General features: G+C 42.2%; 23 protein-coding genes, 2 long non-coding RNA genes and 1 pseudogene across 79 annotated transcripts; 15 read left to right on the top strand and 11 right to left on the bottom strand.

The window, feature by feature from the left end:
• Window positions 1-2,733: 2,733 nt before the first annotated feature.
• Window positions 2,734-60,466, bottom strand: NPAS2 (neuronal PAS domain protein 2). 3 transcript variants are annotated; one of them, XM_077927597.1, is made up of 20 exons: window positions 59,526-60,464; window positions 43,541-43,594; window positions 39,255-39,403; window positions 38,834-38,925; window positions 32,164-32,253; window positions 31,725-31,845; window positions 29,926-30,039; window positions 24,809-24,927; window positions 23,462-23,544; window positions 21,903-22,009; window positions 21,025-21,172; window positions 19,297-19,378; window positions 17,376-17,517; window positions 16,847-16,944; window positions 15,713-15,859; window positions 11,083-11,277; window positions 10,396-10,583; window positions 8,413-8,505; window positions 6,905-7,085; window positions 2,734-3,984 (listed from the first exon to the last, which is right to left on the bottom strand). In XM_077927597.1, the coding sequence occupies exons 1-20, from the start codon at window positions 59,837-59,839 to the stop codon at window positions 3,802-3,804; spliced, it is 2,700 nt and encodes an 899-aa protein (XP_077783723.1). In that variant the 5' UTR covers window positions 59,840-60,464; the 3' UTR covers window positions 2,734-3,801. The 3 variants fall into 3 exon arrangements, with proteins under 3 accessions (XP_077783723.1, XP_077783724.1, XP_077783725.1); XM_077927599.1 differs by having other exon boundaries at window positions 3,848-3,984; window positions 6,871-7,085; XM_077927598.1 differs by lacking the exon at window positions 8,413-8,505 and having other exon boundaries at window positions 59,526-60,466.
• A 45,004-nt stretch (window positions 60,467-105,470) lies between these two features.
• Window positions 105,471-114,674, bottom strand: PDCL3 (phosducin like 3). 2 transcript variants are annotated; one of them, XM_028727914.2, is made up of 7 exons: window positions 114,478-114,674; window positions 112,278-112,410; window positions 110,769-110,859; window positions 108,324-108,467; window positions 107,097-107,305; window positions 105,903-106,089; window positions 105,471-105,801 (listed from the first exon to the last, which is right to left on the bottom strand). In XM_028727914.2, exons 1-6 carry the CDS (start codon window positions 114,481-114,483, stop codon window positions 105,944-105,946), a joined length of 729 nt encoding a protein of 242 aa, XP_028583747.1. In that variant the 5' UTR covers window positions 114,484-114,674; the 3' UTR covers window positions 105,471-105,801; window positions 105,903-105,943. The 2 variants fall into 2 exon arrangements, with proteins under 2 accessions (XP_028583747.1, XP_028583746.1); XM_028727913.2 differs by having other exon boundaries at window positions 105,471-106,089.
• Window positions 114,675-116,170: 1,496 nt separating this feature from the next.
• Window positions 116,171-116,566, bottom strand: LOC114596389 (histone H2A.J-like). The gene has a single exon (XM_028727915.2). The coding sequence runs from the start codon at window positions 116,564-116,566 to the stop codon at window positions 116,171-116,173; it is 396 nt and encodes a 131-aa protein (XP_028583748.2).
• Window positions 116,567-122,347: 5,781 nt separating this feature from the next.
• LOC114596484 (histone H2A.J-like) lies at window positions 122,348-122,761 on the top strand. Its single transcript, XM_028728150.2, has one exon. It carries the CDS (start codon window positions 122,348-122,350, stop codon window positions 122,759-122,761), a length of 414 nt encoding a protein of 137 aa, XP_028583983.2.
• A 3,298-nt stretch (window positions 122,762-126,059) lies between these two features.
• Window positions 126,060-135,818, bottom strand: NMS (neuromedin S). 5 transcript variants are annotated; one of them, XM_077927592.1, is made up of 10 exons: window positions 135,390-135,818; window positions 134,181-134,236; window positions 133,134-133,193; window positions 133,005-133,031; window positions 132,865-132,918; window positions 131,591-131,665; window positions 130,635-130,670; window positions 129,221-129,262; window positions 128,375-128,425; window positions 126,060-126,215 (listed from the first exon to the last, which is right to left on the bottom strand). In XM_077927592.1, the coding sequence occupies exons 1-9, from the start codon at window positions 135,508-135,510 to the stop codon at window positions 128,387-128,389; spliced, it is 510 nt and encodes a 169-aa protein (XP_077783718.1). In that variant the 5' UTR covers window positions 135,511-135,818; the 3' UTR covers window positions 126,060-126,215; window positions 128,375-128,386. The 5 variants fall into 5 exon arrangements, with proteins under 5 accessions (XP_077783718.1, XP_077783719.1, XP_077783721.1 ...); XM_077927593.1 differs by lacking the exon at window positions 129,221-129,262; XM_077927595.1 differs by lacking the exon at window positions 131,591-131,665 and having other exon boundaries at window positions 135,390-135,815.
• A 9,709-nt stretch (window positions 135,819-145,527) lies between these two features.
• On the top strand, window positions 145,528-165,936 carry CHST10 (carbohydrate sulfotransferase 10). 4 transcript variants are annotated; one of them, XM_028727898.2, is made up of 6 exons: window positions 145,528-145,828; window positions 153,421-153,561; window positions 156,212-156,309; window positions 158,059-158,293; window positions 159,501-159,606; window positions 161,517-165,936. In XM_028727898.2, the coding sequence occupies exons 2-6, from the start codon at window positions 153,462-153,464 to the stop codon at window positions 162,052-162,054; spliced, it is 1,077 nt and encodes a 358-aa protein (XP_028583731.2). In that variant the 5' UTR covers window positions 145,528-145,828; window positions 153,421-153,461; the 3' UTR covers window positions 162,055-165,936. The 4 variants fall into 4 exon arrangements, with proteins under 4 accessions (XP_028583731.2, XP_028583735.2, XP_028583733.2 ...); XM_028727902.2 differs by lacking the exon at window positions 145,528-145,828 and adding an exon at window positions 146,497-146,712; XM_028727900.2 differs by lacking the exon at window positions 145,528-145,828 and adding an exon at window positions 146,754-147,586.
• An 8,727-nt stretch (window positions 165,937-174,663) lies between these two features.
• Window positions 174,664-213,806, top strand: LONRF2 (LON peptidase N-terminal domain and ring finger 2). Its single transcript, XM_028727896.2, has 12 exons — window positions 174,664-175,681; window positions 194,678-194,796; window positions 194,961-195,083; window positions 195,973-196,134; window positions 196,665-196,887; window positions 198,846-198,945; window positions 200,496-200,610; window positions 202,209-202,330; window positions 202,653-202,811; window positions 203,512-203,674; window positions 207,110-207,259; window positions 210,466-213,806. Exons 1-12 carry the CDS (start codon window positions 174,895-174,897, stop codon window positions 210,622-210,624), a joined length of 2,382 nt encoding a protein of 793 aa, XP_028583729.2. The 5' UTR covers window positions 174,664-174,894; the 3' UTR covers window positions 210,625-213,806.
• A 5,094-nt stretch (window positions 213,807-218,900) lies between these two features.
• On the top strand, window positions 218,901-504,160 carry AFF3 (ALF transcription elongation factor 3). 5 transcript variants are annotated; one of them, XM_028727893.2, is made up of 27 exons: window positions 218,901-219,219; window positions 229,069-229,153; window positions 237,092-237,220; window positions 243,774-243,932; window positions 254,887-255,022; window positions 256,906-256,992; window positions 259,672-259,884; window positions 306,638-306,758; window positions 310,361-311,149; window positions 372,160-372,204; window positions 395,413-395,499; window positions 408,754-408,793; window positions 413,908-413,959; window positions 436,429-436,480; window positions 446,128-446,168; window positions 472,305-472,470; window positions 474,072-475,097; window positions 476,865-476,989; window positions 480,701-480,902; window positions 481,776-481,903; window positions 484,899-484,962; window positions 486,896-487,032; window positions 488,360-488,431; window positions 494,397-494,490; window positions 494,895-494,944; window positions 495,603-495,817; window positions 497,066-504,160. In XM_028727893.2, the coding sequence occupies exons 8-27, from the start codon at window positions 306,660-306,662 to the stop codon at window positions 497,185-497,187; spliced, it is 3,606 nt and encodes a 1,201-aa protein (XP_028583726.2). In that variant the 5' UTR covers window positions 218,901-219,219; window positions 229,069-229,153; window positions 237,092-237,220; window positions 243,774-243,932; window positions 254,887-255,022; window positions 256,906-256,992; window positions 259,672-259,884; window positions 306,638-306,659; the 3' UTR covers window positions 497,188-504,160. The 5 variants fall into 5 exon arrangements, with proteins under 5 accessions (XP_028583726.2, XP_077783717.1, XP_028583725.2 ...); XM_077927591.1 differs by lacking the exons at window positions 218,901-219,219; window positions 229,069-229,153; window positions 237,092-237,220; window positions 243,774-243,932; window positions 254,887-255,022 and having other exon boundaries at window positions 255,710-256,992; XM_028727892.2 differs by lacking the exons at window positions 218,901-219,219; window positions 229,069-229,153; window positions 237,092-237,220; ... (2 more) ...; window positions 256,906-256,992; window positions 259,672-259,884 and adding an exon at window positions 268,891-269,608 and having other exon boundaries at window positions 446,131-446,168.
• Window positions 504,161-508,405: 4,245 nt separating this feature from the next.
• REV1 (REV1 DNA directed polymerase) lies at window positions 508,406-548,221 on the top strand. Of its 3 annotated transcripts, none has more exons than XM_028727880.2 (23): window positions 508,406-508,501; window positions 516,768-516,831; window positions 517,461-517,593; window positions 518,248-518,416; window positions 520,489-520,638; window positions 520,918-521,606; window positions 522,940-523,047; window positions 524,004-524,117; window positions 533,296-533,416; window positions 534,455-534,583; window positions 535,509-535,663; window positions 536,483-536,602; window positions 537,359-537,579; window positions 538,494-538,666; window positions 540,374-540,476; window positions 541,072-541,237; window positions 541,462-541,652; window positions 543,430-543,663; window positions 544,190-544,301; window positions 544,419-544,633; window positions 544,814-544,964; window positions 546,346-546,448; window positions 547,791-548,221. In XM_028727880.2, exons 2-23 carry the CDS (start codon window positions 516,775-516,777, stop codon window positions 547,900-547,902), a joined length of 3,726 nt encoding a protein of 1,241 aa, XP_028583713.2. In that variant the 5' UTR covers window positions 508,406-508,501; window positions 516,768-516,774; the 3' UTR covers window positions 547,903-548,221. The 3 variants fall into 3 exon arrangements, with proteins under 3 accessions (XP_028583713.2, XP_028583712.2, XP_028583714.2); XM_028727879.2 differs by having other exon boundaries at window positions 533,293-533,416; XM_028727881.2 differs by lacking the exons at window positions 508,406-508,501; window positions 516,768-516,831; window positions 517,461-517,593; ... (3 more) ...; window positions 522,940-523,047; window positions 524,004-524,117 and adding an exon at window positions 530,914-531,439 and having other exon boundaries at window positions 533,293-533,416.
• Window positions 548,222-549,438: 1,217 nt separating this feature from the next.
• On the bottom strand, window positions 549,439-579,663 carry EIF5B (eukaryotic translation initiation factor 5B). The gene is made up of 24 exons (XM_028727882.2): window positions 579,477-579,663; window positions 571,604-571,729; window positions 570,463-570,547; window positions 569,313-569,973; window positions 567,807-568,033; window positions 567,486-567,636; window positions 566,342-566,437; window positions 565,439-565,525; window positions 564,220-564,306; window positions 563,140-563,438; window positions 562,216-562,323; window positions 561,877-561,987; window positions 560,974-561,041; window positions 560,601-560,742; window positions 559,398-559,529; window positions 558,201-558,383; window positions 557,474-557,635; window positions 556,744-556,875; window positions 555,608-555,739; window positions 555,419-555,495; window positions 555,162-555,326; window positions 552,681-552,819; window positions 551,147-551,308; window positions 549,439-550,166 (listed from the first exon to the last, which is right to left on the bottom strand). Exons 1-24 carry the CDS (start codon window positions 579,509-579,511, stop codon window positions 550,059-550,061), a joined length of 3,675 nt encoding a protein of 1,224 aa, XP_028583715.2. The 5' UTR covers window positions 579,512-579,663; the 3' UTR covers window positions 549,439-550,058.
• A 1,391-nt stretch (window positions 579,664-581,054) lies between these two features.
• Window positions 581,055-587,241, top strand: TXNDC9 (thioredoxin domain containing 9). The gene is made up of 5 exons (XM_028727889.2): window positions 581,055-581,382; window positions 583,098-583,307; window positions 584,271-584,389; window positions 584,826-585,080; window positions 585,633-587,241. Exons 2-5 carry the CDS (start codon window positions 583,131-583,133, stop codon window positions 585,751-585,753), a joined length of 672 nt encoding a protein of 223 aa, XP_028583722.2. The 5' UTR covers window positions 581,055-581,382; window positions 583,098-583,130; the 3' UTR covers window positions 585,754-587,241.
• A 2,540-nt stretch (window positions 587,242-589,781) lies between these two features.
• MRPL30 (mitochondrial ribosomal protein L30) lies at window positions 589,782-595,415 on the bottom strand. The gene is made up of 5 exons (XM_028727890.2): window positions 595,261-595,415; window positions 594,328-594,402; window positions 591,854-592,000; window positions 590,059-590,132; window positions 589,782-589,961 (listed from the first exon to the last, which is right to left on the bottom strand). Exons 1-5 carry the CDS (start codon window positions 595,312-595,314, stop codon window positions 589,826-589,828), a joined length of 486 nt encoding a protein of 161 aa, XP_028583723.2. The 5' UTR covers window positions 595,315-595,415; the 3' UTR covers window positions 589,782-589,825.
• A 52-nt stretch (window positions 595,416-595,467) lies between these two features.
• Window positions 595,468-601,792, top strand: MITD1 (microtubule interacting and trafficking domain containing 1). 3 transcript variants are annotated; one of them, XM_028727885.2, is made up of 7 exons: window positions 595,471-595,819; window positions 597,481-597,582; window positions 597,705-597,841; window positions 597,922-598,008; window positions 599,624-599,739; window positions 600,610-600,670; window positions 600,756-601,792. In XM_028727885.2, the coding sequence occupies exons 1-7, from the start codon at window positions 595,699-595,701 to the stop codon at window positions 600,849-600,851; spliced, it is 720 nt and encodes a 239-aa protein (XP_028583718.1). In that variant the 5' UTR covers window positions 595,471-595,698; the 3' UTR covers window positions 600,852-601,792. The 3 variants fall into 3 exon arrangements, with proteins under 3 accessions (XP_028583719.1, XP_028583720.1, XP_028583718.1); XM_028727886.2 differs by lacking the exon at window positions 597,922-598,008 and having other exon boundaries at window positions 595,468-595,819; XM_028727887.2 differs by lacking the exon at window positions 600,610-600,670 and having other exon boundaries at window positions 595,469-595,819.
• Window positions 601,793-602,532: 740 nt separating this feature from the next.
• On the bottom strand, window positions 602,533-605,092 carry LIPT1 (lipoyltransferase 1). Of its 2 annotated transcripts, none has more exons than XM_028727884.2 (2): window positions 604,971-605,092; window positions 602,533-604,052 (listed from the first exon to the last, which is right to left on the bottom strand). In XM_028727884.2, the coding sequence occupies exon 2, from the start codon at window positions 603,812-603,814 to the stop codon at window positions 602,699-602,701; it is 1,116 nt and encodes a 371-aa protein (XP_028583717.2). In that variant the 5' UTR covers window positions 603,815-604,052; window positions 604,971-605,092; the 3' UTR covers window positions 602,533-602,698. The 2 variants fall into 2 exon arrangements, with proteins under 2 accessions (XP_028583717.2, XP_028583716.2); XM_028727883.2 differs by having other exon boundaries at window positions 604,774-605,086.
• A 5,348-nt stretch (window positions 605,093-610,440) lies between these two features.
• Window positions 610,441-651,683, top strand: TSGA10 (testis specific 10). Of its 10 annotated transcripts, none has more exons than XM_028727871.2 (20): window positions 610,658-611,146; window positions 616,933-617,049; window positions 619,337-619,552; window positions 621,105-621,170; window positions 622,613-622,753; window positions 623,162-623,317; window positions 625,125-625,298; window positions 625,439-625,516; window positions 627,325-627,476; window positions 627,901-628,016; window positions 629,903-630,057; window positions 631,034-631,089; window positions 631,737-631,905; window positions 633,508-633,618; window positions 637,984-638,169; window positions 639,398-639,607; window positions 644,294-644,496; window positions 645,224-645,328; window positions 646,788-646,922; window positions 647,655-647,996. In XM_028727871.2, the coding sequence occupies exons 1-20, from the start codon at window positions 611,087-611,089 to the stop codon at window positions 647,782-647,784; spliced, it is 2,736 nt and encodes a 911-aa protein (XP_028583704.2). In that variant the 5' UTR covers window positions 610,658-611,086; the 3' UTR covers window positions 647,785-647,996. The 10 variants fall into 10 exon arrangements, 9 of the variants coding, with proteins under 9 accessions (XP_077783715.1, XP_028583704.2, XP_028583703.2 ...); XM_028727870.2 differs by having other exon boundaries at window positions 610,659-611,146; window positions 622,586-622,753; XM_028727872.2 differs by lacking the exon at window positions 647,655-647,996 and adding an exon at window positions 649,140-651,683 and having other exon boundaries at window positions 610,660-611,146; window positions 622,586-622,753.
• A 3,179-nt stretch (window positions 651,684-654,862) lies between these two features.
• Window positions 654,863-709,064, top strand: CRACDL (CRACD like). 4 transcript variants are annotated; one of them, XM_077927587.1, is made up of 12 exons: window positions 654,863-654,977; window positions 668,525-668,702; window positions 676,963-677,039; window positions 678,023-678,191; window positions 683,371-683,506; window positions 684,231-684,392; window positions 685,086-685,154; window positions 688,693-688,920; window positions 691,214-692,858; window positions 702,425-702,624; window positions 705,344-705,491; window positions 707,461-709,064. In XM_077927587.1, the coding sequence occupies exons 3-12, from the start codon at window positions 676,991-676,993 to the stop codon at window positions 707,601-707,603; spliced, it is 2,949 nt and encodes a 982-aa protein (XP_077783713.1). In that variant the 5' UTR covers window positions 654,863-654,977; window positions 668,525-668,702; window positions 676,963-676,990; the 3' UTR covers window positions 707,604-709,064. The 4 variants fall into 4 exon arrangements, with proteins under 4 accessions (XP_077783713.1, XP_077783712.1, XP_028583695.2 ...); XM_077927586.1 differs by lacking the exon at window positions 654,863-654,977 and adding an exon at window positions 654,986-655,210; XM_028727862.2 differs by lacking the exons at window positions 654,863-654,977; window positions 668,525-668,702 and adding an exon at window positions 654,986-655,210.
• Window positions 709,065-719,953: 10,889 nt separating this feature from the next.
• On the top strand, window positions 719,954-773,311 carry MGAT4A (alpha-1,3-mannosyl-glycoprotein 4-beta-N-acetylglucosaminyltransferase A). Of its 5 annotated transcripts, none has more exons than XM_077927585.1 (16): window positions 719,954-720,249; window positions 722,894-723,218; window positions 744,651-744,818; window positions 746,390-746,530; window positions 749,141-749,217; window positions 753,820-753,866; window positions 754,722-754,835; window positions 755,412-755,487; window positions 757,739-757,853; window positions 759,264-759,394; window positions 761,011-761,118; window positions 761,882-762,075; window positions 766,228-766,306; window positions 768,744-768,810; window positions 769,877-769,989; window positions 771,303-773,311. In XM_077927585.1, exons 2-16 carry the CDS (start codon window positions 723,125-723,127, stop codon window positions 771,327-771,329), a joined length of 1,551 nt encoding a protein of 516 aa, XP_077783711.1. In that variant the 5' UTR covers window positions 719,954-720,249; window positions 722,894-723,124; the 3' UTR covers window positions 771,330-773,311. The 5 variants fall into 5 exon arrangements, with proteins under 5 accessions (XP_077783711.1, XP_077783707.1, XP_077783710.1 ...); XM_077927584.1 differs by having other exon boundaries at window positions 719,955-720,249; window positions 749,084-749,217; XM_077927581.1 differs by lacking the exon at window positions 771,303-773,311 and having other exon boundaries at window positions 749,084-749,217; window positions 769,877-770,034.
• A 2,258-nt stretch (window positions 773,312-775,569) lies between these two features.
• Window positions 775,570-783,467, bottom strand: UNC50 (unc-50 inner nuclear membrane RNA binding protein). The gene is made up of 6 exons (XM_028727866.2): window positions 783,242-783,467; window positions 780,605-780,888; window positions 779,539-779,659; window positions 778,631-778,770; window positions 777,598-777,699; window positions 775,570-775,945 (listed from the first exon to the last, which is right to left on the bottom strand). The coding sequence occupies exons 2-6, from the start codon at window positions 780,882-780,884 to the stop codon at window positions 775,809-775,811; spliced, it is 780 nt and encodes a 259-aa protein (XP_028583699.1). The 5' UTR covers window positions 780,885-780,888; window positions 783,242-783,467; the 3' UTR covers window positions 775,570-775,808.
• A 582-nt stretch (window positions 783,468-784,049) lies between these two features.
• On the top strand, window positions 784,050-788,852 carry COA5 (cytochrome c oxidase assembly factor 5). Its single transcript, XM_028727868.2, has 3 exons — window positions 784,050-784,299; window positions 785,177-785,260; window positions 787,817-788,852. Exons 1-3 carry the CDS (start codon window positions 784,198-784,200, stop codon window positions 787,856-787,858), a joined length of 228 nt encoding a protein of 75 aa, XP_028583701.2. The 5' UTR covers window positions 784,050-784,197; the 3' UTR covers window positions 787,859-788,852.
• Window positions 788,853-790,347: 1,495 nt separating this feature from the next.
• On the top strand, window positions 790,348-890,356 carry INPP4A (inositol polyphosphate-4-phosphatase type I A). Of its 13 annotated transcripts, none has more exons than XM_077927573.1 (28): window positions 790,348-790,644; window positions 832,292-832,451; window positions 836,905-836,974; window positions 838,707-838,917; window positions 840,062-840,106; window positions 840,374-840,492; window positions 840,605-840,721; window positions 841,942-842,021; window positions 843,336-843,447; window positions 844,103-844,193; window positions 846,975-847,122; window positions 851,043-851,173; window positions 852,588-852,692; window positions 854,235-854,343; window positions 857,365-857,382; window positions 859,629-859,812; window positions 860,027-860,245; window positions 861,396-861,645; window positions 865,665-865,697; window positions 868,196-868,368; window positions 869,597-869,720; window positions 871,230-871,356; window positions 874,206-874,346; window positions 875,392-875,489; window positions 876,394-876,480; window positions 877,722-877,834; window positions 878,843-878,997; window positions 881,176-881,823. In XM_077927573.1, exons 4-28 carry the CDS (start codon window positions 838,812-838,814, stop codon window positions 881,354-881,356), a joined length of 3,066 nt encoding a protein of 1,021 aa, XP_077783699.1. In that variant the 5' UTR covers window positions 790,348-790,644; window positions 832,292-832,451; window positions 836,905-836,974; window positions 838,707-838,811; the 3' UTR covers window positions 881,357-881,823. The 13 variants fall into 13 exon arrangements, with proteins under 13 accessions (XP_077783699.1, XP_077783701.1, XP_077783705.1 ...); XM_077927577.1 differs by having other exon boundaries at window positions 790,363-790,644; window positions 861,396-861,534; XM_077927576.1 differs by lacking the exon at window positions 881,176-881,823 and adding an exon at window positions 886,012-890,356 and having other exon boundaries at window positions 790,368-790,644.
• LOC144327538 (uncharacterized) lies at window positions 814,276-822,474 on the bottom strand. The gene is made up of 3 exons (XR_013392648.1): window positions 821,030-822,474; window positions 820,155-820,319; window positions 814,276-815,169 (listed from the first exon to the last, which is right to left on the bottom strand). It is a non-coding gene; the product is annotated as an uncharacterized LOC144327538 (long non-coding RNA).
• Window positions 827,247-827,399, top strand: LOC114596629 (U1 spliceosomal RNA; annotated as a pseudogene).
• LOC114596366 (uncharacterized) lies at window positions 867,326-898,240 on the bottom strand. Of its 6 annotated transcripts, none has more exons than XR_003706511.2 (4): window positions 898,219-898,240; window positions 896,426-896,513; window positions 869,767-869,830; window positions 867,326-868,366 (listed from the first exon to the last, which is right to left on the bottom strand). It is a non-coding gene; the product is annotated as an uncharacterized LOC114596366 (long non-coding RNA). The 6 variants fall into 6 exon arrangements; XR_003706506.2 differs by lacking the exon at window positions 898,219-898,240 and adding an exon at window positions 897,359-897,494; XR_013392649.1 differs by lacking the exon at window positions 898,219-898,240 and adding an exon at window positions 897,290-897,352.
• On the top strand, window positions 894,429-906,596 carry LOC114596365 (inosine-uridine preferring nucleoside hydrolase-like). Of its 2 annotated transcripts, none has more exons than XM_028727861.2 (6): window positions 894,429-894,500; window positions 899,389-899,579; window positions 901,761-901,940; window positions 903,473-903,584; window positions 904,430-904,566; window positions 905,058-906,596. In XM_028727861.2, the coding sequence occupies exons 2-6, from the start codon at window positions 899,400-899,402 to the stop codon at window positions 905,406-905,408; spliced, it is 960 nt and encodes a 319-aa protein (XP_028583694.2). In that variant the 5' UTR covers window positions 894,429-894,500; window positions 899,389-899,399; the 3' UTR covers window positions 905,409-906,596. The 2 variants fall into 2 exon arrangements, with proteins under 2 accessions (XP_028583694.2, XP_028583693.2); XM_028727860.2 differs by lacking the exon at window positions 894,429-894,500 and adding an exon at window positions 897,362-897,476.
• Window positions 906,597-911,471: 4,875 nt separating this feature from the next.
• Window positions 911,472-982,340, bottom strand: TMEM131 (transmembrane protein 131). Its single transcript, XM_028727850.2, has 41 exons — window positions 981,909-982,340; window positions 964,883-964,944; window positions 962,493-962,533; window positions 952,200-952,268; window positions 949,297-949,420; window positions 947,371-947,487; window positions 945,938-946,060; window positions 945,406-945,486; window positions 943,321-943,471; window positions 943,175-943,231; window positions 942,005-942,066; window positions 937,677-937,785; window positions 936,729-936,837; window positions 935,591-935,744; window positions 935,324-935,494; window positions 934,238-934,348; window positions 934,011-934,145; window positions 933,300-933,404; window positions 932,602-932,688; window positions 930,456-930,608; window positions 930,255-930,330; window positions 930,054-930,171; window positions 929,544-929,682; window positions 929,320-929,429; window positions 928,837-928,903; window positions 927,859-928,010; window positions 926,658-926,800; window positions 926,266-926,452; window positions 924,743-924,928; window positions 923,642-923,800; window positions 922,136-922,728; window positions 920,150-920,325; window positions 918,545-918,669; window positions 917,985-918,109; window positions 917,646-917,804; window positions 916,081-916,240; window positions 915,044-915,165; window positions 914,858-914,954; window positions 914,153-914,250; window positions 912,556-912,719; window positions 911,472-912,409 (listed from the first exon to the last, which is right to left on the bottom strand). Exons 1-41 carry the CDS (start codon window positions 982,075-982,077, stop codon window positions 912,113-912,115), a joined length of 5,643 nt encoding a protein of 1,880 aa, XP_028583683.2. The 5' UTR covers window positions 982,078-982,340; the 3' UTR covers window positions 911,472-912,112.
• A 23,396-nt stretch (window positions 982,341-1,005,736) lies between these two features.
• Window positions 1,005,737-1,079,613, top strand: VWA3B (von Willebrand factor A domain containing 3B). 2 transcript variants are annotated; one of them, XM_028727845.2, is made up of 28 exons: window positions 1,005,737-1,006,091; window positions 1,017,852-1,017,929; window positions 1,018,363-1,018,590; window positions 1,018,817-1,018,911; window positions 1,020,365-1,020,615; window positions 1,021,756-1,021,915; window positions 1,022,655-1,022,824; window positions 1,024,853-1,024,974; window positions 1,033,832-1,033,948; window positions 1,034,984-1,035,177; window positions 1,036,794-1,036,948; window positions 1,040,150-1,040,288; window positions 1,042,224-1,042,355; window positions 1,043,692-1,043,790; window positions 1,044,861-1,045,043; window positions 1,047,814-1,047,941; window positions 1,049,110-1,049,294; window positions 1,050,904-1,050,996; window positions 1,052,299-1,052,341; window positions 1,052,439-1,052,595; window positions 1,056,622-1,056,740; window positions 1,058,815-1,058,865; window positions 1,062,336-1,062,555; window positions 1,069,205-1,069,301; window positions 1,071,720-1,071,844; window positions 1,074,501-1,074,638; window positions 1,075,137-1,075,234; window positions 1,076,584-1,079,613. In XM_028727845.2, exons 1-28 carry the CDS (start codon window positions 1,006,064-1,006,066, stop codon window positions 1,076,894-1,076,896), a joined length of 3,918 nt encoding a protein of 1,305 aa, XP_028583678.2. In that variant the 5' UTR covers window positions 1,005,737-1,006,063; the 3' UTR covers window positions 1,076,897-1,079,613. The 2 variants fall into 2 exon arrangements, with proteins under 2 accessions (XP_028583678.2, XP_028583677.2); XM_028727844.2 differs by having other exon boundaries at window positions 1,069,190-1,069,301.
• Window positions 1,079,614-1,116,840: the final 37,227 nt, after the last annotated feature.

Genomic DNA, 1,116,840 nt, shown 5'->3' with positions numbered 1-1,116,840 from the left:
GTGGTTATGAACACCCCCAAATTGCAAACTAGGGATCACGCCAACTTTGCACTGTATGCAATTGCAGTCGGCTGCCGTTATTCTCACACTGCGGTCCAATATTTTGGTGTGTGTGCATTTTGGTGGTGCAGTCGGGTACCTATGGGAATCCCATGCCAAGATATGAGCGGAACAGGCCCCTACTCCTCTTTTTATAAAGCCCAATCACTGATATTCAGAGGCAGCTGCCCTAGTGGTTGTGCCGTGTGAAGAACCAAGTTTGGTCTGTCCTGAATCTCCCGTCTTTCTTAAAATCATAGACACACGGATTCTGGTATCATGACAGAGGATGGAAACACCTGCTTATCCCCTGTCTCCACACCAGTATCCCATCTCCCAGTCCACTTTCTTTTCCGACTCCTGTAACAGTGGTCAAGCAGCTTCCTTGCAATTGGATTGGCAGCCCAGTATATTGCCAATCTCTTTACTCAAGTCAGGACTGAAAAATGGGACCCTGATTTCAGAACAGTTATGCATCTGGGACTCCCCCACATGCTTGTCAGCTGTAGCCTGGGCTGAATTTGTTCCCTTCGAATTATGTCTGCGTCTATGCTTCTAAGTAAACTAGGGGTGGCTAAAGAGTAGTCCTCCAAATGTTGATGGACTCACAATTTGCATCTGCTCCAGTCAACATTGTCAATAGCCAGGAATTGTGGGAGTTGTAGTCCAGCAAGATTTGGAAGACCACAGGTAATTAGTCACCCCAGTAGACGGTAGTAGAACCCAAGATGCTTACTTTTTAAAGGTACACTTATGCCCCCTCTCTAACCTAACACACAACTTGGGAATCTTTACTCTTATTAAGCATGTTTACAGCTGCAGCCAGGCTCTCTGGAAGCAAGAACAACAATCTTACATCAGAAACTGGCTCTGACCTCAATACATTTGTTTGACTTTTAGATGTTTTGAGACTTTGTTATCAAGGTTCCAGTGTGTGATAACTGCTTTTCAGCCCTATAAAAAGCTTATTTGAGAGGGAGCCAAATTCTAGATTAAAGGTGTAGACATCAACTCTTCACCCTTTGCTAGTTATTCCTAGAGGATTGTTTAAAGCAGGAGTACCATTCTTCCCTCCCAGGTGTGTGCTTGCAGTCATATTTTTCTCAAGGGACTGATAGAAACAGAAATGCGCATCCAAATTGTGATGCTCCTCTAGACCCTATCAACCTCGGTGGTTTGAAATGGCATGCACAATCTCTACACTGGGATCAATTGTTGCACAAAACCTTTGTTGTGTGTTGAGTTGGGGCCGGTGAGTTTGTTACAACCTAGCTGGAAAGGCTGTGATCAGGCAATGCAATTCAAAATTACCTATAAAGGTAAAGGTAAAGGGACCCCTGACCATTAGGTCCAGTCGTGGCCGACTCTGGGGTTGCAGCACTCATCTCGCTTTATTGGCCGAGGGAGCCGGCGTACAGCTTCCAGGTCATGTGGCCAGCATGATTAAGCCGCTTCTGGCAAACCAGAGGAGCACACGGAAACGCCGTTTACCTTCCCGCCAGAGCGGTACCTATTTATCTACTTGCACTTTGACGTGCTTTCAAACTTCTAGGTTGGCAGGAGCAGGGACTGAGCAACGGGAGCTCATGCCGTCGCAGGGATTCAAACCACCAACCTTCTGATCGGCAAGTCCTAGGCTCTGTGGTTTAACCCACAGCGCCACCCGCATCCCTATACTATAGTATACCTATACTATACCTATACTTACCTATACTAAGCAGCAAAACTGATTGCTCCACCAGCCCCAACAAAGCATACACTAGTAAAAGTAACTAAATATATGGTAACTAAATTTTTACAAAATAGTGTTTTACTGCAGAATGCATTGCATACAACCTCATGTACCATTTGCAGTAGCCAGAGGTGTAGTAAAATTCTCACTGCATGGGAAGTGGGTATGGACAAAAGTGGTATGTAAATAAAAGTAAACGGGTAAAGGACCCCCGGATCCTTTGCCAGTCAAAGGCAACTATGGGGTGCAGCGCTCATCTCACTTCAGGCCAAGGGAGCTGGTGTTTGTCCACAGAAAACATTCCGGGTCATGTGGCCAGCATGATTCAAACCGCTTCTGGCACAATGGAACACCGTGACACCGAGCCAGAGTGCCCAGAAATGCCGTTTACCTTCCCGCCGCAGCGATACCTATTTACCTATTTGCACTGGTGTGCTTTCAAACTGCTAGGTTGACAAAAACTGAGTCAGAGCAACAGGAGCTCACCCCCATCAAGCGGATTTGAACAGCTGACCTTCCGATTGGCAGTGGTTTAGACCACAGCGCCAGCCACATCCCATAGCGGTATGTATGCTGCAGTAAGTTCCCCGTAATAACAAGACACTTCTATCCACCAAACACCATACTACATGCTCAATACTTCATAAATTGTTGCATTAATAAGCACTGCAACAGGCCCTACCCATCAAATATCAGCATGTCAACAGACTGTAAAACAATGAAAAATGAAAAGGAAGGGTTAGCAAAAAGCCCACATCAGGCTAGTCATTTGTTTCATATAAGCCTGGTGCAAAGGGTGCTGTATTAACAGCTCTCTGCAGGCACCCATATGTCCAAGCTAAAGGCCTGAATCTATATTTCTATATTTCAGTTTGTTTTTTACAAACTATTAACTCACAAAAAAGCATGGAGGGGGGAAAAGCTTTTCACTTGTGAAATGAGCTGGTCTTTCATAAACAAAATAATGTTCACATAATCCCATATAATTTTATTTTATATAGAAATAGGTCAAGGTTGGGGTTTTGTTTTGTTTACAACAACTTCTTTATACGCTACTTATTGAATAATTACATAAAATCTTTTTTTTTAGAAACATCAACATAAAGCATACAAAAGTGCAACGCTTTGGAGGAAAAGTCAAACCTAAACGTAGTAATGAAAGATATGTAATATAGTTGCAGCATTTTTCCACTTAATGGGCTGTAACACAGTGCATATTCTTCAGGTGTTTGTTCTATGAACAGTTGTGAGGGGGCTGTTCAGTTAGTAGAAAAGATTCTCTTCAAAGTGTTTAAAGAGCACGACTAGTACATTGGAATAATAGCTGCATGATTGTGCTTCGGTTCACTGTTTACAATTGTAGTTCACTAAGTAAATAGGAAAATGTCCAGTGTAATTTCTTTGAAACATTAGAAATAGCAAGAGGGAGAGGTAACAAGTTTAATACTTTCAGGTTATGAGTCCAAGGTCTATAAACTGCAGGGTGCTTTTTATTTAAATAAAGGACAACATGTTCTCTGTCTCACTGGAAGTGCTTATCTGGCCACCAGAACAAACTTTTATTCACTGAAAGTGCTAGGTTATGCCTTTTGTGCAGTTGTGCAAAATAATAATAATATTAATAAAAATAATCTCTCATTCTCTCAATAGATTTTCTCTGAACCAGTGCTTTTCATATTCAAAAGATCAAAATAGTGAAGGCCAAGTAACTCGTATCCACTTTTTTTTTTGGAATAGCCAGAATACTTTCTGGTCAAAATAGTCAGAATAATTGTCTACCAACACATACCAGTTTGCACATGATGGTATGTATTAGTATTAATATACATAATGTAGTCACAAAATAGTGCAAACATCTGCAAAATAATTCCCGTTCCTTTCCTATTGCACTATCCACCAAGGTCTGTGCTTGGTAATCTCTTTACATCACAAAACTCTGAAATGAACACATATGCAAATGCTGGCTTCCCTCCTGGCCAGCCACCCACCATTCAATAAAGCTAAATGTGTACTGATTGTTACAGCAGATTCTACTGCAGATGTTGTTGCATGTTTGAGGATTCAGGCAAACCGACAGTCCTCCTGGCAGCAGGTTCTGGCTGCTGTTGCTGTGACTGCATATGATGGTACTCTATGCTTTCTTCCTGTCGAGGGTAGGAAGGTAAGAGCAAAGAATCTGCCTGCTCACTGTGCAAAGGGCCTGCAGACTCTACCTATATGTGAAACAAAATTGGATGCCATCAAATAATGGTTTAGCAGATCAAAAACAGTAGTTCTGTTTAATAATAATAATAATAATACTTTATTTGTACCCCACCCATCTGCCACTCTGGGCAGCTTCCAGGATATATAAAAACACAGTAAAACATCATGCCTTAAAAATCTTCCCTATATAGGGCTGCCTTCAGATGTTTCCAAAATGTTTCATAATTACTTATCACCTTAACATCTGATGGGAGGGCGTTCCACAGGGTGGGCGCCACTACTGAGAAGTGCCATCTGCTTATATGGAAAAACTTTGCTACGGAACTGTTGCTGGTGGACTAGGATCAATAGTTTGCAGAACACTTAAAATGTGCTTAGCTAAGTCAATGAATGAAGCGTGGCACCATTTATGCCAAGGATTGCAAGGTTGGCAGCCCTTGTATATTTTTTGGATTTTATATTGTTAGAAAAAAACAATTCTTGGGAAATGGCAATGGTTAAGTGGTGTGTGTCTGTGTGTGTCTGTGTGAGAAAGAGTGAATGTGATGGCCCCTTTGTATATTTCCCCCCCTTGTACTGCAGAATGCTCCCTGTTGTCATGAGCAACAGCACTCTTATGTTTGTGGAACATCAGTATTGTGTGATCTCCGCAATCAGGACCAGGAGAACATAGGTGACTTCCTGTAGCAAATAAAAGGTAGTCTGTGGAGGGAGGATGGGAAACAGCAATGACTGTACTCTCTCTAGTTTTGCGCCATGCCATGCCTCCATGGCTGCCATATTGTGTTATACTGCACTCCCATAGCAGTCGTTGTGTGCCAGGGAGGCAGTGGAAGACAGGAGTGCCTGGCGTGCTCTGGTCCATGGGGTCACGAAGAGTCGGACACGACTAAACGACTAAACAACAACAACCACTGGTATGAAAAGGTTGGTGGCCCTTGATTTATGTGAATGAGAACTTTTTGATAAGCTCTAGTTGTCAGAAATTTAGTCAATCACAAAATGCAAGTGGATTTTTCCTACTCATTTCATCCAATAATTGGGCTTCCTTTTCTGTCCTCCATTGGCAACGCTCATTAATTCCACTTTCTCTTTCAATGGTTTCATCACAATCATGTTTGTCATGGGCACATATGAAAATACTTGCAGCACAATCCTAGGTATGTTTATTCAGAAATATGTCCCACTAAGTTCAATGGGGCTTAACTTAATTCATAGTAAAAAAAATTAGGACTGTAGTATTCAAATTTGTTATATAAACTGCCTTTGGCTGATGGCCTCTTACTGTCAAGAACCTTCTGTTGTGGGCATGTTTTGTATTCCTATAGTGGGTATATTTGGGCTTGTGCAATTATTTATTTATTCATTTATACCCCGCCTTTCCCCCCTATGGGACTCCATTTTATCTTATTGCCACACTTCATGCTTACCATTTTAGTGGGAGGAATGATGGCTGTTTGTTTCTTAAAAGGGAAGTTACTGGCTATAAAGCCAAAAGCAGTCAATGACAATACAATAATTATTCAGGGAGCTTTTGTGTTGCAAAAGGAAAAAACAAAAGGAACAAGGAAATTAGCAGGCTCCATAAAACAAAAGGAAATACACCAGACACTCACATTGTGCTGAAGTTAGATTTAGAACCTGGTGTCCCACTGCAAAGTTTCCAGCATAATCAAATGTGTCTGCTCCAGATCACATATTGACGTGCATAAAATGTGAGCAGATGTTTCCAATACACAGAAGCCACAATCTCCTGAAACCTCACTTCCTCAGTGATATTCCAAATTGGGATAGTCAATTGGGAATTGTATCCAGAGCAGAGGATATCATTGACTGGGAGTCTGAGTTCCTCCATCATATTTAAAAGGCACATAGAATTATATAAACTTTTTTATATACCGTATTTTTCGCCCCATAGGGCGCACCGGCCCATAAGGCGCACCTAGTTTTTTGGGGGGGAAATAAAGGGAAAAAAATTATTTCCCCCCCAAGGCACGAGAACAGGCTGCTCTCTGCAAGCTGGGGGAGCCCTCCTGCGGCTTGCGCAGAGCTACCCGAAGCCCTGGCACGACTGCTCAGCACGCCCGGGCTTCGGGATAAGAGGCAGCGCTGTGCAAGCCGGGGGAGCCCGGCGGGAACTCCCGCGGGCTCCCAAGGCTTGCGGATAGCTTCCTGAAGCCTGGAGAGCGAGAGGGGTCGGTGTGCACTAAGTCACTAAGAGTTTTGTTTAGTGATTATTGGTTACGAGACTCCATTTGTCAAGGTTCAGTGGTCTAGGTTCAGCACCTGCTCTGTGTGCAGATGATCCCTGCCATCTGAAATCTTGGAGAGTTGCAGAATATACTGAGCGAGATAGACCAATAGTCTAACCGAAGCCAGCTAGATTCCTGTGCTCCTATTCCTGCCTATGGTTACTTTATTTGGGAATATGAGACCTAACATTAGACTGCAACAGAGACAACTATGGACTAATTTACAGAGGGTATTTAAAGAAATAAAGAAAACAAAATGGTTGACACTGTGGAATCCGTTCATATGATATTAGAACTGCACTACACCCCCCAAAAATGTACATCTAGAAGTGCTAGCCGTCACTTGGGAACATTAATAAATCAGTTGGATATCTGATATAAATAACAACTGAAGAAATATTTTAGTTGTTTATGTACTTCCTGCATTTTCATTGTGAGTTCTCGTATTATTATTTTTTTAGCATTCCTAATAAAAAAGGGTTTATAAACAACCATGTCATATTTCTTCTGCCATTCTTAAAATAATGTGAGGGTCTTTATTACTTTATGAATAACTACACAATTTAATTAAAAATAAAATAAAAACAAAAAACCCTGTATGCCGCCCCTTCAGCTGAAAAAAATACTTTCAGGGCGGCTTACCCATTTAGGTACTGTCAGTTCTGTTGCAGCCCACCTGAAGGTAGCCTTGCTGCTGGTGCTGGTGCTGGTGCATAGGTTGCAAAGTTGAAGGCTGAGATGGCTGGGCTGCAGAGAACCCAGGGGGCAACACTGCTTGTCCCATCAGCACTATAGCTGTACTGCTTCCAGAGGTTTGCTCTTCCAAACTTTGGAACGCTTGTAGGCTTTGAAAGTATCTATTCAAAGAAACAGTCCTAAGTTTTTCAGCCAAGAATTTGCGACTAAAACACTGGTGTCATACTGCAATGTATTATGGACAACGGTTGGGAGAAATAGCAGGTGCTGCTGCTGACTCGGGGACTATGCAGATATGCCGATTGTTGGGAGATGCATTGAAAAAGCCAGGCACATTCATTACTACACATAACTCCTGGGCATATATATTGTGCATACCTAGTGGCATCTTGGAAGGGGAGAAGGCTGACCTGGAGTGGGGCAGTGTGGGAAAAGGAAGAAGCTGATCAGAGGGTGATGCAACTAAGCATTTTTGTTTTAGTTGCTGCTACTGGCGTAGCCATGGGACGCAGGTGGCGCTATGGGTTAAACCACAGAGCCTAGGACTCGCCGATCAGAAGGTCAGCGGTTCGAATCCCCGCGACGGGGTGAGCTCCCATTGCTCGGTCCCTGCTCCTGCCAACCTAGAAGTTCGAAAGCACATCAAAGTGCAAGTAGATAAATAGGTACCGCTCCAGCAGGAAGGTAAATGGCGTTTCCGTGCGCTGCTCTGGTTTGCCAGAAGCGGCTTAGTCATTCTGGCCATATGACCCGGAAGCTGTACACCGGCTCCCTCGGCCAATAAAGCGAGATGAGCGCCGCAACCCCAGAGTCAGTCACGACTGGACCTAATGGTCAGGGGTCCCTTTACCTTTTTACTGGGGTAGCCCAGAGGGTTGAGAATATGTGGACACATGGTGAGTTTATGGGTTAAAAGCAAAGAACCAGCCATAGGAGGTATATTAGAAATTTCTGATACAATATCAGCAAGATAATGTTCCAAGTGGCAGGCTCCAGATTTCCTTGATTGCAACACTTTCACCAAACCTGGTCCCTTTCATTCTCCAGTTGGCATGACAACCCCAGTACATGATGTCAGGGCATTTTTCCAGCCAGAACTCGTTGGAACTCTGTTCCGGCACCTCTCAGGTAGGCGCCATTGCCATTCTAAGAGAACAAGGGTGCTGTTCATGGTGAGTTCTGGCACCTCTTTTTCTAGAAAAATAGCATTGCATGATGCATGAGAGAAACAATGTACTGGGGCAACTGGGATCTGAAAAACCGTGCAATTGCGGGAGCTTGGCAGCGGGGCAGATAAGATATGGCAGGACAACATCTGGATTTTCAAAATATGCAGCCCCCCTTAATTCCATCTCTGACATAGACTGCTTAACCCAAGTACTACCTTCTGGATGAGTTCCCGTTCTACCACCTCCATCTAAGTGGCATTTCTCAGTATAGTTTCAAACTTTTCCTTCCTACCCCTGCCCCCAGTAACATGCTACATACTTAGCTTCGTGTCCAGTCACATCAACATCTGTTGTCTGCCTCGCATGGCAGGAACCAGGCATCATTGGCTGAATAGGCTGACTGAGTAACAGTCTAGGAAACAGGAAATTAAATAATGTCAGTGAAGAATGACACTAACCTGCAGATACTGAAAGAGTCGGAAGGATTTTTTCCATGTGAGGTAGTTGCATGCTCAGAAGTCAATAGAGTTAAATCTGCAGTAGGCTCAGGGATAGAGTGTAATTAAAGGTAAAGGTACCCCTGCCCATACGGGCCAGTTGTGTCCAACTCTAGGGTTGTGCGCCCATCTCACTTAAGAGGCCGGGGGCCAGCGCTGTCTGGCGACACTTCCGGGTCACGTGGCCAGCGTGACAAAGCTGCATCTGGCGAGCCAGCGCAGCACACGGAAACGCCGTTTACCTTCCCGCCAGTAAGCGGTCCCTATTTATCTACTTGCACCCGGGGGTGCTTTCGAACTGCTAAGTTGGCAGGTGCTGGGACCGAGCAATGGGAGCGCACCCCGCCGCGGGGATTCGAACCGCCAATGTTTCGATCGGCAAGTCCTAGGCACTGAGGCTTTAACCCACAGCGCCACCCGCGTCCCCACAGAGTGTAATTAGTCGTAGTAAAAAAAGGGTAGCTCAGGATTTATTATCAAATGTGGCCATTCTTATACAGTGGTACCTCTAGATGCGAACGTGATCCGTTCCGTAGCCCCGTTCACATCCTGAAACAAATGCAACCTGCGTCTGCGGGTTGCGATTCGCTGCTTCCGCACATGCGCATGATGGCATTTTGACTGCGCATGCGCGAGCGGCAAAACCCAGAAGTAACGCACTCCGTTACTTCCGGGTCGCCGTGGAGCGTAACCTGAAAACGCTCAACCTGAAGCACATTTAACCCGAGGTATGACTGTACAAGGAGTTTCATTCTTCTTAGGAGTGGATCTACATATTGTGGTTGGTAAACAAAGAAATTCCCTGTGGCAAATTATCTGCCACAGTGTTTGACTGTAACGTTTTCATGCTCTCAACCTGTGATGCAGTGGATGTTCCTGCCTCAAGTAACAGCCATCTTCTGTGACAGTCCTGCATTCTGATGAAATCTAGTGAGCATTGGGCTATCAGATGTTTCCAAAAGTTGGCTATTAGAGCTTCCATTCAGTTTGCCAGTCCAGAACATAAAGTAGGCTTTATATGCTTTCTTCTGCCCCAGGTAGTTTGAAATGGCAGCTAACTGCATGATGCAGTTAGTGTGGAGATGTAAGGTCCTCTCTCCCTCCCCCCCCCTTCACATTATGTTTCCTACAGGGACATGTTTTCTATTTCAAGCTACTTATTGTTCCTTGTATTTTCTTTCCAGTCATCAGTTTAAAAACTTTTTCAAAACAGAACAAAGAAGTAAACGGTATCTTTTCTTTCTCTTTTTAAGGCAAATACATAGTGCTAACATCATTTAGAAAAAAACAACAACCCACAAGTCTGTATCTGAAGAAGTGTGCATGCAGACGAAAGCACATACCGATAACTAACTTAGTTGGTCTCTAAGGTGTTACTGGAAGGAAATTTTTAATTTTTTAATTTTATTTTATTTATTTTGTTTTGTTTCGACTATGGCAGACCAACATGGCTACCTACCTGTAACCCACAAGTCTGTTTGTTCCATCCTCATTCTGATACTGTTTTTAAAATTCAATTTTTCATTTCTGTAACCCAACCCTGGAACCTTGTGGTATAGGATAGGTATGAAATTGAATAAACAATAATAGCACCACGTTCCTCTTTTTTTCTTTCAAATTTACTAATAATCTAGTGCTGTAACTTGATAAAATGGAGAATTTTCTTAATGTTCAAAGTACAGTATTTACCTGTTATATAGTAATAAACTAAACACTCAAATTTAAATAGTGCCATTGTAAAAAATAGTATTTAATTCTTCAACTTTTTTTTTTAAAAAAAAAGTAGGTTACTTCAATTATTTTACCTCAGTTGTCGATCATTACTGAAATCTGGAGTGCTCTGCTGGTGGCTGTTATCCTGTAGAATGGCATCAGGTGGAGCTCTGCTCAAAGACTGTGGGAGCACAGAGGCATTGCTAAACTGTGAGGTTAAGCTTCTGGAAGATTGACAGCTATCCTGCATTCCTTGTGAGGCTCTTGCTGATTTCTGATCCTAGAACAGTTAAAAACAACAGCACCCACAGAAACAATAAGCAAAAGCTTTGGGTATATTGTAAAAACACATAGAATTAAGTTGTGAATATTTTTTGCCAAATTACCAGATCCAAATTTAGTTCATTCCATCCTCTCATAAAGGTGTAATTATGTAAAGTGACCGATAAGTAGGAAAATAAATTCATATTCATTGAATGTAGGTCTGGTAATTTACCCTTTTTAAAGATTCCCCCCCCCCCCCAAGAATGCTGATTATGGATAGCTAGAACAAACACACAGATTCACACAAACCTTAGTGGAAAGAGCGAAAGGGCAGGCGATATTGCCGTAATACCTAAAGGCAAACAAGAACTACAGTACAGGAAATGCTGTAAGAACTAAATGAAGAATCAAAAGAGGTAGGATTGAAGATGAACCTAAGACTTAAAGTAATGTTTAAAGAAGAGAACATTTTTTCCACAAAAAGATTGCTGTAAGACCACTGCAGGTCTGCTTACCTGGTTTGATAACACATTTTCTTCTCCTAACATTTGATGGTCTGTTGCTTGAGGAGCCGCAATCTGCTCTTGGAGACAAGGCCTCGAAGGCCTCTGCACAACTTGCTGCTGAGACTCAACCGCTGGCTTCCCCTGAGGTTCTGGCTGCGGCATGCCACTGAAATTCAGAGATGCTGTTGGCTGCTGTAAAAACATCTGGAAGAGAAAGGTGGTTACTTTTTCAATTTCCTTGTTAGGCAAATCAATGGAAGAAATACATTCACAGTTCCAATTTCAAGTTGTCATAACTTAACGCTTATAAATGTGTATCGTTAGGGAGCTCAACTTGATCCAGGCCTCAGTTGCTGAAAATGCTTTTAATGCTAGAAGACTGTGTGAAGTTGCTTGTGAGTACACAGAAAGTCCATTTCCCACACAATTGCATAAGCACAGCCACCTGTCACACATCTGGGGCTGTCAGAGAAGTTTCTACAGGGAAAGTTGCATGTCACCTCTTTCCAAATCAAGCATTGGATAAGAATTGCTCGAATATTACATGTGCAATGCACCTTAAACCAGCTGTGGAAGGACTGACACTGTTTAGAAAACCAAATCCACTATTCAGGAACAGAATACATTTGTCATCCTATTCACTCAGAAACCTCTGACATACATAATTCTTGCAAATATTTGAAGGTCAAACTAGATGTTACAAGCAAACACATGTTACTAAATTGCAACTAACACTTGGTTTATGGAAAATGAGCTTTTGGAGGGAGAAAATAAGAGCAGAGAAGTGATGGCTGCTGGTGGTAAACTCTTCCCTGTCTCCAGTTTTTCTGCTTCAAATTGTTTTCTTCTACTTCCCTCTTCATGGGATTCCAGACAGGGAAATGTGTGTGCAACCCCACAGGGGAGAAAAGTAGTTATCAGGAAAGGGGGTTAAGCACACACGCTTTTCTGCTGACATTATCCCCATCTCACCCCAAGATAGAAAAAGCTTCCACTGGAATTTTAGCAAATGTGTTCCAGTCCAATAAGTAGCTTGGTTGTTTATGGAAGACAATTTTACTCGGCTACAAGTGATCACCAAAGAAGAAGAAGAAGACAGCCTCCAACAATCATATCCCTATACTTTTTTTCTGAAAAGACAACTTCCTTTTGCCGGCTATGAAAACAGGGTGGATTGTGCCTCCGTCCAGAAAAAACTTCAAGATAATAGAACAAGAAAAATATAAAGCATGAGGCTTCAACTTAAGGAATTCTAGCTATCTAGCAACACAAAAATGTTGAAAAACAAACGGAAATACAGTAGATGAGAAGCCATTGAAATGGAGCACAAGAGAGAGAGAACATGTGTGTGCAAAGATCCTAAAACTAAGTTTGAGAATGTTGCCTCAGTACATATACATGATCCCATGAGCTACGAACATAGTACGAACAAATACAGTGGAACCTTGGTTTTCGAGTGTCTCAGAAATCGAACGTTTCAGCTTTCAAATGCCGAAAACCCAGAAGTAACTGCTTTGGTTTTCGAACAATTTTCAGAAGCTGAACGTGCCACGCAGCTTCCGTTTTGAGTTTCCCTGTTGTATTGAGGCTGCCGCTTTCAGTATTCGGACGTTTCAGAAGCTGAACGGTGTTCCTGAACAGATTACATTCGAAAACCAAGGTTCCACTGTAATAGGAGTCATGCTGTTTAATTTCTGTACTGTGACAGATTGCCTCCAACCAATTATATGATAATGAGCTTTCATCGTGATTTGCTTGTGGGGTGTTTATAAACCTTCCCATTATTCTCATTCATTCACTCCACACTTTTCAATGCATTTCCCTGTCACTCTCCTAACAGCAAACAGTCCGTTGTTTTCTTTAAGTGCACTTGTTGCACTAACCCACTTCTATTGTGCAGGACTAAATGCACTTGGATATGGGACGCGGGTGGCGCTGTGGGTAGAACCTCAGTGCCTAGGACTTGCTTATCACATGGTTGGCGGTTCGAATCCCCGCGGCAGGGTGCGCTCCCATCGTTCGGTCCCAGCGCCTGCCAACCTAGCAGTTCGAAAGCACCCCCGGGTGCAAGTAGATAAATAGGGACCGCTTACCAGCGGGAAGGTAAACGGCGTTCCGTGTGCTGCGCTGGCTCGCTAGATGCAGCTTGTCATGCTGGCCACGTGACCTGGAAGTGTCTGCGGACAGCGCTGGCTCCCGGCCTCTTAAGTGAGATGAGCGCACAACCCTAGAAGGGGTACCTTTACCTTTACCTTTAAATGCACTTGAGGTGCCTGACTGTCAGTGCAAAATACTGACAGTCAGGCACCTCAAGAGTGTTAGTGTCAAAACCTTTCTCCTCAGAAAAGGACAACACCAAAGTGCCAACACAGAAAGTACCGGTATTTCATTCACAGTGGTTTTGCCCAAGATTCTTACCATCCTGTCATGACTGGACCACTAAAGAAGAACTGAAATGCCACTGAAAAGAAAGGATTCTTCCCCCCACCCCCTTCAACATCGTAAACAAGTCTAAGTAGATAACGCCACTGCAGAATCTCACAACTACTTTTTCAGGGTGTCAAGACATGAGAAGAGTATTACTAATCTCTTCTAATTGGCAGTCTCATTAGTATTCTCATGAAAGAAGCAAAAGACATGAAAGCACAACACCTCTTGCATCTAGAAACAGACAGCATCATATTAGGGAGACAACGGAAGAAAGCTGTTCTATGGAAACCAGACATTTTAACCATCTGCGTTGATCGAACCAGGAAGCTCTTATCAACAGCAATTATTTTTACAATGTATCGGAAGCAAGGATGCCACGCTAAATTTATAGCTATGAGACATTTATTTCAAAGATACCGTTTCTAACAAACTGCTGAAGGTGACATTTTCCCTGTAAGGCTTGGTTCTACCCATATTATTTCCTTTCAACAATATTGCCGGGCTGCTTTTCTGCTACATGCCAAATATAGCCCCTTAATTCTCTTTTTGTGGTCCCAGCAAGTCTCTTCAAATTGCATTAATAAATTGCATACATTCCATGTAGCCCCATGACCAACGGACTCATTGTTAAAACCGTGTTTATGGAAGACAATCTTACTCGGCTACGAGCGATCGCCGAAGAAGAAGATATCACTAACAGTGCTGTAAAAAGATAAAGGTAAAGGACCCCTGACAGTTAAGTCCAGTCGCGAACGACTCTGGGATTGCGGTGCTCATCTCGCTTTACTGGCTGAGGGATCCGACATTTGTCCACAGAAAGTTTTTCCAAGTCATGTGGCCAGCATGACTAAGCCACTTCTGGTGAAACCAGAGCAGCGTACGGAAATGCCGTTTACCTTCCTGCCAGAGTGTTACCTATTTATCTACTTGCACTTTGACGTGCTTTAGAACTGCTAGGTGGGCAGGAGCTGGAACTGAACAACGGGAGCTCACCCAGTCGCGGGGATTCGAATTCGAACCACCGACCTTCCGATTGGCAAGCCCTAGGCTCTGTGGTATAGACCACAGCGCCACCCGCGTCTGTAGCTACAGCTACAGTGCTGTAGCACGGGTTAAAATTGAGCTCTTGTGTTTCATTCTATATTTCTCTCTCTACAAGGTACTATTAAGGAATAATGACCATAAGTCTATCCCAGGGGTGGCCAACTTCCAAGAGACTGCGATCTACTCACAGAGTTAAAAACTGGCAGTTATCTACCCCCTTTGTGGGGTTCAGCCCAAAGTTGTTGAGCTTTTTTTAGGAAGGAAAGTCCTGTTTTTGGTGGTTCGGGTCATTTTAGGGGTGCAGGGCAAAGATGTTGAAGGTTTTTTTAGGGAAGGCCAAAGTTTTTTTAGCTTCTTTGCTGGGAGCCACTGATCTACCGGTGATCTACCACAGACTTCCAGTGATCTACCAGTAGATCACAATCTACCTGCTCTATCCAATCCTTTCATTTCTTTCACTCTTGAAGTCTCTGCTGAATTTTCTGTCCTCCTTCAGTATGGATCAGCATATTTTATTTGACACTTATTTTGTCCTCTCTGCCTTAAATATACTGAAATATTGTTGTTAGACTAACTGGAAGCATTAGGTCAGTCCATTCTCTGCTATGTATCAGAAACAAAAGTGTAACCAAAGGGGCTCCTGACCAAATGAATCTGGGAAGCTGCCTTATATGGACTCAGATCATAGGTTCATCTATCCCAGTATTTCCTGCTCTGACTGGCAACTGTTCTCTCAGGTCTCAGGCATAAGTCTTTGGCAGCTTTGCTATTTCCTAAGTGAAAATGCCACAGATTGAACCTCAGACCACGCACCTACACTTTTCTCTTAAGTCTTTCAATGTCAATCCTCTTATTCTGTCATTGGGAACAGAGGGCTTCCAACACTATGTATTCCTATGTAAACTAGGGAAGTGGGGAACTGCAGGAAGAATAGCTGGCAGAAGGTGTTGTTTTCCTGAGCCAGGTTCCGAAATCGGAAGTAAGCAAAATGCCCCTTGAAGAAGCAGCTGTGTAAGCTGGACTGCTGCATGCAGAAAACCCTCCTCTGTGTGGTGGCCTATGGTGCATTAAGATGATTTGAGCGTGGAAATAAAGTTCTGCTCAAGAATTCTGCTACTCACTGAATCAAGAGTAATTTGTCTGAAAAATACGTTCTCCTGCTAACCTGTATGTTGGAATCCTGCACGATACACAGCTGTTCCTGGATTTTCTGCAGCTCTTCCTGCTGCCACTGAATATTGGCTTGCAGTATTCGAGTCCTCTGCTCAAGCTGGTCTTTGATAGTTTGGAACATGTTAAACTGGGATGAGAGCTGAAACAATAAAACAAAGAGCAATGTTACTTTTCTAGTAAGTACAGTAACTTTTGTTCCATGAGACTGCTTTGCTGTCTTTCTAAGAATATTGTTACCTGCATTATACTACTGCTCTTGCATAAGGAACGGTGCATGTCTGAGACTTAGAAGCTGTAAGTAAAGCATTTTAAACTTACTTTGCAGTCTGTAGGGTTTCACTGAAAAAGTGGCAAAATGGGGGTCAGCTGCTTCACGCAACTGAATGGAGTTAAAGAAGGTTTAATAACCTATTCCTATGCTTCATTAATATGCATAATGACTGGGTTTAATACTCTGCTACTGGGGCTCTCTATGTGCTAGCCCCATGTTTTTAAGAACAGGCACCAGCCATTTTTCTTTTCCTTTTAACCCACACATGGGGGTACCTGGAGGATTAAATATAATTAATACCTTCTCTTAACAATTCCCATCATTCGCAAGATAAGCACATACTGATTACTGGTGTTACAGCACTAATATCTCTTTGACCACAAGTGCAGACCACCTGTGGTCAAAATAATACAAGAGTGTGAAAGGAGGCGGCTTCAGCAAATATTCCTTGATAGCTAGAAAAAAGAGCCAGGGCAGAAGAGTTAGAGCACCTATCTCTGATCATGATAACTCCAGTTTGTGTGTGTGTACCTTCCCCTCCATACAAGTGTCTTGCCAAATTTTTTTTATTGTCTCTAACTTCAGGGGAACCAGTGGCAGAGAGGACTTCCTAGACATAGAAAAGAAAAGCCCTTGATTCATCTAGACACTCCTGAGCATGCTCAAGAGGGTCATGTCATGCCAGTATGAATGGAAAAGTTTTAGTTTGCTATGCCTCCCAAATCGTTTTACTCTCACTAACTTAAAACCTATTCAAAGCTCCTGTCCTCCATCAGTTTGGTACACACCTGTGTATCTATTTCATGGATGTTCTTTTAATGTTTCTGTTCACTTGAACTTTTTTTTCCACCTTACCTGAGAAGCGGCAGGTTGGCTAGATCTCTGCAAGTCCTCCTGCATAGTGGGACTTCTTTGCAGGGAGGGAGACTCTGGGATGAGCTTTGCTCTTGTGGCTATAAAATAACATTTACCATTTAGAACAGAGTTGTTCAAAGTTTCTATTAATGTATACAAAAAGAGTGGGTCACTGGAATGGCAATAAAGGAAGTTGACTATAGAATAAATCCACCAGCTTTTGTCAACCTGCACCCTCTAGTTCTGGACTACAGCTCTGGCTGGAGCAGAAGGGAGTTGATGTTGTAACCCACTCTGAAATTGCACCCCAATAACTAGCAGGTAGTAAATGTTTCAAATAAGACAATGCCCTGTTGTGTTAGAATTATCCTTTCTGTTGGTCATGCTCCATGCGTGCAGGCCTGCGTTACTCTTTCCACACCATTCTGGCTTATACTGGCAGTATAAAATTATCAGTTTCAAAGTAGCATCTGCATAGAGACCACATCTGAAGGGCGGTATACAAATTTAATAAACAATAACAACTTACATGCTGTGTCAGGCAAGGATGTAGGCAAAGATTTGTGTGAGCCCTGAGAGGATACAGAAAGAGTCCGACTGGTCTCGAGGATTGACGTGTCTAATTCAAGAGCGTTAAAGTGCTGTTGAGGATCCAGTTCTGATCCACTGTCCTTAAAAAAACAAAGCAAACATCCTAAACGCTTTTGAAAGTTTCGAACTTACAAATGAATTTGGTTATAAATCATCTGGGTTTATTGAGGGAGAGGTCTTTTTTCAGTATCAGCACAACCCTATATACACACTTACTCAGAAGTAAGCGCCTTTGTGTTCGATGGGAACAGCTCCCTAGAAATTCCCAGTGAGCTCAACTGTTCATTGGGACAGAATACTGCAACCATGTTTCTCTGCTTCTCAAAGAAAAGCACTGGCTGCCAACTAGCTACCAGGCTAAATTGAAGGTGCTGTTACTGGTGTACAATGCCCTTATGCAGCTCGGAACAAGGATACATAAAAGATTGCCTCAACCTGTGCAGGACAGCATTGCATAGATGCAATTTCATCAGGTGGTCTGTTCCGCACAATGTCTGAATCATGCCTTTAATGTGGCAGCACCAGGCCTTTGGAACTCCCTGCTATTACATATTACCAACGTGTCTTGTCTATTGTCTTTTCAGAGCCTACTGAAGACCTTCCTTTCCCCACAAGCCTTTTGTGTGGAGCTGCTTATCCAAGTACTGGATTTGAAACTGTTTTTAGTGTATCTTTTAGGATTTTATGTCTTCATTGTTAATTGATTTGAGATTGTTTCACATGAAGTGATTCATAAATTGAATTAACAACAACAATAATAGCAATAACAATAATGTGTGTCTAGAATTGCAGTTTTAACTCCATGTATCACATGGTTAAAGTGCACCCATTTTTTACTGTCTTCAGTATGCAATACAGCGTTTAACGTCACATCTAGCCTGGCCTTTTGTATCCACGTTTCTGAGCAACAGAAGCTTCAAGTAGTTTTCTGTAAGATACTCATAAAAGACTCAGTTATTAACTTCATTAAGCAGTGAAAATCACAAGAACTCAGTCCTTAGATGCAGCTACTGTATAATCTGCTTTAATAGGCAGGAAGCTATGTACTCAGGAATGAGCCCAGGCCAATCCCCAGAGAACTTCAAAAGAAATGATTCTTAATTCTTGTCTTATAATGCATCTGCCTTTCATTGCCTGCTTCTTCCTATATGCTCTAGTTTCAAATTCGCATATTCTTTCAATTTTATACTCAACCATGAGATTATGTGGGCAGGGGGTTTGCTTGTCTGTCACCTCCCATGATTGGTCATTCAAAAATCAAAAGAGGTATGCATTTGTACAACTGCAGTGACCTTTGTATTGACACAGGGATTGAACAAAATTGCATAACACCACACGCAACCAATCAAGAACACCCTCAACACAAATCAGGTGGAAAGTAGGCTTATCTGAGATTACTCATTGCCTTATAAAATAAGGGACAGTGAACCTAGCAGGCAGTGACCATAGTGAGGAACAGGCAATGGAAGACATAAAGAAAACCCCAGGTCCATCTATATGGGACAATATTAGTGATCAAATCAATACACATTATTACCATCTGAACACAGTAGCTAAAGTCACCCTATGTGTCTTTACATTTAAAAAGTTATTCCCTTTCAGAGGCACATGATTGTCCCAAAGGTCATAATGGATATCTCTTATTTTGCAAGCTACCATTCCCTCATTTCTGCAATTGTATTCTGGAAAATAGAACGGGAATGTATTCCCAGCCATGTCTTACTCCATTACGTTAAGTTCACACCACCTACCTACACCACTTAAATAATGATACACAAGGTTGGTGATTACTGACATATGAGCTGAATAAAGTAGAAAACAGAAAAAAAAAACCTCTGAAAACAGCCATTTTAACATACCTTTAGTACTGAAGAGATGATCTCTGAAGGTGCATTTTCCAAAATCATATTCCGCCGCCTTTCCACTCGAACATCTGCATAACTGAACATTATTATTTTCTGTGGAGATCTACATTCCATTCCACTATTCTGAAAGCACTATTAAATGCAACTGGCAGTTTATTACATGATTAACTCCAGAAATTATTTGCAGTTAAAATCCACAAGTCATACAATCCAAATGTGTATAATAATGTAATGGATTACATTTTATGTTTAGCTTCTGCCCATTTTTACCTGGTTTTCAAACAAAAAGAAAACATTATCTGTAATCATATAATTACTTGAGGCTAGGTTCCATGGCTTTACACACGATGCTCTTCATACATACTTGGAAAAAGTTCACGTGTAAACACGTATGTGCAATCTTGTATACAATTTTGGTACATATACTCATGATTAGCCTTGTCCCTACCACACCCCAAGTACAGGTTAGCAACTGCAGAAAGGCTTATGTATAATGCATGAAATTGTTCTACCTCCCAAACTAGCAGGTATATGATTGTAATCCAAGTATTTCTCTAGAGTCCAATTAGCATGCCGATACAGAATTAATGTTTGTAACAAAATATTGGGCTGTTTCCAACAAAGTCATCTTGTCTATACAAAGTCTTCTGCTTGCACAACTGAACTTCCCCTCTGTCTCCACTTCCTGCATCCATCCTTGAAAAGATTTGGAGGGTGCACAGGGGGGAGAAAATCCAATTTTCAAGCAGAAGTCCTTGCATGAAAGGGACAATTTGGCTGGATAACAATTGATTGTATAGTAAAGCATATGCCTTATCTCCAGACAAGAGACTATCAATGAAGCAAGTACCTCAGCAAGATGGCCATAGTCTAACTACAGTGGCACCTTGGTTCTCAAATTTAAAACGTTCCGGAAGTCCATTCGACTCCCGAAATGGTTTGAAAACCAAGATGCAGCTTCTGATTGGCTGCAGGAGCTTCCTGTACTCAATCGGAAGCTGTGGAAGCCGCATTGGATGTTTGGCTTCCGAAAAACGTTCGCAAACTGCACACCCGATTTGTTTGGGAGCCAAGTCGTTCAACTACCAAGGTACCACTGTACTCCCTGTGACCCATGAGTGGTTTTATTCCATTGCACCCAGCATGCTCAAACTCTCTTAAGACTGCCCTTAAAAGTTGGATTAACTACCACAGAACCAAACTAGGGCCCTGTTGAATTACACATTTCCTCAAAGACTACATTAGCACGTGCAAGAAATGTTGTGGTGGCTGCTTGTAATGCAACCGTATGCAGATTTCTCTGTGGAGCAAGACATTTGTGCGACATTATCTCGCGAGGCGGCACTGGCAATGTTCATCTTTGCAGACTAAGAAAAAGACGAGGGTGGAATGCTAGAGAGTTGGCCAATCGACACACTGGTCAGCTTCACACCGCCTTTGCTGTCACAAGGTTGTGTTATATATACAGTCACCTCACAAATGTCTTCGTATGTGGCATTTACAACTAGTATGGTAGAAAGAATGAGTTTATTCTTGCCCTAAGCTCAGTAAGAAATTCCCCCTAGCTCATAACATATTGGACGTTCGTTTTCAATGTGACAGGAAAATAAGGAGCAGTGGTTGTCCTATGTGCGTCTCTTAACCAAGCTTTTATTTGCTCTTGCCCTGCAATGAGGACTCTACCGATCAGCACAACAGCAACGTCACTCAATTTCTCCATACCTTACTACCGTGTGGGTGCATACGATGAATTCTGGTTTGGAGTTCCACTGGTGATAGGTGATATAATAGTGTGTTTGCAGCCAGATCCACTGCTGTCCTTTGGTCAGAAACCGGTAGCAGCAAGACTTCCCTTTGCCAAACTGCATCACTATTTGTGGACACACACAAAAAATGCACACTGCATCAAAGATTTCAGGATATGAAAAACATCCTTTCAAAAAAAATGATTTTAGCTGATCTACATGCAGCTTTCTTAAGAGGGGCTTCGGAAACTTCAGTTTGGTACAGGACACAGCAGCAAGAATGCACGTGGGAGCACGTTTTCTATTTGTTAGAATTACACTAGCTGCTAAGAAAAAATGTACCATTTAGGGTGTGTGATTAAATCCTCCAAGATGCTGATCCGAGAACAGAATTTTGCCGCAAACTCTATAAAATGGATTCGTTCCTAAATTATTCATAGGTATATTAACTGAGAATACTGAAGGATATTTGAAGAAATAAAAAGAGAATAGAATTTGAAATCCTGTATAACTGATAATTTGCTTAAGAAAGAGTTAAAGGAATTAAGGCATTTTCTTACTTCTGCAGTGGAAATTCCATTCTTGTACAGTAACAATGAGAGAGAAACAAACAAACAAACAAACAAAATATTATTCACTAACAGGTTTACTTAGTATCACCAGCAGGGTGTGTGTGTGTGTGTGTGTGTGTGTGTGTGTGTGTGTGTGTGTGGAGAAGGAGGGGGAGCTCCATTGCTAAAACCAATGGTTTAGTTGAGTTGGATGCAACCCAATGTCTTCAGATTTTCATTTCTATCTTTGCTATCACACGGAAACAAACTGAATTCCCCTTACTGTAGGTAATGTCATACTCACAGTGTTCGTGGCAGCGTGCCAAGAGCTGAAGGTCATCTATATGATAGTAATCATATCCAGAAGTTCCCAGCACTTCAAAAGGCAAATATCCTATAATCGGTGGTGCTCTGTATCACGGTAAAATGCAAATGATTTTATTAAACCATTAAAAATATCATCAGCAGTGCTCAACCCTTATTCTCTCTTCCCACCCCAAAAACTCTAGAAGTTATACCACCTAGGCACTAAAACAATAAGCAGGCCAACAGACTATTTGGGACTGCTTCGTATTACTGGAACTCAGCAGGGAGGTAAAACCTCTTGTGCACAGCTCACCATTTTTTAAAATAAAGTGCTTAAAATAAATGAAGGAAAGCAGAAAGGTAGAACGAAAGGTAGAAATAAAGCAGGAAGGTTTACACAAGTTCACTCTGTAGAGCGACAGGACTGGTTAATTCACAACTGTGCACAGTATGTTGACAGGCCTCCAAATATGTCTCTCAGCGATGGGAACAAACATCGTCCAGGTTCTTGTTGTTTTTTAAGTCACTGGTTTAGATTGAGATGTCATGAAGCAATAAAAACTTCCAAGCGCTGCTATAGTGCTTTGGGAAAATGTTGCAATGAGTTTTTAAAGTGTTTCTACCTTAAAAAAGCAAAAGGTAAAGGACCCCTGGACGGTTAAGTCCAGTCAAAGGCGACTCTGGGGTTGCGGTGCTCATCTCACTTTACAGGCCAAGGGAGCTGGCGTTTGTCCGCAGACAGTTTTTCTGGGTCATGTGGCCAGCATGACTAAACCGCTTCTGGCGAACCAGAGCAGTGCACGAAAGCACTGTTTTCCTTCCCACCAGAGCAGTACCTATTTATCTACTTGCACTTTTTGGCGTGCTTTCAAACTGCTAGGTTGGCAGGAGCAGGGACCAAGCAACGGGAGCTCACCCCGTCGCAGGGATTCAAACCACCAACCTTTTGATCAGCAAGCCCAAGAGGCTCAGTGGTTTAGACCACAGCGCCACCCACGTCCCTTGTTTCTACCTTAAAACCCATTAAACCCAGATAACTCTTCATAATTGTAAGTAATAACAGGGGGGAAAGGGTACACGAAAAAATAGGTGAAACTAACCACGTTTACCTCAGATGTATGGACAGCAAGATGCATGGTACTGCACATTAAAAATGAAAACATGAAGACAGAAGATGACAGTATTTTTTTCCCTTTAGTATTATGGGGTTGTTGTTTTTTTGCCTGGTCTGGATTTTGTTGCTTGTCAAGTCTGTTAGTTTAACTATATTATTGGGAGAGATCCAACACAACTATATGGAACACATTTTGGGGGCACACAGAAGGCTGGATGGTGCAGAAGAGAAATCTGAAGCCACACAGTGCAATCAGGCAGATGTTGTCATAGGTCACCCATTGCATAAATATATTGTGTCTGAATCATTCTCACACTTTTGAACACTGCCCCGTAATCCTCTGATGAAGGACAATTAAGTAACTTCAAATAAATATGATAAATAAACAGTAGTAAATTGTCTAAGAAAACACAAAGTATAGTCGTCTTCTTTTTTTAACCAACCTGTGATCCAGAAACAAAAATTTCCATTCCAAACTGTGTCTTGAAGTGAATTCCTCTAAAGGTTCTTCAGCGATGCACATTTCCTGTATTAGAATAAAATTCTGAGTGACTGTAGTATTTTGCTTTTTTTTCTTAAATGTTAGTGAACAACATGTGAAAGGAATAGAAAAGAAAAATTAAATATCTCCGTCTAATAGCTAAATAGCAACTCCATCCAGTTTATTAGTTTTAACTGGGGCTGGGCTACTTATTCTGGATATAATGACAAAACAGATTAAATGTTTTCATTCCTAACATAGTTCAGCCTGGATAGCTCAGTTAGTAAGAACATGGTGCTGATAACACCAAGGTTGTAGGTTTGATCCCTGTATAGGACAGCTGCATATTCGTGTGTTGCAGGGAGTTGGACTAGTTGATTCTCAGGGTCCCTTCCAACTCTACATTTTTATTATTCTATTAATTGTTTTGGAAAATTTTACAGCTAGATGGATACTGATGAAAACGACCTCTTTCTGTTGAGTGGAGTCCACTCCAGCTAAAATAAAATAAAAACTTACTTAACACAGAGTCTGACATTGTTGAGAGTCCCTAGACCCAGCAATTTTTGGCATACATATTTGGAGACTGAACATGAGAATGACAAATCCTATGATAAGCACTCCTAAACGTTACTCCTGAGGCAGAGATCACTCCCCACAGGGAGGCTTGCTCCTGAAGCAATGTAACATGTGCACTGGCCCATTCTACTCCACGAAGAAAGCCCCTCAGATTGCTTTTGCAGATATGAGACAACTGCATTCCATCCCTAGTTCTGCATACACGGGCAGATGTTTTGGATAAGTATCAAATTGACCAGGCTCAAATTATCAGCTGACTTACCAGCAGCAGAGGGATGGGGTGGTGGCGGCAATCTCAGAGAGGTATTTCTAACAACTTATTTACTTAGAACATTTATATCCTCCCTTTCCGGGCTCCGGCCCAACAATACCTGATTTTAGCTTCAGCAAGATGCCTGCATGATTATCTGCAAGATGCCTGCTGGCAGTTGACTTGAAAAGTTGCATGCATTGCCTCGCGGAGCCTCAAGGTGCTCCCCTGCTGCTTTTTGTACCAGTTTACCTTCAGAAATATTGAACACCTTACCCGACGGCCATTCCGTTATGCCAAGGTACCATGTATGCCCCTGCTCTGCAAGCCATGGCTTTGGGAGGAGCCACCATATACGTAGAGAGGAGGCTCCGCCTATCCCTAACGCCTTGTACACACCCATGAGTGGGAAGATAAGGGACTGAAAGGGCTGATACGACTACAAAGACTTTTAACAGACTCTAAGACATACACACTTGCCTTTAGAAACTGAGGTGTTGCCAGTCGAACAGTAGCGACAAAGCAGACTTGTTTTCCTAGTGGTGTTCTGTAACCTCTTGGAACAGCACCATCAAAGCCATTACAAGGAGATATAGGCACTGGATAAGAAAAGTGCGAGACAAAGAGTTGTGCCTTTTAGTGTATTTAGCTCCCACTATTTTATACATATAGAAATGCGCTGATACTAGGTATCACTCAGAGAGGTATGTGTCTGAGCAGTGCTTTTAAGGTTATGTATGTGTATATGTATGTATTATTTTTTAAGGAATTAGCTGAATAAAAAAAAAAATTAAGTCACAACTTAAAGTCAAGCCAGAAAGTAAGCTGGAGGGTATTCAACACTAGGCTTTACTCAGTGTAGGCTTTCTGAAATTAATGGCCCGAACGTATAGTCTTCATTCATTCATTTCAATGGGTCTACTCTTGAGTGAACCTTAGTGGCTTAGTTGACTACCCCCTCCCTGCCAATCAAACCTTTATTGCATTAGCATACAGCCATAGCAGGATAAGACAAAAATGCTAGAGACAAGCAACCAAACAAAATTCAAAGCGATATTACTGGCGTTATGACATTTAAATTACCCTAAGACAATAATGTAAAGATTTAGTTGCCAGCGCCGGGAATCTAAAATGCGGATGTATATAAAGCATATAATGGCCCAAAATAGGCTAGGCACATTAGGTTAAAAAGGTAATAAAAAGAGTTAAAACAGGTCCAGGTCTAGGACACACTACCCAGTCAGAGTAGCCCTGAGTTTCAAAGCCTGCACTATAAAGATTGCCACCCCACGTGAAATTTGGGGATTTGCGTCCACAAGAAGCGATTTCAAACAGTCTTCCTTAGATGTGATGGTGGACGGGATCAAGAGGAGGAGCTTAGTTCTTATTAGCTCATAAATAGGGCAGTAGAAAAAGAAATGTATGAAGTCCTCTACTTCATTCATTGTGCATGGACATAGACGCTGGGTAATAGGGATCTTAGAGTAAATCCCCTGCAAGAAGGCCGTGGGTATAGAATGGAAACGGGCCATGGTAAACGCTCTTCTCAAATTGGGCTCCGTCAGGTCTATCAAGTAGTTGGCAAGTGATCTTACCACTTTCACTTTAGGGAGCCACATGAAGAGGCGAGCTGTGGTGGACTGTGCCCGGGCCATGGCCTCGTCTCTTGTAAGAATCCAGGCCCGGATTTTATGTTGGTCCCAAGATGACAGCGTGTCAAGATCTGGGAGGGAGTAGCGTGCAGTAATAGTCTCCATGGCCTTGGACCATTTGTTGCTATGAGAACAAGTTAAAAAGGCTTGCCTGGCTAGTAGGGAACCTGGGGCATTGATTAATTTACAATAAAAACTAATAATTCTAATGTGGGCTCTCGCAACAATGGAGGGGAGGCCCAGTTCTGTTCTTAACTGTGCAGCAACCGAGCCCTTGGGGAGACCCAGTAACTTTCGTGCAAAAGAGTTTTGTAGAATCTCGAGCCGTTGTAGTGTTTTTAAATTCCACCCCCAGATTTCAACCCCATACAGTTACATCGGGAGGACTTTGCTGATAAATGCTTTTCTGATTGGTGGAACCAACTGGCCGCCATTTGCATAGAAGAATTTCTCCAAGGCTTTGATGGTTCTACGGGCAGCCAGGATGGTCATATTTAGGTGAGCTGACCAGCTAAGCCCATGCTGAAAAGTGATACCCAAATACTTGAATGCTGAACAATATTCAATAGAGTGGCCCTCCCTGCCAATAAATTGTGTCTTTAAAAATTGGTCATTGCTGAACAGCAGTATAGCAGATGGGCTGGAAAACGATGTCAAGTGAGAAGCAATAGGTGGGAGGAGATGCTGAACCCCCTCAAGATAGATGGGAGGGGTTGGGATAGATAGAAGTAGCAAGAAGAGATGGAGATCACTATTCCCCTCAAACTCATCCCCCCCCCCCCAGGAAAATCTCTCCTAGCTTTACAGGTTTTCAGCACAGCACAGATTTGAAATGTGTGACCATGACGTCTCATTCCACTCTCGGAGAAGCTTCCACTTCCCTATTAGCGAAATGTGTCACTTTCAGTGCTGTGGAATATGATTCTGTTTTTCCTGGTCTATCCAATTCTGGCTGATATTTACCTCCTTTATTACAGGCTAGTTGTGTGCAGATATATTTTCTGCCCTGCCCATGAGTATTGAAATATGCAATCTGCTACCTACGCTCTGAGTTGTACACTTCTGGAAAAAGCACAGCATGAGATTCTGGCTGCTAGCCTGAAACCAAAAGGTTATATAAAAAAAACCCTAGAGGATATAGTTTTTAAAACACTTGTTTTCATGTCGAAATTATACTCCATTTGTTTCCGCGCTGAATTCAGCATCTATTTCATCAAATAACAGTACCTGTCTATTATTTCACATCTTAATTCATTTTGCCATATTCCTAAGACTGAAGAAAAAAGACTCAATTCACAGAGACATACAGCCAAATAAATATCACTTCTCATGCAGAAATGCGTCTGCATAAAAAATGCAGTTGTGTATTTGCTGTTGCATCACCACTGTGCCCATTTTCACTTGTGCATCACAAAGATGCTTTTAAACATTTATGTAATGGCTAAAAGGGGTTTCTGCATTGGTGTGCGTCTGATAAGATGGTCCTTTTATATTGGTAAATTCAGAGTCATATGAAAATAAGAAAAAAGAATGCTTCACCACAATTTTTTTTTAAAATGCTGCTAGTTATATGGTCTGGCACCAACCAGTTATGCAGCGTTTATACAGTCTTGCAGACTGTGGAATTGTGAGTTCTGACAAGCACAGTGTGAATACGATATGACCATTTGAGCTAATATCAACTTTTTAAACATTACTCCTAGAATATGTTCAGACAAACAACTGAAGCGAAATCCAAGAAATAGTTGGAAGTTGGAAGTAATTAAACAAATTATTACTTTTGTTATTATATTGCCACAAAGCAGCCTTTTAGTGCATACTAGAAATACAAAGCTGTTTTCCATTCAGTAAGAATATTCTACTGTATGAACACACAGTGTTGAGGAAGTGGGGCAGGGATATGGAATATGATATTTACGCCACTTACGCTCTAACCCTATAATAGTCCGTTTTAATAAACCACAGCTCCTCAGTATGCCAAGGATCACTGTGAATTGGTTATGGTTTACAAAACAGTTGCCTCTGGTTATTTGTAAATTGCTTGGCATGTGTTTTCTTTTTAATGCTCTCTGCATACCTACCTCAATATTTTATATTTTTCTGAAGCAACTGGGATGTCCCAGACCATATATGCATACCTGTAACTTTCCTTCCTTAATTTAAAAATATTATCTCAGTAATTGGTGGATGCAAACTGCTAAGCACTAGAAAGAAGACAGAATTATTTGGATCCAGACAGAGAGATGTCTCCCTCTCCTCTCTCTCTCTCTCTCTCTCTCTCTCTCTCTCTCTCTCTCTCTCTCTCTCTCTGTGTGTGTGTGTGTGTGTGTGTATGTGTATAAGGAGCTTTCCATAGGTGTTGCCAATGAGAGATGCTGGTGCCAATACACATCTCCATTGCGAAGCTCACCCAATACATACTGAACTGGCATGGGAATAAGGGTGCCTCTGGGTCACAAGGTGCTACCAGTTGCTACAGCTGGATTGTAAAGAATTGTACAGAGACAATAGGCAAGAAGAAGAAGAAAATGCATGAAAGTGAGCAACAGGGACAGCTCATCCTAATAGTACCATGCCCTGCTAGGCTGCAATCCCCTACCTTCATAGCACCAGCTTCTTATGGCTACGCAAACATTACGCTAAAGAGAGGGAAATCACCATAAACTATCCTAAAGCGCAGGTTAATAAGGAATTTTTGCAAAGTTAATCTAGCTTGCAGTAAAGAATACTTTGTTAGAATTGAATTTTTTACTTGCTACGTAAACTACAACTGACCAAGACAAGGGACCGAATCCTGCATAGTATAGAACTTCCAACACTGCAATTCTATGTTTCTATGATGCCCATCGACAGAGGAGCTGAAACCATTCCTAACTGAACGCAGCAACATTTTAAATTCTCCCAATGGGCCTTTCTAGAGAATGCTAAGCCTCACCTTAGACTTTGTGCTAACATTCATTTTCAGCGACATTAGAGAAATATCTCGTGCAATGGAGTGCGCATTCAAGTGTGGAAAGGAAAGACTGGCTGTGGGGAAGAAAGATATGCTATTGCTGGCTTTTAAAAATGTGGCTAGCTGCATGCTCCAGCTTAAGATAAGGGGAATGAATAATTTCCAGGCCATTAAAAAGAACCCCAAATAAAGCTAAATAAAATGGCTGAGCATTGCTGTGGTTCTGCAGTAACCAATATAGTGTCCTCCAGATGTGGAGTTCATCTCTCATCATCCCTGAGCACAGACCATGCTGGCTGGGGCTGATAGGACTTGGAGTTCCTCAACATCTGGAGGGCACCGTGTTGGCTATGTCTGCAGTGCATGATCAGCTTTGCTGCTGTTTGGTGCAAGAAAATAAATCATTGGATAAGTGCTCCTGCACAGCGGCTACATGTGAACATGCAGCACCAAGAGATTTTAAAATTAAACAACAACCACCAAAATGGCCCAGGCACAGGTTGGGGGAATTGTGTTGCTCACCATTAGTTATAACACAGGAAATAAGAAATCCCTCTGATATCTGCACAACCATATTACTACACACAACACACTAGCAATTAATGTGCTATGTGGAAGGACTACTTACAACTGTATTCCACGGAAATGTTATGTACTTGCAACAGAGGTGGACCTTTGAAGGATGGTGCATGGATGGACCTTCCACAAGTAAGCGTAAAACAGTCACATTCATTACACAAGAAAATGGATCAAGTGCTCTGGGTTTGCTTAGAACTGCAGCTTTGCAGTCTAGTCATAACCATATTTACTCATAAGTAAATCCCACCTAGTTCAATGCTTGGTATTGTGGTCTAAGCAACTGGTTGTTGTCATTCTGTCTGAAATTGCTCTGTTAATGTTGGAAATGCGCATGCACGCACAGAGAGAATGCTCAACCCCCTATATACATTTATTTAGTCACTGGTTATAGTTACAGAATAGCTGAGACTTACCATGACTGTAAGACAGAAAGTTCCCTACAAATTTTATATATTCGTATGTTGGATATTCCTTTGGGTTCAGACTTCCCCTCAGAAGATGACAGCAAAATTCCAAATCTTCATCAGCTGGAATTTAAAAAAAACACATGTCAAAAAAGTTAAAATAAATATTATTTGTAAACTAAACGCAATGAGATTCACATAATGAGGCAAATGGAAGAACCGCAATGAATTCAACAATGCTGTCTGTAGCCACAAAGGCCCACAGTCTGCTGGATGAATCTCTGCATAAACCTAGGCTGCTCAGAACTATAAATAGGTATTTCTCATGCATACTTAAAGCCAGGGATTGAGTTTGACTCTTAATCCCATTTTTCAGTACCATTCCATGAAATAAATCACGCAAGTTTAATATATATATATGTGATTGCAAGCAATCCAATGCAAAAAAATCAACTTCACACTGCAATTTTTATTGTCATCTCTTTTCCTTTTCCTGCATAACAAAATTATTCTTTATTTATTCTGGAAAAAAATCTTTTTTAATTAAAACAGTTTCTTTAGGGGACAGCTGCACTGGTACGCTGCAGCAAAAGGAAGAAGAGTATCTTGTGGCACCATGCATCTGATGATGTAGGTTGTAGACTATGGAAGCTTATACCATTATAATTTTGCTAGTCTTTAAAACAGGTTAACCATAGATAGAATTGATTAAAATGAATCTATCTTATTAACTAATAATCCCTGATCCTTCTCCCATGCCTGCCCTTTTAATAGTTCAAAGCACTGTGATTTTAAAACCAATATGCAAAAAATTCCACAAGTTCTCATGTATAATAATAAAAATAATAATTTATGAACAGATGACTACAACAGGATCTGATTAAAGTCTCCTTATATGTATATCCAACTAAAATAACACTTTTCCTTAAGATTCAACCATGTATTATTAACATAGCTGTGAACAGTCCCATTTTTGAGTACAATAAGCACGATTATTCTAGATTTTAAATTGCATAGAAGAATAATTCTCTATGGACTGGTTCCCTTAGCTTCAAAACGAAAAATATAATACATGAACTATCCTTTCCCAAAAACATATGTAATGTCATTGCATGCAAAGCATTCTTTAAAGTGTAAGAGATAAATAAATCTTAGAGCCGATGGGTGGGATCCAACAAATATGTCAGGGCAAGGATTTATGCTTGTGCAGCAGAACTTCCCCTCCTCTCCTCTCCTTGTGCACCCCCTAAATCTGTTCTAGGGATTCCTGCAACAATCCACAGCAGATCTGAGCAGAGTGAGGGGCACACACAGGGGAGGGAGGAGGTGGGGAAAGTTCTGTTGCACTAGCATAAATCCTTGCACTGACCAAACCTATTAGATGGATACTATTAAAGGTAAAGGGACCCCTGACTATTTGGTCCAGTCGTGGCCAGCTCTGGGGTTGCAGCGCTCATCTCGCTTTATTGGCCGAGGGAGCTGGCGTACAGCTTCCGGGTCATGTGACCAGCATGACTAAGTCGCTTCTGACAAACCAGAGCAGCACACGGAAACGCTGTTTACCTTCCCGCCAGAGCAGTATCTATTTATCTACTTGCACTTTGACGTGCTTTCGAACTGCTAGGTTGGCAGGAGCAGGGACCGAACGACGGGAGCTCACCCTGCCGCGGGGATTCGAACCGCCGACCTTGCGATCAGCAAGTCCTACGCACTGAGGTTTTACCCACAGCGCCACCCGCGTCCCTCTGGATACTAATACTGCCCTGTTAATTTTTTTGTCCCATGAACGCAGTAGAAGTAATACTCACATTTTAAGTACTCTGATGAGACAGTATCCATCAGTAGCATGTGAGATGATAATATTTTATAAATGTCCGAATGTTCTTGCTCTGGGAGGAAATTCAGCAGGTTCTGATCCATCACGTCAGACTGCAAGTAACAAAAGTGCCCATTACAGAAATGACCAAAATATGGTATTCCTATTGTTTGCCATCACACACAATTAAAAATAAATAAATAAAGGCAAAAACCATGCAGTGCATTTTGGCCTGACAATCCCATGGAACTCAGGAGAGCTCCTTTCTGAGTAGGTATGTATAATAAGACTGCATTCTTAATTCTCAAATGTTATGTTAGGCATGCAGTTCCAGGATTTTACATTAGCTGTACTCACAGCCAGACCCCTTTGTTGCGTGCGAGGAACCCTCATTCAGAGATCCTCAATATGGAACCACAAGAGCTACTCACGGGTAAATGTCCAAGAAGAGGTGTGATGCTGTCAGAAACATACACAATGCTTCCATCTGTTGTAACAGCTATTACAAAACCATCTAATGCCTGGGAGAAAGAAGAAGAAAGAAATAGTATGGGTGGGAGTATTGTTAGGTGAAAACTGGGGGTTCACACCTTTCAGCTGAATCCTTTTACACAGAATATTTCCTTATTTCAACTTTGTAGCTCCAAGGAAGCTCTTGGAGATCAGACAGGATTTGTTTTGTCTCCTAAGAGCCTGGGTTTAATTGCCCTTCAGCACTTGAAGCTGTTGCAAATGGAGCTGGTCTCTCTGGTCGCACAGCTACACACTTTACTCTCAAGAAAAGAAAAGAAATATGTTGAAGAAAAGTAAAGGGAAAGGGTGCTATTTATACTAAGAACCAATTGAAATTTTATCACTGGTAGGTTTATCGTTCTCCCCTCCTCTTTTTTCCTTACCTCTGTGTTCCCAATATTTTTTTGCATTTTTTAACTGCTTCTGCCACTACCACAACTATACCCTTAACTTTTAAAAAATATATAAAGAAAAAATTCCAGTCAGAATCTGTGGGGTGCACAAAAGTGGCCACATAAATCATGTAGCTCAAAAGACCAGTAGCAGGCTACAGAGAGACCAAACTTCTGACGAGATAGCTGGTCCACCCCGGGTGGCCCACCAAACTCTTTTGGAAAAGGGGTCCGCCCCTGTTCAAGGTCCTACTCCTAGTAGATCGAGTGGCCAAGCTCAACAGTCAGATGACCTTGTAAATCCCACTCAGCCTTTACGAGAGGTTTTTCATCAGAGGAAGATAACTGATTTCTTTATTGGCTCCCCTCTTCCCGTATTAAAGTTGAGCCAATTTTCTGAATGACAGTCAATTGGAGGTACGGGGGAACCCCAGCCTTCAATATTAAGTTGGAACATTGCTGGATGGAAAAGTAAAAAATTAGATCCAGAATTCCAAAAATATATTAATTCCTTTCTTATTATACTATTACAAGAAACTTGGGTGGAGGAGGAAATTGAGTTAAATGGCTTTGAGTTTATATGTCTGCCTGCTAGCCCGTCAATGAATGGTGGCCGCCCTAAAGGTGGCCTTACAATTGGTATCTCCCTTAAACTTCGGGCTAAACTTTCACTAGTGCATGCATTTCCGCCTTATGCTATTACCGGACTGATCTCTGGTGGTAACTTCTCTTTATTGGTTACAAATGTCTATTTCCCTCCGGGAGGGTTAGCAGCGGATCTTACTTCTAGATGGGAATCCCTAGAGGATTTTTTACTTTCTTGCTTTCTTAAATATCCCAATGTCCCCTCCATTACTGGAGGCGATTTTAACGCTCGGATAGCCTCAAATTGGGAGGCTCTTAAAAAGTCTAAGTGGTAGACTGACCCTGGCGCTCAAACTTACGATCTAGCATACACCCCCACTAGAATATCAAAGGATGTAAAAGTCAACAAGGCGGGAGTGATGCTTTATCAGATGACTCTACGCCTCAATTTAATAATATTAAACGGCAGGTGTCCTCCAGACATACCAGGAGAGTTCACCCACCTGGGGTTAAAATCCAACAGTGTTCTCGACTATGTTTTGGTTTCCCGGGATCTATTTTTGAATGTCACCTCCTTTAAAATTGATAATGCCCAATTTAGTGACCATCTTCCCCTGACAACCAAGTTATGTGTTGACTGGCAGTTGCTCGACCGCTTCCACCCAATCCCGGTGACTGTGGAGTCATCCACTAAAGTAAAGGGGACTAGATGGTCCCCTGCCCTCGCTCATAGATATATGGATTTTATCAGAGAAAAGTTTTCTGGTGATCAGCCGGACGTAGGAATAGTCCCACGTGATCCTATTACCTGTTTGAACTCTTTTTCTTGCCTGATAGAAGTTTTAACTCGCTTTTTTACTTCTCCTACCTATGGACTTAAAAAAGACTATTTTAAATTTGGCGCCCCTTGGTTCAACTCGGCTTGCAAACTAGCCAGACTCCATCTTCACACAATATACAATGACTATAAACTTTCCGGTGCTCCGGCTTTACCTCCATCTTATTCCCTGGCTAAAAAAGCATACAAACAGGCCCAGAAATCGGCCAAACGGGAATGGCATTCAAATCGTTGGCAGACTATAATTTCTGCCTCGAAATCTCATAACTCCCGGAAATTTTGGTCCTTAATAAAGGGAAGAAACACGAAATATCCCTTAACGGTGATCCCGGCCCCAACATGGGAGCAGTTCCTGAGAAAATATTTCTCAGTGGCAGAAGCTCCGGCCACTCATTGGAGACCTTCTAATCCCCTTCCCGTCTGGCCCAATACCGACCCTGCTGAAATCCTAGAATTGATAGCTGAGCTGAAAACTGGTAAGGCCCCTGGGCCAGATTTGGTCCCAGTTGAGGCCATAAAGCTTCATTCTGCATGGTGGGCAGGGATCTTAGCTAAAACGTTTGACGCAATAAATGCCACGGGCTTAATACCAGGAACGTGGAAGGAGGCCATTATAATTCCTATCTACAAAAAAGGCCCTCCCGGTGACCCAGGGAATTATCGGAATATCAGTCTGCTATCGTCCATTGGGAAAATATATGCCCGTTTCTTGCTGAAAAGGCTGATGAAGTGGTCAGTTGAGGCTGACCTGATTGGACATGAGCAAGCTGGATTTAGATCAAACCGATCCACAACAGACCAGGCAATTATTCTTTATCACTTAGCCCGGAAATACTCGACACCTCGACGGGGCCAACTTTGCGCAGCTTTCATAGATTTGAAAGCTGCATTTGATAGTATTCCGAGGAAATTGCTATGGGATAAACTTGCCTGCTGGGGAATAGATAGAAGGCTCCTGTGGCTTATCTCCCAACTTCATGCCGGGTCCGTGGCCAGGGTGAGATTATCCCCTGCTGGAGACCTGACTAACCCAGTGCCAGTAAATAAGGGTGTACGCCAGGGTTGTATTTTAGCGCCGCTTCTTTTTAACTTATTTATCAGTGATATGAGGAACCCATTAGCCGTCGCACAAAAATTTATCCACACCCCTCGCATAGCTGATTACCGTTGTCCTTTACTTCTCTACGCAGATGATGCGGTACTACTCTCTTACTCTAGAGTGGGTTTAAGGAGGGCATTAAAGATTTTTGCGACATATTGCCTTTCTAATCATCTGTCTATCAACCACACCAAGTCTAAAGTACTGATATTTTCAAGGAGTCGAAAACTTTATTCTTGGAAGCTGGAGGGCACGAAAATCGAACAAGTACATAAATTTAAATACTTAGGAATTTATTTTCAATATAATTTAGGGTGGAAAGCGCACACTGAATATCTTCAAAACAAGACAAAAGCCCTATCACACTCCCTCCTCCGTTTTTTCTACTCTGAGGGGGCCTTATTCATCCCTGCGGCCTTGAAAGTGTATAGCATCAAAGTGATGGCCACAATGGCCTATGCTGCACCTTTATGGGCTGCCTTTGCAAACCTCTCACCTTTAGAGACACTTCAAAGCCAATTCTTACGCCGACTTTTAAAATTACCAACATGCGTAAGTAATGCGGCCATTCGCTTAGAAATGAAGATCCCCTCAGTGGAGTTAGTCATATGGAGGAGAGTTTTGATCTATTGGATATCCCTATGGCATAAACTCCCGAACCACTATCTAATTCAATGCATGTGGCGGGATGACTTCACAAATTTGTGGTCAGGAAAAATCCATGCCAAATTGCTGTCCTATGAGATCTCGCCCACTGAATTGCTCAAACTGGATCTAAATGTGGCAAAAAGGTGTATAAATCAAAGGCTGGATGATGTGGAGCTATACCAAAATTTCGTAGCTGGTGGTGGAGCCTGCTCGCCGTTAAATTTCGGCATAACCCCTATCTACCGCGCTCCGTCCTACTTAACATCGCTTATGGCTGTGTCTCACCGTTATGCCTTCATTAGAGCTAGGTTCAATGTTTTTCCAACAAACGTGCTGAGACATAGATTCACTAAGGGCCAAGTCCCTTCAATGTGTGCTTGTGAAATGAAAACATCTGAATCTCTACATCATGTTATGTTTATCTGCCCTTTGTACAGTTCAGCCCGTGCTAGTATTCTAAACCCCATAATCCAGCCTATGGCTGACAAACCAGTAGACTTACAGCTTGCCTGGGTACTTCAAGATGTGGATCCTTATATTACCCTACAGGTTGCTAAATTCCTAACAGCCGTCCTCTCGCACAAGAGACGGAACGGAATGTTAGCTGATTATTGATAGTCACAAGAATTTTCTATAATGACATCAGATATTGTTTTTAGTGTAGTGCCAAATTTTTTAATCTTAATCTTAAACTTTTTTATGAATGGCTAATATCCGTCCTTGTGAGTGTGAACTGTGTTATACTACTTGTGGTTTGTATGAGTCCGCTGTTTTATTTGATTTGTTTTGTTGTGTTGTGCTTCATGATGGGCTTAATAGCCGAATAAACATTTGTTGTTGGCCCAAGAAATTAATTTGATGCAGCCTCTGAACACTTACTGCCTGTATTTGTAGAGCTTCTCATTACAGCTAAAGAGTGTCTCATTACATCATTTACTCATTCCCTAATTCACTATAACCAAAAAAATCTATGTAACAACTTAGGGCTCCTTCCTCAACCACCCAGCAGGACAGTCAACTCCTTTCTTCTTTTGTATCACTTTTTTCCAAGTTTTTCTTTGCAACCAGAACTGAAGGTAAGATGCCTTTGACAGCTACATTAATTAAGCTCATGGTCCACATTTGGCTTGAACACATTTTTCTACTCTTGAAATACTTAAATCTTGAGAAAAAAGAATCCTCCAGAGATAGCTGTCTTGAGCCCGTTACAGTGGAGATTTGTTTGAGTAAATGGTTTATTTATCTTTAATACATTATACATTTTGCAGATGGGTTCTCATTAGGATTTTATGGAAGAATCTGATCAATGTATCCAAACATGAGACTATTTTTACTTCTTTGTTTGCAAACAGTTCGTGCAACAGAAGGATGGCCCACTTTTCTGCAAAAACTCTGCTGAAACTGCCTCATTTGTACAAAAGCAAGCTGGTTACAGCTGTGAGCCAAGCTGTGAGCCAAGCAGAAATTCAGCAGGTGAAGCCTTTTTTTGCCAAACATACATAGTGATGGAGAAAATTCGCTTAAACACAGAAGAGCAATTCCAGAAAACATTAGCAGCTAATATCATCATCGTAAGAGAATTCAAGGCAACTGCTATCAGTTCACTGCTATCAATACACTCATACCCCAGGATGGAACATTCAGTTTTATAATTTCACTTGTATTTCATATGTAGACCACACAACAAAGACTGGCTCAGGACTGCAGTATCTCAAGAACTGCCTCTCTCCATATGAACTGACCCAGACCGTATGATCGTCAGCTGAGGCCCTTCTTCATGTGCTTCCTCCACAAGAGGTCTGGAGGACAGCAACACGAGAACGGGCCTCTTCTGCAGTAGCTCCCCGCTTGTGGAATGCCCAGGGAGGCTCATATCTTTGTTACATATCTTTAGGCACCAGGCAAAAACATTCCTCTTCAACCAGGTCTTTGGCTAATTGATCCATCTATGGCCTTTTATACTGGGTGGCGGGGATATTGCTTTTATTTGTTATTTTTGTGTTGTTATATTGTAAACTGCCCTGTGATTCTCGGATAAAGGGAGTATAGAAATTAAGCAAGCAAGCAAGCAAGCAAGCGAATAAACAGTATTGCAGGATTTTCCCTGAGGCATCTCAGGCTTGGAAAAGACATTCTCTGAACTTGTACTCTGTATCTAACAATAGGCTTTCAGACATTTTGATATTAAAACGCTACTGGGTTGTGTCCAGATAGCTATGCTTAGACTGGACCTGTTGAAAATGTGGGATCTATGTGAATCTGTAACAGAACCCACCACCTCAATTTATTAACGGGATGTTGATTATAAGAAGACTAGTCTAATGTGTAAGGCATTTTGGAACACAAAATTGCTGCGTGCGTGCTACATTGAAAATGCTCCTTCTCTTCCTCGTATGAAAATATAAAGTACACTGAATGCCAGTAAGCATGCGGTATAGCGTTCCAAGCTTTGAATTTTTATTTTCAACATTAAATTACATCAGATGAGGTAGTGAGGTCACTGCTGCTTACCGGGAAGGAAAGGGGCAAGACAGCAGGGAGGTCAGAGTAGTGCTTCCTTTGGTGCACTGACCTCTCTACATCCTTGTACCTCAACCTCTCCTTCTTATTAAGCAGCAGCGACACTGCAACACTTCACCAGGTGAGCTCCTTTTGAATTTTTCCCTACACTTACTTTCCAGTTAGTGGGGTTGCCTATTATTATCATTATCCATCCTTCACCAGAAGATCCCAGGTTGGTTCAGAGTTGTATGCACACAACATTAAAACTAAATTTTAACTATTAAAAAACAATAATTTTGCAACAGCCAGCTTGTGTTTGTTTGCCAGGAAGGCAATCAAGCAATGAGCATGGGCATAAGTAATCACAAGCAATAAGCTGTGGTTTTGATTCCCTCTCCTCTCTTGCTGAGCTCTATCGACCTATAGAACTGCAAGTGAAAATTATCTGGCTTGCAGGACTGTAGCCACAGTTTACATTGGAAGAACACACACGTTCACAACTTAGCAAAAATTGAGTTTTTCACCTCTAACATCAGCTGGGTGAATTCTTCGTTGCTGAGAAAGGAAGGCTTCCATTCCTGCTGACTGTTACACATCTCTGTTTGTGTCGAGAATTCTAAACAAATTAAAACATTTCTGTTATATATCTACCAATACGTTATCCAACGGGGGGGGGGGGGGGGACTGGAACTTTCTTAGGCAAAAGAAAGAAAGAAAGAAAGAAAGAAAGAAAGAAAGAAAGAAAGAAAGAACACAACTTCTGTTAATAGTTCTAGATGGTTGTAAGTCTGTGGAAAGACCCATTGGAGGAACTATATAATTTCAGAAACGGACAGTCATCTATCTTGGAAAACTTTGACCATGAAATTTTGACTGTTTGAAGAAGCCTCACCATTACCCAGGACAGTAACTGGATGAATAAGTGGTCATGGCTGTGTTACCTACCATTGTGTTTCTGAAGAAAGCCAATGACTTTTTCAAGTACTGTAGTTTTGTCCATTTTGCGGGTGTTTCCTGGAAGCATTGAGCTGAGCTCCTTGATAAGAATATTGAACTGGTCACGTCTCTTCTTCTCAGACTTGTTTCGTGAAGCCCTACAAACAGGAGAAAACTGTTAATAGACACACACACACACACAGAGCGTGGTTATTCAAAATTATTTCTCATTATGGTGCATCACTAAGAAAAGCAAAGAAAGCTGACATAAAACGAGAGGAGTTCTTCATGTAATTTTATATTCATTTTTACAACAAATAAGATTTTCTAAAGCTATGCTGTCTTTTTTCAGGGATCACAAAAGGAAGTGTACTTCAAGGAAAAGATAAACTTGGGGAGCAGCCCAAACCCAAGAACCACAAGGATGAGGGAGGTTTGGAATAAGTGGATCTCTGGCTGAGCCTACGTTCCTTACCCCATCTCAACCACAGGTACACTGGTCTAGGTTCTCCATCCTCAGCCAGCTCAACTTAAAGCAAGTTCTGAAAAAGAGGGGTGGCAGGAGGAGACCATTCCTGTTCCAAACTCTGTTCAGCTGTTACATGACATAGGAACCCACTGGCAAAAAGAGTGGCACAAGTCAAACTCTATTTTAAAGACCTGTTTTCTGTCTGCCAGGCTCAGGCTAGCTCCACTGTTGGTAGCCCCACTCCTGAACAGAGCTCGGAAAGAATAAATTACACTGGCATAATTTACCCCAGCATAAATTATACTGGCTTCCTATAGTTTGGATTGCTCTACAAATTTGGACGCTACACTAGATTGACACTGAATAATATTATTGCGAAAGTTGCTCGACCACCACATTCAGCGACTAACACAGGGGTCAGCAAACTTTTTCAGCAGGGGGCCGATCCACTGTCCCTCAGACCTTGTGGGGGGCCGGACTATATTGGGGGGGGGAATGAATTAATTCCTATGCCCCACAAATAACCCAGAGATGTATTTTAAATAAAAGGACACATTCTACTCATGTAAAAACACGCTGATTCCCAGACCGTCAGCAGGCTGGATTGAGAAGGTGATTGGGCTGCATCTGGCCCCCGGGCCTTAGGTTGCCTACCCATGGGCTAACATGACCAAACCTCATACCACTTTTTAAACGGGAGTGTTAGGTGAGGTCTGTACTTCACCCACCCGCCAACTGTCCCCCCAAAATAGTACTTCTGTCTTGTCAGGATTCGACAAGATAGGGTGTGCTGTCCTGCACAAGAAGTATTTCCAGTAAGAAAGAATGGTAAATGGGTGTTTCTTGTTTATTTGGTTACTACAAGAGAAAAGAAAAGGCTCATGTCCATGCGTTAATAATAAGCATGAATAAAGAAAGCTGAATTCAAGTTCCTGTATCTAGTTGTATCATTTATGCCCAATCTTGCTTGTCGACTCTAAGGTTAGTGCACATTATCTAGCACACTCTTTTTTCATATGGAATAGTGGGCTTCTGTGTCTTGAAAACACATAGATTAGAAAAAAAGACAGTTGATCTAAGCAGCAGAATAGCATGACCTATATTAGTAGAGGAAAGCTGCAGGGAACAAAGAAACTAAAAAAGAGATGATGCTAAATCAAATAGTGGCCAGACTAGAAATTCTTTCATTAAAGAGAAGCATCATGGTGAAAACTAAACCAGATGCAATCTAAGGCTCTGTATAAGCCAATTAATCTCCTGTTTTCACAAAAATGAGAAAGTATCCAGGAAGAGAGAGAAAACTACTAGCAAACAGCTGCTGTGAAACTCCAGATGCCAGTCAGATCTGACAGTTATTACAGCCTTTCATTTCAACAATCTTTTACACTTCCTCGGGCACCCCAAATGAGATGATAGCAATCTCCTTTGTGTGGATTTATCAGTGTTGTTGTTGTACCAGCAGGTAATACCGGATACTTGTGCCAGTTTCAGGCACAATATAAAATATGTAATGTCCCCCTGATACAGAGAGCATTTTCTGTGTCCCTGGATTTTAATTTCCCCCCTCTGGTCTGTCCCTGACCAGAACATAGTTATTTTACCTAGTATAGCATTCTAATGCATCTTCCTTCAGTACAGAAGAGCTCACCTAAGTTTTCTCCCCATAAGAGATGAATCACCTCTTAAACAATACTTGTTTATTACATTTGTCTAGGCTGTTGTATTGTTGCTGTAAGCAACTTTCTGAAAACCTTTATGCTAGAGCAGCCCCAGCCTTCTCCTCTCTCCCACCTAGGGCTTAGAACTCAATCCCCATTAAAATATTAGATGCCCTCCTATGAAGTTTTGTCTCTACCTATTGGAAAGAGTGGAGGAAAGACTAAGGGCACATCCAGACTTTCACTATTTTGCAGGTGGGATTCAGTCACATCTGCAATATAGGAGGCAATAATGCGGACTTACCTAACAGGAGGGTTGAAAGGACTGCACTTATATAATGCATGTGCAGTGCTATACAAATGTTAAGTATGACGATGCTGTATGGTGATGTTTGATTTTTTACTGCTCCTTTTTTTACAGAACAATCCTAAGACATCTTGCCCTATTTACTATATACACTGGACCCAGGAGGCGATTTCTCACCCTACTGCCCATACAGGAAAGATGTCTCACTGCACCAGATAAGGCCCTATGGTGTCAGACTGCTGCCAGCAACTTCTGGCCAGTTGCCCAGGAACGTACAAAGACAAGGAAATGTTTCTTACCGTCCGCTTTTTATTCAGTAGTTACAGAGAGAGGCTATAGAACCCAGCCCCTTGGGTAAGTAAATCTCTACACCCCCGCCCTGTCTCTCCCACTTCCTCATTCGTCAATCGCATCATCTCTCCTACAGGTGCTGATAAGTGCCCTCTGTCTTTGAGCTCTTTGCTCTCCTACTTTCAAGGCTCTCCGGGTTCTGAGAGAGTGGGGTCTGGAAAGCTTTCTAAAGGCACTGTCTGTCAGCTGTCGCCGCCCTGGTGCTTCCTCCTCCTCCTCCTCCCCCTCTCCCATTATTTCCCAACTTTTCCCCTCATCTGCCTCTGAGCTGTGACCTCCCTCAAACCCCTGTTGCAAATCTAAACTGTCTCCCTCTTCCTCCTCCCTGGAAGGGTCAAAATGGGGAGACTGTCTACACCACTCCTCCTCTGCCCAGTCCCTGACATTTGGCTTCTTAGAAATGTAAACGCTTCAGCAACTCACAAAGCCACCCTTTTTGCTCTGGTGGCCAAAAAGAACAGAAAGAAGACCCTGGACGACATAGCATTGAACTGTAAGGGAGACACAGAGATCTAAATAGAGACTATTATCTGTGGCGTGACATCCCTTTACGTGTGTTTATTTTTGATTCAGATTAGTCATGGCCACTGGAAGTTATTTGGATTGGTACTGCAGAACACTCCTAACCCTTTATATCTGTACTGTTGAAAGGGGTTAGGAAGAGGTGGAGGTGCCCCTTCCTTCGCCAGGCTCTGCCACCGGGAGTGTCTCCCCTGCCAAGAGTGCCACAGAGCAAAGGCTACTGCTGGTGGTGTTCCTGCCACAGTAACCACCACAAGGCCCTGAAATGGGGTATCACAGTGGCAGGCACAGAGCAGGGCCAGCAAAGGATCTGCTGGAGAGCATTCTGAGGAGTTGGGGCAGCAAAAAAAGTGGAAAATAAGGGCCACCCAGCCAGCTTCCATCCTGCCAGGCATAAGCAGTGGGGATTTAAGATACAATGGTGGGTCCACAGCTCTGTTCCTGTCCGCTGTTCACGGCCAGGATTGCTTTCTCGATTCTGCAGTGCCTGACGTAGTCTACTCCAGGGAAGATAGTTTAATCTGTTTTAAAATAAGCACCTGCATCCCATTTACCCTGTACTGTTTTTCAGGTAATTAAGACACAGATAACCTGCCTTTTAACATTTTCCTTTGCTGGTTCTTGTAGGTGCTTTTAAAGTACTAGAAAGATGTGTTTCATGTGAAGCAAGCACGAACACTGCCCGCGGGTGTCTCTGTTTCACTTCTGATTCTAGTCTCTCTTAAGGGAACCAAGTGCAGCATTTCACATGGGAAGAGCTTCCCATGGCCCTTTGCTTTTAGAGAATGGCAAGAAGAATCGCATGTTTTGAGATTCAGCTGTTTTTCATGTTGCGCCAGGATTTATTTTCTCCTTAGCTTGGTCAAACGAGAGAGAGAGAGAGAGAGAGTGTAAAATAGCTTTGTTATGCATTAAAATTAGGCTCTCATGAAGCAGACAATTCCCAGTATTGAAGGAAAAGGAGATGAAGAGGGGAGAGGGTACTCACCTCTTTGCCCTGTCTTTTTCATCCTCATCCATTAGATTGTCTAAGCAGCTTTTCCTGTTGAAAGAATTCAGGGTAGCTTTAGCACATGTTTCCACTAGATTTCTAGAAAGGTTAGGTTTCAAACAGAATCATTGTTGCTTCACTTAATTCATCACGACACCTAAATGTATTTTAAGCCAGTGGCTCTATGATTCATCATTCTCTCTGCTTGTTTTGGCCAACATTTGGACTGCAATCCTCTGCAAGCGAACAGGGTGCAGAGGGACTCCACATAGGCATCTTGAAGCATTCCCAACAGCTGGCTTGTTCTCAAGGGTCCCAAAACAAAAGCTGCTTGCAACACAGCAGCAAGTGCGGCCACCTGGGCACCAGGGAAGAACAAGCTCCTGGTTAACTTAAGGTGAGATGCTGGGGAGCCTTGGCTTCCCAAAACTGGCAGTGAAAGACTCTAGCGTACTTGAAACAAGCTTATCTAATTAAAGAAAAACTGTTCAAATCTCTCCCAAGTACAACTAATGACTTGTTGACACTTCCGCTTGTCCTGTGTCCAGAAACCACAAACGTGATTGAGCAGTTTTCTGATTTACCTGCACCATCTAGGCAATGCTCTAAGAAGTTTCCTCTTTGGTCCGCTCATTTCCCCGGGAAAAGCTGCTCTTTAGCGTTAAAGCAGAATAAATGACAATCTGGGGGGAAACCAGAATTGCCGTTTGCTCCGATTGAGCACTAAAAAGCAGAGTGGGGGAAGAAGTGGAAGTGTGGATAATCCCTAAAACAAGTCAGAAACAGTGTTTCATACCAGCCTGGAATAATTATTATTATTATTATTATTATTATTATTATTATTATTATTATTATTATTATTATTATTTTATTATTATTATTATCATCCCGCCCATCTGGCTGGGTTTCCCCGGCCTCCCTATAGAATATTTAAAACACGATAAATACATCCACCATAACTGCTATTGTTTTGAGCTATTAAATGACCACTGTACTCTCCCTAAATATTTTTCAGTAGCAAATCAAGCTGCTGCCTATCCCTTATCAGTGATGCAAAATTAAGCCCTGAGGAGGAGGTGGAGGAGGAGGAGGAGGAGAAGGAAGAGGAAGAGGAAAAGGAAGAAGAAGAAGAAGAAGAAGAAGAAGAAGAAGAAGAAGAAGAAGAAGAAGAAGAAGTCGTCGTCTGCGTATCTGCTTACTTACACCTTCCTGCCCAATAGTTTTGGGAACTCTCTCTCAAATAAAGTTATAGTGCTAAATCTATGAACTTCTGTTGCAAACAAGCCCTGTACAAATGGGTTGCTTCAGCCGTCTCAGATAACCCTCTGCGCTAAACTTTACATACGGTATAGGAAAAAGAGAGAGAACTAATTTAAACGAACATTCATTGGTGAAGACTGCCATCTGCACAACTCAAAAGAACTCTTTGGTGTGTGCCCGTTCCCTCCTCCCAGCAATGGTAAACAGGATTAGCCTTCTGAACGCAAAACAGGAAAAAGTAGGTCACTTCGGCAACACTGTTCCATGTGATAAATTGATGATGCGATTGTAATGGTCTGCTCACAGTCATCTCTCTCTTTCTCAGCTGACTGCAGTTAACTGAAGGACCATACAGAGATACGTCATAGAAGGTTTTATAAAGGTTGCATGCGCTCCATACATTCATGAGCTTGTAATTCAAGTGGCACCTGGTGTTCTGATTTAAAATAAACAAACAAATAAAAACAACCATGTGTTAAGCCTACATAATTGCTGAGAAAATTTTACAGGCAAAGTTTGGTAAAAGGATGAGAAATGGGAGGACTTTCCATGTTCAGAATGTGGGTCCTGCAGGTTCCTGGTTGTCTTCTGACGCTCCACTTGTTGGCAAAACAATGCATATCCTTTCATTCTGCCCTACCTTATGAAAGAAGCAAACCCAAATAAACTGAATCGTGGGCATGGGATCAACCACGTGTTAGGATTACAGCATTTTCTGGGCATGACGGAATAACCATGACCAAATTCAAGAGAACAACCCTGCTTAGCATTAGGTGCATACTTGGCTATTTTCCAAGGCTGTCTACACATTACCTGCTTAAAACACAGCTAGATTTTTATTTTTCTCTATTCAGTTTGAAACTGGTTGGGGGGGGGGGTTGCATCAAAACACAGTATTTCCTATCAAACTACAGCACAGAAACAGAATAGGTATGGGTTGTGACTAATGTTGTGTGTACACTGCTTCCCAAAGCCAAAGAGGAACACCCCCATGCTGGAAGCCACCATTATTTAGTTAAATAAAAACGGGGACTCAGATACCTGAACTAAACTATTCTGCAGCCCTAGGCAAGACCATCTGGATTAGTCAAGTAATTTACACTACTGAGCCCAAGTATAATAGATTCAAACCATCTCCAATACATTGACAAAACCTTTGTTTTGCCACCTATTCATGCGCAAACAGTCACAACATTTTGAGAGCAGTAGAGCCAATTTGGAAATGAACTCACTGTGTTCAGTTAAAAAATGAACTTTTCCTCAAATGAAGTAAATTTAAAATGGTTCTGCAAGTTTGCAGCAGGAGCTGGCTGTGGATGGAGCTAATTGGCTAGCAGCCATGATTTCACCAAAATAACTCATCATAAATCCCCAGAATAGTTTTGCATTTAAAAAAAAAAGGTTTCCCATTTCCCTAAAAAAAGTAATCTACAAATGAATAAATAAAAGTACTTGTGGCGCTTCAAAAAAATACAAAAAAGCAGTAACCCACTTGAAGCATGGGATAGCTATAACAGCGCTAGGTTCACTGATAGGTATGCCTCCCATTTTAATTGTGAAATGGAGCAGAAGGTGGTTACGCTGAAGAACCTGCTGTGAGCTCTCCCTCTCTCTCCTTAATATTACATCTGTCTTTGCCCTATCTTATCCCTGTTTGATTTTCATAATTGGGTGCTGCTGGGTTCTTGGTTTCTAGAACAAATGCCACACTGTAAATCGCCCAAAAGGGGTTTGGCTGAAAGTTTACACCCAACAGTAATGCATTTCATGCAGATCTGCAGTGAAAAGTCTCCTGCAAAATGGTGGCTGGCAATTTGGTAGCGAGCAGCAGAATAAAAACGGGAAGTGATTTTTAGAGTTCTCTTAAAAATATGAAAAGGCACAGTTAGGTGCTTTTGTTTCATTTAACTCTGGTGTATAACAATGCAAGAGACATTGCCAGTGGGTTGTGGATTGATATTAACTTCTGTTGCTAGGTTAATAAAATTATAATGTGGCACTTTGTACATACAAAGGGCACCCGTCTTAAAATAACTGCTTGAAGCTGAAAGCAGTTGACATGACATGAATAACTCCCACAACTGCCCTGTAGATTTCTGTACACTTTCTGAATCATCAGTACAGTAGTGATGATTTGTAGATATAATACAGACTGTGGGAGCTAGTTCTGTAGTTCGTATAGTTTATTGGAGATAATTGATGCAACGTAAGGTCTGACTATACTGCAAAAAGAAAAGGTAATATGAAGTTTGGATTATGAAAAGGAGAAGAGAAGAGAGATTTATTTATGTGCCACCCTATAACTGCTATAGTTGTTCTCAGGAAGGCTTAGAGGATGAAAACAGTAAAATGAATAATATAATACAATGTGATACATGCTTAAAATTAAGCTCCAGATCAAAGACTGGGGAAGCATACGAGCAAAAGCAGGTTTCGTAAGGGTTCAGGAAGAGTTGAAATGCCTGGGGAAATAAAAACGTGCTTGCCTGGCACCGAAAGAACATCTGAGCAGTCAGCAGGCAGTTTTCTTTGAAGGGCAACTGATAACTGGATGCCACTACCAAAAAGAACCTTTCACTAGTAAACAACTGCCATATCCCCATCAGGTGAAAATAGGTGAGAGTAGTAATAATACCTGGAGAAGTATCAGTGACGTGGAAGGGTTATTTGGATCAAGGGTAGCCAACACAGTATCTTCCAGATTTTGTTCAACTCCATCGGCCCTATTCAGCATAGTCAATGGTCAGGGATTATGAGATCTGTGGTCAAACAACACCTGGAGGGCTAACCCTGATTTAGTTGACCCCTGATCTACTACCCCAGATTTAGACTGGCCCTCCTCCTCCCCAAACCAACACTCGCCCTCTCTTTAGGCATCTGACCTCTGACCCTTCTTGATCTGAGACAAAAGCAAGCTCCACCCAGACCTCTACCAATCTGATCATCACTTCTAGAAGGAACCAGGAGAACTCCCAATATTGACTAGTTGATCCCATCAAATAAAACGGAGGGTGGGAAGCAATTGTGGAAAACTAAGAAAGTTTATTGATGATGCAGTTGTAATAAACTGAACTGATAACACAAACTACAAGTGAAGACAATGGAACTGCATACAAAATCACTATATTCCAGAAGGCAAAACCCTAGCATGCATCTCTCTCACATGATGAAGGTGCCTATGAGTTACTTCAAACTTTCTGCTGTATCGCTCCTTCTTCTCTCCTTTCAGGCTGATATAAGTGATCTCATTGTCTTGTCTCTGTATATTTCTAATGTCAAACAAGCCAGTTGAGTATAAAGTCTGCCTATTGATCCCATTTCCTGTTATATTCATGTTCCACCCTCATAAATTCCTTAAGTCACATGTGAGGACAGGTGGGCAAGTGGGCATGGTTTGCAAAAAACTCTCTTGTGGGCCAAACTGGGTCCTGTACAGCAGTGTTCCCCAACCTTGGGCCTCCAGCTGTTTTTGGACTACAATTCCCATCATCCTTGACCACTGGTCTTGCTAGCGAGGGATGATGGGAGTTGTAGTCCAAAAACAGCTGGAGGCCCAAGGTTGGGGAACACTGCTGTACAGGACTGACTTAGGCTACACTGCTTGTCTGCAAATTGCTCTTACAACAATTCACTTGTCCCAGTATGCAAGAAGGAGAAACACACACAGTGGAAATGGTATTCATTATAGACTAAGGCAGAGGTTTTTAAACCGTGGTTGCCAACCTTGGAGCCAAGAAATCTCAACGTGGTCACAACTGGACCCGCGCCAGTAGTAAAATGTGCCTGAGGAATTTCAAACACTGTTCATGGCGTCTCTTGTGGATTTATTTTTAACCGCATTTCAGTTGCTTATTTGATTATTTATATTGCATTACAATTTGAATTCTATGAAATGCAAACTGCAATACAATAACATACAAGCATTAAAGTAAGTATTAAAAACATGTAATTTCTGAAAGCGCATACCTGTAACTTTTGGTAGCAAAGCACTTCACACTTGCATGTTGTAAGCATGCCATCAAACTCCTGACACAGCTGGAGATACTGATTATCTCAAGGTAACGCAAGATATGTTGTGACATGCATTTCATTTGATAGATAACTGGGATAGTCATTATGAGTCTATAAACAAACACTGCAGAAAGGAAATGACCTGTCTTTGTAGACTACTGCCAGTAATGTCATGGAATGTGCATATCATTCCATGTTTTTTGCTATTGGAATGAGAAAGATTTCTCTTCTCCTAGCAAGAGTGTGTACAGGTGGTTTAGTAGCTGTTCCAGTTCTCCCATCATTCATTAAGTAATTTGTCTACTGAGCTCTGTCTACAGAAATATCATCCCTCTGCAACCAAGCATACCAAAGGCTTGTTTGGAATTGCAACATAGTGCTGATGGTGTTTATGTGACCAAATGAGAAATAAAAACTGAGGTGTGTAAGGCCAAAGAAGGTGAGTCATGTTATCATGTAGTCCCACAAAGGTTGAAAACAAAAGAGTAATCCTGAGGTTGCACATTTAAACACACACACACACACACACACACACACACACACACACCCTCAGTTTATGATGAAACAAATATTTGGCAACTATGTCTCACATTACACCCTTCTTAAACTTGTAAATATTTTTAATCACTGTACTGATTTCAAGTAGGAATGGGAAGAAAATTGTTTCAACGCTTGTAAGAATACAAAAACCAAAATGTAGCTGTCTCAAAAGTCATACTTCTACAAATGTTGCGATATGGTTTTCCAACCAGAATGCACATAGCACAGGAAAACCAATGCATGTATTAATGAAAATAATATACAAAAGTTCATGTTCGGGGGAAATGCATGCAAAAATGTGTATCTTAAGCAGAATTTCAAACAAAAACAGAAAAAAGAATATGAAACTGCTGACTAATTTTCATGAGGACTTTTTTTAAAGTGCAAACTGATGTAGGAACCGAACTCAAGATTAGACAAATGAGAAGTTCAAGAGAGAAACCGAAATTTGCAGATTCCTCTATCCCTAATTCTAATCTTAATTATTAGACATTAGAATTTTATCCAGCACTAACATTTACTAAATCCTGTACACAGATTAAAAGCAAGACAGTTCATGTCCACAGGCTTAAAGTGTAAAAGACACAAGACAAAAAGCATACTCAGGAATAGACCCATTGAAAGCAATGGGCATAACTGGCTGAAGTCCATTAATTTCAGTTGGTCTGCTCCGAGTCCGACTGAAATGGATATCACCCCAATTCTTCGCAAAACTCTTCTGCAAAAGGCAGATAACATGAATAACAGCAGTACTGGCTCATTTGGGGTGGTAGGTTCAACCTTGTCTACACCTAGAAAAATAACATGAAAGTTTTCAGTAGTCCTGCCCTAGATATTCTTTCACAAACTGCTGAAATGTGTGAACTAAGGCCATCAAGGCAACGCCTTACGGTTCCACGTAAGTGCCTTTAAAACAAACAAATAAAGCTGTGTACTAAGGAGGCATAATAAAAGTTGCCACAATGACATATATCATCTTCTAGATGCCATATTCAGCAATGCACTTTTTCATGCAACAGTAAGTTTGCATTGTCCCAAAGTAACTGCGAGTGAGAATGTGCAGTGACCTGCTTTAGTGGAACCACATTATCTGCCAGGATCAAATGGGATGATGAGACTCTTAAGTATAGTATATTTATTTCTTTATTCGTCTGTAAACAGCAGCAGAAAATGAATTTGTAAGAGCCGTTCTATCAGACCTGCAATGTTTCCCTATTCTCTCAAACTTACCTCACTTACTACTAATTATTATTATTATTTATTTGTACCATACCCATCTGACTGGGTTGCATACAGCAGCATAAGGAAGCATTTGTTTTCTCAGAGATGGGTTGGTGTCATCACTGTGCAGGAAAAGGTTATTGTGTCTACCACAAAATTGGCTTTATATAGCTATACAAATCTCTGGGTTTTGCTCTGTGTTCACTTGTGCAATATCTAATTAATTTTCAACTTCATAATTGGGCCAAACTCCCGATGAACAAAAATTGAGCCCCAACTATTGTTTTGTAGATTAATAAGATTTTGGATGTTTGGAAGGTTCTTTTATTATTATAAACCATCTTACAAAATCCAAAAACAGATTAAATTACTAGAAGGGATGGGGGATTGTTGACACTAATATATTTGGCCTGATATTTATGGAATCTGCTATTATTTTTATATATGCTGTAAGCCACTCAGAGTGGCTGGGGAAACCCAGCCAGACAGTCAGGATATACATAATAAATAATTATTATTATTATTATTATTATTATTATTATTATTATTATTATTATTATTATTATTATTTCATTCCATCCTTTATGGCACAGGATGGTAACTTTGTTGACTGCTAAAGGTGTCTCTGAAATCTTTGATGCAATGGCTGTGCAACAACAGGAAAAGAACAGTGACATAACCCATTATCACTACAGTCGTACCTCGGAAGTCAAACGGAATCCAAGGTGTGGCTTCCAATTGGCTACAGGAAGCTCCTGCAGCCAATGGGAACCCACGGTACGGTCTTGACAGACTCTAGGGTTGTGCGCCCATCTCACTCAAGAGCCCAAGGGCCAGCGCTGTCCGCAGACACTTCAGGATCACGTGGCCAGCGTGACAAAGCTGCATCTGGCGAGCCAGCGCAGCACACGGAAATGCCGTTTACCTTCCCGCCAGTAAGCGGTCCCTATTTATCTACTTGCACCCGGGGGTGCTTTCGAACTGCTAGGTTGGCAGGCGCTGGGACCGAGCAACAGGAGCGCACCCCGCCGCAGGGATTCGAACCACCGACCTTTCGATCGGCAAGCCCTAGGCGCTGAGGCTTTTACCCACAGCGCCACCCGCGTCCCCTGAACAATCATATCTTGTGTTAAAAGCATGTGCAGACTGGTCACCCACCCACTGGGATTCAGCATATTGGAGGCGTGTCAGAGGAAGGCTGTGGGTCTGCAGGATTCTAAGCCACCTTGTTGCCCAGACATGATCCTCTAATGACCCTGAATTATACCAGCCCTAGAGCTGGTGTCGTTGATTCCCAGCCAGGGGAAACCATGGAAGGGGAAAACGCTCCGGCAGAAAACAGGGATTAAGATTTGCTAACAGATCGACCATGGAACCACCACTTCAGGTTACGATTGCCTTGAAAAAGTAATAAAATTTATCCAGCAAAGAAAAATTGCCCAGGTTTTCTACCGATTTATTTATTATAATGCAGCAAAATCCACAGCTATCACCGAGCGGTTTAAATAAATGCTCTCTAAGGTGAACAGAAAAATAGGGTGTTTCTTTTCACAGTCTGCACTCTAATAAATATTATAAGGGCAAGCTAAATAATATCCTGTATAGGGACACACATTTGTCATTGTGCTTTAACTTTTACAGTACATGTCTACTCATAACTAAGTCCCACTGACCTCAATGGGGGCATACTCCCAGGTAAGTAGGTAAAAGATTGTAACTGGGAATGGCTTTTAGTTTTAAACTAGCACATAGTTGTTGTTTTTAAAAAAATAAAGTTTTTATTAGTTTCCAAAGTACGTGCATTGCCTCTTTTTTCAGATTGTGTTTGCTACAGAGCAATTACATTTGTTGTGAGACATACTATCTATAAGGTTGGGGAAGAAAAGAGGGCGGTAGGAGGTAGAGTGGTAAAACTTATGTTCTTTTAGTGTGGGGGGAGGGTTGTGTCAGCATCACTTGGGTGGGTTCTCTTTCTATTTGCTTGTTATAGTTCCTTGGTAGTGAGAGAGGTTGGGGGTCTAGGACATGGTTGGTTGTCTTTAGTTGGCTGCAGTGAGATGGGGGGGGGGTCAAGTTAGCCATATTGATTTGTATGCTGTGGGTGGATTCTTCTTGTTGTCTTGTTGGGCTGTGTATGTGATAAAAGGGGAGCCATACCAGAGTGAAGGTGTCCTCTTCTATTTTTCCCCATGTCAGCTTCAGTCTATTGGTTAGTTTTCTAGTGAGGTTGTTTCACACACAATTTGATACCAGTTGTCCATATTTACTCCTGACAGGTCTCACCAGTGTCTAGCTATGATGCTTCTTGCTGCTGAGAGGAACTGGGTTATGAGCTCTTTATTCTGCAAGTGGGAATTATTATCTTTATAGTTTTCAGATGAACATTACTGAGATATATCATTGCAGCTTATCCATGAACTCTACACTATGAATTTTCATAAGACTGGAATGAATTCGTTAAAGAAGTAATTATGAAAAAGGAAAGCATTAGACCTCTGTAACTTCAACACTTTCAAGAAAGGAATATTGTTAATGCTCATCTATAGAAACACACTCCTATTCGAGGAGCAACTACTATTAACCTCTAAGGATATAAAAGTCCCATTATGAAAATATATCTACTTTTTATTAATTTAAATTACTCATCATATAATTGTATATACATAAATGGGACTGTGATCTATAATATATTTATTTCTAAATGGAAATGGATATGGAAGAATTAAACCCATCAGATTACTCAAGCAGCAGTGTGCAGCAAGGTCAATTCCATTGCTAAGATCATAAACAAAAAGGTGAGCAGAGGGATGGCCTTTGTAAAATCTTGCGGTCTCCCACCAAAGCCCACCCCCCCTTCTTCTGAGCCAAAAAAGGTTTACTTTTTAGCTCAGCCCTATTAAAAAATCCCCACCCACCCCCAACGAAATATAGATCCTTCCAGGCAGGCTGTGCAGATGCTTTTTGTAATACATCACAAAAGAAACATGACTCAGCATTACACAGAGACTGGCCCTTAATTTGCATATTTATTTATATAATACTTAAAGCAGCTTAAAAATGAACAGCTCAAGTGTGTTTCTATGCAGACACAAAACCAACTAAGTACGTATCTGTTCTTCCGTTTTAGATCCAAGGTAAAACTTTTCCTTTTACAAAGAACAGGGATACAGGGAGATTCTTGCCCCCTTCAGTTTTTTTACCAATGTACAGTGGTACCTCGGGTTAAGTACTTAATTCGTTCTGGAGGTCCGCTCTTAACCTGAAACTGTTCTTAACCTGAAGCACCACTTTAGCTAATGGGGCCTCCTGCTGCCGCCGCACCGCCAGAGCACGATTTCTGTTCTCATCCTGAAGCAAAGTTCTTAACCCGAGGTACTATTTCTGGGTTAGCGGAGTCTGTAACCTGAAGCGTCTGTAACCTGAAGCGTCTGTAACCCGAGGTACCACTGTATTCAGCAGTGTAGCTAGCCGCTCGGGTGCCTGGGGCGGCGCATGCGTCCTGCTGCCAGGGGCGGGGCAAGCTGCCCATGGGGGCGGGGTGAGCCAAGGCAGGGCACGCTGAGGCAGTGGGCCGACGCAAGCCCCATGCTGCTCAAAAAAGCAGCGTGGAGCTTGCAGGCAGTCCGCCCACCGCCTCCCCCTCAGGAGAGACGCGTGGCTCAGGCACGCTGCGTGTGGTGCCCAGTGCCCTCCGCCTCACTCAGCTTCCTGTGGCGTAGGAAGGGGGGTGCTGGAGTTATTTTTTCAAAAAAGTGTCATGAGCCCAATTTTTTTATTAAAAAAGCCCAACACATATTTTTGCCATTTTGTCACACCCCCCCCCCCCAGTAATGACACCAGGGGCGGTCCGCAACCACCGCACCCCCCTTTCTATGCCACTAAATGTATTACCATGACAACAATGAACTGACATACGTTGCAGCTACTGCACTTACTTCACAAAATGTTAACTAGCCTTCTTGTTCAGGTTTCTGCTCACTAAACAAAACTCTATTGGCTGAGTAATTAAATAATTCCAAATATTCCCAGCTCTTTAGCAGGAAATTTCAACTAACTTCAACGTAGTTTTAAGTAAAATAATGTTTTTAGCAAATAGGGAAACGCCAGGAAATCTCACCGGCTTTGTTTACATGCCACATTAAGCCATACTTAAAAAGCAATCTGTGGTTTAAAGTGAACATGCATCATACTGGTGCATGCTACTTGGAAAGCTCTTATTCCATTCCTGCCCCACTCATTCCAGGAATTAAGCCGGAATCTGGCGTGTCATGTAATCCAAACGCAGGCGTGCAAACCAGGTCATTGTGTGATGCAGCAAGGAACCTCAAGGTCACTGGCTAGCTCGTTATTCTCAACTTGAAACTCTTAGCTCTTCCAAAACAGTAACATTAGACAAGCAATCATGTTCTTCTAAGGCACTCTCACCAAGTTTGTTTCTGCCCATAACTTCTGCTGAATTTAGACCCTGATGGTCAAATTGTGTACTGCAAGCAAAGAGCAAAAGCAAACAATATTTATTATTTATTTTAATAAAACATTATATAGTGGTACCTCGGGTTAAGTACTGAATTCGTTCCGGAGGTCTGTACCCAACCTGAAACTGTTCTTAACCTGAAGCACCACTTTAGCTAATGGGGCCTCCTGCTGCTGCCGTGCTGCCGGAGCACAATTTCTGTTCTCATCCTGAAGCAAAGTTCTTAACCTGAAGCACTATTTCTGGGTTAGCGGAGTCTGTAACCTGAAGCATATGTAACCCGAAGCGTATGTAACCCGAGGTACCACTGTACTTCTTCATATAATAATTAAAAAATCTCTAGGTAGCTTATACAGAAAAACAATAAAAATACAACAATGCTATTCAGATCGATTTCCTTTAAATAAATAAAAACTATGGGGGTAAAACGACATAGCAAACAATGCAAAACTATGTATCAAAATAAAACTGCACCAAGACCAGGAGTGTTGTACTTCATATCCCATCATCCTTGATCACTGGATGGGATCTATAGTCCAACACCTTCTGCAGGACCGCAGGTTTCCCAACCCTAACCAAGGTGCAACTAGATGTAAGGAAAGGAACAGATTGGCAGAGCATTTCAAACTACAGGAAGCCAGCACAAGTTACACTGGGGTTAAATTATGCCAGTATAATCTAGCCCTATCCATAAACTCTGTTCAGCAACATGGCTACTGCCAACTGAGCTGACCTGACCCTGGCAGGGGGGGAAACAAGCCTTTAAAATAGGGCCGCTAGATTATGTGACTGAGCTGAACACAAAGTAGTGGCAAGTGTCCCACTGTCCCATCCCACCAGAGCCCTGGAACCCTGGTCTTGGCTGAACTGGTTTCAGCTAAGCCAGCTAAGCCCAAGCCCAAGCTCTGTGTACACAGAGAGCACTTTCTCCAATCAGCTCCAACTGAGGTAGTTCTACAGATGTTGCAGCACTGTGCCACTCTCCTTCGCCATACTTAACTTGTTTATGAATGAAATAGTTAAAAATGGGAAGCAGTACAGTAGTAACTTTGTCACTTCTATATACCAATACATAAGTACATCAGTATATCACTCAGCACATAGGTTTCCAGACTCTTTTTTCTAAAGATGGTGAGAATTTTTATTATTATTTTGTGTGGGGGGGGGGGGAAGACCTGTGGGAACACTAATTGTTGAGAGAGGAATAGAGAATACCCTTTGCATAGATAGTAGTTGCCTCTTACTGCGTGAAGGTATAAACAACTGCAAACTGCTATTTACAAAAGCACACTATGTAAAGATGACCCCTGAACATTTCGAAGCCTACATGTGTATAGAGCCTAACAGTGTATAAAATACATTTTAAAGCATAATTATTCTATCTAGCGTGGCACAGAACTTCAAAGAACCACAGATCTCTCTGTAAACTCTGCCCTTAATAAACGTGAGAGTACAAACAAGTGTTATATTACACAGAATATGTGCTGAAGGCAGAATTTTTTCCCTACCTGTTCTATTTACAATGAGCTAGCACATAGAAGACATTTCTAACTATCTTTTTAAAAGTCATTTAAATTATTTCCCTCTTCATGCAGCAAAATACACATCTAGAGTCTAACTCCTCTTGTTACAAAATGTTTAAAAATAATAATTTCAGAGCCTGAATTGATTTAAGCATCACAGACAGAACTCTTCATGCTACGTTTTGTCTTCCACACACATTATATGAAGGAGGACATGATTTTCTTTAAAGCTCACAAAAAAGGATTTGAAGGCTGTTCACAGTGTAAATAATAAGCATCCTGCATATTTTCAGACCGAGCTATTACAGAGGACTTTTGCAATTGCTCTGTCTAACTGAACTTCTTTTAAAACCCAAATATGTGCACCTTTCAAAGGCACGTTACACATATGAGAACTGCAAAAAACTGATATATTTCCCCCCTTTTCGACAAAACATACAGAAAACTCCAGACCACTGAAATACTGTAATGCTTCTTTAACTTTGGCACAGTGATCCCAAACATAGACAGGATTTATTTTCAATTATTCATGGTCTGCAGCTATTTCCCACCTCCATATGGGAACCTTTAGAAACATTTGTTTGTTTTTCTTGGGCCACTAAGGATGTAGATACATATAGACAAGACAATCTAACACTGCAATAAAAACTAGTAATATCTGTGGACTTACCTACAATGTAACAATATAATAAATATCAGCATGAAATCATGAATTTTAAAGGAAAACTTATTAAGCATTATCTTATACAAATATCTTATAACATACTTTACAGTACTGTAAAGTATATTGTAAGACATTTTTACAGTCCTTGCCTCACACCCACCCAGCCTTGCCCTGCCTCAGTATTTAACCTCTCTGTGACTAACAGCCTCTGTCTCTGACCCTCAATTTCTGCTTGATGACAGCAATTTATATAAAAGCTTCTGAAGTGAGGAGAACGTAAGCACTTCACCTGTTGGCTATTCAAGCATAACCAAAGTAGCCCAGAAGCTATAGCAACCGTAAGCTGAAAATACATGAAGATGGTTTTGTTTTGTTTTTGCTTTAATGGCAGAGTAACTGATAAACTGAATCATTTTATTGACAGGTGTACTTATAAAAAAAAGCCTTCCCTGTTAGAGGCAAATGCAACAAAATGCAAAGTTGCATACTGTCATAGTATAAGCAAGTAACTAGAGATTGCATGTGCACTGTCCTTTCCGAAATGTTGTTTAGGAAATAAAGAATTCTAAGAATCTACAACACCCAAAATGCATTTCTAGAATATCAAATGCACTGTCATTAGTAAATGTATTGCAAAGTCAATACTACTCACATTTCAAGCCCCACCCCCAACAGCTGGATGTTTTGGGTGTCCTCTATAAGGTATGGTTGGAGATGGTTTTACCACACATATCTAAAAATGCCTGAGCTGATCATCATACAAAGATACACAATGGGGCAATAACATAATTCGGCCAAATCCATTGCTGCGATGCAGGATTGTCTCTTAGTAACAGAGATCCATTTGCTTTTGGAAAGGATTAATCCTTATTCCTTAAAATGAACCCCCTGAAACAATGTTAACATATATTCTTCCAGAAGAATTACACAGGCCTAGGCCAAAATGAAACGGACAGCCTTTATTTAGAACACACCATTTCCAGAGCCAGTCATAGATCCAAGCACTAAGGTAAAGGTAAAGGACCCCTGAACAGTTAAGTCCAGTCAAAGGCGACTATGGGTTTGGGCACTCATGTCGCTTTTAGGCCAAGGGAGCCGGTGTTTGTCCGTAGACAGCTTTCCGGGTCATGTGGCCAGCATGACTAAACCGCTGCTGGTGCAACAGAACACCATGACGGAAACCAGAGTGCACAGAAATGCCGTTTACCTTCCCAGCACAGCAGTATCTATTTATCTACTCGCACTGGTGTGCTTTTGAACTGCTAGGTTGGCAGGAGCTGGGACAGAGAAAGGGGAGCTCACCCCGATTTGAACCGCCAACCTTCTGATCAGCAAGCCCAAGAGGCTCAGTCGTCTAAACCAAGCACTATTTAGCTTCCAAGGAGTCAATGTACGATGAGAGCTAAGATTTAGGAACCAAGAAGTCTTTCCCTCAACTGTAATCTCTGCCACAGACTCACTAAGTGGCATCACTGAGTGGTCATGTCTCAGGCTTCCACCGACAACATGATACACCAATATTGGCCTACCTTCCAGCACTGTTGTTAGGACTGCTGAGCTAATATATGGGAAACACAAAAAGATATATAGATATGTGTATGTATTATGATGATCTTTCTTAAAAAATTACACCAAGGTGTTACTTTTAAAAGACCATCATGCACAAAATTAACCCTCATAGCATCAGGCCATTTTCACAACTGCATTTTAAAATCACCTCTCAGTCTCACTTCCTTGTTTGTGGAACATAGATCTGTAGAGTTAGGAGGGACCCTGAAGATGATCTAGCGCAGTGTACCCATTTGAATGCTATTCATACGATATTTTTTTTTTAAAAAAAGAGTTGTATTTAATACAAAGTGTGTTCTGGCCAATGTGGGAATTACATCTGAATTGCAGCTGCCAGGAAAAAACCACAACCGAATTCACAGCCACTGGTGAAAATTAGCCTGACTCAGCACCCCTCAAGAATTATCATCATCAATTTGCCTGTCCCATTGACTTGGCAAAGCATCTTTATCAGCTTTAAGGTGCCATTCTCTGTGTATGTGTCTGTCTCATGCACGACCCTCGATTTCGGCGCGCGGCGGAGGGGCCAAGTTGCCAGGCCAGCTTCTCCCATGCCCTTACACCTGACTTGAGCTGCCGCCACCTGTGTGTGCGCCCCCCCCCCGGAAATAAATCGAGGGCGCCCCCCAACGCTCGCCGCGCGAAGAGGCGGCCGGAGTGACCCGCTGCTCTTGCTGTTTATCTGTGTCACTGTGTCAGGCGCCACCTGCTTGGGCTTACCTGAAGTGCCTGTACTGGGAGAGGTGGGCGCGCGCCGCCAGCACGCGCCAGATGCTGCTGCTGCTGCTGCTGTCCGCGGTGGCGACCTGTGCGCCGCTGCAGAGCTTGCTACGGCGGCCACTTTCCCCGTGGCCGCCGCCGCCGCTGCTGCTCTTCCACTCGTGCCAGAGGTCTCCGGACCAAGTCTCCGTGGCGCACGCCAAAGCGGCGGGAGAAGGCGGCTGCGGCTCCGCTTCTCGACCGGGGCTGCTGCTGCTGCTGCTGCTAGCGGCGGTGTCTCTGCTGTTGTGGCACCTCCGCCGGCTGTATCTCATGGTGTGAGGGGAGACTCCGCATGCCGGGCTCCCGCTTCCCCCTCAGCGCCGGCCCAGCCTCGAGACTGGCGGGAAAAGCGGCTCGGCAAAGGCGCGAAAGCGGCCGGGAGCCTCCAGAGGAGGGAGAGGCAGACTGAGGGCGCCTGGGTAGCTGCTGCTGCTAGCGCGGGCTTCTCTCGGGGCATGAAGTTGCGAGCGCGCCGGCTCCAGCAAGGGCTCCCTGGGCGGGAAGTTGCTGCCCCGGGGGCAAGAGCGGGGCATCCTCCCCAGCAGCGCCTCATCCGCGCCCGCTCTCAGCCGAGAGGGGGGCGAGTCGCTGGGGCGCCGCTCGCCGGCTTCCGGCGCCCCTCAGACCATCGGGGGAGCCCTGCTCGCGCTCCCTCGCCGGCGTCTCCAGTGAGAGTAGGAAGCGTGCGCTTCCCGACTTAGTAGGGCGGGGAGCAGGGGAGGTCCCTGCTGCTGCTGTTGGAGAGAGAGAAATAAACCAGGCTCTTTAGCAAAAGGAGAGCGGGAGTCGCCGGTGAGCAGCAGCAGCAGCAGCTAGCCAAGCTGCGAAATGGGTCAGGGAGGTGGAATGAGACTCTCGGATCGCCGCCTCCCGTCCTCGCACCCAGCCTTTTGGAGGGGGGTAGGGAAAGAGAGAGAGAGAGAGAGAGAACGCTGGGGCGAAGGGGGGGGGGAGAGAGAAAGCGCTCCCTCCTCTTGTTTTTTGCACAAGTGCAGAAAATGTTCCACTGACCTACATATTTTAGCAAACATTATACGTGACCTGCCCCCACCCCCACCCAAGTCTGGGAGGAAGAGGAGGAGACATGGGAGGACCTAAAAGGAAAAAAGAATTTGGCCCTTAGTGTGAGATCGGAGGGAAGGTAGGTTGTCGTTTCTATAACAAACTAGAACTTGCGCGCGTGTGTAGCATATATTTCCGTCTCTCTATATAGTTAAATAGACTGACTGCACGACGCGCATATTGAGGATCAGATAAGTATACTGGCCATTGCATAAGGCATTCTTAATCCTGGCCGTGTGCTGCACAGTACGTGCTTTCTCACTTCTGCTGTTTGGGTGTTCTGCAACAAGCCATTGCCACCTGATGCCATAACATCTGTTTCAGGAGATTGCTTAAATGTGTTTAGATATCTGAAGTGAACACTTGCTGAAAGCTTTTTTTCAGGAAAGCCTATGAATGGCTAGTACAACCCTGGACACACCTGAACCTGCCAATGCAGGTTTAAATGAAACATACTTGGATTCATAAATGTCAGTATGCCCAAGTGGATGCTTCTGTTTTAGATTTTGAATGTTCATGCATTTTAAAAAAATAATAATCAAAGGATTCCCAAACTCATATTTCAAATTTGTGGTGTTTAAGTTTTGATTGATTTATATTTTAATAAGTCCCTGTGCATCAATTCTCTAACATAAGTGACAAAAACCTCAAGCTGCACTATATTTATCTGATTTTAGATGGCAAATATCCCCCCAAAGCACACAAGCAATATGTGTGCTTCTTTTTCCTTATGGGAAAAGATTTGTTCATTGTAGATTGCATCAAGTCTTAGTCATGCTCAGACCATCAATGGACTTAAGTCCAATGAGTCTAGTCTCAGCATGACCCATTGGATTCAGTGGTGGCATCACACCCATTCAGTATTGCAGGATTTGATCTTTGACTTGCAGGTCCTGAAGGTCCGTTGACCAAGTTTTGATAAGTGCTGGCGTCAGGCCTTCCAATATTGGACAGTAAGATATTTAGCTATTAAGGGAGCTTGAATGAGACATGATGTAACCTCCCTCACATAGATAGTTATATGGGTTGTCTTCAATGGACCTAAGCTAGTCATAGAGCCATTAGTTTCTATAGGGGTAGACTGAACACAACCCTATGAGGGAGATTCAACTCACAAGTCTTGTCAGTGGAAACCCTGCACAGGGAGTTCCATTTGTGCAATGGGGCTTTCCCCTTTCTCTCCCCTTGCACCCCACAAATTGGTTCAGAGCAGCGGTTGGGAGAAGCCCCAGAACAGCGTATAGACGGAGGCGAGGAAAGTTCCATCTGAGAAGCTTGCCTTGACGGAACAATCAACATAGCTTGACACTGAATTCCACCCTGTGTCTTCAAATTAAGTTAAGAGATGAAAATCTGAAGGCTAAATAAAAAATTAATATAATTCTGCCCTATATTTCACCACAATAGAACTATAATAGGACAAGTTCTAGTATATGAGATAAGAGTTCACCAGGTGTAGCATCTATCCTGCTGGAGGTGTTATCTGCAAGGCCAAGCCCATGGATTAGTGTGAACTATAATTAGTAGGCAGACTGATGTTTACCCATATCACCTGTAGCCACAAACCCAGTTCAGTTCTGATCTTATTTTTATTAGATGCTTGAGAAACATACAGGCAGACAATGAAATGTTACGGTCTGGTCTACAGGCAATCGAAGTCCCAGCTGAGGATGTCAGGACCAGGGGCAAGATGGCGGGGTGGGAGAGTCCAGAAGCCAGGGGTCCAAGGGTCAGGAAGCAGGGAGTCAAGAAGCCAAGGTCCCAGGATCAGGAAGCAAGAAGCCAAAGGCAGCAAGGCAGGAAACATGTTGCTGTGGCAAAGAGCCGAAGGGAAATGCTGACCTTATATCCCTTCCCGGCTCTTGCCACCAGGCAGCGGCCTCACCTGTGCAGCCGCGCCTTGCCTCTCCAGAACAAACTTAGGAAGGCCCCAGTCCTGCAAAGCCTTACTGGTCACAGGGCCTGGCTCCTGCACACACTCCTGACATGAAAGGAAATCTGGACATGCAAACAGGTGGCACTAATGTTGTGGTGTTCATTTTGCAATTACTTTGAACAGAAGGCTCTTGTTAACATATCTGCAGCTATAATACTATCGTCACCATATATATGGCTCCACGGGGAAGGGCATAGTGGCAAACTAGACCAGGTCCATGTCCTGCAGGGACTTATTCCAATGGGACTTTCTCCCAAGTAAGTGTGTATAGGATTACTGACACAATTCAAGAAGCCATTTGTTCAGAAATGGAGCCTCCTTTTCGAAACATGCCTCAACTGAAGTTAATGGATGGGGTGTTGCTGTTTATTCCAGTAGGAGCCATGACAAGGCAGAAACGACTTGGTGCTACTCAAAGCATAAGGTTATATGATGCCACACTCCCAGACCTATTTTGTGGGGCAAATAGGGCAGTTGATATATTTCTCACCTGCATTATTGTGTTCAACACTCCTTTTGGAAACTAATATATGATACAAATAAATTTAGTAGAAGCTGTATCATTTTAGGCTTACAACCTAAGTGGGCGGGTTGTTTTGTACCCATTATTTAGTTAATGATGTTTAATTATTTCTTTTACCAGTTCAAAAGTTGCTGTTCACCACTGTGAAGTGGGTTGTTGTTGTTTTTACCCTTGCTTTAGAATGCTGACTGTAATCAGAATCAGATTAAACCCACAAAACACAAACACAAATCTCCTTTCTTCATTTGGCTGTGGCTCAACTTTTTTTTTTCTTTGTTGGAAATTACAAACAATGATTAAATTATCCTTTGGCACACTAAAATAAATGCCTGAGGGTATAAAGCATGAGGTTAAACAGGAGTGGAATAAAACTTTTTGTGTGGTGCCTGATGAAATTTTCCAAGTGTTGCACAACAAATAAAATGTAATTTATTCCTATTGTGTCAAGTATGGCCCCAAAAGTGCATGGAGTACTATTCACAGGCAAAACTAGCCAGATCCAGAGGCAGAAATGGGCAGATCAACAGATAACAGAGTAATCCAAACCCACTGGAATAAGAGAGTTTGGATTTGTCTGATTTTTGGCTTTCCTGACTTAGCCAAGGCTACACCGGCATAAACCGTTCACCCCAACTGAACTGGAGATATGCTTGGGGCATAAGCCCCTCACCCCAGTTCTGCCGGGACTCAATTGGAAATTAAGCTGTATTCCTAAACCTGGGCCTGTGTATGAACACAGATGCACAGATGATATAGTGACTTGGGATCTGAGCTGGCACAGCTCATCACAACAGCAAACAGCTACACAACCAGGGTTTTCTCTACCAGGATAGCACTGTAGACAAAAGAACAATCTGACAGAACCTGAGATGTCTAGGTAATTTGCTGGGCTAGAGACAAACAAAAGCTCGAATGCCTTTTCAGCTATGCTAAGTCTGTTTTGCAAGCGCAAAAAGCACTAGTGAGGCTGTCAAAAACAAGGCACAGATTTGCCTCCAGGGAGATGAGTTATGTTGAGGCAGCCTACTTTATGAAGGCCAGTGGAGTTACCAGTTTAAAAAAATAAGAAGGTGTCTTTTTTGTTGTTTTTTTAATGTTAGAGGAGGAAGCATTTTCTCCCTTTAAGCTTGAGATGATGTGTTTTTAACACGATCAACTTACTCATTGTTTCCCAGTTAATTAATCAGAAAATAAATTACAAGCTAAAAAGGGGATTCTGTTATAATAATGGTATTATAACGCATCTTTTACCTTATGTTTAGCAACATGATATAAATACACAAAAGGTGCCATGTTATTATTAGCTTTTCTGAAATCAGAGATCAAGCACTGCATTATCAGTGGGAAGAACCTATATTAGAACCAATCTTTTTTTCTTTTCCAAAGTTGGCTGGTACAGTAGATGCTCTTCGTTGCATGCTCAACACAGCCTAGGGCACCCTGCCATTCAAATCAAGAACAAGTTAACCTACCTAACTGGTAATTCTAGTCTCATTTGGGGAGATCAAATACTCATAATGAAAGAGTCTCTGCATTGTTGTCCCTGGCTTCTAGAATAAGGCTCCACATACTTGACAATATAAAGCTACACTTGTGAAATGCCACACCTTTGTTTAACTTGGGCTGCCCCCAGACTGCTTGTGTTTTGTGGGAGGGATTCAGTCGCATACTGGAAATATAGGTTTACGCAATTCATGTGGATTAAAGAGCTTTGTTGCCAAAATAAAAAATAAAATAAAAATCCACTTTTTAAGGAAACAGCAATACAAAAGCTTCTTGAAGTTCAGAAAGTGATGGAGGGCACTAGGGGGCATTAATGCATGCTACAGTGGTGCCTCGCGAGACGAAAATAATCCGTTCAGCGAGTCTCTTCGTCTAGCGGTTTTTTCGTCTTGCGAAGCAACCCTATTAGCGGCTTAGTGGATTAGCGCTATTAGCGGTTTAGCGGCTATTAAAGGCTTAGCAGCTAAAAGGCTATTAGCGGCTTAGAAAAAGGGGGGGAGCGGGAAAAAATCGCAAGACTTGCAAGACGTTTTCGTCTTGCGAAGCAAGCCCATAGGAAAAATCGTCTTGCGAAGCAACTCAAAAACGGAAAACCCTTTCGTCTAGCGGGTTTTTCGTCTTGCGAGGCATTCGTCTTGCGGGGCACCACTGTAGGGACTTTCTTGCTGAAAGTTCAGTCTTTTAAGCCATTATGCTATTTTAGATATCATATACTAGGGTATATGATTTTCCTTTCTCCCCAATTCAGAGATATAAAATCTGAAAGAGCAGAACTTTGTCTTCCCTGTTCAACAGTTGGATGGTAGGGAGGAGGTGGCAGAATATGTGTTTTGACTGATTTATCCCCCCGATAGATAAAAGGAATGCTCTGTGTAGCAACTCACATATCGCTGAATCAGCACAATCCAGCCTGCTTAAAACAAGATAATCATTCCATCCCAGTAGCCAATTGTGCTTGCTGTGGGATGGCATGGCTGTAACATCTGTAATGCATTTAAGTTGCCATGGAACACTTACCATTGGGAGGCTCTTATCTAGATAAAGGTAAAGAACTCCTGGACGGTTAAGTTCAGTCAAACGTGACTGTGGGGTGTGGCACTCATCTCGCTTTTTAGGCTGAGGGAGCCGGCGTTTGTCCGCAGCTTTCTGGGTCATGTCGCCAGCATGACTAAACCGCTTCTGGTGCAACGGAACACCGTGACGGAAACCAGAGCGCACAGAAACACCATTTACCTTCTTGCCACACCTATTTATCGACTCACACTGGTATGCTTTCAAACTGCTAGGTGGTCAGAAACTGGGACAGAGCAACTGGAAGCTCACCCCACCATGCGGATTAAAACTGCCGACCTTACAATCGGCAAGCCCAAGAAGCTCAATGGGTTTAGATCACAGCGCCACCCATCATGGGTGACTAACTTGTAGCCCTTCATAACGTTGGATTTCAACTACCATAAGTCCCAGCCCAATGGCCAATGGTCACGGATAATTGGAGTTGCAGTCAGCAATGTCTGGAGGTACACAGATGATCCACCACTTTTCTAGAGCCTCCCCATAAGTAACACTAATATTTGTTTGTTTGTTTGTTTGTTTGTCACCACTTATATACCACCTGATTTCAATTTAAATCTAAATGTTACAATATGTACATTGAGTCCCTTCTTTAGTGGGCAAATCAATTAACATAACCTTCTGTGCTGCACTCAAAAAACCTTATAGAGAGAGAAGATTCAGCTGTGGGAGGAACGGCGACTACCCTGTTTTCTAGCTCTGAAAAGATCAGTGGAAGTGCTTTCCCCTTGAATTCAGCCTTGGCTCCTTTGTGAATTTGTAACTCTTAATTATGGCGTGTAGAACAAAGCATTTGTTAAGTAAATTAATATGAAACAGCCCTGCTCTTACAGGCATCAAGAGATTCACAGTATACATTTTGGTTTTTAGTTTTTAATAGGACAAGGGATCTATCTTCCCCGATATTGCCACTTGACATTCAAGGCTTGAATGGCCCAAACAATCATCCGGATCTATGTATAGCAAGTGTTCAATTGCTTTTTAAACAAAAGGACATCTCAAGCACTTGAACTGCAGGGTACAGTGTGTTTTCACTGTTGTGTGTTCTGATTGAATGATACACTACACGAGGAGGAAGAAGGCAGGTGCAGCTCACACTGCTGTGTTCCTGTTCATGCTCGAGTTCGTGCAAATGTTTAACCACAAACGTGACAGAAGTGTACAAAATATTCACTAGATTTTGAAATCTGGCAAATGTCCAGGGCTTGCTTGTTGAGAGAAAGCTTCACTGGAGGAGAGGGCCCAAACTGTCTATGATGCAAGGAGCATGCATGTTTCTGAGTACGTAAAAAGCAACTGTGCAAAAGCCTCAGAACCATGGGATGGGATTGAAAAATAAACGTTTCTGTTTTTTTCTCTCCCTGCCAGTGCTCCTGACCCCACTTTCTGAAGCTGCTATTACCATTTCAAAGGAAGCTCCATTGAAATCTACATTTGTCAGGTGCTGAGCATAATGTAGGCTCGCCATCTCTTTGTTCCTGGAAGAGATGCTGTGTCTTCAACAAGTAACAAAAGACAGAACTTCAAACAGGTGGTGCAGTGAGGATCTCTACCCATTGTGAATTCCCCTAAATCTTATACAGCTTTGATCAGACACTGCACCACACAGTAGCAGGTCTTCCTGCAGATTAGGTAAGGTCTCAGAATGAGGTTTTTTTCTTTAAGATGCAAAGAAGACTGTGAAGAAAAGGCATGCTGAGCTGAAGTTTTATTCCAATGAATGCATGCTTAGATTAGGGGTAGTGAACTTTTTTCAGCCAGAGGGCTGCATGCCAGAGACAAAAGTGGGCAGAACATTGCACTGGACATTGCACATTCTGCTGATGGGATGTGGGTTTCCATTGTAAAAACAGCTCTTTTTGCTGGGGGGTTGGACTAGTTTAACCTCGGGGTCCCGTGCAGCTCTACAATTCTATGATTATCGTGTCTAGATGTGTCATTAAATGTGTCTTGGCATTGAAGTTTTCATGTATGTGCAGACAGCATCAGCAAGAAGGATACAGTGGTACCTCGGGTTACATACGCTTCAGGTTACAGACTCCACTAACCCAGAAATATTACCTTGGGTTAAGAACTTTGCTTCAGGATGAGAACAGAAATCGCGCAGCAGCAGCGCGGCGGCAGCAGGAGGCCCCATTAGCTAAAGTGGTGATTCAGGTTAAGAACAGTTTCAGGTTAAGAACAGACCTCCAGAACGAATTAAGTTCTTAACCCAAGGTACCACTGTATTTATGAAGGACACAGAAGGCATGGAGAGGCAATTTAACTATTTCCTCCCATGCTGCAGCACTAAGGACTATTGCTCTTCTGAGGTCAATTCCTAATTTGCTTTGGAAAGAGCCTCCTCTGTTAACATTTGGATTTCCTATCAATGCAAATAGCAATTTCAAAGGGGTGGTTTTCATAAGGACCACAACAGGTGTGGAAAGGGTTGAACTCTCCATCTGCCGTGGCCCTGATTATTGTCAACTGCCCCAGTGGATGCTATTTGCATTTAAAACAACAACAGCACGCCAGCACACTGGATGCAAAGATACATTTAACACCACGTCTAGCTTGCCCTTAGAAATGCTTGTAAGGAAAAAGAAAACCTTTTGGAGCAGCACTATAATCTCCATCTGTTACTGCTATTCAGAGACTGTGCATAAGATGAGTTATTTCCACTATGCTAACACATATATCTGTCTGACCATCAGCTTAATTTTAGCACGTATTCTGTAAAAGTGTTCCATTTATTTATTCGATATAAAAATTCTGTCAATGTTCTACTTCTGCCTGTGTCTCCACCTGTTCATGAAGATCCACAAATACCATTTGGACACAATTTCAGATGCAATGTTCAGAACTGGGCTCTATCAGTACTTGACATCCTGATCTGATGTATATTGTTGCAGTCTGAATCACTAGTGGGAACAAGCAGGCACAACAGGTCAATCAGTAAAACAGACAGTTGGCCGACCTGTATCTTCTCAAAAACTAGCAACTACGTATTTAGTAAACTAGGAACAATTGAAATAGCATGTATGCACAACTGCAGCATCAACCTCAGAACATCTGTGGGTCCTTGTGCTTTGGTTCAGGCTGAGACTAATAATGGCAATTGAACTGATTTTCAGGGTCAGCTCAGCCTCTACAGCTCACTGTTCCATTAGCAAACTCTTGTCTGTTTCCCGCATTATACAGTAACAAGTGTACACTTGAAAGGGAAGTGTACACCCAAAAAAGCATACTAAGGGATTCTTACAGCTGTGGCAAACAGAGGAGTAGATCACAGTATACAGAACAGCAACACAACAAAACAGCCAAAACAGCAAAAACATAACAAAAAGGACTTGCTGTTGATAAGTGTTCACTTTAGAAAAAATTCCATTGTGTGGGAATCCTTAAAATCACGGAGTTTACAAAATGTGGTTGCCAATTCCACACACTTAACAAAGCATAAGTCTTTGGAGATCTCTGGGGCACAAGCTACGTGAATGAATCTTCCCTGAAGAGGAGTTCCAAGTTTGCAAGTAGTTGCTTCCCATTGCTTGCCTTCCTCCCATAGAGTGCAGATGGCATTGAACTTGGATTGTCAGAAGACACTAAGAAATGCCCTGCCTGATCACGACAAAGGTCCCACCTGGTCTAGCATCCTGTTCTCAGTGGCCCACCAGATGCCTAGGGGATATTTGCAAGCAGGTCCTGAAGGCAATAGTATTTTCTTCACTTGTGACTTCCAGCAACTGGCACACAGAGTCATACTGCTTCTGGCACTGGGGGTAGAACATAGCCATTGATAATCCTATCCTACATGAATTTGTATAATCCTCTGTCAGAGTTGTACTGTGCTGAAGCCTTCTGTATTGTGTCACAGCATTTAAAGATAAATTGCAGGGCAGGCAGATTTCAGTGAAATAGTTTTGGCTGCATTGCACATCTCTATTAGGTATTTGGCATTATTATTATTATTATTATTATTATTATTATTATTATTATTATTAGTTGTATACCAACCTATACCCGCAGGTCTCAGGGCAGTTCACAGGATAAAATCACAATATAAAAACACAAAATGCAGAATCAAAATAAAAACAAAAGCAACCCAATAACGCACACCCCCAAATACATTTTGAAGGGGCATTGGATGACATCAGCTGTTTCGGAATAATAATGGGGTAAACGGTGTTCTCTCTCCACCTCCCCATAGCTCCTTTCCTGTTTCTGTCAGCTGTTGATATTTCTAGAGCACATTGCCAGAATGTGGTACTAAGGCTATGAAGATTATCTTTGATGACAAGACAAGTGATAGAGCAACTATTCTAGTGTTTGTTGGCTATTCTGAAAGCTCAGTAAATAACTTTAGGCTTCAGCTACTTTGTCAACCTACTTTGTCAGATGTGTGAAGTGTTGTCCTCAATTGGCAGGGGGGTGTGTGGGTGTGTGGAACCTAATGTCACATTTCCTCCTGGGCAACCAGTCATGGACAGAGCCAGAGGCAAATGCGAACAGGACAACAAATGTAAATCTGACCCTTATATAATAAGCTAGTTTCTGCACAGTCAAACACCGCTCTCCAACCTCCATCCAGACAAGCAAGAGATATTATCAGAGCTTGAGGAGACATTTCTCCAAGGCAAATCTGCTCAAGGAGAATGTGAAGAAGGGTCAGTGAGGGATGTGGCCGAGGAGAGTTTGTGGCCACATAGACAGGAGCCTGCCTGGTATCAATGGGCAGTGTAAGTGTTGCCTCACCAAAGGATAAATTTCTTGAAAAGTTCAAACATGGCACTTCTAAAAATGCTGGTTCTACTACAGATTTAAGTAGTCCAGACGGCACATGTGATGTGAGGCAATCCTTCAAGTAAATTGACAAAGAGGTCAGAGGGCAATGAGATGCAGAAAACTACAGCCATGGTGTTTATGTAATTAACGGCTGTTGTTCACAACAAACATTTGTGCTGGTATTGCAGACATCCTAACATGATAAGCCGTTGAGTAAGTATAGTGTGGTAAATTCATGGAGTCCGTTCATTCCACAAGTGATAGCACTGAACTTCTTGGTATATTGCAATTCAGTGGTTTCATTGTGTTTTCGGCAATTGCCCTGCTCATTTGAGCAGCAGACTGGGGAAGTGTAAGGCTGGCGTGGGTGCCTCACTCCGTTTTCACAAAAGTTCTTCGATCGTGGTGATTTCTTGGCATTTTGGCACCTTCCCAGCCCTCTCCCCTCTGAAAACATCAGTAAATGTTTTTTGATGCCAAAGCGTGAGTCAGTGTCAAATTAATTTGTAATTGCACACTCTACAATGCAGAGAGAGAGGCAGAACGATTAGTCACCTCCTTTTCTGTCAAATACAACTGAATATGTAGTGAAAGAAGTCCATTAAAAAATGTGGGCATTGCAGCTAACAGAGTCTGATGCAGCTTGCCCTAACCCTACCCTCACGGTGCCCTTTTCACGTTTCATTTCTGCTACCACCGAAATTCCTTCCTTTGAAATGCTTGTTCCTAATCCCAAACAACTCCAGTGAGTCAGGTCATGAAGGAGACAGATCACTGTTATTAGGAACATGTTTATTTATAACAAGCAATGAGACAACAAGATGTGACAAGCTGCACTTTACCGAAGGTCTAATGTATTGCCTCAGGTGAGTTACGAGGCACAGGATGGAGCGCAGAGGCCTTTCATTTCCTTGCCGCCACCCCAAAAATGCAGGAAGCTTTTAGAAAAGGTGTTGCCATTAACATCTGCTGCTGTGATTGGCTGTAAACAATATTAGAACACGTTTGTTCCTCCTTGTGATGTCAGGAATGGCACAGTACTGGAATCTAAGGAAATGGAAGCACAGGCAAAAGGTAAAGGACGCCTGGACAGTTAAGTCCCGTTAAAGGCGACTATGGGGTTGCGGCGCTCATCTTGCTTCAGGTCGAGGAAGCTGCCGTTTGTCCACAGACAGTTTTGTGGGCCATGTGGCCAGCATGACTAAACTACTACTGGGGCATGGAGGACCGTGACGAGGGCCAGAGCACATGGAAATGCCGTTTACCTTCCCGCCGCGACAGTACCTATTTATCTACTTGCACTGGCATGCTTTCAAACTGCTAGGTGGGCAGGAGCTGGGATAGAGCAACGGGAGCTCACCCCGTCGCAGGGATTCGAACCGCCGATGTTCCGATCAGCAAGCCCAAGAGGCTCAGTGGTTTAGACCATAGCACCACCCACATCCCAAAATGGAAGCATAGGGACCTGTCTTACACTGAGTCACACCATTGATCCATATAACTCTGTAGGGTTTTTTGAAGTCCCACCCCATCAAGTTGTGTATAAATTTTATGCAATAATAAATTATTATTATTATTATTATTATTATTATTATTATTATTATTATTATTACACTGACTGGCAGCAGCTCTCCATATTTTCTGGCTGGAGACATGTCTGAGGCTTAATGCTGTCCAGCTGGCATAGATAAGACTCCGGGCTCCCAGCCAGTTCCAAACTATTTGATTTATTTGGCAAAGTTCAAACGTACATCTCCAGCGTTTCAATTAGCGTCCTTCCCCTTGTTGCGCAGTTGCCGCCTCTAAACTTTCTTCTTCCTTTTCCGCACCCAGCATGCAAGTCTGCGAAAACTCCTCCCCTGACTTCCTCTGTGTACAGAATGACTTGTTCCAGGCTCATGCTCCTCCCCCTCTACGTCAGACCCACTGTCAGACGACAAGCTGCTGATAATCTCTTTAGGCTCTCTAGAACTGCTGGTTTCTGTCCTTTCATCTTTTCCCGTTTGCCTCTCCCTGACAAGACATTCCCAACCCTACCCTGCTGGGGATTGAACCCAACCCTTCCCCTTGCAAAACAGATGCTCTGCCACTAAGGGCCATGTGACATTTTGGTGGATCCACCCTTCACATTTGAAAAAACAAATATTTTATGTACGTATGCTATTTACAATCAATCTGACGCCAATGCACACACACGTGCACACACACACACACACACACAGAGTAAAGACAAACACGAAGTTTCTGCTACATAGCTGGACAGGACACACAGATCTTAGTCTGACGGTCACATGCCACGTTTTTAGGTATATGGTAAACGTCACAGGTCTACACTGAAAACATTTCAGGTAACACGCAGCCAACATGGAACTGGAAACATGTATAATACAGGTGTACTTCTCAGAGAGGCCCAAAGGATATATATTCAATGGGCTCTCATCATTCGCCTTTTTATAGCCATGGGAGCACTATGGGATTGAAGTCACAGGCCAGGCTGCCCAGCCCCGCCCTCACCAGCTACACATTGAGCATTAAGAAGAAAAGGATGCTATGTGTGCAGGGCAATCGGGATTTGTTTTTTGCAATAAATTATGGTTTCATTTCCAGAAGTATGGAGGGCTGCACAGCGAACCTTTCTTTCTAATGTAGGGTGGTACCAGGGGCATGACCAGTGGCACATCAGAATCAGGGATATGGCCAGCGCGCATGACCATACTCTTCTCTCACGCACTCAGTGAATGCACAAGGAGCTGAACTGTGTATGAGCTCCTCTATCAAGTGCATCAGCTCCTTGTTGAGAATATACTGTTGAGTATATACTCAGTGGCAACACAGGTTTGCCTTATCATCATCATCATCATCATCATCATCACCACTGTGTAATGTGTGAAATGGCATTAAGCAGAACATATCCATTGTCGCCCACCAACAAGGAGCTTGTGAAAGTGTATTGGACTTAGTCAGCGTTCATAGGACCGTGAAAAGCAAAGGAATGCATTCTAACATTATGAGGGGCACATCACAGGAGTTTGTTCCAAGAGGATCTCAGAAAAGCCTTTGCTAATTTGCCTGCGTTGATTGTCATACAGGCATGCAGGGTTACATTTGTTTATTACCTATTTGCAGCCGCCCTTAGAACAACAGTGACAACCTGAAAAGGCCCTATTAAGTTCAACAACAATCTGGAAAACCAAACCACTTACTTTCTATTCCTCCTCATCGCAATGTCTTTGTTTCTATTCTGTACAATTCATTTTTCTGACTTTGTAAAAAAAAAAGACTGATGGGGTTTCTTCAGCAAGTAGGCACACTTTTTTTAGCTTATGATTTAGTTTTTTAACATTTATGTCTTGCATTGAGTTTTCATTGGGTTCTGGTTGCCCCAGATTCCTCCCAATTACTTCCCTCCTCAGATATCCCCACAACATTCATTCCTCTCCAGATCCTCTTCAATTAATTATCCCTACACACCCACACAAAAAAACAACATCCCAGTGTTCTTTTCCTTACTCACACCAGGATTGTATTTCTTCATACTTTAGCCCTACAGCCAAATATTTAGCTAGTTCTTTGAATACAATCGTGATTTCTTATCTCTGTAATTGTCTCTTGGCTCTTTCCTTAGCCCATTTTCTTTTTCTTCTTGGATTTGACTTCTGGCCATTTCCCTCCTTCCCCTCATTCCTCTGGACGGTTCCCTCTCCCAAACCCCAAGTCCAGTTTCCAAAAATTCCTCCCCTTCTTTGACTTGTAACTTCCCCAAGCCCCTGTTTTACTGGGCCTTTGCATCTCCTACTTTTCAAGTCCTGTGCTCTCTTGGATAAGAGGAATTTGGTCAATGGCAGCCAGAGGCCCTTAAGCCCAGAGCAATCCTAGTTTCTTCTGCTACTCCTTTCTTACACCAGCCAATCGTTAACAGAAACTTCAGTGCCACTGCCACAAATGTTATTACCTAAGGCTGTTATAATATATATTTGCATTACTTCCGGGTTTCAATCCAGAGATACCCAAGCAAGAAAGGACACCGTAACAAAGTCAACCACATGATTAGTGATAGAGGCACAATAGTAACTGCATCAGGATCCAGAGTTAAATAGCCATTTGCAACGGAGCCAAGGGATCAGTCTTATGAGTCACAATGTGTCTTGTTTGCTCTCCCAAGATGGCACCCTGCTCTGAGATGTTTCAGAAATTAGTAGCAAATGCTTGCAATAGTGTTTCTATATAATTAGTATGACGTACAAATTTACTGTTGTTGTTGGAATCTGGTTGGATTTAATCTATGATGAAAATGAAGACAGGATGTATGAAACTGTTCAAATTCTGACTCTAGGCCAACTCTGTCTTCTACCAGTCTTTTGTTCAGACCAGTTTTGATTTTGGAAATAAGATAAATGTGTACACATGATGCCTACATCCTGTGCTCTTTTAAAACAAAGTGTTGCCCTGGATCTATTTAGTGCTTTACTTGATATATTTATATAAACAACTAACTCCGGGCTCAGGGGAACAGCTGGAAAGGCTGAAATAGTCTTAATCTGTATAGTCTTTAAAAGGCCAGTACAGAACGAATTAAGTTTGTAAAATCCAGGAATGATTTGATTGCACCCAAAATTATTTGGGAGACAGTTTAACCCCTCGTCACTCTGACTAATGCCAGCTGCTGGACACTAGGAAAGCAGTTCTTAAGTACTTGAAATAAAGGATGCAGCAAACATGACATGATGCCAGTATTGCAGCCAAGCTGCAGCAGTGAGGAAATCAAATGCATCCAATCTGATGAGAGGAGTAAAAAAAGCTTATATCCACAACTAACATTAGCTATTAGTAGGTCGAATGTTTCAAATGTAAACCCCACCCCCATTGGTTTTAATTTATCTATGTTTTTGTTTGTTTATAAGCTGCTTTGGGTGGCTTTGGGGAAGATAATGTGAGTAACAAATTTAAATAATAATAATAAATAATAGCCTCAGTGGAATCAGGATTGCACTTTAATACATTGAGCATTTCTCTTCATTTGTTTGCAGGGATATTGGAGATCACCATTGGCTACTAAATGAGCATTCAGTCTGAACTGAATCAAAGAATACTTTCTCCCTCATTAGTACATTTCACCTTGAGACAACAAGGTCCAGAGTGTGGCCCAGGCATCCCCAACCTTCGGCCTTCCAGATGTTTTGGACTACAGTTCCCATCATCCCTGACCATTGGTCCTGTTAGCTAGGGGTCATGGGAGTTGTAGGCCAAAACATCTGGAGGGCCACAGATTGGGGGTGCCTGGTGTGGCCTGACACATGCTTTGGAGCAGTGACATGTTGGGAGAGCCCCACAGCTGTCATGGCAGCCATGAATTCCTGAGCCACCCCAGAGCCAGTTGCCTTGGCATGGATGTTGAACTCCCCCAAAACCAGCAGCCTGGAAGTCCTCAACACCACCTCTGAGACCAGATCTATTAGCTCAGGCAGGGAGACTGCTGGACAGCAAGGTGGTAAACGAGCAGAAAATCTAATATTTCCCAACTGCCCAATGCCAAACATACACTCGAGATACCCCCACAACTGGACAGAGAGCCTGGAGAGAGAGAGAGAGAGAGAGAGAGAGAGAGAGAGAGAGAGAGAGAGAGAGAGAGAATCTCCACAGACCACTGCAACTCCCCCTCCTCCACCCGCAAGTCTGCCAAGTACACAAGTGGGCACAGCTGGGTAAGACCAACTCCACCCTGCTCACCCACCCAGGTCTCAGTGATACAGACCAGATCGGCTGCCTCATTCAATGACTCAGTTCCCTGCCCAGAGTAGTATATAATTAGTAAATGACAGTATGTATTGGAAGCAAGGGAACACTTAGCTACTTTAAATCAATTCAAATCTCCAGGGCCTGATGAGCTGCACCCAAGGATACTAGAGGAGCTTGCGGATGTAACTGCAGAGCCTCTACCTTTGAGAATTTGTAGGCAACAGGTCAGGTCCCTGCAGACAGGAGGCAGGCAATTGTTGTCCCCATCTTCAAAAAGGGGAAAAAAGAAGACCCAGGTAACTACCAACTCAATACCAGGAAAGGTCCTAGAACAGGTAATTAAATGGTCGGTCCCTGAGCACTTAAAAAAGGATGCTGTGATTACATGGGTTTCTCAAAAACAAGCCATGTGAGAAGAATCTCATTTCTTCTTTTTTAAAAGAGTTACAAGTTTGGTGGATCAGGGGAATGCTGTAGACATAGGTTATCTTGATTTCAGTAAAGCTGAAAGTCCCCCAATATATTACTGTGAGGAAACTGGTAAAATATGGGCTGGACAAGGTAACTATTAGGTGAATTTGTTGCCTGATGGAACCCAAAGAGTGTTCATTATTGGTTCCTCGTCATCTTGAAAAAAAGTGAAGGCATGAGGTTCTGTCCTGGACCTGTTGTGGTTCAACGTTTTCATAAATGACTTGGATGAAGGATTTTTTGCAGATGGCATTAAACTGGGAGGGGAAACTAATGCCACAGAAGACACAATTGGGATTCAAAATGAAATTAACAGATTGGAGAACTGGGCCCAAACAAACAATATGAACTTCAATAGAGACAAATGTTCTGCACTTAGGCAGGAAGAACCAGATGCACAAATACAAAATGGGGGCCACCTGGCTTACTAGCAGTACATGTGGAAAGGATCTAGAGGTCACAGTGGACCACTAGCTTAACAGTGTGATGCAGCAGCAAAAAAGAAAGCTACTGCTATTTTAGACTGCATCTATTTTAGACTGCATCCCTATTTATCTACTTGCACCCGGGGGTGCTTTCGAACTGCTAGGTTGGCAGGCGCTGGGACCGAGCAACGGGAGCGCACCCCGCCATGGGGATTCGAACCGCCGACCTTTCGATCAGCAAGCCCTAGGCGCTGAGGCTTTTACCCACAGCGCCACCAGCGTCCCTAGCTTAACAGTGTGATGCAGCAGCAAAAAAGAAAGCTACTGCTATTTTAGACTGCATCAACAGAAGTCTAGTGTTCAGGTCAAGGGAAGCAATAGTACCACTCAATTCTGCCAGTCAGACCACACCTGGAGTACTGTGTCCAGTTCTGGGCACCACAATTTAAGAAGGATGCTGACAAGCTGGAATGTGTGCAGAGCAAGGCAACCAAGATGATCAAGGGTCTGGAAACAAAGCCTGGAACAGTTGAGGGAACTGAGTATGTTTAGCCTAGAAAAGAGGAGACTGAGAGGAGATATGATAGCCATCTTCAAATATCTAAAAGGCTGCCACATGGAAGATAGAGCAAGTTTGTTTTCTTCTCCTCTGGAGGATAGGGCTCAAACCAATGACTTCAGGTTACAAGAAAGGAGATTCTGACTTAAGATCAGGAAGTACTTCTGACAGTAATAGCTCCTTGACAGTGGAAAGGACTGCCAAGGGAGGTGGTAGACTCTCATTCCTTGGCGGTTTTAAGCAGAGGTTGGATGGTAATCTGTCATGGATGCTTTTATTTGAGATTTATGCATTGCAGGACTAGATTAAACCTGGGGTCCCTTCCAACTCAACTATTCTATGATTCTGTGATAGCAATTGCAGTCTTCAAGTGCTACATATGGTTCTTTCTAATTGAGCTGTTGCTCTGGGATGAGGAATAAATAGTCAAAGACTTGGAGAACATATAGCTAGAACTGCAAATAGACTTCATATTCCTGGAAGCAGGATGGTAAATTTTGTAACGGGTGGGAGCAAGGGGAATTAGAATCACGGAGTTGAAAAGGTACAGTCTTGACCCCTGCCCTCCCTTTTCAATACAGAAAATCCAATACCTGGAAATCAGGTGTTCTTATTGAAAAAATTATACAGTACTTCTTGCTTTTTAATTTGTACAGCAAAGTTTACTGAAATAATAGCAAAAAGTGACACTATTCAATGGAACATGCTAATGACCATTTGCCTTTGATTAAGTATTGTTTATTTTACTTGTGGAATAGTGCCCATTCCTCTTAAAATGGGGTCTGAAATTTTCAGAATTCTCTATCATTGACTTTTGGGATCTATTGGGGTAATTGCTTTTTTAAAGAGCTGAAGTGTAAAGGTAGATATGGTTCTGTTCAGAGGATGAGAAGCCATCAGAGCTATTAGTTTCAGTTGCTGCTGTTACCTCTACTTGCTCTTTGCTTTAGGCTTAAAAAAATGATCGGTGGGTGGGACAAGGTTGCAAAGGCTTCCATCAATATATGTGTGGGACTCCTTAAACTGTCAGGTTCCATCGCGTACGCTAGGGAGATCATCGTCAAACAATTGTAGATATAAATTTTTTGCCTGAAAGAGCACACCATGATGCCATTTAACTGGAACCCGAAGCTATTGATATCCCGCTGTGGTATCATGTACACCAAGGCCATGCTATTGTCCTCCTGAGGCAAATGTTACATGCGACTTGTTAACCTTAGCATGGTAGAAAACCAAATCCACTGCTGCTTGACCTACTTTATCATAATGCAGAACCCATTCAGTTGTTATAACATACTCCATCTATAGAAAAAACTTGCTGGCAAAGACACCATGATTACATGAATACCAAGCCACTAGACTCAGATTTTATTTATCCAATAAAGGGTCACATTGTTCAAAATAGGCCTAGTGTTTTGATGACATGTGCACTTGAATAGATCAAGAAAGCCCAGATCAAATTTATTTTTCTTAAAGCTAATAATCTTTTGGGAGAACATGTTGCATATAGCATTGTCAGACACACTGGCTGTTTATTGAGAGTTGCTTTGGTAATTTGACCAGAGTATTTATTGGGCAGGAGAAAAAATTGTACAGAAAGGCCTTTAATGAGAATAGTGCTTTGGGTATAGATGTGTTCTTCCAGTGTCTATATTATAGGGTCTATAATACTTTCTCCCCAGTATGACTTAGTTGTATGGTTTCTATGGAAACAACCACAACTTGCTTCATACGCAGGTGCAGCATATACGTTTGTATTACATATGCATCAACCTTAAAATAAGAATTGCAAATGTGCCCACTCTCTTGGTATCAACAAGCTGGCTGATCCAGGAATCATCAACAGCATTTCTAGTATGACAAGAATAGGCAGCTAGTATAATCAAAGCATGCAGTTATTTATTAGGGTAAGAGCTATAGCTCAGCAGAACAGCATCCAGGAGGTGAGAATAATAGTAATAGTTAGATCATCGCTTTCTGAATGACTGGTTTTTTAAAAAAAATAATCTGTTATTTATTTCTGCACACGTTAACTGCTGTTTTTCATGATGCTGTTTTATGTTTTATATCTTAGTAAGTTATGCTTATTGTTACTGATTTTTTTTTATTTGGTTGTATTTATTTAACAGGTTTTGTAAACTGCTTAATCAAAAACAACAACCCCTAAGCAGCTAATTTGGCTGTTTTATTGTTGTAAAATGCCTCAAAACGTTGTGAGATACATTTTATTTTATTTTATTTTATTTACTGCTGGTTTAATCACTGAAACCTCAAAGAGGTTATTTGAGCATTTTACTCTTGCAAGATTCCTTGAGATCTTTTTTAAAATAAATAAATAAATGTGGAGTGTATGTTTTAAAACTAATGTAAGGGGATTACATTACATTACGCGGGTGGCGCTGTGGTCTAAACCACTGAGCCTAGGGCTTGCCAATTGGAAGGCCGGTGGTTCGAATCCCCACGACGGGGTGAGCTCCCGTTGTTCAGTCCCAGCTCCTGCCCACCTAGCAGTTAGAAAGCACGTCAAAGTGCAAGTAGATAAATAGGTAAACGGTGTTTCTGTGCGCTGCTCTGGTTCGCCAGAAGCGGCTTAGTGAAGCTGGCCACATGACCCGGAAGCTGTACGCCAGCTCCCTCGTCCGTGACTGGACCTAATGGTCATGGGTCCCTTTACCTTTTAAAGTGCATTTTACACAGTACTTCTCATCTGATCTTTCCTATTATGAATTCCAGAAGGAAGGAAGTACCGCACTACAGCTTTTCCATCCATAGCAGAACTCCATGAAAATGAAGAGAGCATACTCTGACCTGCTGATTTAATTCCAAGAGACTGTATCAGCTTAGCTCACTTGGTACAACTGCTGTGATGTAGAACTGCAAAGAATAAGGTGGGGGGGGAGAGAGGCATTTCTTTTAAGGCATTCAGTAGTTCTTTGCTAGGGCACAGAGCATTTACTGTCTTTTATGACTGGATTAAGTCATTATTGCAGCTAGTTTTTAGCTTGAGTGTTACAGGCAGTGACTCATGCCTGCTGAGCATGTAATCTAGAGGATATTTCAGAGGCAAAGGGGAGTAGTAGCAACAACTAAACGACAGGACTCTGATCAGGTCTGATCGCCAGATTTTCTTTTTTTTCTTGCTTTTTGTGACACGGTTGCTCTATATAAAATTCACACAGTCTGGGAGGCATGGATCAGTGCAGAAAGATCAGATGCTTCAAGTTTTCCTAAGAAATAAGAGCCCTGCTGCACGAGTACAATGGCCAATCTAATTCAGCATCCTCTTCTCACAGTAGCCAACTGAACGCTTCTAGGAAGCCTTCAAACAGGACATAAGTGCACCTGTCCACTTGCAACTGGTACTGAGAGGCATGCTGCCTCTGGCAGTGAAGGTAGAACATAGCAATCCCTGCCTTGGTTCTGTGCCAGATCTCTCCATTAAGTCCGTAAGGCAGCTTCGGCCAAACCAAGCCACGCTCACCTGCCCCACACCTGATGTTGCGCATCAAGCGTGGGACTGACTGGTAGAGACGTAGCTGCGCTTTGCAACCGCTGACAATCAGCTCTAGAATCTGCACCGTAAAGCATCTGCAGAATTCGCTCTGCAACATAAAATATGGTCTGCAAGATTCTGCCCTACGGCAACACTAGTGGCAGGTTGACCCTAATGCATGTGATTTGATTGTGCACATTGAAGTGTTGTGTTGTGGTACTTTCACGTTTCTCTATGCCGGAAAGTTTATGTTGTTATAATCCTTCAGAAATATTTGCAAGAGCTACAAGAATTTCCGAGCGGAGATTTCTCGCGGCGAGTTTGAGTCATGTTTAATCCACATCATTCTGTGTTTCTGCGGTGAAGAACTAAGTTTAGCTCGTCACTATGCTTTCCCACAGAACGTTTCTGAACACAGTAATAGTAACATTAAACTTGATGCCTGAAGGACCAATTGTAGAGGAGGGTCACATTTGCCTTCATTTCAATTAACCCACTTGTCAGATGCAATGCTATACATACTCAACAGACTGCCCCAAAGTATTTCTTATGCTCTTTTAGTGGGGTGGACTAAAATCATACTATGCTATTTGCTCCACACATGTAATGTTGGAAGCAATCAGCCTTGGTTTAAATTAACTTGAGAACAAAAGCATTTGGGAGGACATTCCTGTGCACGTACATTAATGAGTTCAGTGCAGCTTTGCGTCCAGTTCAGCTTACCCCCTACAGGAAGTGTTTAGGAGCACAGTCTTAATTCATATAATTTGTTCATGTGCACTGTGGCTTCAGAAGGGATCTTCCTTGTTTAAGGGGGTTGCAAATTCACAGAATGTAACTGAGCAGAAGCCACAATCCCACAGCATTGATTATTTTAACCCATGAATACTTGTATTCGACTTTATTTATTGTAACACATGCCGACTTCTTTTCATATAAAAGTAAATTCGCATTAAAACAGTAAGAACCCACAGACTACTGTTTTCTGCAGTCTGCTTCCTTGCAAATTTTACGCAAAGCATGCCCACGGTATGCGCAGATTATAGAAATTAGCTTCTTGTGGTCCAGTAGTGCATGGAACTGAGCTAATTGTCTCCCTCTTTGTGAATTACAGTAAATAGGATATGCTGAATTAGGAGATGTCCATGAATATTATGAATATAATGTTACAGATCTGGGATAATTGAGTTTGGGGGTGCAAGGGCATGTATAACTGCTAGAGTTAGTGAATGTTAGAAATGAATAAACTGTAGAATTTAGATAATATTTGGAGTATTGAAGAAGGGAAGATGCCAGGACAGAAGTTGTAAATAATGGCAAAAGTTGCTGGAAGCAAGTCATTAACCTATCAATAAAAAACATCATCAGAGCAAGAGATTCTCTTCCAGTGGACCAAGCGGGGAGTTCCCATGGTTACCATTGGCGGTGGCAGGGGAGGCTTAGGATTTCAGCAGGAAATCCATAGGAAAACAGTGGAGGGGGCAGGCTGTTTTCCTGCCCTACAAGGCTTGGATTTTTCCAGTAAGGGTCTTTGGGAAGCAGAAGAGTAGAGCCAGAACTCCAGGCAGAACCCTCTTAGCAAGGCACAGAGCTGGGATACAGGATGCCATAGTCTCCAATGCTGTACTACTGAATCGGAGCAAATGTCAAAACTGCAGAAAACCCAATGGATCGTTTCAGCAGTAAAGAGCAGGTTTCCCTTGGAGAAAGTGGTGGGACCAGTGGAAACGTGGAGAAGCTTCTAAGTGGGAGATGTGTAGCCTCACACTTCCTTCTGAGGGTTACCTGTTGGGTAAGAATGGGATACCTTGCATGTTCTACCTGCCATGAGGATTGGGAACCCAGGAAAACGAGGACGGAGCCTATAATGTTTTAGATACCATTTTTATTTCACAAACCCAACCCAGACATGTAATTTTGTTATCCATGAGTGTTTCAAAAAGTTTTACTGAGTTTTACTGATAATCATTTTATGTATACAGGTTTTTTTTCAGTTCTGTTGATTTTATCTGTGTCATATTGATAGTTCTATTAGCCAGTCTTCCGATTCAGCAGCCCATAAAGCTTTCTAAACAAATACATACATGTTGTTTACAGCTCTGGGACGCAGGTGGCGCTGTGGGTTAAACCACAGAGTCTAGGGTTTGCCAATCAGAAGGTCAGCGTTTCGAATCCCCACGACGGGGTGAGCTCCCGTTGCTCGGTCCCTGCTCCTGCCAACCTAGCAGTTCGAAAGCACGAAGTGCAAGTAGATAAATAGGTACCGCTCTGGCGGGAAGGTAAACAGCGTTTCCGTGCACTGCTCTGGTTTGCCAGAAGCAGCTTAGTCATTCTAGCCACATGACCCAGAAGCTGTATGCCAGCTCCCTCGGCCAATAAAGCGAGATGAGCACCACAACCCTAGAGTCGTTCGCGAATGGACCTAATGGCCAGGGGTCCCTTTACCCTTTACCTTTACTGCTCTGATTGGCAGCAGCTCAGCAACACAAGATCCTGAACAAAATAATCAACTCCTGTTTGTTAACAGAAGTCAAAAGCCCTGCTCTTATTAATTCTGAAAGGGCTCCATTCTCTCTACAGCTCACCCCAAATGATGCCAATTGGAATCAAAGGGATTTTCACACTGAGATATATTAAATGAAAGGAAACTTTAGATGAGAAGCAATTTATTTTGCCAGCAGCTTAGAAGTATTCCCTGGGCTATTACAGAAGATATATTTGTCATAAAGAAGAAATATCACTAGCATTCTCCTCTGCTTGATCCTGAAAAGAAGATTAATCTTGTTTTTAATGCTTATATCCTCTGACGTGAATGTGCATGCTGCAGATTGCTTCCTTTGCTTTGGAAGAAGAGTGCCTTAATACATGGTACAGGTAGCACTAAATGGCAGGCCCAGACATTAGCAGGGGCATTGATTCCTGCTCTTTTTCCAGATGTCTAAATACTTAGAACTGGCTTTGCAGAGTCTCGTCTATGTGCTTGGAAATTTCTCTGTGGCTCTCAGTTTGAAAGGTGTCCCCAGTGTAAATGCATCTCTTTTAATACTGTACTCGGTTCAGGGAATTTATTTCCACCCTATTGTCTCCGTGCCTTCTGGAGACACAGCCTAGAGGCAAGTTCCCTTGCAGCGCTGCCTTACTTTGTTGTACTGTGTGATGCACGTAGTCATCTTTGACAATTTTAACTCTGCACAGATTAAAGCGTTTCCAAGCCAGCTGCAAGGAAAGCTAGTTCTATAGAAAGGGAACCGAGCTGAGAAAATTCTAGCCTGGGCTTTGCTGCAAAATTTGCAGGCTAATTAAAAATAGTTCTGTGCTGCCTTTCAAGCACAGCAACAAGACGGTGCACAACAACATAAGCACAACAACCTTATAATTCAGGATAAAACTGCAGCTGCTAGATCAACAGTTAAAATCAAGCCAACTGGTAAAAACAGCCAGCAGAGACCTCAGAAAATAAATGAATTTTCAGAAAGTACTGAGAATGCCTCAGTTTAGTCACAGTTCAGAGGGTATGGGTTTAAGATCACAACTTCCTGCCAAGCCAGTCACATAAATAAAGCAGATGAATTCTAATCTAAGAAACTTCTACATGGAATGCACATTGGCTTGCTTTAATATTCTTGTTCAGTTTTGGTTCTAATTTTATGTATTTGCATGCTGAGACCCTGGGGTGAAGGTTAGTCTATGAAGCTGGATCTAGACACATCAAAGAAGCGTTTCAGTTAAACGCATTATAAACGTTGCATGAGAAATCGGGTTGGCAAAAACGGAGCTCCACAGCGCCACCTAGTGCCACAGTGCTATACTGCATATACAAAGCGTATAAACTTCTTTTTCTTTGCCAATGTAGCTGGGTCCTACAGCTCCCATCATCCCTGATCATTGACTATGCTATCTAGGGCTTATGGGAGCTGGAGTCCAGCAATATCTGGAGGAGGGCACCACACTAGCTACTCCTCCTGCTCTAGCTCTATATGACTTTTAATGAGTCCTCTTTTTCAAATGATGAGGTACAGTTACAGTTGCCATAGAAAGGATGGTTTATTAATAATCATGATGTCTTTTGAACAACAGGCATGGGTGTTACTTTTATTCTTGGATATGTGAGTCAGAACTATTGTATGCACATGAAATACTAGGGTGGTTTTCTGTAATTAGGAGATTAGGCATCTATGAAAGGTGCAGGCATGCATTCTGGAGACTCGGGAAGGCTCCATTTCTATGCAGGATTCTGTCAGTTATTCCTGTGTTGCTCATTAATTCTCCCTCCCCCTTAAATAGCAACACATTTAAATGTAATGAGGAAACATGTTTTCTTGTAAGGATCTAGTGAGGACCTTCACATGCTTTAAAACAACAACCCTTGTGCATGAAATAATGGAAGCATGTTGTGTATACTTCAAATGTCTTCTGAGGTGATTATTTCTCCTTAGAAACGTTGGGGGGGATTAAAACTTACTGTTTCAAAGGATCAGTTACAGATGGGTAGCCGTGTTGGTCTGCCATAGTCAAAACAAAAAAAATTCCTTCCAGTAGCACCTTAAAGACCAACTAAGTTAGTTCTTGGTATGAGCTTTCGTGTGCATGCACACTTCTTCAGATACACGTATCTGAAGAAGTGTGCATGCACACGAAAGCTCATACCAAGAACTAACTTAGTTGGTCTTTAAGGTGCTACTGGAAGGAATTTTTTTTGTTTCAAAGGAATCAGGAAAATCACCATTCTCTCTTCCTAATACATTTGTTCCTCTTCTTTCCTTCTCTCTGGAATGGAAGGAAGAGATCAAAATGTAAGAAAGGAGAACTGGGTGAGGAGTATCCCTTATTCTTATCCATAATCACCGCATAGAAGATCTTCATGGGAAGAGGAGCTCAAGAGCAAAATGTAATAAGGTGGATGAACTGCAATAAAGGGTGAGAAGGGAAGGGTTAAAATGAGAGAGAGGGAGCTAAGCTGGTCAGTGCCCAGATGGGAGACTTCCTGGACCCCTATGTTACCCTGAAGTCTGTTAAAGAAAGGAAGGATATAAATGTATCAAATAAATAAAACAGTTCTTCATTTGAGAGCCAGTGTGAGGTAGTCATGGTTGGGGTGTTGGACTAGGGTTCAAATCTCCACTCGGCCATGAAGCTCACTGGGTGTCCCTCAGCCTAACCCACCTCGCAGGGTTGTTGTGGGAGTCAAATGTACATCACCATTGAGTTCCTTGGAGGAAAAGGTGGGACAGCAACACAATCAATCCAATCCAAAATTAATAAGAAACTGGCAATTTCCCTAGCATCTAACAAAAAATGGTAACAGCAGCCTCCATTAGCTATTGCAAACTGAAGTTTCGTTGTTAGCACTCCAGTGCTTTCGTAATAGTAAACCTTTTAAAAAAAGCCAACCAGATTCTTTTATTTGGCTCACTTAAAATATGCTGTTTGATGTTTTCATAGGCACCATCTTAAGGCATTACTTCAGCTTTTTCTCTAGAGCTGCCCTTTCTGAAGTCATTATTACTCATTAGGTATATTGTGCAGGAAGCAGAAGTAGGTCAAGGATGAAAAGCTCCATCTTAGCGAGACGCACACAAGTATTGTACGAAGCTATTTTCAACTTTTCATGGGATTAAAATGTTTTTTTAAAAGAATGTTTCTGTAGGATGAAAGCTGTCACTGCCGACTTAAAAATCAATGCCCCACATGGCAAAACCTTCATTTCAGATTTCTAGCCTTTCATATGTTAAACATATTGTTTTATAATTCTAATCCAAAAAAACGATTCCATGCCGTGCATTCCATCAGGCTCTATGTACACTAAACCAAGTGTCCCTAAATAGAAGTGAGGGATATTAACAGATCTGCCTGTATCCCTGTTTACACGTGCTCATAACCCTGCAGAAACATGGATTTGTGGGGCATTTTTAATCAGGAAATAATTGCACACAACAGCAGCTCTCGTACTGTACCTATACACAGCTACTTGAATTAGCATTAAATATAATATTTATTGTTTGCTTGTTTGTTCGCAGTGCCAAAATGGTTGTCAGCAAGTAAAATGGCTTTGCCACTTCAAGCACGAAATGAGATGTTATGCAATAACAAGAGAGCCAGCTAATGCAACCTTATACACAGGTAACTCATAGAACCATAAAGTTGGAAGGGACCCCAAGGGTCATCTAGTCCAACCCCCTGCGATGCAGGAAGCCTGCCCACAACCGTCCCTGGATGGGCTTGAATCCTTTGGAGGGCAGTCTCCCTTAATGTCCGATAGTGATGTGCCTATAAACATCCAACAGAAAGGCCATGATGAGGTGGCTGAAGAAATAGTACCTCAGCTTAAGAACTTTGCTTCAGGATGAGAACAGAAATTGTGCTCCGGGGGTGTGGCAGCAGCAGGAGGCCCCATTAGCTAAAGTGGTGCTTCAGGTTAAGAACCGTTTCAGGTTAAGAATGGACCTCCGGAACGAATTAAGTACTTAACCCGAGGTACCACTGTACACCTTTATAGGTTACCCTCAGGTCCTGCAATCATGTGCGGTGCAACAAGCAACAACCTGGATTCCTTAGAACTCTCCTCATATGGTTCAAAAACAGAAGAAAACCCTTCTCCTTAAGAGAACAGACACAACTCACGCTTCATGGTTATTCAGCGGGAAACAACAAACATGGCTAAGATGCAAAATAATAGGCGAGAAGAAGCAAGGAAGGCAAGCTAGCTATGTTTGGAGAGGTCCACTGCCATGGGCATCTATTGAGGTTTAGCAGACCTAAGAGAAGCATCAAGCAGCCTCCTTGAAAACAATTAGAATAGAGGCATATGCTTGTATTAATACTAGCAAATGGTAAGGTAAAGGTAAAGGGACCCCTGACCATTAGGTCCAGTCGTGACCGACTCTGGGGTTGCGGCACTCATCTCGCTTTATTGGCCGAGGGAGCCGGCGTACAGCTTCCGGGTCATGTGGCCAGCATGACTAAGCCGCTTCTGGCAAACCAGAGCAGCGCACGGAGACGCCAGAGCAGTACCTATTTATCTACTTGCACTTTGACGTGCTTTCGAACTGCTAGGTTGGTAGGAGCAGGGACCGAGCAACGGGAGCTCACCCCATCATGGGGATTCGAACCGCCAACCTTCTGATTGGCAAGTCCTAGGCTCTGTGGTTTAACCCACAGTGCCACTCGCGTCCTAGCAAATGATAAAGGCCCATAATTAGGCATTAACGTACACCCAGAACCTGTACTCCTCTGAATCCCATGGGGGGTTCTGAGTGTGAACCAGTGCTTACGTCCCCTGTTGTATTTGCAAGAACACCTGCTCATTCCAGACCGAGCAAAGCTAAAAGTGTTCGGTGGTTTGGGATCATGTTCTGAGTGTTAGCAAGTGAGCCTCTGCATTGAGTTCTGTATGGCTGGGCTTGGACACAATGCTAATGGTGGTGATGAGGGGAGAATTAATGTGTGAACCTAGAACTGTAGTTAGTTTAAGCTATAATTTACACGGTGGGAAACCTAGAATCAAGAAACAAAGTTAGAAGTTGGCTTGCTTACCCTAAATCGGTGAATGAATGATCTGTCTAGAGCTATTATATTAGTGTAATTATAAACAATTAAGTATTGTTGACATAGACTAGTGAATGCTGAAAGTCCCTTCTCTAGTTTTCATTAAGAATCACCAAGAAAATAACTATTAAATGATGATAATCTCCTATTTCTGTCATCCACTGTAATGTATAAATAGATTGTGTTGGCTTGTTGGCTTGTATTTGCTAGAATACTCCATGCCAAGCTAGAAATAATTAGATATGTTTATTAAGAAAAATGAACTATGTTAATAATAACCAAGGAAATCTTTATAACTGTATTATTTTAAAGAGAAGCACCAGAAGTAGAGGCTTAATTTCTCTACCGTCTCTTCATAGCAACACTACAATAAATGTTCTAGGTATGCCCACAACACATTGCTAGCTATGAACTTGAATTTGCCCTGGTTTTGCATGGTTTTGCATCAAGATAGGAGATATTGTAGAACCTTGAAAAATGGGCAAAGCACAATGACACTGATTTGGGCCTAATTATTGCACCGAGTCACAAGATCCACCCTTTTAAGAGTTTTAGGATGCAAGCAAAGTTGCAAAGTTGCAAAATCCAGTTCTTGAGTAAGAATATAATCAAGGTTTAATCTGAACCAACAAAAATTTACTTGCTACTTATCTGTTTTTTTCAGTGTTTCTCCGTTTTTGTATGTCACAAAAATTAAATAAAATGTTGGGGTAAGGAAAACCGGAACTAGCTACTAGCCTCTGACATTTGTTTTGTTTAACAGACGTGCTCAATCAGACACTTGAAAATAAGTATGCATAGGACTGCAGCCAATAACACATGAAGCAATGGTAAAGGAACTGTTTTCTGAGCAGATGAAAACTAGCTTTCCCTTAGCACTGAACAAGTAACCATAACTTATAGCAAATCTGGAATTATGGAAGAGACTACCATGGCATCTGCTGACCACTTGTGATTTAAGATATTAAACGCTTTGGATAGACTTGAATCAGCTAGATTAATCAGGTCAGTTTCAGTATAAACAACAGGCCACATGTATACTAAAACCAAATGTACACCAAGAACATAAAAATAGGTACATTGCAAATGTAAAACAACAAAACAAAACAAAAACAAAATCCTCCAAATTGTCCGGGAGAAAGGCATGATAGGTACCCATATACGGTATGTGTGAGTCCATGCTGTGAAAATGGGAACTGCATCCATTAAATAAGAAAAAAATGGAGGTAATTATACTCTTGATTGTACAGAAAGGCAAGAGGGCCCAGGAACTTCTGTAACATTTTGGCAGTGAAATCCCCCCCCCCTTTTTTTAATTAAATGCTTTCTGCTGCTATGGTAACCACAGTAGCATGAAATCAATTCGGAAGTAAGTTTTCCCTCATGACTGTTAAGTAAAGATATTTCAGCCCGTAAAATATTCTACTCAGGAATTGGGTTTTTTTATCTTTTATTACTTACACTTTGAGATAAAAATGCCACGGAATTTCAAAGCGCATACTGTATTTTAAGAGCGCTCTGAATATCCATCTTCCTTCCCACCCCCTGCCCAATACAGCAGGTCAGGAATGTTCTTTCACTTCAGGTTTATGTTAGTGACCTACTGACCTACTTTTCGGGAGCTGACCGCTACTAGTCAGTTTCCCTGAAAAATTGAGATTTCATTTCATCCATGGATTGGTTACATTTAGATTTAGTGACAGAAAGCATTAGGAGAATGGCATTTTGTTGGAGGGGGGAATCAACTGTAGTGGTTGGTGCTCTAAGTATATTCCTATTTAATTGCCAAAGTGATGTCCATCGCAACTCTCAGCTTTTATGTTACTGCAATCTGGGTAAGATTGCTTTCCATCAGCCTGAAGTGAGAAATATGATGGAGGTGGAAGCCTTGCTTCACTGTCAGACACATGCTGGGAGTAAGGGGAAAGCAGACATAATGGATCAGTGAGGGAGAGCAATCTTCCCCTTGTCTTAAATCATCCATGCTACAGAGCTGTTGAAACTGTTGGCTAGAGAAGGGGGCGGGCAGGAGTTTGAGAACGACCTACGGAACAAACAGTGTTTTCAAAGTGCTGTAAATGTCACAGCTGCAGAATATATTTATACATCCATAGCAATGGGAGCTGACTGAAGACTTAATTCTTCTCCCTCAAAGTTACGTTGCAGGAGATCTTTAGAAATCAGAGTTCACCTACATAAGAAGCAGAGCGAGCCAATCACATGAAAAACCAAGTATTTAAAGAGCCAGAATATGTACAAAAGAACAGCTGACGACATCTGCAAAAGTCATTCTTCCTTTCTGAATTTCTACATAAAGACTGACAATTGATTAAACGCCTTCTGAAAGCACTTTCTGGTAGCAAGTAAGTGGCTGTCTATAACTAAAATGTAGCATGTGTCTTGGGGTGTGTGGTTGTCCCAATCCTGACAACTGTTGCAGTGAAAGAACAAGATAGGAATGTGATTTGTTTTTGTTTTTTAACAAAACTTTGAGGTCATCTGTTGTTTATATTGAAAATATACAGAAAAGCAAAAATGAATTAAATCATATGTGTTTTATTTCTCCCATTGGTTTTAATTCTTTTTCAGTTGCTTTGCACTGGAGGCACAATTCTGCTTGTGATATATAATCTGAAATACAGTGTATAGACAGGTCACAAGGAAGGGGAAGAGAGGTTTGGCAGTGAAATGGACAGACTGGAAATATTTATTTAATTTAGATAGCTGTTGCGCTGTGTCTGTACAGCTTTTAAAGTTGCTTATATAACAGGGACTCCCAATCTCATCTTCCTCAATATTTAGCTAGTCCATGTTGAAAAATCTCATGCCAATTCAATGGAAAACACCAAAAAAAACCCAAAGGAATCAGTGTAGCTGCTGCTAACTCTTAAAAGGGTATAGCAAGAATCCTCCATGCTATATCACAAGTAGACTACAGATCTTCCCTGCACAACACAGAAAGATCAGGGAGTGGCTGTGTGGGGAGAGCATGCATGAAGGCACTGGGTGTGGAGCTTGTGCATGAACACCTAAAACTGCATGACATTTATATTACGCAGAGGTGCCTCTCAAATCCGAGACAATGGCAGTTACCTGAGTTGACAGATAAGGCAGAGGTAAAACAAAGGTCAAGCAATCATAGCAAGACACACTCTTGTCCCCCAGGAAGGTAGGCAGGCTGGGGTCTGGGTGAAACAAAGGTTAAGGAATGACAGGAATATACACTTTTGCCCCTTGGGGGTGGAAAGCAGCAAGTCAAGTTGAGGGTCTGGGTCAAACAAAGGTCAGAGATGAATAATTGGAAAGTTTCTAACTCCTATTGAACCTGTTTCCATCATGCCTCCTCAGAAGAAAGCCATATGTACATGGGCCATGCCAGGAGAAAGCGTTTGTCTTCTCCTTCAAGCATAGCACAGTCTGGCCCCCATCTTCCTTGAACCAAGTTGGAGGAAGGTCAATGCCTCTTCTGCCACCAACCCCCTTGTGTAGCCCAGTTTCCCCAGCACAGCTAGCCTTTCTCTCTGTGTTTGTTTATGCAGAAGAAAAATAGAGCAATATATTGCCCAGGCCCATCCAAATGAGGATCAAACTGGTCCCAGTGGCATATTTCTGCCCAAAGCAAATAGCAAATTCAGAGTCAGGACCTTCCTTAGGACCACAGGAAAGGAGAGGAAAGCGATATCCTCTCTCCACTTGCTACCATCCCTGTGGCCACTTGTTAAATATGAAGATGCATTTGTATGTAGTCGTGGCCTTGATGAGCACTTTGCCGGTAGCATCTTAAACGTGCTGTTATGAGATTGGGAGGGATTCAAGATTCCCCAAAATCTCAGGATTCAGTAAAGCATTAGAATTTAAGGTAAAGGTAAAGTTACCCCTGCCTGTACGGGCCAGTCGTGATCGACTCTGGGGTTGCACGCTCATCTCACTCAAGAGGCCAGGAACCGGCGCTGTCCGAAGACACTTCCAGGTCACGTGGCCAGCGTGACAAAGCTGCACTGGCGAGCCAGCACCAGTGCTGCACACGGAAAACCGTTTACCTTCCCGCTATAAAGCGGTACCTATTTATCTACTTGCACTTAGGGGTGCTTTCGAACTGCTAGGTGGGCAGGAGCTGGGACCGAACGACGGGAGCTCACCCCGCCGCGGGGATTCGAACCGACGATCAGCAAGTCCTAGGCACTGAGGTTTTACCCACAGCGCCACCTGCGTCCCTAGTATTAGAAGTTAAGGAAACCCCCAAATCCTTGGATTTAGCAAGAAATAACACAGGCCAGCTTCCTCATGAGGTAATCACTTGATAATGGCTGAGTTGTTGATCTAACAAAAGGTAGGTGGATGGGACACTGGGAGATGCAGTGCCAAACAGCCAAATGATGGGTGAAGTCCTACTCCAGACCCTGGTTTTCAGTTAGCAAGACAAAAGGCCAGTGTTAGTTTTTTAGGGGGACAGTTGGCAGTGATGTGCTAGCAAAACTGACAGGCTGGAAAAAGGAGAGAGAGAACATGGCTAGTTTTTGTTTTGGATCTAAGGCCATTGGGTCTATGGAGAAGCAAGAGACTCTCTTGGAGCATAATGCTGGGACCCTCTCCACTGTAGATTCAGGTTGTATATATGTGTAAATAAATCATATATCAAAAAGACACCACAGTCTCTGCTGTGCCTCGTTTCCATAAGGAAACACGAATCCTAGGTAAGCACCTGTAACCCCTGGAATTTTGCACTGCTGTGGAGATTGGGGTGGTGGCATGTAACAATACCCTCTCTTCCAAATCAATCATCAGACCAAAGTAAATGCAAACCACTCAATTCTGGGCATAAAACCAAGGGGGAAAGTTGAATTTAAGGCTCATTATAGTTCTCAGATATCTGTAGTGTACAAGATGCTTCCCAGCACAGAAAGAATGTTTTGTACTTTTGTTTCTTCTAACAAGGAAACATCTGTGACTGGCTTCTCAACGGCATTTGAAATAAATTAAGCTACATGTCAAGGAGAGAGAACTCCCACTGAAATAAACACGCACCTAGATAATGTGTTCATTCCTTAGTGCGCAAATTGCTTACCCTCAGAGCCCACTGAAAGAAAGATATAAAGCAATCCTGTTTCTACAGTGATGGCAAAGAGTGAGATTGCATTTTCAGTGCTCATGTTTCCTCTTCTTTCCCCAATTAGTTGTTTTTCTTACAATGTTATCCATGTCTTACAATCTGACTCGTAGGTCTGGAGGTTTATGATGTCCCTTGCTAGCAGTCTTCTGTGGCACCTTCAAAGCTAACCAATTCAGCTACAGTCCTGTACCAGCTTATCAGGGAACAATCCCCGTGGAGCTTAATTCTGAGTAATTTATGGTTATCGTCACATGAAACCCACACTAAAAATTGGCTGCCACCTTATCCCATGATCTAGTAGCCCTAGTGGGCACCAACTGGCCTCAAAAGCTGGGAGTGGCCTGGGTCTGCTCATGTAACTCTAAAAAATAATTGAGTTTTTGCTGAAGGGAAAAAAAACAAAGGTAAAATCAAACTGGTTTTATAATTACAGGAGATTAATTTCAAAAGTTTTTTATTTTTCAGCCACTTCTCTGGATGCTTTGCTATAAGTCTGGAACCTAATTGCAACAAATGGAGGGTTGGGAGAATCCCCAGAGCAGATTTGGTGGGGTGCACAGGGAAGGAGACAGAGCAGGCGCCCTGTTGCACTCATGCAATGACTTCATTGAATACAACCTGCTTCTGTGCACTGCCCTGAGAGTTCCAGCATAGCAGTATAGCTCAGTCAGGACAGCATGAGACTCTTAACCCCAGGGTCATGGGTTCAAACCCCTTTGAGGGGGGGAAATCCTGCACTGCAAGGTTTTGGACAAGATGGCCCTCGTGGCCCCTGCTATGATATAAAAACATAGTAAAGTCAGGATAAGAAGATTATAAAGGAACTTTCTAAAAGTTTATGAGGCATATGAAAACTGAGACACCATCTGCCTGTCTAGTGAAATATGTCAGTGCAGATAATATGAGGTGTAAATTAGTTTACTGTTCCTTGGATACTAAAAAAGAAGGAAATCAGAACATAGTCAATTATAGTTTAGTGCAACATTAGAACAAAGTGGCCATAAAAGAACATTTACAGAGCTATGCATGACTGCATGCACCTGAGAATTCAGACTGAAGCATCCGTGTTGAAATAACTCAGAAAATGGAAGGTAGAATCAAGACATTCCTTCTCTGTTTCTTTCATATGATCATGAGATCAGGTTATTTCATTACCTGAGCAATGATGTGGGTGGTGTTTTGGCACAGCTGTTTTCTAGTCCGCTCTGGTACCATATGTAATTGGAATACCATGGGGGGGGGAATGGACAAAAAAAGTATTGTGGCACCTTAAAGGCTAACAAATTTACTAGGGCCTAAGGCTTTGTGGTGGGACGCGGGTGGCGCTGTGGGTTAAACCACAGAGCCTAGGACTTGCCAATCAGAAGGTCGGCGGTTCGAATCCCCGCGACGGGGTGAGCTTCCATTGCTCGGTCCCTGCTTCTGCCAACCTAGCAGTTCGAAAGCACGTCAAAGAGCAAGTAGATAAATAGGTACCGCTCCAGCGGGAAGGTAAACAGTGTTTCTGTGTGCTGCTTTGGTTCGCCAGAAGCGGCTTAGTCATGTTGGCCACATGACCCAGAAGCTGTATGCCGGCTCCCTCAGCCAATAAAGCGAGATGAGTGCCGCAACCCCAGAGTCAGCCACGATTGGACCTAATGGTCAGGGGTCCCTTTACCTTTACTTTTAAGGCTTTGTGGGCAAAGTTCCACTTCATCAGATGCATGTTTTTGCTGTGGTGGTGGTCAAACATGGCTGCTACTCTGGGAAAAATTACATGTGAGAGGAGCTTATGAAGCAACTGCTTCCTATGCCAGCGATGCCCTTTCCCTGGGGTTGACAAGATGAGTATAGGAAGTAACCACTGGGTTTCCCCATTGCATAAAATACCAGAGTGATGTGGGCAGTTGCCATTTAATATAAGATGTAGCTGGCATGTACACAGTCTTGAGTTCCATGCAAAAAAGGCTGGGTATAAATTCAATAATCAATAAACAAAGTACATCCTCAATGGTAGTGCAGCATCAATCTTTTGACAACTTCTGTGCCCAACACTCACATAGCTTTCAGGCAGGTAAGAATGTCAGGTGAGCACAAGCCAATATGGTCATGCTACATGGTTTGCAGAAGAGCACCATGCAAAAGCTTCCAGGTTTACTGGAATTACATGCACCGCGCCTGCTAACTAGCCACGTAGCTAGACATCTCTTTCTTCAGACTTGTGCTCAAAACTGGACAGTTTGAGCAGCAATGCATCCATGCCTCCATCAGCACATTTAAGCCCCCTCTTCTGATGTAATGCACACAAGCAACCAGAGCTTCTCCTGTGTTGCATTTCCAGCTGCTCCTATCACTTTAAACCACTCATTGCTCTTGGAGGCACTGGGAGAAGGGACTGGGGCAATTCTAATGGCCCGGCTCTCTCTGGGAATGACTCATCCACCTCTGCACCTTCCTGCAACTCTTTCCCTAACATCCTCCTCTCAAGTCGCTGACTGCTAAAACTCTTCCTCTTCTCCTTCCTCAAACGTTGCATGGCACCCCACCTGCCCCACTGCCTCCTCTGCCTACCCTTCCGTCTCCTGCCGGTCCCTCACACTGTGGACCATGGACCATCAGTGGTCCATGAGCTTAATTTAAGTGCTCCATGGCACATCTTTAAAAATACAAAATCTATACAGCACCTAGCATCACACATTACAGGCAGAAGCATCCTTGTGGTCCGCCCAGACCAGGGGTCTGCAACCCGTGGCTCCGGAGCCGCATGTGGCTCTTTTACACCTTTGCCGCGGCTCCGGGACGGATACTAGCGAGGGGAGGAGGCGTATTGTGCGCCCCGACACTCCCCACTGTGGCGGACGCTGTACTGGCTGTGATGTTGCATGGGGGCGGTGCGTGCGTTAGTCACGCACCGTCCCGACGTCACCTTCCCGCCCGCTGTCAGATCGGAGGGCAGCGGCGCGCATGCTTTAAATGTCGCAATGGTTTTGCGGCTCCCAGGTGTTTTTTTCTTTGGAAACGGGTCCAAGTGGCTCTTTTTGTCTTAAAGGTTGCAGACCCCTGGCCCAGACCCTCACCAATTTTAGAGCGGTCTGTGAGGCAAAAAGTTTGGGAACCATTTGGTCCCCCCTGGTCCTCACTTTGACAGAGAGTAAAAGCATTAAGAGGGGACGCGGGTGGCGCTGTGGGTAAAAGCCTCAGCGCCTAGGGCTTGCCGATCGAAAGGTCGGTGGTTCGAATCCCTGTGGCGGGGTGCGCTCCCGTCGTTCAGTCCCAGCGCCTGCCAACCTAGTAGTTCGAAAGCACCTCCGGGTGCAAGTAGATAAATAGGGACCGCTTACTAGCGGGAAGGTAAACGGCGTTTCCGTGTGCGGCTCTGGCTTGCCAGAGCAGCGATGTCACGCTGGCCACGTGACCCGGAAGTGTGTCCGGACAGCGCTGGCCCCCGGCCTCTTGAGTGAGATGGGCGCCAAACCCTAGAGTCTGTCAAGACTGGCCCGTACGGGCAGGGGTACCTTTACCTTTAAGCAAATTGCAACATTTATCCGTTAGCATAACTGACAGGATTCATTTTGTGAACTGTTCTGTTCAGCTGCCTGCATTCCAGAGTTCACAGAGCATTTGACAGCTCCTTCATTTCATACAGGTACCATTCTTCAAGCAAAGTTTCTTCTTCTTCCTCTTCACTTTTTGTTCAGTGTGTGTGTGAATGTCTGCTAAATTACTTCTCTTGGAATGCACGATGTTCAAAGGAGAAATAAATTCTTAACAACATATTGAGTAAATCCTTCTGACATAGTTTCCACATTTCTGCCGAAGACAAGAACAGATTTCTACAAAGTAGGTCAGGAACTCCAGGGAGACATTGTCGCTGCCTTTGATTTTTCTACCTTGAAGTTCAAAGAGCATGAGTAAGTTCATTGAAAAAGGAAGCGCAGAATTATTTGAAGGCTAGGCTACCGTGTCACATACTGAAGATTTCAATGGCATTTTAGTAATGAAGCGTACAGTGTGGGGTTTGCTATATAATTTTGTTCCTGGAGCTATTAAAGCTCGGGCATCCTTTTTATCATTAGCACTTAATGTTTGCTATTGAGGTTAGTGCTTGCACACAACCTACACCTCATATACCAGTAAGCTATCAGCATCCTTATCTTGAAATGTCACACTGAAGACGTATTTTATGCAACTAGGTTATGGTGCTGTACACCTTGCAGGGAACGAGACAAGGGCCACCTCTCATGTAGGTTACATTTCACCACATTCCTGAAAGCCTATGTTCCTTAAACTGCTATACTCCAGGGGTTCTTAAGCTCCCACCAGCCTTTTATAGATGGTTTCTAATTCTTCTCAGAGGACTTGGAAGCAGCCCTCGCAGGCATAGCTGAGAAAGACACCCTGTCTCTTGTGCCTGATCAGCCTATGCATGTATCATACATGTTGTTTAGTTGTTTAGTCGTGTCCGATTCTTATGAAGATGGTTGAAACATATTTATTTATACTTTAAAAAAATAAAACTGTCCCTCCACCAAGGAATCGAAAGTGACATAAATGGCTGCCCCTCCTGTTGTCTTCACAACAACTTTACGAACCTTGCAAAGTAAGTTAGGCTGACAGAGAATTACTTATCAAAGTCATCTAGTAAACCTCGTTACTGTCCAAATAAGAATCTGTATCCACATTTCCACACTCTTAAGTCCAATGCTTAAGACACTTAACCACATTTGCCGTAGAATCAAAATAGCATTGCCAAAGGTTTTTGATTTTAAGTTTATCCATCAGTGTAAATGCTGAGTAAGAAAATACAAAGGGAAGCTCTGCAATACACTGTAAGGAGCACAATATAGTAAGTCCACATTGTCAAGACCTAAATGAACAATCCCCCTGAGAGTGCCTTTTCACCAAAGATGGAGCATTTAATTCCTAGGATCTATAATTTAAATGCAGCAAATGCACTTGATAAGAATATATATCATTTGGACCGTGCCCCACATCAACAAAAGCACACAGGGCAAAAATTATTATTATTATGGTTTATTATTTATTAAATTTTGGTGTCCCACCCTTCCTCCGAAAGTGGCCCATGGTGGCAAACATATCTATACTAAACATCATTCTGTATCTTTTAAATTACAGTTGTCATTTTAAAGTGATAATAAGATAGTTTTATCTTTTTTGAAGGCCACTTTAATGTTTTTCTACAATCACATGGCATATAAATTTCATTAAATGAAATGATAAATAAAATAATGAAACATTTTCAAGGATTCGAAAAACGGCACAAATTGCATAAGAAAGGCGGCTTAAGAGCACTTTTAAAATGTCATATCTGAAAACCATCTATGCTATTCAAGCCAGTTCCACTATCATGACTTCCCTCAAGTAACCCTTGAAACTGATCCTGCTTTCTGACCTATATTCCAAGCCAAACTAGATGTGATGTGTGAGATTTGTGATTAGGATTGCCTATGGCTTTTGTTTTGCTAATTAGGAGTCCACTGGGGTTGAGCTGGGTGTTCTGGAACAAGTGCTTAAGCCTGTCCTCCATTGCCCTTCCCAGATGTACCGGTAAATCCTGAAGCTGCTATTAGCTGGGTGCTGGTAGTACAGCTTCTATGACCGCGTCTCCTCCCTCCACCAAAGCTAGTAACAGCTTCAGGGCCTAGGAAAGGGTAACACTTGAACTGGGATCCTTTTGGCTCTTAGCTGTTGCTTAGCTACTATATTATGCCTATGATGCTGAAGCCCCGATCATTTAAAAGTACCGTACCTTGCTGCTGCAACTGTCTGAAATGTTGCAGCAACATTCCCCCCATTGATTTGCCATTCAAATACTGAGACGCAAGCTGTCTACCTTGCAAATCCGCTAACATATCTAGTTTGCTGACAAGGGTCAATGTCATGACAATTATCAGTGTTCTCTAAAGCCCCAACAACTACAACTGTGCACCATGAAGGAGACAAAATTGTTCCCACTCCACCATCATCTTCACTGAAGAAGCAACAACTGGAAAACCAGACACACAGCTTAAGATACCGGTAACTCATATTGCACAGATGTAAACATCCAGTAATAACAGTGGGCTCTGTGGACAACAGTGACATCTTCTGGGTATAACTAAACTCTGCTGTGTTTGTGTGTTGCATGAGACACTGAGCCACATACGTGCAATGTTCATAGCAATGCTCATGCAAGATAGGAGAAAATTTTAATGTGTCTTTTCACAAATACACACAATTTTAAGGAAAAGCTGCCTGGGCATTTTCCCATTATAAAATGGAAACTGGTTTTGAGGGTAAATTAAGTTGTTAAAATGTAAACAGCATTTAAATGAGACCAGCAAGTAACATCGCACTTGCTCATTAATAAGGAAATAGATAACATGATTTATATATTGCTGTTTTATTGTTTTATATTGGTTTATTGGGGAGGGCTGTATGTTTCTATTTTGTATACTGCTCTTTAATAAAAAGTTATAATGTGGTATATAAATGTTTTAAAATAAATAAATGGTTAGCAACTTGGGAGCTCCAGATACACCCCCAAAAGTTAAGATTAATTTCTTGGGCACCTGGCTGCTGAGATTTAATTTTTTTTAATAATAATAACAAAGTTATTAACAATGTTAACAAAGAAAGAGAAATCCAGTTTATCTGTTTTAAAATCCATATCCTTCCCCAGCCACACAACAAGGTGTAACTGCAATTTTTAGGCAGCACCATAAGGGGAGGCTAGATGAAGGCAGAAACTAGAATCTGAACGGAGCTGTCGGTGATGGGCAACCATTTGAGCTCTGCTTCAGACAGCAAAATGTCTTGAGCCTGCTCTGTCAATGACTGCTTTTTATCCTTGTGATTTTTTGAAATAATAAACCTGACACAATTAGCATTTCAATTATGCTTTTATAACAAATATAGGCACATGTCCTTTTAAATGTGTTTGTAGAAGTGGGAGGGTATTGGTTTGTTTTGTTCTTGTTTTTATTATGTACTTTGTGTTTTTGTATTTTTATGCTGTGAACTTCGGATGAAGGGCAGTATACAGATTTAAATAATAACAGTAATAATAATACAACCAGCATTCTTCAACGGACTGATTTATAAAATGTATAATATAAAAAAAAAACTTGATATAAAAAAAATCTCTAAGGGGAAACACAGGTGTATAAGGACTACATATATTTTAAAAACAAACCAACCAGAAGATGGCATACTTACACTGCAAGAGGCATTGTTCTGGCGTTGTTTTGTTTTGTTTTAAAGATATTCATTATTTCATAAAATTTATATACCTCTTGACTGGATAAAATCTCAAAGCAGTTTACAAAAATGGTATCTACAAAGCAACTCTAATTAAGTAGCTATGTTCACATAGATTGAAGGCACATGGTAACAAACTAAAATTCTAGAAAGCTCTCACAATTCACTTTGGGTATTGGAATTAAAACTTTAGCCTTCGTGTTGTTGTTGTGTGGAAAATACTAATAAAATTTATATTAAAAAAACACACACCACTTTAGCCTTCCCTTATGTGGGCCCCAAACACTTGCCCCAGGGCTGGCCTAATACATTTTACAGCCTGAGGCATTAAGCCTTGAGTTGAAGAAAGAAATGCCATTTTCTATTCCACCTCAGACTTTAAAATGTCCTCCTCCTCCTCCTCTGGCTTTGCATTTGGGAAGCCTGTGAACTCAGGTTTTGAAACATGCCATTTGCTGAGGTAACTTGTGGTTCCACCTTTACAAAATTGCCCTGCCTGAACAAATGAAGGAAAATAGAAACGGACAGGATCCTCTTCCATGAATATATTCATTCTTTTTTTATTCATCAGCAGTTAAAAGTAGCATATGCTTACAGCATATGCTGCTTTTTACCGTCACAATATCATATTGCAAGACACTTGCCTTTGTACAGTGGTATTTGCACCTAAACATACTGTGAGGGATTTCAAAATGGCTTCATTGTTTTAACCTGCCTTGATCTCCAAGGAGTTTTTAAATGAATATAAAAAAGAGATTATCGGTGTCGTTAATTACAGTTAACTCACCATTTGTCCTGAAGTATTTACTGATTTGTTTTTCATCTTGATTTTTGGCGGAGGGATGATGTCTTCACCCCCTTGTTTACATGATGTTCATAAGCAGTGAGCCTTTTAAGTAGAATCATAGCCCTGCCCCCCTCCCCAATCTGTACTGTACATTTAATGCAGTATCAGGATGCATCCCACAAAGTATCCTGGAATCTGCAGTTTGTTAAGGGTGGTGAGAGTTGCCAGGAGTGGTTTTAGTTCCCAGGGAACTCTGGAATTGTAGCTCTGTGAGGGAAATGGAGGTCTCCTAACAACTCTCAGCACCCTTAACAAACTACAGTTCCCACAATTCTTTGCAGGGAGCCATGACTGTTTAAAGTGGTATAATGCTGCTTTAGTTGCAGATGGGGCCATGGGAGCTGGTCATGACCGTAAAGGTCACACAGTTCAACCCACTGCAGTAAATAAAGTACATTGGCAGCACTGACAGATATCTAACCGGGAGTTGGTCAGGACAGTTCAACCCACTGCAGGAAATAAACTACATTGGCAGCCCTGACAGATAGCTAACCAACCTCTGGTTAAACGCCTCCAATGAAGGAGAGTTCACCAACTTCTGAGGCAGACTGTTCCACTGTTAAATAGCTCAGGCTTACAAAGGTGTTCAATCAAAATCCCCCCTTTTCATTTTGAACCCATTGACGCTGGCAATGTAACTTTGAAGAGGCCATTAATGACAGCAAATCAGTTAAGTTCCATCCACGGCTTTTTTTTTTAGCTCAGCTCCGACACCTCTCAGGTAGGTGCCATTGCCATTCTAAGAGAACAAGGGAGAAGTTCATGGTGAGCTCCAGTACCTCTTTTTCTAGAAAAATAGCACTGGTTCCATCCTTTTCAGTGGAAGATGGTATAAGCCTATTATTCACCTGTCTTCATTAATATCAGGACTCTCAAAAATCCTTAGTGTGGGTTTCGTGACCCAATTATCTCAGGCACCCGGCATTAAAAACAGCCCTGCTACTTCAGACATAAAGGTCCATCTAGTCAGCACCCTGCTTCATGCAAAGGCTAGTCAGCGGCTTCCGGAACATCAAAAAAAGGACATGAAAGGAGTAACCCTGCTGTGCCCTCAATCTGGTATTCAGGAGCTATAGTGAGGCTCTGAACATTTTGCTAATCATAACCAAGCCATTGAGGGGACTCTTCTTCATGGATTTGCCTCAATCCCTGCCATCACTGCAATTTTGTGACAGTGAATTACAAAAATTAACTAGGCATTGTGTGGAGAAGTATTTTCCTCAGAATGTCCCATAAAATACGGCTCTCACCGGCACCCGTATTGCACTGCATCACTGTAAAGGTAAGCTTGTGGTAGATTCACATTACAGGACAGTGAAGGGGAGCCTCAAGCCTGGGGGCAAAATGTGGCCCTCTAGCCTTCTCTACTGGCCCTCCAGACCCTCCCCAGGACACAGCTATTACAGGCTGTATTTTGCAGCCATCTTCTTGAGTCTTTTTGCCTGGCTGGAATGTGTCCTCAAACTCTGATGATACCTCCTGCTTGTCTGGACTGTTGTATGTACAGAAACTACGCTACAGCACAAAGCTAAAATTTACATTAGTTGCTCTGCTCAGTTCTAGCCCAGTCTGCCACTACCATGTGGCCCCTAGGAGGTTTCCCAGAAGGGAATGCAAAAGGTTACCCACTTTTGCTATAAGACATTTCCCCTGGCAACAAATGTAAACCATATTGATTTGCAAGGACTCATTAAAACACACACACAAACCCAACAAGCAAGTTTTTCCTCTGTGCGCTTCTAAAGATTCCACTGTGCCGTGACGTTAAAATGATCTCTCATTAGCCATGTCCTGCAGATATCTCATTTTTACTAAAAGCCTTTGATTAGCTTGAGAGAAATGGCGCACAAGACAGGAAATTGTTCTTGCACAGGTGTAGGAGTGAAGAAGCAGGGAGAAGAGAGATACTGCAGTCTTCTCTAACTGCCCATTTCTATGGCTTCTCACATAGGCTCCTTTCAGAATGCAACCTCTCCTAAGCTTCTTAAACCAAATATTTCATCTTTGTTCTCCACAGTCATGTTATCCTTATGGCTGATGATGATATTTTTATGTTTTTATTATAAGCCACCCGAAGAACATTGTTATTGGGCAGTGTTTAATACAGTACTGTTAAGAAATATTAAGCTCATCTGAGACAGGAAATGACAGAAAATCGATTTAAAAAATGCCTTCTCCAGTCTGTTAAATACTTGCACATGCAAAATAATTATGCAAAGGCCCAAATTTAAGATTATACACAATCGCATGGAATACAGTAGAAATGGTACCAAAGTGGGTTTTTTTTTAAATGCCACTTGTTGAAAATTGCATATGAATTTAAATGGTCACTGTAATGCGCCCCCAACACCCCTCCAACAGTCAGGTGTCAGGATCCAATGGGCTTAAATTACAGGAAGAAAAAATCTGGTTGAGCATAAGAATTTCTTGATAGGGAGAACAATGGAACCAATTACCTGGGGCGGGGGGCGAGTTTGCCCTTCCTGGGCCTCTTCAAGCATAGGCAGAAGAACCATCTGATAAGGTTGCTCAAAGTTTCCTGCAGCGAGTTGTGCAAGATGGTCTACAAGACTTCCTCCAACCAAATGGTTCTATGACATGAGGGCTCAATCCTTCTATACATATTTGCAGATAAAAACTAGCTAGCGTATTTCAATATGTACCTATGGCAGTGTGTATATATACAGTTTCAAAATGTTACATGAAAAGTCACTCTTAAAGAGTTGAGGAAGGCTCAAATAATTTGACATAACTTTTGGCAGAGCTCTTTATTAGAGTAGAGTAGTAGTATAGTATAGTATAGTATTATAGTACATCAGGCTATAGGTGAATACTCCGTCACATGAGAAAAGTTTTCCTGCACATGGAAAGCTAAGCATGTCAGGAAAGAGGGTGTTTTATCTTTCTATGAGCAGTTTCCTGTTTTATATGTGAAGCAATTTTGCAATATGAATCAAGTTGGACCAGATGATCTCCAGAGTTCTCTGTAATCTCTAAAACTGTATGATTCTATGCTGATTCCTCACTTCCAGTCTAAAATGGCACAGTCCAAATGGTCTTTCTGCATGTTTGGATTGGCAATTATATTTACTCAATAAAATATCCAGAAGCCTGAAGATTGACTGCATTCTACTGCATCTTTTTTTTTTTTTTTTTACAACTTTTATGGGCAACAAAAAATATTTATAATGGTCATAATTTACCTACTTTCAATACAAGACTAAATAGCACTTCTTCATGGGGGGGGCAAGGGGGCGGGAGAAAGATGCTCAGCCACTAAAGCTATAGTATATACTGTACACGTTTACTTAGGAGTAGCATGGAGGGGGGACTTGCCTCTGAGAAAACATATATGCAATTGCACTATTTTTACAAAAATCGAGAACATGGGGCGCGGGACAAATTTAACTGTTTAAAAATATCCTTCTGTTACATTTCAAGAACAGAATAAAACACACCGCATCTCCATGAGACAGTCAAAAAAAATTCAGAGTTTTCAAGATTTTAAGTAAATATATAAATACTGTATTCTCACTTTAATTCTGAGACCTTGGCAGCAATATTAGCCTTCTGCAGTTGGATCTGCCCAATAAAATATACACAATGTTCCACACAACCCTTTAAAAATTAATCATGTATTTTTATTTGAGAATCAAGAATTGCATTATAGCCTTTTCCCAACCATAATGGAGTTGTTGGCCTTTGTCAAAAGCATAGAAATGACCAAGCACTCTCTGTGCTTAAAATGACTCTGGTACAGAGGAGAGAGTTGTCACCCAACAGAGGAAAGAGAACAAGCAAAACACCCAGAGGGTGAATGTGCTGTTGGTAGTTATGTCCACTGTAGGGAATGTCCACAACAAGCGCCTGATTCATCAGGAAGCCTTTCCAATTTCCTCCAATTTACTGCTCTGCAAGCCTCCACATAACCATGACTTCTTTAGTAAAATCTAAAAGCAAAAGCAAAAACCCATCAGTGGTATTTATGGGGCTGCAATCACATGCACTCTTTACATGGAAGTCAAGCCCCACTGAATGCAGTCAGACTAACTTCAGAGTAATCAGGCATAGAACTGAGCTTCCCACGAGGCCTTAGTCATCTTCTGGGTCACTTTCCTCCCTCCTTGCTGGGACAGAGCACCTGATGGATGTCATCAGCTGGTCCTGGATCTGCTTCCTGGGGTTCTCCTCCAGGTCTGTCTTGATGGCGCCCGACTCAGAAATCTTCCACTCCAATTCTAAAACGCAAGAGAGAAGAATGACACAAGCTGGAACAAAGAAAAGCATCTCTGCGTTCCTGCTCTTCGGGACGTGCGCTTCCCATCTGCTGTTTTCAAATTTGCTTTTACTACAATGCTAAGTTCCACACGAGCTCTTTGAAGAAAATGGAAATACGGTTAATTGCCTCAAAACTCCAGCATGTTCTCAGACAGACAAAAGCAAGGTCATCTTTATAACTGTTGTCAGGAGAGGCAGAAGCAGCTGTTAATGCTTCATCTGCTGTTTTAAAGGGAGATTTGAGAAACAAAAAGCAAGAATGCGTACCCACTGCTCCCCATTACTTCCTGCTTCTTTCTTTACTGCCCCAACCCAGAAACACTTCCCACCTAGCAGCAGGTCTTTATTACATGGGCTCAAATTGGCTTCCACCCCAGAAGTTGGAAGAAAGTCAATACTTCAAGTTAATCAGATGTCTCACTGTTAACTGTGATGGCAATCTAACCAGCCAGCCTCAATTATGTTAGGCAGAAAGAACAAAAAGGAAGGGGGGTGGGGAGGAAATTAATGTGATTCTGTTACGCAAGTTGACTTGTTCCAGAGAGTCAGGGACAAAAATCCACAGAGAATGTGGCTTGCAGAGCTTGGTTGTGAGGTGGAGATAGAACCAAATTAAGTGGACAATGTTCAGCGGTGTTTCAATCAGGTATGTTTTTATTGTATTTCTTTATAGGATTTCTTACCCACTTGTACCATTAAGGCCCCTGGGCAGGTTACAATTATAGCTGGGTACATAGGATGACTCTTTATCTTATGAGTCGTCTTTGCTGCCTTTGCATTCTTAAGAGTTTCTACGTACTTTGCAAAGTGCTTTGAGTATCAGTTTAGTACCAAAAAGCAACCTATTAATGTTTTAAACACATAAAAGGGATCAGCCGCCAATCAATGCAAACAGAGCACAAGGAGACAGTGACATGGGTGTGTCCATTTGGGCCCTTTTGTCAAGGTCTAAGTGGCAGCTACTTACCATCACTTGTCAGGTTCATACCGCCAAACACCAGGGGTCCAATAAATTGGGCCTTGATGTCCCCTTCAAGGTAGACGAAGATTGTGGGGAGGTTTCTATCTGGATAGTTGGGTATGCAGGTTGTCGAAATGGCTTTGACAAACTTGACATCTGGGAACTTCCTTGCAAGTCCGTTTAAGTGTTGATTTATCAAGGCACAAAGGGGAATACTTTATTTTTAAAAAAGGAAAAGGGGAAGAAATCCATTAAAGAGCCATGTTCTTTTTCTTTTCTTTGTTTTCTTATTAATAAAAACAGCCATAAGAATAGGGAGAATGAAATTACAAGATAATAAAATAATAAAATGCCATGTTTCCCACGTGTCTCTGCAAAAGATATGCTCTGCAAAAAACAAAACAAAATGCCCATTTCTAGAATAGGTAACCTGATAGGAACATATTCAACCTTGCAAATGTGTTCTCTCACACAAAGGGGCGAATGCATCTTTTAAAACGGAGGCTGCTGTGACACATACATTATTATTGTATTTTTATGTCATTGTTTCTCCAAGGAAGTCAAGTTTGTACACACGCTTTTCACTCTCCGAGTTTATCACCACCACAACCCAGAGTGGTAGGTTATGTTGAGAGAGAGAGCTACTGGCCCAAGGTCACCTAGTGATCTTCTTGGCTGAGTGGGGATTTCAATTCAGGTCTCCTTGGTTCTCCAGTCACTACACCACACTGGTTCTCAGATCTATGCCTACCATTGAAAAGAAGAGAGATTTCCCACAACCTTTAAAATGTTTTCCCAATCCAATACAGGCACCCCCGATTTTCTTGGTGGTTGCGTTCCGGGTCATCACATGTGATAGCGGAAAATATTTAAGTTCATTATGGCCCTGCCCTGCAATGCTCCCTTTTCCAGCCACTTCTTGGTTTGCAGCAATGGGCACGTGCTTTGAACACTTGCAAAATGGTCGTTGCCTGTACACAACTACCCTCCTTCCTGGTTAAATGGCTAGAACAAGAAGCAAATCAATTCCTGATGATGTCACTGAACTTTGTGTTTCAAAAATTCCTTTCATTTGCACAACAGATACCAACGTCAGGGTTCTGAAAGCGCAAGGAAGGCTCATCTGCCGAAGCATGTTTAGTTGGCTCAAACACAAAATGCAAGATCACCAGTTTGGGGACAGTTTCACAAGACCAAACCTGCTACAGCAGTCATCTTGAAATGCTTGCTTACCCTTGCTTGTACAGGTGTAGTATCACCCATATATCCTTGCCAGCTTTGGTAACTTCTTGGATGTAATCCTGTCCCGAGATCTCAAAAACGTGTCCAAATTTATTCTTTGCTTGCAAGGCTTTCAATTCAGCTAGCCTTTGCTGCCTACACCATGGGGAAAGAATTAGAAAATGAAACATACAGATGGATTTGAGACCAGAGATATAACATTTGAGTATTTAAGGCACTTCACATTTGTTATCTTAGTAAACTATGGTTTACTTTTATCCTCCCCTATCCCACACAAGATAAAGGAATGCTGAAGGCTTCCTGCACAGCTCCTGCATTAGGGAAGACAGAACCAGGATCAGGTCCTAGTTTCACAACTCATGTCTCACCACAACCACTATGCTGTGTGAGGTTCCCACCCCCACTCCATCAAAATGGAAGGAGGCGAGACGTTGAGACAAAAAAGGGCTTGATGACTGGTTTTGAAATGAGCCAAAATTTAAGTTACAAGGACAGTTGCAATTGGTGAAAAAGGAACCTTCAAAAGGGTTGAGGTGGAAAAGCCAACCGGCAGTTTTGTGCTGGAGATGCAACAAAAATCTCCCAGTTCCCATGCAGCTGTCTCTCTTTCACACACTAACCTAGGATTACACTGTAACTACATCCATGCTGTCACCAATTCTGATCCCCAGCAACCCAGAGACCACAGCTGTTTGGAAAGCCATTGCTGTAAATGTAAGAGCACAGGAAGTGGCGCTGTACCATATTAACTGAGTACTGTCTACTCTAGAGAACTTCATATTCTTGGGCTACATATAGCCCTCCAGCCATCTGGCCCTCAAGACACTCCCCAGTCCTAAAAGACCTACATTGACTCCCAGTATGTTTCCAAGCACAATTCAAAGTGTTGGTGCTGACCTTTAAAGCCCTAAATGGCTTTGTCCCTATATACCTGAAGGAGCATCTCCATCCCCATCATTCAGCCTGGACATTGAGGTCGAGCTCCAAGGGCCTTCTGGCGGTTCCCTCACTGAGAGAAGTGAGGTTACAGGGAACCAGGCAGAGGGCTTTCTCAGTAGTGGCACCTGCCCTGTGGAAAGCCCTCCCATCAGATGTCAAAGAATTAAACAATTATATGACCTTCTAAAGACAGCCCTGTTTGAGGAAGATTTTAATGTTTGAGGTTTTGTTGTGTTCTTTTATATTCTGGGTGACATGAGTCCTTGAGCAGTGTTAATACCTCTTGTTCAACAGAACAGACTCCAAAGTTAAGTATACATAGCATTGCAGCCTTAGTTGCAGAGCCCAGGCTCGAATCTATGCTGGTGCAGCCAAAAGATTTAGGAATTCACCTGCCTGGCTGCTGTCTTAATAACACTGACTTGTAAAGCAAACCCCACTGAATGATACTTGCATCCAATGAAGCATAGGACTGCAGTGCCTCCCCCCCCCCCTATAAAGGATCACATCTCAGTTGCAAATTATGAAATCCAGTTTCCAAGCTCCTGATGAATACAGGAAGGATTAGTGGAATTAGTGGGATCATAGGTGAATGTCAATATCACACTGTTCTATTGATTCACAGATTGAAAAAGGTGAGAGAAGATAAACCACAACAGTATTGACAAACCTGCAGTAATGAGCGGTTGCTAAAAACTGGGCACTTATCATTTCTAAGCACAATATTCGTTTTGCAGATGTTGATTGCTAGAGGTGTACGTAACGATCTTTAGAACTGAACTGTAATTTGCAAGGTCAGACGTTTTAAAGAATTCATTTTAGAAGCTGCATTTAACACAGTAAACACTAATAACCTGAGTTCTAAGATAACCCTAAATGCAGAGAGATGAGAAGTTATTAAACAAATCCTACTGCCACTGCGAATATGCTGTCTAAATTTTTAACCTTTGATCCTCCAGGAAGAATTTGCGTCCTCTTTATTTTTTGTGATAGCCCTTTCAGCTACTGTTTTTTAGAGGGCTACCAAGAGGCAGCCTGATTTGGCTAAAACTGGAGGAAAATCAGGGGGTGGGTCTTGAAGATTTCATTAATTCAGGGGAATTGGCTAAAACTGGAGGAAAATCAGGGGTCAAAAATCCTAGCTGGCCTTCCTGGCCAGCTCAACCTGTTTTTGCCCATCTTCTCCAACTGGGGAGGAGGATGAGCCATTGCAGGGAGAGAGATGGAGGCTCCCTCCCATTCTGCTAAGCCATGGATCCTAAGAAAACAGCAAAATGTCACATGGCTTTTCAAGTGTCTTAGAAGTTCAATGCAGTGTCAAGGAGAGCTCTTGCCTTTCTCCTCTTCTTCTCAAGTCAACATGGCATCAGGGAGAGTCCTCCTACTGCTCCAGGCTTGGGGTTCTCCCTAACTACCTGCTCTCACTGGAACAAAAAATGTACACACCAGTGCTTAACTGGCAAGCACGTTTGTGGGTCTTGGACAGAGTGCTCTAACCTGTACATTTCCATAGCACGTTCATCTTCCTCACTGAATTCATCTTCATTCTCTTCAAGCTCTTCCAGGGTCATGTCTTCATATGTTTTCACTGTTTGTAAGAAATGCAAGGTCATCAGTATGGCACAGAATAAAAGCCAACCATTATTGGAGCTCTGAATGGGTACACAAGGTTGATAACAGTCTTAGAAATGTTTTTATATGTTTTAGTTGTTTAATTACTTTATCACTGTGTTTGCTGCCCTGGGCAATATAAATTTAATAAATAACAACAACAGAATCTCTTTCATCATGCAAATAATTAATTTCCAAATGAGAGATCTTGGTAATTGCCAATTACCAAGTGTTATACAATTAAAGCATTATACAGCAAAGAGTATCTACCTCATGTTTGCCGAAATAAACATTCTGATCAATAAAACCAAGATACAAATCTGATAGATGTTACAAAAGAGAAGTGAAGTGAGGGCTGCATGCCACGGGTGTGTAGGAGCCAGAGGCAAAAAGAGTGGGATCAGAGGCATATGGAAACCCAGCCAGATGGGCGGGGTATAAATAATAAAATCATCAAATCATCATCAACAAAAGTAGGTGAGCAGTAGAATACATCCCAGCCATGCAGTTTCTACATTCCCCCTCCATATATACATCTAGGCAGTTCAAGGACTCATAACAAAAGCACTAGAGGAGGGGGTGCATCAGATCCAATGAGGGTTGTGGCCTGGGAAGAGAGAGCATGGCCTGAGGAGATTCTGAAAGGCTGGGCAGAGAGATATGAAGGTTTACATTTGCCCCCTAGGCCTGAGGTTCTGTGCCCCTGATGTGAGGGGAAGCGTTGCAACACAGGTCCACGGTTTTAGATCACCCCATTAGAGTTGTCAAGAGAAATTTATCCATCTATATTTTAAAGTATCTGTTCAAGATTCTATCCCAGTATGCACAAGTTGCATCCTACAGTGAGCATTGGTGGGTCCTGCAGAAAAATATACTGCCGACTGTGCTGAAAAATAAAAAAGCTGTAATTTACAATAATTTAAACTGATTTACAATGATACAAAAGTGCAACAAAAAGCGCAAGAACAATTCACTTTATACCTCTGCTAGGTTCGTAGTCTATTCACTGAACAAGAACCCTGGATCCAGACTCTGTTTCATCAATTGTCCTTCCCTGTGGGATTAAAACCCTAATGTCCACCCAGGTTGTAAGGATTTCACCTGGGAGTCCCCCAAAAGAAGCCTTATGATTTCCCAGAAGCCCTAGAAGTTCTATATGTCTCTTTGAGTGTCCTCATAGCTCAATATGATGCTCTGTAAGGACTAATCTCAATATTTTTCAAGGTCACTGAAGGGGCATTGAAGTACCAAACTCCTTTCTCGAAGGCTATCCATACCTCCAAATGCAATGAATGCACAATAAGGCCTTGGTCTGCTCTGTATACGTTGATACATTCTGGCAACAAGGCAAGATAGATTACAGAAGCATCACATTCAATCAACTGAAGGGCTTACCAACAGATTTTTGCTGGATTATCTGCTGCTCCCTTTCCTCTTCAGCTTGTTCTTGCTCCTTCAGCTTTTCTTTTGGAGGAAGAATGCCTTTTTTACGTAAGATGTCATTCCACTCTGTGTCCGCATTAGGATCCTAAAGCACATAGAATTGTCAGAGCCCAAACTTACAACCAGTGTGGTTTTTTTGTTATGGTACCCACCAGTAGGGCTGAGCAATATATCAATATATTGCCCCAAACTGGTTGGAAGTCCATATTGTGTTATTGGTTTCATAGTTTTAGACCTGGCAATATAATTTGAATTGGTGTGCGTGCGCGAGCTATGAGAAAATCACAATATGGGAAAGCCAACGTGAAGCCAGCCTCTACACAGCCATCCTTATTTTAGACATTATTCTTATTTCAGATATTGTGATATATCAGTGTTATGTACTGAAGTTCTCACCCTGGGCCAGCAGGGGGATACTGTAGATAGTTTTCACTCAGGTCCACATATGCAAATAAGGGATTGAAAGTGACGTTCAGTGATTGGATAGTTACAGAAAGTGGTTACTGTTGTGTACTAGTGGAGCTCTATATAAGCAGGCTGGCTGAACCCTTTAGTTCAGTTCTGTTCTGGCCTGTGAATAAACAAGAGCTGTTTGAAGAATCGCTGTGTTGTCTGATATGTTCACCCACAACTTAACAATCAGTATATCACAATGTTTAGCTGGTAATCTATCGCGATGTTGAAAACCAGATATTGGCCAGGCCTACCTACCAACCAGTTTGGAGAATTGTCACATCCTTCTTTTGCTGCCCGTGGCAGCCATTTTGTGTTGGTATCCACAATTGTGATATGAGTGCCAGCCCCTCATTCTTTACCTCCCCCCAAAAGCACTGCTTACAACTGTCATTCATACCCCCAGCACCTTGACTATCGAAACCCAAGTTTGGCACTTAACAAACTTAACCCTGCAGTTGTTCTGGACTGCAACTCTCACCAGTCCTAGCCAGCATGGCCAATGGTTAGGGAGTTATAGTTCACAACATTTGGAGCCATGCTGGTCACTGTGGCTTTTTTTCTTTTAGGATTCCAACAAACACTATACAAAACGTATTCTACAAAAGTATGCAGGCTTCAATCCAATGCATATTTATGTGGGAAGAAGTATCACTGAAATCAGTGGACTTTTTTCCGAGTAAAAATTTATGATTCATCTCAATTCCACTTTCCAGTAGAAAAACAGGCCCGAGCTGCTTAAATAAAGCAAATACATACTGGAAAAAGCAAGTTAAGTTTTGGATTTCATACACGTACACAGTACTACATTAAACTAGTGTCCAGAGGGTAGCGGGATTAGTCTGTTGAAACAAAAACAGAAAAGAACATAGAGCAAGATGCCATTTAAAAAAAACCTATTATGGCATAAGCAGTTTGTGGACTAAAATCGACATCAGGCACATGAAGAAATATCCTGAGTTGCTTGTATAAATAGACATGGATTGGTGTGTGTTGTAAACAGTGAGGACAGAGGGAAATGAAATGTACTAACTGTGACCACTGTATTAACAGTGACCATTCACAAAGAATGCGTAAGTGATGTCACAGTTATCCTACCATTGGAAAGCAAGGCTGCTACACATCACTCAGGCTCAATTAGCAGTCACAGTAGCAGCCTGCCAACTTTACTCTCCCCTCTCCCATACAAAATGACAGTTCATTTCTTCAGTGCTAAGTGCAGGAAGTCATTTGCGGAGAATGACTTTTTTAAGAACTCAGAAACAATTCCAGCTTCCCCACCTCCTGTGTTTGAAAGAACACCCGCCCCCCCGCCCCCCTGATCGCCTCCGTTTCTTCTCCTGCAACCAGCAAATGCAACGCAGCCTGGAGCGCATGCTCGCGAAAAGAAGAAAGCCGACGGGTGGAAGGGAAAGACGGAGGCCTTTCCTTCCCTGACAGGAAGAACCACCGCGTGTCATCTTTGCAACCCAAGACACGGGAAGCAGAAAGCGAGCTGCTCTTCCGGGTTTCAGCTACCGTGGGCAGGGATCCTTCGTGGACCTGCCCAGACCGTGCTATGTCCCACTCGCCTCCCCAGCCCCGTTTCCCCTTCTCCAGATAAAGCGATCCCATTACGCAAAGGGGTCTCCCGGCAGGTGCGCGCCTGCGTGCGTTCCCTTCGCCTCCCGAAGGGAGGATCCAGCTCAGAGTAGCTCACCTGCATGTTTGGGGAGCGGGGTGTCCCAACTTTACTGCTGTTGCTGATTGAGGCAGATCCTCCTTAGGTGCTCCACGTGGATCCCGGGGGTCGCTGAGCCGGCCGTCTCCAAGAGCGCACAAGCTCGCGTTACACGCCCAGCTGACGCGCCTGCTCCCTTCCCGAGTTGCCCGTATTAGGACTGATCCGGGCACTTTCTCCTGCTGGTCGGAGGAGGGAGCAGCGAAAGGCTCTCGGAGGAGGTGGGGTGCCGAGAAGGGTGGGTGACGGGAAGGAAATGAGTAGCAAGGGACCGCCCACGTTTCCCTGGGCTCTGGAAACTCAGCACGTGTTGTTGTTTTTGTCACCACATTTGCTGGTTGCGCATGTAATAATAATAATAATAATAATAATAATAATAATAATAATAATGTGTGTGTGTGCGGTTTTAAAAAAGGAGATCTGTTATAATAGAATCACCATGGGCATTTGAATAGGGTTGTTATAGGAATTCTAAGGTCTTATATGTATACATATATAGCGAATAAATGTTCATAAATGTACAAGGCAAACACACATGCATAAGTACAGTGGTACCTCGGGTTAAGTAGTTAATTCGTTCCAGAGGTCCGTTCTTAACCTGAAACTGTTCTTAACCTGAAGCACCACTTTAGCTAATGGGGCCTTCTGCTGCTGCCATGCCGCTGGAGCCTGATTTCTGTTCTTAACCTGAAGCAAAGTTCTTAACCTGAAGCACAATTTCTGGGTTAGCGGAGTCTGTAACGTGAAGCGTATGTAACCCGAGGTACCACTGTATAGTGTCTGAAACAGTACAGGAGAGCAATCGTGAAGCCATTTTGACTCTCCCAAATTCAGCTCAAATATTTCTCTGTAGGGACGAGGGTGGCGCTGTGGGTTAAACCACAGAGCCTAGGACTTGCCAATCAGAAGGTCGGCAGTTCAAATCCCCGTGATGGGAGCTCCTGTTGCTCGGAGCAGTTCGAAAGCACGTCAAAGTGCAAGTAGATAAATAGGTACCGCTTTCAGTACAGGGGCACAAAGGTGCAGGATATTTCAGTGTGCCCTGCTGGGTCAGATCTAAGGTTCATCTAACCAGCATCCTGTTCTCGTAGTGCACTCTTGTCAGAATGCATGTTAAATTAACAGTGTGGGAAAGGGTGAACATGGGGGTGACCAAAATGGTGCCAGCAACAAGCACTGAATGCACATCATCGCACAGCATTTGGACACCTTAGGTATGTGGAAACAAATCACTTGCTGTTCAGAGGCAGTTGTCGCAAGCTTGTAGCTAATGTCCTCCCAGGAAAGTTCATTAAGATGACAATACACCATAACCTGAGTTTATTCCCAACATCATGTAGCCCGATTATGGTCATCTAATTCCACTAGCAGGCCTTGAATAATCGGTGAAGAGTACAGCTTCATTCCACATACCATACCATCGGGCCTGCAAAAGGCCTCTAGTTGCACAACAAGCTCCCATCCCAGTTTTTATTTTTAAAAAAGTTTTGAATCCGTTCTTTGCTCACAAAGAAACCATGCCCAAGCTTTATATTGCACAATTTATTATTACAAAAAATATTATTAAAACACACAAATATAGAGTTCTTCCTAGTGAAAGTGCTACATGAAAAGGACAAGGAGCTTTTTCAGACAGTAAGAGACAGAAATGTCACATGAGGTCAGGTCCCCTTCATTCCTCCTGGGGAACAGTGGACGGTGCTGTTTTCTTTGGAAGAAGCAAAGCATTGATGTGGGGGAGAACTCCACCTTCCGCAATGGTCACATGTGCAAACAGCTTGTTCAACTCATCATCGCTTCTGATCGCCAACTGGATGTGGCGTGGCCCAATTCGTTGCCTCTTGTTCTCATGAGCAGCATTTCCCGCCAGCTCCAGTAGCTCTGCAGTCAGATATTCCAACACGGCAGCCAAGTACACCGAGGCGCCAACACCCACTCTTTCTGCGTACCGACCCCGTCTCAAAAGACGTCCAATGCGGCCCACTGGGAACTGCAAGCCAGCTCTTGCACTCTTGTTTTTTTGTTCCTTGGTTGCAGGCTTTGCAGGCTTCTTGCCACGCCCAGACATCCTGGATCCTACAAGTAAGAGAGGAGAGCCCACCTTCATTACACAAGGCAAATGGTTTTGTCATATTGCTAACAATATGGAAGGAAGAGTAATCAGAGAACCAAGCGCCTAAGAATTTGCTGTAATAAGGACCTAGAATGTGGCCTTAAGATAAACAGACCAATTTTCTGCTAGTTCAGTCATGTTAGAATCAGGTCAGCCAAAGGAAAGCCCCACAGCAGTTGCTGGACTCCAATTCCCATCAGCCACAGCAACTATGACCCAGGCTGAAGGATGAAGTGGGCTGCAGGCCGAAAACATCCAAAGGGCACCAGTTGGGCTCAGTGGCGTAGCGTGGGGGGTGCAGGGGGGGCCGGCCACACCGGGCGCAACATCTGGGGGTTAGGGTTAGGGGGCACAAATCCACGGGTTAGGGGGCGCAAATCCACAGGTTGGGGGCGCAAATTACTTGCCTTGCCCCGGGTGCTGACAACCCACGCTACGCCACTGGTTGGGCTATCCCTGTTTTCAAAACAATCCCACTACTCCATGGTAAGTGATAGAAAGCTAGGGAAATCGAAGAGTTTTGCCCCTGATAACACACAGCTACATGGTGTTAAACCAATGCAGGAGCCATGCCACCCTATTAGGAATATTATCATGTGGCTTGTTCTCAAGGCATTAGAGACCCTAATGGCTCACCATTCGATGAAAAGCTTCATCTACTGCAGGAATCCCCAACCTTCGGCCCTCCAGATGTTTTGGACTACAATTCCCATCATCCCTGGCCACTGGTCTTGCTAGCTAGGGATCATGGGAGTTGTAAGCCAAAACATCTGGAGGGCCGCAGGTTGGGGATGTCTGATCTACTGGATTTCTAAAACTCATACTACTGATTAATCTACTGTTGGCAGGCCAATATGAGCATTTTTGGCTTTATACATCACATTTTTCTAAAAGGCTTATGCAAGTCAAGGGAGGGATGGAATTCCAGTAGCCCTCAGCAGCATACATAGCTAGCTCTTTAAACCTAATATTTATTATTAATCTTACCTTATAATTAAACCACTAGCATGTTTTTAAAAATAAAACCACTCACCTCCTTCAGTGAAACACTTGAGTTATGACTCGTCTCCAGTCAACGAAAGAATTTTCTCCTTTTTGAACATGGCTCTCATTTTAAACTCCTCTGTTGATGCTAATGTGGGAATTTGATCAGCTGTGTTTGAATGAAAGTTCCCTCAGCTGTATCCACTTTCCCAGTAGTTCTGACTGAATTGGTTTCAACTTGGCTATTTTGGTGGCAGAACTCAATTCTCTCACTTTAGAGAAGTTCCCTTGTGATCAGTAGGTTGTTCAATAGAATGATGATCACACTTTCAGAAAGCAAATTTCAATTCTGAAGGAGGGTATAGCATGATTAACACTAAATATATTTTCTAGCTACCAAGGAAACTTTGGTTTTTACTTAAAGATGGAAACAAACATGGCTAAGAGCCACCTTTTCATATCTTTAAATAAATGGAGGATAAACTATTCCTCCTGATTTACTTGTGTGTTTACATGTCTTGTTAATTACTCATTCCTCTCACACTTTTCAATTCATTTCCTGTCACTTTACAAAGTGCAAAAAGTCCATGAGGGGATATGTTGTGTTATGGCAGCAGGGTATTTTAATCCACTTAAATTGCACAAACCTAAATTTCTGTTATGCGCTTGAATGCCTCCTATAATTTGGAAGCACCTTGTGACTAAATGCAGACTCAGCCAGTTGGGCGTGTGGCTTGTTTGTTTTTTACTTTCCCTTGCCTTATTTACTACCAAGCCCCATTGATTTAAATGAGGCTTACTCTCAGGATTTAGGCTTTTAACAAATGTGGTCAGGACCATTCCAAAATCCACCATTGGGCACTACCTTTACTGGCACCAACCAAAATGTCACAGAAGAGTGGCAACTATTTTTCTCCAGAACTCTTCATCTGGGAAGATGTTCCACAAAGCAAGTGGATAGAAGGAAGAAGGTAAAAACAAAACAAAACAAAACAAAAGTACAGTACATAAATTAGGCTGATGTCTATAAGCTGATCTCATAGCTCTTCATTTATTTCTTTGTTCCAAACTTTACTGTATGTTTCCAAGGAGAGTTACAATAATATAAAAATACAAGATTAATATCATTTAATTATTTGCACTTTTTCTTCATACACAATGTTGCACAAAGCAGGGGATGAGGTAAATGGGGATTAAAAAAATAATAGGCTGATGTCAACAAGCTCATCTCACGGTTACAACTTTTTTTTGTACTCTCCCCCGAACCTGAAGAGATATAGAGAACTAAAATACCAGCTGCCACACTTCTACATCACTTTATTTGGTCCTGCTATTTAGCATACTGAATACATTACCATTTGCTGCCATTTTATTACACCCCCAAAATGAACTGCCTGAGGCCATAGCCTCACTCTACCCAATGGGAGGGCTGGTTTTACTTAGGGAAAGCTTCTGGGAGTTTTGTGGCACTTTAAAGCCTTCACCATTGACATTGTCTTCTTCTTTGGTGATCACTCATAGCTGAGTAAGATTGTCTTCCATGAATATGGTCTTAACCGTGTGTGTGTGTGTGTGTGTGTGTGTGACTGTGGAGGCCAATTCTGGATCCAGACGTCCTTCCACGGTAGGACATACCTCACCATTATGGCACAAGCTTACAAGTCAGCTGCTTCTGCTGCATTGTATCAGTGGCTAAACCAAACTTTGTGGCACTATTAAAAGACTAACAGATTTACTGAGGCCTTCCAAGTGCCACGAGATTTTTTGTCACTTTTGCTGTAATCTATTTTTAGAGAAGTTTTTAATGTTTGAAGTTTTATTCTGTTTTTAGTCCTCTGTCAGGAGCCGCCCAGAGTGGCTGGGGAAACCCAGCCAGACGGGCAGGGTATAAATAATGCAATTATTATTATTATTATTATTATTATTATTATTATTATTATTAGATACACAAGCTTCCACTCTGCGCTTTGTTGCTACCTACTGATGCATCATTTGAAAGCAAGCACCAGATACCGGTAACAACCCTGTTATAAGAAAAAACTGCCCCTTTTCCCTTATGGGGTATCAAAGAGCCCATATAGAGTCCTTATGTAGGTTTTCTATTGGTAGGAGAAAATAACAGAGGCCAGCCAGAGAATATTGAGAAGCAAAGCAGCTAGTAAGCATGATCTTTATTAAACTGTTGCAACAGGGTCCCCCACTCCCCCCACGCAGGGAGGGAGGAGAGGAACCCTGAACAATGGTGTGCAAGCTCTTATATAGACTTTTGGAATTGCCTTCCCTGTAGCTCAAGACCACCTCCTAAAACATCATACATACATCACAGGGGGACGGTCTACAGCAGAAAACCTGTCTGTCAGGCTACCCAGTAATGTTCAATCATTGCTCAACCTGGGCCATTCTTTTGTGATGGTAAATACTTTAGTTCCTGAATCTCTTACACATATGGGTCATGTGGCCAGCATGACTAAGCCGCTTCTGGCAAACCAGAGATAAATAGGTACCGCTCCGATGGGAAGGTAAACAGCGTTTCCGTGCGCTGCTCTGGTTCGCCAGAAGCGGCTTAGTCATGCTGGCCACATGACCTGGAAGCTGTACGCTGGCTCCCCTGGCCAATAAAGCGAGATGAGCGCCGCAACCCCAGAGTCGGCCACGACTGGACCTAATGATCAGGGGTCCCTTTACCTTTTAGGGAGGGAGATTGGCTCAAGTTACTGAGGTAACTTGAGCTGAAATGAAATTGCTAATCAGCTTGCTACAGTTGAGGAGAGACAAAAAGAGACCCCAAAAAGTCTGGGTGGGCGATACTTGAAAGAGAGAAAGTGTGTAGTGCTCTTAAGATAACTTCTAAAACCAAGGTCCATTTCTGTTTGCTCTGCTTTGATATGATATGGCTGTCATAACATTAAAACCAATCATAATAAATGCTCAATATAAGTATGGAGGAGCCCATAATCTTAAAACGGGCCATGAGAGGAGATAGCAGATGTTCAAATTACTGTAGGCTCCACCAGGTTCTGTGCAGGTTTCAGGTTGTCATTGGGACTGCAGGGGTAAAATAAACATACCATAGTTTATCCTCCATTGTTTAACATATAAAACTCAGCTGTTATCCATATCTCTATTTCCATCTCTCAGTGGAAAGTTTCCTTGGTAGGTGGAAAACATATTGAATGTGGTCTAACCAAGGCAGAATAGAACGGTTCTATTACTTCCCTTGAGAATTAAAATTAGCTTTCTGAAAGTGTCATAATTGTGGTAAAATACCCTCTCAAACCCTATTGATCAGAATGGGACTTCTTTAAATTAAAAGGATTGGTATCCATTAAAATCAGAAATACTGACAAATTGGATGCAGCTGTTCTGAACAAATTGGTTTAAAAAGAGGGTTATGTCAAAGGAGGAGAAAACTCTTGTCTTTGTAGTTGTCTGCTGTAATAAGAAGGTGAGTGGCTTTTTTGAAATGAAAAAAAATGCAAGTGGTTTAATTAGTTTCTAATATAAGAGTAATACATATAAGTATTACCTATGTTATGTTTAAAGATAATATGTTATGAATAATAAATACATTATGCTTAATAATATACCGTATATTAGCACACGTATATTATGTGTACTACTGATTGCTGTTAGATTTTCCTTTCCTTTTTTAATTTTTAAAAGCTTTTTAGGGGGGTGGGAAACCCTGTTTAGCCTTTAATGGTAGGCTAATCATGTTTTTTAAGAAATATAGCAGATGAAATTTTTATCTGTATGGTGAGACATAAGGCCTTCTAAGGTCTGAGGAGCAAGCCACCATTGGACGTGTACAATAGCATTCCTACTAAAGAGGCATAGCTCCTGCATTGACTTAACACCATGTAGCTGTATTTTAGAGAATAAAAATTATATAATTTTTAAAAGAATTACTAAGTGGGTATATGACACTGACATCTTTTTTTGATGAAGCAGAATTCTCCAGCAGCTTTTTGTCCTAGCACTTTTTGCTACTGACTGAACAAACTTTGTGCTATCAGTGGCAAAAATTCCTTCTTCCTAGCTTTCTACCTTACTATGGGGTGGTAGCATTGTTTTAAACAGGGTTAGCAAACATGGTGCCCTTTTGGATGCAGGCCTTCTATTTCTATTGTGTTTCTATTGTGTTCCAGGGACGTTCCCGATTTAGAAAAGCATCCCAGTTTCTTACTTAATCCTGGAATGTCCCATTTTTCCTTAGGATGTCCCTATTTTAATTGGAGAAATGTTGGAAGGTACTGAGCTATCCAACCCCCAAGCCATCTGAAGTTAATCCTGTATAGGGAAGGTTGTTTAAGGTTTTATTATATTTTTTATATCTATTAGAAGCATGGAGTATAAATAGTAAAATCATCATTATGGAATGAGACGTCCTTATGTTCATCGGAGAAATGTTGGATGGTATGCAGATGATGTTGGCCTACAATCCTTCAGCCTGGATCGTAGTTGCTATGGCTGATGGGAATTGGAGTCCAGCAACTGGTGTAGAGCTCCTCTTTGGCTGACCTGGTCCTAAAATGGCTGAACTTGATTTGGCAGAAAACCAGTCTGCTTAGAAGAATGTAAATCTTAAGGCCACATCCTAGGTCATTATTACAGAAAATTCTTAGGCGTTTGGTTCTCCAAATACTCTTCCTTCCAAATTGCAGGAAGGTCAACTAGGCTTTGGACACCTCACAAAGCCATTTGCATTGTGTAGTGGAGTTGGGCTCTCCTCTCTTGTTTGTAGGATCCAAGATGTCTGGGCGGGGCAAGAAGCCGGCAAAGCCTGCAATCAAGGTAAAAAAAAGCAAAAGTGCAAGAGCTGGCTTGCAGTTCCCAGTGGGCCGCATCGGACGTCTTTTGAGACGGGGTCGGTACGCAGAAAGAGTGGGTGTTGGCGCCTTGGTGTACATGGCTGCCGTGTTGGAATATCTGACTGCAGAGCTACTGGAGCTGGCGGGAAATGCTGCTCATGAGAACAAGAAGCAACGAATTGGGCCACGCCACATCCAGTTGGCGATCAGAAGCGATGATGAGTTGAACAAGCTGTTTGCACATGTGACCATTGCGGAAGGTGGAGTTCTCCCCAACATCCATACCCAGCTTATTCCCAAGAAGACTCTGCAGCGTAAGGAAGCCACAGGACACCCCGAATCCCAGGAATTATAAAACTTTCAGCATTTCAGTATCTTGCAAGAACAGACTCTGCCAGAAAGGTTATATTGTCAGAAGCTTAGCTTTTGTTCTTTGGGGCATTCATCATTAGTATGGTCTGTTGTAAAAAACAAAACAAAAACAAAAACTTTAGATGTTTAAATAAATGTTAAAATGTTAAAATAATGTTAAAATGTTTTAAATGTTAAAATAAAATAAAGGCAAATTCTATAATGTACAGAGAAATGTATGCTTTTAATTAGCCTTACCGGTTGTGTCTAATGACCTGTGAACTAGCTATAATACATTTCCTACTTGTATGACCTTCCATTACAGATCCACACAAGTTGTTTTGTGACGCAATTGAGCTGTTATTTTTAAGACCTCTGGGTTCCCAGCCACTGACCTATGAACTTGGCCAGCTTGATTGCTTGCTTCACCACCTTCTTGACCCTAGGTAAAGGTAAAGGTACCCCTGCCCGTACGGGCCAGTCTTGCCAGACTCTAGGGTTGTGCGCTCATCTCACTCTATAGGCCGGGAGCCAGCGCTGTCCGCAGACACTTCCGGGTCACGTGGCCAGCGTGACAAGCTGCATCTGGCGAGCCAGCGCAGCACACGGAACGCCGTTTACCTTCCCGCTGGTAAGCGGTCCCTATTTATCTACTTGCACCCGGAGGTGCTTTTGAACTGCTAGGTTGGTAGGCGCTGGGACCGAACGACGGGAGTGCACCCCGCCGCGGGGATTCGAACCGCCGACCATGCGATCGGCAAGTCCTAGGCACTGAGGTTTTACCCACAGCGCCACCCGCGTCCCTCAACATTCTTGACCCTGCAGTAGCGCAATTCTTGTAATGACCTTGGGCTGTGACTGATCTCATCCAGCAGGTATTGTGTGCTCTATTATCTAATAAGCCCCAGATATGCTTGATAATGGTGGAGTAGCTAGAGGTGGTGGCCCCTAGCATCAGACAAAGACAGCCACCTTGGGGTACAGAGCTGTTTGTGTTTTCCATGCAGCCTGCTCTGTGCCCCCTAAGCTAGCTGGCTGCCCGCAGGCAAGGTGGACAGTACTATCTCATCAGTACTGAGGTAAGATTAAAATGCCAGCCTGCTAGATTTTGGTATGTAGAATGGAGCAGGCCGGGCAGCATCTTGTCTTTCACTTCAGGTTTCAAAATTTGTTTTAGTTGACCAAAATTATCTGCTGCTTGATTGTAACAAGCTTTCCAATCATTTTACCAGAAATGTCTTGAGCTAGCTTTGGAAGCAGCCAAGTAATATCACAGTTAGGAGTGTGCGCCAATGTGAATCAGCTTCTTGCAGAATGCAATCCTAGCCAGATTTGCTTGCAAGTCGTTCTTGCTGACAGCAGTTGATTTGCTTTCAAATAAGCACACTTAGGACCACAACCTTAATGCGTACAGTTCGCACGGTAATGGCTGAGGCAGATGGAGGTGATATGTTTCGGTTTGCAGCTTCACCACCCGTACCTTCAACCCTCTAATTTGATGGGAGATGCTTTCATTAGAAGAAAGATATGTTGAAATTAACATACCGAAGTGTTTACGTCTCAGGTTTTCTGCATGTGAGTTTGAAATGTACAACTTCAAATATCTTTTAGATCCCTATGAGATAAAACCAAGATGGCGTTTTGGAACCTCCTGCAAGGTTTTAATATACATTACTAGTTCAGTTTCATGTGGCCCCGTGATGGAGATGAAATTGTGTTTTGCTCGCCAAGTTAACTGAAAAACCACAGGATGGCTTCCACCAGTCTTTGACAATTAAGGAACAGGGCTTGACCATTAGAGAGCTTTGTTTCTCCTTTTTTAAAAAAAGTGTTGTCATCCTCTGTTCTGTTCCCTTTAGCGACTGGGCTGTGATTCACTTCCCCAGGAATGAACAGGAGGATTTGCCCATAGTTGAAGTTGAACTGAAAGCTGTCGTTTTAATTAATACGTACCTCGTGTGTGCAAGAGGCTTCTGCCACTAAAGTCTACTGTGTGTTGAAAATACTGTTGTTAGTTTGGGTGGGCATAGGCTATATGCCGGAACCCTGTTCTAATTATTGGATCCAGTCAAACTCAATTTTTAAAAAAAGAAATGAGATTCATATACATGTATGTGTATAAATAAACCATATATCAGCTTCCTCTCTCCCTCATTCTGAGGAAACCCAACCCTGGAAGCAACTGGAATCCCTGGAATCTTGCACTGCTTGGAGATTGTGGTGAGGTGCAACAACATATTTATTATGTTCCTTCTGGAACCCAAGGGTCTGACACTTTCCAATCTCTAGAATTGTATAGTCACTTCTACCATTTCCTGTGGTGCAGGAAGTGCTTCCATGTTCTACAATGTGGGTAATTCTGAAACAATTATGTAGGAATAATGTGCCACACGTGTTTACTTTTAGGTGTCCAGATAGATGGATATCTTTCAAAGTTTGAATTTTCGAACAGTTTTAAAGACTTTTTGACCTATATCAAAATAGTTCACCCTACTCTACTCTTGGATTATTGTGTAATGGTGGGCCAAATCCAGAACTGGCCCACTCTCTCTGGGTCATTTCTGACAGGTTTGTGGGGCCATTAATCTGTCAATCACTTGATGGACAGAATCTATCCCAGAGGCAGACAGAATCCATATTAGTTCTTCTTGTTCTGATTTCGTTCACGTACGTCTTAAATCATGTCCCAGGGAGATTTTTAGGATGATTCCAGGAAAATCTTAAAAAATCTGGAGATAAAAACAGTAATTAAAAAAATAATAAGTGAGGAGTCCATATGAGTTGTACCAAGGGCAGTTCTGCATCTCCACTTCTGCTGCTTTAAGCAGTTTAAAGCTGAGGCCTGGAGCAGCTTGAAAGCACAGCACTTCTGCCATGCCTGATAAAGTGCTTTTTAAAATGGTGCAGGAACCATGCTACTTCATGTGTGCTTCTATGTGCTGAGGGCCATTGCATGCACAACAAAATGGCTGCCTCTATGTTGTACTGATGGGGACAGCTTCCCTCTTAAGCTGCTGAACTCACAGACGTAAGGAAGGAAGGATAATATCTAATAAATATATCCTCCCCGAGCAGCTATTCACATCCCAACAACTTGTCCCTTTATCGTGACTTATGCCACAAATAAAGCAGACACATCTGAGTAACTATTCACTGAATCGTAATTATTTCTTTTTAACAAAGAACACATTTGGGTTTCTGCTGAATGAGGACATGGCAAACCTAAATGAATATTCAGCTGGGTACATATGGGGATTGGGGGTATAAAGGGAGGGCATGAACACACAGAGAAACCATACAGGTATAATTTATGGCTGCAAATTTATTACATGTAACTTCACAGGCTTCAAGAGCATGTCTCTTAACAAAGGACTAGTAGTCCAAACGTTTCTTTTCAGAGTTTAAAGTGATAGAGCGAGGAAGCCAAGTGACCCTTGGGTTTTCTCTTTCCTTGAAGTCTGAAAGAAAAATACTGCAGTCAGTCTTTGAAGGAATCTAAGCACTTAAGGCACTCTCCAGTCAACTGTTGAAGCCTTCCCTCTCCGTCACCTAATGCAGATGATGTCCTCCATGCAAAGATGCTCTTGCAAGATGGCTGCACATAACTACTGCAGTATGCCTCTAGATACCAGTTGCTGGACAATGCAGGTTGCAAGAACACTGTTGCAGTCCGGCCTCCTTGCAGGCATGCCATGGACATCTGGTTGGCCACTGTGAATAGAGAATGCTGGACTAGTCAAGCCTTTGGTCTGATCCAGAAAGGCTTGGTATTGGGGGTAGCTCAGTTGGGAGAGCAGGACTCTTAATCTCAGGGTCGTGGGTTTTGGCCCCCCGTTGGGCAAAAGATTGCAGGGTCTTGGGACTAGATGGTCCCTTCCAACTCTACAATTCTATGATTCTACTGGATTGGACCCTTCATCTTTAGGGCAGTTGTGTCAATTCTGAAAGCTTTAAGCCTACCAGTACTACAAAATAATATGATCTGTATGTATCAGCTATGAGTTCCAGTACTGAACTGGCTGGTAGTTAAAATAAAAAAATATTCACTTGGATTCAAAAAGGCTAAAACATATAGTTAGCAATAAGCTTTTTTGTAGAGAAAAGATTGTAATTTCCTGCTGATGACCAAGAAACACAACAAACAGGAGATGCATCACATTGCTAGGCAGAGCACAGATGCGTAGAAGTTCCAGTCAGTGCACTCCTTATGAGGAAGTTGGCATACATAGCAGTATATGACATAATGAGTCTGCTTCTAAAAGCTAGAGCTCCTTTCTTCTTCCTACATGGAAACTGCTTGTTGGCAGTAACACCAAATTATGTTAAAACACAGCAGGGATCTTATTAGCAATCTCAGATATTGGAACCATTTAAAAAACATAAAGCTATTTGTCCAAACACCTTCATGGCAAAAACAGTCCTTTAATCCCAGCTCTTCCCAGCCATTTGGACACAAGAAGTTCTATTCTGTTTCTACAAAGGTGCCTTGATTCATGCAAAAGGTAATGGATTGTGAAATGGTGTCATGGACTGGCTGGATGCAGAGGAATAGTGGGAGGCACCAGCTGGAGACCCCCCAAGGGAAGAAGGTTCAGAGCTAGGGGACTGGTAGTGGTAAGATGAGCACACTGGGGAAAAGTGTTGGAAGCTGAGACAGTAACAGGGCTTCGTGAGCAGGGGGAGTCTGTGGTAGAGAACAGTCCAGAAGCAGAGACTGGAGATGAGAGGGGGCCAAGAGGAAGAGATGAGTAAGGTTAGTGAAGAAGCCAAGGTGTCTTCCCTTCCTGCTGTGACCAGTTCCCTTTCCTCCTGGTCTCCCAGAACCAAAAGAAGCGTGAAGAGAGTAGAGTAAAGACAGCTGTGGCGATATAGTCTCAGATGGCTTGGGAATGACCCAGGGGAGGAGAAGACTTAGGGAACTGTAGGACGGTGAGGACCTTCAGTCCCCACAACTGCCTCATAGAGGCAAGATCTACTGGGACGAGTTGCTGTGCTCACTAGGCCTGGTCTCCTGAGCCAACCATGTTCTCTTGAATAAAGAATAAACTTCGCTGATCTATTGCCAACCTGTTCCTGACTCCCTCTCCTGACAGATGTGCTCTGCAGGAGTGCTGTGAGCATAAATCTGTGTGCTGTAGCTGCACATGGTGTTCCAGATCACGTAGCACGAGACCCATGTGCAGCTCCAGTCAACTTTTGATGATGGTGATCACATGACTGAAGAACGGGATGAAACCCAGCATCACCTGCCTCTAGTGGCGCCGCTAATGCCAATGACACAGACCATGTATTGGGGAGCAATTGTTCCTGAGTGTGTGAAGTAGTACTATATATGTGAACTGTTTCACTGGTGTCAACATGCTTATAAAAATATTCTCCCCACCACCATGTCATTCCATGTCATTCCATGCTCATTATTATAGGATGTGTGTGTGTGTGTGTGTGTGTGTGTGTGTATATATATATATATATATATATATATATATATATATGTATAATATTATATATGCATATATTATACATGCACCCCATTGAGATATCATCATTACTGCCACAAACAAATATGAATGTTGTAAATAAATAAATAAATAAATAAATAAATAAATAAACACACAACCTTTTGACTGGCCTATTCACCTCCATTATCCACTGTCCTTCCATTCCTTGGCTGAAAATTTAACACGCAAAGAAAAATAAATTAAATGCACTGCAGTGTTACTCATGAAATAACACTGAGAAGCATAATCTCCAGCTTTGCCACAAAGTGAACAGCAGAAAATAAGAGGTGCAGATTTGACTTTGTCGGCACACCAGGAGCTTCTCCAGCTCAAGGTCATTCAAAGGTGAGAATTTGCAAAAGAGCATCACTTTGCTGACTAGAACAACTGCGCTGCATTCCGACTGGCTGTCAGAATGTTTTGTCAGCATGCAGGCATGTGGTCATCTTTCCATGCCTCCCATTCATATATGCTGGTCTGTGGGCAGGTGCCCTCTACTGCTTGCAGTCCTCCATATAAGCAACATATAGGTTGCACTGAAGCCACGGCAAGGGTGGGTGGGGGGCAATTCTTTGCCAAACAGTGAGACCACAGTGTAGGGTGAACTGTAGATTTTAACACATGCTAGTATCACATAATGCAGAGCGTTCCAAACTTTTCATGTTGGAGACACATCATTTCACGACACAGAATTCAGTTTTACTAGCAAACCGAAGGTTAAATCAACCCCTTTCCATCCCCCGGGTGGAAGGCAGACAGCGTTTGCACAACACACCTACACACTGTAGCCGACACACTAACGTGCTGCGACACACAGTTTGGAAAGCTCTGATATAATGGTGTGTGTTTCGGGCGGCAGGGCTTATAAATGCGTTTTTCATTTTCATTTTTTTATACCAAGAGGGGAAACTATGTATGGTTCAATCCCCCCCACCCCCCGATAATGAACAAATAAAATTAGATACCCTGAAGAGAAAAAAGGGTCGGCCCAAGGTATCCAAGCTGTCCTGTAAAAGGAAAGAAATAAAGCAGACTTGGCCAAATGTTTCTAAACCTATTGTGCACTTTGACATAGGTCAGGAGTTCTGAAATATTGCAGTGTAGTGAGGCCCAATGGAGGCAGGGAAATGCCCAAGAGATTCTGCAGCCAGCAGAGCCAGAACTTTCCTCCCAGGTGTGTTCAAGTGCAATCTTATGCATGTCTGCTCAAAACGGGGATCGCTTCCCAGTAAATATGCATAGGAAGGCAGCTGGTCAAAGCAATCCAACTCCCCCCATTTAAACTAGACTGGGGAGGGCAGTTGGAATGAATAGACTTATCCCTCCACCCAGCTCTCCTGACTAAACTGGCTCCTGCTACCCATTACCAATGGAAGTGACACAAGAATCATTCCCTTGGCTCTAACCTCCCGCTTCCACCTGCTGAATGTCTGGATGATGTCAGGAAAACACCACAACGAGGTGTTCTGGGGCAAGGAAGAGGCAGGATTGAGCTGGTCCACGATCCATTGGATCCTGAGCTCTGGTCTCACTGCTGTTGTGTGACAGGGTCAGGTCCAGTTGGTGCACTAGCCAGGAGCATGGACCTGGGCGCATCATCCTTTCCTCTGCTTTCCGCACATAGGAGCCAACTCCTAGGAGGCCGAGGTCCCGTCCCCCCATAAAACAGTTGAGGGGGCCAGGCTCCCCAAAGTTGATGGGCGTTGCCATTCAAATCTTGCCCTGCACCGCATCACGTGGTCGATTATGTGGGGCAGGGTTTACTTGCCCCCCCCCAATAATTTAATCAAGTTGGCACTCCTTCTTCCACCACAGACTTTCTGAACAGCAGGGCTTCAGATGCATTGGTGGCCCTGCCATTCCAAAAAAGCCCCACCAGCTGGGTGGTGGTGGATAAGTTAGGACTGCAGCCTTAGTATAGCAACCACCAACAGAGAAATAGGAACAAGGAGAAGAGGAAGACAGAGATGACACTGTGACCCTCATGAAGCATATTAAGAAGGTTAGAGATGGCTCCTGAACAACTTGGGATGGCATTCCGAGGGCTGCTAAGGAAGGGCAAAATTGCCCCAAATTGAGCAAATCTTTGCCTGGTTTGGGGTGAGTCCCCCCCCTTACCATTTTTCTTATGAACCATCATAGCTATGTCTGTTTTGAATGTATAAAGAGTCTACCCCGTGCTCACTCACAAGGTAGGAGAAGCAAAGGGCAGAGCATTTAAACATTTACTGTGTTGCTGGCATCACCCCTGCCATTCCTTGCCTTCTGTCTCTTTGATATGCTGACCCAGACAGCTCACAGGGTGGCAAAACAAATTAACTGAGCACTGGGAGCTGTTTGTAACACATATGCACGATAATGCCAGCATTTTAAGCCTACCTTCTTTCCGAATTCTTCGGCTGCAAGCTGAGATTCCTGCAAGGTGATAGTGCATGTTAATTTCATCATCTCATAGGTTGATGTCTTTCAGCAGAAGCTAGCAGACTGCTCCAGTACATGACATTAGGCTAAAGCATTCGAAACATAAAACCACAGGCAAAGTTGGAAACAGAAAGAGAATGCTAAACAGCTTGAATTCATCTGAGGTTTTTCTTTGGTCAAGCAACGTGTATAGCGCATGCTTCTGTTTCTTAAATGGAAATGGAGTGATCATGCTCTTGAGCACAACACCAAATCTCAAATGGAAAGTTAGATCTTAGTATTGATTTTTGAAAGTGCTATTATTTATTCTGTAAATTTGTTCCTAGTACCATTCCCTACATTTTCACTGAATGTTAAACTAGTCAAATGATGCAGCTGGTAGTTTACATTGCTACAGAGTTGTTGGGGGTTTTTTTGTATCTGCTACACCCAGTCTCCTACAGATGTCAGTCAACAAAATGTTGCAATTGACTGCAATGGGAATGAATTATTCTACCAGTTAAGGATATTACAGTGCAGTATGTTCCTGCATGCAAAAGCCCTTTGCAAAGTTGCTTCAGCATTCAGCACCAATACAGGAGTGATACTGGATATTTTGACCATCCTTTGGGTAGGGATAGTGTATGTGCCTAGCAGTTCACAAACACTAGAAGAATTAACTAACAGGAATAGTCATATCAACAGTGATGGTTGTGACTTACTTCGAATAAACTTTAAAAATGGGATACAATAAGGAAATTCATGGGGGGCGGAATGGTAGAATATTTTAAGAAAAAGAAAGGGAGATAAGGAGGAAAGGAGAGTAGACAAATGCACACAATTTACCACCAGTACAATGGCTTTTTAAAAGAAAAGGAAAAAGTCAAAATGAAGTGTTTGTGCCACAAAATACTATGGATGAAGCGAGTGCATACAGGATCAAGGAATCTTCTCATTCTCCTCTCCGAGAGCTTTGGAGCAAGGCTCATTAAAGGATGCACAGGGAAAGACTGTAACAAAGAGATATCATGAACACCAATTTTATGCAAAGATAAAAATTAGAAAAATAAATGTGTAAAGCCTAGATGACAGCTATATGGTTCACTGGCAGAGTGACATTCCTAATCTACCAGTAACATCATCTCAACATAGATGACTTTATAAGGAACTGGCTCATTCAAAATATGAAGTCCCAAAATAAGTTTATCAAGAAGTTTCAGATGCAGCCAGAAAACCATCTCTTGGGGGCTTTGCCAGGATTGTAGAACAGTGCAGAGGTGCTGGGTAATTTGGAGCAGATCCCTCATGCTGTAATCTGAAACGCACTTGCTAGGCATAAAGCTCCATAGAACTAAGTCTGTTCAGGGCAAACATGCATTGGCCCATTCTGTGATTCTGGACACTTCTTGCCATTGTTTTAATGACGTGAATAACCATTACTAATTATATATGTATACACACAGAGATATACTAAATAATAATAATAATAATAATAATAATAATAATAATAATAATAATATAATAATAATAATATAATATAATATTTCATAAAGTCGTTGCTAAGGCTTTTTGTGGCTAAAGTCATTCACTAACTGTTTGAAAGAGAGGGTTGTATTAGGCTAATGGATTTTCATCCCTCCCTCTTTGATAGATGGTTCCCATGTTACACTGAAGGGAGTGTGTGCCATTGGTGGCTGTCTAAAACCCCACCGGGCAGTTATGAATCTAGTTGCAAGATTTTTTCAGATCCTGGTAACTTCCTCACTGTACATTTAAAGCACTCTTATACCACTTTTACCATCATGACTTCCCTCAAAGATTACTGGGAACTGTAAGAGTCCTGAGAATTGTTAGGACACCTCTCAGACAGCTACAGTTCCCATGATTCTTTGGGGGAAGCCTGGACTGTTGAAGAGGTATGAGAGCGATTTAAATGTATGGTCCAGATGTGAGATAAATCTTATTTGACATTATTTGCCTGGCTTAAGGTTCAGCCTGCCCTTTGTGGACTTGAGTTGCAATCCTATGCACAAATCCTTTGTAATAAGCACCATTGGTTTCAATGGGTCTTAATTCCAAGCAGACATGCATAGACTTGCATTGCTAATAAATACACTCAAGGCACGTGAAAGATTTTATATACTGTTCTATACTATTTTGTATGTTGTGATCTATAAAATATAAAATATGCTTATGTTAAAATACTAACCCCGGTTTTAAGTGGATATGTTGGATCTTGAGCTCTGGAGTAGTGAAATAAAAACTGCATAGAAAGAGCTATTTTAGTATGTTGCATTATTTAACGAAAAACAGGTATTGTGCATATTATAAAGAAAGGTAAATACTTACTCTTTTATATATTTCCTGATTATTTTCCTAGTGAGGAGAAGCATATCAGATTACATGAGGATAGATGATTACTTAACTACATAAATACTGTGACAGAGTTTTCAGAGAAAAGAAAGAATCGGATCATACCTCATCTATCTGCATGCCATTAAACATGGAGTTACAAAGATCCATAACAGAACGGCAGATCTAGAAGACAAAAATAGCTTAAACTAATTATTGATGTGTTTGAAGCAAATAATAATAAAAAAGAGGTAATTATACAAACATCAATTTAAAAAATCATTCTAATATACATTATTTTCAAACATAGTTAGTCAAGCATTACATATTTTGCAGTTGTTTTGATATAAAATCACCATGTCTGATTGTGGCCATAAAATTAATTTTTATTTAATTTAGAATGCTGCCGCAAGAGTCAAACAAAACATTAAAAGTGCAACTTCTAACAGATCAAGGTGGTCTAGTGGGCCCATAAAGGATAAGGTGTTTTTTCCCCAAGTAAACTGGTTCCAAGCTAATGAAGCTTTTATAGACTAATAACACCTTGAATTTGGCCTGGTAACATATCAGTGGCCAGTGCAGATGTTTGAGCAGAGACATGATGTGCTGACAGGATCACACTCCAGAGTCTTTATTTAGTTTGAGTAATGGTGAACTATGAAACTCCCTGCCACCACAAAGAGTGATTACGTATCAGAATAAAAGTATGTCAGTCGTGTTTATGTCAAACTCTGCTTCCATCCACTGCTCACAACACCTCCATTTTGTGACTGGTGGGCCTCAAACCCTTTCATGTCTGCCCCGGGGATAGAAACTTTGAAAACCCCTAATCTACACCACTGAAAATTTATTACAACTTATTTTTGCATGGGGTTGTTCAGACATCTACTGACAGAAACACCATGCTAGTCTCTAAATCAGAAGTGGAGGGAGTGGGGTAGAGAAATCGGAAAGTTTATTATATTGGCAACATTTTTGAAGATTTTCTTTAGCTTATATATACACTAGATCAACAGATTTTGTTCCTACAGTGAACATGGGGACGCAGCAACCAATTGTTCTTGTTACATGCATCAGGCATATACCAGGCTGTCTTCCCTCTATAATAGCGGTAGAATTCAGGGATAGGTGTTCCAAGCACAGGCATGGAAATTTATTTAAAAGTTTGCATACCTTGCTTTTAGGAATGTCTGATTCGCCTAGATAGTCATCAAAGGGCTGTGGAAATCCTGTTAAAGTGAAACAGTAAGAGAGCATTAGATACACTACAGCATGGGTTTAATTAACGGGCCTTAATTGCATAAAGATCTAAAGAAAGACAGGGCAAGTCCAACAGAAGGCACTTAAGAGAATTGTAGTACTGTATTCGGTTGACTCTTTGAGTGTGTATGTGCACATTTTTAAAAACTTATTACACAGTACAGTGATAATTAGCCTCTTTTGATTAGTTTTTTTTAAAAATAGTCGGTAGATCAGAATGGCATAAATAGATGACGATGAAACTGGACATAGTTTTCTCACAGAGAAAACAGACACACACACACACACACACCAGCCTAACATCTATTTATTACCACCCTTCTCACAATTCACACACGCTTAAGTTTTATTTTAAATCTGTGTCCCGATACCTACGTTTCCTCAGGCTTTGTGCTAAATACAACACGTTTTATAAAGAGACGGGACGGTCATCCTCGTTTCAGCACCTTGGAGAGCACCGCAGGTGCTGGAGCTTCTGAACCGTCTCCGGATCCTTTTAACTGTACTATTAAAAACAAACCCCCTTGACCACGTGGAGCTTCATCTAGAGAGAAATTTTGCAGGCTCTAACTTCTGCTTCTCCTATTTAAGTGATTGGCCGCTCTTCCATTTACAACTTTCCTCCTCTTTCAGGAGAAAGACCCCGGTGGAAACCCTAATCCACTGTGGCAAAAGCTCGTAGCCTTCTTACTCTTAGATTACTACTAGATTAGGAAAACTTCCCAAATGCTCCCTCCCTCCACAGGCGAGGATTCTTCCACTTCACGCAAAAACCGCCGTTGAGTTGTGCGCGTGGGGAAGCTACTGCTCATTTCTTAAAGACTGAGCCAGATTAGTAAAAGTTAAAGGAAGCCCCCTTTTTTTTGTTTACTTGCTACAGCAGTAGATTCTGACTCGCTCATGCGCAAGATTGCTGGGCAAGTTTCCTCTTAGAAGTAAGCTTGGCTTACAACCAAGAAACCTCTCGTTAGACGGACAGGAAACCTGCGAAGCATTTCTTCCATTTTTCCCAGATCTGCTGTAAACTTTCCAGATCGTCCATCCATAGACATAATGAAGGACGCTGTATAAAAAGTCTTAAGTATCTAAAATAATACACATTGTGGGGAACGCGGCTCCTACCTGAGGTGAATCGTGCGGTGCAAACGCAGTAGATAACGAAGATCAAGGGGAAGGGAGGCGCGTGCCGTTTCATTTTCAGCGGCCGAGACAGGCTGGGCTTTCTCTGACACAGTTTCTGCATCTTCAGTCCAAGCCCACGAGGCAGCCGCGTTGCTGGTCGGCTTTTGTCTGACTTTCCCGAACTCGAGAAGCATCTTTATTTGTAACAAACTTCCCCTCGGAAGAAGAGCCAATCAGCACCTCGCAGGCTCCTCGTTGTCTCATTAAGCGCCACGCTGCGCTTTCATTCAGGAAGTAATTGCTCCCTGCTCGGCGCTTGGCGCACAACGATTTCAACTACGCATTAGCCAAGTCTCCGAGAAGAAGAATATACAGAATGAACGTTTCTGAAAGATCTTGGGGATGGACGACTAAAGGCGGAAGGAAAATGTCCCTAAAGAAAGCAAGGTAACAGTTGTATATATATTCACCATTCTATTGCAAAGTCCCATAAATTCTGCCATGCAGAATCTTTAAAACGTTCTTTATATTCGAAAGCATTGCAATATGCAACACGCCAGTGCTATAAATCAATATGCAGCCCTTTCAGACACATCTCTACTTTAGATAAAATGCGCTGGACATAAAAACCAGCCTCTGTGTAATATCAGTACTCAATTGAAATTCAATAAAGAATATTAACAGTAAAATGTGTGCCGGATAACAAAAATGCCATCAGTGATCATTCAAAGCTGGTACATAATTATTGATTGTTGAAGTCACTTTTTAAAACTTATTTTATTTTTTAAAATATAGAAAACGACAGGAAGCAAATCGTTTTAAATTATTCAAAAGAGGCGGTTCAGAGATGAATGGAAAGGTGTGTGATTTTTGTACAATTCAACCTCCCTTCTTCCACACCCTCTACACTGTACCCGATACGTTAAGCAATACTTCTGTTTTCTACACCAATACTGTAGAATTTACAGTATAATCTCAGATACAGTAAGAAACTTGAAAAATCTGTTCATCCATTTTATGCCGTAGGAGTGGGGACCCATTGGTTCTCCAGCTTTTGTTGAGCTACATTTTCCATAATCCATGGCCATTGGCCATGCTTGCTAGGGCAGATGGGAGTTGTAGATCATCAATATTTGACAGGTCAAAAATTTCTCAAACCTGGCTGTACAGCTTAGGATCCACTTCCCAGAAGGAATGCTTGATCCTACACCAACCTGCCCAGGAACAGAGGTTATTGTGGGTGGTGATCAATGAGAGAATGTTCTGTATGTGAAATTCCCTCCCTAGAGGGAATACCTGGCACCAACACTGTTTTAATTTCAGTACCAGGCAAATACTTTTGAGTCTCCCAAGCATTTTCATGTATTATTTTCACCTAGTTTTCTTTCTTAACTTGCCATTATATTTTACTTTGTATTTCATCTTGTTCTTATAAACCACTCAGAGTCCTGCTGAAAGGTGGACTAGACATCTTTTAAATTAATAATATACAAAATATACCTAAATCTTTCTTCAGTCAAGGTTGTACCAATAAACCATTCCTTCTTATGTAAATTGGGACACTGAGTGATCGAGCCCTCAGTAAGTGATGCCTCTATTGATACCATAACATTTTTTAATATGCTGGACATTACCTAAGCTGGTATATGTCAACTTGGTACAACTGAGTTATCTAAATGCAATAATTCCATATTGGTTGTAGATCAACCAAGCTATCAATGAATGGAAAGGCAATTTTACATAATGCTTTTTTGGTTTAAACCCAGGGATTACTAACTAGCAGGTCAGGATCTACCAGAAGATCAGAGTGAATCACAGGTCACTATTTAGATTGCCCAAGAACAGAATGTACAATGTACATACAAGGTGTGCTGCTGGCATCTTGCAAGATACCGATGAGGGAGAAACTGAATATATAATTGTAGCAGTTTATGACCTGTTAAAGTCCTATCTCCCCCCCCCTTTTTTTTTTTAGCTAGACACAAGATGTGTAAGAGAGTTACCGTGGTGGGTGCTTAGAGTGCTGGATTACAATCTGGGAGACCAGGGTTCAAATCTCCATTCAGCCATGAAGTCCACTTGGTAATGTTGGATCAGTGACATCAATTGTAATGTGATTACGTACCCTAGGGTCATGGAATTTAGAATAATTCTACAGTAGTAGTTCTCAAACTTATTTTATCTTCTGGTAGACCACCACATGAAAATTTATGGAGGTCTTGGCAGACCACCTGAACTTTTTATTTTTTTCAGCACCAGTATTATCATAAAAAAGTGTTGTATTATGAAAACCAAAAGCCCTAAGGGAAAGATGCTGAAAAGGGTCCTTAAACTGAAAAATTTGTAGTGGAGAAGAAATAGACCACACCAGCACCATATTATGTAAATCATAGGCCTTATGCCAGGGTCTTGTTAGCTTGCTTGGAAAATCCAGTGCTGATGACCTTGACCTCCATTATTTGAGTGGGGTGGTGGGAGTAAGTTAGTTTGGTCGTTCAAATGCAGATTAACCTTTCCATATAGACCACTTGAATGGAACTCGTAGAACACAGTTCTTTTCTACAGCAGCCTTTGGTACCTGAAGGTGCTATGTAAGCTGATCTGATTACATCTGGTCCCGGGCATCAAAATAACAGAGTGGGTCCTAAAATATCTATATCTTAAGTGTCTAAGGTCAGGGTAATGAGATGTGTCTTCAGTATGTGATGCAAACTACATAATGAAGGTCCTCTGTGGGTGCCTTGCCTTTTGCTATCTGCCTGTCTGGATTTTATTAACAACTGGATGTAGCAGCCCACTTTACTTCTGCTTTCATACTTAGTGGGACCTGATTCTAGAGGAAAATTGTGATCATTTTGAAGCCCCTGATAGGGTGCCTCATTTCAGACATAATTTAATGTGCATACACTCAAGAGGAATCATTCCTGGAGGCATTTTGTGGATGCAAAACACTGCTTTGAAACTGACGCTTTTGTTTTTGATCTTGCTGAACATCCATTAAAAATTAGCTTATGGTTCTTGGAATTTATAAAACCGCAATTTAACCAGATAAGACATTTAAACTGTCTCCTTTAATCAGAATAGGTTCTTTTCCTCACTTATTCCATTTCAAAGGTGTGTGCTGAGAGTTCAGTATCGTCAATGGCCTCACCAGCACCACATCAGTTTTAATGAGCTGCATTTGCTCTGCAAATGAAATAATGCCTTGGGGAGGTCTTGCACTTCCTGTACTTTCCCTGTGGAGAACATGATGCTGGAAATCAGGTTGGTAATTCTGTTGCCCTCAGCCACATGCAACTTGCAAAAGTGAAGAGATTAGATGGAATAGAAAAAGGGGCAACCATTATCACCCTTGGTAGATACTTCATATAAACTTTCCTCCCTGCTATCTCAACTCTGATTACAGTCTCTGATTAAACATAGGAACCATTTTGAAATGGAGGCAGAAGCAAAGGCCCATCCTCAAGACAATTCAGCAAAAAGGTTAGCATATGCATCACAGAGTTTTCCAGTCATGTGATTCGCAATGGTTTTGGGGCTAGAGAAAGGTGAGGCAGCAAATGAAGCTTATCCAGAAGTCAAGGTGCATAGTAGCATGTTGTTGTTGTTGTTTAGTCGTTTAGTCGTGTCCGACTCTTCGTGACCCCATGGACCAGAGCACGCCAGGCACCTCTGTCCTCCACTACCTCCCACAGTTTGGTCAAACTCATGCTGGTAACCTCGAAAACACTATCCAACCATCTCGTCCTCTGTCGCCCCCTTCTCCTTCTGCCCTTCATCTTTCCCAGCATCAGTGTCTTCTCCAGGGAGTCTTCTCTTCTCATGAGGTGGCCAAAGTACTGGGGCCTCAGCTTCACAATCTGTCCTTCCAGTGAGCACTCAGGGCTGATTTCCTTAAGAATGGATGCGTTTGATCTTCTTGCAGTCCATGGGACTCTCAAGAGTCTTCTCCAGCACCATAATTCAAAAGCATCAATTCTTTGGCGATCGGCCTTCTTTATGGTCCAGCTCTCACTTCCATACATCACTACTGGGAAAACCATGGCTTTAACTATACGGAACTTTGTTGGCAAGGTGACGTCTCTACTTCTCAAGATGCTGTCTAGGCCTGTCATTGCCCTTCTCCCTTCTTCTTATGCATAGTAGCATAGCTGTCAACTTTAAGATTTGAAAATAAGGGATCAGCAGCCTCACCTGTCCCGGAGACAGTCTACAGGATATCTAAGATTCCAGGATAGCAGCGGGAAGCAGCAGGAAACGGTGCTGGAATAGGGAATTTCCCGCAAAAAAGGGGGAAGGTTAACAGCTATGCATAGTAGGCATGTGCTTCTGCAGCCAATCTCTCTTTCCTATGAGAAGGGAGACAAATGATGCAAAAGCACTACTGACTCCAGCAGCCAAGGGAACATCGGGGAGCAATGCTGGCACCAGGCATACTTCCAAGCCTCAGACCTTCTCCTTCAGAGGGAGTACAACCTCATCCAGAACAGGCTGTGCTCCCAATCCTAGATGGTCCATTGACGATCAGAGTCTCTGATTGTCTGACTCAGGTCTCAACTTGTTGGCCCAAGTGGTGTGGTGGTTAAAGAACTGGAATTCTATTGAGAAGACTCAGGCTCAAGTCTTTGCTCATCAGGTTAACTTTTTTCATAGACCAGTTGTAAAGATCAAATTGCAGGGAGCTGAGCACCTTGGAAGAAGAGTGGACAAAAATGTAATGAAAGAAAATACTATGGGTCATATGATATATATTTTTAGATTTATACCTAACGGTGCATTCCTATCTCACCTGTAAGGCCTAGGAGCATAGTAGAAACTGTACATAGGGTCAGGTTGTTCAATTTTATCTGTGTACACTTAAGAAATGTAAAGTGGAAGTGAAGTGAGGTCAGCCCATGACACTAGAACCCTGGTCCATCTCACATGGTCAGGGCATGGTGTAAGCCATAATGTACACTGTGACATAGTGCCCTTTGCTGACCCCTCTCCGCCCCATTGCTCTGCCCCTCTTTTCCACTGACATGAACAGAGGCTCCTGCCACCTAGCAAGAGATTTCATTCCTCACTGGGATATGGATGTTCAACAGATATATGATGCAGCAGTCTCTACCAGCTGCTTGTCACAGAGCAAATAAACATTGGAAAACCTATGCATTATAAAGGTGGAATTACCTGAGACTGGTTGTGGTTCCCTGTTTTGAGTGAGCAAGCCTAGGTTTGTACTGTGTAAAATGCTTCCAAGAAAGGATATGCTGGAGTTACTATCAGTAATGTCATTTGCTTTGCCATACACACGGGACACGGGTGGTGCTGTGGTCTAAACCACAGAGCCTAGGGCTTGCCAATCAGAAGGTCGGCGGTTCGAATCCCTGCAACAGGGTGAGCTCTCGTTGCTCAGTCCCTGCTCCTGCCAACCTAGCAGTTCGAAAGCACGCAAAAGTGCAAGTAGATAAATAGATACCGCTCCGGCGGGAAGGTAAACGGCGTTTCCATGCGCTGCTCTGGTTCGCCAGAAGCAGCTGAGTCATGCTGGCCACATGACTCGGAAGCTCCCTCAGCCAGTAAAGTGAGATGAGCACCACAACCCCAGAGTCGTCCGCAACTGGACCTAACGGTCAGGGGTCCCTTTACCCTTTACCTTTGCATGAAGCAGCAACCATCATGTTGCTTCAGACATCTTGTAAAAAATTATCTTTCCCCCCAGGCTTTCACTGACTCAAAATATTTGACCTTGTTTGATATGTTGAATTTATTTGTTTTTATATGCGGTTGTATTTTTGTTTTAATGATACGTGTGTGTGTGTGTGTGTGTGTGTGTGTGTGTGTATTACACTACTTAGATACATTTAAAATATTAAGTGGTTTACAAATGCTTTTAAATAAGTGACTAAATTTCCTATCATTTCTATTATGTCAATTCATATACTCTAATTAAACCTTACTGCCTAGGCAAAAATATGCTGAGAAAATGTGCATTGGGTTGTATAAAAGCAGCAACCAGAAGAATTGCCTGAAAATAGCCTGCCTTGGTAATGAAGTTTTCAATTCCAGGCCAGCAGCAAGGCACTGAGCAGAAGCAGAGGCTAGTTATTACTTGGAACAGTGGGAAATAGATAGGCTGACAGATGAAGATGGCAAGAAATTGGCCACAGTGTCCTTGAACATATCCAATTTATTGCTGGAGATTTAATCCAGTGGAACATGATTCAGAACATAGGTTTTCCATGAGAGTTTGGCTTCATTTGTTATTATTATTTAATTTATATCCTGTCCTTCCTTCCAAAGGAGCCTGTGCGGCAAGCATTCAAATGATAAAACAATTAAAATATTTACAAGCTATTTGAGATGCAGACTTGGAATGCTTACTTTCAATATTGCACTTCAAAATGGAAAGTGTAGAAAAAGGAAATGTGGGTTGTCTGGGTTTTTGCTTGCTTGTTTTGACTTGTAACTGAGCTTTCGATGTGCCCTGGGCTAGTACTTCAGTGATTGCGTTCGATTTCTTTTGCAATGGGTTGCTAGATCTACACTTGTACTCAGCAGAATTTTCCTTGCACAAAAGAGAAGGAAGAAAGGTGATTTTTACTGATTTTTTCCCTCCTGTCTGGCTTCAGCACTCTGTGCCCCCTACAGATCTGCCAGGGAGAACTGGGGGACTCTCCAAAGCAGCCCAGTGGCAAGGGGCAATCAGCAAAAATCATCTCCCTTCCATCCATCCAGCAGGGAGTGTCTGTCAGATCTTGGTGCCTTCTGTCAACAGAAGATTATCTTCCATTCCTCTAAGTTAAGCAAGTCTGATCTGGGCTAAGGAAAGCAAATAGGTTTAAATCAATGTTTCTAGTGCAATTAATTTACCTTGGCCAGATCTTTCACTGGATACTTATCAGTTTGTTGTACTAGTTTGGAATTAACAGAACGTCAGAGCTGGGATTTCTGACATTAACCAAACAGAAAATATGCAACATACACACAAACAAGTTCAGAAAATATGCAACATACACATGATGCAAGTTCTGCGTAAGGTCCACCTATGGGTGAACCTGAGTATTGCCTAGTTACAAAAAATGACCCTATGCAGAAAGTCCACACAGTAACAAAAGGCAAATATGTCCTGATTTAGGATTCAAGAAATTTGCTTAATTAATTGCATTAACAAGTAAACACTAAAGTGTAAGACTAGATAATCTTTCAGGAACCACTAACAACCACAAAGCGATACTACCAAAGAGTGGTGGTGATAGTGAGAAAAACTGTCACAAATTGTTCTTTGTCTTCTGTCTTCCATCTAGGCCAGTAGCCAAACCTTCCAGCTAGGAAGATTTGAAGAGGCCGGGAACTTCCACTTGACTGCATATGGAGAGCTAAAATAATATGTGCATGCATGCAGAGAACCTAATGCAATTGCACAGATGTTGGCATATCTCAGATGTCGGCTTTAGTAAAAAAAAATGAAATTTTCTGTCTGTTAAACAATTACGTTTAGCCCAACTTAGAATGAAGCAAAATGAGAATAGGTGGAGGCTGTCAGGCTTTCAGACCACACACCAGACTCCCACAGGCCATGACTGACGGTTCAAGGGCTTAGCTTCTAGTACGGTATGTCTGCCCTTCTTGATCTCAATCATGCAAACGTGTACCTCAGAAAACCCCCAAAACAATAGCCCCAAATCAAGCAGGGTTGCATCCAATTTTGATTGCTTGGTATATCTGCCACTCAATAGAGCACTGGTGTGAATGTGGCCCTCCAGGTTTTGCTATCAGGCCCTCAGGCTCTCCCCAGGCCAAACCCTCACTGGCACTGCTGTGTACCCTCCTCATGTGCTTTTGCCTGGCTGGAGTGAAGCACTGGCAAAATGTCTCCATTACCTAAAGCAACAACAACAAGAAGAATAATGTGCACAAAGGGACAGAGACAGGCAGGGAGTAGTGACATCCATTTTAATCCATCATGGCTGCTCTACCGCGTACATAAAATATAAAACAATTGCTGAGTGCAATGGATGTGTAGGCCTAGCAGGGCCCAGATGAACACACACCTAGCCATATCCACAAAGGGACGCGGGTGGCACTGTGGGTTAAACCACAGAGCCTTAGGACTTGCTGATCAGAAGGTCGGCGGTTCAAATCCCCGCGACGGGGTGAGCTCCCGTTGCTCAGTGCCTGCTCCTGCCAACCTAGCAGTTTGAAAGCAACACAGTGCAAGTAGATAAATAGGTATCGCTTCAGCAGGAAGGTAAACGGCGTTTCCGTGTGCTGCTCTGGTTTGCCAGAAGCGGCTTAGTCATGCTGGCCACATGACCCGGAAGCTGTATGCCGGCTCCCTTGGCCAATAAAGCGAGATGAGCGCCGCAACCCCAGAGTCGGTCACAACTGGACCTAATGGTCAGGGGTCCAATTACCTTTAGCCATATCCACAGCTCTCCATGGACCCACTTGGATGAAAACAGGACTTAGAGGAGCATCTGAATTTGCTGTTTGGGGGTCTCCTCAGTGAGGCCAGCCCCAAATGTGAGGAACCCTACTCTTCTCCTGATGATTGACTGTTTTATCTGAGGCAGGGCTCTCTTAAGCATATCCAGTGCCATGGTACAAAGCTCCCTCCCACGCCACCCCCCCGTCTCCCAGAGTTTTTTAGGGAGGACGGCACTGCCGGTGGGGCTGGAGGAGGCGGGAAGTAGCTGGAGGGCGGCTCCTATGGCGGGGATGAGGCAGAGGTTGGACACGGCGCCTCCCGGCTCAGCTGGCTGCTTCGTGCCGCGGTGGCCATGGCAGACGGAGGCTCCAGGCGTGGCACTGCTTCGGTGTGGCATGGCAGAGGCGGGTGAGGGCAGCGAGCTGATGCCGGGAGGTGCCGTGTCCAGCGTCCACCTTTTCCCTGGTGCCCTCCAGAACTTGTCACCCCGGCGCCCCGCACCACTAGCCTCTATGGGTAAGATGCCCCTGATCTGAGGACAGCTTTGCAGGGAGAAGACAAAGAGTCAGCAAAGGCAGAGAAGTTAGAGGAGAGTCTCTGAGGCAGAGCTTAGATTTGGGGATGGACCACCTGGCAGGAGGACATGGCCCATTTGGAAAGGCTAAGGAGACCAAGGAAGGGATCTCTTTTTGATTGTGGGTGGCAGTGGCCTACCTCTTTGACTTGACCAGCCCCCTGATTCTAAGATGCTCTGTTCTCCCACAGAACCTGTCATGGAAAATTGGTAGGAGAGACAGCAGGCAAACAGCAGCTTCCACTTGCTGTTGGCCTATGCTAGGAGGGTCTCTGAGCTACCCATATGAACCTCAGTTTTATTTATTCATTTCTTTGGAATATTTACGTTGCACTTCATAGCCCCAAGGGGCTCCCAAAGTGCCCTCTCCCTTCCATCTCTGCCTAGTAGGCTGCAGGGCCCACTGAAGTCCTCTGGGGCAAGGGACTGGGGCCAAACAGATGGCAGTCACTCAGCCCATAATGGAGGCGAAGCCCACAAGCAGGACATGAGTGCAAAAGCACTTTCTAGCTGTTGTTTCCGATCACCTTGTATTCAGAGGTAGACTGCTCCTAGGCACTGATGCTCTGCTATCACAACAGATCTCCTTAAGAACCTGGTTGCTGGATTAGGCCAGTGTCTCACCTAGTCTTGCAACCTGACCAAAAGTATTTCGGCACCTTAAAATACTTCTCGGGGGATGTACTTTTGCATACTAGAGTTTGCTGTTAGGTGTGGCGCTTCACAGGAGAAACGCACAAATGCCCTTTATCTGTATTTGTTCTGCGGTAGGTCCTACATCCATTTACCTGGAAGTCTCATTGAACTCAATGGGACCTACTTTTGAGTAGCCATGCACAGGACTGCCCTGTACCTGTGCCTGTGCATAAGCATTCCTTACCCAAAGCTCACTTAATTACCCAGAAAATGCAATATATTTTCTGCTAAAAACATTCCTTTTCAACCACGCTGTCTCTGAAGCGTGACTAGCTTTGTTGTTACGGCCGTTTTGACTGCTGAAACCTGCATAGATTTTAATCATTCTGAAGTTTCATACGAGATTCCCTTCTACCATTCACCGCGTACAGAAGATTGCTCCTTGCGCGGCTCACCATACGTGCAAGACTCACATGCAATTGGCCTGTTCGCCGTGGCGGGCGAGGCTTCCTTTGCACCCTCCCTCGGCCGCCCCCTGGGGGGGGGGGGCTGAGTCAGCGTCGTGCCCAGGAGGTGCTCTTCCTTCACCCCGGGCCCTCACGCCTCTCCCCACCTCCTTTCCCCCTTTCCTCCCGCCTCCTCTGTTGCCCGCCAGCTTAGGGAAGGCAGCGCAGCTTGCGCGCCGCGACGGCGCCACCTCCGAGGCGGCGCGCAAACATGGAGGAAGAGGCTGCGGACGCTGCTGCTGCTGCAGCAGGACCGGGCAGCGGAAGCTGAGGAGAATACACGGTCCTACTGCTGTTTGCAGCTGCGGAGGCAATAATATATCTATATCTATATATCAGAGCCGGGGGGGGGGGGGAGAAGCAAGCAAAGAAGGCGATGCAGCTGCAGCCCGGGCTGCGCGTCTGCGTCGCCTGCTGAGGGGAGACGCTTTCCCCGGCTCGCGCTGCTGCTGCACCAGCAGGGCCTGGTGGCGGGTCTGTGGGAGGAGCGGAGCTGTAGGCGAGCAATGCAAGAGAGGAACGCGGCGGCGGGTCGCTGAGCGACTCAGGTCCCGCGGGGGGGGGGGGGAGCCGCCTTTCCCTTTGGGGAGGAGAAGAGGGCGGCGGTGGAGACGGCGCGCCCGGCCGGCCGCTTGCTTGCAGCAGTGGCCTCAGCTGGGATGCAAAAGGGTGAGCACCGGCTTTTGCAAGGAAGGACGCATCTTCCACCACAGGAGCCCCGGCCCTTGGCCCTCTTCCCCGGGAGGGAGCGAAGGACTCTGCCCCACCCCGAGAGGGGCTGGCTGTTTCGACGAGTAGCCCCGGGCCCTCTCCCCCCCCCCCCCCGGAGTAAGTACCTGGCTTTTCAAGCCGCGTTTGTTAACAGGGGGGCGGGTCTGTTTGTTTTCAACCAGGGTATGGGCAGCTGTCAGAGCGGTGGTCCATTGAGCTGTACAGTATAGGATTTCAGGAAGGGGACATTCCCAGCATCCCTGAGCCACAGCCCCCTAGGTGTAGTGAGACCCTAGTCAGTGTTTTCACAAAATCCCCCACAAGGAAGGTACTTTTGATTAGGTGTCTTTAATCCGTATATACGGTCTAAAATTGTGAGGTAGAAGATGGAGCACTGGTGTATTTTCCTGTATGTGCAGAAGGATTCCTCCCCCCTCCAACTTGGTTGACTGGGCAAGAGAACAGCGGGTGGATTCCTTGGAGGTGAGGGACGACAATTTCAGGAAAGAGATCTTGATGTCTTGGGGGAAGGTGCACTGCATTTGCCTCCCCAGTTTTCTGCAGTAGTGTGTATAAATAAATAAACAAATAAATAAAGATTCAGGCAATTGTTAGGAAGGGGTTTGGAAATAAAACTGTTAGCGTCGTATTGTCATTTTATCTAAATATGTTTAGCACAGCCACTGTGAGCAATTTTGTCAACCCGACTGAAAAGAGCAGTGAGTAGCTGAATCCTATAGAAAGGTCACATGGTTTTTCAGTGGGGCATTCTGCCTCCTAAGTATGTTTAGGACTGTCACTTGAAATGGTCAGCGGGTTAGAGGAGGGTTATCTTTCTTAAGGAGGCAAAACAAACGTGAAGGCGTGAGTGGCGTGTGCAGGATATCTAGGTGGACATTTTCCTCTTCTACAGTTCTGGAACTTGGCGCCTCATCCAATGAAATTGACCGGCAGACAGTTTAAAGCAGTTGAATGGAAGCATCTTGACATAATGCATGATAAGACACAGAAATTAATTGGATGCAGTGGTGAGCCATGTGCAGGTGCCAGACTGCTACCTTTCAGGAGCAGGTAACCCCTAGCATCAGTTGTACAAGTGATATCTGAACTGGCCTAAAGGCCCTTCACCTCCTGTTAAGAACTTTTGGCTAGGGAGTTTTTGAGCATGATTTCGTCTGATGAGATGGGGATTGTGGCCGTAAGGATCTAGGTTCTTTCAGCTGTGTGCCCAAGCGCTTGACATGAACTGGAGAAGGTAAAAGAACACACCTCTCAGTTGTTTTTCAGAAAGAAACCTAAAGGCCATTTGCTAATGCAGGCTTGGAGACGGTGCAAACCTATGCATGTTTACTCAGAAGTAAGTCCCATTTCCTGTTCAGTGGGGTTTACCCCCCAGATAAATGTGCACAAGACCACAGCTTTGGAAAACGTAAGACAACGCTGCAGTAAAATTTAATTATTTTATGACATTTGTTTACCCTTTGCTTGCATTTCACTTACAGGTAGGTAGAATATGACCATCTTGAACAAACAAATAACATTTATGAGAGCTCAGAAATGTGATCTGCCTAGTTTTATACAGGTTGTTATCTTTATAGGTTTGCTTTTTTATGTATAAAATGAAGAGATAGCAGCTGCTCTTAACCTTAGTTTATTCTCAGCCTGGGTCTCGATGGTGAGCAACGAGTACCTGCCAGGGAAGGTGACAGAATAGGTTTGAAGCTGAAATTCACTATGTATAGGGAAGGAATTTTGGAGCAGAGAGGCCAATTAAAAAATGAAGTTTATGAGCTGGTTATCAGGGGGTGCTAGGTCTGATGTTGATGAGAAGCAAACATCTGCCTGTGGTTTTTTGTTTGACTGCCACCTGCTTAAAAGGCAATCTGGAGTCCAGATGTAGCGATTACCATCTAAAATATTCGACAAAGTCATAGAAAAAAGATAAATTGGTGTCTGCTATCTATCAACAACCTTCCATGTTAAGGGACCTGTCAGTGCCAGGTGTTTGGGACAAATAAGAGCAGGAATGGGGAACCTATGAATATCCAGATGTTGGGCTACGGCTTCTATCATCCCTGACAATTGGTCATGCCTGGTGGGGCTGATGGAGGGCTTGGGAATGGTTTTTACCCTTGTGTGCTGCTTGTAATGGATACATCTCCCAATGAAATCAGTGGCAATTACTTCCGGGTAAGTGAGGTTAAGATTGCTGCCAAAGTGTGCAATCCTATAATGCTATAGGAGTAAGACCCAGTGCCCTGTAAACAAAGCAACCTCCTTGAATATATTAGGAAGATGTCAAACCACAGAGAGGTGAGCACTGAGGATTCAGTGGAATAGAGTGAAATAAAAAATGCTATTTGCAATAACTAGGATTTCTGAATGTTTTATTTACATGTTTGTGTATGTAGAAAGAACTTGCTGAATTCACACTATGATCTCTTCACCATAGACCCACAGCTTCAGTTCTCTACTTGGTCTAGAACACCAATTAATGGGAACACATTTAATGGAGATTCATGCTCCATATCAATGTGTGCAAATTGCATTAAATTGGTGTGTGTCTTATACCAATTGTAGAATTGAAAATATTGGACATATGGTGCAGATTTTATGCTGGGGGGTGGGAAGCCTTAAACATCTACTTTTGCAGAATGCAGTATTGCAGTTTTATAGCTACACTCTGTTTCCTTACTTACCGGTAACCTTGCCCATTTGTATGACTTGCTATTAGTTTTATGAGCATGATTATATTATAAAATGCAACTTGCAGTCTACAAGTGTAATGTTCATAGATGCCATATAACTTCCTTACAATTTGACAATTGTTACAGTGTGCAAATGGTGAAATCTCACATGTATATGACTTTTTAAATTCATGTTCTTGGCTGCTACTGCCATCTTCTGCCACTCCCCCCGCCCCATTGTTAAGAATTCAACTTCATTTTTGCCTTAGCTTATTCTCTGCTACAGAATCCCAAAACTAGGTTATCTGCTGCTGTTTTTGTGAGACGGCCTTTGTATCCTGTGTTTTGAGTGGGTTGGGGATTCCCATTTTCATATTTCACTTAGTAATTAGGGAAGCAGTGGACTAGACAAGTGTCAGATTTCAACTTTTCATCTGAGGTCGATGCATCTAAATCCTTTAGGATCCCTTCATCATTTAATGAGTCAGGAGCAATCCACACTTATCTGTAGCAGCTGCTTTCTCAAAGTGTGATGCTGGGCTGCTTTGGGATTGTGAGTACTGGCAGAAAGAAAGAGTTCTTCCTTGCACTAGCTTAGTTTGATGGGAAGGAACCATGAGCCATGCTTACTAAGGGTCAGACGGCTAAAAGGCCTTGTTGACATGTTAACACTGAGCTGGAGAGAACAGCCAAATGTGCAGAACCCTGGAATGAAAATCATGGCTTCTTCTTTCTTCCATCAGCCCTGCTGTTAAAGGTAAAGGTAAAGGTACCCCTGCCCGTACGGGCCAGTCTTGACAGACTCTAGGGTTGTGCGCCCATCTCACTCTAGAGGCTGGGGGCCAGCGCTGTCCGGAGACACTTCCAGGTCACGTGGCCAGCGTGACAAAGCCGCATCTGGCGAGCCAGCGCAGCACACGGAAACGCCGTTTACCTTCCCGCCAGTAAGCGGTCCCTATTTATCTACTTGCACCCGGAGGTGCTTTCGAACTGCTAGGTTGGCAGGCGCTGGGACCGAGCAACGGGAGCGCACCCCGCTGCAGGGATTCGAACCGCCGACCTTTCGATCGGCAAGCCCTAGGCGCTGAGGCTTTTACCCACAGCACCACCTGCGTCCCCATAGCCCTGCTGTTACTGTGCCATAGATCTAAGCCATGGTTTGTTTCAGCATTATGTGCAAACCCAGGCTCATGGTTTGTCTCATGCAAACCATGAGCAAGACTTTTCCACCTTGTACACTCACATCTGTTATTTATTAATTAAATTTATATACTGCCCTTCATCCAAGGATCACAGGGCAGTTTACAGTATAAAAAACACAAAAATGCCGAACAATACCCCCCCCTTCAAACTATGTGGCTCCCATAAATTTGGCTATGAGGGAATTTGCCTCCCTCATAGGCTGAAAATGTTATCCAACTCGGAGTTTGACCCAGAGTTTCTTCAGTGTGGTATAATGATTAGAGTTTTGAACTAGGACTTGGGGGACAGCAATTCATGTCCCCACTCAGTTATGAAGCTCACTGGGTGACTTTGGGCCAATCACTTTCCCTGTCTGGCCTACCTCACAGAGTTGTTGTGAAGATGAAATGGAGAGGAGAACCTAGGTGTATATGTGATATCATGGTGCCCAACCAAGTGTATTTTTATAATTGCAGATGCTGAAAAGTTTAAGTGGGTCAAATATTTCTCTCTTTATGATTCCACAATCCTATAAGAATGAGCTCAGGGGAAAGAAAGCAGTCTGTCTCGCTGGACCCTGTTACTTTAAATAAAATATTGCATGAAGGGAGATGTGTAATCTAGGTCATGGTTTAATGTATTTTTTGAGACCCAGCAAATAAAAGCAATATGTTTGTTTCTGGGTTCCTTACTCTTGTCTGCATTCAGATCATCCTACTGAGCGTAGCAGGAAGTAAGGGCAAACTTGGCCAGAAATTTAATGAAAGACATCAGGATTCCTGTCTTAAACTAGGAAGAGTTGAAGGCAGCTCCATACGTCACACAGCTGATGCACGTGTGTGCAGATTTTACACTGGTGTTTCTTCCAGCACACACGTGATAGGTGGAGGGATATGTCTGTGTACATCTGGCTCTGGCCCAGAGTCACCAGATGTGCGTACTTGGGGTTTAAATATATGTGCATGCATGCATATATGTATATTCTACAGTGCAGAATTGTGTACCTGCAGCATGCTTTCCCAAACGTGTTGAGTTGTGGCAGCATTGAGAACAATGTATTGCTTTGTAGGCTCAGTACAATTCCGAAGATTTTTATTTTTTTAAAAATTACATAAAATCCACTTTTTGTGGTCTAGATATATTTAGTAGAACTTCTGTGAATGGTTTGTTTTGTTAGAATTTTATGTATGCAGGGGACGCAATTGTTTGTTCTGTCTTAGACTGGCACCAATTTAAGACTGGCAAGAGCATTTTCAGAAGCTTGAAAGAGAACTCCGGTCCAGACTTCTGTGATGCTGTCTTGTTCATGGCTTCCGCAAATGTGCTCAAGCGTGATTCTTAAAAGCTTGTACAAAAAGTGCTGTGGCATCTTGGAGAATAACTGGCTTATTGTGGCATGGCTGAGCTTTCATAGGCTACTGCCCACTTCATCAGATGTTTAAGGCAGTTTTAACAGGCCTTTGCGTATAAGGGGGAAAGCCTTGCATAGCTGAATCAAATGTTACAAAAATGCACAGTTTTCCCAACAAACAGGTTAATCTCCATCTTCGTTCTATTTGTCCTCTTGGTACTGCAGATTAGCACGGTTCCTCTACTAACTTTTATTTTACACTGACAAAACTATCCATTCTGAACAAGGGTACATTCCTCTAAAAAGTCTGCAAGCTCATTTAAAAAAAACAACAACAACACACCAACAACCACAGAATATAGTCCATTTAATATTTACCTTATGTAATCTGTTGAAATGATTTTGAGACTCGTTGCTTAATTGCTCCAACATCCACAATTGTGCAGCCTTTATTAGGAGCAACCAAAATGTCAGAAATAGTGACAAGTCTTATTTTGGGACAGCAAAAGCTTTATATACCCGGATACCCGTGTTCTCTTTGATTTGTGTGCACAATACAATTGTGCCAATCCATATTTGTCATATTTCCTTTGGTCCCTTCATAACATGGGTTAACCTTCCCAGGTGGGCAATTTGCCACACCTGTCTGTACCTCCTGTTTAAAGAAATTCCTTCCATTGTTTCCCAGGCTGAGGCCATCTCTGCATGCGCAACCAGTGAAAGTGGCTGATCCATTCTTTGCACTTTATACTTGAGGCTGCATCAACTGAAGTCAGTAATGTTAATGGGGGTAACTTGGTAATAGCTTTCAAGTTGGCCTTAGTTTCTCGAAACATAGGGAACAAACCTTGTGGGTTTCTTGGCTTGTGGTTTGCTGCTTGTGGTGAGCTGTGGCATTGAGCAGTGGGGAATCCTGAGCAGTGCGCAGAAGCATGCTATTGGTTCATGGGAAACTATAGTTAAACATTTAACTATGGTTTAATGATGTGCAGACTGGGCTATTGTCTTTTACAGTTCCATCCGTTTCTGCATAGTTTTCTTGTTATTTTAATGCATGGGTGGCTAACATTTTCCAGCCCTACGGCCACATTGACAGCTACCCCTCTGAGGACCGTACGCCAACAACGGATGTGGACCATGCGTGTACGCGCACATGCATGCACGCTCACTACACATGTGCATTGCCCACATGCGGCGCACACAGAGTCACCGCACATACACTGTCGAACAACGTGCAAGCAAGCATTTAAATATAACACTCTTGCACACAGGCACACACACAATTACAGTCAGCATTCCCACTCCAGCAGTGGGGTGTCTCAAAATGCTGCCTTTTGCTTTGCACAGATAATTTGCTGATGGTACATAGAAAAAGACCCTTCTGGCTGCTCTTTAGAAATCCTCCGCTCAATGGCAGCTGGAGGAATCTCTTTATCTCCTGATTTGGTAGATAAAGTGCTCTCTCTGCTCTTTAGAGATCTCCATCTACAGAACAGACAAAGAGTTTTAGCATTAGATCAGAAGATAAAGCTGCCTGGGGCTGGCAGGCCACTTCCTATAGCTTGGAGGTGTGGATCTGCCAGCCACCTCTCTTAATGTCAACATTTCACCTTTAGTGTGTATGTATTTGTACCGGAATTAGCATGTGGGAGGCAATCTCTTTTTGAAGATAGCTGTGTAAAATGATGAATTCTAGTAATTCTATAGCTGAGGGTAGTTCAAGGGCTGTTATGTTAATCCGCTTACTGGAGTAGACTGCAATGGAAGGAGATGCTTCTTTAGTTATAGAAGAGGCTACTTCTTAGAAAATAAAAAAAGTACATGTGAAAATTGATACTTGCTTGTTTACGATGCATTTAAATGTTTTATTCTTGTTTTATAGCTGCTTTGGATCTGTTACAGATAGACAGGCAGCATAGAAACTCATAAGAACATTTTTATTTTTATTTTTGTTTCGTTTTGGAAGAGCAGCAGGAACCAACGGACGTTATATGGATCATATCTGAAACATCATGCACCGCCAGTGGCTGCTGTTAGCTGCATGCTTTTGGGTTGTATTCATGTTCATGGTTGCTAGCAAGTTCATCACATTGACCTTCAAAAATCCTGATGGTAAGTTCATATATCTTTTTCTTTTTACTGATGCACATTCTGGAACAAGAAAAACTGGCAGTGTTAACATCCAGAGAATTATTTTTATATGCTGCTGCTGCTTGTCTTTTCTACAAACATTACAGAATACTACAATGTGCAGTATAAATAATTAGTAAATGAAAATGCTTTTCCTTTAACAACGTGCTTTCCCACTTATAAATCACATGTTGGAAAAATTACCTGAATTATGCTTGTTGAAAATGCGTATTTTTCCATGACTTTCTTTCCTTAAGGTAAACGAATCAAATATGCTGTGCAGCAATTGAGGTTTGTGCAGCTTAGAAAAAGTTGAAAGAAATAATACAAATCTCCTGAATTTCCATTCCTTTCCCCCTGCCTGCTTTTTTTCATTGTGTTTGTTGATTTTAGAACAAGTAACAGCTTGTCTACATGAAAGATAGGTATAAAGCAGTATACATCTTCAATGCAACTGTATATCTGCAAAGAGAAAGAACTTGTCTAGCTGGCAACCAATATATACCTTTAGAAATTGCCATATCTAAAAAAGTTGTCATTTGGCAAGTTGCTACAGAATGAACACTTTGACTCTTCCTTGCTCCCATTTGCTAACACTGGGCCATGTGATCTTGGGTTGAAGGTTCCAGGTGGTGAGAAGTGGACCCCTTTTTTCTGAAATAATAAAAATAAAAATAATTTTATGCCGCCCATCTGACTGGGTTTCCCCAGCCACTCTGGGCATCTTCCAATAAATGAAAACACAGTAAGACATGAAACAATATGTGTGATAATGAGAGTTAGATGCAAAAGATTTGTGTGCAACATGAAAATTTATATGGAAAAGTACAAATAGTGTTGTTCTCTACTACATACAGCATTTACATGTTAATCCTGAGTAGTGATTTAAATGCTTGCTTTTCAGGGGCATATTTGTAAGGTATTTTTTTGTGCTTTATCCCAAATTGGCCCTGTATTGCTTCTTATTGATTTCTGTCCTCGGCTGCTTAGTTGGAAAATAACAGCTAGTCTTTTGCTTATCTTAAGTAGCCCAGATGGTATTAAACTGTTAATGAGTTTAAATCCATTTGATGGCACTGTCTTGTTGTTCGTTCTCCCTCTCCCTCTCTCTCTCTCTCTCTCTCTCTGATAAAGTCTTCCATTGGCAGGGGACATAGTGCTTTTTGTGTGTGGATATGTCATGGTGGCAATTTCTGCATTTTCCCATAATAGGCCATTTAGTGGTGATCAAATTGATAAAGGAAGTATTATGTACTGCAGTGGCTGAAAGAGGAAGATTAGTGCCAGCAAACTATGAGACTCCTTGCGTGACTTTGCTGCATACACTTCAGTCGTCTTCACTTAAGATAGAATTATTGTTGAGGGGAGCTACACATTTTCCATACCCTCAGCACACAGTGTTCACTTCCATCCAGTTTTTAAGGTAGTTAGTGAAAAGTGACATACAAATGCAAACTGAGACCTGCGGGCATACAAATTTAATAAATAATAATAACCTATGACGCATTTGTTTCAACAGGGTCTTACTCTGAAGTTCTGCTGTTTCCACAAACGTTCTTTTTCCTCCTGGTTTTAATGCATCTCTGTGGGGGTTTTTTTGTCTGTCTGTTTTGGCTGTAAGTCACGTTGGGTTGACTTGGGCAAGATAAAGTGACGAACAAATTTAAAAATTTAAAAAATTAAATCTACAGCAGAAGTTCCTAGTCATCTATCTACCGTATTTTTCGCCCTATAGGACGCACTTTTCCGCCTCCAAAAATGAAGGGGAAATCTGGGTGCGTCCTATGGGGCGAATGCAGGCTTTTGCTGAAGCCTGGAGAGTGAGAGGGGTCGGTGCGCACCGACCCCTCTCGCTCTCCAGGCTTCGCAGACCTCTCCGCAAGCAGCGGGAGCGCTCCCGCTGCTTGTGGAGAGTTGCCTGCATGCCTAAGTCTGTGCGCGCTGAGATCAGCATGTCCAGGCTTCGCGGACCTCTCCGCAAGCAGCGGGAGCCAGCGCTGGGCTCCCACGGCTTGCAGAGAGCTGCCTGGGGGCTGGGGTCGGGGGAAGCTCGGGCCTCCCCCGCCCCAGCCCTGCGCCTGGGGGGGAAATAATTTTTCCCCCTTTATTTCCCCCCCAAAAAAACTAGGTGTGCCTTATGGGACGGTGCGTCCTATAGGGCGAAAAATACGGTATCTATCTATCTATACACATACATATATATACATATACATACACATACACACAAGGAAACAAAGCTAAAATAATTTAATTCTATCAAATATAACTCAAGGCAAAATTGCATATTATACAGAAAAGGTGGAAGTAGCCATTTCCTTCTGAATATTCATGGTGATGAATACACAGACTCCTGCAGTGACTTCAGACATGATGGTTGTATGGCATGTAAAGTATTAACCCTTACCCTAAGTAGATTCATGAACAGGGTTCTCAGACCATAGCTGGGCTTGGTAGTCAGCTATTATTTCTTCTAGACATGGAATATGCCAAAAGTGTTTTAGAGCGCATGCAGAGTGCCTCTCTTATTGAGCAAGTGCAGCTGCCCACCCTCAAAGCATGTGATAAATGATACCAGAGATTGGCAATAATATATATATATGCCTTTCTATTATTCTGTTTTCTTCTTACCTAGTGTATGGTGTCAAGCAAGAGCCGTTAACATTGACAGCTGTAACTAAAGTAGAGAAAATTCAAGTGATGAAAGTGAAAAGGTTTCCTGGAGAGATTCAGGTATGTGCTGCTAACCCAGAGTAAAAGTTGTATCCTACCAAAATAAGCTTGGTTGGTGGGAAGGAAAAGATAGGCATTTGTAGAATTCCCCTCAGAGATGCTAGACTGGACCCATCCCTGAGGGATATGAGCTGAACAATACAATACACACAATCACAAACATCCTATATCTTTAATCTTTCTTAATATGGAATTGAAAGCCATCACCACAACTTGTTGTAGTGAATTCTGTACATCAGTTACACATTGTCTGAAAAAGAACTTTGTATTTTCTGTGCCAGGTATATGACTTACAGTGGTACCTCAGGTTACATACGCTTCAGGTTACATATGCTTCAGGTTACAGACTCCGCTAACCCAGAAATATTACCTCGGGTTAAGAACTTTGCTTCAGGATGAGAACAGAAATCGTGCTCCGGCGGCGCAGCAACAGGAGGCCCCATTAGCTAAAGTTGTGCTTCATGTTAAGAACAGTTTTAGGTTAAGAACGGACCTCCGGAACGAATTAAGTACTTAACCCGAGGTACCACTGTACTTTATTTTATTTTAATACAATCCCAATATCCTCCTTGTCTATATGGTACTGCAGAGAAGCTATAAGGTATACTGCTTTTCAGCACAACCTGTAGCAGCTTGTTTGCTGGGTTCTAAAACCCAAACAGCTTTATCTTACAAAGGATTAATCATTAGGCCTGTTCCAACCGTTCTCTTTATTCCGGTAGGAATATTTAGGGCAGAATATATGTCCTAAATATTCTTAATTTCCTCCCGCATCCACAGAATGGAAATTTAGGAGCCCAATGTAACCATATGCAAGTATACACTAACTATTATAATTCTGAAATCCATTGTGCAATTATATTTTGGAAATAATGTGCATAAATTCAAGGAAGACGAGAAGGTGGGATAATTTTTCTATAAAAAGTTGTGTTCCAGTGCTTAGTGCGTCATAATTTCAGCATGGGGGCAGGGGGTGGGAGAAGGCTTTTCCCACCACTGCAGTATGTATATAGCCTGGCAACCAACACATGGAAAGGTATTGATTTGTTCTTCTGATGAAGGCAAACTGGAAAGTGTGCTGCGTGCTTAGTGGAAATCCTGTACTTAGGGCCAATACTGAGTTTTCACAGAGGCTTGCATAATCACAGTCACTCAGAAAATGAGCAACTTCAGCTGTGCAAATTGTGTCACACACACACACACCCAGTAGAAAAGTAAAGGTAAAGGGACCCTTGACCATTAGGTTCAGTCGTGACCGACTCTGGGGTTGTGGCGCTCATCTCGCTTTATTGGCCGAGGGAGCCGGTATACAGCTTCTGGGTCATGTGGCCAGCATGACTAAGCCACTTCTGGTGAACTAGAGCAGCGCACGGAAACTCCGTTTACCTTCCCGCCAGAGCGGTACCTATTTATCTACTTGCACTTTGATGTGTTTTCGAACTGTTAGGTTGGCAGGAGCAGGGACTGAGCAACGGGAGCTCACCCCGTCACAGGGATTCGAACCGCCGACCTTCTGATCGGCAAGTCCTAGGCTCTGTGGTTTAGCCCACAGCACCACCCCTGTCCCATAGTAGAAGCAAAGGATGCCACAAATGGGTGTTCTGCATGAGAGCAGTCCAGAGTAATTGTGCTGTATATGCCTAATTTCATGTTCCTTTAAAATGTGAACTGGAAAATAAAATTCTTCCTTATGCTCTCCTTCCCCCCCTTCCGCTCCCCCTCCCTCCTCTTCTCCCATTTTATACCAAGACAATAGGTAGAGGTCTATCTGAAGACATTATACATCAACCTCTGGTCCATATGGAAAGGCTTGAGCTACTCAGGAATGTGTGCCAAGATGCATCGCTGAAAAACCTCACTCACACTACTGTTTCAAAATTTGTTTTGGATCGGATATTTGTATGTGACAAGCACAAGATCCTCTTCTGTCAAACTCCAAAAGTTGGCAATACTCAGTGGAAGAAAGTCTTGATTGTTTTAAATGGTATCTGTTTACTTCTTAAAGCTTCTGACGTCTGTGCTTGGTTGGTTAGAGAAAAAAATTAACTAGCATAGTATAAAAATAGGTTGTTTCTGTCCACTGATTTATTTATTTTTTATTCCAGCATTTCACTCCCTCTTCTTTTATATTCTGTTTTTTAAACACTTCATTCAAAAATAAAAATCCTGAAGTCTTCCAGTACTCACCTTTGCGCCACCTGCATAACCTGTGCCAAAACCATGGCAATATGGTTGGTGCACTGCTATGGTTATTGGGAGCTAATTGCAATCTGAGCTTTAAAATTAAATCTACTGCTGTGCCCAGTACAGCTTAAGCAAGAGAATCAAACTATTCCAAACATAAGATACCATTCCCCCAAAGTTTTAACTAAAGTTTACTGCAATGTCAAGTTAGCATTTCAGTTTGACTTCATTTCATTTCAAAAATCTATAGTCCATAGGCATTCCCAGCTTAGAATAAAGTTATAGTTATAGAGCTAATACCGTATTTTTCCGTGTATAAGACTAGTTTTTTTTACTCAAAAATAATAAAAAACAGGGCTCGTCTTATACACGAGCAGTGTATTGTGGGGCCGGGTGACTGGTTGCAGCTGCGAGCTGCAGCTTGTCAGCAGCGATTTGGTGGGTGATTGTTTGCTGTGGCAAGGGCTGCCGTGGATTGGCTGTTGCTGTGGCAATTGGGCTTTCGATGGTCGGCTGCTGTAGACAAGCAGGCAGACGCTTGTGTGGTGTAGTGGTTAAGAGTGGTGGACTCGTAATCTGGTGAACCGGGTTCGCATCTCTGCTCCTCCACCTGCAGCTGCTGGGTGACCTTGGGCTAGTCACACTTCTCTGAAGTCTCTCAGCCTCACTCACCTCACAGAGTGTTTGTTGTGTGGGAGGAAGGGAAAGGAGATTGTGAGCCGCTTTGAGACTCCTTATGGTGGTGATAATGCGGCATATCAAATCCAAACTCCTCCTCTTCTTTTGCGACGCATTCTTTTATGAGCGTATGCATTTGGATTAGTGAATTTCTGCATTCCTCCCCCCATAAAAGCTCTACAACTCTGGGCATTCCCCCCCCATTTTCTTAAATTTGAGTCCCCCAAAATAGGGGGCATATTATACAGGGGAAAGTACAATAATTTTCTTTCTTCTTTTAAAAGAAAGGTAGCTTTCTAAAAATATGTACTAACTTAACTTTTCCCCAGGAGCTTTTTCTTCCATTGAGGAGATCCCAGAGAACATTGTGCATGACCACGAGAAGAATGGTTTGCCACGCTTATCTTCCTTCAGTGACTCAGAAATTCAAGAGCGGTAGGTGATAAACTTTAGCTTAACTTGGTGTCTGAACCAAACAGCTGTCTTGTTTTGAAAAGCCACACTTAACCAAATTAAGTGGCGTGTATGAAAAGTAAGCATGCTGAAAGGAGAAGTAACCCATGTTGGCCTCTAAGGCAGAACCTTTTTTATGCTAACCAAAATGTCACATGATAGTGCACACGCTTTTGAGTGATCCAGAATGTTATTAGGCTGTAGGGCTGGGCAATATCTGGTTTTCAACATCGTGATATATCACCAGCTAGACATCGCGATATACCAGTATATCGCGATGTCTGAAATAAGGATGGAGCTATGTAGAGGCACGCGGGTGGCGCTGTGGGTTAAACCACGGAGCCTAGGACTTGCCGATCAGAAGGTCGGCGATTCGAATCCCTGCGATGGGATGAGCTCCCGTTGCTCGGTCCCAGCTCCTGCCAACCTAGCAATTCGAAAGCACGTCAAAGTGCAAGTAGATAAATAGGTAACACTCTGGCGGGAAGGTAAGCGGCGTTTCCGTGTGCTGCTCTGGTTTGCCAGAAGCGGCTTAGTCATGCTGGCCACATGACCTGGAAGCTGTCTGCGGACAAACGTTGGCTCCCTCGGCCAATAAAGCGAGATGAGCACCGCAACCCTAGAGTCGGTCACGACTGGACCTAATGGTCAGGGGTCCCTTTACCTTTACCTATGTAGAGGCATTGGCTGTGGCTTCACAGTTTTTCCTGTATCAGGATTTTTGCCGGCGTCTGCTCTTGTGATTCACTGCAGGAGGCTGGGGAGAGCTGAGCCAGCACAGTTTACAGGGGCTGCAGGTATTGAGAGAAGCATTGGCTGGCTTCATGGTTTTTTCCACATTGTGATTTTTGCAGTTTTGTGTGCTCGCCACCCCCCCCCCCCCAATGATTCACAACATACTGCCAGGTCAAAAATTCTGAAACCAGTATCACAAAATGGACTTCAAACCGGTTTTGGAAAGATCGATATATCGTCCAACCCAATTAGGCTAGATCAGTTTTCTCAAACTTCCAAGTTCATTGGCCCCCTTGATGAGTTTATAAAGTTATCGTCAACCATACCCTAGTGTTCTTAAAATGGCAGTTTTGTAGAGCAGCAAGGATTCATCCTGAAGAAGTGTGGGTGGGTGGTGGTGCTGGCTGATTCTCCATCTCTGGAAATACAAAAACAAAAAAGCTTTCTCTGTAGGCTAAACATTTCATTTAGGTAAGACATAAGAGCCAAATGTTGTTGGGAATTGTAGGGCTGGTTCATTCACACCTGTACATCAGTTGATTTCTCATTGCTTGGTAACTTGAAGAATGCATGGACAGACTTTCGGTGCGTATGGCCACTACCGCTATGCTGTCACATTCGGGACATGGGTGGCACTGAGCCTCTTGAGCTTGCCGATCGTAAGGTTTGCAGTTTTAATCCGTGCAATGGGGTGAGCTCCTGTTGCTTTGTCCCAGCTCCTGCCAACCTAGCGGTTCTAAAGAATACCAGTGCGAGTAGATAAATAGGTACCGCTGTGGCGGAAAGGTAAATGGTGTTTCTGTGTGACCTGGCTTCCGTCACCGTGTCCTGTTGCACCAGAAACAGTTTAGTCATGCTGGCTACATGATCCAGAAAGCTGTCTGCAGAAAAATACCAGCTCCCTCGGCCTGAAAGCAGAGATGAGCACCGCACCCCATAGTCGAATTCAACTGGACTTAACCGTCCAGGGGTCCTTTACCTTTATCTGCTGTTGCATTCACACATGCAAGTCACCATTTGCTGCTGCAGCCATCAAGTGAGGAACATGCATGTGTGGACCATTGCTTATTTTATTTAGCTTTGTGAATTTCCAGCAGATAACAAATTCTTAACATTGCCACGTACAACTTGTTTTTTCTTTTTCTTACCTATTTCAGGCTGAAATTATACTTCAAGTTCCTTATCGTAAGAGATCCGTTTGAGAGGCTTATTTCTGCATTCAAAGACAAGTTTGTCCGCAATCCTCGTTTTGAACCTTGGTATAGGCATGAAATTGCTCCCGGCATCATTCGAAAATATAGAAAGAATCGCACTGAGACCAGGGGGCTGCAGTTTGAGGACTTTGTGCGCTACTTGGGTGATCCAAATCATCGGTGGCTAGATATACAATTTGGAGACCGCATCATTCATTGGGTGACCTACGTGGAACTTTGTGCCCCCTGTGAAATAACATACAGTGTAATTGGACATCATGAAACCTTGGAAGAGGATGCACCATATATCTTGAAGGAAGCTGGAATAGACCATCTGGTATCTTATCCTACTATTCCGCCGGGGATAACACTGTATAACAAAACTAAGGTGGAACGCTATTTCTCGGGAGTTAGCAAGAGAGACATCCGCCGCCTTTATGCCCGTTTTGAAGGAGATTTTAATCTTTTTGGCTACCCAGAGCCAGATTTCCTACTCAACTGACACCTAGGAGCTGTGGATGAATGAGTATAGTTGATTAAAGTGTACAAAATAATATTCTGCGTAACTGAGATGGTACTGTATCTTTTGTAGGTTTCAGAAACTTGTTCCTTATATCTGTTGGAAGATTTGCTATGTAGGAGCAACTAGGGTTGCAAATCGCTAGCTACTGAAAATAGTTTTTTAATACATGGCACTGCAATATGTCAAAAGCAAAACTTGTTAAGATAGAAAATGTCAAACGTTCCTCTTTCCCTTAACCAACGGAGGATGGACCAGTAATCTATAAATGAACTTGAAAGTGATTGCATTTATAAAGAACATTTAGAGAGGGAGGCAGCTTTCTCTAGAGTTCATGGGCTAAGGACCTGAATATGAAACTTGGATGTCAACATGGGACCAAACATTGGAAAGCATTTTATAGACGAGGAAAAGACGAGGTCTTTTTTCTTGGGTTCCTTTGCCATAGCCTTATGATAGCAGTGACTAACCATTCAAGTCAAACAGTCGTGCATTTTTCACTGACAACCTTTGAGGTCATAGGAGATCAGAAATCTTCTGCAAGTGAAGCTACAGATCCCTCTTGTTAAAAATGTGGGGAAATTAAAAACGTGATGTTTCTTGTATACGCTTGAGTGACTTGGGTACCATCCCTGACCACATATTCCGTGTGAGCACACAAGCAAGCACCTCAGATGTGAAATTATTCAACAACTTGAGCCAAAGTCACAGTGTGCCGTGGAGACAGTGCCTTGTACTTTGGCCACAAAGGGGAAATAGCAGTATGTAGATGCACAGAGTCCCTCTTTGGATGAAAGCAGAGGTTGCATTTGGATAGAGAGAACAGCAAGATCAGGGAAAACAGCAGAGAAGCTCCAGTGTTGAAGCATTAATAATTACCTGTTACAAAGCCAGGGGAAAGAGTAATTTCCTGTGATTCACAGTGAGTAGAGAGTTTGGGGTTCTAGATGGATGCCAAGGTTGTTGGGATGATTGACACCCTGGCTCTGAGATAACATGCAAGCAAGCAGGAAAAAGACCATGATGGGGGACCAAAGACGAAAGGCCTTTGTAGGGTGTGTTGAGTCCCAAATGGTGCAGTACTCAAGCAAGCAATCTGGGTTCTTCTGGAACCCTCCCAAAATGGCTAAAGGGATATGACACCAGGCTTTAGGATCCTGAAGAAGATGACAAAAATTGAGGAGAGGCAAGGGAACAGGGTAGAGGAGGCAGGGAAGCCAGCAACCCGCTGGAATCTGAACCAATTGAACTATGTGTCCACTTGGGGACAAGAACTTAAAAGCTTCTGTTTCTTGTGGGTGCGGGGTTACCTGAATCAAATGGGAAGATTTGCAAATCTGGCTGAAAGACGGATATGTTTCCAAAACAAGGTGTATTTGCATGAAATGAGAAGAGGCAGGATGCTTTTAAGTGTGTTCCCTCCACTCCTCAGGGCAATTAGGGGTAAACGTAGAGGTGTGTGTAAGATTGAATGCCAAGTTTGAAAGTACTGGTTGCAAAAATGCTAAACCAAGGTGATGGACCCCTGTCTTAAGAAATGCAACATGGACAGTACTTCTTGGAATTGCACTTTAGTTCCCACCTTGGGCTAACAAACAGCCAAATTGAGCTGCATGCCTGCCTTGGCTGTGTCCAGCCAGAATGAGGCATTTGTAACTATTCTGGGCCCTTGTTTCCCATGGTAATGAGATGGAGCCTAAGTTGTGTTAGGGAGGGGAGCTAGTGTACACTTTGTATAATTATTTGTAGAGCAAAGCTGAAGGAGTCAAAAGTGAGGCTGAACACCTTGGTAAAAGATACCTAATGTGCATTTGCAAGGTTTGGTAAACGTGCATTTTGCCATTCTTAATTTTATTTATTTTTAAATGGTGCTGGCTAGCCTAATGATCGCACAAGCTGTGAAACTTATAGAGTGCTGCCAAAGTAAACTGGATCAATATTCCGTTCAAACCAGGTATCTCCTGGGACCAATTATTAATCTTGGAAATGCCCATGCATGCATTGGGGCAGTGGAACTCCCTTAAGATCTCCACTGCATGTGCAACGCTAACATATTATTGCAAGACTTAATGTCCAATATTCATGATCCTTATATTATTTTTAAAAAGGATGGTAGGACTCAGCAATGGATGTTGATGAATAAGTGCATATTTCGTCACACTTTCGTATATACACAGAGGGGCTGCCCAGGTGCACTGGTGGGGGGAGTGCACTGCCCCTGGCACCATCAAGGAGGGGGGTACCATCGCGGCTGCCCCCCCTGGAAATGCGCTGCGCACCCCCCCACCATGCGCTGCCACGCCTCTGCAGGCAGCGCTCCACACCCCTGCGGGCCACTTGCCACGCCCCTGGGGTGCGCACCAGCCATGCCCCCACCTGCTCTTCGCCCCCGGTTCCAGAGCATGCAGCTTTGCCACTGCCCAGGTGCAAGCATGATATTTCCAGAATGTGTAAATTGGCCCTTTCAGTAGGCCAATTAGAGGGGAGAACCCAAATTCCTAATCTTTCCACAAAAGAGCCCTGTGTTTTTTAATATACTTTAGGGTACCCCCCCACTTCCATATGAATAACTGGCAAAATTCACCCAGAATATAAAGAGATGGTCTGTCTGTGTAATATACATGTACTGAAGTTTAATAGCAAATTTTAAATGTCCAGAACAAGAATAATACTTCTGATTTGTGCTTGTGTTGTCATTGTTCACAAGAGGCAACTTTTTCATTTTATTTTTAGGTTCACCAGCAATAATAATAAGAAGAAAAAACTCCTGTTGATCAGCTTTGCTCCACTGTGATGCCAGGAGAAAGGAATAGTTGCATTTTAGTTTTCAGTAGGTCAGAAGCTGATTTTGGTCAACACAATTTGGACACTTGACATAAATGTTGAAATCCTGCTATAGTAGTGTCTTAACTTGATTGGCCAGGAGTAGTCAGAATGGTGAGAAAATTGAGAAAAACCTCCACGTCTTCTCGTAAGACGTGTTTTGTAAACTTGAAGGGGAAAAAATCAGTGCCAAAATTGCTGCTTCCCGTATATTCTGTTGCCAGTGGGAATCTTTTAAAGACTTGAGAGCCATTCTATATATTGCACAACGATTGAGATGACAGAGTTCTACACTATATACCACTTCAGACATTAGGTTGGGAATAGCTATATTTTTCTTTGCGCCCTTGTATAATAATAATAATACTCCCTGAAGGGAGCACGTTTGGAGCAGGGGATGGTTTAGTTTCACTTCTTCCTGGTGATAGTTTTCTATAGCCGATAGCTGGCTGGGTTTGATGGGAACTGGAGTCCACAACATCTGGGGGCTGCCATGTTAGTTCCCTCTGTTGTAATGTGTAGAATGGCTCCAGTTTATTGGAGGAGAATTAAGGGCTCTTTCTGACATGGAAATTTCTCCCACAGAGATCTCTCGCCTGTGTAGGAAAACCATATGCACGTTTGTGTGCGCAGTGGGGATGTACATCTATATTGCCATGTTTGTACGTACATGCAGCTTTCCTACGCAGAAGTAATATCCATGCCAGGAAATAATTGCATGTGAAGCTGCCCTTAGTTACCGTTGATAACAAGAGATATGTCCAAGATGGCAAAGCTTGAAGCGCTCTTGTCATTTTTTGGGGGGGTGGGAGTGGGGTGGGGCACATTTACAAGATCTTCGGTATACAATAGGTCTTAACTGATGTTTAAAAGATGTAACAGCTCAGTTATTTTTATACGTGTTAGAAAATAAATTGCAATTCAGGATTAATGAGCTGATCAAGTTACCTTTCTGCTGAATTAAAATGTAACAATGTGAGAAATGTATAGCAAAATAAGGCCTTAAAGCTAATTCTAATAAAAAAGCAAAGATGAAGTCTATTTTCCCTCGTTCTCTCTGTGATCTGATTGCCCAGAATATTATTGGTGTGTCCTTGTGCAATCTTCGTATAGAATCCGGGTGCATTGCAAATTCCATGGTAAATATTCCCCCCCCTGCTTTTGCTGGTGCTTCTTTCTCTAATAAACTCCATGTATGTTTTGATAGATTCCCATGTAGTGATAGGCTAAACTTGAATAGATTCTGGTTTCATAAAGTAATTCCGGTGTCTGTTTGATTGTGGTTATTTTCTTCTAGTTTGCAGTTGTGTTTGCTCTTATGAATTTCTTAGCTTTTTATATACTTAAATATCGATCTATCTATCTATCTATCTATCTATCTATCTATCTATCATCTATCTATCTCTATCTACCATCTATCCATCCATCCATCCATCCAATGTTTGGAGTTTTTGTTTTAGCTATTTATTTGGTGTCTGTTGTTAAAGTGCATAGTCCTTCAGAAGGAAAATGGCATACAACTGACAGTAATGACTGAGGTGCATAATACAAAAAGAACAGTGGTGCAGGTAGGTCATTGGGCCTTTGGGTCCACAAATGATATTGGACTACAACTCCCATCATCCACATGCAGCTTAGCTAATGGGAGTTGTAGTCCAATGATATCTTGGCACCCAAGATGGAAGAATGCTGCTTTAAGTAACATTAAACTCTGGACATAATGGTCTCACAAGGGGGTGGGGACAGTCTTAGGTTATCATGTATATTAAAGGTAAAGGTACCCCTGACCATTAGGGACGCGGGTGGCGCTGTGGGTAAAAGCCTCAGCGCCTAGGGCTTGCTGATCGAAAGGTCGGCAGTTCAAATCCCCGCTGCGGGGTGCGCTCCCGTCGTTCGGTCCCAGCGCCTGCCAACCTAGCAGTTCGAAAGCACTCCCGGGTGCAAGTAGATAAATAGGGACCGCTTACTAGCGGGAAGGTAAACAGCGTTTCCGTGTGCGGCTCTGGCTCGCCAGAGCAGCGATGTCACGCTGGCCACGTGACCCGGAAGTGTCTCCGGACAGCGCTGGCCCCCGGCCTCTTGAGTGAGATGGGCGCACAACCCTAGAGTCTGCCAAGACTGGCCCATACGGGCAGGGGTACCTTTACCTTACCCCTGACCATTAACCCTAACCCTGAGTAGGGAAGAGGAAAATAAGCAAATTTAGACATCACTCCTTTTTTGTGGTGTTACATTATGTATTAAAGTAGCAGGAGACAGAACTGGGAGAGGAGGAGCTAAATACGGTAACTCATCTAATGGATTTCAAAGGTCCTTCTGCAAGAGGTCTCCCAAGTTTTTCATGCCCCCATTAAATAGTGCAAGGGTTCACAATTTTCATTCTCTTAATGTTTTGCTGCGTAAACCTATCTCCAACTTTTTAGACTCCTACCCTGGTACTAGCTGAGCACTGCTTATGGCAGCAATTTCTGATTCTCGTACGGAAGGCCTAGCAGACTGCCTTCCTTGCCTTCTGATGCCTTGCATCAAAATATCAAAAGCATGAAAATATCAAAAGCATTTATTGTTGGCATGAAAGACGAGCAAAAAAACAGATTTTCAAAAAGGAAGATGATGGTGAATTCTGTTGCCCTATGCAATTGTGGTAAATTTCATGTCTTGTCCTATGCGAATGAAAAGTATAGCCCAGTACAACCCTGTCGACTGATTTTAGATCCAAGCTACACAATAGTTGTTCAGTGTTTTTTCCTGTTTCACAACTTTGCTTTTTGTAGAATGTCCAGGCTTACAGCATCCTCTGAATAAATTCAGGATTGCTGATCCCAAGTACAGTATATGACATCCATGCCCTCCATTGCACTGTTTTGGACAATCACAGGAGGGCCCTCCAGTGGCCAAAACATTAATAGAAGACCAATACTGTACTACTGAGCATCAAAATCCAGTTTGTTTGGTGACAACAAATGCCATTTTAATCCTGTTTTTTTATTTTATTGGATGGTGCCTTGCGTTAGTCCCATAAAGTAAGTTTTTCTCTCAGAGTGCTGCCAGGTTTATGGGGGCGCTGGGCAAGGTGGAATCTTTTAATTCACAGATGGTGTTGCCGGTTACCTCAGCTTCCATATTTTTTTATTTTATTTTAATTTTTACATTTATATCCAAGGAACCCTCCAAGGAACCCAAAGTGGCATACATATTTCTCCTCCCCATTTTATCCTCACAACAAACGCGTGAGGTAGGTTGGGCTAAGAGACAGTGACTGGCCTGAGGTCACCCAGTGAGCTTCATGGTCAAGTGGGGATTTGAACCCTGCTCTGTCAAATCTTAGTCCAGCAGTCTAACCACTACACCACCAATGTCATACGAACATCAGCCTACTTTACAGGGTTTCTGTAAGAATGCCTGTGGCAATGTATGTGAGGCGCTCTGAAAATTTAGCAACAGTGAAGACTTAATACAATGATTTTTCTACTAGTATCTTTTCAAGTAGAGGAGCATATTTTAAAATCTCTCAAGCAAAGTATCACGCTGGTCTGAATGATTCAGGGCACTGCTTAAATTTCAAAGATGTTTAACGTTACACTGTTTTTCAGTAAACTAAATGTGGATTTCTATCACCTCAGCAATAGCAAATATAACACAATATTGGGCAGTGCTCTCGGTGTTGGGAGGAATGACAAAATAATGACTAATTTACACTTTCCTTTTAGCAGCCAAAATAACTCTTTAGTTAACCTCCATTGTTGGCATCCATTTTTGTTTCTCATAGTGGCGTAAGGAGCTTAACAGCTCGAAAAAGCATTCCAACAAATCAGCAAGGCTGTGAAATCTCAAATCTGCCTAGTGCCCATAGCTCAGTGCCAGCTTGGCCACCTCATTGGGCAGTGGCTGAGTGTTGGGTGATTCACCCAAATTAGCTGCCATGTCTGTAGGATTTCTTGGACAAGTGAAATGGCTGCTTACGTTCCACCCCTGTGAGTCACATCCAAATTATTGCCTCCTAGATGGGAATGCTGTGTGTGTGAGTGAGAGATCACGTTTTGGGTTTGAAGGAAGTGAAAAGAAAATTCTAAATGACAGGGTCATGCTAAATAAGGCTGCTTCTTTTGCTCAGCTTCTTCATATGAGTCATGCTTCAAGAGGGTTCGAAGCAAATAGGCAGTGGAAGCCATGCAGATAAGGAAGGGGGGAAAAAAAGATAAAATTAGTTGGCACTCCCTGAACTGAATATTTGAAAGTGAATGCTTTTACAGATACAGGCATTCTTGTCTGGTTGTGTGTGGGCAGAGATGTTTGCATTCCTGGCTCCATGTCCTTGGCTTGCACCAGGCTCACTGCTCACTTGCACATTGAGCTGTGTGAAAAAACCTGCAAGGTATGAGACCGTTTGTGGGGCAGAGGGTGTTTTAGAAAAGGTTCTAAAACTGGCTCACAATCATAATGTTTTAAGTTGGTGGGTTTTAATCCTGGATGCTAACTTGCCTCTGTGTATTTTAGGCTCAACCCCCCATAATTTCTTTCGGATATTTATCTGATGATGATGATGAAAGAGAACTATAATAGAATTGTGGAGTTAAAAGGGACCCTGAGGGTCTTCTAGTCCAACCCCCCCTGCATTACAGGAATATGCAAGTGACCCTTATGGGGATTGAACCTGCAACCTTGCCGTTATCAGCACCATGCTTTAACCGACTGAGCTATCCAGACTGAGATGCAATACCCAATACATCACACAGCATTTGCTCCTGAACATGATTCCATCACGTTTCTGTAGTAATAATCAGGATGATTTTCTTGTTTATAAAATAACAATAATAATTAATAACTTTTTATTTTTATTTTATATCCTGCCCACCCGGCTGGGTTTCCCCAGCCACTCTGAGTGGCTTCCAACAAAATGTTAAAAATACAATAAAAACTTCCCTAAAACAGGGCTGCCTTCAGATGTTTGATTGTATCTGTAAGGACAGAATCAGGCATGCAATCTAAGTTAGTGATGGCGAATATAAAACCCAAGGGCTGGCAAGGAGTCAAAAAGGATAACATCTTGCTTACAGGTCCCAAAACTAAAATGCATTTGGCAGTGGCTTTGCTGCAGGTATAATTTTATGATGCCCTTTTTGCTTTCACTGCAAAGGATTGTAACATTTGGTACCTCTTTTCTGATCCTGCGGTCTAGGGCCTAGAGAACCGGACATGGATCTTGAAAGCTTGCCTTTAATTACCACCTTGACCATGGACTCACTGTGGAGCCTTGGAAATGTCAGGATTTAGCAAAAATCCTGTGTTAAGTTAATCAACCCAGAGAGTGATTATGGGTATTGGGCTGAGAGTTTGCAAGGCCCTGTGTTATGCTAATTGATCATTAGGATGGGTTATGTGTATTTGGGGCTTTGGTATTCAGACAATTGGGAGTAAAGTAGGGAGCCAAATCTTGGTGCATTGGCAGCTGGGGTTTATGGTTAAACTTCAGGATCTGGGAAGCTTTCCATGGAGAGAGATTTCATAGCACTCAAATCTCAAGAGGAGCTATGCTTCATTGGATTCCCAGACATTTCTGTGCTTATCTCCAACCTCCCTTCAGGTACTCGCCAAAAAATGTGCAGCTCTCCCCCTTCTTCCCCAACCTCTAAATTTCAAAAGGACACATTTTTCCTGTGTGACATCACACCTCCTGTAACATCCCTCTCCCAACTCTGCTATTTACCCAGAGCTCAGGCAGAAGGTCAGTGACTGGCCATTGTCTGTAATGACACCTTGATGGCCCTTGTCTCCAGGTGACTTCCTGGTTTAGTCTTCTTGTTAAATCTTAACGTCTGGCATCTTCCCTTCAATACTGCAAATATTATCTAAATTCTGCCATTTATTAATTTCTAACATTTCCTAATTCTAGCAGTTACAGGTGGCCTTGCACCCCCAGACTTTTGTTACCCCAGATCTGTAAGAATATGCTGAAAGAATAAATTATGTTAAAACATTTTTGGCTTCCTGGACTCGTCATCTTCAATTATCCATATCTGTGCTATTGTTGGGTACAAATTATGATTATGCCATCACTCTTGTTCTGTAACCAGCTAGAGTAACCTTTTTCAAGATTTACATTCTGAATTGACAAGTCTTTTTTCCAGGTCAACAAAGAAGTGAGAGCTATTTTTATCCACCACTAGATGTCCCCAGTAAACAACTCTTAAAACATCTCCAGACCTAGCCAATTCTTTTTACAGTCACATATTAATTTAGTGCTTATGAGGCAAAATACAGTACAGTGGTACCTCGGGCAAAGTACTTAATTCGTTCCGGAGGTCCGTTCTTAACCTGAAGCACCACTTTAGCTAATGGGGCCTCCTGCTGCCACCGTGCCGCGGGAGCACGATTTCTGTTCTCATCCTGAAGCAAAGTTCTTAACCCGAAGTACTATTTCTGGGTTAGCGGAGTCTGTAACCTGTACGTGATTTAATAGTATATCTTACTACAGGTAACATATGAGCAACTACTGTCATTGATAATGATTTGTCATGCACCTTAATAACTGTAACCACTGCAAGTATTTTATTTATAAAAGTACATACTGCAATATGAGGGTGCTTAATTAAAAACAGCAAGAAGCAATCATTAAAATGACTGGCCAGCCAAAAACGCTTCAAACAGAGGCATAGGCATAAGGGGGGGGAAAAAAAGGTTCTTGACAGTGGAAAAAAAAGCAAGGATGTCTGCCAAATCTCTGTTATAAAAGTCTTCCAGACAATATTGGTGCATCTTGGTGTATATAATTAATACTGACTGGTGGTGTAACAGCAGATGATAGGGAGGGAATTACAGGATCTCTGAAGTCGTCCCAACCCAATTAAAATCAGCCCAGTGGACCATTGTTTCAGTCACTGAGAGCATGACCCATGCATAGATATATAGTACAGTATTAGTCAAAAACTGTTATGGTGCTGGACTGTCAATGACTATGGTAACAACCACAAGCACATGAATATGTGCTAAGCTGAAGCCAATGAAGTTCAACAGTCAAGTTGTCGAGATTCCTGCATGGGGGGTGGGGGTGGACTTAGATGACCCTCAGGTCCCTTCCAACTCTACAATTCAATGATTCGAGTAAAAGTATATGAAAGCGAGCGAGGCATAAACTAGGCTTCTGCTGTTTCACACCATAGCAAAGGCTTAATGTCCGTATCACGTCCAGTTCAATAATGTGGCAAGAAAATTCCTGGGACTGTACCATTTCAGACAGTGGGTGGGGAGTTATCACATATATTTCTTGAAATCAAAATATTCCCATGTATGAAAAGTTAGCTTTTTGGCGACAAGACTCCTTGTCCAACTTCCTTGACACGTCAAGTTTTCCATGTGCAAAGGCATTGTTTAAAATGAGGACATGTAGTCCCCCACTCTTAACTCTGTTAATTCTTCATTTGTGTGCAAATGAATTGGACTTGAAAGGAATTTCCTGTACTCAGGTTTGTCAGAGCTTTATGCAATTGCACATTTACTCAGTTGTTGTCCCACGGCATTCAGTTTTGCACATTGTTGTTTTGGGTTTACACTTTCGTAAGGGTGTTTATTATTGTAGTCGATGAGTGATTCAGGCAGTGCTTAAGGGCAATTATATAGTTATGCTATGGAATTTTATGCCCTGCAGCGCACCAGGAAATGAGGTGGCCAGCACTCATCCATTACTTCCCCAATTCCAATGAAGGCTGGTCCATCCAGGCTCAGTTTGCCCTTAGCCAGCCTCCACCTGCTTATCTCCTTGCTTGCCATCTTCCTCCTACTCCTTAGTCTTGAGCATTTGCCCTTTTAGAACTCAACAGGGAGGAAGATGGGAGACAAAATCAGAATTCGTTGGTTCTGCCTGCCATGGGCTCTGACTTCCCTTATTGTTGGTCTCCCTGGTGTCCCCTGCACACCAGCTACCTCTGGAATCAAAGGTCCACTTTTGCTGCTTCAGGAATGGACTGCACTGTATTTATTATCCTATCCCACTTTTATAACTAGTAGCAAAGGCAAAGGGTATATTTCGCATGGTGAATCGAGGCTCAGATCTCTTTATTAGCAGCAAAGACAGTGGAGCTTGCTTCTGTTAAGGCTACATAAATACACTTGCCTGGGAGGGAGCAAGTCCTGCTGAATTCAGTGGGGCTTAAAACATCCACAGGAGTGTGCTACAAATCTAATTCATACTAAAGCACCGCCTAATCTCACATAAGATACTATTAAGATACTAAAACACAGGTTTCCTGTGTTGTTTTACAGCTCCGAGTGTGCAGATTTGCTGGAGATTTACACAAGAGTCCAAACTGTTCTCCTGTAGAACAATTTAATGCAAAATCTACCAGTGCAACTGCAAAGTTAATCCTTTTTCACATTTGACAGAAGCAGGCTATTTAAATGGGCGTGGTGTTGCCTGCAGCTCCTAGCTTCTGGTTTTTGTTTGCCCCCGTTCCACTACAGCTTCATTTGCAATATTTGCTCATCCTGCATTACTATGGATGGTGCACTCCAAAAAACAGCTTTGCCAGCCTGAAATCTTCCAGTTGTTTTGGACTATAACTTCCAGCAGCCCCAAGCCAGCCAACATGGCCCATGTTGGCTGGGGTTGATGGGAATTTCAACAGAACTTCAGTAACCCCAGGACCATCAGCGCTGCCTCTGGAAACAGAACTTGAAGGTTACCTGTTTTGACCAGGGCTTCACTTGGCCCAAGTGACTTAAACGTGAGGGAGCAGCTTCAGGTGATCATTTCCCATAAGTTATGGAGGGAGAGAAGCAGCAGCCCAGTAGAACAGGTGCCATTTTAGTGTGTCAGGCAAACATCAGATCCATTGCAGAGTTCTTGATTTCTAAATAACCGATTCAAACAGATGGCATTTAGCGTGGGTTTTAAAAAAGTGATTCTAGCCATACTGTGGATAACGAGGGAAGTTATCTGGGTGTGGAGATGAGCTAAGCCTGTCTCACCTGATATGGAAATAGGAACAAGGCTTCGGTTCAAGGTTCCAAGCCCCACTGGATTCCTCCTTCTGCTCTGACATGCATAGGATTGCACTGTGAGAGGTTCACAGTGGATGATGGATGATGAGACTTTGTCCAGTCATACCTAAAAGCCGTATGACTTACAACCAACCAGACAGTTGAGAGGAGTGGAGGATGGGTTATTATATAAATATACGCGCTTCCCCTCTCTTAACCCTCTTTAGATTTCTGCTGGCCTCTCCTTGCACGTGAAACTGCGCTGAAAAAACACAAAAACGGCCAAAATGACACACAGCGGTCTGTGAAACTTTACAAAAGGGAGCATCGCAAATGCGGAGCTGCCGGCTTAAAAATGAGGGTCACGGCCACACGGTTCGCCCTAGTTGTCCTTTGCGGAGAACTGAAAGCCGCCCCTCTCCACGCAGAACTGGGGCTGAAGCGAGGCGGAGAGGCAGCCAGTTTGGAGAGGAACAGAAAACCAGCCGCGCCGCCGCTTCCCGGAAGCCTGCGAGGCGCTGGCCGGCCTCTCCCCCGTCACACACACGTGCGCTGCGGGCGGAGCGGCTGTCGGAGGGCATGTGCGCTCGGCTCACCAGGCCGGGGACTGGGGCGGGCGCTCGGCGGGGCGGTGCTGCCCTCAGCCGGGGAGAAGGAGTTATACAACCGCTCGGCGTTGCATAAGCGCCTGAGCCCGGAATAGTCTCAGCTGCCTGCTGGCGCGCTCCGGGAGTGGGGCCAGCGCCGCCCTGCTCTCCTCCCCCTGACCCCGACGCGCTCGCTCTCCTCGGGGGACGCCCCAGACGGAGCTGGCGGCGCGCCTTCCCCCCAGCGCAGCCCTTTCATAACGGCGTCCGTCCCAGCCCTGGCGGCCACCAGGCTCCTTGAGCGAGGCGCGGCGGCTGCGAGAGGCCGCCTCCCCGCTTTCCTGCTCCTCGCGGAGGCGCTGAGCACGACGATGAAGCCATAGCAGGAGCGCTCGCCGCCACCACCACACCCACCCAGTCAGCCAACCCGGCGAAAATGGAGCTGGGGGCCGCGCTCGGGCAGCAGGCGCAGCAGCGCGCCCACCACCACCAGGCCCCGTCGGCAGCAGCAGCAGGAGGAGGAGGAGGCGGCGGCGGCGGTCCCTGCGCGGAGATGTTGCAAGTGGCCGAGGAGGCTTTCCGAGGCGGGCAGTTCGCCCTGGCGGCGGAGATCCTGAGCTCGCAGCTGGCCGAGCTGGCGCAGCCCGAGCGGGGCCTTTGCCTCCGCCAAGGGGACGCGCTGGCCCGCGCGGGGCGCATGGCCGAGGCTCTGGATGCTTACAGCGCCGCCGCCAGGCTGGCCCGCCTGAGGCCCGAGGAGCTGCGCGAACTGGCCGAGAGCTTCGCGCTCAGCCTCCGCGACAAAGAGCTGCGCCTGCCGCCGTGGCGGGGGCCTGGCGGCGGCGGCGCAGCTCCGGAAGGAGACGACCCGCTGGCGGACCCGCCTTGCTGCCGACCCCCGGAGCCGCTGGGTTGCCCGGTGTGCCGCCGCCTGCTCTCCGAGCCGGTGACTCTGCACTGCGGGCACACCCACTGCAAGCGCTGCGCCCAGAGCGGCGGAGGCGAGTGCGCCCGCTGCGCCGCCCGGCGCCCAGCCTCTGCCTCTGCCCCGGCCGCGCAGCCCCCCGCCGGTCTCCGCGTCAACGTGGTCCTGGGCAGCCTGCTGGAGAAGTGGTTCCCGGCCGAGAGCAAAGCGCGCCGGCTGGGCGCCGAAGGGGACGCGCTGAAGGAGAGGCAGGAGCTGGCGCCCGCCCTGGAGAAGTACAACCAGGCCCTGGACCTCGGTGAGTGCTCGCCGTGGTGCACACGCCCGACTCCTCCCCACAGAAGAAAGCTCCCCTGTCGCCTTCGGAAGCAGCAAGGGCAAACACCTTGTCAATATGCTCGGGGGCGCTGCGCCACAACCCCGACCTGTGTTGCTTTGGCTCACAAGGGGAGAAACAGGCCCAGTCGCGTTCCTGAGCTCCCTTCCTTATGTGGGAAGCGAATTAGGGATTTCCCGACGGGGAGAAAGCGCAGTGTAATGGGGGCCATTTCCAGGAGTGGGTGTTTCTGCCAACGCTGGGCAGCCTTGAGAAGGAATGAAAAGGAATTCGACAATAAGGGGCCCCTTCTCAACACCTGGATGGAAAATGCGTTGGGGCGCTTTCTGCACTGCCTGGTGTTTTTGCAAACTATATGTGAAGTGTAGAAAGTGGGAGGAAGTGTGTCACTTTCTAAAAAAAGAACCCCCCCCCCACTAAGCTTGTGCTTCCTGGCACTGTGCAATTGGGGATCCCAATATTCTGTTGGGAGGCGCCCCCCTCCCAACTGTTGCAGTTTGTGAAGGGGAACAGGAATCTGTTCAGTTCTTACAAACTGCTTTGTGATCGTGCTTGGGCTGTGTGACAGCCCAATGGTGAAATGATTTCTAGGGGTCAGAAGGGTCTGTGACATAGGCCCAGTTGTGTTTCGGTGTTTGGAAGGCATGTGTATTGGGGAAATAGGCTGTGGGGTGTTGGGTAAAGGGTTAATTTGACTTCTCAAGTTATGTGGGAAATGAATTCTGTTTAGGTGGGTTCCAGCTGCCTTGCCCATTCAGAGAAAAAAACCTGGGTTTTTGTTAACATTGACCAGAAGCAGCCATGGGGTTTATTAGAATGATTTAAGGTGTGCTCTTGAGGGCTGGCAGTTACACCCCCAGGATGCTTCCCAGCTGAAGCCAGGGCAGGGGTGAGAGCAAATACTGGGAATAGTCGAATTCGGGACACGTATTGTATCTTCTGTGCATTGCTTTGTGGAGAATGTTAAGGGCCTCTGCAACTGCAAGAAATCGAGATTTTCATCCAGGAGTTAGAAAAGTTCATACCCCACATGGTTTTCTCAATCCTGGTGCCTTGTGGCTCAGATTTCTGCTCAAGAGCTTCAAATTAGCTTTCCTTTTCTCTGGAACAACTTAAGCCACTTATTTTGTATTGGTTTCTGACTTCCATTTGACGGGCCAGGCACCAGTAAGAAAACAGCTTTGTGGGAAATAATTCTAGAGAGTTTAAAAATTGTATAATAGTGAAAGTTGAAATGTAATTGTAGCCTATGCGTGGCAATGCTTTGTGACATTGTCAACACAGAGGTTTGTGGGGCTTTGAGCATCTTGGAAACTCAGAAAGGGTGTAAGGTGTGCACCTGAAGATACGAGCTAATCCTTCCTCGTCACATACCTTTTCTAATGCAGCAATACATCTTTATCTACTGCCCTGCCAGTACCCAGTAGGTACATACTATTTTCCCTGCCAGCCTTTTGACTAGCCACAAAATAGCTGGGAATATGTAAGATAACACTTCCTGCTTGGCAGAATCTCTAAAACATGTGCAGTGTGGGTTAAGGTCATTGCCAATCGTCTTTACCCAAACCTTGGGAAATTAATAAATGACTTACTTCTCTTACCTCAGGGACTTCCTTACAATTCAAAGCAAAACTTGCAGCAGTTACTGTATCCACAGAACTTATGGATACGCAGTTGGGCACCTTGCAGATTATCTGTGTGTTGTTCATTTGTTCATGGTGGGAGATGGAGAACTTATTTTTTTAAAAAACAAAGAATTTACAACGTTCCATTTTCATCTACAAATTCATGACAATCCGAGAATTTGAGAATAGATTCTGTGTAACTTCTGGGAACAACATCAGAATTGCATAATATTGTTTCCCTGAATACTCATCATCACAACACAGTGTAAGAGAGTGTGACTTCTCTAAACACATTCGGAACCTTATACCTAAGATGTTGACATGCTTACTAGTAAGACCACCAGAACTGATTGCATAATATAGATGGATTTCAAAACCTTTTTGCTATCTATGTGACTAAGAAAAGGAAGCAATGTCTCCAGAAACATCAAATAGGTGCATTTGGACAGGCAGAGTAAAAGTTTCACTGTTGCTGGTTGTGGTTAAAATTTCAGAAATATGGGTGTGTGTGAATTAATGCATGAATCAGAGAGTCTGGAGCACTCTGGAATGCCATGGTTCCAGGTTTGGCTGCGTATGCTTGATGTAGTGTAAATTTTCACAGGTCATCCTGACCTTTTGAAATGCCAGTAGGGAGGAGTACTGTTGGTTCTCTTCTGATAGGTTGTTTCAAAGTTTTTGGAGCTGGGCCTTTCTTGGTGACTTCAATAGGCTGGGAACAGAGCTTGTATATAGGGAAATATGTTTTTCCTTCCTTTTTCAGTCGTTATTTTGCTATTACATGCAACTGTTTAGACATAACAAACGAAAACCTTCCCAAGTAGAGCAGGTGTTGGCAACCTTCGGCTCTGCAGATGTTGCTGACCTCTGCAGCTCCCATCATTCTTGACCATTGGCTGTGCTTACTGGGACCAATGGGTGTTGTAGTTCAGCAACATTTGGACAGCCAAAGGCTTCCCATACCTGCAATAATAGAGAGCTGAAATTGTCTTCCTTTTGTCATGTCAAGCAGCAAAACTACATTTGTTTCATGCCTCATTGTTTCATTGGAAAACACATTCTGATATGAGGAAAGTTTCTGTAATTGTACGTCTCTGCATCTTGAATTATCTCTATATTGTGATACCAAAGTGCCCACTTTTTAACCCAGTAAAACAAATCAGTGGAATTGATTTACCTAGCTGTGCCTCCTTTGTCATTGTCAACTTAACCATGGAGAAGTTCTTTCTCTCGCAAGCGTTAAAGCAATGCTGCATTTTTCAGTTTTGTAATGAGTTGCGGGGTTGTTTTTTTAAGAATAAAACTTTTGGGATAATTTTTTGAAAAGTACTTGGTTAAAACCTAACACAGATCATTATCCCCCAAATAGAATTTCCCCTGGGAAAGCTTGATTTCTGTGATCCTTCTTTGGCCCATCTCAAACTAGAAAGCATTTAGCTCAGGTTTAGGGAGATTTTTTAAAACTCATCTTCTCACTCTCCCAGTGCTTATATGGACAGTGAAACAGTACCTAAATACTAGCAGTCATAATGCCCAATGGGTTGTTAAAGGGTTTTAAAATATTAATACTTAATATTTAAAATATTAATATTTAAAATTTTAAAATATTGTTTTGCCAGAGGATTGATAACACACCTAAGGCTACTTGGATCTGTATTTTTAATATTGAGTGGAGTGTTCAGCACATAAATGCAGCTGAAAGTTTGATTCTGGAACTATGCATTTAGATTGAGGCTGTGCTAGAAGTATGGATCCATAACAGCTTTTTTGCTAGAAGTGTTTGTAAAAGTAAGGAAGATACCAGAGCTTGCCAGGGAACTGGCTCTGGCAGGGAAAATGCTCACACACACCTTATTTTCCTGTGTGTAGATCATGTATAGTCTGTAAAATGACTCAACTGTAAAATGACTCAACACATTCAAAGTTCGGAAGAGATCATAAAATTATATAAATTTCATCTAGTCCATCTGATTCTCTTCCTCAGCTTCCTGCCCCTCCCTCCCTCCCTCCCTCCCTCCAAAATTTCTCAAACCTGAGCAAACCCACAGGGGATCCTATCTTCTGCTTCACCGTGGAGAGCCACACAGCTTCTTCAGATTTTCCAACTCTCCCTTTCCCTTCTACGTTTCCAAGCACAATTCAAAGTGTTGGTGCTGACCTTTAAAGCCCTAAATGGCTTCCTGTATACCTGAAGGAGCGTCTCCACCCCCATCGTTCAGCCCAGACACTGAGACCCAGCGCCGAGGGCCTTCTGGCGGTTCCCTCATTGCGAGAAGTGAGGTTACAGGGAACCAGACAGAGGGCCTTCTCAGTAGTGGCACCCGCCCTGTGGAATGCCCTCCCTTCAGATGTGAAGGAAATAAGCAGCTATCTTCTCTTTAAAAGACATCTGAAGGCAGCCCTGTTTAGGGAAGTTTTTAATATTTAATGCTGTATTGTTTTTAACACTTGATTGGAAGCCGTCCAGAGTGGCTGGGGAAACTCAGCCAGAGGGGTGGGGTATAAATAATAAATTATTATTATTATTATTATTATTATTATTATTATTATTATTATTATTAAGCTTCATGGGTAAAGTGGAAGGAAGGCTGCCATCACTTTTTCATCTTCCTCTCTGGCTGAAGCCCAGACATGCTGGGAGCCTCAATGGCATCCCTCTGGCAGCTTCACCCAGAGGCTTAAACCCTGGCTAGACACCCCAAACCACCCCTAGTTACGGCTCTGTATAGACCATCCTCAGTAGGAACGACCACAAAATTGCAGTTGCCTTCCAATAGTCGAGTTCTCTTCTGCGAGTATGTTGAACAAGCTGTAAATAAGTATTTGCAAAGGGTAAAGAGGGTAAAACAGGAAGTTAGTCACTGGAACTCCAGTGGGGAAAGATGGATTTCAGGGAAGCTGGTGAGATTTTGACCTCTAACTGAAGTTACGCCTTTCCTAAACATACGTCAGTTAGACAAGGTGAATAAGCTCTCTCTGTGTGTGTGTTACACAGCATTGCCTATCATAAGATTAGAGCTATCTTGTGTACAGAAGGTCAGTGACATACATAAACAACTTCCTACTACACATACATAGCCTAGCTGCATCTCAGACAAGCCTATACTTTAAAATGGGCGAGACAGCAGCCTGGTAAATGGAACAAAAAGGAAAACAAAGCCTGGCTTAATCACACTGCATCAAGTTATCAACAGTGAAATGCTTTACTGCCTTGCAGTTTATGACTCATCCTGCAGCATTTCTAGAAAAGCCTTTTCCCTGGTCTGTGACGAAAAGAGCCTTATGTAAAATGTGTTGATGTTTCTACTCTGAGACAATAGGCAGTCAGAGGCACATTAGAACCATTCCTTCACATTTCTGCGTGGCAAAATGGTGGCTTGATCACTACAATAACTTGCAGTGGTTTAAATCAAAGCTGCCAACCTTTGCTGGCTTGTGGGCAACAAATTGCAATATGGAACAAGCCTCAGCCAGCTTGGATAAGCTAACAAGAATCATACATTGCTTTTTTTCTTCATTTTGAGGGGCAGAGGGAGCTTTATGTCAGACTGTATGCTGGTGGCTAGATCGGGGTTCCACACATTGTGCACAAGCGAAGTGGAGTGTGTCATCAAGTGTACACTCAACAGGGAGTTTCAGTTGGTCTCAGCTTGCTTGACACGTGTACCTGCACAACACCTCTGTGTTTGCAGAGATACATCTGTTATGTTCCCTGCCACCCACCCCATTACAAATTTAGGTGCACGCTTAAAACACATTAGGAATATATCTAGAAATGCAATGTAGCACCTGGAAAAGGACCCAAAATGAAACCTGTATCAGTGCGCAGAAGCGGTGTCATTCTTAATCCTTCTTTGCAAGCTCAGAACACAGGGAGGCCTCTTTAGTTGAAGAATAGTCCAGTTTCTGGCCTGCTTCAAAATTCACTTAAGGAGTTGGGTCAGCACTCCTTGCAAGCGATGTGGCGTTGCTTTTGTGGTAACACAATTAAGCATTTTGTGGGGAATTGGAAAAATGCAAGTCTGAGAAAACCAGTGGTGATAGCCCTTTACCAACCAACCAAGTGGTTGTTTATCGCGAGGTGTGTGGCAAGCTCTTGGTTTGCGTTTCTTTGTGAAGTGGGGAGCAGAAGCCTTCCACTTCTACCTTTGGATTTCAGAACAGGCACAGAAGTCTGGAATAAAAGTTTTCCCAGCACTTGGCAGGAAAATGCAAGCTTACTTTGGGGTTATATGCACCCTGCATAAGGCCATTTTTATTAGCATTGTACATGCCTGTACAAGCACCATAAGGTCTTTCTGTTGCAAAAAGATTTAAATACAGCTGGTGATAAGAAGATGTTTACCTCCAAGGATAGTTTCTCCTCCTTTGGGGGGGGGCGGGTTCTTCTAAGCCATACTCCTTGTAAGAGTTCTGTTCTGCTCAAATCTTCATCTTAATAGAAACCAATGAGGTTATGAAAGCCCGTTCCCAGGGTTTTACATTCAAAGAGAAAAACGTAAAGAGAGGTTAGGGGAAACCATGCAAGTGTAGTGCTGTTCTGTACTACAGTATTTTAGTTCTTAAGTTCTCGCATCCTATTTAGTGCTGTTTGGACCATCAAGGTGGAGAGATCCAGTCCTGGAAATAAGGACAGGGCTTCACTAAAGGATAGAATGAATATTGGGGTGATGATTTGGTTGCACTGATCCTAAACATGCTCTGTGGCAGCTGTGGGGTTTTGCAGGGAAGGGGGATTTGTAGGGGGAAGCATTAAAGGTAAAGGTACCCCTGCCCGTACGGGCCAGTCTTGTCCGACTCTAGGGTTGTGCGCTCATCTCACTTAAGAGGCCGGGAGCCAGCGCTGTCCGGAGACACTTCCGGGTCACGTGGCCAGCGTGACAAAGCTGCTCTGGCGAGCCAGCACCAGCGCAGCACACGGAAACGTCGTTTACGTTCCCGCTATAAAGCGGTACCTATTTATCTACTTGCACTTAGGGGTGCTTTCGAACTGCTAGGTGGGCAGGTGTTGGGGAAAGCATTAGCCTGATGGAATAACTGGAATTCAGTTCTGTGTATGACAGGAAACGCCAAGGTGAGAAAGGAGACAAGAGGGTTGGAGTGAGCAAATGAGAAAGTGGAGGTTGTAAAAGTAATCCAGGGAGGGATTGCTGGAAATTAAAGACCAGCATCTTGAAGATGATCTTGGTGCAATGGGGAACAGTGCAAAAACTATAGAAAGAGAAAAATCCTCATAGCAACAGAGATTATCTAAGTTGAGACATCCCTAAATGACTGGCAAGTAGAGAGAGCTTCAGCAACTAGTTGCATACTGGTTACCAATGTTTGAATGAGTTCTTAAGTGGGATTTAGTAGGGTGACTTAGTAATTCTAGATCAGGGGTCAGCAACCTTTTCAGCCGTGGGCTGGTCCACCGTCTCTCAGACCATGTGGTGGGCCGGACTATATTTTTTGGGGGGAAACATGAACAAATTCCTATGCGCCACAAATAACCCAGAGATGTATTTTAAATAAAAGCACACATTCTACTCATGTAAAAACACGCGGGCCGGATTGAGAATTGGACCGCATCCGGCCTCTGGGCCTTAAGTTGCCTACCCCTGTTCTAGATTGTTCCAGAAGCACCAGCAGTTCTTTCTTTTTCTGTCTTTCTGTTCTTTTCTGTCTTTCTATTTCTTTTCCTGTGTAATTTGTGACAAGCTACTATTGTACAGTGATTATTTTTTTTTTGTAGAACTCCTCCCAAATGGCATTTCCTTCCAGTATTAACCTATATGTAATTTTGAGTAATGTGGGGCAGTAAAAAAAAGAAAGAGCCATTTTTATTTTAGAAAAAGAGAACAGAAATGACACCTGATTGAAGGTAGTTCTTAGATGCTGGATTTTAAAATCCAAAATGAATCAAAGAGGGTGGGGGTGGGGAAATGGCGGAATGAGAGGGAAAAAAGGACTGAAGCGCAGTATAATGAGGCTTCTCTTCTCCTCCCCCAACAATGCTAGACAACAAAAGAACAGGCCCTGCTTTTAGAATTTGAAATAAGATAATGCCAGTTCTGCAGGGACACTCCTGGCATTGTAACTCACATGATTCACAGAAGTTGTTTGAATGGATAAATGTACTAGGATTGCCTGATAGTACAAGGGAAATTGCTGAGTTTTGTTTTGTTTTTTTTAAAAAGATTTTTTTTTTTTTTTGGCCCAACTTAAATTGCTATAAATAGGCCCCCTGCTATTATATTCCTAGATAGCTTTTTGTAGCTTGGACCTTCATTGTGTGTCTCAGCAGGCATTCCTGTGCCGCAGTAGCAAATAACTCTGTTTTCATAGATTCCACACACACACACACACACACACACACCCCGCAACCCAGTTTGGTTTAAGTGTCTCAGTGTGTGAACTACTTTAGGAGGTGACTTTTGACTGTAACTTCGCTTTTATATTGTTGACACCGTTATTTGAGGTAAGAAGAGCACCAAGAGTAGCTAAGGAACATGCAAAGCCAAATTTAATTAATACCACCCGGAAGCTCTGAAATATATTGGACTAAAGGTGCATGTGTAATATAGTTCAGAAGCGACATTTCCTTTCCTCTTTTCCTGTGTGTTTTTGGGGAAATGTGGGAGTAGATTATGCTCTGTTTGGAGCACTTCCCAAAAATAGTAGTGGAGGTAGACAGGAGAAAATTAGAGGTGCAAGCAAGTGGTTGGTTGGTTTCTTAATGTGAACAAAGAGACATTCAGCTCAATGTACTCTTCACTAGATTGCCTTGTCGATTTTGCTCAGATGTTAAAGATTGAGCTAAAATTGGCCGGATGTTGGGTGTTCAGTGCAGGGTGGTAGTTCTGCATAAAGGTAACTTTCCAATTTCAGCTGTCAGTTCATTTTCCTTCTGACAGTAATAAACAAACATTTCCCTGCATAGTCGAGCACGGTGGTACCCATATGGACGCTGCTATGTTTTTCCGATATAATGACCTTTTTTAAATAAATAAAAAAGGCCAACACAAGCATGTGGTACAGTGCAATCTCTGGAGCTCGAAAAACTCTGTTCAGTTTTTTAAAAGCAGGGCGGGGGGGGGGGGGAGGATTGCTGAAATGTTTTGGAAGGTTGAGCTATTGTAGCTTCATGGCTAAATTTGTGAATTGGAAAGTCCTTGCTTGAAATTTCACCTCTGCAATGAATTCACCAGGTGGCAATATTGCAGCTTTCACTCTCAGCCCCTTTCAGGATGGCTATAGCAAGCCTACCATGCAGGGCTGTTTTCTGCATGTGTAACAGTTGAAATAACACTATCTAAATTCTCTGCACTAATAGCAAGGAAGTTATAACCCTAGCTTATTCAGTATTGAACTCTTACAATTTTATGACTACATGCAGAAGTGGGAAGAAGCTATCTCTACCAGCTAATGCCATGCAATTTTCTCAACGTTGCATTGTGTTATGTGCCTAAGTTTAAGTCAACCACTATTGCACCTTTTATTCTCTCTTCCTCTTCTTTCTTTTGTGTTAACTTCTTGGTTCGCTTCCTACATGTTGCTTCTAAAGCTGGGAACAACACTAAAGCTGCAATCCTACACACACTTTCTTGGAGGTAGAAATATATGGGATAAAGGAATGTAATGTTGGTTTTCTTGAGAAGGTTTTGATCCTTTCAGCTCTTGTTAGCTCTCAGCAACTTCGTGACCTCTTTTAATATGCCCATTGCTGGTTTGCACTAAGCTGCCAGCTTCCTGCAGGTCACGTGCAGCTGAATAAATGGTTTATTGCAGCTGTTTGGTAATTAATACAGATACAAAAACAAAACCCCGTGTCAAGCCATTTGGAATAGAGTGTTTCAATTACCCTTGGAAAGAGACTTATTGTTAAATACATGATAGAGCTGGCATGTCCCAGAGATAATGTGCCCATCACTATTGCTGGTAGCAGGAAAAGTTCTGCTACATTTCCACATTGCCTAATTTTTGTCGTCTTCTTTGGTGATCACTTGTTGCCAAGTAAAGTTGTCTTCCATGAATATTGTCTTAACAGTGTGTCCGTAAGGTGACTATCTTTGTAATCCTATATGAACACGTGTTTTACCTAGGTTAGAGTGATGGAGAGATTTATGTGACCTTGTGTGGTTTTATCTCAATCATTTGTTAGTCATGGGAAGGTGGGATATAAATGTGTTAAAATAAATGCTTGGTAATTTTCAGTGATGGCAGGTATCAAAGCCATCAAAGCAAGTAAGATTCAAAGCAATTTGTTCTACCCAGTGCTTTTTTTCTAAAAAAAAAAAAAAAAGTTTAGAGGTACTCTCATTTTGACTCAGGAGTATCACCATTTTATAGTTCAAATCGGGGAAAATAAATACAGTAAATGGACAAAAGTACAAAGATTCACAAAATGTTTAGGGGTAGAAAACCCTCTGGAGCTACCGCATAATACAAATACTGCTTTTTCCAAGCAGGGATCCCTTAGGATTTCGTTCCTTAAGCCCATGAGTCAGTGTTGTTGTTGTTGTTGTTGTTGTTGTTGTTGTTGTTGTTTTATTTGCATTCTACCCATCTGACCAGGTTGTCCCAGCCACTCTGGGCAGCTTCCAACAGATACAAAAACATAATAAAACATTACACATTTAAAAAAAGTCCCTATACAGGGCTGCCTTCAGATGTCTTCTAAAAGTCAGATAGTTGATTATTTCCTTGACATCTGCTGGGAGGGCGTTCCACAGGGCGGGTGCCACTACCCAGAAGGCCCTCTGCCTGGTTCCCTGTAACCTCACAGTGAGGGAAACCACCAGAAGGCCCTCGGAGCTGGACCTCAGCACATGGAGATGCTTCTTCAGGTATATAGGGCCGAGGTACAAGAACTAACCCCCGGGAACCATTGGTGGAGGCAGCATAGTTCAGTGGGTAGAGCATGTGTATTGCATGCAGAATGTCCCAGGTTCAGCCCCTGCTGTCGCCAGTTAAAGGAATCAGGGAGCAGGGCATAGGAAAGACTCCTCTCCCTATGCCAGCGGAGAGCTGCTGGTAGTCCAAGTAGACAATGTCAGACCAACAGACAAATACTTTGACTGGTACTATGCAGCTTCCCATCTGAAGTTAATGGTGTGGAGTCTTCTTTTCCAGTAGACAGCCTGTGCCATATGTTCTCACATGTTGTTGGGCCAGACACTTCGTTGGCACGCTTCAAAACTGAGGGTTGAAAAAAGCAAATCACTGTGCCACTGCCCTATCGTTGTGAATGGTTTCTGCTGTTTCACGATTGGGGCATGGATGGAAAATTATATTACACTGGTACCTCAGGTTGCATACGCTTCAGGTTACAGACTCCACTAACCCAGAAATAGTGCTTCAGGTTAAGAACTTTGCTTCAGGATAAGAACAGAAATCGTGCTCTGGCGGCGCGGTGGCAGCAGGAGGCCCCATTAGCTAAAGTTGTGCTTCAGGTTAAGAACAGTTTCAGGTTAAGAACGGACCTCCGGAACGAAATAAGTACTTAACCCGAGGTACCACTGTATATTCACAGCGTTTTTATCTGGCCATCTCTCACTTTTCCTCCTTCCTCTTTCTTTTTCACAACAAAACAGAGCAAGGATAACCGAAAGAGCGTTTTGGGGTTGTTGTTGTTGTTTTGTTTTCCCTTAAAGAATTGGTTAAAATATAACTCAGAAACTGGAAGTGCTTATGTAAGATTGTTTTTCTTTCCCTAGCTTCCCTTGATAACGTGTATGCAAACATTGTTCACGTGGCAATGAAAAGATGTCCCACATGCCTTTTGGACTACAGGCATTCACTGAGCCAGCAAGCATGTTGTGTCTTTTCCTAGGTCTTAGTTCAGGCTTTCGTAATCTTTTCAGGGTCAGGCCTACAGATGCTGTCTTCAGCGCTGCTTGTCCAACTGGCTGGAGCAATCCACTTTGAACAAAATATTTAATTTCTGCTTTAATACAAGGTAGGTTTAGGTAGACAATTGGGGGTTTGCCTCTCGCTCATTCCTCCTCTGCCTCACAAAATAATAATAATAATAATAATAATAATAATAATAATAATAATAATAATAATGAGCCTGTCAGATTTCACATAAAAAAGAAGTGATAATCAGAGCTTAAAATGTTTTGTTATACTGCCTCAACATGACCGAGAAGCAGACAAATGTGTCTGGTGTTTTAAAACGGGGTTGATGCAACCTTTAGAAAAAGAACCGATCATCCCACTCCTTTTCAAAAGCATCACATTTGCCATCTCTGAAATCCGCTCTTCCACTGAGTACACGTGCACAGAAGAAATATCATGCAGTGGGAGTTGTGGTTACCTAGAGACTGTCAGTAGCTCTCATCTTTATGAAGCTGTATTGCATTTTTATGTTGGTTTAAAATAAAATAAAATTGTACGCGTATGGCTCAACCGTCATCTGTTAAAGGTAGCTAGGAATGTTACCACTCATTTAAATGGGAAATAGATTCCACACTCGATGAATCTACTACAATAATTAGGTAATGTTTCTTTTGAAAACTAAGAGTAGTATATCCCAAAGCCTTGACATGACTTCAATGCACCCCAGGTGAATTTCTTTTATCTTGCTCACATAGAAGGTTAGCCATTTCCTACTGTACTTCCCATCCTGACTTAAGTGATAGGCTGTTATTTCTGGACAGACATGTGCCTTTGTGGAAGCATTTGGCAGATATAGAACATGTTTGATGGCTGGCTTTCTAGTTTGCAGCTCCTGAGTTCTGTGCTTCTACTTTTACGTTTCCCTTTGTTTTGCGATTATAAGATTGTAGCCAGCATTTAGCAGAATTTTTAGCAGTTGATAAATACTGCTGAAAAAACATGTTTGCTTCTGGGACAGCAGAAGGTTAATGTAGGGCAGACAGGAATGGACTATACAGAATGAACTTAGAGAGCAGCTCTAGAATGACTGTTCTCCTGTTAACAGCAGAGGCTGGTTGTGCAACATATAATTAAAGGACTCCCAATGATGCTTTAACCACAAGTAAACACCACATGTGAAGGAAATGCAACTGGCTACCTGATTATATTTATGTATTACTGAACTATTTATTCTTTCTGGTTACAAAAGATATTCCATAAGAGGGGAAGCTTGGGGCAGAATAGGCCTTCCAGTCGGTGTGCTGATTGCCTCTTGGTCTCCCTGATGGAGTTTGACAGAACATTGCTGGATATGTCCCAGGTTGTGGATATGGGGAGACTTCTATCTCCATTTGAGACCTCCTTAACTGGTGAGTCTCAACAAACCCAGGAACCCCATGACATATATTTGTCCCAATATATGTCAGGCAGTTGTGTGTGAGGCAGTCACACTCTGGATGGGATTTTTCTGTATTGGGTGAGATGGGATTATCTAGAATTGGCAAGCCTTTAATTACTCCTTTACCTTAGGTGGATTACTACTACCTGCTTGAGTGGGGGTAGAGCTGTTTACTTTTGATCTCTGCTTTTGATATCAGTGGCAGTGATTGTCTTTCTGGAGGCGGCACTCGGTTGCAGTGTTTCTGTACCTACCTTGCAGGGCAGTTCCTGAAGGTGGTATTTCCATTTCTTGTGGGAGACAATCCTGTGCAGTTTCTCAAGGTTCTGCCTGAGCTTCTTAACACCCGAGTGAGACAGCTTCATGGAGTCTTCTAGGGATTTCCTTCTATATCCAGGCTGGCAGGGTCTTCCATGAATAAGATTCATAATGAACTGAATAAGGGTGAGAAAACTAAAGTTCAGTCAGATAAGATGGACCTGTTGATGCTGGGCGGTGGGCCTTTTCTTAAATGGGAGTCTCCTTTCAATTAAATAAAGAGCAAACAATAGCGGTGGAACGAGGCTTCAGAATCAGAGTCCTCAGATTCCTCGAATCTTGATTCCCTTTAGTCCTGTAACATGTCCGAATAAATTCAACTTGGTTATTCAAAAAAACAAAAATAAAGAACAAATGTTCACCTTGGGAACCTGTAGCTGTTTCATGATGCCCAAATGGCATCATGGTAATGTGTTCTTCCAGCTTTTGAGTAGCACACAGCTGTCTGCATCACATCGACCTAGATACTACACAACTAGATGTTTGGCATGTCCCTGGTAGCAACACCTCTGGGCTACTGTAATGCAGTGCTCTTCAACCTACCCTTGAACTAGTTTTCAAGCTTCAGCTGATTTGAAGTGTGGCAGCTCTACTTCCGTCAGAAGTTACTAAACTCATATAAAAGTTATTCTTGCTGGTTCTAATTCTCCCTTTAAAAAATTTAAAAAGAATGCCCTTGAAAGGTACTTATTGAACACCTGGTCCTTCAAAGGACTTGATTCCCTCTTTCCCAGCCTGCTAATAATGGCCTGCCCAGTGAAGGGATCCCTTAACTGAGAGAAGTCTGCAGTGTTTTTTTCTAGTATGAGGGAAAGACTATGGCAAGGCATGGATGTTGCTAATTTCTTTTTTATGCTGGGAATAGTGGGAAGTTGTAGTTCAACCCCTATGATTCCATGGAGGAAAAGGACACTAGCCTAAGATTTTGGACTTCTACCATAAAGTGAGCCCTCCATCACCTAGCATTCCCCTGGGTGAGCAGGGTGCAAACAGAATCATGTTGGGAAAGTTTCCTTACAGCAGGCTGTGCTCACCTTAATTCTGTTTATTGTGGTTAAACACCCCTGCTTTGAATTTTTGCCCTATTCCAAGTGTTACGATGATGTCACCTGTACTTTTAATTATTTCACTGTAAGCTGCAGTAATGTTTTTTTATTTGCATTCCTGCTATAACAAGACAACATTCATTTTTAGTTGCACTTAGATGTACCTTGCAGATGCATAAACTGGTATATTTTTTGCAACTTCCTTTTATAACTCTGAAAATTTGTAGTGGTGGTGAAGATTATTCAACGCTGGCAATATTTTAGGGATAAATGCAGTACTTTTTTTTAGGCTGAATGCAGTAAAAATGAAACGTTAAATTTACTTCACTCTATTCTGCATTAATAATTAGTAATACCATTCCCTGAATAAGCCTTGCACCAGTTTTATTGGTTCTTAAATCTAGTTTTCTTCTTGCGCTGTAGTAATGGGAATTAAATAGAGTTCTATTTAAAGATGCCCTTGAAATGTTGTCAAAACATTCCTTACTTATTCTAGAAAGTCACAGTGCAATCATGAATCCCAGTATATCCACTGTATCCTCTACATCAGTAATATCCTATACACTGGAGCTAATTCCAGTAAGAGAGAACAAAACTGTCAACCAATTTGTTGTTGTTGTTGTTTAGTCGTGTCCGACTCTTCGTGACCCCATGGACCAGAGCACACCAGGCACTCTGTCTTCCACTGCCTTACGCAGTTTGGTCAAACTCATGCTGGTAGCTTTGAGAACACTGTCCAACCATCTCGTCCTCTGTCGTCCCCTTCTCCTTCTGCCCTCCATCTTTCCCAACATCAGGTTCTTTTCCAGGGAGTTTTCTCTTCTCATGAGGTGGCCAAAGTATTGGAGTCTCAGCTTCAGGATCTGTCCTTCCAGTGAGCACTCAGGGCTGATTTGCTTAAGAATGGATACGTTTGATCTTCTTGCAGTCCATGGGACTCTCAAGAGTCTCCTCCAGCACCATAATTCAAAAGCATCAATTCTTTGGCAAGCAAAGACAAACTCACAATAATAGCTGCATCGTTCTATGAACATGCAGAGGTCTTCCAGCACCTGTTATGTGATCCCTTTTAACTGGAGATGCCAGGAATTGAACTTGGGACCTTCCACATGTAAAGCAGATGCTCTCCTACTCAGCTATGATCCCTCCTCAAATAAACTGAGATCTGTGTTCCATTTTTACTTGGACTACTCCTTTTGCAGAACTAGAGTTTTGTCATTGTTGGTTGGGGCAACCTTAGAACTGGCATGTAGAGATATGAGTTTTCTACTCGCACGCCACCCTGTCCCTTGCAAACAACAACAACAACAAACCAACAACTTTGCCCAGTTTCCCTCCTTGTGCTGTAAGGGCCCCAGCAGTCTCCTCTTGCTGCTTCCAGTGTGATTATTTTCTGCAAGCCTGGCATTGGGCTCTGCCAGCAAATGGGTTTAGGAGCAATCCTGACCCACCCAGGGCAGAATCTCTGCACAGCATTTTGTGAAATGGGCAGGATGTCAGTGTGATCTGTGCAGAATAAAGTGAGGATTCGCTTCAGACATACAGTGGTACCTCAGGTTACATATGCTTCAGGTTACAGACTCCGCTAACCCAGAAATAGTGCTTCAGGTTAAGAACTTTGCTTCAGGATGAGAACAGAAATCGTGCTCCAGCGGCGTGGCGGCAGCAGGCGGCCCCATTAACTAAAGTGGTGCTTCAGGTTGAGAACAGTTTCAGGTTAAGAACAGACCTCTGGAACGAATTAAGTACTTAACCTGAGGTACCACTGTACTTGAATAGTTTCATGAATCGTAATGGCATGAGTGTTCAAGCCCATGGAAGCTCTGGCATATTAGCGTTTACTTTATGTGTCTGGTTAATGAAAACCTCCCTCTTGGCCGCAAATAGTTTCCCCCTGTAACTTTGACAGCAGTTGCTGGTCTGCACTCATGATTATGGTTGAAATCACCAAAAAGGATGTTGTTCCAATATAACCCTCCCCACCCCCTCCACCCCCAAAAAAGTTCTTCAAAATCTACACGTAAGAAATAAGAGTACTGCCACTTACTGAACTCATTCTGCATCACAGTGTAGTTTCCTAGTACCATTTATGCCCAGATCTAATCTAGTATCAAACAACGTGGGCCACCTCCCAACCATTGCTGTTTTGTGGGTGGGATTCAGCTGCACACCTGCAAATTCAATGGATTCAGCAGTCTTGTACGACCAACACGCTTCCAAAAGCCAAAACCTTTCTTTAAGTAAGGAAAGTGATGTGAAGATACACTGGAAAATGTGGGATAACGGTTGAAATGACACAACCTCATACAACCTCCCTGCAAACAAATCAGGATGAATGCTCGGACCGAGTTGTCTGGAAACAACCTCTCATATGCCTCATACAGCTTGTATCCCATTATGGTGGCATAATGTGGAGATCAGATAACAAACTGTATATATAATTTAATTGAGGCCAAAATAACGCATGGCACGAAGTTGTGTGGATCTTTTGTCCAAAAGGAGCTTTGAGAGGCTCTGCTTAACCTTTCCCCTGCCAGCTGTTCTTTCTGGTCAAAATCTCCTCTCTGTAGTTCCACCCAGACAGGAAGAAATATATGAGCATGTGTCCCGTCCCCCCCCGTAGTGAGAAAAAATGCCTAGGTGAGGGGCATTGGGAGAAAGGGTTAAGCAGATTCTCCCCCATTTGTTCCCTCACTAAACCTAAGGCTTCTTTAAAGCTTGGGAGTGGGGGGGGGAAAGAAAATACATTTAGGGAAAGACTGATGTAACTGCATATTATACACAGTCTCAGTCTGTTTTAAAACGCTTCCGTTGTGCTTGCACAAACATGTTTTGAATTGTGCTTAAAAATACCTTAAGTGCCCATGTCTGTCACGTAGTTAGTCATGGTAAAACACATGTTCCTTGTAAGCTTTGGTAGACTGTGTGTGTGTTCCGTAGGTGATGTTAAAGTACTTGTTGAAAACATGCCACACCTTCCTTAAGAGCGATCCTTGTTGAACCAGAATGGTTAAGACTCCCCCAACAAGTTAGCCAAATATTTCTATTCTGATTCACCCTTCATTGCTATAGATTTCACAGAGGAAAAAAGAGCCCCCCCTTTTTTAAAGCATAAACCTTAAGAGATCCACTAGCATATGTAGAACATATGTAGAAACGCCTGCAAAACTGTGGTTCAGAGCATTGGGGACAATGCCAATACAGAATGTGGAAAGTTCAGCCTGAAATCTTACACCGACCAGGGTAGTTAATCCAGATGTGATCCTCCAGATGGCCCTAGCCACCATGGCCAGTGGGATAATGGGATTTGTAGTCCAACAGCATCTGTAGGGTCACTGGTTAGCTGCCCTTGCTGTACATATTTACCTGGCAGTAAGACATGTTGAACTCAGTGGGACTTAGATTTGAGTACAAATGCATAGGATCGAACCATCGGAGTATTTTACAGAGTGTCTACCTGACTTGTTTGTTATAAGGCATGAGTACCTGCTAGAAGCATAAAGGACTAGCAGGTGATTCAATAACTTGACCATCAATGGTATCATTCACTCTTCCATCTTCATCTGTTCGTACCTATTGTCTAGCTTTTCATTAGGAACTGTGATGGTTTAGTCACATGCCTACTTAATTAGTTCCCTTTCAAAACATCTTTGTTCACAAAACTTGAGTACAGTTTCTAAGGACAGACTAAGAGACCTGAGCCCGTGGGAGGCGAAGAGGAGCTGTAGGCTTGAAAGTTCTAAGAGAGATGTTAACCACATGAGTGGAGTCTTGCTGAAGTAGGTTTAGAGACTTAGCTCTGGTTTTCACCAGTGACCTTCTTTTGCTTAATTAAGAAGCCAATAAAGCCTTGAGTGCTTTTTCTCTATCTTTGAAGGGAAGCAGAGGGGTCTCTGCTTATATTGAGGTCACTTCCAGACAAGCTTTGGTACAAGGTTTGTGGGGAGGTTATATGATATTGGCTGCTTATTGAGCGTTCATCCTAATTTGTTTTCAAGGAAGGCTATATAACATCGAACCAAGCAGTTGCTGTTCCAAACTTTCCAGTTGATTTTGATGCTGATTTTTTAAATATATATAAAGAAAGCCTTTATCAAAAGAATCCTCCTTCTAAATATATATGCATTGGGAATTTAAATTATATAATTCAGAAATAATAATGTATGAAAAACAATAGTAGACGGATGGCCTCAATCTGGATGAAGGGCCAATAATCATTTTAATGATTTCAAAAAAATACTGTTGCTTCTAAGCCTTCTTGTTTCTGCAGAGGAAGAGTTTTGTCTTCAGGAATTGTGAACCATGAGCTAATATTACCAATTAGTAAGCATGCCAGCTACTAGAAACTTAAGCCCAAGGGTCATAGTGAAATGGCATGCCAAAGTGTTCTCATGTTTTATAATCCTTACAGAACCTGATGTCACACTGATCTCGAACTTGCCACATATACCCCTTTTGAAAGCTGCCTGGCGATTAGCTAGGTAGCTCTAAAAATACAATGCTTTGTATATGCAGCCTTTTAGCAGAGATGTGTGTCTCAACCATCATATTCTTAAAAAGGCATGAATGCTATTATAAACAAGAGAGAGAGAAGAACTGATTGCAGGAACTGATTATGTTTTGATTGTGCCTGTGTAAAACTAACAAGATTTAATAATGCTAGACAAAAGTTTCCCTTACATTTTCTTGTCTGCTGCTTATATTTCAGCTTCCTGTAAATGTTCGTTAATAGCACAGCGGGCAGAACTTTGTACAGCTATGAAGAATTATCAACAAGCTCTTTATGATGCAGAGGCACTCTGCCGAAATAAACCCCATTGGCCTAAGGTACAAGGTTCATAAGCTGCTATGGGGGAGGTGGCTAACGTTTTTGTTGGCCTATGGGTAGCAAATATGAAATAACGAAATGCATGTAAGAAACTGTACTGTTTCCCACAATTTTTTTGAAACTGAGATACATTGAGGTTTTTCTGTGTGTTATGTTCACACAGGGTCATTATGTGAAAGCACAAGCTCTTTCTGGATTAGGAAGGATTGAAGAAGCATTGAAGGAATTTCTTTATTGTGTTGCCTTAAATCCTGAATGGAGCTCAATGAAAATGGAAGCTCAGAAGGTAGGATAACTGTACCAACTTTGCATGTGGTCAGTGCAGGGAATAATATATGCACATGTGCGTTTCGTTTTGTGTTTTGCTAAAGGCTTCTGATGCACAGTTCTGCTGTTAACAGTGAGATTGTGTGTTAGTGATGGGTGTGGTTCTCACTGCCATGTTAATCAGCTCAAGATAATTAGCAGAGGGATTTATAGCTTGAGTAGCTTGATCATTCCAATGAAACAATAGCCACTGTTGCTTGTGGATTTGCCTGCTGGTTAAAATAATCACGAAGACCGTGGTTTGCAGCTAATAGCCTTTGAAACCGTATCTAACCTGTGGGTGTCCTCCAACTAGCTTACCAACCAGTGAAGGTCTCACATACGCCACTACAGCTGCAGCTTTGCAGCTGATCTCTATAGCCCCCCCCCAATAACTTATAGTTCCTTCATTTCTAGTGTATTATACTGTTCTGCCAAAGACCTCTCTCTAATCATTCACTTTACCAGATAAAACTATGTGCAGCGTGATTAGCACTGGCATTGGGCACAGCACCAGCACTGCTAACCAGAAGTTATTTGCAAGCTGGGTTTCTTACCCAGGAGATTCCAACTAAGCATCAGAAAAAACTTTCTGACAGTAAGAGCTGTTCGACAGTGGAAGGTTGTGCACTCTCCTTCCTTGGAGGTTTTTAAAGCAGAGTTTGGATGGCCATCTCTCAGGGATGCTTTAACTGAGATTCCTGCATTGCAGAGGATTGGGGTTCCTTCCAGCTCTACAAATTCTGTGATTCTATTAAAGTCCTGAGAATAGGGTGAGATTGTTTCAGCCCCAAGACCTCTCTAACCCGAGTCACTGCAACAGCATTTCAAAACTTGTTTCTTTCCCCCCTCTTTTTCACTTTGCTTAGATAATGTGTGAGATGTTTTTCCCAGCATTTGAAAACGTGCACGATAATCTAACAACACCTTTCTGTAATCGGACCTCGTATACAAGGTTGAAACCTGTGTTTCTAAGTAGCATAAACACACAGTCTTCTGGAGAAGATGGGTCAACTGCAGAGACCTCAAAGGTAAGGTTTACAACACGTATGCTTCAAAAATAAAAGTTGGGGGTCAGAATATCACCTCCCTATCTGATTCTTTATTTACTGAGGTTTAGAATAGGCCAGCAAAGTGATTACACCAGCGCTTTGGAGCACAGTGTACAGAAGTTTCTCAGCTTTGGTCCTAGATCAGTAAAAGTCAGTAACATGGCAGCTCACAAAGGAAGTGTTTTGCTAATGGGAAGAGAACGAAGTGAAAGAAATTGCCCACGAAAAGCTGAAACTGTAAAGTTTTGCAAATTTGAGGAGTCCCATTTAAAGCATACTGGGGAGACTTGCAGTCTTGAGATACAAGCCAGAGCTCGTCTGTTCCAGTAATTATGCAAATAGAGCCCTGCATGAGCCACTGTTCCACTGACTTGGATAATTATCCACTTAGTCCATTTTTATGTAACTGGGGTAGGAGATGATTTATAAGCAGCAGTTGTAAAGGTCATGCAACAGCGGTCTGTGAAACTGTTCCTGAATTGAAGATGCTATTGTTGTATCTGTTTCAGGAGGCCAGCTTGAAGCTAACTAAAAACCTGTCCCAAGAGACTGATGCATATCGAAGTACAGAGTCTTCTGTTTCTCATCATATACTGGACTTCTCTTTTGAAGACAACAAAAAAACTTTGGGAACGGTCCTCTCCAGTCTGCCTGGCGCAAGCTTAAAAAGAAAGTTTTCTAGTGATGGGGATTTACAGAGCTTAGGTGTCCCTATCAAAATTCCTCGAAAAGGTGTGTTTTGTTGAATGAGGATCTCTCCTTTTCCTTGCTTTGTAAGGAAATTCGCACTACTCTGCTTCTGTGGTTGGTAGGTTATTTTTCATTAAGAGCACCTGGACAATTTCTGCCATGAGTAGCGTAAGTTAAAAAGTTAAACGTTTGTAATATATACACTGTTTAATGTAATAAGAGAATGCTCTTGCTGTAGAAAAAGGGTCACTAACCATGTTTTGGGACCAGCGGGCAAGTTTTGAATTTTGAGAAAGTGCTGTGGGCACCATTCACAGCTGTGCCATGGAGATGTGGCACAATGGCACATAGCTGCTGTGGGGATGTGGCATAATTAAAGAGAGTACAAGAATTTGCTTCTCTGCCCCTTCCTGCCCCAGAAAATTTCTGGAAGTCATCCATGTCCTGCTGAGCCTGTTTCTGAAAATCACACGATATTGATTTTTCTCTCACGCGCACATGCAAGGATACTGTTGTTGTCAAATAAAAGGGAACATTCTCCAGAACCATAAGAAATGCGGCAGGCGGCCACAACACACACTCCTCTCTCATGCACATGTACACAATTGCCGCCCACATACAGGTCATGGACACATGCCTCTCTGTTTTACACACACACACACACACACACACACACACACCTACCTCACACACAACATGTGTTCATCTCTCCCTCTCTCACACTCAGGTGTCTACAGGAATTTTTCTCAACTTAGGGTGTGGCTCAAAGCGAAACACTGAATAGGGGAGAGCTGGTTAATTTTTCACAGAAAAATGAGAACAGTGGTGTTGCTACACCTCATCTCATATCTCAGGGTCTTAAGATGTTAGAAGGTGTTTGTTTTTTAAAAGAATTTGGGGAATTGGGGCATTATCCACAGGCACCCGGTTGGCAACGTCTGTGGGATGACATGATGTGTCACAGCAGGAATAGGCAAACTCTGCCATCCAGATGTTTTGAGACTACAATTCCTATCATCCCTGACCACTGGTCCTGCTAGATAGAGATCATGGGAGTTGTAGTCCCAAAACACCTGGGGGGGCTGAGTTTGCCTATGCCTGTGTCACAGCTTTTGAATTTAATTTGATACTTGGTGATAAATTTGTAGGATTCTTTTTTTTGAAAAACTTTATTAGTTGAAATAGTATTTTAATTCATTGTTCATTCACCCTAAGGGCCCCAAGGGCAGCTTATAACAATTACAGCACAATGTTGAAAACAATTTTAAGGCAAAGTCCAATCACATAAATAAAGTTGGTTGTAAAATTATGCATCTAGGAAGCCCGGGTAAAGAGTGTGTCATCGGCATTTGCTGAAATTTGTTTAAAGAAAATGCCAGATACAACTCTTTAGAGAGTTTCACTCCTAACCACCAAGGTCATATACAATAAACAATAAAGTGGGCAACATGTGAAATTTTACAGCCAGACCTGTGTTCCTTCTCTGGAGAGCAGATTTGGTGCAACTCCCAGTTTACAGTATTGTTCTTTTACAGCAAAAACGATAAAGTTGTGGCATATTAAAGATGAACACATTAGTTGTAACATAAGCTTTCGTGGACTGGAATTTACTTCATCTGATTCAACAAGTTACCCAACTTCATTGGTTTTGTTCTGCAGCAGCTTTCATTTGCTTTTGATGTTTTTCAGTAATTTCAGATATGAAAAATTAATTCATTGTCTGTTCCTCCGGAGCTGGAGATAGCAATTCCAAATGATGTAAACACATGATTTTTCTGATAGGAAAATGGGTGCCTTACGCTGTCTACTTTAGCCTGCCCTTCTCTATAATACTCTAAATTCAGTACTCCAGCAAACCCTCTGTGAATTGTTGGTTTAGTTAGTGAAAAAGCTCTCAATGTAGGATGACCTTGAACAATTAAAATTAATAATAGGGCCCTTCAGTAAACCTTGCTGATTTTCAATGTGTGTGTGTTCTCTCTCTCTCTCTCTCTTTTAAGATGGAGACGCTTCTTGCGAAAATCCCAACTCTCTTCCCTTAACAGCGATACCCGCAAGCCTTGTGGATGCATCTGATTTTGAGTGTTCCCTTTGCATGAGGTATTTGCAATAAATGGACTAAATGTTGTTTGGAAAATATTGTGTGGCATTTTAAAGGTGGAGGAAAGAGGGAAAGATCCTGTCTTATGCATACTAAGCTATTTAATTCTTATCTATCAATGTATCTACCCACGGAGGTGAGGAACTACTCATCAGCTGGAGGGCTGGATCTGAAAGTGGTCAACTTTCAGGCCACATTGACAGGATGGCCGACCTGCCAGTCACCCGATGCCATAAAAACCCAGAGCTCCTGAGTGCACCCTATACCCACTGAAAGCAGCATGACGGTGTAAGGTGCCAAGTTCAAGCAGTGCCAAAGATAAAGGATCCGTCTGGAGTGTGCGGCAGGTTCTCTTGTTGCGACAGGGGATTTACCTTTGGGTGCTGCTCGTATCTGGCACCTTGCCCTGCTGTGCTAATTTTGGCAGGGATCAGGTATGCTTGGAAGTGACCCGGAACTCCTGAGTGTATTCAGTCCCTGCCGAAAGCAGCACAACAAGGTGCGGTGCCAAAGGAACGTCCTATGAAATCGGGCGACAGGCAGGTGGGTGTAGCTTGGCTGAAAGGGCCTTGCAGGCACCTCTTTGGTGGGCACCTTTGCCATTATAAGTGAACAAGGGAGGTGTTCCTAGTGAGTTCTGGCACCTCTTTTTCTAGAAAAATAGCACTGGTCCTCCAGATGTTTCTTGACTCAGCGCCCCATCAGCCCATGCCAGCTGTGCCAGTGGTCATGGAAGTTAGGTGTTGCAGTACAAAAACTTCAGGAGGGCATCGCATTGATTTCCTGTGGAATATGTGCTCTATAGCTATGCTCAAACTCTTTTTTTAAAAAGAGCTCTCAGTCATATACCATATTTTTCGCTCTATAGGACGCACGTTTTCCCCTCTCAAAATTAAGGGGAAATGTGTGTGTGTCCTATAGAGCAAATGCAGGCTCCTTGGCTTCAGCGATAGCAACACGAAGCCTCCAAAGCGCAGAGGGAGCGCTCCCTCCACACTCCGGAGGTTTCGCGTTGCTTTCACTGAAGCCTGGAGAGCAAGAGGGCTTGGTGCGCACCGACCCCTCTCGCTTTCCAGGCTTCAGGGATAGCTGCCTGAAGCCTGTGGAGTGCAGCGCGAGTTCCTGCTGGTGCCAGGTGCCAGGATGGCGCCTGATGTCTCCATCATCTGGAGGTGCATGCCTGGAGATCCTTGGATCTTGACTGATTTCGCACACTACTAACACATCCCGTAGAATTTTATCCATTATATTTTATCTGCAAAATCAGAATGAATTTCAGGAACCCAAAAGTCGTATTGAAAAATATGACTTTTGAGCCGTCTGGCCCCAAAATAGCAACTAGAATTTCTGTTTTGGCACCTGCAACGCTGGTTTAAGGAGCAATTTGGCGTCTACCTTATATATCTGAGTATCTTAACACTGGGGAGCTGTTATTTGTACCTCATGAAATCACATATGCCTTTATTAACGCATGTGAAAAATCTGGAGTTGTGCTTTGAACAAAAGTGTGGAGTAACCAGTTGTTTTTTCAATGCTCACGATCGTTCAGGTTATTCTACGAACCTGTTGCTACTCCCTGTGGACATACCTTCTGCCTCAAATGCCTTGAACGTTGCCTGGACCATAATCCATACTGTCCGCTTTGTAAGGAAAAGCTGTCTGAAGTAAGTATTCCACTATCTCCCAGGGGCTGCTTAAATGGAAGCCTCTTGGTTGGGTAATACTTACTGTTAGCAAACCAGGCGTGGGGGGGACGGGACTGGCTTGCAAAATAAGGAATTGGTGATGCAGAAGTAGGTGTGTTCCAGTGATAAAGGCCCTCAGGGTATGCAGGAAAACTTTTGGGTGTGGGTGAAATACCCTCCACTCAAAATTGCAGCAGGACACAAGGCTAGGCATGCTCAAGAGTTGCACAGCTCAGCTTAGTTTTAATTATATTTATTTAATATATTTATATCCTTCTTTCCCTCCCAAGTTTGGGAATCAAGGTGGCTCGCAACGTTTTTAAAGCATCGTTATAAAATGCAAAGTAATGCAAATAATGTGGGACTCTTAATCTCCGGGTGGTGGGTTTGAGCTCCATGTTTTGCAAAACATTCCTGCATTGCAACGGGTTGGACTAGATGATCCTTGAGGTCCCTTCCAACTCTATAAAAGTTGTGTGGATCTAAACAGCTGTGAATAGAAGTTAGGCTGAAAGGAAGCAAGGTGTTTCTTATGTGCTACCCTTCAGCCTAAGCTCCCAGAGCGGATTTGGAGGCCAAAGGAGATCGAGCTGTAGGCTTTCCCCCCCAAAGTTATTGCAGGGTCCAGAAGGCTCTCCTCTTGGGGGAACAACGAGGTTTTTCATTTGGTATGAGGGCAAAAGGAAGGGAGGAAGCTCATGTACACACTCTTTAGCCCAGATACCGCTGAAGGGATTGAGCTATTGTGGACCTCCTGAGACTTGGATCCACACACCAAACTCAAGATAAGGTGTCAAATATTTCTGGAACTGGCCTCATGAACACTGAGCCTGCAGGGACCTGCCACAGTCCTGCTATGTCTGAGCTGGACTCTTCCTGGCTCCAGCTGTTGCCCACAGAGCCAGGAAACATGGGGGAGGGATTAGTAGAGGAGCAAAACAACAACAACCCTCTTTTGGCAGGCTCCCTACCTATTAATGTGAACCTCATTTTATAGCTGGGCATCTCAAAGAAGCTTCGCTAGCAAGATATGAATATACTGCATAGCAGTAGTTAAACATGAATTATTTCCTCCAAGGTCGTTTTTGACTACAAAAAAAGAGGAAAGTAATTGGAAATTTCTTTGCAGTACGGCTTTAGCACAATAATAGATTGGGTCCTATTCTTTCTTTCTTTTTACGGCATCTTCTGCGGATACAGTAATGAGTGCCCCCCCCCTACTATTTTGCTATCCCGTGTATCTGTCCTGGCTGTTGAAAACCAGGGTTAACCCTTCACAGCACTATACAGGATTGTGCCATCTTTGTGTATTTTGCACACACCTTTTCTTCTCTTCAGACTTGAAGGCAAGGATGGCAGAGCCTGGGGCCTACAGATGATGTTGGAAGTCCGACTCCTCTGTCAGCATATCTAATGATAAGGGATTGTAGGAGTTGCCATCCAACATCATCTGCAGGTCCCCCCCCCCCCCGTGCTTTTAAAGTATGGAAAGGTTTGGCTAACCACACTAACTTCATCACTAGATTCTGCCCCAAAGCCAGCTTTGTTACTGAGTTCTTGAATGCTTTCATTTTTAGTTTTTGGCCGGCCGAACTTACAAGAAGACCATCCTTACTGAAGAATTAATAGTTCGTTACTTGCCAGAAGAGTTGTCTGAAAGGAAGAAAGTTTACGAAGAAGAAATGAAGGAATTGTCAAAGTAAGCAGCCTTCCTACGAAAGAGAGGAGGGCAGGGGCGAAGGAAACAAGCCTGTTATGATGTGTGCCTTGCTCACGATTGTGCTGGGCTCATGATTTATTTCCTTCAAACGCACTACAGAACAAACATGGCGTGCAGGCCTGCTCCAGTTGATATTAAAACTGTGGATTAATGTTGCATGTGGGTGTGTCACTGATAGAAGGAAGGCCTCGGAAATAGGGAATAATAATGTCAACACAGCCAAGCTTATTTCATGGCAGGTTTCAGAAAATAGCTTTCAGCTGCATGTGCTGATTTAATACGACTCTTCGTTCTCTTACAGCCTGAATAAAGATGTCCCCATCTTTGTGTGCACCATGGCATTCCCTACCATTCCTTGCCCTCTTCACATCTTTGAACCCCGCTATCGGTTAATGATAAGAAGATGTATGGATACTGGCACCAAGCAGTTTGGCATGTGCTTAGCTGATGAACTGAAAGGGTAAGCAAAGGATTTGGAAGCAGACTTGCAAATACTAAATTACCGAAAGAGGTGCTGGTGTTACGGAGTGTGTGTGTCTGAACCCACCTGTGTGTCCAGCGCTCAGGTGTATTCATACACACACTGCCAAGAACTTTTAAGGATCTATGGCTAGAGTTTCGATGTGTGTTCGTTATGAATATGTGTTTATCCATAACCATGTGACAACAAGAAGTTCTCACCCAAAAGGAATAAAGAAAGGTTGTTTTATTACATGTGTTGAAAGTGACTTGTGTATATTACATGCTGACTCAGATGACAAAAAGACAATTCAAGCAGGCGGCAAATCCTGCAGCACATACACACCTTGATCTAAAGAGTTAAAGAACTCCTAACTGTTCCCCCTCAATAATCTCATGGGGAGTTGCAAAGTACTAAGAAAATCCAGCCATCTGAACGTAGTCCCTGCATTCTTCTAACACCAATGTTGCAGCCTTTCATCAGTCACAGAATAGGCACCCTAGTTCCACATGCGTTGCATCTCTCTGATCACGTATATGCACAATTTCTGCAAGAACCTTTTACAGCTTGATTCTATACATGCTTATGCATGGAACTGATGATTCCATATTGAATCAATGAGACACATTCCTTAAGTATGCTTAGAATTTTTAGGTATACTTAATACACAGGACTAATATGGCTCTCTTTGTCCCTTCAGGTTTGCTGATTACGGCTGCATGTTAGAGATCAGGGATGTGAAGTTTTTCCCTGACGGACGTTCAGTTGTTGACACAGTTGGTGTCCGGCGTTTCAGGGTCTTGAGCCATGGTCAGAGAGACGGGTATAATACTGCAAACATTGAATACATGGAAGATAAAAAGGTAACTTGTATAGTTTTGTGAGGCTTTTTTTCTACACTTGCCTTCCAAGTATGCATCCTTTTATTTAATTAACTGCAAAATAAATTATGTTGGTTTTGGGTCGTCCCCCCCATTAGACAACCCCATCCTAACCTCTTAATACTAACCTCTCTTCATCCCTTGCCATTTTCTCCTCCTCTACCAACCATAGAACCTTCTTTCCCCAGTAGCTTAAGCCGTTTCCTTCCTCTCTCCTGCTCTGCATATTGGTCCACTAACATTAGGAAATTTAATATTACTTTGAATCGAAACACTATGCTCAACAAGTTTTGAAGAGACAGCATCATACCAAGCTTCACAATGACTGGAAGCATATTCCTGGAGGTGTTTATAACTTTATTGTGTAGCATTCCTAGTTGTACATGCCCTGCACAGCCTGAAAAATATACCGAATGAGAAAACATGAGTTTATAGCAGCAGCAGTTTGGGGAAACAAGCAACATGAGAAATTGGAATTTCACTAAAATTGGTGGTTATAGGTACTGCTAGGAGTATTTAGTGGACAAATGCTAGAACTGGCATATATAATCTGCCTGTAATTTGTATCATGCCTCTTAAATAGTGGTGCTCTGCTTTAGATTGATGATAAGGCATTAGAAAGCTCTATATCGGATCACGCGTTCCTCAAGCATGCTTTGGTCACTGACGCTTAATCCTGTTAGTTTCTGCAACTGGTTTCTCCAGCAGTGCAGCGTAAAGTTGTTCTCATATGGAAGGAACAGATGAAGGCATAGAGAATAGGATATCATTCTGATCTTGAAGGTTAAAATAACTTGAGCCACTGTCTTGAGTTTTGGACAGAATAGGGGAAATAGATCTCTTATTACATGCAGAACAAGAGTTGGCAGCAGAAAAAAATCATTTGTTCAAATATACTCAAATTACAACTTGTCTCGTAAGGGTCTTTTACAAGTGTATTTGCCTAATATCCACTCTGCAAAGAGACTTAACTCACATCCTCCACATCAGTCATGGACATCGGGGAGAATACAGATGACTGTTTAGCAAGTGGCTTCTCAAACAGCGTGCATATATATAATCACTCGCTGTTGATTGCCATCTTTCCATCCTTCAAAAGGAGGATTGAAAGCTTACCAGACCAGAGGTTACAAATCTGCAACATGATTGTGTAAATAATTGAAAGCACATACACACATTATTCACTGTATCAGAAGGGCACTAATGCAGCACTAAACCATGAGAATACCAAGCTTTGGAAATGCTTGAGGTGACAGGGTGTTGATCCCTCCCAGAATCCGGTAGAATTCCACTTTTTAGTTTGCACATTCCGCTACCTCAGAATATGGCAGAACCTTCTTTTGTATCAAGGGCGCCATTTTGATTCCCATGCGAATGTCTGGACAAAAGCTTCGCCATAAAACAGTGGCTCGAGAAGTTTCCACGTGAAGCAAATGTGTGTAAAATTGTACGCTTGTGCTTCATGCACTTTGTTGAACTCTCTGCGCTTCACTTTCCATCCTTCCCCTAAGAAGGTTGTCCTTGTGGATGACTGTCCCTTTTAAATACAGTGAAATCCTCTTAATGCAGAAGCCACATTGAGTCAAGGAGGTTTGATCTGCCTTAAGAATAGCACCCAAATGCATGAAGGCTATGGAAGAGCTCGCTGCTGTCAGACCCATTGCGCTGTTGGAAGCAGTCACTGAGTTTAAGGATTTGTGAGGGGAGATAGCAAGTTAGGCCCTTCTGCTCAGTGGTAGAGATGGAAGTTTTGACTTTTTAGGTGTCTGCCACAAGTTTCCAGTACAAAGAAATTGCTTTCCCATGCCAGCAGGCCTTGGGGAATACAGTCATACCTTGTGTTGCATTAGGTTCATGTTGCGTCTTTTCGGCTTGCGAGTGCGGCAAACCCAGAAGTGTATACTTCCGGGTTTTGCTGCGTGTGTGTGCACAGAAGCGTTCTGTGCGCTTCGTGCATGCGCAGAAGCGGCGCTCTAGTTACAGACTTTTCGGGGTAAGAACGGCACCCCGGAATGGATCAGGTCCGCAACTAGAGGTACCACTGTAACGTTTTTCCTTGAATAATTGTGGAGGAGCCACTCATTTCAGTCAGAAAGCTTCTTCTGTATGACTGCTTCTATAAGGTGTGGGTGTCATGCTTCCATTACGATGGTTTTTGAATTGTATTTAGTTTATTGTATTGTGTTGAGTGGTTTGCTGTTAATCTATTTTTTTGGGGGGGGGGGTTGCAGATGCCTGTTTTATTGCATTGATTTTAATCATCTGATTTGGAATATTTTTTACTGTTATTGTTGAAGTGTGGTGGGGCTTTTTTTTTTTAACAGTTGTTTTTAATGTTTCATTCATTTTGGAAAAAATATATATACCCTTAATGAAATATCTACACACATCAATTAACATAAGGTGATCAATAATACACAGATAAAAACCAACATTTAAAAAACATTTGTACGTAATAATGATCTGTATCTGGATAGGTTTGCTGAATTAAAAGTTTTAGCTGGCTTCTCAAAAAGTGTAGAAAGAGTTCCTGTCTAACATTTAAAATATACATATATATTTGTAACCTATCTTTCAAATTGTTTTTAAAAACAATTTATATTGGTTTTTAAACAAATACAATTAGCATTAAACACTTACCCAGCAGTACATCTGATGTTGTTCGTTTTATCCATTGTCTCTAGACATACACTTACACATTCAACATTCAGACGAAAAGTTCTCTAAAACAGTTAGTATAAAAAAACCCAAACGAGATGAACGCCTTTACCACCCAAAGGATCTCTGTTTTGCTTTTGAAGGAGAAAGTTTGTGGCCCTTGTGATTGCAAAGCAAGTGTTGGTGGGGTTTTTTTACACAAACTTATTGCAGTTTCTACCACACGCTTAGGGGACAGAATGGGTCTGAGTAGAGCTTTCAGGGAGTACACCTTCTCTAGGCTACGCTGTCCTCTGCCCCAGTGCCCATTTTAGCACAAAAATCAAGTTACTGTGCCCCAAGTCATTTTGAAAGTGGCTTAACTGTTTAGGCAGCACTTTAAGGCCTTAACCACACTTACCCTTTGCTCCTTTTTTCCAGGCACAGGTCCACACTTTCCTGGTCTGTGTCCAAGTGCTCCCCCCCCCCCCCCCGATCTTTACCAGTTAAAACCCACTCTTTAAAGCTGAATCGGAGCAAATGGCTATTCAGATTTCCCCTGGATTGCCTTTTTCTCCAGTTCAGCTTTAAAGAGTGGTTTTTTGCAGGGGAAGTTCTGAAGCAAAGGGGGGGGGGCACTCGGACACAGAGCTTTAAAGCATGTACCGTGCCCCAGAAAAAAAAGTGTAGATAAACCCTAATTCATATTATCTGCCTTGTTTTTGTCACGCTGCAAATGAGAGAAACGTGACTTTGAATCCCATTTTGTGCATTCTGCAGGTTGAAGGGGCAGAGTATGAAGAACTTGTCCGCCTTCATGATTCAGTCTATGATCAAGCTGTCGCCTGGTTTACTTCGCTTAAAGACAACATGAAAGCGCAAATTCTGAACCACTTTGGGTCCATGCCAGGGAAGGAGCCTGAGCCACAGGTAAGTGCTATACATACCTCAAGTCTCCATTTGAAGAGATGTTTGTGGATCAGAACGTCTAAGAGCACGGAGTAGGGGATACTTTCCATTGACTTTTGCAGGGGGGTGGACCAGAAGTTCCCTTCACCCTTCCTCTGAAAGGGTGGGGAAATTCCTGGAGACCAATCCTGCAGACCAAAGCTTGCTGCTTGAAAGTGTGGGGCAGCGGGGCCCAGGAAATGTGCAGTATGGGGATAGGGTCCATGCAAACCACATCCCTAGGCCCCAACAAAGGAGTAATAATAATAATAATAATAATAAATTTTATTTATATCCTGCCCTCCCCAGCCGAAGCTGGGCTCAGGGCGGCTAACAACAATAAAAACAATCCAACATTCTAAAACATTCATTATAAAATTAATTAAATCAAATTAAATTAAAATCAAATTAATGGCAACCATCAAGCCAAATTCTGTGCATATTGCCGATTGCCAGAGGAGGGGGTCAGGCTGCGCCCTGACCAAAGGCCTGGTGGAACAGCTCTGTCTTACAGGCCCTGTGGAAGGATGTCAGGTCCTGCAGGGCCCTAGTCTCTTGTGACAGAGTGTTCCACCAGATTGGAGCCGCGACCGAGAAGGCCCTGGCTCTAGTTGAGGCCAGCCTAACCTCTTTGAGGCCTGGGATCTTTAGGATGTTTTTATTTGCAGACCGTAGATTTCTCTGTGGGACATACCAGAAGAGGCGGTCCCGTAGGTACGAGGGTCCTAGGCCGTATAGGGCTTTAAAGGTTAAAACCAGCACCTTAAACCTGATCCTGTACTCCACCGGGAGCCAGTGCAGCTGGTATAATACCGGATGGATATGATCTCGCAGCGAAGACCCCATAATGAGTCTCGCCGCGGCATTCTGCACCCGCTGGAGTTTCTGGGTCAGTCTCAAGGGCAGCCCCACGTAGAGCGAGTTACAATAATCCAGTCTGGAGGTGACCGTCGCGTGGATCACAGTGGCTAGGTCAGGGCGAGAGAGATAAGGGGCCAACTGCTTAGCTTGGCGGAGATGAAAAAATGCCGCCTTTGTTATAGCTGTAATCTGCGCCTCCATAGAGAGGGAGGTATCGAAGATTACACCCAAACTCTTAACGGATGATGTTGGCACTAATTGCACCCCCGCAAGAGATGGGAGTTGCCCCCTCAATCCCATGTCGCTCCGTCCCAGCCAAAGGACCTCTGTCTTCGAAGGATTTAACTTCAACCGGCTCCCACGTAACCATCCAGCCACAGCTTCCAGACATCTGGTCAGTGTATCTGGGGCCGAGTCAGGGTGGCCGTCCATCAACAGATAGAGTTGGGTGTCATCGGCATACTGATGGCAGCCCAGCCCAAAACTCCGGACAAGCTGGGCGAGGGGGCGCATAAAGATGTTAAAAAGCATCGGGGAGAGAATCGCACCCTGAGGCACTCCACACACCAAGGAGTGGCGCGATGACAATTCCCCCCCAAGCGCCACCCTCTGTCCCCGACCAGAGAGAAACGAGCGCAGCCATTGAAGGACTGTGCCCTGGATCCCCACGTCGGCAAGGCGGTGGTCCAGGAGTTCGTGATCGACCATGTCAAAGGCTGCTGACAGGTCTAGAAGAATCAGCAGCCCCGACCCGCCTCGATCCAGCTGCCTAGTATAGTATAAACCTAATAGACATCCAGTGATGATACTCCAGTGTGAGTAGAACAAAATATGCCATTTTACACCGACACATACACACCCCATCCCTAAAACAACAGCAGAATTCTCAGAGCTGAAATTTGTAAGAAGTTCAATTTACTAAATTGAGAAAGGGTCAAAGATAGGAGCGTGCAGAGTACGTTTTTCACCAGGGGCCAAGTATGCATTATATGCAAATGTGCATTAGAACCAACCCCCTTTCTTTAAAATAGAAAAAGAACTTTGAGAAGAAGAAATTTGGAATGGAGAGACAGCAGGGGGAGTGCTTAACCCCCACCGCCCACCCCTTGCCGCTGCCAAATTGCTCCCTGACTGCTTTTCGCTCTACGAGGTTCCAGCACACAGTTATGAGGCAGTTAGGATGAGAAAACCTGCTACTTCTCTCTGCTCCAAATACCTCCTCCCAAAACTGTTTTTCTGCCCCCCAAAAAAGGATAAATTAGAGGGGGAAGGGCTCTAATTCATGCTGTTGTTCAAGTTGGGGAAAGTGTTACAGGTAATCCACCGTTAGATTTTTCAAAAGAAAGAGAGAGAGAGAGAGAGAGAGAGAGAGAGAGCGAGAGAGAGAGAGAGACTGTCCTTCTGCCCTAAAAATACATATATTGGTAGCTAGTTGCTATACTAAACTGTGGTCTATGCTCACTTGCTTCTGGGAGTAAAACAACAACAACCACATTATTAACATGGGACTGTTCTATCAAAACAGTTACAGAGATCTTCCTTTGACGATTGCACTTGAGAGACCACATAGTGAGTGGTTGGTGTGTGTGTGTGTGTGTGTGTGTGTGTGTGGGGAAAACACTCTCTGGAAATTTTAGAAAGGAGCAAATCTGCATGAATGATCAGTGTTGTTCCTAGTTCAGCTTTTAGTGCTCAAAACTGCTTAAAGCCAGAATGGAAAAAGCAATTCTCATTAAAGGAAAAATCTCCACCCATGTTATTCTTCCTATTTCATCAAAGATTGTGGGATGGCCTCAAGATGTCCATTCCTATAATGCCAACTGTATGATTTCACATGGGCTTACAAACTAAACATAGTAGTGAATGACTTAGATGTATATTCAATCTCTTTAAACAAATGCACATTCTCTCTCTCTCTCTCTCTCTTTCTCCCTAACTAGCATGATAAACACCAGTATTACAACAGACCAAAGGTTATTGTCATACTATAGCTTTGTTTGTTCCTATTCTGTGCCAATTATTTTTAGCCAGGTATAATTTTGTTTTAGACAGAGATCAAGCTAGAAATAGAAATAGTTTCAGAAAAGAGAGTGCTCTTTTGGTTTTGGGCCGACTCCCTGTTATAGTACTGTTCTCTCCAAAAGATGGGTTGGTGAGAGGAATAGAGGGTCTGTTCTCACTCTCGGTTGCCTGAGGATTTTGCAGAATGCGGTATTTTGGATCACCCTATAAATAGTAAGACATTTTAGTGCAGAGGGTTGTTGTTTAGATTTTTCTATAAATATTAAGCACCTTAAAGATGTCTTGTTTCGTTGTTCCCTTTGCAGAGCAACCCAAGTGGTCCTGCTTGGTACTGGTGGCTGTTGGCAGTATTGCCACTGGAGAACAGGGCCCAATTGGCCATTCTTGCCATGACTTCACTTAAAGATCGTCTTATCGCCATACGGCGCGTATTAATATTTGTGACACGCAAAAGACCTAGATGACACCTCCTCATTTGTGAACAGACACTGAAAACAAATGGTTGTGAATACTCCTAAGTATTCTCAAGAGACCGACGCATTCTTCCCTTTCAATGAAACTGATTTGCTCATCTAAGCACTCACAATTTTTTATTTTTTGCACACACTCTGCCCAGTAGTTAACCAAGCATTCTGTGCCTCTTGTCCTGGAGAAATCTGAGCCTCTTAGAAGTTGCGCCACAGTCGCAGCATAGCCGATCGCTGCAGGCAACAACTTGGAATCTCTACTTGCAACCAACTGTCCATTTTATCACGGGGGGGACAACTGAGTCACAAGCCCTGAGATGCCCCTGAAGCCCCAAGCAGCCATTTTGAATTCTACACAGCAGAACTCGGAACAAACAGTGGATTAGAAACTGAAAAGAAACTTTGAAAAAACAATTCTTAGAGGTTGCCAGTTGAAGGGAAACCCCCCAAAATCTCCTCCAGAGGAAGAATGCACAAGACAAGTGTTAAATGAACAGGGGGCAGTCTTTTCGTCTGTAGCATATTGACAAAATGATTGATCTGTGAAGCAAAATGTGTTTTCCTGGACATTCGCCTTGCAAGACAGTGTTTGACCAAAAGAGTAGCTGGTGACAGCACTGCGGCTGATCAACCCTCCCTGTCTTTGTAACTTGCATGCTGTGTGTAATGGGAAATAGTGTTTCGATGTATGTATAGGATGGTCGGGTTCCCCTAAACCGCCCCCCCCACTTCCTACAAATAGAAAAAAAGAATAACCTCAGGTGACCCGCGTTACAATATGGAAAAAAGTTACTTATGGATAGCCTGTTGTCAGTGGTTGTGACTTAGATATCGGTACGCATGAGGATCCTGCAGCCTCCCGTGCCGGAAGGAATTCCCTGTGTGCGCGGGATGCTTTTTTTTGCTGCCATTGGAGCCACTTGAGCATGCTGAGATTCATTGCTGGATCATGGCCAGCATTTCTAGCATATGTACATATATACTTGGTTCAAGCAGTTCTGTGGTAATCTCTCAAAAGGCCGCTGAGATATAGAATTGCCATTTCAAATTACCCTTCCATGCTCATTCTGTAAGTATAACTCAGAACAGGTAAGATCCAGTTTCCACCTATATTTTCAACAGCCAGCCTAACCTGTTATACTGGAACAATGTTTGTTAGCACATTTTTTTTTTACCAAAACGTTAATATTATTACTCGTTATGTACCGACCACTGTCTGTGCTTGGAGTCTTGGTCCTCAGTGACAACTTTGAGAGGAGGCACATACTGAAATCTGTAAAGGCAAATTTCAATGCAAGCTTAAACCAGGTGTTAACCTTCAATTAGTTGTTGGTTCTGTAAATATAGCTGTATTTTGATGTCTCAGTACGTATTGTTAATAATTTTATTTTTTATTTTTATTTTTATTTTTTTAAAAAGAGGTCTGTCAGCCTGTTGGAAAGAAATTTTAGCAGTGAACGTGAAGCTGCAAAAGCACTGTTGCAAACTGCTGAACTCTCCAAATTGTAGAAAACAATTGTGTTAACAGCTTGGGAGAAATAACACCGGTTCAAATCTCAGAATGCCGTGTGAATTGAAGACACAGGTTCACGTGCAAATAAGACAGGAAGGTGAAAATAGTGGCAATACCAAAATATTTCAGAAGTGCCTCCTCCTTAAATTACAAAGTGTGTTCTCTTTTGACGAAGGTGTGAACACTTGCATGTGAATTCAGGAAGCAATATCATCTAAAAGGTGATTGACTGCATTATCCGTACCGTAATTGTAGTCCGAGTGGTGTTAGATGATTGGCAGAAGTATCTAGTCAGAAGTTGCCAGTAGCAGTTGCCTAGGAACTGATCAACACACACCCTGAATGTACTGTAGTTGCCTCTACCTTGAATTCGCCTTTTGTAGTAAAGTAACGACCTGTGACTACACTTTTAATTGTAAACTGCATAACTTTCAACCAATGATCTAATAATCTCTACCATAGCCTTCCTGCAAGTTCTGCTACCTTCTACCAGAGCTGTGCTTGTATTTCCTTCAAGAGAGCTAGCATTAAGCTAGAGAATGGACCGTCTTGGTGAATTTTCCCTTCGATCTGCTCCCTGGGTGCTATCATACATACTCTCCGAAACACATCTGTCTTCCTGTAAACCCCCTGAACATTAGAAGCTTCCAAGGTATTTAGTAAAAAAAAATCCCTTCAAAATGTGCCCTCGTTAATTTTTGGCAGGGAACTTCGACAAACTTCATGATTTTTCACAGTACCTTTGTGCTTGCTTAAAAGTTGTTTCATATATTTCCCCTCCTTGTCTTGTTTTCTGTTAATAGCTGAAGTTACACGGCAGTTGAGCATAAACAGGAAACTTATTTTGTTCTGCTGATTTACTTTTTCAGCACTTTCCATGTTTAAATTAGTACCGCTGATAGTCTTCTTTGGTGTTTTGTTTTGGTTGGAGGACTTTTCTGGCAGAATTCAACATGGTACACTTAGCCCTTGAAATTAAAGGTCGGGTTGTCTGCTCTTTTAATAATCAACGTCTGTCAAGTGAGCAGACGCATTAATTGAAAAACATGACGAAAGCCAACATTTTAAAAATGTTTTTTTTTTTTTTTTTAGTTTCTCTTAGGCTGATTGGTCTGGCAGCCTAAGAGAAGTGGGGCTTAGGGTATCTATGGTCTGAAAAGCTTTGCAGAAAAATGTTCCAGACATGTTTATTGATTATGATAAGGAGGAGAAGGCATTCCGTTCTCCCCTCTAAACAAACATGCAAAAACCTGTTTTCCATTATAAGCCTGCTGTGTAAGGCTTCCGTATAAAAAAAATAGATTTTGTAAGTGAAATTAAATCTTCTTTTTTAAAAAAAATTCACGGATCATGCCAGTTGTTTGCTTTTGTGGCCTTTTATCTACTGCTTTCGAAATCTTTCTTCTTTTCAGTCACTGAGATTGCTTTGTGACTCAAGTGAGCTGATAATCAGCAGATTTCTGCTCCTTTGGCTTGTTGCTGTAGTTAATTTCAAAGAGAATCAATGGCAGAGGGTGTTCAGAAAGCTGCATGCGTAAGTCATGCAGTGTCATACATAGCTGAAGGCCTGGTGTTTGGTAGCGCCTTAATTTTGCAGCTCTGGAATGATTGTATCAACAAAGCACCCACAAAAACCAGATCCTGGAGCTTGTGACCAGTTTTTTTGTGTTTTTTTTAAAGAAAACGTATTTTATGTAGATAAAACTTGAAACAAAATCCTTATCTGTTTTGAAGCTAGTTGAAGAAATGTGTGTATGTCTACGTGTGTGTGAGTGTGGGTGTATGTGTATATATGTACAAATATAAATTATTAATCGCATTTTTGTACTTGGTTAAAAAGAAGATGAAAGACAGGTATGTGTTACAACTATGTTTGGCACTTCTTGTTATATGAAACAAAAGCCAAACCCCTTTTTTAAAATAAAAATAAAAAAATTGCTGCAATGTTCATTTCATGTATATTTGGAATATTCATGGGGAAATGTATTTATGTGATATTTGGAATAAATAAATTCTGTTCAAAAGTGCCATCTGTCCTTTTGCTAATTTTTCATCAGGAGTCAACTGTTGTATTATATCCCTTATTGAGAGAACCAGTAGCTCAAGTTATGCATTTTAGGAAATGCTAATAGGTGGCTTAGTGCTACACATGAGCTGCAGGGAGCCCAAGCAAAGCCCTGGGTTCGAATGCACACACTCTCTCCACCACCTCTGTGGCTGGGAGACACTTAGTTTTCTCTTTTTAAAGAATCCTTTTGTTATGCGTGGCCCAGATTACAGTTTGAAACAAAATGATCAGTTTCTTTTAAAAAAGCCATCTTCAAACCATGGGTTATGAAGCTGACGTATTTAATTAACCAAAGTTTTGTTTCAGACCACTCTATATTTGGTTTGTGCATAACAAGAAGTCATTAAAGGCTGTTACGCATGTTCAATAACCTGCATGTTGTTTGAATTCTCCTGAAGCTTTTTGAGTATTTAGTGTTAATCCGCATTTGCAGATTAAAGTCTTCTCTAAGCGCTGACACATGTAGCTTATGTGTCACGTCACTGAAGTCCAGGAACTTCTCCACATGACAACTTAACTGAGGAGGCCTAATAGTTCTGTAACTGTTCCTTGTACAGTGGTTTTGTAGCTTTACGGTTTCAACTCTTAAGGGATGTTAATTACAGCTCTGCTCTTATAATCTTCTCTCCTTCCTTTTAAGCACCAAATACCAGTTTTCATCAAAAGCAACCCCCCCCCCCCCCATGTCTCAACTGATTTCTGTTCACACAAACTAGCAGTAAAATCCCTGGATAACATTTCAGCTACAACTGTTTTGCCTAGCCAGGTTGATGCTTACCTGTTGCAACATCAGAAGACATCAACTGCAGGCAGGCAGAAACAAAGGCTGGAAATATTTGCCTATTTAATGCTTAACTTCCTGAATTTTGTGCATATACAAAACCGGCACATACACAAGTGCTTATCTAGTATTCTCTGAGCGAACCATTTGCAGGAACACTGTGGGGTGGGGGGTGGATGTTTTATACATGCAGTTTTGAGAAAATGCTCCTTTTTGCAGCATAAGCTTGTCCATGCTCTGACTCTTGGGTCAGAATCAGTGGCGTAGCGTGGGGGGTGCAGGGGGGCCGGCCGCACCGGGCGCAACATCGGGGGGGGGGCGCATGCTCGCACTCGCAGCTCTCTGTCCCTACTAAAATCCACGGGTTAGGGGGCACAAATTACTTGCCTTGCCCCGGGTGCTGACAACCCACGCTACGCCACTGGTCAGAATTCCCATGGCTGCTGAATTCTTGGCATTTACAGCTGTGATTTAACAACAGGTTCCTTCTAATCTGCATCCTGTTTGTGTCTACTGAAAATGTGTGTATGTGCAGTGTAAGAGTGAAACCCATGGTTGGTTCAGAACTGAAATAATACGAGATGAGACCGAAACACAGAGGTTGTTCACATTGACCACTTGGAGTGCAATGAAGGTTTGGGGAGGGGAAGTTGTGTGCATTTTACAGTTCTTCTCCCCAACTCTTAGATGTTCACTTTAGCATGGCTTAGATTCATTTCTGTTTCTATACACACCAGGGGGTGTTGAAGGGCAAATATGTCTTTACCCTAGCAAACATGTTCACACCTTGACTAGAAGCTAATTAGAAAAGGCTTAAGGACTCCAGTCAGTGTGAAGCTGGTTTGAGAAACACCACATCAAAAAGCCATACTTTGCAACAGAGTACAGGATACACCTGCGGTTTGGATAAAGTCATGTGAGCAAGGATTAAAAACTTAGCACTGGAAACTCGGTGAGTGCAAAATAATTAGGAGTGCTGTTATTACTCTGTTCTGTGTAGTTTTTACTTCTGTTCCTTATCACCGTTTTTGTTATGTGCCAGCATTTTCTATTTCTTTTGTAAAGAAGAAGAAGAGTTTGGATTTGATATCCCGCTTTATCACTACCCAAAGGAGTCTCAAAGCGGCTAACAACCTCCCTTCCCTTCCTCCCCCACAACAAACACTCTGTGAGGTGAGTGAGGCTGAGAGACTTCAGAGAAATATGACTAGCCCAAGGTCACCCAGCAGCTGCATGTGGAGGAGTGGAGACGCGAACCCGGTTCACCAGATTACGAGACTACCGCTCTTAACCACTACACCACACTGGCGTAGTGTTCACACTCTGGGGACATTTTCTGCATCTTGAAAAAAGACAAAGCATACTCCCGGAGTTCTTTTTTAAAATGGCAACAAAGGACCAGCACAAAAGAATAGACCTCCCTTTGGAATCTGTTCCACATTGTTTCAGAATGACTTTGGATCTTCTATTTTGATAGTTTCAGATTAACTTTGGATCTCCTGCCACATGCATGCTTTGTTTTACTTTGCTATTCTGAGCTGGGATCTGATGAGTGATCATCTATTTAGAAAAATACAGATGATTCACACTATTGCAATGTCCCTGTGATGACAATTGCCACGGAAAAGTAGAAAAGATGGTGTATCCCCCTTGAATGGGACCTGAGGTCCCCCACCTCTCAAGTGTCTCTGCACAACTGATACTAATGACCGTGCAACAGGGGCTATTAGGTTCCATGCATACTGGGCTTCTAATTATCACGCACTCAGCGCTGTCAATAGGTCCTGGGACGCATTTGCTACTTCCTTGTGGTGCATCTAGAGCAGGGGTAGGCAACCTAAGGCCTGTGGGCCGGATGCAGCCCAATCGCCTTCTCAATCTGGCCCGCGGACGGTCCGGGAATCAGAATGAGTAGAATGTGTCCTTTTATTTAAAATGCATCTCTGGGTTATTTGTGGGGCATAGGAATTTGTTCATATATTTTTTTCAAAATATAGTCCAGCCCACCACCTGGTCTGAGGGACGGTGGACTGGCCCACGGCTGAAAAAGTTTGCTGACCCCTGGTCCACGGCATCTGAGCATCACGTGGTTGGGAGGCTGGGTGCGCATACATACAGATAAACTGCAATCACATAATCCTAATCTGAGAAAACTTGATTTATTTTGAAATGGTCAATGGATGTCTATGTAATTGGTCTAGTTCAGTGTTTCTGGATTAACTACTTTTGGGATTGAGATGACTGCAGTGGCAATCTGCCCATTCTTAACGGAAATGACTAATGTTCTAAGACAAAGGTTCAGGGCATGTGTAGCTACGTCAGAAGGCTCCACTTTTTTTCTCCTACTTGACACATTGTTGGCCTCTAATATGGCAAACTGAAGCAGAAAGAGTTGCTCCTCTTCAAATCAGAAATGTATTTAGAGCAGCAACAGCAGCATGCCCATATAGATGCTAGGTATTTTCAGAACAAATTGCTAAGGTTAGCATTTAAGGTAGCTGACCTATATTAACCAACCAGTGCAGCAAAGGTTTATGTGAGTGAGGATAGTGATACCTCCTGCAAACTAGAAATCATGCAGTTTAATCCAAGGTCTCTCCTCAGCTCCTATGTTTAGCCAGATATAACAAAAGTGAGAGGTTAAACGCAGTGCAACAGGCTTTTCTTTCTGCATACTCCCATGTCGAGGGATTACCACAAGGTAAAAAGTAGGTCTTGAAGTGTAACTGTGAGCCCAGGAGGGACCTGGGCTGGTCACTGCAGATTAAAGTCCATGAAAGCTTATGCCACAATAAACCTGTTTATTTAAAAAGATGTTCCCCTATGCTGCTGCATCACAACAAACCAACACAGTTTTATACTGCAGATTTGTGGTAAAAGTATTGGAGGTGAAAAAACTGGGGTACAGTGGTACCTCGGGTTACAGACGCTTCAGGTTACAGACTCCGCTGAGAAATAGTACCTCGGGTTAAAAACTTTGCTTCAGGATGAGAACAAAAATCATGCAGCGGCGGTGCAGCGGCAGCAGAAGGCCCCATTAGCTAAAGTGGTACTTCAGGTTAAGAACAGTTTCAGGTTAAGAACAGACCTCCAGAACAAATTAAGTTCTTAACCCGAGGTACCACTGTAGAGAAGGGAGTATTGATAAGATTAGGGCTTTTTTTTCAACCGGAACTCACCAGAACTCAGTTCTGGCACCTCAGGTGGGCACCATTGCCATTATAAGAAAACAAGGGAGGCGTTCAATTGTTCTGGCACCTCTTTTTCTAGAAAAATTGCACTGGATAAGAGGAAAGGTCATATGTACTGGTTGTGTGGCTGAGGCTTGTACATTTAAAGCACCCCCCCCCCCCCACACACACACAAGAAACCTGGGAACTGTACTTTTGTTTTTATGCGTGCTGGGAATTGTAGCATGATGAGGCCTAAGCTGCAGCTCTCAGAATTTATTTACTCATTTTAGGGGAGGGGATGTGCTTTAAATGTATAGCGTTTCTGTAACGGCTACCAGTCACCACCAGGAAAAAACAAAGTAAACATAATGGAGAGCAAAGAAGAAAAGTGTCAACTTTTCCCTTTTCTTGCGAGGAATCCTATTTGGAATAAGGGAATTTCCCTTAAAAAAGGGGAAGCGTTGACAGCTATGTATCTCACACAAAGCTGTAAGATTTATTAGAGCTGAGGCCTGGCTTGGGACTGTGTGATCGTGCCTCTTGCTTGCATGGCTAGAGAGAGGCGGCATGTGATGGGCGTGAGCTTGGGTCCAAAAGCCTCCTGGCCTTTGCGCGGCTGGAATGCATGCTACTGTGCAAAACTATGCTGTACAGTACTTGCTCAAGGCCACGACCGTCAAAGCGGAGGAACTTCCGACGTGCGCGAAGGCTGCAGCAGAAGAAACATCTCGCAGGGCTGGCGCTCTGGCGCAAACGCTTAAGAAACGCAGCTAGCCTGGAGAAGTTTTCTTCCCAGTTTAATTTGGGGGCGGAGTTTCCTTCTGCAGCCTCTGTTTGGAGCCCACGTCGGTCTGGAGAGGCGTTCATTTTACCCGGGGGCTGCCTGCCCGGTGTGAAGGGCTTAAGAGCCGCCTCGCTTTGCTTGTATGGCATGAGTCATTTGTCCCCGCCGGGGGAGCCGGCCTGCTTTCCCTCACGTAGGAAGGGTTGGAGAGGTTCCGGGAACACGAGCTGGCCGCGCACACGTCGGACGCGCAGCGAAGAAGGCAGGCAGAAAGTAAGAGAAGCAAAAAACAAAAACACCACCTGGGGGGTCCCGCCGAAGCAGGGAGACACACAAACACACACAGGATTTCTCGCTGGGGGTTTAGTTTAGGACGTCTTGTTCCCTTGCTTCGTTTGTTTGCCAGGAAGGATCTCACACACAAATCCGCCCGCCCCGTCTCTCAGTCGCGGTCCAATGTCTACAAAAGTGTCCATCACCTCACGCTGGAATTGGGGAAAACAACTGGTAGGCAGCAAAGCGCGCGCTTCGATTCCAGAAAGCTCCCCTCTTATGGGGAAACGTCTGAAGAAGGGCAGCCTCCGACTTTGCAGGTGCGAGGCTGTGGATTTTAGGTGTGCTAGTGGCCAGAGGTAGTATCTCCTGCAGTTGACGAGTCCACAAATCGAAAAGGAATAAGCCTCACTGAACTGGAGGAGACTTACCTCTGAGGGGACATGTGCATGCATCTATTCTATTCTATTCTTTTATACTGCCCTATACCCTGGGGTCTCAGGGCGGTCTACAGAATAAAATAAAGATATAAAACCACAAACCACATAATAAAAATAAAAACGACAACCCAATAGCCCCCCCAACAACAAAAAAACACATTTTAAAAGGGCATAGGCCTTTTTTTATTTTAAAGGAAAGCACATCAGTCATAAATTCAACAGGTAAGAGCTTTCCCCATAACAGATTCTGTGAGCTGGAAAAGATAGCACCTGTTTAATTTCTGCCTGTCATAAAGCTATAGAATATACAAGAGTACTGGGGGTGGGGCATGATGACTACATGCTACCCTCATTTTTTGTGACCAGGTGGCGAGATAGAATTCAGGCATTTGTTGACTCGTCTCATCCTGTCCTCTGCATTCTAACAACTGTCTCCATTACTGAATTTGGAAACCTAGTGCCAAATATGTGAAAACAAGGATGGATGAAAACAGTTGAGTGGCTGCCATCTATAGGGTGGGGATCCACCGCCCCCCCCCCCAGCTGTTGCTGGACTCCAGCTTCCATCAACCCCAGCCAGCATGGTCACTGGCCAGGGATGATGGACATAGTAATCCGGCTCAGGAGCAGCAGTGCTGTGGAGCTGCTCTTCTGACACCTGCTTGGCTGCCCCTTATCACTTTGTGGGGTGGCAGCAAGGTCAGGGCTGCACAGACATAACAGCAGAGTCAATATCTGGTGCTCCCACTCCTATGCCCACATAGCCTCAACCTTGTTGCTACCCTATTCCACCCATTCTCCTTTCTGTTAAATGGTGGATAACAAGTGCTTTATTATTCTGAACTTCACCTTGAGGAGGTGAAATAATAATGGTTCCAAAACGTTGCAGCTACTCAACGAAGCATGGTGTGTGTGTGTGTGTGTGTGTGTGTGTTTGTGGTGGGTGAACTCTTGCAACCAAAAAGGTGAAAGGGAATCAAAACTCAGGAGCCAGAGCTGAAATAATAATAATAATAATAATCATCATCATCATCATCATCATCATCATCATCCATCTGGCTGCATTTCCCCAGTCACTTTGGGCGGCTCCCAGCAGAATATTTAAAACACAATAAAACCTAAAACATTAAAAGCTTCCCTAAACAGGGTTGCCTTCAGATCTCTTATAAAAGTCAGATACAGTGGTACCTCAGGTTACAGACGCTTCAGGTTACAGACTCTGCTAACCCAGAAATAGTACCTCAGGTTAAGAACTTTGCTTCAGGATGAGAACAGAAATTGTGCTCCAGCGGCGTGGTGGCAGCGGGAGGCCCCATTAGCTAAAGTGGTACCTCAGGTTAAGAACAGTTTCAGGTTAAGAACGGGCCTCTGGAACGAATTAAGTTCTTAACCCAAGGTACCACTGTAGTTGTTTATTTCCTTGATATCTGATGGGACGGCGTTCCACAGGGCGGGGGCCACTACTGAGAAGGCCCTCTGCCTGGTTCCCTGTAACCTCACTTCTCACAGTGAGGGAACCATCAGAAGGCCCTCGGAGCTGGACCTCAGTGTCTGAACGATAGGGGTGGAGACGTTCTTTGAGGTATACTGGGTCGAGACCGTTTAGGGCTTTAAACGGTTGGGGATTTACTGTAATTCCGCCATTGTTGGTGCTGCTATAATTGAATCATTGATGAAGATTATTATTTCCTAAACCACATAATCATCACAGATGCATTGTACTTTTAAAGGAGGCATTTTCAAATACATCTTCCCTTAAAAAACAAAACAAAAGGAGAAGCTCACGTAATAACTACTAAATCAGAATTATATATGTGATTTACACAAGCTGTGCTGTAAGCCTTTAATGGCAGTTTCTCTTGTTTAGTTTTGTCAAGGTCTCTGGAATAGTTTGCAATGAATCATGTATTTGCTTTGACAAAAGCTTGCCTAATAAGGATCTAAATAATGACACATGTGCAACTTAGCTTCAGCATACTGGAAAGGTTTCTACAGGCCCTGGGGTGTTGGTTCTGACTCATGCATGCCCTATCACATTACTTGGGGGGGACTATATTTCCCTGCCTACCAACTCCATGCCCACTTGACCTTTGGCCTTCGTGGCTGATAACAGGACGGAGAGGGATTGACCAGCTTCTCTGGCAGGGAGTGGTAATGAACCTCTCCTTGTGAGAGAGGGCAGCCCCAGCTATCCCAGAAGGCATCAGCCAGGAAGCTAGACAATAACTTTATTGACCCTCTTAAACAAGAACAGAACAGATCAGATTGCAGAAACTCCTGATGCCATACAGTTTAAGGTCTCCATCCGCACTATAATTTAAAGCAGTGTTATATCGCTTCAGTCATGGCTTCTCCACAAAGAACCCTGGGAACTGTACTTTGTTGTGAGTGCTGAGAGTTGTCAGGAGACGCCTATTTCCCTCAGAGAGCTACAATTCTCAGAATTCTGCGGGAAGATTAACTGTTTTTGTCATTGGCATCCGTCTGCCTCAAGTGATAACGGGGAAGTCAAATCACGTTTGCAGCACCAAAGTGACTCCCCTGGGGCGCAAGCCTGACTGTGTATGGGAGTCCTCGGCTGCCCAGATGACAAGACCCCACTCTTGGCCTTTCTGCTGTGACCCAAACAAAAGTAGAGCAACACGTTTGGCACCAGCTTGGCTGCAGGCGGTGTGCAAAGTGCTATCCAGCCATATTAAGCACTCCACTCCAAATCCATGAATGGTTTACTCCCTAGTCTTTTCTCCTGGAGATATCCTGCAGGGCAGGATTAGCAACAGAGTTTTAACTTTCTTGCCTTCCCAAGTTAACAAACCCCACCTGCCCCTCACTTTCCTCTACAACTTGTCCAGAAACCACCTTCTTGACCATTGGACCCTCTATTGGTCTCGTCCTCTCAACCTGCCAGAGCCTGTCTTTGCTTGCAGGGGAAGTCCCTAACTCACTGAGGGTTTGAGACCCATCGGCTACCCTCACCTGGTTTAACCGGGCAGTCAAAGCTGTTTCCTTGGGGTTTGGCCCAGTCTCATGCTGACAGCTTCTGGGAGCCACTGGTGAGAGCTGAGTGCAAGGTGGGGACCAAAGATGGACAAGCTACCTCAGAAGAAGCATGACGTGCCCCACCCACCATGACGTGCCCCACCCACCAGAGGTGCTAACCCTCCCCTAATACCCCCATACACCCCAGTTAACTGTTAGTGGACTGGTAATTGTAGCTCTGTGAGGGGAATAGGGGTCTTCTAATTACTAGCATCACCCTTAGCAAATTGTTGCTCCCATGATTTGTTTGAGGGAAGCCATGGCTTGTAGGGACGCAGGTGGCGGTGTGGGTTAAACCATAGAGCCTAGGACTTGCTGATCAGAAGGTTGGCGGTTCGAATCCCCGCAACAGGGTGAGCACCTGTTGCTTGGTCCTTGCTCCTGCCCACCTAGCAGTTTGAAAGCACGTCAAGTGCAAGTAGATAAATAGGTACCGCTCCGGGGGGAAGGTAAACGGCGTTTCCGTGCGCTGCTCTGGTTCGCCAGAAGCGGCTTAGTCATGCTGGCCACATGACCCGGAAAAACTGCAGACAAATGCCGACTCCCTCGGCCAATACAGCAAGATGAGCGCTGCAACCCCAGAGTCGGTCACCTTTACCTTTATGGCTTGTTGAAAGTGGTACAATAAAAGCTTAAATGTACAGTGGTACCTCAGGTTACATACACTTCAGGTTACAGACTCCGCTAGCCCAGAAATAGTGCTTCAGGTTAAGAACTTTGCCTCAGGATAAGAACAGAAATTGTGCTTTGGCGGTGCGGTGGCAGCAGGAGGCCCCATTAGTTAAAGTGGTGCTTCAGGTTAAGAACAGTTTCAGGTTAAGTACGGACCTCCGGAACGAATTAAGTACTTAACCCGAGGTACCACTGTATAGGGCAAATGGGTGCCTAAGTCCAGTGCCATCTAGTGTCTAAGTAGTAGAATGACACTATCTGATACCATCTGCCTTGAAAGAGATGCTTGCCTAAGGCTGCTTCTAGGAACCCTCTGGACCCCAAGGATTCAAATAATTATTGGCAGGTTGCAAATATCCTCTTCTTAGGTAAGGGGCTTGAGTAAGTGGAAGTTGGGCCATTCCATGCTTTATTCCGCCTGAAGGTCTGGTTTCGGTACAGAAACTACACTTATGGATGACCTGTGTCAGGAGAAGACAGACACTCCTTTGAGCGCTTTTATTCTAGGTCTCATGGGTGGAACGCAAGGGTGAGGCAGGCAGAAAGAGAATTTCTCTGGCTCGTTGTGGGAGCCTCTCTTCCCTGCTTTCTGTGCTCCCAATGAAAATCTCCCCACTTCCTGTAAATAAAGAAAAACCACAGATGTCGCTAAAATAACACCAAGTTTTGCCCTCAGTGGGATTTACGTACTGTTAAAGTTGGGATTAGGGTGTTAGCGCTTGCAGCTGTAATTCTGTGGTTGCTCTTACTTCTTTAGCGATTACATGACAAGTAGAAATTGGTAAAGTTTTCCCTATCACTGTGTCTGCAAGCTAGGAAAATGCACCTGCTACATTTTCTCCTTTCCACAGAACTGTATAAGACGCTAGAAAACCCTGCCAGCAAAAATAAATACAGTAGTACCTCTGGTTATGAACTTAATTCATTCCGGAGGTCCGTTCTTAACCTGAAACCATTCTTAACCTGAGGTACCACTTTAGCTAATGGGGCCTCCTGCTGCTGCCGCTGCACCGCTGCTGTGCAATTTCTGTTCTCATCCTGGGGCAAAGTTCTTAACCCGAGGTACTACATCCGGGTTAGCGGAGTCTGTAACCTGAAGTGTTTGTAACCCAATATGTTTGTAACCTGAGTTACCACTGTAAGCCCTATTCTTCCACCACCATCATTTAAAACATTCCGTGGTCACATCTGCTATTCTCAGACACCACCCCATTGGAGCCAACTCCTAGGGGCCAAGGTCCCTTTGGTCCCCCAATAAAATATTTGAGGGGGCTGCCCCCACTCAAGTTGAGGGGCTTTGCCATTCAAATGGTGTGCATGCACTGTGTCATGTGATCAGTCATGTAGGGCGGGCCTTACCTGCCCCCCCCCCCAATATTTTATTCAAGTTGGCACCCCTGTACCATCCTAAGACCTGGGTCACATGAAGCCATGCTGAAATATGTCTACCAATTTCACCCTGTGGTTTAAATTATGAGAATTGCTTATACTAACCAGGTAGGAAACAAACTGCTGTTTGAAGCCTCTAGTTACAGAGGAAGGTTTTTAAAAAGTAGCAGAAGCCATGTGAAATCTCTTGAACCACCATTTGATGAACTTCTAAAAAAAGAAAAGGAAATGAAGTGTGGAGGGGGACTTGTTTTCCTTTCCACATGAAATGGTAATGTGATATATAGACCCTCCTGGTGGAGCATAAGAGTTTAAGTCCTTCATGCTCCAGATTTATAGCATTCAGCATAAGATACATGACATGGCTGATTGTCTGTCCTTTTCTATCTGGGGAGCAAGGGATTGCTTGCTATGAATATGTATTAATCCAGAATGCGGCAGCTAGACTGGTGACTGGGAGTGGCCGCCAAGACCATATAACACCGGTCCTGAAAGACCTATATTGGCTCCCAGTATGTTTCCGAGCACAATTCAAAGTGTTGGTGCTGACCTTGAAAGCCCTAAATTGTCTCGGCCCAGTATACCTGAAGGAGTGTCTCCACCCCCATCATTCAGCCTGGACACTGAGGTCCAGCTCCAAGGGCCTTCTGGTGATTCCCTCACTGTGAGATGTGAGGTTACAGGGAACCAGGCAGAGGGCTTTCTCGGTAGTGGCGCCTGCCCTGTGGAACGCCCTCCCTTCAGATATCAAGGAAATAAACAACTATCCGACTTTTAGAAGACATCTGAAGGCAGCCCTGTTTAGGGAAGTTTTTAATGTTTGAAGTTTTACTCTGTTTTTAATGTTCTCTTGAAAGCCGCCCAGAGTGGCTGAGGAAACCCAGCCAGATGGGCGGGGTAGAAATGTTGTTGTTGTTGTTGTTGTTATCCATGTGTTGTTTTGAGTGCAAAGTAGGTTATTCCAGTGGATAACCCTTTCTCTATCAGGAGTGCTGCACGAAGTACAGATACAACTTCAACCAGTTTTAGAAACCAGCAAATGATCTGTTTCTTTCAGCAAGCCTTTGAATGCAAAAGTTCCGATTTACAGATGGGTAATATTTAATTAATGACATCTAATTGTTTTATTGTACTTTAATTTTATTGGTGGTTTTATCATGTGTGTAATCCATGCTGAGGTCTTCTGCTGAAGGGCAGGATTTAAGTTTTAAAAATGACACAATAAAAGAAAAACTGATTGGAAATCCAAGTATATCACACTTGCTGATTCATGCCTCTTCAGATACTTGTTAAATGTTCTGGTCATTTTGATCTCATTCAGCCTACCTTAAATCACAATGGGGGGAAAGGATAAGAACTGAAAAGCAATTTGTACTTTGAAGAGTGCTATATAATGATCATCACAGTTTCAAAAGGTTTGCCATACCAAGTACAGGTCAACAAGTCTATCCTTTTTTTGCCACAGTAATTTGCTTCAGAACTTAGCTGAATAAAAAGGCTGAAGTCTACTCACATATTACAGATAATGGACAGTAAGTATATGAACAAAAAACGGGTCCTGTCTTTCAGGATTGCAGGATATAAAGGCAGCGTCAGTTAGGTACCAGCTTTCCAAATTACAATGTTTTTCCTTGTCATCTAACTAATATTTTTTCTAAAAATTTGTTAAGCATTCTGTTCTAACTGACATTATTAGAAGGCATTCTGTTATAGCTGAACCCATTTTCAGGTATGAAGTTTTTAAATGATGATGATGATGATTACTGTTTTGCTGTTTTATTTTAATTTAACTGCTTTGTTAGCCACCCCGGGCTCTTTTGGGATGGAGGATGGTCTAGAAACTACCTCTGGTCCACATAGCTGAGAATTATCTACACTTAAATATGTTGCTTAGGAAGCTATTGAGAACTGAAATGAAATAAATAAATACATAAATGAGTCCAGAAAATCAATGATTCCCACTGTGTGGACTGGGATATACTTGTTTGTTTGAAAAATAAAGCTGCCCTTCTGGGTGTGCCTCCATTTTTCTGTGCTTCTGAAAAGCAATGGGGCCTCTTTGGCACAGTTTTCTTTTCTTTCTATCAATATACGGGCATCAACATTATCCCAAGCCATTAGCATTACCCATAAAGCCCAATCCCATATGTGAGCCCTGACTGACAAGGCAAAGGAGATGTCAGAAAACAATATTGACTGAATTGTCCTTGAGCTCAAAGGAAGGTGTCTGCCCATCATTCTATGAGCAGATTGAGGGAGGGGGACAACATTTTAAGCGTGAATAAAACTTGCCTGAAGTTTAAATGCAGGAAGGGGTGGGGAGGGGAAAACCTGTTAACCAAATATTGGGAAATGCCAACTTAATTTTGAAGGCCCCCAAATGAAACAACAACACACAATATTCTAAAAGCGCCACAAGAGGTCACTACAATCACTAGGAATGGTTTGAGTGCAATTTAAACCTACTGCTGCAGAATCACGTTTTTTTCTTTGTAATAGAAGGGTGACAGAGAATCATTTTCCAAAATCAATTGCTTTAACAGGAGCTTGGGCCTCACCTATCCTGTGGCGATGAACTGCTAGATAAAGATTCTTACACTGTTAAATTTGCCACGAGAAGTCTTGTATGTGAAAACATGCTCAGGCAGGCCATTGTCTCCCCCAATACAATCACCTTTGCGAAGGAAGACATTTTAATTAAAAGGATTTACAAGGCCAGCCCTGTGGCCCAGCTGGTTACCGCTGAGAAAATGCATGTTTAAGAGGCCATAGCAAAACCAGACTGTGCTCTGTAACCCAAAGTAACGTCCAATATCAAAAGACAGTAATGTATAACATCAAGACTTGATTAATGTGTTTTGGGATCCTAGTATATTTCTCAAAATTGGTCCTCCCTTTCCCTCAGAAGGGACACATTCAATAAGGTACCACAAAATAAGACTTGTGGTATCTTAAACAAAACTGAGGGTTTCTTTTGATTGGAGGGGAGGGTTGATGCCTTTATAGCCGTTTTATTTGTTTTAGAGGGGGTAGGTGTGCCTGGGGTGTTTTTTTTTGGGGGGGGGTCATTTGAACACCCCCCTTTTTCTTCTATGCCATGGGTATTTGGTGAGGACCATGGCAGTTTTTTATATTTCCAATTGTGCCCCGGCCGTGAACAAGTTGGAGACGCTTAATATGGATTAATAGGTGTAAGAGGAGCCTGGATTTTCAACATTTTTAGCCTGGGCTATAATAAAACATATTATATCCCCCAAAGAATCATGGGAGCCGTAGTTTAAGCATGCTGAGGATTGTAGTTCTGTGATGGCTACATTTCACATCCCGCGATTCTTTGGGGGAAGCCATGCACTTTAAATATGCTTTAAGTGTACAGTGCGCTTGCAGCCAAAATCAGCTTTTAATGTGAATTCAGTTCTGCAAGCATTAAGATTGCTAAACACTGCAACAGTGCTGTTAGGTAAGTGACAAGGATTAGCAATGTAATATACAGTATTTCCCATCATGGTTTAAACAGGATTAACCATATGCACTTTCCAAAATGTAGCATTGCTCATTTACATGTACTAATTCAACTATATGCCAATTTCACATTTTTCTATCATTGTCCAAACACTTAAGTATTTGGATTGGAATGAGTAAACATGTGATTCAGGCTATGGGTGCTGCCACTAGGCCAGGGAGTGACTAACATTTTGCAGGCCAAGTGCGGAAGTGGGTGTGGCCAAGCAAAAAATTTATTAGCTTTCAATCTGTTTCTAATCCTATCAAGCATTTGAAATAATTCAGTATCCATTGTTAAATTAATTGCTTCATTAATTAATCAAGAAAGGACAGACGAGGTATAAGCACCCCCTTCCCCCAAGCACAGGATTCTGTGCAGTAATTGTCCATCAAATCATTTATAACCATCATCAGTAATTTATCTCCAAGGTTTGCAGTGCCAAACGTCCCAAGGATGCTGATCAACGGCCACCTCATTGTCAACTAGCATCTGTGATAGGCTTGTATGGTAACCACCTACTGGCCCAAAGGCAGTAGTGTTTTTCAGGGGGAATTTGGAAGTGAGGACTAGTGTTCTTGAGTGCCAGACTGAAAACTATATAACAGAAACCAAGAAATAAAACCAGCTTTTGTTTCATCTTAACTGGAGTAGCCTACATACACAAGAGTATCCTAGTCCTACTGAAAGGAACAAAAAAGATGCACAGTTATCTGTGGAGATATTTTAGCATCTTTATTTTGCTGCTGGCTTGCTAAGGTGAGAATTCTTATGCAGAAGATAACTAACTGGCCTTTTTTTTTTAAGGGGTTCTTCTACTTTTAACACTGGGAATGGCAGGAGTTGAAGGAGAGCGAGATCAGTGACTCTTCATTTTCCTCATGATTTCTGGGTAAGAGATGATGCAAACCAGAGAAGGGGTGTCCTCTGTGCTAGGCAGAGATGAGCGCGAGATTCCCCATGAGCCACTGAGGCAGGGAATCATTCTGTGTCAGCCCTTATCTGAGTAGCGGTGAGTGTGAAAAACTGTGAACAGATCAAGACCAAGTAACCTTCCTGATCACGTAAAGAAGCCTGCTGCCTGGTAGGTGTTTTACAGTGCTGTTGTACAATTAAAAGCACTGATAGACTATTTCTCCCTGTTCTCCTCCAAGAGCTACAATTACCAGAGTGGTTTAAAAATCAGTCTCTACAGGAAACTCTGGGAATTGTAGCTTTGTGAAGGGAATAGGGGCCTGTTTCACAACTTTCAGCATATTTAACAAACTATAGCTCCCTGATTTCTTGGGGGGGAGGGAGCCATGGCTGCTTGAAGTGTTATCATAGGACATTAAATAGATGGTGTGAATGTGGCTCAGGTCTGATTTAAAGATGGGGAACCATAAAAATGGAGAGCAGTAGCCTTGTAGTTGCCCAGAAACAGTTGGATTCAACCACTGTTTTCTTCCCCCACTGTAGTGTGATAGGGTGAGATATATTCTAGTTTTATTTAAATTCTAGTAATTACTTTTAAATTTGTGCCTATATGTGCAAATTGTGGTATGCAAACATTATGCAAATTGATTCCCTGTTTTGGCTTATCTTTTTGGTGAGGCAAATGCTCTTTCTTGGCAAAGCATAGCTGGCTGCCCTATACAAGACACAAGGAAAGATGCATATGAAACTAGTGGAAAGTTTAGAAGACGCTGCACAAGTTTAGAATGTTTTAATTGTTATACAATTTAATTGTTGCACAATTATCAAACTGCTTTGTGAATTCATTTTTTGCTGAAAGTGTGTAAGTTGTCTACACAAACCAACAACAAACCAACAAACCAGTACTAAAATAGCAAAGGCACTCAGCAAGTTTAGTAAGTAAGCAAAAATTTCAGTAAGGCTACTGTTTGTCAAAATATTATCTAAGAAGCAGCTTTTTCTCTTTTGCCTTGTATTGTTAAGGGGAACACAGAATTGTTTGTTGGTTTTTGCATTTATGTCTCACCTTTCCTTCATGGAATTGAAGGTGCTGTGCATTAATATCCTTCTCCCCATCTCATCCTCATAATGACCCTGTGAGGTATGTTAGGTTGAGAGACAGTGACTGGCCAAGAGGCCCCCAGTGAGCTTCGGAGCCGAGTGGAGATATGAAATTTGGCCCTAGTCCAAAACTCTAACCACTACACCATGACAATGACAGCAATGACTGCTCTTCTCCTTGGGATGGCATATTATGCCCTTCTGATGAGCAGGACCTGAGGAGCTGGTCTTTCTGGGGAGCCAGTGTGGTGTAGTGGTTAAGAGCGGTTAAGTGGGGAACCGGGTTCGCGTCTCCGCTCCTCCACATGCAGCTGCTGGGTGACCTTGGGCTACTCACATTTCTCTGAAGTCTCTCAGCCTCACTCACCTCACAGAGTGTTTGTTGTGGGGGAGGAAGGGAAAGGAGAATGTTAGCCGCTTTGAGACTCCTTAGGGTAGTGATAAAGCGGGATATCAAATCCAAACTCCTCCTCCTCCTCCTCCTCTTCTTCTTCTTCTTCTGTTTGCAATTCTATGGCCTAGTTTGCCCAGATGGGTGGGGTGTAAATAATAATAATAATTAAAATTGGTGCTGTCTGCTGCACTGAGCTGAGGTAGTAGGCTTAGTCAGTCACCTGAACTGGGGCTTTTCCTCACTAGCCATGAACTTTAACCAAGAATGTATCACACCAGCCCACAGGACAACTTTCAGACAGGCATGACACAGACTTTGTATCACAGCAAATTTCAAAGCAAAAAAAGGCAGAGAAATTATGTTTGAGCATATTTTAATTGACACATTAGATTATATAGCATGCAAATAATATCTTTCAAAATAAAGGATGGCAGTCTATGTTAGGAACATCTGGTCCCACTGTGTTGCACTCCACTAACCGATGTAAACAGCAGCATGTGCTATTCATAAACATCCTTCATCTTTCTTTATTTTCTGGATAAGTACATGCATAGCAAAGTGTGTCTTTGCATGTTCTGGAAGATGTTAAAAATGTTCACCTTACCAAAGTTTCTGAAAATAGTATACACTATGAACCTCAGAATTACAATGGCTAATTTCCCTTCCCAATTGACAAAGGATTGCATTTCATTGTAAATTAGTTTGCAACAAATGGAAGCCATCCACTAAATTAACCCAAGGACTCAACTGAGAAGTGGGATGTTTGGTGGATTTGTCTTTGCGGATACTTTTTTAGCACTCCCTTGTCCATTTTCAAATAGGAAGGAAAATTCAAGTACATTTTATCCTAACTTGCTAAATCTCTCCAGAATTTAGGGACATGTTATATGGTAAAGGGGTTGTAAAAATGACTGTAGAACAGCTGTGCCTTAAAAACAATTTCCAGAGGAATAGCCCTGTTAGTCTTGTGGCAACATAAAGACCAACAAATTAATTATGTTTAAACCCATCCTAGCTCAGCTATTGACTTCTAACCTAAAAGGAAATTTTATATGTAATCCCAGAAGTTATCCTAGAATCATAGAAACTCTATAAGAACAAGCTGGTTGACAGTGAGTACCTGAATGTGAAGCCCAAATTAAGTAGTTGCAGAAGGAGTCTGCATAGTTTATTTACACTGCAATATACTGGAGCCCTAGAGGAATGCGGGTGGCACTGTGGGTTAAACCACAGAGCCTAGGGCTTGCCGATCAAAAGGTTACTGTTCGAATCCCCACGAAGGGGTGAGCTCCCGTTGCTCGGTCCCTACTCCTGCCCACCTAGCAGTTCAAAAGCACGTCAAAGTGCAAGTAGATAAATAGGTAAACAGCGGGAAGGTAAACAGTGTTTCCGTATGCAGCTCTGGTTCGCCAGAAGTGGCTTAGTCATGCTGGCCACATGACTGTACGCCAGCTCCCTTGGCCAATAAAGCGAGATGAGCGCCGCAACCCCAGAGTCAGTCACGACTGGACCTAATGGTCAGGGGTCCATTTACCTTTAACTTATACTGGAGCCCTACTGAATTTACTAAAATAAAATGGTGTGATAGCTGCGAACTTTGGCTGTTTTGAAAGGAGATTCGGCAGATTATGGAGGAGAAGGTGGTCAGCAGCTACTAATCACTATGGCCATATTATCATACCAGAATCGGGGGAAGTAGAGCTCTGAATACCAACTGCTGGAAACTGTAAGCAAGAGAGTACTATCACACTCATGTTCCTGCTTGTGGGAGGTTGCTTCTCAGAGGCACCAGTTGCCCACAAGGTTGCTAGACTAGATTATGGTTAATATCTCTAGCTGGAAATCAGAGGGAATTTGAAGAGCACATTTTGCTTCTGTATCAGTGTTTCCCAAACTTGGGTCTCCAGCTGTTTTTGGACTACATTTCCCATGATTCCTAACCACTGGTCCTGCTTGCTAGGGATGATGGGAGTTCTAGTCCAAAAACAGATGGAAAACACTACTATGTATGATGTATGCGATCGGTATCTGTATTGTGTTAGAAATTGCGTTGACATATGCAATGGTTTAAACTTTTTATATAGGCAGTAGCTTTTTTAAAAAAATATGCAGTTGTTTTAATTATTCTTATATATGCAATTGTTATATATGTGTGTGTGTTTTTGTCACCTTGTGAAATTGCTCTGAGATGCTTCATAGGAAGCAATCTAAAAGAGAAATACAGTGGTACCTTGGGTTACATACGCTTCAGGTTACATATGCTTCAGGTTACAGACTCCCCTAACCCAGAAATAGTGCTTCAGGTTAAGAACTTTGCTTCAGGATGAGAACAGAAATAGTGCTCCAGTGGCGCAGTGGCAGCAGGAGGCCGCATTAGCTAAAGTGGTGCTTCAGGTTAAGAACAGTTTCAGGTTAAGAACGGACCTCCGGAACGAATTAAGTACTTAACCCGAGGTACCACTGTAATTACAGATAGATGCAGGAGCAGGTAAATTATTTTTTAAAAAAGCGTTTCATGCTTTTTATGCACATAGTTTGTGAAAGAGGCATTAGAACATGCTATGGCAACAAACTACAGATACTCTTACTTTGAGAGTTGGCCTTAGAACAGCCTTACCAAATACCCAACATACTACAGAGGCCAGAAGTGATTTGGCATTCTGCTTCCCATCCAGTCTCACAAACTGCATTAAAATTCACAAAGCTCTCTCGGCAGTTCCTTTCCTTTCCTTGTCTTCCACTGTTCTGCACTCAGCTTTGGTAGAGAAAGCATGGTTTAAATAAATAATAAACATTACCCATTTCTCCTTAATTACCAAGATCTGCTTCTTTTATCGACTCTTATAAACATGCTAGCAGCCTTTGTCCCCAGCATTGCTTAAGAAACAAAAAAAAAAAAAAAAAAAAAAAACACACACAAAAAACCCAGTGCATTTTTTAAAGTCCTTCTTAAAACAACTACCATTTTGATAGGTTTGGCACACCAGCTTGATTCAAAATGGCATCCAATTGTATCCAAACATAGATGAAAAGCTGCTCTTTGATCTTAGGAAATCTTCGTACAAGATTTGGTTGCAGTATTCTAAAAGGTGTCCAAATGCACAGCAAATGGACAAACAACTTTCCAAAATATATAGTAGGAAAGAAAAAAGAAGAGTGAGGTGAGTAACAAAAAATGAGCAGCATACATGCTTACATGTCAAATGAGGGTTGCTGGGCAGAGTTTTCAATGATAACTGTGCAGGAATTAAGCACCCCTGGGTGGTGGTTTCTTGACTTGGCACAGTTTGCACAGTGTAACAATGATGCTGCCATTATCTTTTCAAAAGTGAAGCCATAGGAGCATTGTTCAGTCCGCAGCAAGAGTCCTTTATATTTCTGCTAATGTTTGGTTCACAGGCAGGCAGTGAGTTGTTGGTGATCTGAATAAATCAGATGGGAATCTCTGCTGACACTTTCCAGGAACTATGGATTTTACTGTCTCCGGACAATGTCTGTAGCTGGAATTGTGAAGGAATGGGACTTTCGGCCATTTTGTGTTTGGTTATCGATTGTTGAACTTCAGTTGTAAATTGGTTGCTTTTTGTTCTAGAGGCTTTTTGTTCTAGAGGAAGGACAAGTTTTTGTGGGTGAAAGTTTTGCACAAGAGGGCAAAACAATCAGCCTAGGACACCTGGCATTTAAGGAGAAACAGAAATTCAGCTTAACCCAGGGGTCTACTGCTTCTACCTGAGACAGAAAATACAAACAATACCCCTATGGCACTAAAATAATAATACTGTTATGTACTGAAGTTCTCACCCTGGGCTAGCAGGGAATACTGTAGATAGTTTTCACTCAGGTCCACATATGCAAATAAGGAATTGAAAGTGACATTCAGTGATTGGATAGTTACAGAAAGTTGTTACTGTTGCGTTGTAGTGGAGCTCTATATAAGCAGGTTGGCTGAACCCTTCAGTTCAGTTCTCTTCTGGCCTGTGAATAAACAAGAGCTGTTTGAAGAATTGCTGTGTCATCTGATATTTTCACCCACAACTTAACAAATACTATATAATCTGTTTTTTACAATTTGATCCCCTTTTATTGATTGTTCCCCTTCTGTGTTTCTAGCTCCCTGATACAGGACTCTTGGACTAGATTGGATTTCCTCTGTTGCTGAACCCTCAACTGTTTCCTTCTAATGTTGCTCCTAGATCATGTTTTGGACTCAGATTAGTTTCTTGTGCCTGGTCCTGGTTTATCTTTGACTTGGCATGCTAATCTTCTCCTACCATCGTTTGCCAATTGTGTATGGGATTCTGTGGCTTATGGCCTACCTGCCAGAACAGAACACTAGTTGACTGCGTATGGGCTTTCAACTGTTTTCTTGTTTTACTATTGATTGACAGTTTGCATGTGTTTTATCTGTAGTGTAACCTGCTGTGGGATCATTTTATAATGAAAACCGGGTGGCAAATCTTATACATTATAAATAAATGTTGTTATTGCTAACTGCCAGACTTGAAAATCTGTATGTGGGGCATTAGCATAGCAAGGTTTCAGACTTTTTAGAAGAGCTTGATGAAGAACAGAAGAGTCTTTCTGTATTAGAACAAAGGCCTGGAATCATAGAACTGCAGAATTGGCAGGGACCCAGGGGTCATCTAGTCCAACCCCCTGCAATGAAGGAATCTAGTTCCACATATTATTTCCCACAGTGTCTATGGGAAGCCCACAAGCAGGACATGACGGCAATATTGAACGTGGTGTCTCATAACAAAGTGAAGTTGAGGAAATTTCCATTTGTTTGAAATGCATTCCTATTCTGTGTGAGAATACAGCAAGCAGGGCTCAGAATTGTGAAGACCAAACTATATATGTGCCTGCTGAATTGGTGTTCTCCTTCCTTGCTGTCTTTAAAATGTCTTTCTTTTCTGCCTGGGAATGGCTTCAGTAACTCAGGAAATAAATGATGCTATGCAGTGGCTAAGGTGAAAAAGGGAACCTGGACATCTTAGCTCAGTAAGCATGATAATGAGTCTACCAAGGAAGAGCGCAATTTAAATCCTCACACGACCTCTACAGTAATGGTCATTAGTACTGAGTTTCCAGACTATTGCATCTCTAGAGATAGAGATACTGAAGTAACTCTTTCCCTCAACCTTCTGCTCTCACACATAATAGGAAAAAATAGAGCGAAGAAATTTACGGACTTATATCCTCTACACACATAGGGATATGTAACCGATACCAGAATTATGTGGATATCAGAAAATATTTTAGGAGCCACATAAGCAGTTTATGGTGGGGCAGCTAAGCCTAAAATTGTATGAAACTAGTTGGCTCAGTTTTATATTGGACCTTGCTAAATATTCTTTGGTATACCAGCAAGCAACAAATTACATAAATAAAACATTTTAAAAAGCCTTTCCTCCCAGGAGATCAAAACAGTATTCATGGTCCTCCCCTCCAGTTTATCCTCACAATAACCTCAGAAGATAGGTTAGGTTTTCAAACGCCCATTGAGCGTGTTTGCTGAGCAGGGATTTGAACCTAGGTCCTCCAAGAGTTATTCTAGCACTCCAACCACTACATAATGCTGACAACAACAACAACAACAACAACAACAACAACAACAACAATAATAATTTGTACCCTGCCCTCCCCGGCCAAAACTGGACTCAGAGCAGCTAACATCAAATGTATACCACATTAACATAAAATCAGGCAATCAGTTAAAGTACATCCTAAAATCAGATCAGGATTAGAATAAAGTGCAATCAGATGGCAACCAGCAGATTAGGGTTGGGGACCTTAAATACAGTGGATGCTCGGGTTGTGAACGTGATCCCTGTGGGATGCATGTTCGCAACCCACAGCATTCGCAACCCGCAGCTGTGCATCTGCACATGCGCGGGTTGCGGTTCGGCGCTTCTGCGCATGCACGACCGCCGACACCCGGAAATAACCCATTGCAGTTCTTCCAGGTTTCGGCGGTCCGTAACCCGAAAAACCTCAACCTGAAGCGTTTGTAACCCGTGGTATGACTGTACTCACCAGGCCCAACTGTTTGTGTTGAACTTTTATTGGCCTGTGAGAAAAATTGGGAGGCCACTTTCATGCAAGTTCTTAAGAAAGGAGTGGGAATCAGACTGAATCCCGATCAAAGGCCTGTCGGAACAGCTCCGTCTTGCAGGCCTTGCAGAAAGATGTCAAATCACGCAGGGCCCTAGTCTCTTGTGACAGAGTGTTCCACCAGGCCGGGGCCACGGCCAGTCTAATCTCCTTGAGGCTCGGGACCTCCAAAATGTTATGATTTACAGACTGTAAGGTCCTCTGTGGGGCATACCAGGAGAGGTGGTCCCGTAGGTGCTGACTTTATGGGCAGAAGGGTGACAAGTGTGTACTTGTGCTTTAAATTTTGTTCTTATCCTGCCACAGGGCTATGGTAGCTGGAAGATGCCTGCTGCAGTGTGGAATGGGCACCCAAACGATCACGGTCAGGACAACAAACACTATTGCCTCTGTCATTACTGTGTCCTACTTCCAACACATTCCAGTGATCGAGATGTAGGTATATTTTGGTGTGGGCAAACACCACAGGTTAGCAAATGGCAGTTCCAAATGGCTTTGGAAATGAAAGGCGCATTAGCTGTTTCATCCATTAACCAAGCGTGGCATGACCTCTTTTGTTTCTGGGAAAGGCAAAGGATCAGCTTGTGACACCTGGAACACATGGTATTTCCAGATGTCATTTCCGACCAGTGATGGCTCCAGATTTTGGAGGGCCCTTGGGCCAGGAACCCCCCCCCCCATTCTGCCTCCTCGCTGCCATTAATCCACAGCTGCTGCTGCTTCCATTCCTCCTAATTGTTTCTACCTGCTTGCTTGCCAGGCAGAGAGCCAATGAGTCAGCAGGCAATGGCATTAGCTGCTCCTTCTCTCCATAGCTATTATCTGGGCCAGAGTGAGAGGTGGATCAGCAAGCAGCTTGCAATGCTGAAGAGGAGGAGATAGTCCCAAGTGCTGTTTATCTGTGCTGGGGTGTGGGCTTTCAGCAGATGCAGGCGTCCTAACCCTTGATGCTGGTCTTGTTTCTGACACTGGTAGAAGCTCCATCCCATGTCCTTAACTGTGGGAACGCACTATTCTGAGTATGAACTGTTATGTAGTGTAGTTTCACCCTGGGCCAACAGGGGGATACTGTAGATAGTTTTCACTCAGGTCTGTAGATAGTTTTCACTCAGGTCCGCGGCAGTTATTTTAGGCGGGAACTCTGGGCTGTTGTGGTTACAATGTGACAGCCGGCTGCCTATAAATACAGGCCGGCTGAGCTGTTCACTGTCAGTTCTATTCCAGCTTACCATAATAAAGAGCTACTTGAAGAGATCGCTGTGCCGGCTGCCATGTCAACCCACGACTTAACACTGGCGACGAGGATGGGATTGATGGACATCAGAGCACAGCCAGATGCGGCCAGCCTCTGAACTGAGCTGAATCACTGAGCTGAATCACTGAGCGAAATCACTGGGCAGAACCAGTTCAGAGCTGACTGTTCTGGCTAGAGCACTGTGTTCCATCCATCGCCCTTCACGCCGGCATCGGAATCATGGCTTCACTTGTGCCTCTACCGCCGTTTGCGCCAGCCTCTGAATCATGGGACTCCTACCTCGCTCGGTTCGACTGCTACCTCCAAGCCAACGAACTGACAGCAGTATCACAGGATCGGAAACGGGGCCTATTCCTCAGCCTCTGTGGGCCTGAGGTGTTTGAGACGGCCCGAGCGTTGGTTGCGCCTGAAGCAGTCCAGGCATCACCATGGGACACGATCCAAGAGAAGCTCCGCAACCACTACGCACCAAAGCCGTCCAAGATTGCTGCCCGCCATGCGTTCTACCACAGGAACCAGGCAGAGGGGGAGTCAATCAACAACTACACCACCGCCCTGCGACAGGCTGCAATGCACTGTGAGTTCCGAGACTTAGACGATGCCCTGATGGATCGAATCGTCTGCGGGGTCCGGGACATCCATCTGCAACGGCGTCTCCTAGCCAAGCCAGACCTCACGCTACAGAAAGCCATTGAGGAGGCTGTGGCCTCAGAAGCTGCTGAACGCTCCGCTCAGGAGATCCGCAAGTCCAGCAGCCTGCGTCTTGCTAGGGAGCCCGTTCCGGTGCATCATGAAGAGGCCAGCAGTGATGAGGCATCCTCCAGTGAAGACGATGATGTGCACCAGACAAAGCGGGAGCGCAGGAAGTTCCAACAGAAGTCCAAGGGCCAACCGGAATGTGCTGGCTGCGGAGGCAACCATTCCCGTGCCAAGTGTCGATTCAGAGACGCCATCTGTAGGAGGTGTTCCAGAAGGGGCCACATCGCTAAGGTCTGCCGATCGGCTCCGTCTGACACCCCCCCTTCATCGACTCGCAAGTCCAAGTCTTCACTCCAGTCTGCCAAGGAAAGTTGTTTCGCTCTCACCAACTGCCGCTGCCCGTCTGGAACCACGATTGGCCAAACCGACTCGCCTACGAGACGCAAGCTGAACGTCACGGTGCTCATTGAAGGAGCTCCATGTGACATGGAGATCGACACCGGGTCTGCCCTGTCCATCGTGTCATGGAGCACCATCAAAAGACTGGTACCCAGAGTGTCCAAAAGGCAACTCGACTCTCACCGCGTACACCTGAGAGACTACCAGGGAAACGACGTTCCCGTGGTAGGCGTTGGCCGGTTCCGGATCGCCTTCAAGGATTTTTCGGGCCTGCTCCGGTTGGTGGTGGTCGAAGGTCAGCGGCCAAGCCTCCTAGGGCTAGACTGGTTTGATGCCCTCGGCCTGGAAGTCACCGGCATCAACTGCATCTCTAACGCAGAGACTGAGGGTCTGGTCAAAGACTTTGCCGAGGTTTTTGACGGCACCTTGGGCCAATATACAGGTACGCCCATCTCCTTTAGCCTGGATCCACAAGTCGCCCCCATCAAGCTAAAGCCACGCCGGGTTCCCTTTGCTCTCAAGGCTAAGGTGGACGAACAACTGGACAAACTGATCGCCCAAGGAGTTTTGGAGCCGGTTGACCACGCAAAGTGGGAAACCCCCATCGTCACGCCTGTCAAGCCAGATGGGTCGGTGAGAATCTGCGCTGACTACAAGTGCACGATCAACAAGGCACTTCAGCAGCACGCTTATCCGGTTCCTGTTGTCCAACACCTGCTGCATTCCCTGGGTGAGGGTAAGGTCTTCGCTAAGCTGGACCTTGCCCAAGCCTATCAACAACTGCCAGTCGATGATGCCACTGCTGAAGCCCAGACGATCGTCACCCACCGGGGGGCATTCCGTTGCCGCCGGTTGCAGTTCGGGGTGAGTGTGGCTCCTGGCATCTTCCAAGGCCTTATGGAGCGTCTCCTGCAAGGGCTTCCGGGCGTGGTACCATATTTTGATGACGTCTTGGTGTCTGCAGACTCACACCAGCAGCTGTTCGAGCGCCTCCGTGCCGTGCTGACCAGGTTCCAGGAGGCCGGGCTCAAGGTAAAAAGGGAGAAGTGCCAGATCGCCGTTCCACAGGTAGAGTTCCTGGGCTATCTTATCGATGCCTCCGGTCTTCATCCAACCACATCCAAGATCCGCGCTATCCAGCAGGCCCCCACTCCAAAGAACAAAACGGAGTTGCAGGCGTTCCTGGGGCTGCTGAACTTTTATAACATGTTCCTGCCCCACAAAGCGACAGTGGCTGAGCCTCTTCACCGACTCCTTAGCACTAAGACGCCTTGGGCCTGGGGTCATCGGGAGACGGCGGCCTTCAACGCGGTCAAGGCTCTCCTTTCTTCGGACAGTGTGCTGGTACAGTACAGTGAATCCAGGCCGCTGGTCCTTGCCTGCGACGCCTCACCTTTTGGCATCGGGGCTGTCCTTAGTCACCGTTTTCCAGATGGAAGAGAAGCACCGCTCGCCTACTTTTCCAGGACACTATCTCCGACGGAACGGAATTACAGCCAGCTCGACAAGGAGGCATTGGCACTTGTGGCTGGAGTGAAGAGGTTTCATGAATACCTCTATGGCAGGACTTTTGACCTCATCACTGACCACAAGCCACTCCTGGGCCTCCTCGCCGGTGATCGTCCAACTCCACCGGTCCTCTCACCACGCATGCTGCGATGGACTGTTTTCCTGGCTGCCTACCACTACCGGCTCATCCACCGCCCGGGGAAATCGATGGGCCATGCCGACGCCCTCAGCCGTTGCCCTCTTCCAGCATTTGTGGAAGACCCGGCTCCAGCTTCATCGCTCCTTCTGATTGAGGATCTTCCGGCAGCGTCTGTGTCGGCTGCCACTGTGGCCTCCGCATCTGCCCAGGATCGCACCATCAGCCGGGTGCTCAACTGGGTGTGGAGGGGGTGGCCACAAGGGCCCTTTGCATCGGAGTTCCAGCCCTTCGCAACCAGACAACATGAACTCTCAGCTCATCGCGGCTGTCTGCTGTGGGGAGACCGCGTCGTGATTCCCCAGGGACTCCGTCAGCGCGTCCTGGAGGCTCTGCACGTTGGCCACCCGGGAATTGTCAAAATGAAGGCGTTGGCTCGGTGTTACGTCTGGTGGCCTAATATGGACGATGCCATCACTGCCTGGGTGTCCGCCTGTCAAGCGTGCCAGGAGTCGAGGCCTGCACCACCGGCAGCTAAGGGATACACGTGGGAGACGCCAAAGACACCCTGGTCGAGGGTGCACATCGATCTGGCTGGCCCCTTTCACGGCCGGACCTTTATGGTAGTGGTGGACGCCTATTCCAAATGGCTGGAGGTCGCCCTGATGCCCTCCACCACTACCGAAGCTGTCATCCGGGTGCTGCGAGGCCTGTTTGCAACGCATGGGTGTCCTGATGTCCTTGTCTCTGACAACGGACCGCAGTTCACATCAGGCACGTTTGAGCGGTATCTTTTGGGACTGGGCATCCGCCATGCCCTAACGGCACCCTTTCATCCATCCAGCAACGGGCAAGCGGAAAGAATGGTGCGCTCGACAAAAGAGGCACTGGCGCGCCTGGACCGGGGAGACTGGCAGGAGCGGGTCGCCGAATACTTGTTCGCGCAACACATCACCCCTCATGCGGCCACAGGGAGGAGTCCTGCGGAACTGCTTATGGGCCGCCGCCTCAGGTCACCGCTCGACCGGCTACACCCAGACTTTGCCGTGGCTGAACCCCCAGGCTGTGCCAACGCACCACGGTCATTTGTCCCAGGAAACCAGGTCTTTGCCCGGAACTATGTGGGGGACATCCCTTGGGTGCCAGCCACAGTAGTGGGAGTCACTGGACCTCGCTCGTACCAGGTGGCACTCGAAGACGGGCGCTTGTGGCGACGGCACATAGACCAACTTAGGCGCAGGGTTGGGGACTTGGACACTACCGAGGTGCCCCCAACTGCGCTTGCGGCTCCAGAAGAGACACGTACAGATGGCGAGGCCCCACCTACACCTCCCTCGCAAACTGCCAGCGTGGAGCCGAACCAAGCCGTCTCAGAACAGACTCAGACCACTCCACTTGCGGAGGCTCCACTCACAGCAGCGGATCCAGGGGAGTTGGTTCCAACGCCACCTAGGGTCGCACCACAGCCTCAGCGAGAACTGTGTGGCCCTCCGGACTTGGCTACCAGTCCCCGGCGTTCTGGCAGAGTTTCCAAGCGCCCAACTCATTTAAAGGACTATGTTGTTGGACAGGTATCACTGTTGGTCTAAGTATGGGAAATGTAACCGATATGCTTTTGTGCCTAACTGAACCATTACGCGTAGTGCTGTATATAAGGAAACCATTACGATTGTAACTAACGCCTTATCTCGGTGGGGAGGGGTGTTATGTAGTGTAGTTTCACCCTGGGCCAACAGGGGGATACTGTAGATAGTTTTCACTCAGGTCTGTAGATAGTTTTCACTCAGGTCCGCGGCAGTTATTTTAGGCGGGAACTCTGGGCTGTTGTGGTTACAATGTGACAGCCGGCTGCCTATAAATACAGGCCGGCTGAGCTGTTCACTGTCAGTTCTATTCCAGCTTACCATAATAAAGAGCTACTTGAAGAGATCGCTGTGCCGGCTGCCATGTCAACCCACGACTTAACACGAACCACATTAACAATCCCGTGATGCTGCTTGACAGGTTTGTAGTAGTTCTCTCATGAAAGAAACAGTGGATTTTGCAATGGATCTGACTTGGTATAAGTGAGTGAAGATCTACATCAGGAACAAAGGGGGGGTGGAATAAAGATCTACATTGGGACCTGCTGCCTCTGAGGATGCTACCACCTGAGGCAGTCACCTCAGCTTGTCTCATGGCTGGGCCGGCTCCTTCCTTGAGCTTTGATGGTCCCCTCTGTCAAGGCTATTGCATGAGATTGGGTGTTTGTGGTTTGTCTGCGAAGCAGGAGAGGAATGAATTTGCAACAAACACTTTGTCCAAGGTCCCAGAATTAGGTACAAGTAGCCCTGCTGCTCTTTATAATAAAAGCTTTGGCTTTCCATAGTTCGGGGTTTTGCTTTTCCCCACTTTAAAACCATAGCTGCCTTGCTGTATTATCATAATTGTTTGCCTAATTTATTTAGAGGCTGACAAGTCAGCAGAAGAAGAAAATAAAGGCATTTGATACTATTGCCTCTTAAGATACTCTAAATGCTTAGGCCAGTGTTGACCTACATACTTCTAAATACAGAGTGGAGGATGTTTATCCTGGAAAATATTTTGACCCACTTTTGAACTACAATAATACCAACATGATTTGTGAAGAACTCAGCTTGTTTTTGGTTTTGCAGACAATTTGTTGAGGTTTTTTTTTAAAGTAGTAGTAAAGTAACAATATGAACTGTTCAAAAATAGTGAACCCTTTTTTTTTCCTTTTAAAAATTGTTGAGTGCCAAATTACTGTTAAGACTTTTGATTCCCCTCCCCAAAGTTACTTACTATTAGAATGGAAAGCAGGGTAGTCAATTAACTACCCTCCACGTGTTGTTGGACTACAACTCCCATCAACCCTGCCCATTGGCCATGTTCGTTGGTGCTGATGGTAGTGGAAGTTGACCCTGATGCGGAGACTTTTTCCTTTGGTTATTGTTAAATTAAATTAAACTTTTTATTTTTTAATTTCACAGGGGTGATCATCCTGAAACATGCAAAAGAATAGCAGCCACATTACAAGAAGGAAATACATCTCTTTGTTACAAAAAACACTTCTGTATAATCCTGAAAAATTAGTTGAGGACCAGTTGTCTTGGTGAACATTTTACAGCACCGGGAACATCAAAGTCAAGGTAAGTAAGAACACTTACAACCAAAAGAAGAAGCAAAAGTTTCAGTAGTATAGCCTACAATACCCAGGTGAGTGATACAGTTTTAAAGGCAGGGTGGAAAATGAATGGTTTAGTCTGCTCCAAATTCTGGTCAAGCTTTACTCCTTACAAAATTTGTTGCATTAATGTAATATTTCTTCAAAGCAGAGAGACTGCTGGAGGAGACCTAAATACTGTTGTAAATGGCAGTTTGTGTTTATATTACTTTTTTTATTTTTATAAAAGGCAGAATTCATATACGGTAGCTCTTTGGCCTTCTTGATGTATAGAGGCACCAGTGTCCAAGTTAGTATGATTACACATAAAACTCAGTTTAAAAATAAGCAGTTATCTCAAATAGATTATCTACTGGTATCTAGCAGTCTAAAAAGCACATATAATGCATACATATGTTGACCTTGAAGTTTGGCCCAAGCAGGCGTGATGATCGTGCAAGCATCTGATCTGGAACAAATTGAAAAAGAGACATAATAAAGAAGAAATTAAATAGCTGGCTTCGAAGCGAGTTAATATGGGAGTTCTGATTAGTCAAGCAACACAAGATTTATTTATTTTTAAAGCTACTATCCTTGAAAGAGAAATCATTGTAAAGAAAATAGAGCAATTGGAGAAAGTGCAAAATAAAAAGCCCAGTGACTGAATTCAAATTCTACTTATTGCAGCAATGAGTCATTCAGTAGTCCGGAGAAACTCCTAGAGCTCAAAAGGCACTGATGTGCTTGAGGCATACTTCTTGGGGGAAATGTAATGTGAGAGAATGGTAATAGTCCGAACAACGGAACAATAAATAATGCTGAGGATAGGATCACTGCCAGGACCTCCAGTCAAGCAGGCAAGATGGAGGTAAGTTGTTAAGTTTCACTCACACAAAAAAACAACCCCACAAAAATCTAGCTCTGCAAAATATTGGACCTAAACCTGCCTCCAAGTTTATCTTGGCCTCTTTACTTGCCCTGATACATCTTGTGACTGCATCTGAAAGAGTCACAGCACCACTTAATATGGAGACAGGCCTGAGTGAGAGCACTTGAAACTTTGCAGCATACTTGCACTGCTGAAATAGGTCTTTGGAGACAGTAATGTTTTTGTGTCTGGTTGGCTGCAGTGGGAGAGAGGAAGTGGTTTCTGCCCAAGGGTGAGAGCCTGTTGGTGGGACCTGCTACTATCTCTTGGGTGAGAAACAGGAAGGAAGTCAGTGTACCCTACGTTATGGGTGTATGTGACCTGATTGGTGGTTTTTCTGGGCTGCAGGGCTAACTGACATTTTTAATATATTCATCGCCTAGCAGAAAACTTAATTGTAAATGTGAGTGCGCCTTTGCTTTTAAATTACAATACAAAAAGGCATCCTTGTAAGAGTTGATCCTAAACTGGTAGCACATGTTGAAAGAATTAAGATGAAGCATATTACAGATGAATTTAAAATGTGATTAATTTTTGTTCTTTCAGTTTTATATTACTTTACATCGTAACCGTAAGTTATTTTACAAGGGATGTGGGCGACGCTGTGGTCTAAACCACTGAGCCTCTTGGGCTTGCCAATCAGAAGGTTGGTGGTTCAAATCCCCGCAATGGGGTGAGCTCCGGTTGCTCTGTCCAGCTTCTGCCAACCTAGCAGTTCAAAGGCACACCAGCGTGGGTAGATAAATAGGTACCACTGAGGGGGGAAAGTATACAGCATTTCTGTGTCCTCTGGCACTCGTCACAGTGTTCTGTTGTGCCAGAAGCGGTTTAGTCATTCTGGCCACATGACCCAGAAAGCTGTCTGTGGACAAACACTGGCTCCCTTGGCCTGAAAGTGAGATGAGTGCTGCAACCCCATAGGCACCTTTGACTGGACTTAATTGTCCAGGGGTCCTTTACCTTTACCTATTTTACAAGTGGAAATTAACACATACACTTATAAAAATGTGTGCATGGAATTGCCCTTTGGCTTTGTTGTACTGTACATTTCCAGCAAGTTATGGCAGAGGGGAAATTAACTTGGAGTAGGGGTGGGAAATTAAATGATCCATGGTTAATTTCTAAAAGAAAATTGACACTGGGCATTAAGGATGATTTGAATCTTCAAACCATAGAATTGTAGAATTGGAAGGGAACACCAGTAGGGTTGCCGTATTTCAAATAGTGAAAAGCTGAACAGAAAAGTTGTTGAGCTTTTTTTGGGCAATCGTGGATCATTGTGTCCTTTATCTCCATAATTCAGGATGTATGAAGTTTAATGGAACTGGCTTCATTCTTCTTCTTCTTCTTCTTCTTCTTCTTTGGCGATCACTCGTAACCGAGTAAGATTGTCTTCCATAAACAAGGAGTCCGTAAGTGACTGTGGAGGCCAATTCTGGACCCACACGTCCTTCCACAGTGGGGACATTGGTTCCTGGGCGGGAGTTGATCACAGTGTGGATTTGCCAAGCATGCCTTCCTCTTAGCATGTTTCTCCCTTGTGTTCTGAGTTTAAGTGTCTTCAAAGTCCATGACACCTTTGGTAAAGGCTGTTCTCCAACTGGAGCGCTCACAGGCCAGTGTTTCCCAGTTGTCGGTGTTTATAAGGATGACTATGTGTAACATTTTCAAATGGCTTCATCTAATGCTGGTGAAGATGTTTGCAGATAGATAGATAGATAGATAGATAGATAGATAGATAGATAGATAGATATAGTAATGCTATATTTTGGCTGATCTTCTGCTATTGTGTGTAGTACGTGTGTAAGAATAAGGTTCTAGTAGACTCAAAGTTGCAACTCAGCTTCTGCTTCTTTTCCAAGACAGAGGATGGCATTGTAGCACTGCTACAACACTCTTAAACTCTGCAAAGGCACCCCCAGAGTGAGATCTTCATTTGATAGTTCTGGGCTCACATTAACAGCTTGAGGTTTTGCATTTTGCTTTTCATCTCTTCGGTGAAACAGATGAATGGTATAATGGAAGTGCTTCCTAAGAGGAAGACATGAAATCCTTACATTTATAACAAAAAGTGTCATAAACCTCATTGTAATTCAAGCTTGAACTGTTCACCCTGTGCATGTCCAGAAACTCATTCTCTAATACTAGATGCAATGATCTCTGGAGGAAGATTTTCCATCTGTTTCCTTATGATGCTAAGCTGTTAGCAGTGTTCATTATTTATTGCATTTACTGGTTTACGTTAAGCTATGATTTTCCTCTTTTCTAGCATTAAGTATTCATCTCAGTAAAAATGGGATGTGCATGTTAATAAAGATTGATATTAAAAAGGGAGGGGGGAAGAGAAAATACTGCCTGTATTTTGGGTAAGATTCTTTTGTTCCATCTGTGAGGTTGGCAGTGAAACTCATCGAGTCCTTGGCACTGGACAAACTGTTTAGGAGCAAGTGGCTTGATGATTTTGTCTAAACGTAACCACAATCATACTTTAATAAGACCGAAATTAATCATAAAGATGATTAGTATAGTGATAAATCAGCATGGGCTGAATTGGCAATGGTTGCACAGATGTTCTCAATCTCATAAGTAGCACCACTAACTTTAAATAATGTTACTCGTGTAATAAACTGATGATCTATGAGTACTGTGATTTCAGATGCAGGCAGCACAAGTCTGTGTTGCACGACTTCATATTTCTACACTCCCTGAATTCAGTGTTAACAACCGCTTAGGTGTCACAAGCTACTTGTGGAGGCTTCTTACATTACACAGCAAGGAAATAGGAAAGATTGTTAGAAAAGGAGTCATCTGTGCTGTGAATTTGCATGACCCATCTCATTCGAAAGTGTTTTGGAGGAGGTGAATCTGAATTTCAAGATGAATTAGCCACCCAAAGCTGTGTTTGTTGGTACCAGTTTACGGAACTGTCTGTACTGAGACTCTCACAGTTCATTACCCATGTCAGTGAATGCATATACTTAAAGCGTTCCTCTGCTTGACCATTATCACATGGTTCACTTGGCAGCATTAAAATCCGCTTTTCATCCTGTACCTGCAAATGAAAAACAAAACTTACAAATGTAGCCACTAGGATGGATAAATAGATAGATGAATGGATGGAGATATATATAGCAACATTTCACTGATATGATTGACTGTAGCATTAAAAAAGATATTTAATGGGAAAATGGCAATCTATATATTGTGGTGTCCTATGACCATGTTTTTCTCTCCACAAATATAGCAGCACTAACTATATCCAAGTAGACAGCTAATGGCTAACAGGTCACATTCACACCATTCATTTAAACAGTGCTGTTTTTCTAGAAAAAGAGGTGCCGGAAGTCACCATGACCACCTCCCTCATTCTCTTAAAATGGCAGCCACCTGAGAGGAGCCGGAACTCACCTGAGGGGTGTCAGAACAGAGTTCGTGTGAGTTCCTCCTTAAAAAGCCCTGCATTTAAATCACATTTAATACACATTTAAAGCACATGGCTTCGTCCCAAAGTATCCTATAAACTGTAGTTTGCTAAGGGTGCTGGAAATTGTAGCTCTGGGACAGTGTGATTTAGTTGTATTTTAGATGTGCTTTAACTACATAGTGTGGGTGTTAACTAACCTTAAAATGTGGATCAGTACCCCAGGCTCTGTAAGATAAGATTAAAAGTAAAGGTAAAGGACCCCTGACAGTTAAGTCCAGTCACGAACGACTCTGGGGTTGCGGCGCTCATCTCGCTTTACTGGCCGAGGGAGCTGACGTTTGTCCGCAGACAGTTTTTCCGGGCCATGTGGCCAGCATGACTAAGCTGCTTCTGGCAAAACAAGAGCAGCGCATGGAAACGCCGTTTACCTTCCTGCCGGACTGGGAAGGTATCTACTTGCACTTTGACATGCTTTCAAACTGCTAGATTGGCAGGAGCTAGGACCGAGCAATGGGACTGAGCAACGGGAGCTCACCCCGTTGCAGGGATTTGAACTGCCGATCTTGCAATCGGCAAGCCCTAGACTCTGTGGTTTAGACCACAGCACCACCCACGTCCCGTAATGTAATGTTGTGGTTCGAGGACCTGATCCGCGCTTCGTGGAATGAATACAAACGGACACAGTGTATAAGGTTAATGGGCAAGAAAAGGCCACAACTTTATTGATTACAGCAAGTGAGAAGGTATTGGCTTAGGCATTGCACCACGACAGATTGACTTCACCCACTCGGAGAGGGGTGAGCCTAAAGGGGGTTTATTCACCAGTAGGTGGAGCCTGTTGATGCTAATACAACTATAAGCTCTCCCCTGATGTCACCGGGGGTCGTGCCATGGCCCCCCGCCACACAGGCATTGGACAGGATCCACGACCGCTGGATTCCTTTAACAGAATACCCAAATTTGAAGGGGTAGGCGATGGCCACACCTAGCCCTTCCACACACCAACAACACATTCCAGTGCCTAACTGCCAAATACCAAGAAAGTTGTGACGATTGTTATGAGGTAAGTGAAAAAACCAAAAGGCCTAATGCCAGTTGGAAAAATTCCTACCAGGCCCCCTGGGCAACCTGGGCGACCAACCAAAGGTCCATAGCAAGGTCAAGCGAAAAGCTAAGCCCTAAGGGAGTGGTGGGTTGGTGACTCGCGACGAGAAGGTGAAAAGTGAGGCGGAATGGCTGGTGTGGTGGTATCTTAAACCGTACACCACGCCCCCTCCAAGCAGCCTGGTTGGGCGCTTACCTGTGGGCGTGGTGCGCCAGCCAGGTGAGTGGGGCAGGGGGCATAACGCCCCCTGCATGACGCAGAAATCGCGTCCCGCCCACAACACCTCCCCTCCGTGAGGAGGAGAGGCTTAATGTAATGTAAGATTAAGTTAGCACTTAAATGGCCCCTCTTTTGGTTGTCACCTGTCCTAAAAGGCTCTTATGCTGCCCCAGGATTCTCTTGGAGAAATATGCAAAAAAAATTATACAAAATGAGAGATTGTTATCTCATTGCACTGCAGCTAAAGGAGCAGCTTTCATGTATGCAACATTATGTAAATTAACCGTAGCAAGTGCTCTAAGTATTAGTGACTGGCTCAATATAAATATTTGTGTTTTGTTAACAATAGAACAGAATAGTTTATCATGTTCTTGCTTGCAGTAGCTTTCTGATGTCATGGAGGATTTCAGATAAACTTGTTATAATTTTGATCCTGTGGTTGTTGTAATAGAAAAGTTGTTAAGATTAAAATCTCTGTCAATATGTACTACTGTGAGAGCCACGAGGATCAAAGCTTGATGAAGAATGAATACTTTTTTTTTTAGCCAGACAAATGTAAAATTGATATCATTATACTCAGTGCTTTTTTTCTGGGGGGGATGCAGGGGTACGCATAACCCTAAACATTTTGTAAATCTAAGTTTGGCCTCATTGAGGGGCAGTATTTCAATATGAGTAGAATTTTTTTTTAACAAAAAAAGCACTGAGTATACTAAACAAAGAAAATATTTGCTATTAAAAGTTCGCCACATGGGAAAGTACTTGGAAATCATCTAGTTCAGTGTTTCCCAAACTTGGGTCTCTGAAAACAGGGAGATTACAACTCCCATCATCACTAGGTAGCAGGACCAGTGGTCAGGGATGATGGGAGTTGTAGTCCAAAAATAACTGCAGACCTAAGTTTGGGAAACACTGATCTAGACTTGATTTCCTGTGGCTCTCCAGATACTGTTGAACTCCAGTTCCCATCAGCCCTAGCCAACATGGCAAATGGCCAAGGATGTTGGTAGTTGTAGTCCATCAACATCTGGAGGGCACCACTTTGGTGATCTCTCTTTTACTACACTGAGGCTTGCCCATATCCATATCTATCTCCACAGGTCCATGTACAGGGTGAGTCCTTTAGAAGAGGCCCCGTGGATACAGAGTACACATGTTCCATGGGGCCTTTTTAAAAGACTCACCCTGTATATTAATGAGCAAAGAAAACTCTAGCGATAGTATGCCTAGAAACTCTGGGTTGATTCATGTGGGAAAAGGTGGTCCTTGAGGTATCAAGAGTCCTGAGGTCAACCCTCAAAGAGCTCTCGGGTACAGCAGACAACCTTTCCACTTTCCTAGGCTTATAGGAAAAAACAGCTGAGGATGCCATGGGGTTTTCTGAATGGTATTGGGGGAGAAATCTGATTTCATCATTTAAAGGTGAACTTACTTAGGCACTTTCCAAAATAATATGCAAACTGAAACAGCCATCCCTTGGAATTTGCATGTTTCCAACTGTTGCAGTAACGTTCTCTAACCAATTAATGTATACAAAACTACATATAATAGGGCAAAGTGTGTGTATAAATGCATGTAGTAGCAGAAATAAAATACAGAAATGCATTATATTAGGAAACATTGCTTTATGGCAGTGTGTTATATTAGGCAAAAATGAATTCAAATGTGTATATTAAGATGAATTTTAATGAGAACTTCAAATAAAATCTCGTGGAAATGTGGAGAACTGAAGACTAGAAAAATAAGAAACTTGGAGAGACCCAAACTGGCAGATTCGCTCATTTCCAGGTTTTCAAGAAACACAGGCCCACAGGAAGGCTGCAGAGTGCAGACCACAGAGAGATGGTGTGTAAAATGAATGGCGCACCCATTGGCCACCTTGAAAGGGAAGCATAACATAAAAAGCTGCAGCCAACCTATTTCACCAAATTTTTCTTTCACAATTTCACAATTTTTGGATGCTATTTCTTTTCTCATAAATGGATGGAGAACGGCCAAGGAAAGAAATATTCAGCGCAGTGCTACAAAATACAAATTCCTTAAAGGAAAGAAGAAAACACCCAGGTTCAGAAACTATTGTGGGGGCATATTTCTATGGAAATCAACACTAAGCAGGGAAGCGAACTAATAAGAACTGAAACAGCTTCTTAAACAGTAGCACAGTTCATGTACTTCTGAATGACGCAAGTCAATTTGCATCTGCTGTTTCTATTTTTCTGGATCCAAGTCACATGTGGCCTTATCCATAAAGATTTATTTACGCATTACTCTCACGGGAAGAAAAGTCTGCTACACTCCTGGTGCATCTTGGATTCCACAAATGTAATTTCCTTAGAAAAAGGCATATTTCACAGAAAGGAAGCCTTGAGGGGACAAAGAGCTTTATGTTATTACGAAGCCAGAAAAATACAGTAGAAGTATGAGCCAGGTAGTCACCACAACAAAGACAGTCTGTCATGAACTGTTTTTCCAGCTTCGTGAGGAAATGATCTGACTGACATATTAGATCAGGCTCCTTATAACTGAGTGGACTTGTGCTGGCTGTCTTATTTCAGACTCACACATTTTTAGCTTTCAGCAACGAGGCAGTCAAGTGAAGTGTCTTAACCACTTGATTGCAATAACAAGATGGAATCTAGTGGGGTTCATTATGAGTTAACAACTCATGCATCACAAATTAACCCAGAGCATCTTTCACTCTCCCCTTGTTGAACACCTGATAGCCTGGTGATCAAGTGACAACATTAACATGTTTTAGTGTGTCTTCCACTGACTGGTCATTAATGAGGTAAGAAAGTTAATTGCCATACAGTGAAATTGTCCAGTAGCTGTTAATAATGGGAAAGATATAGTTGTACACACGAGTTTTGAGAACTAGTTTCAGCAGCCTTCCATCTCCGCTGTCACCAGGAGTGCTCTCAGTGGTGGACTTTGGGGTCTTAAATTGCAGTGGCGCCTTGTGCAACATGTTACTGCAACATTTGGCACCCACCGCCTCTCACCTTCCAGTCTACTTCATAGTTGTGGCACCCCCAAGGCTCCAGGGCCAATGCAACTGAACCAGTCGTTCTCCCTAAATCTACCTTTGGTGCTCTGCTAAGCATTGCTCCCACATAAGCCCCACAGGAAGGAATCAGGGAGAAATACTTGCTGCAGGGCATATCTAAGCATCTAGCAAACATAAGGATTGCTTTTCAAATACTTCCTTATCCAGCTTTTCAGATAAGTGGTAAAGGTACAGCTATCTTGCATATTTCAGGCAGCAATCCTAGCCCCCACTCACCTGACATTAAGCTCCACTGAATTCAATTCTGAGTAAATATGGTTAGACTTCAGGTAAAAAGGTAAAGGACCCCTGGCAGTTAAGTCCAGTTGCAGACAACTCTGGGGTTACGGCGCTCATCTCGCTTTGCAGGCCATTTGTCCGCAGACAGTTTTTCCGGGTCATGTGGCCAGCATGACTAAGCCGCTTCTGGCGCAACAGAACACCGAAACCAGAGCAGTGCACAGAAACACCGTTTACCTTTCCACTGGAGCGGTACCTATTTATCTACTTGCACTTTTGGGGGTGCTTTCAAACTGCTAGGTTGGCAGGAGCTGGGACTGAGCAACAGGAGCTCACCCCGTTGCGGGGATTCGAACTGCCAACCTTCTGATCGGCAAGCCCAAGAGGCTCAGTGGTTTAAACCACAGTGCCACCCGCGTCTCTTTGGTTAGACTTCAGAGGTGAGCCAAAATTAATAAACTGGAATTCATCCCAATCTGATACAGATTTCTTTTCTAATACCTTTAACGGGTTAGATTGACCAAATCTATTTACCAAACATAAAATTCGGAAAGCTTAACTTCAAAATGTTAAATTTGTGTGTATGTGTGTGCATACTGAAAATAAATAGCTCGCCCATATGCTATACAAAGCTAGTTCTTAAATACAATAATTTCAAAACTCAGCATGACAAGGATAGCCACCTGTGGCATCAAAGCAAGAAAACAATGCAAATCTGGCATTCTATCATCCAAGTAGACATTGGGGTGAAAATTACATTATTGCGGGGGAATGCAATGCCATGCACACAGTTATAAGAACTCAAAGTCAGCCTGTTTGAAAACCTGTTTAAAAGGTCCTCCTGTATATACAAAGTAGATGCATTAGGACGCAAAGTATGGCATTTGAGCCCACAAACTTGGGGAGAGGAGGCATAAATATAAATTAGCTGTTTACTGCATAGATAATAGTCAAAGCTAAATTCCAAACTAATGTTGAGCTAAAGTGGGAGAGGCATAAAATATGTGCCGCCGCCTTTTTTTGGACAAATATTTTGCCCCACTTTGCAAAAGCATTCAGATGTGAAAGGCAAGAGGAGTGAACAGCCCTCCCTTGCCAGGGCAACTAGGTCCACACTCCTGGCCTCAGTTCTGTCATTCTTAGGCTGCAGCCCTACATACGCATACCTGGGAGTAAGTCGCCATGGGGCATACTTCTGAGCAGACACGGGTAGCATTACAGTGTTGGGGCAGGTTGGGGATGCTGGTGTAGACGCATACCCAGCTCCTCATCCCAAAGCAGTGCAGATGAACAATGTCCATATCCAGATGTGCCGCTGAATACAGATGACTTCTATCCCCACTTCGGAGGAATGTGTGTTTGGCTGCACATCAGAATGGATGCACATCCCCATTCACATTACAGTTGTACCTTGGTTTTAGAACAGCTTAGTTTATGAAAAACTTGGATTAAGAACGCTGCAAACCCAGGAGTAGGTGTTTTGGTTTGTGGACTTTGCCTTGGAATAAGAACATGTTTCGCTTCCTGTTGTGTGTGTTCCATTTGTAAATTGAGTCTCCTACTGCTATGGGAAAGCACGCCTTGGTTTAAGAGTGCTTTGGTTTAAGAATGGACTTTCTGAACTGATTAAGTTTGTAAACCAAGGTACCACTGTATGTCCGAACTAGTCATGCAGACCTATGCACAACTAAGGCTCGATGGGTGCAAAAGGTGGGTGGGCAATGAAACTGTTAATTAACTTCTCAGTTAATTATTTCCGGTACTGATACAAGCTCTCTTCCCTGTGGTTTTTAGTGGCTTCCTCCAATAAGAGATCCAGGATATACAAGCTATTACAAGGAGAACGTTTTCAATCAGTTCCCCCCACCCCCATTTTTTACAAGACAATATAGAATTGATTGGTGTTTCTTCTTTTTTTATTTATGTTGACATAATAACTATTTCCTTCTCATTTCCTGCTGTCTCTTGTTTCCACCAGTCGTGATGGATGCAGTGCGAACAACATTTGCACAGTAGATTGCTAGCACTCAGCTCTCTTCTACAAATATCTCTCCCAACTAGTAACTAGCTGATGATTGCAGGGGAAGCAAGTGTACCAGAACAATGAACACCAGGTTTGGAAATAAGAATTTGGCTGTTATAACAAAAATAGTCATTGTGAGTGTTAATCACCAAAATTGAATTTTACTGTGTACTGAACTGTTCACCAGTTTGACACCTTGAAATTGAACTAATCAATTTTTCGTGCAGGAACACCAGCTTCGAAATTGCAACCCTTAATATTCCCGGAATGGAAAGGAAAAAACACAAACCTCAGATTTTAAGACTGGATTATATTGTGTTTGATAGAGTTAGCACGGCCGTTCTACTGATGAATTTCTCCTCGACTTTCACACTGCATTAGAAGATGATGCACACTTGATTTCTACAGTGCCAGTGCAAAATGCGGGTGGTTTTTTTGTGTGTGTGGTCACAGTAGCTTAAAAAGTCTGTTAGGAGAAACATTATTTCCCTATCTAATCAGTATTTTAAAAATAATATTATAAGTGGCCAATCTTCCTTTGTTAGGGAGATTCCTTGTTTATTGCCTAGGATGGGTGGTAAATAGTTTCTTCAACAGGAACTAGTGGCTGGGACATACAAAGAAATCTCTCTTGAATTTCTGGAATGGAAAAGCTGTAAGAATTGGGGTGGTGGGGGAGTGACACATCTCACCTGTAAGGGAAGTGACTTGTGTATGTGGGAAGAAACAAGTGTTGAGGCAGATTTTCGAACAGAGAGAGAGAGGGAGGGAGGGAGAGAGGGAGGGAAATGATGACAAGCAAGCTAGAGATTACAGGGAATGCATTAATGCGTTTCACATCTCTGCTTTTAAAAAAATAAACAAATTGCAAGAGCAGGGCCATCCCACATAAGGAAGGTAATTAATCTTCCCCGATTGCGACAACAAATCACGCTGGTGCTGCTATTTGATATTGCACTGCCAGTTGATACTTCCCCTGAGGTAATTAGTGGCTGGGGCAGAAGGAGTGTTCGACTTTTTCATCAGGCATGCGCTGAGGAGGGAAGGTTAAACCGCCTCTCGTGGTGTGGTCCCATTACTGATCACCCACCTCTCCATCTCTATGCAGGCACCTTTACCCCAGGTTTGATCTGTAGCATCTTCAGTTAACACGGCTGAAGCAGAAGGGGATAGAAAAGATTCATCTGCTTGAGACTCCTTGAGAGCTGTTGCCAGCCAGAGTAGGCAATACTGGCTTCATACATACCACACATTTAAAGCACATCTCCACCCCCATCGTTTAGCCCGGACACTGAGATCCAGCGCCGAGGGCCTTCTGGCAGTTCCCTCATTGCGATAAGTGAGGTTACAGGGAACCAGACAGAGGGCCTTCTCGGTAGTGGCACCCACCCTGTGGAATGCCCTCCCATCAGATGTGAAGGAAATAAGCAGCTATCCTATCTTTAAAAGACATCTGAAGGCAGCCCTGTTCAGGGAGGTTTTTAATATTTAATGCTGTACTGTTTTTAACACTTGATTGGGAGCCGCCCAGAGTGGCTGGGGAAACTCAGCCAGATGGGCGGGGTATAAATAATAAATTATTATTATTATTATCTCTCTTGCCCTCCACCAAGAACCCTTGGAATTCTAGTTTGTTAAGGATCTGGGAATTGCAGCCTCTGTGAGGCATAAATTCTTTTTTTCAAGGGAGGGGTGTGTGATTTAAATGCATGGTGTGTACACAGCCAAGGTTTAAGATTCTTTGCTTTCCTACGATGTAGATATACTGCCTGGTAGAAGCATCTGCTGCTTGCTTCCCTTTATGTTCTCCTTGTATACTTGCAAAATAAAGCAAACATTACAAAAATGCCCAAAGTCCCCACAGCACTTTCTCTTCCAAAGGAACCACCCAGGCAGTGTTTCTTATCACTCAGGGAAGCAGGGAGCTCACAACAATATAAAACCTTACTTATCCATTATTAAACATTATTTTAGATAAATCATTGTCAACTTGAGCTAGTGATCTCTTCCAGATGCGAACGCTCCAGTGCATATCAATAGATGAAGCTACTCTGCGGAAAGGTACGTTTGCCAAAGAGCTTCTCTCTCCATGGTGGAGACCGTAGCAATCTGCATGAACTCTGTGTGTATCTGAAGTGAATAATGTGTATTATTTAACTATATTCAGGTGACTTTTCAGGTACTGTGCTGAGCAGCCTTATCCTAAATATTTATGCTGATACCTATCTGCTCTGATAGATTTGTTGCTAATCACCAATATATTTCCAAAACATTTGTTACCGTAATTGGTTTGTGCAGGCAATCTTAGGATGAGGCCCTTTTTTTGTTTGTTTTGAATCAGGATAATATGGAAGTGTCAACACATCTCCCAGACTCTTATATACATATATAAACTGGGCTCTGTCTGAAAAATCATGCCTGGAAACCTAGGTTGTATGAGTGAAGCCCAGAAAAATCTGGTGGAAATTGCTGATCAGCTTTTGATGGAGATTCTGAAGCAATGGGACTGAATCTAGTCTTCTGCTCTTTCTCCCAGAAAACTCATCATGAGTTTATAGCACTAGGCTGTACATGCACAACTTAGTTGTTGAATTAGGTTGGACAATTGTGGATACACAACATCTTTTTCCAAACATAACTCCGTTCAGCTAGGGGAAAATATCCACAACCAGCAAAACATGCTTCCATCAACATGATTGGTGATATTGTACATATATATATCTGGGAGGGAAAGAGAATAACGGCAAATATATTGAATAACAAAATGGAATTCAATTTTTATTTTCCAGACCACTCATAACATTTGACAGAGACTATGCAGGGTATTTGACTTGATTTTATAAAGCCCCCTCTGCATTATGAAACTGTCACAAAAATCCATTTAAGTCTCAGGTTTTAATATAGATTGGCTATATTTTCAGATAGCATTTGATATGGAATATTAGAAAGCAATGGAAACTGTCAAGAGAGTATTCTGATGGTCATAAATATATCATTACTATGATGACATACTGCTGAATAGTTTTAATTGTTTTTATGAACACATTATCAAAGCCCTAGCAAGCAAGTAACTACTCTATTTGCACTTATAAAAATAATTCTCATTATTCACTCCTTGTATCTTTAAAACTGAGTTTTAGTGGTCCTCACTTTCAGACAATTGAAACTGGTCTGATTAACTCCAGATTTTATAACTATTCCGAGTTCCAGTTTTTAAAAAAGTTGTTATTTTTCTAGCTAATCAATATTTTAAAATATCAATAGAGGCCATGGAAGAATATCTGCATATATGAATTGCCACGTTAAGAACTGTTGGCAAAATGTCAACATTCCTCTGGTTTTGGACAAATTATTGGTCATGTCTAATGTCTAAGCCTCATTTTAATGGGATATTCAAACACATGCTTAACATTTACTGAAATCAGCCTAAAATTGTATGCAAATCCACTTGTATGAGACTTTTTTAAAAACACCACAATGTAGCATCTTGCCCCACGTCCCATTACCACTGGGGAGTGTGCTGTTATGCTCAGGTCCTGCTTTTGGCTTTCACATACATCTGGTTGACTACTATGATAAGGTAAAGGTAAAAGGGACCCGGGTGGCGCTGTGGGTAAAAGCCTCAGCGCCTAGGGCTTGCCGATCGAAAGGTCGGCGGTTCGAATCCCCGCGGCGGGGTGTGCTCCCGCTGCTCGGTCCCAGCGTCTGCCAACCTAGCAGTTCGAAAGCACCCCCGGGTGCAAGTAGATAAATAGGGACCGCTTACTAGCGGGAAGGTAAATGGCGTTCCGTGTGCTGCGCTGGCTCGCCAGATGCAGCTTTGTCACGCTGGCCACATGACCCGGAAGTGTCTCCGGACAGCGCTGGCCCCCGGCCTCTTGAGTGAGATGGGCGCACAACCCCAGAGTCTGTCAAGACTGGCCCGTACGGGCAGGGGTACCTTTACCTTTATCTTTTTAAAGGTAAATGACCCCTGGACAGTTAAGTCCAGTCAAAGGCTTTTTTTATGCTAGTGCTGGACAGTTAAGTCCACAGGCTTTTTTTATGCTAGTGTACTATTCGTGTAATTCATGTATGCCTGTGCGATCTTTGGTATTGACATTAACTAGTTGCAACAAACCATACTTCGTATCATGAGCATAAATAGTGGTGCAGGAAACACAGAAAAGTCTTTCTTTTCTTAAACTAGCCAATGGTATGGCTCTGTTACTGTCATTCCAGGGTAACTGCAAGCTGTAATTTTAGTACAATATTCATGGGAAGCCTGTTTTTTGATTGCTCATCTTTCCCACAGTAATGCCCATTTTTTCAGCTTCTTCATATACATTCTGGCATTTCACATTTTGTGGACCATTTATCAGTTCTGCTGTGAGCGAGGCAGAAAAAAAAGGGGGAAATTCGATGAGAACTTCCCTAAGATAACTTCATTCATTTGCAAAATGGAGAAAAGAAGCAAGCGTAATAAAAAAACTTGGTCAGCCATTGTCTCCAAAATAAACACACAGAAGTGTTGCAAACCAGCTTTCATATTGCTGCATGAATTCTAGCCAGCTCATATGCAGCCATCTAATGCAGATTATTCCTGCCAGGAGCATAAATAATCTTAGCATGGTGTGTGTCTTGTAAGGGTCATTGCTGGGTTAGGGGGAGAACACACAAAAACATACCAAGTATGGTGGCAGATTTATAGAACCTCCTCTGGAACATCTCTTCACGATATGCACTTTGTCCCCGCTACAGGTTTTGGAAGCATCCAGGGGGTAAAGGCCTCAATTAAGATAGTCACAGCCTGCTGCATTTTTAACTTCTAACAATGCTCGGGAAAACCATCTGGAAATAGTCTGGATATATATAAAGAAACATTTGAAAACTGCAGGATATGTGGGAACCCGGCATCGCTGTAATTATATGGATGAAGAGGTGAACTAATCATCACCAAATTTTAAAGGAAAGGTGAGTATATTAATGGCTTTCTCTTCTCATATTTTAATGACCATAAAATACACTTAAACTGGTTCAGTGATGTGAATCCCGAGTTTAAATAAAGGAATTCAGATGTACATGATCCCCATAACAACTGAATCATCCACTAGTTTAAGTGCATTTAAACAAACAACTGTTTACTGAACACCACAGTTTGATAGGTTTACATTTAATTTCTTCACACATACTATGATGCAAAACTTCATGCATTTCCACCAAATTCCTCTTCCCCTTCCGTCCTTCTGTTCTGGAATGTTGCGGAACCTTCTAGAATAGTATGGAAAAGTGTCTGTTTTGCATACAGAAGCTCCTTGGTTCAATACCTGGATACATGCCTTCTGAAAACCTGGAGAACTGCTGCCAGTCTGTGTAGACAGTAATGAGTTAGATGGCCCAATGGACTGACTCAGTAAGAGAGAAAGAAAGGTAACAGATTGGTAGAGAGCGAGAGAGAGCAAGCGAGCCATTGGAGACTAAAGGAAATGAAGGCTGCTTGCAAATGGGGTGACAACCATGATTAGTCCAACATCTTAAAAGATAAGCTATACTTTGATGATGAAACCCCTAGCTCAATTAGTTTCTAAAGAGATGAACAGCATAATTAAACTCTGAAATCAAACAAGAAAGATGAACTAATTTTATATGGAGATTTGGTACAGTACTGAAAAACAGTGAACTGGAAATGTTACTGGAAATGTTGCATCATGTAGAACGTCCTGCTGTGAATTTTATCAGTTGTCTTTATCGCATCTGTAATCTTGCGATTGAATATTAAGTGGGTACTTCACGAAATGTTCAGCAACCTTTGTTTAGAAAATGCAGTGCAGCGACGTTAGCTCTCGTGAATTGAAAACGTATTCCTTTGCCACTCTGTCATCATCTCTGTCATTGTCTGCTGAAGAGCTTTTCACCGTGTAGTTATTTATGCCAGTTTCTCTGATGTTCTAAAACTGCTGTATAATATCCCAGTAAGTTGTTGCATTTCAGAATCTTATTAGGCCTTCACTTGCAGGCGTTTTCTTTAAAAACCATAAACTTCAAAGAGAGGAGCTGAAATGCAACAGAAACAGTAATTTTGCTCTTATAACCAATATATCTCTGATTGCAGATCACAGTACACATCTGGCGCCTGTCATTTCCATAACAATGCAACCATTTGCAAGATATTTGATAGGGGTCAAGAAAGCATGTTGGTGCTAGCCACAGATAGCAAATTAAAATGGGCTATTTGTAACGCCCTGAGACCTCTGGGTATAGGGCGGCATATAAATTCAGTGAATAATAATAGTAGTAGTAGTAGTAGTAGTAGTAGTAGTAGTAGTAATAATAATAATAATAATAATAATAATAATAATAATAATATGCTGTGTTGGTTACTATATAAGAGAATTATTTGCATTGGAATGCAGGACAAATACATATGCAGTGCTTCTGCAAAGCAGGTGTTACTAACCTGCTTCTGCAAAAAGCCCACATTCATTTTGGAACTGGGGTGCATTGCTTTGGAGGTGGGGACAAATGGCTCACCTACAGTACATCATACTAGGGCAATGGTACTTTCCAAGTTGCAATAAGGTAGGGTTGCCATACGTCTGGAATTTCCCAGATATATCCGGAATACTGTAGTTGGAAGCAGTGTCCGGGTGGAAATTGCCCAAAAAACTTTGCCCCCCAAAAGCTCAGCAACTCTCTACCAACCCTATAATCAGGTAGATCACAAGTGGCAACTTAGATCAAGCCCTTGATGAGAACCAGCGAAGGCTTGAAATGAAGTTTTGCTAGTGCCTTCCAGTTTTAGCCAAATGATATATTAAACCAATTTGAGGTCACACATCTCAACAAAAAGAATGAAACATGACTTATCCATAGGTGGAAGAAGGCATATAAAAGAATGGCATCCACTATTCCCCAGGCATATCTATTGCCTTCCCTAATTTGTACAGTCATGTTTAACACTTCAGTGGACCCAGCTCATTGAAGCAAATCTATATGCAGGCACACTGTTTTAATCTTAGATTTAAAATAATCCTAATTAATTTCTTACCTCTCCGCCTCCAACATATCCACCTCTTGCCTCTTTAAAAATTAAGGTAAATATCACAATTAAAAAAAGAATAATTGCATTGAAAGCAGAACAAAGACGGTAGGATATATTTTGAGTCACAAGCGAAAGCTAATAGATGGCTAGAATTTCCATCTTTTTACCATAATCCCTATAGATTGAATGTGATTCATCTTATTTTAAAGTCATGCAGTGCAATCCTGTACATATCTACACAGAAGTAAGCCCCATTGAAGCTGCAAGGTTAAACACACTATTGTAAACCATAGAGTTTGCTTCTGAGTAAACATCCATAGGATCCCACTGCATACATTCATATACTGATGGACAGCTATTGTTGATAACATAGATGATCAGAAACACATTGCCCTCCTATTGATGGTCAATTACTGTCAACAACAGCTGTTCATCAGTACAGGAATGAAGATACAAAAGAAAAATCCATTTTTTAAAAGTAAGGAAGATATAGAACTATTTCCTATATTCTTCTCTAAAGCAAGGGTATTCCTGTATTCTGAAAGCAAGCAGACTATTGATTTATGTCCTGCTGTATCAAGGTCCCTTAAAGCACTTGCAATAACAGCAGAATATATAAATGGACCCACAAAAGAGGCCAAGGAACTACATACCTAGATTCTTGATCTCAACAAAAACTCATAATTATCAGACAAATAGTTCTTCTGAATACTATCTTAGGGAGTCAACCCCCATTTATCTAGCAACAGGATTAGTTCAAAATGCTGTAATCCGTTGCCCCAGAGTCAGTGGTGGTAACATTGATCTACTCTTCTTTTAAAAAGAAAGCATGTCAACTAAGCAATCCTATGGAGGTCAGGGTGGGAGGGGAGTCTGTGGAGGAGGAACTGCCGCTTCCTGAGTCCTGCCAGGTTTCTCCCCCCACCCACCCCATACAAGCTTTATGTCCCCTCCCATCAGTTTCATTGAGAGGGAAAATAACTGCGCTCCAGAGTTTCTATAGTTCGTCTGCTTTGTTGGGGCCAATGATGAGGGAACCAGAGGGCTTTAGATCTAAAGCCTTTCCAATGTGATCTTTTTCCACCCATAAAACCCATGAGAGTACCAAGGTCAAAGGATTGGCAGTGGTCCCCTTAGGACAGCTTCAAGAAGAATGTGAATTGAGCTATGAAAGCACATTGGCTAAGCTCTGGTCTTCCAGTTCAGGTATAAAATGGAGAATGAAGTTCTAGTTTGGGTGAAGGTGTAGTGAGTTATACAGTTACAAAATCATGAGAAGATTATTAAATGTTGACATAAGAGATCACAAAACTGGCTCTGTTTGTAGAGTAATAAAGGGGTATCTAGAGGTTTATATATGTTCTGTATACTGTATATTTTTAAAGTGTTACATTCCCCAAGCATCAAACATGGTATCTGGCACAGAATTTGGCATGCTAAAATCTTTAGCTTTCAGGGTGGGGAATCAAGTTTCTAATCTTAAGGGTTGTAAGGGGGACCCGCAACCTCGCGTGGGTAATGTATTGCAGGTTCAGACACCAATCTTGAACTGGAAAGAACTTCTACAGGCTTGTGGGTGGAGTTTACATTTAATAACTCCTCCCACAATCATTTTCAGCCTACATGACTCATTTGGCCATCTTCCATACTCTTCTTTAATCCCTATTTGCCATATAACAATCAAAACTGAGCTAGCAGAGCTGAATTTTGAATGGTTTGAATATCTAAATTCTGAACCTTAATTTTGGAAGCAGAGCGAATCATGCAAAATAAGCAGATATATGTACATTAAATTAAATTGCATGCTTTTAATTCCAGGCAAAGCCCAGAATGCTAACAAACAGGGAAAAATAAGACAATGCATCTTTAATACACATTAAAATACTGAAAGTCTAGTCTTATTTTTGCTAGTAATTGTTCTAGGTTACAACTTAGGATGTAGTCCCATGTTGATACTCAGCTGCAGAAAAACAATGTGCCCAGATACAACCTCAGAAGCAGTTTATTTGACAATTGTAGGGCATGCTGGGATACTTATTTCCTTAGGAATGGAGAACTAGCAAAGCAATCTCAATGGAACATGCATCTCCGTGACCAAATCCCTTAATTACATCCAGTGAAATAGCACCTGTGGCAATTAACTTGTGTAACTCCAGCATAGTAATTTTAATTGGCGGAGGAGGAAATTAACTACACTGAATGTGTTGTTTTACATGGTCATCCAGAAGTGAAAAAATCCAGCAGCACTGTTAATTATATGGACAGAGCAGTGCAAATGTGCTACCTTAGGCTTAGACAGAAGTATCTATTGTCTCCCATGGACAAGTTATCATAAGAAAAATTGAGTTGGACTCATAATTTACATCCTACTTAAATGAATTTATCTGTCTTTCTGCTCTAGGTAAAGTTTATCTAATTCCATTTTGCCTTGGTGTATATTCATGAATTTCAAATACCTTTTACCTTATTCAGAAGAACCCTTTGCATATGCTTAAGGTGTGAATCACTTAACCTGACTGTACAAACATGGCACACACAAAGAGCAGCATAACACTTTACAAATGTTAAATGTAACTAATACCTTGGTGGCTTTCAAAGGGTCTCCACACTTCTCTGTGTAACAAACTGCACTTCTGGGGCTAGTTTGCTTTACCACACTAATGAATGCTTAATCCCTTGAGTTCTCTCTTTGGGTTTGAAAATCAACATTAACTATTATCCTGTTTAATCGCGAACACAGGTGTCTGAGTGCCCATCTGTATGGAAGCAAAATGGGGCCACCCAAAAATGTGCAGTGCTTTTTCCATACTGTAAATTAAAATAAAATGAATTTTTTAAAAAATATATATAGACCTGAAAAGAGCCTCTGAACTTCCAAGTGGTACATAAAGCTAGTTGTTGTTGAGCCTAGAGATTGAGAGTGAGAGAAAGGAGTGCTTCTAAACAGGGGGGCTATTATCACAAATGGGTCATTTAGACAACAACAACAACTTTATTATTTGTACCCTGCCCATCTGACTGGGTTGACCCAGCTACTCTGGATGGCTTCCAACATATATGAAAATGTAAAGGTAAAGGTACCCCTGCCCGTACGGGCCAGTCTTGCCAGACTCTGGGGTTGTGCGCCCATCTCACTTAAGAGGCCGGGGGCCAGCGCTGTCCGGAGACACTTCCGGGTCACATGGCCAGCGTGACATCGCTGCTCTGGCGAGCCAGAGCCGCACACGGAAACGCCGTTTACCTTCCCGCTAGAAAGCGGTCCCTATTTATCTACTTGCACCCGGGGGTGCTTTCGAACTGCTAGGTTGGCAGGCGCTGGGACCGAGCAACGGGAGCGCACCCCGCCGCGGGGATTCGAACCGCCGACCTTTCGATCGGCAAGCCCTAGGCGCTGAGGCTTTTACCCACAGCGCCACCCGCGTCCCACATATGAAAATATAATAAACCATTAAACATTTAAAAAACCTTCCCTTTACAGGGTTGCCTTTAGATGTCTTCTAAGGGTTGTATAGTTATTTATCTCCTTGACATCTGATGGGAGGGTGTTCCACAGCGTGGGCGCGACTACTGAGAATATCATAAATGGGTCATTAGCAATAGTTTCTTTCTTAAACACCACCAGCAGCAGCAGCAACAACAACTAGATTTTCCGTGGAATGGGTCAATCTACATTAAATTCCATCTCACTATAGTGTGGTTAAGAAACAGCCCAGGACAGTGTTCTGCAGACAGCGTATTGGTTCTCAGAGTTTCCTGATTATTTCTATGGAACAAAAGTAATGGTCTGCAATATGGGTCAAAGTTGGAAGGGGGCAAAACTTGCTTCTTACTACAGACAATGGTATCAGTAGAGTTGGGAAGAAGCTTAACACACATACACATACACACACATTCCCTGATAGGATGTGTTTCCTTTCTCACACTCCAGTTATGTCCTTGAGCATATGCCATAGAAGGAAATGGTAGTCACCTACCGGTATATTTATTGGAGAAAAGGAAAGAACTAGGGGTAGGGCCAATGTTGTGGTAAGGTCAAAACCTGTTGCAGTAGCTTCAGTGATGGATGAGAAGGTGAGAAATGGGTGAAAAGAGGGGTAGCAAAGTGAGGTTTGGGGACAGACAGAAATTCCCCATCTGTACCCTGATAGGTATTTAACCTGCCAAGAAATGGCTTCATCTGGAGCCTAAGGGTGTGTTCACATTGCCATTTTCTCTGCATTCAGTGCATTTTCACTGCTAGCTTTCGAAACGGTGTTCACCCAACGTCAGCCACAATCCATACTGATCCTGTGGCTTCGTGACAAATGCTGCTACCTGATGTGTTTTGTCTCAAACAAGCTTCAATCCAATTAGGAAACTAGATGTGCAGTAATTGGTAATGTAAACACATCCCAACAGCCATTGCACAGGTGCAAATGAGCATGTAATCACGGGGCGGCTGTGGAGGTTGCAGGGATGCCAAAAAGGCTGTGTGTGTTCCTTGAAGACATTCCTGCCCCACTCTCTGATGTGAGCAACACTGTGCAAATGGGGCAGTGAATGAGGAGGGCTGACCTTGCTGAGTTTCAACCCACTAATGGGAACATACCCTTATAGGCCTTTCCCCCCAGGTACTATACCCTCAGGTGTTTAAGATCTTATCCAGGATATCAGTTTGGTTAAATAATCTGAGTTTGGTTAGATAAACAAGCTTTGTGTCTTTCTTTGTCTTTTTGTTGTTGTTGCAGGAGTATCTTTCAAGGTCCTTACGTGAATTACCTGGGTCCACTGTTGTTTTATAAAAGTGCCTTTACACATTTATTGGGAGAGGGGGAACAGGGCTGGGTTGGCCACGCTGCTAATGCTCTCTCCCAAATTGTCTTCCCCCCTCTTGTGCTTTAGCCCATTGCACTGGTCAGGGTTAACGTTTGCATACATCAGTAGGGGCTGCTTGCCAGACTCTGATCATACATCACCATAAAATAGGGATGTGTGTTGACTTGTGTACCTTTGCCCTTTGGGTTGAACTCTGATGTTGGCTGATTCTCTCAGTGTAACCCCCTCTGGCCTCTAGAAGACCTTTATACTTCTGGAAGGAATGAGAGAGAGAGAGACTGTAGAAATTATTATTGTGTAGAATGCACAGGGGACTAATAAAATAAGGTTGTGCAGACCCTGTTGCCTAAACGGACCCTCAAGCATATGACAGGTTAAAGCTAATAGAGAAGGCATACGCACATTCATTTTACTCATTACCGGAAGATTCCATTGTGATATATAACATGACAGTCAGAGAGAGTATCTAGTTTAAAGTGTGCGCTGTGAAATGTGCTTGATAAATTAAGTTGCGTTTATGCTTGTTAGCGGCACTGAATAGTAACATGCAGGCTCACACTAAGGTAGATGGAAATGCTGCATATCAAATGTAAGTGTTAATCCTTCTGTTATGATCAGTCAAGATGACGACTTTAGAGATTCTTTCACAAGTGAAGCACCGCAAAGATGTTAATCCTTCGTGCTGCAATGGCACATCATATCACTGAACTCACTTGGGGCTGCTTTTGTAAATCTGCATAAAAGCAACATCGACACCTAAGCGAGATAATTAAGAGGTGGAGGTTTTGCATTTCCTTTTGCTGGAGGCAGGGGTGTACAACCTAGGGGGCACAGGCCAAAGGGGACGCAAAAAAATCATGCCCCTTCAGTCCAGCTAAGAGTTGCCTGGAGCCCACCCACTTCTCCACACATCAGACCTGATCCCGATGGCTGTGGAGGAAATCACTGGCAGTGCATGAAAGTTGACGAAAAGCAGACTTTTTGAGTTTCTGCTCCATGATCTCCTGGCTTCAGAGACACTGATACAGCTCTTTGCCAAAGGTGCAAGGGAGCCAAGGTATGAACTTGAATGAAGTCGAGCTGTGGCCCTTGGAGGTAACATAGCTTGTTAGCTTTGCAGTTTTATTTTGTAAGGGTTTCAAGGTGTATGCTACAACCAGGCCTATTTTTTTTTAAGCCAGAAGTCAGTTCTGGCCCCTCTCAGGTGGACACCATTGCCATTATAAGAGAACAAGGGAGGTGTTCATGGTGAGTTCTGGCACCTCTTTTTCTAGAAAAATAGCATTAGGTACAACTGGGGGGTTGGTTTAATATATCCATTATTTTCATGGCTCTTTCGTCAGCTGTGATAACCATCTGCATAGTGGGAAACGGTATGCTGTAAAGCATAGATTTGGAGTCCGGGTTGCGACCCCTCTGGACATTGTTGTGTTACAAATCCCATAATCTCTGGACCATTGCAACCAGGGCTGATGGGAATAGGAGACCAACAACACCTGGAGGGCCACAGGTTCTCCATCCCAAATTGCTTCACCTCAGGGCTATTTTAATTTGTACCGGCTGCGTACTTTCTGACTCAACTGGGTTTACACATGTGACCATTCCTAAAATGCTGATTTGAGGAATGTATTGCATTATTACATGATTGGTTGCTATGGGACTATGGCACTTGGGAAAGGTGGGTTCTGAAAGGCTGAGCTGAATATTAAATCCCTTTTTGTCTGTGTGTGATGCGTCAGGCGTCTATAGTCTCCTCAGCTTTTCAAAGCCTATTATTGCTCATTTATTTTAGAAAAGGGCAAATTGTTAGGCAGGAGATTCATTTTTATGGAAGTGGGATGTGCAGAAATCTGGAAATATTTGGACAGGGAGAGACGCCTGGAAGTAGACGCAATTACTCCTGACTGGTGCTTTCCCTCACCTCAGAAACAAAATTTAAAAAAACCACAACCCTTTCTCCTTGCTGAAGGAACCAAATGGCCCCTGTCTGAGACTTCTGCCTTATCCCCACGAGAAAGGAGTCGGTGCCTGTGGGGCGGCGGGGGGAGGGGATATGGGCATATTTACATTATTATTCTGACAGAAAAGTGAGAGAGCTTCAAATAAGCGGTGCTGATTTCTCCTGAGCATTTGTGGCATTGTTTTGCTATCACCTCTGGTTCTGAGCACACCGACGCGCAGCGGATTTCCGTTGCAGTTAAAGAAAAAGCGAGCGAGAAAAGAAAACCGCGAGGGTTGAAGCGCGGAAAGGAAACAAAGCGGGGACACAGAGGAGAGAGAGAGAAGCAGAAACCGGGCTTCTCTTGTGTGTGTTTTTTGTTTTGTCTGTGCGTTGTTGTTTTTTAAAACCACATGGCTCCTCCAGCAAGGAGCTAGCCGCTGAGGGCTGCTGCTGCTGCTGCAGCGTTCCCAACGAGGGCGCCAGCTTGAGCGAGTCACACGCTGCACACATCCCCGCGCGCTGGAGAGCGAGAGGGCGAGAAGAGCTCGCGCAGGGGAAGGAAGGAAGCGGCCAGAGAGAGGCGGCTGAGGGGAAAGGCGCTCCAGAGGAGCGAGCAGCCGCTTGCGCGGGCCAGCGGCGGCGCTTCCCTGAGAGCGAGGCGGGGAGACGGTTTACAGCCGCTGCGTCTCCTCCTCCCTCCTCTCTCAGGGAAGAGGGAGGGGCGCACGGAAGGGCCCCCCCCTCTCCTCCTCGCCCCTCGCCCACCCGCGGCGCTGCTAAGATGCACCTTGGGCGCTGCGCGGTTGCAGCTGAGCAGCGATGACATATCCTTCCTCCGACCTCACCATGGACAGCTTCGACCTGGCTCTCCTGCAGGAATGGGACCTGGACTCCCTCTGGTGAGGATGCCGTTTTAAACTTGGGTGTGCGCGCGTCTGTGTATGTGAGAAAATCGGTGTTGCTGAGGGGTGGCTGGGTGAGGGTAGGTCCTCCATCTCACTTCTGCCCCAGAGTTTTAGGGGAGAGCAGGAGGCAGGGACTCTCCTTTCATGACGAAGGGCCACACCTGGAGGCAAATATTGATCATCATAATAAAAGGGTTCAGGGTATCCCATTCTTACCCTCTCCAATAATTTCCGCTTGTCTTTCCTTTTTGCAGGGAACCCCCCCCCCCCGTGCGCGCCCTTTCCATCCTTCAGAACTCACTTGGGTCTGTGCCTCATGTCGTCTCTTGTCTCTACACCCTGCAGCTCCTATCTCTTATCCTCTCCTTTCATTTTTACATTTTGCATTTCAGTTCTGCTCTCCCCTGCCCTGCATCTTCTAAACCACAGCTCTACTTGCCTCCTCCTTCTCTCGCCTCCTTCAACGTGATTGTTTTGCTCACTGCTTTCCCGCTTCCACCTTCTTCCTCACCTCAGTTTGGCTCTGCCTTCCACCATCCCAACTGCTGCCTCTCAGTCCATTCAGTGCCCCCATTTTTCCCCCCTTTCTTCAGCCCTACCTGCCCTTTCACCCTGGACTGTTCCTTGTGCCCATTCCTGTAGAAATTACTGCATTTCCAAGAAGCATTTGGCAGCGGCCAGAAAGCATTTCTAGAAATATCGTTAATGACTCCAAGTGGAAAGCGCTTCTTCCTCTTCGCCACCTTCCAAAGCGCTTGCGTTCCAAAGTCCGGAATGGGTCCAGTAGTTGGCAGCTGATGCCATCTAGCATATGGATTATTGCTCCCTAATTTTTCAATCTGCATTTGTATTATTAGTACGAGGGTACTTGTGTCAGCCGTGAAGACGGTGTGTGTGGTACTACTTTGTGCCACTATCAAGTGCCACTTCAGACTGTGCTGGTTTTTCTGTTGTATACGGCCTTTACAGTTTAATCTTTTTTATATGTGCTTCAGAAGACAGTTAAGTACATGCACGAGTTGAAATGAATGGAAATGGTTGTACTATGTTGTATCTACTGTTCTGGGGTTTTGTTAAGGCACACAGGTTTGTGTGCACATTACAGCTAGTTGGTTCTTTTTTCTCAGTTCAGATCAAAGCTGGTTTTCGGGAAGACGCATCAAAACACAGGACAGATATGGATTGCAGCTAATGTCGTGGACACCACTTCTCAAACCAGTGGTGTGGAATGCACTGGATGTAGAGTAAAAGGGGAGCCACAATGTGTGTTAGTTTAAATTTTTGGTCATGTGTATCTTAAGTCACCCATTGCTTGCTACAGGAGAGTTCTATTCCTTCCCTGCTTGTCCTTCCTTTCAAAGGATGCTGTTCTGGTGCTACTATTACGCTTCGTGGAGTGTATGACGGTGGCTGGATGATGATGAGACTGACTTTCTGGAAGAAGGGAAGCCTTTGTAGTCTTATCTCTTGTTGTACTGGCATGTTTAAGAGTTGTCGAGTGGCCAGACTAGGACCTTGGAGGCCAGGGTTCAAATCCCCACTTGGCTATGAAGCTTACAGGGTGACCTTGGGCCAGTCAACCAACTTTTAGCCTAAACTTAATTCACAAGGTTGTTGTGAGGATAATATGGAGAGTGGGAAAACCACATGCCACCTTGAACTCCTTGGAGGAAAGATGGGATAGAAATGCAATAACAAAATAAATATGCAGTAATTCATTTCCTTAATGATACATGTGATCTACTTTCTGTTGATATAGAATGTATGTAGTATTTGGTGATGCGTTTCTTCCCATAGAACATACATCAAAATGATCTGGGCAAACAAGCCTGATAGTGAATTTTCCCTTTTAAAAAAATGATATTGTGATCATGTCATGCATGCTTGTTTAATGTTGGATCTTTTAAACCCAGACAATGGCTGTAATCCTGCACCAGTTATATAGAACTAAAGCATTTATTTCAGAAGAAAACCCCATTGAACTCCTTGGAATTTTAAAGAGCAAATGTAATACACAATATGTTACTAGCCTGCGAAAGTTAGTCATTATAGCTTTCCTGATGGAAATACTGTGGCTAACATTATGTGTGTTTTTCATTGAGAATACCCATTCTTGACTTACTGCTAAGCTATAATGATTACTCCTAGATTGATTTCTGTTTTAAAACTCTCAGATCCTTATAGACTGTAAAATTTAGAGGTTTTTTTACTCAACAAGAAGAGGAAGGGATGATAATATTCAGGCTGTGTTGCTTTCTGTGCTCAGAAAGGCGAGGGGAGAAGAAAAATTGAGGCTGTAATTCTATATCCACTTACCTGGGAATAAGTCCCATTGAACTCATTGGGACTTATTTTTAAGTAGACATGCATATAGGACTGTTCTGTTAATTTCCTTTACAGTGGAAATTGTGTTCTTTGCAGACTGTATTTAATATTGAAAGTAACATAACAAAACTAGTCAGGAGGCTAGTTGAACTCAGAGAGTATCTAAACATAATTTGCTAAGTAGTCTTGGGTATTATCTGTCAGTAATTTAAATTGTTTGATGGTTCTTATGGATTTAAAATGATGCTGGTTGCCTTATGTGAATATCACGTATCTGCCTAGACAGCAACCCAATGGTGACACTTAATAGGCTATTGCTCATGATTGGTCTGTAAGTGTATTCAAAATTAGAGTCTCTTTGTATTTCATCTAATGTCACTGATTTTTCATGCCTTGTGCCTATTGTACTTTTTCATATATCACAGAAAATCTGTTAGTTTCATGACCACTCATCAGGTTATAGGTCACGTCACTGAATCGCCCTATTTTGAACTGAGCACTTTATCTTAGCTTTTACCACAAAAACAGTCAACATAGATGCAATACAGTGGTGTATGGTGTGAGCTACTTGGTTTGTTGTGGCAAGGCCTAAAGATAATTTATATTCCACACTCAATTCTAAAATTGATTTACCCTTTTATTAGAATCATAGAGTTGGAAGGGACCTCAAGGATCATCTCTCTAATCCATAGGCAGCTATCCCATTTGGGGATCGAATCTGCAACCTTGGCAATATCAGCACCGCACAGTTGGGCTTAGCTTAATTGCTGATATTAAATAAACAGCATTTTATCACAAAACAGGTATCTTGATCAATGGTTTCAAGACTGCATATGTCAGAGTAGTGACACGATAGTAATAGTACTGTCAGTGGATATTGTCCAGTAGGGCTGGGCATCATATCGTCCAAAACTGGTTTGAAGTCCATATCGTGATATCAGTTTGATAATTTTTGACTAGGCAATATATTGCGAATCATGGTGTGTGTCTTTGTGCACGCTTTCTCTGCAGAAATCACGATGTAGGAAAAACCATGAAGCCAGCCAATGCCTCTACGTAGCTCCATCCTTATTTCAGTCATCGCGATACGTCCATCTATCGCGATGTTTAGCTGGTGATATATTACAATGTTGAAAACCAGATGTCGCCCAGTGGAATCTCGACTGTAAAGTCAATGGCCTTCCTATGAAAGGCCATTGACTTTACAGGAAAAGTAAATTTTGGGTCTGCAGTTCATCATGGAGTGCAATAGTAGAGCCCTTTTCTCTCTGCTATCCATGTCTCATTCTTCTCTTTCTCTCTCTGTACCACCCCATGCCTATACGCCACATGAAATTAGGCTGAGACGACATGTGCCCATAAGTCACAAGTTCCCCACTCCAGCTTGAAAGCACAGATATTGATAACTTTGCAGTTTTGCCACAGGGCAGTCTGCATGGAGAAGCACAGGCTTGTTTGTGATTGCAGGAAGTGCATACATGCAACACTGTCCTTCCCTCCCAATCCGTTATGGTGAGCAATCTCTTGCTATTGAAATTTACAGGATTCCTGCCTCCCAGGATGTGCTCCCTCACCAAGATAAACGACATGGATCTAATTTTAGGCTCAATGGCTTTGACAGACTTTTGTTGTTTTTTAAGCACAGTCGCTGTCCATCCCCAAATATAAGATGGGAAAATACACACTTAGGCGAAAGTCATTTTGTGGCAAAGGACAACGCTCTTAATGTCTTAATTTTCTGTGTGGCAAGAGCAAGCCTTATTGTGCTTCGGAATATATTTATGATGATTGGGTACTTAAGCTAATGATAGAAGAGCTTAGAGCATTAGACGACTGCTTCACTTAAAAAGGAAAGCTGTCCAAATAGCAACCTTTTATAGTGCTTTGTAGTCATGAGTTTATGGAATACGGTGCGATTCTATATACGTCTACTCGCGCACACAGCTTTATTGCGGTCCTTAGATCCATGTCTACTCAGAAGTAAACCCCATTGAGTTCAAACCCCCATTGAGTTCCAGGTGGGTGACTGTAGGATGGCCTTCTCAGTCATTAGAATTATTTCTGGCCTCGTTAACAGTAGGTAGTTAAAATGTGATGAGGGAAACTAATAGCAACTGGAGAATTTTCGGTGTTGGTACATGCCACACAGGGATCAACTACATGGATGTCTTTTTATGCAGCATACATCAGTATTATTGAACGTGTCCATAACATGCGCCGTATTGCTTGATGTTCAAAATGTTGCTGATCCCATAGCTAGATAACTCCCATAGATGGCATGTTATTTCCCTGATAGGTTGCCAGTTGCAGAGTATTACGTAAAAATGAATTGATGCTGAAGTGGCTGTGTTTTCCAGTTCTGCACAATGCATAAGATGAACGTTGTATTCCCAGCTGTATTATAATGATTTTAGATGCCTTTCCTTTGAGGAAAATCTATACTCGTAGTTCACTGTTGGGTAATGATGTAGTTAACGCTAAGTAATTGTTACAGCAATAAAATGTGCTCTATGCATTTCCTGTATGCATTTTTTAAAGTGTATAATGTACAGTTTGTTTACAGTCAATTCACCACATTCTCCATTGACACACAACTAATATCTTAGTTGAAAAAGCGCTTTTACTATTTGGTTGCATCTTAAGTACACTTTACTACAGTTGTGCAAGCGCTTTAGAGAGTTGTTGCAAATCATATTGAAATTCCAGACAAAATTGGTTTGAGGTTCTAGACAGAAATGTAATAGAAGCCTTGCTGTCTGAAGATTCCCTCTTGAATAAGGCTGCTGGTGCTTCCAGATGAGGGCTTAATACTGTAAATAGCTTCTTCAGATATTGAAAATGGGTCATTGGCAACATGTTTTGTTTTTTTAAAAACTTAGTGGATTTTCTTCTGAAAGAGTGAACTTAAAGATTAAATGGGGAAAGGTACAGGCTGGCATTTTTGAGGCCTACATTGTCATGTGGAAACTTGCCTGCGTGAGGAAAGGAGCAACCAGCATGGTAGGGTTCTTGCATATCACTGCCCTCCTGACAGCAGCCCTGCTGCCACTTATTGGAACAGTACAGAGGCACGGCAGGGTGGCAGCATGGTTGGGTCCGTATGGGTGCGCTAGCGCAGCCAATCTGGTACTTTTGCCCGTGCTCCTGCACAGCGCCAGCCTTTTGTAAGTACTACTGTCAGGAATGTGGCATTGCAGCAGCATCCCTCCATCTTGCCAACTCCTATATGAGGAGCCTCCTGTATGAGCGCCAAACCCCTGGAATGAACCAGAGGCGGTTTTAGGGCAGTGTGACTGGTTTCCCCGCACACTGGAAATTGTAATGTTCAACTAAGTACTAGAACAATCCTTACTAGTGAGCAAGCTCCACTGAACTTGGTAAAAGCTGTGTTTCGAGAAAATATGGGAAAGAATTGGGCAGCATGTATTTCTTTCTGAGTATGGCTTCTATCTAATGGATGTTATAAACCTCTTGAGATAATATTCTGCAGTAAGTAAAACTTCGGAGCGTATGAAAGCAAACATTAAAATTTTCTTAAATTGCTTCACTCTTTGCTGTAATCTCTCCTGCTTGTAATAACAGTTAGGATGTTATCTGCATGAGGCTTTTTTCCTGGAATGCACATCCAATTGGTGTTTACCATCTGCAGCTTAAGCAAACCTATGTTAGTCTTTTGCATGACAGAAGGATATCACAGTGGGGCCAACTGTCTGGGTTGCACATTACAGCAAGCCAAGGTTTATCCTAGGCTAAAGCTCATCATTAGTGAGGAGAGAGCTTAATTATAAGCCTAGATTTGGAAGATAGGCTAAGCCAAAAATTGGCTCAGCTCAGCATGGTGTGGCAGTAAAAAAGGAAGAACAATGTGACTGTGAGCAGGATTCTCTCCAGAAGCCCAAACATTTGTGCTGTTCTAGTAAGCCATGGCTTTGATTACTGTGGCATGTGAACCAGGCCACTTTATTAATAGGCTGCATTCATATGTACTAATGCTAAACCATAGTTTAGTGCCGTGTGCACAAGCAGAGGGGTGTGCTCACTTCCATGCAACTGAAAGGAGGACCCCAGCAAGGTTAATTTCATTTTCCATGATTCCTGTCTTGTTCTTTCAAACAAACTAGGGGCTGTGGTTTAAAACAAGCTATGTTGAGTCAAACAAGGCAGCTTCACAACCTGTGGTTTGAATTTTGCTTGCTTTGAAACTGACTAGAGTTTGGTTCAAACCACTGTCTCTGGTTTGTTCCTAAGGATAAACCAGGAATCATGGGAAATCAAACAAACTATGGCAAAGTACTCCTCCAAAGGAGAGGGTTGAGGAAGCATACAAGTCTGACCAGCACTTCATTCGGTCTTCTTTTTGCTTGTGTGTGTGTGTGTAGTACTAATTTGTGGTTTGGTATTGTATGCAAACATGGCCCTGTATCAGTAAAAAACGCTTTCAGAGATAAGGACCATATTGTTGTGTGGTTTGGAATAATGAATGCACCATGCTAAATATCTCTCTTTCAGGGTCTTGTTCTTTACGTTTTTGTTTTGATGTTCAAGCACTTAAATTGCAACATAGGAACCTCATGTTTAGATCTTCTCAGCACTCCCTTAAAGCTGCTTTAGATTTTATGCACAATGATGTGATATAATTCTGCAGCGTAAATCATACTTAAAATGTTCCTTCTATGCAAAAAAGTTCCCTGCTTAGAGGAAACTTGCACATCAGGGGAGCTTCATGGCCGAGCATGGATCTGAACCTGACTTTCAAGAAAGTGACTGTACCACCATATATGCATGTTTGAAACATAATGTTTATGATCTATATGTCAGACTCTTCCCAACATGTGCAACGTTAACCTTGGCTAAAATCAAGTGTAACAAAGTTGGGAGTGCTAATAACTAGTGAGCATTTGTGTGCATAGGTGGGAATATCATTAGTCCAAACGTAGAATATACCTTGCTCAATGTGCAAATCTGCTGTAAGAGAATTATAATGGCAGATGCAACACAAGTGATCAGTGGCCCCACCAATCTTAGCCAGCCTTCTTACAACCAGTCCCAAGAAGGGCAATGCCTGTTACCTTTCTCATTCTTATTCTCAGTGTTGCCTTTGAGTAAGTCGGTAGGGAAGAGGACAATACAAAATTAGTTGGCCCTGCCTGCCATTGGTTGTGGTTCTATCTATCATTAGATCCAGCTGCACCTACTATTGCCTTCCCTGCCTTTTGTGCCCCCAGTCCCAATGGGTACCACCCACCACTGCCAGTGATAGAAGGTTAAAATGAACACAGTTTGAGTGAGTTGGAAATATAACAAGAATTGCTCACTTTTATTAGACTTAACGTACATTTTTTTGTGGTAGAAAACCCTGTTGAATATACAGGTTCTTATTTTTGAGTAAATATGCATAGGCTGTTAAAGGTGAATCAATTTAATTATCGGCTTTGGAAGAGAACTTCACTGAAGGACAGGCTGAAGCTGCCATAGATTGCAAAAAACTAAAAATAAAAATGGCTTTGGAAGCTTTTACCAACTCCTGTTGCTCAGCTGTCCTGGCTACAGGAAGCTGCTTTTTCTGGCTGACGGTAATATTAAAATATTAAAAGCACTTTTTTCAATCAAACACAAGTGAAAAATTCTTTCATATTAGTAATGGACATCATATTTGCCAGTGAAATGAAAGATGTTGTTTTAATGCTGTTAATGACTATAAAGCAGGAAAAGCAATGTCTAGCATGCTTCCTTGAGGCTATTAATTATTTACTTCCATCCTAGATATTTCCACGAGACTTTGCATCTTACAGACGTCTTCCTTTCCCTACTTTGTTTCTGTAACGCACAAATATTTGTTATTTGTTATTGTTGAAAGGGCAGTGCCGACTCCCTACAGAAGTTTTTGCAATGAATTTAAACTTTATTTTTTACGTTTATTTTTGCTGTTCAAACAACTTCCCTAAGTGCTTAGTCACAATGGCAGAACGTATTCCATAGACAAGCATTTTTAAACATGCAGTATAAACTAAAAAAAATTAATTTATCCCAAGCCACAAAGAAATTAGTCAAATTTCAATTTATAGCTCAAATATATACACATTTCAAACTATTTTTTAAAAATCTATTTAAAGTACATAATTGATTTGGTAAGTCGCAGTTCAATCCTAACCATGTCTACTCAGAATTAAGTCCTATTGAGTTAATGGAGTTCACTCCAGGTAAGTGTGTTTAGGACTGCAGCTACAGTTAATCATTTTAACAGAGCGATAAAAACAAAAATAGCCACATACATGTATAGATTTGATTAACTTGCTCATTCTTAGCTTATTACCTAAGCAATAGCTGCTGCATATTTTCCACCTGCTGACACTGATATTTTTTTTAAAAAAACAACCCTTAGAATTTAATATGAGAATTCCCTTTATATAGAAAGCTGTATTATATCATCGATAAAAAGTGACAGGGAATTCCCCCAATTTTTATTTGTTGAGGGTTAACACATTAACTTCTGGTTTTGGTACAAGTTTGAAGTTTTGCAAATAAATAACCGTTTGGGTAATCTTCAGTGGTCTGACATAAGCACCCCCTATATTTTCAATGGAAGTGCGTGAATAAGAGCCATACACAGGATAACGGAGATTTAGAATTAAGGGCACATGGCAATTGTACATTTTGTTGCATGAAAACAAGTGCACCCTACCTAACACCTCCTAGCACAGTGAACCTAGAAATATATATTTTTCTCAGCCAGAAACAACCTGAAGTTCATTGTGAAGTCAAAGTCATTGTGCACAGTTCATTGTGAAGTCAAATCTGCTAGGATCCAAGACGCACTTGGCATACAAGTGCATTTGTATGCAGTTCAGGAGCATCCGTTGTAGTGGTGCTAGCCAAGGAAGTCTATGGGCTTTCCCATGGAGGAGAAGGAGAGGGCAGAGGGTGAAGAAAGAGCTGTGAGTGGAGGAGGGACCTTTTCACATCCTCTGGACCCCCTGGGAAACTCAACAAGCCTGCTGTACTGGGAACTGGCTGTAAAAGAGAGCAACTGAATGGGACATCGTTGTGGGCAGCCTGAGGAAGTACCAGCCACTTTGGGCCTGCCCATAAAAAACAAGTCTAGACTAGGGTGATGTCCACTGTTTCCAGGAACTCTTCTTGTTGTGAGACTTTTGTGAGTGAGCTGAGAGTTTGGACCCCGCTTGGTGAGAAACCCAGAGACTAAGAGTGAGGGTGTGACAGAAGGAAAATGAATTGATCAATATATGAATTGACTAATATATATTAGTAAAATTGTATTAATGTAACATTTTTATACACAACTGCGTATTTTTGTAATGTTTTGCTTATGTGTTGTTGCTTCAGGTTTTTTTGTACACTGCTCAGATCTATTTTTAATAAGCTGTATAGAAATTAAATAATAACATCAAATAATCAAAACAATTCCTTCAACTGTCTCTACATTTTCATTACCAAATATAATGTTCAGTGCATGTGAGTCAAGTATGGAAGCACAGAGTGAAAACAATATCCTGTATGCACAAATATTTCTGTAGGCAAGATATATTCCTAAGAAAACATTTTGATCTAAACCTTTCTTCTTAGCTGGCCATTGCATGTAGCCTAGAAGGAACTGCAGGTAATTTTCAGCACCGAGAGGCACAGAACATCTATATCTCCAGAATTTTGTATTACAGTAGTTGACTTTCTTTATATATTAGAGCTAATAGAAGGTGATTCAAGTTTAAAAGCTAATTCTGATTTAATCTTGAAGGATACAGAATGTAAACCTTTCATATTAAATAGTTGAATGCCTTAGAACAATCAGTTACATACCCAGAATTAACAGCAAAATCTTGAAAGAAAGAAGCACCTCTTATATATTTCCTGACTATCATGTAGTGTGTGAGAAAGAGAATGCAATTGCTTGCTTGCCTACAAATGCATTAGGTCAAGTCCTTAGTCTTGTGTTCACAGCAAACAGACACTAGGAAATCTATGTAATATAAATGTCTGGCTGTAGGAGATTCCCTACAAGCTGATTACTAAATGACAGACTCATGATTCACAATGCACCAAATTCCTTTAATTATTTCGTAGTCATATATTCCCTTGTTTTATGAAACAGTCAAATAAATGCTTCCGTCTTAATTGATAGTAAGGCAGAGCCTGCTGCCTAAGGATCTCCAAATTTCTTTTCAGAAATAAAACCATGGTGCAATTGAGGACATTCCTGATTTGGTTTTGTGAAGGTTTCCAATTTGTTGGACAGCTCTTAATTTAGCATTGGCAGACAGAGACTACTGCTGTCAGAATGTATTTTATTGACACTTTGTTAGCTGTGCTCTGTGCTGACCTTTGACGAAAAGCCACAGCTGCCATATCTCCTCCAGGCCCCAGTGAAAGAAAGGAAAGAAGGTATGCTTTTCTTTCTTGTTCTTAAAAGGGAAATGAACCAAAATAAGAAGCATGTGAGTAACCAGAATTGTTAGCGCACACAAGAAATTGAGGTTGTGTATACACAACATTTTATTCTAGAATCAGTGGAGACTGACTACTTGTTTTATTTATGTAATCCACACACAGTCTAGATGCACTGCATATTTTTTGCCCGTGAAACTGTTTTGTGAGCAACCATTTTCATTCTGAAAATAAAAAAAGCATTGCAGGTTTCTTGTGCATTAGCCCAACAGAGTGTCCATTTGCAAACATGAAAAGAGTTGCAGGCAGTCTTGGGAATGTGCAAGTGTGTGGATACCTGCCCAATGACATTGTGGCTATGTACATACCAAGACCACAATCACCGCTTCCTTCTTCATTCACCTGTGGCATGTGCAGGGAGGAAAAGGTGCGGATAACAGACCCTCCAAGTGTCCCTATTTTATAAGGACAGATGTGGATTTACAAAAGCCATCCCAGTTTCTGATTTGATCTCGGAATGTCCCACTTTTCCTTAGGACATCCCTGTGTTGGACCGTATGGTAGGGTGTCTCTAATTTCATCAGAGAAATGTTGGAGGGTATGGGATATCTTAATAAAGGGGAGAATTTTCAAATGCATATCAAGTAACCACACCCACCCTTGCGAACAGCAGAATCTAGAATCAATCTACTTTGACAGTAGCATGTTGAGGATGAGCACGAACGATTCTGGGTTGTAATCTGAAGAGGCAAATGAGTTTCCATGTGATTTTCAGCATGTTTGTATCTGCTCTCTTGGTCAAACTCAGAGTATTGTGACCTGACACCCATGTCTTCTCTATTCACACATGGGCGTAGTCAAGATTTTTTGGGGGGCAGCCAAATTTGTTGAGCTTTCCTTGGGAAAGCAAAGTCACAGGTAAAAATAGCCCACAAATAGGACATTGCGGGGGGCAGGCTTCTGCCGGGGGGGGGGGGTGTCAGGGCAGACAATTGAGTACTTCCAATGCTTTTCAATAATATTTGTGGATCTAATCTGCCCCCCTTGGTTATGCCCGTGTAAGGTAAAGGTAAAGGGACCCCTGACCATTAGGTCCAGTCGTGACCGACTTTGGGGTTGCGGCGCTCATCTCGCTTTATTGGCCAAGGGAGCCAGCGTACAGCTTCTGGGTCATGTGGCCAGCATGACTAAGCCACTTTTGGCGAACCAGAGAAGCACACGGAAACGCCGTTTACCTTCCCACTGGAGCGGTACCTATTTATCTACTTGCACTTTGAGGTGCTTTCGAACTGCTAGGTTGGCAGGAGCAGAGACCGAGGAACGGGAGCTCACCCTGTTGCAGGGATTCGAACCGCGACCTTCTGATCGGCAAGTCCTAGGCTCTGTGGTTTAACCCACAGCGCCACCTGCGTCCCATATGCCCGTGTAGTCACATATAAAGTGGTGTTGTGGGAATCAAAAGGGGCCCTCAGGAAAAGTGCCTGGGTGGCCGTGTACATGCTGGGAAAAGGGAGGCAGTAGCAGTACAGTTCAGCTCTCCTCTCCTGTGTTCATCTTTAGATGTAAAAAACAGACACCCCTCCCTTTTTCAACATGAATGACACAGACATGTTGCTGAGGCTGCAATCCTCTAGCTATCATGCAGCAAGCCCCACTGACCTCAAGGGGGGTTTACTTCTGAGTAGGCATGGCTAGGACCTTACTGAAAAGCATCAGCCTTTATTACATGTCTTAAAGGGGTACGTTGAATAGTCTGTCTTAGGAAACATGCCCTAACACATAGTTTAGAGGGGAAATGCCTGGGATAATAACATAGGCAATGGTCTTTAGATTATGAAGTCTTCAGGGCACTTACATTTTTAATTAAATTCTTTAGTCAGTTAATTGTTTTTCTTTCAAATCATGTTTATATGTTTAAGATAAACATTACTGATTTAGTGCATATTATATGGGAGCATATTTAATCAAGATAATTTCCCTCACCTAATTAACACAAACACAGTATTTATTGTATCGAAAATAATCTTAAATATGTTGCCTGATCGAAAGATGTGTGAATTGTTTACTTTAATGCCATCAGCAGTCAACACCCTTTTCACAGGTGTCAAGTCTGATTAAAATCCAATTAAAATCTAAATTTTCAATCAGCAATTAATGAATTGCTTGATTAATAGATTAATTTAAACCCACTATTGCTTTCTCTGCTGCTTTAAACCTAGCCTGAAACAAGACATTCAAGGACCTTTGACAGTGAGGGAGGAAATGGAGTCTGGTATTGTGAATAAAAACTTCACTGCTTTATGAGGCTAGAACAATGTCGTTTCCTTTGGGAAATTAGTTTTCTCCCACATGTTGAAGAAGGACAAACAGAAAATTAAGGATGAGCTGCAGTGGATCAGAAATCACTTTCTACAGAACTCTGCACAAAGGAGCAAGTTCAAGATGTAGCCAGTTTATGGCATCTTCAATAAACGCGTAATATTTAAATAGATAAGCAAGTGGTTTCTCAATAATCTTCCTTTAAAAACCCTCTAACCTCAACTGTTGCATTCTTCACTGTCTGAGTAACAGCTCCAACTTGCTTTACTATAGAGCAGGAGATTTTCAGTGCCCACCTCTTATTTTAATAGGTACATAACTAGTGAATGTCGGATCAGCTGATCATACATCTAAAACCACCTATGTAAGGGGTATCCAATGTACTACATTCCAGATGTTTTGCACTACAACTCCCATCAGCCCCCATCAGCATAGCCAATGGTCAGGGATGATGGGAGTTGTAGTCCCCATCTAGGGAGCACCAAGTTGGCTATTCCTCACCTGTATTCTCAGTCACAGCTAACACCACCAAGGGCTAAATCAAACATGATGTGATACAGGGCTCTAGTGCAACAATACTTCTTCTCTTCACTATGAGGGCTAGTTTATGTAAGACTACTCCTGCAGCAATACGTTCTCTCTGATGTGTGAGATTTCAATATGGGGTACTTTTCAAGCAAGAAACTCTCTCTTATCTGAAATATGAGATGGGATAATTGCGTGACAAAACATTACACTCCCCCCTCCCCCAAAGTGCAGTGGTACATCAGTTTAAGAACAGTCCAGTTTAAGAATGATTTGGTTTACAAACTCTGCAAAACCGGAAATAGTGTCTTGGTTTGAGAACTTTATCTTGGTCTAAGAACGGAATCCGAACGGTGGAAGGGCACTGGCAGCGGGAGGCCTCATTAGGGAAAGCATGCATCTGTTTAAGAACGGTTTTGGTTTAAGAATGGACTTCCGGAACGGATTAAGTTCGTAAACTGAGGTACCACTGTAACTTACTCCTTGAACCAGTTATGAGATGAAGACCACAAGGACCTATTTAGCACAGAATTTAGAGTGATGAATGGCTGCTTGTGCAGGCAATACTTTGAATAGATTAGATTAGATTTCTTCCCTGCTCTGTCCCAAGGCTTTTGGGCATGTTATATAGCATTCTTATTTATCAAGAACGTTTAAGTAAGCTAGACTGAGAGAGAGGAATTTGTCCAGGGAGCTGCAAAACTGTGCAAAGGATTTAGCTTCCTTCCCCGTACTCAGAACTGGCTTTCTGCCTCCTGTACCACAAAAGCTATAGTTGGTTACAGTGGCAGCATGAAGCAATGGCTTATTTGGGCTGATTCTCATATATGTGGCATAGTTCCCTCTCACATCATTCCAAGGGGAGACTCTCCACAACCTGCTTAATAGTTAGTTTTCTACTATTCTGTAACCAGGGAGGCTCTGTGTTCAAACCAAAACCTGCCCATAATTTTGACATGGTTTACATTTTTTGGTACAGAAAGTATTGGTTTAAAGTGTAGAGATGTTGTCTATTCTAAGTGATTCAAGAAGGTTCTGGAAGCTTCTCTGTGTGATACAAGCTGGTGCAAGCTGGAAGTTTCTACTCTGCCTAGAAAGGAGCAGAAGGTTCCTGATGTTTGGGTTATTCCTTCAGAAAAGCTAAGATGGTTTAATCTGGTTCTGTTTCACTCAAGGTCATGCTGACTATAATAATAGGCCAGAAGGAGCCTGGGTTTCATTTTCTGTCTCTCTTTCCTTCTGGTGTAGTGTTCTGTACATACCGGTAGTATGCTTAAGTGCTAAGGTTTTAGTCTTATTGTAAGTTTAAGTCTGCTGGATTTCTTATGGTCTGTGCTGATCCTGAAGATGTATGAATTTGTGACCTTAAAGTTCATTTACCTTCAGTAGTAAAAAAAAGCTCTGCTGGATGAAGTTGATTGTCTTGGGTTTAATATTTTGAACCCTGCAATGTTTTTAGTGTACAGTGGTACCTCGGGTTAAGTACTTAATTCATTCTGGAGGTCCGTTCTTAACCTGAAACTGTTCTTAACCTGAAGAACCACTTTAGCTAATGGGGCCTCCCGCTGCTGCCCCGCCGCCGGAGCACAATTTCTGTTCTCATCCTGAAGCAAAGTTCTTAATCTGAGGTACTATTTCTGGCCACGTGACCCGGAAGTGTCTCCGGACAGCGCTGGCCCCCGGCCTCTTGAGTGAGATGGGCGCACAACCCCAGAGTCTGGCAAGACTGGCCCGTACGGGCAGGGGTACCTTTACCTTTACTATTTCTGGGTTAGCAGAGTCTGTAACCTGACGTGTCTGTAACCTGAAGCGTCTGTAACCCGAGGTAGCACGGTATATTTTTACTCTGCTAACTGTATGTTGGGTTCTGCTCTAGATCAATATGGAGCAAATCAATGACAAATTTTAGTTAGGTATGTGACTTTTTCCGTATTCATATATAGTAAAGAAAATAGAATATGTGTGATAGACTGTATATCATGCAGCACGTTCTGTTGGGATTTGGCTGAAGAATTAGAGCAGTGATTGTATCAGCCTCGGAGCCCCTCGCTCTCTGAAACCTTGGTGTTTGCAAAAGAAAATTTTCATTCAGTTTACAGACTCAGTGTAATGGTCAACTCTTCTCCAGCACCTGACATGGTTCGGTTGCATATTGTCTCTCAGAAACCCAGGGCACAATGAATACAGCTGCACACACACACGAATAAATTTTATTTAGCAAGATCGGCCCATTTCCCTTTTGTGTGGGGGTGCTCTTTCAGCTCCCTGTTGCGAAGAGGATGCACTCTGAGGAGCACTGGTCTGCTGATCTGTTACCTCCTTGCAGGGACTTCCAGTGAATTTATTTACGTGATCAGTTGCCGTCTTTCAAAACAAGAAAAAAGTACTTGATTATTCATGGCCTTATTTTCATGGTTTTCACTCCTGTCAGCCTCTTCAGTCACCTGTTTGAAATGATAATAGATGAATAATAATAGTGTAATATAATTTAATAATAATACATGATGATTTAGCACAGATGAATAAATAATAATAATTCTGTTGGAAACACGGGGTTGAGGTTTTCTAAAATGGTGGTGTTCCAGCAGTCTTCTCAATTATCGGGAATGGTTTCTCACCCAATCCTCTTTTCTGAGCTAGGATCCTTCCCCTGGCTTTGATAGAAGCGTGATTCGCATGCTTGTTTATACAAGACCGAAAGAGAGCTGTATTTTATGTTACTAGCTAGTTGTTTTCAAATGCTTTCTGTGCCAAAATTGTTTTCATCCAATTTATAGCTAAACATGTGGATCAAGCTTCTATTTACAGCCAAGAGAAAACATGTTTATATATACTCTGGGATTTGTTACTCCCACTATGTTCATAGTAATGACGCCCATGCAATGGTTTTTAGGATTACAGCGTTGCAATTCTGTTTGTTTATTCATAAATAAGTCTTACAGTGCTCACTGGAGCTTGCTCAGTAACAAGCGAGCTTAGGTTTGTAACCTTAATTCTTTATACTATCTAATATTTTTCTCCAATCACAAAACCAATATTTCCATGAAGAGACAGCAGTTAATGATGACCAATGAATTATGGGCCACAAGAAGCATTATATGAAGTTTTAACATTTAACCTCTGCTAAGTACATAACTTAACAGAGGTTAGTGGGCTATTGACCTAGCTCTAAATTGTATTACATGCATTTCAAGATTATGTATCTTTGCCTGTATGGATCTATATGCACTATGATGTGTGAAACAGCTGAGAGTCTAATAGCAATACGAAGAAATAATTTGAAAAATGGACACTTTGCAGCTCAATGACTTTATGAAGATGTTCTGAGGAATTATAATTTAAAACTATATTATTATTAAGTTTGATTTTTTTTGCAGTTGCGGAGATTATGTAAAAACAGTTAAATATGAAGCTAATTGCAGGTATAACCTGACCAGCAGTTGATGTAGCAGAGGATCTCAACTGATATTAGATGGGAAATATAGATTACCATTTACCAAGTGGTCATTTACCATAGTGTGTATGTAACTACAAAGCACGAACAAATGGGTTGTCTCTACTATCCTGCCAAATGATGATAGTGGTAAAATTCTCACCACTTACCAGGGTGGCTTACTCAGTAGTGGCAAGTATATAGTAGTAAATAACCACTTTACCATGTTGGTTTATTATCTTGCACCAAAGCTTTATTCCCAAGATCCTAATGTTTAGACCTGTTTTCATCTAAGAAAGCTGGAGAAGCAACAGGGGAATTTAACACCTGGAGGTCGATATACTTTTATTCTCAGTAGTACTGCTTTCGCAGAATTACTTCTCTAATTAATACTTCACGGAATTATGTGCTATTAAAAGACGGCGTGTATTTTTAGATGCTTCTGCATCTTCTTGCTCACACATTCTTTTGAATCTGTGCTTTCCCACATCTCCCCTAAGTTTTTTTTAAAAAAACACAAAAGTGTAAAAAGCCATCTTTCAAAGAGTTCTGATAAGTGCTTATTCTCAAGGGTAGCTTAATGGATGCAGAATGGATAAATCCACATGACAATCCACTTTAGAATATGGCATAGCTGGCATTCTCTCTCTTCAGATTCATTGGGAATACAGAAGTGCAGCAGATGAACTACTATATAGCTCAGGTCAGTGCGCTGCACACAGCTTCACTGTGTCCTGAAAATGACCCTCTTACCGACAATCAAGATGCACTCCGCTGCACATTGCCTCCTTAGATGAAGGCATTGCCCTACAGGATCTTAGTAGAATTTGTGAGGTAGTTCTGCAAGTCCTCCTTCCCATGAAATATAGCCCATGTGCAATAAATGTGGGGGAAAGACTTGCTGTTGGAGGAGTCTTCAGTATGTCATATTTTTGTAAGTATGTTTTCTTCCATCTCTGTGAACAAATCCCTGTTGAAGTCCTTGATAATTGCTCATTTTGCCTCCCATATCACATTTACTCACTTAGGAGTATTTGCTACCCAGTCTAATAGCAGAGTTTAACTTTTACACTAATAAGGTGTTATATTTCTCTCCGGTCTCCACAAATGACAGTTTGCAGCCTATGTGAAGTAAAAAAATCATTTTTGCCTATTCTCTATACTCCTATGAAAAGTCAGTTCCAGTGTCCACATTTCATAAATTCCTGACGTGTTAGAAATTAATCTAATAATAATCTAAAACTTCCTGTTACAGCCAATAACCTTTGCACTGAAACCAGTTCAGCAGTTTTGATGTCTTGGAATATAATTTTTCATGAAAGACAGTGGTTTTTATCACAGACATGAACAAGCAAGTGACCTGGGGCATAAAATTGCTGCTCAGAAGAAGAGATATATTGCCACACAAAATGCCAAGATATCTACTTGCAACAATTACAACAATGATCATTTCACATCTTTTATGCAGACAGTTTTAATCTGCAAAAGGTTAAGCATGTGACAGTTACTTGTTCCTATGTACAGATTAGCTGAATAAGATTTAACCTTTAGAAGTTCTTAAGCAGCCACTGCTCAAAATTGGACAGTTTCATATAAGTGATCTAATGTTTAAATAGGAGACTCTAAAATCTTATGATTTTCTTTTAGTTTTGCATGGTGATTATAACTTAGATTGGCTCGGTGTCCTTTTTAATTTGAATGTTATATCCCACAAGGCAAGATGCAAATAATTGAACAGCCTCATTCTTTCCTTTCAATAAGGCTCAAAGTCCCTGTTAAATGGTGCTCTGAGCTTCTTTCTTCCAGTCTTTGGTTTTCACCCTTTAACCAAAAGCAGTTTGAGGTGGGTTGTCTTCAACTGGTAGATAGGTTGCTCCCTGACCTTAGGAAAGTCACAACAGCAGCACTGCCACCGTGCTAATATATAGTATACAAAATTGAAGAATTGAGGCCCCAAATGCCTGTTTGAGCTAAATTTTGATTCCAGGTATGAAGAGGCCAGAGACTACTGTTTAGCAGCAGAAAGTCTCATGGAGAAAGGCTGATTCATTATTTCAGTCTGATTTCTCCCCCCCCCCCCGGCCAAAATTTGCCCCCTTTCCCCAAACTGGATCTTAGACATGCAGTTTGGAGCATGGAGAAGGGGCAGTTGACTTCATGGACACTTCAGTCAAAGGAAGGTTTTTTTGTTTTGTTTTGCTGGTTTTCAGCTTCCAATAGCACCTTTCAAAGCTACTTTTCACTGAAACAAAAATTGAGGAAAAGTGCCGTTTGTGCCTCAGAAAAATAATAATGATGCTATCCTATTTCCCATTGTTTTAGATTGGCTTATAATTATTAAGACGAGAAACAAATCCTATGAGTAAATGAGTAATAAAAGGACTACAAATGTTCAAGCAAGTGTTCTTTCTAAAATGATCCAATTGGAATTTCTCTGAACTTTGAATGTGGAGAGGTCTCCCATGCTAGTCTATTGATGTAGCAGAAACATCATGCAGTGCAGCCTTAGACATGCCCATTCAGAAGTAAGTCCCATTGAATTCAAAATGACTTTTGCATACCACACTTAATTGGGAGTAAGCTCCACTGAACTCAATGGAACTTGCTTCTGAGTTAATATGGTTAGGATTGTACTTTAGGTATTATGGCACTTCAGAGCCTTAGCAGCACAATCATATACTTGTTTACACCAAATTCCTACTGGTTTCAATGGGGCTTACTCCCAGGAGAGTCAGTATAACATTGCTGCCTTACAAATTATTTTGGTATGAGATTTCATAGACCTCCTGGTTTGCCATATAAATGGAATTTTGTTATCCAGAAATTGCCTCAGTCTACCTCCCACCCTAAGATCAGCAGATGAAGGGTGGCTAATAAATAATAATAATAATAACCTTGACATTAAATAAACAGTAGGAACCTGTTGTATTAAAATTTAGAAGCAGCTAGGGTGCAACCATAACCACACTTACACAGGCTATTTGAGCACTCCTTCCACAGTACATATATTATTTTCACTAATAGATTTACAATCATTCCTTTCATACATTTTAAGGTTTCTTACACTTTTTTGCCTAAATGCACAGCAGTAAGAAGCATAATGCTCTGATTATCTCTTTTACTATGCATGCAGGAGGTACATTGCATTAGATTCCTGTAACTGCATAGAAATAATTAAGTCTCTCTATTAATTGCGATTATCATCTATGTAAATATTATATGTAAATGAATTAAAATAAATGTTTGTCCATTAAATGAAACAAATTTGTGTTGTAAAAAAAGAAGAAGATGAAGCGTTTTATTCTTAGTTGCCCTTGCTATGCTCCCCCCTGCAGATAACGATATTTCAATTCTTGTTTCATAAATATGCATGTCATGTTCAAGATCCCATTTAAATGCATGCATGAGTAAGAAGCACTGAATTTGATTAACTTTATTAGCAATAAATAATGAAGTGTATTATTTTATGTTAACCCCTATCTAAGGGCAAAATACTGCAGACTCTTACATGTGTGTGAGTTGTGATTAGTTCCACCGATGCTAATATCATTACCCTACAAGTAAAGCTGTTTTAAATTTGAGTTAGCAAGCAGCACCTGTATTACAGAGCAGCTCTCAGATATCTTGCTATCTGGATAGGCAGTCATTTATATCCTTTAGAAAATGTATTTATAGCTTTGACTAATTGCTTCTTGGGACATGGAGCCTTTTACGTTCACACCCTTTGTTAAAACGCATCCAGAGGCAGGCTGAGCAGAACAATTTTTCAACTTTTTAGTGTCATTTTTATAGACAAATAACACTTGTAAATGATGGATAATAGCCAGCAAAATGCTGCGTTGTACGAAATGTGCATGAATTATGTTTGCTGGGAGACAGAAGGTTAACTTGCCCATGAACTAATTGGGCTGCTTAAGGGGTAAATGCGTACTGGTGTATGTCCATTATAAACAAGACTCTGACCAGCTGAAAGAGGATTTCTCCTTATCCTGGGAATTACTCATTATCTCATCCTTTTTAAACTGCCTGGTTCAAAAGTGGGTGGGGAGGGAGGTCTAATCATAATGTATCTATAGGAATTACAACAAAGAACAGAGCAGCTGGAGCTTACTAATGTCACATATTAACACAACAAATTGGTGTCCCAGTTCTTCAGGCCCTGTGCCTTCAAAGCTCTTGCTTACTTCAGAAGAAAAAGAATATACTAATGATTTGAAGGACTACTTGTGCTAGAGGGATATGCCTGCTATGTACTGGCTGTGGAGTGGTTGATTTCTGGCCAACCACCACCCAACATTTTGCTAATTGCACTTTCTATATGCCCACCCATTTATTCACTCTGGATAGCCTAGAAAGGTAACACTTTGAAGGCTCTTCTCTGACACACATGTGATGACACATGTGTGCACACCCCCATTTGGTGGGATTCCCGCTTATTCAACCACCCAGGTTCACCATTAGAAGGAATATCAGTTTGGAAGCCAAGCAGGGCAACTCAAGACCAGGTAAAGACTTGTAAAGGTTTGGGTGACTCCCTACATTCACAGAAGTATTAAGGTTTGTAGGGAAAAAATGAAGATTTAAGTACCCCAAAATGGTCCAATGACCTGTGAACATATAGAATATAGGGGCACAAAAAGTAAAGATAGCCAAGTTGGCCCATAAGAAAAATGCCAAGATTCATATTAGGGACAATGCATTACTTTTTCAAATCCCCCACAGCTGCACCTTATGCAATTTTCTGATGGGTCTGCCTGGCCCTTGGGAGTGATTTTGCAGTAGGCAACAGAGGGAAGATGCAGTATCAAATCCATCCAGAACTAGATTTGGATGAGACCTTTCTTGGAGGGGGATCCCATTACAAGCAAATTCTGGAGACACCATGCGGATTTAAAGCACCCTGAGATAAACCACTAAGATTATAAGCCAGGCCAGATGTCCCACTCAGGAGACGTACACAACTGAGTGGACCTGTTGCATCCTGACTAGCCTCACCTCCAGAAGTTCCAGACCCCTCACAATCCCCCAGGAACCCCAGGCGAAGAGATGACAACGAAAACTAATCAAAGTCCAAAGCAGAGGGCATAGTGTGGGGAATCTCATTTCAGAGTCCTCCTCAGGAACTGGAATCCTTAGCCCAGGGGTCAGCAAGGTTTATCTTACCTGGGCCGGATCGGTCCCGCGGAGATCCCTCCGTAGGCCAGATCGTGCCCCCCCCTCACGATTTTCGGCGTCGCAGAAGTGAGTCCCTGCACCGTGCTGTGCCAGTTTAGCACAAGTGGGCAGCTCAGTTCAGGGGCGTCTCGTGGGCCAGTCAAACGACCTTTGCAAGCCACTTCTAGCCCATGGGCCTTAGGTTGTTGACCCCTGCCTTAGCCTAAGTATGAGTAGAATTGGGTCTCCATTATTTCACCAGGAAGAGTGAGGCAGCTTGGCTGTTTACAACAGTTGCTGTTTGAAGGTCATGATGTTTAAACCTCTTGAGTTACTGCCATTTGTCCTTCACCCTTGATCCCCAGTTAACCATTTTGGCACTGCTGGACAGCTCCTCTGGCCTTTAGCACTCTAGTCTCTAAACTAGCCTCTGATCCTAAATTATTATCGCTGACGTTGCTGGACAGCTCCCAAATCCTTCAACTTTTTGTTGTTGTGCCTTCTGATTTTCACAAAACGTGGCTTGCCCACTCCCCTACGTAGCCTGGAGTGGGGAGAGGTGTTTTGTGAGGAGAACCCTGCTCACAGTTTTCTAGATACAGCACAAACCATTCGGTGTTATAAGTAATGAAGAATTAGGAAACAGTTGCTACAGTTCAGCGGAATTTCATGCAAACCTCATGGTCTCTGCCATTTTCCAAAGGCACTGCAAGAGACACAAACAAGTTATATTTTCTCCCAGTTATTGAATCTGGCTTCTTCTTTTTCTGGCTATTTCCCCCCCTCCCCCAAGGTTAAGATTCTTTTCAGCAGTGCCATGTTCTCTAGTGTGTCTTTCCCCTTCCTTCCCTGGGCTTGGCATGCCTTTAATTTTTGAGAGTTATTGCATTATTAATCATTTTGGAACACACTGCTGTTTTAATATGCCATGATAGTTAGTGCTTCAAGATAAAATATAGGCTTTTAATGGTTTTACAAATAACATGCCAGTGCATTTGCATCTACTATATTGCTACTTTCAAATATGCAGTGATTTCCGCCCCCCTCCTCTGCCCCATATAATGGAAATCACATAAACTAGATAGAAGTGATTAGCTAGCATGTGAGAGTGGTAACCTGCTCTAGAAAGAAGAAGGCACATTTCATTGCCACAGAACCTGTGGTGCTCTTTCCATCATATGATAATTTCAAAACTGCTTCAGAACAATCCCGGGCAGGTTCACCGCCCTAACAAGGGGAATAGATTGTGGCTTTGGGCAAGGTATATCATGCCTATGGCTAAGTAAGAGCAGCTGTTCATCTCCTTGGGCCCACATAGAATAGATAACCTCCTTCCCACCAGTCCTTGCAGGTTGTGCAGACTGTAGAGAAAACTGCTACTGTCAATCATACACATATGTCACCATGGTGTTAAAAGCTATGCATTCTGCTAACTATTTTAATGTTGATGCATCGGAGAGTGTGCATGATACTAGACGCTTTGCTTCAGTGCTGACAGGGCCATCTGCTGTGTATATGTGCCTGCCTTATTTTGGTTACCTCCTGCAATTACTGGAATTAGTTTAACATGAAATCCACTTGAGTTGGGAAGGAAATAATAACTTTCCTGGAGCTAATACCATCCAGATTGAAAGTGAACAGCATATGTCTCAGCCAAGCAAGCAGGTAAAATAGTTGAGTGGCAGGGCTGGCAATTTATACTCCATGCTTTTTACTGATTGACTTGAAAAGGCTATGGCATTTTCTCTGTGATTTAAGCCTTTAGGACAGGCAGTAAGAAATGGATTGGAGAGAGACTCAGATAGCAATCCTGTATGCACTTACCTAGGAGTAAGTTCTCTTGAATTCAGCGGGGCTCACATTTAAGTAAACATGTGGAAGGCTACACTGTGAGTTGTGAATTCAAAGAAGTTGACAATATTGTGAATGATTGCCATATTTTCCTGTGTATAAGACTAGGTCCCCCCCCCCCTAAGAAATAATGTCAAAAATTAGGGGGCATCTTATACACAGATAGTGCCGAAGGTGGACTGGTGATTGATTGTTGTCACAAAAATAGTCTTATACATGGGGGTGTCTTATAGGCGAAAAAATACAGTAACTGTGTCTGTAGCATCTTTGTCCTTTCTCTCAATAGAGAGATTACATTACATTACAATAGAGAACATTACATAATGTTCCTCTATTGGGAGCTGATGGAATGACCTCAAAAGCCTCCATAATGGGGTTTTAAGAAATACACAGAATATATTATTTTGACTAGGTTTTCTATCACAACATTTAAGGAAACCTTTGTTTTCATTCAGCTAGCTGTTATATGCTGTTGAAATTACAATTTACATGGGTTGATGAGTTTTAGTATTATAAAGGAAACATGCATTTTTAATAAATATGAATATTTTGGGTGTGTGCTTAATCTCCAGTTGAAACAATTGGATTTTAAAGTGCTTAACAGGCTAGATCATAGACTTAGTTTACACTCTGTGCAACCTGTGTTACATTTGGTGCAAGCACCGTCCAAAGCCCTGAGAAGTCTGATCGATGAAGAGTATTGATCAAATTTAATATATAGTGGCCTATATTTAAAAAAAAATACTTCACTGAAGTTGCATTAATGTATCATACTTATTGACAACAACAACAACAACAACAACAGCAACAACAACAAGCCAACAACAACAACAACAACAAGCCACCCATCTGCCTCAGCCACTCTGGGTGGCTCCCAACAAAATAATGAAAACACAATAAAACATCAACCATTAAAAATTACCCTGAACAGGGCTGCCTTCAGATGTCTTCTAAAAGTCAAATAGTTGTTTATCTGTTTGACATCTGATGGGAGGGTTCCCTGTAGCTTCACATCTCATAGTGAGGGAACTGCCAGAAGGTCCTCAGAGCTGGACCTCAGTGTCTGGGCTCAATGATGGAGGTGGAGATGCTCCTTCAGGTATACAGACCTGAGGTAATTTAGGGCTTTAAAGGTCAACATCAACACTTTGAATTGTGCTTGGAAACATACTGGTAGCCAATGTAGGTCTTTCAGGACCAGTGTTATACGGTTTTGGCGGCTGCTCCCACTTACCGTACCAGTCTAGCTTCCGCATTCTGTATTTGTTGTAGTTTCCGAGTCACCTTCAAACGTAGCCCCACGTAGAACACATTGTAGTAGTCCAATAACAATATACACAAGTACAGTAACAGTGTTTCTTTACTAATGGATTGTCACTTATTCTTTAAAGGAAAAATACTTTTGTCAAGCATTTCTGACTAAACAAAAACCTTTCGAACAATAAGGTTGCATGCCAAATACAGTATGAAAAAATGTTCAGATTTTTATTTTTTAATGGTCAAAATCATGCTAGTCTACTTAAGAACTTTCACTGCTTCTTATAGTATTAAATAGTAAAAATCATCATTTTCCCCTGAAAGACATTGGACTTCCCTTTTTAGGACACAAACTGTTAGTGCTCATTGAAATATATAATGTTTTGCTATATTTCCAAAAATAATTGTGTGAGTTTGGGTAACATTTCATGTAACCAGCTGGAAAACAATGAGGATTTTGTTTAGTGGTAGCCTTTACATTTGACTTGGATCAGAACTTAAAATTAATATGGGCTTTTCTCCATTTCCCTGATGATTGAAATACGGCACATGGTATTATGTTTCACAACTTCCACTCACAATGTAAGTGGTTGGAACCCTTACCTTGTTAATGTTTAATGTTTCTTAAAGTGATATTTAAGCATACTTTTAATTAAATTTGACTTTTTAAAAAAATTAATTTCCTTCTTGGCAGGAACGTTGCTGTAAAATGCCATGCAGGTAATTTGAAGTGTGGCTTTCACTGCCTTGCAGTTGTACTTTTCCTTCCTCAAAATAACTGCATCAGATTCTGCTCCCATGATAACTGTTAAAAGGATCTTGAGCTGGAACTCTGTTGGAAAGTCAAATCATAATGGCACATGTATGTTCTCCTGCCTGTGATATGATATTGTTTGTGCTTAGTGTGTGAAGGTTCATTTCTTTTGATAGTGCATTTAAGGAAATAGCACAAAAGACAGAACTGGGCTAGGTAGACCAATGGTCTTGTTAAGATGCAAGTTAACAAAATAACCCCCATGATGCTGTTTTGTTCTGACAAGGCATCACTTTGTCTGTTTGATTCTATTAATTCGCATACTAATTTTAAAAGAATGACCTCAGATTTCATTGTGCAAATGCAAAGCCATACCCTCCAACATTTCTCTCATGAGAATTGTTGTTGTTGTTTAGTCGTTTAGTTGTGTCCGACTCTTCGTGACCCCATGGACCAGAGCATGCCAGCCACTCATGCCAGGCACTCATTAGAATAGGGATGTCCTATTCCATTGTTGTTGTTGTTGCTGTTGTTGTTGTTGTTGTTTTTATATCTCACCTATCTGACTGGCTTCCAACAAACATAATAACACATTAAGCATAAAAAAGCTTCCCTAAATAGGGCTGCCTTCAGATGTCTTCTCAAGGTTGTATAGTTACTTATCTCCTTGGCTCGGGGGGTCGCATAACGCATCTCTGATGAAAGTAGGGACATCCTAAGGAAAAGCAGGACATTCCTGAATCGAAACAGAAACCGGAACAGCTTCTGTAAATCTGGGACTGTCGCTGGAAAATAGGGACACTTGGAGGGTCTGCAATGTGACTCTGCCATGCATCTCTGGAGCCACTAAATGCCCAGAGGTAATTAGATAATAATAATAAAAAAGAAATAAACATGAGTTGTGAAGAAGTTAGTAGTGGCCACAAGCTTGGATGGCTTTACAAGAGGATTGGACAGATTCACAGAGGATAAAGGCAATCAGTGTCTACTAGCCATGATGGCTTTGCTTTGCCTTCATGGTCAGAGGCAGTCATGTTTCTGAATACCAGTTGCTGGAAACCACAGGAGAGGGGAGTACAGTGGTATCTCAGGTTACAGACGCTTCAGGTTACAGACTCCACTAACCCAGAAATAGTACCTTGGGTTAAGAACTTTGCTTCAGGATGAGAACAGAAATCGCTCAGCGGCAGCAGGAGGCCCCATAAGCTAAAGTGGTGCTTCAGGTTAAGAACAGTTTCAGGTTAAGAACGGACCTCCGGAACGAATTAAGTTCTTAACCCGAGGTACCACTGTAGTCTTGTGCTCTGATCCTGCTTGCAGATTTCACACAGGCATCTGGTTGGCCACTGTGAGAACAGGATGCTGGACTGGATGGGCTGCTGGCCAGATCCAGCAGCCTGGATGGGCTGCTGGCTCGCCAGTTGCAGCTTCGTCACGCTGGCCACGTGACCCGGAAGTGTCTTCGGACGGTGCCGGCTCCCGGCCTCTTGAGCGAGATGAGTGCGCAACCCTAGAGTCGGTCACGACTGCACGTACGGACAGGGTACTTTTACCTTACCTTTTACTGAAAGTCACAAAACAGTGCATATAGAGCTAAATTTGTCGCTTACATGTAAATGCCATATAGTATACCATTGATGTCTAAATGGGGTTTAGCGTGGAGTCTGATCTCTTCCTTGTTGGTGTAAAATGTTTTACACCAATATATTACAAACTATTGTTAAAAAGGTTAAAGTATCGTTTTGGGTGCAAGTAATTTAAGCAAGAAGTGTGGAGGAGGCAGTATGGATTGTATCCAGTCAGCATATGCATTTATTAACGCCATGTGAGGAATTTTATGTAGCGAAGTGGCTCTGAAGTAACCCAGTGCCTTTTTTCGAAAGCAATGCACGTTTGATATTACATAAGATAAATGGGTTTTGCTAATTGAATCAAAGGATACACTTCCATACAAAAACAGATTATAGAACAAGGCTGGAAAATAAATATAATTTAAGTAAAGATGTCTTCTAATTAGTAATTGTTTTTGCTGTTAAACAAATTTTCAGTGGCAGAAAGTATCTTTTTCATTATAAACCTAATAATGGAGATTGTAATAATAGGTGTAAATTAACGTGGTGGGAAAACATTTACAGTGTAACATTCTAAATTAAATATGACATTAGCAAGTCTAATGTTTAAATGCTGTATAATTAACATTTGTTCAACTCCTGACAAATTAGAGCAATATAGACTTTAGATGACTTTATTTATGGCTCAGGATATTTTTCATGCCTGTTTCCTTTGATAAACACAGAGGCAAGTTTTATTTCTTTGAAGGATGCCGTAGCAAGACATGTGCTACACTGACAAAGGGGAAATCAAAATGCAGGAGAACTTAAATATTAACCAGAGGCATTTATTTTGCAAGTAGTATGTCATGATTGTTAAAAGATTTAGTAGCGTCATCACTGTAGCTGTTCATTGCTGTATTAGAAATAAAATACTGAGAATGGTTTATGCATAGCAGGTACAGAGGTAATAATATCCACTGTGCAATAAAATATTTGAATCCCCCTGTGTGCCTCCTCAGTGCATACATTGCTCCACTAAGTGCTTTGCATTGATGTTTGCGTCTGCAAATAAATATTGCCAAAATGCTTTCTTTTTATAACAGCAGCTAATAGAAGATTGAAAGCCAGGCACAGAAGCAACGAAAAATTCCCAAACAAACAAAAAGCAGTTACAGATTTAATATGTGACAAAAGGAGATCAAATTTTGCACATTAGAGTCCCATAAGGATCCATGCTAGACAGAAGGCTTAACAGAGATGGAGTAAAATATGGTCATCTGTTTTATCTGGAGGCATTATTTTTAATCAGGATAATGCAGGTGTTAGCTTGTACCTCAGCTGACCTGATGGAGGGGTTCTTAGGGCAGTGTTTCCCAACCTTTTTTGGGCAAAGGCACACTTGTTTCATGAAAAAAATCTTGAGGCACACCACCATTACAGCCCCGTGACGTCAGCGCGCAGCGTCACGCCGGGAGGGACATGAATTGCTAGCAAATTACATAATCACCTCCTTGAGGGCTGGCTCATCTTCTCCAAAGGCAGAACCCCATTAATTAACAGCACAGACTCACACCATAGCCAAGACGAGGGGGGAAAACCTCAGTCATGCACAGTCATGCACATGTGGGGGCTAAATGAGGACGAAGACCAGGCAGAGAGCAGGGTTCAAATCACCCCACCTGGCCAGGACAATCCCTGGGTGCTCCCTTGGGCCACTCGCCTGACCCACCTCGCAGGGCTGTTGTTGCGAGGATAACACGGGGAGAACCACGCGCGCCCCTGGGAGCTCCTTGGAGGAGAAAGCGGGCGATGAATGCAATGCACGAAATATATGAGAGGCGACCAGGTTTTGCAGGTGAGGGGCCCCCGCCAGCCTCCGCTTCCAACACCCGGCGCAACGACGCCGAAGTTTTCCCCCGGGCTCGGCTCGGGGAGCAGCGCTGCTCCCCCCCGGCTCCCCTTCGCCCTCCCGGCTCTCTCTGCCACCCACTGGGGACCCCCCTCACCTGCCAAGTCCGGAGCGCCGGTGGAAGTTGCATGCATGCATGCAGGGCGCCGCGTTGCCATTGCATTGCACTGCACTCCATGCAACGCCTGCACACATGCATTGCCTTGCACGCCCGCCAAGGGGTCTCCCCGCGGTCCGATGCGTCCCCTCCGGCGCGGATGCAGCATTGCAAAAATAAAAAAACCCCGACGCAGTCCTACCTGGGGGGCAGCCTCCGCCTCCGCCGCTCCGCCTCCGCGGGGATCCCCGGGCTCCATCCTGCCGCCCGATCTCCGGGGGGCGCAGGCAGGCTGCGCGGGGTCTGCACGGAAGAGCCCCTGCCCGCCCGGCCGCCGCCGCTGCGCTCATTCCATGGCCGGGAGAAGAGCGCGTCAAACAAAACGCCCGGCCCGCCAGGCCACGCTGGGAAACGTAGTTCGCGCACCCCGCGCGGGCGCGGAGCCCAAGGGCGAGGGGACTACGGATCCCGGCAGCCCCCGCGCCAGGGACGGAGGGGGAGAGGCCGGGTGCAGGGATGGAGGGACGGGTGGGCGAGCGAGTGAGTGAGTGGCAGCCGCCAAGCCTTGGCTGAGAGCCAGGAAGGGCCTCCCCGGAGGAGGAGGAGGAGGAGGGAGGCGCAGAGCGGGAGGGAGGGAGGGAACCCCAGGGGTCATCTAGTGACGGCGCCCCAATCGAAAATTTGACTTAAAAAAAATATCTTTCAATTTTTTAATTTTTCCCGCGGCACACCAGGCAACATCTCGCGGCACACTAGTGTGCCGCGGAACAGTGGTTGGGAAACACTGTCTTAGGGCCTAGCTTTAGGCTCTGATTTTCTCTGAATGGGCCTCTCAGTCTGTCTTCCATCTCCAGTACGCATCAACAGATGTAATGGCAGCCCCAAATGACCTGCTGATTCTGAAGTGGGAATTTCAAGGGACTTAAGCATTGTGAACTACCTAGGACTGGGGATTGTACAGAGGCTTCAGAGTGGAAGGGAGAAGGAGTTGGTTTTTGTTAGTTCCCCCTCCCTCTCTGCTGCAGAGCCTAATGCCAACCCACCAAATATTCTCTAGAGCAGCGGTTCTCAACCTGTGGGTCCCCAGATGTTGTTGGACTACAACTCCCATCATCCCTGAGCTCTGGCCTTGTTAGCTAGGGGTGATGGAAGTTGTAGTTCAACAACATTTTGGGACCCACAGGTAGAGAAAGGCTGCTCTAGAGGGTTGGGGGACAATTAGGAACAACACAGGAGGTGGTACAGTGTGGGTTGCAAGCGTGAAAAAGAATTGGGAGAAATTGCTTGGGTTTAGCCAACCCAACACTCATCATTCCAGCTCAGCCAGTTCAGCCAAAGCTGGCTGAGCCAAGGTCAAGGTAAGCCCCCCAAAAGTGGCATTCTGGGAGAGTGGCAGGGGTGGGACTGGGCAGGGGGAGATTCACCTCATTTCAAACTTCATTCACCTTGCTCATGCCACCTAGCAACCCAGCAGAAGTTACACAGGCAAAAAGGCTCGTATAACTCCCATTTCCCCTCTGCCAGGCTCAGGCCAGCTCAGCTGACAGCAGCCATGCTGCTGAACAGAGTTTGAAAAAGGGGGAAATTACACTGGCATAATCTGCGCCAGCATAAATTATGCTGCGTTCCTATTGTTTGAATTGCTCTGTCTATTCAGATCCTAACAGGCTAAGTCTCAAACCTTCTAATTACCAAACCATACAATCATCAATCACAACAGCAGCAGCAGCAAAGTTATTACCCCTCAAGATTAATATTGAAAAAAGAAATTCAGAAATAGGTTTTTCAATCTATATTCAAACCAAGGACTTGAAAGAAAAGATGCAGTAGGGGAAGAAAAGAAGTAGAAAAAGCAAATGGTTATAATTGGTTAGGTCTATGACTCTGTCCATGGTTTGTGTACGAGAGAGAGAGGCAGAGATTCATTAAGTAATAATAAAACATTTTAAAAGGAATGAAAAAAAAAAATTTCGTCTTCAGGTCTTCATTTCTGTAGGCAAAGCCATCAATTAAAATATCAGTCTCTTAAGAACTCTGTGTACCTACACATTCACTAAGGATAGAACTCACGGTACAATTAAGTATCCCACTAAGGGCACATCAAACTTAAGAGCACTTAATTGTATACAGCATTGAGCCGTATGGGTATGTAACATTTCAAACCCACAATGTTTGCTTTGCTTTCAAAGCATTTGTATGCAGTCTATAATACAGTAAATCTGTCACACAGAGTCTGCCCCATACCAAGTGCTTTTAAAGTCAAGCAAAACACAACACAGCATAATATGGACATCATTTTCTTGATTAACTTTGATGAACCTCCAGTCATTATCCATTATAGTAACAGTAAATTGGAAATGCTGCTTTGTTAGTGTTACACGTATAGGCAGTTTTGATGAGTCATAGAATTTATGGCTACTGGCACTTGACATTGATAATGAAATGCCATATTTTGCCTTTCCTTGGAAATAAAATACGACATACAGCTGCAATTATGCATCCCTTGCTTTATGCAAGATAGATAGTTCTGTGTCGTCGTTGCCTTTATAATTTTTTTACTCCAGAAGTAAATGAACCAAGTCAAACCATACAGGGCAGGACAAGCAGCCTCTATGCAAAAAAAGGGGGAAAGAAGAAAGACGTATGTCTGACACCAGGAAAGGCAATATTCACAAGACAGTGGGGATTATTTCAACTTCCCAGGACACATTGCCAGCTTAAAACACAGAAGGTTGGGTGTTGTTTTTTTTATCAGCTCAGATTGAAACTGGTTTGGAGAGAAAACACACCAAAATTCAGTATTTCCCAAAAACAACAACACAGGATAGATACAGGATAGATTACGGCTTACGTTGAATGTACACCACTTGCCAAACCAACATTGGGAGTCCATTGGATGAAGAGTAAATGTACACAGCTCTAGTGTGGCCATTCTAGAGCAAACCTCAAAGGGAGTCTGTAACATGAAACCACTGAATTACATCAAGAGGTTCAGCCGCTATCACTTGTGGCCTGAACCAAGACTGGAGGATCATTAGCATGTGTTAATTGGCTTACTAGTGCCAGGGTGTCTGCATTACCAACTGTTTGTGAGTTGTCACTATTAATTAGGTACTTATCACCCTCTGTGCTTTTCTGCATTCCCTCTGACCTCAGTATTTTACAACCTTCTCCCTCCCCACCCAAAAAACCCTCATGTATTTGTATACCCATAACTCGGGATGACACTTCATGCATTTTGATTTTAATTAGTTTTAAAATACCTGTTTTAGCTGAATTTATTAGATAGATAGATAGATAGATAGATAGATAGATAGATGATACATACATACATACATACATACATACATACATACATACATACATATATACCTAAATACACACAAAATCGAGTGGTATATAAATTTTGTTGCACAAAGAAAGAAAATGCACCTGATAGGCTGAACTGTAGTGCATGAAAGCTTATGACAAAATGAAGTGGTTAGTCTTTAAGGTACTGCAAAGTGTTTATTGCTTTTGAGCCAAACTGATAACCCTTGAGTGTGCACATATCTGTGATTATAGAACCAGTGTTGCAACCAGAGATGTGAAAGCTAGGAGCTAAATGGCACCTTAAATCTAGGTTGTGGGCACTGCATTGGAGTGTCTGGGTGCACTTTTTAATAACAAGAATGCAAGCTGAAAATGAATGAACTGCAGCTAAAATCTTATGTTCGTTTTTCACACGGTGTAGTCCTCATCTGAAGACATATTTCTCCTGCCTGTCCCCCTAATATTCTTATGAGGATACCTTCTCCAGTCTTCAGAGAGTGGCTGGAAGTGGGGAAGCCGAAAAGGTTCTTCCTTTCATTCCAGCAGTGGCAGTTTTAATCTGAAATTTTAGGTGCAATACTGAACCCAGAGCTCAGAAACTGCTCGCATTAATGAAATTCCCTGTCGCGCCTAGAACAATGGGAGTTTCCAAAGCTGTATAGAACTACTACCCCCACCCCACCCCACCCCGGGCAAATTAAAATTGTATGAAGCGAACAAAATTACAGTTTTGTCTCTCTCCTCACCAAATGGGGTTGTTCAAGACAGCCTGTGAATAGCCAGTTTTCTTTAAAGGAGAGCACACTAGAGACTCGAAATGCACCAATATACCTCTTTCTGTGCATATTGACAGGTTGAAAGGGAGTGACAGGGAGCAGGAGCAGGCATAAGCAACACAGGTCCCATGGTGGGCTCAGCACAAAATATACCCATTAATGAATCCTAGGAGACATTCCAGGGTAGCAGAATCTTTGACCTTCATGACTCTCAAAGAAGCTGCCGCAAGTTCATTAAAGGAGGGGGGAGGAGGTGAAGCTGAGAGGGATTGGGAGACTCACTAGGGCTCTTAGAAAATTGCAAAATGGCCTTATGACATGAATTTGAATTTATTTATTTTTTGTTTTGCATAGTAGAACTCCAGTTAAAACCTCTGAGGATTTATCCTCTTGTGATCTGTTGAGACAATTTAACCTCCTTCTAATCGTGCCACTAAACAGGTTAGTTGTGTTGCTCAGAAACATTTCAAAAAGGTTGCATCTTGAAAGTGTAGCGTCTTCTTGAATTATAAAATATTGGGGAGGGGGGACAGATAAAGAAAATATATCTGCTTTCCCAAGATGAAGCTTGCAGGATTCATGCACCGAATATTCAGATAGTTGGAACGTGTTTATTACCATCCTAGAGTAATCGTGAACACAATTAAAACCTTTCGTCCTCAATCTGGCTTCTGTCCCTGTGTAAGTGGCTGTTACCAGAAGACTCTGTGTGATTGTATTGATGTTTATATGGCCAGTTTTCATGGTTAGTACAAATCATAAAAGCTATGGAGGATGAAGCGTAAATGAATCCAGCTTCAGAATTGCTGGGAGCTAAAGTTTTAAAACTCACGCTGCAAAGTGAAAAATGAAATTTAACCAGGCATTTTGGTGAAGGAGAAGCAATTTATTGGATGTAAGATGAAAAGCTGTGAGAGTAAACATCAATCTCATCTTAGACACATGTCAGTGATTGATGTTTGCTCTGCACTGCAGCCTGGAGGTAAACTCTTTGAAACAGCATAGTAGGTACTTTATCTGTCTGAGGGAAAGAACACAGTTTGTTAAGTTGCTGCTTTTTTTTTTTTTTTTTTGAGACCCTGCTACATCTTCATGTTCAATCAAAGGCAAAACAGTAAATCAGAGTAATTGCTTTGCCCTGTGGCATTTCTGTTTGTAAATGGAGGAAAAAATACTGCAGAACCCTCAAATTAACTTCTGTTTAAACTAGGTGAAAAGTCCAAAAAGTCACTGGCAGCCCAAGTATAGCATTTTATTAATCATGTCACCAGTCCATCAAAAGCTAGTGCTTTGTTTTTCTTGCACGGCAGCTGATGCTTTTGTTTCAAAATGCTTTTTAGCACTGAGGAATGTAAAGCTGTCACTTCTGGGAAATCATAACAAGCCATTAGCAACACAGACTTTATAAATAGTCATCATTTATTTATTTTTGTTTAGCTGAAAATGACAATGGTATGAATAAACTGGCCAGAAAAGGTGTTGGATATGACTGATATAATGAGAAGCAAGCCTAATCTACAACTTACTAAGTGCTTGTGCTATTCAATAATATAATTACTCAACATTATTGTATTGATTAAAATGATTATTCATATGAATATATGAAGCTACCAAATACTGAAGATTATTGATCCACCGAGCCCAGTACTGTATTGTCTACTACTTTGTGAGGCAGTAGATCAAAGAGAGAGGTCTTTCTCAGCCTTGTTACCCGGGGCTAAACTAAATTCTACCACTAAAATAAAATAATTACTTCCCAAGCTGTTTCATTTGGCCCATATTGTGAAAGTACATTTCCGTTTCTGAGCACAATTCGAAGTGTTGGTGCTGACCTTTAAAGCCCTAAACGGCTTTGCCCCTGCATACCTGAAGGAGCAGCTCCACCCCCATTGTTCAGCCTGGACACTGAGGTCCAGCTCTGAGGGCCTTTTGGCTGTTCCCTCGCTGCAAGATGTGAGGTTACAGAGACTCATTTTCTGCACTGTGCAAAGCACTTCATAGACCAGCTGTCAGAATAAGGCAGTTTCACACCTTCATCTTGGTCAATCCTTTTATGAAGGGGCTGAATTCAGTGTAGCAGAACAGCATTCATGCATTTGTATTCACAACTTGCAGCCATCACAGCACGTTCATGACTTACTGTACTATGAATGTAGCCACCGCCAGCTCTGTGATGTCTTAGTGCACAGCTACAAGTCATATCAGCCCATATGTGGGAGACTAACAACAAGAATGTCTTGGTTGGGATGGTTGTTTTCTTTCAATCCTCCAATTCTAGTTGGTTGGCAAAAAGGATAACAATTGTGGCTAGGCTAAAGTAGCTGATAGTTGCGTTTGTACTTTCATGACCACAGTTGATTAATGGAGATCAGAAGAAGGTGCATTACTGTGAAAATATCTGTGGTATATAGCATTAACAACCCTTTAAAGGTAAAGGTAAAGGTACCCCTGCCCATACGGGCCAGTCTTGACAGACTCTGGGGTGGTGCGCCCATCTCACTCAAGAGGCCGGGGGCCAGCGCTGTCCGGAGACACTTCCGGGTCACGTGGCCAGCATGACATCGCTGCTCTGGCGAGCCAGAGCCGCACACGGAAACACCGTTTACCTTCCCGCTAGTAAGCGGTCCCTATTTATCTACTTGCACTCGGGAGTGCTTTCGAACTGCTAGGTTGGCAGGCGCTGGGACCGAGCAACGGGAGCGCACCCCGCCGCGGGGATTCGAACCGCCGACCTTTCGATCGGCAAGCCCTAGGCACTGAGGCTTTTACCCACAGCGCCACCCGCGTCCCTAACAGCCCTTTAGGGGCTCATTAATGAAAAGAGAACTATAGAATCCAACTAGAGTGATTTCATTTTTAAGCAGTATTCTTGTCTAACACCCTAAGGCACTGAAGCTCTTTAGATTTTGCTGGACAACGGCTCCCATCATCCTTGACTATGCAGATTGAGACTGATCGGAGTTGGAGTCCAACAATAAAGGGGGAGGGAACACCCTGCTCTAAAGAGCTGTCATACAAGGAAATGTTTTCATCATTTCTATTTAACTATAGCTTTAATTATTGTGCACTTTGAAAAGGAAGCCCCCTTTGTTTCTTTGTCAAAGATGCTTTGACACTTACCCTGTTGCATTTCACCTGTTCGACATAGGTCCCCTAAATATCTCATCCCTCCAGAAACTGGGTGAGTGTGTGTGTTTGTGTGTATGTGGATTTGAATTTCCTTATTGGAATGGCATCCATCACATTCCTGTTCTTGTTTTCTTTGTCACCTGTTTGCTAATTCACCCTTCTGTATGTAGTTATGGCTACCCAGGGTTTGTTGCCTTAATTCTAGTTTTCTGCTTTTCTTTTGGTGCAGTGTCTATGACCCTGACAGAAATATGCTGCGCAGGAAAGAATGGGAAAGGAGAAATCAGGAGACCCAGCACGAAGATGGCATATTTAATAACAGCTACTCCCTCTTCAGTGAGCCATACAAGGTATATATATATTTCCCCAATTTTCCTCCCTGTTGTTTGATTGTTGCTCAAAGCAGGTAAGGCAGTTTAGGAGAACCCAATTCCCCAACTTAAAAGAGAATAATCTATATTTAAAGTGTCCCTTACAGATGCTTGTCTAACCTTTTTTTGAAAACCTCCAGAGAAAGCCAGATGACAGCTTATTCAATTGCTAACCCTGCCCTCAAAGTGGGATGCTTAGAATTTTTTAATTTTGTAGTCTCTTCCATCTTACCATCTATGGACTTGTAAAGGGGGTCACCTACTCCTTTATCCATGTCATTCATGACAATATTGAATGTCACCATATCCAACAACCAAAAACTGTTGTTTGTTCTTGGGCAGAGCTGCTGACTGTTAATGAACAAGCTAAGCCATGTTGTCTGGAAGTTGATGCCACTAGAACACAATGGCTGGTTGTGAGCCGAGTCAGAACCAGGGGATGTGGCTTGAGGTCCTTCATGCCGGAGTGAAAACAAGCCTGGGCCTGCTTGGACACCTCCCTTCACCTCACCTAACTGATGGGCCACCCGCCTGTGCTCCTCTCCCAGCTGAGCATGCAATACTGCCTTCTGGTCTAATAATGGACTGGGATAGCCAGTGTGGTGTGCCTTAATGCTGAGGCAGTGCTGGCTGAGGCTGATGGGAGTTGCATCTTGAGGGCACCATGTTGGCTACTCACGTACTAGACTCATTTCCTTTCTCCTCCCCGCACCAAATACATTAGCTGCTCTATAGCAGGTCATTCTAATCCAATAGTGCGGAATCTCTGGCTGTGGGCCTAATTAGGCCCATCAGCCGCACACATACCCCAGCTTGACCCATGAGACTGTTTTGGCCAAGCCATTTCCACCACCTGCTCTCTAAACCTGATGTCATATATGTCAGGTGCAGGGCAGGTAAATGCATGGCCGGACCAAAGGGCGGGTGGCAGATACCACCGGCCAACTGCACCTGCAAAGACCTGTGTGCAGAAATTTGCATGTGTCAGCAATCAGCTGATTGTCAAGGCAATCAGCACTATGTACAGCACTATGCAAAAATGGGTCACCTAATGTCATTGTGATGATGACAGGTGACTGACAAGAAACACCCGGCCCCCCAAATCTATCAAATCTATATCAATATCTTTCTTTTTAAGAAATCACATGAGGGATAGGTCATAAGTCTTGCTACAGTTCAAATTTATTAACAAGATTTTCCTTGCCCACTCAACAAGTTATTTTATCAAAAGAGAGTAGGTTCTTCTAGGGATTTATGTGTGTCCTAATAAAACTGTATTGTTTCCTAGTAACAACTGAGTTTTCTTCAAGTTGCTTGCCAATTAGTAATTTCAAATTACACAGCACTGTAATAATTTCGTTCAGTAAAAGCGACCACATAAATTATTTTGTATGTCCTACTTTAATTGGTCATTAGCTATAGGCTGCAGGATATACTTTTTTTGTAGTCTGCCATAATGAACTGGTCTCACAAAGCATGCATTAATATTGATGTCTCATTGAGTTTTAGATGTTTATTTTTCAAAGTACATGAACGGTGGATCAGCATTACATTCAAATGTGTTTCAAAAAAGCGTTTTAGACTTAGATCAGTACCTAGTTGTTGGCACCCGTCTGTATCAAGAGACAACAGAGTGTGCTTCCTGGGATGAAGTGAAACCACTGTGTTAGCAGCACCAAAGTAACATTACATGGTGCACAAGCCTGGGCAGTGTGTATGGAGATCCTGGGCTGCCCAAACGACAAGACCCCCCTCTCAGCCTCACTGCTGTGGTCCAAAGGAAACAGAGCAATACATTTAATCTTGGCCGTCAGAAGGAGGCATACAAGGCACCATCCCAACCATCTTAGGGACTTCACTCCAGATTTGCATAGGGTTTGCTCCTTAGCTTTTTCTTCTCCCAAAGATGTCCTGCAAGGCAGCAGAGGTTTAGGATCAGAGTTTTCATTCTCTTAGATGGGCTACCTTCCCAGGTTGACAAGCCTCATTTGCCCCTCACTTCCCTCTGCAGCACATGCAGAAACGGCCTTCTTGACCGTTGGACTCACTATTGACCTTGCCCGCTCAAATCTGCTGGAGCTTGTCATAACATGCAGTGAAAGTCCCTAGCTCACCAGGGTTTTGAGACCCATCAGCTACCCTCACCTACTTTAGCTGGCCAGTCAAAGGTGCTGCTGGGGTGTGGCCGCTGTCGCATGCTGACAGCTTCTAGGAGCTTACAATGGTCAAACAGAAATATCCTAGCTCTAGTTACATTTCATGGAAATCACTCAGTATAGTTAACAATTGTCCATATGACATCACAATATTCTCAGAATTGTTGGAGAGGCTGTGGAAAAAGGAGTCACCTTTTTCCAATATTGGTGGGACTTCTCACAGGTATTTAGATTCTGGACAATGGTGGGCCTAATATTTGACAATACTCAAATATCCCATTCCAAGTTCACTGCAGATTTGTTTACTAAATCTTTGGGATGATCAGCTGAAAGGGTTCAACTTTCAGGAACTCTTGACATCGATGTTGGTGGCTGCCAGAACTTCAGTTGTCCTAAAATGGAAAACCTTACAGGACTTGTGACTCACACTGTGGTATAAAAATATGTGGAGTTTAGTGCTAGCTGAAAAATAACTCGTAAATTACATTTTTTAAAAGGCTCATAGGATCCTGAAAAATATTATGCTGTTTGGTGGGATTTTGTCATATATATACCACAAATACAGACACACAGGACTCCATGGTTTAACAAGAAATGTGGCTTTCCTAATGGTATTAAGTACTCTACTTTTACCTGATTTATTTCTTCCAATTATACTTCACTGCTGTTTGTTTGTTTTTTATTTGTGCTTCTACTATTTTTATTATACAGTGGTGCCTCGCAAGACGAAATTAATTCGTTCCGCGAGTTTTGTCGTCTTGCGATTTTTTTCGTCTTGCGAAGCACGGTGTCGGAAAAGTTTTGGAAAAGCTTCAAAAATCACCAAAGTCTTCAAAAACCTCAAAAAAGGCTACCACACCACGTGCTATGAGTTGCTCCTCGAAGTCAAGTCGCAACTGTATTAACGGTGTTAAGAAAAAGGAAACAAACTTGCAAGACGTTTCCATCTTGCGAAGCAAGCCCATAGGGAAAATCGTCTTGCGAAGCAGCTAAAAAAACAAAAAACCCTTTCGTCTTGTGAGTTTTCCATCTTGCGAGGCATTCGTCTTGCGAGGTACCACTGTATTGCTTTGACTTCAATAAAAAAATAAAAACCTTTTTTTCTGCTTCCAATATGATATGCTTGGAAGAAATGTATTAAATACAAGTGATAACATTTGTAATATGCATAATATATACGCTGAAGCTCATGTAGCTTTCCATGTTCAGAGTAAATTGAAAACCTTTTTGCGTCCTCACAAAACAAAACATTTTATGTGATTCTTCATTTAATGTGCTTCTGAACTGTTGCATATTCATGACGATTTCCTTTGCTATTCTTTAAGGTGCCACAAGATTCTTTGTTATTCTTGATGCTACAGACCAACATGGTGGCTACTTTCTATTTTGTTACAGAATTTAAAATTATTCTTGCTTTCTTTACAGACTAACAAAGGGGACGAGCTCTCCAGCCGTATCCAGAATACCCTGGGCAACTACGATGAGATGAAAGAACTGCTGACTGATCGATCCAATCAAAGCCACCTTGTTGGTGTTCCAAAGCCGTGTATCTCACAAACGTCTGTGACCAAAGCTGAGGAACACTTCATTGCTGACACAAAGCCCCACACTCACGCTTCTCCATCTTCCCTACCAGCGGCACTTTCTGGGCAGTTGGGCAAGAACCCTGCAATGGGTTGGCAGAAGTCTGGGCACACTCTGGAGAACCAGCAAAGGGGAAGCAAACATAGACATGGATTGCCGGATGCACACAATAACGACTTTAAAACGGTTAGCCAAAAGAACAGTTTAGAAAAGATTACACATTACGCATCCAATCCCTCATCACCATCTCCGTCGAGTGTTGCCCAAGGTCCTTTATCGTCTTCACTTGGGGACAACAGCAGAACACAACAGCAGCTGTCAAAGCTGAGTTTTGGTGGAGAAGGTGGAGCTCAGGCTCAGGAGAGGCCAGCTATGCATAGCAATGGACACTGTGTGCAGAACTTTCCTCCTTCACTTGCTTCGAAGCTCAGCATAGTTCAGCAGAAACCAACAGCATATGTAAGGCCAATGGATGGTCAAGATCAGGCTCCTGAGGAGTCTCCAAGATTGAAGGTGCCAGCTGAAACTAGCCTGCTCTGCACCTCATATAGAGGAATGCCTTCTGCCAAAGCTGACTCAGCTAGGACAAAGTCAAAATTGACAAAATTTAATATTCCCAAACAAGAAGAGGTAAGTGCAACAGAGCTTTCCATGTGCTGTTGATGTACTAGTTAATCACTTTCAAAACACTGACATCCTACATTGACTTTTTTTCTCTTAGAAAGTATACTTTGCACTGCATTTTCAGGGTACAGTGGTGCCCCGCAAGACGAATGCTTCGCGAGACGGAAAACCCGCTAGACGAAGGGGTTTTCTGTTTGCGATGCGCTTCGCAAGACGAATTTCCCTATGGGCTTGCTTCGCAAGATGAAAACGTCTTGCGAGTCTCGCCATTTCCCCCCCGCTTCCCCCCCTTTTTTCAAAGCCGCTAAGCCGCTAATAGCCTTTTAGCAGCTTAGCCGCTAATCCTTTAATAGCCGCTAAATCGCTAATAGCGCTAATCCTCTTAGCCGCTAATGGGCTTGCTTCACAAGACGAAAAAACCGCTAGACGAAGAGAATCGCGGAACGGATTCTTTTCGTCTTGCGAGGCACCACTGTATTCATTTTTACTCGGTGCGTAAGTGGCAAACTTACACAAGGACTTAGAGTGGGGTGGGGAGGGATTCCAGGCCATTCTTCAAATTTGCCATTGTCTCAACCGCTTACTTGGCTAGTAAGATAGCTACAGTTTTGGTTCCCATTTGGCCCGCTCCCCTTTAGTGCTTAAATTTTATGATTTCCAGTGACTTGATTACTAATCCCAATTGAAAATGGATTTTAGTTGATTGACTATTTCTTCACACCTATGTAATGGTGGTCAATGAATAGCATTTAAAGTCTGAAATGGGACAGGGGTTGGCTGGTAAGAAGTCAGTGCCCTGGTTCAAAGGATATAGATGTCTTTCTTTCTAATAGCATCATTAGCATGTACAGATGAGAGCCAGAGATGAACAGGTTCTGTCAGCACTCAAACAGCAAATTGGCTCCAGCTACATGACTTAGAAATATTGGTACCCTCACAACAAATAGTGGGCTATTGTCTAAAGGTTGGAAGATTAATACTGTGATGTACAACGGGAGCTTCATTGGGTCTTGGAGAAAGAAAACAAAAATGTATATGTTGTGTGTGTGTGTGTGTGTGTGTGTGTGTACGTGTGTGTGTGTACAGGTTTGATTGGATGGATTTAGGTGATGGTGTATGTATCACAATGTCATGGTATGGTCCCTAAAGAAGCCATCCCTGGATCCATAGGTGTATGCCAGTCACCACCCAATCAACAATACACTTTATTTATTTCATAGACTCATAGAATTGTAGTGTTGGAAGGGACCATGAGGGGCTCAGACCCACAACTCTGAGATTAAGCGTCTCCTGCTCTCCCAACTGAGCTATCTCAGATTTTATTTTCTTCTTCTTCTTCTTCTTCTTCTTCTTCTTCATCATCATCATTTTAATTATTATTTTGTATACTGCTCTTCATCTGAAGATCACAGGACAGTTCACAATATAAAAATACAAAACAAGAACATAAAATGCATAATAAAAACAAGAACGGGAACAAACCAATAACCTTCATCCCAATAGGATTATTGGAAATATATGTTGTTGTTTCTATACAAAACAAGTTCCTCTTCCATTTTTCCTCTCGAGGTTTCCCTATCTACAGGCAATGAAATAGCACTTGAATGCAAATTATAGGCCATTATTTTTAAATATGCAGGAAAGGTTGATTTCCCATGCAGTTTAGTTCTTCATTTAATATTGTTAATCAGCTTTTGAAGGTTCTCAATATCAAGACATAAAGAGAATCTTAAAGTAATTTTTGCAGAAATTGTTTTAATGAGAATACCCTAGCTGTCCGTTATGTATAAAGGTATCAAGTGTTCGTTCAGGATTTAATTTTTAGGAGTCAGTTTCATCAGCATTAATCAGAATTCATATCCGACCTCCTGGACCTTTCAGAAATCATCCTACTTCTCAGTGTAAATGATAGCCTCTCATCTCAAGTGCTGCTGTTTCACATTTAGAATTTTATTGTAAGCGGCTTATGAATTATATTACTAGAATGATGAAGGTCTGAAGTGCTGAACAGAAACATCTTGCAGTATAAAATAGGCCATAGAGAGACACTTGTTTCCAGTATAGCTCTTCTAAAATTATTTGCCAAAGATGCATCCATTCTCTTTTATCTTGAACTTATGATTCATGTATTGTTCTTGGTAGATTGAAAAAGCCAAGATCCAGTGTCTGGACTCAAGACATGCACTAATTTCCCCCCTATGCCCTTGTATTTTTAGACATGTAAAGAATTGTACTGAACTTACCTACTAAGTAGCATTATGTTCAGTGGGTCATGTTCCCTCATAAGTCTGTTTAGGACTGGAAAATTGAGGGGAAATTTATAAATGCACGTGTTAATTAGGTTGTACTCTTTATTTCGTTAGGTCAACTTCCAGTGTGACAAATGAGGCTTTCCTTAGTCAGAAAATCTATGTAATTGTTCTTTTTCCCAGTGAACTTCAGTCATTTTGTGGCAGTTGCTGGCTTGGGAAACATTTTACAACCTATTTTTATTGATGAATTCCTTTTATAGTCCACATCAATTCATAATATAGACATCAACTGTCCAGTCCTATATATTAAAACTGGGGTCATATTTATTGGATCTTTTAATTCTGTGTTAATGTCTTTAGAATTTTGACATTAAAATTAGAATATTACACATAAATAACTTGGTGATTAAACTGCATTAGTTTTTTTAAGAACGATTTTTTTCATTGGAGTTATTTTTGTCATGGCTTTCCTATATGCAGTTTACACAAGGGTTTATGAACAGTGCCAGTTTTAGGAACAGCAGCTATCACTTAAATGTATCCTAGGCAACAAACTCAAAAGTTCGTATATCCAACGTTCCTATTTATTCTGTAGCCCTCTGTGCCCTCAGGTGACCATTCCTGAAGATTAGGGTATCCTTTGGAATGGCATGGGTAATGACACAGGAGCAAGACTGTAACTGGAAAGTGGAATTGAAGTAAATGGGGAACTTATCTTATGGGAGTAGAAGTTCCACCTGCTCATGCTTTCATCAAGTTTGATCCAAGCCCAGGAAAGCATATTCTGAGCCAGAATTAGATATATTAGTTGTCAGGCTTGTTTGCTTTCCACAGAGGAAGCATCCCAGAATATTCTATTACACTGGCGCAAGCCACATCTAGATACCTCATCTAGGTGAGTCTAAATAAATCAGTAAGCAGTCAATAATTAAATCAGGCATATCCAAAGTCCATTTTGGGGGCCTAATCCGGCCTGCCAGTCGATTTAATCCGGTCCCCGTGGCAGTATATATCCTGGGGTAAAATCCTTATAAAAGCTCAACAACTTTAGGGTAAAAATGTAAAGAAAGCTCAACAACTTGTGGTCGGCCCTCACGCATGTTCACTTCATCAAATCCGGCCCTCTTTGAAGAAAGTTTGGGCACCCCTAAATTAAATCCTTGCCTAGTATGGTTGCTGTATTTTACCACTAACCATCAACAGTACCCACAATAAGGGGATTTTCCCACAATATTTTTTTTAAGACAGAGCAAGGAACAAGACACAGAGACGAGCCAGTCAAAGGCACAGGCACCAGTTGGCAGAGGTGGCCCACCCCATTTAACTGCCTGAGGCAAATTGGAAAAGTGCCACCCCCCTCCCCTGAAGCCTTGCTTACCAGGGTTGCATGGCAACGGGTGGGCAGGGCACCAGCAGGAGCGCTGCCTTGTGGGATTCTGCCACCTGAGGTGGCTGCCTTAGTCCACTTCATGGGCGAGCTGGCCCTGCCAGTTGGTCGTATGAATACTTAATACCCACTGCCCTTTACAACCTTAGCAGGTCCTCCATTCCCTTGCTGACCTTTCGCTGTGAATGTGTACCTATTTTACGCTCCTGCCAGCCAGTGTTGACAATGCAATGGGCCAATGGTCTAACTTGGTATAATTTAGCTCCCTATGTTCCTATGTGCGCATGAACGTCATCAGTAGGAACAGCAGCAGCAGCAGAATCATGGGTCCATCCAGTGCTTTTTTTCTTTAGGGGTACTCTCATTTTCCTACTCATATTGAAATGCTGCCCCTCAATGAAGCCAAACTTAGATTCACAAAATGTTTAGGGGTATGCGTCTCCCCAGAAAAAAAAGCACTGGGTCCATCTGGTTGAAGCACTCTATGCTTTTCCCTTCACCATTATGGGATCATGTTCTTTTCCGTTGGAAATGGAAATGAATGGAAATATCCTGACAATTTCTGCTTAATGAATTTTTGGGGAGCATGCCTCAGATTTCTGGGGTGTAACATACGCCATTTACCAGTTGTAATGTTTCATCACTTGCCTGTGCCATCTCAAATCAGGTTCTAGGCTGCCAGAATATGTAAGCTGGATAATATGACATCCTAAATATTATTCCGAGTGGACATTTGTGACTACTGTGATAATATCAGTCCATAAACTATTTGTCCTCCTTGTGCAAAGTTATCATTTGTAGTTTAGAGTGCACTTTAGAAAATGAACCTTTGCATTTAACTTCCAAAAGGAAACACAGACCAATTTCTAATACAGTTTTTAATTTTTGATAATTCCTTTTTTCACAAATGGTTCTTTGGAAGATACACTGTACATTTGCTCCTCTCTCCATGGTTTGCCACTCTATATTTTGAAGAACATAATTTGCAGTAGCAAAAGTCGGAGAACATGCTGAGCCTAGACATTTATTTGAAATGCCATATTATGTGAACCTGTTAATGTCAAGACATATCTTAGGAGTATCACATAAAACTGCTGACCTTTCCTCAGCTCTTGATTACTTTTTGTCTTTCTCAATTAAGGAACTGTTCAGAACCCAGTTCACTGTGTGACCCTGAGTATATAAATCTACACTGATAATTTCATGGCACTTGTACATTAGAAATTATGGTGCATCTATGGACATAACTTACTGCTCTACCTCAGTACATTGGACAGACTGTAAAACAGATGGAGCAGGAATTTCTCAGATATACTGCAGGAAAAAACACCCAGCTATATAAAGGAGAGTATGGTGAAGCTGTGACTCTCTGAAATAAGGGGTAAGCTAGATGATATGACAGCACAACCCAGCTTGGATAACTCAGAATGGGAAATATTGATTTAAATATCAATTTATGCCAGTGGGAAGGGGTAGCTGCCAAAACTTCCCCTCAAAAGCTGGTCTTGGAGCCCAGTGAGAGCAATTCTGTCCCCCAATTCTGTGCTTTAAATGGTTCCTACCCTACGCGGGTGGCGCTGTGGGTTAAACCACAGAGCCTAGAGTTTGCCGATCAGAAGGTCAGCGGTTCGAAACCCTGCAACGGGGTGAGCTCCCGTTGCTCGGTCCCTGCTCCTGCCAACCTAGCAGTTCGAAAGCACCTCAGAGTGCAAGTAGATAAACAGGTACTGCTCCGGTGGGAAGGTAAACGGCGTTTCTGTGCGCTGCTCTGGTTCGCCAGAAGCGGCTTAGTCATGCTGGCCACATGACCCGGAAGCTGTACGCCGGCTCCCTCGGCCAATAAAGTGAGATGAGCGGCGCAACCCCAGAGTCGGCCACGACTGGACCTAATGGTCAGGGGTCCCTTTACCTTTACCTTTTACCCTCTTGGTGGTTATACAACATACTAATCTGCCACCATAATGTTTAGCATAGCTGTAGGCAGGGCCGGCCCAAGTCATTCTGCTTCCTGAGGAGGAGTAGCTGTTGGTGCCTTGCCCCCATGCTAAGGTCACATCCGCACCATACGGTTAGAACACGTTTATAGCGCTTTTATAATCCCCAAAGAATCCTGGGGCTTGTAGTTGCCCCATCATAGAGCTACAGTTCCTAGTACTCTTAGCAAACTATGGTTCTCAGGATTCTTTGGGGGGGGGTGGTTATGCTTTAAATGTATGGTGTGGCATGGTCACTGTGTATATTATCCAAGGCTACCCGAATTATTTTGGCAGTTGAGGTACAAAATCTCATAAGCACTTCTTTTCCTTCCTGGCAGTAAAAATACAACAATAGCAAATTAATTAAGCAATGTTTTGCTGCCCTTTCTTTACACCTAAAATGTGTTGCCTAAGGCAGCTGCCTCAATCTACCTAATGTTAAGGCCAGCACCAAGACTGCTAGCTACAGATTTTGGAAAATGAATGAAGGAGAAAGTTCATCTACTCTCTTTTGATTTACAGGGGTTCTTTCCCCCCCTCTGTGCAAACTGAGTACTGGTGCAGGGGGACTTGGACCAGCTAACTTAGTTCATATAAACTTTCCTACTGGTTTCAAGATTTCTCAAGCCTAGGCAGTCCCACTGCCTTTAAAAAAACAACAAAAAACTGTGTCCCTCTCTCCTTCCTATTATTTTTTTTAAAAAACAGATTTTTATTAAAGATTTCTTGGTTTACAAAAATATGTGTAATGTCTTTTTTTCCAAGTTACATTTTCTGCAGATCAGTTTCATCTGTTGATACAGGAAGAAAAGGGGGAAAGAGGTGGGGGGGGGCATGGTGAGTGGGGGTGGGGTCAGATGGCAAAGTTTCTATTCTATTTAATGTATGTGTGAGGTTTTGTGTCAGCATCGCTTGTGCTGGTTCTCTTTACTATTCGCTTGTGTTTCTTGCAACATCGGATATCGTGTCTGCGCATGTCCGCAGCGCTGGAAATCGCTTCTGCGCATGCCCAGATGCCAGAAACAATTTCCGGCATCTGGGCTTGCGCAGAAGCAATTTCTGGCATCTGGGCATGCGCAGAAGCAATTTCCAGAGCCGCGGAAGAGAGTCCCAGTGCCGTGCTGCACCGGTTTAGCGCAGTGCGCGGGGACTCGCCAAGCAGGTAGCTCGGTTTGGGGGCGGCTCATGGGCCGGTTCAGCGATCCTCATGGGCCACTTCCAGCCCATGGGCCTTAGGTTGCCGACCTCTGGCGTAGGGTGTGGTTGTTTGTTTGTGATTGGTTGTGGTGAACATTGTTTTCATGTGTGATTGGGGTGGGTGGGTGTTTTTGAATCAGGTTAGCTATACTGATTCGTATGCTGTTGGTGGATTCTTGTCGTTGTCTTGTTGGGCTGTGTATGTGATAAAGGGGAGCCATACCGGGGTGAAGGCATCTTCTTCTATTTGTCCCTGTGTCAGTTTCAGTTTGTTGGTTAGTTTTTCCAATAAGGCTGTTTCCCCAGTTTGTTGGTTAGTTTTTCCAATAAGGCTGTTTCCCATACTATTTGGTACCAGTGGTCCATGCTTACTCCTAACAGATCTCTCCAGTGTCTGGCTATGATGTTTCTGGCTGCTGAGAGTAGGTGGGTTATGAGCTCTTTATGATGTGAGTGGGCATTATTTTCTTGGAAGATGTTTAATAGGGCCAGTTCTGGGGTGACTTCTTGCTTAGTTATTTTGCATATCTCTTGTAATGATAATAATAAAATATTATGATTATGATTATAATTATTATATGATTGTTGTCCAGAATAGTTGGATTTTGGGGCATTCCCACCACATGTGGAGGTATGTGCCTGTGGAGGTGCATCCTCTCCAGCATTTTGGTGAGGTTCCTGGGCATATTAGTGCTAGTTTCCTTGATGTTAGGTACCATCTGTAAGTGAGCTCTCTCCTTCCTATTAGAGGCACTATCTAGGACCTGTGATAATCTGCCCAGAGCTGTGATTCCTAAACTTGGGTCTCCAGCTGTTGTTGGACTACAACTCCCATCATCCCTAGCAAGCAGGACCAGTGGTAAGGGATGATGGGAATTGTTGTCCCAAAATAGCAGGAGACCCAAGTTTGGGAAACCCTCAAGAGTAGTAGCCTGTTGCACTATTCACGATCACCTCTGTATAGTCTGTCCAGCTACTGTAGCACTATGGTCTTGATAAATCAGCCATCAGAAAATTCTCACTGAGGGCTTAAGAAATGTTTGGTGACCTGTTTATGTCATTTCCCATTTGTTTGCCTTCCAGATTACGAACCACATTTAGTATATCAATTGAGCTGCAGGTTTTTTCTCTTGTCCTTGATTTGGATCATTGTTAATCCTACATCAAATAAAAAAACATACGAATGCAGTTAGCGCAGCAGTTTTCTGCCACTTAATGCAAACAGTCTTATGATTGTTGCTTAAACAAGAGTGATAGTTATTGGGATGTAATGAGTGGAGAATCACTTTGACTCCGTGGGCCAGATACTTATCAGACCAAATTTGACAGGCAGGGACAGTTGCCAGCCTGACAAGCACCTGATGTTACAGGTGGTTTGGTGCTTGGAAATCCCAAAGTCAGTACTTCATATATGCACTTCCTGACTCGTGGTTTGTTGTGGATGTTGCTTAGTTTGTGCTACCTTATTGGAAGTAGTCCATCCACACTGCATCTCTTAAATGCACCTCCAAATACACATTCCATTCTAAGTAATGTGATGCATTATATTACTTTTAATAAATCACAAACTCGGGTGTGTTGACTCAGAGAACATGAAAATAAATGTGTTTGTCCTCCAGTTCTCCTGCCACTCCCTGCCGCAAGCCCTTTAATTGGGGAATTGGGGAAACATAGAATAGAATCATAGAATCATAGAGTTGGAAGAGACCACAAGGGCCATCGAGTCCAACCCCCTGCCAAGCAGGAAACAACATTTTCAGCATGAGGGACAGATCCATGTCAGTGCCCTCCCCCATAGACCATTGTTGCAAAATTAAGGTAAATATTTAAATTATTTTCTTAAAAAAATATATTTGCACTAAGGAGGCTAAGCAATGTGGCAATCAAATCCCACCTCTCTTTTGTTATTCTGGTAGCGAACTGTAAAAAGTCCACATTTAAATATTTTTAAAGGTCCATGATTTCTAAAGGCCCAGTTTCCCTTGCTATTGTAAGGTCATGATTGTGGTGGTGTTGTTTGTGCAACATGAACAAGTTAATTTGTAGTCAGAAACACAGCGCAATTAAATTTCTGGCAATAAATTTTAAAGCTCTTTCCAATGTCACTGTGCTTCTAGGTGACTCCTACTTTTAAATTTGAAGTCAACACGTAAGAACCTACTAAACCTTTCTCAATGAGTCAGTTGTGTACATAGCTGAATGGTTAATATGGAATTGGGGGGAAATGACCATGTAAGATACATCATCGTTGTTTGATAATTGTCCTGAAATTAATGGTAGCTACAGAGTATAAAAATTTGACTGAACCAAGTATAAATATAGTCAGCAATTTAGACTGTTCTGATTCAGTATGAAAATGTATTTTGATAATAAGTGGATTCCTATCTAAATTCATGAGTTCCTTTCATGACACTTTGGGTTAAGCCTGAAATAGATTAATCTTTTTTTCTGATAAACTTTTGTAAGCTGTGATTTCTCTGGTGACCACATTTAATTGGATATTAAATAAAGTGCTTATCTTTATACCAACACATTTTTACAGCTTTCGTTTTTCACCTGAGTCATATTTCTTCAGCTGAAGAACCAGAATATGTTTGATTCGAACCATTATCTGCTAAGACTAGAATTAAAATACGTTAAACATTGGTTTTAAGTATAGGTTTCAGGGTGTGTGGTGGTTTTTTTTTTAAAAAATGAAGACAAATAAATAAATTACTTACAATTTAGATAAGGTTTTTGAGCGTTCAGAGGGTTTCATTTACATGATATAAATGTAATAATAAAATAAAATATCAGGAAGGCTTAGAATAGCCATGTAAGGTAGAACAGCACTAACTAACCTCTTGTTGTGGGTGACTGTTCAGAAGAGAGGCTTGCCTAAGATCACGTGGTGAGTTTGTAGCTGAGATTATATTTTATGCTGTTTTATATGTGTTCAAATGGTACTTTATTGCATATTTGATATGTGGCTTATAATATGCTTTTGAGAGATTCCCCCCCCCCTTGAAAAGCAGAATACAAATTTATTTTAAAAAATAAAACCAAGGCTTTACAACTCTTTTAGCACAGTTTCTATGCAATTTTACACCTACCTACTCAGAAGTAAGTCCTACAGGATCACATAAGGTTTATTCTCAGGTTAGGTGGGTGTAGGGTTGCAGCCTTATAGCCATTATACTTTTACCTCATACTAGATCTAGCTTCTCCGTGTTGAACAGAAAATAAAATTCACATTCTACTTTTCTAAATCTGAGGGGTGTAAATTTGTTTCATGTGGAGTCTGAATAACGAGAGGAATTGGAATGATTCTGAGTTGCCCTCCCCTAGTCAAAGCATGGTGTCAGTAACCCCCTGCGTTGGATCATGGCCCCCACAAAGACTTACTCTGTTCTGTTGCTCTAAATTTATTTACTGTATAGCTCTATGTTTTCCTATATGTCTTCTTTTCTTTATGGGCTTTGCAAAAATAAGCTTTGCTCCCCAAAAATCCTTTGGATCACTGAGGAGCTCTGGATTTAATCATTTATTTGGTAATGCACAGCTGTGTGTGTGTGTGTGTGGAAATCCTACAGTGCTCTGATTTAATAAAAACAAAACAAAACAGTTCAGAATTCTGTCAGTAGTGTTCGAAAACCTCACATTCTAAGGCCTAATGGAGGACACACAAAAGGCACCAGATAAGCTTGTGTGAACCTGCAAAGTTGTTGGTTGTTTTTTTTTTAAGTATAAGCATTGGCTACCTTTCTTTATAGCCGTGTGAGGCACATGTGAAAGCTATAGCAATCCCAGCCATTGCTCAAGGCCAACTGAAAGCTGGGAAAGGGGAAAGGCGGAGAGTTTGGCATTGTATTCATGGGAGTGGTGATGGAGGTTCACTTTCATTCTCCTCTTACTAAAGAAAAGAAATGGTAAGATTGCTATGTAGTTGTAACCTTTAATCCCTTTCACCTTGTCTAACTGGATACATTGTTTTCTGAAGCTGACAAAATTAAAGGTACTAGCGGCCATGCTCTGGCTAGCAGTGACTATATAGTTTTGTGATGTAAGTTGGTAGGAAGTACATAAATAAAGGTTTGTTGTGGCATTATAAAAGCACCTGAAGACATCATTCTTAATTTGCTTGTCTAGCAGCAGGGTTTGTCATCTAAAGCTGTTCCAGTGTTTGCCTGGCCAGCAAGAGAACTTCTTAGAACATCTGATTTCTTCTGATTTGGGAACAAGGTGTAAAGGTTTTGTCCTATCAGTAGAGATGAATGGAATAGACTGCAGAGGCAATGTACAGTCTGAACTTAGGGTTTATGCGATAGATGTCTCTGAAAGGTCACAGTGCATCTAAAAAAGATGAAGATCAGCTCTACCAAAATAAGATGGAGCATCTTTCTATTAACAGCCTCTAAAACATACTTTCAACAACTTTCATTATGGATCTCCAAGTTTCCACACAAGCTTATCATCACTCATTTCTATTCCACTATTCAGTGATGTGCACTTATCCTCTATAATACGCAAAATGTCTTACAATCTCACAAACCCACATTGTAAATGCCTTTCTCGGGTAACTCCAGGGACAGATGTATCCAACAATAATTGTATGCACAGACAGCGCAATTCTTTGCAAACTAGTTCTCATTAAAGTCTTGACATTAACCGTTTGCAGGTAATTATGCTTTACCACATTATTTAGTCTACAGGATGGCACTAATGATGCAGTAGCACTAATTGCTTCCGTTGGTATTGTGCATGTACAGGGGTGAGATGGATAGCTATAGTGTCAGTTGGAGGCATGCGGATTTTCTCATGCAAACACCTGTCTGGGTTTTCTAATTGCCAGCACAGCTGCATAGATGATACAGTTTACACAAACACAGTAGTCTGTAGTGTGTATGTTGGACTTGATCATCTCTAAGTTTAGCCATCTCAGATCTACAGACAACAAGATTATTATTTGACTATCGGGATCATATCCCTCTTTAGAGAAATATGCTCTTTGATTATGTAATTGTATGTCATAATCTAGCATAGCTCGGGATTTCCCCAGGGGCGAAAGAAAAAGAAATATGGTTCTGCCGCATTGCATGACCACCTTGAGATGATAAATTTGAGTTGGGGATGAGGGCCCATGGGCAGCACTATACCAAGGTCTCCCTGAAAGTTGTGGGGGCCACATCTTGGCTTGGTGTTCTGAGCTGGGCAGGAAGTGGGCGTGGGGAATTTCTCTGTAAATCCCTTTCACGGTCGCATCCCTTCCTGGTTAGGCTTAGGCTTTCAACAGCTTATGTCTGGAACATTAAAGGTAAAGGGACCCCTGACCACTAGGTCCAGTTGTGACCGACTCTGGGGTTGCGGCGCTCATCTCACTTTATTGGCCAAGGGAGCTGGTGTATAGCTTCCAGGTCATGTGGCCAGCATGACTAAGCCGCTTCTGGCGAACCAGAGCAGCACACGGAAATGCCGTTTACCTTCCCACTGGAGCGGTACCTATTTATCTACTTGCACTTTGAGGTGCTTTCGAACTGCTAGGTTGGCAGGAGCAGGGACCGAGCAACGGGAGCTCACCCCGTCGCGGGGATTTGAACCGTCAACCTTCTGATCAGCAAGTCCTAGGCTCTTTGTTTTAACCCACAGCGCCACCCGCGTCCCGTCTGGAACATTAGTGGATATTTTCTTCTAGCCCACCCTTGAAGGTGAATAGCACCAGAGAGATTTCTGAGAACTCCAGGACAGTTTCCTTTGGGCATGAATAACGCTAGATGAATAGATACAACTTCTTGCAGAAACCCTTTCCTGCTTAGGACAACCTGATCCATTCCTTGGTTTACCCAGGGATTTCGGGTTGTATGAACTGAATACAAGCAATACAAATTGCCTAAGCCTTGGTATTGCTGTTGGCAGCTGGCAGGGGTTTGGTGTTCCTCTATGTTGTTGTATGTATGCAAGGAGGTAAAGAAGGTGTAGTAGGCTGTCATCTGGGAGGTATTTAAACCCCAGTTGCCAAGAGAAGAAGGTACCAGAAGGATAAGACAAATAAGAGAAGTGAGAGCAGTGGAAAAAACTGGACAGCAGAGGTTATCTGACGGGGGCGGGGAAGAGATGGTTAAGGATACGGGAAAAAGAACAAAAATTGAATGGGAGGGAACGGCAGTACAGTGGTACCTTGGGTTACATACGCTTCAGGTTACAGACTCCGCTAACCCAGAAATAGTACCTCGGGTTAAGAACTTTGCTTCAGGATGAGAACAGAAATCATGGAGCAGTGGCGCGGCGGCAGCGGGAGGCCCCATTAGCTAAAGTGGTGCTTCAGGTTAAGAACGGACCTCCAGAACAAATTAAGTTCTTAACCTGAGGTACCACTGTACAGAACATAAGAAGAATCTCTCTCATTATACTTTTAAAAATTTATTAAATTTCTATTAAATGTAAGTTGATGTGATGGTGAAGATATCTGAGCTAGATCACTGTACTGAATTTTCTATTGGTATTGTCAGATGTGCTTTGAAATATGTAAGATTCCACAAATGTGTGAATTCAGCTATGCTTGACGTACTTTAATATTTATTAAGCTGTTTAAGCACTTGTTTTTTTATTTTTTACAGTGTGATATTATATTTATGTTCTTGGTTTTAAAACAGTTATCCATCCTGAGCTTTTAGGAAAGGGCAAGAAATAAATAGGCTCTTCTTAACAACATCTGCATAATTAAAACAGCAATAAATTTTCCGAAGTTTGCAATTAAATTAAACGGCGATCAAATAAAATTGCATTCATGGGATGAAGAGTACATTCTGGTTAATGATTACCTTACGTAATTCAAGCTTCATTGCATATTATTGATTGTACTTTATATTTTATATTCTGATCTTAATGAGCAAAACTAGAGGAATCACAGGCAAAGTGTTAATGATGGTTTCACCCTTAAAGATCTTTAAGAGGAGAAAATGCAAATTTCTTTTGGTTACGTGGTTCAAGTTTTTCTGTATGCAAATATAACACATCTGTGTATTTACTTTACTGCAGACATAACTAGCAAGTGTTTAGTGATGAAATCTGTTCTTAATTATGATAGCAGATGTCAGAGTAGGAAGTTTCCCCCCTTTCTAATGCAAAGTCGCCTGATTTACTCATTTTCATATGCATTTGTTAGGGTTGCCAATGCAGAGAGAGAAGCCTTTATGAGAGACTTCAATTTGCTTTCTGTGTGAGAGCCTGTGCAAATGGACTAAATCTGCACAGCAGGGAAGTTTTATCTCCCTTCCTCATGCATTGCAAGCTGTTGTTTCTGCCCAGCCCAAGAAGAATATAAAGCTACTCAACAAATGAGTGAGCTGTTAAGTGCTCTAGTAAGTATTTTAGGCAGCGGTTCCTATAACTTTGCTGTGCCTTACTAAAGAAGTACAAGCATGACGTCACCATTCTGGGGTAAATGGCATTAGCAGGCTGGTCTTAAAAAGGTATTTGCAAATAGACATACTTTTTCTTGGATGCTTCATTTTTACTGGGTTTTTGCTAAAACTACCAACAGGGTGGAAATGATTAGAGCCTTTTTATTGCTGTGAAGTAGAAAAGTTGCCTGACTTTTTTTTGATTGGTTTGAATCATAAGGCTACTGAAGCTCTGCTTGTGTGTGCGCGCGCACGCTTTCCTGTGTTCGTTTACAGAATCCTACATCCACTAACTGGAAATAAGCCCCATTGAGTTTAATGGGACGCAGCCCAGTAACTTTCCTTTCCTTGAAGACACTCACACAACAGTTGCAAGATCTTCTTAGTTACAAGATCTTCATGGTCCATAAAGTAAAGGTAAAGGGACCCCTGACCATTAGGTCCAGTCGTGGCTGACTCTGGGGTTGCGGCGCTCATCTCGCTTTATTGGCCGAGGGAGCCGGCGTACAGCTTCCAGGTCATGTGGCCAGCATGACTAAGCCGCTTCTGGCAAACCAGAGCAGTGCACGGAAACACCGTTTACCTTCCCGCCAGAGCGGTACCTATTTATCTACTTGCACTGTGCTTTTGAACTGCTAGGTTGGCAGGAGCAGGGACCGAGCAACAGGAGCTCACCCCGTCCATACATAAATGCAAAAAAAGCATCGCAGCTTTGGAATCTTCAAGGCAGTATTTTCATTTAAAGTATGTTTATTTAATGGAGTTTACAGCAATATTTGCCTTTATTGTAAAAAGAACAGTATTTTGTTACTTCAGTCCCTTGTGTACACTCACAACCAAAGTGAAAGTTTTAGTTGCAGGCATAAACTGTACAAACATAGAATCTCATTTTTATTTATTTATCAGATGCTTAAATTCTCTGTGAGTGGAAGTACCCTGATCATGCATGCTGCCTTTTGTTTATTATTTTAGGCATTGTGACACCACTTAAATAATTACCATACATTTCAGCACATTTTTATATTTGTGAAATACACACTGTTCACATTGCTTTATATACAAAAGGTGTAGTAGCTGTTATCATCCTGTCCTCAGTGCCTAATGCCGTGCTTAATGTAATTAATCTGCAGAAGTGCTGCTCTGTTTTATTGTGTCACTAAATTTGCCGACAATATAAGGTGTAAATTGATTATGGTGAGTGATAGCTTGCTGCTTACAAAATGTGCTTCAACTATAGAGCATGGTGAACATACATATATACTTCAATAAAATGTATACAAAAAGCTCACCCTTCTCTGGTTGCTGTAATTTTGAGGCACATTGATTTATACATTGTTTGGAAGTTCAGCACCTAAAGAAAAAGTACACAAGGACCAGGACATATTCAACTGATAACTTCCAAAATAGGTTCCAAAACATCCACCAATCTAGTTATTAAAAAGAAAAGTGTAGTTTGTTATTTGGGGTTGGACATTAGGCAGAACTAATTTTTGGTAGGCTTTACTCCTAGCATAGAGCTCTTAATCGTTCAGTTATAAATTTAATTTAATATGTATTGGAAAGTGGTTTTCGTTTTGAAGTGCTTAATTAAAAAACTGTGCTGTGACTCCATGTGCATCTACATGCCTCCCCCCCCCCCGAACCTCAAGAAACTTAATGAATGTCCAAGTAAGCAAGAATATAGATGATCAGGCTGTTGAAGAATCAATCGTGTATCTAAGTTATTGTGTCTTTAAGTGTACAGTGAATGTCTTGTTCATATATCTGTGTTCACTTGCTTGTATTTGCAACCACACGTTGCCCGTATTTATTTTACTTAATGCTTTCTCTTTCCCCCATAGAATATTTTATTGGAAAAAAATTGATTAATTAATAGCGAGTGTTCAAGAGCCATTCATCTTGTGAGTCTTTGGAATAGCAGCATTATGCGAAGAACAAAATTTATTTTGTAAACTTGTTACTCAGCTGTCTGCTGTGACCTATCCTGGTACGTTGCCGGGAATCTCATTTGCATTTGATGGATCGAGTCATAACTGAGCACTTTCCTTTAGCATAAGCTTATAACGGTTCTGGAATAAAGCTGGCGCATGTCCCATAAGTAGGCTGGGTCTTAAGTCACAGAGGCGACAGGATTGTCTGTACTGGTTCCTTTCCATACATTTATATGTAGATGTAGCTTTGTGGAGTGATGAAGGAGCTGGGAGACCAGGTTCAGACACTCCATGAAATTCAGTGGGTGACCTTGAGCCAGTCACTATCTCTCTGCCTAAACTGGTTGTTGTGTGGATAATACAGAGCTCTTTGGAAGAAGGGTAGGATATAAACTCAATAACAATCATATTTGTTAGGGATACAATCCTGTTGTTGCATCCTGTTTTGCACATAATGCTAAACTACATGGATAAGCATCCATGAGCTCAAGCTGCTTGCTGTCTTTCAAACAATTACTCTGCTTCTGGGTTGTATTCAACTACATCCTACTCAGAGTAGACCAATTAAAATTTATGAACCTAAGTTAGTTGTGTCCATTAACATCAGTGGCTTTGTTGCAAGACATGCATTAAATACCATCTATGCAAAAGAGCATATATGCAATGTATTGTTTTTAAAATATTAATAGATTTTGGTTTTGTAAGGAAAATTTCACCAGTCCAAATGGCCAAACAGGCCATGCACTCTCTCTCTCTCTCTCTCTCTCTCTCTCTCTCTCTCTCTTTCTCTCCCTCCCTCCCTCCCTCCCTCTGTGTGTGTGTGTGTGTGTGCGCGCGTGCGCGCGTGCGTGCGCGTGCAGGCACACATGCACACGCGCGGGCGCACACACACACACACACACACAGCATCACATGCTGGAGTGTGAGTTCCCATAAAATCTTCATCTACCTCAGGGCTAGCCATCCAGAGGCTAGCTCAGTTAGTAGAGCATGAAATTCTTAATCTCAGGGTTGAGGGTTCGAGCCCCACTTTGGGCAGGGGGTTGGACTAAGATGACTCTTGTGGTCCCCTTCCAATGCAACAATTCTATGATTTCTATCTATTATCTATGTATTTTGGTATGTTGTAGGAATAACGAGGACGACGGGAGGTTGAGTGCAGGTGAGCTGTGCAGAAGCACGCTGGCAAGCATGCTCCAAACAAGCTGCTGACTATCTCTGCAGAGGCTCCTTTTATTAGCAGAAGTCAACAATTGGAAACAGTAGCGAAACCACCCTGAACATGACGTATTTTCATCTAAGCACATTTCCAGCGTTAGCAAATACACGAGTCAGCAGGTGTTTCCCTAAAAATTTTCCCCGATACTTGATTACGTCTGCGTCCCCGGTCATGCTCCAGCCAAGCATTATGTCTAGTAACCAAATCTGTGAGAGGACAAATGGTCAGGGGGAAAACCCTGTTTGTTAGCCAAGAAGGCAAAAGGTCAGGGAGCGTGGGCACACACAGCTCTCCTTGGCACACTGTTGCGTGCCTGGTGCAAGGTTTGCCTCAGCACAGGAGGAGCGTCACCTCCACAATACTTTTGAAAACAGCCTCTGTTATGAAGGGAGGAGAGGACAGACAAGCTATGTTTGCCATATGGGATATATATCAGCAAAGAAATTCTAGGTTTGACAGGACTGTCACTGGGCCTCCATGCCTGCATCCTTTTCCACTGTAGAGATTAACTTCCTTTGTCAAGAAAGGTTCATCTCACCTCCTTTTAATGTAGAAAACACACCAGCCAGGCTTCCCATATTTGAAGAGGATTTCCCCTGAAAATAATTTAGCATGTGGTTTTTATCTTCAACAAATCTTGGCAGAAAGACAGCATTTCCCATTGCTGCTATCATCTTGCTTTATTTGAAAGCTTCTGTAACCTAACATGATCCATTTGATCCTTTAAACCTTCAAAGCATCTCCGTAAGGAAAGGGTCTTGCTTTTGAACATTGCACTGTGAATGGCACTACAAATAATTTGTTCTCTGTATAAGCTCACCAACTTCCCTCCTAAAAACCATAGCGCGTTTTTCTAGCTACAGAACAGCATTCTGTTGTTCTTTATTTATAATTTATTTTCATATATATCTTTCATATACTGTATACCCAAGTCTTTCTTGTGGAGGCTATAATGCATTTATAGCAATGGAGCAAAGAAAAATTCATTTAATCCGAGATTCATACATCAATGAGCAATTTATTAAACATAAGTAGAGTATTTCAGCTATGTCTTGATTGGCTGATTTTGTAGAGTCATGCAGTATGTACAGATGACAGGTAATATGAGAATGTTTGTTTAACTTGATAATATTCTGACAATTTACTTATGGCTAGATTGGTTTATTTTTACAGTTCAAATGCATTGGTAATCGCTGGTCCTAGAAAATGGTGATTTTGGGGGGGAAAATACAATTTTTAATGTGAAGTCTGGTGGTTTTGGTTTTTCCTGTTATTCTTTGATCCAGCTATTTAAAAAAGTATGCCGCTACATTGAAATATTAGAAGATTAAGAGAGCAGAGCTCATGGGAGGAGAAATGATGTAATTTGCTATTTAATTTGTAAGCAAGCAAAATGATGACATCATTGGCAACATAAGAAGAATACAGATAGCATCAAGGAAGGAATCATAATCATAGAAAATAACTGCGGTGGTTAGTGGTGCAGATAGCCAGCCTTGCCAGATGTTAGAAGAATTTACATTTGTGTAGCATTGCCCACTATCTCAGAATGGTTGCCTGTACCATTCTGCCAAGTGGGAAATAGGATTTTTCTGCATTAAGAAACAGAAGTGCTTGATTTTATGTAGCCACCCTCTCTATGGGCAAATGAACTTACCATGTTTGCATCTATATATCTCTCTCATTGGCTCCTGACAACTAGGTACAACTTCCTCTATGCTGCTCTATTTAACTGATAAGATGGATTCCACACCATAGGATGGTTTCTTTGCACACTTGTTCACTTGTTTTTATTTTAAAGATGCCTGCCTTTCGACCAAAGTTCCCTAGACATAATGTAATAGAAATATATGTAATATAGCATAATGTCAGCTTAGCCAGTTGTCAGCTTCCATGTTTCAAGGTGCAATATTCTCACCTGCAGGGTAGCTTTAAAGTCCTGATGAGCAACCAGTTTTAGAAGGTGAGCCATTTCGAATGGGAGAGAAAAAGGAGCAGAAGTCCAAGCCTTTCCTCCTCTGGTAGCCTGGTAATAAGCCTAGCCACCAGTTTGTTTTGCGAAACGGCTCAAAAAAGTGTCACACACCCCCCATCCTCATCCCATTGGGCTAGTTTTGTACCTGTGTGGAGGTGGTTCACAAAGAAGTCCATCTTGGTTGGCCTACCACTCTCTTGGGATTCTATTACATGCAAACACTTAGCCAGGTCAGTCTCGCTCCTGTCTGATCAGAGAACAGCTTCAGTGAGTTACCAGAAGCCCAAAACAAAAATTTGCAGAACATTTGCAAACTATGGCCATTACACCAGTTTTACAAATAGATGACATTACTCTGTATGGCCATATTGTAGTGGAAAGGGGACGTTCTGTAGTTCAGAGGTACCTCGTGTGCTTTGCATGCACAAGGTCTCATATTCAGTTCCTGATAAGTCCAGGATAGCTGCTGCAAGGAAGTGTAGAGAAGACTAACTGGCCCAATGGACTGACTCTACAGAAAGGCAACTGCTTGTTAAAATTAGCAAAGTGCTTTGAAGTCAACGTGTTTGTGCAGCTTTGCAGGTGGAGATCTAAGCCTGAATCCATTTCCAACCCCCAGAAGATGTATATATAAACAGGATGGCGTGTTCTGATTTGATCTACAGTGCTTTTAAATGCTCACATTTCTCTGTTAAGTTCCTTTAATCTATCATTTGCAGTGTTTGTTTAGGGATATAATTGTGTATCCAATACTTCATGATCATATCTATTTCATTCATACCTTTTTTTTAATAAAAGAAATCACATAAGCATTTTCAAATATTGTCAGTCAGTGTAATTGCTTCATATGTCTGCTTTACAGAATACTATACTTTACTGCCCTTAAGTTCATTTTTAATTGGGGTGCAGAGCTTTGAACAAGTCAATTATTATTTTTTATAGTAAACGGTAATTAATGTTTCATTTTATTTTATTAGGCTCATTTCATTCATCCTCATTGGAACTAATCCAGGCTTTTCTAAATATTGTACCTGTATTTGTATACATGTGTGAGAGAGAGGGAGAGAGAATATGAATGAATGGAGGCTTTGACTTGAAGCCAGAGAATTGTGTGACTATCTATGCACACGTTCCATAGGTTTTTAGACTAAACCCAGCCAGGCTTATGTGTCTTTGCCTTTTTATGTTTTTACTTCTTGATTTTACATACACTGTATCACTGAGAAGAATTTCTAAAATTAACTCAACAGTATAAAGGTAAAGGGACCCCTGACCATTAGGTCCAGTTGTGGCCGACTCTGGGGTTGCGGCGCTCATCTTGCTTTATTGGCCGAGGAAGCCGGCGTACAGCTTCCAGGTCATGTGGCCAGCATGACTAAGCCACTTCCAGCTAACCAGAGCAGCACACGGAAATGCCATTTACCTTCCAATTGAGAGCCAGTGTGGTGTAGTGGTTAAGAGCAGTAGTCTCGTAATCTGGGGAACCGGGTTCGTGTCTCCGCTCCTCCACATGCAGCTGCTGGGTGACCTTGGGCCAGTCACACTTCTCTGAAGTCTCTCAGCCCCACTCACCTCACAGAGTGTTTGTTGTGGGGGAGGAAGGGAAAGGAGATTGTTAGCCGCTTTGAGACTCCTTAAAGCGAGTGAAAGGCGGGATATCAAATCCAAACTCTTCTTCTTCTTCTTCTTCCAATGTATTAATAATAATAATAATAATAATAATAATAATAATAATAATAATAATAATAAAGATGTAGAACCTCCTTGGTGATGATTTGAGAAACGCATGAAACCATATAAAACCTGCTGGTGATATAATGGAGCCTGTAGTATTCTGGCCCACATGATGCAAGGTTGTGTCCAGTTTCTCAACTGAACTAAACACATGAACCAACTTTGTCTTTCAGCAGTGCATGAAGTAAAGGACATGTTTAGCTGAAATACTAAGAAAATACGAAGGTGACTTGATAGATGGGGGGGGGGGAGAGTAGAAGGCACAGATTCTTGACTGCGAGAGAAATGAAAGAAGACAACGTAAGATAAGCTTAAGTGAAGCAGAGACAGCAGAAAGGAGAAATAGAAAAGGAAAGAGAAGAGATTTGGTTGTGAGCAGGAAAAGCAAAGTCCTTCAGTATAAAGACTAGGGCTTTCCTTTCCTTTCCTTTGCTGTTTTGTAGGAACATTTTATACAAAGATTACCATAATAAAAGACAAAAGTGGAAAGGACCTAACAGAAGCAGAAGACATCAAGAAGAGGTGGCAAGAATACACAAAGGAATTATACCAGAAAGATATGGATGTCTCGTACACCCCAGGTAGTGTGGTTGCTGACCTTGAGCCAGACATCCTGGAAAGTGAAGTCAAATGGGCCTTAGAAAGCACTGCTAATAACAAGGCCAGTGGAAGTGATGATATTCCAGCTGAGCTATTTAAAATTTTAAACGATGATGCTGTTAAGGTGCTACACTCAATATGCCAGCAAATTTGGAAAACTCAGCAGTGGCCAGAGGATTGGAGAAGATCAGTCTACATCCCAATCCCAAAGAAGGGCAATGCCAAAGAATGCTCCAACTACCGCACAATTGCACTCATTTCACACGCTAGCAAGGTTATGCTTAAAATTCTACAAGGCAGGCTTAAGCAGTAAGTGGACCGAGAACTCCCAGAAGTGCAAGCTGGATTTTGAAGGGGCAGAGGAACCAAAGACCAAATTGCAAACATGCACTGGATTATGGAGAAAGCTAGAGAGTTCCAGAAAGACATCTACTTCTGCTTCATTGACTATGCAAAAGCCTTTGACTGTGTCGACCACAGCAAACTATGCCAAGTTCTTAAAGAAATGGGAGTGCCTGATCACCTCATCTGTCTCCTGAGAAATCTCTATGTGGGACAAGAAGCTACAGTTAGAACTGGATATGGAACAACTGATTGGTTCAAAATTGGGAAAGGAGTACGGCAAGGCTGTATATTGTCTCCCGGCTTATTTAACTTATATGCAGAATTCATCATGCGAAAGGCTGGGCTGGATGAATCCCAAGCTGGAATTAAGATCGCCGAAAGAAATATCAACAACCTCAGATATGCAGATGACACAACCTTGATAGCGGAAAGTGAGGAGGAATTAAAGAACCTTTTAATGAGGGTGAAAGAGGAGAGTGCAAAATATGGTCTGAAGCTCAACATCAAAAAAACGAAGATCATGGCCACTGGTCCCATCACCTCCTGGCAAATAGAAGGGGAAGAATTGGAGGCAGTGAGAGATTTTACTTTCTTGGGCTCCATGATCAATGCAGATGGTGACAGCAGTCACGAAATTAAAAGACGCCTGCTCCTTGGGAGAAAGGCGTTGGCAAACCTAGACAGCATATTAAAAAGCAGAGACGTCACCTTGCCAACAAAGGTCCGTATAGTTAAAGCCATGGTTTTCCCAGTAGTAATGTATGGAAGTGAGAGCTGGACCATAAAGAAGGCTGATCGCCAAAGAATTGATGCTTTTGAATTATGGTGCTGGAGGAGACTCTTGAGAGTCCCATGGACTGCAAGAAGATCAAACACATCCATTCTTAAGGAAATTAGCCCTGGATGCTCACTGGAAGGACAGATCGTGAAGCTGAGGCTCCAATACTTTGGCCACCTCATGAGAAGAGAAGACTCCCTGGAAAAGACCCTGATGTTGGGAAAGATGGAGGGCACAAGGAGAAGGGGACGACAGAGGATGAGATGGTTGGACAGTGTTCTTGAAGCGACAAACATGAGTCTGACCAAACTACGGGAGGCAGTGGAAGACAGGGGTGCCTGGCGTGCTCTGGTCCATGGGGTCACGAAGAGTCAGACACGACTAAACGACTAAACAACAACAACAACAACAGGATGGGGTAGGAGAAGGATGTGCTTTTTTAAAAAAAATAATACTGCCCCATTTTCACGGGCATGTCTCTGATTATGTGCATCTACAGAGAATGACCGCTCCCCACATCAAATGGGGGGGGCGCCTTTTGTGTGGTTGCGTGCAGCCCCCCGGATCCCAGTGCGGCTCCTGGTAGTTCAGGTCATCTTCCCCAGGCTGGATACCTGGAGGTCTCTGCCTACCTCCGCCAATCGCCCAATCCTGCCTGGGGAGGCGTTGCCAGGGGATCGGCCAGGTAAGGGGAGGGACCATCCTGCCCACACAACAGAAGGTGAATCCTACCTGCGAAGTGTCAGTTGGCTCCAGAGCTTCTCCCACCCTGCCCTCCCTCAGTTAAGTCTTCTTTTGCAGGTTAACCTCTTCTCCACAGGTACGCAGGCGCTGCTACGTCAGGGCCAGAAAGGAATTTTCCTGCATCGGCAGGTTTTGCCTTTTCTGTAGCAAAACGTCACAACTTTGGTGGTTTCAGGCCTTGGGCGGGATCCTTTAGTCTATCTTCCTAAATGGGGACGGGGTGAAGGTGTGACACCCCCCCCCCTTGTGGCGGTGATCCCAGAGTTCCCCGTTAAAGGGGCATTGAGGGGAGGCATTGGCCATACGCCAAGAGGTTGTCATTGCTCTCCCCTCCGGTAGCGAAACAGGGGGTGGGCTCTCTGCTTGAACATATGTTCTCCAGAGCCAGCCCAATCCACACACACTCTGGATAACCCTGATGTCTCCCAGATCCCCGGCTGAGGACTGGGAAGGATAAACGCCCAATGCCTGAGCCAAGGTCTCCCTACATCTGAAATTTAATAAAATTGTGGCCAATTTTAATCCCATAGCATGTTGTCTTGAGTCATTATTCCACTCGGGTGTCGCCTGGGGTTGGGGGGGACTCTGCCTGTCCACGCAGCTAAATTTGGCAGTTGTATAGGAGGCACATTTCACTAAAAACACGAGGTCTGGCAAAACAACAACAACAAAAAAAAACTTTTGACTAAAAGCTGTTTATAATTATTTTAAGAGTCTTCAGGGTACCAGACAATTATTTTTTTTCTACTTTAAAATGTCTCAATTGCGTCCCATGATCGTTAAGACTTAATTTTTTGTATCTATAGCAAAAACTACTAATCATTCACTGATCTCCACTGAGCAGTAGTAGAAAAAGAAATGCTATTTTCGTATTCTGCACATCATGACTCTCATTAAAATCTCATAGAAATGATGCATTCTACTTGGGATACACCGATTATAAAATAAATATGTCTGAGTTTGTGTTTTTGGGCTTGTGCCCTGGCTCCCAGTGGTAAACTTAGTCTATTAATGTCTGATGCTTTAAAGAAACACAAAAGCCCTCAGGCTAGTTTTGTATTGCAATATCTCAGAATAGTGGCTGCATGTATTAATCAGAGCTTTCAAACGAAAGTAGTAAATTGTCCTTGATCTTCAGTAACTCGGGGCCAATGCATATAGCCACAAATGGGGCTTCTTATAAAAATCCATGCACACTTAAAAAAACAAATATGCCTGGATTAAATGTGCATGTAGAGGTAAAACCCGCTGTGTAAAGTGCGAGTATGGTATACTGTCTGTTTCACAATCATGTAATAACTAAGTGAAGTGCCATTATGGAATGCATCATTATAATGTTACAATGCTCATGCTATAGTTGTGAGAACATCACAGTGAAAGACCTAAAAGAAACAGAAATAGGACTGGTCTGCACAGCTTATTGTCTCACTGCCAGTGACAGACTGGGACTAAAAATCAGCCCCAGCGTATGAAGCCCAGTGTGGCCCACATGGAAGAGGGAACGTGCTTGGTTTATTCTGCTCTGCAGGGTAGGACTTGAACCAATGGCTTCAAGTTACAAGAAAGGAGATTCCGACTAAACAAACGGAAAAACTTTCTGACAGTAAGAGCTATTTGACAATGCGCTAGCTAGCATACCATCAGTTCTTTGAAAAGCTCATCTCTTCCCATCTTATCTAGTTCACCAGGGGGAATAAATATTTTACTGTTTGTAAAAAAATTTAGTCTGCTTTGCATCTTCTGTGTAAAATGATTTTTATATATACACTGGGCATTTAAAAACAACAACCACCTGTAAGCTTGGATAAATATCTCTGTTCTCTTTTGAAACTACTCATCTGTATCCTGATAAACATGTCATGTTGAAGCATGAACAGGATCTTGCTGGTACGATAGATCCTCGCCTGTCCCATCCCCATGGGCCATGTTAACAGGTGGGCGACTCTATGCACTTTGGTACTTTTCTTTCTTCTTTTGCAACCCAACTTGAAGGCAAGGCTTTAGGCAAGGGGTTGTCTGCACTATGGAGAACTCCTGTGGGAGGCCTTCCAGAGTTTAGGAACTCCCTAGTGAGGCTGAAGGGACGCGGGTGGCGCTGTGGGTAAAACCTCAGTGCCTAGGACTTGCCGATCGTAAGGTCGGCGGTTCAAATCCCCGCGGCGGGTTGAGCTCTCGTCTTTCGGTCCTAGCTCCTGCCCACCTAGCAGTTCAAAAGCACCCTTAAGTGCAAGTAGATAAATAGGTACCGCTTTATAGCGGGACGGTAAACGGCGTTTCCGTGTGCTGCGCTGGTGCTGGCTCGCCAGAGCAACTTCGTCACGCTGGCCACGTGACCCGGAAGTGTCTGCGGACAGCGCCGGCTCCCGGCCTCTTAAGTGAGATGGGCACACAACCCTAGAGTCGGACACGACTGGCCCATACGGGCAGGGGTACCTTTACCTTTACCTTTTAGTGAGGCTGATCCTAGTGTAGGGTTGCCACCTGTCCCTTATAATAAGGGATTGCCCCTTATTTCAAGGAAAAATGCTGCAACCTTTAAGGGACGCAGTTTGTCCCTTATTTCTGCCTTGTTTTCTTCTCCTTCCCTCCTCTGCTGAGGTGAGTGCTGAGCTCAGCTTCTCCTTCCCTTACATCTCTACCAGCACTATTGCCTCCTTCCTGCCTGTCCGCATTCTCTGTCTCTGTCTGTCTGTCTGTCTGTCTGTCTCTCCTTTCCCTACCTTACCCCCCCCCCCATTATACTAAATCCAGTGAGTGACACAGTTGCGGCCCAATGGATGGCCGCAGAGGACGGTGAGCGTTTGGGGATGGGATGTAGGGGTAGGGCTGAGAAAGAATGGAGTGACTTTGGAGGAGTCAGGGGGAGGGATTGCTTTGAAGTCATTTCTGCACGTAAGTGTCCAGCTGTATCAGACTAAAGTCCACTCTGGTCCAGTATGCTGAGTCCCACAGCAGCCAGCCACAGCCAAAATCTTCCAAGTACCCAGAAAATAGGATCTTGTTGCCAGGACACCATAGTCCCACCGTTTTAGATCTGCAGCTTGGCTCAAACTAGCCCTGCTCCAAATCCCACCCCCTAGTTTTCGTTTCCATGAAAGAGGTGTTGTTTCTCTCTCTTTAGTGGAGAGCAGAAGAACTTCGAAGAAATTTTGTGGATTGGGTTGTGTGTGTGGTTCTGCTGCTGAGGTGGCCAAGCTGTCTTTTTTAATGGATGAACTTGTTTTTGTTTTAAATACTCTAAGGAGTATATTTAAATGCTCTAAGGCAGGGGTCGGCAAGGTTTACCTCGCCTGGGCCGGTTCACTCCAGAGGAGATCCTTCCGTGGGCCAGATTGCGCACCCGCCCGCGACTTCCGGTGTCTGTGCAGACACGATTTTCAGCGCCGCGGAAGCAAGTCCCTGCACTGCGCTGGTTTAGCGCAGTGCGCGGGGACTCAAGCGGGTGGCTCGGTTTGGGGGCGGCTCGGAGGCCGGTTAAACAACCCCCATGGGCCCCTTGTGGCCCATGGGCTTTAGGTTGCCGACCCCTGCTCTAATGATTGTAAGCCTAAAAATACATGTCAATGCATAGAGTTGTGTGTGTGCCTCAGAATCTCTTACGTGCTGAGTTTGTAAATAATGCCATCATTTCCTTTAAAAACTAGACACTCTGAAAATAATGTCCTGGGTTTAAAAAAACCCAAAAGTCTTCTGAAAATATATATTTTTTTGTATGCAACAAATGTGAGTGGAAGGCACTGTATAAGAGTGTATTAGGGCAATCCACAACAAATGTTAAATATAAAGGGAGAGGAATATAGCACTTATGACCATTAATGTCAATACCAGTTTGCAGATTGCTTGAAAGGACATTATAGTGTTGCATATACTTATGCAGCACAGCTCTTTGAAACAAAGCCATTTTTCTGCTTTCTAATGAATGCTGTATTGTTGGTCTACCTGATCAACAGAAAACCACTGTAAATAGGATTCCTTAAAATTTTATCTGTTTTTACCCAGTGGAGGAAATCCTGTCTAATATAATTATATACCTGCAAGCATGTCAGAAATAATTGAAACGTTTACGCTGAAGATCAATACATTCAAAATTTTGGCAGGAGAGTCTGCCACCTATATGACCCGAATATATTTTATATTTAAGACATTCAATTATATTTAGAAAGGTGCTGGGGGTTTTTAATTGATTGTCATTTTTTAAAACAACAACACAACACATCAGCATGTGTATCACCCCACTGTATGTTTTAAAAGGCTCGTGCAAGACACATAGATGTCTGACGAATAGTATTTAAATGGTGGAAGGGAAAATACGATTGAAAGTGTATGTGTCTTATTGTCTATCCAGGTAAGGCTACTGACAGCATCTCAAATAGCTTTCCTGTCGCCATGTGGGAAGTGATGGTAGTAGAGGTGGTAATAATGATGATGATGTGAGAAAATGTGTGCGTAAACAGATTTAATGACAAGTGACAGGGCTGCTGCTTTCACTGAGACACAGATGTAAAAATGAACAGCACCTAACCATCAACACCCCCACCTTTCCACTGGTCAGAGATATCCTTTTGGGGAAAGATAGCCAGCGAGGTTAAAGTGATTTCATAGTGCCCTAAGTGTATTGAAAGCATCCATTATTTTGTCAATTGCAAAGTTAAAATTGGCCAGCTTAGTTACTTTACCTAACCTCACTCCAACATTGTAACCTCCTTTTTTTTTTTTTTCACCTCGGAGTTCAAAAATATTTCAAGATGAAATGAAATCATTAATTTGGATTCAAACGGAAAAGCTCAGGCAGAACTGGCTTCAACCAAGCAAAGAAAACAACAACATTGAGTTCCTTTCCCCATTTTTGTTGAGAAATATGTGATATTGGAAACAAGGGGTGGGATTTCTCAGTTCATCATTAGTGTTTAAGTAGAAAGAGGCATGTGATTTTTCCACATAGGGGACACAATAGAAACAAAACAAAATCCATACAATTAAATATAGTACACTGATCTTGATAGCCTAGCTTTCTCCAGAATACACCCATTGTTTATATGAGTCCTTCAGTATTTCCTAAATACATTGGGGGATTTTTCCATATGACTAATCAGATCTATTAATTCCAATAGGTTTACTATTTATTATTATTATTACTTGAGTACAACTTAGTTGAGCCAAACTTAGTACCTTGATTCTCAAACGCCTTGGTACTCAAACAACTTGGAACCCAAACACTGCAAACCTGGAAGTAAGTGTTCCGGTTTGCGAACTTTTTTTGGAAGCTGAATATTGTTATGTTTCCGATTTGAGTGCCACACTTCCGTTTTGAGTGTCACATTGAGGTCTGTCTATTTTGTGCTTTTGTTTTTGCGGCTCTCTTTTTTTGTTTTTGTGACTGCGTGGAACCCAGTTCAGCTACTGATTGATTGATTGTGTGACTGCAGCACATTGTTTATTGCTTTCGTTTTATGGATCAATGGTCTCATTAGATAGTAAAATTCATGTTAAATTGCTGTTTTAGGGGTTGTTTTTAAAAGTCTGGAACAAATTAATCCATTTTGCATTACTTTCTATGGGAAAGCGTGCCTTGGTTTTGGAACACTTTGGTTTTGGAATGGACTTCTGGAACGGATTAAGTTTGAGAACCAAGGTACCACTGTAAGTTCAGACAGTAGTGAGTTAAATGGACCAACTGTATGGCTGGAAGTAAGGCTATAACCTATATTTGACCCAGTCTTCTTCATGAGATGAGTGCTGATTCAAACCTGGATCTTCCCTGTCCTAGTCTGATACTCTAACCACCAAACCACGCTGGCTGTATTTTATTATTGTAAGCCACTCGTCATTGTGCTAGTGTTTCCTTCTGTTCCACTTCACTGACTGATGCTTGCAGGAGACGTGAAATGCTAACACCATGATGACATAAAAATTATTCCAACTACATGCTACTGGAAAGAGTTGGCAGTTGTGGGCAGTGGCATGGTCAGGGGTATGCATATATGTGTCTCCTATAACATGCTGTTTAGCCTCGTTTTTTCTGTGAAATGAAACATGATATCATGTCAGGCTCCTTCATCTTGTTCCTGATATCCTTGCAAGACCACACATAAAACAGGCTCAAAATGAATTATATGCATAGATCACAATAGCCAGCCAAGATTCGGTGGCTCACATCCAAATTAATTAGCATTCAGCTTGGGAAAAGCAAAACACACACACAAAAGATGGAATAATGTCCTCAAAATATTCTAACGAACAAACTTAGGCTGTGTACACATTGCCGTTTTAGTCTGGCTCCAGTGCGCTCCCAACCACTGGCTTTTGAATCTGTTCAGACGCAACGTTACCTATGATGCAGAGCTGACCTGTTGTTTCTTGAAAAATACTGCCGCTTATTGCATTTTCCAGCAAACCAGTTTCAGTCTGGAAGAAAATCTTAAAGTGCATTCCCTTCACAGTAAAGCAGGGGTTTGAACGTTTGAGACAGCCATTGCTCGTGCGCAGATGGCAGTGCATGCACAGATGACAGTACTATGAACTGGAGTTTGGGAGGGTTGAAAGGGCAGGTAAACCAGATAATGGTGCATAGGGTGTTGGAAAGGGGTAGTACCTCTGGTGGGGGATGCATTGTGCGCCTTCTGGAGTGGTTTGTCCGCCATTGGTCCCCAGCCTGCACTCAGCGTTACCACCAAGTACGAGGAAACAGAAACATGGCAAATTTCAAAATCACTGTAGTTTTCGTGCTTCCAAAATCCGTACTTCCATCTCCGGGCATTTGTTGTTTTTTTTGAAGTCAAGTACGAAAGGGGTGTCATTTTGACTTTTTCCAGGTGTGAAAATGTTAGGCCATCTCTTGTCTTCAAATCCTTTGATTGAACAGATGGATCAGTCTTGAGCATTCTTTGAAAGTGTCCTCTGCATTGCAAGGCCTGAGGCAAAATTGCCTCTTTGTAGAGATGAAGGATGCAGCTATGTGGTGACACTGTATATCAATATAAGATATTGTGGTGGATAACTTCTAGAAGAAGATGGTGCAAAGAAGTTCTGAGAAATAGCTGAGTAGCGTTCTTCCAAAGCATAGGGTTTTCCCAAAGCAAATATGCTTCCTTTTCTTCCTGCAAGAGGCAGTGTAGGATGTACAAGGGGGGAACAACAACAACAACAACAACTAGTGCTGTTTCTCCTTATTCCTCAGTGTCAGAGACATCCTCATATTAACATCTTCCCTTGTAAGTGGTTTGTAGCTAGATTCTTAGGAAGAGGATGGAATATTTCTGCAAGAGGCAATGATCAATAATCGACATTTATACTACTCAGAGCAAAACATAAGATGCACAAGGCACAAGCTAGAAGGTTAATACTGCCTAAAGCATAAAAAATATTAACTTTATGGAGCCAAACATTCAGTAAGGAATATAGGACCTAGCTAGATGAGACATGAGACATCTGTGATCAGATCTCCCAGTGTTTCTGGGGTTTGTCTTTCTTTCTTAAAAGCAGCGATGGGCTCTCTGACATGGAACAGGAGTGTGGTGCTAGGAGAAAGCCCCTTTAACACTTTTCTCCAATACGTGTTCCTGTTGTAAATGTTGATATGGCCCTGGGAACATAAGAGCTTCCGGGCTACTCTAAAACTTTGATGGAGCAAATGCTCACAGTTCTCCTAGGTGCTGCCCTCTGGACTTCTATATCTTGCCACAGACAAAAACGAACTTTCTACATGCACTCATTCATGAATTTTTGCATATCCCCAGTCATGTGTCTTCTACACAATTCATGCAACAGAATGAGCATGTCTATCCACGTTTTGTCTCTGTATACATACAAACTTCAAGGGGCCCAATTTAACTAATGAATCACACTAATGGAAGCCAATGCAAGGTCTTCCACTAATGCGTTGGGACCAGGGCCGTCTTTAGCATATGCGCCGCCAGGGTGCAAAGATCCGCCCAGCGCCCCAAAATTTAGTTTAGCCCCCAAATGAACTTTTATTATGCTTATGTCACTATTATCATTTGAGAAATAACGCTCACGCCTGCACGGCTCCAAAAGGAGTTTGTGTGTGTGTGTGTGTGTGTGTGTGTGTGTGTGTGTGTGTTTTGTTTAAAACCTGCTTTTCTGAAGAAGACAAAGAACACACTAGGAGTTGGTGTAAAGACTCCACACATGCGCTAGAGGAGCTGGGAGGGCCCTTGTGAGTGTGCATATACGAGTTCCTCTTGGGAAGGTTCCGGAGCCTGTGCGCGAGATCAGTTGTGTCAAAGGTGCTGCTGACCCCATTGCCACATAGCAGCTCAATACAATATGCTTAGGTGGCTTCAGCGGCGGGCGCCTGGCGCCCCCCAGAATTCGGCACCCAGGTGTCCCGCACCCCTTGCACCCCTGGGTAAGACGGCCCTGGATGGGACTTTTCATCCCCTCTCCTCCCCTTGTGGGCCCCTGCCCCCCAATTGGCTGTGTGGGGATTGGGGAACCCCCAAAACAGCATGGGCGAAGGAAAGAGGAGATCATTCTGTCTGACAAGCTGACATCCTTGCCCTGACAGAGCGATATCCTTAGCACTTCATCGAATTCCTCCCGCAATTCTCTGCACATTTTCTAAAAATGGGAATCTGTGGCAGATCCTGAACTATCAGGCCCAGTGATATCACTGAATTGTACTGAGTTCCAACACTTTGTTTTTTTTTTTTTTATAAAATTTTTTATTGCGTTTCTTTCCATAGTTTTGTACATTGCAAACACATACAATAGATACAAGAAACATTTTTTCTTTTTTAACAATACAAAAAGCACAGAAAAAAAAAAAGAAAAAGAAAAAATTAGATACATTTGGACTTCCCCACCCCTTCCGGATCTGCGTTCTTTAAATTAACCATGTCAGCAATTTGTTACCTTATTTCATACCTCACTGTAACTTTCAATTGTTATGTATCCAAAATCAATATATTATATCTCAGTTTTAATACCTTTAAAATAAACATAACATATTCAATTCAATTTGTCTCCTTTTCTCTTTTATCACTTATTTTACCATTTACTTAATCATAATTGCTAAAGCATAACATTTCCTGATCGTGCACTATCTTAAGATTCGTACAGTTTGTAATATTTTTGCAAATAGTCTTTAAATTTTTTCCAGTCCCCCTCAATTGTTTCTTGATCCAAATCTCGGATTCTGCCGGTCAGTTCAGCTATCTCCATGTAGTTCATCAACTGCGTCTGCCATTCCTCCAGCGTGGGCAAATCTTGTGTCTTCCAACTCTTTGCGATGAGTATTCTTGCTGCTGTGCTAGCGTACATAAACAAAGTTCTGTCCTTCTTTGACATTTTCTGGTCCACCATACCCAGCAGGAAGGCCTCTGGTTTCTTGGGAAAGGTATACCTAAATACCTTTTTCAATTCATTATAAATCATTTCCCAGAAGGTCTTCACTTTTGGGCAGGTCCACCAGAGATGAAAAAAAGTCCCCTCTGCCTCCTTACACTTCCAACATTTGTTGTCAGACAGGTGGTGAATCTTAGCTAACTTGACTGGGGTCATGTACCACCGGTATATCATTTTCATAATGTTTTCCTTCAGGGCACTACATGCCGTGAATTTCATTCCGGTGTTCCATAACTTTTCCCAGTCTTCAAACATAATGTTATGTCCAACATCCTGTGCCCATTTTATCATGGCAGATTTAACTGTCTCATCCTGTGTATTCCATTTAAGCAGCAAGTTATACATTTTCGAAAGTGTCTTAGTTTTTGATTCTAACAATTCCGTCTCTAATTTCGATTTTTCCACCTGGAAACCCACTTTTTTGTCCATTTTAAAAACCTCTTGAATTTGAGCATAATGTAACCAATCTCGCACCTTATTTTTTAGCTTATCCTGACTCTGCAACTTCCAGTTATCTCCAATTTTTTCAATTAATTCCCAATATTTCGGCCAGTAGGCCTCCATATTGGGTCTTTTTCGAGCCTTGGCCTCCACCGGTGATAACCACCTCGGTGTTTTACTCTCTAATAAGTCTTTGTATTTCAACCAGACTGCAAAAATTGCTTTTCTGACAATATGGTTTCTGAACAGTTTATGAACTTTAACCTTGTCATACCATAGGTATGCATGCCAACCAAAAGCATTGTCAAAACCTTCCAGATCTAGAACATCAGTGTTTTCCAACAAAAACCAATCTTTCAGCCAGCAGAAGGCTGCAGCTTCATAGTACAACCTCAAGTCCGGCAGGGCAAACCCTCCTCTTTCTTTCGAATCAGTTAATATTTTAAACTTTATTCGAGGCTTTTTGCCCTGCCAGACAAACTTAGATATATCCTTCTGCCATTTTCCAAAACATTCCACTCTGTCCACGATCTGTAGGGTTTGAAACAAAAACAACATTTTCGGCAATACATTCATTTTTATAGCTGCGATTCTTCCCAACAAGGAAAGTTTCAATCTTGACCAAATTTCTAAGTCCTTTTTAACTTCCAACCAACATTTCTCATAATTGTCTTTAAATAAATTCAAATTTTTGGAGGACAAATAAATCCCTAAGTATTTCACCTTTTTGACCACACTTAATTCTGTTTCTCTCTGAAACCCCTCTGTTTCTGTAGGTGTCAAATTCTTGGTCAGAACCTTAGTTTTTTGTTTGTTCAACTTAAATCCCGCCACCCGACCAAACTCAGATATAAGTTCCAGAACTCTTTTTGTACTGGGCTCTGGCTCCTGCAGTGTCAAAACTAGATCATCTGCAAAAGCTTTCAGTTTATATTGTTTCACTCCGACCTCTATCCCTTGTACCAACCGGTCCTCCCTTATCATGTTCAGTAGCACCTCCAGGACTGAAATAAATAAAAGAGGGGATAGAGGGCACCCTTGTCGTGTCCCTTTTTCAATTTTAAATTCCTCCGTCACCACATTGTTCACTATTAGTTTAGCTTTCTGTTCTGAATAAATTGCTTGTATTCCATTTTCAAACCCCCGTCCCACTCCCATCCCTTCCAAGTTTTTCTTCATAAACATCCAAGATATGTTGTCAAATGCTTTCTCCGCATCAATAAAAATTAACACCGCCCTTGTGTTCCTATTGGTTTGCAGAAGTTCCAAAATGTCAATGATGTTTCTGGTATTCTCATATAAATGTCTACCAGGGAGAAAGCCTGCTTGGTCTTTGTGAATTACTTCATTTAAAACCTTTTTAAGTCTACTTGCCAAAATGTCTGCAAATATTTTATAATCCACATTCAGGAGTGAGATGGGACGGTAGTTCTTAAGCTGAGTCTTTTCAGATTCTGTCTTAGGTATCAATGTGATGAAAGCTTCTTTCCACGTTTCTGGTGCCCTCTTCCCATCCATAATCTGGTTGCATACCTCCAACAGAGGTTGTATCAAATAATCCTTCAAAGTCTTGTAGTATTTGGAGGTAAGCCCATCCGGGCCTGGAGATTTGCCTAGTTGCATATTCTGAATGGCACCTTCGATTTCCTGTGAAGATATTGTAGAGTTCAAGATTGATCTTTTATCTTGAGTTATTTTTGATAGTCCATTTGTCTTTAAAAATTGATCTATCTCTGATTCTTTCTGAGGCCCCTGTGCATAAAGTTCTTTAAAATATCTGTGGAAGCACTTCCTAATTTCTTCTGGTTTCTGTACCATTCTTCCTTCAATCTCTAGATTTGTAACTGTGTTTAGCTTTTGTCTTTTTTTCAGCTGCCAAGCTAGCAGCTTTCCACATTTATTTGCTGATTCAAACGATCTTTGCTTCATCTGTTTAATTTTCCATTCGATCTCCTGATTTATCAACTTAGAATATTCTGCTTGATGGAATTTGATTTCTCTCAGCACCTCCTTTGACTTTGGTTTAGTTCTCAATTTTTTCTCTCCTTGATGTATTTTCTCCAATATTTTGTCCTTCTTTCCATTCCAGAGCTTTTTCTTAATTGTGTTCTGTTGTATCAGAAACCCTCTCATAACAGCTTTGCTTGCGTCCCAGATCGTTCTTTTTTCTACTGTAGTGTTCAAATTTATCTCAAAATAGTCCTTTAGCGTTTTTTGGGCCTTTTTCACAATCTCTTGATCTCTTAATAGTGTGTCATTCATTCTCCATCTGAAGGAACCGGATTGAGTTAGTCTGAATTCTAATTTCAGAGCGTTGTGGTCGGAGCATGTTTTTGGACAGATTTCCACCTTTCTGGTCTTAGGTGCCAGCCCTCTAGACGTCCAGATTTGGTCGATCCTTGTCCAGGACAGGTGGGCCTCAGAGAAGAAAGTTCCTTCTTTACCTAGGGGGTTCTTTGTCCTCCATATGTCAATCAAATCCAAATTGTCAGTCAGTTCGAAAAAAGTTTTAGGCAGTCTACCGTCTGATGTTAAATTTTGACTTTGAGACTTATCCATATGTGTAGACACCACTCCATTCATGTCTCCCATCATTATGATGTTGTTATAGTCCAAATAATCCAGCAAAATCTCATGCAGCTTCTTAAAAAATTCTGATTTCCCGTCGGGAAACCTGAGTTCCAACACTTTGAAGCAGTGTTCCACTCATTTGATGATGCGTTCTCCCAGTATGCCCACAAAATGTGCTCCAGATGGTCGCTCGGCCATTTGAAGCAGATTTTGAGGGAGCAGGGGAGGCTGCAGGGGAGAGGGGAAGAGGAGAAAAATTCCACAGTATAAAGCAGAAGTATTTTGTGTGACTGGGATGGCAATGTTTGATGCACTGTATCTTCTCCCCCGGGGATGCGGGTGGCGCTGTGGGTAAAAGCCTCAGCGCCTAGGACTTGCCGATCGCATGGTCGGCGGTTCGAATCCCCGCGGCAGGGTGCGCTCCCATCGTTCGGTCCCAGCGCCTGCCAACCTAGCAGTTCGAAAGCACCCCTGGGTGCAAGTAGATAAATAGGGACCGCTTACCAGCGGGAAGGTAAACGGCGTTCCGTGTGCTGCGCTGGCTCGCCAGATGCAGCTTGTCACGCTGGCCACGTGACCCGGAAGTGTCTGCGGACAGCACTGGCTCCCGGCCTCTTGAGTGAGATGAGCGCACAACCCTAGAGTCTGGCAAGACTGGCCCGAATGGGCAGGGGTACCTTTACCTTTATCTTCTCCCCCAGCTGTAATCAATTATACCTCCCCAACATTTCTTTGCAAGGCAGATTTTCCAAATGCAAGTTGGTTGTATTATGCAACAAGGTGGAGCAAGTCTGTAATGAAAAGCCAATGTAGAAACTGATCTGCAAATATTTAATTAGCAAGATATTTCATAAAATGAAGGCTGTATGTTGTTAGACCTCAAGGCCTGCCAGAGAAGACTGTGGGACATGAAGACTCACGCAATTGTCATTCCTCATGAAAGCCTTGAGTGAGTGAGTTTCAAGCTGGTACCAAATAAGATTTATGTCTGAAAAGTTGTAAAACACCACCTCACTTATGGCAAACAGGTCTCAGGGGGGCTGAAGAGCTTTAGTTTAGTCTCACTTAAGTATTATATGATTGGAGCTTAATAGTGTCTAGGATCCAAAGAAGGAATGCACAGGAAAAAACTAAATGCATGGCTGAAACTTCACTTAAATGTTTTCTCCACAGTAATTCCCCCTGACAAAGAGGCAAGTTACTGCAACAGTTTAAAAAGTGAGGGCTTGAGTATCTCTGAGAACCGTTGCAGAGAAAAATGGGGGGGAAATTGCATTCATGATTTCCCCCCAGATGCTCTTATCCTTCCTTTGGATTCTCATTATTACATTAGAGTAATGTGCAATTCCATTGTGTTTAATAGAGTAGTGTAAATTAATTCCAGCATTTCTGGAATTTTAATAAGGAGACCACTGTCAGGTTTTATGCTGCTTTAACATTCATTATTCAAAGTTTGAACCGTGGGTGGAATTTATCTGTTCTTTTGTTTTTAGTCTTCACTAGCTCAAAATGCTTTTTTTTTTGGTAAATATTTTCCTCCAAGCAAGCAAGCATTCTCGACTGCACACTCAGGGAGATTATTTATTATGCTTAATGGCAGCTTATAGTAAGTCGTAAATTAAAGGAACAACTTATATGGTGTTTTTAGGTGTGCCAAGGGTATGCCATTTTGCTAATAATTTGTACTAATGTAAATTGTGAAGTGACATTTATGAACTGCATTTGGCGTCATACATAAAACTCTGGCTAAATGTAGAAACATTGATCTGCTGTTTTATGAGCCAATACTTTTGTACAGGTCAGAGTAGTTTTTGCCCCAAGCCTTTACTAAGGCCAGAGTGTTAAGTTAATAAATGGAAGGTTTAAATTTTATAGACTAATCACTTGGAGTAATCAAAATTTGCTTTTCAGTAGCCGAGCGTGATGTTTACTATCTCCTCACTTTGTAGAAAACGTTGCGTTACGGCCTTGTAGCAATTGTGCATTTTCTAAAGCCTTTGTGAATTTTTATCCCTACTTCAGCAAACGAAACACACAAGAGCCTAGGATGACCCTACTAGATCAAGCCAATAGCCCATCTAGTCCAAAATCCTGTTCTCACAGTGCTTATGGAAAGCCTACCAGTTGAGCAGGACAGCAACAGCACGCATAAATTGGTGCTGTATCTCCCTGAAAAGTGAGAAAGTATGCATCATGCTATGCGTTTAATATGTTGGAGTTACATGAAAGGCATATAAACTGCAGACATGTAATATAACTTTTTTAAAATATATTTTTATTAATTTTTAGCATGCAAATTTTTTAAAGACATACCACACAAATTATTATACATATGTCCTTGTTTGGACTTCCTTCAGCATGTCTGATAGCATTCCGTCTTGATTATTTCTCCTGCAATTCTTAACTTAATATTGCCTTTATCTTTTCTAACAAATCATTTCTCCCTTTCCATTTTTACAATATTTCTTAAATTACTCCTCACAGAACTTCTTGTAGTCCTACAAACGTAATCTGATCATCACAAATACTTTTCAGATACTCAGTAAATTTAGTCCAGTCTTCGGGAAACCTCTGGTCCCGCCGGTCTCGGATCCTTCCTGTTAGCTTGTCTAATTCTGTGTAGTCCATCAATTTCATCCTCCATTCTTCTAATGTTGGTAGTTCTTCTTGCTTCCATTTTTGGGCCAATAATATTCTTGCTGCTGTTACAGCAGCAGACATGTAATATAACTATGGGCAAATGTGAAAAGTATATGATATTTCTAAAGTTTCTCCTGGTTATAGAGGTGAAGTTGGAGAACATAGGGATCCCAAAAAGTTTTGAAAGCAGTGCTTTTTTTCTGGGGGTACGCAGGGGTATGCATACCCCTAAATATTTTGTGACTCTAAGTTTGGCCTCAATGAGGGGCAGTATTTCAATATGAGTAGGAAAATGAGAGTACCCCTAAACATTTTTAAAGGGGAGGGGGAGCACTGTTTGAAAGTATAAATCAGTTTTCTACATTTTCTCTCATATGTGTGTGTGTGTGTGTGTGTGTGATCACCTGACCTCATTTCTATTTAATGTACCTTAAACTTAAATAGGGTTGCCATATTTTAAAAAGTAAAAACCAGGATACCCTCCTGGCAGATGTCAAAGAGTTAATAAAACGGGTTTTTTCAGCCGGAACTCTCTGGAACTCAGTTCCGGCACCTCTCAGGTGGGCGCCATTGAGAACGAGGGAGGTGTTCATGGTAAGTTCTGGCACCTCTTTTTCTAGAAAAAAAGAACTGTAAACAGCTATATAAATTTTTGTAGATATCTGAAGCCTGTCCTGTTTTGGGAAGCTTTTAATGTGTGGTGGGGTTTTTTCTTCTTTCCCTCTGTATTTTTGTTGGAAACTGCCCAAAGTAGCTGGGGCAACCCAGTCGGATGAGCAGGGTATAATAAATTTGTTGTTGTGGTCAGGGATTTTTTTTCCAGTTCCAGCACCTGTCAGGTGGGCACCATTGCCATTGTAAGAGAACAAGAGAGGCGTTTATGGTTAGTTTGGCACCTCCTTTTCTAGACAAATATCACTGAATTGATGATGATGATGCTGAAGAAGAAGAAGAAGAATACATGTGGAGTTTGGCATGGCATTCCACCTCCGCTGTTCCATCTAGGCAGCAGATTAGTTGATCCCTGAGCAAAGTAGGATTCCTCCCCACTCCACAATCCATGTTGTTTGGGTAAAAGGAGACTTTACTTACTCTACACTGCAGTTTCTGTAGGGTTAACATTTGTGATTGGTTGTCCTAACAAGACCAGCCCTACCGCAACAGTGGTGGTGGCGGCGGTGGGGGAGTCAGCACAGGCTAAATATCTGAAAAATAAATAAATATAAGGTCTTAACAATATATGGATGCATTGTAAGAGAAGGGGTTAATTGAGCCTCTTCAGGGAGGGAGGGAGTTTCAGAGTCTGGGTGCCACAACTAAAAAGGCCCAGTCTTTCTTGGTCCCTCCTTCGGTAGTGGTGGAACCCAGAGCAGCACTGATGGGAGGTTCATGTGAGAGCAAGAGGAGGCTCTTCATATATCCTGGTTCCAAACTGCTTAGGGCTTTGTGAAGAATACCCAGCCCTCATTAAATACAGATTGTACAAACATGGAATAGTATGCTTGGTAAAACAGGCTCCTGAAATTGCTCTGGCTACCATGTTTTGACTCAGCAAATCACGTTTTATATAAAGGTTTGTTAGCAGAGTCTACTCTTACCTGAAATGAAACATTTTCAAATTCCTGGTGTGTTTTTTTTTTTGGGGGGGGGGGTTGTAGCTTTACATCTTTGGTTTTATTCCGATGCCAATTTGAACAATCCTGCAGAAGCCAAATATGTACAAGTGTTTATAAACATGCTGTTATAAAATATTAGTGTCTTTTGTCTGTGTAAAGATAGGGAAACAAACTGAACATTTATTGAGGGACCGGTCTATAAATTATTCTTTGGCAATAGAAATATGTTTTGTGACAAACCTAAATCAACTTTAAAAAAAATCATAGAGGTAAAAATGGCAATGTATAGATGGAGCACATTCAGTATAAGGTGAAGCTTTTTTATGCTATGCATGAATGCCTTTGCTGAAAATGGGAAATCTAAACAGCTGCACTATTGTATTCAATTGCTGTCAAAAAATAATGATTTGCTGAGTCTAATAGATCACCATTTGGTCTTGGCAGCTGTTACTGGCAGGTTATACAGTACAGAATACATGCTGTGCATGCTATATTTCTGTCTTATTGGGGTTTCTTACTATAAAGATAGTAAGATATGCAGCCAAATCAAAAGTTAATAGCATCGGACCAGGAGTTCTTAACCTGTGGGCCAGGAATATGCATAAAGAGGGATCATACGGTCCTTGTTTTTCCTTCATTTCATAGCTTTTAATAAAACATAATATGTTTCAGCTCTCACGCTAGATCGCGAAAATGACCTTGAAAATTGTGAGCTGAATATATCTATGTGTGTGTATTGCAGCCGTGCTTCGTGAGATCGGCAGATAGCTTGAAAAAAGCTTTAAGCGACACATGCTGCTCCATTAGTTCCAATCAAAGCACTCTGGGCTTTTTTATTCTCTAGCCAAAGATTTTCACATTTCTCCGAATGAGTTTGCAGACTCTCATTGTGTGCCTCAAGAGGGGTGCAAACATGTGTCATGGGGCTTCTTCCAAATGGAAGAAAGGAGGCATTATTGAGGTTTTTTAATATTATTATTATTATTTATAATGTTTGAAAACATGATGCATTTTCAAGTATGGTAGGGGAGGGGACACCACACACAGTACAATATTTCTTTTGTTCCTTGACTGTAGTTTTCAAAAGACGCTTCAGGGAACTATGTGATTCCTCGGAAGCTTATCAGGGGTTCATTGGTGACAAGATCCAAAATGGAAGAAGCGCGTCCCTGAAAGACACTGCGTGATGGTGACAGGTGGTTCACTGGGCTAGATGGCACTGGGCTTAGTTGTATCTGGGTGAACTCAAGAGTTTCCTGTTGCTGTTCTGTTTATGTTGAAGAGGTGCAGTGGGGTGTTCCTAACCTGGCCTTCCTAGTATGCAGGTTACTGCTGGTAGCCAAGTCAAGAGAGAGAGGGGGAAGGGAGGCATAGCAGTAGGAACCTTGGATTGACTCAACTGCTGCACCTGCACCCACCTCCTTCCTTGCCACCTTGCCTCTCTCCCTCTGTTACTGGTAGCAACCTCCACACTGGGAAGCTTGGTGAGCACTTTGCAAGAGTATACAATAACTGACTTTCCCCAATACAGTGGTACCTCGGGTTACATATGCTTCGGGTTACATATGCTTCAGGTTACAGACTCCGCTAACCCAGAAATAGTACCTCGGGTTAAGAACTTTGCTTCAGGATAAGAACAGAAATCGTGCAGCAGTGGCAGCAGGAGGCCCCATTAGCTAAAGTGGTGCTTCAGGTTAAGAACAGTTTCAGATTAAGTACGGACCTCCGGAACGAATTAAGTACCTAACCAGAGGTACCACTGTAACTGACTTTCCCCAATAACCCTTTTAAAAAAACAAACAAAAAAATAATAATTGCAACATTCAGGGTTTGTGCCAGATATGAGAGATTCCCCAATGGCTCCCCATAGCGGGGGGGGGGGGGGACACATTTGAAGACCACTCGTTTAAGGCACAACAATTCATCAAATTATTATGAATTTTCCAAGTCGAAATGTACTCGTAAAAACCCCAGCCGAAGTTCCTTCTCAGTTTGCCTTACTCTCAAAGCAGTATTGGATATTGCTGGCATCCGCCTGTCTCAAAAGACAACAGAGAGCACCTCGGGGGGCGAAGTCAAACCGCTGGAGAATCACAGCGCCTGCTGTAGCCGCAGAGACTGGGAACTCGTAACTGCTGCCTCCTATGTTGTTTTTGCAAAACAACCAAAAGTGATCTCTCTGGGGGGCAAGCCTGGGCAGTGTGTATTGGGGATGCTGGACTTGGCCTCAGTGATGTGCCCCAAAGGAAAGCAGAGCAATACGTTGGGCACCTGCTTGGCTGCAGGAGTTGCTAGTAAGAGGCATACAAGGCGCTATGCAACCGTCTTAGGGATTTGTGTATGTATTTGGGTATTTGTGTATGTACATATGCTGTATGGAATCTTAAATGTTTATATTATTTTTCTTTTCTATTTTATATTGTACACCCACCCACCCGCACACCAATGGAAGTTGATTGGAGATTTGTTTGGTGACAAGCAACTAGCAAGTTTAATTAGGAATAATAATACTAAAGCTATGGGATGCAAATTGATCCAGTTATTTACTTACTTAGCCTAGATCCTTCAGCACATGTATTACTTTTTTAGGAGTTTGTAATTCTTTTTTTAAAAAGCACCCTCATCCTTTTGCATCATCGGTGAGGATATCCGCCCCACAATTGTTATTGTTAGTATTTTAATTTGGGAACTCATTGAAGAGTTGCTTATCTCCTGTCTCTCCAAACTTCAGAATTGCCCGTGTTCCTTTCATGGTAACATTCATCAAAAATTATGCTGCCTTCACCCCTTCTAAAATAACAGTGAAGATAAATGGATCGATTGACCCCAAGAGCAGTTTATTTATCCCTTTAGTCACACTTCAGTAGTAAAATCAATATTTCTCTGAAATATCTGATATTACAGTGGTTCCAGTAAATACTGACGCTCCTGAACTATGTGTGTGAGAGAACAGAAATTTATTATCAGGTTAGATATTTTAGTATCTATATTGATTTTTCTGCGAATGCTTGTGAAGTTTTTTATTTATCTGTATCTAAATGAGTGACATCTGCTGCTGTGTGGTGGTGGTGGGAGCCCCCCCCCCCCCCAGTAATCAAAGCCCTGTTGAAGGAAAAAGAAAACTCATATCTAACAATCTTAGTAAAAAGTACCTTGTCAGGATTGTATGCTTATTTTGAAATGATGCACTGTCTAGTGGACTGTGTTTTCTCATGGTGCCCCTTTGTTGGACAAATGCGCAGCATGGTAGGCCCCCCCCTTTTTTTAATACAGATGTTGACACCACTTGATGTATAACTACTAAATTGTTTTGGAGTGCTGGGTGGCTAATGGATTGCCGTATGGATGGAGCAAAGGGAACAGAACTGATAGAGAAGGTGCTGGAAAAGGGGTCATGTTTGCCTCTGTCTGTTTATGTATGTTTCTTAATTGAACATAATGACAACTGATAGAAAAACATTATCTCAAATCAAATCTTTCTACTGTAATCCACACATGCTTAAGCTTAAATGGAAATGGTGTGCATATATAGTGGGGGGAAATTGCAATGAAAGTTCTGCAACAGATTTGAGGTGGAATTGAGGCCCTTAGTGAACCACAGAGAAAAAAGATCTGGTGTAGTTGGTAGTGCTGGTGATGGTTCCTTCAGCTTGTTTACTTTCACTCCAGTGGTTGCCTCATGCATGTGGTTATGTGCAGTTGCCTTTGTAGCTTGAGACAACAATCCTCCAAACGTTTACATCAGAATAGCTCTATTGAAGTGTTGGATACCAGGTAGGCAGCCCGGACTGTGCCTTGCTAGGGTTGTAATCTGATAACAGTGTAGTTCATAGAACTACTCTCAAGGTTGTAGCTTAATGTTTGATTTTATCTAAAAGAATGGGAGCAGGTTACAAGTGATTTTAAAATACTCATACAGACAGACAGGCGAATAGATAGACCAGCTATTAAATATAGAATATATACAATGCTGGTGTGTCTCAAACCCTCGGTGAGTTAGGGACTTCCTCTGCATGCGAAGACAAGGCTCCGGCAGATTGAGCGTACGAGACCAATTTCAGCTCGGACTTTTCCGACATACCTAACTGAATCAAATGCACACCCACAGCTGGAGAGGTCTGAATTGCAGCCTAGATGTCTGTTATTGGCAGTCTGTTGGTGGCAGTAATGACAAATTAGAGATGGTTTTGGCTCTTCCCTATTCTGCTGGAACTTGGTATCGCTTCATAGTGGCACGAGTGTTTCAAAATATTTTATTTTGTGCCCTCTTGCCACAGTTCCTTCCCCCTACAATTGCGCCCCAAGTGACCTTATCCTTGGTCATCAAAATCAGCCAAAATGTTATTTTTTTAAAATATAGAGGAAGCAGGGACCTGTTTGTGAAGAGCAGCCAGGTGGAAAGAGTAATCCTAACCTGTGCAGAGAGAAGGTGCATCCTTCCTTGTTTTAGGATCTGCATAGGTGGCAGCAGTGCTATTGGAGCTGAGAGTTTCCTTTCAGCTGCAATGCTGTTAATTCCTTAGGAAGGAGAAAATCTGTGTAGAGAGGGCACTGCCGGCCGTTGCTGTTTCTTAAGAAACTCTTCCATCACCTATTCATACTGGTATCTCTTGTGTTCATTTCTTCCGCCGGAGATGGTGTATGGAAGCAGAGCATGACCAAACGATGGAGGTTAGGGAACTGACTTATTATACTACAAAATAACATACGCCGGGGGTGGCTAACCTTTGTCCCTCCAGATGTTGTTGGACTCCAACTTGGCAATAGAATTGAAATATTGCCCACATAATTGTGGAAATTGTTTGATCGTTTTTAAAGCCTGTAGCTTTTGTATTTTATCTCCAATCCAAATCTTCATTACTGTCATAGACCAGCATAAGGTAAAAGCACCTCCATACATAAATAAAACATGCTAGATAGGCAATAATGCAACTGCAGAAATAGAGGGTACACATAATCATTCTCTCAGTTACAGTAGACCAGCATAAGATAAAAACACATAAAACATGTAAATTAGACAGACAGTTTTAGACCCACTGTGTGGCACATACCCTCCTCCGACGTATGTCAATCATAGCAGCACAATATCTGGCAACTGAATATGTTATATCAGGATTTATATCTTGGAGCAGTAAAGTGATATAGAATTGCCCTGTGTGTCCTGGAAATTTGTGTATTCTTGGAAGGATAAACCTAGCACATATGTTTGTGAAATACTAGCAGTGGAGAGAAAAAATGTCCATTTTTTTCATTTTATCTTATTTTACATTGCTTGAATAGGTTTTGGCTCTTAAGTGGTTTATAGATTGGGTTTGTTTTTTTAAAAAAAAGAAATAGCAACACCACCACCAACAACTCCCATCAGTCCTAACCAGCTTGGCCAGTGGGTGATGGGAATTGTAGTCCAACAGCATCTGGAGGGCCACCCTTACTATAAGGCATGTGCTTCCTTTAGACAAAACAATCAGTACTATTAAACAGATGAGATATGCTTTAACAATACATGATCATATTTGGCTCTGTTTGCTGAAAACTTATAAGCAATGAAGTATGCTGCTACTTCCCTCATTTCTTCTTGAAAATTGTCGTTAACACAAGGAGTAATGTTTTTAAGAGGTCAAAAGACACAATGCAGTGCCATCATTTTTATGACCGTCAAATTAATTTATTTATCCATTGCCTGCACCTAATGGAGATTGACTCTCCTGGTTCCCTGCTGTAATGATGTTCACTGAGTTGAAAATGAAGATGTTGGAGGATAAAAGTAGTGCTCTGACTGCTATTGATTAACTGTCTTGTTTGCTTCATTGTTCAGGCTTCATTAGCCTCTTGGGCAGAGAGGCACCCTGGTATAGCATCCCTGACACCTTGCTGAAAAGACGCAGGCTTTTAAAATGACAGCTTTACTTAAAATACAGTTTGATGTACAATTGTTGATGGCATAGACAAAGACAACACCTAATAAGTTAGAACAGAAATACAAACAAACAAATAACAACTCACTGAACTATACTCATATCAGCCTCATATCAACAATAATCTGGAAAAAATGTTATTAGGTTATGAATATATTAACTGCAATAGTATTTTACAACCCCCCCCCCCCAAAAAAAAACGAGCAGAATAAATTGTAAAGGAAAATGTGGTATTTTAAGAGCTGGCCCAATACAGTGGTACCTCGGGTTACAGACACTTCAGGTTGCAGATGCTTCAGGTTACAGATTCCGCTAACCCAGAAATAGTACCTTGGGTTAAGAACTTTGCTTCAGGATGAGAACAGAAATCGCATGGCGGCAGCGGGAGATATATCTAAAGTGGTGCTTCAGGTTAAGAACAGTTTCAGGTTAAGAGCAGACCTCCGAAACAAATTCAGTACGTAACCAGAGGTACCACTGTACTTTTGCTGTGCCTTCCCACCATGAGGGCCATCAGCTGAAAAAATATTGTTGTGCCATGCAGATACCAGTTCCTGCTCTCATCTATCCCATACCCCCCCCAACATTTTGGGAGGGCAGTTCAGGGCACCCAACCATCACCCTGCTGACACCCTCCCTCGCCCCGTATCTGGCTCGCCCACTTGTCCCCTCCTTCCTCCTCCCCCACCCCACCTACCTTTCTCCAGTTGTTCGCCTCTGCAGCACCTGGCCTGCGCCATGTCGGGAGAAGCGGTGCATGCCGGGCCTACCTTCTGGCAGGCTATGCCCAGCTTGCGCAGCTTCCCATCTTTTGGTCCCTCACCCTGGTGTGACCAGCACGGGGCACCAACATCGGAACATTCGGGACTGGGGACAGAAGCCGGTCATAATTGTTCATGTTACAATGTTATGAAAGGTGGAATCATCTTTTTTCTTTAACCACCATGTCATCTGGCAGTTCCCCTCTATCACTGACAATTCACTGCAAACCTCATAGTTTTGTGCTACACGTATTTGTAATCATGAGGTTCTCATGGTCTTCTTTTCATCATGGGCACAATTCAGAGGAAAGTAGGTATGCTTAAGAGCCATTGAAATCAATATGAGGCCCAAGGAGTGTTCAGGGGTGTGTGTGTGTGTGTCCCATTGATTTTATTATGATGTGCCCAGTAGCCTTACCATCATCCAGATTATGTTTGAGAAAGGGCTTTGTACATGGAATGATACATGCACATAAAGATGGGGAGGGAGGTTCCTGCCCCAATCAGAGTTCACCCGAATGTGAAAAATCTCTATGCACGTAAATTGCTTGTAGATACTAAAGGTAAAGGGACCCCTGACCATTAGGTCCAGTCATGGCCAAATCGGGTTGCGGCGCTCCTCTCACTTTATTGGCCAAGGGAGCCGGCGTACAGCTTCCGGGTCATGTGGCCAGCATGACTAAGCCGCTTCTGGCGAACCAGAGCAGTGCACAGAAACGCTGTTTACCTTCCCGCCAGAGCGGTATCTATTTATCTACTTGCACTTTGACGTGCTTACGAACTGCTAGGTTGGCAGGAGCAGGGACTGAGCAACAGGAGCTCACCCCGTCGCGGGTATTCGAACCGCTGACCTTCTGAACGGAAAGTCCTAGGCTCTGTGGTTTAACCCACAGCGCCACCCGCATCCCCTTGTAGATACTATTCCACCATATTTGTTGGCAGATTCGGGGTGGGTAGCCTCCACAACCACCTTCACACATTCCTTGAATGCATGGGTGGGTTCACTTCATCTCCCCAATGAGAGGTAAGCAGGCAAATAAAGCGTTAAGTCCCATGGAATTGAATGGAACTGGAAAACACAAAAACCTCCTTTAGATGATCATTTTTCTGTATTTTTTTCTTAAACATTTTGGAACAGCCATTGCATCTTTCTAACACATCTGATCAGAGGTGTACCAAAGCTCCCTTGTTCCATTGGCAAAGAACTGTATTGGTGCCCCAGGAGATGGGAGGGCGGGCAAGCAAGCTCCTAGTCACACCTAGCAAAAACAGAGAGGAGTGATTTTTGCAGTCCCTGGAACTTGGTGGGGGCCAACCTGGACAACCCCTGGGGTTCGCCCCCGCATCAGATACATGATAAATGCATTTAATTCCCACCCACTCTTCCCAGTCTGCCTCCAGATAAGATATTGTACATGTGTTTGTGTATAAGTTCATGCATGCACATTAATTAAAGTTAAAATATGGAACTTACTTCTGTCCTTGTGATTAGAATGTGTAAATTTCATGGCAGCAGATAGTAAGAAAGCTTGAACTGGATTAATTTTTAATCCTCTCCCTCCCCCTTTAATAGTGGTGTTTGTTTTGTGGATAATCTATGTAGCTAGGTAAAATGGAGAAGCCCGAAACATCTGCTAATCCTTTCACAATCAGAATGGTTTTGTTTTTTTGTTTTTACCAAAGCAATGCCAGTTAAGTGCAAATATGTATTTCAGGTCAAATACAAATTTCTGCGTATTATTATTTTCATTTTATAATTGCACTAAAAGCAGCTGAGTAAGGCCTGGATTGTAAGCCTCCTTGGGAACAATATGTATGCTACCTTGAGTTCCATTATGAAAGAAAGGTGGGATATAAAAGTAAGCGCTATTGGCAAAATATTTGCATGGCCTGAACTGGGCCCATAAAATATACAAATAGTGAGGAGTTTGTTCAGCAGATGCAGAAATGGGGAAAAAATGCAGAAAAATGATTTAACACATACAAAGATGTTTTTGAATGAATCAGACTTTGCTATTTAATTTACATTTCGAGGGCTCATTAGGATGATGAATGACACTGGTGGAGAACAAAACATACTTCCGGAACAAAAGAAAATCTCTGTAGCCTAATAACATTTTATGCCAGCACTTACATTTGTCAGAAGTGGATGCTATTTATCCCTATGATTATTTAAAAATCATTTTTATTGTCCTTTGTTCTGTGTCCTCTTCTGGGAATTTTAATTCAGAGTTTTGACACCTGCTTATTAACTTGCCTGAAGTATGGAGTACAAAGGCTCGTGCTATATAAATAATTCTAACCAGCTATGTTTATATTACTGGCAGCTGTACACAAATTAGCTCAATTTGGATTTATTTCATCTCAAAATAAGAAAGCATTCCAGACAGTGTCACCTTTAACTCACTCATACACTACTGAGATGGCGAAGCGCTAATAAATTGCTTAATACCTGGGCCATGAGCATGTCACTTTCTGGGGAGAGACCTGCAAGAGTGTCCGATTGTCTGATTCTCCCTCTCCCTCTCCCTCCCTCCCTCACACCCACACACCCTGCATACCCTCCAACATTCATCAGATGAAAATAGAGACATTTCTCACCCCCCACAACTGACCCTCTGCAAACCCCCCCCCCATTTTTTGTGACTGCAGACCTTTCCCCATCAGAAGAAGGGCGAGAAATAGGACACAGCACACACACCCTCCATCATCCATTAGAAAACCCCTTAATCCTGATTTTATTTTATTCCTTGGCAGATCTGCAAAATAAAAGCACGCACCAAAAAAAATCTTTTTTTAGAAAGGGGCAAGTTTAGACGCAGTTGCACAAAAGCATTTTTTAAAATAAAAAAGACCCTTGCACTCTGCTTCACTCTGCTTGCAATATGGCAGCCCTAATTAAAACAAATACTGCTTCTCCCCATTGAGTGTGTTTGAGTGTGTAACATTCTATACCACATGATTGTAAGAAAACCTCTCAGTTGTTTACAAAAATATAAAGTAACATATTAGCATTATTGATTAATTTTAAAAAACAACAACCCTGATTTTTAAAAACGAAAAGCTAAAAAGGCTAAAAGCTAAAAAGACATTAAAACACTTCTACGTGCCTGGATAGGTTTGCCTAAACAAAAATGTCTTAAGCAGACAGCAAAAAGAATACAGCAAAAGGACCCTGCCTAAGGTCAATAGGCAGGGAGTTCCAAAGTTAGTGCTGCCACACTAAGAGATTGAATCCTTACACATGTGGTATGAGTTTTATGTGGCAGCTGTAGCAGGGCCAGATCCGCAGATTGAAGCGGCTGAGTGGGTATGCATGTGGTAAGGTGATCCTGCAAATAAACTGGACCCAAACTGTTAGGGTTGTGATTACATCCTAGAAAGTCAAAGACACTGCAGAGAGAGTTGATAACCCTCAACCTGCTTAGAATTTATCTTACCTAATGTGGAAACTCTTCCCCATCTTGGCTATGTTGGAGAGAGAAGCTGGTTGTGATGAATTACTGGGGAAGAGAAAGACAATCTATATGGTCTGCACATACTGGATAAGATTTGGAAACTTGAGTCCATTGTTGTGGATTTATTTTAGTAGTGTTATACCTTTTAAATTCCACATTCACCCAACGTTTTCATATTCTGTCCAAAGAGGGTGTCAGGTATTTTACCATTCATGACCCACCATGTCTCCCCAAAAGCTTTGTGCACACTTAAACAAATACATATACACTTGTGCATTTGTTTATAAACGCAAACAGCATTTCACAACGTCATGCGCATTCGAACTGCATCTGAAGATAAAATGTTAGTATGTTTGGGTGCATTACGCCTCATTATCTAATTGCTTCTTCAGTATTCTGCAAACGACCTGATGTTTCCATACAGTATAGCCACACAGTATAAATGTTGCATGTATACACATTTGTTTCCTGAGTTTCCTGCTGCCCAAAAATAGTTCTGTAGTTCCATCAGTGCATGAGTCAGAGCTCTGGAGGATGAAAGAAATCAGAAATTGCATTTGCATGTGGTAAGGAAACACTTCAGTGTAAGCTTTCCATAGAAGTGTGGAACAGTAAATGCCACACAGCTTTAGTTTATTCATTATGAAATGATGTGGAAGTGTTTGATCTTACACTTTTCCTTCCATAGTCAGTCCTGACTTTCTTTAACGAGTTTGGATGACAATACAAACAGCTACAGTGAAACAGCAAGACTGATTTTCCCCAAGAGCAATTGTACTGCTTATTCGTAATGCAAGTTTGTTTCAATCTCTTTCTGCAGTGGTTGCTCTAACAGAGAGATCACTGGTTTAATTTTCTTTTCCAAATACATGAACAACCTCACACATGTCAGTGTATATTCCTATTCAATGTGTAAGGTATCAATGAACAAATTCTGTGTTTTTCCACACACACACACACACACACACACACACACACACACACACACACACACTATATCCCCTTTTCAACATGGTGTAGCAATGTTTCTATGATTTATGCAGCTTGATGTGAAATATTTTCTATTAAGGTTAATCAATTAAGGGTCAAAGCCAATGCATAAATGAATAAATGTTGCAGTTCTTTTCCAAAAAGGGTTCTGCGTTGCACACTTGTATGCACGTGGAACCAGATATCATTGCATAGAATATTAGCCTTCATGTCTGTTTTTGTGAATTTCTAAAGGCATTTACATTTTATTTTATTTTAAAAAACAGCACTCCATATGAATATATTTGCTTTCATTTGTTGCTCATCTTCATCCCTTCTATTTTCCTTCTTTGCCCCCACGGCCATTTCATCTGGTTGTGGCGAACCATGTGGATTTTATTCAAAGACATCAGGAGGCCACATTTGACATGGTGGCAACATAAACGCTCGTAAAGAAAAGCATACACAGCACCTCAGCCAATCAGATTAAAGAATGTGAGGGCAAAAAGTAAGGCTAGGGAAATGAGAGTGAAGGAGGAGGACAATGGGGTTGAAATGAAGCTGCAGCTGAGGATGTTGAACACCATCAAAACGCATAAGATCATCAAGATTAGCTGAGGTTTCGTTCTTTGTTTTGCAGTAACTCTTGGGCTATGGAGACTGAGCCAATCTCAAAGTAGCTATTCAAATGTTTGGGGAAAGGGTCATAGCTCAGTGGTAGAAGATCTGCTTTGCAGGCAAAAGGTTCCAGGTTCGATCTTCCTGTTCTCCATGAAATCCTGGAGAGCTGCTGTCAGTCTTTGTAGATAGTACTGAGCTACATGGACCTATGGCAGGCATAGGCAAACTCCGGCCCTCCAGATGTTTGGGACTACAATTCCCATCATCCCTGACCACTGGTCCTGTTGGCTAGGGGTGATGGGAATTGTAGTCCCAAACATCTGGAGGGCTGGAGTTTGCCTATGCCTGACCTATAGTCTTACTCTGTATAAGGCAGCAGCATCCTATGTCCCTAGCGTGAGAAAATATTAAACAAATATTCACCCCTATAAGTTCTTCCAATTCTCTGAACATACAGTATTACTTTTTTATTTATGCTTCTGCTTTGCTGTTCCCCCACCGCACACAAAAGAAACTCAAAGCAGCTAACAACAATACAGTATGCGCAACAATTAAACCAAACAAAATGCATTAAATAGCCACACCAAGTTTTGATTCCATTCAACCTAGAATTTGTTTTTTTTCTTCATTCAGATCCAAGTAGGGTCAAGGCCATTAAGAGGATTTGTGGACTAGCAGACATCAAATTAACACTCCCCCTCGCCAGAATGTAGAGTGGACCAGATGGATGTATCTACTCCCATTTCCAAGTAATTGGGCACTCGCACTAAGCGTAATTAGTTTTCTTTCTTTAAGCCAAGGCGTTAAAAGTGAGTCACTACTTCCAGTGATGGCACATTAGTGGACACGCTATGGGCATTCTCTTGGCCTCCCAAAGTCACAAACTTCCCCATAAGCCCCCAATAAGACAGGTTCTGGCTAGGTGTCCAGATTCCTCTACTCAAAAGGGTGATTGACTACTTTAACCTGTTCCTGACCGGGCTCAGGAAAGACAACATTTGGTGCCCAGTGAAGGGGGCTTCTAATTGATCAAACAACGAAATCCCCTACAGAGTAATGCTATCTAGTATGGCCTTCTTCCTTTACCTTATGTCTATACCATTCAGGCTGAGCTGCAGGTCCCTGGATGCTTTGATGAAAAGCTTTGGTCTCACTATTCACCATCCAGTGCTCAGCATGAGAGGGAAAGGAACTTCTAATTCCATTGTGCAGGCCAGCAGTGACAACTACAGAAAGGCCTTATCTCCAACCTCCTTTGTGCGATCAACTCAAGCACAGATGGGGGGGGGGAGAGAGAGAGAGCATTGACTTTTTGTTCAGGTGTAAAAGTATTTAAGGTCAGCACCGCAAATAAATCTTATGTAATAGTTTCTTTATTATGAATTTGTGGCCATAGCCTAGGTCCATTCTTAAGATTTCCTGATGGCGTTGGAAAGATCTGTGGTCTTATCCGTGTTGCAGATTATGGACAATATTGATACGATTTCTCAAATGATTAGATTTTTCTTTATGTTCAGAGAACTCCATCTATTCAGTGATTTATGATTCATTTAATTAGAAAAGCTCTTAGCGCTCAGGCAGAGTACAGGATTCTCCCCTCCCCCACCGCCATCCAAGCCCAAAGGTGCATTCATCGTAAAATAATAAAATTTGTTCTGTTCACTAAAACCTTTATAATTATTCAGTAATGATAGAACAAGAGCTGATTAATAGGTTATTAATTGTTATAACCTTTTAAACATATGAAGCGAACACTCTTAGGGGCTTTTTTTATAGCCACGGAGAAATGGGCTGAGGTCTTTTCCCCATCGTAGTAACTGATAAATGACTATGCTAGAATTTCCAGATATCCTTAATAGTGCATGAGCCAGGATGAAAATTACTCTGAAACAGGATACTACCACCTGTGGCTTTTGGGGTTCTCCTTAATGGCAAGTATTCCATCATCAGATAAATGTTCAGTGTTTTTTTGGGGGAAAAGGGCAACGACTTGTCTCCCCTTCCTGGCTTTTTCCGGATGCTCTCCTTCCATTATTCTATGTTCTTTCCCTCTCCTCTCATCCCACGCCCATTCCTCAACCTTCATAGGGATGCCACCCCTGGCACCCCTCCCCCACCCAGGCAGGTATGATGGAAGCAGTTTCTGTGGCCCATGGGAATTTCCCCATATTCAGACTGCAGTGATACCCACAGATTCTTGAAGTAGGCGATTCTTCATTCCCCCATCCTCCTTGCCAACTGAAGAGGAGACCTGCAGAGCTTTCCGGCCTTAGCCTTAACTCCCTTTTTTTCCTGCTGCATTCGTTCGTATAATTTTCATCTCAGTAGGACTGAATACCAATGATCATTTATAAACAGTTTTTCTCATTATGTTCATAGTTATGGCATTATTTTTTATAGCTCGCTAATTACAAACACGCGAAACAGCAATGTTTGGTGTTAAATAATGTAAACAGCAATGTAATTCATTTTCACATTACATAGCTTTTATTGATTTATTGCTAATTTACTTTTTAAAAAGGGGGGATGGGTTCGTGGAATAAACTATCTATTTCAATAAGTTGGGCTGTGTAGTACTAGCTGGTGTTTAGATTCACATTACAGTGTTGCAGAAAGGTCAATTGTTCCATAATGTCCTCTTTTGTTGTAAGTGTCATTCTGTTACAGAAAAACAACAACTATGCAAATAGGTTCTTGGTCTTTTTCTGGAAGAAGAAAAAACAAGCTTGTTGAATATATGCAGTTGCTATCCTATTCAGGCTTACTTTGGAGTAAGTTCCATTAAACACTAAACATCAAACCCCACCCCACCCCACCCCCCAGTGCAGTTTTTGAGGGGGTGTGGGAGACTTCAGATGGGAAGAGTGCAATATGAAGTCCTGTTGTACAAGTGGAAATCTGTCCCACTTGTGCACAGACACCCCTGGAGACAACCCTTTGGGACTTACTTCTGACTAAGTATTCATAGGATCACTGTTTTAGTGGCTTAAGGCTGTTGGTTTACACCAGGGGTCAGCAACCTAAGGCCCATGGGCTGGAAGCATCCCGCGGAGGTCATTTGACCAGCCCACGAGCCTCCCTGAACCGAAGTGCCCGCTCGTGCGTTGCACTAAACCAGCACAGCGTGGTGCAGGGACTTGCTTCCACGGTGCTGGAAATTGCGGGCGCGCACACTCATGCACACACACAAATCTGGCCCTCAGAGAGATCTCTGTGGGACCAATCCGGCCCAGGCAAGATAAACCTTGCCAACCCCTGGTTTACACTCTGTCTTCCATTTGTATGGAATTTTTAGAAGGTTTTTATTGGTTGTATTTGTTGTGATTGGTTTTAGTGTTTATATTGTCTTTGTAAATAGCTTCGGGAAACTTTTTATGAGGATAGTCACTAATCTGCATTTGCCCCACATTTGTAATAACACCATTGTTTAGTGTTGCAACCCCTACACTTTGGAACTCCCTGCTTATTGAGATCAAGCAAGCCCTTTCACTCTTGTTGGCGCCTTCTAAAATCATTCTCGTTTAGACAAGCCTATGTAGCTGCTTAGGAAATTGAGATCATTTTAATCTGTTTCAGTATTTTAAATTTCGTATGGTTGCGATTTTTAAAATTGATGTTACTGTTTTATATTTTGAAAACAGCTTTGGCATTTTTTACTTTTTTACAAACAAGCAGTTAATAAATTTTATTAAATAAATAAGCAAGTCCCACTGAAATAACTAAGAATTGCACTGGAAATCTCATTGGCCCTTTACAATGAGATGTCTGCATCATACTCTGTTAGACATGTGCACAATATGCTTCTGTTCTGAACAGTTGCATCTTTGCAGGTTTTCTAGGAAAAAGTAAAACTTACTGGAAACTGACTTTTTCTTTTAAGGGAGCTGTTCTGGGTTAACAAGGTGCATATGGTTGTTCTTTTTTGACAGTTTGCATTTAGAGGCGAATCTATCAAATCCATGCTTTCCGAAACAACATGAGAACCAAAACACATCTATCATTCATAATGCACACTTACCTGAACTTTTAAGTGCAGTTTTTCAACCACTGTTTGCAAAAATGCATATATTTGGTAAAAGTGTGCATTAAAATGAATATATTTGAGAAAATACAAAAATGCACTGTATAACGAGAAATTGCCCGCAGAAATGTATACAAGTATGTGTTGAGAAATGCGCACTAAAGTGCTGAAGAATTTTCATGAGGATTTTTTAAATTTCTGAGTAACCACAAGCACTGTATATGCTTAATGCTGACTTTTAAAATAAAGCGTTAAAAACTGAAAGCTTCTGTTAAAAAGTGGGACATAAATATTTTAAATTAAATAGAAAAAAATAAAATTGGTTTGAAAACGCAAAGCACTAGTGGACCTTGGTTTTTATTAAGGCTGGGCACTAATATGCTGTGCAAATAGGTTTATCTGCTACAAGGAGAAAAAGATCCAATTTCCTCTATGGAAACTTTCCAGAAAAAATAGGTATCTATTTCAAACAATTATTCATGCATTAATGCACTAATAAACATGTTGCAGCAGATAATGTACTATGCAAAATACATTTTCAAAGAAGCCCAGCTGGCTCTTCTGGAAAGACAGTGTTTTTAGAGGCAAGGAACTAAGCCCTAGGTACTTTCGAGAATATCCTGCTTTTGCTGAGTGCTGATAGGAATCCAACAGCATCTAGCAGGATGAGCTCTGCAATCTGCAGTAGCAGTTTTAATTATGACCATTTTCCAGCAGCGTGGCAAGAGAATATGTTCAGCTCAACATCCATTTTAATAAATAAGAAAAGCATTAATATACTGTGACAAAGTATTGATTTTCTGCAATCAATCTTTCACAATAACAATAAAAGCCTTATATTTTATTAATAGAACTATACAGTTCCAGTCCATTACATCTCCTCTTATTGTTTCTGGACTGCAGTGTGTGTTTTTTATACGAGCAAAATGTTAAAGAGTTATGAGGATGCCTGGCTAGAATGTCTAAAAAACATTTCACTGGAGGTGCCCAGGCATCTTTTATAAAGTGAAATATTATCAGTGCAGCTGTTTATAATTGATTACTCCAATGTTGCTGGAAAACTAGAGAGGGTTGAAGAGGTTTCATTTCCCCCGCTCCTAACCTTAAGAGGCTTCAATCACAGTGTAAAAATCCCAGGCCTTAGTAACAAGAAACAGTCTGCACTCCAGAATCATCTCAGCGCTTGCATACGAACCTGTTTTCCTGTGGACATATTGAACACACGGACCATTGACAATTACTCTTCTACAATATTGTATTCAACTCTCTGAAGAGCTATTGTCTATATGTTAAATAAAACCTATGCACCTTTACCAGTGAGTAACAGTACAATCCTATGCAGTATAATGGGTGTTGGGACAAAAAATTCCCATACTTTCATATATTCACTAATGGGGACTGAACTGGCAGTGATTAACCAGGAATGAGACCTTGGGATCATAGTGGATAGCTCAGTGAAGATGTTCACACAATGCTCAGAAGCTGCAAAACAGGCAGATTTCATGTTAGGGATCATTAGAAAATGGACTGAGAATAACAACACTGCCATTATCATCATGCCATTATACGAAATGATGCTGAGAGCACACTTGCAATAAATATTGTATACAGTTCTGGTCGCTATTGTAGAGCTGGAAAGGTTTCACAAACGGGCAACCAAATGACCAACAGGTTGGAGTCACTCCGCCATGAATAAAGGTTACAACATTTAGGCTTTTTAGTTTAATGAAACAGGCAAGTAGAGGATGACAAGATAGAGGTGTGTAAGATTATGCATGCAGTAGAACTTGAAGCCATCCAATGAAACTGAATGTTGGAAGATTCAGGACAGACAACAGAAAGTACTACATCAAACAATTAAACTATAGAATTTATACTCTCAAGACATAGTGATGACCACCAACTTTGATGGCTTTAAAAGGGGATTGGACAAGTTCATGGAATATAAGCCTCTGTGTGGCTACCAGCCACAATGGCTATGTTCTACTGCTGGAGGCATTTTAGTTGCTGGTCACCAAACCATGGGTGAGGGCTATTGCATTCCATCTTGCTTGTGGGCACCCCATAAGTATCCAGTTGGCCATTGTGTAAACAGGAAGCTGGAAGATGGTTTTGGCTTCATTTAATAGGGCTCTTCTTATGTTTTTACATCTGCTCAGAAGTAAGTCCCTTTGGGTTTGGGTTGAAGCCATCATCCTATACACACGTACTTGTGATTTAGTCCAGTCCTATGCACACTTAATTGTAAGTCCCATCAAACTAAGTAGGACTTACTTCTGACTAGACAGATGTCAGACCCACTGTTTTCAAGATATCTTATTCTCCGGTAAATGCATAATTTCATTCTTAGTGGGATGTATCAGTGTGTAGTCACTGTGCATCTGTTATGTACTGAGTTAAATAGGATCTAAAATGCAGCAGTCTGATTGGTCCGTAGGAGCCACCCAATCCAACTCCGGGTGGAAGTGAATCCACAACCTGATTGGCCTACAGGAGAATCCCAGAATTAGCCAATCACGTGGGGCCCACTGTGTAAATAATGTATATAAAGCAGACATTTCAGGGGAACTTACATTCCTCACTACTCTGATCTGAATAAAGAGCATGAAATCCACACTTGACTCCGAGTATATTCCAGCATCCTTCAGCATTATATAACATTTTTAGTCATATTTGTGAACACACAAATATGAGGTGAATTTGTACCACCTGAAAGCACTTTCTTTCCACGCCAGCATGCTATAGCAGAAGCTTTTATTTTATTTTTCAAGAGGAAGAAATCACAGGAACGGAAAGAAAATGTGCTTGCTGGCATTTTCCATCCACAAAGCAGTAAAAGCCATTTTCCTCTGAGATTTCAGACAGTTTAGTATCTCTGAACATTCTGAACCTAGCTGAGAGAGCAGAACCTCTGCACTGATAAGCTTTTGAATGAATCTTATCTTGAGGTTCAGAGCAAAACTGCTGGGCAATAAATGGTCAGGGCTTGTGGGACTTGAGAGTAGCCTCCTCCCCTCCAATAAAACCAGGAGCACTCTCCTGCAAGCTCTGTAAAAGGCTAGCCAGGTAAAGGTCAATTAGAGGGGAAGACAGGAGCTCTCAGAAAACTGGGTCATTTTAGAAGCCAGACTGTTTTGTGATGCAGGACTTTTTGAAGCAAGAAGCCTTTCTTTAAAAAGCGAATGTCTTCCCCAAATGAGGAGGGGGTGGGGAGAAGGAACACTTACAGTACTGGTAGAACAAATGGAAGGCAAGTGAATTTTATTTTGAAGAAGATATTACTGGAACCATTAAGACAAACAATAACAATGTCTTTAAATACAGAAGAAGGAAGAAACCAGCCAAGAAGATGGTTGGACCATTAGCCAATAAATGTGTGAAAACATTACTGAAGACTGCAGAGTAACTGGATTTTTTTGCAGCAGTCTTTGTTATGAAAGTTATTTGACAAATATTCATGCCTGAACAAGTTGCTGCTGGGTCTTCATGACATCCACCCCGGGGTTGTTTAAGAACTCAGGTGTGAAGCTGCTGATCTAAAGTTATCAGCTGTTGTTGTTTCCTCACATCTTTACAGGAAAGTGTTCTGGGCACCCAAAGACTTTTGGCTTAGGGAATATCCCAATACAGCAGTTGGAAAGTCCATATGCTGCCCAGTACATCAGAAAAGTGACAATATACAGTTCAGCAGCAAAATTCAAATTTCCCTGGGGTCGTTGTCCTTCTGACTCGGGCAACTTCTGAAAAGCAGTGGCCCCAGCTCTAAAACACAATTCACCAAGATCCCACCAGAGATGGATGAGCATTATGTTACGTATAGTAATTTAAATCACTGAAATTGTAAATGCTTGTATGCACTACTATGTGTTTAAATTTGATTGGCTGGTAACTGAATTCTAGAGAGTTGTCTGGTAGTTCTCATGTGATTGGCTAACATTGGTCACATGGGAGCTATCTAGCGAAGGAGAGACTCCGTTTTGTGCAAAGCAAGATGACTATGTTTTAGAATCCACTGTGAACACTGCTAAGTTGAATAGAGTGTTGGAGTGCTTCTTCTCTGCTCATAAGAAAGAGAACAAAACTGTAGGAGAAGGTAAAAGTGGAGATCTCATAGGAGCTGCAAAGCATGCCCTAACTGAGACACAGAAGGCTGAATGCTGAGCTTTGGAAAGAGAGGAAAATAGTTGTTTGGAAGTTAGAAAAAGAAACTGTAAGCCCATGCTTGGATAAGCACTTGACTATAAATATTATGTTATAATTCATCTATAGCTATAAGTTTCTGCAAGTAAAGTTTTTGAATGTTAAAGTCTGGACATTGGTTTAATTTCCAAAGAAGAGTGTCAGTCCTATATCTGATCTGAGCTTCTTAGCTGTGATTATGCTATACTTACTTCAACAGAATACACCCTTAATACAGTGTCATTTCAAACTGTATCTTACTCAGCTGTGTTGTACAATGTGTTTCCTCTTGGTGCAAGGTGATGTTGATGAACATTTAGGAAAAGGAGTATAATAGGTAAAATTATGTTTACAATTTAACATTTTCTGTTTAGTAAAAGTTGTTCTGGCCTTTAATTCCACCTTCATTTTATTTTGTGATGAAAGGGACAATTTATTGAGAAATTCTGTGCAACTGGAGTAAAGCACAGCAACAGTCACTTCATTTCAACAGTGCTTATACAGAAAAGGCTTCTGATGGATTACGGCCTTAGAGCCAGTGTGGTGTAGTGGTTAAGAGCAGTGGACTCGTAATCTGGTGAACTGGGTTTGATTACCCGCTCTTCCACATGCAGCTGCTGGGTGACCTTGGGCCAGTCACATTTCTCTGAAGTCTCTCAGCCTCTCTCACCTCACAGAGTGGTTGTTGTGGGGGAGGAGGGGAAAGGAGATTGTTGGCCGCTTTGAGACTCCTTAGGGTAGTGATAAAGCGGGATATCAAATCCAAACTCTTAGAGTTAAACTGCAGTTTTGGTGTTTTTTAACTGCATCAAGTACATTAAGCAATGATTCTAACTTATTGAAATGGGGACAAAATGAACATTGTTTAAAAAATTACTTAATTTACATTTTTGCAGACCCATCATTTCTCACTGTATATCTGTGTTACTCCTTGTTTACAGGACAATGGGGAAGGAGATGACAGCTGCGTTGAAGAAATTTTACGGGTAGGACTCTAGTTTATCCTTCTATTATTTATTAATGCTTGATCTGACTTGGTGCTTCCCAGGCATTCTATAACAGATACCAACAGTTTGAAATATAAAGACCAGAGAAAAGAGAAATCTATATGTTGCATGGGCAATATGATTATTGTCATGATGTGGTTAGTCACTAGATGGCACTGGATTTAGTTGTATCTGCATGGTATCAGGAGTTTCCTGCTGCTGTTCTGTTGTCATTGGAGAGAGAATAATGTTCTCCTATAGCGTCCCGGAGAGTCTTCCTTAACAATGATGTCACTGTAGGCTAGACAAACGAAAACAAGGCCCTAACATTGGTGTTTCATTTTCCTTAAAAGGAATGTGGGGAATTTATGGTATGTTCATTAACCTGAGAATATGATTTATGTCTGTTGCTGCTCTAACTTCCTTCCACCAAATATCTTAAATCCAATTGTTACTGACAGGAATTGAAGACACACGAGGTTTCTATGAAAACCTTACACTTGTAAGAGTATTATGGAAAGCTCACATTTTAATTATTATTTTCTTGTATAAGTTGCAAGCAAGATGCTTTCATTTCTCTTCAGTGCATTATAATTGTTTGGCATTTATTGAATTCATATTGTTCTGGTATTCTCTTGCTTCCCCATCCCTCTTAAGTAATGAAGCAACATGTCAATAAATGGGAAAGTGAATACAGTGGTACCTTGGTTCCCAAACTTAATCCATTCTGGAAGTCTGTTCCAAAACCAAAGCGTTCTAAAACCAAGGCATGCTTTCCCATAGAAAGTAATGCAAAATGGATTAATCCATTCCAGACATTTAAAAACAACCCCTAAAACAGCAATTTAACATGAATTTTACTATCTAACGAGACCATTGGTCCATAAAATGAAAGCAATAATCAATGTACTGTACTATAAAATGAATGAGACAGTATTGTAGATCAGTGTTTCCCAACCTTTTTTGGGCAAAGGGACACTTGTTTCATGAAAAAAATCTCGAGGCACACCACCATTACAGCCCCGTGACGTCAGCACGCAGCGTCACGCCGGGAGGGACATGAATTGCTAGCAAATTACATAATCACCTCCTTGAGGGCTGGCTCATCTTCTCCGAAGGCAGAACCCCATTAATTAACAGCACAGACTCACACCATAGCCAAGACGAGGGGGGAAAACCTCAGTCATGCACAGTCATGCACATGTGGGGGCTAAATGAGGACGAAGACCGGGCAGAGAGCAGAGTTCAAATCACCCCACCTGGCCAGGACAATCCCTGGGTGCTCCCTTGGGCCACTCGCCTGACCCACCTCGCAGGGCTGTTGTTGCGAGGATAACACGGGGAGAACCACGCGCGCCCCCGGGAGCTCCTTGGAGGAGAAAGCGGGCGATGAATGCAATGCACGAAATATATGAGAGGCGACCAGGTTTTGCAGGTGAGGGCCCCCCGCCAGCCTCCGCTTCCAACACCCGGCGCAACAACACCGAAGTTTTCCCCCGGGCTCGGCTCGGGGAGCAACGCTGCTCCCCCCCGGCTCCCCTTCGCCCTCCCGGCTCTCTCTGCCGCCCACTGGGGACCCCCCTCACCTGCCAAGTCCGGAGCGCCAGTGGAAGTTGCATGCATGCATGCAGGGCGCCGCGTTGCCATTGCATTGCACTGCACTCCATGCAACACCTGCACGCATGCATTGCCTTGCACGCCCGCCAAGGGGTCTCCCCGCGGTCCGATGCGTTCCCTCCGGCGCGGATGCAGCATTGCAAAAATAAACAAACCCCGACGCAGCCCTACCTGGGGGGCAGCCTCCGCCGCTCCGCCTCCGCGGGGATCCCCGGGCTCCATCCTGCCGCCCGATCTCCGGGGGCGCAGGCAGGCTGCGCGGGGTCTGCGCGGAAGAGCCCTTGCCCGCCCGGCCGCCGCCGCTGCGCTCATTCCATGGCCGGGAGAAGAGCGCTTCAAACAAAACGCCCGGCCCGCCAGGCCACGCTGGGAAACGTAGTTCGCGCACCCCGCGTGGGCGCGGAGCCCAAGGGCGAGGGGACTACGGATCCCGGCAGCCCCCGCGCCGGGGCGGAGGGGGAGAGGCCGGGTGCAGGGATGGAGGGACGGGTGGGCGAGTGAGTGAGTGAGTGGCAGCCGCCAAGCCTTGGCCGAGAGCCAGGAAGGGCCTCCCCGGAGGAGGAGGAGGAGGGAGGCGCAGAGCGGGAGGGAGGGAGGGAACCCCAGGGGTCATCTAATGACGGCGCCCCAATCGAAAATTTGACTTTTTTAAAAAAAAAATTCTTTCAATTTTTTAATTTTTCCCGCGGCACACCAGGCAACATCTCGCGGCACACTAGTGTGCCGCGGAACAGTGGTTGGGAAACACTGTTGTAGATGATAAAAATTAAAATTATTTTTTTCCTTACGTGCACTGATGATAGTCATTGTTTGGAAGGAGGGCTTTTATCCATTTCTACAGTCATACAATCAATCAATCAATCAATCAATCAATCAGTAGCTGAACTGGGTTCCACACAGTCACAAAAACAAAGTCACAAGTCACAGTCACAAGTCAGTCCCATAAAACGAAGAACAAGTCACAGTCAAAAAAATGAAAAAGCCACAAAAACAAAAATGCAAAAAAAAATAGCAAAAACAAAAGCATGGGTGCTCGGGATTCAACAGCCGACAGCTCAACAGGAAGCCTCTGATTAGCAGTGGGGGACTCAATTTACAAACGGAACACACTCAACAAGAAGCGGAACATGTTCAGCTTCTAAAGCAAAGCTCACAAACTGGAACACCTACTCCCGGGTTTGCAGCGTTCTGTTTCCAAGTTGTTCATAAACTAAGCTGTTCTAAAACCAATGTACCACTGTGAGAAGTTTGGTAGGATAAGTAAGGGAAGAGCAAGTGAGTCCATGAAAATACAAGCATAAAGTAAAAATGCAAATAAGTAAGAAAATAAGCGAATTAGAATGAAAGACTTAATCAAGTACAAGGCACCATTATTTTGGGACCAAATACAAAGTTGTAGTGTAGGCCCCCTGCCACACGCATTTGACAATCTTATGCCAGACACACAATTTCATTAAATTTGGGAAAAAGTTAATCTTAGTTCTGAAATTACATTGTGACATACACTGGAGCTTTTCTGCTATGGCCCATCCCACCTCACCCATCTTGCTCTCTTTCTTGGAGAATAGTCCTGCAAATCTTCCATATTACTTTCTAAGTTTTTGGTTGGTAAAGGCATTGGGTGCAGGGTTGGCCTGTCCATGAGGCAGATTGAGGCAGCTGCCTTAGGCAGCAGAATCCAAGGGGCACTTCTTCTGCGGGGGGACACCACTGCTACCAATGGAGGAGAGGTGGTTTCTATGCTCTGGTGAGATCTCACTTGCTGGGGTCCTGGGAAGGTTGTGTGAGGCCTCCACACAATCCAGAGCCCTGAAGCTACAGCTGTGTGGCCCCATTAAGTCCGGCTTGGACAGGAGCAAAGCATGGGGAGCTACAAGGGCAGCTTATATTGGTGACCTTACGGTGCGGGGCAAACAGCGCCAGGGGCGCAGCAAAGCTGTGCCCGCCCCGTGCATAGTCCCCTGCCCTCTCCCCCAAGGCCGGGAAGACAGCGGACCCCCACCCCCAGTATGCAGCCATGAGCAGCAAGGAATGGAGTGGCTTATATTCAAGTATTTCCCCCTTATTTCTCCCCCCCCCCTTCCAATTTTAAAGGTGCGGCTTATATTCGGGTGCAGCTTATATTTGGGCCAATACGGTATATAGAAATAAAAAATAACAATAAGATAAAACCTCTTCTGAGCAGTATGGTGAAATATAATGCTGAAAGACATATGAATAAAGCCAGCAAATACAAATAAACAGAACTTTCAGCTTCTAAACAATAAGATTAAGCAACTTCTAGAAGCAACGTGTACTGAAAGACAGGAGAATCTGGTAAGTTGAGCAGTTTCTGACATCCAAATGACCTGTTTACAATATTAAGTCCCAATGTGGAAGCTCCTTTGGATACACATTCCATTTACACCTGTAATTCCTGGTCTAGCAAGTGATATACACAAAGAATCTGGTTTCCACATGTGGATCTCCTTAGTTACATTAGGTTGCGTGTCTGGGAAAGCCTTGCAGCCAAATACAACAATCCTACTTCATTATATTTTTGAATCAAAAATTAAAAGTGAGACAAGGTCAGACATCTGAGAGCAGATGTTGAGTTAGTCAAAATAATTTACAAATATATTTCCTGAAACAGGAAGCAAGAGTGCAGTGTGGGCTAAATAAGATAGACTTCTAAAAATAGTTCTGAAATAATATAGCTAGAAGTTGCAAGAAAACATGATCTTTTCCATTTTTCTTCCTCTTTACAATATGGAAGATCAGGTCAGGTCAGGATTCTTTCCATGTAGCTTGGTAAAAACTTGTTCTGCTTGAAAAGCACAAATATGTTATTCTGCCCCTCTCAGTTGTTCTTCTTTATTCACTTAAAATTCCATTAAAGAAGTCTATTAAAATCAAAAAAAATGTGCTCCTTGGAGACTTCATTTTTATTCTAGAAAATTGGAATCCTACTGAGGTATAAATAAAGCCTGTGAGTGAATTCTGAGCATATTTTAAACTACCCAAGAGAAGATTAAGATGGCTGAAGTTCATTGACTCAGATTGTCAACAGTATGCTGCTAGCTGAAATGATTAATCGCTTTGATAGAAAACAGAAGTAAATTTATCAAAAGGGAAGAAAAATAAGCAGGAGGGACAGTGCTGACTATAGGGGCAAGTTGATTGGATGTTTAATAATGCATAACAAAGTGTATGTCAGATTATAAGGAAATCACATGTAGCTGAAAGAAAATGAAATAGCATCATGGTAAGAAATATTTGTCTTATTTAAGCTAACCAGTGAAAGCTTTGAATCTGTTGAAATCAATGAAATTTCCTGACAAGTAAGGCCTTTTTAAAAAAAGTCACATGGGGCATAAAATGTCCCAAGAAGAAATCTGTCTATCTATCTGATCAGTAGGGGGCTTCTTTTCCTAGTATTGCAGTAAAATGCGGCCCCATGATAGTTGTTTTTAAATGAGACTTGCTTCCCTGGAGTTTTTAAGTGCTACACTTCTGACATCACACTCAGGGGTTTGTTCTGGGACAGTTAACTATCACAACATGCAGTGGAAATTGGCTAGGGTAGTAAAATGTCCTACCACCACCACCAATGTTGAGAACTGAAGTGCCAGGAAGTTGAATATTGAAAATGCTGTCCATCAGTGTTAATTACCTAGATCAACTTCCCTAAGCTGGTTTTGAACAGCATGTCCCTATATCCCAGGACAATCTTCTTTCAAAACTGAGTGATATGGTAGAGGGAACATTAGAGGGAATGTTTGTGATATGGTAGAGGGAAAAGGTCAAAAGACTCACAGGGCAGGGCTTTTTTCCAGCCCGAACTCAGTTCCGGCACCTCTCAGGTGGGCGCCATTGCCATTATAAGAGAACAAGGGATGCGTTGATGCTGAGTTCTGCCGCCTCTTTTTCCAGAAAAATAGCACTGCTCACTGGAAATACCAAAAGCAGGGTCTGAATCCCAACCAGGTATTTTGTTATGGAAGTTCCATAAGCAAAAATAGCAGTGGAATTCGGTAACTTTCTGCTGCAGTTCTAATGTTTTGTTGTTATGCCGTTAGGGCTGTTTTAAAATGTTAATTTCTTGCTTTCTTAGCTAGCCACTTCCTTAAAATCAAAAGCTGAGTGCAAATGTTTGAAATATATAAACACATTACAAAGTATAGTACACACATGCTCTGTGGAATTATCCACCTTGTTCTATATTACAAGCCTTAGGTAGTGGTGTTTATGTACTGCAGTTCTTTTTGACTTGAAAATGTGTATATTTTGGGAGGGGGGAACTCATAGAAATCAGCACTTACTGTGTGTCAATTGGTCCTTTAATATTTTCTTAAATGATGTTTGACTTGCACTGTAATTTCCTAAGAAGATGGTATGTCTTGATGGAGTATTGAGCACTTAAGAAAACCTAGACCTTTTGTATCTGCCACTTATTTCCTGATTATCTTTCTGGAGGTCAGGCCCTTCATTTTGACACTTAATGAATAAAATGTCTACGTTGCAGGAAATGGGATAATGAATTGTGAAAAGACATAATCAGCAATGACTAAATAATTAAGGGAATTGAAATGTAGAGTCATCAGGGAATGCATTAATAATAACATGATTTTTCCATATGCTAAAAATGCTGCCTTAAAAAAAAAAATCAGTCATCACACATGCTCTGTGGCAAGAAGAAAGAAATTTAATAGGAACTGTAATTAGATGTTCTGCTTTTAACTGACTGAATAAAAGATGAAATCATATAGAAAGTATATTTAGATACAAGCCAGAAAGTAAACTGATTATTATTCATAGTCCTGCTAATAGGAGCTCTAATTTATGCATCTAGTGGGAATCATGTTAAGCAATTAGGAAGCTGTGTCACACTTCACTTGCCTTTATGCATTTACATATTTATATATTTTTCAATAACATGGTAACATTTCCCATCGTTTAGTCTGCAATCCTATAACCACTTACCTGGCAGCAAGCCCCATTGAACTCAATGGAACTTACGTCTGAGAATGGCCTGTTAGTTGCCTTTATTGCAAGTACCTGCCTAGAATATTACTCTGACATTCTGTCTAATAAATATAGCTGCTGCAGTTCCAAAGCTGTCTGATGTTCATGGGAAATAGCATCAAACATGCTTCTGGTTTGTTCTGTTTTTTCAAAGCCAACCTACCGCATTCCACTACACTTATGGAATGGGCACTGCACTCAACGCATGCTCAGCCCAGAACTGGAGGAGGGAAACACAACCAGAAAAGACACAAAAGGTGGGCACACCCTCAGTGCCCCTGGCAACACTTGTCAAAACCCACCAATCAAGGACTGTGCTGGCAAACATGTCACCTTCATGTGGAGGGAGTCAATGATCTTACAATGGGCAGAATGACTCAACATACACCCCAGCATTATGCAGCATGCAAAACAATGCCACACTGATCCCTGCCTGCTAGCTCCAATAGCACAGCCAGCAATGATCCCACTACTGCCAGGCTGAAGCTATCCCTATGGGCAGGTCATACTCCTCACAGCCACCATTTTGAAGCACATAGAGCAAAGGGAAGAAAGGAGAGGCCATTCAACACATCACCCACATATCTCTCTGGGCAGAACACCTGAAGAAGCCGCACATTAGCCTTCCTGGGACAACTGTTAAGGACTCTTGACAAATAGCCAAAGGAAGGGACCAGAATGGGCAATGAGAGCAGTCATAGACACAGGCAGAGAGCAGCAACCTCCAGTGGCTCACCAAACAGGACATGAGGTTGGGGAGCAGCAGATAGGAGTTCAAGCCTCAGCAGAAGAAAAAAGGGGGCAGGATTTTTTATGCACAGTGTTCCCTCTTTGTTTAGCATGAATTTTCTGTTTCTGACCCTTTAAGCTTTAGATATGAACGATATGAGGCCAAAGTGTTACAGCCCCATGCAGGGCATTCTTTTAATTTGAGTTATGGTTTCCCAGTGTGGAGTTTATATACTGGTGTTTGTATGCTGAAAGTGGGTCCTGAATTCTATCATATGCTTATGCTTCGTCCTGTTGACGTGAGCAGAGTAGTCTGACCCATGAGCAGCTTATTTTTAATGTTTTCCCTTCCGCTGAAGACAATGGATGGGGAATTATTTGTTCCATGTCTGTGTTGTGCTAGCAACACAGACATGATCATGGATTGAAGGAGTGTAAGATATGGTTAAGGGCCAAGTCCAAGTATTGAAGATCTCTCGGTATGGCATGTGTGTAACCTGCTTCTATTCCTGCAAAACAGAATAATTCCAGAAAGTTAAAAAGTTTACTTTAGGTCTTTCTCCTGCCTCGCAAGCCACAGAAATCAGGTTCATGATTTCTTGGCCCCCTCACTATCTCTTGGCTCCAGGCTTGACGTTTTGGCTGCAGAGCATCTTTTATAATTAGGCTGGCAAAAATTTCTATTAGCTTTCTCTGCTCACTCCAAGGTCTAATTGACAGCTGTTCCAGTCCCGCTCCCAGATGGCCAAGCCAACACCTTGAAGTTGAGCTGCCTCTGATATAATTTACTTCCACCTGTCACGTTAGGGAGCTTTCAGGCTAAAACAGAATTTATTCCCAGGAGCAGCACTTCTGACTTCCTTATATTAGTTACTCTGTAGACCCACTTATTTTCCTCCCTCTCTCTATTCATTCAACTGTTGTCCTATAACATGTTGACCATTATGTTAAATTGTCTTTGCATATATATTTTTAACAACCGGATTTTGAGGGCAAATGTGAGAGAGAAATTCTTGTTTCGAACTTTTACTTATCAAGTCTGGAGACCTGATACTCATTACATAATTTATTTTAGAAATGCTGGCGCTTCATTTATGGCTGTCTCTGTTGTCTCTGCATAAGCCTTGTCTAATCATTAAATAAAATCGGTGTATTACTACATTAGCAAAACAACAACACAACCCGCATGATTGTTTAATAGGGTATGTTGCAGAAAATGGAGTGTTAAATGGTCTCACTAGATTTTTATTTTGTAAGAGTGCATAAGGAAGCTGCTTTGGTAGGGTACTGCTTTCATATGTGGAAGAAATCACTTGTACTGTACATCATTTTTATATCTTGTTGCTAAGCAACATATCATGGTGCGAGTATTGCAAAGGTGTCTGCTTTCTCATTAAAAATGTTCATGTTGCTCTTTAATCTTGCTAAATTAGTACTGTTATTTGTATTATGTTGCCTCCTTTTGTGTCTATTGATTGAGGTTTCCAGCCAATGGATTTTGAAGAAACCTATCAGGGTTTTATTAAGTTGCATTTGCATTTGTAACTTAGACCATATGTGTCCATGATACTCCCTTGTTTCTCAGTTCATCAGCACTTGTTTTCAGACAGGGAATTGAACATTTGTGCTCACAGTCATAAAGGTAATTGGAATCATGGTCTAGGCTGTCATCTGGATCTCATTACATGTCATGGCAAGACTCCTACTGGCTTGGATCCAAAACAACAACAACAATAGCCATGCAAAACCCCGAGCGGAAATAATATAGCCACTAGCTCTGCTCTGCAAAGCACTAACAGAGTTTAACCAATGTCACAGTGAGTCAAGAGTTACACAGCAGTGTGCAAAATATGGATGGCAAGCAAATATAGATGGGAAAAATGGAAACATAGACGTGTGGCTCAGCTGAAAAAAGAAAGGGCTTGAAAAAGATCCTTGGGTGATCCTCTGTGGAGTGGGGGGGAAAGGAAATGGGGTCTAGAGTTTATATGGTTTATAGGTTTATATGGACCTGTGCCCCCTTCATGGATCACTGCCTTGCCGTAGCGAAGGGGCTTGAAGAACTCAGAGAAGCTATGAACTACGCCGAGCAGGGCACACAAGATGAACAGGTCATAGTGGAGAGTTTCGACCAAACGTGATCCACCTGGAGGAGGAACCGGCAAGCCACTCCAGTATCCTTGCCAAGAAAACTCCATGGACAAAGACAACAGGCATATAAAAGTTATGACGCTGGAAGATGAGCCCCTCAGGTCGGAAGGCGTCCAACATGCTACTGGGGAAGAGCGGAGGGCAAGTAAAAGTAGATCCAGAGCTGATGAAGCGACTGGGCCAAAGCCGAAAGGACGCTCAGTTGCGGATATGCCTGGAAGCGAAAGGAAAGTCCAATGCTGTAAAGAAAAATATTGCATAGGAACCTGGAATGTAAGAACCATGAACCTGGGTAAGTTGGAGGTGGTCAAAAATGAGATGGCAAGAATAAATATTGACATCCTGGGCATCAGTGAACTAAAATGGACGGGAATTGGCGAATTCAGATCAGATGACCATCACATCTATTACTGTGGGCAAGAAACCCGTAAAAGAAATGGAGTGGCCCTCATAGTCAACAAAAGAGTGGCGAAAGCTGTACTGGGATGCAATCTCAAAAATGATAGAATGATCTCGATACGAATCCAAGGCAGACCTTTTAACATCACAGTAATCCAAGTTTATGCACCAACTACTGGCGCTGAAGAAACTGAAATTGACCAATTCTATGAAGACTTACAAGACCTTATAGAAGTGACACCAAAGAAGGATGTTCTTCTCATTATAGGGGATTGGAATGCTAAAGTAGGGAGGCAAGAGATAAAAGGAACAACTGGCAAGTTTGGCCTTGGAGATCAAAACGAAGCAGGGCAAAGGCTAATAGAGTTCTGTCAAGAGAACAAGCTGGTCATCACAAACACGCTTTTCCAACAACACAAGAGACGACTCTACACATGGACATCACCAGATGGGCAGCATCGAAATCAGATTGATTATATTCTCTGCAGCCAAAGATGGAGAAGCTCTATACAGTCAGCAAAAACAAGACCTGGAGCTGACTGTGGCTCAGATCATCAGCTTCTTATAGCAAAATTCAAGCTTAAACTGAAGAAAGTAGGAAAAACCACTGGGCCGGTAAGATACAATCTAAACCAAATCCCTTATGAATACACAGTGGAAGTGAGGAACAGGTTTAAGGATTTAGATTTGGTGGACAGAGTGCCTGAAGAACTATGGATGGAGGCTCGTAACATTGTACAGGAGGCAGCAACGAAAACCATCCCAATGAAAAGGAAATGCAAGAAAGCAAAGTGGCTGTCCAACGAGGCCTTACAAATAGCGGAGGAGAGAAGGCAAGCAAAATGCGAGGGAGATAGTGAAAGATACAGGAGATTGAATGCAGATTTCCAAAGAATAGCAAGGAGAGACAAGAAGGCCTTCTTAAACGAGCAATGCAAACAAATAGAGGAAAACAACAGAATGGGAAGAACCAGAGATCTGTTCAAGAAAATTGGAGATATGAAAGGAACATTTCGTACAAAGATTACCATAATAAAGGACAAAAGTGGTAAGGACCTAACAGAAGCAGAAGACATCAAGAAGAGGTGGCAAGAATACACAGAAGAATTATACCAGAAAGATATGGATGTCTCGTACACCCCAGGTAGTATGGTTGCTGACCTTGAGCCAGACATCCTGGAGAGTGAAGTCAAATGGGCCTTAGAAAGCACTGCAAATAACAAGGCCAGTGGAAGTGATGGTATTCCAGCTGAACTATTTAAAATTTTAAAAGATGATGCTGTTAAGGTGCTACACTCAATATGCCAGCAAATTTGGAAAACTCAGCAGTGGCCAGAAGATTGGAGAAGATCAGTCTACATCCCAGTCCCAAAGAAGGGTAGTGCCAAAGAATGCTCCAACTACCGCACAATTGCACTCATTTCACACACTAGCAAGGTTATGCTTAAAATTCTACAAGGAAGGCTTAAGCAGTATGTGGATCGAGAACTCCCAGAAGTGCAAGCTGGATTTAGAAGAGGCAGAGGAACCAGAGACCAAATTGCAAACATGCGCTGGATTATGGAGAAAGCTAGAGAGTTCCAGAAAGACATCTACTTCTGCTTCATTGACTATGCAAAAGCCTTTGACTGTGTCGACCACAGCAAACTATGGCAAGTTCTTAAAGAAATGGGAGTGCCTGATCACCTCATCTGTCTCCTGAGAAATCTCTATGTGGGACAAGAAGCTACAGTTAGAACTGGATATGGAACAACTGATTGGTTCAAAATTGGGAAAGGAGTACGACAAGGCTGTATTTTGTCTCCCTGCCTATTTAATTTATATGCAGAATACATGCAGAATGCGAAAGGCTGGGCTGGATGAATCCCAAACTGGAATTAAGATTGCCGGAAGAAATATCAACAACCTCAGATATGCAGATGACACAACCTTGATGGCAGAAAGTGAGGAGGAATTAAAGAACCTTTTAATGAGGGTGAAAGAGGAGAGCGCAAAATATGGTCTGAAGCTCAACATCAAAAAAACGAAGATCATGGCCACTGGTCCCATCACCTTCTGGCAAATAGAAGGGGAAGAAATGGAGGCAGTGAGAGATTTTACTTTCTTGGGCTCCATGATCACTGCAGATGGTGACAGCAGCCACGAAATTAAAAGACACCTCCTTCTTGGGAGAAGGGCAATGACAGGCCTAGACAGCATCTTGAGAAGTAGAGACGTCACCTTGCCAACAAAGGTCCGTATAGTTAAAGCCATGGTTTTCCCAGTAGTGATGTATGGAAGTGAGAGCTGGACCATAAAGAAGGCTGATCGCCGAAGAATTGATGCTTTTGAATTATGGTGCTGGAGAAGACTCTTGAGAGTCCCATGGACTGCAAGAAGATCAAACACATCCATTCTTAAGGAAATTAGCCCTGGATGCTCACTGGAAGGACAGATCGTGAAGCTGAGGCTCCAGTACTTTGGCCACCTCATGAGAAGAGAAGACTCCCTGGAGAAGACACTGATGCTGGGAAAGATGGAGGGCACAAGGAGAAGGGGGCGACAGAGGACGAGATGGTTGGCTAGTGTTTTCGAGGTTACCAGCATGAGTCTGACCAAACTGCGGGAAGTAGTGGAGGACAGAGGTGCCTGGCGTGCTCTGATGCTGGGAAAGATGGAGGGCACAAGGAGAAGGGGGCGACAGAGGACGAGATGGTTGGATAGTGTTTTCGAGGTTCCCAGCATGAGTCTGACCAAACTGCGGGAAGTAGTGGAGGACAGAGGTGCCTGGCGTGCTCTGGTCCATGGGGTCATGAAGAGTCAGACTAAACAACAACAACAAAATGGACCTGTGCAGAGACATTTAGGAACAGCCTGGTTGCATCATGAACATTCCAATAGGGATGCCACTTATATGTGTTTTTGTTAATGCTCCTGTTTCCCCAAGAGCTAACCAAGTCTTTGCGCAATATGGTTTTAGTATAAATCGGCACCTTGTGACATTTTGCGAGAGCTTGTGCATTAAACTGTGCAATGCCTTGCGGTAGTATGCTAACAGGAGCTTCTTGTGGTTGGCACCTGGCTGTCTTGAGAGACAATGGAGTGTGTCTCTGGGGGTGAAGTCAAACCACTGTGCTAGCAGCACCGACTGACCTCCCCAGGGTGCAAAAGCCTGGGCAGTGCGTATGGATGTCCTGGGCTGCCCAGACAACAAGATCCCACTCCTGGCCTCACTGATGTGGTCCAAAGGAAAGCAGAGCAATACATTTGGCACCAGCTTGGCTGCAGGAGTTGATGAAAGGAGGCGTACAAGGTGACATCCACCCATCTTAGCAGGAGCGCACAGCCAGATTTCAGCTCTTTTCCCATGCAAAGTTATTGTACAAATTTGCAGGCAAACTTTCCATTTGCAGAAGGGGCTTTTGATTGGTAGAGGGGCACAGTTGAATTCAACCCACAGGTTTTCCCTGAGACTTCTTTAGGAAGTAGCATTCTACTCTCTCCTAATTTGATATTGCTACAGTTCCTATTATTTTACAAAGCATCCTAATCTCTAGGACCAATTTTACTATGGATTATTCTAAGCACATATATATTATATGTCGTTTCTGCGAATTAAGCAGCTGAATTTATTTTATATTTATGGTCTTCCATATGCACACTGCAGCAGTATAACATCTTATATTGTGTGCAAATGATTAAAAGGATAAAATCTTTACAAGATGCGTAACTGCTTGAATTACTACTCTCTTTTATATATTTTCACATGAAAAAGTAAAGGCCAAAGGCATTTCCCCACATTTAGTACCATTAAATCCATCATTAAACCTCTTGCTAAACACAGAATAAATTTAATAGAGCACCTCAAGTACAGATGCTGATGCCATGGTGTTAATATTGTTGCAGATAAAAACGTAATAAATATTGCATTGCCAAGATAGCATTAGTCATACTATTGATTATATAGACAAAATGAACAATATTATTGAGATTAATGACCACCGTATATTTATGTTAATGTGTTGATCTAGTCACTAGGATTGATACAAGGATCCTAAAACATTGCAATATTTTCAAACAGCAGAATGTTTATTCATTCTTTAAATAAATACATCATAAGGTTTTCTTATTTATTTATCTGTAAAAAACAGCACAAGGACATCGCCTTTCACTGCTGGTTGTTCTGAAAAAGGTTACAGCATGTAGTATTGGGTATTGGTACAAGATTTTAAAAACGTACTGAAATAAAAATACAACTTGATTATGAAACGACCTGTTTTAGACCATATTTTTTAATTGCAATAATTAAATTCCTGTTTTCTTACCACCACACCTTAATTTAGCCACATTTGTTTACAGTGCAGCAACCATGAATACTGATTGGATGATAATTGTTCTTGTATGCTTTTTGATTTACAAACAGAATTTTGGTATGTTAGCCACTTAATTGCATTTTCATTGCATATGTGGGTCCATGCCATTTTACCTTACACATTATTTGAAAAATGCCAGCAAGAATTTTCTCATCCTCTGAAATGGTCATTGCGTTTGTAGATACACTCACTGCCTTTTCTTTCTGCCTGAGGAGTATCCAAGTGGCTCCGGTTGACAAGGAGATGTACTTCGATTAATGCTGTTGTCATCTGAATAGTTTCAATATCTATTTTATAGTCGCCCTAGTGGCACTTTACATAGATTAAATGTGAATTTCTTCTAGTGTCTGTCTAAGATAATCATGCACAGTAAGCATTATGAACCCTTCTTCAATCAGTAGAATGTTGCGGTTGCTATGCCAACAACTTGAGATCCAGCATGTACAACAGAGTGTAGAAAAAGTTGACGTCTGCCTAAGCCATAGCTTCCAGATCTTCTAATGTGGCCCTCCAGATGTTGCTTAACTCCCATACTCCCCAGCTGTTTGGGGTAATGGTAAGGGTTGAATGGAGCTATAGCCCAGCAACCGTGTGAAATGCCACAGGTTAGCCAACTCTAACGTTCTAATGTTCACCCTACCGGGGATGATGCCATCTGGGTCCACATTCTCCAGTGCTTCCTGAGATTGTCAGAGCCAGCACTCAGGAGATGGTTCAGAACACAAGAAGAGCCCTGATGAACCAGAACAAAGGCCCATCTAGTCCAGTATTCTGTTTCCACTGTGGCAAAACCAGAAGCCCCCCAAAAGCATGCAAGCATACCTATGATTCCTAGCAATGGGAATTCAGAAGCATACTGGTGGTATAACATAGCTATCAAGGCTAGTTGTCTCTTCCTCTCACCTGTCAGCACTTAAGAGGATTCCGCAGATCATTTAGGAGAGAGATTGTCAGCCTAGACCAGACAGTCCCTGTCAGAATGATGAGCTAGGCACCATGGTGGGGAGATAACTCTCGGCCAGTTAAATCATGCTGGCGAGGCTGTGATGGAGAGGAACGCAGTGATGGGGTGAGGGTGCAATTTCCCTGCCCATCACAGTACTGAGCTAGGCTGTAATGCAAAGGAAAATAGCTGGAGGAGAGCTCATAACAAGGCACCGCAAGGGGACTTAGCATGGGGAAGATCATAGGAAGGGGTGATTTCTGTGTGTGCGCACTGTATGTGTAGTGCTCTGAGATAGGGTACATTTGTATGCTCATGTGTGTGTTGGCCATGCTCACTTTTTGGCTGCACCCATTGTGCCATGCAAGCTCCAGATTAGGGTTTGCTGGCCCAATCTTTTTCTTAATACAAGAAAGGTTAAGAACCATTGAGTCACCAGCCAGCCATTCTCTATGTGGCCAATGCTGAGATCAAGAATGAAATTCCATTTGGGACTAAGCCCTGATGAACTCATTGGGACTCACTTTTCAATAACATGCAAATAAGTGTTTATGTAGGAATTGTCCAGATAGTCTCAGCAAAGTATAGGAAGCAGGGTTAAGAAAGAAATTAAGCTAAGGCTTTATAAAAGCCAAGCCATTTCCCCCCAAAATAAAATTCCCTGCTTTCTGGTATTTTATTATTACCAGCACATGTCTTGAAATACTACTTCTAAACATGCACTGCATGCATGGCAGAGGAGGACACTATGCATACAAAATGCATCTCTGGAGTCTGGCATGGTACCCAGATGTCAGTGAATCGTCTTCACACAAAGACCTGGGGTTAAGGAGGGACATGTGTCCACAGGGGTCAGGGGAAGGTGAAATAATCCAAACTGGGCTTCCTGAAGATAAAAAGAAATCCATAAGACCGGGGGGGGAGTTGAAAAGGGATGAAAAGCTCAACTTGATGGGATTTCAAAGTGAGGTTAATTATAGAAAATAAAACTGCTTGGAAAGAATCTGTACATTCATTTAGGGTCAGCTGAAGGTTATAGTGGGCAGTTCCAGAACCCTGAAGTGGATGTTCTCCAATCCATGGTCAATGTGCAGCGGAACCTCTGTTTTTGAACGTAATCTATTCCAGAAGTCTGTTTGACTTCCAAAATGTTCGACCGAAAATCAAAGGGCTGTCAACAAAGTGAATGGTGAAAATGGAAAAATGCACCACAGAAACCATTCGACTTCCAAGGTGTGTTCAAAAACGGAAGCATTCACTTCTGAGTTTTCGCGTTCGGCTTCCGAAATGTTTGGCAGCCGAGATTTTTGAAAACCGAGGTTCCACTGTATAAGGAGTCTGCAAGACAGCAAGCAAATGATTTTCTTGGTTTATTTGGCAAGGTGGTCTGGTTTATTTGTGCAGGTCCATATCCTACAACATTCCTCTGGTGAAAATAGGGATGTCCTATATATTATATTATATTATATTATATTATATTATATTATATTATATTATATTATATTATATTATATTATATTATATTATATTATATTAATATTATATTATATTACATTTACTGTTGTGGAGGTGGGGGGATGATTAACAAAATCAATCCTCCTGGCAAACTGGGAATATCCCCTCACTCACCCAAGTTTAGGATATTCCACCATTCTTCAGCAGGGTTTCTTTTTCTTTGAGAAAAATAAGCGGTTCACATAAATGTAAACTAAGTTTTAATAATAAAGAAAACTGTAAGAAAAGAACATAATGTCTGAGAGAAACTGAAACAACATCATGAGGCAAGTCTGAGGCAAGAAACAAGAAGAGGCAGTTGGTCCCTCTTAACTGAAGTTCTTAACTGAATAGACACGGAAGGGAGGGGCTGATTCCGGAGCAAGACACACAAGCCCCGCCCACCAGATACCATGCACTCTATTATTCAAATTAGGCGCCAGTGTTTTTCTTACATATACCCCGCCCATCTAACTGGGTCGCCCCAGCCACTCTAGGAGGCTTCCAACATATATAAAAGCATAATAAAACATTAAAAAGCTTCCCTATACAGGGTTGCCTTCAGGTGTCCTCTAAAAGTTGTATAGTTACATGTCTCCTTGGCTTGGGGGTCGCATAACTCCATATGCTCCGATGAAAATAAGGATGTCCTACCATACCCTTTCCCATTTCTCTGATGAAAATAGTGACGTTCTAAGGAAAAGTGGGACAATCTGGGATCAAATCAGGAACCGGGATGGCTTCTGTAAATCCAGGACTGTCTCTGGAACACAGGGATACTTGAAGGATCTGCAGGTCTGGACAAACATGGGACATGGGCATAGCCAGGGTTTTTGTTGGGGGGGGCAGGACTTTGTTAGGGGGCAGGACTTTTGTTAGTGGAGGGCAGAACCGATGTGATTGCTTAGTTAAGTATTTCTATTGCTCAGTTAAGTATTTCTATTCTATTGTTTTACTTGATTGGGAGAGGGCAGCTGCTCAATGCACCTAGTTGTATGTATGTTTTGAATAGTGTATATATGCAATTTGACTGAAGAATATTTCAAACTTTATTTCAAGTTAAACCACTTTGCCCAGGAGAGGTGGTATAGTGCTTAGAAACCTCAATAGTATGTTGAGGCTTTATTCATGATTGTAAAATGCTTTGAAATTGACAGATAAAAGACAACTCATGCTGTTAGTGCTAAGTATTATTGCTTTAAAGGATGAAACAAAAGAGAGAGGGGGGGGGGCAATTACACGTTTAATACTCTTGACTATGAACACAAGCACTGTAGCATAACAATTGCATAACATGTTAAAAATAAATATTTATCTTTATCTTCAAACATAAGCATAATTAAAAATAACTCTGTTTAAAAATGTTCAGTTTCCTGCAAACATATAGCAGCATAGAAAAGAAAAAGCCATGTGACGAAGCATAGGGAATGCTGTGTTGCTGTCACTCTGGAGAGCAAGTTGCTGATGTGTATCTATACTTGGAAACACATGGAGTTGCTCCATTTCTAGCTCAGAAAACAGTTTCATTCCAAAGGAAGTTGTTTGTTGTGAGAGTAAATGAAGAGCATGCATTTTGTGTCATTGTAATGTGCCATCTGCTCCCCTTCGAGTCCCAAGTGGAAGGACCCAGTTTAAGAAGTTAGCAGCAACTCTACTTTCACGTCTTATCCAAGTCAAGACTACCTAGCTGGCCTAAATGATCAGTCAAGTATTTAAAAGCCCCTAGTTTGCAAGGGTTACTAAACAATTACTAATTACAGATACATAAATTGAAGACTAGTTGATTGCACTAGTACCGCTTATTCTGTAGACAGAAAGACAACACAGGCTTAATTCACACTCTGTTACTGTGTGCAAAACCTTTATGTATCAGCGAAGAAGAATGTGTGAGAAGGAAAGTGTTTTTCCACACATTAATAGCCCAAGATGAGTTTACCATCTGGCACAGTGGATTTCAAGTCACCGAGAAGTCTTAAACACGAACACTCATAAAGATACTTTTATTTTCTGGTGTGTACTTTGTTCCATCAGTTTGATTCTGATCTTTTCCTTTTGTGCCCTTGCCATCTCTCTGTAACAACCCCCCCCCCCCCCACTTCTCACACTGGCCAAATTGATTGTTTTATTGTTACAGCAGGATGAAAATAATTTTAAGGAAGGAGTTTTCATACAGTGTTTTGAATTCTCTACAGATAACTAAACTGAAAAGGTCCTGGCGATACCTTAGTAGCAAATATAATCTGCTTTGTTCTATTATTTTAATGTAGGTATGTTAAATGCCTTAATAAAAAATTGTATGAAGCTTGTACGTAGCTGTACCAAATGTTACAGCCAAGCCTGTAACACATAGCATCAAGCTAAGAACAAATGGTGTAATAGAGAAGGAAAAACTATGTTTCACTTCTGTACATGACTATTGTGATGAACATGACCACTGTTTACTCCAAACTTCTGTTGTGGTGTTTTTTTTTTCATTTAACTAAGAAGTTGCTATTAAGACTGAAAAACTTGTAGCCCATGGTTACAATTTTGGCAGTTCCAACATTTTTGGGTAATGATACTATCACATAACAGAATAATGGAAGCTAAATTTTGTGTGGATATCCTATTTGTGATAATTAATATGCATTCTTCAAAAGTCTTCATCTAAACCACACGTAAAACCTCATTCCAAATTGTAAGAGGTGATGAAATGGGCACATTTAGATGTGACAGCAAACCATGGTTTCCTGTCTTGTGCACAAGCATCCATGAACCTTGGTTGTGTGCAGCCTTTCATTTCCTCTTCCTCCTCCACATGTAAAGGGAAGAGACAACCATCCATCTGTCACTGTGTTCAAATGCAGCAAACTGTGCTTTGCCCTTCAAACCAGAATCTGAACCATAGTTTGATCTTGATTCATAAATGGCATCTTGTGCTTTAGTTGATGTGGCAAATGCTAATAACCTATTCTTTCACCTTTTGTTGTTGTTAACCCAACTCCTTCATATTTCATCTGGTGGAGACTAAATGTTGCAATTTTATTTTAACGCTAATAACCATATATTGAACTCTGCTCTGTACTTCTTATTTCAGCACTAAATGCATGCATGTGACCCAGATCTAGAATGAAATTAATCCCAATATGACCTTGTTCAAATATTTTAGCACCAAAAATGTAAAGGCTACTGCAGATGCCTTATTTGCTGTTATACATGTAATGGTTCAACTTATTTAAAATTGTTTTTGCTTTATGGGCAACAGGTTGTGCTTTCATTTTATTGTACCTTTCAACCTAAAAAAACTATACCAAAAGACATCTCTGTTGCAGATATAAACTATGTCATATAAAATTTCTTCATTGTTACTAGATTTCCCCATTAATGTCTGTTTTTAACTGTCTGCCAACCTGGAAACATTTTCTTGGCAACTCTGGCTGATTTGGAAACACTGAACATTTTTTCCATTCCTCTTCTGTCCGCATATATTCTGCCATCTGTCATGTTCTGGAAAACAGACAGTCTCATATCATGTTCTTTATGGTTTTTCACATTCTCTTTTATATTTGTTACTTGAAATCGGTCCAAGGTAATCTTCAGTCTATAGCAACTGCTTAGTTAGCAAAGTTTAAAAATAGCATTCATGTTAGTATGCACTACATGTACTATTGTAGCTGCTGCCATTATTATTATTATTATTATTATTATTATTATTATTATTATTATATATACAGAGACCTGGACCTGAATGATCTTAGCTCTTTTCTGCATAGTCTCTTTCCTCATTCCCAAGAGTCGTCCATTTATCTTCATTAGCCACTTGTTCCAGTCTGCTGCTAGTTTTAACCAGGAAACAAGCTGTATTAGCTTTGCATAGCAATTCAGGAATTAGAATCCACAGTTCTTGGAGGAATAAGGCCAGTGCACCAATAAAGATTGTACCTTGATTAATCAAATAATCTCAGTTTGCCTGAGCTGGACCACTGTTCAGACAATTGTCTCATCACATAGCCCACTGCTTTTGTTTAAGCACTTAGTTTCTAAATAGATACTGAGATGCAACAGAGGAACACGATCAATTCTTTCCCTTCTAATCTGTTTTAGGGGCAGGAGGAGATGGATTTATTATAAAAGTACCCTGCATTCTAAACTGCCCTGTGATCTTCGGATGAAGAGTGGTATATAAATTAAATAAAATAAATATGTAATTATTCTAGAAGGTAGTTTAACCCAGTTACTGAGCTCTTGGAAAACAGCTGTTTACATCAGGTGTGGGAAGAAGACAGATTGGCATCTACTAGTAGACCTCTGGGTGATTTGCAACTAAAAGACTATTTTCTTCCTTGAAATTAGGCTAAATTCTAATTAAGAAAGCTTAGGGGAGGAAACCAGCAGGGGGGTTTCTTTTGTAAAAAACGAGCTGCAAACACATTCCTGGTACTTAAAGCAATTCCTGCACTGGTTAGGCTTGTGCTCAGAGGGACTATGGTCCTTAATTCACTTCAGTGTGACTTTGCCCCAAAGCAGCTGTATGGTACCTGCTGGCGTAAGTTGGTGGATATTGGGGTTCAAATAAAAAGCAAAGCAGATTTTGGATGTGCTGTTCTTCATGAAAGTACTGCATGACTGACCCAGGAAGGTTAAGTCCACTTGGAAATGAATGGGTCACATCCAGATTTTGTTGGATTACATCCCCCAGCCAGTAATCAAGAACTGATGGCACGTGGTCCAGCAACTTATGGAGGTTTGCAAGTTCCCCAGCCCTACTCTAGAAAGATTTCCAAGGGCCAGGGGGATGTTGAGCGTAGCATGTCCTGATTTACTTCTTATTACAATTAGAGGGACGTGGGTGGTGCTGTGGTCTAAACCACTGAGCCTTGGGCTTGCTGATCAAAAGGTTGGCGGTTCGAATCCCCGCAATGGGGGGATCTCCTGTTGCTCGGTTCCAGCTCCTGCCAACCCAGCAGTTCAAAAGCATGCCAAAAAGTGCAAGTAGATTAATAGGTTCCGTTCCGGCGGGAAGGTAAACGGCGTTTCCGTGCGCTGCTCTGGTGTCGGTGTTCCGTTGCGCCAGAATCGGCTTAGTCATGCTGCCCACATGACCCAGAAAAACTGTCTGCAGAGCAAACAAACGCCAGCCCCCTTGGTCTGTAAAGCGAGAGGAACGCCACAACCCCAGTGTTGTTCACGACTGGACTTAACTGTCTGTGGTCCCTTTACCTTTTTACAATTAGAGGATTACCGGTAAATTAATAAATCTTAGGTCGAATCTGATCTCTCCCTGGGGAAAATCCTGGGGGAAAACAGAATCTGAACAAGGCCTGTGTTGAAAGCCTTTTACTGTGTGATTTTAGAAATACCTGAAGATTACTTGCATCTTATTCTTTATCAGATGAGAGATATAAGAAGAATTAGAAGATGAAGAATTTTACTAGAGATAAGTGAATGAGAAAACAGTTTAGATTGCAAGCTAAATGATTTTCTGATTTAAAGCCACCCACAGAGGTGACATGTGGCTAATAAACTGTTTAACATTTATAGCCCCCAATAAAATAAAAGGCTGTGTCTTTTATTAGAAAATAAACTTTTTATCAAAGAGGGATTAAAGGTAACCATCATAACTCACAAACAATCTTTAAATAGTTTTTCCTGTTTATTATTTCAAGATTGTGTATCAGGCTAATCAACTGACAAAATGCTGTTACATATTTTACTGGAAATAATAATAATAATAATAATAATAATAATAATAATAATAATAATAATAATAAAAATTATATTCCCCCTATACCCACAGGTCTCAGGGCAGTTCACAGGATAAAATTACAATATAAAACCACAAAATACATAACTGAAATAAAACCAGAAACAGCCAAATAACACCCCCCCAAAAAAAACACATTTTAAAGAATCAAAAAGAATCATAGAGTTGGAAGAGACCACAAGGGCCATCGAGTCCAACCCCCTGCCAAGCAGGAAACACCATCAGAGCACTCCTGACATATGGTTGTCAAGCCTCTGCTTAAAGACCTCCAAAGAAGGAGACTCCACCACACTCCTTGGCAGCAAATTCCACTGTCGAACAGCTCTTACTGTCAGGAAGTTCTTCCTAATGTTTAGGTGGAATCTTCTTTCTTGTAGTTTGGATCCATTGCTCCGTGTCCGCTTCTCTGGAGCAGCAGAAAACAACCTTTCTCCCTCCTCTATATTTTAGAAGGGCATTGGATGGCAGTCACCCAAAGGCCTGGTTAAAGAGGAACATTTTTGCCTGGTGCCTAAAGATGTATAATGAAGACGCCAAGTGAACCTCCCTGGGGAGAGCATTCCACAAGTGGGGAGCCACTGCAAAAAAAGGCCTGTTCTCATGTTGCCACGCCTCTTCAAACTCCACAGGAGTGTGAGATTCCAGGGGTCAAGGCGTTTACCCAGGGTTTGTGTTTCCTTTGGAAATGAGGCACAGTGGAGACTGTGGAGTCTTTATTATATATGGTTTATTAAATTATATTAAATATAATTTTGAAATCTCTTCTTCTTTTTAAGGAAATGACCCATTCATGGCCTCCGCCACTTTCTGCTATTCACACACCTGGCAAAGTGGAACAAAACAAGTTTCCTTTCACCAACAAGGTAAATAGCTTTATCTTTAACCTTTACCACCCTCCATTCTAATGAGGAACCTGAACTACATGGGCCATATCCTGTTGGGGGAACCATGAGAACAGATTTGGGGGACATGTGAGAGGAGGAAAGAACGGAAGTCTTATTGTGCCATTGGTATTACACATGCAGAGCATTGGACACAACCCTGTGTCATAACTGTTTATATACCATCCGTGTTTCATCTCCTTTGGAGTTGAAGATTGAAAATATAACTAGAGAGTTGACCTGAATGTAGTATTTTGCATAGCTTTGCAACTTCAGATCTGCAGATAAAGCCTTTGGAACATTTCAAACCTAGTTGTCGTGTGCGCATTTTCCTCCCCTCCTAACTTTAACTTGCATAAGACAATCTGCTTTTTATCAACATTCATTTAAAAATTACCCTCATGGCTGGTTACCAAACCTACACCATCATCTGCTGCCTCTACTCCCCTCTTTATAAATCTTCTGTCAGACCTCTGCCCTTTTCCTTTACTTCTGCTTTCTGTGTTATTAACTACTGCTACAGGCCAATGATTGTATCAGCTCTTGTGATTTGTAAAATATCAGCACACTGTTGATTATAAATAAATGTTTGTTGTTGTTGTTTTTAAAAAAGTTGTGTTGTGAAGTTGTTGCCATTCCAAAGTCATGTATCTGAAGTACAGGAAGAGGCAATGCCAGAAAAAAACCCCAGCAGCCTCATACACTGGGATAGCCAACCACATTGGTTCATAAAGGGGAATAGCAAGGTAGAGAGAGAAGTAGGATAAGCAGTTGTAACAATTAATTAGAAAGGAGATAGGAGCATTAAAGTGTTTCCTATATTTGTATTGATGTGGTAAATTAACCACACATCTCGAGAAAGCGGTAGTTTTTGCTCATTTGTGTTTAAAAATATAATCTTGATTATGTTAGCCCTCAGGCATTTTGAACTACTTTTAACCTGTACTTCAGCTAATTGCTAGTCTGACAGCTTGAAATTTACACTGTATTAAATAGGCAATTAAAATTCCACAGGCTGTCATGGCTGCAGCCAAGCTTATTTGATATCAGTCTAGAAATCAAAGCTGAATAACTGTCTGTAAAAATTTCATTCTATTCCTATGGAATATGCTGTATAACAATAAAGGAAATTTAATGTCAAGTAGACTTATTGGCTTCAATTCAGCTGGGGACTCAGTGGTATGCCAGACATACCATTTGCACAGCTGCTTTTGTCTTCCAGTTCGTTCTTCAGCCACCCCTATGCTGAATTGCTTTTTTAAACTTAGGGGTTGGTGGCAAATATAGTCCAACCCAGTGATTCGGTAAAAGAGAATACAGAAATAGGAAGCAGCAGAAACAGCAGTCCACAAAGCCTTGAAGATCAAGGCAACTGAATACAGGAGTGTGTTCCTCTAATCCCAGTGGCAAACTGAACATTTCCAGTATTACTCAATTGGGGGCATAAAGTTTCAATTTGTGGTCATTGTTATAATACTGGAAAAGAGAGCTCTATTCCATGTTGCTTTGCTTTCTATGTTCAAAGCTATATCATGGTACCTCGCTTCTCAAACTTAATCCATTTCGGAAGTCTGTTTCAAAACCAAAGTGTTCCAAAACTAAGGCACTCTTTCCCATAGAAACTGATGCAAAACAGATTAACCCATTCCAGACTTTTAAAAACAACCCCTAAAACAGCAATTTAACATGAGTTTTACTATCTAATGAGACCATTGATCCATAAAATGAAAGCAATAATAAATGTACTGTACTATAAAATAAATAAGACAGTATTGTAGATGATAAAAAATAAAATTAATTTTTTTTCTTACGTGCACTGATACCTCCATACAGGATGTTTCCTTACACACAATTTTTTGTGTGTACAGTGGTACCTCGGGTTACAGACGCTTCAGGTTACAGACGCTTCAGGTTACAGACTCCACTAACCCAGAAATAGTACCTCGGGTTAAGAACTTTGCTTCAGGATGAGAACAGAAATCACAAGGTGGAGGTGCGGCAGCGGGGGGAGGCCTCATTAGGTAAAGTGGTGCTTCAGGTTAAGAACAGTTTCAGGTTAAGAACAGACCTCCAGGACGAATTAAGTTCTTAACCTGAGGTACCACTGTATATGTTTTATTTTTAATGGCTTTCTGTAGCTATATGGTATTATTTCATAAGAAACATAATGAGCACAACTTTGCACCGTAGTTACATTATTTCAGTTATTTATTCAGACTTAGGCTCCATCTTTCCTTTGCTTTGGAACCCAAGGCTGGATCTACACTGACCTTTTTAACATTATTAGAACGATATTAGCTATATTGTTCTAAAATGTCACAGGGCATACCACTAAAAAAAAAGTTTATTACCTTAACGTTGTTCCTCCATAACAGCAGTTTCCCTTACTGCCTGGTTCTTGGTTGCTCTGCAGCGCTCTCTGGTGCCACATTTTAATAATGCATTATTAATGTTCTTAGCAAAACGTAATGTGACCCTTACATTTTGAAAATCATTCTTTAACTCTTAATGTTATAAACCACAAGGGGCAACCCTGCCATGTCCCTCTACATGTTATCAGTCATTATTATATCCAATCCATTTGCCCAATAACTGCTGTAGATTGTGTAAATTTGTGTATTTCAGTTCACTAGCCTTTTGCCATGTTCTGACTACCTAACAGTTGTACCAGACATCTGCACGCCAATCTATCCAAGGCTTTAGAAACGTCTCATGAGAGTAAAGCTGCCAGTTTTGCTAATTTTCCTCCCACGGCTAATGATGTTTATTGCTGTCCACACTGACTTCCCTAGCTGGGGACATGGGGACATTACTGTAACTATCTTGACATTGACTTCTACATTTTAGTTGTCTACCTCTACGTTTCTGTTCTCCCTCTCTGATGTTTTCGTCTGAGTCTCCCTTTGACATCTGAATTTGTACATGGCAAAAGCTGCAAGCCCTTTGAGCTCCTGTCTAGTTAACTTGGAACCCAAATGTGTGTGGTTGGTATGAGTGATACTGTTCTCTGGAAAACCTGAAGAGAACTGAAGTCTAGAGTGGCAGCCATTTTTAGTTTTGTTGTAGTAAGAAGTTTATCTGTGTCATTGCTTTGCAAAGTTTGCAGCAAAGATTACATGGTGTTAGAAGAGAAATTGAAAGTTAAGCAGCAAATGATAAAAAAGAAAAAATACCCAGCTAAACACTCCTGCAAAATGTTTGAAGAAAAGGCAGCAGAGAACTGGATAAGGTGGAGACTAGAGTTTGAATTGCACTCTCTTGTAAGTGGAGCAGATAAGGAAGATAAGAGAGACTTCAGTGAGTGCTTGTTCTTTATGTGGCAGGTAAAGAAGCAACAGCAGTATTTGATCCCTTTCAGTTTGATGATGACAATGCAGATAAGAGAAGCATTCAGGTTTTGATTAATAAATGTGAAACATACTGCACGCAAAGAAGGAGGATTGCATATGAAAGGCACATATTTTTCACAAGACTGAAAGTGAATTATAAAGTGAAATCCACAAGTCCACTTAGACAGCGTTCAATTAGTCCAACTCAAACCAGATTTACTGCTTGTTAGCTACAGAGCCAGTGTGGTGTAGTGGTTAAGGGCAGTGGACTCGTAATCTGGTGAAATGGGTTCGCATCTCTGCTCCTCCACATGCAGCTGCTGGGTGACCTTGGGCTAGTCACACTTCTCTGAAGTCTCTCAGCCTCACTCACCTCACAGAGTGTTTGTTGTGTGGGAGGAAGGGAAAGGAGATTGTTAGCCGCTTTGAGACTCCTTAGGGTAGTGATAAAGCGGGATATCAAATCCAAATTCCTCCTACCGGAAATCAGGATATTTACATTGATATAGGAAAATATGGGTGGTTGGCTTTTGCTGCTCAACTCCCCAAGGGACTGAGTCCCCTAAGTCTTTGATCGGTCAGAGATGAATGGATGGAGACAGGATGCAGTGAAAGCAAGGCAGATCTTTATTTTTCTGTTGCAACAGAGATCCATCCACTTCTAGCAAGGAGGCAAGAGAGACCCAGAACCAAGAAGAAACATCTCTTTTAAGGGTTTGCATTTTGGCATGGAGAAGAAGGACATCGCCTCTACAGACAGTCAGAAATTACATCACACATAAGGTGGGGTTACTGTGGCTCAGGCAGGCCAAGGTGCGATATTCCTGAGGATTTAGCAAGTTTTACATAGTTCCAGACACAGTTTACACACAAAAATAGCATTTGTAAGACAATCAGGATGCCAGTCAGACATCCCTCAATGCAGAGCATCTGACCAAACAATGACAATTAATACAAAGGAGGTTCATAGATATAGGAGAGGAATCCCTTCAGGAACTTCCCCTGATTGCTATCTGCCTACATGTTCTCAGGCAAGGCGGATTAAGGAGGCAGAGGAAATAAGTCTTCAGGAGAGCCAAGAGGGTTTTTGGATTGCTCTCCTGTACTGTTTTAGACGTGGTTTATATACTTACGTATGTGAGTTTACCTTGTGCAATTATCAACATTTATTGTATATTTGAGACCTTAGAATTCCTATAACAATATACTCAGTCAATAAAAACAATAAAATAGATACATACAAAATATGTTATACTATACATTAATATAATTAAAATTATGCTACTGCAGAAACTCTTTGACATATACTAATAGATATTATCTAAAACTGTAAACAAGTTCCATAAAGGCAATTTAACAAATCTGGCAGCTTTTGTACATCACATAATATGAATAGCCAATATGAATCTTATTTTACTTAAAGAAGAGTTATTTCTAATCCCAACAATAAGGGGCTTAAAATAGTGGATGCTCAGATCTAAATACAAAGGGCATTCCAGTAAAAAAAAGTGTATCATGTCTTCTACCTTCGAACATCTGGCTGGGCAATGTCTGGCTACCCCATGCTGAACACCACAGCATCCCTCAACCTCTGTCAACTGTCAGGCATTCAGTCTGCATTGGGTCAAAAGCCATGCCAACTCACATGAGCAACTAAAAGGCAAATATGGAGGCAATTTCCCAGGAAGGACTGCAAATGTTTGATAAATGTAATTGAAATTATGAGGGCGCTCAATTGGAATTTCAGTTAGTAGGTTTTGATGTCAGGCCGTATTGAATCTAAGAGCCACGGTTAATTTAAATTTGCTACAAGGAGTTGATGTAATAGAAATAGGATCAGTGGGATGCTCATACATATTACAAAGTTGTGTCTCCGGGAGTTTCTTGCCTATAAAGAAAATATTCCATAAAAGGAAAACCCTACAGGTATCGCCCATGCTTCATTCTTCCATCTTGGAATGTCCCAGTGGCTTTTAGTGACAAAGTTCAAAAGCAACTGGATTGCATGGAAAAACGTAAGGTGATAGTCAAGATGAAAAGGAACCTTGTGTCAGCAAGCTGTATCCTTTGCCAGTTGCTGTGGTCCCAACGTCACACCAGGATCCACACGGACACCTGTGAATGTAATATCCAAACCCAAGGTCTTTGGAATGTCAACTGGGAAAAAGAGTCTCAACAGAGAGAATGGAGGGAGATGGAGAGGGAAAGGTCAATTGTAAAAATGTTTGGAGGAGAATTGTAGGAGGAACCGGGAGTGAAGAAGAGCAGCTGAGAAGAAAGACAAAGGAAAGCACTGGAGTGGAAAAACCAAGTGTAAAAAAAGGAAGAGGAAGGGACAGAAAGAACAGCCCTCAGCTGGTGAGGAATAGCAAAACGCAGCAGCCCAAGGAACTGTGAAAGTGACTTTCACCATCCTGACGGCACTGTGCTTGTAACTAGCCATGGGTTAGGGCTTATTTGTCTTTTTCCTGTATATTTGCTAGTTAGTTAATGCTATGACTCATTTAAAATGGTAAAGATTAGTATATGTACACCCACTCGCACCATTGACTCTAAAGCGATTGCCAATCTGCCCCTCCTCATTACAGAACTCTGAGGCATTATGCCATCCCTCATTGCTGCCCCATTGGGTTCTGGTGGTCAAAGAGTGAATAACCCACCCGCTCCAACTACCACTTTCACAGGACCATGTCCTGTGAAGGCGTGGGAGGGTATTAGAGACTTTTGGTAGACCATTCAGATTGTCATAAATTTCAGGTTGGGTTTGCTTACCACAAATTATTCCTTCCTTCAGAAAGCTTCACCACCTCTTCGAGTGGTGGTTGGGCTGCCCTCAGCAGCCCAGCAGTATTCCCTTCTAATTGGGGACAAAATTTCCAGTGGGAATGATGTTGCATCTTGGGGATAAAAGCTGGCTACCCAATCCCAATAATGCCCCAGGGAATGGAGCTACATCCTGGATATAGTGTTATTGTCATAGGATATGCTGTCTCAGGGGATGCGGGTGGCGCTGTGGGTTAAACCACAGAGCCTAGGACTTGCTGATCAGAAGGTCAGCGGTTCGAATCCCTGCGATGGGGTGAGCTCCCGTTGCTCAGTCCCTGCTCCTGCTGACCTAGCACTTCGAAAGCACGTCAAAGTGCAAGTAGTTAAATAGGTACCGCTCCGGCTGGAAGGTAAACAGCATTTCCGTGCTTCTCTGGTTCGCCAGAAGCAGCTTAGTCATGCTGGCCACATGACCCGGAAGCTGTACGCCGGCTCCCTCGGCCAATAAAGTGAGATGAGCGCTGCAATCCCAGAGTCAGTCACTACTGGACCTAATAGTCAGGGGTCCCTTTACCTTTACCTATGCTGTCTCAGATTAGAAGGGACTACTACTGAGCTCCTAAGGACAGCATGGCTGCAGCTTGAAGTGGCTGCCACTTTTTTTTCCCTTGTAAAAGAAGAAGAAATGGAAAACCCTAGGCCATCTCAGCATTAATAGTAAGTTCACCGCCAACGCCCATTCCCTGCTGCATGTTTGAAAATTCACCTGCCTCCCAATATTAACCTACTCTTCAGCAAATGTTTCCACTAATATAATTTCTGGAAATCGCTGGGCCAATACTTTGGACCAGCACTTAAAAGAAGCAGTTCTAAGAGAGCACGCCTACTATCAAATAAATCACCATAAAGTTGCCAGTTGCCAGAACTATTTCATCTATGCCAGTAGTGAATTTGGGAAAATCCTGCCAGATGACATGAATGCTAGGTGGTGTACATTCAACACACCTTTGACAGGTTCAGACTTTTAAAAAATCAGTATCGCTTCAGAGCTATACCACAAGGTGACTCGGGAGACATTTTAGGGAGGATATTTTCCCATGAGGAAAGGTCAGGCAATAACATAATGTTTGGCTAGAAACATCCCTAGAAGGAGTTCCTAGACAGAGGGAGGAACCTGAAAACGAATAGCGAAAAATGCACACCTGACATTTCAGAAATAAAATACCAGGATATTTCTTACCCAAAGAAGGTCAAAACCAAAATGACGAGGAGCGTTTTCTAGCTATTTCATCCACTTCAGAAATCAACTGTTTTGTTTCTGCTATTTTTCAGTAGTGAAATTCTGGTAAAATTATTTTGGGTGGAAGAGAATCAGAGGAGCCAATGTCGCCACCTCCCTTGGAAGCTATGGTCTAAGGTGCTTTTTGAATTTTGGGAAATTCAGAATAGTTGCCACTATAAAAGGGGGGAGGCTGTTTCATTTACTCTGAGGGCCACCCTTATAGGGGATAGCACCTGAATAGCTACAGAAAAAAAACACTTTTACAGGATAAATGGATTGTTCTTCCTGTAGCAAATTTTATTTAGTAGACAACTGTTAAATACCCTTCTGAGTTACTGAAGCCAGCTTGTTAAAAATACACTTTCACAATGTATATGCCAACCTTGTTAAACCTGAAATGGTAGGAAAATCTTGACGATATGGATGTCATAAAAAAGAATGGCTTATGAAAACTCAGAGAGGCTTTATTTGATAGCAGATCCAAAGGATTTAACAGGTACCACATGCCATATTTTTGAGAGAGAATCTCAGGGATTAACAGTGCAGTCTTCATCACATCTATTCAGAAGTAAGGCCCACTGAGTTCAGTGCTAATTATTGCCCAGTAAGGGCATTAAGGTCAATAAATGGAACTTTCTTCGTGTTGGTGGCACTGCTGTTGTGCAGTGCAGTTCCTGCTGAAATATGAAAGACTCCAACTGTATTGGCATTCTCCCAGCTTCTGAAAATGCACTTGTTTACACAAGTGTTCCCTTGATATCTCGACCTGAGTCTCCTGTTTTAATAACTGCGTTCTCTTAATGGGATTGTTTTATTTCATATTTTAATAATGGACTTTTATATTTTAATGTTTTAATCAGATTGCTTTACGGTTCAATCTGTTGATGCTGTATGTTTAATTATTCTGTATTTCAACAATATGCAAGCTGTTTGTATGATTTAGAAGCCATCTTGTCATTAAGCAGTATATAAGTTAATTACAGTGATACCTCTGCTTATGAACTTAATTCATTCCGGAGGTCCATTCTTAACCTGAAACAGTTCTTAACCTGAGGTACCACTTTAGCTAATGGGGCCTCCCACTGCTGCCGCGCCATCGGCGCGCGATTTCTGTTCTCATCCTGAGTAAAGTTCTTAACCCGAGGTACTACTTACGGGTTAGTGGAATCTGTAACCCAAAGTGTTTGTAACCCGAGGTGTTTGTAACCCGAGATACCACTGTATTATTATTTACTTCCAAGTAAGCATGCTAATGAATCATTGAAATAATTTGATGAAAAAAAGTTGTTTTGGTTCATGAAACCATTTTTCCTTGAATTACTAGGTCAATTCCATGTATGTTTGGCTGAAACACTGCAGCTTTAGATGCAACTAAAATAGAGAGCACAGCTCAAAGTCCTAGAAGAAAGATTTGATTTGTCTGATGGATTTTATTTATTATATTTTTATGCCGCTTTTCATTCAAATGAATCCCAAAGTGGCTTGCAAACAACAAATAATAATAACCTAATAGAACATAATAGAATATCACCAATACAGCAGAAAGCATATGGAATAATTAGCAATTCATCAGTGAAACAATTACAATATATAAAACACTGTTAACAAAGCAGCAACAATTCAGTGAATGCCAAATATATAGGATTAAATTGTTATAGAAAGGCTAGCTTGCTGTATGTACCACCAAACTACTGACAGCTGTCCAACAAAACTATATTCAAATAGCAAATAGATTTCAAATGCCATATATCTAGACTTACAATATGATATTGGGCAAATCACCATATCTCATGCTTAATTTCATATCTGTGAAATGTGAACCACAGTAAACAGAGATTTGCTTTTGCAAATTTAGTGACAGTGTTTGCCATAATTCTAACAAAAATATATTATATATATTCTGCTCTGAAGAGGAGGCAGAATTTAATATATCTTGCTTATTCTGTGACTCAGCCAACCAACAATGACAAGTTTACTTGAAATAGCTCATAATTTAGAATGCATGTCATTTAGAAAGCCGTTAATCCTTATTCTCTGTTAAAACCACACATATTTATGCTAATTAGCTTTATTGTTGCAGTTTATTTTGTTTGAAATATTCCAGAAGAACAGTAAAACTGCCTTTGAAAGTGGTACTTGCCATTGTTTATACTTAACTGAAATGCCATTTTCAGGTGCTGAAGGAGTACCCTGAAGATTAGGAGACCATAAATAATATACAGCAGTGCATTCTCAGAATCAGCAAGACACTTGCAAATATAAAACATTACACACTTTTATCACATATCTACTCTTTAAAAGTCTCATAATTGCTTTGAATTATTCAAAAGAAATTTGAGCTGACATACTTGGAAGACTTAGCACAATGTTTTGCCAAAATGATGAAGACGTTTCATAAAAACATCAAAACGGTTTCAAGTGTGGCGTAATTACACATCACTTTTGCTAAGTACATGTATTTGCTGGTCGGCTGGAGACTAATATGAAGTTCAACTGCAGCGTTTAAGGCTGTATTCGAACTTGCATAACTTTTGGTTGATGTTTTATGTTATCCTATCCTAGCTGCAGCAGCAGAAGAGGAGGGGCAACAGAACCTACTTTGTCCATTGGTTGGGACAAACTACCATTTGGCTTCTCCCCTTCCTGAACTGCCCCTGCCCTGTAACAATTGCATCTAAGAAATAACCATTTATGTAACTACAAAAAGAATTAGTTCCTGAATTTGCTTCTTTTTTCATTCCCCCATCCCCTCTTCCTTTTGTTTGTCTATTAGAATGTAAGCCTGCAGACAAAGATGGTTCTGTGTTCCAATCTTGGAACAGCACCTAGAGAACGTTAAGATGTTTGTAAATGATGACAATTATTATGGCTTTCCTAGGCAGTTGTGGGCAGTTCTATTCACTGTAGGTATGTTATTATTTGGTGTATTCTTATATGATCTTTCCCCCTCTTGCGAATAAAAACTAAATATGATATATCTGTCAGAGGAAAAACAGCAGATATAAATTTAGAATACATGCCCTACTTGATGGCATCTGCAAAGAGATGTTGGGAAGAGCTGAGTGCGACCATTGATTCACAACATTTTATTCCATTGACCATGACATCTGTCTACATCACCTAACAGGAATGGGTGTGTGTTGGGTGGTGGTGCTCATTTTTAGGTGGGTTCATTTGATTCTGGAGGGTAAATCCCAGGTAGCGCTGAGAAAACATTACACAAGTCCTTCGTCTTTGGCTTATGAGTCCCTGTAGGATTCTGTATTATCCTCAACATTTTCAACATAATAGATTGCTGGAGATGATGTCATCAGTATGCTGATGACACACAGTTCAGTCTCTAAACTTAGGGAGGGAGTGGAAACACCTGACCTATTGCTTGTCAGCTAAACAAGGTTGAATGAGTGAAAAAAACAACAACTTAAAGCTAATCCAGATAAGGATTGATGGCCTGTTCTGAAACTTTGCATACCCTGTGTGCAGGATTACACTTCCCCTGAAAGATCAGGCTCCTTGACCCAGCACTTATTTGGAGGATCAGGTAGCAGGGAAGACAAGGATTGCTGTTTACCAGGTTCTCCAGCTATGCTCTTTCCTCACTCGCTTAGACTTTTGTCGTTTTCATTCTAATTATCTCCAGACTTCATTATAGTAAAAAGGTAAAGGTAAAGGGACCCCTGACCATTAGGTCCAGTCGTGACCGACTCTGGGGTTGCGGTGCTCATCTCGCTTTATTGGCCAAGGGAGCCGGTGTACAGCTTCTGGGTCATGTGGCCAGCATGACTAAGCCGCTTCTGGCGAACCAGAGCAGCGCACGGAAACACTGTTTACCTTCCCGCCAGAGCGGTACCTATTTATCTACTTGCACTTTGATGTGCTTTCAAACTGCTAGGTTGGCAGGAGAAGGGACCAAGCAACAGGAGCTCACCCCGTTGCGGGGATTCGAACCACCAACCTTCAGATCGTCAAGTCCTAGGCTCTGTGGTTTAACCCACAGCGCCACCCGGGTCCCTTTTCATTATAGTAAAGTGCTCTAATTCAGGATGCCCTTGGTGTTTGGAAAGTTTAGCTGGTACAGAATAGTGCTACCCAAACTGATGACTCTAATGTTAATCAATCTATGTGTGCTTTGTTTCTGGATTAAATAGTTAGGGATCAGGAGATCCAAGTAACTGCTTTATCCCACTCTGCCTCTTGGCCACCCTCCACTTCAGCCTCGGAGTCTGAACTGCCCTCTGCCGCAGTCTCTTCCTGCTCAGTAAAGAGTTACCTCTTATGCCTCCGAGCCCATCTCCTCCAAGTCTGCTCCTTCTTCTCCCTCAGACCACTCATCGTCATCCCATCACCACTTCCCTGGCTCTGAGTCTTCTTCCCCTTGGGGGTTCCCCAGCTGGTGCCTCCCACCGCTCTTCTGCATCCAACCATGACAATGCCCCATGTTCAGAAAATACTATTCTTAATAGAGGTGCTGCTTTGTATGCAATAGGAACTGGTCTTTTAGTGTTGTGGTGCCAGTCCCCTGGAATCAGTTACCAACTGAAATTAAACAAGTGCTTAATGTTTTGATGAAATGATCAGCGTGGTGCTACACTGAATACAAGCTTGTGTCGATGTATTGCATTGTATAAGTGCTCTAACTAGGTGAACAGATATATTATTCAGCAAGAGATAATTCATTGTTTTTAGTGAGCATTGTGGATTAACTGAATAAATTTATTGGTTTTGATTATTGGTTTTTTTTCCTGAGGGGTTATGTTGGTGATTAAAGATATCATTAATTGGATGGCCACGGGTTATAAAAAGATTAATTGTTTACAATTAATTTATAGTGATTTCATATTTTAAATTGTTTAAGATTAGATTGGAGATTAATTGTGCTGAGGGAATTAATGAGGAAGTTAATGGAAGATTATAAATTAAGCTATTAAAATTATAAACTGTTGGTATATTATTTGAATTGTTTATAAAGATTCTCTGGCGGCCACTAAAGTGCTGTGAAGAACCTGCAGACACTGAGCAATGCCTGGGCAGTGACAATGGCCTTACCAGGCATGGTATAAGGCTTCCACAGTGGCACAGAGGTTTCTAGGCTATCACTGTGTGAAAATGTGCAGCAGCAACAGCCAGTGAAATCTGTTGACAGCATTGCCCATGCCAAGTACCACCGCCGAGTCAATGGTTGAATGTCTGCACAATATTGACTGGCTAAGCATCTCTACCATGTGATGCCCACCAGTAATGGCATTGAGCACTCCCTCACTTGCCACTCAGCTTACTCGCCATTGCACACATCTTACTGTCTCCACTGCTGCAAATATTGTCTGTATAAGCATGTGCTATGTTGTGTAACCTGGTTCTTCCTTTCACTGTCTGGAGAAGGGGAAAGGTAACAGGCAGCGATCTGTGGCTGCGTTTGAACTGTATTGGATCTTGGATGCTTCCATTTTTACGTCAGCTGCTCTCCTTTTGCTACACCCATCTCTTAGCAGCCTGACTGAATAGTTCTGAACAACGGGTCAGAGGGAGGAGATTTCCTCCTGGTTGCCTCCTAGCCCACTTGGAAGAGGGTGCGGGTGGTAAAGGGCTCCAGAAGTAGCCAGAGGTTTACAAAGATGTGCCTTTCCTTTCCCCATCTTCCTGCCAGAGTGGCTGAAGCAGTGTCACAAGTCATCCGAACAAGATAATTGCTTCTTTCCCAATACGTATACAGGAACCTGGGGGGCTTCCATAAGTTGAGCTAAGCATTGAGATTTACAACAAACTGTGTTTGCTATTGTTAATACAAAGCATGTTCATTGCACTGCTTTATGTTTTTAATTTATCGATTGATATAACCGATTCATCTCTTTGCTCTTTCAGGACTCCCAGCAGCATGTCTCTACAGGGCACAGCAATCAAAGTAAGAATAACTTTCACGTTGCAGCTGCATTTGATGGAAATTTTGCTCTTATAGGAACATAATAAAATAAATGAGGAGGAAGCAGTGAAAAAACCTATCCACTGCATATTTAGAATTGCCAAAATTGTGTATAGCCAAAATTACCATAAATCACCCCCTTCCCAGTCTGGCTGCAAGGTACTGCCACTTTTTCACAACTCCTCCCTCAGTTCCTGCACCTCCCTCAGTCCCTGCACCTTCCTTGAGTAGGATCTGGATTGGTGGATTAGGGAGCGGGGACCTTCCCAACTTCTGTGTGCTGGTTGCTGGCTGTGGGGAGGGGAGCTGTGGGGAGGCCTTTTCCGTGTCTCTGCCACCTTCCCCCACTTCTCCATATGTGTGCCAGCAACTAGCAACTGTGGAAGGAAGAGACGGAAGGAGGCAATAAGAAAGGAAGGCTGAGAGATACAGAAAAGCCAAAATGAGTCCTTTCAGTTGTGGATGGGATTGTGGTAGCCTATTCTGCAGGAGCTGCAGCCAAGCGCCTATAAGTGAAGTCGTGCAAATTAAATGTGCATATGACGTGATTCCGCTCACAAAGCACCAATTTAGAAAGCATCCTGTGATTAACATATAGGCTTGGATCCTAGGGTAAGCTAACTTCAATAAGTTTTGGAAGAGAAGTCTGCAGCCACCTTTGACCCCTCCAGATGTTCAGGAGGCCCTTTTGAACAAAGTCGGTGGGGGTCGCTAGAGGTCGGTGGCTAGTTGGAGGGGATGGAGAACTTCCCTTCTGTGAACTAAACTTACCTTAGGATCTAAGTCTGGTTTTCAAACCTAGATTCTTCCCTCCCCCGGCAGTCTCTTCGAAGCCCATCCCCATCCCACATTGGTTAGGAGGATACCCAACTCTCTAGAGAAGCTTTGATGAGATAGAAAAGGCAAACCAGAGGGATGAAAAGACAAACCAGAAGTGTTGTTGCAAAAGCAGGTTTGTATTGCTGAAGTAGGCTGCCAAAATTGGATCTCACTTGTCTTGAGTTTATGTATGCCTACATCCCAAGGAAGGACAACAAGCACATGGGGTTCTTTATTTCATTCCTGACAACCTAATTCTTAGGTAGAAATGTAGCCTAGAAGTAGTGATTTAGTTACATTTTAATGTTGTTTAAAAATGTGGCCTGTGTACTGTAAGGGAAGAGAAAACTGCTATGTGAGACACTCTGTTAGCTCTTTCCTCTGATACCCCTGATGGGTATTAAGGTTGCCCTGAATAGTGTTGCACACCACCCCAATCTCTGCATAAGATTCCAGGGGTTGCAGGCACTCACCCAGGGTTGTGTTTCCGTTGGGAAATCAAGGTACAGCGGAGGCTAGTGCATCTAAGAAATACAGTGTGTTGTACACATATTTACACCTGGGTTCAACTTTGGAGAGAGTATGCAGCATTCCATCTCAAGAGGCGCTTGTTCCCCACAACAGTGTAGCATTGAAGTCAAAGGCATTCTCCATGGCTCTGTCCCATCCTGCCAATCAATCAATCAATCAATCAATCAATCAATCAATCTTTATTGAGGTCAAAGACCAGCCAAGATGGTTATACCCTGTATGGCCTTTGCCTGGAGTTCTGGCTCCACTCTCCTGCTTCCCAAAGGCCCTGGCCAGAAAAACCTAAACCTCATGTGAAATGACACTCTCCCCCCACCTCCCGTGGGCACAGCCTGCCTCCCTGTTTACCTATGTCATGGAAGCTGAAATCCTAAACCTTTCTGCACCCTCCATAACATGGAAACTTCCCGCTCTGTCCACCAGCAGAGAAGCTCTTGCCCTAATGATGGCTTTGTTTCTTAATGGCTGCACTCAGCCAGCCTTGCCAGGCTGGTTTGACACCTTAGCATAGGCGAAGTCCAGGAATTTCTGTGTCGGCCATAGCTCAAACAAATCTTCATTAATTCCAACTTTTGCTAATTCTACCAAAATCTATAATGATATTAAAGATGCATGGCTCTATCCTGTTCCCAACCTGAAAGCATCCCGTTCATAAGCTATATTGTGTTAGCTTCATGATCTGTTATGCAGCAGATAGCACTATTACAGAAGCTGTGTTTGAAGATGAAAAATGCTCTGTGCCAACAGATGAGCTTTGAGAAGAAGGGTCACCTACTGAGCAAGGAGAAATCTATCCAGAGGTGAAGATGTTAGAAGGCTTTTGGTGTAATATAGGGCAGCACTTTTCTAAGGGAAAGGTCGAGGATTAAAAGCAGTGTGGCAAAATGTAGTAGAGTGTGGTGCTTGTTAATTACCAGCCAGTGTTTGACACTGTTGGGAAGAACTAGCACTGAGGAAATAATGAAATGGTAAGGAGAGTGTGTTTCAGTAGCCATATAAGCAGTGACAGCAGGAAGTACTAAAGAGAAAACTGGAGATTAAGATGAGCCAACTGCTCTGAATACAACTTAAGGAAAGCATAACTTGAATAATTTGCTATATGAATAACTTGTTTGAAATCAGAATGTTTGCATAGCGCTGACAACCATCTCCTGCATCAGATTGTGAAACATACTAATAATGGAAAGAGAAAATTGCCATGAAGAGGAGAGGGTTGTTTCTGCACATAGTAGTGTTCCCCCTGGCTGCTTACTGAATAACAGCACATTATTTTCTAACTCACGCACACATCCTGCCACAATATGTGGAGACTGAAAATGTTTGCTTCTGTTTTCAACTAACCACAGTTGTCTTTATGTCCAATCTGGAAACTGCAGTTAGTTTAACAATAATTTATCTGAACAAGCTAGGATTATGAACTATTTTCTGAAGTTGGCTTGGCCAAGCTAACCATCATTAATATGAACCAGCTTGTCCCAGTTCAGACGTAATGACAAATGGTGGTTAATTTGAAGCAGGAAGTAAATGTTCTTGACTTGCTCCTTGTGGCCACACTGGAAGAAGAGTGGGGAGCACGCAAACCCAAGAACCAGCCATGCCAGTCTTTTAGCACTAAACTATGGTTTAGCACTGCATCCAAATGAGGCCACTGCAAGCAACAGCTAGTGTTTGAAGATGATAAATTAGAAATTTGATGAAGTCAATATAGTTCCCTAAAGTCCCATTATTCCTAGCCAGTGATCAGGGATGATGGGAGTTGTAGCCCAAGAGCATATCATTCTGCCCCCATCGTTCTGCCTGGACGCTGAGGTCCAGCGCCGAGGGCCTTCTGGCGGTTCCCTCATTGTGAGAAGCAAAGCTACAGGGAACCAGGCAGAGGGCTTGGCCAAGCTAACCATCATTAATATGAACGGTAGTGGCGCCCGCCCTGTGGAACGCCCTCCCATCAGATGTCAAAGCGATAAACAACTACCTGACATTCAGAAGACATCTTAAGGCAGCCCTGTTCAGGGAAGTTTTTAATGTGTGATATTTTAGTGTATTTTTGGTTTCTATGGAAGCCGCCCAGAGTGGCTGGGGAATTATTATTATTATTATTATCATATGGAAGGCAACACATTAGCTACCCCTGATATTGAATATCAAAATTATTTTACAAATTTGGAGAGATTCCTTACTTGAGCATTCTAAGAAGACAATGGTGTCTATGTTATAGACATAGATACAGGGCTCTGATGAGTGCATCCCATTTAGATTATTCTTTTTTTCCAGCAGTTAACATATAATTGCCTCTCTCCTGAAATTACTTTTTTATCTGCAGTGCTTTCTGTACATTCTGCAATTATTAATGCAATAGGCCTCCTAGCAATAAGCATTCCTCCTTTAGGAAAAAGATAGATAGATAGTCTAACAACAGAAGTTATACACAAAGTTATACACAAAGAAAACAAAGGTGTTGCTTTGCTATTTTATGCTGTTGAAGTTCATCAGAATATTTGATTAAAAAAAATTACAAATGAAGCAGAGATATGTGCATCTTTTCCTTCTCCACTCCAAGAAGTAGTTCTCAGCCTGAATTTAAACATTTGATAATTCATCCAAAACAATACGCAGGCCAAAATACAGCCATCCTTTGAAATTACGCTTCTCCAAATTTCCATATATGAGGACAGCATCTTCCCTAGATTAGTGATTTCTGACATATACATACCTTTCTGCGAACTATCCATAGAGGTAGTCATATTTGTTTGCCGCAGCAGCAAAAGCAAAGCAGAGTCTTGTGTTACCAACAATTTTATTTTGTTGTAAGACTTTGTGATGGTTTCCAGTCTATGAAAGGTTAAGGTAAAGGTAAAGGGACCCCTGACCATTAGGTCCAGTCGTGACCGACTCTGGGGTTGCGGTGCTCATCTCGCTTTATTGGCCGAGGGAGCCGGCGTACAGCTTCCAGGTCATGTAGCCAGCATGACTAAGCTGCTTCTGGCGAACCAAAGCAGCGCACGGAAACACCGTTTACCTTCCGGCCACAGCGGTACCTATTTATCTACTTGCACTTCGACGTGCTTTCAAACTGCTAGGTTGGCAGGAGAAGGGACCAAGCAACAGGAGCTCACCCCGTTGTGGGGATTCGAACCGCCAACCTTCAGATCGGCAAGCCCTAGGCTCTGTGGTTTAGACCACAGCGCCACCCGCGTCCCTCTATGAAAGGTTGTGCTATAACAAATTGGTTAGACTTCAAGGGAACACAGTATCCTTCGTTGTCTTTATGGGAAAACTTTACCCCAAAAAAGGATTATTCCAAGGACAGAATCTCCCTTCTTGACCAATCAGAGCATTGTGGGTGACTCAGGCTTTGTATCACATGTTGATTTAAGAGCAGTCAATGGGGACATTAGATTTGAAGCTTTACTTCTAAGTGGTATGTTAATTCTTAAAGGCACATAGGGCAGGAAAAGAATATCTAGCTAGGTAGAGGTGCCTCCTAACTATTGCCACTTAATGTGGCATGGGACTTAGTCATGACCAACCCAAGTCCCATTAATTTCTGAGCATGGTCTGGATCAAACTCAAGAGATTCTAAAAGGCAAAGCTATCACTAATTGCATTAATAAATTTCAACTATGTTCCCTATAGCCACATGTAGCCTTAAAAAATGTGATTATATGCATTCTGAAAAGCTGTTAACATAATGTACTGACCTCTCCAATTATGGATGATTAATATTCATTTCTTTTTCTTTTTCCAAGGAAAAGGTGATGTTGAATCAAAGAATCCAGAAAACAGTACATCACATACATCGTAAGTCAGTTTTATATTTGTGGCCAGAAATAATGGGTATAGCTTCATTTTCCTTGACAAAAGAATTGTATCCATTTGAGATTCTCTCTACTTTTTAAGGACTGCTGTAAAATATGCTTTCAGCGATGAATTTTTCACTAATTGTCTAGTAAGCTTTAATATCCCTTGATTTCTAAAGAGCATACATAACAAAGAGAATGTATACTTTTTGAGTAAGGATGGTATATTTTCATAAAAAATTGAAAGGTTTCCTGAATGAAATCAGGAGCTTGGCTCACTAGTTAAAACATATATATCATGTTGCATTTCGCCTTAGATGCACTGATGCAATTTTTAAATGCTGCATTCTGCAGCTTCACCTTTGAATTAAAGAAATCCATTTATACTTTCTTATCTGTGGTCTCCCTTGATTAGTTGATGGTTTTGAATTAGCAAAAGTAGTGAAAAGAAAAGAAAATGTATTTGTAATACATCAATATTCACCATTCTAAGGTGAGAGCAGCTCCTTTTGTTTCAATATTAAAAAATACTCAACTGTTTCTACCACTGTAAAACACCAAATCAACTAATGGACAGACTGAGGTTTCAGGGTTGGGGGAAAATCAAAGAAATCCTGGCTACATAAGTAAACTCAATTTAGGTCAAATGGTCAGAGTTAACTCTCAACCTTTTTATTTGTTTGAATGGGCAATTTTTCATGTAACAGTACAGACCTGTGAGTTTTAGAGTGCATCATGTCAGTTATTGATACCCTTTGGTTCAGAGAGTGTTGTGTCATGTAAAGGCACAATGAGGGTGATTGGGTGCAGAATGCTCTTAATAACAGTAAAGCATGTAAGTACCTCCTCGAAACAAATCCAAAAAAACAATTTGACAGAGCCTGGTAGCAAAATCTTTGTTACAGAATACGAGGGGTGAGTAATTCTTCCCACACATTCTATGACTACTTCAAGGCAGAAGACCATGCAGGCTCAGAATCCCACAAGCTGAAATCTTGCCCAGATGTTTCTAATGAACTGCAGCTCTCTCTGATTCAGTTATATGGCAAGTTCTCACCTGAATCACTGGGCCTCCATTCATGGCAACATAGCCTATTCATGGCAACATAGCCTATTACAGCATCATCCCTATGCCCCTGGTTGATATGGAGCATAACAGCTCCTCCTGAATTGCAGAAGTTAAGAAAAAGGAGGAGGCCAAAAAAGGAAAGAGAGATGGAGGCAGCTGGGTGGGCACCTCTTACTCCATGGTGCACACTCACCTCCTTCTTTTTTTATTCATGGCCCTTTTAGGAAAGGAGCTGAGGTTAGTGATCTAAAACACACTTAGAAAAAATGGTTTGAAATTTCACTATTAAGTCAAATTTTCAAGTAGCTTGTTATCGGTTTACTAATGTCAAATAGGAGCCAGTGGCATTTCCCAAAGTGAGTGATCTGTTCACAGTTCCTTTGGTCCCAACAATAACAACAAAAATACGAAGGATTCTTATCTGCAAAAAAAGTCTATAAAGCATATGTATATAAAGTAATTGCTTAGTGACCTTATAAACTCAAAAGGAACAAGTTGATTTTGTTTCTGCAAATCTGAAACTCCATATACAAACTGAACATTCATAGGTACAATGGCAGTTAATTCATCCTTTCACTGGATTTATTGCTTCCATCGAACATTACTCTCACAGACAGGTTTATTACCCTCCTGAATCAGGCGGAGAGCCATTCATGAGTGGAACATTTACATTTAAGTCTTTCTGAAGGGAGGAAATCAACTCCCTCCTATCTGGATTACTCCATTACCAAAAACTAAAAAGAAAAAAGAAAAAAAGAAAACTAAATGTCATAGCTTCTGGTATCTATTTATCTCACAAAGTTCCAGGCAAGATAATAATAATAGAGTCTAGGAGTGCGTACTAGTCCTACAATGTACACTGAGACAATTGGCTCTTTTGGCCACAGTTTTTCCAGACTTCTGTGCTGAAAAAACACATCCAGAGGCACTTAGGGATGAAGCAGGAAAGGAAATCACTGCAGTTTGTGTGTTCATCTGTGATCAGGAAAGGAAATCAGTCAATAAATACCATTGTCTGCCTTGGCTCTCAGACTCAGTACTTGGACTCTAGGCTCAATAATTCATGAAGACTTTATTCCACAATTGAAACATAGTTCAAGATACAGGTAACAGAATCAATTGTTCAGAAGTAGGGCTCTGAGATACATGGTTAGGAACAAGCTAAGACAGTGTCTCAACACTTGACATGCCCCCTTTGCCCCCATTTTGAAGGGTGCGGCAGGCACAGCCTTTCTGCAGTTCTCAGCCCATACAATGAAACTTGCCAACAGGCACCACTGGAAGTAGGGTGGGTCTGCTTCTGTCAGTGCATGTACTAGTGCATCCTTGGAGGCAGGGCCTGAATTTGCTCTGCCAGCTCACTATGCAACCCAGGTTTCCCCCAGGTTGTTTCAGTCTTAAGGTAGGGTAATGACTGACTTGCTCAGCTCATCCTTCTCCACTGGGACGAATGGCAATATCTGGGTGGGGATGTCTCCTAACAGACTATCCGCAACCCCATTGCCAAGAGACTAAGTAATTTGCTTCCATTCTTCCTCTCCTTCTGACAAATCCTGCCAGGACTACCCCTCCTTGTCTGTCACTGTGGGGCTCATGACATTGTCATTATAATAATAATAATAAAAAGATCTGCAAACAGTACATAATTCATGACTTTTTGGCAATAGTTCAGTGTTTCCTTTATAATGAAATGAATGTAGGCTACATAAATAATGGCATATAACGGAAAATCTGGCAGAAACTGAACTGCAGCAGAACAGAAACATTGCAAATTTTGACAAAGTCAGAATGGGAACCACTGCCTTCTTACATCCCTAATAACACCAGTGGCAGACTTTGGGCTCTCAAATTTCAATGGCGCCCTGTGCAATGGCAGAATTCAGCAGCACCCCTCTGCCCACCTCTCACACTCTTTTCTACAGCATTGTTGTGGTGCCCCCTCCAGTGCAGCCAAATCGGCTGCGCTACCCTAAAACTGCCTCTGGTAGCACTGTAACTTTATGCCAGGTTTTGCTGCATTTCTTAAAGATGCTAAATAGATGTAACTTTTCAATCTACCTGGTGTATATAATGAAGTAGACTCTGTCCTATGAAAACTCATGCCTCAACAAGCCATTCCCTTGTTTTGAACTGCATCACCATCTTTTTTTAAAACTCAGGAGGGTGCCAGAAACAGTGTGGCACAGGCGTGTTGCGGTTTCAAGGAGAGAGAGACACCACACAATTTGAAAACTGAATATAAGGGAAACAGCTATTATTCTGAAGGTGCCACTATTGCACTAGATACAAGATGTTATGGCTGTCTTCAGGCATTGCAAACAGATGACAGCAACAGACACAGGAATTGCTCTTGTTCTGCTTCTTTCATATAATGACTGGAACAGGAATTAATGTATCTTCTGAGCCGTAACGTTTGAGAGTAACAGATGTAGGTGGATCAAATATATATCTCCGCAGGGTAGATGCATGGGTCCCTCCTTTGAGCATCACACAGGATGTGAAGGTCACTAGCGTGCCCTCTTATCAACTAAACACGTTTTTCTCTCTTCTTTACATATAAAATTAGCTCTGTGATTGTATAGTGAACCTGCAAATGGATGTGTTTGATTTCTGCCTTGTTCACCTTAATTGTTGTGAGGAGCAGAGCCTATTTTATATGTATAATTAAAGAAAAACCCCAATGGCATACAACAAAGGAAATATATTTGTATGATTTTTTCTTTTTAAAAAAATTATAACCTCTGGGGCTTCTTTTTCTTAGCATTTTTATACTGCATCAGTGATTCCTTGTAATATCTGCCTGTGGGAATTTCTCCCCACCCCCACCTAGACAGCCTACCAAAAATGTACCAGTTTTATAATGAATGAAGTTAGTGTTTCTTAGAGTGATGGAGGTCTTGAAAATTGTGCTGGAAAAAGTCTGATATTTATTCTTAAACCAAATATCTGGCACAAAATGTACTAGCTTCATTGTACTGTTTCCACCTGTTTACTTTGAGCATGACTTGAGGAAAGCTAACCAACTACTGTCAAATATTAGTGTGCTCACTTCAATGGCTAGAATTTTAAAGACAATGTCATGCATTTATTAATGCCCTTTTGGAAATCCACTCAAAGATATACACATGCACAGCACATTAAACTACTTTTTACTTGGAAAATAAACACATTTGGTAGCTTCTTCTACAGAGCATGCACACATCCTTAGACAAGTCTATTTTTTTAGATCTAAATAGTTAAATCTAACTATGTATAGCATATTGATGTTAGATATACTGTACATTCAAACGATAAAAAAATCACACAAAATAGGGCTGCCATACGTCCAGATTTTCATGAACATATATGGGATTTGCCTGTCGAAAATAGTGTCTGGGTGGAATTTCCTAAAATCACGAAATTGTCTGGGGAAACCCACGTTGGAAATTTCCTTTAAAATAGCTGGAAAACTTCATTTCTTTTGGAAACAACTTTGGCCAAAACCTCAACCCCCCCCCCCCCCCGAAAAAACCTCAGTAACTTTGCCCAAAAACCTCTCCAGTTTTTCACTTTTAGAAATATGGCAACCCTACACAAATACTACCTGAGATATTTATCAGGGTGAATCAAAATATACTGTTTCCCACATCCCTATCTAGTACAGAATAGGTCCTAGGTGTCTTTTCTCACAGACTTTTGCATGTTTGTGATATGACCAAAAAAAATAAAAATCAATCGATGCTAAAAGTAGAAACTTAAAAAAAAAAGTATTGGCGATTAACCCATTTGGAATATGTTTTGCTTAGGTCAGCTCTGCAGTATAGTAGTTTATTACAGTAAATGGTTTGTTGATTTGTACTTGGATGATACAGACACAGGAAGGCAATGTGAAATTCTATAAATTAAATATTTAGAATGAGACAGGAAGATAAGATGATGTAAGTGTTGTGCAGAATTTTTAGAAGGCTAGAGAAAGATAAGGCAGTATAGTTTACTGTCTTTGCTTCTTTCTTTTGATGACTGTTTCTTTTCCAGAGGATGCAATCTTAATCAAAACCTTACTTAAAATATGTAAAGAAACAATAACCTATCTCTGAGATGAAAAAAAAAGTCACAGGAAATAAATGGGTTTCTTTCTGAGGTTATAAATTGGTGCTGTGTATGTTGGAGTGCAAGGTGAAGGCAGAATCCATTTGGTTTTCTGGAACCAGCTCTTTTATCTTTGAACTGATGTTGGGAACAGAGAAAATGTAAATTCTGTACTGAAATTTCAACAAAAGGCAGTGGATGTTTCATAGGCAGAGGGTATTTGGGTTCTTTTAATTTCCACTCCTTTCCTGTACCTTATCAATCATTTGTAATACGCTTTGATGCCCTTCTCTGTCTACTGAATGATAATCATAATAATGTTTAGTATTTCCAGAATGTTTCTCCCCTCCACCCCATAGAACGCAAAAGTGTTCTGCATACCTTATATCAATGGTCCCTTTGAAGGATGTTGATACTCTTTGTTATCGCTGTTGCTACATCCAAGTTACACATGGAAAAAGCTAAGGCTGAGAGGTGGCAACTTGTCAGATAAGACAATCCTAGTAGTTCTGGCAAGCTGACAGCTAGTTCATGCCGGTGGAATGTTAGCGCAGTTTAGTCGGGATCCTATTTGCTCTTTGCAGCAAAGTCAAGAGGAAAACAGTAGCAGCTCCCACCGTCACCCCTCCAGCAACCATGGCAAAATAGTTGGCTTCCGCTGATCATGGAGTGGTATGGTGGCAATGCACATATGGAAGACACAAACCCACGCATAATAATGGGAACATACCTGCATGTCAAAACCAAGCCCTACACATAACACAACCTGGCAGATACAAGGCACCATGACGCCCTCGCCAGTATCAAGCACAGTGGCACTTGCTGCAAGTGCCTAGCAATCCATAGATTCCATAGATTCCTGGACGCAGGGTCTGGATCTCCCCTACTAGAAACCATCCTTTCGAGTGCAGAGTATGAAAGGAAAGACACTCCAGCAATTAGGCTCAGCTTCGTGTTTTGGGTGTGGACGTTCTGGCCTTGACTTCTGCTGACATTTGCTCCCTACCAGTTGCCAACTGGCAGACTGCCTGCCCATCCATGGTGGTGGCTCCAAGCAGAACTCTTGGAGAGCCTACACAATGAACTGTCCTCACGAGTGCTTAGTGTATACACTGGGAGCAACATCATTATTGGTGGGAATAGGCCTGCCAGGCTGCTCCTCAGTAGCATGCCACGAGAGACACGGAGACAGCAATGAACAGTTGTCAGCAACTGCAGCAAACTGCCTGAGCCTAGGTGTTCAGTAGGGATTGGTGATAACATGACTGAGAGCAGGGTGGCTTGTTCTCATGGCTTTGACTGCAAAGTAGGGGGTGGGAGTTAAACAGTAAAACGAGAGCACATAGGGAACAAAACTTGCCATAGCCTTAACCCACCCACCCACCTCTCTGTGATATGCTGTACTAAGTTGCTTTTCCCAGCCTGATTCTGATACTGATAGTGAACTGTGGAAGGCACAACATTCTTAAAGCTGATTTTGGTTTTAATATTCTAGGCACCAAGCATTTGAGGTGCAAATCAATGTAGAAGTACTCCCATTTTCGTACTACTGCGAATCTGTTTATGGGAAGTCATACTTTAGTCTTACCACAATATTTTTGGGCTATTTAACACATCATTCCAATAAAACAGAAAATTGCTGAAAAGTTGCAGGTGTGATTTGTAATCCAAATTTACAAATTAAAATTGCTCCTTCCTTCTCGAATCTCCAAATAGATTTAAAGTTACGTTAGTTTAAACAATTTGTCTGTAACTGTAAACCTTTCAAAATCCTTTTTGGTTTACCTCTCCATTCTCAGCTAATGTTGGTTAAGAAATTCTGTAATTTGAGTCAATAGAGAATTAATAGTTTTAAGAAGGATAGAAATGTGTTGGACAGAAGGCAAAATAACAAGAGAATGAATTCTGGCATTTGTCCAATTCAAATAACTAGCACTTTGCAGGGGCGGGCAAACTTAGGACTGAGGTCATAATATGGAAAAAGTCTGTTTCACAGACTTTTTACGTTGAATATGATCCAGGGTTTTTGGTTGTGTGTGTGTTTAATGAAGATCCTATTAACATTTGAACACTGAGGCTCGTCCAGGCATGAGAGATTTTATAACATTATCATTTGCTTTTTTTGCTTTTTAACTGCAAAGATTTTCAGTGACAGCTTCTCCAACTTTACTTTTAAATTGGTTTTTGAGAGTCAGTCCATTGGATCTAAATAAACTTTATTGTACAGAATGTGCATTTTATATGCTCATCAATTTTTATATTAGTCTATTTCTTTAAATTTACAAAAAGCAAGGAAATAGAAATTTTAACCACTATATAATCATGTTATTCCGTTATGATCAGCTAATAATTTTGAATTTTAAGTATTTTTCTCTTAAGTTAATACATTTTAACAGACTAATTTTTATATCGAACAAGGCAAACTACTACATTACATTGCATCAAGATCTGGTCTTGGATTTGACTTGGATTTGACTGGATTTGGCTATTTATTTTTAATTGTGGTAAATAAAACTACTTGCATCGGTTAGGATGTTGTTGCAAGCAAATATAGTAGCCTTTGATTTTATAAGCCATAACTGGAGTCTCCGTTCTTCAGGGTAAGAGTGTTTCCAAATTATCATTACAAATTGTAGATCCTGTATTAAACATGAGCCTTGGCTCTAAGTATTTATTTTGGTTTGGTATATTATGCATGCATGCAGTTCAGTTTATGATTTCTAAACTCTTGTTCAATTCTCCCATTGAAACTAGTGGGGCTTAATAGGAGTTAACTCTATCCAGACCATGCCCACATTTTGAATGTGTTTCTTTTTCTGCAGAGTTTTGAAACTCAATTAGTGTCTCAAAGTGAACAAATTAATCAGACTAGAAATTGATTGAAGATTTCTTTTCTGCATATGTTTTTTTAAAGGTGTGTTACAAACTAAACACAAACTGCATAATATATTCCAGAAGTAAGAGCAAATATTTTCATAAACGAATGGTGGATTCCCTTGGTATCCTTTTTAAAACGGTACTTAATAATTTTACTGTTTTAAAAAAGGATACCACTAGACTTTTCCAGATGTTATTATTGTTGTTCTTTTTTTATGCAGTTTCCAGACAGGAATTCTTTTCTTTATGATTCAGGTGCTATGAGTTATATTCAGTCGACGATAGCAAAGCAAGTGGGAAGCAAAATATTATAGGACTGAATCCAAGTGCTGAGCAATCTCTTGCCAAGTGATTGATGAAACTTTTGTCATTGATTCTTTTTGTCAAGATTCATTGCATCGTAAATTAAATTGTATATCCACTAAATATGGGTTCTGAGATAAATTAAGGGCTCAGAATAGCTTGGTGTTTTTTTACAGTTATGCAGGATCTGTATAATATGCAACTATGAACAAAATACCTTTGTTCTCTTTCTAGTCATATAAGCTTCATTGAAAAGAACGTCAGCTTTAGACACAGGAAACCTAGTTCTAAACATGGGCACACCTCAGTAAATAAATGTTGTTATTAATTAAATATTTCAACAAATAAAATTTAGGTTTAGTTTTAGTATTACTCCACCAGGTCATTTCTTAGGATAGAGAGGTGGTGCTCATCATAAGACACTACTACTACTACTACTACTACTACTACTTACTATTATTATTATTATGACTACTACTACCACTATTTTATTTATATGCTGTCCATCTGACTGGGTTGCGCCACTCTCAATAAACTATTAAAAACACAATAAAACATCTACCATTAAAAACTTCCCTGTACAGGGCTGCCTTCAGATGTCTTCTAAAAGTCAGATCGTTATTTATTTCCTTGACATCTGATGGGAGGGTGTTCCACAGGGAGGGCACCACTACCAAGAAGGCCCTCTGCCTGGTTCCCTGTAACTTCACTTCTTGCAGTGAGGGAACCGCCAGAAGGCCCTTGGACCTGGACCTCAGTGTCCAGTCTGGACAATGGAGGTGGAGATGCTCCTTCAGGTATACAGGGCCTAGGCCATTCAGGGCTTTAAAAGTTAGCACCAACACTTTAAACTGTGTTCATAATTGTACTGGGAGCCAATGCAGATCCTTTAGGACCGGTGTTATATGGTCCTGGCTGCTGCTCACAGTTACCAGTTTAGCTGCTGCATTCTGGATTAGTTGTATTTTCCAAGTCACCTTCAAAAGTAGCTTCACATAGAGTGCATTGCAATAGTTCAAGCAGGAGATAACCAGAGCATGTACCACTCTGGTGAAACAGAGCCCTACACTCCACTCCCATGCAGAATGGAGCTTTCAGCTATGCATTACCCACATATATTAAACCTAGAAGTGATACTTGAGGAAATATACAGATAAAAATCTTTGAGTATGCTCTAACTAGAGGAAGAGATGTTCATTCTTTCCCTCATTCTTCCAGCACATGCTGATTACCAGAATACCAAGGAGTTACCCCATTCACTGAAACGGCAGAAATACTTTCTCAAGCACATTGAATATTGCATATCCAATTGCAAAGCAAAGTACCACATTTATCTCTGCTATAAAGTAGCTGGAGAAATGGTTGCTGTGGGAAAATATAACAATGAGAATCCACCTGGAGTCACTTCAGGCCAGGGCTAAGCCATATGTTTTCACAGTACAATTAAAAGCAGCAGTTTTAGGATGCTGATTCCATCCAGTCTTTTAATCTTACCTGTTCTGGAGCTGTTTGCCAGTCTTTTACAGTCACAGTTTCCTTCCTTATCCATTTACTTCCCCTTCCTTCCTCACAGATCTCAGCCTATCAGGGATCATATATAGGATGCTCTAATGTTATGAAACTGGTCAGCTTTTGTGATGTCAGTAAAGGCAGGGAAACCCATTTTGAGTGAAGGACGTGCTTCCTATTTGGTCACATGGACAATTCTAGCCAATCAGGAATTGTTATACAAGCCTAAGTCTTTTGCAGCAAACCCATAAAATGCCCCAAAGGGGTTTCTTATGATGATGTTGATGGCTTTAACAAATCAGGGGCTCTCTTTCTACTTCAGACATTACATTTTCCAATTTGGATGCCAGTCAGGTATACCTTATATTTCATAAAGTGAGAACGGAGTAGTATAGTAATTAGAAGTATGAGTACCAATGGACCCAATGGAATTTGTTTGCATGTAAACATGCATAGGATTTGTGCTATTAAATTCCTCTAGGAAGAATTTTAAAAACTAAAGTTATTGATTCAAGATGTGGGAAAACCTATTTCTGGCCAAGGCATTGCTTTTAGTTTCAGAAATGGTGTTTGGCAGGATATGTTACTACATGTGAAGTCTGTTGTATAGGACATGATGTTTGGTAAGTTGTTTTTTCAACTATTCCAAGCTATTGGTGCATAACACCAAGGTTGCAGGTTCTGTCACCATATGGGACAGGGTTCCTTCCAACTCTACATTTCTATGATGAAGTTGTGGAATGCCTTCTTTTTAAAAAGGTGCTCCAATGAATAATAAGCTATGAGTCTAGTAGTATTTGATTTCCAACGTTTTGTTATTGCTCTGTATGGCATGTCAACTGCTAATTGCTTAAAGCCTCGCCTTCCATTCCATGTTTTATTATGACATTCCCTTTTAAACCATATTTTTTATTATATGCTGCTTCTACAGGAATGCCCAGTGGGCTTTCACCCAAGTTTTTCTATTTTTCTATTTCATTTAAACAATGTATTTTATTTAAACACTTTACACCGTGGTTTGTAAGTGGTGTACAATGAGGTTGCAAAAGAGATGTGAAATCAGATAAAATTAACCATAGAATTGGGGGGGGGGGGATGACTTAAAATGCCTGCTGAAATTTTGAAAAGGCTTCATCAAGTGCTGGAACTTTAACAGGGAGTAGCCTTGTCTACTCTCAGCCAGGAGAATTGGGTCCTCAATACTGAACGCATGGGATATGAGCTGAGCCATGAGGGACTCCCGACAGTGACGCTCAGAAAGACCTTAATGATCAGGCAGGCGTATAAGGAATCAGGAAGTCCTTGAGGTTTCCTGGACCAGATTTTGGACCAGGTCCAAGGATAGCACCACATAGAACACAATGCAATAATAAGTCTTGAGATTAGCAGTGCGTGAATCACTGTGGTTAGGTTAGCCCTTTCCAAGAATGGCCGTAGTTGATAATATACCAGCCAAAAGACACTCCAGCCACTAAGTCTACCTGAGCCTCCAGTGATAAAGATGAGTACAGGAGCACCCCTGAGCTATGAACTTGCTCTTTCAGAGAGAGTTCAATGCCACCCAGAACAGGCAGCTTGGCCAGTCTTCCAGACACAGGAACTTCCAGCCTCCTCCACCTTCCCATTGTTCAAACTCCACTTATACATCCTCATTTGACACACAGCTTTACATATTTTATTTTTGAAAGGGTGAGTTGCCTTCCAACCATCATTCAGTGTGTGGAACATGTGCTTACATTATTCTAGAAAAAAAGGAAAGAAAAAGAATGAGTCAATTATTCAATTGCCCCAATCTAGAAAATGAGCTTCCTGTGGATGCGTTGAGGGATAAGAGCTTACATTTGAACACATATCCACATTCTGATTTTGTTCTGTGAACTGCCCTGAGACTTCCAGGTGGTATATAAATTCAATCAATCAATCAATCAATCAATCAATCAATCAATCAATTAATTCAGGGCTGACAGACTGTGTGTAAATACTGCTGGGTCAAGATGTAAATAGAAGAAGTGTACAGCTTGCATAAATATCATTTCAAAAGAAGGGGGTGACAGACACTCAGAAGGCAAAGGTTTGACCAACAGACCACATACTCAATTCTCTGAAGTGCAAAGATATACGTACAAGATTTATTTTACAGCACTGTGGCCAAGTAGAACTATAGAGAAGTGAATGCCCTGGTAGGTGATCAGAACACATGACATCACTCAAAGCTGTGTCCCACATGAATGCAATGGAAACATTACAAGCAAGGAGAAAGAATTAATGTGCCAAATTGGAGCAGAATTCCAAGGAGGTGGATTCCTGAGGTAGAGAGCAGAATATCCACAATGCACATGGTAGGCATTACAAACATGTGGTATTTTTAACATCTAAGGTCAATACATTTTCACTGGAAAACTTTTAAGTTTGTGTGAGCTACTTAATTTTTTTGCTGTGTGTTGGGTGATGAAGTCTATAGGCTTCTTTCTTCGCACTTACCTGAATTTTGTGATGCAGTTTTCCAACCAGTGTTCACAAAAACATATGTATAAGGGGAAAGTGTGCATAAAAATAACTATAAAACAAGATAGAAGAATGCATTGCATTAGGGGAAATTGCTTGCAAAAAAAAATGTGTACACAAGTCAGTTGCATATAAATGTGTATAATTAGGAGAAAATCACACCAAAATGCTGAAGAATTGTAATAAGGATTATAAATAAGAAACAAAAGATTGCTGCAAAACTGTGGAAAACTGGCTTTAAGATTGGAAGCTGAGAGAACCACAACTGGCAGATTCTTCCACCCTTGTGGGTGACCAAGCCCAAAACACTTTCTCTGCTTCTTGAGTTTGTAGCCAAGTCCAGAGCCATGAGTAAAGACTCAGGTATGCGCTTGTGCAAACAGGTGGTCAGTTTCCAAAAGGTGGCAGTCCAGGACAGGCGAGGCAAAGCACAAGAGTCCCTTCACTTTAGTGATGAGTTGCTCAGGGGAAAGAACCAAGAGTTGCAGAAGGACAAGGCAAGCCTCTGTTGGCTCCCCTAGACAGCAGGTTTCTCTGATCTGAAGTTAAAGATCCTGACATCATTACACGTGATATTAACTATAAATCAGGTTCAAGACCATGGCACATAGGGAGGTAAGATGACCTTTTACTATGAACCTCAGTTCCAGGGAAAATCTCACTGAAAGGCTGCTATTTGATGTATGAAATCACATAGTAGGAAATTGGTTTTCTTGTAACAAAGTTTTCTCTGTTTAGTCAACTAATAATGTAGAATAAATGCATCATATGGATATTTTTCAGCTGTTAACTTTTACTGATTGCATAATGTATAATCACTTATGTTTTTCAAAGAACCACTTATTTACAGCAGAAAAAATAGCACATATAAAACTCAAAACTAGTGATTTTTTTACTTTCTTTTATAACTAATTAGGCTGAAGTACAGCACACAACCAATTAAACATAAGAATTTCACAGAATCAATATCTTGTTTTAAATGTCAGCTAATTAGCTTGTTTATTGCAGTCTCTTGATGCAGCAACTATAACATTACCTCTGAAATGTATCCTACAGAATTAATTGGTTGTTTAGAAAACTCTCTAAATGAATTTGCTTGAATCAAGAATCTTTAACAGGATGTTCACAATGACCTCAGTGCTTAAACCCTTTCATAGGGGAGGGGTTCAATTAAGATCTGATTAAAGAGCCACAGTTTTAAATCTGACGAATTAATGAATTGATCCTACAAATTAATCAGTCTTTTTGGCCCTAACACAAACCGAATAAAACTTGAGCTTTAGGTCTTAATCTGAAATACTATTTTTTATGTATATAATATCCATGGTGTTTTCCAGAGAAAAAGCAAATCCCTTTCTTAAAGGTACTACAGAACCTGCTCTTTTTCATCATTCCAAGAGCAAAGCCCCTGATTTATGCTCAGATCATCTCCTGCCCAGACTTCTACATCTCTCTCTCTCATCCCCCATCCTCTTTTGTCTGATCTCTCTTCAAACACAGCTGCTAAAACCATTATATTTTGATTGCATCATGCTTCTTTTAAGATTATTCCGCAGACTCTCCTCATCCCTTTCATTCAGCACAAACACCTTGTTCCTGGGCTCAAGAATCTCAACAGATATGCCTCACACTATTTTTCGGCTGTTATCTTTTTCAATTCATCTTTGCTTGGGACCTTTGCTCTTCTGATTTGTTTGACAAGATTTATATACTGCTTAATTGACAAAAAGCCTCTGAGCAGTTTCCCTACGTTATAATCTCTGAGGATGTCCCACATTATTCAGCCGGCCACATCTAATATCAAAAGCTGTCCCCCTAAGCTGTGCCAAATTTCTCAAAGGCCTACAAAATTTCTCTTGACTTCTCTTTTGCCCTGTTCATAAACTCTGCAGCTTATTCCAGCAAACATATTGTGCCTTTCCCCTCTCATTTCCTGTTTTAACTCCCTCCCCCAATAATTCTATACCAGCGTTCTCCAACCTGATGCCCTCCAGATGTTTTCTATTACAGCTACCAGCATCCACAACCATTTGCCATGCTGGCAGAGGCTAATGGGAGCTGCAGTGGAATAAAATATGAGCATCAGGTTGGGGAAAGTTGCCCTACGCTATAGATGTTTTGGAATAGGCATGGTTCTGTCTCTTATTTTGCTATGAGACGCACTGTGGGGTTGGATCCAGACTAAGTTGTGTTCAGTTCCCATTGAAATAAATCAGGTGTAAATCACCATGCTGACCTAACCTGTTGAATTCAGCGGGACCAAATTTCAACAGGAACTTAGTATGGATACAGCCCCATGGATATTCTACAAATGATATGTTGTACTCTATATAACTGTTCAGATCTCTTAATTTTGCTTTGCCATATCCAAGGTAAAAGTGTAAACCTGTGAAAATAGCTGAGGAAGCAAATTATTTTGAGGAAAGAAAGATAAAGGCTTTGCAATTAACTTGACAGGAAGGGAGATACAGTACTGCACTTTCAGCAAGCTGGTAGGCAGTTTGTAGAGTGTTAACACCACAGAAATAATATAATGTATCACCACATATTACACAAAACACGGTGTAGGTTATGGGCTCCCACTGCCCTTCATGTTTAAAAATTAAGTAATATTTTCAGAAGGCAGCAGCAGGCTGTTACCAGAAATTGAAGGAGTATAAACTCTCCAAAATAGCTGTTAATCACTAGCAACCAGAATGGACTCAATGGAATCGTAGGAAGCAAGATGTGACTAGGTAAACTGAGTAGCTCCCTTGGTCACTTTATTGCTTAAACCTGTTTCTTCCTGCTGTGGTAAGTGATTAGTCCTGAAACTTTGGCAGGCTCCTTGACTGATGGGAATGTTTAGGCCAGTGCAGAGAAATAATCTTCTGGTAAGTGACCATCGTTCTTTCATTTTCATACATGCTCTCATTTTTATGTGGCCTCTTTGATCCTAAAGTGGGATTATGTTGTAGATCTCTTTCAAGCTTTGGACAGTAAACCTGTCATATTTAAGAAATTATTTTGCACTATCTACCGCCAAGGATGTAGACAAGTGTTGTGGAGCTGTATTATAATTATTTTGTCCTTTTTAGCAACGTTTTGAGAAAGGTTGGGTTCTATTTTGTTTCTTTTTAGAAAGTTTCTGCACTGAGGCCTGACTTGGTTTTCGTTGAGAGCCAGTGTGATGTAGTGGTTAAGAGTGGTAGACTCGTAATCTGGTGAACCGGGTTCGTGACTCTGCTCCTCCACATGCAGCTGCTGGGTGACCTTGGGCTAGTCACACTTCTTTGAAGTCTCTCAGCCTCACTCACCTCATAGAGTGTTTGTTGTGGGGGAGAAAGGGAAAGGAGATTGTTAGCCGCTTTGAGACTCCTTCGGGTAGAGATAAAGTGGGATAGTTTGAGGGCACAAGAAGAAGGGGACAACAGAGGATGAGATGGTTGGACAGTGTTCTCGAAGCTACCAGCATGGGTTTGACCAAACTGCGGGAGGCAGTGGAAGACAGGAGTGCCTGGCGTGCTCTGGTCCATGGGATCACGAAGAGTCGGACATGACTAAACAACAACAACATCAAATCCAAACTCTTCTTCTTTAAGATCACATGCTGGGTGAGAGCGGTACACAATGAAAAGTATCCAGTGGAGATGCAAATTTTGTTGAAAGTTGTTGTTGTTTAATCATTCTCCTCCCACTCCGAACCCCAGCACAGAAATGGAAGTGTTACATTGCCAGGACTTCTGAACCCTTAGTAAAGATCCAGAGTCCCTGGCAAGCTACTATTTCAAGGAATCTTTATGCTGGGGATTTCCTGGTGGTAAGGCTTTGGGGCCTAAGGAGAACCCTGGACAACTGACCATCTTGTTGTTGATGCAACAAAAAGTGGTTGCAGAGCAAACCACGGGCCCCCTCTATATGTTGGGCAAGTGGGTGGGATCCATTTCCCAGGCAGATAACCTAGGAAACCATCCTCCAGGCTTCCCCATCAGATCTTGGCAGGCAAGGGGAACACAGTCCCACAATAAGGCCCACCAGAGAAGGTGAACAGACTTTTGGAGCATCTCAGAATGCATGGGTTTCCCCCTCAAAAACACACACACACACACACACACACAATTGGCAATGCCCAGAAAGCCAGCCCATTCACCGGCCATTTATCCTTCCCCTTCTCCCACCTCTTTACCTACCTCTTTACCTAAACTTACCAAGTTGTGAGGACAGAAGAAAGCAAAGACAGAGGAAAGGGCTGGTGAAAACCAAGTGCTGTTTCTAAGCTGCTCCTCATTTTTCAGTGAAGATCTCTGAATCAACTTAGAGCCTGTGTTACTACTGCTGAGAAGTCTGGGAAGTGTAGCTGGTAGGTGAGTTGGGATAAATTAAAAACTACACTTTCTAGAATCAGGAATGGGATCCTAAAAGTTGAGGAAGAGGAGAAATCCCTCCCCCCCCCCCCCGGTTTTGAAAACCCTGAGGCATTTTGAGACAAGCCAATATTCAGAGGGGAGGAAGTCTAGCTCAACCCATTTCTGAAATCCCATCTCCATCGCTAATTTCACATTCTGATAATGTGTCTGCTCTGTCAGAGCTTGACTACACATTCTACTCACCACATGAAAAGCAGTGCTATGCAGCCAACCTCTGCCTGTAAATAATTCTGAAGGCTCCTGGGGTTGGGGAGGGATAGGTAAATGCACATTAAGTGGAAACCACTGTTGGCCTCTTTTCCTGCTTCCTCCCCACACCTCTGCTTCCGCTTAATGGTGAGTCATATTCCCAGTTTCTTTCCAACTCCCAGGGGACAATTAGTTCCAACAGCTTCTTCCTGTGTGCTTGAGTGTGTGTGATTTCTGTCACCTCCAGCTTTCTCTGCCTGTTAGTGGAGTAGTCTCAGAATTCCCAACATGCACAAGCTCTCACACAGTAGGACTTTTCTGACATAGAGAGTGTAACATGTAGGTAGGCTCTTATTCAGCGTTGCATTTCAAAATGCAGTCAATACATTGGATATAATCAACATGACAGGAATGTAACAGTTCATTTACCAACCCTTAATGGCTTGGAAAGGAAAAGCAGAACTGTGAAGATGGATTCTACCCAGGTGGAAAATTGCAGCTATTTATTTCTCTTTACTGAGATTGCTAATTTTGTTACAGTGGATTGCAGCTTAGTTTTTCAACAATTTTGCTTTTATGTTTGGTAATTAAATCTTGCATTGCTATATTTACTTTACAGCAATGTCAATGTGGTGGGCTATACCACGTCTGTACTATTTTAATTAGCATTTGCAGTATTCATTTGTGGTTTTTAGTATTGGAATTTAGGAATACAAATATGTGTTTTAACTTACTATTCTGTACTATTTTATGTGCCATCATTTTATGTACTAATAAGAAACTCAGTTCTCCAGTCATTTCATAACCAAAGTGGAATCATCCAGAAACTCAAGTTGAGAGATATAAATAAGGGAGCAATCCTGAGGACAAGAAGCTGTTGTAAAGCTAGCCAGGGTAAATTAAACCATCATAAAGTTACACCAGATTCACATTCCATTCAGCAGCAGGGCTACTGCTGCTTCTCTGCAGAGGGAAAACAAGCCTTTAAAATAATGTTCTATGCCAGGTAACACGAGACAGTTAAACTGGTTTAGGATCCATTCCAGCCTAAGTCCCACTGCATCCTAAGATGCTCATCCTACTGGATCTTAGAATTGCCCCCTAAAGCTTCCAGGGGTAAACAAACAAACAAACAAACAAACTGGAGGTGTGGAATGGAGACACTAACTGGATTCCTGAACACACGTCCTCACACTGCAACACTTTTTTGCAGGTCAGCCATTAATGACAAACTCTTTCTTCGTGTGCCTTTCTTACGTATCCAAAACAGCAAGAGGAGAGACATCAGCATACTTGAGGGACCCTAGGTGAAAGAGCAAAACAAGCAACCACCTCAGCTGCAATCCACACTGAAACACTTTTCATTTGTGGCCCATCACTGTACTAGTATTATTTGCAAATGCTGTTGCCACTCATGAGGCATAATGTGGAATACAGAATTGTATCTCCCTTTTTTAATAATGCCATCCTATGGGAAACACTGGCCTGCGAGTGCTTCAACTGGAAAACAGCCTTTACTAAAGGTGCCGCGGACTGTGAAGAAGCACAAACTCAGGACGGAAAGGAGAAACGAGCTAAGAGGAAGGCATGTTTGGCAAACCACTCACCATGATCAACTCCTGCCCGAAAACTTATGTCCCCACTGTAGAAGGACGTGTGGATTCAGAATTGGCCTCCACAGTCACTTACGGACTCACTGTTAAGACCGTGTTCATGGAAGACAATCTTACTCGGCTACGAGTGATCTCCAAAGAAAGAAGAATATTGCTTATAATGCCATGCCGCTGCAAAGTGTTATAAAAAAAGTGGGAGGGTCTTAATTCACATGGGAAGTAGGGGGTTTTAAAAAAATACAGCGGTACCTCGGGTTAAGAACTTAATTCGTTCTGGAGGTCCATTCTTAACCAGAAACTGTTCTTAACCTGAGGTACCACTTTAGCTAATGGGGCCTCCTTCTGCCGCCGCCACACAATTTCTGTTCTCATCCTGAAGCAAAAATCTTAACCCAAGGTAATATTTCTGGGTTAGTGGAGTCTGTAACCTGAAGCGTCTGTAACCCGAAGCGTCTGTAACCCGTGGTACCACTGTATAACAAAAAGTCATGAGCACCTGTATACAGTCAGTGAACCCAGGATGGTGAGCTATTGATGTAGTTTGGTGGAATGGGATGGAGTATCCTGTAGGAAGGCAAGGCTGGAACAACTGAATAGGAATACTCCATGTCAGCAGTTGCTGCAAGCCCCACTTGTACTCTAATGCACAATAGAAGCTTTCTAGAGACATCCTAGTGGGCTCCACTGAAATATTTGCAAATTGCGTCCCCCCCCCTCAACTGTTCACCTTCTCTTACAGGGGCGGAGGAAGGGGGTGGGTGGGTGCGGTCTGCCCCGGGTGTCATCGCTGAGGGGGGTGACATTTGGTGCACCACCCGCCCATGACTCTCAAGCCTACCCCGAGCTGTCGGGGGAAAGGGCGGAGCTGCACCAACTTGCCAGCAGCCCCGTTCATTTTGACAGCTCAGAGGAGGCTTGGGTGGGCGGTGTGCTGTTGCCCCCGTTCCTGGGCTGCTTCCTGGGGGAGGGAGCCTCCTCCGAGCTGTCAAAAGGAAGAGGGAAGGGAGGAAGGCTGCTGGCAAGGCAGCACAGCTCCCTCCCCCCCTTGCCCGCCCAGGAAACAGCCCGCCATGGGTGGCTCGCTCCACCTCCCATGGGCCGCTCGCTTTGCCCCCTGGGATGCTCACTGTGGGTGGCGCCCCCCCCAGGGCACTTATCCTGCCCCCTGGGATGCTCGCCCCGCCCCCGGGTACACAGCATGGGTGCCAGAGCAGCTAGCTCCGCCTCTGTTCCTATGTTAGCAACAGTCTTCTGGTTTTTTTCTGTTTCCTTCTAAAGAAATAAGCGGTGTGGTTTTCAAAAACACAGCAGCAAAATTGTACATTAGATTTTTAGCATGTGATAGAGTTGCCACAACAGCTTGTTTAAAATGGCAGCTTCGTTGATACTGTGTTAGCAGATTGTCCTAAATGAAATTCATGCTTTGGATGTAGATATGCATTAGGCAAGGTTAACCATCTGTTATGTGATGGGAAGAGGATAAGAGCAGTAAATTTCACTTCATTAACACTGATTGAAACATGTGTCCACCCATTATTCATGAAGTATTTATGTTTTGATAGTTAGATATCTTTTATCTGTGTGTTTCAATAGATTAATCTTAGCACATATTTTTCAGAGGTATGCCTTTTCTTGGAGTTTGCAGTAGATGGTTCATTTTGCACAAATAAAAAAACCAGACTCTGCATGTTTTCCAGTCAATATTTATTGATGTTAGCTGATTTGACTGACAGACAGAATGCATGCAAATTCTCTCAAAGAATAATGACATCCCAACTAATGAGATATACCTTTGAACTGATTTGTTGTTGTTGTTGTTATTATTATTATTATTATTATTATTATTATTATTATTATTATTATTATTATTGAAACACATGACCCAGTTTGCCACCTGTTTGTGATTCTAGGAGAATTACAAAATTATCCCTTGCCCTCTGTTTTCTATTTTCAATTCATGACGAGCAGCTTCATAGGAATTCTGGTACTTGTCTGCTGCTTCAAGTTTAATAGATTTTATTTCACCTTTCAAATAAAAATATACCAGATCAGGGTCAAGCATTCTTAAGAAGCCTGGGATAACAAAAAGGTCTTTGTCTGGCACTGAGAATATGACAGTGCAGATGCCAGGTATGCTTTCCTGAGGAGAACATTCCAGAAACATGATTCTGTCACTCAGAAGGCTCTCTACCCAGTCATCAAGCCAATACCTCAAGCAGTTAACTTTGGTTAAGCACCAAGAGGAGATACACTTCAAAATACTTGGGAGCACAGGAAGCACATGACTAATGTGTAGTTAGACACTTTGAGGACCCCTGATGCTGTGTGAAGTGTTAATTGCCTCCAAGTTGGATTGTGACAGAGTCACACTTCTGGACTTAAGAGATAAATGATAGCAGTGACCAAAAAAATTGACTGCATGCAGAGTTGTCAAGCATTGTACTTTTTTCTTGTCTGTTATGTGAATTTCTACTAAGTAGAAATTATATTTCCTAGCCACTACTTTGCATACCATTTGGGGTAAATTTGCAGTGTTGAGGTCTGATTGCTATTCAAGTGTAACAGCATTTCCCTTCTCCTCAGTGGAAGCAAGTCTCATTGATTAATCTTTAGCATGCACCGAACTTTTTCTGGTTGCTTCTGGTGTCCACAGGATGGCACTCTGTCGTGATCCTAGAGGGGTTAGTGACACAGGCCTGGAAAGAAGGGAATAATATGTCCAGCACAGTGTTAGAAACTGAAAACTTAGGAGCTAAATGGCACCTTAAACCTAGGTTATGGGCACCACAACGGAATGTCTAGGCGCGCTTTTTTTATAACAAGAATACAAAGCTGAAAATGAATGAACTGCAGCTAAAATCTTACGTTTGTTTTAATCTGAAATCTTAAGTGCAGCACTGCTCCCAGAGCTCCAAAAAATTCTTGTATTAATGAAGTTACCTGTTGCAAAATGCGCCTAGAACAATGGGACTTTCAAACGCTGGTCCATCAGCCTCAGAAGTAGGATCGCAGCTCTCCCAAATGACAACATAGTTTGTTGCCTTTCAATGATGCTCTGGGGGGAAAGTTTCACTTTTCATCCAGACAGTACAGCTGCTGAAATGGGAATGGGAGGAACTTCACACACAACCCTTTACACACCTGCCTCCAGTCTCAAAACAGGGATTGTAGGAGGAGCCACTAGAGCAGCTTGTGTGGGTTGAGTGGGATCTCTGCATATTGTGGAGGAGCGCTTCAGGTTTCTGTTTTGTTTTTGTTTCTATACTGGCTTTTGATGATGTTTCAGTAAGTCGCTTTGAGTCACTTTCTGGGGGGAAAGAGAGACCTATAAGCATCACTACGGATGATGGTTTATACATTAGAAAAGGTGAAAAACCCTTCCCTCACAGATTCCTGAGCCAGTCAGGAGAAGCACTGCATAAACCGATAGCCTGGCTCCTGCATGAGACAACCAGCTATTTCCTCGGGCAACTCATGTGATCAGTTCCCCCACACCCCATGCTATTTTGCCTGATATGCTAGTCCTGCCAGGTAGCATCCTCACGGGCCTCATATTCCCGCCTCTTCCTCTGCTTCCCTCCATTATTGATCCTTCCCTCTAATATACTTGGCGGTGGAACCCAAGGCGTTTCTGTTCCCTGAAAGACCTGCCTCCCTTTGTACAGGAAAGCTGAATGAACAGACAGTTGTTTGTTTGTTTGTTTGTTTGTTATTGACCAGGCCTTGGCCTGATGAAACCAGGATCTGGGTGCCCTCCACCACCCACGTAGCGTCATCCTTGAAGCCAGATCCATGTGTGCATTTGGTCCGATTCACCAACGTTCTTCTTACATCATAGTGCCACATAATTAAGAGGCTTTTGTTATCTAAACTATATCTGAAATGTTTTATTGGACTTAAATGTAGGTCATTTGTTGTTTTCTCTTTCCAGGATGTTAGAAGATGACCTCAAGTTGAGCAGTGATGAAGAGGAGAACGACCAGGTAACAAAACTAAAGGTTTTTTTTAATATAAAAAGTGCATGATCTAATGATAGAGGTATGCTGACGATGTCATAACTCATTTAAATATTTCATAAGAAGCATTTCATACAAAGCTGAGGATCCAGTTAATAATGTGTATAGAGTTATAGCTCTTGGGTGGTATCCAATGGTGGCGCAACTAGAAGGCAGCTGACCTTTCCCTTCTCCCCGCTCATAAGACTTTCTCCTGGGAGTCAGGGCAGTCCTCTGAGCAGTGATGGCTGTGTCATATAGGGCTGCAGGAAATGGGGGAATTGTCCTCAATCTAGTGAAGAGGTTTTGCCCCAGCCATGGCTGTACTGGCTGCAGTGGATGGGAGTTGTCATCCAAAACAAGTGGAGGGCAACGAGGTGTTAAAGCGCTAAAGAGGAAATGATATTTCCTCATAGCCTCTGCCTCTCTTCCTTCCTAGAAATTAAAGCACTGTAGGATGTCCCCTGGGAACAAGCCTAGACAATAACATGGGATTTTCCAATGAAAGTGTATGGCTACAAGAGCAGAGAATGTGTGGTAGCATGAAAATGCTCTCAATGTGTTACGTTAAATAAATAAGCTTAAGAGTTAGAGAAGAAGCTATGAAGGAGGAGGAGGAGGAGAACAAAGTTGAGCTGATCATGTCTCAAGAAGCTTGCTGTAATTAATTAGCCACACACATTAGATAGATCCTTAATTTTAATTACCTAAATGTATTTTCCTCCTTTGCTCCTCATCATTTATCCAGTTAAAATCATAGTTAAAATTTTATAGGCAGTGATCAGAAGAGCTAATGTGGGGATAGAATTCTTTCCTGCTTGCGTATTTAATTCCACCGATTTTGGAGAAGAACTTACCTTTTTGATCCCCAATAAATATCTGAAGAGCTCACACAATTAGCAGACCGCTTGGTAGTTAACATAAATCTGCAAGTTAAAATGACCCAGTTCCCTTTGATTTATAATACATAGAGCAATAATGCTGCCATCATCCTTTCAGAAAATGTCTGAAGCTTTGTGTCATAGAGATGTTAAAATCATACTTAAGATTGTTCAGTTGTCATGATTATTGCCTCTTGGTTCCCCTGAAGTGTGGAATGACACATGACATATCCATATTTCGATTCTCTGTTCTTCAGTATAGTGGTCACTGGGCCGTTTAAATCAGTCTTGGGTGTATTATATTAAACAGTGATTGCTAACTATTATGCAAATATCCCTCCTTCCTTTCCTTCCTCCTTTCTTCTTTGCTTCCTATTATTTTAGGATAGAACATTTTATAGAAGAAAGTAGAACTCTATAGGGAAGAAGTAAGCCACTGGAGCCAGTTGTGGAATTCATGTCAATCAGTGTTAAAAGAATTTGACTGACTAGTTTACATATGTGGAAAAATAATCTAACTTATTTTTACAACCTCAGGCTTGTAGGCAGTTTCCCCACCCTTCTGCAGGATCAGGTTGGTTGCCACTGAGGTTTTGTGGCTGTGAAAATTTATTGCCCACAGAGCCAATCAATCTGCATTCAGCAGCTTAGTCTGAATAAATAGAGCCATTGTGCTTGTCTGGAATATGTAACCAAAGTTCATCCAGTCTGTTTGCCTCTCAACATCTCCCGAGGTTCATAAACGGCAACACCCTGGTATGTACTCTTGGCCTCTGCCAAAGAAATTGTGAAATTGTATAAATAGAAGCTACAGAAGCAACCAAAATCCATCTTTAGAGACATGGCTTCAAAATGGAACTCTGGCTGTGAGTGAAAGAAAAAGAACTTTGTTGTAGTACTTTTCAAGTAATAGCACTCTCTCTCTCTCTCTCTCTCTCTCTCACACACACACACACACTTAGTAAGTATGTGCTAAAATATTATGACGAATTCAGATTACTTGAACAATCATACCAGGTAGGACTATACCTAGCATTTTCGCTCCAAGACTAAATAGCAGCTTCAGTGGGGCAGTGTTTTGTGGGAGCTGGGACTACAGTTAACCCCTACTTCCCCATATGTCAGCCCCTCTTCCAATCCTGTTCATGCACACACATGACTGCTACTTAAAAGTTTTTAAACTTGTGTATCATCAAATGACATGTTTAACATAAGCAATACCATTAACTTGTTTTAATAAAATATAGTCGAAACCTTTCAGGGGACGTTAAAGTTACTCTGCCACCTAAACCTTAGCCTTCCCTAAGGGCATGCTGATATAACTCCCAAGCTAAAATATTTTAAATCTCAGCATTCCAAGCCCAGATTAGCTATGACAGTTTTCATTAATAGTGTCTTAGTAGTAATGCATCTAAAATTGGCTAACAAGATTTTAATAGAAGATGGTTTAATGATTACGTTTAATGATTTCAGCAGCCACTGCCCTTTACAGCAGATGCTCATTATTTTTAAAAAGCCGCCTTCTATGTATTGCTGTATGTCTGTGCCTGAAAGAAATGGTGCAGAGACCAGCTCTGTAGTACTGTGTGTACAACACAAAGAGACTTGATTTGAATGTGCTTAATAGAGATAAGGTCAAGTGTATATTCCACAGCGATGCGCTGAAAGTTCTATGCTTGTCATAAATTATGCAAAGTAAGCAGTTGGATGGCGTTAGAAGGGGAAGGGAATGTGGGCAGGAGCAGAGAGGGTTCACCAGGAAGGGCTGCTGTTGCACAAGCTCGTTCATCTCTGTGAACTCAGTGAATTTAGCATTGCTTTTGCAATTACACTGTTTGGTAGGTGACACCCAGAGGCAAGGTGGAAGCACAGAAATGGTTATGCAGAACATAAGGTGACCTGCTTCCCTGATGATTCTATAATCTGCACTGAACCACCTCCTTTCAGCATGTCCTCCTCTCCATTAGCAGGTACCACCTGAGGACACGGGTGGCGCTGTGGGTTAAACCACAGAGCCTAGGACTTGCCGATTAGAAGGTCGGCGGTTCGAATCCCCGTGACGGGGTGAGCTTCCGTTGCTCGGTCCCTGCTCCTGCCCACCTAGCAGTTTGAAAGCACATCAAAGTGCAAGTAGATAAATAGGTACCGCTCCGGCGGGAAGGTAAACGGCGTTTCTGTGCGCTGCTCTGGTTCGCCAGAAGCGGCTTAGTCATGCTGGCCACATGACCCGGAAGCTATCTGCGGACAAACGCCGGCTCCCGCGGCCAATAAAGCGAGATGAGCGCCGCAACCCCAGAGTCGGTCATGACTGGACCTAATGGTCTGGGGTCCCTTTACCTATGTCTGTCTGTCTGTCTGTCTGTCTGTCTGTTCGTCTATCATCTACCTATTTTTTCCCCTCTTGCTATCCACTGCCTTGCAAAACCCTATATAAATATGGTGTGCAGTCCCTAAGGTGGTTGGATGGCGTCTTGTACACCTCCTTCTGGCAACTCCTGCAGCCAAGCTGGTGCCAAATGTATTGTTTCACTTTCCTTTGGACCACATCAGTGAGGCTGAGCAGGGGGCCTTGTTGTCTTGGCAGCCCAGGACTTCCATACACTCTGCCCAGGCTTGTGCCCCGGGGAGGTCACTTTGGTGCTGCTAACACAGCAAAAACAATGCAGGAGGCAGCAGTTACAAATTACTGGTGTCTGCAGCCACAGCAGGCCCTGTGATAACCCAGTGGTTTGACTTCACATCCCCCCAAGGTGCACTCCATTGTCTCTCGAGACACACCACCACCACCACAACAACAAACATCATCATCATCAACAACAACAACATATATTATTGAAGAATAAAATATAAGCAATAATAAAAAGGAAAACCATCATTTTTATAATGAACTAAGTTGATCATTGGGACGCGGGTGGCGCTGTGGGTAAAACCTCAGTGCCTAGGACTTGCCAATCGCATGGTCGGCAGTTCGAATCCCCGCGGCGGGGTGCGCTCCCGTCGTTCGGTCCCAGCACCTGCCAACCTAGCAGTTCGAAAGCACCCCTAAGTGCAAGTAGATAAATAGGGACCGCTTACCAGTGGGAAGGTAAACGGCGTTCCGTGTGCTGTGCTGGCTCGCCAGATGCAGCTTGTCACACTGGCCATGTGACCCGGAAGTGTCTGCGGACAGCGCTGGCTCCCGGCCTATAGAGTGAGATGAGCGCACAACCCTAGAGTCTGTCAAGACTGGCCCGTATGGGCAGGGGTACCTTTACCTTTACCTAAGTTGATCATACATACACTTCAAACACCAATGACACCTTCTCCTCCCATTTGTCATTTTTCCATTCAGGGCCATCTTTTCTTAAACTTACTCCCCCCCCCCTTTTTTTTTTAATGCCTAGCTTTTGAAACACTTGTCTTCCACATTCACTGACTAAGCAGAGGCTGTTTCATTCTGTCCTTGCTTTTATTGTGTGTCAATCGTTTATATCATAAGCCAGATTCTGTACTATAGAACGTACTGGAGAGATGCTCATTGTGTCCATTACCATAGTTGTGGCCAGGTTACAGCAGTAGTGTAGCCTGTTTACTACCCAACAAGTACAAGAAATAGGTCGCATTGATTGTTCTTCCGAACTATGAATTATCCCAGCCTATAATTAGGGTCCAGTCCATTTTCTCCTCTACATCAATAACTGGTGGACACCTCTCCCATCACATAGTTCTTCTTTATTGTTAAAAAGGAGTTAGTAAAGTTGTTAAATTGTAACATAGGTTTAAATACCTGCAGATTCAAAGCTTAATGCAGCATATAGTATCTGGCCTCAGCATTAGCATTTTTCAAATTTCTCTGAGCATTGTAAGGCACAGGTCATCTCTTCCTCAGCTTCCTTTCATCTTGTTCCGTGCATTGCTGTACTCTACATTGAAGTTGCTCACTTTTCACTCCCAATTACAATGGAGGCATTCAGTTTCGCCTTTGATTTCCTTTCACCAACAGATTGCAACTCATGGCAGTTTGGGGGTAGTTTGTTTTACCGACGCTGAAACCTAAATATTTGCTGATTATTTCCCCAACCTCTGACTTGTTGCAATAAAAGCTGGAGATAGAAGATGCAATCTCAAGAGAACGAGAACCACGAAATTATTACTGCTGTTAGAATACTTGTGTTGTCTCATGGACTTGAAGTACAGCTGGAACTTTTCCAGAGTGATTAATAGGCTGAGGGGAAATCAATCGACCTAGTGCTGAATGAATCTATATCCACTAATGGAGGGCTGGGGGAAGAGATGGACAAAATCCTGTATCTTACAATTTATGGCAATTGAGGTATCGAAGCTGAGCAATTCACCTGAAATTCTTTGCTCTGTATTCCCGACCATCAATGGTCCCCCCTCCCCCTCTCTTGCTTCTATCACAGCAGTATTCTTAAAATCCACTTGAGCAGAATCTCAGCCCTTCTTTGTGTACGGTAGCAAGTTTCCTGAAATAACTGTATTGATTTCAAATAAAGATAAGGAGCTATAAACACAGCTTATGGGGAACAGTTTTAGGTCAAATACCTGGGCTCAACATTCCTTATTTGCAACACACACACATACACACGGTGTTCCCTGAATTTCTGGTTCTCATCTGTGAGCATTGTTGCTTATGTAGCTAAAAAAGCATCACCTGCCAACAACAGGGGAGACAGGAGAAGACCCCAAGGTTTGCAAGAGTGCAAAAAGCTCAGGGGCGGGTGGATAGGAACTAAGGCAGAATGATAAACCAATGGGGACTTAATGTGCTTAGTGGCCCTGGAATGCTGTGCTGACTGACTCTGCGGGAGGTGGAAACAGAAAACCAGGTGGAAGGGGTAATGGGATGGAATATAATGAAGGAGCAAATGGCAGACTAAATGAAACAGTCAAACAGGAGTACGCCATGTTGTTGCAGATCCCGCTTGCTAGAATATACAGTGGTACCTTGGGTTAAGTACTTAATTCGTTCCGGAGGTCTGTTCTTAACCTGAAACTGTTCTTAACCTGAAGCACTACTTTAGCTAATGGGGCCTCCTGCTGCTGCTGCCGCGCCACCGGAGCACGATTTCTGTTCTCATCCTGAAGCAAAGTTCTTAACCCGAGGTACTATTTCTGGGTTAGCGGAGTCTGTAACATGAAGTGTATGTAACCCGAGGTACCACTGTAATGTGTGCAAATATATTTCCCAGCTTGTTTTCACATACTTTTCCTGCAGATATTGGGGAACCTAAAGATTGTGGGTCAAATGCAGCCCACCTGGTACCTCTTTCTGTCCCTGAAGAACACTGAGCAGACCATGCTTTCTCTGCAAGCCACACTCCTCATTAACCCTTCTCTGGGGACTCCTCTAGTGGTTTTATCTGTCTGGAGTCTATCATTGAAGTGGATGGAGGATGGAGAGTGGTGTGTGTCTCATCACACCCACCAGAAGTATTCAGGTCCTGGAAGGATGTGCATGAGGGAATGTGGCTCTCAAGCTGAAAAATGTTTGCTGTAGGTCTTTGGTTTTTTAAAAAAAAAATAGTTGTCCACTGATAAATTGTCAAAACAGAAATAGTCAATATGAAATTTCTAGAAGCGGCATTAACACCGTTTAAATAAATAAAACATCAACACACAGCAAGAAGTTGACAAATAAACTAATATTGTCTGACAAGGGTGATTATGGTAAAACAGATGTTTATGTAACATTTAGAGGGGCCAAAATATTTTCAAAAGCTGCTAATTAACTGGCACAGAGGAGGGAAGTGCATCAGTTATACTTTAATAAGCAATCAGCTTGTAACTTAAAAATGAATCTACACTGAGCATAATTTTCAGGGATTAGGTGACTCACTTGTCACATCTGAGCCCCACAGCCGACAGAGCAGCTCAGGCAACGAAGGGGGAAGAGTTGTGCTGGTGGCAGAACCCTGTGCACCACAACGCACTTTCTGCAGGAATGTTTTCTTACACTTCTGTTTTTCGGCTTAAAATGTATTTTTAATGCATGCAGCAAGTACATATTACAAATGATAGTAACTCATAGTACACACACTACCAAAGTGAAAAACTCGAGTCAACTTGAGTTCTGGAGTGTATGTTTTTCAATGTTTCATCTTTGTACCAAAAACCTGTGCAAGTTAAAAAGAATTAGTATAGCAACATGGAAGAAAATGAGTTGGCAGGAGATTACTTTTCTACGCAGCCTAATTTTTATTTGATAATTGTCTTTGATAATTTTCTGTCAAATTAGTTGCGCTGCCATAGGCTGTGTGCATAGGGTCCTTAAAATAGTCTTACTCAGTGACACTGGGCTTTGTTGTATTTGGGCGGAGTCAGGAGTTATCTGTGTCTGTTCTGCTCTTGTTTTGGAGAGGTAATATATTATTGTCTACCTGCCTTCCTGAATGGTATGTCATCTGAGCTTTCCATGATCATGACATAGTCTGAAGCAATTTTTCCAAGTTCTTCAATTTTGGCATCTTGCCCATGTGAGAGATTCATCTGCTTTCTTCCTTGTGTGAGCTCTGGTTTTTTAAAAGGAGCACACAAGGCAGAGTTAAGGGCACGCTATTTTTACACCTTTCAACATATAGTTATATCACCTGTTGGTTATCATCATACATACGTATGTGATAATCTTCCAGTTAATTTCAAAGATTACTCCAGGGCAATGGAATTTGGACCGGAACAAAAGACTTGTACCTGACACAAGCTTTTAGAGATTCAAACAGACATTCTGAGAGTAAATAATTTCTTAATTTCACTATCAGATCGGGGGCGGGGGCATCTTTACTAGGGTCATAGAGTTAATTTTTACTTATGAGCAAATAAATATGAAGGAGAAGAGGAGATGTGGCAGATCTGCTTATCAAATTTGGGGAAACTGTTCTATTTGGACCCATTTCAGGTCTGTAGTTTAAAAAGGGGTTTCAGAGTTTTTAGGGGGGGGGGGTTTGAATGTTTTATGTAGTTTTATGTAGTTTTTATGTAGTTTTATGTAGTTTTTCAATTTCATTGTTCTGCATGGGACAATGACAATAAAGATATCGTATATCGTATATATTGTAGTTAAATGGTTCTGAAAAGACCTACCAATACCAGCTTGTTGTTGATGATGATGCTTATGAAAGAGGCGGATGCACCTCCCCAGGAAGGGCATTCCATAAACTGGGAACCACCACTGAGAAGACCCTGTTATGTCCCAACAGCCAGTGGTGGCACCAGTTTGAAAAATCCTGAAATAAAGTGTTAGAATTAATGAAATAATTGCAGGGTGGGTCATGCAGCATGTCACTCACGGCAAGCAGGAAAGATGAAGAAGTCCCACTAAAAAACAAAGAACCATTACTTTCAATTGTAACCAGGATATCTCTCTACAAAGATAAGGTTTTTGAATTGCTAAAATCCCCTCACATGGAGATAGTGGGACATGCAAGGTAGAATTATGCAGAACCATCGTTTCGTGCTGTGAATGAAATTGTACCTAAGTAGACCATCAACAAAGTCTTGCACCAGAGAGACCCATATTCAGACTTCTTCTCAGCCTTAAAACTCAGCTTGGTCAGGATAAAATGGGAGGGGGATAACCATATGTGCCACCTTGTGCTTCTTGAATGTAATAAAATATAGTCCAGTAAGCACACAAGTTATGTGGGGACTACATTCCATGGATCGCACCTAAAACAAAAAACGTGTATAGTCAAAACACTTTGGGTGCAATGGCAGGTGGGATTGCCAAAGTCTTTTTTTCCTGGGTGCCCGCCCCCTTGCCATTCCCCCCACCCATAAATAAAAAACTAAATTGCCAAGCATGTAAAACTGAATGCACACAAGCTTACTGTACATAAATATAGCAAGGGACTGCTCTATTTATAAAGATGTTACACAACTTTGGGTGTAAAGTAATAACCATTGATTTAATGGTACAGTTGTTTATACGAACTCTTTATTCCAAAGAGTGTTGGCAGAAATCCAGAATGTATGAGATTAAAGCCAAGGCCAAGATTGTAGCCAAGACGATCGTAATATTAGGTATATTCAGTTAGTCACTGAAAACGAAGCCATCCATGTCAGTACTTTCCAGGAGACTCATGTCAGCAAATGGTCAATAAAGAAATTGGAAGCTAGTTTGCTGATAAAAATGGAGCGTCCTGTTAAATTCGTAAGGCTGTGATTTTTTTTCCTCCACAATTTAACGTACTAGCAAGATCTGGATTCCACCACCACCACCACCTTCAGCAGGCAATGACTGAGAGGTAAATCATCAATGGAACATTCATCTGCTTTTGCAGCACAGTCAGAACTTGCCAACAGTGTATCACAACGATGTCTTAGAAAGCCTGCAGCAGTTCTTGCATAGTTTGCTAAACGTACAATTCTGTAACTAACAACAGATGATTCCAGAGACCCAAATATGTGCTGTCTGTTTTGCAGAAGAATGGAAGGGGACTAATGGTAAATGAGATGGTGGGAAGGGAAGGAATAATTTCCTGCAAGGTTTTTGGGTTTTTTAAAGTCATCTGAATAGAATTGTATGGATGGAAAGATCTGTGCTTTAACCATTTTGGGGGCTTTATAGTGTACTTAACAAAGTGTTATTACATCTTGTAGATCAGAAATATCCATATTACTGCTACTTGTTAATACTTTAAAATTTGGACACATGATAGGAATGTGTGTGACATGCGTGTGTTTTTTTAAAGTGTTGATTGAGCTCCTGTTTTAAAAGTCAGAGTATAAAATAAACATCTCTGCTCTTCCTTCCAGCAGGCAGCACAGAGATCTGCTCTCCGGGTTCTATCCGACAGGTACATTTTATCATTTTTATGAACTATAAATTGCTTTATGAAACGCTGAGCCCTATTTATTGTGGCATATAACTCATAATCGGATTTTGTCCCCAAAGTATCTCTGAACTGGGATGCTAAACATTTTTGCATGCTTGGATTTGTCATGCATGCATGGAGTTTATTGCTGCTGGGGGAAAAAATCATAGTCTTACTGTATTTCATATGGAGTATGCAGAATCCCTTGTTGTGGCATGAAATGAGAGATATGAAACTGCATGAATGATGCAGTAAATTGTGAGCTTTAACATTTTTTAAGACGTATCTAGGCTCATTTCTCAGCGATAAGTACACCATTTATTTCAAGATGTTCTCCTTTTCCCTTTTCCTTTTTTCCCCTTTCCCTTTTCCTGGGGAATTTTTTCTAGATTTGATGCCCTTATAAAACAATGTCTATTATTCACATTGGTCTGAGGTTTTTCTTCTCTCTCTCTCTCTTTAATTTATTGGCAGTTCTTCACACTTGCATAGACAATAACACTTACGTTAACTAATTACTCAGACTTTACTTGTGCAAAACATCTACTGAAATATGTGAAATGTTCTGTCATTTTCCTGAGAAAGGAAGGTATACAGGAATGAGGTTATAAGCCACGCAGTGTAGCTTTACCTTAAAGAACTTTTAATGAAAATAGATTGCTTAGAAGTGCAAAGGCTGCCTTTTAACACAGTCTTGATTTTATGTAAGTTTTAGGGAAGAAGGAATGTTGTTTTTGGAAGGTACATTTTACAGCACCTCTTTTTAAAAACAAAACAAAAACAGCCTACTAGATTTATATTTACCCACAAATGAGATACTGTGTCATGCAGGCTGACACAAAGCAAATTCTTCCATGCCTTCTTGGCAGGCATCTCAGCCCTTCTGGCCCAGACTCCCCCGCCTCCCTGAGAATAAGCAGTAATTGACTTTGTAAGGCAGCTCAGTCAACTGCTTCTCCAGAGCAGAACCTGCCACTTAGGATGAATTATACGTTGTGCATGGGTGAATAACATTTCTTTATGGTCTGAGGCTGAGACCATCAAAACTATCCCACCTCCACTGACAAGCCCTGTTCTGTTTAAAGTGTGTGTGTATGTGTGTGTGTGAGAGAGAGAGAGAGTGTGTGTGTGTTGAAACAGCAGGAAAAATAACTTGTCTTTGCAAACTTATCAAAAGATTGAATGCTTCAAGCTGTGTTAGCCAATCTTGCAAAGGGAAAAGGGTGCTGGGAGACAAAGGAACACAAACATTTGTGATAAATATATGTGATGTAGAACAGGAAGAAAAGACACCATCATACCTCAGACCTGAATGTATGGAAGGCAAGTTCCATTTGCTCTCCGGTTCTGTATATTCTCCAATAGAATCAGAAGCACAAAATTATCTAAAAGTTCTTCATTCACCACCATCTAGAAAAACCAAACATCTGCTGCTGGGTGGGGGCACCAGAAGGATCTGTAGTACGGTGCCACCAGTAAACACAATCCAGATAAGAGGTTTTTCATGGGAGTAGCCCAATTAATCTAGGAGGAAGTGGGCTGTCTGTTCTTAACACACTCTAAAGCAGAGTTGAGGGACCTCAGATCTGGAGGCTAAAGGCAGCCCTCTTGGTATCTCTGCCTGAGCCTTGAGACTTTCTCCAGGCCATGCCCTGTCCTTAGCCACATCCTCTCTTCCCAAGCCACACCCCTCAATCACCCTTATTTTGCATCTCTTTGAGTAGCTCCTCCTGGAATGCGTCCTTAGATTCAGATTATGCCGCTTGCTGGATGGATGGTTGTGTGAACATAGAAACCAGGAAACAATTACATTGGTTCCACCACCCATGTTTGCCTCTGGTCACACCCAACAGTGGGTCAGTGCCCAGAAGGAAACGAGGCCCCTGGGTTGAAAATTTTCCCCACTACTGCTCCATGAAGTTGCCAAGACTAAAGGTCCCTACCTCGTATGTCTATGTCTCCTCCTCTCCAGGGCTTTCCCCAAGCAATTGGAGACTGCGCCTGCATGCAGCCAATCTCTCCTCTGCCCTTTTCATGCCTTCCTGGTTCTGGGAGACAAGGGGGAGGGGATCTTGCAGCAACAGGTGAGGAAACACCTGTGATACTTCACCAGCCTCTTGACCTCCCTCCTCCCACTCTGCAGCTTCAGCTTCTCGATTTCTCTCTGCCACAGACTGTCCCAGCTCACTAAGCCCTTTGGCCCCTTCAGCTTCTGGCACCTCCTCATCCACACATTAGGCATAGCATGGACGTCTGCAAGTGGAAAGCCTGCATATCTAGATCCCCAGGGCCTGGAACCCTGTACAATCTGCATGTGTTGGCTTTCTCCCTAAATGGTTCCTTGTGTGGATGGTGGGGCTGGGGGAAGCTGTGTTTTGTCAGTGGTGGGGCTAGCAGCACAGCCCTGCTGCCCCTTTAATTGTGTGGACCCCCTTTTGCATGAAGAAGGCTTGCATTTCTAAAGATTCAACAGGAGCTCAGAGCACCAGTGCTTTGAATTGTTTACTACTGTGGGCTCTTACAAGTTTGCTGTCATATGAAGATTTAATTATTATGCACTCTCATCCTTTGCCTGTTTATTTCCCTTGGTTCAGGGAAACCCAGGTAGGCAGTCCAGAACTCATATATGTGAACCAGAGGAGGCTGTTGGCACCCAGGAATGACCTCTCAGTATTTTAGTGAGACGACAGACATAGCATCTCCTGGTGTGTAAAATATGCAAAGTACCATGGGGAGGAAGAGGATAGATGTGTGTGGAATATGAATTGCCTCAGCATATGATTAACCTCACTGGCTACGTAGTAAATAGAAGATAACTGTGATCAAAAATGAATTTGTGCAATTTATCAAGCTGAGCAACTGTGCATTTTGCAGTGAGGCAGGAAGTCAATTCCAAAATCTAGGGCAAATAGAGCAATAGGAAATTGCAGGGACTAAGAAGTTAATCATACCTTTTGACTGCTTTCATCGTTTTTGAAAGACAGAGTCAGTAGAGTCTTCACAGGAATGCTTTGCAGCAACTGATCAGAAAATAATTCTTTCAGCGAGTCCTTAAATACCATTTGTGATCACTCAGAACGCAATAGACTTTCTCACTTAATGTCCTTGGATGAGTTGATAAGTATGATTTTTTAAAAAATGTATATGACTTATAAATGAGTAGACCTCAAAAATATTTACAAGAAAAACATTTGGTGAGTAGAAGCTAGAAGCCCAAAATTATTATTTGATGAAATAAATTGTATATAGAACAATATTAGAAAGATCATCTTAGAAACCACTGTATGCCTTTGATCCTTTGGAATTTGTTGAAGTTATTCATACTCTATAAATAAAGACTCTCCTCCCTGAAAGAGAGGGGAGTGGTTGTGGACGGGAGCCCGAACACCGCTCCTAGCAGGGGGCGTTGCCCCCTGCCTCCAGCTCACCTGGCTGGCACTCACGCCCCCCCCGGTGGCCGTCCAACCAGGTGCCATGGGGGGGGGGCATGTCCAGCAGCCTTTATGCTGCAGTGCCAGCCTCTCCTTCGGCCTCATTTCTCTTTGTCGTCCTGTGCGAGTCACCCACCCTCCACTCCCTTTGAGTTAGGGCTTAGGTCATTGGCCTTGCTATGGACCTTAGGTTGATCGCCCCGGTTGCCCGGGGGGCCTGGTAGGAGTTTTTCCATTTGGCATTAGGCTTTTTGGTTTTTTCGCCTACCTCGTAGCAATCGTCACAACTTTTTGGTGGTATTGGTGGGTAGGTTAGGCATTGGAATAATGTGTTGTGGTGTGTCGAAGTGCTAGGTGTGGCCATCGCCTATGCCTTCAATTTCTAGGGGTATTCCGTTAAAGGAATCTGGCGGTCGTGTATTCCGTCCGAAGCCTGCTTGGCGGGAGGCCATGGCACGACCCTCGGTGACATCAGGGGTGAGCCTATAGTTGGATTAGCATCAACAGGTGATGAACCCCTGGTGAATAAACCCACTTGTTTCGTGATCCAATGCCTAAGCCAATACCTTTTCATTGCTGTATTCAATAAAGTTGTGGCCTTTTTCTAGCCCATTAACCTTATATCACGTGTCCCTGTGTCTTCATTTTACTTCGCGGGGGTCGGGTCCTCGAACCACAACAGAAGGATATAAAAATTAATACCCTGATACTATACATTTAAGCTAATGTGCATTCATGTTACGTCAGAGCAGTAACATGTTCTGTAGTGGTTGTGGTTGGTACCTTAAGTGTAAAGCTTTAACCTAGCGCAGCAAGTATTGGAAACAAGCTGTAAACGCATTGTCAAACAGTTGCTGTGAATGCCTGACTCATGTGCAGGGGAAACCATCTGGTTTGTTAATGAAGAAAAATATTTCTGTTTTATTGTTTGTTTTTGACACTTGAATATTGCATTGCCTTTGGGCGGTGAGAAAGCAATAAGACACAAATTATTTTCAACTTTTGTAATGGCTCCAAGTAGCTGTAACTCCATCTGTTGATGAGGGCAGCTCTTCCATTAGACTGGAGAAACTATCACCACAAGGAACAAAGAACAAAGATGGAAGAGGAGGGATGTATTACAAATTGTGCATCGCATGCTGTTGCCGTTCAGATCTGAACCAGCTTGTGTCCTGCAGAAAGTGGCGTCATATGCTGATGTCTCTGGTGTTGCCAATGTCATGTGAATTCTGACAGCCTTTGATAGAGTTCTTCATCAAGTGATTGCATTAGTTCCTCACACATTCATGTCTCCAGCATCATGTCAGCTGGATCTGAGTCCCTGGATAAGCTCCATTTCACTTCAGAACTGAGAAAATTTGAAACTATTCCAGTGTTAAAATCAACATGTGGAAAGTGGGTCCTACAGATTTGTAGCCCTGCATCTTTTTGGAATGGCACCACTAAAATTAGAACTTTGTGAATGAGGCATACAAATAATTGCTTGTGATGGGGTAACTAATATGATTTTTAAAATAAAATAAGGAATGCCTTTAAGGCTGCAAGGAGCAGATTCCTTTCAGTATAAAGGAACCAGGGTTTTTTTAAAGCCAGAACTCTTCAGGACTCAGGTGGGCGCCATTACCATTCTAAGACAACGAAGGAGGTGTTCATGGTGAATTCCGGCACCTCTTTTTCTAGAAAAATAGCACTGAGAGGGGCTGTACTTTGAGATGGATGTTTAACTATATTTTCAGTTGGTGTCTGTTTTGTGTATAATTATTTGAAAGTCTGTCCCATATTTTTTGTCATTAGTCTGCACGTTTTAAAAAAACATAAACACAAATCTTCATATTATTTTTTAAACTTGCATTTTACCCAAAAATACAAATGTCATGCACATTTTGATACTTCTTTTGAGCCAACAACTGTATTACAAAATCGTGTACATTTTGTCCCAAAGTACACAGGTTACATGAATTTTAATATTTGCACATCGTTTTTGAGCCAAGAAATTGTGAAACCTGGGGGATAACAATTCCCGTCTGTCTGGGAAGTGTGAATGAGGCTGGTTTGCTTCAAAATGTGGACTGACTGAATCCTTGAACATCCTTAACTACAATCGGATATTAAACTAGGTTTCAATTGGGGACAGAGCTAGTCCTGCCATTGCAGCAAGTCATCATTTATTTACTGCTCTTAGACCCCACCCTTCCTCCAACTGAATCCCAGAGCTGATAGCAACGGTCTTAAAACACGATACAAATATCATAAAGCAGTAATTGAGATTATCATCAAAACAGGAACAGCCTTTAAAACGCCAGTGCTGTGAACAAAAGCCTGGCAAAATAAGTTCCTTTTAAGTTTATGCCTGAGCATCAGCAGTGTGTGAGACAACCAGATTCAGAAAGGAGTTCCATGGCTGGAGAGCCACCACCATAAAGTCTCTGCCTTATGCTGCCACTCTATGGGTTCACCCATTGATGGCACCACAAGCAGGGCACCTCCTTGCAAATCTTAAATCATGGGCCAGATGATATCAGGGGAGGTGTTCCTTCAAGTACTCGTGTCCCAGGCCATATAGGACCTTGTACATCAGTTCCAACACCTTTGAATTAGGCAGTACTATACAATCCCAACTTGCTGCCCTGTGTAACCAGTCAGCAGTGCTCTGCACTAAGGCTGTCCCATGTAGAAAGGCAATCCATCTTAATGGGACTACACCCTTTCAGGAGAAGTTAGATTTAGCACATCCAAACTTCACAGGGAGTGATCCATCCATGTTAATGGGGTAATAATACCCACCACCACCAGTTCACAACCCATCCACTTTGTTCTAACTTCAGAAGAAAGCATTTGCTCATGTTTGTGTCGTAAAAGTATTATTTTGAAAATGTCCTGCAGCGGCATGCAATAAATGTTTATCTTATTGAATTGTGCCCAGAAAACAATAGGAAGTCAGGTGCTGGAGCATTGTTGCAACTGCCCCCCCCCCCAAATAACTTATTCTGCCTCTTCAACTCAGCTATACCAATTTCTATATTATTTTATATGAAGGAAAAATCTCTATAGGCTCTAGAGTCTTCAGATATTGGGATTTTTCTTGTTGAGACACATTTCCAATGTTCCATTGGGAAGTCCTTTTAGGGACTTCTGTATATGTTGGTTTAAGTACGGGTCTGTCAATAGTCTTTACTAGATCACAATTGTTTTCCTGAAAGTTACAGCTAACCCGTTTGTTTTAAACGTGGCAATGCAAAATTACTCACATCAGATAGGATGTTTTGTAGTTGTATTTCTGGTGTTATTTAAACATTACCCATGCATTATTCAGCATGGTTTTCATTTTTCATGCTTTTGTGGAAAGAAACAATTGAACTTTGAAGAGGTTGGGTTTTACTGCGCGAATTACTTTGTTTCCTACACCAGAATGCTTTTCATCTCTGTGGAAGTATTTAATTTTCCTATTCATGCAAACATATGTGCACCAACATGGGATTCATAAATTATACTTCCTCCTCGTTGACTGGTACAATAAGCCTTAATTTTTTTTAAATAAATGAACAGATAGTCTGTCAAAATATTTATTGTAAACAATCCTGGAGGATTGTTATCAGGAACGTCATCAAGAGATGCAAATTGAATCAGACACTTCCTGGTTGTCATTAACAAATATTTCCTTTTGCCAGGACAGGGGGTGATACGCAGTTGGGGGAGGAAGAATTAGTTCCCCCGCAAGAAGTGGGATGGCTCTTCTATATAGCTGCATAAAGGGTTATTTCTCGAATTGCCATGTAATCCTGCCCTTTATTTATTCTGCTTCCTACTCTTTTAAACGCACAATAGGGGGAGTAGGAGGAACTGTGATGTTTATTACAGCTGCCTTAATGGTGCTGCCTTTTACAATCCCCATGGTGAATCTTATTTCCAAGGCTTCCTTTTCCACTTTCCTTCATTTCCAAATGTTTTGCTCCTTTGGCTGTTTTTCAGATTTTCTTAAGGTAAGTGCTTTCCTCTTCTTCCACCACCTCCTCCTCCTCCTCCACTCCTACCCTGATTCTCTCTCCAACATAATGCACTCGTAATCTGTTCCGCAGAATGCCTCTCATGCAACCTTGAAACCCTACGAACTCTTAGGTCTTACAGACACACACAAAAAGTCCAGCTTTAAACAAATAAACTAGCCTATTTCATGGCGTTTAGCTCTCTGGAACAAGTCAGCCTTCTATTGAAAGGTTAATGTGCCCTGCATGGCTAGCACACTCTGACCTATTCTTCCCCACACATATCTTTATAAGTGGCTCTGTGAATACGGAGCACAATGTAGCCAAAGATGAGCACTATTTATTTTCATTTATTTCATTAAGCACATCAAGGGCAGACTTTGGTCATTCAAATTGCAGTGACACCCTGTGGGAAGCCAAAATTCGGCACCCCACCTCTCACCTTCTGTTCTGCTCAATTCACTACGTCATAGTTGCAATGCCCTGTTGCACCCCCTCGGCTCAGCGCCCAGTGTGGCAAAGCCAGTCACGCTGCCCTAAATCTGCCTCTGAGAACAGGTTTAATGGTGCAATCCTATGCATGTATAAAGTAAGTATCATTAGCACTGCAGACTAAATCAATGGAACTTAATACAGTCGCACCTTGATTTTCGAACAGCTTAGTTCCCAAACGTTTTGGCTCCCGAACTTCGCAAACCTGGAAGTGACTGTTCAGGTTTGTGAACTATTTTTGGAAGCCGGACATCCGATGGGGCTTCCGCAGCTTCTGATTGGCTGCAGGAGCTTCCTGCAGCCAATCAGAAGCCACAGTTTGGTTTTCAAATGTTTTGGAAGTCGAACAGACTTCTGGAACGGATTCCGTTCGACTTCCAAGGTACGACTGTAGTGCTCAGTTTTCCTTGAATCATGCCTTGGTATATATCTTACTACTTGCTTGAGCCAGCCATAGCATTATCTGGTTTTCCTCTACAGAGCTGAAAATTTATTCTGTTTCTTGATCTGCAAAATATTCTCCACTGGGTGGTTAGTGTATGTCCAGATTCTAAAATAGCTATACTGCTCAGTTTGCAGTGCAGTGTCTGTGTAGTCTAGATAAGAGTAGGCAATTAGCCTTGCGAATCATTTCAGATTACGGTATTATTACAGATTTTCAGGGGCAGCTTCATATTCAAAGTAAAAATGCAGCACCATCACCTATAGATTGAAAAGACCTTTACTTGTAATGAGGAATAGACAGATCAGTCTATTTCTGGTCAGTGTCAGTTTTGTATGTGTTCACTTCTATCTTGTGTCCACATTAATCTGTTTAAAAAACAAACAAACAAAAACTCCCTACAAAAAAAATTGTATTTAGGTGCATTTTAAATTATATTTATATGCACATTTTAGCTCAATATGCATATGTCTAATTGTATTTTGTCCTAAAATACGTATGTTGTCATGGATTCTGGTATGTTTTTTGAGCCAAGAACTATACCACAAATTCAAGGGATAATTACATTCTAATCCGTACTTTAGTTTGGAAGGCTTGGATCAAGTCAGTTCACATTGGAATTCACAGGAGCCAAATTTCTCAAGCATCCCTACTTGTAACCAGTCATCATGCATATACAGTGGTACCTCAGGTTAAGTACTTAATTTGTTCCGGAGGTCCGTTCTTAACCTGAAACCGTTCTTAACCTGAAGCACCACTTTAGCTAATGGGGCCTCCAGCTGCCGCCGCATCTCCAGAGCACGATTTCTGTTCTCATCCTGAAGCAAAGTTCTTAACTCGAGGTACTATTTCTGGGTTAGCGGAGTCTGTAACCTGAAGCGTCTGTAACCTGAAGCGTATGTAACCCGGGGTACCACCGTAATTCATACAGCTAATCAGAAAGACATCTAAGCCATAAATATTTGGTGCACGTTGAAAGCCATAGTATCCAGCCATGCTATCAACCCCAACTCCTTCTACTTCATTAAATAAGGGGTGGAAGTGTCTGCGAATTTCAATGCCCCGTTTCTCATTTTTCCAATCTTAGTTCCCCACGTTTGGCAGCAATTTGTGATTTAAAAAAAATAAAAAATAAAAACCCTCATGAAAATTTATTGGCATTTTAGATTGAATAATAAGCACTTTTTTTATATGCAGTGTTTACTAATGCACTCAAATAAAGTTTGTTCTGTTTAGATAAATTGGGCTGCAGGTCTGTTGAACTTGGCTTTCTGACTCACCTGCTTCAGCATCCAAGCAGCCCGACTGATTTGTGGGCCATCCAAGCGGGCACTCGCCTATTTCTATTTCTGACACCACCCCAATGGTTCCCAGTCGGCTGTCAGACACCACTGTGGCAAGCCCCATTTCCTCCTGGCTCATCTACCTGACAAAGATAACAAGTTGCAGCATATCCATAGCTGTCAAGCATCCCTTATTTGGCGGGACAGTCCCTTATCCCAGCACCATGTCCTGCTGCTGTCCCTTATTGATGATGTCCCTTAAATAAGCTACTGAAGGTAATGGGGCCCTTTCTATGTCCAGCTGTTGCTGCTTTTTGTGCTGAATATATGCTATATGGTAATTTATGGACCTAACAGGTATCTAAAGCCATTTGCACGCAACAAAATATGTATTTATCAAAGTAATTGCTGATCCCTTATTTTGGCTGCTGATCCCTTATTTTCGAGGCTGCTGGTCCCTTATTTTCAAATCTGTAAGCTGACAGCTATGAGCATATCATTCCTGAACATGGGAATGTGCAGGCCTTGCCCAAATACCAGATTCTCTCTCTCTCTCTCTCTCTCTCTCTCTCTTTCTTTCTTTCTTTCTTTCTTTCTTTCTTTCTTTCTTTCTAGAATTGGCAAGCCTAGCAACAAAATGCTATGACTCTTAGGAGGAAAAAGAAGTAAATCTCCTTAGGAAAACGTAGCGGTCCTATCCAGAACTTTCTGTGTTATGAACTGACACGTTGTGATTTATGCCCTTGGAGGTTTCATGCTAAGGAAACGATATATTTCAATAATGTGAAACCTTCTCTTACCTGCTAGTGATGAGAATTCCTGCTCTGCTTCCTGTGCCTCATTTGACAAGGCCAAAGAGAGCTTTAAAAAAGGGGGGGGGGGACTTTTATAGCTGCCAGTGATCAATGGCATGGCAACATCCAGCATTAACAAATGCCAGTTGAAATTCTGCTCATCTCTAAATCATGGATTTACCGGTTCAATAAATATGCCATTTAAAGTCCCCCTTTTATAGTAATGATATTTCATTGTATTAATAATTCACAACAATTAATAGGATGGGTTGTGTAGTGACTTTTATGATGCAATTGCAATTAGAGGAATGCCCACCATAGTTCAGAATTATTTTAATTATTATGGATAATTAGTCAGCTTTAATTTTTGCATTTGTGGGCCTCTTATGGCTTCTCAAATTGCTCCTTTGCTATCACCTCTTGGTAATTGTTCCTAACAGAGGGAGAATTAGACTAAGCAGGAGTAAGTAATGCATGTTCCTGTGTGAGAATGGCTCATCTTTAATTATCTGCAGTTGGAGGGCTTAGGTTCTAATTCATGAGCAGCATTGCTAAGAAAGGCTGCATGGGGTCATTAGTTTGTTATGAAATTTCATACCTGATTTCAGGGGGGTAAATTTTTGGTTCAATGTAGAAGTGAAGGTGGCGGATCTTGGGGTCTCAAAATTCAGCTGCACCCTCTGTGACGCCAAAATTTGGCCTCCACTCCATTCTAAATACAGTGGTACCTCGGTTTTCAAACGTACAGTGGTAGCTCAGGTTAAGTACTTAATTCGTTCCGAAGGTCCATACTTAACCTGACACTGTTCTTAACCTGAAGCACCACTTTAGCTAATGGGGCCTCCTGCTGCTGCCGCACCGCCGGAGCACGATTTCTGTTCTCATCCTGAAGCAAAGTTCTTAACCTGAGGTAATATTTCTGGGTTAGCGGAGTCTGTATCCTGAAGCGTATGTAACCTGAAGCGTATGTAACCTGAGGTACCACTGTAATCTGTTCCAGAAGACCATTCGACTTCCGAAACATTCAAAAACCGAAACTCAATAGCCGACAGCTAGGCTTCAGGGTCTTGCACTCAGCGGAAGCTGTGTTTCCTGTTCGACTTCCGAGACATTCGAAAACTGAGGTACCACTGTAATAGGTGTGGTTCCCCTGCAGTGCCCCTGAGACTCCATGCCCAGTGCAACCAAACTGGCTGTGTTCCCCTAAATCCACCTCTGTGGTAGTTGTATAAGTTACCAGTAGCTTACATCTGAAATATAGTTTCAAAAAGTACAGAACAGTCTCAATGGTGTCCTGCTAGGAACAAGATGGAAATCATATTTGTGTGTGTGTGTGTGTGTGTGTGTGTTTTCCTGGCCAGAGTGGGAGACATGGATCCAAAAGCATCGTTTATTTCAAATTCTCCAGTTTTATTTATTTATTTATTTATTTATCTATTTATCTATCTATTTATTTATTTTTGCTGAAACAGAAATTAAAAAGATGAAAATGACTTCAAAAAATTGTTACGCCACAGAACTAGAACAGTACTAAATATGGTCTAATCCCATTAACTACATCGGGATTTAAAGGTATCTAGAGCCAAGAACTGAACGTTAGATGGATACCCAGCCCCAATATCTAAAATGGGTCCTGCTTACTAAGTAACAATTATAGTATAATTTAGCTTGTGAAAGGCAAATGCCAAAGGTCCAAACTGCATGTTTCTGTTTTCCTCAGAAATAAAATACCTGGGAAGTTTCCCTCCTTCGCAGTGTGTGCCTGATGCACTCTGGTGTTCGGTGAACATTGGGAACATATGCACTGCCAGGGCAACATATAGCTCTTCTCCAAAATATTCAATCTATGAAGGAACAGAGGAATGCAAATGAAAAACTGGTTTACCAAAGATTACTCTTAGATAGTGTGTTGGCCAAAAGGTTTACTTGTAGAAAGCATGGTAAAGCTATCGGAACCCATAAAAATCTGCTTTCAGTTAGTTAAAAGTGCTTAAGACAGTTGAGCTATATCATTGTTTTATCGTCCTCTGGAAGTTAGCTCAAAAGTAATGAGCATGTTTCATGTCTGTGTTTGAAGCCACAGTTCTTTGGTCAGGTTCAGTCTGTGTGGCTTGACAGACACATTCAATGCACAGGCTTAGAGCCAAGCAGTGCAGCTGCATATAACATTAGTCTGACTGCTGTTTCCTTGCTGCAAAGCATCTTCAAGTGGGGTCAAATAATAATTCCCTCACCTGCTCCTTCACCTCTTGAAAGTTCCCCACTAAGGTAAAAGGAGCTTGTGAGATTTAAGGGGAAAGGGAGGTTAAGAATTAAGCAGTTCTGTTCCATTTCTCTACAACCTATCACCCACTCCTAAGAAGCAGGGCCCATAAAAAAAACAGTTGCCAGGTTAACATTATATACACCGGCACTATGTTTTACAATTTTGCCCTAAATCTGTATTATTATTATTATTATTATTATTATTATTATTATTATTATTATTATTATTATTATTTATTGCAGTTTAAATAGAATGATATGCTATGTCGAGATATCTCTACCCTAGCATACTGATAAACATTCATGTCTCCCTTTGAATAAAATCCTGGTTCTTTGAGTCTAGCACCTTGCAATCGGGGGCCTCTGCTTCTGCCTGTCCTAAGAACAAAACATGACACAAAAGATTGCTACCAGGTCTCTCTACCTTTTTAAAACAGACACACACAAAGCTCCAATTTTTATTGGAGCATCAGCACTGGGGAAAGATGTATATAACCTAGTTCTGTGCAAAAGTAGCCTCCCAAAAGTTTCAGAAGGCAAAATTGGGAAAGGGAAGAATTTTGCTATTGTACTATTTTAAAAAATGTTCCAGGACACTTCTTCATAGCAAGAGAGGATGTATTCCATCTTCTAATGAGAGGGCAGTTGGAGAGAGATTAAATCCAAATACCGGTACCTTGAGATCAAAATCTGGAGTAAGAAAGCTCTCAAATTACACGAACTGCAGTTTATTTCGCAGTCTCTTGTTGCTTTGATTATGATTATTATATGATGAACAAATGTGCCATTGTGTCTTTTTAAATGAAATAAGAGATCTATCTTAAAATCTTCAAACTACTGCTTCAGGATAAATCAGGAGATCATGGATTCTTACAGACAGGTTTCTATTGTGGGATGGTGCTCCTTAAGTGTGCAAGGGTGGTTTTTGTTTTTGTTTGCAGAATCCACACAATGCTGTTGGTATCAAAATACCAGGTTGTATTTTACCCTCTCTTAAGCTTAAAAAACCCCAAAACAGCTTCGTGGCCAATGAGCTGTTTGCAATATCGTCAACGACCCATTTGCTAAGGGTTGGCCCTGCTGTTAGGCAGAGCGAGGCAACTGCCTCAGGCTGCAGATGCTGAGGGACAACAATGGTAACTCACTGACTGTTTCTCTGGAGCCTCCGTCCATTCCCTTCTATTGGAGGAAAGAGCTGCTTGCGTAACACAGCCTGTTCTGCACCCACCAAAACTAGCTAGCTACCCAACCATGCACTGGAGGATGCTATGCAAAGTAGGATTCAACTGTCAGTCCTGTCAGCTTCTGCATGTGGAATGTGATTCACCTTGGGCAGAAAAATATATTGAGCCACCACTATATTTGCAATTTAGGCTCCTGTCTGAAAGCACCCCATGTCACTCAGAGATACAAAACTCAGAGTACAGTGGTACCTCGGGTTAAGAACTTAATTCGTTCTGGAGGTCCGTTCTTAACCTGAAACTGTTCTTAACCTGAGGTACCACTTTAGCTAATGGGGCCTCTCGCTGCCGCCACGCGATTTCTGTTCTCATCCTGAAGTAAAGTTCTTAACCTGAGGTACTATTTCTGGGTTAGTGGAGTCTGTAACCTGAAGCGTCTGTAACCTGAAACGTCTGTAACCCAAGGAGACCATTGTAAATGGTCTCCACTAGGGCCTAAGCAAACATGTCTAACAACTGGCACGTGGGTTCAATAGCATGCAAGTTTCTCCTCTGTCCATGTCCATAGGACCTGAGTGCCTCCTTCCCTTACGCCTTCTGGAGTGCAAAGCATGACGATAAGAAAAGGATGCACTCAAATGTCCATCTCTCCTTCTAGTCTGGCTCCTAGAAAATCTTCGTGGCTGCTATGCCTTGCAAACATTTTTGCACCTCTGGTGGCTGTGCTCTGATCATTGCATCTTTTACTTATTTACATTTATCCTGCTCTGTTCAAAGCTCCCCCCTTTTTTTTATTCCGCCATAATATTCATGGCTACCTTTGAACCACGGCAGATAACATTAGGTTGCATGCCTGGGGTGTTTGTTACCTGTTTATGTACATTACTTGATACAATCTGCTCTAATGATGAGCCACAGTATCCTTCACATTACCTACTTCAGTCGTCACCTCATTGATTGCTAGTTCTTTAACAAGGTTGTGCAAATCATTTAATGTAACAGAATCAGAATCAAGTTCATACACAAGATCACCCCTTCCCGTTTTCTCTCAGTTAATCCAGAGTAACTACAAACACCATCAATATATATACAGTGGTACCTTGGGTTAAGTACTTAATTCGTTCCAGAGGTCCGTTCTTAACCTGAAACTGTTCTTAACCTGAAGCACCACTTTAGCTAATGAGGCTTCCTGCTGCTGCCGTGCCGCCAGAGCACGATTTCTGTTCTCATCCTGAAGCAAAGTTCTTAACCCGAGGTACTATTTCTGGGTTAGCGGAGTTCGTAACCTGAAGCGTATGTAACCTGAAGCGTATGTAACCCGAGGTACCACTGTACACACACACACGCACACACACAGAGTGGTACCTCGGGTTAAGTGGTACCTGCGCCCCCCCCCGAAAAAAGCACTGTCTGTGTGTGTATGTGTGTACGTGTAAAACCATTCCCACATAAAAATACATTGAAGGATGGGGATAAAATCACACTTGAGAGTACAGAGGGAAGTTAAAATGTGTTGGTGGTTAGCCTAGCTCCATTAAATTATCCTGAGTGTGTGCCCTGAGTCTTTATGCAGTACGCATATAATGATCTTCCCAAAATAGCAATTGTAGCTCTCACATTACATCTGGAGATGCAGATATAATTTATGGGAATGCACCTGTGTCTTTAAAGCGGAAAGTGAGAAGTAGCCTTAGGCATGCTGTCTTCAGCGGCTTCTGAGTAATTAGAAGATAATTATTGGATATGACATCTTTTACTTTGTTATTTTTGTCCAGGTTTTCTTTTAAACGAAATTGGCACATTTATATATTAAGTAGCTTCGAACCAATGCCGTAACAACATCAAACCATATTAGAACATGTGAATTGTCAAAGCAATCTTTTCAGAACTTCATCAGCAAACACCATGGTTTATTAGCAAGCTTTCCCTGCATACCCCCCCCCCCCCGTATTACTAGCTATGCAAGATGCAAATGAAGTATCACACATGGCTTATTCTGAACATCACACTGTAATTAAGTTTGCAGATGGCCGAAAAATAAACAGTGCTTATTCATATAAGACCAATATTGGAAGAGACTTCAAGAGACTGCAAATAATTTCAAATGGATTGGAAGTTTATCCAGAGTTTCTCTAGTGCTAGTATTACTTAACATATGGGCCCTAGATTTCCCTCACAAGGAACCTCCCTAGAGTCCATGTTGCCAGGATTGATACGGGTAGTTATGTCAGGTTCTTACAAGTTAACCATCATACACAGCCCCTACCTAGGGCTTCATTTGTCCCCCATATCAAATGTGTCCTGGTTTTTGTGTGCCAGTTCATTAGTTACAAATGGGAAATGTGATGGATGCAGTGTTTATTTGTTTGTTTGTTTGTTTGCTTGCTTGCTTGCTTGCTTGCTTGCTTGCTTGCTTGCTTTTTAAAAGGTGCTGAGTGTCAAGCGTGTCTGAAAATCATATTGCCTGCTTTCAAAGGCTATACCGTAATAACAAGAGGTGTGTGGAGTAATGCAAAACAGGACTAAGAGCTCCTTTATCTTAAACATTTGTGAAGAAGAGAGAACTTCAACAAGTCGCGTTTCCCCCAGCCCTAGTATGGCAAACTTTGTCTGTCAAAATTCTCTTTTCTATACAACTCCTAAAGGTACATGAGCTATATTCTCATTTGCATCTGGCTAGGCTAGTGAGGAAGGGGCAGGTAGTGGCTGGTGACAGTAGTGTCTGGAGAGCAGAGTGGTGCTGCTTTACCTGCCTTTCCAATGCTAACATCACTGCTGATAACCCAAGACGGTGAGGGGCAATGTTATGTACTGAAGTTCTCACCCTGGGCCAGCAGGGGGGATACTGTAGATAGTTTTCACTCAGGTTCACATATGCAAATAAGGGATTGAAAGTGACATTCAGTGATTGGATAGTTACATAAAATGGTTACTGTTGCATTCTAGTGGAGCTCTATATAAGCAGGCTGGCTGAACCCTTCAGTTCAGTTCTGTTCTGGCCTGTGAATAAACAAGAGCTGTTTGAAGAATCGCTGTGTCGTCTGATATGTTCACCCACAACTTAGCAGGCAAGGCAGCAGAAAGGTCAGTGCGATGTGGCTGCAGTGGCAGGAGTGTCAGATTAACTCCACTGCTGCACATGCACCATAGCCACGTTCCCCACTACCTTGCTCTTCCCCCCTTTCAGTTACCAACAGCAAGCTCCACATTGGTAAGCCAAGTAAGTAATACCACCCCAGCCCATTCTGCCCTGCTGACCACTACTGGCTAGGAATCTATGATTATTTCAAATCTTCCTGAGGTGAGCATGATGCAGTTTTGCCCCAAGAAACTACTGATTGTGGTGTTTTTTAAAGAGCATTATTATATTGCTGTTTGCCAGTTGTCATACTGAACCTAGGATGAGAACAACAAATGTGTCAACATAATGTGTCAGCGTAAGTGCATTTAAAGCATGCTTTCCCCAAAAAAATCCTGAGAACTGTAGTTGACTCCCCACAGAGCTACGGTTGCTAGCATGCTCAGCAAACTACAGTTTCCAGGATTCATTGGGAGGGGAGTCATGCGGTTCAAATGTGCTTTATATGCATAGTGTGTACACAACCTTACAACACTGAACACAGTTTGACTTACTTGAGGAATATGCTGTGGGCTGGGCTGTTAAATTTGCAAGGCCTTCAATTTTACACACACACACACACACACACACACACACACACACACACACACACACCTTGGAAGAAATGTCCAGTTCACCCCTGTTTCTTTTCCTATTTGAATATCCATTTCCTGTGGAGGCTGGGAAAGAAATTTACTTTTCCAGGCCGATCCTGTAAAGAGTTAACTTGCACAGAGCGGGCAGTCTAGCTGCTCAAACTCAGCTGATGCAAGGTCAACGGCAAACACAACCAAGAAAGTCAGAGTTACTTTATTTTTCTTGTGAGCAGGTCAAATAAAACACTGCTGATGTTCCATTTATCTGGTGTGACAAGCAAACACTTGGCAGCCATTGCAAGCGCACACTGGAATCTGGCACCAGTCTCCTGGCCCAGCTGTCAGCCTGCTGACTAATCACTTCATTCTGAAGTTAATGCAGCTCTAGGTTTTTAACACTCTTTCATCTCACATACCCAGGCGCTCAGTCCTTGGAGAGAGCTATTTACTCTGGTAATGCAGTTATTAATTATAATTCCCCCCCCTCCGCTTTTGGCAGTAGGCTACTTGCATTAATTCTTTTCTTCAGCGTTTCTCTAATGTTTACAATCGTCGTTGCAGGTGGGGAGTTATTTTGACACTGCTTCTTCAACTTATCAGCAAGCTGTAATGGAAAGCTCCAAAAAAATATTAGATTGGATTTCCTTGGCTTTGTGTGTGTGTGTGTGTGTGTGTGTGTGTGTGTGTGTGTGAGAGAGAGAGAGAGAGAGAGAGAGAGAGAGAGAGAGAGAGAAAGAGAGAGCGCGAGAGAGAGAGAGAGCTTGTTAAGGTTTTATTTTTAGCATTCTGCTCAGGGATTTAATTAATTAATTAATTATTTTAGCTAGCATAATATTGTAGCAATTAGACTCTTAAGCACTGTGCAGCATGCACCTGGTTTTTGTTTGGAAGGCTAATTTGCCTTAGGTTTGCATTATCGGATGGTACTTGCCGTTCTGTCAGCATAAATAGCATCTCTCTCCCAAGGACAGAGTTTAAGATGTAGGTGTAGCCTGCAAACTCTTTCTTTTTTTTGGCAGCAGCCGCTTCAATTGTTGTGCTCGTAAAGGTGGCACTGTAAATATACTATTATTGGGGGGAATGTTATAGCAGAACGATGCCATGTAGCCCAGTCTTAAATATTTTCTGGTGTAAGACCCTTTTCCCACCCACCACCCACTTCTACTGAGATCAATTGAGTAGGAACTGGAGAATAAACCTTTTCTGTAGGGACATCCCAGTTGTGAAATGCCCTCTCTCTGCCTCTGTACAGTGGTACCTCAGGTACATACGCTTCAGGTTACATATGCTTCAGGTTACACACTCCGCTAACCCAGAAATAGTGCTTCAGGTTAAGAACTTTGCTTCAGGATAAGAATAGAAACCGGGCTCTGGCGGTGCGGCAGCAGCAGGAGGCCCCATTAGCTAAAGTGGTCTTCAGGTTAAGAACAGTTTCAGGTTAAGAACGGGCCTCCAGAACGAATTAAGTACTTAACCTGAGGTACCACTGTATACCCAGTGCCTACAATTCTTGTTTTTATTATTAATTCAATTTTTACCCTGTCCTTCCTCCCAAAGGAGCCCAGGGTGGTCATACTAGCTACAGAAGTACCACAGCATAATTTAAACATTTACAAAAAATTAAAGCAACTAAAAGTACATTGTTGGTATATATACAGCAGTTTCCAAGCTCATGGCTTTCTGGTGCCAAACATTCCAGTCTCTTGTATTTTTATCCACCCCATGCTTTTGGCGATGTATGGCTGCTGTTTATGGACACTTCTGTTAGTATTTTATCCAGATTCTTTGCTTTCCATGGCTCTGGTTTGAAATATGGTTTATTTGATTATGTATTTTACATTTTTATTTTAAAAGATTGTAAGACACCATGGACATTTTATGGAGAGGCAGGGTATAAATGAAATTTCCAGAGCTCTCACTCATCAGGGCTCCCATTTTTAGTATAATTTCCAATTCCAGTAAGGTTGAAAAATATTCTTGTTTCCTCAAGACTTCAGAAGGTGCCCAAGAAAATTGGCAGGAAACAAAAGTAATATTTAATTACCTGGTTCACTCTAGGGCATTCGTTTTCGGGATAGTACCTCTAAATTCCACAAGAACCAGGGCTCTTTCACCCCTTTAATAGGAATTTTGACACATGGTGCTTCTCACAGTGCTGTGTGAGAGAAAAGTTTGCATGCTGAAATCCTGTTTTCTTCTTTTGCTCACCCCTAACTATTAAAGTTCAAGTGCATTTGTTCAAAGGAGCCTGGCAGGCCATAGAATGCATAATGTTTCAAAATCTAAATGACACTTTTAGTCATCTGACTTTCAGTGAAAGCAATTGGGAAGTAAAGTAAGAGTTTTAAAATCTGATCATCACCACCACCATAAGATTCAGGTTTATCTGCCACACGGGCACAATCCTTTCTCGTCTTGGCACTAGGGATGGAGAAGAAATTTTTATTTTGTTCACGTTTTATTGAAAAAACTCCCTAATTCACACAGTTCAGTCCAATGTGCAAAATGAAACATGATCACCGTTCAAATTTTGCACTCGTCCAACTTTTGTGAAGCAGTTCTCCGACTGAACATTGTGAACCAAACCTGTATTATGTTAGGGAAAATTCCATGGAAAAATATTTTTATTAGTCAAAACTGCATACAAACATGTGCATATTAGGGAGAAATTCAAACTAAAAACGCTGGTGTGTTTTTGTTAAGGATTTATTTATTTATTTAAAACTCCCAAAATTGCTGCATAAATGTGGAGTGCTGGATTTAGGACTGGAACAATGAGAAACTGAGGGAAACCAAAATCATCCCTCCTTTGAACTTATGATCAAACAAGGGCCAGAAAATGGAGCTGCAAAGAATTGTGAGGATGGATGAAGAGAAATTAAAACCATGCTGTCGGGTCCTTTGGGACAGTTATTCCTCCCATCGTATACATTATGCCATAAGTAAACTATAAGATCAGAGAAGCACTCCTTTCTGATTTGGGTAATGACTTTTTTTTTGTCCAGTCTGCAGAGGGATGTCATTTAAGTTCTTAGTTCTGAGTGGGGTGACTTGTCATCTTCTGTGACAGGTATGGGAGATAATGTGGGAGTTATGGTTTGGTGAGCACCCTGAGGCCCCTTTGAAGGGGAAGGATGTAGTATCTAGAACAGGGGTCAGCAAACCTTTTCAGCAGGGGGCCAGTCCACTGTCCCTCAGACCTTGGGGGGGGGGGGCGGACTATATTTTGAAAAAGAAGAAGTATGAATTCCTATGCCCCACAAATAACCCAGAGATACATTTTATATAAAAGCACACATTCTACTCATGTAAAAACATCAGGCAGGCCCCACAAATAACCCAGAGATGCATTTTAAATAAAAGGACACATTCTACTCAAGTAAAAACACGTTGATTCCCGGACCGTCCACAGGCCGGATTTAGAAGGCGATTGGGCCGGATCTGGCCCCTGGGCCTTAGTTTGCCTACCCATGATCTAGAACATGCATTCCTTCAGGGCTGTAGGACTCAGTGGCACAGTTAAGGAGCACCTTTGGGGCCTACCTGTAACATCTGGCTGGAGTTGTTGAGCCCCAGAAAGGGATGGCGCATGAATGCCTCCCCAGTCACCTGAAAGGGTGGGGCATCATCATCATCATTTATTATTTATACCCCGCCTTCTGGCTGGGTTTCCCCAGCCACTCTGGGCGGCTCCCAACAGAATATTAATAAAAATAATAAAGCGATAAAACATCAAACATTAAAAACTTCCCTAAACAGGGCTGCCTTCAGGTGTCTACTAAAAGTCAGATAGTTGTTTATTTCCTTGACATCTGATGGGAGGGCGTTCCACAGGACAGGTGCCACTACTGAGAAGGCCCTCTGCCTGGTTCCCTGTAACCTCACTTCTTGCAGTGAGGGAACCAGCAGAAGACCCTCGGGCAGAACGGTAGCGGGTAGAGGATGGGCTACTCCTGGTCAATCGCAGCGTTAGCTCACCCACAGTTTTTGTTATTAATTAGATCTCACACCTTGTTCCCCTATACAGATTGGAATGTTTAAATAAATGTGGCCCAGTTCACCCAACCTTCTGCATCTTGCCTTATTTCTCTGTGTGGCAAGGGCACTGGTTTCTGGGGCCTAGGGCACTATGTTTCCCCCACCCACCCCACTCGGTCTTTTTTTGGGGGGAGGGGCCATTCCACCTCAGTGTTCAGAGCCCCCCTCCCCAGCAACATCAGGACATCATGCAGCTATGCGCCCGGCCCCTCAATGCTTTTGGAGAAAGTGGCGCCTCCGCTGTGTGGTCACAAGGTGCAAATGAACTAGAAAATAAGCAAAAAGAAAAAAGTAACACAGTTTGTGAGGGAAAATAAAGCTCCTATATCCACTGGGAAATTAGATGAAATGCATGAATAGTCTGTGTTAGTTTTCTTAAATTGGATGTAGGGATGCTAAAAGATGGATCTCATTGGGCAAGAGGAATTTGGCTGTCAAAAGGTCAGTGCCGTTTTGTGTAACTTACACTGAGGCAGAATATGACAGCATGGCTTAATAAGCCCTCTGTATCGGATTCCAGTGAGAACTCGGCTGCATTCAGTTTTGAGGGGTCCTCCTATCAGAAACATATAAGCCAATTGTATGTTTAGAAAAGGGCAATAAATATTAACCACAGCCAAAAGATATTGACTTTGGAGAAAAGACATGAAGATCTGGGCATGTATAGTTAGGCTTGAGCGATAACAAGAAAGGCAGCGATCGAAAGTACATTTTCTCCCAAGCTCTTTGAAATAAATGAGACAGGTAAATGTGTTTAGGATTGGTGTGTTAAGAGTCATAGCACTTTTCAGATTTGAATGGTTTCAGTGCTAGCCAGGCAAAGATTTAGGATTGTGGGATAACTGTGTATGGAAATAGACTAAAGATAATAAATTATATGAAGGTACTGGTGCTAAGCATGAGGGCATCTCCTGCCAATGATATGTTTTAAACTATTGAGCCTTTTCCCCTGGATAAGGTAGGGAGAATGTATTTTTGTCTGAGTAATTTGAAAGCAGTACAGATTATGTGCTAGACTGTGTAAAAGACTCTTCAACTGCACAGGAAATCAATTGAAAAACTTAAGTGGTCACTTCCTTTCAGACACTCAGGACGATAGCAGTGCATTGAAATATTAAGTCATTGATCATATACACTTTCAAAACATAAAGTTCAAGTAATTTGACTGAGGAAGAATTAATCATGAACTGTAATTAAATGTACAATATATCCAAGCACTTACAGAGCTATAATGTTGTCATTGGCAGATTATAACTAAATGCTTGTGACTAATGAAATCACATTGATTTAATGAATTTGAAAGGGAGGGAATCTAAATTCGCAATCCTAGATGCTTGGAAGGCGAGCGACTTTTCATTCTGTTTGTGAAAGAACTCTGCTATGCAGCTTGGGGCAATACCCTCAGTGCCACCCCCACTGTGCCCCCACCTTCTTCTCCTTGCTACCACCAGGTGCTTCCTGCCTCCTCCTGCTTTTCCCACCACTGTAACCTTGCATCCCTACACGGCCATGCTTCCCTGGTGCTGCGGCCCACCCACAGTCTCATTGCCATGCCAATACCACAGCCAACCTGCTGTTGCTCCACGTCTGAATCCTGAGAAGTTGGAGTTGCTGTGGGTTGGTGGTTCCTTGGTCCTGGAATTAGCTGAGCGACCTGTTCTGGAGAGGGTTGCACTTTCCTGAAGGAGCATAGCCTGGGTGTTCTCATTGATTCCACCTTATTGAAGGAATGAGTGGCTGCAGTGTGGCAGAATGCTGCAGCTGGCAAGCAAAGCCCAGGCAAATAAGACTTGTAATAGGGCTTTGGTGGTCGTGGGACCTCAGTTGTGGGATAGTTTCCCCCCTAAAGTTAGCCAGATGCTGGCAATGGCTAGTTTATAGTGACATATGGAAACATTCCTCTTCTGCCAGGCGTTCTGAATCTTCAGTACAGTGGTACCTTGGGTTACAGACGCTTCAGCTTACAGACACTTCAGGTTACAGACTCCGCTAACCCAGAAATAGTACCTCAGGTTAAGAACTTTGCTTCAGAATGAGAACACAAATAGCACCGCCGCAGAAGCGGGAGGCACCATTAGCTAAAGTGGTACCTCAGGTTAAGAACAGTTTCAAGTTAAGTAAAGACCTCCAGAACTAATTAAGTTTGTAGCCCAAGGTACCACTGTACTGGCTTATTTATTGAGAGGGACCAAAGGAGGGATGTTGTATACAGAATTGAACCATGAATTTCAGGTGCCTTGTTTTTGTGTAGTTTTGTATGTTGCAACCTGCCCTGTGATCATTTTGTATGAAGTTCAGAAACCTTAGCTGGTGCAGTGTTCAACAGCCAGGTAGCTTTGAGCATCTAACACCAATCTTGGTCCAACTGCCTTAGCTGCCAGTTAGTTTCTGGGCCCAATTCAAAGTGCTGGTTTTGACCTATAAAGCCTTAAATGGCTCAGGACTGCAATTCCTCAGAGACCACCTATCCTCATATGAACCAGCCCGGACCCGGTGATCTTCATCTGAGGCCCTTATTCATGTGCAACCTCCAGAGGGTGGCAACATGAGAAGTGGCCTTTTCTACAGTGGCTCCCTGTTTGTGCAGTGTTCTCCCCTGGGAAGTTCGCTTGGCCCCCTGTTGCATATCTTTCGGTTCTAGGCAAAAACATTCCTCTTCTCCTAGGTCTTTGACTAATTAAACAATCTATGGCCTTTTAAACACTTTGTGTGCACGGTGTGTGTGTTATTGTTTTGTTTGTTACTATGTCACATATTTTTGTCTCTTTATGCTGCAAACCGCCCTGTGATCCTTGGTTGTAGAGCCGTATATAAATTTAATAAATAGATGTCTGTGTTTGCTGGGCAGCTGCATAAGCATTTTCTAATTCATGGTAGAGCCTGTATTTTGCAGGTTCAATCCCTGGTATCTCGGGTTAGGGCTATGAAAGACTCCAGCCTCAAACCCTGGGAAACTGCAACCAATAGTTGTCAACAATACTAGATGGACCCTTTGACTTGACTCGCTTGTTGTGTCATGAATTGCAGTCTTACCTGGCAGATGGCAGGTAGCTGCCACCATTGAGCATAGTAGAAATGGGGCATTGTTGAGCTGGGGAGCTGGTTTTGGACTGGGAAGCCGTGAACATGCCCACCAGCAACAGACTGGGTTAAAATGCAACTCTTGGCAAGGAAGGACAACTCCTCATTAAGGTGGGAAATAGGTTAAAGTAATCAAGCATGCCCCAGCAGCAGCAACTGGACTCACCAGACTAGTCTGATGAACACCAGTAGCACAGGTGCAGAAACAGGTTGTTGTCTCATTATCAATACAAACAGAGCAAGTGATTTGAGGGCGATTGTGCCCAATAGAGCTGGGCAATATATAGATATATCACCCAAAACCGGTTTGAAGTCCTTATCATGATAGCAGTTTCATAATTTTTGACCTGACAATATATTGCGAATCATGGTGTGTGTGTGTGTGTGTGTGTGTGTGTGTGTGTACGTGCGCGATGCAAAAATGACAGTGTAGGAAAAACCATGAAGCCAGCCAATGCCTCTACATAGCTCCATCTTTATTTCAGACATTGTGATATATCAGTACATCACAATGTTTAGCTGGTGGTATATTGTGAAGTTAAAAACCAGATATCGCCCAGCCCTGTTCACCTCTACATAAAAAGGTAAAGGGACCCATTAGGTCCAGTCGTGACCGACTCTGGGGTTGCGGCGCTCATCTCGCTTTATTGGCCGAGGGAGCCGGCGTAGAGCTTCCGGGTCATGTGGCCAGCATGACTAAGCCGCTTCTGGCGAACCAGAGCAGCACATGGAAACGCTGTTTACCTTCCCGCCAGAGCAGTACCTATTTATCTACTTGCACTTTGACATGCTTTCGAACTGCTAGGTTGGCAGGAGCAGGGACCGAGCAACGGGAGCTCACCCTGTTGTGGGGATTCGAACCACTGACCTTCTGATCGGCAAGTCGTAGGCTCTGTGGTTTAACCCACAGCGCCACCCATGTCCCTCACCTCTACATAGTTCCATCCTTATTTCAGACGTCATGATATATCAGTATATTGCGATGTTTAGCTGGTGATATATCACGATGTTGAAAACCAGATATCGCCCTGCCCTTGTGCCCAACGTCGGAGTATTCAGAGCCTAGTTATTTGTGGAACTTGTTGGTATCGCTAATGAACACACACATTGTTTCCCTCCTTTCCCTCTTTTTGCAAGCTCTACGTTTTCCTCTGTCCTGCTGACATGATGTGGAAAGTTGCATGGTAGATGCTGCGCCTTAATTTAAATACGACCACCATTGCTAAACTTCCTTCTGGACAAATTCTTCCAACAGGCCTCTGTTTGCTAACATCTGCATTAGTGTGAATCCTGCAAAAACAGAAGTTCTTTTTATAGGGTATAATAGACATGTTCCTTGATTTACGTTCTCTCTCTCTCCCTCCCTCCCTCTCTCTCTCCCCATTCCCTCCCACCCTTTATTTGGGTCTGGCAGCACCACTGTGCAGCAATCCAGCTGCAGGATCGCGGGGATCACCAGCAAGTGCTCAAGCAGCAGCAGCTCCAGTGAATCTGAGAGCAGTTCAGAATCCGACTCAGAGAGTGAAAGCAGTTCTACCGAGAGCGACAGCAAGAAGCCCTCTCATTACTCCAGCCCAGAGGTAAGGAGTTCTGCATCTTTCACTCCCGTTGAGTGAAGTTAAGTTTCCGAATCAGTGGAACCTTTGTCCCAAGTAATGTGTTTAGTGAGGATCAAGGAGGTTTTATGCAGTGCTTTTTTTTAAAAAAAAAAGAAAAGGTGCCAGATCTCACCATGAAGTTGTTACCGTAAGTGCCACACCTTTAACATACTTTTTACATGGGGGGTGTGGGTGGGGAAGGTGCCACTACTGTAGAAAAAAAGCACTGGTTTTATGTGGCATCTTGGTGGGTGACTTTCCCATGCCTGCATTTTGTGCAGTTGAGGAATTGTGGGGAAAAAACACTATTAAAAAATCATTTTCAGCCCTGTTGGAAACACAAGGCAGCCTTGAGCCACTAAGCCTATGAGACTAAAATAAAAGAATGCATACGCTTTTATGCAAATTTCAGGGCATGGCTGAGCACTGTGCATGTTTAGCAGTGTGTCCTATATGAAGTATGAATGCAATATAGCCTATATTCCAAGCACCGCCCCCCAAGCTTACTACATTGGCAAACACCACTCCTATAGCGTTTCACTCCTGTGACAAAAGGACCACTCCCCTATGTTCCTGGTCCACTACACCACTGTTCGTAGTAAACTTGCAGCTTCTAAACCTCAGTTTTATTCATTCATCTAAAACATTTATCTACTGCCTTGTATGAATGACCTTAAGGCCATTTAGGAAAAAAATGAAAAGCAAGTAGCAATACCAGCAAAGCAAACAGCAGATAATAGCTGGGATAAAATAATATATTTACACTGTATTCCTATACACCAACAAAGTGCACTCCAGACACCACTGAACTACAGCTGCCAATATCCCTGTTTTAGTTTTTGTCCAGAAAATCTGGAAAACACACCTTGCTCCGAACACTTTCCTGGGAAGTAAGTCCCATTGAACTCAGTGGGGGCCATTTCTGAATAGGCATTGTGGGATTGTGCTGTTAAAAGAGATAAAAAATAGCTATTAAATATTCACAGTAAACACAGGAATACTTCCTTTGGATGGGGCTTTGTGTTCTTGTTTCTGAATAAGATTGAAGAGTAACATCTGTTCAACCTTGCAACTCCGCCTGAATTCAGTGGTTCATGCTTGTTTCTAAGGTCATTTGTTTCTGTTGGTAGTGGAGGAACACCATTAATCAATGCCTACGCTATACTAATAAAAGTCATTAACTGTACATGTTGTCTTTCATATGGTTTCCTTCCTTTTCTATTCTGAGAGGAGCCCCAGTCAGTTCTGGACAAACTTATGAAGGGTAGTTCTCTTTATGGAATCTCCATGTACAAAGGGGGTGCACTTGTGAATATTAGATGCTGGTATTCAAGCCAGGAGACCATCCCCATCATGTTTTGCTTGTGAGGGATTGAGAAATCTGGCTGCCACTGTGGGAAATGAAGTGATGGATAGTCTGTTATGATAATAGAATAGCCATACTTTTTAGTTAAATCATATTTTTATTTGTTAGCCATGAGAAGAATAACCAGTTCCTTAAGAGTATAAAAGCACTGTAAAGTCTCTACTGTATAAGCTGGAGTGTTATGAAATGTTTGGAGTTTCAAACTTTATTTTCCTAGCCTGAACAGCCATCGTCAAACAAGTGGCAGCTGGATAAATGGTTAAATAAGGTTACTTCACACAAGGCACCTATTCTGAACCAAAACGGACTGGAGCTCTTTCAGTGTTACAGCAAAGGGAAAGATGAAGGGCAAGACTGTGAACATTTACCTCCCATTTGCCAAACCGGTCTCAGAGATAAAGAGGTTAAGAATCCCAGCAAGGAGGACCTGAGGCCTAGGACAGCTAACAAAGCCCCGGGGCATAAAGGAGGGAAGCAGAAATCGCCTCCTTCGGCTGCTGCCATTTCTGGAGATAGTGGTCCTCTGAGGAGGACAGCCTGCAAAAAACAGCCAAGAAGGACAGAGAGGACCTCTGGTGGTGATATCTTAAATGGCCATGCAGCTGATGATCTTGACTTGAACCAAGTACATTTGGAAAATAATAGCACATGTGAACAACCTAAAACCAGGCCTTGCAACAACAAAGTAGAGCACAGGAAGGAAACACGTGCTGCCTGCGAAAAGAGGCGTACAAGGGGGTCAGGTAAAACAGCACCCAAATCCAAGGAATTTATTGAGACAGATTCTTCGTCTTCAACGTCCTCAGATACCGATTCTCAGTCGGAACAAGAGGATTACCCTTTACATAAGCCTCAGACTGTGACCTCAGCATCAGCTGGAAGTGACCAGAAGCTGAAGGACCCTGGGAGTAATAATACCAACAAAGCAAACAGCAGTTGCAGTGCCTTTGGTTCAGTTAACACCAGGACTAGTAACGATATAGCAAAGGAACTGGAAGAGCAGTTTTACACCCTGGTTCCATTCGGTCGGAACGAGCTCCTATCTCCCCTGAAAGACACAGATGAAGTGAAAGCACTTTGGGTCAAAATTGATTTGACTCTTTTGACCAGAATTCCACAGCACTTACCTGAGGAGCCACTGCAAATTAATGCTGGAGTTAAAGAAGCAATCAGTATGCAGCACAACATTGTTACTGATCTGCCGGCAGAAAAGGTCATCCCCAAATCTAGAAGGAAACGCAAGGTAGGCTCCTTAGGTTTGTTTTTAATTTTTAAAGGGCTAAAGGGAAGTGCTTGGTTGCATCTAAAGTGTATGCCTGTACAGTGGTACCTCAGGTTAAGTACTCAATTCATTCCGGAGGTCCGTACTTAACCTGAAACTGTTCTTAACCTGAAGCACTACTTTAGCTAATGGGGCCTCCTGCTGCCGCCGCGCCACCGGAGCACGATTTCTGTTCTCATCCTGAAGCAAAGTTCTTAACCTGAAGCACTATTTCTGGGTTAGTGGAGTCTGTAACCTGAAGCGTATGTAACCTGAAGCGTATGTAACCTGAGGTACCACTGTATAAGTTTCCTGGGTTGTATCCAGTGCTATGTGAGCAGAGTTCTACCTGCACAACAGGACATTCATTTCCTCTTCTTCCCCTCACCCCCTCATTCTCACGGTTGGCTCCAGAGGGTCCCCCAACCCTCTGGAGCTGATTTTGATGGTGTGAGGGGGATAGAGGGGACAAGAGAGGACATTCCATTGCATTCATGGAAGTCTGTTGTGCCAACACAGTTGTAGCATTGGGTCTACTGCCCTTATCCTTCAGTCATTATAGTGGCTCACAGCATATCCAGGGGTGGTAGAGGTGAAATTTAGTCAGTCCACATTTTGCAAACCTACCATATTTCAAAACCAAAATGTGAACTGAAGCACAGCTGTCCTTTGAAATTTGTCCTCCTCCAAATTCTGCAATGCAGTTCTTAAGCACAAAAAAAGTTTTTTTTTTTAAAAAAGTACATATCATGAGTAACTGTGCACAGAAAAGAACACATTAGTGAAAACATTGTACAAAAATTGCTTGCAAAAAAGTACACATTAGAAGGAAAATGCCTCAAAATGTGTACAAACTTTGTGGGACCTTTTTTTTTAAAAAAAGCAAACTGAAGCAGGCATGGGGTAAACTGAAGTTAAGGTTGGAAAAATGATAAATTAAGAGAAACCAAAATTGACAGATTCATCCATTCCTGTCTCTCTCTGCAAATGCAAATAAGATTCCATATATTTTAGGAGAAATCCCTAAATGATCCCCTAAGAACTTTGAAAGATATAAAGAAATCAGAATATTTTTTAAAAAGTAATGCAGATGAGGCCTACATTTCTGTTTAGCATACAGTTAATTTCTAACTTGACCCTAAAGCTAGAGTACCCATCTGATCAGGATCACCCAGCGTATTGGGGTAGCACCATGTACCCACCTTCTCTAGAACAGTGTTTCTCTCGCTTGCTAGGATGGAGAGGGGAGGCTGGCAGCAGTGTTGGGCCTTGTCAGGTCCCCCTGCCAACAGGACCCCAACATTTATCACATACACTTGATTTTCCCCAAAAGTCCTATATGCACTGGTGATTTGTTATGTGTTGGGGAGCAGTGATGCCACACTCATTGGGGCAGGGATGAGGCAGAGTGAAATGGCGCTAAGGTCAGAGGAGCTTCAGGTTGACAGGAGTCAATGTCAAGGACCACTATAGAAAGTAAACAATGTGCCCTTTAACTAATATACATAAACAAATGTTGACGCAGAAGGAGTTGTTATGTTCCTAATTGTGAATAACTGGCATGGCTTAATACTTAATATATGTACACATACATACATACATACACACACACATACATGAACATGCATGCATGCATCCTACCAAAATATAAAATTTGTAAGCACTACAGTGTTCAATAAATAGTAATATTCAACGTCTATACTATTACCTGCACAAATCGATATATGATGGACCCCTTTCTTCCCTTAGTATGAAAATGAGGAAGAAAACAGGGAGAGCAAGAAGATTCACACTGAGCAAGAGTGCTCTTCACATTTACTTGCTTCAGCCCAAGTTGCTTCTGCACCAAATAATTGCAATATGATTAAAAACAGGTATGTGTTTCTTGTGTTAGATGAGATTCGGCCTTTTAAAATTCAGTGTAAATGATTCTTGGTATCTAAAGGGAAACGATTTTGCATATTGGTGCAATTTACTGTCAAAATGTGTTAACTTCTACTTACAATTACTGGATTTCGTTCAAAATATTTATTTGTTGTTATGGCATATGAAAAAATCTTAGCATTGTAAATATGTGCAGCAGAAAAGGGGGCATGTTAAACTGATTATTTAAAACTGCCACTTGGCTTGAACCTTCAGGGTAGGACAGGATGCAATAATTTAAAACAATTTCTAGAGGTGTGGCATGCTGATACCTTCATCTTGATTGTCAGTGGCTGCGGTGATGCCAGCCTAAACCTCGCAACCAAGCAGAGCACGGCCACACTGAACCGCCTGCCTACCTGTTCAGGGGGAGCTCGACCAGCTGGCTCTTGGCAGGAGGAAAGGAGCACCAGGTTGGGCTCCGCTGAGGTCGCCTGTGTGGGGGTGCCTGGTTTGCAACCCCTCCAAAATTGTGTACCCAAGGCCACAACCCCCCTGGCACTTCCACACAAGTACTATGCCTCTGTCAGTGGCACTGGATTCCTGTAGATGTCAATTTAAATGATCTATTGTGAACCTTTTTTAGCATGGTTGAAGTTGCAGTTCACACTGGTGCTACAAGAGAACCAGAATTATTCAGTGGCAAATTTATGTGGGAAATGGCCGTTATGTGCATGCAGATAGTCCCAACTTCTCCAGCTAAAAATAGCAGGTGCTGGGAAACATTTCTGCCCGACACCTAGGACAGTCACTTTGAAACAGATAGTACTGGGCTGAGTGATCCAGTGGCCTGACTCTGTTTAAGGCAGATTCATATGTTGATATACTTCTATTAGGGATTGGGCTTTGTGGGGTTTATTTATGGGAATTCACTGCAGGGCTTGTTGGTTCCTCTGTGGCCTGTTCCTCCCTAAGGCAGACAGGCATTTGCACAGGCTGCTTGTGTTGATGTCATCAGCATATGCCAGTGTCTTGGTGCCTCTGTCCATATTGTGTGTAAATTAAGAGAAGGTGACAAAATGACGCTGGCGTGGCGCTAGAGAATTGTGTTTGCTGTCACAAGCGGTGTTATGGCCATTAGGGAACAGTTAACTCAGCTGCGATACTGCATGACTTGTACAATTAGGACTGCGCTTATCTCAAATGATGTGCAAGGAAGGGGGAAGATTTGCATTTCTCAATGAAAAATATTTCTTCTGTGATGGGGAAAGGGATTTTTTCCCATAACAGAGATAGTTCCTTGAGGGATTTGGGGGGAAAACACTACTTAATAGACATTTTGCTTGTACAGATGATGTAATTTGAAGTTCACTATCTCGAAAAGCGCCTAGGGCTTGCCGATCGAAAGGTCAGCGGTTCGAATCCCCGCGGCGGGGTGCGCTTCCGTTGCTCGGTCCCAGCGCCTGCCAACCTAGCAGTTCGAAAGCACCCCCGGGTGCAAGTAGATAAATAGGGACCGCTTACTGGCGGGAAGGTAAACGGCGTTTCCGTGTGCTGCGCTGGCTCACCAGATGCAGCTTTGTCACGCTGGCCACGTGACCCGGAAGTGTCTCCGGACAGCGCTGGCCCCCGGCCTCTTGAGTGAGATGGGCGCACAACCCTAGAGTCTGGCAAGACTGGCCCGTACGGGCAGGGGTACCTTTACCTTTACCTTATCTCGAAAATTAAAGCCTTTTTTTAAAAAAAAAATTTAATCCAGAATGTTACAGAAATGAAAAACCATATTATAAACTCAGAGCTAGCAGACTGTTCAGTCCACAGTCTTACCCTGCCGTGTTGTCTTCCAGCTAGACTATTATGTTTTATGGGTATTTCTTACCTCTTTATAGATGCAATAGAGCACAATATGTGCTTAATCTAGTCAGGAAAAAATATGGGGCAAAATGTACTTCGTTTTATAGCACTGTTTTAGTGTTCTAAGTTAATTTAGCAGGTCCTCTCTTTGTTCATTAATTTATCTTATTAGTCTTTAAAATCTGGAAGCACCATGCTTCATAATTTAGAAGCCTTTTTTATAGGTTATCACCCAGCATATAGCCTACTCCAACGTGGACATGTGTAAAAGGTAAAACCGTGCTTCCGAAACAGTGCTCTGCTGCTAGTTTAAAATGCAAACATTTTAATATACGTTTTCCATCCTCTTGTAAATGTGCACTTTTTGTGAGGAGCGCAAAGAGCTTCACAGCATGGTTGCCTCACCTGCAGCAGTGCTATCATCCCATTGTGTTACTGAAGGATGAGCCGTGGGAGCCCTTCCAAGTCTACAGTTCTAGGATTCTATGAAATGCTCCTTGCTCTCAACTTTTAAAAAAACAGTACTTAATTTATGCCCTTTTATGTCACACCTCCTTCGTGGAGCTCAGGGTGGTGCACCTAGTCCCTCCTGACCCTCATTTTATCCTCACGATTACCCTGTGGGATAGGTTAGGCTGAAAGAGAGCAACTGGCCTAAGGCCATGCAGATTGCATCACGACTTAGCAGGGATTCTATCCCAGTCGTAGTCTAACACTCTAATTCAGGCGTAGCTCACATGGTACCCTCCACTATTGTCAATGCAGGCTGGGACTGATAGGAGCTGTAGTTCAACAAGGTTTGTAGGACACGGCATCGCTACTCCTGCCTTAACCATTATACAGCAGTAGCTCTTACAGCGCAATGAATCTTCACTTCAAAGTAGGTCTCACCGAGTTCAGTGGGGGTTACTCCTAGGTAAATGGTTACAGGATTTCAGTCTTAACCATTTTCTTATAAATAAAATGATAGAATGCCCTCAGCTTTTAAAAATACATATTTAAATAAGCATTTATGTGTGAAACGTTGTGCCAATTTTTTATTTTTAATGGCACAGACAGGAAATAAACTGATTTCTCTATTCCTGACCCAATATTAATGTCGAACACTTGTGTTCTGGTCTTTTGGTTCTGCCACTAAATAATGTTACTCTGGGTCAGAATGTCTAGGCCACAATGTGGCTGTGAAACAGAAACAAATGATAAAAATTATTGTCTGTTGAACTTTGCTCTAGGAGCAATAAGTAGCAGCATACTGCAGAATGCCGGAATGGTTTGATTTTGTGGAGAAAGCTGCACTTAGAGCATTGTAGTGCATATTTATCAATTTCCTTCTTTGTGCTCTTTTGGCTTTTTGCTCTTTACCAGCTCCATGAGCCTATACTTCGCTCTCCTCAAACCCTGAATCAAATTAAGTTAACAGCACTATCAGAACCTGGTCAGCAAGTTCAGAGAAATTCCAGCCACTTAGAAGCACATTTCTCCGTTTCAGCCAACATGAGGTTTATCAGCCTGACTTATGAAGTGTCACCTGTGATTGCAAAATTGTGCTCCATAACCTAAACCTACTCTTAAAAGCTTCATCTTATTTTCCAACCATCTTTTAAAACAATATCTAGCAACTCCTCATTTCTGTTATAAGTACTTGGATAGATACTAACCACCGAATTGTAGTTTGCTTCTAGAATAAAAGAGAACAACGATCTAGAGCTTTGATCCTCATGCTGCAAAAGTTGTTTCCAGATGAAACATTGGTCAGCAGAGTTCATCCTTCCAGTAAACTGAAACGGATAGTGTTCATAATATATAAAATGTTTATTTCCTCCCAAGTGGCATTTGTGACCATCCATTACTGTAATTTCCATTTCCAGCTTGGCAACACCAATAAATAAAAATGAGAAAATGCTTCGATCGCCTGTTTCACCCATCTCTGATGCATCAAAGCACAAATTCTCTGGTGATGATCTAACTTCTTCTAGCAAGCCTCAGGGTGGCAACCTATTATCTTCCATATCCTCAATAAAAAAACACAAGAATGAGATTCGTTCCCACTTGCACCAAGGAGATTTCAATGTAAGTTTTGATAACAACGCATTTAACATAATAAGAGCATCTGTTGCTTTAGAAACCTGCCCATCTACTTTTGGTCCGTGAGTCTCATTTCTGTCTGAGGTATGGGTCATATTTGGGACGGTGTGAGAGAGCCTTCTCAGTGGCAGTGCAGAGTGTGCATGCAAAATGCAGCTGGCCTCCCTCCTAGTCTTCTGATGCCATGCAACCTAAAAACTTGTTGCAGCAGCAAGGCTTTGGTCTTATGAGTTGCTTAACTTAGTGCTTCCGTCACATTCATTTTTGTTAATTTCTATCCGCTAGTCATCTGTGTATTTTATTATTGTTTTTTAAAATGTGATTCTGCGTAATCCTTGTTGTTGTTTAGCCATTTGGGGTGTTTTGACTTGAAATGAAAAGCCAAGGTATAAATCTGTAAAATAAGCACACATTTGAATAGCAAGATTAGCAGCAATGTTGTGTGCATAATTATGTATGTGCAGCCCAAGCCTATGCACAAGAAGATGAAGGCATACAAGGTTGCTCTCCATTTTCCAGTTCAGCAGCTTCCCCTTGAATCATCCAAGCCACTTCTTAATCAAGGAGCAGTTAAAAATCGCTCTTCTTCATTCAGTGAAACAAACATTCCTATGTGTTTTCATATTAGACTGCAGTGTTTAGTTTATTAACCTATGGGGAAAAAACTTGCTATCTGTTAAAAAGTTGCCCCAACTTATCAGGCAGTAGATTTTGTTTAAGGTTTCATAAAAATAATTAACCTTTTTATTACAAAAAATCTGCTGCATGCTTAATTTATAGTTAAGAATACTTTAAAAGGGGTAAAAAATGAGCGAATTTATAACTGATTTCTGATTGCCTCCTTTACTATTTCTTCAGAAAGCAATGTACATCAATTCAGAAAATTCTGTACTCTGTAGCAAGGCACAGTGCCAAAAGGAGCCCTGGTCACCTGTATCTATTATGCACAAAGACTGTAGAAGAACAAAGCTTATCTTTAATGATGGGTGAGTAGAGGGGGTGGTTTCCTCTAGAGATTCATGTTTCATTCCCTCTATTTCTGATGTTCAGGCTGCGAGTGTTGCTGCTTTTGTGAAGGGAAGGTGGTAATTACATACTTTCTCTATAATAAGAAAACTCAGTTCTCCTCCAGTTGTTCGTCTACAGCAGTTCCACTGCCACCATTCTGAACCCTAAGCTCACCAGTAACCCAGTAACTGTGGGGTACTGGCGTGGTTCACAGCACAGCCATATACAGATACTCTGCTTAATATAAGTATCTACATTTATCTATTACAAGTTTGCTTTTGCCTGTCATTACTTGCTCTCTAATTTCGCATTTTTTTTGTTCATTTAATAAATGTATTGCCGATTTGATGGTTCGTAACAGAATATGTGAACTAGCGCCATTGAAAAGCATAGTTTTTGATTCAACATTGGATAATACAACAGTCCTGCCTATGCTGATGAGACACCATACTTTCTTTCGTCAGCAGGTGGTAAACACATCTGTGTGAACTCATCCTAAGACTTCCATACTCAGGGCATGACCTGAATCAGCTGAAAACCAGTTTTATTGTGTTTTAATATATGCACTATAGACTGCTGTGATGGGGGTTTGTTTTAATGAGTCTCTCTAAATAACGTCAGGATGTGCATTTCTCCATATTTATTGAAAATAAGTTTGTTTATGCTGTTTATTGAGATTTTATTAGTGTTTTTAATGAACCCTTGTAAAATTCTATTCTGCAGTGAAATATAAGATATGGCCCGTGTAAATTGACAAGAAAACACAACAGCTTTGTGAAATTAAATATGTCGGGAGAAAAGCGAGTATTTGAATGAAGCTAACAATTAAATTTTTATATTAGAATTTAAGCTGCAGTGCGCTCAGTAAATACATAGCATTGACTTCAGGATATATTTGTTTCTCTGCATACTTGTATTTTTATTTAAATAAATACTTTTGTATATCCCAAAAAAACCTCCCTGCTGCATGAATTTAATTCCCCTACACATCTATCTGCATAATTTATAACAAATTGCATTTGGTACACAAGACAGTCTAAAACCAGTTATTTTAGAATAATTCAAAGCGAATACTGCTGCCATACCAACTTATATGTGTCTGACTGTCTGTAGAAGATAGCAAGTAGTAGAAATGCTTTATTCCTTGCTGTCTTGGAGCAATGTTTTAGAGGAATTGGTAGCAATACAGCTAAAAGTACTTCTTTATGGATAGGCAGTAAATTGTTTGATAATTTCAGCCTCGATTAACCTCGGATATTGTGTGGAGATTGCCCTTGTTAAAGTGAGTACAAAGTTTTAGAGCTTTTTGTGGAGAGATCATTCAACATGTGTAGTCTGACCTGTCATTGTTCATAATACCAATTATAAATACTAATTAGAAACATTTTGAGCCAATACGTTTTTGTCCCCGGGAAGTTTTTAATTATACTACACAAGAATGAAGGGCCTCTTCTGTTTGTTTGATTTAAAACGTATTTTGCAAAGTTATGATTATTGCTGTGATTAGCTCTTTTAAGGGTTCACACTAGAAATTATTCTTAAAGCAAATAACCTATTAACAGTTATTCCTTAAAGAGGCAATGTCTGCAGTCGTTTCTGGGGACTCAAAACCTCATTCTGAGGCCTGCTGATCTGGTATAATAGTTCACAGAATTTGGCTTGATTTGCATATTAATAGCTACTATCTTCCTACTAAGGGATATTGCAAGAAATCAAATGGGGTGCTTGCTTCCTGTTCAGTTTCTTATGAGTAAGTCCAAATCAAACAGGACTCTACTCAGAGGGTTCTGTGAGCAGACCCTCCTTGAAATAAACCACAAAGCACCCTTCACCACCATCTCCCTCTTTCATTATTCCAGGGACCCAGTTACTTCCCTTGAAACCCTTGGGGCAGAAAAAGGAGACAGCTGGTGGTGAAGGCACTCTGCAGCTGGTAGCCAGGTCCCTGGTGGAGTATTTTCCACCAGAGATGGTATTGGGACTACAGATTCCAGCAGTCCTGGTGGAAAAGGATAACACTGCTGTCAATTTCTGCCAGCCAGAAGACCATCTGAGCCTTTTCTTAGACCAACGTCTTGGATTTCTGGCTCTGTAGATAGGACAAGCAGCCAACTTTTCTTCACTTGCATCCACCATAATTTCCAGCAGCCATTTCCAACACTCAAATGGACTATAAGATAGTGGCTGGGAGAGATGGGGAAGCCGTGCTTGCTTGAGCTCCTGGCAGGTGAGTCATTGGGAGAGCAGGAGGGGAAGGCGGCAGGGAGGTTGGCTCTGTGCAGACACACTGGTGGAGCTGTTACAATGTTCCTGCCAGTGCATTTGCACAGTGCTGACCTCCCTGCACCTTGCCCCTCCCACTCTCCCTCCCAGTAAGCAGAACTGACCCATCTGCGGGGAGGTCAGGTAAGCACCTCTGCCTCAACCCACCATCCTCTGCTGGTAAGATTGCTTGCCAGTTGGCAGTCTAGAGATCTGCACTGTTCCTTTCTCCTTACCATAAACAACATAACAGTGGCTTCCTCTCCTGGTTTTTCCTGTTGTCCCCCCCCCCTAACATTCATCTTCTTTGTGCCATATTTTGAAGCCCAGGTTGTTACAGCGGGGGAGGGGGGTACTCCCCTTGTACTGTATATTTAACTATGGATCTCTTAGTTACAATCTAGAAATTCTATGGTGTCAGGAAACCACAGGTACATTTTTTACATCTTACATTGAGGAATAAGAATTGATTACTTTAAAAAAACACACCTTAGATTTACTTACAGGTTGTTTTTAGGGCTTATTCCATAGTGTCGTGTTTGAAACTCCAATCGAAATTTGAGAATGCATGAAATGCATTTTTTATCAGCATGTATTTGTTTCTTTTGAAATAAACCATTAAGGACTTTTCTTTTAAACAGATATAGCTGAAAAAAAAGAATATTCAACGAATCTAGTAACTCAAATCACTTATGCTGTGTTGCATTCTAGGCCACACAATGTGGAACACTTTATGCAAGAAGCTAAAAGGAAGAAGCATAAAGCGGATGCGATGGTAAGAACAAGTCAGTTTTTGACACGTTATTTCAGAATATCTGTGTAATGCAACTTCTTCATCAAGGAAAGTTAAGTAGTGGTGATTTAAAGAAAAAGAAAAAGATGATAACTAGCTTTATTAGTAAGGAATGTTATGTGTGTAGTTCAGCATACCTTGAAGAAATCTGAGATTAATTAGTTGATACATTCTTGGATAAATTAAAATTTGAGTTTTCAATTTTCGTTTAGAAAGTGTTTTATTGGCGTATCCCTGCATTTTCAAAAAACTTTTTTAAATTATTTTTTATAATTTTTGCAAAGTAGGCAAGCCTGTCTAGACATGTAGAACGTTGGCATGTGTTTAATCTGGTTTTTAATGCATGGTTAGTTTTTTTAAGTTGTCGTTTTCAACCATTGTGATAACCTTATTGTTCTTTTCGTAAACCAGTTTGGGGCTCCATTACAATCAAGTGGTGTGTGTGTGTGTGTGTGTGTATTGTGCAAAATAAAATAATGAATAGTTACTTTTTAGTATTATATTTATAGGATTATAGGCATTACTGTCCTTCCATTCACAAAAAGCTCTTTGATCCAGTGGAGGCTTCTGTGAACAGACGGAAGAGGGCCTTGGTTGGTTGGTTTGCATCCAAATTTCATTTTCTCCACAGCCCACTGGGCCATCTCCAATCTGTTCTTGAAGACTGGGGAACCCTCTGCTGCTAGCATGGGGTGGGAGGGTCTGTGGTCGAAAGGGAGAATTTATGAAAATCACATCCCTTCCTATTCACAGAAGCCTCTGATGGATCAAATAACCTCCTGTGATTGGAAGGACAGCACTGGATACAACCCATTGAATATATGCACCTGTATTATGCTTCATCCTCATCTGTTGATCTCAGTGGACCTTGGTTCCAACAGTGGTCAGCGAGGGTAGGCAGGGCAGACTCGTGCGCCTGGCTTCATGACATCAAGTTTCACTGCTGCTTGCCAGGAGCGGAAGGGAGCTTGCTGATAATGGCTTCAGAACCAAAACACATAGTATTGCCTTTTGTTAGATGGTTTCCACAAAAATTATAGGTTTTAATTTAACTAGTCTGATGTTTTTATATAACGTTAAATGAAACCATTTTGTTCATAATTATCCATTAGAATAAACCAGAGGCTTCAAATTGGTTTTTTTATTTGTTTTTATTTGTGGGTTTTGTTTTGTTTTGCTATATACTGCCAATTTTACAAACACATAAATGCACACAAGTGAGATATATGTGTGTGTGTGCGCGCGCTTGTGCATATATTATCCCTGCTTAAATTCTGTGCATTAAATTTCCTTTTTCTTAGTCTTTTGCTTAGTTCTGTTTCTGTTTTAACTTTTATTTATTTACCTTGAAATTATGCTGCTATCTGTAACATTTTCATAGTGAAGTACATGCTTGAAAACAACAAAAGAAAACTAATTAACTAACAGCTAAACATATGGCAGTAAAAGAGCGGCAATATCTAAAAACGGCAAGAGTAGACAGCACCATGATTAGGAGCAAACAGTTCACAGAAGTTCTCTGAAAGAGGAAGGCCTTAAGCCACTCCAAGAAACACAACAAGGAGGGAGCCATGTGAAGTCCTTTTGGAAGAAAATTCCAGAGCATCAGGGTGGCAACTGAAAATGTCCTCCTCTTTGTGGAAGCTAATCTAGCTGGAATCTGGAATCTGGTGCAGGACCTTCTTAAAAGGTTTTAAGGCAGAGGGGAGAATCACTTCAGAGGAGACTTTCCTTGAGATAATCATGAGCCAACCCATTCAGGACAATTGCTCTCCCACACTTAATATTTTATTTTAAAAGCAGAACTAACCCTGGTTTTAATTTCATGTGCAGTTAAACCCTCAACTTGTATCAGCTCTAGGATGTGTATATAATGCTCTCCATTTGTTGTGATTGCTGGCATTCTTGTCTTCAGGTGGAGAAATTTGGCAAGGCGTTAAATTATGCTGAAGCTGCACTATCCTTTATTGAATGTGGGAATGCTATGGAACAAGGACCCATGGAATCCAAATCCCCCTACACAATGTATTCAGAAACAGTTGAACTTATTAGGTAAGATTGAGTAGGATATTCTGACCGTTGATTAGATCCTTTGTCATGGATATATCTGAATACTTCTAAATATGGACAGCAATTGTAAGTAGTGAAATAGCAATAAGGTGGCAATTCATTATAAGATCACTGAAGATTTCAATCCTGTGCACACTTACCTAGCAGTAAACCCCCTGAATTCAATGGGGCTTCCTCTAAGTAGATACGTATAGGATATCACTGTCAGAAAGCGTTTTAATTGCTAGGTCTAATCCTGCCTAAGTTACATTGTCACTGGAAAGTATCGCTGTACATAGCCGTTATGAAGTTTGTCCAGGCACCTTTTGATTTTTAGAGAGATTTCTTCACTCAGTGTGATTTTGTACCCTGCCAGAAAGAAGTTGCACCAAAGATTCATTAAACTGGTGCTGTAAATTTAGACTTTACTAATAGGAGACATGATGTCCTTACACTCGTGTTTTTCTGCCTGCTTGGTGAGGGAGACAATTCAGAGTGAATTTTGCAAAAAGGGGGGGGGAGTGCAAAGCCACCCTTAGCTTCTTCAGAAATTGCACCGGTGCCCAAATTTAACTGCAATATTGTGTGTGCACACCCCAGCTTGTGGAATTCATCATTTTGTTGAGATTCTTCCAATACAGGTGCAATGATCAGTTTAAAGGAAGGGCTGAAAATGTGCATTCCACACACTCAAAAGCTTGTGACTTGGTGCTAAGAGTTTTTAGAAGACCCATATATCTCTTACAGATCTAGACTTCTCAGAGTTTTCTGGGAAGAGGGATTAATCATTAAACTAGTCTGAGAATTCCAGCTCTGGGAGGGGAATAGTGGTCTTCTAACACCTCTCAGAACCCTTAACAAACTTCACTTCTCAGGATTCGTTGCAAGAAGTCATGGCTGTTTAAAGTGGTATGATACTGATTTAAATGCAGAGTGCAGATGAATAGCTATTTAAAGGCATTATTGTGCTGGACTAAAACTAGGCAGGCACACGGCCCAAGTGGCACTGAAAGGAATTGCTACTTAAAAGAGGAGGTTGGAACATATTGATGGTGGAAGAAGACGAAGAAGAAGAAGAAGAAAATGTGACATGCTAAGGCTGTAATCTGTTATAGAGGTAGCCAGCAGTAAGTCCCATTGAATTTAATGGGCCTTGCTTCTGAGAAGAATTCATAGAATTTCCTGCAATATGATACACAGAATTGTGCTGTAAATCATCAAGTGCCATAAATCAGCCCAGCTCCATTATTATTGGACACTTATTATAAACATGCTTTGCCATTAATGCATGTTGACCTTATTTACTGTCCTTGTTTTTGCTCTTTTGAAGGTACGCTGTGAGGCTAAAACCCCACTCAGGCCCTAATGCTATTCCAGAAGAAAAACAGTTAACGACGTTATGGTTAGTAAATTGCTATTTATTTGCAAGACTTGCTTTATTTTGTGACTCAGTTCCTGCTTCTTCCATTTATAATCTCATAAATTATATTCAATGGTCAAGGAATTAAAAAAACAAAACTTTTCCTCGCTTTGAAGGCTTGACTGTGACGTCTCTCAATTTTCTAAGTGGCAATGTTAAGTGTAGTGTCATACCATCCAACTTCAACACCCCATTTTCTGCACTCCCCATATTCATGTATTGAAATTCTCAGCTTGAACAAATTAGCTCCTGTGTATGTCTACCCAAAAGTAAGTCCCACTGAATTCAGTGAGACTTGCTCCCAGGTACATGTGTACAGAATTGCAGCCTAAATTTTCTTTTGACTGCAATATTATATTCTGTTAGTCCTAACACTTCTTAAACTAGCATGTGAACTGAAGGGAAAGCTAGACTAAAATAAGATACAGCCTACAGGGACACAGGTGGCACTGTGGTCTAAACCACTGAGTGTCTCGGGCTTGCCGATCAGAAGGTTGGCGGTTCAAATCCCCATGATGGGGTGACCTCCAGTTGCTCTGCCCCAGCTCCTGCCAACCTAGCAGTTCGAAAGCATGGTAGTGCAAGTAGATAATTAGGTACCACTGTGACAGGAAGGTAAACAGTGTTTCTGTGCACTCTGTTTTCTGTCACGGTGTTGCGTTGCACCAGAAGTGGTTTAGTCATGTTGACCACATGACCCAGAAAGCTGTCTGTGGACAAATGCTGGCTCCCTCAGCCTGAAAGCGAGATGAGTGCCACAACCCCATAGTTGCCTTTTACTGGACTTAACCATCAGGGGTCCTTTACCTTTTACCTTACCGCTAATACTATGCATAAAAATAAATAAAAACCAAGCCCAAACCAATGCATACCTAGTTGGTAGAGGGGGGGGGGGGGGAATCAAAACCTTAAGAATTTCTCATGAGCATACCCAAGTCCTGCTCCACATACCAGCCTCTCCCATGAAGAAGTTGTTTACTGGGAAGCAAGGTTCCCTTCCCCCCAAGCCTACCTAGGCCTCTAAGGAAAGGGGCAGATGGAGCCTGACACCCTCACCACATGTGGCCAGTTACCAGTGGGAAGGATGCATACAAGAGTTTCTCCAGAGGATGGAGAGAAGAGTCCCACTACATGGCAGTCCCAACGGAAGCCTCCCAATATGAAAACAGTCCCAACTGTATGTGATCTTTCAGATCCACTAAATAGAGAGGTGTGTCTGGTTGCACATTTGTTTCTGAATAGCAGTGCTTGTTGTTGTTTAGTCGTTTAGTCGTCTCCGACTCTTCGTGACCCCATAGACCAGAGCACAACAGGCACTTCTGTCTTCCACTGCCTCCCGCAGTTTGGTCAAACTCATGCTGGTAGCTTCGAGAACACTTTCCAACCATCTCGTCCTCTGTCGTCCCCTTCTCCTTGTGCCCTCCATTTTTCCCAACATCAGGGTCTTTTCCAGGGAGTCTTCTCTTCTCATGAGGTGGCCAAAGTATTGGAGCCTCAGCTTCAGGATCTGTCCTTCCAGTGAGCACTCAGGGCTGATTTCCTTAAGAATGGATAGGTTTGATCTTCTTGCAGTCCATGGAACTCTCAAGAGTCTCCTCAGCACCGTAATTCAAAAGCATCAATTCTTCGGTGATCAGCCTTCTTTATGGTCCAGCTCTCACTTCCATACATCACTACTGGGGAAACCATAGCTTATACAGTGCTTATACAACCCTTATTGCATTTTTTGGATGCTTCTGTTTATAAGAATGTGCAGCTCCGTCCAAGGCTGCTAGTTCTTACATGTGTAGGTACCAGAGCTGGATCAGGGCCTATCCAGCAACAGAGACCTGTATGTGTAAGCAGTTTTGCACACTTTGCCCAGTATGGAAGCGCCTTTCGATGCACATCTGCAGCATAATGTTCCATCTGAGCCCTGTTGAACTGGATAGGACTTCATTTTTCATCTTAATAGGAATACTCACCCACTGCTGATAGACATGACAGATTGCTCTGAACTGCAGCTGGTGCAGGGCGACTGTTCTTAAAGTTCTGGTGGCTTCTCAGCCTGTGATTTTACTATAATTTCAAAATGCATTTTAACATGGTTTTGTTCATAGTTGATGTAAATTCTATTTAACATTTATACTGAAAATCAAGATCCGGAGAGATATTCCGCCCTTCTGCTCTGCAGGAGTTTTTTTGTTTTGTTTTGTTTTGTTTTTTGCTTCCCTTAGTTTATTTTAAAATAAACTTCCAGATAAAATTACGTTGAGTAATGTAGCTTTAAAGATAATATAATTTTCCTTTGGTGGAGAAAATTAATTGGTAGGAATTTTGTTTTAGTGACCTTGTGAGGGGTGGGGAGAGACTGGAGGTTGTAAACAGTTCCATAGAGCTAGCAGCAGCACACCAGCAAGTGGGACTTAATCCAAATGCAAAAAAGGTACTGCATCTCATTAAAGAGAAAGGTCAAACAGAGGGAAAGTGGAGGGAGGGTTCTCTCTTAGCAGCACTGAATAACAACTCCTAACTCACGGCTTGCCACATAGTGGATGAGTTGCTTTCATTTGCATATTCACTGTACCTGGGAAGGTTACAGGGTGAGAGTAATGACTTCAGGACTATAATTCTATTGTGCTGCCTGGATTCATACAAAGCAAGCTGGGCAGGATGCCATGGAACTACAGTTATACACATAACCAGGGCCACCTATTTCATCTCCTAAGCAGAGGCTACCCTCTAGTGGAGATGAAAGTCACACAGCAGTTCTTACAAGAAAAATAAAATGTGAAATGCATCCAATTCAGGGTATCTCCGGTGTACAGCTTCCGGGTCATGTGGCCAGCATGACTAAGCCACTTCTGGCGAACCAGAGCAGCGCACAGAAACACCGTTTACCTTCCCGCCGGAGTGGTACCTATTTATCTACTTGCACTTTGACGTGCTTTCGAACTGCTATGTTGGCAGGAGCAGGGACCGAGCAACGGGAGCTCACCCCGTGACGGGGATTTGAACCGCTGACCTTCTGATCAGCGAGTCCTAGGCTCTGTGGTTTAACCCACAGCGCCACCCGCGTCCCACTAGTTCCAGCTTAATAACCCTAGGAGAAGCCACAGCTAGTGCGCCAGCATAAGCTGATGTTAGGTGTTCCATGGCACTGAAACCAGTTAGGCCTGTTGAAATAGATCTAATAAATATTCCAGTCTTTGAATCTGATCCTTGAGGAGGGGTGTGAACAGGCCAAAACAGTCCAATACCAGCAAATGGTAAAATTTGCTGGAGCCAATCAGAAGGATTGTCTAAATAGAGCAAGTACTGAGCAAATAACATAAATGAATCACGAGCTACTGTCTTTTAGAGGTAACGTGAGCAGAATTTACAGACCTAGACTTCTAGATCTAGACCTCTCCACCACAAGCAAAGGTTCCAAAGCTTCAGTGCAAGTTGTCTTTAAATGCATTACAAAAATGTTGTAAATATAAATCAATACACCGCTCTTCAGCAACTAGCAATGCAGTCCAGTTTTCTTGTCAGTATATTATTGACTGCATGGTTGTCACATTTTTAATGCAGATTTCTCTGTCCAAAAATGGTGGGGTGCAATGACTATGCGGTGAATTACGGGGCTGCCCATCTGCCTCCCTGCACAGTGGACGCGGGTCCTCGCACCTTGGCAGACACTTCGCTCCAAGCAGCGCCGGCCTTGCACAGCCAGGCGCTGCCTGAGTCGATTGTAGCAAGAAGTGAGAGTGGGTGCGAGAGTGAGCTAATGGAGATCAGGTGCCCAGCGACACCATGCCTGTGGCACCAGCAAGAGGGGCGGAGGGTGGAGTTGGGGGCAGTTGATGGCGAATAATAATAATAATAATAATAATAATAATTTATTATTACTGAGGGCCTTCTCGGTAGTGGCGCCCGCCCTGTGGAACGCCCTCCCATCAGATGTCAAAGCGATAAATAACTACCTGACATTCAGAAGGCATCTTAAGGCAGCCCTGTTCAGGGAAGTTTTTAATCTGTGATATTTTACTGTATCTTTGGTTTTTATGGAAGCCGCCCAGAGTGGCTGGGGAAACCCAGCCAGATGGGCGGGGTACAAATAATAAATTAATAATAATAATAATAATAATAATAATAATAATAATAATAATATATTATTATTATTATTATTTATACCCCGCCCATCTGGCTGAGTTTCCCCAGCCACTCTGGGCAGCTTCCAGTCGAGTGTTAAAAACAATACAGCATTAAATATTAAAAACTTCCCTAAACAGGGCTGCCTTCAGATGACTTTTAAAGAGAAGATAGCTGCTTATTTCCTTCACATCTGTTGGGAGAGCATTCCACAGGGCGGGTGCCACTACCGAGAAGGCCCTCTGTCTGGTTCCCTGTAACCTTACTTCTCGCAGTGAGGGAACTGCCAGAAGGCCCTCGGCGCTGGATCTCAGTGTCCGGGCTGAACGATGGGGGTGGAGACGCTCCTTCAGGTATACTGGACCGAGGCTGTTTAGGGCTTTAAAGGTCAGCACCAACACTTTGAATTGTGCTGGGAAACGAAGGCCCCACTGAGCGTTTAGCACCTTGGCTGCTTAGCAGGCAGGTTTCTTGGCCAGGTTTTGAACGAGGTGTTTACTGTATTTCTCCTGCGAGGATTATGCGGTGAAAGCTTTGGGACCGATTTTAGGGCGGGAAGAAAGGGATGCAGTGGCGATGATTATGCGGTGAATTACAGTAGCTCAGTCTCTGGGACCAGAGGGAGATTCAGATAGTCAAGTTTCTCCTTGCTGGCAGCTTCCAGAGAGAGCCCAAGACACCCAAGGATGAATCATCAACTACTAACATAAACACCAAAAGAAATACTCCACGCCCCCCTTTTTGCAGCTTTAGCTGCAAACGCACCTTTTTGCACTTATTGCATTTCTCTGCAAAACAGGCATTCTGCAAATACAAACCTCCGCATCACATTTTATACGCAATGTGCACAAACATAGCATTTTATGCACATTAAGCACATCTTTTACACTTATTCCAGCTCCCTCCTAGAGAGACAGACAGTGCTTGTTCAGGGTATTCTAAGATTAATAACCTGAGAGACATATGCTACCATCTCTTGATATCCTCATTCATGTCCAGTAGCTCCTTGGTTCCTCCAAGATGTGGCAGCTGACTGGCAGCAGGAGGGAGGGACAAGTGCCAAAATAACCTGGGACGTTAAGATCCCACAGATGGCAAGAGCCAGTGCCGCTAATAGGATTTACAAGCCTCAGGAACATATGTGAGTAAATCAGTTAGGACTCTGGTTTACACAGTCATGGTGTGGCACATAAGACCAGGAATGACCAAATTTACATAAACATACTTGCAGTATTGCCTTATCTGGCTATAAACACGAATCATGCACCCAGAAACATAAGGCATTTGAACAAAGGCAATTGAAAGAAGCTAAACCGTGGTCTCCTTTTTTTTGTAAAACAGGCAACGCCTTCCATGGTGGTAGAGGGAGTAATAGGAGCTTGTGCCAGGCTCAGAGAAGCTGTGCTTGAGCACAGCCCGGCCTGTAGTGTTTGTAGAGAATGGTTCTGAAGAGAGCTGAAGGAATTTAATGAATAGATGAAATGTGTTAGGAGGTGATAGTCTTAGCAGAGACCTGAAGATGATAGGATGGTGCAATCACTGCTTGTGAAGTGCACCCTTATTTATTTATTTTTCTGTCCAAACGTGTTTTGCAGACTTGTTTCCTATAGGGCTTCAACAACTTTCAGCTCCCGATTGCCCAGAGAAGAGAGCAGAACAAAAGAAATAAGCACACACAGCACAAGCATTGATGGCTCTGTTGTGTTATCTCCATCTCCTTTCCGAACTATTGTTTGTCAGCGTTAATAAGTAATCCTTATCCTAGAATGTTTTCTAGCTTGATGATTAAAACTGAAGTGATATCTGTTCTCTCTCTCTCCTTTCCTTATAGTTACCGCTGCCTGGCAATTCTATATTGGAGAATGTTTCGACTCAAAAGAGACCATGCCGTAAAATATTCAAAAGCACTTATTGAGTATTTCAAGGTACCTTCTTGTCTTCGGAAAACCTGAATATATTTGGGGGGAGGGTGGCATTATTGCTCCTGAATACTGGAAACAATACTGGCCACTTTTCTGAACACTTTGATTTGTGAATAAAATTTGAGGTGCATATCATAGGGAGATGTGTGGTTGCCATTGACATGGCAGCTGCCCCCCAATTAAGTAAAACAATAAAAATACTTAGCTGACTGAGGTTCTGCCCCTTCCCAACATGAAGTCTGCCCCCCCCCAATTCTATGATTCTATATGATTCTGTGATTGGACTTAGTTCTGAGTAACGTATAGGATTGTGCTGTAAAATGTTCTCGCTTTTCTTCTGCGCTGTGTCCTGTTGGCACTCATTACAAACCTTTTAGTTACTTGTAACATATTTTCCCTCTCTGCAGAATTCGTCTAAAGTTGCTCAAGTACCGTCTCCCTGGGGTGCCAGTGGAAAGTAAGTTCACTGCTCCACTATCCTATGCTAAGATTTCATTCAGCCATCCACGCACAGCTAAAAGTTTTGAATACTAGCAACTTAGGGGTGCTGTTTATAAAGAAACTAACAATTGCAGTGGGCTTTGATCAGATGAACAGGCTTTATTTAAAATAAAATAAAAAGTAACCTGAAAGGGCTTTGAGACTGCTTCGCTCATTGCATGGCAACAAGCCTGAATTTACTACAAAGGGTACGTACATTCCTATTTTGATTCTCCCAAAGGGTGTACCTGGGATGCATGCATTTTTGAAAACCTGTTTGTCATATTCGTGCTTTATATTTGTTTGCATGCAGTTTTAAGAATCTTTAACTGTTTAAGAATCTTTAACTGTGCACAGTAGTCCTACCACCAACAAAGCTTGTTTGTTTTAACTCCATCCTCTTGCCTGTTGAGTTCTGCAAGTACAACATGGAGACCAAGGAGGAGGAGGAGGATGGAGGAGGATGTCAGCCATTGCCACCCGCTTTTAAGTCAGAATAAGGCAGGCCGGTGGGGGCTGGCTGAGGGCACACTGAGACTGGTGGGGCCATACCATAATGGACCAGCTTCCACCGCTGGTATCTTGAGTATATGTACACAGTTTTTAATATCCTTCAATAAACTTTGGTTCTGCAGGTATACGGGAACACCCTCTCCAGTTTCACCCAGCCCATCTCCTGTGAGTTCTGTAGGGTCCCAGGGAAGCACTAGAGCCCCCTCCCCCTCCTCCATCATCAGCATTCCACAACGGATTCACCAGATGGCAGCCAATCACGTCAGCATCACCAACAGCATCTTGCACAGTTATGACTACTGGGAGATGGCTGACAACCTTGCCAAGGAAAACCAAGGTAGGTGTTTGAAAATCACTAAAATTGGCCAGGATTGTTGACAAGCCGTTTTGACCCATGCTTGAGTCTAGGTGTTTTGGGTCTTGGATCTAGACCCATGAACCTGCTGATGAAGCAGGATTGGGCACCAGCTCATTCTGCCACTTATCCTGATGCTCCTTCCCATCTCTCTGACTTGCCACTGGCATCACAGAATGAGGAAGAAAGCACCTGTTTTTCTTTCAACAAACAGTGACCAGAGTCCCAAACTCCAAGAACGACTTGGAGTTGACTGGTCACCACTCTCTCAATCACCTTTGTCTAGAAATGCTATGTTAACCACTGATCTACAGCGGATAACATTACAGTGGTACCTCTGGTTACGTACTTAATTCGTTCCGGAGGTCCGTTCTTAACCTGAAACTGTTCTTAACCTGAAGCACCACTTTACCTAATGGGGCCTCCCGCTGCTGCCATGCTGCCGCTGCGTGATTTCTGTTCTCATCCTGAAGCAAAGTTCTTAACCTGAGGTATTATTTCTGGGTTAGCGGAGTCTGTAACCTGAGGCGTATGTAACCGGAGGTACCACTGTATATGGGTCCAAGCTTGGTTTCTTCAGGAGCGGCTGAATTATAACTTCTTTTTCAAAAGCTGGAACTGCTCATTCAAGAGGCATTTACAACCTTATGGACCCAGAGAAGACATCACCTTCTTTCTAGAGCAAGGGTGGAGCAGTCAGGTGTCCAGACTCTACCAGTCATCTTGCCCACACCCTTTGGCTCCAATAACTGAAAATCATTCAGCAAAATTAGACCATTAGTGGACACCTGCACTAATGACACTATGCTAACTGGAGCCCACATGATGATGGATGTGGGTGAATTGTATCTCATAATGGTATGCTACAGCCTGTTACGAACTCCCGTTTCAGCACTTTTAATGGGGCTTAGTCACTCACAACAAACTTTAGCTGAATCAGGGCTGTTTTGTAAACCAGGAAACAAGTAACCATTCTTCTTTTGCACAAAAATCAATGAACCGTTAAGAAAGAAAAGGCTGGGGAACCAACCTTATTGTTTCTATATAAAATCGTTCAGTGGTGGAAAGCTTGCAGTAAAGGCATTAGAAGCCTCAAACAAACCCTTTAACCATGAATTAAATTGTGCCTACGTTACCAATATATTATGTGCATTAATTAGAAATTCTAAAAATGCCTATCATGCAACCAGGAGTAATCAGTATTGGTTTTTCTAATGTTTTATTCCCTAGATTTCTTTAATGATTTGGATGCACTGATGGGACCTGTCACCTTACACAGCAGTATGGAACACCTGGTACAATACACCCAACAAGGACTCCACTGGATAAAGAGCAGTACTCGGTTGTCATAATAACTGTGGCATTCATCTGGACACTAGACTCTCCCACAGACAATTCAGTTATTCTAGACACTGTGCTACAGAAATACGCAACCACAGCATTGCTTCAAACAAATGTGAACCTTTATTTAACATGGAACAATTTTTTTTCCAGAGTACAGAAATAGGTGTGTATGTATATTATGCAATGTTTGTCTCTTCCGATGCATTATACTTTAATAGTCTCCAAATATCACTTCTTTACAGAAGAAAACTAAACATAGGTGTGTTAGAACAAACCCTCTCACATATATACAAACACACACGTACACACACACACACACACACACACACACACACACACACACTCCTCCAATAGAAAACTATGGCTTGATTTATCCAGGTATAATAAACATTACATCTTATTCAGAAAAGTCTTTTCTATGTGATATTAAGTGTGTTCATAAATCTCTGCTTAGCTTTTCTGAAAAGATGTGGTTTCGTAAACTAGGCCAAGTGCAGTTTCATAGGCAGATTTGCTCTATCATAAACTGTGTTTATTCTGTGATTTACATTTCAACAGAGATGGCCAATTTCTGTTCCTTGTGAGCTCTTCTGTTTGCCAGACAATAGTCTAGATACCAGTTTGCATGGAAACGGACATTCACCCCTCCCCGCCAGGGCCAGCCCCTCATGAGGCAGGGTCCACCTGGCGCAGCAGATCCTGATGTTGATCTTTCTTCTCTTCCCCCACCTTTGTTCCTGATATAGATCTACCCTGACCCCCTTCTTCCCTTGTGTGGGGGGCACTGGGGACACCATTTGGGGATCTGCCTCAAGTGCCAATATGTCTTGGACCTGCCCTGCTCCCATGAGCCTTATGAATGGTTAGGTTCCATATTCGTTAGCATTTAGCAGTAAGGGTTTCCTAGTTACAGAACATCTGCACTCAGACACAACAGCATATACGGTAAACATACGTAATCACAATGATGCCATATTAAAGTGTGAAACATGTTTATTACTTAGCAATCTGAAAATGGCTTCCTTCTTTTTTGAATGAAACGGAGGATAAAGTTTTTATCATACCTTGCTTCGAATATTGTGGGGTCATTGTTGGCCAGATCAAGTCCACAAGCTTCTAATTGGCCAACCTTGTGATTTACATAGAACAATATTCAATTCATAAGGCCTGCTATGTTTTGTGGCTAAAAAAACAACAAAAAAACTAGATTACATGTAGAATGTAATATTTGATTTTTAAATTATATTTTTTCAGAAAGCCATTTATACATATGCATATACTATACTAGGGAACAGTCTTTAAAACTGGTTATAGGGAGGTGGAATAATGTCATAGAATGTAAAGGTATTGGGGAAAGTATTATTTCTTTACCAACGGCAACATTTCAAAACAAATTGTAGCTGATTCCACCAATAATGCTGCAGAACCAGTGCATAAACGTACACACACATTCTGATAAACATTCTAGCAATGTAGCATATTAGCAATTTTCTTTCTAGTTCAAATTTAATTACATTCAATTCTGTTTATGTGCAAAGCTTGGTTTGCTGCCTTCTGTACTAAAAATAATCCGTTATTTTCTTCTATACCTGGGCTTTTTATTGTTCCATATTTATAAATTCTCTTCAGTGCCTGCTGACCAAGAAAACAAATCTAGCAATAATCAGATTCAATTTCAGTCAGAGAAAGCCGCATCAACTGTCTTGTCCTTTTGATAGATTATTCTTTTTTTAAAATGAAAACAAGAAAGTGTCTTGTGGAGCCTTTAAATATTAACAAATGTCTTGTGGCACAAACTTTCATGGGCCAGAGTCCATTTTGTCAGATGCATGGAATACTCACCTGAATACAGTAGACAAAATATACACACATACAATATATACACATACACACAATGGGTACAGAAAAAGGAAGAATTCCCTCTCACCCACCCAATGATCAGGAAGTGATACAGTATAAGAATCTCACTATGATTCTGAGGACCAATGAATACAGAACCTTATTTAATAATTTCATTTTTGTTTTTGATCAGTCTTAATTGTTCAGCATTTATATCCTGGAATGTTCAATACTTATTTTGCATCCCATTCTGAATCACATAATACGTTTAGTCATTCCATTAACATTAGTTAGATTTCTCAGTACTGACTTCAGAAAAATGAATTTATAATTCAGTTGATACTGAATGTGATACTTGAGCAGGGCCTCAGTTTTTTAAAAAAATAACATACATACAACATACATACAAATGAAGCCAGAGCTTCATTTACTGATTTTGGCATTGCAGTTTTCAGTACTAAAGATGCAAGACAATTTTCAAACTAAACAACTCATCTCTTCAGAAGTGAACATTGCCAACAAATTAAGGGTGCAATCCTAAACACACTTTCTAGGGAGTAAGCACAATTGAACACTGTGTAGTTTGTTTCCAGGTAAACACGCACATGACTGCTCTGTAAGTTCCTGTAACATTCACGAGTATCGCCTGTGTGTACATACCATAGTTTTTCAGACTGATAAAATTACTGTTTTCAGAACCATTTAAAGGAGTGTTGACCCTGAAGATGCCGCAAATAAATATTTTGGCATTATACTATATATGAAGATAGGAAATACAACAGAGGTAAGGCTAACTGTTGAATACTGGGGCAGGCAGATGGGTGGTGGAAATAAAAGAAATGGAACGAATAGGTTACAAACACAGTTAATGTCCCTATAATCTGTGTGAGGCAGCTATTACAGAATAAGTTCCTGAGTTTCTACCTGTAGCCCCAAAACACTGATAAGAAGGGTTTAAAACGATGGGTGCTTACAGCAAGTCAATTATTGCATATTTATTTTTGTTTGCATGTTCTTTGCTTATGAAATACATGGGAGTGCTAGGAACATATACCCATGCATCAAAAATTCCTACTCAGGATGCCGGCATTCCCCCCGCCCCAAGCATCCTAGAGCCCATCTGGATAAGTACAATATGTTCCTAGAAATTCTACAGGATTTTTAGGGGCTTTTGTTTGCCCATTAGCATTCAGCTGTGTGCAACTACTGTAGGAACTTACTAAGCCACCACATCTTCCTTGCATGGGATCAAAGTAAGAACACAAATAGGTGTAGATAATTTATAAAAGTGATCAGTGTAAAGAAGAATTGCTTTACATACTAAGAGACCGGTATTCTAGGTTCATATAATTTCTGAGCAGAGTCTTTGATTACTTATACTGGCGCAATCCCAGTAATGCCCATGAACTTCTTCACTATATGGATTTATGAGCAATGAGATGACACCAATTTAAATTAGCAATGAATTTCTGGTGTGTAAAGCTTGAAATAGTCTGCCTTTGGAACTATACATTAGCATTCAGATGTAAACTTCCACAAGTTATACAGGATTTTTATATAGCCAGATTTTATTTTATTTTTAAATGAGGGCAAATATTCAGCCCTTAAAGGTAAAGGGAACCCTGACCATTAGGTCCAGTCGTGATGGACTCTAGGGTTGCGGCGCTCATCTTGCTTTATTGGCTGAGGTAGCCGGCATACAGCTTCCGGGTCATGTGGCCAGCATGACTAAGCAGCTTCTGGTGAACCAGAGCAGCGCACGGAAACACCGTTTACCTTCCTGCTGGAGCGGTACCTATTTATCTACTTGCACTTTGATGTGCTTTCAAACTGCTAGGTTGGCAGGAGCAGAGACCGAGGAACGGGAGCTCACCCCGTTGCGGGGATTCGAACTGCCGACCTTCTGATCAGCAAGCCCTAGGCTCTGGTTTAACCCCCACACCACCCGCCTTAGTTTGTACTTAATGCATCTATCCACAGGACTGCAATTGACCATTTCCCTCCACTTTTTGGCTACAATTTTTAAACAAAACCAGGGTTCACAAACCTACTTGGATTAAACATGTCTCTCTCTGCTAGTGGAAAGGAACTTTGGTGCTGATGGACACTTCTGGTCACTAGAACGCCAGTTCAGCCAGGAGAACTGAGCAACACCTCTGCTCAGTCCAACCTGTTCTGTGTGTTTAGGATTGTGGTCTAAATGATCAATAGTAGCAAACAATCACAACTGGATTTCACAAAATCATCTTCTCTTCTTTTTGCGCAACCAAAAATCATTTTAACAAAATCTTGTTAAATAATAATTCTGTTTCAACCCACAATTTTCTGAGAAGCCATTGCTCTAGTCCATATAATAATCTAAGACAAGGTGACTTTTATTTCTGCACATCTTTTTAACATAGAAGATAAAACTATTGGAAAAAATTATCTTTACAAGTGGAACACCCCCAGACTATTTTGTGTGGTGAGGTAACCATTTGCTCTATGGTCAATCTCGGTGTTGCCATATGAGATCATGGCCACCTGTTGCATCATGTGATGAGAAAAAATTTACTAAGTCCCTGCTAATAGTGGGAAATGAGGGCAAGATAGATGCCTAGCCATTTGGTTTCCCATAAGCCAAATCCTGTGTGGTGATAGGTTTCTATGAACAGTATATCTTGGGCAGCCTGCTGGTAGGTGTTGTTGTTTTTTTAATTGCCTTTTTTATTTCTGCATTCCCATATTTACTTATTTTGTGCCTTTGCAAATCACTTTTATATTAACTTGAACAAGTAACATTACTACATGCAAGCTTTCCAAGTTGTATTTCAAGTATCCATCACATGACTAGCAGTTGTATGAAGCGGCCACAAATATAGGTGCATGTCTGATGCAGGTTCACTCAAGATGCTCATGTAGGCCCACCAATCCTTTGGCAAGTGCTTGCCATGGGTAAATATCACTTGAACCTGGTGGTCACAGATATGGCTGGCCAGAATTCACATTTTTCCAGAGGCCACAATTGCAGGCATTGTGGCCAATGATGTATCGGACAGCCCACCTGGTAATATGTTAGCATTAGCCATCAGCTGCAAATGTGCCCCAGATTATACTCATTCGTTTTTGTGTATGTCAGTAATTCTGCTGTATGCCAGTGCAGGGGGGGGGGGGACAGTTCCACTATACAGTGGTACCTCGGGTTAAGTACTTAATTCGTTCCGAAGGTCTGTTCTTAACCTGAAACTGTTATTAACCTGAAGCACCACTTTAGCTAATGGGGCCTCCCGCTGCCACCGTGCCGCCGGAGCACAATTTCTGTTCTCATCCTGAAGCAAAGTTCTTAACCTGAAGCACTATTTCTGGGTTAGCGGAGTGTGTAACCTGAAGCGTATGTAACCTGAGGTACCACTGTACAGTATCAGCAACCTTTAGGAAATTCCTGCTAGGACTTAATGTTGTCATGTTATAATGATCTGTTTCCATTCCTCTCGCACTCCTTAACTTAGAACTCAATTAGTCCATAGTTACAGGGGTTTTTTCTCTTGGTGCCAGCATTGTTTTGAAAAAACAGGAAAGGCGATAGAGTGCTATCTATAAGTCTGGCAACTTTCTGCTAGCATTTACATGGTCTCAATACAGTTCTTCTGTGTATGTCATTACAATGGCATGTTTTTATTGTTTACACTCACTGAGCAACTTAAGAAAGGGAAGTATTCTGTACAGTAATTTATGCTCTAAAGTGTGTGTGTGTGTGTGTGTGTGTGTGTGTGTATGTATATATGTATGTATATGTATATATATATATATTGAAAGGTTTGAAGTTATTAATTTATTGAATCAGTTGGCATTTCCTCCCCAGTCTCCAAGGGTGCGCCAGAAAGGAACAGCAATATCAAGGAGTCCAGAGAACTGCCTTTTGGTCTGTCTGGCTCACTCTTATTTTCACAGGCCGCAGCTCTCCAAGGTTTTAGACAAAGGGGGTCTCTCCTAGTCCTACTTGGAAATATCAGGAACTGAAATTTGGACCTACTGCATCCTGAGTTATGACTCTCTTCCCAGCTCTATATCATGGGCAACTTTCTTCGACCTAACTTTCCAAAACACCCTTGCAGTTGCAGATAACTTTCTTCTTAGACAATACTAATCTGAGGCTATGGCTGCTGCATTTTGATCACTTTGCGGTGAATTATTTATGCCAAACCTATTATCCATTTAATTAGAAGTAGCAATGTCAGAGCAATACATAGTGAATTAGGAAGGGAAGGGAGTCATATTCTTTTTAACAGCATAACTACAAAACATACATGATACATGACAAGAACGAACTGCAAAGTGCTTTTCCGTTTTGCCTCTTTGAGACCAAAAACAGGAAGCCAATCAAAATACTAAGCCGATCTGCAGAAAGTCTGTCTCAATTCCTTCCTCATGCAGTATAGCTGGAGCTGAAATGATGCATCCATTGGTGTGTCCATTTGTTGATGATAATGAATACAGGTGTGTTCTTAATCTTGAGGGGTTAATTCACATGCTGTTTGTACCAGTGTATATTCACGTCATTAGAACTGCATCAATGTGAGTGGTTTGTCATTTCCTGAGAGTTTCATCTCAGCCAAGCATGTGACTGATGGAGTGAATAGCGTGCTTATGTACTATTTGAACTTGATGGTCTCCCAAATTTTGTAATAGGAATTGCAGGATGTTCAAGCAACATCTGTATTATTCTGCCTCCTAGAGTATCAAACTACTTGACGTAGCTCAGCAGATAACATTTATTCAATGCCATGTTTGCAAATAAAATATTAAATCCGTTGGCCCCACTTCATGATAAAGAAAATAATGTGAGAGGTTTGTTTGTTTATAGCTCTTTTACATAGCTCTTTTACATAGTTAAAGTTCATGTGTATAAAGTGATGAAATATTATTGACAAATTGTTTTGCTGTTTGGAGATTTTGCTGTTTCTACCATTCATACAAAACTCATGTAGCACAGTTCCTGGAATGGTAAAAAACCCTACTGTAATGTTACAGAATGAGCCTTAAGGATTTGTTTTTGTTTTGTTTTTTAAAAAAGCACTTTTATATTATAAATATTAATTCATCGATAAGATTACTTTTTTAATGTGAAAATAAACCATGAACTCGACACCTTTAACATCTCAATTTTGTCTCATCTGAGTCATTTTGGGAAACGTATAAAGCTGCCATTATTGTAGCAGTACATGTTTCTAAACATGTTTCTAAATGAGGGCCAATCCTCATTCCACATGAGGATGAAGGGATCTCAAATTATTTTGCATGAAAGAGAAACTATCCTGTTCTGGGAGAGCTCAGAGCTCACAGGAGAAGCCCTGCAATGTCTCATCAAGGAAGGAATTCCTGGCAAGAGTGAAGATCAAGGCAAGAGTTTACGGCAACCAGCATACCTGAAGGACCTTGACCAGCTCTGCAGAGGCAGATATGCAAGCTGTTGCCTCTGCATGCACTTAGATCAAGGAAAAGGAAAAGGAAATTGCATCTCTGTACTACCCAAGGGCTGGTGCAATATGAGAGAATGCAGAGACACGTCCATGTAGCTATACTTCAAAAACAAAATAAAATTGCTGCACCAGTGTGAAACTGTTCCTAAAAATAAGATTTAAAAACATACAGGAAGTGATCTGTTTCTGCCCTTGCATTTTAATAGCAGATATTTTCCCTTGTTGTCATGATTACATTCTGCCATATGGACAGGCAATCAATATTTTAACAGGGCAAATAATGCTATTTTAATAGTTGTGTGGAGCCACAATTTTAATCTGAATTCCAGCTGATTGTAGTACAGTTAATGCCACAGCAGAGTTAAATAGTTTTAGAATGCAGGCAGCTGTCTTATATTATTACACTTCAGTTTCATCCTTCTGAAGGGACAGTGGCAGCTGTAGGCACCAGCCATAACCAGGCAAGGAAGCTGTTTGTTGTAGGGATGTTGTGGTCAAGGGATGATGGCAATGTGGAGCTTTAAGGCTGTGCTCAAGTATAAGGGCCATCAAGAACTGAGCAAAGTGTCCCTCAGTGGGACGACTTCTGTGAGTGGACCCTGGCAAGCATCCTGCCTGTAGTGTCAATACTACGAGCTACATTTAAAGAGGTATTTATTCCATAAAGTTTATATACATCTTGATTGCAGAAAACCTCAAGGTGGTTTTACAAAGGGGATAAAACAATAAAATCAGTAAGAACAAACTTGGGGGTGGCGGAAAAATCTAAATTTGCCCTAGATTTTTTTTACAAAGTTTTTGCAAAACTCAGTGGCATCTGTAAATAACCTTGACACTTTCTCTAGTAAATCACTGTACTGGGGCACATGCTTGCCTGTTTTCATATTACACAATGAAAGAGATTGGGGATAACTTTATTTGATTATTTAATTTCTATAAAGTTTAATATATTAAAAACATCACTATAAGCCCCCTACAAAAAACTGAAGCAGCAACAGATAAAATATTACAAATATAGAAAGTTACATACAAATTAATACAAAGTTACATATCTCTCTCTCCATTCATTTCCCTTCTGACACACCCTCCCTTTCAACCTCTGGGTTCTCATGGTTTTGAAACCATTTCATACTTTAAAAATCAGAGTGTTGGTTTTGTTTTGTTTTTGCTTCCTGGTTTTCTATGTACCGGTACTTGCTCCCTGCAGCTCCTCCTTTTGCCCACTAGATGTCAGTCAAAGGCAGCTGCATTTCAGAGGAGGCCTCTTCATCCTTTATTTTCCACCCCTGACAGCAACAGCGTGTTAAACATAGATTATCCTTGCACTTTAATCCCCAAATGTATCCCCGTCTCGGCTAAGCCTCTGTAGCAGACAGCAGCTAGGAATGTCCTGTAATGAATGATACTGATAAAAGCAGGTAGAGTGCGGCAGTGCGGGAGACGTCTGGCGTTGCATGCAAACTCTGCGGGCTGTGCCTGCAATGCAGCACTGTCTTGTATGAGAGATGCGATCAGGCTGATTTCAACATTATACACACAGCCAGAGTTAATGTGATCTTGTCTATAACGTTCAGCTGCCTATGCAAAACCATTTGGTTACAAGGTAATCGATCTTCCACTTACATGCAGAGCAGTCTCCTCGGTGCAAGCTCTCTTGAGGCTATTGTTACAATGGGGGAGGCGGGGAGAGGAATCCAGATATTTACATAGACATAGTCGCTAAATGTACGTTGGCTTATTTTACTAAGATTTTGTTGTTCTGTCTCTGTGTGCGCTAGCATTTGTAGAAAGCAGTATTTTGTGTGTGCTGACACACAAGATCCGGAGCAGATGTCGTTTTCTGTGTACACACACAAATATGTAGAAACAGCTGTGCATTGCTTCACACACGTTTTCATCCATCTGTTGCAATCGCCCTGGAGCAATGAGTTATGTAGTTTTTTGTGGGCTTTGTGTGGTCCAATAATAAACCAAAGACATTAAAATGAAATTGGCAAAGCTGGAATTTGATTCTATGGAGGCACTCAAATAAAAGCAATTAAGTTACCCATGAGTCAAGGGCAGAAGAAAAACTCTTAAAGGGCTACACTGAATATCAGAAAAATAAATGCACATAGAAAATAAACCTTTTTAAAAGAATAATGTTATATTTCCCCCCCCCCCCATTTCCACAAGTGGTGCAAGATTTCAGCGGTTGCAGATGCTTTGTCCAGGGTGTGAGTTTCCTTTAGGACAATGAGACACATTGGAGACTGTGGTGTCTTTATGATACATGGTTTATTTACACATATATACACCCTGAATCCAACAGAGGAATGTCCAGCAATACAGTCCAATAGGTTCTGGCCTCTCCCATAGACACAACATTGGATTCAAAAGAAATAGCACCCTGCTTTTCTTGGCTCTCTCTCTCCAACCTACTGCTTAGTAACTGCTCCTTAACTCCAGGAACAGGGCAGTATATCAATTAAATAAACAACAACTCCACTTTAGGTTCCATGATGGAGGACAGCCAAGGTGGGATATAAATACAGTACAAATTACTGAACAAACAAAAGAAAAGATGCTAGTGTGGATGCAGACATTTACTTTGCTGGATGAGCAATCAACAAGTTGCCAGTTGCACAGTTTGCATTTATTTATTTGTGCAAGGGGTTTACGGATTGTTTTCTGGTGGACACCACTAATAATAATATAATAACAATAATGTATTATTTATACAAATAAATACTAAGTGTTTTTACCACAGATTATGACAAGTTTTTTTGGGGGGGGTTATTTGTTTTTAAAAAGTTAAGATAAAACAAGGGCAACAGTTTTCTTAGAAGAGATCTCCAGAAGCCCCTGTGGTGCAGGTCAGGGGGGCGCGGGTGGGGGGCGGCAGGTCTCTTTTATTTTCTGATCCCTTCGGGGAAAGGCGGTCCTTCAGAAGCTTAATGTCGGATATATAGCGATACATAAAAAAAAAGGAAAACCCGGTGTCTGTGTGCATCTGCATGTACGCTTGGAAAAAGCCATGCAAGTCAGCCCCGTGCGTGCCTGTCTTTGTGTGCAAAGTGGCTTCGCTGCACTTTAGGAGCGCTTATAGACGAGTTGCAAGACTTGCCGCCGAATACGTGCTTAAGCACGAAAAAACCTGCCTAATTTAAAACACGCCGCGCCAGGGACCTTTGCGCGCGCCTTTAAGAAGTGCCGGCACAACGCCTGGATCGGCGGCGACGCCACATGCCGAGCTTCCGTTCGCAGCAGCAGCAGCTCCAGGTCTGGCTGCGCGCGTGGATCTATATCTATCTTGTCTATATATAGCTTTACTCCGCGCGGCGTCAGGGCTGTCCTGTCAGCTCCTTCCCGCCGCCGCCTCCTTGTTTGTTGTGTATGAACGAGGAGCCGCGCTTCTCTCCTCTCGCCGCCTCTCCTGTAGGGGGCGCTAGAGCCTCGTCTGCTTCCCCTTCCCTCAGAGGACACTCAGGCAGCCCACAGCGCCAGGCGTAAGGTAAAAAGAGCGAGTAAGAAGCCGAGGGAAAGGGGGGGGGTGGCGCGCGCTCTCTCACTCTCTTCCCCAGACGTCACGTGATAATGGAAAGCTTTTTTTCCCCTCCCCTCCCTTTTCCATTTATTTATTTCTCTCTCTCTCTCCCCGTTGGCCACGCGACTGCTTAAGGCCACCAGGGGGCGCCGCCTCAGGGCAGGACTGTCTGATTGGTTGGCTGCGGCGAACGAGCGCTGTTGATCAAGCAAGGAGGGAGGGGGGCGAAAGAGAGAGAGAGAGAGAGAGAGAGAGAGAGAGAGAGGGAAAAGGCCCAACGGCTGCGGCGGCGGCGCGAGACTCTTGAGCGCGCCGTGCGTGACGCGGCGTTCCGAGAGGGAAGGTCGGAGGAGGAGGAGCGACGGCGAGGTGAAGGCGCAGGCGAGGCGAAGTGTGTGAGGAGCTGCTGCGGCGGCGGGCGGCGTGAGCCGGGGACGCGATGTGAGGTTTCCACACGGCCCGGCAGGGCAGGCGGCGACGCCCGGCGGGCGGGCAAAGGTGAGAGAAGCTGTGGACGAGGTTGGCCAGCCTATCCCGGTGCGGAAGCGGCGCTTGTTGTGTCTGAAGCGGCAGCGGGGGAGGCCCCCATGTGGCGCGTACACACGGCGCAGGCAGACACGAGGGTTGCCTGACCCTGCAAGTCTCACGGAGGAGGCGGGCGAGGGGCCAAAGCTTTGGCAGGCCCGGAGCCGCTGCGGGAGAACGGGCGGGCCTCCCTCCTGGCTGGCAAGCGGGGCTTGGGTTGCTCGCTTCTCCTGAGGCGAGAGGGCGGTCGGCTGTTTTAAGGCAGCGAAGCCTCGGCCTCCTCGAAGGCGCCAACCCGGTTGACGCCGCCGCAGCCGCCGCCGCTGCCCTTAGTTCCGGATCAGCGTCGTTGGCAAGCCGAGCACGTCCTGGGAACCATGGCGGTGCCTGGCAGCTTTTCCCCATCCCTGCAGCTGCCTTGCTGGCGGCTGCACAGCTCGCACTCGGCGTGAGGAAGTGGGGATGCCCGGGGTTTATCTACTGACACGGAAGGAGATGCTGTTTATTCCGTGCTCCTTCCTCTGCGTCTTCAGGCGCCCGTGCCCGTTGCAAAACTAAGACGCCGGCTACTCAGGCTCGGGGTTTAAAAGAAAAAAGGGGAAAGCGGGTAGAAAGGAAAGAGCGGTGCCGCATGAAGGCTGGCGCGAGTTAGATGCAACAGGATTTCACAGCTGGGTTGCGATAAGAAACATGTTTCCAGTTGCTTTGTGGAAGGGGGGACGAAGACAGTTCCTCAGATGGGATGATTTCTGATTTCTTTGCGGGTATATATTGTTCAAGCACCCGTCATTCATCGTTATGTGTGTATTCGACAGCTACCCAGTTTGCACGTTTCAGTCCCATAATTCTTGCAAGGGGGGATGGAATTGCTTGCCCTAATAATACTGCCCTAGAGGTTCAGAACAAAAGGTCAAATAGAAGTCTTGGTACATATCTTTATATGCTTAATCACTAGTGAACACCAGAGGCTGTAGTTAGATAAGATCCTTATAATAGCTTCGTTAAACTAAAGATAATTAAACACACCTAGTCTCTGAAGACCTTTCATTTGCTATCTTGTCTCTTGTGTGACATTAACTTTTTTTCCTGACATTGGCCTTTTATTCTGTCTCTGTAAGGCTAGTTTTACCCGCTGATTGATTGAACATTGCAGATCATTACTAGTGGGGGTAGCATTAGAAAGACCACATAATAAAAAGATCTTTTTACTTAAAAAACCAAAAAATTAAAACTCTTTTTTTCTTAATGGCTGTTCTGAAGCTTCTCGTTCACAGGGCAAAACCATTCTGCCTTTTGGTAGTATGTATGCTTTGGATTTAAAGGGACGCGGGTGGCGCTGTGGGTAAAACCTCAGTGCCTAGGACTTGCTGATTGTAAGGTCGGCGGTTCGAATCCCCGCGGCGGGGTGAGCTCCCGTCGTTCGGTCCCAGCTCCTGCCCACCTAGCAGTTCGAAAGCACCCTTAAGTGCAAGTAGATAAATAGGTACCGCTTTATAGCGGGAAGGTAAACAGCGTTTCCGTGTGCGGCGCTGGTGCTGGCTCGCCAGCTGCGGCTTCGTCACGCTGGCCACGTGACCTGGAAGTGTCTTCGGACAGCGCTGGCTCCCGGCCTCTTAAGCAAGATGAGCGCGCAACCCTAGAGTCGGACACGACTGGCCTGTAAGGGCAGGGGTACCTTTATGCTTTGGATTATGTGTTGAGTCAGAAGAAAGACACTAACTCCCACTGAATAAAGTGGGCCTGAGATCTGAGCCTTGGTCATAACTTGACCTTCCGCTAACCCAGTGAAACCTGGAAATTTAATAGGAAGAATTGCCCCAGCATTGGGTATTGGTATACCTAGCTGAAAATCTACCTGAAGTACATCTTTAGGCCTATATGTTATAATTAAATCATGTGGTTAGCTTTTTATGGAAAATTGAGGCAACTTGATGATCAAGTTTGGTTGGACCCATACCCTTAACATTCAAATTTCCTTCCAAGACACGTGTTATTTATTTATTTTTGTTTATGGTTTTTTTTACATGCATCTCAAGGTGATGCACAGACATACAGTAAAAACAGCTAAAATATTTTTAAAAACAGAGATTTCTGCAGGGTCACAATTGGGCCCATGCCAGTCCCAAAACCTATCCCCGCCCCTGTGAGTCCACTCTCACAGGCTGACTTGACTTGCAAGTATCTGTTTTATGCTTATTGAAATATCTGCTAGTCATGATGGCTGTGTGCCAGCTCAAAAATTGGAATACTAGTTTCCAGGAAGCACAAGTGGGGACAGTACTGTTGTATTCAAGTCTTGTTTGCAGGTTTTCCGTAGGCATCTTATTTGACCGCTGTGAAAACAGGATGCTGGACTAGGTCGGTCTTGGTCTGATTTAACAGGGTTCTTAGATTCTAATGCTCTGTATGTTCATTATTACTTTCTTTCTAGAAAGCTTGTTGGTGTCTCTTGTATCTTTCTCTTACATCAAGTATGTCAGCTTATATTATGGATGGATATTTTGTATTATTATTACAGTTGTATCTTGGTTCTCGAACAGAATGCATTCCGGGAGTCCGTTCGACTCCCGAAACCATTTGAAAAGAAAAGCACAGCTTCCGATTGGCTGCAGGAGTGCCCTACAGCCAATTGGAAGCTGCGCCGGATGTTCGGCTTCTGAAAATCGTTCAAAAACCGGAACACACCCTCCTGGTTTTCGATCGTTCGGGAGCCGAAATGTACAAGTTCCAAGGTGTTCAGCAACCAAGGTACAACTGTATTGTACTATTAGTACAATCTGTCATGCCCTTTGGCTAGAATAAGAAACTTAAGAACTGCACTGAACTTTATTTCTAACTAGGGAACTTTGATAGTCTGGATTGGGCTGATCATTGGAGGCAGGGGGTACAATTTTGTATGTACAGTATTGCTTAGTAACAGAGAACATCTAAGCATGTATTGTTCATAATTTACTGTGGGTGGGAGTATACCCCACTTCAATACAAGCCATCGTGACTTACTAGAACAAAATAAAATCATAAGCACATCAAAAAAATTGCACAATCAAGAACAGCACCATAAAAGTTTTTTTAAGTGAATAAAGCATTCTCAATGCAACTGCTATAGCAGACAAATTGGACAGCTTTGCCTTTGACCTTCAGGGCTTCACTGATGGAAGTGGATTGAAGGGTTGAACCGACTTGAAGCAATTCCACATTTTTGTAGTCACCAGCTACCACTGGATCTTCACCATGCATAAGATGAACTTAAAGTAAACAATCATAGTTGGTGCTAAGTCATAATTAAGCATTATGTCTACATAATGCTTCGTTGGTTTTAAAGCAAGCCAACTTCACACCATGAATTATGAAGCTAATTTGTTAAACTAATCAGAGTTCATTGTATTTTTTTTAAATAATTTTTATTAATTTTCCAAACATGTAATAAAAACAAACAATAAAACAGAACAAAACATACAAACAAATAAACATGTATAATTTCATAAACTTATTTTCCTTCACCTTACTTCCCGGACTTCCCCATACCTCCCTTTTTCTGCATCCTTATTTTTACCTTTTCACAGCAACCCTCCATTTAATTAACTCATCTTCATTATAATTTCCTTAAACTTATGATTTACAGCTGCAATTCTCTGTTTCTTAACACCATAACATCTCAGCACTCCTCAATGTTACAACAATTTTTAAGATATATTTTAAATTTCTTCCAATCTTCTTCCACTGTCTCACTCCCCTGGTCACGGATTCTGCCGGTCATCTCTGCCATTCCCATGTAGTCAATCACCTTCGCTTGCCATTCTTCCAGAGCGGGTAGCTGCTGCGTCTTCCAATACTTTGCTAGAAGGATTCTTGCTGCTGTGGTAGCATACATGAAAAAAATTCTGTCCTTCCTTGGCACCAATTGGCCCACCATGCCCAGGAGAAAAGCCTCTGGTTTTTTAGAAAATGTCCACTTAAGGACCAGAGTTCATTGTAAACCATGATCTCTGATCTTGAGACACAACAAGCTGAGCTTTAGGGAAAGCAAGACTTAACATAGTTGTTGCAGCTAAGAGAGGGATAGTGGAATGTGTGAGACTGAGGTTCAGTTGGATTCATTCCAGGTTGTACATACCAAACCATGTTTAAACCATGGTGTGAAATCAGTCACAGTATTTTAAAGATGTTAACTGAACTCTTTGTTAGCTTTCTGTCTAGAAGAACTCAACACAGATCTGAGTTCTCCTTGTTAATTAATAAGCTGTCAGTATACATAACTATTCACTAAAGTTGACACATCCATATACTGTAGTATAGAATGCTTGTAAAAGTTTCACTTGGAATCTCTGCAAGTTGACATAATTAGTCCTTTAATTTTTAGGGAAGGAAAATTGTTTATAATGGATACTTCCGTTAACAAATGCTCGTGTCTCTGGAAATCATGTTTTCACATTTTGCTTCCATATCCAAAAGCAAACTCTGACTCAGCAACTTTTCAAGCACAGAATCTGGGCTGTATCTTGGGTGTCATCCCAGCCCTTATGTGGATACCCTATGTGTGATTGCTATGCCTTGTTTTCATGGCCAGATCATCTGTGCTTTGCATGGTTACTTGTCTCAGGCTTTTCACACCGTGCATTTCTAGTGCAGTTTTGTATTTAACAACTTGTGGGTTGCCATGGGTGACAAGGAATTCTGTACAGGTGAATGAGTGGGCTGGAGGAGAAGTAATAGTTCACTCCATCCATTCTGGCTGTAGAGGAAAGGAAGCCCCTGCCTTTGTGGCCAACACCAAGGCATAGCAGGCTTGTGGAAGAAAGACCTGGGTTGGATTGCATTCTGTTAAATATATTTAGTCAGTGTTTGAAACTCCCCTTGTTCTAGGTGCATTTTGCGACAGGGAGACTGGAGAAGATACTTTCTTAAGAATATTAGGGGAGTTGGCAGGGGAAAGACTAGACCCTGTGAAAAATGAACATAATATTTTTGCTGCAGTTCATTCATTTTCAGCTTTGTATTCTTGTTATAAAAAAGCACGCTTAGACATTCTGTTGTTGTGCCCATAACCTAGGCCTAAGGTGCAATTTAGCTCTTAGCTTTCATATCTCAGTTTCTAACACTGCATTTAGTTCCCATAGAAATAAAGAGGACCTACATTGGTAAAGACTTACATTGATTTCATTGATTAGTACAGCTAAGTTAGCCCGGGTATAATCCAATATATGGTATGAAATTAAAGCACAGAATTTGAATTTGCTTTTTATAAATAGCCCCACACTACAGTTTAAATTTCTTTTTAAGAAACAGTGCAGAAGAGTTAATGGTGGCAGTTTCCACCTGTTCTTTTAAAGAGTGCAAACACTCAATGGATACTGTTTCTACTCCTCCTTTTAAAGAGCATTAACCTATGTGACTTCAAAGATTGAAATAACATTATACTGATACACATGGGGATTTTTTTTAACCCCTTGATTATCTTTGTGGTAGTCCCAAACACCATATGTCTTGTGTATCTGTTAGGTTAATCTTCACAGAATTGTGTGGGAGTGGCTACACAAGTGGAACTAATTGACATAAGATTCTCCCTAATAGGAGATCCTAGAGAAGGTGCTCTCCATTTCCACACAAAGCAGATGGTTGCAGAATGCATTGCAAAATGTAGGATAGCTTATAACCATTCTACTGAATGGCACTTTCAAAACACCAAAAGAATGCTATACCAATAATATGAAGATGAAAACACTAACCCAAAAATGCATCTGCAGAAGACTGTGACTATCACCTTATAGTTTGTGTGTACACACTCTGAATATGGGGTAGCAGTGCGAAAATAGATTTTGAAGATAAATGTGTGCCTTCCTACTTGAGAAAATGGGATAGGAATATGACCAATCAATGTAGAAAGTAAAATAAGTTCATATTTGTGCTGCTTGTACTTGGGTAGTAAAATATCAAAAATAAGGCAGCAGATTCAGAGGTGTTTCCCAATGTGTAATTGTTCAGAGCCCATCTGCTTCTGCAACTGCTTTCTAAAAATGAACTGTCTGTAAGAATAGAGCCACGAAAGCATGCCTGTTTGGCTGAAGAACTGTAGACACTTCCAAATCTCAACACTGAAGATGAGTATTCTGTGCTTTGTATTTTGTTTTAAGACTTTAGAAGCTCTTTTCCCCCAAGAGAGCTAGGAAGGGACAAAGGTAGTCAGGCTAGGATGAAGGAGATCTAGTTTCAAATCCCTTTGGTCTCACCTGCTCCTCAGGCAGGTTTATTCAAAGGAGTTGAATAAATAAGAATTGTGCATACTTTGAATTGTGCTTCAAATTATTGATGGCATCCAGCAGTAAAGAATTCAACCTAAGAATAACAAAACACTATACTTGTTATCTAGAATGCAGAATAGCAAAATGATGGTCCTGGGATGGAACAGGGGTCTCCAATGCATCCTGTATTGTGGTAGTAAAGTAACAAAGAATGCCATTGTGTTCTTAATTTATGTCTATGCTACTCAAATTACCTTTCAGGGTTGGGGGTGTAATATCAGGCAGGTTGTGGCAGGACTAATGCAATTACTTCCTTGTTTGGATCCCCTGGAGGAAATAATAATTGACCATTTTCCAACTTGTTATCAGAAGGCATGATGTTTGATTTACAGTGAAGTGTTAAGGAGATGAGGTAACTTTCACCCACTAGAGTACTGCTGGGTAATGTATCTGGAATCCTGAGGCAGGGTAATTACCAGACGTACTTACCCCCGCGCCCCCCCCCCAAAAGTTTAACTTGCCTTAGTGAGTATTCTACTGCCCTCTGGCAATGCAGTGGCCCCTGGACATGCTTCAATCTTGGAGCTTAAGGAGGGGAGCAGATATTGTCTCTACACCTGAGCTGAGCTTCAGACGTGCTCAATGCAACTCTAGGCACAATCCCCTTCCTAAACCCATGTTGGAAAGAAACGTGAGATCCATTTTGGTTCAGTCTTTCTGAAGTGGTTGGAGCACTTCAGAAGTGCAAAGCCAATGCAAACACAAGCCTCCCTGTCTGGCTTCAAGTTGGAGAGGGTGCCTGAGGATTGTTTCCACACAGTGCAGTTTGAAGAACAATGTGTCAACCCACCCCTCTCTTTCCAAGGTTAGTGTTGTGGGGAGGAGCAATGGGTTGTTTTTGAATTTCCAAGGTGCAGTGTGTGAGGTCAGGAGGGCGGGAGCAGCAGTGTCCTGGCAACCATACATTCTGAGTTGGCTGCCCAAAATGTATAGATTCCTACCTTTTGTTGTGCTTTCTGACTTTTGGGGTGTGTGCTAATGCTCTTCTCTCCAAAGTTCTCCATCACTGAGTTCCCACTTTTGTGCTCTGTGTTCTAAAGATATGGAACTAAAGCTGGCACGGCTAACTTCTTTTGGCCCAAGATCCACATTGACAGTCACCCTTCTGAGGGCAACATGCCAGTGGTGGTGTGGCCAATATACACACACAATGCAACAAGTGCATACACTCACTAGACATGCAGTCGTGCAGCACTCTCCCTCTCTTGTGTCACACACCACACACACATGCAGTCAAACACTATACATAAGATGTCACAGATGCCAAAGCAGACATACAAATAACACACATGCATGCCCCCAGACTTTCATTCAACATTTGCAGCTCTCTGGAAATGCTGCTTTTTTTCTTCAACACTCAGCATTCTGTGCAAAGTAAATGGCAGCGTTTTAACCTACTTCAGTGCTAGACTGAAGGAAAACCTGCCTTTTACTCTGAAACAGCAGACAGAGAGCTTATCTCTGATATCCGCACTGTGGTTCTTAGCACTACAATGAGGCTACATCATTTTAGCCCAGTAATAGGCCCTGATTCAGCAAGCCAAGCCACAGGAAGTTGTCTGCCAGCGTCCAAGCACCATCTCCTAATCTCAAAAGGGGAAAAATCCCTCTGACATTGCATCTAGTTTGTCCTAAATGTCACAATGTCAACTGCTATTTTGGTTTGTACAGCTAGGTGAGAGGTTATTTGAAAGATTGGGCCAGAATATAGGCAAATAACACCTAAGGGTTCAAGATAGACTTAAGTTGTGCAATATTAGGTTAAAGATTTCTAAAGTGTTTGCATACATGTGAATTTATATTTTGTGGTAAGAGAATGGATACATCAGGTGTGCTGTTTAAAGTCTTCCCACTGTAAATATTTGTAGCTCCTACAGCTCAATTTGAAATTATATAATAGTAATACTGACAATATTTGTATTTTTTTTCTCCTTAAATAGCTTCACTATGAAGGAAGGTGGATGGAGAAAAAGAGCCAGTGACAGAGATGGCTGGGGAGGATGGGTATGTTCAAATCTAAAATTATAAACATAACTATTTTATTTCTATAATAATAGCCATACCGTTTTCATCTCTGACTTATGCAAAGAGTAATGGACGTTTAGATAATACTATGCAGTTCGTATGGGACATTGGCTAGAAAAATTGCCTATGATATATTTTTTTTCTTGTGCTTATGCAGAACATTCAGGTTTTTGTAGGTGCTTAGTAGTGAGTTGGCTGTGATTTTAACCCTGCTAAGGATTAAATTAGCTGCATTATATTTGTATTATTATGTAATACACTATATTATAATACATAGTATATTATTATAGTATATTGTAATACATATATTGTAATACATATATTGTAACATATCCATTACATACATGTATTAAATAGTATATTATATTTAACACTCCCTTGAGATCCAATGTTGAAAAGTGGTATTAAAATATTCTAATGATAAAATAAATAAATAATGTTTATGTGGTTATTCCATTAAAAAGTTTTCCACAACTGTATATTCAAGCCAAAACCAAAGTGATATTAAATAGTTTTAAAGGCTAGCAAACCTTTTGACCCATTTCCATAGTTAGACACAAAAAAGTTGAATGTATCTCTATCTAAAGTCTGTTTTATTTATATTCCAGGGAGGATATATGCCTGCCAAAGTCCAGAAACTGGAGGATCAGTTCCGTTCAGAGGCAGCTATGCAACACCAGAAAGATGGAACTTCATCTGGTATCTTTAATGGCGTTGCCATCTATGTCAATGGCTTTACAGGTGATAGCTTTCATTCTTTCAAAATATTCATTCAAATGCCTTTTAAGAAAAATTAGGATGAGGCAAAGTTGATGAAGGAGCTATACTGTGTGGAAGTCACAAAGCAGTTTATGTATCATTCTCCTTCTGGCCATAACTTTCTGTAGTCTTGTTTTTGAGGGGAGCCGTCTAGACTGCTTTTGGCTGGTGAAGCTCCCCTAGCAAACTAAAAATGCTTCAAAATACACAAGGTAATACTTTATGGGGATTTCACAAGAAGCATTTCTAATGCAAGATTTAAATGAATAATTGAAGTGTATAATTTTTCTAAAATTAGTTTTACACAGCCACTTCCCCCCCCCACCCCCGGTATTCTGTATGTAGGCTGCTTTGTCCTCCACTAGGACTGGAAACCTTAGGCTGCAATCCTATTCTAACTTTCCTGGGAGTAAGAAGTGGAACTTACTTCTGAGTAGATGTGTGATTAGGATTGCTGTTGTTGTTGTCTGTACTGGTTTTAGATCTTAATTTTACGTTACCGTGTTAAGATGCTAAAGAACATTGTGATCCTCTCTGAGACTGTTTTTGCAATGAAGGGCAGAATATAAATTCTGAAATTATTTAATTTATTTAACATTAAGTACTTACCCATGTATTTTCATAAATCTGTTACAGATCCATCAGCTGATGAACTGAGGCGGCTAATGATGTTGCATGGAGGACAGTATCATGTATACTATTCTAGATCCAAAACAACACACATTATTGCAACAAATCTTCCAAATGCCAAAATAAAAGAACTCAAAAGGGAAAAAGTAGTCCGACCAGAATGGATAATAGATAGGTAAATATTATTGGAGAATTATATCCAGGCTTGATAACATTGTTTAGGTTAAGGATAGGAAACTAGGAGCCCTACAGGTGCCATTGGATTCCAGCTTAAATCAGCCCTGACCGTTGGCTTTGCTGGCTGAGGTTTATGAGAGTTGGAATCTACCAACATATGGAGGGCTACAGGTTTAAGTGTTCCAAATGTGAACAAATTTGAAAAGACAAAACAAAACTGCATTCTGAAATAGTATTTAATGTGTGTTAAATGTTTTTAAAAATATGTGATTATCCTATAAATCTCTGATGGATGGATCAAATTTTGTGGGAATTGAGTGCAAAATATTGAAGAGGCAGACTGTTGAGTGCTTAGCAAATAAATCTCTGACTAAAATAAGCCTACAGTAATGGTTTTGATTAATAAAATTACGATCAACAGGATTGTTGATTAAAATGAATGTTATAAATTTAAAGAAAAAATTCTTTCTGATAAGCACTCAATGTGCAACTAACTATTTTCTGATTTAAAGATGTATTGTTAATTCAGGGCTGGAGATAAAAAGCAAAATCAAACACTGTTTTATCTTACTGGGCATATGGTTATGTATTTCTTTATACAAAAGGTTTAAAAGAATGGAAATATAAATAATAGCTTTAATGAAAACTTAGAATCTCTCATAATACAGTCATACCTCGGGTTACAGAAGCTTCAGGTTGCGCGTTTTCGGGTTGCGCACCATGCCGAACCTGGAAGTACTGGAACGGGTTACTTCCAGGTTTTGGCGCATGCACAGAAGTGCTGAATTGCGACCCGCGCATGCGCAAACATGGCACTGCACGTTCACAACCCGAGCGTCCACTGTATTAGGATTTATAAATAATGAAGTAAATTATTCCTTATTTATACCTTGTTATACCTTACATGTGTTCAACTTGCATTATTTTGTATTCTTTAGATAGTAGCAATTATTTTACTGATATGTCATTTGAATTTTACTGAACATATTGGGAAAACAAATGATCTGCACTTGAGACTATCCCCATTGTAACAGCTAAGATTACGCTACTCCCTTAGAAACCTGGTCACATAAGTGCTAACAAGTTATGTTCTTTTAATTGGGTAATGTGATCTTACTGTAGTTTTCTTAATTGCAGCATATATTGGCTTTTGAACCAATGCCAAACTTCTTGTTAGTGTACAGATTGAAGCTGGGTGGGAAATACACCATCAAGAATTAAGTTTCAGTATTGCTATGATTTGGCAGTGCATTTCCCTAGACCATGCATGATTATATTCCTTTTCTGCATAACAGGGACTTGGCTGCATTTATCACATCATAAACCCTCAGAGAATACTCTAGCATTGCAGGTGGGAATTGTGGAAAAAGCTGCATTCAACTCCACAACCCCAAATATAAGTGTTGATCAAACAGTAATATTTCACTTAAATAATTATATACAATTATAAGAACTGAAGTAACTGACAGAGTAGCAGAGGTGCATGCCAATGGTGGCAGAGTGAGAGGGGGAAATCACATGGGACTAGATTGAAGTGCATGAAGCAACAGATGTGAGCTTTAACTTTGTACAATAGGCTATATTTCAATTGTGCAGTGGCTGCAGGCTTATGTCCTGCTTCCAAGCGATCAAAGAGGCGTTATAACAGCTCAGGGACCTATTCTAGCCAGGCAAAAAGTACTTGAGGGCACAAAGCAGAGCCAGTGAAGAACAAGACCTGAAAAAATCTTGCGGGCTGGATATGGAGACTAGAAGGCCACATTTGGCTCCCAGGCTTGAGGGTTCCCAACATTACCTTAAATTTGTAAAACCTTTCCAGTTTAATAAGTTTTGTTTTCTGTATAAAATAATGGGACAATGAAGTGTCTAGAAATAAGACAATCAAGCTAGTAAAGTAGAAATATACAAGTGCAATCAACAGCTTCTCTCCCCAACATTAAATACATTAATGAAAGTAAGTGCTGTTCAACTGGGGGTATACCCCCCTACTTTAAGAACAAGATAAAAACTACATAGAGTCAGAATTTGTTATGACTTCTCTGATTAATTAAACTCTCATCTTCTTTACAGCATAAAGGCTGGACGGCTCCTTTCATACATTCCATATCAGCTTTATACAAAACAGTCAAGTTTTCAAAAAGGCCTCTGTTTTAATACCATATGCAAACCTGAAGAACCTATTGCAGGTCCTAGCAATATCTCTGTGGAGTTCAACAGGGTGTAAGTAATTATCTTGAATTACAAATTCAGATTGTGTTAGATGATCATCTCAGATCATTCATGTTAATGCTGTTTATGCAGCTCTTAGAAGATCTCTAGGCATATTTCAAACTACTCTTTAAAACTTAGTGGACTAAGTTTATGAAACAATTCTGTCAACTTGTTATTAAAACCAGTGTGGGGGGGGCGTTCAAAGTACAATAGAGGGGGAGAGTTTAGTGGTAAATGTTTTTAATTGATATTTTTTCCTAATTTCTGTATTATACCATCTTTTTTTAGAAATTGTCTAGTAAAGAAGTATGACGTAGAGAATGAAATCAAAGCCAATGGAACGTGTAAATTGAACATGGAAGATGAGACTGAAGATGCCGGAGTCGTGGATTTGGATCAAGCCTTTTCTGCTAGCAAGCAGAACGGAATTCATCATAGAGACAGCATTTCCATTTTCAATGGACACACTCATAGTTCCAACAGTGCCTTAAAGACACAGGATAGCTTGGTGCACTCTGGCAACAATGTTGCAAGCAGACTGTCTCCAGCTCCTGTGCAGGAGGAGGAAAGGAGAGACTTTAGAGACTGCTCTATGCAGCATTTTCAACAAAGCAACAAAAATACTGAACTTTTACGAATTTCGCATAGGACTATGAGTAACTCACCTTGTTCATCTTTGCACAGTAATATTAAAAGAAACGGTGCTCATCACTCTACAGTTCAGGGGCCTTCAAGCACAAAAAGCACCACAGTACCTTCTCCTAGTAAGGTAGATTCACCTCTGTCCAAACCTCCTAACTGCAGTTTCATTTCCGACTTTTACTCTCGTTCAAGATTGCATCATATAGCTACTTGGAAGAGTGAATTTACAGATTTTGTCAATACACTGCAGAAACAGAACCATGCTATCTTCCCAGGAAGAGAAAAGTTAAAAAAACTGAAAGCAGGGCAATCTATAATTAACAAAACTGACTCGGGTAGGTACTTTTTAAGGTTATGCTAAAAAAAGCCACTCACTCTTGTTATAAACTTAAACGGGTTATATTTTGACATTGAAATTTCTATGTAAGCTAGTGATGGGCAGTATGGACCTCCAAGATAATTTGATGAGACTATAAAGTGCAGCATTCCAATCATGCTACAGTTAAGGTTGGTTGCTTATGAGCAGTCTCAGGATTGTGCGAACTGGAGTGCATGCCATGCCAAAAGGTATTAGCTTCTCTTTTTCCGACTTAGTCACTAATTATTTGAGCAAATTTTGTTGCCTGCATTTCACTGTCAATGCACAGTGTTATGTATCAAATTCACTTGTCGGGGGAAATGCCTAAGGGCTCATCTAGACTTCCTTTGTGTTGTGCTTTCAAGGCAGAGGTCCACACTTTAAAAGTCTTATGTCTGAGTAGTTTTGTTTGTTTTGATCCCATTGCTTTCACCTGGAAAGCCTGTGTTTTATATCTGAATCAGAGCAAGCGGCAATTCACGTCATTTCCTCTGATTCAGTGGTAAAATGCAGATTTTACTGGGGGAAATGCCAGGACAAAAAAACCAAAAACACTTGGATGTGGAGCTTTAAAGCCCGGAGCTGTGGCTAGAAACACAGGACAAAAGGAAATCTGGATGAGCCCTTAGTAGCTTCATTATAAATCTGTTGTTTGGAATGTTAGGCTTTGTAGGGAATACCATGTTATACTGTGGTGTTGGAGGACGAAATATATATCATTAGGTTTATACAGTGGTACCTCGGGTTAAGAACTTAATTTGTTCTGGAGGTCCGTTCTTAACCTGAAACTGTGCTTAACCTGAAGCACCACTTTAGCTAACGGGGCCTCCCACTGTCACCATGCTGCTGCTGCGCAATTTCTGTTCTCATCCTGAAGCAAAGTTCTTAACCCAAGGTAGCCCATGGTTGCGGGCTTGTGCTGTGGTGGCATATTCAATTACATTGAAAAAGAAGAGCCATAATGTTAATCACTTCTTCCAGATTTGGCCTGAAAATGTCAAGAACCAGGAAAAGCCGATAGTATAGAGCAGTAGTTACAAAGTTAGTGTGGCCAAGTATCTGAGTAGATGTGTACAACAAACTCTTGAAACTCTATTGATTGTAGTGAAGAACAATATATGCAACAATGAAATGGTACCTTTGGAAACTTTTTAAACTGGGGACTCCATATCATTCTACATGTTTTAAGGACAGTTTAAATGGTTGCAAACAAAGAGTGGGGTGGTAAATTCTAGATTAATAGGAGCATAATAGGAATAAAAAATTGTTCAGTATGGTTTAAACTTTCCATTTGCCTACCATTATAATAGATTATACAGCCACCTTGAGCTCAACCAAGCATCAAAGCTGTATAATGCATGTGGATATGGACTGCTTCTTTGTATCAGTGGGTATCCGAGATAGACCTGATCTAAAAGGTTAGTATTCATTCCTCTTTGCACTTTGCAGCTTTTTATATACCAGGTGGGAATGTACTGTTAAATGCACACCTGTTGACATGAGTAAACTTTTAAACAGAAAACCTACATATTGGTGGTACTGTACTTGCAAATATCTCTAGATTTGTCATTCATTTATCTGCATCCATGGGACACAGTGAAGAGTTCTCTTTTCCCTCCTGGCAGTTAAACAAGAGATCACATGTCTGTAGTGCTGGGGTTGCCAATGCAGTGCCTGTGGTAGCAGTGATTCCAGCAAAACCTTTAAGCCTCCCATCCCCTCTTCTCTCTCCATCATGAGGCAGTGTGTGTGTGTGTGTGTGTGTGTGTGTGTGTGCCTTTGTGTCCCTATAAAAGTACATAGAACTGGAGGAGGAAGTTGTAAGAGTGATGTTCTTTCCCACTTCATCTTTCAGCTATGTATGCTTTTCAGGATTGGTACCTGAGCAGTTGAATAAAAAGTGGAGTGACTGAAAAGATAAGGAGGAAAAGCTATCAGAGAGTTTGAGGGAAAGAAAAAGGAGCAGCTAGGAGGAGACAGGGAGGGAGAAAGTGATGTGCTGCTTTTGAGAGAGAATGGAAAGGAAATTAAGAAAGAGAAGGCACATACATTTAAGTGCATGCATTCACACACATGCAAAATTGGATCCAGTAAAAAGCATCCTCCTGAAATTGAATAATCATTTCACAGGTTTCCCTCCCCCAACTACTGTCAAATCAGATTACATCTGTCTTTATTGACTGAACCAAAAAGTTGTGGATTCAGCGCTGTTCAGCACTGCCATAGCAGAAAAATGTGTGTCCTAACTTTTATACTCTCAAAATCACTATCCTGTGTGTAGAACTTGTGTTACTAAGTAATTTGCAGTAGTGCTCATAGATCTTTTACAAAAAGTGCAGTGCAAGTTGACTTACAACTGTATTATGTTTCACAGGCAAACCGGTTGCTGTTACGAGTAACAGAGGATCAGGAAAATCATTGCTTCGTCCTGGTGCAAATCCCCAGCTGGAATGGCAATATTATCAGAATAAATTGAATGGCAAAGCAGGTACAAAACTGCAATTTGTTGAAATTGCAAAATAAATAAGTATCATAGGATCGTCACTTATAACAATCCAAAGTTAGTTCTGTAGTGCTGTGGTGGCATCTTGCTAGTTAAAATAACTTTATATAAATTTAGCTGAAAATACCTGGCATTGCCTGGAAATTCTGAGAAACAACAAACAGAGGTGTATAAATGGATAGTGTAATTCATTAATTTTAGGGCTCTGCACAGCCCCAACCTAACCCAGGGAACACCTGACCCTGATCTGGTCCTGATACTTAATTAGGGTTTTAATAAACCCTATACAATCAAGAGAGGGATGAGGGAAAGAGACTCTGTGTGTTCTTTCTCCTTATGACTGCGCTGCAGAGAGCAGGAGGGTTCAGGCCTACTGGGTACTGCTTCACCAATGCGTTCCCTGAGTGAAATGTGCTAATGAACCATACCCCTGCAGCCAGTAGGACTGCTTCTTTGGTATGCAATTCCTGCCGTGTGGCTGCATGTACCAGGCCTGTTTTGCCTCCCCATTCTGCCATTCCCCCACACATACATTATGGCCCGCTGTCAGTGTTGGCTTTGTGTGGTTTGGGTCCTAGCTCATCCCCCCTACTGCCGCCACCACCTACAATGTCACCGCCTCCTAGTGACCTGCCAGTGGTTGCTGCAGTGTGGGAAGCAGCTTCCTAAGCTTGACTCACCTTGCCCAGATTTATTCTTGCATCAGCCATTGCCATCTCCATTGGGGCTATAACCAGTGATGAGAGACTGGCTGACCCCCACCACTGGCCCAACATTCAGGGAGGTAGCCACTTATTCTGTCGTCCTGCTCCCAGTTCCTGGAGCTAAGTCTCTTCTTCCTGCCTTCCAAACCTTTGTAGCCTCAGCCACTCCCTTTTCAATCCTGTTGGGGTTTGCTTCCCCAGCATGCTCCCTGCACGTAACATGCTGGCAAAGCAGACCACTGTAGCTAGCAAGTTTGTACCCCCCATCATCTTGTTTCAAATAATGTCCAGCATCCAAACAAAGACCAAAAATAGCTCATCCACTTTGGGAACTGTCATGCCAAATTTGGGTGGCAATATTTCAAGAGGCATCTGAATGCATAGAGAACAGACAGGTAGACAAACCACTTTCCAAAATATATAACAGATGGGGCAAAAAAATTTGGAATACTATGTACAGTTTGGATTGCCCCATCTAAACAAAGAATGTATTACAACTGGCGAAGGAGCAGCAAAGATGAACAAAGGAATGTGACCAATGCAAATGGAACTTTTTAGTTTTAAGACTGCAGTAGGGAAATGGGAAGAAAAACTGTAATGGTGTGAAGGGATAGAAAGGTTTTTCTCCCTCGTTATATTAGGACTCAGGTCACTCAGTGAAGTAGACTGGCAGTAGATCTAGCACAGGCAAGTACTTAACTTTATAAATTTATTTATGGACATTTACAGATAGGTAGCCGTGTTGGTATCTGAAGAAGTGTTGGTATCTGAAGAAGTGTGCATGCACACGAAAGCTCATACCAAGAACTAACTTAGTTGGTCTTTAAGGTGCTACTGGAAGGAATTTTTTTATGGACATTGTTGGCCAAAGATAGTGTGGTAGTTAACAGAGGATTAGATGAATTCCTGCATGATGGGTCTGTCATTGGCTTTGAACTAGGACAGATAAATGTTTCTAGGCAGAATACCAGGTTTTAGGGGCAAATATTTGGGGATAGTTGTAGTCTTCCATGCCCTGCTTTGTGGGCTTGCTGGAATAATGGGGCTGACAATGTTGAAAACAGGATGCTGGGTTAGATGGAACCTTGATCTGATCTAGCATGGCTGCTATTATTTTTCCGAGCCACGTCCGAATACTGTTTTCCCTCCTCTTCTTTTGTTGGATCATACATCTGTGATCCCAAGGAAGCCACAATTTTCCTAAACGTTTAGAAAGGCTTGAGCAGTTTGTTTTTTTAACTTGGGGCCCCCTTGCCCCTCCTGACTGAATTGTTAAAAAGAGCTGTAGCAGGGCTGCGTAGGAAGCAAAATATGGACTTGCAGGTGCAGCTGCTGCTGCCTTGTCTCTTTCCCTCTTTTTTCAGATTGGTCTCCTTATGAACCTAGAGACATTGTGCATAGAGAAAGAAAGGAGGAGGGTGGGGTAGCTGTAGCCCTGGGGCTTTGCTTACCTCTGAAACTCATTAGAAAATATACCGTATTTTTCGCTCTATAGGACGCACTTTTTCCCCTTCAAAAATGAAGGGGAAATGTGTGTGCGTCCTATGGAGCGAAGACGCCATAGCCCTGCGACCCTCTCCCAGCTGGAGAGGTAACGCGGGGCTATGGCAGGAGCCTCTATAGCCGCGTGTCACCTCTCCAGCCGGGAGAGCGCGCGCAGGGCTAAAGCAGCCCCCCGCGACCCTCTCCCGGCTGGAGAGGTGACGCGCGCCTATGGCAGGAGCCTCCATAGGCGCGCGTCACCTCTCCAGCCGGGAGAGCGCGCGTGGGGCTAAAGAAGCCATAGCCCCGCGACCCTCTCCCAGCTGGAGAAGTGACGCGTGACTATGGCAGCAGCCTCTCTGCTGCGCCTTTCCGCTGCTCCCTGACGTCTTTGGGGCTGGTGGTGGGCTTCCCCCCGCCAGCCCCAAAGAGCAGGTCGAAAGGAACCTGAAGCCTGGAGAGCGAGAGGGGCCGGTGCGCACCGACCCCTCTCGCTCTCCAGGCTTCCAAGGTAGCCACCTGAACGCACCTTAAACGGCACCTTGTTTTAGAGCGGGAAAACAAGAGGGGGAAAATTCTCCCACTCTCTGCGCAGCGCCTCCTGCCGCTTCACTGAAGGGGCGCTGGGCAGAGAGCGGAAGAATTTTTTTCCCTTGTTCTCTCCCCTCTAAAACAAGGTGCGTCCTATTGTCCTGTGCGTCCTATGGTGCGAAAAATACGGTAAATAAGAAGGACTTGACTACTGCCTAGTAAGGTCAAGGAAAAAAAGTTACATTGAGTTTTGTTTTTAATGGGTGTTTGTGCATATGTGTTAGGCATTTTTGTTTGGAGAGTGTTTTGCCTGCTTTTTGGTGTCTGCTTCTTGTTTTAGTGTGTATATGTGATTACTATTCTTTTTCTTTGTTTGGAAGGGATATACGTAGCTGGGGTGTACGTTGTGCCTGTGGATATTTGTTTGTGTTATGCAGTGTTGCTCTGAACACCACTAGCTTTCCTGCTGTGAAGTTGATATTTTTCTTCTTTTTTATAAATAAATTTTATTGGTTTTACAATTTCAACTTCAACAATTATTTTCCATCAAGTAAAATTAAAGATACAAAATAACCAACATAAAAAATAAAAAGTGAAATAAAAGTAAAGAGAAGCAAAGAAAAGAGAAAGAAGAAAAGGAAAAGGAAAAGAGAAAAAAGAAAAGATCTTTTCAGAGGTTCTCTTTAACCTCCTGACTTCCCTCCATTTCCTTTCCTGGTTCATTGAATATATACCTTTTCTGCATAATTTACGTAAACCTCTTTTTCTTATCCTTATTGTTTTATCCTAAATGCATGCCATCAAATTTTGCTATTTCAATTCAAATTTCCTTCCATAAATTTTATCTCAGCTTAACTACTTGCAAATGTTTAGTCAGAGCCTGCTAGTGTTTCTACTTGTTTACAATATTTTTATACATATACAATAAATGCTTCCCATTCTTTTTTAAATTTCTCATTGTCATTGTCTCTGAGCTTTTCCGTAAGTTTTGCCATTTCTACATAGTCCATCATTTTCATTTGCCATTCTTCTATTGTTGGCATCTTGTCTTCCTTCCACCTTTGAGCTAGTAGGATCTGGGCTGCTGCTGTTGCATACATAAACAGTTTCTGAAGTTTATATTTTTTCTGGTGATCATGCCAGTTTCTCAGATTTTCAAATTTAGCCCCAGCAGAAAATGGTTGGGGGTGCCTGATTTAAGTGGACTGTAATCCTTTAGTCAAGAATAGATATTGTTAGATATGGTTTCCTGAATTTTGTTTTGCAATGTTGCTTTATTCCTAGATTGTCTTGTCCAGTGCAAGACATCTAAGATCTTCCAGTTCTTTAATACATTGAAAGGTACTTTTAAAAAGCCCTGATTCTAAAGTATCATGTAGCATAGCTGTTTTAATAGTGCATTGGTAGTGCATTCCACAGTGAAATGTTAGCACAGGATACTGGCAATAAAATGTACGTTCATTTATCCTATTTATTTCCTGCTTTACAGCTAAGATTGGTTTCTCACGTAGAATGATAAAAATCCATCCCAAACATAGTGCAAGTTATTCATGCTAAATTGATATGTACCGTATGTATTTCTTTCGGCCTCTGATAGCATGCCTCGGGTTTCAGACCTGGTTTTGCCCCCAAAGGGAGGAGGCAAAATGAGATTGAGGTGGCCCTGGAGCCTGGCTGATGTCACAGATGGGACAACTCACAAATGTAGCCCTTCTGTTCTTCTGCTGATGGGCTGCAGGAGTCTGATACAATGTGTCACTACATATGTCACATTTGTACCAGTATTGTGTCCTTTAGATACTCAAACAGACATTCCTAAGTATTTTTCAATGTAAATACTTTAATTACAACCAGCATCAGTAGCACTGTGTCAAGTCAGAATTACTTCTAGATTTAGCTTCTGCTATTGGAGATCAGATAGATAACCATATTGAGATTTGTCATAAATACTACAGATTGTGGAGTGGAAAGTAGAGTGGAAAGTAAGGTAATGGGAAGAACTACAGTTATAGAAGTTGTTCTGCTTTCATGTTTTTCACATATTTTCAGAATATTCAGAGATAATATTTTCCATTCATAGTACTGTGCCATAGTACTAGCTGCCTTAACAGTCCATTTAGGGCTGATAAATGGGATAAAACACCTCAATAAAAACAAGGGCATTCATATAGCTATAGTTTGTCAATGCATAGTATATTGACAACACAAGATGCAATCTTTTAACACTTGTTGTAAATAACACTAAAAGAGTGTGCTTATTTTAAACATTTCAGGCATATGTGGAAATGTAGTAGAATTTACACTCAAGTTTTTAAGTTTGTTCTTCTGTATTCTTAACATTCACAATAAATAGCATGAGAGAGGCTTCTAGTGTTTATATGAAAAATGATTATTAAAGTTTGATTTGTACCTCTGTGGGAACTTTAGAGACGTGTGGACCTTCAAGCTGCTCTTGCTCTCCAAGATTGGATAGTTTCTCCGCCCTCTGGTGGCATTATAGTACCTTTATAGAGTCTGTTGTTGTTGTTGTTGTTGTTGTCGTTGTCATAGTTTACTGTGATGTATGTAAGAGCAATTATTATACTCTGGTTTCTGGTACAACATGGTGTGGTTGCTACTGTGCCATAACAAATCCTAGTCTCCTATGCACCCCCATTTTTCCTTTCCTTTACCCATCTTGCTGACAAGAATGAGTTGAGTCACGTGAGCCACAGAACTTGCTTTGTCTTAATAATGCAGGAACACTGCAGCAGTGTACATCTTGCTATAGCAGTATTCACTGTGATGAGGATTGAAGGTGCCATTCTTGCCATTATGCCTATAACTTCTTGGACCTTGTGTAATACAATGTTGTCTTGCAATGCATGCTGATTTAAGTTTTACAAATTCATACAAGGCTTCACTTTCCAAGAATGTTGAAATAAAAACAGTGTAGAGTGCCTTTCCATTGCATGGTGGAGAATAGAACCAGGCTTCTCAAATCACTCCCATTATTCCTTACCTTGGCAAAAGTATGCTTCTTGACATAACCCACATGGTTTTTTAAACTTTGTTGGTAGGTAATTAGATTTTTATATTTGTGCATATTTTGAATTTTTGTATTTCTCAGTGATTTTTCTACTTTCATTTTTCAGCAGTATGTTGACCTGTGGGTTATTTGATAAACAAATGCAATGAGCAGCTTGACTATATAAATAATTTTAATCTGATGTTTTATTAAAAAGTGGCACATAGGTTTTTAAAAATATAGAAAAAATACATGTACTTTCCAGTATGAATGATCATGGAACTGTCTGCTATATATAAATTATCCCACATGATAGGTATTGAAACATAATAAAAGCTTTGGATTTGTGTGTATAAATTATTTTTTAACCTACTGGTAAATTCTGTTCTTGTAATCCATGTACAAACTCTAAATAACATCCATCTATGATTTGGAACAAATTCTAATCTCAGTTTATTACATATGACTAACCATGTCATTTGTTCATACCTCCCATTCTCCATGCTGTGTTCTGCTCTTGGCTTATCTATGATCCCTGAGACAGTTACTTTAAGCATCTGTGAACATTAGTTTGACAAGAAATAGGTGCTTTTTCAACATCAGCCCCATCTTTTACAAAGTTCCTGTTCGTTGATAGTTCCTGCTTTTATTGTCACTCTTACTGGACAAACGTTTCCAAAGAGTTGAATCTTGGGCCTCTTAAAAACCAGTCTTTAATTTTATCCATCCACAATTGTGTTGCTTTGATTTGCTATCATTCTTGTTCTGTATCTCCTTGAGAGCAGGTAATGATTGTTCTATTGATAGAACTTATCTGACCCAAAGAGATAGGGAAATCAGCACACAGAGCCAATGGGTTAGGTTTCTGTCCTCATCTACCAGCATTCTCAAGATATGAATATTTTTAGCCTTCCTTTCCCTCAATCCCAGTTTCTTCAATTTTCATTCTAAAGAGCAACAATTTTTTTATCATCACGTGAGATACAGATTTATTCTCAGCGATTTCTTTTTCACAGACTTGGGTCCTGGCCTCTGATTTCTCCATCCGTTGCTCCACATTCACCATGCGCCTGTCTAGTTTTCCACCTTTTGATGAGAGGTTCTCTACCTTGCATTCCAGTGAGGACAGTGTGTCTCGCATTGCCCTGAATTTACATGAAGTGACCATCAGCTTAAGGGGGGATCTACTGTGCTGCACTGTGGAGAAGCCCATCGAACTCATGAAGATAGACAAGATGATGACCTCTCATGCCAGGGCGGAAGAGCAAATGGACTAAAGACATTGTTCTTGTTTGGGGCATAATTTGCTCTAATTTGCAGTTGCAGATATGTTGGGTAACTTGAATGAGCCCATCAATACAACAATGCTAAACTGTCAAGATAGTAGCCTATTCATGTTCTGTCTCTCACATCTTTCATCCTCTACATTCTTTGCCCTGTAAAGATTACATCATAATTCATTTTAAACTCAGATTGTGGCACAATTCAGCAGTAATGAAGAATGCACCAGTTTGGAGAAATAACTCTTAATGTTCAATGCAGAAATGAAAGCCAAATCCAAGTTACTTACCTCTTCTTTCAAAGTAAGCATTAGCATATTAGGGTAGGTCTCTAGCTGTACTTTGTGATCTCTGTGTACAACTTAGCATGTTCTTGTACACTGTAACTCATTCCCGTATGTTTTGCTCATAGTTGGTACCTGGTTAGTTTGTTAGGGCAGTTCTTTAACATAAATCTGCCTGGCTCAGACTTAAAAGCTTGTCTCTTGTTAGGTAATCTCAGATGGCCATATATTATGGACAAATAATGAGCAAAAGAAATTCGAGACGTAGAGGGAGGTTGTTGACCATCAAATGAGAGAAGTTTGTAGGGGTTTTTTCTGTTTAAATAGTGTACTTGAATGAACTACATATTGCATATGTTATTCCCATTTTCTTTTTATTTGTACTGCTTTAATAACAGGTAACTATTTTCAGACAAGGAATAGTCATTGCATTGAATTTAAGTATCTCTGTAAATATGCTTAAAGGATTAGGCAAGATGGGCAGGAGGAAATCTTATTTTATAGCAAAGTTAAAAGGAGATTTCATAGATGAAGTGTAACTTCAGTCATAAAATGTTCCATATTTGCTATGTTTAAATCCAAACTTTAACAAGTTCACATAGCTGCTTTTCCCTTTGTAACTGTGGTAGCACTTTTCCAATTCCCCACAGAATAAATTTGTGGGAAATGAGTTCTTTGAAAAGTGCAGTAAGTGTACATGTGTGCATGGCTCTCTTTCTACCATGAAAAAAAGTTGCCACTCTGCAGGGTTGGTTGAGGAGCCAAGCATAAGTTTTATGCTTTCACAAGGCCCTTTCTACTTGGATTTCACCAAGATCAGCATGCAAAAGAGAAACATTTAGATAGAGCCCTCATAAGTAATAGCAGCAAGGCATTGCTAAGGGACATTTTTGCTTTAGAAAGTCTTCTCATAAGATTTTCACAATTGTAGCTCATGAAACCAATTTGTAGACTAAAACCAAAGACTTCCATTTTGGGCTCTACATTCCAGTCTTCTTTCTGTTTGGGTCGTTATCTTACACTTTTGTGTGGGATATTTGGGGGGGGGGGGAGGAAACGCTACTGTGAATTTATGAGAAGTGAAACTTGAATTGTTACTATTTTTAGTTATCACTCTGGAATGCAGACATAAAATCTTTAGATTGCTAAATAATAAAAATTGGAAATCTATTTTAATAAATTATCAAATCCATTTTAGGGCAATACTTATATTTGGCTGAGGAAAGTCTCACAAAATAGTGTGAAAGCTTTTGAGTACTTCAGAACTCTTTATCAGGCTGGATGATAAACTCAGCAATTTGGGGTTAGGGTTAGGGGAAGAAAGAGAAGAAAAACCAAATGAGTTGATGTTGAAGGCATGTTGCCTGCATATGATCAGTCTTAAAATGAAATTGGGAAGGCGACAGCAGACATTCAAATAAGACTGTTTATGTGCTATGCAGGTATCAGATTTCTCAAAGGCCTCCTGAGAATAAGAAAGATTAATAATGGCTAGTCCCCCATCTGGAACCACCACAACTGGCGGTTTCCCATGTTTGTTTCCATCCATAGGCTCCTTACCAGGTAGAAAACAGAAATGGAGAAAAACTATTCAGTTTGTATGTTGGCCACACACTTGCACCCTTCCCACCTTAGTGCTTAGTCTACCATATAGTCTGTTGAAGAGTTATGGAAAACTCAAAAGCTTACACACTATTTTGTGGTATTTTGGTAATAAAGGTAATTCCTTAATACGCATTGTGGTTATTAATTTTTGTAGGCCAACACTGCTACCCTTACTTTAATAAAATAACTTTAAATATTATATTAACTTCTTATGAAAGTAATTTATTTTTAACCATTAACTACAATATAGCTAAAATATTTCTCAAGCAGGTGCAAGTGAACTGGACTCGCCAGATGAAGATAATCCAGAGTCTACACAAGTGAATGGAATTGACTTGGAAATCTCTGTGCCATCAATGGCTGAAATTGCATCTTGCAGTTATGAAGCCAGGTAAGAGGAAACTATTTCCTGTTAGTTGTGAATTGCAGCTTTTCCTCTCATTTTCCTATGTAGATGTCCACCTCACACGTTCAGGACAAGAGAAGAAAGAGGATGAGAGAACAGCTCTCATGCTACAGCTCTTCAAAGAGAGCATATGTATCCTCATTCCCTTGCAGCTCTGTATCGCTAAAATGCCCTTCCACAAGGCAGACAATTATTTTCCTGGGTTTTCATTTTCAAGTTGCTCCCTAAAACATACTTGTTCACTGTGATTTATCTCTATAGAACTCACCCTGCTTTTCAGTAACTCTGAAGTTATACATATGGGATTAGGCTCCAGCTAGCGCACCAAGTTAGTTGAATAGCAGGGGTTTGTGCCTGTGCCTCACTTCTGTGTTGTCCCTGGATGATAGTTCATCAAATGGAATGCCATCGCCACCTAGCATCCAAAGGTGGGGAATGCACACAAAGTCTAGGAAGTAAGCATTCCCTTGAAGACCTCAACACCAATTTATTTCCTGTTCAGCCAAGGCAATTTTCCTCAGTCTTAGTTTCTGTTTTTGTCCCTGATCTCCAAAAATACATCTTAATTGCCTGGCTGGAGAATAGCGAGAGGAGTGTGTGTGTATGTGTAAAGAAGCCTACTGTAAAAGAGGCAAAATTTCCCTTTGTTGCACCACACTCTTCTGCTTCTAAATTGTATGGTGTATTGTGCTGACCAGACCACTGTCAGATTTGAATCCAGGCTAGTTGCCAGAAGCATTGTACATTCCTTATATAAAGTCAACGTGGAAAAAAGTCAAGTTCTAACTTGTGACAGTAAATGGTCTGATATATTGTTGTTAGGATTTCACCACCATTATCAGCAATTTCTTGGACATCTGGCCTCACATTTACATACATTGACTTTTGTAATGTATCAGTAATCTGCCTCTTTGAGGGCACTTTATTATCCCCAGGTGCAAGAACAATGAAAAAATCCAAATCCGTAGTTGTTTTAACTTTATAGACTGTTAATATTAAACCAATATTATTGGTCTTTTTTAGGCAAGTTGGTATAAAGAATGGAATGTTCTTTGGACAAGCAAGACGATTGTGTCCAAATCTTCACGCTGTGCCCTATGACTTTCAGGCATACAAAGAAGTTGCACAAAGCATGTATGAAACCCTGGCAAGGTAAAACAAGTATTGGGAAATTAATTATTTTTCTTTTTGATGTGGTTTCAGATGCTCCTGCAGACATTTCATTAATAATCTGTTTTAATTTAAGAGAAATCTGTGAGTTTGCCTTTAAACTGTTATCTGTAATGCTGCATGCTTTGGAAACAAAACCTTCAATGGGGGAGATGCTTTAGAGGTTGCACTCCAGAGTATTTTTAAAATAGGATTTTCAAGATCAGTTTGATTCAGCATTGGCTGACCAGGTAAAGAATTCCCAGTGGATTTGGAGAACCTGGTTCATATTTGAATGTTATATTAAAAAAATAGTGTTTACCTGGAATTCTAAGATCTAAACTTAGACCTGGCTTGATGCCTCATTTCTTATTCAGTTGTTTGGCCCATTCACCTTAAAAATGTAGTGTTTGGAGCTACTTCACACACTAAAAACTGAGTGTGGATGAGGTGAGGTGAACTTTCTCCCCTTCTCTTGAGGTGGAGAGAAGTTCATAACATGGCAGGGTACCAGGAAGTTAAGGGTGGATGGTTCAGTTCCCCACATTTGCTTTCACCTTTTGGGTAAAAAGAAGAGCTCCTTTTCCCACTTGTTTATCTGAGCAGAGGCATCGTGTTTCCATCTCATCTGGACTGGTCCTAATGCATCAGATTTTCTGTTGATGTACCCTTTAGATATTACTTTGAGTTAATGAAATGATTGTATCAAATGCTTGGAATAAGACTAGTAAAACTTCTCAAGCTCACACTTTACTAACATGAATTTAGTCCTAAGAAGGAAAGTAGTATTGCCTATGAATTTTCTAGTGCACAGTTATATATTTAGGTTCCATAGAATTAGAAGACAAGACAGTTGGGGAGATTTTATTTGTCCCGTGTTTGGTGAGCTGTTGCTGCTGTTTCACTTCCTTTTACTTTGTGTTGATAGCTATACTCATAACATTGAAGCAGTCAGTTGTGATGAAGCACTAGTTGACATCACTGAAATCATTGCAGAAACCAGATTGACAGCAGAAGAATTAGCAAGTGTTATCCGTTCTGAAATAAAAGCCAAGACCAAGTGTCCTGCTTCCATTGGAATAGGTTAGTTCATGATTTATACTAAAAAATAATAATCTAAACAATGTTAAGATGGGTTTAAATGTCAACTTAATACAAATGTGCACTTATTACAAATGTTTGCCTGGGCTTTACATGAGGGTTAATCCAGCTATATTAAGCTAATCTGCTGATTTGTAATGTATTTTGTACTTACTTTATGAATGTAATTTTATTGCTGGTTTTATCTTGTTCATTACCATAATATTTTTTCTTAATGTTGACATTATAGAAACTTCTGCAGGTAAAATAATGACATTATCATTAATGCACACCTTAATATACACACATCCTTATCAGTTTTCACATCCTACATTGAATGCATGGATGGATACAGCAGAATCATTTCCCTGCTTCAGGCCTTCCATGCTCTCAGCTTGACATGCTTGTGGATCCTGTACACTGGATTCAGAACACTGGAAAACCAGACGGACACTTGGATGTCACTAGTGAAGTTGGGGTACAGAATTCCATTCATCCCTCCCCATGTAACCACCTCCACATTTTAGTGCAGTATGCATAAATTCTTCGTATTCTCCCGTAGCTGCTACTGACATTCATAAGAACATAAGAATCATCTTGGATTAGACCAAATGCACTTGTAGTCCAGCATCCTGCTTTCACAGTGGCCAATCAGATGCTTATGTGAAGTCCGCATATGGGACCTGAGTGCCACAGCAATCTCCCTACATGTGAATCCCATCAACTGGTATTCATAGGCATGCTGATATACCAAAGTGTGAATTAATATTTTTAATAACAATTTGGATTTATTCAGCTACATTCTATTTGTCATTTTTTTAGGTTCAAACATTTTGCTGGCTAGAATGGCAACGCGCCGAGCAAAGCCAGATGGACAATATCACTTAAAGCCAGAAGAAGTGGATGATTTTATCAGAAGCCAGCTTACTAGCTATCTTCCAGGTAAATTTATGCTAGTATAATCACTCCCAGTTTTGTATAGAGAATCAGTCATTGTTCTCTCAGCTCCCCTCCCAAGACTCTGCCCTGTGGAACACAACTCTGAAAGTGATTATCCCTTACTAAATTTCTATAAGCATTTGATTTATGATCATGCTGGGTGAGAAATGCATACAACACTCTCCAAAGCTTGATAGTGGCTGTGGCTTAAAACGTTTTCATTTTGAGCTATTTATCTCTTATAAAATGTACAAGCAAGGCAAAAGAACACATTTGTACCCTTTGAATATGTCAACATTCAGGTATGAGTATGAATTTTATTATTACGGTCACAGACCAGTTCCGGCTCACTTACAATATCAGGAAAATCATAAAACACAACAGGAATACATTGAATTGCAATTGGGTATAACAGAGACAATTCAGATATAGCGGCAGTTAAAAATATATATTAAATCTTGATCACTAAAATATAACCTAAAATTGTCATTTAAAACCTTAATCGTTTTGGTACAACATTCATGTGTTTTACAGTCTCTAGGGGTCTTTTTACTTAGAGCTCAGAATTATTTTAGATCCTGTAATATGTGGTGTTTCTAGTTGCTTCCCGAAACATGAATGCCAGAATTTGGCATCACTGTTGCTTGTTGTACTAATAGTTTCTCGGCAGTCATAAATATTAATACACGTTTGTTTTCTTAAGTGAATTACATTTCCCAGTTGTAGACTTCAAAAGCAAAAATGTATTTATTTTTTCAGGAGTTGGTAGGACAATGGAATCCAAGTTGTCATCTTTGGGTATAAAAACTTGTGGAGATCTGCAGTGTGTCACAATGTCAAAGCTTCAGAAAGAATTTGGCCCCAAAACAGGACAAATGCTCTACAGATTCTGCCGTGGTTTGGATGATAGGCCGGTTCAAAGAGAGAAAGAGAGAAAATCTGTTTCAGCTGAGATAAACTATGGTATAAGATTTACCCAGGTAAAAATAATCATAACTTTTGTGCAGTAATAAGTCAGTGTCTTAAAATAACTTGTCTGTATTGCAGCTATTTAGCTGCATTTTTTCTATGTTTAATTCTTGTCCGTAGCTCAGTGGTAGAGCATCTCCTTTGCATGCAGAAGGTCCCAGGTTCAAACCCTGCTTCTCCAGCTATAGTTAGAGGAGGTCCCTTTCTGAAATCCTGCAGCCCCACTGCCAATCATTGTTGATAATACTGAACTAAATGGACCAGTGGTCTGATAACCTCCCTGTGTTCCTAATGCTGAAATGTATGACCTTTAGGCAGATAGCATATTCTTTCACCTGACCATAAGTAGTGTATACCAGTGGTTTTCAAATAATGTTTGGGATTTCTTGCATGACCATTAGAAGGTTCTTATCAACAATAGCTGAGTACACTCGCTGTAATGCATACTAAGGTGCCCTCTTTGCTTATGCAGGGCACTGGGCACATCTGCCAAATTTCACCCTCACCCTATGTAAGGGTGTGTGCTCTGTTTAAGTTAATGCAGAAGGTAGGAAGTTTAAAAGCGTGTACAGTTGACCAAGTGAGCCAACTAATGAATATGTTTTATAAAAAATAAATGCAAGGGGTGGAATTCAGAGTCAGTGCTCTTCCATTCTGTCTATGCAAGCATTTCAGCCCACCAGATGAAAATATCTCCCCTCTCCTGGGTACCTTTCTGGGAATTCTAGCAACACCTGCCCCAAGCCAGTTTTGGGGCATGGGCGGAAAGCCCCATTGCACAGTGGAAGTCTGTTGGCGCAGCTTGTTTTGTTTTGTGAATCCTGCCTATGGTTTATAAATATTGTGGATTAATTCTGTCAGTACAACTTTCAGTATTAGACTGTCCCCCCCTTACTTTTTTACAACCCATTTTATTTATTTCTAGCCAAAAGAAGCAGAAGCTTTCCTTTTGAGTCTTTCAGAAGAGATCCAACGTAGATTGGAAGCTGCTGGTATGAAAGGCAAACGATTAACTCTCAAAATTATGGCCAGAAAAGCGGGGGCCCCAATAGAACCTGCAAAATTTGGAGGCCATGGAATCTGTGATAGTATTGCCAGGTAAACAATTTTTCAAATAATTGTAGACCTAGTTCTGTAAAGTAATGTGAACTTGAACATAATCTTTCTTGGTGTTATGTCCTAGACTTCTTAAGCAGGTACTTTTTCTTTCTTTTTTATATAGTGCATACATTTTACTGATCTGTTTCTGATTTGCTTCAGTGAATGACATAACAGATGAACATTTTTGTGGGATATACAAGATGCCTTGTAAAAATTAAATTGCTAGTTAATTGTGGACAATAAACTGACTAAAACAACCTACTCTGCTGATCTTCTCTTTTGTCATGTTCTACAGCCTTTGCATGACAGGAGCCTATAAAACATTGTCATCATAGTATAAGCATTTAGGGGAAGACTGTAGTTCCCTATGCTGGTTACAAATCTAAGCTTTATGCAGTTTTCTTACTTCTAAAAATGGTTCAATGACTTACATACTGGTTTCCCTTCAGCCAGCAAGTATGGTACATAGGGTTTAGGCTCTTTGGACTAAGGAACACATTCTGAATTTTCAGAGAATGCTGAGAGCTCCAGTCAAAAAAGGCTGCCATGGAGGCATGACATGACAAAAATGTCTGCTGTGGAAGGGGGCATAACATAAAATTAGAGTACAATCATTGCTAATTTTCTGCCCATAATCTCGTGCTTAACATGAGGACTTAACTGTGTCCTGCTGCTCCCAATTGTGAAGATAGTTTTTTAAAGGCACAATAGCCCTCTTTTCCCCAATGCCAAGCCTAAACCAAAGCATAGGTTGCCATCCTTTACCTACTTCTTGGGAGCAAGCCCATTAAACATAAAGAGTCATGCATATTAGTACTACTGTATGCTGTAAGTTAACTATACAGTGAATTCTTAATAAATTCCTGGACATCAGCAGAAGGCATATCTAAGTCTCTTTGCAAACATTTAACAATATAAAAACGTAAAAGAAAACAATAACATCATAAAAAATTAAAAACAAGTTCAAAAAGAAATTAAAAACAAATGAAACACTGTTTGGAGAAGTATTTACTCTTGCCTATGTTGAATCTCCTGCCATTGGATGCTTTAGAGTTCTTTTTCTCTTCCCCTCATAATAGTAGAACTCTATACCATATTTTTTTACTCTATAGGACGCACTTTTTCCCCTCCAAAAATGAAGGGGAAATGTGCGTGCCTGGAGAGCCTGGAGAGCGAGAGGGGTCGGTGTGCACCGACCCCTCTCGCTCTCCAGGCTTCAGGAAGCTATCCGCAAGCCTTTGGAGCGCGGCGGGAGTGCCCGCCACGCTCCGAAGGCTTGCGGATAGCAGCCTGCTTCCCGAAGCCCGGGGAGCACTTCGCAGCGCACCCCGGGCTTCCGGCAGATATCCGCAGGCTTGCGGATAGGAGCCTGTTCTGGGGGCTGGGGTTGGGGGAAGCTCGGGCTTCCCCAGCCCCGCGTCTGGGGGGGGGGGATAATTTTTTTTCTTTATTCCCCCCCCAAAAAAAACTAGGTGTGCCCTATGGGCCGGTGCGCCCTATAGAGCAAAAAATACGGTAATTGCACAGTCCACACCATGCATAAGTTTATAAAACCTCTATCATATCCCCCTTACCTTTGTTTCCCATGGTTGATTGATCATTAGCAACTATTATTGGCAGGCATTCTGATGTAGTGTATAGCTATTGCAAGTAGTAGCCATTGATCAATAACTTAATGCATTTTAAAATGTGTGTTCTTTGTAGGACTGTGACTCTCGATCATGCAACAAATAGTGCCAAAGTGATTGGTAAAGAAATGTTGAACATGTTCCACACGATGAAGTTGAATATTTCTGATATGAGAGGGGTAAGTGTTAAATCACTGAAATTGCCAAGCACGCTCGCTCGTGCGCGCTCTCTCTCTCTCTCTCTCTCTCTCTCTCTCTCTCTCTCTCTCTCTCACACACACACACACACACACACACACACACACACACACAAACACACACTCTTCTGCAAAAGTATTTACTATTATTTAAGCTCAATTTTTCTATTAAGGTTACAGTATAAGCAGGGTGATAAAATTACAAATCAACGTCATTGAAAACAGATCAGGTTAGTACTTGGATTTGAATTAAAATGTGTCTTTAAGTGTTTGAGAGACTGGACAGTGACAGTCAAAATATTTTTATTTAAATGGGGATATCCACTCTTGAGTAAAATCACAGACTTCCAGAAAATAACCTGTTTTGAAAGGCCAATATCTCCATTTTTAGATTTCGTTGAGCTTATTATACTTATGTTTGGTTCTTCTTGGTCAGAAAGCTATCGAGTATACTGCTTACTTATTATATTATAAGAATTTAAATACTCTCCTATAAATAATGTTTAAAATATTAACTACATTATTTGTTGAAAATAGTTTCTGTTTATAAACAATGTGCCTTTTTGTTTCTTTTTAGGTTGGAATTCAAGTACATCAGTTAGTTCCAGCTAATAAAACAACTTCAGCTGTTTCCTCTCACTCATCAGTACATTCTGGATTTTTACCTGGTGGAGCTAATTCCATCATTGATCTTCTGCAAGTCCCAAAAGGAATAAAGAACTCAGAACAGCAGCACAAGGAAGGTCAGTAAATGGAAATTGTGCTTCCTTTTTCCTGGCTTCTTATTGACTGTGTTACACATTTTTGTTTGTAAACATTTTTTCTTATTGATAACTTCTTTGTATTTCATTAATGACTTTTAATTTTGCAATAATAGAAAGTAAAACAGAGTAGTCAGGCTCCTTTAATTGTATGTGCTAGGTATTTCTGAACAGTTAAACTTTTGTCTTTTTTTCTGCATTCATAGTATTTGTGGCTGCTGTGGATGTTGAAATATCTTCCACATCAAAAGCATGTACAATGCCAGCGTCTCTGACATCTAATGCCAATCGTGTTGCCAACAAATCTGAGCCTGTAGTCAGTCTGAATGGTTTGCACACGCCTATCAGTATAAAATCAAGACTTAATTTAAGTATTGAGGTACCATCACCTTCCCAGGTAAAATTTTCTTTCTGGTAAGAACATTGTAAAGAAAGGTCTGAAGTTTTTCTTGCTCTTTCTTAATACAAAGCTAATAATGGATAAGATCCATATTTTTATTCTCTTCCCACCCGGTGTGTGATACGTTCCATGAGTCTTTGGAATGCCTCAAGCAATAAATGTGAACACATTACTATTTAAAGTGCAGTCCCATACATGTCTACTTGGAAGTAAACATTTTAAAAGGTTAATGGGATTTACTGCCATGCAAAAGAATATAGAATTGTACCCATTAGCATTTCTGTTGGGCAGAATGGTTTTGAACTAGAGTTAATATTGCATTTTTAAGGGGGAATCTAGTGGCTGAGTTTTGCTTCATACTTGATGGTAATCTGATCAAAATATGGCTCTGTTTTGGGGAAAACTATGGGATCATAGGAGCTTTGAGTCATACTGAGTGGGACTGACAGAGCTCAACCTTTTGGAGAGAATGATCAGACATGACCTATATTGAGAGAACCTTAGAATTTTATTTTGGGCTGTTTTTCACAGATTATTAGAAAGAAAGGTTGTACAGTACCTCCTTCATACTGCAAAATGTGTATTGCTAAGGTATGGGAACAGTTAGTTTTCCCCAGTGTAGTTTCCCCAGTGTAGTTGAAATCTGTAGGGAAGCTTATGAGATATTAAACTTGTGGTGAAACTTTTTTTCCCTTCAAACAATACCGTAATAATTTCGTAATCATTATCCTTTGGATTAAATCTGGCCCAGTTTGGACAATCATAGCTTAATAAGCTGGAATATAAAAGATCCGCTTGTGCACACATGCAGTGCTTTTGTTTCTCCCTTTGCAGCTTTCCTGAATGCAGTTAGTCACTAATTAGCCACGGGTTCCTGTTTTGTCTGAACCAGGCTATCATGGCTATTGGCTTTGAAAAGGTCAGGATCCTAAAACATGGTTTAAGTTGGTTTAGGATCCTGATTTGGGAAACTATGGTCAAACACTTTCTGGCTTAATTGCAGCTTGTGCAAACGGAAGAATGAATGCGCTGTGTCTAAATTGGCTAATTTAACTTTTTGTTTTCATTTACATGGAAAATATATTGTAACAATGATAAAACATTAATTTAAAAGTATATAAAATCCTGCAAGAGAACATATGCAAAACACATGTTCTTGGATGGATAAGTTGTTTGCAGTTGTTAATGGCTTCTGTATGGGTTTTTGCTGTGCAGATAGCTTTTTGGCCACTAGCATATGAGAGACTTAACCTTTAAGCTGTCCCTGAGTCTTGGCTGTTATCAGCACAACAGTGCATAGAATGTGGTATAGCCACACCTAGGCATTGATTGTATGAACAATATGCTAGTGTAGAATGCTTCATGGGAAGTGATCCATAAATGAAATATGCATCCCATGCAAGCTCTTTCATTTATTTTGATTAGAACACAAATAACTAGTACAGGAGAAGAAACAGCTTCTTCAGTTATGCCTTTTGTACATAATAATACAAAATAATACAGTGGTACCTCTACTTGTGTTCACCTCTGGTTACGTATCCTTCGGGATACGTACATAGCAAACCTGGAAGTATTTTTCTGGGTTTCACCCCACACACATGCGCAGAAGCTTCCCCTCCAGTTGGGAATTCCTTGGGATGCGACTGGAACTCTGAAACGGATCCTGTTCGCAACCGGAGGTACCACTGTACATAATCTCCCTCTCCTCCTTGCAGATGTGTGTGGTTAAAAGTCATTTCTTCTGAAACTGAAAGATGAATGTTTTTGTTCATAGCTGGATCAGTCTGTTTTGGAAGCACTCCCACCTGATCTTCGAGATCAAATAGAGCAAATGTATTCTCTTCAGCAAGCAGAGATGTGCGATAGTAGCAAGAAGGAGCCTGTTAATGGATACAATACTAGTTTTCCTCCACAGCCTGTTGGGGCAGTTCTCTTACAAATACCAGATGTCAAAGAACCAAGCAATGATACCGGAATAAATGTAATAGCACTGCCAGCATTTTCACAGGTGAATGACAGCATGTGTTTGATAACACACTAGTAGACCTTTGCATTTAGTAATAAAGTATTTGCTCAGGGGAGGGGGGTTATAGATTTCTAGTTTCCCTGCTCTGAAGAAATCTGTACTGTCTAAAGTTACAAACAACATAGTCCTTTTTATAATTTAGACTGATGTTTTATTATAAACATTGAGTATTACAGTGGTACCTCGTGTTACGTAGCGTCCCCCTTACGAATGCTACGGGTTACATGCTCCACTAACCCGGAAGTAGATGCCCCTTGTTGCGACCTTTGCCCCAGGATGCAAGCAGAAGTCGCGCTCTGGTGGCGCTGCAGCAGCAGGAGGTGCCATTAGTGAAAGTGCGCCTCATGTTACGAGCGGTTTCCTGTTACGAACGGACCTCCAGAACGGATTAAGTACGTAACAAGAGGTCCCACGTTAATCCATTTCATAAATGAGACAAAAGTCAGAAATGTAAACATCAGTGTTATACACCATTGGTATAACCACAGATGGTTGTTTCCTTGCTTAGGTGGACCCTGAAGTTTTTGCTGCACTACCATCAGAGTTGCAGGAAGAGCTGAGACAGGCATATGATCAAAGACAGAAACCTATAGGGGCAGTTTTCCAGCAAAGTACCACTGGTAAGTCTGTAGTAGAACTTTGTCAAATAATGTTCACTGTAATGGAAATAACTGGGTGAGGATCATCTCTTTAGTCATTGTGTGCTCGATAACTCTCACTCCTTTTACTCCCATTAGCAAAGAATCCTTTGCCGAACTTGAAGCCTGTTACAAAAAACAAGAAAAGAAGTAGGAAAAAAAACCAGGTCAGCCCAGTAAAAAAGAACCACAGTCCTTTAAAAAACAAGCTATTTGGGAGCCCTGCAAAAAGTACGGCAATTTCTGTTGGGAGCCCACAAAAATTAATAGATGACTTCTTGAAACAGGAAGGAGGAACCACTGACAACTCTCAGGTAACTTTATTACAAATAAATACAGCATTCAAATATTTTTAAGCTAATGTTTTATTGTTTGCTTGTCTTGTCATGAGGTTTTTAGTGCTTGAGCTGCTTTTTTAAGGTTTGGAGTTGGGAAGATACAGAAGAAAAAAATTCACATGTGCAGTACTACTTGTGTATTTTGTTCATAAACAGGTGGAATTGGCACAAACCACAGCAAATACTTCCACCCCATCCGTTTCACAGCCACTATTGTATGGCACTACTAAGGCCCCTAATCTAGCTGGAGCTGTTGAATTCAATGATGTAAAAGCCTTACTCAAAGAATGGATTACAACCATAGCAGGTAAGCTTGTAGTTTTTTCATTGAATTGTGTTTGTATGGAAATACTTCCAATGAAAGAAATAGAATTATCATTTGAAAGTCTGAACTGGAAGGCTTTGTCTCTCTACTGGATACCACTAATTGCCATTTGACAGACATCACTCCATATTAGGGACCCCTATTTCTTTCCTTTCAAATACAGTGATTTTTGAATGTCTCCATTGACAAACATTTCAGTTTTTGAATGCTGTAAACCTGGAAGTAAATGCTTCAGTTTTCAAACATGCCTCGGAAGTCGAACATGCCACGCACTTCCTTATTGTTTTCCGTATTGAGTTTTTGAACATTTCAGAACTTAAATGGTCTTCTGGAACTGATTACGTTTGAAAATGGAGGTACCACTGTATAATTTTATTTCCATTGTCTTACTGGGGAAAAGTAATACTTTAGCAGTAATAAGCATGTGCAACCTTATTCTCTTTGTTGCTTGGGAAAGATGGGCTCTCGTGTAACTCTTCTGTAATGTCCCAAGGGCGTTCACATTTCTGAAAGCATCATTTGGGCCATGGTATCTCTTAAAATATTGGTTTCAAATTGCATAATGATCAGATATTACAGACCTGAGATGGTTACTATTTGTAGGAAGCAGTGGCTCTGCAAATGTCTGATAAATCCTACAGTCATCAACAGCTCAATATTAATAATAGGTAAAATTTTCCATATTGATCTGTGGATAAAGATAGTTTGTCAGGAGTACAGGTGCAGTCTTAATGTCATGTTCACGCCAAAAGCCAGACAGTTCATGGTCTAAAGATGAGTTTGTCTGAGGACTGAAAGAGGTTTCACTGAACAACCTTCTCCAAGAAGGGAAAGGCAGAGACAGAACTTTACTTAGCTAGGGAATCTTTATACAAGGAGGGCTTTAGTTGCCGCAGCAGCAGCCACCGCCAGATAATAGCAGATTATAAATGTGTGCGTCACACTACCCTTCCTGACCGAAGGCACATTTATTCCTGACATCTACTCAAGAGGTAAGTCCTGTTGAATTCATCGATGCTTACTCCTGGGTATATGGGGTTAGGATTGTATTTAATAGCCCTATGGGAACACACTAGACCCCATGCATTGACTAAAGGAACAGGAACCACCAATTGCTATTCAGATGAGCTCCAGCAAGGGAAGATCATCCTGGCCTGAACTGGATGGTATCCCTCAAATAGCTCACTTTGTCCTAGCTGGAAGATTGACCACCTTTTCTTACTTTTTCCCTCCACTTCCCTTACTTTGTGGGTCTTTTGTAGTATGTAAGGCTAGTGGCAGGACCTGTGTCTCTTTCTTATTATTGTGAGCCACAGTACCACAAGCAGGATAAAAATGCATTAAATTTTTGTCCATTTCATAGATCCCATGGAGGAAGACATCCTACAAGTTGTGAAGTACTGTACTGATTTGATAGAAGAAAAGGATTTAGAAAAGTTGGATCTGGTCATCAAATATATGAAAAGGTAGCTTAGTTTTGGGTCTTACCAATTCACATTTTGTTATATAACTTTCTTTATCCATCTGAAAAAGCAATTATGAAAGCTTGACAGAAAAAAGAAGTGTTAATTCTCATTCTCTTCATTTTGTTCCTTTTCCCAACTAAAGGTCTTTCCGTGTGCTTATTGGTTTTTTTGTTGCAAGGAATTTGGGCATTTGTTCTCATTGTAGCATTTGTTTGTGGCTACTGTATTGAGTTTTCCAGTGTCAAGCTGCCATGGTAAAATGTTCATCAGAACGTCAGCAATGCCATGTCCTTTGTGAACTTTTTGCATTAAGTTTGAGTTGTAAACAGACAAATACTTCTGACACTCACTAAAAATGCCATTGAAACTAGTTCTTCTCCCTTCCTCCCCAGCATTTTGAAAGCAGCCATGGACACCCAAGCACCTTCCTCTTCTGTAGCAAAGGGAGGTTCAGAGGGTTCCCAGTTGGCAGCAGCTGAGTTGGGGCACTGCTGCACTGCAGTGGCAAAGGAAGTGCACTCATATGTTCTTGTATAGCCTTGCCATTTAGTGCAGCAAGAGAGATTTCCATCTGCCAACCCATGGTGGCTGATTCCCATTGGGACTGGGAAGGTAGGGACCCCAACAGTAGGTGGATCTAGAATCATTGACAAGCAGAACTATAGCCAATGACAGGTGGAGCCAGGTAATGTTTGCCCCCATAGCTCTTGCCCTGCATGGGCAACACTGAGACTGAGCAGGAAGCCGATGGGCAGTGCTGCCCTATGGACTAGTAAGAAAGAAGGCGAGCAGGTGTGGGGTGGCTGAGGGCAGACTGAGGTTGGCTGGGCCATTCCCCAGTTGCCAACCATTTTGTAAAAAAACATAGGCAGTGAAAGAAGTTGAACCCCTCATGCAAAGCCCTATCAAATAAGAAGTGGGTGCCTTTGTGTTCCTTCTGTTTTTTAAAATTTATACTATTCCCCTCCCTTTAGGGATAATAGGACAGAAACTAACTCCAAGGCTAGTATAGTTCACTCTCTGGGAGGCTTTTCAGGGTGCCTGTGTTGGGACTGGGAAGACATTGGGTCCTTCGGATTCAAGCTTTCTCCTGGCAGACCCCTTTCCACAGTAGTGAGGCGGCAATCTGGCATTGGATCATCCTCTGAAGGCAGAGCGCTTTGTCTTGACTCTCTTGGAAGGGAGAGCAAATGCTTGCTTTGCCCATGAATCATCATCCAAGAGACCATAGGATCACTGGATTGTATTTATGGTTGTTTCTGTGGTATTCAGTTGCAAAGCTATGAAAATGTGTGGTGGTAAGGATCAGTTTCTAAGAGTAGACATGTTTTTCCCCCTACAGGCTAATGCAGCAGTCCGTGGAATCGGTTTGGAACATGGCGTTTGACTTCATTCTTGACAACGTTCAAGTGGTTTTGCAACAAACTTATGGAAGCACATTGAAAGTTATCTGAACTGATTTTATAGGAAGGATGTGGTGAGAGCCTGGAGCCCTCTGGTAGCTGTGCCATAAGTGCTTGTGAGGTATTTGCAAAGTGCATGATAGTAAAGCTAAGTTTTTATAAGTTGACTTTTTTTTAAAGAAGAAAGTGTTTTGTACATTTCCTTTCAAGAAAGTGCCAAAATTTGTCAGTATTGCATGTAAATAACTGTGTTCAAATTCTTTTATTGTAGTATAGAATCTATTTACAAAATGTTGGTTTATAAAAGTTTTATGGATTTTTACAGTGAAGTGTTTACAGTTGTTTAATAAAGAACTGTATGTAATTTGTACAGATTCTATTGTCTTAGTGCTCCAGTTCTATTAGAGGTAACTCTCTGAGAAAGTTATTCAAGCAACTGTTAACTCAATAATGCGATAAAATAGCATTAATGTTTAAACATTTATATATTCCACTTCTATCCATTCAAGCTTACAGACACCATACAGTGGCAAACATACCTGTTTAAAGTGGTGGTATGACAGAAATACAGTTCTTTTAAAAAGACTCTTTCATCCTCATAACCTTTTTCCAAAGTATGCTTGTTTGCATAGTGACTTTAGGAGCAGACAAGGAGTTTCTAGGTGTTGCTTCTACTGTGTTGACTAAAGGCAGTGTTCTCTTCCAGTTTCATGTAAGTATAGGATAAATTTCAACATCCTAATGATCACAGCTTATTTCCTTTTATTTAGTGATTCTGCTATTAAAAGCCCAGTGAAGTATTTGAAGGCTGCATGTGAAAGAGGCTAAAGATACGCAGTGAGATATGGCACAGTGTTCTTTAACATAGCTCAGTTGTATCCACTCTAGTGCCCTCCCATTATCCCAGACTTACTGGCTGTGTTGTTGTGGAAAGGATGCTGTTGGCTTATCTGTACCGACTTCATTGTCCTATCTGACTAATAGATATTGGGGGCCAGTGAGGAATTGAGAAGAAGGGAAGGCAAATTCTACCTTCCCTTCCACTCACCCATGAGTGGCTGCATCCCTGCAGTTACAAGGGTGAGGGGACACACATGGTTGAATAAGGGTTAGGGGTTTGTGGGTATGTTTAGCTTGAAAGTTTTCAGCATAGTGCAGGCTGGGATACTGTCATAGCTTAAGCTCCCAATTGTTCCTTAGTTGCATGTAGGATCCCGTCAAGATCTGCCTTCCATGTAGTATGTAACTTGAGCAGTGGCTGCTCACACTACATAGGATCCTCTCTAGCTTGTACCATCTAAGGTGATTTAGACTGTTGTCATATACACACTTACCCAATAATAAGTCCCCCTGAATTCAGTGGCTATAAATACTGGATTGAAGTGTTACTCTACTAGTCCCCTTGCCAGATACTGCAAACAGCTCTACAAAAACTGTTCAGTTAAGACAAGACTGCAGCAGTCATATATAGTACCAATTAAGTTGCAGCTGAACGAATTATTAGGATCAGCCACTGGTAACAATTTAACTTGACAGTTATACATGTTGCATGCTGTGCTGCCTTTATTAGAAGGTAATTTAACAGGATAATGTCCATTTTCCTTTATTTTGCAGGTCAACATTATTACAGTTTGACAAACTGTGCAAGCAAAGGCAGCCAACTATGCTTTACATCATTGTTTCACACAAAGCAAACACAGATACCCAATTACCTAATTTTTCTACCTTAAAAAATTCCTATAGGCACAAAGCAGAAAGAATGTTGAAAAATCAAGGGGCAAAAAGAGGTATGCATAAATAAACAATTCTTACATCAAAAGAAGTCCAAGAATCACAACCTCTGCAGGAATTTGGTCAATCAAATACTGCAGCACTGATCTTACCAAGTATAAAAGTGAAAGTTGAGTTCTGTCATAAAAAATTATTATTTTTTTATTTCAGATGAGAGATCTGGGAAGGGCAAACTTTAAAACAGTAGCCAGTATAAAGGGGAGGACAGTGGGGGCACAGGCACATTGGAGCCACAGGGACATGTAAATTGACCACTGTCAAACCAGTGAAAGTTACTTGGTTTCTCATGGAAAACATTTTATCCACCTATTTTCCCCCAGATGTTAATCAACAGCACACATTATAATCTGCTGTTGGTGATTTTTGTAATAGGAATTGTGGGGTTTATGCTAGCTTGCCCATTGCTTAAAAGAACTTCATATGATTTCAAATACTTTCTTTAGCTCCACAATAAGCTGCCAGTCAGACTTCTGCATTTCATCTCTGAACCAGTTTTTCAGGGCATCAATGGACTGACGACTAATCTGCAGGTAGAACACAAAATACACATTGTGATAACACAAATGAATAAGCAGCTTCAAGAAAGGTTTTCATGCATGTTTCTCCCTCTCAGACATGTCAAGTGCAAATTAACATTGCTAACTAGCAGATTTGCGCAAACCACTTTTAGTACTCAAAGACATGCCTGATCCTTCAGATGGATCATATGTGAGCTACTTAAGGTCAGGTAAGTCCTGGTAGCACATAAATGAGATGTTTTGTGCAAATACATCATTCTGAACAGAACATACAAGCAAGAATCAACTGTGCTGCATATCTACAGTAGAATATATGCTAAATACAATCAATGGTTTACAATCAATGAGACTGACAAGCAGCAAATTCAAAACACCAAAGACACTTTGATATGCAGTGCCACAAAAACAGCAGAGGAGACAGAATGAATCTGTCCCAGGACAGCTTTGCCACAGCCAAAGAAGATGGTATACTAAGATCACCATAACTCTTCTGATGGAAGGATGTAAAGGTTATGGAAACTCTAGCCCTCTAGATAATGCTGCACTGCAACTCTCGTTACGCACCACTAAACTTCTATAACAATTTCATCAGTGTAAAACTGCAGGTGGATTGAATGTTGGCTTGATTCTCTAATCTGTTTAGCCATACTGAGTATGCCATAAATAAGCACTTTGGGGTGCATGTCACTGGTACGAACCTGTGTGCTCATTCCGCATGTCCATGAAACTAAGCTTATGCAACTAAACACTCTTACAAAGACAACACTCTACTTCAAAAGAAAAAGTCGATTGTTAAGAGCACAATAAAAGAGTGCACTGAAGCATGATTTACCATGGCTAGCTCATTCCTTTTCAGGAAAGGGAGCAGCTGGCGCACCACCAGAAGCTGCTAAATGCACACACAGGGTTGCTCCTTGATGTCCACAACATGTGACTGAGTCTTTCGAAGAATGCGAGCCCATCCCACCCACAACATAAGCACCTACCTTGCTGACAAGTATATCTGTTGCTTCAAAGTGGCGCCCAAACATTTTAGGTGCTTCACCGGGAATAGGTTCTATTTTCACACAGACTTCTTGACCTTTTTTTGCGACATCCACTTGTTTGTGATTTATTTCAATACTTGTAACTATTCCAATATCAATGAACTGCAACAGAAACACAGGACATTTTAGAGCTCTTATGTTTTATTAGCAACCCAACTAATTCATAGAAACGCACAGTTTAGGATTAGAGTAGACACAGTAAATAAACTTGGCTGCTGCTAGAAATCTATATACAATCATAACAAATCAATATGCCAATATTCTATTGGCTCATCTACTAGAATGAGATGCTACAATACAAGATTACAGTATGGATTCTTACATTACCCTCCAGAACTAAGGGAGCCATGGCAATATTACCAAGACCTGTACAGAAGCTCCTACTCACACCAGTATTAATCACTTTCCTGAGGATTGTTGCTGGCAAGGGGGTCTCCTCCCAGGCTTAAGTCACTTTGTGGCCTGCTACACCTACCAGGCCTTGTTTCTAGGAGTACATGGGTGGAATTCAACGTGGCATATGATGAATGTTCTATATGTGCAAGCATTTTCGCTTGCCAGTTGGAACATACCTGTCTGCTTTGAGCCAATTTTAGAGGGTGCAGGGAGAGGAGAGGGGCAGAAAGCCCCTTTTACACAAGTAGAATTCCATGTTTGGGGCTTCTGCTGACTGGGCTTGTCAAGTGAAAACTACCCTATAATCTCTGTATTTATACCACAATGCAAGTTCAAGAACACAGCTCCTAAGTTGTTTAAGGGTACTACAGCTATGACTGTATTTAAGAGATACAATTCTAAACTGCTACATACAAGTTTTCTCTCTATTGTGCATTAAAAATGCTGTTTTATGATGTAATACCGATTATGATTTAAAACAGAATTGGGTAATCTGTGGACCTCAGACATAGCGAAACACCCACCACCACTGGCAAAGCAGTAGGGCTGAAAACATTTTAGTCAATAGGTGGTCAGTTTTAGATTAGGCAAGTTGTTAAGTCAGTATTTGAATTGGCTCCACCATTACTCATGCATTTAATTATTTCAGAAAATATTTAGGTCTTGTCAAATTTAAAATTCACAACTGCAAGGCTAAGTTAGATCTAGGGACATGCAAGCATGAAGAAAACATTTGTTACGCAGCCCAAACTTACGCTTTAGTCTAGCCTACATTCACTGCACTATTTGCTGTTCGTTTTCTCTACTGCTAATGCTGGAAGGTTACTATGCACAACACTTGCTCCTGGCAGAAATGGGAAATATGTTGATCATGCTGGCTGGGGCTGATGGGCATCGTTAGTGTAATAACATTTGGAGGGACACAGATCACCCATTCCTCCTTTATAGTTATACCATATGGTAAGTTAAGACTATACTAATATTAAGAGGCAGAGTAAAGAGAGCGAATATCCTGACTCTGGCCAGTACACAGCCTGCCATCTGTCAAGACTCACTTTAAGAAAATAGAAATACTCACATTTTTGCTAGGTACACACATGGGCGTTCCTTGTTTTACCTGACCCGCTTCCACAATGACTCCCATCACTATAGGATCTCGAGAATTAAAAATAAACTGAGGAAGTATTTTCATCTTACAAGGGAATACCGCTATATGCCTATAGGGGGGAAAACAATTGTTCAACACTTGACCTGATAATCACTTGTAAACATGCACATTGAAATACCCATATTATTTCAGCTGTGCCTAACTTGGAGTAACCTTCGCTAAGAGGAACACCCTCTCATAATGTCATGTCTAGTTCAGTTCCCAACCCACAGAAAGTCCCCAGAACTAACAGGTTTTGGTAAAGACAAGTAAAACATGGATACAGATAACTTTTTAAAATAGTAGCTATGATGTACATGTAAAAACATGGTAAGCTGCTCTTATTACCCCATGAAGCATCCATTCTACACATTATATCGGCACCTGGTATATGCAAGAATCCTCCTTAACACGTGGCAGGGTACTAAACAACCAGGCATCTTACGTTGTTCACCTGTATGGGTTACCTGTAATCTTTTGCAATGTGCTAAGGAGGAGAATTTTACCATCTTCTGTGTGCCAAATGATTGCATACAGCCACCCACTATGGTTAGCCATTCTACAAATCAGCCCTTGCTTCAAAGTTTATTTTGATTGTGATATGAAAAAGCTCCATACATAGATCACAGACTCATGGAGTTAGAAGAGTTCCTGAGGGTCATCTAGTCCAGCCCCCTGCAGTGCAGGAATATGTAGCTGTCCCATAAGGGGATATTCAGCACCATGCTCTGCCCAATTTGCTGGACTGGGAAGTGGATCCAATTGCACAACAAATGCACATCTCAGTAATGCGTACAGTAGTACCTCGGGTTACAAACACCTCAGGTTACAAACACTTTGGGTTACAGACTCCGCTAACCCGGAAGTAGTACCTCGGGTTAAGTACCTCAGGATGAGAACAGAAATCGCGCACCGGCGGCAGCGAGAGTCCCCATTAGCTAAAGTGGTGCCTCAGGTTAAGAATGGTTTCAGCTTAAGAACGGACCTCCAGAATGAACTAAGTTCGTAACCAGAGGAACCACTGTATCGGTACTCTATTGTTTTCAGTGGGATGTGCATCTTTGTCATAGTATAGCTAGTCATGAGCAGGTACAGTGGTGCCTCGCAAGACGAAAATAATCCGTTCCGCGAGTCTCTTCGTCTAGCGGTTTTTTCGTCTTGCGAAGCAACACTATTAGCGGCTTAGCGGCTATTAAAGGCTTAGCGGCTAAAAGGCTATTAGCGGCTTAGAAAAAAGGGGGGGGGAGCGAAAAAAATCGCAAGACTTGCAAGACGTTTTCGTCTTGCGAAGCAAGCCCATACGGAAATTTGTCTTGCGGGTTTTTCGTCTTGCAAGGCATTTGTCTTGCGGGGCACCACTGTATCTTTTTTAATGATCAACAAGACCATTGCAGCAGGTGAGTGAACAATAATAGTTTTAGGAGTATGTGGGCACCTGGTGCTGGAGTTAGTAGCCTAAGTTACAACACACAGCAACTAGCTGTAACAAGATCACTTGTCCCTCACACAGCTGAGTGAGCCAGCAAAAAAATTCTGACACAACTCCAGCGTATAAGATGCCACTATTTTTGGGGACTCAAATTTAAGAAAATAGGGGGAGATGGCCCACAGTTGTTGAGCTTTTCTCGGGGGGGGGGGGAATGCCGAAAACCACTAACCCAAATTACAAAAGCTGACAATCACTCGCGTTGCCGAACTCATGCCTCTGCACGATCACAAACAGCAGACGGGAAACGCACGCCCAATCACCAAAGCAGCAGCAAATCCAGAGCAACCCTTGCCGCAGCAACCAATCACCCACCAAATTTCCGCAGCACCAGCCAATCCAAAGCAGCACTTTACGCAACCACCAATCACCCACAAAAGCACAGCTGACAAGCTACTGATCGTGGCTGCTACCAATCACCCGTCCCCCCCACGCACTATCCGTGTATAAGACGCCCCCCCCCCCATTTTTGAACATTATTTTACAGTAAAAAAAAGCTTGTCTTATACACAGAAAAGTTCGGTATTTATTCAAATTGTATACCAAAACACCCAGGGTAAAATGCTATTTCTTTCTTATGGTTCAGAATTTTTATTTTTCTTGCATTAGAGATCTTAATAACTTAATGTATATGTTCAAGTACTTATATCATTGACAGACCTCCCTGGTGGTTTTCTGCACTTTTTTGCCAGCTGCAGTTCCTTACAACATGCCAAACTGCTCCTTTCTAAGCACTAGTAGGCATACAGAAACTCCATGCATAGTTCTTTGAATCCTGTCCTATATACAGTTGGTCCCTAGCTTTAAAAAAGTAGCTCAGAAAATGACTTTAAAAATTATTCAGTTTCAGATACTAACAAGCCCTTCTCATAATCTTCACGTACATCTTGCAACAGAGCAAAAAATAAACAAAGAATGCTACTTACTTGAATTCTTCCTGCTTCTGTTTTTTATAGTCTTGTCTATACTTTGTGAAAGCATCAAATAAGTGATAAATAATTTCTGCACTAAAGATTCTAACTCCTAAACTATCAGCCATTTCCTGAGCATCTCGTTCAATCCTCACATCAAATGCCAAGATTACTGCATACCTAGGAGACAAAATAGAAGGTTGATGAGGAAGAGGACAGGGATTTGATTATACAAATAGTAACAGTAATGTATATTTTAAAAAGCTACATACTGAGGATCATGTTCCAACATAACCGATGCCTTCATAACATCCTTTCTATGGACAGGGCCTATATTAATTCCAGCATACTGTCGGGAAATGGGAGGAAAAGTCCGATTAATCTCTGTTTTCAATTCCGTAATATGCTCCAATTCAAAGCACAGCAATTTAAGACCGTAAAGTAGAAAATTGGATACTTACTGGCACTTCTGAAGTTTTCAGAAATTCAAGTAAGGCTTCCAAAGAACCCAGAGTAGATGCCTGCACATAAACACCTTTCTCTTCTAACTTTATGGCATTCAGCGTTTGCTTCAATTCATGTATTAATTCATCCTTTTAATGTAAAAAAATAGCACATATTAAGAGATCTCACTTATCTTAGCTTGTCAAGTTTCACAGATCATCTGGACAGTACAAGTAGAATCCCGATATCTTCATCAGCCCTATGCAGCACAATGTACAGTATAACTGTGTATAGCTTATATCTCAAACATGATTTATAGCTTCAGATCTGTGGATCACAGCATTGGAAGTTAAAGCTTTCTTCATGCCTTGAAGTGGCAGTATATGAAGCAAACCCTTAACAGCTAAGCCTACCACATCACTGCAAAAAAGTTTTAGACAGAAATGCCACAAATCAAACTCCAAGTCAGCCCTCTACATCCCTGGAGCAGACAGTTCACTGCCCACACTTAGTAGTTATCACTGTGTCCCAGGAAAGAACAGATGGTCAGAAGCAAGTGGGGAAACTCCAGAAGTACAATAAATGAATTCAAGTAGCTTTGGTGAGTTTGAAAGCAGATAATTTTAAACACGCAGCATGTTCACGGCCTGCAAGAGCATGCCGCAATACCTAAAAGTTCAGCCCGGATTCCAGTTTAATTCTTGCACGATTCTAAAGGATGCAGAATCGCATCTGAGGTATACAAGTTTTTTAATTCTACATAGAACCTGAATAGTTAATAGCTTACCCAGAAGATGGAGCAGCGTGTACCTTACAGCAATCTACTTTTCAAAACACAGGTATTCCATCTATTAAGAACAATCATTACTTGTCATAAGGCATGATCCTGCCTGCATGTTCATAAACTAAAGCTGGCTCAACAACGTTTCTGTCTGTATTTTCCCTATTATTGGTTTATTTTACTTTTACTCTTTGAATCAAAGAGGTATGCTTTCTTCTACCTGGAAATAAAAGTCTGACTTCTCCCCATGAAAAAGTTGTTATTCTGATGATGAAGCTCCAAGCAGCATAGTCCTCATGCAGCCTAATGAGAGTCATTCATACTGAGATTTCCTAGCTATTTCCATTCTGAGAGAGATCATGTATGCCTTACCTTAAGAACCGGAATTTCATCTTCTTTGTAAGCTACAAGCAGGGGTAAACCAGCCAATGTTTTCTCCAAATCCTTTCCAAGAATCTTCACTCCTTGAGCAGCAGCAACTTCTTTGTGTTTTTCATACTGATTCTAAGGAGAGATAAAGATGTACAATGTAACTCTGTATAGCTTATATCTCAGATATTATTTCCAGCTTCAGATTTGTGGATCATACCTTCGAAAGCTCAAGGCCCGAAAAAAGTAAGTTGTGGCCTTGGCAGAAAAAATATTACAATGCTGCACTTAGATGTGACCATTAAAGCAAAAATATATGGAGTGTATTGCTATGAGAATGGTTTTGTATTAAATTACATATTTTATATCCATATAAATAGCATATCACAAGCTTAAAAGGCCTACAACATTACAACAGTTGTGTATATACTCTCAATTTGCATGCCTTATTCTGCCCTCAGAATTTAAGGGTGTTATTTTTGCTAACAGCAGTACACTGGCAAACCACATGACTAAGAATTAAAACAACAGGAGGCTATTGGACACAAAAGCTCCACCTCACTTCAATGGTCCTGATCCTGCAAAGGGCAATTTCTGTGAAGAAATAATAGTGTTATTTTGTATTGTTTTCCAGAAATGTGAGGGAGAGCATGAACTGCCAAGCATTTCTGCTGAATAGCGTTAGGCATCAGTGATTAATTTGAGGATGTGTTTCCACACGCTGCTTGCCTACCTTCACTCGAAGTTCTTTCATAGGTGGAGGTAACAGAAGGCCTCTTATCTGCGTTACGATGGGACCTTCTACTCCAGGAACTATAATGGTATCTCCTTCTCTCAAGCGGCCATTAATCAAAATGACATCTATTGTGGTACCCATACCAGGAAGTGCTTTGACCTAAGAGACAGAAGACAGTCAAATCATTTCTCTCCAAAGGCCACTAGCAGAAAGCCTTGCACAGAGACACACATCATGCTCCAAAAAAGTATCTTTCAAATTTTCCTCCTTTGTTGATTTTCTCAGTAATCTGCCTTTCATCTCCTTGCTTTAGATGACAGTGAGTCAAACAACTTTTCTCCTAGGGGGGAAAAAATCTCCGTCGACTCCCCACCCCGCTGCCCCAGATCTCAGACTCCCAATTTACATCAACTCTGTCTGCTTTGCTTCTCCAACCCCACAGAAGCGCTCTTCTCTCCCTGCTGTCTGTTTCCTTCCCTCTCCTGGCAGGAAAGGCTTTTGCAAGGTGTACACTCATACACTCATAAAGCTCTCTTCTTTGCCTGCTCAGGCAGGGAGGAGACCAAATGTAAATTTGGTGGCAGGGTTGCAACATGGGCACCTGTGCCAGATGCATGAAAGGGCTCTGGGGGTTTCATCTATTGCCCATGGGCTGCAGGTTATCCACATGCAACAAAAAGAATGTTTCCTTTCAATCCAGATCAAAAGATGCATATCAAATTACCTCCATAACTTGGGCTCTCAGCTCTTCACAGTGTGCCAGTCTCTTGTTTAACATGTTTTGAGTCAATTCAACAAGAAGAGCTATTAGACTTCCCATGCCATCCCCAGTGTGAGCAGAGGTAGGAACCAGAGAGACAAATGTGCGGGGATCTTTATTTTCGTAGTACAGAGCAGCATTCAGGCCCTAAAACCACAAGCATAGCATTAGGGGAAGGAGCAAGAGGCAAAGAAGTTAGTATAGAAAGGTGTGATAGGAATCTGGTACAAATAAATTAAAAGAGCAGAAAAACACTGAACAGTATTAGACCAAATATCAAACTTCTATTAGAAATTTTTAAATAAATACTATACTATATGAGAAAGAGTATAAACATCAGGTAGCATCTATATATAAATACCCTGAACCCGCTTCCAGAACACATATGACATGATGCTGCTATCTCTCTTTCTTCAAATGCCCTCTCAAAATTCATCTTCTCCCGGAAACCCTTCCTTACTGACCAATATTTTTCTCCAACCACATATAATCAGGGTGAAACAACCTCACTCCCCACCCACCAGATGCTGCCAATTTGAGAGAGGAAAGCCAGTCCTTGGCAAGTGAGAGGAATCCAATATTTCCTCCAAACTCAGGAGCGATATGGGATGTGTGATTTGCCCTGCTCCCTCCCTAGATCCAAAGTCTAAGATTTGTTTGGGCTCTGTGCTTGCCAGGCTTAAAGGGAGAGCCATAACAATCCTTTATCTCTGGGCAGGAGTGGGGAGATGGAAGCATATCAGCTTGCCTCTGCTCTGGACAGTTCCTCCAAGTGCCCCCTCAGGTGCAGAAGAAGAGAAGGCAAAAGACCACTTTCTCCTCCTGGAGACAGAGGGTAAGAAACATGGACTTTCCACTGCACCCAATAGGTACCCTCTAGCAGGTGCCAGTGTAAAAGCACATGCTTCAGTCTCTCATCTCCAGAAAGAAGCTGGGAGGAGAATCCTTCTCTCCAGCTCCAAGCATAGAGAGCTGGAAAAAAGAGAAGATATTCTGCTAACCTCATGCCACATTTGTGAGGCAAAACAGATAGTCTTGGAAGAGTCAATACATTTTTGGTTGGCTAATAAGGCAGCAAAAAATTGGGAGCCTTTGCATGTCTCCCCACTACCAAAATACATTTTAAATACTAACAGAAGCAATGATAGTAATTCAGCTGACCTGCTGTGCAAACTCCACTATGATAGCTTTTGCACGTTCCTCAAATTCGTCCTTTGTGTTTTTTTTCTGCTTCTTCAAAGTGGCAGCTACATCTGTGTCGGGACTCTTTTTCCAGTCATATAACCTATCGATCTTGAAAATCAGATCAGAATCAGAACCAGAGAGAATCAAAAACATCTCTGTGATTGATTGATTGATTGATTGATTGAATGAATGTTATGCTACTCAGGAGGAGCCATGCAAGTCAACAGCAACTGTAGGGAATCTACAAGCAAATGTCATTATTATTTATACCTCGCCTTTTTCCCTGCCAGTGACTCAAGGTGACTTTCAGATAAAAATAAGAGACAAAATAAACATTTATGAAGTATCTAGAGGAGTCATATCACCCCAGAGAGCCATCTGCCCCTAAATGCACAGCTTCCTTGCAAATACAGGGTTCCCCCCTTTTTTAAATGAAGAAAGCTGCTCTTTTCAAGCAAAGAAATGTCAATGTGAATCAGATCCATCCATTGGAAGTCATGGAAATGCTATTCAAGATGGGAAACTCTCATGCCTGGAAACAATTACATAATAATTTTATTATTTATATCCTGCCCATCTGACTGGGTTACCCCAGCCACTGAGTGACTTCTGACATACATAAAAACACAATAAAACATTACACAATAAGCTCTAGGTTCTTATGCATCCTAGCTGCAAGATTTGAAGGGTGGGAGACCTCTGCCCCTAAAAAACATTATTTTCAATACAGTATTTTCAAGTGGCAAGCTTCACAACAGGAGTGAAGTGAGGATGAAAGCTCTTCCCTTTCTAAAATTCAAGGATAAACTTGCAAAGCAAGCAGACTTAAAAGGATTTTCTCCTGAAGGAGAGTCCCTTGATAGAACAAACATTTAGCACTCAATTGGCATAAATATTTTTAAATAGTAAAAGATACGCACATTAAAAAAACACACCAAAAAGGCATTTGGAAATGGCCATTAGGCCCGATGCCTGAACATCAGCCTGAGCAACAGCTGCTGGGGAACAGCAGAAGGAGAGGTATATTGCAATCATGTCCTGCCTGGGGACTTCCCAGAGGCATCTAGATTGCCACTGTTGAAAGTAAGAGGTTGGACTAGCTAGGCCTTTGGACAGATCTAGCAGGGCTCTTCTTACGATCTTATGGCAGAATCAGTAAGACTGTAAAAGTCATCTTACCTTGTTGAGTGCGACAATAAATGGGCATTTTTTAGACTTCAGCAGGTTTATGGATTCAATGGTCTGGGGCTCCAAACCATGCATGATATCAACTACAAGAATTGCAATATCACATAGTGAGCTTCCTCGATTTCGGAGATTGCTGCAACATTGAGGAGGAAAGGTACACTCAATAAGTAAGGGCAAAAAATAGAGAGAATTGCCAGGAATAGGTAGCTGTTCTGAAGCAAATTCTATCCTGTAGAAGTGTTTGGCAAAACTATTAGAAATGAAAACGAAAGGCACACAGAACGTTATCTAACTAATTTCTACTTGTACAGCTGTATTCAAACATTATATGGTAAACTCCCAGATATAAATATTGCAAACTTACCTGAAAGACTCATGTCCTGGAGTATCAATGATCAGCATTCCTGGAATCTTGACCGTCTCTCTGTCAAACTAACATTACGAAATATTGGCTACCTTGAAACTTATGCAAACCAAAGCTTTGATAATGTATATATCCTCAGCAATAATTTTGAACTTTAGCCATGGTTTCTTACATAATCTATGTAAGAAATCCATCCACAATCTACATAATCATAGTACTTTTTTAAAAAAAAAATCAACTTGCATCACAAAGTTTTTATTAACTTGATGCAGCTCCTCTTCTAGAGCAGAGGCTAACAGCTTTCAGTGCAAGGTGCTGCAATGGAAATAGCATAGGACAGGCATGGCCAAACTTGGCCCTCCAGCTGTTTTGGGACTACAATTCCCATCATCCCTGACCACTGGTCCTGTTAGCTAGGGATGATGGAAGTTGTAGTCCCAAAACATCTGGAAGGCCAAGATTGACCATGCCTGGATAGGAGGACAAGGCCTTGCCCCCATTTGACTCCAGAGGAGCTTTCTAGCTAGACTTGTGGCGCAACAGTATGTGAGCACAGGAGGCAGGATAGTATCTGAAACCTACTGCCTTTCTAAACAGCTATGGATCTGAGAAGCCCCCACTAACATAGGAGGCAACTCCAGCTCACAAGAATGATGGGCAACCAAGTAGCCAACCATGAACCTCAACTTTAAGGCACTGATGTTGCAAATGTAGATGTTTTCAGCCAATAAAGGTATTTTTCAAAATAGGTCCATTCTAAATAAAGGACAGACAGACGCAAGCCCAAACTGCGCCAGCTTCCAACAAGAGATGTGGAGCAAAGGAGAGGTTGCTAGAAATAATATAATTCAATGGTTCCTTCTCAAAGAACATACATGGAGTTCTGAGAAAGATCTTACTTACAGTCTTCACCATCTTTGCTTGTTCATTAATGGCCTCAAGGGGGACATTAGTTGCACCAATCTGCTGAGTGATGCCACCCGCTTCGCTGTCTTGTACATGGGTATGGCGGAGCTGCATGAAACAAAAAAAAGAATAAGGGGGGAGGGGAGCAAGAATGACGACCTGGATGAGCCGATTAATATATGCTTTGAAAGGGCACGGGTGACAGTTTTGCATCAAGCAATTTTAAGTGGTCCCAAGTTACTACAAAATTTCAGGCTTAAGTAGAAGCAGGCAGTTAACTTGTTAGCTAACTAGCAAAGAAAGCTTGTGATTTCGTGAAACCCACCTGCGCCTTACCTTATCTAGAATTTTAGTCTTCCCTGTATCTACATGTCCAAGTACACAAATAACAGGTGCTCGTAGTATCTCAGTATTCACATTTTTACTGTTTTCAACACGACGTTTCTAGAATTAAGAACAAACAATGTCAACTAAAGTCAAAAGGAAAAAGAAATGAAGACAGTTAAACAGGAAAGCAACTCAATTTTGAGTGTTCAAAATTATGCCGAAGGGTCCTTACCCCTAACACAAATATATAATTGTAAACAGAGAAAAAAGCATTAAACACTGCTTCCAGCTAAATACTTGTTCCTGGTTAGCACATTAAGCAGACATTTACAGTTTACCTGATTACAGGATATCTACACCAAAAGGCAGTAGTCCTAGGCTGAAACTCAGAATCCTCATGATCACAGTGAAAAAAACCATGGAAATCTGCTTTTGCCAGTTCCCAATAGAAGCTCTTAACAGCAGCCTTGGTTTGCTGGGACACCTGGTTTTATTTCCATATACACAACTGGGTAATTTGACTCTGTCTAATGTTATAGAAGCAAAGTAGCTACATGTAGCCCGTCCCATAGTCTCTGGCCAATGTGGCCACAGACTTGAGGAAGATTACATCTTGGACAACTTAATGAAGCCTATTCCAAAAAAATACATGATAAACAAGTGAGTGCAATTGATCTGGGCAAAGGTGCACCCTGGAAACTCAACAGATGATACAAAGTTCCACAATTTTGACATTTGCTTTCAGCTGTAAATGCTGCCTTCTCCTTAACAATTTGTGCAAGGTTGTGTATCCTCACCAAAGAAGCAAAGGTGTGGAAAAGGTTTCAAAGGAACACTGAAGTAAGCAAGAGAGAGAGCGAGAGAGCAATAAAGGGAGCATCTTTTGTTCAGAACGAATCGTATTAACTACATGAGAAAGATTGTGACCAATACCTCAATTCGCCGTTTAGCTTTATCATAGGAACGTTCTTCTTTAGTGCGATCATCATCCGAATCATCTTCTGAATCAGAGCTTAGTTCTTTACTTAGCTTTTTCTCTGCAGATTGTTTTCCAGCAGCTTGAGGCTCAGATTCCCTTTCATCTGAAGTCTTCTCATCTTCTTCACCTTCACTTCCTTCACTTTCTCCATCTTCATACTCTTCACTCTCATCTTCTTCATCATCGCCGTCTCCATCTCCATCGTCATCCACATCATTTTGCTCCTTGACTTCAATGCGGACAGTTTTTCTCTCTGACAACAGGAGATGCGAATTTTAAAAGGCTACTTCTACCTGGGTTCTATTCTGATACAGCTACGTGTGTACAGAACTGCAGTTCCACATATTACAATACAAACACAGACAGACCTGCACCGAATTGCAGTCCTATTTCCTTTCACCGGCAAAATCAATAAGGGAGATATAGGTGTTTCAACAAGTGAAGCTGTGGCATACCCCATTATTGACTTTATATATTTATTTATACTGAATAATTTCTTGTTCGAAACAGAAACATGGTAAGCTTTTGACCCAACTTTTCCCCAAGTCCTCCTTGTCCACAGTCATACTGCTAAGTGAATTCATTTAAACCAGCCTTTCTCAACCTGTGGGTCCCCAGATGTTGTTGAACTACAACTCCCATCACCCCTAGCTAGCAAGGCCAGAGCTCAGGGATGATGGGAGTTGTAGTCCAACAACATCAGGGGATCCACAGATTGAGAACCGCTAATTAAACGAACAAGGAAGGTTTGTTTCAAACTTATTCTTATTGGCTGACTGATAGGAACATGCACTTCATGCTTTTAGCGCGTGGGGCACTACAGAGATAGTGGCTAAAACCCTGTAAACCCAATAACCAAGTGGATCACACAACAGTTTAAATGACTTAGTGGAGCTGAAGTATGGTTCTGAACATATTGTGCAATGTTTGTTCACTCATTTCAACTCTGTGAGAGAAGTGCTATGCTTTGAACAAAAAGAAGCAGAGGTCTCAGGCCTAGGTGGTGGTCCGTTGCTTTTCCAAAAGACACTTACCCTTCTCTCTCTCTTCGTCGCTGACCATGGCTTCCCAGTCATCTAATCCTGTATCTTCAGGCTCCTCTTCCTCCCTTTCCTCTGAAACTAAAAATCAACTGGTTTCATAATAGGTTTTATTATTACTTGAGGATAATGTACCAATATGTTTACAGAGGAGGTACGGGGCTGGACAGTAACTTGAATTAGCCAGGTGTTCTATCACTGGCTTAATATAAACACTGAGCACCCTCAACAGGCGTGCCAACTTGCCTCTCATGATTTAGGGGGCCAGCACACACGCCACACAACGTGCTGATGTGTCACACGCATGACATGCAACTTGCACGTGTGACGTGAGCATGTCACTGTGGAATATTGAGGGTGTGGCCCAGATGGTGCCCCTGACCCTCAAAGATGGCTCCCAAAGCTGGTTTAACTGGCCTCACATTAGGCTAAAGAAAAAGAAACTTTTTTTTTTTTTTTGAAGTCTGGTTCTATGCTTTAGGATCAAGGATTCTAAAACTGCGGTCTGGGTACCACCAAAGGCCAACAAGGTGCACGGCAACACAGCCTGTCCGTGGATTTGTGGTTGAAGAGAAGAGATGGCACATCTGCCACATTAAATATTTATATTGATATCTAATTGTATATTCATTGTTGGTTTTTTAAATTAAACAATGTTTTATTGTATTGTGATTTTAATTCTATGGGCCTACTGTCACCTAGTAGCATCATTTCATCATTTAGCCTCAGTGGGAGATGGGACACAGGGCTCGTTCCATTAGCCAAAACACCAGTTCCATCAGGCAACTCTCTGCCTCTGAACTGTTTCTATCGCAGCTGGTCATTGTAAGAGCTACTATTTAAGAACTGGCAAATGAGCTTGCTTTTTTCCTCTCCCCTACCTGTCCCACTTCTCTTGCCTGCTGTGCTTATTCGACTGTAAGCCTGAAGGCAGGGCCTCCTTTGTTTTAATTAGTAGTATGTAAGCCACCCAGAGAGCCGTTTTGGCTGAAATATGGGGTTCAAATGCTCTAAATAAATTAATTAAATATAAATGTAAATCATGTTGCCTCTAGCTCAGTGCTTTGCAATTTCTACAACATGGGGGCGGGGGGAATCATTAAGTGGTTTGCTACAACTCTCAGCAATTTTCAACTGGTCCATGAGCAAGGGGAAAGTTTGGGAATTACTGCTTTAGATAAATGCAACATGGAATACCTGATTTAATACTGACCTGGATTTGCTGGAAGAATGATCTCTTCTTTTACTGGTGTAACTGGTTCTACAGCTTCTTCAGTTGGGGAAGTCAACTCTATAATTTCTAAAATTACAAGAGAAAATGACTACAGCTTTGCTGTAGTAAGAAGGCCAACCACAAAGATGCATTTTATTTGCCCAGAACAAAGCTACTGCAACCGTAAGTACATTACTGGTCCTGCAAAATTGTTCTCTCTCCCAAAATAAATACACTGTAATTAAAGGCCTCTTGACTCTTACTAGCATACAATTCCTCCCAGTCTTCATTGTATACAATACTGAAGAAGAAGAAGAAGAAGAAGAAGAAGAAGAAGAAGAAGAGGAGGAGGAGGAGGAGTTTGGATTTGATATCCTGCCTTCCACTCCCCTTAAGGAGTCTCAAAGCAGCTAACATTCTCCTTTCCCTTCCTCCCCCACAACAAACACTCTGTGAGGTGAGTGGGGCTGAGAGACTTCAGAGAAGTGTGACTAGCCCAAGGTCACCCAGCAGCTGCATGTGGAGGAGCGGAGACGCGAACCCGGTTCCCCAGATTACGAGTCCACTGCTCCTAACCACTACACCACACTGGCTATTGAGAAAAGAACCAATCACTGCCAGTCTAACATGAAGTTTTGGGGAATTCAGTCTATAAAGTCTTGTTAACAAAGTCTGACTAGAGAAAATTCAGGGTTCTTGTTACAAATTCTTTTTTTTAAAGTCAGTCAAGAATTCCACTGGCTTTTAAATATGCAGCCCCAAAGGTACACAGGAATACCAGTTTTCTCTGTGATATCGTAAAGGGGAGGGTGCTTCGAAACACAGTAGACAGGAAGGGCTAACATTATGTTTGACTTTTTTAAATCTTTATTTTTAAAAGTACTGCAGAAACAAGATCCTTACCTTCTTTGTTTTCCTGCTGCTGTTGCTTCTTTTTCTTTTTGTCTTCATATATTGGCCTTTTCTTTGGCACAGAATCTTTGGATGGCACCTCAACACCTGCCAAGTAGCAACAAAAACATTCATTTTTATTATTACTAAAATTTAATGTAACACTGAAATGCAATCCATTTGGTGCCCTGCAGCTGGATTTGTGAATGAACAACACAGGATAATGCAGGAGAATCATAGAGTTGGAAGGGACCCCTAGGGTCATCTAGTCCAACCCCCTGCAATGCAGTAATGTCAAGTAGAGTAGTTAACATTGTGCCCTCCAGAGGTTGTTGAACTAGAACTTCCATCATCCCTGGCTGTTGACCAGGGAGATTGATTACACACTGGGTAAAAGTTTGAACATCTTGACCCAAACAAGCCTTGGCACTGATTGAGTTAAGGGAAGTAACTGAGGGCTCCAAAGCCTTCAAGCTGTTTGCAGGGGATAAGAAATTTGTCACAGGATAATGAGCAAGATGTTTCCAACACTATGTCCATGCCATAACAGAATAAAGAGCCTCAAAAAACATTTCTAAATAATTATGGTTTCAAACCCTAATTGGCTTTCATAGGTCAGCTCTTCTGCAAAGACACTCAAGACAAGTCAACTAACATCATCATTTTTTTAATGAACCATTTTTTTCTGCAGTTCACCTCCACTGTAGGGCTCTGGGGACTTTTTATGCAAATCACTTAATTTGCTAGTTTTAGTAATAATACTCAGGTGGGTGTTTTTAAAATATTTCCGTTGTATGTGACTTACAGATGTGCAGCTTAAGTCAAAGCATGTTTATTCAGAAGTCAGTCCTACTTAGTTCAATAAAAGTTAGCTCCAAGGGTGCATAGGATTGCACTGTCAGAAAGCTAGTATCTCATTAAAGAAGACAGGTTCATAGGACCACCTGCAATTGGGTGGTTTGGAGTTTGCATTTACTTCTAAATAAAGACTTCTGCTCATGTTTAACTCTCTTCTCCAGCTGCCGAAAGCAAAATTGCAGATAAGAGCCCATTGTTTAATTCCTCCTCAGCTTCCACAAACTGGCAAAGACTCTACAGCATTTTTGTCTACATACAGGAAAGTAGTTAGAAGTTTAGTGTGCATTGCAATCCTTACCCTGAGCTTGCAGTAGTTTAAGAGTAGCCTCTGCTCTGGCTCTAGCTTCTTTCTGAGATTTAGTTAAAAGCTTCCCCTCCTTCTTCAATCGCTCTTTCCTCTCCTTTTCTTTTTGTTTCTTCCTTTCCTTCCTTTCTTGCTCCAAGCGTTCCTATAAAGAAGCAAATATTCATACACAATGCTTTCCAGAACGCATAAAAATAGCTATTCCTTGGCAGCAGGCTCCCCTTTAACAGGGCTGCAATCTCCTTTCAAAGTCAAAAGCATACAGGTGTGGGCCTCCATTATCCTTTCCCATTCCGATATGAATACAAGCAGTACCTCTTCTTGACGCTTGGCTTCCAGCTCCTCCAGTCGTTTTATCCGTTCCTCTTCCTCCCTCTTTGCCCTTTCCTCTTCCTCTTTCAGCTTAGCCAAGGCTTCTTGCATTGCTTTAACTGTGGCCTTACTTGGACCTTTTTTCTTCTCTTTTTCTTTTTCTTCTTTCTCCCCTTTCTTTTTCTTTTTATCTTTCTCTTTCTTCTTTTTCTCTCCTTCATTGTCATCGCCTAAGCAAGAAAGTCAGTTATCCATTTGCAGAATTTAAAAAAGAAGGAAACTAAAGAGAACATCGACAAAATGTAGGGGTGCCACTGACCCTTTAGGGGAATGAAAAGCCCTCTGCATGCATTCTAGGCTCTCGGGGTCCCTCCAGACTGCCACAATTTTGTGAAGGGATTCAAGCACATACTGGAAATTTAGGTTTGTGTAAAGTGTATTAAAGTGCTCTGAAGTGCACAGTAAATCCACTTTAAAATAAGAAACAGACTTTTTGCCATTTGGAAAGTGATGGGAAGGACGAGATGTGTGGGACAAACTAATGATTAATGGGAAGACATGTTAGCACCCCACAAGCAGATCAAGATGAATGCTCATTTATAACCAACCCAGAACGAATGACCTCAATAAGCCCAAACACAGGCTAACCACCACATATGTTTTGTGCAAGCAAATCAAGATGAATGCAAAGAACAGACTGACTGGAGGAGCCGTCAATGTTTGGTCTCCCCCAAACAGACTGTCCTTGGCAGTTTCTGAAATAGAGTACTAGCGATGATATAGTTTTCAACACAGAGGATTTATGAAAAGGGCCCCCACTCAAAAGCGTGGCTCACCACATGCATTAAGTACTGCATAAATTATATTCAGCAAAATGCTTTAGAATCACATTAGTCAAGAAAATCAGGGCCGCAAATCAGCTAACATTTTCAGGGCATCAATACGACTTCTAGATGTCTCCAAATAAAATCAGGCAATGAATTTTCCTACTACAGTGGTGCCCCGCAAGACGAATGCCTCGCAAGACGGAAAACCCGCTAGACGAAAGGGTTTTCCGTCGCGGAGGCGCTTCGCAAGACGAAGTTCCCTATGGGCTTGCTTCGCAAGACGGAAACGTCTTGCAAGTCTCGCCATTTCCCCCCCCGCTTCCCCCCCCCCTTTTTCAAAGCGGCTAAGCTGTTAATAGCCTTTTAACAGCTTAGCCGCTAAGCCCGCTAAGCCGCTAATAGCGCTAAATCGCTAATAGCGCTAAATCGCTAATAGCGCTAATCCGCTTAGCCGGCAATGGGGTTGCTTCGCAAGACGAAAAAACCGCTAGAAGAAAAGAATCGCAGAACGGATTCTTTTCGTCTTGCGAGGCACCACTGTACAAAGCCAGCTTAAAGCGAAACAAAAAAGATCACCAATTAGTGAACAAGCAAACTGATTCAAATGTTCTGGCATTCATCTTGAAATTCCTATAAACTCCCACACAAACTTGTTCCTCACATTCTCACAAATATGACCTACCTTCTGCTACTACTGAAGCTTCTCCTTTTTCCACAGTGGCAGATTCTGATACCAGATCTGAAGTGGTTCCTTTTTCAGCCTTCTTTGAAGCCTCCTTCTGCTTTGCCTGTTCTTTATTGGCTTCCAGATCTTCTTTCTCCTTCTGTTTCCTCAATTTGGCCTTTTCCTCTTCACGCTTTTTTTTCTCGCGCTCTTTCTTCTCTGCCTTCTTCTGAGCCACTGTTTTTATTTTGAATGAAGAGTCCACCTCTTCATCACCACTTTCAGCCTCAGTGGCTGGTTTTGCCTTCTGGCTTTTCTTCTGCCCTTTTTTCGATTCCGAGCCCTCGTCCAATTCATCACCGCTCTCGCCAGATGACACAGCTTGTGTACGCTCTTTGCTTTTCCTGATAATGATAACTTCATCATCTTCGGAAAGCTCCTGTTTCCTATTTGATTTTTGAGGTTTTCCTTTCTTTTTCTTAAGCAATGCATCAAAGTCATCATTGTCATCATCACTGCCAGAGGGAGCTTCCTTGGGGGGCCTGGGGGCCTTCTTTGACTTTTTATCCTTATCCTCCATTTCTTCACTGTCATCATCATCTAAGTTGGAACTTTTGTTCTTTCCTTTCTTTTTTTTATCTTGTTTTGAATAGCTAAATTCTTCGCTGTCATTCTCTGTCTAGCAAATAAATAAATAAATAAATCATTTTAAAGTTAAAACATTACCAATGGAAAACGGAAGAATATTACAGTACTTGAGCATAATACATTTGCAGCAACCAGATTCTCTGGATGCAGATTAAACTACAAAAAACACTCATGACAAAAATCACCAGATTTTAGGGAACAAAAATATGTGTGTGTCAAGTGCCTTTTGGAAAGCCAGTTACATAACCTTGTGATTTATTTATTTTTAAATAGATAGATGACTCCTCAATGCAGCCCTCATAGAATCTGCTCTTTAGTGGAATGTTTGTATGAAGTTAATGTATTTTTTTGAAAGGAGACCTGCACAATGACAGGCAGTTTTCCAAATGCAAAAGTTCTTCTCTGGACTGTACCAAATGCTTCTTTCTCTTCACCCTCAAAAAAAAATTCACAATTTGCTTTGGCTGGGGCTTTCAGCTGTAGTGCAACACTTTGAATGCACCCCCCCCCAAGACATTACCTTTATTGCAACTGGTTCTTTTTCAGCTTTCCCTCCTTGCATCTCCAGAGACAGCTCTTCCAACTCCTTCGAAATATCATCTTCGCTACAATAAGAACAATTATACATGTTTCAAGTATTGCTTACTTACAAATAATCTAGGTTCAATAACTGGATGAGCCCAGTGACTACAGTACTGCTGCCTTGCTTTCTGGATTTCCACACCTTTCTGTCTTTTATATTCTAGTAGAGGCTCATGTGTATTTGAGCCGCGTGATATTTCTCTTGCATACTTCTTACTACTTACTCCAAGGCGTTTCACATAAAGCAAATGACAGGAGATGGGTGGGCCAACTTGCCAGAAGGTTGTTGGTGGGTAAGGCAGTTTTGTCCTCATGTTGCCAAACAGACAAATCTATGCTGTGGCTCAATTGTGTGATACATACATTTATCAATAGCCTGATACCATACATGTGTTTCCCTCAGTAGAGGCAGGGCATCAACACTGAAAGTGTCAATAATCAGCATGGTGATGGGAGGGGGAGAACAGTGTTTCTCCCCACCTACTCACTCAAACTATTACAACATGGGCTTGGCTCCTGGAGGGAACTTTTCAGAAATATATATCTGCAAAGCATATTTGTCTACATTAGTGGTTCCCAATTGGGGATCCGCTTAACCCACCCAAGGGGGTCTCGGCACATACCTGTCAACTGTATAAGACATCCTGTTTTGGGGGGGGGCGTGCTCTCAAGTGATAACATGGTGCCCCAAAATGCACAAGGTTGCAGCCAGAAACGCATCTCACGCAAGATTACAGCACCCCAAAACACACATTTTTGTGCACTGTGCCTTTGCACAGGTCACATGACTCGCACGGGATTGCAGCCCAAAGACGTGCATCCCGCTTTTGCGCCGGCACACGTTGGAAGGTATGGTGGCACTATTCACATAACAAAAACTACCACAGAGTTTTCAAAAGTAGGGAGTCCATGACTTGGCTTTTGAAAAACAGGGGTCTGCAGTACTTAGCCAATTGGGGGCCACTGGTCTAAACAGTTCTTCATTCAGATAAGGATAAGCATACAGTAAGAAGCCTCCTTTTGTACTTCTGCAATCTTTGTTGGATTAGAGCTACCAGTCAATGATTTTGCAAACTTACTCAAAATCTGGTTTCTTCTTTTCCTTTTTCTTCTTGGCCTTAGACTTCTGAGGCTCTTGTTCTTTGGCAGCACCTGCACCCTCTATTTCGGCTGCAAGTGCATCAAGGTCAATGTCATCCTTGGCACTAGAATTAAACAACAACAACTTTTACTAAAAAGCGAAACAAATTAATACTTAACATTAAGAGAACGTTAAGTATTTTAATATCAAAAACTTGCATTGTAAAAAAATATATTCAACTAGATTTAAGTAGTAATTTGTACTGTTTGATGATATTACAGCAGAGTGAGTAACTACTATCAAACAGCCATTAATACAGCATAAGCAACTTGCAGGAAAAGGGGTGTTTAAGGAAAAGACAATTTATCTGAAACTACCACACTCTGAAATGAAACTATTTGTTCAGTAAGAATTTCAACGCCTTCAAAACATAATACCGACCACATCTAAATAAGTTTACATTAATAGATTAGAAAATTAGCACCACACTGCATCATGAGAATTATTTCGAGCAAAGCAAGGAAATAGATACAACACCTTCCTCTATCCAGCCAGAATGTGAAGAGTTGCTAGCTCTCGTACTTATAAGGATACTATGCTGTTGCAAGCTATTGAGTCAGAAAATTGGGAATGCCCTTTCAGAGGAATTTAGCCTGAAGAAGTGTCTTCCACCAGCACAGCAGGCAGGGGACAGAACAAGTCAGAAAGCCTCAACTTTAGGCAAACTAGACATTGAATCATTGTTTTTACAAACAGAAGGATGTACAGCACACTAGAGCATACATCTAGTGGTAGTGGTAGTAGAAGTTCACAAGTTTATTGTTCTAGCCACCATGACAAACTTGTAGCAATAAAATATACAGTATCCATAATATAAACCAGTATCCATGATGCAAGAGGGAGAAATTGCCAAAGACAACAACTCAAATCCAGCTTGATTTCAGATTAAGCCTCAATGACCAAAGCATATATAGCGATTTTATCTAACTCCTTTTTCCCTTTTTTGTGGCCAGCACATAGAGGGCCACTCTGTGTGTTACAAAGCTATTATTGTCACTCAAAAGAAACTGAACCATTTCTGCTGGGTTGTTATCTGCTTGCTTGCGTGAATAAAGGCTTCAGAAAGCGATATCCTGGGTCTCTATTTAAGGGGTAGGCTAACAGATAATGAGTGATGTCTTCCATCAGACGTTGACCACTAATACACAGTCTGTCTGTATGCAGGACCTTGGAGCGACCATCCAAGACTGCAGTGAGCATCACTTGGAAATGCACCTCAATAAAGGCACATGTACCAGCAATGTGTAAGGATTTATTTAACCTATCTGAATGGCAAACAGTCTTCTGTAATGAGATAAAGGCCCTTATTTCCTTCCAGAAATCAAATAAAGCTCCAGGAGAAAATATGCTTCCACATGAGCCCTATAGTTATCAAATAAGGCCTGAGTCCTGTGACAATTTGCTGAAAGACATCAAGGTATGGAGATTTTCTCATAAAAAGTTGGTGCAAGCTTATCAGACGATTACTATATAGTGTCTTTTGAATATCGCTGTTCAGTCTGTGAAATCATTTCAGTCTTTTTACACCCTGCATTTCTCCACAAACTCTTGAAGATGCGGTTGTTTGTATGCATTCGAGAAATAAATAAATAAATTTCTTTATTATACCTCATCCATCTGGCTGGGAATAGGGTCACTGATACTGGAAAGTGGTCACTTTCTGTTCATTCTAACACTTCAGAAGTGAATAATGAAGGAGATACTATAATGTGGTTGATAGCACTTCCATCATGTTTGTTCAAATAAGTATATTGACCCTTATCTGCCTACAGGACTCCCATGAAGAATATAAAAATTATGTTGGAATAACAATTCCAACAATTTCAGACCCTGTGTGTTATATTTCTTGTCCATGGAACAATGTGAGGTTAGGAAAATATATTCCAAAGTAGAAAGAGTTGTTCCAAGTTGGGCATACAACTATTTTTACTGTTCTATCTTTTATAAGAGTCAGAGAAAGTGGGAAGAGTCATATTTATGGGTAAATTCCTGTTCTGATGCAACATCATGTAATAACTAACACTTTGTGTTGGTTTATTACACAGCAGTCAATGGCAGAGTTATACTTTAACTCAATTGTGTTCGGCAAATAAAAGACCCTGTTTAAATTGGATGCCGGGTATGTGTTGTTTTTAAAAGAAAAATCCAAACAGAATTCCACAAACATAGTATTACATTCCCAACATGGGAATAAGCAGGGATCAAACCCACGACCTAGGCGTTATCAGCACCATGCTCTTAACCAACTGAACTAGGACATTTCAGAGAAGGCCTATGCAATGGACAAGTTTTGTCTACCCCACCCCCTTTTCTAAGGTCCAGAATGGAAGAAAAAATAGGAAAACGTTGTGGTGCTGGAGTACTTTCAAAAGCTGCACAGTAACTCAAAGCTCCAAGAATCCATCAAGCCGACTGGGGCGGGGGTAAGCACAAAGGCCTTAGTAACTTGTTGCAACACAATCTCTAAGTCACTGCCTACTCAGCATCCTCCATTTTCTATATCACGTAAAAGAAAATAGTCCATGACTGGAAATACATGTAAGAAGATTGCTAACAGATAAAAGAATGAAAAGCCTTTCGATTTGTGCGTATCTTCAGTTTCCTAGAATCTACACAGACCTGACTGTTGCTCTTGATGGATGCCAGAAAACTGGCTATGTGAACAAATTATAAACCGTAGATTAGGACTTAAGTTATGTTAATAATTTAAAGAGGGGTATGTACTGTTTACATGACAGTACCATATACTGGTTCAGACTTACTGGTTTTGTCTGCAGTTACTACACCATTGATTTATTTGAAACGTGTGTATCGCCTATATCTATATCTATATAACTATATAAAACACAAAGCAGCTCAGGGCTCAACAAAACAACAAGAACAAAATTAAAAATAGTACAACAGCAAACACAAAATAAGGTGAAATCAAAACCAGTTATTGTTGTGTCAAAGGCTCTACTATCATGACCTGTCTCCTTAAACTTAAGAGAAACCAGGCAAGTCTCTCTAGGAAGCAAGTTCCTAGAGGAAGTGAAGGTTAGGCTCCACTGAGTCAAAGAAGGCTCTGTCTCTTGTAGTCACCCATCAGACCAATGCAGTTGTTGCACTACCAAAGTATTATGCAGCATATACTGAACGATTGTTGCCACAACACTCTGGCACATTCATATACTTAGCACTGCAGTAGACTTATCAGGAAGTCATTAGAGAAGAATTAGGCAACCTTTTTTCTCTCATGGGCTAGATTCCTTGGAGGATAATCTGCTGAGAGCTGCATATTGACAATGGGCAAAGCCAGAGCAGATGATGGGCACAGTCAGGAGAAAAAGAGTGATGGGTTAACTAATCTAGAACAAAAAACTACCATGCTTTAAATGGAGCACCTTGGCTGCACTAGAAACTGACTGGCAGATAGTTGGGTTTGTTTTTCTAGGAATGGCCACACTGGCATCTCCTTCGAAGCGGCATGGCCCACTCCATATCAAAATGAGACATTCAACACCTGCACAACTTCTATTGTGTCGGTTGTTTCTTCCCAGCATCGTTAATGTGACCCCCATCTTTATCCACATATTGCAAAAACTGAAAACTGTCTCAGCAAATGCAACAGAAAGAGATTGTGGGAACAACCAGAACACTATTTGCCACTAAATCAGCATGTTTTGTCGTGTTTTTAATATTCTGTTGGGAGCCACCCAGAGTGGCTGGGAAAACCCAGCCAGATGGGTGGGGTATAAAAAATAAATTATTATTATTATTATTATTATTATTATTATTATTATTATTATTATCTCCAAACAGTGGCTAACACATTATTATTTTTTATTATTCTTTGTATACTGCCTTTCATCCAAAGATCACAGGGCGGTTCACAACATAAAAATACAAAATGATAACACATAATACATAATAAAACAAAAACAAACCAATATCCTGCCAAAAATATTTAAAAGGCCATAAAATGTTAATCAACCAAAGGCCTGGTTATAGAGAATCACTTTTGCCTGGCACCTAATGATAGGTAATGAAGGTGCCAAGTGAGTCTCCTTGGAGAGAGGAGCATTCCACAAACAGTGAGCCACTGCAGAAAAGGCCCCAGATAACGACTGCAGGGTCTGTATTGGTTCGTATGGGGAAAGGCAGTCCTCAGGATGGATAAAAATCAATCTTTTTTACAGAAATTGGATATTTTTTTTATTTAGATCAGATTTTTTTTATTTAAATTGGATTTTTAAAAAATAAAATGCTTTTGGAGGAAATATCTTTCTAAAAATAGTTTTCTATTTAAGTTACATTATAGTCCAAAGGCTATTCATCAGTAAATAAGCATATTTTTTTTAATTATGTAGCACGAGGATTTATATGCAATGTTTAAATTTTTTGGTAAATGAATTCCATTAATCCATTCACAATGTCATGCTCTTCCAGAGGTTTCTGTAAGATTATTTGGGGCAGTTTTTCTAACAAGAAGATATTATCACAGATGCTTGTTTTTGCAGTTCTCAAAAGTGTGAATTTGTGTCTGCAGGTAACATGCCTTTTCTTCACAGGAAAATTTTTATAAAATAAACATACAGAGTTGAGGAAAAAACCTTAATTCCATTATTCCTTTGCTAATTTATATACACAGAATCAACCCCTTGCCTCTTAAATGCTAAATTTCAAGAGGTTAAATGAATAGATTGTTTGGAGTTGAATAGATCTGCACAAGTAGCTAAGTGTGAAGAAGTGAAAATGGAAGTGCAACCTTGTGAGCAGAATATTCCACAAGTCTTGGGATCTTTGTGTAATAATTGTGCATGTCATTTGCATGTCCGTGCAACTCAGACTTGAGGCAAGTGCTGAAGGCATTTCAGGGCTGGCAACCTCTTCCCAATCCCACTGCGTTCCAACAACTGCACTAAGACTTAACTGTACAGAATAGGCACCTGAATATAGAAGAAGAAGAAGAAGAAGAAGAAGAAGAAGAAGAAGAAGAAGAAGAAGAAGAAGAGGAGGAGGAGGAGTTTGGATTTGATATCCCGCTTTATCACTACCCTAAGGAGTCTCAAAGCGGCTAACATTCTCTTTTCCCTTCCTCCCCCACAACAAACACTCTATGAGGTGAGTGGGGCTGAGAGACTTCAGAGAAGTGTGACTAGCCCAAGGTCACCCAGCAGCTGCATGTGGAGAAGCGGAGACGCGAACCTGGTTCACCAGATTACGAGTTCACCGCTCTTAACCACTACACCACCCAAAGAGGTGGGGGTGGAAATAGTAACTGGAATGTGTAAGTCCTTTGCGAGACCTTGAAGTACTTGCCAGTCAACTAATAAGAGTTCACTGGTTCCAGGACCTTCTTCCCAGTTGTAAATATTAAATTATACCAGCAAGAATGAGTCTTTCTGTAAAAAAAAATGATTTAAATCAAGTCTTACTGACAAGTGATTTAAACTGATTTGATTTAAATCAAATCCACCCTGGCAGTCCTTGAGTTTTTGCGGTCCTGAACCATTTAAGGCTTTATAGGTCAAAAACAGCACTTTGAATTGGGCCTGGAAATGAATTGGCAGCCAGTGCAGTTGGGTCAAGATCCGTGTAATATGCTCAAACCATCTTGCCCTTGTTGGCAGCCTGGTCACCAATTCTGCTGCAGCTGGAGTTTCCAAACCATCTTCACAAGTAGCCCTATGTATAACACATTGCAGTAATCTAACCTAGAGGTTACCAGAGCATAGATGACAGAAGTTAGGTTATCCTTGTCCAGATAGGGGTACAACTGAAGCTGATGGAAGATACTCTGCACTACTGAAGCCACCTGAGCCTCAAGTGACAGCAATGGATCCAGATGTACCACAAAAACACTATACAAATTATATTTTTAAAAAATAACAATTAGCAAGTTTATCTACTTTTTATACTAATGGCTTCTGATGATCTGATCTGCATTGCAATATAGAAGGATGTTTCAATGTGAATTCTTATTGATAGTGTAGCATAAACAAAGATGTTCAGATCAAATGTGTTTTCTTATTTCTGATCCTCTTGTTTTATTTATTTATTTATATTTATTTATATTTATCATGGAGGGAGTATAAGAGCATATGGCCTTAAATAAAGAAAATTAACTGAGTGGTCGACTACACCCCTCGTTTGTCTTCCATACCCTTTTGGATCTTACAGGCTACAGCTCAAGGCATAAAACCATAGTGGATAAAAACAGAATGACTAATGGAGAAGGGAAGGTACCTCAAAGAAATTATTGCCTGATAAAATTCATTTCAGAAGCACTGGTGATTCCCTCCCACCCCCTGCTCTCCCCAGTTCCTCCACCTACGGAAAGTTCACAAGCAGCCCGTAAGCACACTAGCCATCTTCCACTCATGCTCCCCAACTGATGGTATTCAGATCATACTACCTCCAATATTGGAGGCAATGTAGCCATCATCCTGTATTCTCCATCAATTTGGTATATTTGTGGCTACTGTTTACATAAAAACTAGGCATTTGAACTTTTATTTCAAAAACATACTGAACAGCAAAGTTTCATATGCTAAATTATACATATAATTGTTTCATGTTCTTCAAGCACTGAGCAAAGGCTTAGGTACAACAAAAAAGCAAAAACTGCACACATTTCATTTTCTTCCTAATGTCATTTCCATCCAATTTCCTTCTATACTTCAGAATCTATAGTGTGATTGATTGATTGATTGATTGATTGTTAATTAATTGTATACACTCCTCAGGATGAAGCATCAAATTGGCTGAGCAGAAACCAGTTACCCCCTAAGTTATTTTTAAAAGCTGTTCCATTACAGTCTGTTTTTGCACATTAAGCACTTCACATCTTCCTACCTTCAAATTTTAGCTGCCCCGCCCATTCTCTCAACTTCTCCCATCACACTCCCATACACACCATGCAAACCTGTCCCAATTTTTTTCTTTCACAATGCAATATATTGACTGGACATTTGCCTTGGTCACCCGTCTGAAAAACCTAGCAGGTTCAAAACTAAAGCCACAAAATGGTAACCAAGGGAATAAAAGCTTTATCTGACCAACGGGCTTGCTCAATTAGGGTACTTTAAACTTGCAAGAAGATCCTGTCCCCTAACACTGGCGTATCGCAAAGCTCCTCCATTCGGGAATGGCGTTTTTGGACAAGAGCCTTCCTCAGCAAAACTATTAACACCTGGGTCACTGCAAAAAAAAACACCGTCGAGGTTCCTCTGCAGTTGGCCACGATTACCTCCGACACCAACACAACGCGGACACACCAGAAGAAATTGCGGGAGCTGCGAGCCCAACACGCTCACTGCGCCAGATTTTCCGGATGGCTGTGCAGCTGCGTCAAGCCTCCATTTGCAAACCTTGGGCCTCTCCGCCGGCTTTGCAGCAGAGGTGGGTCGAGTAGCGTTTAATTAAGCAACTTGCCCGAGAAAAGGGAATTTTTACGGCAGGGGGAAAACAGGAGACGGGAGCGCACCTCGAAATAACTGCGGGAAATAGCGACTGCCCATAAGCCTCGAGTTAGCGACTGACAGCGCAGGTAGGGGCTGGAGTCCCCAAAGGGCGCCCGCCGGAGAGGAGGTTCCCCCGCCCGAGAGCGCTGGGCGACACCGGCCCTCTCAAGCCACCACGGCCCTCCAGGGAAAGGGGCGAGTGGCCGAGGCCCTGGAAGAACCACGAGCTCCCCTGAACCCCGCCGAGGAATGAGGGGAAACGTCCCCTCAGGGAAGCGTGACTCCCTCAGCCGCCGGGAATAAGAGGAGGAACCCCACGACCTCCCCATGTCCCTCCTCCCTCGGCCATGAACCCCGCCGGCCTACCTCTCCTCGCTCTTGCTTTTCTGCTTCTTCCCCATGGCTGCGCTCGCAACTGCCTCTCAGGCGCCTTTTCCTTGCGCAGGGCCCAGCCAGCCACATCCACACGCGCCCGGGCACATATGGTGAGAGGGAGGCCAATACGACACCACGGAGCAGGCAGCCGCTGACGCGCGCAGGCGCCGTTCGTCCTCAGTCCCCGCGCGCCGCGGAAGCGTAAAAGAACGTGTGCCAGGAAGTGAGGGAGGGCCCCGCCCCGGTTGCAGGCGCCTCCTCTGGTCGGAGGGGGAACTGCAGCGGGAAGAGCGTCTTTTATTTAAGTGAAATAAATAATACGCATCTCAGTGCGTGGACGCAGCTATGCCGCTTTGGGTCATAGAGCTGTAGGAAGGAACCGGGAGGGTTATCTAGTCCCATCCCCTGCAATGAAGTAATCTTTTGCCCGACGTGGGGCTCGAACCCACGATGTAGTCTCGTGCTCTACTGAGCCCCGGGGTGCGTGGGTGAGAGACACCTTGGAACTCTGTAGACGCTGCCGGGACACCTTGGAACTCTGTAGACGCTCCCAGAAAGAAAGCGAGAGGCGAGCTACACGTAAAGAATACGAATTTTGAACAGCAGGCAATGTGAAATTGTGGAACTAACAGGAACGAGTTCGAATACATCGGTAGGAGTCAGACCATGGTTTCTTCCATCTGGGACCCTCTGATCCTTAAAACCAGCTGAGAACTGTGTCTTTCCGTACCGAAGAAGCAGGAATTGAAATCCGAATTTGTTTTTTCCGCAGACGTATAGAGGAAAGCCGCTTCCATTTGAATATAGCAAAGCTTAGCCCTCAGATGCATAGTCCATGAAGTGATGAGAGGAGGAAAGATGCGTGTAAAAGGGATGGGGGTGACATTCAACTCCTATCACTGGACACGTTCGAAATAGTATTTTAAAACGAATTAAGTTCCGCCGCCTTTGTGCCTTTCTATATTGTTTGCATGGTCTCATTTTTAATTCATTTCTCATGCTGCAGCTAACTTTAAAATAAAAAACCCGAACAGGAAACAGCAGACACTCACAGAAATCGCTATATATTTATTATATAATGTTATCATGTATGCAGGTTGTTTTTTATAATGACTGCCCGAGGCTATATTAACTCGGAAGCATGTGCCTCTGAGCTGAGTGAAACGGGGGTTTATAACCAGATAAACTGGGCTGCAGCTTATAACTTCTGATAGGTTTAAACAATGGACCAATAAAGCGACCGCAGCATAGCCTGCCTAAGCATCAGCAGCCCCTTCCAACTCAGTTAAGGCTTATTTTATTTACTAGATTTCTGAATAGACCTGCGCGGGGATTGCACTGGTAACAACCCACTCGCTACCGCGTTTACTCAGAAATAAGACCCACGGATGATTCATCGGCTTTCTTGCCTAGTAAGCAACCATTCCGCTCTGCACTTAAGAGAGCCACGCCTTTCCAGAGCCCAGCCGGAAGCACAAGGCATTCTGGGCCTTGTAGTTTGTGGCGCTCACGGCACTGCTGCGACTATACCGGCAGCAGTTTCCGCGGCGCCTTGAAATTCTGGCCCAAGTAGTTCCCCCGCAGTCCAGAAACCGTTGCCTCGTGGGGAAGTAACAGCCGGTGTGGCCTCCCCTCGACAAAAACAACCGTTTCTGAGCGTTACCATAGCGACTGATCCCAATTTTAAAAACAACCCGAAAAGCCACTGAGTGGTGACGTGCTGCGCATGCGTAACAACGGCCGCGGACTCTGACGATTAATGCTTGCGTCAACAATAGAGTTTCCGGGTGCCTCACACTCCCTTAAGACGCAGGCGTAGGCGGCCGGCCGGTAGCGGAGTCCGTGGAGAGGCCTGGGAGGGTGTTTTTCGGGCGCTAATTTGCCTCAGGCTTCCGCAGTGAGTATAAGAGCGGGACAATAAAGACCCGTTTGTGTTTACGCGCGCAGTACGTGTGGTTGCGGCGGTTGCGTTCCTTCCAAGTCCCGCACTGGGAGTGAGATCTGTGCAGCCCCCCTTGAGCAGGCCTTGCTATTCTGTGGGTGGGCGTATCTTTCTGAGTTGCTGGGGCCTCCCCACCCCTTCGAAGGATTTCTCATGACAAAAGGATTCAGCTGGCCCTGCCCGTCCCGTGGCTGCCTTTCTGTGTTAGGGAAAGCAGCAGGGGGTCATAGAATCTTGGAAGGGACCCCAAGGGCCATCTAGTCCAATCCCCTTGCAACGCAGGAATTTCAGTTAAAGGATCCATGACAGATGGCCATCCACCCACTGCCTAAAAAAACCTCCCAAGGAAGGCGAGTCTGCCGCCACCTCTCGTGGGAGTCTGTTCCACTGCTGAACAGCTCTTACTGTTAGAAAGTCCCCCCCCCCCCGATCTTTAGTCAGAATCTCCTTTCTTGGAACTTGAAGCCATTGGTTCAAGTCCTACCCTCCAGAGCAGGAGAAAACTACCATGCTGTCTCCTCCATGTGACAGCTCTTAAGATATTTGAAGATGGCTATCATATCTCCTCTCAGTCTCTTTTCCAGGCTAAACATACCCAGCTCCTTCAAGTGCTCCTCATAAGGCTTAGTTTCCAGACCTTTGATCGTTTTGGTTGCCCTCCTCTGCACATGTTCCAGCTTGTCAACATCCTTCTTGGCCTTTGCCCTGGCTGCAGTGCACTCTCTGTAAACTGGTTTTGAGCCAGGGGGTGCCAACTTGGATGAAATATTGGGGAGGGGAGAGAGTAAGCCCCACCCCACACAGTTGATCACATGGCATGGCACACACACCATTTGAATGGCAATGCCCATAAACTTGGGGGGTTGTCCCCACAAATATTGGGGGGGCTGAACGGGCCTCTGACCCTAGGAGTTGGCTCCTATGTATTAAGCAGACTTCATTGTTGATCTTATGTAAGTAGCTCCGGATCCCTGATTAGCTGAGAAGTGGGGTAAAAATGTTTCAAAGCAGTAAAATAAAACTAGCTGCTGCAAAATGGGCAGGTGCCTAGAGACAATGCATTTCTGTAATGGCTAATAAAGTCGAGGTTTCTACAGTGAAATGTAGCAAGTCTTATTAGTCAGCAGTATATTATGTCCATTTCAAAGCAAAGTAGCATCAAAGTTCAATTGGTTTGCTTTCAACTTTGCATATTACTAATATGGACATAGTTTTATGGAGCATATAAGGATACAAACATTTTGTGAGCCCATCTGTCACTTTCAACAGAAGAACTACAAATGGGGAAAACAACCCAGAAATGGGTTAAAAGGAGGAAAGCAGAATAGGCTGTACAATACTGTCCTGTATCTTCATCCCTCTTCTGCAGAGTGGGTGAAGACAAAACTGCCAAAGATGCTAGAAGAGACTGTATACAAGTGTTTAAATGCTAATTCCTGGAGTCTCCAAGCTGAGATAGGTGAACTGAAATACTTGGTCTCAAAGGATGGTGCTGATATTGTGGACATAACATAAACCTTGTGGAATGAAGAGAATCGGGGACGTGGTTATCTCTGGATATAAAAGGACAACCTGGAGGTGGTGTTGCTCTAGGGCATAAATGCATGAAAAGTGGAGCTTTGATATCATATTGCATCGGAGTCTGGTTTAAAATCTACTCTGTTTTACAGGTTTAATGCGTGTGCCATTTATTTAGGAGGGAAATGTCATCTGAAATGTTTTCAAAAGTTCTAGAAGCTCAATTGCTTCAGACAACAAAGATTGTAGAAGAACAACTTGATGCTGAGATTAAAAAACTAGACAATGTGGATGATGATGAATTAGAAATCCTAAAGCAAAGAAGGCTTGAAGGCTTGAAGAAAGCCCAGCAACAGAAACAGGTAAGTTTCTTGTAGTGGTGTTAACTGTTTAATATTAGTTGTTGTTTTAATATCTGTATCAAATTCACTATCTTGGCAACAGCCCTATAAGATACACCACTATTTCCCTGCTGCAGATGAGAATGAAGATGATAGAATACTAGCTTGCCTAAAGCTGCAAAGTGAGATTTGAAGTAGCTCACACTCATGCAGTCCAATCCCACTCATACTCCACTCCAGAAGAATTAAATGTTATAAATATTGTGTTCTTTATTTTTGTTTTTTATATGGGAAACTGTCCTGAGAGCCTCGGATAAAGGGTGGTATGGAAATTTAATTAATTAATTAATAATCCTGCTGAAATCAGTGGGATTCATTCTGCAGATGTTCATTGGATTGTAGCCTTACCACTCTTTGCATATTTAATCTATCTGAAGTCTTTAACGTGAGTTCAGTGGAATAAGTAAATATGAATAGGATTGCCTTAGTTGTAATCCTATGTATATACTTATTTGGGAAGAAGCTCCATTGAACTCCCTAGAAATTGCATCTAAGTAAATATTCACTGGATGGATATGTGTGTTTGTCACTATGTTACACAGCTTGTTGAAACTTGCATCACATCCATTGGTGTGACACTGGATATGCTGCTGGACAATTATAAATGTTAACGTCACCACCTGATATATTTAAAAATATATTATATAAGGTTAGGAATTGGCAAAGAAGCTGATGTTTAAAGTTTTCTAATATTTGCACCCATTTACCTTGCATGAGCAGGTACTATATGTCAGTAGGGCTAGAAACTGTCTTTGGCCATAAAACTGAATTTTTCAGATTTGTTGGCATTTGTAATTACAGAATAACTGGTGGAATTATGAATATTCCTGATGCTACATAACATTTCAGGGGATGCTTTACCTCTTATGACAACACAAAAATACTTAACTTCAAATGTCTAACATGTTATATTCTTATAAACAGGAATGGCTTTCAAATGGGCATGGGGAATATGTGGAAATCCCCAGTGAGAGAGATTTTTTTGAACAAGTGAAAAGGAGCAATAAAGTCGTCTGCCATTTTTACAAAGATACAAGTTTCAGGTATACTATACTCCTTAGTACACAAATACTTACCAAAATAGGTTGACTGTCCAACAAATAGCATAAGATTTGTTTACAAAACTCCATGGTTATTTGTTATATCGTGAGTATAGTTGGCTGTGCAGATTAATACTTGAAATATTGATTATAGCCTCGACATAACTGCTAAAGTCTTTAGAGACAGCATTGTCCTTCAGATCCACTGTGTTATATTTTTACTACGTCCACTCCCTAGTATCAAGGGCAAAGGGAATGGGAAACTTGGTAAATCTACCTTTTGAGTTAAATATTTAATAACTTATATGCTAACATTATGACCATTTTAATAACAAACTTACTGACAGGTCAAATGCGTATGTTGTCATAATAAATTACTCATTTGCGATTTCTACATTTCATCACTGTAAAGCACTTTGTTTTATTTTCTGTTCCTCAGATGCCTGATATTAGATAAGCATCTAACAGTACTGGCAAAAAAGCACATTGAGACCAGGTTTATCAAATTAAATGCTGAAAAAGCTCCGTTCCTGTGTGAGAGACTTCGCATCAAAGTAATTCCCACACTAGCACTTGTAAAAGATGGCAAAACACAGGATTACGTGGTTGGTTTTACTGATCTTGGTAATACGGATGACTTCACCACAGAGACCTTAGAATGGCGATTAGGTTGTGCAGATATAATCAACTACAGGTAAATAAAATTATCTCTTTTTTGTTTTTTAATATAGCTGGTGCAATATTAAAGGTACTTAAAGCATGGAAAATCAAGAAGGGAATCTTTCTTGCAAGGCATCAAAATAATTCTAAACCCTGAGTATTGATAGTTATATTGTTGGGGAAAGTTTCTTTCTCTGTACACTGATCATTTTTAAGGGGTTTTTTAAAATAATGAACTGGCGTTGCTGCCTTCCTTTAACTGTGAAGCAGCAAGAAATTGTGGAAGGTATTTCTGAACATGTAATACACTTGGTAGGTTACACCTTTAATTCACAAAGAATGAACTAAGTCCCGGCTCTTTTTTTGTAATGATGTACTAGTGAAGGATTCAGGAAGCAGAATATGTGTCCCCTCTGCTGTAACAGTGAGAGAACTACTCTGCTTCAAGCAGTTGTATCCCAAGATAACAGAATCTGGCATTGTGTTTTGCAAGACTTATACTATAAAATGCAGGTGTTGCCTTGGTGGTGTTTTTAAAAAATATCGATTCACATACAGTATTGAAATAACTTTTTCCCCCTTTTAGTGGCAGCTTGATGGAGCCCCCTTTCCAGAGCCAAAAGAAGTTTGGAACCACTTTCACAAAGTTGGATAAGAAAACAATCAGAGGAAAGAAATATGATTCAGATTCTGATGATGATGATTAGATATCATGATCCAGATGTTTATAAATCATCTTTTCTTTGAAGCTTGATACATTTCTAGGAATGTTTTATAGAGCTGTTTGTTTTCAGTACATTTGCATATAATGCTCATTTTCTAAAACTGTTTTATACAACTCATGAAAAGAAACTGAATATTTTTTTCCCTCGGGGTGACATTTCTAGGTGAAAAATCTGAGCTCTTTTGAACTGCGTCACATAAGACATGACTTTAAAGCATTTTGTTAATTATAAAAATAGTCCCTTTAAACTACATTTTTAGTACTTCATTTGCCATTGGAAATATTAATGAAGGACTTCTGTCAAGAATTGTTATAAAACTATTCCAGAAGTAGTGCATTAATAAAACTGTTGCTTGTCTGATAATGCCATGTGTATGGCATGGTATTGCGTAACTTAACATTGCACTGCATATTATGAAACCATCTTAGCCTCTTTAAAAGAATTAAGTCTACCAGTTGTCTACACTGCATGTTAAAGCTGAATCAGCAGGTAAATATCACATGGCAAAACTATATTGAACTGGAGTACAGGCTAGATTTTTTTATTTAAAAAAATCAGAGTGAAAATTGGTGTTTGCTTTTTCTCTTGATGTGAATGCAGTTTAATACAATTTCTTGCACTGTTGTTCTTCAGTAATAGGCATATTTTCCAAGAGAATCTCTTTCGTCTGGGAATACTAAAATTCCCTTGGGAATCTGTGACAGTCTAGCTCCTAGGTAGGTGAATGAGCTTTTCCTTTGTACTTGTAAATGCCCATAGTTGCCAAAAAGTTTTAGTATATCTACATTTTGGGGGTGTTGAGATAAAGCCCAGTTGGTTCAGGAAATAAGAGAACCTTGCCTGTGAATCTCTACTTGTGGCAAATGAAAGAAAATGGCTTTCTCTTCTGTCAGAGGGAAGCGAGCAATGTTGCAGCATGCTACTGAATCAGCATGAAGTCACCAGTGTTAAGTTGTTAGTTGTGTGCACAGGTCTTGGTTCAGTAGTGGCTTTCTCTGTTTTTCCTTTTGAGGGAGGTGAGGAAACTGCCTCAGTGAGGGGTGAGTGGGCATATTGAATATCCACCATTAACAGGCACACCTTATCTCAGTAGAATGCACAGCTGTGCTCCAACATTGCTTGCTTCTCTCTACTGATAGAAGTAATGGGCAAGCTATTTCTAGAAGTTATAAAAGAAGCATTTATTACGAAGATCCAAAAGGATGGGGTAATGAGAAGGATGTATCTAAGATGGATTGAAGGCAGGTAAAAGGGGGGGGGGAAGGGTTTCAGTGTAGTGTTTTGAGTCTACTGGATAGGCATAGTTGGTAGGCAGAGTCTCTGTGTCCCAGCAAATTCTGGATATTGGCTGCCACAGGAGGTGTAAAACCGATCTGGCTCTTTTGCACAGTAGTCAGCAATATTGTTCTCTTAACGAAGTTTTTTTTTTTAACATTTATGTAAATGAAAATAAAATTATTTGAATTCTAAGGGCTAAGTGCCTGTGTGTGTTTTTGCTAATCCTGCTTTATTCCTTGGAGTGTTGCTAAGCCTTTTCCACTGAGGCACACTAGTATGCCACAGAAAGCGGGGGGGGGGGGGGGGGAGTGTGTGTCTGAATTTTTCAAGCCACTATGCTCAATATGTTCACAGAAATAGGGCTGCAGCAATACTGAATGGGGTCTTCCTGATCCAAACAGCACAAGGAAAGCAGCCCTATTTCTGATATATGGATAGTGATGACACTCAGGACTGGGTAAGGACAGATGATTTCTTGATGAAGCCTGCGCTACAACTGACAGGTACGGGACACTGCCACATCCAAAATATCACAGTCCCATCTTCAAGCCCCAACTGGCCCCTTCAAAAGTTGCAAGAAGGATGTCGGACTCCTGCATGTTATCTGTGGAGGAAGCATTCGGAAATGATAACTGCGCACCAACAATGCTATCCAAAGTGGTTACAGGTTCTACTGCCTCGCGCGTGTGAAGTGTAGAATGGTTTTGGAGTGAATGCAGAAATGATGAGAAGAAATTACATTTTTAAGCTGCCTATCATTTCCTCAATGCAAGTTCCTCTGAACACTGTAGATGTTCTAAGGCAGAGGGGGGTAAAACTAATGACCCAAACTACTAGTAGTGACCAGCCTGGCTTAGCTTGTTAACACGATCTTAACCCAGGGGCTGTGTTTGGCAGTTTAATTCCCCCCACCTTGATGAATTCTAACACTTATTGGACCCAGGAATTTGGGGTGTCTTGCACTCCATGAACTCGTAACAGTATTGACTACTTGCTGAGGTCACATCTCACTTGAAGATTGCATAAGCAATCTTCACTTTTTCAGATGGGTTACCATATTGATAGATTACACGTGGAAACACTCTCAAGCATTTGGTTATCTTTGTGATGACCTGCTTGTGTCTCTACTCCCTGATGCTTTTATTTTTAGCCATCATGGCTAACTGCTAATGCAGTCATCTCCAACTGGTACCCTCCAGATGTTTCACACTACAACTCCCATCAGCCCCAGCAAACAGAAGTTGGGGAAGTTTGAGCTAACGTGTCCCTCTTTTTTATATATTTTAAATATCTTTGTCAGGAGCCAGCAAATGACAATGAACTCTTACAAGTTTTAGAAAGTGTTTCCTTTCGTCTACTCTGAAGTTATTGCTAATCACTTTACTGATCTCGAGGTGTAACACTGAAAAACTCATTAATTACAGACCTCCTAATTTCATCTCTTGCCTTATCTCCATACAGCCATTTGTGTACACCAAAAAGCACCAGCTGGTTTGAAGGCAGATGTGCCAACATCTGTTAATATTTAAGTTGCTCTTCTGCCTGGTGATATTTCCAGGGAAAGGGATAGTCTGTTGATTAATACCAAACTTGGCTTTTGATTACTCTAGCAGAGCACACTTCAGCAAGGTTCTATTCTACAATGGATGATGGAGTCATCATTGCTCCCAACCTGTTTCAGCCCATTTAGACTGTTTATGTGTATAAAACATTAGCGCAAAAGAATCTTTTCAGCCATAACATGTGCACGGTGTTGGTAAATATATTGCTCAAAAGTTTCCAGTCGTTCTCCTCACGCTCCTGCTGCTGCCACCATGAGGAAGGAAAGAAACCTAAGGCAGGCCTTTGTGGTGCATGCAAACCAACACTCATGATTTGTTTTCCCCAAACGACAATGGCCAAGCCAAGAACCAACCTTGGCTTCCATTCTTGGTTTATGAAACAGAAAGCCAGCCTCTGGTTTGTTTCCTTCCCAGCACAGCAACAGCAACAAGGACTTATATGAACCTTAGCATGCACTGAAGTCACTCATTTTATTTCTGCCTAAATCAGGAATAATGAATACATTCCATATTTCAAACAGTGTATTAGACAAACTGTTACAGGGAACCAAGTTTCTTCAGGAGTTTATAAAGAATTCCTCATTGAAAATAAAAATGAAGAGAGTTTGTCCATGCATTGAGTTTCTCCTACAGTATACTGCTGGATGGTACTGGGTTGGTTTAGTGTACATTTTCTATTAAACATAGAATAATGAGGTGGTCATGCTTTAGGCTACAATCCAAGTCCCCTTTATGTTCAGAGCTTGGTAGTGAGACAACCATCATGCTCTGCTGCTGCTTGTCTGGGGTTCAGTTTGGCTGGCGTCCCAGTGAGGTGCATCTAAAATGAGAATCCCAAAAAGAAATAAAGCAGAAGCACACAAAAAAAAAAGGGGGGGGGAGGCAAGAAAGGCTTTTATTAACCCTACAAATTTCAGGCTCCATTGGTGGTTCTTCAGGGAGTTCCTTAGCAGATAAGACATTGTGAAAAAGTGATCGCTGGCGGTAGAAACGTTTGAGACCTACTATGGTGCTTCCAATAGGCAAACAGAAAAAGGAATTATGTACACATACAGTCACGCTTGATGAAATGCTTGTATAATCAGCATTAGTACTAGCCACGTTTGATTAATCAGTCAAATAAAGCCTTGACACAGTACAAGGGATGGGTAGATGAGCTCCCCAATCAAATTTCAGTTTAAAATTACATTTATTGTACAGAATGCCACTACACATTACAAAGCATCAATCTTTTTCTGTTCCGGTTCTTTTAGACGACGGCGAATTATTAGTTCACCTGCACAGTTAATAAAGGTGTCAGACATTTCTTCTTCAGATGGAATTCCATAGGGTAGCTTTAATGGTTTTATACTATAGGAGCGGAGGAGGAAGCAGAAGAGACAAAATACATTAGTGCTGTTCTACAAAAGCCATTTTAAAATGCTTTTGTCAAGAAGAGTTAACTAACCTTATTAGATGTTTAATCACTTTCAGTTTTTCATTCACAGAAGGGATGTTTTTATGCACTCTTAGCTCATATCTCTGTAGATAAGCAGATTTTATAGAAAAGTTCACTTTCACAGAAAAGTTCAGTTCCAAACACATGATTGCATACACACACAGAGAGCTTGCAGTAGTAGTTGCAGTGAGTGTGCTATTCTTAAAATATAACTGACAATCCTGCATTACTTCAGGGGTAGCCAATGTAATACCCTGCAGATCATCTAGTTGAACTCCAGTTTCCATCAGCTCCAGCAAGACTAGCCAGAGGTCATGGATAACAGGTGTTATCCTTGATAACAACATCTGATTAGCATTACATTGGCTGTTATTGCATTACTTGGTGATTTATATTATTCACATATATTGTCCTTCATTCTGTGAGAGCCTAAAAAGGTGAATTCATCCATGAAAATTTAATAAAAATACAAAAGGTGGTATCCAGTGTTAGCAATACTCAGAGTAGGAGCACTGAAAAAGTCCATTGATTTCAAAGGGTCTACCCTGAGTCTAATACTGGATAGCACCCTATGCCAATGAAAGGTATAGTTTAAGAACCAAAGATTAATATAGGAGGAAATATCAGTATTATACTTCATCTCTTCTTGTCATCCTCTAATAAAAAAATTAATGGTTCAGGGGAAAATAAATACAGTATAATTCATTCCTTTTTAGCTCACACATATTTTAGTACAGGATCATTTCTGCTAAAGTTCATGGTACACTGTATATGTGCTACCATATTTAGAATGTCAAAATTGTGATAAATAGCAACCACTTAGATAAAGGGGTGAACTAAGATGAATTAACTGACTGCTAAAAATTCTGATTGGATCTCTACACCCCTCCTCAGCAAGAGAGAACCACACTCAAAACCAGGCTTTCATGTGTAGATTCCTTTACTTAATCAGGGACAAGCTTCCAACTGCGGCTGCTTATATGCACTGCGGCAAGACATCCAGATGCAAAGCATCTACTTGTCTTGCATGGCAGAATGTGAATGTATGTTCCCACATGCTCTCAGGCAACTGGTTGCACAACAAAATATACCTAGTATGGCTTTGAAACTGCTTTTTCATGGATATCTAACAAGTGATTTACAAGCTGAGAACAGGATAATGATGCATAATGATGCACAGACATGGAATGCCTCAGCTGGGTTTTTGGAAAGTTGCTAGGCAACCTCCACCCCACTCTCCCAGGTAGTTCCAACTGCCCACCCCCGACCCAAAGATAAACAGAAGCTGCTATGAGTGCACTTCTGGGCTCCCCTCTCCTCCCAATGTAGAAGATTGCACTGCTGTAGCATGTCAGAGCAGGCATTAGGGAGCCATTGGTGAGAGTTCCTACCTCATTCTGCTCTGATCAGGAAGGTTTGGCTGGCGCCTTTGTTAGATACTGAATATAAACTGAATATAAAGGCAACAGATATCAAACCCATTTTTAACGATTTACCGTTAACTAATGTGGATCTTCCACAAGAGACTGCAAAGGGACTCAGCAGATCATTTAATTTAATACCTTGCCCTTGCCCTGAGCTGAAGTTGTTCTACCCTTGATCTCTGAAAGACTCCAAACCTGTGTAAATTTACCAAGGAGCAAGTCTTATCTAATATAGTGGGACATATCTGAATAAACATGTGTAGGATTGGGCTGTATGTTTTAATGCCAGAGAGAGATAATTATTTACTGGGCTTTCCCCCTATAATATAATATATATAATATAACAGAGCGTCCCCGCAAAATGCTAATGTATTTTATACTTTTTCCAATCCAAGAGATTTGATGATCTCTTTTTCCCAATAAGGACGCCTTCTTCCACTTCTGACTCTGGTCACAAGGTGCAGTTTATGGGGCTGCTGTGGATCACCCCCATATTTTTCATGATCACCAGGCCGCGGCTGAAATACCTAAAATAAATTCAACAAAAGCAGGCTTCAGTGATACAGTTATCATTAGCTGAATAGTATACTATATCAGTAGTTGTAAAAAGGTAATTTGTAGCAAAGTAGTTGAAGACAGCAGAGGAATAAGTCTGTATCAATACTTTTTTTTAGCAAAATGATACTGTACTAAAATATGTGTGAGCTAAAAAGGAATGAATTATACTATTTGTATTTTTTCCTGATCCATTTATTTTTTATTAGAAGATGACAAAAAGAGATGAAGCACAATATTGGTATTTTCCCCTCTATTAATTTTTGGTTCTTAAACTATACCTTTCATTGGTATATGGTGCTATCCAATATTAGTGATACTCAGAGTAGACCCTTTGAAATCAATGGACTTGAGTATTTCTTTCAGTGCTCCTATTCTGAGTATCACTAACGTTGGACACTCCTTCATTGCAGGTTTCTAAAGAGAGGTTGGATGGCCATCTGCCAGCGATTCTTCAGCTCTGATTCCTGCACAGAGTTGGACTTGATGACCTTTGGGATCTCTTCCAACTCTACAATTCTGTGATTCTATGTGTAGCACATCTACATTTAAATTCTATGTACTGTACACTTACCTGGGGGTTAAGCCCCACTGAATACAATGAAACTTCTGAGTAACATGCATATAAATGAATTGTAAACAGTAGAACATGGACCTGAAGAAGTTTTTTTACAAGAGAATTTGATATGTAAATATACCGTATTTTTCGCACCATAGGACGCACTTTTTCCCTCCTAAAAAGCAAGGGAAAATGTGTGTGCGTCCTATGGAGCGAATGCAGGGGGGAGGCAGGCGGGGAAAGCCCCCAAGAGCCGCACACAAGCTTCGTGCGCTCTTGCGGACTTTTCCCCAGGAGGGAGAAGGGACTGACTGGCTGCATCAGTCCCTTCTCCCACCTCCCAGAAAACCCAGGAGAAGACGCGCAGCCCCTTTAAAGAGCTGGCGGCTTCTACCGGTTTTGCGGGAGGTGGGGGAATCGTGTAAGCAGCTCCTCTCCCACCTTCCTGCTTCAAAGCAACCACGGAGGAGGGAAAGAAGGGGACCATGGATACTCCGCTGCTCGTGGCTGCAGCGAATTCCCTCCTCCCGGGCTCCCTTTGAAGCAGCAAAGTGGGAGGGGAGCAGCTTACACTCGTGTAAGCAGCTCCTCTCCCACTTTCCTGCTTCAAAGCAATCACGGAAGAGGGAAGGAAGGGGACCATGGATCCTCTGCTTGCGGCTGCAGAGGATTCCCTCCTCCTGGGCTCCCTTTGAAGCAGCAAAGTGGGAGGGGAGCAGCTTACATTCGTGTAAGCAGCTCCTCTCCCACTTTCCTGCTTCAAAGTGGAGGGAATCCACTGCAGTTGTGAGCAGAGGATTCATGGCTCCGCTTCCTTCCCTCGAAGCAGGGTGTGGGGGTGCAGGGGGGAAAGAGGGCAGGAAATAGATGCCAGGCAGGAAGACACAACCACACTTTGACAACTGGAAAGTCCACCTCAGCCTCCCCAGATTTCCACTGAGACCGCCAGGCTAATCTCGATGGCCATAAGTCTGGCTCAGCATTATTAACTGGACTTAGATAAGCCATGGTTCCCCTTCCTACCCTCCTCTGAGGCTCGATTTAAAGCAGCAAAGCGAACAGGAGCCGCCCGCTTTGCTGCTTTAAATAGTTTAGTGCAACATTGATTCAGAATATTTTTGTGTGTGTTTTCCTCGTCTAAAAACTAGGTGTGCCCTATGGTCAGGTGCGCCCTATGGTGCGAAAAATACGGTATGTGGTAAGGCAGACATACTGGTCAATGATTCTTGGAATATCTCATATAATATTTGTATGACATTTTACAATTTAGCTTTGAGATGCTTCCTCCCAAAAGGTATGAGACGCTAACTATCTGTAGCTCCACTGTACAGTGGTACCTCGGTTTACCAACTTAATCCGTTCTGGAAGTCCGTTCTTAAACCAAAACCAGTCTTAAACCAAGGCGTGCTTTCCCTAATGAGGCCTCCCGCCGCTGGTGCCCTTCCACCATTTGGATTCCGATCTTAGACTGAGGTAAAGTTTGCAAACCAGGACACTACCTCCAGTTTTGCGGAGTTCGTAAACCAAATCGTTCGTAAACAGGACTATTCTTAAACCGAGGTACCACTGTATTGTTTACTTTTCTCTCTTATCCTTTCGCTTATTCTATTTGTCCTTTTTCGAGGTCTGTAATCGCTTTCTCTACTTAAGTGACAAAATGAAAAAAGGCATATTTTATGAAAATAAATAAATGAAAGAAAATGAAATATTAATTCCGCATCCCCACAACACAAAGCTTACCGATTCGGGAATTCTTGACCTTGTAAATTTCTGCCTGATCCAGGTGATTGATTCCACTCTGTATTTTGCAAGACTCTGGAGCAGGAAGGAAAGACAATATTTTATTGCATAGGCTAACTACAAGTTATAATCTACTAATTCCTTTATCATTTTTTTGGTTCTTCAAGTGCACTTCCAATACTAACCCTAATAGCAAGCAAATCCACAATTACTGACATTATTATTAGACACTAATATGACATTTTTTGTTTGTTTGCTTTTTTAAAAAAGTCAGGTTATCAAACATTTTTTTTTCTTACAATGCAATATGAGGAAGAAGCCCAGAAAAAAACAACAGTTAATGAAATGAGAGGTCACATGGGGTCAAAAGTCATGTCCCATATACATATATATTTGGATAGCGTTCTCCCTGGACAGAGCAGGAAGAGAAATGACACCTTGTAGATGTTCAGAAGCACATCCGTGCTAATTACTACCAACATTTTCCAAAATCAAAACCTGACATTGGCACCATCAAATTGGGGGGGGGGGGGGGGGGCTAAATGGCGGCCGCCAACACCAAGGAATACGGAAACTTGAAGCATTCATAGAATCATAGAACTGGAAGGGATCTCGGAGTTCCATCTAGCCCAGGGGTCAGCAACCTTTTTCAGCCATGGGCAGGTCCACTATCCCTCAGACCATGCGGTGAGCCGGACTATATTTTTTTTTTGGGGGGGGGGGATGAACGAAATCCTATACACCACAAATCACCCAGAGATGCATTTTAAATAAAAGGACACATTCTACTTTTAGGTTGCCTACCCATGTTCTAGCCCAACCGCCTGCAATGCAGGAATCTTCACTAAATAACACACCACGGGGCCAAAGTGCGGTTATCGACGCGCAGGACAGCACAATAGGTCCCCCCCCCCCTTTCCCCGCGTCCCTCACCTGCCAGGCAGCAAAAGGGTTCCCGCCCGCAACTCTGCCCAGCAACGCCGCCATGTTGAAACCACCGGCCTCACTCCCCCAGCGTTCTAAGCGAGGCAAGGACGTCGCTCGGCTCGACCAATCAACGTCAGCGCCGCGTCCTCCTCCTCCTCCTCCTCCTCCTCCTCTCTAGGAAGCGGATGCGTCCGAAGGAAAAGGAAAGTCTAGGAAGATCGCATCTCTATGGGCGCGCTCTTCCGCCCGCTGGGCGCGCTACCTTTCGGTTTCCAGTTCTCAGGAATCACGTGACAGGCGGCGGGCGTGGAATCCTGCTAGTTACAGGTTTGCTTGGGTCGCCTTGGGGACTGGTGTCTCCCGGAGGCTTGCCCCTCTCCCCCCATTACGGCGGCGAATCGCCCTGCTAAGCGAGGACCCCGACGCCGTGCTTTCCCAGCGGCCATGGAAGACCCGGCGGTGCTGGTGCTGAAGCGGGCGGTGGAGCTGGACTCGGCTTCTCGCTTCCAGGAGTCCCTTGTTTGCTATCAGGAAGGGATTGACCTCCTGATGCGGGTCCTCAAAGGTGAGACTTTTTCTTCCTCCCCGTCGCTCCCTGCAGGTGGATTTCCCTGTTAGATGCGGTCTGAAGGCAGAGTGCGGCAAAGTCCTGGGTGCGCTCGGAGCAAGTCCCTTGGGAACCTGTGTGACTTCCGAGGAAATGCGTATGGGATCGTGGAGCCCATTATCTGTTTAAATAAAGTCATCCTGCGCTGTTTGTAAATGAGTATCTGAAGAAGTGTGCATGCACACGAAAGCTCATACCAGTAACTAACTTAGTTGGTCTCATAAGGTGCTACTGGAAGGTATTTTTTTATTTTGTTTTGTTTAGGAACACCCTGCTTATGAAATAATATGTAGATTTTTAATTTTTAAAAATACTTATTATCAGGTTTATATACTGCCCTATACCCGCAGGTCTTATTTTTCATTCATACTTTTCAAATTTATACATTTCACTAATTTTACTATCATTTTGACATTTCAAACCTTGACTTCCTTCCCCTTCTTTCTGGGTTCCTTAATTTGTTTTTAATATCTTCTGCGTAGCCAAATTAACTTAATTTACTCATTCATCTTCTTTACATATATACTCTTATAAAACTGCAGGATGTTACAATAATCCTTCCAATGTTTTTATCTGTTTATTACTTATCTATAAATTTTCAAGAAACCATTTCCATTCTTTTATAAAAGATTTGTTATCTTGATTCCTTATTCTTCCGGTAAGTTTCGCCATTTCTGCATATTCCATAAGTTTTTGTATTCATTCTTCTATACCTGCAGGTCTTAGGGTGGTTACAGGGAAGCTTTTAATGTTTAATAGGTTATTGTATTTTAATATTCTGTTGGAAGCCACCCAGAGTGGCTGGGGAAACCCAGCCAGATGGGCGGGGTATAAATAATAAAAAATTATTATTATTATTATTATTATTATTATTATTATTATTATTAAAATCACAATATAAAAACACAAAATACATAATCAAAATAAAAACAACCCAATAACCTCCATCCTCCCCAACACATTTTAAAATGGCATTGGATGCCAATCAGCCAAAGGCCTGGTTAAAGAGGGACAAGGAGCCACTGCCAAAAAGGCCCATTCTCGTGTTGCCACCCTCCAGACCTCTTGTGGAGGAGGCACACAAAATAGGGCCTCAGATGATCTCAGGGTCTGGGTAGGTTCATCTGGAAAGAGGTGGTCCTTGACGTATTGCGGTCCTGAGCCATTTAAAGCTTTATAGGTCAAAACCGGGACTTTGAATTGGGCCCAGTACCTTAAAGGTAAAGGGACCCCTGACCATTAGGTTGAGTTGTGACCGACTCTGGCGTTGCGGCGCTCGTCTCGCTTTATCGGCTGAGGGAGCCGGCGTACAGCTTCCGGGTCATGTGGCCAGGTATTCATAACCCTTTAGTCTATGGTCCTTTAGAAGGGTGAACAAGATAATGAGGGGCCTGGAAACCAAGCCTGATGAAGAACGGTTGAGGGAAATGGGTATGTTTAATCTGGGAAAGAGAAGATAATGATAGCCATCTTCAAATATCTAAAGGGCTTGTCATGAGAGTTGGGTACCAGTCAGTTCCCCTGTTGTCTGCATGCAGGTCTTAAATTTAAAGTGAAAGGAAGGGAGTTGGTGAACTATTTTTTTCATTGTCTTTCTGCATCTTGTATTCTGTTTTCAGCAACAAAAGATCAGAAGAAAAAGGCTCATTACAGAGACAAAATAACAAGTTACATGGACAGGGCAGAAGAGATTAAGAAATATATTGAGAAAGAGAAAGAAGGTATGAAGCTGTAATGTAAGTTTCATTATTATGGCTGTGGAATTATATATTGTATTTTTTTTTTCATTGAAAGATTCCATACTGCATTTTTTTTTCAAAGTGAAAAGTTTTCTTCTTTTTAGATGGAAAATACCACAAACAAATTAAAATAGAAGAAAATTCAAAAGGTTTCAGCTATGAAAAACTGTTCCAAGAATATCTTAATGAAACTGTTACAGAGGTTTGGGTTGAGGACCCTTACATTAGGCAAGTCCATCAGGTAAGACATGTTTGATTTATATACTCAAAATGATTTCTTCTTTTCCATCTAAAAAATTAATCTTATTTACTTATTTACAGTTGTACAACTTCTTAAGATTCTGTGAAATGCTTGTTAAAGGACCATGCAAAGTGAAAACTATACATCTTCTTACTTCTCATGATGAAGTAAGTATTTTACCCTGACTGCAGTCCACTTACTTGGATTGTGTCCCAAGGAATTCAGTGATACTTGCTTTTGAGTAGATGATGATGATGATGATAATGATAATAACAGCAACAGCTAGACTACCAGCTCTCCAAACACTCTTAAATATGAAATGCATAGGGTTGCAGTGTTGTCCATATAAAGTTGTACTTACTGAAGTTAAGCAGTTACTGTAATTGCCATGGCAAAAGTAAAAAAAGGATTTGCTTTTGCCAATGCATTTTTCAGTTAACATTTTGCTAACAGTAATAATATACAGTGGTGCCCCGCAAGACGAATGCCTCGCAAGACGGAAAACCCGCTAGACGAAAGGGTTTTCCGTTTTGGAGTTGCTTCGCAAAACGAATTTCCTATGGGCTTGCTTTGCAAGACGAAAATGTCTTGCGAGTTCCTGCAGGGTTTTTTTCCTCCCCCCCCCTTTTCCCAAGCCGCTAGGCCGCTTATCAGCTGATCCACTAAGCCGCTTATCAGCTGATCCGCTAAGCCGCTAAACAGCTGATCGCTAAGCCGCTTAACAGCTAGCCCGCTAAGCCGCTAATAGCGCTAAGCCGCTAATGGGCTTGCTTCGCAAGACGAAAAAACCGCAAGACGAAGAGACTCGCGGAACGGATTCTTTTCATCTTGCGAGGCACCATTGTATTCTGGATTCAGAATGGGTCTGAAATTAATATGCTATCTTTTTTCTTTCTGAGGATACCGGTCTATTTCTGACAGATATCTTCAACAACTCAATAGTGAGGGAAACAAGATGGAAAAGATTGTTATATTTTGCACCTAAAAGTAGACACTTTTTGTACTGGGGAGATTGTTTTAGGGTAAGAGGAGGCTTGCGAATAGCCACTCATCAAATTACCTGTGTTTACTAACAATAGGGAAATAAGACGTTTTTATTAATTAGAAGAGAATGTTAATTAGAAGAAAATTATGTTGTGAACCGCCCTGAGATCTGTGGATGAAGAGCGGTATACAAATTTAAATAATAGTAATTAAATTTAGGTAATTATAATAAAGGAAACTGCTTTATACTGATTTAGACGATTGCTTGATACTGTCTATTGATTAGCCAGACTCTTGAATGTTTCAAGTCGTTTCTCAGCCTTCCTGGAGATGTGAAAAATTGAACCTGGGATGATATTCATGCAAAACATGTTTTTTACAACAGGGTGGTTCTTCTTTCAAGCCATCAGTGCTACAAATGACATAATTTAACTGTGTTTGGAGAGCTAGTAGTCTAGTTTTTAAAAAACGTGTGAATAATCTTTTATGGACTTCATCGCAAGTCTTAGTTTGAATCCATAGAAGTGTGTGTAGGTGGGGCTTGGTTTGGTGTGTGGTGTTTTCATCTTTTGTCCTATGACATCTAGCCTCTTAACTTTTACTATCTACCAAACATACACATTCCATTTTGTAAGATACTTTGCAGGAATTATGATTAACGTTAAATTTGAGTATCTGCATTAGTAAAAGTGAAAATATTGAAGAGGCTTATTCATTCTGAGAAATACGACCAATATGAATTTACAGTATGTCGGCCATTATCTTTATTTGATTTGTAAAGCAAACAAATCTTTACAGGGCAATGAAAAGAGTCAACAAATGACTATCCTGGAAGAGATACAACAATCCCTGAAAGATTTTGGCGTTACTCTGGATGTATCATACTCTCCGTCAATACACGATCGAGAAATTAGGTTGGTGACATGTGCATAAAATGTTCCACATTGTCTAAGATACAGGTGGTGATAATCAACTAAATCATAATGATAGCATATCCGTTGAAATCAATTGATAACATTTATTCCAGCAGCTCAACCCTGAGAATGACTAACGGTGGCTATCGCCCATATAATTGATTACTAAGACTGTTATCCTAATTCCACTTACCTGGAAGTAAGCCCCGCTGAATCCAGTGGGGTTTACATTTGAGTAAACATGGTTGGAATTGCAGCCTAGGTTTATCTTCAAACCTTAGAGTTGTCAGTTCAGGTTCTGGAAATTTGTTAACTTTTAAGAGTATTTAGCAGTGGTGTCTCCTGCCAACTGTTCAAATTACCACTTGTCCCCCTGCCTGCCTGCTGCTGAACAAAAATTACTACAGCAAGTCAAATGATGGGAAGAGCAGTCAAAATATTTATATGCACACCTGCGGTTAATATATATTTAGCAGGTAACTGTTCGTTTCAACTTTGCATGCCATGGAGAGGCAAAGATGGCCTACTTCATATATTCTCCACCCCCCTCCCCCTTAGGCTTCTATTGGAGTGTCTGCTTCATGTGAAATGGTATTTGTATGGGAAAGGGCTGACACTTGCATCACTCCTCCATGTTGCAAATTAAGACCATGCCCTGCTATGAACATCGTTGTTAACTCAATTGGAACAACTTGAAAGTTGCAAAGATTGAAATTGCCAACTATCATCTGTTCTTTGCTCATTGTGCTCCCTGAGCTTTTTACATATTAAGAGTGCTGTGAAATTATTTTCTTTCTCTTGTTAACCTTACATATGTCTAGTTTCTATATTTTTGAGGGAGCACTTCTCTTTTTTGCATTTAACACACAGATTCAACAATGGATGGATGATTAAAATTGGAAGAGGCCTTGATTATTTTAAGAAACCACAGGTGGGAACTGAATAGAAAAATATAAATTTTAAAATAAATTTGAATTGCTGAATGACTTAATTGTAGAATAATTTGTTTTCCACAGGGTCGTTTTTGCCTTGGATACTGTGATTTTGATTTGAGACCATGTCATGAAACTACAGTGGACATCTTTCACACTAAACATACAAAGAAAACATGACCCTAAGTACCCAAACCAACCAGTCTCACTGGTGTGTTTGTTTTTTGAGCAAGAGCTACTTTATTCCACTACATCCACTATGAATTTTTGTAAAGTAAACTGATTGTATTTTTTTTAATTTAAAAAATCTGCACATCAGCCTGATAGCTTATCTAAACAAAATGTCATGTTTACCCCCAGAGTAATGAACTGTCGGTGAAGATCACAATTCTGATTTACTTCCTTGTGCTGGGCTATCTGATTTGCTTCCCATACCATGTGGAAGGATACTCTAAAAAGCCTCTGAAGTAAAACATTTGACTACTGCATTTGTCTCTTAACAGCTACAATTCAGAAAAACCTGATTGGTGCACAGGAAAGAACTGTGCATATAGCTGGAAGATTTATAGAAGTTTTCACTACAGCCATTTGCACTGCATATAGATTTAAATTTTAAAGTGAGAAGTTGGCTGTTTCTTCACCATGTGGTAGAAGTGTCAAAGAAACCCTCTGTCAGCATTTTCCTCTTATTTTCACTGGGCTGGATTCAGACTAAATTAGTTGTGCTTTAGTCCCATACATAGCCATGGGACAAGTTAATCATGACTAACTTAAACTTGGCTAATTTCAGTTAAACTAAAGATGTAACTAGCTTAGTCTGGACACACCCCATATTAACCTCAGGGACCACCCACAAGTTAAACAGGGACGCTGATGGTTCCCAGGCTATATTTCAAGAATCACTGAACTAAGCAAGTAGCAAAAATCTTCCAAACTCAGATATTATACGCATCTTAAATGTGTGAAAAAGCAGCTAACTTCCTTGAGGATCAAAACTGGTAAGATGGTACAGCTATGTGTAATAAAGCTGTCCACTTAATATGCTCAAGGAATTTGGAACCGTACAGGGAGCTTTTGCCTTATATGCCAATTCTGAAGAAACAGAATTCTGGGGGGGGGGGGGGGGGGGAGTTATGCAGCTTCTGTCACAATAACAGGCAGGTGTCACCACGCAACAATGGAGTTTCCCACATTAGGGGAACCCCAGACCGGCATAATACAGACACGTACGTTTTTATCTTTCACTGTGGATTACTTTTGAGGAGAGGCAGAACTCTTATAAAGGAAAGCAACCCAGACAGACACAGGCTTCGACATTCTAGAATCAGCACAGCAAGATTGAGCACTATGCCAACCTGTCAACAATGGGAGAAGGCAAGAACATTCCTGTGAACCTCCATTAAATGGTGGCCTCTTGGTTAATCCCTATGTTCTAGGTCTCTCTTTTAAAGCCACCTCCTAATAAACGGCTAGGAAGTATTTGGTCACCAAAGTCTTAAATACATTTACATTGGCAATTGACTTAAGTAGAAGTTGCTTTCAAGTAAATGGGCTTAGGCTCTCGAGCTAACAATGCCTAGCATGATTCCTCTATTTCATGCATGCCATGTCTTACTAGAACTGGGAATTCGGAAGGCATAAATTGACTTTGTCTTGAATATCTAAGTTCATGTTTTTAATGCAATACTATGCTATGTTTCTTTCTACCAGTATTTTTATTTTGTTTTATACTATTTGCAAGCCGTTGTATGATCCATTTGGGCAAGTCTGTAGGATGCTAACTTTAAGAAATAAATATGTAAATTTTAAAAGAGAAGACTTCTAAGGACTGGTGATAACCATTTTTTAAAAAATGACTTGATTAACAAGTTTGTATTTTTTTATTTTCTTTATGTTTTAATAAAAAGTGAATTTGTTTACATTCAGCAGTCTATTACTTCACTATTAAATTTCACGTCCGGCCAAGTCCTTAAAACCCTCTGCTAGAATAAGACTGTATTGATAAAGGATTGATGATCAGGAATCAACTACATTAGAGATACTATATTCTCACACAAGAGATTCCACTTGCTGTGTATCTTGTAATCTGTGCATGTTCTCATCAAAGCAGCTGCTACTGCAGTGGTTTCATTTGGACAGAATTTGCTGCCAATAAGATGGTTTTTCAGTTCATCACACATGATTGGTGGCAACCAGAAGGGAGGCACATCAATGTTGCAAGTTTCAATCTTTCCATTTTTTACATCCACATTTATCTTCATTTCAAGGCAAGATTGTTCATCAACTATATTAAAGGATGTGCTAATACTGAACTTTGGTGTTTTGCCATATAGCCAATCCCAGGATTGCAGTTCTTTTGCTTTGTTATTAATTCCAGGGAATTCCGTTTCATCAGCTGGATTTATTTCAACAATATGGTTATCAGTTTGGTGGTATGCAGCATATTCTTCTGCAATGGCATCAATGAGCATCTCACAAGTTAAAGTAGGCTCTTCTTCAAAGAGATTTTTCACTAAGGCAGGTACACTTGGCGTGGCATTGCTTTTTATCCCATTGTAAGGACTTTTGAGCACGGTTGATAAAATAAATTTATCAGCACTGCAGAGCAGGGTGCAGTGGTGATAAGCAGAAGTCCTTCCTAATTTTGCAGCCGTTCCTGAGATTTTAAAAATCCCATTTAACAAGAGGTCGTATCTCTCTGTAGCCTCCACATCTAATTGGGGCCGCAGGGCTTTCAATGCTTCAACCACTAGTTTTAAATTTTCCATTCTTTTGTACTTCTTCCTATTTGTAAAGAAAGTGAGATTGATGTTGCCAGGATCATGGTAAACTGTTCCTCCCCCACTTTTTCTTCTAGCTAGTTTTATACCATTCTGTCTCATGAATCTGAGATTACATTCCTGCCAAGGATTCTGATGTCTACCAATCACTACAGTAGAAGAATTTCTCCAAAGGAAAAGAATGTGTCTGTTTTCAAAATTCATATTATCATGGATCCAATCTTCTAAAGCTAAATTCTGATAAACATCCTGGGAAACAGACTGCAGGATCAGTCCTCTTGTTGCGCATTTGAAGCCAGCAGCTGGAACTTTGAGGACATTGTGTAACTGGAAGCATTTCCTCAGAGATGACCGGATTATCATGTTTTAGTCTAACAAAGCAATCAAAACAGCATAGGGTGATACACGTTTTGCATAGTCCCTTTCAAAACCCTTTCAAAATATCATGTTTGTTTCATTGGAAAATCCTTTAAAACAATTCTGTTGAATCAGATTTTTTAAAAAGACTTATTTCTCCTTTCTGACAAGTAGATAATAGTGTTTTATATGACTGAATAACATGCAGAAATTGCCTATTCCAGTTGTGTGTTTTATTGACCACCTAAGGGAAAAAACACAGAATTCATTGTTTACCCTCAAATAGCTCGTATGAGAGGCTATAAAAGATTTGCTAGGGTAATTTGTGGCTTTACGTTAATCATTGTAATCCTTTGAAATACCAAAAAGGTATTATTAGTTATTAGGCCTTAAGCTACAAAGGAAACAATACATTTCCTCCCACTCTCATTAATTTCACAGCCCAGCCATATATGCCAAACTGGCGCAAACGGATTTTCAGCATTCAACTTTTGATATACCACAGGTTTCCACTCCCTGTATTGGGATAGCACCAAGAATAAAGCGTGCGTGGCAAACGTTTTCAGTTTTGCGCTGCACCACAATCACCCTGGGCAAATTGCAGCAGTTGCTTCTGTGGTCAGAGACTATATTTTTGCAGGTCCTGATGGAGACCAAGGCCAGGCTGTGCACCCGAATAAGCTTTGTTCCATGCTGGCAGGCCTGGCAATGGAGATAGAAAAGGCTCATTCTGCGACCCACCCGCTCGAATTAAACTGAATGCAACCTTGCTAGGACAAAAAAGCAAACCCCCATCGAGCTACATGGGGCTCTGCGGATGGGACTGCCGCCCAAAGGCACCCGACCCTCTCAAGGACACCTTGCCCAGCTTCCGCGGGGCGCCACCGCGAAGATGGGAAGAGCATGGCAACAGAAACCCCTTCCAGCTTCTCCCAGCGCGCCCCGATACCCGTCGCCCTACTTACTGGGGATCAGCTCCCTTTGCCCACGCGGGACGCGAATTAAGTAGCCAGGCGGTGGCCATAGATCTAGAAATCAGGAGCAACGCGCGCAGATCTACATAGATCCAATAAATAGTGAAGAGTCGCAAAGTCTGGATTGGGTTGCTCCCCTTCAAAAAGTGTGCGTCTGTTTCTAAAGGAACTTTCGCCACTGCTGGTACCTTTGGGCGGACACTCTGCTGCGCAACAGCTACTCCGAAATCCTTGATTTCGCCAATTGTTTTCCATTGAGCAACACACATCCTTGTCAGAAGGTCCCGGAAGTTGCCTATACAGTACAGGATTAGAGAGAGACTATGGTTTTTGTCCAAATGTAGTCGCACAAAATTCCTTCCGGGTGCGCACAATAGAACCCGCCTGTGAGTTCCTATCAGGAGTGCTCACTTCTTACCGGCAAAAAAAGTGGCATATTTCAAACAGTGAAAATCCAGACAGAAAAGTTGCTTTTGGCACAATTGTTGAGCTTTTTACTTTTTTGTCCAATATTGCAAATCGCAACAAAGCTGTTTTGGAGCTATTTTTATGGAGGCACTGCCGACACGGGCTGCCATACGTCCGTACTTTCCCGGATATTTAGATGCCTTCCTACCACTGTTGTTCGCTCCCCAGCAGTTTCCATGGCACTTAACGGCATTTTTCTTATTAGCGGGCAGAGGGGCGGGAGTAGATGCTGTGGAAGAGCATTGAAGCGCACGGATATTTGCAGAGAAAGGCTGTCATTTGCATCGGCACTGTAATGGTTTTGCCATTCTCTGTTGCCCTGAAGCAGACAAACCAGCCCGACAACATGAGAATCCGTATCCAAAGATTTGGCTCTTAAGCTCTGTTTTTGTTTTTCTTTCTTTCTGAATATAAAATAGCAAAGTCTTATACCATAAATATAAATTGGCAAAAGCATTTTAACAAATGTCATTGAACATCCGTTATTTCCAAACCATCATTCTCTTTAACAAACTTTTGAGAACCGACTACATTATTAGAACTAGCTTCTGAGGGAGTGCCTATATTATTTTGTATCCCTTCTGGTATATTTTTTCCTGTGTTTTGGAAAAAGCCAGTCATAGGTCCTAAACTGATTTCCTCAGTGTTTTGAAATAAATGGTCATTTGAGCTTGGAGTTCCAATATTTGTGTCATTCTGTATTATAGATACTGGTGTCTTCGTTTTACTACAACAGTTCCCCATGGTGTAGTTACCATGCAGATATCAGAAACAATGCAAAGTCAGTGATGGTGGTCTTCAGGGAGACTGCTGCATAAACCCTATGCAAAAAAAACCCAACAAAATACTATTAGAATAACTGAAGAAATTCCATTAACTAACGTGTGATTCTAGCAACTATGCATTTTGTTTCTGGAAGAAATATTAAGATGCAGGAAATTTAACATTCATTTTACTTAAATGAACAAACACAAAGAATATGGCCCCTAATACACACAAAAAAAAAACACTGAAAGTGCAGGACAAATGAACAATATAAGTAACAGTGGTTGTTATTAATGGAAATAGCAATACAATATGTATTAACAGCAGGGTTTTTATTCAACTGGAACTCACTGGAACTTAGTACTGTACCTCTCAGGTGGGTGCCATTGCCATTATAAGAGAACAAGGGAGACGTTCATGGTGTGTTCCAGCACCTCTTTTTCTATACAAATAACACTGGTTAACAGTACAGTGGTACCTCGGGTTAAGTACTTAATTCGTTCCGGAGGTCCGTTCTTAACCTGAAACTGTTCTTAACCTGAAGCACCACTTTAGCTAATGGGGCCTCCTGCTACTGCCGCGCCGCCGGAGCACGATTTCTGTTCTCATCCTGAAGCAAAGTTCTTAACCTGAAGCACTATTTCTGGGTTAGTGGAGTCTGTAACCTGAAGCGTATGTAACCTGAAGCGTATGTAACCCAAGGTACCACTGTACTGTAATTCAAAAAGTCCATTTGGGAACTTCTGTGCTTTGGTGTGGTTTAGGAGTTTGGGTGTGCAATCCAAGCTTGTGCAGAATTTTGGCAGTATTAACAAAGAGAACCAAACATTATTCATTAAACATATCAATAACACAGCCCGTTGTGTAAATTGATAAGCAAGGTTATAAACATACTATAGTTGACAATGGGTTGTAGACTCAGTTGCTTGTGAGAATAGAGTACATCTCACTAAATGTACTTCTTGTCTTCCATACAATTTTGGATGAGGCTCTAGTCTAGGGTATGAATGGAACCTCATTATATTTTACCTGAAGCATCACATATCCAAGGCAAAATTACCTTTGGTATCGCTCTGTAACTTCAGCTCTGGCTTCTCACATTGTATAGTATAGTAATCCTGGGATGCTGAACCACAATCCTGGAGGCAGAGGCGTCTTGCCCATAGAGGCAAGTGGAGCAGGGCGCCAGGGCGCCAAGTTCTGGAGGGCACCAGGGAAGAGGCAGAGGCCGGGCGTGGCGCCTCCCAGCATCAGCTCACTGCCCTTGCCCGCCTCACTGAAGCAGTACCGCGCCTGGATCCTCCGCCTCTTCCCCATCAGAGGAGCCGCCCTCCAGCTGCTGCCCACCTCCTCCAGCACCGCAAAGGTCAGCAACTCTTGGAAACGGGGTGGGGGTGGGGGGTGGTACGCCCTGCCTGAAGGGCAAATGTGGCCCTTAAACTCTCTGCACATCATCCTCTCCTCAGCCACACTTTCTCTCACCAGGGCACACCTCTCACTGCCCCTGCTTTGTATTCTTGTCTTAAATGTTTTTGCCTGGCTGGAATATGTCCTTGAACTCTGATATGCTTCTTGCTTACATGGATAGTGGTTGGGGAGGGGTGTGCATGTGTGTTTAGAAACTAGCCTATTGTACTAAGGTAAATTTCACATTAATTGCTCTATCCACTTTAGTCTGTGACCGTGAACACATTTGTCCCTAGTCCCACCCACCACCGGCACATGGCCCCTGGAAGATGGCCCAGAAGTGTATGCAGCCTTCAACTTTCACAATGTTTCCTACATTCAATCTAGACAATACGGCCTAATCTGTTATAAGTTTTAAGTATGCAGCATCTTATATTGGTTCAAGGAGTTTGGCTGTATTGCCTTTAAGGTATGGCAGCCATATAATTTCATAATTTTATACTATTCTGATCTCCTTGTATCATCTGAATACTACTATTCATATGTTATTCATACATACTACTATTCATATTTTGACCAAACTGCGGGAGGTAGTGGAGGACAGAGGTGCCTGGCGTGCTCTGGTCCATGGGGTCACGAAGAGTCGGACACGACTAAACGACTAAACAACAACAACACTATTCATATACTATAATACCCAGCAACTCAGTTAATTGTGTTAACTGAAAGAAGGCATCAGTTTATTGCTTTGTTTGTATCATTTTAATTATTTGCATAGATGACCACTTTGTTTCCACATTCTATAGCGCAACTATAGACCATCCTTATTTCTGTCATGAAAGGAGCCAGTTATCACATGTTCTTGTTACCCCCCCCCCATTATATCACTTCTTTAAGCGCTTCTTTAAGGAGGAAAATTATATTCTGCTGCATTTCCCCTCAATTCAGCTGATAACTTTTATCTACAAAGCATGTTGCTATTCTCCTATGTCTCCAGAACCTGTTAGCTGCTCTACAGACGAAAACCAACTTTTGATTATCTGAATCCATGTATAAAACATGTTGTTTAGTATATATTTGATATCAGTTCACCCATCAGCCTGTAAGATACTATGTCTATAAAATGTTACTTAATTTATAAAAATATTTAAAAGTACAAAACTATGTCTATACTATTGCTGTTTAATGTGCCTTGAAATTACACATTGCTGTGCAATGTGACATGAAATCCAGCCTCTATTTGTGAGGTAAATGCCACAGAGCACCTCATTTTTTTATTGTATCTGAGAGCAGTAAGAGCAAACTGTAATTGCTACTAACCTGTCAGAGATAAGCATCAAGAATGCAAGATAACTTGGGGGCGTTATGGAAAAAGAGTTAATCTATTTTCTCCATTATTTCATGAGCAGATTGCTGGTACTCGAAGCCAATCCCCAATGAGCATGTTCTCTCTAAACTGAGTTATATGTTTATATGAGATACTTTGTGTTGACTAGCAGCAAGGAGAGTCTCCTGGATACAAATTCCCTCTGCTAAAACCTACAGGATGTGGAAAGGTATGAAGCATATTTCTCATCTTCCTTCAGCCAACTGTTTTGCAGAACCCAAGAAGGAACTTTTATGATTTTAAAGTGCTTATTATTTACCAATAAGTGGGATCCACAACAAAATGTTGCAGGATGGAATTCTCCTCTACAGCTGTCCATCTAATTGGGCATGCCTTCTGCCGGAACTCTGCTGCCCCTTCCCCTCAGTTTTCTGTTTCCATCCACCTGCCAATATGCTGAGCATGATAGTATGTCCTCATTAGGCTCAAGGGAGGGGTTGCCACCCTTAAGCTTTTTCTTTTCTTAAAAGTTATTCTTTTCATGTGTACAGTATTTGCAAACCTGGTGGTTACCTAAAGTGTGCTAATACCTCCCTCTTGTTTGTGAGTGGTGCTGTTTTGGCTGCATCAAGAGAGCGGCACTTGGATAAATGAGTCTGCTGTTAAGAGAGTCACCTGAACGAAATGTTACAGTGCTGTAACACTGAAAAAACAAAAGTTATAATAATAAAGAAGACTCCCTATTTCATTCACGTGTATTTTTTTAAAAAAGTGCACCCAAGTTTGCAGTCCTGTTTAGGGAAGCTTTTAACGTTTAAGGTAAAGGTACCCCTGCCGGTACTGGCCAGTCTTGACAGACTCGGGGGTTGTGCGCCCATCTCACTCAAGAGGCCGGGGGCCAGCGCTGTCCGAAGACACTTCCGGGTCACGTGGCCAGCGTGACAAAGCTGCATCTGGCGAGCCAGCACAGCACACGGAACGCCATTTACCTTCCCGCTGGTAAGCGGTCCCTATTTATCTACTTGCACCCAGGGGTGCTTTCAAACTGCTAGGTTGGCAGGCGCTGGGACCGAGCAGCGGGAGCGCACCCCGCCGCGGGGATTCGAACCGCCGACCTTTCGATCGGCAAGCCCTAGGCGCTGAGGCTTTTACCCACAGCGCCACCCGCGTCCCACAATTTTAACGTTTAATAGGTTATTATATTTTAGTGTTTTGTTGGAAGCTGCCCAGAGTGGCTGGGGAAACCCAGCCAGATGGGTGGGGTATAAATAATAAATTATTATTATTATTATTATTATTATTATTATTATTATTATTATTATTATTATGCATAGGTGCTGCCATTTTGGTTACATTATGACAGGGACACAGGCAGCCCTAAAGTTCAGAGACAACACATAAACTGATGGTGGCATCCTTGGAAACCACCCTAAATCTTGAGCTGTTTCTGCGTGTCCTTAATTTCCCTGCAATATTAATAATAATAAAAGAAATACTAAGGGCTAAAGAAAAAATAATACAGTAGCAGACAGGGAACTAGGGCTCGTGCGACATCCCTGCAAGCCCTAGTGGCAGTGCCCAAGAACCTGTCCCCCCACCCCTCCTACGCCCCCGCGATAGAACTGCAGGCGCAGCACGCCCTTCCTTCCAACAAGGCGGCCCTCGCCCCCCCCCCCCCCCGGCGCCCGCGCGAACGCCGCGCGGCGTTTGGGGCGCGAGCAGCGGTTGACGCGGCCGGACGGAGTGCGCCGCGCGCGGGGGCGCCAGATGAAGGGGGCGGGGTCAACAAGAGGAGCGCGCCCCTTGCCCGGTTTTGTCTAACAGGTAGCGAGAGAGCCGGAGGGGAGGGGGGAGCGTCGCGGCGCCGTTGCTAAGGAGACGCCTCGAGGGGCCAGGGAGGGACGTCCATTGTGCCAAGCGGGTGGGGGAGTTAACAAGCGCTCAGGGCGTCCTGACCTGAGGAGAATAATCAGAGGGGGTCTTGAGAGAGACGCGGACATTAACTTCCTCCCACTCCCCCCCCCCACAATTATTATTGATTTTTTGCTGTGGGGGCGGGCATGACAGCTGCCTGGCTGTCACCCCCCCTTCCTCACTAGGTGAACCCGCCCGTCACGCGCCCCACGCCGCGCGGCCGTTGAGGTGAAGCAGGAGGCGGGGGATTGTTGCCTCCGAGGCGTCGTCGCTTACGCTGGCCGCTCATTGGTCCGCCGGGATTGAGAGGGAAAAGGAGGCGAAGGAGCGGGCGAGGCTGAGGAAGCTGAGTGGAGGAGCGACCGAGTGAGAGAGAGAGAGTGGGGGGAAAGGCAGGAATATTAGCTTAGTTTAGCTGCCGTCATGAGCTCTAGGAAATACCCCGGGCCCGGGCGCAGGAGGAGAAGAGAAATTCTTTCCAAGGTACAGAGAGCCCTTAACATGGGCGTAGCCGGGGGGGGGGGGAGAGAAAGGCAGCTGCTTGCCCCCCCCCACCCCCCAATTTTATTTTTTTAAAGTAGAAACTGTAGAAAGATTTTGATAGATTTTTCTCAGCGCTTTGGGGCGTGGGGTCAAAAGAAAGTAATTTAAAAACCCAGCTCCGTCGGTTAGAGAGCATGGCGCTGGATCATGCCAAAGTTTCATGGGTTCGATCCCTGTATGGGACTGGGCACTCGCCTATTCCTGCATTGCGGGTGGGTGGACCCTCAGAGGGACCCTTCCAACTCTGCAACTCCCATGATCACACCATACATTTCATTCCGGAATCTGCTAGGCAGAACCAGACGGATGATGAGGGCAGGTGGGTTGTCCTGCCCCAACCCAAACATAAATCCTGGCTACGCCCATGGCCACCAAGGAAATAAGGCTAGGAAGACACCCCACTTGCTTGCCAGGCAGACTGCAGAGATATGAGGATATATGTAGGTGCGCATACTGAGCGGTTGCACTTGCTTGAAGCAGGTGGTGGTGTCTTTTACTTGTAAGCATGGGTAGCTGCAATCCTGAACAACCCACACTGTGGAATAGATGGATTTTCAGCTGTCCACGGCACCCCACCAAAAAGGTTGCAGAGTAGAATGAAAGAAAATCCACAAGCCCAACATGTCCCTAGTAATATATATGGGAAATACACCAGCCATTTCCTCTCCTTCCCTTTGGGTTGTTTCTAAAGTTATATTTTTTATATATAAGATAAAAGTTTAAGAAGTTTCTGGCGTAGCAGCTACCCCTGAGAGTGCCTAGCTGTTAAGTCCTCAACCAAAACAAACTCTACTGTCATGGTGACCGATAGCCTTACATGGTGTCAAGTAGGCATGGATTGACCCCTCCGGGTGCCTTTTCCTTTTGCACAGAATTAATCCAGAGTCAGTTTCATTCAGAATAAGCACATAACTGTGGTCACAAGGGGGAGAATTCCAGTTTATTTTAGAAAGCAGATGCTTCCTTCTCTTAACACTAAATCACATAACCCAGTAAAATGTATAATCATATAATCATGGAAAGCATATCTAAGTGATAGATGTTTATCTGGTATTTTTAAAATATTCCTTTAAACACAAAATTTACTGAAATTCTAGCATTGCTTTTTCAAAGTCATTATCAGACTTTTTTGTTTTGCTAGAAAAATCAGTGTGAATAAGCTTTGAGTTCTGTGATTTTGTTTTAAAGGTGCGTGTTAATATAAAAAGGGGAGTGTATGAGATTGGGATTCAGCACTATTTGCTGAGGCTTTCCGGTGTGTGATTGCCTGCATTTGTGTGTCATAATATCCTCCATGTGACAGCCCTTTAGATTTGATAGTCATCTTCAAATATCTAAAGGGCTATCAGAGGATGGAGCAAGCTTGTTTTCTCCTGCTCTGGAGGCTAGGACCTGAACCAATGAATTCAAGTTACAAGAAAAGATTCCAACTAAACATCAGGAAGAACTTCCAGGCAGTAAAAGCTCTTCAACAGTAGAATGGACTCCCTTAGGAGGTTGTGAACTCTCCTTCACTGGAGGTTTTTAAGCAGAGGTTGAATGACTATCAGTCATGTATGATCTAGTTGAGATTCCAGCATTGCAGGGGGTTGGACTAGATTACTCCTGGGGACCCTTTCAACTCTACCTATGATTCTATAGAGGATTCTATATAAGTCTTCTCTCCTACTGAAAATGTTGGTGCTTGCTATTCTCGTGGTAGAAATAATTAAAAATAAAAGAACCTTGTGAACCCCCCCCCCCAATCAAGTAAATAAATAAAATTACTTACTGGTAACTAAAAATAAAATTATAGAAGGATTTTGACAGATTTTTCTGAGCACTTGTGGTCAAAAGAAAGTAATTTAAAACAACAGCTGTTGAGACGTTTTATTCCGAAGCTGTTAGACAGAGTCATATGGAGAATAATGACAGGTGGGTGTCCTGCCTCCATTAACATAAATCTGGGCTACACCCATGCTTGTGAACTGTTATAGAAGTAGGACTAAGCTCAACATTTAAGATGGCCCTAGTTATTAATTCCCAATGTACACATTGGGGAGATTAATTCAGTGGTACTTACTTCCCAGTAAACATAGGATTTGGTTGCCTAGGCATTACCCTGACAGGTAAGGGATGTGGGTGGTGCTGTGGTATAAACCACTGAGCCCTGGGGCTTGCTGATCAGAAGGTCGGCGGTTCGAATCCCCGCAGCGGGGTGAGCTCCCGTTGCTCCACTAGTGCAAGCAGAAGCAGTATAGTCATGCTGACCATGTGACCCGGAAAGCTGTCTGTGGACAAATGCCAGCTCCCTCGGCCTGAGAGTGAGATGAGCACCACAACCCCATTGTCGCCTTTGACTGGACTTAACCATCCAGGGGTCCTTTACAGTTACCTTTTACCTAACAAGTCTTTTTTAAAAATGTAATCTGCTATTAATAAATAATAAGTCACTTACCAGACAATTTACAATATTTTTACCCATGTTTATCCAAGTTTTTCAGAAAAAAAGCTATAGAATACTTTTTCTGTTGTATAGTGCAGTCATAAGCACATGTATTAGGGACCTATGCCCCATGAAGGAAGAGATCAGTAATCTCAGATCTTAATATGATATATTGTGGTAATTCATCTAATTAATGTTACTTATCCTTTATCATAAAAACATATCTTTATAGATTGAAGTACTTTGTGTATTATGAATAATGTCATCTTTAGGCACAGAGGAAATAAAAGCAGATATAATGGCAAAAATACTATGGACACTTACCTGGGAGTATCACAGATTCATAGGGCTGGAGGAGGTTTTATAGGCTATCTAGTCTATCCCCCTGCTTGATGCAGGAAATCCAGAGTTGCTTCATCCTGGAAATATGGTTGTCCAGCCTCTGCTTGAAGACCTCCAGCAAGAAACAGCCAACCACCCCTGTAGGTAATTGGTTGCATTGTTTAACTGCTATTACCATGTGGCGCTGTAGGTAAAACCTCAGCGCCTAGGACTTGCCGATCGCATGGTCGGCGGTTCGAATCCCCGCGGCGGGGTGCGCGCCCGTCGTTCGGTCCCAGCGCCTTCCAACCTAGCAGTTCGAAAGCACCCCTGGGTGCAAGTAGATAAATAGGGACCGCTTACCAGTGGGAAGGTAAACGGCGTTTCATGTGCTGCACTGGCTCGCCAGATGCAGCTTGTCACGCTGGCCACGTGACCTGGAAGTGTCTGCGGACAGCGCTGGCTCCCGGCCTATAGAGTGAGATGAGCGCACAACCCTAGAGTCTGTCAAGACTGGCCCATACGGGCAGGGGTACCTTTACCTTTACCATCACAAATTTTCTCATAGAAATCTTGTCTCAAGTCTCATATACGGTAAGCAACATGCATAAGCCTAATTAATGTATAAAGGGGTTAACACCATAGCACACACATCCGCAAACTCAGTCCTCCAGCTGTTTTGGGACTACAATTCCCATCATCCCTGACCACTGGTCCTGTTAGTTAGGGATGATGTATGGAAAATTCTGGCTGATGTATGGAAAAGCACATGAACCTAACCTTTGAAGAGTTTGTAAGTAAACCAGTTTTTAACATACCAAATGTGTGGTGTTTTCCTTTGCTGGGAGAAGAGGAAAGTATTGAAATGCACTTGGAAGGACATATTTTAAGGGTATGACAGCCTATAGTTCCATGCTTCACTTTGCTGCATATTTTGTGGCTTTAAATCTCCTTGCATTGTCTCACAAAGAGTAGTTGCTCCAGACTTGGATCTTGGCATCCAGGATTTGCACCAACAAATTTAACTTAAGCCTTTTAGATCTAGTCTTAATCTCTGGGACAAAAGAAAACAGGGTGCTCCAGACTTGGGTGATTTATTAGCACCCAATTATTGCTATACTGCTGTAGCTTGTAAATGGAATAGCAACTCTGTTTCCAGACTTCAGGAATCAAAATAACATTCTGTAGCCAGGTGGCCAGTCCCCTTTCCCCCAGTCCCAGATGTTAGAGGTGAGGATATTATATTGGACCATATGAGTGGAAAGGTTTAAATAATTCCTCTCCCTCGTTTTGCTCCTATTTATTATTGCCTTGCCCCAATTTGGGGTGAGGGGGGGGGGAAGGATAAGATATAGTAAATACAACACTATGTGGAAAGGAAGGGTTAAAGTAGACTCTCAGGGAGGACAGATGGACCATAGAGAAGGAAATGCCTAGAGCAATCTATCCAGGTTATAGCTGAGCCCGCAAACCATTGTACAACAGTCCATCTAAACCTGAGGAAATTATACAGCTGTTCCTTTGTGTTTTTTAAAAAAGTTGGACTTTCTGAGCTTTGAAGAAAATGAGAGCTGATCAGGGAGCAGAATGCTTTGTTCACAACATCATACAGATGCCCTGTAAAAAGTGAGTGAATGAAGTGTGGTTATTCCACAATAAATATCCAGAGTAGAAGCAGCCCTGGGCTTTTCCTTATTTTTTTCTATTGGTAACATAGTTTTTATTCATTTTCATCTTTAAACTTTAATATGGTTGCATTGAGATATATGTTTATTTACATTAGAGCATATTACATGCATCAATTACATAAAACACTCAGATAAAAGTTTCTGAATGTATTAACAAAGTTGTGTCGAAGTGTATATATCAAAATTATTACAAATATTACATATATGAACTGATGTAAAGTATAAGTAAAATGTATTTTGTATCAGTAACATTTAGAATTTGCAGGAATCTATCGGAAGGAGGGGAGGAAAATAAAATAAAATATGTGCTGATATGTCCCTATAGTGGGACTTCCTCTCCAACATATGGGAGAACCATTCGGTTTTATATAGGCTAGGCGTCAAAGTATTAAGTACCAGTTGTACACCATTTTAAGGGCTGTTTCTCTGGATGTTGCCAATATGCATTTTTATGGCACTTTTGTCCACAATCCGTCTTCTTCAATTTCTAAACCCAAATTTAGTTCCCACCACCTCAAATTTTGGGGACGCAGGTGGCGCTGCGGGTTAAAGCCTCAGCACCTAGGACTTGCCGATCGAAAGGTCGGCGGTTCGAATCCCTGCGGCGGGGTGCGCTCCTGTCGTTCGGTCCCAGCGCCTGCCAACCTAGCAGTTCGAAAGCACCTTCGGGTGCAAGTAGATAAATAGGGACCGCTTACTAGCGGGAAGGTAAACGGTGTTCCGTGTGCTGCGCTGGCCTGCCAGAGCAGCGATGTCACGCTGGCCACGTGACCCGGAAGTGTCTGCGGACAGCACTGGCTCCCGGCCTATAGAGTGAGATGAGCGCACAACCCTAGAGTCTGGCAAGACTGGCCCATACAGGCAGGGGTACCTTTACCTTTACCTTACCTCAAATTTTGCTGAGGAAAAAGTTGAACCTCTATAGATTTATACAAAGATATTAACCATTTTGTGAATATATTTTCTTTCACTGTTATTTTTCCATATTTCGTCACCTGTTTTGTGACTTCGTCTTTAACCTAGAAATTTGTTGATGAACCATAGATGAACACACTTTGACTGTGGTTTTCCAGCCAGCCCTGATCCCATCCAATATATTGCCATCTAAACCTGTTGAACATAGTGGACTTTACTTTCAGTTAAATATATACTGGTTTGGGCTTCAACTATATTTACAATATAATACCTTATGACAATAACAATCAAAACTTGCATTTTTTCAGCCTAATACAGAAATAGACTATCACAAAACAGGACTGTTCTTTAAACAGTTTTTGCTTCTTTCCCCCCAGAGGTTGACAACAAGAGAAGAGCTTGTGTTAGGTTGTCCATTTTCTGAAAGTGAGAGAGCTTCAAAATCAGAAGACAGCATTAGGAAAGACAAAATCATCCAACAACTGCAAACAGAGGTTCTGTCAAATTTTTCTGACGTTTTGGTTATATGTAACAACTAAACTAGACCATAAACATAACATTTTGCTGTGAAAAATGGATTTGTCCTCTCATTAGAAATGTTGAGACAAAATAATGGCATGGGATCAATGGTTACATTGTAATGACTATATAATAGTAGTTAATCAACCTGTTGTGGCATTTTATCATGACAATATCTGTGTGTACTAATGGGCCTTCCCAATGCAAAACCCTATAGGTTTAGCTCATTTGTTTACCGGAGGTATATGGAGAGTAATTACAGTACTTAGCTGCATCGGGACTACTTTGCTTTTATCAGTCTTGATTCAGACCTGACAAAACTAGGTTGATGGATTCTTTAGAAATGGATGAATATTGTGTTTGCCAGATTTGATATCATTTCATTGATCAGAAGAGCATACACTGATCACAAGACTGCTCATTAGCAGCAAAGGGCAAACACAATCCATATTCCTTTTATATAACATATGACAAATATTTATTGAATACATAAATTGTTCAGACTGTGGCTGGAATCCATCCAGCACTCATGGGAAAATGTGGCATGATCTCTTAGAGTTATCAAATGAAACTTTAACACATGGCATGATAAAAGTCTGTAATTTTATCAGGATAAGTTACTTGTAGTTTACTGTTGTAACAATTGTTTTCTCAAAATTTATCTTCTGTACTATGAAAATAAATAAAAACAGTATTTAAAAAAAGACTGCTCATTTGCTTAAAGGCTACAATATTAGCAGCGGCAGTAGGCAGAAGATTATTGAATTAAAGTGTATTTTATAGGGCTGGTTTGCATGACATGCTAAGCCAAACTTGATTTTAGTGAGACATGTGAGCATGCTGGTTTTGGGGCAGGAGCTTGCAGCTGCTTTGTTCCCCCCTGATCTTTTTTGCTGCCATGCTGCACTTAAGTAAGCCATAATTTGACTTACCATGTCCAAACCATGGCTTATAGTTAAGCTTTCTCTTCACTAGCCATGAACTGTAACCAAAGTTTATTCTTGTTTACAGTTTGTTGTTACCAAGGAGAGAGTTTAACCATGAGCCCTGGTTCAGACAAAAGCAAACCTTGGTTAAGCTTGATACAACAATGAAAAGATCAGGGAAGAGAAAAACAGCTGTGAGCTCCTCTCTAGGAGCTTGCATACTTGCACAGTCTCACGAGGATTAGTATGTCATGCAAGACAGTATTATAAGCTTGCTAGTATTACTGGACAGCTTTTATTCTAGTATGCACCCACCATGTGAAAGCCATAGATCCTGGATTTTATTTCAAGCTTCAGGCTCTATTGTATGTTTTACATGGAACTTTGTTATCATTCAAGATCCTTAGAAACAAAGTTGTTGCATAATTAGGCACGTTCCATGAGCTGCATTATATGTTCTAGCTTTCTAGAATTTAGACGCTGAATATGACATACATGCATCATAGGCAGATTTTAAAAGCTTCATTGTCATTCAGGTTCCAGGTGAAAAACAACAATTTCCATACAGCTGGAGGCCCTACTGGGCATGATGATGGCAGGTTGCAACATGAGTTCCCCTTGCCCCCATGAGCTTGCATGTAGTCTTGGAGCCCTTCTGGAAGATGAGGCAAAGTGATTTGGTGGGAAGAACATGGGAGCTGGGTTTGACTTTCACTTCTGGACTAATTATTTAAATAACACATAATTCCTCTGCTTTATATAAAATCAGTGGTGTGACCCAGCTTTTATAGGCTGGTCACTTTGGCCTTAAAAGTTCTCATTATCTAACCATTATCAGATTTTCTGAACAAGTCAGCATATCACTTTTGAAGCACACCTAAGGTGTTGGTTCTTGTATGGTTTTTCTGTCTCTCTTAGTCTACCTTACCACTGGGCTGCTTCACACATGACAGTTTTCTTTTACTGATGTAAAAAAATGCTTCTTTATATACTGCTCCTATTGAAATTTGGTTCATTGAGGCACCATCCAAAGGATTTTGACAGCTGATGGGTTTATAAGGAGTCACAGAGTTAGAGATAATCTAAGATGTTTGGGGCCTGAGCTCTCCAGGACGAAAGCTGGAGTTCCAGTTAGTATGTGTGAAATGTATTCCTTTAGTCATGCGTAAGCTCAGCCAGCTATTTCCATGTAGGAGCAAGCAGTTGCAATGTACCTTAACCATGGTCAGCTGCTCAGGAGCCTTTTAGACTTAGAATGTGATAGGAACTAATGTTTTGCTGCCAAGACTTAAGATGTAGGAGAAGTGAAACAATTTTGTTCTTTTTGACTTACAAGGTTGAAGAACTGCGAACAAAAAATATTGAGTTGGAGAAGTATGTTACAAAAATACTTGATAGTAAGAAAGAAGTAACAACTCAAGTGGGTGACTTGACAAGTAAGAATGAATATCTCTGTAAAGAACTCGCTCATGTAGACAAGTTAGCAGAACAGCTGGAAAAAGAAAAAGAATTTGTATTGGATAGTGCAGACCAGGAAATTGCAGAAGCCAAGGTACTTGAATTAATAATAAAATTTTTATACATGCAATGCTTTTATAGTTTGTTCTTTTTTAGAATTAGTTTCACAATTACAGGAAAAATTTCCATTTCTGGATGCTCATGTAGTTTTAAGAGTTTGCATATATGAAATACTGGAATTGTAACCAATTGGAAGAGCTGTAGCTCAGTGAATGAGCATCTGGTTTGGATGCAGAAATTCCCAGATTCAGTCCCCAGCATCAAGTAGAACTGGCAAAGACTTCTGTCTGAAATCATGTAGAGCTGCTATCAGTCAGTGTAACAATACTGAATTGGATGGATCCAAGGTCTATCTCACAATAAGACAGTTTCCTATGTTCCTCTTGGTGTTCCAATAATTTTACAACTCGCGCGCGCGCACACACACACAAACACAATGTTGACCAAGTAATGAGATACAGGTGTAGGTCAAAAATATTGTGGACATTTAGCCTTGTAATGGTGTAGAGCAGAGGAGGGTAAACTTGGAGGCACCACTGTTGAAACTGTGATATCCATCAGCTGGAGTCTGATATAAAGGGCATAGACTTAAAGAATTCTGAGCACATTAATTTGTTTTGAGTAATACTTTTATAGTATCAGAACTCAAATCACAGTCCTTCAACATAAAAATCCACTCCTGGTTATCCTAAGCTTTCTTCATTCCAACTGGATAATTTAAGGAGGGATTCATTGTGTTGCTGCTATTGTTAAACAATCAGGAGTCAAAAATCCTTACCAATCTATAGCGTGTTCGAAAAGTAACTTACACCTATTGGATAATGTAATGCAGTAGGTGTCTGGTTACTTTTTGAACATCCTGTGTTCAAATCACCCAGATTTATCAGTAGATCCTGATCTACCTTGTGCCCAACTCTGAGCTGCCCTCCCTGCCCCAAAGAGAGGTGCCTCCTCACACTGCCCCAAAGGAGCCTGGGAAGAGGATGCCCCCAGCCTTAGTGGCCCAATGGAGACTGGCCAAAGGTGAGCATGAGGCCAGCACCTTACCTTGGGAGGCAGCAGCAGCAGCAGGTGCTGCCGGGCCTGCATGGTGGAAAGGCTCCCCTTCAGCACTGGGCACTGAGCTCCCAGGCATGCCTTGCACACAGCAAGCACAAGAAAGGCCAGCACAGCGCCTGCCTGCCTGCCTGCCTGGCCTCCCTCACCCACTTACATCCTTACTCTGACAACCAGCACTCCCTGGCCAGCTCCAGAGGCACAAATTGCCTGCAGAGCTTGTAGCCAGGGCTGCTAGAACAAACAGCTAACTAAGCCTTTGGGAGGCAGAAACACAAGAGGGCATCAGAGGAGGGAGGGAAGGAAAGAGAGACAGAGGCCAGTGTTGCCTGCAGCACCCCTAAGCGCCACAGCACACTGGTTGAAAACCACTCTGCTAACTGACTGGCACCTCAGCTCTACTGGGTTTGTCATTTTCAGCTCATCTTAAATGAGTTATCCAAATGCATGATTAGTCAGTGAAAAATATTTGCCAAATGCTCTATTTTCAGTTGTCTAACTAATCATATTTTTCTTTCTTTTCATTTTAGTCTCAGATTAAATGCCAACAAAATACTATACGGAAATTGGAACATAAAATCAGCGCCCTTAGCTCTGTAAGTTACATATCTTTATTTTTGCTGATAAAACCTCATATCATTTTGTCAGGGAACTGCCATCAGTGCCGGAGGGAGAGAGCGAGCTCCAGAGGGATCCCAGAGAGCGTCCTGGGATTGGGAGAGGCAGCCCATCTTCTGGGGAAGGGAATCAGCTCAGCTCTAGTGGAGAAGGGGGGCAGATGGGGGAATCTAAGAGGGAGTCACATGACTCCTTGCCGGGGACCAGCGGGGGGAGGAAGGGTCCTCCGCTGCCTACGCCCTCCTTGCGCAGAAGGCAGGGAGAGTAGGAGGAGACTGGGTGTGAAAGAACTTCTATGTTGGAAGAAGTTTAAGAAAAACGCCCACTGACGGATTCTGCCAGCGATTGAGACAGCCACGGGTGAGTGGCTGTCCGGACAGGAAAGGTTCACTCAGGCAACTCAGCCAGGTGTTGGCTTACGCACGAGCAACCCCTAGAACCATTACACATATGTACATTGCAAAAAACATTTGCACAGATTAGTACAACTGATGTGTCTTTTATAAGATATTTAAATGCATAATTGTAGTGTTTAGAATACATAATATTCAAAATGCCCCTTATTCTGCATTTTATGTCTTTTCAGTGAGATTTCTCTTTCTTCAGTATTAACAGTGGTTTGATCTTCCTGCATGGCTGTAACACAGAAAGCAATGGGCACAATTCTTTCATATTCAGCTTGCATCTCTGTGTACCTGGGAAGACATTGGGGATGCAAGCTGAACATGGTCATTACTGCACCCTTTCCTAACAACCCTTAGGTGTGCAGAGTCGGTGGGCTGGCTTAATTATTACCTAAAGACGTACTCTCTTCAAGTACAGAAATTCAAGGCGTAATCTGTTTATAAGGAAACCTTTTTCCTAGAGTCTCTTTCCTTAGAAATCTCATCTACCTGTCAGAATGGTTTGGGTGTGCCGTTTCACACTTACCTTCTTTTCACTTACAGAGTGTACTATGTTCACCTGCACCCAAGCCAGGAAGCTCTGTGTTGTTGTTTTTCTGTCTAGCAGAAAGATTGGCAAAAGATCCCTATTTTTCATCCATACCCTGCTTTATAAAGGACAAAGAAGGAAAGAGGAGGCAGGTGGCGAAACCAGTCTTCTTCTCTCACTTAAGTTGTCAGCTATGACATTTGTTCAGTGGTGCACGTAGGCATTCATAGCCACATGCATGCTACGTTCCCCCACTCTTCCCAGCCTCTATTGTAAGATCTGCTTCATACAACCAACTCTGTTAGTCTAGACAGAAACAGCTTTAATGATTTTATAATATGGTAAATTCAGAAAATCTGAAACATAAAAAATATTTTTTTCTGTAGAAATGTGTAAATATGTGTCTTAGTTGGAAAAGTATGTTTATAGTAATAATTGTTTTCGCTTTGGCACTTAAAAGCCTTCCTCAAACATTGAAATATCACAGGAGAGGCGTCCCTCGAGGCTTGACAATACTATCAAGTCAGCAGAAGAAGACAGATATCAGTTGAAGAAAATGCTTCGAAATACGTCAAGTCCTAGGCGCAGCTCCTCTCATTCTGTTTCAAAGGAGCTTTCCCCCATCCGGGTATATTTTTAAACTTTCATAAAGTATAGATTTGTGCATTTTTTCAGCTGATTTTGATTAATATGCTAGCAAGGGACTGAAGTAAATTAATCAGGCTACCTAAATCCTGTTGAAGTCAGTAAGACTCTCAAAAAGCATTTCAGAATAGTTAATTGTGCACAGATTAATATGAACTGAACAGACAGAATGATATCCAATGGTTAGTCATACTCAAAGTAGATTAATTGAATTCAGTAGACTAAAATCTCTGATTAAGACTTAGTTGGATATCGCCCACTATCTCCTGAATAATTTAAAACTGAATAATCCAATCAAATTCTAAAGTTTGTGACTTATGGATGTTATTGATTGATTGATAAACCAAAAGCAGTAGAAAAGGAAATCAACTTCTCTTCATTAACTGTTTAGGGATGTAAATCTGATCCAGAATTTCAGCAAATGTTGAGAGACCGTGATGAATATAAGACAATGCTGGAAAGATATGAACGTCACATGGCAGAAGTTCAAGGCAACATCAAGGTTCTCACAGCAGAAAGAGACAAAGTTATTCAACTTTATGATCAGGTAATCTTTACAGGCATATGGAATATTCTGGTAGGAACAATTTCTGACAAAATATAAAATCTTAAAGTGTTTGGGTGCTGTTTATCTTAAGATTGTCTTAGGAGGCCTTGTTGAAGGTTTGTCGTCCTCAGGATTTATGATGTAAAGGTAAGGGGACCCCTGACCATTAGGTCCAGTCGTGGCTGACTCTGGGGTTGCGGCACTCATCTCGCTTTATTGGTTGACTAAGCTGCTTCTGACAAACCAGAGCAGCGCACGGAAATGCCGTTTACCTTCCCGCCAGAACGGTACCTGTTTATCTACTTGCACTTTGACGTGCTTTCGAACTGCTAGGTTGGCAGGAGCAGGGACCGAGCAACGGGAGCTTACCCTGTTGCGGGGATTCGAACCGCCAACCTTCTGATCGGCAAGTCCTAGGCTCAGTGGTTTAACCCATAGTGCCACCTGCATCCCGATTTATAATGTGCAAGTACTTAAAATGTGGGCTCCTACTTTTCGCACCTAGACTCTGGAATTTCTCTTTCTGGAGGGATATAGGGCTGCCTCATTGTAGACTTAAACAGTTTGTTAAAATATTTTCGTTTTTCTAGGCTTCCTGCACTTAGGTTTCAATTTATTTTCTGTTTTGTTTGTATAAGGTAAAGGTAAAGGTACCCCTGCCCGTACGGGCCAGTCTTGACAGACTCTAGGGTTGTGCGCCCATCTCACTCAAGAGGCCGGGGGCCAGCGCTGTCCGGAGACACTTCCGGGTCACGTGGCCAGCGTGACATCGCTGCTCTGGCGAGCCAGAGCCACACACGGAAACGCCGTTTACCTTCCCGCTAGTAAGCGGTCCCTATTTATCTACTTGCACCCGGGGGTGCTTTCGAACTGCTAGGTTGGCAGGCGCTGGGACCGAACAACAGGAGCGCACCCCGCCGCAGGGATTCGAACCGCCGACCTTTCGATCGGCAAGCCCTAGGCGCTGAGGCTTTTACCCACAGCGCCACCCACGTCCCTTTGTTTGTATAGCCTGCATTAAAAAAATACTGATTTTATATGCAGAGAGATATATTATTTGGATTTATAAAATATTTTCCTCTTTTCTTTTTTATACTTTTATAATTTATTATTGTATTCTGCTTGTACATTTACATTGGGGAGAAAAGTTTTGAAATTTTGAAGATAATGAATGAATGAATGAATGAATAGATGTTATCTCTTCTTTTGGGACCCATCATGGAAAGTAATGTGAGCAGCAGCTAGTGGGAAGGGGTGGTGCCACAGACCTGACGTAGTAGCACTGCTGCTGCCATGTAGCAGGATGAGGTGGAGTAGGGTGGTAGTGAGGACAGGGTGGTTCAAATATAGTGGCAGGTATGTTAAATTGGCTCTGCTGGTGTGCCTAAACCACCATAACTGAATTGCTACTTTGCCTTACCTCTTCACCATCCTGATACACAGCAGTAATCCTGCTGCTAGGACAGGTCCACAGTGACACTCTTTCCTGCTGGCTGCTCCTATACAAACTATTAAGAACACAGAAAGAACTTTGATGAATTAGATCAAGGATTGATTTATTCCAGGATCACGTTTCCACAGTGCCAGCTTGATGCCTCTGGATAGCTCCCAACCTAAGCAGGTTTTAATAACAACATGCCATCTCTGTTGCTTGGGCTATTTGTGGATGTGACATTATGGGTTGTATTCACTTTGTATATATCTGCTGAAGTAAGTTGGTTCCAGTTTTGTCTTTGGTAGGCTAGTTACAATTTAAGCTGTCTTGAATTGGACAAATCTGCATCTGAGTTTTAATTTTGAATAATAGGCCCAGGAAGAAATAAGTCAACTGCGAAAAGAAGCTATGAAAGTCCCAAAAGCATCCAAAACTGCGATGACTGCACAGGCTGTTTTGAGGCGTGTGGAAACAGAAAGGGATGCAGCTATTTCTGATTTCCGAAGGATGTCCACTGAACGAGATAGCTTGAGAGAGAGGTTAAAGGTTTGACTTTTTATCCAAATTCATTTGTGCAACATCTGTTCAACATAAGACAATTGCCAAAACTGTTGTGTGGTATCTAATCTAATAGATTAAATTTTATTATACTAAGTGTATTTGATTTATGTTTTTGTTTGATACAGATTGCTCAAGAGACTGCATTTAATGAAAAAGCTCACCTGGAACAGAGAGTTGAGGAACTGGAGTTAAATGTTCAGAGTGTAAGGGAAAATGTTTCCTTATTTTAAAGATATGGTAGATATAACGTTAAACAAGTGGTTAGAAGCTTGTAAGGACAGAGACATTGAAAAGATACATTGAATGATTTTTTGTATAAATATACAATTCTTACTACATTATTCAAGAAACATGCAATTATTTGTATGCATTAATTCTTATGTTTTTATTTAGTAATCTATACAGAGCTTTATTTGTTTGCTTATTTATTTATTTATTTATATCTCGCCTTTCTCCCAGTACAGGAGTCAGATCCAAGGTGGCTCACAACAAGCATTAAATACACATACAGCTAAAAAGCACACCAAACAGTTATAAGTATAAATAAATAAGGCCATATTAAAAACAACACTGAATTAAAACAACTTAACCATTTAAAAACCCAACAACAAGAGGAGGAGAAAATATGCAATTCATACCATTAAATGACCCTGCCACAATAGTGGCCAGTCTAAACAAAAAAAGCCTGCCTGCCTGCCAGCGAAAGGAGAGAGAGGGCCAACCTAACCTCCCATGGACTAGAGTTCCACAATATGAGAGCAGCCACCAAAAAGGCCCTCTCCCATGTCCCCACCAAATGTGCCTGTGAGGGTGGCAAACGGAGAGAAAGGTGTCCCCTGAAGATTTCTAAACCTGGTCAGGCTTATCTAGGGAGATAGCCTGGACCCAAGGTGTATAGGGCTTTATAGCTCATGACCAACATTTCAGTTGTGCCCAGAAACAGGCCAGTAGCCAGTGGGCTTATTGTAACAAAGAGTTTCAATTCTCACTGTAACCTGTAACCTTTATTAAAGGGAAATATATTCTTAAGGAATTAGTCCTAGAAACTGTAGTATATAAGATACAATCTTACTGGAAAAGAAAATAGGAGACTGATTTGCTCTCCATTCAGGGTTATCTCCAGGGTTTTGTGTGCTTTGGCAACAGAGCATCAATACTCCCAATTTGTCCATTAAAGAACTGCCTATTTTTCAGCTAATCAGGTCCTTGCTCTGCTATGCATCGTGTTACATTTGGCTGTCTTGGTTAAGATAATGCAATCAGCTGAGGTGGACAAGGTGCTGGTGGCAATGCATCTGACCACATGTGCCCTTGACCCCTGTCCCTCCTGGCTTATTAAATCTAGCAGAGGGAGACTGACTGGTTGGGTCCCTAGTGTGGTTAATGCTTCGCTGCATTGGAGAGGGGCTCTGCTGCATCATCCAAGTCTTTTGTCTGGCTTGGCAGTCTATATCAGATCCCCACAGTAAAGTCACTGTTGTTTCTTTCTCTTACAATCTTTACCCATATACTCTCAGTCTGCTTTCCATGCTCCAAGTCATGGATTTCTTCACAGGTATACACATCCTTTACATATAATGCTACTCTTCCTCCCTTCCTGCTTGGTCTATTCCTTTAAAACAGGTTATACCCCCTCAGTTTCTACATTCCAGTCATGGGTCTCATCCCACCAGGTTTCAATAATGCCTACCAGGTCATACTTGCATTCCTGAATTAAAAGCTCCAATTCATCTTGCTTGTCTCCCATACTCTGTGCATTTGTGTGGAGACAAATCTTTGGAGGCTTTTAAGCAGAGGTTGGATGGTCATCGGTCATGGATGCTTTAGCTGAGATCCCTCATTGCAGGGGGTTGGACTCGATGACCCTTGGGTTCCTTCCAACTCTACGATTCTATAATTCTATAAAAAGTCTGAAAAGGCAACACAAATAATTTCTAAGTAAAAGTGTATGTTAATTGGAGCAGTTGGATGTTATATAAAGTAATAATTCCTTGTCACTTTAATGTCTCAGCTTGACAATGAGCGATTAGATCAAACATCAAAGATGGCTTTAATGAAGGAGACAATCGAGTCTCTAGAAATGGAGATGAAAATATTGGCAAAAAGAGCAGTAGATTTTGAAAGTGAGCTAAGCAGGCAAAAAGCAACTAATGCTTCACTGAGGTAACTGAAATATGTGTTGAATCAAATATTTTATGTTTCTAAGTTTGTGTCTGTTGACTGGCTATAATTTTAACTTTTTGAGATACGAAGTAGGCTTATTAATGGGATATAAATAATAATGTAGTTTAAAAGGATGGTGATATACTGTATGTTCTACTTTGGCAATAGCTGCTCTTTAGTTAAGTTGTCTTATTTCATACACTAATTCTAAATTACCTGATACCTGATTTGCACTGACTTCTGTTTGAAGAGTTCAGTAGCTTATGCTTAGCTTTTATTAACTGTTAATTACGTGTTCACAAAATTCCCTTGCTCCATGGTCACTAGCTATTAATTAGTTGCCATTTATAATGAGATCCCTTTTAGTGTTAGTGCAAAGTTTGTGTGAAAAGATCAATGTAAATTGCCCTTTGTTAATTTTTAGCATTATGAATGAAAAAATGGAGCATAACATTGCAGAGGCCCAACGGCAACTCTCAAAGAAAAAATATGAATTACAGCTCATTCAAGATAAAATTACGTGTCTAGATGAAAAAAATGGTAAGTTTCAAATGCTAACCTTTGAGTAATTTTTAAAATATATTTTATACAGAATTATTTATTGGACCATTGCAATGTGATTTTATGTGGGGCTACCCTTGAGGCTGGTGCCGAATTATGCAGCCTGGTTATCAGGTGCTGGCTATTGACAAAATATAACACCTATATTGTGAGAGTTGCATTTGGCTATCAGTATGCTACCAAACTATCTTCAAGGTCTTACTATTAAGTATATTAAGCCTAAACACCAGCAGCTTAAAATCTTACCTTACGCCTTATACCCCTGCCTGACTTTTGCAACCTGCCTCTGAGAAATGTCTGATGGTGCCTGAAACTCTACCTAGTAAAATCAAGTTGTTTGTAATCAGCTGCAAGTGCCAAATTAAGACCTGCTTATTTCAGCAAGCCTTTTTATGCAAACAATTTCCTGTTTTTATAACCTTGTTGAATGACTCATATTTGTAATCCTGCATTTCTGTTTCTTGAATGTATTCTGCTTGATTTCATTTATGTCATTTTAGTTTTAATTGTGATTCTGCAGACCACATTTTTATGAGTTTTGGGCATAGAAATGAATTATTAATAACAACGACTGGGGCCAGAGACTGGCAAGTATACAAGTGTTACCCACTAATCCATATGGATGATCTTTTACATCTATTTTGTGCCAAGTTTCTGCCTAAGTTCTGTGATTTATTTAGTCAGGAATACTTGTTTCTATGACTTTAGTACCAGTGAATATGTACTTTTTTATATAGGAGGTAGCTGATCATAAATAATATTTAAATTTTAAATCCATGATTTAAATTTTCTGCTTTGCTCACCAAGGTCATGATTGAAATCTCCTTGATCCAAGCACTTTATATTACTATAAAAACAGTAACAAAAAGTGCATCCCACAAGCCTTAGGCACAGAGAGGTGTACTTTTCATAGAGCAGGGGTAGCCAATGAGGTGTCCTCCATATGATTTTGGACTACAATTTCCATAAGCCATGGTCATCATGGCAGTGGTCAGGAATGATGGAAATTGTAGTCTTACAAAAACTGGAACATACCTCATTGGCTACCCACAGCCTGTGTCATTACAAGAATGTGACGCAAAGTATAGAGCCCCAAAATGCTGCTACAGAAAAGTTCCATTTTCTTGGCTACTTGGGCCAAGTTTGACAATTAAGGACACATCCATGTGATGGTGTTTGTGCTGTATTTATATAAAGTTATTTAGAAGCATTTGAAAATTCTTGGAAAACATGGCAATAATAGTGCTACAGATGTATAGTGGATTTATATTCTGTGGCAAGTGGTCAGTAACTAGACCAGTTTCCCCCATTGTTCACTTCCTCCCCAGGCCTGGGCATGAGAGGTGAGGGAGGTTCAGTGCTATCATTGTAGATAGAATGAGCACGATGGATTTTTTAAAAATTGCACTATATGTGTTAAGTAACTTAGCAATGTCAGATTGTCTTGTGATTAACTCTTCTTTTTGTGAATGGTTACTGTTACTGAGGAAATTGTGACTGTCCATTGTATTTCATTTTCTTCTGACCTCATTGTTTCCAGTTTCTCCCTGCCTCCCCGCCCCCAATCATGTACATCCACCAACAATTCAGGATAAAATGAAGTGGACTGTACTCCACAAAATCTTATGCTGCAATAAATCGTTGGCCTTTAAGATGTCACAAGACTGTTCATTGTTTTTTTCTGCAAGACTATCTTAGCTAAGTTTGCAGTTTGGCCAGAATGTACGCTGAGGGGAACTTGTACATGGTTGCACATGCATAATAAATATTTGTATGCTCATCAGAGTTGTTGCTTGATCACAACCTATTTACCAAAGGTTATTTTAAATTGCTAAAATAATGAAATTCTATTATAATATTTCCAGAAAAGCTTTCAAAACAAAATCTTGTCCAACAAGAAGATATTTGTACACTCAATGACACAATAACTGAACTAGATACAGAAAAGGATTCTTTACATGAGCTTCTGGAAGAGAAAGCAGATAAAGTTGCCTCCCTTGAAGAAAGCTTGGCCCTTAAAGTAAGTTTTGATATATAACAGATATATAAATGTTTAGATATTTAAGATTCATCACATTTAGATTTTTTTTTGTGCTTATGCAAGAAGAAGACTTCATATTTGGCATGTAGCTTTTGAAAGTACACATTACAGGCATATTGGACAAAGTAAATGGTACAAGTATGAGTTGTGCTAGTGATGAGAAATTGACATTTCTGTGGATTATTTTTGAGTAATTCTGTTTTAATATGCAAATACGTGGATTAGTAGGGTTAAAACATTCTGCTTATTAAAATTGGTGCTTTTTAGATTTAGTTTAAACATACACCTTCCGATACTAATAATAATATGATTATGACTTTTAAGTACAGTTTTAAATATAGAATGAGGAACTTTACTACCATTTAGAAAACTTAAAATGCTATAAATTTTTTGCAAATAACTTTCTATCCCTGTACATGCTGTTTGTAGGTCTTGCAGCCACAGACTCTTTAACTACTATGTTGTATATGTTGAGATTCTAATAGCAACTTTAGGGGGCATTTTGATTGAGGAAACCATGTCACGTGAAAGGGTTAATCCCACCCCCTTCCAGCACCACAGTTCCGAGATTTCTGAGACTTTTGCTGCAAAGTTTGCCTGTGCCATGATATTAAATCTCTACCATATTTATTTTGCTGTTCTGGCAGCCTAACATTGCAATCAAATGCATGTCTACTTAGAACTAAGCCCCACTGAGCTCAATGAGGTTTATTCCCAACCAAGTATGTATAGTATTGTAGTAAAAATGTTAAAAACCTGTGGAGTGCAAGCTTACTCAGAAGTAAATCCTGCTCTGTTCATTGGAGTTTACTCTCATATAAGGATGATTAGAATTGCAACCTTAATCTTATAAAATATTACTGAACAAAAGAAACCAACATGAAAAAACAAACTATTTCCTGTTTTGTTCATATCTTTTTTACTGAGGAAAAATACATTTTTATTTATTTTCAAGGAAAAGACCATTTCAGATTTGAAGTGCCTACTTTCTGATATGGAGAAATCAACAAAGTAAGACGTAAACTCTGGATTTTGTTCTTTCTTTTAAAGTTAATTTTACTTAACTTGAACTATTCTGTTAGAATTAACATATATAAATTAATCTATTCTGTATTTATAACTTGTAATATTAGACTTAAGGGACGTGGGTGGCGCTGTGGGTTAAACCACAGAGCCTAGGACTTGCTGATCATAAGGTTGGCGGTTCAAATCCCCGCGACGGGGTGAGCTCCCGTTGCTCAGTCCCTGCTCCTGCCAACCTAGCAGTTCGAAAGCACGTCATAGTGCAAGTAGATAAATAGGTACTGCTCCGGCGGGAAGGTAAATGGCATTTCCGTGTGCTGCTCTGGTTCTCCAGAAGCTCCTTAGTCATGCTGGCCACATGACCCGGAAGCTGTACGCTGGCTCCCTCGGCCAATAAAGCGAGATGAGCGCCGCAACCCCAGAGTCGGTCACAACTGGACCTAATGGTCAGGGGTCCTTTTACCTTTACCTTAATATTAGACTTATTCAATATTTTAAAAATGTTTTAATAAATAAATATAATTATTGGTATACTTCTATCTAAAAATATTTGATGAAGGGATATTTTCATGCCCTTGTTTTGCAATAACATTTTTATGTAAAATGTATTTTGCATTTTATAATTTACTGCCCAGGCATTCTACTGAAGCACTCTGCAGGTGTGAACAGGATATTACCAAACTACATCAACTTTTGGATGAATCTAATAATGAACTTGCTCAGACTAGTGAAGAGAAAGAAGGATTAATTCGGGAGAATGATAATCTACAAAAACAGCTTTATGGCTTTAAGGAGGAGAATCAGGTATATGTTGGCAGATTTGAATACAACTCATATTTACCTTTCCACTATTAACCAGGAACTGTTTTGTAACTAACTGGGGAGGACAGGAGTGCCTGTCATGCTCTGGTCCATGGGGTCACAAAGCAACTAAACAACTAAACAACAACAGGAAGGATATTGTTCCAATCTCTGAGCAGTGCAAGATTACAGGGTGTTCCAGGGTTTGTGTTTCCTTTCGGAAAATTAGGCACAGGTGTCTTTATGATACATGGTTTGTTTACAGATATATACAACCTGAGCCTAAGATGGAGGGGTTCCCAGCATCACTCTGGGTCTTGCTTCCTCCATAGGCACAGCTCTGGATTCAAACAAGCATCAGCCATGATGCTCTCTGCCTCTGTCTCCATCTCACTGCTTTAGTACCACATTACATCACAGCCCTAACTCTAACCTCTAAGTTTTTAGCCCACACTTCTTCTTGCTTTAGCTGTTGAGCAGGGGTCACAACCATTTGTCATTCCACACAGAGACCCTTTGATCCTCTATAGCCTTCGAATCCCCACGACGGGGTGAGCTCCCATTGCTCGGTCCCAGCTCCTGCCAACCTAGCAGCTCGAAAGCACATCAAAGTGCAAGTCAATAAATAGGTACCACTCCAGTGGGAAGGTAAACGGCGTTTCTGTGCGCTGCTCTGGTTTGCCAGAAGTGGCTTAGTCATGCTGGCCACATGACCTGGAAAAACTGCCTGCGGACAAACGTCAGATCCCTTGGCCAGTAAAGTGAGATGAGTGCCGCAACCCCAGAGTTGTTCGTGACTGGACTTAATGGTCAGGGGTCCTTTACCTTTCTTTTAGTCTTCTTAATAGCCTATCACCCCAGGTGATTTCCTCACAAGGAAGTTAGCCTAGCTTAATTAGCCCTTAGCATTTCACTTAATTTAAGTATTAGCAGAAACTAGCAGGCAGTTTAATTTACAGGATCTGGCTTAATACACACAGGTCTTGCACTCAGTTTTAACACTCCAAAACATTGATTAAATTCTAACATCTAGACCCTGGAATTTAGGGTGTCTAGTATCCACAAACTCATAACACTATGTTCTCTGGAGGTGGTTAACACGTCATCATATGGGTTATGCTGCTCTCTTGCTGCTGAAGACAGGAAACACAGACTGGTCTTTATCTGTTGGTCACACCCCCATCATCTCAGTCAGTTTCTTGTCTTCTCCACGGGCAGGTGTGTGTGTGTGTGTGTGTGTGCCTGCCTCACAGAGCAGTAGATCCCAATGTAGAGTTTTATTCCCCCCTTGTTGCTGACATGGACCTTCACTCACCTCTTCTTCCCTGCCAGGGAGGAGGGCATCATTTTGTGGTTCCCCTCAGATGCCAAAATATCTTGGGCCAGCCCTGTGTGCACACGTGTGTTGCTTCAGGCTTGTTCTGCTAACTCTAAATTTTATTTAGAATTTTGTTCATCTTGAAGGTTTGCATTTCTCTTTTTATATATAGGAATGCATCTTTAATTGTAACACTTTACGACACCTAATCCGACTTATAAATTTTGTCAAACCTGAAAAGAGTATGAAATGCTTGCCTAAAACAATGTTTCACATTTCTTTGACAGATTCTGCATCACAAACTCAGTGAATGTCAGAATGAACTTGATAATCTGAAGGCGAAAACTGAAGATTGGCATACAGATATTTCCAGACTGAAGAGCATGCTGAAATCTAAAGTAAATGTATATTTTGAAAAGCTGCAAGTTTTCTAAACCATGCAATGTCTAATGGGGTGCTTCCTGTCAAGGAGCATATTCCTATACATTCTAATGATTTGAAAGGTTTTGCTGAGCCTTCAGAGAGTGCTGTGCAAAATGCTGCAGGAGAGCTGACAGCTTCATTGGGTCAATTCACAGTGACACTTGTAAAGCATTCTGCAAGATAGTACGGTAATTTGCAAGGGGATTATCAAGACCCTTGCAAAGCCCTATACAAAATACTATGTTGCTGAGCAATTTGCAAGGGTCTTGTGAAAGGCCCTGCAAAGCACTCCTCCTGAGGCAAAAAAGGGTTGTTTGATGTCATTGTGTCAACAGGGTATTGTTAGGTTGGCTACCCCAACCAGATGTCAAATTTTTCCCACAAGGGGTGGGAGAGATGACAGTCTTGCCCATTGAACCAGATCCCATTCACCACCCCTGCTCTAAGAAATGATTCCACTCAGCCAGTACTGGGAAACTGCATTACTTTTATAGTCTCTGTTCCATGGATTGCAAAAGCTTTGCAGCCAAACTAGCTTTTGATTAAGATCTCAAATAGGTCAAATGTTTGTAGAAGGAAGGAGAAGCTTTCCATCAGTATTAATCTGTACTGACACATGTGCAAAAGGCAAAAAGAATTTGATAATCCCAGTAGAAGAAGGCATGCAAGGTCAATGCAGATCTGAGCTGCCTTAGTGTTATTTAAGGCCTCAATTCAAAATGCACTGCATGCTGAAAAATGCTTGCATGCAGTCACAAAATTCATGAGACTATTTTTTGTATTTTTACTAAACACAAAAGTTTACTGAGGCATTTCCCCATCTGCTTTGATTTTCTTGCAGCAGATCTTACAGAGGAAGGAGCTGCAATGGTATACTTGGAACAACATCAGAGCCCTTCCCCTTCCCCACTATACAGCTGGTGCTTGCCCATCTGTCTTGTTCCCTTCCCCCCTGCAGCCCATGAAAACTTTACTACTGTGGTATGAGTGGCAAGAGTGGGAGGAGATATTCTCCCCAAATTGGTCATGGACATGTTGCACAAGTTGAGTGGTACCTGCATGGCAGGTCCATCTTTCTACAGTGAAGTTGAGATGTCCACTACAGTGGTGCCCCGCAAGACGAATGCCTCGCAAGACGGAAAACCCGCTAGATGAAAGGGTTTTCCGTTTTTGAGTTGCTTCGCAAGACGAATTTCCCTATGGGCTTGCTTCGCAAGACGAAAACGTAGAATCATAGAATCATAGAGTTGGAAGAGACCACAAGGGCCATCGAGTCCAACCCCCTGCAAAGCAGGAAACACCATCAGAGCACTCCTGACATATGGTTGTCAAGCCTCTGCTTAAAGACCTCCAAAGACGGAGACTCCACCACACTCCTTGGCAGCAAATTCCACTGTCGAACAGCTCTTACTGTCAGGAAGTTCTTCCTAATGTTTAGGTGGAATCTTCTTTCTTGTAGTTTGGATCCATTGCTCCGTGTCCGCTTCTCTGGAGCAGCAGAAAACAACCTTTCTCCCTCCTCTATATGACATCCTTTTATATATTTGAACATGGCTATCATATCACCCCTTAACCTCCTCTTCTCCAGGCTAAACATGCCCAGCTCCCTTAGCCGTTCCTCATAAGGCCTCGTTTCCAGGCCTTTGACCATTTTGGTTGCCCTCCTCTGGACACGTTCCAGTTTGTCAGTGTCCTTCTTGAACTGTGGTGCCCAGAACTGGACACAGTACTCCAGGTGAGGTCTGACCAGAGCAGAATACAGTGGCACTATTATTTCCCTTGATCTAGATGCTATACTCCTATTGATGCAGCCCAGAATTGCATTGGCTTTTTTAGCTGCCGCGTCACACTGTTGGCTCATGTCAAGTTTGTGGTCAACCAAGACTCCTAGATCCTTTTCACATGTACTGCTCTCAAGCCAAGTGTCCCCCATCTTGTATTTGTGCCTCTCATTTTTTTTGCCCAAGTGCAATACTTTACATTTCTCCCTGTTAAAATTCATCTTGTTTGTTTTGGCCCAGTTCTCTAATCTGTCAAGGTCGTTTTGAAGTGTGATCCTGTCCTCTGGGGTGTTAGCCACCCCTCCCAGTTTGGTGTCATCTGCAAATTTGATCAGGATGCCCTTGAGTCCATCATCCAAGTCGTTGATAAAGATGTTGAATAAGACTGGGCCCAAGACAGAACCCTGTGGCACCCCACTAGTCACTCTTCTCCAGGATGAAGAGGAACCATTGATGAGCACCCTTTGGGTTCGGTCAGTCAGCCAGTTACAAATCCACTGAGTGGTAGCATAGTCAAGACCGCATTTTACCAGCTTCTTTACAAGAATATCATGGGGCACCTTGTCAAATGCCTTGCTGAAATCAAGGTAGGCTACATCCACTGCGTTCCCTTCATCTACCAGGCTTGTAATTCTGTCAAAAAAACGAGATCAGGTTAGTCTGACATGACTTATTTTTCAGAAATCCATGCTGACTATTGGTGATCACAGCATTCCTTTCTAGGTGCTCACAGACTGCTTGCTTAATGATCTTCTCCAGAATCTTCCCTGGTATTGATGTCAGACTGACTGGGCGATAATTATTTGGGTCCTCTCTTTCCCCCTTTTTGAAAATAGGGACAACATTTGCCCTCCTCCAGTCTGCCGGGACTTCGCCTGTTCTCCAGGAATTCTCAAAGATGACTGCCAGAGGTTCTGAAATCACATCTGCCAGTTCTTTTAATACTCTTGGATGCAGTTCATCTGGCCCTGGAGACTTGAATACATCTAGACTAGCCAAGTATTCTTGTACTATCTCCTTAGTTATTCTGGGCTGTGTTTCCTCTGCTGAATCATTTGCTCCAAATTCTTCAGGTCGGGCATTGTCTTCTTTATCAGAGAAGACTGAGGCAAAGAAGGCATTGAGGAGTTCAGCCCTTTCTGTGTCCCCTGTTTGCATTTCACCATCTTCTCCTCTGAGTGACCCCACTGTTTCTTTGTTCTTCCTTTTGCTACGAACATACCCATAAAAGCCTTTTTTGTTGCTTTTAACCTCTCTAGCAAGCCTGATTTCATTCTGTGCTTTAGCTTTTCTGACTTTGTGTCTACACGTGCTGGCTATTTGTTTGAATTCCTCTTTGGTGGTTTCCCCCCTTTTCCATTTTTTGTACACATCCTTTTTTAATCTTAACTCAGTTAAAAGTTCTTTAGATAGCCACCCTGGCTTCTTTAGGCACCTTCCATGTTTCCGTCTCATTGGTATTGCCTGAAGTTGTGCTTTTACTATCTCCCTCTTAACAAACTCCCAGCCATCATGAACTCCCTTTCCTTTTAGTATTACTGTCCATGGGATCTCACCCAGCACTTCCCTAAGTTTTATGAAGTCGGCTTTCTTAAAGTCAAGAAATTGAGTCCTAGTATGCTTGGCTGCTCCTTTCCGCTGTATAGTAAACTTCAGAAGAGCATGATCACTCGCGCCTAATGATCCTTCCACTTCTACCCCACTAACCAGGTCCTCAACATTGGTTAGGACCAGATCTAAAATGGCTGTTCCTCTTGTTGCTTCTCCCAGTTTCTGGACAATGAAGTTGTCTGCAAGGCCAGTGAGGAATCTGTTTGACCTTATGCTCTTACGTCTTGCGAGCCTCGCCATTTCCCCCCCCCGCTCCCCCCCTTTTTCAAAGCCGCTAAGCCACTAATAGCCTTTTAGCAGCTTAGCCGCTAATCCTTTAATAGCCGCTAAGCCGCTAAATCGCTAATAGCGCTAATCCTCTTAGCCGCTAATGGGGTTGCTTCGCAAGACGAAAAAACCGCTAGACGAAGAGAATCGCGGAACGGATTCTTTTCATCTTGCGAGGCACCACTGTAGTCCTGCAAACCCACCATACAACTGGACTGAAGTGAATATAGTTTACTAAGGGCCAGTTCACTTTTTTCCCCATCCATTTATATTGTAAAGTGTAGCAGTAGAGAGCCATGTGCTCTCTTTCCAATTGTCTAACAATATGGGGTGTACGCAACCAGTTCCCATGACCTTTCACTCAAAAAAGTTGTGGAAGAATTGCAGCATTCAGGTGATTATATATACAAATGATAGAATATATGCACTGTAACACAGGTTGTGTTTTTCTATGCTCTAGGACAGGGGTAGCCAATGTGGTGCCCTCCAGATGTTTTTGACTAGAACTCCCATGATCACTGGGTGTTACCTATGCTGTTGGGAGTTGTAGTCCAAAACATCTGTTGGGCACCACCATGGCTCCTGCTCTGTGATTATGCAAGCTAATTTTCTGTCCCACTATGCATGGCATATGTAAACTGGCCTCAAATTTCAAAAATGAAACCAAATTTTGAATTTCAGGAAAAGGAGAATCAAGAGCTTTTGGATAACTACCACAGGGCCAATGAGCAAGCAGAAAAGTGGGAATCCAAGTTCCAACAAATGGAAGCAAACTGTAGCTCTGTCCAACTGGAGCTCCTCAGTGCAGAATCTGAGAGCCGCAGACTAAAAGAACGAACAGAGGCTCTTGAAACAGAGATTGGGCACGTAAGTTGGAAAAGCCTCAGCAATCCATTTTTACAATTTCATTTTCATTTAATAGCTGGGCAGTAGAGCTTTTTCATTTCCATTCAGCGCTTTCGCCCTTGTTCTTCATCTCCATTGGGAGTGTTAAGGGATAAAGTTTATTGTGAGACATATGTCTCAGTTATGTGGGCTACAACAGGTACTTTCAGAAAGCACATTTGTTGTAAAGGGAAGAGGTCTTCCACTCACCATCATTCACTGACCCTATTTGCACACCATGCTAAACCAAATCATGGCTTAGTGTGACCAAGCAAATGTGGGTTCCCAGAGAGATCACAGCCACTTTGCTTCTCCTCCAGTTCTGCTTCCACCATATTGCTTTAAGCTAAACCACAGATCACTAGCCCAGGACCCAGTTGATGGCAATAGCTACCATTGACCTGCCGCACATTCTGGCCTTTTTGAGACTGTTTGGGATAAGTATGTGGTGTGAGCCCTTGTTTTTCTGTAAATGTATGAATTCTAGACTTTTACCAAGCTGAGAGTTCAGTATTCTAGGTACCATTATGTATCCTAAGATGGTTCCTGTACACATTGTGGTTGGTAAGAAATAATATGTATGCTTTTGTTTTCTAAAGTTAATAATTCTATCTTCTCCCCATCCCCAGCTCTGAAATCTGATTTTGCAGCCAAAAATCAAAATTTTGAAGATTAGACACTTTTATTTTAATCCAGATGTCCTCTCAAGATACCCAGCAGTCTTTGTTTAGAACAAAAATTGTTATTTCAGTGCAGATCTTACTTACTAGTGCAGATTCTTCAGTGTTCACATCGTCTTCTGTCTTACAAAGGCTTCCTTGGACATGTACAAGGAAGAACAACTTTCTGCATTGAAAGTTCATATACCAATATTGTGCTTTCTGCAAACAACTGAATCTACATGGAACTCTGGATCAGTCTGCCTAAGCCATAGCCCTTAACAGTGTATATAAATAATTGATATAAATGAAATGTAGCTGCATCTAGTGTTTACTGGTTTGTTCACAAGATATTTATTTTACATTCTGCTTACAGTTAACATTTTTATTTTAAATTCACTGCAGAAACTCTTAGAAGTTATGTATTAGAAAAAGATAAGGTATAATTGTTTAACTAAAACTGTAATTGATCTTCCCTAAAGTTATTAGGCATTGTTCTGGTACATGTCTATCAAAATGTTAATTGTCTTCATCTACACATGCTTTCACAGCAATTAGCAGCAGAAAAAGCCCACAAGTCACAGATTTCTACATTAGGTAAGTCTCTTTTGAAAATGGAGGAGGACCTCCATGACGTGCAACTGGAGAAAGTTTCTGTACTGTCAGAGTTGGCATCTACTCGGGAACTCTGCATAAAATTGGACACTAGCAAAGAGTTATTAGCCCGGCAACTAAGCAACACAACACAGGAAATAGAACGGGTAAGTATAATCTAATCTGCACATTGTTTAGAGCAAACAGGAAAGGCAGAAAACCTAAGTTGGAATGCCTTTTAATATCATCTTGAATGAAATTCTCACAATACAGCAACCTTTATGTTATGTACTTTTGCTTAAATACAAACATAAGAAGAGCCCTGCTGGATTACACCAAAGGCCCTTCTGGCAGTGGCGTAGCGTGGGGGTGCAGGGGGGGCCTGCCGCACCGGGCGCAACATCTGGGGTTAGGGCAAATCCACAGGTTAGGGGGCGCAAATCCACGGGTTAGGGGGCACAAATCCACGGGTTAGGGGGCGCAAATTACTTGCCTTGCCCCGGGTGCTGACAACCCACGCTACGCCACTGCCTTCTGGTACTGCCTTCCAGGGGTTCCCGATTTTATATGTTTTCGTGTATACATGTACAGTGGTACCTCGGGTTAAGTACTTAATTCGTTTTGGAGGTCCGTTCTTAACCTGAAACTGTTCTTAACCTGAAGCACCATTTTAGCTAATGGGGCCTCCCGCTGCCGTGGCGCCGCAAGAGCACGATTTCTGTTCTCATCCTGAAGCAAAGTTCTTAACGCGAGATACTATTTCTGGGTTAGCGGAGTCTGTAACCTGAAGCATCTGTAACGTGAAGCGTATGTAACCCAAGGTACCACTGTACTGTAGACTGCTGTAACTGAACCTTAGCATAAGATGCAAGTTACCTGTATATCAACATCAACAGTGTTCTGCTTTGTCTATTTTTGGTACATATGATGGAACCTCTCTACATAATCTCACAAGACTTCAATAACTGAGTAAAAAAGGGGTTGGGATGAGTAGGTGGGCCAGGTGTAAAGAGGGTGGATTTGGTCAGGTGTAAAGGGAGAAGGCATTGGATAAGTTGGGGGGGGTGGCGCATGGAGCGAGCAGCCCCATCTATAATATCACCATCCATTTTTCCTAGGGATTCACGCAGGAGGCATCCAGAAAACAGTGGCTTTATTTCCCCCGCCAACTTCCCTAAGAAGGCAGAGTTACATGGTACCAAAATGACTGCATAAGCCAGCTCCTTAGATTACACCTCCAGTTCCTTCCCTCCCTAGTACTTCAAAGCTCCTGCTTCTTATTTTCTTAGATTTACCTTGGCTCCTTGTTCCTTTTTTACTTTCTCTTTATGAATTTGGTCAGTTTTCTTTCTCCTCTCTCTTATTCTCCCCCCAAGGTTTTTCCTATGGGGGGAAGGGGAAGTGAGCTCTTAGAAGAGACAACCCATGTCCTGGCTAACAAAAGAAAAAAGGCCAGCTATCACTCCCTCAGATCTACTTGCCACCAAGCCACCTGCAGTAGAAGAAACTAGTGCCTTTCTCTGGAGCACTTAGAGCCACAGTTCTGATTTCTAACCTGGCCTTTCCAGTGCTGTCTAGGCTAAGGTGCTTATTGATGAGGGAGAGTGCTGGGGTGCAATGGAGTTTGGTTGAGATTTTAGCCAGCCTGTTCAGTCTTTTGATGCTTTCCCTCTAGGCTGGGATAAGTTTCAGTGTTTATTCTATCAGCTAAAGCTTTGCCAGGGTAGCAGTTTTTGGCAGGAAAATGGCAGCCACTTAAAATTAGGTTTTATGCATGAAACCTCCACTCCACCATCTTGGATAGAGAATTTGATAGCCCTCCTTTCATCTGGCCACTAGAGGGCAGAATCTTTCCCCCTTCAACCTAGACCTTCTGGACTTGGTGTGCTTTTAGAAACTGGCCACTTGGCTCCCACTCTTTTGACAACCTCCCTCATCCAGGCAGTGGTGCTCCTTCATTCCCTCCTACAGGCCTGACTAGCTCTTCTCAGCTCAGCAGCTTCTTACTCAATAATGCGGCCCTTTACCATCACTACATAGGCCTGGCTTGCACGTCTAGGTTCAGCAGCCATCCACCCAATACAGCCTTTTTCCCCTTCTAGTCTGGCAGTTAGGATCAAAGGCTTATTAAGGGTCCATCTCCAGATATGCCGCACTCTCCCCTTGTACAACTGTTCAGAGATATTATTGAGGCTTACATCAATCAGCATTTTGCTCTAGCCCTACATCCATCTTGCTCTGGGAAAAGGGACAAATTTTAAGTCACCATACCTCAGATTTGTCTGCTTCTCCTTCCAAAGATTTAAGCCGTTCTGAAAAGACTTTAAAAGTCTAAAAAGACTTTTTTGCATGGCCACAATCGTAAGAAATCGAACAAATATCTGCATTGCATTTTTTCGTATTCCTCAGAGGAATCGTTGGAGGTCTTGTCTGTCCTGCAAACTCTTCAGGACAGCTGGTGGCTAAACATGCTAGGAGGGGTCCTGGGTCCTGTATTTCTCCTGGGTTAGTGCCATTTCTTCATCATAGGACCTCTCCCCAGGGCAACCAGCCCTTTGATCCCTCCCTGATTTGGCTTAGCTTAGGTAAGTAATAGGGACGCGGGTGGCGCTGTGGGTTAAACCACAGAGCCTAGGACTTGCCGATCAGGAGGTCAGCGGTTCAAATCCCCGCGACGGGGTGAGCTCCCGTTGCTCGGTCCCTGCTCCTGCCAACCTAGCAGTTTGAAAGCATGTCAAAGTGCAAGTAGATAAATAGGTACTGCTCCGGCAGGAAGGTAAACGGCGTTTCCGTGCACTGCTCTGGTTTGCCAGAAGCGGCTTAGTCATGCTGGCCACATGACCCGGAAGCTGTCTCCGGACAAACGCCGGCTCCCTCGGCCAGTAAAGCGAGATGAGCGCTGCAACCCCAGAGTCGGTCACGACTGGACCTAATGGTCAGGGGTCCCTTTACCTTTACCTTTTAGGTAAGTAATACTGTTTTCTGGATGCCTCCTGGATGCATCACTGGGAACAGAATGTTGGTCACTTTCCATTAATGTTCTTTCATGGGGTGTGCAGGAGGCATCCAGACGCACCCTTTGTATGGGCCTGGGCTCCAGCATCTGATTTGTGCCATGTCTATTTGGAGGGGTTACTTTTTACTTTTCTTTTCTAGGCTCTCTTTATTTTGCTCACAAGTGCTTCTCTGATGGCTCTTTCTCCAACTCGAATATGGTTGAAACGAGATGGAGTCTTAGGAGTTGAATGATGCAATCGTTTTGGTATCATGTGACCCCACCTGTCCTAGGGCAGCGGGTAGTATTAATCCACTGTTTACTGGATTCCCCCTGCATTCCCCCAGAAAGAATGTTCATGGTAAGTGACCAACATTCCATTCTATGCATCATGTAGATTACTTGGCATAGATGCATGCCAAGTTTCTACGGTGATATTTCACACCAGAACTTTCTGAAATGGCACTTTTAACCCTCTGTCAACAAGTGGAAATCAAATGTACCCTGATAAAACTGGGGGAAAATTTTTTTTGGTCAGTTTTCCACAATTCCATGTTCAAGTCAGTTCTCAACTATGTCAATGTGTGGATTGCCATGTGGTGTTTCAGGTCTCCTCTCCTTAATTTAATTAAAAATATTTTTTTACTCTCAGTGCCAAGTCTACTCCTGTTAGAATGACAGGGTTGTTTTTTTAATCACTTAAGATGCTTGGAGGTGACCGCAAAGTGGAAAAACAATATTATTTTTCCATAATCAACTAATCAGTCACTTCTGTTAACATCACCACAAAAAGCATCAGGGGTCAGAAGTGCTCCTCAGTTTTTGCAAAATTTATTTATTACCCTGATTTTTAAAAATATTTTTCCAGTTAGAACCTTGTCTGTGAATCTTGGTGCCCACCCCACATCATAGTTATCATTTTTGTGCAAAACTTACAGATCTGGCTTTGGGGGCTACTGCAACCCCAATGGCATCTGCAAATCTTTGTAAGAAACCAGCGCACTCACCTCAATTGGTGGTAAGACTTAATAGCAACTCTCAGTCAAAGACCTGGGCCCGGAATATGAATGAACTCTGAATATGCATATCCTGCCCCATCTGAATGCCCTATATGCAGAATAATATTTCTCACTGAAGACCATCTCATTATCTAGCATGTAAGAAAAGATTCAGGCAGACTCTGCTCTCATGGAGCTTTGTATGTAAATTGGGGCTCCACAGAGCTTCAGATTATGCCCTCTAAAGTTTAACTGGGGCATACAGTTATATAATTCTCTATTCAGGGGTGGGAAAGAGAAGAAAATCAATACAACCTAGCCAGAGAGCCAGTGTGGTGTAGTGGTTAAGAGCAGTAGTCACGTAATCTGGGTAACCGGGTTCGCGTCTCCGCTCCTCCACATGCAGCTGCTGGGTGACCTTGGGCCAGTCACACTTCTTTGAAGTCTCTCAGCCCCACTCACCTCACAGAGTGTTTGTTGTGGGGGAGGAAGGGAAAGGAGATTGTTAGCCGCTTTGAGACTCCTGAAGGGGAGTGAAAGGCGGGATATCAAATCCAAACTCTTTCTTTCTCTCTTTCTTTCTCTCAGAGTTAAACATATTTAAGCCACACTGATTTAAGTGTATGAAAATAAAATAAGAGCTAAAAGTACTTAAAAATGTGTTCATTTTTATACTATATTTTTGAATTGACAGGGAATTGCAGTTACTGACTATTAGGTGCATATTTTACATCTAGGAAGATGATATGGGGAAGAAGAGTGCTAATGGAATTTAGTTTACAATTTGAAATGTAATTCATCAGTTTCTCATATATTGTATATTAGGGAAAATGAAGAAATTTAACCTTTTTGGCTTTCAGCTGCAAAATGAATGGGAATCGTCTCACTCTGAAACCGAACTCCTCAAAAAACAACTCACTAATGAAAGAATTTCAATTAAAAACCTAGAAACATTGTTAGCATCCAACCGTGAAAAGGAATATCAATCTCAGATGATAAGCCAAGAAAAAGAGTCTGAAATTCAGCTTCTTAAAGAGCAGCTTTCGCTGGCTGAAAACAAGATGTAAGTTAGTAACTGGTAGAAACAACACAGTTCTTCTAGATTTGAAACCACTATATTAATTTTTGTTAGTACAGTATGCTCATCTTTCTACTAAGTGGGAAAGATTCTTTGGTGATAAAGAAAGAGAGCACTGATAGGGAGTAGTAGCCACCTGCACGAGGAATTCTTGGAAAAGAAGGCAGCCTGACAAATGGAAGAAAATTATTTTTGTGATTGGAGCAGGTTGCAAGTTATAAAATTTCCCCTCCCTCCCAAATCCTGGACTAATCATGATTCTACCCCCATTGCCCTGTGAAAGTAACTGGTGTTTGTGTGATTAGGTAATCGGCACAGAAAGTGTTACAGACATTTGTGCTTGCTTTTTGTTTATATGTCTAGGTGTGGATATATTTCTGTTCAGTGTCGTTTGAAATTTTAAGCACTGAATATATTCAATTCCTTTTGAGAGCCGAAATATCCCATAATTGTTTTTTTTTGTTTTTGCTTTTACCCTTCTCCAACTTGTTTTTTATACTGAATACACTGAACGCTATTCTTGAAAAGCTAATTGTATTGGGGTTTATGGTCAAACATGAGAGCAAATCCATTGAAATCAGTGAGACTTGGTTATGATTACTCTGTGGGTCTACTTTATACTTGTCTAAGTCTGAATTCAACCCTTTGTTTATTTTACAGTATTTGAATAGTTGCATCCATTCAGTTCAAATGATACTTTTGTCTGTTATAGTGCTACCCAGAGTCGAGATTTTTCACAGCTCAAAAATACAATAACTCAATTGGAGTCTGAGTTAGATATCACCAAAAGGCAGCTGGGTACAGAACGCTTTGAAAGGCAAGTGTATGATCACATATTTAGTCTTCTGTTATTTTTCCAAATAAGATCACATGCAATCATGCTAATTTAAAAAGAGCCATGTACATATTTTCTAAAAGCATCTTACCAGTAATCTTATATTCACTGGAACTAAGGCTGTAATTGAAAGCATATTTATTAGGGAGCCTAGGGTTTGCCAATCGGAAGGTTGGCGGTTCGAATCCCTGCGACAGGGTGAGCTCCCGTTGCTCGGTCCCAGCTCCTGCCAACCTAGCAGTTCGAAAGCACATCAAAGTGCAAGTAGATAAATAGGTACTGTTCTGGCGGGAAGGTAAACAGCATTCCCCTGCGTTGCTTTGGTTTCGCCAGAAGCAGCTTAGTCATGCTGGCCACATGACCCGGAAAAACTGTCTGCGGACAATCGTTGGCTCCCTCGGCCAGTAAAGCGAGATGAGTGCCGCAACCCCAGAGTCGTTCACTACTGGACTTAACTGTCAGGGGTCCTTTAACCTTACCTTTACCACTGCTGTGGTACCTACGGTCCCTTTAATGGCCTACTGCACTGTGTTCCAGAATAAGCTTGCAGAAACATATGTATCGTTTTGCATTTTAAAATGTGCACTGACTTAAATCACCTTGCATGCAGGAAATATGATAGATGCAAAGTGGACAAAAAAATCCTAAAGTTTGGCCAACTAATATTTCCTTCCTAATCCTGCAGCAGATGAAGCTCTCTACATCATCAGATTGAGGAGTGATAGGATGGCAGCTTGTCTGCATTGCCAGCCAGTGCTAAATCCTTCCCATTCACCTCTTGAGTGAACATGCCTAGACCTGCATGTAGGCCCACTTGAACAGAGCTTCAGTTTGCCAGTGTGGTGAATGGTTACCCAAATGGACAATTAGAGAAGATGAGGTGATATTTGAGGACAGACCACAACTCAGTGGTAGAGCATGTGTTTGAATGTAGAAGGTCCTTGGTTCAAGCTGTAGCATCTCCAATTTTTAAAAGAGCCAGCTAGCAGGTGATATGAAAGGCCTCTGCTTGAGAATGCAAAGAGCCACTGCCAGAGTAGACAGTACTAAGCTAGATGGACAAAATCTTACCTGATATAAAGTAGTTTTCTATTTTTCTACACAGGCAGCAACCATTTTAGGTGTGTCCAATTGATGTGCAATTGCCAGAGCACGGGTCCTTTTGGACCCAGAAGAGGGCATAACAGGGGCAGGGGCACTTATGTGCGCTCCGTTGATGCACACAGAGGCTGGGAACGGAACCCCGGTACAAAATGGTCGCCATCTGTACTTTTACACCCAAAGCCTGTGTTGGCCTTCCTCCTGGCTTTGTGGAACAATCTGTCTCCATTCCCCATCTTTCAGCGTTATAGTCTGTCTGAAGAACAATCTTGGTGAGAATCTTCACCTTTTAGCTTGTTGTATTTACCCCATCTTCAGATAAATTACCCTTTTGTTTTAGAGAGCGTGCTGTCCAAGAGCTTCGCCGCCAGAGTCTGGGAGCTCCATACCAATTAACTTCTACAATAAGGACATCATCACCTGAACGTTCTCGGCACCGGTCTTCTGACAAGTCTCTGGACAGATCTTCGGAATGGTGAGAACATTACCTTACTTAGTAGTGATATGAGATCTTAGCTCTGAAAGAATGCGCTTTTTATTCTGTTACATGTCCTGCACGGTTGTAGAGTTCAGGAACAAATTTGTTTGGGCATCAATATAAAGTCTTTTCTCCTCACTCATAAGATAATGGTTGTATTCACATGAACAAAGGCCACACACACCCCAGAAACCATGCTCTTGTTCATTATAGATGTTTCAAAGAAGTGTTTAGAAGTAAAATGGGAAGGAGTTATACTTCCTCACTCTTGACTTCCAGATTACCTGAGGGTGGAGATGCTAACTTTTCCTGTGGGGAGATAAGTATTCTGTTTTCCCCAAGTTCTGTACTGTCATCACTGATGTTTTCAGACAGTAACTGTTACTGATTTGTAGACCACCCTTGCTATGCCTACATTCATTCTTGAACCTTTGCTTCCAGGATTGAGCATGACTACCGTTGCCCCTTTCCTTAGTGCACGATGTATTGGTTGTTAAGCATGCAATAGGCCTGAGATGAGGAGTAGTGTAATGCTTGTTGATATCATAAAGGCACTGATGCCTTGTGACACCTGGGAAAGGTCATTTTCTTTCCCTGTGCAGTTCATAAGGGGTAAAAGCATTTGCAGTGTTCTCTACTATGTGAAACATTGGAGGTTCCCCCAAAAGTCTTCTCCCTTCCCCTCCTTCTCAGTTTTTTGACAGTATCTTTCCCATTCATATCAACTAGTCAGCTCAAGAGAGGAAGGCAGACGGATGAACTCGCAGATGTGTGTGACGTTAGTACGGAAGATACCCTAGAAGATAAAATCTGTTTGAAATGTCTTTCTTTGGGGATACAGCATTATACATATGAATAAAAGTGTTTATACAATCTAAAGTGCACATGGTTTCAATCCTTCATTTTTCACTAACAAGTCTCCCCACCGGTGTAATTTTGGTGCACATGAATCCAAGCCACCTCTACTTTAATCACATTGTCTTACACAGCTTATTTAATTTTACTCTCTAAAATTAATCACCTCTACTGTTCTTTTGGGGGTCATATGATGGCTACAAGGAAAAACGAGCCCATGTACCGGTAAATTGCACAGCCTGTGTAGAATTGACTATGTAAACTTCATGCTCAAGTTAGTAGGGATCAGTGTATAATAGCCAGTTGCCATGGTAGCCTTTAGAGCAGTTGAGATTGGCTGTCTGTGCCAAAGCTTCCTTATCATGTTTGTGCACAAAATTCCTGTTAATGTATTTTCACATTAGATGTGTATGTTTAAATAAAAGCAGCACTGTGCTCTTATAGAAGATTTAACAAGATGCCTCACTGTTCCTACTCTGTACCTAACCTTTAGCAGAAAAATTGTGCACATACTATAGGCCAGGGTATGGGGTTATCTTACCAGCTGAGTAGAGTTGGTTCTCTTTAACATGCCATACTAAAGTTAAAAGCACAGTGTTGCAACGTGCTTAGTATGGAAAAGAGGCAGGAGGAGTTACGAGGAACTGCAGGGGGGAAATGGCCATTTTAGAATTTGTATAAAACCAGAAATATATACAGTAGCATTAAGTTAACTCCATTCATATTATATATAAAGCAGAAGATGGGGGAGGGTCTTAATACACCAGTAAATTTCATGGGAGTGAGGCATTCAACATTCCCCCTTAGGGTTCCCCACACTTCATTAACTATCCCAGACACTTTTCTGTTGGTCCTGATACTGAAAGTGAGTCATTAACACAGAAAAGTGGCTGGAGGAACAGTTTACTTGAAGGATTATCTTATCCTATATGTGCCACTCGAATGTTTCATATTTTCTATTGAATATTTTGAATCATTTTATGTAAACAGTTTAAAGGTTGATAAATTAAACAGTATATAAATATTGTTAAATATACATTTGGGTTTGTGGGGATTGTTTTGTCAGAGCTTATTTTGATGATAAGTGAAGGAGCAGGCTGAGAACTACAATAGACTAAAAGTTCTTGTGAGATATTTTAAACAAATGAAGAAGTGAGCAATGAAAGAGGCTAGGTTTTGTAAGTGAATTGAGTTATGAATGCATGGTGATTTTTAGCATGATTGTTTTTTAAAAACAGTTTATTAAGGGCCTTATAATTGAAACCAAGGAAAATAACTTACTCATATTACTTGATTTGAGGGGCAACTGCCATTACGTACTGGATAATGTTAAACACCACAATTTTCCATCTTTTATAGGGATTCTATTTTGAAGAACTTCTAACTGAAGAAGATAATGAAAAAAAGTCTGATATCTATTATTAGAAATGCAAATACCAAATTGAACTCAGGTTTACTAAAATGATTGTTTTAATCCAGTTGATGGTGGATAAGGTTCAGAATACTTCTTAAAAGAAGGAGTGTGCACACACAAATATTTTATTTTAGCCACTGGAAAATAAGTTTTAATATGCTGTTTTATGCAACCAATATCCACTCTTAGTACATGAAACTGCAAAGAAATGTGAAGATGACTTCAGCTGCATGCTGTCAAAGAAACATTATTAAGGAACCTATCGCTGTAAAGATGAAAACAGAAAACAGTTTATCCTTTCTTTTATCTGTTGTAGCTTGATTGTATGCCTGCTAAGTTACGACACATTTTCACTTCAGGAGGAAAGACATTTTTAAGATGAATTATATTTAATATATGTGGTTTAATTTTGACTACAAATCTGATGTTAAATTAATTAGTGGCTTGGATCCTAACTTCCATTCTGTGGAGAGCATTCACATTCACTGAACAGAGCTCTACAACCTCCTTACAGAAAATCTGGTTCTGGAGATTGTGGGACCCTTAGGAAACGGGTCAGATATAGTATGGCAGGGCTGCAGATGGGGGGGGGGGGGAGTTTATGGCAATCACACACATCCCTTGGGTGAAGAGAAAAGTAACTTAGGATTCAGTCCAAACTATCAAAAAGCAATTTGTTTTTAAAGTTAAACAAACAACAATCTACTTATAGAAATAATAGTGTCAGCTCCTATTTCATATATATCCATTAACAGCGATGTGCTGGCTCTGTAGCTATATAACCCATTCTAAGCATTAAGTATTTTGGGGAGACAGCAGGTCTTCATCAGGCTGTAACTGGGTAACATGTTTAAATTCTGAATAATGTCACAGTGTCTAAAAAAGTGTATTTGTAATGGCCATTAAATATGTCATTTGTAAATAATAAAAACCCCGTTAACACTTGTTTTAATTTGCAGTTTACAAAAATACATACTGACAATAACACATACTCAGCTATGAAAATTACATTATTTAAAGTACAGCCATTGCAAATGGTATTTAACACTCTATAAAACATTAATTTAATAAGAATTTTTCAAATTTTTCCTTATTAGAAGCCACTTGTTTTATTAAAATGAAACACAATTCCTTATTCAGTGCAGCTGAAAAAGATAGTTTTCAGTAGTCCTTTCTTTTGTGTGCTAAGCCAATTTCTAATTATGTTTCATCTAAGTGCTTGTTTGTTTTTTTGAGATGATGGACATAAAACGATTAAGCCCTTTTCAGTATTGTTTCCATCTCCAAAAGCTTTACAGAACTTTAAATCCTAAAAATGTATTGAAACCTCCCTCACCCCATCATTTTAAAGCTACATATGCAAGTATGTGTAACAAGATGGATTTATAAACTTTATATAGAAATATATTAACTCTGAAAAACTTCCCCAGCAGCTTTATTATTCAACACATTTCATTCCTTCCTACCAGTTACGACTCAGGGGAAATTCAAATTTTAATTTTAATTGTAAAATGTTCCTTGCAAGCACATAACAAAGAAAAATTAAAGCTAGTGTTTATAGAATTGTAAGGGCATGCCCAAAGATTCCAGTTTGACCCCTCAATTCAAAAACCTATCTTTGTAGTACCACTTAAGCAACAAAATTGCTGTATCATAGTGCTTTTGAGATTCCTCCTGACTTTACTAAAATATTACCTTTCTAGACCCTATAGGTTTCCTGCTTCTCTGCAACTAATCTTACTTTGTAATATGTGAAACTGGAATCCTTGTTCTGAAATCGTCATCACTTTAAAGGGGGAAGGAAAAGGGAAGAGCCAAAAGATATCAAATAACTCCTTTCTAGAGAGGTAACAATTCTCACTCTTCTTGTAATCCTTTGGGTGAAGAACCAGTGAACTGAGAATTCATCATTCCTTGCTTCTTATTGATGATGTTTTCATTTATCAGATGTGTCGTATTCAAATCAGTGCTGAACCAATGGTTTCCTCCACTTCTGTTATTCTGAGCATTATATTACTTGCCTTTGCTTAATTCTCTGAATGTTATAAGAATGACATTTATTTATAAATTCATAAAATTTGGACACTGTTTGTAACAGACTTTATTGTATATACCTGTGCAAATGAATGCGTGAATCAAACCTAAGGTAAGATTCTCTGTTATCAAAACTTCACTCACCACTTTTTTATCAGCATAAAGGTGCCAGGTTTGAGACTAAATATGGGGGGGAAAACCTTTTTCCAAGAGTTAATATTTAGAAAGCAGAATATACAAAGGTCAATATGAGCAACTTGCAAGTATATGTATGATCAAGGTGTTAATTGCTATAATCCCCTCCCCGCAAACTAACTTCTCCCAATACTTCTTTGGCACAGAAAGAAGTGAATCAGATAGCATGTGTGTGCATACAAGAAAACTTGATTTGTGTATAGCTGTTTTTATTTAGTGTAATCATTACATTGGCATTTAAGTGCAACTAGTCCCCCCCCCCCCAAAAAAAAAAAACAGGTAGAAAAGTTTGCTGAACAGTATGGCATGATGACAACTACATTGTCTTCGGAGTCTTCCTGTGAAATAATAAATTCAATGTAATACTGGCCTGGTTCACACATAACAGGAAACCATGGTTTCTTACCATATGAACAAGCTGCAGTAAGCCTTGGACTTAAGTGCTACTCCTCTCTCAATATATTTTCAGATTCTGATTTGTTCTCACTGACAATTTTAAACAAACCACTTACCCAACTTTGGACAAAACGAGGCTGGAGAGGCTGCACAATTCTATGGGATAACTCATGGTTCATTCAGTATTACGTGTAAATCAGACCATGGGTCTTTTTCTGCAGGTTTACAATTCCCTGGTTTCTTTTAAAACAAATAAATAAATAGCACAACTCCCCAGTGTTGTTGTTTTAATTGGTGGGCGAAAGGTTTCTTGTTGAGTTCACAGAGTGCAATTTCTACAGTTGTATTATATGCAGTCTTACTGATGAACGTAATTATTGTACCAGTCTGAAACAATTAGTACACCCACTGAATCAACTGAGCCTTACAAATGCTACTATTAGACCACATCACTTGATAACTAAAAGCTTTTCAAAACTGATTACTTAGTTGGGAATATAAAGGTGAAACAAACAAAGGTAAACAAACTATTGTCTTCTTTATGTAATTGCGTGGGTGTGGTTAACATGGTATAGGAAAGCTTGTTCTTTCCCACATGGTGCAGCTAAGAAAACAGTGAGTGTATCAGTCACTGCACATTGTTCTCTAACCTTCCCCCCCTGCTCAAATTCAGAAACAAACCTGAGCTGTGCAGATTTGTATTAGAAATCTGGCCACCATTCTGCATCCTCCTCAGTGCCTTGGACCTAGTGTTCTTCGGGAGAATTGGGGGTCTGGAAAGGAATAGAGGCAACAAGCAACAACACAGTGCAGAATATTCAGAAGGGAAATCGCCAAAGCTGTCCTTTTCTTTTTCAAACTGCAAATAGGGGAATCATATTTTAAATTAGTCCACTCACTATAAAACAGTGGTTCCCAACCTTTTTTGGGCCATGCCCCACCTAAGCATCTTTAAAATCCTGATGCCACCCCCGTGACATTTAATTCTTATTCAAAAAGTGAACTCCATGTGGAGGAAGCCTAAAAGGCTATTCACTGTTAATAACTCATTCTCTAATTGACCCCCTTAAAAATCAAATTGCCCCCCCGTGGGGTGTGTTGCCCACATTGGGAATCACGGCTATAAAACAAACACAAACACATTTGTTTTATTTGAGATGTGTGTTTTCAGAATCCACACTATTCCTGTGACTGTCATTGGTTTTGTTTTTCATAATTTCTAAACGTTATATTGTTCATAACCTGCCCTGGGACCTGGTGAAGGGCAAGTGGTGTTGGTGTTGATGATGATTTTAACAACAAACACCACCACTACCACCTTAAGAGGAATATCTCTTCTCGGAGGTAAGATGTAGGGCACACAGATAATGAAAATCTCCCCTCCCAGTCTGAATGTGACCACCTCAGTATACACTTTATTCTGCAAGACTTGCTCAAATAAAATATTTTTTCCATTTTTTATTTTCGTAGATGATGTGTCTATGCAAATTAAGTGTTTAATTTCACAAACTGATTTGATGAACCTATAAAGCCCCACGTTTGTTGCCAAATGTGTTCACTAGACATAGCTATATTGTTAGAAGAATAATTCTCTATTGTCAGTAGAATTATATATGAGAGAAATATGATGGTATTTTAACAACTACAATTTAGGGTGATAACCAAATATGTTTTATAATTCACTATATATCCCAAACCTGACAGTAATAGTCCAAATTAAATATATCCAGTCACTCATATCCTAACATTAGGCAAACTCACTACAGTAGTTAAGATAAAATGTGAGGGCATCTATGTGCCATCTGCATACTCGGAGTAGACCTGCTGAAATTAGTAAAGAACTTAAATCCATTTATTAAAATTGATATACCCTGAGTATGACTAACACTGAATATCAAAGAATTTTCATTTGAGGATCTTTGGCAGTTAAACAGGACATCTCTTAACACTTTTCTAAGACTTTTGTTTGTGTGGAACTTTCAACTTGTTTTCCTTTGCCTGAAACAGAATTCCCACATCCGGCTGCTTTGATCAGCGTCGTCACCAGGTAAATAAAGCTCTTACTGCACACGGAAATGGAATTTTCCTTTTTTCAGAACTGTTCTACGATTCCACACTCAACTTTAATCTTCTTTGGACACTGCTCTCTCTGCCGCGCATTAAGTCCCAGCTCAAAATCCTGGTTGGCTGAATTAGAAATACTCGGGAGTAGCAGGACGGACCTCTGCCGTTTAATAAGTATTTTCTTCTTCTTCCAAAAGACAGAGTAACCGTCGCTTGCTCTTGCAGCGAAAAGCGTGACTGCAAAGTAGCAAGTTGATGGGGATGAACCATTTCTTATGCCAGGACAAACATGTTAGCTTCTGAGGTGGCAAGTCGTTGTCTTCCCATTTCTTTTCAAGTCGATTTTATTCATGTTTAGGTCAGCAGAACTATACCACCAAGAACATCGCAACGTATTGGTGGTCATCACAACATCCTACAAGAATAAAAGTTGTGCAACTCGGGTTAAGGGAAGATAAACCTCCCGTATTGCTTTTGACCTGAAAACTACCCACACGCAGCTCAGGTAAAGCACCTGTTCGCTGGCTGGGTTCATATTCCAAAAACCACTGTATTCGGTGGCGGCGGTGGGAATTCCTTTGAACCGAAACGTGGTCGAAGAACCTGACAAACGGAGGTTGCCACCCGAGGACATGGGAGCAAACTTAACGGGACTTGCTTCCGAGTAGACCGTGGAGCCAAGTGACCAACTAGACCCTCCCGCCAAACGAGAGGCGCGGCGGGCAGCTGGAGCCGAGTCCCAGCTTTCCCAGCGCTTTATCCGCTTTCTTGGGGCTTTTCCTGCCATGGGCGGCAACGCAGGGAGAAGGAGGAGGAGCGGCGAGGCCAGGTTGCGTTGCCTTGCAGGGTCGGTCCCAGGGCAGGCGGGGCTGCTTAAAGCGAGCCTCGGGCACGCTCGCTCCCTTCCCGGCTCTAGCCAGAGCCAATGAGCCGCTCCTCGAGCGCCTGGCTCGCCTCGCTGGCAGCGCCGCCCGGGGCAACACACTCCGCCTCCTCAAGGTGCCTGGGAGGCTCCCTTCCCGCCTCCAGTCGCAGCCGGTTCGCCCGCTGACTGGAGAGACCCCGCGTTGCTGGCGTGCGTGTGAAGCAGCAAGGTGGGTGGGTGTAGGCGACCCTGGAGGGCCGGGCAGCGTTGCAGTTCAGGGAGTTAGTTGCTAAGGGCGAGTTTCCGCGGAGTTGCAAGCCGCGCACCTGCCTGGCGCGCCGTTCACCTTTCAGCGCCGCCATAGGCGAGCAGGCCAGGAGTTTTTAAACCTCCTCGGCTTCCTCTTCCGCGCGGCCCAGTCCTCTCCGCGTTTAGTTCAGTCAGTAAGGACTTAACTTTCAGGTAAGTGCTGGGACCTGCTTTCCTGCAACCTGCGCTATTCTTAGCTGTGAATGGACTCTGGGATAACAGCCCTGTGAGAGCACCATAGGATGCTTCCTCATCCTCTTGCCAGAAATGGAAACGGGTTTTTCGTTTGTATGCTTGAGATCCCTTAGCCTGGGTTAGTTATCCTGGAACTACCTTCTTGTGTTCACTGTCTGAGTGGTTAAATAATAATAATAATAATAATAATAATAATTATATGTACCTTGCCCATCTGACTGGGTTGCCCCAACCACTCTTGGTAGCTTCCAACATATATAAAAACATAACAATATATTATACATTTAAAGGTTTCCCTATACAGTTGGAAGGGACAATCCTCCTTTTCATTTCCAGCAAAAGATATGCAGGTCATAGTTTCCTTTTTGCCCTTTTCATTGTGTAGATGGAACCAAACACCAGTCATGGAAGATCATATCTCTCTGGGCTGGTTAAATAGTTTTCATTTTCATATAATAATAACCAGGGATTATTAGAACTTTAGTAGAAGGCTGTGAAGAAACATGCATGGAAGGGTGTTTCAACACCATGTTTTACTACTTCTGATCCATGTTGATTGTCAGTTCATCAGTAGTAACTAATCTGCATAAAAGTTACAATCCTATTCCTGTCAGAGTAAGTCCCACTGAATTCAATAGGGATTACTTTGAGGTAAATGTGTATAGGATTTCAGCCTAAGTGATAGTAAATACACATTCTGACTGTAACTGTTACTACGGATTAATCCCAAATAGAAGAGGAGGTGCCACCCTCATCCTTATTGATGGAGCTGGTCCACTTTTGCATGTAGCACAAGAAAGATGAAAAACCTTTACACCTTGACCCTAAGCAAGTCCCACTATATGTATGCTATCATGAAAAGCTCCTCCATGTATTCATAAGAATGAAATCCTAGCCCTGCTTAATCTGGGAGTAGGCCTCACTGAACTCAGTAGGGCCTATTTCTGGAGACCATGCTGTTTATGTATTTTAAAGTTTGCAACTCTAATAGCAGTTCCATTTATGTAAATCTCTCACTGAGTATTTTGGAAGCTGCCTCCTTTTCCCTGTCGATGTGTAAGGTTTTGGTGTAGGTGGATGCTCACGTTCTTTAAACAAGTCAACATTCTGTTATCATTTCAGTTTACATTTTTCATCACAGTATTTCATTCCTTGAACTCTTGTTCCCTAAACTCTTGTACCAGAACAAAACATCAAAACATTTTAAGCTGATAGTATAGAGCACCCAAGATACCGACAAAGCTTAAGATTTCAATTGCTCTAGTTTCCATGCAGGTTAACCCATCTGTATGTGCAAAGAAATGCTTATGTAGATCTGATTCCTCCGCAGAATAAAATGGGGTCAATTCATTTGTGTATTGCACTGTGTTATTTACATAGCACATGTGTGGCTAAATGTGTGTGCCATGGGATACTCAGTGAATACAGTCAACTCCTGATTTGTGCAGGAGTTGAGTTTTGAGTCATCGTCCATCCCCTTTTCCGGCCATGTCTGGGTTGCCACGATGTGCGCGGTCACACGTCAGTTGGTCATTGTAAATCGGTCATTGCCCATGCATGCCAAATTCATATAAGAAGTGGACCTTAGAGTTCATTTGATACAATTAATATGTAACTGGACAGCTTTATTTGGTATGTTATGCATGGGCATAGCCAGGATTTTTTTAAAGAGGGAGCATGCTTTATATTAGGAGGGGCAGAACTGAGTTATCTGTGACACAATTGGTCAGTTAAGTATTTTCATTTACTTACTTGATTGGTGGTGGGCAGCTGCCCCCCTAGCTATGCCCATGATGTTATGGATTATCAAATTTGCACTGTATTCAAGCATTCATTAAATTAGGAGTGGGGAATCTGTGACCTCCAGCTGTTGTTGGACTCCAACTCCCATCAGTGCCAGCCAACATAGTCAGTAGGTGGGAAGGATGGGAGCTATAGTCCAGCAAGAACTCGAGGTTCACAGGTTCCCCATCCCCACATTATACTTAAGCAAGATGTGCATAAGACTAAGTTGTACAAAAGTGTTAAAATGTTTTGGATTTGATTTATTTTAACTTATTGAGGCCTGAATGTAATATACATTCGAAAGCTAAATCTCCATATACAGAATTATCCTCCTAAGGTTCAGCACTTCTTAGCAAGTGGTGTCTTTGCTTATGAGTTGCAGTGCAAAGTTATGTGTTATATGTTTTCTATTGCATAGATTGTGAACAAAGTAATCCACAGATGTTCTGAGGAAATATAATGATGCAATTCAATTGCCCTATCCAAATATTTATCTCACAACTCATTGGGTTGCAGATTGTTTCCACTTATAACCACCTGAAATCTCCAACTTGTTTTGCATTTATGCAAATTCTCGAGTAGAACTCTCAATCAGCAGTTTTCACAGGGCAAAGATTAGGAGAAAAAACAGGACATTCTTATATTTGTTTGCCTTCTAGCTGTGTAATCATTGAAGAAAAGACGGCATGGTAGGCTTATCATGGGAGGGGGGAAAGTACTTTTATCCTGATCTGGCACAGAAACAGGAATGTTGCTTCCTTGTTTTGCTGGCAGATTAGTTTTTTACAGTGTCTTGTTTTAAGCACAAACTATCAGCACAATTCAAAGTGCTGGTGCTGACCTTTAAAGCCCTAAATGGCCTTGGTCCAGTATCCCTGAAGGAGTGTCTCCACCCCCATCGTTCTGCCTGGACACTGAGGTTCAGTGCCGAGGGCCTTCTGGCGGTTCCCTCGCTGCAAGAAGCCAAGTTACAGGGAACCAGGCAGAGGGCCTTCTCAGTAGTGGCACCCGCCCTGTGGAACGCCCTCCCACCAGATGTCAAAGAGAAAAACAACTACAAGGCTTTTAGAAGAGATCTGAAGGCAGCCCTGTTTAGTGAAGCTTTTAATGTTTAATAGACTATTGTAATATTCTGTTAAAAGCCGCCCAGAGTGGCTGGGGAAACCCAGCCAGATGGGCGGGGTACAAATAATAAATTATTATTATTATTAGTTGATTTCTTTGTAAAGAGAAATATTTTTCAAATGAATTGATCTTTCTCAGAGGCTCTTCTGTAATTTCTATTTTTTCCCTTTTGGTTTATACTGATTGTTTACACCTGGGCTTCTTTGTATGTTTATATATATTTCTTAGTTTCTGGATAAAAATATTCAGTGAGCAAATATAATAGCTTAACAACATTTTTCAATACAAACACACACCGAGATAACACAATTGCAGCTCTGAACATATCCACTGACATAAAGGCGTAAGTAATTTCATAGGCTAAAACATACATCCAGCGGACAGAGATTAAAATCCTTTTAGTACTAAATTAATTGCAACATTAAAACAATATAATCCTAAAATATTGGGTGAATAGTAGAGGCTTTCCTTAGTTCTGGGGGTTGGACTAGATGACCCTTGGGGTCCCTTCCAACTATACAGTTCTATGATTCTATACTATCTGTTGGTGCTAGGCAGACTTCTTGGGGTAAAGAGGGGGGGGCATTCTGTACCTGAATTGTCTTGATGCTGCAAGATAATTCAGAGACGGATTCACTTAGCACTTTGGAGTACAGGACTGATCAAGAGAATAATGAACCTCCAATTATTAGATATTTCTTGAATAGCATAATTAGGGAATGCAACCTCATGCTGAGGTGGTTCTTTGAATCGGGGAGAGAATGACTGGGAATTGACCACTCTGTGTTTTCTTCTGGCATGTTTTGTGCTCATCTGAGAATGGCAATTTGAATAGTAGTTAAGTGACACTCCAAATACGAAACATTCCTTGATAACTTGCTGTAGTTTCAGCAGTTTTTATCTTTTTTTAAATCTAGATCTGCTCCCGTTCACAGATTAGCAACAATAAAATAAAACAGCTCAGATGTGCTCCAGTTCTCCTAAAATGTCACCTCACAGCAAACTTCTCTAAAGGGAAAGTGACTGTCCAGACAAGTTGAGACTTTGCCTAGCTGCCTCTTGCCATACTGGAGTTCAAAATTACGTAGTGTCAAAACCAAGGAGAGGCTGCTTCACGGTGGGGCAGGGGAACTTAGCGTGCTGTGTCATAGGGAACATTTGCTATTATTTGTTATACACATTAAAGCACCTAATGTTTTCTGTGTTCTGTACAGATACTAAAAGATAAGGCTATCTGTAACCTGCAATAGGAAAGGAATGGTGGAGGGGGCAGGTTCACCTTCAGTGGCTGATGGAAGGGGCCATGGCTGAGCTCCCATTTGCCATGATGCGCTTCCTGGTATGCAGTAATGAGTGCAGGCTCCCAGTGGCTCTTGGTCTCTCTGCAGGTGACAGAGGCCCCAGTGTTCCTCCCTTCAGCAAGGTAACTGGCAGTTGGAGCAGAGTGCATGTTGCCTACCTTTGACTAAGACAGGCTATATGGCCAACTTTTCATATAATTGTAGAGTTGGAAGGGACCCAAGGGTCATCTAGTCCAACCCCCTGCAATGCAGGAATCTCAGCTGAAACATCCATGACAGATGGCCATCCAGCTCTGCTTAAAAACTTCTAATGAAGGGGAGTCCACAACCTTTCTATAGAGATGACTGATCATACAAATCTGTAGCACTCTCATGATGTAGTTTTTGGCTTACGGGTTCAGTATAGAAGCAAGATTGATATCTCAGTTAGGTCTCAGAATTGCCCATTGAATACTGCAGAACTGGGTTCGCTCAAGGGACTCATTTACTTAAGGGGCAAAGTCATTCCATGCATGTCCTTTGTTTTAAGCTTATGTGTTACCTTTAACTGGAGACATTTCAGAACGACCTAAAAAAATTAAAAATCAAATAACCTTCTTTTCTCCTTGCGTGGAGGAACAAGACGTACATAAGTTAATAGCTTACTTACCACTAACTTGCCTTTGGATTGCAAACACTTCCAATGAGATTTCCTTCTGTTTCATTGTAAGTAGGAGATAAAAAGGTTCAAATAATCACCCTGATACAGTAGCTCTATGCTTTTTTGCCACTTCAAATAAACTAATATAACAATGTAAACCTGCATGATCAGCTTACTAAGCTTGAAGATTTGTGAAGCTGTTTTAACTGTTTATAAATGAATTGTCCTCCTTTTTTCAGGGGAGAGTAAGTTTGAATAAATAAATATTATTTATTTATTTAAAGTGTTTTAAGCTGTTTCTAATGCTGTGCCTTTACAAAGTGATATGCAGAGGAGTGAGAGACAAAGTACAATTAGTCACAGCAGAACAGATGTGCAGATTAATGTGAGAAATTGCTGTGATGACACAAACTATTTATGGCATGACAAGAGATGTTGCTTCTGTTGTGACCACAATCCAGATAAACTGGAATTCTTTCATAATAAATCAACTTAGATGCCTCAGCATCACGGGGAAATAGGTAACATACTTGTGTTCAGGGGTAGCCTATTGAGTTGACGTTGGAAAATCCAATGGAAAGCGTCCCAAGGACCAGGGCCATCTTTAGCAGATGCAGCGCCGGGGTGCAAATATCCACCCTTCACCCCCAAATTATCACGGATGGGGGGGCGCCAGCCATGGGGAGGGGCGCAATTCTCCCCCATGCCGCTGCGGGAGAGCAATCCCCGCAGAGGCTTGGGAGGGAAGCTGCGTGCCCGCCAGCCATATGGTTGACGGGGCGCAGCTGGCGGGTGTGCAGGGAAAGGGGAAGTCGGAAACAATTAAATATCTGGGGATATGGATATCAGCAAAGAACTTAAACATTTTGTGGGATAACTATGTTAAAATCTGGAAAGAAATAAAAAAAAGATGTTGGAAAATGGACTAGAATGAACCTTTCTTTGTTAGGAAGAAAACCTTTCTTTTGTTAGGCAGTCAAAATGAATGTTTTGCCCAATATGATCTTTTTATTTCAAACACTGCCAGTGATAAATAGCCCAAACAGTGGAAGAAAAACTTGACAAACTTGATTTGGCGGGGGGGGGGGGAGAACTCCAAATTAAGTTTAAAATCTGACAGATGTAAGGGCTTTGCGCTTCTGAAGACTTTCAGGCTCAGGAGTGAAAGAAGTGAGCTTATTCACAGGAATGCATACTGACCAGGTGAGCAGCTGCATCCCTCAATAAATTATATACGCCATCTACCCAGGACTAAGTGCCCCCCCCCTTAACCTTTCCCCTGAAGTGCCTTCAGAATTATCATAGAAGCACAAGGCTTCAGGTCATAAGCATAGCCCTTTAAGCCATGAATGCTATCTGCTGATTGGTGAAATGTGGGCCTGTTTTCACATGCAAAATTGTTTCTCTTGTATAGCTCATGATTGGAGAAAGTTTGTCTGCTACACTTGAGCATGCAAGGATCTAGTCTAATTGAGCCCTATATCTGAACAGAGATTTTGGGTGCAAATATATGAGACCTGAAGAAATCTGTCATGTAAAAAAACAGCCACACGGATGAGAATTAGACCAGGGCTCATTTGTTTTTATCTTTTTGTCTCAGTGCAAATGCATTACAGTATTATATAATTTTGCTTATGAACTATTGGTATGGAATTCAGAGGATAGTTTAGACATTTTTCAGGGCCATGTCATAGAAGAATGGGTGTAGTAGGGGAAAAACATTGGAAAAATAATTGTGTCGCTGCAGATTTATTTGCATCCATGAGACTGATTTGAACTCTGTACTAGGGTTTCTCCCAATACCATATTATTTTTGAACTCTGCTTTCATTATGGCTTTTTGTGTATGATTATTTTATATTGTGTCTTTTTTAAATTCTTGTAAGTCACTTTTGTACCTTTTAGATTAAAAACCTGGGATATAAATCATAACAAACTGTCCCAGGTGTGGCTTCTAAATTTATGTTTTTGTGGAAAGTATGTGAGAAAGGATGGGTATAATTATTTTCTCCATAACACTTAGTAATTGAGTTATCAAGAAACCCTATTTCTGTCTCACTATCTCCATGAATAATTCAATACGTTGCACTGTTTGCATTGGATAAATTACAGTTACTCTGTCTGTAAAAAAACACACATGATTATCTGCTTTTATGAGGAACCCTTTTCTCATTTTAGTGAGAAGAAGTGTATTCTATTAAATTTCAGTTTAAGATCTTCCCTATTATAGCACTAGAATGATGGAATCTTTTAATCAGGCAGCTTGTCTTTGGCAGCTTTTCAGTGCTATTCTTGTGGCAATTGAGAGGCTATTCTTTATTTCCAAGTCTGAATAACAATGGGCTAGAGCGAAAATGGTGGTGTTGCTTGGTTACATTTCATCGCTTGGGAATCAATGCTCCACATGGCTGGATCCAAACTCCAAGGAGATTTCTCAATAATTTATTAGTGATATGTGAGTGAGTAATGTCATATCTTAATTACTGTAGAAGTATCGTTCCAATTCACTGTGCCAATAAAAGGGTGAGTTTCCCTGTAAAAGTGTCTGTTTTGGTTCAATGTCGCTTTTTCACTTGCCTGACATAGTTTTACTTGTTCACACTTTGGAGCTCCAAGTTTTAATGATACTTTTCTTCGGTTGAGGATTCAGGGCTGACATGTGCTATGTAATATATTACTTTAGCACTTGTTGAAAGAATGTAATTCACATCGGACTCCAACACTAAGGTTTTCTGCTCAGCTATCTGAACTTCTGAGGCCGTAGAAAGAACTAGGATTACAGTGGTACCTCGGGTTAAGTACTTAATTCATTCCGGAGGTCCATTCTTAACCTGAAGTACCACTTTAGCTAATGGGGCCTCCTGCTGCCGCCGCGCCGCTGGAGCATGATTTCTGTTCTCATCCTGAAGCAAAGTTCTTAACCCGAGGTACTATTTCTGGGTTAGTGGAGTCTGTAACCTGAAGCCTATGTAACCTGAAGCGTATGTAGCCCGAGGTACCACTCTATAATGTTGTGTCAAGACATGTGCAAGCAGAAACATCAGAATTGATGAAAAGAAGAAGTCGTTTTAGCAGAGTGTGTGTGTGTGTGTGTGTGTGTGTGTGTGTGTGTAAGAGAGAGAGAGAGAAGCACCATGATGATGGACTGTATAGTCTCTGTATCATTTCAAGGAATTTCTTGTGTTCTTTCTTCATTTGAATTCCACAGATTCTAGGATATATACCGTATTTTTTGCTCTATAAGACTCACTTTTTCCCTCCTAAATAGTAAGGGGAAATGTGTGTGCGTCTTATGGAGCGAATGCAGGCTGCGCAGCTATCGCTGAAGCCAGAACAGCAAGAGGGATTGCTGCTTTCACTGTGCACCAATCCCTCTTGCTGTTCTGGCTTCTGAGATTCAGAATATTTTTTTTCTTGTTTTCCTTCTCCAAAAACTAGGTGCGTCTTGTGGTCTGGTGTGTCTTATAGAGCGAAAAATACGGTACTTGTTTCTAAGCAAGTGAGTTTGACGGTCTAGTTGCAATGCTCTTATTTTAAAATCTGTTCAATTAAAAGTTAATTGAGCAAGTTCAAAGTTAATAAGTGCACTCTGATACTACATCCAAACCAGGGATCGTGGTTTGTTTTGCTCCAAACACACCAAAATGATAACCCAAGGTTCTTGACTTTCTGATCATGATTTCTTTCCCTAAAAGTAGGTGGCTGGTGTGATTGGCAAATTTCAGACATTACAGTAAACTGTAGTTAATGGTTTGCTATACATGAGCCAATGTGTTTAGGATGGGGGTCAGCAGGTACAAATCCCTGTGTAAAATCTGCCCCCCGCCCTTGCCAATACAGAAGCAAAAGAAGGGCAGAGAGGGAGAGGCATTTCTGAAATTATTTGGGTACCAACAGGGGCAAAGGAAGGCATCGTGACACCTGGGGCGGGCGTCATGACGTAGGGCGCATGTGCGGCGTCGCTACATACGACGCATGCACCGTACATAGCAACATTGCACATGAGCTGTATAGCAGTTTGCTGCCAGCGCCACTCTAGCACCATACGGACGGTGCCGGGATCCCTCCGGCGCTGCTACAGCCACGGGCAGAGGATCCTGGTGCTGGCGGCAAACGGTGTATGGGCGTCATCGCTATGCACAGTGCATGCATGCGATGCCACACATGTGCTGTACTTAGTGGTTTGCTGCTAGCGCCAGGATCCTCTGCTCATGGCTACAGCCGCTAACGGAGGATCCTCCCAAGGCAGCTGTGGCGGCGCGATGGCTGCTCGTGCCGCCCCCCATGCCTCCCCGTTGCGACGTCACTGGGTACTAACAAGTAACTTTGGGTAGCCTTTTTCACAGATTAGCCTTCCATCAAAAGCAGTTGCTGATGACAGATTTAGGGGAAAGGCAAACAAAAACAATAAAACTGTTAAAAAAAATAAGTGCAAACATTTAATCCTAGTGGAATTTCCCCCTAATTTAGTTCTTTTTCAAATTGACAAAACAAATCCCTGCATGACACCCATTGTTTTTTCTTTGCACAAAGCCTGTTATTAAGTTTGTAATTTCGTTTTGAGGCTCCTACGTTATTTTTCAGGATATGTGCAAGGGTTTATATATCCTTTATTTCCAAGGAACTGGGAAGACTGTATAAGCTTCCTGGGCAACATCCTCTACTCTAAGAATTCAGGTCAGGAACTCCCTCCCTGTTTCTTAGCAACTCATAGTGGTGCTTTCTCCTTTGACTGTGAAATCATTCAGAGGCAGAAACCAGGATCATTTGCAGGGCCCAAGGCAATATTGTGCATACACTTGAGACAGCACAGTAGCATAGCATGACGTCTGACTTTCTGAAAAGGCTGTGCCTCTTAGCTGTGCCTCTTAACTTGAATGGACTCAACATTACGGTACTTTGGAACCCTTTCCTGTGAACTTGAAAGTACCAGCCTTTTGCTTTTATTCCTCCTCAGTTGATTGGCAAGGTGAGGGATTTGTCTCTAAATGCTTGTAGCCCTTCATGTTTTACTGAATCTTACTTATGCAGGTAAGCAGTTGGAGAGAAAGTGCTGCTATTGATTTAACTGTAGGATAACTTTGTAATGTGTTAATGGATTTCTTGTTTACGCAGGCAAATAACACTGAGTGGTGCAAACATTGTTCTGTTGTATTTAGTTTCATCAGGTGGTCCGTCACTTTTGCTTGTTGCATCCATAGTGCAGAAAGCAACCTTCATTCTGGTTATAGGATATGTTTAGTGAAAAATAGCTAGCGTTCAGTGCTAAGCAGTTTTCATTCCCTCCACAGGAAGTGTTACATTGGGAGTTACAACAGTATATTTGGTGTTTTGCAATTCTGTAATTATTTGCTCCAGTGATCGACATGAACTTCTGTTCTTTTAAGAATACTTTGAATTAACTGCTTTTCAGCTTCATCTAGCTCATTTACTTTATGATTAATGGAATACAGACTGTTCTTACGTTTGCTCTTTTTTTTAGTTTACAAGTATTTAATAATTGCCAAAAATGTATTAAATACAGCCTTAAAACTTTTGTTGTTGATATCCAAAATGAATGCTCATCTAGATGATTAGTCCTGTAACACCCTCAAACTACTTTAGCCTTTGCAGGATGGTTTCATAAGGGAAAGTAGTGTGGTAGATAGCCCACTGGTAGTAGAATGACATTTCTGCGAGTTTTTAGCTTTGCCAAGTTAGGAGAAGAGCGTTCCTCACTACGGGGAAAATTGCAAGCTTGTGCACTTATCTGCTAGAGAGAATGAGTATGTTGTGAGCACAGAATATGAGAAAGAAAAGGGAAAAGTTTTCTTTAAACTGCTGTATGATCATACGTATACTTTTTGGTCCTAAGGTGGAAAGGGGTCAACCTCTGAAGGGGTACACACCCACGCACCCCAGAGTGGATTCGGTTGGCTTTTGTACTGCATGTCAAGGTCAACGGTGCCCACAACACCTTCTCTCTGCTTGTGTGGATGGCTGTCATGGAGATGAACATCAGCCTGTTTGTTTAACCCCTCATTAATATGTATTGACCTAGTCCTTTCATCTATGCATATTTTTATTGTTAAATTGTTTAAAGAAATTTCATAAGAAGCGAGTCATAGTGAGAATGAAATAAATTAAATGATTCTAACTCTGCTCTTCAGCCAAAAAGACTTGCAGAACACTTATGGGGGGGGGGGGGCTCAAGTCCATGGTCCGAATTCGGCTTGCCAAGCCGTTTTGGACAAACCATGGCCACTTTCCCCCACGTGCTGTGACAAAAAGGAAGATTAACAGCGAGCACTCGCTGCACAGCAATGGGGAAAAGGTGCAGCATTTTAAAAGCACAACCTTTTGATGCAAATAATAATCGGAAACACAGATTCTTCCTTTGAGTTACCAGTTTGAATTCAAGCTGGAGATGCAAAAGATCTCACTCTGCAGGCGCTTGCTTGCAAGCACCGCTCAGTGGTTTTAGCAAGCCCTGCTGAGATACCTTGCACCATGGAGTTCCTTAGTGCCAGTGATCCTTGCTCAAACCAAAGCAAGACTTCTGCAAGCCAGGTGATTGATGGGCAGTATCATGCTGCTGCTGCTGTAGTAGTAGTTCTCTTTGGAAGAGGACCTGGAGTCCAGGCTCTCTGACTGGGGGGATCCCCTCCCCTCCCCTACCCCTACCCTCAGGAAGACAAGAACTGTGAGGCAGAGATGAGAGTACCTAAAGAGCGCCAGCTCATGAAGTTGTATGATGGGGCAATGACTAAACACAGCAGTAAGGGATGAGACGGAGCTGTGGTCTAAACCACTGAGCCTCTTGGGCTTGCCAATCACAAGGTCAGCAGTTCGAATCTGCACGACGGGGTGAGCTCCCATTGCTTTGTCCCAGCTCCTGCCAACCTAGCAGTTCGAAAGCATACCAGTGTGAGTATATAAATAGATACTGCTGTGGCAGGAAGGTAAATGGTGTTTCTGTGTGCTCTGGCTTCTGTCATGGTGTCCCATTGCTCCAGAAACAGTTTAGTCATGCTGGCCACATGACCCAGAAAGCTGTCTGTGGACAAACGCCAGCTCCCTCAGCCTGAAAGCGAGATGAGTGCCGCAACCCCATAGTCACCTTTGACTGGACTTAACTGTCCAGGGGTCCTTTACCTTTTTACCTTTAAATACCGCAGTGTCTGTCTGAGAGCCAGGCTCTCCTCAGTAGCAGGCTGCTTGTGAGGCGGGCTGCTTTTCATGAGTAGACCTGAGCCTTATTAGCCCAGATGACTGGCAGCTGTGCAGGCAGATGGTGGGGCTCAAAGAAGATCTTGTATAAAAGTTAACAGTCTCTGCTGAAGAGTTGCTGGATCGATGCCTGTTCATCAGCTTCGGCAGCCACCTTGATCTTCGTACTGAATTTCCCTGATCCTGAATTGTGTCTTGTCTTGTCTTGACCTGACTTACCTCTTACTGCTGTGGGCCCTGACCTTGGACCCGGGGTATCGCTTTCTGCTTTGAACCTTGGCTGTGGATTGTGACCTAACCTTTTGCACCTAGATACACCCTGTGGAAAACACCCGCAACCTGGTGCCACGGGGGGTTCTGGAAAGAGGGCAGGTGGGGTGGCCCCGCCCACTTGTTGAAGTGGTGCACAGGGACTGGGGAATTGCAAGAGCCACCCTGCTAAGCAGATCCTATTCCCTACCCCTGGTTTACAGCATTCAGTGAGGTTGTCCCTGTCTTCAGGATTAGCATCTTTGCCATCAGGGTTACAGCCTAACAGAAATGGCACAAAAGGAAAAAAGGATTAGGAGGGAGGATGAAAGAAAGAAAAAGCAAAGTCAGGGATTTCTTCTTAATTACAACGTTCTTATAAGTGTTCTTTTTAGAAGGGAGTGGCAAAGCAAGATCGCTGCAGCTTCTCCTCCTTTTGCTGATAGATGGGCCAGGTTGCTCTCTCCCTTGCCCTGATCTTCTTTCTCAGAGTCGTTATTTTATGTGCAGCAACTTTTGCTCAGGTACGTTGAGGAGAAGGAATGACTGTTCAACTAGCTTAAGACCATTATATAGCTATGCACCCTGTCTTTTGTGCAATCTCAGGATTTAGACCCCCCCCCCATTTATTATTGTTGGTTTGTGGACTTCCCCAAGTGTGCTGTTAGCATTATCCGATTACGTCAAAGGCTCCTGTGATTCCAAATTACTGCCACAGGATGAAATTGTGTTGCATCTCTGTATGATCTTCAGATCTGGCACTGCATCATTCCAATCGGCCTCTATGTCAAGTGCCACTGGTTTGGTCAATCACTTTGAGGAGAGATGCAGCAGGATAGCCTCTGTTCAGTGGAGACCACGTCCAGGGTTTCTGCATGAGCCACTGTTGTGGGTTTGCTGCTTTCCAAGAATCTAAGAAGCTTATACCATTGGTTGATCTAGCTCCGTTTATTTGCATTTACAGGCAGGAAGTCTCTAGGGTTTCAGATTGGTTTCTTTCTTAGCCCTAACTTGGAGGTACCTGGAACCTTCTGTATGCAAGCAGGCATCCCATCACTGAGCTTTACAGCTTTCTCCCACGAATCACCATGTACCCCCTGATCAGTGACTCATCTGGAAACTGCAGATTGGTTTCACTCAAGGTGGGTAATTCTGACTTCTACACCCTCTGAAATTACCCAGCTGTGTAAGAATGAAGCATACTTCCAATTTTTAATTCAGGAAAAAAATCATATATTCTGTCAAACATTTGTACAGTACTTCAGTAAAACAGGGAACATTGTGTTTAAATAGTGCGTGAGAATCTCTGGCAATGTGATCCGTTTTAGGTCTGATGCTCTACTTATGCCTCTGGCAGTCTACTACACACATAAGATGACTATTGTGTCAACTCCTGCTATATGCAGTGATATATGCTCACCATAAACACCTCCCTTGTTCTCTTTTAACGGCAATGGTGTCCACCTGAGAGAAGTCAGAACTGAGCTCCTGCTGAAAAAAAATCCCTGGCTATATATGTATATATTCTTCAGAAGTCGAAATGGCGATATAATGTTCAAAGAAGTTAAAAAATGCATAATGATGGACCATCGAAGAAGTTAAAAGTGGGTAGTAATGCATGCCGATAACAAAAAAGAGTTTAAAAAATACTGTGTCGGACCATGGAGTACTGCCATTTTAAAAACTGCCTTTAGATTTGGCTTGACTGCTAACGACTGATACTAATTCATCGTCAGGGAAGACCAGTTCAGAATGCAGGTCACACCTACCTGCCAGGGTGGAGGCTGAGACCCGTATTCTATCTGAGAGATTGAGAGCATCTTGTGTGTCAAGAGAAAGAAAAACCTTGTAGTTTTGAATTTCGGAAGAGGAGAAAGGAGCCTTTGAACTTGCTGGAAAAGGTTGATGAGACTTTCCGGCTGCCCCCATTTTGCTTATAGGAGGATAACTGGGATGCTAAACTGATCTTGAATGAATAGCAACAGCAGTTTTTCCACTCAGCACACCTTTCTCACAACGGTACAACCTGTACTCTTGGAAATAAAAAAAGGTTTGTTACAAAGGGCACCATAAATGCACCTAACTCTTTTCACAAGAGGACTGAACTTTAAAATGCATCCTTTGTTGTTACCTGCCATTCTGCTTCCTGCTGATCTCTCCTTCGGCTGCCTGTATATTTAGAATTTCACTGTACTGTTGGATTGTTTAGTTTTCCCCTTGCTGCTTGTTTCCTACACTGGTATGGTTAGCTAACTTGCATGAATATGAGAAAATGCTATTGGGTGTAGTCCTGTAAATCTTACGAGGTATGCCTAAATCCCATTCACATCCATGTGTGTTTTAAGTCCCGGTGGTTTCAATGGGACTTAGGTGTGTCTTAAGTTTTCTCTGAATTGCACTACTCTTTGTTCTCTTTAAATATAGGGTGAATAGGGAAAGAAAACGGCTTCAAACATAACATACAGGTGCAATGAAGGAAATACCGTACTTCCATGAAAAATGGGGTATGGTGCCCTTTTAAAAAGCGTTCATAAAAGGAACACCTGTTGGTTTTTAGGATAATTACATAGAACTCCTTCTAAACTGAAATATTTATACCAACAATAATTGAGCTAGATTTAAAAATATCAGAGAGCTTTTTGTCTCTAAAATACATTCTTTTTTCACGTTCAATTCCTGAGTTTAAAAAATATGTATACAGTAAGCCTGCAACTTACATGGGGGTTACATTCCAGGGATTGCGCCTAAAGCCAAAGTCACATATACTCAAAATACATTGGGTTCAATGGTGGATGGGATTGCCAATATCTTTTTTCCTGGATGCCCGTCCCCTTTCTGCCCCCCCTTTTTGTTTTCAATTATTTTGCCAAGCACGTAAATCTGAATGCACACAAGTTAAGGGTGCATAAGTTGCAGACTTACTGTATAGACTGAATTAGAGTGAATAAGGTAAAGGTAAAGGTACCCCTGCCCGTACGGGCCAGTCTTGACAGACTCTAGAGGTTGTGCGCTCATCTCACTCAAGAGGCCGGGAGCCAGCGCTGTCCGCAGACACTTCTGGGTCACGTGGCCAGCGTGACATCGCTGCTCTGGCGAGCCAGCGCAGCACACGGAAACGCCGTTTACCTTCCCGCTAGTAAGCAGTCCCTATTTATCTTTGCACTCGGGGGTGCTTTCGAACTGCTAGGTTGGCAGGCGCTGGGACCGAGCAGCGGGAGCGCACCCCGCCGCGGGGATTCGAACCGCCGACCTTTCGATCGGCAAGCCCTAGGCGCTGAGGCTTTTACCCACAGCGCCACCCGCATCCCAATTAGAGTGAATATGTTAGTTTAAAACAGTCGCTGATAATGTTATTATCACAGTCTCTGTACTTTATACATTTCATTTTTCTCTGGCCTCATTTCATAACACTTCATGCATCTGATGAAGTGGACTCTAGTCTGTAGAGGCGTATGTGGAAATAAATTTGTTGGTCTTTAAGGTGCCACAAGGCTAGTTTAATTTTCAAACTTGCTATCACTTGTTTACCTTGAATATAAGTGGTTTTGGTTTCTGTTGAAGGATGGGGAAAGGTTTAGGGTTTGTGTGTGTGTGTGTCCTAGAATATGGTCTACAAGCTGTATTCAGGGGCTAAAGCAGTCAAGAGTTGTTTCTGAGAGGGAATGAAGCAGGTGGAAGAAGTGATGCAACACAGAAACGTTTGATGCATCTTTTCGCATAGAGTTACAGGTTAATAAGCTCTGGGTTGTTCTGCTTTGCATTCGATCCTCGGGGAGTTGGTGAGATGAGGGAATGTGTTTACCACATAGTGGTTATTGTTAAAGTTAGTGGACTGTGCTGCCTGGGGAGATTTCAGTGGGCTCGGATCTTACTACCTGTGTTTCCACTTCCTAGATTGTGAGTGTCTGTCTGTCTATAGTATTGGGGTACAGACGCTTGTTAGGCTTTAGGAAAAAAACCCACACACGCTGGGGACAGTGTGCTCTCTAAGTTCCATTTCAGACTGTTGCTCTGTGCTGTTGCACACTTGATTTCTTACTCCTTTCCTGTTGCAACCTATTGCTAGGATGACTAAGGAGGAGGTTCACTACTAGAGCTGCATACATTTCTTCCTTCTGCCAGAGCATTCCATGTGACTGTGGGGTCAAACTTTCTGCAGAGGGGGGCAAGCAAAGTTGTGGCAATCAAGATGCTGAGGTGAGGTGAGAAATGGATTCATGGCAGAATATTGATGAACTGCAACGCTTCAGATATTCTGATATTCCATGCTACGCTAACGCATGTCTTTCCACCAAGCCCCAAATACCCTGCAAGTAGAACATAGTAATTTGCTACTTTTCCTGTAAAATCGTGGAAGTAGTTGTTCAGTGTTTGTGAGGCAGAAATCTCAGAGTAATAGTGTATTCTCTGTTCTTTCTTCCTTGATTATCTTATTTTAAGATCTAATTAATGTAACCATTAACACCTTTAAAATCTTTTTAAAAATGAAAAAATGTTCAAGGTCATGATATATAATACCTACATTGCCATGCAAGGGAGACTTCAGTGCCTTCTGGTGTAGAGTTATCCCTAGCTTGTAACTTTGTAGTGTACGGAAACATGGGAAAAGAAAATAATTTGAAATATTGACGTAAGTGCTCTCTAAATACAATGACTTAGATCCAGACCAGCTGTTATGCAAACAGAAAGGTTCGTTCCTTTCTCAGAAGCAATTTGGATGTAGTGAAGACTCCTGCAATAGGCAGTAGGCGGTGGGGAGGATAATTTCCACTGATTTTCCCTTCATTCTACAGCCTTCACTGGTGCCAACTCCGGGGGGCGTGCGTGGTTACTTCGGCACCCACAATAATATATTTGTGGGGGCCACCGCCCCAAGTCAATGGACAAAAGGGAATCTATTCCCCACTGTCCCCATTTCTTCATATGAGGGAGGAGGAGCCGCCATGTCTACCTCTGCCAGCTCCTCCTCTTCCTCCTCCTCCTGGTCCTTACATTGTGGGCACCCACATTCGTTGGCATGAGATGGCATCTATGACAGCCTCCGTTGCCACCTCCTGCAGTTTTCCAGAGTTCTCCCCTATCTCTGGAGTCAATTTCTAAGGTCTGCAAGGGAAGAATAGGTGAAAACACAAGTGTCCAGTTTGTGGAGTTCTGCTCCATGCAACTCTGTGTCCAACCCATTCTTTGTGGGAAATCCCTACTGAGGGGAGGTTTTGTAGAAGGTAGGGGACTTATTTTAGAGTAAACATTGTGTAGGATTGCATTATGAAAGTGTGGGGTAGAGGGGACCAAGAGATGGTTGGAGGAAACCAGATACCACAGCATTGCTGCGGCCAAACGGGATGGAATTTGTCAACAATCTGAGCTTTAAAGAACAACTTGGGCAAGTGAGCTGAGAAGGTCCTGGTTGGATCTTACCTCTACTCCTCCCCTGCTCCTTAGTAAAACCTGCCCTGCCTGTGCAAATTAGATCAATTTAGTCACTGTCAAGATGTTGAGCTAGGTGGAACATTATTCTGACTCTCATTGCAATTATTTGTTCCAAGAGATGTTTACCAAATCATAAGACGTCCATTCTGTATCTTTGGTTCTCCTTTGTTTCTGTTATTTATAACAGTGTCCTTTATAAGCCCCTGTGGAGCTGCTAGTAAGACAGACATAGGTTTCTGATATGCAGGAACTCCTGAGTCAGGCTTGACTGTGCCCCTCTAGGAAGCAAAGCTCTCTTGCAGGGCCAAACTGACTTAAGGTGCTCACATGTAGGCTTTGAAATGCACAGGGCTTGTTTCTTCACAGTGCACTTCTGTTTATAGCCAATAGCAGTTGTACACACCTTCACGCAATGACATCATCTAAAGCAGCAGCTGCTATCTGTGTTGTCTGTGTGGGAATGTTGAGCCAGGAGAACGGGAGATGGCAAAAGAGGACCAAAGAGGAAGATGGCTGCATGGCTAGCCCTTTTATAGGGTCTACTAGGGTCATACCCTACCTGGTCACACACGGGGAGGAGGCTCCAGAGCAGGTACAATAGGAAGTCCCCCCTGTCTGGAGCAACGTTCCCCTGTGTGTCCACTCTAGGCAACAGGAAATGTTTGTATTTGACTGCTTCAGTGATGATACATCCCACAGTCTGCACACACAGGTGGGCATGCTTTCAAACTAGTACGCAGCTGTGCTCTCTATTCGCCTCCCCTCAATTGGTGTTTCCACACTCTTTCAAAAGAGTGTAGTTGTAAACTTGTGTGTCAACATACTGTAAACAGAGGACCTATATTTCGGTATACAGAAGCAGCTAAGTTACCGCACCGCTTCCTCTTTTGCCTCTTTCATTCATAGGCAAGTTAAGCCTGGTTAGGGGAGTGGAACACCCTTTCAACATGAGTTGGTCTGCCCCAATAGGTGGCAGTGACCTGACAGTGTGTTGTTATCTGTGTACACATGTGCTTGAGAAGCACATTCCTGGCACACAACAGATTATAACCGTTCCAGCAGAATGCCCTTTCGACTGACAAATAGTGTGTGACAGCGATGGGAGTGGCATTGTGTGCACAGCAACCTGAAAATGTGCCTGCATCCAGCACTTGAATGCACATGATCACGCAGTGTGTACACACCCATAGATTGTAAGCCTGTGGGCAGGGACTGTTAAAAAAAACCCAACTACGTAAGCTGCTCTGGGATCCTTTTTTGACCATGGAAACAGAAACAAAGGTGGAAGACTAATTGGTGCTCTCCGCTTGCCCCTCAGAAAAGTTGGTGGGATCTTTCCAGGTATGTTTAGGAGATACTTCTGATATGGTAATGCACATCTTCTTGAGCATTTGTAAGAATTAATTTTGAGGACCAACCCAATGGTTAATGCTAACTAGGGTTTCCATCTTAACCCATCTTTCAAATAAGAATTTGAACTGGGTTTGCAAACCAAGGCTATGAGGAAACCTAACTACCAATTGCCTTGGTTAATAGTGATAGAGATGTAAACCTTCATTGGAATTTAGGGCTATGGATGAAGGGAGGAGTGGCAATTAATGCACAAGGGGGAAGGGGCTGGGGGAAGGTGAACTTGAAGATCCAGAGCCCACTCTTGATAAACTTAACCCTGGTTAAGAGAATGAGGAGTTAGTATTAACTCTGCACTGTTCTTTGTTACAGGCCTTGAAAGCCAGGTCAATTGCACAATTGCTGTTACTCACCTTGAGTCTTTTATAACAGAGAATAAATCTAAGCAAACAATTCATTTCTGCAGAAGTAATACAGAAGGGAGTATTCTGTTTGTGATCTTTACTCATCAAGGAGGGGTGGACATACCTAAATGCATAGGATCTAATTTGTTTTCATAACTTAGCAAGTGCTGACCTTTCACTGTATTTATTTATGTCAAGCCTGTTTGTGCTCTAGCCTGGGGAACATATTGACCATTTGCTGAATCAGAAAGCTAAATATGAAATGTACCTTTTTAAAAATGGGTTCAAGCAGAACCAAAATAAGTATTCTTCCAAAGTCTTGTTTTAAACATACCCTTTTAAGATTATCAAATGCATAATCCATTAAAACTTGAAAGGGGAATAGTATGAGAACCTTTCACGCAGAGAATAATTTTTTCCTATATTAAAGTGTGAACAGTCAATTTAATCATGCTTCCTAAAAGTTACCCTAAGTGAGCAGGTCTTGCAGTGTTTCAGGGTGACTTAAGTGGGGCAAATTGCAGTAGTTTAACCTCATATGAAAAGATGGTATTTTCTAATCTTTTCATATGTAAAGAGAGGAAGCCTTTTCACCAGGTGGAGCTTGTGGAAAGTGTCACTGACCATTGCATCTCAGCTTCCTGCTTCTACACCAGTTTGCACTATTAGGTTCCATGAACATCGCTACAGACTCGCAACCAAGGAGAAGAAACCATAGAAACAGCAGTAGAGTTATCTGCAGGCAGAAGGTCCCAGATTTAATCCCTTACCTGGAATAGACACATCCAGGTAAGGCTCGAAATGTACCCTGTCTAAAACCCTGAAGAGCCACTGTGGGTTGGAGTGAGAAATACTGAATTAGATGAGCTCAGGGTCTGAAAGGAGCTTTCTAAAGTGATAGTGCTTACTTGTGGAGCAACAGGAAGCTGAACCCTGTTCATGATTAAAGTTGTAGTCTTGGAAGGCGTTTATTTTAATCTTGTTAAAGTTCATCTCCGTTTGTTTGCTTGCTTGCTTGCTTCTAACATTTTACCATCAAACATACACAGTGATTGCAAGACCTTGTTTGTTCTGAAATCCTGTTGGGTTGGAAGGCAAACAGGATGGACCGTGAGGTGAAGCCAACTTGAAGGTCCCAGGAAGGTGATGAGCTGTCATGCTCCAGGTGGTGTCCTCAGGGACCAGGGTCTCAGTCCTAGAAGATAAAAAGCATTCTGGCAAAACATTTACCCAAGAGAACAGGGTTTAAGATGCAGTATAGTCTCAACAAGCCAAGGTCAAACACATGGAATCAGTCTCTGTCCAAAACATGACCCAGAGGCTAAGTCAGGTGATGGTCCAAATTCAGTAGCACAAGCAAAGTACAACACAACAAGGAGGAGGAGCAGAAACCTGTGTTGCCTCCGGCAACTGAAAGGCTGGCTTAAGTGGAGCCTCCTAGACAACACCCAAATTCCACCTGCAGGTAGCAGAGGAATTCCAGGGAGTGCTTACTCATGAGTGGACACCTTACTCACAAGCTGCAAAATGACTCTGGATCTGTAGATGCATGCTATGTTATTGTTCTTCAGCCTGGACCCATGCCTTTTGACACCTATGTTCTCAAGGACTGAAGGGTGGCTGCACTACATCATCTGATGGCTTGAAGGGGTCTTCAGGAGAGCTCCCGCCAAGGTGATCCTAAGCCTTGGTTCCATGAAAACCTGCTTGGTCCTCAAGGTCATTGATCAACAGAGCATCTGGTTCATACACCAAGGACTCAGCATCTGACACCTGGTCAGAGCTAGGCATGGCACAAACAGATGTCCGTCATTACCCAGCTTGTCAGGGACAAGCAGAACTACTCAAGCATGGTTCTGCAAACTGCTACAGGATCTTGTGCTCAATCACCGTTGATTTCACAGTCAACAGTATCAAAGGATTAATAATTAAATCTTAAGAAGGGCTTTTCATCAATCAGGTGAAGTTGCCTATGTGGGTCTAACTTCTAGGTTAAAATCTTCAAGGTGTGATGCTGTCAGTGCCACCCAAACTAATTATCATCTTCACAGTATGATTGTTTGTAATTGTTTCCCTGACCGTCAGGATAGGAATGATGGAATCTTCAACTCAACAACAACTGGAGAACCAAAACTTTCACACCCCACCTTAGATCCAATATCAAACAAGTCTAGATCGTATTCTGATGAGAATATATATTTTTCCCTTTTTCATTTAGTGACTGCTTTACCAGTACCACAAGGGTCATGGATATCAAATTCCCAGAGGCTGAAGGATCTGGCGAGGAAGGTTCAGGTAAAAGGCCTATTTTCATGTTATGTTTGAGAGAACCTCCTTTTTTATTACAGAAATGATTTAAGTTTTTCTCTTTGGCTTTTGTTCTCTAGAGCTGTCATCTAGTTTAATCAGCGAATATTTGTTGAAAGTTTGCATGATTAATCAATTCATTGGTCAAATCTGTATATTTGCATATTAATAAAACAAACATTCTAAATCAGGAGTGAGGAACCTCTGGCCTGCATGTGAAATTAGGTCTGGCAGGGGTCCTAAATGGAAATAGTAAAATAGCCCTCTTTGTGAGCTCCTGCAAAAGCTTTTAGAATTTGCTTCATATGGCGAAAGGCCCATTTGTATCCGAAGGCGGATGGCCTGAAAACATTTTCTTGATTAAGCTTCCTTTCTGCGGCATTTAGCTTAGCATTACACTTCAGTATTATTGCTTGATGCTTGTTTTAACGTGGAAAGTGCCACTTGGTAATATAATTACCATTCAGAATATCAGCATGCAGGTTTTCCACCTCAGCAAGCTATTTCTGTGTTTTTAAATTACTCACGTCATTTGGTAACAAGGCCGCCCTGCTCTTCAGTGATTAGTGAAGAGAGACATTGAGTTTCCGGACTGTAATTTAATTCTGTTCCCTGCATCTACCATTTAACACTGAGTTTATACTTCACAGTCTTATTACATTAAATGTTAATAGGATATTGGCAGCAACTAGAGAGTAGTCTTTCTTGCAAGTCTCTCCCCCCCCCCTTTAATGTACCTTATATCCTCACAATTCGTTTACACCAGTACAGTAATAGTATTACGTTGGGATCAGTGTGGATACAAATATCTGTTCATTCAATAAAACATTGGTGGAAAAAGACAACTGAAGCTGAGGCGGTGGGGGGCGGGCAGGAGGAGATTGCCTTCTTGATGACATGTGTGGATGAATAAATAATAACAGCACTGCCTAAAAATAATTACGACTCCCTTAATATTTATTCCCTCCCAGGAAAGAAGAAGTCTAAGTTTAAATCTATCAAAAAGTTCTTCGGGAAAAGAAAACGGAAAGAGACGTTATCACCTTCAGGAAGTGGTAGTCTGAAACAATGCCAGTCTGCAAGTGACGTCACAGCGTCACAGTCTATGCATATAGATTACGATTCTGAAGATGAGCTTGAGTAAGTCTCTATAAACTTGTCTTTAGCATGTTCACAAAACAACGAATTTCCTTTTGGAAAAACCAGGTAACTTTTCATAGATTAACCCCTGCAAGAGACCCTTTGTTGCATACTTCCTCTGAGAATACTGGGGATGCTGCAAATAAATTTCAGAAGGGGGGAAGGCTGCAATCGCATGCCACTGGAAGTCTTTTCTGCTTATTGCATGCTTAGCTCCTCCCTGCTTCAGGTAAACCAGGATGCTAAGCCAATGTTTGCTTTTGGCTTATGAATAATATTTTATTTCTAACCCCATCCTCCAGGTGAGTAGGGGAGAGCGAAGTGGGTATAATTGGCTCATACTTGATGATTTATGGCTTACTGTAAAATAAGAGTGTCACAGTGACATAGCTGAACTGGAGAGCTCTCTTAATGGCTATGGACAAATTACTATATCTCTGTCTAACATATCTTATGGTGCCATTGGAAAGAAAAAATGATGTATATTTTTGATGCCATTACTTAGAGATTGTATCAAAATCTTTACTAATAGCTATATTATTTAAATCAGTCTCTCTCCCCCCCCCCCTCGCCAAAGAAAGCTTTCGTTTTCTACCTGTAAAAATGTTAGGCTGGAACTTTTCTCCTTGGCATTTAGATTGCTCTGTGAAAGGAGTTTTTATTATGCATTCAGTCACATGGTCCTCTATGTGAGATGCCAAGTAGAGCCACCCAGACACAGGTTTTATCTCCTCTGTAAGTTCTAAACCTCAGAGTTCCAGTGTACAAGAGGAAGGAAGAGGGAGCTATCAGGAGAAGGTTATAAACTACTCTCTGACTAACCAGGGAAGGAATCTTGGGACTGTGCTATCTAGCAGTCTTAAAATGTGTTTAATGGTTCTTAAAACATATTGAAAACATTATTTTTAACAATCGTATTGCGCTACCACTTTGGTGTTTGGTGCCCTGGGCTGCTTTGATAGGAAGGGCAGGATTGAAAATCAGTCAAATAAATTGATAAAATTTCAATGAAGAGAGGGACTCAGTATTTGGCAGCTATGAAAAAAAAGTCAAATTTCTTGTTGGGGATCTTGTTATTATCATAAATCCCTGATATATAGCTGTAATGTGGTTGCGCCCAGAATACCGTGTACAATTCTGGTCACTGCATCTTAAAAAGGATATTGTGAAGCTGGAAAAGTTGCAGAAAGTGGTGACCAAAAGATTCAAGCGGCTAGAGCGTCTGTCCTACGAGAAAAGGTTATAGTGTCTGAGGGCAGGGCTTAGCTTAGAAAAGGGTGGGCTAAAGTTGGGAACGTGATATGAGGTATGTAAGATTATGCATTATTTGGAGAAAGTGCGTAGGGATAACCTCTTTAATAATAATACTAGGAGGTTGGGATGTAGGTTCAGGTGACAGATTCAGGACAGACAAAAAGAGGTACTGCTTTGCGCTGGCCATAGGTGAACTTCCATAAGATGTAGCAATGGCCACCAACCTGGGTGGTTTTAAAAGAGGAATTGATTATTGTTGGCTTCTAGTCACGATGATTGAATTATGTTTGCATCAAAGGTTGAATGCCTCCGAATACTAGTTGCTGGGGAATTATGAACAGGAAGAGTGCTTTTAATGACTGTATGCTGCTTGTGAGTTCCCTATAGGCATCTGGTTGGGCAGTTTGGGAACAGAAGGCCGGGCTAGATAGGCATTGGTCTTGATCCAGCAGGGCTTTCCTTATTTGCCTATGGGAGGGCTACAGAAATGTCTGTTTTCAAGTAAGATTGAAGGCCCAAATCATATGACCTAATAATAATAAAGAGAACAAGAGTGCAGATGAGCGGAATCTTTTGCCTGCTCCACTGAGCTGCCAGAGCACTTGCATATGAAATTAGGGATCATAGTATTAAGGTTGGAGGGTATGATTCCCATGCATGTTGAGCCCCTAGCACAGCTGTTTAGGAATTGTGCACTGTGAATAAAATACCTGCAGTGCTTTCCGGTGCTAATGAAGATTGCGTTACACAAGGCTCCCACTAGGGGTTGCCAAACCACAGCATCAAAAAGCCCTTGGTACTCTGAATGAATGGCTTTGTTTACTGTTGGCTTGTAGGAAACCTGTGAATATCCCAAAGCAGCAGCATTGAAAATGCTTTCTTGTTAAATGTATAGAAAAGGCCATAATTGTAATCATTCACAAAAATCAGTACTGCATCTCCAGTTTTTAAAACCTCCGAGCACTACAAAGAAGCTGTAATTAGAGTTATTAAAGTTAATTTGAAGTTCTGCCCTGGGGTAGAGGAATTTTCAGGGAAGCTGAGACTAGCAAAACGTCTTAGAGAGCCCCATCATTCCTAGGACATCGCGGCATTTTGTGAAAAGTGAAATTCAAAGCCAGCGTGGAAGTTTCATCTCAGGTGAGGCCAAAGGAGTTTTGCCAAGCCAAGCAAAACATTCCAGGGTGGTTCTGCATGTCCTGGAGAATTTTCTGTGCAAATTCTTTGCATTTCGGAGAAGGCATTCTTTCTTTGATTAAGCTGCTCTCCAATGATCTCAAATACACTGAACTTGCATGGGATTTTTTCCCCTTCCTTATATAGCAGATCTTCCTTTCCCACCTATTGTTTCACTGAAAAGCCGTCATTTAGCCGTCATTGAGAGAAAAGTGACTGTTCCCATACCCATTTATATTTTCTGTCCATCCATTTCAATAGCATCTTCATTTAATGTAGGAGCATTTAATCTAGTTCTTAATTTTGAGGAACCTTAACACAAACTAGTTTATGTCCTCAGCAAAAGCATAGAGATAAGTGCTTAGTTGTCTTGGGCGTTATCCTGGGCAGCATTGCTTAGCCAAATTGCTGCCCAGTTCTTTTATCTTTTACCTGTGTGGAACATAGGTAAAGGTAAAGGGACCCCTGACCATTAGGTCCAGTCCTGACCGACTCTGGGGTTGTGGCGCTCATCTCGCTTTATTGGCCTAGGGAGCCAGCGTATGGCTTCCGGGTCATGTGGCCAGCATGACTAAGCCGCTTCTGGCGAACCAGAGCAGCGCACGGAAACACCGTTTACCTTCCCGCCAGAGCAGTACCTATTTATCTACTTACACTTTGATGTGCTTTTGAACTGCTAGGTTGGCAGGAGCAGGGACTGAGCAACGGGAGCTCACCCTGTCGCGGGGAATCGAACTGCTGACCTTCTGATCAGCAAACCCTGGGCTCTGTAGTTTAACCCACAGCGCCACCCGCGTCCCATCTTCCCCATAGCTTACGTATAACAAAGAAGTGTCTTTTTCAAGTTCCAGAGTCATACTGGTACTCGGAAGCTTACTGCCTCCAAGCGGTATAAAAATTGTTGAAAGAAATAAAATTCCATTTTCTCTGAATATACAGTCTGTCTTGGTATTCAGTGCCATACTCATTAAAGAGCAAGACCTTGCTTCTGGTGTTCTGAGTGTCCTTGCATAAGATTTCTAAGGAAAGTTACATTTGTGCTATGCTTTTCTGATCGTTCCATTAGTGCAAGCATTTCAGCTTGCTGGTGGGACTGATCCTCACTCTCCTCCCCTGGCATGCTGTTCTCCTAACACCCCGCAAGCCTATTTCAGGAACATGCGGGGGGAGGAGTGGAGGGAAACCTCAACGCACAAGTGGAAGTCCTTGTGTAGGGCTTCCGCAGATAGGAGTCATTAGCTGAATCCCACCCCCAATTTCCCTTCAACAGATTGACCACAAACTTGACATGAGCCAACACTGTGACGCGGCAGCTAAAAAAGCCAATGCAATTCTGGGCTGCATCAATAGGAGTATAGCATCTAGATCAAGGGAAGTAATAGTGCCACTGTATTCTGCTCTGGTCAGACCTCACCTGGAGTACTGTGTCCAGTTCTGGGCACCACAGTTTAAGAAGGACACTGACAAACTGGAACATGTCCAGAGGAGGGCAACCAAAATGGTCAAAGGTCTGGAAACGATGCCTTATGAGGAACGGCTAAGGGAGCTGGGCATGTTTAGCCTGGAGAAGAGGAGGTTAAGGGGTGATATGATAGCCATGTTCAAATATATAAAAGGATGTCATATAGAGGAGGGAGAAAGGTTGTTTTCTGCTGCTCCAGAGAAGCGGACACGGAGCAATGGATCCAAACTACAAAAAAGAAGATTCCACCTAAACATTAGGAAGAACTTCCTGACAGTAAGAGCTGTTCGACAGTGGAATTTGCTGCCAAGGAGTGTGGTGGAGTCTCCTTCTTTGGAGGTCTTTAAGCAGAGGCTTGACAACCATATGTCAGGAGTGCTCTGATGGTGTTTCCTGCTTGGCAGGGGGTTGGACTCGATGGCCCTTGTGGTCTATTCCAACTCTATGATTCTATGTGATTGCTAAGTGGGAAGACATTTATGTCACGTAAAAAATGATCACTTGCAAAGCAGAGGCTATGAGGAATGAAAATCAGCAGCATAATCTCAGATGCTACAAAACTTCTGAATGGGCTTGGCTGTAGGAAGGAAGGAAATTATGGTGGAGAAGGGCCATAGCTCATTGCTAGAGAGCACCTGCTTTGAGTGCAAGAGGTCCCAGGTGGTGCTGGGAGAGACATCTGCCTGGAACGCTATAGAGAGCTGCTGCCGGTCAGTGTTGACAATACTGAACTAGATGGACCAGTGGCCCGACTTGGTATAAGGTGGTTTCCTGTGTACCTAACTACTAAGGAAGGATGGCAATGTGTGTCCTGTGTCTCAAGCACAAGAAGGCTTGACAATATGGTACCTATACAATGAACTCTAGTAGGGACATTTCTTCCTGAAACAGTTGCAGGCCATAATTGGAGATTTGCACTCAGAATCCCTTGCAGTGCCACAAGATAGACTGGATTTCAAGTCTGGGTTCTCTTGTTGTTTTACAGGCATTTGCAGTGAATTAATGCAGAGTTATTCTCCAGTACCTTTGCTGCTCAAGGTCCTAGGTCACACCTCTTGGGTTTGTCCCACTGCATTTGCATTCCTTTCCAGCTGGTTTTCGAAAGGAATTGGCTGTCCCTATCTGATTGTGGGATATACTGGCAGCTGGGCAGTTTTCCTTTGGCTGCCCCCTTAACACTGCTACTCAATTTAACATATGGAATATGCTTCATTTTTTTAAAGCTATTTTATGAAGGCCAAACATTGACACACATGCATTTTTCGTTTCTGTTCTGTATTCTCCTAGGATGCACGAAGGTATTATGGGAAGCAGAGCCTTGTCGCATGAGAGCATTTTCATTCCTGAGACTGCACAAGAACCAACTAGACCAATCCGAGTATTTTCTCAGGAAAATGTTTCCGATCGGATTAGGGCTTTGCAGGTAATGTGAAATGTATACAATAATGTTGACTCTCTTCTCTCTCTCTGCCTCCCCCCCTGCCTCCCGCCAGCAGTTGTAACTGTAACTCTGGATTTGCTTCCGTATGATAGTTACATACTGTACATTTAAATTAAATATTCTCAATATAAATCAAGGATGGGAAACCTTTTCCCCCTCAAGGACAACATTCCTTTGGGAGTGGTTGGGGGCACCCTCTTTTCTCTCTCCCCTGCCCCATATTTCTCCGTAATAATATCCTGCACAGAGTTCACATCATAAAATGGGAGTAGAACAACTTAACCTACATTCAAAAATCCGAATTACTGTAATACCATTATCAGACAAACCTAATTATTTGGTTGACTTAATAAAGGTATTTCCCTGCTGTAGATTTTTGAATATTTCTTATTCACAACTACCTTTTGCTGCTTCTTGCTTTTTATTCAAACAAACAAATAAAACATCAAGCTAAAAGTAATAATAAAAAAACAGTCACAAGAGTTTATGACCTTTTGCTTTTTTAAAAATAAATAAATCCCCCTATGGTAGTGATTTGCTATGTCTAGGGGAAAGAAAGGCACTGTGATTATGAGAACTTCTGGCTGGCTCATTTCTTCCATACAAGCAGATGCCTGTTCATGTGGACAAAAATAAGTATTGCATGATCCAGCCATTCAGTAATGGAGAAAATACATTGAAACATGCTTGAAATTTGTCCTTGTAGTTGAAACTCCAACAGAATTGGAAATTAAGGGCCTCGTCGCCATTTGGAACATCTTCAAAAAGAGTGGATGATACTGGGATGAGTTCAGAAGATGATGGATTACCTAGAAGTCCACCAGAAACGTCTTTACTACAGGAAATGTTAAATTCCAGTACAGCAAAGGTAGGATAAGTCAAGCATGCCATTTTCAGAATATTATTTTGAACGCGGTTATTTGTTTCATTTTGCCTTTCTGGTTGAAATTACCTTGCAATAACCTGCACACTGCCATCATCCTGATAGAAGAAGCATTTGTAACAAAGATAGATACCCAAGATAAGAAAGATAGATAACCAAATGTTTGGAAACCTTACACAGCACCTGGTATTGTCAAGGGCAAGTTATTTTGAAGAGGGGGGAAAAGTGCATGCGTAGACTTGAATGGAAGGACCAGAAGGTTTAAACAACATAATGAGTATTTGGGGGATATCTTTATTTATTGCAACATATTCTTCTAGAAACGTTTTGGTCTTTCTTTCTTTTTTTACTGCAACAGTGGCAGAGGAATTGCAAAAATTATCAAGAAAGAAAGATTTTGACTGATCTCAGCCTTTGTCTCTTCGCCTCCCCACCCTCGTAGAAGCATACTAATGCCATCACCTTTCCATAAAAATGAAAACACAAAACACCTCCCACCATCTTTATATTTTTCAGGATTCCTACTAATTCTTAGAACTGCATAGATTCTCTTCTTGCAACTTATATTTTCTCTAGTCCGTTTTGTGGTTTGTAAAGCATGTAACCTGTGTGTGTCTCTCAGTGTCTCATCTCCTTTTGTCATCTATCACTGAATCTTTTCCTCATTCCACCCCACAGTTCTCTGACTCGCACAAGCATCTTAGCTCTTTGAGTTTAGCTGGAACAGGCAGTGAAGAAGAAGAACAGGTAACAATAATGATTGGCGTTTAATTGTGCATGTGTGTTTTTGTGTATCCAAAGCAACTGTTGGATTCTTGAATCTCTGTAGCAAGGTTGCTATCCTTTAAGGGCTTCTGGGCACACTGAAATGTTCAGAAAGTGCCCAGGGCGCCCGTCACAAAATGGCTGCCTTGGTGACGTGGCATAATACAAAATGGCTACCACACCTATAAGAACAGGAAAACAGGTGGTTCTGCAGAATGATGTGAACATGCTCTCCCATCAGTGAGTGGAAAATGTACATACATCAGCCACTTCTGGACTCACTCACCAATAAAAGCTATTTGCTTGTCAGTTCAGAATGGAAAGAAGGGTGGTTGTCAAATCCTGGCATCTGGTGAAATGAGAGCTTGTTTAAGGAATTGTGTTCAGTCACACATTGTGGATTCTTTAGATACCTTTTGTGGGTGCCATTGAAAATACTGGCAGGCAAATGGAGTAGTGGGTTGAATCATTCTTCTCTAAGAGGTATTAATGAAGGATATTCATTTACCTTATGCATAGCAGTTTCAGCAACTGCATTATAGATACTGGAAAGTTAATTTACGTTTCATTGATTTTCATACTTCTGGTTTTCAAGCACCATTGAATTCAGCCTCCAGGAAGAGATGGAATTGGGCAGGCAGTTGATCATAAACTACTTTTCGGTACAAAAGCAAGTCAATGCGGGGGAGTCTTAGGCTCTCGGACTCCCTCCTGCTGACTTGTCTTCAAATTTTACATTTGAACAGATCTAAACAGCAGTTAAGCAGCATGCACAAGGTCATGTGTTTGGTTGTGCAGAACAAGAGTCCCCTTATTCCTTTCTTAACTGTTCAGGTGCTGTTCTTAGATCACATCCACGCATTTCAAGCACATTTAACACACAACTAAACACATGGCTTCTTCCCCCAAATAATCCTGGCAACTGTACTTTGTCAAGGGTGCTGGGAATGGTAGTTCTGTGAGGGGTGAACTACAGTTCCCATAATTCTTTGGGAAAACCCATGTGTTCTAAATGTATAGCGTGGTTGTAACCCTAGTTAGAGATCCAAGCTGATCCATTGCTGATTATGACTGTTGGTTTTTGTGCCTGGGAGACTTGAATTTTCATCAGTCCCTCATCCAGCCCAACATGAGCAGGGATAATTGGAGCCAATGTTCCCACCCAGAAACCTGCGATCTTTGAGTAGGAGTTGATAGGTGCCCTTCAATCAGCAACACACATAGCCAGCAGATTGAAGAGCATTTTAGCAGTCCCTTGAAGAGTTCCATTTACTCACTGAGCTGAGGAAGAGCCAGAGACATCAAGGCACATGAGAGCTGGAGGGGAGAGTGCAAAGTAGTGAGAGATGGGGTTTTTCCCCTGGAGAGAAAGAAAAAAGGAAATTAAAACGCATCAAGAAAAGGTCGTTTAGAAATTAAGTTATTCTAAAGTGGCTTCCGAGGATAACACTTGGTAGCATTCTCCCTCGCTGCTCCATATTCATCCTGAAGAGCATTGGTCCAGGATGCTACGTTTGCGAATCTGAACTTCAAACCTGCTTTGACCGTAGGGCAGTAAACAAGCCATTTGTGCAAGTTTCCAAATAGGGGCATTGCAAAAGAGAATGAGCTTCACAGAGATATAACTGTGGATATTTTCACCCATGCAGGTGAAGTGCGTATCGAACATACATCACTCTGCAGACCAAGTTTCTGTAACACCTCCAATGTAGCTATTTTCAGTAGGGGTTGTTTACCCAATAATCAGTGAGAATTTGCCATGATATGAAATACTGGGTGTTGCATATGCTTATATGAGTCAACCCACCGGCAGAAGATAAGACGAGAGCAGTTGAAATGATAAGTAGGTGCTGATTGGAAAGTGGCCCAGAAATGCATTAGTTCCTTCTTTTGAGGCCTGATGGCTCGTCTTGACTGTTTCCTTCTCCCTAATTTTCACAGTACTTCAGTGCTTTAGAATCTCTTGCAGAGCATGTTGTATGTGTATGAAATGTGTTTATATATAATAGAACATGCATCTCTCTTCGTCTGGGCATGATTATGCACAATAAGACAACCTTGAGATGTTTCTAAGGGTTCCAAAGGGAATATAAAATGTAAAAGATGGAAATGTTTGACAGCTTATAGGTGCTGAGTTGTAAGCTGAAAGTGTGCTCAAACGATTCCAGTTCTAGACTATTCTGTACTGCTGGAAGAGACCTGAAAGTCCTGAGTGGAAAAAAGAATAAAACTGACATGCAGCCGACATTGTATCCCTCTGTTATGCTGCAAGGAGAAAGGAGAGAATAAAGTTTACCAAGCCAGAGATGCGCATGAGTAAAGGAAGGCCATCCTGTATTTTATCTTTTGCAAACAAAAAATAATTTGAAATTAGTTCATAAGGGATGGAGGAATACTGTGCCTCTCATCTCTGATGCTGCTTTTCCTAAAAGGAGACATTGGTTTTAATAATAATAATAATTTATTATTTGTACCCCTCCCATCTGACTGGCTTGCCCCAGCCACTCTGGGCAGTTTCCAGCATATATAAAAACATAGAAAACATTAAACCTTAAGCTTGAGGGGGTCACATAACTACATCATGCAGTTTAAAACATTTCTCATCTTCAAAGAATCCTAGGAACTTTCATTTACATCTCATAGAGCTACAATTCCCAGCACCCTTTACAAATTACAGTTCCCAAGATTCTCGGAGGCAGAGGAGTGTGCTTTAAGGGGATGTTGTGTACAGAGCCCTAGCTTTATAGAGGCATTTTTTTTCTGTATAATAGACTTTAGTGTAGGACAAGTGGAACCAAATACAGAATACAGTGTGGAATGCTCCAATTCCGTTCCAACTCCAGTTTTCTTTCTTTTTTTCGTCGTCTTCACCTGAAAATCAGTTTGCATTTTGTGCCCACTGACCACAATCAGATCTTGTCCTCCTTGGGATTCCTCCCCTGAAGTGATTTTGCACTTGATAAATCTCCTCCTTGTTTGTGGATGGTGCCACTCAAGCTGCAACTTGGCTTTTTAGCATATAGGATCGCATGGTCTGAAGGGACTTGAGGACAACTTTGCTGAAGCTAAGCAAGTCTGGGTCTCTTTAGTCCCAAGATGGAAGACTCTGTAGGAGCCCTGTGTGTGCTTCCATGGAAGAAAGGCAGGATATTAATTCAATAGGCAGCAATTCAGAAGCACTGGGGATGGAACTTGGAGCAGAAGCTGGAGTCTCAGTATAAGTGCTCTTCATTTTTGTTGTTAAATGAAATGACAGTAGTATTGATACTGCCTCTATTAAATCTATACACTGCATTATGGTCCCAGCAGTGTTGGCAGCCTTATGTATTCATTGCTGTTTACATCATTTTCCTATGTGCTACAGTATGCTAGAGAGTGATTCCAACACTGATTAAATGTGTATTTAAAAATTCCTTAGAAACTTTCAAGTTTTATTGTATGTTTAAATTGTGCTCTTTTTAAAAAATAAAATCTGACTCTTCCCCTCCCTCTCTTCTGTCATTTTGGGCTTCTCCTTTAGGTCACACCAAGTCCTTTGAGATCCTCTTCTGTGGAAAGCCAGCTATTCCCCAGGCAGCCAAGTGCTAAAATTATATCTCTGCAGACATCTGACTGCAATCTCTCTCCTCCTGCTGATTTCGATACTCCAGCCGAGTTTTCTTCTTGCTTGGATAATTCAGCTGCTAAGCACAAGCTTTTAGTGAAACCACGGAACCAAAGATCCAGTAGAACAAGACGACCTGCTTCGGTAATAAACCAAAAAAAGAGATCCATTTAAAAACCATTTAAAAACATATGTTCTTTGTCCCCATTGCTATGCTTCCTTATCAGTTGTGCTTGGTGAGAACTGCATGTGTGCATATTTAATTCCCCAGAGAACAAGGGACAACAGGATAGTAGAACCAGTTTTAGCAACAATAACAAAGGAAATGGAGAGAATAATCAAAGGGACCCACTTTTAAAAGTTGCCTTTCCTCTTATCGCCTCTTTGTGAGTCCAGAATTATTTATTGTAGCTGGAAATTACACCTATTGGGTCACTTTTTTAAAAAGAGTGAATGCTGGCGTTCATTCTAAATGTGGAACACACACATTTCCTGCCTTGGCAGCAGTTACTTCAAGAATGTAGTGATTGCGTGGCGAGTTCCCGCCCCCCACCAAGATAAATAAACACATGAGACACCGTAATTAAGGTTAATTGGGCGAATTAGGCCACAACTTTATTGAATTCAGGAATGAGAGGCATTGGCTTAGGCATTGGTCCTATCGACTATCCGGCTCCAGCCCATTTGCTGGAGACACGGGGAAGGGTTAACACTAATCGGGGGAGTCTCCCGCCGAGGCACGTCGACTAGGAGCTCCCCCGGGTCACCGCTCTGGGGCGTGCCTTTGGCCCTCACCTCCATAGGCTTCGGACAGGGCCACGCCCCCCGGAGTCCTTTAACGGACCACCCTTCGTTCATTGGGGGGAGGTGATGGCGTTCCTCCCCCCCCCACATCCTCTTAACCCCTTCTTACCAACACTTACACCACACTTACGATGTAACCAAGGTTCTACATTGAAGGGCAAGAGCCCTACATATATAGAGCAGGCTTCCTGCTACAAACACGCTCCTGGTCCTGCTGTTACCTGCACACAGGTGTAAATTACATGAAGAGGAGCTCCTGAATAGGGCTAGATATAACAAATTGAAAATAGTTTAATCCCCCCCTTATTATTTTCTACTGTGACATCTCTGATATCTCTTTATATGTCAAGATGTCCACCTGTATTTTTGGGTCCTTTTCTTTCACTATAATTTCTGGCATGGGAGCCGCTGCAGTGCAGATTCTTCTGATCCTACTTGGGTCATGATTAGAAGTTTCAGGATTGTGTGTGGGAGGAGCTCACTTCATGCCCCTCCCCTTGCCAGCATTGGTCCAGTTTCTAGGAGGTAGTGGCCAGACACCATGATGTACCCCAGCAGGTAGGACTCTGTGGTTAAATGTGTTCCTTTTACAGCTCAGCCCTATACCTATCAACTTGGAAGTATGGTACAATGCAAGGCCGCCTCCTCTGTAATTCTCTCCCCCCCCCCCCGTCCCAGGGTGGAGTAAAGGTAAATTGTAAAAAATAAGTGTGATTCTCTTCTCCGTTAGGCTTTCAGTATAGTTGTTAGGTCTTTTAACATCAGATATTTTAGTTTGCTTGGGAGTCTTCTGCCATTTGCACTGAAATGCATCCATCTGCCCTCCTTTTTAAGTGTTATTTTGTATGTGTGTATTCCCACCCCCATTTTCCCTTAAGAGTTTTTGGTGATTGCTTTTCATGGCCAGTTTGGTTTGAGAAAAATAGTAGCAGCCAGTGGCCAAAAAGCTATTGTACCTCTAGAATGCAAAGTCTTGCTTTTAAACCATCCACATCCAAACTGTCAGTTAGCACAGTTGGCTGTGGTTAAACAGATGGATAAATACTAGAACTACAGGAAGATGCGTAATCTGTGTATTTTGTCAACATCATCCTGTGAAGATTTATATCAAAAACATCTCACATAAAAATAAATATCTTACGATCTTTCAGGAAGCTTTTTTCCTATTTTGAAAGAGAAAATAAAGATCAAGTGTAAAAGAGAGAGATTGTCACAGCTTATTAAAAAAGCCAGCTGAAATTGCAGATTCATTGATGTTTTCTTCCTATTTAATGGCAACACAAAACAAAACCATTTGAGGAAAATGAAAATAATTATTAAGAACTATGAAATGATGAAACTTAAGTTCATGTATACATGTTTTCATTACTTTTGTTTGCCCCATGTATTTAGTTGTTAGAGTATTTATAGCTCACTATATTCCCTTTTCCTCCTATCGCATAATGATTTTTAATGTATAGTAATAAAAGAAAATTGATGTATAGTACACTTACAAACACTGCAGGGAGTTGTCCTCTTTTTGGGTGAGCACTTGGGGGAACATTAATGATTCTGCCATCTTGACAGCAGGTAAATAAAATAAAGTTGTGATATGCTGAACATATGATAAAAATCTTCCATTTCTCACTTGTAGAGGAACCAGTCAGAATTTCAGAATGACTTGAGCTGCACACCTGAAGAAGACAAAAATGAAAGGATTGAGATGTTAGCTGAACTAACCTGTGAAGGTGATAGTTCCAACCATAAGAAGCCAACAGAGAGCGCAGATTTAGCAAATTCAGTGTACTCCCAGCAACTTGAAATGTCAAAAGATCTTCAGCATAATTTGAGCCACCAAAATGAAAAAGCTCGCACTCTGCACACCACTTCTGAATCACATATGCTTCTCTGTGAAAATAAACCAGAGGGCTACCAAAATGCACAAGAAATATCACACACCGTATTGTCATTGTTTCTTCAGAAGAAAGAAGATACAGCTGCCCTAAATCTTATTGCAAACCAAGAATCACAAAGGGAGAGAGAGCACTCTGAAACACTAAAGATTTCCTCTTGCAGTTTATTAAATAGCACATCACTTAATATTTTAAATCAGGAAAATAAACAGACTTATGGTGTGCAATCTAAATATGGCATGCTGTCTGATAAGAATGTCTCAACCAAAGATGATGTGATCCCAACGCTAGGAGGAAGAGAAAAAAATACATTCAAAGATGCCAAGGCGCTTTTGGAAGACATTTCTAACAAGGGAACTATAAATGCATCTCCTTCACTGCCTAGCACCATCAGTCTTATATCAAAAAATTCACCCCACGTCACAGATTTACCATATTCTGAGAGCAATAGTATTTCCCAAACTTCTTGCACGGTCCCATCACCACAAACAGACCAACCTCCTCCTTTGAACCTAGAAAAAGTAAAACCAATTCAGGTGCTATCTGTATCCGATAAAGAAAACAGTCACCCAGCAATACCTGCTATGTTGATTTTAGGAGGGAAAGAATCCAGTGATCAAAGCACTGCAAGAAAATTCTCTGTCTCGTCAGCTTGGGGAAGGTCAAGGACCAGCAGCTTGAACATGAAGGACACTTTAGTGTATGAAAATCTACCAGCCATGCAGATCTTGCAGGCTAAAATTAAAAACTCTTCAAGAAACGAGAAGGTAAAAGAGGATACAGAGGTTAACTCCTGCCAAGAGAGAAAAGGCTGCACTAGCAAGTGGGCCTCCCCATCAGAGTTGGAATCAGAAACCGCTGGGAGATCATCAGACAGAGTAGAAGCTAGTCCACAGCCCCAGGTCATGGCTTCAAAACCAGTGCTGAGTAACTTTCCCACTGCTCTTCCACAGCAATCAAGTACTGCCGAGTCAAGTTGTGAAGAAAAAAACCCCTTCCAAGTCAAGCTTAGATCCACATCTTTATCACTGAAATATAGAAACAGCTCTTTGCAGGAATCAAAGGAGGCTAAAAGATACAGTGCGGAGTTTAATGTGGAAAAAGAGGGACTACCTTTGACATCCCTAAAAAGTGAAAAAGCAGAGGCTAAAAAAACAAGTGATGTAAATACCACCAGCTTTTTAACTGAAAGCCTCAAAGCTAAATCAAAGGCCTCTGAACAGGGTAGCACAAAACCTCCATTGCCAAGGAAACCTATTTTGCAACACTACTTTATTGCTGGCACTAGCACAAACATAGAAAAGCAGGAAAAGGTAACCAAATATCCTGAGTTGAAAAATGAAGGCAAAGATTTGGAGACGAAACCAAGCCCACCCGAAGTGCCTGGTAAGAATACTTTTTCTTGAGATTTTTGTGTGCATAAAGCAGGGGTGGGGAACTGGATCACTGTGTTTGCCCCAAACAGTCTCAGGCCGATTTCAGAGGCCTTGCCAGGCCTGATTAGGACCACAGGTCAGAAGTTTCACACCTCTGCCCTGAATATATTTAAACTGCAAGATCTTTTTTAAAAATTACTGCGAAATCACTTTTACAGCGACAAAACAAACCGTAAAGTAACCATACAGAAAAGGATAAATCTCCTACAGTTCCCTCAGCAGTCTGCAAAGCTCAGTAGCTTGTGTTTTATACTGTTATCATTAATACATGTATTAGTATGTACACTGTGTTGTTTCTTATGTTTCTGTGTTGTAAACTGCCCTATGGGCTTTTCACAAAGGGAGGTACATAAATTTCTTATCTACCTGTTTTGGTGGGGAGAGACCTGACCAGCTGCAGCAAAGCCCCAATGCGCCTCCAGCTCACAAGGAGACTCCCCCCGGAGCCAAAAGGGGACATCCTCTACAGGCTCAGGAGAGGGTCTCCTCGTGCGTCGGATGTGCAGCAGGGCTTTGCTGAGACTCTTCAGCCTCCCAGCTATCAGCTGACTTGTTGGTAAAACTGTGCCTCAGCTGAGCAAGCCCCCTTAGCAGGCGCAGTTGGGCTCTGGGATGAGTCTTCTGAGGGAGGTGTATCCTGGCACCTTTTTCTCTAGGAAAAAAAAAGCACTGATTTCACTTGTGAGAAAAATGGAGCAGCCGATGTCTGATATAGGCATGCCAGTACAGTGGTACCTCGGGTTAAGTACTTAATTCGTTCTGGAGGTCTGTTCTTAACCTGAAACTGTTCTTAACCTGAAGCACCACTTTATCTAATGGGGCCTCCTGCTGTCGCTGCGCTGCCAGAGCACGATTTCTGTTCTCATCCTGAAGCAAAGTTCTTAACCTGAAGCACTATTTCTGGGTTAGCGCAGTCTGTAACCTGAAGCGTATGTAACCCAAGGTACCACTGTACTCCAGTTTTTCTGTTTATTATTATTTTTATAACCTTGAGACTAACTAGCAGGTTTCTTGTTTATATAGCTCCATTAATTTGTGTCATACTTTACAAGGTGGAGTTGGACAAATGGGAGAAGACAGATGGAGAACAGGCATATAGGAGGGAGACACTTGGGTAGCCAGGGATTAACGTGGATTAATGTTGCCCCAGCAAGGAATAAGCTGAAACAGAGCCCCTATATAGCAATAGTATAGGCAGTAAAAGGTAAACGTAAAGGACCCCTGGACAGCTAAGTCCAGTCAAAGGCGACTATGGGATTGTGGTGCTCATCTCACTTTCAGGCCAAGAGAGCTGGCGTTTGTCCGCAGACAGCTTTCCAGGTCATGTGGCCAGCATGACTAAACTGCTTCTGGTGCAATGGAACACTGTGACAGCAACCAGAGCACACAGAAACTCCATTTACTTCCCACCACAGTGGTACCTATTTATCTACTTGCACTGGTGTGCTTTCGAACTGCTAGGTTGGCAGGAGCTGGACAGAGCAACAGGAGCTTCCGTCGTTGCAGGGATTCGAACCGCCGACCTTCTTATCGGCAAGCCCAAGAAGCTCAGTGGTTAGACCACAGCCCCACCTGCATCCCAGTAGAAGCGGTAGCATCAGGTTAAGCCTAATTGTTATCACCACGTGGGCTGCGAGATGCTCCTTGCCTTAAATTGCCTAGTTGTCTTCAGAAATCTGCTGCGATGGAGGAGTGGAGGAGCCTCAGGTCTTTCAAAGTCTTCTTTCAAGGTGTCCACTGAGTTAGAGGAAAGCAGTGCCATATCTTCAGGTTGGGCAGGGGGCAGCGGAACTGGCCCAGGAGGTTCATCTGAGAGCACTTATGGGGCTGCCTTTGCTCGTCCTTCCCCTCCTGCTTCAGAGTGCCCACCCTCAATCTCTGAAGATGAGAAATCCAACTCCAGCATCATGACATTATCTTACCAACCATGGTAACTCTCACTGGCAGTATCCCTTTTTTAGATGTTCCTTAGCATGGACAGTAAATGTATTTATTTAAGCTTATTTCTGCAAAGCCTTTCTGAAAACAGTTCATGTGTCTTGCCTTTCAGAACATTGGTCTATTTAACAAGATCCCAAATTCAGTCTCTATGTTGGGGAATCTTTATTTTCCATTTCCCCAAACTTAAATTTTGTTCCCTGCGTGCCAGTGGTCAGGAATGGTAGAATTTGTAGTGCAACAACATTGGGATGGCTACAGGTTAGCCAACCCTGTTTGAGATTAATCATGGTGCTGTCTCACTGTCACAAAACCAGTTTTATAAGGAGGCAGTTTTGTACTGATGTCATTACACTTCATAACTGAGACTCTAGTAAGAGCTCATAGATGAGGTGGAAAATCCATTTGACTTTCCGAGCATTTGCAAATCTGGTGTGCCCCATATCTATCTGCCCATCTAACCGCAACAGTGGTGCTCTGTTTGTGCATTTGAAGATGTACCAAGTGCCAGCTGGCAACAGCCCTACAAACCAGAATTTCCTACATTTCAGTGGTCTGGAGGGATATGTAACTAATACTGTGAAAACTCTGTATGAGTAAAACTGTTCATACGCCGATTTCATAATGTTCCTTTAACTTCTCTTGATGAAATATGTTTTGATTTGCAATTGTAAGCTGTCTTGTAAATGAGTAAGTAATTATTATTTTTATTTTTTACCTCAAGGATTAACTCCACAGGGTCTTATAACTGCAGTGTGTGCTGCATTGTGACCATATATTTAGTAGTGTTTGGGCATTACCTGTAGGCTAAAGACTGATCCTCAAGATGAATAGTGTTGCAAGATGCTCATTTATGCTCAGTTAGTAGATCGTGAGGCATTTAATCTCAGGGTCGTGGGTTCGAGCCCCACGTTGGGCAAAAGATTCCTGCTTTGCAGTGGGTTGGATTAGATGACATTTGTGGTCCCTTCCAACTCTTCCAATTCTTTGATTCTATAACGTTTAGCATATATATGCTGCTTTAGTGGTGCAAATGGGTCATAAATACGTCTTTAACTCCGGTGCCTCTTTACTTGAGTGACAGTGCTGGAAATGGATAGACTTCACATGCAATAGAACGGATTAATCCGTTTTGCATTCCTTTCTATGGGAAAGTGTGCCTTGGTTTTGGAACGCTTTGGTTTTGGAATGGAATTTCCGGAACGGATTGAGAACCAAGGTACTGCTGTATTTATTCGTTTACTTGTTTGCTATCATTGCTCTCTCTCTCTCTTTCATTTCTGCTTCTAATTCTCACACACACACACACACACACACACACACACACACACACACACCGGCCTAATCTGCAACACTCCGTGTCCACCTCTCTCTTAAACCAAATCCAACTTCATGCATGAAAACTGTAGGATATATAGGCACGTTTTCCAAACCAGACTTTCCCCAACCTTTGGAGAGGATACATTTCTCCCTGTTGTGTTGGTGGAGAGAATGGTACCTACATTGCCTGAGACAGCCCCAGTAGAGCCTGGCTTGACAGTGGTGCCACTTGAATGGGAAGTTCTGGGGAATGGGGCAGGAGCAAACATCAATCAGGTGCAAATTGGAGTGGCGACTGCACCTTATTTTTGTTATTATTCTTAAAATTTATATACTGCCCTATACCCACAGGTCTCAGGGATAAAATCACAATATAAAAACACAAATTGCATCATCAAAATAAAAACAAGAACAACCCAATAACCCCACCCAAATAATCAGAGAGGGAAAATAGCATTTTAGATACACAATATTTGTAATAAAAAAGATAAAAATAAGCACCCATCAAGTATTGTCAAGGAGTAGATCAAGAGATCAATTTAACTGTCTTTCAAACCAAAACATTGGTGTCCACCCCCCCTCAATTGTAACCATTCATAGAAGCTCTTTGATCCAGTGGAGGCTTCCATGAAGGGGACCTGGCGATTAAATAGGGACCCGATCCAGGAGAAGGACCAGTTCAAGTTCCACCTTTCCCCACCCACACAATCTTTGTGTGCAGCTTCTCAACCATCTTGTGTGTTTTGCACTGTTTAAGGAACCTGGAATTTCCCCCAGACCTTTGACTTTCGTTTCAGATGATTTGGAATATTGGCTACCCCGCAGCAAAATGATTTTCTGGAATGAAGGTTTGCAGAGTAGCTCTGCCACAGCTGACCAGACACAGAGCCAAGAACACAATGTGACTGGCTGTTGATGGTCACATCCGGGTAACTAATGGCATTGTGAACAACGCCATTGGATTGGATTACTCAGCACAAGGCTAGTAGGTTGGCTAGCTTGGGCTACTGTCGGCAGTCAATACAGGCTAACAATAACATCACATTCTAGTGAGTGCCTGCATGGGAGAATACATAAACATCATTCTGATACTAGTCTCTTTATTTTTCACTCCTTTCTTCCTAATTTTTAACATTGTCCTCTGCTTGGATCGCAATGAGATTTCATTCGTCTAAGGAAAATTGTTCTTGCACAGTCTGCTCTGAATTTTCTACCTCTCAAGAAGAGGGGGAAACTGTGACTGAAAATAACCCTATCCAAATTTATTTAGCAACATGACATTTAGTAGCTCATCTGTATAAGTGAAATGCAGATGATGTAAACAATGGCATCATTTTTACAGCTTCTCCCTCTCAAAGCATTTGCATCCATTCCAATAATTGGGTGGTTTCCCCCCCTTTCTTTTTTTTTAAATGTCCTTGGAATACTGCCACACAGCTTGTTTTAAAACTGAAGATTCATAGATGTGTAGAACAGAATATTTTTCAAAATCCAGGTATAATATTTAAAAAGGAACCTAATGAAGGAAAAAGGAACCTAGCTGAAGAAATATATAGTAAGAATGATAGCAGCCTCTCCAAATGTGTTTCTTTCTGTCTGTCTCTCTCTTGGGGAGGAAATGCACCAATGATGTAAAGCAGAAAATCCCCACATGATAAAAAATAATAATACCAAGCTAGATCAATGCATTGCTGCTTGCTAATGATATCCCAAAATCTTCTGCTTGAGATGAGCTGCTCTATCCCACCTAATGGAAGGTGAATTCTGATTTATTGTGCTCAGATCTTTGTTAGTAATCCCAGAACAAAACAGACCATTTATTCAGTTTACTGCTTCTCTTTGTAGCAGTAATGGACAGAAGCAACAATCAGACTATGAAAAGAGTTGGCTTCAGGACTCTGGGTCCCACCCTGATTTATGACATCCTCAGTGTTTTGTGTTGCCAGAGTGAGTCATAAATGCTCGCTTGACTGCCACATGAATGGTTCTTATTTTTCAGTTACAGATGGGTAGCCGTGTTGGTCTGCCATAGTCAAAACAAAAAAAATTCCTTGCAGTAGCACCTTAAAGACCAACTAAGTTAGTTCTTGGTATGAGCTTTCGTGTGCATGCACACTTCTTCAGATACACTGAAACAGAAGTTGCCAGATCCTTCTATATAGTGAGAAGGTGGGGAGGGGTATTACTCAGAGGGGGGTGGGAATGGGTGATTGGCAGATAGCTGTGATGAGCCTGTTGACGACTATTAACGACTGCAGTAGGTCTTACAGGAAAAAGCAAGGGGTGAGAAGGTGAAAAATGGCTTTGTCATGTATAGTGAGATAAGAATCCAATGTCTTTATTCAGTCCAGGTGTCTCCATGGTTTTAAGTTTGGTAATGATTTGCAATTCAGCAGCTTCTCTTTCCAGTCTATTTCTGAAATTCCTTTGTAGTAAAACAGCTACTTTGAGATCTTGTATAGAATGTCCTGGGAGATTGAAGTGTTCTCCTACTGGTTTCTCTGTCTTGTGATTCTTGATGTCAGATTTATGTCCGTTTATTCTTTGGCGTAAGGTTTGGCCTGTTTGTCCAATATAGAGAGCTGAAGGACACTGTTGGCATTTGATGGCATACACAATGTTAGACGATGAGCAATTAAATAGTCCAGAGATGGTGTGTGTGATGTTGTTGGGGCCAGTAATGGTGTTGTCCGGGTGTATGTGGTGTATGCCATCAAATGCCAACAGTGTCCTTCAGCTCTCTATATTGGACAAACAGGCCAAACCTTACGCCAAAGAATAAACGGACATAAATCTGACATCAAGAATCACAAGACAGAGAAACCAGTAGGAGAACACTTCAATCTCCCAGGACATTCTATACAAGATCTCAAAGTAGCTGTTTTACTACAAAGGAATTTCAGAAATAGACTGGAAAGAGAAGCTGCTGAATTGCAAATCATTACCAAACTTAAAACCATGGAGACACCTGGACTGAATAAAGACATTGGATTCTTATCTCACTATACATGACAAAGCCATTTTTCACCTTCTCACCCCTTGCTTTTTCCTGTAAGACCTACTGCAGTCGTTAATAGTCGTCAACAGGCTCATCACAGCTATCTGCCAATCACCCATTCCCACCCCCCTCTGAGTAATACCCCTCCCCACCTTCTCACTATATAGAAGGATCTGGCAACTTCTGTTTCAGTGTATCTGAAGAAGTGTGCATGCACACGAAAGCTCATACCAAGAACTAACTTAGTTGGTCTTTAAGGTGCTACTGCAAGGAATCTTATTTTTCAGCCATTCAAGGTGATCTAGCATCAGGCCTACGAATAGATAACAAGCAGTTATTCTGAGTGCAGCCATTTCTGTCTGTGGTATGTGTGGCTCTCAGGCTTCTCAGAAGGCTGAACAATATTAGGTTCAAACTACCTGAGATGGCAACATGGTATGCCTATGTGTTTAAACCAGGAGCTGCCTACATTGCATACAAATGTTGATTTCATTCTTTTGGTTGTTGTTGTTTTGCATTGGACATTCTAACATTCTTCTTGTTGGTGATCTTGTTTCTGCCTTGAATTCCTTCAATGTTAGGCTCATCCACACTTGTGCTTGTCCCATGCTTAGAAGGCACACAGGTCTGAGCAATTTCCCACTTGCCCTGTGCTTTCTAGGCATGGATCCAAGCAGTTTTGCCTTCGTTGTGATTCTTTCCCCAGGAAAACCTGCTCTTTAACGCTAAATCACAAAAAACTGCAATTGGCCAAAAACTCCATTGCTGTATGATCCAACTGAGCGCTAAATATTGGGTTTCCCCTGGGGAACACAGCAGGCCAAACACAGGTGTGGACAAGCTCTTCGTCCCAAATGCTGCTATTCATTTGCTGTTTTCTGTTTGTCATTCCAATGATAAATACTCCTTTCTCCTAACTGACTTTCCCTCTCTTCCCAACCTTCACTTTAAGCTTCTTGTAAAGGTAAAGGTGCCCCTGACCATTAGGTCCAGTCGTGACCGACTCTGGGGTTGCGGCGCTCATCTCGCTTTATTGGCCGAGGGAGCCAGCGTACAGCTTCCGGGTCATGTGGCCAGCATGACTAAGCTGCTTCTGGCAAACCAGAACAGTGCACGGAAATGCCGTTTACCTTCCCGCCCAAGCGGTACCTATTTATCTACTTGCACTTTGACGTGCTTTCGAACTGCTAGGTTGGCAGGAGCTGGGACCAAGCAACAGGAGCTCACCCCGTCGCAGGGATTCGAACCGCCTACCTTCTGATCGGCAAGTCCTAGGCTCTGCAGTTTAACCCACAGCGCCACTTGCGTCCCCAGCTTCTTGTACTCACTTTCAAATGCCGCAGTGTTTTTGGTCCTTAATATTTGTTCTCTTTTCTTTCTTGGTATGTTCCTCCCTGGATCCTTCAGACTACAGGTGCCAATTCTAGCCTAAGATTAGCCCCTTTCTCAACCTCTCCCCTCCCCTCCCTTTCCCCACTCCTCTCCAACCCCATTTGCCTCTGTTTTTCCCTTTTTGCTCTCGGTCACTTGAGTACCACCTCCTTGATATTTGAGGCTGCAATGCTTTACAAACCCACCTAGGAGAAAGGCCCGTTAAACTCAGTGGGACTGACTTCTGAGTAGACATGTATAGGGTTGCACTGTGAACTCTCTGGCTCTATTTGTACATCCATGCCCCTGTTTAGATCGCATCAGTTTACCCCTTCTTCATTTTTTAACTTTCCTTCCCACTCTTCTCTAAAGTGCCTCATCTTTGCATATTTCACATATTATATAATCTGCCCTTCACCCAGAGTTCCACAGAGAGGGCCCAACAAACATTTTAAACCACGATATATAAAATCAAGTCGAAACAAATCGATATATAAAATCAAGTCGAAACAAAGCAGTGGAGAAATAAAAATACAGCCAACAGATAAAATCATTAGCGTTCGCCTTGTCCTTCCCCAGTGACCTGCACAGAGAGGTCCATCTTCACCTACCTTAGAAAAGACAGTTTATGTTGGAGACTGGTGTACCTCAGAGCTGGGGTCATTCCATAAACGTAGAGCCAGGGCAATTGTAAGCCTGCATGCAAGGACTGCGTTTTGTTTTGCTTTGTCTTTATATGCATAGTTTATTGGTTTTTAAGTTTGGACTGCACTCTATTTTTAATTATTGTACACAGTGCTATTTTTCTAGAAAAAGAGGTGCCGAAACTCACTGTGAACGCCTCCCTTGTTCCCTTATAATGGCAATGGTGCCCACCTGAGAGGGGTCAGAACTCAGTTCCCCCCCAAAAAAGGGGGGGAAGAAGCTGCTCTGATTGTACAGCACCCAGCATATCTAACCACTTTGTTACTAATAAGTAATAGCAGGTGTATGCACATCTACACTAAAGGTAACTTCAGAAGTCGCAGAAGAACAGTTGGTGGGCATAAACCAGGCTTCCTCAAACTCGGCCCTCCAGATGTTTTTGGCCTACAACTCCCATGATCCCTAGCTAGCAGGACCCAGTGGTCAGGGATGATGGGATTTGTAATCTCAAAACATCTGGAGGGCCAAGTTTGAGGAAGCCTGGCGTAAACAAATGAAGCAAATACCATGTAAAGAAGAGGTGGCTGTTGTAAGCATTATCGAAGGTACATCAGCTTCTTCCTATCTGAGCTGAGTTGCAGGAAGCATGGCAGAGTGAGACTGGGAAACTTATTGTGGATGTATTGCGGGCATCTTCCTGCATGCAGGACTAGCACGGAAGGCAGCATCCATGGCTCTTGTGTTGATCTAAAAAGCCCCACACAGCTTGGGTCTTGGATACCTTAAGGACTGCCTGAGGCTTTATAATCCCCATTCAGTCACTAAGATTGTCCAAAGGAATGCTTGTTGTTCATTACCAGCATGTCACTGAACCTCCCTAAAGTGATTTGTGGAGTAGTGTGCAGGATAACAGTTCTGCACTAGCTTGCACTCCTTCTGACTGTATATAACATGGGCTTCATGTAACCCAGGCAACTATAGTCACGCCATATCCATTCCTCTATCAGAGTCTGCAGGAGAGAAGCAGGACAAAGGTCAAGTTCAGAAATCCGAAGCTGACAATATTACAGTTTTAGAGCAGTTTTCTGGGGTGTGTATTTGTAGAGGTTTCTCCCTAGTGGCTGGCCATCTCTTCGGTTTACAAGGAAAGCTTTGCTTTCTTTAACACTAAGATTGACTTTGCTTCTGCAGTAACAACAGACTGAGTTTCCCTCTCCAATACCTTTCTTCCCAAATTATCTCAGCAGAGAAAAGTGTGCCTTCTCCTGTGATTGCTGCAGCAGACACTGCAAGAGGAACTGAAAGCCAGACAGTGCCAGCCTGGATTACCATAGCAAAACAAAAGCAGAGGGTCATGGAGCAAGAGCTTAGCAAAGAAGAGAAACTGGTGGCTGCGGATAAGGCAGACGCAGAAAAACAAATACAAGAGAAGGAGCGAATGGAGGTAATACAGGTCATCCCTGCTTGTGACCTGCGTTTGACATTGCACTGGGGCTCTTTGCTTTAACCTGCTTCTGCAAGGTATCTTGTAATCAATTAAGGTTGGCAGGTGTTCACCAACTCTGCTATTATTCAGATGTCTTTTAAGCCAAGAATTGCATGCAAACGTTCAGCAAGTGTAAAAGCGGGTAGATAACTTAAGTTCTGAGCTACACGGGGCTGTTTGTGTTGGAATTCACAAAGAATGAATTCCTCAAGCACCCTTAGACTTTGTTCTCCTTTCCTCACACCCCCACACTTTTTTTGTATTTTTAAGTGAGATATGTGTGTGGTGGAGTTTTAATTCTGTAAAGGGCAAGTGCTCACCTGATGCACCTTTTTTTCTTCTATAGCAAATATCCCAAAGACATTTGAGCCCTTTTTGTAATCAACCCTATTCTTCCTTTTGCAAAGGTGGAGCTCACCTTTTGCAACAGTGGAGCTCCTATCTCCAATGGGAGCTTTTTTTTTTTAAGGAGGAGGAAAACCTTTCCCATGTTGCAGCGTTTCCTTCAGCCTTCCGTTTCTTTATACAATTAAAACAACCAGGAAGAGCTCAGCATCATGGGAGAAGTTGCTGTAATGACTGCAGCAAATGTCTGTATGCAACTGCCCTAAAGATACCTTTTTAATCTGCAGTGCATCACTACAGAATATAACTGTTGCAATACCAACAGCAGAAGGCAGCAGTTTTCAAATGAAGCATTCATTCTGACCAATTCATCTCCCTTTGTTCAATTTGCAACTGTGGGAAACCAGAACACTGTTCTCCATTTCAGTTCTGAGCGTGTCTTGAAAGCTCAGCTGATGGAATACTTAGTTGCAGGAGTGTGTGCTTTTCCTTCTAAAAAAATTTATGGGTTTTAATCTGCCAGTAGGGAGAATGGAAGTCATGTATAGCGTACATGTTTGAGGATATACACCGAAAGTATATTTACAGGCTTAAAGACTCATGTAGAGATAAATGTTATGTCACCCTAAAAAACATGTTACATTTTCCCTGTAACCTATAAACCTTGGCAAGGACTTGAAGCAGAATGATAAATTTGGCCTCCAGTACTCAAAATCAATTATTTCTGGTATTGAGATTAACCAGTATATAGAAAAAACGAACTAAGACACAAAAGGCATCTCTGATGTCAATGTCAGCATTGGAACCAAAATCTAGAACTGCAGCAGTGATTCTGCTGTAGTTTTTCTTCTGTAGACGTTACTTGTCTCACTGTCTTCTGTGGTAAAATTATAGAACTAATATAGTTAATTGCATAAATCATTACATTATTCCAGCTCAGTCATTTCAGTGCAAAGAAATGCAATGCAAATGGATGGTGGTGGAACATAACCAATGGCAGTTTTTTGCAGACTGAAATGGCTGCAAATGCCAATTGTATTCGCTGGATTCTGTTTTGATCATGGGACAAATAAATGAGCTTTGGCAATTTCTGCCTACACGAAGCATGATTTTTAACATAGACATGCACCCTATTCACCCTATGTAATATTCCTTACATTTAGCTTCCTTGATAAAACTAATGTTTTTGTGTTGTGATCCTGAATTAAGCAGCATTTTTAGATTGCAGAAGGGGGAAAAACCCCATTACTGTTGTGAATTCTAAGGTTTTATTTCTTTGTGCTAAATGTTGGTTTTGGTTCAGATCCCAGGCCAGAGTAAACTTTGTTCAGATGAGTAATACTTGAAAGAAAGAAAGTCAGTTACGTTCCATTGTGTAGGACATTTCCAAAGGATAGTGTGCAGAAAAACTTCCATTTTTGGTTTGCAAAATTTCCTGTAGATTGTCCAATGTAGATTTGGTCTTACAGGAAGGTGAGTCAAAAAGCAATTGTTATTTCCACATTGTGTGCATACCTTTCTAACCACCCTAACAGTATGTCTCTGACGGAGAAATTAGTATGTATTATCAGCATACAGTAGTACCATCCTGCGAATAAAACTAGCTTAGAGCAGGGTTCCCCAAACTTGAGTCTCCAGCTGTTTTTGGACTACAACTCCCATCATCTCTAGCTAGCAGGACCAGTGGTCAGGGATGATGGGAATTGTAGATCTGGAGAACGAAGTATTGGAAACCCTGGAGCCATTGAGGAAGACAGAGGCTTGACCAGAAAATGACTGAAAGGGTTAAGCAACCCCCTTCTCTTTTCTTCAGTTTCCTTACATTCTGACCTGTACCACCCTGAGACTGCTTTTGGCTTAAAACAGCATTGGAGCAAAATATAAATTCACTGGTGTGTCACATTTTAAAAGAGCAGGGGCCATTGCTGCACAGCCATAGCTCCCTATTGTCAATGGGAAGCGGTTTGCTGCCAGTTTTGGCTTGTGCTTGCCCTCATTATCAAAAGAGGCCTTGAATAATTTGCTGTGGCTGCAACAGCTCATCTCCAAGTGCTTCTAATTGCATAATTCAAAATCCCCAAAACAGTTTTCCAGTCTGCAGCCTATGAAATGTTTATGGAGTGTTTACAGCTCAGATGGCATAAATAGGGCAAGTGTGTGTGACATAAGACCACATTATTCTATTGTTGAGCAGGGAGCCATGTCTGCTGCTGAGTTTCTTGTGTTCTGTCAAATCCCTACTGTGGTTCTCTTTCCCACTGAATTATTTAGAACAGCACTATCCTATGGTGTGTGTGGTTTTCTCTCTCTCACCCCCCCCTTTTTTATTTAGGAAGTTCTGAGGCAACAGACAGATTTCACGCGAAACACATCCTTGCCTTTCCCACCCGCAGCTTCTTCTGAAGAACAGAGAAAAGAAACTAAGTCAGATATGCAGGAATCTTTGCCAGGAGGCAGCTTGCTGTCACACCATAACCCTGGTATGAAAACAAGACGCTAAAATTCTGACATAGACCCAGGCTGTAAAGTATTTTCCATCACACAAACAACGTTCCCAGTTTTTATTAAGGGATCACAAGATTGGGCATTTCTGCAACTTCTTCCTGATGGCATGCTGCTGGTTTTATTTATTTAAAGAATTTATAAACTGTACACCTTTCACAAATACCATGGTAGTGCCCAAAAAAAGAAATTAAAAATGAAATACAAGGTTAAAACAACAAGATTGCATCAAATCTGTCTGTAAAACCAGCATAAACCATGTCTGACAATGCTACCTGAAAAAGCATGGCTGAATTAAAAAAAGTCTCAAGGAGGCATTCAAAGGAATACAGGGTTGGTGCCAGTCTATTTTCCAGGGGGAATGCATTCCAAAGTGTGGGTGCTACCATGCTAATAACTCTGCCCAAGTATTCATTAGGCAAACTTCCAAGGTGTGTTGCAGCCTCAAGGTGTCTTCACTAGATGATGTAAGGGTTTAAGTAGGAGGGGTGGGAAAAGTCAGTCTCTCGGGTAAACAGCTCCTAGGCGGTTTAGGACTTTATATACTGTAGTAAAACCTTAAAACTGTAGTTCTGATTTCACATGCTATTAGTGGGACTGAGGGCTCCCTCTCCACATCTTACATTTTTCAGCCACACATCTAAAAATAGGACATACAGATGTGATGAGCATTCCAGCAGGTGTATATCTGCTTACCCAAATTTGGGGTGGGCAGCAGTTGTGGCCCTGCCCATCTCCCCGGGCCGGAAAGAGTCTTTTCACCCTTGTGGTTGGCCATTGGGCTCTTCCTCGGCTGGCCACGGGAGGTTGGTGGGATTGCCCACCAAAATGTGAATCTATGTGGCCAACGAGGGCGTCAGTGGAGGGCGGGACCTGGGCAGCAGACCAGAGTGAACAAGTCTTCACTCTGATCTGTCTCTGGAGGATAAAAGCCAATTGCGGCAAGGAGTCAGCAGTTCAGTTAGTGGAAGAGCAACCCACCCTATATGCTGTTCTTTAGGCACCATGTTAAGAAGATCTTGCTGTGGATCAAAATGGTCACCGTATTCAGGGCTGGGAAGGAACTTGTCTGCAAAAAAAATGGGCCCGTTGGGTGCCTTCTTCATATCAGTCATCACAACTTTCAGTGGATAAGGCATTGGGTGGAATCCTAAGTCTGTTTCCTGGGTGTGGGGCATCACCTCGACTTAACCTGGTGTGATATTGCTGGGTACCCCGGTAAAGGGGTCTGAGTGGGAGTTTCTGTCCTGAAGCCAAACGAAGAGCAGGCAGGCCATAGAACTTCCAATAGCAGCCTGAGGAGTTGAGTTGTGTCTTGAAGTGGTTCCATAACCCAAGCATGATCCTGTCGAAGCTTCAGCCTGCAGCCAGGAGGCTGATACAATGTGCACACCCAATGCCTAAGCCAAAGCCTACTTAACATCTTTCATCAATGAAATTTTGGCCAATTTTTAATCCCAGAAAGCTGTTGTGTCAAGTTTGTTCCACCTGTCCTCACCTCATGCTTCTGTCCACACTGCTTGCAAGTCTGCAAAGGCTGCCTTGTCAGAGATTGACTCCGATTCCAACATATATACTTCAGCAAGGGCAGGAAAAGTTCCAGGTTTGCTTCTGTGCCCTACATCAAACATGCTGACTGAACGCTTTCTGTAGCATGAACAATAAAATGATCCCTAAAAATGATGCATATGATGAATTGGGCACTTTAAATTTAGTTCAGGTGTGTGCTACAGAATAACCTTTATCGCAGCAAATTTAAAAGTGTTATTAGTAGGTTATTCATCATGGGTTAGGATTCTTAAAAAGATTTTTCAGCATCGCCTAATGGCACTTCATACCATAATGGTTAATTAAGCTGATAGGGCAAAAAAAAAAAAATCCTACTTGTTATTCTAGAGCATCACACTGCTATTAAGTAAGTAAGCGATATTTTTGTTTTCCACACAGTTCAGTCTTCAGTGCTGATTGAAAGAGAAGATATAAAGCCACTTAAGAAGGTCAGTCATTCTTCCCCAGAACAACCTTCATGGATGGAACTTGCCAAAAAGAAATCTCAAGCTTGGAGCGACATGCCTCAGAGGATAAAATAAGAGTATGCATTTTTATGCATAATAGTTGTTCTAGATTTTTTTTTATTGGGCTATGTTAATTGAACAGATAGTTAATCATGAAATCTATTATGTTGGCCACACATTTGTATTCTTAGCCCACTGTGTAGCAATGAAGATTCTGCTAGAAAGCTAATGCTGGGCTCTTTGTTTTTTGCTTGGAAAAATAATATGATGATGATGTTGCTTATCTTACATCTTCTTTGTTTCTTTCCCCCCTGCAAAATGGTTTGTGATGTATAAGCTTTTGGAATATTTACTAACTATTGGTTTACCATTACTTTGTTACCTTGTAACTAATCTTCCTATCAAAGTTCTCCCCCCCCCTTTTTTTTTTGAGCTATGAAACTAATTTCCTCCCCAGAAACACACATGCAAAACAAATGATGTTAGGTTGATAGATTTACAGAAAATTAAAAACTGATAGCATTGTGGAGTAAACGTGGAAATAGGCTGGAATGCTGGTTTATTATCTGGACTGATTCAGTCACTACTACTCTCTCCCCACTCCCCAAACCTCTGCACACTGTTGGGTCAGGATCAGAACCAAGCATTAGAGATATGTGCTACTTGACAATACCTAAGAAAGTCATGACTCCACTGGAAGAACCCTCATTTATTTGAACTCCAAGTAGGTAGTATAGTTACAGGAAAAGGGAGAGTCTGTATTCAAAAGTTCAAGATATCTTGTTGCAGTTGTTGATGCAGTGAGGATTTGAAGAAAGAGCACACATGCTTGATTTTGCCACATCTGGTTGACTAGTGAGCATTCAGTAGCGTCTGAACAGCCCCATGATTTTGAATCCTAAACTGAGCTGACAAGGAATTTATATCCGGGATGAGGGATATGTTGCCCTCCCAGATGTTGCTGGCTGGGAACTCCCATCATCCCAGATCATGGGCCATACCTGCTGGAGTTGGCCAATGGGGAGTTGGACTCCCAACGACATGTAGAGGTCCACAGGTTCCCTTCTCCTGATCTACATCTATGTCAAAAATTAGACCAGGCACCCCCAAACTCGGCCCTGTTTTGGGACTACAATTCCCATCATCCCTGACCACTGGTCCTGTTAGGTAGGGATGATGGGAGTTGTAGTCCCAAAACAGCTGGAGGGCCAAGTTTGGGGATGCCTGAATTAGACACTGCTGTAACCTCCATTTCGTTACTGTATCATTTTCTAATCTAGAAGCTCAGTTGCTGCTCTTACACTTTGGAGAAACGACCTCATCCATGATATTGGATAGTCATAATGCCTGCTAGAGTTTTCACATTATAAAGTTATGCACAGCTGTAAAAAAGAAAAGCCAATTTCACACATATGTATAATATCACAACAGAAAATTCGAGACAAAACTGGCTGATGCTACTTACTTTCTTATCTGCACAGTTGGGGTAATCAGCCTGTGAATAAATGCATAGCCGTTGGATTCAGGGTCAGAGGGGGGAAAGACCAAACTTCAGTCCCTAGTAAGGGAGACAGTTGGCAAGCTTTGTTTATCTAACAAAGGAGAAAATATTACTTTGTCCTTCATTGTACACTGATAATCCAAAATTGCCTGGATGAGTGGCCTTCATTCTGCCCTCTTTTTGCATGCATTTTCAATATACATTTTCAATTATGTTACAGGTGATCGCTAGGATTTTGTTAGCATGTGATGTAATGCTGGATATATATTTTTTTCCTGCTGCTGTTACTTTAGGTGCCTTTTGATGTGTAATAAAATGGATACCATGTAAAACATCTTTCCACGGCAACAAAAATAACCATTGGATTTTATACATAAGGTACAGCCTTAGCACCTTCAGTATTCTTGAAGGTGTGGTATCAGTTAAACTGAATTTATTGAGTATCTTGCAGTATTGCAGAAAGGCACTAGATTGGTGGCAGAGTTCATGCTTTGTTTGTGCAAGGCTCAATATTCACTTGGGCAGCAATCTTGGTTCTCTCATGTGGCAAACAGAGGCTCAGGCCTTATCTATGTATGTACACTAAGCACCTTAGATAAGCCACCCACGTAATTCTGAAAACATGGTGTATGCCTGTGGGCTTTATTATCACCTTTCACCTAACCTGCTTTAACTTCCAAGGTAGTGTGCCATGCATGGGGTGTTTCCAAATGTTTTCAGTATGTCTCAAGTCCATGATTTTGGGGTTGAGCATCCTAAACAGGAAAGACCACTCAAGGTGCATGCTTCTTGTGATCATCAGCAATATTCTTATTACATGCCACCGAAAGAGGGACCAGGGATGCAAACGGTAAATTATCAGAAAGCAATAGGAGTACATAATTCCAAGAATGTGGCTGTGTGCATACTGCATTCCATAGAAAGCTTCCACTTTAAAATAACAAAACAAAAAAAACCTAACCCAAATTCCCTGTAATAATCTGAACCCTGGGGAACTGTGGCTTTGTGTAAACTACGGCTAGTGAGAACAGACCAGAAATCATGGTTTGATCCAGGCTTGTTCTCACTAGCTGTGCTTTAAACAAAGCCAGAGTTTCCTAAGTTCAGACATGCTTTTGGTCTCCTCCTCCTAGCATGTGAAAGAGGATGGAGTTTGTGAGCCTGAGGTTTGCCCAGGTTCATTTGTGTAGTGGGAAACCATGGTTTACTATTATGTCCGAACCGAGCCCTAGACTTTTCAACATTTTAAATGCATATTTAAAGATGCCTTTGCTTTTGGAAATTGTTCAGATATTGACCTATAGTTGAGCTTTATTCCAAAGTGCTAGGACAATGTTGATACTATGTTACTTTTTGCGTCTCCAATGTCAGCCAAATGGTTAAATTTGGCAAACAGGACACACAGTACTAATCTGTGTATTTGCAGTGAATAGAATGGCGTGCTTTCTATATCTACTACAAGGAAAAACCTTGCAAGGAATTTTAAACTGCATTTTAGTTTAGGAGCGCTGCAGTGGACTATCTACCATGTTCTGTTGTTTAATGCACATGCATTTTCTATCACATCTTCTAAAGAAATGCAAGGCAGAGGTCAGTCATAAGCTATGTCTACAAAGAAAGTAACTGCTACTTAAATCGCAATAAAAATAATGACAGTCAAATGCTAAAGGTTCCCCGCCCCCCCCAAGCAGAAATGATGTGCTCTGTATTAACTACAGCATATGGAGTAAAATGCAAGGCTAATTTTAAACGGAGAACACTTCTGGTTTTAAATAGTTTTGTAATATGTAAACTTAACTGTGAGTTGTGTTTTTTTAAAAAACATTGTAAATCTTGCTTCGATTTTTATGACTTGCACTATTTCTAATTTTTGCTTCTCCGTGTAATGTTAACTACCTTAACTTTACATCTCTGCTGTGTGCTGCACATGCTGAGCATGTTTACATGGTAGTAAATCCTAGTAAGTCGCATGGGACTTACTCACTAGTAATCCATGTTTAGGATTGCAGCCTTAGGTTTTTTTTTAATGTCGACTAAATTATTTTTATTGTTTTGTATAGAGAACTGCAATAAACTCTTGAGTCCAGAGTATCTTCTTGGACATTACTGACTGTGTAATGTGTTAACACATGCTGGACACTATCCATGGGGATGTTAGAAGCTGCCTTACACAGAGTAAATGTCTGTGGGACAAGTGTATATGTGGAGGAGCCCTGAAACTAAGGAGAAGACAGCTAGCAGGCAGTGAAACTCCCTTGATCTGCTTTGCTTCCCCTCTCCATGATGCAATCATAGCCAGGGACCGTTGCAAATAATGGATATAAAATGGCGCTGTGTTCTACCAGCTGCTGAACAAGCTCCAGTGGAGAAAATCCTGTGTCAGAAACATTGCAGAAGAGTATTTTGTACCTCCTCTTGCCTTGGCCTTGCAGAGTTTTGAAATCCATGGGGCTTTGTGTCTGGATAGCCATCCTGAGTATTGCTAAATTGGGATATTTGGTTTGCAAGGGTGACAGAGGACAAAAAATGGTTGGGATGTGCATTAACTTTAGGCTGTCAGGGTTATCAACCAAACAGCCCATAGAGCACTGTGAGATTTCCTTCTGAAATGCATAAGGTTTCACTTTAAATGGAGCGTTCCCCATCAAATTGAAGTGAATGTAGCCACTGGGCAGAATCTTAACATGGCATCTATGAAGAATTCTAGACTTGCCAAATAAGACAGCCTGTCAAGAGTCTAGGCATGTCTACTCAGAAGTAATTCCATTGCACGTGCTTGGATACTCCCAACTATGTGTGCATAGGATTGCAGCTTTAGCAGTACAAAAACATTTTGCTTGAATGCTTACACCCAGAGTTTCTTACAAATCGTTAGTGAGGGGCAAATTGTGAGATTCTACAACAGGGGTCTGCAACCTTTAAGACAAAAAGAGCCACTTGGACCCATTTCCGAAGGAAAAAAACCTGGGAGCCGCAAAACTCGTCATTATAAAAATAACTTTTTTGTCACTTTTTTATTATTTCTTTGTTTGACCCCTCAAAATTACGCCTCCTCATAGAAATAAATGTTAAATTAACAAGTTACCTTTTTTTATGTGTGTGTTCTTCACTCCCCAGCATACATGCCCCCTTTCAATGCAGTGACCAGTGTACATGCCCCTTACAATGTGGCGGGCGGGCGGGAAGGTGACGTTGGGACGGTGCGTGACTAACGCACACACCGCCCCCATGCGGCATCACAGCCAGTACAGCGCCCGCCACAGTGGGGAGTGTCGGGGCGCACAATGCGCCTCCTCCCCTCGCTAGTATCCGCCCTGGAGCCGCGGCAAAGGTGTAAAAGAGCCACATGTGGCTCCGGAGCCGCGGGTTGCAGACCCCTGTTCTACAACATGAACGTTTTTTGCTCTCTGATTTATAAATGTTCCTTGAATGTTTTGGGGTAAGCAAGGTTTCTATTATTCTCTACTATTTAAGTATATATCTTTTTAAAAGTGGTATGATTGCCAAGGTCCCTTACACAGCCACTTTTGTTATAGGATCTTTCAATGTCTACATTTTGCTTGGATTTTCCACTTCTCTGTGTATATTGGCTCAGTGCCCAGAACACCTATCTGTGAATTGCTCTCAAACAGCTTAAGTGGATGTCATCCAGGAAAATCTTACTGACTATTTCCTCTTTTCAGCAACAACGATCCAAAGAAGTAGTGTTTCAATAAGTTCTGTGGAAACTTTATTTGGGGCAATTCAAATGAGGAACCTAAATGTCTTCAATTCGCTTTGCAATATCTGTCTTCCTTGCCACATTCTGCTCTTATTACTAGAGGCAAGTGTAATTAACTTTCCTCTTTTTTTTTGTACATTCTTTTGTTTTGTTACAGATACTTTATCAATCTTATATTATGCACTGCACATTTAGCAACCTAAATGATTGATGTTCTCCGAGGCTCTTGAAACCATCCCTGTACTTATCAATTTAGAAACCAGATACATTCTAGAAATTCATCACTACTGCTATTATCTATGCCCATTTCAAAATGAGTGTCCTTTAAGAGATTATTTAATGAAGGCCAATGCAAGTGAGAGAAAACACATGAGCTATTAACTTGAGAAGAATCTCGGGCCACTTAGTGCAGTAAACAGTGGGCTACTTTTCTTGCGATTGTACAAAGTGCTGAAAAGAGAACTAAAATAGACACTGCTCAAACGCTTATTATCTATGTATCAACATAGCATGAAAAGGAGGAGTATGCAGTTCAAAAAAGCCATCCATTTATTCAGAAGCCATGTTTGGATTTGCAAGAACACAGTGCACTGAAATCACTAGCCTGTCCTTGGAACACCCATTATATTCCCATTGTTGGTGGCATAATTCTTACTCTAATGTCCATGTTTTTACAACAACAGCAACAACAACAGAGTTCTGTGGCATTTTACAGGCAAACAAATATACTAAAGCATAAATATGCATAGTAGAAAACCCTACTTCCTTGGATGTTTGATGTTGGCTCTGATGAAATAGGCTCATTTTCTTCATTTTTAACATTTTCATTTAGGTGATTTATATGCCACTTTGTTTCCTTGGTTTTTTAAATCCCTCATCCTGAAGTGGTTTAAAAGTTCCTAAAAATATAAGTCAAAAGACAACGATGCAATAAAACAAAAATATAGATTTTAGAGCGGTAGCAAGATAGCAATTAGGTAAAATATCCCATCAAATATGCAATCATGTATTTGTAGGTAATAGCTGTACCCTCACTTCTGCTGCAATTTCCCCTGTCCATATTCATACCAGAAGGTAGTAGAAAGTTGCACACTCATCCCTGGAGCTGTCACCAGGCCACACCTGCAGTCATTTCTACCCCAGATTCAAAAAATGGCATTAGGAAAAAGGTTAATCTCTCCTTTCTCCCAGTGCCACTGCTCTGATCACAACTGGACCATGTTGCTGTAAAAAAAAACAGGGGAGGCCAATAAGAAATGACAGTGAGTCCCCATGCAATGTGTGTGGTTTAGCCCTGCAGTAGCAGAATAAAAACATGTCTATGGAATCATTTCCATTCTACCATTTTTATTTTTGCCACGTATGGTCATGGGGGTGGGGGTGGGGAGCTGTCACAGGGAATCTTTTTTTCCATTAGCAGGATTTGTGAGTTAAGTGCATTTCTGTATGACATCTCCTTAGCTCTGGAAGCTTCTTTGCCTTGGGCATGTGTTTTTTATTTGTTTTGCCAGTATAAGGCTGTTTCAGGTGAAAACATGAGGGAGTTTCCTTAAATTCAGGTTCTGCAACTGATCACATTCTGCCGGGGAACAGAGATACGGGGCACTTGACGCTTGAGGCAGATGGCTACATGACCTTTTTGAAGTTGAGCGGTGCCTCGAGCTGATTCCAAAAGAGAGTCCTGGTTTAAAATGTTTTATTGTGATTCCACATTCCCCCACCACCACCTCTTTTTAGACACCTGAAGTAACTGGTAGAAGATAAGGTTAGGCATAGTTTTGACTTGCTTAGTCAAAGGACAAAGGGAATTTCTCTAACTTGTTTGTTCTGAGCACATCCTGCTCCTCCCAAGGGTATTAATTTGTGCGGCTTTCGGAATTGAGTTTGATACAGGCAGGCAGGGAGGGAGAGAAAGGAAGAAAACTAAATGAAAAAGAGCTGTTATTGAGCAAAAGAGTGATTTTCTGCCACTTTTCACAGTAGTAGCTCCCAATGGTAGTTGGATTTGGTATTTTTATCCATTCTCTAGGTAAGGGACTTCTTATTTAATCCCAAGACTGCAAATAGAGAGCCGCTGAAATCATCATCTACTCATATTTACTCAGAGAAGTCACCATCCAGGACAGAGACAAGACGGATAAGATCTTCTGTTTGCCTTACTTTCCTGGCTGAACAATGTATTATCGTTTTCCCCATATCTAGCCCAAATTAATCCTTTCATTAACTCTTGGTATGGGTCAGATGAATTCAAGAAACACTTAGACATTGAAAGGAATGCTACCAAACGCTAATAGCATGTTTGAGTGAACAAGGATGAACTCCCTCCGTGACCAATGAACTGGTTCCCAGTAGGTCACAAAACCTGCCAACCATCATTAGCTTATTTTCAGCCAGATATTTCTTTTCTTAAAGCAGCTCTTTGCATGGATATAACTGTACTGCAGACTACAGAGGAGGCAGAGGATTATATCGCTTCCATATGATGTCCTTTTCCAGATGTCATAAAGCTGTGGTGGGCTGGCAGCTACACACTAATTCAGAGCCCAGACCATTCACAACCACACATTCACAAAGAATGTTCTTGGTATGAGCTTTCGTGTGCATGCACACTTCTTCAGTATCTGAAGAAGTGTGCATGCACACGAAAGCTCATACCAAGAACTAACTTAGTTGGTCTTTAAGGTGCTACTGGAAGGAATTTTTTTGTTTTGACTATGGCAGACCAACACGGCTACCCATCTGTAAAAGAATGTTCTGTTTGCAGGCTTCACCACAGAGAACAGGTTGTTGGGCAAAATGGGCCATTGGTTTGATCTAGCAGGCTCTTCTTACCTTCTTATGCCATCTTGACAATAATATGATTGAAAGGTGGGGTGTTTTATTCCCAAAATGTATAATTAATTAATCACACACACCCCCATAAGAAGCATCCATTAAAAATAAATAAATACGGTATGTATGGGGCCTGTCTTGCTATTTTCACTCCTAGCAGCCATGTCAAGGAAGTGTTCTTAAATGTCACTAGTATATTGGTAACAGCGTACTTTAAACTACAGCACTTTCGTCAACCGTTCTGAATGCAACCGCGACTGCAATAGGCCTTTCATTCCAGGGAACAGCCCCAGGGAAACAGCACAGCAGCCATTGAACGGAAACTCCTCCCACTCAAATCTTAACAACACAACGTGCCTCTTTAAAAATGTGTAATTTACACATAAACTTCTGTCTGGCCGCAGAGTTTTTTAATGGTATGTTACCATATCTTCTCTACCCTGCCGGTATAAGAATACACCTTGAAGTGCTGAAAATAATGGAGCATGTCTGTGTCAAATTTTTTCTTATAATTTGCAGCTTTGTTCCTTTCAAGGCTATGAATCGCAGGAACAGAGGAATCATAATCATGACATAAATTATGCTGGCAGCGCAGCTTCGGTAGTTATCAAATTTGTCATCTCTGGCACTTCACCAACCTCAAGCCGTGGTTTATTAATTGCTTTGTAACTCTGCCTGCCAGTTACACTTAAATGTTTGATCTTGCCTGTCCCCAGCCCTACACATTTTAAATAGCTGCATTGTTGGCAGGTGGGATGAATGTAGAGGCACCAGGGCTGGCAACAGCATCTGGCATGGTTGGGAAACTGCCAGGGCCCACTGCTGATGCCCCCTCTTAACAACAACAGCAAAACCACCCTAGTCCTTTGCCCTGTGCAATGTTGAGTGCCTGGGTCTTGCTGCCGTATTTGTTTCCCAGAATGCCCCTGACGTAACGGCTTTGCAAGGCCTTAAAGACAGGAGTAGTCAAGCTGGTGCCCACATTTATCAGGGTGGAGGAGTTTGGATTTGATATCCCGTTTTATCACTACCCTAAGGAGTCTCAAAGCAGCTAACTTTCTCCTTTCCCTTCCTCCCCCACAACAAACACTCTGTGAGGTGAGTGGGGCTGAGAGACTTCAGAGAAGTGTGACTGGCCCAAGGTCACCTAGCAGCTGCATGTGGAGGAACGGGGAATCGAACCCGGTTCACCAGATTACAAGTCCACCGCTCTTAACCACTACACCACCAGTACTTCCTGTGGCACACATGAAAGATATCAGTATATATCATGCTCAACCCACAAAAAGGTGCTGGAATGCACTTCCTCCAGAAAACCCATCCCAGAGCCCAAAGAGGATCTCTTCAGGCTCTGGGGAAATGGGAGGCAGTCTCCTTGCCAGCCAGAGGCTTGTTGAGGCTGCTTGGCTGAGGCGAGGGGAGTTTTCCACACCTCAGCTGAGCAGCTTAACAAGCCCCCTCCCCTGCGCTGCTCTGGCTTGTGCTTGCTCACAGATGGGGACAATTCGCTATCCAGCTTTAATTTGCTTTTGTGATATTTTTTTTTGGAATCTGGGAACGCCTGTGATAATTCCTTCTAGGGTGATGTGTGCCAAACTGTCCAAATGTTGTGCAGCTACTTGCGACTACATTTACAACTTTTGGAAATGGAAACGCTGTACATTTATTGTGAAGGCAGGGGGGCGGGGTGGGGGGCTCAGTGCTAGAAAACAACACAAGTCCAGTTTGCTGGTCTGCTGGGGATCAAGGAGGACGGTGTGCACATTTCAGGCAGCGCTAACTGCAAAAAGCAGGTGAAGTGCAAATCAGCACCATTGTTTACAAAAGGCACGGCATAGTTGAAACCACTGAGATTTGTTCTTGTAATCAAAGCCCAGAGCAGAAATCAAAGGAAAGAACGTAGTTCATATCTATGCTTTTTAAAATTTTCTTTATTGTTATTAGAATGGATGCAATCAAAAGTACAGCTAACATTCCGTGGGAGTTTCATGAACAGGATATTGATTACAAAAATGCTAAGCATGTATGTCACAGGTGGGAGAAAATGGGATGGCGGCGGCGGCAGAAGCCAGAATGCGTCTTCTCAAATAAAGGATGTCCAGCTCAATTCTTATTGGCCGGATCTTGCTCCTTTTAATTAATTATTTGTTTCTTCTAGGATGGTTCTTCATTTCTCAAAAGTAGACTTCCATTCTTAGAAAAGTTCCCTTATTCTTTTCCTTCACTCTTAAATTACCTTCTACTTTGTAATTCTACTGTTTCTCTTACCCTTAGTACTTGTGAGTAAAGGAAGAAACAAGGCATTACTTTAGAAATAGTAAGAATAACAATATACATGAGTATATTCACAAAATCTTTAGATTCATTTTGCAAAATAATACGTAACTTGAACTAGTGTGAAACAGAGCTGCACCATTTTTATTGCCTCTTTCCTGTGTGTGAAGAGAGAGCTGGGAGGGAAGTTATATGTACGCCCATCACACACACACAACACACACTGTCTTACCTTGTTATTGCTGTATTTGCTCCTTGCCCACTGCTTTCTGATCATAGGTTCTTTAATGGCTTTGGTGTCATTGAAAATGCAGAGGTTTTGGCCTCAGCAGCTGGCATAGTGGGGTAAACGCTGGAGCCCACAAAGACTTGCTGCAGTTGACCCTGGCCTTCTTTTGAACATACATATTTCTATACATGCCTATATAATAAAAATGTAAGAATGTCGTCATGCAGTCCTCGTGGGAGGATTTGCAGTGGTGCATCACAATCCTTGATTTTCATGAAGTCAGGGTGGAGTAGGGGAGCAAAAGTGAAGCAGGGTTGTACAGCAGCAGTGGCTATGACATGAGAGAGAAGGGAGGGATACTGAGAGGGGGAAATTGTTGGTTTAAAACAACAGCAGACATTTGAGTAAAGCAGAGGTGGGTGAAAACAGAGGAAATCTGTAGTTTTTAACAAGGTTTGACTATTACTTTGAAATATCTGGGGGCACTGCATTCTTTCTCTCACATGAGACAGCTGAGGAACGGAAGAGGGAGAAGTTTGAGTACAGCAAGAAGGGAGCTACACTGAAAAGCAGAAAGCGGATGTTTTAAACTGGCAGAAGTTTAAGTAAAGCAGTGATGGAAGAACAAGTGGCAGCTTTAAACAATGGCAGATATTTGAGTAGAGCAAGCAGGGGATAGCACTGAGTGGGGGAGAGTGGTAGTTTAAAACAAGGGTTGAGTACTGCAAGAAGGAAGCTGGGAAAGGTTCTGTAGCATTAGCTTCTTTGTTGTATCCATCGCCGCTGCTTCTTCTTGTCAAAACCAGATTATTTTTAAAAACAACGTATCAGTATCCCTCGTCATTTTTTAAAAGTTAACACAGAGATCTAATCTTTAGCTGCATCAAGCATTCTGATAAAGGGACCTTCTGAAAGACCTCTCTATTAGTTGTTGGTTTTTAAAGTCCTGTTGTATGCACTGCAATTTCTCAAGGTGCTGAGCCCTTGAGAGATAGAAATCTCATTTCATTTGAGCTGGCAGGCCCAAGTTGTGCTCAGGTGAGGAACAAAGGGAAGTAAGTGTGGCTACAGAAATATGTCACCTCACACATGAAAAACTGCACTAATCTGCCACATCAGCAGTGACAATGGGCATATAACGGGTTCTATTTACTAAGCAGACTTTATATGGTAAAAATAAATTCAGATTCAATGTTTAAAATGTTAAATGTTTAAAAAAGTAGTAGTATGGGCTGGCTTCTTGACTTGGAAGGTGAAAACTTGCAGTGCTAATTCCACAAAACCTTCTTGTCTGGAGGAGGAAGCCAGGGAAACAATCCTGCTCAAATAAGACATTGCATTCAGAGCATTAGGGAACAGGAAAAATCAAAGGGGAGGCTAATGTTTGACAAGAGGGTGGATCTGAACCAAAGATGCTAAAGATCCCTATTGTGACCTCACAAACCCAAGATCAGTAGATTTCAGTTTGCTGCTTCTCTCAGCAGTATTGCCCAGCTGCTGGGACCTGGCAAGCCACTTCCAGCCGCAGAAAACAGCCACAGTCCTCTGAGCACTTAAGTCCCTATTGAACATAGTGGGACATTTGCAAGAACTGACCTTCTAATGAGTTTGCTCGAATTTTTCAAGGTGCAAGGATCTGGAAATTACACAGCACCAAACCCCCAGCTCTCCCGCACTTCAGCTATCAATAGGAGGTGAAAGAAAACTCGCGAGATTTCTATTAAAAAAAACAACCCTAGTCCGAGACTGACATCTGACTACACCATCCGCTGGAACGTGCCATCCAGTAAAGGACGACCATTGGCTTCTTGCGCGGGTTGGGTTGGCCAATGGAGGTTCGGGTGAGGTGAAAGGAGGCGGGCGCTCAGAAGCCTAGCCGGTGTGGGCTTCTGCTCCTTGGGAGTCCTCCTCAGTTGCAGCTTGGGAGAAGCGTTTCCTCTGCTGCGGTGAGAGAGGACCGCGGAGGTGAAGTCCTTTTTTCCTGTGTGGTGCAGCAGGCGAGGGCAAGGCAGCTGTAACTGCAAGGGGACTCTTGGAACGCCTCCTGCGCGGGGAGGCACGCGCGCAAAGAACACGCGCGCGCGCCTGCCTGAGAGAGTGTGTGGAACCCTCGGCTTCTCTTTCTCTCCGTGCAGGAGCAAAGGGCGGCTCCTGCAGGACCAAGGTGAGCGCACGCCAAAGCTCCGCGTCCACTCGGGGCTCCGCTCTGCCCATTCCCGGAGGGCGAACGGGGGCTTCCTGGGGTCTTCGGCGGCCCTGGTGGGATGAATTGACGCGAGTTTGGGGCTTTCGGCTTGCGGTGGGTTTGGTATTATTATTGCTGCTGGTGCGTCTGCCTGCAAGACGGCGGTGGCGGTGTCTGTGAGGTGGGCAGACCAAAAAAAAAATTAATTAAAATAATAAAAAGCCACCTTTTCTATGTGACGAGGGAGATGCAGGCCGGCCGGCCAGCCACTCTCTCTCTTTGGTGCAGCCGCCTCCCCAAGTTCGTCCTGCCAAAGTCGGTCGGCGGGCGGGGAGGGGACTGTTTTGGAGTAAGTGGACTGTGCAATGCGACAGCGAGCTCGCTCTCTGGTTGTACACGCAGGCGGAGGGACTGAGAGAGAGAAAGAAGGAACGCAAGAGAGGAGAAGGAGAAGGGCAAGGAGGCGGGTGGAGAGCGGGTCCGCTGGAGACTGCGTCTGTGCGTGCGTGTGAATGCGTGTACGCGGGCAAACTCGCTCTCCGCCTGCATCAGAAGGATGGGGGGGGGGAAGATGAGCATTGGCAGGCGAAGCATGCTTTGGACCTGACTTTGCTACGGGGGTACCGTTTTCCCTGTGGGGGGTGGGAAATACATTCATCTTGTAACACGCTATAATTTGACACACGTTTGTTGCTGGAACGAAGTGGAGGGGGGGATTCGGAGGGCTGGATAAATCACCTGACAGTGTATCTAATCCGCACGGAAGCATGTGTGTTAGAAAGAGGGAGGGTTGTATGAAGCACGGGAGGTAGGAATAGACCGAGGCTGGCGTGTTATGTATACAAGAGAGGAAGAAAGTAGGAGTACAAAGTTTAGGTGAGCAGAAGACAGATTTGCATGTGACACACAGGGAGAGACAGAGAGAAATGGGAGGCGGTGTAAGCATCCTGGGTGTGCAAGGCACTTTGGGAGTGAGAAGGTGGGAATACTGTGCACAAAGATGTATGTGCATATATATATATATATATATGTCCAGGGTCAATTAATTCCAGATAACTTCTACCCTAGTTTTTCCATCTAAAATACAACCAATATGTATTAATAATAATGTAATGTAATAAGTACAATATTCCTTGTACTTAAATGGTTTTAATTTAACTACAGTATATGTCTCTGCTGCTGTTACTGCACTGAGGTGCCACAGTTAGCTGTGCTGCATCTTTATATCTTGTTTCCCCATCTGTCTCCTTTCCATTGTAAGTGCTGGGTAGCTTCATGCTACATATGTGTGAGCTTGGGCATGTGCACAGCAATGGGTGTTTGATTTGCTAATCCATGCTGCCACCAACTTTAACTTTACCCATCACTTTTTTTTTGGAGGGGGGGGGGCTATGATTAATAATAATTTGGTGAAGTTATAAGAAGCAGCGTAGTTCTCCCGGTTACAGTGGGCCATAACTACCTTAGGCCTGTGACCAGATTCTTGTGTACTGCTGTAAACTATGAGTGCTGTGCCGTGCAGTTAAAGTTGACGGCACTGACCTACTGATTGGGGTAACGTGAACCTGTATGTCATTCTCTCGCTAGCTGTTTTCGTTTTAGACAAGCTGTTTTCGTTAAAACTCTATTGAAAAGCTGTTCAAGGGCATGAATGAAGATTGAATCCTGCCTAGATCTCCTAGGTACAAGCGCACGATGCAGAATGTAACCCTTCCTTGGTGCATTTGGGAACTGATCCTGCAGGCTTTCCTTGCTTGATCAAAACGAATGTCAGCTACTTGTAACCATGAATCTCAGAAGCATTTGTGAAACAGTAACAACTTCTGATGTTTCAAATGTTTTAACTTTCTCTCAGCTTTTCACGTGCTATAGTTACCACTTCAAGTGTACAATTTGTTTCGAACACCTTAGGCTGCAGACTTAAGCACACCTACTAGGACAAAAGCACCTGTTGATGGAATGAACGCAGTAGCGATTGACTACAGAAAAGTGACTTTGTTTAAGTGAGTGGCAGAATGAGATGGCTGAAAAGCAACCGTTGAAAGGAGAAGGGTGGCTGTGAGAGGAAGGGGGGGATGAGATGAGAGAAATGTGTTAACAAGCTGGCATATAAATGTGTCAGAAAGTTGGCTGGATCTTGTAGGAGTCTGAGCTGCCCAATGATATCTGGAGGATCACAAGTACTCCACCCTCCGTGTATAGGATTACACTACATGAATGTTCAAACAATTAATGTATGTTGCCAGTAATCCATAAAGACCGGGGGGGGGGGGGGAGGTGTTTCCCAGCCGGAACTTAGTGGAACTCAGTTCCAGCACCTCTCAGGTGGGTTCTGGCACCTTTCAGGTGGGCACCATTGACATTCTAAGAGAACTATAAAAAAGAGCACTGCAAAAAACAGTCTTGTAAATTGGAGATAATGTAAATCTACAAGAGAGTAAAGGGGTAGGTGAGAAGATGTGGCTTGCCCAAGGCCTCTTACTAAGATAATGGCAGATGGGAGGTTTGAGCCTCTGTCGTTTGCAGTTTCCCTCAGTCTCTTCTCTGTTGTGTGATGTGCTTCGGTTTTCTACAGACTTCTCTTCATTTTTAGGCTGAAACTGAGTTTCCCCTTTATGCTTAGGGAGTAGAAGAACAAAGAATGAAGGGCAAACTCTTCAAAAGCTTCTGAGAGTTCGTCATTCTCCAGCGATACGTCTGCTCTGCAGGTTGCACAATGATTTGGAAATGACAGTGCCACATACTCCTTTTGCTTCTGGCTATGCCGTGCTAGCGCTGGAATAAGTGGGCTTCAAGCCAACAGACGAAACTCAAATCCTGACTGTTGGCCAAATACAAACCATGTTGAAATGAGATGAGGCTCCGAAATGGGACTGTGGCCACTGCATTAATTTTCATCACATCTTTCCTCAGTTTGTCTTGGTACACAGCATGGCAGAATGGGAAAGGTAAGTGGAATTTTTTTTTCCCTGAAAAGAAATGCATAACTTTGTCTATGACTGGTGTTAATATAATTTAGGGTTGCATGTGTGTTTTTAAGATTGTGTGGACATGTTGTGGGGTGGGGAATCCAGTTTTTGTGATAATACAAACCCCATCATCCAATTAGCCATGAATGGGGCTAATGGGAGTTGGAGTCTAATAGCTGGAGGGCCATAGATTCTCCATCCTTATTTTAGACCAATTTCAGAAATAGTATGCTGACTGTTTCTGTCTGCAAATTTGGTGCTGCATTTGAAGGCTTGAAAAACCCCCCCACACAATGCAGAGCAGACCACATCCAGATTTCTGATAAATCTAACCATAGAAGGAGAGAATGAAGAGTACAGTATTAGTTTGCAGTTTTTTCTCTCTGTGTGGGTCAGTGCACACCTGACATTTGTAGGTCTCCAGCTTTTTTTACTTTCTTTTTAAATACAGTGGTACCTCGCAAGACGAATGCCTCGCAAGACAAAAAACTCGCTAGACGAAAGGGTTTTTTGTTTTTTAAGCTGCTTCGCAAGACGATTTTCCCTATGGGCTTGCTTCGCAAGACGGAAACGTCTTGCAAGTTTGTTTCCTTTTTCTTAACACTGTTAATACAGTTGCGACTTGACTTTGAGGAGCAACTCATAGAACGCGGTGTGGTAGCCTTTTTTTGAGGTTTTTAAAGACTTTGGTGATTTTTGAAGCTTTTCCAAAACTTTCCCGACACCGTGCTTTGCAAGACGAAAAAAATCGCAAGACGACAAAACTCGCGGAACGAATTAATTTTGTCTCGCGAGGCACCACTGTAGAGTGCAATCATAGGAGCCAACTCCTAGGGGCTGAGTTCCCTTTAGGCCCCCTAGAAAATATTTGAGGAGTCTGCCCTCCAAGTTGATGGGCATTGCCACTCATATGGTGTGCATGCACCATATCATTATATTTCATTCAAGTTGGACCCCCGGAGTGGAATGAATTGCTGCTTTTTATTTGATTTATGCTCAGATAGTTCTCTCAACCCTACAAGGAAATAATTTCAAGTTTGTTTAAGTTTGCAACGACCAAGGTATGGTCCTGCACTATTGATCTTGGTTCCACATGGTGGGGAAGGGGGAAGAATCCCAAAGTAACTACAATTCTGAGCTGCAGTAATTATTCAGAGAATTATGTCTGTTTAGTGGTAGGGTACACAAGGCCGATAGACCAATCCACAGTATTCTTTTATGAAAGATACTCACAGTATTCTAATTTTGGTGGTTAGTTGCTGGGAAACTGTTTTAAAATAAGGTTGGGATCCCCTCCACTTTTGTATTTTTTATTTTAAAAACATTTTAAGTAACATTTTAGAAGGGCCAAATAAATTACCGTAGTCCCACATAAAATAGTGCTGGTAAACAAACATTGTGTATGGGGTGTGTGTGTGTGTGTGTGTGTGTGAGAGAGAGAGAGAGAGAGAGAGAGAGAGAATTAGTGCTAATGAATTGATTGACACTCGTAACTGCTCAGTTTCCTCCCCCTTTGGTAGATGTTCCAGTGCTGTTCCCTATGACAGTGCCAGAGGTTGCAGTCATGTTGACCTATTCTACTGTTGCTGATTTGGCAGATTTCAAAGGAAATATAATAGGGTTTTGTTTTATTTGTGTGTGCATTGCAAGCCAGCCATTATTTGTGCTTGTAAAGTTCAGTATAGGGAAGTGGTAGGAAAGATCTCTCTCACACACCTGGGAGAAGCTGTGCCTGCCATAGATCACCATTCTGGGGCCAGTCGACCATTGGTAAAAGGTAGCTTCATGTACGTATGTATTAGAACTGCTGCCTTTGAAACTAAAGGCTGATTTATATATCAGGGGATGTCTTTGAAGATGTGCTTCCTGCTTCTTGCTCTGCCCATTTATCAGTGTTATATCTGTGTTAAGTATTCCTGGGGTCATGTCCCCTTGAGCAGAGCAAAGTTTGCATTGCAAGTAAATCTGTATAGAATTGGACTGAGAGCAGGAAAAACTGCTTTTTGAAGGGGACATGAAAGACTGTAACGTCAATCGGCCAGGTGGAAAATGGCCTGCAAGGCAGGAACAAGTCTTTCAGGACTTACAGACAAGATGGTCTCTTTATAAATAGAGACCATTTGGGAATACCTAAATGCTGCCTCTTGACTGATGTTTTTAGTATATTTGAAAATCTTAAATATTTTCTAGCTTCCACGGTCCATTTCATTCAGTGGTGTTAATTTATTCATGTAGCTTTTAAGCCTTTTATTTGAGTGGCATGTCAGTCTGCCGTCTGCACTTCAGGCCAGGTGATTCTGAATTTTTTTCTAGATGAAACTGAAAACATTTACTATAATCTGTGCAGGTTAAAATTTATTTCGCTTGGAGTTTATTTAGGCAAATCACAAAGTAAACATACCGTATTTTTCGCTCTATAACACGCACCTGACCATAACACGCACATCGTTTTTAGAGGAGGAAAACAAGGAAAAAAATTCTGAATGAAACAGTGGATGTATCATTTTTGTGCTTCATGCTGTGGCCACAGACATGTGATCTGATGGTGAATTTGGGGTAGCTCAATGCAAAGATCCTGAGGATCCATGTGGATCCATGCTTTTTAACCACGTTTTTGCACCATTGCAGCCGCAGGCAACAGTGGGTGTGTGATTTTTGGGGGGCAGGCTGCTATGTGATCTGATGGTGAATTTGGGGTGGCCCAATGCAAAGATCCTGAGGATCCATGTGGATCCATGCTTTTTAACCACATTTTTGCACCATTGCAGCCCCAGGCAATAGTGGGTGTGTGATTTTTGGGGGGCAGGCTGCTATGTGATCTGATGGTGAATTTGGGGTGGCCCAATGCAAAGATCCTGAGGATCCATGTGGATCCATGCTTTTTAACCACGTTTTTGCACCATTGCAGCCCCAGGCAACAGTGGGTGTGTGATTTTTGGGGGGCAGGCTGCTATGTGATCTGATGGTGAATTTGGGGTGGCCCAATGCAAAGATCCTGAGGATCCATGTGGATCCATGCTTTTTAACCACGTTTTTGCACCATTGCAGCCCCAGGCAACAGTGGGTGTGTGATTTTAGGGGGGCAGGCTGCTATGTGATCTGATGGTGAATTTGGGGTGGCCCAATGCAAAGATCCTGAGGATCCATGTGGATCCATGCTTTGTAACTACATTTTAAGTGGGGAGTGAAGGAAAAACACAGAAGGGACAAGAGAGCGGTGTGCAGAGAAGCAGCTGGCTAAGAAAGCAGGAGAGGGATTTTACGGGAGGGAAGAAAGAAAGGCAAAAGTTTCCACAAACCGAAGCCAGCTTTCTCTCTCCTCCTGCATGTTTTCTGGCTGCCTGCGAGGCGCACGGAGAGGAATTAGAAGGAAAGACCTCTGCTTTCCCCTCTGCTTGCCTGGAGGGGAGGGGATTTGCCTGCTCTTTGTTCCGTTTGAGCAAACACAGCAACGAAACAGAGGAGGGTGGGCAGTAAGACCCTGAGGCAGAATGCAGGAAAGCAACCACTTCCTCTTTTCAGGTTTCCCTCTCGGACACAACGCACGATTGATTTTTGCTGATTTTTGTTCCTGCGCTCCCCTAATCGGCTCCAGGGACCCCCCACATTCGCTCCATAACACGCACAGACATTTCCCCTTCCTTTTTAGGAGAAAAAATCTGCGTGTAATAGAGAGAAAAATACGGTAGTTAATAAGAGAGGGCATGCTTCACTGAAAACTCTTGCTCATTCTCTAGAGACTATTTAATAGCGCATTTACACACTTCTGTTTTAGCAGGATTTGCCTGCTTCTGACTTTCATCTCTTTAGTCAAAGAGCTATTTTCCTCTCCTTATTATAAACCTTGCAACATTTGTATCTCTTAGCATTGCTTCTTCCAAGAGGCAACTACTTATATGTATCTTGCATGCCTAAATGTGCAGTATGTATGAGTGTGATATTTGTATCCCATGCTGCATGCAAAACAGATGGCCTAAATAGCCTGTTACTTTAAGATCTGACAAAGTGCAGCAGGTTAATTCAGCTAATGAAAGTTGTGTTTCTTACACTTAACAATATCACCCACAGGGCATAAAATGACCATAGGTTCACAAGTGATTGATTATGACCATACGGTTATTTGCAACTCAGTTTTAAAGTTGGGTGCCTTGTTAGTCTTTTTCCATAACTTAGGCTCGTGTCAATGCTTAATTGTTTTTAGGCCGGTAATTTATTGCGGAATACTGTCAGGTGTGTGTGCAGGAGCCAGGCCCTGTGACCAATAGGACTTTGCAGGACTGGGGCCTTCCTAAGTTTGTTCTGAAGAGGCAAGGCGCAGCCTCACAGGTGAGGCCGATTGGTAACTCACAGCACCTGGTGACAAGAGCTGGGAAGGGATATAAGGTCAGCATTTCCCTTCGGCTCTTCGCCACAGCAACACACTTCCTGCCTTGCTGCGTTTGACTTCTTGCCTCCTGATCCTTGAACCTCGGCTTCTTGACTCCCTGCTTCTTGATCCTTGGACCCTTGACTTCATGACTCCTTGCTTCCTGACCCTCGGACCCTTGGCTTCTTGACTTCCGGCTCTCTGACCCTTTGACTCTTGGCTTCCTGACTCCTGGCTTCTGGACCCCCGTTCCTGCTCCCACCCCATTATCTTGCCCCCAGTCCTGACGTCCCCTGCCGGGACTTCGATCACCCGTGAATCAGAACGTGACAAATACAGTGGTACCTCTGGTTACAGACGCTTCGGGTTACGCATTTTCAGATTGCGGACTGCAGGAAACCCGGAAGTACCGGAAAGGGTTACTTCCGGGTTCCGCTGCTTGCGCATGTGCAGAAGCGCGTGTGTAGATGCGGCGCTGCAGGTTACAAATGCTGCAGGTTGCAGGCTTGTCTCCGTCACGGATTACGTCCACAATCTGAGGTTCCACTGTAATTCTGTCAACAAGCAGGAGTACAATAGATGCGAAATTGCATTTAAAATGAAAGCCATCCTTTCGGTGTAGTACACCAGGCTACCCCACTCTGAGCTTAGTTCTGGTTTCAGGTTTTAAAGGCCTTTTTTGGTGGTGTTTTTTTTTAACTATGTAGAAATTGTGTTTACGAAGTTGTTTCCATAGCTGCATCTATACACATAATTTAGATGCTGAAAGCCCTGTTCCTGTTGCTGCTCTTTCTAGGGCAATATACATATCTTTTAAAATCTTTGGCACTTATCCACTACAGCAGTTATATGTGTCAAGCAGCAACACACCAGTGCTTATGTGGACCTTTTAAAACTGGAAATGGAACAGACCCCTGTGTTGGCCAAATAACACCAGTGGTAATTGGTTCCTTACACCCAGTATTGTTAACTGCTATGCCTATGAGCACTCTATAGGGCCCATTATATATCCCAGCTTCTCTCTGTCTGCTTAAATTTTGGTCACCTGGGTTGTGCTCTTCCTGGAAATGGTAAATGATGTGAGCCCTCTTCAGTTGTTTGCTTCTCCCTATATGATTGCCATCACTTGAGGGGTAACCGCTTGTAGTCCCTGCCCTCCCCTCTACAACACCCTCGTCACCATCTTCATTGTCACCCAGTGCTGGGAAATGAACTATGGCAGTGGGGAGGATCTGCTATGCTACACCAGGGGTCAGCAAACTTTTTCAGTAGGGGGCTGATCCACTGTCCCTCAGACCTTGTGGGGGGCCAGACTATATTTTGAAAAAGGAAAAAAAAAAGAATTCCTGTGCCCCACAAATAACCCAGAGATGAATTTTAAATAAAAGCACACATTCAACTCATGTAAAAACATGCTGATTCCCAGACCGTCCGTGGGCCAGAATGAGAAGGCGATTGGGCCAGATCCAGCCCCTGGGCCTTAGTTTGCCTACCCATGTTCTATATCACACAGATAGCTTCCGTGAGTAGAGAAGACGTGTTGCAAAAGTTGCCTTTCCAACATTGGGGAAGATGATAAAGGCATGTGGCTAATGCGTGTGTCTCTTCAGAGGCTCTTGTGTTCTGTCATATCCTGCCTCAAAGTACAGTTGGCTGCTTCCTCCTTAGCCCATTGTGTTCACCATTTTAAAAGACGTTGCTGATGCAAGCAGTCATTGAGCAATGAATGCTGGAGGAAAGGATCTGGGGGACTCCTTTGGTGAAAAGCCACATCTGGTTTCCAGTGTGTCATTTGATGCACTATATACATACACACACACACACACCTTCTAAGATGATATACTGTGCATATCTGTTGACCATTCAGATGCTACTTGTATTTGTAAGCTGACTTTGTAGGCTCTACACTTTGGCCTTAATTATTCATGTTCCTCCTGAGACAGTGTCCCAAACCCCTCATTCTTCTGGCATATACAGAGGACTCAAGGGAGAGGAGGCGGCCATGTCTCACCTGTTTCCAGGCTTTGGGGATGTCAGAAGTAGTTGTCGACTACCTCCCAGAACTCAATATGGTGCAAGACTGACACCCCACTCTATGAACTATTTGTGTGTGCAGGATAACTCAGTGGGAGGGCTAGGGCCCTTTTCACTATGCATATGTGTCACTTCCTGAGCTTGAGGGCAAGAGGCTTCTGGAAGGAGTTTTGATTTGCTTCTGGCAGCCACATTTATGGACCCTTTTGATCTGACTAACAAACAACAAATCAGCTTATTGGGGACCATGGTCTAAGTACACACACACATACATACATGTGATGTGTATAGTCAGCTAAGAAATGGTTGAGTGTGCATATTCTACCTTTGGCTCATGGCTGTCAACCTTCCCTTTTTTTAATGGGAAATTCCCTTATTCCAGCGCCATTTCCCGCTGCTATCCCGGATTGTTAGATATCCCGTAGAGTGTCCTCGGGACAGGTGAGGCTGCTGATCCCTTATTTTCAAATCTGAAAGTTGACAGCTATGCTTTGGCTAAGATGCTTTGATACCTTGAAATGGTCACAGACATTATCTGAAGAGAATTTGTCACAATAAGAGATGAGGAAAAGGGTAGCTATGGTGACGGTAGTGGCAGCTCAGTTTGGCAGAAGGGGAGAAATTGCATCACAGTGGAGGGACAGGAGAGGCTAGGAGGCAGGAAGAGTGAAGCAGAAGAGAATAAGCAGATATATTGGGATGTGGAGGCAGCCTGAGTTTGGCAAGAGGTCCCATGGCTGGATGACTGTTTAGAGAAGCTTCTGCTGTTTGCTATGGTACCAGAGATGATATATTGGGGAAACAATTTAGAGAAGGAAGAGACAACGTGATGGAGAATCCTGCAGCATGGCAGCATGTGGTGTGCCGCCTTCTGTTCTTTCTCTTCCTGTGCCCAGGGTTTTCATAGGCATCAGGCTTCTTTCATCTGGAGCATGTGATCCTATCTTTAGTATTCTATAGGTTTCTGGAGCAAATAACCACAGCAGGGTTTCCCAAACTTGGGTCTCCCATCTGTTGTTGGACTACAGCACCCATCATCCCTAGCTAGCAGAACCAGTGGTCAGGGATGATGGGAATTGTAGTCCAAAAACAGTTGGAGACCCAAGTTTGGGAAACTGCTCCTAAGTATCGCAATTACTTTTTTTTAATTAACAATTTCAACATAACAAAATATCAAAACATCTCATATTCATTACTTCCCCCCTTCCCCCACCTCCCCATCAAACCCTCTCCCCCCCCCAGACTTCCCTCAGCTCCTCTTTCTAATTTCTCAACTTATATTGTTTTCTGTAGAATTGTATATATCCTTATACTATCTATCTACTATGTTAACGATCAGTAAATCTGTGTTTGTTTATTCAAAACCTGCCAAGGAGTCCGATTCATTTTGTGGTCTTTTCAAGTAATTTGTAAAAAGTTCCCATTCTTCTAAGTATCACAATTACTAATGCAATAATATGAATTCACCCACTGTCATCCAGGAACACTCACAGTTGCTCCGCCACTCCTGTCTTTCTGGAGAATCAGTTTTTACGCTGCAAATGTGCATTTGTTTCACATATCATCCTTCCGATGTATGCTTCTGTTGTGTTTTGTATCAAACCTTGGTTAGTGAGGAGAGAGCTTAACTGTGAATCCTGGTTCAGATGACACACCAAGCCAAAATTTTGCTAATGCAGTGCAGCAGTGAAAAGGAGCAAAGTGGTTGTGAGAGCTCCTTTCTATCTGTGAGAGCCCATCCATTTGCATTGTCTCACAAAGCCATAGTTTGGCTTACCACACCATGCAAACATTTTCATGTGTGTGTAATTGAAATACTTTTTAAGGAATATTAGCTGGTTAAGATTTTGAAGCCATTTGAAAATGCAATCCAAAGCTTGATAGCTTGATGTAAGTAAAACACATTCCATGTGCAAACCGATTGAGAGAATAGTGGTTACTAATTAGGTGAGAAATGTTACTGGTGACAGATGGCTCTGTGTAAATTAAATGAACTGTACTACCTGATTAGAGTTTCATCTGGAGGATAATTGCATTGTCGTCTTATCGTTCTCTTCTCCGCAGTTTTTTCAGGTCAAAACGTCTCTTCAGTGCAGTGATACATTATATGTAATGATGGTCCTGTAAGTCCCAAATTAGAGCTTGAGATATCCTGATGCAAAATTATTTACCACTAAAGCCTGTGGCCCAAATCCCATTTTAACACTATGCAATGGCTTTCAAATAAAATAGGATTGATGTGGCAAACCCCTGCATGTGCATTGCAAGAACCAAAACTGAAAAACCGAGTTAGCTTCTGCAAAGTACTTGCTTTAAAACATTAATCTTTGGAAAAGTTTATAACTAGTCAAAACTTTGTATTCAAGTCAGCTGTCTATCACAAACATTGTAAGAGCTGACATGGCTGTCTTTGCAATTTGATATTACATACCGTATTTTTTGCTCTATAAGACGCACCAGACCACAAGACGCACCTAGTTTTTGGAGGAGGAAAACAAGAAAAAAAATATTCTGAATCTCAGAAGCCAGAACAGCAAGAGGGATCACTGTGAAGCGAAAGCAGCAATCCCTCTTGCTGTTCTGGCTTCTGGGATAGCTGCGCAGCCTGCATTCGCTCCATAAGATGCACACACATTTCCCCTTACTTTTTAGGAGGGAAAAAGTGAGTCTTATAGAGCAAAAAATACGGTAAATTGTATAACTCAGGGGGCTCAGTTGTTGGTCATTTAGCGGGCAGGGGACATATACTCAAAGTTGCAGCCATTCTGTAATAGCCCAAGTGTTTGGGTAATGCTGATACAGGCAGGTCTAGTACTTCTGTAGAACGTGGTTATTAATGTCTTATTGTTTGATGACCACCTATATCTCAAGTCTCAATGGATTGTATACTGTACTCCAACGTGCCATAATTTTATTACTTGTATATTGTGTATACAAGTTTGTGATATATTTTTAAAAAATAGTAATATGAGATGCAGTAGAATATGTGGGTGTAAGAGCACCTATTTTTGACTACAGGATCCAGCTGCACCACTGCTGTGGAGGTGTGCAACTGTTCCAGGACCTTTCCTAGTATCAGCGTCAAGTAGACCAGTCAGTAGTTGCCTCTGTCCTTCCCCCATCTTTTGAAGATGGGGACCTCACTTGTTCTCTTAAGAATTCTTTAAGACTGTAGACAGAGGCTCTGAGATTACATCTGCAAATTCCTTTAGTTCTTTTGGATGCAGCTCACTGGGCCCTGGAGATTTGAATTGGTCTAAAGTAGCAAAGTGTTCCCATACCACCTCCTTTCCTATCTTGGGCTGGGGCTCCCTCTCTGCATAACTTATTAAAATATTGGTAGGTTTGGCACTGTTCTCCTTTTGGGGGGAAGACAGCTCAAGCTGTATAATCTGCATGGCTGCCTTCCTGTTTATTGCACAGTCACCTTCCTGGTGATAGAACAAGGTCCCATGTGTGGATGGGATGATCCTGGTTCCTTCCTTTGTTTCCCCCCAAATAAACTTCCCATGCTTAAAAGGCACATTGCAGCACAATTCCAGGAAGGTGACTCTACAATGACTGTAAGGCTACTGTCCAATAGAGCTACATTGTGTTCCAGCTTAATTTTTCTGTTAGATTAGTGGTGGGGAACCGGTACACTCCAAATATTGTTGGACTCCAACTCCCATCAGCTCCAGTGAGCCCAGCAGTGCTTTTTTTTAAAGGGAGGTACTCAAGGGTACGCAGAACCAGACCTCTTTCTCTAGGAAAAAAGCACTAGAGCCTAGCCAATGTTCAAGGTGGATGGACAACTCAAGGAGTCCAGCAACATTTGGAGGGCACAGAATCCTCAAACCTGATCTAAACTACCTTCATCACACCCACTTCCCTGCCCTTCTGAATGCTCATCCTTTTCAAATAGTGCTTTCACACTAGACCATAATCCCTTGCAGCTTTGTTTAGACTGAAGCCCTAGTGTGAAACTGACATGTTTAAATTTCTCACATTTTTTGAGGCATTCATGTAATATAATGATCCAGTAACTGTCTGGTATTGCTCCATCTTGTCAGAACTTAGAAGGTCCAACTTCTTGAGAAGAACAGTCTTACAGTATCCGTAGGAATAAATTCCCTTAGAAGTATTCTTCTTCTCCCTGGCCTAAGGGATATCAGGCAGATGAAAAGGGCACTAGACTCACCTTCATCATTACGTTTCTGGTGGGTGTTCTCTTATTACCCTATTTGTTTTAATTGCTTTTGTAGTTAATTGGCACTAAAACGCTTCTCTCTCTTAACCCCCCCCCCAAACCATTTGCACAATAGTTCTTAAATGAGAGAAAAATTGCACTAATGAAATAAATATTTGGGGTTCTTTTATTTTCTTTTTTTAAAATCCTGCTGCTTTTCTGGCCATTGCAATTTTAGCAACTCCTCCCCTAGTCAACATATCTTACCCAAACCAAAACATCAATTTTGCTTGATCACTGTTTAAAATAAATCTTGAAAACTTAAGCAAAAAAAGTTTTTTAAAAGTTTTTTAAAATGAACAGCACCTCCCTCTCGCCCATGTCATGCCCACAGATATAAATGGAACATAGGAGGGGAAAGTGACACCCCCCAAAAAAAATTTCAACCATGGAAAATCAAAGCAATTCTGCTGGAGGTTGCAATGCAATAGCAATTAGTAGATAGGAGCCTTCTGTCTAGAAGCATTAAAGATAAGGCTGGGTGTAGGTAGATCACTCCCTTTTTTTCTACTGCTGGAAAGAATGGGTTAATTACAACCGTAAGAATGACTGTTCTAGTTGAAAAGGTGATCTAAAATTTTATACAAGATATGGATGATGTATGCACTCAGATTGTATTTGTCTAGTTACCATGCTGAATAGAGCCTATTCATTTTATTGACTTCAGTCTCCAATATTTTCCACTGCAGAAGCAGCAGCATATCTGGAAATTCATTGTGATCCCTGCTGAATGCAGGAATGTTGTTGATGATGATTTTATCTTCTTGTTGGGACCACTGGCAAAATCTGTTTTCATGTACTATACATCCCCAGTGCCAAAATGCAAAACAAATAGCCAGGTTTTGATCAAAGAAGCAGTGCTGTAAATTAGCTTGCTGATCTCACCTGGAACTTTCAGTAAATATCTTTAGGCACCAGGCAAAAATGTTCCTCTATAACCAGGCCTTTTGGCTGGTTAAACATGCTGTGTTTGTAGGAGAGGGGGTCATTGGTTTGTTTTTGTTTTATTTATTATGTATTTTCTGTTCTCATTTTGGATTTTTATGTTGTGAACTGCCCTGTGATCTTTGGGTGAAGGGAACTATACAAATTTAATAAATAATAACAGCAGCAACATATAAGAAACAAATCCTCAAAACAAAACTGTAGTAAAGGACTTATCTTTCCATCCAGATCATGGACTTAATTATCCTTATTGTTAGAAACCAATGCACAGAGAACCATATGCTTGCCTCATTTGACCTTCATTTGGGGCTGATCCCCCCCCCCCCCCGTGCTAAAGTCTGAACCTCTAGCTCATAATTGACAAGAACAAGATTTTTAGTGTTCAAAACTCTATTCAGGTGCAGTTTGATGTAGGAAGTGGATGTTGCTAACACCACGTTTTTAATTGTTCCGATCTTTGCTTTTTCTGGCAACTTTCCTTTCCTTCCGCCAGCTTTTAAAATGAAGCAGTGGTTTATTTTGGTTATGGCCATGTGTTTGGGTTTCTGTGAATATCCAAGAACATCAATTGTGTCTAAAACAAGAATATCTTTGTGTTAGCAGAGTTCACCCAACTTTGAACTTGCCCCTGAAAATCTGCAGGCTTTCAAAGTACGTGTTTCTGGTTGAAATGCATGTCTAATTGTCTCTGTTCATTTGTTTGGATGCTTAACTCTTCCAAGCTGTTATACTCCTTTATTTTTATATTCATCTCACAGCCATGTTCATACAGGGACTGTTGCATCACATTGGAGCAACTTGTTTCTCGTTAACAGTCTTGGTGCGGCAGGTTGACTTATTCCCTTCGCCATCTCATTTATTCCTAGCTGCCTTTGTCTCTTCCAGTCACATCCTTGCAGGAAGATTATTCTGTAGCCAGATGTGTTAAATTAAAGCAACTGAATGCTGGCTTTTACTAGTCAGTAGAGATGTGACTTCGTCTGTTTTTCCACATTATATCCGACATTGATTCATAGGAATTATTCCCCAGGCTAACAGTTAATCAGAAGTCCTGTCTGTGCATTGGTCTCTGAGATAAAATGCCCTGTCTCAGAAAGTCCCTCTGGCATTCTGCTATGCCCCTTCTCTTAAAGACAAAAGCACATGGTTAAGCTCTTACACTGTGTTTTCATAGACGTTTTAATGTTGGTGTGACTCCCAATGCACCTGTGTCTTTCAAGTGTAATATGAGAAACAATCCCTATTATTATTCCTTGGTGAATGGGGGAATAGATTGACTTGATGGATTATTTAATAGTTTAGAAGAAATTACCTAAGTGTGTAAAGTTTAGAGAGCTTTATTTAACAAATCTGGTTGATTGGTTTGAGGGGTTTTGGGGGGGGGGTTAATCTCCCCCCCCCAAAAAACCCAACATTAAAGGGCTTTGGGGAACTGAATGCTTCTAACAGATAATGCGTTCACAGTTTAATAAACCTGCAAAACGAAATCTAATTAAATTTGACTTTTGGCCATGTTTTTCACACCAGCCAAAGCTCTCAACCCACTTGCAGAATGGACCTGCCCATGCAATGGGATTTCCTCTTTTCCCTACCCACCAGTTTACAGCATCCCAGACCCACTTTTGTGCATTGGGGGACCTCTTGGAGTACATTTTTGAGGCACAGACTAGAAGAAAGGGGAAGTCCTATTGTTTCCACTCATGAAGTGTTGGGTATTGCCCTAACATCTGTACAGAATTATCTAGATATATTCCTTTCTTTCTTTGCATTTTCAGTTTACAGTGCAGCCCCGTACTTCTTTATTCACAAGTATGTCCCATGAAATTTAGTGGGGCTTATTCTCATGTAAGTGGGCAGTGTTAGAAATTAGCCCATCACCAGGTGTGTTTTGTGACTGGCGCGGGTCCAATCGCAATCACATGGAGATCTCTGGATGCCCGGTTGATGACCAGGAAAAGCAAAATGTCACTTAGAGAAGGATCTGAAATATTTGTTTTATTCTGGGTTGTTCTGTTTGATGTTTTAATGTGTTGTAAACCACTTTGAGACTTGTTATAGCGGTATAGAAATGAAATCATCATCAACAGCAACAATAAATCCCATTGTGGGGGGATATGGGGTCTAGACATTCCATTGTGGCAACTGCAACCCAGGTTTATGGTCCCATTTGGCGATTAGCTTATATATCTGCTCATCTTACAATTAAAATGGGTATAGGATTCCAGCTGCACACTACTTTTCCAGTTTAAATAGCTTGTAGAACTTTTCTTTCCTCTCCCTGTTATCTCCCTGATTGATAGTATAGGAGTATTTGTTCTGTGTTTGGTTGTTGTTGTTTTTTTGCTTTGGTGGGACTGCTTACTCTACAGAAATTATTCACCCATGTCATGCACTCTGAATGTTGCAGGGGCAAGATAACATTAACTGTTGTGTTTTGACCTTCTCATGTGCTGCTATCGTTTGTGGCTTATATCTAAGGCCTTGCCTTCCTGCTATCCTTTTTCTTACAAAACCATTAGTGTAGAACCAGCATAGAAAATAGTTGCAGATGGTAAAGCGGCTCAGATTCAGAACTGATAAAAAAAAAAAAAAGATAATTGCTTAGTGTTAAACTGATACCAAAGTAAATGAACCTCTCTCGAGAGGGCAGTCTGCAGCTGGAGTGCTTCTGTCCTGTTGTCACTTTGCAGGAGTGTTTGGAGAAAACCCTTGAAGGGTCTTAAGGTCAGGTGGGTATGTATGCAGTGAGATGGACTTCCATGTACCCAAGTTTCTGAACTATCATCTTGAATTGGGCCCATAAATGGAGTGGGAGCCAACAAATGGCTAATTACTGTCCTGATGTGATTATGCCACCTGTTGGGCAGACGTTTAGCCATATTCTGGTAATTTCCAGACTAGTTTTAAAGTCAGTAGTTCATTTGGGAGACTACTAGGGTGTAGATCAATGAAGCAAGACTCTTGCTATCCAGGTAGAATTGCAGCCAGGTCTCAGTGTCCTGGGAGTCACGGGCTACTTTCCCCCTCTAGTTATAAAGATGGACCGGTATCGATCTTTGGGGTAGAGCAACCCCCATGCAAACAGGTTGAACACTAGTTATCTGGACATATGGACCACCTGTTGACTATATCTTATCTGAGTTGAGTGTCTGCTCACTGACTCTCAGTCAGCCAGTTATACTCAGCACAGAAACATAGGCCGGGATTCAACTAACCCAGCATGCTAGCAAACGTCAGCACAAGGGCTCCCATTAGTGCAATGGGGTTTGCACCCTCTATTCCTGCACCTGCCTCCAGTCATTTCTGGAATGTTAGGAGAACCCCCAGAACATGGAGTGGAGGAGGAGAGGGGGAATCATTCTGGCTAGCAAGCAGAAATGTTTACCCTGATGCATAGGAGCCAACTCCTAGGGGCTGAGGTCCCTTCAGAGTGCCCCATAAAATATTTGAGGGGGCTGAGCACCCCAAAGCTGATGGGCATTGCCATTCAAATGGTGTGCATGTGCCATGTCTTCTTATTGATTATGCAGAGCAGGGCGTACCTGCTCCCCTCCCCCAATATTTTATTCAAGTTGGCACCTGATGGAGCAGTCAGAAGAGCATGGTGTTGAATTCCTCCCATAGAAGTGACTTTGATACAGCATCTCACATGTGAGGACCATGGGAGCATATGTAACCACTGCTAGGGTCACGTAGAGGCGGTCTCTTAATGATGCCTGATCTCTGTACACACATCACTGTGATTCTCATGGTGGTGGGTACTGGCTGAAGAGTTCTATGTGGCCACCAGCACCATACCATGCGCTAGAGACGGTGTTAAATAAATAAGCTAGGCACCAAATGGCTCCTTAAACCAAGGTTATAGTTGCCAAAACGGAATGTCTAGTTGCCATTTTGGGGCCAGGTGGCTTGAAAGTCGTACAGTGGTACCTCAGGTTATGAACTTAATTCGTTCCGGAGGTCCATTCTTAACCCGAAAGCGTTCTTAACCCGAGGCGCGCTTTCGCTAATTGGGCCTCCTGCTGCCGCCCCGCTGCTGCCACCCAATTTCTGTTCTCATCCTGGGGCAAAGTTCTCAACCCGGAGCAACTACTTCCGGGTTAGCGGAGTTTGTAGCCCGAAGCGTTTGTAACTCGAGGTACCACTGTATTTTTCAATACGACTTTTTGGTTCCTAAGATTCATTCTGATTGTGAAGATAAAATACAATGGATAGAATACCACAGGATGTGTTGTTAGTGTGTGAAAATAGTCAAGATCCAATGATCCCCAGGCATGCACCTCCATGTGGTGGAGATGTCAGGCGCCATCCTGGTGCCCGGGCCTCTTCACTTGATCGCAAATGGCCAATAGCCAGGTGCAAAATGCTCCTGGCGCCTGGCTAATTTCGAATGCTATCCAGAAATAACTCTTCTGTATGCAGTAGTGGTTTTCTGAACTAGCCCATAGTATTGATGGTGGTAACTGGTCCAGCCCCTTTCAGAAACAGGAATCCTGCCAAGGACTATACATCTTCCTTTCTAGAGAGCGGCACTCTTGAATATTTGTTGGCATCAGGCAATAATAGTGCATTTGCTACTGTGGACTCTTTTAGCTTGATACAGAGACCCTCTTTTCTGATGATGTTGTGGAATTACCTAGGCCCAGCGAGGGTTCCCCCCTCCCAGTATCTTATGTGGGAAGAAGGCAAGAATGGTTGTGGCTGATGAAAATTTATGTGGGTGTATTTAAATCTGTCTTGGAGAAAAGCTTTGAGGATGGGGAAAGGTTGTGTAATGAAATCCAATGAAGGTGTAGGCAGAGTTACTTTTCCCAGAATGTGAAATGTCAAGCCTCTTCAAATATTTACATTTAATTTCTGAAGTGGATTACACAATAATAACAGAGTTTTATATGCTCTTATGCAATGTCTTGAGACAAAAAAACCTTCTGCGCTGGCAGTTCCTGAATGCTATATTATGTCTGTTTTTCATGCCCCTGAAAGCTCTTGTGAAAACATTTCACTACACTGTATAAAAATGCTTTTTATATTTGGCCAGTGGGGGTGGGGGGCAGAGAGCAGATCTAATAATAGAGTGAAAAACATTCTAGATTTTTAAAAACCAAAATCTTCTATGGTAACATTTGTTACCCAGGAGATAAGAGAAGATTATTAACACAGCACAAAATTAGTGTGGATTTTGCAGACATGTAAAGAAAGAAGATGAAACAAGGATTGAACGATTTAGCCCACTATGAAATTTCCATTACATGACTGTAAACAACGGTGTCTGAAACTTTTCTTTGTAGTGTATGTATTTCCTTGCCCTTTTGTTGTCTGGGGAGTGGTGTTTGGAATAGTATCATTAAAAATATTTTTAAAATATAAAATATTTAAGTGCAGACTGGATATACATCTATCAAGGATGCTGTAGTTGTATCCTGCATTGCAGATTTTGCATTGAGCAAGGAGTTAGACTAGATGACATCTGAGGTCCCTTCTGACACTGCAGTTCTAGGATCTGACTTACCACATGTTTAGACTGTCTCTGGGTTTGACTTGTGATAGTCTCTGACCACAGTCACACTTGTTTGGCTAGACTTGTACTGTATGCTGTACTGCACAGTGCAAATGTTAAATACCGTATTTTTTGCTCTTTAAGACTCACTTTTTCCCTCCTAAAAAGTAAGGGGAAATGTGTGTGCGTCTTATGGAGCGAATGCAGGCTGCACAGCTATCCCAGAAGCCAGAACAGCAAGAGGGATCACTGCTTTCGTTGCACAGCGATCCCTCTTGTTGTTCTGGCTTCTGAGATTCAGAATATTTTTTTTCTTGTTTTCCTCCTCCAAAAACTAGGTGCGTCTTATGGTCTGGTGCGCCTTATAGAGTGAAAAATTCGGTAAATGTCTGTTGTAAGCTGTAACTGAACAATGAGTTTTTCCTCTGAGGCCAAATCAGGCAGTACAACCGCCAGGGCATTCATATTTAAGGAAAGGAAGTTGTCAGTAGGAAGTATTAAACAAAATGGGGAAAAAGCTCTTTTAAAAATGCATTTTATCTCTGATAACCAGGCTTTAGGGATAAAAAAAAAGGTTAGTGTAATTCAAGAACTGAGGAAGTCATAGGATTTCTGGAATTCTCAACAGAAATAATCTCCTGTCCTCATCCTTGCCAAGGATAACACAATCTTATTTCTGAAGGCCAAAGGCTTATTTAGTCCTGTTGCAAAAGAATGAAAAAATGTGATTCTTTGGCTGCAACTCTCCAGTCTAGTGAAGGAGACATAATAAAGCAATTCTAAGGCCAGCAACTGGTACTGTAACGGTAAACCTCAATCAACTGACATTGAGATTGAGCTTTCTAGGTAGTAGCTAGGTTGCAAAAAACCCCCCACATCCCTCAAACTAATCTAAAATTGATCTGGTAGGGATTCGGCCCCTAGTTATATTATTTTGTTGTGATTAGTGAAGGAAGGAATAGGGGGGCTGTGTTTATTTATCCTATTTATCCCCTGCTTTTCAGCCAGCATTGACTTCCCAAGTAGCTAACAATTAAAATCCATAAGTAAAGGTAAAGGTACCCCTGCCCGTACGGGCCAGTCTTGACGGACCCTAGGGTTGTGCGCCCATCTCACTCAAGAGGCCGGGGGCCAGCGCTGTCCGCAGACACTTCCGGGTCACGTGGCCAGCGTGACATCGCTGCTCTGGCGAGCCAGAGCCGCACACGGAAACGCCGTTTACCTTCCCGCTTGTAAGCAGTCCCTATTTATCTACTTGCACCCGGGAGTGCTTTCGAACTGCTAGGTTGGCAGGCGCTGGGACCGAACAACGGGAGCGCACCCCGCCGCGGGGATTCGAACCGCCGACCTTTCGATCAGCAAGCCCTAGGTGCTGAGGCTTTTACCCACAGCGCCACCCGCGTCCCATTAAAATCCATACATAGATACAATTACATTATGGGCATAGCATGGGTATAGCAGGTTCCCTGGCCCCAGGCAGTTGATGGCGTAGTTCAAGCACTTCCTTCCAGAGCATGGAAGTGAGATTCTGCAGATAAAATTGGTGGTTGGCTGGTGGTAAAGATGCCAACCCGCAAAAGAAGCACTACCAGATAGAGGATTCTAGCATAACTAAAATTTCAGAGTCTGAAAGATAAATAGTTTTGCTTCTGGTTATGAAAGTTGTGTTGCATGTATTTTTTTTTAATTGAGTTTTTCATGGATGTTTGTTTCTTGATGGCATGCAGGTCTGTTTTTCTTTAAAAATTAGCAGTTTATTTCACTTGATGCTGAAGCTAGAGGAATCAGAGGCAAATGAGAAGCAAGAGGAATTGGAGTCCTTGCTATTCAGTGGCCTTGCCACCATATTGTAGGAGCAATATGAAAGTGTGTTTTCAGCTTCAAGAGTCTTGCCTGTTAGAAACTCAGATACATAAGCTAGGCACCAAATGGCTCCTTAAACCAAGGTTACAGTCACCAGAACGAAATGTCTAGTTGCCATTTTGGGGCAAGAAGGCTCTAAAGTCTTATTTTTCAAACAATGGACTGACTGTGATTGATTCTCAGTTAAACATCTGGCTAGTTTAGATTACAACCTTGAGCTAGGTTAAGAACTCTGAGAACTTAAAGAAGAAAAGTCACTTGATCCAGGGACAGTCCACATAAATATTGGGCTATACCTACCTCTTTTTCTTAATGGTGACTACTCCTGCTCACACTGCACAGAAAAAGTGTTTTGGTTCCTGCAATTTATTCCAATTGAGCAGATAAAATATAACAGATAGTATTCTACAGGTTGTGGTGTTAGTGTGTGAAAACAGTCAAGATCCAATGATCCCCAGGCATGCACCTCTAGATGATGGAGATGTTAGGCCCATCCTGGTGCCCAGGCATCTTCACTTGGTTGCAAGTGGTCTATAGCCAGGTGCAAAATGTGTCTGGTGGCTGGCTAATTTCAAGCACTGCCTGTATCATCATCATCATCATCATCATCATCATCATTTCATTTGTTTGCTGCCTTTCCATAGTTGAAACTATGCTCAAGGCGGCTTTCAACATGACAAGATTTACATAGTTACAAATATAGAAGTCATAAACAATAAATAAAACATATCAAAAAGTACACAACAAAATAGCTTTTTGTAGCTGGAGTCAGTCAGCACTCCATTCTCCCAGGCCAGATGGGAAAGGGCCAGGTCTTCCAGGGCTCACAGTCAAGATGGTCTCATTTAAAACAACACAGATAAAAAATTGACAACTGAGGTTCCACTGTACTTAATTTAGAAGTTGGTTAGGAATAATGGAAGTCATGAATGGTTCCATCAGGAGTTTATCCTACAATGTGCCCACCTGGCAACTGAGAAGCTAGAGTCATATTGGTAGTGTGTGTGTGGGGGGGGGGGCCTCACATGACTGCATGCTTCTCCATGGAGCTGAGGGAGAGAAAGCTAGGCAAGAACCTTTATTTTTGATACCTAGGTTTTCTGTGAGCAGGGGATTCCTTGTATGTGAATCCTTATGCACAATCTGGAGTGTTGCAATGCATATGGAGGTTTACCACCTGTAAGAACTTGGCTCAAGCACCACCTGAGTATACAGATTCTTAACCACAGGAATGCCCGTTCTTTCTCCTCTTTGTAAATACATCTAAGCCAAAAGAAGCAGAATATAGGAGGTTCATAAGGTGAAACTAGGATTCGTGGAACTAACGGGTACCTTGAACCCTGTTGCTGCCGGTGTCACGAATCAAAACTGGGCTTCGTTATTTGTCTTTTGTTTTCTTATACTGAGAGAACAGGTTGGATGTTTGCCCAGAACTTTTAGTGCTACAATGTTAGGTTGCTCCGACGCTCAACTACAGATTGCATATAGTACCCCTAGGCTATGATGCTAAGATCAGAACGATATGGGGGCGGGGAGTGGGAAAGCCACTAAGCATTTCTATACGTAATGGGTAGCAGTTGAAATTGTCACTCTGTGGGTGGAAGGAGTATATCTTTGAAGAGAAAGGGTCCTTCCGTTCAGAGACGCCACCCTTAACCTCTGGGTTTCATACAGTGACAAGAATGCAACCATGCTGAAGTGCCACATTGCATTGTGGGGCACTGCCTAGGTTTTTGCTCCAGACACCAAAGTGCTTACACTCTCAGCTCAGTCTTTTAACTACATGGCACAGTCTTAATTGTAGATGTTCTCTAGACTGCAAAGCAGACTTGGAAAATTGCAAGATCCTTGCATCATCTTTCGGGGCCCCTTCCAAATGCCGCTAGGTCTTGGGATTGCAAGATTTCTTCTTGCTACATGAACCAAAGGTCACGAGCTCTTTCCTTATCACTGTACTTTTAGGGTCTAGTCAAACGGGCACAGATGCTCTGGAATGTGCAGTTTCCCCAAGGAATGATGTTGGCCTTTAATCTTATGTTTTGCTTAAAATGAAGTCCTGTTTGTTGTCATCAGTCACTAGAATTTGCTTTTCCTGACCCTGGCAATGTTGCAGAGCCACCTTTCCAAAGACTCGCTCACTCTCCTCCCATTCATACAAGTTAAAACTGATGACATAAAAACAGTAATCTTAGTAATAATAACAGTATACATGAGCATATTCACAAAGACTCATTTAGCAAAATAATATTGTTACGGTGTAATTGTATTTCTTCTTGGTGCTCCTTCCTATAGTGCAGATAAGTCCTTCAGTCTATTTCCACCTACTAAATTGTATCTGAAGAAATGTTATATTACTAAATTGGAGTCTCTTTGTTATTTCCTTGAACTGAAAACAATTTTTTTTACAGGAGAAGCAGTGTTCACATATGTCATGACAGACTTAAAACAGCGAATAACCTGCATTATTTCCACTTCTAGAAAAGCTGATTGCTTATCAAAGGGAATTTCATGCTTTGAAAGAACGTCTTCGCGTAGCTGAGCACCGAACCCTGCAGCGTTCTTCCGAATTAAATGCCATCTTGGAGCAGTTCAGACGGGCAGTCGCAGAAACAAATGGAAGTAAGGATGCACTGAGCAGTGTTTCAGGTACAGGCTAATTTTCTTGTTTATTATTTTTTCTTTAAAAATACAAATTAAAGATTGACATGTTTGCCACTTCACTTTTCTCAATAATTTTCTCCTTGTGCATTTGTAAGTATTCATTTGTTGACGAGTTTGTAAATAAAAACTAGCAAATATTTCCTTCCTTGCTCTTTCCTTTAGGATTAACTTTGTTCCACCTTTAGAGTGCGTGTGAGAAGCAAGTGCTCAGATTCAGATTTGCACAGGATCCAATTTCTTGCCTTGTACTGAATGTTTGGATGTGAAGGAAATACACTATACCTTGCATCTAGAGATTATTACCTAGTTTCTGTTGCTTTGGTGAAGCAACCTGATATCCAGCTACGAATACCTAAATAAAATTTCATTTTCCCTGTACGGGAATAAATGTCATAGAATTGTAACATTGGAAGGGACCAATGGAAGGGGTAATCTAGTCCAACTTCCTGCAATGCAGGAGTCTCAGCTAAAGCATCCATGACAGATGTCAACTGCTTGTCTATATTTGCATTCTTTCTTATTTCCAGCGTCTTGAGATATGATTTGGTTCCATGGAAGATTCTGGATTTGATCTCTGTATAATGTGTGCAGAGAATTTATCCATTTGGGCCAATGGGGGGGGGGACACACGTTCTCTTTGAAAGCCCCCTGGTGCCGAACTTCTTGCTTTGGTGACTTCATTATAGATTAATCATTTGTGGGGTGGAAATACATAAAACCAGATTGGACTCCCTCAGGTGCAAAAACTCATCTAGGCTTTGTTTTTGTAATGACAACTGTTTATTAAACCCATGTAAGTTAATGTAGTAGAGCAATTGGTTAGACTGGAAAACAATTAGTATACTTAGCTTACACAGAACTGCAATTACCAGCATTCCCCAGGCAGAGGGATTGGTTGTAAAACCACTCTTGGAATTGTAGCTCAGTGAAGAGAACAGAAGTTTCCCTAGAACTTTCAGCACCCTTAACAAACTACAGGTCTCAGGATTCTTAGGGGCTGTTTAAAATGGTCATACAGTGCTCAGTGTGGTGTAGTGGTTAAGAGCGGTAGACTCGTAATCTGGTGAACCGGGTTCACGTCCCCGCTCCTCCACATGCAGCTGCTGGGTGACCTTGGGCTAGTCACACTTCTTTGAAGTCTCTCAGCCCCACTCACCTCACAGAGTGTTTGTTGTGGGGGAGGAAGGGAAAGACTCCTTCGGGTAGTGATAAAGCGGGATATCAAATCCAAACTCTTCTTTTTTCTTCTTCTAAATGTACAGGGCATTAGGTGAGGACCTAAGCTGCATTCGTTTGAAAAAGAGCAGCAAGCCCTCTTCATTTGTGTAGCCGACTTTCAAATGTTGCACAGAAAGCTGCTTCCATTCCCAGGCAAACCACTATTTTGTGACATTCCGTGACTATTGCTTTTATTTTGGAATCTTTTTTAAAAATATTCTGTTTCATATAAACCTGTGAAATGTGTACAGTTCCTTACACTTTGGGTTAGATTCTTGATCAGGGTCAATTTTGGCTGGATGGCTGCATAGCTATATAATGTATATATTTGTTTTCAGACGAAACGTTAAAACTGCTAAAGGAGTTAACAAGCAGGAAAGCTCTTCAAGTGCCAAATATATATTACCACTTGCCTCATTTATTGAAAAATGAAGGAAGCCTTCGACCTTCAGTGCAGGTTGGCCTTGGAAGAACCGGAGGTAAAACTGACAATATTTCTATGATTGATGCACTTAAAGATGTGTACAAACCCTTGCGGCTGTAGCAAAAAGGCTCAGTACACAACTCCTCGCAGACAAAAGATACAGGAATCTTACTTCTTTTGTTAGCTGTCTCTTAGAATTCAGGTTGAATCCAAGGTGGAAGAAGCTTGTCTTTAACCTTCTCTTTTATTGTCTCATGCAGATCCCACACTTTTGATGTTAAGGTATAATTAAAAAAAACCCCCACTAATTTGAAGCAGCATGCCTGTTCTTAAATTAAGTTTTTAAAAATAACAATGCATGGGTTTTTCCACATGCTCACAAATTAGTAGGCTGGGGTGGAATTCAGTGTTGTGCTATTACAAACGTTCCATCTGTGCAAGCAATTACAGCTTGCCAGATGGAATGACCCTCCTCCCATCCCCTCTCCCCGCATGCTCTTCTGGAGGCTCTCCTGACCCCCCAGAGCCAATTGGGGGGCATGGGGGAGGAGAGGTGGGGAAGCCCCTTTGCACAAGGGGAGATCCTTGCACAGGGTTCCACTGATGGGCACATTAAGTGACTCCTGCCCATTGTTTCCATGCTGTGTAGGGACTGTAGAATGTGGAGTATAGGGGTAGGTAACTGGGCCTCCTTTAGTTGCTCATTGCTTTTTTTTTTTTTTTTTTTGGCAAGTGTTTAAAGTACACAAAGTAGTTCCAATAAAATATAATCACCTTGGTCCAAGGAGACCAATGCAACTGCTGCTTATTAATTTTTTTGCATGCACATTGGGGACTATCATTAATTTTTCTCCTTGCCAACTCCTCTGCAGCCCCTCAAGAAATGGTCTCTGACACTCCCGAGTCAATAGGATGGTGTTGTACGTAGTAAGGAAAACTAACAGTGCACTTCAGACATTGGCCTGGTTCCCACATGACACTAAACCATGGTTTATAACTTGACCATCTGAACCTGGCCCAGTGTTATAACTATGGTTTGTTAATCACAAACAAACCACACTTGCGAGCCATGGTTCACTGATAGTTTATAAACCATGATTGCAAATGTGTGCTTCTTGTTCTGAAATTGCACCCAGCAAAATTTGGTGTGTGAAGTGACCTGTATAGTATTTCATAAGGCACAGAGGAGTTGTTGTTGAGAAAATGAAGGAAGACTCACTGCGTAAGTAGAACTTTGGCCCCAAGGTAAATGGGTTGTACATTCTCCTTCGGTTTTGATTCTTTCATGTTATGCTACTGAATGCCAGTCCTGCAAAACAGATTAGTAGGGCTTAGTCATGAAGACATCTCCTGAGAAATGTTCGCTATTGAATTATGGGTGTCTGTCTGCAAAACATTATTTTCACATCCGTTGCTCTGCATGGATTGTTAAGTCTGCATTATCTAGTAGCCCAAAGTTTTCATAATCCAACTTCTGTTGGTTGGCTTTTTAATAATAATAATAATAATAATAATAATAATAATAATAATAATAATAAATAGAGAGGCTTTGCATTTGTGGATTTTGTACTGTTTGGATTTAACGAGATGTGTGTGCATGTCAGGTATGAAAGGCACATGATCAAGCATTATGGTTTATACGTAGGTATATGTATGCATGAAAACTCTTTTTAATGGAAAGGGTTTCATCAGGCAAGTGACTTGTATGACTTGTATCATGCACTTGTTGGCAAAAATCCAACTTAAAATCTATAGAAAGAAAAGATGGCAGTTCTGGGACAGCTTCAGACAACCAGCGCAGCACCTTCCCTCCCTCCACCCCAAAAACTGTGATAGTTTTCCAGTTGTTCTGCAATGGTTTCCCACCACCCATTGACTGAGGAGGCTGCTTGTGTTAATAGAGCTGATGGGGGAAGGGGTTTCAATTACAGTGGTACCTCGGGTTAAGTACTTAATTCGTTCCGGATGTCCGTTCTCAACCTGAAACTGTTCTTAACCTGAAGCACCATTTTAGCTAATGGGGCCTCCCACTGCTGCCGCCCCGCCGCAGCACGATTTCTGTTCTTATCCTGAAGCAAAGTTCTTAACCCGAGGTACTATTTCTGGGTTAGCAGAGTCTGTAACCTGAAGCGTATGTAACCCAAGGTACTACTGTACAGGAACTGAGGAAGAAAAAGTAGGTGATGCTGATTTTGGATTAGTCATAAGGGATAAGAGCTATGTAGTTAGGAAAAACTCAGAGTAAAGGGAGCTTTTTGGGCGAAAAGTTGTATCTTGCACAATCCAACATTTGAACAAAATTCAGTTTTCCTGACCAAATAGAGATTGAAACGTTGGTCTGAGACTTTTATACAAACACACTATCCATAAGAGAAACTCCCCCTCCCCCTGCCCAAATGTATGCTTCCTGTTTTGATCATACCTGTAGTATTGAAATTGTTTTTGTTCCTTTACACCGAAATCCAAATCAAACAACAACAAAAAACCACCCCTTGGTTATGCCCTGTTTCACTCTGTTATGTTTTAAAGTATTTTTACACCTTGTGTGACAAACCACATTCTTTCCTGTTCAAACCACCCGAGTGAATTGCTCATTGTTGTTTTTCAGTTTCTATAGTAATGGGAATTCCGACCGTAAAGAGAAAAGTAAAATCTTACCTTACAGAAACTCTTCACTCACTGATTGACAAGCTGTCTCCAGAAGAGAAACTAGACTGTGTTATGGTTGTCTTCATAGGAGAGGTAAGCCCAAGGCAGGCTGTTACCATTGTAGCTCTGTTTCTGATTGCAAGAAGCACCAGTGTGTGGGATGTTACTGCTCCTTATGTTATTTGTAAGTTTTGTGTTTCATCTCTTCCTGCCGTATAGTCATATTGAAAATGTTTTGCCTTCTCTGAACATGAAGAGGCTCACTGCGTGTGGAATTATATCTTATTCCACTCTCCTACACTGAGTGGGCTTAAGTTCAGTAGGGAGAATTAAGCAAATCTTTAAAATAGTTCTCATTTAAATACTTTGCTTGCATTTGCATGTGCATTCGTATGGACAGTGAAATAAAACCTGCATTTCTGATGGAAAATGGTGATTTCTGGCTAGGAGCTTGAGCTACGTATGGGTGATATTTTTGTTATTCCTGTAATAAGATACAGTTGTGATGCTATCAGATGCTAAAGGCACTTAACAGAGGAAACAGACTTATGCCGCAACTACAGTGATGTTCTGCAAACAAACAAACAAACAAACAAACAAACAAACAAACAAGACAGAGCTTGCCTGTAATTGTGATATGAGAAGAAACGTCTTCCTCCACTTTCTATCTGGTGCAAGCATGCAATGGCAAGAAGGTAGTCTTCGAGGTGTTGTGGGCACTGCCACCCTGCCTCAGTTTTTTAAACCAGCACCAGATCAGCAGTGTGAATTCTTGCTACTCCACAGCCCAGGAGTATTGCTAGGACCTGGTCCTGGATATGAAAGTTAAGTGGCTGTGCTTTAATTAGTGATAAGTGCCCCGAGCCCAATTGTAACAATCCAGAACAATTGAGGATTAGACATTAAGATGAAGATTTTTATAATTATGCAATCCACTTGCATGATGCTTTTTTACTAAGACCGGCCAAATATATGCTTTTGACCTGAAGACCTTGCTGTCTAAATTTTGATAGAAGGGGAGAGAAAGGGAGAGAAAAATATATTAATAAGGAATGGACATGAGTATACAATTACATGTATAGTCTTGTTTATTAAATTTGTATACTGCCCTTCACCTGAAGGCACTGCTGATCTGGGTTCTGGTGTTACCCAGATTTCCTGATTTCATCTTAGGCAAAAAGCACCTGTGCTCATTGAACCTATAATGGGGCATTTTGCTTTCTCTTTCTTGTTTAACTGAAAGAGAATAAATACATTGTGTGCATTAATACATGACTGTTGAATTGCCTAATTAACTGGATAGGTACTAACACAAAATGAGTTTGCGCGGCTGTAGCAAATTTGAGATCGATTGAGAAGGGTCAGGAAACTGACTTATTTCTGGAGGCTAATCCGTTAGAATACAAAATATCATCCAAACAGTTCTTCAGTACTCTGTCCCCACATATGTTTCAAAGAAATTAAGTGACTCTCCAGAGTCCAGACATTTGATTTTACAATTATCAAATCACATTTAGTCAATGTTATTTTTCTAGAAAAAGAGGTGCTGGAATTCCCCATGTGTTCTTTTATAATGGCAATGGGGCCCATCTGAAAAGTGCTGGAACTGAGTTCCAGCAAGTTCCTGCTGAAGAAAAAGCCCTGCAATTAGTTCAAATAAATCCCTAAAGGTGTAACTCTACTCTCAATCTTTCAACATTAATTTATTTTTTAAGTTCTGCCTGAATATTAAGTAAAAAACTGGTCTTTCTAATTGGAAGGATTTTCAAACACATCTCTAGGTATTGTGCATTTACCCTCCAACCCCTTGTCATCGGGTAGTTAGCTTTCCAATGCATTTTACACTTGGATTGGAGGTTAAGCAATAAACAGTGAGATAGTCAGAACAAACGTGGCATATGGTAATTTAGAGAGAGTAAATAACTGCCCAAACCTAGGCTGTGATCTGCCACTTTTTGCAGTAATGTTTTTTTCAGTTGCCTATTGCAGGTTAAAGTGAAAAGCGGGGGGTGGGGGGGTGGGGGGGATGTGGTGGGAGAGCAGAGAGAAAAGAGCAAACTGAGCTGTGGAAATGCCATATAAAACCAGGACTGTGTTTGGTTATCAACCAACATAAGGACATAGGAAGCTTCCTAATACAGTGGTACCTCGGTTTACGAACTTTTCCGTTCTGGAAGTCCGTTCTTAAACCAAAACCATTCTTAAACTGAGGTGCATTTTCCCTAATGAGGCCTCCCACCGCTGGTGCCCTTCCACTGTTCGGCTTCCGTTCTTAAACCAAGGTAAGGTTCGCAAACTGGGACACTACTTCCGCTTTTGCTTAGTTCGTAAACTGAATAGTTTGTAAACAGGGCTGTTCTTAAACTGAGGTACCACTGTACTGATTCAGACCATTGGTCCATCCGGCATGCTTTGTTTAAATCAGTGTTCCCCAAACTTGGGTCTCCAGCTGTTTTTCAGACTACAATTCCCACCATCCCTGACCACTGGTCTTGCTGGTTAGGGATGATGGGAGTTGTAGTCCAAAACAGCTAGAAACACTGGTTTAAATTGACTACTAGGAGCTCTGCAGGGTTTCAGACAGGAGACCTTTCCAGCCCTACCTCAAGATCCCAGGGATAGAACCTGGAATCTTCCACATGTGCTTTACAACTGAAAATATACTCTTTATGCTGAAATACCTTTAACAGCAGCCAGAAGAGTTTTAGACAAACTGTAGAAGCCTGCCAGTTCTCTGTACATTTTTTTAATTATATAAATTTGTAACGGTGAGGCTTGAAAGAGATTGCTTAAGCTAACTTCATTAGAAATATGAATGTGCTCCTTTATAATACAGTTTGAGCTGTACAAAATGAGCATTGTGGAGTATCTCCTGTCCCCAGAAAATTTTTTGGGAACATATACTGTACCTTGTTTGCTAACCAAGGCAGCCAGCTCTGCAAATATATGGTTAAGACTGTTTACCATGACTCTACATATTGCTTATTTAACTGCAGAAGCTACTATTGGCATTGAGCCTGGAGCAGCAACAGAGTTAGTCTGGAAGTTATGTAAACCTGTATTTGATGTAGTACACTTCTGTGTTGCATGTTAAAGGAGGAATTATTGTACGAAGTTTTCTTTTTTTATAAAAAAGCAAAAACAGTCTTTATAAATGGTGCACCAATTTCTAAATTGGAGCATGTATTTTCCCCAAACTGTACTTCCATCATGGAGATATTGCAGGTTCTCAGTACTCAGACACCTACAGTTCTTTTACCCAAGGAAAATGCCATTTAGCCCCCTAGATACCTCTTCTTTGCTGTTACAACTGATGTAATACAATTGATTTCATAGATCTATGAACCAGGGCACCCAATGCAGGAACTGGGAAGACCACACAGCTTCCAAAGAGAGCTTGGTACACAAAACAGTGTGAAACCAGAGGGTAACTCATGGGCTCCGTGCATGGTAGAAAAACAAGTGTGAAATACAGGAGAGGCTTTGTGAGTCAGTTTCCCACTGCATTTCCTTTAGCACCACACTTCAGAGATGAGAGCACTTGCAAGGTAGATGTGTATTGTAGACAAGTGAGATATTTCTGATTATTCATTTTAGCACTTTGCTTGTGTCTGTAAAAATTCAGCTTTTAGTAGTTTATAGTTTTAGATATGATCAGTCAAGGGGAAAAACTCTTGGCTGGTATGTATTGAACCACATTTTGTTTTCCAATGCCTTGTTGGAACTTTCGTGCAGGATGGAAGGAAGTGTAGGTCAGTTTGTTGAAGTTAGCACAAGAAGAGCAGGGAACGTTCTGTATTTGTTGCTTTTCTTAGGCTGCCCTCAGAGGTAGATTATTCCAGGGTGGTGGTTTGTTGGCACTGAGACACTCAGAGTAAGCAAAAACGATGCCTTTTTATTTGAATGGTGTGTTAGACTGCAAGGTAAGGTAAAGGTCGCTTCACAGTGCAAATATGTTAATACATACTGCCTTTAAAGTTATAAAACAATCTAAATATACAACATGAAAAACCCTACAGATTGCATGTAGGGCAAATGTATCAAAAACAACCATGGTGGCTTAAGCAGTGTACGGTAGTTTAGCAACCATTTGAGCTACGTGCTTTTCTAATGGATTTGGAGAGATTTTTCTGTACCCTTGGGGTAAATTCAGATTTGAGATTTATATAGAGCAGGATAAAAGCCTCTTCATTCCCCAGATCCGTTCAGAAACTAATTTTTGTGTGTGTGCCAAGACGTGATGACACAAATGTACATATCCATTGTTTCTGTAAGTGGGAGAAGCAACCTGGGGAAGGTGGAAAAGGGAACAGGAATGAGACTTAGGTTCCAAGGAGTTTCTGTGAGCCATCGGTTCGAGTCCTACCTTCCAGAGCAGGAGAAAACAAGCTTGCTCCATCTTCCATGTGACAGCCCTTGAGATATTTGAAGCACTGATGTGCTGGCCAGTGTGCGCGATTGAAATCAACCCCTTGCTATTCTGTGTTTGAATGGACACATTTTGTGACCTCTGACATGCTAACTTTTTGATGAACATTAATCATTAATTTATGTATTTAAATAATTTCTAAGCCACTTCACTGCTACTTGAATTTTTGGGAAAAAATGCTGTAGAAATTATACAATCATTTAAAACTAATTTGTTATACTTGGTTCAAAAATGTTGCTTTAAAATGCCTCTCTTTCTCCCCCCAGACAGATCTTGATTATGTAAATGGCGTTGTAGCAAGCCTAGAAAAGGAGTAAGTTTATTTCATTGTTTATCCATTGTTTATTTCAGTTTTTTTAGTAATAGTTTTCTTCATATGCATGGGTTGCATACTGTGGTAAATTGCATGGAGCAATTAGATGGTCTCAACTTGCAAAACAGCAAATGGGATTAAAAGGTTCAGTCTGTCATAAACGGATTATGTTGGAATGAAATAAATGGATTGCAAAGCACCTATGCTAAAGCTGCTATGCTAGCGCTGAAGTATAGAAGCAGCTATGTGCATACTTAAGAAGTTAATGCATATTGTGGTTTTAAATAATAGATTATGAGAATTAAGGCCAGACCATAAAGCAATTTCTGCTTTTGTAGAAGACCCGGCTGCCAGTTCTTGCTAGTTGTAGCTGCTTGTGCGTTGTTGGATTCTATCCCAGTGGGATTTTCAAGGGACATAGGGAGGTTTTGTGGAAGGGAGAGATCACGCAGAAGTCACCTCACAGCCTTTGGACCCCAACCTGTACATATCACTTTATATATGAATCTACATTAGTGGTTAAGCCAGGCATAGGCAAACCCAGCCTTCCAGATGTTTTGGGACTACAACTCCCATCATCCCTAGCTAACAGGACCAGTGGTCAGGGATGATGGGAGTTGTAGTCCCAAAACTTCTGGAGGGCCAAGTTTGCCTATGCCTGGGTTAAGCTGATATTAACTTGGCCACAATATGATTAGGCTGATACTAATTCGCCCAGTGCTACTGGGTGAGCACTGTGACTGTACAGAAATTTGAACCAACCCAGCTCCAACATTTGATCACCACATTGGGTTTCTGGATTGTAGCGTTCCCTAGAATAGTATATAACGACAAATTTGAACTTTCTGAATACAGGTTTTCTAAAGAAATCAGTTCTGGCTTGGTGGAAGTAATAGCTCCACCTGCATCCTACTATCCTGACTTGACAAACCTAAAAGAGACGTTTGGAGACTCAAAAGAAAGAGTCAGGTAAGAATTTCTCAGGGTACTAGGGAATAATAATAACTTCATTCATCGTAGATTGTAGAGTGCATTGAAAATTCAGGACATGGAAATTTCATAAATGGAAACTGCCATGTTCCCCCACCCCCTAGTATTAATAGTAACTGGGGTGAAATACTCAGATTGCTACCATAGGGGAGAAACCTAATCTCTCTGCACCATGCTATTCTCCTGGTTTTGAAATTCCCTCTCCATGATGTTCACCCTACAGGGCAAAACATATAGGTACTTGAAATCTTGTTGCTTCTTTGTGGGACTGCTTGGTAAGATGGCTTGGAACAGGCCACAGCTGGACAGCAGTGGTAAGATGGCTTGGAACAGGCCACAGCTGGACAGCAGCTGGCTTGGTGGGAGAATCCTGCAATGAAACAACTGAAGGGCAGACTACATTGCTTCTGGCAGGTCAGCTCCCCAAATGGTGCCTCCAGAGAGGACTTCAGGGTTCACCACCATGATAGGAATGCTACCTCCTGAAACCTTGTATATGCCTTCATTGCTTACTGAGATGCTTAGTTTAGAAAACTAACTGTTATTTAATTTCAGATGGCGGACAAAGCAGAATCTGGATTATTGTTTCCTTATGATGTATGCACAGAAAAAGGGTGTTTACTACATTCAGGTAAATTGTTGCTGTTGTTTTACTTTGAATGGTGAAAACTAATATCCAAGACATGTCCTGTGCTCTTGTAATCAGCATAAGAACAGTTATTTAGTTGAATTGCAGTGTTGGCATAGTATATGGGAATTGTTTATAAGTGTTTTATAGATAGACCAAACAAACAAACAAAAATCCAAGCCAACTAAGGGTGATGGGTACGTAAATCATAACTTTTTAGGAAAATAGAGCTAAAACAAGTAAGGTGATTTGTAGTTGTGTTTTCCCTTTAAATGTTTTAATTTAAAATATAAAATGCCTTAGTTAAATATTGTTGGGGTTTTTTTTATTGTTAAAAAATGATGCTAAGATTCTTTCCAGATTTAGCTGCTTGAGCAAGCCTGCGTTTATTACTTTAGAAACAGCTGTAATTGCCAAGGTGATGCTTTGCAAATATGGTTTAGTTCGTCACATATGGCTGCAATAGGACCAAGATTGATATGCACATGCTTAGTTTCACACACTGTCTAAGTAGCTGACTCTAATTCAGTGAATCTAATTTGCTCCTGTAAAATTGAGCAGCTGCGTCATTTCTTGCCTGAATAGGATTTACAGTAAGAGCAAAAGCCTGTAATAACTACAGAGCTGCACAAATGTTTTTTTCCAGTTCTGCCTTCGATCCTACATCATCAAAGTAAACTTGGAAATAACACATTTTATCCTTTAAGTGATTCTCCTGCAGTTCCTTGCCCCCACATAAAGCCAGCCATTCCATATCCTATCTGCACAAAAAAGATGGGATTGCAAAGAGAAATGGATAGAGTTGCTGTCTGACATGATAATTCCTGCACTATTTGGGTTTTTTTTTCTGGTATTCCCTTCTCACATGCACAAGCTTTTTGGAAGTTTATTAGATCCCAGATAACATCCTTATATAACTGTGTCCCTGTACAATGAACAGCTTTTAAAAATCCTATTGTGCAGGGTTGTTTTTGTTTTAAAATATGCTGTCTCTCATAAAAAAACCCTCTCTGTTGATATTGTTCTACCAGTGTTATTCCATGTGATAAATCTAATTGTGTAGGTGGATTTTAAAGCTGTGTGGTCATGCAGTCTCTAGTTTGGCACCATGGAAAGAAATAATATTGGAGGTGTTGTGTTGTTTCCGATTGTGACCCTCTTGTTGACTGAATGCATTTTTAAGCTTTTGGAAGATTCCATTAGTGGAAACGTGGGAGGTGATTTTTGCTGTTTTCCCCTTCAGCTTCCTTTGCACCCCTTGAACTCTACTCCAGAAGTTTGGGGCACCCATGGAACAATATGTTCAGTGGCAGAGGGGGAGTCACAACTGGAGATCGGGGAAATTTGTGTCCATGGTTCTCATGGAAGCCCGCACTGAATCAAATGTTGGATTCAGACCCTTCTCAAATATTTCTGTTTAGATGATGACCAACTTAGGGTCTCTTCAACTCTAAAATTTTATCAGTAATGGGCTTCTCATAAGGCAAGAAGGTTAAACCTCAATGAGAAAAAATAAACTTGTTAGCAATGAGACATGTTCTTGTTGATGGGCAATGTAGTTTTGATCACCAAAAGCATGTTTTTGTTTTCCATTTAATTTCTGAGTTGACAGGACAATCCTGCTCAGAAGTAAGTTGCAATTAATTAGTGAGATTCAGGGTACTTCCAGATAGAGACTGGAATAGTGCAAACAAGTCATTCAGATGTCACAACAGTAGGGTGTGTTTCCCCCCATACTGGATTTTGCTTGGAAAGGGTAGATTCAGATTAAATTTGAAACAAAATATGCACTGGTATTTTGATGCCCATGATGTTCTGGGGATGCTGTCAATTTTTTTTAATTTAAAAAATGCATGCATTAAGGGCAGGCATCTTGCAATATACCCCTTACCGTGTATAGGATTGCATCCTCTCAAAAATGATTGCCCTTTTTATTTATAGTTTGCAGTCCCCTCCCAGTGATTGCAGTTGAGGCAAATAATGAAGTTGTATCTAACAAAGTCATTCTATTAACACCACGACTTCTGCTTCAACAATGTAACTTCTTCTCCTCTCTGTGTTCCCAAGAACATTTTTGGGGGGTGCGTGGGGGAATGTGAGGGAAGAAAAGTTATGTTAATGGAATACATTTGTTGGATGCAGCCCAAGAAGTTCAAATGTACGTTTGAGTTTGAAGTGTGGTTTGCCTAACACACTCTTTTTCACATTTCGTTTCTTCTTTTCTTTTGCTGGTCTTGCTCTTTGGCTCCCTTAGCTTGAGGATGACATTGTTGTCAAGCAGAATTACTTCAGCACAATAAAAAATTTTGCGCTTCAGTTGTCATCCGAAGATTGGATGATTCTTGAATTTTCTCAGCTGGGATTCATTGGTAAGAGAAATTCCTCTTTAGCAGCTTTGAAAGGGGTGGAGGAAGGGGTTTGCAGTAGGGGTGGGCCACCCCGGGTGTCCCCACTGAGGGGGGTGACAAAATGCCGGGCAGCACTCACTGCGAGGCCTGCAGCACGCCTGAGCCACGTGTCTCTCCTGGGGGTGACGCAGTGGCTTGGGCGCCAGCAGGCTCTGCGCTGCCAAAACGGTCTGCCTGTCGCCTCCCCCTCAGCTGTAGGGTGGCTGAGTGGGAGGAGACAGGCAGACTCCTCAGAGACACCGCGGAGTGTCCTGCCCCAGCTCGCCCTGCCCCGTGGGCAGCTGGCCCCGCCCCTGGGCGCAGGGCATGCGCGCCGCCCCAGGTGCCTGATCGGCTTGCTCCGCCGCTGGGCAAGTGCAGGGGAGGGTGGAGAGAAGAAGAGAAATCCAGCACTCTGGCAGAGAATCCACAAAAATGTCCCAACTTTTAAAATATGGAAATACAGTGAGCTTTTAATTTTGTGATTTTCCCAGTATAATTCCACACATTCAGTTGCATGCTGATTGTTGTGACAGAATCCAGCTGCTGAAAGTTAGAATAATTCTATAGCAGTGGCTGCCATCTCAGAACATGACAAATTTCTATATGGGCTCCAGTAATTTAAACTATTTCCCATGGAAGTTAGGCTCAATGAAGAGCTGCTCTCATTTTAGAGGTTTCTACAGCTTTCCTGCCTCTATCAAAGCCAGTGACTTCAAAATTTTCACTTAGAAACCTTTCCTTTTCAATATGGTATTCACTTGACTGAAGAGGGCAGATTCCTCTGCTCTCATTGCGATGCTCCTACCTTTGAAGTGAAGAGGGCAGTGCTTGTGGACAGAGAAGCTTAATCTGCTGTCTTATGGCTCCTGTACATGCATAATGTCTATTAATCAGATTGCATGAGGAACCTGAAACATTAGAGCTATAGATCTACCACAAAAGGGTGGGGTGTAATTTTCAGTGCAGATTATGCGAGACCAATTTTTCGGAATTGTAATTTTTTGAAAGAAGCATTGTTGAAGGCATGAAATGGGTGGGGAGAAACATAGCACATGTTCATTTTTTGTTAAATATCCTATAAACCAAGGAATATCTGGGTAACTTTCTCCCAAGATTCTCTGTCTCTGCAGACCTTCTGCCCCAGATTCTTTGAGTGCCATCTTTTCTTTTACTAGTTTGCGTTAAAATTCTTTAAAAAAAGCAACCCACCAAATCTTCAGAGGAAAGGGTTTTTTGAGCACCAGATATTTATATATAATTTATAGCCTGCTTCTGGAATTTCTATTACCTTTAGTCACACTAGCTAAAATGGCTCTTTGGGGGTGGCAGGCTGAATTTGCATTTACAAAGCCCTGGACAGCTGCTGATATAACTTCATTTTATTTACAGGTAAAATGTTTCAGTCTCCAGATATTACACTCATTGTAGAGTTCATATTTATGTTTTATAAAGAGAAACCTATTGACTGGCTCTTGGATCACATTCTTTGGGTGAAAGTTTGCAACCCCGAGAAAGATGCAGTAAGTTTTGAGTGTTAAGTATTTCATATAAATACTGTCTTATGTGAATGGCCTGGTTTGCATGTAATGCAAAGCCAAACCACGACTTAGTGTGAATGAGCAAATGGAGAGAAGATTGTGGCTGTTTTGGTTCCACCACTGCACTGCTGAACAAAGCCATGGCTTGGCTTAGTGCAAGGGTGAGGAACCTGTGGCCCTCCAGATGTTGCTGGACTACAACTCTAATCATCCCTGACCATTGACCATGCTGATGGGGGCTGATAGGTATGAAGAGTTCAGCAACATCTGGAAGGGCACAGGTTCTCCATCACTGGCTTAGGATGTCATCTGAACCTGGGCTGATGGTTTAGCTCTCTCCAGACAAACCACCAGTTCTAGACAATAGGAGAAACCTTGATTGCAACTCATGCTTCATCTGGAAGGAGCTAAGCCATGGCCATGGGTTTGGATGACATGCCAACCTAAACCATGACTTATTTCAGCACAGTGCAGCAGTGGATTGACCAGGGAGGAGCAGAACAGCCATGATTTCTTCTCCAGGAGCCTTCAAGTGTGCTTGTTCACACTAAGCCATGCTTTAGCTTAGCATTACATGTGAACAAGAACAATGTAAGAAGTCACTTTATTATGGATATCTTTGTGAAATAAGGGTGCTGCCATCTGGAAGCACCATAAGAGGAAGGGAAGTGGCGTCTCTTTTCTTCTTTCACACATTACAGTACTGCATAGGGAAACAGAAGCATTTACTATTCTGTGAAATCTGTGGGAAGCTCTGATTTGGCAACCATTATCATACGGGGGAAATGGTTGTCTTAATGAAAAAATGAAATATAAACATAATGGGCCGCTACAAAAGTAGTGGCCAACAACCATTTTCTAATTTCTTCAGACTGGTGAGGATGTAAAATGCTTATTTGAAAAGGTGCGAGCAGAAGTTAAAGCCTTTTGTTTGTAGGGGAGCTAAAATCTCTAAAAGGTGTATTTTATTATGGCCTCCCAAGAAACCTGAGCACTTGACTACGTTAAAAACAAAGTTCCACGTCTCAGACTGTGCCTGTGCAGATGGCATAACTGCTAAAATTAGCAGAAGAGTTGCACAGAATTACTCATCACCATGGTTCTTGTAATAGTCTGTAATTATGGTGGCCTGCCGTCTGGGTGTTGTGATTCCTTTGGCATTGACACTGATCTGTTATACTGAGCTACAGATGTGAATCATTCTGGGTGCAGCCTTCTTGGTTTCTTCCACACCGTAAAACCCACTTTGGTCTACTGAGTGCTATTGATAAATTCCTGCTTTCTGTTGAAGTTGGGTTGCTATGAGAGGGGGTTGATGGACTGCCTTCCTTGATAGTTAACATTTCATCCCTTGGCAACAGGGTCTTTGATCTTTATGGGGGCAGGTTGTGCTGTTCTTTTTGTGACAGTAAGGTTTTCTTTTCTCCTTGAATGAAAGGCAAGGCATCAAACAAAACTACGGGGCTATGGAAGGCCAGCATCAAGAATGCTGCACAATATTTTGGCTCACTTATTTTTAAGTCATCTTGCATAAGGATAGCGTTTAACTTGTTCTGCGTTACTAAAGTCTTCCCCCACACCCCAACTTTTCCTTTCAGAAACATTGCGATAGACAAAAATCAAATCTCAGAATACGCTTCAGGCCTTCACTTTTCCAGCATGTGGGGCTGCACTCCTCCCTAGCAGGAAAGATACAGAAACTTACAGTGAGTACTTTATGCTTCCTTTCCTTTACTTGGAAGACCAGGTTTTGCAACTTGCATACTAAGCAATCTTCTGGGTAATGTTGGAAATTACATCTGTCTCTGGCTACTGCAAGGCCCCACGGTTGACGATCAAATATGATAAAGCAAAAGTGCCACTGGTTGTGATGGGTCTACTCCTTTTTCTCCTATTCTTGTGACCCCCATCTTCACCAGAGGTTCCCCCCCACCCTCCAGAGTAGATTTTGGGATACATGAAGGCTAAAGAGGGATGGAGGAGCAATAGTTTCATTGTGTAATATTGTCAGTGAGGGAGAGGATATCACCCCTTGTTTGCTACAGGGTAGAGGGAAAATCTTGTTCTTCTCATCTCTAATAAAAGCTGTTATGTTCACTTTCTCTCTCTTTTTAAGTAAACTTTCTTAAAATTGTAAACTTGTTGATTAATGTTAATTGACTTTGAATTTTCATTTAACTGCAAAATAAGCCAGTAGCAGGGAGAAAATATATTATGGCTGATGGCCAGCTTGACAACAGAGTGAGGATCAATAATAACTGCAGAAAAATCAGAAAAGGAAAACAGGAGACTGAACAATAGACTCCCAACGTGTGCTGAGAAAAATTTCCTGCCAAGGGAAATGTTTAATGCCTCTTGATAAAAGCTGCTTCAGGCAGGTTTTTTTGCTACAGCTCACTGAAGCAGAGTCTGTTTTGTATCTGACCTCTTCTTCGGTTCCTAGCTTAATGAATCTTAACGTCTTTTTAGGATAAAGACTTCCTGAAACCATTATTGCATAAAATTCATGTCAATCCACCTGCAGAGGTTTCTACAACTTTGAAGGTCTATCAGGGTCATGCTCTTGAAAAAGCCTACATGGGTGAAGATTTCTTTTGGGCTGTTACACCAGTTGCTGGAGATTATATCCTCTTTAAATTTGACAAGCCTGTCAATGTGGAAAGGTAAGTGCTTCCATGACAAAACGAAGCTTCTGCTGAACGGTGTCTTGAAATGAGGTTGGAATTACAACAAATCGACTAGCTTTATAAACAATTGTTCATGGCATCCAATAGAATGATTAGTTTGCTTGTTGGACTTTTTTTGTCAAATGTTTGGTATTTTAGACAAAACAAAGCCACACCGGTTGTTTAGAATTAAAATAGCCCAGTTGTTATTTGTGCCATTTTGGAATGCAGATTGCAAATTTGGCTCCATGCAATGTCACTTTTCTTCTTGCAAAGAAAAACTTGTGCAGGAAACCATTTTGTACTATTGGGTTAGGATAGAAGTGTACTGTTAACAGATTTTAAGTTCTATTAAGTTCTAAGTGTATTTAGCACTCAGCTTTAATGTTTTCATGCACACATCCCTAGGGAATTCTTTCCAGTTTCCGTTGCTTAGACATGCTTATTAATCCTGTCATGAGGTTGGAAATGAATTTTGCAGAAGAGCTTCATGGTAATTTAAATTAAATGCTGGTGACTAAGCAGAAGGGTATATCTTGGAGGTTAAATGATCAGCTGGGTTATCAAAATTTCACATTGGAATAGGTCCTTAGGAATCTGACAGATGAAGAGTCATCCTTGTTTTAACATCACTGACCCTGAACTTGTTCTCAAAATATTACAGCTGTGGGTTAAGAAGCAACTACTTGCTGATTTCTGATTCATCCACTACAGATATTGCTGGCAGAGCTTACTTGAAAAAAGTTGAATTGTGGGTGCCCCACCAAGGGGAATTTTATAATTGCCAAATTTTGTGTTTTGTGTAAACATCACAAGATGTTTCTATGGACAATTTGTAACCCAATGACCTGTCGCAACTTGCACTCCACCTCCACCTCACTTTTTAAAACAGTAAAATTGATTTATCTTTTGAAAGGTACTAATTATATCATGCTTCTTCATGATCATTTTGCAATACCTTGGGCACAGATTTGGGGTGTCTCCCGCACCACTTCAATTCAAAAAACAACCCAGGGGCTGTAAGTGGTCTGCAAAATTAGTTTATAATGCTATAAACTAATTTGGGGTAGTTAAGTGCGCATGGGCTGCTGTTAATCTGGAAGGATGAGAAACAAGACAAAGTTAAGTTTTGCTGTCAGCATGGCAAAATAGATGTAAGTTGTAAGATCAACTAGCTTTACCAACACCCCCAAACTGAATGTTATCTTTTTGAAAATGTAAAGTTGTAATGTCACTCTGACATCCATATTAGATAATAGGCAAGGTTATTTTCAGTTGCAATTTACTGATAAGAAGATAAATTTTTATTTGTCTTTCTTTGATCTCTACTGCAGAGAGAACATAGCAAAATGGTGTTCAGAACACTAAATATTACATTTTTCAAATCCTACATCAAATTGCTTCAATAATTACTGATTTTAAAAATTAACAATGAGAGGCATAGCACAGATTCAATAATTTTCTCTCCTGGTTTCAACAAAAGGGAAACATTATTTCAAATAAAGGAAGATCAGTTTCATATTCTGTTTGAACAACTGGGTTAGAAACCACAGATTTCATTTTTACATAACCATTAAAAACTCAGTCATAGATGTCTGTCTCCGGCAGATTGTTACTGATTTGTTTCATGTTGACAAGGAAACTATTAGCTGAAATGCTGAAAAATAAGCTCATTTTTTAACAGCTGCCATCTTGAAATAGGAATATTTGTAACACAAGATGCTCCTTAAAATAGGAGATGTTATGTCCTATTGTATATTTTACAAAACTGTCTTGATAACGTTAATGTGTGCAGCAATCAGTTTTGCCGAGGCAAATTTTTATTAGGACCATGGAACCGTTTCATATGTAAATGTGTCTCATATGTTGTAAGGAATGTTACCTGAACTCTTAAAGGTTTTACTGACATTTCTGTGGAGGTTCAAATGGTTGAAAGCGGTGGCTAAGGACCTTCTTCGCCTTGATTTTCCTCATGCAACAGTAAAGTTTGTCATGGTGTCGTGGGCAAAAATAGCATTTCCATTCAAGTTAAGTCTTCTGTTTCATTCAACTCACAGGGGCTTTTTCTACACTGAAGAGATCTTGCCGCATGGATTCAAAGATATGTACAATATAATGATGTAGCTGCTTCCCTTAACTTAAAGTTCAAAACAGTTCTGAAGTAATATTTTGTGTGAAGATTGCTTACAGTATATTAAACAAGGCAGCAAGTGACAGATTTACAACAACATGTTGTTGTGTATCCTGATGCCAATTAATCTGTGCTTGTGTTCTCATCATCCGTGTGTAGGAATTGAGTCAGCTTTAATTCATCTCTTTTGGACTATTTATATATGTAATTGTATTCAGCCATTCAGGTTTCAGATGAATTTCTATCTACATCTATTTTTTGGCCATCTGCTTGGTAAATACTACTTTACAACTGCTTTGAATTTTAAGATACGGGAAGCAGTTGCATTTAAGTAGATGAAAAGTACTGTAATTTGAAGCTGTGGAACGGAGTATTTCTTTGAAATAGAAGCTGCTTATGTAAAATGAATAAAATTAGAAGAATTAACTTTGTATGGAGATGTTTCCTGATAAGACACAAACGGAATAATCCTATGACTATTTACCTGGAAGTTAACATGTATAAATTGACACTTTCTCTCAGATAAGTGTGCATAAGATTGCAGGAACTTCATTTCACTATTGGTCAAATGAATGGTTACCGGGGGGGGGGGGGCAAGGAACAGAATTGCTTACATACATTGGACTTTACTTTCTGCTATCATGCTGTAATGTGTAAGGATTTATAACTGTATAGGCAGTCTTCTTTTTTACAGCCTGCAAATAACAGAAATAAGTGAAAGTGATTTATATTTAGGGGTTCTTTTGGTCAGCTTTTCTCATGATTTACTTGAAATCTGCCCAAACAATTGTGCCCTTTGGATTGCCTGCCCAGAGTCCTCCTGTTGCTGTAGCTTGTTGGGCTCTTCCCAAAGCATCACCCCCCCCCATGTTCCTGCCTAGGACCTCACACTTCCCTCTAGATAGGATGTCTAGTTTGCTTTTAAGTCAAGTAGCTCGTCCTTTCCCCTTTGAGGAAATATTCACAATTTTCATGTCACTGTCTGTGCATGCCAAAATAGCACTCCTGACAAAAGATCTAGATTTGTTTAAAGCAGGGGTAGCTCACCTGTGGCTTACAGGTGTTGTTGGACCAACTCCTATCCGTATCTATGCTGGCTGGACTAATGGGAGTTGATAGTCTTAACAACAAATTCAGGGGGCAAGGTTACCCATTCATGGTTTGAAATTACTGAATTGATTTGGGGGTTGTAATATAAACATACTTCTTATTTAAACATCCAGTGGTATGTCGGGTTAAGAACTTAATTAGTTCTGGAGGTCCATTCTTAACCTGAAACTGTTCTTAACCTGAGGTACCACTTTAACTAATGGGGCCTCCCGCTGCGCGATTTCTGTTCTCATCCTGAAGCAAAGTTCTTAACCCAAGGTACTATTTCTGGGTTAGTGAAGTCTGTAACCTGAAGCGTCTGTAACCTGAAGCGCCTGTAATCCGAGGTACCACTGTAGTTGAATTCCTTCTAGGCATCCTTACACCGATAGCGGTTAAGAACATACAAATCTCATTTGACAATTTTAGTCCATTATGATTCCTTTGACAGCTGTGTACAAGCACCAGGGGTAGTATTCAACTATCATATATCATCAGTGCAAGGATTTCTGCCTTGGTAATGAGACTTCCCCCGTCCTTCTCCTGGATGCACTCCAGCTATCCCCAAATCTGCTTGAGAGTGTTGGAGGAACCCCTAGAACAGATTGAGGGAGCATGTAGGGGGAGGAGAGGTGGAAAACCTTCCATTGCACAAGCAGAAATACTTGCACCGATGGAGCATTTAGTTAGCGCCATGTTGGATACAACACAATGTTATAATCTTTCAACGTGCTTTCGTTAAATCTTTTGGGTGTCACTAGCAGCAGTCTTTTCCATACTTACCTCGGAGTAAACCCCTTTGAACACATTAACTTCTAAGTAAACAGGATTTTGCAGGGTTTCGGTCTTTTAGGTGGCCTTTATATGTTTCCATACTTCTCATTAGCCATGACTGATCATCTTGGGCTTCTTAATCTTCGCATTTATAGATTCCTGTTCCATAGCGGCAACCCAGAACATCCAGGAGATATATTCGTCAACACAACAGTGGAAGTGTTGCCTTTTAAGGTATGAAGACAGAGAAGTCTGTTCCCCCCCGCTCCTTTGTATTTATCTTAAGGGTAAAAATGAGTATCTTTCATATATGACACTTCTATTGATGTAAGAGAATGTGGGTTTTCTCCCTCCCCAATGTTAGAACTATTAATCCCACCAAATCTTACCTCAAAAAACTGGAATAATAATAATAATATTTTATTTATACCCCGCCCTTCCCGGTTCAGAAAACCGGGCTCAGGGAGGCTAACAACAAATTTAAAACACTTAATTGATGCAACAAAAAACAGCATAAAATACAGTAAAAACGTGAATAACAATAAATTCAGAATTCAAAATCAATTTAGGGGGAAATAAGGAATGTATATTTCCAGAAGGCTGAGATTCATGATCTAAGTATTTATTTATTTTTAATAAAAATTTTATTAAATTTTCACAATAAACAGACTTACATAAACAAAAAGGACAGAATCACAAACAATACTACAATACAAAAATACAAAACATAACAAAAAACAAAAATTCCCTCTTTCTTAGTTTATCATTTTCAAATAGCTTATTTTCCCGACTTCCTCATGTCCCCCGTCCTTGTATCCCTTTTAAAAAGTTAATTCAGCAAATTCAAAACCTGTTAATTTGTCTATTTGTTATTCCAATCTTACATTTTGCTTTGTTGCTAGAGCCCCAAAGGTTCATTTCAATGTTCATGATCTAAGTATAACCTAAAAAAATTGCTGGTAAACAAGAGTTGCCACTACCCACTGAATGCAGAATTGTGGGACTTGGTTTAGCATTTATAGAACTTAGCTTGTGAAATTGACTCAGGATGCTTGGGAGGTGATAACAAAGGCCATGCAACAGTTGTGGTACAATTAGGGCTAAGAAGAAAGGGCGACCGTTCTATTAGTAGTGTCCTCTCCTTATGTTCCCCCCTAAATCTGATTGAGGGGTTCTTCCAATTCTCTGGAGCTAGGGTTGCCATAGCTTGCAGAGCAAAAAAGGGGACAGCCCGAGCCGCTGCCAGCCTGAGCTGGGGAAAGAGGTGTGCACGCTTGGGCTGGCAGCAACCATGGCATGCAGAGCAGCCTGCGCCACCCCCCAAATAAAAACAACTCCCCGCAAACCCATACATTTGCTTTAAGATGTAAAAATCCCCCCGGATGGGCATGTTGGCCCCCAAAAGAGGACATGTCTGGGATTTCCTAGATGTATGGCAACCCTATTTGGAGCAGAGTTGGGGGCATGCAGTGAACAGAAAGAGAATGGAAGTTCCATTGTGCATCCAGACACTGACCAAAGGAAGGAACATAGTAAGTAGCATAGGTGCCTGGTTTAAAAATATGAAGAGACCTAAATTACCTTCTGACTTGCTATTATGATACCGTCATTGAGGGGACAGGGCAGGAGATAAGGACCTGCTATTTGGGCTCAGCATGTCTCCTTCTGGCATAACTGGGTCTAGGAGCCCCCTTGCCTGGGGTTGCCATTGACATTAAGTGCAAGGCAATATAAGGCAAGCAGGATTATGATGGGAGAGAACATTTGTGTGTAGCAACCTGCTCTACAGCTTTTGGGCTGTGCATTTCATAATGTGTTCTACAGTATGCTTAGCTATACCTCACAAAGTCAATTATAGTTCACTTGCAGAATGCTGCTCCCTTTGCATCTGCACAAAAAGTAAAATTTCCTTTCTTTCTCTTTTTTAATGACTCTGTTTGGGGGACTTCTAATCATGATTTGCGTACAGAACAAAGGGACCCATTTCCTGCTGTAATATAGAGTTATTGACTGATCAGCTTATTTCTGTGACATCTTTACATGTTCAGTCATATGTGCTTTTCTGCCCTTGTTCTCAATGAATTGTTTTTTTTAAAAAAAATCATGAAAAATTGGCACTTAAATTGTATACATTTTGAGGCATATTTCCCATAAATGTGTGTTGTGTACGTTTAAGTCCTAAAATATGCTTCTGTATGCTTTTCTATGCATTCTCCCCTAGAATATTCAGAGTAGAATTCAACATTGTGTTATGAGAAAACATTTCATCTGTGTAAGCATTGCAGCTTGCCAGACAGAATACCCTCCTCTCCTTCGCCTTCATGCTGTACTGAGGGTTCTCCTGACTCCCTGCCAAGCCAATTTCAGACTGTGGGGGAAACCCCATTGTGCAGGGCTGCTTCCACTGACCAGGCTTGTTAAGTGAATCCTGCCCTCATTTCCCCCATAAAATAAGCATTTTTACATGCAGTTTTTAATCTGAATGTCATTGCAAAATCCAGAGAAGTGTGTTTGAGCCTTAGATTGTTGTCCCATCGGTGAATGAGGCCAGAAACTGTGAAATTGGGTTGGTTCATTTTTTAAAATGCAGACCAAAATTCTTCTCTATCCCTTATGTATCACTACATTGGCATATAACTAATACTTCAATTGTTTTTATCTCGCTTTTCAGAGTGAAGAGTTGGTATTAAGCAAAGAAACCAAAGAGAAACGATTGGATGATGGGTATTTCAGAATAGGTAACACTGTGTAAAAGAAAGAAAAAAGAACTGTTTTACAAAAATAATCATCAACAAAACTGTTTTGTAACTGAGGTCCCATCTGCATTATACATTTAAAGCAGTTCCATACCACTTTCAACAGTCATGGCTTTCCCCAAAGAATTGTGGAAACTGTTAGTTGTTAGAAGACTTCTGTTCCCCTCACAGAACTACAGTTCTCAAGTGTTCCCTAGGAATAGAGATTGGTCATAACACCACTCCGGGAATTGTAGCTCAACACCTGTAACAAGCTACAATTCCCAAAATTCTTTGGGGGAAGCTATCACTGTTTAAAGTGGTATAGTACAGATGGGACCTAAGGCCTAAGGTCTTATGGCCTGGTCCTATCTACCAAAGCCCCACAGAAGTTTGGGTGATGGCAGCAGAAGCCAGACTCAGATCAGATAGTTGAGCAGTGGTTCACTTTTTGGTGTTACCAAGTGCAGGAGACGGTACCATGTAGCATCCAGCATCTGTAAGGCATGAAGGAAATTCTTGATTGTCCTCCTATATTGTTAAAATAAACTCTGGATCGCTAAAGTAACATATCATAGCACCAGTTCTATATTTTTACAGGCTGACTATGATGCTGCTTTTAGTTGAAACAGAGATAATTTATGATATGAACAGAATAATAAGATGATAGCAACCCTTTATCTAGAAGTTTCAGTTGAGAGCTGTGATTTTAAAAATATGTAAGCAGGGGTATTTATTTATTTTGCACGCAAATCTCAGTCCCAAATAAAGAATATATTTGGATGAATGTTGAAAGTGATATATAGGGTTTGGGGGTGTTGTTTTACAATGTGATTTATGAGCCATTGAAGCACTGTTCAAACTGAGGCACAAAAATCCTGTTTTTGTCAAAAAGTAGATCTCTGACTGCTTCCACAAACTCTACCTTTTCCTGTGTTGCCTTGGGGACTGCCGCAGTTGTGAACCCATTGCAAAACTAAATACAGTAGACTTACATGTAAGATGTTCTTTTGTGATGGCTTGTATTGGTTGAACATTTTCATTTAGAATGCCTTTTTGCTTTCTGAAGGCAAATTTGAAAATGGAATGGCAGAGGGAACAGTTGATCCCAGTCTAAATCCAATTGCAGCTGTCCGGCTTCTAGTAATACAGAACTCATCTGTCTGGGCAATTCTAAATGAGGTAAGATTTCAACAGAAATGCCTTGTATGACCAGAAAACCAACCTTCAAACCACTTCAGGTTTAAGTCTCTCTTTAAAATAAGTGTTTGTGACATTCCGAGTCTGTGACATTCCGAGTCTGTGGGATAATTTGTGACATTCCGAGTCTGTGGGACTATTGTGATAAACCTCTCAATGCTGGCATTTTGCAGACAGATTTTAGTCAATTGATGTGGCTTCCAGACACAAGTGATACACACTGCGGTTGTGTGAAATGCTGATGCCACAAGCTGACATCTCTCTCTCTCTCTCTCTCTCTCTCTCTCTCTCTCTCTCTGTGTGTGTGTGTGTGTGTGTGTGTTTGCATGCTGCTTTGATAACACATGGGCACTTGCCTTGCTGAAGCACCCTATGACGGGGTCAGCAAACTTTTTCAGCAGGGGGCTGGTCCACTGTCACTCAGACCTTGTGGGAGGCCGGACTATATTTTTTTGGGGTGGGGGAATGAATGAATTCCCATGCCCCACAAATAACCCAGAGATGCGTTTTAAATAAAAGCACACATTCTACTCATGTAAAAACACGCTGATTCCCGGACCGTCCGCTGGCCGGATTTAGAAGGTGATTTGGCCACATCCGGCCCCCGGGCCTTAGTTTGCCTACCCATGCCCTATGACATCCTAGTGCTATTAAGTATTTTTTGAATGTTGGGTTTGAACCAAAAGTGCTCTTCTCTTCATATCCAACCCAGAAGAGGTGTCTGCTAGCAGATGGCAGGGTTTGTGACCCCCCCCTCCCTGCACCACCTCCCATGCTGTTTCAGATAATTCCCAACTCTTAGGAAGTACTTTTGGAAGGGATTCAAAAAACAAACATTTTTCTGTTAGGTGCTGGAAGTTCTGCTCAGCTTCCCTATTATCACATTCAGTTTGAAAAGCGTTTTAGGAGTCTGCTTTGTCAGCTGTATCTCTCTGTGTGGAAAGCAACAGTTTAGATCAGCTGGGATGTTTCACGGTTGTGGGACAAGACTTTGTTATGACAAAGGGCAGTTTCACAATGAAAGATAGACCTCCAGGGTTTCCACAGCAAACCGACTGGTTTATATTTAACATTGAAAAGGCACTCTTGTGTCAAAACACATGCATGCAGTATATGCACACCCAGAAGTCATGTTTAGCCTCTGCTGTCAAATAGCTTGTAGACAATGTGGTTCAGTCACACCGGGGTGGGGTGGGGGTGGGATTACAAGGAACTGTCTTTTGCTGTAATGTGTGGTGGTCTTTTTCATAAACAGGTGTATATTTTACCAGCTGCTTTTCCACTCTGCATTGCAGATTCATATTAAAAAGCTTCCCAACTGATCAATCAAGAGGAACAGAAGAGATCTCCATCTTTTGAAGACTTTTCTACAAAATCCACCCCCCCCAATTGCAGAGTGAAGTCACTGAGCATGCACCTTATTTCCAACTCTGACTTCTCAGTGAAACTACCTCTTGTGAAATCTACTGTAGTTGAGAAGATAAGACTCAGCAAGAAAGATTTATTACAATCTAGAAACTGACCGGTATTATTTATCTGGATCCATGAGTTCCTTCATGACTCTGCTGCCTAAGGATCACAGTATCCTTGATCCAAGTGATAGGGATACGCTACATGGAAGTTGTACATATTTTTACATTCCTCGGAGATGAAAAAAATATAAATACATTTTATGAAGGGGGTACTTTTTGGAGGTCCATTTATTTTGCTAATTCAAGCCCTCTTTTATAGATTATCAGGGATATATATTCAAAAGCATTAGGGGGATTTAATTTATTAAAATGATTTGAAAAGTACATATTTTTATGCAGGTAATATAACTCGATGCAGTTGGTTTTTTTTTTTAAACCGATGATCTTACTTCTTGGGTTAACACTACATTTTGCTTTGGTGATGAAGTGACCATATTTTGTAATATACTGCCATGGTTAGGAGTGTTAAATGGGAGTTTAAAGATGAAGCACTTTTGTACCATACTAAGAACGCAACTTTAAAAAGTTATCCTGCACAAAAGTAAATGTGATTTTGCATAGGACAACTTCCCCTATGGCTTATGCCCAAAATCTAGGAGATGTTGTTCAAAGGCATACTGTAACATGCAAGGACTTTGAATAGCATTACTTTCTAATGCTCACAGTCCACAATATGTAATCGTAGAAAGCATGTTGAGGAGTTTTGTACTTCAGTATGGTGTGTGAATCTGAAGTTTGATTCATCCTCTCCCATTAAAGGGAAATTTTGATAATGGATTATTCCTTTTTAAACCTTTGTACAATCTTCCGAAACACAGCCAATTTATTCATTTGGATAGAAAAGCGCTCTGATGTTTCCGCATTTACCTTTTTGTTTTTGCTTCACATCCCGTTTTGTATGATCTCTGCGCATTCTTATGGAATGACTTAAACTTACCATTTTATTAGGGATAACAGTGGAAATAGGTAGATACACAGTAACCTCAGCTGAGCTTTTTTAAAAATGTGATTTGTCTGTCTTTACTTTCAAGTGTGAAAAGTGATTTTTTTCCCCCTTTAAGAGGGCCCAGCTCCTGCTAAAAGCATTGCACTCCAGCTGACTGAAGCAAGGGACTTCGTGTGATTCTAGATGCTTCTCTTTGGTACTTCAAGGAAAAGAAGAAGAGATCCTTGCTTGGTCAGTAGCCTTGAAGAGAGGCAATTCTAGCACTTTGTGCTCTGCAGCACAGTAAACACGCAATAGTATGTAATAATAGTTTTTAAAGAACTCCCTTAACCCTAGCCAAGATATGAGAAGCTAAGTTGTTGTTGTTTTTTTACCTCAACTGCACGCCTGTCACTCATGCAGGTAAACAGAAGTTTACTTAAGTGGTGGTAGTTTGTTTCATGAGCTGAATCTTAAGATAATTCTGCATCTTGGATGCCAGCTTTGCCAAAAAAGAACTGTCTGCCTTCTCTCAAGGGTGAAAATGATTTGTAAAATTTATGCGAATAGGTGTCTGCGAAAAGGTGTCTGCCCACCTTCCCCCTCATGAGATTTTTTTCTAAAAAGTGTCATAATAATATACATTTTAAAATCAACTTACAAATTGTTCAAGATGTTTCCACAATAGAAGTCCCCCTCCAAAAATATTTTTTTCTTGGTTGAATCTGTCCTATATTTATAGACTAGGTTTGATGAGACTCTTTCCTTCTCCATTTGGCTGGGAAGATAAGTATGCGCTTAAGATTTTATCTTGTTTTACTACTTTGTGTGTTGCCCAAAGAATGACTGTTATTGGGCATCTAATAAAAATAGTTAAAAAATAAAAAAAGAGAGCTTGTGTAGCATAGTGGCCGAGAGCCTATCTTCAAACATTACCTTCCATGAGATCACTGGCTGGCCTTAGGTAAGCCACAATTTCTGTCTTAGCTCCACATCTGAAATACAGGCATAATGAGACTGCAGGGTGGTTCTAAAGATTTATGAGGCAGTTCAAGGCACTTAAAAACCCAAAGTGCTACATAAATGCTAAGTATTTACAATTGTCATTGGGAAAGGTCGAATGCTGTCTGTGGTGCCAAACTTGCATTGAAACCAGGGTTCGCACAACAATTACAGGAGCAAGTATTTATGCATTTTGAACCAGTGCTTGATGATTTGGTAACACCACTGGCCTACTCGAAGGTAGGGGGCGTGTAGGAGAAATTCCAAGTCCGTGGGACAAATTTCAAAGCCAACTTTGTATGTGTTTTGCATGGGGGATAATATGCAGACCTGTATCTCCAATTTGATTTGCTCTGAACAAGCTTTGTAACAGCCCTGGTCTTCCACTTAGCATAGCAAAGCATGGGGGCTACAGCTCCTCGTTAAAGGTTGGCAGTATTGCTCCCAAGCTTGTACGCCTACAAGGTTTGTAAAAATGTGTCAAGAGTTGGGTATGAATTAAGCGGTTGTTTGATCTTTTGCTACAGAGTCCATCAATCAACACCCCCCTTCTAAGTTTATTCCGTTTGTGGCAACTACCCTTCTAATGCCCCTGATTTTTGTCCGCCAAATGATCCTATTATTGCCGAGAAACCAAAGTGTTGTTTTCCTCCTTTTACCTAGCAGTCCAACTGGGCTTACCCGCCCGCTCCCCAGCAAATGCAACCTAATCTTCCACAGTATATTGAACATGTTGATTCTGGGGTGGGTGGGTGGGAGAGAGAACACGAATCAGCCAAAAGCAGGGGGCGTAATACAGAGATCGTGTGGCAAAACCACCACCAAAAGTCTCCCCTTACTCATTGGAAATAAGAAAAGAAAAAAACCCTGCCCTGCAAATGTAAGTTAACTTAATCCAAAATTTCTTTATATCCCTGGCCATTCTACAAAGCCTTTCAAATTCAGTCACATTCCCGGAAGATCAGATTTGTGCGTCACTTGTATTACGGTGTAGCTATTTGCTAAGGTTTTAATATACTATTGTGAATGTTTATAAGCCTTAAAAATAGCTGATTAGGATGACAGCCAGCAGGTTTGATTTCTTGCTTTTATTAGACTTTGCTAGGAATGATTACAATTTTGGTAAGTGAATGATGTCAGTAGTAATTAGTTTACCAAAGGAGAAATGATGCCCCAACTCCTTATTCCCAGTCCGCTGTGTGGTTGCCAATTTCTGTTTCTGTGCTCGTGGAACCTGCAACTTTGGCCCTACAGCCAGCCATGTTTCCATTAACCATTGACAGTACTTGCAGTACAATTTATTTTTTTGAGCTAGGTTTTGGTTTTGTTAATCTTGCTGCTATATTTGAAAACCTAACTGGGTCATGTTAACCGTGCCTTTCATCAATGTTCTATGTGCCACAGCTGCCCATGTAATATTTGAAATAAATATTTTGAAAAAGCGTTATTGAATTCTTAACCTAGTGAAAATAAGGAACTCTGTACAGAACAGCTTTCGGATCGGAGCTTTTTTTGATATACCACTTTACCATTTGGGTTCTCTCTAAACCCTCTTTTTCCAAGACTACTTTAGAAAGGTGCATACCAGGGGTGGGTAACATGTGGCCTGAAGCCCAAATTCTGTCCAACTGCAGGTACAATGGTACCTTGGTACTCAAACAATTTGGCTCCTGAACAAATCGGCTCCCGAACACCACAAACCCGGAATTAAGTGTTCCAGTTTGTGAACATTTTTCGGAAGCCGAACGTCCGACGTGGCTTCCACTTGAGTGCAGCCAATCGGAAGCCACGCTTTGGTTTCTGAACGTTTTGGAAGTTAAATGGAATTCTGGAATGGATTCCGTTCAACTTCCAAGGTACGACTGTACTTTGAAAACTGTTTATTACTTTGCCGTCTACACAGAAGAAAGCCTACTGAATCCAATTGGGTTTACTCCCAGGTAAAGGGATAGAACAGTAGCCAAAGAAAGTACTTCCACTAGCACAAGGAACTACCTCCCTCACTTTCCATGACTGCTTATATATGTTTTCAGGAGAGAGGGGAAGTTCAATTGTGCAAGCAGGAAATTGTTCAGCTAGCAGAAGTACTGTAGGAAACTGTGCTTTGTAATACAAAGCTGTTTACAAATAGCAAAGTCAATGCCTTTTCAATGTTGCACACAGTTGTTCTTAAAAAATATTTATTACAGTAATGTACAACTTTTCCATTAGGAAGGGACTGCAAGAGAATACAGAATCACTATAAGTCTGCAGTTGTAAATACATTTTTTAAAAACCAAAACTTTGTACACACTGATCTACAGTGAAGAATAAGTTATTTACAGTAATTTACAGCAGCATCTCACCTTTGCTGACAGTAGTACAAGAGGCAAGAACAAGCAATCCATTATAAAGGCTGCAGTTTATTTCACTCTGTACGTATAGAAAACACAAAGCATTTTTGTGAAATTCCATCCCATCGCTAATGAAACCACATAGAGCAGGATGAGAAGTGCAAACGGGTAGAGAAGGATGACTGTGTTCTTCAGGAACGGCAAAGCTGAAAGTAGGAGAGAGTTTCAAAAGTGAGAAAGCATGCAATTTTCTGAAGGTGCCAATGGCAAGGAACATCACAATCATCTTAATATTGACAGTCCTCAACAAAAAATTCATGCCTAAAATAACTACTGTTTCTAGTAAACGCATGCCTCTCCCATCCTTTACAGAAAAGAAAAACTTGAATCAGGTGGCTAAGATGTGGCCTTCCCTGATGTCATTGAATTATTAACTCCCAGCATCCCCAGGCAGCATAGGCAGAGGATGAAAAGAGCTGTAGTCCTGCAAGATATAATAAGGCTACCAGATGTCCCCATTGCCCAGGGACAGTCCCTGGATTTGCGAATAAGTCCCCGGACACATTCCATCCCGGGAACGTCCCCAGATTTCCCTGGGAAACGTAGCAGCAGCAGTCTCAGGAGCCCGGAGCAGTTGGCTCTGGCTGGCTTCAGGAGCTGCTCGGAAGTCCCCATATGATGGTGGTGCAGGGGCTCTAAGATGCAGCTTCCGGGCTGCCTCCACCTTCCCTGACCCCTGCAACTAAGCTGTGAAGGGAGGCTTCATGCTGCCTATTGGAGCAGCCTCCCAACTACTACTTGCGTGCAAGCAGGAGAGGGGTGGGGATCTCTCAGCTGTGAAGGGAGGCTTCAAGCTGCCTATCAGCACTTGCGTGCAAGCAGGAATGGTATTGGGGCTGCTCCGATGGGAAAGGAGGCATTGCGCTGCCCGAGCCTCGTTACCACCCAGGCTCATGGAGAAAGGAGATAGAAGCCTCAGAGGAAGGGGAAACATGGTGGTTGAGGTCAAGGCGGTGGCCGCCCCTCTGCCACCACCATTGCTGCAGCATCAACGTCCCAAACGTGTAGTATTTATTTTATTTAAAGTGTCCCCGGATTCATGGAAAAAAATCTGGTAACCTTAAGATATAAGGCACAGCCACATGTCCTCCCGCCATTCTTAAACTTCATCTCTTTGGAATCTGGCTTGTTCATAAATATATAACCCAAAGGATTGCACAACTGGCCCTGTGGCATTTTGACCTTGTTTCTTGAGCAACAGCAACTACACCCCAACCATGCTGCATCACAAATCCATGTTTGAAATTGAATGAAAGTCCAGAATTTCACTGCCTGTTGCCCAACTGATACTGCCAACTCTATCCTAGGCAGCAATAGCAAACTCGCTCTCCCCGTATGGGTTCTGCACCATGCACATGAAAAACAGGGTAGAGAAAGGCAGGTTTGCAGAATGCAAAAAATACTAAAGAAATCCCCTAAGGGGGAAACCCTCCCCCCTCCAAAAAAACACACACACACACACAAAACAAACAAACACAGAAGGCACATTCTCACCCACAGGGACAAAAGCATGCATAGCTGCAAGCCAGTATAGCTTCTGTTAGCTCCACATTTGCAAGCGCAGTACTTTCACAAAGGGATGTAGAGTAATGTGGCAGGTCAGTTAAAGCCACTACATATTACACAGCATTTCAAGTAACGATGCTGTGCAAAGCTTGTAGAGTTGCTGTCAGAGTGAGCCCTCCCCTGATGCTTATCATAAAGTTTACTCATAGTGAAACAGGGATTTAGCAAAAAAGGACTGGGAAGAAGGCACTATTCTTGTTGCTAACTAGGTTGCAAAGGTTTTGATACTTACCACTGTACCCTAGAAATGTCACGTAGATGTAATAACCAATTGCAGTCAGCCAGAAAGTATTCCCAACGAAATAGCCAATAAATGAATTCAATAAAATTACGTCTGCAAGAGAGAAAATGGAAGTTTCTTAACCTAGTGAACTTCTGCTCACTGAAGGTCCCAAAAAGGGTGCTGTGTACCATTGGGGTGTTGCCTCCAGCAGGATACAGAAACAGGCTGGAGCTCACTGTGGAAATGCTGCTATGGCACACTTTAGAGAAGGTCCAGCTGCTGGCCAAGTCCTTTGACAGGCTAACCTTGCCTGAAGCCACCTCCAAACTCACATAAGCAGGGCCTAAGCATTTGCCTGCCCTCAAGAGGAGGCAACTGAACACACCAAGGGTCAGGTCAAAGAGCAACTGCTTCAGCAGAAACACCATGTGGCCGTCTCCCCACTCCTCCCAGACCAGCACTGAGCATGGCTGTGAGGGAACCCAATCCGGAAGACTCCTCAGGGGAAAAAAAAAGTCTGGTTGTGGTACTAAACCGTGACATGAAGTAATGCCAGGTTTGCAAACTCTCACTGTCAAAAAAGAAGGGGCAGAAAAACAACCAGCCACCACCAACTGCCACCAGGCTAGACTGAAGCAGCTCTGAGAGACGGCTTTCCCACTGAGTTGGTAGGGAGCAGCCTCTGAGTAGAGCCCCCCCCCAACTCAGCTTGTGAATACCACCCCCCACTAGGCCAGGAAACAGGGGAAGGAAAGGGAGGGAGAAAACAGAAATGGGGAAAAAAATACCTCTCTTAAAAAGAAACAAGAGGCAGCAACTGGTCAGGAACAGCCCAGCCCATGGACAACCTCTTGGTCTCGAAGGTAGGGAGTGCCTCCTCCAGAAGAAGAAAATTGCAAGATTTTGCCTCTCTGATCCTGCAGGATCCACCATTGCTATAGGGTGTGGTGCCCCCCAGGATCCTCCAGGTGAATTACAGTGTCAGCACAAAGCAAGAGAAGGCAAAAAATGCTTCAAGTCAGGAAAGGGAAGGTTTACTTACAATGGATGAAGAACAGCTGTATGAAATGTAAGATGACGAGAAGTGGATAAAAAGCATTCAGATGAACATCAAAGGCATATCCCCACTCTACATCACAGTCTCTGTTCGGGTGCTTTGTCAAGTACTTATTGGAGATAAACCTTGAGGGGGGGGGAGAGAGAATTTGGAACAGACATGTTAAAAAATAGTATGCAAACTTTGACAGTTTCAACTTTTTGGCAAAATTGCAGCCTAGAAAAATTAATCCTTGTTATTTTCCATTTGTCATATTCTGAAGAACACAAATGCATTTATGGACTTACAGGGCTCTGGTAAGGATTACTGAAAAAACTACAACATAGGAAATGTTTTTGATTCCCTAGAAGCCAGCTAAACAAATGTACATGTCAGTAAAATGACTGCGGAACCAGGGCAAGAGGGGAAAGGTTCTTCCCCTATCCTATAACCAATGCAATATGGCCTGGTATATACTAACTCTGAATGTACTGTCCTTGTAATTCTGTAGTCCTAGCCCCTTGCACATTTTCTCTCTCACTGCAATGCACAAATATTTTAAAGATGAAAATGTTGATTAACATGGCAGCCAATGTAACAGCTGCAGTGAGTAGTTTTTCATCTCCACGGCTACCTTCAGAGACATACCCTGATATTTAAGTACATAACAGCCCAGCATTACTTATACATTGAGTATTTTCTTTTTGCCAGATTTTGAACTGAAACCTTCTGCTGGAACAGCACTACACATCTAGCCCAGAGATGAGAAACGTGTCTACTTAAACCCTTCTTTCTTACAAGTAGACAAGCTTAGGACTGTGGCTGAAGGTTCCAGCAATCATATTCTATACAGCAAGATTTAAACATGTCAAAAAAACACATCCAACTCTACTTGGGTTGTTTTAAAGACTTACCACATGAAAGTTGCAATTAGAAGGCCAACTCCTACGCAGTCTATAAAGATGACCCAGAGCAGCAGCTTTATCATTTCAACAAAACCCAAGCCCAACACAAAGCCGAATCCTATAGTGGATACTGAAGGAGGAAGACGAACAGCAGAGACAGAGGATTAACTCTTGACATGCAAGTAGGTTGAAACAATACCCATTTGCTCTTAGATTTTCTTTCACTTAATTTTACTGGAACAGTACTTGTAGCATGTTTAGTGCTGTGCTGTTTTAAGGCTTACAGCGTAAAATTGTTGAATATATGGCTACAACTAGAATTTGCAAGAGTAAAATGTGTGGGCTGAGTTCACTACATTTACACAAATAAAGCAAGAAACGGGCAACTATGTGATCCATGGCACATGTTTGTGTAGGATGTGGGACATCAATACAAATAAAGTTAAACCTTTCTGTTCATAAAAAAGCCAATCACGCATTGTTGCACAGTGCAGAAATAAACAAATCCACAATGTAAGTTCTTAGATGGCAGAATTTCTGCCTGTCTCATAATTTTTATCACTTAGGGCAGGCATAGGCAAACTCGGCCCTCCAGATGTTTTGGAACTACAACTCCCATCATTCCTAGCTAACAGAACCAGTGGTCAGGGATGATGCGAGTTGTAGTCCCAAAACATCTGGAGGGCCGAGTCTGCCTATGCCTGACTTAGGGCTTGTCATTCTTTGTCACATGCCAGGGATCACAGAACTGAGAATTTTAATACCATGCAATGCACAGAACAGATTTGCTGTGGACTGGAGGATGAAGTAACTGAAGCCAAAATGTGAGGGAATCTTTATCAGTGTGGATGCGGCAGATATTGCAACAATAGTTTATTCACTGCTTATTGTTTTCATGGATGAGGCGCAAGAGGGAATGTGTAGGAACACATGTTCCCCACTGAATGAAATCATATAAGCATGGGTTTTACACAGAAAAAGCTACAGCAGTACAAATGATGTATTTTTCTGGAGCAAGCCCAGCTCTGGTCAACTATTCCTTGTACGGTATTCAATAAATTTCTCAGGCACTCACCGCAGAGCCAGATACTCAGCAATACAAGGAAAGCTGGGTCATCTCTTGCCCACTGGTCTTTCGTTTGTTTCCTGTAATGGAAGTTCCTGTACACTTTCTGTGGTGAAGTGAATAGATACAGCATCTGCCACAGAGCAAACTCAAAGTCCATATGCCGAAAGTGAAGGAGTCTCCTCAAGTATTTGTAGCGCTTGAACCCTGCTGTGTGCCTGGCTGCCTCCCTAGAGTTTAAAGAGCCGTTGTCATGGTCTAGGGAATTAAGAGACGTGGTAGGCAACATCTTGCTGAAAGGGAAAGAAAAGAGACCAATGGGTTTTAAGAAACAAACAAAATAAAGGTGCAAGTTATCACATTTAGGTTACAATCCTTAAACACACATATCACAGAGTGAACACTAAGGAACAAATTGGGGATTGCTGCCAAATAAACATAGGAGAATTTTGCCGTAAAGCATGTCACAGGCAAGGTGAGTGTAATAACAGCTGAGCAATAATAATAATAATTGGGAACGACTTCCAATGGAGGTCTTTTGAAGCTAAACTGCTGACATGCTCCCTTGGAATCTAGTGGATCTTACCGCCCTCTGAGCAGGCTTGGAATGACACACCCTTGTCACATGACCCCACTTTGTTACCCTACCTGAAAACAATGCATTGTGACTGTGATGCAATGTCTTAACAGTGGACACAGCTCATATCAAGTTCAAGATCTCTCAGTAACTGCACAAACTTGGGCACCTGCAATCTCCTTTGGTCTCTTAGAAGAGCAAGGACATGGATGCAATCATGACCATATTCCTTCCTTCCTTAGTCCCAGAGGGCTTCGTGAGCACATAATTCAACACTTGGCAACTGCAAGTGTTTTCTACCCACAATAGGCTAAAAGTCTGTTCAAAATAGAGGAGGCATCAATGTGGCTAGTTATCGTGGTATAGCAGTGGATGAAGAAAGTTGGCAGAAGCAAGCAGAAGGAAATGGAGCAGGTGAGCAGAACTGGGATGAGCAGCTGCCCTTCAATAATCTGTACAACTACTAAAGAGCTTGCTTTCAAGTAATGCTGCAATCACAGAACAACCATTGGCACCGACTGGACATCCAAGTAGAGATACTTAAGATCACAGACTGTTTCCTTAAATCCATTTTGTCCTGTTGCCACTGTTAACAGCTTGTTGCAACCCTGACTCTGTGGCTGTTACATACATGCAAGCAGCAGGGCTGTCAGGGCAGGACTTTAGGGCAGATGTTCAGGACTTCATCCAGCAGAGTGAGCCAGAGAGCCTCCAAATGTGTCAGGGCTGGCTTATCACAGTTTGAAATATATGATACAGTACACATCATCATTTAAAGATAACTTTCCTCCTTTGTGGAAGTCCTGACTATTCTCCTTTTAGGCTTTCACCTCCATTAAATGCTCTTCCATACAAATAAATTCCTTCCACACAAAAAAACTGGGGTGGAGTCTTTCTTCCCACCATCTAGGCCTAGTTCAGATGCAGCAAGAACCCCACAGCTCATGGTTGCAGCCACAAGCCTTAGTCTTGCATACTCCTCTGGTATCAAACACATTTTCCATTTCACTGAAAATGAGACCTAAGCAAGGACCAGATCCTGCACCATGACTTCATGAAGCACCCCTAAAGGCTTCACCACCAAGCTTCACAGTCTCCGCCATATGCATTTCTCAAATGCCAAGCAACTCTGGTGCGTTAGAATTTAAAATGAACAAGGATGAAAGTTCCAGCATCACACTGACAAGAAAAAAAGCAAACAAGCAACAAGCTAGCTACTATCCCCGCCCCCCATGACTTACAATACAACAGGCATATCCAACTCCCAAGAGACTGTGATCTACTCCCAGTATAAAAAAAAACTGGCAGTGATCTACCCATTGTCATTGGAGGGAGGAGGAGCGTGCATGCGTAGGGTGGATGGATTGCCCAGAGTTGTTGAGCTTTTTAAGGGGAGGATTGCAAAGAGTTTTTTTAGCTTCCTCACCATATCTTTTTGGGCATGATAAAGATCCCACAATCTACCAGGAGCAGCCGGGGATCTACTGGTAGATCGCGATCTACTGGTTGAACATCCCTGCAATACAAGATTCCCAAATGGCTAGTGAGGGCTGGGAATGGAGAAAGCTCAGTGGACATGGATGTGGAAGGAAAGCGAGCCAGTCAAGGAGACTGGACAGGTAATAAAAGGCAGAGAACGAACGTTTGCATAGATGGTGAAAGAGGAGGAGGAGGATTATTTATTATTTATACCCCGCCCATCTGGCTGGGTACAGAACAGAAATAGCTAAGAAAAGACGTAACAGCCCGTATTTTGAGAATATGCCACCCAGCCAGCTGACTGGGTGCGGTTTGTTTAGAGTGGATACAGTCAGGGAAAAGGCAGCTGGTCACTTTTAGCAAAAACCCAACGAGTTTCAAGCAGCCTGTCCCACCCCACCCCACCTGGTGTGTCGGTGGCTGGGTGGGTATGGATAATTTCACACGACCTCAAGTGCCCCCTCGTTAACCCTGGCTCGACACGGGTGTAGGGGGTGCGTGTGAATGGGGGGAGCAGGTGCTGCTGAGGGAGGGGCCAGAAGGAGGACGCGGAACCTGAGCGCTCCAGAACCCCGAGCGAGAAAACTCACGGAACGTTCGGCGGCCGCTTCCGCCCCGCGCAGCACTGCGGCTCCCGGACCCGACGTCCTGCGTCCCTCACGCGATGCGGGGGAGGGAGCGGAAGGGAGAGGGGCGCGCGCCTCTCCTCCCCACCCTCCAACAGGAGCTCGCCTTCTGCCGCCTATCAGCCGCCGCCGCTGCCAACTCACAGCAGCTGATCTGCGTGTTTTCCTCAGTAACTTCCGGCAAAAGGGACCCTCCCCAAGGCGCAGGCGCGCCGAGGTGTATGACGGGTAGGCCCCGCCCAAAACGGATGGTAGAGAGGATGACGGTTAGACGTCGGTTGTGCACACAGAACTTTAACAAAAAAAGTGTAGAGCATCCCCTCACTTTACATTCTGTGCTTGAGCAATTTCTTTCCCCTTCCCCTGCGTAGAAATGGACGGCAAACAGCAAGACTTTTAAACGAAGCCGTGGTTGGGCAGGATGGTCTCAAGGACAGATGGATCATGGATAGTTTCGTTGAGAATCCTGGGGATCCCTTCCAACCCTGACATTCTATAATTCTTCCTCCTTCCTTACAAATTGTTGCAGCAAAGACACGAGTCGCTGCCGTAAACATATCAACCTTCGACCCAAGAGGAGATGCGACCTTTGGTAGAAGAGAAACTTCTTCCTTTTGCTGCTGCTGCTTTGTTTGTGTGGGTGTGCCACTGGCAAGTCACCTCTAGTCTAAAAAAAAGGACAGCTCTATTAAATGTACTTGCTCTATGTTAGAAAAATGGCTCCTCGGAGGGGAAACAGGAAGTGACGTATGGTTCCCTGCGACCTTTCAGTAACTCCCTGCGCAGGTGAGAAGGGTCGGCCAAGATGGCGGCCGCCACCGCTGCTGGGGCTGCGGTGGGCAGCGGCTGGGGCTGCTGAAGGCGCCGCCAGTCGAGAGACAACACCGAGAAGCGGCGACAGGCGGAAACCGGCCGCCACGATGCCCAAGTACTACGAGGATAAAGAGAAGGATTTCCGCGCCTGCGCAGGGGTGCGCGAGGACCTGAGGACTTGCCTGCTGGAGAGCGACTGTGTCATCCAGGTACATACCCTCCAACATTTCTCCGATGAAAATAGGGACACCTTGGTCCATAAAATAAATAAATAAATAAATAAATAAATAAATAATTTTATTATTTATACCCCGCTTATCTAACTGGGTTGCCCCAGCCACTCTGTGCAGCTATATAAAAACATCACGACTTAAAATGTCTTCTGAAGGTTGTGCAATTACTTATCTCCTTGGCTCTTGGGTTGTATAACTGCAGGGCTTTTTTTTTCCAGAGCGAGAGCTCACCAGAATTGAGTTCTGGCACCTCTCAGATGGACACCGTTGACATTATAAGAGAACAAGGGAGGTGTTCATTGTGAGTTCCAGCATCCCTTTTAAAAAATAAAATAAATAAAATAAATAAAAAAGCACTGCATAGCTCCATACTCTCCAACATTTCTCTGATGGAAATAGGGGAGTCCTAAGGAAAAGTGGGACGTTCTGGGATCGAATCAAAAACCAGGAATGCATCTGTAAATCTAGGACTGTCCCTGGAAAATAGGGGCACTTGGAGGGTCTGCAGGTAGAGAATGGCTTCAGAGACTGGCCTACCGTTAGTTCAGATGAGATTGAGAAAATTGGTTGTAAAACTCTTGTCGTCAGGGGAAATACCCCGTTTCTTGCTGGCTTTCAATGTGCTGTGAAGACCTTTTTGATTCCACAAGGTTTCATTTGGGTCCTGCTGAGCCCTACCTAGTTGCTTTTAAAAACATTTTCCTGCTGTAGTCTCTTGTGTTCTTTTAAATTGTTTGTTTCTGTTGTTTTTAATCAGGTTGCAACCTGCCTTGGGAAGATTTTATATTTGATACAACTTGTGTGCCTGCTGAATAAATATGCTGGCTGCTCACTTTAGTATCTTTTATGACAGGAAGGGAAAGGGCCCAAACTGTGCTTGAAGGAAGGCCATTGCAAAGGATTACTAGTTTCATTTTTTGAATGCAAAAGATCATTGGTGAGTAAGTGAATTGTACTGCAAGTTGTGGTCACGTTTAAAAATATGTACCATAGGATGTTACATATAAGACACAATTGAAATATTTTTAATTGTTATGGGTTTTCTGGAGGCCAAATTCCCCTAAATTCCTGGGTGTCAGATCCTCCCCATAATTTCTGCATGCAGTAAAACTTAGAATTAATCAGAGTTTGATTAAACTTTGCCGAAAACAGAAACCCCGTGGATTTAGTTATGCTAACAATCCAAGCCAGCTCTGCAGAGCTAACTAAATCGGCCATGAGCAGGAGGCAAAGGCTAGTGATGGCCCATCAAGAAAACCATCAGAGGGCAAGACTGCCAGGCAAGGGTATTGGGACCCCTTCTCTGCTGGGTGCTAGTGGGCAGAGGCAAAAGCCAGGTTTAGGGTTTCAGTTTTGAATGACTAGGCTTTGGGGAGGTCCTTGGAGTTTTGCCCCTCCATCTCACTGCCAACTGCCTCCATGTGAGCTGGGGATACGCAGGCTGTAAGAGACACAGAGGATGGCTTTTGCTCACCTTTGAATCCAGTGCTGCCCTTAAGGGGGAAGCCAGACCCTCGTAGGATGTGAGTGCTCTGCAATCCCTTCATCTAGGTGCAAGTTGTATATATGTGCAAATAAAACCATACATTAAAAAAACAGCAGTCTCAGTTGTGCCTCATTGTCCCAAAAGGGAACGCAGACCCAGGTAAGCACACCTGCAGCCACTTGGGAATATTGCACCACTTGTGGAGATTGGGGTGGTGTTGTAACAATATCAATGATGTTGCAAATTTGTTATTGCTTGGAAGTGTTGCTTTGTTTTATTTACAGTAGCATTACTGTTCCACTGATCATGAAAGGTAACAGTTAAAATAAAAGCCATGGGATATTTAGTGTGACAGTTTAGGTAAATATTAGGTCTAAATATACGTACAGAAATTTATTGAGGAAAAGTTAACCATATTTTAAAATAAATAAAAGAAGCATGATGTCCTGGCCCTCGCTGCCAGAAGAAGAATACGAACTCCCAGTTCGGTTTCTGCCAAAGATTTTAACACATGCATCAAATTGGTACATAGGTAAGGCACAGGAAGGTGCAGCAGGTACATAAGAGGTATAGACACATGGTAATGCTCAAGACATTGATCTAACAACCAACATGCCTTCTGTATCTTCTTTTTGAAGAGCAGGGCAGGGACAGCTCAGCATAGCAGCCAGCCAGAGTCCAGGGATGGGCAAGCATCCAGGCACTCTTGAATGGGTTGGGTGTGCAATATTTGTTTGCATAGGTGCTGGCATCTCCATGTCCTTGGAGAAGGGTTGGCATTGGTGTCAGCTCAGCATCCAATTTACTCTCACTCATCTGCCTAGGAGGTGGCATCTCTACACTGACCGCTTAGTAACTTTTTATACTATAAGCCAAAACATTCTTGTAGAAGCTTGAACTTCTTGCCTGGCTGCTTGGGCTCATAATCCAATGATATAAATCATTTAATTGGACTGCATTTGGAATGTCTTAATTGGAGGCTAGTTCAACACCATAGGAATTGATCTGCACTGTCTGTCAAGTCTCTATGCTATAAAAAAATTATCCAGAGTTTTGAAGCTGGGTGTTGTCAGTAGGTTGAAGACACTCAGCTGTTTATTTATTTCAGCATCCATGAGTGGTAGTCTTGGCCCTAAATTCAGCCGTGTCTGGATACTATGGGATAGTGGGTGAGGTTAAACAAATGCAAGTTAAATCCAGACAAGGTGGGGGTGATGCTGGTGGGCAAATCCAGTGCTTTTGGGAGACTTGGTATTTATATCTTCTTTGAGTACACACTGCACTGAAGCCTCTTCAGAGCCTTAGAGTTCTGGAAAAACAGGTAGTGTCAGTGACAAGGTGTGCCTTTTATCAAGTGCATCTGTTGTGCAGCTGACCCATTTTAGAGCAGGGAAACCTCACCATGCTAATTTGTGCTTTCATAAGTTTGAGGATTGACTGCTGTGAATGTTTTAATATGGCACTTCACTTGATTTTCTGTTTTTCTAAGACTACCAGCATGAAACAACACACGTTATATATACCTCCTCTCTCTATACTCCCCCTTTCCAGTTAAGATCTTTTTATCAGCACCTGCTTTCTTCATCTTCATTATATGTGGTAAAATTATCAACAGCTAGGGATCCTCATAGTGTAGTTACCTCAATTGCAGTGACTTCCTGAGGCTGGTGAGACTAGTTCCTACCTTCCTTATGGCCTTAAAAGGGGATACAATATGTGCTTAATTGGGGGTGGCATGATGGCTGTCCAAAGGAAATCCCTATTTATTATTTTTCTTTTTTACTGCTGAGCTTATTGTTTTCATTGTGTTCATTTTATTTGGTGGGTTTTAAATTGCATTTTTATCTTAAATCTGGGAATGATGGCATAGAACAATTTAAAATAAACTAAGGGTCATAACTTTTTAATGGTTCTGTCTCTTGTATCTTTTTATAAGGCACCATTAAAACTGGTAGTTGTAGTATTAGTGTTAATGGTTGTAATATAAAACTTGTTTTTTCTTAAAAGCTGGATAACAGAGCAAGATTCAGAGGAAGAAAGGGATACTGAAGACTCTCCATTACAAAGCAGCAAGCAGGGGCAATCTTGGATGCACTGACACCTTGAGATTAAAGACTGGAATGAAGAAATTACCTTCTGCATTTCCCTAAACTCTGTTTCACTTCTATGGAAATTATTTGTGTTCTAAGTACTGAATGCCTGAAGCTGCTAAATGCTAGAACTACTACAGTGAAAATAAAATCTGGCCATTTGTGGTGATCACATTTTAAATGAAATGTATTGCATCTTCATAAGCACTTTAGAGTCCTTCACCTGAAATGCTTCATTTTGGGATTACTTCCTTTTGGGGTTCAATGGTTGGATAAGTTTTGTCTCCCAAGTTATAAAGTATTTTTGTACTAGCCTTTCTTTTTGGTATTCTGCAGTGATACAGAGGTTGTCAGCTAGCTTCACATAAGGGATAGGTATTCTGATCTAGGTGTGGAACCAGTGTCATAACCATGCTGCAATGCTGCCTCTGAAAACAGTTTGGAAACTTCAACTGGTGCAGAATTCAGCAGCCAGGTTGCTCACTGGGGCAACACGGTTTGAGCATATAATACGAATCCTGGCACAACAAATTTATTTCCGGGCCCAATCCAAAGTGCTGGTTTTGACCTATAAAACCTTAAACAACTCAGGACCCCCAATTATCTCAAGGACTGCCACTCCCTATATGAACATACCAGACCCTGCAGTCCTCATCTGAGGCCCTGCATGTCTCGCTTCCATGAGAGGTCTAAAGGGTAGCAGAACGAGAACAGGCCTTTTCTGCAGTGCCTCCCCATTTGTTGAATGCTTTCCCCAGGGTGGCGAAAATATTCCTCTTCACCAAGGCCTTTGACTGTTTAAACAGTCTATGGCCTTTTAAATGTGTTGGGGGTGGTTATTGGGGTTTTAATTTTTGTTACTATGTTTTGTGTTTTTATACTGTAAATGGCCCTGTGATCTTTGGATGAAGGGTGGTGTATAAATTTAATAAATAATGATTATGCTCAACCAAGCCAAGTCCTGTGGAACTAGCTGTATCTCTGCAGATGGGGATGTGTATATGCATGCAGACTCCTAGAAATAATACCACCAGAGAAACTGCCAAGATTTGGATGTTAACTGTTATGACAGTATGTAGTCCAATTTGATTTCTGCCTCACAGAGCATAGAAGTAATCGCAAGCCTGCACATTCCAGATATCAACTGGTATTATTCCATTGGCAATAGTTTCATAACTAGGACATTTTGATGTTGCTTTTTAAATTTTCCCTTTCCGGCAAGCGTGCTTCCATTATGTACAGTATTGGAATTGAAGATCACAATTCTTTTACTATCTGTCTTGAACACAGTTACTGTATTCAGTAAAGAACTCCAACATCATTCTTGGTACCTTGATAGCTAGCAAGTTTGTGGTGACATGAGCTTTATTTTTAAAATGTGTGTCCAAGGTGACATACGAAAACATTAAAATGATAAAAGGTTCATCATAAGGTGCATGAACATTGTGTTCAGCAAGCTTTCTAACAAAAATACTCTTTTGTAAAAATAAATAAAAATGCTGAGCAGAGCAATTCTAAATGGGATCAGGAACAACTTTCACTGACTTACATCTGCCGTATGAAACCTTAAGATGTGGAAATGAAATGAGTTCCCCACTTACCACACATTGGGAAGCAAGCCTGGTTTTTTAAAGGTAGGTGCAGGTGTGTGTATTTCATTTAATGCAATGGTCTCTTACATTAGAGAAAGGCAAAGGTGCATGCTCAGTTAATGTGCTTTTTTTGGAAGTACATTTGTTTATTAACACCCCCCCCCCATTTCACACATGCACACCCCAAAGTTTTAATTCTTCCTCTGCCCGGATGCTCAATATCTCTGAAGTGCATAGTGCTGTCTTGAATAAAGTACCTCATCTGTGAGGGGAGGTGCATCTGAGAACTCTTGCATGGATGCCGTCTAGACCTGGCAATTTGTCCGATGGTAATTCGTCTCTTAAACCTACATTTTTACCTGCCATCTCCACTTATCTGCCTTGTTAGAACCGTGACAGACGTGAGTCACTTTACACATTCTATTCCCTCCCAGATTCACTGAACCAATTTTCTTTTCCTCCTCTCCCTATTATGGTGTCAGAGGGAGAACAAGGTAGCTGTACTATAGCCACTTCTAGGGACAATTGAGTAATCAGCGCTTTTGACCACGGATGGTAATTCATTTTAACAAACAGCATTGTCCTGCTTCATGACCTGAGTTCGGTACACGTACATATGTAAAAATACACGTGTAAAAATAAATTGGGCCTGCTGGACCCGTCTGGATGCGGAATTTCAAAAACGAGGACTCCCATGTATGACTCCAGTTACCGAGATGACTCGTGTCGTGAAGAATCGAAGGCGTGGCCTCTTGCAACCCGGCTCCCTGGGTGGTTCCTCAAAAGTCAACGGTGCAAAGAAGAAGTGAGCAAAGGCAGAGCAACCGTAGAGGGTTGCACGGAGCGCGCGAGGCGCCGGATTCGGCCTGCGGCCTGCGCTGGCCACGTGTCTCCTGTAGGGGGCGGCGCAGCTGCTGAAGAGCCGCCGGAGGAGCCTGGCTGGTTTGTGGCGTCATAGCCGGCTGGGTGTACGCGCGTTTGGGTGGCGGGCTTGCTGCAGCGGCAGAGGCTGCCCTGGGGTGTGGGGAGCAGCAGCAGCCGCAGCAGGAAGGAGGGGCTGCAGCGTCTCCCCGGACGGGGCGGGGGCTTGGAATCCCGTCCAGCATGTGGCGCGAGCCTCGCTGAAGAAGAGCAGCGGCTCACCTGGAGCGAGGTAAGCGGCTTTCCTTTGGTGAAGGGGCGCTTCTCTCCCCCAGCCCCGCCTTTGTCTGTCTGTGTGTGTGTGTGTGTGTGTCGAATCCCTGCGGCAGACAAAACGTAGCCAAAACAAAACGGGCGGTGGCAGGAAAGGTGGCCGAGTCGTAGCGCATCCTATCGGGTTGCCTCTCCTGTTTTGCAAGGAGCAGCCTAGATGAGGAAGAGCGTGTGTGTGTGTGTGAGAGAGAGAGAGAGCGAGCGAGCGAGCGAGCGAGAGAGAGAGAGCTCGAAAAGATACGTGCCCTACCTCTTTGGGTAAGGATGCTTGCCATTTTTTCTTGTTTAAAAAAATGCTTTGTTTTGACGTTTTTTGAGGGCGGGGGGAAGCTGGACGTGCTGCGCTTTGAAGGCGGGTGCCGTCTTGGAGACATCTTTGAGGACAACTGCCGTGCGGGTCCCACTCGGATGGAGGCTGCTGTTTTTTGTTCAGTTTGTGGCGTTGTCTGGGCACTGGATTTGTGTCATGCAGGAGCTTGAGTTGGCAGGAAAAAGAAACATCCTTCGAGTTGGTAAAGGATATGGCACATCTGTAGGTGTCTTGCTGGGGCATATGGGATTTGTTTTAAGGGAAAACAGGCGCATAGGCCGCCTTGACCAGACAGCGGGCTTTTCTTTTCTTCTGAGATCTCTTGTAAACCTAGACATCGTTTGAATAAAGTGTGAGCGTCTGCTATATTTTAAAACAAAACAAAAAACCTCCCTAGATTATATATCCAGTACTTGTTCCTTGGTCCTGGAGATTTAGATAGCATGTTGTTTATGGGGAACATTCATTTTGAAAAGGCCTTGAATACTTCACAAAGGCACATGAGCATCTTATGACAGCAGAATATATCTTATATAAAAAAGCTCCTTGAAGGTGCTTTTTTGTTTCCTCAAATGCTGTAAATTATGCATCTCTTATTATTTTCACAATAGCTGTAGGCTGAGATCATCATGGCTAGCTGAGAATTTGATTCTCTCAACCTAATTCCAAGTATATTTACTTCGAAATAAATCCTGTCAAAACAGATTGTGTTTTCTGATGGCAGTCTTTGTCACCCAAGCCCAAACCTGATACCCTCACCCAACTCCCATGACATGAGCCCCATGGGTCAGGGTCGATGGGAGTTGTAGTTCAACAGCATCTGGGGGACCACAGGTTCCCCATACCTATTGTGGAGCTACTCAATGCATTATCTTAGAATGCATTATCCCATGCAAATCATGTGTACTTCCCCCATACGTGCACCAGAAAGCTTGGGATTCATGACTATTTGAGTGTCTGCATTATAAAAATAGAGAGCAATAGAACTCTTTCTTCTTAGGAATGCATAAAAGAAAAAGTATCTGGTCTCTTTCGTTTTGCTGCTAAAGTGTTCCACAAAACTGATGCAATGCTTTCAGTTTCCTCCATCCATTTGAGAATTAGAAAGTTTCAAATGTGGGATGCAAAGAAACTTTTCCCAACTCCACCCTAGTGTGTACATCTTACGTCTGAATGTTTAGAGCACGCATGTCCAACTCCCAAGAGACTGTGATCTACTCCCACTATAAAAAACTGGTAGTGATCTACCCATTGGATTGACCAAAGTTGTTGAGCTTTTTGTGGGGAGGAAGACCCAAAGTTGTTGATCAATCAGGGGCACCCACGGTCGGCTGGTAGAGCATGATTGACCCATTTGACAGCCCTGGTTTAGAGCATTTATCATATATGGGGAATAATTGAAAATAATGGTTTTCAGATATTCTAGTTTTCAGTTTGTTTGTTTTTTTAAAAAGACATTTTCATGTAAACTCTGGCATGTCTGCAATACAACAACTACGTCATTTTTCAGAGGATTCTGGAGAGTTTTCTAGGGTAACTCTCAGTTTTCACACAGCTCTGGCCAGGCCCCTACTTCTGCTCATGTGTGAAATGAGTCTGTGCCCTAGAGCAAAATAAACGCTCTGCTGAGGCAACGTATTGCAATGGAAGATCAGCAGCGATGAGCAAGCTGTCTTTCACAGAAGCTTGCCTGTCATACATTTTCAATTATGGAACCCCTGGTGAGCTTTTGAGGAACCTGGCATTTGCACCTGACATCCTTGAGTAGTGGTCAAGACCTTCCCTTCGGCCCAGCACTCGTGAGCAGCACCAGGTGGCTGAATCTAGCTACACTTTTAATTTCTTATAGTGCCACCAAGCTTGCTGTTCTAGGCATTGTGCAAAACTGCAAGGATAAAAAGACTTAGCTGGCAAGTGGTGCTTGGAACTCTACCATCACATTCAGAGCCCATTGACAGAGAAAAGAGGGCCCACCTTCAGATGTTTTGCCCAGGACTGCCCCCAAACCTGCCGCAGGGTTTCTTAAACCTTAAGTTGCCCTGGAACCTATTTTGCAAGCCGCTTGCAGAGATATGAGCTTGGTAATGCTTCATCATGGTATGATTCAATATTTCCATAATAAGCAGATACCCATTAACAGTGCCTCGTTTTCTAATGTCCAAGAACAAGCTGTCGTAGATTGCTCTAAGAGAAAGCCCATATGTGTGAATTTGCCATCACAGTGCTCCCGAGTAGTGCCAGAGAGGCTGACTTCTGTTTGCAGTATTGCCTAATCTCTTTAATCAGCGTTGACTGTAAAATGATGGCAGAGATCCTAGTTTAGCAGTGAAGTTTCAATGAATCACTAGCGCCGATAGCTTGCAACTGGTTGGTGACAGAGAGGGACAGAGAAGAGTATATAATCTCTTGCAGGCAATGAGGGGAGTCTGTTAAATGGCTTCCTGATTATTTGTGTGGGGGGGATAATTCTGGTTGAGAAATGGGACGGATGTGTTTTCTAAATGCTTCTGACTGCAAGGCAGTTAAATTTTAATTACTTTGGTGATGGCCACTGTGGGTGGACGGCTGAAAGCAAGACGGCACATATGCAGGATATGACTGCCATCATGTTTTTCTGCAGTTTGGAGGCAGTGCCAATATTTTTTTCTCCCCTCACTGGTATCACATCCATTAGCTAAGCCTCATTGCTTTTCCAGTAATCCCTGTGGCCGTTTGTAGACGCTTTATAAACAGTGGCCTGCAATTTTTGACTGGCATTGAAAGCTGAGTATAAAAAAAAGCGATTTCCATGTTCATCCCCATCACCACCTCCACCTGCCTTTCCAGCAGAGAGTTAAATGACTTGGACTTGGCAAGGCATGCTGGGTGCCCTATCTTTGCACCCCAAAGGCACTCTGCAGCCCCCACCAAGGAAGAAGGAGTGAATAAAGCTCTACATAGGGAACAAATGGAAGGAGCATAGACCTACATCAGGAAAGGGCTGCTGGTGGTCGAATCAACCTTAGCTGATGGTTGAAGTGGGAACCAAAGGCTGCCTTGGGGTGGAGCGGGGGAACGGGACCTGTTCTGAATCACAGCAGGCAGGTGCAGAGCTCAGGAGGCCGCAGAGGGCAGCCCCCACATATCCTCCCTAGGGGTGGGAGGAGGAGACCAGCAGCGCCTGCTATTTGCCAATAAGCCACTGTAGAGGCGGCACTGGGGGGCCTGCTGAGGAGGTGGCAGATCTAGATCTGCCCATGTGGATCCTGCTGCCCGAGGCGGTCACCTCACCTTGCCCCATGGGTGGGCCGGCCCCGCTTGCAAGTTTGGCCATTCCGAGGTAGAGTGGACTGGGCAACCTGTGACCAAGCAACCCCAAGCCCTGCTAACATCCTTGGAGCTGGGCAAGGGATGGGGATCATTAGTGCATAAATGTTTGGGATGAATCCACCCCAGCAACTGTAACATTGGGTGTAAGGGTTCTTTGCTTGTCGCGCTCACCTGAGAGTGGTGATATAGTTGTTATGGCAAGAGCGAAATGTTGACTCCTGTTTAGCATGATGATGGAAAAAGGTAGGCCTTGTAGCTTACTCAGTACAGTGGTACCTCAGGTTACAAACGCTTCAGGTTACAGACTCCACTAACCCAGAAATAGTACCTCAGGTTAAGAACTTTACCTCAGGATGAGAACAGCAATCACACGGCAGCGGGAGGCCCCATTAGCGAAAGTGGTACCTCAGGTTAATAACGGTTTCAGGTTAAGAATGGACCTCCGGAACGAATTAAGTTCTTAACCAGAGGTACCACTGTACAGTGTTCATCACTATTTGCATGGAAGCAGGCCCCCTGGGACTTCTGTTTCCTTGTCTGGCATAGGGATGGTTACTATCAGTCCAGTATTATCCATATTCTGATGCAGAGGAATAGAAGGCGAGCTATTATTTGTTTGAGGCACGTATGTGGCAACCTGCCAACGATTTATTAAAGTGTCATGCTGACACTGTGTTGCAAATTTACAGTCACTGAGAGTTTTTGTCTGTTCAACCAAGCCATCAGCTTCAGCACTAGTGATATTCTGTGCAGAAATGAACCCATGCCTTATATGCCTTTTGTTTTCAAAGTGTGAGTTCAAGTGCTTGTGATAACTGCCGCAGACGTAGTAAGTGACGTGATTTCAAATAATGTAGTCCTGTCTGTTTTTGGATAAACAGAAACTAAAATATGACCATTTTAAAATGGAAAGTGTGACATGAAGCGTGCTTTGAAAGAAAGTCATCCTTTGGTATTTTACTCAATCACTTTGGGATTTATGTTCAGAAATTATATATATATATATATATATATATATATATATATATGCGCAAAGAAGCTCCTCTGGTTCTCCCTATGCTAGAACAGATGAGAAAGAAGGAAGATACAGCCATGATCTTTGAGGTAGCTACTGTCTTGTGGATGTAGACTTTCTCTTGCCTTTCCTGATTTTCCTGGGTTCATTTTGCTTCCAAGTTTAACACCAGAAAGTAAAACAGAACAGTGAAGCAAAATAGGGAAAAGTGCCAGGAGAATAACATCTAGATGATTTTTGTTAAAAGAAAATAAAAATGGTCTTGTTGTTTAGTTGTGTCCGACTCTTCGTGACCCCATGGACCAGAGCACGCCAGGCATTCCTATCTTCCACTGCCTCCCGCAGTTTGGTCAAACTCATGCTGGTAGCTTCGAGGACACTGTACAACCATCTCGTCCTCTGTCGTCCCCTTCTCCTTGTGCCCTCCATCTTTCCCAACATCAGGGTCTTTTCCAGGGAGTTTTCTCTTCTCACGAGGTGGCCAAAGTATTGGAGCCTCAGCTTCACAATCTGTCCTTCCAGTGAGCACTCAGGGCTGATTTCCTTCAGAATGGAGAGGCTTGATCTTCTTGCAGTCCATGGGACTCTCAAGAGTCTCCTCCAGCACCATAATTCAAAAGCATCAATTCTTCGGCTTTAACTATACGGACCTTTGTTGGCAAAAAAAGTAGTCTAAACCTACATAATTGTCATAGTTATATTTTTTAATTCTCTCTCATGCCTGGGTTTGTTTTGATTTTTTAACAAAAGAAACAGTTTCTTTGCTGGATCCACCAAGTTCCTGCTAGTCCTGCATTCTGATTTTTAAAAGGCCACCGTTGCCTTTGGGAAGTTCAAAGCATAGTTGTGATGATGATTTCTTTTGCTTGGTATTTGAGCACCAGAATCTGGTACTTGAAGGCAAAAGTCCTCTTGGCCAACCTTCCCTGACCTGATACCCTCCAGAGGCTGCTTGACTACAGACTGTGTCTGATAGGAGTTGGAATTGTATCTCTAGGGCTGCTGTATCCTGTCGTTGGTTTATATTAATAACACAAGCACAACCACAACCATGATGCTGCAATTCAAGGCTTAAAAACAAAAGAGAGTCATCAGACCATATCTAGCTTCTGTTAAATATCCTGAGCTGTTGTAGCCCAAACATTTGATGGGCACCATGCTGGGGAAGGCTGCACTTGGCTATCTATATTGTATTATACTTATGCTTGTGAAGCCCCTGATAGCGATTGGCTGAGCTTGTGGGATGGTATGGTATGTTCCTGAACATTCTAGTTGCTCAGTAAGCAAAGCTGTCAGAATGTTTGCAGTCCATCTTCATGAGGAAATAATAATAAATTTTATTTATACCTCGCCCTCCCCAGCCAAGGCCAGGCTCAGGGCGGCTAACAACCAATAATAAAAACAAGTTGAATGAATACAACTTAAAAACAAGATTAAAATACAACATTAAAACATTAAAATGCAGCCTCATCACAGGAGGAGAAAGGAAAAAAGAAAGAGGGAGAGGGAATCAAATTGACTTCAAGCCAAAGGCCAGGCGGAACAACTCTGTCTTACAGGCCCTGTGGAAAGAAATCAGATCCTGCAGGGCCCTGGTCTCATGAGGCAGAGCGTTCCACCAGGCCGGAGCCATTGTTGAAAAAGCCCTGGCTCTGGTTGAGGCTAATCTAACTTTCTTAGGACCCGGGACCTCTAGGGTGTTGCTATTTATGGGCCCTCCTTAAGGAAAGGGAAAGTTGCCTGACTGGAATTAAAGCTTCAAATGGATCCTCGGAACAAGAGTAGCTTTATGAGGCAGCATGAGGATGCAGAACAATTTCCAGAAGACAGGAAAAGGAAGAGGAAGAAAGCCTGGAGATACGGCTGTTGAAAGAATGATCTTCTACAATACATACCAGTGTAAAATCAGTGGCTAATTCTTTGGCTGCAAGCTTCTAATCAAGATCAATGGCTGCTGATAAACCTGTGCTCCATGAATTTGTTAAATTCTTTTTGAAGTAATCTAAGCTAGTCCCTATCACTACATCTTATGGTAGTGAATACAAAAAAATCGACTGGAGAAGTACTTCCGTTAGTTGCTGATGATCCGTTTCATTGAATGCCTTGGAATCAACACGGCTTCTGCAAAGGGAAATCCTGTTTCACAAAGCTTTTAAGTTATGTGTGTCAACACTTCCAAAAAGCTTTTGACAAAGGCCTTCTCTGGTGAATAAATTTAGCAGCCATTGAATAAGAATTTAAGTAATCTTATGGATTAAAAAAATGAAACAACAGAAAGAGTAAATTGTCAGTTCTCCTAATAGAGAGAAGTGGGTCCTGTAAGGATCTGCCTTAAGACCAGTGCTATTTTTGTAATACATAAATAATATAGAATACAAGAGTTGCTGAAAGAAAAACAGACATTATTTATGTATGCTACAACAGCAGCAAGAATTTTAATAGCACAAAACTGGAAGACTGGAGAGGTACCATCAAAAGAAGAATGGCAAGAAAAGTTGATGAACTATGTAGAGTTAGCAATGTTAATGGACAAACTGCGTGAAAAGGACAATAGTGATTTTGAAAAAGATTGGGAACGCTTTACAATATATTTGCAGAAACAACAACAAAAATGGACGTTGGCAGTTTGTATCATATACAAACAGCAGAATGTATCATTTGATGTAATAAACCAGAAACGGAAGCTGAGGGAAGTCAACAGGGAGGGGGGAAATTGGAAAATGAATGTTTTGTAATGATATTGGATATTTGTTACTAGAAAAGAAAATCAATAAAAATTCTACAATAAAGGTTGAGCAGTAAGGTTTCGGGTTAGGTTAAGGGATGCGGGTGGCACTGTGGGTTAAACCACAGAGCCTAGGACTTGCCGATCAGAAGGTCAGCGGTTCGAATCCCTGCGACGGGGTGAGCTCCTGTTGCTCGGTCCCTGCTCCTGCCAACCTAGCAGTTCGAAAGCACGTCAAAGTGCAAGTAGATAAATAGGTACCGCTCCGGCGGGAAGGTAAATGACGTTTCCGTGTGTTGCTCTTGTTCGCCAGAAGCTGCTTAGTCATGCTGGCCACATGATCCGGAAGCTGTACGTCGGCTCCCTTGGCCAATAAAGCGAGATGAGCACTGCAACCCCAGAGCCGGTCACAACTGGACCTAATGGTCAGGGGTCCCCTTACCTTTACCTAGTAAGGTTTCACAATGCTTAAAATTAAACCCAAATGGACTGCAAGGAGCTCCAAAGTAACACATCCAAAATGTTTAATTGGGCGGCATTTAACATCATTGCAGCTTGTGTCTGGGAGCTCTTAAGTAAATATAAAATGACAAGATCCCCTACCAACCAATAAAAGCTTTTGGAGTTAAAACTGAGAGCGACTTATCAGGTATTGGATCTTCGGGTTGTGGTGGACAGCTCACTGAAAACTTTGGTGCAATGTGAGGAGGTGTGTGGAAAAGGTAAATTCTGTGCTAGGGATGTTTGGAATGCAAATAGCTGAAGGAGCGCATCTCCATAGAAGTCTGCCCACGTCTTGAAATATTTATAGGAGGTTTTCTCCATGCTACACAGGTAGGTAAAGCTCATTCTTTGATGACATGAGGTAGAGCCTTCTTTGTGGTAGCACCTCACTCTGTTTTCAGTTGCCTTTTATTTATTTTGGATGGCGCATTCTTTGGTTTATTGCTTGTTGCATGATGTAGCTGGTTTGTTTGATTTTTCTGTACCGTGCCCTAGTATCGGTTTAGAATGAAGGATGAGTCATTAATATTTTAAATTAATAAGTATTGGAAAAGAAAATGACCAGGATCACAACGCCTTTTTGTAAATTGGTGGTGTGATGACATTGGTAGCCATGTGTACGGTTTTGGTTTCTACACCTCAAAAAAAATATTGGCACCAATGAAACAAAAAATAAACTCAACTAAAAATGATAAATGGGAGCATATTTCTTTCCTATGTAGTGGACGTGTTACAGAATTCAGGTATTTTGGAAAATATTTGTCCAAGCATTGTTGTCCTATGCTAATTTTAATGTGTCCATTGATCCTCTTGTTTGTTAACTTAGCTGTAACTTAGCCTTAGCCCCCAGAAAGAAACACAAGGTAATATTAAATGTGCTTAGTGGTTGCTAGACTGCCTTATATTCTTATCACTGGAAACACAAGGAGATAACTACAAAACAGGTATGACTGGTGCAGTGGCGTAGCGTGGGTTGTCAGCACCCGGGGCAAGGCAAGTAATATGCGCCCCCTAACCCGTGGATTTGCACCCCCTAACCTGTGGATTTGCCCTAACCCCAGATGTTGCGCCCGGTGCGGCCGGCCCCCCCTGCACCCCCCACACTACGCCACTGGACTGGTGTAATTGTGGGAGACTTGTTAGTCAAACTGATGGCATTTGGAAAATCTTCAAATGCATTTGAATGTGATATTCTGCTTATTGTAAATGTTCTTTATATTACATAAAGCTTTTATAGGTAGCTTTAGCTTTTGTGTGTTTTGGTTCTACTAATCAAATGAAATGTAAAAACAACAATGAGTTAATTAAAAGAGAGCAAGGAGTTAGAACAGCCTCCCTACATGGAAAAGCTACAGCATTTTGGACTCCCCCTGCCCCAGCAAAAAATAAAAATAAATCATTAAGGGAGAACATGACATAAGATCATATAAACTGAGTGGTCGGAATAAGGAGAATCCACCCACTCACCAGACTAGGGTGATCCCACTGAATTTGATTGACGGGAGAGGCAAAAGGAAAGTATTTATTCACAACATAGAATCAGTCTATAGAATTGGCTGCCAGACGTTGTGGTGACAGGCACTGGCTTCGATGATTTTAAATGGGGGTTTAGACACATTCATGGAAAAGAATAGATCTTAGCCACAGGGTGGGGGGAGTGAAATGCTGCGTGGACGGCTTGTTGCCTTTATTTATTTTATCCAGAGCATTTACTCCCTGCTCCTCAACCAGAAAGGCTTTCAGAGCCACTTACAAACTAATGCAACAACACAGTCCCCACCTCAGGCTTGTGATCTTAAAAAGATGTGGCACAAAAGGAAAAGGGGATGGAGAGGAAAAATGAAAGCAAGCAAACTTAGGCACCAAATTTTAGGTATTGCTAAGTTCTTACTGTGCAAAACCTGGGTGGGTGTGCAGCTTGAGGTCTTTCTGCAAGCTTGCTTACCACAGCTGGAATTGTTGTTTATCATCCTGGCAACTTTCAGTTTGCAGGACAGAATAGCAGTTCAATAAATGGAATGCTGGACAGGATGAGCTGCTGTCCTTAACCCTGTGCAGAAGTGGAAGTAGGGAGAGAAATTGGTGTAGCTGTAAATAAATTGGTGTAAATAAACCAAAACAAGGAGCTGAGGGGGGAGGTTATGATAGGATGCCCCTCACTTATATCTTTTATGTTAACTTCAAAGCAGACGTCTTAGTTGGCCGTTCCATGGTATGAGCCTCACACATGCTAAATGCACCCACTTAGCTGTCAAATTTATACATCTTTGTGACTCTTCTTCCCCCCACCTCCCCCTTCTAGGAAAATGAACTAATATAAATACTTGAAGAATGTGACCAATTACTGACTCATCTAGTGAAATGGGACTAAAAGCAAAACTTGTCTTAATCATTCACTTCTTGGAACCGTTCACTTCCATACAATCAAAAGTGATGGCTTCTGCTGGGGGAAAAAATTCCAGAGGATGGTTTACCTTTGCTTTTTAAAGAGTGCTTACCGCCAGAGGCTTTTTGTATGTGAGTGACAGTGTACTACTTGATGATTCTCAGTTCACATGGACACTGTCAATCTCCTGTGCGATCCCTACTCATTTAAATAGACTAAAATAATCCATAGAAGAAGCACAGCATCTGGCATCAAAGCAGCTGCCGTAATGTCAAACCTGGTTCACTTTATATCTCCTGGATGAGGTGCTTTTCTTTTTCACTGCTTAAGTAGGACCAGCTCTACCATTTGGCAATGTGCGGCAGCTGCCTCAGGTGACAGGTGCTTGGGGCAGGAGCAGGAAAAGGGGCTGATGTGCTTGAGGACAGAGCTGTGAGTTTCCTGTGTCCTGTCTTGCATGCCTACACTGTGGTGCTGAAGTCTAAACCACTGAGCCTTTTGGGCTTGCCGATCAGAAAGTTGGCGGTTCGAATCCACTCGACGGTGGTGAGCTCCTGTTGCTCTGTCCCAGCTTCTGCCGACCTAGCAGTTTGAAAGCACACCAGTGCAAGTAGATAAATAGGTACCGCTGTGGTGGGAAGGTAAACAGCGTTTCCGTGCACTCTGGCACTCGTCCCAGTATCCTGTTGCACCAGAAGCAGTTTAGTCATGCTGGCCACATGACCCGGAAAGCTGTCTGGACAAACGCCTTCTCCCTCGGCCTGAAAGCGAGATGAGCGCCGCACCCCATAGTCACCTTTGATTGGACTTAACCATCCAGGGGTCCTATACTCTTTACTTTTTACCTTTACACTAGCCTGCTGCCACCGAGTCTGTCAGGTTGTGTTTTGTATTAATATGGGGACCTTTGAACCGAAAATCAGCATATAACTCAACCTTAGCTTATTGTTGTTGCTGTGCCTTGAGCTGGAGCAAAAGCCAAGATTATTCATATTTACCTGAACATATGACTGGAAGGTAGATTTCGCAGTGTGTGCATATACGTCACAGCCCCCACCCAGCCACTCATTTGCTTAGTTTCCTTCTGAGATTGTATTGTAGATTATTCCAGCCAAAGCTATTTGTAGCTTGTGGAAAATGTAAGCTGTTCTCATTAGTCTTCATGCACCTACTTCTGATGTGGTAAGTTGGAACTTGTTTTTGTCTGGATGCAGGTTATAAATAGAACAAAAAGCTCATTTTCAGAATCTTTACTGACATTAGGGCAGCCGAGAACTGCAAAATGCTTTGAAGATTGGCTGGCAGATTTCAGATCAAGAAATTTAGGAAGCATTTGGGATTGCAGGCCTTTTTGGGATTGAAGCTTTCTGACGGCAGGTTGTTTTTCTTTTTTTTAACGATCTCCTTTAAAGCCTCTGCTTTGCATGTCATAACTACTACAGGTTTCCAAGATACAGAATAACGATAATTTTTTAAATGTGGGCTGCAGTGTAAATAAGTGATGGGGGGAAATCTGTTCTGTTTCAGCTGTATTATATAATGAAATTGACCTAGGTCAGCAGCTCTGCCTCCACAGGAGCTCTGTGTCTTGACTTCCCCGGTGGCTGCCAACTGCATATGTCTCTATGACTGTTTTGCTGGAGGAAGGCCCCACCCCCAACCTTCTGCTTCCCCCCAAACAGCTACACTGGTTGCCAGAATCCTGTAAGTGACCCTCTGCCATTAGAATGTTTCTGAGAATTCTCTTGCTATAGGAACTCGGCTGAAGCTAAAGTGGGGCTCATATGCCCGGTTTAATGCAAGAGGTTGATTCATGTATGCAGTGGAGCTGGGGGGAATACACTGCATGCCATGGTTCAGGACAGTTTGCAATTTTAGGACCATAAAACCAAATGCAAATTAACAAGAAAACAGAAGCCAAGGGGGATGCAGAGCATAAAAGAAGGGGTTCACCTGCTTATTAAACCTGTCAAGTCAGAATCATCATCATCATCATGTGTAGGTGTTGGAAGGCCAAGGGAGAGGGATCCTAATGGGCTTCCTTAAGTGCAAGGAGCGCCGCAGTTTTAGCATTGCCACAGAGAAGACCCTCTGTGTCCCAGGTAGTTGCACTATTGCAGCTTGGAAAATAAGTTCCAAGCAGCAGATCTTGGGGAATAGGTAGGAACAGGTGGGCTGCTATAGGAACGCACACACAGAGAGAGAATCCCTTAGGTATAATAGACCCAAGCCATTTAAGACATTAAAAGTTGATCACCCGGATTTTGGAAATGAATCAGCAGCCACTGCTGCTTTTGTAGAATGGGTGTGCTATGCTCCCATAAAGGAGCACCTACTGCTACCAGTCTCCTTGCTGTGTTATGGACCAACTCACATTCCTAGAGACTCTTCAAAGTGAGTCCTATGTAAAGTGAATTGCGGTAATACAGGTGTGGGTGTGACTGAGGCGTGTAAGACACCAGGGACAGGACAGAGGCCCTACCTTCAGGTGTGTGTGTGTGTGTGCGTGTGTGTTTTGCAACCAAGCACCACCAGGAAGGGCAAAGCACAAAGAGAAAATTGAGCAAGAAGGTGGTGGTTGTGGTATAATGCTGCCCTGTTGGTATTGACTTATGACAGGGCCTTTACGCAGGCAGCTCCCTGTTTGTAATATGCCCTCCCTCGCGAATGGCTTTAAGGAGAATTCTGAAGACATTCCTGTTTGCTCAGGCATTTGGTAGCTGAGAGATACTGTGAGGGTATGTAATGTTTTTAAATGTTTTTAGATGTTCCCCCCCAAAAATTCTGCATTCTTAAAATGGGGGGAAATATGCCTATTTTGGTAGTGGTTAAATGAGCAAAATGTGTGTCAGACCAAATGGACATGGATGGGAGGAGGCAAAAAATGGCACAAGGAAACACCTGTTTGTCCAATGTTCTGCAAATGTGATGCCATCCTGTTTATGTTTTGGACCCTGGCTAAGCTTGGCAAGGTAAAATTGCCTATTGTTTTTGTGTTGCAAATATTGTGGAAATGAGATTTCTAGAGTGATGGCATTTGCATTGGTTCCATATGTTTTCAGTATATGTTGCTTTAGTCTACAATGAATAAAAATAGAAAACCATTGAGGTTGGTATTAAGAATAATTATCAGATTGCTTTTTTTCATTTTAGCACATCTTTTTTTCCTCTTTTTTCAGTCTCCTCTATTTCTGTGTATAATATTACACTGTTAATGGATAGTTGCCGTTAACACAGAGAGCAGAATGTGTAATTTGTCCTCCCTCTTACTGCAAGATTGTATTTCTCTGGCATAATAATAAATATGCATTTGCTGACTTTAGCATATTACAGTTCCTTATTTTATCCTTTTCGGTTTGCGAGATTCATCATTTGGTTTGTTACAGAATTGATTTCAGGTAGCAAATCGTCATTTTAATTTCTACACAGTTAATTTTCTGGAATATTGAATTTCTTGCCTCTACTTGTAGCAATTATTCTGTATTGTGCATTTTATGAATATATTTCCAGGTAGATAATTTTATTTACAGATGTTCAAGGGCAAGTGCTTCTTTTTTTTAAGCATCTGCAAGTGGCAAGAGTTGGCTGGGTATGGTTGTTTGAACCTATACAGCAGTATAAAAACACTGGTTGTGAAATTACTAATATGTTTTTCTCCCAGGTTCCATACAAGGATATAGTTTATGGCTCCGAGCTACCTTTGTTAGCCTCTTAACAACAGATTGTGGTCCTTGATGGATATAGGCATTGTTGTCATTCAAATATGTACACAGTGGTCACACTGGATGCTGGTAAACATCTGTATGTATGTATTAAGTACAAGCAGATGTGTGTGTTCATGCAAGCAGATATCTCTTGCTGGATCAGGGAGTTAATGTCTGAAAGTCTGACGATTTTGTCTTGCCATCAGTTCCCCCAGCAAAGCTTCCCTTCAGTTTTTAACATCTGTTCTAATCTTGAGATGAATTGGTCACATCTATGCCATATGTTTTAGGGGGACGCGGGTGGCGCTGTGGGTAAAAGCCTCAGTGCCTAGGGCGGTCCCTGCGGCGGGGTGCGCTCCCGCTGCTCAGTCCCAGCGCCTGCCAACCTAGCAGTTCGAAAGCACCCCCGGGTGCAAGTAGATAAATAGGGACCGCTTACTGGCGGGAAGGTAAACGGCGTTTCCGTGTGCTGCGCTGGTGCCGGTTCGCCAGAACAGCTTCGTCACGCTGGCCACGTGACCCGGAAGTGTCTGCGGACAGCGCTGGACCCCGGCCTCTTGAGTGAGATGGGCGCACAACCCTAGAGTCTGTCAAGACTGGCCCGTACGGGCAGGGGTACCTTTACCTTTACCTTTTATGCCATATGTTTTAAACACACTTGTACCACATTAAACAGTGGTGCTTCCCTCAAAGAATTCTGGGAACTGTAGTTTGTTAAGGGTGCTGGCTTTACAGAGAGCTACAGTTCCCAGCACCCTTAACAACCTACAGTTCCTAGGGTTCTCCATGGTTGTTTAAAAATGGTATAAGAGTGCTTTAAATGTGTGATGTGGACATGACCAGAGCCAGATTATATGAAAGCTGAACAAAAATGACTATTAAGATGGTTGCCTGTGTGTCTGAGGTCAACTTGGATTGCAGGGAGGAGGGCCGAGGCCTCTTCCCTGCAACCATTCCCATTTTCAATTGTCTGGAACAGACTTTGCTCCCAATCTGGTGAGACTATGAGAGCAGTGGCGTAGCGTGGGGGGTGCAGGGGGGGCCGGCCGCACCGGGCGCAACATCTGGGGTTAGGGCAAATCCATGGGTTAGGGGGCGCAAATCCACGGGTTAGGGGGCGCAAATTACTTGCCTTGCCCCGGGTGCTGACAACCCACGCTACGCCGCTGTATGAGAGTGAAACTTCAGTTTCTCCTGTATAAATGAGTGACTGCCATTCACTCCACTGGGAAACGGGAAACAAGAGAGGTGATGTCTGACACTGGAGGATCGAAAAAGCAAACACACTTTTTTAAAATAAGCATTTTTTGCTTGTCCTTGTCCCCTAATCTAGTCAGGCCTCAGGCCTCTACCTCCAGGCCGTTTTCCAATGAGGAATCCTCTGGCTGAGATATGACAAGCAACATCACTAACATTGTTTGCCTGTTGACATCCAAAAACTATATTGGGCAAACGGTTCATAACTAAGCATTTGTTGGTGTTCAGGTGGCTGCCTGGAGTTGGCTTTCTGCCTTGCTTCCACTTGGTAGGCCAGGTTAAGAGAAGCCAAGAATAAACTAAAAAAACTTTCCAGTGGTTACTTTCCCCAAAATAACTATGCGGAATAAGTTAGTGACCATGTGGGTGTCAAAGAAAAGAAGATAAACAAGTCAAAGAATACATCATTGACTCGTTCTGTCGCTAGCTAGTATTGCCACCTCTTTTTAATAGAAATTACATTTTCCAATGTCTTTTCTGCCATAATACAAAGTAAAGTTAAAATTGCTGCTAATATTGCATTAAAACTGACCTGAAGTGAAAATTAAGTTTCCAGCCAGCCAGGGGCATTGATGGAGTAACCTGACCCTTGATATTTAGCATCAGGTCCTGAATCTCCTATAGATTCCACCTTTTTTAAAAAGCGAAGGCTGTTCTGTCTTCTGTTTTACTTGGCTTTTGGGGCAGTTGCATGCACTGCTAGGGGACGCGGGTGGCGCTGTGGGTTAAAGCCTCAGCGCCTAGGACTTGCCGATCAAAAGGTCGGCGGTTCGAATCCCCACGGCGGGGTGCGCTCCCGTCGCTCGGTCCCAGTGCCTGCCAACCTAGCAGTTCGAAAGCACCCTCGGGTGCAAGTAGATAAATAGGGACCGCTTACTAGCGGGAAGGTAAACGGCGTTCTGTGTGCTGCGCTGGCTCGCCAGATGCAGCTTGTCACACTGGCCACGTGACCCAGAAGTGTCTGCGGACAGCGCTGGCCCCCGGCCTCTTGAGTGAGATGGGCGCACAACCCTAGAGTCTGTCAAGACTGGCCCGTACAGGCAGGGGTACCTTTACCTTATGCACTGCTAAGTGGAATGGTGGTCACTCCCCAACCACCTGTATCTCCACAGTTAGGACCAGCAGGACATAGCTGAGTTCCTATAGCTGAGTTTTCCAGTGCATGGTTGGAGAAGCAGCAACTCTAATTTTGTGCTTTGCCAACTCCTTGTAGCAGCCATGTTATGTTATGCCATGCCCCAGTGGCACACATGTTGTGACTTGCATCCCTTCACTCTCTCGGGTGGAATCTAGACCCATATAAAAATATATTGAATTTACCATAGCTCACCATTGCCATCTAGTGTCACATTTGTATGATGCACTGTACAACACACTTAAAACATTTTATTTGCAGATGTATAGCTAAGTCCTGAGACACTTAAAAATGTGCCCACTGGTCAAAAACAGCTGGCAACTCCTTCTATACATATGTTTGTTTGGAAGTGAGCATTTGGAGGGTTACAAACGTAGGCTTTTATCTTTCAGTTACCCATAACTTGTCAGATAGTGCAAATAAGTTACCATACTTTCCCATGTATGACTAGGTTTTTTTACTCTAATGTTAAAAACCGGGGGTCGTCTTATACATGGATAGTGTGTGTGGGGGGGCAACGTTCTTAAATTTGAGTCCCCCCAAATAGGGGATGTCTTATACTGTATATGAGGGTGTGTTATACACAGAAAAATACGGTACTTCTGGTGGAGTATCCTATCTGTATTTAGTAGGAAATAACTGTGTATCCCTTGCTACATGTAACTGATGGAAAATGTTGCATTGCCAAGAAGGGATAATGTACTTCCCAGTTTGAAAACAACACAGCTCTTCTGCTGCTTTGGTTTCAGTGGCCGGTAGAATACCTCTTGGCAAAACTACCCCATACATCCATACTTAGGTCTTCAGCAAGGGAAATTGCGCTGCTGGATAGGGAGAAGATTCTGCACAAGCGGCGTCCTAATTAATGCTGTCCACACATTAATTGTTCAAGGTGTTGTCTTGTTTGACACTTAAAAACGAAACGAAGCCAACCATGGGGATTATCATGATGGTCTGGTTTTGCTGCATGGCAAACTCCCTTAATCTGTCTACTTCTGAGCATTAGAGAGAGGTGCATCGTGCAGCCTTTGAATTAAGAAATATATATTTTTAAAGAGTCAATCAGTGACGGGGTATTTTTATGAGATAGGGGGGAAACTTGGTGGTCTTTGTCATAACGCTTTCACCGTGTGTGTGTGAGAGAGAGAGAGCAAGAGAGAGGGAGATTCTTGGATTGGAATGGCACAATGTGGGAGTACTCGGTCTTTAATGAAGAAATAAAATAATAATGGCTTATATCCGGAGAACTCTGTTTTACGTGTGCAACTGGAATTCCCCTCTCCCCACCGTTTCCACTACAGCTCCTCTTTCCTTCCCTCCAAAGCCACTCCTTACATGGTACCCTTCAGGACAGTGTGGGATGCTCCATGGCTGAAGTGATGTGCTAGGCTGGGAGTGGAAGTGACCTCTCCCTTGGGTACAGTGCCTTCTGCTCGTCCAAGGGACACGGGGTCCAAGACAATATCCCTACCGTTTTATACAGCGCTTAAAAAAAAAAAAAAAGCAAGAGCTTAGAACACAGGAAGCTGCCTTAATACTGGGTCACACCATCAGTTTATCATCAGACTCAGTATTATCTACCTTGACTCCAAAGTTCCAGGTAGGCGACATTCCCAGCCCTACATAGAGATGTTGGGGGTGGAAAACAGAAGCCCTCTGCATGCAAAGCAGATGCTCTGTAGGCTCACTGTTAAAAGAATAACTGAAGAAGAGTAGTATATTTCAAAGGGGTAGAGGATAAAGGGACCATGGAGGAAAAGGCCGTCGGGGGGGGGGGGGGGAGCAAGGTCTTCAGTTGCTAATTATTATTTTTTTAATTTTAATTTTTTATTATTAAAATAATTCAACATTAATACATACATGTTACGAATATACAAACATACATTTCATACAATCCTTAAAAATATTCATACATACCCACACTCAGTCCCACAAATACTTCATTTTCCCACCACCACCCCTCACCCCTCACCCCACCCTTGTGATGAGTTTCCAGTCTACTCAACTGCAATTTCTTTCCACTTCTATTACTTTCTTTCACACACTTTTAATCCAATTTTCTGCTTCTTTTTCTGTTACACAATGTGATGTGTAATGTGCTTCAGTTGCTAATTAAATCTATAAAGATGAGGATGCCCATATGCTGAGAGGCAGGCCAGGCCCTAGGAATGGAGTGGAAAGTGTGAAAGGATGGAGTCGGGAGGAGAGAGAAAATCTTCCTTTAATCACTTGCAGTCCATTTGCGTTTTGCCCATAAAACGCCCTTCCTGTGAGTGAGGAGTAATGCTTCAGTATCTTTGCCATGTGCATCAGTCCAAATGCATGCAACATTTCCAGGCTATGCGGCGCCGGCAATGCCAAATATATTACATTAATATATGAATCTCCTTTTGAAAGTGTAACCATTTTTTCTTGCTGTTCCCCACTCCCACCCCCATGCAGTCGGAGTTTCTTACCCTCTTTTGTGCATCACTGTGAGGCTGCCTTTTCTAATTTCCTTCCTCTTTATAACTGTTACTCACTATCTTTTCCGCTAAATCTCCACCTCTTCTGTCCCTTGGTGACGATTACTTGTCAGCTCTTATTCCCGTATCATGCAACGTGGTGCCCCAAAGTGATCTGCAGAGCCGACCCAAGTCATTTTGCTGCCTGAGGCTAAGGGTAGGATGGCAACCTGCTTTGCCCCTTTCCATATACAGATATTGACTGGTCTGATGGTTATATCTTTCTTCAACACTGATGATAAGATATCATTCACTGGTGCACCTGAGGGGCAGCAGGGTAGCTTAGGAGCCAAGCGCAAGGTAAGTTGTGTGGACCCACACAGCAATATCCATCAGTTGATGATAATGGCTGGTCCTCAAGAGGAACGGCCACAGGACTGACATAACTCCCCATTATCTACTGCTTGAGACAGTTGCCTCATTTTGCCCAATGGTTGCATTGTCCTTGGTAGTCTGTAGGGATTGTGAGGTAGTGTGGAAATGAAGTTTTGTAATAAAAAAGTATAAAATTAAAAAGGGACGCGGGTGGCATTGTGGGTTAAACCACAGAGCCTAGGACTTGCCGATCAGAAGGTTGGCGGTTCGAATCCCCGCGACGGGGTGAGCTCCTGTTGCTCGGTCCCTGCTCCTGCCAACCTAGCAGTTCGAAAGCACGAAGTGCAAGTAGATAAATGGGTACCGCTCTGGCGGGACCTATTTATCTACTTATCACAGCGTTTCCGTGCGCTGCTCTGATTTGCCAGAAGTGGCTTAGTCATGCTGGCCACATGACCCGGAAGCTGTACGTCGGCTCCCTCAGCCAATAAAGCGAGATGAGTGCTGCAACCCCAGAGTTGGTCACGATTGGACCTTTACCTTTAATAAAAAAGGGTGTGGTATTTAGGCCATTGCTTCTAGAAAGGTTGCTCCAGAATGCCCTAGAACCATGTGGTCATATCTACAAAGTTCAGGTGCGCCTTTATGAGCAGATGCCCTGGTGGTTTTAAGCTAGGTTAGTGAGCAAGTAGTTCTGAATTTCCTTTTGGTTTCAAGAATGCATTGGTTTCCTTTTTAATCTTAACCACAATTGCTTCTTGATATATTTTTTCCACCAGTGTGCCTTCTCCTTGGGGCACCTTCCTTCGAACTTCCTGAAAATCAAACTGGTTTCTAAAAACTGCCTTCTAAAATAATAACGTTTGTGTGGTTGGTAGTATAAACGTGGCATTTAGATACACGTCTCCTATATTTTCCCCTATGTGGTTTCCAAACGGAATTATGTATAGTCTGTTATGGGTGGAAACTAGCAGGTTAGTTTCCTGCTAGGCTGGGGGAACAAAAAATAGTGTTCTTGAGTCAGGTGGCTGGGGGAAAAAACCTTATATTGAAATACTTGACCTTTCTGAATTACCCATTGCACATGGGGTGTGATGTGGGTGTGTTGAGGAGTTTTATGTTGCAAGGGCTGTTGTAGGCATAAAGAGAACTTCAGCATGCTAACTGCACAGCCACTCAGTGGGTCTTTCTTTCCATGGGATCCCTGTCAGTGACGGCCACAAGAAAGAATGAAAAGAGCAGGTTTTGTCTCCCAAGTGCAGTGCTTTATTTTTCTCTGTCTTGGAGTGAATGACAGCCCTTCATTCACACAGGAGGAACCACAATGGCTGGCTAAGGAGTATCATTGAAACAGTTCCCTTTTTTTCAGAGTGATCCTTCTGTTGATAACTGGGTGAATGCCTTCCTCCCTAGCCTTATAATAATAATTTTTTTTTTTTTTTTTACACCCCATCCTTCCTGGCCAGAAGGGCAGCTAACACCAGTAAAATTACAGTAAAAACATAATAGGAGTATTATGAGTATGGCAACGGAGAAGAGAATATGTATAGATCACATGGAGCAAAACTTTCTGCCCCATGCAAAAAGTTTGTTTGTTGTTGTTTTTTGCCAACTGTCCCATATCTTACCACCTTCTTTATCTTACCATCCATCAGGGTGCTGGCTCTGCCTGTCATTGGCTCTTGGCTCCAGTGACTGCTGGTCTCCCTGCTTTCTGCCCCACCGGTTCCCATGGGTACCAGCCTCCACTGTGATTTTCTTTTGAAATTGTGTAAGGAGATGGGTGGATGGTATCACTCAGGGCTAGGTGTCCGGGGGTCAGCTTGATTAGGCACCTGCCAGGGTATGATGTCAAGAGCTCCCTTGATCTACTCCTGCTCCTCTGCAGTGACACCTGCTTGCTTACCTGCCCTTTTACAGCAGTAGCCCCCTTCTGTTTTCTGGCCAGTTCTCCTTCTGGTAGGTGGACAAATGGTAGCAGCAGTGAGGAGCAGCTTTAGTTGGCAACAGTGGCAATGAGGAGAAAGAGATCTCCCCTGGGGGACTAGACTTTATACTGTGTGTGTCTTGTTCAAGATTCTTCCCTCCCATAAAGCACCACAAAGCATTATGGAGCCAGTAGCGGTCGTGCTTTAGACTGCAGGTGGTTGTGTGTGTGTGTGTGTGTGTGTGTGTGTGTGTTTTTTACTCCTTTACTCTTCCCACATGAAGTTCCTGCAAGTAGACACTTCTAAAACTGGGGAGTGGTATTTTGCCCATAGCCTAATTCATCTGTGGTGCTACGTGCTACTTGCAGGTCTTTTGGTTTCTATATGGAAAGCATTCAAAATATGTGATCCCTGCCTGCAAACTGAAATGGGTGCAATCCATTCTGCCACTGGAGCACTTTCCAATCTCATTCTGTGGTGTGTCTAGATCCAACCTAATGCACCTGTCCAATGGTAATGGCAAGAAACTTGGGAGACGCTTGTTGACATACTGAAAGTGGATTTCTGTGGAAGCAGTCCTGCTCTAAGCGACAGTGCCTTTATTAAGGTTGGGTAGCCCAGTAATTGCCCAGCCAATGTAACCTAGTTTTAAAGCTATTCCTACACACAATTTGTTACAAGGCTTTTGAAGACACAAGTGAAATGGAGGGCCATCTAGAAATGATAAACGCTATACAAATATGTGGTTTGTGTGTTTCCTGAATGTTGTATGGAATCCTGCTCAGCCTTTAGAACCAGAGAAGGAAGAGTAAAGGACAGGTTATAATCAGGAGATTAGTGTAATTCATCTTCATTTTGAAGAAAGTGGTAAGATTTTAGGGAAGGAGAAGAGGAGTTTTTTTTAAAAAAAACAACAACATAGTGAATATAGTGAACTAAGGGAGGTATAACATACCTTTTGTTAAAGTGGTGCATTTTTTCCTTTTGAAACACTAGAATTTAGGGCACTTGGTGAAACTGGCTGGCCAAGGGTTAGGGTTATGACAAAAATAAAGCAACCATGAAATGAATTGTTAACTTACGGAATTAATTACAACATGGTGCACTAGTGCAGTGATGCTTGCTTAGGTGGCTTACATAAGATTTAGTGAAGTCATGAAGAACAGACCTGCCCATCAGCTGCTAGCTATGAAAGCTAGAGAAAACAACCTCCATGTTTAATGTCAACAGCATGTCCTGGATATTCTTGGAAACAGGAGCTATGGTGGTTTGTTTTGCCAAAACTTTCTATCCCTCTTTGCCACACTAAGCCAGTTGTCTCTGTCCTGCCCTGATTATGAGTTTCCCAAGGATATCTGAACTAGATGGAATTTGGGCATGGTCTCCTAAATGTAGTTTCTGTTACAGGAAGTTCCCACAGCTTTTTAAAAACTGGTTTTAAATAATTCAGCCAAAGGTTTTTTATATATTTCCAGCATGACTATTCCCGCATTGATTTTGTGTTGGAAACTTGTTCTATGGTTTAATCTCAACGCTGCACAGTTAAACCTGGTGGTATCTCCTCTGTGTCAAAAATCTGCATCCTTATGCATAGTTGCATTTACTGAAAGCTGAATGAAATCATAGGATTTAAACCCAGGGAACCAACCCATTTGGTATCTGATAATGCCACTGCGTGGAACTGGGTTTCGCTTGTCAGCTTTTCTTCTTTTGACCTGGCCTAGTTTGTGTGACAGTGTGGTTTTTGTGTGTGTATAATCTCCCAAATGATCTGAAGTCAATTTTGACTTTCAAACTTTATTAATATTCTTAATCATGGGGTTTTTTTTGCCTGACATCATTTTCCCTTTTAAGCAAGATATAAAGCACTCCTGGGTTCTTCAAAACGGGGACATGCACATAGTCCTGTTGAAGTAATTGGGACTGACATCCAGATAGATGTTTCTATGGCTGGAATTCTCAGCTGTAACTAGCTGTGTGTGTGTGTGTGTGTGTAGGGAAATTCTGACCCAAACATAATTACAGTGGTACCTCAGGTTAAGTACTTAATTCGTTCCGGAGGTCTGTTCTTAACCTGAAACTGTTCTTAACCTGAAGCACCACTTTAGCCTATGGGGCCTCCTGCTGCCGCCGTGCCGCTGGAGCATGATTTCTGTTCTCATCCTGAAGCAAAGTTCTTAACCTGAAGCACTATTTCTGGGTTAGCAGAGTCTGTAACCTGAAGTGTATGTAACCTGAAGCGTATGTAACCCCAGGTACCACCATACTTCATTATGATAATTTAAGTCATAAAGACTCTCCTCCCTGGAAGAGAGGGGAGTGGTTGTGGGCGGGAGCCCGAGCTCCGCCTCCTGGCTGGGGGCCTTAGCCCCCGCCCCTCCTTACCTGGCTGGCGCCCACGCCCACCGGAGGCAGCCAACCAGGTGTCTCCGGGGGCGTGTTTAGCAGCTTAATGCTGCGGGGCCAGCTTCGCCGCCTCCTCAGTCGTCGTCGTCCTGCATTATAATAATTTAAGTCATAACTTCCTGATTGTCTGCAAAAGAAAAACTAAAGGAAAAACTCTTTTATTTGCAAACATGCTTGTATTATTTTCACCAGTTATGCCTTGGTTGTTTACACTGGTTATTTAATTTCTGTACAATTTTATATAAAACATATCTCAAAGCAGTGTACAAAAAAACTGAAGCAGCAACAGACAACTTAAACAAAAATTACAGAAAAAACCACAGCTACATATAAAAATGTTACCGTAATACAAAGTTACACACACATACACACACACACATATACATAAGTTCATTTTCCTTCTGACACACCCTCACTCTCAGCCTCCAGGTTTCTCACCAGGCAGGGTCCAAACAAACTCTCAGCTCACTCAAAAAAGTCTCACAACAAGAAGAGTTCCTGGAAACAGCAGACATCCCACCTAGTCTCTAGACTTGCTTTTTATGGGCAGGCCCAAGGTGAGTGGTACTTCCTCAGGCTGCCCACAACGATGTCCCATTCGGCTGCTCTCTCCACACCCAGTTCCCAGTACAGCAGGCTTGTCGAGTTTCCCAAGAGGTCCAGAGGATGGGAAGAGGGGGCCCCCCTCCACTCACAGCTCTTTCTTCACTCCCTGTCCTCTCCTCCACCTCTAGGTGCTTTCCATATCGCATGATATTTTTTAAATTTTGTACTGCACAGATTTGTTCATGCTTTGTCATGCAGACATACCTTCCAGCTGCCCTAGGTCACCTGAGATTGTCCCAAATGTCTATTGATAATCAATCTGGCATGTTTTCCCATGCGACTCCACTCCTTTTCTCAGAGGCTCCTTTGCCTTTTCTGATCGTAGCAGGGGGATTGCATGGCGAGGAAAGACCTGTGCAGGATTAATAGCAAGGTGAAGACTGGGGAGAAATAAATAATAGGGATCAAAGGACTTCTAAACATGTACCGAGTGCCTGTCCTTGAAGGCAAACAGAAAACAAAACACCTGGGTACTGCTTATGGAATTGCGATAATAGATTAGGAAATTGCTTTCTGAGAAAACATGGTGTACAAATTTTGTTCCACAGTTGGGGCATAGGTGGTTGAGGTGAGGAAGATTAGGAAAGTGTTGGAGTTTTTTCTTTCAGTGTGGTAGAGGACTTGACTTGCTCAATTTAGCCATCTGGTCTGTCTTAGTGACTTACTTGGTTTAGCAATCTTTGCAGAAAGTATTTCATTCAGTCCCGTTTTCAGCTTGTGACATGTTTTCCTTTGGAATTGTGGGACCCATCCCTTACTTCTCCCCATGAATGTCACTGTTTTCATCTGTCAAATGTTGTAGGGCAAGTGAAAACACACAACGTAATGGACACATCCAGTTCTGGTGCCATTTTAAACAGTCGTGGTTTCTCCCAAAGAATCCAGGGAACTGGAATTTAGTTGAGGGTGCCGAGAGTTGTTAGGAGACTCCTCAGAGAACAATGGTCCTTATCATTCTTTGATTATTCTCTATAATATTACACAGTGTTGCCAAAAGTCTTGGTGTTGCCCTACAACTCGCATCGACCCCAGCAAGTATGGCCAGTGGTGGTCAGGGATGATGAGATGAGAACTGTAATCCCAACAATATTTGGAAGGCAACAGGTTCTCCACCCCTGGTGTAGACAAAGGCTGATAGACCCTAGTTCAAGCAGTAGGATGTAAGAAGAAGAACCTCAGTGGATCTGACCAGTTGCCCACCTGGTCTACCATCCTGTGCTCACAGTGACCAACCAAAGTAACCAAAGCAGGATATAAGAGCAACAGTACTTATCCCCACTTGTGGTCCTCAGGAACTGGAATACAGGGGTGTGCTACCTCCAACATCATGATTGGTATGATCTGCTACAACCCCCCCCCCCCAATTTGGGCATTTTGCTTAATGCAGGAGCAGGGATGTGCAGAGTAGATGCCCCCTGCCCAACCTTCATGAAAGGAGCATAGCAGTCTGTAATGAGAGAGACCCCGCTGAAGCCTCTGTTACTACAGATGGTTTTGCTCTGTGTGTGAAGGCATATCCCTACTCATGTGTTCGTCAACACAGTGCGTAAGAACGCCCAAATAAGGGCTAAAATGGACAGTTGGTACGTCTATCACAGCTTTGCAAGAACGTTTCATTTGATGAATGCAGGATAGCCTAGTTTAACAGAAAAGCATTTCAATATAGCATTGAATGGACAGAATTGAGGGCCTCAAACAGCTGCAGCATTGTTCAACAGTATATAGGATTGTAATTGTTTAAGGTACGACAATAGCATGTCATTGACTTTGAATTAATTGGCTCCTAAGCTCGTCTTTCACTTTTGTGTAGGCTTACAATGGCCCAGTTCAAACATCGCAGCAAAACCAATTTTGCAATTGCATAAAAAATAAAAATTAATGAGCGATTGTTCTGGCTGCAGAGAGGGAACTAGTAATTAGAGCCCCCACCCCACCCCATTGCTGCCATCGCCCTAGGGAACAGGGTCAGTTCAAGGATTTGTGGTGAGTGAACAGGAAGAATCTAATTAGCAACTTTAAAGGAGCAAAGAGGAAGCTGCTGTCTAAGAGAAGGAAGAAGCGGGACCTTTAGAACAGAAGTTAGAATTGGGTCTTGCCAATGTGAGGTGGACATTGTTGGATATTTATGAGAAAAATAAGGCTATATTAAATACTATGTGGAGCCACCAATTTAAATCTGTTTCTGGGTTATTGTGGAAAAGCAATGACTTAGCACAGCAGTTCCAAAAACTTTCTCCCTACCCAGGAGTTTTGAAAATGGCTGAGGGTCTTGGTAGACCATTTAAGCCGCCCCCCCCCCCCGGCATATTGTAGCAATTGTAGTGCACTGTGCTATACAGTCATACTTTATGTTACGACCGCTTCATGTTATGTTCTTTCAGGTTACATCCCGTGGCAACCCGGAAGTACCGGAAAGGTTTACTTCTGGGTTTCGCCGCTCACGCGTGCGCAGAAGCGCAAAATGACATCATGCGCATGCACAGAAGCGGTGAATCACAATCCCCGCGTGTGCAGACGCACTGTTGCGGATTGTGTTCTTTTCATGTTGGGAACGGGCCTCCGGAACGGATCCCATTCGCAACCAGAGGTACTGCTGTATACTGTATGGTTTCTAACTGCTTTTTTTTTGAGAGAGAGAGAGAGAGAGAGAGTGGGACTTGTCCTAAAAAAGTCGATGAACCACTCACAGATGGCTCTGTCTTCCAGATAAATAGTGACCTGGTCTGCCCGGTTCATGCACCCGTTTGCCTCTACATAGTTCCATCCTTATTTCATACATTGTGATGTATCAATATATTGTGATGTTGAAAACCAGATATGGCCTAACCCTAGCACCTGGAAGGCAGTACTGCAGCAAATTTGCTCAAGAGTAACTATGTATTACTTATATATGTTCTAAGGCAGGCTTCCTCAACCTCGGCCCTCCAGATGTTTTGAGGCTACAATTCCCATCATCCCTGACCACTGGTCCTGCTAGCTAGGGATCATGGGAGTTGTAGGCCAAAAACATCTGGAGGGCCGAGGTTGAGGAAGCCTGTTCTAAGGTGTCTAGTAGTTCATTAATGTGCCTTTCCTGAGTTGTTTGTAAACACACAGAAATTCATATATAGCAGCACTTTTTGTAGGGATTATTTTCAAGAGAACGAATCCTCCCTTTCCCCCCAAGGTAGCATTTCTTGCAAGGGAAATATGACTGGGATTTTGTAACACAGGAGTGGTAAAAATACTACATATATTTAGGTGTCAGCCTCACATTTAAAAGTGCCATCTGTGCCATGCTGGGAAAAAATATTTATGTGCCAGATACGAGGGGACCATGGCAACTAGGCCCCTGGGATATCTCCAGTTTACTGCAGTGCAAATATATGTATTGTTATATATTATTGCCTCTTGTTTAAGAAAGGGCAAGCAACCAGGGAAGAAGCATTCTGTCTTGAGAGTGAGCTTTGGTAATAGAAATTTAGAATATGGAAAGTGATAATTCTTTATCCAGTTTTAGCTTGAGCCATAAATCAGGTTCACACAACATGGTGAACCAGACTATGGCTTCCCAAGATTGCACAGACTCCCAGAAAGGAGCTCACAGCTGCTTTGATCCTCCCTGGTTCTTTTTACAGTTGTGCTGAGCCCAGCCAAGGTAGAGTTGACCTGAGCTTGGAATAAGGTAGTTTCACATGAGCAGTTTACACTCAAGGGAGGTATCTCTTTGAACAGAAGCAGCTGCTGTGACCTTCCATGAGCAACACTTCTGACATTATGCTGCTCACCTATGTAGGCCGTTGGTGTGAGAATTTAGTTGCACAGACAAAGCCTGTAAGAAAATGTTCTCACTGGCTCTGACTAGGGTGTTGTTCATTGTTCACAAGCTCTGCTTGTTCCAGTGCACCAGCATGTTTTTCAGTGTCAACCCTTGGGTATATGTCACTTCTGGGAAGCAGCATCCTTTGCCGTGGATGATGCAGATCAGAGGCTTCCTTCACGAAGCTGCATTGCCTTTTACTACTTTTCTAACCACAGGTTCATTTTTTTAAAAAAAGGAATTTCCTCTCAAATACAGGTGCCTATATATGGTGTATATGTTAGGGTGTATATGTTAGGGGCTGCCACCCTGGTTGCTTTGCTCACCCACCCTAACCCCCTTGTCCAAATCACCCCTCTTCCCTTTAGAGCCCACCCAAACCAAACTAAGGGTTGCATCTCCCTTTCTTTGTGTTTTTTAACAGCTGTGCAGCATGCAGAAATTCTAGAGGTGCAGCATTCGCTAGCATTGGAATGTGCTTATTGGGAAAGCTCACCTGTAGAATTTCTTAACACCAACCTGTTTTTTTTTAAAGGCAGAGCCACTGGATGAGGGAGAGAGAGAGAGAGAGAAAGAGAGAGAGAGAGAGAGGAGGAGGAGGAGGAGGAGGAGGAGGAGGAGGAGGAGGAGGAGGAGGAAGGGAGGAACTGGGTGTGAGGTGTACAAGTTTGAGAGGAAAGTGGCAACCTTCAAGTTAACGCCTTCTGACTGAAAACTCAGCATCATAGATACAGGCATGTGTCACCGGGACATGATTGCGATTGGTAGATGGTGAAGGAGAGAAAGAAAATACTGAATATACTGCTTAGTTCCAGATGTTCCACATCTAAGCTTTGCACACTAGAAGCAGATTCTGGAATTAAGTCCTGATTGTGCAATCTAAATTTATTGCTGTTCATTTAATATATTGTGAGCCTCTTTGGACACAGTCTTTCACAAAAGGGGAGCATACAAACAAACAGATAATGACAGCGATGCTCTTTCTGAGACTGGGATAGCTAGCTACTCATTGGTACATTTGCAAGTAAAAGCACTTATTATGGATTCAATGAATTTTGCATGTTAGGACACTTCCCTTGGAGTACAACACAAAATACATCCATTTTAAGTTTAAATAGCACAAGCACTGTGTGCTTTTTGCAGTTGATTTTCCTGACAGAAACTGGCAGGTTGTAACAAAGTAATCTAAAGGGATTATGTTACAGGTTTGAATATATATTGATTGGAGTTTAGGTACAAAACACGCATCAGTGGTTGCTGAATGCAGGTGTCATCTTTGGATTTTGATAGAAACCAAATGCTTACAAACACACAAAATCTTCATAGTTGGTATGAAATGCATGCCTACACATACTGTACAGCAGTACTGTACTTTCGGCTGGGTGTGCGAAGAGTCCCAGGTAAACTAGTTTGGATTACACTGTTGTGTTCATCCCATCATTTGTAAAGTTTTGTGTTTGCTTTAAAATCTGTGGGAGTTTTTCTGTTGACTTTAGAAGGAAGTATGTTTTGTTCAACATGTTTGTGGAAATAATGAACATAGCAACCATAAATATATGTACTTACGGCAGGAAACTGTAGGGTGAACAAGGTAACTGTAAAGGTGATTTTTTTTTTTTAAGCTGGTTGAATGACCGAACCTGAAGGTGCCACAGGGTTCTGTCCTGATCTTGTTGTACCTTTTATTTATAAATGACTTGGACAATGGAATTGAGAGGATGCTCATCAAATCTGCAGGTGACACCAAACTGGGATGGTTAGCTAATGCTGCAGAAGACAGAATTAGGACTAAATATGAATTAAACAGATTGGAGAACCGGGCCCAAGCTAGCAAAATGAATTTCAATAGGAACAAATTAAGATTCTACACATAGGCAGGAATAGCCAGCTGCACAAATATAAGATGGGGAACACCTGGCTTGCCAATGTGAAAAGGATCTGGGGTCTGAGTAGATCACAAGCTTAACATGAGTCAGCAGTGTGATGCAGCAGCTAAAAAAGTTAATGCTGTTCTAGGCTGCATCAACAGAAGTTTAGTGTCCTGATCAAGGGAAGTTGTAGTACCTAGCTCTGTTCTGCCTTAGTCAGACCACACTTGGAGTACTGTGTCTACTTCTGGTTGCCACAATTTAAGGATATTGCAGAGGAGGGCAATCAAGATGATCAAGGGTCTGGAGACCTTTTAGTTGAGAAGGTAACAGTTCGAACCACCCTTTACAAATATGCTGGATAGATTTGAGAACCAAGAGAGCTGTAGCAATATATTGGATTTGATATTCTTTCCCCCACTTGCCTCTTTATTATCATTTTCAGAAATTCTGTCGGTGAGGGAAATTCATCACATATCAAACAGCCCCGAGTCTAGGAGTAGTTTCTCATATTAGTTGGATTTCAGATGGAACGGCTCAGGCAGCAGCAGGAAAAACGCTAATACTAATTACCTGCTGCACCAAATAGGGCTAATAGGATGTTTTTCGAATGTGAGTAGAGGCTGGAGCTGCAGAGGTTCTGCTCAGCAGGATCATCATCTGACTGCAATTAGAAGTCTCAAGGTAAGAATGCCTGTTGGGTACAGATAAAAGAATAGGCTAGTAAAGAGCAGGATTTCATATTTCATTGCTTTTCATCAGACGATGTCAGTCTCTGTGCTGCTTGGTGTTTTTGCTGAGCAGCCTCATGGCTGCCCGGAATGGCTTACAGAGTATTGCACAGCTAACGGCTTGTGCGAAGGGGAGGGAAGCAAAACAGGCACGTCCATTCACTAGTTTCCTGTATTATATAATCCTCCGTAGCCATGTTAGAGATAAGAGAGTGGCCAGCTGCTTGCTATTAAGACTGTAAATATGTTATTGTGCCTGGTAGTAATTCAGCCCTTTGGGAGAGGCTCTGTATTTCTGAAGTCAAAGAGTCAAACCCATGAGAGTCTCTTTTCAGTTCTTGCAGTTCTTTGGTAACACGTTGATCCCCATGACGTACTGTATTTCGGATTGTTGGTTTGTCCTTAGCAAGTTGCCTGTACCTTATCTTATAAGAGATCAGTACATTGTTATTTCAGGAAAAGCTGGAGTACAGGGATTAATTTTTAAACACGTTGCTGTTGCCCTCCTCCCTCACACCAGAATACTTCTTCAGCGACAGATGTATTTATTCAATCAGAGCTAATGCTCAAACTCATAATAGACATAGGTAGATATATTTAATTTGACTTGAAGTTTCTGTGATTATAGAATTTGAAGTGGGGGGAGTCTTTTAAAATGAGCTCATTTAGAAGTGGAAAGGTTTACAGGGAAGTGACAGCAGGAAATAGATGTTGCCTCCATGCCCTATTCGCCTGCCAACCTAGCAGTTCGAAAGCACCCCCGGGTGCAAGTAGATAAATAGGGACCGCTTACTGGCGGGAAGGTAAACGGCGTTTCCGTGTGCTGCGCTGGCTCGCCAGATGCAGCTTGTCATGCTGGCCACGTGACCCGGAAGTGTTTCCGGACAGCGCTGGCCCCTGGCCTCTTGAGTGAGATGGGCGCACAACCCCAGAGTCTGTCAAGACTGGCCCGTACGGGCAGGGGTACCTTTACCTTTACCTTTACCATGCCCTATTTGAAGAGTGGTTGGCACTGGGAAAGCAGTGTGTGTGTGTGCCCACATGTGTGTGTCCACCTGTGTGTATTTGGGGGCTCTTAATTGTTTCGGCATCTTCTCCAGTCGTAATTGCGCTTCAGTGGGAAAATGGGCTCTTTGGGGATATCTGGTGTCCCTTTCCAGAAATCTGTTGATTGCTAAGTCACTGTAGTACTTTTATTAACTCCTCGTTCTCTGCACCAGAAGTTCTCTGCACCTTTCTCTTCCATTTTGGGTCATAATAAGTGAGATTTAGGCCCCATTTGCCCTATGCATTTAAAACAGTATCATACCAATTTAAACAGTCATGGCTCAGAATCCTGAGGACTGTACAGTGGTACCTTGGGTTACATACGCTTCAGGTTACAGACTCCGCTAACCCAGAAATATTACCTCGGGTTAAGAACTTTGCTTCAGGATGAGAACAGAAATCGTGCTCTGGCAGCACAGCGGCAGTGGGAGGCCCCATTAGCTAAAGTGGTCTTCAGGTTAAGAACAGTTTCAGGTTAAGAACGGACCTCCGGAATGAATTAAATACTTAACCCGAGGTACCACTGTAGTTAAGAGTGCTGAGAGTTGTTAGGAGACCCTTATTCTCCTCAAAAAGTTACAATTCCCAGAGTGGTTTAACAATCAATCTCTCTTTGCAGGGAACTGTGGGAATCTTAGCTCTCTCTGACTTCAGGATTACCTAGAATTACTAAAACCATTAAAACGTAGGCTAGCATGTCATTTGATTGTAAGCTGTTGTTAGTGCACACACAAAAAGCTTTCTAAACTTCCTCTGTCAAGGAGTGTCGCTTTTAAGAACTCCAATCGTTTAAGTGCTGGTTTCCGTTTTTTTCAGAGAAAATCCAGTAATGGAACAATAATGATTTAGAGCCATTCATCTTAAGGCTCAAAGAAGAAACGCATTTCTACTCATCTCTCCTAGTTTCACAACAGTTAAGAAAGTCCTTTTAGTTTCCTGATCTGGTGTAAATTTAGCTTGTATATTTATGCCTAGATGGGCAATGCCACATGATTTCTTTAAAGTAGAGAGCAAAACCAATTTTTCATATTCTAGAGAGCATAGCTACAAGAGTGGCCAGAGTGGATCGCAGTATAGACTGAGGCAAAATATCGATTGTCTTGGCATTTTGACAAGCCAGGTAGCACTGTCAGAATTTCCATCCCAGGATTGGGTGCACGGTGACTGCCAGGGTCTTGTTGGCGTGGTGTGCTATTGGTATTCAGGCCCCTCTCTCTGGCATGGGATTCCAGACCACATGACAGCCTCTCTGAGCTCTAGAGATGCTTCCAGAAGTTTACCTGTACTCCTGTGTCTGCAACCCTAGTCATGTGTGGCATGCTAGTTCATGTGTTATGCGTAAGGAGGTGTTAGAGAAGCCTCCTATTTTTGAAATCTTCCGCAAGCCACTCTTGTTTTGTATTTATCAAGCATCTGGAAACATTGGGGATAATTTTCCTAAGCTTGATTTGTTTAAACCAGCATTGGTGTCCCAAATGATTTTGCTGCTACTGGTGTAAGTTGATATTAATTTATTTCAAAGGGTTCTTTGTTTTTGTTCACTGTATTGTTTGGATTAGATGTATTGAGGAAGGCCTGTAGTTCAGTGGGAGAGCATTAGCCCTGCATGCCTAAACTCACAGGTTCAAACCCTGGTGTCTTCCGGTAGAGCTGGGAAATGCCTGCCTAAGACCCTGGAGAGCTTGCTTCAGTTTTCAAGAGCTGGATGGACATGGTCTGATGTGATGTAACACAGCTATTGCAGGGCTTTCTTTCAGCCCAAACATATCAGATCTCAGTTCCAGCACCTCTCAGGTGGGCACTATTGCCATTATAAGAGAACAAGGGAGGTGTTAATGGTGAGTTCCTCCACCTCTTTTTCTAGAAAAATAGCACTGGCTATTTGTAAGTCACCTTGACACAGTCCTTTTTTATATTTACTTTAAGGGCTATATATTAAATTTAGAAGTAAGCTATTATCTTCAATGACATATGCTTTATATACTTATATAGTGGGGTCTTTCCCCCGGCTAGATGGTTCCCTTGTCTAATAATAATAATAATTTATTATTTATACCACTCTGGGCGGCTTCCAACAAAATATTAAAATACAGTAATGCATCAAACATTAAAAGCTTCCCTAAACAGGGCTGCCTTCAGATGTCTTCTAAAAGTCTGGTAGTTGTTGTTCTCTTTGACATCTGGTGGGAGGGTGTTCCACAGGGCGGGAGCCACTACTGAGAAGGCCCTCTGCCTGGTTCCCTGTAACTTGGCTTCTCGCAGTGAGGGAACCGCCAGAAGGCCCTCGGTGCTGGACCTCAGTGTCTGGGCTGAAAGATGGAGGTGGAGACGCTCCTTAAGATATACTGGACCGAGGCTGTCTCTCTCCTCTAGAGGAATCTGGCAGCAGCAATGGGGAAGAACAAAGGTTAGACCTCTCCCTTAGCCTCCCAGGTGCTCTGGCTAATAATGCTGATCTTAATTTCTTTTGCAGCAGTTTGCCGTCCACATTTTATTTTAGCGCACAAAATAAACTCCCTTAAGATTATTTTCTTTTGCCGTTATTTCTCCCTAGTGGAGCACGCCCCACATTTTTGTTCAAGAATCAAGTGCTTCTACTGCCGCATGTAGTAATTGGTGAAAATTGCACATATTTAAAAGAAACCAAATCCTGATTCTTGAGATGTGCGGCGATCACCGTTGGTAGTACTGAAGCATAACATTTTAAGCAATATTTATTATAGTAATATGCCAATCCATTAATGAGACAGAAAACATGATTTGCTACTTTGCGTGCAGTCACTGCACAGAAGACGTAACTGTGTTGGTTTTGTTTCCTCAGCAATTCTTTGTCTCGCCTACTTCAGAGCACCTTTTAAAGCCAGGGGGATAATGCGAACAGTTGGCACTTGGGTTGGGGTTTGTCTAGTTTCCAGACATGATGAATGCTAATGGCCACTTTTGTTTGCATAGGCCAGGGGTGGGGAACCTGAGGCCTTCATTCCCTTGTGGGAACCTTTCAGGGGGAGCAGAGGCAAAAGTGGGCCAGATAATGGCAGCCACTTGCCTTTGTAAAGTAGGCTGCATTATGCAACAGTCGGAAGTACCTGTATGTGTGTACCCCACTCCTCTCCATTCCTGCAGCCAAGAGACATGATCAGGGTTCAAGGACCCGCTCCAGCCCGGCAAAAGCACTCAAGGAAGGTGTAGGCCCACATTGGTGAGAAGTGTGACCCATTGAAGGGATATAGGATAGGACAGGGATACCAGTTGCTATTGAACTGCAACCCCCATCAGCCAGCATGGCCAGTGGGCTGCTGTGATGGGAGTTGCAGTTGAATGACATCTGGACGGCATCAGGTTGGCTACCCCTGGATTAGGGAGCGTGTCCCAAGGGCACCCTGGAGGAATTGAGGCCCCAGGCATGTCCCTCCACATGCCTCTTAACAAAGGTGCGGTGCAGATTAATGTCTGTGTCCTAGTTCAAATCTCATCTCCAGTATAAACACACAAGGTGTTTATACAATATAAACTCACAATACATATAAATACACTGGCAGGCCACTATTTCTCATCTCTAGAAGGAAGGTATAAGAATAATGTGTGCAATTTGTGTTCGAACACTTGCAGTGCAAAATATAAAAACTCAGTGGTTTTCTTTTTAAAATAGAGTATAACCATAAGAATATTCAGTGGATTGTGTTAGGAATTTAACTGGAAAGCAAGCATCAGCGGGAATTCTGGAAGCTGGGAAAAGAATACAGAGCTTGGCCCTATGTCTTTCCCCTTAAACTTCCTACTTTTTCCAAGTCAGTGCCCACAAGCATTCTTGTGGCTTTAAGAACTTGCTCATGTAATGGTCACTGCGCTTCTCTCAGGTCATTGATGAGGCTGTGGCTCAGCCTTCAAAAAGAGTTGATTGGCTAGAATGAAGAGCCAGGAATGAGAGATAGTTACCTAGGCAACCAGTATATCAGTCAGGTATCCTTATTCCTGCAGGGACACTTCCTGCTACTTGTGGACTCTCCCTCAGCAGTCTGTGGCAGCACTGGGATCAGTGATGTGTGTTTTATGGGGGGAGGGGGAACAACCATGCAAATTAGGGTTATTTGCATTGGAAATTTTTCTGTTGCCCTGGAGAGTGATCTAGTCTAGCATGTTTATTTTGTATTTGGTAAACAAAGCAACAAAACACAACTTTGCAAAGCTTGCTTAACATTGTTTCTTCAATCAGCACCTATTCATTGTTGCTAATGAAGCGATGAAATGGCAAAAAACAAAACAAAACAAAACATGTTCAAGATAAAATAAGTCGCTAGAAAGTGCTCTGGCTCATATCATTGATTGGGGTCATGGCTGAGACTCATGATCTTCTAGAACTTTTATAGCTTTGATCTTAGCAGCTTATCCCTGTAAGAATTGCTGGTGCAGAAATTGATGCCTGGCCCTATGGAATAAGAAAGACAACTTTGTGATAGGGATGCAAGCAAGATTTAGCCCGGTGCTGTATTTGGGGACAGAAGTCTTTAACAAAGATCTCTTTGCAGTTGAGCTCTGATTATTGGAGGGACCTCAGAATAGATGTTGCACCATTCTTTAAAGCATGGGATTTTGTTGGTTGGGAAGAAGTTTCATTGCTGAACATTCACTCATCTTTCATTCTGATTACTCTGAGGTAATATAGAACATAAATGCAAGTTAGCTCTATTTTTCTTTCAGTTCCTACTTTCTCTATGCATGCAGGAGATCCACTCCAGTATTTGGTGTTAAAAGCCCTCAGAGACAGGAGCTATATTGGATAATGCAGGGCAAAGTCACTATCATGACCTCAGGGTCCCACTGTGGAACTGGAGGGAAGAATCAGAGAGAACTGTGCTGGAAACTCCAGCACAGAAGGCCATTCTGCCAAAACCTTCCAGGCCCAAGGAGGTCACATTGCCACCCCTGCGCCTTTGAGGACTCCAGTCTCAGAAGCTCCATCAAAGCTACCTTGCCCATGTCATATGATTCAAAACAGATAGGACAACTTTAACATACTCACCTGGCGGTGGAAAATACATTGTTCATGAAGGAAGTTTTCCCGGGGTGAGGCTCATCCATTGCACTTTGGTGTGCTGGCCCCTGCAGTTTCCTCAAATGTGGGGAAACTTTGTGGGAGTGGGGGATTGTGTTTGTGTTTTCCCCTGGGATTTTTTAAGGACCCCTTTAACCAGAGGAGCAGCTCCCACTGGTGGTGATAGAGCTAACTACCCAGCAGTCTCTATTAAAGGCTCAGTCTGGGATAACTTGTTTGCTGAAACAACAACCTAAATTTGCTTCAGCTTGAGCTGTGAATAGAGTTGTCTGTCTTGAACACATCATCTTGGACCTGCTGTCTACCAGAGCCCTTACCTGTAACGGAACAGTCATTTGTTACTAATAATGAGTGAATGCTTTGAGCAGTGGGGAGGGGGACCTGTGGCCCTCCAGATGTTGTTGGACTCCTGTCAGCTTCAGCCAGCATGGTCAATGGTCAGGGTTGGTGCCAACTGTATAATCCCGGAGGACCACAGGTTCCCAATTCTTGGTTTAGAGTTTGAATATCCAACGGTTCATTATATACTTTATGCAAAATGGCAGAAGCACTACAGAGCATCTACAACCTAGTTTAAATCAGAAAGTGCTTACTGTAGTATGGCCTAGGGCAGATGAAATGTTCCCAATCTTCTAACTGTACTTAAGGGAATAGGAGTGTGCTGTAGAGTTGCATGCTCTGTCCTCTCGCACAGAAATCCCCCTCCCTTCCATGGTTTGCTTTTGAACCATGATGTAGCCTTATGTCTTCTATAGCACTAATCAGAATATTCTATCAAGCATTGAGGAAATGGCAGGACTTGAACATTTTTATTAGGAAAAACTCCCCTGGTAAATGTCCTAGCATGTTTGTTCTGCATTAACCTTTCTACTCTAATAATCCCTAGCAAGAATGTGTTGGGAGGGAGGGATACACTGTTGCATTACTAATGAAAACCACACTTGTGATGTTGCTGAAATCCTGGCAGTAGGAGTGCTTTAATTTGGTCTTCTATTTTTATTCTAAGTCTTGTGGTCTGGGTTGTGCAATACATTAAATTCAGGCAGAAAAGGGATCAGGGCTGCAAGGTGCTGGCGACTTGGAATTTGATTTAAAAAGAGATGTTGTGGGAAATGTATCTAAGCCTTAGGCTTCAGAAGAATGTGCCGTTACTAGGGAGTAAGCCCAACTACACACCGTATGACGTGCTTTTGCATAAATAGGATTGGGAAACGCACTGCCTGTCTTGACTCTGGAAATTTACATATGCTGTTCTGTATTGGCACAGTGTCAGCGCCGGAAGCTGTCATGGAGACATGATGTGCATTTTTGCTGTCACATTGTTTTATGCTACCAAGTGCATTCATTGCCTTAAGTTGTGCTTTTTGTTTTGTGACTTGCAGCTTTCACTCCTAGTAGCAGTATAATATACCGAAGCAGCACCTTGGCTGTGATTTTTAGGCTAATAGCCACAGTTCTATAGATATAGTTGCCCTGGCAAGTACGGTACATCTTTTAAGATCTCTTATGCTTCCCCAGAATGTTGAGCGGGTGGGGATTTCTCCAGACTTTGCCCTGAATCTTGGAGCTATCAAGCTGTTTCCCAAATGTCTCCAAAGCTAGGGCAACAGGGGTGCCCCCCTCCCACTGCAACCCAGAGCTGGGAAGGAGGATAGATCATCCCATTGGTTGTGCTGACCTTGAAGGTTTTCAAGTACTTCCAAAGCCTAGTCCACACTACATTAGTCGTGCATAGGTCACATTACATCACCTGCAAACTCCACCAATCTCTATATGCTTCCACCCTGTAAATTCAGGTTTACTTGATCTGGAGATAATCCAACAAGTTGGGGAAAGTGGAACTCCAAACCTCTCAACTTGGGGTCAAAGACTATTTGTTTTGGTGTTTTGGGGTGACTGTATCAATTGTCACTTTCTGCTACTCCCCTTTCCGAACCCATTACTTCCTTAGTGCTTTCATTTAATTTCCAACCATGCTGTAACTATTTAATATGTACTTCTTCTGATCCCTCAGATTTGTCCCCAAACCAGAAAACTGCACAAGCAAACCACACTAAATATTTCTGCCACAGATATTGTGCAGCAATCTGAAAAGTGTGTGTTGAGAATGCACAACTGCATTCATTTCTTTTCCAGCCAACACACTCCTGAACCAGAGAGTGTAGCTTTATATGTATGGGTTTATATTATTTTGATCCCTCAAATTTGCACAGATCCAGAAAACTGCAAAAGTATGTGCTGAGAATTTTCAATTACCTTACTGTCTTCAGTTCAGCACTTCCTGACTGGGCATTTTTTTTTGGGGGGGGGGGTATTGGTGTTGGGGGGGGAGCAACGTGCAAGCGCAGCTATCTGTGTGCATACCCTGTCAGTACTATCCGTGCAGTGAAATCAGCAATTTAGAAAGTGGGGGCTAACACAAAAGGGAAGAAGCACTGGTATGAATTTGAATGGAAAAAGTAGATTAACAGGTAAATACTGTTCATATGTGTCTGGTGGGGGGGGGATGCTTATGCCCAAAAGAGAAGGAAATACATTTTAAAAACAGAATGCACACAACTTCCCCCAAAATGTGTGAAACCTTTTTCTCAGAGTTAGGTTATCTCCACTTTTCACAAGGTGCCGTATTTGGAATGTAAATAACCACAGCATTTACTTTTAAGGAAACCTGCACTGCAGCATTGCAGATATATTTGCAGCTTGTCTTTGGCAGGGTGAAGGCAGCATGTGGTATTTAATTTATTGATCAGGGCATTGATGTTTTACGAAGTGCATTTTGGCACTTTTCAACAGCATATTCAGGGAGAGCTGGAGATGATTTACCCTGTAAAACTTTAAGCTATCCAAAGAATACACATATAAAAATCTTTGCAAAAAGGCAAGGAATGGTACTCAATGAGAGTTAATTGTAACTGGAGCCAACTCCCTCCTGCAATATAGGGATAATAATGCTGCCCTACTTTTAGAGAGGGTGATCACACTGAGATAATGTGTGTGGAGCACTTAGAATGCTTGAAGTGTGGTTTTAAATGCTAAGTAAGCATCAAGTAGTCTGCACTGGTGCTTATTGCTTCTGTTCATTATATTAAAGCACAATGGAAACTCATTTGAATAAATGGTGTTTGAAATCATATTCACATTGCTCTCCTGAAAATGGCCATTTCCCTTTGATATAACAGCTTGCCAGGTTGACTGATCATGGAACATTGCCCTATGCTATATCAGGGAATTTTCCACACAGAATCATACCACATGGGGCACCTTATGTGGAATGCGCATATGAAGGTAGCCCAGCAGCCCACATCCTGTTGCAGAGTTCTTAATGTGATCAAGTAGTTTTGCAGGAGAGAAGTGTTGGGTGAAGGAGGTTTCTTAGCCCTTCGCAGGCCAGCTGCTTTCCCCTGAACACCCCAAATACTTGTACCTGAACACCCCCAAATACTTGTACCACAGGTTTACTTTGCAGACACGAGTCTGGAATCATGCAGTGCTAAAAGCAAATTGGGTGGGTGACCAATACGGCAAGAGTTAAGTAACCCCCTTTCCCACAGTTCTTTGTTGCAGAGCTGGCCTTTTTGGGCTTCTGTTACACATGACTGTTGCCTGCCTTGCTTGCAATTTTGCCCTAAGCCTGTTATGGGTTATAGGTTTAGGTTTGTTTCATTTATCATTGTGCAGTCAGGGTTTATGCAGTGTTTGTGGTGTAGTTTAGCTTAAAGGCCTCCTGCAATGTCAAGTCCCTTCAGAATGGATGGGGAATATATACAGGAGGAATGGACTTACTACAGAGTTGTTGGTGGATAACATTCACGCTGCTTTCTTCCAGCTAAATTTCAGGAGCAAGCGCCTGGATAATATATGCTCCAATACACAAGTTAGAGAACACTTAACTTATCAAGAGCAAGGAACTGAAATTGATTAGTTCATGGGCAAAGTGTGCAGAATCCCTTTGTTGGTTTCACTCCCAAACAAAAGTCTAGCCAGAGTCCCAAGGCAAATTGCAAAACCTGGGTTCTGGGATGAAACTGAGTAGTGACTTCTTCATGCTTTGGTTTTGAAAACAAGTCAAATTCTCCGTGAATCGATAACTTTTTGAAGACCAAGTACTCGGTTTAGGATTGAAACATGAGGCAGGGATGCCAGACACTTGTTCACTCCCTCAGCCATGTACCATAAGGCATTTAAATCACATGCTTATTTGCTTAATAAAAAATTGTATTTTCTTTAAGTTGGGTGTAGGAGTCCTAACATAATCACTGCATATGCTGGGTTTAAGGGGCAAGAGAGGAAGCAAATTCATGACAACAAATGAATTGCTTTCTGTAATGTGATGCTTGGCTGTTAAGTAATCTGGACAGTTCCTTGAACTTTGCAATTTCCACATGTATTATACATACATATGTACATACATATAAAATAAAGGTGCCCAGTTTCCTAAAGATCAGAAATATGTTTCGTAACTTTCACTGAAATGGGAGAGTAGACTTCGATATACTCATATTTTTTCCTTTCCCCTTTTTAAAATTGGTGCATGTCACGTGACCCTCATGTGCTCAAGAGATTTCACTTCCTTCTCAGAGCAACTCATCCGGAAATGTCTGTGGAAAGGATTTCCTACAATACTTTAGCTAGTGTTTAAGGCTGCTATGGGAAGCCTCTTGTTGTTTGCAGATACTGACTTCCAGAAGCAATACTTTAGGAGCTGGAAAGAGCTCTTGATTTAAAAGTAATCACATCATTGAATTCCTTGTCAAACTGAGGAATGGCTTGGCAGCTTCAAAAGTACTTTTTGTTTCTTCTTAAATTCATTAATTGGATCAAATGTTTATCAACCCGAGGGAGCACTTCCCAGTACCAACAAAGAAGTGTTGAAATTGCACCCTTTTGATCCTTTTGGCGTAGGCTAGCTTGTAGGTGGCATTCTAAAAAGCTGATATTTTTACAGTATTTTCATGAAGTTCAACAGATGAGCATTACCAGGAGATCCCTTTTCTTATTTTTCAGGTTCTGTGACCATTCAGCCTGGGAGGAACAGCGGTGTGTCACCCGTGGAAAACAAATTAAGGCAACATGGATATCTCGATTCTACAGTTGTATTGAACAAGTACAGAATTTGGTACTAGTTATCCTAGGATTTTTAGCTTTTCATTGGAAACCTAGAAAGGTAAGCTTCTAGTTTTTAAGTCTGTGGCAAAACTGAAATATAAAAACATAATGTTTGGGCAATTTCTGGTGATATCTCAGAAGGTGTATGTGTATTGAGCAGAGATTTTCAGTCAGTGCTAGACTGCTGGGAAGTTCTGCAAATGTCTGCAGAGATGAGAGTGTCTTTCACCCTACCATTTCTAGCAGTCACAAAACAGCTGCATTTGTTGGATTCACATAATTTATATAGGTTGCACTTTTAAAAGCACAGAATATACCCTTTGTTTTAGTAACAGCTATCATAATAGGATATCTCAGAGATTCAAAAACCATTGAAGATGCATTTAAGACAAGCAATTGTGATAGGAAATGAACTGTTTATATCCAAAACTAGGTCTGTGGGTTGGATGTTCCCTATCACTGTGGTACTGTTGACTACAGTTTTTTTTTTTTTTTTTTTTTAACTGAATCCTGGGGCACACTCCAAATACACATGGTGTGAAAGTTAGTTTGAGCATGACTGGCAAGTATATTATGCGAAGTAAATGTGCACCCTAGAAAATGCCCCCGAATCCTCTGTGACGCTTGGCATTCCATGACTGTCAAGCAGGGGTATGTGTGGAAAATGTTTTCTATAAATGGAAAGTTTGCAAACCAGTTGCTTGCTATTTTAAAAGACCTGGGCAATTAAGCTTCCTACAGCTTTCCCTTTCCATTTTGTTCCTTTTGTGGATTAAGTTAAGCAGATGCTAGAAATGGATGGTGCTTTGGAACACAAGGAAATGAAGTCATTGTGGTACAAAGTAAAACAAGTCCTCTTGACTATATATTGGCCCAGTTCAAATGATAATTCAAGGCTATGAAGCCTTGAATGAGTGTTAGGGCCAAGCATGCCTCATTTATCCAGAATGTAGGACAGGCAGCAATATATTGTATTCTCTCCCCAGCCCTCAAGAAGTGAAACCGAGGCATTCTGGAATTCCTGGGTCAGGCAGGAGAACTGTGAAGACATCAAGCATGAGACAGTCCACCAAATGGTTTCTTGGTGACTGGAATAAGGATTTCTGCTTCAGCTAGCAAAGTACCAGGGGAAGTAGGAACTGAAGTAGAGTCTTTAAAATGACATTTGAACTGCTGCAATCAGCTGGGACCTCTACTTCAGCAGGAAGGTGTCCAAAGAAATGGGAACCAGGGGTATTGAAGGAAAAGCAGGGAAGTCAGACCCCTGGAATCTGGCTGACAGCATGAGTGATTCAGCAGAAGTGCCGTATTTTTCCGTCTATAAGACGCCCCCATGTATAAGACGCCCCCATGTATAAGACGCCCCCTATTTTTGGGGACTCAGATTTAAGAAAATGGGGGGGGGGGAGAGACGTATCTGTGTATAAGATGCCCCCTAATTCTTGACATTATTTCTTAGGGGAAAAACAGTCTTATGCACGGGAAAATACGGTAATTTCAGGCAAAGTGGATCTGCGCAACTGGAACCATTTTTTTGCTGTGAAGCCTGGAGGTTTTTGGACCCTTTTGGACAAAAGCTTCATAGCAGAAAGCAGAGCTGTCACTCCTCGTTTCCTATCCTTGGTATGAGAACACTTTGTGTGGTCTACCCTGATAGGATTATTATTATTATTTGGTACATAACTCTTCTTCAAGTTTGATTAGAGCAAGACTTGAATAGATTGTGGAAAGCTGTACCCAGTGCATCTGACTGGCAACATCATCTCATTGATTTATTTAGCTGCTTTTTCCATTAGGTCTCAAGCACACTCCATGCAAAGTGAACCAAACTGGAGCCGTTTTTTAAAAACCATATCAATAGTATTGTTGTGGAACGTCTCCCAGGCTCATCACCTACTAGACAGGGTCTAGCCAGCCCTGGTACACAACCCTACCTGGAGAAGTCAGAGATTGAACCTGGGACCACATGCATTGCATGTTCTATAGACAGTTGCTTTAGGCATTTCCTTTTTGTGGTCCACCTCTCAACTCTAGGAATCAACTCTTTATCATTTTAACCCTTCCTTTTCCCAATTGCATTTCCTTTTTATCCATCCACACCCCCCCCCCATTGCAGCAGGCGAAGGGAATATGTAACTCTTTCCCTCACACCACAATTCCATTGAAAACCATCCCTTCTAACATTGGGAATGGGGGGAAAGAGTGACTGCTTGCTTGACTACACAATGCTATTTTGATTCCAGAAGTCTGGAAGCAGAGTCACTAGCCTGCTTGTAGAACAACAATGACCAGTTGCTTACTAAATCACCCACACCTGGAAGTACCCTTTGACCCAAGTTTCCAGTTCATTCTCCTTTCTCTGTAACTTGTTTCACTACTGTCACTTCTTTTATGGGGTAAACCTGGTGACGAGGGATGGGATTGCTGGATGTGCTGTGCAACTGCACCCCAGTCACTGCTTACCGAAGGCTTTTCTCAGCCTCCTCCACCCCTCTTGTTACCACAGCCTTGTATCATGAATAAACAGGCTTGCTGACGGGAGAAACAGAGTTAATAAGATAATAAACTGAGATAATAAACTGACGTCAGGTGAATGTAATAGGTTTGACAAGGAGGGCAGCTATATGTTTAGTGTCACAGAAGGGAGAACAGCTCTTTGTGAGTGTTGTTTGTTTGTTTGAAAGCAGAGGTGTTTATAGGCTGGTGTGGTGCTGGATATGAGAGCAATCCTTAGCCTCTGAGTCACAGGAATAAGGGCATAGTGTGTTCTACTTAGATCATGGGATTTGAAATCTGAGTATCTTTTTACTAAGTAAAAACCCTGAACGTCTAAAAATACCATGATAGTTTGTTTTATAAGGCACGGCCAGGATAACGTGTCCCAAGTCCTAGAAGGAATAAAGAAGAAAAGCATAGTCATGAAAAGTTGGACTGCTGCGGTTTTCTATATATAACTGGAATGAACTGGGTTTGAGGGGTAGTTTTATAAATATGGATGCAAAGACGCATTTCGCTTCTTGGCAGTGTTAACCTCTCAAGTTGAGTAAGAGACTCTTTATGCTGTGTGTGTGTGTATGTGTGTGTATATAAAGGTGGGCCACATTCGCTTCTAAGCAACCTTCCAAAGGCCACATGCCAGTGGTGATCAAAAGTGGGTGGAGCAACAGATGTAAATTTGCCTTTGTACAGGAGGCTAGCTCCTACACATACACATCACTTAGTACCCTCTATCCAGACAAGCTGGAGGTGTCTGAGGACACATTCCAGCCAGGCAAAAACAGGCTGAGAAGCATAAACAGTGAAGGGTGTGACCTGGGAGAGTTCCAAGGGCCAGGTACAGAGAGGCCTGGGGGCTACATTTGGTCCCTGGTGCTGAAGTTCCCCATCCCCAGTCACGGATGCAATGATTTAAATCTTAATCTGAGCTACAGAAATGCAACACTTCCTTGAAGAATGAGACTGGTCTATTTTAAAAAGGCTTGGCTTCCCTTAAGATTTCTACAAAATATTTCTTCATATTCATATTCTGTGAATTCCCCTGAAAGTTACCCCTGAGTAGTACCTTTTAATTCTGGCGGTTAAAAACAAATGCATGGCTGGAAAGTTGAACAAAAGAACGAAGCACCATAAATGTTCTTTAATTACCTTGTCTTTGTTCACATTTAAAATATATTTCCGTTTTAAAAGCTAGCTATTCCAATAGTTTGTTGTTTCTTCTTCTTCTTCTTCTTCTTCTTCTTCTTCTTCTTCTTCTTCTTCTTCTTCTTCTTCCTCTTCCTCCTCCTCCTCCTCCTCCTCCTCCTCCTCCTCCTCCTCCTCCTCCTATTTATTTAAAATCTCCATCCATCTGGTGAGAATAACTCATATTCTGGATTTATGATGGAGTGAAAGAATCTCATTTGCCAAGGAGGCAATTTGTTATGGTGGGAAATCATTCTGTTGTGATAGTGGTGTAAGCAAAATATTTTATTCTGGGCATATAGTTTATAATAGTATTAATTAGAACAGAAATACCCAAACTATGTGCCAGAGCACAACAGTGTGCCAGGAGAAAACTGCTATTGTGCAGAAAAGACTAAAAATCCATTACTGGATCCATTCCTGTCACTTGACACACAAGTGGCCTCTTTGACGTGAAGTGCCTTCCATCAGCCAGGGAAATAGTTCAGAATGGTGGGAACTCATGGTATAATTCAGAAACCTCATCCTGAATATATGCAAGGGAATGCTATATTTTATGAACATTTATTATGGTTACTTCTTACACTTTGTGCCTTTTAAAAAAACAAAAACAAAAAACAGAATGGCTCTAAATTAGTCATCTTCTAAATGCATATAATAGAATCTCTTTGAAAACCCCAGTTTCACACCTGACGCTATAACGGCAGTTAAACTCACAGCGATAAAGGCATGTGATATGATTGGAAGACTAAATAGACATTGTGTATCTAAAAATCAATATCAATTTTGAAAGCTCAGACTCAGTAATTCGTTGTGTGTGTTTTTTCCAGATGGGACAATAAAGCTGCCTTTAAGAAATGCAAAATACCATGCTCTCACCCAAGAAAACAACAGCCCGCTGTAAGTAAAAAGATGTTTGGTGTAAAATGTCACACGCATTATGAAAATTTACTACAATAGGGAGCTTCTTGTAAGCTGAATCATAACTCAAGAATTCAAGTGGGTGAGACTTGGAATTTTAATCACATTTAATTTTTGTAAATCTTTGTTGAAATTGTTTTGTTTTTGTGGGGGGGAAAAACTTTTTAGAGATTATAACTTGCTCAACTTGGTGACCTCCAGATGGTGTTTTGACTATAACTTCCATCAGCTACAGCCAATATGACCAACGTCAGAGACGGTGGGAGCTGTGATCCAAAACTTCTGAGGGACAACATATTGGTCAAGGCTGCTCCAGGGTGTGGCTCACCCAACCCAATACTGATGCCTTCCATAGGGATGATCAAACACATGAATGGATACTGAGACAGACATTTTGATCCATAGGTCACCATTGGTCTTGCTTGGATGTGACACCATGGTTTAACATTAACAAATATGAGCCTAGGGCTGACATGCTCCTTCCTATATCTCTTCTGGTGCAGCCACAAAGAGGAGCTTGGAATATTTTACATAAGTTTTTGATTAACCACAGCTTGGCGTAACATCCAATCCCAAACAAATGTGTGGTTAATCTTTAAAGGTAAAGGTAAAGGGATCCCTGACCGTTAGGTCCAGTCGTGGACGACTCTGGGGTTGCAGCGCTCATCTCGCTTTATTGGCCAAGGGAGCCGGCGTGCAGCTTCCAGGTCATGTGGCCAGCATGACTAAGCCACACGGAAATGCCGTTTACCTTCCCGCCGGAGCGGTACCTATTTATCTACTTGCACTTTGACGTGCTTTCGAACTACTAGGTTGGCAGGAGCTGGGACTGAGCAACGGGAGCTCCCCCCATCATGGGGATTCGAGCCGCCGACCTTCTGATCGGCAAGTTCTAGGCTCAATGGTTTAACACACAGCGCCACCCGCGTCCCTATTGGTTATTATTTACTATTGTTTAAATAAGCCAGCTTGAAAAACATAGTTTATTCATTTGGCTCATTTCAACAAACGCTAAAGATAAACCACCATGTAAGGGTTGGATGGTACACTAAACTGGTTAATCTAAAATGGAGGTGGAAGCTTCTGATCTTCTTAAAGCTGTGGCAGAAGAATGGAGCATTTGAGTTTGAGGCTCATTGTTAGTATAAAATGTGGTCTGAACATAGTCAACGTGTGTGACACTGCCTGCTTGTCTGGAGCAAAACCATGTAGTACTTTGTGCAAATTCTTTGACTGCACCCGAGAATCAAGACTCTTACTAAGTGGGTGTTTTTCATTGACATAGGCAGCTTCAGGTTATGTAGATTAGACCATAGCCCTCTTCTGACATTTCAGCCTGGACACGTAAGGGGAAAACACCTATGGGAGGGATCATAAGGGGGGGAGAAGGTGAGTGGCACCAGACATGTCTACTCGACCCTCAACCTTCATGTTTTTAGGGTAAAGGTCTGAAGCAGGCTTGTGTGTTTTTCTGAATGTGCTTGCAGGCCTCCTCATAATTGTGAACCCTGAGAAACTATTATCATTTTGAAAGCATCTAAAATATATGGTGAGGTCTGCTGAAGCAAATGGTCTCCTGTTAAAATGGTAAATTAATTCTTCTTTAACGCTACCATTAAAATCATTTGAACCTTTGCTGTTAAAATCAGCATTTAAACGAACCTAGTTTGGAACCTATTTCAGATTGTGTTTTGTTTTCATTCTGCCTTAGCCTGCTGTCATAAGGGCTGCAAGTGAAGACGGCACTCTATTTTGGTCCTTCATCAAGGCTTTGCTGTGATCAAACAGTGAAAAGAGGTGTCTTCCCCATGACAACATGTCAGCAAAAGATAACAGCCCCCGCCATGGTGCAAAATCCCGCACTGTGCAGCGGGCCTCAACTATTGATGTCACGACTGACATGTTAGATTTGTCTTTGGCAGGTTAGTATCTTTTCTTCCTACCTGTGTCCTCATGGTTTGTATTGAATTCTTAATTTGTCTTGCTTTTCTTGCTTTTCTGTTTGAGATTCAATTTTTTTAGACAGTCCCCTCCCCCCTGCACCCAGTGCTGGTAATGAAAAGATTAATTTGGGAACACACACACTATTTGTTATATTTGTATCTTTCCCCCATGTTAAAAGCAGCAGGCACGATACAAGGACAGTGGGGAGGATAGTAGATTTGGGAGCAGTTTAAATAAGAGAAGTGAGTAGAAGAGAGCTGGGCCATAAAGAAGGCTGATCACCGAAGAATTGATGCTTTTGAATTATGGTGCTGGAGGAGACTCTTGAGAGTCCCATGGACTGCAAGAAGATCAAACCCATCCATGCTTAAGGAAATCAGCCCTGAGTGTTCACTGGAAGGACAGATCCTGAAGCTGAGGCTCCAATATTTTGGCCACCTCATGAGAAGAGAAGACTCCCTGGAAAAGACCCTGATTTTGGGAAAGACGGAGGGCACAAGGAGAAGGGCATGAGTTTGACCAAGCTGCGGGAGGCAGTGGAAGACAGAAGTGCCTGGCGTGCTCTGGTCCATGGGGTCACGAAGAGGCGGACATGACTAAATGACTAAACAACAACAACATAAATAAGAGACAGAAAAGTGTTCAAGAGACAGAAAAAAGAACTTTTGAACTTTTGTACCATTGTCAGTTCTTCCCATAGCATTGCCTTAAAATTTTTGAATGAACAATTTTGCATCAGAACCTGTAGATTGGTCCTTCATCCAGACCAAATTTCATGCATGACCAAATGCTTTTATATGCTTAATATGATCTTTGATCATTTTTCTTTGAACACTGTTAGGCCTTTTATTTTCTCATTCATTCTGGAAGTGCTTTGAAGTGTGTGTGTGTGTGAGAGAGAGAGGGGGGGGGGAGAGAGTGTTTACCTACTATTTGAGATACATAAGATTGAACTTCTAGGTGAACTATTTACATAGTTATTTGAATAAGTGTTTACTTTTTACTTTATTTACCCCTAAATTGTCCTTGCTTCCTTAGGGGAGTGTAAGACAATTTTAAAAGGAGCAAATTGACTTAATCTGTATATCTTTATAAGCTTATGCTAGTCTTTGTACTTTGCAGGTAACAGCCAAGATCCGGATGAGCCAATCTTAGAATTCAGTTTAGGTGAGTAGTTCCGTTGTCCGGAGAGGTCACATGGAGAAGCCGTTTTCAAGGGAGCCCAGTGACCGAACCCACAGCTGTATTGAGGCAGCACTGGGTGTTGAAATTTTTCACCCTTAACCATTTTGTGTCTGGGGCAACCGCCCCGTGGTCCTTTCCCACACTGTGCCACTGAGGCAGACAAGTGAAAAATGGGCATTCCCTTCCCCTTTATACTTTGCATATATTTGCGTGACATGGTGTGTAAGCCGTATTGTTTCTTTCCTATAGCTTGCAGCGAGCTCCTTACCCCATCGCTAGATAGAAAGCCAAATAGTTTTGTAGCAGTGAGTGTAACTACACCACCTCAGGCATTCTGGACAAAGCATGCTCAGACAGAGATTATTGAGGTACGTAATACTACATTACCCGCTGCGCCAGCCACAGCCACCACCAGTTAGTCTTAGCTGATACCAAGTTATCCAAACGTAACTTTTTCTCTCCTTTTTTTTTTAATTGCAGGGAACAAGCAACCCTATCTTTCTAAGCAGTATTGCCTTTTTTCAAGACTCTCTTATTAACCAGATGACACAAATAAAACTTTCTGTATATGATGTTAAAGATAGATCTCAGGGAACTGTAAGTCCGATTCACCAAATGTCTTCTCTGTCATTCATGTTCAGTGTAAACAAAATGTTGCATATGCCTTTGGTCTGAGGTACACTGCCTGTTCTCCCCCTTGGAGGCCAGCACTAACGGTCTAATCCTAACCTTATCTATTCAGAAGTAAGTCCTGTTGAATTCTGCAGGGCTTACTCCTGGCTAAATGGAGTTAGGATTGGTGTCTTAGTGCTAGGGTCAGGAACCTGAGGCCTGAGGGCCAAATCCACCCCTCTCCATTGAGCCCTCAGGAGTGTCTGCAGGCCATGCCTCTCCTCCACATCACATCCATCACTGGCCATGCTTTTAGGCCTCCTTCATGTGCTTTTGCTTGGCTGGAATGTGTCTTTGAACTGTGACAAATCCTATTGTTTGGATTGAGGATGGAGAGAGGGGTTTGTGTAGACATTTTTGCGAGGCTAAAACATAGGCCACTGTACAAAGTAAGAGTCATATCTGTTGCTCCACCCACTATTTTGCCCCTGGCTCCGCCCACTACAGGTATGTGGTGCCTGGAAAGTTGCCTGTGAAGGAATTTGGCCCTTAGGTTGGAAAAGGTCTCTCCCCACCCCACAACGCCTTAGGAGATGGTATTGTTAACTGAGCATTCTAAACATGTGCTTGAAGATGCTCATTCTGGGCTGTATCCAATGATTCCCTTCCTCTGATGGAGAGTGGGAATCTGTGGATCCAACTGATTAAAAATAATCATGCTTGTAGTTTCTCTCTCTCACACACACACACACTGCCAAATTGTAGTTTATAAAACTAGCCAAGGCTTGGTGTGATGTCTGAATTGATAAAATATGGTATGTATGTAATCGTCTAGCAAAGCATAATCCCAAAGCCCTGCTTTTGACATTTCAGCCATTGTTCTGTCTCTGAAGACTGTTGAATCCTAGAGACAGAAGTGAACTTATGAACCTGAATACTGCACTGATAGAAAATGAAGGCAGACAAGCCACTCTAAATTGTGATTCGAGTCTTGCAGGCTTTGGAAAGTCAAGCTATCATTCTAAAGTATTGCTAGTGCATTCTGTATTCTGGCACGATGTCAGTACTGAGCCAGAGAAAGTGAGAGGCTTTGGTTTCAGACATCACCTTGAAGCCATAGGAATGAGCTTTGTAAATAGAAATTAGAAACGTTATTAGTTTAGGATTAAAATGTCCTCTGCGTTGACATTACTTGTCTTTTCCAGATGTATCTATTGGGTTCTGTGATGTTCACTGTAAAGCAGTTACTTAAGGAGAGGAACCATAGGTTGCATTTAACACTAAGGTTTGTGCTCCATTTTTGTTCATTTGAAAAGAATCAGGCTTCCACATCAGTGTGTACTATTGGAAAACTAGGCCATTTAACTGCATGATTAATGCTGTTTAAACTGGGGTCCTTTATTGCACCCCAGTTCAGAAAGTGAAGTGTCCAGGCTTTTAGGGCTATGAATGCTCAACGAGACCTTTTAAAAATTTTGTGTTGTAATGAAATAAATATTGGAACTTCGAAGTTTCCTCTCATCCCGAGTGACTGTAAGGCAATTTAATGTTCAGCACAAATCTTGCACAGGGCAGAGACTTTCTGGTAATTCTTGTTAGTAGAACTTTGGTAAAGTAGAATATTTGTTTTGTGATCTTCCCCACCTAGCATAAAAACAGAGACTTGAACACCAACAAGTAACCTCAGGAGTCTTTTTCATGTGTTACTTGTGCGATGGGGAAACCATTGATATAAAGTATTATTTTTAATCTTCTAAAACCTCATTCTTCACAGTTGTATGTGTTCCAAATCTGCACTTTAATAAATTCTGTGGGTTTTTGTGTTTTGTTTACACTTAGAAATGAAAGCCAATTTCAGGGCATGTCAGAAAAGCTAATTTAAATGTGTATCAGTAAGCCAGCTCCCAGATTCTGAAGGAATATAAAGATGTAAATGCAAAACATTGGTAACGATTCTGTTTGGCAGAGCTTTCATAGATCACAATGACAAGAAAATTGCATCTGGCAAAGTCAATTACATACATGCATATAAGTTTTCAGAAGTGTCCTTCTGCACTTCAGCCTCAACATCACATTTATTTTTTTTGAATTTTGGCTTAGGCCTTTGGCTTAATGCCAAAGCAGATGCAACTGCATTTGCTAGTATCCCTTCTCCATTACATGTCTCTCCTGTTTTCCCCTTCTCTTCCTGCTTTGTTGCCTGCCCTGTATTTGAAATGCGTACTGTAAACTCCTTGGGGCAGGGACCTGTGCGTTTTGCTTCTGTAAGGCCTGTAAAGCACTACAAAACTAGTACTATAAGCTCCAAGGGTTGAGAGAATGATTTTACCCAACCTTGGATCGCAAGAGGTTACAAAATACCCAAGGCTACACATATCCATGCATTTAGCATCTTGCTTATATTTTAATATTTTTATATAGCAGGTCAAGTGTTGGATCCTGGTCTTTTTGTTTGAGTCTCCATTCATGTAGCTAGAAAGAGTTAACGACAGAGGAAGCTGTAAGAATTGGGGTCTCTAGCCAAATGGCATAGTATGTGCAACAGCAACCAATCAATAGTCCTAGCTGATGGATCACAGCAATGATGTGTGTGTTGCAGATCTGCTGAAAGTGATCGTGTTGGTAACATAACAGTCATAGGATGGCAAGTGGAAGAAAAAACAGACCAAAGGCCTCCAGTTACCAGGTCTCCTGACACCATCAACGGAAGGGTGAGTGACTATCTTGCCCTCCTTCTCAAGACAATGCTGGAAATAAAAGATGTGGTTGATGATCTACTCACCACCTTCTTTTACACTCTCCCCAACCATCCTCAAGGACAATTCACACTGTGTTGCTGTTCTTTTAACCCATGGGGCTGTTCAGACCTTACTTGGGTGCAAGCTTTCAGGGGGCAAGCATACTGTACATAGCACAGCAACCAGTCCCATGATTGCAGTAGTTGTGTTACTATAATATCAGGAAGTATATCTGGGATTTTATTCCATGCTGATTGGCATCTCATTGCGGAACGATAATTTCAGAAGTGCGTGTCTTGTCGTCAATTTTTATTTTTCTCAAAATAAGCGGTGATCACCTGTCAAGATCACCTGTCAAGACTAGAGAGAGAGTCCATGAATTCCACTGGGTGTTACAAAAGATTATCACACTGACAGGTGGCAGAATATACACAAATATCTCTCAGGGTTTCTTTATGCTGTAGCTACATGTAAAACATCCCTGAATGCTACACATTTATCTGATAGCAGATCTTGTTAAAAATGTCTCAGAAGTAAACAGTCCTCTATAGCTCAGTACATTTTATTTTAAAAAGTCAGTGATGAAGCATTGCAATTTATGTATTAATACTATTCTCATTTTCTTCAGACTGTGCTGTCAGTTGATGAAAGTTTAACAGAATCTTTAGGAATCCGATCCAAATATGCTTCATTACGGAAAGACGTGTTGTTAAAATCCGGTAAGTACCTACCTGTGCTGCTCATTGATACTTCTGGATCCCATATAGCTCAGTGTTCCAGCAAATGACTTCCTAATCTTCAAATGTATGCTGAGTCACAGTCTTGACTGCATTAAAGGAGTTGGGTGCATCTGTATTTGTTTTAACTGATGTCATCTTGACGACATGCATGTAAGTAGATGGGAACAGGGGTGCACTGCTGACCTGAGTTTAAGAGCCTAAGAACATAAGAGGAGCCTTCTGGGTCAAACCAATGGCCCAAATGGTGCAGCATCCTGTTCTCACAGTGGCGAACCCAGAGGCCAGTCCTGCAAGCAGGACCCAAGCACGAGAGCCCTCTCCCCTCCTACAATTTCCAGCAAATGGTATTCAGAAGCATTAGAGACTTTGGTTGCAATTTCTGATCATTTGTATTAGTCTAATATAGTGTTTAGTGCCATTGTTGTTGGCCATCGTGTGGGCCAACAGCTTCAGCTGAGCAGAGCAGAGCAATCATGGCTGGTAGCCATCAATAGCCCTCTCCGGCATGAATTGCTTAATCTTTTAAAGCCATCTAGATAGGTGACCATCACTGCCTTAATATCTTCCCACATTCAGCTGCATTGGATGTCTATGAATTCCAGGGTTACGAGAAAGAGAAAACATTTTCTCGATCCACTATGCCATGAATAATTTTATGAACTTCTGCCACGTCGCCTCGTACAAGCCTTTTCCCTAAGCTAAATATCCCAACATCTCTCCTTATAAGGGAATTGCTCTGTCCTTTATCATTTTGGATGCCCTTTCCTGAACCTTTCCAAACTCTACAATATCTTTTTTGAGATGAGGCAACCAGAACTGTCCTTTCTTCATGATCCCTTGCAGTGAATTCTTCATAGCTGCTGCACACTGGGTTGAAATTTTCATAAAATGATAGATAGATAGATAGATAGATAGATAGATAGATAGATAGAAGCAAGCAGTACTGGCAGAGTTGCAGCATAAAGTTTTTGATGCAAAATGTCTTGCAAGGTTTTCCCCAAAACATCACTGGAAGCAAAAGTTAGTTTTCAGTGGCAACAGTTGATATGCTGTGTGATCTAGAGAAAGGGTGTTTGTGTGTCGCTTAAGTGCTTCTCTGCATGCACAGGGAGACATGCCGTTTTTTGCTCACAGTTGCAGTGCCATGTGCTGTATGAAACATGTCTCTGGAAGGGCTTCTGTTAGAAGCACATGGCAGCCCACATTCACAAAGAGCTGCAGGAGGAGGAAGGGAAGTCCTTAGAGCAGCCTTCCCTAAACTGGTTTTGGACTACAATGCCCATTAGTCCCAGTTAGCAGGTCAGTAGTTGAGGATTATGGGAGTTGCAGTCCAAAGCATTTGGAGGGCACCAGACTAGGGAAAGCTGCCCTAGCGAATGCACATAAACCTTTGGATCTCGGCCACCGTTGTATCACTGGCTGAAGACAGAGGCAGCTCACAGCACTCTTCTAGAAAGATATATCCACAGCTGTTTCTGTCGTAACCAGCAGATGAAATGCTGATAAATCCTTTTGTGCCTCTCCCTGCTTGTTTTGTTTCCCAGCCATAGGAGGAGGCAAACTGCCCTGCAGCCCAGCTGCCTAAGATAGGCGGAGGGGTTGTGCTGTGAGCTCCCTTTCCATATCACATCTGTCTTCAGTCATGTTTCGTCAGCTGGGGATGCACTTGTAAGAATGATGCAACAAAATAATTGTGTGTGTGTCCGTATACATACTCCATTGAGACTCTTTTCTATATAACTTCGTCCTGTGAACTCATTCTGAGTGGCTTGCTGCAGAGTGGCAAACTAAACAGAATTGCTTATTTTTCAGTGTTTGTTGGACACAGAGCATCACTCATCCAGACTGTTATCTAGCATCATCTATGCTGTTGCTCATAAAGGCTTCCTTACATCAATATCTATGATTATGGTAGCACTCTCCTTGGACATAAATGGGAAGCTAAGACACTACTTGGAAATGAACAGCCACACAATTTATGTGATTGTGTGCAGGAGAAAAGTCCAGGCCACGTCACGTGGATGAGGCTTGGATTGTGGGATCAGGATTGCCTGCAAAAGTGTGGTCCCGAAAAGCTCATTATGAAGCAGTTGGGCATCTGCGTTGTAACCCAAATATACATGTCTATGACTAGTCTAAGGGATGCAGGTGGCGCTGTGGGTTAAACCACAGAGCCTAGGACTTGTCGATCAGAAGGTCGGCAGTTCGAATCCCCGTGACGGGGTGAGCTCCTGTTGCTCGGTCCCTGCTCCTGCCAACCTAGCAGTTCGAAAGCACATCAAAGTGCAAGTAGATAAATAGGTACCGCTCCGGTGAGAAGGTGCACTGCTCTGGTTCGCCAGAAGTGGCTTAGTCATGCTGGCCACATGACTCGGAAGCTGTACGCCGGCTCCCTCGGCCAATAAAGCGAGATGAGTGCTGCAACCCCAGAGTCGGCCACAACTGGACCTAATGGTCAGGGGTCCCTTTACCTTACCTTTATGACTAGTCTAACATTTTTAATGCACATTTTTTAAATAAAAAAACCACAGTATATGGAAAAGTGATTCAAGAATTGATCAGACCTTAATTTCTGCTTTTGCTGTGGTTGTTTGAATATGTGGGAGTGGGGAGTTAACTAAGTGTAATGCTGTTACATTAATCTTTTGTATGTTTTGGTGTAACAGGCCATTTGTGATCTCTGAGCCTCTTAACAACTTTGGTGTTAGAGGAATGGAGTTTGTATTATCTGGTAGCAAATTATGTCTTTTAACATTTTAGTGTTTGGAGGGGCCATTTGTCGGATGTATCGCTTCCCCACCACTGATGGGAACCACCTTCGGATCTTGGAGCAAATGGCAGAGAGTGTTCTCTCCCTACACATTCCCAGACAGTTTGTGAAACTGCTACTTGAGGAAGATGCTGCCAGGTAACCCCACCACCACCACAGCAGTCCCTATAAAAATGCTTCACACCTATGCTTTTGAAGTTGTTAAGAAAACAATATATTGTATGCAGCTTCGTTGTAAATACCTGCCCTCACAGCTCTGCATTTCTGACCCACTCTCCTGACCTGCCTTGCAAAATCTTTTGAAGGAGTATTGCTAGGAACGTCAAAAGTCCCAGTGGCACAGACCCATTTTATTAACTTGCAAATTTAGGCTGCTTTCCCGAAAAAAACCAACAAATTCTGGTTTTGGCTGCCTGAACTGTCATGGATTGTTTTCAGCCTAATTAACTGTTAGGATGTGATTCCCTTTTGTCTTCCTGTGACTGAAAGATGTTACCAGCTGAACTGAAACAGGGCTTTGTCAGTTTATACTATCAGATAACTTTTTGATAGATATAATGATAATCTGGCTAGCTCAAGTGGAGTCAGGACTCAGGATAAACCGAGTATGCCATGAGAAGTGCTGCTGTTGCTATTACATTATTCAGCCGCAGTTCTATAAAAAGCCAACCTCAAGCTTTGAGGTAAATCTTTAATGAGAACTGGTTCCCATGGCCTTTTACTGTTTTGAAGCTCCTGGCGTTACACAGCCTAGTTGAAAAGTTATTTTAAAGGTGATAAAATATTACTACCGGTATATTGAAACTCTGATTTCTGTATACATCATCTGCTGCCGGTGTTGCTTGGCTATTACTGTGGTTTGTTGGACCTCAATTCATTTAGAGGTCACTGGCTACTTGACTCCTTTTGTGGTAGCTTTGTATTGGGTTAGGAAACTAAATTAGGGCAATGGCAAAAATTAGGAGGCATCTACACTAAAAACATATGTAAAGCTTAATGAAAGTATCACAGGAAACTCTCTTTGGACACATCTGTTTTCACTGATTTGAAGAGAAGCAAATATTGCTGATAAAAACATACTTGTGGGTTTGTGTCCAGCTTAATCCTATAGTCAGTCATAGTCACTGCTCTGTATCGGCCAAGAAACATTTCCCGGTGTTCTCCCATACCTCTCTGTAGTTTTTCATTTTATATACCTCCCGAAGTTGATTGGTAATACTTTTTAGCTTGTTCACTGTTGTTATCTGAGCCTTATTTGGACGTTCAGGTCCCTCACATGATTAGAATTGTGTGAGGGAGAGGGGGGAATACACTGTCTGTCCCTGAATCATATCCCTTGGCTCTCCATGTGTCCCCCATTTGATAAACTAAATTGATCCTAAATTGCATGTGGAACTTCAATAAGAACAGCAGGCTCCCTGCTGCAGATGTTCTCCTTCCAACCAAAGCAGGATGCTGGGTCAGGATGGACACAGGTGTCACTTGGAACATTGAGCATTACTCTGCTTTTCTTCTTATTGTGTATGGAAGAGAAGTCCTGAATAGGGCACTTCTCCATGAGTTTGGGGCAAGTATCTTTGAAATATTTCTTTTTAAGAGTTGGGAAGAGCTGTGTATCTGTGAACATGGCAGAGAAGCAAACCTCCTGGCAATGGGTTGGGAAAAGAGAAGAGTGGCACAGTCTGGGAAGAAGGTTTTTGGAGTGGCCCATGGCTCCTCAAGCCCCAAACCTGCTTATGTTTCAGCAGCAGTTTTTAAGGTAGATGACTGCTCCATGGTGGCAACTTGTTTCTCCATCCATCCTGCTTTTCTTTCTAGTCAAATGTCATGCCTGTGTATGAAATCCAGCAATATTTGGGCATATCTAGTGTGCAGGGTGGAAAGGTACAGACACATTTCCTAATTATGCACATTTCAGGGTGGGTGGGAAGTGGGGCTTAGTCTGCTGGGCTTTGTAGAACAAGGATGGCTTTGGATACTAGTAATGATCAGTGGTCCTAATTCTTCAGTCATGAAGGGTTATGCATTGACAATGTACTGACATTTGCACCTTTTGATTCCTAGTAACACAGATGTATTGCAAACATTTCTCAAATCTTACTCTGCATGTGACATTTCAAAAAGGCTTAAATGAGTTCATTGGCATCACAAGCCAAAGAGGAATGAGAAGAAACAGGATTTGCAGAGGAGGGAAATGACTCAGGGAGAGTTGCTGAGTTTGATGGAACCACATGAGTGAGAAGTGATCTCTTCCAGTGCTTGACACAGAGCCAGTCACTCTCGTTTTCACCCCTCCAAAGAATGTGTCACTTACAATAGCAAACTCTGAATTGATTTAGTTTCCACAGGCAGAGTGCCATCAGATGGCTAGGTTTTAGGCAGGCCTGTGGGAAGCTTGTCTGAGGCCCAGGGTGCGGGTCTTGTTAGAATAAAGTTATAAACTGAAACAAAAAAGCAGTCAGTCCCTGGCAGGGTCTAGCTCCCTTCCCCCAGCCTTCTGGCAGCTTAGTCCTCCAAGGCCTGGGGCAAGTATATCTGGCTGGCTGCCCCCTTGCACGGGCCTGGTTTCAGGGTCCCTCCAAATCTCTCTCCTTTCCCCTTTAAAAAGGGAAAACCTCTCCTCCTGCCATTTTCAGAATAGCAAAATATGCTCACATGGCTTTCTATAGGTACCTCTGCAGGGCAAGTCAGGTTGTCCGTCTGGCCTGTGTTCCAGGTCACCTTTGATGGCATGCAAGTAATGTCTAATTCTACCCATTTCTGTGCTCAGTAATGATGCTGAGCTGTGGCTATGGTGCACTTGAAAATATTGTCCTGTTGCAATGCTTCAGTTTTAGTGCATGTGCCACAGAAGTGAGGCCAAACCAAACCAAACGGAATGCTTTTCGATGATACAATAATCACACAAGCATCAACACTGCATGTTTCCTGTTTCTAGGATCAAACTTAGAGGCATTTGTAGAATCAGGGTTTTGTGCTTCTTCCCAAATGTGGGGACACCTGTGTGGTTAGCCTCCATAAGGTCACACAAGAGATGAAACAATGCACCAGAACGAACCTGTAGTTTTGTTTAGTTTAAGGCAAGTGTAAGAATTGGCTGTAGTCTTTTGTGCAGATAGTATGTTGTTCTGTATGGCTGTCAGGTGTAACAGTGCCACAACACCTTTTTTAAAACAAACAAACAAAGGTGCTTTGGGAGGGAGGGACTTTAGAAAACATAAGCAGATGGAGAGAAACCATGCCAAGCCCTTTCCCTGCTCATTTCCGCACTCAGACACACACGGTTTAGAACCTGTGCTTGCTTCCAATGGGACCCTTCCACAAATAAAAGTGTACTTAGGTTTGTGGAAGAGTCTTTGGTCTAGTGGACACATAGCCTGATGGAAGAGGAGGGGAGGCAATTAATGCTGATTGCCTGCAGCCCTCCACGGATATCAAATGCTGTTATGGGCCATGCACAAACCATAAATTTAAAGCACATTTAACATCCCACCTCAAATCCTGAGAGCTGTAAATTACCCCTTACAGAGCTAAAGTTCTCAGGACTCTTTTGTGGAGGGGGAAGTTGTGCTTTAAATTTATGGTGTGGACACAGCCTAAGGGGTCCCCTAACTTTCTAGAGAATATTTTTGGCTGGCTGAAGGGAGCAATCTCAAGAGTCACCTCCTCTCTGCTAACAGAAGAGGTGTTCGTTGGATCAGAAGCACAGCTGAATTCATCCCTTTGTAGCACTGCATTCTGAGACATTTCCTTTGACCTTTTTTGGAGCTCAATGTTTACAAATGGAAACTCGCAAAATTTCACAGGTATGATGGGGAAATCCCCCTCTTCCTCAGTGCTTCAGAGAGCGCCTTTCATGAAGTTGAACTGCAAGTCACCTAAGCTTATCTTTCAAACAGTGTAGAAACCAGCCCAAACTTGACTAATGTCTCAAAATGGCCCTGATGTGCTTGAGGAAGGGGCTAGTAATAGATATAGTTGAAGGCAGATTTTGCTTTTTGTTGGTCATACAACCAAATTAATAGCATCTCCCTGTCTTTTGGGGTGTTTTTGTGTAGGGTTTGTGAACTTGAAGAACTGGGAGAGCTGTCCCCTTGTTGGGAAAGTCTTCGTCGGCAAATAGTTACTCAGTACCAAACGATTATTCTAACGTACCAGGAAAACCTCACAAACCTTCACCAGTACAAAGGTAACTGACATCTTTACCACCACCTCCACATAATACAGAATGCATGTTTGGAACTATGTTTGTATGATTATTTTTAAAACACCTGATGTAATGTATGATTCAGCTGTTCTCTAGAGAAAAATGGTTAAACTGTGGGCACATCCTATTTGCACCACAGATGTAGTGCCTGGGCGTGGAGCACTGGCACTAAAAAAGTTCTGTTTCACGCTCCCTTCCACCTCCATCTGTGGGCAACTGGGTAGGACATAAGGAAGTGCACGCAGGACTAGGCAGAGGGAGACAACCACCTCAGGTGGCAGATGCTAGGCAGAAAAAGCAGTTCCTGGTTCTGCCTCCTGAGCATCCCCAATTCTTCCCCTTTGCTGCCACTCATCTCCTTGTTCCCTTATTTACCTTGCTTCAGAGCATACTATCCTTTCACCAGAGCTGCAGGGTTTAACTACCAGTCCAGTAAGCTTCTGTATGTGAAATGGGGAAAGGATGCTCTCTTATCCTTCCCTTCAGAAAGAAAAACATGTTGGGCATTTTCCCTGCAACTCCATCCAGCCCATCCTTCTCTGTTTAGTGCAAGTAACTGGAGGGAAGGCTAGCTTGAAGATCTAAGAGATTTTCCATTCCCTGAATGTGCATCTGTTTATACCTTGCCTTTTGATGCAAACGCCAAGGCAGCTCACAAGGAACAGTAAATTTCAAACAACTGGAAAGTGACACTAAAACCACAAGGGAAAACAATGAGAGCAGATGAAAGCAGCAGCAGAAAACATTGAAAGGATCCTGATTACCATTAAAAGCACAGAAGAACAGCAAGGACTTTGCCTGGAGCCTAAAAGAAATATGATGTGTGCCCATCTGCGTACGTAGATGGAGGAAGAAAGAAAACAGGGCTTTGAAGATTCCTACTGGGATTCTCCACCTGTGGTGCAAGTGGATTGTGTACCTTTAACTTTTCTTACCTCTGTTTTGTTTCTGGGTTTTTGACTTCAGAATTCCATTCTTTAAACACACACAAAAAAACTTGCCACTTATTGTCCAACCACACCATCCTAAGTTTCCATCATTCTCTGGCGTAAGCCAGGTGCCTTAAATATGCAGTTAAATGTAGTTTAAATGTATGGTGTGGATGTCGCCGTGTGGTGGGACTAGCATCATCTATTTAAACAAAGGACTTACTCAGTTGCATGGGGGGGGGGGAGAAATGGAGTTCACTTTTAACAGAAAAAGAGAGGGGTGCTGAACATTCCCAACATTTCTCCTTCATACCGTCCATCATTTTCAAAGAGGCCCTTTAGGAAATCTCATTGCCAGTACAAACTTCATGCTGCAGTTTTTGTACTGCAATTTGTCAACAATTTTATCTTGGTGGTTGCATTTTTATGGACTCAGCATGCAGAAATCATCTTCTTTATATCCTCAGGTCCATCGTTCAAAGCAAGTAGCCTGAAAGCTGACAAAAAGCTGGAATTTGTGCCCACAAATTTACACATACAGCGAATGAGAGTCCAAGATGATGCAGGATCAGGTATTTTTTTCTTGCTCATATATCCTGCAGGTTCTACTCTCTCTCTCTCTCTCTCTCTCTCTCTCTCTCTCTCTCTCTCTCTCTCTGTGTGTGTGTGTGTGTGTGTGTGTGTTCCCAATCCTTCACAGAGATGTTGGGGTTTGAGCTTGCAACTTTTTCATGCAACTTATGTGCTCTACTGTTGAGTTACAGCTTTCATTTTTTTGAAAAAAGAAAGTTTCTAGCCCTCCTACAGAAAAAGTTATGAAGTGAAATGTGCGGGTACTTCAAAGCATTACCATGAAATGAGCCAGCCTGGTTGCTCCTGCTTGCCTGTGTTTTTAGCCAACCAGTGAAACCAGAGCTTTGATAAGTGAATTGTTTAGACACCAGGCATTGGAATCCCTGGGTTCCTAAGGGGCTGCTCTTTCCCCCTCCTCTTTAGTCTACTTCTCCTGCTTTTGCCTTATTTTCTAGCCCTCGGATTCTCCATAGTTTGCCCTTCCATTTCCCCCCTAGCAATCAGGATGCATCTTTCCTGTGTTGGGTTCGTCTGAGATCAGGTAGTCTCTAGAAGTTATTTTCTGCAAATACTACTACATCTCAGCATGAGTGGGTTTTAAAGACCCCTCTCTTCCAATAAAATGGCAACTGCAAAGTATGAAAATTTGCAGAGACTCTAAGGAATGTCTACTGTTCTGCAGGAGTTAAAGGCTGAAGCCCAGGCACTCATTAAGAATGCACTGTTCATTTAACTTACAGAACAATTATATACTTGTTTATTCAGAAGTAAGTCTGTGTTTAATAGGGCTTACACCCAGGCAAGTGGTTTAGGGGTGGCACTGGGCAAAAGTAGGGGTTTTGTGCCTTTGGCAGCTGTATGGCAGGCAGAAACTCAACAAGGTTACTCCTTTCCTAGTACAGAAATATGATTACAGGAAAAGCTTCAACGTGACAGCACTTTCTCTAATTTGTGTTATGCTGTGCCCCCCATAAGGGACGCGGGTGGCGCTGTGGGTAAAACCTCAGTGCCTAGGACTTGCGGATCGTAAAGTTGGCGGTTCGAATCCCCGCGGCGGGGTGAGCTCCCGTCGTTCGGTCCCAGGTCCTGTCAACCTAGCAGTTTGAAAGCACTACTAAGTGCAAGTAGATAAATAGGGACCGCTTTATAGCGGGAAGGTAAATGGCGTTTCCGTGTGCGGCGCTGGCGCTGGCTCGCCAGATGCAGCTTCATTACGCTGGCCACGTGACCGGAAGTGTCTTCGGACAGCGCTGGCTCCCGGCCTCTTGAGCGAGATGAGCGTGCAACCCTAGAGTCGGTCACGACTGGCCTTCGGGCAGGGGGTGCCCCCCATGGCAGCTGTTTTGTTACTGGTACCCCACAGCACTCTCTCAGAAATCGAAATGTGCTCACTGGTCGAAAAAGCTTGACAACCCCCCAGATATATTAGGTGCTTTGCAAATTACATTCTTGTAGTGCAAAGTCTCACAGGCTTGCAGTCTAAGTCTGAATGGTGAGTATTCTCCTTTAAAGCTCTCCTCTTCCCTTTTGGTTTTGTTTAGATCAGAACTATGATATTGTAACTATAGGAGCACCAGCAGCTCACTGTCAAGGCTTTAAGTCTGGAGGCCTGCGGAAAAAGCTGCACAAATTTGAAGATGCCAAGAAACAGTAAGTAGAATGCTTGGTGGCTGTCTGCCCTCTCCTGTCGCCCCCGTTTTGTAAAAAGAATCTAATAGCTTGTGTCTTTTTTTATTGCTTCTACATATAGGAAGATTCAGTCCAAAACCACGAAGATTAGAGCCAGTTTATGGAAAGAGTTTGACAGAAGAAGGTTTTTCCATTTTTTCAGCCAGTAATTTTACTTCATTTTTAGATAGATAGATAGATAGATAGCTTATGACAGCTTAATGAGCTATTGTATATTTAATATAAGCATTAGCCTTTCTGTATAGATGTGTAAAAGGTTTGACTGTACGTGTAGATTCCTGCAGTCCCTAAGTTTGACCTAGGCTGTTTTTACCCTTTGATCTGAGCAGCTGAAATCAAATCAAAGGATCAGAAGTCTGTGGGCAGCTCCTGGGTCCCTGTCTGCTCCTTATACTGCTACGGCATCAACATTTCCTGGCAACTTCATTTTTACTGTGTCTACTCCCTGTAGAGGGAGAGGGATGTTCAGGGAACACCCTGAAATAGTCTAGAAAATTGGTCTTTAACCTTTCTCCTAATTTTTCAATCTAAAGGTTTTTGAAGATTCTTAATGACTGTCTTTATTGAAGCTTCTCAATCTGCAGTCAGATGGGAACATGGCTAAACTAATTTTCCTAGCTTCTGTCTCTGTCATTTCCTAATAGGTGCCAAAGACCTTTCTTGAGAACATGCTGAAAGAGCGAGACTCCCTATTCTTTCTTGGTCTTTTAGCAATCATCTTAGGTTCTGTGAAAAAGAAATTCAATCAGTGCTTTTTTTTTTTTTTTTAAGAGCGAGATAGTAAACTCTGACCCTTTTCGGAGTGGGCATTCCTACTATATTTTCTCATCAGAGAGCAGAAACCTTTTGTATTCTATAACTGCAGGAATGGCTTTGGGGAAGCACACTCTCTGGTTTCCTCTAGCAGCTGGTTCGTATGGAAGACAGAAGAGATAGGAGTGATTTACACTTCTACTTTCTGTGTTTTCGCTACAAAATTTTAAATATGGAATGTAAATCTTAATCCTTGGGTGAGATGCTCGATTCCCAGAGGGAATCGCTAGTAAACTGGCATACTGGAATTGCCACAGTTCTGACATTGCTGCCTGTCTACACCATAATACAAAAGGTTAAGTCTATACATGCCTGAAGGGGGGAAAGGTACTGGGAAAATGTCAAAACGCATATCCATAGAAGTTTCTTAAGCTGGCCGGAAGTGTCTCAGATGCAGCATGGAGATGCAGAGTCCATCCTCCTCGTCTTGTGGTCCCCAAAGTCAAAACCAGAGAGGAAGGAGGACAGCAGCTGGGTGGGCTGGCTTCTAGTTTTGCTTGTTTTTTTTAAGCTGGAAAGACACTATTTGTGCCGTTTCTACCCTTTCAGGTTTAAGTGGTTCAGTGGTAAACCAGTCACCCAGAAAGATAACATCTGCATGTGAAGAATACATGCAGAAATTTCCTTTTAGAGAGCCACTCTACTTGAAATCACTATGGAAGACATTTCATATAAACGTGCACCTTACAACCATCTCCCCACCCCACCTCGATCGTGCTATAGTCAGACCCATGTTTTCATCATAGCTGGAACTCCTGGCAAAGGACTGGCTTTGGGGGTACATACCACATGTCTGCACTAACTGTTCTATCACTACTATTACTTGATGTTGTATTTTGCAAAAACATATTTGTATGGATAAAAATATGTAGCAAAGCTCTACACTAAACTACAATTATTTGATCTCTGTTGGTTTTAAGTGACTTGTTGTCACTGCCCATCAGGTATAGTTTTTAACCCCCAGATGGTGGTCCAGTAAATAGAATTATTCTTCCTGCTGGCTCTGTTGGTACCTGGGAAGAACATGGGCGCTGCAGTCCTCTAAATTTTTTGATGTTTAATATGTTGTGGAAACGCTGCATGAATAGAGGGTGGGTGGAAGGTAGCAGCGCAACTCATTGAACTTGTTGCTTCTCCTTTATTTCTCCTCCTCTATAATATCTCCAGTCCTTCCTGTCTTCCTGCCTGCTAGAAGTCCCCTGGTCACAGCAAGGAGGGGGGATGGGGTGTTGTGAGGTCTGCATAAGGGTTATTAATAGTGATGAGGGGAATTGTTCAGTAATTTACACTGCGCAGAACAATAACAGAAACCAAAACACAGCTATCCTGTGGAATTTGATCTTCTAATATTACTGTGCAGTTCTCATAACAAAAACGTATCAAAGTGAACTGTGTATAAAAATGCATATATGAGTGAACATATACAAAACTGCATTACATTAGAGGAGACTGCTTGCAGAAATGTGTGTTAGGGGGAAATGCATACATAAATCTGTATATAAGGAGAATACATGCTAAAATACTGATAAATTTCCATGATGTGGAAATCTGAACTTATTATTGGAAAAATGAGAAACCAAAATGGACCTATATATCCACCCCAAGCTATTAACCAACCCACACTTGGGTCAGGATTGCAAGAACTAATCTTCAGGGCAGTTCTTTTTTTAACTCCTTCCACCTCTCTGGATAGCAGACACTTGTGCCATATCAGAATCTGCTTCTAAAGGTTCCTTCTTTGACAAACCAGTTTGGTATTTTGGGTGGGAGGCTGATGATTAATGAGAAACATGAACTGTAAACCCCTCCCCCCCAAATCTGTGCAAAGTAAATTGTGTAGTTCTTTGGATCCCAGCCCATAGATTTGTGTTATGCTGCCAGATTGCAGAGTTATTTGTGCATTTTGCAGTCGAGCTCCTTGTGTCGCATGTAGCACCCATTGTGCTGATGCAGCCAGAAATCTATGGAATGGGTTGCAAGTCATAAACCATTCTGCATTGACTATGATTTTGTTTTGCTTACAATTTTAATGACATAAGCAAACCTTATTTGGAAAAAAATATTTAAAACAACTAACATTGTTTATCTAATGTTGCTTTGCTTTGTTTTTTGCTTTTGGTATCTGCTAACAAATAATGGCTAACTTTCATTTGGTTTTATTTTTTTTAGCAGTTATGAGGAATGTTGGTGAGTTTTCTGTTTCTCAGTTTGGAGACAGAACTTTCCTGTTCGATCTTTTTCTTTTTTTAACAAAAGTTAATGTGTTTATGTACAGAGATGCCTCCCCCTTTTAATACTTTGCATTTGCTTTTGCTAATTTTGCTTTGTTCAGTTAATGTGGTTGTTTACTGGGGTATGTTGCATGGTTTAATTTGATCTTGTCATCTGCCTTCTTAATGAACAGCTATGAACATTGGGAGCCAATTTAATTGGAATGCTTCAACTTTAAGAGACCATTTTTGTTAGAAACTGAAAATACTCAGAATACGACAGGAACCTTTTACGTTATATTGGTCACTCTTTTTATGCATCCACAAATGTATGAAAATCGGTTAGATGATTTGGGCTTTGAACTTCAAGTTGCCAGTGAAAGCTGATAGCTGTTCATTTGGGAGAATGATGGCAGATAGTAGTTTGTTGTCTGTGAACTTCATACCATCAAATAATTTATTTCCTCTTATTTGGCAATAGATTTGCTTCCCTTTTAATATGAGACTCACCAGGCTGCATGGACTGTGCTGCCAATTATATCCTAATTCTCCTGCATGATATCTCCCTTATTGTAAGAAAAACAGTTAATAACTCTGGATAGTTGGATGTGACCATTGAGATGGTGCAGAAATTTTTAAACAGCTGTCCCATATAGGAACAAGGAACCCTGGCAAAAATCCAATAAAAGAGGCATGCTAAAGCTATTTTGAATCAGTAGGTTTAAACATGCCAAACAGAGTTTGATAAAGGCTGCTGTCCTTGAAATTGCTGGTCAAGAGCCATAAATGACCCAATTGCTATGATGATTGCTGACAGTTTCCAGTCAGTGGTTTTTAAGACCTTTGATCCTGCAAAGTTAGGAATTCTAGATCCATTTTGTCTAAACAAATGATGTGTACAACAATAGCCACACTCCCCAAAAGTAGTGTCCAATATTACCAGCCCTGTTCCATGTTGGCATCTCACTCTGAAAACCTGATCCAGTTTCAGAAGCAGTTTGCTGCCCGTGTGGAACAGCTGTTGTTTTGAAAAAGAAGAAGATGTGCCTTTAGGCTTACATACCCACATGATGGGATCTTATTTTCAACTCGGCATTCTGTCAGTATAGCACTCTCCCACACATTTTTGCTCTAGGACAGGAGAGAGGAACCTGTGACCTTCCTAGATGTTGTAGGACTATGACTTCCATCAGCCCCGGCTAGCATGGTCAAGGGACAGGGATTATGGGAGCTCTGTAGTTGCATCAGCAATATATGGTAGAGGGTTATGGGTAAGAATAACATCCTGGTTTTGCAACATGTTTGGGACTGCAAAAACAGTGAGGGTTGCAATCAGATGGTGGTCCATACAGCACTTGGCTGGTGGAGTCTGTTTGCCTTGGCTGGTCACAGGCAGTGCAGATTTGAGACTCATGCTTAAATGAATGCAAACTGGTGAGGAAGATTGAACATGGGGCCAAGCAAAGCTCCACTATCCTCTTGTGTGTGTAAAATGACACCAGGCATCGGCTGAGGTCTTTTGAGTTGGTAGAAGGCAGAAATTGAACAGCGTTTTCCTCCCTCAACCACTAGGGGGAGCTCAACTCTTGCCTGATGTCATCCTTGCATGCACAGACAAGACCTTATCGTGGTAAGGACTGATGGTTAATTCTGAGTCAAAGGCTTATGAGCAGAAATAGTTTTGCTTTGTTTATTTATGAAGTAGTGATAGTTCTAGTAACTGTGAGCTGCCTAGAGGACTTTGAAGCCTACCAAATGGTAGGAAATAAATTATCTTTTAAAAAATTGTTTGTTAAATGTGAATGAATAAATAAATGTATGTTTAGAGCAGGGGATTAGGCTAATACTGCAATCCTAACCCCACTTATCTGGGAGCAAGCGCCACTGAATTCAGTTGGACTTTCTTCTGGGTAGACACGGTTAGAAGTGTGCTATAGGTCACATTAAATCCTCATTCAGTGATTGCCATATCCTATCCCTGTGGAAGTTATGAGCAGTCAGTTGGCTTCATTAAAGGCAGAGTTGGGCCTGGATGGTAGTCTGAACATGAGTCCTTGTAGCACCTCTCGGTCTCTTCATGCTTGATAGTTAATTGGGAGAAACTGTTTGCCTGTGCTTTCTCCTTTTTCAGCATGAAAAAGGAATGGAATTGCATTGCTGATCTGTTGGATTGATTTTTATTTTTATGTTTTAAAAAAAATTATCCGTTTTTCCACCCCCCAGCACTTCGACCAATACCCAGTCAATAGTGTACATACCACAAGATATTATCCGAGCAAAGGAGATTATTGCTCAGATCAATACTTTGAAAACTCAAGTTAGTTACTACGCAGAAAGACTCTCCAGAGCTGCCAAGGACAGATCCGCCAATGGGCTTGAAAGAACACTTGCCATTCTGGCAGATAAGGTATGGGATATGATCAAGAGTCCCTATGTCCTATTGTGGTCTCTCTGAATATACTGAGAAGGCAGCCTTGGCTATCCTGTTTGAATATTAAGTTTTGACTGTAAGAGAACATGGCAAGGCAGTCTTAGTGGTTCCTCTGCAGTTCCTGAATTCATGATGGAATATGGACTGTAGAAAGAGTTGCAAAATACTTTGTTGTTTCAATCCTTTCTAGACACGGCAGCTTGTCACCGTCTGCGACTGCAAACTGCTGGCAAATTCAATACATGCGCTGAATGCTGCAAGACCAGATTATATAGCTTCAAAGGCCTCTCCAACCTCTGTAGAGGAAGAGCAAGTGGTACTGAGGAATGACCAAGATACCCTGGTGGCCAGGTGGACAGGAAGAAATAGCCGATCTTCTCTACAAGTGGACTGGCATGAAGAAGAATGGGTAGGTTTCTTGACCTGGGATTCAGTTTCTATTAGCAGTCTTGCTGCTGAAAGCTTGAGGGGTATAGTTATACTACATCTCTCCATTCTGTAGATTTGGGTTTTCAAACTGTGGTCCAGGGATCACCAGGGATCCATGAACTTCACTCAGGTGAAGACACTGTGTGTCTTTGTTTCTGTGGTTGAAGAAGGGAGGTGGCACATCCATCACATTAAATAATATTGTATTTTATTGTTTTGAAATTGGAATTCTGTGGAATTTAAACTGAATTCAGTAAGATATATATAAGAAATAAAAGCAACAAAATTACAATTATAATCATAAATCTAGCACAGTACATTACAATTGCTGCCGAAAAGGTATGAATTGGTCTGCCAAGAATCCCAGCAATTTTCAAGTGGTCAGTGAGGAAATTTTCGGGGAAAGTGCTGTTACAGGCACATTTTCTATGGAAAGCAAAATCTGAAGACTAGCATCTACTATTGGAAGGCTCTTCAACTAGTCAGCCATCAGCTTTATAACTGATAAATGATGTTAACTGATATTCTTGTTAGGAGCAATGAAAAATGGTGTCATGCAGGCCAGTCCCCAATTAGTTTTCCCACCAAAATATGATCAGAATTTGTAGCCCTTGTTTATATTGGTATGAGACAGAAAATGATATGCATTATTTAATGGATTTCATCTCTCTTGAACTGCCTGTACAAATGGGAGCAACAATATCTAAACAAGTTTTCTAACTTCCTCGGATGCTATGCTTATTTTTTTTATAGTGGAAAGCAAAGGATGCTGTAACATCTTGTAGGACTTGAATCAAACTGTGCAGTTTCATTCAACCAGAAAATGATGTTGACTGTTTTTTAATTCCGTTGCAAAGTTAAAATGGCTAGAAAAGGGTTGTAAAGCACGTGTACTGAGCACCTTATAGGGAGAGCCTATAAAATACACCCTCATAAAAAATGGAAAACATTCTCCTGAAAGATAATCTTGTGGCTGAGCCCATTGTGTTGATAGGTTTCTTGTTCTACTTCGGGCTTCTTCAACTGCTATTTTGACCCAAGATCCTTCCTGCAGTGAGATCAGAATGATGTAACCATGTTAAAGTTACAGGAGTCTTTACTTAGTCTGTTTGTTTTTCATTCCTTCCCAGGAAAAAGTCTGGGTGAATGTTGACAAAAGTCTTGAATGCATTATCCAGAGGGTGGACAAACTCCTCCAGAAAGAGCGTTTACATAGTGACAGCTGTGAAGACGTTTTTCAGTGTGACACCAGCTGTTCTAGCAAGAAAGGTAAACGGGATACCCGTGCGTACTGGATAAAGCCACACACCTCATCATCTTCGTCATCCCCATCATCTTCATCCATACCATCCTCTGCATGCCATTGTCCCCAAGACACAAGTGCGTATGACAGCCATGGCTTCTTCCTGCTGCTCCTCCGCTTTGGCATTTTTCTTACCCTTTTCTCCATGTGGTGCTTATGATTCAGTGGCTGCATTTAGACAATCAAATCTCAGCTCAACAAGCTTCACGGACCTGCACTGTGCTCCTCCTTTGAAGCATGATTGAGGAAGCCAGCCAGGAAGCTGCAGTTAATGTTGGCATCAGAAGCAGGTTCTGTATCTATGCTGAGCAGCTTCCAAACAAGGCCTGAGAGGGAGCCATAGTTTATAAATGGCATCTAGGTCCTCACTTGTTTGGAAGCTGTTAACTATTGTTTCCAGTCTGGTGGGCATGTATGGCTGGTTAACTGTGGTTTTCTGGCATGCTTGCTTGCTTGTGCAGTGAAAGGAAGCTGGAGCAAAGGGATTGTGTGCAGGTGTGTGAAACTTGTGCATATCTTGGTGTATGGAGCTGAGATCTGGTCATCTGAACGTGGCCAAAATGTATGCTGCAGGAGAGATGTGGGAGCCATTTTTCCTTAGATTTATTTCAAGATGCTACTCTCATGTTTCTCCTGAAACATGTGGATTAAGGTCTCCTCTGCATAGGCCCTTACGCTGGTAGGGTGTTTCTAAATAAGACCAACAGGTCAAACAGGGAATGTCTGCACAAGAAAAGCCAGATGAGTGAGTAGAGCTTGGGTGACTGTTTTGCTGAAGTGAACTAGGCGCTAACGCAGTGACAATGTGAGGAGGTGTGAGAAACTGCTGGATTTTGCTTTGGGGCTTTGGCAAAATCGCTTAACAGCATTTTCTGTTTAGTTCTATATATTGCTAATTTGTATTTGCATTGAGGACTTCCGGTTCATAGTTCATGTTCTTTGCTTATAGTTCAGAAAATTATATACTGTGTAATATTTCTGTACATCAGGTCCCTGCAGTTGAAAGGTTCAGGCTGGTTTAGTCTGAATCAGATTCTTCTGTTTCACTCAGCTGATAGAGGGGCATTCTCTGTTGGCCTCATTCCTGTATATTTGTCAGAGTATGGTGACTCTTAGGGCACTTCTCATGTGCCTCATTGTGACTACATAACTAGGCCCCATCAGGAGTGTGGGAATTTGCAAATTGAGCATATATTTAGGTGACATTGTTGAACTTCTAGGCCTGAGTTTCCCAAAGTTGGTCCCCAGCTGTTGTTGGACTACAACTCCCACCATCCCTAGCTAGCAGGACCAATGGTCAGGAATGATGGGATTTGTAGTCCAAAAACAGCTGGAAGCCCAAGTTTGTGAAATCGTGCTAGGCCATATTTCCCCCTTGTGCTTTGATTTGTTGGCTTGTAAATGGGTAGAGAAATTGTATTTCCAAGTGTACACAGATTTTTTTTTTTAAAGTATACACGTGTGTGATGTCTATATGTTACACCTGTGTTTCTGTAACAAATGTGTAACTGATTCCTCCACCCCACCCCATGCCGATCACAGTGTGTAGAGCTGCCCTGCCAAATTCTTTGTTGTGTTACATTGAAGGATATGTTAGAACTCAATAGTTTCTTTCGAGGACTGAGAACAGTCTGCTTTCTTGTATGACATTTCAAAACAATTCATACAACAATTCGTATGAGAAGGCAACTGAAAACTACCTTTCTCATACTGTATTTTCATTATGTGTCTTCACAACAAATTTGTATTTGTGATTTCACACAGTCATTTCATAATTAATATTTCTGAGGTACAATTTTTTTAACAGAGTAAAATGCTGTCTCATAAAATAATATATTTTTTTCTTTTAACTTATTAGGTGCAGAACTAGTAGTGTATGATTTGTCAAGCTTTGTAACCTATAACTTTTCTGTGTTTCTGGTTATTCATTCCATATGTTGTTAAGAATTAGCAAGATGCAAGGATGAAGAACTGAGTATTGATCCCTATGAAATAACTTAGATAACATGAAAACCAACGCCTTTCAAATGTTTGCAGATTGAATTTAAATCTTAAACTTCTTTTTTTAATAAGCTGTGTGACAATATGTGTGGGGAAGATATATTGTCTGAATCAAGTAATTGCTAAAGAACTTTCACATCAGAGTGATTAAGAAATGGATTTCACTCAATGCAGTCAGTATCTATTATACAGCGCAGTACTGTATAATTTTTGTATGTGGCAAACATTCTCTCTCAATTCATCAAATGTTTTCTGATAATGTATTGGCTGAGAACCATTGAAATTATGGATCAACATGTTTCAATGCTTGCCGTTGTGCTCAGCTCAAGCTGTGCATCATTGCTTTTATGTTTACATGCACAGAGGTGCACTGTTTTCAATTCCAAGTAGTTAAATTTGCAGTCAAAGGCATATTGAGATGCTAGAACGGCTTCATGTGGAACGTGTTGAAAACAGGATGTTTTTAACTTTATTATTTATAGCATGCCTGATGTGCTAGACGCTATACAAGTTAAAAACAAACCTAGTCCCTGGCAATGGCTTATAGTTTAAAGATGCAGCCTGAAGAATGAGCTAGGGAATGACAATGGAGCAGAGTCGAAAGAGAGAGAAAAGAAATCACATGTAATGACCGAAAAATTATGAAGCAACTTATATTTGAAATGTGAAATGAGACAGGTAGTCTGCCAAATTAAAGATTAGTAAATGAGGGAAATTATTTTTCACAATGATCGTAGCCTCTTCTGATTTGAGTTTTGGCCATGTGATTAGATGGAGAGAAGCATATTATAATTTGAAAGAAAGCCAGTGCAGATTGGAAAAAGCTGTTGTTTACAGCGAATCGCCCTCTGACTTGAATGGAAGAAGTATGAGATCAATAATTCTTGTGAAAAGAGATGCTTTTGTTTCAGAAATCTAGTTGTCATGTGAGTAAATCCTATACCCATGTTATAAATAGGTTTGGGAAATACAAGGAGCCAACGAGAGGAAATGGAAGAACAGTGCTCTCAGATTAGTGCTCTTAGAGAACACGTCCCAATTCACCCAGGACCAGCTTGGTCCAGTTCAAACACATACTGTTTGTGCAACTTCAACGCATGCAGTTTCTGGTAGCATCCCTTCATTCCTTAGTTTTCCTCTAACTGCTGTTTAAAAAGTTAGCTTGCTTCGAGAATGGCTGAAAGTGAATGCCCAAGAGGCAGCTTCCCTTTTTTCTTTTCCAAAGCCCCAAACTAATTTAAATGGGGAGGGATCTTAAAAGGCACCTTGTGGTTTTGGTGGGAGGAAATGGCGGAACAAAACTCACATTTGTTCATACTGCCCTGCAAAATAATCAGTGAGACATGATCTTTCAGTTCCAGTTGATAGCATCTCTTCCATTCATTTCAGTGGGAACTGGATCCAGCCTTAATTTTGGCCACTGTGGCTCCTAGGAATATGACCTAGATATTTTGAAATTTGTGTAATAACCTTCACCTCTGTTTCATACATTGTATGGCACAAATTCAAACTTGTCACTGAATGTATGAATGATCCTCAAGTGCTTAGTCTTGTTCCTTGGTGAGCTAGCCTACAAAAATATGTGCATTTGCAAACAAGTTTGTCATATTCACACTTTACAGTTTCAGGCGCACATGTAAAGTATCTTAGGTGTACACCTAAAAATGCCACATGTGTGTATTAGGGTTACTTAATGCACCCAAAAACTCTTGCCAGTGTTCTGCTATTCTATTTAGCTGCTTTTAATGCAAGTCATTAAGCTAGTGGTTCTCAAACTGTGTTGTCTGTGGCTCACATACAGCTGTTTCCAGCAGACTACAGAGACCTATATTTCTCCTGTTGTCATGCTCACTTCTCCTCCTAGTTTCCAGTGCTAGAAATAATTTATAACACCTTGTTGTACCAAGCACAAGCGGTTGTGGAGTATTTTATGCTGGCACAATCAGGAGGAGAGGTGATCAGTGGTAGTCTGTCTGTGGTGTGCCACTTTGCAGAAAAAAGCTTGAGAACTTCTATACTAAGCATTTCAGTTGCCTATGTTTAAAATGTGTTGCTTCCCCTTAATCATGCATGTTGCACCTCCATTTTTGTGCAGATTGCAGTCCCACTCCTGAAGAGACTGGCCCAGGTATGTGTGTGCTTTCTCCCCTCCATTCACAGTATTTGCTTCTGAAAACTGCAGAAGAAAAAGGTTGTCTGTGCATCTAACACAAATGACTTTTGCTGATACTAATTTGGGTACTGCTACGTGAATAAAAGTATTTTTGCTCTTAGGTTAGTAGGTGCAAACTGGCCTTCCTTGCCAATAAATTTCAACACACAGTAATTATGTGACAGTAAGATATTTTTAAAAATATGCTGGAAGGCAGTCATATGTAGCTGCTACTGTCTAGTTAAAACAGGTGTTGCCTCTTTTGTGTATGTCTGCAGAGTGCTGGTAAAACTGGTTTTAACCCATTTGGTCAGAGGCCACATTGAACCACCTTCAATTTGGGTTTGTTTGTTTGTGTGTGTTAATATTCTGTGGTTCTTTACTGGGTGGGTACAAAATGCTGAGTAATGCTTGTTTTGTTTTCCCCCTTTAAAATGCTGGGAAGCTGATGAGGCTGGGAGCATGTGACTTGCCCTAGATTAAGCCAGAAATTGAACCTGGGTATCCAAACCCAACACATTATCCCTTGTGCCATGCTGGCTGATCTTGAGAGAAGAGACATGAGCCACCTGATAGCATATTACAGAACTTGTGGGGGGTAGGGGCCAGAATTCTCTTTTTTTATATATATATAAAGAATTAAAATGTGTTCGGGTTTGTGTGTAGATTGTTTTTTAAGTTTCCATTTGTTTCCACAGTATAAACTGAATACAGTGGTACCTCGCAAGACGAAATTAATTCGTTCCACGAGTTTTTTCTTCTTGCGAGTTTTTTGTCTTGCGAAGCACGGTTTCCCATAGGAATGCATTGAAAATCAATCAATGCGTTCCTATTGAAACCGCCTTCAGACCAGGTCCGGGGACAGTCTGTCCCCCGACCTCTTCTGAAGGCTGGGGGGGGGGGGGGCAAGGGCTTTTCTTCCCACCGCCAGCCTTCAGAAGGCTGTTCTGAAGGCTGGCGGTGGGAAGAAAAGCCCTTCTCCCCACCTCCCGCCCCGCAAGCTCCGGGGACAGGAGGGCTTTGCTGCCGACCGCCAGCATTTTAAGATCGCCTGGGACAGCGGAGAAGTCTCCGCTGTCCCGGGGGCTTTTAAAATGCTGGGGGTCGGCAGCGAAGGCTTCGCTGCCACCCGCCAGCATTTTAAGATCGCCCGGGACAGCGGAGAAGTCTCCGCTGTCCCGGGAAGGCAGGTGGGGGGGAGCAAAGACTTTCGCCCCCTGCCGGCCTTCAGAAGAGGTCCAGGACCTCTTCTGAAGGCCGGCGGTGGGCGAAAGTCTTTGCTCCCGACCGCCAGCATTTTAAAAGAGGTCCCCGGAGATTTCCCTATGGGCTTTCTTCTTGTGAAGCAAGCCCATAGGGAAATTCGTCTGGCGAAGCACCTCGAAAAACGGAAAACCCTTTCATCTTGCGAGTTTTCCGTCTTGCGAGGCATTCGTCTTGCGAGGTACCACTGTACTTACTATAATTATTTTAAGTTTTTGTCTATTTAGCTTGGCTATTTAGAAATGTTTTGTAATTTCTATACCCTGAAAATGGCTGTGCCAGAGAAACTATCCATTGTTCCTTTAAAAAAAAAAAATCAATAAAAAGCACTTCAGAGCAAATACATGAATAGACAACCTTTATTTTTCATTGCATAGATAATCTTATTTAGAGTACCAGATTATTTTGGAAAAACTGTATCATAAAGAGCAGCTTGCCTACTGTTAAAAGAATCCAGCTGTGTTCTGAGACATAGGGCCAAATAACTTTGGGTGTGTGTGTGTGTGTGTGTGTGTGTGTGTGTGTGTGTCTGTCTATCTATCTATCTATCTATCTATAGGCTGGGACACAGGTTTAAGATACCACAGTAGTTTATGGTATTCTAAAAACAACTTTCCGTAACTGCCCTTCATTTGAATGGCTGTCAAGGAACAGAGAGTACTTGCTTCGAGAAGAGCAGCTTGTACCAGAATGCTGCACATTCATAATAAACCATAGGTTATTTCAGACAATGGCTTACTGTTACATTCTAACAGGGCCAGTGGGTTCAATTTATGGCAATAAGACTCTTCTACTTTGTCCCAGTGTGGATGTAACTATTCTCTAGAACTAAGTTTAACTCTTCTTTGATGCAAATTCCCCCAACTGTCTCTTACCCATGGTATAGCATTACATAGGCACATGACTTACCAAGGTTAGCTTTAAACTTAAACAGGTTTTGCAAATCAGTTTTAAATCCTGATTTCAAAGTGGTTAAAAATCTAACCTTGGCATAGATGTAATGTTACACTACAGCCAGTTCGGACAATGGAGAGTAAAGGCATGCATGAGCCATGGGCCTACTTCCAATCACTCAACCATGGCTTAAGAGATATGCAGCCTTAAATCCATAACAGGCCTTTAAGTTGCGTTAGTATGTTTCTTAAAAGCTGTTTCTTTTTGAGTATTTTTATTTTAAAAATTATGTATTTCCTTCCTTTTGAAAACTGCAGGTGAATGGAGTGAGGCCCTTTACCCATTGCTGACAACACTCACAGACTGCGTAGCCATGATGAGTGACAAGGCAAAGAAAGCGATGGTCTTTCTCTTGATGCAAGATAGTGCCCCAACAATAGCTCTTTGCTTGAGCCTTCAGTACCGACGGGATGTTGTCTTTTGCCAAACTGTAAGCAAGAAAGTAGAATTCATACATTAGACTTTGGATACCTTTTTTAAAAAATGGAAGAGTAACTTTGAAAGCAGTAAGAATTACTACACATTTCTGAACCAATCCCCCACCCCCCACCGACTTCAGCAGCTTTGGCTGCAATCTCTCCTGGCCCTAGATCCTTTTAAACTAGAGAATGTTTTAATACAGGGGGGCAGGTAGCTGGATCTGACCTTCATTAGGACATTTAATCTCATTATACTTTTACAAGGGACAAGGGTGGTGTAAACCACAGAGCCTAGGACTTGCCGATCGGAAGGTCGGCAGTTTGAATCCCCGCGACAGGGTGAGCTCCCGTTGCTCAGTCCCTGCTCCTGTCAACCTAGCAGTTCGAAAGCATGTCAAAGTGCAAGTAGATAAATAGGTACCGCTCCGGCGGGAAAGTAAACGACGTTTCCGTGCGCTGCTCTGGTTCACCAGAAGTGGCTTAGTCATGCTGGCCACATGACCCGGAAGCTGTACGCCGGCTCCCTTGGCCAATAAAGTCAGATGAGTGCCGCAACCCCAGAGTCGTCCAAGACTGGACCTTATGGTCAGGGGTCCCTTTATACTTTTACAAAAGCCAAACACAATATGCAGCAATTGCTATCTGGACTGGTCATTAGTGGGGGTGGGAAAGCAAGGAAGGGAAACTGGTGCATTGTTTTGCATGTGCAAAATACACCAGTTTTTTTTTTAACCCTTAAGTCTTCTTCACAAAAGTTAAAATAGGAACAGTGCTTCACCTGGGGTGCATATTTTTTAAAAAAGGGGTGAGGTGCATTTAGGGCAGATGTGGCATGGCTGGTACATCCGGCATTAGTTCTCCCTGTCGCCAATGTGGTATAGCATTATTACATAACTCTATTAGTACTCTGCTAAAAAGCTAGAAACACATCTATTTATTTCAGCATCCTATGGGCATTTTGACCTGGGGAGGGGAAGAATTTTCTTGCCAAGCAGAGCTTCTGTTTCTAAATAAATATAGGACTCCTGAGGTGTCTATATTCCATCCTCAAAATTTCTTTTCTTTTCTTTTAACCATCTTCTCATTTAAAACACATTAAAAGGAGCCAATGAAGTTAGGTGTACAGATCATTCTTTAAAATTAGGGAGTGGGTCACTGGTGTCCCACCTCTGGCATGAGGGTTTTGGAAGGTCTCTTCATAAGTCTTCAGTTACTTCATTTCTCTATTCTCTTACACAGCTCACAGCCCTTATCTGTGGCTTCATTATCAAGCTGAGGAACTGCCTGCATGACAATGGATTTCTGAGGCAGCTCTACACCATTGGTCTGCTGGCACAGTTTGAAAGCCTTCTGAGCACTTATGGTAAAAACTGGCTGGGGCAAGCATGTCATATCCTTTTACGACTTACTGAACTTCATTCACTGCAGAGTGTTGGCAAGGTGCATGCAGAGGGTTAGAAATGTCTTCTTGATCTGCAACAAAAAGAAGTTTAGAACAAAACTATGTTGTAATGTGGTATCTGGTACATAAAATATTGTGTAACTGAAAATAGATGTGTGATGACCTTGGTCGAAATACAGAATACCGAGCAACCAGCTTTTGGTTTTTATGAAGCAACTATGTACAGTAGGTATCGATTATACCACATCAGAAATCAGTTTTGAAATGCTGGAAATTTTCAAAAAGGTTGCTTACTCTTCAAGTTTAAAAAGAAACACTGCTGGGCATGCTTATGATTGTGTCCTTCCTTAAAAGTACAACAAAGTTTTACTTGTTACCATCTTCCCTCTGCCCCCCCTTAAAAGGAGTTTAGACGTTAAGGTTGAAGAGTAAACCAGATTCACAAGGACACATTGAAAATAACTATTTGCAATACTTTGAACATAGAACTAAAGCAAAAAAAAACACACACACACACACACACACACACACACACACACACACACACACAAAAACATTTGGGGGGTGTTCTTGAGCAAATTGTCCAAACTATGTATATTTTTTGCAAAAATTCAAATGAGTATTCTCCCGAATTGCTTTTCTCTAGAATTCCCAAGTTAGAAAGGCTGTTGTTTATAGAGTTGTTAAATTTTATTTATTTTAAAAAATATAAGGGGGTTCATAACAAAAAAATCACTAAAAATACAGTAAAATAATAAATTCATTGACATCTACAAGTCCAGGTAAAACATGTTAAACTGTTATTGCAATAGTAGCCAGCAAAGGCTTCAGACAACTATTGAACTTATATTAGATGCCTAAATGAGATTACTGTTGCATCATATGGGAAGTCATTCCACAAATGGGCCCTGTGACTGGTAAAAAATAAGGTACAAAGTATGAAGTTCAATTGAAACCAATTAAGATTACTAGATTGAATAAAGGTGGCTAGTTTGTTAAAAGACCTTTTCAAAATAAAATTTCAAACTCAAAATTTATTTCACAAAATTGTAAAGCTTAAATTTCCCTGTTTTTTGTGTTTCTGCCAAAATTTCATGCTTAAAAACCATGTCTGCAAAATTATTATTTTGAAGAGCCACAATTTTGTGAGCTGAACATTTAAGTATATGGGCACAACTGTAAATGCATTGATTTCTGTCTTCAGCGAAACACATGCGGCAAATTTTCAACCTGTAATTAAAGTGTATTAATTTTTGCAACCCAGCTGAGGTCGAGAGGATTCAGGAGTGTAACAAGAGTAACAAGAGTCATTTCACGTGGGGTTGTGTAAAATCAGGAAATCACATATGTTACACAACACATTTTCTTTTTAATACTAGGGTGTCTGAATTCAAGTCAGTTGGCAATAGCTTTTTTATATATATTTAAAGTATGACTACTTATAATCCCATTCATCTTTTCTTTGTTTAGGTGAAGAGCTGGCAATGCTAGAGGATATGAGTGTTGGGATAATGGACTTGAGGAATGTAACGTTTAAAGTAACTCAGGCCACCTCAAATGCATCTGCTGACATGCTACCAGTCATTACAGGAAATCGGTAAAGAAAAAGGGCAGGGGAAAGGGGAAAGAGAAGTGAAAGCAAGTTTTGCTGCAGCTAGGACACTTGAATGGCACAGAGAAAAGTAAAGACCTGGGCAAATGCATAGTGATCCAATACAGAAATACTTTTTGAGCTGGTTTTATGGAATGGCCCTAAACCTTTAACCTTGACCTGCTTAACTAAATTAGGCTACCGTATTTTTCGCCCTATAGGACGCACCGGCCCATAGGACGCACCTAGATTTTTTTTTGGGGGGGGGGGAATAAAGCCAGAGTGGCTCCCGGAGCTTGCGGGGCTGGGGGTGGGGGAAGCCCGAGCTCCCCCCGCGCCCAGAGCAGGTCGGAGAGTGATGGCGAAGGTGAGCACACCTTCGCCATCGCTCTCGGAGCTTGCGAGGCTGCGGGCGGGGGAAGCCGAAGCTTCCCCCGCCCCCAGCGCAGGTCGGAGAGCGCTGGCGAAGGTGAGCGCACCTTCGCCATCGCTCCCGGAGCTTTTGGGGGGTGGGGGTGGGGGAAGCTCGAGCTTCCCCCGCCCCCAGAGCGGGTCGGAGAGCGATGGCGATGGTGCGCGCACCTTCGCCATCGCTCTCGGAGCTTGCGAGGCTGCGGGCGGGGGAAGCCGGAGCTTCCCCCAACCCCAGCCCCCAGAACAGGTCGGAGAGCGATGGCGAAGGTGCACGCATGTTCGTCATCGCTCTCGGAGCTTGCGAGGCTGCGGGCGGGGGATGCCGTAGCTTCCCATGACCCCAGCCCCCAGAACGGGTCCCAGAGCGATGGCGAAGCTGCGCGCAGCTTTGGCATCGCTCTGGAAGCTTGCTGGGCTGGGGGGATAGCTTCCTGAAGCCTGGAGAGCGAGAGGGGTTGGTGCGCACTGACGCCTCTCGCTCTCCAGGCTTCAGCGAAAGCCTGCATTCGCCCCATAGGACGCACACACATCTCCCCTTCATTTTTGGAGGGGAAAAAGTGCGTCCTATAGGGCGAAAAATACAGTATATTTCGATTATTTTAAAAAAAAATCTCAGAGATGATCTTTGGTGTGGTGTTTAACCCATATATTTGTTAACAAGATATACAAAGTGTGACACAAAACTGACCTGCTTAATATTATTTTGAGGAGAAAAGTCAAGTTCTTCAACATGGGCACAGAATGTTCATATTCATAAGAATATGAAGTGGCCATTTCATACTCCAGAATGCAATTATTTTGTTCTTGCCTTTGTGATTGGTCTTCTCTTTTCATTCAAAATACTGCAGATGTGGTCTAAAAAAATATCCTTTCTGTTCCATTCCCTGAAAGTGGAAGCTATTAGCCTTCTTTGGGTGACTAATCAATATAGAATAACCATGGGGAGAGGTGGGAGCAAGTCCCACTCTTGTTCTATGCATATACTTTTCTCTTTTTTTAAAGGTAAGCATAGAGGCCCTGTGTGTATAGCTATACATAACTTACCTTACAGGGTGGTTGTTAGGATTACAGCTGGATAATGCAGGTAAAGCGCTTTGAACATTTGAAAGTGCTATACAAAAGTCAACTATTATTATTGCCCTCTAAATCAGAGCTTTCCAGACATTTCATGTTGGTGACACACTTTTTAGACGTGCACAAATTGGCAACAAGGTAATTCAGTTTTAGTAGCAAACAGAGGTTAAACTAACTCACACGGCATACCTACACACTGAAGACACACAGTTTGGAAAGATCTGCTCTAAATACTATCAGAACCCCTGCTTTCAGGGTTCCTGATCACATGAAGAGAACCCAATGCACATATAGTTGTATGAGCAGGAACTCTATTCTGACCTTAAAATAAGAGCACACAGATCAGGAGAGCCTGTGTTTGTGATTCTGCTTCCTCATCCATCTATATTCAGGAAGTGTCCGGGTGGGAAATCTAGTTAGCTTTGCACCTAACTATTTGAATTCTGTCTTCAGTTCAGTACAGTTCACATCTATATAAAGATTTCCCTTCACTATTATGGCCTGATATGCAGACTTTACTCTTGGACTTGTAATTAAAGTTCAGAACCTGTCTAAAGGATGGTGCTTGTAGAGATTTAATATCAGCTGTGGCTTAGGGGTAGGCCAGAGCTCAGTGGTTGGAGCATTTGCTTTACATGCAGAATGTCCCAGGTTAAATCCTCATCATCACCAGCTAGGGATAGGAATGTTGCCTTAAGCATTGGAGAGCTGCCACCAATCAGCATAGACAATACTGAGCAATGGCCTGACGTCATATAAGACAACTTCCTATGCTCCAACCAATCTTCCTTTAGGGGAGTCCATGGGGGAGTACAGGAATCACAGCAGCCACAGAATAAGTTGAAGTTTTTCTTCTTTGAGCTAAATCCACTTATTCTAGAAACAGGACTGACGGAAGATGGATTTCACTGATGGTATAACAAGAGAACATTATGAGGAGACCAGCTGAGCCCATTTGAGTTTTACTCCTCGCCTACATGTTAAGAATCACCAGTCATAAATTCAGTTGTCACACAAAGTTGTACCAAGTGAGGCACCCTGAAAACCCGTTTACTTTCCCTGAGGTGCATTAATTCTTGAGTGCTGAAAGAAATAACAGCCTTTACAAAAAGCTGTTTGGCAGGGCAAGAAAAGACAATTTAAACATACAGTATATACAGAACTGCCCTGAGACCGCCAGGTATAGGGCAATATATAAATTCAATTAATAATAATAATAATAATAATAAAAAATTAATAATGATTTCTGCGTAGACTTGCAAGTTCTGGTGCAGCACTACATTCCTCAGCCTCAAAAGAATGTTATTTTTAAATGCTTTATGATTTGCATTGCTTGTTTAACTTCATTTTTTCTTGCCCTGATTTAGGGATGGGTTCAATGTGAGAATTCCGCTGCCAAGCACCTTGTTTGATGCACTGCCCCGTGAAATTCAGAGTGGCATGTTACTGAGAGTTCAGCCCGTTCTCTTCAATGTGGGGATAAATGAACAACAAACCTTAGCAGAGAAGTATATATATTCTATTTTTAAAACATAGCACACTTAGCCAAAGTTGGATTAAATCATCAGTCCTCCTGGGACTATATTAAGTTAATTTACTAGTAAAATCCAAATAAAGGCTCAGGAATAGGTTGGGCTACACCGAGTTTAAAACATTGGCATATTTCAGTTGCTCAGGTGGTTGTTCACTTTCATAGTAACAACAACAACAATTTTATTATTTATACCCCGCTCATCTGGCTCGGTTTCCCCAGCCACCCTGGGCAGCTTCCAGCACATATATAAAAACACAATACATGTTGTATTATGTTTTTATATATCATCTGCTGTATAATGTGTAAGGTCTTTTACTACCTTTTGACTTAATCAGAGTCCTGTTCTCATGGGTTACTTTGCTGCAATAGCACCCAATGCTTGTCATATTTAAATTGCCTTAACTATTGTGCCAATGCGGTTGCTTTGATCGCCCGTAGAATGTAAGAGTTTGGGATGGTTTAGTGTGATGTAAATGAGCCATAACAAGTCTCAAGTTTGCATGGTCCTCCCATCTTCACTTCTCCAGTGCAGCTGAAAGGAGTTTGAAAGCTTCCCTTAAGCACAGCATGCCAGAACTGGCACACTGTGGTTACTGTTAACTATGGTTTGCTTCAGACAAGCCTTGGTCTTTGGCTCTGTCCAGGGGTAGCCAAACTTTTTTCAAAGAGGGCCAGATTTGATGATCTGAACATGCGTGAGGGCCAAATTAGGCTGAATTAGGCCCCCGAAATGGACTTTGGACATGCTTGGTTTATGTGAAAGTAGCTGTAAGTTGTTAAGTTGATCAGCTGTACCCTTGATAATTTAGTCCTATCACCCCTCTTCATTAGTACCTAAATCTGAGTGATCATTTGTAGTTTACACACTGTCTGTCATACACTTAAGGAGAGTCTTACAATAACATTTTCAGCATTAAATCTTGAAGCTGTTCTCCTAGCTTTGTTTGTTTGGAAAGGATGTGTGTGAATGAGAGAGAGAAACCTTATTTGTGCTAAGGTGGCTTCTTTGATTTTTAAAGGTTTGGAGACACCTCTTTACAAGAAGTGATTAACATGGAAAGCTTAGTGCGGTTGAATTCCTACTTTGAGCAGTTCAAAGAAGTTTTGCCTGAAGACTGTAAGTGTGCCTAAGAAATATTCATATCTAATATGCTTAAATTTAAGTTATACAACAGCCACAGTCACTCACTGTAGTAGTAATCCATAAACCAATCATAGATAAAACGAAGCGTTGGGGCAGGAGATGATTTTAAGAGCAAAAGGAACATGTTGACAAGGAGTACAAACTCTCTCACACACCTGCCACCCGCTGCTTGCCTCTCAACAGCCTCTCCCCGGTGACTCACTGTGAATTTGTGGGGGGCAACACCTATTTCCCTACAAAAAAAAACCCAATACAGAGGTTTTGTGCAAAATAGCTATTTAGCTGTACTGAAATTTAGATAGAGATCTTGTGGAAAACATCCATATTATTATTATTATTAAAGAAGTCATGATGTACGTAGGTGTCTCCTAGGTGATCTGCTACACATATTGAGATGCTAGCTCTACCCAACTAGGTTGTTGAAATTCCTGCATGCCTTCAGCATGCAGTAATCAATGGAAACAGGCCTCCTGCCAGAACTGCCAGAAACAAAATAGGTCCAGCTGAGGAGCAAATGGGAGTAGGGGTGTGGCAACAGGGAGTACCCACTGATGCACGTTACAAATCACCCACCCAAAGAAAGTACGAACAAACTTTCACATGACCAGTGATAGTGAATGCGTAGTTGATATTTTTATTTAAGGGTTCTTCCACAGTAAGAGGAAATTATGATTAACTGTATAAAAATATGACAGACTGGCATTTTAATTATGATGATGTAATATGGACGGTGGGAAGAACTTGTGTGCACAAGTGGTATTGGTTCCACCATAAAGGTCCACCTGGGAGCACCTTAATAGAGAATAATAATATAGCTATGTCTTACAATGAAAGAGCAGATAAGAGTCAAATGAGATGGTTTTTCAATATATTCAAGTGAGGTCATGTCCCAAGAGCCAATTAAGAGAAGAAGGGCCAGCTGAGACAACTGAGGTTGAATTGTTGTTAGCAGGACCAAGTACAGGTATGTTTTCTAGATTCTACCGTTGAGTTAGTTATAGCAAAGGAATATAGTTGCTGTTTAAAATAGAACAAAGGGGTGTGGATCTATTTTTTTTTGGCCCAGAGGCCCCATTTCCTCTTGGCTACTCCTCCATAAGAAGAGGCTGCTGGATCCGGCCAGTGGCCCAGCTAGTCCAGCATCTTGTTCTCATGGTGGCCAACCAGATGCCTGTGGAAAACCCACACGGAGGACCTGAGCACAAGAGCACTCTTCCCTCCTGTCATTTCTGGCAATTGGTATTCAGCAGTATACTGCCTCTGACTGCAGAGCATAACCATCATAGCTACTAGCCACTGATAGTCTTATATCCTCCATGAATTTGTCTATTCTTTTTAAAAGCCATCCATATGGTCGTCTTAAGTTCAAGGAACCTGATTAATAGACCATTCCAAAGGGAGGAGGGCAGATGGACTGGGAAGTGTAAATTCCAGGAGGAGAAACTGCCAGATCCAAAGCCTTGCTGGTGTTTTTCTTCCTTGTCAGCTTGGTGTCTTTCCCCCCACCCCATCCCATTGAAACACAATGGAGAGACTTGCAAGGGCAGATGATCTTCTCTGCCTGTGACCCTCCCTCTTGACTCAAGGAGACAGATTTGCTCTATCCTGAGACTCTTCCAGGGTCTATAGGATTGCTTTCTAAGGAAATGGTGATCAGTTATCATATGAAGCTTAGTCTTTCAATATAAATTTGCATGTGGGTGAAACAATACTTCTGAACCAAGAGACATACTTACAACATGCATTGTGGCAGGCAACTTATAAAAGGTGCTTGCTGTTTGCAGCTTTCCTAAGTACTTGCATTAAAAATCTATTTTTGGGAAAAAAAATCTGCTAACTGATTAATTAGGGTGCTGTTTAGTCAATTCAACAGATTTTATAGTTGATCACATAGTGTAGCCCTAACCGAAACAAATGACAATTTTTAATATGTGACATGTGGACAGTTACTTGATCTAGTTTCCCAGATTAGTACACAGATTCTAAATTTCTGGGGTACAAAATGCCGTGTGACCACACTGTTCAGTGACAAATTTAGCTCAGGGTGCTCATTTCTACAAAATTTCTAAGGTACTGCACAAAAATAGGAGAAAGGAATAAAATGTATAGTTCAGCCTGAATAAATCTGCATGTGCTGATAAACCTTTCTCTCATGTCTGACCACAGAGAATGGGGAATGCTTACACTTTCTTTATTTCATTTAAGGTCTACCTCGATCTCGTAGTCAAACGTGCCTGCCTGAACTGTTACGGTTTCTTGGACAGAATGTACATGCAAGGAAAAATAAGAATGTTGATATTCTTTGGCAAGCTGCTGAGGTATTTATTATTCTTATTCTACAAACATTTGATGGATATGTGATGTTTGTGCAGGTCACCATGTTTACCTTTTTACTGCCCTGCCCTGCCAGAATAACACCACTGCCTCTGCCCACCCCTTATGAGCTTCTGCTGGCTTGGTGTGCAGCATGGAGTGAGGTGGGTGGCTTGTCCAGGAAGATGGGTCTGGTCTCCAAGGATGTTGAAGGGGAAAGGGAATTACTTGTTGCTCATTTGGAGGATGGGATGGTTTGTAACCTTACTAAGTCCATTGTCCTTGCAAAGGCTGATCGCTTTCCTTCCCAGGGTGCATGGCCATGAAAAAACCATGCCTACTGGCAGAATCTCCTGTGTACCACCATGTTTGCTATGTGATATTTATTTGTCAGTGTGCCATTGAAGTAGGATAAGAGGACAGAAACATCCAGGCAAAATGAACAGAGGTGGACAACCACCTCCAAAAGTTCATTTACAGCACTGAGATACTAGTAAATGCCACTTTGTTTTCTCTTCACCTGCTGGTACAGTATATAGCCCACCTAATGCTGAAATGGGGTATCTGTGATTCTCTCGAAGTTGCTGGACTAGTGTTTCTTCATTATTATTATTATTATTAAAATTTGTCTCAGGGCAATTGATAGGATAAAATCACAACATAAAAACACGAAATACACTATCAAAATAAAAACAACTTAATAATTCCACCAACACATTTTACAAGGGCATTGAATGTCAATCAGCCAAAGGCCTGATTAAAGAGGAACATTTTTGCCTGTCACCTAAAGGTGTGTAGTGAATTGGTCATCCTTGACCAATGCCCATGGTGGCTGGAGCTAATGGGAGTTTTATACTGACTGAGTTTAATAATAACTGAAGGGCCACATGGTCCCCTTCCCCATCTTAGGGCAACCTTTCCCAGCCTTGGGTCCCCTTATTGCTCCCAAATGTGGGGATATTACATTACACTGAAACATTACAATGAAGCTAATAGATAGTGTCGTTTTCTAGATTTGCCGCAGACTCAATGGTGTTCGGTTTACAAGCTGTAAAAGTGCCAAGGATAGGACTGCCATGTCAGTGACTCTAGAGCAGTGTCTAATATTGCAGCATGAACATGGAATGGCTCCACAGGTCTTCACACAAGCCCTGGAATGCATGAGAAGGTAAGGACCGTCTGCTCGCTGGCCTCTTGTTCCTAACCCTGGAGCCATGTAAACTGCAGATGGGTGGTTTTCAACCATCTTTGATGGGGATAGTTATATAACAAATATAACTATCAAGAAAGATAAATTGCACAGCCTACAGTTTCCTGAAGTACTTTGAACATCACTCAGTATTTTTTGATATAAAGAGACCTGTCATATTTGTATGTGTATTTTTTAAAAAATCTTCTAAAAGAGGAAAATACTTTGTATAGTTTTCAGCAGTTTATTGAATAATTGAGATGTAAAGAAAAGTACTGCACAGCATGCAAGTCTTTTCTGCTCTACCAATTTGAAAGCTTTGTAATTGTAGGATTGCCTCAGTTGTCGTCTTGCCATTTTTGCTTAGAGGTGATCTGTATGGTTTACCTGTTCTGTGAAGGATACACATCTGCAGGTTGCATTGTTTTGCTATGCTTATTCTTCAAGCAATACAGTTTGCTTCTTCAGCAAATTGTCATTTTGAATGTTTCATGATGCAGCAATCAGAACCCATCACAACCTGTCAGTGTTCTGTGGTCATATCAGTTTAACTCCTGTTTTCTGAAGCTGCAGACATACTTGAAAATTCTGTTGTTTTTAAAATGTAAGGAATCAGTTTACTGTTCAATACATTGTTTCAAGCACTACCCGAAAGCTCCAATTTTACATACCAAAAAAGAAAGGATAAGAAATCCAGTTTTAGTCTTTATTGGTGTTTTCAGCACTACCGTGGAGTCCTGTTCTCAACATTCACTTTCGCTGAATGTACTGTACTGTGTGTCTTCTCACCAAATTCTCAAAAGTGTTCAATTCTCTTATCCTTTCTGTATGTTTTTGCTATTTGATCCTTTCTAAATCTTCAATGGTCTACTTTTTAATATTACCTTTTTACTTCAGCAATATTGCTTTCTGAATTTGCCATGGAGTCTTTTATTCCATAAAGGGGAATCACCTTAAACCTGGGCTATGATTAAACCAGCATCCTGGTTAAGAAAACATTAACATATAGAAGAGAGAAAGAGACAGAAATATATATGCTCAAATGCATTCCCAGCCTCATTCATAATATTTAATTGGTGTCCTTCTGATAACACTAACTACATTTTTAATAGATATGGACATTTTTAATAAAAGTGGGTACAATATAGTCATTGTTCATTATTTTAAAGTCTCATTGAATGCACCTGATAGTTTACCCAATTCTGGTCTGGGAGAGAAAAGCCATGCCATTTATGTTAAGTGCATTTAACATTTAGGAAAACAACAACATTAGGGCTGGACCCAGAGAAATGCTGGGAGAAGGGTATAAAGTGGAAGGTTATCACCCCACTCCCATCCTTCCTTCAAGAGCCCCATGAAGAACTTCACATAAGGGTTGGTATGCTGTGGTGTAGGGGACTGAGGTGGAAGGAGGAATCCTCAGAAATTGGACAGAGGCAGTCAGGGGCTTTCCAGGGTGATTGTCCAGGGTGCTGCTTATGCCACCTTCCCTGAACCAGCCTTGCACCGGTGTTGTTCACTGGGTAGGAGGCCAATTTGCCTGGCTCATTATGGTTGATTTTTGTTTGTTTGATGACTTTTTAAAAATCATTTTTTAAACTAACCTACTTTGGACCTAAGTAATTTTTAACACCAGTACCTTTAATAGCTAGGTTATTGAACTAATATGGTACAACTCACATTGAAGAATTTTTGAAAGGGTCAAATGCTATAATGGTTATTCATGTTCAGTTTTGCTTTTCAGAGCTCCCTTCCTTTGCAGCATGTGGAAGCATGGCAGAGCAGCATGGAAACATTGCTTGGCCAAATGAGAAAATGAACATGGAAAACCATTCTTGTTCAACCTACATGTATTTATTTTCAGTAGATTACAGTATTCTTTCTTATTTTCTCTTTTTATTCTCTTTCTCTCTCCTTTATTCTGTAATTGTGCCTTTTATTATTATTATTATGATTTAAAATTGGCACACCTCCCTATTCTTTAACCTAACACGTTCTATTTTCTGTTGTGGCTTCTTTGATGTTTCTTTTTCTCCTCTCCTTGATTTGATTCTGTTTTATTTTGCCACTTTTATTTCCTTTTGGTACGACCATTGCATGTCTGTGTGTGTTTCTTTCTTTACTTTCCTTTCTCCCCGAACTTCTTCCTTTTCACAGTATTGGAACACGGGAGGTAGTCACGCAGAAGAACTTGTGTGGCCTGGTGCCCATCCGGGATTTCAGGCTAGACCCCAATCTTCTCTACTCTATTCCTTTACTAGCTCTAAGCCCCAATTTACTGATTGTGTGGCTATTTCTGAGCATTGCCTACTTGGTGGCTAAATTACGTTGCAAGTGAAGATGAGTTTTAAAGCAAACAGAAGCAAAAATTTCAATGAAGTGCCAGAATATTTATTGCCACCTGGTACCTATTTGTCAAAGAATGTCTCATAGCATCGTCTGCCAAGAATAATAATTATTATTATGCCTTACAATTTTGTGTTTCTATTGTACTAAACTTGTAAATACACATCAGATTATTTTATGAAAAGGAATTGTATCGAACGTTTAAACTGTTAACGCTTTCAGTGCTTGTAACATAGTCTGACAGCGGCCCTGTTACCTCGGTATTTTACCCAACCTGAAGATTAGTTTCTCTTACCAAATATTTTTCAGGCATCCAAATCCGGAGTCTCTTTACGTTCTCTCTCTGTAGATACACACAGTTTTGTTTCACATGTTCCATGTATTCCAGAGAAAGGAACTTATATTCCAGAGAAAAGAATTTGTATCTTTTTTGTATATTCTTAAAGTGTGTCAATCTTGCGTTTCATATTTATGTGATATGCGAAGAAACAAAGTGATGGTTTGTAACAGGTTTAGCTAAACAAATATGCTCAGCACCTTATTACTTTGATTTCTAGGCATAGCCTCTAAAGCAGCCTTTGCCAACTTAGTGCCCTCCAGATGTTTTAGACTACAGTTTCACCATCCCCTGCCAGCATGGTTGTGCTGGTTGGGAGCTGATGGAAGTTGTAGTCCAAAACATCTGGAGAGGGCATTAGCTTGGTGAAGGCTGCTCTAAATAATTATAGCGATCCATGCTTAGAATCATGTACTTGTTCCCCTCCCCCACAAAGTTAAATCTGTTGCAGCAAATTATACCAACTTTAAAAAAAGAACCAACTTGAACTGCAGTGTACTGCATGCAATATACCGTACTTTCAGTTTATTTCTATATCTACTTTTTTAATGTATCAAAAAGGGGAGAGTGGGTAGCAAAGAATAGCTTACAAATAATCTGTAATTCTATTTAAATCTTCGGGAAAATATTTTTATAGTGTATGTGAATGCGATCATATGTAAATTAATCCTGACATTAAATATTGCCATAAAAGATGCACTAAGATATTTCAGCTAATGGTTAACGTTTTAGTTAGAAGAGATGAAATAAACTTAAAATAGTTAAAAGATGCTAACATAATTGAGTAACTGTTCCCAGAAAATTACTCTAATACTTCAGTGGACAACAGAGAATTATGCTTAATTGCTACAGTTATGACATTTAATTGTTCAAATATGCACATATCAGCATTCAGAAAGCTTGTATAGCTATAATATTAAAGTTATAATTTTGTGGATTAATTTAATTAAAAGGCAACAGCCAACATTGCACAAATGGAATTCCCCTCCTCTTCCACTCCCCATTCCCTCCCCAATTCTGCTTCAGAAGGTCTATGAACCTCTAGAGCAGATTTGGGGGGTGCATGGGAACGTGAGGAAGATGAAACCCCACCGCCCTAGTGGCAGTCCGTTCCACAGGCATGTGACTGCCATTGTAAATTTGAGGTTTTAAAGGAGTTAAGCAGGCTTAGAGACAGATTCTAACTGCCATGTTCCATTGTGCTATGTCCCACTGGTACAAAGATGTTTCGATTGCATTTATTTTGACTACTAGTATAAGAAGCAGATGTAGCCTTGATTATGGACTGTTTGTATGTTACCAGAGTAGCACGAGAGCTACTGCTCCTGTAGCTCAATCCTGTCCTGCTCCAATAACATTTGTAGGAAGCAGTCATGTGACTTGGGGTAAACAGGCATCATTATTTCACACTACATCAAAATCACTTCTTATGTACTCAGAGTAGACCTATTGAAATTAGTGGACCTAAAGTAGACATATCTACTAATTTCAGTGGATCTGGTCTGAGGAGGATGAAAATTGGATGCAACCCAGTGATGTTGGTGTGGGAAATACTCCTGACGCATGAGACTGCTTTATACAGACATTACTGTAGAATGTTTCTACAGTTGCAGGTTTCATCTGCTCAGAAGCAGCAGCCACACTACTCAGGCAATATAACAACAGGTCTTGTGAGGAATGAATTGCAAGATAATTATCCGCCCCACCCCCCTGAAATGTAAGCATACCGCACGGCAGCATTAAAGCCTTTCTTGTCAGAGGAATGCTTCATACATTGTAACTTGTCATTGCATGCATTGAGTCTTGCCTCTCAAACAAGAAAAAGAAAAAAAACACGCATAGGGTCAAAAATGTCTATCTGGGTCATATGCGTTTCCCAGAAGCCATAATTTCAAAACACACACACACATTTCTTGGTAAGTAGCCAGTTGTTAGACTGACTACAACCAGGCAAGGAAGCAGTTTCACTTTTTTTTTCTTGTAGGTTGTCAGTGTGCCACAAAGGATTAACATAGGCAGCGGTGGGCTAGTCAATATTTGTAAGACTTAGCTATCCTGCCTTCTCCTTCTGCAGCACTGAAGATAATGGGGTAGCTCTTAAATATGCAGAGCTTTGTGAATCCACAAGAGCTCAGGATGGTACCAAATGAGATTCAGATAGTAAACACATCCTCAGTCAGTGTACACAGAGTAAGCTGGGTGCACAAAATCAGACTATCTATACATACCCTCCCTCTGCAAGACTGCTAAATCAAAATGTGTGCAAATTGTTGCCACAAATTTAACATCCTAGAATACTTTTGTGCTTTTAAATGAATCAAAGTGACACTCAAGTATAAATTAAAGTCACTACAGATAGTGTGACGCTGTGGGTTAAACCACAGAGCCTAGGGCTTGCCGATCGGAAAGTTGGCAGTTCAAATCCCGCGATGGGGTGAGCTCCAGTTGCTCGGTCCCTGCTCCTGCCAACCTAGCAGTTCGAAAGCACACAGTGCAAGTAGATAAATAGGTACCGCTCTGGCGGGAAGGTAAACGGCATCTCCGTGCGCTGCTCTGGTTTGCCAGAAGCAACTTAGTCATGCTGGCCACATGACCTGGAAGCTGTATGCCGGCTCCCTCGGCTAGTAAAGCGAGATGAGCGCCACAACCCCAGAGTTGTCCGCAACTGGACCTAATAGTCAGGGGTAGCTTTACCTTTACAGATAAAATAAGTACTTCAGAGTCCCAATGCATTGTTTTAGAGGAAGGACAATAAAATCATTTACTTGTGAAATTAAGCCATATAAAAATGTGTATTATACAATGACAATTGAGTTAATGAAATCAGTTAATCACAGTTTCATATCAAGGTGTGCACAATCCATAGAGTAGATTTCAGTATGAAAGTGAAACAGCTGTTAATATGCCCACTGAAATCAACAGAACTTCAAAAGAGCTTGTTTGTCTGGGTCTTGCCTTATGTTGATAGTGGAATAAATTATTATAATTCAAAATCTCACCACCTTGGAAACAATGCTGCTGTAGTTTAACAAGGGGCATATTAAATGTTGCTGTCCTTAATTGTTTAAAATATAATTATATATCAGTCCTATGTTTGTGTGCTTTGTTTAACACTTATGCTCTAGCATGAAACCATTTTCATTTTCCATTGTTATCTTCTATATTCAAAGGAACCAAAGAAAGTTCTCTTTTGATTGTCTAAGTTAATTCATGTGTACCAAAATGATGTGCTTCCTTACATAGCTGTTTTTCAGCACTTTCAGTTTCATGAAAAATAATGGCCTTTTAAATAGATTTCAGAAATATTGTATTGAAATGCAATAGAGTTCAAAACCAGAGTGTAAATGTTAAGATAGCCTATTGTAGCAATGACTATCACACCAAAAGAGGACTGTTCCCCAACAGCCCAGTATAGATTTTATTCTGCCACTTTAAACCATAGCTAAGGAGCAGGTCAGCAGAATTATTGACCCCATCGTCTCCTACAATTTCACATGCAAATCCCCACTTCTCCCTTTTACCATGGTTTGTTGTCATGTGCTAACCAGACTCCCATTATAACTACAGTTTGAAGCTGGTTTCCAATCCTAGGTAAGAAGAAATTTGGTTAGCACAAGTGCATACATAACATTAAATCATGGTGAAATGGAAGGGAATGCACAAGCCCACAGCCCACTATAGATTTCTTAGGTTAACCTGCAATAGGTAATTTCCTAGGTTAAACCTGCAGTAGGTAAATATGAGGGAAGGTTGCATTCCTAAATATTGATGGCTTTCTAGCATATGGTTGGTGGCTGTACATGAAATAGTATTTTTTCAGGCAATTAAACAGTACTAAACTTTTAAGGATTGTGATTGTACTAGTATTAGTTGGTTAAGTTCCTCTCCCCCAACCGCTCCTACTGTGCATAGCAAATTATCTAGTCATGGTAACCTTGAGCAAGGCCCTTGCTAAACTGATATGCAGGAAATAGTTGTTGTTGAAAAGCATTTATTACTGCACAGCATATGTGCCATGAAATACTTCGGAACATTGCAGAGATCAGTTGCATTGCAACTAGTTACACTATTGCTTATTAGAATTGCAAGTTTAGCAACTAGACACTGCATGTTTCTATTTCACGTGCCTCATAGCTGCACTGTTTAGTGATCCACTGCTTTTAAATTTGCAATGGCAAATTATTCAAGCACCTGTTCAAGTATTTCAATGCTATGAACTAACTAGTTCACCTCATTATTGTCTAAAATAATTGTTCATTTTGTTTTTGTTTTTACTGCTGTCATTTTTTGTGCTTGTCTCTCTTTCCCAGTGAGGGTTGTCGAAGAGAAAATACAATGAAGAATGTTGGATGTCGCAAGTATGCATTTAATTCCCTGCAGCTGAAGGCTTTCCCCAAGTATTACAGGCCTCCTGAAGGAACTTATGGAAAAGTTGAATCATAAGATTACTCTGTCCTGTAATTAGTTGTTCCGTTAAAAAGAAATGTGGATACACTCAATTTTAGTATATGAACTTTGACAACAATGTCAGAAACAATTTTTTGTACGTTTCACTAGTTAATACCAAGCATGTACTTTTATTAAATTGGATTCCATAGGACAAATATTATTTACTGACCCCTTATAACATGAAAATGTGATGACCGTCTGCTCATGTAACTAGCCATCAGTGTATGTAAGATGCCTGTTCCATTGATTTCTTACTTATATGCCTAAATAAGAAAGGTAACTCCTGGACTGTTGATGATTTTATGAATGAAGTTTAGGCAGCTGTTTCACACATCTTTTTATACTGATTTGATTTGAGATTAAGACTTTCATATAATACTTTTTTAAAAAACCTCAGACTTTGTAAATAGTAAATGAATTGGATGTGAGGCAGTTTGATAAGTTACAAGCAGCATTGTTATGCAGGGAAGCTAAAACTCAGTTTTTAAGACAGTGCAGCACAGTAATATAAATGCCAGGACCTTAAAATGTTTTCCTTTATGTAGGACACTATCATATAAGTGGTGTGTACTATACAGCATCAGGAATTGACACAAAGCCCAGATCAAAAACCTGGACTGGACCCATGATTCTTTCAGTTGTCTTTAGAAATTTTACAATTCTATAGCTTTGAAAAGTAGGCTCAAGGAAGAGAGAGTTGCACATGGCAAAATAGTTAACGTGACTAGTAGTGCTCTGGGCAGAGGACTCAAAAGACAAAGTACACATTCTTAACTGGCTGGCATTGTAAATTAGATACGAAAGTGCATTCTGGTTTGGACTTTGAAGTGCCAAGGAGGCTGAGTCCTCTGCATATCTGCATCATCAGAGGCATCCAACCTATTTCAGTTTGCACCTCTTTCTGTTTATATCCATCAGCTTACTGCACACAGCAATGCCATTCAGTGGAAGACAAATATTCAGAAGCGCGCTCTCTCTCCTTTTTCATGCACAAGATGATATTATACAACTTCACTTGTGGAAGCAGCTGTTCGATGTTTGCAAGCCTTTTGCCAAGTATGCTTGCTGGATTTACAGCCTGGCTCTAGGACTGAATTAGATGCACTTTAACCATTTGGAATTGGTGGTTCCTTACTTTCCTCTCTGTCTTCAGCGTTTCAAATATTTTTACTGTATTGCATTTAACTTTTACTAGGAGTAGAGCCATTGATATTAAAGGCCATGACTAACTTAGACCCACTAATTTCAGTGAGTCTACTCCCATTAATAGTTAAATACAGCCCATAGGTAATGAAAACTATGAAGTACATAAGGGATTCCTACTTTCAGATCATTGTTTTACACAAAAGCCAAATGTTTCTCATGAACCCATAATTCATTGATGATAAGGCTACGCATTGAACTGGTATGGGTGTAACACTAAACCATGGTTCAGTGTTATGTGAATGAGCTTTAGGCTCACACCTCCGTAATTACAACTTTGATGAGGAGTTGGGAACTTCTTTCTAAACCAGATGCAGTTTATTGTTATCAGGGGTGCCAACTTGAATAAAATATTGGGGGCCCAGGCAAGTCCTGCCCCACATAATTGATCACGTGACATGGCACATGCACACCATTTGAATGGCAATGCCCATCAACTTTGGGAGGGCCCAGCCCCCTCAAATATTTTATTTGGGGGGGGGGGACCTAGGAGTCGGCTCCTATGATTGTTATGCCTCAAAGGAACAAACAGTTAGTTTAAACTATGGTTCACTGAAACAAGTCTGGCCAAAATCATAGTTTATGATACAGTGGCACCTCAGGTTAAGTACTTAATTCGTTCCGGAGGTCCGTTCTTAACCTGAAACTGATCTTAACCTGAAGCACCACTTTAGCTAACGGGGCCTCCTGCTGCTACAGTGCCGCAGGAGCACGATTTCTGTTCTCATCCTGAAGCAAAGTTCTTAACCCGAGGTAATATTTCTGGGATAGCGGAGTCTGTAACCGGAAGCGTATGTAACCCGAGGTACCACTGTACTGGCTTGTCTCAACAAATCTTAGTTTAAGCTAACCATTTATCCCTTTCGGACAGAACAATAAACTGCTGCTTGTTAAAGGCAGGAAGTGGAAGTTTCCAAGCTACTCCTCAAACTTCTGTTTAAGGCAGGAAGTTGATGCATCTCTTCTCCTCCTTGGGCTACCCTGGAGGAGGAGCACTTGAAAGAGGAGATAGGAGTGTATCAGTTTGAGAGAGACTGCTGCTTGTTCACATAATGCTAAATTGTGGTTCAGAATTATGTCTGAACTAGACCATTGTCTTCCAATGGGAGATGTTCATATGAAAAGCCGCTATTAACAAAACTACCCTTTAGAAAGACACTCACGAATATTAATTGATTGCACCAGTACAAAAAGCAAATGTGTGAATAATGCTTAAGGTAGAATAATACAGTCTTCTGTTGATATGTGACCAGCAGCAAAACAAAAGTGAAATTAAGCACTGATTTTTTAAAATCATGTCATGCTTAATCTTCTGTAGAGTTGTTTAATCCAGTATATAATAGCCATTATAACATTTTCATACTAAGACTGTAACCCAGAACAAACATCTACACTTTTAAAGTCTACTGAAATTAGTGGTGTTTATGTATAATAACTATGTTTAGGATCATGGGCCCTGTAATGGAAATGGGAAATGTGGTTCAGTTAAGAAACCGGTATACATGGGACATTTTCCAATTTTGTGTTACTTCTCCCAGCTATTTATATTTGCACTTTAATTTCGCAAAGGTTTTCATTGTTTATTCTAGGCCTACAGACATTTGTTATACTATTTGCTTTTTGCAGTTTGATGGCTTAGCTGTGTTGTTACATGTGCTAGTCATGATTTTGCACTAATCATGATTTTGGTGAACTAGTCTTTTATTGCTGTTTCAGCCTTGTTTGCAGTTTCAGTGTTATGAATGCCATGTAACATGTTTAACCTCGGAACTCTGCACCAAGTGTAAACGTTTTTGGTCCATGTTGAAATTGTACTATTGGGAAAACTCATCCTGATATAGCATAAATGTGCATTATTTTGTATTTATTTTATGTTCACCGCTCAGTGTATTTTTTGTACATATTAATCATGTACTTAAACACTTAAGTTATTATTTTTCAGCTTTGGAGGAAGGGCTACTGAAAAGATTTCAGTAATTTAATGATTCTCTAAAACTGTGGCAAGCAATGTTTTTAGAAAACAACACACAGAATACTGTCAGCCATCTCTTGGAGCCATAGGGTGTATTTCCCCATTCTTTTAATGGGAAAGGGAAGCTGAAACTTTAGGCCAGATTGGCTAGTATAAATGTTCAGGATCAGATTTCTAGCTATTTTTAGCTATGCCCCCTCTAAATAACAGTGAGCCTTTATTTTACATGCCTACTTGAATTACACTACGGAAAATTGTTTGTTTTTACAATGCTTCATTCACTTTGGTGAGGCTCTGTGGATAGAAATGCATTATCTAGCATTGCAATACTTATATGAATAATTTCCTAACTCCTCATATGTGTCCTTTGAACCCCTCACTTTTTTTAAGATACCAAGCTATAGTACTGCATTAATTATAGGAAAGGGATTCAATATTCTGTTTATCCTTGGGTTGTTTGCAATATGTAGAACAACTTTGTCCATGTAATATTTTATAAAAACAATTTGACATATGCATAGATAGGATTCCATTGAGGACAAACTGAATAGAGCTTAATGAAAAATGGAAAACTCTGAAAACATAAATCCATATTAGGAAACTTCATTTAATTGTTTTATTTGAGTGGCAGATTGCACAGAAAAGGCATTCTTAAGGAATACTATAACATGAAGTTCTAACTAATTTTTTTTAGTACATTTTAGAAATGAAACCTACTAAAGGGGTATAAAAGAAACTGCTGCTAAGTCTGTTTGTCTCTGTTCTATTAAAACACCCACAGCACAGTTGCCTTTTGGGTTTCATTTATGTATGTAGAGCTATTGTAAAATAGAGCACTGTTTTTGTCTCAACACAGTTGTATTTGCCAAGCTTGGTGCATTGAAAAGTTTATTTTATTTATTTGTTTTGGGGCAGTATTAATATACCATAAACATATGATTACTGTTTTATATAGTCAATTCTTCCAATCCATGTATGCTGTAAATGTGCTAGTCTTTAGGGATAAAATAATAATAAAGAACTGACAAGAATGCTGAGATTAGTATTTTTGTTTCATTAAAAAAAAAGATAAAATACATTGCAACGTTCAAGGCTTTAGGACCTCTATTATATTATACTATCTAGGGTTTTCCTACTAGCAGGGGTGTCGGAATTTTCTGGGCCCAGTACACTGTATCTGGACTGGGACCTCTGACCACTTGCAAAAGAGGATGCAAACTTGCATGCAACTTGCATGTGCAAATCTATGTTCTCTTTTTGCAGATGGAGGGTCCCAAAATATAACTTCTAGGGGGTACAACCACCCTGGAAAGATGCATCCTGGTTGCTAGGAAAAAGCAACACATATTCCAAGGGCAGCGGGCCTGGATAGATCCGTTGGTTACGGCAAACCAACCAGATGGGCAGGGTATATATATTATAAATATTAATCCATGGGGGGTCCTAAAAGACTGCAGTTTTCCCCATCCCTTTTCCTATTTCTGTCGCCTGGTATCCAAACAACTCACTCATCAATCGCAGCTCTGACTTTGCCCAAAGGCTAAAAACATGGGTGGAAATTTCAGAGAAATTGCTTAGATGTGTACCTTTCTTTCATCCGTCCGTCCCCCTTTTTTCTTTTAATGAAAGTATGGTCACCTGCTAGTGTGGGTTCAGTACATCAGTATCCCTATACCTCTCTCTCAGTGTAACTGCCTTCAAGCGGTTGCATTTTGTTTTAAATTTTTATTTAAAGATTTGTTTTTATTGTTGATAAAGGTGGTCCTACTATTGTGCCTTTATTTATTAATAAGGACAAATAGACATTTTATTTTTTATCAGTATATATAGGGCCAAATCTTTGTGTGGCTTACAATGAATATAAGCTAAAGATGCTGTTTGGTACAATATATTGCAGAGATGGTATAGAATGATTTATAATTTAAGGGATTTGAGATTTAGGATATAAGGCTATACATCTTATGTTTATCAAACAGCAGCCTCCCCCACCCCCCACCAAAAAAAAAGCAAACCACTTCTGAAATTAAGGGAACTCGGTGTTAAATAGTATATGACAAGGGGTTGATGATCTAATAATCTAAGGGGGAGTAAAAAAAGTCCACTGGTATACCAAGTCTTTGGTCCTGCATAAAGTATTATTTATATAGCACTAGCAAGATGTATGGCTATGGCAGTGCTCATGGTCTTACAATCAAAAATTTGACATGGAACTCACTTTAACGCAAACCAGGAAAGAATGTGATTTTGGGTACACATACTTAAGACTTGATTACAGGCTTAGTTGTAATGTGGCATGGTAACCAGGGGGCTAAACCAAAGGCTTCGTATAAGTGGATTTTGAGGATGCAGGCCAGCAAAGGGGAAGGGGGTGGAATCTTCTGAAGGAGCAGAAAACCTCTGGATGGCTGAAGGGGTGACAATGGAGGACCGAAAGCCACAAACATGGACATATATGAGGGGCTATGTCTCTGTCCACTGCTCACCAACCCACTGCCATTCTACCCATATTAACCCCCTTCCCATGCAACTATTAAGCTCACTTTTCACTTTCCCAAACCACTTTCTAAAGTCACTTTCCTGTTCCACAGCCCTGCTTTGTACCCATTTTCACACACACATCCCTGGTAACTCCCTGCATCTTCCTCCTTCCACACATTGCAACTACTAAGCACCCTTTTCATTTTCTGCCCAGTTATGAAGCCATCATCCCCTTCTATTCTTCAGATGCTGTCATGATCATGGCTTTCATGTTCAGCCCCCATTCCTATGCCTTCTACTGCCCCCTTTTTTTGCAAGCCCCTTTGCACCCCCAATTTTCCCTTCACTCCTTTTCCCCTTCACCCTCCTCCTTACTTTTCTCAACTTACCTCTGCACACAGACCACCCCCATTTCCATCCTGATCCTCCTATACTGCAGTCCCCTTTGCGCACATACCCCAAGCTGATATATGTTACTGTATCTTTAAGATGAATAGAAGAGCAAGTCTGCCAGTTAGCTTATTCAGCTAGGGGCCCAGTTGTTAGATGTTGTACATATATGGATGTTTGCTTGTTAATTAAACATCCCTTCTAAATTACACACTGAATCTGGAAATTCATGTTGAAAACAACAAATGATATCAGAAGTGGGGGGGGGGAATACATTGCAGAAAGGTACTATGGTACATTTGAGGGCTTGACATTCTTTCTCTCTCACACATGAGGCAGCTGAGGAATGGAAGAGGGAGAAGTCTTAAGTACAATGAAGGGAGTGATGCTGAAAGAAAAACACTGCTTTAAACAATGGCAGACTTTGAATAAAGTGTTCCCATTCTTATTCAAAGTCACTATTGTCTTTTTCATGCAATTTGTCCATTAACTTTGCTAACTCTGCAATGGGAATAGGAACTCTTTGCAATATATTTGCAGAAACAACAGAAAGAAATGGTCTCGTTGGCAGGATTTAAATAAAGTGGGGGTGGGAAAATATTGAGAGGAAAATGGTACAGAACTTTGATGAGGCACTACAAATTCTCCAATGGGGACTGCACTATGAGGTTTTTACATTATTATTGCATAGATAAGAACGAAATGACCAAGCAACAAGAGATGTGAATGATCTTGGCAAGAGAGTGCTGGATGAGGAAACCAAGATGAGAGAATGGAAGGACAGCAATGAGAAAGTTACCGCAGTCTAGGCAACAGATGAACTGAGGGTTGGACTGCAAGTGTTAAACTCCCATTTGGGACCTAAAACATGTCAAAGCCTTTAAACAGCTCACAAAACAGCCGTCACTCAAAAGAAAGAAAAAGTCTCTACACGATAAACTGAAACACCAGATTATCTATGGGAACATATCTATATTCCATGGGAACAAATCTGAGAGAAAGCAGAGTTTATTTCTTAATGAACAAAATATAATCCTAATCCAAAAAAGAAACTGATGGTAAGATAAATATACCACACAACATGATAAATATTAACATTAGCAAGGCATTCAAGAAAAATTGATGTCAAAGTAGCTCACTAAACAATGCTCGAATCAGGCAATGAGCTGCTCAACAGGAATGCTGGCTAGCTATTTGGAAAATCCATTTTATACCCATTTCTGGACACAGAGAACTGTCTGACTTTGCTTGCATGTATGGCTTTTAATAAAAACATGAAAGATAAACATTATATTTCCAATGGCAGATATCCTGTGCAGGTGATACCAAAAGCCATAGGATTTTATGACAGCACACAGAGAAAGTGCATAAAGAAAGAACAGGTCCCTGAGGGATGCCAACTGAGACAGGGAAGGCAGAGGAAGTCTCCCTATGGTTATATTGAAGAATCAATTAGACAGGTAGCTCTTTTTTACCTAGCCAAGGTAAGTACCAGGATTCCATGCGTTTTCTGTTGCAGAATATCTAATGCCTCTACATATTTTTCTTTGCCCTTCTGAGTAATAAAATATAACTTTCTAGAAGGGTGTGGACAGTTGCCTATCTATTTTGACAGGGTTAAGTGCTAAAATGGAGCAAGCCTCCTTCTCATACTACCAAGCTTGGGCAACTAATAAAGTTGTACTAATAGACTTTGCCCTATTGATTGACTTCATATCAGATCCATTAACTAGTCATACCCTTAGTTCTTCTAAGTGTTTTGCTTCTTGGGTGCTGTAAGGAGTCCATGAGATCATATATTCCTGATTCCCCCCCCTTTTTTTTTTTGCTTTTAAACCCCATCTACACTATACATTTAAAGAAGTATTATGCTACTTTAAACAATCATGGTTTCCTGCAAATAACCCTGGGAACTGTAGTTTGTTACTAGGAGACCCCCTTCCCCTCAAAGATCTACAGTTTCCAGAGTCCCCTGGGAAGGAGGATTGCTTATTAAACAACTGGAAATACTACTCTCTCACACACTGATTTATAGTGCAAGGCTTTCAGTGCCAAATCAGGAAATCCAGTAATGGATATCCAATAGAGCATGTAGTTTGTCCCTAAGACTATTTATTAATTTTGAGTGATTTATATCATCACTTCTCTCCAATTGTTGAGGAGACCTAATATAACACTACTGTTTATTATGTGAGTGGTAAATATTAACTTACAAGCCCTTATAAAATGTGTTAGCTCAGGTCAAGTTCCACTGGGTTAGAAGGTAGCAATCAAACATCAGCCTGAAAAGAATTTCACCAATACCAGGTAAGAACACACATTTTAAGTTTAGCTTTCGGGAGGGGAAAAAAAGATAATGTGCTGAGCAGAGTGGGTGGGAAAGAGAAAAAACATTTGACTGTTACACAGTACCATATGTCATTATGTGGATCTGATGTCTGCTTTGTATCACCAAGTATATAATTTTCAGTTTAAGTGTGTTTGATAGAGCTCTGAGGCAAAAAAAATTTTAAAAAAATAATTCATGAAGGTAATGCAACAATAATAGTAATAATTCAACCATAATAAACTGTGGAGTATATCATTTCTGGGCTTTATAACCTCCCAGATTAATATTACATCCTAAAATATAGAGGTATTGTAATACTACTGTCAGCTATTAATAGGTCATGTTCTCCCTAAACAAAGAACTGTAATATGGGAAAGTAGTGAATGAACCAAGATATAATTTTGTGTGTGCTGCAGAATCAGCTTTGAAGGTGGGTTATTTATATCTCTAGGAAATCTCATTACACATACATTTAACCCAAGAAAATGAGTACCGGTAATACAGGAAACTTAGATGGCTTTAGAATACACTTTGTCAGCTATACCATCAAGACAAAAGCTCGGGCAGATTTCAGATGTGTTTATTTAAATATTTTATTAACTAGCTTTCATAAAAATATCCCAAGGCAATTCACAATAAAACAATAAAATAAATACAACAGCAACAAAGATAGGATAAACTCAATACGCAGGTATTAATAGCCAGCAAATCTAGAAAAGTATTTAGCAAGTGCTACACACCCCAAACATGAGGTATTTGCCTTATCTCTGAGAGGAGATCCTTCTATAGGCTGGGCACCACAACAAGAGGGACCTCTGCAGGTTGCAATGCAACCAGGAAGACCTCATTGGAAGATCTGAATGACCAGATATACTGTTATTTATATTGGGATCTTAAAGGCACTTGACGACAGTTTCTGACACCAGCCTATTTTAGCAGTTGCTTTTACCTTCAGGCCAAATTCCCTAAACCTCCACCCCAGCCAAATACACCCACAGCCCTGGAGAACCAATGGGTATAATCTGCCTCTGAAACCCTAAGCTCCTTTGGTTGTACTTCTGATTCCTTGGACAGCTTAGCCAATTTAAAAAAACCCACTTGTATCATGCTCTTCTGTTAAGATTTTTATATAGGGCAGCTTCTCAGACCAATTCATCCACCAGCTCCCTTCTCCTTATCTTCACCAGATGCGTATTAATAACAGAGTAATAATATTCAGGCCTTAGCTTTTCTCCTCACACTACCTTCCTCAACTCCTCTGTCAAAGTTCAACTGTCCTTAACCAACAGTTAATGTCCAACCATAAAACTGCTGGACAATTGGAGTCTGCTGCCACCCAGACCAATCAGAAAGAAGTTACCTGACCAAGGAGCTGCCCAATAAATTCTCCCAGAGATCATCTCTCCCCCCAGAACCTATCACCAAGCAGCTACTGTTTAATTTATTATTATTAATTATTATAATATTTGTATACAGTCTGTATACACACACACCTGTAGATCTCAATGCGGTTCACAACATCAAAATACAAGATGAAAACACAATAAAAACAACAACACAAACCACAAACCAATAACACCCCTCCCCCCACAAACATTTAAAAGGGTACAGGATGTTAATCAGCCCAAGGCCTGGTTGAAGAGGAACATTTTTGCCTGGTGCCTAAAGGTGTATAATAGGCTTGCAACACACACGATAACGACACAAACATCAAACTTCAACAATCACAGAGGTCACATAATATTTTTTGCTTTCAGCGCAAGCATGTCATTTTGCAAAGGGGCAGGGTAGCCATGGAGCTAATAAGGACTCGTAAGCTGCTTTGCTGTATTTCAGCACAAAAAAGGGAGTGTGGCAAAAGGAGGGACGCACTGACAAACAAAGGTGCCCAGGTATTACTCACCTGCAGGAGTCTGGTGGCTGCTTTTACTTCTAGTAGCATTCTGGGGTGCCAGTGGTGGGTCAAAGATGGAATATGTTCTCTACAGCATCTAATTTAAAAGAAAAGAATCATTTCAGGAGTCTAGAGTCTGTTCTATGAACATAGCCCTAGAATTCGGAAATATGCCACCCATCTTCCAGCAATTCAAAAAAAAAGGCACACACCTTCAAGATAAGGCATGGCTGATACTTCCTTTCCATAGTGCATGCTTTCTGCGATCCCTTGTATGGGACAGCTGCATATATTCCTGCATTGCAGGGCGGCTGGACTAGATGACCCTCGGGGTCCCTTCCAACTCTCTCTAATTCTAACTTCGGGTTGGCACGCCCTGAAGAGGAGTGTGCTGCAGCAGCAACTCTGGAAAGGTGATGTGGAGGACTCAACATGGGCTGTGGCGGGGACGGAATGATCACGAATTAAAAAATGGAGAAAGTTCCTCACATTTCACAGATATAGCTTCTGGCTGAACAAGCTGCTCATTATTACTCACGAAGCTACAGGTGCTGCTTCCATTATTACATTTGCAACCTACCGCCCCCCCCCCCCCCAGCGCAAGGGGACAAAGATAACCACCTGCACCTTATTGACATTCTGCTTCAGGCCACGACCGTCGTCCCAATTAGCAACACACACAGGCATAATAATAATTATGGGCGGCTTCCACAAAGACCAAAAATACACTAAGATGTCACACATTAAAAACTTCCCTGAACAGGGAAGACCTCGACGGTCCCCCCCTCTCCTCCACCCCAGGCTATGCGTTTTCAGCCCCTATCCCTCCTCCCCACGGCGAAAAAGCCGTTACGCGTTGAGGCGAGCGCTTGCCTTCCGCAGCTTAGGCCGCGGCTGCCATAGCAACAGCGCCGACCACCCTCCCTCCCCTGTCCCTCTCACCTCGCGCGAACTCGTGGACGAAGCGGCTCCTGATTGGCCAGCTTGCCTCTCTGGGAGCAGCGGGAGGCCTTTCGGCGCGCGGCAACGAGAGTGAACCGCGGCCGCTCTCTCACTGCAGGTAGGAGGCGAGGGCGGGGGGCCGTGAAAGAGAGGAGCCCGCTATTCATTGGAGGGTCGGGGGAGAAAGAGCCCGCCCCCGACGGTGCTCCCTGCAGCCGGGTTGGAAGGAAGGTGGTCCTGGCCACGTGCTCGCTCGCTCACACCTGCAGGCTGTTTAATTTATTGGCACGCAGGCGGCCACGTTTTCCCCCTCTGGGACGTTTTGTCCAAATGTTTGTCCTGGCTTTTGCTTTTTAACCCACTCAGGTCTGCCCCCAACCCCAAAATAAAACCCCCATCATTTTACAGGAAAAGAGTTTTTTTTCTTCTGTAAAGCAATATTTGTAACCGAGTTTGCTAAAGTAGATCTTGTCAGAAATGAACGACGGATTTTTAAAAACCAGCTAAACGCAAAATACCGTATCTTTAAAGACCACAACCAACTTGTCTCAATTATATATTGCTTTATACTGCATCGTGGTCAATTTCCACGTTATCTCTGCCGTTGTTGCATTTTCCCCTGATGCCGTGCAACAGTTGCATAAGAGGCAGAAAATCCATTAAGTACAGTTACTCCCTGTAATCTTCGTCCTCGTCATCATTGTTACTACGGTACTTTAAGCTGTTTGCTTCTTTCTCAAGGAGATGTGCTCAAAGCAGCTTAGCAACACAGCAGTGCAACGACAGAAATGTGTTAACCCAGCGTCGTTATTATAATAACAGCAAAATATAGATAATGAAACAAATTGTTCATGACGTACGTTTTGCAGACTAGAGACCACCTCTTCAATTGCATAGAAGGTTTTCTCTAGTTGACAGGTGCACAAAGTTGTAGAGAGAATCTCAGTAAGCTCTGGACCTCATCTCCATTCTGTCTTGGGGTTATTTTTGTGTTCTTTCCTTTGTCTGTTGTATATATTGCTTCTCTCTTTTTTGCATAACTGAAAATCTAATTTGAAAAACTAAAAAAAGATCCAGTAATAGTCACCTATTCATTCATTCAGTTTAATTCAAAACAGAGCACGGTTATGGAGGCCGGTGATGGGGGAAAGGTGCACTCCTGGAATTCTACTGATTATGCATCTTCTAAAGCATAGAATCCTATTGGACAAAGTGTAAAACCTAATAATAATAATAATAATTTTTATTTGTATCCCGCCCTCCCCAGCCGAAGCCGGGCTCAGGGCGGCTAACAACAATCAAATAATCCAACATTATAAAAACATTTCATTATAAAAATTAATTAAAATCAAATTGATGCCAACCGTTAAGCAAAATTCTGTGCAGATTGCCATAGGAGGGAGTCAGGCTGTGCCTTGACCAAAGGCCTGGTGGAACAGCTCTGTCTTGCAGGCCCTGCGGAAAGATGTCAGGTCCTGCAGGGCCCTAGTCTCTTGTGACAGAGCGTTCCACCAGATTGGAGCCGCAGCCGAAAAAGCCCTGGCTCTAGTTGAGGCCAGCCTAACCTCTCTGTGGCCTGGGACCTCCAAGATGTTTTTTTTTTTTGAAGACCGTAAGTTCCTCTGTGAGACATACCAGGAGAGGCGGTCCCGTAGGTACGAGGGTCCTAGATACCTCTTGTGGTGACAGTGAATGAAGTCCAAGCATTTTTGCACTTGTGATAAGCTGACAACCACCATACATTTAGAGACAGCTGTCCAATATTTAGCTCTTTGCCAAGTGGACTAGTGTTGGTTGTGATCCTGTTGCTGCCATGGTTTAAGTGTGGAGTGAAGATGAAAGAGGCATTTGGTGTCTCACTTGTTTTCCCCATGCCCTTGAGTGTAATACACCCCAGAGGAGGGGTAGTAGATCTTCCTAAATATGTTTTGTGTGCATTAACATCCCTCTGTTACCACAGTTCCACTGGTCTGGTGGTCAATATGATACAAAGTTTGTCTATTTAAATTATTTGTTTTACTTTTTCATAGGCATTTCTAAAATGAAGAAACTTCTGCTGGTTGATGTTGATTGTGGTGTTGATGATGCTCAAGCTATTATGATGGCCCTGGCATCTCCCAATGTCGAAGTCCTGGGGATTACTTGCTGTTATGGAAACAGCATCTTGGAAAATATATGTAAAAATGTACTTCGTGTGTTACATATTTGTAACAAGCTTGAGGTAATCTGTTCCTGCTGAATAATCTTTCAAACAAATTTTGCATTATCGTGTCATGATGTGGTATTCATAAATGAGACACAGATAAGTTGATCTTATGCATACTGTACTTGCTTCCAAGTAGTGTCTATTTTTACACATAATGGCAATCACTGAGAACATTTGCTTGAGCCAACTGGCTTCAACCAGAAGCCACACGTTGAATTTTCCTGGTCCCATGGTGTAGAATACTCTTCCACCAGAGATTCAGTAAACATCAACTGCTAATTTTCAGGTATCTCTTGAAAACCTTTTTATGCTGGCAGGCCTCTTCAGGCGATTAAACTTTTTCAAGATGAATCAGTCAATTTATGATTCTTCTGCATTGTTTTATTATAGTATCTTGTGGTTGTTTTTTTGTTGCCATATAAATTGTTGCACACTGCCTTGATATTTTATATGAATGGGTGGTTTATCAGTATTATTATTCATAAATAAATAAATGTGGTCGCATCTGTGATCTTAAAGATTGCAGCTGCTTCTCTTAATGGTTTACTGCCTTCTATTAATAGTGATCCATGTGGCTATTACAAAAACATGCATGACTACCTGGATGTGGGTAGGTCTGTATTTCATTGTTTGCAGTGGACGTTATTACCAAGTAAATGTGATCAGGGTTTCAATGTAAGGAGGCATCCTTAATGTACTTACTTTGTTCCATCCCATTAAAATTAATGGAGCTTGTTTGCAACAGAATTTTAAGATTTTAAATGTGATTAGGATTGTGGTACAGAAAGTAAACAGAAGTGGCCATCATGAGCAGGGGAGTTCTGTGCATCAGTTCCCTAAACGTAAGACAGGAGACATATGTTCCTTTCCACAGATTACACTTGGATTCAAGATTAGCTCTTGTCATTCCTTCTGTTCTGATGTAAAGTGGGCTTCCAATATGAGAAGGATTAAAAAACAACAACAACCCCTTAGACACTTATTTCCCTACTCTGATATAAAGATAGATCTCAGTTGCGTAAAAAAGAAAAGAAAAAGTGCTTGTCAAAAGCATGTGGGTAAAGGCAAAGAATGAATGCTAATAATTGTGCATGACAGTAAGATCTAATTAAGCCTTGTCAAAGAAAATGCAAAAGGGTCTTATCATCATTTAGTTACTACTGATTTGTTTTTAAAAGCTATGGATGCTTGCATGAGATATCGTAGGAGATCAGACAGTCCCACAATATCCCAGAACTGGCATGCCAAGAGGGCCTCCCCACCCAGCAGCAAGGCAGAGAACTTAAAAGCTCTTTTTGCACATGGTCCACTTGGGTTACCGGTGTGAAAAGAGTTTTTTAAAGCTCTCTGCCTTGCTTGGGGGGGGGGGGCAAGGCCTGCTCAGCTTGTCAGCTCTGGAAGGCTAGGGATGCTCACACAGGAGCAGTTCCAAGATGACAGTTTGAGTACACGTGTTTTTGCTTATATGGAACCCCTCACATAATATGTGATCATATAGTGTGTGTGTGTGTGTGTGTGTGTGTGTGTGTGTGAGAGAGAGAGAGAGAGAGAGAGAGAGTGTGTGTGTGTAAAATTGACACCTGTAACTCTATAATTTGTAGTACAGCATTCACAGGCAGGACTGAAGCTGGTTTGGATAAGAACAGATAAAAGTTTAGTAATCCATAAGAAATGATGGGATAGATACAGGATAGATATGGATTGTGGCTGATGTCGTGTGTACACCACTTTCCAAACCCACAGTGGAGCATACTGGATGCAGAGTAAATGGGAGTGTGTACACAGACTTAGTCACAGTTTGGCCTAAACCCAACCCCTGCAGATTAACTAGGTAAAGGTAAAGGGACCCCTGACCATTAGGTCCAGTCGCGGATGACTCTGGGGTTGCGGCGCTCATCTCGCTTTACTGGCCAAGGGAGCCGGCGTACAGCTTCTGGGTCATGTGGCCAGCATGACTAAACCGCTTCTGGCAAACCAGAGCAGTGCACGGAAACACCATTTACCTTCCCGCCAGAGCTGTACCTATTTATCTAATTGCACTTTGACGTACTTTCGAACTGCTAGGTTGGCAGGAGCTGGGACTAGCAGATTAACTAGTTGGCAATAAAAGCTATTTGACATCTGTATTTCATTTTGGCGGCATCAATGGTTTTTGTCTTAAAATTAAAATCACATGGTTGTCATTATCTTGCATAGATTCCAGTTTATCCTGGTGCCTCATCTCCGATACTTGGTGGACCTGTGGAAGGGGCAGATTATCATGGAAAAGATGGACTGGGTGATGTTCCAGATCCCAACGCTCCAGGATTAGAGCTTCTGCAGGAAGAACATGCTGTGCTTGCAATGTTAAGAATAGTCAATGAACGACCGGGTCAGGTGAAATGATATAAAATTCATTCAACTTCTGCCTAGTGAATTTTACTATTCAAAGTAGACATGGATCCAAAAGCATGTGGAAAAATATAAAAAGTTAGCAAGAGCCTCTCCAGAGGGCAGTTGGCAGTAGATCACTCTGTGTGAGAGGTGATCATCTAGATAGAGCACACTCTGATATCTTTTAAATGTTTTTTCTCTGTCATATATCAGTGCTTTGGAGGTTTAGCTTCTCTAATGTTCCTTGGTCTTCATAACCCTTTCAAAAATAAAATTGCCCCTTACAGACTGAGTGAACTGCACTGTTTCCCATCACATTTCGTTTCTGCATGACACACTGGTTTCCTTAAATTCAATTAACTATATTTTAAATACTGTACTCTTATCCACTTCTCTTCTTTCATAGTTCCTGTATTTTGTAGGTGAATAATGAAGGTTTCTTTCCTGGTACAAATAGCAATGGGATGATCTTGGTCGGAATTACAGTGGGAGGGAAATGATTAAATACTCCCTTCCCACCTTCCTGCTGTCCTACTCAGGTCCCCTTGCCCCTTCCGTGGCTGATATTTACATTTTTAGAATATATATATGTTAGTGTATCTTAGTGACAGATCTAGTTCGGTTCTAAGAACCATCCCGGTGGGTGAAGATGGGCCAAGAGGAAATGGATTTTTTTCGGTAAGGAGAGGAAAGTAGTACAGGGGTGCAGGTATTGGTGATGTCGGTGGGTAAGAAATGGCTGGAGGAAAGAGACTACATGGCTCTGCAGGGAAAAGCATACACAATAAATTTAGCACAGGGGCTGTATAGTAGTGGACATGTGGACTTACTAAGAGGAGTTTCGATAGTATTTTGCTCCTTCTGTCACCAGTGCTTCTGCAGCGATGACGATTGTTTGTATAATTTGTGTACAGCTTAGTATTTCCTTAGAAATACAACCCTAACCCCTCCTTTGGAGCCCCAGCTGTGTTGTTATTGCTAGTGAAAATAATGCTGCTAATACTACTTAGCATACTGGGCTTTTTGAGCGTTCAGTGCATTTAGCAGGCATGAACTCATCTCCGGCTTCTGTGGCAGAAGAGGGTGGTGGCACCATCCTCATGTTGTGGAAGAGAGAGATTTCCTGTCCATGCCATAGCAGTGACACTTCATGGGAACTGTAGCTCCATACAGAGACCTGATCGTGCAGACTCCCTTCAAAACAGGGAAGAAGTATGCAAACAAGGTGCTCTGTGTCATCGGGCATTGACATGGGGTGCCTGATTCTCCTTACAATTTAGCCCTGGTCATAACAGCTTCCTATGTGCATATGAGATCATGGGTGTGCGCTGTTTGAACTGGGATTTCTCAACTCATAGTTCCTTATTTGGTGTTATTATTGTACAGTTGTCAGCTGCCCAGAAAAAGATATAGCCCTGACCAGGTCTTTTTCCTGGAGCTCAGCGGGGACCATTTAACTACAGAGGGGTTGTCAACACAAGACAGCACAACTATTAAATAAGTCACTTCAATGAATTGTTGTGTATGTTTTATAGGTTTCTCTAGTTGCTACTGGTCCCTTGACCAATTTAGCGCTGGCCGTGAAAATGGACCCAACATTTCCTAAGAAACTTAAAAATGTGTTCATCATGGGAGGAAATATCGAAGGTAAATGACTTCAAGAGGGCTTGTTAGGCATGTTTGTATGTAATTGTTTTCTCTCTTAATATTTCACAAGTGAGCTGCTTTTTAAAGAATATTATTGCCTGCAGAACACTGTGTTTCAGTGTTTTGCAACAAGAAGTTATGTTGAGTCATCATTCAAGTACTTACTTTGTCTTAGTCTTTGTCTTTGTCTTAGAACCTTGATGGTTCAGCAATTGAATTTGCAAGAAATCTGCCAGATGAAGACAGCATACTTTTCTTTTGTGTGGGAGTTTTGTTGCCTACTTTGGAGACATTTGAAACGACTATGCATTAGTCCATACTTCCAGTTTTTCCATGCCTAGAAAGCATGGGTCCAAGCTGTTTCCCACTTGTCCCTTGTTTTCTCCATGTGGGGTCTCAGTGGTTTTGCATTTGCCTTGCAGCTTCCCCATGGAAAACATGCTCCTTTTTAAAAATTGGGCATTGGAGACTCCTCCAAGTGTGATTGTGTTCCTTCCGGTATCTGAACACAGGAAATGTAGCTCCAAAGGAAATCGCTGGGTCTCCCTGCCTTGGGGTGTCAGTTTGTTTCCTGCCTTTGCTTGAAGCAGACCATTCCATCACATGAATTCCACATTCTTCCGGCCTCTTCTGTCTCTCTGACTGCGCCTTTTTAAGATTGGTGCAATTTATGTGTTTGTATGGGCTTTTTGTTCACATATGACAATGTACATGTTTGGTGGCAGGGGTGGAATTATCCTGCACCTGTGGCAAATAACAAAGAGCTGTTGTGTAGGAAGCAGCTGTTAGAAACTGAATGAATTGTCCCACAGAAAGCTAAACTAGCTCTTTTTTGTTTCTATTAGCCAGAGGAAATACTACAGTCTGTGGAGAATTCAATTTTGCAACAGACCCAGAAGCTGCTTACATTGTCTTAAATGAGTACACCTGCCCAACTTACATTGCATCATGGGAGTTCACATGTTCCTGCCCATTATCCTGGGTAAGGTATTAATTATCTGTTAATATTTAGGCAAGCGTTTCAAGCTTGATCAAGTGGCAGCAATCCTATATGTAGTTACCTGGAAGTAAGCCCCATTGAACTCAGTGGTTCTCATTTCTGAGTAGACAAGTATAGGAATGCATCTGGGTTGCATCCAGTATTAGAATAGACCCACTGAAATGAGTGACCATGAGTAACTTAGGTCCATCAATTTCAATGGGTCTGGCCTGAACGTGACTTAACTGGTAACTGATTTTTAAAAAAACTAAATTGAATATGACAAGTCTATTTTATATAAAGAAATCTATCATCCTCATGACTATATATCCATTGGGAGCTAAAATGATTAATTCTTGCCACTATGAATTCCCTGTGGAACATTACTGATGTCAAGGTCAATAATGTTTATTCTGGAGTTTTTACTTAACTTTTTATGCAGTTGAATAGTTCTCTTAATTTTTAAAAAGCCCAAACTGTTATTTACTTTGCAGGAATTCTACCATGAATGGGTTAACCAGAAAACTGAGAAAGCTATGTTCATGAAGAAAATATTTGCTCATTCTTTTGAATTCTCAAAAATCTTGGGGGAAAATCCAGGTGAAAAAGAATGGCGGTCAGGGTTTGTTCCATGTGATTCCTACGCTATGGCAGCTGCCATCGAAGAGAATTTTGTAACAGAATACACAGCAATTGGTGTAACTGTTGAGCTCCAAGGTTCACTAACAAGAGGAATGATGGTAGTGGACTGGAGTAACAAACTGAACAAGGAGAACAAAGCTTTCATAATGAAAAATTGTGATTTAGGGAAGTTCCAGTCACTTCTGCTAGCTGCTTTAAAATAATAATAATTTGTATTTTTATAAGGACTTACTGAAGTTCCTTCCTCAAGCATACATATAATGGGCATCCTGATGTCTGGTGTTGCTACCCAATCAGGTTTGTGTTGCAATACCTAAAATTAAAATTGAGGTTGTTGATTTTTTAATTTTTTAACAAAAACGCCAATCAAGTGGTATATTAATTATATGAAAACAAAAAACAAAAACAAAAAAACCCAGAAGCCACATCACAAAGGGGTTTTCTGCTTCCTATACTAGCACAGAACATATAGCTGGAAGAGGGTGAAAGATACCCATCCTCTGGGAGTCCCAAGATTTGGCTCTAAAATAGCTCATTTCATGACACTGGCCTCCATTTGAAGAGTGAGCTGATGGCATAATGCAGGGAGCATAGCCAACTGCATAGCCAGAGCAATATTAGGTTGGTAGGCATCAACACTGCTGCCATTTGTATTGACTCTATTGCTGAAAAAAATCTTGTGAAAGGTCGAAATTGAACTTGCACCATTGAGAGAGAATCTATAGGACTTAAGACATCTTGCGAGTTACCTCAGAACGTTAAAAACCCATGTTGTCTGGTAGACTGAAATAGATGCTTAGTTATTTAATATTGATTTATCTGCAAAGAACGGGCAAAAAATTTATTAGGGAGCAGTGAGATTAGTATACACATGTTGAGCACAATCTAGAGGAAAACAAGCATGGTTTTAGAATTACTTTCACGGAATAAATTTGCCATTAGATCCAATAATGTCTACGTTAACTTTCAGAAAGCACACACCAATTATTTTACACAAGATGTTTTTTGTGTAATAGCCACAACTAGAATAAACTATGTGAAGTACTGGAAAGTTTTGTTAAGTTAATTTAGAAGCACAAGGGGAAAATAAATTACATGAATATGCTACGTCAGCACTGACAGAAAGAAAGGACAGTCATACCTTGGGTTACAGAAGCTTCAGGTTGTGTTTTTTCAGGTTGGGGACCGCCGAAACCCGGAAGTACCGGAATTGCTCTTTGTGCATGCACAGATGCGCCGCTGCAGGTTGCACACACTGTGGGTTGCGAGCCTGCACCCCGCACGGATCACGTTCGCCACCCGAGCGTCCACTGTAATGCTGTAATCATTATGTTCATGTGTACAGAATTCTTTGAATCAGTTAAATTAATAAACCACATCTACAGATCTGATTAATAGAGTCAATTTATTGTAGAAAATATTGAACTAAGTCTGTATATGCATGCGTGCGCATGCACATACACACACACACATTTTAAAACATTTAATAAAATATTATTTAAAAAATTGAAAAGTGCACTCCACTTTCTCTAGATTGTACCTGTGCATCATAATAACTCTGCTAGCTTTTGTGCCATTTGCTCGGGGCAAGATGCAAGAACAACGACATAGTGGTGTGTGTACCAAGTAATTTGATAACTTGCTGTAGGTTCTTAGGAGTTCTGTTGGGTCAGACTGGAGTGGAAACAATGTGCACTAAGTTCTAGGAGGAATTGGATCCTGGAGCAGATGGTGTCTTTTCTAGTCATTCCTCAAAGGGATCTCTGCCTTTGGCCTAAACCCAATAGTTATCTACTGTACATGAGATTCATAGGAAAGTGATGGCACCCTCGCTGCCCCATCATCCCACTGTGATATGGCTAGAATCTTTAATATCAATTCATTTCTACACTCATGTAGTCCTATACATATTTCTCTTGAGTACTGAAGGATGCTGTTTACCATTCTGCAAACTTTTAAAGATATAATTATATAAATTAACATCATTACACTCCATTACTCCTTGTATGGCAAAGCAGCCTGTTTTTAAAACCACCACGGGGGAATTGGGGGAAAGTAGTGATGCTTTGCAGAAAACCCTTCCACCCTCCAAAATAGTCACCTATTAGTACAGTATGAGTGATTTTCTTACTAAATTTATATTTTCCCCAAAACCTTGTTTTAAAGACTTGCTAGTTCAAAGAAATTGGTTACAGACTACCTTGTATCTAACAATGAATAGCAGGACAAAATACAATTTGGCCAGAAGGTGGTGCTCGTGATCTACTACTGCAGCTTTGGAAAATGAACTGTAGCTTAGCAGCAGAGCGTTCCACGTTCAATACCTGGTATCTCCCAAGTAAATCTGGAAAAAGATTCTGGTCTGAAACAATGGAGAGTCACTGCCAGTCAGTGTAGAGAACACTCTGCTAGATTGACGGATGACCCGACTCTCAACAAGGCAGCTTCCTTAGTTCCCCAAAACCAGTCCCTTACGGCACAGAAAATTGAGTCTTATTTCTAAATCAGGAAAAAGGAGGGAAGAATGTTATGTTGCAGCATTTATTGTAAAACCTGCTGACCTTGCAATATTGTTTCCATTGCCAGCTCATTTTGGGTTGTTTTCCCTGCACAGAAAGGACACTGCAGGGGAGTTTATATGGTTCATTACGAAGTAGTTTCAAGACAGCACTTCAGCAGCAAAATATTGTCATTGTACATTTTAGTCTCACTGTTTTGCCACATTTCCGTAGGCAGTGAAAAGCTCTAGGGGCAGCACTATCCAGGGGCTGGCTTTACTTGGAGATCACCACGTTTTGTAATATTTGATGTATAAATAAAGGAAGCAGAGCATTCATACAAGCAGCAAATAAACTGTCCCATTTCAGACTTCCAGAGTGAGGCACCCAAGATGCTTCAGCAATTTGCCTTTTATCACCTGCATTTCTGTTTCTTTCCTTCCTTTTTCTCTCTCTTCCTCTCAGCCCTACCCATCAGAGCCACTCCCAGCAGGGAAAGGGAGAGAAAAAACGATGTTACTTCCCTAGTCCCATTGGTTCCTCCCGTTCAGAGCTCTCAAGGAAGATCTTCAGCTACCTTCTAGCCATTAGCTGAGGAAGAAATCATTAACCACCCACCTCAAATCATTAGCCTTCCTTCAACTTGTCTCAGGACTGTTAGGACAAACCAAATACGAAAGTAGTGGGCAAGCTTTCAAGTTTTCCTGAAAGCTGGATGGAGAGAGAGAGAAGAGAGGGAAAACAACAGGACCAACCAGGCTGTTCTTCTTCTTCTTCTTCTTCTTCTTCTTCTTCTTCTTCTTCTTCTTCTTCTTCTTCTTCTTCTTCTTCTTCTATAGCTGGGATAGCTCAGTCAATAGAGCATGACACTCTTAATCTCAAGTCCCAAGTTGGACAAAAGATTCCTGCATTGGACTAGATGATCCTCAGGGTCCCTTTCAACTTACAGTTCTATGAGTCTATACCACCCTTCATCCAAAGATCATGGATATATATATACAGTGGTACCTCGGGTTACATACGCTTCAGGTTACAGACTCCGCTAACCCAGAAATAGTACCTCGGGTTAAGAACTTTGCTTCAGGATAAGAACAGAAATTGTGCTCTGGCAGCACGGCGGCAGCAGGAGGCCCCATTAGCTAAAGTGGTGCTTCAGGTTAAGAACAGTTTCAGGTTAAGAACGGACCTCCGGAACGAATTAAGTACTTAACCCAAGGTACCACTGTATACCCAGAAAACATGTAACATTATAACAAATGAAAACAATATCCCGCCCCCGTTAGAAAACTATAGATTGTTTAATTAGCCAAAGGCCTGGGAGAAGAGGAATGTTTTTGCCGGGCGCCTAAAGATATGTAACAAAGGTGCCAGGCGAGCCTCCTTGGGAATTACAGGTAACAAAAAGAGAGAAAGAAAACCAAAACAAATTGTCGTGCTTTACCATCAGAACCACAACACGCCAGGTAATCTTTCTAACTGTGTAAACTTGACTTGCAGCAACCTGGACTAAGCAAGAAGCATGACAAAATGCCTCCTTGGACCAAGCTGCTAAATGAAATAATTGAGATAAATTCAGAAACATATTGCACATTTATGTGTGCTTTACTTGCCATTCCCAGCTGCAGTTGCTTTTCTCATACTTTTACCATCAGCTGCATACATGTCTCAAGAGCACAGTGTAACTGTAGGAACAACCTTAGAATTATTGTGCTTCCAAAGAGTTGACGCCAGCATGCCAAGTAATGGTCTTTCTGCAGCCTGACAAACTGCTTGCTTGTAACTAAGTGCCTCTGTCACTGGAATCCACTTTGGAGTCTGCATTTGGCTGCGCCGCCTTCTTCCAGGCATAAAGGCACTGTCATCATACTTGCTAATGCACTAATACTAAACTTATTAACACCTGCTGTTTTACTGCTGGCTGTATTAACACACCACCAGTTCTAAAATGTCTAACTGAGATGACTAAGTGCAGACACATACAGAAAGCAGGAAGGAGCAGCCCCTGCTTCTCGTGAGACAAGACGCATTGCATGCATATGGAGTCATGTTTTGCTATTGCAATTCCACAAGCAGAACAGCAGAATGAAAAATTGGTGGCTGTGTTCATTACTTGATGTCTGCTTTAAATGTACATGCTCCATACTGCAATGAACTAATGTTGCCATAGTGAGTACAGTTAATTCTCAGGCAGCAATTGGCTGAGTTCAAAGGGATGAGACAGGCAGGTGGAGGGGTAAAATAACAGACCGAGGAACACAGAAGATTCCAGGAAAAGGACATGACGCAGAAGAATGGCATGAAGAGAGAAAGTCAGGAGGAGAAGGTATAACAATGAGCAGAAATGAGATGTGAGGAAGCGAGGGAGCCTTAAACTGGCACATTGATATGCTATCAGCCAAAATGAAGGCCTCTGGTTTGCTTATAAAACTACACTTTGCTTAGTAAATATTATCCTTACATTCTTCAAGGCAGAAAAACAAGATAGCCCTAACCTTTAAAACCAGTGTTTAAAGGTTGGATCTCCATGTGTGTGCCATCAATGCAGGTACTTCCACCTGCCCCCTTCATCCTTCCTAAAAAGTAAGTTAATGAAAATTAGATACAATATGGATAATGAGATATTTTGTCCCGTACAAGTCATTCTTAATTATCAGGTCTCATATACATTATTCTATATGCCAGATTCATTGTAAATAAGTTCAATTACAAGGGTTCAACCCTGGAGAATTCCACACGCTTGTATTTGTAGCAAAAAGGTGTTCCAGTTCAGTTTTCAGATTACCTTAAAATGCTTCCAGCTGGGCAAGGCTCCTCGGGAAAATATTAAATTTGTACAGTGGACTCTCCAGATACGAACTTAATTCGTTCCGGGGGTCCTTACATACCCCGAAAAGTCTGCAACACGAGGCGCTGCTTCTGCGCATGCATGTGTGGCGAAACCCAGAAGAATACACTTCCAGGTTTGCCGCGTTCGCAACTCAAAAGTTATGTTACCCGAAGGTAATGTAACCCGAGGGTCCACTGTACTCCAAATGGCATAAAGAATGCTCCCAGAAACTTCATGTGTGAAAGTTTATTCTAGAAGATAAACTCTCTTCTCTTCTTCACTTAAATCAGTTCTTTATCCATCTATCGATATCTATACTGTCTCAGTTAGGACAGGATATCCAGAATTAAACCTGTGATCTTGCATGTGATTTTGATTGTGCTGTGATAGCTCAGTCAACAGAACATGGGACTCTCAATCTTCATGGTCATGGGTTCGAGCCCGTTGGCCAAAAAAATTCCTGCACTGCAGAGGGTTAGACTAGATGACTCTCGTGGTTCCTTACAATTCTACAGTTCTATGAGTCTACTCTGTGCAGAATGCATCACTTTGGAAGGACAAAGGATTGGACTGTGTGGTGTAAAAAGAGGATACATCCACAGTTTCTCTTTGGTGACTCAGCAGCAGACTAGATGTGCTGCAACAGCTGTCACCAAGCCTACTGCCAGCAATCACACTGTAGCTGCCATTTAGTTTGCATGGCATGGCTATTTTTATACAATGTTTTCCTGTGCAGCTGACGTTCACAGGGACTAGAGTTCACCATAGTCCAACTGTTTTTGTAACAAATGTGCTTAAGGTGGACTGTTGTTCCCACGAACAAAACTTCCAAAGCCTGTCCCCAGATGCCACTAATGATTAGCACCTATATTAAAACTTTTCCAGAAAGGCTGTCAAATCTTTGAAATTCAAACATTCCACAGAAGCACATACGGCAGAAATGAAAAAAAGCATTATTTTATTTTTCAAGTACAACTTGAAGTTGTATTGGTAAGAAAAGCACAAGGAATCTTTTTTTTTTTCATCCACAAGTATTGGCTATGCACATTTCAGTTCAACTTAAAAATGCATTCAGGTTTACAAATGTACAAACAGCACATAAAATGTATAGTTTGAACAGTATGCGCATACATTTGCTCCTAAGGTTTTTACATTCGTAGAGCCTTTAACAAAGAGAGCCTTATTTTTAAAAAAATACTCTGCATTTTTAGCACAAGGTGCTCTTAAAAATTATGTTTGAGAGCATAATACTGGGGGGAAATTAAAAACCAAGCACGGTAGTTAAAAATCACTGCATTTTGGAAATTGCCAAGTGTTTAAAAAACAGAATGGGCAGTTGGTAAAAAAAAAAGAAAAAAAAGACTATCGTCTTATTGGATTTTTTAACCCACATCCAAACTTTTCCAAGCTGATCAGTAATTTTATACTACCATAATCTCAAGACAGACTTTAAAGTGATGAATGTATGACTAGATTGTAACCATGTTGGGGTCTGAGTAGGAATGGCAGCAAACTGCAAATTATGTTCCAGGCATATTACAGAATTTACCATGATCCAATCTGGACAACAGTCCCTTTGTTCTTAATTTCCGTTTTCAGGTGGGTAATGCACATTAGGCCAAGGATCTGAGCTTCTTCTCCCGATTGCAGGGCTCCAAATTAGCCAAGGGTTATATGCTTGTCCCAAGTCTTCAGGATTGCTAACTATTGGGGCAGCAGCAGCTGGTGGAGGGGTGTTTTCACTCCCAAGATCAATACCTGGCAACGTGTTAGCTGGAGTGTTGAAAGGAAGGCTACTGTTCAAATTACTTGACCAAATGGAACTGCTGAACGGAGTGGTGGTGGTAGACCACAGGCCGCTTGGGTTCCCAAGGATAGACTATATTAATAAAAAACAAAATACGGACAAGAGCTATGACACACAAGTATTCAATACTACCAGGAAAAAGAGAGCACCACATGGAGTACTAGACATACATACATACATACATACATACATACATACATACATATTCATATACTTACTGAAGTGGTGTGAGTTGGGGATCCTGAACTTGTGGGCCAGGGAGGGATCAGATCTGTAGCTGAGGAGTCCCAGATGGATGAAGGAACATTACTAAGCTCAGTCCAGTTTCGTTGAACATCTGGACTATAAACAGACTGTGACAGCCCAAGCTTGCTGAAAACTTCTAAGTTGAGGGAATGGAGAATAAGACAAAACATCCATGTTACATTCTGTTTTGAGAAATCTATGCACAATACAAAATCAACAGCTTTATACCAACACATACACACACAAACATGGAAGCAGAAGACTGCATATCCTGCCCTTGTCAAGGCTAAGCCAACGTCTGGCTTAGTATGTTCTCAGAATGAAGGCTTATGAGCTCTTCAGACTAAGTGCAAGACTAATCGGGAGAGGGGCTTAAGGATGATCCCAGCTTTGGAAAACACGCAAAGCCAAACTTTGTGTTGGCTCAGCACAGTGTGGCAGCAAAAAGGACCAGGAAGAAGTAAGGCAGCTGCAAATTCATATTAGGGGTCCACATGTTCATGCATTCATGCTGAGCCAGCATTTGGCTTAGCCTGATTTGCAAGCCAGAACACAAGTGCTAAACAACACAACTGAGAAAGAGCTGCCCATACAGCAATCCAGTTGAATGATCCAATGTTTGCTCTGACCTTCTATGTGGACTGCCATTACTAGATCATTGTGATGCTGTGCCTTCTCTATTTCTTGCTCTGAGCAACCATATCTGAGGAATAATTCTTCTAATAGGAGAGCTTCCTTTGAACATTTTTAAACACTAGCTGCCCCAACAAAGCTTACTGATTCTAAGGTGTTTTGTTTTCATTTTGTTTTTGTTGTTCCGTGGGACCAGACTTTATAAACTCAAATATACAATTCTTGGGACAAACACTGAACTTTGACAGCTGTTACAAAAAAGTTATTATGTCCCCCTAACCATTTCATAAATCTCCATGCTTTATTTGCTGAGAGGTTTTATTTCCTACATCAATTTGGAGATTCTATATTGAGGCATAGTTTCCCACTGATCATGTTCCCCCTATTTTATCATTGCCCCACCTTTGATCTCTTTGATCTTTGATCATTGGACCTCCGATGTGGGTCCAATGTGAGTAAAGTCCTGCTCTTTTCTTCCCTTGGGGAAAGGACACCTACATCTCCCTCCATCATATTGAACTCTAAAGCAGTCTGATGCGCAGTCAACCCAGTGGGAAGATCCTCACCCGACTCTCCACTGTTTGCATGGTAACTGACAGGTAGCTCAATCAATAAAACTGAAATAAATTGGCATGCCACTAGAATCTGGCTTTTATTTATCTATCTATCTCAAACATAAACACACCCACCCACCCCTGGTATATTGAAGTGTGTGATTATTTATGTAATTAAGAAAAACAAGATCATTTTTCGTTAAAAGAAAAGGTATCTTTAATATTTTCTGTCATTCTTTATTTTCCAAGGCATAACACTGCCAAAAACATCTTCAAAGGAAGTGAGCCTTATTACAATAGGAAAGATTGGCCAGGGTAGCCAATTGAGAAATATGGCATATTGTTCTGTTCCTTTTTTTAACCACTGTAACATACCACTCACCTCCAGTTAAGTTAAAGGAGTTTCCAAATGCTGAGAAGGAATTGAGGGGTGTGAAATCCGGGCTGCTAGGATTGCTTATAGGACTCCACAAACCAGAACTAAGTGTAGCAGAGGAGAAGAGGTTTTCATTAATAAGGTCACTTCAGTGTGAAGACCACCATAACACAGCCAAATATCATGTGGACAACAAATAATGATTTTAACACACTGTCAATTTTGACAAAAAATGCCAAGGGTGAATTCCCGACACTTATTATTTACAGGTATGTGCCAGTGCGTTTTGTAGCTGAAAGTAGGCCTACAGTCACATCCTTAATTAACTAAGTTAACTAAATTGTCATTTATTTATTTTTAATGCCCACACAACTGAAAAGTGCACACTTGGTCCCCATCTTTCAGTATCTTATGAGAAGAGGAAATGTTGGACTTCGGTTTTGTTGTTTTATTGTCAAATTACAAACATGCTATGCTATGCTAAACAGCCAGCATCCAAATTTTAAAACAATTTTTTGAAAATAAAAAATAACATGAAACAGAAGATTATTATTTTTTGGATAGGCAAATTATGAAGTGAGGATTTTCTATGTGCAAAGTATAGGGTTTTTAATCGACATATTCTTCTAACTGGGGTGCAAGAGGGAAAGCAGCTTTTTACCATATCCACCATTGTTGAGCCTCTGTTTCCAAAGGATTAATTCAAGTTACCTGTCAGAGCCGTCACTGTCAACGGTTGTGTGTGAAACATTCATACAGCCAGATGCCTCGCTCTTCATTGGTGAAGGTTTTGCTAGGCCACTGCCACCTGTAACAATGGAGTTTAAATGAGCATATGAAGATAGCAGAACAATCACACCCTCAAATAGCCATAGCTTTTTGATTCCTGTGTTTTACCTGGGCTCTTGTCATAACCAGCAGCTACAGCAGCAAATGTAGGGTTTCCATTCCTGCCAGGGAGAGAAGCTGTCTTTGCCACCTTATGTTTGGCACCACTGAGCACCTTGCTTTTCGGTTCACTGAAAGAAAACAAGGAGGGGGAGGGATGTGGTGTTCTTTAGAGCTTACCTGAACTGGATTTTGCCATGAAGTTAATATGCTAGGGTTTGGATGTTTCAAGGCAGTGATCTAACATCACCGGTTGCCTTGTTTGAGATATTATTATTATTATTATTATTATTATTATTATTATTATTATCATTATTATTATCATTATCATTATCATTATCATTATTATCATCATTATTATTAACAACTAAATTTGTATACCGCCCTATACCCACAGGTCTCAGGGTGGTTACAACATAAAATCACAATATAAAAATACAAAATGCATAATAAAATTAAAAACAAAAATAACCCAATAAAGCCTCCCTACCCAACACATTTTTAAAAGGCATGTGGTGTCAATCAGCCAAAGGTTCAGTTAAAGAGGAACAAATCTGTGAATTATGGGCTTAGTACCAATCTGGTGATTTGGATACAGCCTAACTAAGGGCTGACACAGATATTGTGTCCTGAAACCTATTTTTCGAATAGGAAAACATCCACATTTTTTTATTCACCACTTCTGACACTAAGTTCTAGCCAAAACCATCCTGAGATGTGTATGCAGTGAGCTAGGATTGCTTCTACTGCCGAAGAGAGTATGTATCTCTCAGCATATCAAGAGAGTATAATTTGTTGCCTTTGCTCCTGTCTGCTGTTCAGGCCTAGGTTTGGATCTTGGTCCCCTACAGAAGTTATACAGAAAACTGGACCCTGGGCTCATCCCAATAGATTGTGTCATAAACTAGGAAGGAAAAAAGTTAACAACTCATTTTTGTTGAAAGTTGGAACTCAAAGTGGTAATGCAGCTAAATAAATAAAAAAATGACACAAGTTTCTTGCCTTCAGATGTTGAGCTTGGTTATGCAGTGATCACCTGAACTTACCTGCAGTTGTTCACAATACTGCTATAAGTGCTTCGGGGCACAAAGGCCAATGATGCAGGGGGTGGAGATGGCGAGGCAGGAGTTGGTGAGGTCTGTCGTTGTTTCAAGAAAGCATCCGCACTAAGGGTTTGTAGGGACAGCTTATATAGGTTGTCAGTAGCTGGGAACCAGAATAAGAGATGTCTTATTTTTATTACTTCATTGTACAAAGTCAGTCTTGAAACAGTTACTTGTGGTTGTATCCAGTGCTGTGCCAGGAGTTCTGCTGGTACAATGGGACTTCCATTTCCTCCCCCTACACACACACACACACACACACCCTGCTTTGGAGGGGGTCCCATCCTCTTCTGGAAATGATTTCGAGGGTGTGTGCAGCTGAAGGGGGCAGGAGAGGAGGATGGGGACGTTGCAGCACTGGATATGCCTCATGAACTTTTAAAATAAATAAATAAATCAGTCACAAATGAAACCTCCCACCAGGAGAGCAGATTTTAATAGTGTTAACTTATTCCAAGTCTGATAATGTTTCAGGCAACTACAAGTTTCAGTTTGGTGCCCAGTAAGTCAGATGTTCTGCACCACCTAAAGTGGCAAAGTTGAGGGTGTCAAGTTCTGCACTTCTAACCTTAAAAAGTGAACTAACTCTAGGGCTGCCATACATGCAGAATTCCCCGGACATAGCTGGGATTCGTCCATCAAAAATGGTGTCTGGGCGGAATTTTCAAAAATTCAGAAGGTTAAAAACTTATCCTTTTTTGGGGGGGGGGGGGAGAGATCAACAACCTTTGTGTCCGGATGTTCGCTTTTTGAAATAGGGCAACCCAGCTCTCACTCATGCACATTACTAAAACAGTGCTGAAGTGGGGACAGGAGGAGAAAATGCCTTTGACATATGCAGACATTTCCCCACTCCTTGCTTGTAAGAAGAGGTGAATACCCAAACTAGGAGGTTTTGTGATTTGGATACTCTTGGGACCTCCCATTACCCTGGTAAGAGTACAAGCCAAATCCCACTGCCAGTCTCTCTCTGGCCAAACATCTCCCTGAGTTGGGAAGGGAGTAGTAATGCCTAAACAGACTCTTACAGATCACTCAGTATAACTGATCTGCTGTAGATGCTGCAAAGGCAGAGTGGGTAAAAAGCCCCTGTACAGGGAAGGAGCACCCCACAAGGGGCATTTTCTCAGTGGAGAAGCCACCCAAGTAGTATAACATAAAGTACCTGGAAACAATCCTTTCCCCAATCTCTCTCTTGAGGAGTTTTATTATTATTTAGTGTGCTTATATACCACTTAATAAATCCATTTTGTTACAAATCACAGAACAAAAAGTTTATTATCAGCAATGAGTTCAGGGGACAGCAGTTGGACAGCAGAGGCATCTTATCCAAACAAGCCCTCCGTTATCCCTTTGTGCCAAGAATTCTGTGACAATCATATGCTGTTCTGATGTTAAGCACAAATAACTGCATTCAAATAGAAAAAGAAATCAAATCCTTTGTTACTGAACTGATTCACTGCCCATAAGCTTATTGCTAATGTTAAATTAATGCCCAGAGTACTTACAGCTGCCTGCCTTGTGAATTGGCACGGAGTCCCACTCTGGTGGTGGTGAATCTTTTTCTCCTTCGGAGCTGCTGGTATTGCCCAGCTCCTGACCAGAACCACTGGAGAAAAACTTTGCTAGTGAAGATGGCCTATTATCCATCAGCTTCATATTGATACCTGCAAACAAATATTATTATTGTTATTATTATTAATAATAGGAAGAAGAAGAAACAAAAAATAAACCTGTAGTTTGTAGGGCATACAGCACTTCAGCCCGCAAGTACAGCCAGTGAGGAACAGCTAAAACTAAAGTTTCAGAGGTAAATCTTAATTAATAGCTGAACATCCAAAGAATACCTTTTGTTTTCTGGAGGTTTCTTGGTTTGAACCCATTTGCGAACATATGCTGAGAAGACAACTTGGATGAAAAGCTTTTGTGCTGCTTATTTTCGAGAGACGAAGGACATGACATCTCAAAGGAACTGTAATAAAAGTATGATCCAAAAAAAAGTTATTATTTCTAACAGTTTGACCAACAAAGTAAGCTCTTGCATACATAAAAGCCAACTCCCTTTGTCTTAACTGTTAGGAAAAACAAATGGAGAAGTGTCTCTCCAAATCTATTTGTCCAACTTCTTGCTTACAAAAAAAAAGCAGGCTTCTTATTGTGCAGAGTTTCCCATAATTACAAGGTTTCCCCTTTCTGTTCAGTTTCTATTATCTATCATTCTTCTTGTGCCCAGGCACTACCACTTCCTTTTCTTCAGCCACGTTAACAGAGAAGAAATGGTAATTATTGCAGCGTGTGACACATTTCTCTCAGCTGACTGATGCAAAGTTCTGCTGCCAGGAACTTTATTTCCTCATGCCTACTTAGGAAAGCAGTTTGGATGGCATTAACATAGTTCTATGCGTACCTGGATTTCACATCTGTCGGGATTTCTTTCTTGATAAGCGATAGCTTTTTGCTTTTCTGTTTTACTTGGATTTCATTTTCCTGTTTTTCTGGTATTGGCTGTTTTCCCTTTTGCTTTTCTGGCTCCTACAAACAGCCAACCAAATCCCAACAAAAATATTAAGTAAACAATAATACATTAAAAGGAGAGGAAGACAACAATTCTAGGAACAATATGCATTACAGCTAAATCTCCCCATTTCTTTCACAAAACAGCTTTGATAATTATATTTAAAAATGTAAGCAGAGAGCTTTTCCTTTAAGTTACTTAACTGAAGCTACCAATTCATTTTGCTGTGCTACAAGAAACCTAGAGCACAGTAAATTCTACAAATTACTTAGGGATATCTAAAGGCCAGTTTAGACATGATGCTAAATGCATTATTACCAAGTAGATGTAGCAAGCAGAGTAAGAGGCAATATTCATCAGGACTGCACCAAGGGAGGCAAGGGGTAAACCTCCCCACATGTTACTGTCCCAATGAATTTTGTGCCCCCCTCACCTACCATTATTATTATGTTTTTTAAAAAACACACATTTGGTATCTCGTCTACTTTTGCTCTCAAATGTTCAATTTTAAAAATCAAATGATAGATGTGTAATTTCATGAAGTAATTCTACACCAGTCACAGTATCCTTCTAGACTATGTAGCAGGGATGGGCTGGGTACCACGTTGTGCTAGCTTTGGTTTTTTAATGCAGGGCAGGTGCTAGGAGGTTAGGTTGGAGGACAAATGTTCAACCTCTTGGGTTGTGCTCCCCTCAAAAACTAGTTTCATGGTTGGAGAAAGCATTTCTGGCCTTGTCCCTAGATTGCCAGAAATGCTTTGACACATTTTCAAGTCTGTGTGCGCCTTTCCTGGAGATGCAAATATGGCCATTGCCACACAGGCCCTGATTAAATCCAGATTGAATTACTGAAGTATGCTCTACACAAGGGTGCATTTGAAAAGTGACCAGAAAACTTAGCTGGTACAAAATGCTGCTGTTCTAATTTTGTTTAGTCTCATTGGCTCCCAGTTTGTTTCCAAGCCCAGTCTTAAAGTTTGATTACCATCATTGCTAAATGGTTTGGAGCTAGGTGTTTTGAGAAAGGCCATCCTCTCCCATGTGTTTCTGACCGTTCACTGAGGTTTTCTGGGAAGGTCCTGTTCTGTATCCTACTGCCTTCAGAGATGGTAGGGATGCATTACAGGACTTTTTCAACCCAACTGTGTACCTTCCTGCTCAAGGAGGTTTGCTTGGCCTTTTCTCTTGAATCAATGCTCAATAAATGCAGCATTGTTCCATTGCGCTTTTGGTTTTACAAATTAGGTGGCTATGTTTTCTAATATTCTGGAGTTTGATTAGGTACATTGTGGTGTCCCCCCCCTGCTGCTGCTTTTGAGTTGTTTCCATTAACAAGTTGTTAACAATTCTTGTGAGCAGCATTATGGGGGACACTTTGTGGGGAAGAAGTGGAATTTAAATCTCTTAATGAATAAATATAGTGGCAAGTTTAAAGTATGAAACCCCCAGACCCATCATCTTCTCTCATCTGACACCCCCTTTAAAAAAAATGTCTACCTCTTTCAGAAGTGCTTCTGTGTCGGGGTTAGAAGTTTCTGTGGTAGTTGAAGAACTATCATCATCTGCAAGAGAATCCTTCAGTTCATCTTCTTGTTGCTTTCCCTTTCCTCTTCTCTCCTTTTCTTCCCGCTTCTTCTGGGGTTTAGATTTGCGTTGAAACGGTTTTCCTTTCCCTGGGGTATTAAAGGCAGCTTCCAATTAGCAACAGCTGTGATCTGTGACAGCTGTAGAGAACAACACCCTTTCATCACCGTGATGTACCTGGGACAAAGTCCACTAGGAACATCATAAACTAGACCAGTACACTTCAGTGGAGGAAAATTCCTGGCACACCGTACTCCAGGTCAGCTGTACTACTTCATGCAGGATGCAATTCATTTCAGAGCCACTTTCTGATGCTGGTGGTATCAAATTTAAGAAGTCTAAGGGATTTCACACACCTTACTGTGTTTTACAGATACTGGCCACTGATAATATGCAGTTTCCCTTACTTTTCTGGCTACAATGTGCTAACAAAGGAACTACTGCACAATTGGTATGTTACTGGTAATCCCTATAAAATATAACTATGAAGAAAGCAAAATGCAGAGTATGTACCCCCACCCCAAACTAATACTAATATTACTTATACCCCACATTTTCCCTGATGGGACTGAAGGCAGCTTACAGATAAAAACAAGAACAACTAAAAATATATAAAAAGCAACCATTAAAATACAATTAAACATTGACAAAAATAGAATTAAAGCTATATACATATATAAAATCTGTTTAAACATACTAATAATTATTTCTGCTTAACACACACTGCTATACATTTTGCACAGGTTCTAGGTTTCAGCATCATATCTATTTCCTTCAGAAATCCTGTATTTTCTATTAGTGTTAGCAAGCAGGCTTTAGTCTTAAAGCATTCAGTACAGAACAGTGGTATTGGATGAGTTGGCTGCTACACAACCATTTCTTACAAGTTTCTACAGGCAGACTTCAACACTGTGTGAGCAAACATCCACTCTTGCAAGGCTGCACCTTCGTCTCCTCCCTTCTGTAGCCCCCCCCCCCCAACCCTCTGGAGAAGATTTTGAAGGTCTGGGAGGATGTTGCAGAGAGAGAAAGTGAAGCCTTGCTGTGCAACTGGAAACCTGCTCCTCTTCTGGATGGACAGAGTTGGATACAACCCTACGTATTTATCCATGTATTATTACTTTTAAAAAGTCATTCAAGCACAGGAATACTTCAAAATTCTACAGCATTAGTCTGATAAGTCAAGCACAACTCAGGGTGCTTCTTCAGGGTTTGTTTTTCAAACTTTTCTTCCCATTACCTCTGGGTTACATTACCTAAAAATGGATATTAAGAGTGTAATCCTCAGGAGTCAAAGTACATGAAAAGCGACACAAAACCACTTACTAGCTTTCTTGAACATTTCTTCCTCCTCTATCACTTCCCACACCCCAGCTGTATGTAGTACAAACAGCACCATGATCCCCTCTACCATATTACCTTGTTCACTCTCTGAAGTCATTGGGTCTCGTCCTTGGAGCCAAAAACACTCCCCACCCCCATATTAATCTTTTAACTTAGACTTGACAAACAATAGGAGCATTAGCATGAGGAAAGCACGTTCACCACCACTCTGCATATGAGCACAGCCTAGTAGAAATTCTCTGACACTTCTCCCCGCTTCTTTAAGTTGCTGGAACTCCTATTCAAATAACCACCGCTACTGGGGAACAGGGAAAGTGTGTGGTCGTTTCAAAAGCCTTTACTGAATCCGTTTTTTAAAAGGAGAATTATTTCACATAAGAAGTGCACAAAGGACAAGTTTCGATCAGAGAGGTGCATAAATGTCATAGAGGGGGAAACAGATGACAGAGACTCTTGTCTTGCCTCCCTTAGAGAGTTCTCTCACCCAGCACCTACACCTTTATATGTACACACTTTGTAAGATAGAGTTAATTGGGTGAAGTAGGAGTTTATTACCTTTGTTTTTTGCTACTGGAGATGGGGGCTGCTCTGTAAACACATCTGGGGAAGGGGATTCTGGATGATCAAAGTCTTTGTCCATGGTTTCTATAAGAGCAGCAATGTCGGAATCCTCTGAGCTGTGCCTCGTGTTGCTGGCACATTCTGAATGTGAAGGAGTAGGAAGTTGCGACTGTGGCAGGGAGTTTTCAGTCTGCTGCTCTTGTTGGTGAGGCACTGCTGGTGGCTGTGACGAATGTTGCTCTAGTAAGACTGGAGCGTGCTGCTGGTTTGAGTGCAGATTTTGTTTTCCACCCCTGGACTTCCTGCCTGCTGTGTGATTCTGAGTTGCAGAACTGGAGTCCAGGAAGAGGGAACCTGCTCTGTTTGTTGACTGTGCAGAACCTGCCTGCATAGAAGTCCTACTAGCAACATTTGAATTGTTTTTATACTTCATGTTTTCAACTTCGACTGAATTTCTATTGCTGTGCAGGTGTACGGATGAATTGCATTGCTTATTACTTCCTGCGTTGGATCGTGAAGAGGAACTTCCTGGTCCATAGATTCCTCTGGAAGAGCTGTGGTTCGAATCTGATCCAAGTGCATTCAAGCTGGAAGCAGATCAAATTTGTTTTTATTTCTCATAAATATTTAGTAAAATGTAGCTGCACCGTTCCCAACCTATTTAGCAAAGCATAATAGTAGCTCTTAATGTTTCTAGGTAGCATCTAAAAGGTTGATTCAACATAGCTTCTGGAAATATAAGTGCATAGTGCTAAACTGGGCCTCAAAACTTGATCAAGAGACAAGTAAGTTATTTCTAAAGCAGCATGTTAACAGGCCCTGCTATCAAAGAATAGCTTCTTGCTACAGAGACCAACAAAATTGATATACAATCCCTGTTTTTGAAAAACAGTAATTTATACATCATTCCACACAGGCATCTTCCTAGCTCCCATTTTCTTCCTCCTTTATCACAATTTCTTCACTCTTTTCTATTTATGCATTTTCTACGTAATTCTTACATTTAGGTAGTATTGCATAGCAGCTTCCATAGAAGTATGCAATTATCCAAGGACTGCTTTGATGCATTGCTTACTGTGTTATACTCAAGTGCACAATAGATGTGCACGATATCAACTGATGACATACTACTGCACAAATGATGGCTTTTGCAAGCAGAACCACATACTAGTGTTACATTAAGTAGTTAAGTTACCACTTAAACTGCTCCTGAATACAAAAACGTAAGACGCAATCCCTATATAGTATCAAGATATATCTACCAGTTTCTGAGAATGTTTTAAGATAACAACTATTCACTATTCAAGTATCCATCATGTCTTCTCCAAGCTAATAAAGTCTGAAAGACCATTCTGCATCAGTTGTTTTAAATTCCATAGATATTTTTGCTGCACCTGTGATCTGCTCAAGTTGTGAGGCTAGGAGCCTCGTTTACAAGAGTGACATATACTGGTGAGAAATGCTACTTTGCAAACATCCAATTCATAAGTAAGAGCTTACTTTCCATCAGATGAAATTCCAACTATTCTCCTGAGATCAAATGGCCTTCCCATATCAAAGGGAGGATTGGATGCCTCAAAGGACAAGCGTCGTCTGAATGGCTCCCAAATTCCTTGAGCTTCTAAATAGGCTGTTCCAATTACCAAAAGGAAGAGCACACTGCAACATACAAGTAAGTAAAGCATCAGTGTTTCTGCCATCATAGCATGGAAAAACTGAAGACACAAGGCGAGCCCATCTCTTGTTGGCAAATTAAGAGAAACAATATTTTACTCCCACCTACACAAATCGCAACCCCCCACCATGCTGGTACTGAAATGCCAAGTTCCAGTAACATTTACATACTATGTAATTAAGACCTCCATAAGCACCTATTATTGGAACAAGCGTAGACGCTGATCCTGAAAAAGCAAGACTAAATCTGGTAGGAAAAACAAAGGCAACTTGCAAATTATTAAGCTGAAAGTACTGGCAAGCTGCCCAAGAAGCTGAATTCCTAAGTGAGGGACTCCCAGCAGAGAAAGTGCTGTCGCTCAGCAAGTTATGCCCAAACTTAGGATCTGTTTCTCCCAGGAGTTTCCCAGCTTACTGTGTTTGCTGAAATGGGATATGCGGTAAGAAACTGACTCACACTCGTTTCAACTGCTTTTAGCTCATTTGTAAGAAGTTATTAAAATAATAAGACATCTGTCTGTTCAATCTATCTCTCTAAGATCAACTACTATGCGACTCCATGTTTTGCATATACCAACTCTCAACAGAACTGCTACTGGTATATCATGTGCTGTAACTGTCAACAAATTTCCATGTTCATGGGATTTGGAGAGGTTTTCCCACTAGTTATTACAATTAAATGCAGATGGTTATGCAACAGGAGCTAATGAGTTTATTCAGATAAAATGTGACTTTTGCTTTCTGCTGTCTGCATATTCTGGTTGTGAGCCCCACCGCAACACTGTTGACAACCAACATATATTGTTTAGGTAAGATTTCTTACATATGCATATTCAAAGCAAAACATTATGGCATTTTCTTAACATATTTATTAACATAGAAATACATGTATATTATAAAAAACTATTAAAAAAATATGTATAGTACCTCATTATTCCTGAGACTAATACGTACAGTGCCAGCTCCCAATTGGGCCTGGGCAGAGCTTCTGCACAAGTTGCTAACATATGATAGGGAAGGGATGCATTTAATATGAACATAAACTCAGAACCTCCTGTTGTGGTTAGTTTCAGTTCACGAATGACTCTGGAAGTTGTGAAATCTGGTGTAAACCTGTTGAGAGTAAAGGATTGTTAATGTTTATCTAGATTATATATATACACTTGATAGCAAATCCACACGTTCCAGTTACATTAGAGTCAATCTAGGATTCAACATCCCCATCTATAGCAGATCAAATAAGCCTCTAATAATAGTTACTGCTTGAATTTAGATTAAGGTCATGATGCAAAGATCTTGAAAGGAGAAGTGGGGACTCACATGTGAATTTTTGCACTTAAACACCCCCCAGTCCTAACAAAAACGGTTTGATCTAGGCCCAGACCCACTGATTTCAATGGGGTTGTTTAATTATGACTAAATCTAGATTCAAACTCTCTGCAGATTTTAATGCTGCAATTTAATTCTTATAATTTAATAAGTTCTGCACATGCCAATATTAACTGTGCACACAGAGTGCATCTTTATGGGGGTAAGTAGAAATAAAAATCATTTATGGAGATAAATGAAAATAGAAATGTGGTGCTTAGGAATATGAGTGAATTATCTCTTATTTTCTCTTATTTGTTAGCACTTGGCTGACAGAGAAAATCAGAGAGCGCCGGGAGAAAATGACCTGAATCGTCAGGCAGGAGAGAAAAAAACTGAAGGGGACTGTGCCCGCCTCCCAGAGTTCTTTGCTCTCTTGTCTCTGTCACGCAATGAGAGTCCTAACCCCATTCGGCTCTTCAGTAACTGTATCAAATATGATGGTGCGGTTAGTATTTCATGACAAATAAAGAAAATGTAATGGCCATTATCATAAAGGAAAAGGCTATATCTTTGAGAGTGATGTGTAGGCTCATGCAACTTCTGCTATACACCACTTGACACATACTTCATCTGACTCTAATATAAACTTTTGTTCAAGCATAATTGTTGCTAGGAGAGGGCAGGGAGGGGCCAGAGGAAGTAGGCTCCGTGGGTTGTCTCTGCCCCGTGGGCTGCTGGTTCCTTATCCCTCAGGCAGAGCCACTGTGTGCATCATTAAACCAAGATACACATGAGTGTATCTTATATCCACATGTAGCTCTTTTGCTCTTCCCTTCACACAAGTGGGGAGACAAGTAAGTGCATGAAATTCATTCGTATCTTAGCTTGTTGAGAGATATTTGTACATAGCACTGTTACAGCTTACATAAATTTATCTAAACTGAAGGGGTAAACGGCTTGACGGGTTTCATTTACGTAGAAGAAATCTATGTAAAGAAGGTGTTCAGTGTGCTCCAGGAACCTCTGGCAAACTATATAAAAAGAGCATTTTCTATATACAATGCTAGGTATAGAAACTCCAACCACCCGCTGCCCCATAAACTGAAAATGGTGCCAGTCTTCAACATAAGTTAACTTACAATACGACAATCTCTTTAGAGGCATTGGAACTTAGTGCAAATTCTTTACAGTTAACTACTTTAAATCCATATCCTTCACATGAATATCCACTGATTTCTATGGATTTTATGTTAACTTGAAGCTGCCCCGTATTCTCCACCTTGAACGTTCTTTTCAATGTGAAGTTTGGTTCCTTTAATTTCGTTTCTGAAATAAAGAGGAAAATGCAGTTAAAATTAGACTACTATTTAACAAGAAAATGGTGTCAGCATATGGCTCAACTGGTTTCACAAAGCTACTTCAGTTACTTTCACTTCTTTCATTCTTGCTTTTAAAATACGAGATTGTCTAGTTTCTTTCTCACGCACTCTTGCATGGGATTTGATGTTTGGCTTCACCACAGAAGACTTACTTTCAGTGCAGTCTTTTAATAATGCTTCTGTGATTTTAAAGCGTAAAGAACTGCCCGGCCCAGCTGGCTTGCCTGCAATCCTCATGCTCTCCGTTGTTCCTTGTCCTTTAACCATTATAGCTTCTATTACAGTCAAATTATTTCTGTAGGGGAGAAAAGCCAAATAAAGCATTATGAAATTATCAAGAACTCTACTGTTTCTAGCTATATTGGGGTTATTTGATGAGGAAAAGCCAGTAACGAGTTTTATAAAATCAATAAAACAAACTAATACATAGACATTGTCTTTCCCTACTCCACAAATTGATTTTAACTTACTGGGTTTGAAATAAAGCTACTGCTATGGATAAAAGCTATAATGCTAATTTTCTCAAGTTATTAATAAATAATATCATGCATTAACTAAGGAGATGGAGGCCAAGAGCCACTGCATGGCATTTCCCCCCATTAAGTTCCCTGAACAGTAGCAGCAGTGTAACACGTTCCTGGAAATTTATGTGTGTGATGCTGCTTTGGGGTCTGCTTTTCAAAGGAATCTGTCCTACTGGGTACCACAAGTCATTGGGCACATCTGAAGTAGCACTTTGTGTGCTATCCTAAAGGCTGCTGAACATCTTTTGCCATTTGAACCTTGCTAATTTTTGTGCAAGCCTCGTTTATTTCGTGCAGTTGGTGGTTCCTATACAATTGCCGCAGTGTACGGTCAGCTTGCAGGATTAAATTGAGATAAAACATTAAATGAACTAATGAACTTCTAAAAGGAGTGGACACATTCATCCATTCCCATTTGTGCCATCACAGTGGCTTAAAAAGAAGCTGTGACCATGCAAGTTAGTGGGGCCATGTGGTCAGTCAAAATGTGGGTGTGCCTATCCATACACTCCTAGGTGTCCCAAGCTGTTATCCTGCTTCTGGCTCAACATGATCATGGGGATGATTTTGCAGCTGAGCAAGCATGAGCAAAGTCTATGGTGCAGCATCAGCATCTCATAGAGACAGCCAGGTTGTATGAGCTGACCCTTAAGACTTATGTATGTTAAATTACATTGCGTTCAGTTGTATAGAACTTCTCACATATAACCAAACTACCACTATAGTTCATCTTGAAAGCAATCAATGTGTCCCGCAAATGGCTGGAAAAATGTAGCTCTAAATTTGAACATCCCTGTTAATTAAAGCAATTCCGAAGAGCTACCAATACCTGATAATGATTAGCGATGAAACTGTTTTATTAAGAACTGGAGTAAACTTCACTTTGACAGATTTTCTTTCCCCAGGCTTTAAAATTATGTTTAAAACTGACTGCCGAGAGAAGCCCTCTGTAAATCCTGTGGCGCTTTGCAACGCGTGACCCTTGAAAGAGGAAGACAAATCAAATTTAAAGGTTAGAAAGTTTGCATACTTTTAATCAGTGCCTAGCTTGTAGCTCTGTAAAACGCTGCATATTTTTAAACTCTCATTTTAAATATATGAAAAGCAAATATATGAACCTAATTCTTATCTATATAGCACAACCTGTGTACCTGACAGCTTTATAGACTAGCCAACAAAAAGCAGGTACCTATTACTAAAAGGAGCTTTCAAATCTAAATTTAAATAGGAAGGGAAGGGCTAAGGGAACAATCTAACAGAGAAATCGTAGCAGACTGAGAAAGCACATAAGTGTCTGGATCACTTGATTGTGATAAGCAGAGAGAAAGGCAAGGGTAACAAAAGGATTTGCTACTGTAGCCAATTATAAAAGCAAAGGTCATTTCAGGAAGATAAAGAGACTGAACCCCTAACCAACAGCTACAGGCTACAATCCAATGCACAGGAACCACTGGGATAAAGTGTAAACATTTACAAAGCTCTATTCTGCACCCGAGGTTGTTCACATGCAGTCAGGTGTTCAGTAAAAGCACTAGCAAAGCTATGGCTTTGTTTCGACCTAACATCCAATTATGGTTTGGCACTACAAGAACTAAGCATTGTGCCCATGCCCTTTTTCCTGCTGTGCATGCTCCAATTAAATTAATAGCATTTGAGTGCAAACCATAACTCAGTGGTCTGAATGTAATGGCAGCCTATGGCTTGTGACTATTTTGCAAACCATGCTTATGCTCGTAATAACTGTACTAACAGAAGCTCAGTATTAAGAACTGGGTAGAACAAATCTGGGTTTTAAAGGATTACTTACACAGTTTCGAGAGACTTGAAATTCTAGCGTCTTCAAATTGAAGTTTGCAGGCTTAGTCAAGTTAAACCTGAAATAAAAGCACATAGTTAGGTGCGGCCGAGTACTCTGGAAAAATATTTAAATTCACTTTAAGAAGAAATAAGGGGCACAAATAATTTTTGTTTCTGTTCTGCGGCAATGGCCTGTTGGGATTATATCTGATGGGGGAGAAATGCTGGTTTATGTTATCATACAATAAAACTATTATGAATACTAGTAATAACATCTTATATGACATACAATACATAATATATCTGATAACTGAAGTTGTATGAATTTAATAGAGTAGAACTGGTATTTAAATTGCAGGTCTGCCTCAATTCATGTAGAAAGTAGCATTCAAGGGGCTCTATTTTAAGAGCAAAGAAGGTAGGCAAGTGATGTACCCTAAACCCAGCCCTCAACATTATCTCCTTGCAAGCCCCACTTTTTACCACCACTTACCGGTCCATTAGCTTATCTATGAAGACTGATGGATTGGAATATAGTGCTATGGGAAGAAGCTGAACAAAAACAGGAACATCTGCTGGATTTTCTAGAAGAATTTCTTCCTCCTGGAGGAACAGGTTTAGATTCAGACTTATTGTCCCAAAGTAGCAAATATAGGAAATCATTTTCAATATTAACTTTTGTGTTCTTAGTACTACATTGACAATGCCAAGACTTACAGATGAACTGTTTGTGTTGGTAAGTGAAAAATCCAAATGGCGTAGTGAGCCAAGTAGAGACGGCCATGCCAATTCTGCTGTGATTTTGGAAGTCACAGCTTTCTGAAGATCTGTGTCCACTTCAAATACAGCACTTAATCTAGACCAGCAATGTAATTTAGCATTAAGAAAAAATTAATATCAAGCTTCAAAAATAAAACCATAATATTTCATGGAATTCACATGCATATAGACATAGTTTTATGATTCTACGTAAGAAGGGTTTTTTAAAAAACGATAACTGCAGTAAGCTAAGATAATTTCTTCAGTATTCTTGGAGTAGTCTTCAGTTCCATTACAAGTTTATTAGCTGCATTTGGAAGCTAATAAAGCATTGTTTACTGTTTCAACTATATTTCCAAACCATTTATTGACTACTGCAACACTTCTCAAACAATGTTGACAAGCAATTAAGATTCCCTGAATTTCAGTAACCAACCAGAAAGCCATTCCTTATTTTAAAACACTCACTGATTGCCTGAGTGATCTCTTATTCCAATCCATTCTCTGAACAGATTATCATGCAAATCCCAATCTGAATCCCATGCATCTTCTTGCATAGATGTACTGTGTTGTAATTTTGATTCAGCTAGAAAAGAGAAACATAAATTTCACCTTAAAATCTTCAATATCTAGAATGTTAAGTGTTTGAAAGATATTAAAATTACTTACCTTTACTCAGAAAAGGCAACCCCACATAACAGTGATTCCCACATTGTAAACCAGGGTCAAAGTAAACATTTGCTATCTGAAAAATATAAGCAGCAGCAACCAAGAATTAAAAAAGACACCTCTTAGGAATGCAAAACTGTGAAATATCTATATTTTTAAACATAGTTATGTAATTTTGAATAATATTCATAGTGCTCGAACCTTGGATTTTTTCCCTGGCTCCAGATCTTCTTTGTTACTTCGTAATCTCTTGTAATAAAACCGAACATCTTCTGATAGTGAACGGATCTGTTGTATTTTTACCTTCTGTGAGAAAGAGCTCATGATGCTCAAACTCTGATGAACAGTCTTACCCTAAGAAAGAAAGTATGTACAATTGTGTGTTTTTTTACACATCTTTGTGCCCATGATTGCAAAGTTTTTAGCACCCCTGGTAATATAGACTAAAGCTGCTCTGAGAGAGTTATTCCATCTACATTATTTTCCTATAACCTCCTCATTCAAACCTTTTCAATTTAGAGATACGATGCTGCACACATTCAGAAAAAATATCATGCAATGTTACAAGTCAACCAATTGTTTTTTTTTAAAAACAACACATTTTTGCAGAAATGCCAAAGGAAGGAAACAGACTTAAATAAGGGGACATGTTCTACAGATGAAGACCAGTCTGTGTTTCCTGTCCTGCATCACAAGTTGTCGATATAATATCATGAGCATTATCCACTTCCATTATCTGCTCCCACTGTACTCAAAAGTTCAAATAAAATCTTATTGCCAGGTTAATTCGTGTTCCTTCATTCAACACTCAACACTTGCCAGAAATCACCCCCATAAATTAGGAACAGGGGGAGGTAAATTCAGTTACTTAAAATTAGCGAGAGTGGATGCATAAAGGAAGAGCTAACATAGTAATATTTTGCAACTAGAACATTATACATTTCAGAGTAACTTACTTTAAACATCTCTATGAGGCTCAACTATTTATCTCACACTTTCTATCCCAGTTCTTAATAGAAAATAAAGCAGGAAGAATTAAACGAAACAGCAGGCTTTAGTCCCAGGAAATAATAAAACTTTTTTCCAGCTCCATGAAGCTACCTTGGACTGAAAATAGTGGTGCATTTTATAGCTACATTATGTGCTCAATGTAGAAAAAATGTCTCTTCCTCCTCTCTTTTACAATCTAATGGAGTGGTGTATTAAAAAAGAGACTATGAAAAATTTTCTTACCAGAATACAATAAAAACAGCCACCTCCATAAGGCACTCTCAAACAAAGTTCTCTTTCCTCTTTTCTCATTTTTGTGTTTAAAAGGGAATTATAAAGATACCACAAATGCAACTGCAAGATTTAAAATGCCACCGTACAAAAACCAGGAAAAGGATTATAGAGGGTAAGTAAAAGAGAAAGGGAAAGGACCCCTGGATGGTTAAGTCCAGTCAAAGGTGACTATGGAGTGCGGTGCTCATCTCACTTCAGGCCGAGGGAGAAGGCGTTCAGGCCGACAGCTTTCCGGGTCATGTGGCCAGCATGACTAAACCACTTCTGACACAACGGAATACTGTGACGAAAGCTAGAGCACACGAAAACACTGTTTACCTTTCCGCCGCAGCAGTACCTATTTTTCTACTTGCACTGGTGTGCTTTTGAACTGCTAGGTTGGCAGAAGCTGGGACAGAGGAATGGGAGCTCACCCCATCACACGGATCTGACCTTCTGATCAGCAAGCCCAAGAGCCTCAGTGGTTTAGACCACAGCGCCACCCGCTCCCACAGAAGATAAGTATTCAATTTTGGACTAGGCAGGAACTTGGAAATAGCACATTATTTTCAAAAAGTGACTGCCCATAATTGAATCCTGCCACGCAGATTTCCAATCCTCTAATAAAGATCTGGCAAAAGATATACTCCAAGGTAACTGCTACATGGTCTCAATTATTCTGAGAGGTTGTGCAAGGAGCAACTAAGGGTTTGATTTCTATGCTTCCCTGTGTTTAGGACTGTAGTGTATCAAAACAGCAGCCAACTTCCTTTGGAAAAAAACACGTCTCGTATTTCAGCAGCAGTTGTTCAAGATTTCAGACATATGGATTGATGGAGTTAACATATGCTAGTTCTTACCACTAAGACTGATTCAATTACCCTATAGCAATGAGAAACAAAGGCTGGGGACACATCCCAGGCTCTATGAAAAACAAGAGAATCTGAGGTTAAAATGCCTTCCCAGTGATGGAGTGGGAGATAAACTCCTGTAGCATGGCTAAAATCAGTTTGTTTCCTTTTCATAATGATGGTTAAATAGCAAGAAGAAACTGTTAGAAATTCTTCAAAATAGATTATCTTACTGGAAAAGAAGGTGGAAGAAGAATGTGTTTTGGGGAGCACATCAATGACCCTACAGCAATTACAGCCTTCACAGGAATGGTTAAAATCTGCAAAAAAAGAGAGAGAAAATAGTAGCTTAAACGCAACATTTATGTTAACTCTTATCAGTAAGTTTTAGACTATGGGTTTCATCCGAAAAGGTTTCCCTCCGCTGCATTAGCACAAAGCCATAACTGGACACAAGCCTACATTTCTGCTAGCATACTTGTGCAAAAATCTAAAATCTGTATTTATAAGAGGAGCACATAAGCCCAACAAAAATCTCAACTGCTCTCTTCTGAAAGTATCTGCAAGCTTATATGCTGAGAATCAGAAATAGGTTGACTGCCTTCTATACATCTTTATTAATCTTAAAGTAGTTTTGCATCCTTCTATAGATATGGTATAGGAGATACCAGATGATCATCATTTAGTTTTCAGAAAGCAAGCATGATGGGCATACCAAATGAAGAACAATTAAAACCATCTTCTGAAATTCCTGAAAGGTTACACACCTAAACTGTCACATACACTAGCCAGTGCCAAATATACTGCCAGAGAGGAAACCAACCAACTGCAGTTGCCATCACAACAGCTAAAAGTCAGGTCCCCCTCCCAATCCATTTCTTTTCTATTTCCATGCACATTACTTTTAGGATCAATATAAATGTAAGAGTACCTCATAATCAGTTGTGATTTGTATAGCCCCATCATGAATCCCTTCAAGTTCTTTTGGTAATAATCTTACTCTGAATACAGTGTATGAACCAGGCATCAATGTTACCTGTAGAACAGAATTATATAGTTGCTTCATTGCTTTAATCTCACATTCTTCCAACAGACAACAAAAAAACCCCGGTCACTGTAACAAAAATGCACACACACAGTTATCTGAAAGGGTTTCATGTTGAAATACAAAGAGTAATGTTTTGCTTACCACTTAAGTAAAACACTCTCCACTATTTATTTTCATCAGTTAATCTCTCACAGAGGCACCTCTCATTGTTCGCTTTTTTCCTCCAGATGTGGATATGTGTGGGGTGTTTGTCTACATATAAAAATAGCTAGCACCATGTCTATACATAGACATAAGGAGTGCTTTTTTTCTATAAAAAAATGTTTAGGGGTACTCTCATTTTGACTCAAGAAAACCACCATTTTATAGTTCAGATCGGGAAAAATAAATACAGTAAATGGACAAAAGTACAAAGATTCACAAACTGTTTAGGGGTATGCGTCTCCCTGCATCACCGTCCCCTCAAAAAAGCACTGGACATAAGCAGATGTGGTGACCCCCCCCCCCCCCGCTTCTTTTTACTTAGTGATAAGATTTGCATCTTTTGTCCATATGCCACACATGACTGTAATAAGTAAAATATGTGTTACTTACCGAAGTCTGATCCAATGCATTGGCCTTTTCCAAGTCTGGAAGACTTGCAATTACTGTAGTTCTGTTGCCTTTTTCAGCAGCAAGGAGTTCCATGGTCAAACCATCACCTATCACATGCCAGCTTTTTATAGCCAACTTTAAAAGGGCACAATAGTTTTAGTAATAAATTAAACAGATATGCCATTTAAGTAAAACAAACAAACAACAAATAAAAGAATGTCTCTTACCTGAATTGGATTGCTGTTCATGATTGCAAGCAGAATACTACTTGTTTCTGTGGCACTCAATATACCAAAATCTATTATCTGTTCTTCAGGTCTTGGGGGCAATACAAAATACTAGAAAAACGGAAGAGCATCAACTGCATTAGGTACATGCAGCTCATATATCTGTTACTGCAAGGGCTCAGAAGTACTACCACCAGTTCTAACATGTTGGTTCCTCCCCCCCCCCCCCCATTATTTTGGACAAGTAGCCCATAAGATCTGGGACTGAAGAATCTGTATTTGGTTTTCAGGTATACAATCTGCCAATTACACAGAAAGTGCTACAATTGCTGGGAAACACATCTACCTTTTATTCATTCTATTGGGCAACCAGATGCTGACCTATCATGAGATAAGGCAAGGCACTATTAAAGGTGACTGAGTGAAAGACAAAACAGGTCTAACAAACTCCTGAGTACAATCCACTGCTAATTCTCCTCTTCTGTAGAAATCCCGCTAAGATGGAAGAGTGATGCAAAAGGCACAACAGCATGGTTTTCTGAAGCTCCCTAGTCTTAAGGGGCCTATACAGGAGAGCATTTGAGTGGACTGTGCCCCATGTTAATTAGTGAAGGCAGCTGCCAATACGCTTTTGTTGGCAGTATGCGTAACTGAGAGCTAGAGAGTCAACACATTAAAATATGAGTTCAGTTCCAAGTTCAGTCATTTTGAACAGGCCTCAATGTACAGACATATTAATGTTTCTTTTTTTTTTAAAAAAAGTAATGTAATTCCTATAAATTCAATTTCAATCAAACAGCAAACCTACAAAAATAATATCTAACACATTAATATTACATCCCACAGAACTGCCACATGGCAAAAGAGCAGAATGGGTTCCATCCATAGGTCTATTCTAGCAGGCGTTAGACTGCTGAAATATAAACCAGCTACCAAATTTGTATTCAGTTTATGGTTCAAATTCAATACTACAGTTTGAATTTGGCTTCACTGCTGAGACATGTTATCCAGAAACACAAAGAAACCACATCCAATGTATTTCACTTTAAAAACAGAAAAGCTTTTTTAAAAAACTGATATACTTACATCTAAAAATCCAGTGTATGCTCTTACAGGTAGATGAAATTTAGAAGCATTTGTAATGAGCAAAATATTGTTATCAATGTGAAGAGATGACAAGGAAGCCACAAAATAAAGTGTGAAAATATATCTGGATTCATTTGGCGGAATTAAAACTGGTTTGCTGAAGTTGTGTACCTAGTATAATGAATAAATATGATCCAGGTTAGCAGTGAATCCAATTTATGTAACATTTAATAGCAACGAAATAGTTCAGCGCGTAATTGGGCTTACTTTAAATATTCCTTTGATTTCATCTGGTAGCATTACATCATGAATGAGGACTGCAAAATTGAATGTGTTTGTTAAGTAGATTGGTCTTTCCACAGAGTCTGCCGGACTGTCACGAATGTGAAATAATGTGGCTGCATGATCAAATCCTAAGTACCTATTTCAAAATATAAAAAAGCCCAAAAGTAGAGATTTGCACAATCCTCTATAAGAAAAACTCACAATAACCACCAGAAAATTGGTTAGGCACGGAGATGAGGAACCTGACTCTCCAAATTTCGTTGGACTCAAATTCCATCAGGTCTAGCAAATATGACTAAAGCTGAAGAACGATCAAAGTTGTAGTCCAATATCATCTGGAGGGCCACAGGTTTTCCATCCAACAGCAGCAGTTTAAGATCTCTTTTTGGCTTGTTACTCAACTTCAGAAACATCATATAATGCCTGAAGGACTGCCAATTGGCAGGCCACAGACCCATTCCTGATTTTACTTATCAGCAAGTTTAAATTCACCCAAAGGACCCAGATTCATTCCCCATGCCCTATCGTCATATCCTGCCGAAGCCAGGTGTGTAATTCAAATACATAAAACTTAAAAATCAATACTGAGAAATATAATGGTCTGAAGAATTTATACACTTGTTCCATTTAGCAGCAAAGAAGTCTGAAACCAAATACATTACCCAGCAAATAAAGAGTTATAGCCAGAACTTAAAACGTGAAAGAATTAGAATATACTAGCTTATAAATGTAGAAGTTAGAAACAGTAAAAAAGCAATTGCTCAAGCCTGTCCCTAACACTTGTAGCAATGGGCAAAATAAAGCTTTCTGAGTGCAAGCCAGCACTATTCGTGGCAATAGTCACATGCTTTGTTTAAACAGGGCTGTGTGATGGCCACTGCACACTGATCCTTTTGGCTCCGATTCAGTTTGTAGCTCTTTATCCAGGACGGAATACACAAAAATTCAGTGCAGTGTCCACACAATAACGCAGGCTTTAAACCCAGTGTCCCTATTATAAGAAAGACTCATTTGGAAGCATATTTATTTGCTACAGGAAGCCATGCAAGTGGTTAGTTACATGTGTACAGGAACGAGGTGTGAGTTAAATGTAAGACAACGGTATCCCATGCAATCTTACCCATCTAACACTTCTGCTTGATATGGAATTTCAAGTTTTGAGTAACTCTTCTCTTTTGCTTTTACTGTTATTTTTCCTGAAAACTGTGCAGGTCGTTTTGCTTTCGATGCTATATGGTACATACAAATAGATAAATAAAAGCAAACAGTGTTACTATTCTTGACTCATACACAAAATTGACACATATTTATTTTTACTCTGATAGTAAAACTGTCACTGTTGGGGCTTTGATTTACTACAAAGTATCATAAACCATTTTGATCACATTTGTAACTAAGCTACTCTTGTAATATATTAGGGTGCAGTTACTGTTTAGCTCTAAAATGTGAGTATTGTGCTACTTGCTGAATTCAAGTGGCTTCAAGGAGGGTGGGTGATACAGCAACATCCTTTCTTCAACTTTTAGCTGAGAGGTGGGGAAACCTATAAGCCTGCAAATGTTGCTTCCTGTTAATTCTAACCAAATGCCATGCTGGCCTAGGCTACTGGGAGCTGTCACCCGTCAACATCAGAAAGGCCACAGATTCCCCTTTTTAGCAAAAAAGATGAAGACTTCAGTAGACAGTCATCATTAAATGCTCTCCCCTCTTGGTCTCTGTGTATATACACTGAACAGCATGATTAAACACATGGGATGGGATTCAGAGGAAAGCTCAAAGAAGGCAGCTGGAGGAAGCAGACTTTCCCAGCCCCTCCTCTGCCCAGCAGCATCCTGAAAAGTCTCTCCTGAGAGTTTGGGGGTGGGGGTTGCAGGAAAACCAGAAAGAAACTTCTACAACTGCAGCAATATCCCTGGCAGTATTATGTAACTCATTCCAAGCAGTAACTGCGTTCAAAAGAAAAGCAAGTGTGGACCCCAAGCTAAGAAATATGTTCAGATACGCTGACAAAAGGCTTCCCATCCAGTGAATGAGAAACATACAACTTCCAGAACAGACTTTTACTTACCGTCAAAGCTAATACTTGCAACTTTGGTATATTTACTTTCAGAAGCTCGAAGTGTAATTGGCTTGAAATGCACTGTGATAGCTTCATTCTGTGGTGTGGGTCTAACACTCTGGAAAAGCATAAAAGAAGTGCTTACCAAACAACTACTGAAAAAGTCTGTATATAGCTGTTATCTTTTCCTTCAAAAGTTGAGAATCTGCTGACACTTATTCTAAGTTATAAAAATGTGGATACATGTCATTAGAACAACACGAGTCAGGAATGTTTCCAAATATATATACCTAATTTATAGCAGAAACAACTGTGAAACTCCAGCAGATTTACTAGGTTTGTTTCATTTTATTTCAACACATGCCTGTTTCACTAGAAAAGGAGGCAATTAACTAGGTTGGGGGCATTTTTTGGCTAAAATGTCTGTAGCCATCTAAAGAGAACTAGCCTTTCAGTGCAAGTGCACCAAAAGAATATCAGAGCCATCTATATGTGTTTTATTAATGAGAATGCACACATAAAACATAGCACTACACTTCCATCTTAAATTTTACAAGAGTTATACTTGAGGTTGTTCCTGTGCTCGTATACCTAGCGCAATTGTTTAGAGACCCTCCACAAGGCAGAACACTACACTCACATTATTTTAACTGTGTCTTCACTTCCAGTATCTCCACTTTAGAAAGCTAAACAGCTGAAGACACATGCTGGCAGCATTGCAGAGCAGCAGGGAATGCCAAACACAAACCAACAAATTATTTAAGTGTCTTAAAGACAGCCCTGTTTAGGGAACTTTTTAATGTTTGCTGTTTTAAAACCCAGCCAGATGGGTGGAGTATAAATATTGTTGTTGTTGTTTGCTGTTTTATTGTGTTTTTAATATTCTGTTGGGAACCGCCCAGAGTGGCTGGGGAAACCCAGCCAGATGGGTGGGGTATAAATGTTGTTGTTATTTCAAATGTGGCCTAATTCTGTGAAAGACCAACTATTTTGACAGAAATGCAAACTCCAGAGCTGCTAGAACATGAAGGCTAAAGATTAAGACTTTCAGGTCCAGAGGCTTTGAGGTGTGTAATATCAATATCAAGCAGCACATCAAAAAGCTCAGAGCGCAGATTTCCATTCAAGTTACTAGGCCTTCAAGGTAACACCATGTGACACGAAGGAAAGAACTCAAATAAGGATAAGAAAGATGAGAGAACATCAAGATAAGAATGTGTCAGAATAAAGTTGACAGATGACAACAACTCAGGACGCCCCTCCCTTTCGGAAAATAATATAGAAAGATACCAAGAAGATACCTCATTCCAAGAAAGAGAGAGGATGAGCATGCAAAATTCGTAATGATGGATGAATGTACAAGCCTTACAACCATAGAAGAGGGATTCTCATGTTTCAAGCAAGTTCAAACAAGTTTTGTAATTTACTGTTAATATGAAGTATGTCATATATACTATACGGTGCAGGGTCAGGAAGGGAGAGGGCCTTTCGGAAGGAATACTGCCTGAATGCAATCAGCTGTTAAGTACACAGTACTTAACCACCACCTAAATGTATTTTTGTTATTGTTCTAGTTGCCTGTTCTCAATGAAAAACTTTTAAAAGAAAAGAAATGGGTAAAAGCCTCAGCGCCTAGGGCTTGCCGATCGAAAGGTCGGCGGTTCAATCCCCGCGGCGGGGTGCGCTCCCGTCGCTCGGTCCCAGCGCCCGCCAACCTAGCAGTTCGAAAGCACCCTCGGGTGCAAGTAGATAAATAGGGACCGCTTACAAGCGGGAAGGTAAACGGCGTTTCCGTGTGCGGCTCTGGCTCGCCAGAGCTGCGATGTCACACTGGCCACGTGACCCGGAAGTGTCTCCGGACAGCGCTGGCCCCCGGCCTCTTGAGTGAGATGGGCGCACAACCCTAGAGTCTGTCAAGACTGGCCCGTACGGGCAGGGGTACCTTTACCTTAAATGTATTTTTGTTATTGTTCTAGTTGCCTGTTCTCAATGAAAAACTTTTAAAAGAAAAGAAATGTTAGAACTAGTTAATACAGCAATATACACATTTTACTTAAACTTCCATATAAACTTTAATACAGAACTATCATATATTGTGTTACCAAGCATAAATTTCAATTCTAATGGAAGGATAATGGCTATAGTTATGCAACTCAGCTGAATATTAAGCGCTGCTGACAAAACGGTAAATACACAGTCTTCTGGCTCAGAACCAGCAATGCTATAAATACGTACATGATATTTTTACATTAATTTAATATTATTTTTAATATTATAAATTGCCTTTCTTCTTTTAAAATTGTTCAGTTTCACAGACTTCAATATAAAGGGTCAGTAAAGGTAAAAACTTTTTATGACTATAGTAATTGGCAACAATACTCTTAAAGTGCCTCGAAGGAATTTAGTTCTATGAGTAACTAGCTTAAATTTCTGCTAAATATAGTCTTGGCCTTTTCCCATGACATTAGCATGAAGTTTGAAACCAGTTTCTTCCTCGCTTCCAAACTGTATCAGAACAAACTCCAAGAGACATATATCCCTGTCCTCCCCCCGCCCCATGTCTACATGGAAATATGAGCAAATAGTTTAGCCTTTAAGATATGCTTGATGGTATCTGACACTTCCCCAACCCACTTAACATCTAAGATGGTAGCAGAAATCTGAGCAGTGTCAAAACACTGGGACTGTATATTACGAGGCCATACAGTCAATATTTCTTCAGTCAAGAATGAGGGCAAAATATCAGAGAATGAGGTGTTAAAATAATATGATTCAGAAGCTTGGCTATATAATCCACTGCTCAGTAGTTTAACACTTATCACCTTTGCTATAAGATGTAAAAGAAAATTTAAGTAAAATTATGTACATTACTTCTGCTGCATCAATGATTCCTGTTTTTAACATCAGTGACTCCATATTTTTGCTCACTTACTGCAGGCAACCTTTCTGTCACTAACCCTGTGGTGTGGTGTGCAATTTGAAAAATCTAAGCTGACCATTCTGTATTTTTCTCTGCACTCTGTAAGTCAGAGGGAGGGAAACAGGCCAGACCTATGAGTTCACAAAGGGTTCATTAAGGCCTGGAGCTCTTTGTAGAACATCCTTATGTGAGGATATACACACAGGCCTTTCACTTTTTATAAGCCATTGTAGATTATTACCAAATATGAAACTAATGATGCCCCACATTTTGTGAGATATGCTTCTGTGCCTCTGAGTTTGAGCCCAGGAAAGATATGGACTATCTTTATAATGACAACAGCCTGTTAAACCACCGGTGCTGCTAGCAAGTTAGAGAGGGAAAAGACTCCAGAGGAGTTAGTCTTATACAAACTAAAAAGAACAGACATAGCCTCTGGTCTAAGAGATTATCCAGTAGTCATCATTTCCCCCATTTATACAGGAAGAGGTAAAACAAAGCTATGCTGCAAGAGATAAATATACATTTCAAAGACATGGAAACAAGCACAGTACTCTCTCGTCTCCCATGCTGGACAAACTAGAACAGTGGTTGAGAAAAGGGATTTAGACAACAACAAGAGACATTGCTTGGTGACAAAAGCGTTTCAGCACTGGCAGAACACACCAGCTCAAGCACCTTAGCCCAAAAGAGAATATTTGTGACTAACCAGATGTTTGAATCGTATTCTGGGTCTGGGACAGGCCTCTTTACCTTTGAGTCTCAAAACTGCCTCCTTTACAGTGGTTAAGACTAATCTCTATTGCAAGGCAATATTAACCACTTTTATATGCTGAAGTTTGTTGTGAAATACCGGCTACAAAAGAACCTTCAATTCTTGTTTGCATTTTTATTTTGTAATTGTCATACTGGTTATCTGTATGCTTTTCAAGGCATTTGCCCTGAATGATTTAGTCAGAAATAACTGGGAATTATTAAATGCATTTCCATGTACTTGCTGGAAATCCCATTGCTTTTTATTGTAATGTGACACCATAACAGCAATTATTTAAGATAGTTGTACAATTGTAAGCTATAAGTATTAATTTATGATGACACTGAAAAGTAAAGCCTGAATAACAAGCAACTAAACAAACCTTTAAATATGCCCCTGTAGTCTTAGTCTTTAGTAGAAAGTTGAAAGGAATGCAAAGTGGGGGAGCTTTAGTTCAGTTTAACTATGCAGTCACAACATGTGGTATGGGAAGGATACACTGCTGAAAGCTGTTAAGTGCATCAAAAGAGGCATTTTGTTGAGTCCATTTGGAAAAAGGGACTAAACTAACAGAACTTGAGCTTTGATATCTAGTGGATTCATGTTATCTTTTACGTCTAGAAAAATATATTGAGATAGTGAAATTAAAGAGGTAATACTTACTGTTATTGGTACATCCTTTGTTCCTGAATTTAACAAGTGTAGATTTAAGATTTTGGGCAGATCTGTTGAAAGCCAATAAAAAAAGCACTAAGGCTCGTTTGCATAAAAGGGAATTTATTTAAGTCAAGTCAGCTGTGTGACATTTATTCAAGTTATCCAATGTTGAAGTTTTACTTCTCCATTCCCTTCTCCCCCAGACATAAGGAGAGGATGTTTGATGCTTCTGCCTCTAATCTGCAGTAAGCAATAGTCTGCCATTTTATCCAACCGTAGCAAACTGTGGTTAGTGTGCAAATTAATTTGTTCTCCAGTCAGGATCCAGGCATGGTGGCAAAATATTGTTTAGGCAAACCATAATTTGTCACACTGGAGCAAACAGACAAACTATGGTTTGTTGCAAGGGAAGGGAGGGGGGATCATGCTCAACATTACTAAATCCTGATCTTCCAAACCAGCGTTCTCCACCCTGGTGCCTTCCACATGCTTTAGACTACAAGTCCCACCTGCCCTTTCCCAGTATGGTCAATGGTCAGAGATTATGGAATTGATGACCGAAACAGCTGAAGGGCAACAGGCTGGGGAAGACTGTTCCAAACTATGATTTGGAGACTTGTCTGAATACAGATGCACCTGTGTACAATCATTTGGCAGGTGTATAAATTAAGAGTGATGTTATCAAAAGTACTATTTATAATTGCGTTATTCAGTTATTTCATTTTACTTTATATAATATTTCTAAAGCTAGATATCCTAGGCATTTAAGTACAAATGAGGTGGATTCAGAAAGTTTCCCTCATGCAGAGTTCTGCTAGAAGAAGAAATTATTTTCACCAATTCCTCCTTTCCCTTGTAGTCCCCAAAGATCTGCTCTGGAGGGTTTGGGGACTCCATGAAACTCTATGAAAAGTAGCTGCAGAAATAATACCAAAAATACCTTCCTGCACCCCGTCTCTAGAAGAACCCTGGATTTTTATTTTTATTTATTTATGTAAATGGGGGGATCCTTTCCATTAGCAGCAGGACCTGTCTGGATGCAACCCAATACATATGAAGGCCTACATGCAAAGGCTAAGAAACAAAACACATGAAACTGATATTACGCAGCTCTTGCAAAATGAGGTGTGTCTACTCGCAATCTGAAATGGAGGTGTATTAAAATATAGGACTCACCTTGGGTTCTTAAAGTACCAAAATCTAGCATTTCTGTCGATGAATAAATTCCTGGGGCTTTAAGATAGGACAAAACAAAGTGAGTATCTTTCACTACTGCAGTAGGAAAATACATGAAGTTGATGAAACATTACATTTCTACAAACCTGTTGTGACTTCTACTTCTACTGGCAGAATAATAAACTCTGTGCTGTCTGAGGCATTTGTTTTTATTCGAATGAAGGCTGTGTAATTATCTGCTTCCCTTGAAGAGAAACTGGCTCTCATAACTCCTTTAGTTTCATAGGGGGGAATTTCCTATTGAAACAGACAATTGTGCAGAATATAAAAGTCAGTATAATAAAAAGGTCCACAATGCCAGCTATAATACAAGTGGAATATGGAATATACAGTTGGTGTTTTTAGGCAATGAACTAACTAAATAGTGATGGAAGTGTCAAACAGTTTCAAAAACAACCATCGCATAAAAGGCTCAGAATCATCACGTGTAGATTCTTCATGCTGACAAGTAACAGTTTGTTAAACCTGCCTTTTCCTAAGTGCGTAAGACTAGTTCTGTTGTAAGAAACCAGTACAAGAAATATATTTGGTGATGCTACCAATCTTTTAGAGAAACACTTAAAAGCCTATTTTGCATCAGTAGCACAAAAACGTGTAGATACTTCTGTCTGTGCCATCCAAGCCCACTCATTCCCCACTCCCACAACAGGCAAGCCATAATTTTCTTTCCTCCTGTGCATTCAAAATTTCTGGAAAGCCTACATTATAGCAAAGAGAACAGGACTTAATTTGTTATACGCTTCAAAAGTGGGAGATTCCAATCACTGCTACTCAGAAAGTGTAAAAATAAATGTATCCAGTTTAAGTTATACTCAGACTAGACACACTGAAATAAATGAAAATGACCAACTTAAGTCCATTTTCAATGGGTCTCAGTAGGACTTAAAAGGTAAAGGGACCCCTGACTATTAGGTCCAGTCGTGGCCGACTCTGGGGTTGCGAAGCTCATCTCGCTTTATTGGCCGAGGGAGCCGGCGTACAGCTTCCGGGTCATGTGGCCAGCATGACTAAGCCGCTTCTGGCAAACCAGAGCAGCGCACGGAAACGCCGTTTACCTTCCCGCTGAAGTGGTACCTATTTATCTACTTGCACTTTGACATGCTTTCGAACTGCTAGGTTGGCAGGAGCTGGGAGTGAGCAACGGGAGCTCACCCCGTCGCAGGGATTTGAACCACCGACCTTCTGATTGGCAAGTCCTAGGCCCTGTGGTTTAACCCACAGCGCCACCCGCGTCCCTTCAGTAGGACTTAGTTGGATACAAACCAAGGAGTCATCAGCAACCATCTCAAATTGCACGTAGGCACACTAGCAATTTTATACAAAAATATAATCTGTAATTTTATACAAAAATATAAACTGGAGGATTGTCCTGGAAAATCCTAGAAAAGTTCCCTAGTATTTATATGCTACATAAAAGGTAGTTTGTGTTATATCTTCAGTCAAAACTACAACTTTTGGAATATTCTGTGGCTAGAATATTAGATAAAAACCACACACGTGTCTAAAATCACTTGGTAAAAAGCTTATGTGCTATCAGACTTGCGATGAAATGAAACTGAAAGTGGCTAACTCACTATAGGACATAATTGTTAGGTATTTGTATACAATATTTATTTAAAAAAAAATTATTTGCTTTTGTAACAAAAACAAAACATGTACCATCATATACATATAAGTAACATAATTTATAGCATTGGTTTTACTGTAGAGCATTTGTTCTTCTCTTCTTATGAATGGAATTCTCATTTTAAAATTGTTTCTGCCTTTCACCTTTTGCGTCAGTCTCTCCCCCCCCCCTTCCGCAAAGCAATTGTCCACATTTTCTGGTGTATACAATATTAACGTTACTTTGAAAATTCATTACAAGTTCGTTCCCATTCTGCTTTGAACTTTTATACTTGTCACTGGACCCTGTTGATATTTGATGCTGCACAGTTATGGTTTACTCCCTTATCTTGAATTGCTGGGCCTCCTGGCCTCATTTCAAAACAACATCCACCCTCTTATCTGTATATGTGTGCGTGAGATTTCAGGATCAGCAGAGGAGAACACTATGCATCTGAGGAAGGGTGCTCTGGCCCACAACAAAAGTTTAAGCCACAACAAATATTAGTCTTTGCCAGAACTTATTAATACCTTAGTGTAAGTCAAGTAATATTTGTGCCACTCACCCATAATTTTCGTGTACCCCCTTGCTGACCAGTTGGAAGCTCTAGGTGGAGATCACCTCCACTTGAATACATTTCTACCACCTGTGAGGATAGCAAAAAATAATAATTGATCAAGTTAGAGCTCAAGTTCCAACTAGACACCCTCTCATGGTTGCCAGCTAAGGCGAAATTATTTATATTTTATTTTCTCTGTGGTAAAGACCACACATACAACATAGTCAATGAATTACTTCAAGTGTTCGAATATGTCATTTATCATTCCACCAAATAAAAAAAATATATCAAAGGATTTTATGCAAGTGAAGTTTCTGTATATGCCAAGTCAAACCTTACATGCAAACCTTTAGTTCCATGAACAAAGCTTCTCAAAACTACTACTAAGACAATTATTTTAACTTCATAACTTCACTTTACATATAACATTCCAAACTGAGGATAAAGGAACAGAATCAAAGTATACAAAGAGCACCTGAAATATATTAACATTATATTTTAACAGGTAATTGTAAATATGAACAGTGCTCCTACATACCTGCAAAGGCTCACTATGGGGGTTGTGTATATTTATAATAGGAGAAAAACTGCTGTTTACTGGAACTTTTGCTCCTATAAAAGGGCGAAGTCTGTAAGGGTTTGGTACTCCTACACCAAATACCTGTGTAAGAAAAAGAAAACAAACTTTTAGTATCCCAATGTGAGTAATTGTCTGTTTTCCACCTTTAAAACTCACACAATCATTGACAGCAAAGAAACACTACCTCTTTCCCAACTTGGAAGCTTACAGTTACAGTATTTTAAAGTGGTCTCATACAGTATCTAATTGTCTTAGGATACAAGAAAATATATATTTTTCTTCCTTTCAGGATCCACACAAGTGACAACTACAGACCAGCTTTTCTCTAAATATTTGTTTTGCAACCAGTTTTTGAACTTTTATATGAAATGCAGATTTTCTTTAAAAAACAACTGGGTTGTTTAACTTAAGATCACTGAGTTGGACTGAGTCAAAAACAACCCTCTGGATTTTTTTCTAGCTCCAAACCACAGTAACTTAGAGCACTACAAGTAGTAAATCATGATTATGTTCATGAATACAAAAAATGACATTCCCTCATTTTTTGTCATTCCTTTCAGTTTTCTAAAATATGTGATCTTGTTCCTGCAAAAGCTACTTTGCCATTTAAATGTCCTTCTCTTAATTTTTTAAAAATATTGTGGTGTGCTTAAATCAATCAACTGTTTTGGTCAAGTGTATTATCAACTTTCAAGTCAATCACTATTACTGTATCTCATAAATCAACAGAAGCCTGTTTTGCATTTTAATAGACAACTTGGAGGCTTTGCACCTTGCAAATAGCTTGTTCATTTCTAAGCTGTAGGAGGTGCATTAATACTGTAAGACTTTTTGTAATCTAAAGTGCACGGAATATGCATAGCACAGTGGCACTTATTGCAGGTGTCTCACAGCATCAAATAATATGTATATATTGCAGACAAATGACATCTTGCTACATGAGTAATTCCTATTTGAAAGCAGGAATGTCAATCAGAAAACCATGATACGTGGCTGTTGGTTTCAATTAAAAGCCTTGACTTTAGAGACATATGCTAAACTATGAAGCAGTCACACATTGCAGTACAGTGGTACCTTGGTTTAAGAACATCCCTGTTTACGAACTATTCAGTATACGAATTCCGCACATCCGGAAGTAGTGTTCCGGTTAGCAAACTTTACCTCGGTCTACGAATGGAAGCCGAAAAGTGGAAGGGCACTGGCGGCAGGAGGCCTCATTAGGGAAAGTGCGCCTCGGGTTAAGAATGGCTTTGGTCTAAGAACAGACTTCCGGAACGGATTAAGTTCGTAAACTGAGGTACCACTGTATATGCTGAGCACCAATCTTAATAATGTGCTTTAACTTCTGTTCTCAATCATTTAAGAAACGGTAACATGATGTTTTCTCTTACCTGGTAAGTAAATACCCCATGATTAGATGTATTAATAAATAAAGTATTTTCTACGTTCCCCACCATTCTTGCAAGAAAAACCACATCAAATGATGTGTTTCCCCCTGGAACGATTTTCTGAAAAATAAAACACCAGATATAACATGACATGTTGTTCATCTTAGAAGTGTAGTGCTTCAAATATGAGATCGGGCATTCAAACACAATTGATATGTAGAAGCTGTGTGTGAACACCCATGAGACAAGCAAGCCACATACTATAGCCCTTTCTTTGGAAAAATCAATTTAAGTACCTTACAAAAGTTACTTCCAATACACTCATTTTGATTTGGTTGATACTGCATCGAAACAAACAACTGTAAAGTACAACATGCAGGAAAAATTTCTTTTTTGAACATTATAGCAATATTACTAATGTGAAAGAACACTGAACTGCTTATTGTTTAGCTTACTAAGCACATTGCTCCAAGTGTCTCAGGTTCCACTCTAAATGCCAGATTGGAGTACATAACGTAGCTCCTACAAGTTGGTGCTCTGACTCATTCTTCTCAATTGGCCTTAAAACAGAAAAATTATCTGATGTGACTCCTCCCTGAGCAAAGTTATATAACACTTCGGGAATCTTCTATTTTCTTATAGACTGCCTTACAACACCCATAATTGCTTGAATCAATGAGAACAGAGCGATCATAAGTTTAGGAGGTACCCATAATCAAGACTTTACTATCTGAGGAAACTTTTTCAGTTTCAGAGCCACATTATAGCATTGGTAATCTTCCAGAGGTCACAAGCAAGGGTGGACATGGCTAAAACCAAAAGCAGGTAGGGTCAAAACCGCATACATACCCTATCCACACAAATCTATCCATTCACACATTCCACACCTCACACACTGTCACCTCCATTATGGAAGAGTTCTACATTGATAGATTTCATTAAATATGTTAATTGCTTTAGGGAAGATGTGTGATCAGTTAAGTCTTGTATTAGGATTAAGAAGGGAGTATGAATTTACAAGCTTTCCATAATCCCTCCCCCATTCTCCCCCCTCAAATATTAAACACTTGGATTTAAGCTCAAAAGATTATTTCAAGTGGCAGTAAAGAAATACACACCCTTGCTAATTAAACATGCTTCTGGAATAACAGGACAAAGAGAAGGACCAATGATCATTTCAGCTTTCACTTAATGCTGGTTGACACCCTGACAGTGGCGGAGAGACATGATCTTAATTGAAATACATGTTGTTGGTTATTTGCTTTCGCAAGTGCCTTGTAAAATACAGCCTTATTTGGAGCCTTTTTCATATATTTAAGGCACTTGGTTAGTAGGTTTTACAAAAACATGGTGAAGAAACAAAATAAAAAAATACTAGTTATCTTAGCAGCTCCTAGAAGCATGTATAAAAATGACAGAATCACTTCCATGATCACTTCACTTATGAGTGCATAAGCTCTAAGTAGCAACTCCTACTGAAAATGAATGTATCAGCGGTACTCTGCTCCAGGCTAAGTGTTATAACAAAAACGAAGTTGTTCTGATGAACTTGAAAACTCACATGTTACTTGGGGGATTTTGGTTGGTAATAGTAAAACTACTATCCTGGTATGGATCCCCCCCCCCCCCAATGGACTAAAATCAGATACTTCTGGTTAGAAACCATTTCTGAGCAGAGTTATCCATTTTCCATATTCTTGAGAACACCAAGGCTATGGGGCGGAGGTTCTCCACCACTGGCCTAGAATGACATTTACTTTTCATATAACCCCTCCACAGAGAATTGTACGTGGCATAATTTTGTTGAGCTTGCATTTAAAGAGAAGCTATTTTAGTTACTGTGATGCACTTTGAAGTAAAATCAGTTTTTGCTGAAGTGAAACCCAGCTTGCAGAATAACACCAACTTCGAAAAACAGAGCTAACTCACCCTGTTTTGAAAAAACGATGCATGAAAATGTGAGGTTGTTGCAGATATTGATACTAATATAATAGTTTCTTCTGCACTTGGATTGTGCAAGTAAACCTTTTCCATTTTTGGCATCCCAACTGGCCTGTATTAAAAGAGAGTAGAAAAAGCATTTAAATTGTTTCCTCAGTTGCCTACAACCACAAAATATTTATAGTTTTATGGTTGCAAGGAACAAACAGGTGCATTTTGTGAATGGCCACTGTCAATTGTTGTTATTATTAAAATTTATATACCGCCCTTCATCTGAGGATCACAGGGCAGTTTACAATATAAAAACACAATATAAACACCATAGTAACAAACAATAACCCCCCTCCCCACAATTTAAAAGGCCATAGATTGTTTAATTAGCCAGGAGAAGGGGAATGTTTTGCCTGGTGCATAAAAATATGCAACGAAGGTGCTGTGCATGACTCCCTGTGGAGAGCATTCAAAAAATAGGGAGCCACCACTGCAGAAAATGCCTGTTCTTGTGTTGTTACCCTCCAGACCTCTTGCAGAGGAGGCGTATGAAGAAGGACCTCAGATCATTATCACAGGGTCCTGGTCCTGTACTCTATCTTTGCATTTCCTTTCCTTCTGACCTTACCATTTACAATCCTCCTCCTCTACCCCACCCAAACCTGTATGTATGATATACCAGGCCAATGCAGAGGGGATGGGGAAAGCTGGGTAAACTAGTTCCAAGCCTCAGAGGGCTAAGCTGGCCAGGAAGGCCTGCCAGGGCCCAGCTTTGAGTTTATTCTAACAAGACACCTGCCCCAGGCCTCAGACAAGCTCTGCAAGACCTGTGATACATACACACACCCATTACTCAGGATAACACTTTATGCATTTGATGAATTAGACTATAATCCATGAAACCTTATGGTGCAATACACTTGTTAGCCTTTTAAGTTGCCACAACTTCTTGTTGTATTCCCTACAAGTGTTTCTGTCATTACTTTATTGCAAGCATATAATTATTCATGATGCAAAGTTATAATTGCTCCAATAAGCTGACAGGACTCATCAGGGCCTCAGGGATTGGAGGGTGTCAGGGTCTAGCCCTTCTCAGTAGGATACGATGTTCAGCTGTAGGTATTTTGGAGGCGAGACCCTAGTTAGGGTCTCGTCTGCCGGTTTTAGGCCTTGGTCTATAGTCTATAGTTTATCTGTGAGTCGAGGCAGCATATTGATGCACCCCCGTGCGGTGGCGTTTGCAGGGCCCGTTAAAGGGTTGATTGCGGGAGTCACTGGCCCTACAGCGGCGGCATATAGGTCAAACTCCCGGCTAGGTGAAGTGGGAGGGTATGCTGTGTAAGTTTACACTTTACAGTCCCCTCCCATAACACCTGATTGCCCTGTGTATCCTCAGCCCCTGTTGGGCATGAGCAGGATACCTTCCAAGGCCTAAGCCAAGGTTCCTACACCTGAAAATAAATAAAGTTGTGGCCTAATTTAAACCCATACATTCTTGTCATGTCTCATCTCTTGGGGGTGTGGTGGGCACCGGGGACAGGGTTTAGCATGTGGGCTCGCAATTACTCATGATGCAAAGCTATAATTGCTCCAATAAGCTGACAGGACTATTTTTATATTGACTGTTGTTGCTTAGTTTGGCATATATATTTTATGCTAATATTTTGTACCAAGATTATAAATAAATAAATTTTGCAAAGTTATTTTTATCCTGCCTTTCAACTGACTAATGGAGTGGGCTAAGGCTGCAACTAAACAATTCTGTCTTCTGGCCTTAATCCAGAGATGTGCAGCATGCATATGAAGCCACTGTAGCACTGCTGCATTAATAACTCCAGGGAAATGCTGCACTATGACTACTGCCGTTATGGCTGTATCTCCAGGCATTGAGAGACTAATGATGAGAAGAAAAGAGTGAGCGCTGTTCTGATGTTTAATTGATCAGCAGAGTAAATTAATATTCAAAAGCCAAAGTCATTCAACCTTGCACATTTTGACTATTTTATATTCTACTTTTCATATATCCACTGTTGACAGACAACATTCCCCCACCCCAATATGGAGTTCGACTCAGCTAACCAAGCTATGTTCCCATCAGGTCAGAAAAACGCTTGGTTCTATCCAAGCCCCTTTCAGTTCTGTCATACTACTAATGATGTAATCTGAAGAACAACTTGGTCCAACTCCCTCCACACAGTGCTCCTTATCTGGCTGCTGTGGCATGAAATAAGTTCCCCGTTGGTGCACATGAGTTGTATCTAGAGAAGGACTCACATGCCAGGGATCCTGAGAATTTAGTTTTTCCAGGGTCCCTGGAACCAGTACATTCAAGTGGTAAATAGATGGCACCAAAACTCTGCACGTACAACCTGTAGCCTAACGTGGTACAGTCCTCAAATAACTACTGTATAAACTAGTGCTGCACGGAAAGTATACACAAGGATTAACAACTTCATCCTTTGGTATTACTGGAAAATCATATTAGATTTTTGCAGTCGAAGGGCCCTTTCCTCAGTAAAGCAGACAGAAGCAGCAACAACAGATACTTCAATCTTTCCTCCAATTTAGACTTCATTTATTCCTCCTCTTCCACCTTCTCCCCATGTTTCTTTTCCCTCCAAATACGAAACCATGTGGTATGGCTGAAGTACAACAGGTGCAAATTTCTGCAAGTGTGAACCATCAATACTATTCATCCACTAAGGCCTGTTATATGACTTAGCCAACACACAGAGCCCCTTATACAGAAACTATGTGATTGATGCTGGGTAGATAAGGTTCTGGGCATCTCACATTAACATATTATCAGCTTTGCCTTTTTAATACATAGGTTTCTCAGACAGCTATTAACTTCCAGATGCCTTCTATTTAGAATGCTAGGCAAAGTGTTCCCAACTTACTGCTCATGGAAATCCAGCATTGGTGGTTCAAACCGAATCGGTCTGCAATTCCCTCGATACATAGATACACTGTTGGGGGAAAATGAGAAGAGAACAAATTAAGATGACATTCAGTTTTTAATTCACGTTCAGAATCTTCCAAATGAAGTTGCTAATTAAGTTGAATGACAATCCAGGCTTGCATCCAGCAAAGTAGTCCCATTAGCCCAAGGACTGCCACTTGCACAACTGAACTTTCCTTCATGTTGCATCCCACTCCCACCAAAAATCTATTCTAGTTTTTCTCAGCCCTCAGGATCAGTTCAGGGCAGTTCAGAAAAGGGTACCTAAACACCTATATATCACAATGGCTTTTTAGTATTAGCAATTGTAATGAGAATCTGCCTTAGATAGGCTGGAGAACTATTACAAATGTTCTTATTGTACATGAATGACTAACTGTGCAATCCTAACCATATCTATTCAGTGGTTAGGTCCCATTAAATTCTTTAGGCTTTACTCCCAGATTAAGTGGGAATAGGATTGTAAACCTTAGTTACATCTAAACTGAGAGAAAGCCTATGCTGAAATATAAGATAAATTAAAGCCGTCAGGTGTAGTGTATCTTACGTGGGTCCCCAGGGTGATTACTTTTTTTAAAGCAATGGGGAAAAATCACCCTCGATCCAGTGGATTTAAACTACAATCCAGTATCAATTATCTCATTCCTGGGCAAGGAGACAGAACAGGTGGTGGAATCTGAACTCCAGACAAACCTGAACAGCGATTATTTAGATCCATTTTAGTCTGGTTGCCAGCTTGGTGTTGGGGACAGAAACAGCCTTTGTTGCTCTGGTGGGTGAATGGTACTGGCAAGTAGATAAGGGAAGTGAAACTCTGTCAGTTCTTTCGGATCTCCCAAGCAACCACAGTATTACTCTGGGTCACCTTTCCAGAGATGCACTCTGTTATGTGCCTAGCATGTTTTCTGGGGGTCCCAAAATGTAGTGCTATGGGACTCCTGTTCCATCCATTGGACTTTTGCCTATGGGATGTTACAAGGTTCCATTTTGTGTCTCATGCTGTTTAACATTTTCTTGAAAACAGTGGGAAGGGTCATCTGGGAGTTTGTGCTGAAGTGTCATCAATATGCTGATGACATTCCCTCATATATTTCATTTTAAGTGTCTAATTCTAGAAAGGCGGTCTAAAATATTTTAAATGACCAGTATTTCGAACACCACAATATTTTTTTGGTTTCTCAAAAATCCAGGGCAGCAGCAGGCACCCCTGCTAGTATAGAATATAACCAAGTCTCCATTAATATATATTATTTATAAGCAGCAATGCTGAGATGGGAGATAAAATAGTAAGTTGAAATCTTTTTAAAAAATGAAATCCTTCCTTTCAAGCACTATCTGCAACGTAAATATGTTTACACAAACCAAAGGACATAAAGTTCTTTGAAATGTATTATTAGGTCACCAAATATCACTGAAACAACTGTGTATTAATGGAGTTGATAACCTCTAGACTCTAATCTAACTAAATTTGAGATGTGTTTGGTAGAAGCTGCTATCTTCAATTTAAAAAGATTATGAATATAGACTTCAATGGCTTTGTTAGCATTATATTAAGGTATTTTAAACCAGGATGCTTTTAAGGGAATCCTAATATAACTGAAATGTTAACCTTTTAAACTAAAAATATCATACTATTTTCACATCAATTTTACAGTGTTGTAAAAAAATCCATTTATGAAAGGTATATTTTCATAAAATTGATCTAGTGATGTAATGAATGGATATGATACCAGACAAATGTGTCCATTTTAAGGTTTTAATTAACTTTTGGTGTTAACTATACTTTGAAATTTCTATACCTCTAATAAATAAATATTATATATCTAAAAATAAATTTAGGCATACCACCCAATGCACAGATTCTTGGACATGCTAAAGTTTTCAGTGCTATTCCACCGACGCTCCTAAATTTTAAACAATGTAAGGGAAACTTACAATGCTTGAACTGACTATTCATTGTAAAAAAATTATAAGTCCTCCAATAAAAAATATTTCCATGTACCTTTATTTTGTTTGAATAAAACAAACCACATCACATATGCTTCATGAATTCCTCCCCTTGCCCCACAAAATATTTAAGTTCTAACATTTTAAGTTATTCAAAAGGCTTTGGCAACATGCTAAATTAACATGGCATACTCTTCAAAGTTTGCTTACTAAATAAGTCAAACAAGCAACCAAAAGCAAATCCTAATTAATTTAGGGCACTAGAAAATCTAACCAAAACCTGACAACACTCATTTTTATCTATCCTGCATTGTGCTAGAAAGTTTCATAACCAAGCAACAGATAGGGACCAACCCCAAAAGAGCTTTCAAGCAAAATATGTGAGACATGAGCAAGTTAAACTGTCTTCAGCTTTAAGTGTGAAAACTTGCTATTGCAAACTTGGAGCAATAAAGCGTACTAATAACTTTGAATAAAATAAAAACATACAGTATATTCCTCCCACTTTGGAAGTGGAAGATTAAGTCTTGATCAATGCTAACAGCATAACCACATTCCAACCATAATATACTTAAGAACCTACGCAACAAAAAACACAACACAAGGTCACAAACAAGCTCAACAGAATTATGCAACCCCTGAATTGGTAGGCACAAGGACATCATGGTAGCTTTCAGATTTATTCAACTTAAGGTTAGAATTCTGAAGACAATTTCAGGCTCTGCTAGAAAACACTCAAAGTAGTTTATGCTGCAAACCCTTCTTGAAAATTTCTAGACCCTTTCCATTTCAAAACCATAATTCATCATAGGCAACTGGAAGCAGCAACGATGTAAAAATACAAAATATCTGAGAGTAATTCTTTTCATCAGAAGCAGCTGAGGTTAACTTTTTGTCCTTAACTGGCAAACTCCTGCTGGTGCCCAAGTAAATGATCACACCTTCACTGATAAAATATTCACTCTTTTCCTGTTTCTGCTCTGCACAGAGAAGGATGTAGAGGTGTGTGGGTGTGGGTGTGTATTCAAGTTTAGAAACTAAGATTACATTATTGACATTTAAGGTTTAAAATGAACACAGAGTCTTGCTTAGTTACCAAAGAACTTATGTACTGCTTGTGTCTAGTCCTATCGGGCTGTTCATAATCATAATAAAAAATATTTACCAATATCTGAATTGCCTTTTCCATCATGATCTAAGCTATGGGGAGTTTCAAAGAAGTCTAGTACAGAAACAACAATCTTATTACACCACAGGAGAGACTGCAGGCTGACTAGCAGATGCCCTAAGCTATACAAATACTTTACTTTATTGTTAAATTTATTCTAGTAATTGTACTATTGTTTGGAGCTTAGTGGCTAATATGCAACTGGAACAACAAGTGGACCCTTTGATATTTGTTAGAAAAAAAGAAATATGATGAGAGAATCTCACATAGCAGATAATAGTTTTCTGCCTTACTTTCCATTTTTCAAGGTTTATGTCTATGAGTGTCTGCAACTTAGGCAAAGGCACAGTGTGTCTAGATCACGTACCTTAACTACAAACTTAAAAATCCACTCTTAACGAGCAGACATAGCACAGGTAATAACATTTGGATCAAACAGAAAAGGCCTATAAGCAGAAGTTTATGCAAGGTGCCGTCTTGTCCCAGACCTGCATATCATATCAGTAACATGCTGTAACTACTTGCAACACACACACACACAAATACTGCTTAATTACTGCATGTAGATTACTGGGAATTTTTACCCCCAAAATCAAATTATTACCACCTCCAGTCTTTAAGAAAATTATAGACTATTATAGGAGCAACTGTGTGTGTTAGGGGGGAGGAACTGCATTCCTTGTGCTGAACAAGTCTTTTAAAGCCATGTTAAGGCATCTGTTCAGTGCAAACTTACGGAAGTCCCCACCTAGCACTGACTCAGCATATGCCTGCAGCACTCAAAGGTGTATTCAAGCACCTTCAGTCATAACTTTTGTTTACCTGGCCTATTAACAACGAACAGATAGTTCCATGAATGAATGCTTCATTAAAGGTACAGTCAGCCTTCCCACCCTGAGCAAGGTTATCCAAGATCTGAACCTGGGAACTCTTCTACCTGAAGAGAGGATCATACCCTAGTCTAGGAGTGGAGAACTTTGTTTCCCCCCCCTGAGGGCCAGATCCCCTTGGACACTACATGCTTGCACTGGACAGGTTGCTGTGGAAGGGACAGGTTACTCTTACCAGAGGTCTGAACTGATTGCTTACAGAGGGTTCCCCTCTCTCCTCTCACCATTCCATGCATCTGACGATGGCTGCAGGTTGTGCATCTCTTCTCTACACTATCCAGCCAATGTAGAAACCCAGGCAACTTTATACCAAATCAGATCATTGGCTCATTTAGCTCAGTATTGCCTACTATACTGATTGGAACACCTATCCGGGGTTATGTATGTATGTATGTATGGGACGTGGGTGGCGCTGTGGGTTAAACCACAGAGCCTAGGACTTGTCGATCAGAAGGTCGGCGGTTCGAATCCCAGTGACGGGGTGAGCTCCCGTTGCTCGGTCCCTGCTGCTGCCAACCTAGCAGTTTGAAAGCACGTCAAAGTGCAAGTAGATAAATAGGTACCACTCCGTTGGGAAGGTAAACAGCGTTTCCGTGCGCTGCTCTGGTTCGCCAGAAGCGGCTTAGTCATGCTGGTCACATGACCCGGAAGCTGTATGCCGGCTCCCTCGGCCAATAAAGCGAGATGAGCGCCGCAACCGCAGAGTTGGTCACGATTGGACCTAATGGTCAGGGGTCCCTTTACCTTTACCTTTACGTATCTATATATGAAAATATATATGGGGCAAGACAAGTAAACTGATCACAAGCTGTTAAGGGCTTTGAATACTGATAATAAACTTGGAACTTGGCCCTGTAACAAACTGGCAGCCAATGCAGATATTTGAGCAGAGAAATAATAGGAACTTGCTCCTGACAATAATCATACTGCAGCATTCTGTACTAACTGCAGTTTCAGGACCAAGTGCAAGGAAAGTCCCACACTGCAGTAATCCAGCCTTTAAATTACCAAGTTCTGGACTACTGTGATCAAGCTATCAGGTCCAGTTGTTGTACTAGCTGAAAAAATAAAAAGTGCTCCAGGAAGACTTGCAGACTGCATACCTGTTCTTTAAGAGGGAGTGCAGCTCTGTCCAGGGCAAGCAGCTGGCTAATTTTTCAGATATGAGAACCACTCACCCACAGAGCCTCTGTCTTGCCAGGATTCAAGCTCAGCTTAATTTCCTGCATCCAGGCAATGTTCCAGAATCTGCATGATCTTTCTTGATTCAGATGTTATGGAGAAATAGTGCTGAATCTTGTCAGCGTACCAATGGCACCTTGCCCCAAATTTCCTAATCATGGTTCCCAATGACAGCATATGAATGTTAAAAACATTGGGGATAAAACATGGCCTGTGGTATTTCATAGCATAACTGTCAGGGGCTTGAAAACCGTACTCCCGTTGCTGCTTCCTGGGATCTGTTATTTACTGACTGACTATACACTACAGCAGTGTTTCCCAACCTTGGGCCTCCAGCTGTTTTTGGACTACAACTCCCATCATCCCTAGCTAGCAAGACCAGTGGTCAGGGATGATGGGAATTGTAGTTCAAAAACAGCTGGAGGCCCAAGGTTGGGAAACACTGCACTACAGTATATCTCACTAAAACAGGGCCCAGCATACTAGGGATCAACATAGCTGAACATGCATCTCCCAAATTGATTGTAGCTTTGTGATGACCAATTATAATTAGCAAATAAATTGGACTGTCTAACGCAGTAGTGGAGAATCTCTGGCAGCCAGGTTTTTCCATTTGGTCTGTGAGGCAGTTTTGGCCAACTGATGCCCACCTACATACACCTGATGTCAGATATGAGGCAGGTAAAGTCACAGCTGGGCCAAAAAGTACCATATTTTTCGCTCTTTAAGACGCACTTTTTCCCTCCTAAAAAGTAAGGGGAAATGTGTGTGCGTCTTATGGAGCGAATGCAGGCTGCGCAGCTATCCCAGAAGCCAGAAAAGCAAGAGGGAGAGCTGCGCAGCGCCTCTTGTTGTGATGCCTTAGCCTGATCCTCCCTCCTCCTTCCTCTTCAACAACATTTGATTCAGAATTTTTTCTTCTTGTTTTCCTCCTCTAAAAACTAGGTTCGTCTTATGGCCAGGTGCGTCTTATAGAGTGAAAAATACAGTAGTTTGAAGTCTCTGAAAATCAGCTGGTTGTCTGTTCTTACAGGGAGCCCTAAGTGGCACTTCAAAGTACTATCTTTTTTTTAAAAAAAAGTTTTTATTTTTTGTAATACACAAAGAAAAAGGGGGAAAAACCCATTACATCTATACCATACAAAACCAAATAGACTAAATACAAACCGACTCAAAGACACAAATGACTTTCCATCTACTCCTTAATTCAGATACACAAACTTGTTGCTGATACAAATTATTATCATAATTTAACTGCATCTTAATTTATCTTAGGTCTCACATCATTCTTAAAGCTACTACTGAAGTTAATCAAATGCTGCAACAGAGTTTAAGCTACTGTAATTATTTTTCAAATATATTTTGAAGCCGTCCCATTTAGATACAAATACCTGTTTTGGTTTGTTCTTTATTTTTTCAGACAAACTGTCTAGTTCCGCATATTCAATCAATCTTTGAATCCATTTCAAAGTACTACCAGGTGATTGTTGGGGCTTCCAAATGCCAAAAATTGCAAGGGTCATATATACCAATACCATTGTGATGTCCGATGACTGAGAGGTGATTGGCCATGCCCATCTGTCAGACTTGGCCACGCAGAGTAGGGGAGATAAAGTTCTGCCTCGCTGGTCACATCCATTTCCCCACCCTTGGCCTAATGAGTGACAGAAGGGATGAGGATTCCCCTCAATTAGACCTTTCATCATATCTGAGATAGTGGGTTCCTTACAACTCACAGTAGGCCTGGCCTTAGGGAAGCAGGAAGACAACAGCTGTGGTAATTGTTTATGATACTCCTGATGATGCAAATTTATCTCAACTCATCCATTATATATATTTTTAGGCACTGCAACTGTAAATTTATCATGCTATTTGTTCCTGGACCTGTAATTAACTTTTCTCTTGATGTTTCCAAAGACTCTTTCGGATGCCAAGGCAGTGGCATCCCAAATGTACAAACAGTAACTTCACAGGCAATTCTATATATGCCCACTCAAAAGTATGCCTCATTAAGTGCAATTGGACTTATACCTAGGTGAGTATAGGTTTGTTGTCTTAGGCTCTTAAAATATTGAATACCTTTAGATCAAGTACTCCATAGTGCCATTCCTTGCATTTTTAGTAACAATTACCGGTAGCTTCACAACAATTTGCATAAATTCAATGACCTGACAGTACTTCCTCTTTTACTGTTTAGCAAATATTCAACAGAAGTAACTGAAAATTTACTATTCTTAAAATAACATTTGATGCAAATGGAGAGGTTAAGATATCAAGTTAAGTGACTGAATGCTTCTGGTTTCTGTTTGGTTTTTGGAAATTAGTGTTCATATGTCTTCTTGTAAATTTAAATCTGGCATTTCAAAAGTAGAGTAGAGAGTGTAGCAGCTAAGCTAACATTTATATACCTATGTAAAAACCAAATGAATGTTCAAATGCATTAGCTAGCTGTTTCCTCTGGTGCCTTTAAATGACCTGACAGTTTCATCATGCTACTTCAAGCTTAGACAAAACAGCTAAAATGTTTTACAAATTTCCACTTTAATTTGAAGGATTCCAGCATGCTATGCATGCTCTCAGTGCCTAAAACAAAGATATCTATAAACCCATAAATAAGGTAAAAAAACAACTACAATCTTGCAACTGCAATCTTCCAACTACAATAGGAAGATTTTTTTTTATTCCATGCTTTGTGTCTTTGACTCTTCAACTCCTTATTGTAGTTTTTTAGACTTTTTTTATATATAGCAAATGGTCCCTAAGTTAACTAAATAAATAATAAGTACAGGAAGACTACTTGAAAGTAGCTTTACAACTACTGTAGACGCGCTAGTGATTAGCTAACAAAAAATACATGTGAGATGCAAACAGGAATTTCCAGTGCTAAGGAGGGAAGCATATATGAATTTCACCCAAAGAGAAAAGCATATATGAATTTCATCTCTGTTACTCTGCACACCTCTCCTCCAACAGCCTTTCAGTCATGAATTATCACTCTCCTGGGCATTATGATGCCATAGCTAATTGTTACTATCGTCTGGAACACACCAAAACTAGTGTCCATATAGCTGGCTGTATCACTTGCAACACACCAAAGCTGAAAACCACAGGCTTTTTCTAATATGAACTGATAGGAAGGAAAGTTTGGATATTGTGAATCATGTCATTTCATTGGACTAAATACTACTGAGGTCATTACCCTCCTAACGTACAATTTTAAGCCTTTACAAATGGCAAAATGGCAACACCATTGCTAAGCTAGTGTGTGATCCAGCTGCACCTACTGACAAGTGGCTCTTAATTGGGCACAGTGACATTTACATAACAAGCAGCTGTACTCAACACACATTACCCTTTTTGAAGAAAGATATGTAAATGTTTTTATTGTAATGTGGTGCTCTGTCTCTTTTTAGAACTGAACTGTCAGATAAGCAGCTTTCGTCTAACCCCTGTTTAGGTCCACTGAGGGGTGCCCCCTTTTCCTATTGGCTGTTTTAGCTTTTTAAAGAAAACTGGAGACTTAGGGGAGTTAAAGAAGAAAAAAAGATTTTACAGTATTTTACAACAAAATTGGTAAAATAGAAGATGTGTCAGGAGATAGTTACTGTTTCTTGAAAGAATTCTATCATCTATCTGTCTGTCTGTCTATAAACTTTGGTGGATGTTACAGGCTTCTCCGCAAGATGGTAAATGCACAGCGTATATTCAGTTCCTTAAGCTAAGCTAACCTCAGAGATGTTACAGTTTATGCTCCCAATTGAAGTGCAGAATGTTTGAGGACCGAACATTCGCAGGGAAACCAAAATGCTTGTTTACAAAGCTATTGTACTACTAACTTTACTGTATGCTTAAACACGGACCACTTATAAATCTCCAACTCCTCAAAATATTCCATCAACAGTGTCTCTGAAAAAATTTACACATCACTTGGGAAGACAGGCGAACTAATGCCAGTGTACTGGAAGAAGCAAAGATCACCAGTGTCGAAGCAATGATTCTTCAACATCAACTTTGTTGGATTGGTCATGTTGTTTGGATGCCTGATTATTATCTTCCAAAGCAACTACTCTATTCCCAGCTTAAGAATGGAAAGCAAAATACCAACAAAAGAGGTTTAAAGAGTGATCTCCAGCCCAGCACTGTGCAAGCTACACCACTCTGGTAGAATTTCACCACACTGCACCAACAGACTCTGGTCTACCTGAGCTGTCCATTACACCCACAGACATTTTACAGACATCCTGTCAAATAAAATGGCATCTACAAGGAGAAGCACAGTTCCAAATAACACTCCACCATCAGGTGAATATCCTTGTACTTTCTGCCTTGCTCATGGGAGAGATGACACCTCTGTTTTCTTCATTTTCCATGGAGGAAAGGAGAAGTGATTTCTCTCTCTTCCCTACAGGACTTTTGCAGAAGACAGAAGCAGTTAACATATCTTCTACAAGAGCCCAACTCTAGCCCAATTGCAAACATCCCCCCTTTCCAAAGTTTTCGGCATGATTCTGGACTTGTAGAAGGGAGAAATCCATGATAACACCCCCCCCCCCCAATACGGTTATCCAGAAATTGTGGCTAACTGGGCTGGAGAGATTTTAAATTATAGAAACCTATGTAATTATTTGATATTCCCATGATTGTCTGGATACCTTCATGGCTTTCAAGATTACCAAGGCCAGTTCATATGATCACATGAGGAGGTAGTTAAATGTCTTTAATATATAAGACTTGACAACCTTGCCTCTACCAACAAGGCACCATGTTCAGGAGATGAGAAAAGTATCATCAATAGCTACTCTGTAAATGCCATTTCATACGAACGATCACGTATCAATGTATACATATACTGATAATTGTGATTATCCTCTGAGCACTGAATTAAAAGGTGGAATAGCAATCCTCTAAATAAATAAAATAATTTCCTTGGATTAAGCAAACAATGTTAAGAGTTTGGTTCACCGAAACAGTCATTTTCAAATTATAAGATAATTTTAAGCATTGTTTGGAATTAAAGGAAACAATGGACTGTGGAAAATCTTACCTTTTCTGCTGATATGAACTGAGGCCAATCGTTGTCTCAGTCTGAAAAGAAAAGAATAGCAAATTTCAGCAACAAAGTATGTTCCTTGAAAATTTATTGATAAGCAATCAGAATACACAGTAGCTTGCGTAAATCTCAAATCCAACTCTTTAAGAGTGCAATCCTAACTGTGTTTCTCTTCAGAAATAAGTCCTATTGAATTCAATGGGGCTTACTCTCAAGTAACTGGAGGTAGGATTGCAGCCCAAAATATCAGCTTCCAATTATTCAAAACCTCTTAGCTCTTGTCAAGGAGTCTTATAAAGAAGCACTACTGCCCAGTTTATCATATGATAATTTACAGAACAGTTCTATGCATCTTTACACAGATGCAGTGCTTTTTCTGGGGGGATGCAGTCATACGCATACCCCTAAACATTTTGTGATCTTTGTACTTTTTACTGTATTTATTTTCCCCGACTTGAACTATAAAATGGTGATTTTCTTGAGGCAAAATGAGAGTACCCCTAAACATTTTTTAGGAAAAAAAAGCACTGCTCAGATGTACTATAGAAGTAAAACTTACTCCCAAGTGCATTACCGCTAATGTCAGGCCATTGGCCCATTCAAATTTTCCACTTCAAATAACAAGTTGAAACACCTACTTAAGAATTATTTCCTAAGTAAGTATAGTAGCATAACTTTTAAGAGACAAGCTAATGTGTGTTTGATTAATTTAATCTTTTATCCCTCATTGTGTCTCAGCTGCCCTGCATAGATATGTACACACAGGTCCCACTTTCCAAACACAATGCACTTCCAGGAAATCATTTGTTAGGTGACAGACTTCCATTATTTGTATGGGAGCATTTCTAATCCGTTATTTGTCTGATTTCCCTCCCTGTTTTCTGCCTGAAACTGCTGCAGCCAACTAGCAACTTGATGGTCAGGGGTGCCGCAGGCAACACTAACCTCTGTCCCTCTTTCCTTCCTTCCCTTCTCTGATGCCCTCTCGCATCTCTGCCTCCCAAAAGCTTGTGTGGCTGTTTGTTGCAGCAGTCCTGGCTAAAAGCTCCCCAGGCGAATGGTACCTCTGGCGCTGGCCAGGGGGTGCTGGTTGCCAGGAGCTGAGGCGGCCTTGCAGCAGGCAAGCAAGTGGATGAGGGAGCCAAGCCAGACAGTCCACCAGCCTTTGCTGTCGGGAATGGACAGACAAAATGGGAGGCCAGGCAGGTAGGTACCACACTGGCCTTTTTTGTGCTTGCTATGTGCAATGCCTGCCTGGGAGCTGAGTGCCCAACACCAAAGAGGAGCCTTTCCACCATGCAGGCCCAGCAGCTGCCACTGCTGCCTCCTAAGGTGAGTAAGGTGTTGGCCCCATATTCACCTTTGGCCAGTCTACTAAGGCTGGGGGCATCCTCTTCCCAGGCCCCTGCGGGGCAGTGTGAGGAGGCACTTCTCTTTGGGGTGGGGGGGGGGCAGCTCAGAAACCAGGGACAGTGGCAGTGGCCGCTCGGAGGGCTCCTAAGGTGAGGGGAGGTGAATGGGCTGAAGGAACACTCCACAAGGGAAGGTGGTTGAAAAGGGGTGATGGGTTGGCAGCTCTGCAGGCAAGGGGTAGCATAACTGAGCTTCTGATGCTTGAAGCCCATTTCCCCACAGGGGAGCCGGAGAAAGAGTGTAGCTGGTCAAGGAAGCTGTGGGCTCAAAAAGGTTGAAAACCTCTGCATTAAGTTATAGAAGGGTTTAAATTTAATCGCAGAACAGGGAACCATTTCTGTGAACAGTGCGCAAACTGTAAGCTGTGCTATGGGTCACACCAATGTTTTTGTTCTTCTATCATATACACAAAGCCCCTCCCAACCTCTATAAAACCACCCTGAGACCTCTGGGTATAGGACGGTATATAAGTTCAACAAATAAATAAAAAATAAGAAATATATAAACACCAGTTTATGCTGCTATCTGTAGGGCAACTCTAATGAGGTGCTAATGAGAATTTGAAGGTACTGGAATCATAAAGATGATGCTATATACTATACTATTTCACCAGGATCATCCACTCAAGTTCATATAAAAGATACTGAACTCATGTTTGTATGTATGTGTATGTATATCTATCTATCTATCTATCCTCCACCAAACTGCATAAGATTGCAGTCTCAGCTTTCAAGTAAATAATCTAGTTTAGCAACATTACACAATTGGATTCAGCCCAAAATAATTGAACACTGGAAATTTGCAAGGGGCCACATGGAAAAGATGAGTGAGTCAAGTTAGACTTGAAGTTCCAGCCATCAATTTTATTTCTTCATTAAGAGACTTCAAGAGAACACAGCAGACTAAAGAAATTTTACTACACACAACAGCAACACAGGACAGACCCATTTATTTTAATAAAAAATATTTACCTGTAATAAGCCTCCTTCATCAAAGCGTAGAACTTCTATTATGCTATCTGACTGGATGAAAGCTGTAAAGCAAGAGAAATACAAATTAAAACTTCATTCTGATCAAGTAATGCTGTCCATCTGGAGATAGCTGTGATTTGGTCCTCCAGTTACCCACCCCCTAAACATTTAAAATAAAAACAACTTAAAGTTTGTCAATAGTATAAAGGCCCTGCCAAGCCAAGGTTTCCATCTAGTCTTGTATCTTATTTCCAACAGTTGCTAGTCAGATGCTACCATAAAGCCTGCTAAGCAGGATCCTCATTGCTGTGACTCCCTACATTTGCTATTTAGCTGGTCCCCAAAACATAGGTGCTTTATCTAGTTATCATGGCTAATATTGCTTTTCATATGCAGTTTCATGCGAGACTGCGCTAACATTTTTTAAAAGGCATCTATACAGTGACCATTCTTTGGGTTTGGTCAGTCAACCAGCTACAAGTCCACCTAACAGTTATCTCATCCAGTCCACATTCTACCACCTTATCCACAATAATACCATTGGGGAATTTTGTTGAAAGTCTTACTAAAATCAAGATACATTACATCCACAATATTCCCCTGATCCACATCTGGCATGACTTGTTTTTGAGAAGCCCCTGCTAATCACAGTGTCCTATCCTAAGTGCTCACAGACCGACTGTTTAACTTAGCTGCTCTAGGAACTTTCCTAGCATCAACGTCAAGCTCACTTGTTGGTAGTTATCTGGGTGTTCTGCCTCCCGTTTTGAAGAGGGGACAACATGTGCACACCTGCAATCCACAGGGACCTCACCTGTTCTCCAAGAATTATCAGATATTTTAGACAGAAGCTCTGAGATTACACTTGCAAGTTCCTTTAGTATGCTAGTAAACCCTTCTCTGAGTATTTCTTACAATGGAAATTCACCCAGTAGTTCCTTAAGCTTTTTGAAATCAGCCTTCTTAAAGTCTAGATTGCATGTCCAACTACACTCAGCCTCCCCTTGCTTGTGTATAATGAAACCAAAGAGGACATTATCACTTCCTACCAAGGTTTCCTGTACTTTCACTTTGTCAATCAGTTCCTCCGTGTTGGTGAGGACCAAGTTGAGATGACCCCCTTGTTGCTTCCTCGGCCTTCTGGAAATGTGGGAAAGTGAAGCAATTGAGGAATTTGTTGAACCTTACATTCTTAGCAGAGTATGAGTTCCAAAAGATATTGGGGTAGTTGAAGTATTCCATGATTACTATTATCTCTCTTTTTGAATGTTTGGTGATCTGCTCTATGAAGGCATCATCCAAGTCCTCAGTCTGGCTTGGAGGTCTATAGCAGACACAGTAAGACCACTGTTGTTTCCCTCTCCTACAATTTTTACCCATATACTCTGATTATAAATCCAAATCCTTTGGCTTCATTATACATCCAAACCTAACTAGGCTCACTAACTTTGGGGCCAACAAACCAGGATTTCAAAGCATGCCTGAAGTTGTTTTGTGAATCTTGGCTTGCATTAAATGTGGTTTGACATTATGTCCAAGCTCAGTATTCTACTTTAATTCTATTTCTGTATCACTCTACCTTGTCTTACTACAGTAATGAGAGGGAAGAGCAGCTAAAAAACAAAAATGCTTACATGGCTGAAGGACACTCACTGGCACTTTCACAGACCTTTTCCTCCTTCCTCATTCTGTTTAGCAATAGACTTCTTTCCCCAACCACTTCCTTGCTGGTAAGCTCTCTACCCCAAAATTTAAATTTCCACAGGGATCTATTATGAGAGCTGTATGTTAGACACAATGAGAACTATATGTTAGACACAAACCTTTGCTCTCAGCACATTACATCAAAGTTCAACCAACATAAATGCAGTTTGGCCTGAAAGCCTCTCCTGACCACCATCACACATTTAATTCCTACTATACTTTTTCTGCAACAACCCATCCACCCTTTTTATATCTAAAAATCAAAGTTACTGCTAACACCATTACTTCTTCTTGCTCAGAAATTAAGATTTTGTATTAATAGAAAGTCTCTCTCTCGTGACTGCAGAAGAAATTATTATTTTTTGATAGGGTTACGAGTTCACAAAAAAAGGCTAACAACACTTCTCATGGAATGTGCCTAGAAATGGAGGAAGAAAGGGATACTTTAGGACTGTTTTTTGCTCATATGTCTTGGGAAGAGGAGAAGAATGTTTTGAAGCCAGACAAAAGTAGAAGAATTGACATTTCAGTGGTGTCTTGCTGGTCTTTGGGCAATGAAAAAGACTTTGGTATGTATACTAGCTGGGTGTTCAGAGGCACAACAAATCAACATAAGGCAAAACAGATTACATGCTATACGAATATATGAGAGTTGAATCCTTGCTTGTTAAAACAAACCACGGTTAAAAGAAGTATACAGTGCCTACTGGCCCATCCCTATATATGTATATGTGCCTTGACATTAAAAATGTCAACAATCAGGACTTGCCTTTATAGATGTCATGTTGCTTGCTTATTCTTCTATAATTTTAACTTAAATAATACCTTCTACCAATTGAGACATAAACTAGGAGGAAAGGCCTGTGATTTTTTGGCTCCCCATCCCTCATATTATTTTTATTTTATTTTAATGATGTTACATTGCCTACCTTCTAATCTTCCAAGAAAGATGACAATTTTAATGGCAGCAAACATTATTAAAGGCAGCAAATTCACATCTGAGTCAAAAATATTTAGGTAACTGACTGGTATGAATTAATTCTAGGATGTTATACTCTCATATCTATTTGACTTGACTCTGCAGATACATCAAAAAGTGGTTCAGAATGCAAATAATTTATGCAGCTTATCTGTGATTTCTTTATCAGTATTTCTCCCACAGCAATGTTGTCTTGCTGAGGTGTCACCATGTAGTGCTAAACTGTGGTTAGTTTTATATGCTAATGCTGCCAGTATCTGAATATACATTTACCAGACAGTAGCTATGTTTTGACTCAATGCTGACTATGAACCACAGTTAGTCGAATTAGGTGATGCATGTAGCTCAGCACTTCCTACTTCACTCCTTCCTCTCGTGAGTAGCGAAACACACCATGGGAGTGGTTGGCCTGGCACTATATCCAAACCAGCATTTGCAGTTTATTTAGCAACAAACTAACTATGATCCAATCACCTTATGGTTTCATTCCCCACATCTGACTAAAGGAGGGAACAAAGTGGGAGTGTTCCAGCTGTGTGAACTAGCACACAGCTCGTGTAATTCATCTAACTATAGTTTGTGGCTGCATGTGACATGCAAACAAGACCAATGCAAGGATAAGTGATCACACCCATTACCATAACATCTCTTTTTGGCTACCCTCCACACTCCCCATCCTATCTCTATCTCAAGATTCAATCAAAGAAACGCTAAGGTACTACTTTACTTTTTTAACCTCTTGTTTCTACCAGCAGTGATTGTGTGATTCGATTAGTTTCTCTTAATGTTCCTAATTTATTGCATTCAATGACCTATTTGACATAGAAAGCAATACCGGTGCAACCAATTTTCCAAGATTTATACCAAGGGATACATAATTGTATCCCATGGATTGCAGGTGAGGGTAGCCAATGGTCTCAAACCCTCTGTGAGTTAGGGACTTCCTCTGCCTGTTAAGGCAGGCTCTGGTGGATAGTGGGTCCAATGGTCAAGAAGGTGGTTTCTGCATGTGCTGTAGAGGGAGGTAAGGGGCAGGTAGGGTTCATTAACTGGGGAAGGTAGCCCACGTAGAAGGAAAACGCTTATCCTAAACCTCTGTTGCCTCTTCTCTGAGGAAAAGACAAGGTTAAGGAGTAAACCCTATACAAATCCAGAGTGGGGTCCCTAAGATGGCTGCATGGATGTCTTGTATGTCTCCTTCTGGCAACTCCTGCAGCCAAGCTGATGCCAAACGTGTTGTTCTGCTTTCCTTTGGACAGCTTCAGTGAGGCCGAGAGGGAGGTTTTGTTATTGAGGCAGGAACTCCATGCACACTGCCTAGGATGGCACGCTCTGGGGAGGTTAGCGGTGCTGCCAACACTGTGGTTTGACTTCACCCCTGGAGGCGCACTCCGTTGTCTCTTGAGACAGATGGATGCCAAGAATCCACTTCTCATAGGTCAGAAGAGTTACGCTTGGGTCACGTTTTGTGACTTTTCAGGATTCTTAACCCCTCCTTGCATTATTTAGAGGCATGTATGGAGGCTATCCCTACAAAGACGTTAAACATAAATGACTATGAATAATTACAGCAAAGCAAACTTAATTTGATAGCCAGTGTGGTGTACTGGTTGGTGCGCCAAAGGGTTTAAATTCCCACATAGCCAGGGAATTCAGTACAGTAGTTTACTTTGGGCCAGCCACTCTCTTGCAGTGCAATCTACATCACAGGTTTGTTGTGAGGACTCCACTGTCTCTCAACAACAATAGGTCTGACTCAGTATAAGGCTACTTCCTGTGTTTCCAGCTTCTGCATACAGTGTGTTACAGTAGTGTGGAGGAGACACAGCTGCCACACCAGTCACAACTGGAGAAAAGTACTTGGTGCCAAAGAGGCTGCAAGAGCATAGGAGCACAGCAAGGAACAATCTCTAGGAGGGAATCTGATGCTTTAGGGCAGGGTTGGCTGATCTGTTTTCTGCCTTACTTCTAGATAAAATGTGGCACTTCACCTAAGTACAGAATTTGGAGTCTGAAACAAGGTAGCACCATTTGCTTGGTTATTTCCCTGCTCAATACCACAGTGATTCTAGCAATATCTGTTTTTGTTTTTATTGTCAATGGAAGAAGTAAATCCATACATACAAACGAGTACTTGCTTAACTTCCTATATTACAACAAATAAAGAAATAATTTGCAGCTATGGAACTCCCATGACTAAACTGACTTAGCTGTGATTCCTGCATTGCAGGGGGTTGGACTAGATGATTCAGGGGATGTCTTCCAACCCTACAATTGTTATGAAATACTTCTCAGCTCCTGCTAGCTTTCCTCCACAAATGCTATGTGCTAGTGCTTAAAATAAAAAAGAGTCAATCAGGTTCTACTAGTATCAAATTAGAACCATCTCTTCCGTACAGATGAAGTTTCTACCAAATCATGACTGAATGTAAATTGTAAATCTAAACCTTTCATCCAACACCCACCTCTCATCCATGCACTGAGTCTCTACAGTTCTGCCTGGGTAGCTGGCCCTGCATATAAACAGATCGCACATCTGAAAGTACTATCTTAGGAGGTCCTGAACTGCCAACATCTCACCTACTAATACAGTATAATTTTCTTTTTCCAAGACTTCATCAGCAGTTCCAGGTGGCTATATTGTTATGTGTACCATAGCCACTATTAGTCTGCTGAGGCAGCATGTGATGCCTGCAACCTTCACACTTGGTCAGCCAAGGGAACAAATGTTCAACAAGCACAGACAGACCCACAACTGTTACTCAAATTTCATATACCAATAGGGCACACAGTGCTCAGCAATGGACAGTTCCCACACTCGAACAGACTTCTTCTATGGGTCTAAGCTCTACCTTTGTCTCCTCAACCAACGACAAAATAGATTATTTTTCTTTCTGACCATCAGATCTGGATTTCAAGACGCCAGTTACTGACATTATCATTGTCAATAACATCAACAATGCTAATCAGAAAATGCAATACAGTACTGGTTTATTGAAAAAACACAACACACACACACACACACACACACAAAGTCCATATTAGAGGAGGAGGAGGATTTCCTAAAGCATGTGTCTAAGGCATGAATCCCTCTGCAGCAGCAGCAGCCTTGTGTGGGTGTTGGCAGCACGATTCTGCCACCCGTGTGAGACCAGCAACATGAGTCATGTCCTATGGACAGGGATGATGCAAGCTGTACAACATCTGGAAAGTCACATGTTTCTCACCCCTGCTTTAGACTTATCTTCTGTTAGTAGGGTAGGGAAGCTGAAAATAATGCCAATATATTTCACATCAGGCAACCAATGCACTCCTTTGGTTTCAGATAGTACATGAGTAGGTGAGTCTAAAAAGCCCAGGACATGAAATTTCATGGCTAGTGTTCAAAATTAGCCAGGTGCCAGGCACATTTTGGACCTGGTGCGGGTCCAATTGTGACCATGCGGAGATCTCTGGATGCCAAGATGGCAACTGAGGAAAGCAAAAGGTGACTTAGAGAAGGATATGAAATATTTTCCTTGAAACTTGAATTAGTTTCATTCTGGATTGTTTTAGTTGATGTTTTAATGTGTTGTAAAATGCTTCTAGATTTGTTCTTTGAAATATAAAGCGGTATAGAAATAGAATGAAAAATAAAAGTCCCATGGAGGGGATGGAACAGTGCCTAGACATTCCTTTGTGGCAGCTGCAGGCTAGGTTTTAGGTGCCATTTGAAGATTGCATTATATATCTGAGTTTCTATCACTGTTCATGGCCCTCTAGACTCTAGAGGCTATGGTGGCTCATTTACCAGAAGTAATGTATTTAGCATTAACTCTGCAAGTATATACTAGATTCTGGCCAAACGAAGCCGCCTAGAGCAAAATATAAATCAAGAAGCTTAGTTTGGTCAGAATTGATTATACACTTCCAGAGTTAATGCTAAATACATTACTTCTGGTAAATGAGCCATCATAGCTGCTAGAGGGCCATGGAAATTTGTTTCCGAGGCTTTTTAGACTCCTCCTACCCATGTACTATCTGAAACCAAAGGAGCACATTGGTGGCCAGATATGAAATTGTTACTAGATCTCCTACCCCACGATATTCTTATTTACATATTGGAACATATTTGAGTCTTCTAGGTCCCATAAGAAAGATGATATCAGAAGCTCCCAGAGCATTTTTCTGTTTGGTTTTTCTTTTGGAGGCGGTGCCGGGGGGGGGGGGGGAGGGAGAACTAGCTCTCCTAGCTCTTATTATAACAGCCTTACCATGCCCGTACCAAAATAGCGCTACTCCTGCCCAGTCCGCCAAATTGTGTTACCTTGGTAACACTTGAATTACGGTGTAACGATTGCAGGACTTCCTTTACAGTGCAGTAAAAGATAGATTCTTTGTGGTCTGTTCATAAAGATAGGATTTCGTGGTGCCATCTGATTTTATTGGCCTCTGGAAAGAAGTATATCTAACAATAGGCAGAGCAGTGCCCTCATAGCATTGTAGTTTCAAGTACTTCTTAAACACGTGGTTGTCTCAAGTTGTTCTCTTGATAAAAAAAACACCATGTTATTCACTGAGCCAACCATCAGATTCAATTAATTCCCCTGTGATCTTCACTTTCTTACACTTTCGAACCCTAAAAAAGATATCAAAAAATCACGTAAATTCATCTACCCAGATTCTGTGCTTCACACTTTATTGTTTTCTCTAAGAAAGAGGTTGGTTCTGTGGCCTTTTGATGCTTGTCACAGCTCTATGTAATTTAATTTAAGAGTTTCATTACAAGGAAATTGCTATGAATTTCACTTCAATTAAAAGGGAAAGAGGAAAAATGAAATACTGCACGTATGTTACGCTATAGGTCAAGTGGCCCAACGTATTTTCAAAGTAATATAAAACAACAGCTATTTTATTGATACAGAAAGCTGAATTGCAGGTGTATACAAAGATAGCGCTGAAATTCAGAAGCTGCCTGAATTTCAAACTGTCTAAACTGACTGGCAGTGGTTTGCTGGGGCTTCAACAAGACCCTTTCCCAGACGAACCTGGAAATCGAACCTTGGATCCTCAACATGCAAAGCATGTGTTCTATTCACTGAGCTACCCCCACCCCCCAAATAAAATGATGTAAAAATAAACAGACACAAATAAATAACTGGGAAAGGGCTCCTTAGTAGAACATGATTTGCATACAAACAGTCGCAAGTTCAATTTCTGGTGCCTCTAGGTAGAGCTGGTTCTATGCTATTGGTTTTTTTTATAATAGTTTGCTGTTTTGTGGCCCCATTTTGGGTTGAAGTTTAGGAAAGAAATATTTCCCCCCAAAAAGCATTAGGAATCACTGTAGGCTCCAAATTCCATCTTCATATAGCTGTAAGCCTATGCTACAAACAGTCCTTATTAAAGAACATCTTTAAAAAACCAATTCTCACCCATTTTTAAAGATATGACTTAATTTAAGATTTAAGCCCAATTGCATATATTTAATATGCTCTTAGAAGTACAGAACAATTAGATGAAAATCAGTCTTTTGGAGAGAAAAAAATAGGACAGCACACAGCACAGGATTTTCACCCACAAGTTTCTGTAGATCATGTACAGTAGTACCTCTGGTTGCGAACGGGATCCATTCCGGAGGCCCGTTCGCAACATGAAAACAGCGGCGCGTCTGCGCATACGCGGGTTGCAATTTGCCGCTTCTGTGAATGCCCGTGACGTCATTTTGCACGTCTGTGCATGCGGCGAAACCTGGAAGAAACCCTTTCCGGTACTTCCGGGTCGCCACGGAACGTAGCCTGAAAGAACATAATATGAAGCGGACGTAACATGAGGTATGTCTGTATCTGCATTCACAGGAAAGTTCAGCATGTGTGAGCTTGTGCAGCACATTTAACAGAGAAACACTACAAGGCACACATACCAATGGGTGGGATTTCACCCTTCAGGGAGTGCTTGTATGTGTGAGAACTGCACATTTCTTAGCTGAGTCAAGACAACTTCCTGCCAGTATTCCTTGAGGGTCACATATGACTAATTGAAGTATAACTTTCAAAAAATAATTTAATCCCAACATATAAAACTGCATAGATGGAAGATCCCATCTACAGTAGGAGCGCCTATTCCCTGTCCCAGATCACATGATAATTACCGTATTTGGATTAAGCTTCTCAGCTTGTTCCCCTGCCCCACCCCCTGAATCCAATCCATCGCATATTAACTGAATAAGCACACTAAGACTTCACGGCCAAGGTCTGGTGGGTAAATGCAGGTGTCTCCAAACGCCAAATGATCCCACAGAAGGGCCACATCTGACAGTGCAGGGGAAAGGCATCTAACAGTGTAGGCTGCCCAAGAAGTATATATTAGTGGTTATCATTTTAACTTACTAGAAAGAGCAGAATTTCTCAGCACTAAATCCAGAAGATCCCATAACTTATAGTTTCATAGAATACAATGGTACCTCGAGTTACAAATGCCTCAGGTTACAAAAGCTTCAGGTTACAAACTCCGCTAACCTGGAAGAGTTACCTTGAGTTGAGAACTTGAGATGAGAATGGAAATTGTGTGCTGGCGGCGCAGCAGCAAGAAGAGGCCCCATTAGCGAAAGCACGCCTCTAGTTAAGAACAGTTTCAGGTTAAGAATGGACCTCTGGAACGAATTAAGTCCGTAACTAGAGGTACTACTGTAATAGAGTTGGAAGGGACCCTGAGGATCATCTAGCCCAACCTGAATATGCAGCTGTCCCATATGGGGATCGAACCTGTAACCATAGCATTATTAGCACCACGCTCTAATCAACTGAGCTATCCAAGTGTGTCACTGCAATCTCACAATGAGCTAACCAAAATGTAGATACAATGTAAAGGAGTTAGTCGCATACAACTACCCCTCTTCAGAGGTACCCCTGGCAAGAAGCTGTATTGCCCCCCCCCCACAATGTTTATGTGTCCCAAGTACACAAGCTTCCAGAATGGAGTGAGGGAGAGGCAAGGCGAGGAGTTGCACTCCAAAACATCTGGAAGGCACCAGGTTGGCAAAGGCTGGCTTAAGGCGTGTGTGCAGGAGGCATGGACACAGAAAAGCACAGGAGCTTTTCAATCCAATCTAATTTTCAAAGAACATCAGGTGTTTAGGATGGTGGTTTTAGGAAAGATCAGCTGTCCTTGAGGCTTTGAAAACAGAGTTATGTAGCCATCTGTTTCTGCCCTATTTCTTCCATCATTGATATAAAGCCCTCATCATTCTGACCATGTCTGCAAAAAAGGTTGGACACCAGTGCTCTCCAGACTATTTCAACTTTAGAGTAAACTAGCATAGATTGTTAAAATTACTATAATGTTCAATGACCATGAGCTGTATGTAAATTATTGATTCAATGGGAGTGGTGGAGTCCTGTGTTATATACAGAGATAGACAGTGAAATCCTATGTCAGTCTAGTCAGAAGTTTCTTTATGTCCAGGGGGTCTTACTCACTTGTAAGTCTGTCTAGGTTTGCACTGTTAGGTTGAAATCCTATACACACTTTCCTGGAAGTAAGCCCAATGAACTTAAAAGCATTTATTTATGTGCAGATGCGCAAATGATGGGGTTGTACTTAGTCTTTTGTAGTCTTACAAAACCAGGGAGTGGGTGGCGCTGTAGTCTAAATCACTGAGCCTCTTGGGCTTGCTGATCAGAAGGTTGGTGGTTCAAATCCATGTGATGGTGGGAGTTCTTGTTGTTCTGTCCCAGTTCCTGCCAACCTAGCAGTTCGAAAGCATACTAGTGCAAGTAAATAAATAGGTGCTGCTGCGGTGTGAAGGTAAATGGGATTTCTGTGCGCTCTGGCACTCATCAGAATGTCCCATTGAAATGGTTTAGTCATGCTGGCCACATGACCCAGAAAGATGTCTGTGGACAAACGCTGGCTCCCTCAGCCTGAAGCGAGATAAGCACCGCACCCTATAGTCCCCCTTGAATGGACTTAACCATCACGGGGTCGTTTACCTTTACCTTAGTCTTACAAAAACACAGAAGTCAGTGTTGGATTAGGACCTGGTAGACCAGAGTAGTAATCCCCACTTGGCCATGAAGCTCACTGGGAAACCTTGGGACAGTCACAGTCTCTCAGCCTAGTCTTCCTCACATGGTTTCTCTGAGCATAAAATGGGGTGGGGGTGGGGAGAGAACCATGTACACCTTCTTGGAGGAAAGGAGATGATATAAATTTAATATATATGCTAATTAAACATGCATATTAGGTATACTCCAATTAGCAGATGTGTGGATATAAGAACGCAAGGCCAAGAAAAATTACCTTGAAAATGGGAGTGAGAACTACAACATGGGATCAAAGTGACTTATAAAAGGGGTGTAAGTAAAAAGGGCAGATGAAAACTTAAATGAGTTTTTAATGTATTACGAAAAGAACACAAGACATGGGTGTCTTAATGCATTCAATGAAAACCTCAACGTGTCCTGGATTATAACACGATATGTAGATTTGTAGGAAGCTTGTAGAAACGCTTAACAGCACACAAAAATAAACTAGGAGTAGAAATGTATTTAATACTTTATTGGACCCTAAAAATTAAGTAAAGGAGGCTCACAGAAGGAAAAATTCTCATTCCCTTCCTCCTGCTGCAGCTGCCTGAGAGGTCTGAGGACCCTCCTGACCAATACAGAAAAACAAAATCTTTCCTTCCATGAATTTCCTTATCTTAGAAAGTTGGATTTTAGATTACTCCCTTCCAGCAGCCCCCAATGGTTCATCCCCCATTCTTTTTGTCTGGAGGGGGGTGTCCCTGACCCTCTAGAGCAGTGTTTCCCAACCTTTTTTGGGCAAAGGCACACTTGTTTCATGAAAAATATCTCGAGGCACACCACCATTACAGCCCCGTGACGTCAGCGCGCAGCGTCACGCCGGGAGGGACGCACGAAAGTGTAAGATTCAATTTTCCCCCCTCCCCCTTGCCTTCCTTCTGTGCCAACCGCCAAAAAGCCAAGAATCGCGGGACCGCCGGCGGAGGGGGGGAGGGCGAGCGGAGGCAGCGGCGAGCCCCGTTCCTCCCCATCCGCCCCATTCCGTGCAAGGAGCGCGAACAGGTGTGAGAAGGGGGTCAAACCTGCGGGTTGGCGCTGGGGAACCTCCAAGCTTTGGGGGTGGGGGGGAGGAGGCAGCAAAGCGAGGCAGGAAGGAGAGCGCGGCTTGGCGCAGTACTCGGCGGCGAAGGCCAGCAGGTCCGGCGGCCGGTGCCGCAGCACCTCCACCGTGTAGCCCTGCAGCAGCTCAGTCAGACCCGGCAGGATCTCGATGCTCATCTTGTAGCTGAGGCGCGCGGGAGACTCAACGGACGGGCCCGGGGGAGAGAGAGAGAGAGAGACACGACGGAGAGAGAGCGGGAGTCCCTGCTCGCCGTCGCCACCGCTACAACTACTGTGGCGGTTGGTCGTGGTCGCCGCCGCCGCCCACCTCTATCTATCTCTCCCCCTCAGCTTTCTACGCGGGCCTCGAGCCGGAGGTGGGGGGTGGCCGCCGCCGCTTTCTCCGCCTCCACGTCCTGCCTCCTCCTCCTCGAGCCCTCCGTCAGCCCTGAGGGAACCGCCGCGCTCGCGCCGCCGCTCTCTGACACGCGAGAAAGAGAAAGGAACGGAGCGGCGGGGTAGTCGGGGGAAGGAGGGGTCGGAATGGAAGCGCGAGGCGAGCTGCGCATGCCCAGCAGGAAGCGGCGGAGAACGCCACAGAGAGAGAGAGAGAGAAGCAAGGGAGGGCGGGGAGTGGGCGGGAACACGCTTCATGCGTCACAATAACGGACAAGAGGCGCTCGAGGGATAGATTAGGACCTAATTTGACTTTTACAAAAAAAAAAAAAAATCTTTCGGATTTTCCCCACGGCACACCAGGCAACATCTCGCGGCACACTAGTGTGCCGCGGAACAGTGGTTGGGAAACACTGCTCTAGAGAGGTTTTTTCCTCCAAAGGCACAAGTGACCATAGTAGGGAGGAAGGCATGGGGATCTTTCCTTCCATAAACTGCCTTAAGTTAACTTGTCACAGAATTCAAGTCTAAGATTTCATTCTTGTCAAATGGTTCAGTATATTTCAGAACTATAACACACTCTGTTGTGAGGTTTCTATTGAAAACAATGAGTTAAAAATTATGAGTTCCTGCTATCAAAACTAAAATGATCAAGACTAACCCAAAGATGTTGTTGCATCTGTATGTTAAGGTTGACTAGGTCCATGTTGTTTCAACAGACATTCCAGAGATGTCTTATACTGTATAATGAGTTGTAAACTAGCACCCACTTTCTAAACATATAATACATTAACATATGAAGGGTCAAACAAGGCTTAAGCATCCACTCTTTTCATAACTGTGACTTGGCATGTTCATTACATTCTCCTGTCACCAGACAGTGGAGTGATCTTTTGGTAAACACTACATCTTCTCTCAGTAAACACTTCGTCATCAATGTGAACCAAAGGAAAATTGGATTCATAGAACTGTAGAGTTGGAAGGGACTATTTAGTAGTACAACCCCCTGCAATGCAGGAATATGCAGCTGTTCCATTTGTGGATCAAACCTGCAACCTTGGCATTATCAGCACCACACTCAGTCTAAACAACTGAGCTATCCAGGATACCTGCTACCCCCCATTTCAGTCAGTTGCCTGACTCCTTTCTTCTCTCATATTGCACGTGCAGAAATGCAAGTTACTGTGCTATACATCCCTGGCCTTTCCAGTTTAACCTTTACTAGAAGTGCTACTTGTTCTTCCTCTCCCAGCTGCTAAACGCATCAGATTATGTTCTCACTCACACATTCTAGAAAAAGAGAAGAGAAAGTGGAGCCAGAGTACTCTGTCGCAATTCTCCAGCGTGGAAGGGGAAAACCAAGCAATGCTACAACAGCTACAAAGAGTGCCATGAGTAAATAGGCAGCAGAATGAGGGTTAAACGGGCTTCTGTCCTTGCCACTTGCCTGGTTGCCTGAGGACAAATGCTATTCTATGCAGACAACCAGTCAAGTGGCAAGCTACCTGTCTGGAACAGGAATAGGTATTTGCCTGCACACCCAACAAAAATGGTTAGTTGACAAGACACCACAGCCAGAATAGTGAGAACCTGCCTGTCAAAACCACAGCTACTGCTTTCATACAGTCTGCAAAAGTGAAAACTGTTTTGTTTTTAAAAAAAGACAATTAAGAAAATGATGTGATTTAAAGTAATGCATGTTTTAAATGTTTCAAAATATCCAGCATTTGAAAAAGACATAGTTTTTTGGGACCATGACCACAATTTAATACATGAAAGATACTGGCATAGCAGTAAATTTTTGTAGCTTTTCACAGTTGTTAAAGATATAAGGCAAGAAGGAAAAGTTCAAGTAAAAGCAGAAAGTAGAATATTTTTCTGCAAAGTTAAACCTTTTATTAATGTGCAACCTTCCTCTTGTGCTTATGAATGCAGCAGCAACATAATCAATGATGTTCACTCTTAAAATACTTCAAGACTAGAACAACTTTACTGTACTTATTTTAGGCTGCCTATCTGCATAAAAAAAGAAATCTAGGTTTGTGGCATTGCCTCTAAATAGGAAATTTTGAAACCAGAATCGTACTAATTTCTTAAAAGTTCACACTTGCAAACATTTAAAAACCTAAGTCCTATTGTAGGTAGCTCCTAAGTAGTCACCAACAACAGCAGTCTGGAAGGGATAAATCACTCAGCTATACGAATAGAGGTATTGTGAGTAAAACAGGCTACTAGTAAGAAGTTAAGATAGCAAAACACGGACATCGGTTAAGGAAGTTAATTGACACTATACAGTCAGCAAACTCCCACTGTGTTCAAATGAACACAATGGGAAAAACTAGTATAGCACACAGGTACAAGCTAGAAAACTCAACATCCCTGAAGCTCTGCGGCACAATGGGTCAGAACTAGAGGCGATACAAAGTAGGTGTATGTACACGGGCAGAAATTGCAAGATTCTTGTCAATTTGCCTAAGCGAAATAGTCCCTGGGGAGGCAGCACACAGATACTCAAATGTAGATAGAAATATTCGCTCTCATTGTCAGTCATGATAAACTGACAATACTATTCAGAACTGTTTCCCTTCTTTGAATATAGCAAAGTACCAAACAACCAAGCAGCAAGCCTGAGAACGACCACAGAATCAGAGCGATCTTCATGAATCATTAAAAAAGAAAATCTATGAATGACATTGCAAGACTAACTGCTGACACTGTAAGTCCTAGCTACAAATGAAGGCACATTTTTAAATAGAGTGAAGCAGCAAAATCTCAACACACACTGTACAACTCAACACACACACACATACACAAACCACTGAAAAGATAAGGGACATTTTCTTTGGGCTCCATATGATAAACAACCATATAAAAAGTTATGTACATTATGACATTTTAATGTTTAAGGTCACTGGTTAATATAATTTCAACTCAGCTTCATAAGGTTTGCATCAAACCAAAGTTAAGGATATGGATTTTCATAAAATCCACTTGGTTTCCAGTTTAAAGGTTCTAGTAACTTCACAAAGTTACTAAGCATTGCTATAAGCAAGATACTTCTAAGGAAGATGACTCACATCTGTTTTGCAGATTTATTTGATGTGTTTCTTCTTCAAGAATGTCTGTTATCTTTTCCTCCAGTGGCTAGACCCCCTGACTTAAAATCATTTGCTGCCCTTCACAGTGCTTCAAAGACCACTACCAGACATTTTATTAAGCCCTGAAGATGCTTCAGAATGGCAGGTGAAACTTCAAACTGGTACTGCATATATAAAATGAAATGCTTGACTTTTTTGATAAATGCTCTTCAGGGACTCTGTAAACGGACACCTATAAAACTATATTTTTTTACTGGTTGACAACATGGGTAACCAACATGGTGCCCTTCATGCACTCTTGGGTTTCAACTCCCACCTGTCCACTAGCCACGTTGACTGAGGCTGCTGGGAATTGGAGTCCAACAACCTTTGCTGGGCACTAGTTGTCTATCCATGGTTTACAGCGTCCCTGAAAACTATTTATCAAAACATGCCGGGCAATTTGCATGCTATCAATACATCTTTATTTCCAAGTACCAAAATGAGGCTGGAGTAGCATGTGCTACTCTTTGATGCTGCCCTCCTTTCCTTTTTGCTGCATCAGTAACCAAATCCAAAACCACTTCATGTATTTTCTCAGTATGCAGGATTCTCGGGAAATTTGTTTTTAAAAATGCCACACAGTTCAACCCTGCCTACACAGAACAAGCTTTAAAAGGAATCCCGAATTAATATTTTGGATTTTTCAAAAAATAAAATAAAAATGCAGTGATGTCCAGAAATCTCAAAAGACCTTTCTTTGTTCATTTGCTTGTTTTTGAAAGAAAGCACTTCTCTAGGTGCAAGGTGCAATCTGACAGCTGCGCAGGGTAGCCAAGGTAAATATTTTAAGAGATGAGCTTCTTAAAAGAAGCCAGGTCCAACTTTGGGCTGCAGATGGTGGTGCCTGCAGCCAGCCAGTCTTGCCTTGCCTTGTGCAGGCGGGATCCTCCAGCTCAGCAGGGGCAGGACTAGCGCTCCGTCCCCATCTCCCAACACAAAAAACAAAAGCGGGATTTAAAAAAACCCCAGCAACTTTACCTCGCTGACAAATGCATGCGCCGAGCTTCGGCATTTTACTACGGCCCGGGTCACAAAGCGAGGAGAGAGAGATGGAGGGAGAGGGAGAGAAAGAGAGCCAGGCCCAGAGGCGGCAGGTCCTCACAGCCGGGTGGAGCAGCCAACAGGGCCGGCCAGTGAGTTGGCAGCCCGGCTGGGAGGGGACGAGCCAGAGCACCGGGAGAGGAAAAGGGGGAAGGAGGAGAAATACGCACCCGGCGGGACCCCAAAAAGAAAGAGGGAATGAAGGAGGGTGGGCAGGGGAAGAGATACAGAAAGCCAAGTGACTCAGGGGATGCCAATTGTACCCAGAAACTTCAGCACTGATTTCCGACTGAGGCGCTTTGTGGGGCAGGAGGGGAACCGCTGACAACTTTGGGAAAGACTCACCGAAGGGTTAAGGGGTCGTCGTCCCCTCACCAAACAAACACCGAGGGGAAAGACCCCTTACCCCTCGCCCCAGGGGGAGGAGCAAGAGGGCGGCCCCGACCCAGGTGTGGGCACGTGAGAACCAAGCGAGCGGAGGGGCATTTAATGAAACATCTGGGGAAGAGGTGGGCAGAGGCGGCCCCACGGGGAGGGTCGCGGTGGGGAAGGCGCCGCGATCTCTCTGGTCGCCGTGAGGGAGGAGGCAGCGTTTCTCCTCTCCCGCCGCCGCCTCCCCGCCCGCCAGCCCTTTCCTTCCTTCCTTCCCTTCCCCTTACCTTCTTTCTCGGCCCGGGCCGCGTTCAGGAGCAGCGCCACCAGCAGCCGCAGCGTGACTCCGAGCCAGGGGGCCGCCGCTACCGACCGGCTCTCGGCCGCAGGGACCGAGGGGGACCCGGAGGAGGAGCGAGGACGGGGAGCCGCTTCCCGCTTCAACGCCGCCGCCATCGCCGTCGTGTTGCCGCCGTTGTTATTGTTTGCTTGTTTGTTATTGTTGTTGTCGCCTCAGCTCGCCGGGGATTCCGTCGCCGTCTGAGGGGGCCCTGCTTGGCCCGCGAGGCAGTTCTCGCCGCGACTGTGTGTGTGTGTGTCTTTCTCCCCTCCCTCTCTCGTTAGGGCGCGTGCGGGAGCCAGCCGCTGCACTGGGCGGGTGCGAGCGCTCGGCGCGCGCACATCACACGCGCTTCCTCCTCTCTCCTCCGTCTCTTTTCGCTCCTCCTCCCCTCCCCCCTCCGCCTCGCGCGTGAAGGGGCGTCGCTCCGCTACGCTCACACACCTCCTATAGGCAACCAATAATAATAATAATAATAAAATACTGAGATTCGGCCATCTTTAATAAGGGCACGGTCCTTCCGCTATGTGATTGTTGTTGTTTTTTTACAAGCTAGGTTAGGAGCCGCCATTTTTGATCAAGGCACGGAGTTCACAGTACGGTGAGCGACAGGGAGAGCGTGAGCTGCGTGGCGGAAAGCTCCGCTTTAGGCCTCTCCGAGATAGGCTGACAGAGCTGAAACCTCCCCCGCCATCTTTGGTAAGGGCAGAGGCAGTTCCATTTTAATACGGGGAGCCCCTTTGAGATTGGCTGAAGCAGTGCTCGGTGGAAATCTCACCATTTGCAGAAGATTTACGAGTCTGAATCACGGCTAGATTAGAGGAGCGCTGTTGACACAGATTGCGCTCTCTCTCTCACACACACACACAGAGGGTGACTGTCTAGGTCGTGTGTAATTTTACGGACTCCCTCGAAAGGAGGCGGATTCTACTTCCTCGGAGGTTTTTAAGCAGAGGTCGGGTTGTCATCTGTCATGGATGCTTCAACTGAGATTCCTGCATTGTATGGGGTTGGACTAGATGGTCCTTGGGGTCCCCCCAACTCTAGGATCCAATGGTGCTTGCAGGTCTCTGGACGCGCAATATCTCCTACTGCCCATCTCCAGCATTGCGCAAACAGTCTATCTCCTTAAATGAGATAAGAGACTAATTGCCTGTAAAATTCCATAGAATATGTGCAAGGGTAGCCTTGTACCTATGTGTACACTTAACTCCCATGTACAGAATCAGTCTGCTATTGCCAGCACAAAAAAAATTAAAATCCTGTGTATTAAACACCAATAGTGCAAGCCTATTCGTGTTTTTTAAAAGAAGTAAATCCTATTGAATTGTTACACTCCCATCAGTAACCAAAATAAATCAAATCATTTGTTCATATTGGATTGTTGCAGTGAGCCTATCATATTTCACCTTGGGGTACAAATTGAGACATTATGACCCTATTGGGTATACAGTACATGTTTTAGTTTTCAATTGTTGTCTAGCATTAATTTGAATGCACACTCCTGCTTTTTAAGCTTCCTCTCATCTTTCATGTTCATTCTTGCTCTTTCTGTTACTTGGGTTTTGTTATTAAGCACATTTGCACAAGTCTCTTAGGTTCTCCTTTGAACTCCAAACTACTCCACGTTGGATTGCATAATTAGCTGGCTCCCACAAGTTGATGCATCATCCTCACTTGGCCTTATTGCTCATACGCATTCTTTGCCCTGAGCATGTCCTGTCTGAAGGAAACCATAAAAGCTTTCCCAAGTACGCCTAGTAAGCATCTTTCTAAGGCCACCTACTTCTTTGAGATTCAAAACTTTCTCACATTTTTCTACAGCAGCTAACTCAATCAGCACAGGCTGACCTAAAAAAACCTACAGATGTGCAGAAGGTAGACTGCTATATTTTGATAGATCTCTGGGTGACTGTCAATAGATCACAAAATATATCCATCTCCCAATTATTGAACAGCCTCACCAACGTGACTTTTCTCACTTAAATAAGCTTCTCAAATGGAAAAAGCTAATCAGGATTAGATTTTGGGGGCAAAACAGTTCTGGTCACTGTACTGGGTGCTGTTCTGGGTACTGAAAATGATTTCCTAGGCTCCAGATGTGTGGCGAGTTCTGTTCTTTAAGTCTCAACTGTATCATTTGAGTCTGGTTAGTAGGAGGGCAGAAGAGCATCTCCTTTGCATGCAGAAAACCCAGATTCTGTTCTGGGCAATTCTAAGTAGCACTGGGAATGTCCCCAAATTATAACCACAGAGAGCTATGTGGACAGTACTGAGCTAGCTCAGCCAATAGTTTGACTTAGTGTAAAGCAGTTTCCTATATTCCTATGCTCTTAGATCTTGAAATTCTACTATAAAACAAGGTAGATCAACAAGCCTGATCACCCTAACCTAAAGGATGTAACTTTTAACAAGACGAAGCAAACAGTTGAATAGTCTCCTAGGCGGTTTCAAATAAAGGCAGAGGACCCTATGGAGTCTATACAATTTGTGCTCAGAATCTGTTGTCTACTCTTACCCCTTCCTTCAGTAGCTCTGGACTCCTTCAACCTTTCACACATCATTTCAGTCTATTAGTCACACAGCACTCCCTGTCTTTAGGATATTTACATATAAGCCAACCTGATATTTTATTTATTTCCAAGAAAACTGATGTGAACATTCTCTTGCCTATGCCTTCCCTCCTTGATCTGTTAGAGCATTAATGGGCATTCTTTGATACCACATCACCACAAACCAATTGCTGTCACCTGAGGCTTCATCACACTAATATCTTTGTTTACAAAGAAGAAAGGTAGCTATGTTGGCTCATGAGTAAGAAACCAATCCATAGGATAGCAATACCTTTTTTAGAATTAATGTTACCAAGCCGGATGTCACCAAACAGTGAACAGGTTTTTGAGTTCCGGTTTGTAACTGGATGCTAAGCAATTTATGCATGTGTATGTGTGTAACCTGGATTGATATTAAAGCCATAAAGTTTGCATTGGTCTTGATCTTACAATGGAATGTGTGAAGACATAGCAGGTTGAATACATTGGGCTCTCGTAGGCGCTATACTGGTTTCCTGTACATTGTGATATAGGGATGAAGAAACATAATGGCTGATTCCCCATTTTTCAAAACATAAAATCTAGAACCGTCTCCCACCTGAAGCAAAATACAGATCCCCTTTGGCAAAGAGCAGCAATAAATGTAGAAATGGCATTTTTAAAATATTGGCAAACCACAATATTATTTTTTAATGGACAGTCTCTTGTCACTTTCAGAACTGTCACTTTCAGGGGTTTAATTCTCACATAGCATAGGGGCCTATTGAATTCTTGGATCTCTGATAGTGAGTGGGGTGAGGGAAAAGCTATCTTTGAACTTATGTCCTGTGCTTAAACTTTTGCATGACTGGGCCTGGTAGTGGATGATCTGTACTATTTTCCAACCAGAAAAGTATTGTATTGCTTTGCAATTATACAAGTCTACATCAGATATATAGGATCAGCTGTCTGTAACCAAGACCAGCTCAGCAGCATTAGTTAGCTTCTAGCAATGTTTAAAAAATAAATCCAACCCAAACAGTTAAGTTGGGGAAAGGCAAAGATCAGGAATGCGGTGGTACCAGCGTTGGCGTATCAGAGCATTAAGAAGTTAGAAAGGTGCCATAATCAGTGTCAGTCCATTTGTCTGTCTGACTCAATGCCATCTGACTGACTCTTCAGGGTTTCAGACAGGAGACACTCCCAGCCCTAGATGCAGATGTCAGGGATTGACCTTCTGCATGCAAAACACATGTTCTGCTGCTGAGCTATAACAATATTTGGAAGGACTGGTAGAAAGCAGCCCAAAGCCCAGTGATAGTATTAAAAAAAGGTGTCCTGCGTTATATTGCGGTACTTTCTAAAACATGCCTTTTCAAGTGACTCAGAATTAAGGTTTTTCTCTGACAAAGGACTCAAGGCATCTTACAGATAAAAATAAGAACACTTGTTGTTTAGGACACAATGCCTTCTGGAAACATTTATTTACAGACACTTGGGAGCCCTCTGACCACAGTGAACATTACTTCTGCGTAAGGATGCATAGGGTTGCTCCGCACATACAGTAAATGATCATCATGCCTAGAAAATAGGGTGGCCTGATGTGAAAGAGGACAGTGTTTCTGTACCTTAGACAGTTGTGCCAAAGAAGAAATCTCAGCAGGTGGGCTTTGTAGGACAACTTAACCTTGCTGAAATCCACTCTTTTATACAACAGTTGAAGGTGCAAGAGTTACAAGCTGCAAAAGGTCCTATTCCCCTCACCAGCTACGCATATGTATTCTTGTTTGGAGGGAGGAGGCCGTGACATGTTTTTATGGATATGCCTTTGGGGTTGCATCCACATTTCTGTATGGTATGCATGTCTAAAATTCCCTGAAAATTATCTCCCAGATTGCATGTATGGTGTGGCACTCAAGCTAGCAGTCTGCCACATTTACCCATTCCTCACACTGAAATTGCCTCCCCTACCTGCCTTCATGGTGGTTTCATGGCAAGGTTGTTGTTTTTATTTAAGGTCACTTAAACATGAAAAAAGTGATAGCGATGGAGGATCCTTAGGTCACCCCTGAGTGAACTTGAGAAATCCCCACCTGTTAGCCACTCACTCACTCCCTGCAAAATTGACAGGGTGCTTAAAGCGGATTAGGGGTAATTTATAGTGAAGTGGTGTTGAACAAAAAACAATCTCTCAACCATGCAATGCTGTACATACCTACTCAGAAGCAACTCCCATGAAATTCAGCAGACCCCCCCCCCCGTAAAATAGGTTTGTTAACCTTTATTCCTTCCTTATCATGCTCACAGTTCTAGTTGCAGATCACTTAAAGGGTAATCCTGGTTTTGAAAAATTCATCCTGAACTAGGGTTGCTGTTCTTTGGGTAGAGCTGGGTGGGTCAGGTAGATGGAAGTTTGGAGTACTGACACCTTTGGGGGTGATCAGCCTCCCTTCAATTTCAAAACCAAACAAACCAGAATTGTCCCTATTCTAAAAATAAGCCTGTCTTCGCATGCAGGGGAAGTCGCTGCCTCTGTGCAAGGGAAATCAGGACACTCCATCTGAAGAAGGCTGAGATATGAAATCATATTGCTTGTAATTACAACCAAATCATCATTGCAGCTGCCAGCAGCTCTGCTGTATAAAGTATGTGAAAAGTGGGCCTGTAAACCAGATGTAAATCTCTTAGTAGGAACAAGTCCTATGAAGGGCCGAACCCATGTAGCTGTGGGCAAAAAAGATTTAATGGAAGAAGAATGCAGGGCGGGTGCAATCTCTTGTTCAGAACGCTGATGTGGCACCAGTCAATTCATTCATTTGTTCTGCTCATGCTTGTGTAGGAGATGTGATTCACTGCAAATAAACCTTTATGCCTCAGACAGCACAAGAGTATTTTTTTTTTTAATGACCACCACCTGTCTGTCATGCATACGTTTTCCTACTTCTCCTGTTTTCTCTACCATCTTTTTAGTCCTTGGTCCTTGGAATAGCAATATAATGGTTACACACACACACACACACACACACACACACACACACACACACACACAGCCCCATCATAGAGATTCCACTCCATTCAGTTTTTTCTTACCTCCAAGGTGACTTTGTTTAATTAACACTTGCTTTTGCACCACAAAGCTTCCATTTCTAAACTTGGGAGGACTGTCTTTCTTGACTGCAGATTTGAAACCTTAACCAGAGTAGTGAATGGCTTTGGGAAAGGCATGCATTATCCAACAAAGGCTAAGCACCACCAGTGGTGCAGCAGAGCAGCAATGTGGGGGAGTGCAGCTACAGAACCTCCCCCCCCCCGCAGTATAGGTGATGACATCATCTGGCAGAGCAGTATTTGCAAGTATTTTAACCCTGGGGAGTTGTAAAGCTGGTCTGGCCTGACACATTGCTCCTTAGGTAGGCTGGGCTCAGTCAGTAACTGTCTCAAAGGCATACAGTGAACCTGATGGTTGAGCAGGGATGTGAACCCAGGTCTTCCTAGCCAAAGTTCAAGTATTCACCGCTCTTTGCCAGCTTCCTAGGGACTCAGCTACATTAGTAAAGAAAAAGTGTTTTATATGCGTTACAGTGGTAGCTCGGGTTACATACGCTTCAGGTTAAATACACTTCAGGTTACAGACTCTGCTAACCCAGAAATATTACCTCGGGTTAAGAACTTTGCTTCAGGATGAGAACAGAAATCGTGCAGCGGCGGCACAGCGGCAGCAGCAGGAGGCCCCATTAGCTAAAGTGGTGCTTCAGGTTAAGAAGAGTTTCAGGTTAAGAACAGACCTCCGGAACGAATTAAGTACTTAAACTGAGGTAGCACTGTATAACACTGTGACATCAGATGGAGCTGTGGAGTTCTGTCTTTCGCCAACATGATTTCCCACTGTGAAGTTTACAATGCATTTTCCTGAAACACATTTTTGATATGTCTAGATCCAGCCCTAGTCTATGACCGTCAGCTGAGCCTAATAAATTGGGTGCTCCTTGGGGTGGATCAACAGAGCTGGCAGGGATGTAAGTCTCCCTTGGGGCCTATGACTGTGAGGGCTGGCAGTTGAGCTCCTGATATAATTCATCTCAGTCTTTGGGGCAGTCTAATCCAAGAGGCCAGGACTTCATCTTCCTATAACACTTCTTGCACTCTTTCGGTTTCTAACCCTTCCCATTGGTTTCACCATTTTGTTGGCTTCATAATGCTGACCAAGAGCATTCAGCTAAGACTTATTCATAATGAAACAGGACTCACACAGATATTGCTGAGTAATCCAAGACACACCCTCTGCCTGGGAGAGAAGCAATTCAATAACGCTGGCAATCGTACTGTGGACCAGGAAGTGACGGACCAGAGGCCAGATTCCAAGTCTGGAGAAACCACATCTAAATCAGTATGTATACAATGGCCAAAAAAAGAAGCGCAAGAGCTTGATCTTTTCCAGGATCCCTTAGGCTGTAAGTGGAACACGGAAATTATTTTTTTGCAGTTATAGACAGTGACTGAAACAAGAAGCCATTGCCTGATCTGCATGTGCTGTAGGTGGTAGCCATAGCACTGAAGTTGCTGTGGTAACAAAAATACTGTGGAGGCTTGCTAGGCCTTGCCTTTACCCAGGACGGCATCCAATTTACCTTTCCATGTAGAACTATGCTATTTTTAAATATGAGCCCATTGAAAGCACACGTGTGGCAGCAGTTGCTGCCACACACTATGGTGTCCCTCCTCCTCTGTCAGTCCGTCTGCCTGCCTTTCTTCCTCCCTCCACTTGCTTTCCCTTCTGCCTCCTTCCTTTTCGCTCTTCCTGCAACTCTCACTCACGCTCTCCATCTTTCTTCTCTCAGAGCCCTGCTGGGCACTCTGCTCATAGCACAGCCAGCTGATTGGGAAGATGCCCCCCAGGGCTGCTGTGAAAGCCCAGGCCAGCAACTGGATTCCTCCACGGAGGCACCCAGAGAAGCCTCACATGGCTGCCTAGAGCAGCGGAGTGGCCCAGGGAGCACATGGATGGGCAGGCATGTTCCTAGCCACTCCCAGAGTGGAGAGGTGTGATTTTCATGCCCCCCCCTGGGCTTGCGCCCTTAGCAGGGGCCAACCTAGCCAACCCCTAGGTATGCCCCCGAAGGCAGCTTCCTATGTCTCTATGGTTCCTCAATCCCTACTGCTCTCCAAGCATGCACTGCTTTCATCCTCTTGCAGTATTTATCCCTCTAGCTGATGCAGGTTTAAAACTGCAAACCAGAACATTTGACTCTTTGGGGGAACTCTCAGATATATAATTGACAGGTGGATAGTTGGAAGTCCCTTCTACTTATTCCATTCTTCTTATCTTTCTTTACCTTTCTATTCTGTTATTGTTTCCTTTAATATTCTTACCTTTTTGTTCTTTCCTTTTCCTTTCCTTTTTTTTTTTGCTTTGTTCCAGTCTTCTGTATTATTTGTGGTCCCCTATTCAGGGTTAGAGGGACCGGGTGGCGCTGTGGGTTAAACCACAGAGCCTAGGACTTGACGATCAGAAGGTCGGCAGTTCAAATCCCTGCGGCGGGGTGAGCTCCCGTTGCTCAGTCCCAGCTCCTGCCCACCTAGCAGTTCAAAAGCACGTCAAAGTGCAAGTAGATAAATAGGTACCGCTCTGGCGGGAAGGTAAACGGGGTTTCCGTGTGCTGCTCTGGTTCGCCAGAAGCGTCTTAGTCATGCTGGCCACATGACCCGGAAGCTCCCTTGGCCAATAAAACGAGATGAGTGCCGCAACCCCAGAGTCGGCCACGACTGGACCCAATGGTCAGGGATCCCTTTACCTTTATTCAGGGTTAAGGAAGGGCTAACATGCAGATGAAAGTGATGGACAGATGATGTAGGACCTTATGTGAGAAGAAAAGAAGGGAAGATCTCCCAGGGTGGGAGGTTAGGAGAAGAAAGGGAAGCTCCCAGGTGAGAGCTAGGAGGTTTCACATTTCTCTGTGTTGGTCAAGTTAAGATTTACCTGTGAAAGAGAACTTTATATGCCTTTTTACTTTTCATTTTTAAATTGTAGTGTATTAATAAAATCTTACAAACTAAAAAACAACAACCAACCACCTGCAAACCAGAGTAACCCCTTCTATAATTGTTTGATGGCAGTTTGCATGGCTGGAGAAGTGGTGTGAGCCCTTGGTAATAGTGTGAGCATCATTCTTGCCTAACAAAGGTTTGGGCTCGTGTCTTGATGCACATCCTTCTTGTCCCTGTTGCATCAGAGCAGGAGCCGATGTAGACACACTTCCGTGGCCCTGTGTGAAGACAGAACATTCCCCTTCTTTACACCAGGAATTGCAAGGGCGGGAAATTCATTAAAATGCATGATGCCTGGAAGCTCGTTTTCCACTGATACTTCCAAAATACACTCTGCTACCATCAGTGAGAGAATGAAACATGCAATGTCATTTCTGTACAGATGTGCACAGGCACATACAGCTGTAGGAAGAACTTGTAAGTTTCACTCTTTTTGCTTCCCTCTATGCAGGTTTAAAAAGGGATGCGGGTGGCACTGTGGGTTAAACCACAGACCCTAGGACTTGCTGATCAGAAGGTCGGTGGTTCGAATCCCCGCGACAGGGTGAGCTCCCTTTGTTCGGTCCCTGCTCCTGCCAACCTAGCAGTTCGAAAGCACGTCAAAGTGCAAGTAGATAAATAGGTACTGCTCTGGCGGGAAGGTAAACGGCGTTTCCGTGCGCTGCTCTGGTTTGCCAGAAGCGGCTTAGTTATGCTGGCCACATGACCCGGAAGATGTACACCGGCTCCCTCGGCCAATAAAGCAAGATGAGCGCCACAACCCCAGAGTTGGTCACGACTGGACCTAATGGTCAGGGGTCCCTTTACCTTTACGCAGGTTTTAAAAGGAAAAAAATACACGTGAGTACATAATAACAAGTGAAGATTATACAGTTTTGCCATATATACATACTGTATATACAGAAAAATAGGCACTTGCATAATGTTCACTTATTTATTTAAGAATATGTACCATGACTCACATTCCCGTAGCACCCTGAGAGTGGTGGGGTCTTTCTTGGCTAGGAAGCGGGGTATACATTTTATCCATCAAGTCAATCAATACAGAAAGAAAGTAGTAAGAATTTGTAAGAAGTTGACCTAAAGTGTAAATTTTATGATTTTAACAAGAGGTGATTATTTGCTTGCCTGCTCTTATACCGGGGAGCTTGTGAACTAATCTGTTTTAAGGCTGTATGCCAGAATTGCCTGAGTAGAATCAATCAGTGACTCACTTGACAGCCATCCACATTTTCGGCCTGCTCCGAGACACACGTTGCCGTTGAGAAAATTTGGTTACAGTCACCAAAGATATTATCACCGTATAATGTTCATTATAACTGCTAAGAAGAAGGCTGAGGCCTGTGAGACCAAATTTCTTGCTATTGTTCCTTGGAATTCTGACAACTGTACCGTTATTTCAGTCATTTATCACTTGAGGAGGAGGAGGCGGCTGCACTGGGGGGTGTTCAGGGGCATCTCCTCATGCCACACAGCCTGGAGCACCCCTAGGCCGTGCCGGGTGGTGCAGCACCTCCTGATGCAGAGGAGACCAGCAGACAAAGGTAGGAGTGGGGAGGGGGAGAGGTCATGGCTCAGAGATAGAAGAGGGGCAAAGCTGAGAAATTATGGGAGGAGTGGGGGAAAGCAGAGCTGGAGCAGCTGGCTGACACGTTATCACCAGAAAACATTCCAGACCCTCCTTCTCCCAGAACCCGGCAAGCAGTGAAAGTAGGAGAGCAAAGAGCTAAGAGGCAAATGGCCTTAAGCAGCCGCTGTAAGGGTGCTGCTGCTGTTGGCGACTGAGAAGGGAAGGGGATCGTGGAGATTACTTGGAGCAACACCACTGTTCCAAAACGCTACCTTTCTAAGTCTCTTTCTGTGAATATTGAATAAAAGTCTTTGGTTAGAGCTTTCCCTGTCTTTCTATCCCTGGCAGCTGGCTGTGGTGGTGGGGATCTGTTTTTCTGATGACTGATACAATGTCCATATTAGAAATGTTGTGAGGTATAACTATGTGGGAGACACTTTGCATTTAAAGTACATTATATACCCAGCTGATCACAGCACTCTGCAGGAGAAGGCTTCTTGCAGATACCATCTTAAAGGGAGGTCCATTCTATACGATTCTGGCCCTTGAGTGCAGTGGCTCCCTCCCACTGCATATCAGACAGGCCTTGTCTCTATTATCTTTTTGGCACACACGCAGAAGCGGCGAATCGCAATGCGCGCACGTGCAGACGCACCACTACGGTTTGCGCTTTTCATGTTGTGAACGGGCCTCCGGAACGGATCCCGTTCGCAACCAGAGGTATCACTGTAGATTAATCTTCAGTTTGCTACCGCCCCACTTTATCTCCAGCCACATTTCCTGTAAATCTATGCAATGCCTTGCGTTTCCATTGGAAAATGTCCCCATCCTTGCCTGCAAGCTCTGTGGGAGGTTTAAAATGCCACAAATTCTGCTGAGGGGTGTGATTCATTGAGCAAACAGTGCCCTGGAGTTGACTACTCACAAAGGAAGGTGCTACACAATTGGAGTTTCAACATTCAACTCTAAGGCATTCGCTGGAGCACGTGTTTTGGCAAGAGCCTCTCCAGTTTGCTTTAGAAGGAATGATGTAACCCAGGGTTATACATGAGGTGACCAGCATGAAGTCACATTGTGTTTACAAATGATGCAACAGTGATATGCTGGAAACATACTGTAAACTAATACTGATCTCCTGAGTCTTTAGGTGCTTAACCCCAAGTACTTACTATCTATCTATCTATCTATCTATCTATCTATCTATCTATCTATCTATCTATCTATCTTATATCATCATCTACCTACCTACTTACCATCTGAATAAAATCCAGAAGGGATCTGCAATTAATTAGGAACACCACATTTCCCCCTTGGTACCCACTCCTGAAAACAGTGCATTTTAGAGCTAGTTATTTGACCAAACTCTTGCCAGTTTCCGAAAGAAAATGCCTTTACTGAGCTGCATCTCCAAGTGATGCTCTCTGCTGTTTTGGTTGGCTGCTACAACAAGGTCCTGTACTTTGTATTTGTGGTCAACCTCAGGTGGAAGACATCACTTGTTACCTGTTAGCTTGCCCCTTATAGGTAAAGGTAAAGGGACCCCTAACCATTAGGTCCAGTCGTGACCGACTCTGGAGTTGCGGCGCTCATCTCGCTTTATTGGCCGAGGGAGCTGGCGTACAGCTTCCGGGTCATGTGGCCAGCATGACTAAGCCGCTTCTGGCGAACCAGAGCAGTGCACGGAAACACCGTTTACCTTCCCGCTGGAGCGGTACCGATTTATCTACTTGCACTCTGATGTGCTTTCGAATAGGGAGACCCAAAAGATCTGTTTCTGAAACCATTGTTCACACAAGAAAGCAGGTACATTCCAGCAGAAATTTTATTTATTCAGTTTATTTATTTATTCAGTTTATTTTGTATGATAATAATAGCTTCATAACACAAAGTGGCCCTTTCATAACACAAAGTGGCCCTTTATGCACCGGTTGCAAAAAATAAATAAGGAAAACTGAGTTTGATAACATTGCTATATAAGCTGTTTTGGAGATTCAGAGGTTTATTTTGAAATCAAGCTAGGTTTAAGCTTGTTGGTGTCTCTGGTATCTTCTATCTCTTACAACTTGGGTGTAGGCTCATATTACGGGTGTATGTTCTGTATTATTTTATTATTAATATTATGAATGTCATGGCTTTTGGCTAGAACAATAAACTGATTGATTGATTGATATATAAATGAAGACTGAGATTGTTCAGAGCCCATGGGATACTGACTGACTGTTGAGAGTTGGAGTGAGGAATGAAAAACAAGAGGGAGAGGGGAATAGATGGCGTGGCTGGAAACCTGAACCGGAGAAGCACCCTACGCTGCAATAATTTGTTGCAGGGCCACACTTATGATGACAAATGACTGGAGTTACAGACAGTTCCGTACAACCATTCCTTGGCATAGTAATTATTCTGCAGCTCATTTAACATGAACGAATGCACGGCCCTAATGCATGAACCGTTGACTGCAACATGATATAATTTCCCATCATTATAGAAGCTTAATTATTATAAAACAGCCACAGCAGGTTGTGATGAATGAGTTGCGAAGGTTGGAAAGAACAGGAGTCATTGCTAAGATAATTGGGCATATTTAATAGAATGATAATTATACAGGTCCCTTTTGTTCCCATTTGAGGATTGCAATGTGTGATCAGGACGTGCTCTCAGGCTTTAAATAAAACCAAAGACTTGCAGCGAAAGGGTAACTGTGGGAAATCATACAAAGTTGGAACACACACAGCATGGGCTCTGTTTACAGTTTCCTCCCCTTTTTGTTCCGGGGACCTCCATTATCAACATTGCTCATGATACGCTTTCAGGGGCGTATCATAGAGCATAGCTGAAGGTACTCCATGCTTCTGAAATTGTATTATACACATGCAAAACTCAGAATTAGACACGAAATCCCTTGATACCCCAGCTTTGAAATTTAAAAGCTACAAGGTTTTGACCCTGATGGCTGTGAAAATGAAATCAAAAGTGTAGGGGGGTGGGGATTGAGGGAATGATTAGGCAATGAATTGGCCTGCACAGTAATCACTTGACATGCCTCTAACACACCAGAGAACTCACATGGGCTGAATGGATATGAAGGACCAGGAGAAACAGAATGTCTGCAGAAAAGAGGAGGAATCAGCCAACAACCTGATGTTTCAGCTTTAAGTGAGAATATAATAAGTCATCAAAGTGAAAAAGAGGAGGACCTGTTTGCTCTTGTGTTGAATAAAGGTCCCAAGAAGTAAAAATACAAGCCACTGGACATGACACAGAGGAAGTAGCTATCTTATAATATTTATCAATGCCTGATTAGTAACACTGATGATCTTTACTGTGATCATGTTGGAGAAAGGACTACAGTGGTACCTCGCAAGACGAATGCCTCGCAAGACGGAAAACTCGCAAGACAAAAGGGTTTTTGGTTTTTTGAGTTGCTTAGCAAGACGATTTTCCCTATGGGCTTGCTTCGCAAGACGGAAACGTCTTGCAAGTTTGTTTCCTTTTTCTTAACACCGTTAATACAGTTGCGACTTAACTTCGAGGAGCAACTCATAGAATGCGGTGTGGTAGCCTTTTTTGAGGTTTTTAAAGACTTTGGTGATTTTTGAAGCTTTTCCAAAACTTTCCCGACACCGTGCTTCGCAAGACGAAAAAAATCGCAAGACGACAAAACTTGCGGAACGAATTAATTTCGTCTTGCGAGGCACCACTGTATAGAAGACAGGAACAATTATTTTTCTTTATTTCTTTTGGAAATTGTATTGGAATGTATTGCGTAGGGATATTAAAACATATATTTGGTTTATGAGGTATTCATATATGCAGTACAGTATTTATATTCAAGTATCAATTATAATGGATAGTGGCTCAGCTGGCATGGCACATTAAAGTTACTATAGTTAATGTAATTTATGGCTTAATGTGACTGTGTGACGTGCTCGTGCATACTGCTTCAATCTTTTCAATTTAATCCTCTCTCCGCTTGCTGCCACCTCACCAGAAAACAGGTCGTTATTCTAGTTTCTTGTGCTATCTGAACCTGGACTCAGGGTTTATTTTCCCCAAACAAACCTTAGTTTGTGCTTGTGGGGTTTTTTTTTGGAGAAAAACAAACTATGAGCTTCAATTCAAATGTGGTTGAGTTTGGATGGCTTGTTTCCTTTCTGGTGCAGCAGGAGTGGGAGATGAGCACATTACAAACTTTTGACCAGTGTGTACCAGTATGCTGCTTATTCACACTAGACCATAGTCTATTTTAGCTATGGTTTAATGTGGCATGTGAACCAGAGTTGTGTACATAACCTTGTCAGTGAGGTGCTATACTATATATAAAGAATCACTACAAATGCATGTGAATTGCAGAGAAAAAGCTATGCAAGTATTAATATCCCGAACTACACTATTATAAAAATCTTGTTCTACAGGGCATTGATTAGGACATTTCTTTCTAAGGTTTGATGCTAAAACAGTCATGATCTGACAATTTAACAGCAGCAAGACTATGTCAGCAAAACTGCCTGCACAGGAATCATCGTGCAGCAGGGTGGGAAATGCTACAAAATATTTGCATCTGTGAATGCTCTAAAAGTAGATTTCTCAGTAATTGTATGGAATTATTACAACTGTAACGTATAACATATGTTATGTACAAGTGAGTACGTGCAGTGAAAGAACCCCAATAGGAATGTGCTAGATACAAAATCTTAAGTGTTTGTTTGTTTTAATGGCACTTTTCTTGGCTTGAGGCCTGGAACACTTGGCATGAATTATTACTGCATTAAAATGCAGTTCTACTTTGGAAGAACATTGTAGGCATCCATATTTATCCTGTCTCAAGTAGTTCAGAGCCGAATTGACCCTGTTTTCGAAATATATTGAAAACTTTCAGTACCAGTCTAAAAAATCTAAAAACAAATAAAATTGATGGATAAAAGCTGCTGTTGCCGTCTCTTTTATTTGCTTAGCTTTCACAGATAGTGTGAGTTCTGCAATCTTCAATTAGCTGTTAAAGTTGGGTCCAAGTATTGCAGCCAGTGTAATATGCTAAAATGGTATACCTGCTGCTGTTGATCAGGGCTTTCTGTTGATATCTAAGGGCTAAACTGCGGGAGGACACTTTTGCAGTGAGCCCTTGGTAAATTACAGTGAACGGTGAACATTCCTGCTACAGTCAATGGAATCGGTCAGTGCGGTCAAATCTCTCCCCAGCCCAAGGCATTTCAGGACTGGAACAGAGGTCAATGTTTGCTCACAATGAGGCTGCAGTGCTAGCTAAATAGGCTTGTCTTTTTTGTCACATTAACACTACATCCACACCAGACATTTACAGCAATTGTATACCACTTTAAAAGTTAGATGGACCAAGAGACCGACTCAATATAATGCAGTCCCCTACGGTTCCTGTTCTGATTACTTCATCATCACTTTCTCGCCTCACCTCTGCTCATAGAATCATAAAATTGTATTTCCCTTGATCATGACACCACACCATACCCCCCAACTGCCCCGTTTTGACTGAGACATTTTGGATTTACAGAATGCTTACCCCAGGGAGGTTCGCCTGGTGACTTCATTATACCATATTTTTTGCTCTATAGGACGCACCCAACCATAGGACACACCTTGTTTTAGAGGGGGAGAACAAGAAAAAAAATTCTCCCCCTCTCTGCCCAGCGCCCCTTCAGCGAAGCGGCAGGAGAAACGGAGCCCCTTCCATTTCTCCTCCTGCTTAGCTGAAGGGGCACTGCGCCTTAGCTGAAGGGGCACCTACCCTTCAGTGAAAGGAACCTGAAGCCTCCGGAGCGTAGCGGGAGCTCCCGCTGCGCTCCGGAGGCTTCAGGTGGCTATCTCTGAAACCTGGAGAGCGAGAGGCGTCGGTGCACACCGACTCCTCTCCCTCTCCAGACAGCCTCGGGTTCCTTTCGCTTGTGGGGCTGTCAGTGGGGAAAGCCAAGCTTCGCTCACCGCCAGCCCCGGGGAGCAGCGGGAAGGCTGCGCGCAGCCTTTTTGCTGCTCCCCGCAGCTTGTGGGGCTGGCGGTGGGGAAAGCCCAGCTTCCCTCACCGCCAGCCCCGGGGAACAAGACTCTCCTGGCTTCAGCAAAAGGAACCTGAAGCCTCCGGAGAGCAGGGGGAACTCACGCCGCGCTCCGAAGGCTTCAGGCGGCTATCCCTGAAGCCTGGAGAGTGAGAGGGGTCGGTGCGCATCGACCCTTCTCGCTCTCTAGGCTTCGCGTTGCTATCGCTGAAGCCAAGGAGCCTGCATTCGCTCCACAGGATGCACACACATTTCCCCTTAATTTTTGGAGGGGAAAAAGTGCGTCCTATAGAGCAAAAAATACAGTATATTTTCTGGCGCCAGGCTAAAATGTTCCTTTTCAACCAGGCCTTGGGTTGATTAATCAAATCAAATCAAATCAAATCAAATATCTTTAATACGGTCAATGACCAGAAAGGGTTGATTAATATTCTACATGTGTCTATGGGAGGGGCTTATTGTTTTGCTGTTTTACTTATTTTCACGTTTTTATCCTGTATTTTACTCTGTGAACTGTCCTCAGATCTTATGATAAAGGGTGGTATATAAAATAATAATAATAATAAAATAATAAAATAAAGCCATTCCCAGCTTCTGATTGGGTCCAATAGCAACAAAGCCCAGATACTGAAGCCAGGTACTGTCTTGATAACAGCATCCGAAACTCCCATTGTTCTAGGCGCATTTTGCAACAGGGAATTAATTTCATTAGCGCGAGCAGTTTCTGAGCTCGGGGTGCAGGACTACGCCTAAGATTTCAGATTAAAACTGCAGAGTGGAAGGAAAGGAAGACCTTTTTCTGCCTCCCCACTTCCAGCTACTCCCTGAAGCCTGGAGAAGAGACCCCTTTAAGAATATTAGGGGTGTGGGACGGGGAAGGACTTGATCATGTGAAAAATGAACAAAGTATTTTAGATGCAGTTCATTCATTTTCAGCTTTGTATTCTTGATACAAAAAAGCGCACCTAGACATTCCGTTGTTGCGCCCATAATCTAGGTTTAAGGTGCTACTTAGCTCCTAGCTTTCATATCTCCGTTTCCAGCACTGCTTGATAATTCAGTTACAGCTTAAAATGCATGCAAAAGGAACCCAATAAGCATTCACGCTTACAGTAATTGGTAATAAAACAATCACATTAGCGTAGCTAAGTCCTCAGCATGAAAACGATGGAACTGCAACTAATAACAAAGTTTGATTCTATTTGTTTGGGCTTGAACGGAGGCTGTTATTTATTTATTTTTGGCCCCACTGGTTTGCTTAGCTGTGCTAAGATGACTCTGTTATATATTACACAGAGACATACTCTGGTACAGACTGGGTTGGAGGGGGAGGGATCTAAAAATGCAACAGCTTTGGGTGTCCCATTACCAAGCAGAGTCACCTTCATAGCTCCAAATGGCTTGTAATCTGGGTCATTAAAAGGCCATCTGCTCTTGCACAAACCTGCCCAGCTATTAAGAGCATCCTCAGAGGTCCATTCTCCTAGTATCAGCAGCGATAATTTGAGATAGGGCATTTTCTGTTCTTCTGGCATCCCATCTTTGAAACCCGGTGAAAACTTTTAAAATTTGAATAGGCCTGGCTGTGCTGGCAGCCGAATACAGACCACTGGTCCATCTAACTCTGTATGGTCAACACTGACTGCAGCGGCTCTCCAGGGCTTCAGATTGTGGGGAAATCAGCTTCATATAACCAACATTCTTAACTCTTGTTTAATGCATGAGGGGGTTAAGACCATAGAGTGAGCTGTTCTGCCAGGTTTAGCTAGGTCACGCCCCCATCAGCTTGGGAGGAAGTGTCATCAAACTTTGTTCTTCCTGTTCCACCATGTGAGCGCCAAGGAGTAAAGAGATCTGAGTTGGCTGCTGCAAGCTCAGACTGTATGGCGTAAGCAAGCCACACAGTCAAACCTCGGTTCTCGAAAGGTTCCATTTTTGAATGTTTCGACTCCCGAACGCCAAAAACCCAGAAGTAAATGCTCCGGTTTTCAAAAGTTTTTCAGAACTCGGACATCTGATGCAGCTTCCGCTTGAGTGCAAGAAGCTCTTGCAACCAATCGGAAGCTGCGCCTCGGTTGTCGAACGTTTCGGAAGTCAAACAGTTTTCCGGAATGGATTACGTTTGAAAACTGAGGTTTGACTGTGTTTGTGTTTCTATACAAATAATTTAGCAACGTTCACCACTAAGTTTTACTGCTTTTGTATTCTGACCAATGTATGGAAAAGAACATGAATCTGACCTTTAAAAGTTTGTAAGTAAACCATTTTTAATTACCCAAATGTGTGGTCTCTTTCTGTGCTAAGGGAAGAGGGGAACTTTGGAAGCAACTTAGAAAGGGTGTTTTAAAAGTCTAACACTTTACTTTGCTGTATATTTTGTGATTTTCAATCTCTGCTAGGGTTCTCTCACCAAAGAGTACTTGCCCCAACCCTGGATCTTAGGCATCCAGGGAATTCCCTTTATATTTACCTATTTTTCTTTAAACCAAATAAAACCAACATAGATAAGGAGTCTTTCTTAGCCCTGACTATAGATGCCGGGCTTTGAAACTGGGACCATCTGCATGCAAAGCAGATGACCTATCGCTGAACTACAGCCGTTCTCCCCAAGATTCCACTTACACTAGCCCTGGCCAGCATGGCAAATGGTCAGGGATGACAGGAATTGTAGTTGTGGAAGTCAAATATCTGCTCTGCCTTAGGGCAGGGACGACTAGCTCTGCCAAGGGCAGCAATGACACATTGTTGGGGATGTGTGCTTCATCATATCCCTGACACCTAGAGTCTACCTGTAGGTTTCCCAGCAAATTTTAAAAATAATTTTTTGACAGTAAATGACAAATACTTAGTAAAGCATTTTAATTCATCTTCTCGGAGAACTTTAACTTGCTTATAGTTTATGGTAGTTAACTTTCAAGACTATAAAAATGTCTGAAACAAATTTCCTTTTCTATTACAGGCTATGCTGCAGAGCTAATTTTACATCTACAGAACATTCAGTTCTTGCTTTTAAAAATGATATAATGGGAAAATATGTTATGGCTGAGAATTATATGCATTTTCTTCGCCTCTGGGGAACGTTTGTGTAATCAAGGAAGACTTTTCATGTCCAGGGTAATCTTTAAACACACTAGTCTAAAAAATATATGGGGAAAGAGAGTGATAAACATAGTTGCCAGCTAAAAACACCAAACATATTTGAACTATATAAGAAGATTTACTTTTGGCTATTTGATGAGCTGGCACTTCAACAGAAACCATGTGGCTGTTTCTCAGAAAAAGGTCCTATTCCCCGTGGATTTGTTATTCTCAATTAATTCAGTTAGTTTTGTCATGGTTTTGGAATCCATTATTTGGCCCTGCATTAAGCATTATACATTTTTGTTAGCTGTCAGGAACCATGCTGAGGAGGGCTGCACTGAGGAAGAATGGTGGGAGCCACGCCCTCCTCCTGATCCTGAATCTTCCCAGGAGCAGGAGGACAGTATAGATTTGGAACAGTGGTTTGCAGAGGGGCATAGTTCGGAAGGCAGAAGCTGGGAAATACTAGACGGGGAACAGCTAGAAGAAGAGACACTAGAAGAGAGAGAGTTAACAGATTCACAGTCCCTGGATAGTATCCACCCCCCTTCCCCAAAGTCTCGGAGAGCTCAGAAAGGGTCAGAACAAAAAGCACAGAGACTACAAACTCAGATTACAAAACGTAGGAGTGACATGGATTAATAGGGACGGGGGAAGGAGTGACCTTAATTGGGAGCACTGCCATTCTTGTTAGATGTGTTCTTTTGTCTTTCACTATGCTGTGGGTTAAACTACAGAGCCAAGGTCGGTGGTTCGAATCCCTGTGACGGGGTGAGCTCCCGTTGCTCGGTCCCTGCTCCTGCCAACCTAGCAGTTCGAAAGCATGTCAAAGTGCAAGTAGATAAATAGGTACCACTCCGGCGGGAAGGTAAACGGCGTTTCCGTGCGCTGCTCTGGTTCGCCAGAAGCAGATTAGTCATGCTGGCCACATGACCCGGAAGCTGTACGCCGGCTTCCTTGGCCAATAAAGCGAGATGAGCGCGCAACTCCCGAGTCATCTGCAACTGGACCTAATGGTCAGGGGTTCCTTTACCTTTTTATGTTTATTAAAGAAACTAACTGGTAAGAATTTCCTTTCGTTTGATCTGCTCATTTACGGCCAGGGGGGCGGAAGCCAATTCTCCGAAGCCTGACATTAACCGAGAATTAGATGTGATTCAAAATGTGCTTCTTAAAGTCGCTTTTAAGAAAACTCCCCCAGTGGTGGGAAGGACCAGGACCAGGACTGTGTATCACTAAGGATTGATACTGACAGTGGAAGCTTCCCTTCTGGGACTAACCGTTCATGGGACAGTTTAGTTCTCATGGAGCTCAAGCCTTTGAATATGTGTTGAGACACATATTGCATTCAATTGGCCACACTCCTAACTACATCTGCATAGGATTCCGGGCTTAGTTTAGTCTTGCATTGATTTATTAAAGGAGGGAAATGATGTGGAAATCTCAAGGGAGTGCAGCGAAAGGTCAGTATAAGTAATGTCCTAAAACAGGACTCGCCAGCCACACAGCTTTACTTTTCTGCTATGCATTACATCATCCAGACTGTACAGAAGTGGAGTGAAAAAGGTCTTCATGTGAGATGTGCCTGGGGCTGAGCAAATGGTCTTTCATGCAGATAAGGCAAGCCAAATGGTACACAAGAAGGGGCAAAACTTCCTAGTCAATCAGGGGGAAATAACTCCCCTAATTAGAATGTCTTAAAATCTTTTTCTGTCTTTTTTGCATTCTGAGATCCTGGATGAAGCTCATTCATCTTAGGTTTCCTGAAAGTTAAATGGTTTTTTTGCACTTGGCTGATTCCATTTACAATGGAATAGAGCTATATTTTGCTCTGCTGTTTTTACTGTACCATAATTAACTGGTGGGCTGACAAGATGCTATCTATCTGTGCAATTTGCAATTTTTTTTTATTTTAAAAAAGCAGTTATTTAGAGTCTCCTTCTGTCCCCAGGGTTGTTTCTTATGGCACAGAGCAATGACATTGTTTATGAGTAGGTTCTTACTTAAAACAAACTGCGCTGATTATATAAGGTGCCTCCTACAGAAAAAAAAAGCCATTTTAGCAAGCTATTTATTAAGCGTGTGGATAGGACAAGTAATTTCACTGCTGATGGTATTTACTGAACTGTAAAAATTCAGTTGCAACAGAAAAAAAATAAAGATCTGCCTTGCTTTCTCTGGATCTTGCCTCCATCCATTCTTCTCTGACAGATAATAGATGTAGGGGGACACAGAGTTCCTTGATGGGGAGTTGGGCAGTAAAAGCCAACCCTGGTTTTTTTCTACAACACTGGTCTATTCCCTTTCCCTGCAAGCTTGCCTGCCACCATTGCCTTAGCTCAGGGCCCTAAGTTGTCAAAAGCCAATTTCACCCTCTAACACCTGCCATGAAGAATCAGAAAAAGGTTAGACTGTCAGGAGGAAGCCATTTTATTTTACAGCTATTTAAAAAATGCTGAGGTTACTGGAAAACCACTGTCAAAGTCCAAATTGTCAACCACCCCTACATTTTGTCACTGAACTGCTGTATATTATTTTCCACCTTTGTCCATTTTAAATTTGTCCACCCTGAAGTGTTGAGTTTATCAATAATGCAAGAAAGACAAAAATACAGCTACAAAGGGATTACGGTAACTTATTACGTACTTTGTGTTGTTTAAATTGCCATTTTATGTTGTGAAGTGCCCTGAGATCTACAGGTATGGGGCAGCTATACAAATTTAATAAATCATCATTATTACCATCATCTTTTATATGACCTCTCAGCTGTAAGTATCATTGAGTTTATGCTGGTTTAGTCCCAGGTGGTGTTCAAAACTCCCATTGTTCTAGGCGTGTTTTGTGACAAGGAATTTCATTAGCGTGAGCAGTTTCTGAGCTCTGGGTGCAGTAAGGTAAAGGTAAGGGTAAAAGAACATTGGACGGTTAAGTCCAGTCAAAGGTGACTATGGGGTGCGATGCTCATCTTGCTTTCAGGCCGAGGGAGCTGGCGTTTGTCCACAGACAGATTTCCGGGTCATGTGGCCAGCATGACTAAACTGTTTCTGGTGCAACGGAACACCGTGACGGAAACCAGAGTGCACGGAAACGCTGTTTACCTTCCCACCTCAGCGGTACTGCACCCAAGATTTCAAATTAAAACTGCAGAGTGGAAGGAAAGGAGGACCTTTTTCTGCCTCCCCCCTTCCAGTCACTCTATGAAGACCGGAGAAGAGACTCTTAAAAATATTAGGGGGGCAGGCAGGGGAAGCATGGCTTTGGTTTGGGGTTTTTTTTGCAGTCTTCAGATGAGGACTAGACGATGTGAAAAATGAATATTAGATTTTAGCTGCAGTTCATTCATTTCCAGCTTTGTATTATTATTTTTAAAGTGTGCTTAGACATTCCATTGTTGCGCCCATAATCTAGGTTTAAGATGCCATTTAGCTCCTAGCTTTCATTAGCTCAGTCTCTAACACTGCTCCCGGGTCAATAGATACATGAATTAAGCCTCAGCCCCCCTGTAGTTCAGCAACATCTGGCTGGCCAAAGGTTCCTCACATAGTAACTGTGCAGCTCAATGCAGAGCTCTGCATATCCACTTATTTTGAACTGAATGGCTTTTAATCATGCCTAACTTTGAGTAGGATCTAGCTGCATATTAGTAGCAGAGTAATATTCCAGTCGGATCCTTGCAGTCACGTGTTCTTCACCTCTGTGCTTTTCAAGAAGGTTGGGGAACCTTGTGATACTTTGGATATACTGTACACTATATGGGATCCACTGCATTTCACTTACAGTTCTGTGGTTAGTGGTTTTATGATCCTGTGATTCTAAGAAATATATATAGCATATATTCTATGATTTCCTATTGGTATCTGGGAAGGTCAGTAACTCAGCGGTGGAGCATCTTCCTTGCCTGTAGAGATATTTTAATATAATAAAAATAAAAAAATAAAACAAACAAATAAATTCTTTTTATTATTTGTACCCTGCCTATCTGACTGGGTTGCCCCAGCCACTCTGGGCGCCTTCCAGCATCTACAAATATATGCAGATATCAGACCCTCCACGTGCCCCTATTTTCCAGGGACAGTCCCGGATTTACAGAAGCCATCCCAATTTCTGATTTGATCTCAGAATGTCCCACTTTTCCTTAGGACGTCCCTATTTTCATCGGAGAAATGTTGGAGGGTATGGAGTTATCTGACCCCTGAGCCATCTGAAGACAGCCCTGTATAGGGAATGGGGTTTTTTTTTATGCTCAATGTTTTATTATGTTTTTCTTTATGTTGGAAGCAGCCCGGAGTGGCTGGGGCAACCCAGTCAGAAGGACGGGGTACGACTACTACTACTACTATTAGATAGGATAGCCCTATTTTCATTGGAGAAATGTTGGACGGTATGAGATTTTCGTTCACTGGGAAGCCGCAGCATATGACAAGCTTTAGTAAGGAGCACATGTAAATAAATAGGCACGAGCGCAAAGAAGGGCTCCCACCTGCTTGGAAAATCCCACACGCAGCTCCTTCTTTCAGGTGTAGATACGGAAATGCACTGTGCACGCGATCCGCGCCCACACGTTCACGCGGAGGGGGGATGAGGAGACTCTAGACTGAACTCACACGCCTCGAACCCAAAGTTGGCGCTTGTCCAGAGAAGCAAAGCGCACCGCCCTTTGAACTAGGCTCCATTTTTCCGCCCCTGCTTTGCCCCGCTGGACTCGGGAAGCTCCTCCTGGAAGGGGCGGCTCCGCGAAAGCCGGCCGCTCACGGGCCGGGGCTTAGCAACCGCGGCGTCTCCCGTGTCAACGAAAGAAAGAAGCGGGGCGGCGCCGCCACCGTGGAACTCCTCGCTGGCGCGTCACAATGGGATGGAAGCGACCGGGGGGCTCGAAGCAGGTGAGGCGGGGCGCCTGCAGGGGGCGCACGGGAGCAGCCCCCTCTCGGATGGGGGCTTCTTCCCACGGTCGGTTGAAGGCTTGCAGCTCTGGCTGGTTCGCCCCACGGGGCCCCTATCCTCCTGTCCCCCCCCCCCCATCGCCCTGAAGACAGATTTCCCTCTCTGCGCCTGTGCCAAGTTGGGGCGCTGGGCACTTGATTGATCCGAACGACACAAAATGAGTGAGGTCCTTATTCATTTTATAGAAACATAGAATTGTAAGGGATGCCCGAGGATCATCTAGTGTTTCCCAACCTTGGGCCTCCAGCTGTTTTTGAACTACAATTCCCATCATCCCTGACCACTGGTCTTGCTAGCTAGGGATGATGGGAGTTGTAGTCCAAAAACAGCTGGAGGCCCAAGGTTGGGAAACACTGATTACCGCTTGCAATACAAGAATCTTTTGCCCAGCGTGGGGATGAAGAGCCTCATGCTCTACTGGCTGAGCGCTCTTAAAGGCAACTGTTGTGATTTGTCACTGTTGTTGGTAAAAGGTAAAGGTAAAGGGACCCCTGACCATTAGGTCCAGTCGTGGCCGACTCTGGGGTTGCGGCGCTCATCTTGCTTTATTGTCCGAGGGAGCCGGCGTACAGCTTCCGGGTCATGTGGCCAGCATGACTAAGCCGCTTCTGGCAAACCAGAGCAGCGCACGGAAACGCTGTTTACCTTCCCGCCGGAGCGGTACCTATTCATCTACTTGCACTTTGACGTGCTTTCGAACTGCTAGGTTGGCAGGAGCAGGGACCGAGCAACGGCAGCTCACCCCGTCGTGGGGATTTGAACCGCCGACCTTCTGATCAGCAAGTCCTAGGCTCTGTGGTTTAACCCACAGCACCACCCGCGTCCCTACTGTTGGTAGTTTTACGTTAATTCTCCTTGTGCTTTGGGGTGTGTGGGTGTGTGTGTCGCGTATTCCACGCGGCGTTTTCAGCAAAGCATTAAGAGTTCCAGGTTTTTCAGTGCAGTCCTTTTTAATGTGAGTTATATACAGGCATTTACAAAAGAAACAGTCCATACAGAGTACTTACAAACGAATACTCTCCACCACAGCACCACCACACTACAGCACAACCACCACACCCACTGTTAAACAGGCTTTCCTTTTAAAACAGGTGATAGCCAATCACACTAATCACACTCCTGCTGAGTCACTCTGACCCAGCAGAGTATTGCATCATCCTGTCGAAGCCTGCAGACTTATCCAGTATCCTGCAAATCCCAACACTCCTCCTTAAGTCAAAGGCTTGAGACCTAATAATTCTCTTAAGTCTCGAAATTTAGGAGCATCCAAACATTTTGTATACAAATCTGCCACATTACATTTTGTGTTACAGTGCTGTACCTTTAACACATTTCTTTCCAAAGCATTTTTCACATTTCCGTATCTTATAGCAATATGTTTACTCTTGCTTTTAAAGTTCTGTTGGTTAGCAAGCTGTTGTGCAGCCATGTTGTCACTTAGCACAGTGATTGGCATTTCAGAAGGTATTCCAAGCTCTTTTGTTAGGCAAGCAAACCATTCTATTTGTGATACACATTCACTTATGGCTGAGTACTCTGCTTCACAAGTACTTGTGGCAACAAATGTTTGTTTCTGGGATTTCCACTGAACCAGGGCATTTCCAATATATATGGCATAGCCAGTGGTAGACTTTCCATTTTCTCTGTCCCCCCAGCTGGCATCAGCGTATGCATACACTTGCTGATCATATCCTGTATCCAGCACCAGTTTGTAATCTTTTGTGCCTTTCAGATACCTTAGGATTCTTTTAAGTGCTACCCAATCTCTCTGAGCCGGGTCTGCACTTCTTTGGCTTAACATGTGCACTGCCAATGTTATGTCGGGTCTTGTCCAACAACTTAAATATAACAGAGAACCCAACAGAGAATGAAACGCTGTTGCATTCTCACATTTTTGCCCTTCTGGTTCATTTTTGTACTGGGTAGTTATGGGAGTGTCAACCTCATTTGCCCTCTCCATTCCATATGTCTTCAGTAACTTTTCAATTTTTTCCTTCTGACTCAGAGAGTAGACACCCTTTTCATTTCTCTGAACCTCTACTCCTAAGTAATTCTGAATCTCTCCCAAATACTTTAGTTTATATTTGTTACCTAGGCTGTTTATAAACCAAGACACTTGCTTTTGTGCAGTTGTTATTAGACAGATATCATCAACATACAAAAGTAAATAACAAACACTTCCTTGCACCATTGCTGAATATAAACAGGAATCAGCCAGGCTTTGTTTGAATCCCATCTTTTTCAAAGTTGTGTCTATGCATTCATGCCATAGACGTGCACTTTGGTGTAAACCGTATAGTGCCCTTTGCAGTTTTAACACCATGCTGTCTTTTTCCAGCTCATAACCTGGTATTTGCTGTAAATACACCTCGGCGTCAATAGGAGCATTTAAATATGCTGAGGCAACATCAAAATGATTAACTTTTAACCCTCTCAGACTTGCCATTGCTAAAACTGATTTTACTGTTTCAGCCTTTGCTGTTGGGGCAAACACTTCATCATAATGTATCATTTTCCTTTGTGTAAAGCCCCTTGCAACCAACCTGGCTTTCCTCTGACAACTACCATCAGCCAGTTTTTTCACTTTAAAAACCCACTTACAGCTTATGGGCTTTTTACCTTTAGGCAATTCTGTAGGTACAAACACATTGTTGTTTAGCAGAGAGTTATACTCTGCCTGCATTGCCTTTAACCACGCCTCTTTCTCTAGAGTAGGTAACTCTTGCACTTCTTCAAAGTTTTCTGGCTCAGTTACACAAACCTGGTTTATGGTGGCTGGGAACCCATAACGGTCTGGAGGTTGACCTTTATTACTTCTTGCAGACCTCCTTGGTTCATTAATCTCACCCCCTGGGCTACCTTCAGGACTGCTTTTGGGGTGGATTGACTCTGGAGATTTACCTCCTCCTGTCCCTGTTGTACTTTCTTCTCTCCCCTGCTCCATGCTAGCAGCTGGAGAAAAATGCTCAGTCTTTACCTCCTCCCTTTCAGTTTCTCTGGGAGAGCTGCCAATTCTCAGCTTTGTTTCAACTGCCTTATCAGGTATGCTCGGCAGTAAAACTTTTCCTGGCAGCAGGTTTGCATGTATCTTGGGCCAATTTCTTTGCTCATTAAAGCTGGCTGATCGACTATAACTCAAAAGATTTTTATCATCTTCAAACCTATAGGCTTTCGTACCACTTTCATACCCAAGAAATAGCAACTGATGTGCCCTTTTCCCACCTTTTCTTCGGTTCTTTACAGGTATGTCAACCCATGCCTTTGTCCCAAAGATTCTCAAATGTTGCAAACTGGGACTTTTGTTATAGAGAATTTTATAGGGTATGTCATCTAGTACCCTTGACCACAAGCGATTCCCAATATAATTTGCGGTCTTAATACTCTCAGCCCAGTACTTAATTGGAAGATTTGCATCTGCTAACAATGCTTTCATTTGTGTCTGCAAGACACCTCCCCTACGCTCTGCTACTCCATTCTCCTGAGGCGTCGCCACATTGGTAAGCCTATGTTTAATCCCTTGGGAACGCAACCAGTTTCTTAGGGAGCTTGCCATAAACTCTCCTCCCCTGTCTGTCTGAATAGAGCACACCTTTTCGCCAAGTTGCCTTTCTACCCTTCTTACCCAGAACTTCAAAGTTTGGGCAACATCAGACTTTTGCTTTAATGGATAGACCCAGCCAAATCTAGAATAGTCATCCACTAGGATCAAACAGTACTTGTTATGGGAGACACTTGGTGGAAAAGGACCAGTTACATCCGCATGAATCAACTCCAGTGGTTTTTTGGTTTCTCTCTGGCTTGCTCTTGCTACTGGGCAAGTCCTGCTTTTAACCTCCTTGCAGATATTGCAGTCTAAGTAATTATCACAACTTTTTATGTTTTTCATCTCCCCACACAACTCCAATGTTTTGTTCAGCACCTTATAGCTTGCATGAGCCAGACGCCTGTGCAGGAGATGAATACACATATCATGGGTTGGGACATTTTGCACATTCGCAACCTTAGACTCACACTGCAGTACATACATATTAGCTCTAAGGTTAGCATTTGCCAACACTGCCCCATTTTGCTTTATCTGGCACTGATCTCCCACAAAGTTTACTTCAAAGCCTGCTTTTGCCAAGTCAGGAATGCTCAGGAGATTGTTTTGCAAACTAGGCACACACAACACATTCCTGAATGTGTGTCCCAGCTGTGGGAACACAACCTCCCCCTCACAAACAACATTAGCTTTCTGGCCCGTAGCAAGACTTACATGTTTTTTGTTTGAAGCCCTAGCATCAGTTAGCAGTCCTTTTCTTTTACAAAAGGTTTGAGAAGCTCCACTGTCCAGAACCCACAGCTCTTCATTTTCTTGACCATCTGCAGACACCCAAGCGGTAGACTCCCTCTGCTGCCTCTTGTGCTTCTGCTGTTTTTGTTGTTTTCTTGGGCAGTCCCGCAGCAGATGTCCACTGGACTTGCAGCAAAAACACCTTTTTACTTTGTTGACCACCGGCTGGTCTGCAGCAGCTCCTCCTGGCTGTTTCTCCGGTTCCCGAGACCTCTGCTCTTCCCGGCTGTTGTTCCCTCTGGGATGCTCCAACAGCTGGGCTGAGGTCATCTTTCGCTCTGCACGCCTGTCCTCCTCTGCATACAACCGTCCGGTAACGTATTCCAGAGTCAGCTTATCAGTCTCTACCGACTCGAGGGAGTTTACCAGCATATCATAGCTGTCATCAAGGGAACTCAGGACTATAAAGACTTTGTCCTCTTCCCCCACAGGCCTCCCTCTTAAGGCTAGCTCCTGGAAACAGCCTGTTAGGAATTTTAGGTGGTTTACCAGGGAGTCCCCCGGTTTCTTCCGACACCGGTACAGTCTCCTGGTCAGTGTTATCAGTGAGCCAGCTGTCTCTCGCACATGGACAGCCTTGAGCGCATTCCACGCCTCACTTGCCGTCACCTTATCAGCTACGTAGACTAGCTGGCTGTCGTCCACTCCAAGGATGATCGTAGCCAAAGCTTTCTCATCCTTTTCAAGCTGGGCCTCTGCTAGTGCCAGCTTTTCATCGTCGTCCTCATCCTCCTCAGGGGGCTGCGGTGGATCTTCCACCACCTTCCACAGGCCCTCACGCTTGAGGAAGTGTTGCATGCGGACTGACCAGGTGCTGTAGTTCGTGGCCGTCAGCTTCTCCAGCAACACGCCAGTTCTGGACTGCTCCATCCCTGCAGCTCACCTCCAGCACCCACGGCTAGATAACTGCCACCTGTACTCTTGCGCAGCGGAAGCGTGCTGGGCCCATAACCCTGTCGCGTATTCCACGCGGCGTTTTCAGCAAAGCATTAAGAGTTCCAGGTTTTTCAGTGCAGTCCTTTTTAATGTGAGTTATATACAGGCATTTACAAAAGAAACAGTCCATACAGAGTACTTACAAACGAATACTCTCCACCACAGCACCACCACACTACAGCACAACCACCACACCCACTGTTAAACAGGCTTTCCTTTTAAAACAGGTGATAGCCAATCACACTAATCACACTCCTGCTGAGTCACTCTGACCCAGCAGAGTATTGCATCATCCTGTCGAAGCCTGCAGACTTATCCAGTATCCTGCAAATCCCAACAGTGTGCTAGCAGTCTACCTGGAATCATAGAATGGTAGAGCTGGAAGGGACCCCAAGTGTCATCTAGTCCAACCCCCTGCAATGCAGGAATCTTTTGCCCAACGTGAGGCTCAAACCCACGACCCTGAGATTAAGAGCCTGATGCTGTACCGACTGAGCCACGTGTATACACATATACCTAAGGTTATTGTAGAATCAAAGCTTTAGAGCTTGATGTTTTTATTATGTTTTTAGATATGCTGTAAGCTGCCCAGAGTGGCTGCGCAAACTCAGCCAGATGGGCGGAGTATAAATAATAAAATTATTATTGTTGTTATTATTAGTGATATTATTATTAGCTCAGGAATTATTATTATTTATTGTTTACCTGCCTTTTACTCTAAGGTCGCAGGGTGTGTAACAACAAAATATTAGAAATGGTTTAAAACAACTTCTAGTCTCAAAAATAAGGGGTGTCCTAAAAATATACAGCTCAAGCATCAAAAGGCTGGGTGAAGAGGTAGATATAGTTTTGACAGGTCCAAGCCCTGAAGGTGGGCCTTGTACCTTTAATATGGTTGCATAAATATGGGGGCATTTGTGAAGTGCAGGTTTTCCCTGCACAGTTCTGCAGCAGGAGGACAAACTATGCTCTTGGGAAAGCTCCCTTTCACAGCTTTGACATCTTGAGTCTGCTCAGAAATAATTCTTGTTTGAATATAGGCTGCAGTCCTGACCATAGCTACTCAGAAGTCCAATTGAACTTAATGGGGTTTACTCCCAGGCATGCTTGTTTGATGTGAAGATTGGGGGGGGAGGGACTTAACATGGATAATTCTAAGCTAAAACCTGAAAGTGGGAGGTATAAAATTGCCAGAGCAGTTCAGGTAAAGAAACTTGAGCTTTTCACTCTTAATTCCTTAGAGGGAAAGAGCTGGAAGCCATATGGACCAAGCAAATAATGTGGATAAATGAGGAATCGTTTGTGAGCAGATTTCCAACCTTGTATATTTACATTTCAGTTAATAAATTGGGAAATCTAGTCACAGAACTCCCACACAAGATTTACTTCAGCCCTCAACCATGCTTTGCTGATAAGTGGGTAATGGTAGTAGCATGTAGTCAACTTTCTACTTCTAGGCCGCAATGTAGTTATTGAGATGTTTTCTCCCACAGAAATGGGCTTGGTGACAAATGTAAGCAGGAATTCAGTTCTATACATGTTCCCTCTTTGAATTCATGCCATACCCTCAATTCCACACCTCCAATTGGTATAACCTGAACATAGAATGTGAAATTGTTTAGAGTGGAATCATTTTCTCTGGGAAATGGAAATACAGTAGGTCTGTCTAAACCTGGAAAACTAAGCCAAACTGCTCTCCCCCCCCCCCCCCGCACTGCCAGGTTGGATTCAAAAAGCTATATGTGGGCAACCTCCCAAGTTTCACTGAATTTTGTGTGGACTCTTGCCAGTTTATTACTTTGCATTTTTACAGCTCCCTAAGCTTCCTGAGAAGTCCATGCATTTATTATAAGGTGTATCGTTTTCCTAGCATAGATGGCTGCGTCTGTAAAAATTTAAAAATCCATACTAAAGCTTGGATGCAAGAGATGTGCTTATATGTTCCCCCAAACTGAAGACCCTGAATGAGTGGGTAAAAACTCTTTCCAAACTTTCCCACTGAAACTTGGTTTAAAATGTTGGTCTTAAGATTATTAATATTTCTCTAATTAGCTGGGCCATCCCTCAATTTAAGTTGAGTTTTTATTTTTACAGATTCTTTTTCTATCAGAATCCCTGTATTTTCTTCTCCCATTTGCCACACAATTGCCTGAGCAGTTCAGGTGAAGAAACTTGAGCTAGCAAGGAATTAAACTCCAGAGTGAAAAAAGAGTGTGTGTTACATCCAAGCCTCTGAACAGCTATCAAAATAGCATGGCACCTGGATCTGGTAGCCGGGACTTTTGCACTCTATTGAATTACAGTGCTTATCGCAGGATTTCATTTGCCATGGAGTCACCAGCTCGGGTTTCCATGTTATATTAGAAGGACTGGATTGCAGTGATTCCTAGTAGATTCTCTTGTGAATGAATACTGTTAATCACAGCACCTTTTTGGTGCCAATGTGGTATAGCGCCTTGAGTGTTGGGCTAAGACCTGAGAGACTAGGGTTCAGACCTCCACTCAGCTCACTGGGTGACATCTGACCCGTCACTCACTCTCAACCTAACCTGCCTCACAGGATTGTTGTGTTTATAAGATGAGGAGGAAAACTGTGTATGCCACCTTGAGCTCCTTGGAGAAAAAGATGAGATATAAATGTAAAATAAATATATAACAATGCAAAGTGCTTTACAATTCATTCTTTTTTGCCACCTTGTAAGGCTGGTCCTTATTATTCCCATTTTACAAACTGGGCAATGGAGGATGATAGCTATTCCCCCCCCCCCCAACTTTTTAAAATTAATTTTCCAAGTTTATAACAAATACAACACGACACAAAAAACAAAACATATAAAAAGAAAAACAAACAAACATATAAAATTCCTTCCAATCAGAATCCAAATTAATTTCCATTATTAAATGACTTCCTCAAATCCTTCCTAACTGATTTTCATTAAATCTCATTTTAGCAATTATCCAATATTCACTTTCTGATATAATTAACTAGTTCAAATTACTAACTTCCTTTCTTTTCATCATAATCTCAATCCATAGATAGATAGATAAATTTATTGTCATTGTCCGTATATACACAGTATACACAACAACGAAAATCAAACACCCACCCAAAGACCGGGTTCACATACACATTTGCACGTATCTCCAACACTCTCATCCTATTCAGACATAATCTATAAAAACATAACATAATCCAGAATATAACATAACCTATTAAAGGCATAACATAACCTAAAACCTATCTCATTCCTTCCTGCTCCCTGCTTGCTATTTCTTGCAACTGGCCCTGAGATCATTATTTAGTGCAATCAGAGCTCTTGGATAGAAACTATTCAGAAGGCGTGTGGTTCGTGTTTTCATTGTCCTATATCTTCTGCCCGAAGGCAACAGTTCAAAGAAGTCAGCAATAAGTTCACAAATAAAAATAAAACACAAATCACTGAATACCGGTCTTCGGAGTGCCGAGCCGCTGCAAGTGCTTGCGCCGCCATCTTGTTCGCTCCATAGTATTATACAATTCAACATACTTAAATCCTAAACCAATTTAATACTTGCAAGTATTTCCACTTATGTTATATTTAGCTAGATATTCCTTAAATTTCTTCCAATCTTCTTGATATTTCTCCTCTTTCTGATCATGGATTCTATTGGCTTGTTCAATGTTACTCAGGGCTCCTTTCCAGGAAAAAAAAATTGATTTCCATGTAAGATAATTTTGATGTGGCAATTGAACATAGATAAACAAGCGAGACTGACTGCAGACTCAATCAGCATACATGCTGCAGTTAATGTTCATGCATGTGGGATCACCACAGATTATGATCCACAGAATAAAGTATCAGTACTTAGTATTTAAAGCATTTCACACACATTATCTCATATGGGATACATGTGGAATTCATGCAAATTGTTCTATGGAAGTGACCTTTGCATAGGGATTTTGCAACATGAAATCACGGCATCAAAGTACTTGAATTCAGGCCCTAATCCATCACACGGGTAAATAAATTGCGGTGATTCATATGTTTTATAGCTGACACTTAGAGACAAGAGTTCCGTCTCCCTGGAGGCAAAATGCACAACTTACCACTTGGTACCGCAGCCAAAGGGTAAATGTTTGCACAAACCCTCCTCTGTGCACATATAGGGCATTTTGAAGGGCTTCCTAGTTACGGCATCACTAGCCCTGTTGTTCTGGTCTTCTTGTTTAAAGTTGCCCAAGTGACTACAGTGGTATGTGGATCTGGAATACTGGAATAACATTTTGCCAGGTAACTGAAGAGGCCAGAGTGATTCACTTCTTTACTCTGGTCTTTGGCACCCAAAACATACATTTGTAGGGCCCACCCAATTATTGTGCCTGCAGTCTGTTTTAAACTATTTTCATCATTGCATTTTAAACCCCTGTAACTTTCCCAGGGCCTTTATGGGCGGATAATAAATCAAAATAGTAATTATAATTCAAATACACATTAGAATTTGGATCTTAAGACAACTTCAGGAATTTGACTGAAGGAAAGTTCCCTGTTTCCTCCCTACCAACCTCTCAGCCACCCAGTCAGCTTTAAAGTTGCTTCAGAGGGCCAACCAGGGCTTCAGAGTGAGACACCATCAGCATACTGATAACACTCAGCTTTGCTTTTCATTGGACGAGGGCCAGTTAACTGAAGCCCAATCCCAACAAGAGGGGAAAGCTGTGGGTAGATGGTTCTTATATTCTGGGAGTTTGCATTCTACTTGCTCTAGAATGGGTTGCACCCCACCCCGAAGGGTCAAGTTCACTTCTTGGTTCCCTGTTCCCATTGGATCCAGTTTTGTTCTCTAGAGCCTTGGTCCACAGCACCTCCTCCTTCCTACGTCACCAACCGCAGCCTCTGCTGGACAGGAATGCTCTGGGTCACAGTTAGCCACACCGTGATCACCTCCTGATTAGACTGCTATAGTGGTATTTTAGGTGTGACTTGAAAGATGACCAGGAAGCATCAGTTGGTGCAGAACACAGCTGCTGTGATTTGATAAGGATATCTGGATCCCATCTCCAACGCGGTTGGCAAAAGCTTCACTTGGGGGCCCAGGTAACTGAACGTGCTGCCTCTGTGCCTTCACCATTAGTTCACCAACCATAGCTTTTCTCTCCAATTTCTCTTCTCCAAACAAGATGACAATAGAATGACCTCACTAGAGATCCTTGCCTTGCACCAATACTTCTTTCTTTTTTTTAATGATATTTATTAAGTTTTCAAAAGAAAAAAAATTACATAAATAAAAAGAATAGAAGAAAGACAAAAATAGAAATAAAAATAATACAAAATACAGAAAAAAAGATAAAAAACATTTAAAAAGAAAACACACCAATCTTTCCATATCATATATTCATAACCTTGCTTCCCTGACCTCCTCACACCTCCCTTTTTTGTATTCCAATTCAGTTAGCTAATTCAGCAATTTCTTTCCTTCTTTATTTTTATCTTAATCCTTTAACTTAATATAATATAACTTTGCGTTCTCACCTGTTAATAATCCATTTTTCATACACCTTTATAACATTGCTGCTTAAACCACTTAACTTCATTCTGACATCATTCTAACATTCATTAATTTTGCAATATTTCTGTAAATAGTCTTTAAATTTCTTCCAATCTTCTTCCACCGACTCTTCTCCCTGGTCTCGGATTCTGCCAGTCATTTCCACCAACTCCATGTAGTCCATCACCTTCATCTGCCATTCTTCCAGGGTGGGTAGATCTTGCGTCTTCCAATACTTTGCAATAAGTATTCTTGCTGCTGTTGTGGCATACATAAAGAAAGTTCTATCCTTCTTTGGTACCATTTGGCCGACCATGCCCAGGAGAAAGGCCTCTGGTTTCTTCAAAAAAAGTATATTTAAATACCCTTTTCAGTTCATTATAAATCATCTCCCAGAAAGCCTTAATCCTTGGGCACTTCTTTCTTTCAGGCACCAGGTTGAATCTGGTGTACATAGAACATTCTGTATTTCCTCTGGTTTTAGGCATTTTTTATTGTTGCCCATGGTTTCACCTCCTAGTAAGTTCTTTTAATGTTTATTACTAATGCTGTGGTATTTTTAAAACATTCTTTTTATTTCATTTTCCATAAACGGGCAGGTTACCTTTTTGTAACCATTTTATCGCTGTGGTATGCTAGTGAGAAGTGGTATAGAAATATTTGAAATAAATAAGTAGACAGCACAATCTTAACCATGTCTGCTCAGAAGTAAGTCCTGTTGAATTCAGTGGGGCTTCCTCCTGGGTAAGTGGGAGGACTAGGTTTCTGGCTAATAAAAGCTGTTGGAGCTGGTGCTAACTTTAATTTAAATTTAAATTCAATTTATAGCATCGAGACCAGACCTGATTTACTGGTTGGATGGCATCAATAAAAAACAACCATGTGTTTTTATTCATGTTTTAAGGGGAACACAGAAGGAAGCAAAAAATCAGTGTGGTTGCAATGACTGGCGGCATAGGTAAACGGCTTGCATGGAGTGAACGTGAGTATTCTAAGGTTATGATATTTTATTAATAAAATTACACATGGAACTTCTGTTGGAGCTATGTTGTGTCTTTGACTGCATAAAGTGGTATTCACAGTGCTTTCAATGTATTGTGTGAATGTATCTAATGTCTCTGTGCAAACCTTGGTAACATAAAACCTCTTAAGTCTAATTCCAGACTCAGCTCTATGTATGGAATGTTTTTGTACATGTATCTTCTTGTACATAAAGAGAGAGAGAAAAAGAAGGGAGAGGCTTTTGTATTTCTTTAAATATTTCTCTTTTTGATAATGCTTTCTGTTTAAAAAAGGAGGAGTCATGGGAATACAGTAGAGTACCATGGAAATGAGGTGAGAGGGGGAGATGAGATAGTTGGCAGACGAAAGGATTGCAATAAGTAAACCTAGCTTGCACGTTTTCCCCTTTGCAGAAGTTACTTTTGGTGGGAAGCCTAAAAAAGATCCCGAAAAACCTAAGACGCTGGTTGCCTTTGAGAAGAACTTGGAGCGAAAAGAAAGGAGAGATTATGGCGTTCAGTGGGACTTGGATGTGCAACTTCTCATCTCTTCCCCTAAATGGCTTCAGCTGCATGGGCTCAAAAGGAACAAGTTGACCTTTTCTCAGATTTTATCCAAGATTGGATTTCAGCACAAAGAAGGTATGATGTGCAGCAAGTCTTTTCCCTTTGAACGATGCACAGCCTGATCTTTTGCGCACTTAGTTGGAGAAATAAGCCCTGTTGCATTCAACAGTAAGTAACAACTTGTGTATGGGATATCCTTTGGGGCTCACTTCTAAATAAACGGGCAAGGAATTGGTGCAAAAAAAATAAAAATGACCCTGCATGATGGAGACAGCACTTGCACAACTTCTTTTTATTCTAGACTATGTATCCATCCTGGGGAAACTTGTGGCTTCTCGATACGCAAATGGGTTGTATCGTCAATACATGACAGGAGAAGACGGCAAGCTGTATAACGTAAGTGGCGGATTCAGAGTGATAATATATATTTTGGGTAAGATAATATTATATATTGGCAGGATGAGGTGGTGGCTGGGTGTAGTAACAACCTGCCCTCTGGCTATAAAAAGTTTGCGTTTGATGCGCTTTAAATCTGGACTCTGCTTCCAGAGTTCTTGCTGACCTGTTGAAGTTGGGCTTGGGGAGAACTACCTCCAGAACACAAATTGGAAGTAATAACAATGAGCCTGGGGTCACTTAGCTTCAGAGAGGTGTTCGATAACCGATACTGGTTTGCTGATCCAGCACCTATATTATTCAACAACATTAAAACTACTGACATGGGTTATTTTCAGAATCAGGACTTCCTCTCTTGAATTTTTCCAAGGTCTAGTAGGATTTAATGAGCTAGAAGCTGGTATTGTTTGGACGTTCCATGAAACTGAATAATTTTTTTTTGCCACTTTTCATCCATTGTGAAATGCTGATTGGGTGGTAGATGTGTGTGAATCACAGCTCCAGAGATCCACAGCGCTGTTGCGAACAGCTGCCCCACTCAGCACCCTCCTGCTGCTGAGTACTTCTGTAGTACTGCTGCTCATTGGGATCAGGCGAGGCGGTCATAAGGTTGGGGGAGCTCTTGGTTGCTGGTGGTGGCCCAACATGCCCCTGTATGGCTTCTATGACCAAACTGGAGCTCCTCCCACCTCGCCATCACTTTGCTCTCTTAAGCTAGCAGTGGCACAACTGCTGGGAGCATGCCCCTGTCTCTCTCTCCACTCAAGGACTGCTGCTGTGCTCACCATTTTGGATGCTTGTTCAGTACTTTGATGGTAAACACTTGCTGAAAAACAATGGCTCCAGTTTGACCCTGTTCTGGATTTTGCATCAGAAGGCAAGGATAGGAGAGACCCGTCAAGTAGAGAAAATGTGATTCTGTGCACTCTTATGGTAGCCAAGAGACTGATGTTGATGAACTGGAGGAATAAAGATATGATCCACTTTAATAAATGGATCGACAATATGATAACACTCGCAGCTTACGAACATACTGCTTACAGACGTAGACTTTGTTTGGATAAATATGACAATATTTGGAACGAGTTTATAGAAAATGTAGTAGGTCATTCATCTTTACATATGTATTAGGATAATAATACCAAATTTATAAAAGAATGTATGGGTTAGGATGTTTTTCATATATATTCATATATATATTTTCTATACATTTTTGTTCCTTTTTTTTTCTTTTCTCATTCTCTTTTTCTTTGCATCACTTTATTTCTTTATAATCGAACCCTTTTCAATAAAATATTAATACCAAAATAGAGATCTATCAAGGAGGTTTGCCAGCTCTTAAAAAGTGTGTTTGCATTTGTAATTGCCTTGATGCACATCCTCTTCATTTTCCATCCCTACTATTCCCTGTCTTGATTTTGACATCTTCACTCTTTTTAAAATTTAAATGCAGCTGACAGCCAAAAAAGACCTCCTCTTTCATTTTGTGGATTGTCTTACTGGAGCTATCGAACTGTATAAACAAAGGATGGAATGGCTAACCACAGAAAGCCGGCAAATATTTGGAGTGATTCAGGAACAGAGCATCACCATTGTTCTGGATTTCGGTGTTGCTTCTAGAGCTGAGTTTGATCTGTGTCGAGAGGCGCTTTCTATGGTCTTCAAACAGCAAGTGGCCCAAATCTCCCGATTTAACATCATTCAGTAAGTTTCCTCTCAGCATTGATCAACACACATTTTCCTGCAAAGGCCAGCTAGATTTTATGTTAAAGGTAAAGGTACCCCTGCCCGTACGGGCCAGTCTTGACAGACTCTAGGGTTGTGCGCTCATCTCACTCTAGAGGCCGGGAGCCAGCGCTGTCCACAGACACTTCTGGTTCACATGGCCAGTGTGATGAAGCTGCTCTGGCGAGCCAGAGCCGCACACGGAAACGCCGTTTACCTTCCCGCTAGTAAGCGGTCCCTATTTATCTACTTGCACCCAGGGGTGCTTTCGAACTGCTAGGTTAGCAGGCACTGGGACCGAGCAACGGGAGCGCACCCCGCCGCGGGGATTCGAACCGCCGACCATGCGATTGGCAAGTCCTAGGCACTGAGGTTTTACCCACAGCGCCACCTGGGTCCCACAGATTTTATGTTAGAGACCAATAATTAAAAAAAAAACAACCCATAGTAAGTAGATATAATTGAGGTCAGATTTAGTACCTCCATAATATCCCCCCCCAAAACTTTATTCTCTATAGCTAATGCACCTATTGCTCCCTCAGACAAAGTATATGTTAACTTTTGAAAACATGTTTATTTATGCTAAGGGTCAGCAACTACAGGCCTGGGGAGCCAAATCTGGGATTTGAGGAGTCCTGCCTAGCGCTTGATTTGCACGGGGCCAAAGAGGCATTTTGGATAAGAGACTGGTTTTGGGGGTGGGGTTAGGGCAATCTACTCTGACTCTATTCTCCAGGAAGTCTAGGTGGTGGCCCCACTGTGACCATTATTTCAGGATGAGATTTTTAGCTCAAAGAGCGGGGATCAGTGCCGAATGCTCAGGCCCCTCTTCCCTTTCTCTTCGACCTCTGCCAGACTGAGAGAAGGAGCGGGACTTTTTCACTGAATGTCGATCGAAGTAATTCATCTGGGAAACTCCAAAGACATTTGACACTCAGATCATATGTCTGTCTAGACACTGGAAAAGGCCTTTCCCCTTCCACCCCCCCCCCCAATAATCTCCAAACAAAACCTTGACAGGGACAGATGCTCCTTGCTGCCCTTTTTAGTCTACCAGAGCTGTTATTGCAAGACAAGTTTAGCCATTTCTCTAGATATCTTAGCTATTCTCCTTTCCAGGGGGGCTCAAGATCTTGCAAAGTGGCAAGAGAAAACTGTTCCTGTGTCGGAGGCCTCTATAGAAGCGGCTGTCGAGTGGCTGTGGGCGATAGAGTACAGGCCAGCTGTTTGCCACTCGGGCCCCACGGAAGCGATCATGGAGGCCTTGTTTGATGACACGGTAATCTCTCTCACACATTTCTAGAAGTCTTCGGTTATGTCTAGGGATATATCCCCGTGAGAGTTTTGACTGCAAGTGCTAGAGACATGAATTATGGACGGGGATAATACATGCTAATAAAAGAACATTGGGGGCTATTTAGAAGAAATTTCTTTCAAGTTGATCTGCAGGCTGGTTCTTACCAATATCATATATGCATGACAGCGTTGCATTCTGAGAGCAGAATTTCCCACGGAGCAGGCAAGAGAGAAATGTTTCAATGACACTAAAGGGGCTTTGAAGCATAGGCCTAGTTTCGATGAACCTATCTGAAAGTTAAGCGATGCAAATACCTCTTTGGCACACTGCAACCTTTTTTAGGTGAGCCACAATTAAGCCAGGAAGTCTTCAATTAATCCCAGTTTCCCTAACACTTCCGGGCATGTGGGGCTCCTTGTGCAGCCCTTTGGGCTGAATTGCTGCTATTATAAGAGATGCCAGTGTGGTGTAGTGGTTAAGTGTGTTGGACTAGGATCTGGGAGATCAGGGTTCAAATCCCCACTTGGCCACAAAGCCATGGACTTGGGCTAGTCACCGTCCCTTAGTCTAACCTAGCTCACAAGGATGTTGTGAGGAGGGGGGGGGAACCATGTATGCCACCTTAGCTCCTTGGATGAATGGGGGGATAGAAATGAAAAGCGGGGGGGGGGGGGGGATGTTACAAATATGCTTCATGGTTCAAATGACTTTTCCATCACAGACCGAGGCCGTGTACTATTTCACTGTGGGCGATATGCCAGAATGCATGAGACATTTGCTCCTGCAGAAGATATTGAGGTGTCCGTGCCCAGTCCATACAGTGTCTTTTAATGCTCGAGAAGAAGAGACTATTGCTTTATTAAAGGAGCTGAGTCATCTGACCACTGGCAGGTATGAGGTAAATGAGTTCAGCACTATCAATCTATTTTGCAAATGGAGATATGGATCCGTGCAGATCGCATGCTTTCTCTTTGTGTTTTTTGCCCACTTTCCCCCTTCCTCTGTCTCTCTGAGAAGAAAATACAAGGTCTGGTGGAACAGGTTCAGCCCAAGATGTTTAGCTGCCCAATGCGGTGTACAGTGGTACCTCAGGTTACAAACGCTTCGGGTTACAAACACTTTGGGTTACAAACTCTGCTAACCCGGAAGTAGTACCTTGGGTTGAGAACTTTGCCCTAGGATGAGAACTGAAAACGCATGCCAGTGGCAGTGGGAGGCCACATTAGCAAAAGCACGCCTCAGGTTAAGAACTGTTTCGGGTTAAGAACGGACCTCTGGAACGAATTAAGTTCGTAGCCTGAGGTACCACTGTAGTTAAACGCCTCTCTCCCCTATTCAAGGTGCATAGTACTCAAACTTGACCAAGTTACTCCCTGGGAGTAAAAAACACAACAATGACAAGCATTTAGTGCCTTTCATGACATCCAAAATCAGCAGCCCAAGGCAGCTTTGCTTAACAGTAGAGCAAGCCGAAAAGAGTGAGGCCTCAATTGTGAGTTGCTATTAAACTGATAAATGCAAGTTATGCTACGCGAACCCCCAGTTTGTTATGGGCATCTGTGAGTTTTATGAAACTCTGGTGATAAAAGAGTACAAAGAGAACATCCTGATGGTGCTTGAGCCTGACAACCAGTGGAAATTACTACCGTATTTTTCTCTCTATTACACGCAGATTTTTTCTCCTAAAAAGGAAGGGGAAATGTCTGTGCGTGTTATGGAGCGAATGTGGGGGGGGGGGTCCCTGGAGCCGATTAGGGGAGCGCAGGAACAAAAATCAGCAAAAATCAAAGCGCGTTGTGTCGGAGAAGGGAAACCTGAAAAGAGGAAGTGGTTGCTTTCCTGCATTCTGCCTCAGGGTCTTACTGCCCACCCTCCTCTGTTTCGTTGCTGTGTTTGCTCAAACGGAACAAAGAGCAGGCAAATCCCCTCCCCTCCAGGCAAGCAGAGGGGAAAGCAGAGGTCTTTCCTTCTAATTCCTCTCCGTGCTCCTCGCAGGCAGCCAGAAAACATGCAGGAGGAGAGAGAAAGCTGGCTTCGGTTTGTGGAAACTTTTGCCTTTTTTTCCTACCTCCCGTTAAATCCCTCTCCTGCTTTCTTAGCCAGCTGCTTCTCTGCACACCGCTCTCTTGTCCCTTCTGTGTTTTTCCTTCACTCCCCACTTAAAATGTAGTTACAAAGCATGGATCCACATGGATCCTCAGGATCTTTGCATTGGGCCACCCCAAATTCACCATCAGATCACATAGCAGCCTGCCCCCCAAAAATCACACACCCACTGTTGCCTGGGGCTGCAATGGTGCAAAAACGTGGTTAAAAAGCATGGATCCACATGGATCCTCAGGATCTTTGCATTGGGCCACCCCAAATTCACCATCAGATCACATAGCAGCCTGCCCCCCAAAAATCACACACCCACTGTTGCCTGGGGCTGCAATGGTGCAAAAATGTGGTTAAAAAGCATGGATCCACATGGATCCTCAGGATTTTTGCATTGAGCTACCCCAAATTCACCATCAGATCACATGTCTGTGGCCACAGCATGAAGCACAAAAATGATACATCCACTGTTTCATTCAGAATTTTTTTCCTTGTTTTCCTCCTCTAAAAACGATGTGCGTGTTATGGTCAGGTGCGTGTTATAGAGCGAAAAATACGGTACGTTTATTTGTTGCAGTTATTTTCTCTTTAAGAAGTCAAAAGTGAAACGTGTTCTCTTCCCTCATATTTTTTAAAACAGCCATGTGAGGTAAGCTAGGCTGAGAGAGGCTGACTGCCCCCAAATCACTCAGTAGACCGTAGCTGAGGTGTGACTTAAACTTCGGTCTGCCCGGTCTGACATTCTAGCCACTGCTCCATACCAGCTCTCTTGAAGCCTGTTTATAACCTTTGCATACAGATTGAAACACTTTATCCCTTCAGGTTCCATGCATTTGCTGAGAGAGAGGACTACATGGACATGATAGAAACCTCAATAAGCGACGAGGATGAGAAAGCCTTACTTACCCAGAATTCGAGGAAACTGAAAGGGAACCTGCCTCTAGGTAAAACAAAAGAATGTTGATTGTTATGCCCCAAATGCCTTCCTCCCTTCAGTCCAGAATCTCCCTGGACCATAGCTCTCACCAGCCTCGCTCCTGGAGCAGTGCACATTTTTCTGCTCAGGCTGCCACTTCTTCTTCTATTTTATTTTATTTTATTTATTTATTTTATATACGTCCAAAATCTGCAAGCGTCAGGAAAGTTACAGCATAAAACCACAATATAAAACCACTAGTACTTCAATTGTTTTCATTGTGTACACACACACACACACACACACACACACACACACACACACACAACAACAACAACGTTTATTTGAAACATTTCTATACTACCTCTTTTCTTTTTTTTATAATAAAAGGTAAAGGTAAAGGTACCCCTGCCCGTACGGGCCAGTCTTGCCAGACTCTGGGGTTGTGCGCCCATCTCACTTAAGAGGCCGGGGGCCAGCGCTGTCCGCAGACACTTCCGGGTCACGTGGCCAGCGTGACATCGCTGCTCTGGCGAGCCAGAGCCGCACACGGAAACGCCGTTTACCTTCCCACTAGAAAGCGGTCCCTATTTATCTACTTGCACCGGGGGTGCTTTCGAACTGCTAGGTTGGCAGGCGCTGGGACCGAACGACGGGAGCGCACCCCGCTGCGGGGATTCGAACTGCCGACCTTTCGATCGGCAAGCCCTAGGCGCTGAGGCTTTTACCCACAGCGCCACCCGCGTCCTTTTTTTTTTTTATAATAATTTTTATTAATTTACAACAAAACAAAACATACATACTAATTTCACATCCAATTTTTCACAAATTGTTTCTTTTCTGGACTTCCTTCAGCTTTTACGTAAATCATCCATAGTCATTATTTTAATTACGCATTCCCTAGTTTGTATTGTCATTGTTTATACCCTTCATTTCTTTTCCCTTTAGACAATACTTCTCAGTTTTTCACAGTGCTTTTTTAAACCCCTCTAGCGTTATCTGTCCTTCACTTATGCTTTCCAGATATTCTGCAAATTTCCCCCAGTCCTCTTTTCATTCAGAAATTTCCAGGACAGTTTACAATTACTCAATAAGCACAGTAAAAGATCAATACAATGACTCACAATGGTAGAACAGTGCTAAAAACAACCATATTTTGTGTGTGTGTGTGAAAGAGAGATACACTGGAGTTTAAAAGTCTGGGGAAATCAAAAGGTCTCCTGTCTAGCACATAAGAGACTAGGCATGCCTCCATGGTGAGAGAATTCTGCAAATGAAGTGTTGCAGCCAAAAAGGCCTTTCCCCCCGTATCCACCTGCCTCACTTCAGATGGTGCGGGTGCACATTCAAAACAGTGGCAAACAACGCGCGTACCAGTTCTGAAATTAATTCCACAAGTTTCCTAAGCTAAACTGGAAGGCGCACAGAGTAGAAGACATCACTGGGACAGCCCATAGAACAATATGGTAATGGGGAACAGTTTTACAACGGCACATGACATTGAGAAGTTCATTGTGCTGTGTGGGAGGGGGAAAGGCCATTTTCTTTCTGAAACCATTCATAGCTAATGGAGCTGGACATCCCCTATTTCCTGTATTTTAGAGAAGAGTGTTTGATATTTAGCGAAAGTGAAGAGGAAGGGTGAAAAACATTCCCTTTCAGAAAGGTGGCAAGTTTACATGTTCCAGCAGACCTGTTTTGAATAAATGCAAAAGCCCCCAAGGGGTTTGGTAGCTTCCAAATAATTGTGTATCAAATTACGTGTGTTAATAGGAAAGAAGGAATCGCTAACAGCCAGGAGAAAACAGAGAAACATTAGTCCCTGTTGTGACTGAGTACACACAATTTTCAAATGCTGATTGCCCAGGAACAAGGCAGACTATATGCATACATAAATCAATACAAGTTCTTTCTTCCCTTTTTGTCACTGAGCTTCATATGTGTTGTGTGTGTGTGTGTGTGTGTGTGTGTGTGTGTGTGTGTGTGTGTGTTGTATCACTAACAAGTCATCACATCTTGATTCAATTACTTTTCAGATATTTTCTAGAATGTGCAAGATTTTAAACAGGACACATGCTGAGATTCCACATTACAGTCGTACCTCGGAAGCGGAACAGAATCCATTCCGGGAGTCTGTTCGACTTCCAAAACGTTTGGAAACGAAGGTGCAGCTTCTGATTGGCTGCAGGAAGCTCCTGCAGCCAATCGGAAGCCGTGTAAGCCACGTTGGACATTCGGGTTCCAAAGAACGTTTGCAAACTGGAACACTCACTTCTGGGTTTGCGGCGTTTGGGAGCCAAAACGCTTGACTCACAAGGCGTTCAGGATCCAAGGTACGACTGTATAAGTAAATGCACCAGGGTGGTGGGGAATTAGCCAGCATTTATTTGACTTTAATATGTTAAAAAAAAAACCTGTATGGCAAAATGACCCCCAGGAACCACCTGCTCCTACATGAGCCTTTTCACCAGTTAAGATCGGTGTCAGAGACTCTGCTGTTAGTTCCACCTTTCTTTGAGGTTACATGGACAGGTATACAAGTCCCTGGGCCTTTTGGGGCTCTGAGACTGGAATACCCTCCATGTGTAGGTCTTCCAGGTCTCTTCCACTTTCCAGACATCTTTTAAAGACTTAGTTTTTCAACATTCTTTTTATCTGCTACTTTGTTGTATCCTGCTATTAATTTTTCAGCTGTTTTAATTTGCCCGCCTTTACTGCAGTTTTTTAGGATGGCTTTTCTTTTGCTTGTCTGTTCATTTATCTTGTATAAGGCTGGAGTAAACACTGACTTGGGATTAAGTCTCATTAGACTCAGTAGAGCTTACTTTCTGGGTACACACATAGAGGGTTGGGCTGCATGCTATATATGTGCATGTTGCAAAGGTGGAGGGCCTTTTTGGCTCCACAGGCCAGACCCTAATTAGGATCGGCCTTGTCAATAGCATGATGCCATTGTGATGCCACATGATTGGCAAGCAGATGGGGATGCCCGCCTGTCAAATCCGCCTGTCAAAAACCCGAGAAACCTTCAAAAAGCATTCTTTCCCTCTTAAGAAATCTGGGCAGTGTAGTTTACCCCTTGCAAAGTTCCAATTCCCAGCAACCCTCGGCAAACAACAGTGTTCATAATTCTTTGAGGGAAAGAATATGCTTTTAAGGTAGGTTGCGTACGTCGCCTAATTCTCCAAGCCATGTAGGGTTCAAGCCAGCACATGGTGTTGACACCCTTGCCCCCCCCCCCCCAGGCTGCAAAACAAAGAGCAGATCCTGGAACATAAAGAATAGAATAAGTGTAATTGCGTAAAATGCGGCCAGAAAAAGAATGCCCTCTTTTCTTGGAAGCACTGCTTGTCCTTTTATTTAAAGGTCACTTGGGACTGTGATATTTCTAAGAGGGACGACTTTCTAATTCCTCTGTATTTTAATTTTAATTCAGCAGCTGTTTAATGATGGCTTGCAACTAACAGAGCCTCTCTGCTGGGTTCCATTGTGAGGAAGAAGCATTCCTGCTCCCTCTCGTTTATATTTCAATAGATGCGTTGAAAGCTGCTGCGGCTCTTAAAATTATGCCCCCGCACTTTCCCTTTTCTTAATGGCTAAATTGCAGAATGGTTTTAATCCGCCCGCAAGTGCAGTAATCTACTAGAAACGCTTTGTAGGCCTTGTATTTATTGCTTTTACAGAATAGAATTTACACGTTAAAAGGGAACACAATTAGTCTTGGGCATTTACCTAGTATTATAGCTGTGGTTATGACATCATGCCTAGCCAATTGGAAAACTCTGGGTACGTCCAAGACTCCCTCTGCCTCTCTGTCTCTCTCTGCCTTCTACAGCAGAAAAGACCCTGAAGCGATATATTTGTCCTGCATGTTTTGGGGTCTGTTTATAGAGTGCTTCCTAGAAAGGATGTCCTGAGAAACAATGAAGATATAATATGAAAATAAAGATTGCATTCTGACATGCTGGTGTGTGAAATGGGACTAAATGATACCCAAATCAGAGAGAGAGAGAGAGAGAGAGAGAGAGAGGAAACCTAGGAAGTTTAGTGCTTTCTTGTTAAAGGTTCAGAGATACTTTGAGTGGGCTCCCCAGACTACTTAAATTGTTAGAGGAACATGGCTGGTGTCCTCAGTCAGCTACCCAGCAGAGCCTTTCTCTAGTATTAAGCAGGCTACTTAACCATAGGACCCCGGTGTGAAGTTCAGGCAACTAGCCCATCAGTGTTTCATATTTTCATGAATTAGTCCTACAGAACTTGTGACTCAGTAGCAGGTTGATATACCTTCTGTGCTGGTTGGCTATTTGGTGGATAGAGTTTGGTGTCATTGAGTGCAGGCCCAAGACACTTTGCTGCCTGAGGCGAAGGACAAGATGGTGCCCTCCCCTCCTACAACCTACGGAAGCCCACTGGGCTGGCCGTTCAGTCTTACGCCAATGCTGGTGATAGGACAAAGACCTCCAGTCTTGCCTGAAGGCAGCAAGTTAATGCAGGAGATGCAGGGCAGTCTGTGTAATGCAAACACAGCTCTGCCCCACCCAGCATCTCACTGGCATTTGCTGCCCCATAGCATATGCTGCTTGAGACAACTGCCTCACTCTGCCCAATGGTAGGGCCGAGTGCTCAAAGCCGTAGTGAGAAAGGGCTCTTAGATCAATAAGCATGAAGGAAGTACCAGGTGCAGTCCTTGGCATCTCCAGGTAGGACTGGTCTGAAACCTTGGAGAGCCACTGGCAGGTGGTGTAGCTGACAGTAACCTTCATGGACCTGTGAAGGCACCTTCCTAGGGCCATACATACATTTTAAGAAGCAAAGCTGCTGATGAGTGCTTCTTTTTATCTCAGTCTGCTACTGCCTCCATGTGTCGCTTCAGAAGGGCTCGCTAGTGTCTACCTTTCCTTTTCATGTCTCTGTGCCAGAGCAACCTGATCCTAACATACCAAGCATATGCAACAAAATGCAGGTCTGGAACTGCATGCAACTTGTTCCCGCGTTCTGTGGCGGTGCAGTTTATTGAGCAGGCGATAAACAGATTAAACATTCACGGTCAGTGGTGTGTGCAGAACAGAGCCATTGTTTTATTTGTTTATTGCCCAGTTGCAGATGCCCAGAGGAAATCAGTTAGCAGCTCTTTCTTTCTCTTCTGGGCCGATTTGTGACCCAGTTCAAATAAAACTTTTGAGCCTGTTTCTTTTCTTAAGCACCTGGGTTTTCAAGGTATGCTGAGTCTGATATGCAGGTTATATTTTGCTATTATTATTATTATTATTATTATTAGGCAAAGGCCGTCAGGAGGTCTTAACCCATTGTGAATTGTGGTGGGATTCATGCAGCGGTAGAATAATAATAATAATAATAATAATAATAATAATAATAATAATAATTTATTATTTATACCCCGCCCATCTGGCTGGGTTTCCCCAGCCACTCTGGGCGGCTTCCAACAGAATATTAAAATACAATAGTCTATTAAACATTAAAAGAAACATGAGAGAATAAACAAATACTCTCAGAGTGGAAAACCATGAAGTGTAGTATTTTCAGAAGTTCATGTTGCTCAATATTATGATCATCACATGGTGAGCCTAAATAACTAAAAAAATTAAAGTGCCTATGCTTCCTTATAGTTCCAAGCAAGTATAAAAGTGGCTTGCACAAAATAAGCATTGGGAATAACTTTAAATGCCCAAATCATAGTGAATGTGGTTCATTTTAGACAGACCGTAATCTGATGGTCCTGGTTTGTACAGCTTTATGTGGTCCCCCCACCAAATGGTGGTGATGATAATAATCCACTGCTTGTTTTTAAGCAATAAAATTTATTTCTGGCTAATAAATGAGAACAGCAAATCCTATTGGATTCTTTTAAGAACTGTGTGCTACTAACCTTTCCTTCATTCTCCTAGGCTGATTTCCCCCTCTAATATGAAAGTAGAAATATAGGAGAGTCCCAGGAGATGGCAGTATACAATAGCACATTTAAAGCTGTGCAATGCTAGAAGAAAAAGGAGTGAGAGGAGCCTTGCTGTTTCTGTTAGAGCTGCACTTGTGCATATGCAAGAACATACATACTTTATTTCAGCTGAGCAATAATTGTAGATTTATTGGATCCTCAAATATTAGCTTCTTCAAAGTTTTATGATAGCTGAAGCATGTTGCTGTCAGATCTGCGGCTTATGGCCCCCTCTCAAGATTTTGCTGTGCCAGGAAATAAACTCCTTAAAAAGTAGTTCGCACCAACTGCGGTGCCACTGCAGCATCATAAACCATGACATTATCTTGGCACAGAAGAGGGTTAAGCTGATACTGCAGGCAAATAAAGCTGGTGCTGGTATTTAATGATGGGAAGTCAATCTGTGACTGCTTTGCAGGCGCAGAGAACTAGCACGTTTGCAGGTATATTTGATTTAAAATACAGCTCCAGAGAAGCTTTCTGGAATATAGGAAACGAAGCACACATTTGTTCTTGTGATATTTTTGTGTCTGTGTGTGATTCCCTATCTTATCTGCATCCATGCTGAGATTTTTTTATAGCATTTAATCGCGGTGTGGCTCTACTAGCAAAATGCCCACCATTGTGATAAGTAGGGTTTGCGGTGAGGAGAAGATTTGTGGCACCTTAACGATTCCACATATTTATCAAGGCTTAAACATTTGTGGACTACATCAAATGCACATTTTATATTGCAAGCATCTGTGGAGAGTGCTGCATTTCTGCATGCTCTGTATGTGGAGATGCAGTACACTTCTCTGCAGAATTTTTTCTTGGTAGGCTGGAACACACAGCTTTGACTCACTATAGCAATGGGTTCTTCCAGGTGGGGACAAGATCTCACAAATGGGCCATTTACACGTGATTTTTCTCTGTGGGTGATGGGCACATGAGGTTCCAATTCACACGGTTTAATGCTTTCCATAGCTATGCTTTTTATTTCACATCCATACCAGTGGGCGATCCTTGATGTGATATTTCTGTGCTGTGTGCTTTGGTCCCTCCGCTCAGTAACTGTTCCTTTCCTCTTCACTACCTTTTCCCATTTGGGGCATGCATGCAAGTATTTCCTGAAGGAGCGTCTCCACCCCCATCGTCCAGCCTGGACACTGAGGTCCAGCTCCAAGGGCCTTCTGGCGGTTCCCTCACTATAAGAAGCAAAGTTACAGGGAACCAGGCAGAGAGGGCCTTCTCAGTAGTGGCCCCCGCCCTGTGGAATGCCCTCCCATCAGATGTCAAGGAAATTAACAACTATATGACTTTTAGAGGACATCTGAAGGCAGTCCTGTTTAGGGAAATTTTTAATGTTTGATATTTTATTGCATTTTAATTTTTTTAATATTTTGTTTGAAGCCACCCAGAGTGGCTGGGGAAACCCAGCCAGATGGGCGGGGTATAAATAATAAATAATAAATGATGATGGTGTACCTATGAGCTTGCACTTTTAAAATATATAATAAGTGGGACAACAAGCTTCAGCAATTAAATTTGATTATGGTGGAAACTAAGTTACGACTGTGAAATGACTAAAGTTTAGAGTAACGTTTTTATTCTTAGGATCGATGGAAAAGTGAGTTAATAACAAGTACCCTAAATCTAAAATATAATTAGATGAAAGTACAAAAACGCATGAAACAAGGTATCAATTTGCTGTTATTTTTCTTTATTGTAAAGGATGCAGGGGGTGGAGGATGTGGGGAAGTCCAGTGGATCATGAAAAATTGTTTGTAAAATGTGAATTTTTTCCTTTTATAATCTTCTTTTTTTCTTTTTTGTAAAGTCGCTTTTGTTGAATTATTGACGATGTATCTGACCTTGGAAAAAAGCAATAAAAAATATTATTAAAAAAATAAAAATAAAATATATAATAAGTGTATAAGAGTTCAGAAGCAAAAATTACCAGTCCTTAGTGATCATGTTAAAACACGTATGTTCGCATAGCTGTTCACACAGGGGTGATCCAGCTGAGGTATTAACCTGATTTGTTATATTTGGCTTATTTTTGTTTATTCACTTTAAAATCATGATTAACACTGTCCACTGCCTTGATAGTTTTTTGGTTTGGCAGCACAGAGATATTTGCAGATGCATGAATAAATAAATGTTTCATAATGGGTTCTTTAAAAAAAAAAAGAACAATGTGAGCTGTTCTTTTAATCAATATAATTTTTATTTTTTTGCAAAAAACCAAACCAAACCCGTGGGTCTAGATGCAGTCCAAAGAAAGCAATCCACAGGTCTTTAGGTTTACTGTCAGACACTATAAAACCAGCTCAGATTTGCTTCCCCCATCTGCATTAGTCATTCCCATGTACTCGGAATGCGTTTTTTCCTGGATATATTATTGAAAGGTGTGCAGTGATTGCCCATGACTCCTCTATGATTATCAAAAGTAAAGGCATTCAGAGGGCATGAAAGGCCAGAGAAACTCAGTAGGTAACTAAATTAGCTTCTATTTCTGTGCATCTTGCATTACTCTTGCACTAGAATAATTGGGTGCACTCTTCCCACCTTAGATCAAATCTATGCTGCCAGGGGCCATAAGAAAGCGGCAGAGATAGCGCAGGATAGTACGCACCCCGGAAATTATCTCTTTCAGCTTCTGCCTTCTGGAAGAAGGTATAGGGTTATAAAGGCCAGGACTAGCCGCCTGAGAAACAGTTTCTACGCAAATGCAATTCTGGTTCTAAACGCAGCATAAGGGGTCTCTATAGTATAGTGTATTTTAAAATGGGGTTTCAGAGTTTTTAGGGGTTTTAGAATGTTTTGTGTAGTTTTATGTAGTTTTATGTAGTTTTTATGTAGTTTTATGTAGTTTTTCAATTTCATTGTTCTGCATGGGACAATGACAATAAAGATATCGTATATCGTATATGTATACTCCAAAATTCAGGAACAGGGGTCAGAGAAGATGTGTACCTGATCTGGAAGGAGATGGAAGAAGCCAGGAATGCACTGATACAAGTTCAGAGAATTCTGATAGAGCTTGAGCAGTCTGAACTACCTTCAGGTATGTTATGAACACACACACATTTATTTTTTAAAAATATTCTGACTGCATTGCAGCATTGATGATTATGCTCTCGATTCCATTATGGACAATTGTAAGTCAGTGTCACTCAAAAGGATAAGGTTGCTCTGCATGTTGCAGGAAGTTTGCCTAATAGAGTGGCTGCAATCTTTCTTGCAAGTGTGGATTGTGAGTGTGCCACTCTAGCATGCTTGAAGCCATGGCTCATTGGTAGAATACATGTTATGCATGCAGACACTACCTGAAATCTTGGAAGACTGCTGCTAGTCAGTTTATTTAATGCTGAGCTAGATGGACCCAATGGTCTTATCTTGATATAAGGCCAATACCTATGTCTCTGGTGTCGTGTGTGCTTTTGCCTCTGAACTGCTGTTTTCTAAACTGCAGAGTAAACAGCAGAGCAGCACTGGGGAGGCAAGGAATGGCCAGGCCTACCAGCCCTCATGTCCTAAACTTCTCTTGCCTGTCGGTCTGTACTGTACATCATCCACCCAATTTTTTTTAAATACCATCAGCTGCAAACTTCATCTTTCCTTGCTCAAATAGAGTACCGGTAGTTTACCCAGGATATCTAGGTTCAAGTGCAAGCTTAGTCTTCGCCGGGAGTTTAAAATGGATGCATTATCTCAAAATCCTTTCAGACTCGAAGGACCATATCTTATCAATTTACAGGTCATCTTAAAGCTATATCTCTCACAGTGCACATTAAGGCACTTTGTAGTCTTACAGGGCAAAAAGCTGATCAACAACTCGTTTTGATTTCAGAGGGCGATTATTACATTTCCAAATTCTGGATTTGGAAATCCCAATTTAGGCATTACGTTTTTAAAGCATTGTGCTTTGCTTTTTCATATGCAAAGTCTTCCTATCTTAGGTCATTTTAACAAAGCAGTATTGCTTTGTAAAAGGGAGGAAAGCATGTATTTTTATAAATGAGAGTGCTTGAGTTGATTATATTAGGTCAGTCTAGTGTCAGCAAATGCACATTCCATTCATACCTTTTTACGCCATCAGCCCAAACTGACGGTATAGTAAATGATTCAAGAGCAGAAGATTATGTGAATTCCAAGGAGTGGCTTCAGAAGAATGGCTTGAAAGCGCAGAAGCTGACCATAACAAAAGCATTTGGCGATCTCAGTTTTCGTCATGCAAAGGGGATTGTCAACATAAGAACCAAGCCACAGGATGAATCGGTGCAAACTGATGCTGTAGGTAATCCACTAGTTTTGGTACATTTTCTTGACTGCAGTTTTGTCACATAGGTTTACAGCTGTGCTAGTTTATGACAGGGATGAATCCACACTGTCGGTATCTCTCTGGAGGGATTAAAGAACATGCCAGAACTTTTGGGTTTGTGGTTCCAGCAAAGGAAGATTGGCAACTGAAACTGATGGAAAATGCAGAAATGGTGGAACTCACTGGATGAATAAGAAACCAGGAAGAGAGACTTAAAAAAAATAGAATGGGGAAAATTTATTAACTGTTTGAAGATACAATTAAAAACAAAACAAAACAAAACATTATTGGGACTGATATAAACACTGGCAGCAAGATATAATTAAGGGGAAGATAAGGGAAAATTGGGGACGCGGGTGGCGCTGTGGGTAAAAGCCTCAGCATCTAGGACTTGCCGATCGAAAGGTCGGCGGTTCGAATCCCCGCGGTGGGGTGCGCTCCCGCTGCTCGGTCCCAGCGCCTGCCAACCTAGCAGTTCGAAAGCACCCCCGGGTGCAAGTAGGTAAATAGGGACTGCTTACTAGCAGGAAGGTAAACGGCGTTCCGTGTGCTGCGCTGGCTCGCCAGATGCAGCTTGTCACGCTGGCCACGTGACCCGAAAGTGTCTGCGGACAGCGCTGGATCCCGGCCTATAGAGTGAGATGAGCGCACAACCCTAGAGTCTGTCAAGACTGGCCCGTACGGGCAGGGGTACCTTTACCTTTTTAAGGGAAAATTAGTAAATATATTTGAATTGAATATGCAGTAATAAAAAAGATATAAAATAACTGCAGAAAGGGGAGGGAAGTTGAGAGGAAGGTAAATTAGACTGGTTTGGTCACACTGACCACAGAGCTTCTGGCGTGCTGCAGCAGGCGCCACATCCTCTTTCATCTAAGCAGAAGAGAATGTTAAAGATGTATGCTGTCATGAGGGAGGCATGGAGGAAGAGGAAGTGAGTTCAAGTCAGCATCTTGTCAGGGTGGATCTACACTATACAGTTAAAGTGCATTTAAAACACTTGACTTACGCCCCGCCCCAAAGAATCCTGGGAACTGTAGTTTTCCACTCACAGAGTTACAGTTCCTTAGCAAACTGCAGTTCCTAGAATTATTTGGGGGACTTAAATCTGCTTTCCCCAGTGGTGACCCCCTCTATCCTACCCAGTGGCGGAGCTTCATGCTCTGTTACTGGGGGGTGGGGTGGAGAGCAGGTGGGGGCAGGGCTGGCGTGCGTCCCGGTGGTGGGGGGCGTCACCTGCAGGGATGGGACGCTCAGCGCGGGCGGTGGACAGCTGCGATGGTACCCTACCAGGATTGCACTGCCGGGGGCAGTGCACTCCCCACACACTCCTCTTCCTCCGCCAGTGATCCTACCCCATGTTGCAATTAGGCTGCGGAAAAGTCTTCTATTAGCTACAATAGTTTCCCCCCACAAGCCCATGCAGGGGAAGGGGCGATGCTGTTTTGGTTGGACAGGGAGGCCTAAGAGAGCTTGAGTGTGTGTGTGTTTGCCATGTCTTCATAAAAATGCAGCGTTAAAATGTTCTAACCAATGCTTTGTGTAGATCATGTCTCCACTTTCTCCCCCGAACGTCTTGCCCGTATAGGAGTCTAACAAGAAGTTAATCGATGCAAAATACTGCGACAAGTTTTTGCATACAGACTTGGAAGATGGGCCCACGCTGCATATGCATTTGACTGGGGAAAGGTGCAAACAGTATGAAGATAAAATGAAGACTGTTCTCGATCAAATGGAACTAAGGTTCAATTGCTTTCTAATGCAATATTTTCAAAAGCAGCGTCCCATAATGGGAAAGCTATCCAATGCATAACTTTTGTCTGCTTTAAAAATGATTGTGCGATATTTGGGCACTGTTATAAACTTTTGTCAGGTCTTAAAACTTTCACAAGGCCTTAAAAAAACTTTTGGATTAGCATATGAAAAAAAGTCACACAAAGATTAGTTGATAAAGCATTTAGAGTGACCTTATTGAGAGAGATATTACAGAACATGTTTGTACCATCAATTCAATCTTCTTACATGGCTTCTCAAGTTATGGTGCAATTCAACTGTGGGTTTGAGATCATACCTGAACCTAAATGCAACATTTTCATGCCTAACCTGTAACGCTCTGTATTCTGCATGACAGGGATGGGGAACCTGTGATCCCCTTCTCAGAAGATGGACTATATCGTTTGTTAAGCAGGCCTCCGCATAGTTTGTGGGAACGTTGAGGACAGTAGGAGAGGATATATTGATTAATGTTATCCTTCCTCACTCACGCTAGTGAGCTTGTAGCGGAACATATTCCCATGTACAGTGGTACCTCGGGTTAAGTACTTAAATCGTTCCGGAGGTCCGTTCTTAACCTGAAACTGTTCTTAACCTGAAGCACCACTTTAGCTAATGGGGCCTCTTGCTGCCGCTGCGCCGCCGGAGCACAATTTCTGTTCTCATCCTGAAGCAAAGTTCTTAACCTGAGGTACTATTTCTGGGTTAGCAGAGTCTGTAACCTGAAGCGTATGTATCCTGAAGCGTATGTAACCTGAGGTACCACTGTACATAGCAGGAAGCTAGTTGATTGGATTTGTGAGAATCACTTGAGTTAAGCGATCCAGTCTGGCTTGTCCAGATTGGCTTTGTTCCTGGTTAATCCCCTTTTGTTCCCTCTTAAAACAGTAATGACACAGTGAAATCTTCTTTTAAAGTAGTGATAAGGTTTACACACATTCAGTCCACAGTGTGATCCTGAAGGCAGGCTTTAGCTTGTAGTTACAGAAAAGTGTGGGTTCATCCTCTTGTGAGGAATGAGCCCATGTGCTGCTGGCTGAGAGACAGCACACTGCAAAAACATCAAGATAATACAAGAGGACGAGCATCAAGAGAAAAGGGGAAGATGGCTGCATGACCAGCTCTTTTATGGGGTCTCCCAGGGTCTCCCAGGGTCAAGCCCATCTACAGACCTCACCTGGAGTACTGTGTCCAGTTCTGGGCACCACAGTTCAAGAAGGACACTGACAAACTGGAACGTGTCCAGAGGAGGGCAACCAAAATGGTCAAAGGCCTGGAAACGATGCCTTATGACGAACGGCTAAGGGAGCTGGGCATGTTTAGCCTGGAGAAGAGGAGGTTAAGGGGTGATATGATAGCCATGTTCAAATATATAAAAGGATGTCATATAAAGGAGGGAGAAAGGTTGTTTTCTGCTGCTCCAGAGAAGCGGACACGGAGCAATGGATCCAAACTACAAGAAAGAAGATTCCACCTAAACATTAGGAAGAACTTCCTGACAGTAAGAGCTGTTCGACAGTGGAATTTGCTGCCAAGGAGTGTGGTGGAGTCTCCTCCTTTGGAGGTCTTTAAGCAGAGGCTTGACAACCATATGTCAGGAGTGCTCTGATGGTGTTTCCTGCTTGGCAGGGGGTTGGACTCGATGGCCCTTGTGGTCTATTTCAACTCTATGATTCTATGATACAGGGGGAGGATGCTCAAGACCAGGTGTGACAGGAAGTCCTCCTGGATGGAGCAACATTCCCCTGTGTGTCCACTCTGGGCAAACAGGAAATGTTTTATTTGACTGCTTTTGTGATGTTACATCCCACATAGTTCTCTGAATTATAGCCTTTCCTGGTTTGATGTTCTCCAGATGTTTTGGTCTACAACTCCCATCTTTGCTGACAATTGGCCATGCTGCATGGAGCAGATGGGAGTTGGGAGTCCTACAATATCTGGATGGTTATCGGTTCCATACCCTTGCTCTAAATAATCGCCAGTAAAGTGGTTGGTTAAGTGTTGTTTTGAAACACGCAGCCCACACATTGATGTAGGTGTATTAATGTGAGAGTACAGTTTAAAAGGCCATGGGTGGGAAAAGGTTAAGCTAAGGGACAGGAGGTAATGAACCTAACATGGTAAGCAGCCTTCTCTGACACTATGGCTTCTCTAGGTTGCCATGTCAACTATTCAGGTATTTATTTTTATGCAGTACATTTTGAGATGAAGGGGAAATGGTAATGAGTACATTATCAGGAATTTATGAAGCAACACAATAATTATATAGTAAACAATAATACATTTATACTGTAATTGAATAAATATTTTTTTAAAAAAATTGATGTTGATGATGTTACCATTAATAATATACTTCAGGGGCCTCAAAGCAGAATACATAGTCCCCCAACCTCATTTTACCCTTTCAATTTGAGATAGGTCAAGCGGAGAGGTGGTAATTGGCCCAGTGTCCTCTGGTGAACTTTGTGGCCTACAAATTAAAGACCTTGTCTTCTCAGTCCTGGTCCAACACTCAAACTACCACACCATACTGATACCCCTTAAAATGCAGAGGAGTTCTAGACTCTAGATCCCATTCTTGTATGATTTTAAGCTTTCATAGATTTTCACGTTTAAAGGGTATTGTATATATAATGAGGGACGTGGGTGGCGCTGTGGGTTAAAGCCTCAGCGCCTAGGACTTGCCGATCGAAAGGTCGGAGGTTCAAATCCCCGCGGCGGGGTGCGCTCCCGTTGCTCGGTCCCAGCGCCTGCCAACCTAGCAGTTTGAAAGCACCTTCAGGTGCAAGTAGATAAATAGGGACCGCTTACCAGCGGGAAGGTAAACGGCGTTCCGTGTGCTGCGCTGGCTCGCCAGATGCAGCTTGTCACGCTGGCCATGTGACCCGGAAGTGTCTGTGGACAGCGCTGGCTCCCGGCCTATAGAGTGAGATGAGCGCACAACCCTAGAGTCTGGCAAGACTGGCCCGTACGGGCGGTGGTACCTTTTCCTTTACCTATATATAATGACTTTAGTTTTCTTTAAAAATAATATTTGACTGGGTTTTTCTATTTGATCTCTATTATCAGATAAGTTTTTACAAGCATAGGATAGTTAAGGAAAGACAAAGGGAGCGTTTTACACAGTTTAGTCTGTGCCTCTCATTTCACATTGAACGTGTTTTCCTGTAGACTTCAGGAGCTGAAAAAAGGGAGCAGAGCACTCTTTGGAGACGTAACTGAAGATAACATCTATTTTCTCATTGATACATCCCACTCTATGAAAGACAAACTGCCCGTGGTGAAGCAGAAAATATTTCAGCTCATGCGGGTGAGTGACAACTATGTTCCCCAAGGCAAGGATTGTAAAACAAAATGCGTGCAAAGACATATTCTATATTTCTCCAGTCATGCAGAGGGATATAGAAAGCTATACCAAGTCAGATGATTGATTAGTCCACCTAACTGGTCTACTCCCAGTGCTTCAGACAGGATTCTTTCCAATCCTGCCTAGAGATCCAAGGACAAAACTTGGGACCTTATCGAGTGCAAACTATGTGCTCTGCCAATAGGAGAGTGGAAATGGGAGTGGAAATTGCTGATGTTTGTTTATACAGTGGTACCTTGGTTCTCAAACTCTGTTCCAAAACCAAAGCACGCTTTCCCATAGAAAATAATGCAAACGGATTAATCTGTTCCAGACTTTTAAAAACAACCCCTAAAACAGCAATTTAACATGAATTCTACTATCTAATGAGAACATTGATCCATAAAATGAAAGCAATAATGTACTGTACCATAAAATAAATAAGACATTATTGTGGATGATAAAAATTAAAATTACTTTTTTCCCTTACCTGCACTGATGATAGTCAATGTTTGAATGGGGGTCTTTTATCCATTTCCACAGTCACATAATCAGTCAATCAATCAGTAGCTGAACTGGGTTCCACACAGTCACAAAAACAAATAAACCAAAAAAGCCTCAAAAACAAAAATGCAAAATAAATAGCAAAAACAAAAGCGCCAAATCCAGTGGTACCATGGTTCTCGAACTTAATCTGTTCTGGAAGTCCATTTGACTTTTGAAATGTTCGAAAACCAAGGCGTGGCACTTCTGATTGGTGCAGGCACCCTGGAAACAATAGCCAATAGTCGCATCGGACGTTCGGCTTCTGAAAAACGTTTGAAAACCGGAACACTTATTTCCGGGATTTTTGGCGTTTGAGAACCAAGGTACCACTGTACATCCCTATGTCCAGAATGAAAATCAATTTGATCCACAATATGATCCACATTTGCTGCTATTGGTTTTGGTTCATGAATGATATTTCACTGATTATGTGTGTGTCCCCCCATTTTTTGTGTGTTTCCTTTGCATTGAAATGAATGGGGTTGGAATAACATAGTGACAATGGCATTTACATAATTCATTATGTAAGTTATGTAATTTCACCACATCAGATAGCGAGAATAATAAAGCTGTCTTTGGTAGAAGGCAAACAGCAGCGGAAATGGAAACAGCGCTGCATGCGATGATTACAGAGCGGAATGGGAAACGATGCCTAACATCCCTAACTACCACTCAGTGACAATTCCCCCCCTCTATCTAATGAAAACATAGATACTGTATTTTTCGCTCTATAAGACGCACTTTTCCCCTCCTAAAAAGTAAGGGGAAATGTGTGTGCGTCTTATGGAGCGAATGCAGGCTGCGCAGCTGCTCTCCTGACTTCAGGGACAGCTGCCCAAAGCCTCCTGAGGGCAGCGGGAGCGCTCCCGCTGTGCTCAGGAGGCTTCCCATTGCTTTCGCTGAAGCCAGGAGAGCAAGAGGGATCGATCCCTCTGGCTCTCCTGGCTTCGCTTCGCTAGAGAGGCGCTGCGCAGCTTTCCCTCTCTGCGCAGTGCCCCTTCAGTGAAGCGGGAGGAGAAATGGCAGGGGCTCCGTTTCTCCTGCCGCTTTGCTGAAGGGGCGCTGCACCAAGAGAAAACATTTTTTTTCTTGTTCTCCTCTAAAACTAGGTGCATCTTATGGTTGGGTGCGTCTTATAGAGCAAAAGATACGGTACTTTCTCCAGTTTGAGGTGTGTGGGTAGATTCAGTACGTTCAAAACACTGTGAGGTATAATTACAATCTCCAAAAATAAATAATTGTTATCACTTCTAGAAGAATGAAATGTACTCCTGTAGTCATTTGCTTTTCAAATACAGCAAAAAGTGTGAGATTTCTTCTATGAAGGAGAATTCAATGGAGCATTTCTTACAGGAACAACTGAGAGACAAAACCAAAGTTAACTTTGTTAGATTTGACACTGAGGCAGTGGCTTGGAAGGAGAAACTTGCTAGAGTTAATGAAGAAAGTTTGGAAGAAGCTCTACTATGGGTAAACAATCTGGAGGTAAATATAGGAACAAAAAGCACTTTAAGAAAATGTGAGTAACCCAAGTTTTTGCTGTGCACCTCAATTAATTTTTGGTTACTATGAAGCTGGCTTGAAAGGCACAATTTTATTTGCAAGAGTAACACCTTCTCCCACTCCCCTTCTGCATTTAAGACATTCTTGGTGCAGCCAACACATTCCTGATCTAACAAGCTATGGGAATGTGCTGCATGTGTCTGTGTGCTCTTTTCTATGTTCCCTCGTGTGCATAGCTTAAATATAAGAGTTCCTGCATTGTTCTTAAGCACATTTTAAACCCACAGTTTCTCCAAAGAAGTCATGATTGTATACCTCTTCCATTTTATGCTCTTAGCAGCTGGGGCAACCTCCAGTTTATTCACAGCAATACTGTAAAGTTGATTAGACTGAAATATAGTGATTGCACAAGGTCACCTTCATAGCTGAAGGAGGATTTGAATCTAAGGTCTAAGCACCATTATAATTCATATGGGTAGCCATATGATTCTATTTTGCTTTTAATTTAATTTAAGCTGTATTTTCATCGATTGTTTGACTTAATGTTTTAGTGTATTATATATTTTGATGTTAGCTGCCCTGAGCCCTGCCTCGCCGGAGAGGGCGGGATATAAATAAATTATTATTATTATTATTATTATTATTATTATTATTATTATTATTATTATTACTCCCCTTTCCTCCTCATGTTCCTGACAATACAAGACTTCCTAGTTTGTGACGCCACAGTACACTGAACTTTGAGTGTTCCCTACAAACCAGAAATTGATTCTGGTTTGTAGGAACACTCAACCCACAGTTTCTGGTTTGAACGGCACAGCAAACTGTAGTCTTGACAAACCAGGAAGTCTTGTATTAAGCCCAATCCAAAAGGGGAACAGAAAATGGGAGGAGCAAGAAGAGAGCACATAGGTGTACAGTACATTCCTGATTGAACAAAACCATGATTTGTTGGACCAGGGATGTGATGTTTGAAGTGGGCCATTGGGTCTCAAAAGAGCATTTAGCATCAGTGTGAAAACACCTTTGGTTGTATCACTGTATTCGAAGCACAGAAATCTATCTTGGGAAGAGTTCCTGCAGAAAGATTTCATACATTCATCATAAAAGTATGCTACTGGAAGGAATCTATTTTGACTGTTGCCCACCAGGTGATTTAGACTACTTCCGGGACTGAGTTAAGTCTTTCCTTTGGACAAATTGTGAGGTTCCTCTCACTAGCACACCTGACAAAGAGATGTGACAATCCATTTCACAAGTTTTGCGCTGTTAATGTTTCCATCTCCTCCTGATTTTTCCCCCTCTGTTGACTGCTTAGATTGGAAGTTCTACAAATACCCTGAAAGCACTTCAGATTGCCTATTCTGATAGTGACACTCAAGCCATTTATCTTCTCACTGATGGGAGACCTGACCAGGTATCTATGGTAGAAGTAAGACATGTCAGGGCAGTATGATGATGTAACACTGGCTATATGACAAAGCAGAGCATTGATGTAGAGCAGGGCTGGCCAAACTGAGACAAGTCTGAGTCAGTTCAAGGAAGATACATATCTTTGTGTCCTCACCATCTTTTGTTCCAGACAGACATTGGGACCATGAGAGTCTGGGAAGAGGACATGGTGAAGGACGCATAATAACAGAGGAAGCATGATCTTCCAGCGCCCAGAGTAGGAGGGTCCAAAAGCTGAGGTTTTTGGGTAGATGGGAAAGGAGGTTCTTGAGAAAACTGGGGCAGGCAGCTTGGGGGAGGGGGGTTGTAGGGAGAGAAAAACAGTTGTAGGTACTGGGTAGAGAAAGCAGCATTGATTATGGTCTTGGAAGACAGTTGGAATGGGAGAAACAATGACATATATGAGTGGAGGGTTGATAAGGAAGGAGAAATGGCTCAAGGAGCTTAGGGAGGACCAGCTGGGGGAGTGGAGCTGCAGTGGTGGGGGGAAGGTATTGGTTATGGGAAAGCATAGCTTTATCAAGCACAGCAAACATTAAGGAGACAGTGTGGTGGCAGGAGCTGCAGTCTCAGGCTGGAGACTCAGTGTGGTGGCAGGAGCTGCAATCCATGTCCTGGAGATAGAGGGACACTTTTTTACCTGGGAAGATGTCATACCCAGTTTGGGAAACTAGCTGGGCATACTGCACAATCAATGCTGGTTCTGCCAGCCTTGTGGACCCCACAGGAGCAAGATCAACCTGAAGATTCCTTCAGTGTTTGGATTGTTGGGTGAAGATGCTGAAATAGCAAATTAGAGCCTTCTGAATGAGAACTTTGATCCCCAGGATGCCACACTCAGCCAGTGGAATTAAGCTTCCTTTTTGTTTTGATGATTGCCTGTAGTTCAATCACTGTCTGTTATGGTATAAATCACAGAAGGTGTTAATGCTTCCTCAAGAAGATATAATCTGAAGCCAGTTGATTTGTTCTGCAGTGTGTATTGGTTAATATCTCTGTGTCAATACATTTAATTTCTCTCTCTCTCTCTTTTAGCCCCCCGATAGAATTCTAGACCAGCTCCAGCTTCACCGGAACATTCCAATTCACACTATTTCCTTTAACTGTGATGATACCGGAGCGAATAAATTTTTAAATGAATTGGCCAGTGAGACAGGTGGACGGTTTCATTACTATCATATTATTTTGAGAGACCCTGATGCTCCAAAACCTTCTGAGGCAAGTCTTTAGTAAAAGTTAAGATGAAGACTTTAAGGTGTTTCTTTTTCATACCAAGGAGGCTGTACAATAACTTTTGATGAAATTGGTTAGTGCACAAAGTTCTTAATCGGGTCTGCATAAAACGGAAGGTTCAAAAGCATTTTTGAGAAGCAAAATGGATATACCAGAACCCAGGCCTCATCAGGAGGATTAGCTGACAGCTTATCTCTGCCAAATCTTAGCCTTTGTGGGAGAGTCCCCCGAGCCCTAATTTTCAAGGGCACTTGTGAATACTGGTGTTTGGTGCCAGATGTTGAGGGACCCTAGAGTAAGATATGTGAATGTCAGGGGGCTGTCAGGCAAGCCCAGGTCATCCACAGGGCAGGAAAGAACTTGAGTCACGAAATGCAATTAGCTATTTTTCACATAATGTAACAACGCAGCAGAGTTCCTTTGGATCCTCTCATTTAGCTGTAGATGTTGCTGAAACTGACCACTGGCCCCGCCTTTCCCCTCTAGCCTCTCACTCTGGATTCCTCCCAAGCAGATGGAGACTGAGGCATTGGGGTGGGCTCCTTCTCTGGGCCTGTCTGGTCCATTGCTCAGTAACATGCAGGACTCTCCGTGAGCGGGGTGCCGGGAGGGGGAGCAGGCAGGACTGGGACTGTCCTGCTTCTGGGTAGCGGGGGTAACCTCTGACTTCCCTCCATCTAAGTCTGTGCTCACACTGAGATCCTCAGCCTCCTGCCCTGGAAGGGCCTCTTTCTCCTGATCCCCCTTGATTGCTCATACCTCCTGCTTATAGCACCTCCCAGCTCGTTCCTTCCTCAGTCTGCTCCCCAGTGTCCCACCACCACCATCCTGGGTCTAAGCCTGCTTCTTCTATGTCCTCCCTGGAGGGTTCTTCGGTGGGCGGTGCCCAGCACTCTTCCTCATCCAGCCAGTCCCAGTCTCTTTGCCATGATCACCACTCGCGATCTCCTTTTGGGCCCAGTCTGCACACCCCTTGCCCAGGAGGAGAGATCAAAGCAAGCGGAGGCCTCTGCTGCCTTTCTCATTGTTCTTGTCATTGCTTGAAGAAAGCAGATGAACAGGAAGCAACAGCAAGGAGGATGAGTGCCCAAGGGTTTTGGGGTTAAGACTTGGCAGATGTGTCTCTGTTTCTTACTGGGAGGCAGAGAGCTGAGGTGGCGGGAAGGTCAGTGCAGTGCAAATGCACTGGCAGAACCAATATGGTTTCTTACCCCTCTCCCCACTTGCTGGGTCTCCTACCTGATGAGCTGTTAGCAGTGATCTCTTTGCTGGGGTGTGGGCTTTGACAGGTGTCTGATGATGCTCATGCTTGCTGTTAACTCTGTGTAATATCCTGCGCAGATGTACTGAATGAAAGGAGAAGTAGCCTTGTCACTGGAAGGATAAATAGCCTGGCTGAAGGGCGTGTGCATGTGTTGATTTTAATAAGCTCTAGTACATCTACAAAGAACAAACTTGTATATATGCTAAAATTGGCTGCTGTCTAAGTCGGGTGTTTTCTTACATTCACTTGGCAGTGAGCACAGCTTAAACTCTCAAGGCAAGTCTTTTTTTTTTTTTTTTTTGCTGTAGGGGCTTTGAAACAGGGATGTGGATTTCCACCCTTTGTTTTATGGCTATTTCCATTTCATACCCCTCCACGCTGGTAAGAGGAGGAAGGTTGCTGGAATGACAGGTTTATGTTTTTACTTCACCTTTGGGAAGTGCATTAGTTATGAAATGGGAAAAAAATAAGAAATGGATGTGTTATCAGAGTGTGGGGGAATTATATATCAGAAAGATGAATGACAAATAATTCAATAATAATTCTTAGGGTGCAGTAATGGGATTTTAGATTTGCAGCAGAATGTATCTCCATGATCATCCATCATAGTTACGTTATTACATCAGTAGCTATAGTAAAGGATGAAGCTGAATTAACTTTCAAGCGTGAGGTTTTTTTCCTGCAGGATATATATTTTTATGTATAATCTTAACTGGATTAGAAAATTGGCTGGTTTTCCACCTCTACCCTTAACCAGAGGAAGTAGCCTTTCCCTTAGTGTCTCATTCTCTGGTTGTATCCTGGCTAGATTACTGTAATGCATTATGTGGGGGCTGCCTTTTAAAAATGGTTCAGAAACTCCAGTTAGTACAGAATGCAGAGGCAAGAATGGTTTGTAGGAGACCAACAATCAAAGCGTATTACACCTGTTCTGCACGGCTTATAGTGGCTGCCTATTTGTTTCTGGCATAGTTTATAAAGTGCTGGCTTTGTCCTTTAACCCCTCAGTGGTTTGGAACCATGTTACCTGAAGGACTGCCTTAGGAAGCTGTCTGAATTCTGCTCTCTTACCTGCCATTAAGAGAGACTAGGCTGAGTGATTCAGAGATGGGGCCTTTTCTGTACTGGCCCCGTATCAATTAAAGATGCTTGCCCATGATGTGCCTGTAACCCTCCTCCCCCATGACTGCTAAAAGGACCCTCAATATGTTTTTATTTTCATCTGTGTTTCATTATTCTTATCAATTAATGTGGCTTTCTGTGGTTTTAGTGCTAATTTTAAAGAGGTTTATTTGTAGGCTTAAATTGCTATTTTAAATTACTGTTTCATATGTTTTATCATGGGTTTTGCAAACCACCTTGTCCTGAAAGATGGGATATGGCTCTATTAATAAATAAAACTCCCCCCCCTTGGTATTATTGTGTAGGTTTGGTATCTGGTTTAGAACTGGTTCGTAATTAATTTCAGTCACTGTTTTATCATTTTGGCAGTGTGAGGATATATATCTACTAAAGAAAGAGATTGAAAGAGGAGAAAAAGAACTGAAGACAATACATACCTTTTACACTGACAGCATATTGATGGATTTGTTTAATGGAGCAAAAGACCGTCAGGATAAGTATGTCTATATCGGGAGGGAAATATGAACAGGAAAATAAAGTGCTCATCTTCACAACACTGAGGTGGGGATGGGGAACCTGTGACCCTCCAAATATTCTTGGACTCTAGCTCCCATCAGCCGCAGCCTGCCTGGCCAACATTCAGGGACAATGGGAATTGTTGTCTAACAATATCTGGAGGGCCACCATTTCCTCATCGTTACATTAAGAAATCCATTTCAGTAGGTAATATAATGTGTTCCCCTCTATATGTTGGTAAATTTCATTCCTCTCATCGCAAGGATGATTCTCTGCCAAAGGATTAACCCAAAAGCTGCTGCTCCTTTTGTGTCTGTGAGCCACCACAGCTGTGCTAAATGTGGCTTCAGTGGTGGTACGCAAATGCCAGATCTTGTTGAACCAATCAGAGGGGTCCATGTTGCCACAAGTGGAGAACCCAAGGCCAAAGAATACAAATGTGATGATTCCCTGCATCATCCTTTACTTTGTCGTGGAGAAGTGTTTCATCCACATACAAAAGCTTGTTGTTGTTTTTTTGAACACTAGTAAGGTTTCATGCAGATTGATCCAAGACTGATTGCGCATGGAGAAACAGATCTTGGAAAGAATGCTCTAAGGAGCTCATAGCAGAGTCAGGTTCCTTGGATTCCAAATGGAAATATGTGTGGTTGCTGATCTTATGCTTACTCTTAAGCTTTTCTTTAGGTGCAGCTCGGTTGTCCAAGACCTAGAATTCTATGCCAGTTTTTGAGCATCAAGTGCTGGTTCATATGAGGCACACCAAGATGTAGAAACACAGTGTGGTATTCAATGCTAGTCCTACTCAGAGTAAGCCTTTTGAAGTTAAGAGACACGACTAACAGATTCATTGATTTCAACAGGTATACTCTGACTAGGACCTGGTTCAGAGTTCCCCAAAGTTGGGTCTCCAGCTGTCTTTGGACTACAGTTCCCATCATCCCTGACCACTGGTCCTGCTAGCTAGGGATGATGGGAGTTGTAGTCCGAAAACAGCTGGAGACCCAAGTTTGGGGAAACCCCAACCTAGTTGAATACAATATGTGTGTTTATTTCAGGCTTCTCAAAGCGGTTTCTCCCAAATATGTGGGTGTGTGTATGTGTGTGCTTGCTTCGGCGCAGGTAGTGACTTGCCTGTTTCTTAAACAGACATCGCAGGCAGCCTTTTGCTGCATCCGCAGCAACCACACACGGGGAGGGACTGAATCCCCCATCTCCAGATAGGCCATATTGGGCCTCTGAAGAGCCTGCAACGGCTTCGCCAGAACCTGGTACAGATGGACGTCAGGGTCGCTCTGAAAGTCCAACCAGAAGGAAGAAAGCCTTATACGCAGGTAAAACAGATTGTGGAGATTCCTCAGTGAAACATGTCCCGTCTCTGACATCTTGAATATGAAACCTCCTCTTCCACATGGTTTAACACCAGATTAAGTGTTAGGTGCTGCACAGACCATGGAAATGCAGTCCTCTCAAAACTACATTCAAAAGACAAGACTAGCATGGAGAAAGTTCCAACTAAAGTCTAAAATGGATCTCTCTCTCTCTCTCTCTCTCTCTCTCTCTCTCTCTCTCTCTGTGTGTGTGTGTGTGTGTGCGCGCGCGCGCACGCATGTGTGTCTCTTATTATTTGTTTTCCAGTCTGCCTCATTATTGTGGTCCCTTCACCAAAAATAAATATAATTGTGTTTTTAAAATGACACTAAAATATATATATTGAGGTGGTTTGCTGTTTTCTGTATCAGATTGCAGTGGGAAATCTGCAGATTTGTGAACAGCTATGAGGATATAGCAGTGCCACTGCTATTTTTCTGGAAAAAGAGGTGCCAGAACTCACCATGAACACCCCTCTCATTCTCTTAGAATAGCAATGGCGCCTACCTGAGAGGTGACGAAACTGGGTTCTGTCAAGTTTCGGTTGGAAAAAAAAATCCTGAGCAGTGGGATCTGTCCCCATTGATCCTTCCAATGATTCTTTTGCCAACCCTCCCTTTATTAACCTGCTGTGGGGCAAAAAGAGAATCCTGCTTCTAGTTGCTTCTAGTTGCGTGTACTGTGTTGCATGTCCTGTTGGTTTGAAGCGGAAAGGAATTCCCTTCGGCCTGCGAAGAGCTGACCTCAGTTCTCCAGTGTAGAAAGGGGTTCTGTGGATGTCAATGGGATGAGAGTCTGGAAAGTTCCCTGTAAGTTTATGGCATGGAGACATGAAAATCTGAAGGTACAATGCAATTTTATAATGCTCAACAGCATCCTGATTTCTGATTATCTGAAACATCTAAAACTGGACAAAATCAGGGTTTTGAATGAATTAGCAGTGCTATTCCGATTCGCAAGGAAACACAGTGCCTTTTCTTAAGTGGGAAATTCATGTAATTTTTTGGGATAACACCATGAATGGAGTCTTCCTGAACAGCACAATCCTATTCATGTATACTGTACTCAGTAGTGAGTTTCCTTAAGTATTGTGGGACTTACTCTCAGGTAAGTTAACGTAGGATTGCACTCTATATCTGAACCTTTCGCATTTTGAACACATCATTAAAAAGTAGAAACTCTGGGAGAAAAACTCATTTGACCTGTTATCTTTTTGAAAATGGCTGTATGGCCCTGTTCCCTAAAAGCTAGATTTGCCTCCTTTTCTTGGCATGCAAAATCAAAATGTCAAAATTCCAGCATATAGATTTTAAAGTGCATATTCGAAGCTTATGAGTGTGGTCCCAACTCTGCCCAGAAGCAGCTATATCTTCAACTGAGTCACATAGTGAATGGGAATGTGTAGAGAATTAATTATGGAGGCTGTGCATTTTGTCTGTGGGGAGGTTTCCAGGGCAGTTCTTGCCTAAAGGGCTGAAGGCACTAAAAAGTTCTTTTTGCTTTTCAGAATCTAAGCAGACTTCTGGTTTGTTATTAAGTTGCTTGTGTGTGTTTGTGAACATCTTTCTGCAGAACAAACAAGGAGCAGCATGCTTAGGACGCAACGCTATACAGGAAAGCCTTCTGAACAAAGTCCAAATGAAAGAGGATCTCCCGAAAGAAAAAGTAAGCTATGGCCCTTTTTATTAATGCTTAGGCCGCCATTTGTTTCTGCACGCCTTAGCCCTGTCCATGGAATATCCAGTTAACTGAATATTGAACTGCACTCTCTGCTCCTGAGAGAACGAAACCCTCTCCTCCATCACCTAGTGGGTCCTGAGGCAGTTATGCAGGGGGAAGCTGTGCAGAAGCCATGTTTCATTCCTCTGAGCCAGCGGTGGGGAACGTTTATGGCCTGCTGGGCCAGATCTTTATCTCCACTCCTGCCCCCTGTAGACCAACTTGGACAGGTTGGTGGGATCGCCCCCTGTCAAATCATCCAATATCCCATGAAAACCACCCTTATGGGGGAAAGCTCCCTTTGGTGCCCATGGAAGGTTTCTAAGAGCAGGTGGGTAAGATGTCATTTTAATTGCCTATGGGGGAGGGAAGGATTAAAGCTTAAATATTGAACCCTCTCTCTCCGTGTACAGTGGTTTTTGTTAAAACAGGGTCCTCCTGTGCTCAGTATTAACTTCTGTTTTCTTTTAAAGCTAGCAGTGCTGCTGCCTGCTGTGCATTTAATGTAACGTTAAATGCAGTGGCGGGCGTGCTTTCATGCTGTCAGGGGGGGAAACAAGGACTAGAATGTTGTTGGGCGTTTCTTTGGTGTGTGCTCCTGATCTGCGTTTGGCTGCCCCTCCCTGGTGAGCCAGTCATGGCTGCAGAGAGAAGGCTGCAAGTGTCGTGCTACCCTCCCAAATTCCAGAATAGCCTAACCCATTCCATCAGCTCACTGGGCCCTGGGCCTGTCACCTGGGCAGAGCAGCCCGGTTTCCCATCTATTCTTTGGTGTGCCTGTGCCTCGCCCTTGCCCTTCTAACTTTGGTCTTGGTTCGTTTGGGACTTTGGCCCCTTTTGCACTGTACATTTAAGGCAGCATCATGCCACTTTAAATTGTAGCTCCATGAGGGAAATAGGGGGTCTTCTAATGACTCTCAGCACCCTTGACCAACTACAGTTCCCAGGATCCTTTGGGGGAAGCCACAGCTATTTAAAGTGGTATGATACTGCATTAAATGCATAGTGCAGACGGGACCTTATACTCTAGGCCAGTGTTTCCCAACCTTGGGCCTCCAGCTGTTTTTGAACTACAATTCCCATCATCCCTGACCACTGGTCTTGCTAGCTAGGGATGATGGGAGTTGTAGTCCAAAAACAGCTGGAGGCCCAAGGTTGGGAAACACTGCTCTAGGCAACCCTGTGTTTCTGACTGTTTGTTTCCCAGTACTGGTGCATGTGAAATGACTCAATAATCTTGTTTTTAAGTGCCCGCTGCAGAGAAGACACAAGATAAAAAGATAGATAAAGAGTAAGTAGATTTGATGAACTTGTTTTTGGAGGGGGGAGGGGTATTTTTGAATGGGTTTCAGTGTCTCATTTATTTTTCCCTTCTGTCTTTTAAAAAGCCCTTTAGATATCCCTTCCGCTAAGTGGCTGAAGACTCATGGTTTGGTTGCTAGGCGACTCACCATAATGGATGCTTTGGCCCCGACAGCTGTTCCTCGCACAACCAAATACATTCCGATTCTAGACAAACATGTTGTTTCAAGAGTATTTGATGATGTAAGTCTCTTAGTTGTTTCTGGGGAAACTCCATATTAACAGTGTGACTCTGAATCAAGCAAGGATTCAGGTTGTGTTGAGTATGTTCCCATTTTGATATCTGGGACTGTTGAAGGGGATAAGAGAGCATCCAGAAATATTTCACTGCAAACCCTTAAATGGCAAGGATATTCTCCTTTCCTTCGCAATCCTATATTTCTTGCCATCCTTATCTCTTTTGTGCTGTTCCTCCTTTCTGGATCAGGTCACATGTGTGATCCCAGCCAATTGAGAATCATCTAGTCAATTTCATGATGTCAAGATGCTATGCAGCCAATCAGATGTGACTGCCTGGGGGCATATGAAGTCAGTTAGGAGAGAAGACGAACTTTTTAAGGCATTGCTGACAGTCTTATTGGGTGCTTTAGCTGAGATTCCTACATTGCAGGGAGTTGAGCTAGATAACCCTTGGGTCCCTTCCAATTATGATTCAGTGATTTGTCTAATCCTCTTTTAAAGCCATCAAATTGAATTGAATTTTATTATTACGGTCACAGACCAGTTTCGGCTCACTTACAATATCAGGAAAATAATAAAACACAACAGGAATACATTGTTTAAAGCCATCCTGATACCGTGTGAGTTTTCAGTGTACATACCTGAAATAAACAACAGTTTTAGGAAAGGGATTACTGTATTTTTCGCCCTATAGGACGCACCTAGTTTTTTTTTTGGGGGGGGGGGGAATAAAGAAAAAAAAAATACCCCCCCCCAGCCGCAGCTTCAGCGCGCCCTGCGCTCCGGGCAGCAGGCTGCTATCTGCAGCCTAGGGAGCCCTGCGGGAACTCCCGTGGGCTCCCCAGGCTTGCTGATATCTGCCCGAAGCGCAGGGCGCTCTGGTTCAGTGCGCCCCGCGCTCTGGGCAGCAGGCTGCTATCCGCAGCCTAGGGAGCCCTGCGGGAACTCCCGCGGGCTCCCCAGGCTTGCTGATAGCTTCCTGAAGCCTGGAGAGCGAGAGGGGTCGGTGCGCACCGACCCCTCTCGCTCTCCAAGCTTCAGCGAAAGCCTGCATTTGCCCCATAGGACGCACACAGATTTCCCCTTCATTTTTGGAGGGGAAAAAGTGCGTCCTATAGGGCGAAAAATACGGTAGTTGCTGAGAAAAGTTTACATTCATTTCTGCTTTGGATTAATGCTGTTTCTGATGCAGTGCCAGTCTCCTGCAAAGTTTCACAGCCCCATTTTGAGGGCAAGGGCATGGGAGTGAAATGAATCAATGCTTCAGCTCGCATGTCTGACATCTCTGTGCCGATGGCCATCATTCTCTCCCCCCCTTTCCCGAAATTTCAAGGGGCATAAATACAGACGGTCATTTACCCTCGCTAGATTCAACGTGCTGCCATCTGCCTTATTGCAGGGCAGATTCGAGGGTAAACCATATGTGGAACGAGTCTGCCCCTGCAGCTTGATGGAGGTAGAAACAGTCTCTCATGCCTTGTTACGCTGCCGTTTCTACGGGAATATACGCTCGGTATTTATCACCCCTTCTATGCAAAAATCTCCAAATGAATCCGAACTTCAATGTCTAAAATTCCTGGTAGAGGACAAGGATCCTGAGACCACGTTAAGGGTAGCCAAATTCTGTGCATTTGCCATAAAACTTAGGGAACAAGCTGTGCTATCATAATAATTAAGGCCTTAAATGATAATTTTAGGTTATATGTTAGTGACTAAGTTTTAATTTATATATTTTTTAACTGTTGCTATACCTGTAGTGTCCCTGTTATACCTAATTGCAAATTCATATGTATCTCTATTGTGTTTTATGACTTCCTTGATATTGTATGTGGGCTGGAACTGGTCTGTGACCAAAATAATAAATTCAAGGGGCATTCTGTGGGGGGAATGGTTGCCCCCAGGCTACTAGATATAGGCTGGGGGGAGCGCTAGTGAGTTTTGCAGCTCCACCAGTGAAGTTCACCTCTGCCCTCACAATTCTACAGTTTCTCACACACCTTTTTGTAGTCAGCACCCCCTCTCCTGTTGTTGTTGTTGTTGTTGTTGTTGTTGTTGTTGTTCTGCCCTTTTCCCAGTCCAGGATTCATTTCATTGCATTTCCTCCTTTTTTACCAATAGGTGGCAGTGTACTAACACCTTATGTTCAAACACTGACTCTGGGTCACTTAGGTTGCATGCGCAGCCACAGGCACGCCAACATTTTGCACTTGGTGAGCCAGCCTGGAAAAGAGACTGAGCTCTGTGGGATCCCTGAATTCTTGAGGCTTCAGTGTGGTTTCTAAAGTGCTTTAAAGAACAACCACCTTAACAGCGCTTAGCTTATTTCTTTAGTTGCTATTTAGCTAAAGTTGTTAATGTTGTTTTATTGATTATAAATGCCGTATTGATTTTACTGTAATTGTGATGTTCAGCTTGTTTTTTAGTTCCTGTTTTGTTATTAGTGTTTTATAGATTATAATAGTTTTTTACTGATTATTGGTTAATTGAGTTGTGCGATTTATGCTGCATTTGTGACGTTCTATTAGGTTTGTTGTTGTTGTTTAGTCGTTTAGTCGTGTCCAACTCTTCGTGACCCCATGGACCAGAGCACGCCAGGCACTCCTGTCTTCCACTGCCTCCTGCAGTTTAGTCAAACTCATGCTGGTAGCTTTGAGAACACTGTCCAACCATCTCATCCTCTGTCGTCCCCTTCTCCTTGTGCTCTCCATCTTTCCCAACATCAGGGTCTTTTCCAGGGAGTCTTCTCTCTGTGCAAATGGTTAAACGGCAGGGACTTAAGTGCCTTCCATTTGGTTAGCTTTATTCTTTATTTGGGCACCACATTCATCTAGCGGCGTTTTGCCATTTACAGAAATCTAGTAGATATGGCACAAAGGGAATGTGGAGGGAAGAAGAAAAATAAGCACCCAGAGACACCGGTTGAGACATAATAGTTACAATGAGCTTGTAGAGTGAACTCCTGCTTTAATTTTGCAGTGGTATGTTAATGTGGGGTGGTAATAAACCCAGCAGTACACAGACGTTAGGTAAAGTAAAGGGACCCCTGACCATTAGGTCCAGTTGTGGCCGACTCTGGGGTTGCGGCGCTCATCTCACTTTATTGGCCGAGGGAGCCGGCATACAGCTTCCGGGTCATGTGGCCAGCATGACTAAGCCACTCCTGGCGAACCAGAGCAGCGCACGGAAACGCCGTTTACCTTCCCTCCGGAGCGGTACCTATTTATCTACTTGTACTTTGACGTGCTTTCGAACTGCTAGGTGGGCAACGGGAGCTCACCCCGTCACGGGGATTCGAACCGCCGACCTTCTGATCGGCAAGCCCTAGGCTCTGTGGTTTAACCCACAGCGCCACCCGCGTCCCTACACAGAAGTTAGCCCATTGTTATTGTATGAATCACAGAGACACCTGGCAGCATTTTGGTAGTATTTTATATTTCCCATGAGGTCTTCAGTAAATGGCCTCCTCTGGGTGCCCTCACCATCTGAATGTGAGGGGAGTCAAATGCTGTCCCCAGAGAGAATCACAGAGTTGTAGAGTTGGAAGGAATCCTGAGAATCATCTAGTCCAACCTTCTGCAGTGCAGGAATATGCAGCTGTCCTATATGGGGATCAAACTTGCAGCCTTGGCGTTATCAGCACCATGCTCTAACCAGCTGAGCTAGCCAGGCTGAGGACTGCTTGGTGTCTACTTTGTTTTCATGTCAGCCCTTGCGAAAGGCTTCTTTACTGTTTAAAGCTGCTTGGATTTTACTGTTTTATTTCTTGTTGGCTTAGGGTTATTTTTAGCTAAATTGTAATTTGTTAACTGCCTTTTTCTATTGTAATCCCCCGGCCTGCCCCCTGGAAGCGTACCTATAATTGCTAGGTAAACAATCACATGTGCTGGGGATTTGTGGGCTAGCCACATTCAAAGCTTTGTTTTTGTTCCCTGCTTAGCCTAGTTAGACTCAATACATTCTATGGCTGTGCATGCTTCAGAATTTAACAGTGACAAGTTTTAAAGGCCTGATCCTGTGTTTCTGCGGCAGGTTCTCCCCTTTGCCCATGTGAGCAACAATAAGAAATATGTCACGCTGATCAATCCTCAAGCAGTGGATCTTGATGCTTATAAGAAGAAGTTGCAAGAAGCAATCAAAGTGTATGAAAGGCAAGTCTACTCTTGCACACACAGAGTATTTTTATTAATTGACATTTTCAAGACCAGGACATAAATAAATGCAATATGCAAGATACATTTGGCCATTAATATTTATTAATACTCCATTAGTTATTCATAGAGTTGATTTTAGGCACTTGGAAATAATGCATTTATCTTCCTCAAAGTTTTTAACTTGCTGTTCAAGATAGAAATGTGTTTTCTGCTCCACTCTGGGATTGGTTGGCATTTTTGGGGAAGACAACTGTACGATTTGAATTCCTTCAGCTGTAAAATAGCATTATATATTTGAAACAGTTACTGTTTTCCCTATGGGACTTCTCCAAGCTGGAATATCAAGAGGACAAATTTCAATATGGAGCTGTTTGCAAATGACCGAGCAATAACTCTAAATGTCTCTCACAGCAGCTGTTCAGGCTTGTCTATTACGCCACGAATGGTACACTATATTTCTGCAAATTGAATTTGCAGGGGTTGAAGCGCAAGTTTCTGAATCGCGATAGGTCAAAGTTTTATTTGATGCCTGCCAAATTGCCCAATTTGTCTTTGCACAGAAAAGCTTTAATGAAGAAGGACGCATGACATTAACTCGTCCTCCTCGATAAATAACCCAGGCGCTATTAGCATGATATTTAGTTGAAGCAAAAACTGGCAGTAACAATAATGCCATACCTTCCAGGAAGAAGGAGAATATTTTCTGCTGGGCAGTGAATGACACCCCACCCCACCCCCGAAACAAAGAGATCTTAAAGCTACAGTGAATTATTGTTTGGAATAATCACAGGCATAAGAAAAGGAGCAGGTGGCTAACAGACAGCAACATGTTCCCTTCAGAAATAAATATCCCGGCGCTGTCAGATTTTATGCCTGTGAATAAATTAGGGAATCTGAGTATGTGACACAAAAATTATCCTGGAATGCTTCATTATACCCTGGAATGCACAAATGCCCTTGGCATGCTGTCGTAGCTCTGGCCCCTGACTGCCAAATGGACGCATCTGTGGTTCAGAGAGAGACGGGGTTAGTTCAGGATTGCTGCCAAATTCCTTCCGGGGAAGCTGTGCTGCACCTGAGGGCTCTTCACCAAACCCATTTCATGGGAACAGACCTCCCAGAAACTGCCATTCTGCAGGCTGCGGTCCTCTTGGTATCTCTTTTTTTACCACAGGGATGGAGAACATCTGCGGCCTTCCAGATGTTATTGGACTCCACTCCCATCAGCCAACAGCCAGGAATTGTGGGAGTTTTAGTTCAGCAGCGTATGGAGGGGCCACAGGTTCCGCATCCCGTTGAATGATTTGATTTGTTGGTTTACCTACAAGGTGGCACTTAATTGTTTCAGCAGGCCTTCAGTAGAAAACCACCACATATCCTGTTAGTGGAGTAGCAGCTTGCTACCAGACTGATAAAATCGAAAGGAAAAGCCATGACTCAGTAGGAGAGCATATGCAAGTTCAGTTCCTGGTATGTCCAGTTAAATGGCCAAGTAGGAGAAGATGGGAAAGACCACTGTCTGAGACCCTGGAAAGCCACCCACCCCAGCTTCAGCTCCTTGAGGGTCAATTGTCCCACTAGAACGATGTGCAATGCAGATTCCAGCCCCCTCCACCCCATGCATGAGTAGAAGCACCTTCAGATTACATAGGGCATCTGTAGACCGAGCCATTGTGTGTTATATGTGAAGCCGGCATCATTCCTAACTGAATAATGTTTTATCAGCTGTGTGGCTTGTTTATATTACTCTGTGCTGGACGGAACTCCCAATGGAACAGCATTGTGCAGGCTACAATGGGAATTCACCTGCATTCTTCCACGTTCCTGGTTGTGTCACATTGTTATTGTGAAAAGCAATGTTTTCCTGATGCCTTTGCTTTCAGAGGATAATTTTGAATTTCATAGTTGGCCGATGAGGACAGTTTGACACTTCTTTTTTAAGGCCTCTCAGAGTACAAATTTGCCACAGGTCTCCCTCCCCTATTTTAAAAAGAATGGAGCGTTCCGTTTTATTTAATCTCGTTAAGTGCACTTACTGCGCTCTGAGAAACTGTTGCGTTTTCATTAACAGGCGACTTGATCAGCTTATTTGGAGAGCGTTACCCCAGGAGGAAAAAGACAAGTAAGATGCTGCCTTCTTGCTTTCCAGCTCAAGAATTTATTATTATTATTTTTTTAAAAGTATAGTTGGAATGGGAGCCACTGTGTCATGTCCCCGTTGGAAGTGCACCTTGCGTTTTAGGGATTTTATTTCATGCTTTTTAAAATCATCTCTATAGTGCAGGGGGGAGGCTTTTCTGTTGAGGGCCACAGTCCCTTAGGCAAAGTCTGTCAGGGGCCATATGCCATTGATGGGTGGGGCTGGAGGTAAAAGTGGGTGGGGCACCCTCTTTTCTTTCTGTTTGACCTTTCTCTCTCTCTCTCTCTCTCTCTCTCTCTCTCTCTCTCTCTGTTTTCTGTCATCTCCTTTTGACTTATCTCCCCTCCTTGCTATCTTCATGAAACTTCACTGAGGGTCACAGGTTGCCCCCCCCCCCACGCTCGGACTCTAGTGGCTCCAAGATCCATAAGAGGTTGCCAGACCCTCCAAGTGCCCCTATTTTCAAGGGAATGTCCTAGATTTACAGAAGCCATCCCTCTTTCTGATTCGATCCTGGAAAGTCCTGCTTTTCCTTGGGACATCCCTCTTTTCATCAGAGAAATGATGGAGAAATGAAAGCAGCCCTGTATAGGGAAGGTTTTTTATATAAAAAAAATGTTTAATGTTTTGTTATGTTTCTATGTATGTTGGAAGCCACCCGGTCAGATGGGTGGGGTGGTATTCTTATGGAATAAAGGTAAAGGGACCCCTGACCATTAGGTCCATTCATGGCCGACTCTGGGGTTGCGGCGCTCATCTCGCTTTATTGACCGAGGGAGCCGGCGTACAGCTTCCGGTAACTAAGCTCCTTCTGACGAACCAGAGAGGTGCACGGAAACGCCGTTTTGGAATAGGATGTCCCTATTCTCACTGGAGAAGTGTTGGAGGGTATTGGTTGTGGCTAATAGGAAATGATACGGAAGCCATGTCATATTTTTCATGTATGCAAAGCATCACTTGATGTTGCATCTTCTTGTGGGTCAGGATGCCTCTCTCATGACTGGGCACATAAGAAGTGTATCCAGCCTGTACCAATAGCCTAATATGTTTAATTTTGCAAAGTTCTAGGCTAATTTGCATGAATTAATTAACACAGGGAGGCCCAGGAGCTGTTTAGTCCGTGCTTATGTAATGAATTCTGTCAGGAGCCCATTCATAGTTGATTTGTTGGAGCAAGTGGAACCCTATTGGGCTCTTCTGTCACCTGACCCTTGCTGAGTTGGTAGCTGTGGTAGTTCCTTTTCTTGCAGTGTATTGAGAGCAGGTCTGCCACTCCTTCCTTCAACAACTGCTGTGATAACGCTCTAGCTGCTATTTGAGAACCCTGGAGCCATTACAGGCAGGCTGATATACACTGGAGGTGTTTTGCTCCCCAGTGCAACCTAGCTACAGCCCCTGCACCAAGCTAAAGGGTACCCCACATAGACTGCATGACAGTAATCCAAAACTTGAGGATATCAATGCATGGACAACTGTGCTCACACTATTCTGGTCCAGGAATGGCTGTAGCTATCTTACCAGCCAAAGTTGGTAAAAGGAACTCCTAGCCACTGAGGACACCTTAGCCTCTGGTGACAGAGCTGAATCATGGAGCAGTCCCAGACTACGCTCCTGTTCCTTCAAGGAGAGTTCGACCCCATCCAGGGCAGCCAACTTACCTACTTCCCAGACCCACTCACCCACAGAGCCCTGTGTTGCCAGAAGTCAGTCTCAGTTTATTAGTCCTTGTCCAACCCACCGATGTATGGTTTTCTCATAGTACCACAGTATGATCAAAATGAAGATAAGTCCCACCTTAAGGTTAAAGTAAAGGGACCCCTGATCATTAGGTCCAGTCGTGGCCGACTCTGGGGTTGCAGCGCTCATCTCACTATATTGGCTGAGGGAGCCGGCGTACCGCTTTCAGGTCATGTGGCCAGCATGACTAAGCCGCTTCTGGCGAACCAGAGCAGCGCACGGAAATGCTGTTTACCTTCCCACCAGAGTGGTACCTATTTATCTACTTGCACTTTGACGTGCTTTCGAACTGCTAGGTTGGCAGGAGCAGGGACCGAGCAATGGGAGCTCACCCTGTCACGGGGATTTGAACCACCGACCTTCTGATCAGCAAGTCCTAGGCTCTGTGGTTTAACCCACAGTGGCACCCGCGTCCCACCTTACTTGATTGGAAAAGAAGGTCTGCTTAGTCCAGCATTCTGCTTCATGAAGCAGTCACCCTTATTATTCTGGCAGTTTGCAAACAGGACATGAAGGGAAGTGCCTTTCTTTGTCCCCAGCAGCTGGAATGCAAATGTATACTGTGCTTGTGTAGGTACTGTTATTTTTGCTTACATCATGGAACCCAAGGCAGTTCTCAAGCGACCTCCCATCCAAGCACTGACCAGGCCCAGACCTGTTTAGCTTCAGCAGGGTAGTAGTCTTAAGTGCCTTCAGATTGTACCCTGGGAGGTTCCATTTACCTGTCATAGCTAAGAGCCCCTTGTTGACCTCTATGAATTTGCCATCATTTTTCGTCGCGGGGGCTCCATGCTTTTAACAACAGCATAAAACAGCCAAGTTCAATAGTTGCAACTTTCCCCATCACCATACTTCCGAAGCCGGGAAGCCTCCAGAAGTCAAAGCGAAGTTGTCTAGAGGAGGCTGCTGCTTGTTCTTCCTTAGTGGCATAGGAGAGCCAGGGGAAAAAATTGCACCTGGCAACCAATGTACCCCTTTGGTTTCAGATAGTACATGGGTAGACAAGTCTATAAACCCTGGGTCGCAAATTTTCACGCCCCTGTAGTGGCTACGGTGGCTCATTGACCAGAAGTAATGTATTTTGCATTAACTCAGGAAGTGTATACTCGATTCTGACCAAACTTAAGCCTTCTGATGTCTATTGTAAACTCTTCAACTGGTTGATCATGACACCCACAACATATGTAGATGTCAGGGATTGGACTAAGGAGGAATGGTGGGGACCACCCCCCTCTCTCCCTGAACTTACCCAGAAGAGGAGGACAGTATAGATTTAGAACAGTGGTTTGCAGAAGGTCATAGTTCAGAGGCTGCAGAGGGGAGAAGCTGGGACATATTGGGAGAGCAGCAGGAAGAAGAAGCACCAGGGGAGAGACAGATGACAGACTCAGTGTCTTTAGAAAGCATTCATGACCCCTCCTCTCCCAGGACCAGGCGTGCCTTGAGAGTAGTAGAACAGAAAGCTCAGAGGCAGAAAGCACTGGTCAGCTGGCACAGGGACTAAGGGGGTGGGACTTTACTTGGAGCGACACCATTATCTAAGCGAGACCACATTCCCTTATCTCTCTCTGTGAATATTGAATAAACCACTTGGTAAGAACTCTTCTTGTTTACCTGCTTCTTGGTTGACACAGTGGGAGGGATAGGTTTCCCTAAAGCTTGACAGTATCTCTTGTTATGTAGCCTCAGAGTGCAAGTGCCGTTTTCGCTTTTAGGTTTGAACAGAACAAGCCGGTCTCGTATATAGAACGTAAGGAATCTTTGCTCCAGGCCTTAGAAAATGCGAAGTGGCCCATCTCCTACGAAGAGGTGATGTTGTTGGAAGATGAGATTCTGACAGGATTAACGTATGAACAGCAGGCCATTGAACTTAAAGAAGCTTCCAAAGAGGAACCCCAGAGAATCTGTCCCCTTCAGATCTGCCCTGCTAAACAGGTAGGTGGTATTTCATTACTTATTTATTTGCGGGGTTGTGGGTTGTTGTTTTTTTACAATAAATGCACAAGGCAGCTTGCAAATAAATAAATAAAAAATCTGTGAAATGCAATCTTAGGGATGAACTGAAAAGCCAAAGTGAAGTGCATTTTAAAAGAGCAGTAGAGTACACACTTCATTGGCAATGCCACCAGCATAGTTTTCAAGCATAACCAACATATTGAAAATACTGGAAATAAAAGATGGAAAGGAAATGATATAGCACGACTTTGTCCTGAAGAGAAAAAAATAGATCTCTTTTCTTGAAAAGAAACCCTTAAAATGTAATCAGCTTTGGGCTTCACTGGGTATTTGAACCCAGGTTTCCTCAAGCGCAACATTACATCGAGCAGCAACAGCAGATGGGCACTGGGTCGCCACTTTGTGCCCTATCATAGAATCCTAGAGTTGGAAGGGACCTTGAAGGTCGTGTTGCTCAGTGCAGGATCTACAGTGCAGGATGCAGTTTGAACCACCCCTGACAGATGTCCACCCAGCCATTGTTTAAATACCTTCTGGGAAGGAAAGTCCACCACTTCCTTCTATTTGAATTCGCTGGCTTAATAAGCCAGCTTCGTAACCCATGGTTATGAAACTAACCATGGTTGGCTTCTTATATAGATGACCAGAGCTTGTTTTCAATCAAGTGATTCAGTAAACCTGAAGTAGGCAGAGGTTCTCCGCTCAGCCACGTGGGAGGAGGTGAGGAAATGCAAGCCCAATACTTGGTTTGGGCTTGTTGCAGCTCATCCCTTTAGCGCCAAACCATGGTTTACTCTTGTGAGTGAACGCAGCATCTGTACGTTACTGTGATACTCCCTCTGAGAAAGACCAGACAAGAAATGTGAACTGTGAAACTTCCCGATGTATGCCAGTCACATGCAGCATTATTCCTTTTCTGCACTTAAAAAATGTTAACTAATTGAAATGTTGAGGACTGCGACCTTAGTTGCAAAGGTGGTTGCTTGCTTCCCCTGAAGTGAGGGATTTTTAGAGCCAACCTGAGTGCTGTGTTACATGTTGAGGAGTGAGATACTACTTTATAAAATATATAAATGGAAACATATGTGGGTGATGGTTCGTCTCCTACAAGGGTGCATTGTATTGGGCTTAGACAAATATGCATGACTGTAACTACAATATACTCGGAGTCCTGTAGTGATTTCATGCTCTTTATTGCAGCTTGTAAAACAGTGATTAAATTGCCCCCCAAACCTCAGGCTTTTATATACATTATTTACACAATGAGTCCCGTCTATTGGCTGATTCTGCTTCCCTCCTAGAGCCTGATTGGCCCTTTCCTGCAGGCCAATCAGTTGTTGCATTCTACAATCCTACCAGCCTAATAGGCTGATTAACTTCCTCCTGGAGCCTGATTGGTCTTTTCCTGCAGTCCAATCAGTTGTTGCATTCTAGGATCCTACTTGCCTATTGTTCTAGGATCCATGCTTAGTACATAACAGTAACCTTTTGATAAAATGAAAATGTTGTTTTTCTTTGTGCGCATAATGGGGATGGAGCAGCTTTCACTGGCACTTTCTAAACATACCAGGGATGTGAGTTTCCCTAAACCTCTTGTGCAGGGAACCGGCGGCACATTTAGCAGCCAGTTTGGCTTTAAATATCACTCATTTGTATGAAATAGGCACCTGCTACTTGGAGAGGAAATGATGCCCTACGCTTTGATTGACTGATGTAATCTGTAATTTGAAATGGACAGTTGATAAACGAAAACTTTCGCCCAGCAGGATTATGCTAAATCAACCATTCAGTCAGAGAAACAAAAAAATTATTGAGAAAAGTGTTATTAAAATGCTAATAAAGCTTCTTCCTTATTTCTTTTTAAAAGAGCTCTTTGGCAAGCATTACAGAGGGAGCTTATCTTTTGAGAAAAGGCCAGACCTCTGGCAGATTTCCAATTGTGTATTTCTTTCAATCTTAACAAAGTGAAAAGCTCTCATTTTGCTACCAGTTAAACAAGAGATGGCTTATGTTCAAATGAAGAGTGCTTTAGAAAAATGCCCTTATCTTACCTACAAATGCTTACTCAGAAGACCTCCAGTTCAGTGGAATTTGTTCTCCAGTAAGCATGCATAGGATTGCGGTTTTGATCACATAAACCAGAGCCTTCCAACTGTGTGTCGCGACACATTAGTGTGTCTGCTGCAGTGTGTAGGTGTGCCTTGCGAACGCTCCCCGCACTCCTCCTGGGGCTGGAAAGGGGTTTGTTTAACCTCCAGTTTGCTGGCGAAATTGAATTACCATGTCGCGAAATGATGCATGTCTAAAAAGTGTGTCACCAACATGAAAAGTTTAAAAAGCTGTGACCTAAACGACCAACGCTTCTACAGCATAGTGTGCCACATGAAGTAGAAATAAGATACCGTCGTACCTCAGAAGTCGAACGGAATCTGTTCCGGAAGTTTGTTTGAAAGCTGCGGAACCTGCGTTAGATGTTTGGGTTCCAAAAGAACGTTCGCAAACTGGAACACTCACTTCTGGGTTTGTGGTGTTCGAGAGCCAAAACGTTTGTATCGCAAGGCATTCAACTTCCGCAGTATGACTGTACTGACTCTTAAGAGCTCAGAGAGGGCATTTTGGGGCACAGCCCTGTCCTTCAAGGAAAAATGGTATACAATTAATAAATGAGAGGTGTCAGACCGAGAAAAGGACCTAGAGGGATACTAGGGACCATCACAAACATCAGACAAGCTGTAGAGACCACCCAGAGTCAGCTCTGTAGCCAGTCACTGCCCTGTGGCTTCCTTTTTGGGTTTTGGTCCCTCGACACAGCCACCTGAATTTCGCAAAGCATGACTGCAAGACGTCTCCTCCCTGTAAGGACACAGCAACACAGCAGCATCTTGCTCACCTCACAGCCCCTCTGTCCTTGATCCTCTCTGGCGTGTATCATGCCTTACCAGTCTTCTGACATGTGGGTCAGTTCCCTACAGGCACCCTCCTCCCTGTCAGCCTCTGCATAACAAATATCCACATGATGCCTTGGAATGACTGTGTGTCCTGCCCCACAGGCAGAGGAGATCCTTTCTAATTCTGCATCTCAACTCTGCCACTGAGAAGTTGTTTCATGCTAGTATGGCTCACCGTGAATGGCGCTTGTAAAAAGGGCTGGCTTAATAATAATGATTGAAGATAATATCCGGTGCCCTTGAACCTCTAAAATCTTTGCTATATCCTAATAAAAATAGGAAGCGTCCATTAAGTGAGTACAGTGGCTGTTGATAATCTTCCTCTAACCCACCAGTTCATTCCTCCGCTCTGCAGGAGCAGAAACTTTTCTGCACTTTACCGGTTCCTTCTGGTGTGTTTCCCTCCTGCTGTCCTGACATGCCAACATATGCTACTGGCTGCGATGTGATTAACACCGTGCAATCACTTATCCTGAGACAACCTGCATTAGCAGCCTAATCAGAGCCCCATCTTCAGTAATTGCTAATCTGCAGCTGCAAAGCTTCAGGACTGAGTGGTTAGAAATGCAGGTGTCATTCATGGTGTTGAGCTCAGGATAGAAATGAAACGTTTCAAACAATGGCTAGTCCCCCCCTTTTTTTATTTGTCTTGCCTAAATGTATACCTATTTTGCACACACACCCTGAACATGAGCTATACTCAACATGACTTGATGTTAGAAAAAGATGTTTGGCAAGGTACATTTCCCTTGTATATTAGTTAATTAGTGAATGCCATGCTGTTTTCCTAGAATTTAAATCTTTGGACAAATCTGATTTTTTAAAAAGTACTGATGACATGGCCTTATTAATGCTGAAAGAGAAATAGTAACCTTATATGCCTGACCTTAGTTGACTATCTGTTCAGACCTACTGCTGAATTAATGTAAGCTATAAAAAAAAAGCTGGAAAGTTGGTATTGTTCAGCTTGTGGATAGAGTTGCACCATTGCTGTTGTTTGTACAGATGGCTAAAAGATCTTTGTTGTTTAGTCGTTTAGTCGTGTCCGACTCTTCGTGACCCCATGGACCAGAGCACGCCAGGCACTCCTGTCTTCCACTGCCTCCCGCAGTTTGGTCAAACTCACGTTGGTAGCTTCGAGAACACTGTCCAACCATCCCATCCTCTGTCGTCCCCTTCTCCTTGTGCCCTCCATCTTTTCCAACATCAGGGTCTTTTCCAGGGAGTCTTCTCTTCTCATGAGGTGGCCAAAGTATTGGAGCCTCAGCTTCACGATCTGTCCTTCTAGTGAGCACTCAGGGCTGATTTCCTTAAGAATGGATAGGTTTGATCTTCTTGCAGTCCATGGGACTCTCAAGAGTCTCTTCCAGCACCATAATTCAAAAGCATCAATTCTTCCGGGATTAGCCTTCTTTATGGTCCAGCTCTCACTTCCATAGCTTTAACTATACGGACCTATGTCAACAAGGTGATGTCTCTGCTTATTAAGATGCTGTCTAAAAGATCTACTGAGCCTCAAAACAGAGTTATGGAGGCACTGACGACTTCTTCTAGAAGGCAGAAATGTGCAGAGCAGATTTTTTTGGTCTGAAACAGATTCCATAAAAGTCAGAACACATAAGTTTAGACTAGGTTGCCTTAGATCAGAAAATGAAGTGTTATTGTAATTGCAAAAGCATAAAGGAGGAAGAAGACTTAGCATGTAATAGAGCACCTTTCAAGTGTTAGCGCATTTTGCACATCCATGGCACTGAAGAAGAGGGTTGTAGCCCTGTTACAGAAAATGAGTATCCAAAGCTAGTAGCTTTTAAGAGGGATTGGGAACATGTTCTGCTTCCCTTGAAAGATTAGATTCTTTGAGCTAGATTTACTTGTTCCCTCAGCATGGATCCCAATAATTTGGTTGAGAGGATGCTCAGAGGTTGGGTGGGTTCTTCCACTAATAGAGGAATAAAGGTAAAGGTAAGGGGACCCCTGACCATTAGGTCCAGTCCCGGACTACTCTGGGGTTGCGGCGCTCATCTAGCTTTATTGGCCGAGGGAGCCGGTGTACAGCTTCCGGGTCATGTGGCCAGCATGACTAAGCCGCTTCTGACGAACCAGAGCAGCGCACGGAAACGCCGTTTACCTTCCCACCGGAGTGGTACCTATTGATCTACTTGCACTTTGACATGCTTTCGAATCGCTAGGTTGGCAGGAGCAGGGACCAAGCAATGGGAGCTCATCCCGTCGCGGGGATTCGAACCGCCGACCTTCTGATCGGCAAGTCCTAGGCTCTGTGGTTTATCCCACAGCGCCACCCGCATCCCAATAGAGGAATAGGAGCAGCTATTTCCCTGATCGACCCTCTTTCCCCTGCTGCTCCCCAAAACCACCTTTCAGAGGTTCCCTCAAACCTTTGGAACAAATTGGGTGTGGGTATTAGGGGCTGCAGTGGGAATGGTGAACGAAAATGCCCTTTCTGCCCCTCAGAAGCTTTCACTGGATCAAAAGCCAATATGTGGGTGGAACAGCAGCACTCAAAGTTTCTCCTCCTGAGATACCTGCTTTTCATGCTCCAAGGCATCTGCAGCATTTATTATCTCTCCAATGTCACATAGCCTTTTCTTGTCTAGCGTAGATTATTCCCCCCCCCCCCATCTGCTGGTGATATATTTTATTCTCCACCCCATTTTCCCCCTGGAGCAGCTGTTTGTTTCCAAAGGCATGATTAGGGCAAAATGTTTTGCTGTTCATGAGGTTGATGGGGTCTTGACCAGAAGGAACCCCATTGTGGTTTTATTCTACAAAAGAAGATTTGAAACTGTAGGAACATAGAATCATAGAGTTGGAAGTGACCACAAGGATCATCTGGTCCAACTCCCTGCAATGCAGGGATCTTTTGTCCAACGTGGGGCTCGAACCCACAACCTTGAGATTAAGAGTCTCATGCTCTGCTGAGACATGAAGCTGATTTATTTTGAATCAGACCATTGGTTCCTTCAGTCATATTTCCCAACCTGATTAGCAATGGCTGTAGAGAACTTCCCTAGCCCTGTAATGATATATTTGCCACTGGAAGTCCTGGGGATTGAATCTGGTATCATCTATATGCAAAGCATCTGCCCTACCACTGATCTACAGCCCCTCATTTGACCAATAAATCATTCTGAACACTAGGTAAAGGTAAAGGGACCCCTGACCATTAGGTTCAGTCGTGGCTGACTCTGGGGTTGCAGAGCTCATCTCGCTTTATTGGCCGAGAGAGCCAGCGTACAGCTTCCGGGTCATGTGGCCAGCATGACTAAGCCGCTTCTGGCGAACCAGAGCAGCACACGGAAACGCCGTTTACCTTCCCACCGGAGCAGTACCTATTTATCTACTTGCACTTTGATGTGCTTTCGAACTGCTAGGTTGGCAGGAGCAGGGACTGAGCAACGGGAGCTCACCCCGTCGCAGGGATTCGAACCGCTGAACCTTCTGATCGGCAAGTCCTAGGCTCTGTGGTTTAACCCATAGCACATTGAAAAGTGCTAAGCGCTTACTACTAAAGTTGCAAAAGTTTTGTTTTATGCATATTACCCCACTGTATGCCCTTTTTTCTGTTGTTGTTGTCCAGTTATTATGTACATCTCAAGAACTGGGGGTGGGCGAATCTCTCTCTTTCTCATTTATATGCAACACAGAAATTTTCATCAAAGCTACAGGAAAAGAAGCCGCAGAAAGGGAAAAGGGTTGATGCTCTCAAGGGCCACAAGGTCATTGCAAGATCAGAAAGCACGGGATTTTACTACCCAGGTAATTACATTATAAATAGTAGTTTGTTTGGCTTGGAATTCTACCCTAAAACCGGTATCAAGACCTGGCGTGTGGATAGGAGTCCTTTGGAGCAGGAGGTGATAACTAATCAGCCAGGACAGTTACCAAATGTAATATTTAGCTCACAATGCAGAGATATTACATAGTTGGCAATGCTGGTTCAAATGTTTAGGATCTATACATATTTTGAGGAATGGGCATTAGTGCCTATGTGGGGGTATATGCTTACGTGTGTGTGCAGAATTTTAAAATCTTGGCAGTGTGCAGTGGGGAAGAAAGGAAGGACGCACATGGGACTGTCAGGGGCACCTGGTACCATAGAACTGTCGGAACTTGCGTTCGACAGAGCTACTCCTCCAGTCGAGCCTTCGGAATCTCCTCCAACGATGATTAACAACCTGAGCCTTTGATAAGGCTGCAGGCATCTTCTCCATTCATCGGAGTATCAAACACAGCAGAAGAGACGAGAGGTTTGAGCTACATTGCTAGGTTTTATTTCTAACTACGCAGACAGAAAAGAAATATACATGCTCTCTCTGTGAAATCAGAGAGCAACCGCAAAACAAAGGAACAGGAAACCAGTAACATCACATCCATCTCCTGTCTTCCGTGAGACTTCCAACAGCCTGGAATCTCTGGAATGCAAAACAGAGTCTTGTGACTCCAAGCACTGCACAGTGGCATAAACAGAAACTAACATTCTCCCCCTTTCTGTGAACACCACTGGGCAGTGTGTCAGTACAATCTCAGTACAAACCCAGTTTCTGTACATAGGTACAGTGTTGATCCCTTGGAACAACCTTGGACAATAAATCAGCAGGAATTTCATTACCTGGCATATAGGACACCGTTACGAGTCCTTTCTGGACACATTCTCTAGCATGTTGCAGCTTCAATTGCAAGTGCTTTGTGCTTTGCTTACAACCTTCAAAAGTCAGCAAAGCCAAACATGCTTTGTTGTCCTGATAAACCTGGATTGGACACTTTACAGGAATTCTCATGTCTTTACACAATTGTAACAACCATTCACAATCCACAAGTGAATAAGATAGTGCATTCAGTTCAGCTTCACAAGAACTTAAGCTTATTGTTGTTTGCTTCTTGCACGACCAATCAAATAGACCCTGGTTGTACATGGAATCTCTGGAATGCGAAACAGAGTCTTGTGACTCTAAGCACTGCACAGTGCCATAAACAGAAACTAACAAGAACTGGAAGCAACCTCAAAAGTTACCCATAGTGCAACCCCCTCCCAATGCAGGCAATCTACTATTACAGACTTAACACAAATGTTGTATGTGAGACTTGGAAACTTCTATCGAATGCTGAAGTTCTTCCCTCTTACCCTCTTATGTATCCACTGTTGGCTGTGCATTCAGTGGGTTTGAGAATGCGTGTGCATAAGAGCCATTGCAAAGGAGGAAGGATCCTTGCTTCGAGCAGCTCTGTGCACACACATTGGTACATATTCAAGTTCCCTTTCTGCACCTTCTAAACACACGACTGAGGGTGGATCTAAACACAGGGAAAAGAACACGCTACGAGTAAGTCAGAACCAGTGCTTTTTTCTGGGGGGGGGGACGCAGGGGTGTGCATACCCCTAAACATTTTGTGAATCTAAGTTTGGCCTCACTGAGGGGCAGTATTTCAATATGAGTAGGGAAATGAGAGTACCCCTAAACATTTTTTAAAGAAAAAAAAAGCACTGGTTTTAACAAAAGGAAAAAAAATCTATGGAAAACCTCATTTTAAAAATTTCCTGCTCTCTGGCACCATCTGGTGTCGCATGTTTATAGCGCATTCACATCGCTGTTTCTTTACTAATGTAGCCGAGTCCTGAATGTAAGAACATTCTAATGGACCTGGATAATGTCCCATCTAGTCCAGCGTTCTGTTCTCACAGTGGCCAACCAGATGCCAATGGAGGGCCTGAGCCCAAATGTGATTTTCGGCAATTGGCATTTAGTAGTATACTGCCTTGACAGTGGAGGTAGAGCATAGCCATTGTGGCTGGTTGCTGTTGAGAGGGCGGTACATGCTGCCTTTTAACATGTGAAAGCTGAATACCCCTCAGGTTGCAACCAGTGGTGGGGCCGGAATTAGGAACACATTTTCTTATCCATTGGTCCATGTCACCCAGGACTGTCTGCTTAAGCTAACGTCAGTTTTCCAATAGTTTCCACAACCCCAAGGAAAGGGATCTTTCCCAGTTCCATTAGTCTGTAAATGGATCTGCCAGCAGTTGAGCTGCCTCATCTGTAGTCAGTGCATATGCTCTGCACTGAGCTTTGAAAACCAGTTTTTAAAAAAAGCTGTTTCCATTTATTTCGCACGCTGCAAAGCACAGCATGTAATCTGAAACGTGGATTGCTTTCTCTCTCCTGGTCTTTGTTTTAGGGACGGTAATACGAACCATCACTCCTTTTTACGCACTTGTTGATTTCAATTGTGGGCACACGGAGATCGTCCCCTTGAAGTTCATTATACCTGTGGGGGGTGCAATGCCTTGTCCATCCTTGCAGGTAGGCGATTTACCATTTCTGAAGTGCATGCATGTTCTCCTCTACATAGTGCTTTCTTAAAGGAATGCGCCCCCTTCCTTTTAGCTCATCCAAGGTGCACGGTCTTTTTTACTGGGTGCAAATGGGACCAGAGCAGGCGAACTTACCTGTCTGAGGTTGATATTGGGCTTTCTTATTGAAATATACTCGGAGTCGAGTGTGGATTTCATGCTCTTTATTCAGCTTATAGTGGTGAGGAGGAATGGAAGTTCCCCCAGAATATCTGCTTTATATACATTATTTACACAATAGGCCCAACGTGATTGGCTAATTCTGGGATTCACCTGTAGGCCAATCAGGTTGCGGATTCACTTCCACCTGGAGCTGGATTGGGTGGCTCCTGTGGACCAATCAGACTGCTGCATTCTGAATCCTATTGTTCTAGGACCAATCAGACTGCTCCCTTTTGGATCCTATTCAACTCAGTACATTACACTTATCTAAGGATGCACGTGAATGGTGATGAACCCATGTAGTGGCCAGCCATAAGGTGCAACTCTGGTGAATAAAATTTCTGAAACACTTAAAAAAGGTAAAGGGACCCCTGACCATTAGGTCCAGTCGTGGCCGACTCTGGGGTTGCAGCGCTCATCTCGCTTTATTGGCCAAGGGAGCCGGCGTACAGCTTCCAGGTAATGTGGCCAGCATGACTAAGCCGCTTCTGGCGAACCAGAGCAGCGCACGGAAACGCCATTTACCTTCCCACCGGAGCGGTACCTATTTATCTACTTGCACTTTGACGTGCTTTTGAACTGCTAGGTTGGCAGGAGCAGGGACCGAGCAACGGGAGCTCACCCTGTTGTGGGGATTCGAACTGCTAATCTTCTGATCGGCAAGTCCTAGGCTCTGTGGTTTAACCCACAGTGCCAAACACTTACAGGAAAACTTAAAAGAAAAAGAGGTAAAGGTGTCTGGGCATATGCAGGAATCCTGCCATCTCCCCACCAAAAGGAACCATTTCCCCTTGATTCTCTGTATATAAAAGCAGGGTGTAGTTGCTCAGTGGAGTCAGAGTTACTTATTACTTATTCTATAATACTCTTTCATAACTACAGTCATACCTTGGTTTTCGAACAACTTAGTTCTGAACGTTTTGGCTCCAAAGCCCTGCAAACCTGCAAGTGACTGTTCCAGTTTGCAAACTATTTTTGGAAGCCGAACGTCCGACGGGGCTTCCGTGGCCTCTGATTGGTTTCGGAAGCCGCGCTTTGGTTTCCGAACGTTTTGGAAGTCGAGCGGACTTCTGAGACGGATTCCATTTGACTCCCAAGGTATGACTGTATTTCTATAAAGAAGGGACACAGTCACAGAGGGAAGGACATGTTGCTAGGGCCGGCCCACCTGTTAGACATGGTGAGGCAGTCACCTCAGGTGGTAGGCAGACTGGGGACAGCTGCGAAGGGTGGCAGATCCAGGCCTCTGAACAGTTCGCTACCTCCTGTACTTGTCGCCTGCGGCCACTGTGTAAAAAAAGCAGAACTGCTGCTGCTGGCAGCTGCTCCTCTCAGGCCTCCTTTTTTCTTCCCCCATTGCCCTCAGTGTGCTGGTGCATCCCTGGACTGCCTCCAGTCGCCTCAGACGGCAGCAGTGAATGAGGCAGTGGTGGTAGACAGCAGTGGTGGAAGAGGTGGTGGCAGTGTGGGAGAGCGCCATTTTCTGCTTTGCCACTCAGGCAGCAAAAACGTCTTGGAGACCCAAAACAGTATGATACATGAGATTAGTGAGAGTACATTTCATTCAGCTGTTTGTTTTTAAATGTAAATGCCAGCTATGCGGTGGTATCATAACTTGTGGCACATGATGAATGCATGCTGACACATTTTTAAGGACATTTCTAAGTTGCCAACAATGCGCTTTGCCCTACTCCATTGCTACACAAGGAATAGTATGGCCATAATATTTCACTTCCTGATTCGCAGGTGAGTAAAGTTTGGGTTTAAGCCACTTGGATTCTTTGGGGAGGAGAACTTTAGCTGCAGAATAAAGGCATTGGTTGAGTTTTTTGTTTTTGTTTTTTTAGTTGAAACTGTAAGCTCACAAGGTATACAGTCGTACCTTGGAAGTCAAATGGAATCCATTAAGAAAGACTGTTCAACTTCCAAAACGTTCGAAAACCAAATCACGGCTTCTGATTGGCTGCAGGAAGCTCCTGTATCCAATCAGAAGCCACAGAAGCCCTGTCGGACGTCAGGGTTCCAAAAGAACATTTGCAAACTGGAACAAAAATTTGCGGTGCCAAAACGTCCAAGTTCCAGGGCATTCAAGATCCAAGGTATGACTGTACAGTTGTACCTCAGTTTTTTAACGTCTCAGAAGTTGAACATTTCAGTTTTCAAATGCCGAAAACCCGGAAGTAAATGCTTCCATTTTCGAATGCGCCTTGGAAGTTGAATGGCTTCCTCTGAGTGTTTCTCAATTTCCTCAATTAAATTCCTTTGTGCCTCTGTTTTCAAACGTTTTGGAAATTGAATGGTCTTCCGGAATGGATTACGTTCAAAAACTGAGGTACCACTGTAATTGCATTCTTGTCTCTGTTAATGGTTAAGAAGATAGGACCTTTGGACCATTATAATTTAAAACTGATGTACTCAACTTAACTCTTCTTCTGGTTCTACAGGTTGGAGACTATGTATTTGTAAGAGTTAGGAAACAATTGGGAGACGAGTATTATGTACCTGGTACTGTCATAGCAACCCCACTAAAATCTGATTTAGATGATAAAGTCTACACCATTTTGAAATACAACAACAAAAAGGTAAGACGGCAGGCGGACAGACCTTGAAAACTGCAGTGCTTTTTATTCTTGACACTAATAGCGTCTTTTCCTTTGGTGGAACCATAGAGCTTGGCTTGCACGCTTTCTTCCTGTCGACTCTAGCTGACAGGAAAAATGAGCAATTAACATAAGAAATATATCTGATTAATAAGGACTCTCTTCATTCAGTTCCGCTTTATTTTAATGTCGTTCTTACTGCTCTGAAACTTCATCCTTAAAACAACCTATTAATCTACTCTTCACTTGGCACCAATAACTGTTTTTCCATATGTTCTGCTGTGTTTCAAATTATTCTAGTAAGTTATCCTTTTATCCATTGTGTCTAATTTATTTCCCCCTTTTAAAAAAATAAATAAACCATTGCATTTTGGAAACTTGACTCTTTTTACTTCCATGTACAAGTTTCTTCATCTGAATGGTTGGTTTGACAAGATAAAAGCCACTGAGTTTAAAGATGTGGTGATTTTGTTGCTGCAGGCATTCTGTGTACGAAATGGGCTTATTAAAATCAGCCATAGAAGGTATTCCTGTTCCTGCTGCTACATAAATATGACCCGAATGATGGATTATCTTGTGTGAGTATACTTGAATCCCATTTTCCCCTCCATTTCATAAATATGTATAGATGTACACATTTGTGTGAGATGAGGTAAATATCAAGCAATGCTACCGATACAAATCCTGGAATGATGACAGTAATAATGTTGATTCTGCAAAGCAAGAACAGCAGTCCCAACCAAAATACCCCAGAGATATTAAATGACCTAGAGACAGATGGGCTGTGCGGTAGGAAGGGGTGTAGAGAGATAATAGGGCAACACCATTGTAACAAGAACTGGTGTGTGTGTGTGTGTGTTGATGTATGAATGGAGATGTAAAAAAGTATAAGTGGTTTAGAATTATTTATTACATTTCTATGCCTCTCTTTGCCTAAGGATCACGGGGCGGTTTACAGTATAAAAACACAAAAATACATACCATAATAACAAACAAATAAAGTGGTACCTCGGGTTACATACACTTCAGGTTACGTACGCTTCAAGTTACAGACTCCGCTAACCCAGAAACAGTACCTCAGGTTAAGAACTTTGCTTCAGGATGAGAACAGAAATTGTGTTCCGACGGCAGCGGGCGGCCCCATTAGCTAAAGTGGTGCTTCAGGTTAAGAACAGTTTCAGGTTAAGAACGGACCTCTGGAACGAATTAAGTACTTAACCCGAGGTACCACTGTACAGCTAAAAGGTCATAGATTGTGTAATTAGCCAAAGCTTGGGTGAAGAGGCAAGTTTTTGCCTGCTGCATAAAGATAAGTAATGAAGGGGCCAGGTGAGCCTCCCTGGGGAGAGCATTCCACAAACAGGGAGCCACTGCAGAAAAGGCCCGTTCTCGTGTTGCCGCCCTCTGGACTTCTTGGGGGGTGGGAGCACACAAAGAAGGGACTCAGATGATGATTGTGGGGTTCGGGTTGGTTCATATGGGGAGAAGTATTCTTCGAGCTATTGCGGTCCTGTGCCATTTAAGGCTTCAAAGGTCAAAACCAATGCTTTGAATTGGGCCTGGAAACTAACTGAAAGCCAGTGTAGTTGGGTCAGGGTTGGTGTTATATGCTCAAGCAGTCTTGCCCCAGTGAGCCACCTGGCCAATGAATTCGGCACCAGCTAAAGTTTCTGAACCATCTTCAGACGCAGCTGCACATATAACGCATTGCAGTAATCTAACCTAGAGGTTACCAGGTCATAGAGAGTCTGCACAAACCGAGTATGTGAAGAATGGGAAATGGGTACAGGGCAGAATTGCGATCAGATAACGCCTGGGAACTTTCACAAGTTTCTGCTTGTCATCTCAGTTGGAGGAAAAAAACACACCGGTTGCTGAAATCCTGTCTGCCTCCATTTAGCTAATCTGCTGCTTTGAATTAATCTAGACCAAACATAAAAGTTGTGAAGCATTTCCATAGAGCGGCTGAAGAGGCAGAGACTAAATGCATCTCTGCTGGAGGCGAATGGAAGAAGAAGGACAACAGAAAAGGAAGAGCAAAGAGCAGGAAGGATCTCTGCAAAGCATGGCCCTCTGATGAGCAGCTGGCTGCCCCCAGAAGGACAGTGAAAATAAGAGAAAGTAGTTTGTCGCCACCCTCCCATATCAAAGATGGATGTGCAGGTACAACAAGTGAACTAGAGCAGGAGTCCAGTGATGTTGTGAAGTCAGATATATCTAAAATGGAAAGCTTGCATTAGGTCTATTTACTCCATATTTACTATAACTTTGCCTAGCGATTAGGATTCTGTACTTTGGTTGTTTCACAGCCCAAGGGTTCTTTTTAATCCTTGCTTTCTGTATCACGTTCCTAATCGAGATCTTCTCAGTTGGCCTAACAAGAGACACTTGTCCCTGATCTTCCAGCATATTGTAGGAATGATACTTTCTCCAGGGATACAGTGCTTTGGAGTTTGGGTTTCCATTCCTTGGCAAATACCCAAGTGACTACTACCTCCCTTGATATGCCATATTGGTCTCCAGGAAAACTGCCACCATTTTGTTCTGTTGAGCCACGTTAAGAACTTCCTTGTTCTCTCTTTAAAAAAACCAAACCAAAAACATTTTATTGAAGGTTTTCAACATATTGTGCACAAAAATCCCAACACATTTATAACAAGATAATAAAAAGCAACATATCTAGTAGTAATAATAATAATAATAATAATAATAATAATGGTGATTAAAAAGAAAATATAAAATTGAATACTCATTATCCTTAACAAACACAATTGTATAAAAAAGAGAAAGAAGAAAAGAACGGAGAAGAAATAACTGAAAAAACCCATTATCACATTATAGATATAATATGTGATAAAGGTTCCCCCCCCCCAGTTATTTCTTCTCCATATGTGTGTGTGGGTGAGAGAGAGAGAGAGAGAGTGAGTGAGTGAGTGAGTGAGTGAGAAGAGAAGAGACTAAAAAGAGAAACTTCTGCTTTCCTGACAATTATGCACTCCAGAATTGCTTTTACCCCTCTGCAGGGTGTAACTTTACCCAGATTTCCCTCCCAAGCCTAACCTTTAACTTTTAGTCACCCAGACAGTGCAGTATGACCCTTCTTATGTCTTTCTAGTAATCCAAATCAACATTTCTCCAGTTTGTATGTAAAATTTCTTATAAAGTCCTTTTAGCCTGTTCTAGCAATTTGTTGTTCTCAGTGAATTGCCTTTAAAACTTCTTTTTTTATTTTTATTTTTTACTCAGTAAAAAGCAATAGTTATGTTGCACAACTCCCCAAGTCCGGGAAGGTTCCTGTCTCAGAAGATAGGCATTTGTATCCCTCCTTCTTTGTGTTTTTATTGTGTTGCTGTAATATGGTGTTACTACAGACTTACCCTCCTATGTCTGATTCATACATGCACATGAATGGCACAGTGGGTTGAATCTAGTGCTACTGCTTCTCAGAGGAGACCCATTCACATTGATAGACACAACTAACTTAAGTCCACTAATTTCAGTGGGTCTACTCTTGAGTAGAATTTCGTGGGATGCAACCCAGTGTCCCATTGTGCAGCTTGCAACTGAGCATGGGGAAAAGCCCAATAAATTATCTGATGTTTGAAAAGTCTGAAGCAATGATGCGATGAAAAATGAGAGTTTTGTCAGATGTTTGGTGTTTGTCGGCTCTTTTACACATGCTAGTCATCAAGGGACGAACCTGGAATGTGTATTTCTGCCCCCTTTCTGAGAATGTGCTTCAGATATCAAGGTGAATGTACTGACCCACATGCAAATTCGGTATATATATTGTATGTTGAATATCTCTTGCAAATCATGGTTTACTGTCAATACAGTACAATTTACATACGAAGGCTCCAATCCCACACATGCTTACCTGGGAGTAAGTCACGTGAAACTAGTGGGGCTTACTTTTGAGTAGACCTCTGTAGGCTTGCAGTGTAAATCCCTTATACGTTGTTTCCCAAACTTGTCTCCAGCTGTTTTTGGACTACAATTCCCATCATTCCTGATCCTGCTAGTTAGCGATGATGGGTGTTGTAGCGCAAAAAACAGCAAGTTTGGGAAACATTGCCTTATAATAGTTCTCTGATAATGTGTCCTATGGTAGCAGACCCTTTTCAACTCCCTCAATACTTTGGAAACGAAACAAGAAAAAGAAAAGTCAACACATGATGTCTCCTGGTTTTGTTTGATCAATGTGTTAAATAATCTGCATTGCTGGATGACAAAGTGACTATGCCTTCGTATTATCCAAGGCTGATCTCCCACATTCATGCAGTGGCTCAGGTTGCACATAATGCTAGGCCAAACTATGGCTTAGCACAAACTTGCAGGATCCTGGAGAGGAGAGCGCGGCTGATTTCCGTCTGCTGTGAGCGAAGTCATGGTAGCATGTCGTCTGAATCCACAGGACAGCAAAAGGACTGAGTAAGAAGCAAAGTGGCCTCAGCCTCCTCTCTCAGAACCCGCACGCTAAGCCATAATTTGGTTTAGCATTATGTATGACGATCAGCAAATAATTGACAGTGCCTGCACAGTCTTCATCTCTTTAGTAGCAAGCCAGAGTTTCCATGCTGAATGGTGATGGTGCCTTTCTTAAAGATAAGCACTGACTGCTAGTTTTGAATTTTCTGTGAAAGTGTTGAATGAAATAGAATTTTAAATCCTAAGTCCGCAGACCAAATGGACTCTTATCTAAAGTAGACCTTGATTAAATGTGTGCAGCTTCCATTTATTTGAATAAGTACTCATCTCCTGTCTAGAAAATAATGTCTAGCATGGTTATTGTTAGAATTGTCTCATATTGTATTGTCCACCTTGTTTCGGGATAGCTAGACCTCTTCCATACTTAAATCTTTGTTAGCATAAATCACTGTTACCTTCATTAGTGTATGGTGTATGTTGTAAATCTTAAAACGTGACTTTAATAAAACATGATTTCCTTGTGCATCCATTGGCATGGTTACTTTCTAACAGATTTTATGTGCAGCTGTTTTTATGGATTTCGTTTTTTTCAGATTCCAGATACCTTTGTTTCCCTTTCCTCCAGTTTTCCTTTAAAAAGCACACATAAGATCCGTTTTTCAAAGTCTGGTTTGCCAAACTCATGTTGCCCTCTGACCACAGGGGAAAGATCCTGCCTTCTGCAGAAACATGGTTATTTCCATAAGGTGGTTGCAGAGGAAAATCTCTTGTGCTGAAATGAAAATGGTTGAATTAAGGGAGCAAATGTCGTGACCTCCAAATGTTGATCCACTTCAATTCAGAGAAGCTGTATTTTGGGGGAAGCTGGCGCTTTTAAATGCCGCTCATGTTTTCTTCACAAGCTTTTCCAACAGAAAAAGGATATTTTGACTAAAACCCAACTTTCCAAATTTATTTTATTAAAATAAACAAGCAGATACATTGGGGGGAAACACGAGAGCAACAGAACTCATCACCAGCAATAAAGCAAAACGTAAAAAGTAGCCCCTATTTAAACCAATGGTGTTTACGTGAGTCATTTTTAAAATTGCAACCATTCACATAACTACAAATGAAAATGAAGCTCCACACATGCACACCTTTGCTTGCGTGACGAAACTCCGTACTCCATCAGTCTCTTATGGCAGATCAGGCAGCTTTGCGGCCATTAATGTTGTCTCCTTCCCTCATATCTATTCACTGCTGGACAGTCCAGATGCCTTTTATGTTTTCCTGTGCAGTTTGTAATGAGTTCTGTTGCTCTTACATCTCCTCTAACAGGCTGGGGTGTGTGTGTTGTTTTGTTTAATCTCACCGATCTTCGCCTTTTCTTCCACCCCTTTCCCCCCCCTGCCAGCACCTACTTATCGTGGCTTACCACGTCCTCATTCTTCACGAGGTAGAAAGCCGTGGCTGCCTTCAAATGCTTCAGAGTTTAGGATAACTGAGGCCCTCCGGAGCTCTGGTTCTCCTTTGCGCCAGCAGAGCACCCCTCAACTTGTTAGGACGGCTGCCACCAGTAGCAGCAGCGAGACCAGCATTTCGAGCATCGAGAAGGTGGAAGAGCTGGCGAGACGGCTTCAGCAGTACCACATCACGCAAAGGAAAAACAGCCTTGCCATTTAGTTGTAAATAAAGACTGCAAGTTGTGAACAGGGGAGCAGGGAGGGGAAGGGTCTAGTTGCCAGTTATGAAACCGTATTATATCAACCCCAAATAAACCATTTAATTTGATATTAAACTTTTTTAATATTAAAATTGTGCAGCACCACAAGATCTTTGTAAGGAGATCTTTGAAAATCTGGCTGTGCGGTTAAAAAACGACGAGGAGGCAGACGAAAAGAACCACCTTGGCATGTGCCTAAACTTGGTAAGGAGAACAGATGCCCTGTTGTCTGCCTGGCTAGAGCGTGGTGCTAGAGCGTGGTGCTGATCATCCCAAGTTGGCTAGAGCGTGGTGCTGATCATCCCAAGGTTGCAGGTTTGATCCCCATTTAGGACAGCTGCATATTCCTGCATTGCAGGGGGTTGGGCTAGATGATTCTCAGGGTGCCTTCCAACTCGGATTCTATGAATATGATGTGAAGTTGTAGATAGGATGCACTTTATGGATGATTCCAGGTGTATGTCAGTGTCGTGTCAGAGCCTGGATTCTGATGAACCATCCCATGATGATGTTTGTCTTGTGTATCCTCCTTCCCTGAAGGAATCTGAAGTCAGGGTGGTGGTGCAGAGAGAATGCATGAAGAAAGGAATAAGGAAGGATCAAAATCGCCTTTTCAGTGCCCTATTTGTGCAGTTCTGCGGATGACTTCTGCTTGAGGTGGCCCCTGCTAACAGGGACCGTCATCGGGCTAGCACAGGTAGACATCCTTTAGGTTTCTAGATGTATGATGGAAGAGTTATGGTTGTTGTAAAGGACAGGTTCTTAATCTTAGAATAATGGAGTATTAATATTTCCCCCCAGGCTCTTCAGAATTATGAATCTGCTAGTTGCCCCATTCTTCTTAAAGGACTGGGAAGATATTGGAACATAGGTCATTACATCCTCTAAGAATGTGACACTTCCTCTGTTGCTTAAGTTTGAAATACCTGTTCGTTTATACTGACACTTATATTCCCCCTTTCCTCCAAAAACCTTAAGGTGGTGTGCGCAGTTCTTCACCCCTCTCATTTTTATTTAACTCTGTGAGGAAGGTTAGGTTGAGAGACTGTGACTGACTCCAGGTCACCCAGTGAGATTTATGGCTGAGTGGGAATTTGATCCCTGGTCTCCCAGTTACCTACTCTTAACACTCTAACCACCACACTGGTTCTGTTGCATATCTTGTCCATTCAGAATTGCATTCAGCAATTACTTTGAAGTGAGAATCTGCCCCATGTGCCCCTTGTGGGTGATATTGATCTCCAGTCAGCACAACCTAACTACAGCAGGATCATGTGTATTTCCTAAAACACCAGCATGCCAGTTATATCAGGGCAGGATTGGGGAGAGTCCCAATGATATTTTCATAGATCATCTGGGGTAGGTAAAGGACCCCTGGAAGGTTAAGTCCAGTCAAAGGCGACTATGGGGTTGCGGCGCTCATCTTGCTTTCAGGCCGAGGGAGCCGGCGCTTGTCCACAGACAGCTTTCCAGGTCATGTGGCCAGCATGACTAAACTGCTTCTGGCGCAACAGGACACCGTGATGGAAACCAGAGTGCACAGAAACACTGTTTACCTTCCTGCCGCAGCGGTACCTATTTATCTCCTTGCATTGGCATGCTTTCAAACTGCTAGGTTGGTCGGAGCTGGGACAGAGCAACGGGAGCTCACACTGTCGCGGGGATTGAACTGCCAACCTTCAAATTGGCAAGCCCAAGAGGCTCAGTAGTTTAGACCACAGCTCCACCCGCGTCCCTGTCATCTGGGGTACCAGAATCTATTGATGAAATTAATAAATGGCAGCATTTAGATAATATTTGGGATATGATGAAAAAATACAAATGGCAGAACTGTGCCAGAGAAGAAATTCCTAGGTTAGCTTATGCAAACCAGCCTGGCTGGGCTAGCCTGAGTGCAGAGCTGTTGAGAAACAATGGGGAACCAAGGTACTAGGACACTGAAGGCCATTGGCAATACAAAAAAGCTATCCTTCCTCCCCGCACCCTCCAAGGTGTGGACAAAGAAAAGAGATTTGGAAGGTTGCCAAGGCGATTGAGGGGGATGTGGTGTCGCAGGAAAATGTGTCCCTTTTGAAAGGTTAAAGGTGTTCTGGGAACAAGAAGGAGGAAGTAGGCAGAACCATCTTGACTCTAACTGGAGGAGGCTGCAGCAAGAGAGTGAGAGCCATGATTGCGGCTTTGAACCTGCTAAAGCTCTGCCAGGGATGATGAGAGACACCGTTAGGGTATAATGTCCTGCACCGTCTCCATTGAAGACTTTAGGTGTAAAGTAAAACCTACAGTGGTGCCCCGCAAGACGAATGCCTCGCAAGACGAAAAACTCGCAAGACGAAAGAGTTTTCCGTTTTTTGAGTCGTTCCGCAAGACGAATTTCCCTATGGGCTTGCTTCGCAAGACGAAACGTCTTGCAAGTTCTTGCGAGTTTGTTTCCTTTTTCTTAAAGCCGCTAAGCCGTTAATAGCCGCTAAGCCGCTAATAGCCGTGCTTCGCAAGACGAAAAAAACGCAAGACGAAGAGACTCGCGGAATGGATTAATTTTGTCTTGCGAGGCACCACTGTATTTCTTAACGACACTAGCCTTGACTGTTCCTCAATTTTCCCAACGGAAACACAACCCTTGGTGAGTGCCTGGAACCCCCAGGAATCTTGCTACTGCTCAGCAGAGATTGGGGGTGGCACGCAACCTCCAAAAAAATATTATGCCCTTGACACAAAGTTATATATTGTCATATGTCAGGGGAAGACCACAGCACAGGGTTTTTGGTGACAGCCACTCCCTGTGTAACACTGTGCTCCACTCTGGGAAAACAACCAGATCCTGAGCAGCTTTGACCAGTTTGAAATGTAAAATTGTTAAGTACCTGAGACCTAACAAGTTTCATGTTTGTGTCCATCGTGAACTCAAGAGTGTTGTCCAAGCCAGGCATGGACAACTCAGTTTCATCATAATGTACAGGTACCCGTAAGTACCAACTTTAATCTCGAAATGTTTTAGTGATGCTGCTGGTCTCCTTTCTGTGTGCCGTGAAGAAATACAGTAGGGATTAACTGATCTCCATGAGATAATCTGGGTCAAGTTTTGTGCTCTGATTTCCCTGTTCTCAATATCACAGTTACTGCTTCCAAGCTTCGCTATGCAGGTTTCAGATTTTTTGACTGTCAAAAGGCCTGTTTCCTATAGATGGTAATTGTGTAAAATACAGACAGCGCTAGAGGCTGTGAAGTCTCTCTCTCTCTTTAGTGGAAGCTGTACTGCCACCTCTCATTTGACTTTCCAAAAGGCATCAGACAGATTAGTAGCAATCTCATGGCAGGCTGCTAATCTTAAAACAGGAGAGGGAGGGAGGGAGGGTGAGGCTTAAGCAAGCCATGCACTGCCTGAATAAAAGTGAGGAAAACAGGGATAAAATTGACGCCCAAAGTTGGAAGAGACAAAGGAAGTCTCCAAACTGCCATTGCATTGTCTAAAATGTGGCAGTGCTAAAGAGAAGCACTGGACTTTGAATCTGTGCAGGTTTGGCCCAGCTAATTGGGTTGGCCTATTGGCTTCAATGGGGCTCCTCAGCTGTATTGCTATTTAGCATATATATATATAATGGGGTGGCCCTCTATATTTTTGGACTCCAACTCCCATCATCCCTGATCATTGACCATGCTGACTAGGGCTGATGGGAACTGTAGTCCAACAGCATCTGGAGGACCATAGATTCCCCACCTCTGACCTAAGTGGTGGTGCAACCCATCCTAAATGATTAGGATTGGGTCGCCACATCTGTTAGATCTTCTATAATTTTAGTATTGACTGGGTTGTCAAAATTGGTTTGAATTTTGGAGAGATTCAGTTTAAAATGAAGAAAAGTCCTCCTGTATTAGACAAACGGCCTGCCTAGTTAAATTTCACAGGATGGCTGTGCTTGCATTCATGTAGGGTTCCAAAATCAATGTGTGATTTTGGTAGGTTTGCCTTTAAATGCAAACTGAATTTAATCCCCTCACTCTGTTCTACTCGGCCCTTAGTTTCTGGCCCCTTTGTGGTGGGGGTCTACAACAACCCTTATCAGAAGTCTACAAATCTGAAAATAAGTTCTCTTGTTCATTCACACACCTTGATTGAATAATGTCTGGTTACATTTTGCCTGGCACAGTGCAGGCAGAAAAATAATAATTGGTTGAAATTTCAGATGCTCTTCCACATGAGAGGCATATTGACTCTCTTCACTGCATCCTTAGGTGAACTACTGAAACACACAGGTGAGAGGCTAATCCACATGCCATCACTCTGAAGCAAGTCCCATGGAGTTCACAGGGAGGGATGAGCCACTGAGATATTTCATTGCTGAAATGAATGGGAGGGTTGTGTTATTGTGCAACTGCTGCTATTCATGTCAATGGGCTTAATTTCTGGAGGACTGTGAATAGTTTTTTCTGTGTTATGGCATTTCCAAAGAAATGATTCATTTAATTAGGAGTCATTTCCCTTTCTGTCCACACAAACCATGTTTGCTATTACATTTTGTTTTAATCTTTTCACGATACTTTCTGTTTGTCCCAGCCGGTCTTATCTGGAAGCCACCTGATGCCTAATTCTATAGTCCTTCACAAAGGGCTCGAGGAGTTCAGCAATTATAGCTTTTCATTTCTTTCCAGAGCGAGAACTAAGTGCAAAGTGTGCCTCTCAATTAACTTTCCTTAATGTCACGCAGAGCTCCTCATGGTGTGCTCCTTCCGTGGCAAATTGCAGTTCTTTGTCCTGCATGTTACTGCTCTGGCAAATGTCTTTGAGGAAGTAATTGCATGCACTTGGCAAAGCAATCCTAAACACTGGCTATGCCAAAGGGAAGACAGTTTGCTGAGTTATAAGAATAAATGTCACTCACTTGGTCAAGGGTGTGTGTGTGTAAAAGTTATGAACCCCTCGTGCCTCTGAGACTCTCCTACTTTCCCCACTATATGTGCCTTTACCTTGTTGTTGTTTAGTCATGTCCGACTCTTCGTGACCCCATGGACCAGAGCACGCCAGGCACCTCTGTCCTCCACTACTTCCCGCAGTTTGGTCAAACTCATGCTGGTAACCTCGAAAACACTATCCAACCATCTCGTCCTCTGTCGTCCCCTTCTCCTTGTGCCCTCCATCTTTCCCAACATCAGGGTCTTTTCCAGGGAGTCTTCTCTTCTCATGAGGTGGCCAAAGTATTGGAGCCTCAGCTTCAGGATCTGTCCTTTCAGTGAGCACTCAGGGCTGATTTCCTTAAGAATGGAGAGGTTTGAACTTCTTGCAGTCCATGGGACTCTCAAGAGTCTCCTCCAGCACCATAATTCAAAAGCATCAATTCTTCGGCGATCAGCCTTCTTTATGGTCAAGCTTTCACTTCCATACATCCCTACTGGGAAAACCAGTAGCCTTTACCTTATGATTATACATAAATGACTTCTGTATATCTACGTATGTTTCCCTAATAAATATACAATCCATGCCTCTCATAAAATGTACCGTATGTAAAATGTATCCTTCTGTATCTCTATATCCTCAATGTTTCCTTAAGTCATATATCTTTAAAGCAAGTTTGGCTACGTGTTGCAATGCTGTTTCCCTTCAAATATTTACATAAACTCATCTGTCTCAGACAAAAGGGTTTTATTAGGATAAATAAAGGCTCACGAGTCAAGTCACTGATATACATGCAAACGCAGCCCCCCCCCCCAAATCCTGTCAAATATATTCCTCGAGGAAATCCTGTCAGATGACTTCTTCACTTAGCCCTCTCAGGGCAGTTCCGTGGTGCCTGGAGATAAAGGAAAAACACCATCATTAGCGGAACAATCAAGAACAGGAACCAGCCCCAAACCCTTTATGTACACCTAAGCACAACAATGACATACGTTATCACAACCTTCCCCCTCCCTTCCGATACCCTGCTTATCTGCTGTAATCTCTCCGCAAACGTATGGCAATGTCTGTTCTATTGACCTGTATTGTAACCGAAATGTATAAATGTCCAGAGATTCTTTTGTTCGGGGTTCTCTCTCTGTTGCCTGCCATGCGAGTGGGAATCCTGTTGCCAACAGTCCTGTAGTCAATAAAGATCAGGCTTATAGCCGATTTGCTTTCGTACATCCTGGTCTGGTCTCTGTTTATTTCCCGACTGGTTTGAGCCTTTCTGAAGGTCCAGCCTTCCCTAAGAAGCTGAACCCCTTGAAGGGACTCCATTTTTATTCTTATTTCATCTGCTATATCAGCAGAACAGCTGCTATACCCTATAGAAAGATGCACAGCCTGGGAGGCAGTGGAGGCTGGTCCATTAGAGCAAATGCCCAAGCAGCCTCATCTGCCTGCCATATTGCATACAAAGGGCAAGGAGGTGGCTTTTCCTATCAATGGCTTTGGCTGCACCTATTGCTAGTCTCCCTGCCTTCTCTCCTACAGTTCCCAATGGGCACCAGCCACTGCTGCTGGGAGAGGGCAAGGAACACAGAACCTCCAAAATACAGACCCAGTGTAAAAATGGCAGCCACATCTTCGCTTCCTTGGAACTCTGCCCACCAACTGGGATGGATTTCTGCTTGTTGTAAACTGCTTCGAAGCCTATTTTGGCATTAATAATAATGCTGATAATTAATAATTAAAGTTGCACATCATCATAATGTGGAACCAAGATGCATCTGAAGTAGCCAGTAGCAGGCACTCTTCTCAGTGCAACATGTTCTAGTATGGCATTAGCAGACACGGCTGTTGGGGCAGCAGCTGTCTCTTGGACGCGTAGGTAATGCCAACTTCTTGACAGCCCTGCAGTCATTAACGATCCCATGACACTCATGATGTGGTGGGATTAACCTCAGTGCCCTGGCCGAATGCCAGTTCAGGTATTAAGGTCCTGCTGTTTCAATTAGATCCACCGTTCTATCCAATTTTCTCTACCAAATTGTTACATTGTTGTGATTCTTTTCCAATGCTTAGTAGCTCCATTCAGTCTATAGGAGACCACCTTTTGTGGTTTTGGGAGATGTTCCATCTCTGTTGCATCTTTTAAAATTGCTCCAGTTGCACAAGGCTCTTCTGCAGCATTGCTCTGCCAATGGTGTCTAATTAATGTTTGCTGAGCATGGTTACATCACTGGCAGAGCGATGCTGCAGAAGAGCCTTCTGCAACTGGAGCAATTATAAAAGATGCAATGGAGATAGAAGCCATTTATTGGGGTCCCCTGTTAAGTTAAGAACTTTTCGGAGAGAGGACCTTTGGTCAGTGGCAGAGCATATGCCCAAGGTCTTCAGGATCAGGAAGCAATTGATGTGAAAGTTCTCTGCCTGAGACCCTGGAGAGCCCAAAGTAGAGAATATTAGGCTAGAAAGAGAAAAATACTTAGACCAGGCATTTTCCTAGGATGCTGTGGGACCTTCCAGGTAGTATCTTCCAAGCGGTCTAGTATTTATGGAATTTCTACCCCCTGCAAACTTGTCCCAGTCTTGCTCCACCCCCCTTAATGAACAAGGCAGCCCTAAAGATCAACAAGGAAGCATTTGTTGGAATGTGAAAGCTAATCCAAGTGCAGGTGAGCAGCTCTGTGTTTTTGTTTGTGAGAGACAGGTTTGAGCCTTGAGTCAAGAGACTTAAGTCTGCAGCCAAGGAGTCTGGTGAGGTGTGTGCATGATGGTAAATGCTAAAATAAATGCAAAAAATAGGGAGCATATACAGTGGTACCTCGGGTTAAGTACTTAATTCATTCTGGAGGTCTGTTCTTAACCTGAAACTGTTCTTAACCTGAAGCACCACTTTAGCTAATTGGGCCTCCTGCTGCTGCTGCGCCACCAGAGCATGATTTCTGTTCATATCCTGAAGCAAAGTTCTTAACCCGAGGTAATATTTCTGGGTTAGTGGAGTCTGTAACCTGAAGTGTATTTAACCTGTAACCTGAAGTGTATTTAACCTGTAACCCAAGGTACCACTGTAGAAACTTAGCAGAGTGCAGTTGCAAAATGTCTTTTTTTCTTTTTGCTAAGCAGTTTCCAGCGACTGCTGTTGCTATAACTAAAATTTCAAAGAATAACACTTGGAATTAAAAGATAGGAGAGACACATCATAACAGAGAATGTTGCTGTTGTTGTTGTTTAGTCATTTAGTCGTGTCCGACTCTTTGTGACCCCATGGACCAGAGCACGCCAGGCACCTCTGTCCTCCACTACCTCCCGCAGTTTGGTCAAACTCATGCTGGTAACCTCGAAAACACTATCCAACCATCTCGTCCTCTGTCGCCCCCTTCTCCTTGTGCCCTCCATCTTTCCCAGCATCAGTGTCTTCTCCAGGGAGTCTTCTCTTCTCATGAGGTGGCCAAAGTATTGGAGCCTCAGCTTCACGATCTGTCCTTCCAGTGAGCACTCAGGGCTGATTTCCTTAAGAATGGATGCGTTTGATCTTCTTGCAGTCCATGGGACTCTCAAGAGTCTTCTCCAGCACCATAATTCAAAAGCATCAATTCTTCGGCGATCAGCCTAGCAGAGAATACCTCACCAAAATGAGGATGAACCATTCTGTGCTCCCCAAGAAATTAGAATTGCAGCAGCAGCAGAAAGATCCACCAAAAACTGACCAGTAGTGCTATACCGGGGAAGTAGCCAATGAAAAGTCACTCATCTTCATCCAGGGACTATTACGATGGGCTGATCCAGGGACTGCATACAATGTGCAGCTTTGATTCCTCCCTGCTCATTCAAAGACTGCGTGTGTGGAACACACACACACACACACACACACACACACACACACACACACACCACCTGCCAGGAGCATCGTTGCAGCTTACCTGGAAGGGCCTGAGAATTACATGGAATTCTGGGTTGCAAATAAAGGTTCTCAAACCAATATGTGAATACATTATTGAGTAAGAAATATAGGAAAGGAACCATGAATCACTGGAGAGTGCTTTTTGTTATTAATAACAAAGTCAAATGTTTCTCTGCCCATAGAGCATTTCTCCCAGAATTTCATGGGTGGCGTACTTCCCTTGAAAGGTAATCGATACAACAGATTACCAGCATATTTATTCTGCGGCAAGGAGCATTTGTCATTATTCCTCCAGCCCCTACAAGTTATAACAATCTGTTTTATAATCACTTGGGGCTGTGCTGTGTAATTATATGCTTAAACTGAATCCAACTACATCAGCTCAGATGTATTGGATCTGATGATCTATTCAAGTAATATATTTATGTTAATCTACTTAGCTGCATTCATCAGCCTACAAGCCACTTTCTTTTTATCTTTAACTATGCACCCATTTATCAAGTAGGTGCCCTGTCCTCCTACATTATGGAGGGAGGATTGCTCTAAGTTAGATAGTTAACTCAAGCCATTGCAATCAACATATTTTTATGCCTATTTCCTCTGCTGCCGCCTTGCATTTATATCAATGGCCCACGCTTTATTATAAGCATGGTACAAAATTTACCTTTGGTGTATGTCTATTCATTAAACATTAACAGCTTTGTAGAGCAATGGTGCATAGCCGCTTAGAGGTCCTTCCACAAACTGTATATGAAATGGTTTGCACCTTTTGCTGTTGCAGTTGTTCATTCAGTAGACAGGAGCGGGAGTCAGGAGAAAGTTGGCAATAAATCACATGCAGTCAGTGAAGCTAACTCTTTATTCCAGGAAATGCAGCAAACTCTAGTGAGCACAGCAACATGTCCTGGTGGATCTTGCCGGCTGCAATTTGGTGCACGGTACAAGGAGACATCCAGTCATGTGAGAAAGAGCTGGTGTCATGGACTGTCTGGATGCAGAGGGGTAGTGGGAGGTACCAGCTGGGAAGCCCCCAAGGGAAGAAGGCTCAGAGTTAGGGTGGTGGGACAGAGATGAGTGGTCAGAGGGAGAAGAGGGAGCAGACTGGGAGGAGGAAGTGTTGGAAGCTGAAGCGGTAACAGGGCTTAGTGAGCAGGAAGGGGCTGTGGTGGAGAGCAGTCCAGACTCAGAGGCAGAAGTGGAGGCTGGAGAGAAGGGGCACCAAGAGGTAGAGAGGTTGAAGAAGCCAGTGAGTCTTCCCCTCCTGGGGTGCCCAGTTCCACTCCCCTGTGGTCTCCCTGAAGACAAAGAGGTATAAAGAGGGAAGAGCAAAGACAGACCAGATTGCTTGGGAAGGACCAGGAGGAGGAGGAGGAGGAGGAGGAGGAGGAGGAGGAGGAGGAGGAGGAGAAGAAGAAGAAGAAGAAGAAGAAGAAGAAGAAGAAGAAGAAGAAGAAGAAGAAGAAGAAGACGAGGAGGAGGAGGAGGAGTTTGGATTTGATATCCCACTTTATCTCTACCCAAAGGAGTCTCAAAGCGGCTAATATTCTCCTTTCCCTTCATCCCCCACAAGAAAAAATAAGTGAGGTGAGTGGGGCTGAGAGACTTCAAAGAAGTGTAACTAGCCCAAGGTCACCCAGCAGCTGCATGTGGAGGAGCAGAGACGCGAACCCAGTTCACCAGATTACAAGTCTACTGCTCTTAACCACTACACCACACTGGCTCTCTAAGGAGGTGGCTTAGGAAACTGTGGGAAGGTGGGGACCTTCAGTCTTCACAACTGCCTCATTGGGGCAAGATCTACTGGGAGGAGTAGCTGGGCTCACTAGGTCTCCTTAGCTGTTTGTTTCTTTGAATAAAGAGTTGACTTTGCTGGGGCCATGTGAGTTAGTACTGACCTGCCCCTGACACCTTCCTCTAGCATAAGTTCGTCTTTAAAATTGAACTGAATTTTAAAGAAGGCTCAGAGTTAGGGTGGTGGGACAGAGATGAGTGGTCAGAGGGAGAAGAGGGAGCAGACTGGGAGGAGGAAGTGTTGGAAGCTGAAGCGGTAACAGGGCTTAGTGAGCAGGAAGGGGCTGTGGTGGAGAGCAGTCCAGACTCAGAGGCAGAAGTGGAGGCTGGAGAGAAGGGGCACCAAGAGGTAGAGAGGTTGAAGAAGCCAGTGAGTCTTCCCCTCCTGGGGTGCCCAGTTCCACTCCCCTGTGGTCTCCCTGAAGACAAAGAGGTATAAAGAGGGAAGAGCAAAGACAGACCAGATTGCTTGGGAAGGACCTGGAGGAGGAGGAGGAGGAGGAGGAGGAGGAGGAGGAGGAGGAGGAGAAGAAGAAGAAGAAGAAGAAGAAGAAGAAGAAGAAGAAGAGGAGGAGGAGGAGGAGTTTGGATTTGATATCCCACTTTATCTCTACCCAAAGGAGTCTCAAAGCGGCTAATATTCTCCTTTCCCTTCATCCCCCACAACAAAAAATATGTGAGGTGAGTGGGGCTGAGAGACTTCAAAGAAGTGTAACTAGCCCAAGGTCACCCAGCAGCTGCATGTGGAGGAGCAGAGACGCGAACCCAGTTCACCAGATTACAAGTCTACTGCTCTTAACCACTACACCACACTGGCTCTCTAAGGAGGTGGCTTAGGAAACTGTGGGAAGGTGGGGACCTTCAGTCTTCACAACTGCCTCATTGGGGCAAGATCTACTGGGAGGAGTAGCTGGGCTCACTAGGTCTCCTTAGCTGTTTGTTTCTTTGAATAAAGAGTTGACTTTGCTGGGGCCATGTGAGTTAGTACTGACCTGCCCCTGACACCTTCCTCTAGCATAAGTTCGTCTTTAAAATTGAACTGAATTTAATTTATCCACCATCCCTAGGTGGACAAGGATTAACCAAGATTGTGGGGGTTGTGTTTATGTATGTCATCAAGAAGACCCTTACTTTGGATACTCATGGTATCCAGGGCATTCTTACTGTAATAGCAGCTTGATACAAAAGCTATTCAAAAAAATCCAGGGACAGAAGGAATCATTTATTCAGCTTGTGATCATTTGCCCTTTTCTCATCTCTAGCTATGACCAACCTCCTTGATCTATGCAGTCAAGAAAGTGCCTTATAGCTCCTTCTAATGGTAAATTGAATTTCTCACTTCATACAGTTAAAACTGTTACGGTCTATTTTGACTCGGACAGGGATGCCCTTCACGGCTTCAGAAGGAATCGAATCATTGAGTTTTATTGATTGTTACATGGATATTATCTTTCAAGGTTCTAGTAGTATTGACAAACAGAGGGCAGATTTACGTAGTCCCAAGTGGAACTTGGTAAATCCAATCAAATTTAATTTAGATGGTCCAAGTACACAGTTTGCTGTACAATCCAATATATGTTTACTGAAAATCAAGTCCCATTCTGTTCTGTGGGGCTTACTCCCTAGTAAATGCATCCAGGAGTGAAGGCTATGTGTTAAAAATTCCAGTCAGCCAACCAGACAAGAAGACAATCTACCCAAGCCATGTTGAGAAGTTTTGTTTTGTTTTGTCTTTCTACAACCAAGAGGTATTTATGTAATTAAAAAGCAAAACAATCAATTTAGGGGATAAGGAATTATCACCAATTATGGCTTTGATTAACCTAAGAAAACAGATACAAGATCATTTATGTATCATTAGTCTAATGGACTGGGCTGGGGAAAGGATTGGAAGAGGCATTTTCTAAAACTAACGGACTTAGAGAAACTGAGTTTTGGAGCACTTGAGTTCAGAACCAGGAGTGCAATAAAGAAATGATAGCTAATTTTAAAACATTTCAAATATTCTCTGCATTAGTGGAGAAGATAGTATTGCAATCAGGAGAGTCCCTTTCTCTAGACACTTCAGTAGGAAAAGTGGCCTGCTTTTGCATTTTTTAAATAAAAGAAATACTGTTTAATTCAATTTTTCAGAAATTGTTTTAAAAACCTGGTAGTGGTGGTTTATCAGATGCCAGAATGCCGCATCACTTTATAATATGGAGCAAATGTTAAATTGGCTATCAAACTATATAATATCATTTTTCAGACACTCATATGCTATGGTAATTTTATTCAGTCTTGAGCATTAATTAGAATGAGTTTGAATATAAAGGCATGAATCATCTATTGGAAACAGAAATAGCCCTTCCAGATTTGATTTTCAAGTGGTGACCATCACAGATTGGAGCGGGGTCAACGAATCAGGCACAGATTGTCTGGCTAAGGTCTAGCTAAACATCGCTGAGCCTTAAGGCTACTTTCCCCTTGATTTCTACTTCCTCAGTAACACTGCAATTTCTTCATAATATAATGTCCAAAGTACTGGTGGATCTCATACATATTTTCATCTGCAACCTATACAGAAAGTACAGAGCAGACAACTCTGAGGAATGCTTTGCACAATTCTACTCTATGATATGTGAGGTGGTTGTATATGGTGTCTGGAAACCAAGCCTTATGAGGAGCGGTTGAAGGAGCTGGGTATGTTCAGCTTGGAAAAGAGAAGACTGAGAGGAGATATGATAGCCATCTTCAAATATCTCAAGGGCTGCCACATGGAAGAGAGGGACAAGCTTGTTTTCTCCTGCTCTGGAGGGTAGGACACGAACCAATGGCTTCAAGTTACAAGAAAGGAGATTCCGACTAAACATCAAGAAGAACTTTCTGACAGTAAGAGCTGTTTGACAGTGGAATGGACTCTTTTGGAAAGTTGTGGACTCTCCTTCCTTGGAGGTTTTTAAGCAGAGGTTGGGTGGCCACCTGTCTTGGATGCTTTAGTTGAGATTCCTGCATTGCAGGGGGTTGGACTAGATTACACTCGGGGTCCCTTCCAATTCTACAATTCTATTATTTTACATGGGAGGTATTTTTGCACAAAGTACACAGCAGAAACACACTGCAGGAAGCCATAACCATACATGATCCCCCAATGTGCATTTCCTAAGTATGTGATTGATTACAGGCTAAGAAACAGCTGTGGGCTAAATACTGAACTGTATACATGTTGAATTGAAGCAACTCTAACTGAAGGTGAGGGCAATGACAGAATCAGTCTTTCTGTTATGCTGTTGAGGGTTCAGAACTTAGATACATCTGAGACAGGGATGGAGTATCTCTGATCAGCAGATTTTGGAGGACCACAACTCCCATATTCACTGCCCATTGGCCATGCTGGCCGGGACTGATGGGACTTGGAACCCACCAACATCTAAGCAGGTGAGTGTTACCATAAATGTTAATGTTTGCCCAATGCGTCAACAGTGAAGCCAGAAGAATCTGTACTTGGATCTTCCAGGACATGTGAGAGGGATAGCTCAATTGGGAGAGCGTGAGGCTTTTAATATGAGGGTCAGGGGTTGAAGCCTCACATTGGACAAAAGGTTCCTGTATTGCTGGGGTTGGACTAGATGACCCTGGTGGTCCCTTCCAGTTCTATGATTCAAACCCATTACTTTAGCTGCTAGATTGTGCTGACTTTGCCAGTCAATTTGTATTGCATTACTGGCTTTCTAGCGGTCCTGGGAACTATAATGCAGAACCCAAATATCCTTGATTCTTCGCACTTGTCTTTATTTGTCAGGAAAGGAAGTTAAGATGGCTGAATCTCATGGTATTTTCTTGGTTTTGTGTTGGAAGCTGACTCGAGGCTAAAGTGCTAAGTTGGGATATGGGTAGCTGTTTAGAAAAGCAAACTGAAAGCCGCACAAAACAGAGATGGATATGGCTTAATTCACAGAAAGACGGACACTTCTTGATGGCTTAAGCGTGGAGCACAGGAAAGATCTGGAAATACTTGTATTCCATCGTGCCTTTAAAAACAATGGTGTAAGAGGAAGAGATGGCTGGTAAATTCTGCATCCGATTGCTGAACTCCAGGAACATCCCTGGTTTGTCACACGCATTGCTACTGCAGATTGCATCCTCCATGGCAGCACAATATTATACCCTTTTAAAAGGTAAAGGGACCCCTGACCATTAGGTCCAGTTGCGGATGACTCTGGGGTTGTGACGCTCATCTCGCTTTATTGGCCGAGGAAGCCGGTGTACAGCTTCTGGGTCATGTGGCCAGCATGACTAAGCCGCTTCTGGAGAACCAGAGCAGCGCACAGAGACGCCGTTTACCTTTCCGCTGGAGAGGTACCTATTTATCTACTTGCACTTTGACGTGCTTTCGAACTGCTAGGTTGGCAGGAGCAGGGACTGAGCAACGGGAGCTCACCCCGTTGCGGGGATTCGAACTGCCGACCTTCTGATCAGCAAGCCCTAGGCTCTGTGGTTTAACCCACAGCTCCACCCACACCCCATATTATACCCTTTGCAGGTATATCTTTACAGGTATGATACCCTTTTAAATACCTGTAAATATCCAGCAGCAGTTCTGTGCCCCAGCTGCAGGAGAATGAACACTAAAGGCATGACACAGATCATGCTGGGATTTAGAACAACAACTGCTGTCGTTCCTGGCCAGAAATATCTTACCAGTACGGTGTCTTTACCTCTGATGCCTTTCTAGCTCCCCCTCCTTTTTAATTTGAAGAGGGAGGAACTGATGTCACTAATGGGTTATTGCCTAGCCTGCAATCACTAGAGTTTGTGTACCTGTGGAGAGAAGTAAAGGTACCCTCAAATAGTAAGTAAACCCCCTGAAAGGTGAGGCTGCAATTCCAGCGTACAAAGAGGTTAAGGAGTTTGGGCTTATTATATGTTCTGGCAGCAAGTAATATGTTGTGGGGTTTTTTGTTGTTGTTGAATTGTGACTCACTCTCCACAGAGCAACAGCTGAGCTGGATCCAATGAAGCTGAGTGTTGGAAGATTCAGACCAGGGAAAAATAAAAAATAAAGTACTTATTCACACAGCACAAGGAAAACCAAGAAATTTGCTCGCACAAGATATAGTTACATCCGCCAACTTGGATGGTTTTAAAAGAGGATTAGACAAATTCGTGGAGGATAAGGCTACCATCTCTGATGGCTACATTTTATCTCCACTGTGGGAGGCAGTGAGGTTTAAAGACTGTCTCAAGGCAAATTTTAAAAAAATGTAGTATAAACACCAAAAATTGCGTGGACAGGCGGAGTCCCCAGATCCCGAGTGGTCCCCCCCATTGCCTGCGAGCACTCCAATTGGAGAACAGCCTTTACCAAAGGTGTCATGGGCTTTGAAGACACTTAAACTCAGGACGAAAGGGAGAAACATGCTAAGAGGAAGGCACGCTTGGCAAATCCACACCGTGATCAACTTCCACCCGGAAACCAATGTCCCCACTGTGCAAGGACGTGTGGATCCAGAATTGGCCTCCACAGTCACTTACGGACTCACCGTTAAAACCGTGTTTATCTTACTCTGCTACGAATGATAACCAAAGAAGTATCTGAATGCCTGTTGCTGGGAAGTATAAGTGAGGAGAGCACTCTTGTGCTCAGGTTTTGCTGCTGGGCTTCCTGTTAGCATCTGGTTGAACTACTGTGAGAACAGGATGCTAAACTAGATGGACTTTTGCCTTCCCATAAATATAACAATGTTAGTGGCAATATTAAATCCATATCTGGTAGAGAATTTTCCTTCTTCTCTTCTTTCACTCTGAAAAAGAAGTCGCCTACTTCAGTTGCCACATGGTAGTTACAGGGTGATGCATGGGCCAGAGGAAAGTTCTTAAGTACCCTCACCATGATAATCCTTCCCCAATGAAAGACCAGCATGAGTATACTAGAATCATAGAATCGTAGAATTGGAAGGGACCCCAAGGGTCATCTAGCCCAACCCCCTGCAATGCAGGAATCTCAGCTAAAGCATCCATGACAGAGAATCTTTAAAGGCCTAGTAGGAGTCTTTACAGGCCTAACTTGGTACAAGAAGTAAAACAATTGTTCCTGGGAGCACTGAAAAGAATGGCATAAATACAAAAATCTTGAACACATGTCCCTCCCTTTTTGAAACTGGCCTTTTTTTATTGTGTTCCAAGAAATGGTGGCTACAATGTCTCTCACTCCTAGAACCCCTTCAGATAAGTTGAAACCATACAGGCACCAGAGTAAGGTCATTTCACACGTCACTTTCCTCAGGTGCGCACTAAAGATAAAGGTAAAGGGACCCCTGACCATTAGGTCTAGTCGTGGATGACTCTGGGGTTGCGGCGCTCATCTCTCTTTATTGGCCGAGAGAGCTGGCGTAGAGCTTCTGGGTCATGTGGCCAGCATGACAAAGCTGCTTCTGGTGAACCAGAGTAGCGCACAGAAACGCCGTTTACCTTCCCGCCGGAGTGGTACCTATTTATCTACTTGCACTTTGACGTGCTTTCAAACTGCTAGGTTGGCAGGAGCTGGGACCGACCAACGGGAGCTCACCCCGTCGTGGGGATTCGAACAGCCGACCTTCTGATCGGCAAGTCCTAGGCTCTGTGGTTTAACCCACAGCACCACCTGGGTCCCTCAGGTGCGCACTAAGATGTTCTAAAGATCCCTTTCCTAACCTCATGCCCTCTGAATATTTTGGAACACAACTCCCATCATTTTGGGCATTGGCCTTGCTGGCTGGGCTGGGTCTGGTGGGAATTGGAATGTGAAACAGCTGGAGGTCACCAGGTCAGGAGCAGCAGTTTTAAAGTGTATCCCTAAAAATGCATGAACACTGTGCAAGCAAAAAGCCCCGAACAAAACAAGTTTGCAAATCTAGCATCATGATAGGGAACCAGGACTCCTTGCAACTCCCTGTTGAGAGTATTTTCAGTGGCAAAAGTTTTGCTCCTCCATATTCTTCAAAGCGACCAGCAGTAAACTGGTGGTGGGAACAGACTAGGTAGATTTCTTTTTGCAGGGGCAAAATTTCAGAAGCTGGTTTAATGAAGCCATTGGTTAAAAACAGACGCTGCGAATTCCCCCCTTACCCAAATATCACCGAAAGCTTCATCTCCGCCCTCCAAAAGCTTGGGGAGAGATGGAGTTTTGCTGTCTGAAGGAGGAAGGCGTCCTCGGACTCAATGAGCGCTGAAGGTCTGGGCGGGCTCGTTGGCCGGCGTGCTGCCCTGCTGGGGCAGATTAAGGCGCAAAGGGAGAGAGGGAGGAAGCGCGCTTGGTGGCAGGAAGGAGAGCGCAGACTGACGAGACTGTTGCGCCCGCTGCCGCCGCCGCTGCCACAACAAAGCAAAACGCACGCGCAACGCGTCGGTTCCCTGCCTCCCGCTTGGAGCTGTCCAACGCTGCTGGTGCTGAAACAGCGCGCGGACCCAACCCCTGCGCCCAGTGACCAGAGATAAAGAGGGAAGCCGGTCCGAATCGCCACTGTTCCGGGCAACGGGCGCCAGCAAGGCTGTGAGTTTCCAGAGAAGCGAAGAGAAGCGTTCCTGTTTAAAAAAGACTCCCGTCGCAGAAAAGGACTCGGAGCTGCCTTCATAGGACCAGCGTGGGAAAGCGCCCCTCGGGATGGATCTGACCGGACGCGCTCCCTTAGGGAGAGCTTGAAAGCTGCCCTTGGATATTTTTAATATTATTATTATTATTAATCTCGCGGTTTCCCCACTTTGGTTTTGTTTCTCCTCTTCCTTCCTCGTTCCGAAGAGGCCATGTCCCCGCAGTCTGCGCACACCAAGAAAGAGCAGGTAGGAAACTTGGTAACTTTTCTGCAAAGTAGCCGCGAGGGTGCATGAGCGTAAGGGAAACGGAACTTCCTTGCTTGCTGGTGGAAGGCGTTAAATTGAGGGGCTCCGCTGTATTGCAAAAAGCGGTGTGTGTGTGTCGGAAATCCCAAGAGCGACAGGGTAGTAGACTGGGGGCATCAAAGACGCTCCTGTGCTTTTTTTGATCTCAAAGAGAGGAGCACCATCTAGTTCACAGCATAACTATTATTATACAAACAGAGAAGGATATAGAACGCCCCTGAATCCTTATTTATTTTCAGTGCTAGAGGTCAGATTTGAGACATCTGGAAGAAAACGGTGTCGTTGAACACGTGCAAAGGGCTGGCATAGCGTAGAAGGGCTTCTGTGGCTCCGTGGTGCTTTTTTAAAATTTTAGAAAGTAAACATTGGGGGCAAGTCTCTCCAACTATACCGAGTCCTTTTCCAGGCAAGGAGAGCATCTAAGCCCATACCTTGAAGGTGGCCAGAACAAGCCAATTGCCTGACATTTTGATCCCTGTAAAGACCTTAACAGGATAGCAAAAGCCTAGAGCTGCTTTTCCTTTTAGCCGGTCTTACTCTTAGTCTCTCTCTGTAATCTTAATGCGCCAGGCACTGGGCTTGTCATGCAGAGCCCCGCTCTTCCTCGGCCTCCTATGTTGCTCCGGGAAGCGGGTCGCTCCATCGCCACCCCTCCCTTCTCTCAGAGCTTAGCCTGGAATGGGGCTTGCTTCTAGCCTCCCATTTGCTTTGGAGAACATTCCAGGCTAAACAGATTCTCTTGCTAATTGTGCATGTGCCGCTGAAACGGATTTTTCCTCTGAGGATGCCTCTCTCCTGTTACTTTTGGTTGACACTGGTTCCCTTTTGCATAAAGATTCACTGTAAAGTTTTGCTGAGAACAGAATTCAGGCAGAGGCAGTTCTGATGGGAAGGCTGCAGTGAATGGAGTTGGAAGGGTTAACCCTTCCTTCTTTAGCTGGGACCCCAACTCCACAACCAAAATCCTCCCAATGCACGACAGTTAGGCTTTTAAAATGCCCGATTGACTCTAATTGAAACTTAACCAAGAAAAAAACCTCCCAAAAACAAACCAAATTATTTCCTGGGAAGGGGAAGACAAGATGAGAAGACTATCTGGGTCAAATGGGGAGCTATTGAGGATTGCTGGTCAGATTGCTCTACCGGCATTAAGGCAGGTAAAATGAATGGCAGGAGAATTTAGTCTTCTTAAGAAACAAGTGTGGCACAAAGAATATTGTGGAGTTTGCAAAACTGCTTGGAGTGTGTGTGTTTTTTCTTCTGTAGCTGTCCATGTTGACTTCCCCCAAAATGCACGTCTTCCTGCAATGTTTTCGCCCACTACCTTACAGATAGCTATTTTAGAAGTGCACGGAAAAGTAAAATGATGGTTTTTCAGGAATGGGGATTTCATTTCCCCCCTGGATGCAGAATGTAATGCAGAGATGGGGAACTTGTGGTCTTCCAGATGTTGCTGGACTTATGTCAGTCCCAGCCAGCATGGCCAATGCCCATGTCTGTGAGTTCTGTTACATTCTGTCATTGTACAGTGGTACCTCAGGTTACATACGCTTCATGTTACAGACTCTGCTAACCCAGAAATAGTACCTCTGTTCAGGATGAGAACAGAAATCATGCACTGGTGGTGTGGCGGCAGCGGGAGGCCCCATTAGCTAAAGTGGTGCTTCAGGTTAAGAACAGTTTCAGGTTAAGAACGGCCCTCTGGAATGAATTAAGTACTTAACCTGAGGTACCACTGTATAAGAAATTAAAGCCAGGGCAATGCTATTCCAATGAAGGAGCAGTGCATCGCAAAATAAGGGCTAATCCCATTCGCCCTGGTTTCCATTGAGTTCTGTGGAACAAAAAAGCAGCAGGGACATAATGGAAGAGAAGCAAAGCATTGTCCCAGGCAGTCTTGCCAGCAATATACTGGCCCTTTCTACAGTTGTCCCACCTGTTGACAGGCCAAACCTTTCAATATGTATATATCTAAAGGTCCCTTGTTTTTGAACTAGGAGTGAGGCTGTGGAAAGTGTCTGTGGCAGCCTTGAGAGGGCATTACTCTCACCCATCATTGATGCCCATGTCTTAGGAAGATGGCGGTGGCTTGGGTGAGGGTTGTGAGATGAGGAGACAGAGAAATGGCTCTGGACTCCATCCTAGGTATCACAATTGTCATATTGACCATGTTTGGTTGAGGAAAGACACTTTTCACCTGTCTTTCTGACATGAATAGTGGCAATAGCAGTTCCACCAATTCACTTCATTGCCATTCACTGAAGATACTGCCCACATCAGCAGTTGTGCTACTCATCCTGTTTCTGGGGGAACAGAGTTGGTTGCTGCCAACGCAGCTCTGAGGTGGGAGCTGAAAGCCAGCTTGCTTTGAACTGAGTAGGAGGTGGGCAGATTTTCCTTCTTGCTTCCTCCCTCTCCCCATCCCCTTGGGCTTGACCTGGAGTGAAGGTGGGTTGAAGGTGGGTTGTCATGACCAGCCTGACTCCACAGTATGCAGAATGCCAGAGAAGACAGAGAATGAATGTCTCTGGCTGATGTGCCTTTGTCACCCTTTGGGAATTCTCACATTACACACTTAAGGTTTAGGAAATACAACTAAAGATTTAGGGGGAGGGCATGCCTTTATTCAAAAAGCAGATGATGTGACTATAAATAGCCTTCCCTCTTCCTGACGAGACGGTGGGAGGCAACAAAAATGCACAAGTGTGCTTAGAACAGGCTTCCAAAAGTGCCCAATAATAGTTTTTGTACATGTAATAAAAAACCCTACTCTTTTGCAATGCTCTCTCTTTGACTAGAGAGAGGATAGCTGCATAAAAGAAATGAAAGGGCACACCAGAGTTGGGGAACTTGTGGTCTTCCAGATATTTTCAGACCCTCAGCTCCCATCAGCATAGCCAGGGGTCAGGAATGATGGGAGTTGTAGTCAAGCGACACCTGGGGGACCAAAGCAGGGGCAGACTTCGGCCTCTCAAATTCCAGCAGTGCCCTGTGTAAGGGCAAAATTGGGCACCTCCACCTCTCGCCTTCCGTTCTGCTCAATTCACTATGTCATGGTTCCGATGCCCTGCAGTGCCCCTAGGCTCAGCGCCCAGTGTGGCAGAACCAGTCGCGCTGCCCTAAATCTGCCTCTGACCAAAGCTTCCACACTCTGCTTCCCCACGCAATGGGCAACCATAGTCCCAGGTAATCTTCAATTCTTTCGTATACTATGATCTGTCTCCAGCCGATGTTGCTAATTTGAGCCACTTTGTCAATATGTGAAAAAAGACAACTCTCTTCATTTTTGTCTGACGTTGAGATGCTTTATGGTGTCATTTCCTTAGTGTTACTGATGCTTGGAGATTCAGGGACAGTTCCCATGCTCTTTGTGCACATTCTTTTTCAGCGTAGGCTCTTAGCCACAGTTTGGGAGTAGTTGGCAACAAATACAGGCTTGGGTTCGAGATTGCCATCACGTTGTTGATGGGAAATAGTGGTCTCTGCTGATGGAAAACGAGTCACATCACTGGTTCACATTCCACGCTTTGCATCCAGGCAGAAAAAAAAGGTTCTTCCATGCATGTGAGAAGCATATGAACTTAGAAAGCTCACAGATCTATTACAGCCTTTCCAATATCTAATTTCTGTAATGAGAGCTTCCCAAACTCATAACACTAGCCTAAAAGTCATAGGGTTGTAAGTGACTACTGGTAAATCTTCTCAGAGCAGAAATGTTGAAACCAGTGGACTTGAATTTGTTGTGACGAACATTAAGTCCATTGATTTTGGTGGACACCTGAGTATAATTTAGTGGACATAACCCATGCCATGTGAACTCAATGCCCTTACTTCAGATTCTGATGGCTAGTTGTGGATATTCAGTGTGAAGAAAAGACAGTCCATGCGTGCTTGAAATCACTCTCTTCTTTATTATTGCTCCATAGGAATTAGCATACACCTTGGAATTAAAGCTAGGTTAAATCAAAGACACATACATATTGTATCATTCTGAACAGTGTTGGTAATTGTGGAACTGAATTTGTACTAGTGCCAGTGAGAAATGAATCCCACTTAGGCCCTTGTGGTCTGCAATTAAAAGCAAAATATGTTCTACCTTTTTTCATCCCATGATAGACAAAACTGCCAAGGGAGTTTTCACATTTAAGGCTGCAATCCTATATCTACTCTTCTGGGAGTAAACACCACTGAACTCCATGGAACTTACTTCTGAGTAGAAATGTATAGGAGTGTCCTAGCATCAGTATGGCAGTATTCTACTGATCCATAACACCTTGCCGATAGTGTGCCGGATAATATTTCACACCTGTGCAAATGGCACACTCCTCTTTCTGTAGTGTGGAAGAGGCCACACTCCTAAGGGAAAAGAACCATACATTTTGCTTCACTATAGTAAAACTAAAAGATGATCAGCAGGCTATCTTTAAGCTTTTGATAAGATTCCAAGGAACCCTAAGTTTCTCTGGGAAATGGCTGGTGCAGAAGGTTAGCACAAACCCGTGCTAACTTGCTGACTTTTAAGTTCTGCTGCACAGAAAAAAGCTCCTCATGATTTCCCTATTCCTCTTCACAAGCCAGTGGGAAAAATGCTTTTTTTCTCTGTGTGATCCTGGGATTCTCGGTGTGATCCATGAGACATGGGAACTATGACAACCTTGTAGTAAACAGGCTGCAAAAAGGGAGCTCATTATTTCTAGAAATTGCTCGCGGCCAGACACATCTGCTGTGACTGAAAACCCACAATCTATCATTTCTTATTGGTAGAAGTCTTTGCCCTGTCCTATCCTGTCCTAGTTTTTCCAGAGAGATTGTGAGTCCAATCCACCTGAGGAAGATCATCCTTTCCTATATATGAGGATCGCAACATTTAAACTGCAGCCCCATAGCACCTTATCGACAGCAAGTCCCTTTGAAAACAGTGGGGCTTATTTTTGAGCAGGCACAATTGGTTTGCACTTTTCCAGTGGGTTTTTTTTTTAAAAAAAACAAAAACCTTTTTGATTAAATAAAAGGGTGCTTCCAATTAACTGGACAGCACCACACACACACACACACACACACTTAGTTTCTCCTCATTTCTTCATCTCTCTCTCTTTTCCTGTTGTTTCCCATGTGCTAAAGTTTAGTTTGCATGCTCTGCAGGGCTGGGACCCAGTTTCTTGCACTCTGTAAAGTGCTGTGCACACTGATGGTGCAATAGCAAAACCAGTGAATAACCAGGACCACCTTAAAAAGTGGCATTTTTCTTTCTTTCACATACAGGAGAAATGCCTCTTCTAAGGTGCTGTCTGATATGATGTGTTTGCACCATCCAAAACTAAAGAAAGTATTGCTTCAGAAATATTGGTTTCCCTGATATGCAAATATGATTTATAAGTGAATCAACTAGATGTCATGTGATGAATTGATCGGTCGTTCTTTAATCAGATTGCATTAAAGTCTGTGTGCCAAGGCTTGTTCCATATTCCCTCTTTTTCTATTGCCGTTTTAGCCATGCCCTGATACAATAGAGCTTCCTTGGTCTTCGATCTTGAATTTATGCAAGATCTTGGATCTTGAATTTATGAATTTACACCACTGCCTGGCTACTCCTTTGTCTTCATTTTGTCATTAGCTGAGGACATTTTTGTTCTCCGTGGCATTGTCTGGCTATTTGTTCCTCTACTGTTCTTCACTTCCACACCATACATTGAAAGCACTCTTATTCCCTTTTAACAGGCATGGCTTCCCCCCAAAGAATCCTGGGAACTACACACAGCTAAAGTTCTCTGTGCCCTTAACAAACTAAGATTCCCAGGATTCTCTGGGGGAATCATTGTCTGTTAAGTGGTATAGAAGTGCTTTCAGTGTGTGGTGTGACCATTCCATGCATAGTTTCCTCGGGCTACTGCTTTTTGTTGTTGTTTCATTGATTTTAGCCAGCTTGCCTCTTCACCCCAACTTTGTAGCTCTCTCCTCTTGCTCTCTCCATGCAGCACACATTAACTCCTGACTCCATTTCCCGCCCATTTCCTCATGCTTCATATTCACCTACCCTTCTTGCAGGTTCATCTTCCTCAGTACACTGTTCTGCACTCTTCCTTCAGTCTTCTTTCCCCTGGGCTCTTTATTCCTCAGCTTCCCAACCTCCTAGTATTTCTTTCCATTTCCACAGCCTGTGTGAGATATTGGCTCCAGTCAAGCTGACATTTTTTCCTCCCCTCACAGAATTTGGACTGCAAACGGTTTTGCTTTCCCGTGTAACTGAATGTTCCATGCCAGTCAGTGTCAGAAGCGTCTCTGATACAATCACTACACAATGTAGATTTTTTAAAAAACATTTTGTCTCCTCTCTATTTTCCCCCAGTCTCTTTGAATAGAAAACACAATACACAAAACTGCAACCACAGAATGTGAGGGAGGGAGGGACTACTTATCTCATATGAAAATGTGTATCTTGACCTCTGAAGCTGATAAGACACGATAATATTGGAAGAGAAAGTTATTCTGAAATGAAAGGGATTGAGATTTTAGTCGAATAGGCATGGGCTGGAGAAGGATATTGACATAATGGGGTCAAGGCACCCCACATGGGTTCTCCGCAGTAGCATGTATGGATGAGATGTTCTTCCTCTTATTCTCAAACCTTTCCATTTTATCCTGTGAGGGGGAATTTCAACGGAATTGTGACACTTGCCTTTTTCTAGCTTGTGCGCAATAATCGTTCTATTGAAGCAGGTTTTGCATGCATTCAGAACATGCTGGCATCAACACCTGGCATCTGTGGACAGCTGTTGGAGCTGCATCACTCTGACAGGGTTCACTACGAACCTTTCACTGCCTTTATTCATTTTTTGGTCCAGTGCTCTAAGACAGGGGCGAGGAACCTGTAGCCCTTGGGATGCTGTTAAGACTCCAGCTCCCATCAGCCCCAACCAGCCTTGCTAATGGTCAGAGAAGATGGGAGTTGTGGTCCAACAGTGTCTAGAGGAAGGCCAGAAGTTCTGCACTTCTGCTCTAAGGCATCATGTGAGATTAAAGCGGTGACCCTCAGGCACATGCCACAGCTGCAGTGTAAGCCTGTGAGGGCTCACCATCAGAGCTGAGGGAAGGTCCACCAGAATGTGCTTTGGCCAGAGCCTCTTCAACCAGGAGCTGCCCTTGGGATATATAGATCAAGGATGGGCTGGAGAAAGCAGGCACATTTTCACCCAGATGTGTTCCCAGCCTAACTCACCTAGCTGGACCTCAAGGTCTCCCTCCCTCTTTCAAGCCTTCAGTACCACGTATAACTTAACCAATTAACAGTGTGTACCTATTGGAGTTCACTTCGTTTAGTGGTCTGCCTGCAAATACACTAGCTTGAGCAATGTGAACCAATTGTACTAAAGATCCCTGTGTTGGGCCCAAAGGGAAACCTTCACAATGGGGGGAGGGAAGGCATCTCTAAATAAGTTCCTTTATCCTAAAAAGCCCTTTATCTGCCATCTTCACGAAGGATAAAATTATCACTGCTTCCTAGCCATGATGGCTATGTTCTGTCTCCATGGTCAGAGGCAGTAATGCTTCTGAACAGCAGCTGCTGGAAACCACAGGAGGGGCAGAGGGGCAGAAGGAGGGTGCTCTAGTGCTCAGGTCCTGCTTGCGGATTCTCAGACTGCCCTTTCCTCCAGGCCCATACAACACAGAGTTGCTCATTCTGCTGTGTTTCCCTTTATCCACGAGTCCATTAAGGATCCACTGCCATTTGATGAGCCAGTGGTCAGAGATGAAAATGGGGAGGCTCTGAAAGAAACACAGGAATTTGGGCAAAACCATCATTTATCTCAGTGAAGACCTTACTTGGAAAATAAATACAACCCAGGTGGTTAAGAAAGCCCAGCAGAGACTCCATCTCCTCAGAGTATTGCGGAAGAACGATGTCAATCAACATTTGATGATCTTCTTCTACCGGTCAACAATAAAAAGTGTTCTTTCATACTGCATCATGGTGTGGTACGCTATCATCTGATAGGAAGTGCCTACAGAGTGTGGTGAATACAGCACAAGATATTACAGGCTGTCCCGTGAATCTGATGGATGAAATAGCAGAAGAACGTTGCCTCAGGAGAGTGAGGAAAATTCTCAGGGATGATTCACATCTTGGCCGGCACTTTCTTGATCTCCTGCCCTCAGGCAGAAGATATAGAAGCATGATTAGTCGCACCAACAGGGTAAAGAACAGCTTCTATCCGTGGGCTGTTAGGCTGTTGAATGAAAAGATAACAACAGGGCAACTGACTTTCGGGTTTGTTGTGCGTGCGTCAGTAAACGAGGGGAATTAAGACTAAGAGAGCTGAGTGGGGGGTGCTTGTGTAATCTAACTGTATACAAGCTGCACAAGTGACAATAAAGTATTTCAATTCAATTTCAATTTCGATTTCAACAGCTGTGATGAGACGCAGCCAATTTAAATGCAAACAGGCCAAAGTTACATCGTCCTTCATGATGATCACTCCCAGGAACTGACCCCCCCCCCACCTGTGGCAGGACAAGAAGTCAGTGTTGGAAAGCAACCAGTTCTGCCCTCCAGCAGGGAGATTCAGTGTGGCACAAAAACTAATGTCGAGAAGTTTGCTTCAAACCCTGCCATAATGTGGAACTGCTTCAGAGGAGCTACGGCCTCCCTTAGTTCACTCAGCATCAGCAGACGTCAAATCAGTGGCGTAGCGTGGGGGGTGCAGGGGGGGCCGGCCGCACCGGGCGCAACATCTGGGGTTAGGGCAAATCCACAGGTCAGGGGGCGCAAATCCACGGGTTAGGGGGCGGAAATTACTTGCCTTGCCCCGGGTGCTGACAACCCACGCTACGCCACTGCGTCAAATCAGATGGTTTAATATCTTTGCTTTGGAACCTAAAGGATTCTTGGCAACTTAAAGGTACTGAAAATTGGGGAGGGGTTGGATTTTGCCAGGTGGAAACCTTGAGAGATTTCTAAAAATGCCCTTGAGGGGGAACAGAAGGGTGACAACCAGTGCCACACACTGGACTGGTTGTAAGTAGGAAAGGGGGCAGCTGGGGGCTGACGGAGAGCAGAATGAGATAGGTGGGGCAGCACCCCATTTGCCCCAATGGACCAACCTTTGCTGTCTCAGGGTAATTCATACTGAGCACCAAAGGACTTATTTCTCAGCAGAAATGTATAGGATTCGACTGTGTGAATGAAGATATGAAATAGAAGTTACAGTGGCTCTTCTAAAACATTAATTATGGTTACCAGATTTTTTCAATGAATCTGGGGACACTTTTTTTAAAAAAGCTGAATAGCAACAGGGAGTCAGTAGTGAGGATGGTGAGGCAAAAGACCCTGGGCCCAAGCACACATGCATATTGTATAAAGGTGCAATGCCCTTATTTCACACCCTGTGAAACATAAATGTGCAGAGTTTTTAAAAAACAGCAATGGTGCGCTGCCCACCCATGACTTCCCCCGATCTCCTTCCCCCATCCCTCTTTGTTTTGACTGATTGGGGGAGGCTTGGGAGTCATGGGCGGCCGGCCGTTGCCCAGTTTTTAAAAAACTCTGCGCATTTATGTTTCACAGGGTGTGAAAGAAGGGCTTTGCACCTTGCCTGGCAGAGAAACTGCGTGCCTTGCACCCCTCCTGGGCAACGGCCACCCACTCGCGACTCCCTAGCCTCCCCTGATCTGTCAAAACAAAGGGGGAAGGGAGCAGGAGATCTGTACAGTCAGATGTCTCCAGTTCCCCTTCGGCAGTGGCGATGGCAGCAAGCAGTGAGCAGCTCCTGAAGCCAGCCAGAGCCAACTATGCTACCAGACTGGCTCCAGGCTGCTGAGACTGCCGCTGCCATGTTTCCTGGGAACAGATTGCAAATCCGGGGACTGTCCCAGGAACTGGGGACTTCTGGTAACCCTAAATGAAGCTGCAATCTTTATCCAAAGTGGGGTCCCTTTGATTTAAAATTTGGCGCCCCCTTGTCTCGTCTTCTGCTGAATTCATTACGTCATAGTTACAATGTCCCGTGGCGCCTCCTAGGGTCAGCACCCAGAACTAGTCTTGCTGCCCTAAACCCACCTCTGCTTTGGGTTCCTTCCCTTTTCCATTAGCCATTCTGTTTTTATCCTCTATGGTTTTATTCCATGAGCTGTAGCTTGTAAGGTCAAAAAGGGTATGGAAGACGAAAGAGGTGTGTAGTGGAGCACTCTGTTAATTTTCTTCATTTGAGGCCATATGCTCTGATACTCCCTCCATGATAAATATAAATGAATAAATATAAATAAATTAAAAAGAGGATCAGAGATCAGAAAGGACGTTTGATTTGAACATCTTTGTTTATGCTACAATACAAATAAGGAGAAGAATTCACATGGAAGCATCACTTCCATATAGCAATGCACATTAGATCACCAGAAGACAATAGCATTAAAAAAAGGTAGATTAAATTACTATTTACTTTTTTTAAAAAGAGCTTTTCTGGCCCTTTTTTAAATGAAATTTTTCAAATCACAGCATGAAAATTAATTGTTCTGGCAATCTTTGATTCAATATTTAGCCTGGCCAAATCCGCAAGACATTCCTGAGGCATTGTAGAGCTTAAATAATTCTTAATTAGCTTAAGTTTGCTAAATGACCTCTCTCCAGAAGCCGCTGTTGCTGACATGGTTAATAGTATTCTTAAGCAAAACACAAACATTTTGGAAACAGGCCACCAGGTTTGTACTCTGCTAACAAGTTCAACAGATCTAAAGGCTTTAACTGAATTTACAATATTTGATTTATGTATTGAGGATAAATGTCGCATTTCTTTTCCAAAATCATCACCATTAAGGTCAGCAGGATATTGCTCTAATAAAGCAAAAGCTTTTCTCTCCACATCCCTTTCAGACGTGGTGATATATTTCCACAAGAAATCAACTTTTTCCCCCTGCTAACTGCTTAACAGCAAATGTAATAAAATGCATTTTCTGAAGTAGACTCCTTCTGGAGCACCACCTGTATCAATTCATTTCTTCCAAGTTAGCATCAGGTGTCGTCATCCAGCAGCCTTGCCTTCTTGCACCAAACTCCATCACATTTACAGGAGAGTTTTCTTGCTATATTTAGGTTGTTTGGTGCCACCAATTCGGCTTCATTCCACACGTGTTTCCTGTTGTTTTGAAGTTTTGTCAGCTCTGTGAGGAGAGCTTCTACAGTGGCTGCTTCAACATCCAGTGTTGCCTTTCTAGCCTGGATGGCCTTGTTGCAAATATCTATGCCAGCTAATATTTTGTACCACACAGATGACATTAACACACTGGCAAAAGATGTCAAGCATAATAAAAACTCTGTGGACTTCGTTTCTTGTTTTGGCCGTCAAATTTAGCTCTAGGAGATTTTCCAGTACTAATTCAATGCCAGGCAAGTGAGCTGCAAAAAGACTTGCACGTTCATTTAGTAGTAGAAGAAGTGGTAAAGACTAGTAGTAATATTTCCGTACTTTAGTAATCAAAAGTGTACCAAGTGTGGTACTTTAGTACCAAATGTGGCAACTCTGTGTTAGATTCTATCATACACAATAGTGCAGAAGTGGTTGCCATGGTGACATAGAAAAATGGACCAGTGGTGGGGTAAATATGACCCCACTTATCCATTTAAAGGTTATGATGCAGTGATGCTATGATAAAAGAAAATAATACTATTCATTATACCTCCGCATTTCCCAATATTATGGATCGTAATTTCTGTGAATTACAATACATAAAACCACGTAGGCTCACACAAAATGAGCGCACTAGTATTTAAGACCTGCAATCAAAATCAACACTTTTTGACAGAAAGAGTCCAAATTAAAATTAAAGGAGATTACCCAGTCTTCTATTCAAGGTATTAATAAAGCAGAGCACTGTTAAATATCGTAGGTGGTAGTGGTGAGTTGGTTGAGTGGGTTATTTTGCGTTTGCTTCTATTACACCTTTGGAAATACAATTTGAACTGATGCAAATATTAACTGCCTCCTGATTCTTAGGAGGGTTGTTTGGAAAAGGTAATTTTACCAGGTGTAGACAGTTCTTCATCCATTCATGACGATAATGGTGGCAATGAGCTACTTCGCCCGGCACTGTTAGCGCCAACACTCACTGCCCTTCCCGCACTCCTCTTCCTCTGCCACTGTGCACACCCAAGCCAAACAGTGTCCCCACCTGTTGTATTCTTGGAATCACATATAATATCAGTTGTGGGGACTGGTGCGCATGGAAAACAGCTTAAAGAGCCAAATGGAGTTAGGTGGGCCAAATGTGGCCCACAGGCCAGAAGTTCACTGCCCCTGTGGTTGAGCATTACAGTGGTACCTCGGGATAAGAACTTAATTCGATCTGGAGGTCCGTTCTTAACCTGAAACTGTTCTTAACCTGAAGCACCACTTTAGCTAATGGGGCCTCCTGCTGCTGCGCTGCCACCGCGCGATTTCTGTTCTCATTCTGAAGCAAAGTTCTTAACCCGAGGTACTATTTCTGGGTTAGCGGAGTCTGGCAAAGCAGAGCAGCGCACGGAAACGCTGTTTACCTTCCCGCCGGAGCGGTACCTATTTATCTACATGCACTTTGACGTGCTTTCGAACTGCTAGGTTGGCAGGCGCTGGGACCGAGCAACGGGAGCTCACCCTGTCATGGGGATTCAAACCGCCGACCTTCTGATCGGCAAGTCCTAGGCTCTGTGGTTTAACCCACAGCACCACCCGGGTCCCTCCTTGAGTATGGCCTGTCCCTAAAACCCCAGAGAGCTGCTGTCAGTGGGTATAGATAATAGTGCACCAGATGTAAAAAGCCACATCCCACATTCCTAAGTGATCAGCATGCAAATCTGGATCTCAGCTGCAAGCGGCATCTGTTTATTTATTCTGCGGTGAAATAAATGACTGCGACCTCAGGTGCCAAAAAAAGCACTCTACTCCTTTCAGTAAGTATCTTCCCTAGGGCTGTGGATAAACAAGGCCAGGATAAATTGGCGAGTGGCTTGTGAGCTGTAAGACAGCTTCCTCTGACATACACAGGACTCTCAGTTGAATGCAAAGCTAGGAAGCATTCAACTCAGCTCCCTCACTCAAGAAACAATATCAATGGTCAGCAATGAAAGGCATGGGTTGCCTCAGGCCCATGGCCAATGTGCGGCTGTTAACTTGCAGGACCGGTTATGTTTTGGCTTGAGGGTGGAAGTGAAGAGAAAGCTTCAATGAGACATACAGTGGTAGCTCGGGATAAGAACTTAATTCGTTCTGGAGGTCTGTTCTTAACCTGAAACTGTTCTTAACCTGAGGTACCACTTTAGCTAATGGGGCCTCCCACTGCTGCCGCACCGCTGGAGCACGATTTCTGTTCTCATCCTGAAGCAAAGTTCTTAACCCGAGTTACTATTTCTGGGTTAACGGAGTCTGTAACCTGAAGCGTCTGTAACCCAAGGTACCACTGTACTCCTGTGTGATGGAGTATGTCCTACCCTCCAACATTTCTCCGATGAAAATAGGGAAGTCCTAAATAATAGTAATAGTAATAATAATAATATACCCCAGCCATTCTGGGTGGTTTCCAACATATATAATGACATAATAAAACATTAAACATTTGGAAACGTCCTTATACAAGGCTGCCTTCAGGCTGTATAGTTACTTATCTCCTTGGGTTGCGGGGTCACATAACTCCATACCTTCCAACATTTCTCTGATGAAAATGGGGACATCCTAAGGAAAAGCGGTGCATTCCGGGATCAAATCAGAAACCTGGCTGGCTTCTGTAAATCCGGGACTGTCTCTGGAAAACAGGGACAGTTGAAAGTATGTGGTCTGAGCTGCAGTCCAAGGGATCTTTGGTCGAAAAGCTGGGAAACCTTTCACTGCCTCTTGAAGCCATTCTTGTGTTGACATTCTATAAATTACATGGGATTTGTATTATGAGACACAGCACATTATTTTCTGAAAGGTGAGCAGCAGGTTTTACAAAGCAAGCCTTTCATTTTCAGCAAGGCCAGTGATGCTACCTAATTTCCTTACAGGTATTTGGGCTTGTGCCTAGCCTTTCTTCCAATTCAATGGATGTTACAGAAAATAGAAGTGCTTTATGCAATTGATCTGCAGAGATTAGGGGGGGTGATGTGCTGATTTGCCTTGATATGCTTAGTCACTGTCTGTTGATGCCACCATGGAGTCTTTGAATAGTTTCCTTTTTCTTTAGCCTACATGACTAACTGCAGTTAAAGATGGGAGAGGATTTCATTCAATCGGCATTTTTAAACACGCTGATTTAATTCACACCTCTTGGTCTAAGACACAGATTGGAAAGTAATTATCCTTCAGAGTACGCACTTCTGCAGAACTTTACAGTACAGTTCTCTGCTCAGGAAGAGAATGTGCAATTTTATTTTATTCATTGCATATTTTAGGATAAAATACATTTAGAAAGGCATACGTTGAGATAAAATATGCATTGAAATGGTATTTTGAAATAAAGCATTTAAATGTTCATAGGGATTTTAAAATTATTATTATCGCAGTTAAATGTGGAGACACGGGATGGGATTGATTTATGACTGAATATGTGAGAAACAGATCGAGACTGGAAACTGATTTTTCCATCTGTATTTAGAGGCAGTCCTAAATGTGTGTCTTTATAATAATGGCATACCTTCCATTGTAAACTGTGCACAGTACTTCAATGGAGCAAAATTTAGTGATCCAGCTTATTCAAGCTGAATAATTTAAGGCAATGAAAGACTAATGCAGATGTTGAACTTCTTGAATGGAAAGTTTGCACAAGAATTGATATTTGTGCGGGCCGCTTTAAATGTAAACATTGCTCGCTGGTCAGGAGGCCCTAATCCAGGCTTCCTCAACCTCAGCCCTCCAGATGTTTTGAGACTACAATTCCCATCATCCCTGACCATTTGTCCTGCTAGCTAGGGATCATGGGAGTTGTCGGCCAAAAACATCTGGAGGGCCGAGGTTGAGGAAGCCTGCCCTAAGCTACTGAAGATAATGGGGCACTTTATATGTCCAGCTGTCCTTTGTCAACAACAAATTGTCACTGTTTTTTGTGTTGAATATATGCTATATGGTAATTTATGCACCTAACAGGTATCTAAAGCCATTTACACATAACAAAATATGTATTACTTACAATCATCATAAGAGCCTACACAACACAAAACACTGTTGCTGTATGTAGTTTTTATTTTATTTGTTATTTTATTTTATCTTATATTTTGGAAATGTACATCCAGTTTTCCCCCCTTTAAATTTTTTTGGGGCTCCCAAGAGAGTGGGGCCCTAAGCTATAGCTTGTTTAGCTTATACGTAAATCCAGCACTGTTCCTGGTCAGCTGGTCATGTGGAGGCAATATCATGCATAGGCTTCTGCTTCAGCGTGTCATAAAAAGCTCAGTTGTTTACGTTATGCAGCAGGAGAACCTATGACCCTCCATCAGCCCCGGCCAGCGCGGTAAATACAAGGGATGATGGGAGTTGTAGTTCAATAACATATGGAGGGTCACGGGTTTCCCGCCCTTGTTCTATAGACCATGGGATTGCTGATTCAGCACTGGATTCCATGATGGCGATAAAATAATTTTATTAAAGATTTTATTGGTTTACGAAAGTATGTGCATTGTCTCTTTTTCAGGTTGCAAAGTCTTTTCTGCAGTTCTGTTACATTTGATAGGAGATATTAGTATTGTACCCCTTTTTATAGAAAACACGCAGATATGAAAACAGAGACAACAAACGAAGCTTAGCTAGAGGCAGCAATGCTTCTGAATATCAGTTGCTGGAAGCAGCAGGAGAGGAGAGAACATTTTTTTTGTGCTTGGGTCGCGCTTGCAGATTTCCCACTGAGGCATCTGGTTGGCCAGCATGAGAATGGGATGATGGACTCGATGAGCTCCTCTTATCTTCTTATGTCTGGCTTTATACGGCGGCCTTATTTTAAGGGTATCAGTGCAGCAAAGATCGGCAAAGATACATATCACAATATCACAAAATACGTAAGTCAAGTTTGGAGCTGGGTGTTTGGAAGGTAGTACATCGTCAGCCTGTTTTGTTCCAGCAATAATGTCTTTAAATATGCTTCTGTCTGTAAACTGGAGTAGAAATCTGGATCCAGCTAGATGGGATCCTCGAGTCCCCCAGACCACTTTGACAGGTAGCTAGGACCTCTCAAACTGCCAATCACCCAGCAACATCATGACATCTGATTATAGAATATCAAGGGAAGGAATTGGCAGCTTGCTCTAAATGTGCTCCCAATTCTTTATATGCACAGCCTTTTTCTGTTGCTCTGCATTGCTTAATTTTGAAAAATGTTGGCCTTTGGCTGCAAAGGAAATACCAGGGTATGCTTCTGATTCTTCTTGCTTTTGGCCACAGTTTTAAGGGTTAAGCTATCAATGACGTCATATATATGATGTCCAGCAGAAGGCAGAGAACCAGGAGTGAATGTCTCAAATGTACGGTGCAGATTTTACCCTATAAGTCCATCACTCTTTAGTCCAATTCGAACCAATGAGACTTGTGTCACATGAAGAATTTGGTGGTGGACCAAACTGCAAGGTGGTGGACCAAACTGCAAGGTCCAGTGGGACCAGATAGGCCCAAAGGCTGGAGGTTCCCCACCACTGGTCTAAGTCAAGGTATTTTTAAAAATGCTTTGAAGCCATGCATGGCTTGGGACCTTCATACCTTCCTGACTGCCTCTCCACTTCTGGATCACTGTTGCCATCTTTGTGATGGGTTTGGATAGATGAATAGATGATGGCCATAAAACGAGGGTTTTCTCGATATTGACCCATGTTTGTGGAATTTTCTTTCTGCAGAGGTGTGGGAAGATACTCTTCTGATGGTTTCTGGGAGGAGCATAAGCCTCTTCCAACAGGGTTTTGGTTGGCAAAATTGCTCTTTCCTTCATTTCTTGTGGCTGTTTCTCTGTTGTTACTGAGTAACGTTAATATTACATTGCTGGTTTAGAATTGTATTTTGTGTTCTTCTAAGTCATTATTTATTTTCTTCAGAGATGTGGAACATAACATTTTAAATAAATAAAACACATTAATTTGCGCAGATCAAAGGCTCTTGCTTCGGTCCCATAGAAATAAATGGGACAAATTCTTCATGTGACACAAGTTTCATTGGTTCAAATTGGACTAAAGAATGATGGACTTATAGGGTAAAATCTGCACCGTACATTTGAGACATTCGCTCCTGGTTCTCTGCCTTCTGCCTGTTTTCTTAATCTCAGTCTTCTTGCTTGGGAGCCAGGTGCAAAAGTGGCCAGGGCTCTTGCCTCTTTAACAACGGATGAAATTCCCTCTTCTATACAACTATTAAAAGTCTAGGAGCCCTACCTTCTTTCGCACCTGGCCACCCAAATTTTTGTTGTTGCTACTATTAAATGGTTGGAAGTAATGTCTTGCGAATCACTCAGAGATCTACTTTCTGTCCTCCTTGATGCCACCTTTATTCACTTGTGTTGACCCCCAGATGTGGATTACAGATGTGGATTATAGCTCCCATCATCCCTGATTGTTGGCTGGGGCCGTGGTCCAGCAACACCAGGAGATGCAGTCCAACAACATCTGGAGGACCCCAGGTCGTTTGCCTGTGTTCTGTGTGATAGGCCTATTGAA

This window comes from Podarcis muralis, chromosome 4, assembly GCF_964188315.1.
Source record: "Podarcis muralis chromosome 4, rPodMur119.hap1.1, whole genome shotgun sequence".
Taxonomy (NCBI): Eukaryota; Metazoa; Chordata; class Lepidosauria; order Squamata; family Lacertidae; genus Podarcis; species Podarcis muralis.
Note: the sequence above shows the minus strand (reverse complement) of the source record. Positions and strands in the feature narration are given on the sequence as shown.

Coding starts and splice junctions, on each gene's coding strand:
- UNC50 (XM_028727866.2), bottom strand. CDS start 780,884: ATGTTGCCTACCACGTCTCTTAATTCCCTAGACCATGACAACGGCTCT. Junction 779,660..780,604: donor GCTGAGTATCTGGCTCTGCG/GTGAGTGCCTGA, acceptor TTCCTCCTTCAG/TATCCACTATAGGATTCGGC. Junction 777,700..778,630: donor ACAGCTGTTCTTCATCCATT/GTAAGTAAACCT, acceptor TCTCTCTTGCAG/ACGTAATTTTATTGAATTCA.
- COA5 (XM_028727868.2), top strand. CDS start 784,198: ATGCCCAAGTACTACGAGGATAAAGAGAAGGATTTCCGCGCCTGCGCA. Junction 784,300..785,176: donor AGAGCGACTGTGTCATCCAG/GTACATACCCTC, acceptor CTTTTATGACAG/GAAGGGAAAGGGCCCAAACT. Junction 785,261..787,816: donor TTGAATGCAAAAGATCATTG/GTGAGTAAGTGA, acceptor TTTTCTTAAAAG/CTGGATAACAGAGCAAGATT.
- TSGA10 (XM_028727870.2), top strand. CDS start 611,087: ATGAGCTCTAGGAAATACCCCGGGCCCGGGCGCAGGAGGAGAAGAGAA. Junction 631,906..633,507: donor GCTTTAAGGAGGAGAATCAG/GTATATGTTGGC, acceptor TTTCTTTGACAG/ATTCTGCATCACAAACTCAG. Junction 646,923..647,654: donor CTGGACAGATCTTCGGAATG/GTGAGAACATTA, acceptor CATATCAACTAG/TCAGCTCAAGAGAGGAAGGC.
- LIPT1 (XM_028727884.2), bottom strand. CDS start 603,814: ATGATAATCCGGTCATCTCTGAGGAAATGCTTCCAGTTACACAATGTC.
- MITD1 (XM_028727885.2), top strand. CDS start 595,699: ATGGAAGACCCGGCGGTGCTGGTGCTGAAGCGGGCGGTGGAGCTGGAC. Junction 595,820..597,480: donor CCTGATGCGGGTCCTCAAAG/GTGAGACTTTTT, acceptor TTCTGTTTTCAG/CAACAAAAGATCAGAAGAAA. Junction 600,671..600,755: donor ATTATTTTAAGAAACCACAG/GTGGGAACTGAA, acceptor TGTTTTCCACAG/GGTCGTTTTTGCCTTGGATA.
- LOC114596484 (XM_028728150.2), top strand. CDS start 122,348: ATGTCTGGGCGGGGCAAGAAGCCGGCAAAGCCTGCAATCAAGGTAAAA.
- PDCL3 (XM_028727913.2), bottom strand. Junction 110,860..112,277: donor AATCCAGCAAAAATCTGTTG/GTAAGCCCTTCA, acceptor TCTTACAAACAG/TGAAAACATATGAAGACATG. Junction 108,468..110,768: donor CGTGCTATGGAAATGTACAG/GTTAGAGCACTC, acceptor CCCATGGTGTAG/GCAGCAAAGGCTAGCTGAAT.
- AFF3 (XM_028727891.2), top strand. CDS start 269,529: ATGACATATCCTTCCTCCGACCTCACCATGGACAGCTTCGACCTGGCT. Junction 311,150..372,159: donor ATATTCCCAAACAAGAAGAG/GTAAGTGCAACA, acceptor CCTTGTTTACAG/GACAATGGGGAAGGAGATGA. Junction 408,794..413,907: donor TACAGGGCACAGCAATCAAA/GTAAGAATAACT, acceptor TCTTTTTCCAAG/GAAAAGGTGATGTTGAATCA.
- EIF5B (XM_028727882.2), bottom strand. CDS start 579,511: ATGGGGAAGAAGCAGAAAAGCAAGAGCGAGGAGAG. Junction 564,307..565,438: donor CATTCTTCCAGCAAATCCAG/GTCAGTATTAAA, acceptor GTTGATTTTTAG/TTTCAGAGGAAAGGGAGGAA. Junction 560,743..560,973: donor CCAGGACATGAGTCTTTCAG/GTAAGTTTGCAA, acceptor TCAATGTTGCAG/CAATCTCCGAAATCGAGGAA.
- LOC114596389 (XM_028727915.2), bottom strand. CDS start 116,566: ATGTCTGGGCGTGGCAAGAAGCCTGCAAAGCCTGCAACCAAGGAACAA.
- NMS (XM_077927592.1), bottom strand. CDS start 135,510: ATGCAGAAACTGTGTCAGAGAAAGCCCAGCCTGTCTCGGCCGCTGAAA. Junction 133,194..134,180: donor CAGACATTCCTAAAAGCAAG/GTATGCAAACTT, acceptor TTTGTCTTCTAG/ATCTGCCGTTCTGTTATGGA. Junction 133,032..133,133: donor ATGGCATGCAGATAGATGAG/GTATGATCCGAT, acceptor TCTCCTCACTAG/GAAAATAATCAGGAAATATA.
- LONRF2 (XM_028727896.2), top strand. CDS start 174,895: ATGGAGCTGGGGGCCGCGCTCGGGCAGCAGGCGCAGCAGCGCGCCCAC. Junction 196,888..198,845: donor TATCAAAATTCCTCGAAAAG/GTGTGTTTTGTT, acceptor CTCTCTTTTAAG/ATGGAGACGCTTCTTGCGAA. Junction 202,812..203,511: donor TTAGCTGATGAACTGAAAGG/GTAAGCAAAGGA, acceptor TTGTCCCTTCAG/GTTTGCTGATTACGGCTGCA.
- LOC114596365 (XM_028727861.2), top strand. CDS start 899,400: ATGAAGAAACTTCTGCTGGTTGATGTTGATTGTGGTGTTGATGATGCT. Junction 901,941..903,472: donor TCAATGAACGACCGGGTCAG/GTGAAATGATAT, acceptor TATGTTTTATAG/GTTTCTCTAGTTGCTACTGG. Junction 903,585..904,429: donor CATGGGAGGAAATATCGAAG/GTAAATGACTTC, acceptor TGTTTCTATTAG/CCAGAGGAAATACTACAGTC.
- CRACDL (XM_077927587.1), top strand. CDS start 676,991: ATGGATATCAAATTCCCAGAGGCTGAAGGATCTGGCGAGGAAGGTTCA. Junction 683,507..684,230: donor ATCGGATTAGGGCTTTGCAG/GTAATGTGAAAT, acceptor TTGTCCTTGTAG/TTGAAACTCCAACAGAATTG. Junction 692,859..702,424: donor AAGCCCACCCGAAGTGCCTG/GTAAGAATACTT, acceptor AAATTATCTCAG/CAGAGAAAAGTGTGCCTTCT.
- NPAS2 (XM_077927597.1), bottom strand. CDS start 59,839: ATGAGATACAGCCGGCGGAGGTGCCACAACAGCAGAGACACCGCCGCT. Junction 15,860..16,846: donor GCCAACCTGCCGCTTCTCAG/GTAAGGTGGAAA, acceptor TTATTGTTTCAG/CTCTCATCCCAGTTTAACAT. Junction 7,086..8,412: donor GTGACTGGACACGAAGCTAA/GTATGTAGCATG, acceptor TTCTTTGAATAG/ATACTTTCAAAGCCTACAAG.
- REV1 (XM_028727879.2), top strand. CDS start 516,775: ATGAAGGAAGGTGGATGGAGAAAAAGAGCCAGTGACAGAGATGGCTGG. Junction 516,832..517,460: donor GAGATGGCTGGGGAGGATGG/GTATGTTCAAAT, acceptor TTTATATTCCAG/GGAGGATATATGCCTGCCAA. Junction 520,639..520,917: donor TCTGTGGAGTTCAACAGGGT/GTAAGTAATTAT, acceptor ATCTTTTTTTAG/AAATTGTCTAGTAAAGAAGT.
- MRPL30 (XM_028727890.2), bottom strand. CDS start 595,314: ATGGCGGCGTTGCTGGGCAGAGTTGCGGGCGGGAACCCTTTTGCTGCC. Junction 590,133..591,853: donor AATCTCTTGGATTGGAAAAA/GTATAAAATACA, acceptor GCTTATCTACAG/AGATATGAGCTAAGAGTGCA. Junction 589,962..590,058: donor GTGATTAAACATCTAATAAG/GTTAGTTAACTC, acceptor CCGCTCCTATAG/TATAAAACCATTAAAGCTAC.
- TMEM131 (XM_028727850.2), bottom strand. CDS start 982,077: ATGGCGGCGGCGTTGAAGCGGGAAGCGGCTCCCCGTCCTCGCTCCTCC. Junction 962,534..964,882: donor ATGAAGGAGGCTTATTACAG/GTAAATATTTTT, acceptor TTTTCTTTTCAG/ACTGAGACAACGATTGGCCT. Junction 952,269..962,492: donor AGTTCATATCAGCAGAAAAG/GTAAGATTTTCC, acceptor TTCCCCCAACAG/TGTATCTATGTATCGAGGGA.
- TXNDC9 (XM_028727889.2), top strand. CDS start 583,131: ATGTCATCTGAAATGTTTTCAAAAGTTCTAGAAGCTCAATTGCTTCAG. Junction 583,308..584,270: donor AAGCCCAGCAACAGAAACAG/GTAAGTTTCTTG, acceptor TCTTATAAACAG/GAATGGCTTTCAAATGGGCA. Junction 585,081..585,632: donor GCAGATATAATCAACTACAG/GTAAATAAAATT, acceptor TCCCCCTTTTAG/TGGCAGCTTGATGGAGCCCC.
- VWA3B (XM_028727844.2), top strand. CDS start 1,006,064: ATGGAAGCGACCGGGGGGCTCGAAGCAG. Junction 1,036,949..1,040,149: donor CTCGATCAAATGGAACTAAG/GTTCAATTGCTT, acceptor GTTTTCCTGTAG/ACTTCAGGAGCTGAAAAAAG. Junction 1,075,235..1,076,583: donor CGAATGATGGATTATCTTGT/GTGAGTATACTT, acceptor GAATTAATCTAG/ACCAAACATAAAAGTTGTGA.
- INPP4A (XM_077927573.1), top strand. CDS start 838,812: ATGTCAGCAAAAGATAACAGCCCCCGCCATGGTGCAAAATCCCGCACT. Junction 840,722..841,941: donor AAGATAGATCTCAGGGAACT/GTAAGTCCGATT, acceptor TGTCTTTTCCAG/ATGTATCTATTGGGTTCTGT. Junction 865,698..868,195: donor TCCTGAAGAGACTGGCCCAG/GTATGTGTGTGC, acceptor TGAAAACTGCAG/GTGAATGGAGTGAGGCCCTT.
- MGAT4A (XM_077927581.1), top strand. CDS start 723,125: ATGAGGCTCCGAAATGGGACTGTGGCCACTGCATTAATTTTCATCACA. Junction 753,867..754,721: donor GTAGCAAGCCTAGAAAAGGA/GTAAGTTTATTT, acceptor TTCTGAATACAG/GTTTTCTAAAGAAATCAGTT. Junction 759,395..761,010: donor GCAACCCCGAGAAAGATGCA/GTAAGTTTTGAG, acceptor TTTTCCTTTCAG/AAACATTGCGATAGACAAAA.
- CHST10 (XM_028727898.2), top strand. CDS start 153,462: ATGCACCGCCAGTGGCTGCTGTTAGCTGCATGCTTTTGGGTTGTATTC. Junction 153,562..156,211: donor GACCTTCAAAAATCCTGATG/GTAAGTTCATAT, acceptor CTTCTTACCTAG/TGTATGGTGTCAAGCAAGAG. Junction 158,294..159,500: donor AGTCTTGATTGTTTTAAATG/GTATCTGTTTAC, acceptor ACTTTTCCCCAG/GAGCTTTTTCTTCCATTGAG.